The sequence below is a fragment of the Sitophilus oryzae genome, unplaced genomic scaffold, assembly GCF_002938485.1.
Source record: "Sitophilus oryzae breed Bouriz unplaced genomic scaffold, Soryzae_2.0 scaffold_1576_pilon_pilon, whole genome shotgun sequence".
NCBI classification, from domain to species: Eukaryota; Metazoa; Arthropoda; class Insecta; order Coleoptera; family Curculionidae; genus Sitophilus; species Sitophilus oryzae.
The window spans coordinates 1,640,143-2,677,396 of record NW_022146254.1 but is presented as its reverse complement, the minus strand read 5'-3'; the positions used below and the strand labels follow the sequence as shown (position 1 = coordinate 2,677,396).

General features: G+C 32.6%; 32 protein-coding genes, 1 long non-coding RNA gene and 1 other non-coding gene across 107 annotated transcripts; 16 read left to right on the top strand and 18 right to left on the bottom strand.

Annotated features, from left to right (window-relative positions):
- Positions 1-17,840: 17,840 nt before the first annotated feature.
- LOC115879133 (protein yellow-like) lies at positions 17,841-47,590 on the bottom strand. Its single transcript, XM_030895796.1, has 8 exons — positions 47,255-47,590; positions 46,861-47,064; positions 45,250-45,443; positions 36,581-36,676; positions 36,290-36,524; positions 29,736-29,893; positions 26,117-26,302; positions 17,841-18,023 (listed from the first exon to the last, which is right to left on the bottom strand). The coding sequence occupies exons 2-8, from the start codon at positions 47,057-47,059 to the stop codon at positions 17,901-17,903; spliced, it is 1,191 nt and encodes a 396-aa protein (XP_030751656.1). The 5' UTR covers positions 47,060-47,064; positions 47,255-47,590; the 3' UTR covers positions 17,841-17,900.
- Positions 47,591-58,445: 10,855 nt separating this feature from the next.
- Positions 58,446-117,450, bottom strand: LOC115879129 (major royal jelly protein 3-like). 2 transcript variants are annotated; one of them, XM_030895793.1, is made up of 8 exons: positions 117,192-117,450; positions 85,060-85,272; positions 82,891-83,084; positions 81,725-81,820; positions 67,646-67,883; positions 65,754-65,938; positions 64,800-64,985; positions 58,446-58,912 (listed from the first exon to the last, which is right to left on the bottom strand). In XM_030895793.1, the coding sequence occupies exons 1-8, from the start codon at positions 117,205-117,207 to the stop codon at positions 58,691-58,693; spliced, it is 1,350 nt and encodes a 449-aa protein (XP_030751653.1). In that variant the 5' UTR covers positions 117,208-117,450; the 3' UTR covers positions 58,446-58,690. The 2 variants fall into 2 exon arrangements, with proteins under 2 accessions (XP_030751653.1, XP_030751652.1); XM_030895792.1 differs by lacking the exon at positions 117,192-117,450 and adding an exon at positions 96,611-96,964.
- Positions 117,451-123,652: 6,202 nt separating this feature from the next.
- On the bottom strand, positions 123,653-190,614 carry LOC115879132 (protein yellow). The gene is made up of 7 exons (XM_030895795.1): positions 190,372-190,614; positions 141,697-141,839; positions 133,779-134,034; positions 132,057-132,279; positions 129,085-129,271; positions 126,443-126,637; positions 123,653-124,206 (listed from the first exon to the last, which is right to left on the bottom strand). Exons 2-7 carry the CDS (start codon positions 141,831-141,833, stop codon positions 123,999-124,001), a joined length of 1,206 nt encoding a protein of 401 aa, XP_030751655.1. The 5' UTR covers positions 141,834-141,839; positions 190,372-190,614; the 3' UTR covers positions 123,653-123,998.
- Positions 144,789-144,860, top strand: Trnag-ucc. The gene has a single exon. It is a non-coding gene; the product is annotated as a tRNA-Gly (tRNA).
- Positions 190,615-214,299: 23,685 nt separating the features above from the next.
- Positions 214,300-216,868, bottom strand: LOC115879380. The gene is made up of 2 exons (XR_004049703.1): positions 216,272-216,868; positions 214,300-214,658 (listed from the first exon to the last, which is right to left on the bottom strand). It is a non-coding gene; the product is annotated as an uncharacterized LOC115879380 (long non-coding RNA).
- A 9,528-nt stretch (positions 216,869-226,396) lies between these two features.
- Positions 226,397-227,637, bottom strand: LOC115879475 (major royal jelly protein 1-like). Its single transcript, XM_030896370.1, has 2 exons — positions 227,597-227,637; positions 226,397-227,537 (listed from the first exon to the last, which is right to left on the bottom strand). Exon 2 carries the CDS (start codon positions 227,519-227,521, stop codon positions 226,397-226,399), a length of 1,125 nt encoding a protein of 374 aa, XP_030752230.1. The 5' UTR covers positions 227,522-227,537; positions 227,597-227,637.
- An 8,619-nt stretch (positions 227,638-236,256) lies between these two features.
- Positions 236,257-237,689, top strand: LOC115879408 (protein yellow-like). The gene is made up of 2 exons (XM_030896232.1): positions 236,257-236,393; positions 236,531-237,689. The coding sequence occupies exon 2, from the start codon at positions 236,536-236,538 to the stop codon at positions 237,625-237,627; it is 1,092 nt and encodes a 363-aa protein (XP_030752092.1). The 5' UTR covers positions 236,257-236,393; positions 236,531-236,535; the 3' UTR covers positions 237,628-237,689.
- Positions 237,690-252,960: 15,271 nt separating this feature from the next.
- Positions 252,961-257,295, bottom strand: LOC115879459. The gene is made up of 5 exons (XM_030896347.1): positions 256,970-257,295; positions 256,659-256,913; positions 256,371-256,587; positions 255,054-255,184; positions 252,961-253,203 (listed from the first exon to the last, which is right to left on the bottom strand). The coding sequence occupies exons 1-5, from the start codon at positions 257,293-257,295 to the stop codon at positions 252,987-252,989; spliced, it is 1,146 nt and encodes a 381-aa protein (XP_030752207.1). The 3' UTR covers positions 252,961-252,986.
- Positions 257,296-257,314: 19 nt separating this feature from the next.
- Positions 257,315-264,497, bottom strand: LOC115879458 (myb-like protein X). Its single transcript, XM_030896346.1, has 4 exons — positions 264,482-264,497; positions 257,980-259,574; positions 257,668-257,914; positions 257,315-257,605 (listed from the first exon to the last, which is right to left on the bottom strand). Exons 2-4 carry the CDS (start codon positions 259,468-259,470, stop codon positions 257,409-257,411), a joined length of 1,935 nt encoding a protein of 644 aa, XP_030752206.1. The 5' UTR covers positions 259,471-259,574; positions 264,482-264,497; the 3' UTR covers positions 257,315-257,408.
- Positions 259,555-263,879, top strand: LOC115879474. The gene is made up of 6 exons (XM_030896369.1): positions 259,555-260,384; positions 260,708-260,962; positions 261,473-262,109; positions 262,215-262,287; positions 262,469-263,102; positions 263,665-263,879. Exons 1-6 carry the CDS (start codon positions 259,991-259,993, stop codon positions 263,877-263,879), a joined length of 2,208 nt encoding a protein of 735 aa, XP_030752229.1. The 5' UTR covers positions 259,555-259,990.
- A 264-nt stretch (positions 264,498-264,761) lies between the features above and the next one.
- LOC115879457 (NADH-quinone oxidoreductase subunit B 2-like) lies at positions 264,762-265,959 on the top strand. Its single transcript, XM_030896345.1, has 4 exons — positions 264,762-264,888; positions 264,980-265,317; positions 265,393-265,581; positions 265,688-265,959. Exons 2-4 carry the CDS (start codon positions 264,980-264,982, stop codon positions 265,824-265,826), a joined length of 666 nt encoding a protein of 221 aa, XP_030752205.1. The 5' UTR covers positions 264,762-264,888; the 3' UTR covers positions 265,827-265,959.
- A 9,374-nt stretch (positions 265,960-275,333) lies between these two features.
- Positions 275,334-742,321, bottom strand: LOC115879399 (autism susceptibility gene 2 protein-like). Of its 4 annotated transcripts, none has more exons than XM_030896221.1 (20): positions 741,813-742,321; positions 680,565-680,681; positions 633,752-633,886; positions 628,317-628,352; positions 602,803-602,829; positions 315,963-316,305; positions 288,870-289,135; positions 286,677-286,969; positions 284,748-284,942; positions 284,428-284,612; positions 284,113-284,324; positions 283,925-283,969; positions 283,625-283,792; positions 283,167-283,205; positions 281,789-282,083; positions 281,424-281,645; positions 281,143-281,303; positions 279,889-280,157; positions 277,980-278,237; positions 275,334-276,395 (listed from the first exon to the last, which is right to left on the bottom strand). In XM_030896221.1, exons 1-20 carry the CDS (start codon positions 742,062-742,064, stop codon positions 276,281-276,283), a joined length of 3,633 nt encoding a protein of 1,210 aa, XP_030752081.1. In that variant the 5' UTR covers positions 742,065-742,321; the 3' UTR covers positions 275,334-276,280. The 4 variants fall into 4 exon arrangements, with proteins under 4 accessions (XP_030752081.1, XP_030752082.1, XP_030752083.1 ...); XM_030896222.1 differs by having other exon boundaries at positions 276,265-276,395; positions 284,113-284,306; XM_030896223.1 differs by lacking the exon at positions 283,167-283,205 and having other exon boundaries at positions 276,265-276,395.
- LOC115879400 lies at positions 558,555-559,663 on the top strand. Its single transcript, XM_030896225.1, has 3 exons — positions 558,555-558,627; positions 558,708-558,900; positions 559,354-559,663. Exons 1-3 carry the CDS (start codon positions 558,568-558,570, stop codon positions 559,629-559,631), a joined length of 531 nt encoding a protein of 176 aa, XP_030752085.1. The 5' UTR covers positions 558,555-558,567; the 3' UTR covers positions 559,632-559,663.
- An 833-nt stretch (positions 742,322-743,154) lies between the features above and the next one.
- Positions 743,155-744,006, top strand: LOC115879210 (vitamin K epoxide reductase complex subunit 1-like protein 1). Its single transcript, XM_030895904.1, has 3 exons — positions 743,155-743,475; positions 743,534-743,631; positions 743,686-744,006. The coding sequence occupies exons 1-3, from the start codon at positions 743,276-743,278 to the stop codon at positions 743,919-743,921; spliced, it is 534 nt and encodes a 177-aa protein (XP_030751764.1). The 5' UTR covers positions 743,155-743,275; the 3' UTR covers positions 743,922-744,006.
- A 15-nt stretch (positions 744,007-744,021) lies between these two features.
- LOC115879209 (phosphatidylinositol-glycan biosynthesis class X protein-like) lies at positions 744,022-745,328 on the bottom strand. The gene is made up of 5 exons (XM_030895903.1): positions 745,057-745,328; positions 744,796-744,940; positions 744,587-744,744; positions 744,381-744,528; positions 744,022-744,323 (listed from the first exon to the last, which is right to left on the bottom strand). Exons 1-5 carry the CDS (start codon positions 745,173-745,175, stop codon positions 744,141-744,143), a joined length of 753 nt encoding a protein of 250 aa, XP_030751763.1. The 5' UTR covers positions 745,176-745,328; the 3' UTR covers positions 744,022-744,140.
- Positions 745,329-745,417: 89 nt separating this feature from the next.
- LOC115879208 (cytochrome b5-related protein-like) lies at positions 745,418-755,848 on the top strand. Of its 2 annotated transcripts, XM_030895901.1 has the most exons (5): positions 745,418-745,882; positions 751,390-751,781; positions 753,737-753,925; positions 754,056-754,277; positions 755,480-755,848. In XM_030895901.1, the coding sequence occupies exons 1-5, from the start codon at positions 745,670-745,672 to the stop codon at positions 755,787-755,789; spliced, it is 1,326 nt and encodes a 441-aa protein (XP_030751761.1). In that variant the 5' UTR covers positions 745,418-745,669; the 3' UTR covers positions 755,790-755,848. The 2 variants fall into 2 exon arrangements, with proteins under 2 accessions (XP_030751761.1, XP_030751762.1); XM_030895902.1 differs by lacking the exon at positions 754,056-754,277 and having other exon boundaries at positions 745,488-745,882.
- A 3,110-nt stretch (positions 755,849-758,958) lies between these two features.
- On the top strand, positions 758,959-774,327 carry LOC115879427 (acid-sensing ion channel 4-A). Of its 2 annotated transcripts, XM_030896256.1 has the most exons (8): positions 758,959-759,195; positions 763,671-763,802; positions 764,051-764,213; positions 766,314-766,517; positions 767,191-767,342; positions 767,396-767,544; positions 772,767-772,993; positions 773,661-774,327. In XM_030896256.1, the coding sequence occupies exons 1-8, from the start codon at positions 759,100-759,102 to the stop codon at positions 773,936-773,938; spliced, it is 1,401 nt and encodes a 466-aa protein (XP_030752116.1). In that variant the 5' UTR covers positions 758,959-759,099; the 3' UTR covers positions 773,939-774,327. The 2 variants fall into 2 exon arrangements, with proteins under 2 accessions (XP_030752116.1, XP_030752117.1); XM_030896257.1 differs by lacking the exon at positions 772,767-772,993 and having other exon boundaries at positions 773,661-773,870.
- A 43,798-nt stretch (positions 774,328-818,125) lies between these two features.
- On the top strand, positions 818,126-862,541 carry LOC115879450 (myosin heavy chain, muscle). Of its 47 annotated transcripts, XM_030896334.1 has the most exons (25): positions 818,126-818,403; positions 821,868-822,011; positions 823,783-823,939; positions 824,007-824,034; positions 826,139-826,337; positions 826,412-826,475; positions 827,621-827,719; positions 829,502-829,605; positions 835,980-836,117; positions 836,191-836,460; positions 838,140-838,310; positions 840,731-840,910; positions 840,972-841,125; positions 842,878-842,930; positions 843,814-844,019; positions 847,451-847,568; positions 850,059-850,322; positions 853,190-853,399; positions 854,230-854,818; positions 854,879-855,176; positions 856,655-856,733; positions 857,000-858,175; positions 858,234-859,139; positions 860,285-860,350; positions 862,008-862,145. In XM_030896334.1, the coding sequence occupies exons 1-24, from the start codon at positions 818,203-818,205 to the stop codon at positions 860,330-860,332; spliced, it is 5,856 nt and encodes a 1,951-aa protein (XP_030752194.1). In that variant the 5' UTR covers positions 818,126-818,202; the 3' UTR covers positions 860,333-860,350; positions 862,008-862,145. The 47 variants fall into 47 exon arrangements, with proteins under 47 accessions (XP_030752194.1, XP_030752151.1, XP_030752163.1 ...); XM_030896291.1 differs by lacking the exons at positions 829,502-829,605; positions 860,285-860,350 and adding an exon at positions 835,519-835,622 and having other exon boundaries at positions 862,008-862,541; XM_030896303.1 differs by lacking the exons at positions 829,502-829,605; positions 838,140-838,310; positions 860,285-860,350 and adding exons at positions 835,519-835,622; positions 836,809-836,979 and having other exon boundaries at positions 862,008-862,541.
- On the bottom strand, positions 862,230-870,140 carry LOC115879454 (cytochrome b5-related protein-like). Of its 3 annotated transcripts, none has more exons than XM_030896338.1 (7): positions 870,082-870,140; positions 869,376-869,468; positions 866,008-866,141; positions 865,501-865,892; positions 865,255-865,443; positions 864,990-865,199; positions 862,230-864,055 (listed from the first exon to the last, which is right to left on the bottom strand). In XM_030896338.1, exons 2-7 carry the CDS (start codon positions 869,449-869,451, stop codon positions 863,752-863,754), a joined length of 1,305 nt encoding a protein of 434 aa, XP_030752198.1. In that variant the 5' UTR covers positions 869,452-869,468; positions 870,082-870,140; the 3' UTR covers positions 862,230-863,751. The 3 variants fall into 3 exon arrangements, with proteins under 3 accessions (XP_030752198.1, XP_030752196.1, XP_030752197.1); XM_030896336.1 differs by lacking the exon at positions 870,082-870,140 and adding an exon at positions 869,804-869,937; XM_030896337.1 differs by lacking the exon at positions 870,082-870,140 and adding an exon at positions 869,646-869,745.
- Positions 870,141-876,980: 6,840 nt separating this feature from the next.
- Positions 876,981-915,576, bottom strand: LOC115879159 (protein yellow). The gene is made up of 6 exons (XM_030895844.1): positions 915,340-915,576; positions 895,234-895,502; positions 887,758-887,900; positions 883,105-883,278; positions 881,547-881,801; positions 876,981-878,347 (listed from the first exon to the last, which is right to left on the bottom strand). Exons 2-6 carry the CDS (start codon positions 895,499-895,501, stop codon positions 877,805-877,807), a joined length of 1,383 nt encoding a protein of 460 aa, XP_030751704.1. The 5' UTR covers position 895,502; positions 915,340-915,576; the 3' UTR covers positions 876,981-877,804.
- Positions 915,524-945,309, top strand: LOC115879161 (ATP-sensitive inward rectifier potassium channel 1-like). Of its 3 annotated transcripts, none has more exons than XM_030895846.1 (6): positions 915,524-915,878; positions 931,674-931,943; positions 932,005-932,161; positions 934,822-935,177; positions 939,099-939,340; positions 944,913-945,309. In XM_030895846.1, exons 1-6 carry the CDS (start codon positions 915,811-915,813, stop codon positions 945,023-945,025), a joined length of 1,206 nt encoding a protein of 401 aa, XP_030751706.1. In that variant the 5' UTR covers positions 915,524-915,810; the 3' UTR covers positions 945,026-945,309. The 3 variants fall into 3 exon arrangements, with proteins under 3 accessions (XP_030751706.1, XP_030751707.1, XP_030751705.1); XM_030895847.1 differs by lacking the exon at positions 915,524-915,878 and adding an exon at positions 918,764-918,915; XM_030895845.1 differs by lacking the exon at positions 915,524-915,878 and adding an exon at positions 925,828-926,317.
- A 2,755-nt stretch (positions 945,310-948,064) lies between these two features.
- Positions 948,065-956,703, top strand: LOC115879074 (hepatocyte growth factor-regulated tyrosine kinase substrate). 3 transcript variants are annotated; one of them, XM_030895719.1, is made up of 15 exons: positions 948,065-948,315; positions 948,400-948,484; positions 948,557-948,660; positions 948,719-948,879; positions 949,175-949,335; positions 949,409-949,484; positions 949,554-949,676; positions 949,739-949,880; positions 949,948-950,065; positions 953,884-954,010; positions 954,097-954,279; positions 954,334-954,546; positions 954,854-955,043; positions 955,102-955,290; positions 956,408-956,703. In XM_030895719.1, the coding sequence occupies exons 1-15, from the start codon at positions 948,282-948,284 to the stop codon at positions 956,530-956,532; spliced, it is 2,031 nt and encodes a 676-aa protein (XP_030751579.1). In that variant the 5' UTR covers positions 948,065-948,281; the 3' UTR covers positions 956,533-956,703. The 3 variants fall into 3 exon arrangements, with proteins under 3 accessions (XP_030751579.1, XP_030751578.1, XP_030751580.1); XM_030895718.1 differs by having other exon boundaries at positions 955,102-955,308; XM_030895720.1 differs by lacking the exons at positions 948,065-948,315; positions 948,400-948,484; positions 948,557-948,660; positions 948,719-948,879 and adding an exon at positions 948,951-949,097 and having other exon boundaries at positions 955,102-955,308; positions 956,408-956,573.
- LOC115879075 lies at positions 956,572-959,057 on the bottom strand. Its single transcript, XM_030895721.1, has 3 exons — positions 958,869-959,057; positions 958,611-958,816; positions 956,572-956,861 (listed from the first exon to the last, which is right to left on the bottom strand). The coding sequence occupies exons 1-3, from the start codon at positions 958,948-958,950 to the stop codon at positions 956,715-956,717; spliced, it is 435 nt and encodes a 144-aa protein (XP_030751581.1). The 5' UTR covers positions 958,951-959,057; the 3' UTR covers positions 956,572-956,714.
- Positions 959,058-959,609: 552 nt separating this feature from the next.
- Positions 959,610-963,095, top strand: LOC115879072 (serine/arginine-rich splicing factor 2). 4 transcript variants are annotated; one of them, XR_004049660.1, is made up of 5 exons: positions 959,610-960,025; positions 960,110-960,250; positions 960,302-960,475; positions 960,553-960,614; positions 962,285-963,095. XR_004049660.1 is itself a non-coding variant. In XM_030895717.1 (4 exons), coding segments are annotated over exons 1-4 (492 nt in total). In that variant the 5' UTR covers positions 959,610-959,843; the 3' UTR covers positions 960,554-961,212. The 4 variants fall into 4 exon arrangements, 2 of the variants coding, with proteins under 2 accessions (XP_030751577.1, XP_030751576.1); XR_004049659.1 differs by having other exon boundaries at positions 962,282-963,095; XM_030895717.1 differs by lacking the exon at positions 962,285-963,095 and having other exon boundaries at positions 960,308-960,475; positions 960,553-961,212.
- Positions 963,096-967,961: 4,866 nt separating this feature from the next.
- LOC115879281 (ras-related protein Rab-40B) lies at positions 967,962-969,976 on the bottom strand. 7 transcript variants are annotated; one of them, XM_030896021.1, is made up of 6 exons: positions 969,841-969,976; positions 969,348-969,792; positions 969,136-969,283; positions 968,820-969,077; positions 968,570-968,764; positions 967,962-968,508 (listed from the first exon to the last, which is right to left on the bottom strand). In XM_030896021.1, the coding sequence occupies exons 2-6, from the start codon at positions 969,517-969,519 to the stop codon at positions 968,427-968,429; spliced, it is 855 nt and encodes a 284-aa protein (XP_030751881.1). In that variant the 5' UTR covers positions 969,520-969,792; positions 969,841-969,976; the 3' UTR covers positions 967,962-968,426. The 7 variants fall into 7 exon arrangements, with proteins under 7 accessions (XP_030751881.1, XP_030751882.1, XP_030751883.1 ...); XM_030896022.1 differs by having other exon boundaries at positions 969,851-969,958; XM_030896023.1 differs by having other exon boundaries at positions 969,348-969,795; positions 969,841-969,940.
- A 179-nt stretch (positions 969,977-970,155) lies between these two features.
- Positions 970,156-970,747, top strand: LOC115879304 (U6 snRNA-associated Sm-like protein LSm7). The gene is made up of 2 exons (XM_030896053.1): positions 970,156-970,314; positions 970,363-970,747. The coding sequence occupies exons 1-2, from the start codon at positions 970,288-970,290 to the stop codon at positions 970,681-970,683; spliced, it is 348 nt and encodes a 115-aa protein (XP_030751913.1). The 5' UTR covers positions 970,156-970,287; the 3' UTR covers positions 970,684-970,747.
- A 65-nt stretch (positions 970,748-970,812) lies between these two features.
- LOC115879303 (serine-threonine kinase receptor-associated protein) lies at positions 970,813-972,746 on the bottom strand. The gene is made up of 6 exons (XM_030896052.1): positions 972,521-972,746; positions 972,008-972,142; positions 971,794-971,949; positions 971,612-971,736; positions 971,303-971,552; positions 970,813-971,245 (listed from the first exon to the last, which is right to left on the bottom strand). The coding sequence occupies exons 1-6, from the start codon at positions 972,633-972,635 to the stop codon at positions 971,049-971,051; spliced, it is 978 nt and encodes a 325-aa protein (XP_030751912.1). The 5' UTR covers positions 972,636-972,746; the 3' UTR covers positions 970,813-971,048.
- A 336-nt stretch (positions 972,747-973,082) lies between these two features.
- LOC115879251 (lysosomal-associated transmembrane protein 4B) lies at positions 973,083-979,604 on the top strand. The gene is made up of 9 exons (XM_030895960.1): positions 973,083-973,207; positions 973,702-973,817; positions 975,621-975,798; positions 975,856-975,994; positions 976,048-976,207; positions 976,259-976,453; positions 976,519-976,673; positions 978,816-978,988; positions 979,045-979,604. The coding sequence occupies exons 2-9, from the start codon at positions 973,710-973,712 to the stop codon at positions 979,065-979,067; spliced, it is 1,131 nt and encodes a 376-aa protein (XP_030751820.1). The 5' UTR covers positions 973,083-973,207; positions 973,702-973,709; the 3' UTR covers positions 979,068-979,604.
- Positions 979,605-981,956: 2,352 nt separating this feature from the next.
- Positions 981,957-983,588, bottom strand: LOC115879377 (developmentally-regulated GTP-binding protein 2). The gene is made up of 6 exons (XM_030896166.1): positions 983,469-983,588; positions 983,257-983,414; positions 982,923-983,085; positions 982,454-982,871; positions 982,233-982,397; positions 981,957-982,177 (listed from the first exon to the last, which is right to left on the bottom strand). The coding sequence occupies exons 1-6, from the start codon at positions 983,530-983,532 to the stop codon at positions 982,054-982,056; spliced, it is 1,092 nt and encodes a 363-aa protein (XP_030752026.1). The 5' UTR covers positions 983,533-983,588; the 3' UTR covers positions 981,957-982,053.
- A 615-nt stretch (positions 983,589-984,203) lies between these two features.
- Positions 984,204-990,926, bottom strand: LOC115879119 (eukaryotic peptide chain release factor GTP-binding subunit ERF3A). Of its 3 annotated transcripts, none has more exons than XM_030895774.1 (9): positions 990,574-990,926; positions 989,960-990,100; positions 989,670-989,816; positions 989,468-989,608; positions 989,245-989,409; positions 988,732-989,189; positions 988,407-988,670; positions 988,185-988,353; positions 984,204-985,559 (listed from the first exon to the last, which is right to left on the bottom strand). In XM_030895774.1, the coding sequence occupies exons 1-9, from the start codon at positions 990,806-990,808 to the stop codon at positions 985,516-985,518; spliced, it is 1,764 nt and encodes a 587-aa protein (XP_030751634.1). In that variant the 5' UTR covers positions 990,809-990,926; the 3' UTR covers positions 984,204-985,515. The 3 variants fall into 3 exon arrangements, with proteins under 3 accessions (XP_030751634.1, XP_030751635.1, XP_030751636.1); XM_030895775.1 differs by having other exon boundaries at positions 989,670-989,810; XM_030895776.1 differs by lacking the exon at positions 989,960-990,100 and having other exon boundaries at positions 990,574-990,925.
- A 662-nt stretch (positions 990,927-991,588) lies between these two features.
- LOC115879118 (ribonuclease Z, mitochondrial) lies at positions 991,589-1,005,572 on the bottom strand. Of its 3 annotated transcripts, XM_030895773.1 has the most exons (16): positions 1,005,492-1,005,568; positions 1,005,198-1,005,431; positions 1,004,926-1,005,112; positions 1,004,704-1,004,877; positions 1,004,479-1,004,650; positions 1,004,136-1,004,402; positions 1,003,831-1,003,975; positions 1,003,578-1,003,746; positions 1,003,352-1,003,521; positions 1,003,145-1,003,293; positions 1,000,899-1,000,959; positions 1,000,169-1,000,331; positions 999,639-999,788; positions 995,061-995,250; positions 993,949-994,172; positions 991,589-991,803 (listed from the first exon to the last, which is right to left on the bottom strand). In XM_030895773.1, exons 2-16 carry the CDS (start codon positions 1,005,356-1,005,358, stop codon positions 991,645-991,647), a joined length of 2,541 nt encoding a protein of 846 aa, XP_030751633.1. In that variant the 5' UTR covers positions 1,005,359-1,005,431; positions 1,005,492-1,005,568; the 3' UTR covers positions 991,589-991,644. The 3 variants fall into 3 exon arrangements, with proteins under 3 accessions (XP_030751633.1, XP_030751631.1, XP_030751632.1); XM_030895771.1 differs by having other exon boundaries at positions 1,005,198-1,005,572; XM_030895772.1 differs by having other exon boundaries at positions 1,004,539-1,004,650; positions 1,005,198-1,005,571.
- A 275-nt stretch (positions 1,005,573-1,005,847) lies between these two features.
- Positions 1,005,848-1,021,589, top strand: LOC115879117 (mediator of RNA polymerase II transcription subunit 1). 3 transcript variants are annotated; one of them, XM_030895770.1, is made up of 14 exons: positions 1,005,848-1,005,990; positions 1,006,120-1,006,265; positions 1,006,320-1,006,453; positions 1,006,516-1,007,091; positions 1,007,145-1,007,382; positions 1,007,442-1,007,622; positions 1,007,720-1,007,949; positions 1,010,354-1,010,593; positions 1,012,900-1,013,005; positions 1,013,092-1,013,278; positions 1,014,832-1,015,025; positions 1,015,082-1,016,980; positions 1,017,225-1,017,282; positions 1,020,433-1,021,589. In XM_030895770.1, exons 1-13 carry the CDS (start codon positions 1,005,960-1,005,962, stop codon positions 1,017,236-1,017,238), a joined length of 4,176 nt encoding a protein of 1,391 aa, XP_030751630.1. In that variant the 5' UTR covers positions 1,005,848-1,005,959; the 3' UTR covers positions 1,017,239-1,017,282; positions 1,020,433-1,021,589. The 3 variants fall into 3 exon arrangements, with proteins under 3 accessions (XP_030751630.1, XP_030751628.1, XP_030751629.1); XM_030895768.1 differs by lacking the exon at positions 1,017,225-1,017,282; XM_030895769.1 differs by lacking the exons at positions 1,017,225-1,017,282; positions 1,020,433-1,021,589 and adding an exon at positions 1,017,080-1,017,210.
- An 817-nt stretch (positions 1,021,590-1,022,406) lies between these two features.
- LOC115879116 (ADP-ribose pyrophosphatase, mitochondrial) lies at positions 1,022,407-1,026,140 on the bottom strand. Its single transcript, XM_030895767.1, has 4 exons — positions 1,025,788-1,026,140; positions 1,025,511-1,025,736; positions 1,025,308-1,025,456; positions 1,022,407-1,025,227 (listed from the first exon to the last, which is right to left on the bottom strand). Exons 1-4 carry the CDS (start codon positions 1,025,948-1,025,950, stop codon positions 1,024,941-1,024,943), a joined length of 825 nt encoding a protein of 274 aa, XP_030751627.1. The 5' UTR covers positions 1,025,951-1,026,140; the 3' UTR covers positions 1,022,407-1,024,940.
- A 345-nt stretch (positions 1,026,141-1,026,485) lies between these two features.
- Positions 1,026,486-1,029,635, top strand: LOC115879115 (ankyrin repeat domain-containing protein 27-like). Its single transcript, XM_030895766.1, has one exon. It carries the CDS (start codon positions 1,026,575-1,026,577, stop codon positions 1,029,257-1,029,259), a length of 2,685 nt encoding a protein of 894 aa, XP_030751626.1. The 5' UTR covers positions 1,026,486-1,026,574; the 3' UTR covers positions 1,029,260-1,029,635.
- Positions 1,029,636-1,037,254: the final 7,619 nt, after the last annotated feature.

Sequence of the window (1,037,254 nt, the reverse complement as noted above, 5' to 3'; positions counted from 1 at the left end):
TAAAATATCGATAAATATATTTCGACAGTTTCAGAAATATTAATAAATAAATAAAAAATATATATTTTTCAGCCTTTTTAATAATATTATTAAAATACAAGAACTGTCCTGAAATCAAAACCATATTAGGTATTTACTTTAGATGGTCTTTACTTTGCTATAAATATGGTAATCGTAAATCATACAGGATGTTCAAAATTCTAAGCCAAACTTTCGAAAATATAAAATAGTTTTTCTTCGTATTTTTAAATGGAATAAAACCTTGTATATTTTTTCAATAAATGGAGGATTAAAAAATGAACAGTTTTTGTATTTAGAGTATTTCAAAATTTTTAACGGTTTTGCAGATATTCGCGGTTTTATATTTCATATGTCATTTTCCATAGTAAATTTTTATCAAAGCCAATCAATGATTTTTCTCTCGTATTTTACCGTTGAAAGAGCCATATGAAATAATACTGCGTGTAAAACCATTCAAAATTTTGAAATACTTTAAATACAAAAAATGTTCATTTTTTAACTCTCCATCTCATAAAAAATAATTCCATTAAAAAAAAAAAGAAAAATTATTTTATATTTTAGAAAGTTTGGCGTAGAATTTTGAACACCTTGTAAGATTTAAAATTACAATATTTATATATAGATATAAGTATAGACCATCTAAAGTAAATACCTAATACAGTGTTGATTTCATAGGATATATCATTTTATCTTAGGATTATGTAAAGCGATTTGAAAAGAAGCCAAAAATGCAATAATATACAGGGTGTTCCATTTAAAAAAACCATCCCGATCGACTCACTTTTTTGACCCACCCTATAGAGGTTAAAATATTTTCTTGATGTACAGAGTCCATTTGCGCTACACCGCTCGGGTCGGTCTCAGGGGTCGGGTAGAGCGGGTGTGCTGTGGAAGGCGGTCCGTTCACGATCCCCCACCGCCTGATTTTTGGTCGGACGCATTCAGTGTAAATCACATCTGAATATTTCCCATATTTATTTCAGTGGAGTAAAACGATATCAAAATGTGTCAAAAATTTTTTTTTTTGGAGGTATAACTACATGATATCTATACAGGATTATCAGTTAGGCCTTTGTGCATGTGAAATAACTAATTACGACCTTTTGGGGGTGTCAGAAATTTTTTAAGTAGCAAAATGTCAAAAATGTATAACCATGTTTTTTATCTTTCCTACGCGATAACTCCTAAACTAATCAACTTATTCACAAACTCTTTTTTTTAATCGATTGAGAACACATAGGCGGTGATAGCTGAGGTAATTAAAATTCCATAGTGAGTATTTTTTTTGGAAAATGGATTAAACTTCAAACATTAACTTTATTGTATCATGATTTTCGGTAAGCGAGAAACTTTTTTATTTGAAGGAATTTTACATAGTATCTGCGTATGAAATAAAGTAAAAATATTGAAAAAGTTTTTGAAACTTGGTACAATTTTCTAATGCTAATACTTTTCTTGTTATCCTAAATTAAGTTTACGAATAGGCCGCGCGCGAGACCACTCGGGCTTCGCCGCCCGAGACTTTGATTTTATATGGCGACACGGCGGACGCGATGTTCCATAGGCCTATTTCTGATTATTTGTATTGTACCTGCAGTTTGAAATTTAGTTAATTCAGTACGTTATAAATTATTTAGTTATCGACTCTTTAATTTGCAGAAAAACTATAAAGAAAAATGATAGGTTTTTTTAAATCCTATTATAACGAAACCTAAAAACTATCATAATCATAAATGCTGCGGAAAAAGGCAAAATGATGTATGCTTAATATATTAATTAATAATTGTATATATATTATATTAACAATTATTAATATATTATATTAACAAAAAGAAAACTAGTTAAATAGAACGGTTTTGATATTATAATATTTTTGATATGTGATAAAATAGGAAAAAAGGGCAAACATCACAAATTAACATCTAGACAAACAGGTATCTTATGTTGTAAATTCATTGATAATAAAATTGATATGATCGCTAAAATTCCATAGTCAGTATTTTTTTTGCCAATAGAGCTGAATAATTTATCAGAAAAAAAAAAAAAAAAAAAAAAAAATTCCATTACATAAATAATTCTATATAATTCTACAGAATGTCCCCGGATTTGTGGAAAAACAAGTGGAAAAACTTTTTTATTATTGACATTTTGAGAAAAATGTATTCTTCATAAAAAATTTTGCTTGTTCTAAAATGGTTAATCCCGTTTATACTTTTCCAAATTTCCATACCGTTTGTATATTGTTGAATTTTTTCAGTCTTAAAAATCAAGGGGCGTTTCTATGGTAATATAATTTCGATTATATTCTTTGATAGACGGTTATTATTAATTATTGTTTTATTATATGTAAATTTATATATGCATGGGAAATATTGTTGATCGTCATTTCCCAGTCAACTGGACGCCGTTTTTTTTTCGATCATACGGTATATTATGTATTTCAATAAAAGCGACAATACTTAGGCAACAATGTTTTCGATCTAGCGTGGTTTAATGACAAAAGGGGCTCCCTGTAATCCTTTTACCTGTTCAAATTAATTGATTAGTATAATGAGACAAGTCGCTGATTCCTACTATTTAGTGGTTTTCATATTTTATTGCAATGAAAATCGCAGTTTTACGTACACAAAACGCAGATTTAATTTAATTTTTTTTTAAAAACTCAGAGCAAAATTTAAAATGTCATATGTCAAATAGAAAAAAAATATTACAGTCGAAAGTGATAAAATATCCGATTTTTAAAGAAAAATCTCAATGCAATCGGTAATATTTGCCATGACTACCAACATAAAGCTTTTTTAATCTGCCAATTCGTTTATTTAATCAGGAAAGTGTGCTCAAAGGTTTCAAAAAAAAGAATTTTTATTCATTTCCGATAAAGACAATTAAAATAAAAATTCTCCAGCTTTGGCAACATTTGACTTTCAAAGAAATTTTTGTCTATTTTAATTTCTACACCGGGTGCGTCTCAAAAGTGGCTCACCCCTATAACTTTCTTATTTTTTCAGATAAAAAAACGAGATTTGGTATGTTAGTATATGACATAAATTAGGATTGATTGACGTATTCAATTGTTTTTGGTCACTTCTTGTTTCACCGGAAATGACTACAACTTTTGATTCTTAAATGGCACCCCCGGTATTTGTTTACTTTATTCGATAGAAAATGACATTCTGAATATAATGACATATCATATATCATATGTCAACTTTTGAAATTTTCGCTTAAAACGAAATTGAATTTTAAATTTCAATCAAGTAGCCTTGGAAAAATAGATTTGATCGTCTAATGTTTTTAGTGCCTTGTCCTGGCCAGTTAGAAAATGCTCAAATCGTATTTTTAATCATATCTCAATTTTTTCAAATAGAACGAGGGTGGCTAATTAGCATATTTGGGAAAAGCATTTTTTTACGAATAATTTGATACCTCACACTTGGTATTTCGAGTCAAATTATCATTATGAACCGCATGTTATAATTTCCTTTATAATTTCAAATAAACCATATGCGAAAATGTCAAAAGTTGACATATGATATGTCATTCTATTCAGAGTGTCATTTTCTATCGAATAAAGTAAAAAATACCGAAAAACTAAATATGCCATCAGTTTGCTTAAATAGAACAAGTAACATATAATTTACGCGAAACTGACGATATGACCACAGACAACAAATTGCAGAGCTTCACAATTCAGCATAAAAAATATTTATTAAAAAAATAAATTAAATATAACTGTAATCAGAAAACCTTAATTTATGTCTGTATTGTAACGGAATTTTAACTTATAATACTCTTTCCAATATAGACATGTCTTATAAACCTTATATTTTTAAATGACGTGTTGAACGATGTGGGGTACCGATTAATTTTGAACAAAAAATATTAAACCCTGAACTTAAATTAAAATTTATTTTTAAATTATAAGAAAGTATCGCTTATAATTAAATTAACTATTAAATTTATTTCAATCAATATTTTTTAAGTATAATAAATACAACTTTGTTTGACCATCAAAATCTCAAAAATGGTAGATAACAACCTATTCTCAGACCTATTGAATAGACATATAAAATTTAATCAAAATCGGTCAAGCCGTTACGGAGAAGTATGGTAACAAAAATATTAAAAACAACCCCTATTTGAAAGTGAAAATTTAGTGTCGTATGTATTTTTAATGCCACATCGTAAAAAAACAAAATTAAAAATTTTGTCCAAAAAATTAAAAAATTGGGGTGGGCCCCCCTTGTCACTTAAGGGTATAAAAAATAGATAACAGCCTATTCTCAGACCCACTGAATATACATATAAAATTTCATCAAAATCGGTCAAGCCGTTACGGTGAAGTCGGGAGAAGTATGGTAACAAAAAACAACCCCTATTTGAAAGTGAAAATTTAGTGTTGTATGTATTTTTTATTGCCACATCGTAAAAAACAAAAATTAAAATTTTTGTCCAAAAAAATAAAAAAAATTGGGGTGGGCCCCCTTGTCACTTAAGGGTATAAAAAATAGATAACAACCAATTCTCAGACCTACTGCATATACATATTAAATTTCATCAAAATCGGTCAAGCCGTTACGGAGAAGTCGGGAGAAGTATGGTAACAAAAAATTAAAAAAAAACAACCCCTATTTGAACGTGAAAATTTAGTGTTGTATGTATTTTTTAATGCCACATCGTAAAAAAAAACAAAAATTAAATATTTTATCCAAAAAATAAAAAAAATTGGGGTGGGCCCCCCCTTGTTACTTAAGGGTATAAAAAAATAGATAACAAATAATTTCAGACCTACTGAATATACATATATAATTTCATCAAAATCGGTCAAGCCGTTACGGAGTAGTACGTAACAAAAAAATTAAAAAAAAACTATTTGAAAGTGAAAATTTAGTGATAAATGTATTTTTTAATGCCACATCGTAAAAAACTAAAATTAAATATTTTGTCCAAAAATAAAAAATTGGGGTGGGCCCCTTGCCCATAAGGGTATAAAAAATAGATAACAACCTATTTTCAGACCTACTGAATATACATTTTAAATTTCATCAAAATCGGTCAAGCTGTTCCGGATATTCAGGAGAAGAATGGTAACAAAAATTAAAAAAAAAAACAACCCCTATTTGAATGTGAAAATTTAGTGTTAAATGTATTTTTTAATGCCACATCGTAAAAAAACTAAAATTAAATATTTTGTCCAAAAAATAAAAAAAATTGGGGTGGGCCCCCCCTTGTCACTTAAGGGTATAAAAAATAGATAACAAATAATTTCAGACCTACTGAATATACATATAAAATTTCATCAAAATCGGTTAAGCCGTTACGGAGAAGTACGTAACAAAAAATTAAAAAAAAAACCTATTTGAAAGTGAAAATTTAGTGTTAAATGTATTTTTAATGCCACATCGTAAAAAACAAAAATTAAATATTTTATCAAAAAATAAAAAAATTGGGGTGGGCCCCCCCTTGTCACTTAAGGGTATAAAAAAATAGATAACAAATAATTTCAGACCTACTGAATATACATATAAAATTTCATCAAAATCGGTCAAGCCGTTACGGAGTAGTACGTAACAAAAAAATTAAAAAAAAACCTATTTGAAAGTGAAAATTTAGTGTTAAATGTATTTTTTAATGCCACATCGTAAAAAACTAAAATTAAATATTTTGTCCAAAAAATAAAAAAAATTGGGGTGGGCCCCCCCCTTGCCCTTAAGGGTATAAAAAAATAGATAACAACCTATTTTCAGACCTACTGAATATACATATAAAATTTCATCAAAATCGGTCAAGCCGTTACGGAGTAGTACGTAACAAAAAAATTAAAAAAAAAACTATTTGAAAGTGAAAATTTAGTGTTAAATGTATTTTTTAATGCCACATCGTAAAAAACTAAAATTAAATATTTTGTCCAAAAAATAAAAAAAATTGGGGTGGGCCCCCCCTTGCCACTTAAAGGGTATAAAAAATAGATAACAACCTATTTTCAGACCTACTGAATATACATATAAAATTTCATCAAAATCGGTCAAGCCGTTACGGAGTAGTACGTAACAAAAAAATTAAAAAAAACCTATTTGAAAGTGAAAATTTAGTGTTGTATGTATTTTTTAATGCCACATCGTAAAAAAAACAAAAATTAAAAATTTTGTCCAAAAAAATTTAAAAAAATGGGGTGGGCCCCCCTTGTCATTTAGGGTATAAAAAATAGATAACAACCTATTCTCAGACCTACTGAATATACATATAAAATTTCATCAAAATCGGTTAAGCCGTTATGGAGGAGTACGGTATCTAAAACTGTGACAAGACAATTTTTTATATGTATTAGATTTCAGAAATCTGCCTAAACCTTAGCCCGATCCTGTCGTGTTAAGCCACACCCATAATTCCAAACGCACGTGCTTTCAGCGAAAAAAATAATTTTTAAATTCCTTAGATTAGGGCTTGCAGAGCTTCAGCATTTGCCATAAAATAGCGAGCAATTTGTTACAAAACCATATAAATTATATATCACTGTAATCACAAAACTTCAATCTATATCCCTCCTGTAACAGAATTTTAAACTATATTTTTATTTTCGAGAAAATTTAGTCCAAACATAAGGTTTATTTTGTTGATGTTTGACCATCAAAATCTTAAAAATGAACAAGTTATCTGAAAATGTGCCACACGACGGATTTAGTATAATCCTTTATCTTTAATTTTCTTCTTCGTTTGTGTAAAAATACCTAGCCAGTTTGACATAAAACGTTAAATGCCGAACGCTTATTTTGCTACTTTTTCGGACTAGTGAAATGGACTCTTAAACAACATTTTCTTCTAGGAGCTGCATATGTCTGACGCACTTTTGCCGGACCCTGTATTACATACATAAATATTAATAAACTACAAAACTGAGACTCCAAAATGCTGTTACGTCAGCCGCATCGGCTGCCGACCGGGTCCCAATAAACTATCTTTCTCGCGCTTATAGATACTCATAAGACTTTCTTATCGCGCTCATTTAAAATCTTTATTCGCGTCTGGCAAGTATTAAATCCCATTGAATTCGTCTGGCAATTAACACATATTTTTTAATATCATCTAGGAAATACGCTGTAAATGCCTAAAATATGTTTTCCAGGTATAATAATTAAACATATTTGGAATGGTCTGGTTACACTTTAAACCCGAAAAAAAGTCTGGCACACTTATTTCTAGGTTAAATAGATGCTAAAATTTAAGAATAAACAAATTTCAAGTTGCCTAAAAAATGTTTTTTGGATTTATTTTTTTGCAAATGTTATGGGTTGCGCAGTAGCGAAATACCCCCAACCCCCCAGCCTGACTTAGGATTCTGGGTTCACCAGTTAATAAACTATACATTTTTAGTTATTCTAGCTTACCTAAAATATGTATAAATATTATTTTTAAGACTTTGTCTAATTTTTTTCTAAAAGAACTTCTTAAAATATTAATCTATTTAACAACTGCTTCCCTATTTACTCTCATATCAATCGCCTTTAGTTTTTCTACTGTATGAAGTGTTTCCGTAAACATGTCATGATTCTATACAGGGCGAGTCTTAAATAAGTGTAAATATTTTTAGGAGTGATATATAGACCCCGGAGCAACGATTATGAGATTTTTCCATGAAAAAAAAGTTATGGAAATTCAGGTACATATTTTCAATTTTTTTAATTTTTTTTTAGATAAAAAACATAATTTTTTTGATAATATCGCAACATAGGTAGTAGATTAAATTTACAAAAAAGAAAATCCAGAAAAGGTCCAATGGTTCTCAAAATTTTAGCATTTTTTTTAATTTCAAAGTAAAATAATTCGGTTATTTTGGACTTATTTGTAAAACGGTAACGAGAAGATTTGTTTCTTTTATCGAGATCTACCAATCCTGAAAATATTTACATTTATTTAAAACTCACCCTGTATAGCTCAATTAGCTCAAATATATTGGCATAGCAACTAATAATCGATTAAAATATCTAATCTACAGACTGAAAATATAAACGAACTGAAAAAAGTTTGATAAAATTAAGGAGCTACATGCTCAGGCTTTGAAGTTTATGCGAGCAGATTTCACAGCTTGCATAGTCGGCCGGAACTACCTACATACTTTCCGATATACCTGCACAAACCAATACACCTACACAGGCGGCCTGAGCGATTCAACTGAGCGTCTGTGGAAACCTTTATGGAATTAAAAAAAACATATAATATATGCCCATGAAGTTTAGCTAAATTATAATTAAAACATTTGTTAAGTAAACGAAAATTGAAAATGAAATCAAAGTTTTTAATTTATGTGTGTTATGTCAATGACCTACATATGTCAAGTTATGACCTGAACTTAAATTTTTAATACATTTATGTTAATTACACTTTTATCTCTGCTTTCAATTTGACTTCAGGGTGTATTTATTATTACTGTTGTATTAACAAAAGGCAAGGCTTGCATAATACTCATAAGGAAATTCGATCATGTGTGATTAAAAAATGTACCCGATAGTGCTATTTTAACTAAGTGATAAAATGTGTATTGGAATTCCAAATATAATAGATTGGTTTTTAAAAGAGGTTAATTGACATACACTATTGTAGGTACTTTCAAATACTAACAAGACACGATGGTCGTTTATGGTCATGCTGAGAAAAAATTCGCTCTTATTTATGTTAATCTTATTTGGAGTATTGACTTGTTCAATTAAAAAAATAGAAAAATGTGATGGGGGTATTTGTATGTTAATTGAATAACTTATAGATATACTTTTTGTTACAGATTAACTTATTTCAACTTTCTATTCTTCATACATGGTTATTAATGTAGCCACTTTTTGTAAGTAGACTATACAACTGGAATTGAATACACCCTTAAGACTATACGTAGAAAAAATATTTTACTATAAACTATAACGGTATCGGATACTTAGTGGAAATAATATATTGTCTGATTTCTTAGACCTATGTCTAATTTCTTGGTTCAAACTATTTCATAGAGACTACAAAGTTAATTTTTTGGCTACACTACTGAGTAGCTAATGACTACAAGCACATCTTTTTAGATGATCTTGCTTTAAATGAAGTATTGACTAAATGCAGTGCCTATGTGTATATTTAGAATTGGCTGCACAACAAATGGTGTCAAATTGGCTTTGGAATGACGATCCTTGGCATTCACTAGATATACCCCGCTGGCAAGCGAACCTTTAGGTCGGCGTTTACATGTATAGGAGTGAATCGTTATGGAAATCTAGTAAGTCGGAGTGAGCAAAAATACGAAGTATTTATTACATAACTACTTAATCTGACGCCAGATTCCATGCGCTAGGTAAAATACTCACCTTCTGTCTTTATTCAGTACATCTTATTTTACTAAACGTGTTGACCGTACTTCTCGTACACATGATAACCGGCACCCAAGACCAGAAATGCCGACCCTTAATATAAATTTATACTTAAAGTTACAGCAGTCTTTACTTCCGCTATCTGTGACGATATTTTGTTTTCACATATGGTATGTCAATTTACTTACTAACGCCTAACCATGTCTTCAAAAGAAAATATACAATTATTATTGTACCGATTTTTGGTATAAAAAATTCATAATAAAATACATTTTGATTTCCCTCAGTATTTATATACAGAGTGTTCCATTTGAACGAGCTATAAATAATAGCATATTTAGTTTGACACACCTTGTATATATTAAACAGTTGAGTCTATTTTAGTTTAATTATACTGATTACACTAATAATTCGATTAATAGAAAAGTTTATCCATATTTTCTATTAACTAAATTACTAGCTAAATTATACAGATTGAGTCTTAAATAATTGTAAATATTTTTAGGGGCAGTATATTTCGATCCCAGACACACGATTATAAGTTTTTTTTGGGCGAATTTTTTTTGGAAAATTTTGGAAATTTTTGAAAAATTTTTTGGAAATTTGTTTTTAGTTAAAAAATATAATTTGTTGGTAATATGACAACATAGGTAGTAGATTAAATTTACAAGAAAGAAAATCCAGAAAAGATCCAGTGGAGGATGGAGTTTTTTTGGAAAATTTCAAAGTAAAATATGTCGGTTATTTTAGATTTATTTGAAAAACGGTAAAGAGAAAATATGTTTCTTTTATCAAGATCTACGAGCCCTGAAAATATTTGCACTTATTTAAGACACACCCTGTATAGATTACTAGCTGATCCGGCAAACATTGTTTTACCATATCAATATTTTTTATTGGACAACAGTAATTTTTATTCACGGGGTTGAAAATTATTTAATTACTAATATCGCTATTAAAAAAATAAGGGTTGATGGTGGAAGGGTAAAGATTTAGGGTTGTATATATTTTTAAATGCCATCATAAAAAAATAAACATAAAATTTTTAGTCCAAAAAAATAAAATAAATTGGGGTGGACCACCCTTATCACTTAAGGGTATAAAAAACAGATAACGACCTACTCTCAGACCTACTAAATACACATATCAAATTTCATCAAAATCGGTAAAGCCGTTTCGGAGGAGTAAGGTAACCTCGATGGTAACAAAAATATAAAAAACAACCTCTATTAAAAAGTAGGGGTTGATGGTGGAAGGGTGAAAATTTAGGGTTGTATGTATTTTTTAATGCTAAATCATAAAAAAATAAAAATAAATTTTTAAAATCGGCCAAGCCGTTTCAACAAGATTGATATTTCTTATTTTTTTACATATGAAATGATAGCGATCTTCATTTCCAAGCCAACGGTAACGCCGTTTCTTTTCGATTTTATGGTAACCTATGTAACGTATAATCATCCTTATACTATGATATAATCGCAAAAAACCCGGCTTTCAGTTAGCTGCGAAATGACGATCAATAATTACATTTCCCATATAAATTGACATATAAAATGTAAAATGACAGCGATCTTCATTCCATAGCCATCACTTACACCGTTTTTTTCGATCATACGGTTCTTATTGTAGTTGTGTCAATTTTGTATATGATTAATTTTGTTTATGAAATATTGTAAACTAGATTGCATTTTTTTTTATAAAAATGATTAGGTAAAGTTTATTTTTAAAGAATTTTTAAGGTTAATCGGGAACCGTGAAAACAGACATTGTCTGTTTACAAAATTAGCGTCTATTTCTCGTACAAATTAGGAAATGATGATTACGTTTAGGACGGATATCCTCGTAAATTTAGGCTTTTTACAAAAAAAAATGGCGTAAAATCCAATAAATCAACTAATCTGAACCATATCCTTTCTAGTCGAATTGCAAGTTCTTTACGTTCTGTGTCTATTTTACGATAAATCCTATAGCAAATAGCAATAATGTACTTTAATCTAAAATAGTATTTTTGATATAATCTGTAAACTTAGAAGTTACTTAGTAGAGCAACCACTTCAGATCTGATGAAGAAACATGAATCGAGACATATTTATTTTAGGAAAACAACAACTTGCACTCGAGAAACCAAAAGAAAAATAATGTCTAACTTTTATTAGCGAAGTGAAAGAAAATTTGTTCTTTGCGTTCCACATTCCGCAGACAGGACATAAATACTTATATTCGTTAATTTTATTTTCATTTATTATCTATTACTATTAATTTATATATTTTTTTATGGTTCTCTATGATCATAATTATTCTAAATATTTTATTAGTTTAAAAAACCGTCTTGTCCTTTTGATGAGTTTTTTACAGATTCTTATTCAAATTATATAATATAAAATTTTATATACAGGGCGAGTCATAAATAAGTGCAAATATTTTAGTGTTTTATTTTTATATGTGGATCTCAGGAACACGTCTATGATTTTTTTTGTATTTTTGGAAAAAAATTGTTTTAAAGTTAAAATATCTTTATAATAATAGGAGAAAGAGTAATAAAAACACTAGAAAAATCCATTGGTTGTTCAAAATTAAAGGAAAAATGTATATTTCTTATTTTTTTCTTTTTCTAAGTAATATAAGTAGATTTTTGAAAAACGGCAAAGAGAAAATATATAGTATGTATTTCTTTAATCGAGATATATATGTCACCCGCATAAATATTTTTGCATTTATTTAAAACTCACTGTATAGTTCGTTATAATTAATATTCAGTCACAAATTACCTATAACAGATGCGAAAGAAAGCGACTGCATCGGAAACCGCTCGGCAAACCCCACACGCCTATTGAGTGGTGTAAATACACCAGTCGTTTAGTCCGGAAACCTATGCTGTGTCGTATTCGCTTGCTGGAATGACATAGTGCGTGGTTATATGTTTCTTTTTAAAAAACGGGTGTAGGATTTTTGTTGAACTTTTGAACTGTTATTTCTAAGTTTTGGTAATTTGTATATCTTATTTAAAATGGGATACAAATGTGTTTATTTATAAGGAAAAAAAAAGATATTTATAGTATAAAAAATTAATTTATTTAACAAAATTTAATTAAAAATGTGACAAAATAGTACCTTTCTATTGGTTCTATCGGACTTTTTTCGACTATATAAATCTTTATTTGTAAACTTTAATACATCAAATATTTTCAATCTAATAAATCATTTAATGATGTAAATAAGAGGAAATTTCTCACATAGGTGGTCAAATTCTATAGTTTTCATTATATCAAACAGCCTCTGAGAAATGTTTTCAACTCAAAATGCCTTTAATTATGTTTGACTACATCAATTAAAAGGGTCTTTAAATACATCAATGTGATATTTGTCTAAAATTTGCAAAAGAATCCGAATCTCTGGATAACTCGAAATTATTTACCCATTTAAAAGCCTTTGATCATGAAAGTGGAAAAATTTGTTCATTTTATTTACTGGAAATGGAAAAATTATTTATATTAAATTTTGATGAGTTTTGCACTGAAGAAAACATTCAGAGGCTGTTTGATATAATAAAAACTATAGAATTTGACCACCCATGTGAAAAATTTCCTCTTATTTACATCATTAAATTATTTATTAGATTGAAAATATTTTATGCATTAAAGTTTACAAAAAATAAAGATTTATATAGTCGAAAAAAGTCCGATAGAACCAATAGAAAAGTAACTATTTTGTCACATCTTTAATTAAATTTTGTTAAATAAATTAATTTTTTATACTATAAATATCTTTTTTTTCCTAATCTCTTACGAACTGATATAATATGACGAGCAATCTATTAAATTACTGTGAGATTATATGCCTCGATAACATATTGGTGCAGATTATTTTCATCCAAACAAATAATAGCCCAAACTATAAATTGATGCGGATTGTCTATGAACTCTTTCTGAAGGTCACAGAAACCTGAACGCGTAATTCGGTGTTCTTTCGCATCTGTTATAGGTAATTTGTGACACAGTGTGAAAAAGCTTTTTCAAAAAGCAGGTTTCCTATTTAAAATTTTCACTCCAATTTTTTTACAAAATATATAAACAACAGCGCTAATTTCTACAATATTTTCATTGATATACAAGGTGACTAAAATACATTTGTACACGACAGGTGTAATTTTTCGAATGGAATGTTTCCAATTCACCATTTACCACTTTCTGCATTTTTAAAGTTATAGCAAATTCTTTAGTTCATTAATTGGAAACATTTTTTACTATAGTAGTTTTTAAAATTAAAAAACTAGAAAATGTGTCAAAGTTGCGCTTTCAGTCAAATTTCATTGTCGCGCGTCCTTGGAAACATAGGAAGTCCCATGCAAATTTTGAAGTGTCGAAATATTGGCTCCCCTATTAATTTTAGAGCTAACTTGGAAGTAGGTATTAAGAAAGTCTGCCTGAGTACAAATGCCAAATTTGAACAATTTTGAACAAGTCGATATTAAGTAATTTAAAAACTGCATCTATTTTTAAATTAAATTAATTTTGTCAATCTCACACTTTTTTTGAGACACGGGGACTTTTGTTTGAACTCTCCACTAACTGAACCAGAACCATTCTTTTTCCCAAGTGGAAACCATTAAAGATGGGGGATTTGATCGGGGGACCTCTACTCCAAATGAGATCGGACCAAATGACCCCTCTTTATCACTACCACAAACCATTCGAGGTGAACAGAATGGAATGTGGACAGATATAACATTCCTTCAGGACGGATTAACCTGATATACAGACGGGACAAAGACCGCTGAAGGAACAGGAGCTGGAGTATTTGAGGAAAGACCAAAAGTAAGTTTATCATTTTCCTTGGGTAAATACTCAACCGTATTCCAGTCAGAAATATTCGCCATTCTACAATGAGCAAGACAAAACAACAGAAGAGCTTATTCAGGTAGAATGTAGAATGTTTAGGAGGGGAGTTAATCACCGCGACCTTATAGATCTATTGTGTGTTTCCCTTTCTTGAGTTATAACGAGTTATAACTCATCATACAGTCTCAGGGCTTTAACAAAAGCCAGTATCTGAGACGGCTCCACAGAGGCCAGCTCTCCATCCTCGACATCAGACGTACCAAGGTTCATGGCACGAATGGTCGTCGTCTCGGCGCACTCAGTGATAAGGTGTTCTGGTGTTTCCCCATTTCCCCACAAAATCTGCATTCGCCGTTGTTTCTCAGTTTCAGCCTACTGAGGTGTTCGTTGAGGAGACAGTGTCCTGTTAGAAACCCCGTGACAATCCGAAGATTGTTTTTACTTAAATCAAGGAAAACCTTTGATTTTTCTCGGTCATAAGTTCTGAGGAACTTTTTCGAGTGTCTTAGACCGTTGGAGGACATCCATTCCAAGTTACGGATGGAGTCTTCCAGATTCTTCAGTTCCGCTTTCAGTTGGTTCCCGTTTGGAAAATAAAACGGTTCTGGTCCAGTTAGTGGAGTGTTCGTTCTTTTTCTAGCTAGATCATTTGCTTTTTCATTGCTTTCTATCCCTTGGTGAGCAGGCACCCAGAGTAGGAGGACTTTATTTTCTTTGCCTAATTTGTTGAGCTTCTCTATGCATTCTTTGACCAACTTCGAATTGATGGTTACTGAGTTAATCGCGTTAAGTGCTGCTTGACTATCGGATAGGATGGCAATTTCCTGTTTTCGATAGTTCCTATTTAAGATAAATTGTACGCATCTTTCGACAGCGCAAATTTCTGCCTGAAGGATACTGGGGTAGGTGCCCATTGGTTCGGAGTATTTAGTTTTCGGCCCAAATACTCTTATCCCTGTCCCTGCTTTGGTTTTGGAAGCATCAGTATACCACGTGATGGTATGGTCTTTTATATGCTGAATAAGCCTTTCTTTCTTACAATCCTTTTTATTACTCAATACTACAGTGAGGTGTTTCTCAAAGTTGTAAATTCTTGGTAAGTCATCCACTGGGAGTTGGAGAAGTGGAATTTTCTTTTTGAGGGTGTTCCAATTCCCTGACCTGAAAATTCTCCCAGTACTGTTTCCGTCAATGACCATTCTAATCATTGTCGCATTGGCATAACTACCGACGACAATGTGCAGTGGTGTTAGGTCTAAAATGACCTCCATTGCTGCTGTTGGACATGTTCTCATGGCACCTGTGATGCAGATACATGCCAGTCTCTGTACTTTGCACAGGTTTTGCCTTGCTGTACGTTGCTCTAGTTTTGTATACCAAGCAACTGCTCCATAAGTAATCATGGGTCTTACTATCATGGTGTGAATGGCACTACTGCGGTTTTATCTGAGTTAATACTCAGCCCGACAGTCCTGCACCATCTCTCAGCGATGCGGAGTCCTCTTTGGATAATATCACACAGGGTGCCTTCATGTTTCCCCCGTACAATGATGACTATGTCATCTGCATACCCTGTGCAGTGTATTCCCGCTAGAGTTAATTCTTCCAGTAGTTCATCCATTACCAAGATCCACAGTAAGGGGGAGGTGCGTTGTTTTAACAACTACAGTTTTGGTACCTATCTCAGCCTCTGCTGTTCGTGTTGAGAGCTGTTCCCCAAACCAGCGAATTATCGTACTGTTCACCCCTCTTGTTTCAAGAGATCGCTTAACCACCTTGTGAGATATATTGTCAAACGCCCCTGCAATGTCCAAGAAGGCACAAAGTGCTGTTTCTTTGCTATCCAGGCTTGCCTGTATTAGCTCAGTTAACTGGTACAGGGCAGTTTCTGTGGATCTGCCCGCTCTATATGCACGCTGACTATCGTGCAGTAGTTTAACTTGTAGATGATTTACTCTAATATGGTTGTCCACTACTTTCTCCATCGTTTTTAATATGAACGATGAGAGACTAATAGGCCTAAATGATTTGGGGATAGCCCAGTCAGTTTTGCCTGTTTTGGGTATGAAGATGACTTTCGCTCTTCTCCAGATGGTTGGTATATCGCTAAGCTGCTCCTTGTAATGTTTAATAGATGGAGTGGAGCTATTTCCTGACCCTTCTTTATTCAGGTAAGCTTATTAATATATGCTCAGACAGTCAGGCGGCAATTGGGTCGCTTATGAGCCCCAAGGTATCGCCGAGACTCGTCTGGGAATGCCTAGGTGAACAGAATTAAATTATTCTGGGTGCCGGGCCACAGCGGCACCCAAGGCAACGAAAAAGCTGATGAGCTAGCTAGGCAAGGATCATCGGCATTCTATTTTGGTCCAGAGCATGAACTGGGAATACCCAAATATATGGCCCGTAGTACACTAAAACTCTGGATCAGGGAAAAGCAGAATGTCCACTGGAGAAACAGACAGTGGCACAGGGACAGCAAGGCTTTTATCCAAGTACCTAGAACCGCAAAAGAACCGCTTAGCAGGAATAAAGTGCGGATTATAACAGGCCTCTTGACAGGACACATGGCTGCCAAGTGTTATCTGAACAAACTTAATCTGTAACAAGGAAGTCTTTGCTGCAGACTCTGCAATAAAGATCCTGAAACAGCAGAGCACATAATATATCACTGCGAGGCTCTGGATCGCAAGCGACACTTTTTATTTGGGAAAGCTAGGCTAGAACCGGAGGAACTATGCTCCACTCCAAGAAAAGGGGACACACATAGATCTGTAAGGCCGCGGTGATTAATCTCCCCCCTAAACATTCTACAACCTACCTACAACCTATAATATACTATGAAGATATGTTTAAATGTGCTCTGCTACTGAAATCTCAATATAGAAATCAATATGACTCAAATCGAAATCTGATCAGCTTTATCAGATCAATCTGTCACTCTGTATACGAGATAATTGTTATTAATTATATTATAAAGTGAAAATTAAAAAAAATGGGTTTATACCAGTATATAATACTGTTCTTAGACACTGCAGTTTTCTTACCACTATGTAATTGATCTAATTGTAGGTGGTAAAATTGTACGTAGGCATTGCTTATGTAATAATTGATTTTAAACATATCGATTTTGTTATAACTCGATTATGTATTTGGGTTTACATAATTACATATTGTGTTAATTGCTAATACAAATAGTGTTAGATAGGTTAGTTTTTCGTTTAATTTTCTATAGTTTAAAACTGGATATGAGGTAGTTACTTATGCATTATCAACAGTGAAAAAAAAACAGAAGAACGTGACTTAAACAGGCCGCAAATTGTGTTTAAAATTCTTTTAACTTTTACTTCTTTTCATTGATTTGGTTTGTTAATGAATGACCTTCCTGTTACATTAGAAATATATATTTTTATTTTCCTCTCACATAGTTGTATAAACCCTTTCCTTCTAGATTTTTATGACATAAGTCAGTATCTGCCTAGTCACTCATAATTATCAGTAAAAAAAAATAATTACGTAGTTATTTTATGTCATTTTATTAACCACTTTTATAAATTTAAATGTTAGAAATGCGAATTAAATTAAATATTTTATAAATATGCGTATAGGAATATATAACATTAATAATATAATATAATTATAATTAATAATATAATAACGTAATATATAACATTATAATGACACATTTCAATTATAGCAACTATAAATTTGCATATAACAGTCTAAAATTCGTTACATTAGGATTAAGATTGTCTGATGCCCATCTCTGGAGAGCAGTCGCAAACACCCAGAGTTGTTCTTGGTTATTTTTGCCTCGGGATACCTGTAATACAAAGAAAACGATATTTTTTTTCCAATTGACGAATGTTTAATAAAAAAAAATATTTAGCCCCAAGAAACAAGCACATCTCGTATAATACTTGAATAACTATAACGGGTGCGTCTCAAAAGTGGCTCACCCCTATAATGTTTTTATTTTTTCAGATAAAAAAAACGAGATTTGGTATGTTAATATATGACATAAATTAGGATTAATTGACGTATTCAATTGTTTTCTGTCACTTCCTGTTTTACCGGAAATGACTAAAACTTTTGATTTTTAAATGACACTTTTGGTATTTTTTTACTTTATTCGATAAAAAAATAACACTCTGAATATAATGACATATCATGTGTCAACATTTGACATTTTCGCATATGGTTTATTTGAAATTATAACTTGCGGTTCGTAACGAAAAACTCGAAATACCAAGTGTGTGGTATTAAATTATTCGTAAAAAAATGCTCTCCAAATATGCTAATGAGTCACCCTCGTTCCATTTGAAAAAATTGAGATATGATTTAAAATACGATTGGAACATTTTCTAACTGGCCAGGACAAGACACTAAAAACATTAGACGATTAAATCTATTTTTCCAAGGCTCCTTGATTAAGAATTAGTGTTTTTAACATAGCCACGGCACTCTAGATTGAAATTTAAAATACGATTGTTAATTAAGCAAAAATGTCAAAAGTTGACATATGATATCATTCATTTCAGTCATTCTATTCAGACTGTCATTTTCTATCGAATAAAGTAAATGAATACCGAGAGTGTCATTTAAAAATCAAAAGTTGTAGTAATTTCCGGTGAAACAGGAAGTGACCAAAAACAATTGAATACCGTCACTCAATCCTAATTTATATCATATAGATACTAACATACGAAATCTCGTTTTTTATCTGAAAAAATAAAAAAGTTATAGGGGGTGAGCCACTTTTGAGACGCACCCGGTATATCTTATTTTAATTTACAATAAACATATTTTCTTAAATTAATAAACAATACACGTATTCTTAAATTAGCAAACAATTGTCGTTAAAGATATTTCACAAAATTAAATGAGTCTATTTTTTTTTGAAATTTGGAAAGGTATTTTGTGTAGACATTCCAATAATAGTACAGACCCAAATACAAGGACTTGTCCATTCTAGTGAACATGGCAAAATAGCATTATTATTATGAACGCTATGTTTATAGTTTCATTAACAGCACTGCATAAGTTGGTAGATTTAGTAATAATTTACAAAGTCATCATTTTTAAAATGTTATATTAATATTAATATGTACTACATAATTTGAATGTCAAAAATATTGCTTCTGGTCAAATATTTAATAAATAGAATAATCATTATCAAAATACACTAAACAGCATAAAAATGGAAAGTTTTTATGTATTTTAAAGTTAAATATATTTCGTTTTAGTAGCCCGATTTTGATGACTTTTTTGAACTAATTTGTACCTAAATTATTCGACTTTATAACCTCTGTTTAAATCAAAAATTAAAGTTTAACTCTATTGTAAAGGTTGTTATTTTGGGTGAACTTTTGAAACACCATGTGAAATGGTTTACAAATAAGGAATATTAAAAGGTAAGACAAATAAGGAATAAATATTTAATACAATGACAATAGGAATATAAAAATTGTATCCTCAAGGAGCATCTTTTCTCGATAGTTCGTTTTTTGATTCATCTCAATAGTTTTTTTTTTCTGTAGAGATATTCGCTTATGAAGAAGACAATAAGGATTAAAAACAATTTTCGCATTAAAATTAAAAGCGTGCCTTTTTTTTATTCTAATAAATAGTAATAGCAGTATACCTCTAAAATAGTATTCTCATTGTTTTTGGAATGTCACTGTTATTGAAAAATTACATTATTATTGCTTTTTGGCAAATACTCTAGTAGCAAGTCCAGAAGTTTTATAGACTATTGTTGCTTTAATTGAACATAGTATCACAGATTATATGTATACTATATGTATACAGATAAAAATTTTATCCCTAATTCGTGGTACGAAAATTCTTTTTTATGACGATGTGCAAACGAGTAAAATTTCCTGTGCGCAAAAATAAACTCGCGTAAAATAACAATAAACAGCGCAATAGAGAGATATCGCTAAACCAAATAGCATGGACGTTAATAAGGCCAGGTGTTATTTCCGTTACGTGAGGTGGTATTAACTCTCTTCATTTATAGTTATCGGATCGAAAAGAATTCTGTTCGCGTCGCTTCCGCTATTTAAACTTAACCTAACTTTGAAATTGTTTTGTTTACTAGGTATTTTAAAACTAAAGGGCTAAAGTGCTTATTTCCAGTGCTTTATTGTTCAACGTCTGCCAGTGGGTTTAGGGCAACAAGCAACAAATTCTCTTAGAAGGGCTATCGTCATCTGCTGTAAACCTAAGCCTCTTTATAGGTTCTTTAATATTGGAAGAGGTGGAATCCATATTTTGGGCCATATTTATTTAATTAAAACTAATCCCAGCTAAATATCAAATTACATAATAAAACTAAACTAATAATTCAAAACAATTCAAACATAACCTAAAATAAAAGATCTCGCCGCGCCGGCCTTCCTCGGTTGTCGAATACCCGCACATGCCCATTTAAGCAATTTTTAAACGTTATTTAGAAATAGCGCTTGGTGTAAAAATTGACTCGCGCATATTGTAACCATGATAAGGTACGCGTAAATACTGCATGACGCTATTCGGTTTTCCAATATCTCTCTAATAACTGTACTGGTCAGGCGCTGTGCACAATTTTAGAGGCCATAAGTGGGCGTGCTATGTGCGCAAACTAGTAACCTAACTAGTGCCCGATTCCGAAAATTGGAACCACGAAAAACAATAAAGAAAAAACAAAGTCTATAATCTATATAAACTGTGATAGTATCTAGAGATCAACTTCTGGACTTAAAACCATCTCTATTAGAGTAACTTCTAACCAACACTATGTTTTCAAATACAGTGACATTACAAAAACAATTAACACTATTTCATTGATATGGTGATCTGGGCAGAAATATCTGGTTTGGTCAAAATCGAATATCTCCAACCCAAAAAAAAATTATTGAAAAGAATAAAAAACTATCGACAAAAGATGCACCTTGAGGATAAAGTGTTTTTTAAATTCCTGACTTTGGTAAACCATTCCACAGAGTATTTTAAACTATTATTAAAATACTAACATTTTGTTTTCCCTCTTATAATAAAGGGATAGAAACTTTAGAACTTGGAATTTAGTTCGAAATAAACTAAAACAAAATATGTATAAATTAGGGTTGCCAACTGTCCTCTATTCCAGAGGACAGTCCTTTTTTTGATCGTACTGTCCTCTTTTAAGGCGTTTTTCGTGTCGCGTCGGTGACTGTATATTTTGAGTATTTTTCTTTACATACTAATTATATTAGGGTTATTACCAGGTTATTAATTTATCTTTTACGGGTAATATTGGCGTCAAAGTATATAAATATGACGTAGATATTGTTAAAGCAATTAATATTAATCTATTTTGTAGTGTCGTTAATAAACAAATAATTATTGTTTCTGAAAATTATTTTTTTAATTATATTATATGAAACATTTGCCCAAACACAGAAATTATTATTATGTGACTTTTTTAATATATTCTAATATTCATAAAGAGATAAGCTTCATTCAGAACCTCGTAATTAGTGAAATAAATTATTGGTTTCAATTACACTTTATACTTTTTAGTTTACGATCATTCACAATGTCTAAAAAACAATTAAAATTAATAGAATATCCTAGCAACAGCTTCCAGTAGTCATTTGTATCCATAGAAAAAGCCTAATATTTAGCTTATAACACAATAAACTTTTGATGTCTAATCAAATTTTACCTTGAACGATAATAATAAAAGTCTAAAATGACATTCGTAGCAAATTTTGAAGTATAATTAGTGGAAAAGTTAAAAGTTTGTTAACTTTTATCATTAAATAAAAATTCCTACCACTAATTTTAACGCTCTGAATGCTTACATTCAAATTACAGGAACAAACCCCTACGCTAATTGAAACCACTAATTTATTCCACTAATTGCGAGGTTCTGAATGAAGTTATAGTTTAATTATAAATATTAGTTTTAGTAAAAAAAAATCCAATATTTTTTATACAGGGTTGTTCACCACATACGACGCGGAGTATTGTAGCTAAACTATTTAATTTTTGCAAATTGTAAGTTTTGGGTTCGTTGAAGGATTATTAGAGCTACAATTTAAAAATATTTTTACAAGATACAGAGTGTCCCAAATAAATAAAAATATCAAAGTTGTATTTTTTTTAAATGGAACACCCTGTATATTATTACATTTTTAGTTTCTACGATTAAAATAAAGGTAAATTTGATTAAGGTTTACCGCATTTTAATGTTACCGTTTTTGAAATATTTAGGTTTTGTCAAAATACAGTAATAATTATAATGCTTTATTTCTCTGGTCGTATTTAAGTTTTTAAAACCAAATATTGTACTGAAGTATTTCTATTCACAAAATTTTGTGTTGCAATAATAAAAATTATACTATCTTATACAGAGTGTCTAAAAATTTATTTTAAATAATAACTAGTTTTAAACGGCAATAACTTCTTTAATTTAAATAGAACACCCTGTATATTTTATGAGAATCAGATGCACAATTTAATTGTCTATCAAATTATATTATATGATTTTTTACCTATGTCTTCAGGTTTTCGTAGAAAATGCATTTTCTTATAATTTAGACCTCAATTATCAATATACCCATGGAATATTGACATTTTAGATTATTTTTAAAGATGTATCAAATTTCTAAAGGATACAGATACCAATATTGTCAATATAGTTCGTTTATGTCATTAAAAAATAAAAAAAAATGTTTAAATATTTGTAGAAAGGACCAATGAATATGATTCCAGTATTCAAACTACATTAATGGACTGCTTGCATTGATTAATAATAATTGTTCCAAATACTAAAAACTGTATTTTGTATGTATATTAGACAGTGTGGTAAAAAATAACACCTTAAAAATTTTATTTCATTTTTTGACGAATGCTTATTTATAACAACAGAGATGTTCATTTTCATAACTTATTATTATATTGATTTCTGATTCCAAATCCCCATTTATTTAGAATAATTTATTAACTAACATAATTAAATATGTAATTAATTAATATTTGGGCGGAAATACTGGTGGTATATTTAATTAATGGTATAGTCTTTTATGAAGATTTAAATAGTTTTATTTTTGTATACAAATAGGCTGGTAATATTATAATTTTTAGCACCTGTACATTTTGTACATTTGTTGTTTTAAAAACAATCTAAAATGTCAATATTCCATGGGTATATTGATAAATGAGGTCTAAATTATTAGAAAACGCATTTTCTACGAAAACTTGAAGAGATAGGTAAAAAATTGTATAATACAATTTGATGGACAATAAAATTGTGCATCTGATTCTCCTAAAATATATAGGGTGTTTTATTTAAATTAAACAAGTTATTGCCGTTTAAAGCTAGAAATTATTTAAAATAAATTTTTAGACACTCTGTATGAAGTAGTATTATTTTTATTATTGCAACACAATAACTAATCAATAATTAAACTTCAGTAAATATTTAGCATTAAAAACTTTGATACCCTTAGAGTAGTGATGGGTTGTTATTTAACTATCTGTTATTTTATAACAATTATTTATAAATAACATAACGCAACCGTTACTACTTTTAAAAAATAACAGATATAAAATAACGACACGTAGAGATCGGCCGCTCCTGAAAGGAAAAACGAAGTCGGCGCTCTGCATCACCACGAAATTCTATGCTGCTCGAAGCAATTCCAAAAAACAACTAATATGGATGGAAAACATATTATTTCGTCAACCATCGATACAGGCGGCGAGACAACGGTGGGGAAGCGCTACGGCGAACGTAGCTGCTTCGGTCGATACCGTCAATGGTCGTATTTACAACAGCTTAAAAATAATAGGATATAAAAAGAAGCAGGTTTTTGAAACAGTTGCGGGCATAACGCCTGGCGGTGGAGATAACAGGAGTGGGAAAGGAACGCTGCTGCATCGGTCGATTGTCGATGGAGGCTCGCAACGGGTTGGAGAAGCAGTCATTTTAGATATGTTGTTTTTCAACCTGTTACAAGCATAACAGGGCGGCGGACGAGATAATAGGTGTAGGAAAGGAACGCTGCTGCATCGGTCGATTGTCGATGGAGGTTCGAAACAGGTTGGGGAATAACGCATCAGTTGTTTTAGATACATCCTGTTTCAACCTGTTACGAGCATAACGGACGGAGGTCGAGATATTATGGCGCTCTATGTTTCAGTACTTACTTATTAAGTTTCAATATTTAGGTATATATTTATTCTGAAAAAATTTTCAGAATAATATTTTAAGATTTTTAAAAATGTATACAGGGTGTTTTGAAAATCTGGTCATTGATTAATCACGATTCTGCTTAAAGCCCTTGATGTAAAAAGCTGATTTTTGGAAAACGGATTGACTTTAGTGTGTAGAGGTTCGATAAGAAGGGATTTTCGAAACTCGAATTCTAAGGGGGTGAAACTACTCTGAAATATTAGAATATTTTTTATTTAAAAACCGGTGAGTTTTTCGGAAAACTCTTAAAACACGTATATTTTAATATGTTGTTTAACATATTTTAAGATTTTTAAAAATATATACAGGGTGTTTCATAAAATATGACCATTGAGTAATCACTATTCTGCTTAAACTGCTGGACGTTTAAAGCTGATTTTTGCAAACGGATTGACTGTGGGGTTGAGGTTCGATAAGGAGGGTTTCTCGAATCTCAAATTCCAACAGGGTGAAAACGCCCTCAAATATTACAATATTTGTTATTTAAAAACGAAAACGCCTGGACACGCATAATTTATTTTGTTTTTTTACATATTTGAAATTTTTAAAAAATCATACAGGGTGTTCCAAAAAGTTGAGTAATTGATTAACCACGATTCTGCTTAAACTGCTCGACGTTAGAAAGCTTATTTTTTGGCAAATGTGAGAAAATTTTATCCAGTTTGTATGTTAATGGAAATTTTGTTTTGCTTTTATCATCACCATTAGAAATTATTAATTGACGCGAACGAAGTCGCGGGTACACGCTAGTTTAAGTGTAAAATTAATTGAACTCTAGTGTGTAGTTGGTTTACTTATGAAGAATATACTACACATTTTTCTTATATTGCTATTTTTGACCGCAAATGGTAAAATCATAACTAAGAGCTTCTCGCCCGTCGAGTGAGATGCACCCTGTACACTACTGCTACGCAATTCAGATCTACGCGGATCGAGGGGCAGGGCGTAGGTATATACTATAGACGAGTGGCCGAATTTTGGCTTTTTTATATCGTAATTTGTAAACAGCGCTTATTTGTAAATAACCACCGTTTTTAGAGAGGTATTTTAGATAACAATCGATATTTAGAAATGTTTTGACACCCTGGAAATACTACCACCGAGCACGTCATTGTTGCAACTTGCAACTGCGTTAATACGCCTGGCGATGACCGTCTCATACTCTTTCAGATATTTAGTAGTAAAATAAAGAAACCTGTTATTTTTAAGCTGTTATTTTAAGCTGTTTTTTATAAATAACTATAACAGTTTCAACTGTTATCTAAAAATAACAGTTTTGCCCATCACTACCTTAGAGAAATGAAGCTCTGAAATTATTACTGCAATTTCAAAAAATTGACAATATTTCAAAAACGGCAAAGTTTAAGGGTGATAAGCCTTTATCAAATTTACTTTTATTTTAATCGTAGAAACTAAAAATGTAATAATATACAGGGTGTTCCATTTAAGAAAATACAACTTTGATATTTTTTATTGATTTGAGACACTCTGTATGTTGTAAAAATATTTTTAAATTGTAGCTCTAATAGTCCTTCAACCAACCCAAAACTTACAATTTGTAAAAATCTAATCGTTTAGTTACAATACTCCGTGTCGTATGTGGTGAACAACCCTGTATAAAAAAATGTTATGAATTCTCTAGGATCATTTCTGTTACCAAAAATAGCTACCCTCATAAATATTTACCATACCTTTAAACCACTAGGAAATTGCATAGTGATTTTATCATTTCCGACAACTTTCCAATATTTTTTCTCATAAGGATTCTTGAAATTCCACGATACAATTTCTATGGAACTCAATAAGGAAAAATACAAGTTTCCTTTACTATCAAACGCTTGGGCCGCCGATTGTTCATCTCTTGTTGTTGGAAAAGTCTGAAATATACAAAAAAACAATATCATAAACGCAAGCAAGCATAACACTGTTTAACTGTTTCTTGGTGCTTTCAGATCTTATTATTCTTGAAAACTGAAGAAACTGAAAAGGTAGGTACTTTATTCAAAATATGTACCGGGTTTCCCACTAAGAGTAGCTCTCGGCTGTATCTCGGAAAGTATTAGCCGTAGGGCCTACGGAAAAAAATATTTATAACTAAAGAGGCTATGGGAAATTGCTGGAAGTTTGTAAAACGGTCGCTAGGGAGCGCAACTGCTATGGAAAATAAGAAAATAGAATTTTTACAGAATTTTGCCTAGATAATGGATACTATAAATAATAGCTTCATAATCTTCAGTAAATTTTGGATTTTTTTTGTTAGGACCATTTTCCCCTGTCTGCTAAAATAAAGTGGTGGGGGAAGGTTAGATCTATCTTTATTTAAATGTTAATAACTACGGACTCTGGATGATCAGAATGCAACAAACGAGGGCTCGTTTAAAACAGCGTTTCTTACTCTATATTATACCATAAAAATAATAATAATAAGGTTTTGAACGTAGACACTAGGGGGCGCTTTCTTACAATTTAAAAAACAAAGCGCGTTTTCTCAAAAAAATTAAATACGATAGTATATGTAATTTTAGCTGATAGTAAAGAGTAGTAAAAGCTTAAAAAGTCAACGATAACTGCATCTTGATATCTTCTTTCAAACCGAAATTTTAGCAAAATTATAATAAATACTAAAGAAATAAGCCCTTAATTACATTATTTTTACAACACGGTATCAGTAGCTCTCTTGATTATGCCCATTCGAACAAATAATAAGATAGAAACAGTTAGTTTATTTTAAAATCGACGATATACCAGGATACCATAATACCAGATGCATTGATATCTATATAATAATAAGAGTGAACAAGAAACGATGCCTCAGTGAAGTCATGGTAGGCTTTGGAAAAGAGTTGCTTTTGACATAATAGTATAAACGTCAAATTGTTATTAGATCAACATTTTGATAGTCTTAGCAGCGTTTGTTATTTTTTAATTGTTTTTTTCAAAATGCCTTTATTATTTGAAGTCAGGTCCGTTCTTGGGGTATCTGGCGCCTACGTGCAGCATTCTTTGGTGGGCCCTTTTTATATTTAAATCAATTATATATTTTAATCTTAATCTCAAAAATTTAAAGAATTTATATTCTGCGACAAACGAGCAATATGTAATTGGAAATGTAAAAAAAAACTATTCTAATTAAAGTATAAAAACATTTATTAAATAAAGAAAACAAACAAAACCACAAAAATATTTAGTAACAAAAATAGTACCCTAAAGAAAAAAACTGACCCATTTTATATGAAATACATAAAAACAATAAACTAAAAATCGGAAATAATATACATGTACTGATTTCTTTCGAAAATCGACAACTATGAAACTATGATCCCTTCCCCGACACAAACGGTATATTGTGAGACAGGAAACTGTAGAGAGAAACAAGCCCTATAACATAGGATACAACACTTTAATGAACAGTGCTTTCCATAAAATGAATAAAATGAAAAATAAATAGATGAGATCAATGTGTTGCCGGCAGATTGCCCTAGACTTGTTTATTCGGTGCGGCCAACGCAAAAAAGACGCTAAGCAAACTTTATCCTATGATGTATGTTTAAGTATTTGTTTATTAACAAGAAAGCCTATCGGATTTTTGTTACAAAGTACTGATTGACACTTCGATTTTGCGCCCCCAAAATGTTGCGCCTATGTGCGTGCACGCACTGCACGTTCGCCAGGCACGGCCCTGTTTGAAGTCGTTTGAATTTGTTGGCATTTTGAAAAAACAATCAGAAGATAAAAAAAAACGCTGCTGAGACTAACAAAATGTTGATCTAATAACAATTTGACGTTTATACTATTACGTCAAAAGCAACTTTTTTCCAAAGCCTACCATGACTTCACTGAATCATCGTTTCTTCTTCACTGTTATTAATATCTTAATTATTAGATATTAATACATCTGGTATTATGGTATTCCGGTATATCGTCGATATTAAAATACCGAAAAAAAGATTGACATAAGAAATTTGGAAATATTTGGAAATTACTTTGAATAATTCAAATTGAACATTTAGGAATATACAATCTCTGTCATCTAAATCGTCAATGTTCAGAAAAATAAACTAATACTATTTTTCACTACTGCACAAATCTTTAGTTGTATGTGATTATAGTTAATTTTCATTTAGCTTCGCTTAAAGATAAAATTTATTACTATATCCCACTACTACAATCTAACAAAGATAAAAATAATTTTGAACCAGTATATTGCAGCAAACTTAATAGGTATAATTTTCTTACACCTTACAACTATTTAATTGACTTCAGATTTATTGATTTTCATAAAGTGAATATATTTGACGTTAAATAATTACTTATTCATATATTACGTTAATTGATAATTATAGAGCTGTATGAAAGGGTCTAATATGATTGGGATTTTATTGTTTTACATAAATCTTTACATATTATCAATATCGTGAAGAGGAAAGATATAGGATGTGTTTTTCAAAAGTGTTTTCAGATAAAAAATGACATTTGGTATGTTAGTATTTATAGGGATTGATTGACGTATTCATTTAGTTTTCGTCACTTTCTGATCCGTCAGAAATGACTACAACTTTTTATTTTTAAATAGCATCCTCGGTTTTTTTTACTTTATTTGATAAAAAATGGCATTCTGTAATGGCCATGTTAAAACCACTAATTTTTAACCAAGGAGTCTTTGAAGAATATATTTGTTTATCATCTAATGTTTATCGTGTTTTTTCCTGACCGTTTGTGATGCCGAAATCGTATTTTTAATTATAACTCAATTTTTTCAAATGGAACGAGGGTGGTTTAGGAAGAAGATTTTTCTTACAAATAAATTGGCACTACACACTCGGTATTTCGAGTTCGATTAATTGTTATTGTTATTTTTGTCATGGTACTCTGTGAAGACTGAAATTTAAAATACTAATTAAAAATGTCAAATCTCGTTTTTTATCTGAGAAAATAAAAAAGTTATACCTAGAGGTGAGCCAGTTTTGAAAAACATGCGGTATACGTTTAGATGAAATTCAGATATCAAGTAATTCATTTGAGTGTTAAACGTTTTTATTTTATTTAACTTTCAATGTTCGTAAGTTGCTCGTTAAAAAATTCGTTTTTATTTTTGTTTCTTTTATAATAATTCACGGCAAACATATGCGTGTTATGAAGAATCGTACTAATGAAGTTCCCAATTAGTAATTTTAGTAATTGTTTTGCAAGAACTACTGCAATACCCGGAATGTGTATTTGTGAGGATTCAGTTTTTCGGAAGCAACAGTAAAAATTATCAGTTCTTAGTGCTTAGTAAATATAAAAAAGAAAATAAAATAAAATAGTTACATGATATATATCTGATCGGTTCACAGGGACTTTGAGATCTCTTGTGTGCACCCAACTTTCTGATACTCCTGCTAATGCGTGGAAAAACAACTTTTTATGTGCCGGATATGGAGTCAAAGCCAGGGCAAATATTCCATCGGCAAATTCAAATGAATCTCCTGAAATATTAGAAAAATGCGGTTAAAAAAGCAGAAATGATATAGGCCTTATTTTTATATTCTACATAGTAAAACAACTGATTTACTTCGCTCTAGTAATCCTTAAGAGACGCTGTAAGTGAAATGCATTGGTTGACACTAATTCAAAATTATTCCTAGATTTTTTGGATATTCCTGTTCATTCCACTTTTTCTACTCTTTGAAACTATAACCATATATTATTAATGTTATAATGTTTTGCTTTTTATTTTATTTGATGTTTTTAACCCTGTTAAGGAATATACCCTGAGAGTTTTTGTTGTTTAAAGAAATTTGTGTCCGAGTAAAGTGTAAAGTTCTTAATGGTATAGTAAAGAGTAAAGTAAACAACAATTGAGAAACTTTGATTTGAAACCCAAAACAAATAAAATATTTTGCAATGCATTTTTGTCTAAGCTATACCGTGCTGGCAACTGTTACTTTTGGGTCAGTATTTACATGTGTGGAAGTAAATCGCATAGGGATCTTATTAAATTGGAGTGAGAGAAATGCGACGGTGTGCTGTTGCGGCATTGCCGGTACGCCTTTCCCTATCAAGTGAAGTAAAATCACGATCGCAAACCGCTTATTTTTAAAAGACATTTTTTTTTCAAAAAGATAACTAGATAAAATCATTAGATACGTTTTTGAGCATCTGAAATGGAATTACAAGGATATACTGTTTGACCAGCGGATCAGTATTTGACTACGGAAGGAATGCGAGAAAAAAATCGATATTGCCACGTTTATCTATAAAATTGCAAAATTGCCAGACATGAACTATAAATTTAATATATTTTTATTATATATAATGTGTTTAGCATATATTCTGACGTATATTACTAAGGAATTTTAACGTAGTTCATATTGTTTGATATGTTTTATTTAATAACTTATTTCTTTCATTCTGTATAATCTGCTTATTATGAAAGTTGAAGATTTTTCAATGATATCATTGGTAAACCGGCATCGCCGCGCATGGCCGCATATTCATCGAACATGATTGGCGAGAGTACGTCACAGGATTTGTTACCACGCGGTTGCCATGGCTTTTACGCCTTTCCTATTTGCTTGCTTTATCCCCAACTTCACGATCTCTTCTGAAAAGAGTTGGAATATTGAATACTATTGAAATATCCAGTGGCGGTGTCATTTTTTTGATCATTATTACTTTATTTCATTATTTTATACCGGTTATCCTAAACTTTATTCCTATATATTTTTCGTATATTTGATAGTTAAGTTGTGTTTTATTGTTTTGTTATCTTGTTATAATGTTTTTCGTTCGTAGTTTTTAATTATTAATATCAAGTTTGATCGTATATTTGTGTTTTAAAATGAATAAATTTGTTAAGGGTAAGACACTACATAGTCAGACAAGAGAAATAATAGCTAATTTATATAGGTAAGTTAATAATAACGTGGATGAAATCTCATTTGGTTTATTTCCTTGTGTTCATTATAGGGTTTGCGATGAAGACGCTACAGAGAGTTCGCTTAAGTTGCCGCTTAAACGTAAACTTGAGCGGATATTTCTTTATACCGGAGTTAGCGTATCGGCTATAAAAAAAATTCACACAGAATATAAAAAAAGGCTGAAAACTAACCCCGATAAAATGATATCCAGCTTTGGAAAGAAACGACCACGTGAGACTGCTGTCGAAAAGCTCGACGACTTTTTCGAAGTTGTCAGGAATTTGATAAATAGATTTTATCTCGAATTCAAACTCGTCCCCACAATTAGAAAGCTTTTGCAAAAATTGCAGGAAGAATCGAATTTTTCTTTTGCAGGGAAACGCTTAGGGGGTTATTAAAATCAAATTATTTTTTTTGGCGTAAATGTCAAAATAACAGATAAATATTAATGGAGCGGCCCATTATATTGCAGGGAGAGATATAAATATATAAGTAAGCGAAATTCGAGAATATAGCCAAGTATTATCTATTTGGATGAAACATATGGGTAGACAATGACCTAACCTTTAAAAACTGCTGGCGGAGCGATACCATATCTGGTGTAATAGGCAATATTGGATCTACTGGTGAGTAAAATTATGTTTTGTTTGCGCTTCCAAAGTTAACTATTTTCAAGATTTTTTTTGCTGGAAATAGTTATATCTAAAATTATGTATTATAGAAAAAAATATAGTTAGTACAGATATATAAATAAATATACCTCAAGACTCAGCCTTGATCATCTGCTGACGGCAGACATGGTTAGCGAAACGTGGGTCCAGTGTAAAATTAAAAGTGTTTTGGTGTATTGTACTGATTTAGTGTTTTATTTTGCTGTGTAACACCAAAGGTTCCAACCCCCAGCTGTAATTATTTCTTCTATTATATTAACAACACAATAAAAAAATGATTCAAAATATTTAAGGGAGCTTTAATAAAAGCTTTTAGTGTTTATCTGCTAACTCAACAGTAACGATTCAAACAGCATAAAGTTTTTTGAAAAAACTATTAATCTGAGTATTATATTTATGATACACATTATTTTCATATAACACCGTACGCCCATGCCTATTTTATGAATGAAATTGGGCGTGTTTTGTTTACAACTGCGTCCCCCTGCCGATACCCCGTAGCTACAGATCCGTTGGTCACACTAGTTGGGTTGTTCATTTTTTTATAACGAGAAAACGTCAGTAATCGCAATAATTTAAAAACTTTTTAACACGTAACACGCGATAACTTAAGAACCACTTTAGATATTGAAACTTTTTTTTATTTTGAAGATCGGACTTTTAACAATATGTTTAAATAAGAAAAATTCGATAAGGTTCTTTTTTTCCATTCAAAAATTTTACACAACCCATCCATTTACTTTTAGTGCATATCAATTTTTTAGCAATCGTGTAACTTTTTTATTTATAAAGATTTTCACATACTGCCTGCGAAGAAAATATAGCAGAAATATTGAGAAAGTTTTTGAAAAAAACTACAATCAATTATTTCTAATAGATATCGAGATATCGATTTGTGCGTAGTTTCTCGGTTTCATGCGTTTGGCAACGTGTTTACTGTTCTGTCTTTGTTCAGTACATTATAAACGCATTGTACTCTTCTTACATACGTAAATCTCGACCCCAGACTAACCTTCGCCAGCTCTTAGTATACCTTTGATTGTACTTATACCACATATACTATGTTACATATTTTATACAGGGTGGCGCATCTCATTCGCTTTGGTTGATTATACGAAAACGGGAAGATGTAGAAACAAAATATTTTATGGGTGTATGTGGGAGGTATTATGGGTGCAATGTGCACAACTTAAAATTATTTTGAAATGTACAGGGTATGTCAGAACTAAGATCCACACCAAAGATAATTTTTTTCTTAGGGAACACCCGGTATTTGATTTCATATTTGTATCCTTGAACACAAAATAAGGCATTTATTATAAGGTTTAAATATGTTTACAAGTTTGGTTTTTGAGATGTTTAAAGATATTTAAATATGCACGCTATAATTAAAAAATTGTCAACACCCTGTACATTTCTTTCGTACATTAATTCTTGTGCTGACTTTTAAGCCAGAGTAATAAACTTTACTGAAAAATTTGATTGCTTCGTTTAATGTATACAGGGGTATCAAAAATTGCTAACCTATTTTAAATATTTATTTTACATAAAAACTTCGTTGTTTAAAATACCTAACCTAACACCTTGTATTTTTTAAAACAAATCGAAGCAGATTCAAATGCTCTTTCAAACTATATTAAGGTTTCCTATACCCATCAAGCTGAGATTTTGAATAAAGAGCATTTTTTCAATAAAAAAAGCAACCAAGAAGGCAGGTGTCGTCATGGCAAGTTTCTAGTGACAGTTAATAGCTCTTTTCAAAATCGAAATTATTTTTCGATCAAAAACCGCTGTTTGTTCAAAATCTGAGCTAGATAAGTATAGGAAACCCTAATATAATATGAAATGGAATTTAAATCTGCTTCGGTTTATTTAAAAAAAATACAGGGTGTTGCATTTAAAATAATGAAGTTTTTATGCAAAATAAATATTTAAAATAGATCAGCAATATTTGGTATCCCTGTATAAATTTAAGGAAACAATAACATTTCTCAGTAAGGTTTCAAAGAAAGGTGTTAATTTTATTGTATGCAGCCTATCGCTTTAATTATTGTTTTTTGTTTATAAGTACTTAATTTTATGGTTTTACCTGAAATATTAATTTATGAATTTCCTAGGAAACGATAATATTTTATTTGCGGGTATATGCATTAATATTTATAAACAAATTGTTTTCCAATTTTCTTTGTCTATATTTGTACAGGATGTTCAAATTTAATTAATTTATTATTTATATTTTTTTTCAATAAGATAAATGTTTGACATTATCCTAAAAGGACTGTAGTATAGACAATAAAGTCACTGAGTTTATTTTAGAATCCTAATTTTATGGTTATCCTTTAATGCAGCGTTTCTTAACCGTTTTCAATTCGCGGACCGCTAAAAAATCAAGCACAATTTCAAGGACACCCCTAATTTAAAAAAACACAGGAATTTTAAGACAAATTATTTTACTGCAGAAAAATTACATTTCTATAAAAATTAAAAATACTGTATTAATGTGAAGGTTAGTGCTGCTTTCTTGCAACTAAATTAGTAATATTCGGATTGATGTTTTTAGTTGTAATCCCAAATCGGAATTCAATTATTGTAATCTGTTTCTGTATTTGTTTTTTATATACAGGGTGGTCCGAAATGTATTCTGGAAACTTGGCAGCATATTCTGCAGATAAAAATAAGTAAAAATGTTCGTATAAATGTATGTCCTAAAATGCTTAATTTCGGAGATACAGGGTGTAGAAATTTCATTTTTTTCCAAATATTTTATGAAGTAACGTAAATATTTAGATGAAAATTGGTGTCTGGGGTTTTTTGACGTGATAAATTTGATTTTGATGTCAGTATGACTCCTACATGTAGAGGGAGCCACCATACATATTTTTTAACTGGTTTAAAAAGTAATAACTTTTCGTCCGTACCTGTATAAAGCTACGGAGTAAAAAATATACATTTACGACATTTTTGACGTAAAAAAGGTCTCTTCGGAAAAATCGCTACGAGTAATGGTTCTCAAGATATTTGGAATCGAAATTATCAATACCTGTCATCATTGACATAAATTAAACATGTTGACTAAATAGTTATCAGACTAAAATCATAAATTTGAAATGTTTTTGTGTCAAAAGTTCGACAGAAACTGTTTTATCGTCATTTCTTCGCAGAAAAAATTATGTTTAATTTAAAAAAATAAAAATTTCCCGAATTTATTATTTCAGTCAAATCTCCCCAACGTGTTTATTTTTTTGTCAATAATTACATGTATTGACTATTTCCGTTCTAAATATCTTGAGAACGGTTACTCGTAGCTATTTTTATCAAGAGACAATTTTTACGTAAAAAGTCACGAAAATGAATATTTTTTCACTCAGTACATTTATACAGGTACGGACGAAAAGTTATTACTCTTAAAACAGTTAAAACACATGTAGGTGGCGCCCCCTACAAACAGGAGTCATATTGACATCAAAATCAAATTTCTCGTGTCAAAAAACTCCCAGATACCAATTTTTATCCAAATTTTGACGTTACTTCAGAAATTATTTGGAAAAAATCTGAAGCTTCTACACTCTGTATCTCCGAAACTAACCATTTTAGAACATACATTTATGCAAACTTTTTTACTTATTTTTATCTGCAGAATATGCTGCCGAAGTTTCCGGAATACAGTTCGGACCACCCTGTATACAAGAGTAGAGAATGTCTTTTCACAGAGGTATGTGGATGAGAAAACAAGTAAACGTTTCAGTGCTTCCTCTGATATTTCTTCATAAACTTTTTTTAAATTCAACCAAATATTTGATAAAAAAGTTTCTTTACAATTATGGACCATTGTCAAACCGTTGATATCAACATCTGCGTTGAAAGGGTCTGCTTTCCAGTTTTTATTTCCGTCGGGTTCTCAAAAATATTCCAGAAAAGATAACCTCAAACCGCGAAAATTGTTGATCATTTCGAATGTTCAATTTCAATGTTCATAAATAAGACGGCGGATCCCCATACACATACTCACGGACCCCCAGGGGTCCGTGTAAGCAGGTTAAGAACGTAACAGGTTAAGAAACGCTGCTTTAATGGATACCATCGCAAATATCCATAAAATAATATCTGACTTCAATGGTTCTACTACTATAATTGCAATTCAGAGTATGTAAATCTGGAAATTAATCCAAAAGGCAAGTTGAATTATTCTAAAACAATTGACTAATAGTTTTTGTCATTAAGGGCAATAATTAAAAACATGTTTACAATATGTTTATACTAAACACAAATTATTATAACAAAACTGTTTTACCTGAAACGTTATAGACTGCGTAAGCTGGGTTAGCGTCAAAACTTTTATCTCTGAAACTCCAAGATTTATTCTGCCTCAAACTATAAACCAACAAACTTCCTGAAACATCAGCGGCATAAACCCAACTATCCTGGCAAAATTTGCGATTATGATGTCGCTCCACTTCTACGATTGGAGTTACATATGTCGGTTGTACCGATCCAAGTGGTATTTCGTACTTTATAATCAATTTGTCCTAAAATTTAACTATCTAGCACATTTTAGGATTACTCTTTCCTTTTGTGTTGTTACCGTGCTTAGGTCGAAAGCTAGAATTTGAGGGGGACATACTTGACTATCACCTACAACACCGGTGTCTAAGACCCATAATCTTTTACATTCGTCAATCTAAAATTTAACGTTTATTATTTAACACTACATTTTATAATAACTCGATATATTATGTCTCAGGGAAATGCCAACCATTACCTACTGGATCAGTGAATGTCGTATTTTAAATAAATTTGTCGACTTTTACTAGTAATTGGAGTCGCTAGTGAAACTAACATTTACTAAAATTTGTCAGTAAAAATCAATCTATTTTACAGTAAAGATCGCTGCCATTTTATATGCAAAACTAGCGTGTACCAGCGACTTCGTTCGCGTCGAATTAATCATTTGTAATGGTGATGATAAAGCAAAGCAAGAATTTCCATTAACATACAGTAACGTTTTTAGTTCGTTACATGTCTTTTTTATATATAATATATGATGTCTGGGCCTATCATCACTGGATTCCCTCTCGTTCAGGCCGGATAGTTTATTTGACGCGTAATTTTTACGTTCCCTAGTCGCCAACCCTGTTATCGTTCGACACAACCCTGTTAATAGTTCTGTGGAGGCGCGCGCTGTCAACATCGCTTCTGTCAACTCTCTGTGATTTAACGGCACCTTTAACGGCACTTTTAGTTTGACCGTTTGGCCTGTCAGACGCCATTAGTCCCAGTTTTTTAGAAATGGTGATTATTTAAATCTTGCTGTATAATTTGAATCAGCTGCTATTTCGAGGCTACAGGTAAAGATGAGTTATTACCTTTTATAGATTCGATATTATTATTGAATATTTTTAGGGTAGAGTTACGGATGTCCCAACTTGTATTTGTGTTTTGCTGGCACGTAGGTTTAAATTACCTGTTTGCTGGCACGTTGGCGTCCCTTTTTCCTTTGTCCTCCAGAATGTCACATGGAAGAAAGGACATGTTGTTTATTATTTATTGAGCCCTCAGGAAGTATTTCGAGGTAGGTTTTGCTGCTTTTATTAGACCTTGTTTGGTTTTAAACAAAGAGTTTCATATTTTAGGGTCCAGGTACGGACTGTGTCCAGGTACGGACTGTGTCGCCGTACAATAGTGTCTTAAGTAAGCGTAGATTTAGTATCTTATTTAACGGATTTCCTGTGGACATTGTCAGTCTTAAACGATTTTTCTTACATATAAGTGCCACAACGTGGTTGTAAAGAGTCCCATGCTGCTTCGATTTCCCAGCTATAAGCTACAGTTTAAATTTATGGCTAGATATAAATTCATTGATTGTCCTCATTCTGGTCGGCCTTTGAGATATTGTATCGCATTTGGATGGCTGAGTACATAGATGCGACTGGTTCAACATTTCGATTTAATCATATGGAATATATCGTTATAATTGCGTTTAAGTTATAGTTTACATTTAACATTTTCAACATTTACAGTCTTAAACAATTGTCGTACATCTTAAATAATATTAGTACATAACTATGTTTAGTGGTTGGTTGTTAATTTATTCATTTCGATTTATTATTTAATTAAAGTTTCTTTAGAAATACCTAATCCACGATCTTAGGTTTCGATGAAAAAGCCGCCGTTTGCAGTGGTAGTACTTTAAAGAAAACGCTATCACATAATTTAACAGCCCAATGGGGCGCTAACAATAATAACTCGAAATTATAAATATTGGGCCCCAGGCATGTACAGAGAAAGAAATACAGTTGTAAATTACTTAAACTAATGACTATATTTATTCATGATGTTCTTAGATGGTACATGACATTGTAGAGTTCTAATAAATATATAGTGGTTATATGTCAAAGAAAGTGGTAGTACGAGTCGTATCTAAATATCAATGACAAACAACTACGATATACAAGACATGTAAAGTTTAAGAGAACCTTCTCTGTACATGCCTGGCGCCCAATATTTATAATTTCGAGTTATTATTGTTAATTAGTTTCTTTAGAAATACCTTATCCACGACTGCTCTCCGATGAAAAGCCGCCGTTCGCAGTGGTAGTTCTAAAAAAATCTATGTTTGGTTTTGGCTCTGTTAACGTGGGGCGATAATAATATCTCGAAATTATAACCATTACAAGATGTAATGCAATGAAACCTAAGATCTAAATTATATTTAATATTAATTTTTATATTAAATATTAAATCGACATGAATGTTCTTAACAACTAACCACTAAACATAGTCTGTACGATATTATTTAAGATCAACGTTATTGTTTAAGACATGTAAATGTTTTAAGATGTTAAATGTAAAACTATAACTTAAATTTACACTTAGCTGTTCTTTATGCAATCCTGCTTTAAACAGTAACAGCGTGAGGTGGTCTCGCATCTCTGTACTCAGCCATCCAACACAACCAAAGGGGCCAGAATGCGGGCACCATGAATTGGTACAGCCGTAACTAACTAGCTTACAGCTGGAAACGAAGCAGCATGGGACTCAAGCCACATCCACGCTGTGGCACTTATATGTAAGAAAAAATCGTTCTTACTGGGGACACTCGTCCACAGGACATCCGTACATAAGATAATGTCCGTACATAAGACACTACACGTACCTTGGACACAGTCCGTACCTTGGACACAGTCCGTACCTTGGACCCTAAAAATATGAAACTCTTGTTTAAAACCAAACAAGGTCTAATAAACAAAATAAACCTACCTCAAAATACTTCCGAGGGCTCAATAAATAATAAACAACCTGTCCTTTCTTCCATGTGACATTCTGGAGGACAAAAGAAAAGGGACGCCAACGTGCCAGCAAAATACAAATACAAGTTGGGACATCCGTAACTCGACCCTAAAAATATTCAATAATAATATCGAATCTATAAAAGGTAATAACTCATCTTTACCTGTAACCTCGAAATAGCAGCTGATTCAAATTATACAGCAAGATTTAAATAATCAACATTTCTAAATAACTAGGACTAATGGCGTCTGACAGGCCAAACGGTCATACCAAAAGTGCCGTTAAATCACAGAGAGTTGACAGAAGCGATGTTGACAGCGCGCGCCTCCGCAGAATATTAACAGGGTTGTGTCGAACGATAACAGGGTTGGCGACTAGGGAACGTAAAAATTACGCGTCAAATAAACTATCCGGCCTGAACGAGAGGGAATCCGGTGATGATAGGCCAGACATCATATATTATATATAAAAAAGACATGTAACGAACTAAAAACGTTACACTAAAAACGTTACAAACTGGATAAAATTTTCTCACATTTATGTATGTCAGCATGAGAAAAAACAATATGACGATATTATTATATAACTTGGTAATATTTGAGGGGTAGTTTCATCTCGTTGGAATTTGACTTTCGAAAAATTCCTTTGCCAAAACTAAGCTTTACGTATATCTTTACACCTATACCATATATTTTGAGAAGGCTTTTGACTCAATATATCTTAAGGCAATAATAGAAGCCCTAGCGAAACAAGGTACCGACAGGCCTTATATAGAAACTCTCGTCAATATATACAAAGAAGCCGAAGCAAGAGTAATGATATATAAAGCAACTGCAGAGTTCCCAACCGGCAAAGGAGTGCGACAGGGAGACGCGCTATCCCCAAAGCTGTTTACAGCAACACCAGAAGAAATCTTCTGTCAACTGGACTAGACCAACTAAGGATTAAAATAGATGGAGAATATCTTAACCATCTGAAATTCGCTTATGCCATAGTCATAATTGCCAATTATAAGGAAACTGCAAGTCGCACAACGCTCAATGGAATGAAATATCCTGGGAATAGCCAAGAAAGACCGTAAAAGAATAGAGTGGATACGACAAAAGAATCAGGTAATAGATGTCATCCACAGAATCAAATCCCTCAAATGGCAATGGGCAGGACACTTGGCAGCAAGGATGGACAACAGATGGAAAACCACAAAAATTACAGCATGGTACCCACGAGGAATTAAGAGATCTAGAGGGAGACCAAACCTGAGATGGAACTATGATATTAGGAAATTAGCAGGAATAACTTGGGCCCGCATGTAGCCAACAATAGACAACAATAGGCCCGGCTACAAAGACAGTATCTAAATATGTAAGAGAGGCTACACCATCTTTGGAAATGGTTGAATAAGCTGAAAATGATGATGATGATACCTTTACCTATAAATTAGTAGAATTAACTAGAATCTATAAGATGTATTTTTGGAGAAGAGCTGGTGACATATCAAGACTCAAACGAATACTAAATGAACGAATAAGGGAGATTATGAAAGACATTATTAATAGTGGACGAGATAAAGAATAGACAACTCATATGGTAAGGACATGTTCAAAGAATGGCAGCAATAGGAATCAAAACTATTCATCAACTGAAAACCTCATAAAAATGGATAGACTGAGAAGTTGGCAGGAGGGAATTAACAAGTTATATTTAAATATTTGTTTGTATTGCCTTTGTGCGTGGTATCATACATGCACATTAACCCGGCCTATGGGAAACCAGACACCCCTTCTCTGAATCCACATAGGTAATTCTCAGCAGGCGCGTCCACGTCGCGGGGGTGGGCCCGGCTCTTCGGAGTCGGTGGCTAAGTTCTGCTGGGGACCTAGTATTGCGGGGTATAACGCAATCCCCTTGCCCAGGGGTACGGGTGAAGACCACACCGGCAGGGAAGGCGGAGAGGAAGAACTTCGGTACGGCGGACCTGGCGTAAGTGGCAACCCATGCTTTTAGGGCTAACTCAAAAGCACCTGGTGTTGTGCAGCAGCAGCATCAGTATCAGGCTAAGGCTAAAGATAAAGGATATCGGCAAGGCTTAAAGCTGAATACTTGTGAGCGGAGTTGAAGCAACGGAACGGTCACAACACTGCGGTGCGGAAAGCAACGGAAAACTACCGCACTATTATTTCCCAGGACATTACTATGGAGAGAAACCAAAGCAACACGGCCCCTAGTCCCGGGCAGCCCTTAAGTGGGCAGGGGGTGCGAAGAATCTCCCGGCTCAACATAGTAAAGTCAGAACTCCGTATTGCCACATGGAATGTGAGGAGCCTCTACGTTGCTGGACGGTTTGACAATGTCATTAAGGAGGCTCAGAGATTACGAATTGACATACTTGGAGTTAGTGAGGTACGCTGGCCAAACTCAGGAAAATGCCAGAACGAACATGGCACCCTCTACTACTCTGGAAGTGACCCACAGGACCGCTATCACCGAAATGGGGTGGGCATATTTGTTTCGAAGGCCTACGATAGCTGTGTTATAAGTTATACACCAATCTCTGACAGAATGATGCTGCTTCAGCTGTGCGGTCAACCGTTTAAACTGAATGTGATACAGATATATGCACCGACAGCAGATAGACGATACGATGATGACGTCGAACAACTATACGACATGCTCGAGAAAACCCTTGGAGGGCTTGGTGGTGATGATATTAATCTGATAATCGGTGATTTTAATGCTAAAATTGGTCAGGGGCACCGACTGGATCTAGTGGGGAGATTTGGACTGGGAGAAGGTAACTACAGGGGAGATAGACTGTTTGAGTTTTGTCAAGAGAAAGACATGGTCATTACGAACACTTGGTTTAAACTTCCTAAAAGGCGTCTTTACACATGGATATCACCCGCTGAAAGTGACACTCAAGAACCTGTAAGAAACCAAATCGATTATATTCTCATCAATAAACGCTTTAGAAACTGTATAAAAAGTGTCACAACCTACCCAGGATCTGACGCGGAATCCGATCATGTCCCGTTGGTGGCGAACCTCAAGTTAAAGTTAAAGGTTACTAAAAGTAATCCAAAAGACAACCTGTTAGATATGTCAAAATTAGAGGATCCACGAGTAAGAGAGCACTTGCGACAAGAACTCAACAGCGAATTGGCCAAAGTGGCACACAAAAATTGCCCACAAGTGCAACCCCTTTGGGAGGAGCTAAAGTGTATTCTTACCGGGGTATGTTCCAAAAACTTACAACCAGCCAAAAGACTCAAGAAGAGCAGGTGGATGACTGATGACATATTGAACCTGATGGAGAGACGAAGATTGGTTAAGAATAACAAGGAGGAATATAACCAAATGAACAGGACCATAAAAGCAGAAATTAAGAAGGCAAAAGAACGCTGGATGAGGGATAAATGCAGAGAAATGGAAGATCTTGAAAGCAGACACAACACCCACCAAATGCACAAAAAAATTAAAGAGATAGCTGGAATCAACAGGAAACAACATTCCTTGTCACTTTTTGATGGATTAGATCAGCCTATCATTAAGGAAGATGAAGTAAAAGCCACCTGGGAGCAATATATAGATGATCTTTTCAGGGACGAGAGACCACCCCTGCCCGACGCCCAGGATATTGTTGACGGACCAGAAATACTCCAGGCGGAGGTGATCCATGCTATTTCAACGGCGCAGACCAGAAGGGCTCCTGGTCCCGACGGGATTCCAATAGAGGTCTTAAAGCTTATTGAGGGGAACAACATAGGACTAATCACAAACTTATTTAACACAATATATAACACCGGAGTGATACCAAAAGACTGGCTAAACTCAACATTTGTGACAATCCCTAAAAAAACTCGTCCTAAAAAATGCGGCGACTATCGACTAATTAGCCTCATGAGCCACCTACTGAAGACCTTTCTACGTATTATTCATGCCAGGATACGACGGAAGTGCGAATTCGATATGGACGACGCCCAGATGGGATTCAGAAATGCGTTTGGAACACGAGAGGCCCTTTTTGGAGCCAATGTCCTACTTCAAAAATGTCGCGACCAACGGAAAGATGTCTTCGCATGCTTTATTGATTATGAAAAAGCCTTCGACAGGGTGCGCCACTCAAAGCTAATGGAAATACTGCGACAAATCCAACTAGACAGCAAAGATATCAGATTGATTGAAAACCTCTATTGGGGTCAAACAGCTGAGGTTCGTACTGGATCAATAAAAACTTCTAGCTTAGAAATCCAGAGAGGAGTTCGCCAGGGTTGTGTCCTCTCGCCCCTCTTATTCAACCTATATTCGGATAAAATATTTAAAGAGGCCTTGGAGGGCACCGAACATGGAATAAAAGTTAACGGTGTTCTCTTGAATACAATTAGATATGCAGATGACACTCTGATTATCTGCGATAGTATGGAGGGGCTCCAACATCTGATTGATAAAATAAGCTCAACTGGAGTAGATCTGGGACTAAACATAAACACCAGCAAGACGAAATTTATGGTGTTCAGCAGAGAACGACATGTAAATGCACAACTCAGCCTCAACGGTTCCGCGATTGAACGAGTAAATCAGTTTAAGTATCTGGGCAGCATAATCACGGAGAGCCTGGAACCCGACATTGAAATCAAATCCCGTATTGAAATAGCAAGAACAACGTTTAAAAGGATGAGATCCCTATTCTGCAACAAAGACCTAAATCTCAAACTGCGACAACGTATGGTCAGGTGTTACGTTTGGTCCGTCCTTCTCTATGGAGTTGAGAGCTGGACTTTGAAAGCTGTCATGCTTAATAGACTGGAGGCATTGGAGATGTGGATTCATCGAAGAATGCTGCGAGTCTCCTGGACCGATATGCTGACCAACGAAGAAGTCCTTCGGCGAGCAAGAACAGAACGACAGCTGCTAACAACGATAAAATGTCGCAGATTTCCTACCTAGGACATGTGTTGCGGGGAGAAAAGTATCATCTCTTACAACTTATTCTAAAAGGAAAAATAGAGGGCAAACGAGGAGTCGGCAGAAGGCAGATGTCATGGCTGAGGAATATCAGACAGTGGACGGGAGTGTCTGGGGCTGGTGAGCTTTTCAGACTGGCAGAAGATAGAGTTGCGCTCTCTGCAGTGATCGTCAACGTTCGGAGAACCGGGCAGGGCACATAAAGAAGATTTAAATATTTAAGAAAAATGGAGATGTATTAATGAATCCATAAGAAAGCAATAGAGAAAGAGGGATATATCCTCTATTATAGATTCGAGACAACACCGGTATCAGGTCTAAAGAGAGACCAAGTTAAAGAGGTGGAGAAAATGGAGACAGATCCTCCAGCCTCCACCTCACGGTTATTACCTAGCCGGAGACAAGCTCCTCGACTGTGAGGAGCACGGAGGGCCAAACCCCAACCGTGGAAGGGTGTATATCCTCGGAGGAAGAACATCTGTTAGCAGAGAATGATGGGAAATACACTGTCCCCCCTACAACAGAAAATTTTTCACGCGTGATGAGTTATAGACTGTATGATGAGTTATAACTCAAGGAAGGGGAACACAATAGATCTCTCTTTAAGGTCGCAGTCATTAACCCTCTCCCCCCTCCCACTCATTCTACATTTTACATTCTACATTCTTTATAAATCCATGTGAATTTTTTTTGACGTATTTTTTTAATACATCTATATTTATAAGTAACAAAAATTAACGATAAAGGGAGTTTTGCTGTCTGGTGTAAGGAACAAATTCCGTAGATGCTAATTTTTCAGAAGGTAGATAGTCTAATATTTAACTAAAATTTGAAAAAAAATGTAGCAAATTTAGCTTTTACTTATATCAAGTAAAGTACGTCTACTGGATCTGTGTCTATGAAAGGAATGAAACTATTATGATATTCAAGATAACACAGACTGAAAAAAATACTTGATTTATGTGTGCGTCAGTATAATAAATTCTAATTTTTTTTTCTTACCCAAACTCTAAATACAGACACTATTCTCTCATAATTACATTTTTCTGGACTGATCTGCCAGGACCAAGATGGATACGGTCGCAAAACTGGATTACCATTTATAGTTTTCTTTGTCACAGTATTTAGGGTTGATGCTACGCCTTGCGTAGGAAATCTGGGAATTGTTATAAAAACACGCTCTTTCTGTTTAATTCCTAAAATAAAATTACTTGTTATCAAATTAAGTATAATATAAACAAATAAAGTAATATTTAAATTCCACTACTCGGAAACCGCAATTTATTTTAGTAAATATTTTAGAGAGCTAATAAGATAGTCTGATTAAGTTTAGAAATAATAACAGCTTCGTTCCAACGCAGAAATTTGAACAGTTCTAGAACGGTTATTGGTATCGTTTGAATCGAATTTGTGTGCATGTATCGACTTTGACAGTTCTGTTACGCTACCAAAATTAAATGCGGTTGGAACGGTTTCTGAACCGATTTTAGCTGTGGCCTTACACTTGAATCCAATTCACAACCTTATTTTTTTGTTATTATTATTATTTAGATAGATTTTTATACGATTCATATTATTTAAGGGACTCAAAATGAGTAATATATTAGAAGTAAGTACAATACGATCGAAAAAAAGAAGCAGAAGCAGCGATCGCTGTCATTTTATATGTACAATTATATGGGGCATGTCATCGATCGTCATTACCAAGCCAACTGGACGCCGATTTTTTTTTCGATCGTATTGAATTTATGTTCTTGAACGTAATATATAACGTATATAGATAGAACGTTGTATATAACTACACGAAAATTAATAAAATGGGAGGGACATTTATTTATATTTGTAGGTTTTAATCTTTCGTTCAAGTCATTTTCCCTGGTATTCAACACAGACTCGATATCACTGTCCCCTTCGTCACTCGTCATAGTTCAAAAATCGAGAAATATTTAAAGTAAACACACGATAAACAGCAAATAATACTTGAGGCTCAAAATGTCTTCAAATCCACAGATAAATTAACTGTCAAAATTAAAAGAGAAATGGCCAATGTCTTTAAATATCAATCGGTTCTCAGTTGCGTTGGAACGAAGTTAACGATTTCATAAAAAAAAATAAACAAATATTACCCTTTCCCCCCATTTTATTATTTATTTACTTATTTTCACTAAACAATTTGAAGTATAATATTGACACAGTTTATTAAAATACATACTTATTGTGTCATTAAATCTATAGGGAAAATTGAAAACAAAATAGTGCAATAAAAATATTTCGGTAATATAACATTTAGCTACTCGTTTAGCTATGTATGTGCAGATCTTATAAATATGCATGATTATGATTTTTTTGATCATATATTTTTTTATATCATATAGTATAATATTGCAAAAGATAAGTTGCAAGTGAAAAATATTCATTTAATGTGTAAAAGTCTGTTCAGTGAGAGAAAAAGCATTTTCGACAGACTAAACCTAATTTTTGACAGAAAAATATATTTACTGTCAAATTAAAATAGAAGGTAACAACTGGTATTGTCAAATATTTTACTGGTTTGTAACGTACGGTTGTTAAAAATAAAATTTTGACGTGAAATTATTATAAATTAAAACTTACTGTCGTAATAATATTCAGCGTCTATGGGTTGTATATTCCCTATATCAAAAGTACCATTACTTATTGCTTCACTTCTTTCTTCTTCACTATTGAACTCGTACTCTATCTGAGACCATTCAAACTTAATTTTAAAAGGCAACACTTGATCACTCACGGTATTGCTGACAAACAGAGCAATTATTAAACCAATTGGATTCATTACAACTGAAAACATTGAAGACCGAATAATTCTAGATGTATATTAATAACCCAATGCTATAAGTGTATATTTTTCATTCAATTCTGAAACGCGTTTTATAAAATGATAGTATAGTAAGTAGAGAAGACATTAAAAACTCGTTTTAATTTAAATATTTATAGATGGTAAAAAGAAAGACTAAAATAACGGACTTACCTGTTAGTATCAAGATATTTTGTATTATTTTCACTCACATTAATTAGTACTAGAGTCTTTTAAGTAGTTTAGTTGCGATAATACTATAAGCTTTAAATAGAAAACAATGTATTTCGATTAAAACCAACAAGCATATTTACAGGGCGAACAAAATACTATGATATTTATTTTAGTGTATAACGGAAAAAACATTTATCTTTTTCTTGTAACCACTAATTGTTTACTTTATGATAATATCAATTAATTGATTAAAAATCCCGTGAATCAAAAACTGGTATTGTCTATTAGGAAGACACAGATACATATATAACTTGAAGTAACAATATGGGTATTAAGAATGAGTCAAAACACATTATTTTTTTTAATTTTATAGCACTTTACTATACAAATATAATAAAATTTGTAAATATTACTAGGGAATTTGGTATTGTTTCATAGAAGAAAAAAAACACGGTTATTTGAAAAAAGTGAACGTCGCAAAATATTCAAGATCAGCTTATAAAAGCTAATTAGTATAGACAAAGTGTAATATTTTATGATAAACTGTTTTCTAGAGAAAAAAATCACGTATGGCACTGAAATACACTTATCGCGTAAAATCACTGACATAATATGTTAAAAATAGGGGAAAGTCCAAATACGTGCTATATTGTTTTTTTTTAGTATTTTCCGTTTTCCGCTATTATGCCTTATATCATTCGTATAAAAAAAAACTGTGAAGTTGTTTAAAATAGTTTTCTTAGTACTCTTATAGCAAGGACGACCCAAATCTGAGTCTGCGAAACCAAAAATATTCATTTAAGCAAATTTGAGTTACAAAGCTTCTGAAAAAGACTTTTTTTTTTAAACAGAATATCTAACATTCTATTTAAAATTTCTTAATTTTTTTACATTAACAAAAACTACAAAGAGTCTATTCTAGAAGTAACTGAACTAAGTATACCTTGCTGGCAAGCGAACCTTTAGGTTGTGCTTTGGGTCAGTGTTTACATGTTTACATAGTATGAATAAAAATACGATTTGAGCATCTTTTAACCGGCCAGGACAAGACACTAAATACATTAGACGATCAATTCTATTAAATTAGTGTTTTTAACACAGCCATGGCACTCTAGATTGAAATTTAAAATACAATTTGTTTTTGAGCGAATATGTCAAAAGTTGACAAATGATATGTCATTCGATTCAGAGTGAAATTTTCTATCGAATAAGTGCTATTATGAAATAAAGAAGAGTACGGGCCAAGTAAATGACGACTAGGGCTTAACCTATAGCCAAAATTATAATCGATGGTCCTTCCTTGCCGTCTTTGACGTTTTTTTCGATCTTAATTTACTTTACTTACTTTATTACCATGAGTTTGAGTTAAATTGTATTTGCATAATTTATGATTTACTAGAATAAAGATAAATAAAGAATAATAAGGTAGACTATAATATTGAAAATACAATATAACATTATTTGATGAAAAGAAAAAAATAAACGTGTAATTTTCTGCTTTTAATAATAGTTCTTGTGTATAAATTACATGAATAATTAGAAATTAACGATCTGTGTGAGCGTAAACAAATATTATTCACACTAAGCATATATAAATAACCCAGATATGTTTATTGTTTTACGGAATATAATATACCTAGTTGTAAAAACAATGGTTGGAAAACTGAGAGTTGAGAGTGCCATTATTTTATATTATACCATTTCTAATTTCTAATTTTTAAAAATGGCATATACGCAAGTTCACGATATACAGGGTGTCCCAGAAATAAGTGCAAGTATTTAAAGGGGTGGTAGATCTCGATAAAAAAAAACATATTTTCTCTTTATCGTTTTTCAAATAAATCCAAAATAACTACTAGAGTTATTTTACTTTGAAATTCTCCAAAAAAAATAAATTATTTTTTGTTTAAATTTTGAGAATCACTGGATCTTTTCTGGATTTTCTTTCTGGTAAATTTAATCTACTACCTATGTTGCCATATTATCAAGACAATATGTTTTTTAACTAAAAAAAATCCGAATTTTCATTTTTTTTGCGAAAAAAAAATATGCGTATTTCTGGGGTTGAACTATACTACTACCTATTTATTTTACAAAGCTAAGATTTGTCAGCATTCATGGGACACAGGACACAGAATAAATTTTAATAACGCCAAAATTATAATGAAAGAAGCGATAGCCTATAAAAGAAAAATAAAAGAGGCTTTTTTAATTCAATCTAATAAAAATAAATGTATTGCTCATGCATTTGTAGATGTTAGTAATGTATGGCAATCGCTTCTTTGATTTTAAAGAACATAACATAAATAAACATAACATACGTAAAATTTAAAAATAATCATACAGAAAGTTTGGGGCTTTTTGGTTTTACCTTATTAAGTAATTGTTATCAGGTAGTAATTGTTAATTTTGAAGTTTAACTTGATAAAATGTCATTTTAACAGAACGTCAACGGTTTCTTGTAGACGTATCTGTTTTAAAAATGTGAAGTGTTCTCGAATAGTTGAATTTAAATATTTTAAATAGTTTTTTTTTCTTTATTCGTTGTATTTTTTTTTGCTTCCGACGACAAAAAGAGATAAACTTTCCGAAACGTTAAGCATTTTTTTCTTTGTTAGGCAAATATGTATAACTGTAAACATAACTTCTGACAAGCAGTGTCCGTTAAACGCCAGAAGTGTTTACAAAAAATAACTATTTTATTTTGTAGATTTTCTTGCAGTGCAGTGGCGAAATACCCATAAAGGATTTTTTGGACAGTTAAAATACTTGCACTTATTTCTGGGACACCTTGTATATTTTTAATGAAATCAAAATAAATTATTTTTTCATAAATTGAATATATTTCATACTTAGAATTCGCCATAATCGAATAATTATATAGGAAATATTACAGAATAAGAAATACAAAGTTTGAGAAATATAAAAAAAATTGGTATGGCTAAAATTTATGCATTTATTGGTGCGTGGAAAATATGCGACGTATTTGAATGAAATCACGAGTTAATAATTACATTTTTTAGAAAATCAATTTGTTAATGCTAATTATACTATTGGAGAGTGTGATAATTAGATTTCTTAGATAGTTTACAATTAAAATATATGAAAAATAAAAATTTATAGCTATAGATCATGCAACAGTAACAGCATTATGAGGTTTACTGGTTTCATATTTGTACCAAAAATATTTATATTTTCCATTTTCTCTCAAAACGTACATTCTACAATAGCGTGATAGTCATTTTCTTTTGAAATGATTTTATTCGATTTTAGACAGGCTATTTATATAGAATTTTTTCAAGCTTTTACAATTTAATTTGACATTTATTTAAAATTAGTTTTAATTATTATCTTAATTTCTATAGTCTTTATCGTAAGCGTAAACACTTTCTTTCTATTTCACTTTCTTTCATATATTGCTTAATTAACATACAAAATGTAATGGAACTTCAAAAGTAAATACCTTAACATAAACATGTTTATATTTCATGTTTTAACATTTTTGACCTCACACCTCACGAATTCTATATCCGAGTCGCTGGGGGTAGTCCCTCCTGTACTCTATACCCTCCCTATATCTACTCCATTGTTGTCTTTACATGTAACTTCTGTCATTATGGCGACTCGTCAAACATGCTCGCCAAAGCCATCAAAATTGGAATTTTTAAACAAAAATTAGTTGCCAAGTTAAAAAATATGTTTTTTAATATTAATACCAATATGGATCATAATATGGAATTCATAATTCCCCCTAAACACCCTTTGCTTTGCTAATGTTATGCCAATGTTATAGCCTCGTTTACAATAGGTTTATACCGGGTGTGTCTCAGAAGTGGCTCACCCCTATAACTTTTTTTTCGTCACTTCTTGTTTCGCCGCAAAAGTTACAACTTTTGATTTTTAAATGGCACCCTCGATATTTCTTTACTTGATACAAATTTCAGAAAAACAGATTTCTTTACACACATTTGATAGAAAATGACATTCTGAACAGAATGACTGATTGTCGTTTAAAAAAAATCGTATTTTAAATTTCAATCTAGAGTGCCATTAAAGGCTGTATTAGAAACTGTATTAGAGGCTGTATTAAAAGCATTAATTTTTCATCAAGGAACGTTGGAAAAATAGATTTGATCATATCTCATGTTTTTCGTGTCTTGTCCTGGCCGGTTAAAAGATGCTCAAATCGTATTTTTAACCATATCTCAATTTTTTTCAAATGAAACGAGGGTGGCTCATTAGCATATTTGAAAAAAGCATTTTTTACGAATAATTTGGTACCACACACTTTGATATTTCGAATCAAACTGTCATTATGAACCGTATGTTACAATTTCAAATAAAGCATATGCGAAAATGTCAAAATTTAACATCTGATATGTCATTCTATTCAGAGTGTTATTTTCTATTGAATAAAGTAAAAAAATACCGAGGGTGCTATTTAAAAATCAAAAGTTCTAGTAATTTCCAGTGAAACAGGAAGTGACCAAAAACAATTGAATAATTCAATCAATCCTAATTTATGTCATTTTCGTACATACCAAATCTAATTTTTTTTCGGAAAAAATAAAGAAGTTATAGGGGTGAGCCACTTTGAGACGCATCCGGTGTACAAAGCTTAGTTATAATACAAGTTGGCGGAAGAAAGTGACAGGAAAAAAGTAAAAAATGTCAAAATTAGAAATATTTTTGATTTTTACATTTTTCACACATAATTCAAAGTTACAAGTTCGATATTTTGTGATTTTGAAATTATACAATTCACTGTTTACTTGACAAAATGGCGAAGGTGCAAAAATTTTATTTATTGAAAGTTTGAAGAAAATTAATAAAGGGGATTTTTGCCAAAAAAATTAAGCAGATAAATTTACGTTCGTAAAAAACTTAGTTTGGTAAAAGCTATAAAAACTGTACTAACAATATGTTTATAATTAATTTTAAATTCTTTATTGTAGTATAACAATCAACTGTATAATAAACAATTTAAATAAAATAATGAGACCTACGTTGTGTTAAAAATATTTTTTTATTGTGATTACCACGGATGCGCTCGACAGAAGCAATATTAGGGAAATTTGAGGAGAATAGGTGACATAAATGAAGTGTTAAATTTGTAAATAGCCCTACTTATTTTATTAAATATGAAATGAAAGGAGTGCCGTACTCTGCCTGGAATTCACAAGTAAAAGAGCACGGCACAGAAAACCCGGATCACTATTATTCCAGAGAAATTCCTTTGCTGCTCTGAATTCTGAACTTTAATTAAAGATAAATAATAATAATACAAATACTGTCTTCATACCAAGGTTTGAGGTTTAATATATTCATAACTACATCTCACCATAATTTATATTTTGGAACAAAATTTATTAAATTGCACTAAAATAGATATTTAGATTCACAGTAAGCACATTGATAATCAATAATGCTTGAATGCTACTGGCTACTGGACACTTGGATTAAAATTAAAATATAAAAGACTAAAGAAGTAAAATACTAAAAACTTGTAGCACAATAATTTAAATAATATATATTACGCTCAATTGTTTGCTTCCAGTTGCTGATATGAAATAATAGTCATTTTGTAATATTTTCAAATAATTTGCACTCAATGTAGACAATGAGGAGAAAATTAAATATGTTTTGGCCGTTTCTATTTTCCCATTTCTACTTGGTTCATATTGAGCTGCAAAGCCAAAACCAGGGGTGAATGGGCCATATGGGAAAACGGGAAAATTCCCGGTGGGCCGGTGGGAAGATGGGCTGGTAGGCCGGTCCCGATCAGATCGCAAAGATTTTTAATTTCTTTTTACATTGGCTTAGCAAAAATTAAATGGTTACTCTTCTAACTAAAGTTACGTTAGATTCTTAGTGACTGCCTAACTAACTAATCGTTTTGCATCAATATAATGGTCAGTTGCTTTTAAACATAAACACCAATTTGTAAAATAACTATTGTTAGAAGTCTTTGAGACACTTATAATTTTAATAAACATCTGTTGTTTGTTGTTCCGTTTGAAATGTTTTATTATACAAGATGAGTCTATAAGTACACCTTAATTGTGCTGCTTTGTGAAAATATTTCCAGGGCTGGTATTCTCTTTACCGTGGGTAATATATTCTCTTTACCGTGTTTCAAATAAATCCAAAATAAAACAAAGTTTGAAATTTTTTTAAAAAATTGATTTATTTTTTAAAAAATTTGAAAGCTCCCGAAATTTTTCTGTATTTGCATCTCTTTTAGTCTCCTAATATCAAAGATTAAGACCGAAGATTAAGAAACTATACCGTGAAAAAATTGCGATGATCAGGAACTTCTAAAAAGTTTTCTAAAATATACCGGAAAATTTAAAAGAAAATGCACGATTTTCAACATTCTTTTTTGCCAAAAAACATCATAAACGTAAAATTATCAATAATAAACGTATTCCTGGGGTCGAAATATAAGACTGCTGAAAATATTTGCACTTTTTTAAGACTCACCCTGTATAGTTTTACTTTACCACTATTCTTTTATTAATAACTAATAAAGACTCCGGCGGGCGTACAACAGAAAAAAGAATGAATATCATTAGGTAAACCTAAATAATCTCGATGTAAGTGTATACCAAAAATCCAGAATACGGTAGCGTAACAACTGGGGGCCTCGGTGCAATACTTTTCGAGTTCATCTGAGTAAAAAGGTAGGTAAATTTCTCTGCGATTGACAGAGAAAACATCAAGATATCTCTATGCTTGCTTAGAATTGGGGACGGACTTAAAGCCAAGTCAGAAATAAAAGTCAAGTCTAAATTGGTGTTTTACATGTCGCTAAAATAAATTTACTAAAAATTAAAAAAACCGACATCTATGAAAATATGAACCCTTCCTGGACACAAACGGTACATTGTGAGACAGGAAATTGTAGAGAGAAACAAGCTCTATAACATAGGATACAACATTTTAATGAACAGTGCTTTCCATAAAATCAATAAAATGAAAAATATACGAAATAAAATAAATGTACCGATTTCTTTCGAAAATCGACATCTATGTAAATATGAACCCTTCCTGGACACAAACGCTACATTGTGAGACAGGAAGTTGTAGAGAAGAAACTATAAACATAGGATACAACATTTTAATGAACAGTGCTTTCCATAAAATCAATAAAATGAAAAATATACGAAATAATATACATATTCTGATTTCTTTCGAAAATCGACATCTATGAAACTATGAACCCTTCCTGGACACAAACGGTACATTGTGAGAGAGGAAATTGTAGAGAGAAACAAGCCCTATAACATAGGATACAATATTTTAATGAACAGTGCTTTCCATAAAATCAATAAAATGAAAAATATACGAAATAAAATAAATGTACCGATTTCTTCAATAAGTATTAATATGTCTCGAAAATACAAATATTCTTATTACAGACCGTACATAGCAACTATCTCAGAACACATTATTTTTTATATCCACTGCCTCGGTATTGCCTAGGTTTTCTTAGTTTGAGTCATGGTATTATCATACAAGATACCAAATGTAGAAACGATAAATATTGATCTTTATAAAATTTTGATGAAGACAGTTTCAATTTAAAAAAAAACAGAGGCAAAAGTTTTTTTCACCCAAGCAAAAATCACCCCTTACTTATATATTAATAAATAAAATATGTTTCTTCGCTATGGTCATTTTGTTTTAGTGGATTTGGGCCGGTTGACTGTTATTCCCGGGCCGGTTTCCACTTCCCCATCCACCCCTAGCCAAAACCATATAAATATACAAAAATAACCGCAGCACATACTTGATGGGGACATCAGAAAATTATAATAAGGAAAATGAAGGATAATTAGGATCATATGTTATGAACTGATACACAACTGTGATTCACTAAAAGATGAACAGGAGAATAAAATTGTCAAGGAAAGCATTTGGGCGGACTATGTGTGCTTTCAAAAACTGTCTGCTTTCAGTTTATCAGAACCTTTTGTCATGACAAAAGATTCTGGACCATTAAATCAGAGAATTCATATTAGAAGAAAGAGTTCATATTAGAAAAACATAGAAAGAATTCATATTAAATTTCCAGGTAGCACAAATAACTGTACCTACATATATGTTTCGAATAATAAAGAGGAATTCACAACACAACTTAAAAAGAGTGGATCAGACAGAAGACTGAGGTAAAAATGTGATGTACAGGATTAAACCTCTCAAATGGAAATGGTCAGATCACCTAGTAAAAGCCCCATACTCACACTTCGCTCCTTCCTCGCCTTACTTCCTCGCGTTACTTCTTCGCGTTCCTTCGTCCCTTCGCTTCCTTTCTTCGTCTATTCGATGCTTGGAAATTAGTCAGTTATGCAACAACACACCACAAAATATTTTTAATATAGCAGCTACATGTTTAATACGAAATATCTAGTAACCTGTAAAATTTTTAAAAAATCGGAAAGGCGCATAATTTTTATTTTATAAAACTGCAATTCTTTATCGTGTCAAAAATAAAAATTGAATTTTAATAATATATTTTTTTTAATAAATCCGAATATTTCAGTATCATGTACAAGGTATATCAGTATGAATGTACAAGGCGAGTCAACAATAGAGTAAAGTTTATTATGTAATTTATATCGAAACCATGAAATATGACATACTAATTAAACGTTAATGATGTCAATCCCCCTTTCTTCAGATATTTTTGTGAAGGCATCATGCACATGCATGATGCCTTCACAAAAATGCATTTTTTCACAAATTCACAAAAGACATGCATTTTTTCACAAATATGAAGACAACATTGTTTTTTTCTTCCATTTTTTAGACTATTGTGTGTGAATTATTTTTATATCGACTGGCGATTGCTAGATGTACAGGATGTCTCATTTGTGTGTGTTTTATGGGGTTTCTGGTTTATGAGTAGAGATATAAAGATGCTGTTTTCACATCATCGTTCTACTTATTATGAAACTAAATATGCTGTATATATATACATAAGAAATAAGAAATAACTTTGAACTAAGAAGGCTAGGATAAATATGTATTTATCCTAGCCTTCTTAGTTCAAAGTTATTTCTTATTTCTTTCTTTTACTTTTTATTTTTTAATTAGTAGAAATTTTTGCATTTTTCGATAACCTTTGTATCTCGATTATCTTATAACTTATCGAAAAGGTGAAAAGGGTCAGTGATGGGCGGTGGGTAAGTACCCAATTTGTAGATAAATAAAATCTGGGTATATATGTATATACCTGTAGATTTAGATGAACATCCTAATTTTAATAAAAGGAGTTTCCGACGACGGCATAGTAATTACTCTGTATAATGCCGGGAATAGAAATATATCAATATATAATATCAACAATATATATAAGAAATATTGTAGATATACTCGTATTCCTGTCATTACTGGTATTATATCGGGTATTTACTATGCGGTCGTTGGAAATACCTTTTATAAAATTAGACTGTTCATCTAAATGTACAGGTATATACCGGATACCCTGATTTTTTGTTTTGTTCTACCTATTGAGTACTTACCCACCACCCGTGTCTCGTTTTTCAGGTAGAATGGCAGTGACGAAGTGGTTCTTCGTTGGGAGCTGTCTATTTCGAAAAATGACTCAAACTTATGTTTTTTTTTAAACAGGACACTCTATATATTATTTTTTATTTTATTTGCCTTGTTAATCTTTGATTAACGAGAGCTTTCGAAAATTATAATATACTCTATATTTATTTATTTAGGTACTGCTAAACTGCTAAACGGCTCTTATTTTATTTAACTTAATTTTACCAGATAATCTTGCTTTGCATCGTGATATTTTGATAAACTACACGGAAACTTGTGCTGCTTTTAAATACTTCTGCTGCTTATAAATAACATGCCAATAACCAACATTTTACGTCGAATAAATTAGTTGATTATTTTGATTACCTAATTTAAACCGGCCGACTATGTACAGTACATCTGTCCGTTCTGTAGCTACGGGGTATCCGGGAGAGGGAAAACGATATTCTCGATGTTTTTCGTAGAAAAATAGACGACGCGTCTCATCAATAAAAATTCGACAAATTTGCAAGTAGCCAATAAAATAAGTGGGCGGAGCGATTTGCGGTGACGCACTCGTCAAATCGACGAATAAAATATATTGCTGTTTATTTAAATATTTTTTGTCCGCATTCCTTTCATAGACATATATAGTAGCCATAATATACAAAATATCCAGCAGACGTACTGTAATAAAGTTAAATAATGCATTTTTACCCCGTTTATGAAAATAAGTATTTTAGAAAGCTCGTAACAAGGAAAATAAAATAATATACAAAATATCGTATTTAAAAAAACATATAAGTTTTAGTCAATTTAAAAAAAGACGTCAGAGTTATGTCACTGTATTCTACGTGAAAAACTGTACGGGAGACCGTTTTCACCTTTTCGATAAGTTATAATACAAAGGGGATCGAAAAATGCAATAATTTCAGATTCGCCCTGTATTTTAGGAAGTAAGAGAGCTAGGACATATCTGTATGTAGCATCTTTAGTTTCATAAAAAAGTAACAGCGTAATGTGAAAACCGTATCTTTGTATTTCGACTCATAAACGAGAAACCCTGCAAAACACACGAAAATGGGACACCCTGTACAGACGTACTGCCAAATCAAGAAATCAACTACGAATGAAATCCAAGATCGATTTAAATATTTTATATATTTTAATATTTTTTTGTGTTCGTGATAATTCCTTTACTACTTCCTCCAAAAACCGACAGTACGTGGAAGGACCGTTTCGAGGAAGTAAACGGACGAAGTAGCGTTTTGACGAAGGAGGAAGGAACACACAGTCGCATAAAATCTACATTTTCCCATAGTAAATATATGATTTTTGAACGAAGGGACGCGAGGAAGGAGCGAAGTGTGAGTATGGGGCTTAAATAAGAAGGAGAGTTAAAAGACAGACAGCCAAATTTACACAGAGGCGTAAACAAATTAAGGAGACGTTTTAATCAAAATGAGGCTACGTCATCAGCCAAGAAGCTGGAACAAAGTGGCATTAAATACCACAAAGATACACATGGGCACAAATTAAATAATAATTATTGCAAGAGAGGCAGAAAATGGCGATAGAAGAAAATTGTATATCATGATTATTGCTATGATTCTATAAACTTGTCAACTTGTCCTTCTTACAACAGATGTAAAAATAAAACTCTACACTGATTTATTCTACATCGTCAGGTATCAAAATTGGACCTAAATATTTATTTACAAAACATTATATAATACTGTATTTTTCTACAAACATGTTCTTTACAAAATACTTTAAATAATAGCTATTTTTCACCAAATTCTTCACATTTTTACAAAATCCTTTTTTTTTGTGGTCCTTTACAACAATTTTGGATGTTCCAACCAAATATTCTCTTCCTTCTTCAAATATTCTCTTTCTTTATCCTCTCTTGCCGGATAGTCCATAACCGCTACTTGCTCCAGCGATTTGATTCTGAGAGTAATGCTTGCCTTGGCATGAGCTGCCTCGTACCAATTCATCGATCATAACTGCCTGTATCCTGAAATTCGGCTCATTCGTATTCAAGGACCCGTTAGCTATTTTCTGGAATCTGGACGTGAGTATCCAGAGTTCTTCTTCGCCTCTACTATTTCTAATTACCTGAAAAATGGAAAATTGTACTTCAATTTGATTTAATATATTTTCCATTACATATTTTATATAAAGTTTATTCTTGCAAAAATATTATTGAATTAGTTTTCTTTTCGGTAATCATTTACATAAAAAGAAATATATGCTAGGTTAGAAGCCAGAAGTGAAATATTACAGAGCGAATCCTTTATTTGGAACTTTTATTAGGATTGAAGTAGATTTTTTAAAATATTTATTTTATACCCAGTGAGCATTTTATTCTTTAGGTGACGTCGTTGTTATGTTACCAGGCCCATCTTTTGCCTAATACGAAGCAATAAAACGCAGATACATAACTGTTGTCCCTAAATGTGACAAAACTTTGCTCACTGGGTAATTACATTAAAATAATAATAATAATAAACATAATAATGCTAATATTTCGGTTCCTTTAACATTGCCGGAAATTCTGTTGTTGATTAAGGAAAATGTGTTTTTTAATAAAAAAAAAAAACAAAGCCAACCAAGTTTAATCATTACAGTTGGAGGTTGGAACCTTTGGTGTTACACAGCAAAATAAATCACTAAATCACCACAATACACCAAAACACTTTTACTTTTACACTGGACATGGACGGGCGTTTCGCTAATCATGTTAGCACAATGTTAGTATCGTCAGCAGATGATTAAGACTAATCTAAAAAGTACGATTTGAGCGTTTATATACTCGCTCAGTGGGTACCGAGTGGGCGTGGCCAGATCTAGCAAACTGAGTCAGCGTCCACCGAGCACAGTTAGATTTCCGCCACTAGAGTAGTGGGAACAAAGAACTTGAAGGAATTGGACCGTTGTCTCTGTTCATACTATCTTTACATTTATTAATTCTGATGCTTTCATATGCATCTAATTGCCTGTAATTTGAGACTTGTTTAATTAATTTTAAATGATTAAGATCTATACAATGTTCAGCAACGCAAGATTTATTCGGCCTACCGTATTTTATCTGAGCTAAATGTTCTTTAAATCTAGTTAATATTGATCTTCCTAGTTTGCTATTTTTTGATTACAATCTTTACAAAGGGAATTTCGCAAATACCCGTCCTTTCCAGGGGAGGTGTTTTATCCTTTGGATTACCTAATAATTGTTGTAATTTATTATTAGCACTCTACACAAGTTTCTAATTGACATTCATAAAAAAATTTTTTAGACCACGGGATAACTCTCTATCAAACGGTATTGAAAAATATTTTAACGTATATCTTTCTCCACTTGAAAAGTCGAATTTTCAGAAATCATTAACATATACGTACGTTTTCTAATTATTTTATCAATTAGTGCAGGAGAGAATACCCATTACACTCAGCTATATACATTCCTAATGTAGTCTCTTTCTATTTCATATCTTTCGTTGGTAAGTGGAAAACTAAATAATCTATCAACTAAGAAATTTAAACTAGCCATTTCATGTTCAACACTATGATATGTTAGTATTTTAATAAAACACGCTTTTATATGTATCAAAAAACTTTTAATAAGAGTAACTTTATCTCTACATATATGTTTCGGCTTGTTAGGCCGTTTTCAAGAGTTTGTTAAGAACTAATCGTCTAACTACACTGTAACTATATATATATATTTGCTATGGGGGTGGGTTCAGAGAGTTTACAATAGGGGTAATAAAAAATGACTCTCTGAACCCACCCCCATAAGCAAATAACTATATATATATATATATATATATATATATATATATATATATATATATATATATATATATATATATATATATATATATATATATATATATATATATATATATATATATATATATATATATATATATATATATATATATATATATATATATATATATATATATATATAGTTATTTGAAAAAATGACTCTCTGAACCCACCCCTCATAACAAACAATATATATATATATATATATATATATATATATATATATATATATATATATATATATATATATATATATATATATATATATATATATATATATATACCAACCGAACCAAACCGAATCATTTTTTATTACCCCTATTGTAAACTCTCTGAACCCACCCCCATAGCAAATATATATATATAGTTACAGTGTAGTTAGACGATTAGTTCTTAACAAACTCTTGAAAACGGCCTAACAAGCCGAAACATATATGTAGAGTTAAAGTTACTCTTATTAAAAGTTTTTTGATACATATAAAAGCGTGTTTTATTAAAATACTAACATATCATAGTGTTGAACATGAAATGGCTAGTTTAAATTTCTTAGTTGATAGATTATTTAGTTTTCCACTTACCAACGAAAGATATGAAATAGAAAGAGACTACATTAGGAATGTATATAGCTGAGTGTAATGGGTATTCTCTCCTGCACTAATTGATAAAATAATTAGAAAACGTACGTATATGTTAATGATTTCTGAAAATTCGACTTTTCAAGTGGAGAAAGATATACGTTAAAATATTTTTCAATACCGTTTGATAGAGAGTTATCCCGTGGTCTAAAAAATTTTTTTATGAATGTCAATTAGAAACTTGTGTAGAGTGCTAATAATAAATTACAACAATTATTAGGTAATCCAAAGGATAAAACACCTCCCCTGGAAAGGACGGGTATTTATGAAATTTCTTGTAAAGATTGTAATCAAAAATATGTTGGGCAAACTAGAAGATCAATATTAACTAGATTTAAAGAACATTTAGCTCAGATAAAATACGGTAGGCCGAATAAATCTTGCGTTGCTGAACATATTGTTGATAAAGAACATTGTATATGATCTTAATCATTTAAAATTAATTAAACAAGTCTCAAATTACAGGCAATTAGATGCATATGAAAGCATCAGAATTAATAAATGTAAAGATAGTATGAACAGAGACAACGGTCCAATTCCTTCAAGTTCTTTGTTCCCACTACTCTAGTGGCGGAAATCTAACTGTGCTCGGTGGACGCTGACTCAGTTTGCTAGATCTCGGCCACGCCCACTGTGGCAATCCACTGAGCGAGTATATAAACGCTCAAATCGTACTCTTTAGATTAGTCTTAATCATCTGCTGACGATACTAACATTGTGCTAACATGATTAGCGAAACGCCCGTCCATGTCCAGTGTAAAAGTAAAAGTGTTTTGGTGTATTGTGGTGATTTAGTGATTTATTTTGCTGTGTAACACCAAAGGTTCCAACCTCCAACTGTAATGATTAAACTTGGTTGGCTTTGTTTTTTTTTCTTATTAAAAAACACAATTTATTTTTTATTTTATTTTTAGATTCTGCGTAAAATTCCATTACTTTTTTATATATAATGTTATATACCTAAAATTAATAGTTTTTGTTATATTTAAATTTGTTTAAACAAATGTTAGATTGCAGTGGGTTAAAAAATTGTCAATGATGGCATTGATTCTGAAGTTGGACAACTAAAATTTGGTAGGAGAATTTTATAGAGATATAGAAAAGACCTATGTAAAGATATTTTAGTTAGATGTTACAGGGTGTTCAAAATATATTTAGAATTTCAACTAATTAAAATTAAGGAATTTCAATTTTTTAAATGGCACAACTATATATATTATCATTTTTTCTGATAGATTTTACCAAACTCTTCAACTTTTGTTAAAAATGTCATATACCTATTTTTATTAGTTTGCGATTAATTCCTATTTTTTCTATTTTTACCCATATTTTTAATACAATTGCGCTATAACATCATAGTTGCCATGACAAAAAGTAATAATTATGACAATTTCATGTCTGTTAAGCAAGTTAAGAACAAAATTTGAATTTTAGTTTAATTTGTTGTAATAAGTATAAATTGTAGAGATAACAGATTTTCTTGAAATGAATTAGTCATTGTGAATGATATACATGGACAAGCTTAGAAAACCACATTTTTTTGGTTCAGTACTATTTATTATATAGTACTTTGCTAACTACTATAAGGATAGATGTATATTATCTAGAAAACATCTTCAGTGTGTAATGGGACGGTTTCGTGGCAGTAGTAATATTGGCTTTACCAAATGAATTATAAATCAGAATTACTACGAGAAAAAAACTATACTGTATGTCGAAGAAAATTCATATATCAGTAGTCTTTAGCAATTAGGAAATCTAATATTACCCTAATCTCTGGCTATTCGCCCCGACAAAAAATCCCAAGTGTCATCTTTCATAAAATAGAAATACACCAAGAAATTCACTACTGCGATTTAGTTTATTTGAGTAAAGTTAATTAATTTTAACTAATACCAGCAATTGTAACTAATTATGAAGCTACTTGTTAAAGGTAAGTAATAAATAGTTTTGTTTTGTCATGGCAACTATGATTTTATAGGGTAATTGTATTAAAAATATGGGTAAAAATAGAAAAAATGGGAATAAATTGCAAACTATTAAAAATAGGGATATGACATACTTAATAAAAGTTGAAGAGTTTTGTTAAATCTATCAGAAAAAATGATAATATATAGGCTGTCTCATTTAAAAAATTTGAGATTTTTTAATTTTAAGTAGTTGAAATTCATAAATATATTTTGAACACCCTGTATTATTTAACTAAAATATCTTTACATATATCTTTTTTTTCATCTCTATAAAACTCTCCTATCAAATTTTGGTACTCCAACTTCAGAAACAATGGAACCACTGACAATTTTATATAGTTACAGTGTAGTTAGACGATTAGTTCTTAAAAAAACTCTTGAAAAAGGCCTAACAAGCCGAAACATATATGTAGAGTTAAAGTTACTCTTATTAAAAGTTTTTTGATACATCTAAAAGCGTGTTTTATTAAAATACTAATATTTCAACGATGTTTCACAAGGAACCAACCACAGCTTCAGTACAATTTATTAACTATGATATGATTCATTAGGAATATATCTGCATGTAGTGGTATTTTTCCTATAGATATCAAATTCCAAGCAATTATTAGTATTTCTAATAACTAATACATCTAGAAATGGTAATCTGTCGTTGTTCTCAATTTCATGTGTAAATTTAATGGAAGGAAAACGATTATTTAACTTAGAAATAAAATTATCTATGGTGTCTGAATGTAGATGATGATGTGTAGATGATTTGTCAAAAACAGTAAAAATATCATCTACATACCTAAACCATACCTACTCTTGGAAAATACTCAAACTGATTCTTAGCCTCCACTTCAAGCCTGCTCATGAATAAATTAGCCAAAAATGGAGACAATGGATTACCCATTGCTGTACCTTCCCGCTGCGCTGTTCAAAAAAGTTGTTAATAAATTGAAAACAATTTTGTTTCATACATAACGATGTAAGCTCAATATATTCAACCACAGTTTTGTTGTCGAGACCATTTGCGTTCAGTAATTCTTTCAAGTAGCCTAAAGTATGTGGAATTGAAACACTTGGGAACAACGAAGACACATCAAAGGAGACCAAAATTTCTTTTTGGATTAGTCTTAATAATCTGCTGATGATGCTAACATGGTTAGAGGAACGCACGTCCACTGTAAAAGTGTTTTGGTGTATTGTGATGATTTAGTGTTTTATTTTGCAAGTTTAATCATCTATAAAATTATATAACGTCTATGGTTATTTTATAAACCTTGAAAGCAGAAATTCAATATTTTCAGCAAGAAGGAAAAAGGAAATATTTGACAAAGCTGCTTTAATTGCATAAATGTTGCTTTTATATTTTAACTTTTTTTGCTATATAGTTCTGATAAGCAGAAACAAACGGTAAATACCGGTTAACCGGTAATTCCATGTTATAAATTCCCGATTAACGTTAAATTGAAAAGTCGGTAAATTTGCAATCCCTAGTTTAAATTCTGCTTGTTTCTAACAAACCTATTTAAACTTAATTATAAAATAATTTTTTATGTCAATAATTATGATTTATTTTATTACCTTTATTCCACTAGGAAACTGCATTGTTACTGGATTGTTGGCGACAATGTCAAACTGTTTTGTGCCATAATCCGTACCCGTGCTCCAACAAGCAATTGTAACATCACCAAGTAGTCCGAAGAACATTATACCGTCTTTGTTAATATCTTCAGCAGCGCTTTGTGTGGTTCTACCGTTATTGTATGTCTACAAATATAAGATATTAATAAATTATGTCTGTACCTTTATGGAGGAATTTTGAAAAAAACTTTGTGTTTATCGCTACTAGAAGAAATAGAGAAACACCAGAACATTTCATCACTGAGTGCGCCGAGACGACAACCATTCGTGTCATAAAGTATAATGTACGACTGACATCGGAGATTATGCTCTGTAGAACCGTCTCAGATACTGGCTTTTGTCTAAGCCCTGAGCCTGTATGATCAGTTATAACTCGTTATAACTCAAGAAAGAGGGATGCAATAGATCTGGAAGGACCCCCTCCCATACATTCTATATTCTATTGGAAAAAATTATACACTGCGTTGAATCCAAACTGAAACCAGCTTGTCAGTGCCTTTTTGCTAGTAACACAAATTTGCGTAACCGCCAAAAAATGCTTAACGCTTCAGAAGATATATCTCGTCGTATGGTCAACAAATGTCATTGGTTTATAATAGACGAATCTGCTAAAAACTAGAGTATTCTTGAATAGTTAAGCTTTTTTGTCGGTTAGGGAAGTTCGTTTTACTATCTTCCCTAATAAATTCCCTATAAAACCCTCTGACAAGCTGGATTCCATTTGAATTCAACACAGTAGTGTATACAAAAAATAACTTGTTTATTTCGTAGGCTCCCTTGCAATAGCGAAAAACCCAGAATTCTTTCTGAAGACATAAGACAGTGATATTAAAAAATCATTATCATTTTAAAAAGCTTAAAAGAAATAACTGATAATATTCTCATTGTGCTTACATGGAATATCTCTGGATATGATGCTGGATTATCTTGAAATCTCGTGTAATTTCTTATGTCGGATGTGTATACCCAGTTTTCAGTTGGACTAGACATAGCGTGGAAAAAGAGAACTCGGTCTTCTCCTTGTCGATTTGGAGATAGAGACAACCCTAAGATTCCGTCCATCAATTCGAAGCTGTCACCTGAAAACAAAATCTGACACGTTTTTTTCGATCTTACCACTAGTTAACTATAATGAATAATATGACTAAAAAAGTAGATGACAAGAATTTAGCCTATTTTAGTATGATTACTTTTGAAAAGCGCCATTATTCCTTCAGATGTACAGGGTTCTACAAATTCGAGGTACGAGCATTGGTATCTCGGTAACCGTAATAGATACGAAGATAGTTAAATTGGGGCAAAGCTGCGCCTTGGGACGTTCGCCAAGATGCCATCAAAAAAGTTTTACAAATTTCAAGGATTGCTGAGTTTTTTGGGAAAAACGATTCTTTTGAAAATCGATTTTATCTTTTCCTGTCGTTACTTTTTAGATAATCAAAAAACTAATTACACATTCTGATAGCCACTTTATTACGGCTATGTAATGTTTTTTTTTTAGATTTTTAAATTAGCTGATTATTTTTGAGATACAGAGGCCAACTTAATTTTTTTAAATACGGACCTGCATGTTTTATTTCAGCTTTTGAAAGAATTTGACCTCCTGAGTACAATAATATGCCACACTATATATATTTTTTTTGTTCTGGGTACCTTAACAACGACAAAACTATTCAGTTATTATTTAAAAAAATGTCAAGTCCGACTCCGATTTTTAAATTATTTAATCTGATTATATTCATCGCAACAATATTGATCAGCACTAATTAACACTGAATAAGGAAAATCGAGATTGATAGATTCAAATAAATAATACCAGGTCAGTAATAATAAATATTACAAATAATAAATAAAAATATTACTTTTATTTTTTTTTGTTGTGAATTTGTAAATCTCAGTGTACGATCTAACAATATGCATCGTTCTTAATCGTAGTTATAAACAAATTTAAATATTTTTCTTCGTAAAATAAAGAATACTTACTTATTAAAACATTGTGGGTAAATTTTAGAAAACTGTTTAAATAATAATGTCCATACACTAATGTCAATTTTGAAAATAGTTACTAACTGTCACTAGAAAATTGCCATGGCGATACCAGCCGTCTTGATTGTCATTTTATTTAAAAATTGGTTTTTATTCAACATCTGAGATAGATAGGTATAGGAAACCTAATATAGTTTGAAAGAGCATTTGAATCGGCTTCGATTTATTTAAAAAAATACAGGGTGTTGCATTTGAAATAACAAAGTTTTTATGTAAAATAAATCCTTAAAATAGATCACTAATTTTTGGTACCCCTGTATAAATTTAAGGAAATAATAACATTTTCCAGTAAAGTTTATTTCTTTACCTTTAAACTCAGCACAAGAATTAATTCTGAAAAGTAATGTACAGGGTGTTGATAATCAATTCTCTTGTAGCATGCATATCTAAATATTTTTAAATATCTCAAAAACTAATGGTTTTAAACATATTCAACCCTTATAATAAATGCCTTTTTTTGGGCCCGAGAATCCAAAAATGAAATAAAATACCGGGTGTTCCATAAGATAAAACCATAAGAAAAATATAACTTTGGTATGGATCTTAGTTCTGAGACACCCTGTATATTTCAAAATAATTTTAAATTGTGCACATTGCCTCCCCACATACACCCATAAAATATTTTGTTTCTACATCTTTCCGTTTTCGTATAATCAACCGAGGCGAATGAGGTGCGCCACCATGTATATGATGATATATTTACTTTTTACTTGATGAGACGTATTGTATGATGCTCATCTTACCAGCAATATTGTACGTTCCAAAATTGGGATAAGGGTACATGCTCTTATCCTGTATTCTCCATGATCTGTCCCGAAAAACGTCATATACTATAAGGGAATATCCCAGAACATCGGCTACGTAGACGAAAGTATCCTGGCATCCTGAATTCGGATCTCGTACGTCAACTGCCGGTGTTACAAGGAGGTACTGAGCACCTACGACTTCGGTACCGAGTTCGTGGCGATGAATAACTTGATTCTAAAAAATAGAACTATTTTTAGTGATTTTTAGATAGATAAAGACGGTCCTACACGATGCTTCCCAAGCAGCATTTGGACGTCGGGACAACGTTGTGTCACGTGACCAAACGCCGGGGCGCAACGTCGGCACAACCTCGTGCCAACCCTAGTCTGCACTAGTTTGGAGAATAATTTTTGGGTCGAAACGACGTTGGATACCGACGTTGGCTAGAAGCCTATTTTAGTAAAAAATAGAATTATTTTTAGTGATTTTTAGATAGATAAAGACGGTCCTACACGATGCTTCTCAAGCAGCATTTGGACGTCGGGACAACGTTGTGTCACGTGACCAAACGCCGGGGCGCAACGTCGGCACAACCTCGTGCCAACCCTAGTCTGCACTAGTTTGGAGAATAATTTTTGGGTCGAAACGACGTTGGATACCGACGTTGGCTAGAAGCCTATTTTAGTACAAACTGCAACGTTGTTTAAAATCCTAATTTACAGAAATACAAAACGTAATATGGCGTCTAAGTCGCGTTTTATCCTAAATTGGGATAATTATAGTAAAAATATTATTTTTATGATTTAGTTAGAGACATATGTCAGATTATTAAAATAAATTTACGTTTTTTTTAATAATCATTACAGATGGCAGTGAAGGAAAACAAAACAAAAGTATTTAAGTGTGGAGGATGTTTGAAGATCATAATTATTGAAACACTTTAACCGACTCTGTAACTCGTTACCCAAGGCAAAAAAGTTAAACGCAAACAAGTTTATTGATAAATGTATTGTTTCTACTTTGAAAAATGACAATGGGCCTTAAAATTAAAGAAGTTTTAAAAATTTTCTTGATTTTTTTTTAGTAAAATGAGAATAATCTATTCGCAATCGAAAAAATTGTTTCCGCGTGTTTTTTAGGGTCAAATATTTCAAGTTAATGTATTCAAAAAGCAGGAATTGCTATTTTAGGAACGAAACATTTTCTTATTTAACAACATGGCAGCTTTCATTTTGTTGTTTTGGAGATTAAGATGGAGTAGTTCGAGTAGTCGCATACTGGACTAATAAAGTCGCAGTTCGGCCGTAACAGGTAGTATACTAGTCGCAAGATTGCCTAATTTAGTCATCCTAGAGTCTAGCTTGTGCCGCTCTCTAAAATCTAAATAAACGAGGGAGTGGATAAACTATCGGTAATATATGTCGATGTATTTTTAAATTTAGTTTTATATGTACCTTTCTTATGTCCCATTTTAATTAAGTTTTTTTTATAAAAACAAAAACAGCACTGAACTGTCTGACTGAACGGAACAATGAAGTGAAAATTTAAGATTTAAGGTTATGGTTCAATACACTTGCAAAAAGGTAGTGACTCGACGTCCTGCCAACGTAAGAATAAGGAAATCTAAACAACGTTGGAAGTAGTAAAACAGACGACGTTTGCATAACGTTGGAATAGGTCCTGAAACTGACGTCGGAAAACTCTATATTGTCCAACGTTGTAACTACGTTGTCCAAATCACCTAAAGATCACTTAAGCAAAAAAGGTTACAAGACAATGTTTATTCGACGTCGCAGAAGCTTCTACTTTGCTGTAGTACTAGTCCAACGTCGGCACAACGTTATAAAAACGTTTAAATTTATTTTAATACCCAAGGTAGGGAGCTAACTATTTTTTGTAACTAATCCAACGTTGTGTCTAGTAAACATATGGTCGCAAGTCGTGAAAATGCTACTTGGGTTCCTACATTGGACGCATCATTTGGCTCAGGTTTCGATAATATTGCAATTCACAAGTGTGTCTCCTACACGATGTAGCAAATGTTCATGTGTCCAACGTTCGAAGGTGTTTGGTACATCGTGTGGGACCGGCTTAACTATAATTTCATTGAAGTTGTCGTATTTTTTTGTAAAGATACCCAAGTTCACGCTACCAAAACTGGAAAGGAAGACACTTGTACTTGCTAAGGAGACAAAATATTTAGGAATCATTCTGGACTTGAAGCTTTCCTGGAAAAAGAACACGGAGGAAAGGATGATAAAGGGAATAAATGCATTCTATGCATTTAAAAAACTATTTGGGAAGAGATGGGGTCTGCAACCGTACATTATACACTGGATGTGCAATACTATAGATAGACCAATCATCTAACCTAACCTAACCAATCATCACTTATGGACCACTAGTATGGTGGGAGCGGTACTTAAAGTGACTAATAGAAAAAGCCTCACAAAAGTACAGCGATTAGCAGCTCTAGGTACAACTGGAGCAAGGAACAACACAGCGCACGCTACGCTAGAAGCAATTCTGGACTTGCAATCAATCGACTGGCTCGTGAAGGATCTGGCCGCTAAAGATGCCCTAAGATTAAGGGAATCCAATCTGTGGAACCAGACCAACTACGGTCACTCGAGGATATTGCCAGAGATAGGGAAAATCATGGTGAACACGAGTCCACATCTGCTAGACCAGAAAACCTGATAGACCACCAAACATGATTTTGGAGAAAAGATAAGGATTCGCATCCTGACAAGAGAAGAATGGGAAAGCAACCGAGTAATGAACACTCAAGAGATAGCTGTCTACCCAGATGTTTCCGCAACTTCAGGAGGCACAGGTATAGGCATTTTCTCAGAGAAACTAGACATCCGACGATCTTAAGCCATTACTCGCTCACTTTCATGAACTTTTCTGTAACTGAAAAGCCCTATACGTGATGTTATCTCACTTCTGCACTCCGGATATTCAAAAATCTCATTATAGACCGAGAGCTGGCTACATTAAAAACCTTATCATCGTTACATGGCTAATTTTTTGTGTGAAGTATCCTTTTGTGTAGCCATTGTGAAATAGTCATGTCTGCCAGCGCGATCCCGGGGCTTAAAGCGGGGGCGGCCAATCGAAAGGGTGAAATTTTGACACTAAAAGGTGTACTATTATAAGGTACACGAGTTATAATTGCCAAATAGCTTTTATTTATTATTAGGAAACGTGTAAAATTGTTGACAGACATTTTTCTCGTGGCTGAAATGCCGGCAGACAACGCGAAAGAGGCATAGAATTTTGACAAAAGAAAATCATCGCATACATGCATGTCGGTTGGTGGAATGTCATGTTTATTGTTAATTAATTTAAAAAGCCGTATGTGCAAAAGGGCAGACAAAAAAATCGTTATTGAAATAATAAAAAAATATATTTATAATGTAATCGTATATTATATGATTTATGAATAAAGCGCTAGAGTAATATCGCGCTTTTGATAACTGTCTGCAGCTGATTGAGCCACGATCTTTTTGTCTGCCCTTTTGCATACGGCTTTTAAAATAAATAAATATGACATTTCACCAATCGGCATGCAAATATGCCATAATTTTTTTCATTCTTCAAATTTCAATTTTTAAAATTTCATGCCTCTTTCGTCAGCATTTTAGCGACTAGCGTCTGTCAGCATTTTAGCGACTAGAAAAATATCTGCCAACAATTTTCTACCTTTCTTAATAATAAATAAAAGCTATTTTCGCAATTATAACTCATGTATCCTATAATATTTTTAGTATCAAAATTTCACCCTTTCGACTGGCCGCCTCCGCTTTTAGCCCCGGGATCGCGCTGGCAGACATGACTATTTCATAATGGCTACACAAAAGGATACTTCACACAAAAAATTAGCCATGTAACGATGATAAGGTTTTTTATGTAGCCAGCTCCCCTAGACTATTACTTTGTTGCCTCTACTTTTTAGTTGTCTTTGTTAACCGAGTTTACAATTCTTCTCTATTGCGTTCTATTGTGCGCTCCTTCCTCCCATTGATTCTGCATTCCCCTTTAAGTTTTTATGGAAAGTATCCTTGTACCTTTATAGCTCTTCGGATTGTCACAGGGTTTTTAACAGAACACTATCTCCTTAGTGAAAAACACTTCAGTAGATTGAAGCTAAGCAACAATGGCGAATGCAGATTCTGTGGGGAAACGGCAGAACACACATCACTGACTGCGCTGAGACGACAAGCTATGAACTTTGGTACAGCTGATAACGTAGATGGAGGACTAAGATCTGTAAAACCGTCTCAAATACCGACTTTTATCGAAGCTGTCTGTATGATGGGTTATACCTCAAGAAAGGGGGCACAATAGATAAATAAGGTCACGGTGATTAAATTCCCCCTCGCATACAATCTACATCTACAACTTCCTGATTCATTTAAGTCAGTTTTCCTTATTAATGTTTAGAATGTTATAAAGAGAGGACTTAACAAAACCCTGTTTTTTTTTATCGTTTTATGTTTTTTACGACTTTCCCGAACAATACACGATTGTGAAAGAAAATAAAAAATTGTGGTATATAATTTATTTTATTAAAAATCATGAATTATTAAAATAGTTAAAAACTGTATTGTCACTCAGTTTTTAATTTTATTGCGTAGTGCTCTTATTAAGCACGTAAGTGTATCAAAAAAATCCTAATTATGGAAATTTTCACAAAAATGTATGTTATATCCAAAAACGTAAATTATTTTATAGGAAAAACCCAGTGAACCGCAAATTAAAAACAACGACAGATAGCCGAAAATTCACTTGTCATTATGTCCTTCATTAACAAAAAACATCTAGAACAATGACATTAGATTCAATGCCGCCCCCTATGAAATGTAATTGATGCGGATGATCGAGTTATTTGACTGGTTATTTCATTGCGAAAATGACCATCAACTATCCTTCCGATGGGCAAGTCTGCATAGTAAAATGTTATGCAAGAAATAGTAGCGCGATGAATCAAAGGTCATTATCAAGGTTTTCCTAGTTGGAAAATGTGTACGGAATTGCGTGATTAAGAAAACCAAGAATGTTTATGTTATATGATAATAATATAGTCTTCGGAATATTAAATTATTATTATTTAACTAGACAGGATACCTGTATCTGTTTTTTTTCACAATCCGTATCACTTTCTTATTTTTTTATAAATAAAAAACGAGATTTAGTGTGTACAGGGTGGGTCAAATTCGACGCTTTTAAGTGGAAACACCCTTTTCTATAGGAGATAGACGATAACTTATATCGGTGTCTGGAGCTCAATTTTCATCAAAAACATGATGGTGAAAACCGCACATCAATATCTGTTACCGTTTCGGAGTTACGGGGAGTTTTTCAAAAATATGTATTTTTAACAAATCGCTGTAACTTTTTTGCTATGGAAAATTTTGTATTTTTATGAAAACATTTCCACAGCACCTTTTCACGTAGAATTTAATGGTTTAAGTATAATATTTTTAAAATTAATAATTTAAGAATTATCAACAGAAAAATTGATTTTTTATATGGGACACCCTGTATATTTTTAATTTATTGAAAAGAATTTAAAATTACCTTTCCAAAAATATAACACACTTGATATTTTGCTCGGTTCCTCGTCGACATATAAGGCTGATTCATGGTACACCGTGACGGGCCGGGGCCGTGCGACGGTGAAGGCACGGCCAAACATTGTCAAATGGTATTTCTACCTATGCATTCATGCTAAGCCGAGCACGGGCCGAGCTTCTACTACCGTGTCTACTTTACGGAACGTGCCCGGCTCGGGTACGGCCCGGTGTACCATGAATCAGCCTATAGAGTATATAAAAATTCGCCGGCTTTAAATAAGTTGGCTTTGAACGTCACCGGCTGTAATGCAAAAAAAATCCAGCTGTGAGCATCAATTAAAACGAAAATAATATTTTCTATGAGAGATGCAGAATTTTATAACAATTTAAAATATATTTAACCAACATCAACACATTTAAACTATATCTAATAACAATAAAAATAAATAGCATACCAAGACATGAGATTTTGCCACATACAGATGTTCGACATATCGACCGTCTTCTGTTATGGACAGACGGGGCACTTTTTGAACATTTCTCGCGGAATTCATCTCAGTGGGGGTGAAAGATACCTTCTCATAACTGCTAAGTATTTCTAATTCTTGTCTAGATTATACGGAAGAATAAGGAACCTTTATTCTTCCGCAAATATATCCATAGAATTAGATCCATGGGCACTAAGTCAGGCGGCCTCGACGGCCAACGGCTGGGATCTTGGTTAGCTATTCAATTATTCTTGAAATTGGCTGCAAAAATTTGCTGATAACTTCAGCATTCAGAGGCGGTGCGTCGTTTTGCTGGAAAAATATGTTTTCGAGTTCCATTAAAGGCATATCATCAGTAAGGGGTCCAAAGCCTACTAGTTAAAAGTAGCGAACTTTTGAAAATTCTGTATTTCGAAGGGGATTATAACAAAATATCAAGTGTGCTATATTTTTGGAAAGGTAATTTTAAATTCTTTTGAGTTAATTAAAAATATAAAGGGTGTCCCAAATAAAAAATCAATTTTTTTGTTGATAACTCTTAAATAATTAATTTAAAAAAATATATACTTAAGCCATTAAATTCTAGGTAAAAAGGTGCTTTGAAAATGTTTTCAAAGAAATACAAAATTTTCCATAGCAAAAAAGTTACAGCTATTTTTTAAAAATGCAGATTTTTGAAAAACACCCCGTAACTCCGAAACGGTAGCAGATATTGATGTGCGGTTTTCACCATCATGTTTTTGATGAAAATTGAGCTCCAGACACCGATACTAGTTTTCGTCTATCTCCTATAGAAAAGGGTGTTTCCATTTAAAAGCGTCGAATTTGACCCACCCTGTACATATGTATATTTGTATATGACATAAATCAGGATTGATGTACATATTGAGTTAGTCTAGGTACTTACCAGTGGCGGATACAGGGGGAGGGCCCATGGGGCTCGGGCCCCCCCTGAAGTCTGTGAATTGTGTAAAGTATTAGGCTTTTGGGTTAAAAATGGCGCCCTAAAAAGCATATTCTACATTGCTTTTCATTTTGGGCCCCCTCTAAAATAAATTCCTGTATCCGCCCCTGGTACTTACTGTTTCACCGGAAATGTCTACAACTTTTAATTTTTAATTGGACACTCGATTTTTCTTTTTTTGATGGAAAATGACAATGAGACTAGAATCATATATCAACTTTTTACATCTTCTTTTTTTTTACTTTGTTTTTTCAGACAAAAAACGAGAGATTTGGTATGTTAGTATATGACATAAATTAGGTTTGATTGACGTATTCAATTGTTTTCGGTCACTGCCTGTTTCACCAGAAATGACTACAACTTTTGATTTTTAAATGACACCCTCGGTATTTTTTTTACTCGATTTGATATAAAATGGCGTTCTGAATAGAATGATATATCATATGTCAACTTTAGACATTTTCAATTAAAAAAATAACATTTTAAATGACCATAAATGTAACGAAAATTTGACACGAAATACTAAGTATATTGAACCAAATTATTCGTAAAAAAAATCTTTTTCCAAATATGCTAGTAAGCCACCCTTGTTCCATATGAAAAAAATTAAGATATGATAAAAATACACTGATAAAACAGATAGACTTGAACTAAAGTCGTCATCGTTCTTGAAAAAAAAAATTAGTGGCAAGAGAATTTATTTTAGCGTAAAAGAAAATATTTTGCCTGAAGAAAAACTGGTTCTCTTGAAAAATTCAAACTCAAGAAAACTGGTTCTCTTGAAAAATTAAAAAAATTTCATTCAACCAAGTGCAAGTTACTTTGTTTTAAGATAATAAGAAAAATACGCTAGGAAGTACTTCATTCAAGAAACATGGCCATTTTTCCAATAGCTAAATACTCTTTTGATGAAAAATAATAACGACACGCAAAGACGATGACGAAGGACGGTATATACAATCAGTCGGCAGTCCGATCAGTCGAACGTCCACAGATCACCGTACGTCGCATTTCGTAGGTCGCACATCATAGTACGTACGGGTTTTGTTGCTTGGCATTTTCCACTTTTGAATTCGAATTTTGCATAATTTCGTATAACAAATTAGTGATCGTTATTCACATGCATTTGTCATTTTTTATGGACAAATTTTAGGATATATCGACGGTTGAAAGGAGAAACTGCTAATACGCCACTTTCGTAACTTTATAGAAGACCTTTGTCTGTTTTATTTTGAAACTCTGTCGCTTAAGACATTATGTTTCTCGTAATTTATTCAAAATTTAAAATGTTTAATGCGCCAAACCATAGGATTATTAGGATGAAACCTAAGTAGATCGACGCAGAAAAATTCGAAGGTATAAATAACTCAATTTCCACAAAAGCCATTTCTCCTTTCCATTAGCCATTTCTCCTTTCAACCGTCGATATGGATTCTTTAAAAGAGTTTCTGAAAAAATGGAAATTAGAGCATTTATTTGCTATATTTGAAGGTAAGAGACATTTACCTAATGTACCTGTTTAGATAATGCATTCGTGACTATAGGTAGAATAATAATTTTAGAATTTCAAGTCGTCGCGTCGTATTAAAAAATTCAAAATGTGACCAAAGCTTATAATTTTAATAATTTATTCGCTTTAGTTTGATTAATCGTGATGTAACATTTTTTTGTAATTTGTAGAATGATGAACCACCCCAAAAAATACAAAGGAGTGAAGAAGCAGAAATAATAGTATCGAGGAAAATAATATTACTTTACTTACTACAGACCAGGAAAACCTAAATTTATCGGAAAATAATATACCTCTTAATATGCCTGTATATGATGTAGAGACTTCTCTTAGATCAAAATAAATTTTAGTTGAGTCAATAGTATTCGCTATTGGTTTAAGAAAAGTGTCTCTTTAATCAAGAAATGTCCCATTTCAATCAAGTATTTTTGCATGAATCAAAGAGACTATTCTAAATCTTGTATTAAGAACTTCTTTGCATATTTATTTTGGGTCAAGAGTGAAATACTTTGGACAGATAGATTCTTCTATTCTCTAAAGTAATTTTTTAAAACTTATGAAAAGATAGTTAATGCTTTGGCCAAAGAAACGTCGTTCTTGGCCCTATTGAAAAGCGCCAATCTTTTGGGTCAAAGTCATATTCATTTCGACTGAGAGATCCTTTTCTTCAGTGTACGATTTGAGCATCTTTTAACCGGCCAGGAAAAAACAGTAAAAACATTAGACGATCAAATCTATTTTTCCAAGGCTCTTTGATTAAAAATTAATGGTTTTAACTAAAAAATTTAAATTAGGATTTTTTAAAGCGAGAATGACAAAAATTGACATATGATATATTTCTTCTTTTTACAGCTGTGGCTTTTTCATTATACTTAATTTTGGCCTTGTTCGAGTATATTTTATATTTTTGTTTCGTATGGCCAAACCTCGGGCCAAACTATACACAAATCAGGAATCGTTTCCTGATTTTTAAAATAGTAATAAAATTTCACATTTAAAAAGCTTAGAATTTTATCAGTCTATAAAACCACCCATTTTGTACAATTTTTCAGTACAGCAAAATATATGAATTTTGATATTTTTTTTATTTCTATATCAAAAACCCCTAAATGCATGATTTCATTGACACTATAAACAACATATTGCTTTGGTTTGTGATGAACGATTAAAGCCGAGACCCCATTAGGCCACACGCCAACCCACGCCACGCCTCGCCATGCCACCTCACATCATAAAGATCTGTGCGTATGTTTTCCATTTAATTACATGTATTGCGTACACACTAGGCATCACGCCACCACACGTCACGGCATCCCACGCTACCACAAGTGTAATGACCACACAGATCTCATGTGTACACTCTTTCCCACGACCAAAACGTGGGCTCACGTGGGATAGCGAGGCGTCGCGTGGCGTGTGGCCCAATGGGGTTCCGGCATTAATTGAAGAATTAAATTGTATGAATTTTTTTGCTCTACTGAAAGCTTTTAAAAAATAATTACGCCTTAACGTTTCGATATGGATGGATTGTTATTCTACTGACAATTGGAGCTTGTTGCTTTATATTTGTTTGTGTGTTTTTAGTATGATGTAGATCTAAGTATATTTGTTTCCATAAGAATACTAATTTTAATTATTTTACCGGGTCGTGTATCATGATTTTAGAGAAATTTGCATGTAAAAAACATGTGAAGAGAAAACCATTTGTAACCATATATCTATACATATTATAGATAGAAAATCTATTGATCGTAAAATTTCATACCTATATTATGATTAACTAAAATATTAAAAATAGAGAAAATTTCAGATCATAATTCATATTTCGTAGTTGCTAGCGTTCTTTGTATTATACATGGTATAATTTACGAATTGTTAATTATTGCAGAGTAATTAGTTACGGTCTAATGTAAAATGTAAACTATGCTATAATTTATATATAAATCAGATTAAAAATTGTCACCTATCAATTTGCATTTTCTCTAAGTTTTCCAGTAACGTATTGGTCTAATAATTATTATTTACATAATTAACATTCACAAGGATCTCGTTCTATGTTACTGTAATTGTGAAATATTGTTAAAGGAGGGAAAATAAAAATAAAATAACTCGTCTGGGAATATAGCCACTAAAATAAACGGATATTTGTCAATAATAATTGTAATCCATTAACAGTTGCATAATTAGTAAACAAAAATGGTTTTGTATTATATGTATAGAGTAAATGCTTTTATATTGCGTGTTTAACTTTGATTAGTACATAATATTGTATCAATATGCTTTATATAAATTTTAAAGATCAAATCATGTTATCGTGTTAACTATTAACTCATTGTCATTTAATGTGTTAATTATAACTATAAAAAAATTTTCCAGAGTATTTATCACTGTTATATATATATATATATATATATATATATATATATATATATATATATATATATATATATATATATATATATATATATTATATATATATATATAACTATATACTATATATATATTATATATAATTAATATATCTATTTATATCATATTGAGCCTAATTATTGCAAAGTAATAAATATTTCGACAGGTTAGATCAAAGACATTATAAAGATAGACCGAACATCTCATTCATAAATACTCGTTGGTAGTGTATCAAACATTCCAATGTGTCAAACAAAGATCAAAGACATTATAAAGATAGACCGAACATCTCATTCATAAATACTCGTTGGTAGTGTATCAAACATTCCAATGTGTCAAAGACAGAAGAGACAGAGAAGTCTAAAATTTCCGACCCCGGCAACTAGGTGCATTTGGATTGTTCTAATGGCCAGTGGCGTATCGTTTTTGGAACGAATTTAATTAGTAAAGTAAAAGTAAAGTAATTAGTAAAATTTTTACTCCATATTAATATACTACATTAACACTTTTTCGTTAGATAAGTTTTGTTATAAGGTCTAATATAATAATATAATTAAGATCCCACATATACTTATGTTGAAATGTTAGTAGGTAGTTTTCGAAAATCGCTCCAACGTCGATGTTCAATTTAAACTTTCAGTTACTTCTATATAAACTTTCACTTACTTTTGAATATTTACAGGGTGACTCGGGCATCCGAAACAGTTCTATATTAGGTTTGTGGTTGGTGACTTTTCTTTCAATTTTTTTTTTAGAATATTGAGGCAATGGTAAAGCACATTTTAGACATTCTTGTAATCATAGGTGGCCAGAACATATTTTCAAACTAAAGTTGTAGATTTGCCATTAAATTTCCATTCCAGAAATACCTATGGTTGCCACCTGTCCTTTTTTGAAAAGGACAGTACTTTTTTGGAATAACTTGTCCTTTTGACTTTTTTTGATTTAAAAAGTCATTTTTATATACGTATTTTCCCTGGGAGAAGAAGAGAACTTAGAACTTCCCGTTGAATCTCTGAGAAAATTACCTACAGCAAACAGAAATATTCTTTTCGTCCAAATTTAATTAGAGGTGTTATAAAACTTATAAATAAATTTTTCTTGTTTAGAATAGGCAACATTATTTAGAACTTCCCGTTTAATCTCAAATGATAGTTTAGGTTTAGTTTTACTTTTTGATCTTAAAAGAACTTTTCAAAATTAGTAATTAGTAACGATATAGTTAGTTCGCAATCGATAGCTTCCTGTGAAGTACTGTGTAATAGTTGTTTAATCTTGTATTATTAATAACTTCCTATACCTGAAATCAATATTTATTTTAATGAGAAATTGTGTTTTTTTTTGAAAATATAAGACAAGATTTGACTTCCGGTCTTCTTCTCGTATTATGATGGCTCTGATACGAGGCAATTACCTTTTAGTCTCTCAATAGAGGGCATTTATCATTAAAAGTATCAAATCTGTGTGCTACAGTATGGGATTTCTGTCGCATAATAATGAATATTACGTTTATTTATAAATCTATTACTTAGGTAGCTTAATCAGACAATCAAATTTTAGTTAAACGTCCCAATCTTCATGAACTGTATTAAGCATATGTATTGCGGATTGAATCACCCTGTATGTTGACAAAAATATTTTGAAAATGTGCGTTACAATGGCCCCGATCTTATGTAAAGATTGAAATAAAAATCACAAATGTAATCGGGAGATTAATATATTTAACAGAAATTGATATTTAAAATATAATTCTAACTATTTTGACCAACAATCTCTTCTCTGGGCCGAAATCAACAACCTCTGACATTCGACTGTTTCCAAAGCCTACTACTCCGCTACTCGCAAACATCAGCGGTCACGGGGTGCAGGCACGGCGTGAAAATGACTGCCTATCATAAGGATCATAGGCGTCGATAACACAAACCAAAAACGTAATACGTAAAAAGCTTTTTTGGAGGCATGGGTCACTCTGTATATAGGTATGTATAAAACTAGTAGCCTAAGAATTATTTACTGTTCGTCCCATTCTAAAAAAAGGTAAACACACCGTGCAAATAACTCTAGGAAGAGGTATTTGTATTGTACGTTGGTAAAAACTTGTCCAAACGAGACCGAAGGGGCAGATATAAGATATAATAAAGCAATAAAATGTAAAAAAGGACGGGTAAACACCTTTGTTTATTTGTTGAGCAAAATTCCTTTAGAATATCGTATATAATTACCAAAATATGACGCAATTTAAAAAAAATGTCACTTTCTGGCATACAATAAAGTTTCAAATGCAACGTTTATATTCAAATTTGTTATGATCTACAACAGTTAGGTAGTAATTGAGACGAATTATAATTCAATTACCGGCTACTACGTTCTTGTTTTAATAGATCAAAATTCAACAAATATAATTAGAAATTATTTTAATTGTGAGAGGTTCCCTTGTGGGACGCCTATGTACGATTCGGCGGAAACAATACCTACCTGTGAAAAGACAAATTCGGGTAATTTGAGCTTATTTTTCCACACATTTGACACTGTCCTACCATATTGAAAATTCGCAGATTCAAAAGTATGTTATACAAAATCAAAAACTACTGAAAACCACTGAAAAGTTCACTCCGGACTTGATTCCGACTTCAAACACACCGTAAGCTAAACGTAGTACGCTATAACGGACCAAGGGCCGTCGCGAGGGGTGGTGGGACGGACGGCTCATTTCATTCTGGAAGACTAGCAGCGACGTTGCCAATAGTTCTAGACGTTTCAGCACATTAAACAGTAAACACGTCCTTTAATAGTAACGCATATATCCTCTGGTTAATAACATATTATTACGCATGCTTCTTTAAAAATAAACTATTAATTTAATTAAGAAATTGAGATTTATTGATATCCGGTGAAGGTTTTAAAGTCACCTTTTCTGCAAATCAAACTAAGTAGATAAGCGCAAATTTGAGACGTGGCAATGTCGCCTTCTCTATCTCAGTTAGTTTTTACAGTACGTAGTCAACCTCCGATTGTTTGATCGGGTTAAAATGCACAATGTTATATCTGTTCTTACTAAATCTATGGGTTAGATACATTTATCTGATATCTCTATATTAAATATCTATAAAAAGATAACTTACGGTTTCTACATCAAACGCCAATATTTGTGGTCGACATATAATATTGCTTCCAATTTTTCCAGTATCTAATACCCACAGACGTCCACATTCATCAATCTGAAAAAAATATTATACAAAGTCTTGGATTACTTAAATGAAAACTATTTTTTTAAAATATTCTATTAAATTCAAGAGTAATATAATCTGGAATAGTATTTTGGTCAAATCCAAAATAAGTATTAAAAAAATAAAAAAATATGAATCTGTTCCAACTATATTCTTTTACAAATTAAACACAATTCAAGGGGTGGCTACAATAACCAGGCAGCTCCACTTTTTTTTCAAAAATGAGATTTTTAATAAATCACCCTTTAAAAAAGTTGACCGATCGTTTCCTGCAACAACCAGTTCTATCAATATAACAGTACATAAATGGCGCCGTTAGTTGGAGCTGCCTTTATCCGAGTTTGCAGCAAGAACCGAGCAGCTCTTTTTCGATTTCCCACAAATTTATTAAAATGGAGCTGCATGGTTATTGCAGCGCGCCACCCGTTCAATTATTATAAGGACGGAGCACATAATATCGAAGAATCTCAATTATATTCAAATCTTGAATGCCACTTAATCTAAAGAAGAAAACATTTGATCAATGTGTAATACTAATAATAATAATAAAATTGCAGATTGCAGGTCATACAACGCTCGATGGAACGAAACATGCCGGGAATAACAAAGAGAGACCGTAAAAATAGAGTGGATATGACAAAAGACCTGGGTAATAGATGACATCAACAGAATCAAATCTACAAGGCAATGGGCAGGACACCTGGCAAGAAGGACGGACAATGGACCACAAAAATTACGGCATGAAACCATAAGGAATTAAGATACCTACAAGAAGACGAAACACCAAACCTAGGATGGGAGGAAATTAGCAGGCAGAACTTGGATCCGCATAGCCAACAATAGACAATAATGGGCTCAATTACGGAGAGATTATATAATTAAATATGTAAAGGAGGTTATATACCTTAATTGGAAATTGGAAATGGTTGAATAAGCTGGAGATGATGTTTAGAGCAGTATCTAAAGATATTTTAGCAATGTCAACAGTCGACAGTACTAATATCAGTAATATCTATATTATTCAAATAAAAAAAATAAAAAAATATTTTTAAAATACTCACCCTAACTCTGAAAACTGATACGATTCTGTTTCTTTTACATTGTTCCGGGTTCTTGTGCCAGGACCAATCTGGATACGGCCGAATAAGCGGGTTTCCAGAATAATTCCTGTTGGTCACAATACCGAAAGTGGCCGGGATACCGGCGACGAATCTAGGAATCGAAATGAAGACGTGGTTCAAGTTTGGAGCTCTACCTAAATAGAAATCTTTAGTTTTATAACTGAAATATAATTAACTTTCAGAAAACTAGTTACTATTTGAATATTGTGTAAACTCAGTATTAGTAGTAGCAAGTAGTAGTTCCTTTGCCCTTTTTGAGTCGCATCTTCGTTATGCCCTTCCATTCTGGGGTACTGTTGCGCGTCAAAATTTGATCGTATTTTCAAACTTCAAAAGAGACCAGTTCGATATTTATTGGGACTGAACAGTAGAACTCACTGCCAGAATTTATTTAAAAAATTCAAAATACTGACTCTTCCTTCTTTATTCATATTTGAATCCGTTTGTTTAATCCGCAAGCACATATCTGCTATTCCGAAAGGCCACCTCACAACTATCCACTTTGGATATCAAGTCGCTTTCATTCTTTCCCGCATTTCGCAAAGCTCTGAAATCATACTTACTGGAGAGAGCCCTATATGCGGTAAACGACATTTTTGTTGATATTTATTCTTAAACAATTTTGAGTTCTAAAATTTTGATCATCTCACACACTGATTAAAAGTCTGGTATTTAATGATAACTCTTAATTGATTATAACCATTTACAATTTTCCAATTGTAAAATTTTTATTGACGTTTTTTTGTGTTCTGCAATGTCCATGTACCTATGTTCTATTTGTAATTTTAATGACGTAATTTTTTTTCTGAATTGTATGAATCTTGGTTAGAACTCTTATTATTTGTATATTTTTTGTGCTTTTATTATTTGTATATTTTTGTGCCTTTGTTTTTTAAACGCTTTGTCGATGAAGCTATTTTGTCTTTTTCTATTAGTGATTGACTAAATGTGGCCTTTATATAAAGAGTTATTTATTTATTTATAAACTCAAATTTTATTCTTTCTGACAATTATACAGATATGTTATTTGGGAAGTACCTCTCATATCAATTTGAATGCGTGTTTGACGTCAATTAAATACTGTATAAATTATCATTATAATTCTCTTGAAAAATATAATAAACAATTTAATGTAGATTAATTCATGTTAAAATGTATTCTTTTAAAGATTTATAATTAAGTGTACCTATAATTTTTTTTATCCATGTACATTAAATTATTAATCTATATTATTAAGTCGTTTTATGTAATTATGAAATAATAATACTTTATATTATGTTGCATTATTTATGTACAGTGTGTCCAACTTGTATCTAGAGTTTGTATTGGTAACAAATTCTATCCAATAAGAAAGATAGAAGAACATCATCGATCATCATTTCCAAGCCAATTTAACGTCTTTTTTATCGATCATACGGTACGTTAATTCTAGGGCATTCTTACTTTAATCAGTTTTACATGTGAGTAATTATAAGTAAGAAACTCCAGTTAAAATCCCCACTTTGAGATAATAAACAGCCACACAGCAGTAGCCAGTATTTTTGAATGTCATGAAACTTTCGAAATGATGTTCAACAATGATTAATTTTATTTACATAATATTCATTATCTTCCTGTCTCGTGAATATTTAAGTATTTTCCATTCTAAAACAACCACTTATCTCTCAGAAGATATGTTGAATACAATGATTCAAAAGTCTCAAGAACTAACACGGTTGAAGTTGAAATTTACATTTAAAGTAGCAATACAAATAAAAGAGGCAGCAGTTAAGGTACTTCACAAACTAAGAGTCTTTCTGTCATTACTCTAAAAATAATAATACTATAATATCGAGGAAGAGTCATAAAGGCGGATTTTATTATAGTACAAAAATATAGTTAAAATAATAAGAGATGATTGTTTACTGAAAAATAATAAGCTGAATGAAAGACTGAAAAAAAATAATAAGGCTGAAAATCCTGCTGAAAATACATAGAGATTTTTTTTGATACTGAGATTGGTTGTCAACTATATTCAGATTGTTCTAGGTGTTAATAAACTAGTAGTTAATAAAAAAATAATAAACTAGTAATTAATTAATAAAATGTTAATAAACTAATAGAACATACGTGAATAGTAAACATCTACATCGATAGGTCCAATGGTTGCTGGTGTGAACAAACCAGCAGCTATGTCAGCGCTTCTTTCAGCTTCAGATGCATAATCGAATTCCAGCTGGTTCCACTGGAACACTATTCTCGGATTTTTCTGCGATTGTGCTACCGTAGATGGAGGTAGCGCACTGGAACATACGCCAAGAACCATACACATATATTGGGTACCTGAAAAAAAGGAAGGAGGAGTTATTAGGACATTGCATTTAAAATTTAATTTAAACTCAATAAGAAATTAATAATAAAACTTTGGTTGGTTATGTTTATATAACAAATATCAGATTTTTTAGAAACCGGTATTTTAATATTAATTATTATATTTCTGCAAAAATTTTCTAAATATTATGCTTGACTTAATTTTGTTAATTTATCCAGGTCAATTTTAAATGATTATTTGGTGGATGAAGTCAATCTGGGAATATTTTTATATTATAATGATTATCGTTTTGTTAAATTTTGAACCAATTAACTTATGCATTTATAAATTTACTGAAATAATCTGGTTGGTATTTATATAAACTACTGTTAACAAAAAGAAAGAAAGTTTTCCTACTCTGTGTGCCAGCCTACAAAGGGACAGAGGCAAAAAAAAGTAAACGATCTAGCTAGGAAAGGAACGAACACTCTACTAACTGGACGAGAAAAAGAACCTGGAAGACCATCCGTAAACTGGAATAGGAATCCTCTAACGGTCTAAGACACTCGGAGGAATTTCTCAGAACTTACGACCGAGAAAAATCAAAAATTTCCCTGGATTTAATTAAGAACAATCTTAGGATTGTTACGGGGTTTTTAACAAAACACTGTCTCTTCAACGAATACCCCAATAGATTGAAGCTAAGAAACAACGGCGAATGCAGATTCTGTGGGGAAAATGGGGAAACAGCTCATCACTTAGCGTAAATATAAAATATATTCCATCATAAACCAAATCATAATCACTAACCATGAATAAAAGACAGTATCTACCAAAAGAATCATCATTTAAAAAAATAAAGTGCAGGACAACATGATCTTTAACGATAAAAATATAATTTAGATACAAAACCATTTATTTAAACATAGAAATAAAACTCCTTGTGTCTTATGAGGCGCCTCGTATATTCTATGAGGCGTTTCTGATATTGAAAATGAATTGATATAATTAAAATATCTTTAACCCATTCTTTATTGTTTAGAACTAGTTACTAATAGTAAGGAAGTCCAAGTGGAATTTTGGAATTTACTCACAGGCCGCAGAACAACATAAGGGGAGGAACCTCGCATACTGTTAACTACCCCCACAATACATGAACCTTTTATACAGGGTAGTGCGTGTAGAGCAACCAGTCAGAGTAGTAATCGTTCGAAAAAAATCGGGAATATCAGATTAAGGCCAAAGTGAGCTAACTACACGCATAAAAGTGTGCATATAAATAATATGACGATTTAAGCGTGACATGAAATTGGAAGCAGCTACAAAGTTGCAAAAAAACGTCTCATGCGCATCGTTTTATTTTGAAGTAAATAATTCAAGAATAATACGGCAATAACATAATCTGCTAATTTCCGCAAATCAATCAAGTAGCTGAAATCATCAATAAAGTTGGTGCTCAGAACTATATATTTCTAAAAAATCTGCCATGAGTTTTGGTTGCGTCTAAATCGTCAGTCTTTTAAATAAGAGCTTCTCTCGGTAGATTAATATACCTCCATTATCAGAAACACGTAGGCGTATGCACTATTAATATCTGAAAACGCCTAAGTATTCCTTTGTGACATTTTACGTTTTTGAAAACCTGTACACGCTCCCCCACCAGTAAAAGAGCATACATCATATACAGGACAGTTAAGTAGTTCATTTAATTTCGATACAACATCAGAAATTTTAATTATTTAACAAAAATCAGTCTAACAATTCAATTCCAAAATGGGTATGCAAGGCGAACAATACAGGCTATATCAGCTTCAAACTCCTGCAGGGACTTAATGGACTTACCACCGCAGGCGCCGTACCTCATTTCTAAATGTCGTACAAGTTCCTCATGCTCATAGTCTTCCCGTTCCAATGATTACAGTGTCTGCAGTATGTCAGTAGCGTCTTTCGCAGTGCAATTGTCAAACCGCTAGCTTTTTCAGCGGATGACCAGCCGTTCGCTTTCGGAGCGGCTTCAAACTGGCAAAGATAGTTGGCCCAAACAGTTTTTCCATCAAACTGTGGAGGCTTCATCGCTATTTTTGAGGTAGATTATTTTGAACTGGTTTCGGATCCTCAGATGTTTTAGATTATTGACATTTTGTTTCGCGTTTTACTTTTTTATTATTTAACGAATCTATCGTCTTGATAATTGGTATTGATATATTTTTGGTTATTTTTTCAACAAAATAATTTTTATACATAGATGTGAAGAGCATAGAAGACATCAGTTTCTTCATTTAATGTTCGAATAACAGACGAATAGGTATCGCTGATTTTCTGATTTTTTTTCTTGAATATTGCATTGACAGCTAATGACCAAGAGAAGGTAATAAAAAATCCAACGATCTAGCTAGGAAAGGAGCGACCACTCCACTAAATGGACCAGAACCGTTCCGCTTTCGAAATTAGCCACCAACTAAATTACCACCATTACCACCAACTAAATTACCACCAACTAAATTAAAGGCTGCTTATATACGGTTGAAGAATTTTTCGTCTCTTAAGAAATATATACCATCAAAGACTAAGTATCAATTATGTGACACACTTATTTTATCTTTATTTGATTATGGCGATGTTGTTTATGGTACATCCATAAACGCTAGATTCTCTAGAAAAATCCAAATACTTCAAAATTCGTGTCTACGGTTTTCTTTTAACATTCCTTTTAGAGATCATATAACCCACATCTTAAAAATTTATCTATTTTATCCATGACTAACAGACGACAATTTCATTTAATGACATTCATTTATCGAATTTTAACTACAGAGCAGCCTCCCTATTTGTTCTCATTGTTTCACTACATTGACCATGATCATTCGACTAGACAAGTGCATTATTTTAAAATTCCTCAACACCGAACAGCTAACTTCCAAAAATCTTTCAGTTTCATAGCGCCACATTTGTGGAATAATATTTCTAATAACTTTAAATTTCAATCCTTCACAGATTATAAAAAACAAATTAAAAATCATTTACTAAATTCGTAAATATTATAATTTCTTCGACTGATTTGTGAGATCTTGTTCTTCTGATATGCCCGTCATTGGTTGCTGTTCCGGTTTTTACACTGTTTCATTATGCCTCTCTGCTTATCTCCGCTCATCCCTGATAAAATTATATTTTCACTTTTTTATATAATTTTAATTTTTTAATTCTGTTTATTTTTGTAATTTAATTTATTTCTATTTTGTATTTGGGGTCGCACCACTCTGGCACTTTGTGCCATTGTATCGGTTTTTTAATCGCGGTGCGATCCCTTTAGACACACATTTATTAATACTAATATTATTCTGTAAAACTTAATGGGGTCTAATAAAGAAATTTGAATTTGAATTGAATTTGAATTTGAACTTAAAACAGAACTCAAGAACCTGGAAGATTCCATTCATAACCTGGAATGGGAATCTTCCAACGCTCTAAGACACTTGAAGAAATTTCTCCGGACTTACGGCCGAGAAAAATTTAAAATTTTCCTTGATTTAAGTAAGAACAACTTTGATGGTCACGGGGTTTTTAATGCCATAAACTTTGTGTTTGTAACTCCATAAAACCGTCTCAGATATTGGCTTTTGCCAAAGCCACGAAACTGTATGATGACTTATAATTCATTAAAGGGGGACACAATAGACCTATACGATCGCAGTGATTAACTTGCCACCATCCCATACAATCTGCAATCTATCTACAATTGGCAGCTACTTTTTTTATCTGTTTATATGTCCAAGTTCGTAAATCTGTCCCTTTTTGCTCATATCTCTGGAATTTCAGTAGAAGTGGAACAAATTTTGATTTTTTTTATGATATGGCGAATTCTGTATGTGTCCATGTGCTACCTCTATAACCAATCATTTGTAGAACTGTTATTTTGTGCAATTTTATAAAATGAACTACTTTTGTGATATACGGTTAGCAAGATTCATGCGTTACAACAGCATTTTTCTTTTTAGTATCTAATTTTGACTATACAATAGGCCCCCACAAGTCCCACAATCTCATTTAATATCTTGGACTCCCGTACTATAATAAACTAGCTACTATTTTATCAATTATTGTTTGTTAGAAAACAATTAATGATATATAAAAAATGTCATACATGCAAATATATGATAATCGGTTTTTCAGATTACTTCAAGGCCATGCGCAATGCCGTTCGTGCATTTAAAACCAGTTTTTCTTATATAATAATATCAGTTAAAACTGGAAAATTAAGCAAAAAGAAGGTAATTGTTAATGAATTTTCGATTTTTCTTTGATTAAATACTTTCCCCTGTCGCGTTTATAAAATATTAAATTTATATGCATATTTTGTGTTTTACCGTTTATACAACACCAGTAAACTTTTCCGGTTCATAACATGAATGATAATTAATAGTTCAATATAAATGTACAGTATGTATAGCACTTGTTAATACCAATAATTAGCCATGTAAAATTATAGAAACTATTTTACATTCTATATCTGTTTTTAAATATCTAGACAATTTTCTAAATAGCTAAAATTCCAGTTACAAGCAAAATTGACCATTAACGTCTTTCGATTTAGAAAGTCCTGGCGATTTTCAATTTTAAAAATGTTTAAAGAATGCCATGAAAAATATTTAGGCTTTATTTCAAGTTGTACACCAACATTAAGTTTATATTATCAAACATTCAGAGATTATCATCATCATCATCATTTTCAGCTTATTCAACCATTTCCATTTATGGTGTAGCTCCCCCCCGATCTCAAGTTCGGTCTTCCTCTAGGACTCTTAATTCCTCGTGGGTACCATGCTATAATTCTTGTGGTCCATCTACTGTCCGTTCTTCTTGCCAGGTGTTCTGCCCATTGCAATTTGAGGAATTTGACTCTGTGGATGACGTCATATTCACTTTATTCATTTACGGTCTGTCTTTGTTATTATTTTATTTGTTATTTCGTCCCATTGAGCGTTATGTGACCTGCAGTTTCCTTATGATGTCCGTTTTAAGTGTCCAGGTTTTGCATGAATAGGTGGACTGCATGAATAGGTTTGCATGAATAGGTGAACTGGTAGTACACATTGGTCGAATGTTTTCTTCTTTAGATAGAGTTGTATTCTAAATTTGAATATGATTGAGTTTCTTCCCTAAGTACTCTATGCTAACTTAATTCTTTTGTTGATTTCTGGTAGTAGAGATCCCGAGCTGTGTATTAGTTGTCCCAAATATATATATATATATATATATATATATATATACTATATATATATATATATATATATATATATATATATATATATATATATATATATATATATATATATATATATATATATATATATATATATATATATATATTCTGTCTACTATTTCCAGTGTTATGTTATTTATTAGAATGTCTTATGTCTTTTTTTTTCACTAGTACATTATCCATTACTTTAGTTTTTGCTAAATTCATTTTAAGACGCACTTTATTGCTGGCTGTATTATTAGTTCATTAATTTGTGCTTGTTCCTCAGGACCATTGATGCGATATCAGAGATATGAGATACAAAAATATATATTCTCATTTTATACTTAAAATACTTTTTAATTTCATCTTGTGTCTTGTGTTTAGATACTTTTTGTTAGTATCTTATTATTTTATAAATACTTATAATACTTAGTGCTAAAGGCATGGCGGAAAGACCAGCACTGCTAATGTAAGGAAAAATACAAAAAAATTGCAGGAATGGAATGATAGTCCTAGCATGGAAGACAACCAGAAACAGTCTGATCAGGACTATACAAACTCGGAATAAATGGGCGTGTGCTGACACACTGCACATTTCTGTGTCTTTTAAACATCCACTACAAAGTTGAGATCCTACAATGTAGTGAATAAGACTGGTAGAAGATGTCAAGTAACAATTATATTCTGTTTTTTTTCAGGTAAGTCGACAGACGATGACCCAAAAAAGTAGATGATGTCAGAGAGTTGTATTAGCCACAAATAATTAAAGTTTGTATACCATCTCTTATACCTATGGTACCAAAACTGGAGTATCTGTAAATAATATCACACAATAGGTAATATCATAAATTTTAGTATTGCAGAGACTGTTTTAAGGCTCATTTCTTGAAGTAATCATATTTTGAAGTAATCACTTGTCACCAAATTGAAGTTTATTACTGATCAGTTATTGTGTTGCAATAATAAAAATAATACTACCTTATACAGAGTGTCTAAAATTTATTTTAAATAATGATTAGCTTCAAACGGCAATAACTTGTTTAATTTAAATGGAACACCCTGCAAATTTAAAATATATTAATTTTCTGCTATGCGTTCCAATTATTGTACCGACTTATAGTACGAGATCTAGCAACGTCGGAAAAACAAGTATTTTTAAGATGTTCATTATTTGATACATCTTTAATTATGTTTTAGAATAGATATGGCCCGTCTGGCTGTTGAATGTTGTAGCCTCTACTGCGCATTGAAGAAGATCCCATATTTTTATTAGTCGTTTAAATATATTATTGATTATTTTTACCATTCATTTTTAAGTTTCCGTAGAAAATGCAGATTCTTGTAAACTGGTCATTTATCATAGACCCTTTTATTTATTTTATTTTAGATTATTTTCTGATAGTAGTAAAGTATTAAATATTTTCCTTTTAATTACCAATAATTATTTAATATTTACTATCAGAATATAAACGAAAATAAAATAAATATCTTTGACCCGAACCGGATTTGAACTGAATCTTCGGGTCGTGGTCAGAAACTTTACGCACTGCATTAATGGAGACTTGTTTGCGATTTGATTAATAATAGAATTCCAAATACTAAAAAATAAAAAAATATAGTATCTTCATTCCGATGCAGTGTGAAAAAAGTAACACCTTAAAAATGATATTTCATTTTTTAGTAAATGCTTATTATATAACAACAGAGACTTTAATTTGATAACTTATTATTATATTGATTTCTGACTCAAGTCCACATTTATTTATAATAATTTATTAAACAAACGGGTATCGGCAGCCAGACGAGCCGCATGCTGTTCCAGAGAGTATAGTAAAGATATATCAAAGAGCCAGACGTCTTAAAATACTTCTCTCGAAAACGTTGCTAGCTCTTAGACTATTATTTCTTTGTAAAATAAAATAAACTACTTTGAAATTAAAATGACAGATCCATTTATTAAAAGAATATACCTAGCTAAAGATTTAAATAGAATGGACTCTGCCATACTGAAAAATGGTCCTACAGAAGTGGCGCCATCTATTGAGTAGGGCTTGTCTTAAATGGATCAAGCGCGGGCTTTTTAAATGAGCGTTTTTGTTGAATTTTACTCTAAAATAATTAAATTTGATTATTAAATCTTATTTGCGTTCCATAAATTCAACAATACTAATAACAAGATATTGTTGTGATGTGTAAAAAATAAGATTTAACAGTATATTTTATACAATTATTAAATAAAATTAAAGCCAAACATTTGAAATATTATTTATTATTTAAAGTACTCTTATTTATAAGATCCATATTTTAAGCATCGTTTATTAATAAAATTGAATACCAACGTAATACGTCTCCAAAGAGGTACTTCTAAATGATGGCAAATATAAAAGACTTACATTATATTTTTAGGGCCACAAACAAAAGGAATTGTCTAATTAAAACATATATAACAAATTATAGTTTGAAAACGATTTGAACTCTGAATCTTCGTGTCGTGGTCGGAAACTTTACGCACTGCGCTATGGAGACATGTTCGATTTATATTCAATACTAGAATTTATAGGACTAAATTAATAAAAAATATAGGATCTTCTTCCGATGCGCAGTAGTAAACGCAACGGGTATCGGCAGCCAGACGAGCCGCATGCTGTTCCAGAGAGTATAGTAAAAGATATATCAAAGAGCCAGACGTCTTAAAATACTTTCTCGAAAACGTTGCTAGCTCTTAGACTATTTCTTTGTAAAATAAAATAAACTACTTTGAAATTAAAATGACAGACCCATCTATCACTGTCAAGGATTTAGTCGTTGGACAGACTTTAGACAGTGGAGCATTCTGGTGCACGTCATATTTATGTGATTGCTTAGATGGGAACGTTATTAATATACAATATCAAAAACTCCCATAACACTATAATCGAACCATATTCAATCTATTATACAGGGTGGGTCTTAAATAAGTGCAAATATTTACAGAGCTGGTAGATCTCGATAAAAGAAACATATTTACTATTTACCGTTTTTCAAATAAGTCCGAAATAACCGAGTTAATTTACTTTGAAAATTTCCAAAAAACATAATTGTTGCTTAAATTTTGAGAACTCCTTGATCTTTACTGGGTTTTTTTTCTTGTTAGTTTACTCTATGTTGCCATATTATCAAGAAATTATGTTTTTAACTAAAAACTAAAAACAAATTCAGAATATTCCATTTTTTTTTCGCGAAAAAAAATCATAATAATTGTGTTTGAGTTGAAATATACTACCCCTAAAATTATATGCATTTATTTAAGACTCACCATAAATAGAATAACATCAAACACCTATACATTTTGAAAGCAAAGCATAGTAATGGTATAGAAATATACTTCTTAGAAAATTAATAGTTTTAGTTTTCATATAGAAATGTCTATTTAATCGATAAATAATTATATCATATCAATACTATTCAAAATAGTTCTTAATGAATTTGACAATTTCCAATAACAACTATTTATGTATTGTTTACGTTATATACCGATAAATTATAAATGCATAAATGTAAATTAATCCGCTACTACTAAAATCATCAGTTAATTCAACAATATATTGACTGATGTAATTTTGTGGTGTATTGACCTGCATAATACTTGTAAGTAAATTAACATTGAACTTGACTCAATACCCATGATGGTTACAAGGTTAAGGTAAAGAACTTCAATGTATAATTATTTTGTATTTTTGATTTGATATATGTTCTTTATAAATTTATTCATTTAAAATTTTATTCTTTCTAAATTTGTTCAGAGAATTAATATTCATAATTGTGTAGATTCGTAAAATGTTTCGTGTTAAAAAATGGTTCTTCTGAATGACTAAAACTATTTTGTTAATGAAATATAATTTACCTATTTTAAAAATCAGTTTTTAAACCTACCTTACTGGTCTGCTGACTATTAATTAATTTAACTACTAACACTAAAAAAATTGGATACCGAAAACCTAAAATTTTAATCTTCTGATAAATATGGTAATATGGCTGTGGAATCGTGAGTAAATGTATATATTTTAAGATGTTTACAATACATTTTCTATACGGAGTTCCCCAGTATTCTTTCGTTAGGATGTGCGAGACTTTGTCGTTGGTGGGAAAGCTCCTGGTCAGATGCTAGGGAGAATCCCCTCTGGTACTTTAGCTGGGCCTAAGGAGCATTTCATTGTCTTGTCCCTGGCGGTAGTGTCGTGGCCAGGGAATTGCACCAAAACGTACAACGATGTCGATCCAAGGAAGCAATAGAGAAAGAGAGATAGATATATCATCTATTTTAGATGGATATCGAGTTTAAGGAGAGACCAAGTTAAGTTCCGCAGACAAGTTCCCCGACTGTGAAGGGCACGGAGGGTTCAACCCCAAAAGTGGAAGGGTGTATATCCTCGTAGGGTCCAGTCCTCGGTGAATGAATAGTTGTGGTCAGAAGAGGATGGGGAATCCATCTACAAAAGGAAGATCCTTATGTATGATGAGTTATAGAGTGTATGATGAGTTATAACTCAAGAAAGGAGACACAATAGATCTTTAAGGTTGAGGTGATTAACCCCTCTTCTACTCATTCTACATTCTAGCCAGTATTCCGGAAAAAGTATAATATCAGATATTTTGTTTAAAATGTTCTCTCCATACTTATTCGACAAAATATGCTGGCAAAATTATAAAATCGCAATTTTTCCTATTTTTTTTAAATTTGAAATATTTTATAATATGGCAGTGATAACCTTTTCAAAAATAACTTACTTTCAAAAATATATTTTAAGGTATATACCAGGTGTATAAAAAGGAAACTGCAGGTCGTACAATGCTCAATGGAACGAAATATATAATTACCAAAAGATCCACGAGGAATTAAGAGACCTAGAAGAAGACCAAACCCCAGTATGTGAGGAAGGCTACAACATAATTGGAAATGGTTGAATAAGATGAAAATGATAATGATGAAGATACGAGGTGAGTTAAATCAAAACTGGGTTTTGATATTTTCTCCAGAAAATCGTTGTTTATTCACTTGAATCAACGTCCATGATGGCTACTGCTGATAGTTAATTATCTGTTTTATAATGATTAGCTGCATCAGCACAGTAAATTGTTTTTTTTATTCGTCAAATGTAAAATTCATTATGAAACTAATTAGATCACCTCAAATAATTCTCAGTTTATTTCACCCAGATAGAAACAAAACCTGCTAACAGATCGTAAGGCAAACCATATTTTATTTTCAAAAAATCTAGAACTACTCGATAATATCTACTATTTACTGGTACCAAAGACACTAAATATTATAAAAAATAAATTAAATATAAAATTAATAAACTATTATATATTTGCCAAAGGCGTGTCTACAGCGGCTAACCCCTATAGCTTTTTTATTTTTCCAGATGAAAAAACGAGATTTAGGATTGATTGACGTATTCAATTCTTTTCGCCCACTTCTTGTTTCGCCGGAAATGACTACAACTTTTGACTTTTAAATGGCACCCTCGGTATCTTTTTACTTTATTCGATAGAAAATGACACTCTGAATAAAATGACATATCAAATGTCAACTTTTAACATATTCAATTATAAAAAACAGTATTTTATATTTCATTTTAGAGTGCCATGGTCATAAATGTAACAATTTGATTCGCAAAATATCAAATGTGCGGTACCAAATTATTTGTAAAAAAATGCTTTTTCCAAATATGCTAATGAGCCACCCTCGTTCCATTTGATAAAATTGAGTTATGATTAAAAACATTAGACGATCAAATACTAACATACCAAATCTCGTTTTTTATCTGAAAAAATAAAAAAGTTATAGGGGTGAGCTACTTTCGAGACACACCCGGTATATCTAGTTTTTACTAGCCGTTACACCAAGCATATTTTAATATATTAGTTTTTAAGAAAATACATATCATAATCATAAAAAATATTAAAAAATTACTAATAATTTTAATAATTTAATTGATAATACTGCATATTTTAAAAACCACTCCATTTTATGTTATGTTGTGGCATTTTTAAAATGGGAATAGTATAGTAAATCAATTGATGAGAAAATACGAAGCATTTAATTTTGGTAAACCCCAAAATAAAAGTTTATTCTAACAACTTACGTGTCATTCTAGAAGATCCACGAGACTGTGTTCCACGAGGGCCAGCATAAGTAGTTTCCCTTCTATAGAATTGGTATGCAGTGTTCGTCGCACTCTCGCACAAGCAAGCACATACCGAACACAATAAGAGCAAACGAACAAATAAAGTCATTTTAAAATTTCCTTAAATAATTTTATCAAATTTTTGATAGGTCAAAATTTAAATATCGAATGTTGATCTCAACCAATAGAATTCAAGTCTTTTGCGTGGTGGTCATCGGAGAGTCTCACGATCGACTGAACAGCGGACTCTCATATGTAGCATTTGATTGACACCGGTAAACAAACAGTGACAAGTTTTATTTACTCAATTAAAATATGAATTATTTATATTATTGGGTCTGAAAGGAGAGGTTACAGAGCCTTACCCTTTCTTGCCTATACAGGGTGAACCAGTGATTAAAAAGACTACTAAAATGCTTCATATCAGAATTCTTTGCTCAAAATCAAATATACCGACAATTACATAGTAGGTAGTCATATAAATAATATTTTCTCTCATATATACCGGGTGCGTCTCAGAAGTAGCTCATCCCTATAACTTTTTAATTTTTTCTGTTAAAAAAACGAGATTTGGTATGTTAGTATATGACATAAATTAGGATTGATTGACGTATTCAATAATGGTTTGGGTCACTTCCTGTTTCACCGGAAATGATGACAACTTTTGATTTTTAAATGGCACTCTCGGATTTTTTTTACTTTATTCGAGAGAATAAAGTTTTTTTTTTCGCATATGGTTTATTTGAAATTATAACTTGCGGTGCGTAACGAAAATTTACCAAGTGTGTGTTATCAAATTATTCGTAAAAATGTTTTTTTTCCAAATATGCTAATGAGCCACACAAGTTCCATTTCAAAAAATTGAGATATAATTAAAAATACAATTTGAGCATTTTCTAACTGGCCAGGATAAGATACTAAAAACATTCGACGATCAAATCTAATTTTTTAAGGCTCCTTGATTAAGAATTTGTGTTTTTAACATAGCCTTAGATTACTAACTATAGATTGAATTTTAAAATACGATTTTTTATTAAGCGAGAATGTCAAAAGTTGACATATGATATATGTCATTGTCTATTCAGAATGTCATTTTCTATCGAATAAAGTAAAAAAAATACCGAGGGTGCCATTTAAAAATCAAAAGTTGTAGTAATTTCCGGTGAAACAGGAAGTGACCAAAAATAATTGAATACGTGAATCAATCCTAATTTATGCCATATACTAACATACCAAATCTCGTTTTCTTTTATCTGAAAAAAATAAAAAAGTTATAGTTATAGCCACTTTTGAGACGCACCCGGTATATGCTAGTAGCGCACATTTTAATATTTTAAAAATATTTTCATACATACAGTAGTTGTTTTAACAAGAGGAAAAACTTTTGTATTATTAACATTTTAAGAAAAATGCATTCTTCAAAAAAACTTTTGCTTGTTTTAAAATGATTAATCCCGTTTAATCTTGATTTTCATGCCACCGTTGTCCGACGATACGTTGATACGATATTAATTTTATTGGTAGAATTTAAAGACTTTGATTGGTTAGAAAATAACGCAGTTTTTAAATTTATTGCATTTTCATGCCTCCGTTTATCGGATATACGTAGGTGTTATTTTATATTTTCGTTTCCATAACGATTTTGCTTTTTTACTTATATTTTTATTAAGGTTAGATTAAATTTGTCAAAAAAGTGTCAAAACGTCCGTTATCGTATGAACGGGTCCGTTGACGGGCTCAAGTAAAATATTTACGAATGAAAAGTGGCGCAAAAACGCTATGACCAATCAGAGCACCGTCGGACCATCGTATCAACGTGTAACGGATGCATGAAAATCAAGCTTTATTATACTTTTTTCAGAATTATATACTGTTTTAAAGAAAATAAAAAAAATGACAATCAAAAGGCGTTTCTATAGTAATATTTATAATCTATCAAAGAATGAAAACGAAATTATATTACCATAGAAACGCGTTTTGATTTTTAGGACTTATTTTCAACCATATTTTCATGTTTTTTTACAATTTTCTTTAAAATGCTATGGAAATTTGGAAAAGAATAAAAGGGATTAATCATTTTAGAACAAGCAATTTTTTTACGAAGATTAAGAATGCGTTTTTCTCAAAATGTCAATAATAAAAAAGTGTTTCCTCTCGTAAAGACAATGCGGGGATACTGTATACAGAGTGAATAAAATAAAATTTTATTCTGAAATAGTAGTTTTTTAAAGGAATGATGTATTATTCATTCATCGAGTGTAATTTTTAATAATACTTTTAATTCAAAAATACAGTAATGTCAAAATCTTAAACAAATATTTTTGAGGAATAGGACAATTTTTAGATTATATTTTATATACATACATATACATAGAAAGCATTTTCCTAATTAAAAAATTGCTTTTTCATATCTAAAATATGCTAATTGGTTTATTATACACAAAGTGAGTTTAAACATGGTGTTTTTCTTCGTCATTTAAAATAAAATACCCTATATTTTATATTATAAATCGACATAACTTTTATTCACTTTCTATTTTGTTTAGCACTTTCTATGCCCAGAATCGATATTTCTGTAATAATTTTTTTTATGATTAGGTGGTAGTTATGAAAGGTGACCCTATCTTCAACAATAATTCTGAATTAGTTAATTGTATATACAGGGTGAGTCTTAAATGAGTGTGAATATTTTTAGGAGTGGTATATTTCCACTCCAGAAACACGTGAATGAGTTTCTTTTGGGATTTTTTTTTAAATTTGGAACATTTCTAGAATTTTTTTTTATTGACAATATTGACATTTTTGACAATGAACAATGTTATATAATAATATGGCAACATGTTTATTAAATTTACGATAAAGAAAACCCAGAAAAAATCCATCGGTTCTAAAAATTTAAGCAAAAAATATATTTTTTTAATTTTTCAATTAAAATACCTAGGTTATTTTGGAAAATATGTTTCTTTTATAGAGATTTACACACACAGGTCTGTGTGAAAATATTTGAATTTATTTGAGATATAATATATATATATAAGATAATAATATATTTTTTTTCTTGGCAAATTAAGAAATATTACTTATTTTGTTCATGGCTGTTGAAAATACACATTATAAAATATAAAAATACATAGTGTATAAATATCGATATTGGATTATGCCAATTGTTTAAAAAAAGTTGGATAAAAATTACGATTATTTTTATCTTAAAAAACAGTCGTGGTTTTCGGTAGATATAGTGAAAATATAACATCTATTTGATTTAGCCTATATAACTTGCAATATAGAAAATTTTAGTGAACTTATTGAAATTTGTAAAGGAGTTGCTTGTTCTAATGTTTAAACGGTTTTGTAAAAAAGATGTAGATAAATAGTTTTATGAAAATGGCCATAGCGCAATGTTTTATGAAAATGGCCATTACGCAATTATAGTATTTTTCGGAGTAGAACTTTTATGACAAATCCACTGAGCTACCATTGCCATAAATAAGTTAAAAGATTTGTTAGTAAATCACTTGGTCACCCTGTATCCTCACTTATAAAATTTTGTTTAATGAAATTATATAAGTTTAATTATATCTTACGTATAAACTCAAGGCAATTTTTCAATAAAACTTTAGTTGGTACAAAATTAATTGCACATTTTTTTCTAAATGCTTGAAGGACGTACATATATGAGAAATAGTAAAACAGATATGTAATCAAATAATAGCCTTATTGTACATACCGAAATAGTAGGTAAATATATTTAAAAAAGTGAAAGAAGTATGACAATTTAGGATTAGGTATTTTTGGTTTTTATCAATGAACCGTTATAGAATGTATAATGTAAGAAACTGTTAAATAAAAAAAAGTTTCCATTTCATTTCGATAATGTACGTGATAAAATTTAGCTATTTTATTTATGGACAGGGTCTAAATGGTAGATACACTTTTTTCTACAACGTTATTAGATTATACCTACAGAATGTACCAAAATAATGATATTATCGACTTGAAGTGATTATCGACTTGAATCATGAAGTGAGTAACAAATTACACAAAAAAGTACAAAGTTGTTAAGAGTTTGGATTTACGATAAGGAATTCCTGTATTTTTTATAAATTTCAGAAATGTTAGATATTTCTTTAAATATATAGATGTACAAACGTCCGTCATATATCATGCCATATTCATGTGCCATATTATTCTTTTTTCTTAAAATTTACAGTATGTCTCTCAATCCTCTTTAGAAAGGGAACATCGAGGGGTAAACCGCAGAGGAATTATGGTGTACACTATGAAGGAATTCTACAGGAATTCCAAGGAATTCCAAGGAATTCCATAGGAATTACTAGGAATTCCAATTATTTCCGTAAGAATTCCAATGAATTCCAAGGAATTCCTTAGAAATTTAGAGGAATTCCACAGGAATTAAGAGGAATTACAAGCAACTTTATAAAAAATTAACGAACATTAGTAAACCATGAATACTATAATAGGTAGTACCAAATTTAAAGAAAAACGTTTTGCAGGCGATTTTTTACTATCCGTTTTTCGTTTTCGCTTCCAAAATTTCTCAATATCAAATATCTACAGGTTAGATATTCTTTTAATTTAATATTGTACCCTCGATTATATATCTAAAATATTTTCCAATAGTACGGCCGAACCACCCCCGAGAGATCTACTTATAACGTTCCCTGATTTCGCCATTTTAAAGAAACCCTCATAAGATTTTTTTATTCAGTACTCCAGAAAGTGTAAAGTTGATTTTTTCATTTCCTCGGAATAATACCTAGGTATATACTATAGGGAAATTAATACAACTTTAAGTGCACTTCATCAATGATACCATGCGTAATCTTATGGAATTTACTGGTGATCGTATTATGACGTGCAACTGAAGTTTTATTAATTTCCTTTCCTATAGATACGAGTATAACTAGGTACCTATAATTTTCAAAAAATCCCGAGAAAAATTAATTTTAATAAGTAAGTGCCGACATATTTCCAGTATTTTTACCTCATGATCCCCTATTAGTCTTAAAATTTAACTAAAAAAACGTAAATCTTGTAATAGTACTTTTTATTGTTAGATCTAGTACTTATAGAGACATTAGACATTTATAAAAATCACCAGAAAATTCATAGCGGAACTGCGAAACCGAGGTGGCAACGCTGGTTCAGGCTGAAAGAGTTACCGAGTTCGTACCAAGGAATTCCAAGGAAGACCTTGAATGATTGACCTTGACCTTGAAGACCAGGAATCCCAAGGAATTCCGAAGGAATTACGAGGAATTCTGAGGAATTATTTGAGTAAAAGGAATTACGGTGTACACTTTTCCCTCTGCGGTTTACCCCTCGGGGAACATCTTTTTATTAACATTTTGAGAAAAATGCACTCTTCATAAAAGATGTTTGCTTGTTTTAAAATGGTCAAATTTACCTATCATTATCTACATTATTACTACATTTACTACCCGCCATTGTCTAAATTTCCATTACAATTTTAGTGAAAAATAAAAACGGAATACATACAGTTGAAAGTTCTAATAATCAAAAGCATAAAGGTAAATGATATTTACCGTAGTAATGTTTTCCTTCTTTGAGGAAAAATTATTAATTTTGATATATATTTTTGTTATTTTTAAATACTAGTTATCTATTATGTCGGGTATATAGGGTTGTTGAATAATTTGACAGAAAAAATAATAACGTTCCAGTATTAACATTCGGTAAAAAATTATTATAAGATTTTTTAGAGACTAATAAAGTTAGGAGAATGCAAAATAAAAACACTAAATCACCACAATACACCAAAACACTTTTACTTTTACACTGGACGCACGTTTCGCTAACCATGTTAGCATCATCCGCAGATGATTATAAACTAAATAACAGTTTATAATATTGTGCTGATTTAGTGTTTTTATTTTGCTGTGTAACACCAAAGGTTCCAACCCTCAACTGTAGTTTTAGGAGAATGGTTAAATTAAGCTTTTCTTGTTTTTGTTTATAATTAACTAAAACTTAAAAAATTAAATTATTATCTGTGTTTGATTGATTGATTATACTCATAATCACTCTGTTTTACTAATGGAGTTACAATAAACACCGTACCAATAATAATACTTAGTACGAGGGTTGTCTTTTATATTTTGCATATACAGGGTGTACCAGAAATAAGTGCAAGTATTTTAAGGGGTGGTAGATCTGATCAAAAGAAACATTTTTTCTTTTTACCATTTTTCAGATATTTCCAAAATAACCGAGTTATTTTACTTTGAAAATTTAAAAAAAAAATAAATTCCAAATTTTCAAAAAAAAATTTCGCAAGAAAAACCTCATAGGCGTGTTTCTGAGGCCGAAATATACTACCACTTAAAATACTGGAACTTATTTCAGGGACACCCTTAAAAAAACTTAAATTAACTGTTATCTTTAGTTAGCTTAACGGGAAAATTTTAGACTGCTTCGTTTAAAGCTGTACCTAAACTAAATTTTTGAAATTGAGAAAAATGAAATTAAGCCGAGAAAATTTTTGCACAATAATTTGTTACAATTTTGCAAGACAGTTGTCTCAACAAGAATGCCTTGCCGAGTTGGTTTCTGTTTTCAGCAATGAAGCACCACATCAGTCCACAATTTCTCGTTGGTATAGGGAATTTGAACGCAAACGGTTTAATCCTAGCGATGATTCAAGAACAGGTCCACCAACAATGGCAGTCGCCCAGATTGACATGTTAGCCAAGAAGATCGACATGTTAAATTGAAGCATTATTGGGCCTTTGGAAGACCTCAATTGAAAAAAAAATTACAGGAAGAATTATCTGTAAAAAAGTTAGCTTCTTGTTGGATACCACATTTGTTGACGGAAAAACAGAAAATAATGGTGTCAAAAAATTCTGCACCGGTTTAACGCACTAAAAAACTCGAAATATATATACAGTATTGTCAGTGGTGTTGAATGTTGGATAGTTATCCGTTATTGAAGTGTTTTCAAAAAGATGTGGTGACATTTGTCTCAAACGTAACAACAATTCCTCTGCAAGATCAAAAAATTGTTACTGCTGATTGATACATATCCATTTGTATGCCGGAATAAATTGCTGAGTTTTTCGAAAAACCAACCCTCCACGACGAATGATCTTCCACCAAGACAATGCAAGTTTCCACACACCTCGAAAAACAATTGAGTTTTCAAAGCAAGAAATCATCGAATTGTTGGACCATCCTCCATAGAGTCCCGATCTAAGTCCTAACAACTCTTTTATTTTTCCAAAAATTAAAAATGAACTGCATACTCAAAGCTTCCAGACACAAGAAGACGCAGTCATCGCCTTCAAAAACACAATTTTGAAAATACCAACAAGCGCGTGGAATAACTGCTTTCAGAATTGGTTCCAACAGATTGAAAAACAATAGTGTTTAAAAGTTATCTCCTGTTTTTTTTTCCACTTCTACATGCAAAATTTAAAATATAACCCTGTTAATAATGGAAACGAGTTAATTTTACCATAGAGACATATGTTTTGATTTTTTGCCCATATAAATTGGAATTAGTATCCTAAAAAAGTTAATAATCAAAAAGATTTTCGTCTTATAAAGACGACACATTTTATAATTAAATAAATATAAATAAATAAACAAGTAATGAATAAATAATTAACTGATAAAAAGGTAGATATAAATATTTAATAAATCTAAATAAATATACCTAGAGATAACAAGATAAAAGCCAATTTTCAACAATCATTACAGTTGAGGGTTGGAACCTTTGGTGTTACACAGCAAAATAAAATCACCACAATACACCAAAACACTTTACTTTTACACTGGACGCGCGATTCGCTAACCATGTTAGCATCATCAGCAGATTATTATAAACATGGTTTAAAAAAAAAAGTTTATAATCATCTGCTGATGATGCTAACATGGTTAGCGAAACGCGCGTCCAGTGTAAAAGTAAAAGTGTTTTGGTGTATTGTGGTGATTTAGTGTAATTTTATTTTGCTTTCAACAATCAATTAAAACGCTAAAATCTTTAAATGTTAATTGATGACAAAATAATTGTTTTGATTATTTAAAATTTTCACGCTTCCAATTACATTTAATTTGCCTGAAATATACTGAGTATCTGTTGACTTAACATTTGTTTTATTTTACTGTATACATATAATGTATAACACATTAAAGTATTGTAATATCATATCTAAAGAATTATAATTATGCTAATTAAATTTTCTGGTAACGGGGTAATATTGTAAAAGTTAATATGTTATATGTTATATAAACGTTAAAATAACTGAAAACACGTGCCAAATGCTGAAATGAACAGAAAAAATTCATAGAGAGAAAATACAAGTCATTCACGTAATTATCAACTAATAATTTGCATATTAATATCCCAATTAAAAATAGCCCATCAACAGTATCAAATTGATTCTTTCAGGATTCCTCTTATTTTTTTATTGGATAGCAATGAATTGCCAAATTATTCACAAGTCGTTAAAATATCTAAATGGTTTTTATAACAATTGTAAAAAATATCATTGTTTCTCATGTTAGATGAGTAAAAATCGTTATAGACAGAACTAGAAATAATACTAGATTAGTTATTAACTCTTCATGGTTTAAACTGGTTTTTTCCAATTGGTTGTTTATTGTTATAATTTCTTTATATATTTATAAATCTCTGTAAGTACCATGTTAGTTTAAAACTTCAAACGTAGGTATAAGATTGAACATCAAAAAATTTTGATTATTTTTGTATCTTGAATTTTGAATATGTATTGTGATTAAAGATTTGTACATTTATATTTCTTTAAAAGTTACAAATTACAAGTACTTACTAAACCAATGGCTTTGTAGCAATTTGCTTCTGCTTGACAGAATCTGCACATTACTTCATCTGTTAATCTACTCAGTAGTTTTAAAAATGCTCATTAAACTCCTTTAGTGGAACCACCACATTTTTGACAGTATTCCTATTTTTTCTTTTGAGTATGATATGTACTATCTATATTTATAGAATTACTATGATCAATACAGTTGGAGTTGGAACACATTGGTATATGTTATGTTGCTGTTTTTAATATAAACTGTTTTCAATTTCCCTATCCTGACGAATATATAATTTCACCATTCTAGAGACTTGTTGGCTACTAACTCATTTGTGTCCATTTTAGTTATTACTTTTGTAATACCGCAGAAGTATTTTAGACTGACGAATACATGTAAAAACATTTGCCTCGAAGTCTCATTAAAAACTGCATTTTACAACAGCATAACGAAATTAAACACTAATTCACCACAATGCACCAAAACCCTTTAGTTTTAACACTGGACACACGTTTCGCTAACTATGTTAGCATCATCAGCATTTGGTTAAAAACAGAGCTTTTTAATCATCTGCTGATAATGCTAACATGGTTAGCGAAAGACGGGTTCAGTGTTTTGGTATATTGTGGGGCATTATAGTTTTAATTTTGATATATTTACCTATTTATTTGAGACTAACATTGCTGAAGGATGAAAAGAGCTTTAAATCGAAACTAGAAAAACATATACAAAAATAAATAAAATATAGAGAAGACGCAACGGATAACCTGAAAGATATAGTAGGTACATAGAAACAAAACTCAAGTAGAGATGATGTGTATATAGACCGAATGACCGATAACCACTGGAACAAGAGACTGATAATGTGGATATCTAGTTCTCTAGATCTTCTGAGCCACAGAGCAGAGAGATCTCAAAATAAATGGAGTGACGGTATAAAAAGGATTGAAGATAACTCGTTAAATATCGCTCAATATAGGAAAATTTGGAAAAATGGATGAGATTGATATTCTCTGGTATACACAACATGACACATAATGATAATATTGCTGCAAAGCACCATAAAAAAATAAGAACATTTTGGTGATGGTGAGTCTGTAGTCTAGAAGAAGAGAGATAATCCAGAAGTATATAATCTTAGATTGAGGTAACTTTTTAACAACTCAGTAAAGAACGACATAATCTCTTACATGGCATGGAAATAATGAAGCGATAATAATATTGAAGTACTGTAAGTACTCTAAAGCTGTAGTTGTCTTAGTTTAAAAATGAATAATATACTCTATCCTGATAGTTCAACATTATGAGTGTTTTCTGGTAAAACAGTAAGTGGGCTTCTTAAATCTCCATGAAGAGCCGTGGCTAAAGAAATTCGAAAAGCCATTTTTATTAATAATTAGCTATTTTCTTCATCGAGTAGCACCTCTATAAAGGACTGAGATGTTTTTTATTGTTACATTTAAATTCTGATATCATCAAATTGCCATACCATTATTCTAATTATCGTGGGAATTTGTACACGTTGTTTTTGTTTTGTTTAAAACTCTAGGAAATATACTATAACAATTGAAATTAATTACGGTTTGTCAAATAAATTTATACCATGAGAAATTGAGATATTAGATGATTTAACTAATTTAACACATTGATATATGGCAGAAAGTAGAACTGGCCTTCGGGTATTTGTATTTTATATACATTAATTATCTCCATCAGATATCAGAGGAAAGAGAAGACATTTCTCAAAACACATTTGTTATTAAATAAATTTTATGATACAATAATGAGAATGTCTATACCTATATGGCGGATTCGTCTTTCTCACTTGTACTGAAAGAAAATCTACAAAATAAAACAGTTATTTTTTAACACTGTTGAGTTAATCCAACGGAGCCCAATTTGTCAGCAGTGATTTACTAATAAACAAATTTGCCTAAAGAACAAAAAATACTTAACGTTTCGGGAAGTTAATCTCTTCCCATCGTCGTAAGCAAAAAACACAAATATCAAAGAAAAAACTATTTAAATATCTAAATATAACTATTCAAGAACACTGTTGTGGTCCTGTTCAGTAGGGCCAACTTGTTGAGGGTCTTTTCGGGTGTGGAATTAATGTACACTGTTGTTTTTTAATATAACTTAACTTTAATTATGATGGACTAATTACAATAGTTACCCTGAGGGAAACTGTGAAAAGTAATAACGTGTTGAAGAGTAAAAAGAGAGTTGAAGAGCAAAAGCAAAAGAGTTGTGACTGAAACAGCAAAAGAGTGTGAGGGCCTGTCTTGCAGTTCTTTAAATAGTATTTAAGCTACAAAAGGTTTTTATTAGAGATGGGACATTCCTAAACTAATATTACAAATTTAATTAAAATGAGGACGCGATTATAACAACACTTTAGTTTTTTTTAACAAATACGTCTATAAAAACCGTTGAGTTCTGTTAAAATGATATTAAGTATATCAAGTTAAACTTCAAAATTGTTAAGTTTCTTTTTTTTCGATATAAAATTGTTTTCTTCTAGTTTAAAGTAAAAAATAAAAACATTTTAATTTTGAAATAAATTCCATTTCAAAATGCTAATTTATACTTGAAATATTCCATTACAGTTTTATATTTTCTTAATTGAATTAAAATGTTTATTCCGGCTCTGATGCTACATTTATAACAATTTATGGCAAAAATAATTTAAATTCTAATTCTAATTTGTTTAAACGTAGTTCCAAAAACAAGTTATATATCTCAAATCATGAATAAACATTATATACCACATGAATGGTTTGTTGCGGTTGAACGAATCTGCCTAAATCGGTAAATATAAACATTTTGCATGGTTAATATATTTTTTAATACAAATTAGCCTTTGACAGAAAAATCGGTAAATATAAAAAAAGTCTAAGGCCTTCTAATTGTTCAATTAGAATATCTTTTTAACTACATAGTTTTTTTTCGATATACAAGGTGTCCCAGAAATAAGTGCAAGTATTTTAACTGGTAGTATAGTTCAACCCCAGAAACACGCCTATGAGGTTTTTTCGCGAATTTTTTTTTTTTTTGAAAATTTGAAATTTTTTGAATTTTTTTTTAGTTTATAATTAAAAAACATAATTTGGCTTGATAATTCTGCAACACTTGATAATGTGGCAACATAGGTATTAGATTAAATTTACAAGAAAGAAAATCCAGAAAAGATCCAGTGGTTCCCAAAATTTTAGCAAAAATCATTTTTTTTTGAAAATTTTCAAAGTAAAATAACTCCGTTATTTTGGACTTACGTGAAAAACGATAGAGAGAAAATATGTTTCTATTATTTTGATCTACCACCCCTTAAAATATTTGCACTTATTTATGGGACACCCTGTATAGTAGTGTATTAGTATGATGTAGTAACTCCGGTGTTGAAGTATGATATAATAATATTATCCTCAACTGACAAATACTGAACCCCGCATTTATTTCTTGAAAAAATACCTAGGATTATTTCAAGAAATGAACCCACCATAAAGGTTTAGACTATATAAAAATATTGTCAAAAGAAGTGAAACTTCGTTACGCGCGATGGGGGTAAAAATTCAAGGCCGTGACACATGAGCTAGCGTCACAAAAAGTGGTAATGATCGAAAAAGTGGTAAGCCAATGAGGAAGCTGAGATGGGTCTTTGGACTCTCGTAGCTTGGGCCCGAGGGGTGTCTCACTCGGGTAAAAAATGTACACGTACTGCCAAAATATCCTTCCACTGCCAAGTGACTGCAAATGACTACGAAGAAGACTGCCTATGACTGCCATGTAATTATTATAGGCGACTGCCATAAGACTGCCGATGACTGCCAGCGACTGCCAAGAAAATGTACATGTAATTCCAATAGTGAGACACCCCTCGCTTGGGCCCTATGGGAGCTTTGAGGGACTGAAACTCGGAATGTAGATGAGGATCGAAGAGACGTTTCGTGCACTATAAAACAACATCATCAATGGCGAAAAAATAGTCCGATTTAAATGAAATTGTCGATAGATTGGACCAAGGCTAACTTGGCCATATACGACACGTGTCACTGTGACTGTTACTTTTGACGTAAGAAACGTCAAAAGTTGATGTCGTCCGATTGCGATCAAATTTGGTGGGTAAGGTATGTGAGCGAGGCAGGCTATCTCACCCTGCAATGTTAGGTATGACGTTTCGTTTACATCTTCATCAGTGTGGGACTAAAGATTTGATATTGAAGAAAAATGTGGGTCGATTTCGTTATAATTGTTTCAAACCGATGCCTCTAAATGAACAATCACCCTTGGGGTGCACGAATATCTCCATTTCACGAATAGTTTCTGAAATGACTTTGCTTTTTAATTTGCAACGTTACTTGTTTACAACATTTTTTCGTGTTTATTTGTTCGACATTATCTATTGATTTCTAATGAATCAGTACTCAGGAAACTGATGATCAGTCAGACGTATACATTGAATATCAGAACTGATTTATACATTCAAGTCCCAACGTGGTTGCCCAAGGAGATAAAAATGCTAAGATCAAACCACGGAGACATTGCATACTACGTAATTGATAAGTCTTCGAAGAGGTAACGTTCCGGTTATAACATAGCAATTGGGATGTTCCGATTACTGGATGTTACCATTAACGTGTGTTCCTATTAAAAAGGTTGCGCTGTACTTGAAAAGTAGAGCTCATCAGTCTAGTCACAGGGGTGTCTCGCTGTTGTAATTATATGTACATTTCACCATCACGGTCTTTCTGCCGAGGAGCAAGGGGAAAGACACCATCTACCTGCTGAGCCTTATCCAGGGTCAGAACTTCAATGTAAGGATATCGAGTTGGCGAGTCATCAACTCAAGGGAGGAGGGTCATAGTCAGGTCCTCACAGTAGGAATTGACCTCAAATCAAAAGAGGCAATAGAGAAAGAGGGACATATCCTCTATTATAGATACGGGACGACACCGGTATCAGGCCTAAGGAGAGACCAAGTTAAAGAAGTGGAGAAAATGGAGACAGATCCTCCACCCTCCACCTCACGGGTTCTTCAGCCGGAGGCAAGCTCCTCGACTGTGAAGGGCGGCACGGAGGGCCAAACTCCAACAGTGGAAGGGTGTGTAGCCTCGGAGGAAGAACTGTTATCAGAGGGGGATGGGAAATACCCTGTCCCCTCTAAAACAGGGGTATGATGGGTTATAGACTGTGTGATGAATCAAGGAAGGGGGCACACAATAGATCTTTAAGGTCGCAGTGATTAACCCTCCCTCTTCCTCATTCTACATTCTACATATGTACATTTTCTAGGCAGTCACTGGTAGTCCTTGTCCAATGTTAAGGCTAGTTTCATCAGTCTTAAGGCAGTCGACTATAATCGCCGATTGAAGAGATAAGTTTTCAATCAACGCTATAATTATATGGCAGACATAGGCAGTCTTCTGCGCAGTCATTGACCGTCGCTTGGCAGTAAAATTGTATTTTGGCAGTACATGTACATTTTTTACCCAAGTGAGCCACCCGTCTGTCGGTCTAGTCCATGTCTAGTCATATAAAAAGTATGATCAAACTAACAACACTTTAAACTGAGGAATGATATTAATCGAATGATATTAAAAATAGGAGATATCCAAACTGAAGTTCTTGATTCATACATATACACTCACCCGGCACGAAAAACTGGCACCTTAAAATTTTCATATATTTTAAAGTTTCATATAATGTGTTCTAGTGGACTGATTTTGATGAATTTTTAAGAAATTTGTAGCTAAATTATTTGACTTTTTAATACCTTTTTTCTAAATTAAAAATGAAAGTTGTCATCTGTCAATTATACCAGGAAAAACAAAACGTTGATATTTTGGTGAAAGTTTGAAACACGAGGTTTAAAAATAAGTTTGTTTGCTAGGTGTATCTTTTCTCGATAGTTTGTTTTTTGATTCATCTTAATAGCTTTATTTTTTTTTGGAGATATTCGTGTTTGAAGAAGACTAACATTTTTTCGAATTTCGTACATTAAAGCCATGCCTTTGTTTTTGGTCCTGGTCAACAAACCTATATAATAATATAGTTTTCATGATTTATGTAATGTCACTGTCTCTGAAAAATCATATTATTATTTCTGTTGGGCAGTTATTCTAGAAAATATAATATGGTTTTAAATTCTAAAGTTGATATGTACCATGATCAGTTAAAGCAGCAATAGCCGATACTTCAGAACTTAAAACCATCTCTACTAGAGTGAAGTTTCAATAAGAAACAATAATAATATGAGTGTTCAATGACAGTGACATTACAAAAACAATAAACACTATTTTATAAGTGTGGTGATGACGACCCAAAATCAATGACCTAACCTAACCTAACTAAAATTGCTGTAAATCGTTACTATCTTATTCAAAAGCAAATATCTTCAATAAAAATTATATAAAAAATACTATTGAGATGAATCAAAAAACAAACAATCGGGAAAAGATGTACTTAGGTGATAAAATGATTCCTTGCTTTGTTAACATATTCCAAAGGGTGTTTCAAACTTTCACCAAAATATCAACATTTTGTTTTCCTCCGTATAATTTACAGATGGAAACTTTCGTTTTTAATTTAGAAAGAGATACTAAACAGTCAAATAATTTAGCTGTAAATTGTTAAAAAAATCATCAAAATCGGCCTACTAAATCAGAATATATTAAACTTTAAAATATATCAATCTTTTAATGTGCCCATTTTTCATGCCGGTGAGTGCGTCTAAAAAAACAATTTTATCATAATTTTGTAACTACATACTGTAACTTCTTACACAGTAACGTGTTCAATAAGCCTAATAAATTAAGTATTAAAAAAAAACAGTTACTAATCGCCAAGTTCAAAATATATACACATATACACAATAAATCAATGAACCACAAAACAATATCACGGTCGTCAATTTCACAATGATGCACCGCCACTACTACCGCGTACCTACCAAACTTTTAATGACAAAAAACAAGTTGTTTTTCATTATATATGTGCCAGTTAATCGAATTTTAACGGAACAAGTTTTTTGAAATAAAAGCCGCCCAGATACATTCTTTAACAAATATATGTTCTGTGGGGTCACCCGGTGCGTTCATACGATTGTATGTCGCGCGAATTTTATACTGGTACTTTTCATCTGGTATTGTACCGTGTTATGCGATAGGTAGGATATGATGTCGTTTCACGGTAAGGTAGCAGAAGCCGTGTCCAATTGCAGAAAGGTCTTGTATACCTTAAATTGTGTTGGTGTCTGGTCTGTTTTTTTTTTCATAAAGTCAAAGTATATTAACCGTAAAATTTATTTTGTTGTGATTTATTTTTCTCTGACATTTAAATATAGCAGTCATAGGTACATCATAAATTACACATATTCCATTTTGTTTAATCACCGTAATAATATTTATTTTATTAACTTCATCACCATCATCATCAATATCATCATCATCATCCAGTCTCACGGCACTGTAGGGCATAGGCCTCCTTCTTTACAAATTAAAGATTCGACTGATTAGCATTTACTAATTCATTATTTATACTAATCAAGTACTTTCATTATGCAATATACAGGGTGTTTCAAAACAAATGCGAAAAACTTCAGGGGGTGATTCCTTGTTCAAAATAAAGGGTAGTTTGCTTTATAAACGTTGGGTCAAAAGTCAACCATTAGGGAGATATCGGGGTACAAAGATGGCGGAAAAATAATGTTTTTATTTTTTATCTTGAAAACGAAAAGAGATAGACTAATGAAATTTTACGGAAGCATTACTGTTATGAAAACACACTTTCAGGTAATTTTTTTACTTTTTTAAAATGAGTGGAAGGGGTTGAAATAAACTACCCCTATCATTTTGTTAACGAAATTTAAAGAAAAATCTTATCAAACACATGCAAATGCTTTAATTTGGATAGTTTAGTTTGTTTAGAAACTTTTTTATCTCTTGTGTTTTTTTGATAAAACTCACCGATTTGAAATTAAACAATAAAATGTAAAGCATTACATGTCAGGACAAAAAACATTTTTAGATTAAAAATCTAGTGATAATAACGATAATAATAATCATCTAGATAATAACGTATTGCAGTAGAGTAATGTCAAATAAAATAATATTAGGAACATCCTAAAAAGTAACAGCGGCCGACTAGATTTTTCCTAAAAAATTACAGCAGCCCACTAGATTCTTTATCAGAAAATGTTTTTGTCCTGACATGTAATGCTTTACATTTTATTTTTAATTTCAAATCGGTTAGTTTTATCAAAAAATACAAGAGATAAAAAGTTTCTAAACAAACTAAACTATCCAAATTAATTTTTGCATGTGTTTGATAAGATTTTTCTTTAAATTTCGTTAACAAGAATGATAGGGGTAGTTTATTTCAACCCCTTCAACTCATTTTAAAAAAGTGAAAAAATTACCAGAAAGTGTGTTTTCATAACAGTAATGCTTCCATAAAATTTCATTAGTCTATCTCTTTTCGTTTTCAAGATAAAAAATAAGAACATTATTTTTCCGCCATCTTTGTACCGCGATATCTCCCTAATGGTTGACTTTTGAACCAACGTTTATGAAGCAAACTACCCTTTATTTTGAACAAGAAATCACCCTCTGAAGTTTTTCGCATTTGTTTTGAAACACCCTGTATATGTCTACAAAAAATCTAATTAATTACTGGGTAAATTTTAATATTATTATTTTACATTTTGTTGTGCTTTTCGAATACTATGTTATCGTTACGGTGCATTCGAGTTATCGTCTGGTGCATAATATTATCGTTTAAAACCTACTAAGATATTGCTGTCGTCTTAGGTTATTACCATTTGTAATTTTTGTGATATGCCGAAAAATTAGGTATACATAACTGTACTTTTAACTAAATTTCACAATGAATACTGCTTTTTACACTGAATTTTTCATTATTAAAACTTTTTTTAATAAAACTGGTTATGAGAAATTTTCTAAATTATTTGGCATCTTAAAAAGAAATCGATTTTTTTAATATACAGTATTTCTGTTACATATACATTGACTTTATATTTTGTGATATTTAGTTACCAGTACCTAATGATTTTTTTTTTAAATAGATGCATGTAAATGAACATCACACTCTCCTCAATGCCATAAAAGTTAAAAATACCAATATCAAAAGTACCTTAATAATATTAAGAATTCTACATTTTACATCAATTTGTACATAGGCAGTTTGAAATAATAATTTAAAAATTAGGTAATAATTAATTAATGCATAATAATTGGTTTTCAATTTTAACATCACTAGTTATTAAATTTACACTGCCTGGGCTCATAAATTCTCTAAAGACTTTAAAACATTATGTGTTGCATTCACACAAGTGCCTTAGTATATTTCTGTTTAGATTAAGGAGTTTCTTTTTCTGTTTTTATTGTAGTATGTCAACATTTCAATTTAAGAAAAATGATTATGTATAAATTATATTATTGGCTTATTGTAATCTTGGATATTCCGGTAGTATTCTATTTTATTTATTAAATGGGATTTTTCCCTGGTTTATATTTTTCTGATGCTAATCGTACAAGATATTTTGTACTTCTTTTCTAAAGAAGAAAAGATTCGACCAATGTGTACTACCAGTCATGACCTTTGCATGCGAAACCTGGACACTTAAAACGGACATCATAAGGAAACTGCAGGTCGCACAACGTTCAATGGAGCGAAATATGATGGGAATAACTAAGAGAGACCGTAAAATAATAGAGTGGATACGACAAAAGACCCAGGTAATAGATGTCATCCACAGAGTCATATCCCTCAAATGGCAATGAGCAAGAAGGACAAACAATAAATGGACCACAAAAATTACAGTATGGTACCCACGAAGAATTAAGAGACTTAAAAGAAGACCAAACCTAAGATGGGATCATGATATGAAATTATCAGGGATAACTTGGGCCCGCATAGCCAACAAGATATAAAATATGAATTTTACTTTAATTTGTCAGTAATTATATTGATATCAATGCAATAATAGTAATTTTTATTTAAAATTAATTTAACGTTAATTAGTGGTAAATACAAGAAACTACACGTAACAGTTTTTTTATAAATTATTGTTACATATTTTATATTGTCCGGTCGGCAACTAATATTGTACTCCTTTAAAAAAGTATAATACATAAACCAGTAATTAATCGGAAAATGTTATTAGACAAATAGATAAGAAAATGCTAATATGTACTTAGAGTAATTATTTGAAAATTAGTTATAACATATCCAGTAGCGGCGGTTCTAAGGGGTACAGAGCTAGGGGTGTCTGGCTGCTTTTGAATAAAAACTGTACATGAACTGCCAAAATATCATTTTACTGCCAAGCGACTGCCAATAATTGCGAAGAAAACTACTTGTGACTGCCATGTAATTATTATAGGCGACTGCCGTACGACTGCCAATGACTGCCAGCAACTGCCAAGAAAATGTACATGTAATTAGTGATCGAATTCCAGTAGCCGACACCCGTCGGTACAGAGGCACCGAACCGTTAAGATAAAAGGGAAGAAATGAGTATATATGTAATTTTTTACGTTACACTTTATAATATGTCAAATTAGCACTTAGTAACACATAGGTACCCCAAATTTCATTCAAATCGGAATATCGGTTCTTAAAATATCCTAAAACTTGTCTTTATTTTTTTAAAGTTTGATGCCCTCTAACGGACCAACGAAGCATTTTTGTATAGAAGTAAATTGTGTCCACTGAACATATTTTGATTCCAAAAATACGTAATTCGCGGAATATTGGGATACCCTGTATATTTAATAGAATTCCGTGAAACCCTGATAATAATAAAAACCATTTTATATAATAAAAAAACAAATAATATTTGCTGCCAATAATACATAAATAAGTGTTATTTCTCTCTCATTTTGTGTTCAAACAAAACATTGCTGTAGATGTAATTATGTTGTTTTATATATTGTTACAACCATAAATGGTTTACTATAGCAGGATAGCGATTATGTTAATTTTATAGATTTTTAGCACGAGCAAGAGTCCAAAAGTAGTAATTGTCATTAGCGTAGCAAGCAATTCATCCTGGGGGGGCCTAGCTAGTGTTGAATCCAGGGGGGCCAAGGGATTTTTTTTTTAAATGAACAATAATATCATTAAAAATAAATATATTTTTTGAATTAAACGTTTATATGAATTTCTCTATAAACACGCATTTTTGAACACAGAAAAATAATATTAACTAAATAAAAATGGAAAGAATAATTTTTACTACATCACAAGCAAATAAAAATTTATATTTAGCCAAGAGCCATCGTTCAGTCAAAATTCAAGATTCCTCTGGGGAGTGCACAGCAGTACCTGGGGGGCCTGGCACCCCCGGGCGCCCCTGCAATTACGCCAATGGTAATTGTATAATATAGCATGATGAAATTAAACCAAAGCTTATTTTGGGTTGATATAATTGATAAAATAAGTTTTATATCTTAATTTTTCGGCAACAATTAAATTTTTAAACAAAGAAAAATATTTAAATTAAAAAATATTGCGGTAAAACAGCTAGATATTTTGCCACTCGAACAGTAAACTAAACAAAATATTACTTGTTCTTAAATATTTAATTTTAACGTTTTGTTTTATAACCAATAGGAATTTTTAATTTTTGGTTTTCCGTTAAGTAGAAATTTACTCAGCTGTTCTAACAATGAAAAAAAACAATGGTTGCACTTACCCCGAATAGATTTCATTCTTATCCAATCCACAGGTTTCTTAGTAATTTAAAAAGATCCGCCAAAAATAAATTATAGTAAAGACAACGCTCCAAACGATCAAGCCGACTTCCCGTCTAAATATAAACAATTTTATTGTCTGTTGTTATTAATTATTTATAAGCAACGACCAATAAACACTTGGATGCGCGCTTTACGATAATTCACATACACGCACAACCATATTCACACACGATTAAGGAATTAAATGTATCGGTTAAAGAATCGGCCGCATCTGCCGAGATCTTTCGTACAGGATTGTATCAGGAAAATTGTTAAGTGACAGGTTATTTTTTTCAAAAAATCATTCAGTACGTTTCTGTTTTTATAGTGGATAGAAGGTGTAGCAATAGCTGAAGGCTTAGCTATATTGGAGGTAGTAAAAAAATAAATACAGGAGTTGTATGGGTTTGCCTGAACCGCCAGAAAATAAAATAAAAATAAATTAAAGACGATCAGAAAGTTAAAGAAACACCTGAAATGTCTTTATACTGTAAAAAATATCTAGAATGTTAAAGGCTTAAAATAAACAGGGTGTTTTATTAAAAAATGGTAGATATAAATTTCTTTTAACTTACTGATGCAGATCGCATAACGCTCAATGGAAGGAAATCTGCTGAGAATAACGGAAAAAGACCGTAAAAGAATAGAGTGGATACGACAAAAGACCCAGGTAATAAATGTCAGCCACATCCACACAATCAAACCTCTCAAGTAGCAATGGGCAGAACACCTGGCTAGAAGGACGGACAACAGATGTACCACAAAAATTACAGCATGATACTCACGATCTCCAAAGGTCCAAAACACGAAGTCCAAACCTGGGATGGGACCATGATATTAAGAAAGTAGTATGGATAACTTCAGCCCGCATAGCCAGCTACAAAGAGAGTTTCTAAATAGGTTGAGAGAGGCTACACCATAATTGGAAATTGTTGAATAAGCTGAAAATGAGGATGATTTGCAAGAATCCGTAATATACTATACAGGGTTGTTCACCACATACGCGGAGTATTGTAGCTAAACTCTTAGATTTTTGCAAATTGTAAGTTTTGGATTCGTTGAAGGACTATTAGAGCTACAATTTACAAATATTTTTACAAGATACCGAATGGCCCAAATAAATAAAAAATATCAAAGTTGTATTTTTTTAAATAGAACACCCTGTATATTATTACATTTTTAGTTTCTAAGATTAAAATAAAGATAAATTTGATTAAGGTTTGCCGCATTTTAATCTTACCGTTTTTGAAATATTTAGGTTTTTGTCAAAATACAGTAATAATTTTAATGCTTTATTTCTCCAGGCGTATTTAAGTTTTTAAAACCAAATATTGTACTGAAGTATTTCTATTTACTAAATTTTGTGTTGCAATAATAAAAATTATACTACCTTATACAGAGTGTCTAAAAATTTATTTTAAATAATAGCTAGCTATAAACGGCAATAACTTCTGTAATTTAAATGGAACACCCTGTATATTTTATGATAATCAGATGCACAATTTAATTGTCTATCAAATTGTATTATATCATTTTTTACATATGTCTTCAGGTTTTCGTAGTAAATGCATTTTCTTATAATTTAGACCTCAATTATCAATATACCCATGGAATATTGAAATTTTTGATTATTTTTAAAGAAGTAACAAATTTTTAAAGGGTACAGATACTAATATTGTCGATATAGTTCATTTGTGTCATTAAAAAATAAAAAAAAATATTTAAATATTTGTAAAAAAGGATCAATTAATATGATTCCAGTATTCAAACTACATTAATTGACTGTTTGCGTTGATTAATAATAATTGCTCCAAATACTAAAAAACTTAATTTTGTATGTGTATTAGATAGTGTGGTAAAAAGTAACACCTTAAAAATTTTATTTTATTTTTTGCCGGATGCTTATTTATAGCAACAGAGACGTTCATTTTCATAACTTATTATTATATTGATTTCAGATTCCAAATCCACATTTAGGTAAAGTTTTCAATTTATGAAACTAACTAATGTAATTAATTAATATTTGGGCGGAAATAATGGAGGTATATTTAATTAATGGTATACTCTTTTATAAAGATTTAAATAGTTTTATTTGTGTATACAAATATGCTGATAATATTATCGTTTTTAGCACCTGTATATTTGTTGCTTTAAAAACAATCTAAAATGTCAATATTCCATGGGTATATTGATAAATGAGGTGTAAATCATAAGAAAATGCATTTTCTACGAAAACTTGAAGGTATAAGTAAAAGTGGTATAATACAATTTGATGGACAACTAAATTGTGCATCTGATTCTTCTAAAATATACAGGGTGTTCAATTTAAATTAAACAAGTTATTGCCGTTTAAAGCTAGAAATTATTTAAAATAAATTTTTAAACACTCTGTATGAGGTAGTATTATTTTTATTATTGCAACACAATAACTGATCAATAATTAAACTTCAGTAAATATTTAGTATTAAAAACTATGATACCCTTGGAGAAATGAAGCCTTAAATTTTTTACTGCAGTTTCACAAAATTGAAAATATTTCAAAAACGGTAAGGTTTAAGGGTGATAAACCTTAATCAAATTTACCTTTATTTTAATCACAGAAACTAAAAATGTAATAATATACAGGGTGTTCCATTTAAAAAAATACAACTTTGATATTTTTTATTTACTTGGGATACTCTGTATCTTGTAAAAATATTTTCAAATTGTAGCTCTAATAGTCCTTCAACTTACAATTTGTAAAAATCTAATCGTTTAGCTACAATACTCCGTGTCGTATGTGGTGAACAACCCTGTATATACCATTAGATTTTATAGACCATTTTTACTGGAACTTTATTTGTTTTCTCAGGTATGTATATTACACCTTGTCAGAAGCGTGCCGTGGGTAAAAGGGCGGGGTGGGCGCAGGGTACATGTAGAGTAATTCAAATTGCCGAATTCAAGGTGTTCTCATTATGGTTCATTTTACACAATTGGGGCGCTTGGATTATAGGATTATACAGGGACGGTAGCGCTTTTCGACTGGACAAAGCAACGTTGCCATCCGCTCTTACAAGAAGTACTGTTTGGTCAAGAAAATGTCGAAAATGCAAACAAATAAAAAGACTAGACCATAACGTGATCGTAGAATGAGAATAATTAGATTGTACGGTCAATTTTGCGATTTCACTAGGGTGCGTCACTCAGTCAGAGCTAAGGGCGGAGGGGGCAATCGCCTCCCCGTGCCCCCTATACGGCACGCCACTGCACGTTGTATATTAGTCCCAGTTACTCGGTACATTAACCACATAATATGAAATCTTCATTTTTAAATAACAGACTTGTCAGTTAACAAAGTTCTTGGAAAGCATATTTTCTAAATGTCTAATGTATTGATTACCATTTCTATCTACATTATTCAACTTCTTTTTTTTTATATTGTCCTGAATATCACATACCCTCCCTTCAAAAGACACTAGAAAGTAAAAGGTACTTTATACACCTTGTCACATTAAAAAGGTTATATTTAATTTTGTTATCAAATGTTCTTAGAATATATAGATTATTAATTTGTTTAAAAAAGTAGTGAATTAAATATCTGTTACATAATTAAATAAATGTAATATACAACATATATTTGGTTGAAGAAATGAGAAATTATTCATAAATATTAAACAGTAAATATTGATCATGCATTAAAATATTTGTTAACAAAACCATCTCTGTGTTCTAAAGTGATTAAATAATGTAAGGAAAAACCATGTTATTTTGCAGAATTTCTAATGACCTAGTGTCTTCATTTTATCTTTTAACGGTTATTGATGTATATTGCGTTATGTGTTCAATGTTATTGTTTTATTTATAGACGTAAATATAACATTACGATGTCGTTATACTTTCATGGAAAAGTGAGTTATGAACGTGCGTAAAATTTGTACAGTAAATTTGGCAGGTTTTTCTGCCATACTAATATTTCTTATGACGTTATATGTATTATTATACCTTTAAAGTAGGTACACAGGATTTCCGTTCTTCAAAGAAAACTGTATTGCAAAATAAAAGAAATACTATACCTAAAAATATAATTTTACTTTGTAAAAAACAGCCTAACCCCAAAAAGCTTATTTTTAGAAAACCCGAGTGACAATAACAATATCTTGATATTTTGCTTCAAATATTTGTCTAAAGACCTAATGAACTAAAATTTAGTCATAAGTAATGTTTATTACTAAAAAAATGTGATGCCGTTTTTCTTTATGAATTTATTTGCAAAGTTAATATGCCAATATTAATAATTGCATGAAAACTATTATTGAAGCAAATTTTGTAGCTTAAAACTTTTATTTTTATTTAGATACAAAATGAATTTAATAAAATAAATATCATACAGCTCAAATTTGCGAGTTTGTGGATTAAGCCGTTTTTGCGATGGTAGCCTTATTTATACAGGGCGGTCCGAACTATATTCCGAAAACTTCGGCAGTATATTCTGCAGATAAAAATAAGGAAAAATGTTCGTATAGTTCCAACCAAACCAAAAATGCCTAGTTTCGGAGATACAGGGTGTAGAATTTTTATTTTTATTTCGATTTTTTCCAAATAATTTCTGCAGTAACCTCTATATTTGGATTAAAATTAGTGTCTGGGAGTTTTTTGACATGAGAAATTTGATTTTGATGTCAATATGACTCCTACTAGTAGAGGGCGCCACCTACATATTTTTTAACTGGTTTGAAGAGTAATAACTTTTCGTCCGTACCTGTATAAAACTACTGAGTAAAAAAATATACATTTACGATATTTTTTACGTAAAAAAGGTCTCTTGGTAAAAATCGCTACGACTATTGGTTTTCGAGATATTTGGAATCGAAATTATCAATACCTGTCATCACTTACATAAATTAAAAATGTTTACATATAGTTATTAGACTGAGATCATAAATTTGAAATGTTTTTGTACCAAAAGTTAAACAAAAACTGTTTATCATCATTTTTTTTGCAGAAAAAATATGATTAATCAAAAAAAATTAACATTTCCCAAATTTATTTATTTCAGTGAAATAACTATCCACTCAACGTATTTATTTTTTGTCAATAATGGCATGTATTGACTATTTCCATTCTAAATATCTTGAAAACGGTTGTTCGTAGCGATTTTTACAAAGAGATAATTTTTACGTAAAAAATCGCAGAGATGTATATTTTTTCCCTCGGTAGTTTTATACAGGTACGGACAAAAATTTATTACGCTTCAAAACAGTTAAAACACATGTAGGTGGCGCCCTCTAACAGTAGGAGTCATATTGACATCAAAATCAAATTTCTCATGTCAAAAAATTTCCAGACACCAATTTTCATCTAAATATTGACGTTACTTCAGAAATTATTTGAAAAAAATCGAAATAAAAATGAAATTTCTACACCCTGTATCTCCGAAACTAAGCATTTTAGGACATACATTTATACGAAGTTTTTTACCTATTTTTATCTGCAGAATATGCTGCCGAAGTTTCCGGAATACAATTCGGACCACCTTGTATATGAGTCTAAATCTTGAGCTAATATCAACACGTGCCGTATGATCGAAAAAAAAAAACGGCGTCAGCAATGGCTATGAAATGAAGATCGCTGTAATTTTATATGTAAAATTTTATGGGGAATGTCAAGGATAAAAATAATATTAACATACATGCTCTGACAAGAGACATGCTCTGGCAAAGATTTAATCACTTTAGCTACTATATCACTCAATTTTGCATATTAACACTTAATTTTCATATTATCAATTTTTCTAGAAAGAAACATACAATGCTGTTAGCTTGTTAAGTGTGATCAACCTTAATTTCTCTTTTTAAACTAATATTCCAAATCGGAAAATTAATTTAGTACCTAAATACAGAATGACGCCGCGTTCAGGAAAAGCCCTATATCAGGTTTAAGATTTTCAGTTTATTGTTCCTTACTCAAGCTCCTATACAGGATACAGGATGTCAAAAAAATAGTGTGTCTAACTTCGGTGGGTGATTATACAGATAAAAACAAAGCAAAAAGTTCCTGTAAACATATCGCTTCCCCAAGAAGTCACTGTCCTTGAAAGTCCTATAAGGATAAAAGAAGTACCACCAGTAGTACTAGGTACCCTAATGGAAAGTACCCTTTCAGGACTGTTACGGAATTTTACACGATCGCCATTCGCTTTGGCATTAAAATGTGTGTAAGAGTACCAAATTTGAGAAAAAACCGGTTCAGCAATGTTCTTAAAAATAAAAAAAATATATTATTATTACAGTAACTTTTTCGAGAGGCACTTTAGGGGATATATCCATAGGAACTATTTGTTTTATTTTTATCTGCAGAATCACCCACCAAAGTTAGACACCCTGTATATTGGAATGCAAATTTTTTTCTATACAATAAATTTTATTGAATAAAACCCAAATTTTCTTTTCGCAGAAATTTATTTCTAATATTTACAAAAGTATAAAAATAAATAAAGGGTACATACAACAGGAAATATCGAAGAATATTAATTAATAAACTTATTTGTGTCAAGTCGTATTTGCCCACACATTAAACATCAATTTACACTACTATGTTAAATTTTGTTGACAAAATAATGGCAAAATAATAAAAACTACTTGATTGGCAACTCGATTTACAGGTGTTTGGTGATTAAGGTTGATTGTTTTAAGTCTTCTTTGTAATTATATACAATATGTTTTACCAAACGCGTTAAATAAATACTTTTTTCGCTTGAATAATGATTTAGTTAGATTTTACTGACTTTATTTTTTGTAATATAAATTGTTATTGATACTATTATAGACAGGGGTGTTGTCAAAGCGTATCCTAATTATTCTGAGGTTCACTTCATTGGGTGATACGGTTCTCTTGAAGAACTTCTGGAATCTAGTTGTTAGCAACCATAATTCGTTGTCAATCCATCTCAGTTCGGAAGCAAACTGGAACAGGTCTGGGTTGAAAGCCAGCAATCTGTAATTAAAAAATATATTTAAGTATTGATATAAAACCAAATGCATTGGTATTAAAATCCAAATTTTACATGGAAAAACAACAATAAGAAATAAAATTTGTGCATAACCGGTTTGTACAAACACAGTTTATGATATTATGACAATATAAATTAAAAGTCATTTGTGACATGCGATCTATTATTGAAAATAAAGAACTTTGAAGTGATTAAAAAGTCAGTCTATTATAATATTGTTTTCAAATGCGCTATCTATAAATGTTTGATGTATGTTTGTTGTAATGAATGTACTGTAATATATTATTATTCATACTCATACAGTGTATCAAAACAACTTTGTATTTACATTACTGGGCTAATTTGTAAACAGAGCTGCGATGATCTAGAAGCAAAATAATATGTATTGTAAGATAGTACTTTGGGTGACGAGTATCTGACACGCATCAGAAGATGATTACGCAAGGCGTTTCCTTTTATGAGCTTGTCTGTGCCTGAAAAGCCCGCTACGTGATGGATTCAAAAATCTGATTACTTTGTTGTCTCTTTACTTTTTGGTTGTCGTTGATAACTGAGTTTACAATTCTTCTCCATTGCGTTCTATTATGTGCTGCTTCCTCTCATTGATTCTGCATGCTTATCGTATATAGTAATCATGACTTTAACGCACTCACCGCTATCTTTTTCGAGAACCGATACGTTTGTGTCATGGTGGAACGATTTGATTCTTAAGAGTTGTCTAAGGTATCTCTGTTGCAACTTGTTTAATGCGTTCATGTGCCCAGGTTTCGCTTCGATATCGTGTCGATATTGGCTTTTTCCGAAATCAAACTGGCGAGATTCCGCTACATATTCCAATAGTTCTTCTTGGATTTTTATTTTTAGCATTGTTATGATTTTCCGGGGGAGTGCACATGCTTTTAGTTTTTTCGATGTTCAGCTTAAGGTCCAAAGCTTCGTATGCCCAGGTATATGTGTTCAGCATTTCTATAATTGATGAAACATTTTTGTGACTACAGCGCAGCGTAGTCATCAGCGAATTGAAGTTCTGTGATGAATTTTGTAAGTGTTTTTGCCCTGAGTCTTTTTATGTTGAACAGACTGCTATCGTATCTGTATCATTTTGCTCATTCCTCTTTCCTGCAGTTTGCTGTCCACTATAATGGAGGGCGCTACCGTGAATATGTTGAATAGGACTATAATAAGGCTAATACACATCCCTGCCGAACTCCTGTATTTGTTAGGATACATTGTGAGGCACCTCTCCGCTTTCCCATATGACATTGAACAGAGCCTTAAGGTGACTAATAAATTATTTACTTGCACACTTATAGATTTCCGCCGGGATGGCGTCACAGCCAGCTGATTTGTTGTTTTTAAGCCAAGTACATAGTCAAAAGAGTTGCTATAAGTCTCCCATAGCAGTGGAATTGGTACTCATTATTCCTAAAATCTAAGTAAGTTGTGATGTAAAAAAATGTGTTTTAAAGCATGTTACAAGAATTCTGATATATGATATATGAGGCAATATATTATACGAGTACGCCGCCTTTGATGCTGATGCGGCTTGAAAGCTAAAAAATCTTCATTATAAGAGTGAGTCCTTCTTAGATTTGGAAAAGGCATTTGGCACTGAGAACACACTGAGAATACCTCAGAGCAGTGATCGAAGCCCTTGCTTACAAAGTATCAAAACAGTATATTACAAACTCTGGGAAACCTATATAGAGAAATTACAGCAATAACTGGCTGATGATATTGTCTTAATTGCGAACAGCCGTGAAGAGGTACAATGATCAATAAAGAAGTATAATGCAATGAAGTGGGGCCTAACAATGTACCTACATACCGTTGTATCATGTACAAATATATGTACAATATACATGGACCATTGCAAACTGAATTTACTTATGTACAAAATGTTGTATGGGGCAGCCTCAGAGACAGATCCGATTTAAGTACGGGACAAAGCTTCCATAGAGTATAATATTATTTGGTAATACTAAAATAACAATACAGTATTGCATGTCTTGAAATGAAACAAAAATATGACATGAAACTTGATTTAAAGATCGAATTGTATTGCTTTACTAGTTAGATAAGATGCTTTCCATTAATGAGATAACATAACGATTAGGTACTAGAAGACTTAAATAACTTAAGGTATGTATTAAAATTAAAGTATAATATCAAAAGAGTAGAAAATAGTATTGAAAATATTAATATAATAAAGTCTCTTACTCTTGACGGTTGGTAATAGGATTCCAAGACGCCACTGAAGTTTCAGTCAGAGGGCTGAAGTATAAAGTATTATCATTGGGATTCAAAGCCAATCCTAATCCTTGTGATGATTTCCTTCCAGCCAAGGTTACAGGAATTTCTTCGAATTCAGCTGGTGGTCCCTTTGTTAATGTAGCAGTAGGTATACTGAAGATTCTGTAACAATAAATTAAATAAAGATTCAATTGTATTAATAACTTTTATTAGAGGTGTCCTTCAAAGCTCTGTGGGATCAACAGGAATATCTGATAGTTGAGAATGTTTGTTAAAATACAGTGAATTTAAATGAAATTAGTTGTTTGAAGTTAATTTTTTCTGGAATTATTGCGAATTAATGAAATTATAAATATCGGAAATACATATTTAAAGAAATTACAGATTTTAGGTGTGATTGTTTAAGTAACGATATACTCCAAAAAGGGTAACTATATATTAATCTCAACGATTTCCTTGTAGTTGATATCTAAATGATTTATAGTTAGTGCACATAGTAAAGTACAAGTGTCATTGTACTATTATTATATAAAGCTATGGTTAACCGCTAATTGTTAGGCATTTCGTAGTACTCAATTAATCATCTTGAAGATGATATTAATAAAACAGGTGCCGTAACTTATTAATAGTACTGGTACCGCAAAAACAGATAGGTATATTAGATTACAATAGGAAATACAATTCTGGGAATAAATTGAACGGATTTATGATTACTTGTATGACCTTTTTATGGTTACATGTCACTGATATTACGAGTGATTAGTTGAAAAGTACTGTAATTCTATCATTATGTAGTAAAATTGGAAATGATCGATTTACATAGTATTGTGAAGTTGCAATTACCCTAATGAACAATGCAGATTCTATTTTTAGTCCCTTATTATTTTTGCAGAGTTAATTATTAAATTATAGTTACGTACAGATATAAATAGTACTTAGTATGGATAAAATAGAAAAATTTGTTAGATTCAACTAACCGTAAAATGAGGACACTTTGAAAGAGAGTAAAATTTGATAATGATGGTTGATATTTTATAGTATTAATTTATATTTTAAAGCTTTTTATTAAACTATTAACAATAAATAATATTAAAACATTTAGAGAAGTCAGTAGAGAGGTTAGTAGTTTATTAACTACGGACTTAAAACCCCCCCAAGATTTTAAAAACTTAATCTATACTAATATATAAAATCCTTAAGTGACTGACTCAGTGATTAATCGCGATCCTGCTCAAACCACTCAACGTAAGAAGCTCAATTTTGGAATACAGGTTGACTCTAGGGTGTAGGGATTCGATAAGAAAGGATTTTTTGAAACTCCAGTTCCAAGGGGGTGAAACCACCCCTCAAATAATACAATATTTTTTATTTAAAAAACGGTCAAGTTTCCGAAAAAACACTTAAACACGTATATTTTATGCTTGCTTCATCCACGTTACCGTAGATGGAGCTAAGAAGGCTTAGGTAGGGTATATATAATAAATGAACAAAAATACGAGTAGCGGAAAAAGGGGCCAAAAACGTATATTTTATTTTGTTTTTTACATATTTTAAGATTTTTTAAAAATGTATACAGGGTGTTTCGGAAAATTTGGTCATTGATTAATCACGATTATTACTGCTTAATCACGGTTATTACTGCTTAAAGCGCTTGACGTAAAAAGCTGATTTTTGGAAAACGGATTGACTTTAGGGTATAGAGGTTCGATGTTTTATTTAAAAACCGGAGAGTTTTTCGGAAAAACTCTTAAACACGTATATTTTATTTTGTTGTTTTACATATTTTAAGATTTTTTAAAAATTTATACAAGGTGTTTCATAAAATATGACCATTGAGTAATCACGATTCTGCTTAAACTGCTTGACGTTTAAAGCTGATTTTTGGCAAACAGATTGACTGTGGGGTGTAGAGGTTCGATAAGGAGGGGTTTCTAGAATCTCAAATTCCAAGAGGGTGAAAACGCCCCTCAAATATTACAAAATTTGTTATTTAAAAAACGGATAGTCTTTCGGGAAAACGCTGGGACACGCATAATATAATTTATTTTGTTTTTTACATATTTTGAAATTTTTTAAAAAATCATACAGCATACAGGGTATACAAATGATTAATCCGACGCGAACGAAGTCGCGGGTACACGCTAGTATATAATAAAAAACTCAAAGAAAATTGAAAAAGAAAAAAATCTTATGTATAGTATGTCCAACGAGAAAATACATCATAATGACAGTGGTCTGTTATTTTAATTCACAAGTAAATTGTATTATCAGTTACATTTTGGATGTTTCTCGTATATCAGAGCCTTTTTAATAAAATGAAATACGTTCACATTATTTTGGTACAATGTAACTTGTTTCAAGTGACTAATTTTAATAAAAAGATCATATCGAGGTTCTTCCCCTAAAATTTTTTAAAAACACATAAGAAAAGTGGTTACATAGCTCTCTTAGAAACTGCTTATTTTTTCGATTTTTATAAAGCAGAGACAAACACTTGATGAAAAATTAAGTGTTTTTATTGTGTAAATAAATTTAAACCCAGGGATTTTGACTTACTTGATATACGATAAATAAGTTTAATTAATTGTTTAATAGATTGGAAATATTACCTATCAGTAGCTAATGGCTGGTAGAACACTGTTGCCAATTTAGGCGAATGAGCTAATCCTACTATGCCATCGGGAAGAGTAAACGATTCCTGCGTAATAGTATAGGTAGCAAAGTTAGGATCAGGAAACATGCTGGGATGAGTAACTCTCCACATAGTGCCTCTAAGACCGTCAAACACCAAGAGACCTGAAAAAACAGTTATTTTATTTGTAGGTACCTACCTATATGTTTTTATTGGATGACATTATTTAATAAACATTATTCAGGATTATATTATGATACTTGAGTACAAATGAGATAAACAAAGTTATAATAAACAACAACATTTATTTTTGCGAAAATTCCAACATTCTTCTAAAATCGGCATAGTTAATAATGTTAGATTAACGTTTTACAACAAATATTTATAATAGTGGAACTAGCTAAAATTAATCCATAGAACTACTATATACCGGGTGCGTCTCAAAAGAGGCTCACCCCTATAACTTTTTTTATTTTTTCAGTTCAGTCAAAAGAACTAGATTTGGTATGTTATTATATGACATAAATTGGGATTGATTGACGTATTCAATTCTTTTCTGTCACTTCCTGTTTCACCGGAAATTACTACAACTTTTGATTTTTAAATGGCACCCTCGATTTTTTTTGCTTTATTCGAAAGAAAATAACACTCTGATGACATATCATATGTCAACTTTTGACATTTTTGCATATGGTGTATTTGAAATTATAACTTGCGGTTCGTAACGAAAATTTGACTCGAAATACCAAGTGTGTGATATCAAATTATTCGTAAAAAAATGCTTTTTCCAAATATGCTAATGAGCCACCCTCGTTCCATTGGAATGAGATATAATTAAAAATACGATTTGAGCATTTTCTAACTGGCCAGGACAAGACACCAAAAACATTAGACGATCAAATCTATTTTTCCAAAGCTCCTTGATTAAGAATTAATGTTTTTAACATAGCCATGGCACTCTAGATTGAATTTGAAAATACTATTTTTTATTAAGCGAGAATGTCAAAAGTTGACTATGATATGTCATTCTATTCAGAATGTCATTTTCTATCGAATAAAGTATAAAAATAGCGAAGCCATTTAAAAATCAAAAGTTGAAGTCATTTCCGATGAAACAGGAAATGACCAAAAACAATTGAATACGTCAATACTAATTTGTCATATACTAATATACCAAATCTCGTTTTTTTATCTGAAGAAATAAAAAAGTTATAGGGGTGAGCCACTTTCGAGACGCACCCGGTATTTTTAGAATCAAAACAAGTTGTTTGAGCACAATTTCAATCTATACAAAAGTGCTTCGTTTGACCGTTAGAGGATATCAAACTTGAAAAAAATAACACATTTTTTAAGATATTTTAAAAACCGTCCGTCGCGTCGTTCCGATTTGAATGAGATTTTGAGTGTCTATATTTTGCTAAGTGCTTTAAAATTTGACTTATACAAAAATCAAGAAAAAGTACGGGAACCTTCGTACTTCTTCATTTTTGTGAAAGTCAAACGTTGTTTCGGAACACCCAAAATCTCATTCAAATTGGAATAACGGTTCTTAAAATACCTTAAAAAATGTGTTTATTATTTTCAAGTTTGATGTTTTCTAACGGACAAACGAAGTACTTTTGTATAGAGATAAATTGTGCCCAATGAACTTATTTTGATTCCAAAAATACATAGTAGTTCTGTATATTATTTTTATTTTATCAAGAGAGAGAGAGAGAACTTTGTTTTGTAATAAAAAATACATGTAATAACCAAAATCTGACTCAATGATACTACAGAGATAAGGATAGTTCGATTCCTATCTTCCTGCACTTCAGTTTTTTTACGTCATCTACTGACCGAGTTGAAGTTGGCGCTAAAGATTTTAGACAGTGACAGTTATTTTTGCATTTGACGGACGAGCGCACAGTGCGTTGGAAGATAAATTTAGCGGGACAAAAGCGTTTGGTTAGAAATAAGCCAAAAAATGTGTACTGATAAGAATAAATAGTAGACATTCCAATTGATACAAAAATGCATGAATATTCTTTGTATTTCGATACATTTTTATCAACCAAATTTGGTCGTTTTCTGCTCAGCAAGGCAGAGATCATACAAAAACAAAATATTTACAAGTGCTTATACATTTTATTAGAAAGCCAAATTATGTTGAAGATTGCCAAAGGTATGTACTTTTCTACTATACATATGTTATTTGTTAAAATCCTTCGTGCCTTTGTTCTACAGATATCAAACTTTCACTTTTTTTTTCAAATATCGATATATTGAATGATGTAGATCTTTTGAGTTACCAATAGGTACCAACACAGGTAGTCACAGTCACAGGGAGTTCAAGCTTAACAGGTGAATGCCCAAAAAGATTCATTTCAATCGGACAGTATAAAAACAAAACAACTCCATCAAAAGGCACTGAGTTTAAAAAATTGTCTTAGATACTTACTATATATGAATTTAGAATTACCGAGTGTTAAAATTAAAATTAAAATATCTATCTTATTTTCAAAATAAAATATATTTTTTAAAATAAATTTTAGAGGGTGTCACAAGATTACAAATTAATTAAAAAAAACTGCTAAAGAGTTTTTTGATATCATAATTTTATGTATTTGGCAATAGTTTACAATACGATTTTTGTGTGTCATGTACGAATAATATCATAGTTTTATTATCTTGTATTTATTTATTAATAAATTAAGTTGTTAATAAATAAATAAATTTAACCATATAGTTGCTATATATTAGACCATTTGCTACGTTCTTAGATTTTAAGTCCCAAACATTGCTCTGAGATTGTCTGCATTGAGATTTTGTCCCGCTAGAATAACCATCCGCCGCACTGTGGAGCGCTGGTCAGCGCGTGACGTAGCATTCCACGGCGACTACGACAGCGGCGATTTGACACGATCGAACAGTCCTTTAGAATATATACAGTCCTTGAATCTGACTTACCTGCTGCTACAGTATCAGCGACATAAACAAAAGCCGCATCACAAGTTCCTTGTACAGTCTCATCCACGATCAAATTAGCTAATAAGGAAGAGGGTCTAAGTACTCGTCTAGGAAAGTCAATCCTTCTAACTACTTGGTCGGTTTTCAAGTCGAACACCATTATTTTGGGATTACATATTCTTTGGAAGTCGTCTATTGACGTTATTACACCAGCATCTAATACCTACATTCCGTTACAACAAAATTAATACGGTTTGAATCAAAATGTCGACTAAAATAATTTATGAGATGTTTAAGTTTGAAAAGTCTTGGACTACTGGTAATAACTCAAATTTATTTTAAAATATTGTTGTTATTATTAAAAGTTAAACATTTTATACTTTAAATTAATATATGTAACAGAAAACAGTTATCAAGTTATGTACAACTGTATGACTGATAATATCTAAGAATAGAAATGTTTGATATACAACACCATTTTTATACAGGGTGGTCCGAATTGTATTCCGAAAACTTCGGCAGCACATCCTACAGATAAAAATAAGTATAAAAGTTTGTATAAATGTATGTCCTAAAATGCTTAGTTTCGGAGATACAGGGTGTAGAAGTTTCATTTATTATTTCGATTTTTTCCAAATAATTTATGAAGTAACGTCAATATTTGGATGAAAATTGGTCTCTGGGAGTTTTTTGACATGAGAAATTTGATTTTGATGTCAATATGACTCCTACTTATAGAGGACGCCACTTACATGTGTTTTAACTGTTTTGAAGAGTAATAACTTTTCATCCGTACCTGTATAAAACTATGGAGTAAAAAATATACATTTCCATGAGTTTTTACGTAAAAAATGTCTCTTGGTGAAAATCGCTATGAGCAACCGTTCTCAAAATATTTAGAATCAAATTAGTCAATACATGTCATTATTGACAAAAAATAAACACGTTGAGTAGATAGTTACTTGACTGAAATAATAAATTTGGAAAATTTTCATTTTTTTAAATTAATCATAAACGTTTTGCGTAAAAATGATGATAAAACAGTTTCTGTTGAACTTTTGGCACAAAAACATTTCAAATTTATGATTTCAGTCTAATAGCTATTTAGTCAACATGTTTAATTTATGTCAATGATCATAGGTATTGATAATTTCGATTCCAAATATCTCGAGAACCATTACTCGTAGCGATTTTTAGCAAGAGACATTTTTTACGTAAAAAACTTCGTAAATGTATATTTTTTTTTACTCAGTAGTTTTATACAGGTACGGACTAAAAGGTATTACTCTTAAAACCAAAATATGTAGGTGGCGCCCTCTACAAGTAGGACTTATATTGACAAATAAAATTTCTCATATCAAAAAACTCCCACGCACCAATTTTCGTCCAAATATTGACGTTACTTCGTAAATTATTTGGAAGAAATCTCGAAATAAAAATGAAACTTCTACCCCTGTATTTCCGAAACTAAGCATTTTAGGACATACATTTATACGAACTTTTTTACTTATTTTTAACTGCAAAATATGCTGCCGAAGTTTCCGGAATGCAGTTTGGACCTCACCCTCTATAACACAAAAACTAAATGGTATATTCCATATTTGGTTACTTTTCTCTATTAGAAATTTAATGGTAAATAAAAATAATTGGCCATAATAAAATCAAATAAATAAACAAATTCATGATTAATATTTTCCCATAAATAAAAATGTTTGTTCTTACCCAGAGTCTGTTACAAGAATCCACCCTCATCCTGTATACAGAAACTAATCCAGCGCACGTAGTATCATTTTCTAATCCTAATCCAGCACCATGGTAAGACCAGTCGGGGTAGGGTTGGGGTTCAGGACTGGAACCAGGAGGAGTATTTCTAGGGATAGTAGCTAATGTTGCTGGAATTCCTGTCCTTAGTCTAGGTTGAGCGATAAAAATACGATCGGGGGTAACTTCTAAACCAGTGAAAAGTGTATTTTCTGGCCTAAAATAAAGAAAATATGTTAGAAACATTAGTTATTGGCATTTAAATCGATATACCATAATTTTGAAAGATTTACGGTTATATACGCTCTCTAATGGATAGTGTATAATCGTTGAAACAGGAAATCATGCATGCAAATTTTGAACTGTCCATATACTGCTTCCCCTGTTACTTTTACAGCGAAGTTGTAAATATGTTTTAGAAGGTCTGCGTATGCTGAATGCAAATGGCAAATTTGAACTAAGAAGCTTTTAGAATAAGCCGATTTTAAGTAATTAAAAAAAATGAATCTATTTTTAATATAAAACTGCTTCCCCTAGGAGATGCAAGACCTTGTCGATGGTGGGGAAGCTCCTGGTCAGATGCTGGGGGGAATCCCCCCTAGCACTTGGCTTGGCCTAAGAAGCATCTCACTCATCGTCTTGTCCCTGACTGTAGTGTCGTGGCCAGGGAATTGCACCAAGACATATTACGATACCGGGCGGGGCTACGGACAGCCTCAACCTTGGGGCATCGGGGGGCACCCCATTGTATTTGACCCCTTACTTCTACATGCGGGGCTCTGTAGAAGTGGACTGACTGTCCCTAGCGACTCATGGGAACCCTATGAGATCTGGTAATAATAGTAATAAAAACATCACCGGTGAAGCTGTGGGGAAACCCCCTAGCGACACTGGGAACAGTAACAATGAAAGTTCCGAGGGGCCAAACCCAAAGAGAACTACTATCCTCCGCAAGTGGCATACAAGCTACCACCTCCCCCAAGGGTCGGTAGCCTACCTCCTACCTCTAAACCCAACAGGCGACACAAGCTACCGTTTCGTGTACCCGGCCTGGGTCGTAGCTCCTCGACTGTGAAGGACACGGGTCTCCGTAGGAAGTCCTGGGACTGTATGATGAGTTATAACTCAAGAAAGGGGGACACAATAGATCTCTAAGGTCGCAGAGATTAATCCCCCTCACACTTATTCTAAATTCTAAAGCTGATGGGATTGACAGACGAAGCTATGTGTAGGTTCTGCCAATCTGAAGAAGAAACGTCAGAACACATTTTATGTCGGTGTGACAGCCTGGCAAATGTGCGGTTCCCGGTAATAGGCAATGATAGACCATTGCCAAGGAGCTACATGGAGGGTTCAGTCTCCAAGTTGCTAAACTTTGTAAAAAGGATAAGACTGGAGAATGTAATCTAAGGATCAGAAGAGGACCACAATAGATCTGAGAAGGTCGCAGTGGATCAGGCCGAAAACCACCTCTAAGAATCTAATCTAATCTAATCTATTCTAAATTCTAATATAAAACTGAACAGGTAACAATGTAAAACCACAAAAATGCCAACGTTAAATTGTCATCCTATAATTTTGACAATGTCAAATTGTATTTTCTAAACGTTATTCTTTTGCCTCAGTGATTAGGTGTTCCGGTGTTTCTCCATCTTCCCCACAGAATGTGCATTCTCCGTTTCTTCTTAGTTTCAGTCTACTGAGGTGTTCATTGAGGAGAAAGTGCCCTGTTAAAAACCCAGTGACAATCCGAAGATTGTTATTACTTAAATCCAGGAAGATCTTTGGGCTTACGACCAAGAAAAATCAAGTGACAATCCGAAGATTGTTATTACTTAAATCCAGGAAGATCTTTGGGCTTACGACCAAGAGAAATCAAAGATCATCCTGGATTTAAGTAAGAACAAACTTCGGATTGTCACGGTGTTTTTAACAGGACACTGTCTCCTCAATGAACACCTCAGTAGACTGAAACTAAGAAGAAACGGCGAATGCAGATTCTGTGGGAAAGATGGGGAAACACCGGAACACCTCTTCACTGAGTGCGCCGAGACGATAACCATTCGTGCCATGAACTTCGGTACGACTGATATTGGAGATAGACAACTACCCTCTGTAAAACCGTCCCAGATACTGGCTGTTGTCAAAGCCTTGGGACTGTATGATGAGTTATAACTCAAGAAAGGGGGACACAATAGCTCTGTAAGGTCGCAGTGATTAACCGCCCCCCACTCATTCTAAATTCTAAAAATCCTCATTTCAACTAGTTTTAAATTACAAAAATACATTTCGGGGACACTAAGCATAGGTACTATAACGTAGTAGCATAGATACCACAAGTTACATCAACGATAAAGATATAGGTTGACAACGTAAGGTATGTTGACATTGGACTGGTTTTGCTGATGTTACCTGTTCAGTTTTAATCATGTTTGAATTTAAAAATAGATGCAGTTTTTCTTAAATTGCTTAAAATAGACTTGTCCAAAAGTGTTCAAATTTGGCACGTGTATCCAGCATAAGTAGTCCTTTAAAAACCCTATTAACGACTCGGCTGTAAAATTACTAGGGAAGCCAATATTTGGACAGTATAAAATTTGCATGGGATTTCCTATGTTTCCAACGACGATGCACCACCCGGTATACCTACATGCCTAGTAAGGCTGAATATTTTAAATATGAATACAATCGAATATAATAAAAAGAAGTCCATAAAAATAATAAATAGATTATTTTGAGGTAATCGGTTACAGCAAAAATATTCTGTGAAATAGGTAGCTGTAAACAGGTAAATATAATTCAATAATTGTGATAAACTATAGAAGAGTTTAAGAATTTGCAAAATATTGAAGCCATATATTGAAAACATTCAATATCGGAAGCGACAACTTTAGCAATTTGGATAGTAAAAAGAACATCGCTCTGGTATGTTTAGATAATAATTTGTTGACAAATTAGTATAAATTTAATCAATTTTCGGTACCACGGATTCCACTACCAATAAAACAACTCTTAAGAATCCGGTGGCTCCATCATGTCTCAAACGTATCAGTCCTGGAAAAAGCTAACTGTGAGAATATTGAAGTCATGGTTACAAAATCCCGCTTAAGATGGGCTGGTCACGTATGCAGAATGCAAGAAAACCGCATACCAAAATCTCTGCTTTACGGTGAGCTTGTCGACGGTAAGAGGAGGCCGGGTGGACAACTCAAAAGGTACAAGGACATTTTCCACGAAAACTTAAAGGGGATGCAGAAATGAGTGGGAAGAAACAGTTTACTATAGAACCCAATGGAGAAGAATTGTAAACTCAGTTAACAGCGACAACCAAAAAGTAAAGAGGGAACAAAGCAATGAGATTTTTGAATGTCCGGAGTGCGGTAGGCAAATAACATCACGTATCGGGCTTTTCAGTCACAGGAAAGCATGAGCTTTCCTGTTTCATGAGAAAGAAAACGCCTTGCGTGACCATCTTTTGATGCGTGTCGAATACTCGTCAGCGAGTAATAGCAGTATGTATGTATGTATTGTGTATTTTCTCTGTAAATTTGTTTTTTTTTACCTAAAAATACCTTTATTTCGCGATTTTAATTAAACGTTCAGAAAACACCAGATAATATTATCAGAAGCTCTCAATCTATATCATGCATCTGATTTATAGGCACTTATTATTTATAGGCACTTATTCTTATTTGCAATCAATTATATTATATACTTAGTTAATGTATTCAATTAAAGTAGTAAATGCACATAAAAGCAAACATAAAATGCACATATATATCATTGAAAATTACCACCGCACATTTGTTTTTGTATTAATCGAAGAGTGAATTATTTGTTTAGTAAAAGTAGGTATATACACACATTGATACATTGTTTAACCTTTTATTTGATATGAACTGCCAGTCAAAAAAACTTTACATTTTCAACCTTTTTGCTTCTTTTAAGTTTTCGCATTTCACCTACTACGCCTTTTTTAGTCAAGGTTTTAATGGAGCTTACAACCCGATCTGTTACATAACATGATTGAATAATAAATAAACATTATCGATAGGTCGACAGGCTGGTTATGAATAGACTGTGGTATTATTAAAGTGAGAAAATAGTCTATTTTAAAATTACAAATTTTATCCAAAAATACAAATTTTATGAAAATCAGCTAATAATAAAAGACTAAATATCGCAGAAAATATAGTCAAAATTATTTGAAAAAAAATACAATAAAAGATAAATCAGAAACTAGTTTATAGATTCTCAAGAATTGTAATATTAACGGTTAAAATTTATTAAAAAATGATTAAATCTATTCTAATCTGTCCAATTTTTTTTTCTAAATGTTCTAGAACGATTTTCTGATTCGCTAAATCCTTGACTATTAATTGGATGTCTCTAACACTTCAGTATTATTCAACTGATTTTCCAGTAGCTTTTTCTTTATCTTTATTGATTGTAAATTGGTATCTCTCTCTACCAATCTACCTAGTGTAAAAGAAATGAAGGGGGTCATGACTGTATAGATTGTTGTTCTAATACTTAAAAATCTCTATCTTCATATTGTCACCCAAAATATGAGTGTAATGAATATTTTTTGATTGCTCATTTACTATGTTTCATACTATATGTTGTCACACTTAATTATTATTAGAATATTTTGTTCAAAGATTATTATTTCCCAGATAACTGCAAAACTATACGAGGAATCTAATTATGATTACCGTTTAATATAAATAAATATGATATAGGTTTGGACTGGACCAACAAAGGATTAAAAATAGATGGAGAATATCTTAACCACCTGAGATTACCTGATGACATAATCCTAAACTGTCAATAGAAGATATCAAAATAGTATCAAATGGGTCACCGCTTATCCTGGTGCCGACATCGGCTCTGACCATAACCCCCTAATCGCAGACTTTCAATTTAGACTCAAACTAATATCGGAGAAAAGAGCAACAACACAGAGACATTATAACATTGATAGACTGAGGGAACCAGCTGTTGCAGACAGAATGGAAGTCGAATTAACAGAACTATGGGCAAGTAATAACAACAATCCCGGACTTAACGATAGTCCAGATGACATATGGAACAACATAAAACAAAACATTCTGACTGTTTCCAACGCTTTTGTGACACCAACAACAACAAAGAAAAACAAACCATCGATGACCGATGAGATACTCTCCCTCATGGAGGACAGAAGAATTGCAAAAGTCGAACAACAACAACAAAGATACACCGAAATAAATAAAACTATTAAACAACAATGCCAACAAGCTAAAGAGAACTGGGTAACTGCAGAATGCCAAGAGGCGGAACGCATGCATGCTCTGCACGACTCTGTAAATTTTCATAGAAAACTCAAACAAATTACTGGAATCACAAAAAAAGCACCAATACCTGCCCTAAAACACATGGGAAATTGATTTTAGACCCGGTAGATCTATGCAGCACATGGAAAAGCTATGCACAGTTATTATTTGAAGACCAAAGAGAAGACAGACAACCTCTCAATTGTGAAGACTGGTCGGGCCCGGAAATTCTTGAATCTGAAGTTCAGCATGCTATGAAAGCTATGAAAAATCGAACAGGCCCCGGTCATGACAACGTGCATGCAGAAGTTCTTAAAATATTTGACTCAAAGCATCTCACATATCTATTCAATCGAATATATGATACGGGTAAAATTCCAAACGACTGGCTAAAATCAACTTTTATAACAATTCCCAAAAAGGCATCTCCAAAAGACTGTAGTGACTACAGACTTATAAGTCTAATGAGTCATGCTCTGAAACTTTTTCTTCGAGTCATGCATGCTCGTATGTACTCGAAATGTGAAAAAAAAGCGGAGATACACAGTTCGGCTTCATTAAGGGGCTGGGTACCAGAGAGGCTTTGTTTTCAATCAAGCTACTAATACAGAAATGTTATGATCAACGCCAAGATGTTTTTGTGTGCTTCATAGATTATCAGAAGGCTTTCGACAACGTTAAACACGATATTCTCCTAAACAGACTGCTCGAGATAGGAATAGACGCCAAAGACATTAGAATCATACAGGAACTATATTGGAACCAAACCGCAGAGATAAGAGTTAACAAAAATTTATCCACAGACACCTTCAATGTGTGTCAAGGAGTCCGCCAGGGCTGTATACTGTCACCAATACTTTAATATATACGTCGAAAAAATATCTCAAATGGCCCTGGAAGGAGAAAGTGGAGGAATTAAGATTAACGGAGTTCCAATTAACAATATTATATTGTATATGCAGATGATACGGCAATACTAGCACGAACTTTAGAGGATCTCCAGCAAATAATACATAAGATAGGGGACATGGGAAATCGTTTCGGTCTTAAAATCAACGCTGCCAAGACCAAACTTATGATAATAGGACGCCAGCCTACAATCAACACCGCATTGACCGTGGATGGAAATATTATAGAGCGAGTTCCACGATTTAAATATCTGGGTGCCATGATCAATAGATCGTTAGGTGCGTAGAGAAGGTTTTCGAATGTTCTCGTATGTACTCGTCCATTCCAGTGGGACTCGATTCTTCTCGAACGAATGAATCATTGCGGTGTCTATGCGATGTTAAGGTCATCCGAGGGCGGGCCATATTGTGAGGTTAGGTCGAGTCCACACCGGCCCGCAACATTACTATACGGCGCAGAAACCTGGTCACTCAAGGCTAGAACCCTGAACCGCATCGAGGCTTTCGAAATGTGGACTCTCCGGAGACTCTTACGTGTGCCATGGACCGCACATGCAACTAAGGAAGAAGTTTTAGGAACTGCAGGCTATGAACGAGAAATGCTTAATATAGTTAAAGAAAGGAAAGTCTCATACCTCGGCCATATCGTTAGAGGAGACAAATATTACATCCTTAAGCTAATTCTACAAGGAAAAATAGAGGGACGGCGAGGCCCAGGAAGAAAACAACATTCCTGGCTAAGAAACACACGGGATTGGAGTAACATCAGCGACGCAGCCACCATATTTCGAAGAGCCGAAAAGGGCACTCTACACATTGTATGAAGAGTACAGACAATCGCCAACGTGCGGCTAAGCACAAGGCACAGGAAGAAGAAGAAGAATAAAGTAGGTCTCAAAATGAATTTAGCAAAAAATAAAGTAATGTACAACTAACTAGTATAGACAAAAAAGGCATTCTAATAAATAACACAGCACTAGAAATAGTAAAAGAATATACAATATATTTGGACAACACTAAAACACAGCTCGGGATCTCTACTACCAGAAATCAACAGAAGAATTAAGTTAGCGTGGAGTACTTATGGAAGAAACTCAATCATATTCAAATCAAGAATACTATTTTATCTAAAGAAGAAAACATTCGACCAATGTGTACTACCAGTCATGACCTATGCATGCGAAACTTAGACACTTAAAACGGACATTATAAGGAAACCTTCTGGTCGCACAGTGCCCATTGCAACGAAATATGATGGGAATAATCAAGAGAGACCGTAAAAGAATAGAGTGGATAAGACAAACGACCAGGTAATAGATGTCATCCACAGAATCAAATCCCTCAAGTGGCAATGGACAGGACAGCTGGCCAAGAAAGACAGACAACAGATATGGACCACAAAAATTACAGCATGGTACCCACGAGGAATTAAGAGACCTAGAAGAAGACCGAACCTGAGATGGGACCATGATATTAGGAAATTAGATGGGATAACTTGGGCCCGCATAGCCAACAATAGACAACAAGGAACCAAAGTACAAAGAGAGTATCTAAACATGTGAGGGAGGCTACACCATAATTGGAAATGGTTGAATAAGCTGAAAATGACAATGAAGACCGATATATTTTTTATTATACCATAACATTTATACTTACTTAAAATTGCTGGCACTGAATCCATAGGGTGGAGTAAATTGCAGAAAGTTCCACTGATTAATTACTTCTAATTGTAATCCGGATATACTCCATATACAAAATGTAAAGAGTAAAAGTGGCAGAAACCAGCTCCTCATCGTAACCTGAAACAAAAAAACTACTTTAAGTAAAACATAGATAAATGCATAGGTAGCGTAAATAGGTTGTAAGTTGATTTAATTATATCATGACCTTTTAGGCTGATATTGTATTAAAGCTTTAATTGAATAAAATCGTGATTTCAGAATGATACTCTACTGATATTTCAACTTGGTACTTTTTTAAGATGGCTGATTCATATTATTATTATTACAGAGGTATTTAGAAAACTATTTTTATTAATTAAATAGCTATTAAATTCCAAGAAATGGAAAAAAATATACGCAGAAAATCAACTTTCCAAAAAATATAAATGTATATAAATGAGTATGTTGACGTATTCGATTATTTTTGGTCACTTCCTGTTTCACCGGAAATGACAAATTTTGATTTTTAAATAGACTTAAATATTTATTCGATAGAAAATGACACTCTGAATAGAATGGCATATCACATGTCAACTTTTGACATTTTTGTTTAAAAAAATCGTATTTTAAATTTTAATGTAGAGTGCCATGGTTTTGTTCAAAATATTAATTTTTAATCAAGGAGCCCTGGAAAAATAGATTTGATCGTCTAATGTCTTTCGTGTCTTGTCCTGGCCAGTTCAAAGATGCCCAACTCGAATTTTTAATCATATCTTAATTGTTTTAAATGAAACGAGGGTGGCTCATTAGCATGTGTAGAAAAAGTATTTTTTTACGAATAATTTGGTACCATACACTTGGAATTTCGAAAATTTCGTCAAAATGTCGTTACATTTACGGCCATGGTACTCGAAATTGAAATTTGAAATGCTTTTTTTTAATTGAAAATGTGAAAAGCTGACATCTGACATGTGATATGCCATTCTATTCAGACTGTCGATGACTATTCAGACTGGATGATGAAAAACAAAAGGAGCAAACTTGAGCTCCCGTTTGCTCCTTTTGTTTTTCATCATCATTCATGATTTATTTAAAATATCATCATGGGCGCCGGAAGAATGAAATTTAGGGGGGGGGCAAGGTAAAAATGAATAAAAAATTGACATTTTTGGTAATTATTGGGAAAACTGGAAATCGTCCGATTTTCACCAAAATTAGTATACACCCTATTTTGAAGTCGTAGATTACGAATCTGAACTTTTTTCAGAAAAACGGAAAATAATTTCAATATCGAATTTTTCTTAATTTCTCATATTTTTAAGGTTTTCTAGCACATATTTTGTTAGGTATTCAATAATCAATAATGTTTTTGCTATTTTCTGTTACTTTTTTAACCAATTCTATGCATAATAGAGGAAAATTTGCTAAAATAAATTTTGAACAATCTGAAAATGTTAGGTTATAGCTTTGTTCGGGTTCTTGTTATTACCGATTCTGAACCGTCCAAGAACTCTGCAGCGCATGCGCAAATGAAATAATGTCTTCATATTTACTTCTGCGCATACGCATCACAGTTCTAGGACGGTTCAGAAACTCGGCAATAAGCGAAGCAGAAACTGTGTTTCTGCCATTTAAAGCAACGCTGCCAATGCTAAACCTAAATTTAGCGTGTTTTTTCGCTCATTCTGGAATTACGAAAGGCGGTCGCCAGAAGAACGGCTCCTTCCCATAACTGATATTTTACCAACGAGATCTGATTATTTATACCCACGAAGTTGCACAGAAAAGAGTTTTGATTGCATTGGTTACAACTTCCATGCAGAGGGTGTTAATCTTTTTGTTGTTATATTATATCCAAAAGTTTAACCCCCTCCGCAAAGTTAAAAGCAATGCAATCAAAGCTACTCCGCGCTAATTTTGTGGATATAGGTGTATATTTAATTATTGTCGATCTCATAATAGGTAATTTATTTAAAATCCTAATCACCCGAAAAAATAGAAGATATGGCAACGTTGGCAAATTTTCAAATTTCTAGATTAGGTCTAGAATATATTTGTCTCTCTTATTACATAGGAGAGAGAAGAAGGATATATCAAATGTCAAACTTCCATATGGTCTCAATTTTTCTTTGCTATTTTGTTAAGAAAAGTGTTTTTCAGTAAAATGTTGGACATTTTCTATCCCCAATCAAGTGTGGCTTTTAGATAAACTTTTTAGATAATATAATGAAAACATAGTGAAATTATTACTTTATAGGGCCGAAATAAAGAAAAATTCAATGTTGAAATAATTTTCCGTTTTTCTGAAAAACGGTAAGAGACCACCCAGAAAGAAAAAAGTAGATTCGTAATCTACGACCTCAAAATAGATGTGTATACCAATTTTGTGAAAATCGGACGATTTCCAGTTTTCCCAATAATTACCACATTTTTTATTATTTTACAGGTAACACCTGAAAATTTCATAATAATGATTATTTTTTTACAGATGGATGTAAGAAGATAGCTTTTATCTTTATTGTTTCAGTGATCCAGGGGGTGGCAAATGCCCCCTCTTGCCCCCCCTATCCGGCGCCCATGAATATCATTATCTTTCTTGACTCCGTAATATTTATATTTTAATAATGCAACTTTAGCATTAACACACCTATAGCATTTAACATATTATTGCATTTTTGGGGACACTCGTAAAGATCAAAATAGGTTTAAAATGTGGTAAAAATAATCCTACTATTGCGTTCCAAAAATGTTATTCCAATTATATCATGTGATTATTCTTCGGGAGTCCATTTCGTATCTAAAAGCGCCACCCTGTATATTTGATAATAATAAATGTATAAAATTTGCAATAATTATTATAATAGGTACCTAGCATAATATTATATTACTTTTTTTAAATCATTAAATTTAAAATTGTCGGTAATATATTGTATTTTTCTTATTTTTCAATATTTCCCAGATATTTCCTTTATCTATGATATTTCCAACTAGAATACAGTGGTTAGGCAACTCAATAAATACACATTTTCCTATAGAAAGTAAACTGTCTGTACAAAATCTACACCATATTAAATCGTTCTTACATGTGCGATGGTGGTGTAATGGTCAGCATAGTTGCCTTCCAAGCAGTTGATCCGGGTTCGATTCCCGGCCATCGCATCAACTTTTTTATTTTTTTTTATGATTTGCATGCATAAAAATAATAAGGATATATTATATTATGCTTATTATTAGCTTCATAATATGGAACATAGGTAGTAGATTAAATTTACAAGAAAGAAAACCAAATTTAAGCAAAAAATATTTTTTTTAATTTGCAAAGTAAAATATCTCAGTTATTCTGGACTTATTTGAAAAACGGTAAAGAGAAAATATTTTTCTTTTATCGAGATCTACCAGCCCTGAAAATATTTGCACTTATTTAAGACTCACACTGTATAATAAATTTGAAACTCGGTATGTGTTGTTCTTCACAGAGTAATTGATATGACATCCATTTTTTATTAAAAATAATTTGAATCTTATCCATTTTGATATTATCCCTTATATCACTTATATCCATTATCCGCTTATCCATTATAATACTTATACCTATTAATGACTTGCAAAACAAGTCATTTAAAATTGAAGACCTTAGAGAATTGATGGCAGTTTCGTCTTAATACAATTCAAGTAGAACGTCCGATATTTTTGGTGAACACACAATGTTACTTGATACGGTTTGAGTAAACAGGTAAAACTTTTGTCTAGTGATTAATATAATTTAATTCTATTGGCTGAAATTTTTGACAGATGAATTTGACAGATAAAATTTCTGACAGATGAATGTTTCAGCCAATAGAATTGCTGGAAATCTATTCAAGGTCATTACGCCGTTACGCCGATACGCCGTTTTTAGGATAGTGTGGCTGCACCCTTAGAGAATTGATGGCAGTTTCGTCTTAATACAATTCAAGTAGAACGTCCGATATTTTTGGTGAACACACAATGTTACTTGATACGGTTTGAGTAAACAGGTAAAACTTTTTGTCTAGTGATTACTATAATTTAATTTTATCAGATTAAACAAGGTGTTTAATTCGACTGAAAATAGCAAAGCGGATCTACATAATATATGTATATACATTCGGGTTTTATTTTTTAACTCTATGATTTGGTCTAACAGCCACCGGTAAACCAGACACGCTTGCGGAAAAATCAGATAAGAGATCTTTAACACGTACGAGATCATTAAACATTATTTTTGATCTATTTCACGTTTCACTTTTTCTTTTGAAGGTCGGTTTCGGGCTCAAAATTCGTTAATCTATTTATCTAAGAAAAAATACTCGCATTTTACGTTTTCCTAGACCCGACAACGTATGATCTGACGTGGCCTTACAATGACAACCACGCCCGCTTTTCTTGTATTATTAGAGTAAATATCAAGTAGAATTTGATACAGAACAAAAGCATTATTTGCAATTTTTTACATTTATTGCACACCCACTGATAAGAAACAATGCACATTTTTGACATTTATTGTCGTGGTTTGTAGCACACAAATCTTTCTCTGTTAAATGGTATCTGTTAACTGCTTTTTTATAGTCGTAGAATATTTGAACCATGGTTCTTGGTAGCCTGGAGGTAATCGGTGCTTACGACACACAGAGGTTACAGATTTAATTCCTTAGTTTATCCTCTAGGGACATAATATCGTATGATCAAAAAAAAAAAACGGCGTCAAAGAAGGCTGGGGAATAGCAATCGATGATAATTTTGGCGCGGTCAATCTCTAGACGTCATTTTCTAAAAATTTACATAAAACTTGTCAAAAATTAACGTTAATTTTAGAAAAAATTCAAAAAGGACTATTTCCAAAAAATTATTTTTTTGTGTATTTTAAAATACATAATTTAAAAATCATTTTTATTCAATATAAAAATAAATTACAACCTTCTCAAGGCCAACTGACAGTAAGCGTCATGAAAATTTGAACGAAGAGTACGGGCCAAGTAATGACGACTAGGGCTTGACCTCGCCAAAATTATCATCGATTTTCATTCACCAGCCGTCTTTGACAGCGTTTTTTCGATCGTAGTGGGTGGCTCATTAACATATTTGGAAAAAGCATTTTTTACGAATAATGTGGTACAGCACACTTGGTATTTCGAGTCAAATTGTCGTTATAAACCGCATGTTACAATGTATAATAAACCATATGCGAAAATGTCAAAAATTGAAATATTAATATTATATGTCATTCTATTCAAAATGTAATTTTCTATCGAATAAAGTAAAAAAATACCGGGGATGTCATTTAAAAATCAAAAGTTGTAGTCATAAAGTAACAAATCTCGTTTTTTTAACTGAAAAAATAAAAAAGTTATAGAGATAAGCTACTTTTGAGAAACACTCAGTATCCATGTTTTCCAACTAAATCGTCATAAAATCACAATATGCTACATATATTAAACTACTAGCAAATAACCAAAAGATAATTACAATCCAAAATATTTAAGAAAAATCAGAACGAATATTTTAAATCAAAAGTTAATGTTTAGTTGGATCTTTTCAACTTTAAGTAATAATAATATAATATAGATACTCTTGTTATTATTTTTTCCGCTAAGCAACAGTTTAATTTATTTATTTCTGAATAAAAAATTGTTTTCCTATCAGATTAATAATAATTTATTTCAACATAATAGAAACAAAATAAAAGATTTTTGACGGTCTAGACCAGTAGAAACTGAAGGTTAAGCACAAAGAGAAATAGTAACATTGACAATGAAATATTTAGTGCTTTCTAATTTAATGCATCTGTATAACCAACGCTACCAAAAATTTTAAATTAGTCATATTTACATTACCCCTACGCCCTACACAATACAAAGAATACCCCGATTGTCTCTTAATGTTATAACTTTTATATTTTTCGAAAAAGTTAATAATAATTATTAGTACTTTACAAAAGCGTTCTTGAAAATTATATACATGTAAAAAGCTTATTAGTTTTATACACAAACATTTATATTGTACCTGTTATATCTAACATGTATATTTTAGCGAATTATTTAAATGATGGTGATTTAAATATATGTATCTTTATATGTATATCCATTACTGGTAAATTGTTCGATTTTACGGCTATTAAGTAACTAAATGCTGGCAATATTTTACCAACAAATAAGTTTCCTGAACTGCGTTTATATTTCTTTAATATAATGATAATTAATTTGAAGATATTAATATAATTGATTTGAAGATATTTATCCATTCATAATTTCACTCTCTTTAAGCAGTGGTGGATCTAGGGTAAAATACGTCGTGGGTAAAGACAAAATTTGGCGCCCCCACAATTCAAAAAATATGTAGACCCCCCCCCCAAAAAAAAAATATGAAAAAATATTTCGCACGCTCTAGGTAGCGTCTTCTGTCTAAATTTTACTATTTTATTGTATGATGTTTGCATGGTGATTAGAGTTTTTACTACTAGTTTCGGACATACTTTTATTTTGCCGCCCCTGTGCCGAAATTTTACTTGTAGGTATGATGTTTGCAGAAACTACTAACATACCTTATGTGTGTGCACGCGGTGCGTGATTAGAGTTTTTACCTATTGATTTCGGACACATTTTAGAGCGTCTGCGGCGCCCTTGGCGCCAGACGTCGTGGGCAGGTGCCCACCTTGCCCACGCCTAGATCCGCCACTGCTTTAAGGAAACTCGGTAAAACACTGAAGATATATTTTAGAGATTTCCACTTTTTACGATTTCCACGTTATACAGGGTGGTCCGAACTGTATTCCGGAAACTTTGGCAGCATATTTTGCAGATAAAAATAAGAAAAAAAGTTCGTATAAATGTATGTCCTTAAATGCTTAGTTTCGGAGATACAGGGTGTAGAAGTTTCATTTTTATTTCGATTTTTTCCAAATAATTTTTGAAGTAACATCAATATTTGGATGAAAATTGGTATCTGGGAGTTTTTTGACATGAGAAATTTGATTTTGATGTCATTATGACTCCTACTACATATTTTTTAACCACCTACATATTTTTTTAACTTCTTTGAAGAGTAATAACTTTTCGTCCGTACCTGTAAAAAACTACTAAGTAAAAAAATATATATTTACGTTTTTACGTAAAAAAGGTATATTGGTAAAAATAGCTACGAGCAACCGTTATCAAAATATTTAAAATAAAAATAGTCAATACATGTATTGACAAAAAATAAACATATGTTGAGTAGATAGTTATTTGACTGAAATTATAAATTTGGGAACTTTTACTTTTTTAAATTAATCATAAATTTTTCTTCGAAAAAAGATGGTAAAACAATTTCTGTTGTACTTTTGGCACAAAAACATTTAAAATTTATGATTTCACCCAACTAACATTTTTTGTTTTATAATGGTAATGGTTACGTTTCGATAACCTACTTAATAAAACCTAAAAGCCTATCAATTGTTCGCGAAACGTTTTCGTTACCCTTATGACACCCCTATGGCACTTATATGGAGAATCTTATAAAGGTAACGGTGACCAAATTTTAGTATCTTTTAAAACCTTTAACGTGACCTTTACTCTCCATTTATTGGTAACTAAGAGGTTGTCGTTACCTTTATAAACCATAAATAAGTTTTATAGCGGCAAGGAATACATTTTCGTTACCGCTTTAAAACCTTTAATATTCCTTATAATAGCCATTATAAAACGCCCCTTTTAAGTTCATCTCTTTCTACAACGTTTGTTTGCAATATATTCTATTTCAGGTCCTTGTCATTATTATTCGGCTTGTACTTTAAAGTTGACAGCAATGAATTTTCACTTTGATGAAAATGGCGTGTTATAATAATTATTATAACAACTTAAACACTCTGTAAGAATTCCATGAGGACTAAATTTTATTGGCACGGAAAATTTATCGAGTAATATTAACATTTTACCCTTTTTAAAACAAAGCGCCCCCGTTTAGAACTCACATATAATTTATTTTGTAAAAACCAAAAAATTAAAATTACCTCTCATGGTTTGTTTTTTTACAAAAATACTGCGCAACATTTCTTAACCCCAAGCTTTTGAAAAAATACGTCTTAAAGCTTCGGTAATATTGCTTAAAATGTAATATTCTTCTTTTTTATGTAAGTACAACAACACAAACATAAAATGGCCGCCTTATAAAAGGACGTCATGTTCGCCCATTTCGCCTTTTAAAAAGCTCTAGTTTTATACGGATCTTTAAGTAATCATCAACACCTTAAAAACTCTTATAACACTTTCCTAGGTGTCTTATGGGAATTTTGCGCTTGCAATAAAACTTTAGGTCCTTTTATGATACTTAATGGTTTTATAAGTTACAAAAAAGGTATTTATAGAAACTAGACCATTGACCATAACCCCACTTTTTGTTTCGGGCGTTTTGGCTTTTGTAAAACATTTTTTTTCAATGCACTTCAAAATTGTCCAAAACACAGAAGATGGAAAATCAACGCCGTCTTTGGCCAATTTTTCCTGATATCTATACATTCTTCCAAAGGTCATTTGCCCCTTCATTCATCGGTGGCAGTCGATTAGTCGAAGTATTTGGCAATATATCTTCTTGAGAAACGTCTAAGTTTTGGTAATTTTTAGTAGTTGTGGGTGATGTGCTTCCCAAAATATTTTCACGGGTTTTAACGCACTTTCTATAAAAACTGCTACTGTATTTAATTCTTCTTCCATCTTTGATTTACAAAAGCAAAACAGGAACATAAAACATAACCTAACCTTAAAAATATAGCGCCCCCTATTCTACACATGAAAGGAGTTGCTACTGGGCCTATAAGTTTTATAAAATTCTTTAGGTTTTGTAGTAGCTGTAGAATATTTATTAGGTGCCTTAGATTTATAAGGGTTTTACAAAGTAAGCTATAAAACCCCAAAAGTAAAAGTTTTAAAATAAGGTTTTTAAGAATGCTATAAAACCCTTTTAAAAAAACCCGAAGTAACCAACACCAAAGGTTTTATAAATAAGGTAACGAAAACATTTTGGATGCAATATTAAAAAACTTCAAGTATTTTGGTATTTTTTCGAGGTGTTACAAAACTTTTAACACCAATAGTGTTCTTATAAGACTTTAAATACTCTTATAAATGTAAAGGTTCCTTATAAACCTCTTATAAATACCCGTTACCTTTTAATAAAACTTTAGGCTCCGAAAAATGTTACTTGGGCAGTCTAAAAACTATTTATCTAACATGTTTAATTATGTCAATGATGGCAGGTATTGATTATTTAAATTCAAAATATCTCGAGAATCATTAGCCGTAGCGATTTTTACCAAGAGACCTTTTTTAAATAAAAGTAAAATTTTAGGACTTTTGTTGAAAAAAAATTAATTTTCTTTTCATGGTTAGAAAAACATGCATCCAAGAGTATAAATAAGTATTTAGGTATATCTTGTTTGATATGTATAATTTTCTAAACACACATCGTGGCTATTATATGCTATCAAACACGACTCAAATATTTAGCTACCTGTCAATTAGAAACGTGTTTACTATTTTAAGTTCATTAACGAATTACGAAATCAAATAGATCGTATATATTATCTACATCCACCTATAGACAGCTATATAACTTCAAAATCGAATCAGTTTAAATACATGCAATTTTACAACGTTGCGAAATGTTATAAGAACAACGCCTTCCGTTCGGCCGACCATACCGTAGAAGGAACAATGATAAAAATGATTTTATACTATACGTCGATCTATGTTTCGTATCTTGGTGTTACATTTCACGTGCAGATCGCAAAAACGATAAACCGAAAACACGACAAATTAATTCGCCTGGTGAGTTACTGGAGCAATTTTTAAAAACACGCCTTGCGAAATCGAAGTTAATTGAATTAAAAATTACCGAGGTACCTAATGTTAATAGTTTTGTTTTGCAATGATATTAGAGGGACACTTTCTTGTGCCATGATATTTATTACTGTTTACATTTACTTCCAGCAATAAAGTGGGTCTCAAAATGAACATAAAACCTGCAAAAACTGAAATAATATACAACGAACTAGTGGACAGACAAGACATTCTAATAAATAACACAACACTCGAAATAGTAGAAGAATACATATATTTAGGACAACTAATAGAGGAAGTGAAGGTATTTTGGAATAGTAGTTACAAAGAAAATTGCAAAATATTTAAATGTTGATTATTTTGAATAAAATAAATAGCGTACCTTAGATCTACATATCTAGTATGCCATACGAAAGTTTCAATGTATTTAAATTAATTTAAATAAAATTTTTCACTCACGAAAAAAATCTCTGTGGACGTAACATGCAGGTAATTCGGAATACCACCAAAATAGCAGCAGATATGTTGTTTATATTAAAAAGGTAAATAAAACATTGTTAAAAAAGTATCCAGATATTAAATGAGAAAATTAGGTACAATATTTACAGTAGTCGCAGACATACGTTCCGGCGTCATTTCCGACACACAGTGCATTCATGATTTGCATGTGAGGCACTGATCCCACTATTCTTCCCTTGTACCTGTCCTTCGCTGGTTTTTCTTATTACCGATTCTGAACCGTCCTATAACTGTGATACGCAAGCGCAGAATGAAATATGAAAAAAATATTTCATATGCCCATGCGCTGCAAAGTTCTAGGACGGTTCAGAATCGGAAATAACAAGAACTTGAAAAGCTACTGTTTGACCAGCGGATCTGAAGCTACGGAAGGAATGCGAGAAAAAAAATCGATATTGCCACGTTTATCTATAAAATTACAAAATTGCCAGACATTAACTATAAATTTAATATATTTTTATTATATATAATGTGTTTAGCATATATTCTGACATATATTACTAAGGAATTTTAACGTAGTTCATATTGTTTAGCACCACATTTTACCTAAATATTTTAGCTAAACTAAAATAAATGTAAATAAACGTGGATGAAAACTCATTTGGTTTATTTCGTTATGTTCATAATAGGGTTTGCGACGAAGAAGCTACAGAGACTTCGCTTAAGTTGCCGCTTAAACGTAAACTTAAGCGGATATCTCTTTATACCGGAGTCAGCGTATCGGTTATAAAAAAATTCACACAGAAGATAAAAAAAGACTGGAAACTAACCCCGATAAAATGATATCCAGCCCTGGAAAGAAACGGCCACGTGAGACTGCTGTTGAAAAGCTCGACTTTGATTTCCAAGTGGTCAGGAATTTGATAAATAGATTTTATCTCGAATTCAAAGTCGTCTCCACAATTAGAAAGCTTTTGCAAAAATTTCAGGAAGAATTGAATTTTCCATTGGCAGGGAAACGCTTAGGGGGGTTATTAAAATCAAATGGATTTTTTGGCGTAAATGTCAAAATAACAGATGAATATTAATGGAGCGGCCCATTATATTGCAGAGAGAGATATAAATATATACGCAAAATTCGAATATATCGCCAAGTATTATCTATTTGGATGAAACATGGGTAGACAATAACCTAACCTTTAAAAAGTGCTGGCGGGGCGATACCCATATCTGGTGTAATAGGCAATATTGGATTTACTGGTGTGTAAAATTATGTTTTGTTTGCGCTTCCAAAGTTAACTATTTTCAAGATTTTTTTTTTGCTGGAAATAGTTATATCTAAAATAATGTATTATAGAAAAAAATATAGTTAGTACAGATATATAAATAAATATACCTCAAGACTCAGTCTTGATCATCTGCTGATGATGTTAACATGGTTAGCGAAACGTGCGTCCAGTGTAAAAGTAAAAGTGTTTTGGTGTATTGTGCTGATTTAGTGTTTTATTTTGATGTGTAACACCAAAGGTTCCATCTCCCAGCTGTAATTATTTCTTCAATTATATTATCAACAACACATAATAATAAAATTATTCAAAATATTTAAGGGAGCTTTAATAAAAGCTTTTAGTGTTTATCTGCTAACTCAACAGTAACGATTCAAACAGGATAAAGTTTTTTGAAAAAAATTATTAATCTATATTTATGATACACATTATTTTCATAAAACACCGTACGCCCATGCCTATTTTATGAATGAAATTGGGCGTGTTTTATTTACAACTGCGTTCCCCTGCCGATACCCCGTAGCTACAGATCCGTTGGTCACACTCTTAGATTAACAATAAAAAGTCACACTATACAGTCTCTTCTCGCTCTCTATTTAAATCAAATTCTGGAGCGAGTCCTGAGGAGGTCGAAATAATTCAGCTTGCAATGTATTATTTGTTCTTCTGATTTTTGCTCTTTCTGTTTCTTCTGATTTCTGATTTTTGTCTGATTATTCTTTTTTTCTTGTTCTGTTTCTTCTGATTGTCTCTTCTGATTTTTGCTCTTGTTACCTATATATCTTCTATACAATTAACAGCAGATTAAGACAAATCTATCGACACCGGACACTTTATATGCTAAAATCTATCAAGCAAGTTGAGCTACAGCGCGGGCCAAAGAAATTTACATACATTAAGAATCGAAAAGCAGCAAGATGAACATAATTTGGTAACAAGATGATCACTATTCCAAATTTGCATCAGTCATAGTATTCCAAATTAGCAACATGACGACCTGCTCCATAATCCGTAAAAAAATGCATGTACTAACATATCGAAAAAATACATTTAACAAACTAAAATATAAACCAATACTTACGTAAATACCCAATCAAAATTAATTTAAATAAAAAATCAGGGCAATGATTGCCGATTTAGTTTCCAATAAAAAAGTTTTTGTCGGGTCACAATTATTTGTTCACATATTTTTGCTTTGTACTATAAATTTAAATAACTACAAAATCTGTTCTCCACTAAATACAAGCCGAACTATTAGTTTATACCATATTTAAACAGATAGCGCCAAGCATAACTTCAATAAGTGAGTATTTGAAATTACCAACAGTATTCCAAATTACTTTCTTTTCCTCCGCTCGGGATCTCTACTACCAGAAATCTTAACAGAAGAATTAAGTTAGAATGGAGTACTTATGGAAAAACTCAATCATATTCATATATAGAATGCCACTTTTTCTAAAGAGGAAGACATTCGACCAAAGACCTACCAGTGATGACCTATGCATGCGAAACCTGGACACTTAAAATGGACATCATAAGAAAACTACAGGTCGTACAACGCTCAATGGAACCAAATATGCTGGGAATAACCAAGAGAGATCGTAAAAATATAGAGTGGTTACGACAAAAGGTCCAGGTAACAGATGTCATTCACAGTGTCAAATCCCTCAAATGGCAATAAGCATGACACCTGGCAAGAAGGACGGACAACAGATGGACCACAAAAATTGCAGCATGGTACCCACGAGGAATTAAGAGTCCTAGAAGAAGACCGACCAAGATGGGACCATGATATTAGGAAATTAGCAGGGATAACTTGGGCCCGCATAGCAAACAACAGATAACATTGTGCCCAGCTACAAAGAGAGTATGTGAGGGAGGCTGTTGAATAAGCAGAAAATGATGATGATGATGATAATGTTATTAATATATTTTCTTAATTAAGACATTTAATATAACATACACATCAACACAGTCCAAAAAAAAAATTATTCCCTAGATTAATTTAATGAAATTTAAAATGCAAAATTTTACAAGCGATGATATATTAAAATTTTAACTAATATTGTATCTGATTAAGATCGCGATAGCCTAAAGCCAACTAGGGATTTTATACTTGAGATAAATCATTTTACTTACTCCTAGCAATTTCATTATAATTGCATATGCAAACATAACAAATTATGAGCTTTTTGCTTCTGCTTGTACGTATCTGTTAATAGCAACGAACACCTGCTTATTACCAATATGCAGAGATATAAGATTTAAATATAGAACATTTTTTATTGTTCAAATCTCCATATATTTTGGCTTTAGTTAGGCAATTGCATTCAAAAAATAGCTACAAGCATATGTTTGATTTCATTGATAAATAACACCTGGTTTATTATTTATACACAGAAAAATATTATCTGAGACAAAGAATATTTTATGTTAAGGATTATAAGCTACTGTAATGCTATAGAAATATTAATATCATTCAAATTTTAAATAAACGTAACCAAAGATTTTAGTTGTTATTCTGTTTTAAAAGACTAACTTTTTCTAATTATTTCATTCATAGATATTTTAAAGCGAATAAACTATATATTTGATAGTAATTAAACTTTTAGTTACGTAATCGAGGGCGTGATTTTTAAATTCATTGTTGCCAAACATGAATAGATTCGGCACCGGGCTGACTAACTGGAATTTAAATTTCCCGCTAGGGATTCAGGTGGTACCTCTGCTGTAAAAAATGTCAAGTTGCCACATTTATTTATTTATTTCCTGACATTGTCATTCGTTTTGACACTTTAGTTTCGTGTTACGAGTTTTTGGTTTAAATAAATAGTGTTGTGACACTTGAAAATGTTTACTAGCAGACCTTGCAGTCGAACATTGTTCTTTTTAGATAGCTGTAAAAAACTCATCGTAACTTTATTAGAATATTTTGAACGGGAAACGGTAGTAATGGCCCTTTATATCCCTTAAGTGCTGTTAAGAAGGTGAGTTTTGTTGACGTAAATAATAACTGTTTATATATTTATAGGTATAACTGTTTATATAATTATTAATAGGTATAACTGTTTATATAATTTATTTTTGTTTCCTAAACTATTTTGATCAAAAGAAAATAGGTAAAAGTGGGCAACGCTGTGCCGGTCAAGCTTAATTACGTGACTAAGATTTTATTTTATATGAACTATATGTTTGTTTTAATTATACTGTTAAGAATATTTTACTTCATTATTTCTCTCAGTGTCTATTAGGTACTACTTTCTTAAATGCATTATAACATATAGACCAATTTCTTCACCACAACAAGTATAATTTACGCGATAGTTTTGACTTGATTAGTACTATAAACAAACCGAGTGACAAGCAACAAGCCGATTATAATAAATAAAAATTGCTGCATATTTGAAAGTCGTGTGTTGTTGCAATTAAAGAAAATTATATGCACCGGTTGCACAAAAGTAAACTGGCTCGCGGGGAACTTGTTTTCAACTTGTATTCGTCACTTGACATGTCAAACTGCTTTTTATAATATATACGTAACAAATTGTATTGAATGTATTGAAATGACATAAAAATATAATAACATTGGATGCCCTTGAAAAAAAATATGTGCAATCATTCTGATACAAGTAAACCGATTAAGGTTATTTATTCATTACATAATAAAAAAATATGAATGTGGAGAAAGCAACCGGTTTTATTGCTTTGCGTAAAGGAACAATTCAGTCATAAATCCGTGTTATTTTTCAACTCTTCCACCTGTAAAAATACGAAGAAAGTTGTAAAACGACCTATATTTCTTAAGTCCATGTCAGGGATATCAACAATCTCAGAATATTCATTTCACACATTCAGAATATTTCGTATATTTTTAGAATTCATGTAAACATAATCTAGCATTAATCCGCAAACCTTAGTAACGTTAAATATTGAATGCATTTATATCATCTGCATCTCATCAATGTTTTCAGTTAGTCGTAATCGTCTTACAGTTCTGATAGCAGATAGTGCTGAGGGATTGCAGAAATTAATAGACCAAGTAGTAGAGGCATGTGGGATATGTATGGTATGAGGCTTTACTGCAAGAAGACCAAAATTCTAATAGTTAGTAAAATGATGAGGCGCAGTACCAGATAACGAAACCCTGGATACAACAGATACAATCACGTATTTGGGCTGCAGCCTGAACACGGAATGGGATCACTCACGAGAGATCAGATGCCGCATAGAAAAAGCCAGAACCGTTTTTAACCGTCTTAGAAAGATCCTATGCAATATTGCTGTAAGAACACAGGTCCTAAGATGCTACGTATTCTCCACACTTCTATATGGATATGGAGTGGAAGCTTGGACCTTGACAAATGCTACGCTTGGGAGCCTTTGAAATGTGGTGCTGTCGCCGCATGCTCAAGTTTTCATACACTTACCATGTCACAAACAGCACCGTGATCAACCATGAAAAATATTACATACCTTGGGCATGCGATGCGTAGTGATAAATACCAACTTATCCAACTAATATTGCAGGGCAAAATAGATAGTAGAAGAGGTCAGGGACGCTGACGAACATCATGACTGAAAAATATTAGACAGGGCGGCTGTTAGTAGGATTATATGGTTGTGAGAAGAAGAAGATAATCGTCTCCAGGTCGCCGGTTCGGCGGTAGTTAAATCAGTGACAGGTTGAATATTTTCTCAATATTGCTTTATAGTATTAGTACTATTACTAGAATATGCTAGTCCAAGGAAAACTAGTAAGGCAATTTTAACATAAAAAAAATAGTAAAAAATAGTTTATATTTGATATTTTTAGAGATAAATTCCATGTTTCCAGTCCACAGTCCTACATGTCCACGGTATCGTGTAGGACTATGTGTTGTAGGACTAATAATATCACAGAATCTATACTGAAGTGACGTCTTTGTTTGCGGTAGCTCCTAGTCAGGTGCTAGGGAGAATGCTTCTGGCTCTTTGGCTGGGTCGAAAAAGCATCTCAGTGTCGTATTTCTGGCTGTAGTGTCGTAGCCAGATTCACTGTCGGGCCAAGAGGAGACAACCTCACAAGAACCCTAAATCCTACGATGGCGGAACCAGATTCAAATGATGCGTGACTAGATACTATGACTAGCCTCTAGCAATATCAACCTTGGAGCACCAGAGGCAACCACTGTATTCTTGTCTTCCTTAGAAGTGGACCGACTAACCCTTACGGTGTGTCACCAGCATTGCCAGAACTCCAATGTAAGGACATCGAGTTGACGAGTCAACAACTTAAGGGGGGAGGGCCATAGTCAGGTCCTCACAATAGGAATTGACCTCAAATTTAAGGAGGCAAGAGAGAAAGAGAGATATATATCTATTATAGATCCGGGACAACACCGGTATCAGGTCTAAAGAGAGATCAAGTAAAGAAGTGGAGAAAATTGAGAAAGATGCCCTAGCCTCCACTTCAAAGAAACCTCAACTGAAGACTGAAGCCAAGCTCCTCGATTGTGAAGGGCACGGCGCCGGCGGGCTAAACCCCAACCGTGGATGGGTGTATATACATACATTATATACCCTCGTAGGAGGTAGATGTCCACTCCTCGGGGCATGAGCATCTGTTGTTAGAGGAGGATGAGAAATACCCTGTCCCCCCTGCAACGGGAAGATCCCCAGGTATGATGAGTTATAGACTATATGATGAGTTATAACTCAAGAAAGGAGGACACAATAAATCTTTAAAGTCGCGGTGATTAACCTCCCTTCCACTCATTCTACAATCTACATTCTACGTCTTCTTTTGTATATCATCCGCAAAATCTATCTTAGTCCTTTCATGTCGAGATATATGTGTAAAGCTTTCTGAAAACACCCCTCATGCTTTCTTGAGTTATTTCTGTACGGCACAAGTACGTAAGGGAAATATATTTTTCTCAAGGTTCCGTTATTATTTGAATAATATACTAATATCAAAAAACATTATATGTAATTTATCAGGACGGATATAAAGACATTCTATATTGTGGGTTTGATAGTGGTACCAAAAGTAAGCGAGAAACGCTTTGTCATGGGCTGCTCTGGAAGGCTGTTAAATGTAACGCGGCCTTGAATGTTCTTGCGGATATAATACGCATAATGGTTGACGATCAGTCTCACACATGAGATAATAAGGAGGTTATAATTACATTGCATTATTTATTATGTCTCTATGACAAAGTATATTATGTATAATTGATAATTGGAATTTAAAATTCTTGGAGTATATTAGTTAAGAGTCTTGGAGTTTTTAGTATACATTTAGTATAAGCGAAATATTATTAGCATAGTCAACACAGAAATAAGGAATTTGGGAGTAAAGCCTGTCTAACGAGAGGATCCATGACAGTGACAGTTGTGTCTGTCAATACGCCAGATCATTTTATACCATACACACTACACATTTATAATACACTACAGAGATTTCGTAATTCGTAAACCAGAAGGGAAACAAAGATCATAAAATTTAAAAAAAATGTACCTCGCCGTAACTCACAACGTTGTGGTTCGAAATCTATCTAAAAAATCACTTTGTATCAATTTTCTCGAATTCTTTTTTTAATTTATTTGAAAAGATGTGATAATACCAATTTCGCATTCTTATTTTCTTATTGCTACTTTTCCTGCTCTACAAGTTGATGTTATTAAATTTTCAATCTGACGTTTTGTTTCCGAGATATCATCATCAACTTTATTTTTTAAATACGTAGGTACCTACCTGGATTTCGTATCTCATTTTTAAATGCTTATGCCCTCCCAAATAGTCACACTTGTTCAAAAAATATATAATAAACAATATTCCTAACAATAAGAGATAATGCTGAAGACAATGGCACTTTGTTTATGTAGGTGTAAAACACGAGCAACATTTTTTGGTTAAGATGATACACCATTGCATTTGGGAGGTCCATAAGCTTAAAGTCGATTTAAAAAGTACTATACGATTGTGATTAAAAATTTCTGCAATGTAATAAAAAATAAGAGTTTAATAACTATGAATATAGTCTGCGACCTATTCTAATTTCATTAAGAGCTGTTTTAGTTTTAAACAATATATCCATTTTACAAAGAAAATTGATTACAAAAGAAAACCGATTTGTGAAATAGTGTATTTTGCTTGCATAAAAAAATAAAGATATATTATATTTCCTCTTTGTCTTGATTTCAATCTGCATTTATTAGTACATAATGTTTGTAAATTGATACCTATAAAATATTAATTGTTATTATATATACCTGAAACAATAGTAACAATAACAAGCGTTTTAAACGCATAAATACCTTTGTTTATTCTCAGAATTAAATAACAGTAAAACACTTCTACACTGCAACTATGTAATTATAAAGTATTGTGTTATAAACTGCCCAGGTTCTGCTATGAATAATATGGGAAACAATATCTTCAGGACAATGTCAGAGAATTTTGGACAGTACTGTTATAGATAGAAAACATTAAGGTTAAGTATTAAAGTAATTTTACAATAATTGTAGTATTTCCAGTTATCCTAAAGAATAGATACCAAATTGTTAACAGCAGTATACCGCAGCATCCCTCACATACTATAAAAAAAACGGCGGAGTTGACTTGGAAATGAAAATTGATCTTATTTTACGTGTAAAATTATATGGACAATGGCATCGATCGTCATTTCCAAGCCAATTTGACGCCGTTTTTCAATTTTTATCCCTCAAGAAATGACTCGTTCGTACCAGAAAGAATATCCTAGTTGTATTTTCTGCCTTATTAATAAAAGATATACCCAAAGACAAAAACAACCTGTATACCTTTTAGAAATAGTCCAACATTTAATCGTAATGTTCGCATTAATTATTTTAACGACTCACTTTTATCGCACAATTTCTAAAATTTAAATAAATACCTTACATCATCGCTTTCCTTTTTGTTTATTAACGCATGTACGAACATAGAAATTGAAAATATATGTAATTACTCTGTGTCAATGTTAAAGACCTTAAAGCAAGTTCAGCCAAAAGGAAAAGTAAATAGCTGCAATTCGCAATTTTTTGTGCACGATCGAAATATATTTGCATGTGTAATTCTGCTTTTACTAGCCTATATGAATTTAACAAAAACTAAAGTAATATATAACGAACTAGTGGAAAGAAAATACATTCTAATATAATAACACAACACTGGAAATAGAAGAAGAAATATATATTTGGGACAACTAATACACAGGTCGGTATTACCAGAAATCAACAGAAGAATGCATGGAATAGAAGAATGCCACTCTATCTAAAGAAGAAAAGATTCAACCAGTACGGGTAGTGTACTACCAGTCATGACCTATGCATGCGAAACCTAGATACTTAAAACGGACATCATAAGGAAACTGCAGGTCGCACAACATTCAATGGAACAAAATATGCTAGGAATAGCCAAGAAAACCCGTAAAAGAATAGAGTGGATACGATAAAAGACCCTGGTAATAGATGTCAACCACAGAGTCAAATCCCTCAAATCGGAATGGGTAGAGCACCTGGCACGAAGAACGGACCACAAAAATTGCAGCATGATATCCACGAGGAATTGAGAGACCTAGAAGAAGACAAAACTTGAGATGGGACCATGATATGACGAAATTAGTAGGGATAACTATAGGTAGCATAGCCAACAATAGACCCACTACAAGGAAATTATCTAAATATGTGAAGGAGGCTAAACCATAATTGGAAATAGTTGAATAAGCTGAAAATCATGATGATGATGATGATAAGTAGTATTAACATGAGACAACCGAACCTGAGATGGGACCATGATATTAGGAATTTAGCAGGGATAACTTGGACCCGCATAGCCAACAATATACATCAATGGGCCCAACTACAAAGTGAGTGTGTGATCCATCACATACTTCCTTTGTAGCCTCCAGGCTACACCATAATTGGAAATGGTTGTTTATAACATGTAGCTGTGGTAATATCTCTCCTTGACAGAAGTATAACACAATGTCAGCCTAATTTGTTTACGCCTAAAAAGCCACTAATAAGTTAATTTCTTTTGTTTAGCTTCTAACGCCAATGGCAGTTAAAATCTCAGTCTATACATTACGACATAATATTTGATATTATGTGCTGTGAATGACTCATTTAAGTCATTTAGGAGCCACATTGTCAGCTTCATTAGATTAACTGGTGACATAGATGATGTGCTTAAGGTTTGCCTGTGTAAAGTGCAGACACTGGCATGCATCTGCATCACAGGAACTATGAGAACAGGCCCAACAGCAGCAATTGAGGTCACTCTAGACCAAACAGCACTGCACTTGTCGTCGGTAGATATGCCAGTGCGATAATCATTTGAATGGTAATTGACGGAAACAGTACTGGAAGAATGGTCAGCTCACGAGCTTGGGACACCCTCAAAAGAAAAAATCAAAAAGGTACAACTTAATACCTCACTGTAGTATCGAACAATAAAGAGAGAAACGTGTGCTCAGCAGGTAAATGACCATACTATATCGTGGTATACTGATGCTTCCAAAACCAAAGCAAGAACAGGGGGAGTATTTGGGCCAAAAACTATATATTTTGTATCAATAGGCACCTACCCCAGCATTCTTCAGGCAGAAATGATGCTATCAAAAAATGCGTACAACTTATCTTAGACAGGAACTATTGGAAACAAGAAATAGCCATCTTATTCTATAGTCAAGCAGCATTAAAAGCAATCAACTCAATAACCCACAAATTCGAAGTTGGTCAAGGAATGTCTAGAGAAGCTGAACAAATTAGGCACAGATAATAAAGTCCTTCTACTCTGGATGCCAGCCCACCAAGGGATCGAAGACAATGACAAAGCAAACGAACTGCCTAGAAAAGGAACGAACATTTCCCTAACTGGACCAGAACCGTTCTGCTTCCTAAGTGGAAACCTACTTCAAGCGGAGCTCAGGAACCTGGCTCAAGATCCTGACTCCATCTGTAACCTGGAATGAATCTCTAACAGTCTAAGACACTCGAAGAAATTTCTCAGAACTTACGACCGAGAAAGATTAAATATTTTCTTTGATTTAAGTAAGAACATTGAAGCTAAGAAACAAAGGCGGATGCAGATTCTGTGGGGAAAATTGGGAAACATCAGAACGCCTTATCACTGAGTGCACCTAGATGACAATTATTCGTGCCATGAGAATACGACTGATATCGGAGATGGAGAACTAACCTCTTCAAAACCGTCTCAGATACTGGCTTTTATTAAAGCCCTGAGACTGTATAATGAATTATAACTCGTTATAATTCAAGAAAGGGGAACATAATAGATCTGTAAGGTCGTGGTGATTAACCCCCCCCCCTCATACATTCACATTCTACATTCTAGACGATCTGCTTCATTTTCTTTTAACACTGAATCTTACAAAAATGTATCTATGCACTGGGAGCTGGGAGAAGTAATTCTGTGATGCACAAATATGCTATGCAACCCCTTCTTAGTATTGTATATTCTTACTAACAATAAAAACCGTACAAAGTTATATTTATTGTTAACAATCAAAATGACAAAAAATACCGAACATTGAATTATACTAACTATAGGTAACTACTAATTACTGAAGCAAAAAAGTAAACCCATTATAATTACTGTTTGTAGATAAATACCTGTAGATAGTGTTAGCTACACTACAGTGCAGTATTTTTACTGTTCTCTAACAATATAGATAATACCGTATAATAACTATGGGCGTAATATGTTATAGATTGATCGGCATGTAGTTTGTTTGATTCCACAGCCACCAGAGTGAGACGGCCATGTGTAGACCGACGTTACATAAATTTTATTAGATGGAGGTATTTATGTAGGTACGTTACTGGTAAATTACAAACTAGATCAAACAAGAATTGCCATGGTTCAATTACTATTTGAACCCAAATAATACGGATTAGTAATACGGATTGTAGGCGATAGATAATCGATTAAGAAACAACAAAAATGCGTTGTTTAACTTTAGACATTGGGCGTTTTAAACAAAGTCCAGGTTAAATATAGATTATGAAATTCATATTCGCCTTATACAAAATGTCAGCATATTTTATAGTATAATGTGCAAATTAAATTCCATATTTTAAAAATTTGTTTCGATTTCAATGGCGTTTGTTGTAATTAGTTCACGATCTCTGTTAGTCAATTCCGACATATCAAAGTTTTTCTGAATATGTACAGGCGTGGACATGTTAAAAATATCGGGTGCGTCTCAAAAGTGCTCACCCCTATAATTTTTTTTTATTTTTTCATATAACAAAAACTAGATTTGGTATGGTTAGTATATGACATAAATTGGGATTGATTGACATATTCAATAATTGTTTTTGAGTACATCCCCTTTCACCGGAAATGACTACAACTTTTGATTTTTAAATGACTCCCTCGGTATATTTCTACTTTATTCGATAGAAAATGACACTCTGAATAGAAAAAATATCATACGTTAATACGTCATACTGTTTTCGCTTAAAAACTAATCGTCTTTTAAATTTCAATCTAGAGTGCTATGGCTGTGTTAGAGACACTAATTTTTAATCAAGGAGCCTTGGAAAAATAGATTTGATTGTTTAATGTTTTTCGTGTCTTGTCCTGGCCGGTTAAAAGATGCCCAAATCGTATTTTTATCTCGATTTTTTCAAACGGAACAAGGGTGTCTAATTAGCATATTTGGAAAGGGCATTTTTTACGAATAATTTGGTACCACACATTTGGTATTTCGAGTCAAATTGTCGTTATGAACCGCATATTACAATTGCAAATAAACCATATGCGAGAATGTCAAAAGTTGACATGATATGTCATTCTATTCAGAGTGTCATTTTCTATCAAATGAACTAGAAATATACTGAGGCTGTCATTTAAAAATCAAAAGTTATAGTAATTTCCGGTGAAACAGGAAGTGCCCAAAAACAATTGAATACGTCAGTGAATCCTTATTTATGTCATATACAAACATACAAAATCTCGTTTTTTTATCTGAAAAAATAAAAAAAGTTATAGGGGTGAGCCCCTTTTGAGACGCACCCTGTACGTTTTACCGTATACTTTATACACCCTTTAGAAAATAACAGCTTTCATTAAAATGATTAATGAACTATATTTACCTACTTATTTGTTTAACCAGTTTGAATTGTAGCTAATAAATTTATTAAGTAATAATATTAACAAATAGAATTTTTGTTATGAAGTTCATTTAATTGTTTATCGGCCTTGGTGTGATTGATAATGGAATAAAAATTTCATTGTCAAGTTGAAGCTCACTCATCCGTAGACAATATAACCATTAAGGGTCCTTCGTAGTAAAATAGTGTTACAATATTTATTATAAACCTCATTATTAGCTTTAGATTTTTAGCTGATTTTTGATAAGCTAAATATGACAAAAAATATCAGGATACAAGTGGAAGATCAAAAAGTAATATAGAAAGAGTAAGAAAGAAAAAAATATAGAAAGGGTAAGAAGATTTAAGTACTTGGGTTGCTGGCTGAATGATAAATGAGATCCTGATGAAGAAATCAAATATAGAATTGAAATAGCCAGAAACACTTTTTTCAAAATGAAAACTCTACTCTGCAACCGAGACCTGAATCTGACTACTCGATGGCGAGCTACCAAATGCTATGTACTCTCTACATTGTTATACGGAGTCGAGGGATGGACGTTGAAGGCACGGACCATGTCACGCTTGGATTCATTTGAGATGTGGTTATACCGACAAATGTTGAAAATATCCTGGACCGAACGAATAACAAATTTCGAAGTATTGGAAAGAATATGTAAGGACCAAGAACTATTGACTACAATAAAACGACGGAAAGCAGCATATTTTGGTCATATTTTTCGAAATAACAAATATAGTTTCCTACAGCTGATCGTTGAGGGAAAGATTGAAGGACGACGAGGCATCGGGCGTAAACGGTTTTCCTGGTTGCGGAATTTGCGCCAGTGGTTTAATATAGGAGAGGCCAGTGCAATTATCCGTTTGGCTCAAGACAGGGAGGAATTCCAATTGATGGTCGCCAACCTCCGATGAGGGGAAGGCACATGAAGAAGAAGAAATATGGAATCTTCTGTTCGTACTAAACAACTACTGTAATCGCAAAACAATTTCCAATGCACGTCATCAACTTTGAGTGACAAGCAATGGCGACAGCGCCGCCAGATTGTGATGGATTTTTGAGATGAATCTTAATTTAAAATTGTCAAACAATATATCATTTTTTAAAGATTTTTATTTTTACGTTTTATTTTTAAGTTAATAACTAATATTTTAGTAATTAATTGATTTATTTGTTTTAAAGCTTATTTTACTTATTACATATTGGCAAAAACTAGTCCATTATGAAGATTATTCTAACCGTTATTATGGATTATTTATTTATTTATTGATGTACATCTTACAACGCCTTAAGTGGTAATGCAAGGTGGTAATGCAATGCACTGGGTGCAAGTAATAACAAGTAAGAGGGGTACAAGTAAGAATACACAAACTAATAATCGCAGAATTTACTAAAAACTAACGTAGACATAACTTTGAAAGTGGTATAATGTGTGTATCAATCAAACTTACTTCTCTGACTGCAGTCAAGGGTAATAAAGCACTTTTATGGTCACGTTCTCGTTCAAAATAGTTTATCAGGCAAGCTACGAGCTCCTTTTTTCGACTGTTTAAATGCTGGGGCATATTTTCAACACACAATTTCAAAAAAAAAATGCAATACAAAAACTGGAAAATTTAGTTCATAAAAAACAGTTTTTTTTAAAGACTATAAATTAGAATAATTGTCAAATAATAAACGACATCGTTGCTGAACACGGCGCAATGTGACCAATATAGCGATAATAAAATTCGGTTTAAACCAATTTTTGCAGCTTTAATCTAAATAAAATATCTGTTACTATCATTTGCTCTATAAAGTAAAATGAAGAGCTGCTCGCATCGGTATCTTAAATTATACAACATATTTAAACATTTTTGCCAAATTTTCATTTAGTCAGGTATATAGACTTTAGTGTCAATGTTGATATGATTGATGATGTGCATCGGAAAATGTTTTGCTATTACCGTAGGTGCATATTGTATTTCAGGTAAAACTAGACCTAGACATACTTGTAAAATTAGACCACTTCCACTTAATTCTGTTACTAAACTTAAACAATTTCCCATATGTGTTCAAATTAATTGTCTCAAATATATGTTGTTTGTTGACTGTCAAATAGTTTGTCTTAAATTTTCGTAGATTGTTGGTATCGGACTCTTAAGATTCATTTGGTCTCGGTTGGTCACGGTAACATAGTTCATTAGTCAGCGACTATTCGAAATTGGCCTACTATTGCCTAATGACTTGTTAAATAAACTACCTACTACTGGTCCTAGACATACATACACTCGTTTGTTGCCTTAATTTTGGTCTCAAAATTATTACCATATAGGTTTTAATTGCCTATACAAGGTAAAAATTTTAAAAATCTTTATATAACGTAACCTTGATTTAGTATTCTATTTTTTGTATATCAATATAGTGTATTAAAACAAACGAAGAAATTTTTGGGAAATTACTTAAGGTACCTAATGCATGGTAATGTGTTGCGAACATAATTGTTAAATTCGGACAAGGCTAGTGTTATTTACATTCTTTCCTATCTTATGCCTGGTCCAGATGACCAAGGCGACAAAAATAAACACAATTTTGAGACAAAAACAAGACAAACTTGCGACAGAAAATGGGGATTTCTGCCAAGACAAACTTGAGACAAAGTGTCCACACCGCAAGGACAAAAGTACAACACAGTCAAAAGTTTAGTTGTTGCGAATGAGTTCTATTAACCATGTGTGATTTCACTGGTCTCCTACTGTTGGCAGCACACGCTATCCACACTGCGCCGACGTCGTAAAATATACGAACAAAACATAGACACTTTGATCTTTACCGACTCGAGACGTGACATTGAAAAGTCTCCGAATTTTGAAACAAAAGAAAAATGAGACAAAATATCGCAGAAATGTATTGGATTTGTCGCAATTTTATCGTAAAGCATGACTGTGTCTTGTTGTTATTTTGTCTGCTTGGTCTGGACCCGGCATCACGTTAGAAGTTGGTCAAAGAATGCCTAGAAACAAATTAGGTGAAGAAAATAAAGTCCTCCTACTCTGTATGCCCGCGCTCACCAAGGTATAGAAGGCAATGAAAAAGCAAACGATCTAACTAGAAAAGGAGCGAACACTCCACTAACTGGACCAGAACTGTTCTGCTTTCCAAGTGGAAACCAACTTGAATTGTATTCAAGAACATGGAAGACTCCGTCCATAGAATTGGAATCTTCCAACGGTCTAAGACACTCGCAAAAATGTTTCTCAGAACATATAATCGAGAAAAATCAAAGATTTTGCTTGATAACGCCTCTCCTAAGCATTCTATATTCTAAATCTTACGTCAAAAGTACCAAATTAAAAATGATTGCAAATCATTTACTAAAAACTGTTCTGTTATAAATATCATAATGTGTAAATTAATATGATAAGCTTAAGCTACTAAGTATTCTAAAATTTAAATTATGGTTTTGCAAAAAAAATTAATTCAATTGGCGTTTTAATTATTTCCGGTTGTAGTTAACATTTATTGAAAATATAAGTTAATTACTAATTATAGAAGTTTGTTCACTGATTCAGTTGAACAAATATATGAGAATATGAGCACTTAATTAAAATATTTTAATTGCAATGGTTTTTTATTACCTAAACATTAAATAAATGGTCATTAATTAAACGGCCATGTTTCAGCGCTCTTTTCCATATAATTCAGTACATATATTCAACACTTTAGATATTTACATAAATTGTAAAATGTCACTGTCAATGATACTGTTTAAAAGACTCACTCAAAGAACATCTTCTATCTCATTAGATATTTTTCGTCATACTATATTGTTATATTATTATAACATAAGCAAAATCAGAATGGAAAAGATGCATATAACGTCCGCCGGACGTTATCATAACGGCCGGCGGCCGTTAAGTTTCTAAGGTAATCGTAACGTCTGTCACCTGCAACAATGACTATTTATTGTCAGTTGGACTTTTCAAAAATTGGGAAAATAGACCATAGCGAGATGTCGCGAGAAATTCCGTTGGAAATACAGGAGGAAGCGGCTGCGGCTACTCAAAATTTACTTCCGACTATAACCAGAGAGAGATATCAGCAGGAATATGACAATTTTTTGAAGTGGCGGCAGGATAGAAGTATAAACAGCGTAAATGAAGCGGTATTGCTGGCTTATGCTAAAAGAATGTCTGAAATGTATTCTCCTACATCACTGTGGACAAAGATATCCATGCTGAAGCTTGCGTTGAGAGTATATGAAAACATCGACATATCAAGGTAAAAAGCCATTATATTCTTTCGATATTTAATCATACTCATCTAAATTATATTTGTTCATAGATTTGGTAAACTGTTCATGTTTCTGAGGCGCAAAAACGAAGGTTATTCACCAAAAAGCCAAAGTTCTGTCGGAGAATGACATAAATAATTTTCTACTGATGCCGATGATTACACCTGGTTACTCGAAAAAAATTGTATTGGTGCTTGGTATTCTTGGAGCTTGTAGGCGCAGCGAGCTTTGGTCACTCACAGTTGATGATTTCGAAGATTCGGAGAAAAATATTCTTGTCTCATTAAGAAATACTAAAAATAAGAAAGATAGGAAATTTCTTATTCCAAAACGGGCCTTCCGTTTGATGCCTATGGTTTATACAAAAAATACATCAACCTGCGTCCTCGTAACTTTGACAATCCAAAATTTTTCATTGGTTACAAGAAAGGCAAGTGTGTTAAGCAAATCGTCGGTATACATACCATCGGGAGCGTACCGCAGAAAATTGCAAAATTTTTGAACTTGGAGAATCCAGAACGTTATACAGGGCATTCATTTCGTAGATCATCAGCAACCATGCTCGCCGAAAATGGTGGTGATTTACTATCGCTAAAGGAGCTAGGAGGATGGGAGTCTTCAACAGTGGCAGAAACTTACATAGAAAATCAGTTTCCAAAAGAATGAAAATAACAAATCAACTTTTTTCATGATAGCTCCAAAAATAATGTGTCTTTAGTGGATACAAATATTTGCCATTCTTCAGTAGCATCATCTTCTATAAAATCTGTAAATCCCTGGGAAGGATTACAGATTTCTAAGAACAACAAGTGCACTTTTAATTTCCATGTTCATTATCATGAAAAATGAATTTTAGTATAAGACATTATGTATTTTTTATCCTTACTTGTGTTATTGTTCAATAAAATTTGTTATTAAATAGTAGTGTTTATTGCTCTAAAAAATCTGCAGTATGACGAAAAATCTAGAACGCAACACGGCCGATAACAAATAACGGCCTTGGCTGCTTATGATCCTCGGCTATCGCCTCGGCTACAAACTTCAGCCCGGCCGTTATTTGTTGTTTATCGGCCTTATTACGTTAATAACTATAAAATAATATGTTTCCTCTATTTTTAATTTACTTTTGATGGATGTTTTGCTTTGGACTCTCCACTTAGGTTGTATAAATATGAAATAAAATTTTTGCAAATAGGGTAAAGTATATAGAGGGTGCTACGAATTCGGGGTACAAGCATTGGAATCTTGGTAACCGTAAAAAAAATCACACAAATTCACAATAAAAAAAGTTAAAAATGATATATTTAAATTACTGACCTGTATATTATTAATTTTCCAATTGGCTCGATTTTTCTGATTCAATGTTAATTAGCGCTGAACAACATTGTTGCGATGAATATAATCAGGTTAAATCATTTAAAAAACCAGGGTCGGACTTGAAATTATTTTAAATAATAATTAAATAGTTTTGTTGTTGTTAAGGTACCCAAAACAAAAAAAGTATAAAGTGTGGCATATTATTGTACTCAGGAGACCGAGTTCTTTCAAAAACTGAAATAAAAAATTCAGATCCCTATTTAAAAAAATTAAGTTGGCCTCTCTGTATCTCACAAATTATCACCTAATTTGAAAATCTAAAAATACTATCAGATAGCCTTAATAAAGTAGCTATGAAAATGTGCAATTAGTTTTTTGATTTTCTAAAAAATAACGGCAGGAAAATATAAAAATGATTTTTATAAAAATCTATTTTTCCTAAAAACTCATCACTCCTTGAAATGTTTCAAACTTTTTTGATGGCATCTTGGTGAACATCCCAAAGCGGGCAACTTTGCCGATGCTCGTACCTCAAATTTGTAGCACCCTGTATAAAGTAAGTACTACTTGGAAAGTAATATACAGAGTGGCGTACTTCATTCGCCTAGGTTTATTATACAAAAACAGGGAGAAAATAATTATTATACAAAAATATGTGCGAAAGCAATCTGCATAATTTAAAATTATTTGAAATAAACAGGGTGTTTTAGTACTAAAATATTTACAAAAGTTATATTTTTTCTTATAGGACGGACATTTTTTATCAGGTGTAAATATGTTTAAAAGCTTAGTTTTTTGAGATATTAAAATATGCATACTATAATAAAAAAAGATTGTGTGATTGACACACTGTACACTACTTTTCAGAATAAATTCTTGCGCTGAGTTTTAAGCCAGAGCCAGAGATATAAACTTTACTGAAAAATGTGATTGCTTCCGTAAATTTATACGGGGGTATCAAAAATTGCTTGTCTATTTTAAATATTATTTGTTTTATCTAAAAACGTTGTTATTTCAAATACAACACTCTCTATTTTTTAAAATATATCGCCATACTTTTGTGGCTCAGATTTTGAATAAAACACGATTTTTGGCTGGTGTCAAAGGCAATTTTCAAGTGACATTAACTATTTTCAAAATCGACATTAGTTTATGGACTTTATTTAAATTTATAGCAGTTTATTTTATTTAATTTGCCTACAAAATAGTTTAATAAGTATTTTATATTTTCTCTGTAGATTCTAAATCGAGATACATTTTGTGTTACATTATGTATCATTAACAGCAAGTAATAAAACTTAAAAAACGCGTATTAAATAATTTAGATAATAGTATATAATAGTATGGCAAAATACCATATGTTCGAAAAAAATGACGTCCAGTTGGCTTGCAAATGAACATCGATGACATTCCCCGAAAATAGTTTTACATAAAAAATAACAGCGATCTTCATTTCATAGCCATCGCTGACGTTGGTTTTTTTTATCATATTGTACTTATTTAATTTGTAGTTTTTAACATTAGAAAAATTGCTAAATGCCTTTTGACCTAGAACTTTCTTAAATGGATGAGATGAGGTAATAAATTTTACACTTCAGTTTGTGACCTTTAAGCCACAGATCAATGTTATTTATTACAGTTTACTTAATACAATCAATACCTAAGATGTATTCAACGATATTCCAACATTTAAAGGTAATAGGTGTAGATGTACCTCTCTGCAAACTAATATTTGCCATCTCTAAAAAAAAAATTTTTCAATTGGCTCTTAAAATAAAAATGATAATAGTTGAATTTATAAATACAAAATACAAAATCTGTGAAAGATCTATCTATAACATAGGCAAATCTGTATCATTAAAAATTCAAAAGAAACTCATGTGATATTGTGATACATCATATTACAACATGGCCACACTTGATCGTTATATGAAAGATCATAAACATTATTTATCAAAACTTTCAATCTACATTTCTGGACCATTTTTCCTCTCCACGCCTTTTATGATAATTTTAATTCTTATTACACAAGGGAGAACACATGTGGTTTATAAAATAACTTATTTACATTGTCAGATATTGATAGTATGGCACAGTTTTACGTAATAAACGAACTTTCCTTATTTTCACTTTGGCCTTATTTACGAAATTTTAATTACTTAAGTGAAGTATTATGTAGGAAAAACATACAGATTACAATATGTTTTTTAAAAATGTAACACCAGGGTCATTAATACACCTACTTAAATTTAATCTTCTGGTTCTTGTTATAGATTAGAAACGTGTTGCTTTTAATTATACAATTTCTATACAGGGTGGTCCGGACTGTATTCCGGAAACTTCGACAGCATATTTTCCAGATAAAAAGTCAAAAAATTCGTATAACGCCGGCTCCACACATTGGCGCCAATGTTGGGGCCAATAACGTTCGTCTAATGTGTGGATGTACGAATTGGAGTTGGCGCCAACATTGGAAGACGTTGGCGCTCGTGTTGGGAGTAACCCGTCGCATGTCGGTATTTTTGAAAAAGATCAAAGAAATTCGCATCGTCGCTCGTGTTGCTGACCACACATTGGTTGGATATTCAGTCTTAATTTGGAAGTTAAAGCGTAAACATGTCAATCGAGCTGTCACAAAAATAGTTTCGTGTTGGACAAATGAATTAATTTTAAAATTTATTCCCCGGAATTTCCAACACAAAAATCGGAATGCGGTGATAGATACATGGCATCGTATACAGGTTGCCATGGACTGTCAATTTGCAATTGCCGAACTAAAAAAAAGAGAGTCATTGATGTCTACTTATAGACTACACAGTAGAAAAATAAATGAATCTAATCGTTCCGGTGTATCGACGGATATGCTGTACACAACTAATTGGTTTGCATATACTCTGATGGACAGTATTGTACAACAAAGATGAATTTTTTGCAGAATTAAATTTAAAATATAGTTGTTAACAGTCATCACTGCAAATGCACACAACACACAACGCAATTTCTGTTTTACGCCCAGACATATTGAAGTTGAAGTTGGTTCGGTGTACAAAGGAATGAGCTTGGTGCCAATGTGTAGGCACTATATTAAAATGCACCACGAACGCAGTCAAGTTGAGGCAAACGTTGGTCCCAACATTGGCGCCAATGTGTGGAGCCGGCGTAAATGTATATCCTAAAATGCTTAGTTTCGGAGGTACAGGGTGTAGAAGTTTAATTTTTATTTCGATTTTTTCCAAATAATTTCGAAAGTAACATCAATATTTGGATGAAAATTGGTGTCTGGGAGTTTTTTGGCATGAGAAATTTGATTTTGATGTCAATGTGACTCCTATTTCCAGGGGGCGCCACCTACATAATTTTTAACTGGTTTGAAGAGTAATAACTTATAGTATTATAACTTAACAGAATATGCTGCCGAAGTTTCCGGAATACAGTTCGGACCACCCTGTATGAGATTAAAGAGATAAATAAAAGAAATGCTATTTTATAATAGTGTGTGTATAGTGTGTTTAAGATAAAGATTGCTATTTTATAATAGCAATCTTTATCTTAAGCACACTTGTAGTAATCAGATAATTTAAAATTCATAAACTTCTCAAGTCATTGCTATTTGTAAATCTTTTATAAATCAGTGAGAAATATGTTTCTCACCCGATACTATATGTATAGATAGTACAAAGATGGGGGATTAATTATTCGTCATTATTATTGGTTAATTAACAAATAGTTAATATAATTTTTTTGGCTATATTTTTATCAATTAACTTTCAGAAATATATCTTGATATACATTAATTTAGGTTTCGCATGCGAAACGTGAACACTTAAAACAGGCGTCATAAGGAAATTGTAGCTCGTACAATGCTCAATGGAACGAAATATGCTGGGAATAACCAAAAGAGACCGTAAAAGAATAGAGTGGATACGACAAAAGACCCAGGTAATAGATGTCATCCACAGAGTCAAATCCCTGAAATGGCAATGGGCATGACACCTGGCAAGAAGGACGCCAACAGATAGACTACAAAAATTACAGTGCCCACGAGAAATTAAGAGACCTAGAAGAAGACCAAACTTGAGATGGGACCATGATATTACGAAATTAGTAGAGATAACTATAGGTAGCATAGCCAACAATAGACAACAATGGGCCCGCTACAAAGAAATTATCTAAATATGTCAGAGAGGCTAAACCATAATTGGAAATGGTTGAATAAGCTGAAAATCATGATGATGATGACGATAGGTATTAACATGGTGAAAAGCTTTTCTTAAAAACATTTCTCTTGAATAGTCTATAAAGACGTTGCTTTAAAAAATAATAAACTAATAAAGACTTCTAAGTCGAATTTTGGTTGATCATGAGCTCGCTACAGCAACAAGAGTCTCAGTAAACTCTCTCCTGCATTATGAAAAAGCCGTATACCCTCCCACAGGTGTACATGGATCTAGTTGGATCCATATCCAACCAACTTTGGAGAAACTCCATCCATATATGACCTCCGTATGTCATATATGGATGGTGTTTCACCAAAGTTTGTTTTACCAACCCTACGAGACTCGCACCAATACAATGGAGATGAGTCTGTAAATGATATTTAATGTTTTAATCCATATCTTTACAGGTGGGTGTGAACTTAAAGAAGTAACAGGTTATAGAAGATATTAACAAAGCTTGCAAATTCAATATAGCCCTACCTTACCAATATCTGCAGATGCCTGAGCAAAACATGATTGGATTAGAAAGCCCTTTTTTGAGATCAGGGAAGTTAGCAACTCAAACAGGAAATATAAAATACGATCCTGCTTGGGCCGCTACAATCTTGCTTTATCCTGCTTCAAATCCCAACACAGCCACACCTACCAATTTGGAGCTATAGTTACCTTTCTTTTGGTTGCTAACTTCCCAGTTGGCAACACATGACAAGCAGGATCGCCAAAACTGGTCCCTGCTTGCGCTGCTATACCCCTGTTGCATCTTGCTCTAAATTTCATCCCAGAACATTTGCTGTTTTTAAGATACAGCAAGTTTAAGTCTGATTGGTGACGTCACACATAGCAACACAATAAAAGCAGGATGGTTGAAAAAAGTTTCTGCTTTGGCTGCTATAATCCTGCCCCATCCTGCTTCAAACCCTATACCAGCCACTTTTGCCGGTTTTGAAATACAGCAAATTTCGTTTTGATTACTGGAAATCGGGAATTGGGGAATTGTGGAGTTTTCCAATCATGTAACATGTAAAAGATCAAATATTATAAAATGCTGCTAATGATTTCTTTCACAACGAGACTGCCAGTAAATTACGTAAGAATACCCATGGGTTCATTGGGGATGTGAACTGGAAAAAAACATTAAACAAATACCTGTGTGACGTAACCAATCAGCCTAAAATTTGCTGTATCTTAAAAACAGCAAATGTTGCTGGGATGAAATTTAGAGCAGGATGCAACAGGGGTATAGCAGCGCAAGCAGTAACCAGTTTTGGCGATCCTGCTTCTCATGTGTTGCCAACTGGGAAGTTAGCAACCAAAATAAAAGTAACCATAGCTCAAAATTGGTAGGTGTGGCTGGATTGGGATTTGAAGCAGGATAAAGCAGGATTGTAGCTGCCCAAGCAGGATCGTATTTAATAATTCGTGCTTTCGATGAGTTGCTAACTTCCCCGATCTTTTTTATTGTTTAATATTCACTTCCACTCTTTTATCATCAATCTCCCGATAACTTAGCTATAAAGGCAAAATATAACTAACGAGAATTACCATAAGATGGGAGAAAATTCTACACATTAGTCATAAAGCCCCATGGGGTATTTACATAAACTAATTTTCTCTTAACGTTAACTTGATTTGTAATGTAGGAAGCTCATGTGCTAAAAATTCCTGGTAGCAATATCAATTGCCATTCCCAGGATGTCAATAAATTTATTTTAAAATAGAATTTTCCGACATCTTGGTATGTTTACTCTCTAAACTACTTCTTTTTTATTAACACCGTATATGGAATTTTTATTACTCGTTACAAGAATCTAAGTCGCGTTACTCGTGTCTGATTTTATAAATTAAGATTAATTCAGTTTGATAACTTGACACGACAGTGGAAATTTATGAAATACTTTCATCAACATTTCCCTCTATATATATAGAATATATAAATTTTTACGATTCTAAAAAAACTTAATGTGTGATAACTACCTTGTAATTCAATAATTGAAATGCGAAAAAGTTCAACAAAATGCCAAACCTTCTTTAGAGGCAAGATACACGCCTTTGACAGGTATGTATGTTGGTGCTACAACAAATTTTATTTTGTAGGTAGGTACTTCTTATGTGCAATGGATCTTGAATTAACCTACGCCAACACTACTGACATAATAGGGATTTTGTTATTATATTTCGTATCCTCGTCCAAATAGATATACACCCGTAGTATCATTATCATACTTTATCGAGCACATTTTATTCCCAATTACGTAAAGAATGCATTTTTTGTTAGCCATAGGCCTTAGTCATCCGTACCCGACCGTCAGCCTACTCATAACATTATTGTGCTTTGTCGAGTAAACAGTATAGTTAGAAGTGAAAATAAAAATGCCGAAATATAGTAAAAGGAAACGTACCTTAAGTGCTAGTGGTGATGAAAGTGAAAGGCTGGAAAGGGAAAGAAGACATCTCTTGAAAAAATTGGATTTTTTGGATCGAAAACGGCGTATAAGAGTGTAAAGTAGTACTAGTGATGAGAACGAAAGTGAGTTCTAAATACTTTCGTAGTTACTGGCTATAAATTTTAAAGCCAAATATAAAAGAGACATAACTGTTACGTCTCAAATTGCAGGTAATAGCTATAACTGTTAAAGCTATTTTTTGCCAACAGGTGGCGTAATAAGTAAGTAATTATATATTTTTAGAGAGAAGAGTAGAAGTAGATTTACTTTAGTCAATTTACTAGCTTGGGTTAATCCACCCTGTGGATATAATTATATACACGTGGGTCACATTAACATGATCTGTATTTTCCGGCTGGAATTGGATCGTCCTCGAAATCAAATCTAGAAAAAATCAATTAATTCAAATTCGAGAGAGAGAAAGATCTGTGTAGGAGTAGGACCTAAAATACGTGACACACTTGAAATTAGGTGGATGCTTATCTTTATTATAATTAGTAACAGAAACGAAAGACAGTCTAAAATATATTTTTCCCATCCCAAGCAATTGCAGTATATTTTAAGAACCAAAGTTAAATCCGGAGGTCCAAATCATGTTTTCTTCAACAGAAAGTAAGAAATATATTTTTTGATAAACCTAAAACACGTTTTTAAGAAAAACAATGTCACCACTAGACCAAACAATTACAAGGTTAGTGGAACTTTCCAAAGAAAATAACCAAGGTTGCAGTTGCCCTTAAAATCTGATAGATTTAGAGAAATCGTTATGTTAAAAGCATCCTACAGACGAACCATTGTAAGGTTTCCTTTTTTATTAAATTCACACTTGAATAGCAAAATTAAAAGCGTGGCGATTGGCCAAATAAGCGATGATATGCTTTTTAGTAAAGTTTTAGTGAAAAATGCAAAGAAGCCAAGAATCTTGAAAATACTAGCAGGCTCATCTCAGAAATCAAAACACTTAAAAATGAGTGCTTTGAGATCCAGGTGAAGGTCCACAGACAGAATAATGAGAAGATAAGAAGTGGAAAATTCTTAGAAGAGTAATTTTTAAAAGAACGAGGGGAAACAAGAATTCAAAGAAGGCAGAATATATTGGGAGACAATAATTCAGGTTAGAACTCAAAACAAATATGCTGGTATAATTGACTATTTACAGCCAATGGTTGAAAATAACACATAACAAACTTGTTTTAAGTTATTTAAAAGGTTATAATAAATATGGTTCCGATTACGATATCTTTTAGGTCCTAAACTAGTAGACCTAAACCTAAAATTTTAGACTAACCTAAACAATATAGTAGTTATCCAGAAACTCTCATTGCAGAAAACTGGAATTTAAATTATACTTTTTTAAAATATAAATAATAATAATAATAATAGTAATAAAAAAAAAATTAAGCTCTTTTTCTGGAATTTGCACTATGCATATGTTTTTCAACACCCTGAACACCGGTAATTAAAAACTGTTATCTTGACGATGTTCTTTTATTATATAAATTAAATAAAAAAAAGAATAATAAATAAATAAAAAAAGTATCTTCACGTCTACTCAAGAAATTTCATACTTAGATTTTATCTTAAATACAAAATTAATGGAAATGTATCCTACAGACCCAAAGAAATGTAAGATTAAAAAGTTAGTGCTGAAATTTTCCAGAAAAATATAGATGGTATGTATCCATACTAACTATAAGATGGTTTGTTCGCAACTTACAAGCACTTTAATTTCTTTTTGTCTCGCAGATAAATACAGCTGGTTTTATAGATACTAAGAGATTTGAATGAGCTAAATACCCTTGAGGAAAATAATGAAAATTATAACGCGTTCTTTGTGCCAACAAGTTTTTTTTCTGAAGTTTACGGCTGGTGGCTCAGAAACACAGAATGTGAGGTCAAAAGGTCATGCCTCCTAAATATACTCTTACTTACTAGGTTATTGATGCATCAAAATCGGGTTAGGGTACCTATTGTAATTATTTAAAGGCTAGAGGTTTTTGAGACCAAGAATATCATGTACTAATAAAATGGGAGGTGTAAAATATTTGCACCTTAATTTTATCACTACTAAAATCTGGAAATGGTCGATTGTCCTTGACTTGTCCTTGAATTTATAAAAAAATGGTGTCCACTCGAAAATTTTTCATTAGAATTGCTCACAAAAAAGCTTGCTACTCTCCTAATTCTTGCAACTGGACAGAGAGTTCAGACACTAAAAAATATAGCTGAAGTATACGACTCTTCTATTAAGATTTATGTTTGCCAGCACTTTAGAAGCTTACCTAGAAAGAACTGAATCATTAAGAGGAGAAGAGAATTTTCTTTTTTACGTTATTTCCACGTGGCTGTGTTTTTTAGCGGAAGCTCTTATTTGAAATCGGTGTGTTTTTTTGTACGGAGTATATTTATTAAACTCGTTACCTAGCTCTATTGGTAAAAACTTACTAAATTGAGATCATCCATCTTGACGTGATGTTCTTTTTTAAAAAAATATTTTTATTTGTCTATTTATTTTAATAAAAAACGTTTATGTTCAAAAGTTAAAATTTTTAGATTATTTTGCCTCGGATTGTGCTTTTTTAGGTCATTAAGTTTGTTATTATTTTAGTTTTTGTTCTGTGTAAATAAATATACACAATTAATATATTTATGTAACATAATATGTTTGTTTATTATACGTTATCCTATTTCAAATACATACCGACCAGACTTTATACTATTTACATTTAATTCCATCCGCCGCGCCGCATTTATTTGTGAAGAAACCCCGTATTCGAACGCTCGACCCAGCGGCTGCATACGACCATAAAAAATTTTGCTACCGCCGCGGCTCGTCTTTGTAAACGCCACATGAAAGCTAGAACGCCGGCTGACCCTTCTTGTTATATTATTATTCGGTGTATGTAGGTACAAACACGACAATTTAAGTAAGTTTGTCTGCCATATACCATAAATGCATTAGCCCTTTGTAAATCTCAAACAGGCTAATAATTTTTACAACTTAGGGTCTTAATTAATGTTTTTATACTATAAATATCTTTTTTTTTCCTAATTTCCTTCCACGAATTGATATATGACGAGCAATCTATTAAATTACTGTGAGATTATATGCCTCGATCACATATTGGTGCAGATTATTTTAACCCAAACAAATAATAACGCAAACTATACATTGATGCGGATTGTCTATGAACTCTTTCTGAAGGTCACAGAAACCGAAACGCGGAATTCGGTGTACTTTCGCATCTGTTATAGTCACAGGTTATAGTTAATTTGTGCCATTGCGATCAGGGGGGTGACAGTGAAATAGGAAAATTGGAAACAGTCATTAGTGTCATTCTTGTCATTCTCCTCACGACAAGTATGGCCGCCTAGACAAGGACAGCATTGTTTTTGTCTAACTATTGTCTAACTTCACAGTTTAGAATTGACAGATTTCAGTTTCAGAGACAACTTCAGATTTGTTCTAGAACAAATTCGAAAATATTCGACGCCATTTTAATTCATTCCGTTTAGTTTTGTTTTGGAAGTTCAATTTAATATTTCGGCTGAAATTTATAAATATAAAGGTAATAAAGTATATAAAATATATATTACATGAAGAATCCTGGAGAAAATGACGTTTCTGCAGTAGTAGGTATGTCCCATGTATATGAAAAATAGGTAGTAACTAAACACTGTTTTTACATTTTTTAGATGCAAGAAAATGGTGTTATAATCTCTTTGATCGGCGATTTTTTTGTAAATGGAAACAATTTGCAGCAAGGTAAGATCATTTTTAACTATTGCCAACATTAGTTATCTCCAGTATGTGCGATTTATTGTCAATAATGCAATAAATCGGACTGATAATCTGATTATATTATCCGACTAAAAGTCTCTTTTTGCTTCTTTTTGATTCATAAGCCAGGTCTCTTTGGGAATAATGGACGCTTTTTTATACAGTATATTTATATTTTATACCTATTGATATTTTTACATTGTTAATTTTAGTATAAAAAAAATTGTTTTTCTGTGTTTTCAGGTTTTGTATAAGGCTCCCCTGTTTTCATGTTCCTGTGTCCGTTTTCTGTTCTTGAAGTCTGCGAATACGTGTGTTTATTTACAAATTACTGTAAGTCATGCTTATACCTTAACTAATTTACGTTAAAAGTACATATAATTAACTAATTGGTATTGAAACAATACAATCCTCTATATTTTTATATTTATTTAGTCACGTTATACCATATTTCAAATAAATATATGAATAAATTATTTTTTGGTTTTATTTATGAAAAGAAAAAATACAAAATACATTTGAACTGAAAGAGGGCCCGCCATTGAATAACCGGAAACGGAAATGAAAATTAAGCCATCATGTCCTTATCATGTCAACCGGTCAATTGGAAAATTAGTTCTCCAGACGACAACGAAGGCTTTCGGTGGCGTATCGTGTTTCCACGATTTAACACAGAGTTGACACTTCTTTCTAGTTAATTATTTTATGATTGCGATACCCCTGTATTGTTTTACCAAACCTTCCTCTCATTCTTTCTTTGCGTTAAAACACTCGTGCTCTTCCCGATGTCGCCGATGTTGACTTCTGCTGCTTCCTCTAGTCCCTCCAAAAAACCTAAATTTTTAAAGCGTCATATTTTAACTGTAGATTAGTCTTAAGTTTTACCGGAAGGTATAAAACTAAGCCTAATTACCTACGAATCCTATGATTGTACGCAAAAAATGTCTATGTTACCCTTAATAGGATTGCCAACCCTTCTCTATTTCAGAGTACGGTCCTCTTTTCTCCCGCTTTCTCTTTTCGTCGGTATTCCAGTGCCGGACAGTGGCACAGCAGGTGCTCTATGGTTTCTTCTTCCTCTCCGCATTCTCTGCAGTAGTCGTCTTGTTGCTTGGCCTTAATGGTAGTTCCCATAGCTTCCTTCAGTGTGTTGATCGTTACAAGTGGTGGGTTATCTGCCACGGCCTCTCCCCTGGCCCTCTCTTTGGCGAGTCTGTCTGCTTCTTGATTGTTAACATAAGTTAACATTGCTGTGGCCTGGCACCCAGCACAGAGCAACCCCGCCTTGAGGCCGCCAGGACAGTGCTTCTCGGTAGTCCATCACAGTTTTCGATCTCACTGATTGCATGGTGATGCTTCTTAAAGTGCGCAAGCTCTCAGAGTTTACGATATTTCCTATTGGTTTCAATCAGCAATGTTGTAAACCTCTGCTTGTAGAACATTACAGCCATCCGATAGCCTTAAAGATCGTCGGATGTCTAGTTCCTCTTGAGTGTTCATTACTCGGTTGCTTTCACATTCTTCTCTTGTTGGGATGCGAATCATTATCTTTTCTCCAAAATCATGTTTGGTGAGCATATAATCCGTTTTCTGGTCTAGCAGATGTGGACTCGTGTTCGCCATGATTTTACCTATCACTGGCAATATCCCCGAATGACCGTAGTTGGTCTTGTTCCAGAGATCGGATTCCCCCGGGATCGGATACCCTTAGCGGGCAGATCTTTCACGAGCCAGTCCAGAATTACTTCTTACTTAACACGGCATTTGACGATGTTGACGAGCTCTAAGGTTGTTTTTATTCGTCTCGGGACCTTGATGTTTGTGATCTTGTCTCAGTATTCTCCTGTACAGCCACAGTTCAAAGACTTGGGGTTTAGATATGGTATCCTCGTTTATGGTCCAAGTCTCGACGCCATACAAAAGAACCGAGTAGACATAACATTTTAGGAGCCTTTTCTTTAGTTCTAGAGTTATTAGTAAGTTAGTGGCCTTCAAAGGTGCGCTTATGGTTAAGAATGCGCTTTTCGTTTTTCTCATTCGGCACTTGATTTCTTGCAAGTTGTTTTAACACTAGAGGGGAAAGTTTCGCAAACCATGTTAGTTAAACCATCATCAGGAGATGAATGAAACCGAATGAAATGAATGTGTGTTTTGTGACCCAGGCAAATTTGTACTACACGCAGTAATTTTTTCTAGCCAAAAATAATTATTATATTTTTAAAAAATAAGCATTATAAATAGATCTTCCATTATACTTATTAATATTTTACTATTAAGTGTATTTCTTTTTCTTTCATACAGTATCTATTTAATTTATTACATATGCTGATTCCACGTTACACACCTTAAATTTTTCATTTTTTAATTGATAACCGCACTCAGTACATACGAAGGAATGTATCCAAGGTTACTCTTTTAAAGCGGCAATAACAATATTGAGACAAAAAGTTAAGAAATGTTTTCTATCGCCCTCAAGTGATTTAAATGGAAGTCACCACGCCTTGAAACGAACTTACCAACCAGAACGGTACAAAACGTAACACCCAGTATAGAACTAGTGAAAATTCAACGGAAAATCAATACAAACGTAGTCGCTTAACATATGATTGTTTAGTACTCCTGCTGGTAGCCGAGCAGAACAAGTTCGTTCCGCGTAATAAAATTTAATCAAAAGTGCATGGTATTTTTCCGACATATAAGCTGAGATATTTAAAACACGATATGTATATTTCATTTCTCTACTCAGTACTTCTTAGATTAAATATAATACATGCTTATTTTAATAAATTTCATAGAAAAGGCACAACATACTTGTTTTAAAGCTGCTTTTTAAGACTTTTTTTATAGATTGGATTAAAATGTTTCGAGGTAACTTCGGCCTGTTCTATTGCGACCTTTTCAGATCTTTTGTGGTCCTCGTCTGATCTTTTTGCGCTTGCGTGTGTCGCTTGCGATCCAGAGCCTCGCAGTGACATATTATGTGCTCCGCTTTTTCAGGATCTTTATCGCAGAGTTTGCAGCAAAGACTTCCTTGATACAGGTTGAGCTTGTTCAGGTAACACTTGACAGCCATATGTTTTACCAAACCTTCCTCTTATTCATTCTTTGCATTAAGGACTCGTGCTCTTTGCAAAGTTCCCGATGTCGCTGATGTTGGGTTCTGCTGATTCTTCTAGTCCCTCCAAAAAACCGAAAGTTTTAAAGCGTCGGTATTCCAGTGCCGGACCCGTGGCACAGCAGGTGCTCTATGGTTTCTTCTTCCTCTCCGCATTACCTGCAGTAGTGGTCGTTGGAAATCTTCCATCTCACGAGATTTACCCCCGTGGGATAGTTTTCAGTGATGACACGTACAATTATGCGTACTAGGTTCTTTTTGTGTTCTAGTAGTTGTTTTGTCTCTTTGCTATCTGCCACTGGCCACAGTCTTCGAGCTGTAGCGCAGCCCCCACGGTGTTACCACGTCTCTTGCTGCTTGGCCTTGATGGTAGCTCCTATAGCTTCCCAAAATAATTTAATTCTGTTCCTTCGTGCCAGAGCTCCCAGTTCACCTAGGCATTCCCAGAGGAATCTCATTATATTCTCCACTCCTCTCCCATTCAAAAAGTGTAGCAACTTGGAGATTGGACCCTCCATAATAGCTCTTTCTCAATGACCTATCATTGCTTAGTATAAAGAACTGCACATTTGTGTACATTACACTATTAAAACTGCACAGTAGAACTGCACATTAAAAAGTGTTCTGGATGACACTAGATGGTCAAAAAATAGTTGTCTAAGAGCAAAAGAGCGAACAAACACAGTAAGAGCGAGAAATTTTTTGGGAACGGTACTATTCTCTAGAAAATGGATGTTAATTATTGACCTACCAACAGCACTGTTTTTTTTCTAGATATATTTTTTTACTATTTTTTTAAATTACCTTGTTTAATTTATATCAGACTTTCATACAAAATTATTCAAATAATATTTAATAACCATACATAACAAGCAAATTATAAATCAATACAGTTGTTACTAAGTACACAATAAATATTATATAACAACATCATATAGTAAACTAATATTTAATTTATTCATTCATAAACTCGGACAGGTCTGGTTTAAAGTGCAGTGAAAGCCATTTCTTGCGCGAATTTAAATTGATAAATAACAGGCTATTATATCCAATTTACATGTCAAAGTAATGTCGTCGTTTATTTTAAACCGGTCACTATTTTTAGTATTTAAAAAACTATATCGTGAATAAAATTTGAAGACATTAATTAAATAACGCGGTAAGTGCCAAAAAATCGGTTTGTCATGTTTTATTTGTAAAATGTCCTCTAAGTTCCATAACCAACAACATATTTAGAGCAGTGTAAATATTTTTAGAGCTAGTATATTTCGACCCCAGAAACACGCCTATGAGGTTTTTTTCTCAAAAAATATTTTTGATTTTTTTTAAATTTTAAATTAAACATAATATCTTGATGATATGGCACATATAAGCGTCACCAATTAAACTTTTAGTTACATAATCGAGGGTGCGAATTTTAAATTCATTGTTGCCAATCATGGACATATTCAGAGCCGGACTGATTAACTGAAATTTAAATTACCCGCTCGGGATTCAGGTGGTAGCTCTGCTGTAAAAAATGTCAAGTTGCCACATTTATTTATTTCCTGACATTGTCATTCGTTTTGACACTTTAAGTTTATATTCCGAGTTTTTGGTTTAAAAGAATTGTGTTGTAATAATTTAAGCTTAAAAACTTTTACTAGCAACCCTTGTAGTCAAACATTGTCCTTTTTAGGACCTCTTTTAGTGCGAAATGTACAAGATACCTTGATAGCCGTTGCAAAAAAACTCATAGCAACCTTATTAGAATATTTTGAACAGTTAATCCATTAATCTATTTTTGTTTCCTAAAATATTTTGATTAAAAGAAAATAGTAAAAGTGGGCAACGCTGTGCCGGCCAAGCTTAATCACGTAACTAAAAGTTTATTTGGTATGAACTATAGGTATTAGATTAAATTTACGAAAAAGAAAACCCAAAAAAGATCCAGTGGTTCAATTAATTTAACAAAAAAATCATTTTCAAACTAAAATAACTCGGTCATTTTGGATTTAATTGAAAAACGGTAAAGTGAAGATATGTTTCTTTTATCGAGATCTTTTACAGACCCTGAAAAAATATTTAAAATCCTTAAGTGACTGACTCACTGATTAATCACGATCCTGCTCAAACCACTCACCGTAAGAAGCTCAATTTTGGCTTACAGGTTGATTCTAGAGTGTAGAGGTTCGATAAGAAGGTATTTTTTGAAATACCAGTTCCAAGGGGGCAAAACCACCCCTCAAATATTACAATATTATTTATTTAAAAAACGGTCAAATTTCCGAAAAAAACGCTTAAACACGTATATATTATTTTGTTTTTTACATATTTTAAGATTTTAAGATTTTATTTTAAGATTGTTTCGAAAAATCTGGCCATTGATTAATCACGATCCTGCTTAAAGCGCTTGACGTAAAAAGCTGATTTTTGGAAAACGGATTGACTTTAGAGTGTAGAGGTTCGATAAGAAGGGATTTTTTACAACTCGAATTCTAAGGGGGTGAAACCACCCCTCAAATATTAGAATATTTTTATTTAAAAACCGGTGAGTTTTTCGGAAAACTCTTAAACACGTATATTTTATTTTGTTGTTTTACATATTTTAAGATTTTTTAAAAATTTATACAGGGTATTTCATAAAATATGACCATAGCAGTGATTACTTGCTTAAACTGCTTGACGTTTAAAGCTGATATTTGGCAAACAGATTGGCTGGGGGTGTAGAGGTTCGATAAGGAAGGGTTTCTCGAATCTCAAATTCCAAGAGGGTGAAAACGGCCCTCAAATATTACAATATATATTATTTAAAAAACGCTTAGTCTTTCGGGAAAACGCTTGGACGCGCATATTTTATTTTGTTTTTTACATATTTTGATTTTTTTTTAAATCATACAGGGTTTTCCAAAAAGTTGGGTAATTGATTAACCACGATTCTGCTTAAACTGCTTGACGTAAAAAGCTTATTTTTGGCAAACGGATTTTTCGAAAGTCAAATTCCAACGAGATGAAACTACCCCTCAAATATTACCAAGTTATATAATAATATCGCCATATTATTTTTTTCTGATGCTGATATAAATGTGAAAAAATTTTATGCAGTTTGTATGTTAATGGAAATTCTTGCTTTGCTTTATCATCACCATTACAAATGATTAATTCGACGCGAACGAAGTCGCGGGTACACGCTAGTCTTGTATAAAGCGCTAGTCTATTTAATTTTGGCACTTAGCACATTATTTACTTCTAGTCTTCATCTGTATTTTTATTACCGAAATCAGAAATTGAAAATTTTACGCTTATTCACGATTGCTAAGAATCAAAATGTATTTCTTTCGCACGTAACTTATTTCGCATCATTTAAAATCTTGTTAGAACGTTTAAGAAACAATGGGCGTTTATTTCAATTTTGCAATTCGAAAAATTACATACGTATGTTAAGAAATTCGGCTGTTTTAATTAGTAAATATGTGTTACTATTGGTCATTCAAGCAAAATGCAAACATCCATCAATTAACCCACAATAAAAGGTAGTAAAATCGTTTAAAAAATATAATATACATTCTATAAGTAATAAATGAGAAACTGATTTCAGTTAAAAAAAATTACTCAGAATTGATTTATGTTATGCATACAGATTCAGATAGAACATTTAAGTAAGACAAAGCAAGATTCCATGATTTATCGTTATTTCACTCTATACCGGGTGTTTCTCAAAAGTGGCTCACCCCTATAAGTTTTTTACAGATAACAAAACGAAATGTGATTTAAGTATGCAATTACTTGAGTGCCGTGGCTATGTCATAGTATTAATTTTTAATCAAGGAGCTTTGGAAAGATAGATTTGATCGTCTAATTTTTTTCGTGCCTTTTCCTGAGCGGTTAAAAGATGCCCAAATCGTATTTTTAATCATAACTCAATTTTTCCAAATGAAACGAGGGTGGCTCGTTAGCATATTTGGAAAAAGCATTTTTTACGAATAATTTGACACCACACACTTGGTATTTAGAGTCAAATTGTCGTTATAAACCGCATGTTACAATTTCAAATAAACCATATGCGAAAATGTCAAAAGTTGACGTTTTCGCATATTGACATCACAAAATTGACATATGACGTATATTTATATTGACGTACAAAGTTGACATATATGTCATTCTATTCACATTTTCTGTCAAATAAAGTAAAAAACACCAAGGATACCATTTAAAAATCAAAAGTTGTATTTCCGGTGAAACAGAAACTGAATGAATCTAATTGAATAAGTCAAAAAGTTGTGTCAGTCATTTTGATTCACACGCAAATTGTATTTTTTGTCAATTTTTTTATGTCGTCTGTCAAAATCTTCCCTAATTTGTTGAATATCCTTGACAATTACCAACCGTTTATTCAGAAAACTAAAGGTGATCGTCACATATTCTATAAAATGTTGAATTGTTAAAAAATTATTTTAAGTATTACAATAATTATTTTCACAGGGACATTCCTATAAGTTTTTTTTCACAAAAAGCAAATTGGAAATTTTGTATTTTTCAAAAAAAATTATATTTTTAGTTAAAAAAACATAATATCCTGATAATATGGCATCATAGTTATTATATTATTATATCCCTCGGATCATCATCCCAATATTGAATCCTCGAGGATCAATACTCAAGGATTGAAACCATACGATTATTCCCAACGCCAATATATTTTATAAATTTATATTTTTTTTTGTAAGCACATTGTATAATATTCAATCAATTACTATCACAATTTAAGCAGAGAAAACCTTTTCTAAATAGTGATAACATATATACGTATAAACAAATTGATCAACACGGAAAAATATATAAAACATAAAACAGTTTATGCATACAAAATCTGTTTAGAGTAAGAAAATATATATAGAAGGTTCTATTTAAAATAAGCAAATGTTTCCATACATCCGGATTTACCCGGACATGTCCGGATTTTTAAAATGTCCGGGACAGTCCGAGCCGGATTTGGAAAAGCATCCGGAAAACCTGACCGCAAAAACAATTTAATTTAGTAAAATATTTTACCAGTTACAGTTGAATTAATTTCTCAGTTACTTTGTTGAATATTTTAGTCTCTGCGATACTACAGCTCTACTTAACTGACACATGTTCTAAATTATCCATTTCTATACTTTAGCGCTCAAATTTTTCGCCTTTGGTGCACTTCTGGAAAGTGAATGTTTTTTTGGTTTATGTTTTGTTGATTCCGGGGCTATGATTTGCGTCCTATAAAAGTTCATAAATAAATTTATAGTTTCTTTTTTGCGATGTCCGGGTTTTGTCCGGATTTGTAAGTTCACTTGTTCGGAATTTCCAAAAGTCTTTATGGAAACCCTATATTTCCGGTTAAACCAGAATTGGAAATTTTAATCGGCAAATATGTTAAAACCAAAGGCGCGAGGCGCCTCGAAATATCCGCAATCTGAAAAATTCTCATTTGAGACTAAATTTCATCCTTAATAATTCTAACAAACGCGTTGTGTAAATAACCCTATTTTTGTCTACTTTAAGTGATTCCCAAAGTGCTCCACGGCATGATGCAAATTTCCATTATTAGAACTTATCTTCACATTTTTTTCCGATTTTTGGAAACATGATAGAAATGAAACAGCAGGTGGGACACCAAAACCATTAAAATTTTGAAAGTGGTTTACGAGACAAAATGTTTGGGAACCTCTGAATTAAATCATTCAACCATCGTTTTTTTTTAAGGTTTTCATATTTAAATATATTTTTTTTTATATTGAATTTCCATATCGTAGATTGGTGAGGATTTAAAAGACATAGAAATATCGCTTACCTAAGACTTCGTCCTCCAAAATCAAGAAAACTGGACCTAACAACCACCCTAGTACCTAACAGAGTAGCGTACCCAAAAACCGCGAGAAAAACAATATAGTCCACCACTTGATCAACGAAGGATCGCGACCGTTCGCTTCGCACCCCAAAACAACACTTATCACTTCTTCGGACCCGAAGTATAACCGTCCCGACGGCCGAACACTTTCGCCGCAAGACGTCGTCGACGCGGCGGCTGTTGTGGCCCTTCCACGACCTCGACGAGCCCCCGTGGGTACCGCGGGGGGAACCACGCCCGTGGTACGACCCGCCGATCGCGAAAAAAGCCGGCCGAAGACGGAAAAAGAGTTATATTACGATATGTGCCGGTGGTCACGACAAAACGTATAGATATGTGAATTGACAGAATCCTTTCGTCGGCCTTTTCGAAAATAATGGGATTTATGTGCAATGATCCCCATGCAATAAGAAAATAAAAGTTCTTTATCTAATTTTTTTTTTCTTTTAAAAAAATTACGGAGGTTATGAAACTTAATAAACCCAAAACCAAAGTAATGCAGGTAGTAAAAGAAACAAAGAAAATACATATATAGACACTAGTTGATGATACAGAGTTAGTATATGTGGAGACATATCAATATATCAACCATGTGAAAAAAATAACAGATTACAAAAAGCTAATAATGTATCATCATTATCATCATTTACACCATAATTGGAAATGGTTGAATAAGCTTATTCAACCATTTCCAATTATGGTGTAGCCTCCCCCACATATTTAGATACTCTCTTTTGGCCTATTGGGTAATTATCTCGGTAATTATTGTCTATTGTTGGCTATACGGGCCCAAGTAATCCCTGCTAATTTCCTAATATCAAGGTCCCATCTCAGGTTTGGTCTTCTTCTAGGTCTCGTAATTCCTCATGGGAATATCTGAAGTCAGTTGAAATAGATTGGGACTCTTAATTTCAGCACTGTCTTAGGGTAAGGTATTAAGAATCTCACTAATTCCAGTTGACTTCGGAAATACTATACCATGCTGTAATTTGGTTGTGGTCCATCTGTCCTTCTTGCCAGGTGTCTTGTCCATTGCCACTTGAGGAATTTTATTTCGTTGATGACATCTATTACCTGGGTCTTTTGTCGTATCCACTCTATTCCTTTATGGTCTTTCTTGGATATTCCGAGCACATTCTGTTCCATTGAGCATAGCATTGTTCTGCGACCTGTAGTTTCCTTAAAATGTCCGTTTTAAGTGTCCAAGTTAAGTTTTTTTGTTAAAAATCGTAGTATTGTCATAACTGACTAAAATTTTAATCAATTTTAAACAATGACCTTAATTTCGTAATCTTAACTTGCCTTAATCGATGAACCGCCTATTTAAAAATAAACATTTTTCTTTAAATTCAAAAGATTCATTTTTAAGACACTCTCTTCACAAACTAGTGAGAGGGAAATCTGACGACGAATAGAGATGATAATGACAGGTGTTAAAATTATTGTTAAACGCCAACATTTTTTTAAGTTCATAGCCAGCTATGATTTCCATTTAAAAAAATTAAATTTTTTATTATTTCTGACAAAAAGAAGAATTATAGAAAAAAACTGAATACGCCACTGAATTGTGCTTAATAGAACGTTTTTACAGAATTTTATTATTCCGCGAAATACAAAAGTTATGGGCAATTTTCCAAATGGTAAAAAATTCAAAAAGACCCCGTATCTCAGTTGGCAGTGAAAATATCTACAGGCGATTTACGCCATTGAAAGTGTCTCAGAAATCGTGTCCATGACATCGATGTCGGTTTTACTCTATCTAGTCAGGAAATAGGTTTACCTGTTAAAACAGACCAATTTCGTCCCGATGTTTTTGGTTCAGTATGACTTTTTGAGACACAACTTATAACAACAGTGCAATATTTTTGGCATTATTTCTGACAACATTTTTGACATTATTGGCAACGTTTATGACAGTAGTTTGTACAACACTTTTTGACAGTATAATGTGACAATAAGGGCCTTGTTGCGTGTACTTATAATTTCCAACCGTGCCTGGGCGAATATCTTAACACCCAAATGAGCAGTCAAAACAAATAAATGGTATAGTATAACTCATAGTCTAAAGATATTGGCACCAACCATATCAACTCTAGTTGAGTAGCCTCCCGCATCCCAGGGACCTCAGTACCTGCAGGTGGGGACCTGTTAACTAACAAAACCTCTTCAGTTATGAATATATTAAACGTTAAACCTTGAATTGACCGTTAAACCTTGAATTGAAACTTGTATTATTATTATTTCTCTTTAATTAAAATTCAGAACAGCATAGTTGGATTCTCTGGAATAGTGATCAGGATTTTCTCTGCCTTGCTCTTTTACTTGTGAATTCCAGGCACTCCTTTTATTTCATTTAATAAAATAAGAGGGGCTATTTACAAATTTAGCATTTGATTTACATAACCTATCCTCCACAAATTTCCCAAAATATTACCTCTTCAACTTTGTTGAAAGAATATGGGTTGTTATACTACCGGGTAGTAACGCAACAACCTCTACTAGGGCTTCTTCTTCAGGTGCCTTTTCTCAACAAAGATTAGCGATAACCACAGCAAATTCTTCTCGTCTTTCTGCTGTTCTGACGAGTGTTTGAACATCTATTCCTGTCCAATCCCTTATGTTTCTCATTCAAGACATCTGTCTTCTGCCTGCACCTGGTAACCTTCGATTTTAACCTTTGATGATAAGGTAGCAAGGCCAAATTATGCAGATTTCTTTCCTTTATAATACTTAGAAGCTCACTTTCTTGCTTCATGCAATTAATACAGCGTCATTTGACATGTGCTCCGCCCAAGATATCAGCAGCATCGAACAAAATAACCACATTTCGTCATTGTAGTCCAGGGACCATTCCATTTAAGACCACAAAATAAATGTAGCACTTGACCATAGCTAGATTTATAAAATATGTTTGCACTTTAATATGTAATTCTGCTATTTGCAATAAAATTTGTCGTCAGGTGAAGAAAACAGTTCAAATTTATATATTCATACATGTTTACTGTTATCACTGTATATCTAACTGGTCTTTTAAATTTTGCTTTACATTTCCGTTGCCGTTTTGAATAAATTAAATTTAATTTACTAACTGCAGTACCAGTTTTAACTAGATCCAGTAATTAATTCTCTTTAAACTATCAAGTATCGCACTTTTGTGTCTAGATATCTCTATAAATATGGTAACATATTCGTATAATTGGCTACGATTCCGGAATAATTTAAATTTGGCATTAAAACGAATTATATTTTCATCAAAACTAACTAAACTTTAATTAATACCAGCTTTAATTTCTTATTAAAAAAATATACATTTATTATAGAATTATGATTAGGTAATACTGAGTATGAAATTTAATAATTCATTCAAATTTATTCGTAATGATATTGATATAAGAAGCAAAATACAAGATCCTGGCAAGTGACAAATTGACTTGTATCAGACCAACTTATTGCAATTAGGACCAACCCGAAATTTTCTTTTATTGCGAATATCTTAAAAAAACTAAATGCAAACTAATTTAAGGAATGTGAGCTATGATGATTTAGTAAATAAATATTTTTTTTTCTAGGAAAACTTGAAAAAAAAAACGAAATGCCACAGCGATCATTACAGTGAAGCGACGGCGACGTTAAATGACGTGAGTATATGGACGGGTCAAATCCGAACACTCTAGTAAAAGTCTGTAAAATCTAGATGCTCTGCTTATCATCAGCATTATCATCATCATAATCATTTTCAGCTTATCCAACCATTTCCAGTTATGGTGTAGCCTCCCTCACATATTTAGATACTCTCTTTGTAGTTACGCTCATTGTTGTCTTTTGTTGGCTATGCGGGCACAAGTTATCCCTGCTAATTTCCTAATATAATGGTCCCATCTCAGGTTCGATCTTCTTCTAGGTCTTTTAATTCCTCATGGGTACCATGCTGTAATTTTTGTAGTCTATCTGTTGTCCGTTCTTCTTGCATGTTGGATTGGGTTAGGTTAGATTAGTATCCTGCCCATTGCCATTTGAGGGATTTGAATCTGTGAATGACATTTATTACTTGGGTCTTTTGTCGTATCTACTCTATTCCCCTTTTACGGTCTCTCTTGATTATTCCCAGTATATTTCGTGCCATTGAGCGCTGTGCGACCTGCAGTTTCGTTATGACGTCCGTTTTAAGTGTCCAGGTTTGGCATGCATAGGCCATGGCTTGTTGTACACATTGGTCGAATGTTTTCTTCTTTAGATAGAGTGGCATTCTAGATTTGAATATGATTGAGTTCCTTCCATAAGTTCCATTCTAACTAAATTATTCTGTCCCAAATATATATATTCTACTATTTCCAGTGTTTCTAGTGTATTTATTAGAATGTCTTTTCTTCCACTAGTTTGTTGTACATTACTTTAGTTTTTGCTAAATTCATTCTGAGACCCTCCCTATTGCTGGGTTTCCTCCCTTAGTTCATTAATTTATGCTTGTAATTGTTCAGCACTATTGGCAATTGGGACTATGTCATCAGCGAATCTTATATATTTTATTTATTCTTCATCTATTTTTAATCCTTTGTTGGCCCAGTCCAGTTAATGGAAGATTTCTTCTAATGTTGCTGTAAACAGCTTTGGGGATATCGCGACTCCCTGTCGTACTCCATGGCCAGTTAGGAACTTTGGGGTTGTTATTATCATTACAAGCTCTGTTATATTCGACGTATTCGCTTATTAGAAGCCGGATGAGATCGAATATATCGTGAGTAAGAGTTTATTTAAGTCGATAGACCATTATAATAACAATCTTTATTGACTACTTTTTGTAAATATTACAAAATTGTAAAATGTATAAATACGCATATGTAAATACCTCAAAAATAAACAATAACAAGTCATCCCAATAACCTACACCTATGACACGGGAGTTCATTTTTAATGATATTAAAATATAAGGCAAATTAATTAAATTGCGTTTGTCTCATCAAGGATACCGAAATCGACAAAATATCAAGAGACAACTTTTAATCAGCATTTTTAAAAAAACTTGGAAGAAAAGTATACTCGCAATAAACTGAAAAGATGACGACTTGACCCCCTGTAGCTACGAAGCAAAGCTGAATCAGACCTATGTTAAAATGACAAATAAATATCTAATTTTTACGAGAGGAATTTCTCCGCGAGTGATGGCACATATTTTTTGAAACACCCTGTATAAATTATATTATACTTTATATTTAACTACTGGAAACTGCAGGTCGCACAATGCTCAATGGAACAAAATATGCTGGGAATAACCAAGAAAGACCGTAAAGGAATAGAGTGGATACGACAAAACCCCAGGTAATAAAACACATCCACAGAATCAAATCCCATAAGTGGCAATGGGCAGGACATCTGAAAAGAAGGACAGACAACAGATGGACCACAAAAACAGAATAGTACACTCGAGGAATTAAGAGACCTAGAGAAAGACCAAAGCTGAGATGGGACTATGGTTAGGACAAATACGTTTAAAATTCCTGTCCCGATATTGAAGGATGGCTATAGAATTTCAATGCATTTCCTACATAAGTCTATCCTTGGTTTGTAGGAGGTTTGACTAAACAAGGATGAACCTATGTCTTGAAACCATTCGACTCGATTTTCTGTCCTCCTTCAATACTGGGACGTAAATACTCTCATTGCTCTTATGGGGAGGCCGTTGTATATTTTATTTAAACGTATTTGGGTTAGGACTATGCTTGGGCCAGCGTAGCCAACAATAGACAGCCAATGTGCCCAGCTACAAAGAGATTATGTAAATATGTGAGAAAGGGCTACACCATAATTGGAAATGGTTGAATAAGCTGAGAATGATGATGATGATTTAACTACCAAGCTGTGCATACAAGTATTGTGAATGTCTCTTTATTTTTGAAATATTTCCTTCCATAGGAATAGTTCTCTGGGGTTTTAGTCACAACTCTGTATATATCTGTCCGTTAACATTTTTAAAAGACAAAAATATACAAAAATTAAATTACACCATCACAATTTTCGATAGTTGTATGCGCACGTTGTCTCATATATCTTATTACGCCACCAATAATTTAACCTGATTTAACAAAAGATAATGTTTATGTTAATTTCTAGAAATTTTCTTTACGTAGTAGTCAAATAAATAAATCAATCGATCGATTTTAAAAAGTGAAATTGCCAATTTATAATTTTAATGGTCGAAAAAATCGAACTTGCAATCCTACATACATTTTTAATCAGTTTAACCTTATATAATGAAAGTGTAAATATGAATGTATCAGGATATATATTAATTAATTCATCCACTCCTTTTTTTGAGATCACACGAGATACGTCAAGCAAAATTTTTTCGGCATACCTCTTGACTCTAGTCAACAACAAAATTCGATTGTATAACAAGAAAGCGTTTTTATTTTTTATAATGACCATGTGCGGTGTGTTTTCACTGTCAAGTTCTTACAAAACAGCCTTAAATTCTTATCCTTTGCTATGTATAATATCCCAAATTGCATGTCATTACCATACATCAATATATTATGTTAAATTGCTAAATATAAAAAATACACACGGATTTTCCTAAAATGTAATTAGTAAGTATGTGTGATATATCGGATAAGTCATGAAAAATCTTCTGGTACTTTTCGCAGTAAGGCTTTATGGGGACAAGTGCCATAAAAAATAGAGTATATTTATATTGGTTTTATTATGGGTTATATTTGTATAGTTTATAGTACTATAATCTTCGATATGTGCAATGAACCAACTAGAAAACTCCAGATGGTTGACCACCAGAGTTTTTTTATCTCTATAAAACCCTCCTACAAAATTTGAGTATTCTAACTTCAAAAAGAATAGCGCTACTAACAACTTTTTGCCATACTGAAATCTAATATTTTTTTTTAATAAATTGAAATATTACAAAAACTACTAATTTTAGATACAGGGTGTACCAGGCTGAGCGTGCATTAGAAGTTTCTAGAGAACTACAATATCAAGATCGGATCTCAACATTGTTTCACAATGAGATCTATCAATTAAAAATATTTCCAATATGGTGGCATTTCCGGAAACACCGGAAGTGGGCAGCAACTTTCTTATTTTAAATGGGTGACCCCATTTTTTATTACATACTTAAATTCTCTGTAAAATTCTGTGCATATTGATATTAAACACTCTATACCTAATATTAACCGTTTTTGAGAAAAATAATATTTAAAATTTTTGGACGAAAAAAACTACCTTTCAAAAAAATTTGTATAGTCTAAAAGTTAAATTTAGTGATTACCACAGCCACTGTGACATAAAGAGAAGACATGTGGCTATCTATTCCAAAAATTAAATTGCCATATAATAATGGCGATAGCTGTCATGGAATTGAGCGATTCAACTTACATTTTTTGTTTCACTAGAGAAAAGGATTTCCAATTCGGTACTTTTTGAATATACATGTTCCTATACCTAAAATAAATTGTTTTTAAGTTATTTAAGATTTAATTTGAAAACGTATATTTTTCTTGATTTTATCTAGCTTCCTTTGACATTAAGTGTCAAACAGTCAGACAATGTTTTTCCATCTGTCAGAAAACAAGTTATTTCAATTTCCTATATTATTATTGCCTGCCCCCCTCCCCCCCCGTTAAAACTTTAAAAAGTGTATTTATAAAAATATATCTCGTATTTTCGCTCTTTAGTGATATCTAATAGTTGATATTATTAATAATGTACCGTATGATCGAAAAAAAAACAGCGCCAAAGTTGGCTTAGAAATGATGATCCAGAACATACTGCTTTTCGAACAAAGTGTCACAATATGACATGGCCACATTTATTGTTTTACATCACTTGACGTTTAAAGCCATAGGCTACTGGTTTAAATCAAGAAAAATATACGCTTTAAAACTAAATCTTAAATAACTTAAAAACAATTTATTTTAGCCTTTTCACTAGTGAAATAAAAAAAGTGGGTTTCCATTTGAAAAAATTGATTTATGATAATTTTTTAATCACTCAATTCTATGACTGCGGTCATTATTTTATGACATTCAAACAATTTAATTTTTGAAATAAATAACCACATGTCTTCTCTTTATAACACATGGCTGTGGTAATCACTAAATTTGATGTTTAAGCTATAAATATATTTTTGACAGGCTTTTCGTCCAAAAATTTTTTATATTTTTTCTCAAAAACGGTTAATATTAGATATAGAGTGTTCAATATCTAAATTCATAAAATTTTACAGAAAATTTAAGTATGTCATAAAAAAAGGGCACTCATTTAAAATAAGATAGTTGCTGTCAACTTCCGGTATTTACGGAAGTGCCGCCATATTGAAAATATTTTTAATCAATAGATCTCGTTGTGTAACAATGATGTACAAAAAATCTTCGATCTAGATATTGTAGTTCTCTAGAAACTTCTAATGCACGCTCAGCCTGGGACACCCTGTATATCACAGAAATTTAAAAAGTTATATATATATATATATATATATATATATATATATATATATATATATATATATATATATATATATATATATATATATATATATATATATATATATATATTATTATTATTATTATTATATATATTATTATATGTATTATATATATATATATATATATATATATATATATATATATATATATATATATATATATATATATTTATTATAAAATTTTATGCAGAATCTAAATGTAAAATAAAAAATAGGGTTTTGCATTTAAAAAAAGTATATATTATACCCGCCACACTTCCTTGAAGCACCCAGCAAACTAATTTTGAACATGTAATGTATTTTAACGTTCCCCATAACAATTCTATTTTAACATTTTTTCGTAATTCTCAACAACAAACGAAATAATGAACATTACTAGTCTTTTACTAACCCCGTTTTTCCTGTTTTATAGTTAATTGTTAACCGCCCCAAACCAACTAGAATGTAGAATGAGTAAGAGGGGGGTTAACCACAGCGAATTTAAAGATCTAAGTATTGTGTCCCCCTTTCTTGAGTTATAGCTTATCATACAGTCTATAACTCATCATACATGGTGATCTTCCTGTTGTAGGGGGGCAGGGTATTCCCATCCTCCTCTGACAACAGATGTTCATCCTGACCAACTAAGACGAAGCTTACCTATTGTCTTGAAAAAAATTAGATTACTGATTTGTTTTTATTATGTACTATACCAATAATACTCGTATACTACATACCCGGTGCAAGTCATAAGATATCAATTTATAACTATAGGCATTAAATAATAAAATAACCATGAAAAATAGTAATCTATCATTCTAAATAATTTGTCTGAGTTTCACGTTAACTATTTTTGTGGCGATTAAATCTGTAACAAAATCATTAATTAAATCAATGACAAACCAACTTGTCAAGATATAATCAATCAAAACTTGCTAAGAGGCTTAGTATAATATCATTTAAATAATAATACTAACTTGTTAAAAATTCTGGGCTGTGGTCTATTTGTTTGTATCATTATTTGTATACTGTTTATTATACATGGTTGTTCACCACATACGACACGGAGTATTGTAACTAAACGACTAGATTTTTACAAATTATAAGTTTTGGGTTCGTTGAAGGACTATTAGAGCTACAATTTAAAAATATTTTTACAAGATACAGAGTGTCCCAAATAAATAAAAAATATCAAAGTTGTATTTTTTTAAATGGAACACCCTATATATTATTACATTTTTAGTTTCTACGATTAAAATAAAGGTAAATTGGATTAAGGTTTATTACACTTAAACCTTACCGTTTTTGAAATATTTTCAATTTTGTGAAATTGCAGTATAAATTTTAAGGCTTAATTTCTCCGAGGGTATCAAAGTTTTTAATACTGAATATTTACTGAAGTTTATTTATTGATCACTTATTGTGTTGCAATAATAAAAACTTTACTACCTTATACAGAGTGTCTAAAAATTTATTTAAAATAATTACTAGCTATAAACGGCAAAAACTTGTTTAATTTAAATGGAACACCCTGTATATTTTATGAGAATCAGATGCACAATTTAATTATCTATGAAATTGTATTATACCATTTTTTACCTATCTCTTCAAGTTTCCGTAGCAAATGCATTTCCTTATAATTTAGAACTCATTTATCAATATACCCATGGAATACTACATTTTAGATTATATTTAAAGATGTACCAAATTTTTAAAGAGTACAGATACTAATATTCTCGATATAGTTTGTTTATTTCATTAAAAAATAAAAAAAACTGTTTAAATATTTGTTAAAGAGGACCAGTTAATATGATTCCAGTATTCAAACTACATTAAATGACTGCGTTGATTAATAATAATTGCTTCAAATACTAAAAAACTGAATTTTTTATGTGTATTAGACAGTGTGGTAAAAAGTAACACCTTAAAAATAATGATATTTAATTTTTTGACAATTTTTATAACAGAGACGTTCATTTTCATAACTTATTATTATATTGATTTCTGATTCAAATCCACATTTATTTAGAATAATTTATTAACGAACACAATTAAGTATTTACTTAATTAATATTTGGGCGGAAATACTGGTGGTATATTTAATTAATCGTATACTCTTTTATAAAGATTTAAATAGTTTTCTTTTTGCATACAAATGGGCTAGTAATATTATCGTTTTACTAAAAACGATAGTATTACTAGTCTGTACATTTTGTACATTTGTTGTTTTAAAAAACAATCTAAAATGTCAATATTCCATGGGTATATTGATAAATGAGATCTAAATTATAAGAAAATGCAATTTCTACGAAAACTTGAAGGAATAGGTAAGGAGTGGTATAATACAATTTGATAGACAATTAAATTGTGCATCTGATTCTCATAAAATATACAGGGCGTTCTATTTAAATTAAATAAGTTAATGCCGTTTAAAGCTAGTAATTATTTAAAATAAATTTTTAGACACTCTGTATAAGGTAGTATAATTTTTATTATTGCGACACAATAACTGACCAATAAATAAACTTCAGTGAATATTTAGTATTAAAAACTTTGATATCCTCGGAGAAAAGAAGCCTTAAAATTTATACTGCAATTTCGAATTTTGAAAATATTTCAAAAACAGTAAGGTTTAAGTGTAATAAACCTTAATGAAATTTACCTTTATTTTAATCGTAGAAACTAAAAATGCAATAATATATAGGGCGTTCCATTTAAAAAAATACAACTTTGATATTTTTATTTATTTGGGACACTCTGTACCTTGTAAAAATATTTTTAAATTGTAGCTCTAATAGTCCTTCAACGAACCCAAAACTTACAATTTGTAAAAATCTAGTCGTTTAGTTACAATACTCCGTGTCGTATGTGGTGAACAACCCTGTATAGAGTGCTTAAATTCAGAAAAAAATAAGATCATTAACAAGGCTCAACTGTTGTCTGAAATATTATTAATTATACATTCTTATGATTTTCTATTATTTCTTTCAGTATATGTTTAATTGGTTCAATTAGTATTTTTATAAACATTCTATTGTTTAATATACAGAGCCCGGCAACAGTGCGTCGGGCATTGTCCCTATAATAAAAAATTTAATAATTTTGTCCTAAAGTATGTATTAGAATGTATTTCAGGAAAATATTTCAACTTCTACAGGGTGGCTCAAAAAAGTGTGCGACGATTTTCTTTAAATGAAACACCCTGTATATTATTTAATTTTTGGCTTCCTTTCTGATCATCCCTTTATATAATCCCGAGTATAATCCATTCTACGAAAGAAAAATCAGTGGTCGGTGTCGTAAAGTTTTTAATTTACAAAAAAGAACGTAATAACTAATATAGTTATTACGTTCAAAGAATTGGTAATGACAAAGTAAAATGTAAAATAAAAAAAAGCCTATTTTAGATTTTTTAATTTTCAAATTCTGAAGCTGTAAATATTAAATAAAGATTGATACATATTTTTAACTAGAATTTGTTTTCTTATTTTGGCCTACTTACAAACTATTATTTAACTGGTATAATTTTTCTGCCATATAATTATCTCTTGGGATAACGAAAAGACCATTTTAATATTAGACTCTGTCAAATATTTTTTTCAGATATTATTTACTGATCGGTAGTAAGCGACGTTCAGGTTTAGCAAACCGTACTGCTTGAGTGATTAATCAAGATATTTGGTAAGAATAAATGAAATATTGTTACAAATTATTGATTTGTTTATGCTAGTAAATCAAAAAAATACTTTAAATTATAGACCTTAGTACTTTGCATAAAGTTTACATGACAATAGGTACACAAACAGTTCTCACAAAAAGTTGTTAATTTCGAATAAATACTGTGTTTGAATTAAATATAGTTAAACATTTTAAATACAAAAGATATTCTAAGTAAAATGATAACGATACACAATATGTACAACTTACAATTCCATACATACGAGGCGTTTCGGAAAAAATAAGGACAGGAAAACAATATAACATACGATCTTTCAAAACAAAAAATACACTTAGATCCGTTTTATCACACACTCAACCAATGAATACTGAACAACAAACAAAAAATGTAATATACAAAATACCATGTGAATGCGATAAATTTTATATTGGTGAAACATCTAGACCCTTAAATGTCCGAATTAAAGAACATAAAGATTATTTTCGGTCCTTGAAAAAGCTAACTGCGGAATATTGAAGTCATGGTTACAAAATTCCGCTTAAGATGGGCTGGTCACGTATGCAGAATGCAAGAAAACCGCATACCAAAATCTCTGCTTTACGGTGAGCTTGTAGACGGTAAGAGGAGGCCGGGTGGACAACTGAAAAGGTACAAGGACATTTTTCACGAAAACTTAAAGGGGATTAACATGCAGAATCATTAGGAAGAAGCAGTTCACAGTAGAACTCAATGGAGAAGAACTGTAAACTCAGTTAACAGCGACAACCAAAAAGTAAAGAGGCAACAAAGCAATGAGATTTTTGAATGTCCGGAGTGCGGTAGGCAAATAACATCACGTATCGGGCTTTTCAGTCACAGAAAAGCTCATGAAAGAAAACGCCTAGTGTGACCATCTTTTGATGCGTTTCAAATACTCGTCAGCGAGTAATGGCAGTATGTATACCTATGTATGTGTGTATGTAAAGATTATTTAAGAAAGGGCGACTTTCACAAATCCACTGGTGGGCCACTTTTGAGACGCACCCGGTATAAAATATACAAAAATATACTTAATATCCGTCAAAATAACATATGGCATAAGTAAATAAATCGGTTCTGGTGCAGACTTTTCAATTGAAAACCTGATTATATGCCATTTATTTATAGAGTAAATTGCTCCAAATGAATACGATAAACTACATAATTTAATATACACATTACTTTAAATATTTTGTATTTTACTTGAGTGTGTCACTAAAATATTCTACAATCTTGTAAGAAATTACGAAAACTTCAATTAAAATACTATTAAGCATATTGCATGAAACGTAATAATATTTGAAAAGAGAGAGATTATTTATAGATTTTCATTAAATAATATAATTGTGCAATTTTTGAACTAATTTTTGCTTCTGAATATCAAAGGCGCTGAAAATTTAAATTATTTCAACTGTCTAAAAAAACTTTCATTAATTAAGAACTAGCCAAATCTAAAACTGCCTTACAACCTCATTATACGACTCTCCTAATATAAATGTAATAAAAATAAAGTACTAGCTTATGTACAAAAAACAACAATTTTTATTGGAATGTCCTCAATAAAACAATGAAGTTAATGCTCTGGTTTCAGTAAAAGTCCACTTTTACCTACTATCCGGTTGTGACAACCCAACCCGTTGCTATGTTTATTGACATTTAATACTAACTGTCACAATTGTATGTACCAGTTATAAAAAGAAACAATAATTAGACGCATTAAATCAAGCTGAGATACAGTGTGTTTACATAATATTTACTGAATTTCTTTGATTAATGCAGTTTCATAAAGTTATTACAATTTATTCAAAACGGTTTATTTATTTCTAATTAAAATCACATTTACTATCCAATAGTGATTTTTTGTGTAAATAATTTATTTTTTATAAATTTATGAATAATTTTAATGACTTATTATTACTAGGGGATATAAAAATATGGGTATTTTCATAATTATCTACATATTATGCTTATTTCATTTACCAATAACATGTTATATTGATTACTGAAATATTATTATTAATTAATTACATATTACATTTTAATTTATTAGATACTAATTGACCTGACAGACATTGTCCTACCCTGAGATCCTGCCAATTCAATTCATTTAAGTTGCTAACTAAAAAACGGAAATACTTATATAACTACTAGCAGACCGGGCCATTCTGTGGCTAAGGTCAGTAATGGGCAAGTACCCAGTATATTGAAATTTGGGTAAATACCCAAGTTTTTCCATCCGGTATATACCCACAGGGTTGATAAAAGGTATATTATACCCACTATATATCCAATCATACTCACGTTTTTAATTTTAGGTATTCTAACAATTTTTTGTCAAATTAAAATTATTGAATTACTAATATCGCTATTAAAAAATAGGGGTTGATGGTAGAAGAGTAAAAATTTAGGGTTGTATGTATTTTCTAATGCCACATCATACAAGAATAAAAATAAAAAATTTTGTCCAAAAAGTAAAATTTGGGGTGTACCACCCTTATCACTTAGGGCTATAAAATATATAACAACCTATTCTCAGACTTACTGAGATATAAAAACTTACTTACTGATACTTAAAAAATTTCATTAAAATCGATCAAGCCGTTTCGGAGGAGTATGGTACCAAAAAATAAAAACAAACTATTAAAAAATAGGGGTTGATGGTAAAAGGGTGAAAATTAACGGGGGTATGTATTTTTTAATACCACATCATATAAAAATGATAAAATTTCCCCAAAAAGTAAAAAAGAATTGAGTTGGACCCCCTTATGACTTAAGGCAAAGAATATTATAGTTCTTAGGGGTACCTATATAAAATAGATAACAACCTATTTTCAGACCTACTGAATATACATATAAAATTTCATTACGCCGGCGCCGTTTCTACCGCTATTAAAAAATAAGGGTTGATGGTAGAAGGGTGAGTATTTAGAGTGGTATATATTTTTTAATGTCACATCATAAAAAATAAAAATAAAAAATGTTGTCCAAAAAGTAAAAAAAATGGAGTGGACCACCCTTATCAATTAGGGGTATAAAAAATAGATTTTTGACAACCTATTTTCAGACCTACTGAATATACATATAAAATTTCTCTGTCTGTTTTTGTTGGTTTTCTGTAAACATCTAAAATTATTTTGAAACTTTGACACAAAAATATTAAGAAATGGCGACAACGATTGAGCTCTCTTTCTACTGCTAAAATAAATTTTATGGTTGCTTCGCCAGAATTTATATCATGCAAAAAACTGTCTATTTCAGAAACGTTATGTTGCCATATTGCAAAAAATATCATCAACATAACGCAGTCATATTACAGGCTTGTTTGTAAAACTAATTATAGTTAGGCAGATTTGTTTATTACCTAGTAAATCACAGCTGACAAGCTGGTCTCCGTTGGATTAAAGCTTGATTCTCATGCATCCGTTGTCCGACAATACGATGATACGATATTAATTTTATTGGTTGAATTTAAAGACTTCAATAGGTTAACCGTTTCTAACCAATCGAAGACTTTAAATTCAACCAATAAAATTAATATCGTATCATCGTATCGTCGGACAACGGATGCATGAAAATCAAGCTTAACGCGGCAGTGTTTACGAAAAACTAACTATTTTATTTTGTAGATTTTTTTACAGTGGCGAAATACCCAAAGGACTTTTTGAGAATGTTCAAATGATTTTCGTTTAACCAACAAGATGCAATGAGAAAATCATAATATATCGCGAATGAATGAGCAAAGAATACAGGATGGTGCTTATAATAGATACAGGAGATGGCAGGATGACGGCGCAGATAAGTGTGAGTATTTTAAAGAAGAAAACTATGCAAACACATTCCCTATGCTAGTGTGACAGAATAAGACTATGGTTTTTTACGGTAAGTTAGGTATTTTTCAGAGTACCATGATATGTTAATAATTTGATATATTTGATTTGTTATATATTTATTTAATCTGATTATAATTCTACTTTTCTAATTTCCAAAATGTATTTATCTGTTAAACTTCACTGAATGGCTTCTATAGTATTAGTTTGTCCAACGAGGGGTTTCTAACAGTGGCAGTTGTGTCTGTCATTTTAATTCACAGGAAAATTATACTTTCTGTCATTTTTGGATGCCGCCTATCGAAATCATTCCTGGCTCGTTGGACATAATTCAGTAAGCTTTCAGTTTTGTCAGACTCTGATGGTATTTTCTACAATCATGACTTGAGCATAAAAAGGAAACTTGCAGTGTACCAAGCAATAATAATCCCACCATGTTATATGGAAGCGAAACCTGGGTGCCGTACCGCCGACACATGAACGAACTAAACAAGTTGCAACAGAGACATCTTAGACAACTCTTAAGAATCAAATGGTCCCATCATGTCTCAAACGTATCAGTCCTTGAAAAAGCAAGCTGCGAGAGCGCTGAAGTCATGATTACTAAATCTCGCTTAAGATGGACTGCAGATGGAATGCAAGAAAACCGCATACCAAAATCTCTGCTTTACGGTGAGCTTATAGATGGTAAGAAGAGGCCGGATGGAAAACTCAAAAGTTACAAGGATATTTTCCACGAAAACTTAAAGGAGATTAACAAGCAGAATGAGCGCGAAGAAGCAGTTCACAATAGAACGGAATGGAGAAGAATTATAAACTCAGTTAACAGCGACAACCAAAAAGAGGCAACAAAGCAATGAGATTTTTGAATGTCCGGAGTGCGGTAGACAGATAACATCACGTATTGGGCTTTTCAGTCACAGAAAAGCTCATGAAAGAAAACGCTTTGCGTAACCATCTTCTGATGCGTGTCAAATATTCTTCAGCGAGTAATGGCAGTATGTATGTATGTGTACAATAAAAGTAATTTTCTACTTTTTTGAATAGGTTGGGTTGGTAACCGTGTTTGTATTACAGTATTTTTGGAAAGAAACATTTCAGATGAAATTAAAACTTTACAATTGCTAGGAAAACGAATTATAAGACGGATTAAAATCAGAAGCAGTGTAGTCACAGAAATGACAAATATATTCGAGAATACACAAAGTGTAGTATAATTTAACATGCTAATACGATTAAATGCATACACACTTTGTCTTTTATTGCCATAAATATGTAGGTATGGTAATTTCCGACAAGCGATGTAAATAAACATGTGAGTGCATAAAGAGCTTACGTTATGTAATACTATATAAACAAATATTACTCTTGTAATATAATATTATTGTGTTAAATCCGCTATAATATTGCATTAAATTTAAAAGATACTTTTGATTTGTGTCGTTTTTTTCCTTGAAATTGATCTGTTCTGATGTTCTCTATTACATTCACAAATCCTATTATTTCATAAGGTGTAATTTTAGCTCCATTCCAGTGATATACTAATAAATACATAATAACTAATTATTTTTAACGAAATTTAAAACTAAGCAACTAAATTTGATCTTAAAACCTACTTATATGATTATTTTGAAACATTCATTTTATATATAAGGCATAAGGACACATTTTACAAATTGTACTTAATACTTGAAAATAATTGAAATGTTACGTTAATTCAATGTCAGTTTTCTGAATATTTACATTTAAATTATAATTTTTATTGTTTATGTATATCATGTTCTTCTTAGATACTTACTTTATCTTACTATACTCTAGATATATTGTATACTATAATCTACATGTATGTATATCTAACTTTCTTAACAATAAATATTAAAATTAATTTTTTACATTAAAACATGCAAAAAAAGAAATGAAATGCATTAAATCCAAAGACATTATAAAGATAGACCGAACATCTCATTCATAAATACTCGTTGGTAGTGTATCAAACATTCCAATGTGTCAAACAAGAACAGAAGAGACAGAGAAGTCTAATTCCGACCCCGGCAACTAGGAGCAGTTCGATTGTTCTAATGGCCAGTGGCGTATCGTTTTTTGGAAAGCATTTAATTTGTAAAGTAAAAGTAAATTAATTAGTAAAATTTATACTCCATATTAATATACTACATTAACACTTTTTCGTTAGATGTGTTTTGTTATAAGGTCTAATATAATAATATAATTAATATCCCACATATACCTATGTTGAAACGTTAGTATGTGGTTTTCGAAAATCGCTCCAACGTCGATTTTCAATTTAAACTTTCAGTTACTTCTATATAAACTTTCAGTTACTTTTGAATATTCACAGGGTGACTCAGGCTTCCGAAACAGTTCTATATTAGGTTTGTGGTTGGTGACATTTCTTTCAATTTTTTTTCAGAATATGGAGGCAATGGTAAAGCAAATTTTAGACATTTTTGTAAACATAGGTGGCCGGAACATATTTTCAAACTAAAGTTGTAGATTTGCCATTAAATTTCCATTCCAGAAATACCTAGGGTTGCCACCTGTCCTTTTTTGAAAAGGACAGTCCTTTTTTGGAATAATTTGTCCTTTTGACTTTTTTTTACTTAAAAAGTCATTTTTATTTTCGTATTTTCCCTGAGAAAATTACCTACAGCAAACAGAAATATTCTTTTCGTCCAAATTTAATTAGAGATGCTATAAAACTTATAAATAAATTTTTCTTGTTTAGAATAGGCAACATTATTTAGAACTTCCCGTTTAATCTGAAATGATAGTTTAGGTTTTAGTTTTACCATTTTTGATCTTAAAAAGAACTTCAAAATTAGTAATTAGTAACGATTTAGTTAGTTCGCAATCGATAGCTTCCTGTGAAGTACTGTGTAATAGTTGCTTAATCTTGTATTATTAATAACTTCCTATACCTAAAATCAATATTTAATGAGAAAATTGAAAATTGATTCATTAAAAGTATCAAACCTGTGTGCTACAGTATGGGATTTCTGTCGCATAATGAATTACGTTTGCTTCATCTACGTTACCGTAGATGGAGCTCAATGCTTGGTAGGGTATGTATAAATAAACAAAATACAAGAAGCAAAAAATTATTAAGGCCTAACCCCTACATATATGCTTATTCTCTGCATTAAGTTCATCAGACTGAAGGGAACAGCCACTGGATGACCGGTTTCGGAGATTTATCTCCATCGTCAGGCCGACTTTGCTGTAACCCTCAATTCGACAAACGAAAAGCATAAAAGCAGAAAATAGCATTTGAGTACAAAACGTACTACTATGGCGAGAGCAGCTGGTAGTAATAGGTAAAAAGCTTTTTTGGAGACCTGGGTCATTCTGTATATAGGTATGTATAAAACTAGTAGCCTAAGAATTATTTACAGTTCGTCCAATTCTAAAAAAAGGTAAACACACCGTACAAATAACTCTAGGAAGAGGTATTTGTACAGTGGTAAAAAATTGTCTAAATAAGGCCGAAGTGGCAGATATAATAAAGCAATAAAATGTAAAAAAGGTCGGGTAACACCTTTGTTTATTTGTTGAGCAAAATTCCTTCAGAATATCGTATATAATGACCAGAAATGACGCAACTTTAAGAAAAAAATGTCACTTTCTGGCTTATAATAAAATTTCAAATGCAACGTTTATATTCAAATTTGTTATGATCTACAACAGTTAGGTAGTCATTGAGACGAATTATAATTCAATTACTGGCTACTACGTTCTTGTTTTAATAGATTAATTACAAATATAATTAGAAATTATTTTGATTGTGAGAGGCTCCCTTGTGGGACGCCTATGTACAATGACGAAAACAATACCCACCTGTGAAAAGACAAATTCGGGTAATTTGAGCTTATTTTTCCACACACTTGACACTGTCGTACCATACTGAATTCGCAGATTCAAAAGTACGTTAAACAAAAACCACCGAAAAACGCTGAAAGTTCACTTTCGTCTTGATTCCGACTTCAAACACACCGCAAGCTAAACGTAGTACGCTATAACGGACCATGGGCCGTCGCGAGGGGTGGTGGGACGGACGGCCCATTTCATTCTGAAAGACTAGCAGCGACGTTGCCAATAGTTCTAGACGTTTCAGCACATTTAACAGTAAACATGTCCTTTAATAGTAACGCATATATCCTCTGGTTAATAACCATATTATTACGCATGCTTCTTTAAAAATAAACTATTAATTTAATTAAGAAATTGAGATTTATTGATATTCGGTAAAGGTTTTAAAGTCACCTTTTTCTGCAAATCAAACTGAGTAGATAGGCGCAAATTTGAGATGCGGCAATGTCGCCTTCTCTATCTCAGTTGGTTTTTACAGTACGTAGTCAACCTCCGATTGTTTGATCGGGTTAAAATGTCTAATGTGATATCTGTTCTTACTAAATCTATGATTAAATCAATTAGGCTTAGTTGCACCAATTGGTAGTTAAAATATAAATAAATAATTATCAAATTTAAATATATTTACTAGGTACCATTTTTAAATCGGTAATTATAGAAATTATAGAAAGTAGGTACCTACTAAACCCATGCATATCAAAATAGATTGAATTGTGGTTTATAACAAAAAGTATCTTCTATTTAATACAATAAAGTGATGGACGTCAAACATTTCTCGGATGATTAAATTTGAAATTAAGGCACTTAAGAGTAATTAATAAACTATAGTTTATTTTTGAATACCATCTCTTAAGTTCTCAATTTCTAATAGAGATATTCCTACAAATTTGATATTATTAATCCTTAGTTTTTTTGATATTCATTGTTTGATTGTTGTCGTAAAAAAATGTCGAAAATTAATACTCAATTTTAAAAAAAGTTATAATTTTATATAAAAAAGTATGTATATAAGTTATAATTTTTAGTAAAAGATATATATGAGTGTGACAGTGAAATTATCATCGATCACTCATTTCCAACTCGTTTCAAAGACCATTTTGTCGATCGACGCCCTGTTTTCTCGATCATATGGTATTTTAAGAAATACTTTTTAAGTCAGTTGATATTTGTTTTCAAAAGTTATTATTGTAAAGACAAAATACTTTAAAAAATGTTTATTAAACATTTCGAAATTTTTTTAAATTAAACATTTTAAATTTTGGAATAAAAAATATGCAAATAAAGAAGTAAGAAAGTAGCTACTAAGGTGCACTGTGTATCTATAATATTAAACAGAATATTTTCGTCGTTCTAGAACTTGTATATGTATCAGTTAGTGTTGCGTAAAAAACGATTTTCTTTCGACCACTTTCCTTCCGCATTTTATAATTTACATATCCCTCATCGCGACATACAAGTTTTTTAGCATTAAGATATTTCGTTTTTTCACGACTGTTGCAATTATACAGGGTTGTTCACGCTATTCGACACGGAGTATTCTAGCCAAATGATTAGATTTTTATAATAAATTGTGTGTAACATAATTCTAAATTGTGAAACTACAATTTAGAATTATTTTCAAAACGCACAGTGTCTCAAATAAATAAAAAATATCAAAGTTATATTTTTTTAAATGGAACACCCTGTATATCATTACTTTTTTTGTTTCTACGATTGAAAATGCAGTAACAATTTTAATGCTTTATTTCAGTATGTGAAATAATGTATGTGTTTAATGCTTTGTTTAAGTATATTTAAGTTTTTAAAACCAAATAGTATACTGAAGTGCTTCTATTTAATAAATATTGTGTTGTAATACTGCTACCTTATTCAGAGTGTCTAAAAAATATTCTAAATAATTTAATTGGAACATCCAGTAGGTATCCAATTTTATGACTCCATTTTTAGCTATCTCTACGGGTTTTCGTACAAAATGCATATCATTATAATTCAATATATCCAAAGAATTGACATAGAATCTTGACATTTTAGATTAATTTTAAATATTAACGTATAGTCAAAGTAACACATAGTCAAATAGCACAGATACTAATATTGTCGATATAGTTCGCTATTTCTTTATAAAATAAAAAAAATAACTATCTATTTGAAAAGAGATCCACTTAATGTGATTCCAGTATTTGAACTACAGTAATTGACAATTTGCGTTGATTACTAATTACTCCAAATACTAAAAAAAATTAACACATTTTAAATTTAGTTCGTTTTTTAACGAATGCTTATCTATAACAACACGTTCACATTCATAACTTATTAATATATTTATTTCTTATTCAAATTCACATTTATTTAGAATAATTTATTAACACAATTAAGTATGTAAATAATTAATATTTGGGCGGAAATAATGGTGGTATGTTTAATTGATATACTCCTTTACAAAGATTTAAATAGTTTTCTTTTTGTAAAGAAATGGGCTAGCAATATTATTATTTTTAGCGTCTGTACATTTTGTAAATTTGTTATCAGCAAAATAAAAACACTAAATCACCAAAATACACCAAAACACTTTTACTTTTACACTGGACGCGCGTTTCGCTAACCATGTTAGCATCATCAGCAGATGATTATAAACTTTAATTAAGAGATGTGAATTAATTAAGAGATTATAAACTTAAATAACTTAAGTTTATAATCATCTGCTGATGATGCTAACATGGTTAGCGAAACGCGCGTCCAGTGTAAAAGTAAAAGTGTTTTGGTGTATTGTGGTGATTTAGTGTTTTTATTTTGCTGTGTAACACCAAAGGTTCCAACCCTCAACTGTAATAATAAATTTGTAATTTAAAAAAAATCTAAAATATCATTATTCCATGGGTATATTGATAAATGAAGTCTAAATTCTAAGAAAATGCACTTTTTATGAAAACTTGAAGAGGTAAGTAAAAAATGGTTTTGATAGAAAAAAAATTTGATAGAAATTACATTGTTCATCTGATTCACATAAAATAATGGGGTGTTTACCATTTAAGTTAAACGAGTTATTGCCCTTTAAAGCTGGCAATTATTTGAAATTATTTTTAGACGCTCTGTATAAGGGAGTATTATTTTTATTATTGCAACACAAAATTTAATATATGTATAACTATAATTTAATAATAACAGAAAAACTTAAGTACAATATTTGGTTTTAAAAACTTAAATACGCCTAGATAAATGAAGCTTTAAAATAATTATTGCAACTGCATTTTCACAAAATCGAAAATATTTAAAAAAACGGTAAGGTTGAAGTGCGGTAAACCCATAGACTTAGAATAAAATATAGACTGAGCATCTCATTCATAAATAGCTGGAAGATGCGGACAGACAACGTCTTGTTATTGTTGTGTTATTGTTTTTGGCTCTAACGAGTGCGACACGAGCGATAGATAGGCTGTCTCCGTCGTAACGGTCGTTTCCTGACGGCTCTGCCGCCCAACGCAACACTGTCTTTTGTTTCTTCAGTGCACCTGCACTCTCCGTATCATAGGCGGGTATTTTTTTAATTTTAATGAAGCTATAATTCAATTAAAATATATCGTATTTAAACTTTTTTATATTATTAAGATTTAGGATAAAGAAAATAGTTTAATATAAAGCAAAGTTTAGGACTTAGAAAAAAAAATACGTCTAGAGTCTAAAAACGATAAAAATAATAAAGTACGTGTTATAGAAGAAATTTTAATAATCGAAATTATTTAATTTTTGAAATTGATGATAAATTATTAATTTAATAAAATATTAATTTTAGTCAAACATTTACAACTCTAATATTAATCAAAACAGGATCTATTCTATAGATATAATAGAACAGAAAGAGAAAAAACTTTATAATTGTTTAATTTTTTTTTCCGGTAAAAGTGATGTCTTATTATGTAAATTAGAAAAAACAGGAATCTGTTCCATTAAAGCAAGCTTTTAGGAAGTGAATAAAATGAAAACTACATTTATTTAACTCGTTACTGTCTTTATTATAGAGTAAGTATAATAATGGTAATGGTGACTATACTTTATTCAATGGAAATATGCACCAAATTCAAACAAATATAAAAGGCATGAGTATAAACAGTATTACTACAGTAATATTGAACATTGGTTCAAAAATATTACATTAATATAATACAATATTACTGTAGGTATTACTGTCAACGTGCAAGCTTGTTTGAAGCTTGATGTATTTGTATGCGCTTGGTACATCTTGGCGTTGGAAAATGTATAGAAAATTATTAAGAAAAACTAGTACGTAATGGGGGATATCTTGATATACAGAGTGGTCGGAATTGTATTCAGGAAACTTTGGCAGCATAATCTGCAAATAAAATCAGTAAAAAAAATAGTATAAATTTATGTCCTAAAATGCTTCGTTTCAGAGATACAGAGTGTAGAAATTTCATTTTTATTTCGCTTTTTTCCAAATAATTTATGAAGAATGTATTGATTAATTCGTTTCCAAATATCTTGAGAACTATACTTGTGGCGAGTGTCAACAAGAGACCTTATTAAGTAAAAAACGTTGGAAATGTAAATTTTTCTCAGTAGTTTTATATAGATACAGACAAAAAGTATTACTCTTCAAATAACTTAAAAAATATGTAGGTGGCGCCCCCTATTAGTAAAAGTCAAATTGACATCTAAATCTAATTTTTCATGTCAAAAAACTCCCAAACGCCAATTTTCGTCCAAATATTGACGTCACTTCAGAAATTATTTGGAAAAAAATCGAAATAAAAATGAAACTTCTACACCCTGTATCTCCGAAACGAAGCATTTTAAAAACTTACAAGTTCATTTTTTTAGAAAGCCAATGCAACATTTCTGAGTTTCAAATAAAGATAAAAAACAGTAAAACATATAATAATAATATGTAAATTATTTTCTTGGATACATACATATATGGCAAATAATAACAGATTGTTTTATTAAAGATTTACGTTTTGGTTAATTCTAAAACTATCTTCAGATTATATGTGATATTACTTAAGTGATATTACATTATAAAAGAAAAAATGAAAATTATACCTTATAATCGAAAAAAAACGGCGTCAGCGATGGCTATGAAATGAAGATCGCTGTCATTTTATATGTAAAATTATATGGAGTATGTATCGATGGTTTTTTCCAAGCCAACTGGACGCCGTTTTTTTCGATCATACGGTATTACAAATTAATAATAGATTAACAGTCGAGAAAAAAAAAGAAAAAACTCTAGGTAAGTACTGGATAAATTTTAAAATGGCATATTTATTTTATCTTTGTTTAATATAAAAAAAACGAAATATCTACCTGGTTTACATAACCCTGTATAATTTGTGAAATAATAATGGACAAAAATGCAAGCGGTAAGAAAAATATTTACAAAAAATATGTACTTGTTTACATTTCTGGACCATTGTTCGTCATTTTTGTTATCATAATGGTGACCCTATCATAAAAACGTAGTTATTTCTATACCTGATGTGAAACTATAGGGAAAAAGTAATGTTTGTAAAATATTTTAGTCTTGAAAAAAAATAAGGAATGTTTGGTATTTTAAAATGTTTGGTAGCTTGTAATTTTTTCGACTTTCTCGATTGTTTATAGTTTATAATAAGCCTTAAAAATTGTTGTTTCATAATGGAATATCATTCTGGAATTCCTGTATGTTATTTTAGATTCTAAGGATGGTTTTAGAATAAAAAGAAACACATTTTTCATAAAAAAAAGCATTAAATTAACCAATGCCCAAGAAAATAATGTGTCTACTTCTTATGTACTTAATAATGTATCTACTCGTTATATTAATAACGAGGTTAGTAAGAACCTTTACGTAAATGATAAATATAAAAAATACAGATTTTCCAGGGTTTATAATTTACTAAATTATTATCTAAATAAGCGCCTTTCTACAACGCCACTGACGCCAAAATAGTAAATTTGACTTACCTGTGGAATGTTGTTCCAGGACTTAAATAGTCCAATTTCTTACAAATTTGGCACTGACGAACCATGTTTTATAGTTTTTAAATAAAAAGTAATCAAAATAAACACTAAACCGACACTACACACTAAGAAAATCGAATCCAAAAAAATACAAAATCAAAACATCCAATAAAAACAATAAAATAGCCATGGAGAAACTGTGACAACAAGGTTTTACGACACGTGCTTTACTCTACTATGGCTCTACTACGAGAGAATAAAGAATGAACAGGCGACTTGGCGATTGATGGGTGTTGCCAAATTGTAAAGAATTTGTCATTTTTAAATAGTCTCCGACTTATAATTTAGTAGTATAGGGACTATTTAATACATCTTTCTACTATTAAACACTACTTTATTAAAATACAGTTTTAATATCTCAATATATGTGTATAACAACAAAAAAAATATTAATAATATTTTAGACGTGACAACATAGGCTGGAGGCGAAAGACTCAGACGGCCGAGGTCAGCTGCACCCAGGAGTAAACATGTTTACAAAAATTAATATTGGACCGCGCTTAAATGTAAATAGTGTAGTCTATATTTTATTCTAAGTCTATGGGTAAACCTTAATCAAATTTATCTTTATTTTAATCGTAAAAACTAAAAAAGTAATAATATACAGGGTATTCCATTTAATAAAATCCAACTTTGATATTTTTTATTTATTTGGGACCCTCTGTACGTTTTGCAAATAATTTTAAATTGTAACTCTCTTTAGTAGATTTCTAACGATCCCGTCACTTACAATTTCATGACTGTACAAAATCAACAGTGGCGTAACTATCGATGTGCCGTGTGTGCGAAGCACAGGGGCCCGGGCCCTCGGGGGGCACGGGCCGCATTTCCATATCTATCACATGGTATCTTGAATCAAGCAGAATCCTTCTGTTTCTGATGATGATATATATGAAATGGGTCAGGTTCTATACCTTAAATACCCCGATAATATTGCCTATACGATTTCTTCTCAATTACTCTCCTTCAGGCAATGTTTTCGAAATAATTTATATGAAATCAATTGCATTTTTGAACTCACTGAATTTATTTTAATTAAAAACCTTTCATCGTCTTCTAGTGTCAGCGAGATTTTAACAGCGTGTCATATTTTTCTCACCATACCTGTTTCTGTGGCCTCGGCTGAAAGATCTTTTTCCAAATTAAAGCTTGTCAAAAATTATTTAAGAAATACTATGGACGAAAAACGGTTATCAACTTTGGCAATTATTTCAATAGAAAATGAAGTTGCCCGTACAATAGACATTGGTAATATTGTGTCAACATTCGCGCATGTAAGCAAGGAAAAAAGAATTTTAACATGTTCATGTTCCTATTTACATTGTTTATTTTAATTTAGTTAGTTTTGTTGTTGTTTTTTTTTGTTTTTATTTATTTGATATTTTATATGTTTTGGGTTACATATTCTGTGTTGCAGTAATAAGTAATACTATATAAAAATTAATTTGATCATGTTGTTTCTAACCTAAAATATGAGTGCATATTACTCAGATTAGTATATGTATAAGTAATGAAATATGTAGGTCTAATAGGGGGCCCGATAAAATTTTTGCACACAGGCCCGTGAGTCTGTTGTTACGCCACTGAAAATCAAAGACATGTAGGGCTCAGAATTTTTCTCAGTTTGACTGTCTTTATAACTTTATTCCTACTACTTTCAGTAATATCAGTAATATTGTATGCCGAGTACGTACTCTGCATACGCATTAGGAATTCATCGCATCATACGCATTCGGTACAAATTCTTTAGGAACCTGATATAACACAGTCATTTTTAATATTATTAACAAAACAATATCAATATTTTAATATCCTGTTATCTACTTTACCGTCTAGTTAAAATATTTAGCAATGATTTTTATTTTTTTATTTCGGGAGACTATAATGCAATTTTATCGTCGTGTATAAAACAATATTTTTTTCCATAGCGAGTTACGTTTTAAAAATTATTCAAAAATTATTATTTCAATGAATTTATTACGAGTAGAAAAAATATTGTGCTGGGTTGGCGTTGGTTTCTATGTAATTTGACAAATAAATAAAGCTGTCTCTTTAGTTGTCAGTTTTGAGTCAATATTTTTTAATTCTCTTTCGTGGCGATTGCTGATTGAATTGGAAACAGAAATGGCTCAAAACGAAATAAGTAAATTACCAACAGATATTCAGGCTGAGGCGACAAACGCCATATCCAAACTACTTCCATTTAAATCCCGAATAACTTATGAAAAGGAATACAAAAATTTTCAAAAATAGAAGCAATTAAAAAACGTGCGAGAGGAAATAAAGTTTTTAACCTATCCTCGCTGTTAAAGTATTATTTAATCTACCCTTGCGGTTAAAGTACTATTTTATCTACTATTTTTGATAGATATAAGGTGATATAAAGCAATTTTAAAAGTTGCTATGGAAAATATATATTGATATATAATTTTATTAATAATTACTTTATAATTATATTGTATAACTTTGGTGATAAATTACAAGTGAAACGTATACTTACAGCTAAACAAATCCAAATTTAAAACAGAACCAAATTCACTGCTAAAAGAATTCATATATATTAAATCTGTTTTTGAATTTTTTATTTTTATTTATATAACTTTTTGGTTTATGGTCGCAAAGTATCAAGTTTTCTCGATAGGTTGGGCCTTCTTTACTACTCTTACTACTTCTTTACTTAAAACTATCGAATTCCATCGATACCGGAAATTGCCCAATATCCCTCGAATGGGTGAACAGAAACGTGTATTTAACGGAAATAAATCTATTCGATTTCATACCTATAAGTATTTAAAAAATAAACGATTGAAGGTGAACTTGTTATGTATTAACCTACTTCATATGCTATAACTTACCTCTTTGTTTCATTTTTTTTGTAACAGACGTAACAATAGATTGTTTTGTTCCATTCAGAAGCTTATACTACAGTAACAATTAAGATTTACTATTTATTTCATGCCATATTATACGAGCCCTAACAACTATATGTTGGGATAAGGTAATATTTTGGAATTATTGCCCTGGTTTTTCAAAATGACTGAAAAATATATGTTTAATTTTTTAAATATAAACATAGCCATATATCCTAAACAACTTGACAATATTTTTATGAATTTGTAAATCAATTCATATTTACAGTAGGGGATTTTGTTCATAAAAGGACAAATTTGCTGACAACTAAATGTTGGGACAAGTATTTTTAAATAATTAATATCATCATAGGCGGCTTTGCTATAAACCTCACAAATGTCGCAAACTGTTTACTTCAGCATTGACAGCTTGTAAGTGACTCGATACTTTGAGTAGTGAGATTTACTGTAAGTAATTTTAATTTTTTTAATTTTCAATTTTGTTAATTATTTAATTCAAAGTTATGGTCCGTGGAAAAGCTACAAATCAAAAACTACGCAAAATTATCATTCGTCAATACAGTACGGGAAAAACAATTCGAAAAATTTCTGATGATTTAAGTATTCCAAAAACCACGGTCTTTAATATAATAAAAAAATACGGCGAATCTGCCAATGTAGACGTTAGAGGTAAAAGTTCGGGAAGGCCAAAAGTTGTATCTCAAGGAGATTTACGAAATTTAGTAAAAATTTGCAAGTCTGCGAGAAGAAGTACTCTTCGCGAAGTAACAGTTAAATGTAATACTGTAACTGGTTTAAATATATCAAGAGAATGTTGCCGAAAATATATCCACAAATGCGGTCTGGGGTTTTACAAGGTAAACTTTATTTTGTGTGGATAATCAATTACCTGAGGATTATTGATACAAATTCTTATTTAGGCCAAAGAAAAATCGCTACCGACAGAAATTCAAAAGAAAAACCGCTACAATTGGGCAAAATCTAAATTATCGTGGACACAAAATGATTGGAATAAGGTCATATTTAGCGATAAGTCTAAATTTTATGTTTGCGTTGGAGATCATCGAAAACGAATAATACGAAATAAAGCAGTAGCCTTTCATAAAGATTGCTTAAAGAGGGTTGTTAAATTTCCTAAGGGGATAATGGTTTGGGGTTGCATGTCAGCAAGAAGTTTGGGCAAACTAAATTTTATAGATGGCACTGTTAACGCCCAAAGATATCAACATATACTTGAGACCTCACTTTTGCCTAGTGCTCAAGAATTGTTTCCAAACGAAGACTATATTTTCCAGCAAGATGGAGAATCGTGCCATTCAGCAAAATCAACTAAAAATTGGTTCGGTAATAATAATATAAAAGTTCTATCCCATCCTGCAAGTAGTCCGGACCTCAATGTGATAGAAACTGTGTGGCATAAAATGAAGCAATATTTGAAACCACCCTCAACGAACAATTTTTGATTTGCGAGCAAAACTGCAGGAAATTTGGGATAATTTCTCCTCAAATGTGCCAATCTTTGGTAAATACAATGTTCAGGCAGTTGTTAAGGCGAAAGGTGATGTAACTCCGTATTAAACAAATTTCTTGTTGTGCTGTCCCAATATATAGTTGTCAGCAAATTTGTCTTGATTTTGGAAAATAAGCTATTATCAAAAATGATTTGTTTGCAAAGTTATAAAAATATAGTAAAATTGTCTAGATCATATTGTAATGTTTGAATTTAGAACAACAAACAAAATAAATTGAGCCGTTTTAACAAATTACTATTTTTTATTGCAAACAAGACCTTGTCCCAACAATTGTATAGAATTGTATTGGTATAGTTGTTAGGGCTCGTATAAATCTACAAAGTAAATAGGGTGTCTAGTACTTACTACATTATGAACACACAATACCCCACATATTAATAAACTTGAAAATTAAAGCATTTCTGACGCTTAAATGAGCAGAATGTATGTGCTCTAAAACCGTTTACAAGCTCACCGTCAAGAAGAGATTTCGGTAGGCGGTTTTTTTTGCATCTTGCATACGTGACCAGCCCATCTTACGTGGGATTTAGTAATCATGACTTCAGCGCTTTCGCAGTTAGCTTCTTTTGATGATGTTCTACCATTGGTACCATTTGATTCTTAACAGTTTTCTGAGGTAATATAACATGATGCGGATTATTATTGCTCGGTACACTGTAAGTTTCGTTTTTGTACTCAAGTCATGATTGTAGAAAACTCTGTCTTTTAATTTCAAGAATGCTCTTGAGATGCTGCTAATTCTGTGCCGAATTTGAGTCGATATTGGCCTTTCCCGAAATCAAACTGAATTATAATTGAATTCCGCATATTCCAATAGTTCTCCGATTTTTATAGCATTGTTACGATTTTCCGGGGGAGTGCACATTATTTTAGTTTTATCGATGTTCAGCTTAAGGCCAAAAGCCTCGTACCTCGTATGCCAAGATTTATGTGTTCAGCATTTCTTGTAATTGCTGTAACGTTTTTGCAACTATAGCGCAGTCATCAGCGTATTGAAGTTCTCTGACGAATTTTAAACATGTTTTGCGGTGAGTTTTTTTATGTTGAACAGACTGCCGTCGTATCTATATCTAATGCCCGTTCCTTATTCCTGCAGTTTGCTGTCCACTATAAAGGCACGTGCAGGCGTCGAGCGTCGCGTCGCGTTTGCGTCACGTCAAGTCGTTCAGGCTGGAAGCGTCTAGTGAGACTGTTTTTTTACATTTCTAGCTTGTAAAATGGCTTTAAAGAGAGCGGTTTATTTAATTTTACTATTAGAAACGTCATATTCTGCATTTAAATAATATACAAAAAAGTCGGTAAACCTACCTAAAAAAATAAAGAGACAATTAAATAAAGATATTAGAAAAATTTTAAAAATTTAGAATAGAGATAGATATAATTTCTTTAAATAACCGATTACGCACGTTTATATCTCTACTAGCTGAACCCTGGCGCATCCGCAACCACATCAGAAAAAAAACTTTTTTTTTTAATTAAATGAAAAACAAAAAATCTGGCGAGACAGTTTTTAGAAGAGCCAATTAGCTATCTTTTAGTAAAAAAAAACAACTTTCTAGAGCAAGTCGTTACTTCAGTAGAGACGACACAGATAAACATTAGCATTTTATATACTATCGAAAACGTTCCGCAAGGCATAACAGCCAGAGTAATTTTTTTTTCAGAAATTCAAAAACACGTCGATTTTGTTTGCGAGGGGGACAACTTTTGTCCCAAAAATGATTGCAAAATCTTCAACCCTGTAAGCGGGGGTGTCATCCCCCAGTTTTTTTCAAATGGGAAGGGGGGTCAAGTGGTACCGCAATGAAAAGGGCTTTCTATTATCTATACTTTCCCGCTTCGTTTTTGAAAATTGGTCGAGTCATTGAGAAAATATGAAGGATTGAAATTTGAAAAGCTTATTTAAACATTTATCAGAGTAAATGATAAGGATAAATTCCTTCGGCCAATTTTCTGTTTTTTCTTATTATTTCTAGATGTTTATACGCATTTTTTCACTTGCCACAAGGTTGGACGATCAGGTGCGGTAGTTGCTAGATAGCTGTTCTGTGACTTGTGCGTTGAAGTTCTTCTCAATATTGTTAAACTTTTTAACAATTATGATGTACTCACATGCAGAAAAAGTGGAGAAATAAGTTCCACCCGTACAAAATTCAGTTGGTACAAGAACTCAACGAAGACGATTTTGACCGTCGCTTGCAATTTTGCTAAACTATGAGTGAACGAGTGGCGAATGATAATAATTTCCTATTTAATGTGTGTGTTTTCGAATGAGTATACTTTCTTTTTGAACGGTGTAGTTAATCAGCACAACTGTCGGTACTGGGCTGAGGACAACCCCAGGGTTTTTCACGAGGTGCACACACAAAACCCTCAGAAATTGAACGTGTGGGATGGTATTTTTGGAAATTCTATTGTGGGTCCTTTTTTTTCTTCCTAGAAATCTAACAGGTGATATGTACTTGGATTTACTGGAAAATACCATCGACCCAGCCCTAACTGACATCATAGAGAACAAACCTGGATACGTTGAAGCCGAACTAATATTTCAACAAGACGGTGCACCTCCACATCATTCTCAAAATGTGCGTAATTATTTAAATAATAACTTTCCTGGTCGGTGGATAGGACGAAGGGGTGCAATTGAGTGGCCTCCCCGGTCACCCGACTTGACTCCTTTAGACTTTTTCTATGGGGACACAAAAAAAGTAAAGTGTATAACACTAGTAACCTAACCCGCCTCATTAGAAGACCTGCGAAGACGAATTATTGATGTTGGTCGCGAAGTGACCCCGCAAGTTCTTCAGAATGTTCGAGAACGGTTTGAAAATAATTTGTATTACTGTATGGAGGTTGACTCCCCTTCCCATTTGAAAAAAGTTGGGGGATGACACCCCCGCTTAGAGGGTTAAAGATTTTGCAATCATTTTTGCGTCAAAAGTTGTTTCCCCCTCACAAACAAAATTGACGTGTTCTTGGATTTTTTGAAAAAAAAATATACCCTGGCCGTTATGCCTTGCGGAACGTTTTCGATGGGCCACCCTGTATATGTAGATATTTTAACAATTTTGCGTCCCAAAGTGCTTGTCTTGCCTGGACTTCGATGATCTCGAGCCATCTAACGCTACAAATTTCGCCGAAAAACAATTCAGATTGAACTTGACGCTCGACGCTCAACGGACGCTAGCGCAACGCCAAACTCGGCGCTTTCAGCCTGAACGGCCTGATTTAAGTTAAGCGAATTGATTCCATTTCGACGCTACGCGGACGCGACGCTCTCAGCCTGAATGTACCTTAGAGAGCGCTATCATGAATATGTTGAATAGTAGGGGCGCTAAGACGCATCCCTGCCTAACTCCTGTATTTGTTACCCCTCTATAGGGACATAAAAAAGTCATGTTAAAAAAACATTTTAATAATATTGTTTACATTCTTCCGTAAGGAAAAAATGTCGTATTTCTTGTCGTCGCTCCAAGGCTAGGCCGCCACATCATCCCACTTGCAATTTAAATTCACTTTCGATAAAGACATCCGATACACTTTACGGTAAACGCCTTAAGATTTCCATTTGACATAATTCTGTACTTCGTCTTGTTGCTTATTTTATCAACACAATATCAGATTTTATGTAACAAGAGACTTACAACACCTTATATTATCTCATATTTCGTTGCCTTTATTGATTTATCTCACGGTTAGCAATATTTAATTAGATATTATGTTTGGGAGTTAATAAGTAAAAACTTTATCTAGAGTTATTTATTATTAATAGAAAACTTACAGTTTTGAAAACCCGGTCATAATAAGAAATTATGATTAAGGAAATTATTTTTGTCTAGGAAGTCTTTATTACGTAGATTTAATAAGAGTAAATCACTGATAATTAACAGCTGGGTAGTATGGATTAAATGAAAAAATTCACTAGATTTGTGAGGCCCCTATAAGAAAGATACTTTTTAATTATTGTTACACTTAATATCGTACACTGTTTCGTAAGCTTTTAATAAATACCCTTAATTAGTACATAAATTAATACGAGAAATGTAGACAACATAATAGTATTATCGAAATAACAATGGGCGTCAAGATACCTTAGAGATCATTGATGATATTCGCCATGTAATTTGACATACCGAGTGTTTTTCAAATCGGCTCACCCCTATAACTTTTTTAATTTTTCACGAGATTTTTCAGATAAAAAAAGAGATTTGGTATTTTAGTATATGACATAAATGGGGATTGATTGACGGATTCAATTAGTTTCAGTCACTTCCTGTTTTACCGTAAATAACTAACAATTTTTTATTTTTAAATGGTACCCTAGATACTTCTTACTTTATTTGATAGAAAATGACATTCTGAATAGAATGACATAACATATGTATGTCAACTTTTGACATTTTCAATTAAAAAGAAATATTATTTCAAATTTCAATCTGGAGTGCCATGGCTGTGTTAAAATCACTAATTTTTGATCAAATAGCCTTGGAAACATAAATTTGATACTCTAATGTCATTTTCTTTTCTGGACGGATTAAAAGATGCCCAAGTCGTATTTTTAATCATATATCAATTTTCTCAAATGGAACGAGGATGACTCATTAGCATATTTGGAAAAATATTTTTTTTACGAATAATTTGGTACAACATACTTAATACCGTATGGACAAAAAAAACGGCGTCCAGTTAGTTGGGAAATTACAAAACAAACCAAACCAATTCAATGTCATTTCTTATATAAATTTACAGCGATCTTCATTTCATAGCCATCGCTGACGCCGTTTTTTTTTTTCGAGGATACGGTATTTCGAGTCAAATTCTTATTACATTTATTGCCTTTTTTGCACTCTAGATTGAAATTTAAAATACTATTTTTTTAACCAAAAATGTCCAAAAGGTGACATAATATATCATTCTATTTAGAAGCTAATTTTCTACCAAATAAATTAAAAAAAATACCGAGGTACCATTTAAAAATCGAAAGTTGTGTAGCCGAAACTAATTTAATACGTCAATCAATCCTGATTGGTGTCATATATACTAACATACCAAATCTCGTTTTTTTATCTGAAAAAAAATAAAAATGTTATAGGGGTGAGCGGCTTTTGAAAAACACCCGGTATAGAATGTCATTAATCGTAATTTCTAAGGTAACTTTACGGCGTTTTATTGACCATATGGTATTTTTATATTTACAAGCTTGTTAAAGTTGTATTTTAAGATTAATATTTGATCATTGTTGATGATTGATTATACAGGGTGTCCCAAAAAACATCTGCTATCTCTCCTGGTAAAAATAAGATCTATTTTTCATTATCAACATATGTCCGATTTTGCTTCGTTTCGTAGCTACGCATTTATAGAAACTTTTACTCTCAAAATTTCATCCGAATCGCTAAAAATTATAATAAATCGAAAAAATATTAAGACTTTAACACCCTGTAGCTACGAAATAAAGCCGAATCCGACCTACATATGTTTATATGAAAAATAAATCTTATTTTTACGTGAGGAATCTCCCCACGAGAAAAGGCACATGTTTATTGAAACACCCTGTATAAAATTGCAATTGAAACTAAACTATAACACCAGTCCAGTTATAGTAAATAAAATCTAGATGTGATACTTTAATAAAATACATTTATTTTTAACTATATTACAAAATATTATTCTGTGTTAATTAAGGGATATACAACCACATTTGCTCCAAGACAACCTGTAGTAGAAGTAATATAATCGTGGAAATTACTTTCGATGACCCACATCAGTTTCTTCCATCCAGGTACCACTTGTGTTGCCATTCTGCAGTACCCTCCACGTTGCGCCAAAATGAAATTGTCCGGTATAAAAGGCTTGTTCGAGTTCCAAATGTAAATATCGGAATCTCCTTTGTATCTGAAAAGTAGACCAGATCCATTATCTGTTCCCAAAAATACTATTTGTGTACCAGGAGGCTTGGTACCGGCATGTACTATAGCACCATCTGCTTGACCGGTTTGTAGTGAACTTGCTTTGATAGAGAACAAAGCCGGAGAAGATAAATAACTGAAGTATAGAACATTTCCAGATGTTGTTCTTGCTAGTTGAAGGTATAAAATATCTTTAATTTGGGCACTATCTTTTATAGGACTAGGCAAGATAACTCTGAACCCTGTACCAGATTGGACGTTGATAACTATTATGGCAGAGGATCCAGCATCAGATACATAAGCAAACGGTACTCCTTCTGGTGAGAAGTCTACTACCAAATACTGAATACGACTCTCTGCAGTAACAAAAGGTTCTAAATTGATACTTTTCACCACTTCACCTGTTTCTGCGTTGATACCCCATACTTTAGGAGAACATCTCTTGATTGGTTGCTCTAGTGTATTACAAATGCCTAAATCCAAAACCCACAAATTATCCAACGGATCCAGAACCATATCGATAGCATTTTGAATGGCATTACAGTTGCCTTCCTCTTGGATACTCCAGCAAGGGAAAGGTTCTAATGCAACTCGTCCTGGTTTAGCAGTCAAAGGAAAACTACCAACGGTGAAGGGGACTCCAGGACGATATCTAGGTAGAGCCACGATAGCTTGATCTTTGTATATTTGAATTCTAGTGGGTATAACGTTTTTTGGAACCCATCTTCCGGTGTTGGCGTATATGTTTTTGGTGCTTGTGCAAGGAAAGGCTAAATCGTTTCCGGATAACTTAAAAGTCAGGTCTAAAACTTGATTTTCTGTTAAACATTCTGTGAATGTGGCTAACAAAATGCTGATGACTACTAACAGTTTCAACATCATTGACAGCGTGTACAATCTAAAAAAATAATAATGATAGTTTTAGAAGAAAGAAAGTAAAAATAAATCAAATCTTACCTATATTTTGAGACAAATAGTATAATCGTTTCTAGAGTATGTCGTATATATTCTATAGAATGTTTATGATATTGAAAAGAATCAATTCGAAAATATTTTTGTTCCGCTAACCTTGAAAAAAATTATTTTATTATTTTAATTTAACCGTTCTATCATCAGGTGAATGAACATTGCTAAATAGCTTTCCATTAATTATTAATAACATCTCTTTCCTGGTATTTCTACATGACGTCCATTCACCCATAACAAACAAAGACACAAAATAATTATAACTTATATTGTATTATGCGCCATTTTAATCAAAACAATCTAAAACACTTTTTTGCAATTGATAGGAAACAATAATTATTTTTCTCAAAAATTCGAAGTAATAGCAGGTTTATTGTTCAGCTGGGCCGTATAAAGAAAAGTTCAAATAAAATCATGATATTCCACACCCAGCGAAACAATACCGGCTGTTCGAAATAATTGTTTAAAATAATTACGTGTCTATGTTTATAGAGTCATTCGACCGGTAAAAGAAAGAAATTGAAAAGAATTTAATCAGGCTATTTTGTTTTAGAAAGAAAAAAATGAATGAATTTAAATACCAAGTAGATATATCGTGAAATCCTGGTATAAAAAGTGCAATGCTGGCATTTTAATTTGTTCGACTTTTAAGAGGTTTTAACGGTTTTATTTTTGAGCTAAAACACTTATTAGAATATAACGATTATACGGGGTCCGGCAAAAGTGCGACGGACATCTGTAGCTCCTAGAATAAAAAACTTGGGAATTTTGTGCAAACCTAAAGTATTTACTAGGATGTATTTCAGGAAAATATTTTAACTTCTATAGGGTGGCCCAAAAAAGCGAGAGTGGATAGGGATGAAATTTTTTAATGGAACACCCTGTATATTATTACAATTTTGGCTTCCTTTCAGATCACTTTACATAGTCCTAAGATATGAGTAAATATATTTTGATAGTTTCAGGTATACACTCACCGGCAAAGAAAACCGACCACTAAAAACTTGTCCCAACTTCAAAGTTGGATTTCTCGCGAACCACTCATTAGATTTTGATGATTTTTTTTTGAATTGTAAATTAATTCCTTCTTAACGGATGCTACGTCAGAAATTATTATTACGAATTAATTTTGAGCATATACAGGGCACAACAATAAAACGATATTTTTTGCCTGAACTTTGTAACACCCTGTAGGGTGCAGTAGCTGTAGTAGCTATTGCTAAATCAAATCACATTGTAGGTCCATCTTTTGTGAGCATTTTGCTTTTTTAATCACGACATTATCTCTGTTTGTACTGAAGATACACTGCTTTAAACGAAAGTCTCGGAAAAATGCTTCGCAAGCAAAACTGCGATTCATCCGTGAAAAGGACTTTAGTCCATTGCTCAATATCCCAATTCACATGTAAACGTGCAAACTGAAGACGTTCTCGACGATATCTTGGAAGTAGCTGTGGCAGACCTCCTTGCAGACAAGCTGTTTTCTTTTAGTCTTCGTCTTATTGTTCTCTCACTGACTTGAGTTCTACGCACGGCTTGTAGCAGATGTTGGTTCTGAAACGCTGTAATTCTACGATTTCGTAAAGTATTCAGGACAATAAAGCGGTCGTCAATTGCATTTGTCTTCCGTTTTCTTCTGGATCCCACTCGACTGGTGAAATTTCCAGTTTCTATAGACCGATTCCAGTCATCCTGGACTGTTGTTCGAGATATACCCATGGTTCGGACACATAACGTTGACTTCGGCCATCCTCAATTAAAGCCACAATACGAGCAACATCCGTCACAGATAATGACAGTTTTTAATTTGACAAACGTTGTCTTGATTATTTACACATAAAACTTTCTGCCTGCGAAGCATTTTTCCAAGACGTTCGTTTTAAAGCAGCGTATCTTCAATACAAACAAAGATAATGTCGTGATTAAAAAAACAAAATGCTCACAAAAGATGAGGCTACAATGTAATATTTAGCAATAGCTACTACAGTTGTTGCACTCTACAGCGTGTTATTGTTGTGCCCTGTATATGCTCAAAATAAGTTCGGAATAAAAATTTCTGACGTAGCATCCGTAAAGAAAGAATTAATTCACAATTTAAAAAAAAAAATCATCAAAATCTAATGAGTGGTTCGCGAGAAATCCAACTTTGAAATTTGGACTAGTTTTAGTGGCCGTTTTTTTTTTGCCGGTGAGTTTATTAATAAATAAATCAAAAATATATACAGAGATAGTCTTAAATAAGTGCAAATATTTTAGGGGTGGTATATTTTGACCCCAGAAACACGTTTAAGAGGTTTTTTCCGCAATTTTTTTTTAGGAAGTTTGGATTTTTTTTAAATGTTTAGTTAAGAAACATAATATTTTCATAAAATGGCAACAAAGGTAGTAGATTAGATTTACAAGAAAGAAAACTCAGAAAAGATCCAGCGATTCTCAAAATGTAAGCGAAAAATATTTTTTTGGAATTTTTAAAGTAAGATATCTCGGTTATTTTGGACTTATTTGAAAAACGGCATAGAGAAAATATTATTTTTTATGAAGATCTTCCAGCCCTAAACATATTTGCACTTATTTAAGTTTCTGTTTTTTAGCCTTTCTAAAAAAATATTAAAAATACAACAACTATCCTGAAATCAAAACTATATTAGGTATTTACTTGAGATGGTCTGTACATAATTTGCTATAAATATGGTAATCGTAAATCATACAGGATGTTCAAAATTCTAAGTCAAACTTTCTAAGATATAAAATAATAATTCGTCGTTTTTTTTTAAATGAAAGACCATATATATTATTTTTTCAATAGACTGAAAATTAAAAAATGATTTTTTTTGTATTTAGAGTATTTCAAATTTTTAATGGTTTCGCAGATACACGCACTATACTAATTATAAAGTCCTTAAGTGACTGACTCACTGATTAATCACGATCCTGCTCAAACCACTCAACGTAAGAAGCTCAATTTTGGCATGCAGGTTGATTCTAGGGTGTAGAGGTTCGATAAGAAGGGATTTTTTGAAATTCCAGTTCCAAGGGGGTGAAACCATCCCTCAAATATTACAATATTTTTTATTTAAAAAACGGCCAAGTTTCCGAAAAAAAACGCTTAAACACGTATATTTTATTTTGTTTTTTTACATATTTTAAGATATTTTAAAAATGTATACAGGGTGTTTGGAAAAAGCTGGTCATTGATTAATCACGATCCTGTTTAAAGTGCTTGACGTAAAAAGCTAATTTTTGGAAAACGGATTGACTTTAGGGTGTAGAGGTTCGATAAGAAGGGATTTTTCGAAACTCGCATTCTAAGGGGGTGAAACCACCCCTCAAATATTAGAATATTTTTTTTATTTAATAACCGGTGAGTTTTTCGGAAAAACTCTTAAACACGTATATTTTATTTTGTTGTTTTACATATTTTAAGATTTTTTAAAAATTTATACAGGGTGTTTCATAAAATATGACCATTGAGTAATCACAATTCTGCTTAAACTGCTTGACGTTTAAAGCTGATTTTTGGCAAACGGATTGACTGTGGGGTGTAGAGGTTTGATAAGGAGGGGTTTCTCGAACCCCAAATTCCAAGAGGATTTGAATATGATGAGGATTACAAATGATTAATTCGACGCGAACGAAGTCGCGGGTACACGCTAGTTATTTCATATGGCTTTTCAACGGGAAAATACGACAGAAAAATCATTGGGTGGCTTTGATATAAATTTACTGTGGAAAATGCCATATGAAATATAAAACCGCGAATATCTGTGAAACCATTAAAAATTTTGAAATACTTTAAATGCAAAAATTTTTAATGTGTTCCTTTTAAAAAACAAAGAAAGTTTAGCATAGAATTTTGGACATCCTGTATGATTTAAGATTTAGATTTTTATAGCAAAGTAGTAAGAAAAAAGTATTTAGTTTAAAGTAAATACCTAAAGTAAATACAGTTTTGATTTCAGGATAGGTTCTTGTATTTGTAATAATTTCTTTAAGAAATACTGAAAAATATATTTTTTTCTGAAACTATCGAAATATATTTACTCATGTCTTAGGATTATGTAAAGTGATCTGAAAGGAAGTCAAAAAATGCTTTAAAATACAGGATGTTTCATTTTGAAAAATATTCCCGATCCACTCACACTTTTTTAAGCCACCCTATAGAAGTTAAAATATTTTCCTGAAATACATCCTGGTACATACTTTAGGTGTGCACTTAGGAGCTACAGATGTCCGACGCACTATTGCCGGACCCTGTATAGTGTCACAAAGAAGGTCTTCTCATCAGAAGGATTTTTTTTATTAATTGACTAGCTGACCCGGCTAAACTTAAAATAATTACTAAAATAATTATATATTATTAACTTAATTTATAGTATATTGTTTCCATTAGCTGCGTTTTATTATAGTACGTGTGACAAACATAATATAGAAAAATTATGAAATGAGAAAAAAATTATCTACGCATTCTTGCATCAAAAGCAGTTTTATTTAATAACAATTAGCTGTGAATAATTTTTACAAAAAAAACATTTTTAAATGCAAGCGCAGCAGTAATAAACAATTATTTTCCGTGGAAATAGACCTTGTAAGATCTCGGTTCGAAAGGGATTGTGTTTTTCTTTGTATTGTTGATTCATTTTCATAATAGGTTCCATCTTTCAAAACAAAACTGAATATATGTATGTTCATATGTTCATATTTACATATGAACATAATTTATCCGCATCATTATGTTAATAGAAACATCAGTATATTAATAGAGTATTCTTGATTGTGTTTTTTTTTCTCGTTTATGTATTGCTAGGTGTTTTTTCAATAATAAAGCGCCGTCTTGTGCCGCAAAACACCGCCATCTGCAGAAATTTTCGAGCGAATTTCTTCAACGGAGCCTTAAAAAATCTTCATATTCCTTCAACTTCTCAAAATTCCAGATCTTATGAACCGAGAACCGGAAAACTTATTAAAACTGGGATGCCGTAATCCCGGGATCCCGGTATATGGTTAATACCGATATTAAATCCTGAAAATCTCAAAATATTTAAATGCCTAATCTAAAATGGTTCGACTTTATACACTGTAATCTTTCAAAAATCATATTTTATTTATACTAAACAGAAAAAAATAACGCTTTATTGTGCAAAAAGCCAAAATAGCTTCATCGGCAAAGCACTTACAAAACAAACAAAAGCACAAAAAATATACAATACAAATCAAACAATTCAAAAAAAATTAAGTCATTAAAGTTACAAATAGAATATAATAATATATCAATAAAATTTTACAATAGGAAAATTGTAAATGGATATAATTTTAAGAGTTATAATAGTATATTATTCAACGGAGCATATAATGGTGGCTGTTATTCACGCGGATGAAGTTCCAAGTGAATAACAGCCGTTATGTGCGAGTAGAATACTATACTTTATCCAGGACTATCAAAAAAATTTAGATAATATTAATATAAGTTTTTATTTTTAATGTAAAAATTGAACGAGTATAACGAGTAAGTAACATGGAAACAAAACATTGAAATTTTCTTTAACTAGGTAGCTAACTAATTTAGCTTTAACTAATTAAATAATAAAATAAATTAAATCGAGATAAAAAAAATGTATCGAGAATTAAAATTAAATTGGATCGAGATATCCTTGGAAGCGGTGAATAATGAAACCATTATTCACTAGTGAATAATGAATATTATTATTATTTCATAAACTCATGTATAATAATCAAATTAAAGACGAGTCTGAATAAAATATTAAATATTCGACTTATGACCAGTGTGTGAGATGATCAAAATTTTAAAATTCAAAATTGTTCATGATTAAACATCAACAAAAAAGTCGTTTACCGCATATACGGCTCTCTCCAGTAAGTATGATTTTAGAGCTTTGCGAAATGCCGGAAAGAATGAAAGCGACTTGATAATCAAAGGCAGATGATTATACATTTTTTGGCATTGTACAGTATTGAGCCTTTAACTAGTTCTGAGCTCGGGGTTGGCAGATAAAGATCGTGCTCCGCATTTCTAAGTGGATAGTTGTGAGATGGCCTTTCGGGAATAGCAGATATGTGCTTACGGATTAAGCAAACGGATTCAAAAATGAATAAAGAAGGAAGAATCAGTATTTTGAAATTTTTAAAGAAATTCTGGCAGTGAGTTCAACTGTTCAGTCCCATTAAATATCGAACTGCTCTCTTTTGAAGTTTGAAAATACGATCAAATTTTGTTGCGCAGCAATATCTTCAAAGTTATATTTCTTTGTTTGCTATGTTTTATTTTTTTCAACAAGAATTGATTTTTTTATCACTAAAAATGAATGTTACTTTGTGTATTTTAATAAAGCTCTTTTCTTATTTTCTTTTTGATATATGTAGCTGTATTTTAAGTTTTTCTTTAGATTAAGCCCGTGGTTACATCAGGGGCGCATATACGGGAGGGGTAATGGGGGTAATTACCCCTCTCAGAAAGAAATTAATTAATAAGATAAAATTTGGTATAAAATAAAATTGTTACAAAAAAGTTAATAATACAAATTAAAACAGAATATCCAAACCAATCCAAGGAGATTTTTTTCCACAGTTAACAATACCTTCCAGCAAAAATTTAATTCAAATTTAGTACTTTTTTTAATATTCACACTACCCCTCCCAGACTCAATCTCTAGATGCGCCACTGGGTTACATTGGATGCTTGTCCGTGCGTTATTTTGGTCGTACGTGCACGGACGTGCACGCAGCAAAAAACAAACAAATGCTATCTACGCAGGCGGTTACATATGGTTACATTGCATTGGAGTTTGCGCACACGTGTACGTACGACAATTTCCGTTGGTCGGATGAAAACAAACTGGTTTGTTTTTTAATACGTGCACGTCCGGGCGTTCAAATTTTTCTTCTCTGATCTCAACACATTCCCGAAAAATTTGAATATTTTTGAATACCTACTAGGTTTAATTTCATTTGGGATATATTAATGTTGATGGAGACATCCTAAAATATTAAAAAAATTTGACCGGTTGTTGTTTTAATCCACGCAATGTTTTACATATTCATTTTCTTCTCCTCTTCTTGCCTATATGTAAATCATTTACCCAACATTTTCTTCTTTTCATGAGTAGTTATTTTAATTATATCCTCACACAGGCACAGCATCAAAGTAGTAAACTCGACACATAGGACACCATAAACGCGCCATAAACGTAATGTAACCACTAAAATAAAATAGTCGTGCGAGTAAATTCCGTCAGAGCTCGCACGTTTAAAAAAACTTCTTAAAAAAAGGCTTAATTTCTCATTCTGATAGTCAATCTCGGAATCCCGGGGTCCCGGGATTACAGGTTCCAATCTCGGGATTTCAAAATAGGATCCCGAAAATTGGAAACCTTAGTCACCACATTTCGTGTATTTTACCTATTTTATAATTAGGTAAAAACTTTTAAAAACTTATTTCTGTTAATTTTTGGACACCGATATACAGGGTCCGGCAATAGTGCGTTGGGCATCTGTAGCTCCTAGAATAAAAAACTTGAGAAGTTTGTTTAATAAAGTATGTACGAGGATGTATTTCAGGAAAATATTTCAACTTCTATAGGGTGGCTCAAAATAGTGTGGGTGGATCTGGATGATATTTTTAAATGGAACGCCCTGTATATTATTGCATTTTTGGTTTCCTTTCAGATCACTTTACATAATCCTAAGATATAAGTAAATATATTTCGATAGTATCAGAGATATTAAAAAATAAACCAAAAATCTACATTTTTCAGGCCTTCTTAAATAAATATTAAAAATACAAGAACTGTTCTGAAATCAAAACTATATTAGGTATTTACTTTAAATGGTCTGTTCTTACTTTGCTATAAATATGGTAATCGTAAATCATACAGGATGTTCAATATTCTACGCCAAACTTTCTAAAATATAAGATATTTTTTCTTTGTTTTTTTTTAAATGGAACACCCTGTATATTATTTTTTATTAGATGGAGAGTTAAAGAATGAATATTTTTTGCATTTTAAGTATTTCAAAATTTTTAATAGTTTTGCAGATACACGCAGTATTATTTCATATGGCTCTTTCAATAGTAAAATACGATTGAAAAATCATTGGGTGGCATTGATAAAATTTATTGTGGAAAAATTACTGCGTTAGTATCCAAACGGGAATCAGCTTGTTAGTGCCATTTACTTGTAAAGAAATATGCCTAAATAATTTTTATTCGGGGGCTATAGTATATCTCCCCCTATCAAAAAAAAACAAAATAAAATATATAAGAACTATTTCAAATATCCAAATTTAACTCTTTATTGAACAACTTTAATTATTTAGCATAAATGCGTCTTTTTAAACCATTGACGTTGTGATAGCCTATTGTTTGCATAAAAGAAACGTAGTATATAATATTATATATATGTATAGAGTGTATATGTATGTATAATATGTCTTATGTATAGAAGTAAATTGTGTTTAATTATCTTATTTTGATTCGTAAAATACTTAGTAATTCTATCTCCACGGAATATTGGGACATTCTGTATATATATTTTTGTAAAAACAATTTCGAAGGTGTGACAATTTTGAAAACATGACACTAGTTCCTTAATTAGTTATTTTTCTGAGAACTTATTCAATCTGTCTTTAACAGTCCTACGAATATCAAATATAGTTTAAAACAAAGGAAGTCACTGACATCGGACAGCGTTGATATTATCAAAACAACAAAACGTTATTTATATAGCTCAAAATAAAGTTTATACTTTGCCATTTTTGTACATATTTCACCCAGGTAAGTTGCAATTTTTTTTCAAAATTTTGTTGTATACTAAACATTTGTTAACTTTTTTAATGGTTTAAAAAAAGAATCTTTATAACTCTGTTATTGTTTTGATCAATTAATAATAACATTCCTTTTTTTATTTTTAGGAAACATGATATTAAGAGTATTATTCATTTCTTTAACGCTACTGGCATGCGTACTATGTTCCTGCGATATCCTAGAATGGACTGGGGGAAGTTACGAATTTCCAAATGAAGACGCCGAATTCATGGCCATTCAAAACGGAAGCTACATCCCTCAAAATGTGATCGCCACAAGAGGCCAAATCTACAAAGACGACATCTACGTAGCTTTGCCGAGGTTCAAGCCTGGAAATCCAGCCACTTTAGCTAAAGTTGCCGTTAAATCCATATGCAGTGATGCCGTGCTCACACCCTTTCCCAATTGGGAAGCACAAAACCAAAACGACACCGATGGTCTACATTCCATAGTGGATATATTCGTAGATATCCATGGGGTTTTGTGGGCGCTGAATTCCGGAATAGTTAATGTTTTAACCGAACCCATTAGGAAGTGTCATCCTAAAGTTGTTGCTTATAATTTACTTACCGGAAGTAAAATAAAAACTGTGGACTTATCTGGATTAGTGGTGCAAGGTTCCAGATTGCAGTATCTCGCTGTTGACTATGGAACTGATGGAAAACCTTTTGTTTATATCACTGATGCCGCAACAAGATCGATCATTGTTTTCAATGTCATAGAAAACAAAGCCTATCGCATAGTGGTACCTAAATCTGCTCTAGGACCAAGACGTGACGTTTTATACGCTGCTTTAGTTCAAAAAGGTTGTGGAAATAACATTTTAGTGTTCACCTACCTGTCAGGAAGTAGAATATTCTCCATCAAAACCGAGTATCTCAGATCTGGATCTGCATCAGGAAAAATAGAAGATTTAGGTGCAAAAGACGGAAGAATAATACTGTTAGGTACAGACGGAGGTACAGCTATTTTCTACAGGTACGAAGGGAAACCTGAAATTTACAGATGGGATGCAAATCAAGGAAGTTTTCTTGGTGGTGAGTTAGTGTACAGTTCTCCCAGTTGTTACCTATCTACTCAAGTATTGCCAGATGCCAGACGTTTAAGAATGAGAGTGTTGGAAAGTAATTTTCCCGATTATTTGGCTGGAACAGTTGGATGTGGTGCTGCTCAAAGAGTCGCATTGATGATTGGTAGTACATAAAAATTGTAATATTATTTATTGATTAAATAAAGATTTTAGCCTCCATATGTTTGATTTTTTTAGTGTTTTTTCTAAAGATAACCAAGTAATGAAGAATACGAGTTATAGTGTAATCTTTTATTATTTATATTAACATTACTAAGTGAATGTTTTAACCGAATCCATTATGATATGTCACTCTAAATTTGTAGTCTATAGTTTGATTACCGGAAGTAAAATAAAATTGTGGACTTATCTGGATTAGTGGTGCAAGGTTCCAGGTTGCAGTATATCGCAGTTGATTATAGAACTGATGGAAAACCATTTATTTATATCACTGATGCCGCAACAAGATCGATTATTGTCTTCAAAGTGATAGAAAACAAAGCTTACCGCATTGTTGTTCCTAAATCTGCCCTAGGACCCAGACGTGACGTTTTATACGCTGCTTTAGTTCAAAAAGGTTGTGGAAATAACATTTTAGTGTTCACCTAACAACAAAAACGAGACCTGGGATAGGAAATGCAAAGAAGTTGACTGCTATATAGGTGGAACGAGGTCGTGTGAAGCCTGGAATCTGATCCGAACGTTAAGAAAAGAAACATCTCACAATACATTTGATACCTATAGAACAATGGAAAGAACACTACGCAAAAGAACTAAAAGAAGACAGAGAAAAATACATTTTATACTCCCCTAAACATTGCACTATACAAAAAAATACATAACCATCGATGAGGATAACATACAAAAAGCACTAAAATCCATGCAAAATAAAAAAGCGTCAGGACCAGAAGGATTACCAGCAGAATTATTAAAAAACGGATCATATAAATTAATACTGCACCTGAAAGAACTAATGACAAGATATATAAACGGTGAGCCAATACCACTAACTTGGAAAGAAGTGTGGATAACACCAATCCACAAAAAGGGAAAAAGAGATGAATGCTCCAATTATACTATGAGTAGAGTATATGGAAAGATACTGCGAAATATAATTGAAATAATTGAAAGGGAGTATGCACCGTATGAGGTAGAAGAACAGGCCGTACGGGACGATCGTGTATGGACCATATATTCACTCTGGTCTCTCGTCCATATAAATGAAAAAAAAGTGGCAACCAATAGAGATGTACATCTGCTCTTTGTTGACCTCACAAAAGCGTATGACATCGTTCCGATCTGAAATTTACAGATGGGATGGAAATCAAGGAAGTTTTCTTGGTGGTGAGTTAGTGTACAGTTCTCCCAGTTGTTACCTATCTACTCAAGTATTGCCAGATGCCAGACGTTTAAGAATGAGAGTGTTGGAAAGTAATTTTCCCGATTATTTGGCTGGAACAGTAGGATGTGGTGCTGCTCAAAGAGTCGCATTAATGATTGGTTGTACATAAGCATAATTGTAATATTATTTATTGAGTCAATAAAGATTTTAGCCTTTATATTTTTGATTTTTTTAGTATTTTTTCTAAACATAACCAGGTAAAAAATAATACCAGCAATGTTGTAATCTTTTATTATTTAGATTTAACATCACTAATTGAAAGTTTTAACCAAACCAATTAAGAAGTGTCAACCTAAAGTTGTAGCCTACAATTTACGAATTGACTTACCGGAAGTAAAATAAAAACTGTGGATTTATCTGGATTAGTGGTGCAAGGTTCCAGGTTGCAATATCTCGCAGTAGACTATGGAACTGATGGAAAACCTTCTGTTTATATCACTGATGCCGCAGCAAGATCGATTATTGTCTTCAACGTCAGAGAAAACAAAGCTTATGGCCTTGTGGTTCCTAAATCTGCTCTAGGACCCAGACGTCATGTTTTATATGCTGTTATTTCGTTTTCATTATATATTTAGTCTTTTTAGAAAATCTTTATAATTCTTATAATAATTTGTAGTAAATAAGCTATGTTGTACCAAAATGTTTTCCTATTCTTTATTATCGATTAATAGTGAGATAACTTGAATTATTACTTAAATAATAACACAGTATAAGTAAGATGACTATACTAAGGATAGTCTTCTTTATCTTAGTAAATGTCGAAACAAAAAGTATTTTTACCGAGTACAACTTTTTCAGTTTTCTACTATATAAATTCCAATTATTCTGGGTACCCATATCAAAATATAAATTCATGCCATTTAATAAAGCTCGTTGTGAAAAAGAATAAACCAAGGTGTGTTACTATTATAATAAACCAAAATAATAGTTAAAATAAAATAAGCAGTTCCAATTTTGAGCGGAAATTTACTCAAATATATATTTAGAGATTGTTTACGAAATTTAACGTATTCTGAATTTGAATTTTTATTCGATACATTTCAAAATGTATGTAGATTTATCAGGTTCATGATATTTTAATGGTACTTGTTAGATTAAATAGGTTTCAATTTCGGTTTCAATCAAAGATAATTTGTTTGGATATTGAATAAAATATTACTGACAGATTCTGGTTTTATTAAATATATATTTAAAATCGCATAATTATTGTATTCTTATAATGCAAGATTCTTCCTTCATGTATCTTTTATTAATTTTTAGTGTTTAATAAGTCAATGTTATTCTATAATAACATTCTATTTACTACCTCTGTTTACTACACATATCAATATCTATAAAATCCTATTTTGAAATTTGTCAGTAATGACATTTTCAAAAATTACAATATTCAGGATATTGTAAGAGTTCCTTTTTCATATTCAATTCATCCCCAATTATGTACAAATACTTGTAGAAAAATTGTCTGTAATTATCTAAACAATTTATAATAACACTATCATTACTCATTTAAATTTTGCAATCGAACAAAATTATCATCCATTGTTACAAAATGTTCTATTTTTTAATAATACCCCTCTTAGTAGATTGGAAATCTACTTCTGTTGTCTCACAAAAAACTAGTGTGTGTAATGTGGAAATGTGGAAACCATCTGTTCCCTTATATTTATAAGTATTTAATTTTCCCTAGTCAATTTTATAAATGATTTAATAAAATTATAAACATAATGTGATCACTGCTTCCTGTAGAATATAAATTTTAGAACTATAAAGAAAATATTATATCATGTATTATATTTTTATAAATATCTTTCCCTGAAATTATTGGGCGGATCCTAGGAATTAAATGTTATCTTTAATAAATTATATAAAAGCTTAAGAAATAAATAAATAGTAAATGCCATAACTGTAAAATAGCATTCATAAAAAAATTACCAAAGATTCAGGATGTACGGGGTGTCCCATTCTCAAGTATTTTACAGGGTTTCTTGTTTATGGGTAGAGGTACAAAGATGCGGTTTTCACTGCTACTTTTTTATGAGACTAAAGATGTTACACATTGTAGCCCTCTGAGTTCCTAATTACAAAGCGAATTTCAAATTGTTTCATTTTCCGACACCCCTCGTAATCCCGATTATCTTATAATTTAACGAAATGGTGAAACTGAGTCCCACAGACTTAAGTGGACTTCTGAACTAGGCTTAATTGTGACTATAAGTTATCTGCAAACAGAAGAAGTTAAGAGGAATTATAATTTAGCTCAATCATATCCCCAAAGCTCTGATCCAAAATTATCCCATAAATGTATTGACTATACCCAAAACCAAAATTAGATTTCCAATGTCCAATTAAAATATACACGTGGCAGTCTACCGGATCCTACAGGGTGAGTCTTAAATAGGTGCAAATATTTTCAGGGCTGGTAGATTTCAATAAATGAAACATATATTTTCTCTTTAAAGTTTTTCAAATAATTCTAAAATATCCGAGTTATTTTACTTTGAAAATTAAAAAAAATGTTCCTTAAATTTTGAGAACCGCTGGATCTTTTCGGGATTTCTTGTAATTTTAATTTACTACCTATGTTGACATAATATAATCAAGGAATTATGTTTTTTAACTAAAAAAAAATTCCAAATCTTCATTTTTTCAAAGAAACGTCACAGACTTGTCTCTGGGGTCGAAATATACTATGTACCTCTAAAAATATTTGCACTTATTTAAGACTCACTCGGTATAACTTTGGGAATAGTCGTGTTTTACAGGCCCCCCCAGAATTAGATCAATAATCTGTTGAACTTCTTTAGTCAATATTATCCGTCTATTCTGTAAAAATAGTAACATAATTTTTTTAGTCACAAATATAAATATCTAAAAAAAGTAGCATTGTTTTTTTTTCGGTTTGCATTATAAAATTTCGTCATAATATATTGGGCTCACTCTGTAGGAACTGTATAGTTGTTAATAGTCATTGAACCATAAAAGCAAGTATTTTTTATTTTATTCCGAACAAAATCAAAAATCAAGTTCAACATAGCACAAATTTGTCACGTCATGTTATTATGACAAAGGATATTTATATTTAAATCCGTTCGTAATAATTGAACTATGGCATGGCATGGCCAATTTTCAATTTTGGAAGAGACTATACTGACTCCGTTTATGATGAATAAAGAACAAGAGAAGGAGTGATGTACCTGTCTTATGTCATTCTTTGAATTATATTTTTTAAACTATTAAGAGCCCATTTCACTATTCCGAAAAAGTAACAAAATAAGCGTTCGGCATTTAACGTTTTATTTAAAACTGGCTAGCTATTTTTACACAAATGAAGAAGGAAATTAAAGATAAAGGGTTATACTATATCCGTATTGTAGCACATTTTTAGACAACTGCTTTATTTTTAAGATTTTGATGGTCAAACATCAACAAAATATTCCTTATGTTTGGACTAAATTTTCTCGAAAATAAAGACATAATTTAAAATTCCGTTACAATACGGAAATAGAGCAAAGTTTTGTGATTACAGTGATATAAGTATAATTTATATGGTTTTGTAACAAATTACTCGCTATTTTATGGCAAATGCTGATCATGAAGCGCTGCAAACCATAATTATTGAGCCTTAATCCAAGCACATGTGTTTGGAATTTTGGGTGTGGCTTAACACGACAAAATCGGGCTAAGCAGATTTCTGAAATACAGGGTGTCCCAGAAATAAGTGCAAATATTTTAACTGGTAGTATAGTTCAACCCCAGAAACACGATTATGAGGTTTTTTTCGCAAAATGGAATTTTTTTTTAGTTTTTAGTTAAAAAACATAATTTCTTGATAATATGGCAACATAGGTATTAGATTAATTTTACAAGAAAGAAAATCCAGAAAAGATCCAGTGGTCCTCAAAATTTTAGCAAAAATCATTTTTTTTGGAAATTTTCAAAGTAAAATAACTCCGTAATTTTGGACTTATTTGAAAAACGATAAAGAGAAAATATGTTTCTTTTATGGAGATCTATCTCCTCTTAAAATATTTGCACTTATTTCTGGGACACCCTGTATAATATGTATACAGGGTGGTCCAAACTGTATTCCGGAAACTTCGACAGCATATTCTGCAGATAAAAATAAGTCAAAATGTTCGTATAGATGTATGTCCAAAAATCGGAGATACAGGGTGTAGAAGTTTCATTTTTATTTCGATTTTTTCCAAATAATTTCTGCAGTAACGTTAATATTTGGATTAAAATTGGTGTCTGGGAGTTTTTTGACATGAGAAATTTGATTTTGATGTCAATATGACTCCTACTAGTAGAGGGCGCCACCTACATATCTTTTAACTGTTTTGAAGAGCAATAACTTTTTGTCCGTACCTGTATAAAACTACTGAGTAAAAAAATATACATTTACGATGCTTTTTTCGTAAAAAAGGTCTCTTGGTAAAAATCGCTACGAGTAATGGTTTTCGAGATATTTGGAATCGAAATTATCAATACCTGTCATCACTGACATAAATTAAACATGTTGACTAAATAGTTATTAGACTGAGATCACAAATTTGAAATGTTTTTGTACCAAAAGTTTAACAGAAACTGTTTTATCATCATTTTTTTGCAGAAAAAATATGATTAATTTAAAAAAATAAAAATTTCCCAAATTTATTATTTCAGTGAAATAACTATCTACTCAACGTGTTTAATTTTCGTCAATAATGGCAAATGTATTGGCTATTTCCATTCTAAAAATCTTGAGAACAGTTGCTCGTAGCGATTTTTACAAAGAGATATTTTTTACGTAAAAAATCACAGAGATGTAATTTTTTTTCCCTCGGTAGTTTTATACAGGTACGGACAAAAAAGTTATTACGCTTCAAAACAATTAAAACACATGTAGGTGGCGCCCTCTACCAGTAGGAGTCATATTGACATCAAAATCAAATTTCTCATGTCAAAAAACTCCCAGACACCAATTTTCATTCTCATCAAATATTGACGTTACTTCAGAAATTATTTGGAAAAAATCGAAATAATAAATGAAATTTCTACACCCTGTATCTCCGAAACTAAGCATTTTAGGACATACATTTATACCAACTTTTTTACCTATTTTTATCTGCAGAATATGCTGCCGAAGTTTCCGGAATAAAATTCGGACCACCCTGTATATTTCCTTCGGCCACACACCCGCTTTACCCGACCCCTGAGAGCAACCCGAACAGTAAAGCGTTCTTCTTAATATTTTTTTATTAAAATGATGAATTAATACAAACGTAAAAAATCATTATTTACTAAGCTTACAACAAAAAGTGTATTAAAGTGGGCTAAATATACAGGGTGAGTCTTAAATAAGTGCAAATATTTTCAGGGCTGGTAGATCTAATTATAAAAGAAACATATATTTTCTATTTTCCGTTTTTCAAATACATGCAGAACAACCAATTTATTTTACTTTGAAAATTCCAAAAAAAAAAATTTCCGTCAATTTTGAGAGCCACTGGAACCTTTGGGATTTTTTTTACTGGAACACTGTTGCCATATTATCAAGAAATTATGTTTTCTAACAAAAAATATATTTTCAGAAAATTCCCAGTTTTCACAAAAAAATTAATAGCGTTTTATCGTTAAAAATCATTATCGTTAAAACTAAAAAAACTCATAATCGTGTTTCTGGGTTCGAAATATACTACCCCTAAAAATATTTGCACTTTACTCACCTTGTATATATATATATATATATATATATATATATATATATATATATATATATATATATATATATATATATATATATATATATATGTATATATATATATAATTTTATTTACATATCATTTTTCACTTTTTTATTATTGACATTTTGAGAAAAATGCGAGGAAAAATACATTCTGCATAAAAATTTTTGCTGGTTCTAAAATGGTTCTTTTTTATTAGATGACTGTGTTTAGTTAATTAGAATCATTAACCAGATCTAGAGTATTTCAGTTATTGGAAAAACTATCAAATTACTTAATTTGATTTTAATAACAATGTTGTTTTTTATGAACTAATTGCTTAACCGCGTACCAATTTGTGGTGATTGGCACTGACGGAAAATCGTGGAAAGTATATTGTACCATTTTCAATTTACCTTGGAAGGTCAGCAACAATATTGAACACCAGAAATATATCCAGTAGAAACCATATAATATTATGAGAGTTTTTTTATTTCAGCGTTTCATGCCTTATTGTGTAGTAATTGCTGTAGAACTGGGTTAGATATACCCTTTTACATTAACAGATCATTTATTTCAGTTTTTACCTATAGTTTTTACTAGTAGTGGGAACTATCGAATGAATACTATCGAAACATTCGATAGTTGCAATTCATTCGAATAATTCGATAGCTGGTAAGAAAACATTCGTTGAAAACTATTCGAATAAGAATTATCGAATAGATGCGTCATCTGCCTTGAAATATTGTATTCTAGTAATTCGGCAGCAAGAACCATTCATTTATAAAATTCATTCATTTATTAAATTCATTTATTCGTCAGGATCGATTATGATAAAATATTAACTGGATTTTAGTTGTCGCCCGGCGACGTAGGTTTCTTTCCGAGAAACCCGACAGCGGTCGGTGGCAATGCTATGAAAGAAGCCGGCATCTTTGATTTTTTGCGGAGTCATATAAAGATAAGGACACATTATTTTTTTTTATTGAGGTGCTAGAGTATTTACACAAAAATACATTATGAAGGGCGCTGTTGCCATATATTGGTATTAGTTGATATTAGCAAAGAATATTATTGTTTGGCTTTAGTTAGTTAGGGATAGTATGTCTATATATTTTGCATTTTTTTATTAATATTCTGTTGTTACACTGCAATAATACTTGTTATTTTGGATGTGGGAAAATTATTTTTAATGTTTTTAAGCAAAGACTAGTTTAATAAATAATAATAACAGTAAAAATTTGTTATACCTATTAACAACAAAATTTAAAATCATTTAATATGATTTTTTTTACGTAGTAGCAAAATATTAACAACAAATTAGATGTCAAAATTAGATCCTATTTAAAAATAATATAGTCTTTAAATTTTTTGGCAACGTTGGTTTATTAAATAACAATAATTACAGAACTAATTTGTTATATTAACAACAAACTTTAACATCATGAAATATAAACATTTATTAATTTTCTAAGCATGCAGTGTAATGGAAGGAAAATATAAATAAAAAATTAGAAATCAAAATTATATATATTAGGTACTTTATATTACTACTTAAAAATAATATTTACTGTTACTGGCATTTACTTTAAAAAATAAATGAAATATTTTTTCGCAAAAAACTACATGTAAGAGAATTAGCATAAACAAAATACAAACATCGTTAACTTTTTTTTTAAATTGGCACGTGTAAAACTTTCAATTTAATTTTCTCACCCCATAGTTTGAGTTAGATAACCATTTACTTAACCACATTACTTAAATATGATTATTAAGTTCCAACTAATTCATATTATTAAAACATCTAAAATACAAATATGTAATTTTAAAATTAATTCTAAGTTCATCTCATCTCTCTTAAAAATTGCTACTTCTCAAAATTTCCCATTAAAAAATACCATATAAAATAAAATAATTGAAAGATCGGGCAACGGAAAATCACACAAATTTTCGGAAACATTTTGACACCTGAAGGGAGGAGTTATAATTGTATAATTAACACACCCTGTAGAAATCTTATACTTTATATTCATCAGCACTTATGTTCATATTTAAGCCGCTGCACGACGCAGGCACAGGGTTCCTTCAGAATCCATCAACGCGTATTGTACTCCCGCTTGTTTAATAAATGTTTTTAAAAACATCTCCACAAAAACCTCAAAATTAACTCGAATACTAAATTTCATTTATCAAAAGCATTCAATAGGCGTGGCTCAACGATAACCATTTAGTCGCACGGCGAGGTTGTCACATATGCTTTAGTATACAAATGAATGAATGATTTTATTCGAATAAAACCATTCGATAGTTGAAATCATTCATTCAGTAACTATTCGATAGTCTAATTCATTCGATAGTTCCCATCGCTAGTTTTTACTATTCGATTGAACCTTTAATAATAGATATAGGGTGTCCGCGCAAATAGTGTGTATAAAACTTATTTTGCCACATCATGTACCTGCAATCATACAGTCCATAAAAAATTATTCTAAAAAAGAACCTTTAATTTAAAATTTATACATATTTATAAGCACATTATAAAGATATAACCCTAATCAAGGATATAACTAACGGTACTACAATATAAATTCCATAACTTAAATTTTTTAAAATTTGGAGAAAATTTCTCTCTACTATCTAGATTCTAGACAATATAAGCTCTATTATACAGGGTGTTTTAAAAAACATGTCAAACAAATTCACCTCAAATATCCATTTATAGTTGGTCATTGGCAAGCACTCTCTCATTGTACATGAAAATAACAAAACAAACATTTACTGATCTGGATAAAATTGATAGTTAAATAGTAGGACTCACCCGGGGGTACTCCGCCCCCTAGCCACTGATATATTCTATTCAATATATCCCATTCCATATTTTCCATCTAATTCAAATATCATTCGGTTATATATTGGTTAATCATCTTCAACAACTAGCTAGTGTCACCTGAAATAGTATAGGGGCTTTCCCAGGACGCAAATCTGCCGCTAAACAGATTCGCATCCCAATAGAATAGGCTAGGGGTACCTCACTACCCCAACGCCGCATCGTGTCAATCGAGAAAACAAGGGAGACCTCAAACTCTCAAGGCCAACCTCGAAGACAAGACGTCACAAGAGGTTTTCTTCTGGTCAAACGACCCGTTGCCTTACAGTACTTGCAACGTTTATAATCAAAAGACTTTCAACCCCCAAATATCAGCTCTATGACAAAACACAACACAACAGCCGGCCGGCCTATCAACTACTGATTCGCCTCCGGCAAGCTAAGCCTCCTCTTACATCACAATTTTACCGGATCGTAAATATTTACATTACTTGCCAATGAATCTTACTATTTTCTCTAATCGACTTTCAAATAGAGTGTTTTAGCATTACTAGATAAATAAATAGAGAGTTTCCGAATTATAAAACCATTATTATAACCAACTTATTTTCCAAGTTTTACAAACATGTGCCAACCCTCGTGGGCAGATTCCTCACGTAAAAATAAGATCTATTTTTCATATCAACATAGGTCCGATTCTGCTTTGTTTCGTAGCTATACAGGGTGTTAAAGTCTTAATAATCTTTTGATTTATTATAATTTTCTTCCAAGTACTTTTAGTAATTTGGATGGAATTTTGAGGGTTAAAGTTACTATAGGTGCTACATATTTTAATGCTAAAAAGTGTGGATAAATTCATCAGGGACATTCATATGGGTTATCACTGGAATATTATTCTAAAAAAATCTGGGCGCCACCTACTTTTTTCTTTTGATATCAAAATTGTGTAGGCCGATTAATACCAATTAAAAGTTATTTCTTGATATTTTGTCGAATTCGGCCTCCTTGATGAGATAAACGCAATTTAATTAATCATAATTAATAAAATTAAAATAAAAATAAAATTAATAAATTTTATATTTTACCTAATTTATTATTAAATATTATTATTATTAGTTATTATTACTATTAGTCTACAGCAATTTCAAATAAAAAAATAATGGTATTTAAGATAAAAACAAAAAACCCATCGTGTTAAAATGTCACTGTACGAATATTAAGCTTGTTTTAAATTCAGTATGCCAATTAAATAAATATATTGGCTCAAGTTTCGTTTAGCCGAAATCAGTTACATAGAACATCGGTTTATAGGATGATTCTATACAAGAAAACTAGCACTACATAGTTTGATTTTTGCCGCGGAAATTCTTTGTTTTTGAGAAAACTCGAATTTTTAATTTTTCTTTTATTATCTAAACTTTAAAACTTTACGGTGTTTTTAATAGTTTTTTCATTATAGAATGACGTAAAAACATTTAATATAACGATGTGAACTAATTTTTATTCGAAAATATATTTTTGTCACAATAATTTTCATTGATTTTTCCGGGTTTAGAAGTGCCGAAATGTGATAGGAAGATAAAAACTACATATTTTCGTTTGATTAATAATTTTCTATAAATTTTCTATATAACCTTTTCCGCGGAAATTCATCATAAGGGCGGTGTAATGGAAAATCTTCAATATTTCGAAGTTTTCCATAGTATTCTCAACTTTTTTACATACTTTCGGTTTGGTTTGGTCAAGCTGTAGTTGGTTTGGTTGTAATGGGTTTAGTTGGTTTCGTTTGGTTTAGTTGTTTTTTTAAGGTTTGGTTTGGTTTAGTTGTCGTTTTTATGCTTTATTGACATTTTTTTAAATTTTCGCATTTATTGACCATATCCATATTAAGTTGATAAGAATAGATATTATTCGTTGATCTATGTCAAAGGTCGGGAAGCAGATCACTGCATAGTGGTGAAATAACGCATTTCCGCGGATTTTCGTTTTTGATTTTCGTTTTTTCGTGGTCAAAAATAAGTCTGTAATATAAAATAATATTATATTTTTATATATCTCATTTCGTTACTTCTAAACCGTATTCAAAAAACAGCGCATTTCCGCGGAATTTAATTTTTGTATTAGTAGTTACAAAGGCGTCTAAAATATGAAATAACATTAATTTTTCATGTACGTCATTTCGTTACTTTTAAACCGCATTCAAAAAATGGTGGCGCATTTCCGCGGCAAAATTTTTTCAGTAATATACTCCCTGAGGTACCTAAATGACAGAAAAAAATTTGATTCTTTTTTAACAGATTTCGGCTAAACGAAACTTGACCCAATATATTCATTAAATCATTGCGCATAATTACATATTTTTATGGCCTGTCTAATAAATGTTAAGAAATACCAAAATAAAAGAGAAAATCTGATAAATGATAAGTATTTGCCAAAATCTACAAATATAATTAGTACTAAAATTATTCTTCATATTCCATATAGAGATTATATATTTTTATTATTGAAAATAGTACATTCCACCTTATCAATAAGATCTAACAATTATAACGAACAAAAATGTTGCTAACGAATACGTAACTTATTAAATAGCGTGGATTATATGTATTTATATCTACATTTCTATATTTTTTTGGTTCTGCTAATCGCCTCTCTCTTATACAGTAACAAGTAACGTAATATAGTTCTAAAGAATTTTACATAAAAAATATTATTTTTGAAAATTAAATCGTTTATTAGATACAATTAGATACATTAAGTTCATACTACATTAAAAATGGTGTCTACAACACTGTATAATATATATACAGGTTGTCCCAGACACATTTTTGAAATCAAATAAGTTCATTGTTATATATAAAAGTGCTTCGTTTGTCCGCTAGAGGGCATCAAACTTCTCATAAACAAATTTCTTCAGATATTTTAAGAACCGTTATTCCGATCTCAATGAGATTTTGGGTGTCTATGCTATGGCAAGTGCTTTAAGATTATTTGACTTTAACAAAAATCAAGAAAAAGTGGAAGGGTGAAAACTACCCCCACCCCTACATAAATTTTTGTATAAATATTTTATAATTTTACTAACGACAGATTTTCTTTTCGTAAAATGGTCTCCCTAGTATTTACATTTTTTGTCTATTGTAAAAAACGCTACATCGATCGCATAGTTTTTGTGTAATTTTTTTTTGGATAATTTATTTTTCCAAAGCACACCTTCAAAATATACAGGAAATTCCAATATTCCGTGGACATAGAAGAACTATTTTACGTATTTTTTTGATCAAAATAAGTGAATTGCTCATAATTTACCTTTATACAAAAGTACTTCGTTTGTCCGTTAGAGGGCATCAATCAAAAATAAACCCGAAAGTTAATTAATTTAAAAATTATTTTTTTAAGCTTTTTATGAAGTTTATTGTCAAATATAATTTGTGAAACCAACATAAATTGCTAATAACTAGCATGATTGCCTCCATAGCTTGATGTGACAAAAAACATTTTTTGGTAGTCAGCTTTAGAAAAATAGTTTTTTTCGTAAAAAGATTTTTCGAAATTCCAGTTCCAAGGGGGTGAAACCACCCCTCAAATATTACAATATTTTTTATTTAAAAAACGGTCAAGTTTCCGAAAAAACGCTTAAACTCGTATATTTTATTTTGTTTTTTTACATATTTTAAGATTTTTTTAAAAAATGTATACAGGGTGTTTCGAAAAATCTGGTCATTGATTAATCACGATCCTGCTTAAAACGCTTGACGAAAAAAGCTGATTTTTGGAAAACGGATTGACTTTAGGGTGTAGAGGTTCGATAAGAAGGGATTTTTCGAAACTCGAATTCTAAGGGGGTGAAAGCACCCATCAAATATTAGAATGTTTTTTATTTAAAAACCGGTCAGTTTTTCGGAAAAACTCTTAAACACGTATATTTTATTTTGTTGTTTTACATATTTTAAGATTTTTTAAAAATTTATACAGGGTGTTTCATAAAATATGACCATTGAGTAATCACGATTCTACTTAAACTGCTTGACGTTTAAAGCTGATTTTTGGCAAACGGATTGACTGTGGGGTGATAAGGAGGGGTTTCTCGAATCTCAAATTCCAAGAGGGTGAAAACGCCCCTCAAATATTTCAATATTTGTTATTTAAAAAACGGTTAGTCTTTCGGGAAAACGCTTGGACACAATTTATTTGGTTTTTTTACATATTTTGAAATTTTTTAAAAAATCATACAGGGTGTTCCAAAAAGTTGGGTGATTGATTAACTACGATTCTGCTTAAACTTCTGCTTGACGTAAAAAGCTTATTTTTGGCAAACGGATTTTTCGAAAGTCAAATTCCAACGAGATGAAACTACCCCTCAAAGATTATCAAGTTATAATACTACCAAAAATTGAAATAGTGAGGGGAACATATGAAAACCGAAGAAAAAAATTAGCCGGCAAGCCCTCAACAAACTCGTAACCGTATACACCAGTGTAAATTACTGTAGACATTCACAGTCACACACAACAACCACACCTACATCAGTGTACACTAGTGGAACTACACAGTCACACACAACAACCACATTCACAGTCACACACAACAACCACACCTACACCAGTGTACACTAGTGAATCAGCAAGCGATGACAACGATCCCAAAAAATATTTTTTGAGATGTGACGGAATCAGCAAGCGATGGCAACAATCCCAAAAAATATTTTTTGTCGTTGTCATTGTTTGCTGATTCCTTACCGTACTGATGATGCTGGAAGGCGGTTATACTAGTGTACACTGATGTAGGTGTGGTTGTTGTGTGTGAGTGTGAATGTCTACAGTAATGTACACTGGTGTATACGGTTACGAGTTTGTTGAGGGCTTGCCGGCTAATTTTTTCCTTCTGTTATAATAATATCGCCATATTATTTATATAGGTTTTTTATTATGCCATATATTTTATATATATTTTTTATCCAGTTTGTATGTTAATGGAAATTCTTGCTTTGCTTTATCATCACCATTACAAATGATTAATTCGACGCGAACGAAGTCGCGGGTACACGCTAGTACTAAAATATATGTAGTGATGGGGGTAGTTTTCAGCTTTATTCCCATACTTTTTCCTGATTTTTTTCTGAAAGTTAAATGTTAGAGCACTTAGCAAAACATAGACACCCAAAATCTCATTCAAATCGGATTAGTGGTTCTTAAAATATCTGAAAAAATGTTTTACTTTTTTAAAGCTTAATTCTTTCTAGCTGACTAACGAAGCACTTTTGTATAGAGGTAAATTGTGTCCGATGAACTTATTTTTATTCCAAAAATACGTAGTAGTTCTATGTCCAAGAAATATTGGGACACCCTGTATATTAATTATTATTATTCAACGAATATAATCTACCTTATCTATAAGATCTAATCATTATAATTTTCATATTGAAAACGGAAATATTACTAATGAACACATAATTTGCATAGAAACAACTAGTGTATATGGGTCAAAAAAAATTCAAAAATTACAAAAGTATTAATTTTTTATTTAAATCGTTTAATAGATAAAATTTATTATTTCTACATTACAAGAATGTATCTAAAAGCCGATTATATCGCATGATTTTTGCCACTCTATCCAGTTTCTTCAAATCAGTTAAATCGGTGTTACAATTTTCCGGACTGAAAGGATTTACTAACGCCCATATGCCGTTCTGGGGATCGGTAAATATACGGGAAACATACGGCATCCTTTTGTATGATTGGGCTAATACGTTGTGATTTTCGGCAGCCATTGGTGTCCTACAGATATTTTATAATAATAAGTTTTTATAATAATAGCTCCCGTATATAGCGTTTAACGCCTTGGGAGTAGCAAGGTACAGCTCGCCATACTAGAGCCGTTCGGTATACAAGGAAGGTAATGTGGCTAGCACTACGCTTCAACCGCCTCTATTATTACCTCAGGATTGTGAATCCCAAGTACTCATTTAAGGCTGAGTCGACCTAGGTACCCAAACTATTTTTATTTTGATAAAAATAGTCGGCTGATGATATGCCGGGTGTGGGATTCGAACCCACTACCTTGAGATTGGTAGACGAGAGCCTGTACCTCTACGCCACCGGATACCTATATAATAAGTTTTTAAAGGTCTTAAATAGGTGGAAATATTTCGGGGCTAATAGATTTCGATAAAAGAAACATATATTCGAAAATAACATTTTCGCGAAAAAATCCCGTAAACGTGTTTCAGAGGTCGAAATATACCACCTCTAAAATTATTTGCACTTATTCAAGACTCACCCTGTATATTTATGTTATATATTTCCCTTACGGATTTACATTTCTTTTATTTTTATTATTTTTTATTATCTAGTTAATCTGTGAAAACCGTCGAGATTTATAGGCTTGGTGCATTCTCCGCCGGTGCTGCCACCATCGGAGAATATCGTAAACAATCGGTATATACAAATACACGGGTTTAAATAGCGAGTATACGAAGAAAAGTTTATATAATTATTCTAAAAGTGTTAGGAAGTATAAATTCTAAAAAAATAAAAAATAAATATTTGGATATCTTCAGAAGGGACTAACTTGTATTATAATTTATTATTGGACCTAACAAAACTTTTTAGATGAGTTCAACTACGGTAGCGACCATAGTTTTACTCACCGGTTTTGCTAGTGGGGACATAACTTGGGGGAAAGTTTAGTTATTTGAATGTTATTGTACCCAACAACCACGTAATTACGCCCTCCTTTACGTGTTAATATTTTTTCGGCAATTTTATTAAATTTGAAATTGTCAAAACAGTCAAAACACAACGCGACGCCCAATTCAAGTTCTTTTTCACTTAATTTTTACTACCCGAAACAGCGTTACATCACACAAACCTCGTACCTGAGTGATTTGTAGTTAGTTTCAATAACTGCACTACCAAAAAACTAAAATTCTTAAATATTATGACAAAGCCACAATTTCAATATTATTTTAATGCCATCAACATGAACTGTAACCGGGACGGCGTAAAATACATAGCGAAAAAATGCACAAACCTATAGAAATTACTACGATTTACTCTGCTTATCTTTATTAATTGCTACTATTAACAAACATATTAAAAAATAGATTAACTTGAAAATGTAAAAAATAGTCTGATATTCCATATGATCTAAATAAATGAGAAAACTGGACTGTAGACGGCCGATGTTTTTTCATCATCAACATTAAGGTGCGTCCAGACTTGTGACCAAACCCGTAACGTAACGGCGTCAGCTACATTTAGGCGTATTATACCGTATGATCGAAAAAAACGGCGTCCAGTTGGCTTGGAAATGAACATCTATGACATTACCCATATAAAATGACAGCGATCTTCAGTTCATAGCCATCGCTGACGCCGTTTTTTTTTTCGATCATATTGTACTTCAATGCGTGCCATCCTAGTGTTTAAGGAGAATATATTATAAACAAAGAGTTTATAAGATAATAGTAAACTACGGCGCTGTCACGCCGTGCGATAACAGGGACATTCCAGACTACACGCGAAGAGGTCCGCGTGTTCGCGACGTTTGACACAATACGCGTTCTTGTCACAAGAATGGGCGCACCTTTATAAGCATCTTTATACGTCTATGTAAATTTAATTACCCAATTATCCATCTGACAACCGCATAATCTCTTGTTAAATAATATATTAATCCATTTTTCAAATCTGTCTCTAATCCAGATGACTGACCCATTAATTGTCCCAAAAAGGTAGTATTAATTGATGTTTTATCCTACAAAATTAAGTGTATTTTGTATTGAGTCTTGAATATAGTTCAATAAATATAAAAAAAAATCTGCACAGAAAGCTGTAGAGAACCCTGTTATATGAGGGGTTCAGAAATGAACTGAATCAAGTCTAAAAGGTATATAATTATGGAGAAAATAAGATTTAAAGTTTTTTAATGTTACAGGGTGGCTGATTAAAATAAAACAAGCTGGATAAACAGACTATATATAGCTAGAAAATTGGACTTGATCCATTTTAATTCTGACCACTCCATATATTTATACTCAAATTTTAGAAATAGATTTCCTATAATTTATGGAATAAAAGTGTATTAAAAACAGTTGAAATATACAAATTTAAATAAATGAAGGGTACAGGGGAAAAACGGGCTAAGTCAATTTTTAGCGAAATTGAGATATTGATGTCATCTGATTGAAAATATGTTAAATTTTGTTCTAAAAATAGCTTCCATGGCAAGAACGCGATAAGTCAGAAGACAGTATTAAACAAGAAAAATATCCCGTACAGGGGAATAACGTGACAAATCCGTGCGGTACCGAGCAAAAACGGGCTAAGTCGTGTTTTTACGCGCCTATTCGATAGCGTTCTGGTCGCCATTTTAATCGTTTTGCCAATTTGCAGAGTTTGAAAAAGTTTTGTGGAAAGGAAGCTCAGGAGTATTTTACCTCACTGGTGCATAATTAATTGAGAAAATTGGTGACTCTCCTATGAAACAAATTTCAAGGTAATTTTTTTTTACTTTTTTACACAAATCAAAACATTAATTTTCCATTTTAGATGATCTGATCAATATCAGAATAACGAAGATTATTTTCTAGTTTTTGTTCTGTTTCTATATATTATTTATGTAGGCATAAATCTGGTTATTGAGTGAAATAAAATACTTCAAAATACAAAAGTGTTATAAATTCAGGGAAAAAACGGGCTAAGTCATGACCATTTACCAATAAATGTTTGATTTTTCTATCAATTTTTTTTTCTAAAAGCGAAAACTTTATGACTCAAAGATCCGAGATAGTTAGGGAACATATCGATAAAAGAAGAATTTTTTAAATTGAAATATTGTATTTTTTGCAGCGTTTTGAACCTTAAAATTGCTTTATCTCAAAATCATAAAATTTGACCTTGTTTACCGTTTTTCCCCTGTACCCTTCAAATGTATAATTTACCTTCCAATTAATAAAATTGTTTAAATCTGCAGAGTAAACTTGTGTGGTGTACTTATCAACAAAATAAAAGTCACTTGAAGTTTTTGAGAACGCCATGGAGTATATCATTAATGATTTTGGATGATTTGATGCTGTAACCATTTTGATTTTTTTACATTGTAATTTTTCTAAATCACATACCAAAATAGCACTAAATCCGGGACTTGATATAAAAGCTCTAAAAATACAAATAATCAAGATGTGATATTTTTAAGACATTAATTTATTTTATCTGTTTTGGGATATTACCTGTGATTTCCAGGAATTGTGCTGTTTTCAATTATTATGGTATTCAAGCCTTTTCTAGGTATATTTCTCAAATCAATTACTTCATCCAGAAACATATTATGAAATACATTATAAACCATAATTTTAGGCGTACAGTATTCATTTCCTGCATCCAGTATCCACAACTTTGATTTAAAACTTTCTTTTGCTAAAGAAACAGAGTTTTGAAGTTCATCACATTTAGCCCATAGCTGCTGTTCAATTGGTTTGTTGTATCTAAATATATAAGTATTATTTAAATAAAAAAACCTTAATTATAAATTATTACTTACTTAACTTTTAAGATAGTATTAAATTCTTTCCATGGCACCTCCACCAAAGTTGGATTTGTGATATTATTTTGACAAGTTGATCTAGGGACAGTTAGAAAAGCTCTATTAAAATACACTGCAATATCACTGATAAACACATCACTGTTTAAACCAGCATTTTCCAGTTTTGTTAAATCAAACAAAACTATATTTTTTATATTACAAATTATAAAAATGTATGAAATTAATAAAAACTTCATGATTTTAAGTACTAAGTTAAAGTACCTACTCAAAAGTAATCTAAAAACGCTTTTGTAGCATTTTTTGTAAATTAATTGTGTCAGCATGAAATAAAATACCTTTCCATCAAGCCTTAAAATACTTAATGCTATATTTTTTAACAGTCTATTACGTATAAAATATATTTACAATTATAACAACTTAAAATAACTTTATTATATTAAAACTTTATAACTTTATTAGGTTTTCTTTGAGTTGTTGGTACATTTCCATTATTATTTGTATTGTCCAAAGCGTCAGGATTACTACTATTCATAGATTCAATATTAAAACTTTTTCTTAATTGAGCTTGTTGTTGTTGATATCTTGGACAATCCTTTTTCAAATGCGTTACATCTCCACAAACATTACATGAGCCTAAAAAGTTCAAAAAGATAAATAAGTATTTTCTTAACAGTATAGCCATTTCAAATTCTTACCTCCTTTTGGATACAGCCCTCTTTGATTATCAGGACACTGTCTAGCAATATGCCCTTGTTCGTTGCAAATGAAACATTGAGCAAATTTATAATCCATTCCTCTGACAACTTTGCACTCGAAATGTGTATGTTCTGTAGACCCACATTTGAAGCATATTCCAGTTCCTGCTGTTTGTGTTACTTCACCTTTGCCTAATTCGGGACATTCTGACAGTACATGTCCAGATTTTCTACAGTTGAAGCAAACCTAATAAACAAAAAAAAAACTTCAGTATTTATAATTTAGTAGCAATAATTAAGTTGATTACTTACATTCTTTTTCTCTCTTGCAAGTGCCTTTTCAGCTCTTCTTCTTTCTAATTTCAAAGCAGCATTAATTTCACTCCTTGGCAATCCTTTAGTGATCATCTCCCTACGTAAATTTTTTAGCCTGTCTGCATCCTCCTTCTTTACTGGAAAGCCATCAACATAATCTATATCAACTGACTTACCATTAATGAACTGAGTTTCAGGCAATGGTTTCTTTCTTTTGTGTTCATTAGAATCTCTATTTCTGAATGTGTTAGTCATAAGATGTTTATTTGGAAATGGTTTGGTAGAGGGGACACTTTCTGAACTACCAGTTTTTTTGTCAAAATGGTTTAAATTATTATTGTTTATACTAATATTACCATTCACATTACTTTTATTATTATCATTAACTTCATGCTCTTTAGTTTTCTTGAATTTTTTCCTTTTTTCAACTTGTTTAGCTTTCTTTTCCTTCTTTTTAGCAAGTTTTTTCAAATCTTCTTCATTTAATTCCCTGTTATCAGATTTTTTCGATTCATTTTTTATTGGACTCACATTTCGATTCACTTTATTCTTATTATCATTATTTACTTCATGTTCTTTACTTTTACTGAATAGTTTTCTCTTTTCAGCTTGTCTAGCTCTTCTCTCTTTCTTTTTAATAAGTTTTTCCAAATTCACCTCAGCTTTATTGTGATCAGAATGTTTCGATTTATTAACTGTTAAATTATTATGTTCGTTACTATTCTTAACGTTATGTTTAGTTTCTAACTTTTCTGTTTTCCGCTTAAGTTTCTTTTTTTCTAGTTGTTTCTTATACCTCTCTTGCTTTTTAGCAATTTTTCTTTTTTCTGTTTCACTTAAATTTTCTGTAATGTTCTCTATTGCCGTATTCTGAATATTATTTAAATTTGTATTTAAACTACTTTCAGGCTCCTCTGGTTGAATGATAATTTGGAGTTTCTGTTTCTTCCTTTTAGCTTTCTTTATAACAATTTCTTTTGGCTTTTTTGTAATAACTATTTCTTCAGGAGCAGCATCACTGTCACTTTCGTCAATTACTGTCTGTTGTTTATTTTGATTATTTAAAACAACCTCTATTTTACTTTTTAAAGCATTGAGTTCTGCATCAGAATCTTCTGATAACAAATCATGCTTATTTACTTCTAGTTTATTAACGTTCTTAACATTATTTAAATGTTTTTTCGTGTTCTTTTGCAATATCAATTTATTTTGGCCATTATGTAGTTTTCGTTTCTTAATATTAGTTTCTAACTGTCCATTATCAAAATCAGCCCACTTAGTTTCTTTATCCTCCTCGTTCTCTTTTTCTTGTAAAAAAGCTTGGTAATTTGCATTTCTTCGTTGTAAGGCCTCTTCTCGCTGTTGTTTCTCTTTTATTTCTGTATTTCTCTTTAAAAGGTCTTGTTTCATTTCCAGCCAAGATGTTGCAGATTCAGGAAGCTTCTCATTTGACGCCTTGGATCCTTTAGCTCGTGCAAATCGTGTCATTATTACAGTTTTAACACAATGTATTTACCCACGCAAGTTTTTAGTCAAATATATTAAATAATTTATCACTTTCTAAACTATCAAAAGCTCAAAAAATGTGCAAAATACTAAGGTTAGAATAGCCACAGAAAAGCTAAATAAAATTCTGACAGTAACACCATAGATATTATGACATATGACGGGTATATAGAGTTGCCTATATCACAAAATTCTACTAACGTCTAGCCGGGCGGAGAACTTGGCTCCCGAAGCAAACCCGAAGTAAAAACATCTGCAATAATCACGGACATCCGTCTTTTCATTTCGGCAAACATTTCGGCAGTGCGTTTTGCAGTGTTTAGTCGGTATGTCGGGACTTGGTTATTATCATTTATAACCGATAACCGGCCTATTCAAAGTAACCGGCATAACCGGCGATATCCCTAACCCCATTATTTACTTATTTGTTGTTTTGTGTTTAGTTTTTTACTACCAATTATAATATAATTGGCAGTAAACCATATTGTGGTTTAAAATAAAAATGAAGCACCAATGTGCCGAGTGTCTGGGCTTTTTTTCTAAAATCTCTAATTTAAGAAGACATGCAAAAAAGTTTCACCCGAAAGATGTTACAAGATTGGTGCCTTTACAATATAGAAAATGTGCCCCCAACTCGGATATCCAGTGTCGCATTTGTGATAAAACTTTTATTCACAAAAATAGTTTAAATAGGCACCTTAGGAAAGTACATGACCTCAATCCAAGTCTTGAAACTGAAAAAGCTCGTGAAAAAGTAAATAAAAAATGTGCTTTATGCGAACATAAAGATTTTAATAAAAAAAATCTAATGAAACATTATGAAAGTGTGCATGATGTACCTATGAAATGGCAACAGTTGGAGTTTTCTACAATGGATGAGTTTAATCAATGGAAATGTAAGAATTATTTAATGGCCATATTATAATAAACTTAATGTTACATTAACAGTGTGCTTTACCATAATTATGTCATTGCAAATTTAATGCAAGTTAAACATAAAAAAGTTCTGTTTGTTTATTGCTGATAGGACATTCAATATATTATTATTATATTATAGTATAGTCTGACGAGTTGCAGGAGAGTAGTCTGGCTTGGGGTTGTCTACTTTTTTTCTGCACACACAGCCAATGGTAATGCCAAACATCAAGTTTATGAATGAGCATTAAAGACTTTAATAAAATAGTCATAATTTTAAATAAGTGAGCAATTCTGTTTCCAGTGGATATGGAAAACAAAACCTTTTCAAAATTTGTTAAAAAAGGCACATCATCTAAAAAGCAGACATTTAAACAGTACATATGTCATCGTACAGGGACATATATTCCAGAAGGTAAAGGATTACGTCACCTAAAGACCCAAGGCTCGAACAAAATAAATGCTTATTGCCCAGCTAATATCCAAGTGTTTGAAAAAAATGATAACAAGTTAAGAATCAAATATCTTGAAACACATGTTGGCCATAAGCTTGATATTGGTAAGTACCTAAAGTAACAAAAAGTCACTTCAGTTAATTAAGAGATAAAGGACCACACTTTAAATAGGTATTACTATTACTAAGTGTTTATTTTGGTAAATTTTACTTTTTTTATACACTGAGGGTTTTTGAATTGAGGGATTATTGTAATTTGGCATTTTCTTACCTCTTTGAGGGTGCTGTAGTTCGTTTACGAACCACTTTAAATCACATCATAATGGTGACACCAACAAATCTCATAAGATGATGCTTGATGTCATTGATAACGTGACTTTAAGTGGTTTGTAAATGAACTAAACTACACTTGGTTTAATTTATCATAACATACATGTATGTACAATAGATTTTGAAGTTGAAAATGTCTGCATAAATTTACCTAAAATAACTGTGGTCATAAACAATTTCTCTAAAACTAGGAATTGACATATATTTTTCCATGATTCTTTTTTTCAAATTATTCAAAAGTGTAGGCGTTCAGTTAGGAATCATATGAGTTTTTTTTTGTTTTAGGTCACGTAAATCTTACGGAAATGGAAAGAAAAAATATAGCCTCTAAGATCGCACTCAAAATTCCATTCAGTGCAATATTAGATGAAATCCGAGATTCAATTACTAATGATACTCTTAGAAGACTACACCTTACAACAAGAAAAGATCTTTTCAATATAGAGGCGAGTTTTAATTTGTGTTCGTCTTCAGTTCGTCACTCCAATGATGCAATCAGCGTTGAATCTTGGGTGATCGAAATGCAGCGTATTGGAAAGCATATTTTATTTTATAAACCACAAGGAGTTGCTCTAGAAGACCATCCACAATTAAGAATGGAGGACTTTGTACTCATTATTATGACACCTGCACAGCTTGAAATGTTAAAAAAATATGGTTCGGACTGTATATGCTTAGATGGGACTCACGGGCTAAATTCCTATAACTTTGAGCTGCATACACTACTGGTAATAGATGACATAAGAGAGGGCTTTCCATGTGCCTTCCTATTCTCAAATCGGGCCGATACAAATATTATTACATTATTTTTGAAAGAAATAAAAAAGGAAGTAGGACTAATAACACCAAAATCTTTTATGTCTGACCTTTCCGAAGTATATTTTAATGCCTGGCTTGAAGTAATGGGGATACCAGAAAACAGGTAAAATATTTCTAACAAATTTTAAGACAATTTAATTGTATAATTAACTTTATTTTTCCCAGTTTAAGTAGCATTACACTTTAAATAATTAAAAATTACTTTTAGATTTTTCTGCACATGGCATCTTGACAAGGCATGGCGAAAAAATTTATCAAAAATCAAGAGCCAAGAAGACAGAGTAAGTAAAAATAGTAAAAATAGACTTAAGTATTTAAACCAAATTAAAATAAAAGTACCAATTTCTGTCTTTGCAATTAAATTATTTTAATCAAATGTGCATGCATAATTTTACTGACTTTTTATGAAAATTGTTTGTAAAATCAGCATATCACTAAATAATTAAATGCATTTTTTTGCAGATTGTTATATACAAACAGTTGAGGACTTTATTACAAGAAAGGGACCCTGTTGCCTTTGAAAGAATGCTAAATCAATTTTGCACTACCACTGATGATGAAGTTCTGGATTTTAAAAAATACTTTAAAGACAACTATCAAAATAATTCAAAATACTGGGCGTATTGTTATAGGCTGCACTCAGGGATAAATACTAATATGCACCTTGAAAGAATGCATAAAACCATCAAATATTATTATTTAGCTGGAAAGAAAGTTAAAAGATTAGATAAAGGTGTTACAGCCCTAATGAGATTTGTCAGGGATAAACTTATTGATAGATTAATTACCCTTAACAAAGGGAAGATATCCAGTAAATTAAAACTTATTCGTAATCGTCATAAAAATCAACAACTAGACCCATCTTTAGTTGTCCGTACCGAGCATGGATGGGAAATTCCCTCAGCTACAACAAATGAAATTTATTTAATTCAAGAGGGTAATAGTTCCTGTAACTGTCAGCTCAGATGCACTGCATGCAATATCTGTCTTCATACCTACTATTGTACTTGTCAGGATTCATCAATACAATTTAATATTTGTAAGCATATACACCTGCTTGCTCAATATAGGAAGATCAATGAAACTACTCCTAGTGGTAGGTATTCATTTATATTATATTCTTTTTCTATTTAAAACGGCCGAGAATAATAATTTTAGTATTTTTTTCGTTTTGAACGAGCTGAAAATTGTCACTTAAACTGATTTATTCCCTGTAAAGGGAATAAATCAGTTTAAGTGAAAATTTTCAGTTCGTTCAGAACGAAAGAATACTACTAATTTGTATAAGTATTTTTTGCAGTATGAACAATTATCTTTATCTTATTACTACATGCATATATTATAGGTATCAACTCCCAAAAAAAAATTGTAAGTGCAATTTATTTAGGTTTGGTATTTATTGTGGTTTATATGGTGGAGGCTTAAGGGGAAGAATGCCTAGGTAGCATTTTGTTGTTTTTTAAACACATGTTTTTAAACTAGTCCTTGTGTAGAAAAGTTTTTAATTCTAGTCCTTTTTGTTAATCTAGGAACAAATTTTTATACAAATTAATATTTGGGGTAATGGTGCAATTAATATTTTTATAATTTTGGGCACATGGGAAACCTGATTTTAAAAATATTTTTTTTGACAATAATTTTTTGTTGTTTATTTGCAGATGTTTTAAATGAAGTTCCTTCTGAAGTTGAAGAATTATGTATTGATTCGGGTGAAGGTGAAAATGATTCCTCTGTAATTATTAAACAACTTTCTAAAAAACAAAAAGCAACAATATCAGTTCAAGATAGGCAGAAGAACCTACTACAACAATATCATGACATAATAAATAGCTGGATTCACATGAAAAGTTGGACGCACTACAAAAAAATGTAAATTCTTTAACCGCTGTATTGGCCGCGATAGATCATAATAATGAAAGCAGCCAACGTTTCCAGCCCTCTGATAAGATCATTATGGCTAACGAAAATATCATACCTCAAAGGAAATTTTGGCCCACAAAAAAGAAATCAAAGAAATCCAATTCTGTCATCAAAAAACCCACTTCAGACGAATCAAACATCATAGCAATTCAGATTTTGTCAAATAATATATAAATTAATATATATTTTTTTATTAATAAGATGTAATGTTTTTTAAATAGTTTGTTTCAGCGGCTTTGTGAATGTGATACGTCATTGATTTTGGAAGAATAAAAATTGCATCTTTTGTCATCTTTTGTTTCATTAAAAAGTAACAAACTATTGCAAAAATCACAATTTTATTTTATCTTTACTAATAAAACATAAATGTAAATATTCTAAAAATATTTCGAAGTTAGTGGAACCTCCGCTTAGGTATACCAGAAGTTACCTAAAACTTGCTAATTTTAAATGGGATACCATTTAATAATTTTTAAAACAAAAATTTTATACTATTTATATAGAATTGACTAAAAAACTAAACAAAAATTAGAATATCATAACAAACGATGAGGTACATAAAATAATAAATGAGGCTCTAAAATTCATTAAACTTTATTATTATAAAGTTCAATAACGATTTCTATCTTCAATAAACGATAATAGATAAACAATGGATGAACATTATATTCGAATTTAGCGCCATATTAGGTGGATGACGAAAACGCCGTTCGGTAAAATTCGGGAGCCAAGTTTCCCGCCCGGCTAGACGTTAGTCAAAATTCTGTTCTCAATTTTTATTTTGGATCTCAACCACAGATCTCAACCTTATTGACATGTTGTATCTGTTGTTTACTGTGGTTGTATATTATATTATTCTGTGGTCTTCTAGTTCCGCCATCTTGATATTGTTTTGTTTATTACGTAAATTTATAAAACTATATAAAAATACACTAAGTAGTAATTAATTAGGTTTATTCAAGGTATGCCTATGAAAACGGGTTAATAAATCTTATTTGAATGAACAAGGTATTTATTTAAGTTTGAGATGAGTGCTAACCTCAAAATTTTTAGATGTTGCGGAGCGCCCTTGTACCAACTAAAGAAGCTAGTGCTTCAAGTGTTTTGCGAGCATTAACTGGCAGCTATGGAAATGTTCAAATACACAAAAGAGAACAGTCCACTACTCAAGTAAAAAAACAGTCTTCACAACCAGCTACACAGCCTTCTCAAGAAGTGAAACCATATTCCCCCTTTCAAAATACTAAAAATTTAGCAGAATTTGCCTTTGCTAGGCTCGATGATCTACTTAATTGGGGAAGAAAGGGTTCTATTTGGCCCCTTACTTTTGGTTTAGCATGTTGTGCTGTGGAAATGATGCATATTGCTGCTCCTAGATATGATATGGATAGGTAAGGCATTTCAGTCTTTATATGTTCTTCAGTCAGATTTTTGTAAAGGTGTTAAGTTTTAATTTTTTATTTAAGGTATGGTGTTGTATTTCGAGCATCACCACGTCAAGCAGATGTAATTATAGTAGCAGGTACTCTAACTAATAAGATGGCACCAGCTTTAAGAAAAGTTTATGATCAAATGCCTGAGCCACGATGGGTTATTTCTATGGGTAGCTGCGCAAATGGTGGTGGATATTACCACTACTCATACTCAGTTGTAAGGTAGTTATTGCTGAAAAGAAATAAGATTCATTTAACACTAAGTTGATGTTGAGAATTTTGGTTTTGTTTTTGGTAGCTGTAATTAATTCATACATATTTATTATAGAGGCTGTGATCGGATTGTCCCAGTAGATATTTATGTACCTGGATGTCCACCAACTGCTGAGGCTTTGATGTATGGAGTTTTACAACTGCAGAAAAAAGTAAAAAGATATAACACACTTCAAATGTGGTATCGTAAATAAGTATTAAGTATAAAAAATAGCAAAATACGCTCCACCTTGTAAATATATTTTAATTTCAATAACACAGGATATTTGAAGTTTACCACATTATTTAAAAAAGTGTCTGTGTAAATAAAAAAAATGTTGTTAATTATAAAGATTTTCTATCACCTAAATGAAAGTTTTCCCTAATTAATCATGAGTATCGTTTAAAAAAAACCTTATTCATCTGATTTAGGTGATTTAATATGCAAATCTCTCCTTTATGTTGGCCTACCAAATCTATATACCTATCACCCCCTATCAAAAGTAAAGACTAAAAAATAGAAATGTTGAGAATATCACATTGAGAATTAAATTATTAATTAATATTAACGTAATTAAAAATATTAACGCCACTCTGGCCATTATGAGAGACAAATACTTGAATTAGGAAATGTGTTATCTTTGAAGATGCGTGTCATCAAAAATGAGCTTGCGTGTCAGCACTTACACGCGTATCATAGGTTCGCCATCACTGCCCTATATTGAGAAAAATATTTTTAAAATGTACTCAACAGTTTTTACCGTACAGAGTTCTACAGGGTGTCCCCAAAAAAAGTTATGCATCAAAGTTGTAATTTTTTTTGTAATAGAACCCCCTATATATTAATTGATTTTCGGATTCTCGTAAAAAATAAATTTGTGTTTCAATATGGAAGCATATTATGCCTAAATTATAAGAATTATGACCTAATTCGCATTTTGTGAAAGTTAAGAATACATTTTAAATTTCAATAATACCTATCTAAATTGTAATTTACTTTTTATATCCTGATATTATATTAAAATAACTATTGTATATTGTATGTCAAACGAAATTTTGACTCGAAAAGTTATATAGCGTCACTTTTAAAAGCAAGTTACTCCTTTATTTTAAATGGAATACCCATATATTATTTCGATATTCAATTGAGAATTCTCTTTATTAAGGTTGTCTACACCTTAGACAAAACTTCTCCTAGATATTTTAATTATTATTTCCCGTCAGTAGATCTTTATTTACATAAAATCTAGGTGGATGGGATGGATATACGCTACAAAAGCCAAATCAATAAGACTAAGTCTCAGTCTCAACATTATTATGTGGGATATACCTTTTGTTAATTTAAATTAAAGGATGTAGAATCAAATGATCAGAATGCTTTTCCTATTCTGCATAAAATGCTTCTTTTCAAAAGATATTTTCATCTTAAAAGGCATATGTGGAGTTCTCTTTGAAAAGCAGCCACAATCATTTTTATCATGTTGTCGAAAATAGTTGGTCGAGTTTTGTTAACACTGTATCCCTATAAAAAAAAGTCCAGACTAGCTGAATCAAATGAGTCTTAGACTTCTAAGAATTAGAAAAAAAGCATCATTAATTAATTTGAAATTTAACTATAAAAATAAAAATAAAATTGAAAACACATCAGTTTTTTTAAAAAATCTCGAAAACCGCCTGAATTAAGAGCTAAAAATTTAGGTGAATTATTTTGATTCGACACCAAATCGATCCCCTGAGTGTAAGTCATCGCGGGGGTAGATTTTCTATATTAATCCGGCTATACTCTTTCTAAGAATTTTTTCTGTTTTAATTGACACAAATTGATTTATAACTAGTTGAAATTGAACTAATTTGACAGCTGGTGTTGGAGTAACATCAGACATAGCCACCTAGATTTTATCAAAAAATAATAAAGATATACTGACCCTAAATTATAAAAATTTAAATATCTAAGAAAATTGTTGTGTAAGTGGTAGACAATAACCTTAATAGTATTTTGAAGAGACATGAATTCCCCATTAAATATCGGAATAATATACCCAGTATATATTATTCCCCATTTAAAATACTAGAGTAACTTGCTTTTAAAAGTGACCAATTGTTCAATATTATTTTTATCTCACCCTGTATAACTTTTTGGGTCAAATTTTAATTTGATTATGTACGATCCTTTCATTGAAATTTAAAAATTGTTCATAATGCTTAGAAAATGTTAATTAAATATATCAAAAATCTTACATTTTAGTCATAATATACTTTTTTAATGAAACTCACTTTTATTTTTGATCTAAAATTCGAAAATGAAATAATATATAGGACGTTCTATTACAAAAATCAACTGTGATGTGTAACTTTTTTTGGTGACATTCTTTAGAACTCTATATTTTCAAAAAAAAATAACCTCACCAAATTTTCTCCAAAAATATGCTGACATTTTTGACAGATGAATTTGACAGATAAAATTTCTGACAGATGAATGTTTCAGCCAATAGAATTACTGGAAATCTATTCAAGGTCATTACGCCGTTACGCCGATACGCCGTTTTTAGGATAGTGTGGCTGCACCCTTAGAGCCTCCGCGGCGTATGAGAGGCGCTACCCTGTATAGATTATTTTTATTTATCTCTACCGAATACGTCTCAAAAGCAGGGTTGGAAAAAATCATGATTTTTTAAAAAAAATCAAAAAAATCAGATTTTTTTTATTTAAATCAGTTTTTTTTTATTTAAATCGGATTTTTTTGATTTTAATTCAAAACTATATTTAAATCGGATTTCCAAATGACTAGGACTTATTTCCAAATAAAGTCCTATCTTGAATGGCTAAATCTATACCCCGATACCGATAACATTAACAATTCTACGGGGCGTTGTGATTTTTCCACGCCGCGTCGGTCACCAATATGTATATTCCGCAAAAAAAAGTGGTTCGCTTTAGATGAAAAGGATTTTTTTTTCAAACGTCTCAAAAGTATTAATTTTTGTCATTTTAACGCCTAGGCATAAAGCACTGTTCCGCCTAAGCACAAAAGTACAAAAATATATTATTAAACTGATATAAGTGTCATATCCAACGAGTGTACAAATTATTGCTCGATTACTGTTTATATTATTTGCAATGTTTGAAATTAATTAAAAAATTATTTGTAATGTTTGAAAAAAATAGTATGTTCTATTTGGAGTAAAAATTTACTTTTTGTGCCTCCCTGTAACGTCGGATGGTAGCTTTACGATGGTCCTTCAAAGGTGCATCGTCAAAAACGTATAATTTTTACTTCTAATAAAACAATACACTATTGTTCGGAAAAAGTCAAGAATGAAATTAGTACTTATGTATTATCTAATGTCAAAGTGTAAAGTACTTACTGCAGGTCAAAATGTCGGTAGGAATTTGGAAACATACAACCGTTTCAAAAAAATATAAAACAACATAATATATTCTGACAACGATTATAGATTCTCGGGAATGAAGATATAGTCTCTATATGTATTAGAAGAACATAGTTTAATGGATTCACACGAAATTAGTTCAAAAATCGGTCCAACAATTAAATTGATGAATAGATATTTTTATATAGTTTTATAACATTTAAAATTTTTGTCGATTTATTATCTGTTATATCTGTTATAGAAATATTTTTTATAGTTTTCTAGGACACATTTTTATAATTTTTACAGTTATTTTTTGATTTATAATAAATTTTCAATAAAATTATTTTTTTTTATTTAAATCACATGATTAAAATTAAAAAAATCACTTGAACAACCCTGCTCAAAAGTGGCTCACCCCTATAACTTTTGTTATGTTTTTAGAGAAAACAACGAGATTTGGTATGTGTATATCAAGGGTGTATATGAAATAAATTAGGATTGATTGACGTTTTCAATAGATTTTGGTCACTTCCTGTTTCACCGGAAATGACAACCACTTTTGATTTTTAAATAACACCCTCGGTATTTTTTTACATTATTCGACAGAAAATGACACCCTGAATAGAATGACAAAATAATTGATATCATTTGTCAACTTTTGACATTTTCGCATATGGTTTATTTGAAATTGTAACATGCGGTTCATAACGACAATGTTACTCGAAATACCAAGTGTATCGTACCAAATTATTCGTAAAAAAATATTTTTCCAAATATCCTAATGAGTTACCCTAGTTCCATTTGAAAATCTATTTTTCCAAGGCTCCTTGATTAAAAATTAGTGTTTCTAACGCAGTCATAGCACTCTAGATTGAAATTTAAAATACGATTTGTTTGTGCTTTTATTTTAACTGTGAACATACAGAAAGTACAGCATACAACATAGTATAAAAAAATTTCTTTTAAAACAAGTAATGGAGTATTGTTGGTTTCATAATATTCATTCCGTGCATCCTGTGCACTCACTCTTCTACTTTAAAAACAAACATAGCAGAATAGCATGGCGCTATAAGTCCTATGTTCAGAGTTAAATTAAAAATACTGTATGTCATTCTATTCAGTCATTTTTTTTCAAATAAAGTAAAATATACTGAGGGTGCCATTTAAAAATGAAAAGTTGTAGTCATTTCCGGTGAAACAGGAAGTGACCAAAAACAATTGAATACGTCAACAACCAAATCAATCCTAATTTATGTAATATACTAACATACCAAATCTCGTTTTGTTATGTGAAAAAATAAAAAAGTTATAGGGGTGGGCTACTTTTCGAGACGAACCCGGTATTAACCAAATCGGTTTTAAGTCTCATTAAAGGGATAGGATAAATAAAAAGTACAACTATGACTAACTGTTTCTACTATTATAGAAACAATATTTATTTATATATTACATCACTTCGACTCATATAAGAATCGTACACATAAAAAATTGTATTTTTCTAACAAACATTCAGGGAGCACAGTATAATTTTTTATCTACATAATTTTTAAAAAGGCGGGAGTATTTACACGCGTTTTACTTTTAAATGATCTTTTTTCGTATGTATAGGTCATCAAGTTACCATACTCCAAAATACCCTCTATACTAGAAAATGTCAAAAATTAGGTTGCAGTATTTCGACTTGGTGACTTGGAGGCCTATATTTCACTTTTTCTAATAAATACAGCGTTAAAGACCAAGGCCTAAGGTCACCAGTTGGTCAATAAGGAATTTCTAAACGAACTGCTATTGAATTTACATCACTTTGGCGGAATTGAACTAAACGTGTATATAATTGTCAATTGTCTAAATGGCACCATTTTTAATTAACAATTACGAAACAATTATTCTAGAATTATAACTAAAAATATTCATTACATAATGCTAAAACGTACTAATATTGCGATAACAAACAAACAAACAAAAAAGAAAGAAATGTCTGAATATAAAGGCCTTGGATTATATTTGAACGAAAAAGCTCAGACACAAACTACTTAGTACATTTGTTTTTGAGTATTAAAAATTTTAAATCACTGTATATATTAAGCGTCCGTGCCACTTATAAAAATGCTTTACTAAATCAAAGTTGGTCCACAAAATTGATAAAACAATACAGGGCGTGTAATCAATACACAATTTGCGTAGAGAAAAATGTTCACTCATTTAATACCCTGACGTCCCAAAAGACATTTAAAAATATGTTTAAATTTGGATAACTGCTGCTCTTTTAGATTTATAGTACAAATCAAAAAAATTGGCAATATACTTTTCAATAATTTTATTGAACTCCCATTTGGTCTAAAATTACTCTATATTTTGGTCCATTCTAAAAAACTACAACTAAAACTTTCGTTTTAATAGTGGCACAGAGCATATCAAGCAACATCAAAGAAAGTCGAGAATGTAACAAATAAATAGGTTATTTTTAGATTTACGAGAATACACAATAACTTTACAAGATACAAGTAAAAAAAGATACCTAATAAAGGATGATAGATCATCAGTCTTAATAAATAAATTACCTATTTAAAAGAATATTTACAAATAAATAAAAGTTCGTATTGATGTGTATATTACATTGTTTTACTCTTTTTTTCACAAAAGCAAGTTTGCTTGAAAATACAATATTTACAGTTTATCGAAAAATGCTTAGGCAGTTTTACAACTATATGAACAAGGATAAACGAACTGAGAGATATTCTCGTCCATATTATTTTTTTCACAAATACTCGTCCATTTCTTATTAAAATAGTTAAAATATAATAACATATAAATTGAACACTGACGAGAATACTAAACAATGTATTTTTTTATATAAGTGTATTGAACAAATATTACCCTCGTTTCCAATTCTACATACATATTTCTATTTCATCCTGTTCAAAGCAATGACTGTGTTGCGTGATGAACCGTTTAACATAAAATATCTATTACTTACAACAAGAACTGTACTCTAAATACGAAGCTCGTAGGGGGAAAACATTCTATTGAATTTATTATGTAGCTTGCGACATAATTTAATGAAATAAATACACGCACAGTTTAAATAAAGTTAAACAGTGTATACATGCAGTTCTAAGATTATTATCTTTCGTCATTATTAATTGAATCTTTTCTAATAGTGTTTTGCACATTTTCAGTCAGTGGTATTCATACTATTTGGTGAAATTTATTATATTAATGTTGTTAGACTTATGTTCAGTACCTGAGGGGGCGCAGGGGATTAACCCTCAACCTCGAATTATTGCGACATTCAAATTGATATAGAAAAAATCTATTTGAATTTCTTTATAAGAGACCTCTTCAAAAAGAAAAAAAAGTTTTTTAACACTGTTTTCTGTTCATATAAAAATAGTGTCTAATATTAAGTGTAGATTTACATGCATCCGTAATGCGTCTTTCCAGACAATACATGGCGGAAGCATCAAAACCCACACTTAGTTTTTAAGTAAAAAAATGTGTGTTTTGATATTAAAAAATAACACCGATATATTATATTACCCAAGGGAGTTAAGTTTCCCAAATGTCATTGAACAGATATGAACTGTAGATCACATATTTCGTGGATGTCCCTACACCATATGTCCAACTCACTAACACTTATGAGACTCACGCCCAGTAAGTTCAGCACGGGAAGTTAGATGTAGGGATGACTGATATTGATAAAAATTATCTAAATGATATAAAGTTTGACTTGTGAGCTTGACGTGACACAACTGTCTATCTATTGCATGAGTTTAAGCCTAGATCATTATAAGCCTAGTTCATACACTTGCGAATTGCGATTTACGAATTGCGAAATGCGTTCTATTTTCGTTCTGATTGGCCCCATTCAAGGAAGACCTTGAAAGCGACCAATTACAAGGCAAAAAGAACGCATTTCGCAAGTGTATGTATGTGTATATTAGGTGAATAGGGTTTCCAAACCGGGATCCCGAAATCCCAGTTTGGAAAACTGCCGGCTGTGGGATTCGAACCCACAACCTATAGATTGGTAGACGAGAACTGTACCTCTACGCCACCACGCATATGTTTTCTATATTATTATTATTATTATTATGGATATACTCTTTTATATTAGCTTTATATTTATTAATTAAAAATACCGTATGATGAAAAAAAAAACGGCGTCCAGTTGCCTGGGAAATAACGATCGATGACATTTTCCATATAAAATGAAAGCGATTTTCATTTCGTAGCCATCGCTGACGCCGTTTTTTTTTCAACCAGACGGTACAATACAAATATTGGAAAAATAGACCAATATCACTGGTTTTCCGACTTAGTTGAATTGATAATTTTACTGATATCTGAGCAACTTTTTGATTTGTATTGATCAATTACATCAATATCAGCTAGTCAATCACAGTAAAGAATCTGTTAAATGACACTTAGAAAATTTAATTTGACCTAGGTAATAAATATACCACTGTGATGAAAATTTTTAGATTTAATTATTCAGAATTTGAAAACCACCAACAAAATTGATATAATAACGTGTACAATAATTAATTTAATTTAATTTTAATTTTTGATCTTTAAAAACAGTCGTGTGAGATTTAAATTCAAATTTAATGACTTTTGTATTCTATATGCCAGCTAACACGGTCCAGACCATTTTGCTAGAAAAGCGACAGTTTGCATAAAAAAGTGCGCAGGTTAAAATAAGGGACGTGACGAAAACACCTAAACACAGAACCCGTTTGAATATTGCTGTGGATAGACCGCCGCACATTTTGAACATCCAGTGGCTCCCTTACTTCTAATTTACTTAAAGCTTTTGTAATCTAGAATTTGTACTTTTCTTCGAAAATTTAAATTTCCCTTATTTCAACCCACAGCTGCGTATAATCAATTTATTCTACCGTTACAAAACATTACTGTAAAAATATTTTGAGGAACTAGCTATCCGCGTTCCTTTTGATTACGTTTACTTTATTTGAGATCATCAAAAGAAAGATACAAATTGCGAATATAAACATGTCGTTCCCTTCAATGTCGCTTGAAAGACAAATCGCTGGGTTTTCCGCTGGTTTATCAACTTTACAAACGTCGAAAAAAATGAAAACTAAAAAGGACAGTCAAAGAGAAGGACATACTCAATTCGCGTACAACACACTTGAGAACACTGATTTACGCTGAAAATACAAAGATGTGTCGAATATTTCAGCGTAGGTACAGAGCGACTTATTAGTATTTTCTTTGCTATTATTAATCACTCGCTCGCTCTAAAGACACCTTTAATAAATCACAATGAAAGAATTTTTTGAAATGCGTTTCAATCAAAACAATCGATTTCAAGACCTACTGAAAGAAACAACTTTTTAAATACAGGGTGTTTCAAAAAATATGTGCCATCTCTCGTGGGGAGATTAATCACGTAAAAATAAGATTTATTTTTCATATCACAATAGGTCCAATTCTGCTTGCACTAACAGGGTGTTAAAGTCTTAATATTTTTTCGATTTATTATAATTTTCTTCCAAGTACCTTTAGCGCCTCAAATGAAATTTTGATGGTAAAAGTTACTGTAAATGCGACATATTTTAAAGCAAAAAAAGTGTCGACATATTCACCAGGGACGTGCATATGGGTTATCACTGGAATACTTTTCCAAAAAAAGTATGTACGCCACTGACTTTTATTTCTCTTGTTATCGAAATAGTGTAAGCAGTTTAATGCCGATAAAAGTTGTCTCTTGAAATTTTGACGATTTCGACCTCCTAGATGAGATAAATTCAATTTTATTAATTATTTGCCTTGATCCAAGTCTAATAGCAACCTTTAAAAAAATTTAATATTATTGGCTTGCGAAAGTTTTAAATAAGTAGTCACTGATTCCTCATCAAAAAATATAAAAAAAAGTTCCTATAAACAAATATGTGTATGGAAATGCATAGTTTTTGAGTTACAGGATGTTAACATTTTTTAAAATTTGTTTTTTTGTGATTATCTTAAATACCATTATTTTTTTATTCGAAACTGCTGTAGTTTGAACTAATAGTAATAATGTTTAATAATAAATTAAGTAAAATATATAATTTATTAATTTTATTTTAATTTTATTAATTGTGATTAATAAAATTGCGTTTATCTCACCAAGGAGGGCGAATTCGACGAAATATAAGGAGATAACTTTTAATTGGCATTAAGCGGCCTACACAATTTTTATATCAAAAGAAAAAGGTCAGTGGCGCACATGATTTTTTTTGAAAAATATTCCAGTGATAACCTATACGCACGTCCCTGATGAATTTCTCGGCACTTGTTTAGCATTAAAATATGTAGCACTTATAGTAACTTTTACCCTCAAAATTTCATTCGAATCACTAAAAGTACTTGGAAGAAAATTATAATAAATCGAAAGATTATTAAGACTTTCACACCCTGTAGCTACAAAACAAAGCAGAATAGGGCCTACATATATTGATATGAGAAATAAATTTTATTTTTACATGAGGAATCTCCCCACGAGAGATGGCACATGTTTTTTAAAACACCCTCTATAAGATGATATACAAATTCTTAGATGCGCAATAGGGAATCAAATCGGAATTCTACGCATGTCAACTTGGGATAGTCCTGTTACTATACTACAAGTAAATGTGGGTCGAAACGGTTTTTGAACTGATTTTAGAATTAAATTCAAAACCCAATTTTAATTGTTAGTGTGGGTTATATTATATGTTTTCGATATAAATCTCGAATTTTGTATTTTATTGGATTTATTTACAGAATATTGAATTTATTTATTTTTAATTAATACAGAATCACCTTTGCTTTATGTAACAAAAGTTTCAAATTATCTTCTTGGTATCCACATACTCAATATCACTGCCCTCTTTGTCACTCCATCATATTTAGTTCAAAATATAAAAATACTTATTTATAGATGTATAAAAAGGATAAATACCAAATAAAACTTGACGAATAAGCAAATTAAAAACAGACAATTTATAAAGAAATAAAAGAAAAGAACAATTACAATTCCGGTGGGAACGTAAGGCTAAACGATTCTCTCGTTGACGGGCATTTTCTCTATTGCGCATAAGCGTAACAGTACCAAGCTCTGCTATGCTGGAACAAATCTAATTTATGTCCTCTTAATACAGTATACAGTGTTGATTGTTTTGATCGAGCAGCATCGAAAAACAAAATAAAAAAGGAAAGAAAATCTAACGCTAGTAGTAATAGTAACAACCTTATCACGGTAACACTCCCGTATTGTTCTGGGAAGTGTTCACCCCACTGTTCAGTCGCTATCGGGGCTCCTCCTTTTTATGAAGATCTGTGGGTGGGGTGGCGCTCATTTTATGAACAGAAGGTGGTGGGCCAGGGCCACCTCTCAAGTGCAGTAACGATGGGTCTTTTGGCCTAAAAATAAAAATTAAGATAAATAATTTTATATATATAAATTCATGTTATTACATGTTTTGGAATAATGCGTATACAGGGTGTTTTTCAAAAGTAGCTCACCACTATAACGTTTTTATTTTTTTCCAAAAACGAAATTTGGTATATATATGACATAAGTTGGGATTGATTCAATTAGTTTTGGTCACTTCCTATTTCACCGGAAATGGCTACAACTTTTGATTCATAAATGGTAGGTACCTTCGGTATTTTTTATTTTATTTGATAGAGAACGACATTCTGAATAGAATGACATATGTCAACTTTAGACATTTAAAAAATAACAATTATTTAAATTTCAATCTAGAGTGTCATGGCTGTGTTAAAACCCCTAATTTTTAATCAAAGAGCCTTTAAAAAATATATTTGATGGTTTAATGATTTTTGCGTCTTTTCCTGGTGGCTTAAAAGATATCGAAATTATATTTTTAATCTTAACTCATTTTTTTCAAATTGAACGATTCTGAGCTGAGCTGAGTAGCATATTGGGAAAAAGATTTTTTTACAAATAATTTGGTAACACATACTTGGTGTTTCGAATCAAATTGACGTTATATTTGTTGTCCTGGCACTCCGGACTGAAATTTAAGATACCTCTACTATTATTTTTAAGAGAAAATATCAAATGTTCATTTTCTCTTAAAAATGAATGACATATGATGTCACATTATATTCACAATGTCACTTTCTATGAAATAAAGAAAAAAAATATCCAGGCCAAGAAATAATCGTTACAGAAATTATAACATGATGAGTGTTAAATAAGTGCAAATATTTTCTCAGCTGGTAGATCTCTATAAAAGATACATATTTTCTCTTTATCGTTTTTCAAATAAATCCAAAATAACCGAATTATTTTACTTTGAAAATTTCGAAAAAAAAAATTTTTTTTGGTAACAAGTTTGTTGTTGAGAAAAAAAAAATTTTCTCAACAACCACTGGATCTGTGCTGAATTTTCTTTCTTGTAAATTTGATCTACTATCTGTGTTGCCATATTATTAAGAAATTATGTTTTCTGACTAAAAACTAAAAACATTTACAAACATTTTTTCAAAAAATTTCACGAAAGAAACCTCATAATCATGTTTCTGGGATCGAAATATACTACCCCTAAAAATATTTGCATATATTTAAGACTCTCCCTGTATAAATAAGAGACAATAGACAGCATATATTTTCAAAAGAGAAAAGCGGCAAATGATGGAAAATGTGTAAATAACTTAGACAATAGGCAGCATATAATTTCAAAAGAGAAAAGCGGCAAATGGTGGAAAATGTCTTTTATCTATTAGAACTTAAAGGTAAATTAGAAACAATTATTAATCACATTTTTTCTTTCAACTGTTGAGGGGAATAGAAATGTGTACTATACAAGTAAATTAAAGGTTATTTAATTTGAATTTTTTTTATAATTTTAGATTTTTTTTTGAATGTCTTTAAAACAGTTAAGAAGGAAAATAAAAATAAAATCTAAAAGAAAGGAAAAACAAATAGGTAAGAGGAACCAAAAATGTTTTCGTCAGTTACATTAATTCTAGCTTTACCTCAACTGTGACGGGTGATGAGCTGGGGGACCATATGCAGCTCCATAAAACGCAGCTCTCTCGTCCAACGGTCTCATTGTTTCCATCAGGGGATTGTACCCGTAGCGGTAATAGGGATCCGACGCGATGGTGGTAGGAGGCCAATGGGTGGCCGGAGGTGGATAGTGAGGAGGCAACGCGTGCGCCAACATTCGAGACCGATCCAGGGCCGAAGGAGGACCCTGCAGTGTACCGGGATGGCGTAAGTATGGATGGTACCTGTAATAAATCAGTTTAATGATTAGATTAATACTATTCGGAATAAACAGCTAATAAGAAATATTTTTATTTCAATAAGATAAGATATTCTCTACTCTAAAATATATTTTAGAGTATTCAATGTCGTCAATACTCATTCTCTTTAATAAAATTTTAAACAGTCTTTACACTATGCGGAAAAGTCTTCGAAACAGGTCAAGGTCGCGTTTCATAGCTCAACTTTGTCGCATTTCGGTTTATTTCCAGTTGTCTTGGCCCATTTCGGTTTGCCTCGACCTACTTTCGATTATTAAAAGCGCCTAAAAACTACTCGTGAGGAGGGCGTGGGGGGATTTTCTTTGGCGTTTCTTGTTGCCTCGTTCAACTTTGTTTCGTTTTGAGGTATTTCCAAAACGTGTCGGTATCTGTACCCAAGGCAAAGGACTTTTTTTCACTCAATCTCAGTGAAATAAGTAAACCTAGACGTTTCTAAAACAGCTGTTGTTACGATGATATTTCGTTAATTACATCTCGCTGTATGTTGATACATATTCCACAAAATTAATATTTGAACACGCGTTTATAATAATATGTATAGTAGATATTTAAGAACTAAACTTTTCACTTAAACTGCAGGAATATAATTACAATATTTTTATGATTTAATTTTATTATAATGAATTAGTATATAAAATTGGATATGATATGTTTGTTTACAGTTAATTGGTTAATATAAGAGTTAAGAGTAATATTGCTTGATGTGTAATACAGGCAACATTATCAATATATCGAGCTGATTGGGAAAATTAGTGATTGACCCGATGTCAACAAAAGTATGGTCCACGGACATTTTTTAAAGGCAATGTTCCTTTATTGTTCTTAAGGGAAATCTGTAAACGATACTTTTATTAGCACCCAGCAGGATTTGATATAAATCCATTGAACTAGTATTTATTATGCAAGGGTTTAGACAATTAAAACTAGGAAAACAAAACCAAATTCGTAAACTTTGCTACAGACTACAGTATAAATGTTACTTTACCATAACCAAAAATAATAAATAGTTTTTTAAATTTCTATGTATATTTTGTTCATGAGGCGCAATACCGTGGATTCTAAGCCGATAAATGCTAAACCGCTAGTTCACTGCTAGTCACTGATTTAATTTTTTTGACTATACATATTGTAATTAATAATATTAGACAATGATTAACACTAAATATTCTTGTGTAACCTTCGAGGAATAGCCAATTTAATCTACCACCGGTAACTGTTTTCATATAAGTTTTTCCATGTTTCTTTATTTTTCTGAAGCCACCACAACGTTTGACCTTGATTGCTTCGTGCTATTTCACAAAATAGTACGATAAATATAATCGAGACGCGCCGTGATTGGTTGTTTGTTTTTTATTGTTAATCTGGGTTAACAATAAAAATCAAACCACCAATTACGGCGGGTCTCGATCTATTTCAGGAAACGTGGGAACTAATTTTTATAACACGGGCTTATATTTATCGTACTATTTTCAGAAATGTTTTGCGAAATGTTTTACGAAATATTTCCAAAAATATTTAGTAAAACATTTCGGGAATAGTGTAGAGGCTGTTTTAAACCAGAATTAACTTCATTCAGACAGATTATGTCAATACCTACTAAGAACAACAAAATTACCTTGGATCTGCTCTGACCATTAGGTCTTCTTCTTTCACTCTCGGCTCTTCCTTAACCCTTATATCGCTGACTTCAGGCTGTCCGTTTCTTAAGGGCGATCTGTCCCTGATAACGGGCGGGGGTAACGCTTGTTTGGCCGCAGATTCGGCAGCTGCCAGTCGCTGCTGGTGTAACATCATCTCTCTTTCTCTCTCCCTTCTTTCGTTCTCGCGCCTCTCCATTTCGCGTCGTTCTTTCTCTCTACGTTCGCGTTCTCTTTCTTGCTGTTGCTAAAACACAATAATATACAATAAATAAAGGACGAAGATTAAATTTAAGTAACTTATTACACATACAAGCAATACAGGACAGGTTGAGATTTAACGCATGTTATTTTACAACTGTTATTTATTAAGTAACAGTTTGCAACAGTTGTTTCTTTGTAAAAATATCAGTTCGCTGACAGCAATGGTCAACCAGATTCTCAACAGTTGTTCTATACACATACATATACAACCAATATAGAGACATGTTCTGATTTCATGATCTGTTATTTTACAACTGTTATTTGTGACATAAAACAGTTTATAACAGTTGTTGCTTTATAAAAATAACAGTTACAAAAATAACAGTTACAAAAATACCAGTTCGCTGACAGCGATGGTTCATAATGTAAAGTCGGTATCGCCATGCCTCGAAATTCTACAACGTACAGTTCCAAAAAAAACAGGTATAGAAATAACGGTCCACAGACAGCAATCACTGCGATGCGATGAGATGTCAAGATAGTCGCGTCATAAGTTTTACCAGATTCGGAACAGTTGTTTTTAACAAAAAATATCAGATATGAAATAATAAGTACGCTGATATAGATGGTTTGCGATGTGAAATACGGATTCCCACGCCACGAAATTTTAACAGGGTTTTGAGTAAGCAAGTCACTATTATTTTTAATTTCGACAGCATAAAGATCATTCAGCAGTTTTTCTGTAGATTTGTAACAGTGCAGTGATCTGCACTGTTAAGTAAGTAAATAGAAAACTACTGATAGTGAGGGTATCTGTACTGCTATATCAAAAATGCTTAATGAAGTAGCTATCTACTTCTTTTCTTTTTCTTTTTGAAAAACTTTGTAATTTTGTCAAAAGTTTCAAGTTTTGAGTCAAAGTTTGTAATTAAGAATTATATAATCAATTGATTAAAATTAATTGTTTTTTGTCTTTTTATCTAATGGTTATAAATTGTTAGAATGGTTATAACCACAAATAAACTCACCTGTTGTTCAAGACGTCTCTGTTTCTCTTCTCTTTCTCGCCTTTCCCGTTCTTCTCTTTCTCTCCGTTGTCTCTCGCGTTCCCGCTCTTCTCTTGCTTCACGCTCTCTTTGTTCCAGTACTGGATCTGGTTTTATCGTCCATGGAGCTGGTGGTGGTAACCCTAATAGAAATACAAATTATGTATAAAAAAATCAGATATTGGAATGTAATTTGTATTAATCTGATTTATCTTACTAAATATCAAATAAATAAATAAAAAATGAAGAGTAGGTTTACTTACCAGGTAGGGTTGGTGGAAGAGCGTTCACCGCGGAAGGAAATCCCGCTATCGTCCTTTGCATCCGCCATGGATCGTGATGTAGAGGCCCCAGACCAAGGTGCGCTGCATCTCTTGATGTCGCGAATGGTGACACTCCAAAGGGTGATGCAGCAGACGCTCCTAGCGGCCCCGTTGCGTACCTAGTGAACGGTGACATCGAGGAACCAGCAAATGGAGATTTACCTGTTCAGAATTCATAATTAAAAAGCTATAGTAATAATGAATTAAATAATAAAATGGTTGAAGAAAAAAATACAGTTTTCACTTGTACGTGATTAACCTTAATGCCATATAGGATTTTAGAAATAAGTATTAACATAGCTTACCTAAATGACCAGGAGGTGGTCCGAACAATGCTCCCGCATGATGGGGTGGCTGATCGAAACCCACGGGTCTGTGCCCGCTTAAGGCTGATGGTGGGTAAGGTGCCAGCTCCGGAGGTCTCGCGTGAATTCCTGGAGAGAATAGGTGCGACGGGGCCCTTAGCAAGTCCGATGCAGGGTGCACTCCCGGTTTGGAGGCCACAGCTGTCAGTGCTCCCTTTGCGTCGCCGCTCTTCTGCTGGTGGTGGTAGATCTCCCATGCGACACGAACGTGCATAGCATTCCATTTGCCAGTTTTCTAGAAGGATTAAGAATTAGGATGACAGCCATAATAATCTAATCCTCAAACTACTAAAGTTGTTTGCTAATTCTTTTAGAGATAAATTCTTAATCCCATTTGTTAGAATTTCAATAATTTTACAAATTTTAAAGCTATGTTTACTGTGACTTTCTTTTGGGGAAAAATATAAGAAATCAAAACTTTAATATTTTGTATACAGGGTGGTCCGAACTGTATTTCGGAAACTTCGGCAGCATATTCTGCATATAAAAATAAGTAAAATAGTTCGTATAAACGTATGTCCTAAAATGCTTCCTTTTTGAGATACAGGGTGTAGAAATTCATTTTCATTACGATTTTTTACAAATAATTTCTGAAGTATAGTCGATATTTGGACTATTTTTTTGGAGACATTTTTTAGGTAGAAAATGACGAAAATGTATATTTTTTCACTCAGTAGTTTTATACAGGTACGGATGAAAAGCGATTGCTCTTCAAAACAGTTAAAACATATGTAGGTGTCGCACCCTACAAATGGGAGTAATATTGACATTGAAATGAAATTTCTCATGTTAAAGAACACCCAAACACCAATTTTTATCCAAATATCGACTATAGTTCAGAAATTATTTTAAAAAAAATCGAAATAAAAATTAAACTTCTACACCCTGTATCTAAGAAACGAAGCATTTTAGAACATACGAACATTTTTACTTATTTTTATGTGCAGAATATGCTGCCGAAGTTTCTGGAATACAGTTTGGACCACCCTGTATATAGGATCTAATCCTCGAACTTTTTCAAAGTATATTTAATGTCTAATTAAGAAATTTCTTAATCAAGAGAACTTTCAGTATGACAGTAAAGAAAATTATATTCTAAAATTCCATAAGAACTATTTCTCTGTCATTATGCAAAGCATACTTGATCATAAAAGCTTTTGATCACTTATATATTTCAAGGTATATTATTACTATCTTATGTGTTTCATTCCCAATTTTTCAAGCATTATCTTATATTTAACGAATTATATTATTTCTAACAGATGAACTAAAAACGTATGTTAATGTAATGATGTTAATGAAGGAAAATGTTACATACCATCACTTTGGGCTTCGTGGGATCATGGGGTGTCAGCGACTGTGAAAACAAAACAAAGAAAAGCGTTAGGGACTGCAAGCATTCAAGTCGAAGCATAATACGATTAAGATAAATTACATGCTGTTTCCAAGCAGTCTTAGGCAGCCCTGTTATTGAAACAGCATTAAAGTTTAAAAAAATTAGTCAAAACATATGATGGGTGTGTTCATGAATGATGAATTGAGCAAATGAAACGATGTTGATATAATTAAAAATTAGAATCGTTAGGAAGTACAGTGCGTCCAGTGATTGAATGATAGAATATATTCAGTTTAGTTTTTTCATTTTTTGAATATCATCATCCCTTAGAATCATTTCTGAAAGATTATGATATCCAAAAAATAACCGAAAAACTGAGAAGTGTGACTATGTATTATTTTGTTGATCAGAGTATATATTAATAAGAAAATTGTTTTTACCTTTGGTTGGAACGTGGGTAGATGATTTGGAGGAACAAATGGAGTAGGTCCAGTCGTCAAACCTGGATGACCCATTAACCCCGGATTGTACCCTGGATAACCTGGAACTCCCAACCCTTGTCTATAGAATGGAGATTCGACACCGCCAAGCTTGGAAATGTCCTTAAACTGAAATATACACAAAAAACGAATAAAATTAATTTTCATACAAAATATTCTCTTTATTAGATAAAGACCCTACACTTGCAAAATTGCTGGTAACAATACAACAAGTTTTAGGTACACATCTGTCATACTCACACTGCTCTGAGCTCCTCTAGCCAGCCGGTCCATTGGCGATAATGGCTGAATTTAAAAGAAAAATATATTAGCTTAATATTATTTTGTAATCGCTAGCAGTTTCACAAAACTCGAAATGTATTATTAACTCTCTTTGTATAATGTTTACATGCAAAATTTACAAAAAAAAAGGCTTGAATAGCACATACCAACTGCGAAGAAAATAACGCAGAAGCCGACGGTGGTGGCAGTAATGACGTTGTATGCTGATGCACATGGGTATGGTGATGTTGATGTTGGTGCATTTCTGTTCGTAGGTATGGTGAAGGAGGAACTCCTAGAGCTCGATCTTGAGAGGCCAAAAACCGATTGTCCAATTCTCTGCGTAACATATCCGTTTGGTCTGGAAATGGATGTTTCTCTTCAGAAACAAAGGTAAGGATCGCGTTAGTTTGAAAATATTTAGTGAAATTAGCAGTAAAATGATCTTTTTTTTTAATTTTACATTGAAAATTAATACTTACTCGTTTGAAAAAGACTTTCCGCTGAAAATGGGTTGGGATTCGTCGTGGTTGTGGCAGAAGATGTCAACGGGCTGGCCGTCGAAACTCTTGGCGGAGCCAATGACGGTGGTGCAAACAATGGCGGCGCTCCTGATGAAGGATAGGTGTTTGTATGCATCGGAGGCGCTGGTCTTGGAGGTGCCGGGCTATAACAAAGATAACCGTATTTTTCTACAATTAAATTCATCGGGTTTCTTAGCCAATAGAATTTCTTCTGATTTCATTGTGAATCTACTTCTAGCTTAATCAGTATTATTTGGTTAATCGGTATCATTAATTACCTGAGCCTCGTTGTTAACGGGGCAGTGGTTGGTGCCACCGTTGCTGGTGCAGCCCATGGTTTAGCCAAAGACAACGGAGCAGCTACCGATGGAGCTGTTAGACTAGAAGATACCGTCGTAGGCGGTTGGGGTAGTGTTGGATGACTCTGAACTGACGTGGAGGTTGGTACGCTACTTCGGCTTAAAGATGTAACGCTGTTGAAAAAATTGCGTCAATGATTAGTCAAATAAATTGTGACGTAAAAAAATCTAAAACTAATTCAAAATTGTTAAGGATCATAATACATTTAATGACTAAATCTAAATTGTTAAAGATCATATTAAACATTCTTTGTTGGTCTGGCAAATTTGTTTACAAGTAAAAAGCCACTGAATAACTTGCTCCGCTATGAATCTAATGCAGTGGCGTTTTACAAAAAAATTATCACAGCATTTGTCGGATTTTTTTAAAATCATGTTTGGGTAATTTAGTATAGCAATCTAGCAAAAATTACACTAATAAGCTATTTGTTTTTGACTTAATTTGCGACGGTAAAATACAAAACACTAATTCGATGATAGTAATTTTGCTTGTGTCGGTTCTGTTTAGCACTATTTTAGAACGCACTAGGCTGTAGTAACACTTTTAACTACACTAGTTCGAATGGTTTTACTTTTCAGTCTTCTAACTAAGTCATCGCTATCTAAGAGCTGATGGGCCTCGATATTGATGTGCTGATGCAGCCTCAGTTCGTGTCTTAAAGCATATTTTTTGATGACGTTGTCGACATCATCCACTTCCAAGTCATTATCTAGATTGCGTGCGTCAACAATAACTCGTAGTACTTTATTTCGGTTGTTTTGGTTTGGTTTGGACAGAGTTGAATACTATAAGTCCATATTGGCTTCAGGACTTGTTGTTGATAAAGCAAAAGTTTATTGTATGCCGGCCTAGTAACCAGTACATTTTCGTGTACTTGAGATCTTCATTTTTTTTTCACATGCTATTTCCACCTGAGTTTAGCATCAAGTGTCATGCCAGGATGTTTAGTTGCATTTTCGTAAGGAACTACTTGCTAATTTATATACAAATTTAGTCATCGCAGAACCGTGGTCTGGATTTTAACGTGTAAGACAGTGATGGAGGCAGCTTAATGAATCATCAAATGTATTAAAAAGGGAAAACATTTGGGTTGATACATTTCTTTTATGCGGTATTGCCGGATTTCGCGCTAAAATTTCAAACCGCCCAACAAACAGCTGTAATAGACTCTTATTAAGTCTCGGTCTTAGATCTACGTTATGTCGTTGGCGAAACTACCAAAATCGAAAATACCAACTATCATAATATATGTTAGTTTAGTACCGTAGTTTAGTAACTAAAGTCAAAATTGACAGCTGTTTGAATATAGTCCATTATTGGTTCTATGGCATGTAACCCGTGACACTGCATAGTTTTAGAACGAAGCTTTACAACTTAAAATACGATTACTAGCACTATTTCTGAACAAACCAATGAATGTTTATTTCTAAGGTTGTTTGTGAAGAGTGACTGCAGATATTTTATACCAAGCAGCAGATATGTTATCAAGCAACAGAAATGAGCATTATTAAGCTTAGATATATTATCTTCGTTTATTATGTTATTTCACGCACGGACCGGCAATACTGTATGCCGCTTTTTATTTTCCCTCTTTGTCTGTCAATCGGTCGTATATATTTATCTTTGTCGTATGCATTAAAATACACACCACGGAAATAAAACGACCAGAACTAGTATATTGGCTTGTACTAGATTCGTTTATTAGTGAAGTCGATATGCACTGATTTTTATTCATTCAATTTAACGCTCCATTTAGTTGTCTAGAGCTGTATTTCGGCAACAACAATTTGTGACTTTTGGGTTGCCGTGAACCCTATAGGATAATTAATATAATAATTATAACCCACCTGTAGCTTTCTCTTTCTCTAACCGCGTCGCCTCGAGGGCTCATCGACACCTTCGGCGGACTGAGCGCCCTTTTGGGCGGTTCCGGATGGTGAACCGGTGCGGGCGCGACGGAAGTCGGCGGCGCGGCATTGTGGGCGACGTTGTGCGGCTGGGCGGCCGGTTGCGGCTGGGCGATTACGGGAGGCGGCGGCTGTTGCGGCAACGTTGTCGGTGTCGTCGTCGTCGTCGTCAGATAGGGGACGGAACTGGGGTAAGAGGGTGTCGTCGTATGGGCGTAGGGCGCATACAGCGGCTGAAATGAAAAAAATGGTTTACATTTTATTGTACCTTTATGCATTCGTTGATATGGTACAAGAGTACTTGGATCAACAAGCAATCTTATCAGCTGATTTAAAATCGGAGAATACGTTCTAAGCAGCATCCAAGTGTGGAGCTCCAACCAAGTGTACCTGATTCACGGTTCCACACGGTAGTTCTGTACTCACAGAGGAGTGTTAAAGAAGGCGGAATTTAAAATGTATTATACTATATTATGTTTAAAGTGGTTTTTTCTAATAAACATTTAATTTCAATCTCACCTTGGAGATTCTAGTTAAAGGAGTTCTACTATAATAATAATAAAAAATGTTCGATATATTATTTTGGAATAATTAAATTAATATTTTCTTACTAACTGTTTTGACGAGACAGGAACCATCGGAAACAAGAAATAGCCATCTTATCCGATAGTCAAGAGCTTTAAGAGCGATATCAATTCAGTAACCATCAATTTAAAGTTGGTCAAAGACTGCCTAGAGAACTAAACAAATTAATCAACGAAAATAAAGGCCTTCTACTCTGGATGCCAGCCCACCAAGGGATAGAAGGCAATGAAAAAGCAAACGATCGAGCTGGAAAAGGAGCGAACAAACGGCTAACTGGGCGAGAACCGTTCTGCTTTCCAAATGGAAACCAATAACTTAAAGCAGAACCCCAGAACCTGGAAGACTCATCTCATCACGAACACCTCATCACTGAATGCGCCGAGACGACAACCATTCGTGACATAAACTATGGTACGACTAAAAAAGGATCTGGCGATGGCGCAGGAATTTACGGCAGCAGTCTAAAGACTGAGATTCACCACAGTCTTCGAAAACACACTACAATTTTCCAAGCTGAGCTGTATGCTATTGAACCCTGTGTGCAATTGCTGGTAGCAATACACCGGGAAAACAATAAACATATTTTCGGATAATCAAGCCGCGTGGAAAGCACTTGAGGCAACGAGAAGCACGTCTATAACGATTTTTCATTGTAAGAAACTACTCAATACATTAGGAGATAGGAACAAAGTGTCGTTAATATGGATACGGCGCGGCGATATGGATAGAGAGATATCGGCCTACAGGGAAAGGAACGTACTGATTCCCTTGCCAAAACTGGTGCAGGTTCGCCATTCGTGGGCCCAGAACCGACACTTAGTGTTCCAAAAAATCTCGCAAGAGGTAAGCTCTGTGAATGGGTTAGGGTGCAACGTTTCGGGACTGGAATGACCTAACCTAACCTAACATGCCAAAAAAATCCTAGCAAGGTCATCCAAACGTAGAACAGGAGAACACTTAAAAACTGGTAGGAATGGAGCGCGTACGCTCACTGCAGTATACACAGGCCACTGCCGGCTGAGATTACACCTACAGAGGATTGGTGGAAGACGCCAAATGCTGACTCTGTATGGAAGATGATGAAACAATGAAGTGCGTTATGTGTTCCAGCCCCGCTGGAGGCATGACCAGGTTTGAGGTGTTTGGCAAAACCATGCTAGACCTATCAGACCTAGGAGACATACCACCCTCGGATATAACAGCCTATGTCAGAAGGCTGGGTCTTGAGGGTGAACTTTACTGCTCTTTTTCCATTAAAAAGCTTGTAAAAACTGAGCCACAATAGGTCCTCGCCGCCGCAGGTTCTCATGGGACACACTCTTAGTGAGTACGAATACGAATGGTATACCATTCGTATTCGTATTCACTAAGACGAATGATATAGGAAATGGAGAACTAACCTCTGTAAAACCGTTTCAGATACTGGTTTTTGTCAAAGCCTTGAGACTGAATGATGAGTTGTAACTCAAGAAATATACAATAGATCTATAAGCTCGCAGTGATTAACTTTCCCTTCTACAAATCAACAACTGTTTTGATATATCCTACCTGGAATGAATGATGATACTGTCCGGGACTGGGAGCCACGGCCGCGTTGGCAGATGTGGCCACGGCCGGACTGTCCGTCCTGCCCACCGCGTGTCCCGCGGGGTCCAAGGAGGCGGCCGGGTGGAGAGCGGAAGGGGCGGCAGCCGGTGGAGCGATGGGGGCGGCTGCCGGCGGCATGGAAGAGAGCGGTGGAGGAGGTGGTTGAGGAGCGACGGCGGCGGCAGCGGGCGCGATCGAGGCGGTGAGAGTTGTCGGTGGACCAGGATCTGCAAATAAAAAGTTTAATATTAATTCGGTATTCAATGCAATAATAGTATAATAAACCAACTAATCTCAGCGGAAATGCTTAGGCAATATGATCTCTTCTCATTAACTTCTCAAAAGTATCATTCGATGCCAGTGGAGAAAGTTTTTTTTAAACATTTCGCTGAGACTAGTTCGTTGCTAATTAACAACGGACTAGTAGAAAAACATTTCCAGCTTGATCTCCAGACTAACTGGGCTATAACGAGATAATTCAAAATTTAATATACACAGCAGTGCACGACCACATGTGGTCGGTCTAAGAAGACATGCCAAAGATATGTTAGGATGAAGACTGGAGCCTCTACGCAATGAAGAGATTACCTTATCTAATCGATTCCGTGACTCCTTTACGAGTGTGTAGTAGTGATGGGCATTACGATTCTTTTTAGTGAATCGTATCACACGATTCAATTTCTCATATTGAATCGACTCCTACGATTCGTTCGTTTGAACGAATCATCACATGCGCAATTTACTTCTTAATACCAATTTTAGAGTCGATTTTAATTCCGATTTAATAATCATATAATAAATAGTACATAATACCGTATGCTAGAAAAAAAATGGCGTTCAGTTTACTTGGAAATGAACATCGATCACATTCCCCAAGTAATTTTACATATAAAATAACAGCGATTTTCATTTCATAACTATCGCCGACGTCGTTTTTCTATCATATTAAGCAGAGGCCATAGTTATTTGAAGTTGCATAAAAACACGATTTCGTTTTTTAGTCCATCATTTAATGATTCGGTAAATATTATTTTAACAAAAATATTAACGTTAAAATTGAATACATTATACAGGTACTCCAGTACTAGGCACAGTATAAATAAGTTTTTTTTCTTGTAAATAGCTTTCTTATCGTTTGCATTTTATGCCCATGATTTTTGTTTAGGGCTTTCGTTCAAGTCTAAATATTGGTGCCCGACTTTCTCTATGCTTATATCACCGCCGTAGAAACGAACTAGTCGCATTGTGATCCGATTTAATTCTTACGACTGTTTTTTATATACGGCTCATCGTTCAGATTTTATGGATCCGTGCTGGCCACGATTCAATTGAACGAGCCGTATTGTAAACAATGAATCAATTCTCACGACTCTTCGAATGAACGAGCCGTAGAAACGAACAATCGCATTGTGATCCGATTCAATTCTCACGAATTTTTACGGCTCATCGTTCATATTTTATGGATTCGGGCTGGCCACGATTCAATTAAACGAACCGTATTCTAAGCAGTGAATCGAATCTCACGATTCATTTTTAATACTCGTGATAGGAACGACTCATTCAATTTTTGCTCACAAACAATATAATAGTCTAAATTAAAGCACCCTCCATAGGTATTGCATTTTTTTGACACAGTATATTTAATAGCAAAACTAATAAAAGAATAGAGAATGTGACTAAATAAAAACAACAATTGAATTAATTAATAAATAATTATATACATGTATGCATAATACTGTATAATTTATTACGATATAAATTTATATTTTATCTTAATCAACGCTTCAACCTAACCAACTCTAACCTTTTACAATAAAAAACTCATATTTTATATTGTAGTATTATTAATACATTATAATTACATTCCCCACGTGTATAATTAAATAGTAATTTAAATGTAAACGAACTAGTTCAACGTCTAATTTGTCTAATTATATACCAGCTAATAAAATAGTAATATATCCCTCTCCTAATATCCAAAATCGATTCGAAATTAATTGTAATCATCCGCTATTAGCCGCAGAACAATAAATTATCAATCCGGATCGATCGAAAGTCAATTTACTGCCTACTAAACGACCATAAATAATACCGAACAATACAAATACTTAATAACTTTTTATTAAGTCGGTAAATCAATGTAAGCGGGCGACCAACACCCATACCGAGAAGGAAAAAATCGACTTATTTCCATTCGAGTGGGCCGCAGCCTTGCAATGGGATTGAGCGCGTATTGTAATTACGTTGTAAAACACTGATGGATGATAATGGTCGCTTTAATATATTTATATCCCGACCATTAAGCCTGTAGTAGGCAAATGTGTGAAAATGTTTTTCTTTTTAGCATACTATTAACATGTAGTTATTAATATAAAAAAAGAACTTTATGGTTAAGTGTACCTACTTTATAATATTAGCCAAGAAAGAAAACATCTTTTTTTGAGTGACGTTTCAAAGGTGTACGAAATTACAATCCAGTCAGTGAATGATGATAAATAATCTTAATAAAAAACAGTTCTCCGCCAGAGCTGCAACAAGTCAGTTTTAAAAAGACTTTAAAATAACTCTGAAGTCATTTCTAAAATCAAAATAAGTCTGAAGTCAATTTCAATATAAAGTTCAAATGACTTAAGTTTTATGTCTTTGACTTAAGTCATTTTCTTCCAAGTCAAGTCATTTTTGTAAAGACTTAAATCAATATAACGTTATTTAAGTCTTTTTTTTGACTTACCTAAGTCTTTTTTTTAAATAGAACTACAATATACAATAATAATATACCTATATTACTATAATAAACAAATAAAAAATTAACGCATCAAGAACATAAAACACATACACTGTTTTTTTTCTCAGGTAAGATTTCGACAGACGATGATAGAAGAAAGCAGATGACTTCCATACCCATCCATTTATTTCACTAAAAAAAGTTTCTAATATTTTTTAAGTTAACTATGGATGGGTTTATAAATAAATACGTCATGCGTCGTCTCTTGTTGTTTTTAACCAGTTTTATTGGTTTATTTCAAAAATGACAGATCATATTCCCATATTATTGGTTTCACGCAACGATGAACGACAAACGGACGCCTATGCGTATGAACTCGACTTAAGATTTTTGAGAATTGTCAAACTCTTAGCCAAGTTATTGGTTACAATTTTGTGTCAAATTATGTCAAATAGAAATGATAAATGTTTTGCATTTTGCATTTAGGACTGCGTTGTTACTTGTGTTTCGTGTTTTGTAAAATTAATTGGAGGAAAACTCGAGGGAAAATTAAGTGCTGACCCAGACCATAGTTTACAGTTAATATTCGGTGCACAGAGACCGCCAGAGACACAGTTTGCCAGAGACTATGGCCAGAGAGTTGTATTAGCCACAAATAAAGTTGTATACCATCTCGTATATGGTACCAAAAACTGGAGTACCTGTAAAATAACATCACATGATAGGTAAATAATACATTTTAGTACTGCAGAAAAAAAAAAGATTAAAGTTAATTAACCAAGATTAGATTTTTTCAGTTTTATGCAGTTTTTGTTCACAATATTTTGAAATAATCACTTGTCACTCAAAATTTAAATATATTAATTATGCGTTCCAATTGTACTAACTTATTTCTTTGTAAAATAAAATAAACTACTTTGAAATTTAAATGACAGACACATCTATCACTGTCAAGGATTTTGTCGTTAGACAGACTATATATAAAAACATCAATAACTTAAATAAAATTAAATTTCGTGGTACTTTGTACAGGTTGTCCCATTTTTGTGTGTTTTTCAGTGTTTCTCGTTTATGAGCAGCGGTATAGGCATACTAAGGTTTCACAGTTGCTACTTTTTTATGAAACTAAAGATGGTAAACACATATTTAATGCCGCTGTTAAAAACTTATGAAAAAAAGACTTTAATCTTTTCTAAAATGACTTAGAGTCTATTACGCTGTACTTTTGGGGTCGCTCTCGTGGGTCGGGTAAAGCGGGTGTATGGCCGAAGGAAATATATATAATATTTCAAAAATCTGCCCTTAGCCCGATCCTGTCGTGTTAAGCCATATCCAAAATTCCAAACACACGTGCTTTAATTAAGGCTTGATTAAGGTTTGCAGAGCTTCAGCATTTGTCATAAAATATCGAGCAATTTGTTACAAAACCATATAAATTATATATCACTGTAATCACAAAACTTCAATCTATTTCCGTATTGTAACAGAATTTTAAATTATGTTTTTATTTTAGAGAAAATTTAGTCCAAACATAAGTAATATTTTGTTGATGATTGACCAGCAAAATCTTAAAAATAAAGAAGTTGTCTAAAAATGTGCTACAAGGCGGATATAGTATAGTCCTTTATCTTTAATTTCCTTCTTCATTTGAGTAAAAATACCTAGCCAGTTTTACATAAAACGTTAAATGCCGAACGCTTATTTTGCTACTTTTCCGGACTCTTGTCTATATGTCTAAAACTAACTTTATAATAGTTTTTCTTCAATTTGAACCTCCTTTTTTGCTTATTAGAATTAACTTCCTTATAATTTTAAAGCCTGTAAATTATATTGTCAAGGCGTATCAACTTGATTGTTTAGAACCATATTAAAGACTAAATGGACTCTTTAAGTCATTAAAAAAAGGTTTAAATCTTTTTTTAATAACTTAAATCTTTTATAAAAAGACTTAAATCTTTTAAAAGACTTTTAAAAATTTTTTTAATGACTTAATTTTTTTTCTAATTCGGAATAAAGACTTAAATCACAAGTCATTTTAAAAATGACTTAAATTTTAAGTCAGCTTTCGAAATATGACTTAAAATCAAATAATTTAAGTCATTAAAATGATTTAAGTCAAAAAAAGACTTAAATTTTCTGTGAGGTTGCAGCTGTCTCCGCTGGAGAAAATATAATCTTCGTCATTTTGCTTTGGGATATTATGCCTCCATGTAGGTAAGCCTGTTCTCAAAACCGGCACATCGCGTTAAAACCGGTGTTGGGCTGACCCCGGTGGCCAAATATGGGCTATTCAATGTACCGGTATCAACACTGGCACCGGTGTTCATCTTCACACCGGTTTTTACTACGATACCAGTTTTGATCTCGACACCGGTGTTTTGTTAAACTGGTTAAAAAAGAAATAATCTTAATTAATAAATTCATATTAAATCTGATCGGTGTCGAAATGAACACCGGTGTCAATATGAACACCGGTTTCAGGTATTGATGACAATAGGTTTTTCAGTAGGTGTACTGGTGTCAACATCGCTACCGGTGTATTGCGTAGAACGGTGTCACTACAAGTTTAAAACCGGTATCATGTAATTAACAGAATATAATTTGACATTTGCGTTAAAAGATATTGTGAAATCTAAACTTAACCGCTAATTCTTTCTCTCTCAATTAACCTGAAGCTTTCGAATTTTTCATAACTTTTGAATTATTATTATTACATACATTTAATGTTAACTGTAAATACAATTTCCAATTGTCTTCTATGCTTCTAAACAATCAAGTTAATACGCTTTGACAAGATAATTTACAGTCTTTAAAATAATTATAAAGAAGTGAATTCTAATAAGCAAAAAAGGAGGTTCAAATTGAAGAAAGGCTATTGCAAGTTTACGATGCTGTTAATGGTAAATGCTATAAAGCTAATAGTCATTCCGCAATGTGTAAATTAGTAGAAATAATATTGATTATTATTAGACAATTCTGCAATAGTTTAGCTGTAAATAGAGAAAGCTTAATGCCGTATTATTAATATTTTGGTTGAAGGTAATGACCTAGGTGAACATAGCTGAGTTAACAACGCCATAGTTAGTTACCATCGATATTTTAAGCAGGGTTGGAAAAAATGTTGATTTTTTAAAAAAAATCAAAAAAATCCGATTTTTTTGATTTTAATCAGATTTTTTTGATTTAAATCAGATTTTTTTTATTTTAATTCAAAACAATATTTAAATCGGATTTTCAAATGACTAGGACTTATTTCCAATTAAAGTCCTATCCTAAATGGCTAAATATATACCCCGATACCGATAACATTAACAATTCTACGGGGTGTGTGATTTTTCCACATCGGTCACCACTATATTCCGCAAAAAAAGTCGTTCGCTTCGGATCAAAAGGATTTTTTTAAACGTCTCAAAAGTATTAATTTTTGTCATTTAGCCTAGGCATAAAAGTAAAGCACTGTTACGCCTAAGCAAAAAAGTACAAAAATATTATATTATTAAACTGATATTAAGTGTCAAATTCAACGAGTGTACAAATTGTTGCTCGATAACTGTTTATATTATTTGCAATGTATGAAATTGATTAAAAAATTATTTGTAATGTTTAAAAAAAATGGTATGTTCTATTCGGAGTAAAAATGTACTTTTATGCCTCATTGTAACGTCGGAATAGCTTTACAATGGTCCTTCAAAGGTACAGCATCGTCAAAAAAAGTATAATTTTTACTCCTAATAAAACAATACACTATTCTTCGGAAATAGTCTTAGTCGAGAATGAAATTAGTATGTATTATCTAATGTCAAAGTGTAAAGTATTTACTGCAGATCAAAATGTCGGTAGGAATTTGGAAACATACAACCGTTTCAAAAAAAAAATATAAAACAACATATTTTCTGACAACGATTATAGATTCTCGGGAATGAAGATATAGCCTCTATATTAGAAGAACCCAGTTCTGCACTAGACTTTGCAAATGCTATGTATTCGGACAGCAAATATTTGTTATTTATACATAAATTTTAAAATAAATCCTTACGTTTAGCGGTCTAATGGATTCACACGAAATTAGTTCAAAAATCGGTCTAACAATTAAATGGATGAATAGATATTTTTATATAGTTTTATAACGTTTACAATTATTTTTGGATTTATTTTCTGTTATATCTGTTATAGAAATATTTTTTAGAGTTTTCTAGGACACATTTTTATAACTATTACAGTTATTTTTTGATTTATTATAAAGTTTCACGTGATTAAAATTAAAAAAATCACTTGATTTAAATCACGATTTAAATCATGATTTAAATCATTTGATTTAAATCATGCCAACCCTGATTTTAAGTATTAAAAGCATTTAATATTTAAAACTCTCACGTTCAATGTAAGCGTCGATAATAAATCTATCTTGGGAATTCCCTAATAATCATTTTCAAAGACATGCACCTTAAATAAAGAAAAAATAAAATTTTATTGGTGTAATTATATTTAGTTAACAGTGGGCAAATACTTTAATCCTACTTAAGGATAGCTGTTATCGTATAAATTTAGTATCTTTTAAATAGTTAAGTTTCCTGTAAAAAATACAAATAAATGTAATATGGAAAATTAAATTTTGTATACTTACATATAAAATATTTAAGAATACATTGTTGTTAAATTTGAAATTACAAAAATTTACATAATTTACATTAAATTTACAGTACGTAACATAGAGAATATTGAAACATTAAAACAAAAATAGTATTGCACATAACAAATTTTCATTTCAGTTGAATATCAGTCATGAATATAATAGTTCAAGTTCATACTATGAAAAGTCAAATTAAAAATTCACACATAGAATCCAGTTACATTGGTAAGAGAAAATTATTCAGACATGCAATCTACAATATGTCGTACGTAATATATTTGCATTTAAAGCAAACAAAAAATATTAGTTTAGTAGTAATGCTAAATTACTATTTAAAATACCCGTGCCTGTTTAAGTTAAATTAAGCATGAATAATTTCCGTGCATGGTTAATGTATTCAAATTTTTAAATTTACTTGCACTCTGTGATTGGTCCACATCTAAGTATTGATTATTTTAAAACTAAAATATGATTATACTTCTATTCAAGTTCAAGTTGAAGAAGTGTTCTGACAGCTGGTATTGATTACCGGTGTTGTCAAATTTACGTTTAAAGATCAAAATTTTAATATTTTATTAAAAAGATCATTAAACTGACAAAGAAATAGTTACAGATTCATTTCAAGTATATATTTATTTATATAACTACATTGTCAGACATTTATTTTATATTTATTTTATGTTATAAAGCACTGCACTATAATCGACAACAATGTACAAACTTTTACGTTATTCATCATCTTTTGCAGTTTATTCAGCCATTTCTCTTTGTGATCCATTGATGTTTTGACTCCATTGTTGTCAATTGATAGTTGGACCCATGTTGATTGATGGCTATGCGGGCCCAGTTATCCCTGCTAATTTCCTAATATCATAGTCCCATCTCAGGCTAGGTCTTCTTCTAGGTGTCTTAATTCCTCGTGGGTACCATGCTGTAATTTTTGTGGTTCATCCGTGTTGTCCGTCCTTCTTGCCAGGTGTCCTGCCCATTGCCCTTTCAGAGATTTTACTCTGTGGATGACATCTATTACTTGGGTCTTTTGTCGTATCCACTTTATTCTTTTACGGTCTCTCTTGGTTCTTCCCAGTATAATTACTTCGATCCATTGAGTGTTGTGCGACTTGCAGTTTCCTTATGATGTCCGTTTGTGATAAGTGTCCAGATTTAGGTCATCACTGGTAGTACACATTGGTCGAATGTTTTCTTCTTTTGATAAAGTGGCATTCTAAATTTGAATATGATGGAGTTTCTTCCATGCTAACTTAATTCTTCTGTTGGTTTATGGGAGTAGAGATCCAGGGCTGTGTATTAGTTGTCCCAAATATTTATGTATTCTTCTACTGTTTCCAGTGTTGTGTTATTTATTAGTGTCTTTTCTGTCCACTAGTTCGTTGTACAATACTTTAGTTTTTGTTAAGTTCAATTTGAGATCCACTTTATTGCTATCTGTATTTAGTTCATTACTTTGGGATTGTAGTTATTCAAGCCCATATAACACAACAGAATCCTATAGATATCTTGAGGATATCCACCAAGGATATAGTAAATATCTTAGGGATATCCAAAAACCAGAGGAGGATATTTATGGGATATCCAAGTGGGACAAAAAAAGTCATCTTCAAGACATCCCTAGGCAAGCCTTTTACGATTATTTGGGATATTTCTAGGATAATACAAGGATGATGTTGGGAGCATTATAGAATATTTTTAGGACATTATATGAGGACTGTTATTTGACAATACTTACTTCATCCTTAGTTTATAGTAAAAAACGTTCGCGATTTAGTTTTATTTAGCCAGATTTTGACGTTATTCATTGGATATTTTTATTAACAGCTCTAAAATATACCTACATATTATGTCAATGAATTTTGCGTCAAAATTTAGAAGTTTATTTGTATGAGTTAAGAGCTTTCAATTTATACTGTACCATCGAAAAAAAACGGCGTTCAATTGGCTTGAAAATTACGATCGACGACATTCCCCATATAATTTTACGTACAAAATAACAGCAATCTTCATTTCCAAGCCACCTCTGACGCCGTTTATTTCGATCGTATGGTATTATACCAGATTATACTACCCTTTATGGAGTCTAGCAGTTTATGTCTAGCAGCAACAGTTTACATCAAAGTTAGCACACAGGATACAGGTATAATTTCTAACACCACACATTCCAGAAATTCACAATTTAAACCCAAAAATCTACCTATATTTTTGTCATCACCTATAATTTTGTCACAAATTCTTCATTGTGAGAGCCTGAGTTGTTCGTCGTTTTCGACATTAGTTGAGGTTAGGATAGAATTTCTGCTAGAACAAGGCTAGAACTATGAGTATAAGAAAAAACTAAGTCAAACTCAACCAGTTTTGTTAGATTCAGACATTTTTAAGCCCATCCAATATCGACAAACGACCGAATTCACCTCGAATTTCACTAACTCCAGAACTGAATAATACAGGATGCAAAAACCATCAAAAATAAACAACTGTCGAGATGGATTGTGGGAAATTTTTTGCGCGGGCGTTTTAAATTCTCTGTATTACTGGGAGTGGCCAAGCTCATAAATATCCAGATTATCCATAAGATACCAACAGGATATTTTGTTGCCTTGACGTAATATATATCTATCTGTATGGTCTATTGCATTTTATGTAATATAAAAAGTAGTACATTATTTATTTTTCCTAAATATCTAGACGATATTGTTAGGATATTTTATTATCATGAGCATGTTTGAATATCTTAGCTGGATGTACATTAGATATACGACAGAGAGAGAGAGAGAGAGATATCCATAGGATATTCTATTCTGAGACATCTACAGGATTTCAGGATGTCTGGAGGATATCCTATAGATGTCTTTATAAGATGATCTTATAATGGGACATTCCGACATTCTATGAATATCCTGCGGATATTGTGTGTTATATGGAAGGCTATTGGCATTAGGACTATGCCATCAACAAATCTTAGTTGGCTGAAATATTCTCCATCTATTTTTAATCCTTTGTTAGTCCAGTCCAGTTGACGGAAGATTTCTCCTACTACATTACCACGTTATTATCGTTACCGATATTTCTCTATTAGCGTAATACGGTATCGCTTATTAATGTATTCGGTTATTTAAGTAACAATGCTCTGTTACATCTGGAATGAAAAGTAATTTTCTGACATGCACTATACAATAATAATGTTGCACGTTTATATTTGCATTTAAAATATGTAGTAAGTATTAATGCGGTAAATTATATTCAAATTAAAAAATTCATATACTGTGAAATTTGCAATTAAGACAATTAAGTTAATAATAAATTTAAAATTATTTTAAATACGACACGGATTTAATTTCAATTTCAAATAAGAATATTGACGTCCTCTATAATATTAAAATACTAATGCCTAAAATTAAAATACATTTTAAATTAAACAAAAATGACACGCTTTAAAATATCATAACCTTTCAATTTAATGACCAAACAAAGTAATAAAATCTTACACAAAAACATCATCAGCGACTTTAACAGCCTTTCCAATAATAATTACCATTAGGTGAAATTTTACGACCCAAGTAAAATGGCTTATTACTGGCAGAAGTTGTAAAACCCACGCGTTAGAATTTCTCGTAGTTATTGGTAGTTCGAACTCGGGGTTAAAAACTGTCGTTACACAATTTATGGCGAATAAATTTACCATTATTACTTCTTTCGCAATTAGATTTAAAACTTGTATATTATATTCAACAACTTATTGAGCAAATTATTTATTTATGTACATAACTAAAACTACAAGCACAAATAAAATCAAATACCAGAAGAAATAAAACTGTTAATAATTCGCCACTTCTGGTAAATATAGTTAAAATTTTAATATACCGGGTGCGTCTGAAGTGGTTCACTCCTATAACTTTTTTATTTTTTCAAAATAACAAAATTTGGTATGTTAGTACACATAGTATATCACATATTATCTTTTAACATTCTCGCTTAAAAAATGTATTTTAAATTTTAATCGAGAGTGCTATGGCTGTGTTAAAAACACTAATTTTTAATCAAGGAGTCTTGGAAAAATAGACTTGATCGCCGAACGTTTTTAGTGTTTTGTCCTGGCAGGTTAAAAGATATATTTTTAATCATATCTCAATTTTGTCAAATGGGACGAAAGTGGCTCATTAGCAAATTTGAAAAGAGAATTTTTTACGAATAATTTGGTACCACACACTTGGCATTTCGAGTCAAATTGCCGTTTTGGACCGCATGTTACAATTTCAAATAAACCACACGTGAAAATGTCAAAAGTTGACATATGATATGTCATTCTATTCAGAGTGTCATTTTCTATCGAATAAAGTAAAAAAAAAATACTGATGGTGCAATTAAAAAAAAAACAAAAGAAAAACCAAATAAAAAATAATTTTTTTCGAAAAACTCAGCAATTCTTGAAATTTTAGAAACTTTTTTTGATAGCATGTTGTCGAACATCCCAAGGCACAATTTTCTCCCAATTTAACCATGTTCGTATCTATTACGGTTTCCGAGATACCAACGCTCGTACCCCGAATTTGTAGTTAATACATTTTTATTACTTGTATCAAATCGCTTCCCCTTCTAAAAATTTCACCGCACGCCACTTATTTTTGAATTGTTATTTATGCATTTTCACGATAGCTACTTGGCCATACGCACTAAATATCTACAGGGAAATCAACAAAACCTGGTGTACACGCCATCAAAATGATTGAATTGAAGAGACATTAATAATAAAAGTCTAGATATATCTCGTATAATTAGACTGTTTCTTATAGAGGCAATATTATTTCCCAAAGAATCAATTAATAAATTTTATATTTTCTACTGCTATAAAATTCATCAAACAACATTTCGTTACCACAATTAATTTTATATTAATTATCTCCAAGAAATACTGTAAACAATCCTAACGTAAAAAACTAAATTATATTTGTGGAAACCTACAGAGATCAATAGATAGATAAATACTTGTTCTTATTTACATGTTGTAAAAACCAACATAGTTTATTTCTGTAATTAATACGTTAATCACTGGCAATTAAAATATGATTAGCAATCTCGTTTTCATTGCAAACATATTTATTAGTTTTCTTAATCAAACACCATATAGGGGTAGGGCAGCAAGTAATAATTTTGTTGAGTTTATTTTAGACTAATTAGTTTCAGTAAAATTCAGAATTGTAAGGATTTTTTCGGAGAATTAACTGTTCTACATAAACAAAAATGATCACATCCTAAATCATTCATTCATTTTGTCCTTTACTCCTACGTGGAGCATAGGGCTTCAATAAACGCTCTCCAGCGGGTTCGGTTTTTGGCAAGTGATTTGACATCTCGCCATTTTCGGTTTACTGCTTCGATTTCCTTTTTAATTGTCCTTTGCCATGTATGTCTTGGACGACCAGTTCTTCTACTGCCTTGTGGATTCCACTCAATAGCTCTGCTAGTAATATTGGTGTCACTTCGCCTTAAAGTGTGACCAATCCACCTTCATTTCCTAAGTTTGATCTCGTTATACACCTGCCTCTGGTTGGTGAAGCTCCATAAATCCTCATTTCTGATAGTATTTGGCCAGAATATTCCTACGATTTTACGCAGACAGCGGTTTTTAAAAACTTGGAGTTTGTTAATTAATGGCGATGTAATTTTCCAGGTCTCTGCACTATACAGCAATACTGATTTGACATTCGAATTGAAAATTTTAAGTTTAGTAAGTTGTACTACTGTAGATCTCCAAATATAGTTGAGCAATCCAAATGTAAGTAAAAAAAGTAAACATCTTAAGTAAAACTGGAATATAACCCTAAGAATCTGCTGGTTTTAGAAAGAAGTTACCAGAAATATCTTCTGAGATATAGTTCTAGAGCGACCAATCCAGGAAATTCAGTTGTGATTTTTTTGAGTTAGGGGTTGTCAAGTCGAATCTCACGTGAGGGAAGAGGGGGTTTTGGCAAATAATACGTAATTTTTTTCGGTCAAAAAATAGTGTAAAATGTGAGAAAATCATACTAAAGAAACACATGTTTCTAGACTAAAATATGTCGAAATCTGAAATAATTCTTCTGTATATTAAAAGATGTACAGTTATTCAGTATTGATACATGGAAAATGTGGTCCCCGATTCCTTATTGGTTGAAAAATTATGGTGCAAAGTTTAAATTTCACCAGACGAGCTACTGAACTTCTATGCGTAAGCAAGAACGGTTAGGCTTCCAAAACCAATGCGGGAACAGGGATCGGAGTATTTGGACCGAGAACTAAATACTTCGAACCAATGGGCACCTACCCTAGCATCCTACAGGCAGAAATCTACGCTATCGAAAGATGCGTAGATTTATGTAACTTATCTTAGATAGGAACTATTGGAAATAAGAAGTAGCAATCTTATCTGATAGTCAAGCAGCGTTAAAAGCGATCAACTCAGTATCAATCAATTCGAAATTGGTCAAAGAATGCCTAGAGAAGTTGAATAAATTAGACAAAGAAAACAAAATCCTCCTACTCTGGGTGCCTGCTCCCTAAGGGATAGAAGGAAATGAAAAAGCAAATGATCTAGCTAGAAAAGGAGCGAACACTCCATTAACTGGACCAGAACCGTTCTGCTTCCCAAGTGGTAACCAACTAAAGGCGGAACTCAAGAACTTGGAAGACTCCATCCGCAACCTGGAATGGGAATCTTGCAACGGTCTAAGACACTCGAAGAAGTTTCTGAGGGCTTACGACCAAGAAAAATCAAAGATCTTCCTGTAGTTAAGTAAGAACAATCTTCGGATTGCCACGGGGTTTTTAACAGGACACTGTCTCCTCAATTAACACCTCAGTAGATTGAAACTAAGAAGAAACGGCGAATGCAGATTCTGTGGGGAAAATGGGGAAACACCAGAACACCTCATCACTGAGTGCGCCGAGACGACAACCATTCGTACCATGAACTTTGATACGACTGATATTGGAGATGGAGAACTACCCTCTGTAAAACTGTCCTAGATATTGGCTTTTGTCAAAGCCCTGGGACTGTATGATGAGTTATAACTCAAGAAAGGGGGACACAGTAGATCTGTAATGTCGCAGTGATTAACCCCCCTCCTACTCATTATAAATTCTAATTCTAAAAGAACGGTTATAAAAAAACAGTGTGTGCACTATGTGCGCATATTTGAAGTGAGACTTCTTACTAACAGCTTTTAAATTGAAGGATTTAAAAGACATGTTTGAAAAAGTGACTAAATAATGCCTTTTTAATATAACTATTATTTTCAATTTATTTCTGTAATTTGTACATTTTCTGTTTCCTCAATAGTCTGCAAATTTTGTGGAATACCATCCAAATACACACTTTTATGCAAATACCTAATAATGTTAACGCTTAAATTTCTTTAAGAAGAGAAATTTTTTTTGAACCTAACCAACAATTCGTATTTATAGAGGTTTACAGTAATTTTGTTAAATTATACGAATATTCTTGTTGATTATTGAATTGAAATAAATATGACAGTGTCCTCCAATGAAAATGCGAGTTACTAACACTAATAATTCTAATTCTAAGCTGACAACTGAGCTAGATGCTTTATCTAGACCATTATTCAAACCTATCGATAAAAATATGCAAGAAAATTGACTTCCTAGCACACAACTAGAGGATATTGGTACACAGGTACAGTTTCAAGTTTATTATAGTGATTTTCGTAGCCGCGTATGGCACAGATAGTTACTCAGAGCGAGTTAAATTGTTTTACAAAGGGGTAGATCTATCCCGTGATAGAAAGAAGCCAAGGTATGATCGATAGCGGCTCCAATTTCGTTTCGTTTGCGCATATCACCTGTGACATCACTACACCATACAAAAAGATCCATATTGTTCAATTGCCACTAATAAAAGAAAACACAAAAAAAAGGGAAGAATTAGGAAATAACCTCAAAAGTTATGTCAAATCATTGAGCTTGACATTTGAAAAGTAATTTTTACAATATGTGTCATCAGTCTGACGATTTGAAATTGGCGTGCGGAGCGTGCCAGTGTGACCTGTGACGTAGTAATCAACCTGCGCAATATCATACCTTGTTTTCTTTGTATCATGGATCTACCCCGAATGGGAAACACTAAAAATTATGTTAACATTTACCAGATTTGATGTAACGTTATGCAAATAAAAAACAAGGCTCTCAGGTTAATGCAATTTACTTTTTCACTCGACCGCCTGCAAGAAAAATTAAAACCTATAATTACGAGAAGTAGAAAATAAATTGCGTGTATGTGCGGATACAGGCAGAAAGTATAAAAACTTGTCTCTATTTATGCGTTGCAAAAACCTATTCAGGTTTATTTATGTAATTAAAACGCCGGAGACCGGTAATTACGCTGTTGAAAGTAATTCCGTAATGATAACTAATTTATTCGCACGTATGTTATTTGTTTTGTTTTATTTTCGTATTTAGCATCTTGCGCAACGGCGATATTATATACGTTTCCCGTGGACTGGTCACTTAAGAACACTTAATTTAGCAATTTTACACTAATGTAATTTAATGAGCGGAATCGTATAACAACGTTATCGTTGAAAGTAATCACTTAAATCCATTAGTCTCCCATCAATTCTTATAATAATATCTCAGTGACTGTTATGGTCTTTACTATTGTCTTACATGATTTTGTGTTATTTAGAAAAATACACACATGGTCAAAATTATTGCATATAACGATATTTTTATTTTATTTTGAACCTAATATGATTCTTTTTATATTTTTGGACTTATTGGCTTACACGACTAACTAATATAAAATTAAAAATCTAAGTGCAACTAGGCTGTTGGTTAGGTTAGGTGCCATCAAGAATAACAAGAGGAGTTCGAGCTCCGTGCATTATACCTGTCCATACTATAATGCTTCCCCCTTGAAATGGGACACGGGGTTGAGCTGCTCGTCTTCCAGATGCTTATTCAAGCGTGCTCGTCTTTCAGATGCTCTCCAGACCAAAGTTCGTCGCGATTCTGACACTAGGCCTAGTCTTATTTCATCACTAAACATGACGAAATTCCAATTAGGTTACTCATCTCCTCGGTCCATTGTAGTCGCGTAATTTTGTGCTGTAAATTAAGCTTCGGAACACGTAGAGGTCTCCTTAAACATAATCCTCTGTCATGGAGTCTTCTTGCTATGGTCTTTCTTGAAACATTTACTCCTTCAAGGCGAACTAAATCATTTTTAATAGCAGTACTAGAAAGCAGGGGATTGCGTCGTGCAATTAGGGATATTTGACGGTCATGCACAGCAGTAGTAACTCTCTTTCTACTTCTTCCAGGCCGGTCTCTAACCTCGTTTGTATCCCTGATTTTTTTTAATATTCGCAAAATATCGCTTTGGTATATCACTCCTACAATTTCAGCTATTGCAACTTTTCCTGTTGAGACAGTGTTACTATTCTGACTCTATTAAACTGTAAAATAATGTTTCTAGGCATTTTAAGGCCAAAATAATGGTCAAATTTCTTCTGAAACCCAAGAGACCACAAATCGAAATGTGCAGGAATTTGTAATAATATTGGGTCTGAACGATAAACATTGTTTACTATATCCATTTTAACAAAAAAATGTTTATTACAGATTATCAAAGCTATGTATAAAAAAAATTCTTTAAATTTCTTTCCGTATATTTTTAAACGATATATGCAATAATTTTGGCCATGTAGTGTATATAACTACCTGTTGAAAATAATTCTGTAATAACTAATTTATTTACATCTCATAGTATTATGTTCATAGTATTGTTTCGTTACACTAAGAGGGATCGCACATTGAAACAAGAGGCAAGAAGCAATGCGCAACCAGCAAAATGGGATATTAACGCCTATTGACAACATATTAAAGATCAAATGTGGTCTCGCACACTGAAGCAACGCGATATCGCCTGTCCAAAGACAATATTGCGTTGCTTGATTGTACGAGACAATATTTGATCTTCAGAATTATGTCTCATTACATATATGTATGTATTAAGATACTTATGTATTTATACAGGGTGGGCCACTGAAAACTTACTTCTTAAACCAAAAAAGATATCAAAAAAATAAAAAATACCGTTTCTATAATATCGAGGGGGAATACATATGACGTATTTTTTGAACCACCCCGACCTACCCCTTAGGCGGCATCCCTACTCACTTGAAAATCTTAAATGGCAACACCCCACTTGTGGCGCCTTTTTGGAAAGCCCATGAAAAATGCTAAACGATGATCATAAAGTTTTTGGGTGAAATTGAAAAACTACCCCTTACACGAAAAATTAGGTGGACATTAATGAAAAGAGTGATTTTTTCAGCAGATTTCAGTTACAAATTGGGACCCAGCTTAATGAGGCAAATGAGGTATTTTTCAAACCACCCCGACCCACCCCTAGGTGCCACCCACTCACTTCTAATCTCAAGATAGCGATACCCCACTTGTGACACTTCCTTGGAAAGCTAATTGAAATTGCTAAACGATGGTTATACAGATTTCAACTTCTCTCTTCTTTCAACAATTACTGGTAAGTAGTGATAAGAAATGTAGGTGTAACAATTTGAAAGAAATTTAAAATGATAATTTATTTTAACAATTGCTCAAAATGACAGACGATTTTCAAATTCTTCTCTCACTTTTTGGAAAGCCTCTTTCGGAATATTTCGACATGCTTCAGTTATCCTCTGCCGCAATTCTTGCAACAAATCTGGTTTTGTCTTGTAGACTATGGATTTAGTGTAACCCCACAAGAAAAAGTATAAAGGAGTGAGATCAGGTGACCTTGGCGGCCACTCGATTGGACCCCTTCTGCCAATCCATTGCCTTGGATAATATCTATCCAACCACCGCCTTGTGACAATAGAATAATGCGGAGGGGCTCCATCTTGCTGAAAGTGTATGAGGTCTTCATTAAGAGTTAAATTTCCTTCCAAATTTCTTTGATTTTCAACCTCATTTACAATTGCTGGCTCTATCAAATTGTTCACCATTTCCACATAAGCATCACCAGTCAAATTTCCGTCGATGAAAAATGGACCTATAATTTTATCGCCTAGTATTCCGCACCAAACATTGAGCTTTTGCGGATTCTCATCGCTCCAGTATCTGCAGTTCTGCTTATTCACAATTCTGTTTAAAAAAAATGAGCACTCATCACTAAAACAAATATTTTTAGTAAGTGAAGGTTCCCTTCGAATTTCCTCCTTCATTAGTTCACAGAACTGAATCCTTCTATCTGGATCGTCGTCGCCAAGTTCCTGCAGAATCGTCATTTTGTAGGGATCGAATTTGTGCATTTTCAATACTCTCCTGACAGATGTTCGATGTATACCTGATGTGATTGATGCCAACTGGCGTGTTGATGCTTCTGGATTGACCGATACCTGACCAATAACTTCCATTTGCATTTCTTCATTCAGTACCCTGGGCCCTGTCCTTGTTTTATTTTTGACCGACCCAGTTTCTTGAAACTTTAAAATCAAATCTCTAACATAAACGTGACTTAAATAAACGTGACTCAAATAACACATACCTTCAGCACCATAAAGAAAAACTATTTGAATTCTTTGTTCCACAGTATAAACTATTTTTGTTTCAAATAAGCTAATCAAATAAACGTTTAAAATACCACCAAATTTGTAAACGATTGAAAATCGATAGAGGAAAAACGCAAAGGTATGCCGTTTTAAGATTCCTGTTTGTTGAAAGTAAAAAAAATAGATAAGGAAGAATTTGCGTTATCGCAAAATTAAGCTGTAAAAATATCTTTGTGTTGCCTTTTTTATTTTTGCGTTCGCCGGCATTGACTTTAAATGTTTAGAAAAGAAACTTGAGTGATCCTTGGCTAGGGGTTTTCCTTGTCTTACACATAACTTTAGTTCCGACCGTATGTCGGATAACTAAGACAAACGTTCAGTGTTTCTTCGAATTGTCTTGCTTAAGTTAGAAAGAGAGCGTATAAAAGGGAATTGATTTGATGTTAATCATAGTTTTGTGACGTGCACGCAAAGATCCATTGTACCAATTGTACCAAGAACTGTATAAGATATACATGCAATACATAGCACATTTTATAAATCCTATAATGTCTATATCGAGTTGTTTTTGAAATACTTATGGCCCTTTTTAGACTAAATTTTCTGCACATTGAAAGCTCTTAGGCCAGTCAAGTAAGTTTTATTTAAATAGGATTTACTTGGAAAAAAATGTTGGAAAGCTAAATTGGAAATCAAGCTTTGAAATATACTAAATTTCTAGCTAAAAACCCACTGAATTACACGTAAACAACTTTGTTGTTTACGTTTATTTCAGTGTAAAAACCTCTTCCAATAATGGAAATAAATATAAACTTAATAAATGTGATATAAAAATATTTTTTGTGAAAGCGTTTCCAAATGACATTTTTTGATTTTTATTTGAGATTCGAAATGACATTCTTTTAGGCACTAGTATCTAGAAGTGACACTGGTTTAGACATTAGTGCTTAAAAGTAAAAAATGAAACGTTAGAAATAATGAAAATATTTATCTATACTAATATATAAAATCCTTAAGTGATTGACATACTGATTAATCACGATCCTGCTCAAACCACTCAACGTAAGAAGCTCAATTTTGGCATACAGGTTGATTCTAGGGTGTAGAAGTTCGATAAGAAGAGATTTTTCGAAATTCCAGTTCCAAGAGGGTGAAACCACCCCTCAAATATTACAATATTTTTTATTTAAAAAACGGTAAAGTTTCCGAAAAAACGCTTAAACACGTATATTTTTATATCTACATTTAAAAATGGCAGTGATGAGATTAGAAGTGAGTGGATGGCACCTAGTGGTGGGTCGGGGTGGTTTAAAAAATGCCACATTTGCCTCATTTAGCTGGGTCCCAAATTGTAATTTATGCTGAAAAAATTACTTTTTTCATTAATGTCCACCTAATTTTTCGTGTAAGGGGTAGTTTTTCAATTTCACCCTAAAAACGTTATGATCGTCGTTTAGCATTTTTCATGGGCTTTCCAAAAAGGCGCCACAAGTGGGGTATTGCCATTTAAGATTTTCAAGTGAGTAGGGGTGCCGCCTAAGGGGTAGGTCGGGGTGGTTCAAAAAATACCTCATATGTATTCCGCTTCGATATCATAGAAACGGTATTTTTTATATTTTGATATCTTTTTTGGTTTAAAAATTATAGCCATTGTAATTTTTCAGTGGCCCACCCTGTATATAATAACGCATGCTGCTGGTTCATTTTCATTTTGCCTTTTACTCCTACTTGGAACATACATATATAGATCTTCAATAAATGCTTTCCAGCGGTTTCCGTTCTTTAAAATTGGTTTGGTTTACTTTATGTTTTAATCTCCTTTTTAGTTGTTCTTTGTCTTTAATTTTTCATTTAAAGGAAATAGCTTTTTATGTAGTTTTAGTAAAGGCGGATATTTTGATTATTACAACTTTAATTTTAAATCGAACGACTGATTTATAATATTTCCCTTGTATGGAGCCCTGTTCCTTGCATTTGGAAGAGTTTAATAAAAGTTAAGTTTAATAAATACTGATTACATCTAGAATAAATAAAGTAATGTATGTTTACACAATAAAACAAAATGTTAATTAATAATTTGTTTCTTCCATTTATAAACTAATATAAACTGCTTATTCGTTACAGTGGCCTTCCATGGTCCACCCACCTTATAACGGATTATAAATCATCATACAGTCTCTCTAGATTTTTTAACTATACACATTCTTAAAAATATGTCATGAAATTTTTGTAATTAAAAACAAACAGTAAAAATATGATTAAAAAGGATATAATTCAAAAAACACAAAAATGTAATTTTTATTTCTATGTATAAATAATAAATAGGTTTAGATTTTTAAGCAGTATAATCCTGTGGATAATCCATTTGATTATCCAATTAATATCAATAAAACAATATTCCATAAATCGTTCAAAAAGTATAGATATCTCAGAATTATTTATTAGCATCTGATTAAATCATGAAGTAATATCTTTAAGGGGACTTTTTGTATTTATATAATTATAATTGGCAAACAATATAATTTATTACAGGCCTATTAAAACAAAGTTTACTAATAAACAAAACAAGTTTACTAAATATAAAAAGTACATAATTTTTTTGCGAATTTTGCATAATGGTTTGGTTTAAACGTAATTATAATAATAAAAATAATCCTTTAATGACTAGTAATTTATTAACACATTATTAATTTTCTTATGCACATAAACCTTGATCGATAAATATATACCTATAAAAAATGAAAAAAATATGCGTCTGAATGATCGTAATCCAAGTCACTGCTTATTTATTTTTAAAGGAATAATATCGTTGGTATTCTCTGTCAGGCTATGTTAATTTCTTTAGATAACAGATTTTCATTATTCATTAGTTTCAAAGTTAATCCCATTTTATGATATAGTTGAGTATGGTCGAGGAATGTAATTTGCTATCTTTGACCAAATACTTCACATGATTAACAACTTTATTTATAAATTTTATAATCTAGTGTCTTTCAATAATATAATATTCATATGGAAAATAGAACAACGATATATTACTATACTAGTTAGTAGAAATAATAATTGCTTGGATGTTGACACATACAGAGTGTCACAGTATTCCCTGGATTGGAACTACTAGGTACGTATTTTTGGAATCACAGTTAATTGGACATAATTTATCTCTCGTTAGAGGGCAATATTCAAAAATAAACTCAAACGTTAATTAATTTTAACCAAACTTATGAAGCTTTTTGCAAAAAAATGACTTGACAATGACATATTCCATGTGTAAAAAATGTAGTAAATACTATAGTCTAAGAGAAACAAAACAACGTTTTCGAAAAAGTATTTTAAGACGTCTGGCTCTTTGATATATCTTTTATTGTGCTCTCTGGAAGAGCATGCGGCCCGTCTGGCTGCCGATACCCGTCGCGTTCACTACTGCGCATCGGAAGAAGATCCTATATTTTTTTATTAATTTAGTCCTATAAATTCTAGTATTGAATATAAATCGAACATGTCTCCATAGCGCAGCGCGTAGATTTTCCGACCACGAACCGATGATTCAGAGTTCGAATCCCGGTCAGGGCAAAGAGCTTTTTTATTTTATTTTCGTTTATATTCTGTCTGAGTAAAGTATTAAATAATTCTGGTGATTCAAAAAAAACAAATATTTAATACTTTACTATCAGAATATAAAATAAAATAAAATAAAAAAGTCTTTGCCCTGACCCGGATTCGAACTCTGAATCATCGGTTCGTGGTCGGAAACTCTACGCACTGCGCTATGGAGACATGTTCGGTTTATATTCAATACTAGAATTTAAAGGACTAAATAAAAATATAGGATCTTCTTTCAATGCGCAGTAGGGAACGCAACATTTACCGGCAGCCAGACGCGCCGCATGCTGTTCTAGAGAGCATAGTAAAAGATATATCAAAGAGCCAGACGTCTTAAAATACTTTTTTTTGAAAAAACTACAATCAATTATTTTGAATAGATTTCGAGATAATCGATTTTTGAATTCAGAGTTCTAATAACGCGACCACTGTCGAACACCAACTCAATTCCACTTATTTTTACCAAAAATGCAAGTTTTTCTAATTTGAACTTAAACGTTTTCAAGCTATAGGGAAAATTACGACTCGTTAGAAATAAACAAAGTATAGCGAGACGTAATTAAATCGTGAAGCTGAACGCATGAGGTACACATTTCCCTAGAACTTTAAGTACTGACAGAGGTAACCATTAACAAACAGTAACCATTGGGTCGTCCGATCGACTGCGACAAAATCTGTTATATCCTATCCTACGTCTCTTCGCAACGTGCACAGTTTCTCGGTTTATTTCATTCGTTTGGCAACGTGTTTACTGTGCTCTCTTTATCTAGTACATTATAAACGCCATTGTACTCTTCTTACATATGGAAATCTCGACCCAAGACAAACCTTTGCCAGCCCCTAGTAGAAAATATTACTATACTTAAATTTCTAATGACATCTACATATATCTATTGGGAATATAATCTTAAATTTCTTAGTAATAAAAATATATTCCCCATACAATATATCTAATTTGTTTTAACTTAATCAAGATTTTGAAAAAATATTTCGGGTTTATTAAAACGTTTAATAATGGTGCTATTAATCGATGGATCCCTCTCTATACCGGGTGTTTCTCAAGAGTGGCTAACCCCTATAATTTTTTATTTTTTTTAGAGAAAACACGAAATTTGGTATATTAGTATATATGACATAAATCGGAATTGATTGACGTATTCCATTTTTTGAGGTTTTCAAGTTTCAGTCATTTTTCGGTTTAAAATGTAAAAAGTTGACATATATCATTCTATTCAGAATGTGATTTTAAAATAAAAAAGTTATAGGTGACTTTTGAAAAACACCCGGCATTACCAAAGAAAATAAGAAGAATCCTTCCTTATTTATAATGCACAGACACATTGTCGTTTGTTTAGATGTTAATTTCGATGCTCTAGTTGTTTAATGACTATAATAATAATATATTCATACACATTACTTTCTTATGCACATAAAATCTTGATCGATAAATATGCGGCTATATAGTAAAAACTATTTGCAGAAAAAATGCATCAGAATGTTCTTACTCCAAGCCACTACTGCATATCTATTTTTAAACGGATAATGTCGTTTATCAATTTTTTTCCTCCTCTGCAGTAGCGACAGCTCATTTACTTCGGCCGTTGCAAATAGAAATTTACTACTTTAAGCCATCGTTTGCAACTCACGCCATTTATCATCACATCAAGCTAATTTTTTTTTCGCCCCGGTGTAAAGTAAAAGTGTTGTAGCAAACCAGTTAAACAGAAAAAGTCTGAGTGTGATTTTAGATTTAATAACGAACATTTAGTATATTAATAGTTATTTTTTATAATAGACGATAAAATGGTATTTTATCGTCGACCGAAAAGATTAATTAATTAATTTCGGAAGACGATAATGCAATTTTATCGTCGTGTATAAAACAATATTTTTTTCCATAGCGAGTTACGTTTTAAAAAATATTCAGAAATTATTATTTCAAGGAATTTATTACGAGTAGAAAAAATATTGTGCTGGGTTGGCGTTGGTTTCTATGTAATTTGACAAATAAATAAAACTGTCTCTTTAGTTGTTAGTTTTGAGTCAATATTTTTTAATTCTCTTTCGTGTCGATTGCTGATTGAACTGGAGCCAGAAATGGCTCAAAACGAAATAAGTAAATTACGAACAGATATTCAGGCTGATGCGACAAACGCCATATCCAAACTACTTCCATTTAAATCCCGAATAACATATGAAAAGGAATACAAAAATTTTGAAAAATGGAAGCAATTAAAAAACGTGCGAGAAGAAATAAAGTTTTTAACCTATCCTCGCTGTTAAAGTATCATTTAATCTACCCTTGCGGTTAAAATACTATTTTATCTACTATTTTTGATAGATATAAGGCAATTTTAACAGTTGCTATGGAAAAAAGGAATTAATTGACCCCTTCAAAATACAAAATTTATAACGAAAATTGTAAATAAGTCGGGCATATATTACAAATTATGCCATTAAATAAGAACTATGTAAATAACAGTCAATTAATGTGTTACACATAGAGCTTAATGATCGGTTATTATTTCAATATATGAATATTTAATTATAACTTCATATTTTATTACAATCAGTAACTAGAGCAATTTTTTATGTCGTATATACAACGTTACATTTTAAATCCAAATACAGACCTCTTGCAGAATCCAAAGGTTCAAAGAATTATTTTATTCAACGTTGATTATAGCAGATTGAGAATAGAAGAATAGAAGATTGGTAGAATATGAGGAAAAAATTGATGTCATGGCTCCCAATCAAGTATTATTAAATGGTGATCTATTGCAGTAGTAATATACTTCTGACGAGTTTTCATTTTTTAAGAAGTTACGAATGGTATAAACAAAATAATTAAAAATAATTTGAGCATAGTGTAATTCTCAAGAGAACTTTTTACAGTTTTTTACAACTGTCATATACCGGGTGCATTTCAAAAGTGGCTCACCCCTATAACTTTTTTATTTTCTCAGATAAAAAAACAAGATTTGGTATGTTAGTTTATGACTAAAATTAGGATTGATTGACGTATTCAATTTTTTTTCGTCACCTCCTGTTTCACCGCAAATGGATAATTTTTGATTTTTAAATGGCACCCTGGGTATATTTTTACTTTATTCCATAGAAAATATATCGTACCTATATATTTTCGTATATATCATGTCAACTTTTGACATTTTCGCTTAAAAATAATCTTATTTTAAATCTCAATCTAGAGTGCCATGGCTGTGTTAAAATCATTAATTTTTAGCCAAGGCGCCATGGAAAAATAAATTTGGTCATCTAATGTTTTTCGTGTCTTGTCCTGGCCACAATATATAAATTATATCTCATTTTTTTTCAAATAGAACACGGGTGGCCCATTACCAGATTCAGAAAAAGCATTTTTTACGAATAATTTGGTACTACACACTTGGTATTTCGAGTTAAATTGTCGTTATGAACTGCATGCTGCAATTTCAAAAAAAAACATATGAAAAAATGTCAAAAGTTGACATATGATATGTTCTATTCAGAGTGTCATTTTCTAACAAATAAAGTAAAAAAATACCGAGGGTGTCATTAGTTGTAGTTATTTCCTGTGAAACAGGAAGTGACCGAAAACAAATGAATACGTCAATCAATCCATGTCAATTTATGTCATATACCAACATACCATAAAAAGTTATAGAGTGAGCCACTTTTGAGATGCACCTGATATGTGTTCTACCAGATTTACAGTGAAATTAGTTTTTTAAGTTGAAGAGTAGATTAATACAAATACCAATAACCCGTCTGCAATGCTTCTAAAGCCATTACAAAAATGACCACAAAACATTGGACGGTCAAAAGATTTCCAGAACGGTGGAAAGCCCCACCACTCAGAGACTGGCTAAACATTTCATAGTACAACATTTCCCAACATTTGTGGGAGAGCCTATAACTAAAGACAGAAAATCAGTCAAAAGCAATGGATCTACTAACAGGGCATTGCTAGCTCAATAGGCATTTAAAGCTGATGGGATTAACAGGGAAGGCCTGTCAATCCAATGAGGAAACGACAAAGCAAAACGACAAAAAATTATTTTTTATCAGTACGACCGCCTTGGCAATGTGCGATTGACAAAGAGCTATATAAAGGCTTCTTTATAGTTCCCAAATTATTAGATTTTGTAAACAGGACTGAAAACGACTGAAGCATGTGGTCTAGAGATCAGACAACCATAACATATTTGAAAAGGTCGTAATGAATTAGACCCATAGGCTCATATTATCATAGAATCTCATAACTAGTTTAACTAAGTGTATAGAATGGGTAATACAAATCAGATATGAAAAAACCATGAGCGTCATCACCTATAGGCATGATCATGATTGACCTAAAAGAGAAGATTATTGGTGGCATGACGCTCGTGGCTTTTTCTTTATGGTGACTGATTCGTTATTGTTTTTCATCCTATTTTGCATTTTCTTGAATATGGCTGAGATTAGATTATCGCAAAACTCTAGTATAGTTGGTTCTCGTGATGCTTGTAATAATATAAATAACTGTGTTAACCTACCTTGTCCACCACCAGAAGGCGGTACTTTGGCGCCCAGTTCCGGCTTGCCAGCCGCCCCGACAGCCACCGCCGCCCCCGTGGGTCCCGACTGGACGGCAGTAGCGTCGCCCAAGGCGGGTGCCACAGCCGCCGACTGTATAGCTTGCGGCGGATGATGAGGCGGCTGTTGGGCGGGCGCGGGCGAAGGTGCTGGCAGGTTGGGCGGCGTGGGTGCCGGTACCGGACTGCCGCCCTGTGCATGTGGCAGCCCTTGGTGGGGCAGGCCGGGGGGCAGCGCCCCAGGGAATTCGTGCTTGCGCGCCGACGGCGCCGAGGGGAAGATCACGGAGCTGGCGTCGGAGCACTGAAAAAAAATTATAAAGTTATTAATATCTTTATTTATTAATGAACTAATATAATCTTACTTATATCGTTTTGGTTACGATAACCATAAATAAATTCATAACTCCCATAGAATATTATTAACGGGAATTAAAATGTCATAATTCCCCCCCTCTACCTTTTATATTATGTAACAACCACAGAAAACAATAGAGATTTTGGGTAATAATATAAAATAAAAATGGACACTAATCTAACTATACTCTAATGCCGGGTCCAGACCAAGCAGAAAAAACAACGACAGGACAGAAACGTTCATGTTTTACCACAAAATTGCGACAAATCCAATACATTTCTGCGATAGTTTTGTCTCATTTTTGTTTTGTTTCAAAATTCGGAGACTTTTCAAAGTCCTGTCTCGAGTCGGTAAAGATCAAAGTATCTATGTTTTGTTCGTATATTTTACGACAACTTGTCAGCGCAGTGTGGATGGCGTGTGCTGCCAACAGTAGGAGACCAGTCAAATCACACATGGTTAATAAACCTCATTCACAACAACTAAACTTTTGACTTTGCTGAACTTTTGTCTTTGCGGTGTGAACAATTTGTCTCAAGTTTGTCTTAGTTGTAGAAGTACTTAAGGCTTGTCGTGGTTCTTCAGATTTTTTTAATATTTCGTCCAATTTAATGGAAACGTGTTCAAGTACGTTTGAACGTAGTGTGCCGAATTCGTGCGAAAGGGTTTTTTTGATAAAAAAAAACTGAATTTTAAACAGGTCATTTAATACAATAGTAATCTGGCAACAAAGTTCTTACCAGCAGCGTTAATATAAATATAACGGAAGATTAATAAATGCAACATTTGTGTCTTTTAAAAATGGGACAAAATATACTAAATTCGGTAAGAAATAAAATTACCGCAGCCGCCATGTACCACGGGAATTATAAAGTATTAATAACTTCGGGCAATTATTGTCTCTCGGGCCATAGGCCCTCGGGATAAAAACTTTGCCCTCGGCCCTCGGTAATAACATCCTATAATTCCCGTGATACATAAACAACTATAAGAAATCCGTGAGAATTGGTATGTAATTTTCAATTGAATATGTTAAAAGGCTATTAATTCCTAGTGACTCATTATAAAGGACATATGGGACATTTATGTCATTTATGGTACAATGTAGCTCAAAAACATAAAAAAATACAGCCTAATAAATGTGCAAAATAAAATGATAACTAACAGACACATCATTAATTATCATTGAGTTACTAATGCAAAACTCATGTTTAAAGCATAGTGCAGGCATGTGATTCAAAAAATTCCAAAGGATCTTCATGCATAACAAATTATAGGAGTTATAATATACAATCGAAAAAAAAATGGCATCAAAGACGACTGGGGAATGACAAACGATAATAATTTTAGCGATGTCAAGCCCTAGACGTCATACTTGGTCAGACTTTTCTTTATTTTTTAATGGCGCATACACTGCCAGTTGGCCTGAAGAAGGTTGTAATTTATTTTTATATTGATTAAAAATTATTTATAAATGGTGTAGTAATCATCATCATCATCATTTAGCTTATACCGTTCACTGCAGAACAAAAACCTCCCTTAACTCTAGTCATTTCCTTCTATTTTGTGCCACTTGAATCCAGTTTCCAGCCACCCTCTTAATGTCATCTGTCCATCGACTAGGAGGTCGTCCTCTGCTTCTATAGGCCTCGTGTCTCGGTCTCCATTCCACAAGTCTCTTTGTCCACCGTCCATCTGTCATCCTAGCCACATGTCCTGCCCAATTCCATTTAAGATATCACCGCATCTCTTACTCCTGTCCGATTTCGTATTGTATGATTAGGTATTTTATCTCTGAGTGTAACTCCCAACATGGACCTTTCCATTTTCCGTTGCATGACCTGTATTCTATGTATGTTCTTTTTTGTCAAAGTAAGCGTTTCAGCTCCATACGTGAGGACAGGCAAGACACACTGGTTAAAGATCTTTCTTCTTAAACATATGGGAATATCAGATCTCAGTATATGCCTTAGTTTGCCAAATGCCGCCCACGACAAACCTATTCTTCGTAGAGTTTCGTGGGTCTGATTATCCCTTCTAATACCGATCTCATGCCCTAAGTATTTATATATCTGCACTTGTTCCAAAGGTATGTTATTAATGTTTAAATTTCCACTTAGTACTAGGTTTGTCATGTATTGTGTCTTTGACAAGTTAATTTTCAAACCGACTCTTTTCGAAGCATCATTCAGCATATCCAGTAATTAAGGTTGTTAAGGTGTAGTAATAATTCGAGGAAAAAGATTTTTATAGAAATGGATTTGTGTATCTGAAAACATTCTATCCTTTTTTAGTACTTCTATAATTAGTGATAATTATGAAAAGTTTTAGTAAATGACGTCTAGAGATTGACCTCGCCAAAATTATCATGGATTGTGATTCTCCAGCCATCTTTGACATCGTTCCATCATACGGAATTTATCTAAAAAAATAATCTGATCTATGATAATTTTTCTTAATATTTTTTTACCACACAATTTCTGTCATTCATTTACTTTTATATTATTTTAATTTAAATATTATGTCATTTTCTTGTCTTAAAATTGTGAATAAAACATGACCTATATACACTGTCTGAAATTAACCGTAATATTAAAATAACAACCTTAATTACCCCTAATCAAACTCGCTAGAATTATTTCAAAAGTAATCATTAAAGTGCTAATTTTGTCCTATAAAAGTAATCAAATTACTGTGTAATTTAGCGACTCGAAAAATAAGATTGCGTCGTGTTTTTCCTTGTTATTTTTAATTAAAAATGAAATTAAGACCTTAATCTTAAGCACTATAAAAGTATGCAGTGTACGGGAAAATTTAAATTAAGCTCATTAAAAATTAAAAACATAATTTAACGTAAAATTAAAAAATATTTCAGCAGCAGTTTTAGTGAGAGTGCTTTATTTTAGTTAATAGAGTACAGAATTTTGTAATTTAAATATTAGTTGAAGATTTTTAATATCATAAATAATTTATAGCATATTGCACACCGAGGTGTTTCATTACAGTCGAGAGATTGATATTGTTAATCCAGACGCGGTAGCGTCGAGATTAAATCGCGAGGCAATAATGAAAACTTCCCTCCTAAGTTTGTATACTATTTTTTTTACAACCACATCATTAATTAAAAAATAGAGACAGTATTTTATTTTGAAAAAAAATAAAAATGCGAAGATTTGTCGTTCTCTGTTTTGGCATTTCCATATCTATTACCAATGGTTGTTATGGCGCAAACCTTCAACAGCAAAGCAAACGACTAAATGACAGTTCTGAATGTCTCGTTCGCTTTGTCGCGCTATTGTCGGAAAGTTCTGATAATGAATACTACTTTAATATTGGTACTCCACCAGAACTTACAGAAGCTGCAAAAAGAGCAAAAGCCAGTTTACTTCCAGAGAAAAGTAGGGGGCGATATGAAATAGCATTGAGAGTATATTAAAAATGGTGTGCTGAAAGAAATGCTAAGGATATTGCTTCAGAGACAGTCTTGATGGCATATTTTAGCGACATGGCAAGGCAGAAAAAGCCATCTACTCTTTAGGCTACGTACAGCATGATACGGACAATGCAGGGAAAAGACTGACATGTCAAAATATCACAAACTCGTCGCTCTTTTAAAATGCCAGAATGTAGGTTTAAGTCAAAGAAGTCTAGCATTTTTACCAGGCAAAACTTTTCAACAAATAATTGTATTAAAATCTTCAATTGTTATTTTTAATCTTCTTATTTAATTTTGTTGAAGTTAGATAAGTATTTAATAAGGATATTACAAGAATAGTTTGCTTAATTAAATGAGGCGAGAAATAAGAAAAACCGAGTGAGGGAAATAGGTGAGGGAAATGGAAGGGGGAAGAAATGTAGATTATTTGACACTTTCAATTTTTTTAAAAAGCAAGTAATGTCAGTATTACATATATGTAGTTAATAAATATATATATAATATATATATATATATATATATATATATATATATATATATATATATATATATATATATATATATATATATATATATATATATATAAATAAACTATATTTATATATTATTTCATATACCGACTGGAATGTGTATTAGCAGTCATGACCTATGCATGCGAAACTTGGACACTTAAAAGGGACATTATAAGGAAACTATAGGTTGCACAATGCTCAATGGAACGAACTATGCTGGGAATAACCAAGAAAGGCCGTAAAAAAATAGAGAGGATACGACAAAAGGCCCAGGTAATAGATGTCATCAACAGAATCAAATCGTTCAAGTGGCAATGGGTAGGACACCTGGCAAGAAGGACGGACAACAGATGGACCACCAAAATTACAGCATGGTACCCACGAGGAACTAAGAGACCTCCTAAAGGAAGACCAAACCTGAGATGGGACCATGATATTAGTAAATTAGTAGAGATAACTTTGGGCCCGTATAGTCAACAACATACAACAAAGGGCCCAATTACAAAAAGAATATCTAAATATGTGAGGGATAATCGGAAATAGTTGAATAAGCTGAAAATGATGATGATGGTAATGATACCGACTGAATCAATATCTGTTTTATAAAAAACAATTTGAGGGTTGATTTTCATTGCGTATTAAAAAACATCTCTCTAAAACGACTCTCCAAAATGTCTGGTTTAATTATCTCGGAGACAAAACTTTTCACACGTACAGTGCCGCTCTTCACCGACACTTCACGGCATCTCGAATTGAATTATAACGCTCTCTTCGCAGTTTAATTAGCAGCAGTAGCTCGCTGACCCTCTTCATCGTCGCCTAGCCCGGCCCCTCTTCAGTCGGAGCCTCTAAAACTCCCCCCGAGTCTAATTATGAGACCTAGTTAAAACAAAGCGGACGACTAGGGGCAATTAGCCACCGTCCGCACCTTAACGACCCGTTATGGCGCAATTGACTTGCGCCGATCGCTTTCAAGTCCCTTTTTTGTCGGCGATCTGCCATCTGACCGACCGACAGATAAATTAACCCAGTCGGAATAAACAAAAGGACCGTTAATACCCTTGTATTAGCGATGAGAAGCTGTGTGCACTAGCAGTTTAATTGATCGATTGTGGCTAATTAATACGGATGTATAACAATCTATACACAGTAGCGGCTCTTCAATAGTGCGCGTAGTTAAGTCTAATTAATTCTAATTAATTACTTAGACAAAAACTAAATTAAACAAGTTGATGTTGAATCTATAAATTATGCAACAACGTACGTGCGGGCTGGTCGAATTGTATTTAATACATATTGAAAGATGTGAAGAAATTGGTGTAAAAAAGATTATATTCGACAAATAGAAGTTTAATTTTCTAGAAAAAAGTCTTTAAACCATTAAAAATTGAATGAAAATAAACCAAATTTAAATGCAGTATTTATTTTCTCCCTTTTAATATTTCAATATTGAGATATAGATCTCCAATAAACTAGGGCAGTGGTTATAACATTTGCATATATTAAAATACTAGTACTAGTAGTAGTATTATCGAAAAAAAAACGGCGTCAGCGATGGCTATGAAATGAAGATCGCTGTCATTTTATATGTAAAATTATATGGGAAATGTCATCAATCGTCATTTCATAGCCATCGCTGACGCCGTTTTTATTCGATCATACGGTATAAACATAAAGTAGAACGCAGTATTATACACTCAGATGCAAAAAAAACGCAACGGAGAAATTTTTGGTCAAATTGAAAGTGTTATATTTTTGTTATTTTTAGCCCTATTTTCATGATGTTTTTAGCAACCTGTATATAATTATATCAACTTTAATTTGTAAACTCAGTTTCTTTTATAAACTTTAGTATTTGGCATATTATACAGGGTTAATCGGGTAGTTGTTCTTTTGCCTCAATTTTAAAACACCCTGTGCAATAATTTCGTGTGTAAATTTTCTTAAAATATAATTTTACGGTCAGAACCATGTCTCCTGAGCATTTTGTTTTTTGGATCATGTCAATATATGCCTTGGTTAATTTTTAAGAGCGAAATGAACTTGACACCAACAATTTGCAATTTTTTCAATTATCACTTCTTTTTGAAGTTATTTTTCAATATGCGTTTGGTGATTATTGTGAACTATATACTACTATAAACTGCTCATCAGTTCGACGTTTGGGACATGCTTGGCAGGATGGTTAGAGGTCGCAAAGCGGTACCAGCTTCATTAAATAAATTTCGGTTGGTTCTTAAAGAAGAATGGGAAAGCATAACATAATATGATAATATATGCAGCCTCAATGACAGTATGAACGGACGTATACAGGCATTATGTCAGCCAAGGCAAGCAATGGAGAGTATTAGGTTATTTTTTACAATTTTTTTTTCTGTTTGTATATTTAAGTATTGCTTTCTTTAATATCGTTAGTTCTGTTATCGTTATTAATGTTTATTAAAATCAAGACTGTACAGGGTGGCGCCTCTCATACGCCGCGGAAGCTCCAAGGAGAACGGTAGTTTATATCGAAATTAAATTTTGTCAGCATATGTAGGTTAACTGAAAGCATTTTATAAAAATATATAGAATTATACAGGGTGTCCCCAAAAAAAGTTACACATCAAACTTGTGTTTTTTCTAATGGAACACCCTATATATTAATTGATTTTCGGATTCTATGAAAAAAAGAAAGGTGAGTTTTATTAAAGAAGCATATACCTAAAATCTAAGAATTTTGACATATTTCACATTTTGTGAAAATGAAGAGTAAATTTTAAATTTCGATAACAGCTACCTAAATTTTAGTTGACCTTGTATGGCCTGATATTTAACTACAGTAACCATTGTATGTTAAACCAAATTGAAATTTGATCCGAAAAGTTATACAGGGTGAGACAAAATTTATATGGAACATTAGTCACTTCTAAGAGCAAGTTACTCCTTTATTTTAAATGGAACACCCAGTATATTTTTCCGGTGTTTAATGGGGAATTTATGCATCTTTAAAATATTATTAAGGTTGCCTACCCCACAGACAAAGATTTTCACAGATATTTTAAGTTTTATGATTTTGCGTCAGTGAAAAAATCTAGGTTGCTGTGTGATATACCTTTTGTTAATTTAACAAAAATTAAAGATTGTAGAGTAAAATACTCAAGGGTAATAAAAAATACACGTTTATAACATATTTTAATTATTACAGAAATAAAACTAGATATAAACCTAGATTATGCGACAAAAATTAGCTAGATGAAATTAAATGCTCAAAATGCTTAATTTCCTGTAACTGCATAAAATGATTGCCTTTTCAAAAGAATCTTTTCATTTTAAAAGGCATATGTGGAGTTCTATTTTGAAATGCAGCTACAATAATTTCTCTCATGTTATCGACACTAGTTGGCCGAGTTTTGTAAACACTGTCTATAACATATCCCCATAAAAAAAAACAGACTATTATAGATAAAACCAGGAGCATTTAAGTATTCTATTAATTGGTGAATGCACACTGCATTCAACAACTAATAGAATCATGTCAATTCTCTCTGATGTAGGATAAGGTTGCATTTTCGGCAAATTTCTGAGAAATGTTTTTGTGTTTGGATTATCACAAAATGATAACTAATTGTTAAAGTTGGAGTAATTAGGCAGCTATGTTGAAGTAACGTCAAACATATCACATCCATCTAGATTTTATCAAATAATAAAGATCTACTCAGATCAAATCATGTAAATGAAAATAACTAGGAAAATCTTTGTTTGAGAGGTAGGCAACCTTAATAGTATTTTAAAGAGACATCAATTCTATTGAATATCGGAATAATATACTGGGTGTTCCATTTAAAATAAGAGAGTAACATGCTTTTAAAGGTGACCAATGTTCAATATTAATTTTATCTCACCCTGTATAACTTTTGGGATCGATTTTTAATTTGATTTAAAGCACAATAGTTAATTTAACTACATATTAGGCTATACCGGGTAAATTCCAATTTAGGTAGCTTTTATTGTAATTTAAAAATTGTTCTTTATTTCGAGAAAATGTTAAATATGTTAAAAACTTTACATTTTAGTCATATACTTCTCTTATAAAACTCACCTTTATTTTTCTCCAGGAATTCGAAAATCAATTAATATATAGGGTGTTCGATTACAAAAAACACAACTTTGATATGTAACTTTTTTTGGGGACACCCTGTAGAACTCTTTATATTTTTAAAAAGTGCTCTGAATTAACCTACATATGCTCACAAAATTTTATTTCAATACAAACTGTCGCTCTCCTTGGAGCCTCCGCGGCGTATGAGAGGCGCCACCCTGTATTGTTAGTCTTAGACGTTTTTTTTTAATTTAGTATAAAGTATCCAATGCAGCAATATGACATTACGACAATAGTCACCAAAACCATCTCGTCATATTAAAAAATAAAACATCAAAAGATATTGATGATTGAAAAAATTGCAAATTGTTGGTGTCAAGTTCATTTCGCTCTTAAAAATTAACCAAGGCATATATTAACATGATCCAAAAAACAAAATGCTCAGGAGACATGGTTCTGACCGTAAAATTACATTTTACGAAAATTTACACACGAAATTATTGCACAGGGTGTTTTAAAGTTAAGGTAAAAAAACAACCCCTCGATTAACCCTGTATAATATGCCAAATACTAAAGTTTATAAAAAAACTTAGTTTACGAATTATAGTTGATGATATAATTATACAAAATTTGCTAAAAAATTCATGAAAATAGGGCTAAAAGTAACAAAAATACACTTTAAATTTGACCAAAAATTTCTCCGTTGCGTTTTTTTTGCATCTGAGTGTATTAATATCCATTAAACTTTTAATGGTAATATAAAATGTCTATGGATAATTAAAGACGGTGACAAAAAATGATCTCTCTACTACATTCCTGATCATTCATTCATTTTGTCCTTTACTCCTATGTGGAGAAAAGGGCTACAATAAACTCTCTCCAGCGGGTTTGGTTGTTGGCAATTGACTTGACATCTCGCCATGATCGGTTTACTGTTTCGATCTCCTTTTTAATTTTCCTTTGTCATGAATGTCTTGGACGACCAGTTCTACTGTCTTGTGAGTTCCACTTAATATCTGCCAGCGATGCTGTTGCCGCTTCGCCTTAAAGTGTGGCCAATCCACCTCCATTTCTTAAGTTTGATCTCGTTATACAGCTGCCTTTGGTTGGTCAAGCTTCATAAATCCTCATTTCCGATAGTATTTGGCCAGAATATTCCTATAATTTTTCGCAGAGAGCGGTTTATGAAAACTTGGAGTTCATTAATTAATGGCGATGTAATTTTCCAGGTCTCTGCACCATACAGCAATGATCTAGGATCGCTTAATTAATTATAAATTATGATTATTGTTTGTTCCCAGTAATTAGCATGTAGAAAAAAATCGTTGGTACTTGTGAAGGCTTAAAGGAAACAATTGATTTTTGCGACGTTTCGCTACTTCATAGTCGCCCTTCTTCAGGCACGAAAACATTTAGTACTACAAATGCCTACAAAGTGATTCATGGCGACTCCCAACCACTCCCAATATAAGAAACACGCACGATACGAACAGAAAAACTTGGGGTATTTTTTACACGATGCAAACCGTTGTCAGTTTGAGGTGGAACTCTCAAGTACTGTGATGTAGTACGAAATGGTAGACTAACGAGTTTAGGGCTGAACGTTTTAGAATGGATGAAACAACGCGCGACGTGGCATAAAATTGTCTTATTACTAGTAGAATTAATGCTGAACTCTTGCCCAATTCCTTACGAAGAAAAATCGTGCCCATATCAACCATACATTGAAAAATTGTCATCATTTAGGTACTTAATTTGGTTATTGTACAGCTATGTTAAACGATTCGTTTAGACAAGATTGTTTTCTCACAACAACTTCCGCCATAGCATACAAGAAATCAAATAAAATCCATTAAACAAACACGGTACACATTAAGTATTGAACAGAAGGAGAGATGTTTTTATGGTCTATTGTTCGTTTAAACATCGACCATAACACTCCGTTTCCAGTAAGGCGCATAACTCTCGGAAAAGCGGCTATCGCTAATCGAGAGAAAAGAGAGTCCATAGGTGGGCCCCATTAGAGAGCCGTTTTTGCGGCTCGAACAATTAACAATTAGCCATAAGCGGCGGCGTTCCAGCAAAGGAATCCCGCAATCGCGGGCCCCATACTGGTCCGTTTATTATGTAATTATCGACGGGCCGGGAAAAAAGGCGACCGATGCCGATGGTGCAGCGTAAGAAAATAATCGCTCCGCTTTAACTTTTAACGACATCGCCTTGAACTATTCGTTCTTTATTAGAGAACGGTCGATTAAATACGCGCACTAAAGTCGAATATTTATCGCGAAAAAAAAAGCGGTTTATTCAAAAGGCCCCCCGCGTGGAAACTGATAGACATGCATCACAGGCATGTCGATCAGTTTCCAATCGATATTTTATTTAATATTTAAGCGTTTAATGTCTTTATTGACACTAAATATCTTTATTGACACTCTTTCTATAGCTATATTATTTTCATGCACTTCCCATTTCAATTTGAGATTAATTCAGTGAAATTAAATTAAATATTTTAAATGAACATAAAACATCTACAAAAATAAATGAGATGATCGTCCTCTACAGCAGCGTTTCTTAACCTTTTTCAGTTCGCGGACCCTTAAAAATCAAACACAATTTCAAGGACCCCCATAATAAAAAAAATACAGAAATCTTAGTACAAAAAAAATACATTTTTATAAAAATTAAAAATACAATATTAATCTGAAGGTTGGTGCTGCTTTCTTGCAACTAAATTAGTAATATACGGATTGATGTTTTTACTTAGTTGTAATCTCAAATCGGATTCCAACTGTTATCTCTTTCTGTATTTGTTTTTGATGTAAACAAGAGTAGAGAATGCCTTTTCACAGAGGTATGTAGATGAGAACAGCGGTAAATGGTTCAGTGCTTCTTCTGATATTTCAGAAGTTTCTTTGAAATTATGTTTTAAAGCTGAATCGCATGATATTTCTATTAAATGATTTTGCTGTACCGTTGTCAAACCATTGATATCTGAAAGATCTGCGTTGAAAGTGTCAGCTATCCAGTTTTTATTTCTGTCGGGTACTGAAAAATATTCCCGAAAAGATGACCTCAAACCGATGACCCTTAGGAGACTTGCTGACATTTAGTTATTAATTCAAATGTTTATAGATAAGACGGCGGACCACAGGTTAAGAAACGCTGCTCTACAGCACGAAATACATCCTTCAGATCCATACTATAACTTTCATTAAATATTCATTTTACTGATAATTCTTGAAAATCTCGAATATCTTAATATCAAATTTCACTTTCTAATAATTCTATCCATAACTAAGATCAGAAACATCAAAAATAAGATAAGATCAGGAAAGATAAGGTGACAATAATAAATACTTTTCTACCCTCAATCTCCCATCATCTGATGATTCCTAATGAAAATAAAGGTAATGAAAATTATTAAGAGGGTGGTATTACTTTACTTAAACATTAAATTTCATTTTGTTGATATTGAAAAATTATTGGACCATGGCTTTTATATAATGAAGTGTACATAAGACATTTAAGCAAATAAAGGATTTTTTAAGAAATTATTGTTATATTTTTTAATTCACTTCAGTCCATCTTTACTCAGAAGAAAAAAAATCGAGTGCTACTTAAGATTAAATATAGAGAAAATTCTCAAAATCAATTTTTCTTACGATTATTATTTGTATTTCGTACAAAATTTCATGTTTTACCAAAAAACACTTGATGAAGTTTACGAAAAATAGGATATTTTGTTTTTGAGCCATTTTCGTGATAAAATACAAAAACTTGTGGAAGTTATCATATATGATTTAAAGTTGAACTTTAACCTTCAGTAACTTTCAAACGAGTCGATTAAATGAAGAATCACCTTTTTTAAAGACCGTTCAATTTTCTACAAGAATATGTATAGATTTTTACAATACGCTGATTCGTTAGAACGCAATAAAATTCAAAAAACAAATTGTTTCCCCGTGTTATTTAAATGGGAAATAGAAAAGTAAAATATTCATAGAATTTTAGAGATAATTTAATTATTAACAACCAAACCATTAAGCCTGAATTTCAAATAATTTTATCATTCGCTGAATTGTAGTCAATATATTAATAACTGACGATAATATATTGATAATAAAATAAGTTGCGTATATATATAAAATGATATTGAGTAATTATTAAAATTCAATTAAAATTAAATTCTAGATAAAATTAAAAATTATATATTATCAACTTACATAATTAAAAAAATGGATCCTTTGGCGCAACAGAAAATTACACAATACATATACATACATACATACTGCCATTACTCGCTGACGAGTATTTGACACGCATCAGAAGATGGTCACGCAAGGCGTGTTCTTTCATGATCTTTTCTATGACTGAAAAGCCTGATACGTGATGTTACTTTTCTTTCGTACTCCGGATATTCAAAAATCGTATTGCTTTGTTGCCTCCTTACTTTTTGGTTGTCGCTGTTAACTGAGTTTACAAAGAGAGAAAAGTTTTTTTCTTCTCCATTGCGTTCTATTGTGCGCTGCTTTCTCCCATTAATTCTGCATGCTTATCCCCATTTTTTTATGGAAAATATTCTTAAACCTTTTGAAAAATAACAGTGTCTATAAATATTCATATTACTGATAATTCTTAGAAATCTCGAATATCGTAATATCAAATTTCACCTCCTAATAATAAATTCTATCTATAACTAAGATTCGATCAGGAAAGGTAACGTGACAATAATAAATAATTTTCTGCCCTAAACTGACGATAATATATTGATTATAAATTACAGAATAAAAATTACACAATAATTCTACAACAACACATCCAACAACTTTATATTTTAAACTGCATTATAAATGACACAGTAAAATTAAACCTCTTCTCGTGGATCCCTAAGTATTTTTTCCAATTTCGAAGCTTACCAATTTTCAGCCATCATAAACCATTTCAGCGTTTACAATTTTTTTTCGCGTATAAATATAAAATAAATTTATAATCAACTAATAGTTTTAAAAAAAGAATTAAATTTATTTGTAAAAAATGACTGAATTAATGCAAAATATTAATACTTTCTCCATTTATCCAAGTGACACTATTAGTAATTTTGTTTTATTGGTAATATTCAGTTTTATTTTACTTATAATGTAAAGCATCACTATAACGAAACATAACCACTGTAAATTATATACCATTAACACAATCAGGATCAGATAAAAATTAAATGACTTGTTTAGAAAATCGCAAGCATCTATCTTGTCTTAAACATTAACACAACCCCATCAAACTCGTAACTGATTTGACAGGTTGCTGTCGAGTTCGAGCCTCCAGCTGAAGTTATCTAGCTAAATACGGCGGTGGTTTTCAGTCGTGCCAGATGATGGGTTAATAGTGCCATTTCAAAGTTAAAGAGAGTAATAACACGGTAGTTAAGTCGGACGAAGGCACGGCAACTGTAAATATTTTATGACGCACCGTAAACTTTTTACTCTCGCCGATACGTCGGTAAAATGTTTACCTTAGAAGCGTAAAAAGTTGCATCTAATTGGGCTAGAATGTGTTAGAAGTTTATTACTTCAGGACTTGTACGTTAATAATGTTGCATAGTTAGGATATAGATAATAGGATCATCTTCATCATTATTCTCAGCTTATTCAAATATTTCCAATTATGGTGTAGCCTTTCTTACAGATTTAGATACTCTCTTGGTAGTTGGGTCCATTGTTTTCTATTGTTGGCTATGCGGGCCGCTAATTTCCTAATATCATGGTCCCATTTAACGTTTGGTCTTCTTCTAGGTCTCTTAATTTCTCGTGGGTGCCATACTGTAATTTTTGTGGACCATCTGTCTTGAAGGATTTGATTCTGTGGTTGATATCTATTACTTAGGTCTTTTGTCGTATTCTTTTACGGTCTTTCTTGGTTATTCCCAACATATTTCGTTCCATTGAGCGTTGTGCGACCTGCAGTTTCCTTTTCCGTTTTAAGTGTCTAGGTTTCGCATGCATAGGTCAACATTGATAGTATACATTGGTCGAATGTCTAGTTTAGTCTAGTGTCTAGAAAGTTCTAGATTTGAATATAATTGAGTTTCTTTCATAAGTACTCCATGCTAACTTAATTCTTCGGTTGATTTCTGGTAGTAGTAGAGAGTTATGAGAGCTGTGTATTAGTTGTTCCAAATATATGTATTCTTCTACTATTTCCAGTTTTGTGTTATTTATTAGTATGTCTTTTCTGTCTACTAGTACGTTGTACATTACTTTATTTTTTGCTAAATTCATTTTGAGGTCTACTTTAATGTTGGCTCTAGTTACGCTCGCTTGTGTTTGAAGTTCTTCAGGACTATTGGCTATTAGGACTATGTCCATCACCGAATCTCAGATATTCTCCATCTATTTTCAATCCTTTGTTGGTCCAGTCTAGTTGCCGGAAAATTTCTTCTAGTGTTGCTGTAAACAGCTTTGAAGATATCGCGTCTCCGTGTCGTACTTCTTTGCCAGTTGGGAACTCTGGGGTTGTTTTATATTACTCTTGCTTTGGCTTCTTTGTATATATCGGTGAGAGTTTCGATGGCCTGCCAATAGCTTGATTCGCTAAGGCTATTATTGCCTTCGGATGTATCGAGTTGAAAGCTTTCTCAAAGTCGATGCTACAGATAGTGGAAGTTCGTATTCTTTTGTTCGACTGATAATTTTTCTTAGTGTATGTATGTGATCAATCATGCTGAAGCCGGTTCTAAAGCCTGCTCGTTATCGTGGTTGTGCAGCGTCTGGCGTGTAGTCTAAGATCGCTATAGATTTGGTCTTAAGATCTGAACTGTGCGATTTGGTATGCAGATCAAATTGTTGCGTGTAGGGCCTCTTTTAGTCTCTATTAATTTTTCAATAGATCCCCACCCCCCCAAAATTAAGTATCGATAATTAAGAGTTCATTTTAGCTAGTGATATACCTTGAAATCACTTGACTTCCGAAGAGGACCTATATTGATAATCTGCACTTATCCTTCAGTTTGAAGTGCATTTGAAAAAGTACTTGTAGACTTTTTAATAACCCACAAGAACTGCTTTAAGTTTATCTAAATTAATTTACTTCATGTTCATAAATCATGTTCATCACGCTCATAAAGTATGTTTTATAATATTTTCTTTAAAAGAAAAGGCGTATCTATAATGTTTATTAGCAATTATTGAAATATAGATATGTTATTTGTTTATTTAGTATAATGTTCTTCAATGTATTAGTTATATTTTGTGTTAACGTTTTTATAGGTATTTACAATTTTATTTAAAATATAGACTTCTTTTTGAATTTATCTAAGCCAGTTGATTGTTGTTTGATGTGAATTTTAAGTTACGTGTTTAAGTTTTTTCTGGCTTGTGTTCAGTTGTCTTCATCTTGCTGTTCATGTTTTTTCAATGTGCTCATGATTGATTACTTAATAATTTGATACTATTTTCATTAAACAAATCAATTTTTATCGATTTTACTTTCGAAAACCATCTCTTGCTTGCTGATTGACAAACTATACCATCATTGAACAAAAATCAGCTAGCACCAAAAGACCAAAAGAAAACCGGGAAACCCTGGTTCAGCAAATCCTAATATATACCACCAAGAAATTAAATAGTATTATTAACGTCATTTTATAACAATTTAAACCCCTAAAATCACGGATATAAGTCAAGATTATTATGCAAATTTATATATATATATATCCAAGACATTATCTAAAATTTCGCCTCATTCTTCGAAGATAAAGGAAAGAACTAAAAGTCCGTAACAGTGTTAATAGGAAGTGATTAAGAATTCCATTGCATAAATTGTATGTAAAAGTATTTACTTATTAAACAGAGCATATTTCAACAGTCCCCTTTCAAACGCAAACAAACCTATATCGTTCTAAGTCACTCAAAGTAATAAGCAAATAATCTGAACTAATATTTGATGTTACAAACTGCTGAGATATAAAACCGTGATCACTTGTAAATAAACGATAACGTCGAACAATGACGGTGATGTTTGTATTTTTATCGAGATGCTTTATTTTCAAATAAGTTGTAACATTACGGATGTAAGGCGTTTATGACACACAAGTTATTCCGCGTATAAACAGGGTTTAATAAATAAAGAGCTTTATTTAGAAAACTTTAACCTCTTTATTGGGAAACCAGGAATAAATATTTTTTAAAGAATTGCATATGGTAAAAATCTCAAAAATTTCATCATACACGCTTCTAAGAATTGTTTATCATGTAGAGATAAATTCCTTGAAATGTTTGAAGTGAAACTAGTTTATGCGCGCTGGGTGTAAAAATTCAAGGCCGCGACACACTAACTAACGTCACGCCACGACACAACACGCGTCACAAGAGCTAGTGGTAACGATCGAAAAAGTGGTAGGCCAATGAGGAAGTTGAGATGGGTCTTTGGAGCGTCGTAACTCGGGCCCTATATCAGCCAGGAGGCTGCAACTCGTAATGTAAATGGGGTTTGAAGAGCCCCATCTCAATAGCAAAAAAAAATTCCATGGTCAATAGCAAAAAAAAGTTGTCCGATTTAAGTGATATTTGTATGTCGATAGACTGGATCAAGACCAACTTGACCGTATACGACATGTGTCACTATGAGAGTTAGTTTTGACGTAAGAAACATCAAAAGTCGATGTCGTCCGATCGCGACCAAATTTAGTGGGTTAGGTTACCACACTGCAAAGTTGGATACGACGTTTCGTTTACATCTTCATCAAGGTGGGACTACGGACTTGATATCGAAGAAAAATGTGGGTCGATTTCGGCACATTTGGGTTACATGATGACGCCCTCGACGTTTCGAACCGATGCCTCTAAATGGACGAAATACTGGCACATAGATAGAGGTACCAATGAGTGCTTTACAACCAATCAGCGAATCCATACTGGCTAATATTCAGCCTACAGTAGCCGATAATGCTACTTTTTTATATTTTTAATAGCTCTATCTATATTGTATTATTCCATAGTCTTTTACTGAACATATTTAATGTTACTTTTAACATAACTTTCTTCGACATATAACCACTATAATTGCCAGAATTCTACAATGTCATTTACTATCAACAGAGTCCATCATAAATAAATATAGTCATTAATTTTAAGTAATATAAAACTGTGTATTCTTTCTCTGTTCGTGCCTGGTGCCCAACATCTATAGACTTGATTTATTATTGTTAATTACGGTATCCACGACTGCTCTACCGATGAAAAACTTCCGTTCGCAGTGGTAGTGGTTTAAAAAACGAGAGTACGCTAATTTTGCCAACCAGGCACCTTCTCTACAAAATTAGGTTTGCTGGTGACATAAGACAATGTGTGACTTATGGGAGACAATCCACAAAAGTTTACAATGTTAGTACGACTTAGACACAACTTAGAACAGGAAAACATAGATTGCGAACAACAAAACTATTCCTCATTAGTCGCAACGAAACGAATCAGGCGAAAAGACGGAACTTTCTCGTGCGAAATATTCCCCCGTCATCTAATTTTGTCGAGGAGGCATGTTTATTATGTCGGATGATGCTAAACGGACTCGGTAAACTCGTTCTCCCGTTCTCCGCACGCCCCAAATACGAATTTAGTCCGCGTCGTTGACAAATTACTCCCGGATTTCGCCGTCGGAGTTATAAATACCGACGCCACCCCCCAGATGAAATATGTACGAACGTGTCACGATAGCGTCCGCACCAACATCGTTTGTTAATTTCGCTTGTTTAGCCAGTGGTCACTTATTACCTATTACCCGATTTTGATTTGTTTTTATTTGAATTGTTAAATGTAAGAAAATAATCTAGACTCTACTATTCTTCTCTAAACCAACTTACAGCCACTGGATGAACAATATGATATAACTTAATACAGAGATAGAGAAATGTCAACCGTGACTGTCTTACATAAAAAAAAAGATATTTGGTAATGTTAGTATATCGCGTAAATTAGGATTGATTGACGTATTCAATTCTTCTCGGCCAATACCTGTTTCACCGAAAATGACTACAACTTTTGATTTTTAAATGGCACCCTCGGTATTTTTTTACTTTATTCGATAGAAAATAACATTCTGTAATAGAATGACATATAATATGTCAACTTTTGACATTTTCGCTTAAAACAAAATTGTATTTTAAATTTCAATCTAGAGTGCCATGGCCGTGTTAGAAACACTAATTTTTAAGCAAGGAGCCTTGGAAAAACAGATTTGACCTTCTAATGTTTTTAGTGTCTTCTCTTGGCCGGTTAAAAGATGCCCAAATCGTATTTTTAAAACCAAACCAAACCAAATCAAATCTCAATTTTTTCAAATGGAACGAGGGTGGCTCGTTACCATATTTGGAAAAAATATTTTTTACGAATAATTTGTTGGTATTAATTATTAGTATTAACACTTGTGGTTATTTTCTATTGAATAAAAAATACCGAGGGTGCCATTTAAAAATCAAAAGTTGTAATCATATCGGGTGAAAGCGGAAGTAACCGAAAACAATTGAATGTGTCAATCAATCCTAATTTATGTCATATACTAAAATACCAAATCTCGATTTTTGATCTGAAAAAAATAAAAAAGTTATAGGAGTGAGCCACTTTTAAGACGCACCCGGTATATGATATAGCAAAAAGTCTTAAAAATTGCAAGATCTCGATGCTGTTACGTCTATAAACGCCTCAGTCTCTATTATTAAGGTGCGTTCATACCGGCTGCACCGCTCCGCGCCGCGCAAATCATTTTTTTAACATATACTTTTGTGCGCGCTAAAAAAATACACTTCAAAAGTACATATTAAAAAAATATTTTGCGATGCGCGGCGCGGCGCGGCGCGGAGCTGCGCAGTCTCACGCACCTTTAATTTTTCAAAAAATTCCAAAATTAAGTATAAGAGTTCATTATAGGCAGTGATAAGACCTTGAAATCACTTGACTTCCGAAGAGGACGTATATTGATAATATGCACTTATCGTCCAGTTTGAAGCGCATTCTAAAAAGTACTTGTAGACTTTTTTAATAACCCACAAAAGTGTTTTTAATTTATCAAAATGAATTTACTTCATGTTTATAAATCATGTTCGTCACGCTCATAAGGTATGTTTTATAACCTCTTTATAAGTGTGTTTTGTGACAAGTTTTGTTGGCACTGTAAATTGTATAGTTGAGCTAGTTTGATAGAAATAATTCTAGTAATATTCTGCTGATGTTCAGATGAATTATGAATTACTTCGGTGAGAAGATGTTCCTGATAACATGAGCTACCACAGCTACCAGCGTATGATCGAAAAAAAAACGGCATCAAAGTCAGATGGGGAATGACAATCGATGACAATTTTGGCGAGGCCAATCTTTAGACGTCATTTACTAAAAATTGACATAAAACTAATCAAAAATTAACACTAATTATAGAGACATTAAAAAAGGATAGAAAGTACAAATCAATTTCCAAAAAAAAATTTTTCTCGAATTTTAAACCACACTGTTTAAAAATCATTTTTACTGAATATATAAATAAATTGCGATCTTCTTACAAAGTATTTCTTAAGAATAGAAGCATGTACTTATTTGAAAACATGTGAAACGAATTTTATTTACCTAATTAAAATTTCAAGATTCACATTAACCTAAAATGCGAATTCCAATTACATTTATTATAACTATACATATGAAAAGATTATCTTTATCAAAAATAAATATACACAAACAATGTCATGAATTAATTACCAATCATTAATTACCAATTAACAAAAATCAAACTCTAAAAAATATCATAATTTCAATTATACCATACTGGTCATCATTAAAGCGTGGTGTGGAATTTAACGTGTATGACAGTGATATAAACAGCATAATGGAAAATAAAATGTATTAAAAATAGATAAAAGTTGGGTTGGTACATTTCTTCTACGCGGTAGTGCCGGATTTTGCATCAAAATTTCAAACCGCACAAGTAGTTGTTTATGAAAAATTCTATATAATTCTATTCAATTCTATTCATCTTGGACTGGAACTTTATTTTTCACAATTAGTTACTCATTTTACTACAGCTATAATAGATTATATTTAGCTTAGATATTATCTTCATTTCTATAGTATACATGAAGTTTTTAAAATAATTTATTTTTTTTCTACACACATTTTCCTACACAGTTAAAAACCGACAACACTGTATGTCGCTTTTTATTTTGTCTCTCTGTCGGTCAACCGGTCATTTATATTTGTTGTTGTTGTATGTGTTAAAATACAGACCACGCAGATAAAGTGTCCAGGATGGTATAACTGACTTGATATTGTTAAAAATATAATTTCTTATGTTTTATTTAATTTTAAATTTAAATAAACTGAATATTTGTAATTTATTGCAAAAGACTATGTTTTTCATAAATCTGATAAATACAAAAATATTACAATTCTGCGTACTGATGCAGAAACACATAAATAATACAAAGAGAAAACCAGTACTATCTTGATACATAATTCCCGTAATAGATAAAGTATACAACAATTAAAAATAAACAAACGTATAATTAAACGATTACACGAATACAAGTAGAATGCGGAAAGATAATGAATAACAATTTCGCCGGTAACACAAACCAAGTATGAGAATATAGCGACCAGAAACCGTCCATTATATTTTACTGTAACGTATTACTACACTACCGTCGCGCGTCGTAACGAAAAGTAATAACGCTAATACGAAACTTGCCAACGTTAACGATTCATTTTCCCTGCCATTACACCAGTGACGGGTCGTGCATCGATAATGTTAATCAGGCTGGTGAAGTACGTAGTAAAATTTCAATTATCCTACGTAATTTAGACGTGATTATGTCGAGGTGTACCAAAACATGTATTTGGACATCTCATGTGTTTGATTACATATGGACTTATGGATATCTCGGAAACTAGGAACTTGGAGATAGAGAGTAGGGTTAAATGGGGAAAGAATTGCAGTTCTAGGGTGTCATAAATATGCGCCTTTCAGATTAGCCATGAACTTTTTTAAAAATCTTCATAGAGAACATCGTTGAAACACCCCTTCCCGAAGATCACCGATGTTAAACGACGTTACACCATACAAGTGGATGGATGAGTAACCGATTGGAAACTATGTCCATGGCAAGACTGTAAAATATTTAATGAAACACACTGCTCATTCACGCCAGTTCGAGGTCCGATAAGATCGGATATCTCGTGAGTAAGAGTCAATTTAGAAACTTTTCAAGTCAGTAAGCCATTGACAATGATATGGCCTGCGGTTTGGATTCCACGTAAACAAAATACGCCCCTTCCAGATTAGCCTTAGCAGCAAAAAGGAGACATGTTGGTAAGGGGGTATGGGAGGGGGTTAAAAATTTAAAAAAATCGTAACTCCAAAATTACAGTAGCTAGCGAAACGCGGTTTTCAATTTAAGATTAGGAATAATATTTGCAACAAAATTTGTAATAACATCAAAATCAGTCAAAGTCGCAGTTTTTGAGATAAAAAAAATTGAAAAAAATCCTTTACTTTGAGACTAAAAGAACTGCCTACAAACTTTTTATTAATATATTTTAGTATGGGCGGCTATACGTGCCTCCCGGCGCCAATTTTTGTTTTGAAAGTTGGCAACCCTACATTAACTTAATATAATATAATTTAATTTGTTGTAGAGACCCACAGTCTAATCTTTAATTTTTGAAATAAAACTTTCTGATTCTCTAGACGAGCCGCTACTGGATTACACGGCCCGCATTGTAAAGTTATCACGTATCCATTAGCCAGAATGGTCGGTTCGAATGCTATTCCTCCTCTTTGCGGTTCGGTTTGTTTACTAAGCTCCATAAATAATTAACAACAAATCGATATAACGACATAATTAGTTTTCGAATGGAACAACCAGCTAGCTCGGCATGGTGCGGCGATCGGAAAATCCAATACGAATGGCTTTTTAACTATGTTTAAATTGGTTGTTAACAAATTGTCCGAGTTTTTTTCCCTATCGCTGAAACAAATCTTTCGATAGGAACTCGTCAAGGTTAAGGTTTTATTATAATGTCGCACTAAAAAGTGTCGCGCTACGTTTAACTACCGTAATTATAGTCGTTTTCATTGTATAATGCGCGCGTAATGGAATTTTAATTTGTGGTTTCGTTGTGCTGTTATGGTTATGTTTTTAAACATTTTATTGTAGTTGGGTATCATATAATAATTAAATTAAATTTCAAAAAGTGCTATTATGTTTCTATTTTTTAATCTTTTTTTAATAGAAATACAGAGTGACCCAGTGTATCGAAAGAAGTAGTATAGTGGGAGTGACCCAGTGTATGAAGATTGCTGTCTTTTCAGATGAGAAATTATATTAATGTCATCGATCGTAATTTTCAAGACGACTTGATTTTTTTTATTAATTCACAATATCCAGTGTGATTCAAATGGTGTTGGATATAATCATTACAAAACGGATATTAAATATCATAAGTAGAATGTATGGGAGGGGGGAAGTTGATATTGTGTTCCCTTTCTTGAGTTTGTAACTCATTATACAATATCAGGTTTTCGCAAAAGCCATACGGTTTTACAGAGGTTTTTCTCCATCCCCGATATCATTCATGCTAAAGTTTATGGCACGAATGGTGGTCGTCTAGGGGCATTCAGTGATGAGGTGTTCTAGTGTTTCCCCATTTTCCTCATAAGACATTCGTCGTTGTTTCTTAGCTTCAATCTACTGAGGTATTCATTGAAGAGAGAGTGTCTTGTTAAAAAGCCCATGACAATCCGAAGATTGTTCTTACTTAAATCAAGGAAAATCTTTGATTTTTCTCGGTCGTCAGTGTCGAAAACACGATAGATTGTCATGAGTGTTTCGAAAAAGTTGTTAGACGAAATTTAGGTTTAATTGTTGATTTTGGGACTTCCACAGAGATTAACCGGTAATGGTACAGCACAATTTATAACCATACAATCCAAAACACAGCGTGACTGTTGGCTTGAAAATTGAAGATCGTTGTCACTTCATATGAAGAATTATATTAACGATCATTTTCGATCATACGGTTTCAATTTCGCAAAAAAATGTTTTTTCCAAAAGTGCTAATGAGTCACCCTCGTTCCATTTAAAAAAAACTGAGATATGATTAAAAATACGATTTGGGCAACTTTTAACCGACCGGGAAAAGACACGAAAAATATAATCAAATTTATCTTTCCAAGGTTCTTTGATTAAAAATTAGTGGTTTTAACACAGCCATAGCAATCTACAGTATGTCCCTAGATTGTATTTACAGAAGGAAAAACTTTTATATTAACATTTTGAGAAAAATGCATTTTGCATAAAAAAAATTTTGCTAGGTCTAAAATAGTTAATCCCAAAAAATGTCTATATCTATGTGGCGGATTCATCTCTCCAAAAAAATCCTTTATGGGTATTTCGCCACTGCACTGCAAGAAAAATCTACAAAATAAAATAGTTATATTTTGTAAACACTTCTGCGTTAAACCTAAACGGACGCTGCTTGTCAGAAGTTATGTTTACAGTTATAAAAATTTGCCTAACAAACAAAGAAATGCTTAACGTTTCGGAAAGTTTTCTCTTTCCGTCGTCGGAAGCAAAAATATAAAGAATAAAGAAAAAAAACTATTTAAAATATTTAAATTGAACTATTCGAGAACACTTTTTAAAACAGATACGTCTACAAGAAACCGTTGATGTTCTGTTAAAAAATGATTTGTTATATTTTTTTGCTTCCGACGACGGAAAGAGAAAACTTTCCGAAACGCTAAGGTTTTTTTTCTTTGTTAGGCAAATTTTTATAACTGTAAACATAACTTCTGACAAGCAGCGCCCGTTTAGGTTTAACGCAGACGTGTTTACAAAAAATAACTATTTTATTTTGTAGATTTTTCTTGCAGTACAGTGGCGAAATACGCATAAAGGATTTTTTTGAATAGTTAATCCCATTTATACTTTTCCAAATTTCCATACCGTTTTAGAGAAAATTAAAAAACATAAAAATATAGTTGAATTTTTTCCTAAAGTCCTAAAAATTAAAAAAGCGTTTCTATGGTAATATAATTTTCGATTTCATTCTCTGATAGATGGTTATTATTAATTTTAATTAACGTCATAATTTTTGCTGTTGTTAAAGTATCACATTTTCCGATAACTATTAACATCCTTTTAGTAGCACTGAACTAAATAAATTTTGTGCTTCTTTAAGATTTTAAATCAGCCAAAAATATGACGTTAATTAAAATTCTATCTATAACAACCTATGAAAGAATGAAAACAAAATTATATTACCATGGAAACGCGTTTTGATTTTTAGGTTTTTTGATTTTTTTAATTTTCTCTAAAACGGTACTGAAATTTGGGAAAGAATAAATGGAATTAACCATTTTAAATAAGCAAAAATTTTTATGAAGAATGTTGTTTTCTCAGATTGTTAATATTAAAAAGTTTTTCCTCTTGTAAAGATAATCCGGAAACTGTGTGTAGATTGAAATTTAAAATAATATTGCGAAAATGTCAATAGTTGACATATTATGATACCTATGTCATTCCATTCAGAGTGTCATTTTCTATCGAAGAGAGTAAAAAATAATAGAGAAAAAATACCCTGGGTACAACTTAAAAATCAAACGTAGTAATTTCCTTTGAAGTGAACGAACCTAATTGAATACGTCAATCAATCCTGATTTATATCATATACTAACATACCAAATCTGTTTATTTTATCTGAGAAAATAAAAAATATATAGGGTATAGGGGTAAACCACTTTATTCCTTTTATTTATTGCTATGCGCAAAAAGAAAATTAAGAAGATTTCAAACACCAAAAAAAAAAACAGTTAATGTGATTGGGTCTGTGTGTTTTTCTCCATTCCGCTCGTGAACAACCCGGCATTCGGAAATAAAAGCTCGCCCGTAGCAGCGGCACTAAAAAATCCGCTGCTAATCCCATTAAACATTTAAAAACGCGAATTAAACTCGCGGAATTCAATTAAATTCGCTTGCGCCTAGCAAGTCGTCCCTCGCAAATTGACTTTCGCAGAGTTTCGGATGGAACGGAAGAAAGACCTCGCCGAGTCGATTATCTAATTACTTGATTAAAAACTTTTCGGCCGTAATTATATTCAAACTTGGCAATTTTATTTTGCCGCCCGCTTTTTCTGCGAGACGTTACTTAAAAAAGATTGATTTATGTGCTTTACTTTTCGAGTTGCACAACTTCCCCCGAGCAGAAACGTATTTCAAATCTTTTTATTTAAGTTGGTGAAAGAAATGAAATAAAAATGCGGCATAAGTTTTCATAATGCATCAAAACACCTTTTCATTTTGAACGAAAGGCCTTAGGTCTCTTCGTCTGTTTAGGTAAATCAACATTATTCGAGGTTCTTGAATAAATTTTGATTGTAAAATATGCAATTTTATTATATCGTTTAAGGGTAGGGTTGCCAACTTTCCAAATAAAAAATAGAGCATGCGAGTGTAAAAAAAGACGGGACACACGAAACAATTTTTAAACCTCGCTCAAATGTCAAAAATTTACCCAAAAGTTATGTAAACGTTTCATTTTAGCGCAAGCTGCGAAATAATAATCCTAGACTTGCAATCAATCGACTGGCTCGTTAAGGATCTGGCCGCTTGGCAAATGCAAGACCAAGACGAAGGCTACCTTAGTCATCGTCTTGGTGTTACAGTCTAATAATTGACTGTAAGTCTAATGATTACGACTATCATATCGGAGATAGACAACAGCAGAGATGGAAAAAGTGCGCAACAAGAGGCACGCCACAAGGAGGGGTATTATCACCTCTGATGTGGCTGATTGTAATGAACCCGATCTTGACCTCTCTGACAATGAAGGGAATATGCAGACGACGTGGTAATACTGATCGTTGGCAAAGTCTTGCAGACGATCAGTGACATCATGGAATCTGCTCTGAAGAAGCTAACGGAATGGGCAAAAAGGAATGGTTTGGGCATCAACCCCGACAAAACCGAAATCATTCTGTTTACAAGAATATACAAGATACCCAAGTTCACGCTACCAAAGCTGGAAAAGAAGACACTTGTACTTGCTAAGGACATAAAATATTTAGGAATCATTCTGGACTCGAAGCTTTCCTGGAAAAGGAACACGGAGGAAAGGATAATAAAGAGAATAAATGCATTCTATGCATGTAAAAAACTATTTGGAAAGAGATGGGTTCTGCAACCGTACATTATACACTGGATGTACACTGCTATAGTTAGACCAATCATCACTTATGGAGCACTAGTATGGTGGGAAGCGGTACTTAAAGAGACTACTAGAAAAAGCCTCACAAAAGTACAGCGATTAGCAGCTCTAGGTACAACTGGAGCAAGGAACAAGGAACAACACAGCGCAAGTTGCGCTAGAAGCAATTCTGGACTTGCAATCAATCGACTGGCTCGTGAAGGATCTGGCCGCTAAGGGAGCCCTAAGGTTAAGGGAATCGAATCTGTGAAACCAGACCAACTACGGTCACTCGAGGACATTGCCAATGATAGAGAAAATCATGGCGACCACGAGTCCACATCCGCTAGACCAGAAAACGGACTATATATGCTCACCAAACATGATTTTGGAGAAAAGATAAGATTCGCATCCCGTCAAAAGGAAAGCAATAGAGTAATGAACACTCAAGAGATAGCAGTCTACATAGATGTTTCCGTAACTTCAGTAGGCATCTTCTCAGAGGAACTAGACATCCGACAATCTGTAAGTCTGTCGTATGGCTGTAATGTTCTACAAGGAAAGGTTAATGCTGTAAAGGAAGCGGCCAGTTGTATACGAAGGAATATCGCTGATAGAGCAACAGGAGATATCGTGATCTACTGTGACAGCTTGGGCGCTTTAAGAAGCATCACCATGCAATCAGTGAGATGCAAACACTGTGATGGACTACCGAGAACAACTGTCAGCGCCAAGGCGGGGCTACTCTGTGCTGATGGGTGAAGCAGAAGAAGCAGACAGACTCGCCAAAGAGGGGGCTAGAGGCCGTGGCAGATGACCCACCACTTGTGACGGCCAACACACTGAAGGAAGCTATAAGAATTACCATCAAGGCCAAGCAGCAAGAGAGGTGGCAATACCATAGGGACTGCGCTACAGCTCGAACGCTGTGGCCAGTGGTAGATAGCAAAAAGACAAAACAACTACTAGAGCACAAAAAGAACTTAGTACGCATAATTATAGGTGTCGTCACTGGAAAACACCCCAGGAGGTAAACCTCGTGTGATAAAAAAATTCCAACGACGACTACTGTAGAGAATGCGGATAGGAACAAGAAACCACAGAGCACCTGCTGTGCCACTGTCCTGCACTGGAATACCGACGAAAAGAGAAAGCGGGAGAAAAGAGGACTATTCTCTGAAATAGAGAAGGGTTGGCAATACTATTAAGAGTAGCATAGACACTTTTGCGCACAATCATAGGATTCATAGGTAATTAGGCTCAGTTTTATACCTTTCAGTAAAATTTAAGATTAATCTAAAGTTAAAACTTTAGTTTAAACTGGATATTTTTTTTCGTTTATTTTAATTTTCTACATGCCAGTTAAATAATGGAAGCTAACATATGAGAAAATTTTTCAGGACTTACGACCGAGAAAAAACCCAAAGATTTTTCTACACTGGTTTGTTTCCCTATAAAGCAATACATTACTTTTCATTAATATACAGGTTTAGCCACGTACGTTCAAAAAACGAACCAGTGTGCGGCGAGACGTGGACGCCAAACGTCGCGTCGCTAGGAAACTGCACCTTAAGGTCGAATCATTTGGTTTGTTTTCTTAATCAACTCAATTCATTAAATAACTCATCAAGTGTCATCAAAAAAACTCACCAAATTACTCATCAACGATTTATAAAGAAACAAAAATGCAGTTTCCACATGACTGCTACTATTTTATGAAATTAAAGATAGTACACACATATATTTGTCCTAGCCCTCTTTCCTGAAATACAGGGCGAATTTTAAAATTTTGCATTTTTCGACCCTCTTCGTGTCTGGGATATCTTATAACTTATCGAAAAGGTGAAAACTGAGTACCATAGAGCCTTTCACGATTACAGTTGCAACCAGATTTTCGTTGGGTGCTCTCATTTTTTAAATCTAACCCAAATTTATGTTTTTTTAACGGAATACCCTTTTAAACGTTTTTTTTTACCTTGTTTATGAAAATAAGTCTAGCTTATATTATATTTTTAGAAAACTTGTAAAAAGGCAAATAAATAAACATAATTTACAGGCTATCTCGTATAAAAACATAAGTTTAGGTCATATTTCAAGAATGACAGCTCTCAGGGAAAATCAAGTTACGCCACTGAATTCTACGCCGAAAGCTATATAGGACTCTTTTCATTTCGGTAAGTTATAATATATAACCGAGATACGAAGAGGGTCGAAAAATGCAACATGTTCAATTTTACCCTGTATTTCAAGAACTAAGAGGGCTAGAACTAGAACATCTGTGTATAGTATCTTTAGTTTCAAAAAAAAGTAGAACAGCGATGTGAAAACTGTATCTTTGTATATCAACTCACAAACGAGAAACCCTGTAAAACACACGAAAATGGGACAGCCGGTACATCACTTCCGTGCACAATCACAAACAGAACATTTGTGCAAAATCCAATAAAAAGAGAATTAAATTTTTATTATTTCTTACGTCATAGCATCGTACTCGACGAAATAATATTCCTCTGGTAATATCTCTTCCAAAGAATTTTGTTCCAACTTTTGACAGTTCTCATAAATTCACTATTGAAACTATCTAACTTCGAGATACTTTATTATCGAGAAAAAGATGCTCTTTTCGTTTTTCTTTTTTACTTCGTTCATTAAAAAGGAGATTTATCCGGAAAAGTAGAGAACATAAATCAATCTTTTTACGTAATGTCTCGGAAAAAGAACCAAGATAGAAATAAAATCGCGAACTTTTACAATTGCGTTCGGAAACTTTTTAATCGAGTAATTATAAAATCGACTACCCTTTTTATTCTCTCAGAAACAGAGATTTGCTGGCTGAATTCTATTCTGCATTTAGTTACGAAGCCAGGTCTCATTAGATGTCTGATAGGATATGTTTTTAATGACCTTAATGATAAAGAAATTAATTTTTATAATTTTTAGTGTTTTTACTTTTATTAAAATGTATTTTGCTGGTTCCAATTGTATTCGGGAACGTCGGCAGCATATTCTGCAGATAAAAATAACTAAAAAAGTTGGTATAAATCTATGTACTAAAATGTTATAGTTTCGGAGATAGAGGGTGTAGGAAGTTTCATTTTTATTTCAATTTTTTCCAAAAAAAATTTGAGTTAAAGCCTATATTTGGATGAAAATTGGTGTTTTTTGACGAGAAATTCGATTTTGATGTCAGTATGACACCTATCTTGTAGGGGGCGCCACCTACATATTCTTTATCTATATCAGTGATTCCCAAAGTGGTCCAGGTGGACCCCCAGGGGTCCACGGGAGACTTGCTGGGGGTCTACGTAGGCGTGAACAAAAAATGGGGGTCCATAAGATGTTAATGGGGGTCCACGAAAATTTATCTGCTTTTGATAGTAAAGAGCAAAAATGTAAGCATAGTTTTTATAAGGGCCTACCTACATTGTTTTAAGTACCTATCTAAGCAGATAATATTTTAATAAGGCAAGCGACTGTTACTTGTCCAAACTTGCGTATTCGATATTACGTACAATTTCGTGTACAGACTTGCAAAGCGCTATCCGCCCGACAATGCTTAATGCTTGTTCAGACATGAACTTGATCACCACTATAAATACTTGATGCCAAAGGCAAACGCATTCATTTGTTTCCGGAATTTCGAAAAAAAGGCGGAATTTGGAAAAAAAGTTGTGAGAAAATTTATATCTGTGTTTGCTAGTGCCGGAGAAAAAGTAAGTAACCTACCTTTTTTTGTTATAGTACTTAAGTATTTTGTTTACGTGTACTAGTCGGTTGATCACAACGGCCTGTATAGATAGGTAACTTAGTAACTTACAGATATTTTAATTGTCCTCTTTCGATTTGAAGACAAACACAGCACGTTTTATTCAATTGTTTTTCACGATAGAAACACTGCCTCTCTAAAAAGGCCGAATAAGCAATATTGCAGAGCAATTAATTTTGTAATTTTTCTTGCAAATAACTACTAATTTTATAAAACAGTAATTTCATAATCATTTTAAATTGGTTTTGAAGTAACTATTTTATCAAAACTATTCCTTTTCGGAAAGAGCGAGCGGTGCGCGGGCGACGGGAAAAGGGCGGGGTTGGACTTCGATGCCAGTTTGTCACGTTTTAACAATGAAGCCGCAGACAAAAAATACGCAAATACACGGAGCGCGTGAACTCATTGATTTAATAAAATGTTAGTTATCGTTTTTATGGACAATTTTGGGATTTCGACTTTTATTTTTTCCTACACAAATATGATCAGTATTCGATACTGAGTACACCAATTTTTATTTATACTATTAAAAATTAGTGGTAAATTATGTACTTTAAAATTGATACCGTTTTGTGAAAACGTCTGTATTTGTCTCAGCGGTTTATTAGTTGGTCCCTTTACAAGCCGTAATTCTATTTCCGCGTGCTGACAAAGGCTGCGGTGTGATACCTATATTCAGAAAAAACTTGGTTACTAAAACATTTTTTTTACAGGTAAGGTAACTGACACGAAACATGGCTACAGCAAAGAAAAAATGTCGACAATATAGTATCGATTATTTGAAATATGGTTTTGTTCCATCAGAGGCAGACAAACAATTGCCCATGTGCCTATTATGCAACAAAGTTTTGAGCAATGACTCTATGAAACCATCAAAGCTCGAAGATCATCTAAAAAGGTGTCATACTGATAAAATAGGTAAAGATTTAAAATATTTTCAAACATTGAAAGAAAAATATGGAAAGAGACCCACCATGCACAGTATGTTCGCTTCAACATCTCAAAGTAACGATGATGGCTTGCGGGCATCTTACAATATCTCATTACTTATAGCAAAATCTGGAAAACCGCACACTATCGGAGAACAATTAATTTTACCCGCTGTTGAAGAGGTTTTAAAAACTGTTTTGCACAAATCTCCATTTGACGTACTAAAAAGAATTCCATTAAGTAACAATACTGTACAAAGACGCATTGATGAAATGAGCTCTGATATCGAAAGCTTTTTGTGCAATCATCTGCAAAAAACTCATTTTTCTATACAACTGGACGAGTCAACGTTACCCAGTAATGAAGCATTACTATTGGCATATGTCCGATTTATTGTTGAGGAAGAAATTCACGAAGAATTGCTATTTGCCAGAACTTTGGAGACTGACACTAAAGGCGAATCAATATTTAATGTCCTGAGTAATTTTTTTACGGAAAAATCGATCCCATTTACAAACATTATTTCAGTGGCAACAGACGGAGCTCCTGCAATGGTCGGGCGATATCGTGGGTTTATAAGTCATCTCAAAAGAATTATACCAGGACTTACAGCTATTCATTGCGTAATCCACCGACAACATCTTGTGGCAAAACATTTAAGTGACAGGTTGAACCAATCTCTTCATTTTGTAATAAAAGCTGTCAACAAAATCAGAAGCAATGCATTGAATACGCGTTTATTTGCTCAATTGTGCGACGAAAATGATGAAGACTTCCAACGACTGCTCTTACATACTGAAGTACGCTGGTTGTCGAAAGGTGCATGCTTAACGAGATTTTACTCTGTTTTCGATTCCATATTAGAGTTCTTAGAAAGTAGAGATCCAGATTTAAAAGAAAACTTGATCAAATTCAAAGCAGACATTGCGTATTTGACAGATTTGTTTAAAAAATTTAATGATATTAACTTGCAGTTACAAGGGGACAGCCTGAATTTAATAAAAACAAAGGGGATAATTTCGGCTTTTCTTGGGAAATTGAAATTTATGAAGCAAAACATTAGTCGGCGCGAATTCTCTCAATTTCCAAACTTGTCGCAGGTAGAATGTATTGATGAGGATATCCATACCTACAGTCAACATTTAAGTGCTCTGCATGATGACTTCAAAACCAGGTTTGAAGATATACTGACGATGGATATACCACCATGGATCATAAATCCATTTGATGAAACGGAAGTGGCCAATGTTGTATTACAAGAGGAGCTGCTCGAGCTAAGCACTAATGAGGAGCTGAAGGTGAAATTTAGAAAAGGCTACCCAACATTTTGGCTGCAAGCAGAAATACCCGAAAAATATCCTGGACTGTGGGAAATCGCAAGGAAATTTTTAATAGCTTTTCCCTCGTCATACCTTGTCGAAAGGAGTTTTAGTGCCGTTACAAACCTCTTAACAAAAAAAGGGAGCAAATTAAACATCACAGAGCGGGGGGGATTTGCGGTTATTGCTCACAAAAAATAAAGCCAAACATTGATCGTTTGCTGACACTCCATCAGATACATCCTTCCCATTAATTAAAATTATGACCTGAACCTATATTACCTTAATATTTTTTCTTGTAATTCTATTCTTTTAATAAATAAAGTGATATAAAATGTACCATTTTTCGTTTTTATTTTACATATCGGAATATAGGGACAGAACTCAGAAGTGACACAATTTTTATTTTTTGGCGACTTTAAGAATGAGGTAGAAATGTAGCAGCAGGGGGTCCACCGAAACCAGTAAAATTTTGAAAGTGGTCCACGAGAAAAATAAGTTTGGGAACTACTGATCTATATCATCTGTTTTGAAGAGTAATAATTTTTCGTTCGTCACTCATCATACAGTCTCAAGGCTTTGATAAAAGCTAGTATTACAGAGGTTAGTTCCCCATCTCCGATATCAGTCGTACCAAAGTTTATGGTTGTCGTCTCGGCGCACTCAGTGATAAGGTGTTCTGGGCGTTTCCCCATTTTCCTCACAGAATCTGCATTTGCCGTAGTTTCTTAGCTTCACTACTGAGGTATTCATTGAGGAGGCAGTGTCCTGTTAAAAAAAAACCGTGACTGTCCAAAGATTGTTCTTATATTTAAATATGTGAACGTCAGACGTCGTTAGGAAATCAAACCTTTAACTGTATTCCTCAAAATAATGCTGGTTTTGGCATCTTTAATTATTTTAATTATTATATTTTCCGTGTATACAAACATTTATTTCTGCATTTCCCATATCTCCCTTATGCGCCCCGCAGTTTTCCTAATAACGATTCACTTATTCATTTCGCTACTGTTTCAGGCAATTCTGGAGAAAAACAGCGCCAAAGCCAGATTAAAGCGATCCCGCTTTGCAGGAACTAAATTATTCACGTCTATATTTGAGCAAGGGAGAACTTGCCCTGCCCCGCAACCCCAATCGGCATCAATCGAATTAAAGAAGAGGGATAGAAGATGAAGAGTACTTTCAAATAAACCTTTTAATGGCGAGTTTTATGAAGTGTAGGTTCAGGGTTTACTTTATATATTTACGGAAGATATATTCTTTTTATGAAAGTAAAAAGGAAGGATCTTTTTGGATATGATATTGGAAGAAGAGCAAATTTTTATTAAAATTAATTAAATTAATTTTTAATCATTGTAGACTACTATCAAGTATACTGCAACGTCTACTAAACTCAAATAATGAAACTGAAAAAATAGTGAACAATTATAGCAGTTTTTTCTGCTATGTTACGAAATATTTTCAATCGTTTCCCTCAACAGTTATAACGTATAAATATTTAGATAGTGCATAGATACTCTTAAGAGTCCATTTCACTAGTCCGGAAAAGTAGCAAAATAAGCGTTCGGCATTTAACGTTTTATGTAAAACTGGCTAGGTATTTTTACCACAAATAATGAAGGAAATTAAAGATAAAGGATAATACTATATCAGTATTGTAGCACATTTTTAGACAACTTCTTTATTTTTAAGATTTTGATGGTCAAACACCAACAAAATATTCCTTGTTTAGACTAAATTTTCTCGAAAATAAAGACATAATTTAAAATTTCCTTACAATACGGGAATAGATTGAAGTTTTGCGATTACAGTGATATATAATTTATATGGTTTTGTAACAAACTGCTCGCTATTTTATGGCAAATGCTGAAGCTCTGCAAACCTTAATCAAGCCTTGATCAAAGCACGTGTGTTTGGAATTTTGGATGTGGTTCAACTCGACAGGATCGGGCTAAGCCCTTAGGTAGATTTCTGAAATATAATATATATTTCCTTCGGCCACACACCCGCTTTACCTGACCCCCGAGAGCGACCCGTACAGTTCAGCGTAATAGACTCTTTAACAGTATTTTATCCAGCATAGCCTTACGCAAACACGTACACACCCACATATCTATTAAACTGAACATCACATATAATGAAGAATATTACATATTATTATTTTATTATTTTTATTTTTATTATTATTTTCGCAGAATATTACTTTAATTTTTTACACATCAAACAATATTCTACATACTTAAATACATTAAAAACATTCTTTAAACAACTTTGAACCAGCGACGTATTAACTCATGACATAAATATTGCGAGGTCGATATTCCACCAAGAAGAGTCCGATGACACTGAATAAATCAAATATTTTTTCAACTTCATTTCGATTTTTTTTTGCTAAATACACGTGGGTATTTAAGTGTAGTGCTGTCAAATGTCGCAGTGAAATGAGGTGTGAAGTGTAGTGTTGCAGTTTTAGGTAAAGTGATAAAACGACCCTCTAACCTAATTACATTGATCTGCTATTTATCGGAGTCCCGTTTTCTAATGTTAAGTAAGTTTTTTACTTTTAATCTAAATGTTTTAAGTCATTTTTAATTCTTTATAGTCGATTTGTCAACACTGGGCGCTAAACAAACTGGGATCCGGGTAATTGCTTGGTATCTGCGACTGAATTATCGATTGCTACCGGCACACAGTGGTTTCGGCAATGAAAAAAAAACAAAAAAGGGGGTGTTAAATCGGGTTTAAATTATCTTATCTTACATCGAGTTAGTTCAAAGACAATATAATAATATTACTTTTTTAATTTAATTACTAGTTTTGAATTTACAACACCTCCTTTTTGACAATTTTCTTAATATACGAAACGCGCAAAAATAAAGCGAAAACAAGTAATATTTTACAGCCCTTCTTTTAATTCCTAAAAATCGGTTTTACCCAGGAACTGGTTCGTTTATCCATGGGTATTAAAAGTAAAAATCATTTTGCCAAAATATACCGTGCCTTTGATGCAGTTTAGTTTGAATCTATTTCTAATCAAATTACTTTACTTCTTACTTTAATCCGACTAGAACAAAAAAGCTTTATCGAGCTTTGGTCTCGGATTAATTTGACTAAAAAAAGCAACTGTTAAAGTAGTCATTCTATAAATTTTATCGCCACATTCGGCCACGTTTGTTAAAAATTTAAAATAAAAGATAAATAGTGTGGAAAAAAATGACAACTACATTCTTCATTTTTGCGGATGACGATGAATTCATTTAATATAATTTACTTTTTTTGCCACTTAAAATTATATAAATATCATTATATTGTATAAGATTTAAATGTTATAAATTATAATAATTTGAACCACAGTGTAACTAAACTGAGCATCAATTGAAGCGTAAAGTACAAATTTTAGCATTAAGTTTAACTTCTTGTATTTTTTCAACTTTTGAAGGAATTTTGAATTTGCCAGCCAGATTCTAAAACATTGTTTTATCGACTATCGAACTTTTATCGATATTTGCAGTTTTTTTCAATTATTGGTCAGGATGTCATAAGAAAAAAAAATAATAAAAAAAAAGAAAATAAGATAATACGAATAGAAAGAAAGAGGTAGAGAAAGGTAACTTAAAATATTATAAATGTTTACTGATATAAAAAAAGCTCTATAAAAGGGGGTGTCAAAATATCAAAACCTTTTTTCTCTTATGACAACAGAAAAACTATAATTTATATTATAGCTGTGTTAAATTAAATAAAACTATGTTACGGTGAGATAAATCAAAAGATAAAGAAAAGAGACAGCGACAAACTAATAGTTATTATTTAATTATTTAACTCTTACTCCTCAAACAGGTCAATGCCCAAATCGGTAGCTTCTACGGAGAGTAGGGGGGGTTATAACTAAATGTGTCTAAATTAAATATAAATAAGCGCCACCCACTTTCTGGACCCTAAGAGTAAAAGTGATGTTTCTGAAAGAAAGTGGGAAACAAAATACTAAATAAAACAATAGGAATCACTTAACTCATTTAATAAAGAAGGTTCAGCAGCAATCACGATAAAAAGGTAAAACTTTAAATATTGTATGTATGGCTTAAGACGAGAAAATCAGTTGTCAATATATCAAACTAAATTATAGAAATATACCAATATATCAGATAAAACTATTTAAATCTTATACTGAAATAAACTTAATAACTCAGTACATTTATATACTAAGGCAAATAATGAAAAGTAATTAACTACAAAACAGTACAGCTCAAAAAGTATCGGCAGTACACAAGTGGTAACTTGAACGATAGTGTCTAAACTTAAAACGGTTAAATCGATATCATAAATCTCAAAATGGATATATAACAAACGCTATAAATTACTAAAACGGAAATACGTACTCGCGATACTTACTAGTAAGTTCACAGATCGAGCCGCAAGTAAAAAGTCTAAAGAAGTTAACTATAACTATCTCAAATACGCAAATTAAATAGTTAAACTCAATAAACAGTAAAATGAAATGAAATGGGTACTTATCAGGACATTCCAGAATCTCGGTGGTCGGTGACTCAGATGGTTGCTGACTTTTGACTGCTTATGGAGACGGCGGACGGCGGACGGTGAGCTGGCTTCAATATCCCATAGTGGTCGGTCTCAGAAGGTCTTCTGGATCAAATGAGCTAGGTGATGAGGTGATGGTTAGCTCAGAACCACATGGTGAACACGGACGGGTGACCTCTTATTCAAAGGGTGACGTAGGGACCTCATGGCAAGAAGAAACGGCAGCAACGGCAACGAATAATAGATCCAGCAGTACAAAAAGGTAAAATGGAGATCAAATCCAAAATTACATGGAGATAAAAACGAAGTTAAACTAAATTAAATCCAAATTAAATTAAATTAAATTAAATTAAATGGCCTGAAAAAGAAGTTCAAAATTACCTTCAAGAAAAACTACAAAATGGCGTAAAACATACCTGAGATGTCATGTGGCCATTCATCAACTCTTCTCTCAAATTCGTGCGGTTAAAATAATTAGAAAATCGGAAAACTCCACTTGAATAGTGCAAACGGCAAACTATTCACTAAATAATTATTTAACAGAACTTGCAAGAACTTATATCAGCACAAGGCTTGATCCAAAAGCGTGTCTGCACACAAAGACGGATCGTTCTAGAAGAAAGAAATCATGGATGAAATTCACTGGGACAAAAGGGCAGTAAAAAAAACAGCAAATCAATGTTGCCAATAAACCAAATAACATACTCCCTAAGAGCAAAACATAAAATACGTAAAATATAAAAAATCAATAAATCGAAAGTATTGAAAGTAAAGGAAAATCGAAGAATGAAATCGAAAGTACTAAGCTAGAAAATATTACGCAAACAATATACAATGTAAACAATCAAAAGTCACCATCATATATAAATGTCATATATAACTGTCAATCAAACCCTATAATTCGGTAACTAATGCTAATATGCTCGATATTTACGTTGCCGCAGAATAAGAAATTACAAAATAACTCAAATATTATTCCGCTGAAACACATCGCTGTCAAAACATTACTCAAGCTAATTTTAATTAAATTACGATTTTGCAAGCCTTTAAGAGACTAAATATCAGCCACACATCGTAAGTAATCTATTTAAAAGTATCTATTAATAATTACTAAACGTTTTATTTACTTTTAGTTTATGATATTCAACAATTGAATGTGCTACAATGATATCAACACTTGTTCGATTCAAAATCCATACTATAATCATGGAAAAAGCTATAGCATTTTTATAATAATGGTACATTACAAGGAATTTGTGTAAAATATGATAATATAAACCAAATTTAACTTGTTAAAATAGAAGGCATCGTATTTAGCTTCGAAGAACTATAAAGCAGTAGGAGACAGAGAAATTTACAGTGAAATTAGATCCTTTTTTATGTTGTTAAAAGAAAAAGTGTAATGCAACAGTAAATAAACATATTTTAGCCTAGAAATTATATTATTTACCAAATTGTTTTTAGATTTTAAAGAAATGGCGAATGTTCCAGGTTTGATAAAACAATAAACTAAATTCAAGAAATGTCTCTAAAATTACAGTATTGAGCCCAAAATAAATAAAATTAGAAAAGGAATCTATGAGAATATAAATCCCGTAACAAGGACCCAGTGACAGAGTAAAACAAAAATGCGCGCATTTTTAACAAAATTTTAAGTGAGCCTCATTTTGTGGAGGGATGGAGGAGATCCATTTTTTTGGATAGTTTGAAGGAGGTGTTTTACACTTCGGGACGTTTATGAGTTTTTTTGGCTATCGCTCTCCATTGCGATGTTTTCGATATTCTTGTGATTGTCGGTAGAGTTTTAATACTAATAATTTTATCTCATTGTGAAATGAAGATATCGTATTTTTAAGCATTATGCATTTTAATGTATAATTAAATAAAGCAAACAAATAATTTTATAAAACTAAAAAGTGTTACAGTTATACAGGGCGTTAAAAATTTATCTAGCTGGTATATTTAAATTATATGAACAGGTTTTATTATATATCTTGTCATAATAAAAGAAGCATTTAACACTTTTTCATTAACGATACAGTATAATCACTTAGTATAATCATTAGTTTAATATACGCATAATACTCAAAAATACAATATATTAATTTCATAATGAGATAAATTTATTAGAATTAAAACCTTACCGAAAATCATAAAAAAAGGAAAACATCGCAATGGACAGCGATACCCCAAAAAAACTCAAAAACGTCTCGAGGTATAAAACAGCTCTTTTAAAATACCCACAAATAATGGAAATCCTCCATCCCCCCTCACAAAATGGAGGTCACTTAAAATTTTGTAAAAAATGCACGCATTTTTGTTATACCCTGTATTATGGGTATTGGCCAATAATTCGATAAAAAAGCGTTTCAGAATCTGGCTAGCAATTCAAAACGCCTTCAATAGTTGAGAGAAAGAAAATACAAGAAGTTCAACTTGATGCAAAAATTTTCACGTTACGTTTCAATTGGTGCTCAGTTCACTTTTAAATAAATTTATTAAACCATGTTATTTGATGTATTTTATTAAACTGAATCGAATAAAAACCGTCCCCATACGATTGGATTAACGGTTTAGGAAATATAGAGTTTTTTCGTTATATTATCTATAGGTTACTAGCGTGTACCCGCGACTTCGTTCGCGTCGAATTAATAATTTGTAATGGTTAGGTTAGGTTAGGTTGTGACATACAAACTGGATAAAATTTTCTCACATTTATGTCAGCATGAGAAAAAACAATATGGCGATATTATTATATAACTTGGTAATATTTGAGGGGTAGTTTCATCTCGTTTCAACCAGATTTACCACTTGCACTTATTTCTGGGACACCCCGAATACATTTTATGGAAGTGCAAACCACTTTGAAACGAGTACGCGGCGTATTATTAATCCAAATCGTGTACGTCGACATCTTTTTCTCGAAATGAATGCAACGGTAATACGTGTATAAATACACGCACACACTGGCACGTTCAAAGCGGCGGCATTCGAAAGGGCGCGACGCTGTCGCCATCTAAACGACGCGAGCATAATAAATTTTAATGAGGCGGTAACGTGTATGAATAATCGTAGTTCGCGCCGGAGATGGGTTATTTTCAGCATACAAACGCTAAGCTTTTAGCGCTCCTCGCTTTTTTGCATATTTCAGAAACAAGAAGCGACTAGTCGTCGGTGCAAATTAAATAAACTTGTAATTATATGGCGTGTAAATAGTCCGTTCTAGTTCAGTAGGGTTCTCTATTGATAATGTAATATTCTTTCACTTTTATTGCATTTTTCAAATATACTTACATTTCGTAAAAAAATAGTAAATGTATACATGTTTTTTAATGCTCTCGCATCTTCTTTAGGCTGACGCACCAATGAGTTTGGCTTGAAGTTAATTAAATAAATTGGTCGAGGGACTTCTCAGAGTGCAAATATTTTCAGGGCTGGTAGATCCCGATAAAAGAAACATCTTTACAGTTTGAAAATGTATTTTATACGCTTACATTTTGAGAACCGTTGCATCTTTTCTGGGTTTTCTTTCTTGTAAATTTATTCTATTACCTATGTTGCCATATTATAAAGATATTTTTTTAACTAAAAATTAAATAATTCTGGGGTTGAAATTCAACCCCTAACAATATTTGCACTTATTTAAGACTCACCCTGTATATAAGAAGAAATTGGAAAAGATTAAGCGAATAGTTAAACAACGAATCAAAGAGTTTGGAACTACCCTGGAAATTTTATGAAGAGCTTATCTAGTTTAAGGCGATTTGCAAAATGCCTAGTCAGAATTAGGCGTAATAAACAACGACATCTGCTGTATATATCTGCAAAAAAACTACTTGTGTTCAGACATTCTTCAAAATGACTAGTCAATAAAGGCTAGTCAGACAGCACAAAATATTTTACGCAAGATTGGTATCTAACCCAAATTTCCTCAATGAAAATTTCTTGAATTTCAAAATTAGAAAAAAATGGCATAAAAGAGAGATCATTCAATTCATGAGATGGTGATCAGAGAAGCTGCAGCAATAGAATCCAAATTTTGCGAACAAGGGCTCCATAAATGCTGTAAGTCTGCGAGAAATACAATACAAATAGGTGCTGTTGCAAGAAAAATGGAATGATGTGCTACTGAAGATGTCAAGGCAGTAACATTTGTGTTAATAAGTAGTTTATTAAGTATTTAATATATATTTTGTATTTACTTGTAATTACAATTTATCAAAAATGGTTCAATTTGTTTTCGTTCAAATAAAATTAAATTTTCTGACATAAAATATTGTTTTTCTATAATAATGTGGAATTTTTATTAAACGCAAATTATTAAATATGCTTTACGCAGAGCTGCCTAAAATGTGATCATTTTTTAATCTACCTGGCCTTGAATGCCATTTTACAAAATGCAAATCGATTTGGCATTTTGTAAAGTGACTGAAAACAGGCAGTCATTTTGCAGAAATGTACAGAACATGCAGCAAATTGAATATATCTAATTCTGATTAGGCACTTTGCAAAGCGACAGAAAATAAATAGGCTCTTTATATATCCTAGCCTTTTTGTGAGGACAGGAGGATAAATAACCTGAGATACGCGGATGATACCGTGATTAAAGACGCCAGCACAGAAGACTTTCAGGAAGTGATAGCTGCACTTAGTATACACATATTAGTGAAGAACGTGACTTGGAACTAAACAAACAAGAAACCAAGACAATGATTGTGGACCGCCTCCGCAACAACCACCCTGATGTCTAAACCGTGGCTGAACACGACATTGTTAGCTAGTTCAATTACTTAGGTTCCATGATAGCAAACTCTGAAGGATGCGAGACTGAAATCAGGCGCAGAGTGGCAATGGGCGAGGAATGCAATAACAAAGTTGACTAATATATGGAAGGCTACAGCAATCATACGAAACACCAAAATGTGCATTGCCAACTTCCTTATTTTCCCCATAATTATGTATAACTCTGAAATCTGGATACTAAAAGAAAGCGACGGCTTCTTCGGAATACCATGAATGGCTCATCCAATATCCATTTCCATTATTGAAGAACTAAAAATTGGGAAAAAATCACTAAATTAAATCAGCGATACTTTGGCCATATTGCTAGGAGTGGCACCTCAATGGAGAGACTGATGGTGGAGGGAAAAATAGAGGGAAGGCGATCAGAGGTGAGGTTACCTAAGAGATGGGTAGACCAAGTAAATATCCCAGTGGGCCACAACCTGCCCGAAGCCCGAAGCCCGAAGGAAGTAAGGGGAATCAGCACAAGATATCACCATACCCTCACACAGGGTGAAGGACTGAAGATACAGAGAGTCATTTTGCAAAAATACGGATTATTTGATACGCCTGCAACATATCAATTACGAGTTTTATCCGAACAATCCGAAATAAAACATTTTAATGCGATAGGATCTCGAAATACGACCGATTTCGTACCCTTCAGCGGTAGAGTCGTCTTAATCCTTTATTCTCGCTGTAAACGAGCCCCGGTCCCCAACCGACAAGCCGTAAACGTCGGTATAATTAGGCGAATGCCGTGTTGACAAGCGACCAGGGCGACCGAAATAGCAGTATGTCACACCGACGGACGGGTTCCTTCTCGGTCGGGCTCACCCGCAACTCGGCTTAGATGGGTGCGCCGGTTTGCCCGCACCAATCTAATTGATGGATTACATTGGTTGTTTATATAACAGTTCTATTCGTTCCATACATGCTATAGGGTGTCCCAAGTAGCACGAAAATAAAGAAAACGAAAAGACAAATGAAATTAAGCTGGATCCAGATCAAGGGGACAAGAAGGAACCATAATTTAGAATATGTGGCGGAATTCAATTCCTTCGGCAGTTTGATTTTGGAAAAGGCCAATATAGACTCTGAAATTCAGCACAGAATTACCAGCGCCTCAAGAGCATTCTGGAAATTAAAAGATAGGGTTTTCTACAATCATGACTTGAGCACAGAAACGAAACTTGCAGTGTACCGAGACAATAATGATTCCCACCATGTTATATGGAAGCAAAACCTGGCTGCCGTACCGAGAGATCTTAGACAACTGTTAAGAATCAAATGGTACCACCATGTCTCAAACGTATCGGTCCTTGAAAAAGCTAGCTGCCAAAGCGTTGAAGTCATGATTACTAAATCCTGCTGAAGATAGGCTAGTAGATATGAGGGATGTAAGAAAACCTTCTACCGAAATCTCTTCTTTACGGTGAGCTTGTAGACAGTAAGAGGAAACCGGGTAGATAACTCAAGAGAGACAAGGATATTTTCCATGAAAACTTAGAAGGAATGAGCATACAAAAGCAGTGAGAGGAAGCAGCACACAATAGACCTCACGGAGAAGAACTGTAAACTCAGTTAACATCAAACGACATCCAAAAAGTAAAAAGGCAACAAAGTATTGCGATTTTTGAATGTCCGGAGTGCGGAAGAGAGGTAACATCACGTATCGGGTTTTTCAATCGCAGAAAAGCTCATGAAAGAAAATGCCTTGCGTAACCATCTTCTGATGCGTGTCAAATACTCGTCAGCGAGTAATGGCAGTAGTAATAGTAATACATTATTATTATTATGGTATATAATATATTATTATTATTATACTTAAATTTACTAGCTAATAGGAATTTAAAAATCCATTACAACAGTATCACAGTTTCGGCAGAATGACATCATCGAAATTAATTAAATCGAATTATTTAAGTGATATTTTCAAAAGTCAATAACTCGGAAACGGTTGGTTTGAGGTACATTGTGTGTATTTAGATTTTTGCTTAGAATTCAAGGAAGAATTGAAATATGTTATAATATACAGGGGGTTAGGTTTTAAAAAAATAAAACTTTGATGTTCCACGACTTTATGAACGACCCTGTATACTTAAATTTATTACTCGCTAATAGATATTTAAAAATTCTATAACTTTTGTATGGTACACTTTTGTAAATCATACATGGTATGTGTGATTTAAACATTGATTGTTTTCATTGTTTCACCCTTTTGAGTAATTTTTTGAGAATCTTTTGTCTCTCAAATATACGATTCACCGAAATGATACGGGGTAGGTGCACTCTTCCTCTTGTTTTTATGTATCCTTGCCTTATTTAAGTTAAGACTTTTAGTACCTAGAGTAGTTCCAGACTTAATAACAGTTTTCATATTATACTGTTTGGCTATTCGCCTGATCGTTTCTGATATTCCTTTTATCTTATATGAAATAATCAAAAGAGAAAATAACGAATTCAGCTTTTTTGTAATTATTTTTTTGTGATTACAATGTAGAAAATTAAAAATGTATCAAACAAAAGGAGAAATTTCAACTGAATAAATCAAACGTAAATTTCTTTGAATATACCAGCAAAAATATTATTCCCTTTGATTTTTATTCCTTTGTGAGGTAATCCGAGAGCTAAATGAAATCGAGAAAAAAGGACAAGCGAATTGAATTTAAAAGAAGCCTTTCCAAAGTCCCATTAAAAAATATTCTAATCGATAATGACCGAAAAAAGGGGGAAACTAAAGAGATAGGGGATGGGGCGGTTTTGGTGGGGTTCGGCCGCCCCAAAAGTTATTTAACTTTGGCTGGAAGGTGGGGCGCGAAGACCGTAATGGCTTTTTTATTAAATCTGGGAAAAAAAGCGGCCGTGCCGCGCTTTAAAAATTGCTTTCTTATCAAATTGCGCCTAATTGTTTTAAAAATATATAAAGGGTCGTCCCCGCTTATTTATTGAACCGTGAAGCTTTTTATTTTGGGTGAATGAACGAAGAACGAAGTCTAAAAATGAAATTTGTTTTCAAGTTAGCTCATAATTTTCTTCTGTTTTAGTTACTTTTTAAATTATGAGTTAATAAGAAGTATTTTTGACATATTTCAATATCTTCCTAGATTTTAATATGCTATTTTCACATTCTTTTCGGTTCAATTTCTATTCTATAGTGTCTATTAGATTCTTCAAGGTGACTATCGGTCTGATCCACTGCGATATTTACAGATCTATTGTAATCCTCTTCTGATCCTTAGGTTACATTCTTCAGTCGTATCCTTTTCATAAAGTCTAGCAACTTGGAGACTGAAACCTCCATGTAGCTCTCTGGCAATGGCCTATCATTGCCTATTACCGAGAATGGCACATTTACCAGGTTGCCGCACCGACATAAAATGTATTCGGTCGATTCCTCTTCAAATCGACAGAACGTACACATGGCTTCGTCCGGCAACCCCATTAACATTAGCTGCCTATATTCAACTTAGGGTGGCTGCAACGACGCGACCCGCGACGTCCCGTAATCCTGCACTGAAAAAAAGGATCTCTCAGTCGAAATGAATATGACTTTGACCCAACGTTTCTTTACCCAAAGCATTAGCTCTCTTTTCTTAAGCTTTAAAAAATTACTTTAGAGAATAGAAGAATCTATCTGTCCAAAGTATTTCACTCTTGACCCAAAATTATTATGCAAAGAAGTTCTTGCTCCAAGAACAATAGTCTCTTTGATTCATGCAAAAATTCTTGATTGAAAAGGGACATTTCTTGATTAAAGAGACACTTTTCTTAAACCAATAGCGAATACCATTGACTCAACTAAAATTTATTTTGATCTAAGAGAAGTCTATACATCATATACAGGCATACAGGCATATTACGAGGTATATTATTTTCTGATAAATTTAGGTTTTCCTAGTCTGTAGTAAGTAAAGTGATATTATTTTCCTCGATAGTAGGTAGTTATTTCTGCTTCTTCACTCCTTGGTTTTTTTGGGGTGGTTCATCACTCTACAAATTACAAAAAAAATGTTACATCACGATTAATCAAAGTAAAGTAAACAAATTATTAAAATTATAAGCTTTGGTCACATTTTGAATTTTTTAATACGACGACTTGAAATTTCTAAAATTTTTGTAATTGTTTGCATAAAAAATCGATACCTATATTCTTATTCTATCTATAGTCAAGCATGCATTATCTAAACAGGTGTATTAGGTAAATGTCTCTTATCTTCAAATAAAGCAAATAAATGCTCTAATTTCCATTTTTTCAGAAACTCCTTTAAAAAATCCGTATATCCTAAAATTTGTCCATAAAAAATGACAAGTACATGTTAATAACGATCACTAATTTGTTATATGATATGCGTTTAAAAAGCAAATTATGCAAAATTCCAAGTGGAAAATTCCAAGCAACAAAACCCGTGCGTAATATGATGTGCGATCTATCAAATACGACGTGAGGCTGATCGGACTGCCGACTAATTGTATATACCATCCTTCGTCATCGTCTTTGGCGTGTCGTTATTATTTTTCATCAAAAGAGTATTTAAGTAGGTATTGGAAAAATGGCTATGTTTCTTGAATGAAGTACTTCCTAGCGTATTTTTGTTATTATCTTAAAACAAAGTAACTTGCACTTGGTTGAATGAAAATAGATCCAAGAGAAATGTTCGAATTTTTCAAGAGAACCAGTTTTCTTGAGTTAAGAGAGTTTTTCTTCAGGCAAAATATTTTCTTTTACGCTAAAATAAATTCTCTTGCCACTAAATTTTTTTTTCAAGACCGATGACGACTTTAGTTCAAGTCTTTATCTTTTTTATCAGTGTACTGTTAAAACATAACAATTACTTTTTATATATAAAAACCAGCTGTTATGTCTTAACAGCAGGATTACGGGACGTCGTTGCATAAAACACTAAATCACCACAATACACCAAAATACTTTTTTACTTTTAAATGGACGCGTGTTTCGCTAACCATGTTAGCATCATCAGCAGATGATTAAAACTAAACTAATATCTACAATTTTAGCGTTTATATACTCGCTCAGTGGGAACCGTGGGTGTGGCAAGCCAACCAAGTCAGAGCCAACCGAGAGTAACAATTAATTTCCGCACCTAGAGCAGTAGGAATAGAGAACTGGAAAGAACTGGATGAGTTCCTGGATGAGAACCTAACCGTCTCTGTTCATACTATCATTACATTTATTAATTCGGATGCTCTCATTTGCATCTAATATAAATTATTAGTTTAGTTCGAATCATCTGCTGATGATGTTAACATGGTTAGTGAAACGCGCGTCCAGTGTAAGGGTACGAACATAGTGGAGGCAGGTTTCTGCTTTCCGGCAACCAGCGCCGTCTCTGGGGACCTATTCTTGACCACATATCGCTCACATCTCGCATCTCCGAAAAAGCCATATAACAATACACGTGATGCGTAACTTTGCGTATATGCATCACGTGTATTGTATATGGCTATTTCGGAGATGCGAGAAGGATTCGGAAGTAGATAATTAAGAGGAAATTTACCTGATTAACTAAGCTAACATAACCAAACCATATCCAAACGCCGCGCCCGCCTCTCCGGACCGCACTTAGGTGTATTTGGTTTATAAACCTGGCCAAAAGTGAAATATTTTTATTTTCATTTTTTATCTTAACTGAATACAAATCTATAAATACTAAATGTAAGCGCGTTTATTAGCTTTTTTTAAGTCGTAAGTTGACTATCAAATAAATAATATATTTCAATTATAAGTATGAATTATCTTGAGTGTATTCTGAAAATTTCTAAGATTATAAAATAGTGGAATTGTTTGTAGTGCTTTTTTGCAAATTGTTTATAATAACTGTCATGATGGATACAGAGCCAGCTGGCAAGTCCTGTTTTATGCCATATTTTTATTTTGAAACGTTTCCTTCTATTCTATTTCTTTATAATGTTTTATATTTTAAAAATCAGAGGCATTTTTATAAGGTGTAAGACTATTCGGCAATATTCCGCATGGAAATTAGTATCTGTTCAATTCTTAAAGTCTCCAGCTTTGGAATATGTACAAAAATATTTGCCACTGCCAAAAAAACATTGATTTAAATAGATTCTTAAACGAAATAGTCTTTACCCTATAACACCCATCCTCGCTCAAATATCGTCTATAATATACAAATTACTTTCTTGTTCTAGCATCCTCATCCAATTGCTTGGTTTTGCACAGAATGGCTCTATTTGATCGGTGGAAAGGGTTTCAGAGTAGAGGAAAAAATATTGTGTAGGAAAAACAAAATGGGGTTCCATATTAGCACCCTCTCCTCTAATAATTAATATTGCTAGCAAAAAAGCAAAAAAATCATAAAACATAATTTTGGCCAACTTTTAGTTCTTAATACCCTCTGTGCGCTGTCGGCGCCTGCAAAAGCAGAAATAAATAAATTTTCGTTCCGGTAAAAGCGAGAACGCCGATGAACGCTGGTTGACGGCTCCTACCTGCTTTCACTGTGAACTAGCCGATTTGATAACACGCTTTAATTTTTCAAGGTTATAAGCGCGAGGCGGCGCACGGTGGAAAGACACAATATAAAATGTTGGACATTAACTTAAAAATAAAATTTTAAATTAAATAATTTTGGTAGAAGATTTTAATTACTTAAAGTCCAGACCGTTACATTTTATCCAACTCAAAAAAATATTTTTAATTATATGTCAGTTTGAAAAGTTTCAAATGAAGATATTACACTGACTTAATTATGGTATTCATTTCTTGTGAAACAACCAAGTTTTATAAAAAGTGGCAAAGACATTAATAATTTTTTTTAACTATACATATTAGTGCAAACGATTGTTTTCACTTTAAAATAAAAGATATATATAGTCACAAAAGTTTGGGAGAACAATTGTATATAAGAGACACATAAACATTTTTTTGCTGCTAAATACTATATTTAGTAGCAAAAAAATGTGTATGTAGAAAAATAAAAAAATGGCCAAAGTTGGCCAAGACTTTATATATATCACAAGGTAGATTAAGCCTTTCTAATAACGAAACTAATTTAACATCTTGCCCCAGCTTGCCCCCCTCTAAAAATTTCCATTTAATATATTACTAATACATGCTATACTAAAATCAAAAACCTTTTCAATTCCAATAAATTAATTTAAAATTTTTAGAGTCAAATTATCTTTATTTTTTTATAAATTTATTAATATTTAATTATTAATTGGATAAATACAAAATGACGCTTAAATCAAAAACAGATACAGGGTGCTAAAAATATATGGAAAACTTATATTTGGATAAACTATTGGAAAAAAAAGGGTTAAAGTGCAGCGTTGAGCTTTTTTGTTTGTGTTAAAAATATTCTAGTGCGTAGATTTACTGTTATATTCTTTGCTTATAATAAAGTTAGTGTACAGGGTGTCCCGCTAAGAATAGCTCTCGGCTATATCTCGGAAAGTTATAGCCGTGAGGTCTGCGGAAAAAATATTCATAACTAAAGAGGCTATGAGAAATTGCTGGAAATTATTTTCAAGTTTGTAGAATGGCCGCTAGAGGGCGCAACTGCTATAAAAAAATAAGAAAATTGATTTTTTACACAATTTTGCCTAGATAAGTGGTACTATAAATAATAGCTTCATAATCTTCAGTAAATTCTGAATATTTTTTGTTAGAACCATTTTCCCCTACCTGCCAAAATAAAGTGGTGGGAGAAGGTTAGATCTGTTTTTATTTAAATATTAATAACTCCGGACTGAATGGACAGAATCCAACTAATGGGGGCTCGTTTAAAAGAGCGTTTCTTACTCTATATTATACCATATAAACAAATAGTAAGCTTTTGAACGTAGACGCTAGGGGGCGCTATCTTACAATTTAACAAACATTGCGCGTTTTTTCAAAAAAATTAAATGCGATGGTATATGTAATTTTAGCTGACAGTAAAGAGTAATGAAAGCTTAAAAAGTCAGTGAAAACCGCATCTTGATATCTTTCAAACCGAAGATATTAGCAAAATTATATTAAATAGGAAAATATAAGCAGTGTACCATATACACATAAATATATGCGTCATATTTTTATAATACGGTATCAGTAATCCTAGATTTCAGTGGTAAAATCTAAAGATATTTCTTTTTAAAAGAATCCAAACTAAAACATTTCACGACAGTTTGGCAAAGTTTATTAGCATTTAAAAATTCTAAGATTTTTCCAAAACATACTGTATTTTTAGGTCACCCTGTAGATGGTTTGTAATGAGTCAACCACTTTCTTTCATTAAAATTTAAAATTGTTCTGTTTATACATTATTACGGTATATAAAAATAATTTTTTCGTCCTTTGGATTAAAAGTGTTGAGAAGATAACCTCATGTCCAACCGCTCCCATAAGCTCGTTCCACTGTGCGGCGCTACTATGTAACCATATACAGGGTGTCCCAGAAATACGTGCAAGTATTTTAACTTAACTGGTAGTATAGTTCAACCCCAGAAACACGCCTATGAGGTTTTTTTCTAAATATTTTTTTTTTGAAAATTCGGAATTTTTTGAAAATATTTTTGGAATTTTTTTGCAATTTTTTTTAGTTTTTATTTAAAAAAATAATTTCTTGATAATATGGCAACGTAGGTAGTAGATTAAATTTATAAGAAAGAAAATCCAGAAAAGATCCAGTGGTTCTCAAACAAATCTCGAAGTATTGGAAAGAATATGTAAGGACCAAGAACTATTGACTACAATAAAACGACGGAAAGCAGCATATTTTGGTCATATTTTTCGAAATAACAAATATAGTTTCCTACAGCTGATCGTTGAGGGAAAGATTGAAGGACGACGAGGCATCGGCCGTAAACGGTTTTCCTGCATGCGGAATTTGCGCCAGTGCCATGGTTTAATATAGGAGAGGCAAGTGCATTTATCCGTTTGGCTCAAGACAGGGAGGAATTCCAATTGATGGTCGCCAACCTCCGATGAGGAGAAGGCACATGAAGAAGGTTCTCAAAATTTGAGCAAAAAATCATTTTTTTTGGAAATTTTCAAAGTAAAATAATACCCTCCGTTATTTTGGACTTATTTGAAAAACGATAAAGAGAAAATGTGTTTCTTTTATCAAGATCTACCACCCTTTAAAATACTTGCACTTATTTCTGGGATACCCTGTTTATAACAATACACGTGATGCGTATACGCAAAGTTGCGAACGATGTCAAGAATAGGTACCCAGATTGGCGCTGGCTACCAGTAAGCGGCAAACCTGCTTGCACTGTGTTCGCACACTAAAATGTAAAGGTGCGTATTCATTATCCGCACGAACGAACGAACGAATGTGCGCTAGTGGTATGGACGGGGACCGCACGAGAAGACCGGAGGCATTTGTTGGCGAACGCCTTTGATGTACCGACTCGAAACGGATGGTCGAACGAACGAACGAACGAACGGCCGCATGCGTTCGGTCCCCGTCCAAATACACCGCACTTTCATTCGTTCGTTCGTTCGGATAATGAATACGCACCTTTAAAGGGGTTTTGGTGTATTATGGTGATTTTGTTATGTAACACCAAAGTATCCAACCCTCAACTGTAATATTAACTATCTAGTCAACATGTTTAATTTTTGTCATTGATGACGTGTATTGACTGTCAAATATCTGGAGAAAAATTACTGCTGGCCCCGATTTTTAACAAGAGACCTTTTTACGTAAAACACAGCGGAAATGTATATTTTTTCACTTAGTTGTATAAAGGTGTACGCGCACTGAATCGGTACCAGTCCGGTGAGAAATGGCGAAGGCGGTGACTCGACTGTCGTAGATAGGTAGAGGTAGGAATCTGGCCTCTACAGGCCGAAATGTTTTAGTGGACGCCGGCGCCGTCTATATGTACGATGGTCGCAGTCGCTTTTGCTGGTCGGTCCGATCCGATGCAGTGCGCGCGGAGCCTAATACAGACACGGACGAAAAGTTATTACTCTTCAAAACAGTGAAAATATATGTAGGTGGCAGTCCGTAGGTGTAGGAATCAAACCGATATGGTAATCGAATTTCTCATGTCAAAAAACACCCAGACGCCAATTTTTTATCAGTTCAGAAATTACTTGGAAAAAAACTTCAACACTCTGTATTTCCAAAACGAAGCATTTTAAGACATTTCCATTTTAAATATCCTTAAGTTGCTGTAATGTATTTCAGATAACTTAAACCATTAACCTAAACTAAATATAACAACAATAAGGTGTTGTAAAATTCCGAAAATAATTAGGAAAAAATGTTGTGTGTACTAATTGTAAGTTGTATATTAAAAATATAAACCTTATAATATTTTTACATGATATTATGAATTGAGTAAAGCCGCAAAAAAATATGTTAAGGAATTACGAAAAAGAATAAAACTAATTAGCTCTCCTATACTCCTAAAACCACTTTCTAAATAGTCTAAAATATATGAGTAAATAGATAATTATGGTAGGTTTTTAAGTAGTATTAAACTTAATTATTCTATTTACTTACTGAATCAAAACAATTCACATCGTATTGTGGCCACTTGATAAGTTAAGATAGAGTTAATATTAGTTTACTAAGTAAAAAATATTTAATTTTGTTATCTTGATACAACGGTGAAGTAGCTCAACGCACATCGTATGATGAATTTCCACTTGAAATGTCACTAATATTCTTTAGATTAGATTTTGTTAAATATATTACATAATATCGTTTCTTTTATTTGTATTTTTCGTTTCTTTCGTTATTATTTTATTAATTTTATTTTTGTTTTTTAGTTTTTTAGTCCATCAAGGGATAAAAGGTAATGAAAAAGCAAACGATTTAGCTAGAAAAGGAACGCTCCTGTAGGCCGTTTAATGCTAATTAAAAGTTATCTCCGGATATTTTGTCGAATTCAGCCTCCTTGATGAGACAAACACAATTTTATGAATCACAATTAATAAAATTAATAAATTACATATTTTACCTAATTTATTATTAAATATTATTACTACTAGTTATTATTACTATTAGTCCAACCATCAGCAATTTCAAATAAAAAAATAATGGTATTTAAGATAATTGCAAAAAACCTAATTTGAAAAATTTTAACATCCTGTAACTCTAGAACTCTTTTTTATATTTTTTGATGAGGAATCAACGAGTACTTATTTAAAACTTTTGCAAGCTAATTATACTAAAATTTTTTAAAGGTTGCTATTAGACTTGGATCAAGGCAAATTAATAAAATTGCATTTATCTCATCAAGGAGGCCGAAATCGACAAAATTGCAAGAGACAACTTTTAATCGGCATTAAACTGCTTACACTATTTCGGTAACAAGAGCAAAAAGTCAGTGACGCACATGCTTTTTTTAGAAAAATATTCCAGTGATAACCCTTGGCTTAATATGCACGTCCTTGGTGGACATGTCGACACTTTTTTAGTTTGAATATAGTTCGCATTTATAGTAACTTTTACCATCAAAATTTCATTCGAATCACTAAAAGTACTTGGAAGAAAATTATAATAAATCGAAAAATTATTAAGACTTTAACACCCTGTAGCTAAGAAACAAAGCAGAATCGGACCAATGTTAATATGAAAAATAAATCTTTTTTTATCTACCCACGAGACATGGTATTGAAACAAAATATATTAGGTTATTGATTATTTGTTATGATAAAGGGGATATACACCCTGTAGATTTTTTAAATCAAATAGAAGCCATGTATAAGTCACAAAATGTTTCTGTAGATCAGTTTTTAGTTGATAGTAGAACTAATTTATTCTTCAGAGGAAATGCAAAAATATGGATGAACGCTTTCTTATCAACTTTCACTAATTTTCAAGATTTTAAAAATCAATTCTTAGCTCAATATTGGAGTCAATCTCAGCAACTTACGACTAGACTGAAATTAGATTCAGATATTTACCCTATAAATGACAGCGCTACATTTACAGAATATTTTAATTCCTATGTAGTTTTGGCTAAACATTTAGAACCTGCCTACCCGCCCCCGCAATTAATTCAAATTATTGCGCGACATTTTCCACCAAGTATTTCATGTACTTTAATAGGCGCAGTTACATTTCAAGATGCCCTTCAGCGTCTTAGACAGGCCGAATATTATTTTAGTGCTAGTACGACGGATTCTTTTTCACATTCAACAAGACTGGGAAAAAATTATTTTTATAAACAAAATAATTCTAGACATGGATCACAATCACAACAGATGTCGGGACAAAATCAGACAAAAAACTTATCTAGTATGCAAACTCTGGATAATGTTGAATGTGAGGAAAATTCGGAAAACTAGATTGCTTTCCACAGACGAGCCCGGCTGTGGAAAACGTTTTAAAAGGGGCTTTTAGTTTTAATAATAACGTTAGAGATGAATTACTTAAAGATGAGTGTAGCTTTAAGCACGAAATTGTTAATTATAGATCGCCGATTATCAATACGCAATTGTATTGTTATTTTTTTCCCGCTTTAATTGACACTGGAAGTGAAATCTCCGCAGTCTCTGAAGACGTTTGGAACTCATTGTGACATTCCATCTTTTCCGTGTTCTGGCATAAGAGTTATAGGGGCGTTTAAATCAAAACAAAGTATATATATACCATTAGCTTTATAATTATTACCATATATTAATTATATATTAATTATAATTATTACCATATATTATACCAAAAAAAATATATACCATTAGAAACTTTAATTTGTTTTTCGTGTGAAAATAATATTTTTTACCAGGAATTTTTTGTCATACCTGATCTTGTTTATTCAATTATTTTAGGAATTGATTTTTTACGAAAATACAAAGTACGTATTGATTTAAATATAAATAAAATATTTTGTTCGGTAGGCGATGAAGAAATTGCTTTATCAGAAAAAAATTATTCTCACGAATATGATGGTAGAGAATCGTTAAATTTGCGCAGTTTATCAAAATACGAGAGTTTTGTTACAGCAAATGCAGTTGTGCAGTCAACTGATATACAGAGTATCACAAAAAATACAAATTTAAGTTTTAATGAGAAACATATGTTTAAAGAATTGATTAGCGAATATGAATCGATTTTTTCAAATATACCGGGTCGTGTAAAAAATTATAATCATCAAATTAAACTTCATAATACCGATCCATTTTTTATTAAGTCATATCCGATAAGTCATATCCATATTAAGCTTATCGAGAAGCCGTCAATAAAACTGACACGTAAATGGAAAATCTGGGTATAATTGAACGTGCTGCAACTCCATACATATCACCCGCTATAAATTGTGTGAGCTATATAGTTATAGCACATATATTGATACTATTTATTAAATTTATAAATTATGTGAACCTCGTGTGTTCTTCGATCTCTCAGTTCACAGGGAGGCAGATGAAACAAAATATATTAGGTTATTGATTATTTGTTGTTAAATTGCTGAACTACATGGAAATATTTTAGTGTAAATGTAGTAAACCTTATTAACATTCAATGCGTTCAAACATCCGTCTTGTAGATGTCGCCGCTTATACCCATTTTATTAAATAAATCTGGTATGCGGATAAAAAATATCTTCGATTTAAGTAAATTTATTTCTACATTTATTCTTAACTTTTGCAAATAACGGCGGCAGCCTGTGGTTTAAAATTTCACCATACATCTTATTACTTATTATATTTTGTATGAATTAACTTGGTGCTAGGTAAGATTTATCCATAATATTTAAGATCAGCAAATCATTTATATAATTTTCTAGCCATTATAGCAAAGAGTTACAAAAGAGAGAGAGAAATACACGAGGAACTTAAACTATCGCCTTTTACTTCATCAAACCGACCCTCAAAATTTCCCCTGTTACAGTATATATTTTTTGAAACACCTTGTATATGTATTTATATTTTTTTGACATTATTTAAGTGTCTTTTAAATCCTACCGTGGAAAATTTGTGTAAAGAACATTGACTGGATTTTTAGTGAAATGGCTCTAGACCACCTGTTTATAAATGGCTCTAGACCACCTGTTTATAAATGTAAGGGTCGGTTTCATTTTAACATAATTTGTATTTATTTTCCTTTAACTAAACGTACAAGTACCTTGTAAGAAACCAATTAAATTTGGTCGCGTTTTAAAAAAAATCGACGCAATATTTTTAGATATTGATCTCCCTAAAATAATAACCACGAGCCGCCACTGGTAATTAATAAATAAAACTAATTCTCTCAAAAATTTTCAAAAAATACAAATACTACTGATATAAGAATAAATAATAATTCCAGACAAAGAGAATTTCAATTCTTCGTAGAAAATTACGGATACAATTATTGTTTGTTATCATATTATTTGTGTTATATTGCTAGAAACTAAAAAAAGTAAGACATTTTTATAAAACTTCAGCCATTCACTATCAAGATAAAATAATGCCAGACAAAAAAAACTACTCACGACATCTTCAGGTCCGACAACCTTCCTTCTATAAATTTCTTTCTTCATCGACACGCAAATCACATCCAATCGGACACTTCAGAACAATACTGTCATCCACGAAAGTCGAGCGCGTACTGAAGAATTTCTCAAAAGGGAAAAAAGAAAACGTGTCCCAACGTTTGTTGTTGTTTCTGTTTAATTATCGCATTAAATATTAATTAGGGCTCATTCGAGGCTCATTAAAAAATAATCGTTTAACGAAGAGAATACCGATGTTGACTGGTCGGAGAGTTGTGACGTATGTGAAGTAAAAGAATTCGGTAGTTTGATTGATGTAGTTAATAAAGTTGTTAAGAAATTCCGATAAGATTTCTCTGATAAAAATTTATAAGAGCTAGCAGATAATGTGTATAATTAATTTATTTAGCTCTGGAATAAAATCAATAAATTATTATATATAATAAAATCAATATATTATATCTATTTAATAAAAAAAAACAGAAAGTAAAGTAAAAAGAACCATCAAAAAAAGAGAGAATACAAAAATCAATAAAATATAAATAAAGTTTATAACTACGATTTAAAATGTATCTTGAAGTAGGTTTTACTTTGGCATTTAAGAAATCAATCTATGTTTTTTTTAATTACAAGAAATGTACAGGGTCCGTCAAAAGTGCGTCGGGCATCTGTAGAATGTAGAATGTTTAGGAGGGGAGTTAATCACCGCGACCTTATAGATCTATTGTGTGTTCCCCTTTCTTGAGTTATAACGAGTTATAACTCATCATACAGTCTCAGGGCTTTAAGAAAAGCCAGTATCTGAGACGGCTCCACAAAGGCCAGCTCTCCATCCTCGACATCAGACGTACCAAGGTTCATGGCACGAATGGTCGTCGTCTCGGCGCACTCAGTGATAAGGTGTTATGGTGTTTCCCCATCTTCCCCACAAAATCTGCATTCGCCGTTGTTTCTCAGTTTCAGCCTACTGAGGTGTTCGTTGAGGAGACAGTGTCCTGTTAGAAACCCCGTGACAATCCGAAGATTGTTTTTACTTAAATCAAGGAAAACCTTTGATTTTTCTCGGTCGTTCTAAGGAACATCGTCGGGCATCTGTAGCTCCTAGAATAAAAAACTTGGGAGTTTTGTGTTAGTGCAAACCTAAAGTATGTACTAGGATGTATTTCAGGAAAATATTTTAACTTCTACTTCTCAAAAAGCGTGAGTGGATCGGGATGTTTTTTTTTAATGGAAAGACACTTATATTATTGCATTATTGGCTTCCTTTCAGATCATTTTACAATGGTAAAATACGAGAGAAAAACCACTGGGTGGCTTTGATAAAAATTTACTGTGGAAAATGCTATATGAAATATAAAACCGCGAATATCTGCGAAACCGTTAAAAATTTTGAAACACTCTAAATACAAAAAAAGTTCATTTTTTAATTCTCCGTCTAACAAAAAAAAATACAGTGTATTCTATTGAAAAAAACCGAAGGGAAAACATTTTATATTTTATAAAGTTTGGCGTAGAATTTTGAACATCTTGTATGATTGATGATTATGATATTTATAGCAAAGTAAGTACCGTTCCACCAGGAACGGAAGAACTATATAGAAACCATACCAGGAAGGGAAGACTGGAGTAAAGGTGTACCCATTCAAGCTGAGGCAACCTGGTATACAGACGGCTCAAAAACGCCAGAAGGCGCAGGAGCTGGGATAGTAGAGCCGAAACAAGGGAGATCCTTCCACGTAAGCCTATCCAAGGATGTCACAATTTTCCAGGCAGAAATAACGTCAATCCACTATTGTGTAGAAGAAATAATAAGGCAACAAAGAACAAATCGTTCTGTGGCCATCTTCACAGACAGCCAAGCGGCGCTAAAGGCACTCAGCTCCGCGGAGGTCAATTCTAGACTAGTGTGGGACTGTGTGCGTGCTCTGAATACTTTGGGCGAACGTAGCACTGTTACGTTGGCCTGGGTGCCAGGGCACAGAGGGTCAAGGGTAACGAAAAGGCAGATGAAAGGGTCAAGCAAGGCTCATCAATGCCATTCATAGGCCCAGAACCCTTCTGCGGCGTTGCAAAGGCGGTCACGAGAATGGCCACGGAACGATGGGTGGCCAACAAATCTCTAGAATGGTGGAGAAACTCACCAGGGCCGAGACAGGCGAAAAGGTTCATTGTAGAACACTCGCCAAAATTCACGGTAGACTTGATAAGCAAGGACAGAAAGACAGTCAAAGCTGTAGTAGGTCTACTAACAGGGCATTGTAAGCTAATAGTCATCTAAAGCTGATGGGATTGACAGACGAAGCTATGTGTAGGTTCTGCCAATCTGAAGAAGAAACGTCAGAACACATTTTATGTCGGTGTGACAGACTGGCAAATGTGCGGTTCCCGGTAATAGGCAATGATAGGCCATTGCCAAGGAGCTACATGGAGGGTTCAGTCTCCAAGTTGCTAAACTTTGTGAAAAGGATAGGACTGGAGAATGTAATCTGAGGATCAGAAGAGGACCACAATAGATCTGAGAAGGTCGCAGTGGATCAGGCCGAAAGCCACCTCTAAGAATCTAATCTAAGTACCGTTCCATCTAAAGTAAATGCCTAATATAGTTTAGATTTCAGGATAATTCTTGTATTTTTAATATTTTTTTTAAAGAAAGGTTGAAGAAAATATATTTTTTATTTATTTATTAATATCTCTGAAACCATCGAAATATACTTAACCATATCTTAGGATTATTTAAAGTGATCTGAAAGGAAGATGGCAAAAAAATGGATCTGAAAGGATGATCTGAAATGAAATCATCCTGATCCACTCACACTTTTTTGAGCCACCCTGTAAAAGTTAGAATAATTTCCTGAAATACACCCTAGTACATACTTAAGGCCAGTATTACACTAACTCTATTAAAATATTTCATAAAATCAAACATATTACACTGTCAAATTCTACGATAAAATAAAATCTTTGACAAAGAAACTTCATAGTGTTAATACTGGCCTTGGGTTGCAAAATCCCAAGTTTTTTTTTATTCTAGGAGCTACAGATGCCCGACGTACTATTGCCGGACCCTGTATAACTATCTAGAGTAAAAATGACTTAAAGAGTGAGAAAGGCACTATAGTCTGGAGAAGGATGGAAGTAACAATTATAGAGTTTTGAAACTTCAAACATTAATTTCAATTGACTCGAATTCAAGTAGTAAAGATAGAATTATTAGTACCAAATAGGCCAAATAGCACTTTTTACATACAATATTTGTAGAGATTAATAGCGTAAACTAAATAAATACATTAAAATATTTACCAAGTAATTCAATTGTCTGAATTTAATGAAACAAAAATAAACTTCAGACTAAATATTTATATATTCTATGTTACTTTACTGATAGATTAGTATAGCTACATAATTATGTCATTAAAAATAATTAATTTGTATTTATTATTTGTTATAACATCTAATTATCATCCTATTAATACTTTTAAATAAAGCATTAAGGAGCTTATTAAAAGAATATAATCTGTGTTTTTACGCAATTTGTTTAAAAAAACAATCCCCCTTTATAGCAATTAAATTAACAGAAAAGTAATACATTTTTAAATGTCGTAAGTTAATAAAATTAAAGAGCACCGACATAATCAATAGCAATCTAATAATAACTCCCGACAACTATTTAAAATAATAACCCATGATTGATGGCTGTTTACAATTTTTTTATCGTCGATTTTATTCGTTAATTACTAATTACACAAGGAAAAAAACTATACTAACGACTCATGTAATGTGTAAGTATTAACCTCCTGTTAAGTCGGTACAACTTAATAATATATAAACGATAATTAACCTTAAAGGTAATTTATATCAATTTATTTTTATATGAGAAACTTGTTGGTAGTTCATTAATAACTATGAGAATAAGAAATCGTAACTTTAATAGTTTTAGTAGTAACGGTAAAGTAAGTTGTTACGCCCACTGCATCAATAGAGGCGCTTCTAGACCTTCCGCCTTTTCACATAGTGATACAGGAGGAGGCAAGAAGGGTACTCTATGGACTAGAAAGTGTGTTGTCTCTGTGTAATAAGGCAGAAACAGGACACTTAAAGATGGGGGACTCTATCGGGGGACCTCTACTCCAAATGAGATCGGACCAAATGACCCCTCTTTGTCACTACCACAAACCATTCAAGGTGAATAAAATGGATCGAGGAATGAGGACAGATACAAGATTTTGCATTCCTTCAGAACGAACTAACCTGGTATACAGACGGGTCAAAGACCGCTGACGGAAAAGAAGCTGGAGTATTTAGGGAAATGCCAAGGGCAAGCTTATACTTTTCCATGAGTAAATACTCAACAGTATTCCAGATAGAAATCTCCTCATTCTACAACGTGTGAAAGAAAGCAACAGAAGAGCTTACTCAGGTAAGCTGATCAATATTGCTCAGACAGCCATGCGCCACTTAAAGCGCTTATGAGCCAAATGTATCGTCGAGACTCGTCTGGGAATGTCTGGGTGAACTGAGAGCTCAGGCAAGAAGGAACAGAATTAAATTATTCTGGGTTCCGAGCCACAGCGGCATTCAAGGTAATGATGAACTAGCTAGACAAGGATCATCGGTATCTTATCTTGGTCCAGAGTCAGTACTGGGAATACCCAAATGTATGACCCTTTTTTTAGTCTTTACTTTTGTGATGTGTGACACGCGACGAAAATTATGTTTCGATTTTTCAAAACTTTGACACACGGTATCGGCATCACTGGTATAGAAGCTGATATTTTTTTTAGTGTTCTAAACTTATCTAATCAATGTTGCAGTTCTTGGCTACTATTGTTTGATAATAACTAACTATACAGGGCTTCCCCCTATATCCCAGCACTAAAAGCGATCAACTCAGTAAGTTAGAGAATGCTTAAAGAAGCTGAAAAAATTAGACAAAGAAAATAAAGTCCTACTCTGGGTACTCGCTCACTAAGAGACAGAAGGCAATGAAAAACAAACGATCTAGCTAGAAAAGGAGCGAACACTCCACTCTCTGAAGTAGAACCGTTCTGCTTTTCAAGCGGAAACAAACTTAAAGCGGAACTCAAGAACCTGGAAGTCTCCATTCGTAACCTGGAATGGGAGTACTCTAAAGGTCTGAGACACTCGAAAAAGTTATCAGAACTTACGACCGAAAAAAATAAATTTCCTTGGTTTAAGTAAGAACAACCTCGGTTTAAGTAAGAACAACCTCATCGGATTGTCACGGGGCTTCTAACAGGACACTGTCTCCTCAACGAACACCTCAGTAGATTGAAGCTGAGAAACAACGGCGAATGCAGATTCTGTGGGGAAGCACCAGAACACCTTATCACTGAGTGCGCCGAGACGACAACCGTTCAAGCCATAAACTTTGGTACGGCTCATGTCGCAATGGAGACCTGGCCTCTGTGGAGCTGTCTCAGATGGCTCTTGATAAAGTCCTGAGACTGTGTGATCAGTTATAACTGGTTATAACTCAAGAAAGGTGAACGCACTATAAATCTCTAAGGTCACGGTGATCAACCCCCCTCCTAATCATTCTACATTCTACATACAGGGTGTCCCAATATTTTTTGGACATAACAACTTTTGGAGTGAAAATAAATTCATTGGACACAATTTATCTATATATAAAAGTCCTTCGTTTGTCCGTTAAAGGCCATCAAAATTTAAAAAATATGCACGTTTTTTAAGATATTTCAAGAATCGATCATTCCTATTTGAATGAGATTTATGGTGTCAAAAAACGAAAGTATACGAAAAGTACGAGAAGAGTGAAAACTATCCCCACGATCGCACTGTGATCCGATTCAATCCTCACGACTCTTTTTTACGGCTCATCGTTCAAATGTTAGAATTCGTGTTGGCTACGATTCAATTGAACAAACCGTATTCTAAGCAGTGAATCAAATCCCACGATTCGTTTTTAATACTCGTTCAAATGAACGACTCCTTTAATCTTTGCCCACCTCTACAAAATAATAAAGGTAAGAAGCTACTCAAGTACAATAAACCTTAAGATTATAAAACTGTGAGAAAATATTAGTAATACAGGTTTTAGCAAAAAATAGACGTGTTAATTACACAAAAACCAGTAAAATACACTTAGCGGCGAATTTATCGCAGCAAGGAAAAAAGTTAAGAACGGCCGGCTCACTTTTAAAAGCGGCTTTAAACATTTTCGACCGGTTGAATTTAAATAACCCGCGGTTAATTGAGAGAGAATTACGGCCGGGGCGCATGTTTATTACCGACATTATCTGACGCGTGCACGTCCCGCCGATCCGCTATCGACGTTAATTTGTAACTTTTGAAGGTGATTTAATATAAGGATATTCTCTCGAACCATTACCCGTAATGGCGCTGTTGGCCTTTCTTTTATCGATGTAACCTCAATACGCCGCGCGTTTAAGAGCGATTTTTCCTCGTTTTTTTCCCGCTTAATCTTTTCAGATATTAAGGTGAAATCGGCGCGGGATAAAAGGCGTCCGTTAAAAGTCGTAAGAGCGGGTTAGTTTTTACTTGACGTGCGTTTAACGCGCCCATAAAAATAAATTAGTTTTAATTATATCGCGTTACAGAGAACAAAAACAGACGTTAAAAGCATTTGTTACGTTACCATGTTTTTAGGTAAACATAAACTCGTCCATAAATTTTACTAAGTGATATTGGTACGTATTTTGGCCACTGTCATGATCAAGGTGTACGCCTACATCCATGAATAAAGCAGTCCTTTCGTTTTTCCATCTTGGCAGCAGAATAATGTATGCTCGGCATCATCGATTTCGTCGCAGTAGATGCAGTTGTCATTTGGTCTTTTCTCTATTGTGTGCAAAAAGTGCATGAAGGCTCCATGACCGGAAAAAATGGTGTAACGTAATAGTCCACGTTCTTTTTATGCTCTAGTAGTTGTTACGTTTTTTTGCTATCTACCACTGGCCACAGCCTTCGAGCTGTAGCGCAGTCCTTATGGTGTTACTACGTCTTTTGCTGCTTGGCTTTGATGGTAGTTCTTTCAGTATGTTAATCGTTAGTGGTGTAATAAGTAGTGGGTCATCTCCTCTGGACCCGCCTTGATGCAGCCAGGACAGTGCATCTCGGCAGTCCATCACAGTAATCTATCTCATTGATCGCATGGTAATGCGTCTCAAAGCGCCCAAGGTGTCAGAGTATATCACGATATTTCCTACTGGTCTCATCAGCGATTTTCCCAGGTCGCTTCACTTACTGGCCTTACTAAAGCCTTCTTTACTGGCCGCTTCCTTTAAAGGAGATGCCTATCTAAGGAGATGCCTATACCTGTGCCTTCTGAAGTCACGGAAGCATCTGTGTAGACTGTTATCTATTGAGTGTTCATCACTAGGTTGCTTTCCCATTCTTCTCTTGTCGGGATACGAATCCTTAGAACTCTACTTAAGATTTTTGAAACTTGTCATCAAAAACTTGTCAAATAAAAAGTTTGGGCAAGCTATAACAGACTCTTTAAGTCATTTAGTGTTTTCAGTGCTAGAGAGATTTCTGAAATTCTCTATGTCAACTCCCCAAGAGAAAACCGAAACCGACGAAGCGACTGAAAACATTTTCGGTACAAAATGTCCCAAGTCTCCTCGTAACGAAGGTCCAGACTGGCTTAACTCGATTAGCAGCGCCCTCTCCGTTTCCACAGTCGCGTCGTTCCGGCCGCGCCAACTTCATTGTTTAATGTGATTTAATGAACCGAATTAGTGCAACTGTCGCCAGTTAATTAATACGTCCCTATAGGCAGAAACAAGAACTGCGATTTTCTCCCGAGTTGTAGTCCCCGTTTTTTATCAGTGCCGTTCTAATTTTACTCAAAACGTGTAAAAGTATAATATAGGGTAAACCCAACAGTACAATATGGTAAACTTAAATTATTGTAAAAATCGAGGTGCAAAAAAAATGATTTAATCTGTTTAAAGTAAGTATAAAAAGAGATTTATTACTATAACGATACCGGGCTGAGCCGTAAGTCACTTTTATTGTTTAATACATCCTAATGAACTGAGTTAGTGCTTACTGCCACTGGTTAATTAACACAGCTAGAATGAGAATAAAGAAACCAACAAACGATCATTTCTTATTATGATTACAGTCCCTTAGGCTACGACAGAGAGAAAAGCCCCCTCTTTTTAGACGCTTGCTAGATGAAGTCCTTTTTATTTTATATGGGGGAGCGATATTTATGATGCTGATATTATGTCTGTATTCATTTCTATACGAAGAGTAATATATTTTAGATAGTACATTACTCCACTGGAAATAAATATAACAACATTAATTTAATATAGTTAACAAGTACAAATTACTTATTACTAAAAGTTTATTTATAGGCATAGTTCACATTTTAAACTACCAATATTGTTTTCTAATTAATTGTAAAATTGGTTTTTCATAAAAGTAAGAAAGGTTAGGTGAAATTTCTAATTGTTTTCGTCAAATCCACAAATATTTATCAATTTTGTTATTTCTTGGCAAAAAATGGTAAAAATTTGAAATAATTTAAAAAAATTCGCAGTAGTTCGTTTCTCAAATGTTAAAACTTCCTCTTCTTTAAAGTTTCTCTCTTTCTCTTCCTCAAAAGTTTCCTCCATAGCATTTAAAACAGATAAATAATAGGTACGTTACTTACAATCAGTTAAGAAAATTCTTATCCAAAGTATGAATACGTTGATGTAGCTTACCTGAAAAAGAAAAATAAATTATTAGATTACTACATCTCTTGAATAATCTATACTAATATATAAAATCCATAAGTGACTGACATACTGGTTAATCACGATCCTGCTCAAACCACTCAACGTAAGAAGCTCAATTTTGGCATACAGGTTGATTCTAGGGTGTAGAGGTTCGATAAGAAGGGATTTTTCGAAATTCCAGTTCCAAGAGGGTGAAACCACCTCTCAAATATTACAATATTTTTTATTTAAAAAACGGTCAAGTTTCCGAAAAAAACGCTTATATTTTATTTTGTTTTTTTACATATTTTAAGATTTTTTAAAAACGTATACAGGGTGTTTCGAAAAACCTGGTCATTGATTAATCCCGATCCTGCTTAAAACGCTTGACGTAAAAAGCTGATTTTTGGAAATATATATAAGAAGGGATTTTTCGAAACTCGAATTCTAAGGGGGTGAAACTATCCCTGAAATATTAAAATATTTCTTTTTAAAAACCGTTGAGTTTTTCGAAAAAACTCTTAAACACGTATATTTTATTTTGTTGTTTTACATATTTTAAGATTTTTTATAAATTTATACAAGGTGTTTCATAAAATATGACCATTGAGTAATCACGATTCTGCTTAAACTGTTTGACGTTTAAAGCTGATTTTTGGCAAACGGATTGACTGTGGGGTGTAGAGGTTTGATAAGGAGGGGTTTCTCGAATCTCAAATTCCAAGAGGGTGAAAACGCCCTTCAAATATTACAATATTTGCTATTTAAAAACGGTTATTTAAAAAACGGATGTGCCCGGTGGCGTAGAGGTACAGGCTCTCGTCTACCAATCTCAAGGTAGTGAGTTCGAATCCCACACCCGGCATTTCATCAGCAGACTATTTTTATTAAAATAAAAATAGTTTGGGCACATAGGTCGAGTCAGCCTTAAATGGGTACTTGAGATTCACAATCCTGAGGTAATAATAGGCGGTTGAAGCGTAGTGCTAGCCCACATTACCTTCCTTGTATACCGAACGGCTCTAGTATGGCAAGCTGTACCTTGCTACTCCCAAGGCGTCAAACGCTATATACGGGAGCTATTATTATTATTATTAAAAAACGGTTAGTCTTTCGGGAAAACGCTTGGACAAGCATAATTTATTTGGTTTTTTTACATATTATGAAATTTTTTAAAAACTCATACAGAGTGTTCCAAAAAGTTGGGTTATTTCTTAACCACGATTCTGCTTAAACTGCTTGACGTAAAAAGCTTATTTTTGGCAAACAGGTTTTTCGAAAGTCAAATTCCAACGAGATGAAACTACCCCTCAAATATTACCAAGTTATATAACAATATCGCCATATTGTTTTTCTCAATGTGAGAAAATTTTATCCAGTTTGTATGTTAATGGAAATTCTTGCTTTCAACACCGTTACAAATGATTAATTCGACGCGAACGAAGTCGCTGTTACACGCTAGTATTCTAAATATAAAAATAAAAATTTCGAAAAACTTAAGTCATTCAACCTACAAACAATTCCACTCAATTAGGTATTAAAACATATTCGAAATATTTAAATTGCGTAATATAGGTAATAAGTTAGAATGATGGTAAAATTTCGACTTTTCGAGTTGTAATACCCTTTTAACGACTTAATCTTTTAAGGTGTCTGAGTAGTAAGTAATAAGTATTTATGTAGACAATTGCTAATTGACTTTAAATAAGTGTTATTGAATTCCTTACTTAAAAACTAATACACATTTATATTTTTTTGATATTCGATATATATCGTCTTTGTCGGTTAACAGTCACTATAGCGTTTAGAGGTTTTTACGGTTAGATTATCCATCATGATGCAATTGCATCTGTTTTGGTTTGGGGCTTCTTGGATACCACTTTTACTTTAGTAAGTTAGAGGCATATTTCCATTGCCAGCTAGATCGTCGGATTATAAATATTAGAATAAGAATATAGGTATCGATTTTTTTATGCAAATAATTACAAAAAATTTAGAATTTAAAGTCGTCGTATTAAAAAATTCAAAATGTGACCAAACTTTATAATTTTAATAATTTATTTGCTTTACTTTGATTAATCGTGATGTAGGTAACATTTTTTTTGTAATTTGTAGAGTGATGAACCACCCCAAAAAATACCAAGGAGTGAAGAAGCAGAAATAACTACTATCGAGGAAAATAATACCACCTTTACTTACTACAGACCAGGAAAACCTAAATTTATCAGAAAATAATATACCTCGTAATATGCCTGTATATAATGTATAGACTTCTCTTAGATCAAAATAAATTTTAGTTGGGTTAATAGTATTCGCTGTTGGTTTAAGAAAAGTGTCTCTTCAATCAAGAAATGTCCCTTTTCAATCAAGAATTTTTGCATGAATCAAAGAAACTATTGTTCTTGTAGCAAGAACTTCTTTGCATATTAATTTTGGGTCAAGAGTGAAATACTTTGGACAGATAGATTCTTCTATTCTCTAAAGTAATTTTTAAAGCTTATGAAAAGATAGTTAATGCAATAGGTAAAGAAACGTCGTTCTTGGCCCTATTGAAAAGCAATCTTTTGGGTCAAAGTCATATTCATTTCGACTGAGAGATCCTTTTTTTCAGTGTATAAAACCCATGCCTGGGTTTTTATTTATAGGGCCGAATCAAGAGCTGGTATGCCTAACTTGTATAAATAACAATGGTGGTATTAAAATGAAACTAAAATATATACGTTTCGATATTTTGACGTAGAATGTAGTATGTTTAGGAATGGGGTTAATCACTGCGACCTTACAGATCTATTGTGTCTTCCCCTTTCTTAAGTTATAACTAACGAGATATAACTCATCATACAGTCTCAAGGCTTTAACAAACCACTGATGTAACCAATTTAGAGACCTGTGCAAAGACCTGGAAAATTACATCGCTATTTATTAACAAACTCAAAGTTTTCATAAACCGCTCTCTGCGAAAAATTGTAGGAATATTCTGGCTCAATACTATCAGAAATGAAGATTTATGAAGCTTGACCAACCAGAGACAGGCGTATAACGAGATCAAACTTAGGAAATGGAGGGTCAGTGGATTGGTCACACTTTTAAGGGGAGTGGATTGGTCACACTTTTAATCGAAGCGGCAACAACATCGCTGGCAGAGCTATTGAGTGGAATCTGCAAGGCAGTAGAACTGGTCGCCCAAGACATACATGGCAAAGGACAATTAAAAATCGAAGCAGTAAACCGGTCATGGCGAGATGTCAAATCAATTGTCAACAACCGAACCCGCTGAGAGCGTTTATTGAAGCCCTATGCTCCACGTAGGAGTAAAGGACAAAATGAATGAATGAAGTTAGTGAGATACAGCCGGCGCCGGCGTCTATTCTTAATTGGCTACCCGGTACAATAGAATAACTTAGTAAATGCTACTCTCACTGTTAGCAGTCGCTATAAGCTTTACTAGATTCACTGGTCTAATTCGTAATTTCATTTCCTAGCGATTATTAACATTTACTGGATCTTCGTCTTTCACTGTAAAATTGATATAATGCCATTTTAACAGAACGTCAACGGTTTTTGTAGATCTGTTTTAAAAAACTAAAGTGTTTTCGAATAGTTGAATTTAAATATTTTGTAGCATTTTTTATTTCCTTTAATAAAATTGAATTTAAAAATCTATTTTTATTTAAATTTCTTAGTATTGGTGCCATCTATTTGCTAGATGCCAAAGATATCAAACTTCATTTCTTACAGTTTACTTGTCTTGTTTATTAGCGCCATCTATTCGCTATATGCCAAACTTCCTTAATTGCATTTCCCTTGTCCCGATATTTAATTTTTATTAGCGCATCTATTCGCTAGATGTCAAACTTTATTTATGACAGTTGGGTTTTCGCTTCTGAAACTGAGAAGAAGGTCTTTTTTCTGGGAATTTGGATCTGAGGAAGACGCGTGTTTTGGCGTCCGACAAATTTTCCAGTGAAAAGCACTGAATCCACTTTTCGATTGCATGGGTATCCGATTTGGAGATTTGAAAACCTTGTAAAGTATGCAATCCAGAGTATAGATCGTATTTGTTTGGTTTCTTCTTGGAATGACCACCTTATTTCCGTTTGTTATTTCGTTTATTTGAGTATTTAATTACTGGTTTGGATCGGCATATGGTTTGAATATATTTATGTAAAGCTGATTTTCAGACCAGTAAAACTACCACATGATATTAAGTAACTATCACCTGGTATTCAGTAACTACCACATGGTACTCAGTAACTACCACCTGGTACTCAGTAATTACCACATGACCTTAAGACAGTGTTCCTGACATTACAATCGTTTCTTTTGGCTGATATCGAAGACTTCTCCTGCCATAGTCATCTGCATCCACTTCTGTTAGTCTGGAGAATACCTAACTACCTGTTTATATCATAAGAATTTTTGAGACAACAGATTTAATAACCTGGTAAATTATCACTATTTATCCCACATATTGTAGTCAAAATTATTTTTATTTAACGTTATGAGTTATAATTTGATTCGTACAGTACACTCTTGCTTAGCTATGATATTTTATATGAAAATTATTAACACGTATTCATTTTAAAGGTTTTTGTACACGACATGTTTCGAAACATCATCGTATTGAGACATACATAAATTTCACCTGTTTTTATCAAGTAGCTTACTTAGTTCAAAGAATACAGTTACTAAATTCGAATCTATTTAAAATAACTTGCGGTTTTATTGGGATCACTATTACTAATTGATGATACCTGTGTTTTTTCAACATAAATGTTTAATGTAGGAGAAGTTATTTCTGAACCCAGCTTTCCTCTAAAACTGATAATAGATTCTTAATGCTGTTGATTACAGAAAAGTTTAGCTATGTTGTGATATCATATTTTTCTTTGGTTTTTTACTTTACGACGACATAAACAAAGTAAGTGGCGCCCTTTTTCACTGTCTTTGACCATACCTATTTGAATTCTTAACATCAATATTAAAATCTCTGCAGCCTACATATTATCATTTTTTTTTATTTTTTAACAACATTAGAAAGTCACTGTGAGTCAGAAGCCTTACCTACGAACCCAGCTTTCCTCTAACCCTGAGCAACGGATTCTTTTTTCATTCTATTTGGGAAACGACAGAAAAGTCGTCACAATTTTAAATAGTTTTTTTTCTTTTTTCTTTGTATTTTTTTGCTTCCGACGACGGAAAGAGATAAACTTTCCGAAACGTTAAGCATTTTTTTGTTCGTTAGGCAAATTTGTATATCTGTAAACCTAACTTCTGACAAGTAGTTTCCGTCTGGGTTAACGCAGAAAGTGTTTACAAAAAATAATTTTTTTTTGTAGATTTTTATTCTGTTATCTTGCAGTGGCGAAATACCCATATATAAGATTTTTTGGAGACTGTAAAATTACATTTAATTCTAAAATACTATTAATAAAAAGTTATGGTAAAAATCAAAAAAAGTCACCGCATTCATATCTTCGTCAGACAACGACAAATCACGTCTAACCACTATCAATTCTACAGGATCGGAACTGTCATACGAACCATCTCCCCGGATTTCTTCCCCAAACTATCTTTCCCGCGTGTTTTTGCCGAATCAGCGAGTCTCCATCATCTTTTCGGGTCATAAATTTAATCGAGAATCGAACAATAATCAATTTATTGGCCGGAGACCCTCCCCGGAGAGAGAAAACAACGACGAAGTTTTTTCTCCCCATATTAAGAAGTTTCGAAAGTTTTTGTTCAGTCGGGAGCGTTAACTTTATATCTTTTTTCTTTTCTCTTTGTAAGAGAAATTGATTAGTTGATGTAGTTTTTAGTTTTATATTGGGGGACTCTTTGACATTTGCTGATAAATATCCGTAGCAGATTTTTAAGCTTCATTCAGAACCCCGAAATTATTGGAATATATTAGTAGTTTCAATTGGCGTTGAAGTTTGCTCCTCTAATATCTATGTAAGCATTGATAGAACGTCAAAATTAGAGGTAGTAATTTTCAATTAGAAAAATTTAGTAACTTTTTCCACTAATTATATACTTCAAAATTTGTAGTAAATTTCAATTAGCAATTAGTAATGTTAGTATATTAATTAAACGCTATAAGATATTGAAATGTGATAAAACAATAATTAATATTTAGAAATATTTCCCAAATTATCACGTTGGTAACTACACAATTTCCACTGTAGCTGCAATAATAATCGTGCGGGATCGTTTTTCTGCAAGTCCTTGGTGTTACAAGAGAATTGCCAAAAAAGATCAGCTGTTTTTGAACTGCGCATATCTTCGATCAAGAAAGTTTCGAATTGCAGAATCTCTTGCCGATTGTAAAACGGTCTTTAGATGCTTTAAAAAGAAATAGCTTATTCGCAAAAAAATGGGCCTATATATTACCTAAATTGAAAGCCATGTAATGGTCCAGTAGTCATACAAATAAGTTCAGATAAGCTTACTACAGAAGCTGATGCTCGGCTCTGTATAACTGTTGATGTTTCCGTTTATTAAAGACTACAAACCGCAATAGGAAATTGTGCCTCTCCTGTTGATTCCTTCTCCTCTCTAACAAAACAACTCAACTCCGTTGGTATGACGTTAATAAAGGCGAAACGTCAGCCTTAATCGCGAATTAATGCAACGGCAGCGCTGTCGACACCAAAATGGCCGTGGTCGTCCCCACCCAGTGGCGTGCAATGCAAATCTAAGCGGGGTAGACAAAAATTGGCAAAATCGAACAAAGTAGGAACATCATTAATATAATTATGTTTTATTGTAAATTGGAGGAAAATGTTCAGATATGGCAACGATGCACAAGACGAGCGATGCCAATGGAATCAAATCACGCGTTAAGTCCTTATTCTATCTTTTTCTTACACATTACCCTTCCAGTCACTGTGAGCTGCAGAGCACGTAGAAAATTCGCAAAGGCGCAACCTTTACTAGCCTATTAGAGGCAATATAAAGTAAAGATGAAATCGCCTTCGCGAAAATCATATGTAAAAAAATAGTTTGTGCACTATGTGCGCAGATTTGAAGGACATCTTTGAAACACTTACATACAGGGTGTCCCAGAAATAAATGCTAATATTTTAAGGGGTGGTAGATCTCGATAAAAGAAACATATTTTCTCTTTATCGTTTTTCAAATAAGTCCAAAATAACGGAGTTATTTTACTTTGAAAATTTCCCAAAAAATTATTTTTTGCTAATTTTGAGAACCACTGAATCTTTTCTGGATTTTCTTTCTTGTAAATTTAATGTACTACCTATGTTGCCATATTATCAAGAAATTATGTTTTTTAACTAAAAACTAAAAAAAAATCAAATTTTTTTTTTGAAAATTTCGTAAAAAAACCTCATAGACGTGTTTCTGAGGTTGAAATATACTACCAGTTAAAATATTTGCACTTATTTCCGGGACACCCTGTATAATGCTGTTTTAATATAAATATTATTTTCAATTTATTTCTGTACATTTTCTGTTTCCTCAATAGCCTGCATATTTTGTGGAATACCACCCAAAATACACACTTTTAAGCAAATGTCTAATAATGTTAATGCTTAAATTTATTTAAGAAGAGAAAATTTTTTGAACCTAACCAACAATTCGTATTTATAGTGATTTACAGTAATTTTGTTAAATTATACGAATATTCTCGTTGATTATTGGTTTGAAATAAATATGACAATGTTCTCCAATGAAAATGCGAGTTGCTTAACTCTAATAATTCTAATTCTGAGCTAGGAAATGAGCTAGATGCTTTACCTAGACCGTTATTCAGAAGCGACAAACCTATCGATGAAAATATGCATGAAAATTTACTTCCTAGCAAGCACACAGCCAGAGGATATTGGTACAGCATCAGGTACAATATGAAGTTTATTATAAAGTTTTTCTTAGTTTTAAATTAATGTCTTTTAGTTTTTGCGCGATCGTGCGACCCTTCCAACTTTTTTTCTCGTTAGCTCGTCTGTCAAGGCCGTGAAGTGTAAAAGCCGACGTGTCATGGCCTTGAATTTTGACTACCTTCGCGAAAGAAGTTTCATTTCAAAAAATCATAAAAGCCGATAATACCGTATGATCGAAAAAAACGGCGTCCAGTTGGCTTGGAAATGACGATCGATGACATTTCCCATATAATTTTACATATAAAATGACAGCCATCTTCATTTCATAGCCATCGTTGACGCCGTTTTTATTCGATCATACGGATATGAGAATTGCGCGATAACGCCAGTAGTCGAAAATAATTTAAATATATCTTAGTTACCCTCTAGAATAAAAATAAGATATAAAATGCTTATTGGTGCTAATATTTGTTGGATTAGTAATGAGTTATAATAATGTAATGACATGAAAAATCAATTATTTTATTGTTTTGTCTGGGGTAGGCAACGCCTTTTTGCCTACATAATATGCACGCCACTGCCCTTTTCTCCCTTTGAAATTATTAATGCCTTTCGAGCGTGTCGCTCGCCTCAGCTCTCGAATCCGAGATGTTTCCTTAATTCCGACGACTTCGAAGGACGAAGTGCCAGGAATAATTGAGCCAGTCTGGAATGGCGCGGCGCGGCGGGAGCTCCGTGTAATTTGGGTCCAGCGGCTGCAGTCGTGATTCATATTTATAAATTTGTAATTAAACAATAAAAAGGATTGGAAAATTACACAAACAATACAATAAAAAGGATTGGAAGAGAGAAACGTTTGCTCAACAGGTAAAAGACTATACCATAACGTGGTATACTGATGCTTCCAAAATTAAAGCAGGATCAGGGATAGGAGTATTTAGGCCGAAAACTACTCCGAACCAAGTGGCACCCTACCCCAGCATCCTTCAGGCAGAAATCTACACGATCAAAAGATGCGTACAACTTATCTTATAAGATAGGAACTATCGGAAACAAGAAATAGTCATTTTATCCGATAGTCAGACAGCATTAAAAGCGATCAACTCAGTAACCAAAAATTCGAAGTTGGTCAAAGAATGTCTATAGAGAAGCTGAAGAAATTAAGCAAAGAAAATAAAGTCCTCCTACTCTACACTTCACTGACTGGACCAGAACCGTTCTGCTTCCCAAGTTAAAACCAACTTATAGCGGAACTCGATAACCTGAAAGACTCTCCTCCAACGATTTAAGAAACTCGAAGAAGTTTCTCAGAACTTATGATCGAGAGAAATCAAAGATTTTCATTGATTAAAGTAAAAAAAATCTGCCTACTGTCACGGGATTTTTAACAGGACACATCTCCTCAATGGACACTTCAGTAGACTGAAGCTGAGAAACAACGGCGAATGCAGATTCTGTGGGGAGGATGAAGAAACACCAGAACACCTCATCACTGAGTGCACCGAGACAACCATTCATGCTATAACTTTGGTACGACTGATATCGGAGATGGAGAACTAACCTCTATAAAACCGTCCCAGATACTGGCTCAAATCTTATGGTTTGCCCAAAATCGTTCAAATTTGGCAATTGTTTTCAGCCATATCCAGACCTTCAAAAAAACTATTTACGACTTCGCTGTAAAATCATAAGGAGAGCTATTATTTGGACAGTTCAAAATTTGCTTGGAATTTTGGAATTTCCTATGATTCCAAAGCCTACACCATCCGGTATAGATTTTGACATTAGGGTATTTTTGGTAATAACATTAATTATAGAAAATCCACATAAAGAACACATACAGAATGATATTTAAAAAAAATGCAACTTTATTGCAAACTTTATTGGAATCACTTTATATTTATAAAAAAATCCTTTATTTGCTAAAATAAAGCGTCTAAACTTTTAGTTACGTCAATAAGTTGTTCTGTTAGGGTACAATTAAACACTAATTTTTCCCCATCCGGTCTATTCAAACCACGTTCGTATTTCACTCGAGATTTTCCAGAAAGCATTCTAACCAGCCAACAACTTCTAACGTAATTCTACCTCGAAACATTAAATTAATTAAAAAGTCTGCGCGTAAACTCGATTTTAAGCGGGATTAAAACTATTTGCGTTAAGCCTTACTCGTTCCCTCGTTTTCCCCACTATATACACGTGTATAATTAATTTCGGGCCTATATGAATAGGGAAACCTAGAAAACGATTCGCCGACCAAATTCCGGAATAAAACAGGGCTGTACTACTATTCATTTATAATTTTTTAAAATAAAAATTGTGATGGAAACCCAAAGGGTACTAGGAAACTATTACATACTCAAGAAAGGGAGATTTCACAAATCTACGATTTGTCAGCATTCATGGGACACAGGGCACAGAATAAATTTTAATAACGCCAAAATTATAATGAAAGAAGCGATAGCCTGTAAAAGAAAAATAAAAGAGGCTTTTTTAATTCAATCTAATAAAAATAAATGTATTACTCATGCATCTGTAGATGTTAGTAATGTATGGCAATCGCTTCTTTGATTTTAAAGAACATTACATAAATAAACATATCATACGTAAAATTTAAAAATAATCATGCAGAAAGTTTGGGCTTTTTGGTTTTACCTTATTAAGTAATTATCAGGTAGTAATTGTTAATTTTGAAGTTTAACTTAATATAATGTCATTTTAACAGAACGTCAACGATTTCTTGTAGACGTATCTGTTTTAAAAAGTAAAGTGTTCTCGAATAGTTCAATTTAAATATTTTAAATAGTTTTTTTTCTTGATTATATTTTTTTTGCTTCCGACGACGGAAAGGGAAAACTTTCCGAAACGTTAAGCATTTTTTTCTCTTTGTTAGGCAAATTTTTATTACTGTAAACACAACTTCTGACAAGCAACGTCCGTTTAGGTTGAACGCCAGAAGTGTTTCCAAAAAATAACTATTTTATTTTGTAGATTTTTCTTGCAGTGCAGTGGCGAAAAACCCATAAGGATATTTTTGGATAGTAATTATATTGTGTTGTTATTAAATGATACTGCTAGAAATTATATTGTGGAGATAAAAAATAGAGATGTAGAATATAGAATGAGTGGGGGGAGGGAGGGTGTTAATAACCGCGACCTTAAGAGTCTATTACGCTATACTTTTGGGTTGCTCTCAGGGGTCGGGTAAAGCGGGTGTGTGGCCGAAGAAAATATATATTATATTTCAGAAATCTGCTTAGCCCGATCCTGTCGTGTTAAGCCACACCCAAAATTCCAAACACACGTGCTGGGATTAAGGCTTGATTAAGTTCTGTAGAGCTTCAGCATTTGCCATAAAATAGCGAGCAATTTGTTACAAAACCATATAAATTATATATCACTGTAATCACAAAACTTCAATCTATTTCCGTATTGTAATGGAATTTTAAATTATGTCTTTATTTTCGAGAAAATTTACTCCAAACATAAGAAATATTTTGTTGATGTTTGGCCATCAAAATCTTAAAAATAAAGAAGTTGTCTAAAATTGTGCGACAATACGGATATAGTTTAATCCTTTATCTTTAATTTCCTTCTTCATTTGTGCAAAAATAACTAGCCAGTTTTACGTAAAACGTTAAATGCCGAACGCTTTATTTTGCTACTTTTTCGAACTAGTAAAATAGACTCTTAAAGATCTATGGTGTCACCCCTTCTTGAGTTATAACTCATCATACATGATGGGTTACGTTTCGAGGTTTAAACTTTTTTAGTTTCTTTAAGATTATTATTTTTTAATAAATAACATTATTTATTAATACACGAATAGTCCAACCCTGGAATAAACTAATTCACATAACGTATGTACGGGTCGTGTTTATATTAACGTATCTAATACCCGGTCTTCCGGAAAATTAGTTTGAGAATGCCGAAATGATTAGGCGGAACGTGGAAAGGGGGTCTGGAAAGGTGTGTTGAGGGCGGTTTGGTTTAAATGGTGGCATAAAGGGGAGTTAAACGCTAGAAGGGAGCGGCAAAACATGATGCTAAGGGGTGGTAATTTGCAAGTTCGAAAGCCGAGACCATTCGCAATAGTTTAGTTTAATTTCGGGTAATAAGAAGATAAGGGAAAAAGGGTTAGGGATATTGTATAGATATTTTGAGTTAATATTATGTTAAGTAACAAACTAATTGTATAAAGGAATACACCTAATAATATAATAAAATAATATACTTTAATTGTTTGTCTGACATTTTTGTTTAAAAATAATTTGTTTCACTGTAATTTTTAAATGAGTCCTACCATATCGTCGCCTTCAATACAAAGTGTCGATACTAACATTTTGAAAATTTAAAGTAAACAGTAGGGGCAAAAAAACCTTTTAGTGTCGTAATTGTGACAGCAAATGCTCTTATTTTGTAGGATTATAGCAAATAAACATTTCGTCACGTGATTAAGCTTGACCGGCTCAACGTTGCCTACTTTTACATATTTTCTTTTAATCAAAATATTTTAAGAAACAAAAATAAATTAATTATAAATATATAATAACTGTTTATAAACAGTTATTATTTACATCAACAAAACACACTTACTTAACAGCACTTAAGGGACATAAAGGGCCATTGCTACCGCTTTCCGGTTCAAAATATTCTAATAAGGTTGCGATTGGTTTTTTGCAACGGCTATTAAGCTAACTTGTATACTTCGCACTAAAATATGTTCTAAAAAGAACAACATTCGACTACAATATCTGCTAGTAAAAATGTTTAAGCTTAAAGTACCACAACACAATTCATTTAAACCAAAAACTCCTAATACAAAACTAAAGTGTCAAAACGAATGACAATATCAGGAAATAAATAATAAATAAATGTGGCAACTTGAGATTTTTTACAGCAGAGCTACAATCTGCATACCCAGCGGGAAATTTAATTTCCAGTTCGGCACCGAATATGTCCATGGTTGGCAACAATGAATTTAAAAATCGCACCCTCGATTATGTAACTAAAAGTTTAAAAGTATCGTTTATAAACGGCATATCTAACAAAAGTTAATGTTAAGACGGTAACTAAACACGTTTTTTTCGCTTTACTGTAACATTTTCAAAATGTTAGTTACGAGTTACGAGCCTGTGTGTAACTAAAATTTCAAAATCACATAAAAAAGGCCAATATTATCTGTATAATTATTCGGGGTTGAACATTCGAAATTGAGGAACTAAATATTAATATTAAAAAAAAATAAAAATTAATAAATAAAAAAAAATAAAATAAATAAATAAATAATAATAAAAAAATAATAAAAAAATAAATAAAAAAATAATAAAAAAATAAATAAAAGTTTTAAATATACTAAGTCTGTTGAAATCTCATATTTCTCAAAATACCGATCCAGTACGTTTAAAGAAATATAACTGGAAATGTCTGAATGAAAATAACATGACCGTTGTTACAAAACCTCTCCAGAAAACCATCTAAATTCCCCACTGAGCGAACCGGAAACGCGTCCGGGACTTGTCTATCGATTCTCCCGTCCCGACGGTATTTCCCCGCCTGGTTCGACATTTCCTTTTTCGGCCGTTTTCAGCTTTTCCTCCATTTTCCACCGCTTTTCGTGTGTATACGTGTCCGCCCCGAAGACCCCATATCCCCCTTTCCAAAAAACTTTTTTCATAAAGCCAATCGGTTTTGGTATAGGCACACATAGGTGCAATGTTTGTGCTGTGTGCCTTTTTTACATAGCGAACCGGTTTTTTTTGTCAAAGACTATTTAGGCTTTCAAAGGTATACTTACCGAAATGGAAGTTGAAAAGTATTTTGTGGCTATTTTTAATTACTGGCTGAGTAACCTGAGTGAATAAGTGATGTTGATTGGATACTTCTAGTATTCATGGTTACCATGACTAAAATTGTACATGTTAAATATGTCTAAAAATTAATAATAACGTGTTTCATGGGCGGAATTCATGTATTTTTTATTACTTACTTATTTTTATTTTTAAAAAATACAGCATGAATATGTGAATTTGATCAAAATTGAAGTCGTCATAATTATTTCCCGATTGACATTTAATGCAATGTTGACAGAGTGTGTTGAAATCCCAAACTAAGGCTATTATATACAAAAGCGGATAATACGCAATCAAACCACGCGTCATTATAGCGTGATTTGATTGCATTGATTTCATTCTTTTTGGTTGGTTTGGTTTTTATTAATTTATTTTGATTTGTTTTGATTTTCTTTATTTGTTTGTGAGAATACCGAGTTTTTTTAAATACAGAGTGAGTCTAAATCAGTGCAAAAATCTTCAGGGCTGATAGATATCGATAAAAGAAACATACCTATATTTTCTTATTGAGTTTAAATATCTTTGGAAAATTTCCAAAAAATGATTTTTTGCTTAAATTTTGAGAACCACTGGATTTTTTCTGGGATTTCTTTCTTGTAAATTTAATATACTACATATGTTGCCATATTATCAAGAAATTATGTTTTTTCATTAAAAACTAAGGTGCTCCCTCGTCTACCAATCTCAAGGTTCTGGGTTCGAATCCTACACCCGGGATTTCGTCAGCCGACTATTGTTATTAAAATAAAAATAGTTTGGGTACTTAGGTCGATTCAGCCTTAAATGAGTACTTGGGATTCACAATCCTGAGGTAGTAATAGGCGGTTGAAGCGTAGTGCAAGCCACATTACCTTCCTTGTACACCGAACGGCTCTAGCATGGCAAGCTGTACCTTGCTACTCCCAAGGCGTTAAACGCTATATACGGGAGCTATTATTATTATTATAATTAAAAACTTAAAAAAGATCAATTTTTTTTCAAAAAATTCCAAATTTTCATAGTTTTTTTTCACGAAAAAAAACTTATTCGAAATATACTACCGGGTCGAAATATACTACCTCTAAAAATATTTGCACTTATTTAAGACTCACCCTGCATATAGTAAATGTAGAGTTTTGGTTAGGGAAATGTAACTACATAACTACAGCAAACCAAGCAAATACTACAAATACTACTGAAATTGCGCGTTATATAGCGGCAACACTGCCTAACCTTGACATAATTGGGCTGTGCCACCTGTCAAAATAAGTACGTTTTGTGGTAAAAATTCATCCGCAACGTCAAATAGTAGGTACCAAAATCTTAATTTCATATTTTAGAAAAATATACGTGATATTATCCAGGTAGGAGGACGTTATTTTTTATTTGTCTAATTTGTTTAACTTCTCTAGGTATTCTTTGAGCAACTTGAATTGAATTAAGAATTAAGTCTTAAATCTGTTGTATTTTAATGATTTCTTTATGCTTTATTGATTCCTTAGCCTCCCCTTGTGCATTTCGCTTCATGATATTTTTTAAAATTTATTAATAAAAAATAATTATTAATTTCCTTAAATATCTACCACCAGAACATAATGCTAATACTGCAAAATACCTAATCTCATTTATTAAAATTTTATATCCGAAACTTCTTCAACACAAATCCCCATCTCCACTTTAACGAATCTTTCTCAACGAACTTATCTCCAACCAGACGGAGAAATTTCCTCATTTCCTATTAATAATTTCCACCGTTATCTCCTCTCACTTCCCCCTTTTCCGAAAATTTCCGCAAACTAAATTTAATCGAATAACGTCGTCTGTACTCAGACTGAAATTAATTAATATGCCGCGGCAGCCATTGATAGGGAAATGGAAGGGGGCAGTCGCCATGACGTTAGCGGTGCAGAAAAGGAGAAGTTGATAATTTTAATTATTATCTGAGGTTATGATGAACTGATGAACTATAATTGCACTAGACCTATTTGGATTCTGATATAATTCTTATATAAAAAATAAGATTTGTATAACTATCACTGCTCATACGTAGAATGTAGAATGATTAGGAGAGTGTTAATCACCGCACCGCGACCATGCAGATCGTGTTCCCCCTTTGTGAGTTATAACGAGTTATAACTCATCATACAGTCTCAGGGCTGCAACAAAAGCCAATATCTGAGACGGCTCTATAGAGGCCAGCTCTCCATCCTCGACATCAGCACCAAAGTTCATGGCACGAACGGTCGTCGGCGTCGCGTCGTCTCGGCGCACTCAGTGATAAGATAATTAAAATTAAGGTGTTCTGGGGTTTTCCCAATTTCCCCACAGAATCTGCATTCGCCGTTGATTCTCAGTTTCAATCTACTGAGGTGTTCGTTGAGACAAGTGTCCTGTTAGAAACCCACCTATCCCTGTCCCTGTTTCAATTTTGGAAGCATCAGTATATCAGGAAGCATCACGTTATGGTATGGTCTTTTACATGCTGAGCAAACGTTTCTCCCTTCAAATCTTTTTTATTTATTTACTCAATACTACAGTGATGTGTTTCTAAAAGTTTTAAATTCTTGGTTAGGTTGGGAGTTGAAAAAGTTGAATTTTCATTTTAAGGGTGTTCCAAGCACCTGACCTAAAAATTCCCCCAGTACTGTTGCCGTTAATTGACCATTCTAATCATTGTCATAACTACCGACGATAATGTGCAGTGGTGTTAGGTCTAGGATGATCTCCCTTGCTGCTGTTGGGCATGTTCTCATGGCACCTGTGATGCAGATGCATACCACTCTCTGTACTTTGCACAGGTTTTGCCTTGCTGTACGTTGCTCTAGTTTTGTGTACCAAGCAACTGCTCCATAGGTAATCATGGGTCTTCCTATCATAGTATCACTTCTCATATCCTTCTTCATCGTAATAATTATACAGACTATCAGAAGTGAAATGAAAATATAGAAGAGATGATTCAGATGATGATTTGGTTTCTCTCTCTGTATAACTAACATATACAGCAAAATACCCGAAATACCTTTTAAATGCACAGAACAACTATACTTATTTTAGAGGCAGATAAAATTACACTCCTACAATATATTGAAACATAATGTATGTATACTGGATCTGTGTCCAAAAGTATGCAGACACTATATTGGAGTATGATCAATTTACTACAAAACATATTTAAATAAACAGCAATATATATTATAGATCGCTACCTACGCAGAAAGTCCAAGAACTTGACGAGTATGTCACCGACAACACACTCCGCCCACCATTTACAATGGCCACTTGCAAATTTGTCAAATTTTTATTGGCGGGATGCATTGCCTACTTTTTTTACGAAAACGGTAGTAGACCGACCTTGGATAACAGCGAAGTCGTCATCGGTAAAATGATGAGCGTGAAAAAAAAGCGTGGTTTTATAAATTTTGATTGTTTTTCTTCTTATTTTTTTAATTACACTCATTTAAATTGTGGACATACATTTCGTTAACCATGATACTTCAATTACACTAGCTTATCTCATTCTGGTATTAAGTTTTACCAATCATGATAGCATCAGCAGCAGATGATAAACAATTGACCATTTTTGAAATTATACATTTTAAGTATAATCATCTTATCGTAATCTGGAAGTAAGTATTTGGCTGCCATGTTAGCATCATCGACAAATGAAAATAAAAATCAAAGTTTATTTATTGTCGTTAAATTGTATAATTTTCAATTTTAAAACCAAAAGTTTTAATATGAGATGTGTGTAGAAAAATGAGATGGATTTTATGTGAGAACTAATAATTTTTGATAGTAAACAACCTCGAAAGACATATATTATCCCACAAACATTATTCTGCTCATAAACGTCTTAGACCTGCGTTTTGATGTTATAGGCGGCATTTCTCCAGAAGGAAGGTAAATGCACATCAATCGATCGATTCCTCTCGGGATCAGAGACCGTATAAACTGGAGTAAAAATAAGAGGATTTACGACACACGTTCGGAATAAGCAAACAACGTTTGGCAAGACCATCGAATAAATCGAACGCCATTATTTCGAGTAGAGCTAAAGAATGGTGGAAAGAGCAGGAAACGAAAAGAACGGTTTTTTACTTCCTTGGAATGGAAAAAAAAGAAAAAAGGGACCAAGCTCTTTGTGCTTTGAAAAATAACATTTCCTTAGTTAATTCGGTAGTTTATTTCCAAATGGAGACGATTTAGGTTCGGTACGGTACGGTGTTCTCAAGTTGAGTGGATTTAGACGAATTTTTATTAGTTTTCAGTTTACGATGTGGAATTATAGAAGAAGCAATAAAAGAGAAACTTGGTACAAATACTATTCTTAAGGAAGTTAAAAAAATAAAATTTTATTTAGAATTTGAATACTTCAATCCCATTCAACTTTGATTAAAATGTAACATTTCCTATTATAACACAAAGTTTTAACCTGATGTAGAATGTAAAGTTTTTGTGATCATTTACAAGAATAAAAAAGATATCTCTCAATTGTTTTATATCAGAAAACATATAATTTGTAATTGTAAACTAACCGAAGAGATATAAATTGTCTTACGAACGTTATTTCGCCAGAGAAGTATAAATGATCTTACTAACATTATTTGGCTCGTAAATGTCTTAGAGCTCACATTGCATTTCAAATTAAAAATTATGTTCCAATATATTTCTCAAGAAGGAAGTTAAATGCACACCAGTCAATCGATTCCTCTCAGGATCAAAGTCCGTATAAACTAGAGTAAAAATAAGAAGATTTACGACACACGTTCCGAATAAGCAAACAACGTTGAACGACAACTCCAACAAGACCGTGGAACAAATCGCACGCCATTATTTCGAGTAGAGCTAAAGAATGGTGGAAAGAGCAGGAAACGGAAAAAACGGTTTTTTACTTTCTCTGAATGGAATAAAAAGAGAAAAAGGGACCAAGCTCTTTGTGCTTTGAAAAATAACATTTCCTTAGTTAATTCGGTAGTTTATTTCCAAATGGAGACGATTTAGGGTCGGTACTTCTTAAGTCGAGTGGATTTGGAAGAATTTTTATTATTATTTTATCTTATTAGTTTTCAGTTTACGATGTGAAATTATAGAAGAAGCGATAAAAGAGAAACTTGGTATAAATACAATTCTTAAGGAAGTTAAAAAATAAAGTTTTATTTGGAATTTGGATACTTCAATCCCATCCAACTATGATTAAAATGTAACATTTTCTATTGTAACACAAAGTTTTAACCTGAAGTGTGTAGAATGTAAAAAGGTTTTTGATCATTTACAAGAATAAAAAAATTGATCTCTCGCTTGTTTTATATCAGAACGCATATAATTTGCAATTGTAAACTAACCGAAGAGATATAAATTTTCTTACGAACGTTATTCCGACAGATAAGTAAACGATCTCACTAACATTAGTTATAGCTCATAAATGTTTTAGAGCTCACATTGCGTCTCAAATTAAAAATTATGTTCCAATATATTTCTCAAGAAGCAAGTTAAATACACATCATTCGATCGATTCCTCTCGGGATCAAAGTCCATTTAAACTGGAGTAAAAATAAGAGGATTTACGACATACGTTTGGAATAAGAAAACAACGTTGAACGACAACTTCGGCAAGACCGTCGAACAAATGGCACGCCATTATTTCGAGTAGAGCTAAAGAATGGTGGAAAGAGCAGGAAACGGAAAGAACGGTTTTTACTTCCTCGGAATGGAAAAAAAGAGAAAAAGGGACCAAGCCTTTTGTGCTTTGAAAAATAACATTTCCTTAGTTAATTCGGCAGTTTAATTCCAAATGGAGACGATTTAGGGTCGGTACGGTGTTCTCAAGTCGAGTGGATTTAGACGATTTTTTATTAGTTTTCAGTTCACGATGTGGAATTATAGAAGAAGCGATAAAAGACAAACTTGGTACAAATACTATTCTTAAGGAAGTTAAAAAATCAAATTTTATTTGGAATTTGAATACTTCAATCCCATTCAACTATGATTAAAATGTAACATTTCCTAGTGTAACACAAAGTTTTAACCTAAAGTGTGTAGAATGTAAGGGTTTTTTGATCATTTACAAGCATAAAAAACATATCTCTCGATTGTTTTATATAATTTGTAATTGTAAACTAACTGAAGAGATATAAATTTTCTTACGAACGTTATTCCGCCAGAGAAGTATAAATGATCTCACTAACATTATTTTGCCCATAAATGTCTTAGAGCTCACATTGCATTTCAAATTAAAAATGATGTTCCAATATATTTCTCAAGTAGGAAGTTAAATGCAAACCAGTCAATCGATTCCTCTCGGGATCAAAGTCCGTATAAACTGGAGTAAAAATAAGAAGATTAATGACACACGTTCGGAATAAGCAAACAACGTTGAACGACAACTCCGGCAAGACCGTCGAACAAATCGCACGCCATTATTTCGAGTAGAGCTAAAGAATGGTGGAAAGAGCAGGAAACGGAAAGAACGGTTTTTTACTTCCTTGGAATGGAAAAAAAGAGAAAAAGGGACCAAGCCCTTTGTGCTTTGAAAAATAACATTTCCTTAGTTAAGTCGGCAGTTTATTTCCAAATGGAGACGATTTAGGGTCGGTACGATGTTCTCAAGTCGAGTGGATTTGGACGAATTTTTATTAGTTTTCAGTTTACGATGTGAATTTATAGATGAAGCGGTAACAAAGAAACGCAGTATAAATACTGCTCTTTTAGAAAGCTAAAGGTAAAGCTTTTATTTTGGAATTATGTTATCATGAAATCTACGTTTTTAAAATATTCTTCGAGTTGTTCATCAATAATTTAATTCGTATTTTTACTGTTATTATCTAATGCATAATGGCTACGAATATTCGAATTATAATAGTATATTATTAAGAACAGTATATTGAAATAAGACTTTGCTATTTTTGCCTGAACAATCTGATTTTGATAATAAAAATCAATTATGATATCAAGAATATTATTATGAATTGAGGTAAAGCGAGTAATTGCAAATTTCGAATAAAAAACATTTTAAGAAAACGCCTTCAAATATCCCAATCCAATAAATTCTATAACAGTACACAGACCAGAAAGATATAAATGCTACTCACGAGCATGTATATGCTTATAAATGTCCTAGAAATCACGACGTACCGTAAATCAAAACCACATACGGCTACATGTTCTTGAGGGACGTAAATGCGCATCGGTCCATCAATCGGATCTCGGCATCAAAATCCGCATAGATTCGAGAAAAAAATAAGAGAATTTACGAGACACGTTCGGAATAAGTAAGCAGACATCGAACGAGACCTCCCGAGAAGACCGTTGAACAAATCTCCGACATTATTTCGTAAGAATAGCAAAGAAAGTAGGAAATGGAAATAGCAGTTCTCTGAAAGGAAGATTTTTGTGTTAAATTTATTTTTCTTGGTTATACTTGTGGACGTTCATATCATGATTATTGTTCATCGGGGTTCGTATTCTACAAAACTACATATCAGCAATATTATTATTAAGAGCTGTGATATTAGTTGACTCAATATTTCTATATTTAGTCTATAGAGGGAATTTGATTGGCAGTAAACAAAACAATCATAAATAGAAAACGATCATCGAAATTATCAAACGATCATCATTTTTCCATAGGGTTTTCAATTTTATGATGCTCAGGTATACGTAGATCTTAAAGATTTTATTTTTTTATTTTTTGTGGAATAAGATTCAGTTCAAATAAAGTAACAATGTTCTATTAGAAGATATATTAAAAGCGAATTTTATAAAAAAAAATAACAATGGAAATATAAAAAAATAAAATTTGAACTTTTGAGTACTTACATTCACTTGCATTCATTAGGAGGATTCTCAAATTATTCTGTTCTTGTTCTGTCTAGAGCTCTAGTATTTCATACAACCTTTTAAGAACAGACTTCAGAAGGGTCCTGCATACAAGCTGGAATTTACTTTGATTCATTAACAGTATGTCTATGTAGATTATTATGTATGTATTAGTGGTATTAGTAGTATGTCTATGTATTCCTAAAACATTCTTTTCAAGATTGTTATTTCAGAATTTTTTCTACATGTAGAAATTCTTAGAAATGTTCAATCTCTTTTTGCTTCATCATCGTAATCTTTAGTAATACTAATCCAAATTGCTTGGTGTAATGTTTATCCTAAAATTTAACATTTCCACCTACCGAACAAGAACCGTCTTCCATACCGTTAATTCCATAACCGAATTTGCTTTATGCTAACCGGATTCGTCGAGACTTCGAGTTAATTCTACCTTACATTACTCGCTCGCTCAATCAATTTTCGTGCTAAAAACGTTCCGGAATAATTAGCGACGTCGATGCCGAGCAACTGGCTTGCAAACCGCATTATGAAATTTCGTCGGAAGCGACACCTCGCGGGTGTTTTCAGATGCACTGAAAATTTGGTTTGATGGACGGTGATGAGATAAGATATGCCATATATCGTGTATGTTCTATCATAAGATATATTAAAAATGGCTTTAAATTTTATTATTTTCATATATTTTATTAAAGTAATAATATTGCTTTAATATAAAAAATAAAATTTGAAAGTGGCATTCATTACACCTTCACGCATTCAATTCATGACACTTTCACCTCCATATTTCGGATAAGTCAAATAAAGAGAATGTCCAACTGAAATAATAGAAATAATTTGATGTTCCTTCAAATGATTTGTTACGTTATTTTAATTGGTTTAGGACCTTCTTCTATTTATGATTGTTTTATTTCCTCAAACTATCGGGAACAAGAAATAGCCATTTTATCCGATAGTCAAGCAGCTTTAAATGCGATGAACTATCAATTCGAAGTTGGTCAAAGAATGCCTAAAAAGCTAAACAAATTAGGCAAAGATAAAGTCCTCCTACTCTGGGTGCCTGCTCACCAAGGGATAGAAGGCAATGAAAAAGCAAACGATCTAGCTAGAGAAGGACCGAACACTCCACTAACTGGACCAGAACCGTTCTGCTTCCCAAGTGATAATCAACTTGAAGCGGAACTCAATAACCTGGAAGACTCCATCCGTAACCTGGAATGGGAATCCTCCAACATCGCGTTCAAAACAAACATGTGAAGACAAGTACGTGTGAACATAGTAAAGCGATTCGGGCAGTTAGATCGATCAAATAATTTTGTTTTCGTCGCTCTGTCGCGCTGTAGAAAATGATGGATTCCCAAAAATTAATACATTTAGTATTTGTAAGAGAGATTTTATGGGGATCAGAAAGATAGCAATCACCATCTTCCTTCCTGTGCCTTGTGCTTAGCCGCACGTTGGCGATTGTCTGTACTCTTCTGTCTGCTTCCCAAGTGACAATCAACTTGAAGCGGAACTCAATAACCTGGAAGACTCCATCCGTAACCTGGAATGGGAATCCTCCAACATCGCGTCCAAAACAAACATGTGAAGACAAGTACGTGTGAACATAGTAAAGCGATTCGGGCAGTTAGATCGATCAAATAATTTTGTTTTCGTCGCTCTGTCGCGCTGTAGAAAATGATGGATTCCCAAAAAATTAATACATTTAGTATTTGCAAAGAGAGATTTTATGGGATCAGAAAGATAGCAATCACCATCTTCCTTCCTGTGCCTTGTGCTTAGCCGCACGTTGGCGATTGTCTGTACTCTTCTGTCTGCTTCCCAAGTGACAATCAACTTGAAGCGGAACTCAATAACCTGGAAGACTCCATCCGTAACCTGGAATGGGAATCCTCCAACATCGCGTCCAAAACAAACATGTGAAGACAAGTACGTGTGAACATAGTAAAGCGATTCGGGCAGTTAGATCGATCAAATAATTTTGTTTTCGTCGCTCTGTCGCGCTGTAGAAAATGATGGATTCCCAAAAATTAATACATTTAGTATTTGCAAGAGAGATTTTATGGGATCAGAAAGATAGCAATCACCATCTTCCTTCCTGTGCCTTGTGCTTAGCCGCACGTTGGCGATTGTCTGTACTCTTCTGTCTGCTTCCCAAGTGACAATCAACTTGAAGCGGAACTCAATAACCTGGAAGACTCCATCCGTAACCTGGAATGGGAATCCTCCAACATCGCGTCCAAACAAACATGTGAAGACAAGTACGTGTGAACATAGTAAAGCGATTCGGGCAGTTAGATCGATCAAATAATTTTGTTTTCGTCGCTCTGTCGCGCTGTAGAAAATGATGGATTCCCAAAAATTAATACATTTAGTATTTGCAAGAGAGATTTTATGGGATCAGAAAGATAGCAATCACCATCTTCCTTCCTGTGCCTTGTGCTTAGCCGCACGTTGGCGATTGTCTGTACTCTTCTGTCTGCTTCCCAAGTGACAATCAACTTGAAGCGGAACTCAATAACCTGGAAGACTCCATCCGTAACCTGGAATGGGAATCCTCCAACATCGCGTCCAAAACAAACATGTGAGACAAGTACGTGTGAACATAGTAAAGCGATTCGGGCAGTTAGATCGATCAAATAATTTTGTTTCGTCGCTCTGTCGCGCTGTAGAAAAATGATGGATTCCCAAAAATTAATACATTTAGTATTTGCAAGAGATTTTATGGGATCAGAAAGATAGCAATCACCATCTTCCTTCCTGTGCCTTGTGCTTAGCCGCACGTTGGCGATTGTCTGTACTCTTCTGTCTGCTTCCCAAGTGACAATCAACTTGAAGCGGAACTCAATAACCTGGAAGACTCCATCCGTAACCTGGAATGGGAATCCTCCAACATCGCGTCAAAACAAACATGTGAAGACAAGTACGTGTGAACATAGTAAAGCGATTCGGGCAGTTAGATCGATCAAATAATTTTGTTTTCGTCGCTCTGTCGCGCTGTAGAAAATGATGGATTCCCAAAAATTAATACATTTAGTATTTGCAAGAGAGATTTTATGGGATCAGAAAGATAGCAATCACCATCTTCCTTCCTGTGCCTTGTGCTTAGCCGCACGTTGGCGATTGTCTGTACTCTTCTGTCTGCTTCCCAAGTGACAATCAACTTGAAGCGGAACTCAATAACCTGGAAGACTCCATCCGTAACCTGGAATGGGAATCCTCCAACATCGCGTCCAAAACAAACATGTGAAGACAAGTACGTGTGAACATAGTAAAGCGATTCGGGCAGTTAGATCGATCAAATAATTTTGTTTTCGTCGCTCTGTCGCGCTGTAGAAAATGATGGATTCCCAAAAATTAATACATTTAGTATTTGTAAGAGAGATTTTATGGGGATCAGAAAGATAGCAATCACCATCTTCCTTCCTGTGCCTTGTGCTTAGCCGCACGTTGGCGATTGTCTGTACTCTTCTGTCTGCTTCCCAAGTGACAATCAACTTGAAGCGGAACTCAATAACCTGGAAGACTCCATCCGTAACCTGGAATGGGAATCCTCCAACATCGCGTCCAAAACAAACATGTGAAGACAAGTACGTGTGAACATAGTAAAGCGATTCGGGCAGTTAGATCGATCAAATAATTTTGTTTTCGTCGCTCTGTCGCGCTGTAGAAAATGATGGATTCCCAAAAATTAATACATTTAGTATTTGTAAGAGAGATTTTATGGGGATCAGAAAGATAGCAATCACCATCTTCCTTCCTGTGCCTTGTGCTTAGCCGCACGTTGGCGATTGTCTGTACTCTTCTGTCTGCTTCCCAAGTGACAATCAACTTGAAGCGGAACTCAATAACCTGGAAGACTCCATCCGTAACCTGGAATGGGAATCCTCCAACATCGCGTCCAAAACAAACATGTGAGACAAGTACGTGTGAACATAGTAAAGCGATTCGGGCAGTTAGATCGATCAAATAATTTTGTTTTCGTCGCTCTGTCGCGCTGTAGAAAATGATGGATTCCCAAAAATTAATACATTTAGTATTTGTAAGAGAGATTTTATGGGGATCAGAAAGATAGCAATCACCATCTTCCTTCCTGTGCCTTGTGCTTAGCCGCACGTTGGCGATTGTCTGTACTCTTCTGTCTGCTTCCCAAGTGACAATCAACTTGAAGCGGAACTCAATAACCTGGAAGACTCCATCCGTAACCTGGAATGGGAATCCTCCAACATCGCGTCAAAACAAACATGTGAAGACAAGTACGTGTGAACATAGTAAAGCGATTCGGGCAGTTAGATCGATCAAATAATTTTGTTTTCGTCGCTCTGTCGCGCTGTAGAAAATGATGGATTCCCAAAAATTAATACATTTAGTATTTGCAAGAGAGATTTTATGGGATCAGAAAGATAGCAATCACCATCTTCCTTCCTGTGCCTTGTGCTTAGCCGCACGTTGGCGATTGTCTGTACTCTTCTGTCTGCTTCCCAAGTGACAATCAACTTGAAGCGGAACTCAATAACCTGGAAGACTCCATCCGTAACCTGGAATGGGAATCCTCCAACATCGCGTCCAAAACAAACATGTGAAGACAAGTACGTGTGAACATAGTAAAGCGATTCGGGCAGTTAGATCGATCAAATAATTTTGTTTTCGTCGCTCTGTCGCGCTGTAGAAAATGATGGATTCCCAAAAATTAATACATTTAGTATTTGCAAGAGATTTTATGGGATCAGAAAGATAGCAATCACCATCTTCCTTCCTGTGCCTTGTGCTTAGCCGCACGTTGGCGATTGTCTGTACTCTTCTGTCTGCTTCCCAAGTGACAATCAACTTGAAGCGGAACTCAATAACCTGGAAGACTCCATCCGTAACCTGGAATGGGAATCCTCCAACATCGCGTCCAAAACAAACATGTGAAGACAAGTACGTGTGAACATAGTAAAGCGATTCGGGCAGTTAGATCGATCAAATAATTTTGTTTTCGTCGCTCTGTCGCGCTGTAGAAAATGATGGATTCCCAAAATTAATACATTTAGTATTTGTAAGAGAGATTTTATGGGGATCAGAAAGATAGCAATCACCATCTTCCTTCCTGTGCCTTGTGCTTAGCCGCACGTTGGCGATTGTCTGTACTCTTCTGTCTGCTTCCCAAGTGACAATCAACTTGAAGCGGAACTCAATAACCTGGAAGACTCCATCCGTAACCTGGAATGGGAATCCTCCAACATCGCGTCCAAAACAAACATGTGAAGACAAGTACGTGTGAACATAGTAAAAGCGATTCGGGCAGTTAGATCGATCAAATAATTTTGTTTTCGTCGCTCTGTCGCGCTGTAGAAAATGATGGATTCCCAAAAATTAATACATTTAGTATTTGTAAGAGAGATTTTATGGGGATCAGAAAGATAGCAATCACCATCTTCCTTCCTGTGCCTTGTGCTTAGCCGCACGTTGGCGATTGTCTGTACTCTTCTGTCTGCTTCCCAAGTGACAATCAACTTGAAGCGGAACTCAATAACCTGGAAGACTCCATCCGTAATCTGGAATGGGAATCCTCCAACATCGCGTCCAAAACAAACATGTGAAGACAAGTACGTGTGAACATAGTAAAGCGATTCGGGCAGTTAGATCGATCAAATAATTTTGTTTTCGTCGCTCCGTCGCGCTGTAGAAAATGATGGATTCCCAAAAATTAATACATTTAGTATTTGTAAGAGAGATTTTATGGGGATCAGAAAGATAGCAATCACCATCTTCCTTCCTGTGCCTTGTGCTTAGCCGCACGTTGGCGATTGTCTGTACTCTTCATACAATGTGTATAGTGCCGTTTTCGGCTCTTCGAAATATGGTGGCTGGTGGCAATCACCATAACCGGTACATTTTAGAGAAGTTATGAGATGAAGTGGCAACAAATTTTCGTAAAGGTTATAAAACTTGCCACACTCTCTTCGGTTTTTAAAAATTTAATGTACACTACATCTTCTGGTTTGTTGGTTGCGAATCAACCAAATGTTTGCGACACTACTGCCCAGAATTTTAGCCACAGTTAATATTTTAAATTATATAAGCAAGTACCTCGCTATTCCTCGCCGCTCTACTTCTTACTTCTACTTCTACTACTCTACTTCCTCGCCGTTTCGGCACCTCGAGGCTTGCTCGCCACTATCCTCGTCGCTTCACTATGCTCTTACCTAATACACTCGAAGAAATTTCACACTCGAGGAAAATCACGAGGTTTTTAACAGAACGAACCTCTCCTCAGGGAATACCTCAGTAAATTGAAGCTAAGAAACAACAGCGAATGCAGATTTTGTTGGGAAAATGGAGAAACATCAGAACGCCTTAACATTGAGTGCGCCGAGACGACAACCATTCGTGCCATGAAGCTTGGTACGACTGATATCGGAGATGGAGAACTAATCTCTGTAAAAGCGTCTCAGATACTTGCTTTTGTCAAAGACGTGAGACTATATAACTCAAGAAAGAAGAAAAACTCATAACAGGTCCGTAAGGTCGCGGTGATTACATACATTCTACATTCCTCAAACTTTCAATCATATTGTATATCATAATAATATGATATAATGTATCTGTCTTTAATAATAAACTAGCATTACCTATTTTCAGCAAAATAAAGAAGCATTTCTTTATTTACACGCCGAATGCAAGAGCTATATAAACATTGGGAGAAACAATATTAAGACATAGTAAGATACCATCGACTTAATATCCAATAAAGCTAAATGAATAATCAACTGAATCAAATTTAGTTATTTGTACTCGAACTCCTTCCCTATAAGGCTAATTCGACCAATTTAGCCGAAGGATGTAACATCGAATAAACGACGTTTTCACTTGCCTCATCAGTAGTAGTAGTCCATCTTCGTCGCTAATGATCGAAATTGCGAATAAAGCTCCGTTGCCCGTCGTCGTCGCAAATTCGGCTTGAAAACGCGCATTATTCACGAAGCCGCCGCTCCGTAATAGACCGTTTCGATGTAAAATTGTTTATTATGGAATTACGATGCTCGTAAATGGACGGATAATGGTAGACCGTGACAGTCGGTTCGAATTGTGGAGTTTTAGCCGTTAGAGGCAGCGGCCGCCGATCCTTAATCGGATTAGCGTTGTTTCGAGCGCTAATCGGCCTTTGAGCGGACCGAAGGTACAATGGAAATCGTACAAGAGGTAATGTGTAATTAGTTTGCTGGGCAGTAATCGGCGACTTGTATGTTTTCAGAACGAGGGGCTAATCAATTGTAATACTGCATGGAATTTTAAAAGTATAGGATGTAACGTTTTTAAAATCCATTATTTATTTTTCAATATGATCTAAGAAAAAATTATATGAGTGCAAGCGTTCTCTACATGATCCAACCCTGGTCTGGCATCGTCATGTTGTTTCAATTTATAGTATACGACGCTGGCGGCGTATCATATCGCCATATTTTCCGGTAACCTCATTTTATTTGTCAACAATGACACCCACACAAGTTCTGGGTTATAATTTGGAACTGTTGTATTCTTCCTGCGAAAATCTGTTCCATCCGTAGAAATTTAAACGGAAAGGGTAAAATTTTGATATTGTAGATTCAGTATTTTCTCTGTATATTTTTAGGATAGAGTTTTGCAAAGTTCAAATTAATCTGAGTTATACACATTTGGCACTTTGCACAGTCCAACATTGTTGAAAGAGGAAGGGCCGGATTTGCTAACCATGGAAACCCTCGAAATATTTCGAGGTGAGTTTATAGAAATTTTTCAAATAAAGATCTTATCAATAAAGGTTTTTAATCATCTGTTGATGATACTAACATTGTTAGCGAAACGCGCGTCCAGTTGAAAAGTAAAAATGTTTTGGTGTATTGTGATGATTTAGTGTTTAATTATATTTTTTATTTTTTTTTACTGTTACAATTTGTCTAGCATAAGCAGATCTCCTTGATAAAAAAAACAACCAAAAATATTTTACGAACAACGCAAATTACCAAATATAAAACAAGACAATTTAGAGAGAATGATAAAATTACAAAAAATAATTAATTAAAAATTTAAAAAATAGGAACATAAATAAATGCATTTACTCAATTAAACAAATTATTCAATAAAAATAAGCCCATAAATAGATCGATATTAAAAATTGACACTGATTTGACTAAATTGTTGAAATGTTAAGCACAGTAAATAATTTGCCTGAGGGGAATACAAATTAATTCATAACAATTTAACTATAATTAATTCGTTCCAATACCACAATTAATTAATAAAATAGACTGAGCTAAATTATACTAAACATAATTACGTTAATACTCCAGGCAAATTTTATACAGTGCCAGTCTGATTAATACCATTTGATAACCCAACTAGATATATATTTGGTTATAACAATTTACTTTAATAGTTATGATATAATCATAACTATTAAATTTAATAGATTAATATATTCACTTAAATTGAGGTTTACAAAAAGACCAAAACGCCAATGAAGCTAATTCTATTCTATTATTCTTTCTTTGTTTTTATTTTTCGTTCTACACATGTAGAAAAATGTAATATGCATAGAAGGGGAAAAACTGCGACCTTACAGATCTATTGTCACCCTTTCTTGAGTTATAACTCATCATAGAGTCTCGGAGCTTTGACAAAAGCCAGTATCTGAGATTGTTTTACTGATATGGGATTAGTTCTATATTCTACATATCCCGATATCAGTCATGCCAATGTTTATGGCACGAATGGTTGTCGTCTCGGCGCGCTCAGTGATGAGGTGATCTGGTGTTTCCCCATTTTCCCTCCCCATAGAATCTGCATTCGCCGTTGTTTCTTAGCTTCAATTTACTGAGGTGTTCATTGAGGAGATAGTGTCCTGTTAAAAAACCCCGTGACAATTCGAAGATTGTTTTTACTTAAATCTTCAAAAATCTTTTCAAGTTTCAAGGACGAGACAAGATAATTGCTATCATTTTTCTACGTTTTATTGCCGTTCAGAGTCGTTTTATAATATCTCTAATATAGAGTATATCACTATAAATTATTATACCAGAAATTAACATATTTTAATATAATAATAAAAAAGGATGACTAATTACAAACATCAAGGTTTGCTAAAGCAATGTGGGTATAAATTACATTAATGTAGCGAATAAACAAGTGTGTTGTTGAACAAAATAATTATCGCCGTTTTGGAAAATTATCGAGTTTACTTTGATTTTCACATCACTATTTTACAATGTTTGACAATAAAGAATTGCGTTGTTTGTAAACCTATGTTAAATGATTTATTTACATTGAACAGCCGGTAAATTTCCTGATCTTATAATCGAACGTGTAAATCTCGGCATTTTTTTAATGAATATGAAAACATGTAGAACCTAATTTTATACGTCGTATAAATTCTAAAAATAAACACTGGTTCATTAACTAATATTAGCATACAACTTGTAGATCATTTGAAGTGTTAAAGAATTCCATTAACTGGGTGTTCAAGCTGTAGTTTACGTCTTTGTCCTAGCCTCTAGCAACATCTATTCTAAGTACTTTACATGGAGGAATAAGAGAGGGGAAGAGCAAAGCAAAAAATAGACCAGTAAGCCATTTTAATGGTAGTTTTGTCATCTGTGCAGTTTCCGAAAAAAAAAATATTTTTCATCAATAAACTGAGTGTTTTCTATTAAAATACTATTAAAAAACCATGGCGTCGTCTTCTATATACGCATTTGTTGTAACCGGAAAGATATGGACTCGAAGACACTCACTGGAATACCATTTCACAGGTAGCATAAAATATGTATAGGCCCGTAATGAGATACTACAAAATTATCGATAAAAAAAATTAGTTTACGAAATTAGGAGGCATAAGTTTACTACACCATACATTTGATGGATAAACGTTACATTAGCTTAAGGCAAAGTATAATCATTATGTTTGTTTTTGTTATTTGAAGTTTATACTTAACCCGATCCTGATATATTGATTGAATTTTCCCAGCCCCAGGTCCCATTTTTTTATTTTACAGAAATACGTATTGTCGTCTTATTCGTCCATGTTTTTTTCCACCAAACCAAACCAAACACTTCGCATTTCATGAAAAAATGCTACCAACTTCAATTTTTTTAACGCAGTCTTTAACCATTTACTTTGTCTAATTTACTAAGGGGACTGCAACTATGTCCCGTAATCCTGATGTTAAAACATAACAATTGGTTTTTATATATAATAACCAGCTGTTATGTTTTCACAGCAGGATTACGGGACGTCGTTGCAGCCACCCTATAAGCATACTAAAATGTACAGATACAATATTTTCAAAATATTGGCAATTACCACAAAGAAGCTTTCAAAATCCTACTAATTTAAAACATAAGTATGACTTCCATTTATTTGTGTTCTTATAATATTTTTTCTGACGTTTTAAAATAATAAATAATTTACTTACAAACCGTTCTAGTCTAGATAATGTTTTGAAATAGATGATTGACTTGAAGACCAGATAACGTACCTGAAAAAGAAAAAAAATTGGAATTAGAAATGCTTTGTTAGAATAATCAATATATTAATAAATTATATTATTTTTAAAAAGTGACCATCAAAAAGTCTCCTGTACAAGAATATGTCAAATGTCTACTAAATTGCTCATAAAATAATAATAATGCTCAAGATAGCTTTCACAAGCAATTCACATAAAAATGTATAGATATTTTTGAAAGGACAATGCTTATATTATTAATATTTCAGATTAGTATAACTATTTAAAGGGTGATTAAACAAGAACACTGCTTAGAAACCGACAAAACCGTTATGTTTTTTTATTGCTCTAATACTTTCCCTGTCAGAACTTTTTCCCTTCTCAGAAGTTATAGGATCGAGAAATATATATATTTATATATATATATATAAATATATATATATATATATATATATATATATATATATATATATATATATATATATAGTTATCGTGGAAACTATAGTCATGTTTTTAGTCATATCATGACTAATCTTTCTGTGGACTTGCCCAATATATATATATATATATATATATATATATATATATATATATATATATATATATATATATATATATATATATATATATATATATATATATCAATATTTTCGTTGAAACATCGGATTGTTTTGGTGCTTTTAACAGGGCACTGTCTCTTCAATGAACACCTCATCAGATTGAACCTAAGAAATAACAGATTCTGTGAGGAAAGTGGGGAAACATCAGAACATCTCATAACTGAGTCCGCCGAAACGACAATCTTAATCCAAACTAACCTGTAAAACCCTCTGCCAGATACTGGCTTTTGTCAAAGCCCTGAGACTGTATGATGAGTTAAAACACAAGAAAGGTGGGTACAACAGATCTGTAAAGTCGCCGTGATTAACCCCCCTACTACATTCTAGTGATATGTCGGTATTTGAGTAACGCGATTTTGGAGCGGTATTTGTACTCCACAACTAATCAGGAACCTGTTATTGAAGCACGACGATCATAATGACGACAAAATTATACATTATTTATAATTTGCAAATAAATTATTAATAATCGCTCTTGAAGTTAACTCGAACCGCATAGCGACGTGTTTAGCTCCAGAGCCGTCGCGATTTCGTCGGTCGCCAACAGTAGTGTCTGGAACTGGTATGTCCGTAGCGCCGCGCGATCTCGATCGGGACGTGTTCGCTCCAGCCGTCGCGCTCCTAGAGTTGTAGTTCCCTGTCGCGCACAGAAGTAACTGCTGTAACTGGATATCGACGTTCGACCACGGCGGCGACCTACTCCGCTCCAGCCGTCGCGCTCCTAGAGTTTTAGTTCCCTGTCGCGAACAGAAGTAACTGGTGTAACTGAATTATCGACGCTCGACCTCGGCGGCGCGGCGGCGGCGACGTTCCAACAGTCGCTGGAGCGTTTCTAGAGTTTCGTTTTCGCCTGTCGCGATTTGGTCGGTTACTACTGGCGTTGGTGATCCCGTCGCTACGTTACTTTCGAAATTGCGATTGCTGGTATGTACTAGGCATGGTAATAGCGTTGTTAGAGAAAGATGAAACGTAAAAGCAAATAAAATAAAAATGTTATTTGCTTTTATACATTTATATAAGTTTTATTGTTTATATCTATTTTTAAGGTCTAATGATGGCTGGAATTGCCGAAACCGGTCACCAATAAAGAATTTTTTTGACAGTGGTTTGGACTTTGTTCTTGATTAAATATATTATGTTGCAATACACAAAAATATGAGCCGTTAAAGACAATACGTCATTCCTTGATATTTTTTTTAAAATTAACACATAATGCTACTTCCCGCAATATAATGAACAAAAGCATTATAACGACAGGTAATCAATTTCGCAAGCAACTAACTATAGTTTAACTAACTTATTTTATTTTTATATTTCTCAGCATCGAAAATTTTAAAAATATAGGGCCATTTTCTATAAAGTAAACACCGCTCTCAATAGGCGTTCTATTAAGTTCATTATCCAAGTTCATGGCACGAATGGTTGTAACAGCTGGTACAATTGTAAGAACAATGCCAGAAATACTGCATAAGAGAGGACCGCGACACTGTGGAAGTGGGAACCTCGATTACAAAATAGCGGTATTTTGTCGCGGTATTTTTCTGGAACGGTCGTTACTGTAACGCGACTCATGTGGAACCGGTATTCCCATCACTACTACATCCTACGTCCTTAAAGCTTGATTATTCCAATACAATCGTATAGAAACCGACATGCCATATTTCTTATTGCTCTGAACCGTCCGCTGTTTTATTCATGAGGATTTATCTATCGACGAAATAGATAGTGCCGTATATTGGACGGGAACACGAGCGTAAAGCACTAAATAAACCGATCCCATTGTCCCGACGAAATATGGTCACGTTTCGGGTGTTTTGCCAAGAAAAGAGAACCTGTTTATATTCGGATGACGAGGATCGCCCGCACCAACGAACCGATAGACGGGAGAGAATGAGGAAACTCCCAGGATTTTATGCGCCCGACATACGTGCCAATCGCTTTGGTGAACGGAGAAGAAATTTATTCGAGTGAGTGTCTCGGTGTGTAAATTTGTCAATTCACGTATATCATGTCGGGTGCAGGTTAGATATACGAACGGCATGAATATACACGGGCATTACGGTATAGCGTCATAAATGTCGGCTGTCCTTACTGCAGCATGTTTACAAAATGTCTGGGCTCGCATTTTGGAACTTTGGCACAAAAACGGTACGCTTTCAAAGCGGTAAGCGAAAGTATTCGATTAGCGGAAAGCCAAGCAATACATTTTGGTATTCTCGTGCGAATCGTTTTCTGGAAATATGTGCTTTTCTGGAATTATGTGCTTCTGCCAATATGTAGTGATGTAAAAATTCTAAGTAATCGTTACAAAGTAACAGTTACTTTACGAGGACTCGAAGTAACGCTTACTATTTGAATTTAGGACTCGTTACTCGTTACTAAGCTAATTCGTTACGTTTGCGCCGGCAGTAATCGTAATCCCTGGAAATGCACGAACCGAGGACTCGAAACTCGATACTGAAATATTCCTTACTTCGACGTAGGTCTAGTTGTTATCAATATGTTTATGTTTAAAGTGTTGACTTGACGCCGGCCGGTGTTTTGGATGGCAAATGTGTGATATTTTTATTACAATTATTATGATTGGCTCATGCCGATCCGGAAGCTGGAATTGTTTATTTAAATTAACATGTCTTAGATATTAATTAAAAATGGATTCACGTTAGTCACAAAAAATTTAACATCTGAAAAAGCAGAGCAAATATTTTTCTTCTTAAAAAGAGAATATATATTTCGCCAGTAAGAAAATCTACAAAATAAAAATAGTAATTTTTAGTAAACACTGCTGCGTTAATCCAAAGGACTTTTTTGAAGAGATGAATCCGCCACAGAGGAATATACATTTTTTAAATATTTTTACATTTTAACAAGAATATATACATTTTTTTTAATTTTTACTCTTTAATGTTTGCCTATTTATTAATGTAATACAAAGAGAGAGAGAGAAAGAAAATATAAAAAAATACTTTATATTTATTATACACATATTTTCTTTGTTTGATTTGTTTTCTTTTATTTTTAATTTTATTAATAGTACATAGTTTTATTTAACATATGATTATAAAAATATTATACGTATTATTAAAAACATATTATTCAGTACTTGAATACCGAGTATTGAAATTATCCTATTAAAGCCCTTGTTTTCACTTGAAGAAAGTAGAAACCCCTTATAGGTTAAACCGAGCATGCAACGAAGATCGCCGCGCACAATAAGTAACGAAGTTCCAAGTCAAGCCCAAGTCTTCCAACCTGTACACAAAACAACGATTATAAAGTAACGATAGTACCAAAGTAACGAGTAACTAAAGTAACTAAAGTAACTAAAGTAACGAGTCCAAAGTAACGAGTCCTATTACTAAAAGTAACTAGTAGTTACGAGTCCATAAAAGTAACTAAAGTTTACATCACTACCAATATGTGCTCAAGGCGTACCTTGAGCACATATTGGCAGCATCGCAATTTCACAGGTATCTAATAGTTTACAAATATTCAAATGTGGATAAAACGATGAAAGATGTTAATGTTACGTGAATTTCATAACCTATTGTTGAGTTATGTGAACCTATTTTTCTATAGATATGTCATTATTCTAATTATAAGAGGGAAATGTAAAAGCCCCTTCACAGCATTTCCGATGTTTAGAGCAATATTTATAGCTGCCAAGTCGTAAATTATTAATTACCTTGCTGAGGAATTTATAGAAGAAGAAATAGTTTTCACTAGAGAGCAAGAGAACGCACAAAATTACAATTTTTTTTTAGTTTTACTGACAGTTCGACAAGAAAAACGATCCTTTAAGGTAGCCGTTTTCAAATAGCTTAGCGCAATGGATAAAGACGCTAAGCGCGTCAAATGACAATACCCAAATCGGTAGTAAAGTGCGCGCTAAGCGAAAATTAACGTCATATACGCTGAGCCTCTAAAAGCGCTTAGGTTAGGTTAGGGTTAGGTATAAAGTATATTAACGTTTTCTAAGCGGTTTCTAAGTTACAGAATTCGGGCCCTGGACTCAACTTCGTAACACCAGCGATTCTAAATATGGTTCAACCATTTTTAATTAAATCCTTTAACACAAGACGTAAATAAATGTTAAAAGTTTTATTAATTAAGTACAGGGTGTCCCATTTTCGTGTGTTTTATGTCGGGACAATGGGATCGGTTTATAGTAGTACAAGATGCGGTTTTTACATCACTGTGCTACTTTTTATGAAACTAAGATGCTACACACAGATTCATATAAATATAAAGCCAGCTCTCCTAGAAAACAGAATCTCTATTTTTTTTATTATAATTATTTACAATTCAATTTTAACGATTTTTTTAAGTTAACATAATAATTGTTCAATGATCTCTCTATATCAACATAACTCTTAAGTATTATTATTTCAGACTGTTTTGGAGGACAAATGTAATAAAGATCCGAAGTAGAGGACTCTATACATCCATAGTCTTTAAGCTGGTAAGTTGACTGTTTTGATTAGATACCTTTATCTTGCATGTTTTTTATATTGCATCTAATGGCAATTTTGTTCCTATTTAGGTTAGGCGCAGAATTCCAGTAAAGTTCTTCTAGACAAGAAGAGATGGCAATGAGTGTCTTACATACATAAGTTCTGTTTTGTGACTTTTTTATTAACCTACAAAATATTATAATAATTATAAACATTGCGTTTTATTAATATTTACTAACGCTTTGTGAATTTACAAAAGAAATTGTAAATTCACTATAGCAAAATGTTTAAATTTGTTGTTTTCTGTACTCTATAGTAATATTACAAGATGTTGGCGATTTTAATAGATAAATATACAATGAATAAGTAAATTTACTATGAGATACACATTTTTTAGATAAATTCACAAAGAATATTGGTGAATATGAAGAAATATTATAACATATTTACATACACGCCACAAAGATGAGGTTTTTACACTGTGCTACTTTTTTATGAAACTAAAGATGCTACACACACAAATTCGTCCTAGCCCTCTTAGTTCCTGAAATACAGGACAAAATTGAAAATGTTGCATTTTCAAACCCCCTCATATCTCGCTTATCTCATAACTTATCGAAAAGATGAACGTAGTGTGAGTCCCGTAGAGTATTTTACGTAGAAACCAGTGACGTAACTAGTTTTTGGCTGGGAGCTGTCATTTCCGAAATACGGCTCAAACTTATATTTTTTTAAATGTTATATCCTGTACATTATTTCTTTATTTTATTTGCCTTGTTATGAGCTTTCTATAAATAAAATAATGCGGGGGTTACTTTCCACTATAGAATTATATTATATTCTATAGAGGACAGTATCAAATATGGAATAGTATCCCAGTAATATAAAATACCACCATTTCTCGGAAGAGGAACTTATAATCAAATTGCACTAGCTAAAGAAGATTCTTGAAAATGATGATCAATTGGAAGTTGTTCAATTGGAAGGTGTATCATTTTTTTAAGATTGGCAAAATAAATATTTTTTGATAAATTTGTTGGATAAATATTTCGCATTGCCTCTGCATAAAAAGACACTAACAGGTATATGTATTCTTCATTACAGTTATTTGTACATTTTTAGATAAACGCACAAATATCATAAACATTGAATATAATCCAAACAGGTATCAAATTAAACAAACTGAAAATAAATAAAATATGAGTTTAACGTCAATATCACGAAAACTATAATTAAGCATAAAAATATAGTTTATAACTCTTAAAATTAAACAATAAAAATACGTACTATAAATATAATAATCGACTTTTTTAGTAACCATAAAGTCTATGAACTATTGCTGTTATTTATATTAATATTTAATTATAGGTAATATACGAGTAAATACCGATAACAAATGATTTAGTAATCTAGTACTATAATTTGCAGCGACGATAAACGGCTGTCAATAATGCAATGAATTATTTACTGCAATTTACAATAAATGTGTTAATGTATGTCAATAAATAATAAGTCAGTAGCCATTAAGTGCATTAATTGGGTCCCTCTACGCAGTTAAAACAATTGTCTCCTACTATTTATCTTTTAATAATGATATACATACTTTTTAAATTTTTTTAGTACAAAACGGTTTTTTGTTTGTATTTTAAGGAACATATCGAATTTTCAGTTTGTTTGCTACCAAAAAATGTTTTTCTAACTTTTCTTGCATTGGGGATAACAATGCCTTAAGAGTCTATTATACGCTGTACTGTTCGGGTCGCTGTCAGGAGTCGGTTAAAACGGGTGGCTTTAAAAAAATAAAACACTTAGTCCGATCCGAAGGTTTGCAAAGCTTCAGCATTTGCTATAAAATAGCGAGGAATTTGTTACAAAACTATACCGGGTGCGTCTCAAAAGTGGCTCACCCCTATAACTTTTTTATTTTTTCAGATAAAACAACGAGATTTGGTATGTTAGTATATGACATAAATTGGGATTGATTGACGTAATCAATTGTTTTCGTTCACTTCCGGTTTCACCGGAAATGACTACAACTTGATTTCTAAATGGCACCTTCGGTATTTTTGTACTTTATTCGATACAAAATGACACTCTGAATCGAATGACATATCATATGTCAACTTTTGACATTTTGCCATATGGTTTATTTGAAATTGTAACATGCGATTCATAACGACAATTTAACTTAAAATATCAAGTGTGTGGTATCAAATTATTCGTAAAAAAAATGCTTTTTCAAAATATGCTAATGAGCCACCTTCGTTCCATTTGAAAAAAAAATGAGATATGCATGACAAAAAATACGATTTGGGCATCTTTTAACCTGCCAGGACAAGACACTAAAAACATTAGACGATCAAATCTATTTTTCCAAAGCTCCTTGATTAAAAATTAGTGTTTTTAACACAGCCATGGCACTCTAGATTGAAATTTAAAATAGAATTTGTTTTTGAGTGTCAAAAATTGACATATGATATGTCATTCGATTCAGAGTATCATTTTGTATCGAATAAAGTAAAAAAATATCGAGGGTGCCATTTAAAAATCAAAAGTTATAGTCATTTCCGGTGAAACCGGAAGTGACCGAATACAATTGATGACGTCAATCAATCCCAATTTGTGTCATATACTAACATACCAAATATCGTTGTTTTATCTGAAAAAATAAAAAAGTTATAGGGGTGAGCCACTTTTGAGACGCACCCGGTATAAATTATATATAACTGTAATTACAAAACTTCAATCTATTTCCGTATTGTAAGGGAATTTTAAATTGTGTCTTTCTTTTCGAGAAAATTTAGTCCAAACATAAGGAATATTTTGTTGATGTTTGACAATCAAAATCTTAAAAATAAAAAAGTTGTCTAAAAATGTGCTACAATACGGATATAGTATAATCTTTTATCTTTAATTTCCTTCTTCATTTGTGTAAAAATACCTAGCCAGTTTTACATAAAACGTTAAATGCCGAATGCTTATTTTGCTACTTTTTCGGACTACTGAAATGGACTCTTAATAACAATGCCTTATAAAGTAAAACACGAATATTAGTTTTACGTTAAAAAACATCAAACCCACAGAAATCTAGTTTTGCTGAGAAAACAAAAATATAGTATAGTTCATATCCCCTATTTAAGAGTATTCATTTCCTTTCCCGTCCGCAAAAAAGATCTTAATAAAGCTACAAATACACCCTCCGGCTTCTCTGGCGTATTTCGCATTCTACGGTTCGATGCGGTCCGAAAATTCTGTCGCGGAAAATTAAATTATACACTTCGTAACTCGTTTCGTGATAATGCGCTGCGGCCTGACAAAAAAACAGTGTCGGAGGGACACAGTTGGGATGGGTTTCACCCTTAGAGAAATAACTAAACCAAGAGGGGTCAAAACAAAAGTATCGAATATAAAATCCTTATCATAGGGAATTTTTATTTATTTTAAGGCAACCATACCAATAGGTATGGTAGGCTATTAAGATCGGAAAAAAAAAGTTTTTTTAATTTCACTCAAAATGAGTTATTTGGGTTAATAAATGACCTAAATACAAAATATTTTCATGGTGTCTGTCTGTCTGTCTGTCCGTCTGTAACACGATAACTCAATAACCGCTAAACCGATTTTAACAAAATTGGCACAAAAATGCTGTGGTACCCGAGAATCTGTCCATTAGATTTTGATGGCGGTGGGGGGTTGGTAAGGGGGTATTTATGGAAAGGGGTTAAAAATTTTAAAAAATTGTAACTCCAAAATTACAGTAGCTAGCGAAACGCGGTTTTCAATTTAAGATTAGGAATAATATTTGCAACAAAAGGCTAGGGCTAAAAACAACAAAAATATAACACTTTAAAATTAACCAAAAATGTCTCCGTTGCGTTTTTTTTGCATCTTAGTGTATTAATAGTGAACCGTAAAGAATGTCTTTTAAGAACCCCTCTAGGTTTACTTATTTCTCTGGAGTTTCATCCCTTAATCCCGACGTTCGTTCGACCGCAAAAAGCCACTGCGAAGGGCGGCCGCCGGCGGAGATTTTTTGTCGACTAAACAAAAGGACACATGAATATCGGATGAACGGGAAATCTAATTTCGGTAACGTGACGTTTGGGTCAGTAGGGAGGAAATCGATCCCCAAATAAATATGTATTTTGTAAAAAGGCTATTTTGGAATTCTTTATACATCAGAACTGCAATTTAACCAGTGTAACATTTTTTAATTATTCATGAGAATGAGGAACATCTAAAATTTGCAATTCAAATTTACATAAAAAAAAGTATTTAAAGGAATAAAAGTCCCAAAGAAAATGTAAATTTATCCCTGTTTTCGTACAATCAAGGCTTTTAAATTCCTAATTATTTAATTTGGAATAAATGTTTATGGACTATTTCTGAGACAAAGAAAAAATAAGTTCAATACGATCAAGAAAAATATACGCTTCAAAACTAAATCTTAAATAACTTAAAAATTATTTATTTTAGGTATAGGAACATTGGCCATTATTCTATGACATTCGAACAATTTAATTTTTGAAATAGATAGTCACATGTCTTCTCTTTATGGCACAGTGATTGTGGCAATCACTAAATTTGACGTTTAGACTATACACATATTTTTGACAGTTTTTTTCGTCCAAAAATTTTAAATATTTTTTTTCTCAAAAACGGTTAAAGTTTTGATGAAAAATAATAACGAGACGCAAAGACGATGACGAAGGACGGTATATACAATCAGTCGGCAGTTCGATCAGTCGTACGTCGCATTTCATAGGTCGCACATCATAGTACGCACGGGTTCTGTTGCTTGGAATTTTCCACTTGGAATTTTGCACAATTTTTTTTAAACGCATATCGTATAACAAATTAGTGATCATTATTAACATGCATTTGTCATTTTTTATGGACAAATTTTAGGATATATGGATTCTTAAAAGGAATTTCTGAAAAAATGGAAATTAGAGCATTTATTTGCTATATTTGAAGGTAAGAGACATTTACCTATGCACCTGTTTAGATAATGCATGCATGACTATTGATAGAATAAGAATATAGGTATCGATTTTTTTATGCAAATAATTACAAAAATTTTAGAATTTCAAGTCGTCGTATTAAAAAATTCAAAATGTGACCAAAGCTTATAATTTTAATAATTTATTTGCTTTACCTTGATTAATCGTGATGTAACATTTTTTTGTAAATTGTAGAGTGATGAACCACCCCAAAAAATACCAAGGAGTGAAGAAGCAGAAATAATATATATCGAGGAAAATAATATCACTTTATTTACTACAGACCAGGAAAACCGAAATTTATCAGAAAATAATATACCTCGTATGCCTGTATATGATATTGAGTCAATAGTATTCGCTATTGGTTTAAGAAAAGTGTCTCTTTAATCAAGAAATGTCCCTTTTCAATCAAGAATTTTTGCATGAATCAAAGAGACTATTGTTCTTGTAGCAAGAATTTCTTTGCATATTCATTTTGGGTCAAGAGTGAAATACTTTGGACAGATAGATTATTCTATTCTCTAAAGTAATTTTTTAAAGCTTATGAAAAGATAGTTAATGCTTTGGGCAAAGAAACGTCGTTCTTGGCCCTATTGAAAAGCGCCAATCTTTTGGGTCAAAATCATATTTATTTCGACTGAGAGACCCTTTTTTTCAGTGCAGCTCTTTTCTCCAGAAACTAGAACCATTGTTTATTCATTATTTTTTTAACAATTTACCATTTTTTGAATAAAGGATTTCAAATTTTGCATTAATAAATCAATATATTAAGTATGCTGATATTGAAATACAGTCATAGAAAATTTAATATTAGAAAATATAAATTTACTTTACGAAGCGAAACGATAACCAACGTCTCTCCCCAAAACACTAAAAGAATAACAGCTCTATACACTCCAAAATCTACCATAAACCAAAACGATTGCCACCGAAATAAGATGATGAAGTTCAAAATGCCATCCCCGTTTTACAGCTGTCGTTCGCCTTGGCCCATGAGAGAGCCGGCATAAAGCAATGAAATCGGCCGGAAAAATCGTAAAAACCCGAATGGATCGTAAACCGAATTCCTCTAAACCAATAACACTCGAATAAGCATTTCCGCGAGGAAATGTCGCCGAAAAGTCCCTTAAAACGTACTCTATTCCCAGCCATAACCATCAAACCCGCCTCTCGGAAACTTTGCCTTTTTATCGGTTTTGTAACGGCGGGCGCACCCAGAAAACTCCTTTCGGTCTGAACGGCATTTTCCGACAGATTAGAGACGGAAACTGTCGAAATATTGGTCGGACCAGCAAAAGGAAACATGAAAAGGAGGAATTTCGACCTTGGATGGAGGACAGATTGATCCATACCTCTTTCCTCTATCGGTTACAGACAATTTATAACGAGATGAGAAATGGCCAAACACAACAATGAGTACCTTATAGTTGAGGGTTGGAACCTTTGGTGTTACACAGCAAAATAAAATTACACTAAATCACCACAATACACCAAAACAGTTTTACTTTAACACTGGACGCGCGTTTCGCTAACCATGTTAGCATCATCAGCAGATGATTATAAACTAAATTACAATCTACAAGTTGAGCGTTTATATACTCGCCCAGTAGGTACCGAGTGGGCGTGGCAAAATCTAGCCAACCGAGTCAGAGCCTACTGAGCGTAACAGTTAATTTCCGCCACTACAGTAGTAGGAACAAAGAACTTGAAGGAATTGGACCGTTGACTCTGTTCATACTATCTTTACATTTATTAATTCTGATGCTTTCATATGCATCTAATTACCTACTTTATCAATAATAAAAAAAAACTTTTATTCAACTAACACGCTACTGAAACATTTAAGTCAAATTGGCATATCTTTATTATTTTTGATAAGTAGTAAAGAAAGGCACTAATGCAAGAATAAAAACAATTAGTTTAGAAGCATATTTCTAAGATGTAATAATAATCTCACTGCATAAGGTCCTGGCAAAATGTCTTGCAAAATTTGTACACTTTGCTTATGCATTATTACAAAATTTACAATTTGTATTATTAAAAATCACAAAATATACAAGACATGACATAAAATAAACTCAGAAAAGCACAACAAATCCGCAAATTCACAAAACTTTCAAATGTGTCATGTCAACATCGTAACATTGACACATGGAATGTTATGATGTTGACTCCGTCTGTAATGACAAAAATTGTATTAGATTCCTTTTTTAAGTCACTTTATACAAAGGTTTCAACATAATTTATAAACAAAAGCATAAATTATAAACAAAAAAAAATAAATTTTAATAATTTCAATATAATAACTGTAACAGTAGGGTTTAAACAAAATATACCAAGATGATGAACTCAAGGTCTGCTCGAGTTAGAAACACGTTATAAAAGACTTCGACAGTCACCTGTCAAATAAAATGACAGATACCTGTCACTGCCATGAATCATCTCGTTAGACAAATTTTATTTTATTTACTTGTTTTGAATATTTCAATAGCTAAGATTTTTTTATTACTTTACTTTCGTAAATATTACAAATTCCTGTGTGCATTTGACATTTAATAAATAAAAATTTACAATATTGTACCTCTTAACAGATCTCACAAGGGATTCTTTATACATTACCCTAAATTTCTAGTTTACTTTATACATTATTATGCCATATAATCGAAATAATACGTGGTCAAAGACGACTGAGGAACGACAATCGATGATAATTTTGGCCAGGTCAATCTCAAAACGTCATTTACTAAAAATTGACCTAAAACTTCCAAAATAAACAGTAATTAATTATATAGAAATATTAAAAAAGATAGAACATTCCAGACACGAATCTATTTCCTAAAAATATTTTTTCTCGAATTTTAACTACATAGTCTATGGCTTTTGACCTAAAACTTCCAAAATAAACACTAATTAAGAATATAGAAATATTAAAAGATAGAACATTCCAGACACGAATCTATTTCCTAAAAATAATTTTTCTCGAATTTTAACTACACAGTCTATGGCTTGAAGTCGCCAAAATTATGACTGATTGTCATTCCCCAGTCGTCTTTGACGCCGTTTTTTTTCGATTGTATAGTATTATACATTACTTATATATTTACTTATATAGATCAGGAACAAAACAAAAAAAAACGTATTTATCTAAGACTACTAAGAAAAAAAAAACACTCATGAATACCTAATGAGAAAGATCGTAGAAAATCTCGATAAAATGACAAAAATAAAAGATATAAATGAAGAAACAAAAGCTGACCTAAAATTTGCTCTTAACTGTACACGAGATAATACAATTTCAACTTGAGCTCTGATTCTTTATGTTCGGTTGGTTCTGGATTGAAGCCTCTTATAAGTTTCAAACTATCATTATTCTTGTGCTAATAAAAGGATTTTGGACCAGTTAAGTAAGCATTAAGTTAAGCAAAAAATTTACTGCAGTAAAAGTCAAATAATTCTTAAGAGCTTCTAAGAAATTTGAATCTTTATGTTTAAAAACTTCTTTTATTATTAAAATCCATACTGTCGTATTTTAAACTTTTATTTTAATGAAATAATATGATAAGATTGGAACTATTTTCTCTCGATGTTTCTCCATTATCCTTTCAGATTTTTATTTATTCTCTACTAAAGAACATAATCTATATAAATTATCTTGTTGACAGTGTCACTTTGTCCCATAATCGCTCTTTAAAAAAAGAAGCGACTGTCATTTTGCAATATTTTTAAAGCCTCAATAAAAGAAAACATGATTTATAAAGAAATTAATCTACCCAAAACCAGTTAGTTTGAAAGGGGAGTTAATTCCAATCGTAAATTTCACATTTAACCTATGAAGAAACCAGTTATTTTTATACCTCCATAATATATTTCAGCGTGTCAAATTAAATGAAAAACTGTAATCGGATTTAATAAATATATAAGAAGATTTATTAAGACTGCTGTGAGAACTATTTATTAAATAAAACTTGAAAATATAGTGACCTAGTAATCTTGTAAGCAAATTTAATAGCAATATAAAACACTAATTCACCACAATACACCAAAACACTTTACTTTTGCACTTTTGGAGGCGCGTTTCACTAACTGTTAGCATCATCAGCAGATGATTATAACTGAGACGAGTTTCAATTCTTAAATAATTATTAATTTTTAAAAAATTATACTTAAACCATTAAATTCTACGTAAAAAGGTGCCCTAGAGATGTTTTCATAAAAATACAAAATATTCCGTTTCAAAAAAGTTCCAGCAATTTGTTAAAAATGCACATTTTTGAAAAACACCCCGAAACGGTAACAAATATCGATGTGCGGTTTTCACCATAATGTTTTTGATGAAAATTGAGCTCCAGACACCGATATTAGTGTTCGTCGATCTCCTATAGAAAAGGATGTTTCCCTTTAAAAGCGTCCAATTTGGCACACCCTGTACATTTAAATACTTGAGCGTCACTTTTACGACAAATGGAAGAAGCATATAAGACATTACAAATAAAGTTGGTCAATGAAAAAGAGTTATCAATCAACTTAACTCTTTATTGTGGAATGACAAAATTTCCAAAAAAATCCAAATAAAACCATTGCAGAGAGCATTACATTTTATGGCGTTTTCCGATCGGTGGTTGTCGAAATAACTGCGATTTTTCAGACTAGTTATTTTTTGGAATTGCTTCGAGCCGCATAAAATTTCGTGGCGATGCTGAGTATCACGAGCGATCGATCTTTATGTGTCGTTATTTTATATCTGTTATTTTTTAGAAGTAGCAACGGTTGCGTTATGTTATTTCTAAATAACTGTTATAAAATAACAGAACTATGAATTCAAGGGGCCTTCAGGAAGAAGACTGGACAGACAGAAAGTTGTGGAAGTCGGGAATATCTTATCAGTTATAACATTTTTAACTATAAGTCATTGATATATCATGTTTTAAGACATTAAACATCGATAACTTTTTATCCATCACTATAAATGAAAATAAAGAATAAATTTAATTGCCCAAGCTAATGAACCGGGCATTTTTAGAGAAATGTAGTAATTAGAAAAATTATATTTTCGTCAGTTTGAAATGGCAAATTTTTTTATATCTCACATTAACCTTTTTACGGTTCAAACTAGTGATGTAAAAATTCTAAGTAATCGTTACAAAGTAACAGTTACTTGACGAGAACTCGAAGTAACGCTTACTATTTGAATTTAGGACTCGTTACTAAGCTAATTCGTTACTTTTGCGCGGAAATGCACGAACCGAGGACTCCGTTGAGGAAAGTGTTTTTTGTATATTTTTATTACAATTATTATGATTGGCTTATGCCGACCCGGAGGCGGTCTGTCCCTTTGCCGTTTGTTGTCGCTTTTTATTTATAGAATAGAATTGTTTATTTAGATTAACATGTCTTAGGACCGTTTGACACGGGACTTAAATTTAAGAACTGAAAAGTAGTTTGGGGTATATTTTATAAAATATTGTATGCAAGAAATATGTATGTATGCCACAATACATGATTGCAGGTAGTAAATTTTGTACAAGTGCATGCGCAGAAAAGAGCGGGATTTATTGACGTTATTATTAATTTCTTGCTGTTGATTGTTGAATACAAAATAAAAATAAACTACACTAAATATAACTATGGAAAAAGAAAAATTGATATTAATAGCCGGTGCAGTTGGTGTAATTTCGTTAATATTAATACTAAAAAAAGGAAGGCTGAATCGTGAAAATATATGTAGAAAGAAAAACTGGCAGAGGAAATGGATTGGCAGAAGAGCGGAAGGAAAAGCCATTTTGACAATGTTAAATGAAGAGTTGCTTCATGAAGATCCTTTATCATACAAAAACTTTCTAAGAATGAATAAAAAATAATTTGAAAAACAATTAATTTAACAAACAAATATAACGTAAACATAACCTTACAAAATCAGAGAAATGAAATTATGTATTGCGCATGTTCAGGTAATTGCATGCAAGAATTTAGAACATGTTCTATTTTATTGCATGCAATTTGACTAAAAATGCGCGCGCAACAAATTGCATACAATTTAGGCTGGAATATTGTCCCGTGTCAAACGGTCCTTAGATATTAATTAAAAATGGATTCACGTTAGTTACAAAAAATGTTAACATCTGAAAAAGCAGAGCAAATATTTTTCTTCTTCAAAAGAGAATAGATATTTCGCCACTTACATTGTAAGAAAATCTACAAAATAAAAATAGTCATTTTTAGTAAACACTGCTGCGTTAATCCAAATGACTTTTTTGAAGAGATGAATCCGCCACAGAAGAATATACATTTTTTTAATATTTTTACATTTTAACAAAAATATATACATTTTTTTATTTTTACTCTTTAATGTTTGTCTATTTATTAATGTAATACAAAGAGAGAGAGAGAGCGAGAGAGAGAGCGAGAGAGAGAGAGAAATATATATAAAAAAAACTTAACTAACTTTATATTAACTAACTAATACTTTATATTTATTATACACATATTTTCTTTGTTTGATTTGTTTTCTTTTATTTTTAATTTTATTAATAGTACATAGTTTGATTTAACATATCAATATATAAATATTATACATATTATTAAAAACATATTATTCAGTACTTGAATACCGAGTATTGAAATTATCCTATTAAACCCTTACACTAGAAGAAAGTAGAAACCCCTTATAGGTTAAACCGAGCATGCAACGAAGATCGCCGGGCACAATAAGTAACGAAGTTCCACGTCAAGCCCAAGTCTTCCAACCTGTACACAAAACAACGATTATAAAGTAACGATACTAAATACCAAAGTAACGAGTAACTAAAGTAACGAGTCCTATTACCATAAGTCACTAGTAGTTACAAGTCCATAAAAGTAACTAAAGTTTACATCACTAGTTCAAACGGCATTCTTTTTTCACCACCATTTTCAGCAATTCGGACGGCAAACCTCGATTTACCGCCTCAAAACAGTAAAATTAATTGACGCAATGACGCTGGGTTTATGAACCTCTAAACCGCCGTTAGATGGCTTGCCTAAATGTCTCATTATATCCCATAATGTCCCTGGGCCTGTATAGCTCCTAAAAGGGAGGCATTATCATTTACATCTGTGATGTAATAACTTTCAATACGTTAATTATTAAGCATTGCTTTATCGTTTTTGGTATATAGTTTATGATTTAGTTAATGAGGAATAAAAGCTCTCATGAATATCTAATTTCGTAAAGATCACAAAAAATATAAATAAAGATCATAAAACTCCCCTTTAAATCTAGCAATTTCCACAAAAAGTTTTAAAACTTTGTAATAAAAAAATAAGATAAATCGGATATAATAGCTTTTCAACAGCTTGTAAATTAAATATAATTTGTTTTAAAACCATTACATTGTTTATTTATATAAAATATTGTTATGCCTCCATATTAGCTTGAACCAATAAGTTATAAATTAATAATATTTATACCAATGTCAATATATCTCGTGTTTTATTTGTTATCGATTATAATATCTGAAATGTTTATTATTAAAACTTATTATCTAGACTATATTGGTTGTTTTTATGTATTTATACCGGGTGATTCTCAAAAGTGGCTCACCCCTACAACTTTTTTAATTTCTCAAATAAAAATATGACATTTGGTATATTAGTATATGACATAAATTAGGATTGATTAACGTATTCAATTATTTTCGGTCACTTCCTGGTTCACCGGAAATGATTACAACCTTTGATAACCACCCTCGGTATTTTTTAATTCATTTGATAGAAAATTACATTCTGAATAGAATTTTGATATTTTCAATTTAAAAAAATAGCATTTTAAATTTGAATTTAGACTTCCAAAATTAATTCTAAATTGATACAAACTTCTCAGTGGCTACTTAACAAACTAAAAAAATTCTTTAATGTTCCAGAATATGTTTCTACGCCGCCTTGATATTCTACGAAAAAGCCTTTTTAGTTCTCGTTTTCAGTAGCAAACAAAACACGTTACTATTTTCATTCTATGAATCCTCAAGAAACATATAGTCGAAAAACTCTTTATTTTCATTCAAATTATTCAAAATCGCTATGCTTTTAAAAATTAAACTATAATTTTTGAGATAATTAAAAATTCAAATATTAAATAAAAACAATCAAATATTAAAAATTCGAAAAAGAAATGTCAAAGAAGTATCTAAGAATCTCGGTTGAAGATATGCCAAAAATAAGTCTTCATACACACAATACTGTTAACAGAATAAAGTAACAGAATAATCTTATTTCCTATATAGATACAAAAAATGCAAAGTATACTCTTATGTTAAAAGGTCAATACGGCGAGGTATCCTGTCGAATTAATATTTTTCTTTAACAGCACCGATGGCTTGCTTGTTCACGAGACCCTGTTGAATTATTAAACACATTTCATCACTACCGGTATCATTATACATATACGTGTAACAAAACAAACAAGTATTGAATAGAAACCGTTTTCCTTAAGCTTTTGTTAGTCTTCTCTAAATAGTTTTCAATATATCCGTGTGAAGTATTACTATTTTAAACCATTTCCACAGACATTTTATTTAATATATAATAAAATATTTTGGGTGGCAGAATAAATTTGATATACCTAGGGCTTAAAATATTTTCTTTTACGCTAAAATAAATTCTCTTGCCACTAATTTTTTTTTCAAGAACGATGACGACTTTAGTTCAAGTCTATCTTTTTTATCAGTGAATAAACCCCAGAAAAAATAATATTGAACCAATACAATGCAGTAACTGCTCATCAAGGAAGTTAGTAGTTTTTATTTATTTTGTGTCTGTTTAAAACAGTGTATTCCTCCAGTTATATAAAAAAAGTATCCTCTATATTTGCTATTCAGACGATTCGTTCAATCAATAAGCAAAAAAATATAATCCGCTTTGGCGATTTCGCAAAATAAGCCTGAACAAATTCAATACACGCAAAGGACGTGAAAAAAGGGCAGAGAAAAAAAATCTCCCCCGACCGTATAACCATATTTTAGGGAGTCTTCTCTTTTTTATGAGACGAATGTACGTTCCATCTCTCCTCCCCCTATTTGTATGAAAATGGAATCTCTTTTTCCGGGGCCCCGGAGATATTTTCCGAGAGATTAGGACTACGGCGCCTAAAAAATTCCGCTCGACGGGATTTTTAGGCGCTCCGCTTCGAATATCTTTTGAATAAACCAGAAAGAATTCGGGATTTCGTCAAGAAAATATGTTTCGTCCAAAGCGGGATGTAAGTTTATCTTTTCATGTGCATGTGTGTACGAAAACTTGAAGCATTATACGAGCATTTACAGGAAAATAGGCTTTTTAATAGAAATATCTTCAGCGCACACGACTTGTAGTTTTATCTTTTCATGCGTACGATGACTTATAGTACCTATATCATCAGTGAAACGTGATAACCTGCTAACTCCATTTTTGATTTTTAAGTAAATAATACATTTAGTACTTAGTACATCATTTTTACGTAAAATTTTTAGCTGTGTTAATGTCGAATTTGATTATTCCTCAACGTTAACCAGTTGTAACGCATGAATATACTTCCTACATGTGTACATATTTTTTTGTACCCTTTCTTTTCTCTCCTCTAAAATTAGGAATAATGGAGTTAGCAGTTTATCACATTCACCGACGATATGTAAGAAATTTAAAAATAAAATATTCTTAAATCTGGGTTACGGTAGTGCCCTGGCCAAGTCGAGCCCAGCCGTACCATCCTTTCTCAAGATATTAGCGGCACTTTTGACCACCCTGTAACTTCGAATAAAAAAAATATAAAAAAATAACTAAGAATGTAACAACAATAATTCAAGGATTATGAATTAGTGTTATCACCGTTATCAAAATTCTAAGATACTTCTAGAATTGTTGCCGGATCATTTGAAAAAGTGGTAGCATCTTTAGCAATATTAATCATCTTTATTTCTGTAATAATTATAATGACTTGGCAATTGCACGATATGATATTCTCTGCTAATTAAACAACTTTATTCTTAAGGGCACTGTTTAGATTTACTTAGTAAACGGAATGGTAGCTTATTCTTTTTAGGGTTCCGTACCCAAAGGGTAAAAACGGGAACCCTAATACTAAGACTTCACTGTCTGTCCGTCCGTCTATCACAAAGGTCTATCTTATGAACCGTTATAGCTAGACAGTTGACATTTTTACAGATAATGTATCTATGTTGCCGCTATAAGAACAAATACTAAAAACAGAATTAAATAAATGTTTATAAATTAAAAAGTACTTTCACTAAACATTATCTTTTAAGTCAGAATTTTACATAGAATCTTTCAAGTCCTCGGTGGCCGCGTGGTTAAAGCGTAAGGACTTTACGCTGGTATGACGTTGGAGCTGTAGTAAGGCAGGTTCGAATCCTAGTCAAGGCGACTTTTTTTAATAGTTTTTTTTTAATTTATACATATTTTTACATATTTATTTTTACTTTTTACATATTTATTATTGATTAATTTTTAGTAATGTTTCATCATTTTTTTTCATTATACGCGCATTCAAAATTTCAGCTAAATCGGAAAAAAAGTTTATACTAATATAGTGTCTAATGTTGTATAGATAATGAATGGTACGGAACCCTTCGTGCGCGAGTCCGACTCGCACGTGACCAGTTTTTATTTTTTAATTATGGTGCCATGGCAATTGTCAAGTTATTATAATTATTACAGTAATAAAATAAACTGACTTGGTTTTACATGAGATCTCACAACTTTTTATAGTGGAAAAATTGTATTGCGAGACTTGGCATTTTTTAAAATCTAAGTTTTTTAAGGGATACTTTACAAAATCTTTACAAAGAAAATGTTTTTTTTTTATATAAATTAATATTGTAAGAATGTGATATATTGTGGTGTACTGTTAAGTTAGTAATTCCAACAGTACAAGTATTCCCTGTTCGCCCAGTTCTATAAGTAGTAACTCCAATTAAAAATACTTTTTTCCATAGCAACTGTTAAAATTGCCTTATATCTATCAAAAATAGTAGATAAAATAATTTTTTAGATAAAATACTTTAACCGCAAGGGTGGATTAAATGATACTTTAACAGCGAGGATATTCCTTTTCATTAGTTATTCGAGATTTAAATGGAAGTAGTTTGGATATGGCGTTAGTCGCCTCAGCCTGAATATCTGTTGGTAATTTACTTTTTTCGTTTTAAGCCATTTCTGGTTGCAATTCAATCAGCAACCGACACGAAAGAAAATTAAAAAATATTGACTCAAAATTGACAACTAAAGAGACAGCTTTATTTATTTGTCAAATTACATAGAAACCAACGAACGCCAACCCAGCACAATATTTTTTCTACTCGTAATAAATTCCTTGAAATAATAATTTCTGAATAATTTTTAAAACGTAACTCGCTATGGAAAAAATATTGTTTTATACACGACGATAAAATTGCTTTATCGTCTCCCGAAATTACTCACGATTTCATCGCTCATGAATTAATCTTTTCGGTCGACGATAAAATACCATTTTATCGTCTTGTATAAAAAATAACTATTAATATCCAGTTTTTAGGTTTTATCAAGTTCAAAACCATATCACATCGAAGCAATACGAAATTGAAAATCCAACTCCAAACCCCAATCTCGACTTTTTCCTTTATAGTGGCACAATCCAAAATCACTGAACGTTTTACAAGATAAAACTTCCCGGAACGGCCGACGCGCGACGCTTCCCTTATCCGGATTCCCCCGAGTGGTCCTGAAGAATAGCTTCCGGAAAACTGCACCGTTTCCTTATACATTTTCCACCACCCCTGCTACGTACCCCTGCTTGACGTCCTTTCAATATTTACGTTGCCCCGGCTTCTTATCGCCCGATCCCGTCTCCGGGGACGGCCATTCAGGACGGGGCTTTTCTGTAACGAGAATGGCCCCATTAGCCGGCATAGATGTCGCTGACGAAGCTGGAACGTGGCAAGGGGAAATATGTCGGCGAGCGGTGGGATATGTCGCCGTCGGAGAATTCGGAAGAAGTTACCAATTGAGAAAATTCTATCGTAAAATATTGGGGATTTACGTGAGCGAATATCAACTTTAGGTTTCTGTTTACTACATCTATATGGTTGTTTTTATACCGGGTGCGTCTCAAAAGCGGCTCAACCCTATAACTGCTGTATTTTTACAGATAAAACACGAGATTCGGTATGTTGGTGTATGACTTAAATTAGGATTGGTTGACGGTATTCAATTGGTTTTGGTCACTTCCTGTGTCACCGGAAATGACTACAACTTTTGATTTTTTAATGTAATCTTCTCGATAATTTTTTACTTTATTCGATAGAAAATGACACTCTGAATGGAGTGACATCATATGTCAATTTTTGACATTTTCTCATATGGATTATTTGAAATTGTAACATACGGTTCAAAAAGTGTGTGGTTCCAAATGAGTCGTAAAAATGATTTTTACAAATATGCTACGAGCCACCCCCGTTCCATTTGAAAAAATTGAGATATGATTAAAAATACGATTTGGGCATCTTTTAACCGGCCAGGACACAACATGAAAAACGTTAGATGATCAAACCTATTTTTCCAAGGCTCCTTTATTAAAAATTAGTGTTTTTAACACAGCCATGGCACTTTAGATTAAAATTTAAAATACGACTTTTTTTAAAGGAAAAATGTTAAAAGTTGACATATGATACATCATTCTATTCAGAGTGTCATTTTAGTGCCATTTAAAAATCAAAAGTTGTAGTAATTTCCGGTGGAACAGAAAGTGGTCAAAAACAAATGAATACTTCAATTAAACCTAATTTATGTCACTTACTATTATGTCACTTATACCAAACCTGGTTTTTTAATCTGAAAAAATAAAAAAGTTCTAGGGGTAACTTTTCACAGCATATTTTGTTTGAAGTGAAAATAAGTTGGTAAAAATTAATCAGACCAAGAACATAATTGAAATGAATTAAAATGATATACTTTTCTATAATTTTAAATTGGAAATATCCTTGTCCAATCCCATATTACATGCATAGATTTCATAAAACAGATAAATAAAGATGATTAAATTAGTAAATTAGATAAATGCCTAGCTGAATACTACAACGTCATATTTCTACATCTAAAAAATCCGATTCCTTGCGAAAATATTTAGATTTTTTTCTCCAATTTTATTTTAACTTTTTATTTTTTTGTGGCTCTATGTATACATATTTAAAAAAAAAATTATTGCTACTGACTTACAAGTTGATGGTATTAAATTTTATGTTTTAAAACTTACGATCTCCTAAATACAATGATGTATCACCACTTGCCTACAAATGTATATTAAAGAATATTCCCATAAGAGGCATTGTGTTGAAATTGTGTACATTTTTATATGGAACACCCTGTATAAATTGATTTTTTATGTAGGTACTGTACAGGTATAGTTCATATTAAATAAACTATCAGTCACGTGATTAAGTTTGACCGGCACAGCGTTGCCAACTTTTACATATTTTCTTTTCATCAAAATATTTTATATTTTAAACAAAAATAATTATAAATATATAAACAGTTATTATTAAGTAAACGTTCAGCGACCCAGAGTGTGTATATAATAATTAGTTAAACTCCTGTACTGTACTGTGTATTGTGTATATCATCCTTGTACTAAAATCCTCTACTGAGAGAAAGGACACTCAAAGTCACAGTCATGTGTAAAAAAATATTTTAATTTTTTTTGCTATTTAAGTAGGGGGGAGTAATATATTTCGGGAATCAAATCCCATTCTCAGGCCCAAAAGCTAAAAATATTATAAAAAACAATCAAAGTAGGTCAAACATATTTGTCAAACGAACAAAGTCAAGTAACAAAACAATAAAATACAGATACAAAATTGCGCCCTTGATTACGTAACTAAAAGTTTAGTTGGTATCGAATATATATTAGGTTTAAATCTGTTCAAATTTAATAATTTAATCCTAGAAATGCAATTTTAAATGCCAACATCATCAAACACGTCACATTTTCGAAAACCTTTAAACTTGTCAATGGAAATGTCAAGATTTGAATAAAATGTAAATGCCATTGAAACTAATCCTACTTACAAATTCTATTGTTTATTAGCTGTTTTTATTTGAAACAATGATACATAATGTTTTCATGAAAAGTTTTGCAATATTTTGTTGTTTACCCAGACTTCGAATTACTAATTATTTTTATATTTTGGAATTACCAAATGATTTTATTTGAATGAAGTTATATTATTACTTGTGAGTTGAGTGTTGCAACTACCAAATAAATCATAAAAGCAGTTATTGCAGTGCTCAAAGTAGTTATTTTTAGAAATTCTAGATATTTATTCCTTACTCTCTTCGTTTTTTGCTGGGGGGAGATATACCCTCTAAAACGATAATTATATTTTAGATGGCTATGCAAATTTGTTTACGAAAAAAAAACTGACAAGCTGGTTCCCGCTTGGTAATGGCATTTTACAAAAAATAGCTTTTTACTTTTTTAAATTTCAGAAATAAGCCAGTATAGTATAGATATAGCCATAATAGTATAGATAAATATAATTTATACAACTTTTAAAATTAATTTAATTATTACGCCATTAAGATTAAAATGTATTATTTTTCGAATTAAACAAAGCACCGACATCGTACACGCCCATAAAAGCAGAATTTTCCAAGCAAACAATTTTAAGTTTCAACAAATATTTACCTGGACATCGCCGGTGGTCAAGTCATCGGTGGGTGACGTCAGAGGCGTGTTTACCGTTTCCTGGTGACCCTCTTTTTCCTTGTTTTCCTTTTCCGGGCCGACCTTATCGCCCCGCCCGCCATTTTCTTGCACTCTCAGTATGATCGCTATAGTGACGGTTTGAAACGACTATTCCAAATGACGGATCACTATCACTATCGAACCGATACGCACCACTTCTTATTTGCCACTGAACGAATGCAGTTTGACATGTAGCAAAACAATACAATGATCCAATACACGAATTTTTCACTTTAGTATTATGAACGCTTATTCATCAAAAAAGTCACATGAATAATGTTAGTTTAGTCTTGTATACACTCAATATTTCTTTTATTACTAAATTCCGTGTGTTAATAATAATTAAAAAACCAGTTACGTCCAGTATTGATATTTCTGGATATGCAGCAAGGTTTGCCTGCAAAAAACAACGAAATGTACCTTCTCATTAACATTAAAAACTTGTTTTAAGGGTTCAATAAAATAAATATCTGATTTTTGGCTCTAATTCTATAGAAATGGAAATATATTATTCATAATCCGTCAACAAAAAAATTAAACTAACCGCATATGTTTCATAAACTGACATTTTTAATTCAGGTATAGACTAATTTGCTCGAACGATAAAAATCTTCAGCATGCTGGTTTTATTTACACAATATTTTACTTATGCTATAATAACTGGACGTGTCCTATGTATTTTATCGTGTGATCTAGAAAGGGTTTCAAAAATAATAATATGGTTATGATTTATGATCCTTAAAACAAGTTTTTTTCTCTCTTTATTTTTTGACAGTGTGGTTAGTGTCATTACTCACTCTTGTTTGTTAAATTTCCAAAACGTACTGTCATTAATGTGATGTCTTTATTAAGATATTTTTTTTTTATAAAAAAAAATAAGATATTACTTTATATCACTCACTCGAATTAAGGTTGAAAGATGCTATTTATAGAATAATACAAATCAAGCGGGGCGATCATACATGCATAAGAATATCCTTCATCACTGTATGATTATGAATTAGTAATATTCATAATAAGTACAGTATACTCAAGTACAGTCAATTTCAATCAAGGTCAATAATATTAATAAGAGTTAATATTTCAGCCGAATCTAAACGTACATCTTGGATTATATCAGTTGTACTAGAGGTGGGAATTCTAGTTCCTTGGTTCTAGTTCCTCCAGAGGAATGGTTTCTTGAACTAGGTCTTTAGTTCACATTAGTTCCCGACTAACATTGACATCCCCGTGCTCATGGGTTTCGTTACAAGTCATAACTATTCATGTATAATTTTTATAATGTACGAAATATTACGAGACGTATAATTGCGATATTAAAAACATATAGGTAAGTTTTATTGCAGATAAAAAGAAAATAGAAATTCAAATCAGAGTTAATAAACTATATCACAAATCTATATCTGAGCTATAAACAATAAAGTTCAATGCAACCACAACACATGTGCAAGTATTTGATCGCAATATTTAAAAATCCGTTTGATCTAATTTGATTTTTATCTATATTAAAAAAACATCTCAAATGTTTATAGTCGATAGCGTTATCTACTTGACTTGTTCAAGTTCATTTAATTTTAATAATTCAAAGTGTCATAACTTGAAAACAAGAGTTCAGTATAGATAGAATAATTAAATTATTTTTAAATGTAGACATAGTAAAGTGTTGTAATATCGCTATCTAAATTGTTGGCTCGATAATATTTGGATTTATTACAGTGGTTAATTATTTCGAATGACTTAGATTCTTAAGAATATAATAAACAACATTTATTTAATTTATGGTTAATGACGATAATATTGATTATATTTATTTTGACAAATTGAATTGCTCAATTTAAAAACTTAATTATCTTTTTTTATATACTAATAAATATTAATTTTAATTACATAGAGCTTTGATATTGTGTAATTAAAAATCGGTATATCATAAATCATAGATATTTTATTTTCTGCTTGATTTCACAGTATAAGCTTCATCCGAAATTAGAATAAATTACTGGTTTCAATTATACTTTATACTTTTCTGTTTACGATCACGGTTCAATTCGGTTAAGCTTCATTCAGAACATAGCAATTAGTGGAATAAATTAGTGGTTTCAATTAGCGTAGAGGTTTGTTCCTCTAATTTCAATATAAGCATTCAGAACGCCAAAATTAGTGGCAGCCATTTTCAATTAGTAGAAAAAGTTAATAAACTTTTAAGTTTTCCACTAATACTTCAAAATTTGTGAGGAATGTCAGTTTGGCATTTGATTATCATCCGTCAAAAGAAATTGTGGTTAGAAATCAAAAGTTTATTGTTTTATAAGCTAAATATTAAGCTTTCTCTATGTACACAACTGACTACCGCAAGCTGTTGCCAGGATATTCTATTAATTTTGATTGTGTTTTTTAGACATTGCGAATGATCGTAAACTGAAGCTTCATTCGGAACCTCGCCAATTAGTGGAATAAATTAGTGGTTTCAATTAGCGTAGAAGTTTGTTCCTCTAATTTGAATGTAAGCATTTGAACGTCAAAATTAGTGGTGGAAATTTTCAATTAGTGAAAAAAGTTAATAAACTTTCAACTTTTCCACTAATTATATTTCAAAATTTGCGAGGAATGTCATTTTGGCCTTTGATTATCATCTATCAAAAGAAAATTGTGGTTAGCAATCAAAAGTTTATTGTTTTATAAGCTAAATATTAGACTTTCTCTACGGATACAACTGCTTACCGCAAGCTGTTGCAAGGATATTCTATTAATTTTGATTGTGTTTTTTAGAGATTGCGAATGATCGTAAACTGAAGCTTCATACGGAACCTCGCCAATTAGTGGAATAAATTAGTGGTTTCAATTAGCGTAGAAGTTTGTTCCTCTAATTTGAATGTAAGCATTTGAACGTCAAAATTAGTGGTGGAAATTTTTAATTAGTGAAAAAAGTTAATAAACTTTCAACTTTTCCACTAATTATATTTCAAAATTTGCGAGGAATGTCATTTTGACCTTTGATTATCATCTATCAAAAGAAAATTGTGGTTAGCAATCAAAAGTTTATTGTTTTATAAGCTAAATATTAGACTTTCTCTACGGATACAACTGCTTACCGCAAGCTGTTGCAAGGATATTCTATTAATTTTGATTGTGTTTTTTAGAGATTGCGAATGATTGTAAACTGAAGCTTCATACGAAACCTCGCCAATTAGTGGAATAAATTAGTGGTTTCAATTAACGTAGAAGTTTGTTCCTCTAATTTGAATGTAAGCATTTGAACGTCAAAATTAGTGGTGGAAATTTTTAATTAGTGAAAAAAGTTAATAAACTTTCAACTTTTCCACTAATTATATTTCAAAATTTGCGAGGAATGTCATTTTGGCCTTTGATTATCATCTGTCAAAAGAAAATTGTGGTTAGCAATCAAAAGTTTATTGTTTTATAAGCTCAATATTAGACTTTCTCTACGGATACAACTGCTTACCGCAAGCTGTTGCAAGGATATTCTATTAATTTCGATTGTGTTTTTTAGACATTGCGAATGATCGTAAACTGAAGCTTCATACGGAACCTCGCCAATTAGTGGAATAAATTAGTGGTTTCAATTAGCGTAGAAGTTTGTTCCTCTAATTTGAATGTAAGCATTTGAACGTCAAAATTAGCGGTGGAAATTTTCAATTAGTGAAAAAAGTTAATAAAATTTCAACTTTTCCACTAATTATATTTCAAAATTTGCGAGGAATGTCATTTTGGCCTTTGATTATCATCTGTCAAAAGAAAATTGTGGTTAGCAATCAAAAGTTTATTGTTTTATAAGCTAAATATTAGACTTTCTCTACGGATACAACTGCTTACTGCAAACTGTTGCTAGGATATTCTATTAATTTTGATTGTGTTTTTTAGAGATTGCGAATGATCGTAAACTGAAGCTTCATTCGGAACCTCGCCAATTAGTGGAATAAATTAGTGGTTTCAATTAGCGTAGAAGTTTGTTCCTCTAATTTGAATGTAAGCATTTGAACGTCAAAATTAGTGGAGGAAATTTTCAATTAGTGAAAAAAGTTAATAAACTTTCAACTTTTCCACTAATTATATTTCAAAATTTGCGAGGAATGTCATTTTGGCCTTTGATTATCATCCGTCAAAAGAAAATTGTGGTTAGCAATCAAAAGTTTATTGTTTTATAAGCTAAATATTAGACTTTCTCTACGGATAAAACTGCTTACCGCAAGCTGTTGCTAGGATATTCTATTAATTTTGATTGTGTTTTTTAGAGATTGCGAATAATCGTAAACTGAAGCTTCATTCGGAACCTCGCCAATTAGTGGAATAAATTAGTGGTTTCAATTAGCGTAGAAGTTTGTTCCTCTAATTTGAATCTAAGCATTTGAACGTCAAAATTAGTGGTGGAAATTTTCAATTAATGAAAAAAGTTAATAAACTTTCAACTTTTCCACTAATTATATTTCAAAATTTGCGAGGAATGTCATTTTGGCCTTTGATTATCATCTGTCAAAAGAAAATTGTGGTTAGCAATCAAAAGTTTATTGTTTTATAAGCTAAATATTAGACTTTCTCTACGGATACAACTGCTTATCGCAAGCTGTTGCTAGGATATTCTATTAATTTTGATTGTGTTTTTTAGAGATTGCGAATGATCGTAAACTGAAGCTTCATTCGGAACCTCGCCAATTAGTGGAATAAATTAGTGGTTTGAATTAGCGTAGAAGTTTGTTCCTCTAATTTGAATCTAAGCATTTGAACGTCAAAATTAGTGGTGGAAATTTTCAATTAGTGAAAAAAGTTAATAAACTTTCAACTTTTCCACTAATTATATTTCAAAATTTGCAAGGAATGTCATTTTGGCCTTTGATTATCAACTGTCAAAAGAAAATTGTGGTTAGCAATCAAAACTTTATTGTTTTATAAGCTAAATATTAGACTTTCTCTACGGATACAACTGCTTACCGCAAGCTGTTGCTAGGATATTCTATTAATTTTGATTGTGTATTTTAGTGATTGCGAATGATCGTAAACTGAAGCTTCATTCGGAACCTCGCCAATTAGTGGAATAAATTAGTGGTTTCAATTAGCGTAGAAGTTTGTCCCTCTAATTTGAATCTAAGCATTTGAACGTCAAAATTAGTGGTGGAAATTATCAATTAGTGAAAAAAGTTAATAAACTTTCAACTTTTCCACTAATTATATTTCAAAATTTGCGAGGAATGTCATTTTGGCCTTTGATTATCATCTGTCAAAAGAAAATTGTGGTTAGCAATCAAAAGTTTATTGTTTTATAAGCTAAATATTAGACTTTCTCTACGGATACAACTGCTTACCGCAAGCTGTTGCTAGGATATTCTATTAATTTTAATTTGCTTAATTCTTTTAATTGTTTTTTAGACATTGTGAATGATCGTAAACTAAAACGTATAAAGTGTAATTGAAACCACTAATTGCGAGGTTCAAGCAGCTTAAAAAGTATAAACTGTAAATGAAACCACAAATTTGTTCCACTAATTGTGAGGTTCTGATAAAAGTATAACAGCTTACGATCACAATTCAACTTTTCGGTATTTTTTCAAGGAGGGCGGTTTAAATTTTGAAAGATTTTATAATTTTTGAAGATTATGACTTTGACAAGAGAAAATTATTATTGTTTGCGGTTGTTGTTAGCAATTGCTATAGCAGCGCCAGATCGCGTACAACGGTCGCGCCCCAATACAATTATATATTTTGACAGGCTTTCCAATCAAAATTTATTTCTTATAAAAAATTATGGATACTTAATATTCGCGTAAGTTTTTTTACAAAAATACCAATAAAAGTACCTAAAGCTAAAGATTCCATAAATAGCCATGAGTATTACAAAAATGCAGCTATATCGCTCTGATGGCGTGAATAGACTCTTAAGCCTGGCAGACAGGTGCGCTCGAACCAGCCACGGACCAGCGTAAACCGGACCTAATCGTCAGATCTGCGTATTAAGTAGCGTTTTTTAGCTGCTGCGATCTACTATTAGCATCGCATGCGTAATGCTAACGTGTAATTTTACATTTCCATGGGCAGCCGGGCAGAAACAGACACGTCGGAAAAATTGCGACCGGTTTTACGTGTCTGTTATACATGCTGTCCGCTCGTTTATTTTCTTTTCGTCTACCTATACCCACCATATACAGAGTGTACAAAAAATGGGAAAATGAGATTATTGCAAATCTAAAACAGACTCTACACTATCCCCAAAATGTTTTACGAAATATTTCTTCATCTCTTTCATAAAATAAGTAAACATGGAATATGAATAAATATCATTAATTTGTAATGGAGTGTAATGTAATACCACTATGTTAAACTGATATGAAAAATCCAAAATAGTGCATTTAGAAAAAAGTTACCGATGGTAGATTAAATTGGCTTTTCCTCTAAGGTTACACCAGAATATTTAGTTTTAATCATTGTCTAACATTATTAATTACAATATAGTAAGAAAATATATTTCCAAAAATTAAAATCGTAAAACTGCATTGCAATACGCAGTGTCTAACTGTTCTGGCGGTCCGTCTTTTATAGGTTGTAATCCACGGTGTTAAACTATTTAAAAAATTGTTTAATTATTTCTTATTTTTGAATGGATTTATATCAAACAATGTTATTATTATACAGATTGTTAACTGAACAGTTACTTATAGGGGAACAGAATGGCAACACTCCCTATTGAGAACGCATGCACTTATAGGGTTTTCTGCCGACTCGTCCCGTCGCGTCGTCTATCGACGAGCGGGCCGAGGTTGCCATATTTCAACCATAAAGTTCTTGCCGCGAGTAATAAACAAATTAACAACCTGTATATAAAAGTATTTTTTATTGACATTGGGCCAATCAATACAGTATTACTCATCAAGCGATACTACTGTTTTATTAATCAATTAAAGCCGCGTAAACAAACATAACGTGTATACAAATCATTATAATAAAACTAAATAATAAATATATTGTAATAATATTCCTGCAGATTGGGTGAAAAGTTTTGTTCTTAAATATCTACGCGTGTTCAAATATTAATCTTGTGGAATATATATCAACATAAAACGAGATGTAATTAACGAAGTATCATCGTAACAACGGATATTTTAGAAACGTCTAGGTTTACATATTTCACTGAGATTCGTGAAAAAAAGTCCTTTGCCTCGAATAAAAATACCGCCACGTTTTGGAAATAGCTCAAGACGAAACAAAATCGAACGAGGCAACAAAAAACGCAAAAAAAATCTACCACGCCCTCCTCACGAGTAGTTTTCGGCGCTTTTAAGAATCGAAAGTAGGTCGAGGCAAACCGAAGTGGATCAAGACAACTGGAAATAAACCAAAATCCTTGACCTTGACCTGTCTCAAGAGTCCTCCGCATAGTGCAGCGGCTGTTTAAGATTTGTTAATATCATGAGATTAGACCTCCGGACCTAAATAATTTTCTTATTATTGACATTTTAAGAATATTCATAAAAAATTGCTTGTTCTATAATGGTTAATTCCGTTTATACCTTTCCAAATTTCTATACCGCTTTAGAGCAAATTAAAAAAAACATGAAAATATAATATAATTTTTTCCTAAGTCCTAAAAATCAAAACGCGTTTCTTGTGCCATCCTGTATAGCTTAATACAGAAAGATACGGCTGGTTGAAAAGAAAGTTTCTTTTACGTCAGGCAATAATCCTGGTAATCCTGTAATCTTCTTAAGCTTTTCATGGCTTCGGTCCACTGAACATACGTCTTGTTTTGTAATCTGGTTAATCGTCGGTTATTTGCGGAATTGCGATCATTATGGCTAACATGAAACAGTTTTGCTTTTGTTGAAATGCACACAAAGAAACTTGAAAGCATCGGAATGCTTAGTGTTTTTAATAACTTGATTTGAAGCAAACCATTCCTTTAAGTAGTTTAATTGAAGAAAATAATAATTATAGTATTTAGGTAAATACGAACAGTATTAACAAGTGGTATTTTATTAATAATCTATAAAAGACGTTAAAGTCAAAAGTAAGGTCAAAACACCAGACTGTTATGTAAAATATTTGTGCTGAAATATTTTTTCAAAACAATTTTTTTAATTGTCTAGACGTCTATTTATTATTTAGCAACGAACGCTAAATTAATTAGAACATAATTACTTGACTTGGTGTAGAGCTGATGATTAGCTCATTTATACAGGGTGAGTCTTAAATAAGTGTAAATATTTTCAGGGCTGGTAGATCTCGATAAAAGAAACATATTTTCTCTTTACGTTTTTCAAATAAATTCATTCAATTCAATCATTTTCAGTCCAAAATAACCGAGTTATTTTACTTTGAAAATTTTCGAAAAAAAATTTTTGCTTAAATTTTGAAAACCACTGGATCTTTTCTGAGTTTTTCTTTCTTGTAAATTTAATCTACTACGTATATTGTCATAATTATCAAGAAACTATGTTGTTTAACTAAAAACTAATAAAATTCTATTTTTTTTCAAAAATTCCGAACTTCCAAAATTTATTTTTCGCGAAAAGAACCTCATCATCGTGTTTCTGGGGTCGAAATATACTATCCCTCAAAATATTTGCACTTATTTAAGACTCGCCCTCTATAATCTGCTAATAATAATATATTCAATTGACACAATTGTAACCTAAAATAAAATAAAAATATTCTATGAAAAGATTTAAAAAACAAAAAAATGGACTCTTTTTAATTTTAGTAATTGATGAATCTGCGATAGAGTCTGTCCAATTAGTGATGGAAGATTTCGACAGAGGGCATCGAACAAATGACAAAAAATACCATTTATGTGTCAATAAAAGGTCATACTATCACTGTCACGGATTCTATGGTTGGATTTGACATTTTCACTTTTTCCTCTACAAAACAGCAAGATTCTTCTCTAAAAAATAATATATAGGTAAAAGAATGAAGAATACAGTATTCATATTTTTAATATATTTTCAATCATAAAAATGTAAATGAAAATTTAACTATTGTACACGATTTCGAATTTGAATACAATTTACCGTGATTCCTCGAGTTACAGTTGACCACCCGCTATTATTAGACCCCCCGTATATTGGAACAGCGATAATGAAACACTTGGTATAGGAATTTTTACGTATTGAAAAGCAATTAAAAATCTGTGTTTACTGGACAATCCAGTAGCTTACAAATAACCACAGCTGAACAACAAAAAATTAATAGACAGAAGTCCCCAGATTGTATTTACTAGAGGAAAAACTTTTTTATTATTGACATTTTGAGAAAAATGCATTCTTCATAAGATTTTTGCTTGCTAAAATGATTAATCCCGTTTATACTTTTCCAAATGTTCATAAAGTTTTAGAGAAAATTAAAAAGAAAAACATGAAAATATGGTTGAATTTTTACTAAGTCCTAAAAATCAAAAGGCGTTTCTATGGTAATATAATTTCGAAATCATTGTTTGATAGATGGTTTTTATTAATTTTGATTAACGTCATATTTTTGCTGTTATTAAAGTATCATATTTTCTGATAACTATTATCACCCCTAGTTTGTAGCATTGAACTAAATAAAATTTGTGCTTCTTTAACATTTTAAAAAAGAAACAAATATGACGTTAATTAAAATTTTATCAATAACAACCTATCAAAGAATGAAAATGAAATGATATTACAACAGAAACGCGTTTTGATTTTTAGAACTTCAACTATAAAAAAGTTCTATTTTAATTTTCAATAAAACGGTATGGAAATTTGGAAAATTATAAACGGGATTATCCATTTTAGAACAAGCAAGCATATTTACGAATAATACATTTTTCTCAAAATGTCAATAATAAAAAAGTTTTCCCTCTCGTAACCACAATCCGGGGACATACTGTAAATAGAATTTTCATAAATTATCCGAATGCAATACTATAATCCGAATTACAATAAAATTTCATTGAATAGAAAAAAAACTTCATACGAAAAACTAACGGCATATAATTAAAAAACACACTCCCCTTTGAACTTTGCATAAAAAAGTACTCGAAACATCGTGCGCTTCGGCGTACTCTACTCTTTTTTATTGTGCCGGCGCATCGGAAATTTCTGCAAGAGCGCTTTCGAATAAATTTTCGCATTAAAACAGTTTGTTTGGAAAAGCACGTGAAAAATTCATCGGATAAAATAGCGGGCTCTTGTCGACATCGTCGAAAACATCGCGCGTCCGCCGTTTTTCCACTCTTTCCATCATTAACGTAACAAGCGCAAGGGCAAAAAGGCGTTCGCTTACATTTCCGCCACTAATTTTTTAAAGGACTTCTACGACTTTTGAAAGTCAATTATAATGAAATTCTGCCTGTTAGACAAAATTATGGTTATACTAGCTGACAATCAAATGAAGTGTTTCTCTTGTCAATCTTGTGATACGTATGATCTGGAATGATTTAGACCAATCAATTGTTCTCTATATCTCGTGTATGTGTCATAGATTCAATATAGTCACAGTTTTGCAATAATCAACTATTGGTATCGATAGGAAGCATTCGCCTTAGACCACAGGCCTACCGCCGGTTTTCAAATATACATACTAAGGACTGGCAAAGGTTAGTCTTGGGTCGATATTTCCGTATGTAAGAAGAGTACAATGCGTTTATAATGTACTGAACAAAGAGAGAACAGTAAAAACGTTGCCAAACGTATAAAACCGAGAAACTGTGCACATTGCCAAGAGACGTGGAAGAGGATATAGCAGATTCGACCGGTCGACCCCAACAACTTAAAATTCTAGGAAAGGGTGTACATCATGCGTTCAGCTTCACGATTTAATTACTCTTGAGATACTTTATTTGTTTATTTATTAACTAGTCGCAATTTTTCCTATATCTTGTACATTTTTAAGTGCAAGTTTTAAACACTTGCACTTTTGGTAAAAATAAGTGGAATTGAGTTGGTGTTCGACAGCGGTTACGCTATTAGAACTCCGAATTCAAAAATGGTAGTTTTTCGAAAACTTTATTAAAATTTCTGCTGTATTTTGTTCGCAGACAGTATGTGAAAATCTTTATAAATAAAAAAGTTACATGATTGCTGAAAATTGCTATGCACTAAAAGTAAATGGATGTTTTTTTTTTAATTAATGAAAAAAAACAAGCTTATCGAATTTTTCTTATTTAAATGTCTTGTAAAAGATCCGAACTTAATTAAAGAATAAAAAATCTTTCAATATATAAAGTAGTTCTGGAGTTATCGCGTGTTGTGTTAATGTTTCCTCGTTTAAAAAAATGGACACCCGATATCCTTATAATTCCATTTCAGATGCTCAGAAACATATCTAATGATTTTATCTAGTTATCTTTTCGGAAAACTACATGGCAACGCCAGAACAGCACACCAACGCGCCCCACGTTGGGCGCCAAGGTTTTAAGACATCTATAAATAAAGAGTTTTTCGAAACTGTTGATCAAAACTTGAACGTTGTGTTATGTATGTGTATTGTGACAAAACTATTAAAAATGTTTACTGATTAAAGACTAGAATTATTGGAAAATTCAACAATTCATAATTAGATTGATTATTAGGTCAGATTAATTGGCATTAGAGAATTAAGACGGGCTATATAGAACAGAGAGTCCCCGGCGTACAAAGTCTGTTACCAAGCTCTTGCCAAAGAGTTTTCTAACAATTCTCAAAAAGCACGAGTTTCAATTTGACCGCAATCTAAAGCACGATTTTCGAATTGTTCATTCAGACCGATTAGGCGAGTTCAGACTTGAACCAAGTTCAAAATTTTAATAGGTTGTTCAATGACTTATTATCGTTGAAATTAGATCAAAAATTAGGTATTTATCGATTGAAATTGAGCCATCCATTTCCATAATCTTATACTACAAGAAAAATATACCAATAAAATTTCCGAGTTCGTCGTTGATTCGAACTCGAGTTTAAGCTATGTTTGTACAACCGGGCCTAACTCTCTTCTCGACCATTATATGGCTGAAGATGGCGGTTTAACATTCGAGTAAACAAAACAGGCCCTGTTCAGAGTAACCCCGACAGCAAAAAAGAAACGTTAACTTAAAATACTACTTTAAACATTAAACTATGTAACATAACTTTTCCAGCATTATACTGTCGCCTACGCCACTGCTCTCACTCTATTTTCCGCCTCCACGCCCCGTTTCCACCCCATAAAAGCGTAAATATTAATAACATTAAAACGAGTGCATTCGTTATTTATATCGTGTCTCCCTCTCCGCGAACGAACATCCGGCTTTTTGCAAACATTAAAAAGCCCTCTGAAAATTTATTTATTTTTCGGCGAGCGCCAGCCAGCACAGCACAGCGCCAATTTATTTTAATGTATGGCATAAATACGAGTCGACTTTTTTGTCGGTTTGTCGTTTAAAGTGTTGAAAATATTCGGAAGCGACGCGAGAGAGGGATAAAATACGCTTTATTATGTAATTGTTATCGAAAAACGAATAATTCATGAAATGTGGATGGAAAGGGACGTGTTTTAACTATAAACAATACCCGATTTTTCGACATTTATGTAGTGACGTACATATTTATTTGCTAGAGAATATTAACCACATAGTATTAACATCTACAGATTAACTACTATGGTAAATTTAACTATCATGATGAAACATCATCCATCAAACCCATGAAAACTAGTAATTTTCTTTTAAGAGTCCATTTCATTAGTCCGAAAAAAAGGCAAAATAAGCGTTCGAATACATTTCATTGGCAACCTCTATTGCAGAATAAGGTTCTTCTGATGTTAGACTGTATCTTCAAATCGTCAGAAAATATGCTGTTTTATATCTTTTTTGAAACAGCTGTATGTTGATCAAGATAACTTATGCCGTCACCAGTTTATCTTCTAGTTCTTTCCAAATTTCTACTAATATAATCTGCAGTAAGTACTTTACATTTTGACAATAGATAATACTAATTTCATTCCCGACCTAAGACTATTTCCGAACAATAGTGTATTGTGTAAGGAGTAAAACTTATACTTTTTTTGACGAAGTTGTACATTTGACAGACTAGTTGTTAGGTAAAGCTAGCCGACGTTACAGGGAGGCACAAAAAGTATATTTTTACTCCAAGTAGAACATACTATATTTTTTCAAACATTACAAATAACTTTTTAATCAATTTCAAACGTTGCAAATAATGTAAAAAGTGATATATTGAAAGTAATCGAACAACAATTTGTACACTCATTGAATTTACTTCTATTTTTTCTATATTGTTTCTGGCATTGAATGATCGATTGAAATAGCTAATCATTTTTATTCTTATGATTCATATTAATATTTATTCCTATGAGGATTCTTCTTCCAGTCTTCATATATCAATTCAGTTTGAATCGACATAACACCTAAATCTCGCAATTGTCAAATATTGCAAAATTAGTTACAGGAGGTGTATCATACTACGACAAATTATGATTCGCCAAATAACAGTGAATTTAAAAACCATTTAATTTTTAACCAAACAGATGTGCTATGCAAATAATGCAAAAACCCTTGTAATAAAATACCAATAACTAATAAAAAATAACAATAAATATACAACCAAAATATTTCAACAGATAAAAAATAAAGTAGAAAAAAATAATGTTAAAAACACCTTCTCTTCATATTAGATCTATGTGACCAAAAGAATAAACATTTATTTAGATTATCCTTTGTTTTATACATAAAGTAACCGATAAAATATAATTAAACTGAAAATCGAATTGCAAGTATGCACAGATAAAACAAAACATAATAATTAAATAAATACCTACAAATATCCAGTACAAAATTAATTATAAATATACATATTTCTTTATAATTAAATAGCGTAGTATATATTTTATCAAATTTAATATGCAGTCCTTTTTCATTAACAATTCAAACAACGAAAAGAAAATCAAATATTTTAATTTTAACTTCGACGAATGAATATTTGCTTAATGTAAATATTATCCAATCATTTAATCAATAGGCATTACGAATATAGCACTCAAAACAGAATCGTGAATAAACCAATATTTATTTTAAATTATTTAGGTACCTGATAATTTTTACGGAAAAATGAAACAGTTTTAATTTAATTGAGCACCTGAAAAAATATCAATTTAAATATGGGATTGACTACGCAAATTACTGATTGTTTTAATTACTTTGGAAATTTGGCTTTTGGGCTTCTAGACTAGTATAGTTTATTTGAAGTTAGTTGAAACAGTCTTTGTCAGTGCCTTTGTCGGCATCGTCGAGACTAAGGAATTAAGAGTCCCACTACTTCCAATTGACTTCGGAAATACTATACATATTTATTTATTTTTTTAATTACTGCTGAAATTGCCGGTATTTGAAGACAATTTACCGTGTGAGAATATAAACACATGGTCAAAATTATTGCATATAACGATATTTTCATTTTTATTTTGGACATATTGGCTTACTACACGACTAATATAAAATTAAAAATCTAAGTGCAACTAGGCTGTTACTATAATTTTATTTCATAATGAGTGACAATCAACAAAAACAAATTTCATTTTAAACAGAAAATAGTGAAAACAATTTTAATTATTTCTCACAACTAATAGTCTGTATTGCCTCCTCGAGCCTCAATGCAAGCTGTGAGACGACGTGGCATGCTCTCAATTAAGTTGTCCAGAAGATGTTAAGGAATAGCTTCCCATGTTTCGCGCGCAGCAATTTTCAATTCATTTAAGGTACGGGGGGAATCATTCCTTTTGGCAATATGGCATTTTAGCATGTCCCAAGCATGCTCCATCACATTCATATCTGGAGACATCGGTGGCCACCAGTTTTCTTATTCCCTTGCTTTCTAGTAATGAATTAGTCCGCCTTGAAGGAGTAAATGTTTCAAGAAAGACCATAGCAAGAGGACTCCATGACAGGATTACATTTAAGGAGGCCTCTACGTGTTCCGAAGCTTAATTTACAGCACAAAATTACGCAACTACACTGGGCTGAGGAGATGAGAGCAAATGGACCTAATTGGAATTTCGTCATGTTTAGTGATGAAACAAGAATAGGCCTAGTGTTACACTCGCGATGAACTTTGGTCTGGAGAGAGCATCTGGAAGACGAGCACGCTTGAATGCAGCTCAACCCCGTGTCCAGTTTCAAGGGAGAAGCATGGTATGGACAGGTATAATGCACGGAGCTCGAACTCCTCTTGTTTTCATCGATGGCACAATGGCAGGTGCCTCATATCTTAGAGACATTTTAGAGCCTATTGTGCGTCCATTTCGAGGGGCAGTGGGGGATGAATTTGTTTACATGGACGATAATGCTCCTCCCCATCGCACTTTAGCGGTTCGCGAATTTTGTGAGGAAGAATTGCATCGTGCAATTAGGTATATTTGACGGTCTTGTACAGCAGTAGTAACTCTCTTTCTACCTCTTCCAGGCCGGTCTGTAACCTCGTTTGTCTCCCTGAATTTTTTTAATATTCGCGAAACATTGCTTTGGTTAACTCCTACAATTTCAGCTATTGCAACTTGCCGGTAGCCCTGTTGAGACAGTGTTACTATTCTGTGCGACTACTCTATTAAACTGTGAAATAATGTTTCTAGGCATTTTAAGGCCAAAACAATGGTCAAATTGCTTCTGAAACCCAAGAGACCACAAATCGAAATGTGCAAGAATTTGTAATAATATTGGGTCTGAACGATAAACATTGTTTACCGTATCCATTTTAACAAAAAAAATGTTTATTACAGTTTATCAAAGCTATGTATAAAAAAAGATTATTTAAATTCTTTTCCGTATATTTTTAAACGATATATGCAATAATTTTTGCCATGTGTATATTACCGTGTTTTAGGACATTTAACCGGTAATGCAATCCCTACTTAAAAGTAACTTTTCCTAGCCCAAAATAAAATTAATCTCACGAACGTCAATTAAACGATAGATAATAACCCTATTACCATAATTTCTGGAAATGAGTTATTCGACTTTAGACAAACTCAACATATTTATTCCGTTACCGTTTGAATTAATAAAGGTACTCGTTCTAATGTCCGACACTCACGCGATGGCTTCCACGCCAGCGCTAGATTTATTATTATTCAGAGGGCGCTGCCGGCGATATTGTTAACGATAATTTGACATACGATATATAATCCGATTTTGTTCCTTTATTTAGTTAATTATTGTTTACTTTAGACCTTAGACCTGTTATTTCTCTGCAAGAGAATACAAGGTGTGTAACGGTATTTGGTAAGCAATGTTTAATTGGAATAGAAAAACTCAATATACGTGTTCAAAATTTACCGTATGATCGAAAAATAATCACATCAAGTTGACTCTTAAATGACCATTGATGACATTCAAAAAATTAGATTTAATGTTAGTTTTTCGCCATTGTATTGTGCGTTTCAATTAGTGTAATTATATCAAATTGTAGTATTCTATTTTTAAGGGTTAAATAAAATCGGAGTGTTAAAAAATCGTGATGATAACTAACTGGAAACTTGTGTAAATAGGCCAGTCAATCTGGAGGTTGAGGTGGAAAAAATTAGTAACCAACCGGTCTCAACGGGAATGTGTAGATAATGATCTCCTATTTAATCCCTCAAAAATCCCATTCGATCCCAGTGGGGGAAGTTTGAAAAAAACCGCCGCCATCTTGGATTTTTTCGTTTTTTTCAAATATCTCCGTTTGCATAACTTTTTTCGAAAAAACTAAAGATATGTTTTTTGTAGAGAATTAAATTTCGAATATTTTACCTTCAATCATTTTTTTTCTAAAGTATTCACTTTAGAAATTGCTTTATCTCTATTACTATTCTAAAATTGCTTTATCTCTATTACTATTCAGTAATAGAGATAAAGCAATTTTTTACTACATATACGTTTTATAAATTTTCCAGTGTTTTTAAACCAATCAGCTTTAATTTTTGCGTTAACAGTATAGTGTTAATATAGATAACCAAGTATAAATTTAAGCATTAAAACAATTAAAAATAACGTTTAAATATTATTTATTAAATAAAATTATTGTTAAAAAAATTATTATTAAATTAAAGTTATTAAATGAAATTTGCTATGGCCGTCATCTTGAGCGTCATTTTCGTCCTCAACTAAAATAGAAAAGTTTGTGCAACTGATTCCGTAGCACTAACCACACCGTTGAAGACCATTTAAGACCCAGTTTTCTACAAGAGCAATTATTATTGAACCACTGACTCTCTTTGCAATTGTAAAAAAAATTCGTAGGTAAGGAGGAGCCACATCTTCTGTTGATTGAATAGGTGTCAGATTGCCTTTTCGATCTTTCTTCCATCCATATTGTAAAGAATATAACTTGTTCCCAATCCATTCTTGAATCTAAAAAATACAACGTATAACATTTCCTATAATAGATATATCTTTACTGTTACCTGAAAGTATGTCCTGAGTAAATGGAGTTTTCAAAGTTCTCAGTTGGAGGCAAGTTAGCTAAATTAAAGGTAGTCTTAAGGGCTTGTCTTGATGTAATACTATTGTATAGATAGAGTGTATCTCAGATGGTTAATATGTTTTATAGCTTGGGCAGTGATATAGCATTAAAAGAATTTAATCTTGACTGAAACAAGTCAAAAATGAAAAATGATGACGATCTTTGTCAATACCTCAACGTATTTTTAGAAAAAAATGCTAACAAAGATGACTTGTTTCAGTCAGGATAAATTATCTTTTAAAGTTAATCACTGCCCAAGCTATATTAAACATATTAACCATCTGAAATACACTCTATACAATAGGATTACATCAAGACAAACCCTTAACTGAGAATTCTGCAAAACTCCATCTACTCAGGACATACTTTCAGGTAACTGTAAAGATATTTATATCTATTATAGGAAATGTTATGTCGTATTTTTTAGATTTAAGAATGGATTAGTAGCAAGATACTTTACAATATGGATGTAAGAAGGATCAAAAGGCAATCTGACACCTATTCAATCAACAGAAGATGTGGCGCCTCCTGACCTACTCAAATTATTTTTTTTTGCAATTGCAAAGACAGTGCTCTAAAAATTGCTCTTGTAGAAAACTGGGTCTTAAATGTTTTTCAAAGTGTGGTTAGTGCTACGGAATCAGTTGCACAAACTTTTGTATTTTAGTTGAGAACGAAAATGACGTTCTGGATGACGTCATAACAGATTTCATTTAATAACTTTAATTTAATAATAATTTTTTTAACAATAATTTTATTTAATAAATAATATTTAAACGTTATTTTTGTTTTAATGCTTAAATTTATACTTTGTTTATCTATATTAACACTATACTGTTAACGCAAAAATTATAGATGATTGGTTTAAAAAATTTATATAACGTATAGTAAAAAATTGTTCTATCTTTATTACTATTTATTTTAGAGAAAAAATCATTAAAGGTAAAATATTCTAAATTTAATTCTTTATAAAAAACGTACCTTTAGTTTTTTCGAAAAAAGTTAAGCAAACGGAGATATTTGAAAAAAACGAAAAAATCCACGATGGCGGCGGTTTTTTTTTCAAACTTCCCCCACTGGGACCGAATGGGACTTTTGAGGGGTTAAAATAGGAGATCATTATCTACACATTCCCGTTGAGATTGGTTGGTTACTAATTTTTTCCACCTTTACATATAATACTCGGCTACGTTTACCGGCCTAAAATGCAATATACGTATTTTAAATACATTCTCGTTTGCTGTAATAGCTGCTATTAGTACAGCTATTATTAGATTTAATGCTATATTCTCGCTATTGTATTGTTTATTTCCAGTTACAGTAATTACTCACTTTTAACAATGTTCTACGCCAAATAATTAGGGTAACATTAGTATTATTGTTGTTTGGAATAATAAATATACACTTAAAATAAATAATGTAATAATAGCAAGCTAAAATAGCATGCTAAAAATAAATAAATATTTCACAATTACTTCATATAAAGGATTGAAAGCTGTCATATTAGACTTCTTAAAGTACAAAAAAATTATACAAAATTATACTCATATCATACCTATATAATAAAAAAGAAATAAAAAAGTGACTGTGGTAATCACGAAATTTGACGTTTAGGTTACACAATTTTTTTTGACAGACAGTTTATTTTAAAAACGGTTAATGTTAGACATAGTGTGTTTAATATCAAAGTTCATAAAATTTTACAGAGAATTTAAATCTATACTAATATACAGGGCGTTTCAAAACAAATGCGAAAAACTTCAGGGGGTGATTCCTTGTTCAAAATAAAGGGTAGTTTGCTTCATAAACGTTAGGTCAAAAGTCAACCATTAGGGAGATATCGCGGTACAAAGATGGCGGAAAAATAATGTTTTTATTTTTTATCTTGAAAACGGAAAGAGATAAACTAATGAAATTTTATGGAAGCATTACTGTTAAGAAAACACACTTTCTGGTAATTTTTTCATTTTTTTAAAATGAGTGGAAGGGGTTGAAATAAACTACCCCTATCATTCTTGTTAACAAAATTTAAAGAAAAATCTTATCAAACACATGCAAAAAAATTAATTTGGATAGTTTAGTTTGTTTAGAAACTTTTTTATCTCTTGTATTTTTTTGATAAAACTCACCGATTTGAAATTAAAAAATAAAATGTAAAGCATTACATGTCAGGACAAAAAACATTTTCTGATAAAGAATCTATATATATAACCCAAGCGATATACATATCGATTTGTTTGTCGAAAGTAATTGATAAATTTCGAAAAACCAACCCTCAATGACGAATGATAGATACTTTACCAAGACAATGCAAGTTCCTACACAGCTCGAAAAACAACTGAGTTTTTAAAACAAGAAAACATTGAATTGTTGGACTATCCTCCATACAGTCCCAACCTAAGTTCTAACGTCTTTTAGTTTTCCAAAAATTAAGAATAAACTGCAGGGTCAAAGGTTCCAGAACCCAGAAGATGCATCCAGAATTGGTTCTAAAGAATGCAAAAATGCATTTCTCTTTGTGGAGAATAGTTCGAAAAACAATAGTGTTTATTTCTACCTCTATATGCAAAATATAAAAGACAAACTACCTAAATAATAATTTATCTGCCATCGATGAGAGTCTGCTTTATCAGAAAACCTTTTAACCACACTGTTGTTATATTTAATGATCAATGCAGAAAACACCTTCTACGTTACATAGACGACGCAATAAATATACTTTATAAGTAAATTTCAACAGTATATTGAACGGTTTCATTAGCAATTACTCTAGGGCCGTAAAAAATGTTAACGAGCTCTCGCAAAGGCAAATTTATTAATGCGATTACCTGCCCGGTCTAATCGAATACGGCGGGGCAGGCCGACTTTTACGATCATCGCTAACCTGTAAAAGAAAGTTGTAAAAATAAAGAGCGGGCCAATAATGGGGCTCGCGTGACGGACACTCTTTTCCCCACAATCCCGGTCCGAGTTTTTCCCTTTTATTTTCTACTAATGCCCCGTTTTAGAACGTCGTAATCGCGAATTGATGTTGTGGAACCGTAATATACCGAGCTACTATAAGTTTTTAGAAAAGGGGACGGGGTTTAATGTCACGACCGGGATTGGTTGACGAGTTGTAATTTCGTTATAAAATACACGATAAACGGAGAGTTATAGTTTTTTCCTTTATATTTAACAATATATTTAGCTACAAAGTTTCTAAAAATATGTTTAGTACCGTTGTGAGTTTGAAAATGTTTCTTAAGAGTATTTTACGCTGTACTGTTCGGCTCGCTCTCAGGGGTGAGATAAAGCGAGTGCACTGATAAAAAAGATAGACTTGAACTAAAGTCGTCATCGTTCTTGAAAAAAAAATTTAGTGGCAAGAGAATTTATTTTAGAGTAAAAAAATATTTTGCCTGAAGAAAAACTCTCTTAACTCAAGAAAACTGGTTCTCTTGAAAAATTCGAAAATTTCTCTTGAATCTATTTTCATTCAACCAAGTGCAAGTTACTTTGCTTTAAGATAATAAGAAAAATACGCTAGGAAGTACTTCATTCAAGAAGCATGGCCATTTTTCCAATAGCTAAATACTCTTTTGATGAAAAATAATAACGACATGCAAAGACGATGACGAAGGACGGTACATATATACAATCAGTCAGCATGGCATGGCAGTCCGATCAGTCGTACGTTGCATTTCATAGTACGCACGGGTTTTGTTACTTGGAATTTTGCATAATTTGCTTTTTAAACGCATATCGCATAACAAACTAGTGATCGTTATTAACATGCATTTGTCATTTTTTATGGACAAATTTTAGGATATATGGATTGTTTAAAGGAGTTTCTGAAAAATGGAAATTAGAGCATTTATTTGCTATATTTGAAGGTAAGAGACATTTACCTAAAGCACCTGTTTAGATAATGCATGCGTGACTATAGATAGAATAAGAATATAGGTATCGATTTTTTTATGCAAATAATTACAAAAATTTTAGAATTTCAAGTCGTCGTATTAAAAAATTCCAAATGTGACCAAAGTTTATAATTTTATTAATTTATTTGCTTTACTTTGATTAATCGTGAGGTAACATTTTTTTGTAATTTGTAAAGTGGTGAACCACACCAAAAAATACCAAGGAGTAAAGAAGCAGAAATAACTACTATCGAGGAAAATAATATCACTTTACTTACTACAGACCAGGGAAACCTAAATTTATCAGAAAATAATATATCTCGTAATATGCCTGTATATGATGCATAGACTTCTCTTAGATCAAAATAAATTTTAGTTGGGTCAATAGTATTCGCTATTGGTTTAAGAAAGTGTCTCTTTAATCAAGAAATGTCCCTTTTCAATCAAGAATTGTTGCATGAATCAAAGAAACTATTGTTCTTGTAGCAAGAACTTCTTTGCATATTCATTTTGTGTCAAGAGTGAAATACTTTGGACAGATAGATTCTTCTATTCTCTAAAGTAATTTTTTAAAGCTTATAAAAAGATAGTTAATGCTTTGGGCAAAGAAACGTCGTTCTTGGCCCTATTGAAAAGCGCCAATCTTTTGGGTCAAAGTCATATTCATTTCGACTGAGAGATCCGTTTTTTCAGTGTGTGTGGCCGAAGGAAATATAAATTATATTTCAGAAATCTGACTAAGGCTTAGCCCGATCCTGTTGTTGTTAAGCCACATCCAAAATTCCAAACACGCGTGCTTTAGTTAAGACCTGATTAAGATTTGCAGAGCTTCAGCATTTGCCATAAAATAACGAGCAATTTGTTACGAAACCATATAAATTATATATCACTGTAATCACAAAACTTCAATCTATTTCTGTATTGTAACGGAATTTTAAATTATGTCTTTATTTTTGAGAAAATTTTGTCCAAACATAGGGAATATTTTGTTGATGTTTGACCATCAAAATCTTAAAAATAAAGAAGTTGTCTAAAAATATGCTACAATATGGATATCGTATAATCCTTTCTCTTTAATTTCTTTCTACATTTGTGTAAAATTACCTAGCCAGTTTTACATAAAACGTTAAATACCGAAAGCTTCTTTTTCTACTTTTTCGGACTAGTGAAATGAACACTTAACTGTCAAAATTAATATTCAATAATAATTTATAAGAATCTTCAAAACCTTTTAATTTAATTGAAAATGAACAACATAGAAAATAATAATTATTATATTTTAATTATAATTAGAGATCTTGTCTCCCAAACAATACCATTACAGTGTATCAATTACCTATTCTGTAAAAAAACTAATTCCAATTATAATAATACAATCGTCGAGAAATTACAAAATCCGGAACAAAACGAAAATTAACCGGTAGCAAACAACGGAACAACGGCCAGCAAGTAATTTAATTAGTTATTCGGCATTAATTAACGCTTAATCATGGTAATTAATCGGTTTAATTACTACCATGCTTTGTCGTTACGCCTCCTCGGTGTGACACAAAAACGAGTGAATTATTTAAAAAAAGCACACAATGGATGATATAAAACCGAAACCTTATTTTAATTAATTTTTAGTAACTATATAGTTAAAAATATTTATTAGATTAATAAATTTTTTTCTTCTAGTTGACTGATTTTGATGATTTTCTAAGTAATTTATAGCTAAATTATTTGACTTTTTAGCATCTCTATCTAAATTAAAAATGAAAGTTTCCGTCTGTCAATTATAGGAGGGAAAACAAAATGTTGATATTTTGGTAAAAGTTCGAAACACCCTAACATTTTTTTGTATTTTTTACATTAAAACCATGCCTTTCCTTTTGGTCCTATAGTCAACAGACCTGGTAAGTTGTGTTCCCGAAGTAGGCCTTCTTGACATAAGATATGCTTATTTTAAGGTTTGTTCCAACCAGCATTTCGGGATCGTTTCGAAATCGTACTCGAATCGGTTTTCTTGCACTTTGTTAGCATGCGCGGACTTGGAATAGTTTCGTGACGGTGCAAAAAGTATCAACGTTGGAACGCTTTGTGGATTGTTTTCGGGACTGTCAAAAGTGTCAAGCGTGCGTGTATCGATCGGTTCTTTGTTTTTGTTTAGAATTTCATAACATAACCCTATTATTTTTGTTTGCAATTTGCAATAATAATAAGTATTATTATTCTTAAAATGGAGAATCAGAATCCAATAATTGTTGGTAAGTGTTGTTTCAACTGTATACTCACTAACTCACTTACCTATCCTCTCTTTTATGATCCTGTTATGCGTAGTTTCCTGTTATTTCATTTGCAGTGGTAGAATCTTTGAACATTATTTTATAAATACAAAATTAATTAAAATTTCCGAACGATTTACTACACACAAACTCACAAGCAAAAATATAACGCACACGTATTCGAATTCGTAAAAAATAACCAAGACAGAAGCATCAGCTGGACGCCGGACCAGAATCAGCTGTAAAAAATCGATAATCCCTGTCAATATGCAATAATGCGCCATTAACCCAAACAGTTCTTAATTTGGACCATGTACCGAAATTACCGTTCTGAAATCATAACTAAACGATCCCAAGGTAGGTTGGTACGCAAATAGGATCGTCCGATAACCGTCAATCTCGGTTGGAACACATCTGAATTACTGCGCACGAGCGTGATCGTTCGGTAACGGTTCTGCGGCGGGTTGGAACAAACCTTTAATATTTTTACAGTCCGTTCACTTATATGTATGTTCCTTGGGGGCAATTAATTCATTATAATTTTGAAAAGCTGGCAAACGGCGGTTTCTTAACGATAAACTTAATAAGTCGATTGTCTCGATTCCAAATTCTCATACGAAGGTACTTGGACACATATGAATTTGTCTCGAGGAAGCAATATGCTTTACACTGTACTTCGTGCACACCTAAATATGTTAGCGACATAATTTTTATCCCTATCATCTTCAATTTAAAGCAACTATAGCGGATACAACTTCCGGATTTTTTTAACTATACCCTTATACCATCTATTCGGTTTGGTTTGGTTTGGTTTGGATTACTTCAGCACCTTCATTGTCCATTTACCCTTTCAGTTACAGAATAACCCTTCTCTCTCTTGATTGTTGCAGATATTTTCTCTGCTCTTCTTTGGCCCTTAAAATTCTCGCAGCCGTGTCACATACGGCACTCCGCCTACAGACCACTTCACATTCAAGCATACTTTTGGAATACTTATCACAACTTCTGGAATTAAAACCATCTCTTTCTAACTAACTGCCCAACAGCCATCAGACAATAATAATATGATTTTTTAATAATAGTGACACATAAATATAATAGTGTCACATAAATCATAAAAATTATTTCATAGGTTTGTTGATTGGGACCCAAAGCAAAGGAATGATTTTAATGTATAAATTACGAAAAAAAATTAGTGTCTTCTTCAAAAGCAAATAACTCCAACAAAAATAAAGCTATTAAGCTGAACCAAAAAATTAACTATCGAGAATGGATGTGCCTAGATGATAAAGTTATTTTTAAATTCCTTGCTGTCTTAATATATTCCACAGGGTGTTTCAAACTTTCACGAAAATATAAACATTTTGTTTTCCCTCGTGTAATTGATAAACAGAAACTTTCATTTTTAATTTAGAACGAGACGCTAAAAAGTCAAATAACTTAGCTACTATTAAATTCATCAAAATCGGTCAACTAGAACAAAATATATTTAACATTAAAATACATTAAAATTTTAAGGTGTCCGTTAGTATAGTCGAGAGGTATAAACGAGGGGTGTCTCACTCGGGTAAAAAATGTACACGTACTGCCAAAATATCCTTCCACTGCTAAGCGACTGCCAACGTCTATGAAGAAGACTGCCTATGACTGCCATGTAATTATTATAGGTGACTGCCATAAGACTGCCAAAAGACTGCCAATGACTGCCAGCGACTGCCAAGAAAATGTACATGTAATTCCAATAGTGAGACACCCCTCGGGTATAAAGTATCCAATTTGGCCCACCCTGTACATGTAATTCCAACAGTGAGACACCCCCCGGTCTTTTATATAGAATAACCTCGGAGGAAAAGCACCTTTACTTAAACACAGACTTTTTCATCATTAATCATTATTTAATCTCGATCACTCGAAACGACATTTTTGTTGAACCGGACCCTTTCAATTCGATTAGATCGAACAAATTAAGATAAAAATACGACAACGCCGCACGCGCTCCAACCCTAGCGGCGCGCGTAGTAAACGTGTGACAGGTGCGTTACAGTTTACAGTCGGCTATTAATTTGCCGGCAAGGGGTGAAGTGTGCCATGACACAATGGACAGCCGACTGAGATTAATGGTGCATGAGGATTGGCTCGCCGGAAGACAGTCGTCTGGTAACTAAAATCAGGTTCTCATTGCGGTTACGCCTGAATGTAGAGGGTTTTGTTGTAAAAAGTTTAATGGTACGAGAGTTTGTGGCGTTCAGATTTACATTTTTTTTTCTTTAGAGTACCTCCGGTAGATTCTATTTCACGGAAGGTTTTAGTTTTTAATAATCACATTTCAGTGGCTATAACACATACTATGCAGTATCAGTCATACTCAAATCTAGAATGCCCACTTAAGAAGAAAACATGTATAGCACCAGTCATGACCTATGCATGCAAAATCTGGACATTTAAAACAGATATTATAAGGAAACTGCAGGTCGCACAACGCTCAATGGAACTAAATATGCTAGGAATAACCAAGAAAAACTGTAAAAGAATAGAGTGCGACAAAAGATCCAGGTAGTAGATGTCATCTACAGAATCCAATCCCTCAAGTGGCAATGAGTAGGACAGTTGGGCAAGAAGAACGGACAACAGATGGACCACAAAAATTACAGCATGGTACCCTCGAGGAATTAAAAGACCTACAAGAAGGCCAAACCTCAGAGAGGGCCATATTAGGAAATTAGCAAGTATAACTTGGGCCCACGTAGCCAACAACAGACAACAATGGGCTACAAAGAGAGTCTAAATATGTGGGGGAGGCTACTCCAGAATTAGAAATGGTTGAATAAGCTGACAATGATGATGATGATGCAGTAGTCAATACACTGCAAGTGTATATGTTACGGTTAAAGTCCGATGTCCGGTTAATGTCGACATTAACAGGTTAATGTTTGGGTTAGATTATGTTTTTGGTTATTTTGTTGAGTGTTATTCTCCAGATTAACCGGGTAATGTCGACATTCACCGAGCATCGGACCTTAACCGTAACATGTACATAGCTACATGGAAGAATTTAGATTTGCTTTCATGCAAATTCGTGTGGATTTACAAAAAAAAAACATCAGTCAACTACAACATTAGTAATTCATCAATTGGGCATATTCGATAAAAAAAATAACACATGTGACCATTTGAAAGACTTTTTGGAACACCTAAAAATAAAATGATCTGAAATGACTGAGACCAATCGATTTAGCAGTTGTTGGTATTTGTTCGGCATATTTTTGCTTACATTGCGATCCAAGTATTTTCTAGATATTTCAATATCTTTCTAAATTTGAGCATGCTATTATCCCAGTAGTTTCCGCTGATTCTATGAAATATGTCAGTGATTTGCAGTGGACATCAATTACTACAAATAAACAATAGGTGAGCGTGCAGGACGTAAGCTGTCAGTTGCGAAAGATGACTAGTTCAAAACTTAATTCACTTAAAAATTAATTTAAGTAGTGTAGAATTTTTTCTGTTAGTTTTTCCGATATTTTAATAGTTATTCTGCTATTCGGAGCGGAGAGGAATCCAATAAATGAGAAATCAATAAAATTGGTCCAACGTTGTTGATTTATAAATGGTGTAACTAACCCGACTAGGTTGTATTTACATCTTAAATTAATTAACTAAATAAATTACACCACAAAGGTAAAGTTTCAAAGCATGGATATTATACTTTGCGCTTTAGACTGTGGTTTTAGTGTAAGCAATTTGCATTTAGTCTTAAAGTTGTCCGTACATAAGCCACATTAGCAGTGGAGTCCACCACAATTTTGTCTTGTGAAAATTAATGCATACTGTTAACAAACAAAGAAGGATACATGACCCGTATACTTTATGTATATTAGTTCTTTAGACAAACAGCAGTTTGCGAATAAGCGGCCACAATTCTGTGGTAAACTGCAAAATAAGGCTCTAATATTAGTCGAAAAATTAAGTCTCAAGCTTTGATTAAATATACTAATAAATACAGTACGCTACCACGAAAAATATTTTCTTACGAGTGATGCATTATCAAAGCATTTGAGTGTTGTCGGTAAATGATTGGAGGAGCAACCATCGTTCCCATAGAGCAAGTGTTATAACCAATATTCTGACAAACAATAAGTTCTCGCTACATTCCTGACATAAAAAATATGACATTTTGTACACGACTAATTGTAGCAAAAAAAATCGGATTAGAGTTTGGCGACTCACTACTATCCATTAGGTATCTTTGTATACATCTGCTTGCAGCACCAGCATTACTACACGAAGTCAACTATAAAAAACAAACAAAAAATATTTCATAAAGTCTTCTATAAATTATTCATTCCTTAAACTGTTACCTTCATCTTATGAGTAAAATTGGAAATAAAAAAAAATCAATTGGATGCTGAAGTATGCAATGTGCTTCAAGTTGCAGCGAAAAAAAATAATGATACGTATCTACCTCTTTTACGACAGTTTTATATGTATTTACAAGCTGTAATTATATTTAATGGTAATCGAAATCCATTTTTCTTTCACTTAATACGAGATTAAGCTTAAAAAATAACAGCCGTCATTTCCTGAAATGAACGGATATTTTGAGATTATAATAATTAAGATAATATTGAGTTGTTATCAATTGACACCGTACGGCTTATCCTGTCTACTTCTGGTAAAATATTATTAATTTTCCCGCAAAAAGACCTTCGCTAATTAACAAGAGACGACCGGTCTCACAAAAACCCGTAGATTTAAAATTATCATTAATCAACATAACTTAATAATTATCTATAATTGGATATTTTACATAATCTTATCCCACCAACAGCGATTAAATTTACATACAGGGTTGTTCGATTATAATCAATTTTATGGTACAGATAGTAGATCAATCTTAAAAGGTAGTTAAATATACATAAAAATCTGAATACCTAATGTGTAAAATATAATTGATTTGAAGTTACAGGTTAAGGTTTGAAGCATGTTTTAGTTCCACTCATTTTTCAAAATATTAAATAACCAATACAGTGTTTAAATTGGTAATAATATGTGTCGCTCAACATTAATTTAATCTATAGAAGTACACAGGTCCTTCCTTTTTTAGACACTGGCCTAAAGGAAAGCCCACACGTATCTTCACCATAATTCCAACCATACGATATTATGCTAAAATACAAGGGGTATCCGGACAGAGGACGATATGCAGAGACAGCTTCATAAATTCTATAAGTAAGTCCAGAATTAAATATGATTATTTCTACAGAAAAAACGAAATGCTTAACTTTCTCTAAAGAGCCGGTAAGATGCAAACTGGTAGTAGAAAACAAAATTACTGAGCAAGTATCATAGTTTAGATATCTAAGAATAGATATGTGGTACTACCATGAAAGATCTGAGAAGCCAGATAAACAGAGCAACGGCCATGTCAGGATGTCTGAGGCAAATAGTGTGAACAAACCCCTTCCCCATGCGAACAGGCAGTAAAATTAAAATTCGAAGAAATCCGAGAAGAAACAAACAAGACCAAATGCCTGTTAAGAGTCGCTGAAATGAAGAACCTAAGAACCATAATGGGGAAGACTAGAAGAGACACCATTAGAAACACAAATATCAGACAACAATGTGGAATACAGGACGTAGTGGGATGGGGTAGGCAAAGAAAAAACAATGGTTCGCACACGTAAAACGCGTGGAAGAAAACAGGCTACTACGCATAGCTCTTGAAAGAAAACCCCAGGATAAGAAACAGCCGGGAAGACCTCCAAAAAAATGGAAAGGCAGTCTATATCCCAAGAACTCCTACAACCTTAAAACTAACAGATCGACTAGATCTCAAATAAGTAAAAGAAGAAAGTTTAAAATCTACCAACCCTGTAGAAAAGCATCCAAGTAAAGAAATAAATAAATTATTAAATATCCTATTAACTACGTCGCTTCTTTATTCGGAAAATCAAATTGCCCAGTGATTAATCTCGTTTGAAAATCCTCCAAGCCGGTCTAACGCAATTAAAGCGGCGGAGAGCGTCTGCGAAAACAAATAAGTACGAACCGAAAAAAAAACGTAATTCTACTAGATTAGATGGAGAGAGAAAAGGAGAAAAAAAACGCCTCGGAATTTCGAGAGAGTCGATTAATAATCTGCCAGTTTTTTAATGTTGTTATTACGCTAATCTGCAGATTTAAATCTTAGATTAGACGAGGTTCGTTAATTAACAGACTTAATATATTTAATCCTTTTAATTAAAAACAGACAAATTGAATGCTTCTGTTAAGTGAAAATAATCTACGAGCAAAGTTCTTAGGTTAGGTTAGGTCGTTCTTAGATCCAATAAATTTTGTTTTTTTTTTTGTTTGCTACTTCTCATGATTTATGAGTAGATTTACGGCCAAGTATTAATAGTGAACGAACTAAACTAACGAACAGAAGCAATAAAGTGGGTCTCAAAATGAATTTAGCAAAAATTAAAGTAATGTTCAACGAACTATAGTGGAAAGAAACGGCATTCTAATAAATAACACAACACTGGAAATAACAGAAGAATATATTTTTAGGACAACTAATACACATCTCAGGATCTCTACTATCAGAAATCAACCAAAGTTTAAGTTAGCATGGACTACTTATGGAAAAAACTCAATCATATTCAAATCTAAATGCCACTTTACCTAAAGAACATTCGGCCAATGTTTACTACTAGTCATTTCCTATGAATGCGAAACCTGGACACTTAAAATGGACATTATAAGGAAACTGCAGATCGCACAACGCTCAATGGAATGAAATATACTGGAGATAACCAAGAATGACCGTAAAAGAATAGAGTGTATACGAAAAAAGACGCAAATAATAGATATGTCATTCACAGAATCAAATCCCTCAAATGGCAATTGGCAGGACACCTGGCAAGAAGGACGAACGACAGATGGACCACTAAAATTAAAACATATCCACGAGGAATTAAGAGACCGAGAAGAAGATCAAACGTGAGATGGGACCATGATAGTAGAAAATTAGCAGGGATAACTTGGACCCGCATAGCCAACAACAGGCAACAATGGGCCCAACTACAGAGTATCTAAATATGTGAGGGAGGCTATACCATAATTGGAAATGGTTGAATAAGCTGAGAATGATAATGATGACATGACATAAATATTGAAACCAAATTTGATATATCAACCCTTACATACACATACACATACTGCCAATTACTCGCTGAAGAGTATTTGACACGCATCAGAAGATGGTCACCCAAGGCGTTTTCTTTCATGAGCCTTTCTATGACTGAAAAGCCCGATACGTGATGTTATCTGTCTACCGCACTCCGGACATTCAGAAAGCAATGAGATGCTTTGTTGCCTCTTCACTTTTTGGTTGTCGCTGTTAACAGAGTTTACAATTCTTCTAAATTCCGTTCTATCGTGAGCTGTTTCTTCCCACTCATTCTGCTTATCAATCCCCTTTAAGTTTTCGTGGAAAATATCCTTGTACCTTTTGAGTTGTCCACCCGGCCTCCTCTTACCGTTACAAGCTCACCATAAAGCAGAGATTTTGGTATGCGGTTTTCTTGCATTCTGCATACGTGACCAGCCCATCTTAAGCGGGACTTTGTAATCATGCATGACTTCAATACTCTCGCAGTTAGCTTTTTCAAGGACCGATACGTTTGAGACCGATACATGATAGAGCCATTTGATTCCTAAGAGTTGTCTAAGATGCCTCTGTTGCAACTTGTTTAATGCGTTCATGTGTCGGCGGTACGGCACCCATCAACCCTTAACATATTCATAAACATAACTAATATATATATTAGTGAGTAAATTGATTTATTTTTAAATAGAAAACAGATTAAAACTAAAAAAATTGATTTTTTGCACCCTGACAGAAAATATATATTTAAAATTAATTAGAACGCAAACAGCCTAGTTGTTTTTATTCCAAATATTTACCGAAATAAATCTGAAAATCGTGAAATATCGTTATTTCCAGCTGCGCACCGCGATCATAAATCTTTCGAAACGTTTTGGCCAAAACAGTTCTCACTTAATTTATTAACATTGGCATATTTAAATTGGCCCGATGAATATTTCCATTCGGAAAGGCTGCAGGGAATGCCGCTGCAACAAAAATAGCGGGACCGTAATTTTTATGCGTCGCAGGTAATAAAAATTATTGTGTTTACGATGGAAATGCTTTAACACGTTGTAAACATTTTATGTTGGCATATAACGTTTTAAAATATATATGTTTAATGGTCTTTTTTAATTCATTTGCATAAATGCGTTGAGTAAGTCTCTTAAAAAACAGCAAAGAAAAATAAATGGCACGGATATTAAATTTATGACAAGAAACAAAATATTTGTTTCTTTGCAGTTTAATTTAACAGCAGACTTAAGATAATCCTTTTTTGTCAATATTTGGTGTCATTGGCGTAGTTTCGAAACCTTTAGAATTTTTAGAATTTAGAATGAGTGGGAGGGGGTTTAATCACTGCGACCTTACAGATCCATTGTGTCCCCCTTTCTTGAGTCATAACTCATCATACAGTCCCAGGGCTTTGACAAAAGCCAGTATCTGGGACGGTTTTATAGAGGGTAGTTCTCCATCTCTCAGGTTGTCGTCTAGGCGCACTCAGTGATGAGGTGTACTGGTGTTTCCCCATCTTCCCCACAGAATCTGCATTCGCCGTTTCTTCTTAGTTTCAATCTACTGAGGTGTTCATTGAGGAGACAGTGTCCTGTTAAAAACCCCGTGGCAATCCGAAAATTGTTCTTACTTAAACCCAGGAAGATCTGTGATTTTTCTTGATCATAAGCCCTCAGAAACTTCTTCGAGTGTCTTAGACCGTTGCAAGATTTCCATTCCAGGTTGCGGATGGAATCTTCCAAGTTCTTGAGTTCCGCCTTGAGTTGGTTACCACTTGGAAAGCAGAACGGTTCTGGTCCAGTTAGTGGAGTGTTCGCTCCTTTCCTAGCTAGATTATTTGCTTTTCATTGCCTTCTATCCCTTGGTGAGCAGGCACCCAGAGTAGGAGGACTTTGTTTTCTTTGCCTAATTTATTCAGCTTCTCTATGCATTTTTGACCAATTTCGAATTGATTGATACTGAGTTGATCGCTTTTAACGCTACTTGACTATCAGACAAGATGGCTATTTCTTGTTTCTGATAGTTCCTATCTAAGATAAGCTGTACGCATCTTTCGATAGCGTAGATTTCTGCCTGTAGGATACTAGGGTAAGTGCCCATTGGTTAGGAGTATTTAGCTCTCGGCCCAAACACTCCGATCCCTGTTCCCGTATTGGTTTTGGAAGCATCAGTATACCAAGTTATGGTATGGTCTTTTAACTGCTGGGCAAGCGTTTCGCTCTTCCAATCCTTTTTATTGCTCAATACTAGAACTTCGAAACCTTCATAAAAATAGAAAAATATAATCGATACCAAATGAACATTTAGTTACTTCGAGGGCGCTATTATTAAATTCATTGTTGCCAACCATGAATATCTTCGGCGCCGGGCTAACTAACTGGAATTTAAATTTCCCGCTGGCGATTCAGGTGGTAGATCTGCTGTAAAAAATATCAAGTGGCCACATTTATTTATTCATTTCCTGACACTTTTATTCGTTTTCACACTTTAGTTTTGCATTACGAGGTTGTGATTTAAGTGATTTGTGTTCTGATACTTGAAGCTTAAATTTTTTACTAGCAGACCTTGCAGTTGAAAATTTCGCAGTTTATTTTTGAACAGCTTGTAGTGCGAAGTGTACAAGATGCCGAAGCAGCTTAACAACCACTGCAAAAAACTCGTCGCAACCTTATTAGAATATTTTGAACGGGATAGCGGTAATAATGGAATGAAAATTTAAAACAAAAATTGATTTATTTTTTAAAAAAATTGAGAGCCACCGGATTTTTTCTGTAATTGCATCTCCCTTTTAGTGTCGTAACCATAAATTATATCAAAGATTAAGAAATTACACCGTGGGAAAACAGGTGAACAGGCAATTCTAAAAAGTTCTCTAAAATATTTATTTTTGGACAGCTTGTAGTGCGAAGTGTACAAGATGCCGAAGCAGCTTAACAACCATTGCAAAAAACTCGTCGCAACCTTATTAGAATATTTTGAACGGGATAGCGGTAATAATGGAATGAAAATTTAAAACAAAAATTGGTTTATTTTTTAAAAAAATTGAGAGCCACCCATAGACTTAAAATAAAATATAGACTGAGCATCTCATTCATAAATAGCTGGAACATGCGGTCAGACAACGTCTTGTTATTGTTGTGTTATTGTTTTAGGTTATAACGAGTGCGACACGAGCGATAGATAGGTTGTCTCTGTCATAACGGTCGTTTCCTGACGACTCTGCCGAGAAACACAACACTGTCTTTCGTTTCTCAAGTACACCTGAACTCTCCGTATCATAGCCGGGTAACTTTTTGATTTTAATGAAGCTATAATTAAATTAAAAATATATCGTATTTAAATATTTTATTAAGATTTAGGACAGGTTTTTTGAATAAAAGTTTAGAAAAAAAATGTCTTAGAGTCCAAAAAGGATAAAAATAATAAAATACACGTTATAGAAGAAATTTTATAATCGAAATTACGTAATTTTTGAAATTAATAATAAATTATTAATTTTAGTCAAACATTTACAACCCCAATATTAATCAAAACAGGATCTATTTCACAGATATAATAGAATCGGCGACAGGGAGAGAAAAAAAAATATGATTTTTGTAATTTTTTTTCTGGTTAAGTGACGTATTATTATGTAAATTAGAGAAAACATAAATCTGTTCCATTAAAGCAAGGAAGGTGATAGGAAGTGGATAATATGAAAACTACATTTATTTAACTCGGTACTGTCTTTATTATACCGGGTGCGTTCCAAAAGTGGCTCATCCTCATAATTTTTTTATATTTTCAAATAAAAAATTACATAAATTAGGATTGATTGACGCATTCAATTGTTTTTGGTCAATTCCTGTTTCACCGGAAATGAATATAACTTTTAATTTTTAAATGGCACCCTCGGTATATTTCTACTTTATTCGATAGAAAATGATAACAATTTAATTTTTAATAATAATATTGATTTCTGAATAGAATGACATAGCATAATATGTCAACTTTTGACATTTTCGCATATGGTTTAATTGTAATTGTAACACGCGGTTCATAACGACAATTTGACTCGAAATACCAAGTGTGTGGATCAATATATTCATAAAAAAATGCTTTTTCCAAATATGCTAATGAGTCACCCTTGTTCCATTTGAAAAAATTGACATATGTATGATTAAAAATACGATTTGTACATCTTTTAACCGGCCTACACAAGACACGAAACCCATTAGACGATCAAAACTATTTTTCCAAGGTTCCTTGATTAAAACTTAGTGTTTTTAACAACACCATGACACCCTGGATTGAAATTTAAAATACGATTTGTTTTTAAGCGACAATGTCAAAAGTTGACATATGATATGTCATCCTATTCAGAGTGTCATTTTTTATCGAATAAAGTAGCAATATACCGAGGGTGCCTTTAAAAATCAAAAGATGTAATCATTTCGGTGAAACAGGAAGAGACCAAAAACAATTAAATATGTCAATAAATCCTAATTTATGTCATATACCTACTAACATACAAATCTTTTTTTTTATCTGAAAAAATAAAAAAGTTATTAGGGGTGAGCCACTTTTGAGACGATCCGGTATATTAAGAAATATTGTTTCATAATGTAATATCATTTTAAAATTCTTGTATGTTATTTTAGATTCTGAAGATAATTTTAGAATAAACCGGAATATATTTTTAAAAAAAACATTATTAATTATTAACAGGGTTATAATTATGATTTTGTTACAATGTAAGTAAGTCAATATTGTAATGTAAGAGAAAAAATTCAGATTTTACATTTTACTAAAATATTATCTAAATAAGCGCCTTTCTACAACAACGCCACTGACTCCTAATGGGTAAATTAAGAGTTGCCTAAAGGTCGAAAGTCGTTTCAAGACTTAATTGGATTATTTAAGTCAAATTTCTTGCAAATTAGGCACTGGCGAACCACATTTTATAGTTCTTGAACAGAAAAAGTCAATAAAATAAACACTTAAGGACTACAAGCTAAGAAAATGCGTTAATACAACCGGGGAGATAGCGGCAACAAAGCTTTACCGCACACGTGCAACACGTACTACAAGGTAATAAATGAATGAATAGGCTCCCTCGCCTCTAATCGGTGTTGTCATATTGTAAAGAACTTAGCCTTTTTAAACAGTATCCGACTTATAATTTAGTAGTATAAGGACTATTTAATACATCTCTGGAATATTAAAACCTACTTTATTAAACTGTAGTATTAATATCTCAATATATGTGTATAACAAGAAAAAAAATATTGATAATATTAAAGACGTGACAACATAGGCTGGATGAGGAAGGCTCGGTCGACTGTACCCAGAAGTAAACATGTGTACAAAAAAGGTTGTTTGTCCGCGTTGAGATGTAAATAGTGTAGTCTATATTTTATTTTAAGTTAAGTTTCTGTAATTGCATCTCCCTTTTAGTGTCGTAACCATAAATTATATCAAAGATTAAGAAATTACACCGTGGGAAAACAGGTGAACAGGCAATTCTAAAAAGTTCTCTAAAATTACAAATACAGGAAAATTTAAAAGAAAATGCACGATTTTCAACATCTTTTTTTCTTATAAAAGAAACCTCTTTGACGTGTTTTGGGGTCGAATTATACTATAAGTCCTAAAAATAGTGACATTTATTTAAGACCCTGTATATCAATGTAGATAAAAAAAATAAATATTTAAATAAAAAAACAGCGTGTGCACTATGTGCGCATATTTGAAGTAAAACTTCTTACTAACAGCTATTAAAATGAAGGATTTGAAGGATATATATTTTTTTATAAATGCTCTTTATAAACTTCAAAAAAATTAGAGTGTATATAAAACCGTATACAATTCTAGCTTTATAATTTTATAATGTTTTTTAATTCTTATTAAAAAATGATAATTCTATCACCAGCCGGATAATCCTGGCAGCTGTAGCCATTAAACCAAAATATTACTATATCTATATCTCTGACTACTACTAGCCAACAATTTGTTTGATGTCTGTGGTTTGTTTTTGTTTAAGTGTTTTGTTTATTATTCATTATTTATAGTGATTTACAGTAATTTTATTAAATAAACAAATATTCAAAAAAAGCGATCAGTAACACTGATTCAGTGTTACCGGAAGATAGAAAACGGTACTTGTGTTTACACCACTCATTTTGCTAGCTGAATAAATTCGGTTGACATAGACATCTTTCGTTGATCTCGTGAACATAAAAAATGTCTTAAAAATTACACCCAGTTGCTTGAGAAGTATAATATTTTAAATTAATTAAATAGTGCCTCAGGCAATTGATATTGCTTAGAAATAAATGGAGTGCAAGTGAAACTATACTGAAAGAATGAGTTTTCGAAACCAATTCTTCCAATATTTCTTCAAGACTTAGAAAATTGAATGAAAAAAATACTATCGTTGGATATGCAAAACCAAGAAGAAAACAGACTATTAAACCAAAATACTACTATTTTTCTGACTACTAACTGCCACTAACCAACAATTTGTTTTGTATTGTCTCTGGTCTGTTTTTGTTTATACGTTTTGTTCATTATTCATGTTGGGGATTTATTTTTAAATTAATGTTAATCGTTAAGCAATCTTAAAATGAAAATAACAAATACTCGGCACTCCTCGTGTTGTATTTTTAGTCTGCCACGACCGACCCGTCCAAGCACAACTGCAACTGCGTACTGCCTGACCAGCCGACTAGCCGGCAGTGAATCTCGAGTACGAACGCAAATCGGGTAAACGTAAATTCGTCCGGCAACTTGCTATGTTACTAGTAGCCTGGTCTTCTCTGTATATGGCAGCCTAGCATTTTTCTCTTTATATTTTGTTTGTATATCTTATTTTTTATTTTTTTTCGTTTTATAGGCAAGGCAAAATTTGTCTATTTATACTATTTGCCTGAGTCGACTATTAATTTTACAACATACTATAAACCTAACTATGACGGAATAACAACCAAACAATAAAACGCGACATATTAAAATTTTATGTTTCGCGCGCACATTAAAAAAATAAGGTCGCAAACGAAACGCGGCCATTTCATACTCCAACCGTTTATTAAGCCAAAATTATCCATTATTTATGACAAAGATATTATTTAGCGATACGAGCTCCCAAGGCTATTATTTCAATTTTTTTATAGTCGGTAATGAATCGTCTATAACAGTAATTTGCCGGGCGCTTTTGTTGATTTCGAGCGGTTTTTTTTCCACGTTCGCATCGCCGATGTATGTTTCATTCTGTCCGGTCAAAACGCATGCATTATTCATGGGTAATGGGGCCTGTGTGTCGGCATAATGATTTCGATCGCCTTCACTGCCGGCTTTCTCGACTTCGTAAAATACCGATTGGATAATACGAGGAGGTGTGTAACCAGAGCTGATGGTTTATAGATAAGGAATTCTTAAAAAACGCCTAAGGGTGTTCTTACGAGGGTAGAATGAGAAGTATAATGATATGATATTAACAGATAACATATTGACCAACCAGTGTAATAAAAGATCTGAAGGCCTGTTAGTAAACAGTTTATTAATATTAAATGATCATTACTAAACGATATTATTTTCACAATGAGTTATGTGAATTTAAAAATTAAATTTAAATCAGAAATACAATCTTGTAGTAAAATTGCATGCCTCTAGACATATTGACAAAACTTGTGTGAATGTGAATATACCATAATATATTTAGTAAAAAATGACGTCACGTGACTTCTTGTGAAGCTGATGCGTATTAAGAAATCGACGTAGTTAGAGGAAACAACGAAAGACGAAGAACATTTTAATCTAAGCAGTTTCTTGAACAAGTGAGAGTCTCAGTGCGAGGGTGATTAGTGTTTTTAGAATTTAAGGATAAGTATATTATACAAATTATGTTTATATGTAGTTTCGGTAAATATAAAGCCAGCTCTCTTAGAAAACACAATCGCCATTTATTATAATTATTTGCATTTCAATAAATGGAACAAATGAACTAAATGCGATTTTTTTATGAAAACATAATTGTTCCATATCTCTATATATCGACATATCTCTAAGTATTATTTATTTTTTCATATATACATATATACATACATATACCGCCATTACTCGCTTATTTTTTCAGTCTGTGTACCGGAGGACAAAAATTTAATAGAGGACCGGAGTAGCTAGTTTGGTTAGGCTCAGAATTCCAGTAAGGTTCTTCTAGACAAGAAGAGATGGCAACAGGGGCGGATACAGAAACTTATTTTAGGGGGGGGGGGCTAAATAAAAAAGTAATGTAGTGCTAATGCTTATTAGTGCGCCACTTTTAACCCAATTTATAGATCATAGGGGGGGCCCGGGCCCAATGCCCACCCCTCTCTATCCGCCACTGGATGGCAATGCATACATACATACATACATACATATACTGCCATTACTCGCTGACGAGTATTCGACACGCATCAAAAGATGGTCACGCAAGGCGTTTTCTTTCATGAGCTTTTCTGTGACTGAAAAGCCCGATACGTGATGTTATTTGCCTACAGCACTCCGGACATTCAAAAATCTCATTGCTTTGTTGCCTCTTTAGTTTTTGGTGTCGCTGTTAACCGAGTTTACAATTCTTCTCCATTGAGTTCTATTGTGAACTGCTTCTTCCCAATGATTCTGCATATTAATCCCCTTTAAGTTTTCGTGGAAAATGTCCTTGTACCTTTTGAGTTGTCCACCCGGCCTCCTCTTACCGTCTACAAGCTCAACGTAAAGCAAAGATTTTGGTATGCGGTTTTCTTGCATTCTGAATACGTGACCAGTCCATCTTAAGCGGGATTTTGTAACCATGACTTCAATACTCTCGCAGTTAGCTTTTTCAAGGACCGATACGTTTGAGACGTGATGGAACCACCGGATTCTGAAGAGTTGTCTAAGGTGTCACTGTTGCAACTTGTTTAATGCCTTCATGTGTCGTCGGTATGGCACCCAGGTTTCGCTCACATATAACATGATGGGGATTATAATTGCTCGTTACACTGCAAGTTTCGTTTTTGTACTCAAGTCATGATTGTAGAAAACCATGTCTTTTAATTTCCAGAATGCTGTTGAGGCGCTTCTAATCCTGTGCTGAATTTCAGAGTCGATATTGGCCTTTTCCGAAATCAAACTGCCGTGGTAATTAAATTCCGCTACATATTCCAATAGTTCTCCGATTTTTATAGCATTGTTATGATCTTCTGGGGGAGTGCACATGATTTTGGTTTTGTCGATGTTTAGGTTAAGGCCCAAAGCCTCGTAAGCCCAGGTATATTGGTATATGTGTTCAACATTTCTTGTAATAATTACAAGAAATGTTACAACAAATATTGTTGTAACGTGTTTGCAATTAAAGCGCAGTCATCAGCGTATTGAAGTTCTGTGATGAATTTTGTACGTGTTTTTGCCCTGAGTCTTTTTATGTTGAGTTTGCTGTCCACTACAATGGAGAGCGCTGCCATGAATATGTTAAATAAGAGAGGCGCTAAGACTAACCTAACCTGCCTAACTTCTGTATTTGTCAGGAAGAGATCGCTCAGTGATCCATGATGTGACACTCTTGACTGGTTGTTGTTATGGAGGCTTTTACACACTGTAAGAAATTTGTTGGGTACACCGAACTTTTTCATAATTGCCCAAAGTGCATTTCTGTTCACAGAGTCGAAGGCTTTTGTTAGATCTATGAATGCAACATAAAGTTTAGACTGCTGCTCTTTTACTTTTTCTTGTAGTTGGCGGATGGAAAATATGGAATCGACGGTGCCACGCTTGGTGCGAAAACCCGTTTGCGATTCTGGAAGGTTTTTTTTTCTATATGTGGGTGCAGGCGATTTGACATACTTTTTGCAAGAATTTTTCCTCCGATAGCCAATAGATTCCCATTCACAAATTCCCCGATAATTTCCGCAGTCTGATGCACTTCCTTTGTTCTTAAATATATTCACTATACTCGCGTTGCAAAAGTCCTGAGGTACCTCTCCGCTTTCCCATATGACATCGAAGAGAGCCTTAAGATGACCAATAAGTTCTTTACTTGCTCACTTAATTATTAGATGGCAATGAGTATCTTGTATACATAAGTTCGGTTTTCTAACTTTTTATTAACTTTTATAATAAATATTATAATTATTAACACGTGTTTTATTGAATTTATTAATATTTACTAACGCTTTGTGAATTTACAAAAGTAAATGGAAATTCACTATAATAAAATATTTTAATTTGTTGTTACTCTATAGTAGAATTACCAGAAGTTTTAAAAGTGATTTTAAAAGATAAATTTACAATGAATAAGTAAATTTACTATGAGATACACACATTTTTTAAATAAATTCACTAAGAATAATAGTAAATATAAAGACATATTATAACATATTTCCATACATGGCACAAATTAGTCATATAGCGTTGTTTTAACAAGTTGTAAAACTAAAGAACGGATGGTAAATTTACTACAATAATCTGTGGCAAGAAATAACCCTCAATATTGTTATTAAATTCACAAATTAATTTTTTCAGTGTATCTATTTCTCTCATTAATAGTATTAATAAAAGCTGTTAAAACTAAATGGAGTATTTTATTTAAATTTCAATAAAACTCAAATTTATTTAATAATGAAAAACCCTAAATCCTAAAAATACCAATACACAATTAATCTCGTTTTTGTTGATTGTTTTCGCTGATATTTGCCAAAGTTTATCATGTGAACTAATAAATTATCCCTGTCCGTAAAATACCGCTTGTTATTCGAAGTGCTTGTTAATATTTCACAACAAAAACGAAAATAAACCGACGCCTGACGTAAGTAAGGTGTAATTCGAAAGCCATAAAGTTGTCAGCTCTAGGAAATGAAATATTGAATCATTCGGGGCATTCATCAGGGTTGTTGCCGCCAAGTTATCGATAATATTAGGTATTAAGTAATGAAAAATTACGTTTAACGCTTATAGTATATGCCAATAAGCTGATAGGACTAGCCATTTGGAACCAAACTCGGCACGTGGGTACCTCTTGAATGGAGTCTTCAGACGGACAGACGGTCATTTTAGTACAAATATTGTGAAAGTGAATCAAATTTTTTATTAATTTTTAATTTATTACTTTTTCAAACATGTCCCTTAAATCATTTAATTTTTTCCATAGCAACTGTTAAAATTGCCTTATATCTATCAAAAATAGTAGATAAAATAGTACCTTAACCACAAGGGTAGATTAAATGATACTTTAACAGCGAGGATAGGTTAAAAACTTTATTTCCTCTCGCACAATTTTTGTATTCCTTTTTATAAGATATTCGGGATTTAAATGGAAGTAGTTTGGATATGGCGTTTGTCGCCTCAGCCTGAATATCTGTTGGTAATTTACTTATTTCGTTTTGAGCCATTTCTGGCTCCAATTCAATTAGCAATCGACATGAAAGAGAATTAAAAAATACTGACTCAAAACTGACTTTATTTATGTGTCAAATTACATAGACACCAACGCCAGCCCAGCACAATATATTTTCTACTCGTAATAAATTCCTTGAAATAATAATTTCTGAAAATTTTTTAAAACGTAACTCGCTATGGAAAAAAATATTGTTATATACACGACGATAAAATTGCATTATCGTCTCCCGAAATTAATTCATTAATCTTTTCGGTCGACGATAAAATACCATTTTATCGTCTTGTATAAAAAATAACTATTTTTTTTAAATAACTACCGAGACTTTGAGTCTTTTTTCTACTTTTTTAATTTAAAAATAACTATGTTCGTATAAAAGTAACTATGTTCGTAAGAAGTTTTACTTCAGATATGCGGACGTAGTGCACACACAATTTTTTTTTAATTTTCATCTAGAAATCGGGAAATTGGTATACATATCGTTGCTTTTGGAACGAAGAAGTCTAACTAGCATTTTCTATTCAAATGTTGCTAGCAAGCTAAAAATCGAAAAAGGATTCGGTTTAAAGCAGTGTAGATGGCTTAGTTTGAAACCTAACCATTTCCAAAGTTTATCAATGCAGATATGCCATTTCGTGAAACTAAAGAATTACATGAGGACATATCTCAATTTTTAAAATTTTGTTAGGTCTTTCAAAAGGCGACTATGTAAAATTAAAAAAGAAACGCATTATTCAAATAAAGTATTGTTACGGATTCCGTGGGTCCACCAATTTAAACTCACGATAAAATACTTAACGAATTTGTTTGTCTCACTCTGTACATACAACTTATACTATTTACAACACAATTTATGCAACTACTATTACTCTAACAGTACTGGCACCTTCGCCAATTAATTTACAATTTAAAGCGCCGGATTATCAAACTTCAAAACTGTCAACTGCCAAAGCGCGGGCCTTTATATACCCCCTGGCGAGTGTTTCTGGAACGTTCTAAAGAATTCTGTAATTTTCTTTTACTTTCTGGCGAATTCGCCAGGTTCCTCAATGCACGTTGCGGATATGTAGCAGTAATGCAGTTATGCAACCAGTAATACAGTTTAGCGCTACATATACCTTGACAGTATGTCTAAAATCTCTAAATAAATCTATTCTTTATCCATTTAATTCTTTAAGTGCCAAATTTATCTGGTACCTGATAAATTTGGTTACATTTTACTACCATTTTTAATTCATTTGAAACCATAAACAAACGACATATGAAGTCTAATTAATAAAAAATCCCTAATTTCTTGTGGAATCTGAAATAAGTTTCTGAATAAAACGAGAAAAATATTTCACTGTATAGTTAAACATATCTGGTATTAAAAATAAATCCCAAACTCTAAAAGCTTAACAACCCTGACCGCTGACAATACAAAGCGAGCCGAAAAAGTGCGGTAGCTATTTCAAAAATGTCAAATAACTGGTCAGTCACTTGACGCGTTCAAGTTGTTCCATTTTCTGGATAGCGGCCAAGATTCCGTATCGAAATACTTTTAGCGACTGTCGGTCCAACAACTTAAGTAACGATTATGTCGATATAACTGGAAATGTTTTCATTGTTTTTATATACGAATATACATATTCCAATTGAAATAATATTTATATAATAATAATTTATACATATTTTTATGATAAAATTTAGGCTTCAGTTAACTAAGCGTACAAAGTGTATTGAACAAATAGATCAAATGCCATTAGGAGGCAATATATAGAATTGTTTTTAAAATATAGGTAATCATCGTCATCATTATCATTTTCAGTTTATTCAACTTTTTCCAATTTTGGTGTAGCGTCCCTTACATATTTAGATACTATCTTTGTAGTTGTCTATTGTTGACTATGCGGGCCCAAGTTATCCCTGATAATTTCCTAATATCACGGTCCTGCCTCAGGTTTGGTCTTCTAGGTCTCTTAATCGTGGGTACCATGATTTTTTTTGTGGTCCATCAGTTGTCCGTCCTTCTTGCCAGGTGCCCTGTCCATTGCCACTTGAGGGATTTGATTATGTGGATGATATCCATTACCTGGGTCTTTGGTCGTGTCCACTCTATTCTCACTCACTTTTGTTTCGTTGAGCGTTGTGCGACCTGCAGTTTCCTTATAATATCCGTTTTAAGTGTCCAGGTTTTGCATGCATAGGTGACTGGTAGTACACATTGGTCGAATGTTTTCTTCTTTAGATAAAGTGGCATTCTATATTTGAATATGATTGAGTTTCTTCCATAAGTACTCCATGCTAACTTAATTCTTCGGTTGATTGCTCGTAGTAGAGATCCCGAGCTGTGTATTTATTGTCCCAAATATACTCTTCCAGTGTTGTGTTATTTATTAAAATGTCTTTTCTGTCTATTAGTTCGTGGTACTTTACTTTAGTTTTTTCTACATTCATTTTGAGACCTACTATACAGGGTGCTACAAATTCGAGGTACGAGCATTGGTATCTCATCTCGGTAACCGTAATAGATACGAACATGGTTAAATTGGGTCAAAGTTGCGTATTGGGATGTTCACCAAGATGCTATCAAAAAAGTTTTAAAAATTTCAAGGATTCCTGAGTTTTCTGGAAAAAACTGATTTTTTTGAAAATCAATTTTATTTTTTCCTGTCGTTGCTTTTTAGAAAATCAAAAAACTAATTGCACAATCTCATAGCCACTTTATTAGGGCTATCTGATAGTACTTTTAGTTATTTTCAAGTTAGCTGATAATTTGTGAGATACAGACGCCAACTTATTTTTTTAAATACGGACCTGCATTTTTTATTTCATATTTTGAAAGAACTCGGTCTGCTGAATACAACTATATGCCACACTTAGACTTTTTGTTGTTTTGGATACCTTAACAGCACCAAACCAATTTAATTATTATTTAAAATAATTTCAAGTCCGACTCTGGTTTCTTAAATTATTTAATCTGATTATATTCATCGCAACAATATTGATCAGCGCTAATTAACATTGAAGAAGGAAAATCGAGCCAATTGGAAGATTCAAATAATCAATATCCAGGTCAGAAATTTAAAGATATTATTTTTAAGTTTTTTTATTGAGAATTTGAAATCTTAGTGTGCGATCTAATAATATGCATAATATTAATCGTAGTTATTATAAATAAATCAACTTCTACAAACTAATTTCTAAGGTTCTGCATGTTCGAAAGGGTTACCACCGTCCCTATTGCACAATTTTCCACCCCCCTATTGCACCACCGTCCCTATTGCACAATTGCAATTTTTGGTTAGCTGGATGGTTCTGATATCGATTTTGAAGTACCCTTTTTTTATCGGTATGTTGATGACTGTCTAACAGCTATACCAAAAGAAAAAATTAGGTATATAGAAGAAAAATTTAATGCCTATAATAAACATATTCAATTTACGTCAGAAATAGAGAACGATAAAAAAATTAACTTCTTAGATATTACTTTACATCATACCAATCAAACCATAAAAACCGAATGGTATACAAAGAAAACTTGGTCCTCAAGATATCTCAGTTTTTTATCTAACCATCCAGCTAACCTAAAGATCGGTGATAATTGGCTTGGCGGACAGATCAATTCGTCTATCCGACCCAGAATATAGAGATGCTGCAATAAAAAAAGCAAAAAATGCATTAAAAGAAAATAACCATCCACAAAAACTAATAAACAAAATATTCAAAGATAGACTCCAAAAATTCTTAAACACAAAAAACAATCAAAATCAAATAGAAAATAAAAAGATTAAAAAAGATATACGATATATTGCGCTCCCCTTCGTAAATGGGTTGTCTCAACAATTACAAGGGTTACATAAAAAGTATAATATAACGATTTGTTATAAAGCACATAACTTGTTAGCTAATAATTTCTCTAAACTAAAATCTGTAACACCGTTAAACAAACGAAGCAATGTTATATATGAAATTCCATGTTCGAACTGCGCCCAAGTTTACATAGGACAAACTTCTCAATGGTTAGAAAATAGACTGAAAGGGCACAAGTATTATAAAAAAATGTAACCGCCCTCACAAATCATGTGTCAACAGAAAATCATACATTCGATTTTAATAAAACTAAAATTTTAAAAACAGAAAATCACCAAAAAAAGAGAGAATTTTATGAAATGGTGGAGATACAAAAAAACAAAAACGCGGTAAATGATAAAAAAGACCTAAAAAACTAAGCAAAATATATCTGTCGATCCTCTACGCACTAAAAACAGTAGACATCGGGTTTTGAAATGATAAATGTGTTTTATACAGAGCGATCTGCTAGGAAATACGTACGTGCTCTATAGTAAAGTGTGATGTCCAAAAACAATTAAAACAATAGTTAATATGTGTTATTGTGTTGTCCAGTTTTAACAAATTTTAACTCTGTAAGAATCTACGTTCAAGGTAAGACCTTTTAGTTTGACATTTTATCTTATTGATTTTAACTGACTGTTTTTATGTACTTAAAGAGGCTTGAAAAAGACATATACTGTCGAAACGTCGTCATAAAATAAAAAAATAATGAACAAAATCTAGAAACATCTTTGCAACCCCAACGACCTAAAGCCAAGAGTAAAAACAAAAAATATTATATTATATTTATATTAATTATTTTATTGCATTTGATTTTCCGTATTCAATGTTTTACCCCACGTCATTTTTAAGTTTGAAAGCTTATCAATATTGTAACGATGAATAGATTAAATACTTTAAAAAAACAGAGCCGGACTTGAAATTAGTTTAAATAAATTGTGTTCAAATGTCAAAACAAAAAAAATATTAAGTGTGGCATATCATTGTACTCACGAGACCGAGTTCTTTCAAAATCTGAAATAAAAAATGCAGGTACGTATTTAAAAAAATTAAGTTCGCCTCTGTATCTCAAAAATTATGAGCTAATTTGAAAATCTAAAAATACTATCAGATAGCCCTAATAAAGTGGCTATGAGAATGTGCAAATAGTTTTTTAATTTTCTAAAGAGTAACGACAGGAAAAAATAAAATTGATTTTCAAAAAAATCAGTTCTTTCCAAAAAACTCAGCAATCCTTGAAATTTTTAAAACTTTTTTGATGACATCTTGGTGAACATCCCAAAGCGCAACTTTGCCCCAATTTAACCATGTTCGTATCTATTACGGTTACCGAGATACCAATGTTCGTACCTCGAATTTGTAGCACCCTGTATTGTTGGCTGTATTTAGTTGGTTAATTTGTGTTTGTAGTTCTTCAGGACTCTTGGCAATTAGGACTATGCCATTAGCAAATCTAAGATATTCTTCATCTATTTTTAAACTTTTGTTGCTTCAGTCCAGCTGACGGGAGATTTCTTCTAGTGTTGCTATAAACAGATTTGGGGATATCGCGTCTCCCTGTCGTACTCCTTTGCCAGTTTGGAATATAGGTAATATATAAATATTTATGCAATATTTAAATTTCTATGCTAATTGTCAATTCATGATCGAAAAATTAGACTGTGAAAAACCAAACCAAACGCTACCAAAGCTAACAATGTAGGTATGTAGTCACAATTTTAATGTGTTATATAAGGAAAATTTTATTTAATATTTTAATTTAAACTGTAAACATTATTTACTCAGTTAAAATTGTGACAGTTTTTCTGTCAGAGATAAGGATTGATTTTATTAGAGCTAATCGTTATTTCAACATTTCAAACTTTTTAATTACAATTTATATGAAATGTACTAAATTCTAAAACAATATTTGTTTTCCCTTTTCGATAAATACACTATATATCATCTTCTTTATACTCTCTATCGTTTGATCGGGGTTTTATCTCACTTAATACACGCCCAAATCGTTTCCTAGGCGGCACTTTTATTTATACGATACCACAACGGATCGTCTATAAAACGAATTTAATCCGAAAGCCACACGACGATTTGCTTTTATTTGGCGGCGGATTATTTTTATGGCCCACATAAATATTCCCCCTGTGCGCGTCGTCCCCGCGGGTGATCCATCTGTCAAACGGAGTCGGAACCGCAAAACGAATTGCCATCCAATATCCGCAGAGTCACAAAAAGATAAGGCCTAATAAATGCTATCTTATATTAGGGTGGGTCAAAAAAATCGACTATCTTTTTCGCTTTAAATTCATTTTGAAAAAAAGTTGGTAGACACTTCGAAAAATAATTTGCCCGGAATTCAATTACTGTGAATGTATTAACGTGAAACCTTCTGTATTGTGTTTTATAGATAAAATACTAAAATGTTTACCCATTTTTTTCCGTTGCTTTTAATTTTCTATTTTAGTAATTTTAGTAAATTCTTATTTATTTCCTTCTTAATTTTTGAATTTTTTTAATTTGTTTTCTAAGTAAATTTATTGAAATAAATGAATCTAATGCATAAGCTATACCTATTCTGCTTATATTCTAATCATTGAAATTTTGATTGAAATCGAATTATACAGGGTGGCGCGGCATACACGACGCGGTTTTTGCAAGAAGAACAAAAGTTTATATTGAAGTAAAATTTTGTGAGCTTATGTAAGTCAATTTAAGGCATTTTCTAAAATTATATAAAGTGTTCTACAGGGTGTCCCAAAAAAAATTACACATGAAAGTTGTGATTTTTGTAATGGAACCCTGTATATTAATTGATTTTCGGATTATTGTAAAAAAATAAAGGCGAGTTTCATTAGAAAAGTATATGACTTCGGCAGGAAAAATGGACACCTTAAAACTTTGATGTATTTTAGTTTAATATATTTTTTGTAGTGGGCCGATTTTGATGATTTTTTAAGCAGTATGTAGCTAAATTATTTGACTTTTTATTATCTCTTTCTAAATTAAACATGATACTCCCCATCTGTTAATTATACGAGGGAAACCAAAATGTTGATATTTCTGTGAAAGATATAACACCCTGTGGAATATGTTAAAACAGCAAGAAATTTAAAAATCATTTTGTCATTTAAATACATCCTTTCTCGATAGTTTGTTTTTTGGTTGATCTCATTAGCTTTATTTTTATTGGAGATATTCGCTTTTGAAGAAGATACTAACATTTTTTCGTAATTTTTACATTAAGACCATGCCTTTGCTTTTGTTCCTAATCAATAAATCTAGTAAGTTCTGGTCCCGAAGCAGGCCTTCTTGAGATAAGATTTGCTTCATTTAGTCTTCTTCTTGAATAGTCAAGGCCAGAAATGCAATAAAATGTCAGGATTTATGATGCAATAATCAAGAGCAGAAAACTCAGGATTTATGATGCAATAATCAAGAGCAATCTGTTATTTGGGGCGGAAAGATGGAGGTTAATGGAGAATAAGAAAAGACAATTACTGGCGGTATAAATGGACTCAATCAGGAGATCAGCACGAACATCAAGGATGGATAGAGTACGAAACTAGACAATCAGGAACAAAATGGGTAGACAGAAAACTATAGTAGAGGAAATAGAGATTGCCCAACTGAAGTGGTATGGACATGTGAGAAGGATAGACAACACGCAAAAGGTACTAAACTGGCTTCCACAAAAGAGAAGGAAACGGGGAAGACCAAGGAAAAACTGGATGGAGGGTGTCAAGAAGGCGATGAACTCAAGGGATCTGCGTGACGGAGACTGGGATGAACGAAACCAATGGCGACTAGGTATCGCACAACGCCGAAGGAAGGACGTTTTAAAAGCGATTCTTATATTATATAGTCTTCTTCTTATAGTCCGTTAGTTAATATGCACATTCCCTAGTAATTCATTATAAATTTAAAAAGCTGGGGCAAACGGCGATTTCTTAGCGATAAACTTACAATAAGTCGATCGTCTCGATTAGAAGTTCTCATACGAAAGTTCCTAGACGTCTAGATTGACGTCCCCATGGACGTGGTTATATTTAAAAAGCCACTCAGTATACTCTATGGTATTAAGGTATTTTTGAAACCGGAATTTTATAGCAAATTCACTGAACTAAACAAATATAAAACATTTCATTTGAAAAACTAAAACTTGAGAGTTGAGAATAAAAATATATTTGACTCATCCTGTATATCTATAAAAATATTTTTAAAATGTGAGCTACCATTAAACAGATATTTTGTAAAAGGTTTGGAGTGAAAATCTCAAATAGAAATCCTGATACAGAGCTTTTTCGGAACACGGAGCCATATTGTATGTATGCATTTGTATATGTGTGTTTATTTAATTACTAAAGTGAAAGCAACGAATTTAAATGGGTAAACTTTGTAATATATATTATTAACAATACAATGCAAAAAGTTTTATAAAAATTCGTTCACAGTAAATGAATTCCGAGGTTTGTATCCCATAAGGGCTTAAAGCACTGCACTAATGTGTAAGGAGTTATAAAATTACTCGTTAACAAAAAATCATTATGATACGCACAACTTACGGTTTTGTAGTAACAACTCTAATCCAATTATTTCACAGTTAATAATTAAATAAAAAAAAACTTTTTGATAAAAAACTGAGTTTTTTCTTCTAGAACAATACTTTTTATATTAAATTTGTCACAAAAATGTTATTACTATATTGGATCTGTACCAGTAATTACCACTTAAGAATTTAAATGGCAGTGAAAATAAAACAAATTTAATTAGTGTGATAAAATTATTTTCACATTTGGATATATAAAATCACCTGACGCATTTAAGAACTCCTGGAAAAAAATTGAGTTATTACAATTCCCCAATATTGTGCTTTTATATTATTTATTAACATTTTCTTATTATTATTTACCGGTATTGACTAGCGAATGCTCGTGTTACAAAGTGTTAAACTACAACGCTCATCTCAAGCCAATCTCTGCCTTAAGGAGAAAACAACGAGCTTTCAACGATGAGTCACCAAAGATAGGTTAGTTTTAAAAAATTGGCATAGCTAGCGTTTCTTTAAGAGGAATCAAAAAGGCCTTCATCTCCAATCTTCCGATCTAGTATTTTCTATCTAAGAGATATTCCAGATTGCCACTTTACAAAGTGTCATCCAGTAGATGTCTACAATAAATGAATTAAGTTTTAATTTATGCATATAAAAAATAACCACACCAGTGATAACATACACACTATTTTCATTATGGTATAAAAATTAAAGAATTTTCTTCTTTTTTTTTTTGAATTTTCGGAGAATTTTGTTAACTGCGAAGAAACTAAATTTTTATTTAATTCACTGAACAAAAGTAGGTATTTAACTTCCGGTAAACATGCCGGATAATAAACCGGATATTCTTAGTAATATCTTATTTTGTTTACACCCGAGAGAGCACATGTGAGTAGTGACACTACCACCGAGGTCGGAACTGACCTACATAATTTAACAAAACTTACTAAGGATGCGTCAATAAATCCACCTTTCTAACTTCCATAAAGTTGAAAGATATCACTAATAATCCGTTTAGTGTGACGATACTAAAATTGAGCACTAGCAGTTAGTAAACAACAACGAGCTGCAAACGTAAAACTCCGCGAAAGACTCCTCTGATCGATCCGCACTCGTCGTCGTTCACCTTATTTGCAATTCCGCAGCTTAACCAAACACACTGCTCCAATCACTATTGTAATCCGGCAACAGGGCCGCGCACCGCCCCCACTGCACAAAATCGATGAAAAATTATCCCCCTCCTGTGACCTCTCCGCGTTCTTCTTTCTTTTTTCCCTCTATTATTTTCGGAATTCTCTTGGCGGCGGCCAGCAGAAAAAAATCATCAAACCGAATACTGTAGCCTCTACGCGAAATATTGACAGTCTTCTTGTTGCATTCCTTTGTTGGAAAAGGGGCATCAACAACCCTGGATGCGAATCGGCGACGCGGGGCCGTAAGAAATGCAGCAGTAGCGGCTGGGGAAAACGCGGGGATCGCGATCGCGAGATCGTGGGGATTCGGGCGAATTCGGGAGCGACGCGACGTTAACGGCGGATCGGTCTGATGCCGACTGACGGCGAACGAGCGCGAGATCTGGGCCGACGGTCGCGGCGTCGCCGACGTCGGTCGGACGTCGGAGCGGGGATTTAGACGAGCGGCTCGCGAATCCGCGGATGCAGAACCAGACACTGCAACCTGAAAGCGCATATTCGCCAAAAGGAACCGCAAACTAAACGAGAACTGTAGCAATTCTTCTTTAAAAATGCGACTCTGGCTAGGAATGGTAAGGTACAATGGTATTAGAATTTTTGGTGCAAACTAAAAACCAATTAACAGTCACAACACCCTGTCCAAAAATTGACCTTTTTTAAAGCATACATCTTGACTAAGTTTGGTTTCACCGATCACCGACAAAGTATACACTTTGGAAGTACCAACAATCATTGTCTTCCAAAGTTTATTTCCCCAAAATGGACCTCCTTCATCATGGCTTGTCTTACCCAAAACTATATTAGTCGCATGTACTTCTCAGCATTGTCTATCCATAACATATCTCTCAACATCCAATAATGTAACACAAAATAAAGTCCTACTCTTAGTGCCAGCTCACCAAAAGATAGAACGCAATGAAAAGGCAAACGATCTTGCTAGACTAACTGACCCAGAACCGTTCTGCTTGCCAAGTGGAAACCAACTTAAAGTGGAACTCAAGAACCTGGAAGATTCCATCCGTAACCTAGAATGGGAATCCAACTGTCTAAGACACTCGAAGAAATTTCTCAGAAATTACGACCGAGAAAAACCAAAGACTTTCCGTGATTTAAGTAAGAACAATCTTCGAATTGTTACAGGGTTTTTAACAGGATACTGTCTCCTCAACAAACACCTCGGTAGATTGAAGGTAAGAAATAAAGGCGAATGTCAAATGATTCTGTGGGGAAAATGGGGAAACACCAGAACACCTAATCAGTGAGTGCGCCGAGACAACTATTTGCACGACTGATATTGGAGATGGAGAACTAACCTCTGTAAAGCCGTCTCAGATGCTGGGTTTTGTCAAAGCCCTGAGACTGTATGATGAGTTATAACTCGTTGTAACTCAAGAAAGGGGGACACACGGTAGATCTGTAGTTCGCGGTGATTAACTCCCCTCCCACACATTCTACATTCTACAGCCTTATCTGTCAGTTTTGTGTTATCATTAAATAGCATTAGTCCTCTAAATAATTTAACATCATTTGTAGAAACGACTTCGATTAGATTTATCTTCCGAGAAACAGTCATCATTTTTAACTACAAGTCAACTTCTACTCAAAACATACAGATAATTTTTTAATTTTTCATCCTGGTCCAAAATAGAATTTTGGCTATTGTTTCTACAGCTTTAGATCTGCTAGTTTCCTATTTTTACCAGTCAATAATTAAACTATATGTAGATTAAGTCAATAATTAAACTATATGTAGAAGCGGAGGTGTGAGAACGGACAACGAAGGCAACCAGAATAGCAGGATGCCTGAATGATACAATACGGCGAAATAAAAACATTGAGGTGAAGACTAAAGCGAGAATTTACAAGGCAACGGTACGACCAATAATGACATACACTGCAGAAACCCGACCTGATACAGCGAAAACTAAACAACTACTAGAAATAACCGAAATGAGAGTACTACGCAGAATAGCTGGAAACAGGGAGAGAAATGAAAGCATAAGAAGAGCGTGCAAGGTGGAAAATATAAATGAGTGGGTACTCAGCAGAAAGGAAGAATGGAAAGAGCATATCAGCAGAATGGACAACAGAAGGATAGTGAGAGTTGCACGCGACAAATCACCGCTAGGTCGCAGAAGCTTAGGACGTCCACGAAAACGATGGAGCGACAACTTGTCAGTCTAACCGGTAGAGACGACGAAACCAAACAGGCGCTTCGCCTAGTATGAAGAAGGAAGAAGAAGAAGAAGAATAATTAAACACCAAATGTTCAAATAGACGAATAGAAATGATGAGGTCTTGATTGTACCATTGGTATATTTTTAATTCTCACATAATATCTCAGTTTAAAAATGTTTCTTTTAAATCTTTAATCATCTGCTCATATCCCCATTATCATATGACTGATATATTGTTTGTGAAGAATGATTAAACAATGTTATGCTAAGATTTTTTTAATTTAACTATTTAAAGGTGTGTTCATGGACAAAATGAAAGTGAATTTTTAACAACGTAAATTTCTAAATAACTATCTAGAAAGAATTGATAAATATACCATTATACCAAATTAAAAAAAACTATTAAAGACCTTCACAAAAATATAAAGAAGTTCAATAAAAAATGTTTTACTTCAAGCTGTAGAAAAACACACGTTTTCAATAGTTGCGGAACAAAGACAATATTTGATCTCCGGTATTTTATAAATAGGAACATTATAAATATATTGTAACTAAAAGCATAATGCATTAGAGTGTTTTTCATTAACTATCCAAATAATTAATTTTTTCCAACTCCTGACATTAATTATTCCTCCACAATATACAAACATAAAATTCCTACACTAATATGGCACAATACAAGAAAACGAAAGTTGGCGCAATACCGTACTTCTCCTTTCCTAAAGGAAAAATCGCAAAAAGAAAACCTCCGGCCGCTCGTCTACAGACGCGGAAAATAATCGCCAGTGCAGAAAACAAGCGGGAAAAAGAGATGCAAAGATTCCCCAACGGGAGCATAGATGGCGCGATAGGACACGTTTTTCATCCGCTCGGAAAACTCCACCTTTTTAAAAAAAACCGCTCAAAGAACAAACTTAAATCTCCGCTACGAAACGTGTCTTTGGCCTTGTGTGAAAATGAGCCATTTCCAACGGTTGGTTAAGAACACCGTAAACGTTATGAGGAGGAAAAATGACCGGTCGGTTTTCAATTTTAACGATACATCGTTAAAACGCCGTAGCGTCATTTACGCCTTTACGTGTCATTCGGTAATTCGATACAACGGCGACTCGTTTGGAATTTATTCATATTGCCAAGGAAAAGAAAAAAATAAAACATTAATAAATGGATATGGATAATGTTTTATATTTGTATTTATAGCATCACAAATGAGATTTTCTTGTAATTGGTTTTTCTCGTTTTTTTAACTTCTTTGACAATATTAAGTTCAAATTAAATATCTACAAGATTGCAATTCTCTTATAATACTTTATTATTTTCATGTAATATAGTTGGATCTAGGGTTTCTAAACCGGGATCCCGAGATCCCAAAATCCCGGGTTCCCGGTGTATGTTTATCACCGAAATACCTATATTAAATTCTGGGATCCCGAAAATCTCGAAAATTTTCAATACCCAATCTAAAATGACTCAACTTTATACACTTTAGTCTTTCAAAGATCATATTTTATCTTTACTTAGCAGAACGTCAATATTTAAAAATTATATTTCCGTGGTGGCTATATTTTTTATGCAACAAGTGTATTTTTTTTCCTTACTAAATACGAATGTTACTTACTGTTTTGTCTATTTTAATAAAGTTCTTTTCAGAAAAAGTTTTCTTTTCATTTTCTTTTTGATATAGGTAGTCTAAAGTCTTAAGTATTTCTTTAGATTAAATTTGTCATCATAATAGTCAATCCCGGGATCCCTGGATTATTAGTTCTAAACCCGGGATTTCAAACGCGATCCCGATCCCGAAAATTGGACACCCTACTTGGGTCTAAAGCAGAACTATATTACTCTAAAATAGTAGCTGGTTGTCTATACCCTGACTTAATAAGAATTCTTCAAATCAATTTTCAATAATTTCTAATAATAAATTCTCATTAAGTCAGTTATAACAGTACGCCTATAAAAAGGCCGTAAGGATGTAATAGCTATTATCCTAGAATGTTGTGAAAGGACAATTTACTTCTAAAAATCCAAAACTCCACTATGTAATAAGCCACTTAAACAAGAAATATTATTTAATTCTCACATTTTGTTGACATTTTTGGCCTCTCCTCATGTGGATCAAAATTATGTAAACAGTACAACCCAAAAAATATAATAAAACAAAATATTAAGATAGAAAAAACTTGCAAATTATTTTTTTATGAATTTAAAAGAATTTGTGTATCATACACTCATAAATTATGCACAAAACTTACAAAATATAATAACTTAATACTTTTTTTTAAGTTATATTCATTTAAATATACCCTGAAATTGTTCATTTAACAACAAATTAAACAATAATTTAGATAGAATAATTGAAGAAATATCTAGACAGACAATTCTAATTAAAAAATATATATATAACTATTATACTAAGGTTCCTCCATTGTGCAGTGAATCTCGTAAAATAATTATTAAAATATAAATAAGTTATAGGGTCTGTTCATTTTCACAAAGTAGTGGCACATTATCAACCTAAATATGATTTATAAAAACAATATAATGGGATAGAAAAAAATTGCAAACACACTCATACATTATGCACAGAACTTAATAAAATTAAAAATAACAAATTAATATTTAGTCAAACGAATAGCGGTTTTTGACAAAGGTCTGATGATGGCGAAATAGTTGAAACCGGACTAAAATAAAAAAACATTTAATAATGGTTTCATATTGATTTTGTAAATCATATTGAAGTTTAAATACTATAATATAAATGACTCAAAATATTTGGTATCCTAATATGGGAGCGTTTCTCATTTATTTCAAGAGTATTTTTTTAATAAAACACTAAAAAATATAGTAGATAAAAAAGATGACATGTGTGAAAATAATTCAATAACATAAAAATTAAATAAATGATAATCATAGCCACCTGAATTGTGAATTGCAGATTCAGAAAATAATATATGTAGAACAATTAAATAATGTAATGGTTTAAATCAATTATATTTTACAAGTTTAAAATCATTATATTCCGTAATTTCTGCTTCCTCATAATACAGAGAAAATTAGTTAAAACGTGAATAATATTGAACGCCAATATTAAAGGAGATATATGATATAAAAGGTAAAATTAAAAAATCATCATTTAATACTTAATTAACATTAATATTCTTAGTGATATAAATAATATTTTTAAACAAAAAATAATATATTTATGCTATAATTTGAGATAGAACAAAAAGTGTCAACTCGAACAAGCTTGACAACAAACGGACTCCTTAGTTTAACAACAAAAAATTTAAAAAAAAAGAAAAATAGTTTATACTACTTAACCGCCGCTACTGAAGTGCTTATTTCATTATAGAGCAGTTAAGAGCGGAATACGAGGGCAATTCGCCACGTAATAAAGCGACTGAAAAGCGCGCAAAAATATCGTTTTCCGATATCGAACTGGCACGTTCGCGTCTCGTTTCAGATTTGCAGGCTTCGAATTACCGGGTCGTTAATAATAAATCTTTATTATCGAATGCGCGGCTATATTGCCGCGCGTAAAAACGCCCTTTATTGCTTTAATAGCGTTGTCGTATACATTTTTACGAACACGGACGCGGTTTAACGGCTGCCAGATAATAAATTTTTGGATAATAAAAAAATACAGTTTGTAAATCGAATAATGGCGTATTACAAGCGGTTTTGTGGCGAAAGTTATTTGATCACTTTGCACATAAAACTGTGACATTTTACGTTTAAATGCCGGTTTAATTATTCAATTATGTTATGTTTTATGACCACCCTCACTCTCTAGGCAATATTCCGCTCTCGACCAAAATTTATACACATCATTTTTATATTATTTTTTTATCTTCTATAAAAATATTTTTTATGCTGATAATTTAGATTTGAAAGTTGGAGCCCTGTTAGTCTAACAGCAGACAGCAGACTATTGTTTGAGATTTAAGAGTACCCTAAAATCCTAAGTATACCTAAAACACCTCAGCCCTAATGAATACTTAGAGTTTAGGCTAGTATCATACCAGAGAGTTAAATAAAAAATTATGGATTATTTTGATAGTAGGTACAGGGTGGGTCAAATTCGACGCTTTTAAATGGAAACACCCTTTTCTATAGCAGATAGACGAAAACTAATATCGGTGTCTGGAGCTCAATTTTCATCAGAAACATGATGGTGAAAACCGCACATCAATATCTGTTACCGTTTAGGAGTTACAGGGTGTTTTTAAAAGATGTGCATTTTTAATAAATCGGTGTAACTTTTTTGCTATGGAAAATTTTGTATTTCTATGAAAACATTTCCAAAGCACCTTTTTACGTTGAATTTAATGGTATAAGTATAATTTTTTTAAAATTAATAATTTAAGAGTTATCAACAGAAAAATTGATTTTTTATTTGGGACACCCTTTATATTTTTAATTAACCGAAAAGAATTTAAAATTACCTTTCCAAAAATATAGCACACTTGATATTTTGTTATAATATTCCCCTTCGAAATACAGAATTTTTAAAAGTTCGCCACTTTTAACTAGTAGGCTTTGGACCCCTTATTGATGATATGCCCTTAATGGAACTTGAAAACATATTTTTCCAGCAAGAAGAGTCACCGCCTCAGAACGCTGAAGTTATCAGCAAATTTTTGCAGCCAATTTCAAGAATAATTGAATAGCTAACCAAGATCCCAGCCGTTGGCCGTCGAGGCCACCTGACTTAGTGCCCATGGATCTAATCCTATGGATATATTTGAGGAAGAATAAAGGTTCCTTATTCTTCAGTATAATCTAGACAAGAATTAGAAATACTTAGCAGTTATGAGAGGGTATTTTTCACCCCCACTGAGTTAATGAATTCCGCGAGAAATGTTCAGAAACGGCCCCGTCTGTCCATAACAGAAGATGGTCGATATAACAGAAGACGGTCGAACGCCTGCAGCAAAATCTCATGTCTTGGTTTGCTATTTATTTTTATTGTTATGAGATATAGTTTAAATGTGTTGTGATGTTGGTTGAATATATTTTAAATTGTTATAAAATTCTGCATCTCTCATAGCAAATATTATTTTCGTTTTAATTGATGCTCACATCTAGAATTTTTTTGCATTACAGCCGGTGCCATCTCTCGAAGAGGAATCGAGGAAAATATCAAGTGTGTTATATTTTTGGAAAGGTAATTTTAAATTCTTTTCAATAAATTAAAGATATACAGGGTGTCTGATATAAAAAATCAAATTTTCTGTTGATAATTATTAATTTTAAAAAAATTATACTTAAACCATTAAATTCTACGTAAAAAGGTGCTTTGGAAATGTTTTCATAAAAATGCAAAATTTTCCATAGCAAAAAAGTTACAGCGATTTGTTAAAAATGCATATTTTTGAAAAACACCCCGTAACTCCGAAACGGTAACATATATCGATATGCGGTTTTCACCATCATGTTTTTGACAAAAATTGAGCTCCAGACACCGATATTAGTTTTTGTCTATCTCCTATAGAAAAGGGTGTTTCCATTTAAAAACGTCGAATTTGACCCACCCTGATGACCCAATAAATAGAAAAATATATGTATACACTCAGATGCAAAAAATCGCAACAGAAAAATTTTTGGTCAAGTTTAAAATGTTATTTTTTTTATTTTTAGCCCTATTTCCTGGATTTGTTAGCAGACTGCATACAAATGTAGCTTTAATTGATAAAGTCTAAAGTTATTATAAACTTTAGTATTTGACTTACTTTAGTAGATTACTTACTACGTAGTAGTACAGGGATAATCGAAGAGTTGTTTTTACACTATCTTTAAAACACCCTGTGCAATAATTTCGTGAGCAAATTTTCCTAAAACATTATTTTTCTTTCAGATCCATGTTTCCTGAATATCCTGTTTTTTGACTCTTGTCAACACATGCCTTATTTTCTTCTTAATTTTTAAGACCAGAATGAACTAGCCACAAACATTTTGCAATTTTTTCAATTATCGTTACTTTTTGATGTTAATATTCTTCATAATGACGAGGTGGCTTTGGTGACTGTTGTGTACGATTCAATTGTGCAACTCACAATAGAACGCAATGGTGAAGAATTGTAAACTCAGTCAACAGCGACAACCAAAAAGTAAAGAGGCAACAAAGCAATGAGATTTTTGAATGTCCGGAGTGCGGTAGACAGATAACATCACGTATCGGGCTTTTCAGTTACAGAAAAGATCATGAAAGAAAACGCCTTGCGTGACCATCTTCTGATGAGTGTCAAATACTCGTCAGCGAGTAATGGCAGTATGTATGTATGTGTACGATGGAATATGATTCTTAATGTCGAAAATTGTACAAAAGTCATTGACCTTGTTGAAGATGGCCGAAATTATGAATATTCGCTTGGTCCTTGATGAAGAATGGGAAAACATAAGATAAAATATTTGCAGCCTTATTTACACTACGAACCAACGTCTACAGACAGTTATAGCAGTCGGGGGCATAGCAACAATACAAAGTAAAAAACGCACGATAACACAATGAAATAAAATTTTATTTTAAGTCTATGCGTGTGACAAATATCCTTCGCGTCAAAGACCTTTGTTATATTTGGTGTTGTTCTTATAGTATTACTTTCTAATAAAACCCTTAGTGCATAAATAACTAGTATTAACATTAAATTAACAAAAATTAAGCTATTCTGTAATGTAAAATTTTAGTAATAACTATTTTTTATACTTTAAAAAGACAATTTTCTTATATAAACTTCGTAATGATAAATTAATTTAATCGAATTATACCGTGCGATTGAAAAATCAATATGGAAAATTGTCAACAACTTCTTACTCAATTCCATACCCATGTACTTTCATTATTTTCACATCAAACTTTTATTTCGCCTTTAATAATATCGCATGTCGCATCTTCCTTTTCCCATATTCCAATTTTCTTATTTTATTACTACTTTACATCACTCCTTCCCCTTTCTCACTCAATAATCCACCTCACGCTTCAATATCTCGCGTCACTGTAAAATCCGTCGCTATTTGCCTCAATTTTTCGATGCAATCTCGCAAGACATGATAGGCGTCGTCGGCACCTTAGACCATATTAAATAGACACGCTCTTGAAAAGCGAGCTTGTAAGCAACATAAATTATGGTTTGGCTTCTGGCCAAGGCAGATGCGTTATTACGTTATAGCCGAGTAAACCAAAGTGGTAATGTTGTACACAATGTGTCCAAGATATTTAAACAATTACTCGTACTGATTTAGTATAATATGTCTAATTTCTTTGGAAGCACTGTATAAAAGCAGAATCTTGATAAAAATCCAAGTGAGAGTTTTTTGTCAATATTGGTGATACGGATGACATCTTTGGGAATGACCGAGACCAATCACTTCGAAAGTTTTATTTGTTTTATATATTTTTATTTACATTTCGATTCAAGTGTTTTATACCGGGTGCGTCTCAAAAGTGGCTCATCCCTATAACTTTTTTGTTTGTTCAAATAAAAAAACGAGATTTTGTATATTAGTATGTGACATAAATTAGGATTGAGTGCCGTATTCAATTGTTTTTATCACTTCCTGTTTCACCGGAAATGACTACAATTTTTGATTTTTAAATGACACCTTCAGTATATTTCTACTTAATTCGATAGAAAATAACACTCTGAACAGAATGACGTATCATATATCAACTTTTGACGTTTTCGCATATGGTTTATTTGAAATTGTAACATGCGCTTCATAACGACAATTTCACTCGAAATATCAAGTGTGTGATATCAAATTATTCGTAAAAAAATGCTTTTTCCAAATATGCTAATGAGCCACCCTTGTTCTGTTTGAAAAAATTGAGATATGATTTGGGCATCTTTTAACCGGCCAGGACTAACCACGAAAAACATTAAACGATTAAATCTGTTTTTCCAAAGTTCCTTGATTAAAATTAGTATTTTTAACACAGCCATGGCACTCTAGATTGAAATTTAAAATAAGATTGTTTTCAAAAGTTAAATTCTTTCTTCAAATTATCGTTATGAACCGCATGTTATAATTTCAAATGAACCATATGCGAAAACGTCAAAATCTGACATATGTATGCCATTCTATTCAGAGTGTCATTTTCTAATGTGTCATTTAAAAATCAAAAGTTAATAGTAAAAGTGTTTTGGTGTATTGCGGTGATTTAGCGTTTTATTCTGCTGTTGTAAAACCAAAGGTTCCAACCACCAACTGTAATCACAAGATTTTATCTGTATTTGCATTCCTTTTGATGCCGTAACCGTAGTATAATATCAGATATTAAGAAATTAAAAATTTGCGGTGAACAAGTAGTTCTAAAAAACTTTCAAAACTTTTTTACGAAAAAAACTTCACGTGTTGAAAAATTGAAAACGTATTTGTAATTGAGGAAATAATTTTATCATTTTCATTTCCAAACCCTTTAAAAAATACAAATACCTACACTCAGATGCAAAAAAAAAACGCAACGGAGAAAATTTTGGTCAAAATTAAACTGTTTGGCATATATTATACAGAGTTAATCGAAGGGTTGTTTTTTTACCTTAACTTTGACACACCCTGTGCAATAATTTCGTGTGTAAATTTTCCTGAAATATAATTCTAGGGTCAGAACCATGTCTCCTGAGCATTTTGTTTTTTGAATCATGTGAATACATGCCTTGGTTAATTCTTAAGTGCGAAATGAACTTGCCACCAACAATTTGCAATTTCTTCAATTATAATTTATTTTTTAAGTTTTTTTCGAGGGTTAAATCGCGACCCAAAATTGTGTACACTACATTGGATATTGGCTCTTAATTGGCACATTGGTCTTTCAGAATTTTTCCCATTTCCCCATTGCGCATTTTCCTCCTCCGCTCATATCTACGGACAATTCGTGCAGTCTAGCTCATCCTTTCCCCATCTCGTATCTCTGGGTAAATGTCAACGAATTGTCAAAAAAGATTGGTTCAAAAATAATTTCATATAGAATATTATTATTATTACTATTAGGTATTATAGATAAATACGAGAGTCCTGATATTTTCATTTCTGTCCTGCATCTTCTAACATATGCACTACAAGTTAAATTTTGAACACTTATTGGCAAACCCTTTGCATAAGCTTGGGCATAAGTCACCTATTATTTTATACCGTAGGTATCGATATTAAATTTTGAACTTAATAATATGTACAAGAGTTCTTACCGTATTACTATGTAGCTTAATAATGTCTAAATCACGTCTTACACATCGTAACATACTATTTTGTAGCGAGAGAACAGCAAAACCAAAACAAAACGGATAGAAGAAAACAGTGAAAATACGTGCTGCGTCGTACGAATTATATTCGTTTATAATAATATTATTATACATAGCCAGATTTTATCCAACCTTTGACACCAAGACCAAAATCCTCTCTCTCGAAGTGAATTGCCAAATCGTCAAATTCTTTTTAAGCTTACAGCTATTTTGCAGGAGCGAAAATTATGGAAAAAATAATAACAAAGAGTATTCCAAAATTAATTTGAATATTTTGTTAATAAAATATATTTATTTTGAGGTTTTTGAGGCAGGTCCCTTTGCTGCGCTTTCAAAATATTCTCCAGGATTTTTGTAATTAAAATATAAAACGCAACTAAGACTCAGTAAAACAGCCTCAAAACATTTTATTGACCAGATTTTTGAAATAATTACCTAATGAGTTTCGCCCTAATTTTTGCTCGTGTTAACCGGACCTTACGAGTTTAAGGTATTTAACGGAAACCATTATTTGATATTCACGCCACTGTAAATAACTTCAATAAATGATTATTTCTCTTGTGCTAACGTGAACTAATCATTAAAAATATCCTAAATAGCGTTTAAAGGTTCAGTTTGGCAACCCTGTCGTCGACTCGGCTAGATTTGCGGACTCGATAGCGCGTAGTTTTTACTAACATAATTTTACATTAGCCTTTAATTGGTTCATAATTGGTCCCTAATTTCTCCTTAATTGGCTTCATTGGCTTTGCAAAATTTGTCAATTTCCCCTTAATTGCTTCCATTGGCTGTGCAAAATTGGTCAATTTCACCCATTTGTTAGCATTGTCACTTAATCGGCACCATTAGTCCACACAATTGGTCCGCATTGGTTTGGGGTTGTACACCACATTGGTATCGCGGTTTACCCCTCGGTTTTTTTCAATATGACAAGGCAGATTTGGTGATTATTGTGAACTATATACTACTATGAACTACCCATCATGTTCGACGTTTGGGAAATGGTTGGCAGGAGGGTTAGAGGTCGCGAAGTGATACCGGCTTCATAAAATGAACTTCGCTTGGTCCATAAAGAAGAATGAGAAAACATAACGCAATATGATATATGTATGCAGCCTCAACATGAACAAATAATGTATATAGGCAATTATAGAAGCCAGGGGAGGCAATACAAAGTATTAGGGTATTTTTTACAATTTTTTTTGTTTGTATACTTCAGTATTACAGATGTTTTCCTTAATATCGTTAGTTCTGTTATCGTCATTAATGTTTATTAAAACCAGGACTGTATCGTTAGTTTTTAACGTTTTTTTTAATTTCGTATAGAGTATCCGATACAGCGTAATATGACGTTACGACAATAGTCACCAAAACCACCTCGTCAGCCTCGTCTTTTTAAAAAATTACATCAAAAGTAATGATAACTGAAAAAAAATATGCAAATTGATCGTGATCAGTTCATTTCGCTCTTAAAAATTAACCAAAGCATGCACTGAGGTAATCGAAAAAACAAAATGCTCATGGGACAAGGTTCTTACCGTAAAATTATATTTTAGCAAAATTTACACACGAAATTATTGCACAAAGTGTTTTAAAGTTAGGATAAAAACAACCCCTCGATTAACTCTGTATAATTACTAAAGTTTACAAAAAAACTGAGTTGTCGAATTAAAGTTGATATAATTATATACAGTTTGTTAAAAAATTCATGCAAATACGGCAAAAAATAACAAAAATAAAATACTTTAAATCTGAGCAAAAATTTCTCTGTTGCGTTTTTTTGCATCTGAGTGTAGAATATAAATTATTCACACAAATTAGAAAATCCAAATAAATCCGCGTAAACAACCAAATGGTTGCTTAGCAACCGTGATTCATTTAAAAATATTCATAGAGGGTCATAGGTTCATCACTAAGAATGGTATTATTGACGTCTTTTATATTGGATTCAGGTAGCTTCAAAGTATTGTTCGCAAAAAGCTTATCTAGTTGGATCGCGTATGATCCACGGTCCCTACACTGCAATCGAATTTCGTCGCGTCGCACAGTTTCCATCTTTTGGCGGAAGATAACGTTGAAACGCTGAACGTTGAACCGTGATCACGGTTTTATAAATAACGTTTCACTTTGGCGGCGTACGACGACGCTCCAGCCGGTCCTTTGATGTGAAAATGGGAAATTCGCGCGTTATTACGACGCGTGTTTACGACAATAAGTCGCTTCGAAGGAATAAAGAAAAGCGGCGATATTTATTTTTAAGTATGCAGACGTCTATCATGCGCTTTTTGGATTTTCTTATATTATTCGAAAAGCAATTTTATTCTATTTCCTTTGTCGGATATAATACACTCTTCTTATAAATATATGCGTTTTCGTTTGTTATTCTGTTTTTATTTATACAAGTATTAAAATGCTTTAGTTGTATTATTTTCAAACCAAAAATGCGTGAGAAGATATTAGTTACTTGTAGAAAATAGAAATTTGTAAATATTAATAATAAATGCACACTTCGATTACAAAGAATTATTGATTTTTTGTCGCAAGACATACAAGGTGTTTCGAAAACATGTGCCATCTCTCGTGGAGAGATTACTCACGTGAAAATGATATTTATTTTTCATATCAACATAGGTCCGATTCTGCTTGGAAACTTGTTTCATAGCTACAGAGGGTTAAAGCCTTCATTTTTTTTTATTTATTACAATTTTCTTCCAAATGCTTTTAGTACCTAATTCGAATAAAATTTTGAGGGTAAAAGTTACTATGGTGCTTCCAGGGACGTGCATATATATGTTAGAGACAGATGCCGAATTTCGGCCATTGTCCAAAATAATTAGACATATGGCGATTTGTCCATACTAATCTTTTTTTGCTATAATATAACAACAAAAGATTAACACCCTTGGCATAGAAGTTGAAACCAATGCAATCAAAACTCTTCCGCGTAACTTTGTGGATATAGGTAGGTATATTTAATTATAATCGCCATATGTCTAATTTTCGGCATCTGCCTCCAACATATACAGGGTCCGGCAATAGTGCGTCGGGCATCTGTAGCTCCTAGAATAAAAAACTTGAGAATTTTGTTTAAGTGCAAACCTAAAGTATGTACCAGGATGTATTTCAGAAAAATATTTTAACTTCTATAGGGTGGCTCAAAAAAGTGTGAGTGGACCTAGATGATTTTTTTTAAATGGAACACCCTGTATATTTTTGCATTTTTGGCTTTCTTTTCGATCACTTTACATAACCCTAAGATATGAATAAATACATTTCGATTAGTTTCAGAGATATTAAAAAATAAATCAAAAATATATATTTTTCAGCCCTTCTTAAAAAAATTATTAAAAATACAAGAACTGTTCTGAAATGAAAACTATATTAGGTATTTGCTTTAGATAGTCTGTACTTACTTTACTATAAATATGAATATCGTAAATTATACAGGATGTTCAAAATTCTACGCCAAACTTTCTAAAATATAAAATATTTTTTCTTCGTTTTTTTAAATCGAACACCCTGTATATTATTTTTTCAATAGACGGAGAATTAAAAAATGAACATTTTTTGTGTGTATTTCAAAATTTTTAACGGTTTCGCATATATTTGCGGTTTTATATTTCATATGGCATTTTCCACAGTAAATTTTTATCAAAGCCACCCAATGATTTTTCTCTCGTATTTTACCATTGAAAGCGCCATATGAAATAATACTGCGTGTATCTGCGAAACCGTTAAGAATTTTGAAATACTCTAAATACAAAAAATGTTCATTTTTCAACTCTCCATCTAATAAAAAAATAATATACAGGGTGTTCTGTTTAAAAAAACGAAGAAAAATTATTTTATATTTTAGAAAGTTTGGCGTAGAATTTTGAACATCCTGTATAATTTACGATATTCATATTTATAGCAAAGTAAGTACAGACTATCTAAAGTAAATACCTAATATAGTTTTGATTTCAGAACAGTTCTTGTATTTTTAATAATTTTTTTAAGAAGGGCTGAAAAATATATACATATTTTTGATTTATTTTTTAATATCTCTGAAACTATCGAAATATATTTATTTATATCTTAGGTGTATATAAAGTGATCTGAAAGGAATCCAAAAATGCAATAATATACAGGGTGTTCCATTTAAAAAAAATCATCCACGTCCACCCACACTTTTTTGAGCCACCCTATAGAAGTTAAAATTTTTTCCTGAAATACATCCTGGTACATACTTTAGGTTTGCACTAAAACAAAATTCTCAAGTATTTTATTCCATGAGTTACAGATGCCCGACGCACTATTGCCGGACCCTGTATAATAAAGCATATAAAACATAAAAAATAAGCATATATACAGGGTGTCCCAGAAATAAGTGCAAATATTTTAAGGGGTGGTAGATCTCGACAAAAGAAACATTTTTTCTCTTTGTCGTTTTTCAAATAAGTCCAAAATAACGGAGTTATTGTACTTTGAAAATTTCCAAAAAAATTTATTTTTTGTTGAAATTTTGAGAACCACTGGATCTTTTCTGGATTTTCTTTCTTGTAAATTTAATATAATACCTATGTTGCCGCCTTTTAACTAAAAACTAAATAAAATTTCAAAATTTTTTTCAAAAAAATTCGAATTTTCAAATTTTTTTTGCTCGAAAAAAACCTAATAGGCGTGTTTCTGGGGTTGAACTATATTACTAGTTAAAATATTTGCACTTATTTCTGGGACACCCTGTATAAAATGTGCGCCACTGACATTTTCTATCTTGTTGCAGTTGTTTAATACAGTTGTATAGACTGTTTAATGCCGATACTCTCTTGATATTTTCGATGATATTTTGTAGATTTCGGCCGCTTTGATGAGATAAACACAATTTTATTAATTGGCCTTAATCCAAGTCTAATAACACTACCTAAGTACTTTTTGATTCCTCAACAAAAATATGTAAAAAATGAGCTCTATTAAATGAATTTATCTTTAGACTAAATAATTCATTTAAAATTTGCGTGTTAGAAATACTGTTTTCCAAGATATTTAAATAAACACACTACATCTATATTGATTCTGACACTAAGACAATACCACAATTAAAGTCAATACAATAAAATTAGTTATATATTCTCTGAAATAATAAAATTATAAAACTATATTGCTCATAAAATCGAAAAAGGTTTGTACAAAAATCTGAAATTTATCAAAACATTTACTAGACAACTGAAGTTTTAGTTGTAGAGCTTGAGGCAAAAATGATACTCAAATCAGGAGAATTATTGAAATCAATAATTAGAAATGCTAAAAAATAATTATCTACTTACAAATTCATCCCGACTTCTTACAATAATAGGTGCTGAAATGTTGAACTTACCTGAAAAAAAAAATATAAAAAATTAAAATACTGTATTACGATTATTATTTAGGGAAAAATAAATTGAATTTATTTCCTTCAGAACATAAACATATCACGCATAATTTGTCAACAAATAATATCACGCATAATTTGTCAACAAATAATCTATAATCAGGTTTCACTAGAGGTGGGCAAAGATTAAACGACTCGTTCATTTGAACGAGTATTAAAAATGAATCAGATGGATTCGATTCACCGCTTAGAACACGGTTCGTTCGACTGAATCGTGGCCAGCGCAAATCTATAAAATTTGAAGGAACGAGTCGTAAAAAAGGATCGTAAGAAATTGAATCGGATCACAATGCGACTCATTCATTTCCACGGTTCGTTCGTTCAAATAATCTTGAAAATTGATTCATTACTTACAATACGGTTCGTTTAAAAAATGAATATTAGGCTTATATATTGTGAGCTGGAGTACCCAAACTTGTGTAATATAGGTAATAGCAATGATATAAATATTGATCAGTAATAATTATTTAATAAAATGGTTATGAACTATTAACCATTTTTATATATTAATAATAAAATAAACTATAATTTAACGTCGTCTTCATGATTATGAATAATGAATTTATGTAGAGGGCATCGATAGACCCGAACAAAAGCTGTAACAAACATCATGGATATAAAATGCAAGCGATGTGGAAGTTATGTACAAAAATATCTATAGACTGTGATAAGTAAAATGTGTTTGTAGTTTGTTCAAATGAATGAATCGTAAGAGTCGATTCATTATGAGAAATTGAATCGTGAATGTGATTCTATTTACTAAAAATAATCGTAATGCCCATCGCTAGGCCTTGCCTTACTATAAAATAAAGTACCCTAAATAACTGGAAATAAAATAGATCAAAATATGATTTATGTAATGTAAATGTAATCGTAATAAACGTGTCATAATTATGTCAAATATTACACTCGTGTGATACTGGACGCAAAATACCTGTGAATCAGATGTAGAAACAATGTTTTTTCTCTATAATTTCAAATGGAAAACCCTGTAGATATTTTATATAATAAATGAACACAACATTTATCCAATTTTATGTTTAATATTGAGTACCTACATAATATTTAGTTAAGTATATTTATTGTAATTGTGTACTTTTCAGATTTTTAAACTAAAACAAATTATTTGTCTTTCGCTGTATTTACTACTAACATACTAATGTACAGGGTGTAGAAGTTTCATTTTTATTTCGATTTTTCCAAATAATTTATGAAGTAACGTCAATGTTTGGATGAAAATTGCTCTCCGGGAGTTTTTTGACATGAAAAATTTGATTTTGATGTGAATATGGCTCCTACTTGTAGAGGGCGCCACCTACATATTGTGAACAACTGGTTTGAAGGGTAATAACTTTTCGTCCGTACCTGTATAAAACTACTGAGTAAAAAAATATACATTTACAACGTCATTAGTTTTATACAGGTACGGACGAAAAGTTATTACTCTTCAAATCAGTTAAAACACATAAAAGTCAAAACACACAAATTATTTGAAAAAAATCGAGATAAAAATGAAACTTCTATACCCTGAATCTCTGAAATTAAGCATTTTAGAACATACATTTATACGAACTTTTTTACTTATTTTTATCTGCAGAATACGTTGCCGAAGTTTCCAGAATACAGTTCGGACCACCCTGTATAGTTTAATCTCTACAGTTATATATTAGTGGCAATATTTCCATAACATTACAAGAACTAATCCACCAGAAAGGTAATAAACATTACTCACAGGTATTATGAATCATTAAGAACCTCTACGTTTAGTTATTGTTCAAGTTCCCACAAGAGCCCCCTCATGCGCGTACCTCCTGTTTGTTTACCTTTAAATTATTAAGCAACACTTTCCATTTCTCCCCGACTTAACGATAAATCAAAGCAAATATTTACCGGTCTATTGTCGAAAAGCCGCTAACAAGCGCTCGACTATTTACACCAAAAGGCCCGAGTGTTAACCGAAGAAAATTTCCACATGACGCACGCACACATATCCGTATGTGCGTGTTTGCCCGACCTATTACGAGGCATGGAAAAGCTTATGTATTTGTCGGTATATACGGCCAAACGAGTTTTTATTACGACTTGGGGAGTATTGGCTGAGAAAATAATCGCCAGTAGATAATAACATGTATTGACGCTTGACATATAAAGTAATGAGAGATACTGCATATATTATGTATCCTGTCAAAAACATAAGATGTAAAAATGGCGCAATATAACAACGCAGTTCTTTTACTACAAAAAGTTTTGAGATATAATGTAAAACCAAGTACCGGGTGGCCAACTAAGAATGGACGCCGGCTGTATCTCAAAAACCACTTATCGTATAACTTTGAGAAAAAAATTCTAATAAGTAAATCAACCAAGGGAAATCGCTGGAAATTATTGCCAAGTTCGAAAAATGTCCGCTAGGGGGCGTTTCTCTGAGAGCCAATCAGAAAACAGAGATTTTCTCAAAAATATGCAGGTGAACAGGTATTTTAAATATTACTATTATAATCGTCGAGAAATTTGTATTTTTTTGATATAGAGTATTTTGCTCTATCTCATAAAATAAAGTGGTGGGGAAGGTTAAACTTGATTTTATTAAAATAAGGATAATTCTGGTTTAGGTTAGCCGATTTAAACAAACTAGGGCTCGTTTAAAAGAGCTTTCCTTTCTTAATCATCTCCAGTATAAATTTGTTTCCATAAATTCTTTCGTGGTAGCTAGAGGGCGCTGTTTGACACCATAACAGATATTGCGCTTTTGTAGAAAAATTTTAAATAGGGGGCTATATTTCTCTTTACACAGTTAAATAGAGCACAACATTTCCAAAAAATCAGCGCAAACCGCAACTTTCTATCAGTTTCCTCAGTTTCAGTAATTTATATTAGAAAAATTAGTTTCTCCTTGGATACCGCATCTGTTGACGGAAAAGCAATTAGAGCCAATTAGTTTCCATATTAAGTAATAAATTCCACCTGTCACAAGCCAATAATGAGCTCTTATTTACTTGACGTTATCGATAAAGACCCACAGCCTTTATACCCGTGACATCTTTACGATCTTATTACCAGGAGATATGCTCTCGAAAAATATTACCCGCACTTTTATCTCCTTCGGATTTACGCAACCAGTGGCCGGCGCTCGGCCCTCCTCTTTAAGAGTCCATTCAGCCGTCAAACGGTCAAACCGAGCGGGGATTATTTGCGACCGGTGTCTTGTCGGTCTTGTCCCGCTCCTCGCTCGCTCTCGCTTTTCTGCCTCTGCGTGTACGTGTGTATTTAACGACGGCAGAGCTGTAAAATATGTTCTCGTTTAGCAGCGCTGCGTGTCGTGTCCCTTTTTGCCGCTCCTCCTTAGAGTAGTAAGAAAGAAGAACGTAGAATTACTATTTTTGCTTCCGAAAGAAAAATCGACTTAGATTAGGTTAGGTTGCGTGGGTTTCTCGGAGGCCTTGGTCCCATTGCAATACCCCTATATTATTGTATGTCAAGCCTTCCTCTCATTATTTCTTTGTGTTAAAGCACTTCCAGCTCTTTGCAAAATCACTGGTGTTAGCTTCTGCTGCTTCCCCTAGTTCCTCCAAAAAACCGTGCCCTAAACTTTTAAAGCGTCGGTTTTCCAGTGCCAGACAGTGGCACAGCAAGTACTCTATAGTTTTTTCTTCCTCTCCGCATTCCCTGCAGTAGTCGTCGTCGGAAATCTTTCATCTCACAAGGTTTACCCCCGTGGGACAGTCTCCAGCTTTACAATTATGCGCACTAGGTTCTTTTTGTGCTCTAGTAGTTGTTTTGTCTTTTTGCTATCTACCACTGGCCACAGTCTTAGAGCTGTAACGCAGTCCTCATGATGGAGGACATCTCATGATGGAGACGTCTCTTGCTGCTTGGCCTTGATGATAGTTTCCATCACAGTTTTTTATTTCACTGATTGCATAGTGATGCTTCTTAAAGCACCCAAGCCGTTAGAATATATCACGATATATCTCCTATTGGCTATCAGCGATTTTCCCCCGTATGCAACTGATCGCTTCCTTTATAGCGTAAACCTCTGCTTGTAGAACATTACAGCCATTCGAGAGGCTTAAAGATCGTCGGATATCTAGCTCCTCTGAGAAGATTGTGTGCCTCCTGAAGCCTCCTGAAGTCACGGAAGCGTCTGTATAGACTGATATATCTTGAGTATTCATTACTAAGTTGTTTTCCCATTCTTCTCTTGTTGGGATGCAAAAATTATCTTTTCTCCAAAATCGTGTTTGGTGAGCATATAGTCCGTTTTCTGGTCTAGCAGATGTGGAATCTTGATCCCCGTCACTATCATTCATCAAACCAAACCAAACCGTAGTTGATCTGGTTGTACAGATTGGATTCCGTTAATCTTAGGGCACCATTAGCAGCCAGAAGCTTCACGAACCAGTCGATTGGCCGCAAGTCCAGAATTGCTTCTAGCGCAGCTTGCGCTGTGTTGTTCTTTGCTCCAGTTGTACCTAGAGCTACTAACCGCTGTACTTTTGTGAGGCGCTTTTTCTATTAGTCTCTTTAAGTACAGCTTCCCACCATATTAATGATCCATAGGTGATAATTGGTCTAACTTCAGCAGTGTACATCCAGTGTAAAAATCAACTTATCCCTATTTCCTAATACTCCAACTCCATAGGTCATCACGCAAACAACCATCCATTTCGATGATCGCACCTCATGTCCTCTCGGTTAGTCATCTTCAGCCAAATTCGTTTTCCTTAATATACGAAAGAATCCGTAGCTTTTTCATATTCATACTGGAAATGGAAGATAAAATTTTCTAAAAATTCTAAAAAATTAGGCCCATACCAGAACTGCGAACTAGATAACTGAAACCGTTCAAATATATACACAACAAACTTGTAAATGATTTATAGTCAGATGAACATTTTAGATACGAGCTCATATTTCATAATATCGATTCGAAACTTTCAGTTCTTCTACAGTACAGTAGTGGTGTGTAGTTCGTGAACGAGCTAGTCCCAATAAACTATTCCGACCACGGAACGAAAGGAACTAGTTCCCGGTTTCTTAAAAGACTAGTTCCTCAGAGCCTAGCGTGATAGCAGCTGATGCTAGACGGGAGTGGGGAGTGCCAGCCATGTTATCAGTCCCGGACCGAAAGAACCTAAAGGAACTAGATAAAAGACTAGTTCACGGACGCGGACGGTTGGTTTGGTTAGGTTAATTTTTAGTTTGTTCTTTGAATATTTTATGGAAATGTTTCACGTTAGGCCCCTCAAATGAAATATCTTATAAAACGAAGTAGATATTCTGCAGTTTTAATTAACTTTACCTTCTATTTATTATTTAGCTTTACCTACATGTATCAGTATTAAGTATTTTATTATTTGCTCCAACTGGTTTGCGATATAATTTTTTAAACTCTGATTTGAGTTTCTTTTTAATTTTTTGTTCTTATCTGCAATAAAATTTACCTATATATTTTTAATATAACCAATTCACACGTCTCGTAATATTTCGTACATTATAAAAATTATACGGATACGAAGAGTTCTGACTTATAACGGAACCCATGAGCAAGCAACGGGGATGTTAATGTTACCCGGGAACTAATGTGAACTAAAGATCTAGTTCGAGGAACTATTCCTCTGGAGGAACTAGAACTAAGGAACTAGTTCCTCACAAAGAACTAGAATTCCCACCTCTACAGTACAGAATCGGTCTTGTTTTAACTGATCCGGATTAGTGAGTCCCCACAGTATATTCTAGTGTTTAAGATATCGACATCTCTTTTACCGCTCTGGCGATCGGACTGACCATAAAGGCGGAGTTCGACGGTTCGTCGGAACCGCTTGTTAACACGAGAGTTATTTAATTTCGAGCTGTATTTTATTGGACGGGAAAATTGCGCGTTCGAACCGAATGGAAATAAGACGTGGATAGAGAGAAAGAATGACGAGGAAGGAAAAAACGACGACGTAAATGGAAATTTTTGTGTTGGTTTAATGCGCGAGATGTTGACCGGCGAGAGGAAAAAACGCTTGTTAATGTTGTGTTGTAAATGTTGTCGATCGGCATGTAAAACATTCAGTTTCTCGGAAAAAAATATAAAATACATCGGCCAGTCTGATTTTATCGTGGAACGACTAACAGTTAACACAGAGTTAAATATAAGGTTTAATTTATGGTACTTGTCTTTATTAATTTACATCATTATTTACGCACAATTTTAAAAAATCGAGTTGTTTCTCGTATACGTTTCCTTATTGTTTCTAAATAAGCCACATTTACAAAATATCTATTAATTTTTTTTAATATTTTAACAGAACGTCAACGGTTTTTGTAGACGTAGGTATCTGTTTAAAAAAACTAAAGTGTTCTGGAATAGTTGCATTTAGATATTTTAAATAGTTTTTTTTCTTTGTTCTTTATATTTTTTTTGGCTTCCGACAACGAAAAGAGATAAACTTTCCGAAACGTTAAGCATTTTTTTGTCCGTTAGGCAAATTTGTTTATTAATAAGCTATTGCTTACAAAAAATAACTGTTTTATTTTGTAGATTTTCTTACAGTGGCGAAATACCCATAGAAATTTTTTTGGGGATATCTAATAATCTGAGGTAGATTGTATGATTATTGGTGGTTTGATATATTGGTGGTAGATTGTATGATTATTGGTGGTTTCTCACAATGAAGACACCCAAAGCTAACCCAAGGGCTATTGGGATTAAGATTCACGTAAAGATTCAAAAAATGTGAAGTTGTTACATTTATTTATTTATTTGCTGACATTTTGATTCGTTATGACACTTTTTGACACGAGTTTTTGGTTTAAGTGAATTGTGTTGTGATACTTTAAGCTCAATTTTTTTTACTAGCAGACCTTGCTTGTAGTGCGAAGTGTACAAGAGGCCGAAGCAGCTTAACAGTCGTTGCAAAAAACTCATCGCAACTTTATTAGAATATTTTGAACGGGAAAGCGGTAATAATGACCCTTTATGTCCCTTAAGAGCTGTTAAGGAGGTAGAGTTTTGTTGATGTAAATAATAATTATTTATGTATTTATAATATATTCATTTTTGTTTCATAAAATATTTTGTTATTAAAAGAAAATATTGTAGGGTTTTTATCAGTTGTCTAGGGGTATTGTTTAAAAAAAAGAAGAAACACAGGTTCGTTATATAGATTTAGCAAGCGAAGTTTATTCTTAGGCACACTTAGATGAGATACAACGGCACTTATATTGTTGTTACTAGGTCTACTATCGTTAGTTACACAGTTTGGCATGTACGTCTTTACGTCTTTACTTCTTAAAATGATAAACACGTCTTACTACGTCTTAATTTCACAAATACGTCTTTTTGGCGCCTAAACCTTAAAAGCCGGCTGCCCGTCTTCTTTTAATTATTATGCCAACTGTCCCGTAACGGTATCGGATCAGTATCTTATATCGCCGCCGCGTCAATCCCCTCCTAAGACATTCGACCGGACATCTCAAGTACGTTGCGCTCTGCCCGCGAAGATTGAAATTAAAATGCAATAGTATTAGAATTAAGAAATTAAGATAGTCTGTTATTAGAAAAATTAGGAAATAAGGTTGATGAAAAATTAAACCCACACTCGGCCATACTGACTAGGAATCCGACTCGGATTCGCTACCAGTTTCTACCCAAGGTTTCATGTACTCAGCACAAGTCGTGGTGAGACTTGGTCCTTCTGAATGTCCAACTTTTACAACTTCATATCTTTCATTTAGATTACACTTTGACACCTCGTATGGACCCAAATATTGACGATGAAATTTCAATCCTGGCCCAAACTGCGTCCTTTTAATAGCCACCATATCTCCAACATGATATTTTTTTGGCTGTCTTCTTCTTAAATTGTAATGCTTTTTATTTTCTTCCTGAACTTTTAGAATTTGTTTCTTACCCTCTTCTCTTATTTCTTGCCTTTTCTCTTGAAAAATGTCTACTGCTTCCTTTTCTAACATTTCTCTTATTAAAACATCTTCCTTGCATTTCATCTTAACTCCCATCATAACTTCGAAAGGTGACGCATCAATACTTCTCTGAATAGTAGAATTAAGCGCTCTTTGCACTTGATCTACGTGTTTGTACCATTTACTGGGGTCGTCTAGACTCAATTTTGTAAATACTGGGATAATGGTACGGTTGATTCGTTCGATTTGACCATTTCCTCTGGGTACTCCGGTGGTAATCGTCACATGCTGTATGTTTTCTTCATCACAATACTCCCTGAATTCATTACTAGTAAAGGCAGTGCCTCGATCACTAATTATTCTGAAAGGATTGCCGAAAGTTTTCTGTTGTATCTTTAACTTATCAATGGTCTCACGAGACGTAGTTGACTTAACTGGATATAACCAGACAAATTTTGTGAAATCATCTATTACTGCGAAAATATGTCTGTATTGTTTATTCGTCGAAGGTAAAGGTCCTAAATGATCAACATGGTACGTCATTAGTGGTTCGTCAGGCTTCGCAATTGAATGTAATAGTCCCTCTTTCTTTCCTTCCTTCTTATTTCCCAAGATGCATTTTATGCAATTCCTTATGCAATTCTGAACTTTGTCTTTCAGCTTGTTGATAAAAATTCTCTCTTTACTAATCTTCTGTTTTTACTGCTCCGAAATGTCCAACTTCATGCGCTCTTCTTATTATTTCATATTGCATTCGTTTCGGTACCACTATTAAATCTAATCCACTATCATATTTGTATAATATGTTATTTTTAACGACAAAATCTTGGTAGTCTTCCTTTTGGCAAATTTTCCTAATCGCTTGTATATAATCGTCTTCTTTCTGCGCTAATTTCAATCTTTGTAAAAGTCCATCTTCTTGCTTACTTATCTGATATACCCGAACTTCTGGACACCTGCTTAAAGCATCGACATGGGCCATACGGCTGCCACTTCTATGTTCAATTTTATATTCATATTCCTCGAGTAGTAACGCCCATCGAGCTACTCGAGTAGTCAGGTCTCTCTTACTCATTGTCTTTTCAAATGCTGCGCAATCGGTAATGATTTTGAAGGGTATTCCTAAAAGATAAATTCTGAACTTTTTTACCGCTTGGATTATGGCTAGAACTTCTAACTCATAGCTGTGGTAGTGTTCTTCAGCTGGCGTAGTTTTCCGACTCATGAAATACACGGGGTGAAACTTGTCATCTTCAGGAAATTTCTGCATTAAACATGCGCCGTAACCATGCTTACTTGCATCCGTGTGTAACTGTGTTTCACAGTCTTGCCTGTATAAGTATAGTACTGGCTTACTAGATAATAGGGTTTTTAATTTCTCAAACGCTGCCTTCTGAATATCTCCAAATGTAAATACTTGATCTTTCTTTAACAAATCGCTTAACGGCTTTGCAATCGATGCATAAGAAGCAATGAATTTTCGGAAATATCCCGTCAATCCTAAGAATGACTGAAGCTGCTTAAATGTTCTGGGCTCTGGAAATCTTTTGATCGCTAAACTTTTTTCATCTGATGGTTGTACATGTCCGTCCTCTATTATGTAACCAAGAAAAATTACCTTCTCTCTTAAAAATTGACATTTATTTTTCTTGATTTGTAATCCATAGCTACTAGCTAAATCCAAAACTAACTTTAGTCTCTCTAATCCTTCCTCGACAGTTGAACTCATAATGATAATGTCGTCCATGTAGTACACAGCTATATTTTTTACCGTTAATGGTAAAAATATATGACTTACGTATCTTTGGAATACTGCCGGACTATTGCAGAGACCAAATGGACACTTTAAAAATTCATATTGACCGTTAGGTGTCACAAACGACGTATACTTTGTACTCTCTTCTTCAACGGACACATGAAAGAACCCATTTCTTAGGTCAATAGTGCTATAATATTTGGCATTTTGAAGTGTATCCAGTACATCCTCTATAAGGGGCAAAGGAAATCTATCCCTTATTATTTTCTTGTTTATTTTCCTATAGTCGCAACAAATTCTGGTGGCACCGCATTTTTTCTTCACCAAAACTATCGGACTTGCAAATTCCGAACAACTTGGTTTAATGATTCCCTCTTCCAACCAAGCCTTTATCTGCTCTTCTACTATAGTTTTTTCCTCAACAGCTAATCTTCTTGGACGTTCATAAACTGGTTCTTCATCTTTTAATATAATCTTCATTTTTATGTCTACTTCTTTCGTTTTCGCAGGCTTGTAATTATTTACTATTTCTCGTAATTCATTTCGATATCTATCTTCACTTATGTGTTCTAGGTCTAAGTTGTTGGCATCTGTCTCTTTATCCATTCGTATTTCCATTAAAAAGTTAGTCTGCTCTTTTTTGTATATTTCTACTACATTATTTCTGATACTGATATCTACAATACTCAAACATTCGTTTCCTACTATAGCTGCAAAACTGGAAGTTTCTCTAGGAATAATATGAAATGTTAACTCCATTTCCTCTTCATTTATTGCAACCCTTTTCTTGAATAATCCCAACGTTTTTATTTTATTACATCCTATTCCTGTCACAACAATATTGTCTTTAATTAGTGGAATATGTCTTAAGTGCTTTTCGTAAATATCATCTCTTATTGCACAAATGTCGCTTCCGGTATCTAATAATGCAATCAGTTGTATATCATCTATAGTTATTTTCACTGAATGTTTTGGAACAGCTTGTATAGTGTGTACTGAGGTACTTGTCTGACCTGAAGAACTTTGGTTTGTGGAACCATTTTTCGTACACTTAGTTGAGATATGCCCATAGGTGTTACACTTAAAGCACTTTACACCCTTATCCTTATTAGGGCATTCTTGAGATTTATGTCCTCGCTCTCCACAGTTAAAACAATTCTTTGGTTTTGTTCCGTCATTTTCTTTTTTCACTTCTTTACCAAATTCTTTCTTTACTTCGTTCTTTCCAAGTCCTGATTTCATACTTGAGTATTGTGTAAAATTTGGTTTTCCTGTATGGGAACTGAAACTATTTGGGTTTTTCTTCGTTTTTATTTGTTCATAAAGTTTAACTTTTTCCTTTAATTCCGAAAAATTCTTAGCTCCATAAAGGACAATTTTGCTGGATGAATCGTCGTTAATTCCATCTATTATGTACTGTATGATGACTTCTGGTTCTATCAGAGCTCTACTTCCTATCTCCCTCATTACTAGAACATATTCCTGAACCGTTTCTTTGTGTTCCTTCTTCCTCGCCATTAATAACTTGTGCACTTGCGCACTGCTTACTTTTACTTCAAATTCTTCTAACAATTTTCTCTTCAGTACCTTCCACGATTTAATTCCTTTTTCTGATTGAACAAATAATTTTGCTAATCCTCTCAAAGACTTTTTTGCAAATATCAATTTTTGTAGTTCGTTCCAGCCGGTTATGTCTGCAATCTCTTCAAAATCCAAAATCCATTTGTTTATTGGATAACTATCCTTTCCATCAAACGGTCGGATGCTATCTTCGACATCTCTAAAAGTAAGAGCAAACGCTTCGTTTCTTATTGCTTTTGCTTGGCTACGAATATTTCTTCCAGCTTGATTATTTACTTCTTCTTCGACTTCCTCCTCTGTTTCGTCTTCATCTTCTTCCTCTTCCTCTATTTCACTTTCACTCTCATCATCTTTCACATTTACTGTTAAATCATTCAAAAATAAACAAACGCGATCTAAAATTTGATCAATACTCCGTCATAGTCCAAATTTAAAATATGACATACTGCCGTTAAATCATTTAAAGGAACTTGTTTCTTAATATCGTCTATCTTTCGCGCATACTCGTCCGAATCTACATCTAATCGAAAACCGTTAAATTTTCGCAAATTTTTTCTAATGAGCCGCGGCTGACCCTCATTACCATATGCGATAAAATGTAAGGCTTTGACAGCTTTTAGTTTACTATTGGTGATATTATGCTCGATTCTTTCTAAATCCCCTAATGTCGCCATTTTGTTTTACTTGATCAACCAAAATTTAAAGAATAGGAGCCAACAGCCATAAGACGTATGTCATCCTCACAGACTCTACTCTTAAATACTTTTAAAGAGGTACATACTAAAGTGCGAAAAAAAACTTATGAATACCTACTTTACATTTACCTAAAAATAATAATAATACCTAAATAAACTCAATACCTAAAAATACTCTGCTTATTATCTACATAATATATGAGAGAACAAAAAAAATATATTTTAAAACAACAAAAAAATTAGGTAGGTTGTACCCATATATATTATACCATATAGACTGTATATTGGAGCATTTGGTTCAAAACTCTAAAATTAAAATGAACAAATTAGATAAAATGTGCACCTCACATAACTTATCTAAACATCTTACAGATTAATGTTTACACGCTAAAAATATTACATATTTTAATTTATGGCTTAGAAAAAAAGAAAATAACATTGAGAAAACCATTCTATAGGTTTAGAAATTAAATAAACACAATTTTGATTAGCAATGTAGCAATCAAATTTCTAAAATTTTAGCAGTCAGTAGATACTAAATTTTAAAATAACTTATACTAAAACATAAAATAACTAAATGAAAATCAAACATTACGGATCTGTCACTATATCACAACAAAATATAAACAGCAAAGAAAACAACCTGTCTGTTATCGTTTTTCAATATTTCACTACTTAAAATGAGTATTTAAACTTTGTAGAAAATGTCAATTGAGAATAATAACAAAACAACCTGTCTATTATCGTTTTTCAATATTTCACTGCTTAAAATGAGTATTTATACTTTGTAGAAAATGTCAATTGAGAATAATAACAAATATGCATCATACCTGTCCATCAGTCTTTAACTTCAACTTTTTAAATTACTGCGTTATCGTGTTACCACTGGAAATATCCTCATCCAACATAAACCATTATTTTACCTACCGCCCTGGTAAAAGCTGGTATTTCCACTTCAGTTCTTGCGCCGTTAATTTTACACCAATTTTCTTCTCTACTTGCACTATAACACTTCAGCTTGCTGCACTATCTCGGTTGAGGCCCCAAAAATGTAGGGTTTTTATCAGTTGTCTAGGGGTATTGTTTAAAAAAAAGAAGAAACACAGGTTCGTTATATAGATTTAGCAAGCGAAGTTTATTCTTAGGCACACTTAGATGAGATACAACGGCACTTATATTGTTGTTACTAGGTCTACTATCGTTAGTTACACAGTTTGGCATGTACGTCTTTACGTCTTTACTTCTTAAAATGATAAAACACGTCTTACTACGTCTTAATTTCACAAATACGTCTTTTTGGCGCCTAAACCTTAAAAGCCGGCCGCCCGTCCTCTTTTAATTATTATGCCAACTGTCCCGTAACGGTATCGGATCAGTATCTTATATCGCCGCCGCGTCAATCCCCTCCTAAGACATTCGACCGGACATCTCAAGTACGTTGCGCTCTGCCCGCGAAGATTGAAATTAAAATGCAATAGTATTAGAATTAAGAAATTAAGATAGTCTGTTATTAAAAAAAATTAGGAAATAAGGTTGATGAAAAATTAAACCCACAATATGTAAAAGCAGGCAACGCTGTGCCGACCAAACTTAATCACGTGATTAAAGTAGTAGTAGTATATAGTAAACTTTTTCTTCAATAAAGACGATTATTTTTTTTTTCACTGCTCAGAATAGGTTTAAAGCTGCCTTATCGGTCCATGGGGACAAGATAAGGTGCTATTGTTAATCACCTAGAAAGGAACGAACAATGTTAGCAGCATCAAGCAGCACAGATTTCTGCATTAGGCGGTAAGTATTTTCAGGTATTCCTATTACTTTTAATTGTTCTTTCAGGTTGACCGGGATAATTCCAATGGCTGAGACAATCAAGGGGACTACCTGGACCGATTCCATTTGCCATATATTTTTTATTTCTATTCTCAAATCTTCATACTTTATTATTTTTTCTGTAAACTTGCTTTGTATATTGTTGTTGTTAGGAATAGAAATATCAATTAGTAAAACTGTTTTTTTTAAATTTTATTTATAAGCGTGATGTCCGGTCTGTTACTTCTAACGGTTTTATTTGTTAAGATTGTTTTATCCCAGTATATTTTGAAACTATTATTTTCGACTACGGGTGGTGGATGATATTTGTAGTAGGGCTCTTGGATTTCTCGGTCAATGTTGAATTGTTTGAGGATCTCCAAGTAGATGATTGATGCGACTCTGTTGTGTCTTTCCAGATACTTTGTACTCGCAAGATTACTGCACCCTGATAAAATGTGTTCTATGTTTTCACTTCCAGAATCACATCTAGGGCACTTGTCTGATATATTCTCCTTTAGGATGAGTTTCCGGTAGTTGCGTGTTGGAATAACTTGGTCTTGCATAGCCACTATGAATCCCTCGGTTTCTGAGTAGAGATAACCCGATGTTAACCAGTGCAATGATTCCACCTTTTCAATGTGATGTTGATCTAGCTCATTTAGGTACCGTCCGTGTAACTCCTTGGCTCCCCAAGTAGCTATTTTATTAGTGATTGATGTAGGAGTTGGAAAAGCACCATATTGTTTCTACTGAGGTTCAAGGGGGTGTATTTGACATCAGCTGAAGACACCGTGACGTAAAGGTTGCTGTTCTTGGTATAAAAGATTCTCTGAGGCTCTTTATTTGCTCCCGACAGACATTAACAACATCCAGTAAACCTCTACCTCCAAGATTTCGAGGGAGGGTCACCCGTTCCGTAGCGCTTCTTGGGTGGTGATTTCTAAATTTGGTTAAGGTTGTTCGTACCAGGCGATTTAGGGATTCCAAGTCTATATGGGTCCATTTGACTATTACAAAAGAATATGTAAGAATCGGTAGGGCATAAGTATTTATTGCTTTAAAGAGGTTCTTAGAATTCAAACCTGTCTTTAGAAGGGAGGTAAGTCGCAGTCGGAAGGCGGTCGATAGGCGGTTTTTAATAATTCCATGTTCTATTTTGTGTGTTTGTAGCATTCCAAGATATTTATACGGCTCAGTCGACATTGAGGAGATAATTGTTTTCTCATCTAGATTCAATTCTGGTGTTTCGCATAGTTTTCCTCTTATAATTGAAACAGTCTGACATTTGCTCGTACCAAAGGTCATTCCAATATCTGCGCTGATTTTATGAACGGTACGCAAAAGATTTTCAAGTCGGTTTTTTGTTGCAGTATATATCTTCAAGTCATCCATTTATAGTAGGTGTGTAATGAGATGACGTCTGTTTCTCGTTCGTAGTGAGAATCCATAACCTGTTTCATTGATTATCCGCGATAGTGGATTTAAGGCTAGACAAAACCAAAGGGCGCTAAAAGAATCCCCTTGGAATATCCCTCTACGAATTGGAATTTTTGGCAATTATTATTATTATTATTAAAGTTTATTTGGTATATTCAATTTTTGGTAGCCGTAATGCAGTCATACAAGTTCCATTTCATTTATATACAGTATGTCCCCGTATCGTCGTTACAAAAGGAAAAACTTTTTTATTATTGTCATTTTGAGAGAAATGCATTCTTCATAAATATTTTTGCTTCCTCTCGGAGCACAAAATTTATTTCGTTCAGTACTACGGATAGGGTGATAATAGTTATCCGAAAATGTGATTTTTTAAGAACAGCAAAAATATGACGTTATTCAAAATCGTATAACCATAGAAACGCATTTTCATTTTTAGGACTTCAGGAAAAAATTCAACCATATTTTCATGTTTTTTTATTTTCTCTAAAACGGTATGGAAATTTGCAAAAGTATAAACGGAATTAACCATTTCAGAACAAGCAACATTTTTTTATTAAAAATGCATTTTTCTCAAAATATCAATACATAGGTACTTGGTCAGTTACACAAAGCTAAACTAGGGAACCTGTAGTACAGCAGAACATAACATTTTTGAAAAAATACAATAAAATGTAAAAAAAAATAAGGACCAGTTTGATTGAGTCCAGTTATGGACGGATTTCCACAAAGCATCTGCTGAATCAATTAAATACCCTGGTATAATGTTTACTACATAGCATAATGATAAAATTCAATTTACCAAATTAAAAGCATAAACGCATCATCGAATTTAAAGATAAAAGCTTACAAATTTATATTACCATTTCCATAAAACCTTCGCACAATATCCCTCTAAAACTCCCCCTCCCCTTGTTCGCGTAATTCCATCGTAAAATCCATACCCCCACCCCTCGCCGAAACTATCTAATCCAAACACGAACCTAACAGCCAATCATTTAACTGCAAACCCGCTCCCAATAAAGCTACATATGTATCGAAAACGGCGCCGTATCACGGCGTATTTAACTAATAACTTGTTACGTGCAGCACAAAAACATAACATTAAACATTTAATTACCCCCGGCTTTGTACCGTGTACATTACGGATGCGAGAGGCGGGCAATTTCCACGATACCCGTGCACCGATCCTCCATTAAATACTAAACACATCAAAGGGAGGCGCCACGCAAAGGGTCGCCCTTTACGTTATTCAATCGGAAATAAATCGACGCTTAAATGTCTATCTTGTCGATTAAAATATGGTGGCTCGTTCAATAAGTGAGCACACGTGTCCATCAACCCTTACAATTAAAACTTATATACTAATATAGATAAAGTACGTCTACTGGATCTGTGTCTATGAAAGGAATGGGGACAAAAAGCATTTAAATCATCTAATTCTTCTTTACGTGCCGTCTCTTTCGAGGAGGTTCGCGATCACATTAGCAAAATCTTTCCGATTATCGGCTTTCCTTATGAGTTCTTCAAAAGTTTGGTGAGTGCAATTTCTGATGTTTCTCAACCAATAGAGTTTCTTCCTTCAATTTTACCCTTAACTATTAATTGTAAAAGACGTGGTATTTTTCATTTCTCAATATATGCCCTAAATATGATGTTTTCCTTATTTTTATTATATTGAACAATTCTCTTTCTCTGCCTGGTCTGTTGTAGACTTCAGTATATGTGATATGAGCTGTCCATGGAATTTTAAGCATTCTTCGATATATCCATGTTTCGAACGATTCGAGGCGATTCATCTCTTGAACTTTCAATGTCCATGTTTCTGTTCCGTATAATAGGATTGACCAAACATAACACCTAACGAGCCTAGTTCTCAACTCAAGGTCCAATCTGGGGTTCTGGAAAACGTTCCTCATTTTTAAAAATGCATTTCTGGCTTGTTCTATTCTGGTTTTTATTTCCACGTCGTTGTTCAAGGTGCTAACTATCCAGGACCCCAAATATTTAAACTTGTAGACCTGTTCTAAAGTATTGCCTTCTATTTTAATAAACAGCAAAATTAAAATAAACAGCAATATATTTTATAAATCGCTACCTAAATAGAAGCGGTATAGAGAGTCCACGTGGACGAGCTGGTTTGGTTTGGTTTGGTTAGGTCACCGCAAAATACTCCGCCCACTCATTTTATTGGCTACTTGAAAATTTGTCGAATTTTTATTGATGGGACGCGTCGTCTAATTTTTTACGAGAAACATCGAGAGAATATCGTTTCCCCCCTAACGAATGCCCCGTAGCTACAGAACGGATAGACGTACTGAACTAATAAGTATGGTAAAAAAGATACTATTGCTAGCCTATGTGTATACAAAAAGAAAACTATTTAAATCTTCATAAAATGTATCCCATTAATTAAATATACCACCATTATTTCCGCCCAAGTATTAATTAATTACCTACTTAATTGTATCTAAATAAATTTGGTCCTCTTCCTCTTTAACAAATATTTAAACAGTTTTTTTATTTCTTAATGAAATAAACGAACTATATCGACAATATTAGTATTTGTACTCTTTAAAAGTTTGTTACATCTGTACAAATAATCTAAAATGTCAATATTCCATGGGCATATTGATAAATGAGGTCTAAATTATACAAAAATGCATTTTCTACGAAAACTTGGGGGGATAGGTAAAAAATGGTATAATACAATTTGATAGACAATTAAATTGTGCATCTGATTCTCCTAAAATATACAGGGTGTTCCATTTAAATTAAACAAGTTATTGCCGTTTAAAGCTAGAAATTATGACACTCTGTATCAGGTAGTATTATTTTTATTATTGCAACACAATAACTGATTAATAATTAAACTTCAGTAAATACTTTAATACCCTTGGAGAAATGAAGCCTTAAAATTTTTACTGCAATTTCACAAAATTGAAAATATGTCAAAACGGTAAGATTTAAGTGTGATAAACCTTAATCAAATTTACCTTTATTTTAATCGTAGAAACTAAAAATGTAATAATATATAGGGTGTTCCGTTTAAAAAAATACAACTTTGATGTTTTTTATTTATTTGGGACACTATGTATCTTGTAAAAATCTAATCGTTTAGCTACAATACTCCTTGTCGTATGTGGTGAACAACCCTGTATATCTAATTGTAAATCATCCTCAGAGTCGTCAGAATTTCCATTATAAAAAAATATAGACACAGAAATAAACCCTAAAGTAAATTACAAAACCCTTATGTTGCACCACCCTTGTATTCGTATAACGTGTATATTCCTACTTGAATAATTTAGTTTTATTTGTTTTGTGCTTTTGTTTATGCCCGGTTCCATAATATATTGTGTTTCAACTGTTTTCGCCTGTTTGTACTGTTATTTTCCAGTTAATTCGCGTTTATTAATGTTGAATTTGTCGGAGGCAAATTTTGCTTCACTTAATCCCGCTGCATTTTGCCGTCCCGTCCATTAAATATGCACAGGTCTGGCGAATTTTCGAAATATTATGGTAAATACAGATATAAACTTGAGTTAGATATGGAGAAGTATTTTCGAGGCTACGGGTAAAACCGTCAACAGAATGCATATAAAGTATGATTTAAAATTCAACGAACCTAGATTTGGATAATATAAAGATAAATTTACTATACACTAGGAATTGCTAACAATTTACTTAGGGTAGCATAATAAAAGAAAAATCTTAAATATATCAAGACAATTTGGAGTTAACAATAGAAGAGATTAAGCATAGTAAAATGACTTTAGCTATGCTGCTGTATGATACGATGTATTGTGTAAATATCTAGTAATTCAGTTTTAAAGAGATGCATTTATATACTCAAAACAATGGGAGATTTTTTAAAGTGTATGTAGTGATATTATTTATTTTTAGTCTTAGTTTGTGTAATGTAAATTGCAGTGGCGTGCAGTACCATTTACAGTAGGGTAGGCAACAGAATCAAACTAAAAAAACGTATGTATATTACATAATATATATGTACAATGTACGTATATAAAATTTATTGTCTAACGAATTTTAACTTTAAACTCAAACAAAAAAAAATCAAATAACAGCAAATAAATGTAATTATTTATAGATGCAAAACGAATAATCTGTCTATCATTCAATCATTATTTCTTTCCGATAGGCGACTCAACTGGCGAATAGCTAAAACAATAACCGTACATAATATCGCCAGATTGCCAATTACCACTGCTTAATAGATTTTATGTGCCAAAATGATTTTACAGTCAAATAAAATAATAAATGAAATCATTTGGAAACAAATACAGATGACAGTCAAGCAAATTTCTAATTTGCTGCATAATACAAATCTTTCTAAAACACAGTTATTTAAAATTGATCGTATAAAATAACATGGACTGTTTCTTACATAGTTCTGTAATAACATCGGAACTGGCAATACCGCATCGGCGGCATCCAGACATCGGGTGCATCCGTGCTGCGGTAACGCACTGCTTTTGCTTGTCCATATCCATGTAATGTTAAGTTGCGGCCGTGCGTTCGATTTCGAATGATGGGATGCGTTTTTTTTGGTAATAATAAATAATAACAAGACGTTGAACAGATGGCGTTTGTTTTGTATGATGTTTCCAGCTTTGCAACCGTAATAAACACAATACTCACTAACTATTTAGAATAATAAAACAATGTAGGTCGCATTGTAGGATTTGTAGGTAGATATATAATGAAAATTGATCACATAAATATATTTTTATTTTGCGTCTGTCTTGAATAAATGGAAGGGTAGGCAATGATATTTTGCCTATATGTAATGCACGCCACTGGTAAATTGTAAAGAACCGTTTAATAACACATTCCGTCTTTTTATAAGTTATAAATCGTAACAGAATAAGAAGAGCATGCCAACTAAGTGAAATTAGTCAAAAAAGATAAGAATAGCTTATATCGCCGGAAAGCTTAAAAAATGGCGCTTTTTATGACGTCATGGCTAACTATGGTTTCCATTTAAAAAAATATATGTTTGTGTCATATGTCAAAAATGACAGGCTTTAGAAAAAATCGGAAAACACAAACTCATTAAAAAACTGGTTATCTACAACTTTTATCTGAAAACTTTTTGTCTAAAATAAATTATAATGGCATTAGGGCCAATTTTTAAAACAGCCAAAATTTGCTTTTTTCGAAATATCTAGTAAACCATGAACTTTTTCAAAAATCTGAAAGGCGCATATTTATGACCCTACAAAACTGCAATTCTTTCCCAATTTAACCAACTCTCTATATCCAGTAGTTTCCGAGATACCCATAGAGAACATCGTAGGAAACTCGCCCTGTATTTACACACAATCCCACACCCACCCTCTAGAATTATTGACCTCCGTCGAACCAATGCTTTTAGCGTTGCTTGGCTGTCTGTGAAGATGGCCACCGAACGATGTGTTAATCTTAAAGCGTCGTTCACAACTACCACACAAAAATTTAGTTTAAATAAGATTAAATTTACCAAAATTCATCGTTCTATTAAAAATCCTGTATTTTCTCTAGTAATTCAATATCAAATAGAATAAAAAAAATGTTAGGAAAATTGTAGTAAAGCTCAATTTGATATCACAGAATGTTTTCAACTGTCAGTTGCTGATTCCACAGATTATCTAAAAATAGTAAAAATATCCCTGTATATCATTAAAGAACGAATTGTTTAGAAACAAAATAAACCAGATATATTCGTAAAAAATCAAGCAACAAAAAATATCAAAATCGAGAAGAGAGTTTAAATGAAATTGTGTTTGTAAACATTTTAACTAACCTCTGTTAGATTTCATCCCTTTCCACTGTAGACGACATCTTCGTTCACCTCAATCTCGCCTTCCGATCTCTCTACCAGACCCGACCTTTTGTACCACCTCATACGTCCCCATTAAATATAGATACACTTTCACAAAGAGCAATTAACCTTCCTGCGTCGGCTGCGTCAAGGACGACAGGCCGAGACCCGATCATTGGAGATTAAGAAGGGATCCAGCAACGAGCCGCAGCTTAAGGATTTCGGGATAAGATTTAATTTAGTCATGGATGAAGGTAGATTTGTTATCGATAGGAACGGTATATCGAGAGATTAGTTGTTTTGAATGTGTTTATGTGTAATTCATTCAAGTATTTGCATTATGCAGGTAACAGTTATTAAATAGTAAATTACGTCACTAAAAGAATCCTGGTCAAAAAAATTGTTAAACAAGTCGCTGTATATTATAAAATTGCACCTTCTTAAAAGAAATATTCAGTTTTTTTCAACAGTGTTTTTTTAGTATACAAGAAGTTTCTAATAAACAGTGTCTCTTCTTAAGTCAGACTCAGACGGCTCGTGTACTTTTTTGTAAATGTAAACATTTGTTATTCAGATCGTCCGCCCACCTCATCTGAGGTCCCTCGACTTGGTATTGTAACCAGCAAACTTCCATTTCAATTTTGCTACTTCTAACATATCTTACTTTTGTTATAGCTCTGATCCTTTAATATATTCTGACAGCTTAGGCGTTTTAAGAAACATCACCATGCAATCAGTGAGATCGAAAACTGTGATGGACTGCCGAGAAGCACTGTCCTGGCTGCGTCAAGGTGAGGCTACTCTGTAATGGGTGCCAGGCCACAGCAATGTGGTGGGCATGCAACCAAGAAGTAGACACGCGAAAAAGGGGGCCTGGGGAGAAGCCGTGTTGACCCACCATTTGTGACGATCAACACAATGAAGGAAGCTATACAAACTACCATCAAGCCCAAGTAGCAAGAGACGTGCCAAAACCGTGAAGACTGCGTTACAGCTCGCAGACTGTGACCAGTGGTAGATAGCAAAAAGACAAAACAACTACTAGAGCACAAAAAGAACCTAGTACGCATAATTGTAGTTATCATCACTGGAAACTGACCCAGGGGGGTGAACCTCGTGAGATGGAAGATTTCCAACGACGACTACTGCAGAGAATACAAAGAGGAAGAAGAAACCATAGAGCACTTGCTGTGCCATTGTCCGGCACTGGAATACCGACGCTTTAAAACTTTAGGGCAAAGTTTTTTGGATGGACTAGAGGAAGCAGCAGAATCCAACATCAGCGACATCGGGAACTTTGCAAAGAGTGCTTTAACGCAAAGAAAGAATGTCAGAAAGGTTTGGTACACTAATACAGGGGTATCGCAATGGACCCAAGGAGGATGGAGAGCTGGCCTCTGCAGCCTAAGATCCATGGAAAGACAAATGGTACATGTAAAGCTGGCATATAGAAAAAGGAATGGATCAGAGGTATAGGTGAGGTTGCTAGTGTTTGGGATCATGTTTGATCCCTCACTCGGAGGCGTCGGCCCATGTAAAATGTAGAATGTTTAGGAGTGAGGTTAATCACTGCATGTTCTATCCATGTTTGATTTTGTTAGTTTCCAGGTCTGGGATCTGTAAGTGAGTAGAGCGATCAAAAATTGATTATGTGGTTTTGAGGTATTATGGATATCTTTTGTTTTTTAATATGTAGCTTAATTTTCCGAATACTACCCAGACCAGTCTTACCCGTCTCTTTATTCCAGCTGTTTGTTTTTTTCATCTGTGTTTGTTATAATTTTAATTTTAGTGTAGTTCATATTCAGGCCTATTCTTCTAGATGCTGTATCCAGTTCTTCCAGCATTTCTACCAGTTCTTATTTTTTATTTGCTATAAAGGCGATATGGTGCGCATATCTTAGCTGGTGCAAGAGTTGACAACATATTTGATACCTTTTTTGCCTGGGATGAAAAAGGGAAGATCAAGCCTTTAGAGCAAAGTAATTACAATTTTGACCTTTACGTCCTTGTATAAAATCACGACCATCGTGATCGACTTGGCAGCTTCCCATTCTCTAAAACCAAATAATCGCTAGCCTAGCCCTACTTAAACACTCTAACAACCCCTTTGAACCACCGCCTAAAACATCATTAATATCACGTCAGCCCTCACTCCGGGCCCATTTATTAATACGTTCCTCCGCCACGATAAATACATAATACATTAATTACCGCCGGCGCAGCCCGGATTCTCGCCACATAGTAGGTCCGTCGGCAGACCGCTCCCGGGCCAAAGAGAACAGCGGATAATTCATCAATCTGCTTAAACAAACGGACCAATCATCGCGGATACCACTAACGGGAGGTATTACGGATTTATGTGTAAACAATATCGATAGAATTAGCACGAGTGCGTCGAAATCGTTTTCGTTAATGGCGTTTTTTTAATTGGAGAAATGTACGAGGGACTCTTGCAAAATATTAGAGCTATCTATGATTAATTTTTAAGTCTGTAGTATGCATGTCGATTAAAATAAAACAAAGTTAACATTTTCAACTTTGATTCATTTTTTGTCCTCGGGCAAAGTATACTTGGTTTGGTTGCCTCACCCTTAGAACTTTTTTATTTTTTCAGATAAAAAACGAGATTTGGTATGTTAGTTGATGATATAATTAGGAAAAATAGCGTTTTAAATTTCAATTTATAGTGCCATGGTCATAAATATAACGACAATTTGACTCGAAATATCAAGTGTGTGGTATCAAATTATTCGTAAAATATGCTCTTTCCAAATATGTTAAAGAGCCACCCTCCTTCCATTTGAAAAAATTGAGATATCATTAAAAATACGATTTGGGCATCTTTTAACCAGCCACACTGAAAAAAGGACTTCTCAGTCGAAATGAATATAACTTTGATCCAAAAGATTGGCGCTTTTCAATAGGGCCAAGAACGACGTTTCTTTGCCCAAAGCATTAACTATCTTTTCATAAGCTTTAAAAAATTACTTTAGAGAATAGAAGAGTCTATCTGTCCAAAGTATTTCACTCTTGACGCAAAATGAATATGCAAAGAAGTTCTTGCTACAAGAACAATAGTCTTTGATTCATGCAAAAATTCTTGATTGAAAAGGGACCATTTCTTGATTAAAGAGACACTTTTCTTAAACCAATAGCGAATATTATTGACTCAACTAAAATTTATTTTGATCTAAGAGAAGTCTATACATCATATACAGGCATATTAGGAGGTATATTATTTTCTGATAATTTAGGTTTTTCTGGTCTGTAGTAAATAAAATGATATTATTTTCCTCGATAGTAGTTATTTCTGCTTCTTTACTCCTTGGTATTTTTTGGGGTGGTTCATCACTCTACAAATTACAAAAAAATGTAGATCACGATTAATCAAAGTAAAGCAAATAAATTATTAAAGTTATAAGCTTTGATCACATTTTGAATTTTTTAATACGACGACTTGAAATTCTAAAATTGTTGTAATTATTTGCATAAAAAAATCGATACCTATATTCTTATTCTATCTATAGTCACGCATGCATTATCTAAACAGGTGCATTAGGCAAATGTCTCTTACCTTCAAATATAGTAAATAAATGCTCTAATTTCCATTTTTTCAGAAACTCCTTTAAAGAATCCATATATCCTAAAATTTGTCCATAAAAAATGACAAATGCATGTTGATAACGATCACCAATTTGTTATACGATAAGCGTTTAAAAAGCAAATTATGCAAAATTCCAAGTGGAAAATTCCAAGCAACAAAACCCGTGCGTACTATGATGTGCGACCTATGAAATGCGGCTGATCGGACTGCCGACTGATTGTATATACCGTCCTTCGTCATCGTCTTTGCGTGTCGTTATTATTTTTCATCAAAAGAGTATTTAGCTATTGGAAAAATGGCCATGTTTCTTGAATGAAGTACTTCCTAGCATATTTTTCTTATTATCTTAAAACAAAGTAAGTTGCACTTGGTTGAATGAAAATAGATTCAAGAAAAATTTTCGAATTTTTCAAGAGAACCAGTTTTCTTGAGTTAAGAGAGTTTTTCTTCAGGCAAAATATTTTCTTTTACGCTAAAATAAATTCTCTTGTCACTAAATTTTTTTTTTCAAGAGCGATGACGACTTTAGTTCAAGTCTATCTTTTTTATCAGTGTTCCAACTCAACTTGGATAAAACAGTTACGATAGAAGCAGTGTACAAGTGAGACGCGCACAGCATCCATGCTACAAGTAGACTTGGACCGTGTTAACCGGGCTTAAAACTGTCTCTATCTAAATGAGATTCAAAACTTCAACACTTTAGTCGTTTGTAGCACATAACAGTAATACATACCCTGACGAGATCAGAAAGACAGACACGCCTAGAAGTGAATCGTTATGGCGACCTTGTCGGAAAGAGAAAAAAATTCGTAAAAGTGTTTTTTTTTTCAGATAAAAGAGATTTTGTATCTGACTATATGAAATAAAAGTTGGGATTGATTAACGTATTTAATTTTTTTCCGGATTTAACCGAAAATTACTGCAACTTTTGATTTTTAAATGGCACCCTCAGTATTTTTTTACTTTACTCGATAGAAAATGACACTCTGAATAGAATGACATATCATATGTCAACTTTTGATAAATTCAATAATTAGAAAAAATAGCGTTTTAAATTTCAATTTATAGTGCCATCGTCATAAATATAACGACAATTTGACTCGAAATATCAAGTGTGTGGTACCAAATTATTCGTAAAAAATGCTTTTTCCAAATATGACAATGAGTCATCCTCGTTCCATTTGAAAAAAATTGAGATATCATTAAAAATACGATATGGGCACCTTTTAACCGGCCAGTACAAGACACAAGGTTCCTTGATTAAAATCTAGTGATTTTAACACAGCCATGACACTCTAGATTGAAATTTAAAATACGATTTTCTTAAGAGACAATGTCAAAAGTTGACATATGATATGTCATTCTAATCAAAGTGTCATTTTCTATCGAATAAAGTAAAAAAAAATACCGAGGGTGCAATTTCTAAATCAAAAGTTGTAGTAATTTCGGGTAAAACAGGAAGTCACCGAAGAGAATTAAATATGTCAATCAATCCTAATTTATGTCATATACTAACATACCAAATCCAGTTTTTTTTATCAGAAAAATTAAAAAAGTTGTAGGGGGTGAGCCACTTTAAGTCGCACCTGGTATATAAATAGAAATGGATATTTCGGACAAACATATATCTGAGAAATCTCTTTTAGCACTCTTTCTGTCTGATGCCCATTTCTATATTGATGCCCATGTTCCAATTTCAGTATTCCACAGCAGTGGCGGCTGGTGATTTCTGAAGGAAAGGAGGCACTTTCTTTCTGGTGGAGATTACAAGAAATACCGAATGGAACACATTGAACAGTGCCTGTCAACAACAAATATGTTTTTTCCTCAAATCTCAGGTTATATCATTAACCAATTAATTGTATGATTAATCCAATTTGTATCATTATTTATTGCACTGGCAGCTGATTTTTTTCACGTCCAAGCTGGCAGAACTGCTAAAAATATAGGTTAATAAACTTTGAAAATTGTTTATGATATAGACGACCAAATTCCATGTGTGTCCATATTAGTAGTGGGAACTATCGAATGAATACTATCGAAGCATTCGATAGTTGCAATTCATTCGAATAATTCGATAGCTAGTAAGAAAACATTCGTCGAAAACTATTCGAATAAAAATTATCGGATAGATGCGTCATCTGCCTTGAAATATTGTATTGTAGTAATTCGACAGCAAAAACCATTCATTTATAAAATTCATTCATTTATCAAATTCATTCATTTATCAAATTCATTTATTCGTCAGGATCGATTTTAATAAAATATAAACTGGATTTTAGTTGTCGTCCGGCGACGTAGGTTTCTTTCCTAGAAACCCGACAGCGGTCGGTGGCAAGGCTATGAAAGAAGCCGGCATCTTTGATTTAATAAAGATAAGGGCACATTGTTTTTTTTATTGAGGTGCTAGTATTTACACAGAAAATACATTATGAAGGGCGCTGTTGCCATATATTCGTATTAGTTGGTATTAGCAAAGAATATTATTCTTTAGCATTTGTTAGTTAGGGATAGTATGTCTATATGTTTTGCATTTTTTTATTAATATTTTGTTGTAACACTGCAATAATACTTTTTATTTTGGATGTAGAAAAATGGTGTTTAATGTTTTTAAGCAAAGACTGGTTTAATAAATAATAATAACAGTAATAATTTGTTATACCTATTAACAACAAAATTTAAAATCATTTAATAATATAAACATTTTTTTTAAGTAGTAGCAAAATATAAACAACAAATAGAAGTCAAAAGTATTTATATTAGATCCTATTTAAAAATAATATAATCTCTAAATGTGTGGCAGCTTTGGTTTATTAAATAATAATAATTACAGAACTAATTTGTTATATTAACAACAAATTTTAAAATCATGAAATATAAACATTTATTAATATTCTAAGCATGCAGTGTAATTAGAAAAATTAGAAATCAAAATTATTTATATACTTTTTATTACTTTATATTACTATTTAAAAATAATATTTACTTTTACTGGCATTTACTTATTATTAAAAAATAAATGAAATATTTCTTCGCAAAAAATTACATGTAAGAGAATTAGCATAAACAAAATACAAACATTGTTAACTTTTTTTTTAAATTGGCACGTGTAAAACTTTCAATTTAATTTTCTCACCCCAAAATTTGAGTTCGATAACCATTTACTTAACCACATTACTTAAATATGATTATTAAGTTCAACTAATTCATATTATTAAAACATCTAAAATACATATGGATATGTATTTTTAAAATTAATTGTAAGTTCATCTCATCTCTCTTAAAAATTGCTACTTCTCAAAATTTCCCATAAAAAAATGCAATCTAACCTAACCATAATATACCATATAAAATTAAATAATTGAAAGATCGGGCTACGGAAAATCACACAAATTTTCGAAAAATTCTGACCACTTCGCACACAATCGTCAATTAAAAAAAACTACTATTTTAGTATTTTAAATATTTTAATAAACGCAAAAATAGCATAGTATTTACAAGGTGAAGTTATAAAAATTTAGAAGAACTAATAATGCAATGACGCACACAAAAATCAAACGAATACTAAATTTCATTTATCAACAGCATTCGATAGTCGTGGCTCCTAGCGCAACGATAACCATTTAGTCGCAAGGCGAGGTTGTCACATATGCTTTAGTATACAAATGAATGAATTATTTTATTCCAATAATTCGATAGTTGAAATCATTCATTCAGTAACCATTCGATAGTCAAATTCATTCGATAGTTCCCATCGCTAGTCCATATGTTATCTCTGTAACGAATAATCTGTAGAATAGTTATTTTGAACATTTCTGTAGTAGGAAACAACTACTATAAAACTGCCAACCGCTGTTCTCTGATGAGACAACAATTTGACCCTAAACTTGAAATTTCTTAAACAGTTGAAGATATAAACTTATTTCCGAAAGAATTTTTAACTATGATGAATTAAAATTCATAATAATAATAACTCCCTTATATAGCGTTTAACGCTTGGTTTAACGCCTTGGGAGTAGCAAGGTACAGCTTGCCATGCTAGAGCCGTTCGGTATATAAGACAGCTAATGTGGCTAGCACTACGCTTCAACCGCCCATTATTACTTCAGGAATGTGAATCCCAAGTACTCATTTAATGCTGAGTCGACCTACTTACCCAAACTATTTTTATTTTATTATAAATAGTCGGCTGATAAACTGCCGGCTGTAGAATTCGAACCCACAACCTTTAGATTGGTAGACGAGAGCTGTACCCCTACGCCACCGGGCACCTTAAGAATTAAAATTCCAAAATTTAAATAGGTCATTAAATTTTTCGATAAAAAAAGAACAAACCAACAAAAATGTCCCTACCTACAATAAAAGACTACGCTTTAAATAGGATACAAAAACCAAACGAGGAAAGCGCGAAAAAAAGGACAGAATCGGTGACGACCAACTAAATTTTCCGATAATCAACTCTATCGATGCAAAACGTTTTCACGGTTTTACCGTTCCGTCGCAATCGACAAAAAGAGAGAAAAAAACACGGAACGTAAAAAACAATCGAGCGAAAAAAACAACAAAAAAATCCTACACACACAAACGTACAACAGACGAACGCGTCACAGGGAAAATTCGAGCGCTCAATTCGCCGGAAAATGTGCGTCGAGCTCATTCCCTCGTTATTTTTTTTTCCAGCTGTAACAAAAAAAATAACCGGGTGGAGAACGTTTGAATGAACGCTTTTCGATTGTTTGACAACCGGACAGGGTTCGATAATGTCGTGTAAATAGACTCTTTGTCGGTTGTTGATTATTCTGATAAAAATCAATGACAGTAGTTAAATACATACATAGTTTAATCGATTAATTGGTTTATTCACAATGTTGAAAATATTGTATAGAATTTCACACTATCCATAGAATAAATACTATTACACTAAGAAATAGGTACTTCTGATTTAGTTTTTTGACTGAGTTTCAACCTATGCATGCGAAACCTGGAGATTTAAAACGGACATTATAAGGAAACTACAATACTACTCAATGGAGGGAACTATGCTGGGAATAACAAAAAAATACCGTAAAAAATAGAGTGGATACGACAAAAGACCTAGGCAATAGATGTCATCAACATAATAGTCAAGTGGCAAGGAGCAGTTCTTTCAACCCAAACCAAACACCTGGCAAGAAGGACAGACTACAGATGAACCACAAAAATTACAGCATAGAGAGACCTAGGAGAAGACCAAACTTGAGATGGGACCATGATGTTAGGAAATTAGCACGGATAACTTGGGCCCGCATAGCCAACAATAGACAACAATGAACCCAATTTCAAAGAGAGTAAATGGGTGAATAGTGAATAATCTGAGAATGATGATGATGGTGATAGCTATTTCTAATGACTTTAATTAGTGCATTGAATATAAGATAGTTTCTTTTTAAAGGCTAATTTAAATTTCTTATACCTACTAGACTACTTAGTGTTTTCAGTTACCAACAAAAGATGTAGATGAGTGTTATGGTTATATTTCTTCATTAGTTGATATAATAATTAGAAAACGTAAGTACAAGTTTACGATTTTTGAAAATGTCGACTTTTATAACAAAAATATTCCTGAATAATTATTTCCATTATCTTAATATTATATACCAATATTTTTTGTACAAAATGAATATATTCCTTCAATAGTCTATACAACGAGTCAGGAAAGACATCGACAGACGATATGTAAAAAATGACAAAAAAAAAACAAAAAAAATACATTACATCTAATAACAGACTATATGTAATAGATGTTCTTAATAGTTTTTCTTTAGCCAAAACACTATTCAGTTATACATTTTAAATCAAATACATATTGGACGATAAAAATGTATGTTTAATAAAATATATATTATGTAAAAGCAATATTTAATATAAAATTTATTATTGAATTTCCCTTTCCAAAAAAAAATCTTGATCCCGTATTCGGAACGAGTTTTTAGAAACACGTCTGCCGTTCCATGAAATTTATTGGAATTACGTGAACATGGGGTCGATACAGCCGTCTCTTCTCAATTTTTCCCCTTGGATTTATTTCAACGGCAATTTTAGATTTGTTTTAAAATCTCTTTTTATTCTCTATCTGTAGTAAAGTAATATATTTCTCGCTACAAAAATACACGAGAAAATTATTTCAATTTTATCTGATATATCATAACTTCAATTTACACCAACCAATAATTATTATCGAATTAAGAATATTTAAGGTAAATATTCGAGAAATCAAAATTCATTAATTGAATTATCTTAATTTAATAAATAAACAATATTTAGATACTATATACAGTGGTAGTATAAAATTAAATTTTATTTCTAATCAGTGCTTTGAAGAGTGACGTTCCTATAGACAAAGGTTACAGAATACCCCAGTTAAGGCCGATGCTGCACGGGCAAAACACAGGTATTTTACAGCTAGGAACCACATCAAATTTCTTCCGGAAGAACAGAAAGCGTTAAAATTGGATGCGAGATCATAAATATACGCAGGTATCCGCAGACGACACCGTCATTGTCGCAGAAAGCGACAGAAGAAATAAACGAAATGGGCGTTTGCGGGTAAAGTACAAATTAATCCAATCCCGATAAAAATCAGCGGACACAATATTAAACAATTACCACATTTTAGATATTTAGGGGGCTGGCTAAATAGTGAAAATACATGTAACGAAGAGGTAAAGGCAAGAATTGAAATGGCACTAATAGAAATCTGTCACTGTAAGCCCGATTACGAACACTGTGTTGTTACATATGGTCCACGCTTCTTTACGGATGCGAGACATGAACGCTAAAAGTCGAACATATAAATAAAACAGAAGCTTTTGAAATGTGGTGCTACCGGAGAATCCTTAAGATTACTTGGACCGAACATACAAGCAACGAAGAAGTTCTTGGACAGCTCAATAAAGATCGGAAACTCTTAACCAACAGTCAAGGCCAGAAAGGTTAGCTACTTCGGACACAATGCGAAACACCAAAACAAAATCGAAGGTAGAAGATTGATAGGTCGAAAGAAACTGTCATGACTGATAAACATACAGAACTGGGCCGGTTTGGGTGTGAGCGACAGGCTGTTGTTGGCAGTTTCATGCAGCAAAAGATAGAGACCTATTCAACGAAATAGTCATATGGAAATCGCCAACGCCTGAAGACAGGCAAGGCACCTCAAGAAGAAGTGTAAAAACGCTTCATTCATTCTACACGGACCATTGACACGCGTCTGTACACTGATAAAAAAGATAGACTTGAAGTAAAGTCGTCATCGTTCTTGAAAAAAAAAATATTTAGTGGCAAGAGAATTTATTTTAGCGTAAAAAAAAATATTTTGCCTGAAGAAAATCTCTCTTAAGTCAAAAAACTGGTTCTTTTGAAAATTTTTTAAATTTCTCTTGAATCTTTTCCATTCAACCAAGTGCAAGTTACTTTGTTTTAAGATAATAAGAAAAATACGCGAGGAAGTACTTCATTCAAGAAACACGGTCATTTTTCCAATAGCTAAATACTCTTTTGATGAAAAATAATAACGAGACGCAAAGACGATGACGAAGGACGGTATATACAATCAGTCGGCAGTTCGATCAGTCGTACGTATCGCTATATTTCATAGGTTGCACATCATAGTACGCATGGGTTTTGTTGCTTGGAATTTTCCACTTGGAATTTTGCACAATTTGCGTTTTAAATGGATATCGTATAACAAATTAGTGATCGTTATTAACATGCATTTGTCATTTTTTATGGACAAATTTTAAGATATATGGATTCTGTAAAGGAGTTTTTGAAAAAATGGAAATTAGAGCATTTATTTGCTATATTTGATGGTAAGAGACATTTACCTATGTACCTGTTTAGATAATGCATGCATCACTATAGATAGAATAAGGATATAGGTATCGATTTTTTTATGCAAATAATTACAAAAATTTTAGAATTTCAAGTCGTTGTATTAAAAAATTCAAAATGTGACCAAAGCTTATAATTTTAATAATTTATTTGCTTTACTTTGATTAATCGTGATGTAACATTTTTTTGTAATTTTTAGAGTGATGAACCACCCCAAAAAATACCAAGGAGTGAAGAAGCAGAAATAATATATATCGAGGAAAATAATATCACTTTACTTACTACAGACCAGGAAAACCTAAATTTATCAGAAAATAATATACCTCGTAATATGCCTGTATAGACTTCTCTTAGATCAAAATAAATTTTAGTTGAGTCAATAGTATTCGCTATTGGTTTAAGAAAAGTGTCTCTTTAATCAAGAAATGTCCCTTTTCAATCAAGCTTTTTTTGCAAGAATTAAAGAGACTATTGTTCTTGTAGCAAGAACTTCTTTGCATATTCATTTTGGGTCAAGAGTGAAATACTTTGGACTGATAGCTTCTTCTATTCTCTAAAGTAATTTTTTAAAGCTTATGAAAAGATAGTTAATGCTTTGGGCAAAGAAACGTCGTTCTTGGCCCTATTGAAAAGCGCCAATCTTTTGGGTCAAAGTCATATTCATTTCGACTGAGAGATCCTTTTTTTCAGTGTAGAATCAGCTTTACAGAATACATTCAAACAAAGAAAAATCACTGATATAGACAGACACCAAAAGGGATGTCTCCACATTAATCTTACACGTTAAAATACAGTATGACAGTCAGGTCTGGATATTTTTCACATATTATATATTGAATTACAACATAAAAATATAAATACTGTAGACCGGTTTCACCAAATACAGCACAAATGAAGATTTGTTTGAGGTAGAATAAAAAACGTTCGGCTAGGTCAACCCTACTCGACAATAGATTCTCGTAACCGCCATTTTCCAGACCCGATTTCCACGTAATTCCAATAAATTTCGTCGAGTCGGAGACGTGCGACCGAAAATTCGTCGTGTTACGCGACCGAAATACCGGATCCCGGGATGTACACACACACACAAGCATACATACGACGGCCGCAAATTCCCGGTTAAAGAGCAGACAACGGGAACGGACGGGAGACGTCGGGAGCAGACCACCCGTCCCCCTAATGTGATTCAGGTTTTCTGTTTAAAGTCGAATAAGGTGAAGATATACTGAATTTCTAATAGAGAAGCTGTTACATTTGAGAAAAATTATTAATACCGCTGTTAGAAAAAATTTTTAAAATAAACTTGAATGGTTTTCCGGCCTAAAATGTATTCATACGAATTCGTAAGACGTCGGCAATGTTCTAGAAAAAAAGTTTCCTACATTTTTTATTTAGAGGCTATCGGTTTTCATTATGATTTTTACATTGTTAAAATCTACTCTGTCCTCTATGTGTCCTACCTATCGGTTCATAAATGCTGAAAAATCTTAGGTTTATAAAAATCGCCCTTTTTAAATAATCTAATAGGTCAATAATCTTTAACTCGAACATTTAACGGTCTAGATAGATGTTTTACTCATATAAAATTTACCACATTCACATGGTATTTTGTATACCCATATCATTTTTATTTGTTGTTGAATGTTCATTCAATTAGTGTGGCTCTAAACATATTGCTATTGCTTAAACTCCATTTGGATCCATTTGTTAGTTTTACTGACATGTATTCTGAAATATTAATATGATTAATTAGTGAAATGAGACCTCTGTGAGCTCAGAAACCGAAACAGTATCATAACAGACAGTGAAATAAAAGAACATTAATAGAAGTTACAATTGCACAGAAACTCGTAAGTTGATATTTCCACTTATTTATCAGTGAATTTATTCAGAAAAAATGTTCATGTTTAAAACAAAATTATAGGATATTTATATTAAAAGCTGCCAAAAGTCACTAACTTACTTTTTATTACTTCCGAGAAAAATGCGTCTAAAGATGAATTGCATTGCATAAAGATGTTATAGTTAGTAACTATTCAGTATTAAAATAAAACATAAATAGCCAGAAATCGTAGTTAATGACTTTTGTATCGATTCTCCACTATAAAACATAGTTAGTGATTGAATTTGGTTGTTCGGAAAAATGTTAGTTAGTGACTTTTGGCGAATAGGACGACATATAACATTTATATAAATTTCACAAACTAAATACTTCAACTACTAAATACGTAACTGAAATACTTATAAAAATATATATTCCGATTATAACTACCCTGCACTAGGTTGCAGTAGTAGTTAATTTTTTTTTTATATTATTTGGTTTAGAAATTTTCATGTGTGCTTTAAAAAAAATCTTAATAAAACTATAATGTTCTTTATATCCATAAAGAACATTATAAGATACACATTATAAGATACATATCCATGTATCACAACAAAAGGGAAGTCACTAAGTCCTTTAATTTATACGCCAATGACTTTATAAAAAAGCAAATTATCCAAATAAGTAAATCTATTTAATTAACTGTAAAGAAGTTTAAAAAATTATTCCAAATTAACTTCTAAATTACCTACTTCATCTTACCTTCTTCAAACAATACAAAAATAAACTTAACAAACTTAAAAAAACAAGACAATTCTTCGAAAACAATTGCTCCATTCCCACCATATTCTACTAAACCAGTCATTCGCGTAAGAATTTGTAAAAACAAAATGCGAGAAACCTTCGGAGAATCCAATTCATTTAACAGATTGCCGAGTAAGGGGAGACGAATTCCTTTTACCATATTGTTTAGCTTCCCCTGCCTTTTCCATCTAAATCACCACTCTTACTTTCCGCATATTGTTTGTGCCGCCACAATCAAAATAAATTTGTTCTTTATTATTTGCATTTCATGTATAACTTGTCAATTTTAAAACAATCTGTGAAATTTATAAATGATCTTTAAAATTCAACCATTTAAGATCATTTATCATTTTTTTGAAACGCTTTTAATATTATATATTTTTATTAAGTTCATCTTACTGGAATAATCTCTTTTAATTATTTCATTTTCGTTTTATTACTTGATGATCAAATTAGCCATATTTTTTACTTTAGTCGATAGAAAATGACACTCTGAATAGAATGAAATATCATATGCCAACGTTTGACATTTTCGCTTAAAACATCGTATCTTAAATTTCAATCTAGAATGTCATGACTGTCTTAAAAACACCAATTTTAATCAAGTAGCCTTGGAAAAATAGATTTGATCGTCTAATGTTTTTAGTGTCTTGTCCTGGCCGGTTAAAAGATGCCCAAATCGATAATATGTTCAATCATATCTTACATATTCTTATACAGAATTGAACGGTCTACAAAAAAGGTCTCTTACAAATGCTTTTCGATAAACCTACTCATTGAAAAGTTCACGGTTAAAGTTAACCACTTGGTAAATTCCTAAATTTTTCAACTTTTTTGACAAAATTATGATTATTTTTGACAAATTTAATCTATTATTTGAAAAAAAGCAATTTTCATGATATCATGATAAACAATTTTGAATCATGAAAAACAATTGAATGTATGACAGGTAGTTAATTCTAATACTTATTATAATATCAGACAGAAAATGGTTGAAGCTTTAAAAGTGAATAATGATGAAGGAGTTCGACATTTCTAAATGCTTCTAGTGATGGGTTGTTATTTAACTATCTGTTATTTTATAACAATTATCTAGAAATTATAACAATTATTTAGAAATTTAGCAACCGTTACTACTTCTAAAAAATAACGACACGTAGAGATCGGCCGCTCGTGAAACGAAAAACGAAGTCGGCGCTCTGCACCGCCACGAAATTCTATGCTGCTCGAAGCAATTCCAAAAAACAACTAGTATGGATGGAAAATTTGTTATTTCGTCAACCATCGATACAGGCGGCGAGACAACGGAGTGGGGAATGCTCTACGGCGAACGTAGCTGCTTCGGTCGATGCCGTCGACGGTCGTATGGGGCTTACAACAGCTTAAAAATAATAGGATATAAAAGAAGCAGGTTTTTTGAAACAGTTGCGGGCATAACGCCTGGCGGTCGAGATAACAGGAGTGGGAAAGGAACGCTGCTGCATCGCTCGATTGTCGATGGAGGCTCGCAACGGGTTGAAGAAGCAGTCATTTTAGATACGTTGTTTTTCAACCTGTTACAAGCATAACAGGGCGGCGGTCGAGATAATCGGAGTGGGAAAGGAACGCTGCTGCATCGGTCGATTGTCGATGGAGGTTCGAAACAGGTTGGAGAATAACGCATCAGTTGTTTTAAATATATTGTTTTTCAACATGTTACGAGCATAACGGGAGGAGGTCGAGATATTATGGCGCTGCATGTTTCAGTACGTTATTAAGTTTCAATATTTAGGTATTTATTTATTCTGAAAAATTTTCAGAATAATATTTTAACATTTTTTAAAAATGTATACGGGGTGTTTTGAAAAATCTGGTCATTGATTAATCACGATCCTGCTTAAAGCCCTTGACGTAAAAAGCTGATTTTTTGAAAACGGATTGACTTTAATGTGTAGAGGTTCGATAAGAAGGGATTTTTCGAAACTCGAATTCTAAGGTGGTGAAACCACCCTCAAATATTAGAATATTTTTTATTTAAAAACCGGTGAGTTTTTCGGAAAAACTCTTAAACACGTATATTTTATTTCGTTGTTTTACATATTTTAAGATTTTTTAAAAATATATACAGGGTGTTTCATAAAATATGACCATTGAGTAATCACGATTCTGCTTAAACTGCTTGACGTTTAAAGCTGATTTTTGGCAAACGGATTGACTGGGGTTGAGGTTCGATAAGGAGGGGTTTCTCGAATCTCAAAATCCAAGAGGGTGAAAACGCCCCTCAAATATTACAATATTTGTTATTTAAAAAACGGTTAGTCTTTCGGGAAAACGCTTGGACACGCATAATTTATTTTGTTTTTTTACATACTTTGAAATTTTTTAAAAAATCATACAGAGTGTTCCAAAAGGTTGAGTAATTGATTAACCACGATTCTGTTTAAACTGCTCGGCGTTTAAAGCTTATTTTTGGCAAATGTGAGAAAATTTTATCCAGTTTGTATGCTAATAGAAATTCTTGCTTTGCTTTATCATCACCATTACAAATTATTAATTCGACGCGAACGAAGTCGCGGGTACACGGTAGTTTGTGGTTGGTTTACTTATGAAGAATATACTACACATTTTCTTATATTGCTTTTTTTTTGACCGCAAATGGTAAAATTATAACTAAGAGCTTCTCGCCCGTCGAGTGATATGCACCCTGTACACTGCTACGCAATTCAGGATCTACGCGGATCGAGGGGCAAGGCGTAGGTAGATCGGAATGTATACGTATAGACGAGTGGCGGAATTTTGGCTTTTTTATATCGCAATTTGTGAACAGCGCTTATTTGTAAACAACCACCGTTTTTAGAGAGGTATTTTAGATAACAATCGATATTTAGAAATGTTTTGACACCCTGGAAGTACTACCACCGAGCATGTCATTGTTGCAACTTGCAACTGCGTTAATACGCCTGGCGGTGACCGCCTCATACTCTTTCAGATATTTAGCAATAAAATAAACAAACCTGTTATTTTTAAGCTGTTATTTTAAGCTGTTTTTTATAAATAACTATAACAGTTTCAACTGTTATCTAAAAACAACAGTTTTGCCCATCACTAAATGCTTCTTTTAATGAGGATGATTTTAAACGGTTTCTAAACAAAAACAGTGATTATTTCATAAATTCAAATTGGTTACAATTTTTAAACGGTTTAATATTGATACAAGTTTTCTGCAGTTATACAGTACGAAATGGTTAGGGATCATGGATATATACGACGCTTAGAAATTGTGAAAAATTTGAGAGTAGTTAATGATACTGCAGAAAGAGCTGTTAAATTGTCAGAAGAATACATTAATATTTTATCTAGAAGTGAAGATGAAAAAATCCTGTGATTCAGATTGTAAGCGAGTATAAGAAGAAATATCAAAATCCAACTAAAAATGTTTAAACTTTATTAGACTTGAAGATTTCTTGGAATCTTAACACCATCAGAATTGTATATTTTTACAGTAATAAATCAAATTTTTCAAAAATAATCATAATTTTGTCAAATAAGTTGAAAAATTTAGGAATTTACCGAGTGGTTAACTTTAACCGTGAATAACTTTTGAAGGAGCCGGTTTATAAAAAATTGTAAGAGACCTTTTTTGTAGAGCGTTCAATTCTGTATAAGAACGTGTGATTGTCATGGCTGCGAGATAACAAGATCGAGAGAAAAAAAAATAATTTGCAAAAAGTGGCAATTCCCATGTAATTTAAATGGGAAATGAATCGTCTTTGGGGCAAGGTTTATTGTTATTATTAAGGGTTTACAATGGTCTGTTATTTTTTTTAGACAATAAACAAAAAATTTAGGGGACGTAAATAACGGACACCCTAATAATCATAACCGAGATGAATTTCGATGAAAGTGGGAAAATATTCTGTGGAATAATGGAAACCAGAAGATTTCATGAATATAAACAATAAATTAAACCAATTAAAGTAAAGCTCTTTAGATAACGCCACTCTCACTAAAGTCAGCGAAACTTCTTGCAAAATAAAAACATAAACTGTTGCCAATTTAGCGGCTCGTTCGCCTCGCGCCGAGCGAAATAAAGCCGTAAACCGCTTCGCAAATAATAAGTTAGCGTCCGGGTCGCGCTAATAAACTTGCCCTATCTATGAGCAATATCTTGCCGCTAAAAAGTCCATTTTAAAGTCTTGTGTATTTCGCCACGGTGCGGCGCAAGCGAACGCCGATAAATAAGCGCAGATAGGCGACGTTAGTAATGGCGGTCGCGCACACCACAGTTAAGCCCCATTCGCATAGGCGAAGGGTTCACTAAACTGTTTATTTACGATGAAATCCTCCAACACTTGTTTTTAGGGTTCCTTACCCAAAGGGTAAAAACGAGAACCCTATTACTAAGACTTCGCTGTCCGTCCGTCTGTCCGTCCTTCTGTCACAAAGGTCTATCTTATGAACCGTTATAGCTAGACAGTTGAAATTTTTACAGATAATGTATCTATGTTGCCGCTATAAGAACAAATACTAAAAACAGAATTAAATAAATGTTTATAAATAAAAAAGTACTTTCACTAAACATTATCTTTTAAGTAAGAATTTTACATAGAATCTTTCAAGTCCTCGGAGGCCGCGTGGTTAAAGCCTTAGGACTTTACGCTGCTATGACGTTGGAGCCGTAGTAAGGCAGGTTCGAATCCTAGTCAAGGCGACTTTTTTTAATCGTTTTTTTTTATTTTTACTTTTTACATATTTATTATTGATTAATACAATTTTTAATATGTGTTTCTTCATTTTTTTTTAAATTACTTATACGCGCATTCAAAATTTCAGCTAAATCGGAAAAACAGTTTATAATAATATAGTGTCTAATGTTGTATAGATAATGAATGGTACGGAAACCTTCGTGTGCGAGTCCGACTCGCACTTGACCATTTCTTTTTCTTTTTCTAACGGAGCCTATACATTGCCAAATTACAAATTACTCTACAAAACGATGCGCAACGGTAGATTCTGTTACATTCTACGTAATTTTTTTTCAATAATGTAATTCATTATTATTAGCATGTACCAAAGGAGATCTTCATGGATTACAATTATTACAAAACAAGGATACAGGATCGGCACGGTCTGGTTTCAGGTGACAGATTCTCGTGTGTACAAGAGTACAGTCAAAACGTTCAGTACAAGATGTAGCGAACAAAGAAAGAACCACATAAAAAATACATTAAGAATCCATTTCACTAGTCCGAAAAAATAGCAAAATAAGCAGTCGGCATTTAATGTTTTATATAAAACGACTTTACTATATCCGTATTGATTGAAGCACATTTTTAGACAACTTTTTAAGGTTTTGATGTTCAAACATCAACAAAATATTCCTTATGTTTGGGCTAAATTTTCTCGGAAATAAAGACATAATTTAAAATTCCGTTACAATATCGAAATAGATTGAAGTTTTGTGATTACAGTGATATATAATTTATATGGTTTTATAACAAATTGCTCGCTATTTTACGGCAAATGCTGAAGCTCTGTAAACCTTAATCAAGCCTTAAGTAAAGCACGTGTGTTTGGAATTTTTGGTGTGGCTTAACAGGACAGGATTGGGCTAACCCGACCCCTGAGAGCGACCCGGAAGTACAGCGTAATAGACTCTTAATAAAAAATGACTATCCTTTTATTGACAAAACATTAAACGAAATACAAACCTCAAATTATAGACAGAATACACACAATGATAACAATATACAATATGTACAACTTAATTCCATACATACGAGGCGTTTCGGAAAAAATAAGAAGGGTAGGAAAACAATATAACATATGAACAAACATCCTTCAAAACACAAAATAAACTTAGATCAATTTTAACACACACTAAATTAATGAACACTGGACAACAAACAAAAAATGTAATATACAAAATATCATGTGAATGTGATAAATTTGATATTGGTGAAACATCTCGACACTTAAATGTTCGAATTAAAGAACATAAAGATTATTATTTAAGAAAGGACGATTTTCACAAATCTAAGATTGTAGCATTTTTTATTTCCTTTAATAAAATTGAATTTAAAAATCTATTTTTATTTAAATTTCTTAGTATTGGCGCCATCTATTTGCTAGATGCCAAAGATATCAAACTTCATTTATAACAGTTCACTTGTCTTGTTTATTAGCGCCATCTATTCGCTATATGCCAAACTTCCTTAATTGCATTTCCCTTGTCCCGATATTTAATTTTTATTAGCGCATCTATTCGCTAGATGTCAAACTTCATTTATGACAGTTGGGTTTTTCGTTTCTGAAACTGAGAAGAAGGTCTTTTTTTCTGGGAATTTGGATCTGAAGAAGACGCGTTTCGGCGTCCGACAAATTTTCCAGTGAAAAGCACTCTGAATCCACTTTTCGATTTCGATTTTCGATTTGGAGATTTGAAAACCTTGTAAAGTATGCAATTCAGAGTATAGATCGTATTTGTTTGGTTTCTTCTTGGAATGATCACCTTATTTCCGTTTGTTATTTCGTTTACTTGAGTATTTAATTACTGGTTTGGATCGGCATATGGTTTGAATATATTTATGTAAAGCTGATTTTCAGACCGGTAACTACCACATGGTACTTAGTAACTACCACATGATATTAAGTAACTACCACATGGTACTCAGTAACCACCACATGATATTAAGTAACTACCACATGGTACTCAGTAACTACCACATGGTACTCAGTAACTACCACCTGGTACTCAGTAACTACCACATGGTACTCAGTAATTACCACATGGTATGCAGTGATAATGCAGTAATTATTGTATGTTTCACCCACTTTCATTTTGTGTGGACCTATGCAGACCTTAAGACAGTGTTCCTGACATTACAATCGTTCTCCTGGCTGATATCGAAGACTTCTCCTGCCATAGTCATCTGCATCCACTTCTGTTAGTCTGGAGAATACCTAACTACCTGTTTACATCATAAGAAACTATATACAGATAAGTCTCTTAAGTTTGATACACAAGGTACGCGTTTTATTTTATAATTTTTGAGACAACAGATTTAATAACCTGGTAAATTATCACTATTTATCCCACATATTGTAGTCAAAATTATTTTTTATTTAACATTATAAGTTATAATTTGATTCGTACAGTACACTCTTACTTAGCTATGATATTTTATATGAAAATTATCAACACGTATTCATTTTAAAGGTTTTTGTACACGACATGTTTCGAAACATCATCGTATTGAGACATACATAAATTTCACCTGTTTTTATTAAGTAGCTTACTTAGTTCAAAGAATACAGTTACTTACTAAATTCAAATCTATTTAAAATAACTTGTGGTTTTATTGGGATCACTGTGACTAATTCATGATACTTGTGTTTGTTTTCAATAAATGTTTAATGTAGGATAGTTATTTCTGACTTTTATTCCTGATAAACATAATAGACCCTTAATGCTGTTGATTACTTTATTTTAGCTATGTTGTGATATCGTATTTTTCTTTTTGGTTTCTTACTTTACCACTCTCATAAACAAAGTAAGTGGCGCCCTTTTCACTGTCTTTGACCATACCTATTTGAATTCTTAACATCAATATTAAAATCTCTGGAGCCTACATATTATCATTTTTTTTTATTTTTTAACAACATTAGAAAGTCACTGTGAGTCAGAAGCCTTACCTACGAACCCAGCTTTCCTCTAACCCTGAGCAACGGGTTCTTTTTTCATTCTATTTGGGTAACGACAGAAAAGTCGTCACAAGATTTGTCAGAATTTATGGGACACAGGACACAGTGTCGATTTAACAATGAAAGAAGCGATAGCCTCTAAAAGAAAAATAAACGAGGCTGTTTAATATAATCTAATAAAAATAAATGTATTTGTCATGCATCTATAGAGGAAGAGATATACTTCCCGAAACGTTAAGCATTTTTTGTCCGTTACAAATTTATTTATTAGTATATAATAAAATTATATAAGGATTCTTGCCACTTAACTGCTGATATAGAAATATTTAATTCTACGCTGTGTTTGTCATAATGTGGATCAACTTGCTCTCACTACCGGTTTCGAAGCCCTACTCCATCATCAGGTAAGCTTGGGCAGATCCACAAAATGACAACCACAGCGCAGAGATAGTTAATTCCGACTTGTCGGAAAGTGTCGGTTAGATATTAAGTCCCGAACGGGAGATAGCGGCATGCGTGCAATGGTAGTACTTTCGTACCACCGAGGCTTAACTATCGATAGTAAAAGGATGGATTTTTTTCAGGCAAGCCAAATTATAAAATAGAAAACAAATTTCTTGCAGTATAGGTTACCTATCTACCTATCCGACACTCTCCGACAAGTCGGAATTAACTATCTCTGCGCTGTGGTTGTCATTTTGTGGATCTGCCCAAGCTCACCTGATGATGGAAAACAAATTTCTTGCAGTATAGGTTACCTATCTACCTATCCGACACTCTCCGACAAGTCGGAATTAACTATCTCTGCGCTGTGGTGGTCATTTTGTGGATTTGCCCAAGCTCACCTGATGATGGAGTAGGGCTCCGAAATCGGTAGTGAGAGCAGGTTGATCCACATTATGACAAACACAGCGTAGAATTAAATTTCTATATCAGCAGTTAAGTGGCAAGAATCCTTATATAATTTTATTATACAGGGTGCTACAAATTCGAGGTACGAGCATTGGTATCTCGGAAACCGTAAGAGATACGAAGATGGTTAAATTGGGGCAAAGCTGCGCCTTGAGATGTTCACCAAGATGCCATCAAAAAAGTTTTAAAAATTTCAAGGATTGCTGAGTTTTTTCGAAAAAACGGATTTTTTTGAAAATCAATTTTATTTTTTTCTGTCGTTGCTTGTTAGAAAATCAAAAAACTAATTCCACATTTTCATAGCCACTTTATTAGGGCTACCTGATAGTATTTTTAGATTTTCAAATTCGCTGATAATTTGTGAGATACAGAGGCCAACTTATATTTTTTAAATACGGACCCGCATTTTTTATATCAAGCTTTGAAAGAACTCGGTCTCCTGAGTACAATGATATGTCACACTTATAGTTTGTTTTTAGTTTGGGCACCTTAACAACAACAAAACTATTTAATTATTATTTAAAATAATTTCAAGTCCAACTCTGGTGTTTTTTAAATTATTTAATCTGCTTATATTATATTCATCGCAACAATATTGATCAGCGCTAATTAACAATTCAATAATTAATTAACAAATTCAAATAGATAATATCCAGGTCAGCAAATTAAAGATATTATTTTTAACTTATTTTACTGTGAATTTGAAATCTCCGTGTACGATCTAATAATTTGCATAATATTATAATCGTCGTTATTATACATTAATTATCTTCTACTAACTAGTTTCTAGTGCTCTACATGTTCGAAAGAGTTATAACCTTCCCTATTGCATAAATTTATTTTTCGTTCAATTTTATTTATAGATCTTGGAACGGATCTTCTTCTTATACTTCCGAATGCATTTTGTACGCTTTATTGTAAATGCTGAGATGTATTGATTTCACACACACATATTATTTATTTTATATTATTTTTTATTATTTTATTGCATTTGATTTTCTGTATTCAATGTTTTCCCCACGTCATTGTTAAGTTTGAAGGCTTATCAATATTGGAACGATGAATAGATTAAATATTTAAAAAAAAAACAGAGCCGGACTTGAAATTTGTTTAAATAAGTTGTGCTCAAATGTCCAAAACAAAAAAGAAGTATTAAGTGTGGCATATCATTGTACTCAGGAGACCGAGTTCTTTCATAACCTGAAATAAAACATTCAGGTCCGTATTTAAAAAAATTAAGTTGGCCTCTGTATCTCACAAATTATCAGCTAATTTGAAAATATAAAAATACTATCAGATAGCTCTAATAAAGTGGCAATGAGAATGTGTAATTAGTTTTTTGATTTTCTAAAAAGCAACGACAGAAAAAAATAAAATTGATTTTTAAAAAATCCGTTTTTTGAACCAAAAAACTCAGCAATCCTTGAAATTTTTAAGACTTTTTTGATGGCATCTTGGTGGACATCCCAAAGCGCAACTTTGCCCCAATTTAACCATCTTCGTATCTATTACGGTTACCGAGATACCAATGCTCGTACCTCGAATTTGTAGCACCCTGTATACCTACCTATACTGCAAGAAATTTGTTTTCTATTTTATTTATTAGTAAACCACTGCTGACAATTAGTCTCTGTTGGATTAACGCAGCATACTCGAATGTTTACAAAAAATAACGCTTATTTCGAAGATTTTCTTACAGTGGCGAAATACCCATAGAACTTTTTTGAAAAGATGAATCCGCCACAGAGATATAGACATTTTAACACAAAATAACACAAAGTAATACATTAGAACTGTTATTATACCACTAGTTAGAATAAATTTGAGTATTCATAAACGTCACGTCGCGTCGTCTTTATGAACCAAAACTGAAAACTGATTATGCAATTTCAATGAATATACATTAAGTTTAAAATAAATTTCCTTCTCATAATCTATTCGAAATTCATTAAAGAAATGTTACGTATGAAGCGGACTTTACTACAACATTTTAGTGCTTTTGCGAAAGAGTTAGTTGCTGGCAGACGACAAATTCTTGCAGTAACTGAGCGCTGAGCGATAATTACAAGCTAGAAACAGCAGCGGCAGCGGTGGCATTAAAATAAGTTACGGACCGAGCGGCACGGAGAATTAAATTGTCGCTTTTTACGGGCAGAGGGCGCGCTTTTCGTCGCAAATTGAAAATTGCCGAGCGAAGAAAGCCTTTTAAGGTAACTACTGGTCGCCACTCGGCATTGTGTTGTGTCATGTGTGTAAAATACTTGAAAATAAACACCGAAGGAGTCATAAAATACCGGTAGGAAACCTTACGTATCAGAAGTTCGCGTGGGAATAATTTGAAAATGGAAGATTTAAAGTCTAAACTTAATAGTATTGCTTTATATCGTCGGTGAAATGTGATAAACTGCTAACTCCATTATTCGTAATATTATAGGAGAGCAAAAAAACGGTACAAAAAAATATGTAGACATGTAGGAAGTATTTCCATGCGTTAATATGATAACGAGATAAGAATTTTATTTGCTGAAAAATATAACTCAATATTTCGTGTCACATCATTTTTTTCAGACACAATAGGGAGATAGCAGATATTCGTCGTGAATATTACCCAAACAGATTTAAAAATAATCAATTAAATTTAAAAAATATATGATATTCATAACCATATATTTATAATATCGTCGGTCTAGAAGCAAAACATACAAGTCCAAAAACGAATAAATTTTTAATGCATTTTTAAAGATCTGAAGTAGCAGCATTTTGGACTTAATGAATATGAAAATAATTTAAAAATTAAACTTATAATTCTTAGAAGATATAGTAGAATACTTCCATGCTTATCCTAATTTTTATACAACGGTAGTATAGACCGAGCTTGGAAAACCAGTGCGTGATTTTATTAAATTTTTATTTCTTTTCTCCTTATTTTTTTTAATTTTTATAAAAATTATGTATCATTTACGTGGAAAAACGTGGAAAAAATAAAATTGATTAGGTATTATGGAAATTCTTGTACAAGTAAGTAATGTTATTTAAACTATTTATAGCACGCCGTTACTGTCGTTACTTTTTAGAAAATCAAAAAAACGAATTGAACATTCTCGTAGCCACTTTATTAGGGTTATCTGATAGTATTTTTATTTTATATTTGAAATGTTTTTGTGCCAAAAATTCAACAAACTGTTTTATCGTCATTTTTTCGCAGAAAAGTTTATGATTAATTTAAAAAAAATAAAAATTTCCCAAATTTATTATTTCAGTCAAGTAATTATCTACTCAAAACGTGTTTATTTTTTGTCAGTAATGACATGACAACGGTTGCTCGTAGCGATTTTTATCCAGAAACATTTTTTACGTAAAAAATCACGGAAATGTATATTTTTTCACTCTATAGTTTTATACAGGAACGGACGAAAAGTTATTACTCTTCAAAACAGTTAAAACACATGTAGGTGGCGCCCTCTACAAGTAGGAGTCATATTGACATCAAAATCAAATTTCTCATGTCAAAAAAACTTCCAGACACCAATTTTCATCCAAATATTGACGTAACTTCAGAAATTATTTGGAAAAAATCAAAATAGAAATGAAACTTCTATACACCATATATCTACGAAACTAAGCATTTTAGGATATACGTTTATACTAACTTTTTTACTTATTTTTATCTGCAGAATGTGCTGCTGAAGTTTCCGGAATATAGTTCGGACCACCCTGTATATTTAAGTTCTTTTTTAAGTTTATTAATAATTATAGTAATTTAAAATGTTCTAGTATGAACATTTCAAATTACAAAAGCATCTTCGCAATTACGATTGTGGAAAATATATTTAAAGTCACATAATAAACAAGTTTTTATCATGAATGGCAACTGTATGGGTTTATTTTGCTAAGCCTCTGTTGTATTTTTAAGCATTTCCCTCGAGGCAAGCCTCGGTTATATCGTCGCAGTGAGGGTGAGAATTGTTGTGGGAGCATAAATAAGTGCGCGTAATTAGTCGTTTTTATATTGTTGACTGGTTATTTATTTAAAAAAGGGGAGATAAAAATGTATAATCTCGGTGATGTTCACTGGGGGATCGATACAAAAACTCTGAAAAAGGAATAACTACCAACAAATAAGGCCATTCTTTCTGTAGAGTGCGCTTTTTATAATATTTCTTCTACACTACAATTCTCTTACCTTCACTATTTAATGAATTACACAACAACTATACCAGGTGTTTTTCAAAAGTGGTTTACTCCTATAACTTTTTTTCACATAAAAAAGAGATCTTGCATGTTAGTATAGGATATAAATCAGGATTGATTGACGTTCTCGACCCCTTCCTGTTTCACAGGAAATGACTTGAAATTGATTTTGAAATGGTATCCTGGGTATTTTTTTTACTTTATTTTATAGCAAATGATGAGAATGACATATTCAACTTTTTACATTTTCTCTTTAAAAAATTGTATTTTAAACTTAAATCTAGAGTGTTACGACCGAGGGGTAAACCACTAGTGGAAATCATTGTACATTTTCCTGGGAATAACATGGCAATCAACTGGGAATACATGGAAATCCCTGAGAATCACCTGGGAATACCTGGGAATCACATGGTAATACCTGGGAATCACATGGGAATCCCTGGGAATCACCTAGGAATCAACTGGCAATCGCTAGGAATATGTGGTAATCGTTGGGAATCACCTCATCCTAACCTAGAAATCGCATGTCATTATACAAAAGTTTTTCACTATGCGGCGTCCCCGTTCGCATGTGTACCTATTTATTGTGATAAGAAAGTGTTCAGGCCCGTAAAACTTTTGCTAAAGCAATAAGGTAAGTACTCTACTCTGTACTTTATTAATATTATTTAATAAACTTCGTTGCTTTTGAGGTTTCTAGCGAGATGGTAACAAGCTCAGTAATAAGGTTAAATTTTATTTGTCAATTTGTCAATTTTGATTTTTGGGTGCGTTCAGATTAAACAAAAATGTATTTTCAAAAGCAGCTAATTGATAAAAAATATGTAATTAAATTAGAATGGCTGTATTATTATCATAAAATCCAAAATTCTTCCCGTGGACCGATTTTAATGAAATTTGGTACAGTAATGTGAGTCCGATGAAAATACATTATTATGAAAAAAAATTGTGGATAGGGGTGGTTAAGGGGTATATAGGGGGTAAATTCATAACTTTGGAACCAAAACAGATACAAACATGCGGTTTTCAAATTTATGATTTTATCGAGGATTTTATGTTTTATGAACTCAATTTTATGAAAAAAAATTAGAAATACAGGGGCGGGTGATGGGTGTAAAGGGGGCAAATTTAGAATTTTGTAATGAAAACGGATACAAATATGCGGTGTTCAGATTTATGTTTTGATTTGATAACAAGAAATTTTTATAAATAAAAAAACGTAGTAGGGTGTAGGTAAAGGGGGAAAAAACCTCATAACTTTGGAATAAAAAATTCTTGAAAAAATGGTACGACCTTGCGGTTTCAGATTCATGATTTTATGTGGTAAAGGTACAATTTAATGAAAAAAAAAGAGGTGTGAGTGAGGTGTGTGAAGGGGGAAATTCACAATTTTGGTACTAAACCAAATATGAATAGGCGGTATTCAGATTGATGATTTGATCTGGCGAAAATACAATTTAACTAGCAATTTAATCAACGAAAACGGGTGTAGTTGGGTGAGGGGTGTAAAGGGGGTAAGTTCATAATTTTCTTATCAAAACAGATACAAACATGCAGTTTTAAGAAGTAAGGGGTGGAGCTCGTCGTGGAGAGGGTGACTTTGATTAAGACTAAAAAGTAAAAAATAAAATAAATAAAAAAACAAGTTAAACGATTTTATTAAAAATTGCTCTCATAAAGCAAAAAATAATTTGGCACATTTCTGTTTATTACAGTCTAGATTTAACGCACGATTTAACGTTAATGGCACATTAGGTATATATTTTTAAGTTCTATATAAAATCGTGGGGCGTATACATCTCCATTTGATGGGTATCTTTAATAATCGCGCCATGATGTTATATGGAACTTAAAAATATATATGTACCTAATGTGCCAATAACGTTAAATATAGACCGTAATAAACAGAAATGTGCCAAATTATTTTTTACTTTTTAGAGCGATTTTTAATAAAATCGTTTAACTTAAAAAAAATTATTTATTTTTAATTTTTAGAATGGATTATATCAATACACTACTAAAGGGCTTGGAATATGAAATACCACAATATCTGACAACTCTACTTTTACATAATGGATTTGATAACATATATTCCCTTTCCCAACTGAATATTGAAGAAGATGTTGAAAAAATTGAAATCTATGCAAGAGATGTATTGTCCAAAGTATTGAAAGGAGAAGAAAAAAAAGCAATGTTTGGGATATTTTACGAAGAATGTTCACTTTTTAAAATACCCGAAGGTCATAAGAAACTCATTAAATTTATTAAGGAAGAATCCGAGAAAAAAATTACAAATTTTAAACGACCAAACTTAGATGAGCAGCATTCAGAACGCACAGCCCCAAAAAGGAATAGAACAAGTACTAGCAGAAGTAGTTTGTCGCCATCTGAAACTGATACAGAAAGTGATACAACTAACTGTGCTTTAATGAATAATCGGGTGAATAATAATAATTCACTTCATAATTCGGCACTGCAGCATGTTATAAATATTAGTAAGAATTATATCGAAAAATTTTCGAAGGAAGAGTTTAACAATGGCAGAATTGATCAAGAGAAACTAACCGATTTATTAGATAGATCCAAAAACATAAAAGTTGAGATGGATGGCATTTTAAATGCAAAAATATCATGTCCATTATGTACCTTTATCTCGTCCGCATACTCAGTAAAAAACTCAAAAACTGGCCGAAAATGGGTCGTTTCAAACTTTTTAAGACATTATCGAACACACTTTAAATGCAGTGAAAGCAAATCACTTGCCTCCAGAAAATCTCAGAAGGAGAAGGTGCCCTATAGTATAGTAAAATTCCTGAAAAAAAATACTGCTGATGAAACTGGGAGCTCAAATACTCCACCGAATTTTTATACAATTAATGCCAATTCTGTAGCTTCTACATCATGTGCTACATCATCAGCTATTCAGTATGAAAGACAATTCAATAATCATTGTGAGCTCCAACAATATATACCCTATGAAGCGGAAACATCCTATCACCATCCAACAAAGATTAATATAATATCCCACGTCATTAAACCTGCAAACAGCGATCAGCCAAGAATCATAAATCAGTCATTTGAATCCGATATGTTAAATACTAAACAAATTCAAGATGAACCTGAGCTCGAACCTGAACCATTATTAGACGAGTTCACAAATTCAAAGTCAACTCTGCTACAAATTGATGAGGTAGCCGAGGAGGTAACTGATAATTACCAAAATAGCAGTCGAGGTAGCAGTCCAATCGCAAAATGAAATGGAAGTTTTGACGCAATTAACGATTTAACCTCGGATTTAACAAACGATTCATCACAACCTGACGATTTTTTCTGCCATGGCAGTGTTGCCAGTAAGGATGTTTCAGAGAAAGTAAAGCCTCCCAACGAGCCTCCCAAAAATAAATTACGATTGTTTAGTGGTAGCAATTCCAGACGCGAAAGGTCTTTACGAAACTTAAATGAGCTTCCTTACAATCAAATACAAATAACAAACTTTATGACTGTTTTAGAAGAAGTAATAGATAAAAATCCTGAAGTTACAAATACCCTAAAAATTATCACAGAAAATAAAAGCTTAAATAAATTCAACTACGATACAAAGGGACTGTTAAAATATCTCTTGGAATCAGCAATTGAAAATTCAAAAAAGCAAATCAAAGAATGCAAATAAATTTGACGAAGCAATTAAACGTTTCTGGCTTTACATTTTTATTACCGCCGGTAGGATGACCTACGAAATCTTGTACTCAAATTTAAAAACATATTACCATCTATTACTACCATTCACCGACAACTGGAAGAAATTGACAATATTTTTAGAGGGTGTTGTAAGAATCGAAGATCTTAAATTATATTTGGTGAAGCAGAAAATACCCCCCTGTGATTTTTATTTCTGAAGACCAAACAGCACTTATTAAAAAAGTACAATATGATTCTTCAATAAACGAAATGATTGGTTTCGTAGCACCATTAAACAAAAAATACGGGATTTCCTTGCCTTATAAAATTTCCAGTGGACTCGATTTGCGACATTGAAGAAGCTTTTTAAAAATGAAAGTTTGGCCATAAACGCGTACATTTTTATGGCTCAGCCATTAGTAGATGGATCCCCTGCTTTCTGTATATCTGTCTTTGGCAGTGATAATCGATTCACATATGAAAATGTTTCTAAACGTTGGCAATATCTTGTAAAGAGGCAGAAAAACATGACATAACAATTTTGGGTTTTCAGTGATGGCGATACACGATGTTTAAAGAGTATGAAAATTTTATCAAAATTACCACTAATCTCAGATAATCCATACTCACCATATTATCAGGTAAGTCAAATAAAACTCGAATAAAATTCTCGGTTCAATAGCCAAATGAAATCTATTAATTCAATCACAAATAATTTTAGGCAGAATTTAATTTAGAAAATCCCACTGTATTTCAAGATACTATACACATATCAACTAAGCTGAAAACTCGACTACTAAACCAAAATATTTGTATGAACATGGGAGGAAAGCAGGTATCTGTAGAAAGTATTCGAAAAGTAATTGAAAACTACTCAAGGGATAAACATTTACTCTGTAAGAGCTTTCTCGATTGTAAGTATGATGATTTTCAACATTTGGACAAAATATAATTTTTGTTAAGACACGTAATTAACTATGTAATTAAACGTAATTAAATTTATTATACGACGCGACGTTCCGTCTCGGATCCGTTATGATCAACTTTGTTTTTTTTTTAAATATGGAGGGATTTTAAAAGTTCCTGATGTCCTAAAATCCATGAAGTATCGCACTTATTCAAAAAAAATATATTAAAGACACTTATGAAAGGTCAATGGGTTAGAGAGAGAGAGACAGAAAACAGATTTATTGTGGAAATTTTGTTCGAATATAGGTGCGATATCGAGTGCGATACGTTATGGGTTTTGAGACATCAGGAGCTCTTAAAATCAAATGTAATAAGTCCAAGTCCGACCTTGTATCTCTTATCTCTAATAGTGAGCCTCGAATTTGTATCACCTTGTACAAAATATATGTATTTTTTAGCTTCCGATAAAATGAATTTTAATGCAATCGACAAAATAAGTTCTGAACGAGTTACAAATCTACTCGTGGAAATTCCTGACGCTGAAGCTACTAGGCAATATTTAATTTTAACACGGTATATCTTGGATGCATTTTTGTTAAAAGATATCAGTATAGAACGGAGGATATATCTCATTTGGTATGCTACTTTTTTTATGCGCATTTGGAGATCCTGGCTCAAAAGAATAACCAAAGTATTCAGAAGAAATTTATTACTTCAAATACATACACATGCATAGAGCTAAATGCTCATGAAATTATCCTTGCCATTGAGCAACTTCTGTCAAAAACAAATTCCAGAAGCTTTTCTTCCATGGTTGTTTAGCAGTCAGTCATGCGAAAAAATATTTAGAGAAACACGATCTATGAGCAGTACCTTCTCCACCGTAATAAATTATACACTACTTGAACTATTAAGACGCTTAAAACGCATACAAGCTATGCATGAAATCAGCACTGATTTAGGTGAGTAAAATGGCCTGAGATCTATTTGCGTTACATTATCGGTTACATTCTAAATTAGTTTTTTATATCTTTAGGTGCCGAGTTTATATTTCCCCGACAAGAAAACAATAGTGGGCGATGATTCCCCTTCTTATCAAATTAATCATCTTCCATCAGTGGAACTTATTAAGCATACAATCGAAAAGCCAAAGAAGATGCAATATCAAGTGCTAGACAGTTTGGTATGGAAATGAATACGGAATGTTGGTTAAATGTTGACTTACTAACTGAACAAATTCCATGTAGTACAGAACTTGAAGAGGAAGAAGAATTAGATGACAGTGTTATAGATCATAAGAATCGAAAGATCGAGGAAAGATCACTCTCGAAACCCCACTCGAGTCCGGCTTGCCTAAAGAAGACTCAGATTTTCTTCAGTACACATCAAAGTTTGACAATTACGATTCGCTACAATTAAAGGTTTTTCAGGGCAAAAAAAAATACACAAGTCATGTCTAGCGGTGACGCTTAATGATGGAAAAACCAGAATACTAAAAAAATCAACTTTAATTTGGTTCTTCTCCGAGAAGCAGGGGCGTTTATCGACTGATCGATTATTAAGAGTTAAGGGGATGTCCCTTAAAAACATTCAAAAGAAAAAAGTCGGGAATCCAGCTTAATAAGACCTTAAAAAATAAATCTAAACGAAGTGGAAGAAATAGTAAGCTAAGCGAGAAGCAGAGGCGAAAGGAAGAAGATAGCACGTCTGAATCAGAATCAGACATTAGTTTGGCTAGTGAGATCCTAAGCGAAGATTTCTCTGATTTAGAAGAACGTTCTGGTAAAACCATGTCCAATATCGAGTCCATTAGCTTAGATTCATATTATGCTGTGTACTATGACATACAATGGTATCTAGGGCTAGTAATTAACTGTAAATCAGAAAAGTTTAAAATGAAGTTTTTACAACAGGACAAGGATATTTTTAAATAGCCCAAAAAGACGATATACAAGAAGTTCATCGACGTTTCATTTTTCATGGACCTATCACATTATGTGGCTGTGATCCGTTTACTATAAAGAGAAACGATTTGGTTGTCATTAACAAAAAATACAAAGATTTAAATGTTAATAAATTATCTATTTAGATATTATTTATCAGCATCTTTTTTTTAATAGGTAATGATGTTTTAGTTTTTTTTAGCCAATGTATTTATTTTTGCCATGTTCCTATTGCAGTACCTGACTCAATATTTTTAGTACAATGTTCTTTTTCATTCTGTTTAACTTACGAGCCAAATGTACCTACATATATTATGTATGTTTTAGTTTTACTAAGTTAGTGTATCTTGCATGTTATTCATAATGATTTTCTTAGTTTCAGTTCATTATATTTTGTTTAATTTTTTAGCATTAAATGTAGGTATGTATATTTTAATTATTATAACTTGAAATATCACAATAAAACGAAAATAAACACTTAAACATTGTTTTCGTAATTAAATTGACTGGTAATCAGGTGATTGCTTAGGAAATCAGGGAGGAAATCAGGTAATCAATCGGGAATCACATGGGAATCGTTAACAAAACTGGGAATAACTTGGGAATCATATAAAAATACTTGGCAATTAGTGGAAATCAGTGGCAATACTTGGGAATACATGGGAATAACTGATGAGTGATTGCCAAATATGGAAATCATTGTACATTTTTTAACATGGTGGTTGACCCCTCGGTTACGACAATTAATTTTTTGACTCGAAATACCAAGTATGAGGTACCAAATTATTCGTAAAAAAATGCTTTTTCCAAATATGCTAATGTAGCACCACCACTCCATTTAAAAAAAATCGAGTTATGATTAAAAATACGATTTGGTCGTCTTTTAAACGGCCAGGACAAAAATATTGACGAACAAAACTCTGTTTACAAAGCTCCTTGATTAAAAATTAGTAGTGTTAACATAGGCATGGCACTCTTTAACTGAAAATGCAGCAAATGTTATTGACATATGACATGTCAGCCAATCAATCCCGATTTATGTCATATACTGACACACCAAATCTCATTTTTTATCTAAAAAAATAAAAGTTATAGGGGTGAGTCACTATTGAAAAACACCCTGTATTACGTAACTTCCTATAAGAATTATTTAACAGCCATCGTCCAAAATCTGCGCGATCATACAACTTTTTAAAGACACTATTTTCCGTATTGTATAATTCTTCACAAATGAATAATGAATAATCATTTTCATATCAAGCTGTCTTTTTATATAATCTAACATTTTCCTATATTTCATTTGAAATTTTTAGAAATAAGTGTACAGAAGACTGTTCATAGCCAATAATTATTATAAAAGCACATTCCTATTCGTGTGAGCGTGTCACTCGTGCAACTACCGTACCCGCCAGACATGTGTATTTTAAGAGTCGATCACGTGAACGACAAAAACACTCATTGTATGCTAATGGGACCATTTAGCCTGTCACATTTAGTTTACATACAAATTGTATTGTAATGTTTCGAAGCCCACGCGGCCTTTCAGACTCTCTTTCTTTTGAACGGTTTAAGTTTTTTTCTTCGGATGTTTGTTTTTTCTTTCACCGCGTCTCGCCGGTCGGATTGTGAGGCGTGGCACCTCAGAGTAACAAAAAAAACCCATCTTATTCAAATAATAATAAATCTTCGGTAATAGAGATTGCAAATATACCGACTTTTCAATTTACCGGTAGTCGCTAATTTATATCATGGAATTACCGGTATTTACCTCTTTTTTCTTATTAGAACTAGTGATGGGATAACTAGAGCGAAAATTCGCTCGAATACTCGATTATTGAAATAACCGACATCGCTCGATTATAAACGAGCGTTTAATGTGACATACTCGAAAAAAAAGCCGAGCGAATTTTCTACATACATTGCAGGTAGCAAATTTATACGACGCCGAATATATATATTTATCCGTTCCGTATCTGAGGGACAAAAGTTTACGACTTACATCGACAATGCTTTGAAATAAACTAAATCAAGCGATCAAGCGAATCGCTCGTCGCTTGCTACTTGCCATTCAGCACCGAAAAAATATGTGCCCTGCGCACGCAACTTACTGCTTGGCGCTTGGCGTTAACCTGTACTTATAACAAAGGACGGGCGAAAACCCGTCTTTTTAAATATGAGTGATATTTCGTTCGAGCGTTCACTCGGTTATTGCAATCGCTTGAAACTCGAGTACTCGATTATTGAAATTAATCGGTTTTTCCCATCACTAATCAGAACTAGCGGAAAATTTAAAAATATAAAAACAGCCTTTATGAGATCAAAACAGCATTTTCAAATATCTCCTCTAATTCTTTCTTACTGAAAATATAGCGAAAAATAAGAACCAATCTCAAACGACTATAAATTTAGTGGTTTGACATTGGTTTTTAGGGTTCCGTACCCAAAGGGTAAAAACGAGAACCCTATTAACTTCGCTGTCCGTCCGTCCGTCCGTCTGTCACAAAGGTATATCTTATAAACCGTTATAGCTAGACAGTTAAATTTTTTACAGATAATATAGTGTATAATATAAAATAATGTATCTATGTCGTAATAAAATAATGTATCTATGTTGCCGCTATAAGAACAAATACTAAAAACAGAATTAAATAAATGTTTATAAATAAAAAAGTACTTTCACTAAACATCTTTTAAGTAAGAATTTTACATAGAATCTTTCAAGTCCTCGGTGGCCGCGTGGTTAAAGCGTGAGGACTTTACGCTGCTATGACGTTGGAGCCGTAGTAAGGCAGGTTCGAATAATAGTCAAGACGACTTTTTTTAATAGTTTTTTTTAATTTTTACATATTTATGTTTACTTTTTACATATTTATTATTGATTAATACAATTTTTAGTAATGTGTTTCTTCATTTTTTTTAAGTTACTTAGACGCGCATTCAAAATTTCATCTAAATAGGAAAAAAGTTTATAATAATATAGTGTCTAATGTTGTATAGATACTGAATGGTACGGAACCCTTCGTGCGCGAGTCCGACTCGCACTTGACTAATTTTTTATTAATCGCACTTTAGTTTGACCATTATTTTTCAAATGTAAAGGTGCGTATTCACTTGCAACAAAACACTCCGAACAAACCAAACGCGCCGCGCACTCCAAACAATCTGCAACAAAACTTTTTCCGGAAGCGCTCTGAACGACCTGCAACAAAACATTTTGTGCGGAGCGTTCCGCCTGTTTGCGGTGTTCGCTGCGTTCCCACCAGTAATCAGTGTGTGAATCAGTGTTAGTGTGTTTGTCGATAAGGATGCATCTGATATTACCATAGCCGCTGGTGCTTTTTTAATTATGGAGGCATTAGCCGGTAACAAAAAAGAGAAAAAAAGGAAAGGACGAAAAATGTAGGCAAGACGCCTCTTTTAGCGCCGTCATTGGCCGTACTTAGTGACCTAGATTATATTATGCATAAGAAGAATTTAATTAATTTAATAATTAATTATTAATTTAATAAAATAGGCAGCCTTTCAAACTCATCAATTAACTCTAAACACTTTTCTCTGTTCCACTCCATAGCTAGGTACAGTTTAAAAACACCATAAACACTTTTGTTCGGGTTCGGTTCGGCGCAACGCACTGACTACACAAACTTGTTACAGCGCGCGCGGCGCGTTTGGCTCGTTCGGAGTGTTTTGTTGCAAGTGAATACCCACCTTAATAGATACATACTTCATTTAGACACACAAAAAACTAAATAAAATTTAATCAAAATTTATTGCAACCAAATAACTACTATTTAATACTAAGAAATGAAATGCAAAGAAACCTAATTTCGGTTCTTTATTTTTTCAGTGAACCTATTAAATATAAAATCAAAAAGGGATGAACAAATCAATATAGTTTCCATGTTCCTATTTATCGTGAAACGCTCTATAGAAATTTTAATCGCGATATGTAAAGCAGGCCCACGGTTCACCAGGTCCCCTCGCATCCAGCGCCCCCCATGAATAATTCAGCGCCATTCAAGGCAATAGAACGATTATTACTATTGCGACGACGACTCCGACGGGCCTTTGCGTTTTTTAAAATGTAAAAGACCCGCCGAACGACGTCGTCCTCGACGCGATAGACTGCGCATCGACATGCAAATCTTTCGCGTCGTTTGCATTAATGGGCCGTCGAATTATGCGCCTATTTAAATATTTTTCGGTACGCTGGCTGGCTGCCTGCCTAACGTCGAACACGCGCTAATCCATGTTTGGGCAGCTTTAGAAAAAAATGTCATGTAAAAATTACATAATATTTTCTCCCCTCGCTTTTTTATCTCGCGAAGTTATATGACTTTCAAGTTTTATATGTACTAGGTGATCTGGTTAAATTCCTACCGCCACAAGTAAAGTGAGATATTTTATATCAGTCTTGTGCTATAAACCAATATTATTGGTTTACAGATGACTGAGCGAATTACCTATCTGAAACGAATGAGAACGATAGAATTAACAGTCATTTGTTCTTTGTATTATTGCTTCTTTTTTTTAATTCAATTGTTTGCTACACAGGATCAATCTTAAATAAACGCAGATATTTTTAGGGGTAGTATATTTCGACCCCAGAACCACGATTATGAGGTTTTTTTCGCGAAAAAAGTTTCAAATTTGGAACTTTTTGAAAAAATTTCAAATTTCAATTTTTCAATTCACATTTTTTTGAACATTTTTAGAGTTAGAAACTATAATTTCATGATAATATGGCAACATAAGTAATAAATTAAATTTACAAGAAAGAAAACACAGAAGAGTTCCAGTGGTTCTCAAAATTTAAGCAAAAAATACTTTTTTTTTGGAAATTTGCCAAATAAAATAACTGGGTTATTTTGGACATATTTAAAAAACGGTAAAGAGAAAATATGTTTCTTTTATCGAGATCTACCAGCCCTGAAAATATTTGCACTTATTTAAGACTCACCCTGTATATTTCAGTATCTTCCTAGATTTTAGTTTATTTCCCGCTATTTTCCGTTAAGTTTTCCCTTTTGGAAACTCCAGTTGCTGTTTTGTTAAAAGATTTTGTATTGTGTTTCCATACTGTATACAAATACATACCTACAAAATAGCAGAACACTCACTACATAAACTAAAAAAAAATTTTTTTCGCTTAACATTTCGTTTCGTAACCGTTCCGCAAAAACAATCTCGTAATCCCCCGGAATTAATTAAAAGGAGGAAAAAGTTTTGAAAAGGGTTTCCTTGTAATTTATTAACCCTTCAAGAACCCTTTCTGTTAAGCGGGAACAAAAACAAATGTATTAGCACCAAGTTTTCAAGATAAAAAGGGGTATTATTTGTATCGCCTGAATATTTGATTATAGAATATAAAAAAATTATACTATCTATTATTTCTAGTTTAAATAGTAGTTACATCAAACTAAGACAGGAATTTCAAAAAAGTATTAATCTATTACAAGAAAGTATTTGACTATCAGTGACTTTGCGCGTTCCAAAAAAAAACACTACAAACTAAAACCATTCATATTGGTTAGTATTCACACGTCGGTTATTGGGTTGAGTCCAATTAATTCAAGATTATGCTATCTTAGAAAAAACTGAATTTGAAAAAAACGAGTGCAAGCAAAATAATATTAAAAGAGATATAAAATGGGTGGAGCTTTTTCAGTATTTTTCCTTGAAAAAGATTTCCTGCTTGAAAAATTATGGTTTTTTTTATGTCTTCCGGAGACCAATACCTAGACAGAAAGGGTATTTACAGTGGTAAATAAATTATTGTAGACAGGTACAGAAAAGACACGATTATGTCTACCTTCTTTAAAAGGTATGATAATTACAAAATGCCATTACCAAGTACCATTATAGTACCATATTTTATTAACAAATTAAGAGATAATAATATATTCTTAAAATATTCATTCCTCAGAGAAATATAGGAGTATTCCGGCAAAATTAATATTTTATACTTTGAATTATATATTTTTAAGTTTTTAGTTTAGTTTATATTTTATAGCTTAGCCCACCTAAATGTTGTCCGAAGCTCGTTTAGACATCTTAATGTAAAAATTACATACCGCAGTACTATTATTGAAAAATGTGCCTGTTGCTATTTTTTGCTGCCCCATCTGTGTTCGTCATTGGTTGGCTCAAACTCTGGTTACTTTAACAATGGTTAGGTAAATTTGTTACAGGTTTATCTATATATATAAATCTCTAGTCCTGACTGATCACTGACTCATCAACGCCCAGACCAAACCCTTGACCCTAGAAAGCTGAAATTTTGCACAGAGGTTCTTTTTATGATGTTTACGTGAGATAAGAAAGGATTTTTTAAAATTCATCCCCTAAGGGGGTAAAAAGGGGGGTGGAATATTACAATATTTTTTATTTAAAAAACGGTCGAAATTTTTTATTTAAAAAAAAGTTTTCGAAAAAACGCTTAAACACGTATATTTTATTTTCTTTTTTTAAATATTATGAGATCTTTTAAAAATGTATACAGGGTGTCTCGAAAAATCTGATCATTGATTAACCACGATCCTGCTTAAAGCGCTTGACGTAAAAAGTTGATTTTTGGAAAACGGATTTACCTTAGGGTGTAGAGAAACTCGAATTCTAAGGGGGTGAAACCACCCCTCAAATAGAATATTTTTTATTTAAAAACCGGTGAGTTTTTTGGAAAAACTCTTAAACACGTATATTTTATTTTGTTGTTTTACATATTTTAAGATTTTTATAAAATTTATACAGGGTGTTTCATAAAATATGCCCATTGAGTAATCACGATTCTGCTTAAACTGCTTGACGTTTAAAGCTGATTTTTGGCAAGTGGATTGACTGTGGGGTGTAGAGGTTCGATAAGGAGGGGTTTCTCGAACCTCAAATTCCAAGAGGGTGAAAACGTCCCTCAAATAATCTATACTAATATATAACATTCTTAAATGACTCACTGATTAATCACAGTCCTGCTCAAACCACTCAACGTAAGAAGCTCAATTTTGGCATACAGTTTGATTCTAGGGTGTAGTGGTTCAATAAAAGGGATTTTTCGAAATCCCAGTTCCAAGGGGGTGAAACCACCCCTCAAGTATTACCATATTTTTTATTTAAAAAACGATCAAGTTTCCGAAAAAACGCTCGTACACGTATATTTTATTTTGTTTTTTACATATTTTAAGATTTTTTAAAAATGTATACAGGGTGTTTCGAAAAATCTGGTCATTGATTAATCAAGATCCTGCTTAAAGCGCTTGACGTAAAAAGCTGATTTTTGGAAAACAGATTGACTTTAGGGTTTAGAGGTTCGATAAGAAGGGATTTTTCGAAACTCAAATATTAGAATATTTTTTATTTAAAAACCGGTGAGTTTTTCGGAAAAACTCTTAAACACGTATATTTTATTTTGTTGTTTTACATATTTTAAGGTTTTTTATAAATTTATACAGGGTGTTTCATAAAATATGACCATTGAGTAATCACGATTGTGCTTAAACTGCTTGACGTTTAAAGCTGATTTTGGCAAACGGATTGACTGTGAGGTGTAGAGGTTCGATGAGGAGGGGTTTCTATAATCTCAAATTCCAAGAAGGAAACGCCCCTCAAATATTACAATATTTGTTATTTAAAAAACGGTTAGTCTTTCAGGAAAACGCTTGGATACTTATAATTTATTTTGTTTTTTACATATTTTTAAATTTTTTAAAAAATCATACAGGGTGTTCCAAAAAGTTGGGTAATTGATTAACTACGATTCTGCTCCAGTTTGTATGTTAATGGAAATTCTTGCTTTGCTTTATCATATCACCATTACAAATGATTAATTCGACGCGAACGAAGTCGCGGGTACATGCTAGTAGTTAATAAATGTGTGACAAACACACAAAAATAAAAAAACACATAATAAAAACATTAAATCTGTGAACATTTATGTTCCCATCTTGGCAATGCTGCTTTTGCCACACAATATTCTGGTAGATATAGCATAGAAAGATTCTTGTCATCACCATCAAACAGTACTGTCATCTACTCTTCGATATACAGGGTGTTTTCAAAAACATGTGCCATCTCGCGTGGGGATGTTATGTAAAAATAAGATTTGTTTTTTATGTCAATATATGTCCAATTCTGCTTTGTTTCGTAGCTACAGGGGGTTAAAATTATCATTTTTTTTCAATTTATTATAATTTTCTTCTTAATGCTTTTAGCGATTCGAATGAACTTTTGAGGGTAAAAGATTCTATAAGTAATTTTTAGTACATAATATTTAGTATGTACCGAAAAAAGTATCAAGAGACAACTTTTAATCGGCATTAAACGGGCTGTACAACTGTGCTAACGAGGGGAAAAAAATCATTTTTTTTTAGAAAAATATTCTAATGGTACCCTGGTGAATCTGTGGACGCTTTTTTAGCATTAATACTAATATATGTCGCACTTATTATAGTAATTTTTACCCTCAAAGTTTCATTCGAATTGCTAAAATAACTGGGAAGAAAATTATAATTTATCGAAAAAAAATGAAGAATCTAACCCCCAATAGCTACGAAACAAAACAGAATCGGACCTATGTTGACATAAAAAGTGAATCTTATTTTTATGTGAGGATTCTCCACACGAGAGATGGCACATGTTTTTCGAAACACCCTGTATGTGTTAAAAATTGTTAATTTTTAATAACCTGAGGATAATTCTTTTTTCTACATTAATGATAACTAAATTACAAAATTAGGCGGCAAAATAACACCTCAAAAATTATAAACTTTTATAAAATATTATTCTTTACGCCTAAAACACACTCTAAACAGATCCTTTCTACAGTTAATTAATTAGGAGAAAGAAAAAAGGTCTGGGCATCGAGTTTTTTTCGTAATTTGTAACCCGTCCAAGTGGCCTTTCTGTTCTCGATTAAATTGCCCGATAAAACAAGGAGAGGGTGTGACCGCAATAAAGAAGAGGCCGCTATGAAAAAGACCGAGATTTTTGCTTCCTCAGCCGTTCTTTTTTCCTCCTTTTTTTGTTCCGATAGTTTCATGGTATTCCTTTTGCGGATCGTGTTTTTTTCTGTTCTCCGCGCGCGTTAAATTAATGTTCTTTTTGTTGGATAAAATTTCTGGTTCGTAAGAAAAAGTTTTATCGAATAACAATTATTTAACTAGTTTTTCTTCTATAGAATGTCATTCATGAAGAAGAATTAGCAAATCTCTTAGAAAAAGTTACATATATTTTAAGTTAAAGTAATAAAATAAATACAGTTTATAATAATACAGAGAGGTACGAATTGGATTCGGGAAACATCAGCAGCATATTCTGTAGATAAAAAATAAGTAAAAAAGTTCGTATAAATTTATGTTCTAAAATGCTTCGTTTTGGAGAAACAGGATGTAGAAGTTTCATTTCTGTTTCAGTTTTTTTTTAAATAATTTCTAAAATAACGCCGATATTTAGATGAAAAATGGAGTATTTGTGTTTTTTGACATAAGAAATTTGAAATCGATGTCAATATGACTATTACTTGTAAGGGGCGCTACCTACAGGTTTTTGAACTGTTTTGAAGGGTAATAAGTTTTCTTCCCTAATAATAAACTCTAGGTGATAGAGGAATGAAAATTAAAATAGATTCCCTCAAAAAAGAATGAAGAAACATTATATTATATTATATTTCAAAAACACTAGTACTTACATGGCATCTCCTTAATATTGATGCAGTAGAAATAACTTATACGTCAAGTAATGAACTTACCTGAAAACAAAAAGAAATAATTTAGATGGAATTAAAAAAAAATTAAAATAAATAAAAATAACAAAAACTGTCTTTCCTCTAACAACTCTTGGAGTAAAAATAATTGTTGCTATAATTGTATTTTATTTGTTGATCTTAAACAAGATATCTCAAAAACAACAAAGAGAAACTGACGAATACCTACAGTATGTCACCGAATTTTCTTTACAAGAGGAAACACTTTTTTATTTGAGAAAAATGCATTCTTCATAAACATTTTTGCTTGTTATAAAATGTCTAATCTCGTTTATACTTTTGCAAATTTCCATACCGTTTTAGAGAAAATTAAAAAAAGCCATGAAAATATAGTTGAATTTTAATCCAAAAATAAATTAAGAGGGATTTCTATGGTAATATCCACCGTACATAATAACCTCAGTAATATTTACGGTGGTAATATCATTCCGATTTTATTCTTTTATAAATTGTTATTGATAGAATTTTAATTAACGTCATATTTTTTGCTGTTTAAAAATGTTAAAGAAGCACAAAATTTATTTAGTTCAATGCTATTTTGTTCAATATTAGCAAAAATATGTTACCATAATCAAAATTAATAAGGACCATAGGTATATCAACACTGATAAAAAAACTTACTTAAAGTCGTCATCGTTCTTGAAAAAAAATTACTGGCAAGAGAATTTATTTTAGCGTAAAAGAAAATATTTTGCCTGAAGAAAAACTCTCTTAACTCAAGAAAACTGGTTCTCTTGAAAAATTCGAAAATTTCTCTTGAATCTATCTTCATTCAACCAAGTGCAAGTTACTTTGTTTTAAGATAATAAGAAAAATACGCTAGGAAGTACTTCATTCAAGAAACATGGCCATTTTTCCAATAGCTAAATACTCTTTTGTTGAAAAATAATAACGACACGCAAAGACGATGACGAAGGACGGTACAGGTCGCACATCATAGTACGCGCGGGTTTTGTTGCTTGGAATTTTGCATAATTTGCTTTTTAAACGCATATCGTATAACAAATTAGTGATCGTTATTAACATGCATTTGTCATTTTTATGGACACATTTACACAGGATATATGGATTCTTTAAAGGAGTTTCTGAAAAAATGGAAATTAGAGCGTTTATTTGCTCTATTTGAAGGTAAGAGACATTTACCTAATGCACCTGTTTAGATAATGCATGTCTGACTATAGATAGAATAAGAATATAGGTATCGATTTTTTTATGCAAATAATTACAAAAATTTTAGAATTTCAAGTCGTCGTATTAAAAAATTCAAAATGTGACCAAAGCTTATAATTTATTTGCTTTACTTTGATTAATCGTGATGTGACATTTTTTTGTAATTTGTAGAGTGATGAACCACCCCAAAAAATACCAAGGAGTGAAGAAGCAGAAATAACTACTATCGAAGAAAATAATATCACTTTACCAGGAAAACCTAAATTTATCAGAAAATAATATACCTCGTAATATGCCTGTATATGATGTATAGACTTCTCTTAGATCAAAATAAATTTTAGTTGAGTCAATAGTATTCGCTATTGGTTTAAGAAAAGTGTCTCTTTAATCAAGAAATGTTCCTTTTCAGTCAAGAATTTTTGCATGAATCAAAGAGACTATTGTTCTTGTAGCAAGAACTTCTTTGCATATTCATTTTAGGTCAAGAGTGAAATACTTTGGACAGATAGATTCTTCTATTCTCTCAAGTAATTTTTTAAAGCTTATGAAAAGATAGTTAATGCTTTGGGCAAAGAAACCTCTTTTTGGTCCTATTGAAAAGCGCCAATCTTTTGGATCAAAGTCATATTCATTTCGACTGAGAGATCCTTTTTTTCAGTGAAAGAATAAAATCGAAATGATATTACAATAAAAACGCCTTTTGATTTTTATAGGACCTAGACTAAAATTCAACTATGTACATTTTCATGTTTTTTTTTAATTTTCTCTAAAACGGTATTGACATTTATAAAAGTATAAACCGGATTAACCATTTTAGTATAAGGATTTTTTTATGAAGAATGCATTTTCCTCTAAATGTCAATAATAAAAATCTTTTTCCTCTTGTAAAGACAATCCGGGGACATATCCTGTTATATCTATTAAGTAATCCTCACCACTTATACCAGACTTGAATAATGTACACGCGCTAGCATAGACATAATACATATCCTTAACCTAACGGGTGTGTTACAACAAGCGTGTAAACCAAGAGCGTGGTAACATAACAAACTCATTTGTTCGCCGGGTTTCGAGTGTCCCTGGCCGTGTAGTACCGTCTCCGGTACTTTCGATAACAGCCTACTCGCGTTACATCCATTTAACAAATCGCGACACACACAACACACACATTACATTTGCTTTGACACCGGAGAAGAACACGTGGTGAGTATGCATTTTTCGAAATACTCGAATGGTGGTTTGGATTCCTCGTAATTGAAAGTTAGGAGTAATGAACACAAAAGATAACTGTTGTGGTTCGGTGTTTATGAAAGAAGATGGTCAATTAATTTGTATAATAAGAGATATTATGCCTCTTGCAAGAAATAAACATGTGTCGATAGATTAATTTAGTAGTATATTAGGTACTTAAGAAGGAAGTGTTCCATTACTATCGAGAAATTGACAAAAATATCAAAACTGTAATGAAAAACTTATTTTCCCAGAGATTGTAGATTGGAATCATCGCGACCTTATAAATCTATTGTCGCCCATTATTGAGTTATAAGTCATCATACAGTCTCAGGGCTTTGAAAAGCCAATATCTGAGACGGTTTTATAGAGGTTAGTTCTCCATCTCCAATATCAGTCGTACCAAAGTTTATGGCACGAATGGTTGTCGTCTCGGCGCACTCAGTGATGAGGTGTTCTGGTGTTTCCCCATTTTCGCCGTTGTTTCTCAGCTTCAATCTAATGAAGTGTTCGTTGAGGAGACAGGGCCTGTTAACAGCCCCATGATAATCCGAAGAGTATTCCTACTTAAATCTAGGAAAATCTTGGATTTTTCTCGGTCGTTTTAAGAAATTTCTTCGAGTGTCTTAGACCGTTGGAGGATTCCCATTCCAGGTTACGGATGGAGTCTTCCAGGTTCTTGAGTTCCGCTTTAAGTTGGTTTCAACTTGGGAAGCAGAACGGTTCTGGTTCAGTGCTTGCTCCTTTTCTAGCTAGATCTTTTAGTTTTTCATTACATTCTATTCCTTGGTGGGATGGCACCCAGAGTAGCAGGATTTTATTTTCTTAGAAAGAGCAAAAAGTAGAAGAAGGAGCAAAAGAAATAGAAGAGAACGATGAGTAGGGTTGCCAGACGTCCGGCTAAAGCCGGACATGTCCTCGTTTTTTGGCAATTTGTTCGGCCGGCTTTTCTTTATGTCCGGCTTTTTTTAATTTACGAAAAATTGTTAATTAATTTAGATATTTATAATACTAAAAAGTGCAAAGTGCAACCGGCAACCGATCAACCATAAAAATCAAACCAATACCACGCCAAAACGCCTGGTATACCACGCCAGACGCCTTATTCGTGGTATTTGGTGGTATTACATTGGAATTAGTTTGGCATTAGTGACATTATTTGAGAAATTTTGGTATTTAATTTGTATTTTTGGCATTACTTTGGTATTAGTGTACAGAAGTTTGTCAGCGGTTTACCCCTCGTAATAATCCCTTTTTATTTGGTATAGTGACTGGGATGATCATCTTTGTATAAGATAAAAAAGGGAATAAGTTTATTGAAATTTTAAGTAATATAAATAAAGTATTTTTTATGAAAAATCAAGCTTTTTTGTACAATTGTCTTACTTTTATACATTGTCCATCTGGCAACCCTAACGATGAGTGACGCAAACGAGTGAAGGAAATGGGTTAGTAAAGGTAGATAATATGACACTCAAAGTTTTAAGTCATTAATGTCCATATCATATATAGAGTGTTTCAAAAAATATGTGCCAATTCTCGTGGGGAGATTCCTCAGATAAAAATAAGATTAATTTCTTATATCAACATAGGTCCGATTCTGCTTTTGTTTCGTAGCTACAGGGGGCTAAAGTATTAATTTTTAAACTCCTTTTAGCGATTCGAATGAAATTTTGAGAAAATGAGAGTCTGTGAATTTTGTATTTGTTAGTTATTCTATTACAGTACATATCTTATAAAAATCCCATCAGTTCTTAAAAAGAAGCGTTAAATAGATATTTTTCTGATGTTATTTATTTTTTGCCTAAACAATTATAATGTAAATATATTACTAGTTTTAAACTATTTTTTATAATACATACTGGGTATTATAATAAGACCTCAACAATAGTATACATAATTGGATTTATAAAACCTTATTTAATTTTATTAGAAAAAACATTTCCGCCAATTATTAGCAGTGGGACAAAAAAGCCATTTTATTTTTTAAAATTACTATGCGATGATTGGTTTGTTTGTGGTTAATTATAGCTTCTCAAAAAAGCAACGGTTGGTCAAGGTTAATAACGAATATAAATAAGTTGTCTAGTTTCAATGTCACGCTAAATTACATACAGACTTTTTTCCCAGTCGATAGAAGATAGAAACCATCCAAGCAAATGCATTTTTATGTTATGTTATTATATATTTGTTTTTAAAATTTTAATTTGGGAAAATTGAATAAGCCATAAAATTCTTCCTCAAATTTTTTTTAACCTTTTTTTCAATTTTGGTTTAATTTTTATAGTATTTTATAGTAAAGAATGTTATCTATATTAAACTAGCTCAATATTGTTATTTACTGGTGATTAATAACAGCCTAAATAGGAAGAAGCACATGTCTAAATAATGTTGCTTCATAATATTGCAGAGAGAGCATAAGAGAACAGTAATATAGCAGAAGAAACTTTAAATTCAAAAAAATTAAATATTTTGGATGGTCAATTTAAAAAAGTATCCAAACACAGGCTTAAGAAATCAACAAATTTCAAAGATAAACTATAAGCTACTGACAGCTTGCTCAAATTGCTGGTGGAACTGTATTTCACCAGGTATGCAATAAATATATTTTCAGATCAGTCAATCAAGAACTTGACTTTAGCCCAGATTCTTATTCCAAAATATCCAAATTTGAATTTCAACTACTACTGGAGTTCCCAAACCTATTCCAAAATCCTTAGAGTTTGTAAAATTAGTAACCTGGAACGTTTCAAGCAAAATGATAGCTATGAGTTTATCAGAAAACTTCCATCAGACTCTAATTTTCCTACTACTGATACTGATCTGTAAAAGACATGCATTTGCGAGAAGCCAGTAGATCCAGAAAAAGACTAGTAAACTACTAATTTGACTAGTAGATTGTCTTGGAGAGGGAAAGTTATTCACCGCGACCTTACAGATCTATTGTGTACCCCTTACTTGAGTTATAACTCATCATACAGTTTCGGGGTTTTGACAAAAGCCAGTCTCTGAGATGGCTTTACAGAGGTTAGTTCTCCAGATATCAGTCATATCTAAGTTTATGATACGAATGGTTGTCGTCTCAGCGCACTCAGTGATGTGGTGTTCTAGTGTTTCTCCATAGAATCTGCATTCGCCGTTGTTTCTTAGCTTCAATCTACTGAGGTGTTCATTGAGGAGACAGTCTCCTGTTAAAAACCCCGTGAAATCCGAAGATTGTTCTAACTTAAATCAAGGAAAACCTTCAGAAATTTCTTGGACGTAACTAGAAAAATAACTTCAATATATAGAAAAATACCTATAACATATTACCGAATTAAGTTTATTATTTTATAAACACATTGTATATGAGAAATCTGGCCTTACGCGCACTAGCGGGCCACCATTAGGGCACTTGAGTGGTTCGCATTTACGCCGGACCACTCGTTAAAAGTCGAGTGTCATCGGAAGGCGGTCGATCCCACTCGAAACCACGAGACAAATCTACTTATCACCGTTAGAGAGCGCCACTTTCCACTTCTTTGTTCGACGTCGTGGCTGGAGGGCGCCGAAAGGAAAGAGAGAGGGTAAGAGGAGAAAGTGCAAAGAGAAATGTCAATTCCACCACAGCTGTTTTTCTAGATTACGAAGTGAATTAAAAAAAAATAAAAACATCCTAACAAAAACATCTATTTTAAGTCCTAATTTTTAATTATTCTGAATTAGAGAATGGCTTCAAGTTCATAGAATATTTCTGTGATAATAATTTCTCCCTACCTATTATCAATTGACAATAATTTTTCATTATTATAGTTCTCTTGATCAATACTGTTTTCAGTTGAACATAACCTCACCTTTCCTTAGTTAAGCGCATATACGTATAAATAAAAATATTCAGACTAATTTGTAAAAAGGCAATGCTTTTTATATCTACAATTTGTCCAAAATTATTTAATAATTTGCTTCAATACATGTGCAAACAGATAGAATGGAACGAATTGTGCATAAATATAAATGGCGAAAACTTGAACCACCTGCGATTTGCTGATGACATTGCCTTGATATCCCATTGCGTAAATAAAGTCCAAGAAATGCTGGTTCTAAATGGAACTAAAAATCAACATCACAAACACCCAAGTGATGACAAACCTAGTAATTGGCGGTGGAATATATATTAACCAATATCAAATAGAAGAAACAACTGCTTACAAGTACTTGGGACACGAAATACGTATAAGTCGCGATAACTAGGTGGCGGAGACCCTAACATTAACCAAGAAAACATTAAGCAAAATCAGAACAACGCCAAGAGCAACGGAAAGATCAATGTTGGGGCTATCTCTGAGAAGTACAAAGTACCGAATATCAAAGTACGAGATCAAAAATGCATGGATGCCACAGAAAATAACTACTTTGAAATGGAATTGGGCAGGGCACATTATTGCAAGGCTAAACGATGACAAAGAAAACAATAGAATGAAGACCAAGACATGATGCATTTAGGAGCAGAGGCCATCCTCCAACCAGATGGCATAACGACTTAAGGATAACCAGTAAACTGGATGCAAATAGGATAACCACAGTAACTGGATGAAAATCTCAGGCTTTTCTAATATATATATAAGGAGTTATGGAAGCAAACGAGAGAGGCCAGCAGTGGACTTTAGTGGCTGGTTGATGACGATGATGAAAAAAGTGATGTCTAAACGGTGAAAGTTTGTATTGGTCGGCGTTTTTAAAGGGAAGTGGATGACTGACATTTCACCTAACCTTCAATTTTATTTATTTTTTTATTATTTATAACACTTTATCATGGAGTTGGAAAAATATTGAAAAAATAGTTGGAAGCAATAAATTGAACTAAAACAACAATCAATGGAAGTTTGGCGCAATCCTAGTTTATCGATATCCGGGATGCAGCATTAATATGGAGCTTGATTATGTTGTCTTTCTCTTACAGCACGGTAACATCACACGGGGTTCAATAGGGAACACTGAGTATATTTTATTTATACGTATGGTAATCATCGTCTACATTATCTTAACCTCAGTGAATATTTGCCTTTATTCTTTTAAAACCACCATGCTACGACGCTCCGGACGTTATAATCAAAAATAAATCGCCACGATGTGCTCGGGCGCGACTCGGCGCCCCTTGTCAACAGATATCGAGGCCGGGGGACGCTCCAGGGGGGCCCGGAACCGCAGGGGGCGGCTGCAGTCTTCAATTGGCGACCGGGTGAGTGAGCGAGCGGCCCCGCCCGCCATAACGCCGAGCTTTAATGGAATATTTTATGACCGAGAAAAAGTCGTTAGTTCCTGCGTAATGTTCCAAGGCTTATACGACGCTGTACGTTAAATATGAAATAGGTTCTCTTCTATTTTGAAAATAGAGAGAAGCTTGTCGTGGACAATTTTAGATAAACGTAAGTGCTGTCTGTAAAGTCCTGTGGACGGTTCATAGCAAAGTTTTCATTTTTAAGATAAAATGTTATATTCGTATTTTTAAATAACGCGTTATAGGATAGTTATTATACCGTGTTGTGCATCGGATCACGGAACAGGAAATCCCATGTAAATTTTGAAAAGGTCAAATATTACTTCCCCAATGATTTTATGCAAAAATTGTATTAGACTGTTTTGAAGAGGCGTTAAAGTTGTACTTTTGTCTAAAATCTCGTATTATTTGGAATAGGCATCTAAAAGATAGAGCATCTAAAATAAAAAACATCTAAAAAATATTACAAAATCTACCTTCAAATTACTAAAAATTTATAATACGGTCCAGAGAAGATGTCACATTTTTTTTTGTTTAGAAGAATTTATATGGTTTGGAAAGGGTGGTTAATTTTTTTCTGAATTGGAATGATCATCTACAAAAGAATTAGTTGAATCCGTTTCTCTCCATGCACCGTCTTCCAGAGATCTTTCCGCCACAAACGTGTCAATCCCTTCCCGCCAACTTCTTCTCGGTCTACCCGGTTTTCTTCTTCCTGCAGGTTTCCAGTTTATTATTTGCTTTGGGATTCTTATTTCTGCCATTCTTTGGACATGCCCGTACCATATGAGTTGACTGTTCTTTATCTCGTCCACTATTGTATGTTTAACTTCCATAATATCTCTTATGTGTTCATTAGTTCGAGTCGTGATTTGCTTGCTGATTTTCTCCAAAAATCCATCTCTGTAGCTTCCAGCATTCGTTTTGTTGTTTCCTTAATTGGCCACACTTCACAGCTGTACGTGTTTATACTCTTGATGATGGCATTATATATTAGTGGTTTGTTCTTGTTGTTTATACATCTGTCCTACAGTATCCCATTTAGTACCGTGATATGCATTCTTTCCAAGTTGGTTTCGTTCTTTTATTGCTGTATCCAACAGTCCATCATTTGTGATTTGCATCTTCTAGTATTAGATCTTGTTGTTCTCCTCCGACACACATGTATTCTGTTTTGTTAGTATTGATCTAAAATGATTTTAAATTGTGTTTAAAATTCAAGAAAATAATATTCTTTTGAGATTGTCTGGAAATGTTCTATACTTTTTTAATCTTTCAATAATTAGTGCTAATTTTTGAAAAGTTGCTGATCGCTGTCATTTTATATGGGAAATGTCATTGATGGTCATTTTCAGGCCAACTAAACGCCGTTAAAATTAACTGTTTCGTTTAAAAGTATGTAAAAAGTATTAATTCAATGCATTTGAAAATACGACCACTAGAAAATAATCTTGAAAGTCTAGTTTTACTTTAATGCTCTCAAATAAGAAAGTATGCGTCATATAAAAATGTCACCATTATCTAAAACCTCGACAGTATTTTTATCAGAAACATTTTCCGTCCGTATCAAAAGAAGAGAAAAAGACTAAAAGCAGTTTAATACATTTCTCTCAAATCTTCTCCAACATAAACCCGGAAATATAAAAAGTCAGTAACATAAAAAGGTCTTGAAAATCACCGTCGACACAAAGTATCTTACGAGATAATATTTTTCCGGGGAAGAGATAAGTCAGAGCTTAGTGGTTCGAACATACAGGGTGGTTCATCGTCGCATCGTATTACCGGTTTTTCTACGTTTGTAGGAAAATGTGTAGAAAAATATAAGCTATTTTAAAAACTTGCATGTATACTACTGAAATGATGATAATATATCTAAACTAAATATAATCTATTACAGCTGTAGTAAAATGAGTAACTAACAGTGAAAAATTAAGTTCAAACCCTAGATCCAAGATTTTTCGTACACGCCTACTTGTGCGATTTGAAATTTTGATGAAAAATCCGGCAAACTTCTATATTATGACTTGAACCAAACCAAACCAAACAAAAAAAGCTAAAGAAAGATATGCTGTATGAATGCAATTTAAATAGTAACGCTAAATTAGTATGTTCGCGAGACGTAACATAATGCTAGTAATAACATAATGTGTAGGACGTACTATGAAAATTATTTCGTTCTGCAACCTACACTGTTATACAGGGTCGCTGAAATGTATGGGAACGGTCGATTATTTATTAGCTAAAATATACAATGTACCGCAAAGAGTTAAATAAGTTATAGCGTTTTTTATGTATTACCCAGTAGTAAATTTAAGTATACAGAGTCAGTCATAAAGTTGTGGCACATCAAAATTATTTTTTTTTAAATGCAGCCCCTGTATATTGTGGCATACTTCAATTATTCCTTTAATTTTAAGCAATAATCGTAATACACATAATGTACCTAAATTCAACCATTTCCGAATTATGAAGTTTTGATTTTGAAATGTTGAACGAAAATTTTGTAATTCCTAGACTTGATATAATCTCATTTTATACATCTATAAACCTGAGAACTAATGTCAAATATCATTAAATGAAACTGAACAGATCGAAAAAAATTAAATCGAATTGTTTAAATGGTATTTTCAAAAGTTAATAACTCGCAAACGGTTGGTTTGAGGTATATTGTGTGTATCTCAATTTTTGGTTAGAATTGAAGAAAGAATTGAATTATGCAAATTTTTTTATGCAACAGGGGGTTTCATTTTTTTAAATACACAGAAGAATTGAAATATGCAATATTTTTTTGTAACAGGGGGTTTCGTTTAAAAATGAAACTTTGACTGCCACGACTTTATGACCGACCCTGTATACTTATATTTATTACTCGCCATTAGACATCTAAAGATCCTATAATTTTTAAATTCATTTTTGCGGGACCTGGAATATTTTACCTAATAATAATCGACCGTTCCCATGCATATCAGCGACTCTCTATTTCAATACGCTCATTTAAAAGTATCCAAAGTATTGTTAAATTAACTAACCTAAATTAAATAATTGTTAAATTAAAATAACCTAACCTAACAAAAATAACAAGTAGACATAAAAAACGACAAATTTACAAGACACTTCTTATACCACCGACATATACACACGCCACTCAGCATAATATTATATAAAACAGATCGTTCTGATTGGTTGGCAGCCTTCAGGTACAATATCGTCCTCTTCGCTGTCAGATTACGTTTGCCGACGGATGTTGGATTTTTCCGATTTTTCCTTTTTCCGGGAAATCCGAACGGCCGAGATTCGCGATACGTCGACGACTATGTTGGGAAAATTGTGGCTCTGAGAGAACGTACAATCGACTGGAGAATACGCAATATCTTTATTTGTTCGGTACAAATAGAACTACAAAGTAAAGCTGAAATGCAGACAGAAAATGCAATCTAAAGAAAATAGTTATTTTTCGCAATATTTGATACGGGGGTAGGTCAAATGATATATTAATAGATTCCGCAGATTCTTAATATCTTGAGGATCCTACTGTTCTAACTGTTACTTATTTATCCATTTTTTAAATTTTCAAACCAAACTTCTGTAATTTTTCCTACAAAATATTTTTATATTTTATAGTATACGAAAAAAAATAAAGATTATATTTTGAGTATACGAAAAAATTATTATATAATTATTCTAAAAGTGTTAGGAAGTATAATTTGTAAAAATTCTAAAAATAAAAATAAAAAAGTAAATATTTTGATATCTTCAGAGGGTCTAACTTGTATTATAATTTATTATTCCAGCTAAAAAACTTCACAGTTACGGCAACGAGCATAATTTTAATCACCAGTTTTGCTAGTGGGGTCATAATTGGAGCTATTTCGGTATTTAATCACTAGTCGATTAAAAAACTATACCATTAATATTGCAAATTATATTTTATCTTCTCATAGTATACAGGGTGTCCCAGGCTGAGCGTGCATTAGAAGTTTCTAGAGAACCACAATATCTAAATCGGAGATTTTTTGCACATCATTGTTTTACAACGAGATCTATCGATTAAAAATATTTTCAATATGGCGGCACTTCCGGAAATACCGGAAGTTGACAGCAACTTTCTTATTTTTAATACGTGCCCCCATTTTTTATTACATACTTAAATTCCCTGTAAACTTCTATGAATATTGATGTTAAACACTCTATATATAACATTAACCGTTTTTGAGAAAAAAAAAAAAATTAAAATTTTTGGACGAAAAAAACTACCTGTCAAAAAAATTTGTATAGCCTAAAAGTAAAATTTAATGATTACCATAGCCACTGTGACATAAAGAGAAGACATGTGGCTATCTATTTCAAAAATTAAATTGTTCAAATGTCATATAATAATGGCGGTAGCTGTCAAGGAAATGAGCGATTAAAAAATTATCATAAATCATTTATTTCAAATGGAAATCCACTTTTTTATTTCAGTAATGAAACGGTTTTTCAATTCGTTACTTTTTAACTATACAAGCCCTACCAACTATATGTTGGGATAAGGTCTTTTTTTGCAATAAAAATAGTAATTTGTTAAAACGACTCAATTTATTTTGTTTATTATTCTAAATTCAAACATTACAATATGATCTAGACAATTTTACTATATTTTTATAACTTTGCAAACAAATCACTTTTGATAATAGCTTATTTTGACAAAATCAAGCCAAATTTGCTGACAACTATATACTGGGACAGCACAACAAGAAATTTGTTTAATACGGAGTTACATCACCTTTCGCCTTAACAACTGCCGCAACTCTTAATGGCATTGTATTTACCAAAGATTGGCACATTTGAGGAGAAAAATTATCCCAAATTTGCTGCAGTTTTGTCCGCAAATCAAAAATTGTTCGTTGAGGGTGGTTTCTTAAATATTGCTTCATTTTATGCCACACAGTTTTTATAACATTGAGGTCCGGACTACTTGGATGGGATAGAACTTTTATATTATTATTACCGAACCAATTTTTAATTGATCTTGCTGAACGGCACGATGCTCCATCTTGTTGGAAAATATAGTCTTCGTTTGGAAACAATTCTTGAGGACTAGGCAAAAGTGAGGTCTCAAGAATATGTTGATATTTTTGGGCGTTAACAGTGCCATCTATAAAATTTTATTTACCCAAACCTCTTGCTGACATGCAACCCCAAACGATAATCTCCTTAGGAAATTTAACAACCCTCTTTAAGCAATCTTTATGAAAGTCTTCTGCTTTATTTCGTATTATTCGTTTTCGATGATCTCCAACGCAAACATCAAATTTAGACTCATCGCTAAATATGACCTTATTCCAATCATTTTGTGTCCACGATAATTTAGATTTTGCTCAAGTGTGGCGATTTTTCTTTTGAATTTCTGTCAGTAGCGGTTTTTCTTTGGCCTAAATATGAATATGTATCAATAATCTTCAGATAATTGATTATCCACACAAAATAAAGTTTACCTTGTAAAACCCCAGACCGCATTTGTGGATATATTTTCGGCAACATTCTCTTGATATATTTAAACCAGTTACAGTATTCCATTTAACTGTTACTTCACAAAGAGTACTTCTTCTCGCAGACTTGCAAATTTTTACTACATTTCGTAAATCTCTCTGAGATACAACTTTTGGTCTTCCCGAACTTTTACCTCTAACGTCTACGTTGGCAGATTTTTCCCGTACTGTATTGACAAATGATAATTTCGCGTAGTTTTTGATTTGTAGCTTTTCCACGGACCTTTAGATTAATTTTTTATTTGGATTACTTTAGATTAAATTAACAAAATTGAAAATTAAAAAAATTAAAATTTCTTACAGTAAATCTCACTACTCAAAGTATCGAGTCACTTACAAGCTTTCAATGCTGAAGTAAACCGTTTGCGACATTTGTGACGTTTATAGCAAAGCTGCCTATGATGATATTAATTATTTAAAAATACTTGTCCCAACATTTAGTTGTCAGCAAATTTGTCCTTTTATGAACAAAATCCGCTACTGTAAATATGGATTGATTTACAAATTCATAAAAATATTGTCAAAAGGTTTTTCTGATGTCTTGGCGGATGCGCCAGGCTTCAACTAGTTATATATATTCCGTATGATCGAAAAAAAACAGCGCAAAGTTGGCCCGAAAATGATTCTGCTTTTTGAAGAAAGCGTCACATTATGACATGGCCAGATCTATTATTTTATATCACTTGACATTTTAAGTCATAGGCTATTGGTTAAAATCAAGAAAAATATGCGCTTTAAAACTAAATCTTAAATATCTTAAAAACGATTTATTTTAGGTATAGGAACATGTATAGTCAAAAAGTAATGAATTGAAAAGCCTGTTCACTAGTGAAATAAAAAAAGTGGGTTTTCATTTGAAAAGAATTATTTATGATCATTTTTTAATCGCTCAATTCTATTACAGCTGCGGCCATTATTATATGACATTCGAACAATTTAATTTTTGAAATAGATAGCCACATGTCTTCTCTTTATGGCACAGTGGCTGTGGTAATCACTAAATTTGACGTTTAGGCTATACACATATTTTTGACAGGCAGTTTTTTTCTCAAAAACGGTCAATGTTAGATATAGAGTGTTTAATATCAAGATTCATAAAATTTTACAGAGAATTTAAGTACACAATAAAAAAGGGAGACACCCATTTAAAATAAGAAAGTGGTTATTTGCGGAAGTGCCGCCATATTGAAAATATTTTAATCTATAGATCTCGTTGTGAAACTATGATGTGCAAAAAATCTCCGAGCTAGCTGTTGTAGTTCTCTAGAAACTTCTAATGCACGCTCAGCCTGGGACACCCTGTATATGTCTATTTAATTTTTTGATTATGTAACGAGCACTTTGTTTACTCACTTGTGTCGTCGAACTGCTTGAATCCATTTTTGCTTTTGATCAAATCGGTGTGAGATGTGAGAAAGCTATAAAATGGTGTTTCGGGAGAGTTGAATATCCGGAAAAGTTGAGTTATTGAATGTTATTGCCGATTACGCTCTCCTTTACGCGTTAACATTTTTGTTCCAGAGAGAGTGTCCCCCTCTTTTGAGTTATAACTCATAATAAAATTTCAAGGCTTTGACAAGAGCCAATATCTGAAACGGTTTCATAGAGGTTACTTCTCCATCTCCTATATTAGTCGTACCGAAGTTTGTGACAGGAATGGCTCTCGTCTCGGCACACCCTGTAATGAGAAGTTCTGGTGTTTCCCCATAGAATCTGCATTCGCCGTTGTTTTTTAGCTTTAATCTACTGAGGTGTTCATTGACGAGACAGTGTCCTGTTAAAACCCCGTGACAATCCGAAGATTGTTCTTAATTAAATCTAGGAAAATCTTGTGATTTTTTCGGTTGTCTTGAGAATTTTTTTCGAGTGCCTTCGACCGTTAGAGGATTCAAATTCCAAGTTACGGATGAAGTCTTCCAGGTCCTTCAGTTCCGTTTTAAGTTGGTGGTAAATGAAGTAGTTGTATCAAAGAACAACAAGCTCAAAAATAGGTCGGTGTTATCCCTGAGGATCACTCAACGTTTCGGCACGTTGTTTCGTCCGGGGAGCCTTTACAGAAAATCCGAACGCGTCCTCAAATTTTATTAAAAGCCGCGCGAGCCTTTTGGTCGGGGCGGCAGTTACCGATGGCCGATCTCCGTTCTCCCCGGGGGAGCTAGCCGTATTAATGAGTGTTTGGGGAGCGATGCCGTAATGCGGAGCTTTTTAGTGGTATTTTAATTGGGCGGGTGAGGCAGCGAACGAACCGGGAATTTAATTAATATCGCAGCTGGTTTACTAGATATATCACTCGAAACGAAAAGTAAATTGTTTTAAAAGGTAGATTACCTCCGCGTAATGAAACCTGGAGGAAAGCACTTTATAAAATAGTTTCATAGTCGTATACGTATAGTTTAAAATGGTAAACTATAATAAAATTTTATGCTTTTTATAGTAAATACTCTTTTGAAAATTATAGTATATATTCGACTTTCATTAAATATTTTCTTAGCAATACACTTTAAATTAATTATATTATAATTATTATAACGATCTAACAAACTTTATTGTTGCAATTCAGTAAATGATACCAAATTCTGATATACAGAGGGGTCCGAACTGTATTCCAGAAACTTTGGCAGCATATTCTGTTAATAAAAATAAGTAAAAAAGTTCATATAAATGTACCTATGTCCTAAAATGCTTAGTTTCGGAGATACTGTAGAAATTTCATTTTAATTTCGATTATTTCCAAATAATTTCTAAAGTAACGTCAATATTTGGATGAAAATTGGTGTCTGGAAGTTTTTCTGGAAATTTGATTTCGATGTCAATATGACTTCTATTTGTAAAGGGCGCCACCTACATGTGTTTTAACTGTTTTGAAGAGTAATAACTTTTCGTCCGTACCTGTATAAAACTACTAAGTGAAAAAATATACACTTCCATGATTTTGTACGTAAGAAATGTCTCTTGATTAAAAATCGCTACGAGCAACCGTTCTCAAGATATTTAACCTAACCTTTTTTTTTTGTTGTTAGAGAAGAATATTAACCTAACCTAACTTAACTTAACTGACCACCCTGTATAATTAAAGGCGTATACATTACCAAAGTTATTTTAATTTCCCTATAAATAGACTTCTGTGCCAAACCTGCAATACTTACTTAAGCTTTCTTTGGTGGTGTAACATCAATAATAATGTGGGGAATCTTATTTGGTTGTAGCTCTGTCTGGAGGGTCAGTTTTTTACTTAAATCTCGCATTTTCGAATTCGATTCTCATTTACTTTCGCTACTGTAGGCTGGAGACGACTATTCTTATTACATTTTTTATTATCCTGTAGCCACAGAAACTGAATGAACTGTACTTTTAAAAGTTAGTAGAAAGGCTTGATAGGTATCATTGTACCATATACCAAGTGCGTCTCAAAAGTCATCCCCACAACTTTTTTATTTTTTGAAAAAAAAAACGAGATTTGGTATGTTAGTATATGACATAAATTAGGATTGATTGACGTATTCAATTGTTTTTGGTCATTTCCTGTTTCACCGGAAATGGCTACAACTTTTGATTTTTCAATGGCATCTTCCGTATTTTTTTACTTAATTCGATAGAAAATGACACTCTGAATACTTTTATACTTAGGCGTAAAAGTGCCTTACTTTTATGCCTAGGCATTAAAATGACTTTTTTATATTGTCAATCACGTCGCAAAAATTAATACCTTTGTGACGTTTGAAAAAAAAAAAATATTATTCCCTTGTTTAATTTTCTGACAAAATACCGCTTTAAAGTTATAAATCGCTTTTAAAACATAAACGAAGAGACAACTAAACTTCAACTAAAAAGTTCAAAAATAAATAAAATTTGACAATAAAGAAGATAAAAAGGATGTAAGGAAAATGAAAAACAAGCGAAAATTTCCGTTTAAAAATGATCAGAAACCGGAAAAACAAGAGACGGTTTCTCATCGGGAGAAGACGACGTCGACATAAAGAATATGTCGCATTATTCAGTAAATTTCTCGCCTCTCGCTCCTAAATTTCTCTTCGCGTTCTATCACTGTATCTTGTTTCCGAGCTGACGCGCCCTCGAGTTGTTCGGTTTTTCCCGGACTTGGACGTCACGAGTTTTCAGACACTTTTTCCCGTCAAGATTTTTCACTTTCCTTGTGGTTTTAAACGGGAAAAAAAAAGAAATATTTATGCTGCAAGCAATATAAAGAGTTGGGAACTTTTTACCATCTAATTTAATTAAAACAAAGTGGCTGAAAGACAAAGTTTGAACAGATAATAATTTATCGGAACATATTTCAACCTTTATCTGACAAGGTTTCGATCTGATTTAAATGAAAAAAATTTGTATTAGATTTTACAATATTATATCGTCTACTCTAATGATATAAATACTAAGTAGGCATTGCTGGCTTTGGGTGCGGATTTTCGAGTATAGTTCATATCAAATAAATTTTTATTCGCGTGAATAAACGTTGTCCACTTTTATATATTTTCTTTTAATCAAAATATTTTAGGAAACAAAAATAAATTATAAATAGAGGGTGAATTTTCTACAATGTTCTCTATGGGTAACTCGAAAACTACTGGAGATAGAGAGTCGGTTAAGTGGGGAAAGAATTGCAGTTTTGTGGGTTCATAAATATGCGCCTTTTAGATTTTTAAAAAAGTTCATGGCTTACTAGATATTTCGAAAAAAACAAATTTTGCTTATTTTAAAAACTGTCCCTAATTCCATTACAATCTATTTTAGACAAAAACATTGGCGTAAATACAGAGGTGCCCGGTGGTGCCGGGCCCCCCAGGTACTGCTGGGCACCCCCCAGAGAAACCCTGCATAATGACACTCGGCTACGTATTAAGTTTTATTTGCTTCTGATGCAGTAAAAATGACGTTTTCTAGTTTTGTTTAGTTAATATTATTTTGTTGTGTTCAAAAAATGAGTTGTAGTAATGTACGGGAACAGGCCCCCTTCAGGCCCACCCCAGGCTAAATTGCTAGTTACGCTAATGGACATAAAGTTTTCAGATAAAAGTTGTAGATAATCACATTCTTAATGAGTAGTGGCGGATACAGAGGGGGGCCCCCCCTAAAATCTATAAATTGCGTTAAATATTAGGCTTTTGGGTTAAAAATGGCGCCCTAAATAGCATATTCTTCATTACTTTTTATCTGGGCCCCCCCTAAAATAAATTTCTGTATCCGCCCCTGACTAATGAGTGTGTGTTCTCCGATTTTTTTCGAAAGTCTGTCATTTTTGACATATGATACAAACATATGATTTTTTAAATGGAAACTATAGTTGGCCATAACTTCATAAAAAGCGTCAGTAAAAATTACTGAGTTATGGCCAATTCTTATCATTTTTAAACAATTTCACTCAGTTAGCGATGGAAACAATTTCAATGGCCATTGCTCTCAGAAATGTGAAACTGTCACATCCAAACTTTGTAAATTGAACAAAAAAAAATGTAAATATGAATTTTTCAAATGCAGAAACCCGTGTAGCATTATCGGTTCAACTTTTCTTGGCCATACATCCCCCCCCCCCTTATTTATGTCATAATTATGAAAACTTAGGGTTAGGGATAGGAAGAGGTGGACTAATTGTATGGGCCATCTCGATCACCTGACTATCCATTTTAGATTTTTTTTATGCGGTAGATATGGTTAACGAGAAAATTTACAAAAGAACTTATGAATTAACAGAGGCACTCGAAGAGGCAGTACGGGAGAAGTTTAATAAAGTTGACCGGCCGTTATGTGAAAATAGTTAGTAATTCAGTTTTAAAAAGATGCATTTATATGGACTCAAAACAATGGCAGATTTTTTGAACATTTTCGAAAATAATTTAAAGTGTATGTAGTGATATTAGTTTTTTAAGGTTTAGTTTGTGTAATGTAAATTGTAAAGAACCGTTTAATAATATATTATGTCTTTTTATAAGTTATAAATCATAACAGAATAAGAATATCATGGCAACTAAGTGAAATTAGTCAAGAAAGATAAGAATTGGCTATAACTTTTGGAAAAAAAAATTATAGCTTATATCGGTGAAAAGCTTAAAAAATGGCGCTTTTTATGAAGTCATGGACAACTACGGTTTCCATTTAAAAAAAACATATTATGTTTGTGTCATATGTCAAAAATGACAGGCTTTGGAAAAAATCGAAGAACACAAACTCGTTAGGGATGTGATTATCTACAACTTTTATCTGAAAACTTTTTGTCTAAAATAGATTGTAATGGAATTAGAGACGATTTTTAAAATAGCCAAAATTTGTTTTCCAAATATGCTAATGAACCAATCAATCTCCTCCCTTATGAAAAAATTGAGATATGATTAAAAATACGATTTGGGCATCTTTTAACCGGCTAGTACAAGACACGAAAAACATTAGACGATTAAATCTATTTTTCCAAGGCTTCATGATTAAAAATTGTTGTTTTAACACATCAATGACATTCTAAATTGAAATTTAAAATACGATTTTTTAAGCGAAAATGTCAATAGAATGACATATAATATGTCATTCTATTCAGAGTGTCCTTTTCTATCGAATGAAGTAAAAAAAATACTAAGGGCGCTATTTAAAATTCAAAAGTTGTAGTCATTTCCGGTTTAACAGGAAGTGATCGAAAACAATTGAATACGTCAATCAATCCTAATTTATGTCAAAAAATTATTTTAATTTGTAGATTTTCTTCTAGTGGTGAAAACTCCAGAAATCTTTTTAAGAAACATATTACATCTAATATAACGCTAAATCATATTAAATAATGTTCGTTTTAATGACTTTAGTAACTTAGACAATTTTAGTCCCATTGTGGCACAAACACCGGTATATATTAAATCCTTACAATGTACGGATACAATTTGCTAACTTATTAGCAATACCACTCTAAAACACCCCGGACTCGGCATAATCAAATAATAACTACTGCAGACGCTGGTGCGAGTTCAAGCAGACCTGGATGCAAATGCGCCATCAGCAGCAGAATATCAAATCCCACAACTAATTCAAAAGGCCCCCGAGCGCCACCCGTGACTTTTGCGCCCTTTGTCCGAAAGGGCTAATAGTCCGGGGTTCAATGTTCACCGCATTATGATGCATAGCATGACGCAGGAATCAAGATCGACCAAAAAATATTTCTGTTAATTTTCCTTTGCTTTTCTTCCTCAATAATTACACAACGTAGTATCGCTGATCGTTCCTGCCGACCGCGACGGTACGTTTCTTCAAAGTAAACAAAATTTATCCTCTTGCCGCTTAGTTCCCGCTGCGCTGCCTGGATATAGATATAGACCCGCCGTTAATTATCGGTTTAGTGACAGCAGTGAAAATGCCAAAAAGGAAACTTTCGACACCCTTGAAGGGAAGAATATCGCAAAGAAAAAGAAATATGCGAAATGGAAGAAAAGGATATAAGTTTAAGGCAGAATTATATCCTTCTAGCTCAAGTGATTTTCTAATTGTTTGATACATCATTTTTGGTCAAAACTGATTTTGCGAAATATTGATGTCGTAATACATCATTTAATTGAATATTAAGCAAAACCTGTCGGAGTCGTTATACTCTGACAATATTCCTTTCATTCAGTCGATCAATTTATTAATTTTAAATAGTGATGAGTAAATGCAAGACCAAGACCAAAATTCCCATAGTCTTGGTTTTGCGGCCTAATAAGTCCAGTCTTGGAATTGCTGCAAGTTTTGCACTTTTTTAATAGAATTTTAATAGAGACACTTTTTGTGACAGTTAGATAATTAGATTTTAAAGTAACTGTCACAGTTACTTTAAAATAATAGTAAATCATATATTTTTTTTTTAATTTAAAACAGCTAACAAGGGTTTAAATGCCACTTCTAATTTTAAAATTATTTTATGGATATGGATAGAAACGTTAGAGAGGAATAACTAATATGCGATAAAATATTTATTGATATTATAGTGCTTTGAAAATAGTACTATTTCATAATATATCAGTATATGAAACACAGTTTCTAATTTGAGATTTTCTTCTGATAAAAAATATGTTACTGAACTGAATATTTCTGTACACCTAACACATTAAATAAATAGTATTTTAGGTAATGTAATGCAAATCAAACTAAAAAGAAAAAAATATTTGTCTGTAAATAAAAATTTCGTTATTTTTTTTACTTATTAGATAGCGATAAAAAAATGCAACTGCATGCTAGTATTTTTTCATTCAATTTTCCAAGTCTTCAGGAAATATTGGAAGAATTGGCTTCGAAAACCAATTCTTTCAGTATAGTTTCACTTGCACTCCATTTATTTCTAAGCAATATCAATTGCCTGAGCCACTATTTAATTAATTTAAAATATTATACTTCTCAAGCAACTGGATGTAATTTTGAAGACATTTTTTATGTTCACGAGATCAACGAAAGATGTCGAGGTCAACCGAATTTATTCAGCTAGCAAAATGAGTAGTGTAAAAACAAGCACCGTTTTCTATCTTCCGGTAACATTGGATCACTGTTACTGATCCAGATGGGAGTAAAAATTCAAGGCCGTCACACACCACGGCCTTGACACGACATGACCTTTACCAGGCTTTGACACACGAGCTAGAGACAAAAAAAGTGGTAAGGATCGCACAAACACCAAAAAGCATTTGACAGAGAGCTAAGAAAAGCATTATAATAAACTTGATACTGTACCTGTGTACCAATATCCTCTGGTTGTGTGCTAGGAAGTAAATTTTCATGCATATTTTTATCGATAGGTTTGTAGCTTCTGAATAACAGCCTAGGTAAAGCATTGAGCTCATTTGCTAGCTTATAATTAGAATTATTAGTGGTTTATTAGAGGTAAGCAACTAGCATTTTTATTGGAGGACATCGTCATATTTATTTCAAACCAACAATCAACAAGAATACTCCTATAATTTAACACAATTACTGTAAACCACTATAAATACGACTTGTTGGTTAGGTTCAAAATTTTTCCTCTTAAATAAATTTAAGCGTTAAGATTATTAGGCATTTGGGTAAAAAGGTGTATTTTGGGTGGTATATTCCACAAAATCTGCGGGCTATGGAAACAGAAAATGTACAGATTACAGAAATAAATTGAAAATAACTTTTATATTGTAACGTTTTTAGTTCGTTACATGTCTTTTTTATATATGATGTCTGGCGTATCGTCACCCGATTCCGTATCGTTCAGGCCTGATAATCTATTTGAAACGCTTGGCGTAATTTTTACGTTCTCTATTCAACAACCCTGTTATCGTTTCACTGCTTCTGTGGAGGGCTGTCAAGATCGTTTCAAGGCGCCTCTCTGCGCTTTAACCTCACTTTTGGTCTGGCCTCTGGCCGGACGGTCACCGTCAGAGCCCTGGTTAAAGAAATTACAATTATTTAAATCTTGCTATATACTTTGAATCGACTGCTATTTCGAAGCTACAGGTAAAGATGAGAAATTATCTTTTTTAGATTCGATATTATTATTGAGTATTTTTAGGGTAGAGTTTTGGATTGGCCCACCTTAACTCGTATTTGTATTTTGCAGGCACGTTGGTGATCTTTTGCTTTTGTCCTCCAGAATGTTAAATGGAAGAAAGGACAATTGCCTTTGTTTATTATAGAGCCTTCGGAAGTATTTCGAGGTATGTTTATTGTGTTTATTACACTGGTAGGTTCTAAACGATAGTTTCGTATTTTCAGTATCCAAGGTACGGGCATTATCCAAGGTCCTAGTAGTGTTCCAAGGTACGGGTAGTGTCCCCATGTACAGATTTCCTATGGACAGGTGTCCTGTGTATGGATAGTTTATCCTATCTTTAGATTGCCACAATATGGATGTAGCGTAAGCCCCATGCTGCTTCGTTCCTATATTTCTAAGCCTAGTCAGTAGTTACAGCTGTATTGATTCATGGTGTCCTCATCCTGGCCCCTTTTGTTGTATTGGGCAACAGGATAGCCGAGAGACAGTACAGAGATGGCGAGCCCACCTTACGCTGTTACTGTTTGAAGCAAGATTACATAAAGAACAGCTAAGTGTAGATTTAAGTTCTAGCTTTACATTTTACATTTAAAACATTTTCAGTCATAACAATAAGCACTTGACCAATTTTTATATCAAACAACAATACTGATATAGCAAATTGCAATATCAGTTAAGGATTAAAATTTCAATTGAAAGACCATATTAATAAACGTGAAGTTACAGTCATTTCTATAACCCAGACTATCCATTAACTTAACTGGACAGCACAACTCTAAAACACGCCGAGGACTTGGAAAATTCGCTCAGAATAATCGAATAACAACTATTTGCAAATTTGGAACGAGCTTCCGACGCAAAAGCTTCATCGGCCGAATATCAAATCCCCCTTCAAACTAACTAATTCAAAGAGCTGGAGCGAGAGCCTCGTTGGCGACGGTTATGCTCTTTATTCGAAAAAGCGACATCGATAAAACGGGCGGGTTTATGCTCCTCACGCGACACGGCGAAACACAAATTATTTCAACCAGGTTCTCCTGCATTTTAATTCGGTGACAATTTAGTCCGAGTGCCCGCGGAGCATTTCGAATTTAATGTAACGTCGTTAACCAAATATAAGATAAAAACCTATTATAAACTAAAATTTTGAATAAATAATGTCCAAACAAATTTAAAAGATTTATATGATAGAATGAGCGGAGAGATACAGTTTGGATTTATTAAGAAAATAGGACTTAAAGAGGCCTTGTTCTCGCTAAAGCTTTTGGTGCAGAAATTGGTTATTTTATTGATTACCGAAGAGCATTCGATAATGTCAAGCATGATTTAGTTCTGGGACGACTACGGGAAATCGGGGTAGATGAGAAGGACATCCAAATCATAAAACAACTATATTGGAACCAGACAGCTGAAGTGAAGATAAATGACACAATCTCGACCGAAGCCTTTGAAGTAACCAAAGGAGTATGACAAGGATTCATTCTGTTACGGATGCCTTTTAACATCTACATATGTCGAAAAAATATTTCAGCTTGCTCTCGATAATGAGTCCAGGGGTATTAAGGTCAATGGAAAGCCCATTAATAATATCAGATATGCGGACGATACTGTTTTATTGGCTTCCACTATGGAAGATATTCAAGAACTGCTAAATAAGATAAATAGTGTGGGACAACAGTACGGGCTACATATTAATACCTTAAAAACAAAGACCATGGCGATTCGTAGATAAATCCAAAATGTTAACCTCACTCTAGGCGGTGAGATCATTGATCAGGTGGATAGGTTTAAGTATCTCGGCTCTGTTGTCATTAACAAATGGGACCGCGACGAGGAAATTAAAGTTCTAATCGGCATGGCCAAAACAACGTTTCGAAAGCTTCAGAATATCCTCCTACAACAATGCTTACAATCAAAGTGAAGTCCCTAAATCGCATCGAAGCGTTTGAGATGTCGACTCTCCGCAGACAATTTAAGATCTCTTATGTCGATCACATTTCAAAACGAAGAAGTCCTGAGGAAAGCTGGTGCCGAAAGACTACTGCTTAATAGAGTAAAGACCCGGAAAATGTCATATTTGGGGCACATTTTGGGGTATTGGGAACAATAGAGGAACAAGCTACGCCACACGGTGGGGTATTAGCACGAAAAAGGTGATAGAAATTCGAAAAAGCAAATGTGTTTAAGATTTCCCAAAAAAAGATAAATGATAAGTTAAATCATGTCTGCCATGAATGGCGTTGTTATGGGTGTGTTTAGTTGCATTCATTTGTTTCAACGAAACGTCAAAGTTGTTACTTCTCACAGATAAGAGCTAAATGGCTAAATTTTATGTTTAAAATTATAAATTGTTGTTGTTCTTGTGCTCTTTTTTTATATTATTGTTTTCATTGAAAATGACTCAGCAAACTGCAGGTATGTATTCTACAAAAACGTATTATTTATTTTGATATTCTCTATACTAACGATTTTTTTTGCAACTAAAAGTTAGGCGTTCAGAAAATTTGATTAAATTTGTGACATTTTTATTATACTTAGAAATTTAGTTGCGCATTTCGAAGAATTGAGCATATTGTCTAAATACGTTTTACTTAGTAAACATTGGGCTTTCATACAGTAAAATAAAAAACTGCGACTTTTTGCGACTTTGCTGATAAAATGAGAAAAACATTCTTGGTTTCCCCTAATTTGCCAATCAGTGATATACTAACGCGAGGCATTGTTGTGTACAAAGCGATCGCATTAGTGCCATTAGCAGTATAGCACAATTTGGCATTAGTAGCGACTTTAGTGGTATGGGCATTGCTCGCGGATCATTCGTAGCATCAGTAGTATTAGTTGCGATATTACTACTGGCATTAGTGGCATTGACCGTGAAAATCCTCGAAAAGTGATTTTTGTTTCTTTTTTTTAGAATCGACGAATTATCCTTTATTTTGTTCATATTATTTCCTCTTTAATTGAAAATAGCAATAATTTATATAAGGTCTACATAAAAAAAATTCGATCAACTATCTGTGTCAAATACCCCACTGTGCGCCATTCCGAAACTAGTCCTGCAGGGCAAAATCGAGGGGCGAAGAGGGCCAGGAAGAAAACAACAATCATGGCTCCGGAACGTCAAGGATTGGAGCAGGATACCGGACGCGATAACCATATTCCGCCGGGCAGAAAACAATACCCTTAGAATCAATTAAAGAGAGTGTACAAATGATCCCCAACGTGCAAGATTGCATATTGGACCGGAAGAAGATATGATAGAATCTTTAACAAAATTCATAATGAAAAAGAACTATAAATCAATATTTTAGGATATATTTTTCGGATAAATTAAAAAACATCTAAATATCTAAATCACAAACGGATATCTTTGAAATAAAACATTGTCTGCAAAAGTAACATTGAATTTTTTGGTTAAAAAATTTGTATAAATAACAATAATTCCTATTCTTAACCATTTTTCCTATTTATATTTTAATAGTATAGACATTAGGGTGGGTCAAAAAATCGACAATTTTTTTTCACTTTATATTCTGAAAAAAGGTTAGAAAATACCTAAAAAAAATCACTCAATTTGTAAGCTCACTAAGTGAAGCTTACAAAAAATTGTAAGATACCTTTTTTGTAGAGAATTCAATTTCCTACAAATATATTATAAGAGAGACATTCCTACAAATATATTATGATTTTTGCAAAATAGTAGATACCGAGATATGAATTTTTATTTCTTAATAATAAAGGAAAAAAGAGAAAACTGAACGGCGGAGGATCATCCCAGGGTCGGACTGGAACAGAGGGGCCTGGGTGGAAATTTTTTGTGCATTTCCTCGCCTTACGTTTTGGTCAATTTTTCCCTATATTAATTTGTTGTTAATGTTCCCTCATGAAATCGGGGAAGTACCCGTAATACAATGCAAATATAAATATAGTTAATCCAAAAAATTGGAGACAACCTCAGAATATTACCGTCACTTTTTTCTGTTTCATTTCTACAGGGAAAATTTTCATTCATTTCTACAGGGAAACATTTAGAAAGAAAAAAACTAGAACAATGCACTACAGATTGTCCTTAAATTTTTCTAAACATATGATTTTCGTATAAAATCTCCAGCATATTTAACTATTTTAAAGATCTTGTAATAGAAATAAAAGCTACAACGTGATGCCTAGTACCATTTTAGTCGCAAAATGCAGCGATGTTTTTTATAATTGTGGGGTTTATTAAAATTAATTTTTTCCGTGTATTTAAGAATAAATAATGAACTATTTTACATGTAAGTTCTAAGACAGAAGGGGCCCGCGAAAGGTGGGGCCCGGGTAGCAATCGCCAATCGCCACCCTGACTATACGGCCAGTCCGACCCTCGACCTTCCTATTAAAATTACGAGCTCATACTTGGAGAGAATTTTTGAGGTGTCTACCAACCTTTTATCAAAATATAAAGTACAAAAAAAAGACGATTTTTTTGGCCCACCCTAATTGACATAATATCATTAACTATTTTAACTATAAAGTAAAAAATGTCAAATAATATATTTCTACTCACTATTAAATGTTATTATTATACGTGATATACAGGGTGGGCCACTGAAAACTTACAATGGCTATAATTTTTAAACCAAAAAAGATATCAAAAAAATGTCATATGATGTATTTTTTGAACCACCCCAACCTACCCCTTAGGAAGCACCCCTACTCACTTGAAAATCTTAAATGGCAACACCCCACTTGTGGCGTCTTTTTGGAAAGCTCATGAAAAATGCTAAATGATGATCATAAAGTTTTTAGGGTGAAATTAAAAAACTACCCTTACACGAACAATTAGGTGGACATTAATGAAAAAGGTGATTTTTTCAGCATAAGTTACAAATTGGGACCCAGCTAAATGAAGTATTTTTCAAACCACCCCAACCCACCCCTAGGAGGCACCCCCTCACTTCTAATTTATTATCTATATATAGCTAATATCGGATTATTAGCACCCCGTCACTTCTAATCTCAAGATAGCGATACCCCACTTGTGACACTTCTTCTAAAAGATGGTCATACAGACTTCAACTTAATTACTGGTTAGTGACAAGAAATGTAGGTGTGACAATTTGAAAAAAAATTAAAATGATAATTTATTATAATAATTGCTCAAAATGACAGCCGTTTTGTTCCATACAAAAATACAAACGATTTTCAAATTCTTCTCTCACTTTTTGGAAAGTTTCTCTCGGAATATTTCGACATACTTCAGTTCTCCTCTGCCGCAATTCTTGCAACGAACCTGGTTTTGTCTTGTAGAGTATGGATTTAGTGTAAACCCACAAGGAAAAGTCTAAAAGAGTGAGATCAGGTGACCTTGGCGGCCACTCGATTAGACCCCTTCTGCCAATCCATTGCCTTGGATAATATTTATCCAACCACCGCCTTGTGACAATAGAATAATGCGAAGGGGCACCATCTTGCTGAAAGTGTTTGAGGTCTTCATTAAGAGTTATAATAAATTTCTTTGTACCAGCTTTTTTTTCTCGCAATGGTTCATGGATACAAAAATAATTCATTCTATTGATTTTGACACGTTTTGACATTTTTGTTTTATTTTTAGACTATGTTTTTTTTTCGTTCTTTTTTATGACAGTCGTTCAGCATTTTTTATACGCTTTCCAAAGAGGTGTCACAAGTGGGGTATCGCTATCTTGAGGTTACAAGTGAGGGGGTGGCACCTAGAGGTAGGTCGGAATAGTTTGAAAAAAAATTATTTAGCTGGGTCCCAATTTGTAACTTATGCTGAAAAAATCACTTTTCTCATTAATGTCCACCTAATTTTTCGTGTAAAGGGTAGTTTTTCAATTTCACCCTAAAAACTTTATGATCATCTTTTAGCATTTTTCATGGGTTTTCCAAAAAGGCGCCACAAGTGGAGTGTTGCCATTTAAGATTTTCAAGTGAGTAGTAGTGCCGCCTTAGGGGTAGGTCGGGGTGGTTCAGAAAATACGTCATATGTATTCCCCCTCGATATTATAGAAACGGTATTTTTTATTTTTTTTGATTTGGTTTGGTTTGGTTTGGTATCTATTTTGGTTTAAAAATTATAGCCATTGTAAGTTTTCAGTGGCCCACCCTGTATACATTTTACATTATCTACAAATCGCATATAATATATACCTATACGGCAAACATCTCTACAGTAATATTTAAACCTTACCATACCTATTACGGTAATTGCATTGTTCTCCGTATAATTTAATACAAATTATTGTAATTATCAGCACGCAACGTATAATACGCTTTCTGGTCGATATAACAATTAAGAAAGGTAATAATTTCGTAGCACAAACTCGCCAGTAGTAAATATTAGACTAAAATAAATAATGTATTAGGAGTAAATTTGTGTATTTAATAGGGAAAAGGAACGACTTCGTGATAACATTATTATTCCGGTTTATTATAGTCCGGCTGTTATTACGAAAGCGGACGGAATAAGTAATCGGCTTTGTTTTCCCCGTTTCTTCTACTTTAGTTGTTAGGGGAGCTATTAATTTTAAATGTATTTTTATCGTTTAATATTATTATGCTCTATAAAAACTTCAGATCGTTTTAGTTTATTTCCGTGATAGAATAATTCTTTCCTTTAATAAGTTTTCACTTTAAGTGCTTGTTAAATTAATTAACGATGGTTAACATTATACATTGAGATGCAACAAAAACGCAGCGGAGAATTTTTTCGCCAAGTTTAAAATGGTATATTTCTTTTTTTACTTTTTCCCCCATTTTCATCAATTTTTTTGCAAACTGTATATAAATCTATCAACTTTAATTCATAACCTCAGTTTTTTATAATCTTTAGTTTATGGCTTATTATAGAGGGTTAATTGAAGGGTTGTTTTTTTACCCTAACTTTAAAACACCATGTGCAATAATTTCGAGAGTAACTTTTCCTAAACATTATTTTTTGATCAGAGCCATGCCTGCTGAACATTTTCTTTTTTAATTCATGTTAATACATCCTTGGTTAATTTTTAAGAGCGAAATGAACTTGCCACCAACAATTTGCAATTTTTTCAACTATCATTACTTTATGATGTTATTTTTTAATATCACGGGGTGGCTTTCGTGACTATGGTCGTAATGTCATATCGATGTTACAGTGAAAGTCGAAAATTCAGTGATTGTTAACATTCACTAGGAAATGCTAGCAATTACGCATTGGACCAGTAAATGTGGTATTTTAAAAAGATTTGTCGACTTTTCCTAGTAATTTCAAACATGCACTAGTAAAACTAACATTTACTAAAGGTTGCCAGTAAAAGTAATTCTATTGTACAGGGCAAGTGTGGTGAGGAAGAACGTTGGTGGAAGTTAGAACAAATAAAACTTTTAAGAATATTGGATCACTTTAATATTCAACCTAATCCACATATCTTAAAATTACAATTTACTTCATTAGTATTTTGATTAAAAATTTTAGAAAATAACGCCATAACCTTCTAAATATTAAAAAGGAAAACATAGTAAACATTTTAAAGCATACAAAACAATTAAAAAAAAATCATAAACATAATATTACTTATTGGTACAAGTTTTTTTTTAATAAAGTTCTTCATCGTTGACAAGAGTTATTCGTTCTCTCAAACTCGCTATTTCAAGTAGGTATATCAAAACGTTTAATAAGTTCATAGTCACTAGGCTCCTTAATGTCTTTTTCTCTTGCACGCTTAATTTTTGCTATGACTTCGTTATATGACAAAAATTAAAAACAAGCACTATTACATTCTTGCGAGTGCCTAATTTACCTTAATTTTTTCCACACAAAATTTCTTCCATAAGGAAAATACCGCCGAGCACTTTTTACAACGATAACAAAACAATTATACCATAATTTACACATAGCCACAAAAAAAAACGAATTTACGGCAATTTAGGCCAGACGTCTGTCAACGTTTCCAAAGTTTAGCCTAATTTGCTGTTATCCTTATATTGCCAATTATTCAACTTATCCTTATTTATCCTTATATTTTATAACATGAGGCAACCGCGCTAACTGAATCTTTCAAACTCACTGCTATTGTCCAGGGAATGCTAGCATTCACTAGTAAAAGTTGGATTCAAAAATATTGTTGAACTTTTACTGGCGTAGTCTTCGCAAATCAGTGAATGTTAGCTTTTACTAGTAATTGTTAACAATCACTGATTTCCAACTTTTACTGTAACATCGACACTGAGTAGAACTCTAAAAGAACTATTAAAAAGGTTAAAAAGTAACGTCACAGGCTTGGTTTTAATAAATATTAGTAACACTAACAGAACTAAGAATATTAAAAAAATAACTGTAATAACTACCGGTACAAACAAACAAAAAACTTACTAAAAATACTATAATCTCTAATAATTGTCTCCCCTGGCCACTCAACTGTCTGTAGACGTCGGTTCATACTGTTAATGAAAATGTTAGTTAGTTAATAATAAAGATCAACGACTTTTTTGCACAATATTCGACACTAAGAACCATATTCAATCGTATACAACAATAATCATCAAAGCCCCCTCGTCATTATGAAAAATAACATCAAAAAGTAACGATAATTGAAAAAATTGCAAAATGTTTGTGGCAAGTTCATTTTGCTCTTAAAAATTAACCAAGGCATGTGTTGACAGGAGTCAAAAAACAAAATATTCAGGAGACATGCTTCTGACCAAAAAATAATGTTTTAGAAAAATTTCCTCACGAAATTATTGCACAGGGTGTTTTAAAGAAAATAACATCTTTATGGTATATGTTTTCTCTAATAAAACTGACTGATGTAACCTATATTATGTATATTCTCAATATTAATCGAAAATTTTTAACCATTTATCAAAATTATTCCATTATTCCATTCAATATTAATTTGTTTTATTTATTTGCAGTCAAAATGTAGATAATACATGTTAATTCTAAAACAGTTTTCAAAAACAGAACTTGTCGATAAATCATATCCCAGAATTAATTCAATGAAGTTATCTCTTTCATAATTAATAAACGAAATTTTATAATATATTCTACTTTTATACATTTACGAATTTGCCTAATTTTCAAAACGAGCTTCCCGAATTTCCCGATAATTAATAAATGAAATTCAATCTTGTTTCTATAAATATTTCAAATGAAAATACGACATAAAATATTGACGACGCCAATCCAATTACTATTTATTTACCTTTTAAATTTTGATCAATTTGTCGAGAATGTCGGCGAAATATTCCGATTGTGACGGAGATTTGAGCGCGGATTGCGAACATAAATTTATGGAATAACGAAAAACGATTTTATATATTTTTATTTCGTTCAAAACATAATAGGCCAACGTTATTTATGGAGAATGCGGCGGAACGTGTACATCTGTTTTTGGTTTTATTAAAACGAAATAAAATATTTTAACTCTGTTTTGGGCCGATGTCGATAATTGAATTCACCGTTAAAAATATGGTGATTTATTTATAAGCTTTATAATAAAAAAGAAATTTAGAATTGAATTAAATAAAAATTGCATGTCTTTAAATATAAACTAAAATATTTGCTTACCTTATCATCTTCGCCCTCACTATCACACTGAAAAAGAAAAAAGAAAATTAATATATTACTAACTAATGAATAAAAAAAATTGATCAGTGCTACCTACATAAATTGATCAGTACTACCGCACTACTAAGCTTTATTAGTCTAAATACTATTGACTTTTGCTGCCTAATGCATCAGGTAAATGGACTGTGATTATTTCCTAAACCTTTTGATTCATACTTGTAAGTAGTATAGATAGCGGGATACTAACGCCAATTTTTGCTCGATGGCATGTTTTCCATCAGCATCGACCGGTGAGCCGAAGAAGTATATAGACCTTGATTAATTTGAAGATTATTTATAATGAAATAATTCTTGTGTCGGTAGTTCTTGTAAAGTTACCAGAGGCTGTTGAAAAGGGCCTTAATGTCACCCCGAACAATGGTTTGGGGTGATGTAGGTTTTTTAGATAGTTTTTAAGGGTACTAAAAATGGAGGGTAAAATACTCCAAATGTGGCGTTGTCAAATCTATAAAAATCAGCAGATTTAAGGAATTTTTATATATCGCAAAGGAGATGTTATAAGATTTACAGAGGCTGGGGTGCTATAGGCGAGAAATTTCCCTAAAATTAATTAAAATACAATGACTTATCTTTGTGTTTGTATGTGATGACGATTAAAAGGTTAAAGGTTATCAATAAGAATATTGCAGGTGACGATGCAAACGATTCAGCCACAACTAACTATAAAAATCAAATTTACATTTATACGGAGTGCGTCTCAAAAGTGAGTCACCCCTATAACTTTTTTATTTTATCAGATAAAAAAAAACTAGATTTAGTATGTTAGTATATGACATATATTAGGACTGATTGACGTATTCAATTGTTTAGAGTCACAAACTAGATTTAGAGTCAAAACTAGATTTGGTAGATTTTGTATGCGAAAATGTCAAAAGTTGATTTATATGTCATTCTATTCCGAGTGTCGAATAAAGTAAAAATATACCAAAGGTGGCATTTAAAATCAAAAGTTGTCATCATTTCCGGTGAAACAGGAAGTGACCACAAACAATTGAATACGTCAGTCAATCCTAATTTATATCATATACTAACATACCAAATCTTGTTTTTTTATCTGAGTTATAGGCACTTTTGAGACGCCACTTTATATTATTATTAAAAAATAGATTAAAATAATATAAACAAGATAAAATTAGTATTATTACTGGAAATAAACATGTTTATGTATTCTTTTTCTATGTTGAACACTACAATAATTGTATTGGTAAAAGTAAAAGAGTAAGTAGAAAAATAGTAATTTTTTTCACAAATGACATATTCAACACTTGCAAATATTCTGAGATACATTGCAAAAATACTGAAAAGCAAAAAAAGGACCACAATAAATTGATATAATTTGCTAAAATTTTCTAAACGATACCTTTTTTAGCATCAATACCAATCACTACTAATTAATACTAATACTAAAATCCTCCAACACAGTATTGCCAACTATTTCAATCATTCTTGATCGCTCCATACAAACTGGTAAAAAAATCATAAAAATCGGAAAAATAAGAAAGTTATATGACATAAATTTGACAAAAACATTAGGGTGGCGAAATTTTTTGCCTAAGAATGTTGTTATAAAATTCCTGAAAAAAATATGAAAAAAAGTAACAGAACAAAATCAATCTCCAAAACATTTTATAAGCAAAAAAGAAGGCTTCTAATTTCAACAACCTATTAATAATAATTATAACGACGACCCGACGGCGACGGTAAAAACACTCTCAATTAAATTATACTCGAGCATAATTAACATCGGCCCCAGCGAGAACCATTTAGGAATTCGTTAGAAATCGCCGTTTAATACTTTCGAAATTAAAATTGCAGACTGTATGGCGGGAGCTCGTTAAAAATTCATATATTTCTTTTGCGGGTCGCTTTCCGGCGCTGGCTGTCGGATTAGTGGGGATTCGTTTTATCTCGGTGGAAAAAAACAGAAACGAGGGTAAAAGAAGGGTGGTTATTCGGAAAATCTTACTTTTAATGCTACGTAAGCAGAAAGAATATAATTTGTAATTTCTAGTCTGAAAACAAAACTAAACCCCGCAATTCTGTTAATGAATTACTGGTTGCATAGATTTGTAGATTGTTGCAACTGTTTAATTAAAAAAAACACAAAAGGCATATATGATGTTCATAGTAGAATCATAGTATAAGGAAAGCAGTAGTTTTACTCCTTGTCAAATCCTTTGTTCTTTTTCTGCCACTTTATATGACCTTGTTCTCGCCTCCGTAGCCGACGACGTAGCTGTATAGTCGTGGTCTATTAACTAGGCAAGGTATAGACGTGGCACTCGCCATACTTTCACAGATATGTATTTAGGAAAATATGAGTTCACAATAAAATAAAATAAAAAAATGATCATCGAGTAAAAACTTGCTTGAAAACAGAATATTTTCACATTTCGTGTAGGTAACAATTCTTCTGTATCTGAAAATCTTCTGATGGAAAGAAATGCGGAAAAAATATATAATGACATATTTTTATATTATCTATTTCAGAGATTTTCTACGACTTTTTTTTTATTTAAAGCAAGTTTAATTTTCTGTAGATAACTGGATTCATAAAATTATGCTATAGTACACTGTCTTTATTTAAAGCACACTGCGGTGTTGCCAATCTATTTCTTATTTACTAAAACTTTGGTTAAAAACATTATATACGAAAAGTGGTAAAAAACTAGAGTGAATATAACTTTATTAATACTTTGCTATGTTTTCTTAAACATGAAGGATATCGGAATAAATTCGTGTAGAAAAATTTCTTTATCGTATACAGGATATTTTTTATGGCGTCACCAAAATCGTAATATTTAAAAAATGTTGTATCTCATTTTTTTTAAATGCAACACCTTGTATATTATTCTTCTTTCAGATGTAGAATTAAAAGGTGAACATTTTTTGACAAGACAAGATAGACAAAGATCATATTAGGTGGCTTTGAAAAAAATTTACTGTTGAAAGAGCCATATGTAATATAATACTGCGAATCTCTGCGACAGCGGTAAAAATTTAGAAACACTTTAAATCAATAAAAAAATGTTCACTTTTTAATTCTGCATCTGACAGAAAAATAATATACAGAATGTCGCATTTAAAAAAGTTGAGATATACCATTTTAAATATTGCGATTTTGGTGACGCCATAAAAAAATACCCAATATAGAATAATGTATATGGAATGATGTAAAATAATAAAAAAAATCAAACTAACTTTACCATAACTTTTTTTGTGACACCCTGTATATAACAAAATATTTTAGGATACACCTCTTTATAAACCTTGAAACATATGAATAAAACTTTTTTCACATCTTCGACAACGACGACAATATTGGACTTCCTCGCACTAATGGGCCACCCTGTATATTTACGGTGGTTTAAAGCTAGGTGTGGCACTTTTCTTCCCTCAAATATAAACTCAATATTTTGTCTATAATATTTTGAAAATATTGTTATATATTATGACCACTTATAATAAAAAATAAATAAAAAAAACATAAAAAATACAGTCCACTAAATTTATAAGAGATTATGCTATTATAAAATTCTTTCAATTAAAAAATATGAATAATTTGCGGAGACTTTAGATGTACAAAATATTTACTCTAAAATTGTTTCAAAAACCAATTTATATAAATTATCTCGTAAATTATTATTGGAATGAAAATTTTATGGAAAATCCCCTGACCAAAAAATATTTTCATGCGCATATTTGAGACAACCTGTATATCTAAAAAACTATTTTTAAAATCTGCACACATGCTAAAAAAATAATAACATTTAATTAATTACATAATATCTCAGCTTCTAAAATAAACAAATATAATTAAATGTTAATTGATAATTACTATGAGCTTGCCAATTTACATCCGATGGAAATCTAAAAAGATTCAAAGAACAATTTTTTGAATTATTTCCACAATTAATAGCAGCGCACAGTAAGGCTCTCATTTTTAAATCCGTCCCTGTGCTCGGACGCAACGCTCGAACCTCACAGCTCGACGAACCGAATTCAACTGAAACGCTTTGCAACCTGCCAACTTGCAAAAACTGGCAGAAAATATTTGCGAGAGTGCAACTACTATTTTCCTTAAACTATGGTAGAATGAATATTCACCAAAAATTTACTGCAGACCTGATAGGCTAAGACAAAAAGACAATCAAAGCTATAGTGGGTCTACCAACAGGGCATTGTGAGATGAATACACATAGAAAGTCGATGAGATTGGCAGACAAAGCCATAAGCAGGTTCTGTCAGTCTAAATAAGAAACGACAGAACATATTTTATGTCGGTGAGACAGCCTAGCAAATGTGCGGTCCTTTGTACTGAACAATGGTAGGCTATTGACAAAGACCAATATGGTAAACCCTCCATATTGGAAAAAAACGGATTTTTTTGAAAATCAATTTTATTTTTTCCTGTCGTTACTTTTTAGAAAATCAAAAAACTAATTACACATTCTCAGCCACTTTATTAGGGCTATCTGATAGTATTTTTAGATTTTAAAATTAGGTGATATGTGTGATGTGAGTTTTTGAGATACGGAGGCCAACTTATTTTTTTTAAATACGGACCTGCATTTTTTTCAGGTTTTGAAAGAACTTGGTCTCCTGAGTACAATGATAAGCCACACTTGATACTTTTTGTTTGGGTACCTTAACAATAACAAAACTAAGTATTTAATGACTATGGTTTTTTAAATTATTTAGTCTGATTATATTCATCGCAACAATATTGATCAGCGCTAATTAACACTGAATAAGAAAATTCGAGCCATTTGAAAGATTCAAATAAATAATGTCCAGGTCAGTAATTTAAGATATTCTTTTTAACTCTTTTTATCGTAAATTTGAAATCTCAATGTCTAATCTAATCTAATAATCTGCATAATATTAATCGTAGTAATTATAACACAGCTTTAGCCCAATTTAACCATCTTCGTATCTATTACGGTTTCCGAGATACCAATGCTCGTACTTCGAATTTGTAGCACCCTGTAGAGCGTAGGTAACCTCCCGCAATTACATATAATACTGCTAAGTACGTGTCACTGGCAGACGAAGTCATATGCAGATTTTGTAAATCAAAAGAAGAAGTGGCAGAACGCATTCTGTCAGTACGATAGCTTGGGTTCTTTGTACTAAGCTATAACAAGCCATTGACAAAAAGCTACATCAAAAGTTCTGTTTCTAAGTTATTAAACCTTATGAAAAAGTTACGAAGAACGTGAAGAATGTAACCTAGAGATCAGAAAAGAACCACAATAGATCTGTAAAGATCACAGTTAATTAAGCCAATATAGTGACATCAAAACTGTCAAAACCTTATGAAAAAGTTACGAAGAACGTGAAGAATGTAACCTAGAGATCAGAAAAGAACCACAATAGATCTGTAAAGATCACAGTTAATTAAGCCAATATAGTGACATCAAAACAAATCTATCTCTAATCCAAATAGCATTTCTTTGCGTTGGAATGTTAAATTACAAGAAGGTGTATAAAATTAGCATGGTGAGCACTCGAGCAGAATGCATAAAATGCAACTCTATCTATCTAGATAAAAGAGTTTTCGATCAGATGGTAGTCGCTAATGACACTGGAACATGAAAATGAAAATTGATATGAAAAAATCCAGATGCAGAAAAGTATGTTTGAAATAACAATGGTAGGCCACGGAATAGAGTAAATTAAAGAGAAGACCCAGATAACAGACGTCATTAGAATCGGAATTAAATAATCAAATATCAATGGGCAGATTCCAACCAGTGAGTAGGACTGAAGAAAAATTAAAACGGTATCTGAGAAAAAAAAGAGGCGTTGTAATTTAAGATAAGACTATAAAAATAGAGAACAAACAAAAATAAAATTGAACAAGGTTCAAACAGCACAATAAAACACAAGGGTGTCAATAACAGGAAAAAATGCAAGGGGGAAGGCATCGCCGTAGTTAGAGATAGAATAAAACTGAATATAATAATGGTGATTACATTCTTAGATTCCTAGATATTTTCTCGTTTTTTTTTCTAAGTCCATAAGATCTAAATATATTTAGCTTCATCTTTAGCGAATATCTTTAAAAAAAAAACAAGTAACAATTATATCTTTCTTGAACTCTGAATCTAAGCTTTCCCATCCAAGTTTTTGGGCCCTTTATAATATTTACCCCTTATATTTATGATCTCATTAAAGCCTCCCAAAGAAAAGAAAAATTAATAGTCGAGATAGATATTCGATATGAGGTGCAGGAAAAAGGAAAAGCCAGGTCAAAATCGTGAAAGGGGGCTTTTTGCAAAAGGAGGGCGCCTCTTGAATTACGGTTAATACGGTTTAATGTATAAAGTCGAAAATTAAATTCGGGAAAAAAGAACCTGTTTTCGTTAAATCAACGCTATAAATTTCATTTATCTCGTTTTTTCATTCACTCTCCCTCTTTGTAACGAAGTTTTTTCTCCCAGCTTTTCATTTGGGTACGTCAGGCGAGGAAAATTATTTAAAACTTTTTTTCGGCGGTGAACAATAAGCCGCTTTTTTTGGCAGGATAAGCGGGATGAAATTTACGCTTATAACATCATTATCTTACCACTTCAAAAAATATTCATTTGGTCTCGGATAATATTAAATTATAATATAACAAGGATATTGTTTAAATAAAAAAATATGGCTAAAATTTGCAGAGATATCAGAAGATATCCGTAAAAGAGGAAGTACAATTAAGTCAATTAAGTACTGTATAGGATGAATTTTAAATAAGAACTAATATTTTTAGGTGTTATATTCCCCACCCCCATGAACACGTTTCTGACTTATTATTTTACTTTTTTTTGAGAAGTTTTTTAGATTAAATTTGAAACCTTCGGAGAAATGGCTTTTCAAATTTAAGCTAAAAATATCGTTTTAAATCTTCTCAGTAAAATAACTGGGCTATTAAACTTATTTGAAAAACGGTAAAGAGAAAATATTATATTTCTTTTATCGAGATCTATCAGCTCTGAAAATATTTGTACATAGTCAACGCTAACCCGCTCACCCTATATAACGAATGCATAAAAATAAAGGGAATGAAGAAATGCATATTATGTCCTTACTTTGAATGTAATTTGAGGATATGCCCAATATTCACAAAGGCCAATATTCAACCACGAGATTTACGTTAACGTTACAATTAAATAACATCAAGTTATAGATGTAGTAGACACAAACAACATTTAGTGAGAATTGCTCTGAATGTGTGTTCAGTATCTTTAAAAAATAATCATCCTCTGTTAAAGATTAAGAAATGCAAACTAGAATATTTAAGATATAATGAAGGACAAAACGAGAAATATTGTAGGCAAAAAACCTAAAAGGTGCAAAATCCCCTGACTAAAAACCTTGGAACTAGGATTTCCATAGTAAAATATAAAATTAAAAATTATAATGTGGATTTAATAAAAATTTACTGCTGAAAGAGTCACATGATACTTCGAATATGTGCAAAACGTTGAGAATTTGAGAACGTTGAAATACAAACAAAAAAAACTGGCGCCGGGAGACACGTATAGCCGCCCCTACTAAAATGTTATTAAAAAGTTGGTAGAGGTAGTTCTTTGAGTTTCAATTATTTCAAAAACTGCGACTTTGACTGATTTTGATGTTATTACAAATTTTGTTGCAAATATTATTCCTAATCTTAAATTGAAAACCGCGTTTCACTAGCTACTGTAATTTTGGAGTTACGATTTTTTTAAATTTTTAACCCCCTCCCATACCCCCTTACCAACCACCCACCCCACCAAAAACTAATGGCCAGATTCTCGGGTATTTTTGTACCAAATTTGGTTAAAATCGGTTTAGCGGTTTTTGAGTTATCGTGTTACAGACAGACGGTCAGACAGACAGACACCATGAAAATATTTTGTATTTAGGTCATTTATGTCCCAAATAACTCATTTTGAGTGAAATTAAAAAACATCTTTTTTTTGCCGATCTTAATAGCCTACCATACCTGTTGGTATGGTCGGCTAAAAATGTCTATTTTTTAATTTTACATCTAAAAAAAGAGTAATATACAAGGTGTTCCATTTAATAAAACCAAGAATTATTATAATTTTCAACAATTTTTACATTACATTTTCTCCACCTTGTATAATTAAAGGTTACGATATTTCTAATAAACTAAGTCCAGACTAAATATAGTAAACGCCGAAATCGTAATTTTGATATCAAAACGCATTTTTTGTATTTTTTAATACCAATCTACCTAATATTTTTAAAAATGCTCCTAAATACATATTTTTTATTTATTTCTAGAACTATCAAACAAAATTTAATAAGATCCTAGAATTATGTAGTGATCAGGAATTATGTAGTGTTGCCAAATCTGCCTAATCTACTGGGTTATTTTAATCAACTGCTCCCACTCACACTTTTTTGAGACATCCTCTACAATTGAACATAATATTTCCCTGAAGTACTTCCTAGCAACCAGTTAGGTCTGCAATTAAACGAAATCCTATTCAGTTAATTTCGGTTGTTCTAGTTTCACCGGAAATGAAATGAAACTTTAACGATACACTCGGTATTTTTTTACTTGTTATTTGATTTTCTGAATAGAATGATATATCACATGTCAAATGAGGATGGCTCATTAGCATATTTGGAAACAGTATTTTTTAACGAATAATTTGGAACTACATACTTGGTACTTCGAGTCAAATTGTCGATACATTTATTGTCGTAACACACATATGATATGTCATTCTATTCAGAATGCTATTTTCCATCAAATAATTCTTCTCCAATAATCTAACCTCTTCTTTATTAAGTAAAGAAATACCAAGGGCGCCATTTAAAAAACAAAAGTTGTAGTAATTACACTTCACAGTTTTGTCCTCGTATTACATAATTTCTTACACATAGAGTAGAGTATTAGTCTCGTGTAGCGAGATCCGTACGACAAGTTTAAATATTAGAAAAAAAAAACGCACATCCCTACTCTACTGCCCATCCCTAGTCTCCTGTCATCGTAGCGTCATTCTTAGTTTTGTCGTTGCGAAATACGTACGATCGGGAGACGCAGTGATAAATTATTAGCAGCTTACAATGCCTTAAAATCTTTTACAAAACACCAAGTGAACATTAGCATTCTATTCAGAATTGATAACGTTACAGCCATATCTTTTATTAACAAAATGGGGGGAGTTAAATACAAAAAATTGCACAAAGTAACTAAAGACATTTGGCAATTTTGCGAAAAGAAACGGTTTTCGTTGTTTGCATCGTATATCAACACCAAAGATAATATAGAGGCAGATTTAGAATCACGATGCAAAAAAGATTGATACTGAATATGAATTGAGTAATATCGCTTTTCAAAAATTTGTAATAAATTTGGCTATCCTGAAATTGACTTATTTGCCACTGAGCTAAATAAAAAATGCAAAAGATATATCTCTTGGAAGCCAGACCCAGGGTCGGTGGATGTAGACAGTTTTACAATAAGCTGGACAAATTATTTTTTTTTCTATGCGTTTCCACCTTTTCGATGATCTTAAAAATGCTAAATAAAATTGTAACAGATTGCGCAACGGGAATTGTGGTAGTACCCTTGTGGCCCGCACAACCCTGGTTCCCGTTGTTTCGAAATCTTATGATAGCAAAACCGATTTATTTTAAACCACGAAGGAACCTTATTTTATCTCCTTTCAGAAAACCACATCCATTATGGAGAGACACTACCCTGGTAGCAGCTCATCTATCAGGGTTGCGTTTTCGAAAAGGTCTTTCCCTGAAGAAGCCATTCAAGAAATAGTCTCCTCGGTATCAGAGTCGACTATGAAGCATTATGATGGTTGGTTCAAAAGATGGTGGGTTTTTTGCATAGAGGCACACCATGACCCGTGGGTTTACTCCTTAAGCCACTTCATAAATTTTTTAAATAAACAAGCGCAAAGTGAGAAATCTTTCTCGGCCGTAAACAGCTGCAAAGCAGCTTTGTCTTTCATACTTCCTATTTCTAGCACTGATGAACCCCTCATAAAAAGATACCTGAAAGGAATATATAATCAAAACCCACCAAAACCAAAGTATGATACGACATGGGATCCGTATCCTGTTTTATCATTCTTGGAAAAATTAGTTCCTTTAGACCGTTTAACTTTAGAGCAATTGTCTTATAAATTAGTAACCCTACTAGCACTCATCTCAGCGCACAGGGTTCAAACTCTATCAAAATAAAAATTCACAACATCATTAGATTTGAGGATAGGCTGGAGATTCTCATTCCAGATAGAATAAAATCCAGTGGTAAGAATCGACAACAACCTGTTCTCAAAATTCCGTTCTTCTTGGACAAGCCAGAATTGTGTTTGGCAACTTGCATACTCTTTTACATCGAAAAACAAAAATCATTTCGGGAAGAAGGGTATGATACACTTATTTTAACACACAAAAGGCCTTTTCATGCAGCAAGTAGCCAGACCATAAGCAGGTGGATAAAACACACCTTAAAAATGAGTGGAATAAGCACAGAGCAATATTCAGGACACAGTGTCAGACATGCTGCTACGTCAGCTGCTAACAGAGGGGGTGTGAGTGTAGAGGAAATTCGGAAGAGAGCTGGATGGACAGAAAAATCAGCAACATTTAACAGGTTTTATAACCGACCTCTAGCTGTCCCTCCAGACCTTTTGCTAGAGGATTATTGAAAGGGTCTAACGTAAATTCTTGAATGAACTCTTTTTTCAGTATTTCTGAATATTCATTCATATGTTAGGATATATTAATATATATCCTTTATTACTTTTATTTTATTTGGTTGCCATTATTATGTTATTACAATACAAAATGTTATTATATTCATAAGTTTACCACTTGAATTTAATATTATAGGTTTTAATGTTTTTTTTTAATTCGAAGAGTTTTTTCGATTTAAAATGGTTTTTTTCTCTATGTAATTTGATATATAAAAATAAATTTGTTCTGCATTACTCTTGATAGCCTTATTTAAGTCTTTAAACAGCTACTCTATGTGTAAGAAATTATGTAATACGAGGACAAAACTGTGAAGTGTAATTAATAGATCAAATGACTTACCTTAAGGAAATTTGATCCTAATTACACGAACAGTTTTGTCCGAAGTATTACATAATTTCTTACACATAGAGTAGAGTATTAGTCTCGTGTAGCGAGATCCGTACGACAAGTTTAAATATTAGAAAAAAAAAACGCACATCCCTACTCTACTGCCCATCCCTAGTCTCCTGTCATCGTAGCGTCATTCAGTTTAAAGACCTCTGATAGCCTTTGGGTGGGAATTGTACTTATAAATTTGGGGATTGGGTTATGTAATACTTCGGACAAAACTGTTCGTGTAATTAGGATCAAATTTCCTTAAGGTAAGTCATTTGATCTATTAATTTCCGGTGAAACAGGAAGCAACCGAAACAAATTGAGCACATCAATCAATTCCGATTTGTCATACATATACAATATGATCAATAAAAAGTCAGCGATGGCTATGAAACGAAGATCGCTGTCATTTTATCAGTAACATTATATGGGTAATGTCACTGTTGTTCATTTCCAAGCCAACTGGACGCCGCCGGTTTTATTCAATCCTACGTTTCTAACATTTACATACCAAATCTAGCTTTTTTAACTGAGAAAATAAAAAAGTTATAGGGGTAAGTCACTTTTAAAAAACACTCAGTATTGATGCCCACTTATCGACTATACACACTATCTACTGATGACTTTAACTTGGGTAGCCAAAGTGTGACTGTGTATATGTGTATATTATTCATTGCTGTCTATTAGGAATAATTTCAATAATTCTGTACAATAAAAAACGTAATTTGTTAAAAAATAATTCCTTTGAAGAAACTTCTTGATCTTTTTCAATTATACACATTTCAAAATTAACAGTAATTATAAACTCGATAAATAAAACATTAATAACGCAACCAACCGCTTCCGAACGAGGAATCCTTTTCGGAAAATTAGTCTCTTGATACTTTAACTGAAACAACAACGTTAATTTTGAACGTTTATAGGTTGATTAATTTCCTAATCCAACTTGTTCTCTTTCCTCTCCGAATAATTGCCTTCTAAATCTTCTCCATTAACAATTAGACAAGACGCCTCGCAAACAAGATAATTTATTTCTCTGCTCTCTAACTCTACCCGTCTCGCTCTTTAGCCATCTTCTTTATTTGTCTTCCCTTTTGAGGCTGTCCGCAAGCTCCTTTTTGCTGCATGGCAAAAATGAACATTTCCCCCGTTTTCCCTTGATTATTTTCCGTTTTTTTATCGACGCGCTCGAGAAAAAAAGACGTATATAGCCGAGGAACGGTTAGAAAGAATGTAAGAAGAACCGAACAAAAAATGAGAAATATAGCCTTAATGTTGCCCGAATATATTCTTTATTTTCGTATTCGTTGGATGGGATTTTTTTGTTAGCGTTTTCTACTCAATTGCCAATATTTCTTTATTTGTAGAAAAAAAGAATGAAAATATCTTTCTTAATTTTTTGTGATAATAAATCATCAAAATTATATTATATTTACGGGCTGGTTTTCAATAGAGACTCACCCCTATAACTTTTTAATTTTTTCAGATAAAAAATTACAATTGGTATTTTAGTATATGACATAAATTGGAATTGATGTATTCAATTATTTTTTCTTGTTTCACCGGTAATTAGGGTTGCCAACCGTCCTCTATTCCAGAGGACAGTCCTCTTTTTGATCTCACTGTCCTCTTTTCTCTCGCGTATTGAAAAAGTCCTCTTTTTTAGATACCAAACTCAAAATCTAAAAAATATTCGTCTATCGCCATAATGCTTTAAAAATTGTTAATCTGTGTCTTTTGCTTCTCCCACTCGTTTGTACAGAAAAGAAAACGAAAAAAATATTTATATACAAGAAAGAAAAAAATTTTATAACGTATGGTCCTAAAGTTTTGGGAAAATTTTCATCTGGTTTGGTTCAGTAATAAAATGCATTTAATGAAGAAGTCATGGTAATGAAATGTTATCAGTCATATCACTTCAATAAACAAAGCAAAAGATTTTGGGATCTGCTTCTTAAAATGTCTTATAAAATTGATCTTCGTCGAGGAGTTTATAATCTTGTTGGGCGAATAGCGAAACGAGATATTGTCGTCATTTATCGGGATCAAAACATTAGCAAATCAATTTATCGCACAATCAAAGAATGTGAAGAAGGGAGACCATGTGTAAATTTGCCTAAATCCGGTCGGCCGCGGGTTTTGAACCAAATAAGAGAAGGAAGACTAATTGAAGCAGCAAAACACAAAATTGGGATCTCACAGCGAAAACTGGCCAGGAGATTTAATATTGAAAATACTACGGTGTTTAGAACCCTATCAAGACCTAACAATAGATATTGTCTTCCGAGGAAAGCTCCAAAATATGTAGATGCCCAGCTAGAGAGAATTTCGAGATGTTGCCACGCGCTGAGGAGAGTGCATTTCGTCAACAAGTTGATCGTGATGGACGATGAGAAATATTTCACATTGTCCAACTCTGAGATGAAGGGCAATGATGGGTTCTACACAGACAATTATTATGAGAATGTCCCTGATGATGTGAGATTAAAAAGTATATGAAAAAGTTTGAGGACAAAATTTTGGTATGGTGTACCATTTCTGTATATTCAGAAAAAATTGAGAAATCGACGCCGAAGTTGTCCAAAGGATGATGCAACGCGTCAGGGGAATTCTTAGGCAAATCGAAAATAACGGTCCCTTGTCCACTGTTTGAATTTTATTTTATAATTAGGATAGTAAACATAGGTTGTTTAAAAATATGATAAAAATATAAAACTATTTTTATAAGAGTTGTCCGTTTCTGATTTTTTTCCCAAAACTCTAGGACCATACGTTATTTATCTAGCTTATGTTTTGAAAAAAAAGTTTTATCGAAATTGGCTTCTTTTATTTTAACAAGTTTTGAGTATAATTTTTTTTTGAGAAAGTAGGAAACACCGTCAATCGCATACCGATTACATAACTTTTTGGTAAATTTTAAACATTTGAGCGAGGTTTCAAAAAATGTTTCGCCTATGCCTTAATGTTTACCCTCTCGTCCTATTTTTTATTTTGAAAGTTGGCAACTCTACCGGTAATAACTACAACTTTTGATTTTTAAATGGTATCTTCGGTATTTTTAGCCGACCATACCAATGGTAAGGTATGGTAGACTATTATTAAGGTCGGCAAAAAAAAAGTTTTATTAATTTCACTCAAAATGAGTTATTTGGGTCATAAATGACCTAAATACAAAATATTTTCATGGTGTCTGTCTGTCCGTCTGTCTATAACACGATAACTCAAAAACCGCTAAACGGATTTTAAAAAATCGTAACTCCAAAATTACAGTAGCTAGCGAAACGCGGTTTTCAATTTAAGATTAGGAATAATATTTGCAACAAAATTTGTAATATCAAAATCAGTCAAATTCGCAGTTTTTGAGATACAAAAAATTGGAAAAATTGCCTACCAACTTTTTATTAACATATTTTAGTATGGGCGGTTAGATTATTTGGAAAAAAACATTTTTTAAGAGTCTATTACGCTGTACTATTCGGGTTACTCTCAGGGGTCGCGTAAAGCGGTTCAGATCGATTCAGACATTCTTTTTATGGCCCCAATAGACATAGTAATTGAAGACAGAATGGAAATGCAAAAACATTCAGGAAGAACAGCGGAAAAAAATACTGTGGCGTTTAATACTGTGGAGTTTTGGAAATATGGTATAAAATATGGAGTAAAAACGGAAATGGGAAAGGAAAATGGACTAGAACATTTATAAAAGACCTAGAGTGTTGGATAAATAGAGAATATGGAGAACTGAGCTATACCACAAGTCATTTCTTCATTTCTTTCTGGCCACGGTTGTTTCAGGTATTCCCTACATAAAATAAAGTAAGCTGATAGCCCGAGATGTCTCTATGGCGACTCCGATGCTGATACGGTGGAGCATACCCTTTTGGAATGTAACCGATGGACAGCTGAACGAAGAGTTCTATACAAAAAAGTAAGAGTCAATAAAATTAAGATTTCCGATCTAGTTCCAGAGATGATTCGATCCCCAGAAAATTGGAATAGTGTTCACACTTTTATGGAGACACCAATAGATATAAAAGGGAAAGAAGCTAGACGAAGTAACTAAAACATCGCAGTAAAACCGTCTCCTCGAGAAGTAATGCCGAAAGGTAGTTCCTCGGGGAGATATTCAAAGGGGCTTGTGGAGGTTTTTTTAGTCGGTAAGGTACCTCAACCAGCCCGACAACACCGCATACGGTCTCTGGTTTGCAGATTTCTGCCCCACAAAAAAAAACAACAAAAAAAAATTTGAACAACACATTTACATTTATAATTTTCCGACCCCATGAAAGAATACTTTACACATTATATTCAAATTAAATGACTACTAAAATAAATGTGTAACTAAATCGATAATTAAATCTAATTTTCCAAAAAATACAGAAGTTTATTTCTTATGCATATTAAAATTAATCATTAAAGATCATAATTTAAAGTATGTGAAATATACAATAAACCATCCTTAAGAAGTATCTAATATGTTCTCGATGCTTTCAACAAATATCAAACATATAAAAGTGTTGATTTTTCATGTCTATAAAGTAATCTTAAAATCGCATTGTCCCTTCTCTCGCATTACAGAATAACTTCTAAATCCCATCAGCTAACAATTAGACCGGGCGCGTCACAAACAAGATAATTTATCTCTCCCGTTTACCGTTTTCTCCTCATTCTCCGGTTGTCCGCAGCCTTTTTCGCAAAAAGAACCTCTTTCTTGATTGTTTCCAGTCCTTTTTTTGTTTTGTGTCGAGACACCCGAGGAAAACTATATATTCAACGGATAGACGCAGCAATGCCGGGAAAAACTTAAAAGTTAAAAAGGAAAAAAACACGGCTTTCACGCTGCCTGAATATATTCTTCCTCTTTCCCTTTTCAGTTTACATTCTATGGCTTGATTTACTGATCTCTATTTATAGGAAGCTTTTTTATTGATATAAAATGGAAGACGCTTTGCATATAACTGTACATGCAGTGGCGTGCATTACATATAGGCAAAAAAAGCATTGCCTACCCTTCCATTTATTCAAGACAGACGCAAAATAAAAATATATCTGATCAATTTTCATTGTATATCTACCTACAAATCCTACAATGCGACCTACATTGCTTTATTTTTCTAAATACCGTATGATCGAAAAAAAACGGCGTCCAGTTGGCTTGGAAATGACGATCGATGACATTTCCCATATAATTTTACATATAAAATGACAGCGATCTTCATTTCATAGCCATCGTTGACGCCGTTTTTATTCGATCATACGGTAGTAAGTTAGTATTGTGTTTATTACGGTTCCAAAGCCGGAAACATCATACAAAACAAACGCCACCTGTTCAACGTCTTACCCCAAGTAGCATTTGGACGTTATCTAACGTCGGGTATACGTCGCGTTCAATAAACCGGACGTCGGGTACCAACGTCGGTTCGACCGCCTGACGACCCTTATTTGCACCTAAATGGGGAATACAGATTCGGGTCGCCTCGACGTCAGTATCTGACCTAATACGGAATGTAATTCTACCAATTACCAACGTCATATTACGTTGGATTTTAGTCACTTAAAATTCGTTGCTAAGCACTTACGTTACGTTTGGTTTCATATTCGCTACCAAGAATACATAAAAACCTAACCAAACTACCTAATTACAAATGGATTCATAATCACTCCTCGAATAGAACTATAAGTGCCTATCTAATTTCATATTATAATAATTCTGAATCATTAATCCAGATATCAGTTTTGTCAACGAAAGTCACTTTTTTTATATATCTGATTAAAATACTCCGGAAAACAACGAGCGCTTTCAAAAGTAGGTAGATTTATGAAATAAAAATATCTATAAAAAAGTAACTCGCAAAATATTTTTTTTTATTTTCTAGCTGGTTTAATCATAAAACTGTACTGTGGTTCCCCCCAAACTCAACCTTATCAATATTATTCTACTAGAAATCGAAATGTGAATATAAATTTTAAAAACAAAAAACGATTTTAAAATGGCTGACAATCGGATAATGTTAAGAATGGCGGATTTCTGTGTCCGATTTAATATGAACTACCAATATACCAATTCCGACCGGGTCTCCAACATTAGTCGTCTCACACGACCGAAGTCATCAAACGGGACGACCGGCAAGCGTATTATGACGTATATAATTCCAACGTACGCCACGTAACCTCACTTTGCGTATCAGTGATTTGTGAATTTGTGCAACTATATTTAAGTTTTTGTTTTCTCTTTAAAACAATGGGCAGCCACTTTTTTAAGATAGTATATACAAAATTTAAAAGAATTGGAACCAGTACCTCACATGTGGGAGGAGGATGGGGTCTGCTGGTTTCCTAAGCTAAAAAATAAAATTAAGATGTACCAATGTAATGCAGCATCTCTTCCGGATAAAAAGCATTCGTGGGCGGAGGGAAGACATCACTACTACTATTATTATTTTGCAAAAGCCTCGACCTCTTTCTGTAAAATGTAGATGAATGTCTAAATGCCTTTTTAGTGTTTTTTTAGGCATAATAAAAAAAATTAAGTTTGTTTACAAAAACTTTTTATTAGGTTATGTTCATGATGTTTATTAGGCCGCAAATGCTACTTAATGGGTTGTATTTACGGACGTAAATAGAGATACGTAAATTAGGTTAAAAATATGAACATACTATACAACAAAATATAATTGGACGTTACTTTAGGGATTATCAGTGAGACGTATCCTATTCGGACAATGGGTAGACGTCGGGCTAGTCAAGTATAGGTACGTCGTGCAAGCCAACGTTGGAACGACGTTGGGAAATTAATAAAAATGGTACGTTGTTATTTTGTACGTCGACAGATCGTTGGATTTACCGACTCGGATCCAACGACGTCACTTTTAATAGGAAAGCGACGTCACCAGTCGTATCACCAGCACCCGACCTAAATTTGCACAAAGTCTGACGTCGCTTCAGGTCAGATTTAGTTCGAAGTCAGATAGATGCTACTTGGGATTATTACCTAAAAAATCCCATTATTCGAAATCGAACGCACGGCCGCAACTTAACATTACATGGGTATGGACAAGCAAAAGCAGTGCGTTACCGCAGCACGGATGCACCCGATGTCTCGATGTCGCCGATACGGTATTGCCAGTTCCGATATTATTACAGAATTATGTAAGAAACAGTCCATGTTATTTTATACGATCAATTTTAAATAACTGTGTTTTAGAAAGATTTGTATTACGCAGCAAATTAGAAATTTGCTTGACTGTCATCTGTATTGGTTTCCAAATGATTTCATTTATTATTTTATTTGACTGTAAAATCATTTTGCCACATAAAATCTATTAGGCAGTGGCAATTGGTAATCTGGCAATATTGTGTACGGTTATTGTTTTAGATAATTCGCCAGTCGTTGAGTCCTATCGGGAAGAAATAATGATTGAATGATAGACAGATTATTCGTTTTGCAGGTTTTTTTAACGTGTCTAATGATAACTAATCATGTCGTCAGATTGTGAGTGTAGTGCAGATATTAATTGCCGTTTCGAATTAATCTATAAATAATTAAATTTATTTGCTGTTATTCGATTTTTTTTTGTTTGAGTTTAAAGTTAAAATGCGTTAGACAGTAAATTTTCAGTAATGTGTTTTTTCATTGATGATTTCGAAAAGTTCACGTTCTTCTAGACACGAAAGTAGACATAAAAAAAACAAACCCTCGATGACGAATGATCCTCAACCAAAACAATGCAAGTTCCCACAAAGCTCTAAAAACAGTTGAGTTTTTAAAGCAAGAAAACATCGAATTGTTGTACCGTCCTCCATACAGTCCTAAGTCCTAACGATTCCTTTACTTTTCCAAAAATTCAGAATAAACTGCGTAGTAAAAGGCTCCAATCCCCAGAGCATGCAAAATGTTAATGTTTTGGCATGCGCCATAAAAACGCAATTTTGAAAGTACCAACATGTGAGTGGAGTAAATGATTTCAACGGATGCAAAATTGCATTTCTCTTCATGGATAATACTCCAAAAACAGGAGTGTTTAAAACTTATCTACTGTTTTTTAGGTCTATGCAAAATATAAAAGATAACTCTCGTAAATTGTTATTCAAAAGATCAAGCTAATGATTTTACACAATAAGGAATAACTGTTAGATTAATAAAGACTGATATAATTATTGAATTTCCAAAATGAACTATAGATAAAAACGTGATAATACCTACATATTTAAGCATAGATATCAATATTTCTTTTTACATGATGGTATAAAACAATTATATTATTGAAACCAAACAAAAATCATCCAATTTTTTAAAAAAATCGATGATAAAAAAGAACCATTTTTATTCTTTTTAATGGATATTCGTTTGCTTTTCCACTAAACTAAAAAACCTGCTGAAATTCAGTTCGGCAGCGTATCTGCATTACTTTTTCCGCATTTTCTCCATTCCAGAGCAACGAGAAATCCCTTGTAAATAAAGATACATCGTCAATTTAGCAAAGCGATATGGGCAAAAATGAAAAAGGACCATCGAAATGCAAAATCAAAACACAGTATAAAAGAATATTCAGGCGATGTTGGAGCTATATAGATTTTTTATTTGGATTTTAGGGTTTCCTGGATATTTTTTCGTAGTTCCTCGAATATTGCGAAGAAATTATCAAAAAATAGGAAACTCTGGCTCATTTGTGGAAATTAATATAAAAAACGGTAACAGTGCGTTTGTCATCAAAAAAGTGCTGAAAATGAAGTGTCTCTACTGAAAGAAGTCTATTTTTTGAAAAGTTGGGGTTAACGTAATTCAGCAACAGATTAAACCCGTATTTTATATGAATACTAGCGTGTACCCGCGACTTCGTTCGCGCCGAATTAATCATTTGTAATGGTGATGATAAAGCAAAGCAAGAATTTCCATTAACATACGTCAGCATGAGAAAAAACAATATGGCGATATTATTATATAACTTGGTAATATTTGAGGGGTAGTTTCATCTCGTTGGAATTTGACTTTCAAAAAATCCGTTTGCCAAAAATAAGCTTTTTACGTCAAGCAGTTTAAGCAGAATCGTGGTTAAGAAATTACCCAACTTGTTGGAACACCCTGTATGATTTTTTAAAAGATTTCAAAATATGTAAAAAAACAAATAAATTATGGTTGTCCAAGCGTTTTCCCGAAAGACTAACCGTTTTTTAAATAACAAATATTGTAATATTTGAGGGGCGTTTTCACCCTCTTGGAATTTGAGATTCGAGAAACCCCTCTTTATCGAACCTCTACAACCCAAAGTCAATCCGTCTGCCAAAAATCGCCTTTAAACGTCAAGCAGTTTAAGCAGAATCGTGATTACTCAATGGTCATATTTTACGAAACACCCTGTATAAATTTTTAAAAAATCTTAAAATATGTAAAACAACAAAATAAAATACACGTGTTTAAGAGTTTTTCCGAAAAACTTACCGGTTTTTAAATAAAAAATATTTTAATATTTGAGCTGTGGTTTCACCCCCTTAGAATTTGAGTTTCGAAAAATCCCTTCTTATCGAACCTCTACACCCTAAAGTCAATCCGTTTTCCAAAAATCAGCTTTTTATGTCAAGCGCTTTAAGCAGGACCGTGATTAATCAATGACTAGATTTTTCGAAACACCCTGTATAAATTTTAAAAAATCTTGAAATATGTAAAAAAACAAAATAAAAAAATACGTGTTTAAGCGTTTTTTCGGAAACTTGACAGTTTTTTAAATAAAAAATATTGTAATATTTGAGGGGCGGTTTCGCCCCCTGGGAACTGGAATTTCGAAGAATCCCTTCTTATCGCACTTCACCTCTACACCCTAGAATCAACCTGTATGCCAAAATTGAGCTTCTTACGTTGAGTGGTTTGAGCAGGATCGTGATTCACAGTTAGCCTGGGCCAAGATGTCAAGAAAAAAATATATAAACTTTGAGTACTTTATTTTTTAAATGCCGATACCACTGGCTTCAAAAAAATATAAAAATTAAAATCGCCGACGTACAAATTGGGGTCTCTACACAAATTTAAAAAAAAAATCAACCAAAGTAAAAAGCGCGCAAAAAGTTTTGTTAATAATAAATAACGACCATCATCACCAAAAGGTATGCTTAATGTTGCCCCCCTCCTTGTTTCTAAATCCAGGAGGTTGGGTCTCTGAACAAATTTAAATAAAAATAGAGTTTAATATAATGGAAAAAGCAAAAAAATATTTTTTTTCTAATATTTTAGCGATAAAATTTTGATCATAAATATTATTAAACAAGTAAAACTACAAACTAACAATTAAGGAAGTACAATTAATAACTTTAACACACTTAGCTATAAGTAAATAAATAAATTTTAAACATGGTTACTGTTGTAGGAAGCAACACTCCTAAGGAGATTTTTTTGACCAATTTGCCTGCCTGGCCAGGTGGAAATACCATTTGTATAAAAAACATGAACTTACTGATGATTTCCATTTAAAACTGGGCATAGATAGTGGAGGTGGATCTTTAAAAATTTGTCTGTCTTTATGTTGTTACGAAAAACCCGAAATAAAACAAGAAACACATAAAAGTACCAAAATAATAGAAACCTACAAAAATATCAGAGCAATATTTGAGATGCAACTCAATACTATTTGTGGAGTCAGTTCTTACACATTTGCCGCAGATCTAAAGTTGATAATGATTATATTGGGCCTTCAATCTTCATCATCATGCCATCCATGTGCCTGGTGTGATGTTAACTCAAAAAATTTACAGTCAAGGGGAGAACTAAGATCCATAAAAGATATTTCCAAATGGAGTACATTATGGAACGAGGAGACAGGTGGAAATTTAAAAGAAACAAAAAAGTACAGTAAGTGTACTGCTATGCTTACCTTATTGACTTTTTTAATAGTTATTTTTTGCAAATTTTAATTAAAATTTTTAGAGAATTGTGTCAACATTCCTTTAATAACTGGTGATGACGATCTTCCAATTATCAACTATATATTTATTTAGATGGGAGTTGTACAGAAAATATACGATTCTCTAAAAAAGGACTTTCCGGAAATTGCTGAAACCTGGCTAAGAATTTCTGGGCTACAATTAGACCATTACAGCAGATTTAATGGAAATAATGCCAGAAACTTGCTTAAAAAAGTTGACGTCCTTAAAGCACAAATCCTGGTACTTACTTTGTAACAAAACTTTATTTTATTATTGTTATTTGGACACTAAGCCCTTTGCTTATTTTTTTGAGACAACAAATACATAGAGGTATTTTGTGCCTTCAATGATGTGGTAGCCAGCTGTTTTGGAAAATATATTGATACCAATTACGAAGCCTATATACTGAAATTTTCCGACAAAATAAGAGATACGAAAATCAGTTTTACTCCAAAAATTCAAGCTGTTGTTCACCATATAGTGTATTTTGTTAGTATTTCACAGAAAGCATTGGGCTTTTACTCTGAGCAAGCCTCAGAGCAGGTGCATTATTCCTTTAAGTTGTTCTCAAAAAACTTTAATTCAAATCCGGCATTAAAAAACTATCAAAAAAATTTCCTTAGGAGTGTTGCTTCCTACAACAGTAACCATGTTTAAAATTTATTTATTTACTTATAGCTAGTACCTAATTGGTTTCTTCATTTTTAGTCTAAATTCAGTGTGTGTTAAAGTTATTAATTGTACTTCCTTAATTATTAGTTTTTATTTTTTCTTGTTTACTAATACTTATGATCATAAAGTAAAATTTTATTGCTAAAATATTAGAAAAAATGCAGGATCGTGATTAATCAATGACCAGATTTTTCGAAACACCCTGTATAAATTTTTGCTTTTTTGAATTATATTAAAAGTCTATTTTTATTTAAATTGTTCAGAGTTTTTTCGAAACTTGACAGTTTTTAAAAACAGGGAGGGGTTATTATTTGAGGGTTATTTACGTTATTGGGAACTGGATTTCGAAGATTCCCTTCTTATCCACTGGTACCTCTACACCCTAGAATCAACCTGTATGCCAAAATAGATTTTTTTACGTTGACATGTTTGAGCAGGATCTGTGATTAATCAGTATGTCAGTCACTTAAGGATTTTATATATTAGTATAGATTATTAAAATTTCACAGATCATTTAAAATTTTACTTTGAATTGGTCAATAAATGACAATTTAATAATGTTGAAACGATTGAGATAATACTATTTTCTCAAAATTGTATTATCTAGAATGACATTCGATGTTGTAAATATCAAAAATACATAAGTAAACATTTGAAAAGTCAAGGTTTCTTTTTTGTGGGTTCGGAAAGGAATCGTACAAACTAAAACAACCTTTTGGAGATCCTTTTTTATGGGAAAGATCGCCGCAGATAGTCGATTTCTCAACAATTTACGACAACAAAAAACCTTTTTCGTACCCCTAACAAATATTCATTCGTTTTTTCTGCCACAATCGAAACAACTTGGGAAATTCAGTCTGGGAAAGAGCCTATTTTCATTACTTTTTTCCCATTCTCTTCATTTCGCAACAATAAGAAAACTTTTATAAAGGTAAAATGTGAATTTAGCTAAACGAGATAGTATCGGAATAAAGAACACCAAACGCAAAACCCTATTTTATATCATTCTTTATTGAAGGCTTGATGGTTTACGCGTGACATCAATATACAGTTCCTATCAAATAAACTTGTAGTCACGTGATTAAGCTTGACCGGCACAGCGTTGCCCACTTTTACATATTTTCTTTTAATCAAAATATTTTAGGAAACAAAAATCAATGAATTATAAATATACAGGGTGTCCCAGAAATAAGTGCAAATATTTTAACTGGTAGTATAGTTCAACCCCAGACACACGCCTATGAGGTTTTTCTCGCGAAAAAAAATTGAAAATTCGAAATCTTTTGAAAAATTTTTGGAATTTCTTTTAGTTTTTATTTACAAAACATAATTTCTTGATCATATGGCAACATTGGTAGTAGATTAAATTTACCAGAAAGAAAATCCAGAAAAGATCCAGTCAACTCAAAATTTTAGCAAAAAATATTTTTTTTTGGAAATTTTCACTTATAATATCACAAGAGCTTAAATTATTTTCGGAAATTTTTTTGAGGGCACGAATATTTTGAAAATTATCCCGAGTCGAAGACGAGGGATAATTTTCCTAAAATATTCGTGCCCGAAAGAAAATTTCCAGGAACCCTTATAAGCTTGGGTGGTATTCGGTAAGAAAATTTCACACCTAAATTTGAAAAAAAATATTAATCCAACATGACATTTTAAAAATAATTTCAAATTTGTTAATAATATTAACAAATATTATTATATTTTTAATTAGTTACATCAAATGCTAAAACTCAAATGGGTAATATTTCAATATATAGACATTGTAGTTCATTCACATTATGATTGTAGATCTTATGTTTACCTTTTCAACTGTCAAAAAATTTCCACTAAAGTTTCGTGGCGCCTCGAAAAAATTTCCGGAAATTTTTTCAGTTGCCATGGTAACTAGTCAACATTAAAGCATGTTATTGGTTGAAAAGTAGAGGTGTGAAATTTTCAAAGTAAAATAACTCCGTTATTTTGGACTTAAATACTGGATTTAAAAAACGATAAAGATAAAATATGTTTCTTTTATCGAGATCTACCACCCCTTAAAATATTTGCACTTATTTCTGGGACACCCTGTATAAACAGTTATTATTTACATCAACAAAACACACCTTCTAAAGAGCACTTAAGGGACATAAAGGGCCATTACTACCGCTTTCCCGTTCAAAATATTCTAATAAGGCATGCCAAGCAACTAGATTTTTTTACAGCAGAGCTACTACCTGAATCCCCAGTGGGAAATTTAAACTCCAGTTAGTCAGCCCGGCGCCGAATATGTCCATGATTGGGAACAATAAAATTAAAAATTGCTTCTTCCATTACGTAACTAAAAGTTTAATTGGTATCGAACATACATAATCATAAAATATACGAAATATTAGCAAATTATATTGTACTAAGTTGTGCAGTAAAAGTAAGTTACTAGTTTTTCCAAGTAGGTAATTTTATTGCTGTAACAGAATTCATGCTAACTTTGACAACAGTAGTTATCAATGTTACATTGCAAGAAAACACAATAATGCGATATTGTTTTTAATCTAATCAGTTAGTTACTATTCAATGGCTACCACTTATTGCACTTCGAAGAATATTTTCCCATTTATAGCCAAGATACGGTTTAATATGAATTTCAAAATAATAAATATTAAATCTGGCAACTGGTTATATTAAACATTATAGAAAACTAAAACTCATAATAAAGTTACCTAAAACCATTCAGATCTTTCATAAATTCATATTTACTTATAAAAGAAATAAAGTTCTAGAATACTTACGATATATCCTTTGCCTGAGCTGCATCTACTGCTCGCCTGTAAAATAAAAGAAAAAATATAAAAATCAACATCACTTAAACTTTCAAGTTATTTACTTAGTTCTTAAAACGAAATGTTTGTTAAAAATGTAGCTCCGTTCTCTTTCGACATGAAAAACTTTGGAAGTTTTTCTTCCGAAACTTTCGTGTGCTGTAATGCAGAAAAATGAATACGCTCTGAACGCTGTTCATTTTGGATTCTATGGTATAAAAAAATTGTGTGTGCGCATATTTGAAGAGAAACTTCTTATAACAGCTATTAAATGAAGTATTTGAAGGACACGTTTGAAAAAGTATAGTTTGAGATTTTCTTTCACAAAATTTGTATTAAAATGGCCGTCTGTCCGTCTGAGGACTCCATTCAAGTACGTCTATCAACGTGCCGAGTTTGGTTCCAATCGACCCATAATTAAGAAAAATCCTGATGATTTCGTCCATTTAGAGGCATCAGTTCGAAACGTCGAGGGCGTCATCCTGTAGCCCGTCCCCAATTATGCCGAAATCGACCCACATTTTGCTTCAATATCAAATCCTTTGTCCCACGAAAGTCAGTTAGTTTAGTAAACGAAACGTCGCGTCGTATCCAACATTGCAGGGTGGGACCGTGTGCACCGTCGCTCACATAGCCTACCCACAAAATTTGGTCGCGATCGGAAAACATTAACTTTTGACGTTTCTTACGTTAAAACTAACTGTCACAGTGTCGTACATGGTTAAGTTGGCTTTGGTCCAATCTATCGACATACCAAATTTCATTTAAAAAGGGCGATATTTTCGCCATTGATGATGGTGTTTCTTGGAATAAAAAATGAAGCTTAGGTAATTACCTATAAAGGCGGGCGGCCACTGCGAGCTATACGAAACTAAGCCAAGCGAAGATAAGATTCGTAAAAATCAGCTCCCATACTTTTAAATGCAACAGCGGCCACTTGAGCGAAACTAAACGAAAATATATGAACGAAGATTTAAATCGTAGTTTAGTTTCGCTCGTTTTAGTTCGTGAGAGGTTCTAGCGAATTTTTCGCAGCGATAATTCTCTGATAGCAGAGACACAATACGAAAACGTAGCTGCAGCGAAAAATTCGCTGGAACCTGTCACGAACTAAAACGAGCGAAACTAAACTACGATTCGAATCTCCGTTCATATATTTTCGTTTAGTTTCGCTCAAGTGGCCGCTGATGCATTTAAAAATATGGGAGCTGATTTTTACAAATCTTATCTTCGCTTGGCTTAGTTTAGTTTCGCTTTTGTCCCGAACTAAAACGAGCGAAACTAAACTACGATTCGAATCTTCGTTCGTATATTTTCATTTAGTCTCGCTCGCAGTGGCCGCCTGCCTTAACGCTCCGAAGATGGATTTCGTAAGCGTATTTTTTTGAAGATTCAAAGTTCGTTTAAAAGGTAGAATCGCCAGCTATCATATTTTGGTATTTTTTTGAATTTTGCCATATTTTATGATAATAAAAAAGCCAAGCAAACATTCCTTGGCCCACAAATTTTCAGATTTTTACTAATATTTTCACTAATAATAGCTTATTTATCAAGATTTTTTTAACAGTTGTTCTTAGAGTCTCTTTAAGCAACTCAGAAAGTTTGAAGTACTTGTTTAATCACATTTTAATAAAAAACAACTATTCGTGAGTTGCCTTTTCACTTTTTTTGAAATTTCCGGAAAGTATCGTAAACAAAAGAAAATTGCATAATAACTTTATAAGTAACAAACATCAATGAGGAGTTGGAAATCAATGATAAAAGTTCAAAATTAACTGCAATATCTTGCAACTCTTTCAGAGTATATTATTCGTGTCCATTTTCCCGAAGATAATGGACTACCTTCACCATTTGGTCTAAAATATCAGCATCCAAGAAATGTCCTACGCCCCTTGATGATCTATAGGGGCTGTGGAACATGACTTACAAAATTGTGTATGACAATGTTTATGATATATGGCACCCGCACAAAAAAAAATCTTAACAAATAAGCTATTATAATCAATATCAAACCTATGATACGCTTATATAGCCTAATCTAAACTAACACAAGCTTCATTTTTTACTTTAAGAAAATTTTTGCAAATTGCATATTTTAGCAGATATTTACAAAAAACTGATTTTTCGGCCATTTGGGCCATTCGGCCACAACCTAACTTAACCTAACTCCCCAAAAGGTACACAATCCGCCTGAAAAGTCCCGGTCGACGAATTAAGCCGTGGTTTCAACCTTCATTTACTGGACTAATAATCAGAAATTAATATTTGCTCTCTAATTATTTGTTGTAATTCTTGACGGATCAAAAATTACTAAATATTCTGATAAAATACCATTTCGAACTAAACGAAGAGCACCTTTTTTACATAAAAAAAAGTCCTGATTAACTCTCATTTGTTGAAATTACTGTATATCTACTCTAATCGAAAGTGCCCTTTCAGGGCTGTTATGGAATTTTACACTATCGCCATTCGCTTTGGTATTAAAATGTGCGTAAGAGTACCAAATTTCAAGAAAAACAGTTTACCAATGTTCTTAAAAATAAACAAAATATACTACTTTTATTTACCCTTTCGGGGACTGTAACTTCTTCAGGAAGTATTTGGGGCATATGTTCATAGGAACTCTTTGATTTATTTTTATTTGTAGAATCACCCACCGAAGTTCGATACACTATTTATTTAACACCCTGTATATGAACCAACGACAAAATCCATAATTTAAAAATATACAAGTTGCAAAGTCCTAACTTCCATCCCTTTCCCTTCGCCGATGTAATATTAATCCGAAAAATTGAACTTCAAACAATGAACGTTATCTCCCTGGACGTGCTCCGGGACGAGGGAGAGGAAGAAATCTAATAAAAAGTTGGAACGGCGGGCAACAAAATCGTGAAAAGTTTTCCGGCCGGAGCCAGTATCAATATTTTAAAAGTTCGGAAGAAGCGCCGCCGAGTTCGGCACGAAAACTAAATTTAAGACTGGCTTTAATGGCAATTTTAATTTGAGTTGGAGAGTAGCCGGCAGTCGGGAGCCTTGCCGAGTTAATAAATCATCGAAACCGAGTTCGAACTGTCTTTTAGTCGATTTAAAAGTACGAGATTTTTAAGATTACTTTGCAGAAACATTTTACTTATTCCGGTCTCGAGATACTGGTACTAATTTACAACGTAAGCTTTATTTTCCGGTATTTTATCAGAATATTTAGTTTGATTTATTTTAAAAAACGGTGAACGGTTTTCAAGATATTTGCGTTTGAAGGTTTCGATGCATCGATTTTAGTAGAAGCGAAATCAGGAGATTAATTTATTTAAAACTTCTTTACACTTTATGCTTTCACTAACACTAAAATCGATCATCGTAACCTTTAAACGCAAATATCTTAAAAACCGTTCACCGTTTTTAGTTGTCATTGGGGATTTTTGCTTGGAAAAAAGTCCCGAAGTTTTGAAACTTTACAGGTTTATAGGTTTTGGGTCCCTAACTAAAATCCATAAAATGCACATTTCCAGACTTGCCGCCGGCGCCAAATTGGTATTTTGTAAATATCTCGGAAACTAGGCGTTTTTCGCAAAAAATTAAGGAGAGCAAAATTGAAGAGAATAAAATTTCCTATAAAAAAGGTTCTATGAAAATTTTTGCTAAAGTCAACCGTTTGCGCACAAAATCCCCGGAAATTTAACAATTTTGCGTAAAATATGATATACCTATATGTACAGTCGATTTTCCGAAATCAAATGTCGATTAGGGTTCACTAAAACTTGTTTTAGTTTAGTTTCTTGAATTTTGTCATGAAACAGTGGCGCATCATTAATTCGCTCATTAATTTATGAATAATTAATTTTAATTATTGAAAATGTGTACTTGTTTTCACACCACCCAAGAGGTAAAGTACATGGCGCGTTTATTTTAACGTGGTCTCCCCAGAGGCCTACTCCACCAGATAAATTAAAAACTTTAACTTATCTGCACAAGCCCGACGGACCTGGCTCATTGATGTCAAAGTCGATCGTGTCTGCTGTGCTGAGCTCATCAGGGTGGTCCCTCAATTCGTCCAACTCTTCATCTTCAGCCGCCAGAGGGATATCTACAGGCAAATCCAACTCCTCTTCATCGGATTCATCGAGTGACACTTCAGTGACGTCACAGGATTTCCCATTGTCTTTTCCCATACACAAATCATTGAACATTTTAGTCCTGCTTTTCTGCATCCGCAGGCTTTACCACAGTTGTTGGTTTTGCATTTACAGGATAAAAATGCCAATAAGGATTTTGGAGCTGGATCTGTCAACTTTGTGACTGGAAAATGCCTGTTTTTGTTTTCTTCCAACCCCATTCTTCGGCATCTCTGGTATAACGAGACCAATGCTGAACCTGGTGGTAAGTTCGCAATGAATGCTGTCCAGCACGACAATTAATTATTCATACATTAATGGGCGAATTAATGATACGCCACTGTTTCATGACAAAATTGAAGAAACTAAACTAAAACTAGTTTTAGTCAACCCTAATCGACATTTGATTTCGGAAAATCGACTATACATAATATATCATACTTTACGCAAAATTGTAAAATTTCCAGGGATTTTGTGCGTAAACGGCTGGCTTTAGCGAAAATTTTCATAGAACCTTTTTTATAGTAAATTCTATTCTCTTTAATTTTGCTCTCTTCGAATTTTTGCGAAAAACGCATAGTTTTCGAGATATTTACAAAATACCCATTTTGGGCGCCATCTTGGCAAGATGGAATGCCGTTACTAACTATAATCATGAAATTTAAATACAGATGATGATAAGATAAATGCATCTTCAGATTGTCAAAACGCTCTAAAAAATTTGATTCAAAATTGATAATTCAAAGTTGTAAGAAAATTCCAATTTATTTGGAGATAGAAACAAGATATCGTTGATATAAATACCAGGGCATGATGGTCTATAGAAAAATAAACGCGCCAAATCGCTCGCTAAATACATACGTCATTCGTGAAACCAGCAAAACCGCCGGTAAGAGTTTTTAAAAACATAAAGCTAGCTCTGTAATTAGATAATAAAAACGCTCAAAAACTAGAATAACCGCCGAATGGACACACACAAATCAACATTCTAACAGAATTTTTCAAATTAAAAAGCAGTTAACTTTTTAAGAGTCTGTCGATATCGAATGTAAATTTTTAATTTTGATTATCTCTCATTAGACTTCTTCAAAAGGACAATATTGTAGAATGCCATCTAGAGATAAGAAGACGACCACAATAAACCTATAAATATCGCACCATCATGGATTCTAATCTAACTATATCGGTTCTTGCGGTAGCAGTAAAGAGTCTCCATAGTGGAACACACTCAATTAATTTATCAAATTATCCTCAGATTGTTTAGGTGCATGTAGAATATAAAAAGGTACTTACGTCACTTAACCGATCCCGGGAGCTGTCCGCATCCCTTTCGCGAGGTGCTATCGACACCACCGACGACCCGGTAAGTCTTTCGGACGCGCGACCGCTGTCATCACTGGTTGCCGGATCCTGAGTCAATGTCAACCCCTGAAAACAAAGAAAAAATTAATAAAAAAATATCGAGACATATAGCAAACAATAAAATATATAACACAATAAGAATGTATAGTGTCCCATAGGGATATGGCCCGCAATTTAGCGAAGAGATTATTTAGATGACACTTGAATATTTAACACAATAGTATATTGTCATTGGTAGCAAATAATCATAGACAACTTAAAGCAAAGTTACGGTTTTATTTCAGGATTATTTACTTAATAGTTTTAAGAATCCAATTGTTATCTTTTATAAGCACCTGGTACATTTATACAAGTTCAAATAAAATAACATTCTTCAAAAAAAAGCAAAAACAACTTCATTAAAATATGTATCTATACTAAACTTGGCCAAAAATAAATTGGCCATATAATTTTTCTGTTTTTTTTTTCTTCTGAAAATATTAAAAATCAGTCCCAATCCTAGAACGCAATGAGTTCGAAAGCAAGTTGGTGTTTTAAGTTGATTCTCACTATACCTTCCATATCAGCTCTCTTCCGTTTACATAAAATATTATATCATGTAAATGAATAGAACAATGTACAGGGTGAGTCAACGATAGAGTAAAGTCCATTATCTCATTTGTTTCGAGTTTTACAAAAAAAAATTAAATATAAAAGTTGTAGGGAAGGTTAAGATACACATTTTAAAATTATTATAGAGTATACAAGGTGCTTCAAAAAAGTGTGGCGGATATAACATATGTTTTTTTAAATGCAACACCCTATTTTTTATTTTATTTTTAGATTCTGCGTAAAATTCCATAACTTTTTTATATATAATGTTATATGCGTAAAATTAATAGTTTTTGTAATATTTCAATTTGTTTAAACAAATGTTAAATTGCAGTGTGGTAAAAAATTGTCAGTGGTGCCATTGTTTCTGAAGTTGGAGTACCAAAATTTGGTATGAGAGTTCTATAGAGATTAAAAAGAACATATATGTTAATATATTTTAGTTAAATGCTACAGGGTGTTCAAAATATATTTATGAATTTCAACTACTTAAAATTAAAAAATCTCAAATTTTTCAAATGGGACACCCTATATATTATTATTTTTTCTGATAGATTTTACAAAACCCTTCAACTTTTATTAAGTATGTCATATACCTATTTTTAATAATTTACGATTTATTCCAATTTTTTCTGTTTTTATCCATATTTTTAATACAATTGCCCAATAAAATTACCCAACACCCCCCATGGCAACTATGATGTTATAGCGTAGGTAATTGTATTAAAAATATGAGTAAAAATAGAAAAAAATTGGAATAAATCACAAACTATTAAAAATAGGTATATGACATACTTAATAAAAGTTGAAGAGTTTTGTAAAATCTATCAGAAAAAGTGATAATATATAAGGTGTACCATTTAAAAAATGCGAAATTTCTTAATTTTAAGTAGTTGAAATTCATAAATATATTTTGAACACCCTGTAGCATCTAATTAAAATATCTTTACATAGGTCTTTTTCTATATCTCTATAAAATTTTCCTACCAAATTTTAGTTCTCCAACTTCACAAACAATGTCATTACTGACAATTTTTTATCACATTGCAATCTAACATTTGTTTAAACAAATTTAAATATTACAAAAATTATTAATTTTAGGTATATAACATTATATATAAAAAAGTTATGGAATTCTACGCCGAATCTAAAAATAAAATAAAAAATAGGGTGTTCCATTTAAAAAAAATATATGTTATATTCGCCACACTTTTTTGAAGCACCCTGTATACTCTATAATAATTTTAAAATGTGTATCTTAACCGTCTCTACAACTTTTATATTTAATATTTTTTTGTAAACCTCGAAACAAATGAGATAATGGACTTTACTCTATCGTTGACTCACCCTGTACACTATCCGTTCCGTTTCCCTTCCGTTCCATAAACTTTCCTTCCATACATTTTTCTGGCGGACGGACTACAGAGTATCGGAAGCGTTGTCAAGTTCTAACATTTGTACCTGTTAGAATTTTACTGATATTTATTTATTCTTTCACATCTTAATTAAATCTATTACCTTTTTCAAAAGATACAAATTTTTAAAATAAAACTTTCGTAATGATATAAATTGTACAATAAAAAGTATGGAACTGATACAGAACGGAAGCTTACGTATAGCGTCAATACCAATGACTAAAGAATCCAAGGACAAATAACACGCGAGAGCAAATTGTGACGCTGTCACCAAACAGTGCCGTGGCACATATTTTTCTTTACCTAGCTGTTTGAAGCAATATTTATATTTTTTGATAATTGTTTTGACTACGCCTATGGTGTATCATCCTAATTAATTACGAAAAAAATGTATTAAAATGTTAACAAAAGGTACAAAACTAGTATCGACGTATAGCACATATCAAGTACATATAGATGTTAATTGAAATTGAAGAATAATTATCGAATTCAATAAGAAAACGCTAAAAAGTTGGACTGTTTATTTACCTATGAAACGTAACTCCTGACTCTTTCTTATCGCTGCTGCTTTTACACTTGAAAGCTGAACAACTAATCACCATTGTAATAAAGTTTATACAAATTTTACTACATACAAACTATTAAAAATCGCTAAAATTGTCGCTGGTGACCAAATGATGACTCATTGTTTGCCACCAAAACAAAAGAAAAAGGTCACAAATTCTGCTGCAGCCCGTATAGGGGCGTTACATGTCCTTATATTCTTTAGTCATTGGTCAATACAATTAAAATACGGAATGGATATGGAATGGAAACGAAAGGTATAGTGAGAATCAACCTTAAATCTTAAACCCCCACACTGAAAGTGTATGTAACGGTCTATCATAACCCGACGCATTATGAACAAAACTAAATATCGTTACTACAGATCATAACCTAAAGGACTATAGACGCCTATACATTATCTATGTGAAAGGAATAACTCTAGACTTCTTCTTCAAATCAGTTAACTGCAAAACTAAGTTATTTCTGTAACAGAGTAAGAATAATTTATTACCAAATCATTAAGTAGATACCAGAGGCAAAACTTAGCCACAGAATCATTTATTACTGCAAAACCTTCTGGCACAAGTCTACACTTCTTGGATACGAAAATTATTTATATGCTAGATACAAGAGAATAAAACACTAATAATATACACTAGTGCAGAAAGTTGTAGAGATATAGTTAAAATATAAACAGGGTATTTTGTAGTACCCCCTTTGTACGTCGAATTTCTCTGAACCTAGATCTTGAGATATTCTTAAAGTCGCACATTTTTTAGTTGTCTATTTTCGAAAGAAATCAGTACATGTATATTATTTCGTATATTTTTCATTTTATTGATTGTCTGGAAAGCACTGTTCATTAAAATGTTGTATCCTATGTAATAGGGCCTTGTTTTTCTCTACAATTTCCTGTCTCACAATGTACCGTTTGTGTCGGGGAAGGGATCATAGTTTCATAGTTGTCGATTTTCGAAAAAAATCAGTACATGTATATTATTTGGTATATTTTTCATTTTATTGATTTTATGAAAAGCACTGTTCATTAAAATGTTGTATCCTATGTTATAGGGCTTGTTTCTCTCTACAATTTCCTGTCCCACAATATACCGTTTGTGTCCGGGAAGGGTTCATAGTTTCATAGTCGATTTTCGAAAGAAATCAGTACATGTATATTATTTCGCATATTTTTCATTTTATTGATTTTCTGGAAAGCACTGTTCATTAAAATGTTGTATCCTATGTTATAGGGCCTTGTTTTTCTCTACAATTTCCTGTCCCACAATGTACCGTTTGTGTCCGGGAAGAGTTCATAGTTTCATAGTTATCGATTTTCGAAAGAAATCAGTACATGTATATTATTTCGTACATTTTTCATTTTATTGATTTTATGGAAAGCACTGTTCATTAAAATGTTGGATCCTATGTTATAGGGCTTGTTTCTCTCTACAATTTCCTGTCCCACAATGTACCGTTTGTGTCCGGGAAGGGTTCATAGTTTCATAGTTGTCGATTTTCGAAAGAAATCAATACATGTATATTATTTCGTATATTTTTCATTTTATTGATTTTATGGAAAACACTGTTCATTAAAATGTTGTATCCTATGTTATAGGGATGGTTTCTCTCTACAATTTCCTGTCCCACAATGTACCGTTTGTGTCCGGGAAGGGTTCATAGTTTCATAGTTGTCGATTTTCGAAAGAAATCAATACATGTACATATATTATTTCGTATATTTTTCATTTTATTCATTTTATGGAAATCACAGTTCATTAAAATGTTGTATCCTATGATATAGGGCTTGTTGCTCAACTTATATGGCAAAAAATAGGCAGTCGAGTACTTTTTTATAAAAATAAAAACATTTGAGGAAAGTGAAGGTTCCCTGCGACCCTCATTTCCATCAAAATCATCGGGTTTTCCTAAACCTCCTTAAAGAGTATCCAAAAGTATTTAAAACAGTTGTAGATTGTATTGTAGAATGTTTAGGAGGGGGGTTATCACCGCGACCTTACAGATCTATTGCTTGTTCCCATTTCCTAAGTTATAACGAGATGCTCATCATACAGTCTCAGGGCTTTAACAAAAGCCAGTATCTGAGACGGTTCTACAGAGGCCAGCTCTCCATCTTCGACATCAGCCGTACCAAAATTTATGGCACGAACGGTTGTCGTCTCGGCGCACTCAGTAATAGTGTTTTGGTGTTTCCCCACTTTCCCCACAGAATCTACATTCGCCGTTGTTTCTCAGCTTCAATCTACTAAGGTGTTCACATTGAAGAGACAGTGTCCTGTTAAAAATGTCACTTAAATCAACGAAAATCTTTGATTTTTCTCGGTCGTAAGTTCTCAGAAACTTTTTCGAATGTCTTAGACCGTTGGAAGATTTCCATTCATTTAGAACAGTTCTGTTATTCTCGTTATAATGTTGTACAAGTAAAAACAGATAATAACGATAATTAAAAAAATTGCAGATAATTTAGCACACTTAATATCACTTGTATTCCATTAAAAAAATCTCTAGTCAGTGCAAATAGACAATCTTAATTAATTTTTTTTTCTATAAGTACCGCATAATTAACTATTATTAAAGCGAAATGGATTCTAGAGAAAAATGAAGAGGAAAAAATAGGAACGATTCGAGCACTGTCTTAACGTTAATTAGGAACTAGAATTGAGTCGGCAAGGGTCTCCAGATGAAAAAGAACGGGAAAAAAATGTGAAGTGGCAGCGAGGCAGGCAAGCGGTAGCGGCGACGGCCTGTAGCAGGCGGCAATTTGCGATAATTACGTCACAGTTCGTTCCGGTTGCCGTTACTCAATTGCAGTCGGCGCTTTTCGAGAGATCTCGACACGATTTCGGCGCACTTTCCAACGAGATCTTTTAATAATAGGTGTTAGAGCGAGTAATGGCGCTATACGTTTCGTTTTTGTTTTCATTTATATCAGCACGTCTTTTTGCTGCCAAAGCCGCGAAGCCATGTCGTAAGTACTGCTAACGTTTGATCTAGATTCATTAACTTAAAAAAAATCCGACCGTTAACATTTAAAACCTACTAAATCAATATTCATTTAATTTGTGAGTTTATTTTATAAAACGCTTCAAAAAAGAACATAATATAAACAAATAATTTAAACTTCACATCAAAATATTAATTAGTAATATAACATATTGTTCCTCAGAACTTACGACCGAGAAAAAACAAAGATTTTCTTTGATTTAAGTAAAAACAATCTTCAGATTATCACGTTGTTTCTAACAGTACACTGTCTCGTCAATGAACAACTCAGTAGATTGAAACTAAGAAGAAACGGCGAATGCAGATTCTGTGGGGAAAATGGGGAAACACCAGAACACCTCATCACTGAGTGCGCCGAGACGACAACCATTCGTGCCACGATCTTTGGTACGACTGATATTGGAGACCCTCTGTAAAACCGTCCCAGATACTGGCTTTTGTCAAAGCCCTAGGACTGTATGTTGAGTTATAACTCAAGAAAGGGGGACACAATAGATCTGTAAGGTCGTAATGATTAACCCCCTCCCAATCATTCTAAATTCTAAAAATTCTAGGCCGTTGGAGGATTCCCATTCCAGGTTACGGAAGGTTAACTCTAGATAATGATAGAGAAACTAACGGACTTCCTCTTAAAATATTTCGTCCCAAAAAATATTGGATAAAATCGATTATCGATTTCGATTTCTCAACATGAGCATAAACATATAATTGCCTCCAGCAATAATAAAAGAAGCTAAAAAATCAATAATAATTCAGAAATGTTGGTCTCAAAGGTTGGATTCTTCAATTACTAGAAAAATGTAAAGTAATAATGATTTTAAACGCTTGCACAAAACTTTCTAATCAAACGACCAATACACTACTCGCGAAAGAAGTCGAAGTAGGTCACAGTCAAATGGTGGATAGTATTTCATGTTTCCTCACCTAGTGAAAATAAGTCGAGACGAGGCAAAGTTAGGCGATGAAATAAAAAATATCCCTTTTCACTATTCAACCTTGGCCTACTTCGGGTTATTTAGCGAATAGTGTAGAGACGTTGGATTTTAGAACAACAGTATATCTATAAAAAATGTATAATAGAGAACAAGTTTTAAATATTACCATATTTAACAAGTACCGGGTGTCCCACTAAGAATAGCTCTCGGTTGTATCTCGGAAAGTATTAGCCGTAGGGCTTACGGAAAAAAATATTTATAACTAAAGGGGCTATGAGAAATTGCTGAAAATTATTTTCAAGTTTGTAAAACGGCCGCTAGGTGGCGCAACTGCTATGGAAAATAAGAAAATAGATTTTTTACAGAATTTTGCCTAGATAAGGTGTACTATAAGTAATACCTTCATAAAATCTTCTTCAGTAAATTTTGGATTTTTTTGTTAGAACCATTTTCCCCTATCTGTTAAAATAAAGTGGTGGGGGAAGGTTAGATCTATCTTTATTTAAATGTTAATAACTCCGAACTGGATGATTAGAATCTAACAAACGAGGGCTCGTTTAAAAAAGCGTTTCTTACTCTACATTACACCATAATAATAATAATAATAGGGTTTTGAACGTAGACGCTAGGGGGCGCTTTCTTACAATTTAACAAACATAGCGCGTTTTTTCAAAAAAATTAAATACGATAGTATGTGCTATTTTAGCTGGTAGTAAAGAGTAGTAAAAGCTTAAAAAGTCAGCGAAAACCGCATCTTGATATCTTCTTTCAAACCGAAGATATATTAGCAAAGTTATAATAAATACCAAAAAATAAGCCCTTAATTACCTTACTTTTACAATACAGTATCAGTAGCCCTCTTGATTAGGCCGATTCTAACAAAAAAAATAAGATAGAAACAGTTAGTTTATTTTAAAATCGACGAAATACCAGAATAACATAATACCAGATGTATTAATATCTAATAATTAAGATATTAATAATAGTGGACAAGAAATGATGATTCAGTGAAGTCATGGTAGGCTTTGGAAAAAAGTTGCTGTTCGCGTAATAGTATAAACGTCAAATTGTTATTGGATCAACATTTTGATAGTTTTAGCAGCGTTTTTTTATCTTTTAAATGCCTTTTCAAAATGCCTTTATTATTTGAAGTAGTTGAAGTTGTTGGTATTTTGAAAAAGCAATCAAAAAATAAAAAACGCTGCTAAGACTATGAAAATGTTGATCTAATAACAATTTGATGTTTATACTATTACGTCAAAAGCAACTTTTTTCCTAAGCCTACCATGACTTCACTGAATCATCGTTTCTTGTTCACTATTATTAATATCATAATGATTAGATATTAATACATCTGATATTATGATATTCTGGTATATCCTCGATTTTAAAATAAACTAACTGTTTCTATCTTATGTTTAAGTTAGAATGGGCATAATCAAAAGGGCTACTGTTACCGTGTTGTAAAAGTAAGATAATTAAGGGCTATTTATTATAATTTTGCTAATATCTTCGGTTTGAAAGAAGATATCAAGATGCGGTTTTCGCTCACTTTTTAAGTTTTTACTACTCTTTACTATCAGCTAAAATTACATGTACTATTGCATTTAATTTTTTTGAAAAAACGCGCAATGTTTTTTAAATTGTAAGACAACGCCCCCTAGCGTCTACGTTCAAAAGCTTATTATTATTGTTTGTATGGTACAATATAAAGTAAGAAACGCCCTTTTAAACGAGCCCTCGCTTGTTGGATTCCGGTCATCCAGTCCAGAGTTATTAATATTCAAATAAAAACAGATGTAACCTTCCCCCACTACTTTATTTTGATAGATAGGGGAAAATGGCTCTAACAAAAAATATTCAAAATTTACTGAAGATTATAAAGCTGTTACTTATAGTACACCTTATCTAGGCAAAATTGTGTAAAAACTCCATTTTCTTATTTTTTGTTGCAGTTGCGTCCCCTAGCGGTCGTTCTACAAACTTGAAAATAATTTCCAGCAATTTCCCATAGCCTCTTTAGTTATAAATATTTTTTTCCGCAGCCGCTACGGCTAATACTTTCCGAGATACAGCCGAGAGCTATTCTTAGTGGGACACCCTGTACAACATACTATTATAGTATAAAAAGAAAAGAATATGGTACAATTTAATGCGTTTGGTTTGGATTGGATTATTAGCATTCCACGAGGGATGTCTCACTATTGGAATTACATGTACATTTTCCTGACAGTCGCTGGTAGTCATTGGCAGTTTTACGGCAGTCGCCTATAATAAGTACATAGCAGTCACAGGCAGTCTTCTTCGCTGTCATTGGCAATCAATTGAGAGTAAAATGATATTTTGGCAGTGCATGTACATTTTTTACCAAAGTGATACAAGCCCTCGGCATTCAATTAGCACCTACTTATAATATTGCTGCGAGTTTATTCTGTCAAATTCAAAGAAGTGTCATAAAACATAAACGTAAACAACTGATTTTTAGATATAATATTCCATTTCTTCGTTACAGTAGCGACTGCGACTGTATAAAGGCCATATTCTAAAAATATAAACTATGTGGGAGGTAAACAAACTGTTTATTTTCATCTTGATATACATATTTTAAAAATACGCTCTCTTGGAATATCAGGTGGGATTTGAATGACCTTATAAATGCACTCTTTTATATGAAATCATTTTGGTTTGGTTTAAAAGAGCATCTTAGAGATCATTTTCTACATACAATTGAAAATGTAATGCAGTAAGAATGTAGTATTGTATATATTTTAAATGTTATGGCACCGAATATTAATTAAAGTGCGGTTAAGGCTACTAATTATTCTTAAAAATGATAATGCAGTTCTTTTCTAATGCTATTTTGCAACCAGCAAAACATGTGCTGTCCTGCTGGTTGCAAAATAGCACATAAAGAGAACTTGACTTATTAATACAAAAATACAAACATTTTTTTTAGAAATTGTTAAAATTTTTCAATGTAATCCAGATATGTCAGGTTTTTATTAATAACTTAACTTCTTTTTATTATTAATTAAAGCCATATTTATTTTCGATTTTTTGTACACTTTCAAACTAAAATGAATAAACAATTTCGCACTTTATTCGACATAAAAAATATCCCTTGAACATCGAGTATTTGCCAATTAATCTACTACTAATTTTTCAATGGTCTAGAATTGAAAATAAATTGAAAGCTTTTAATTTGAAATTCAACCGTTTCAATTTTTGTTTTGATAATATTTTTATATGCATTTGTACAGAAATCAGAAACAAATTGAAAATTCATATAAATGAAATAGAGAAGACGGTAAGCAAAATAATATAATTTTTATAAATAAAAAACAATTAACAATTAATAAATAAAATTACTATTTTCTACTGACGATTCTTTAGACCATGACAATTTGAAGTTCTAAACGGGAATATATTTAAAAAAATAATTATCAGAAAAATGTCATGTGTAGAAACATATATCAAATGTTATAAAATTAAATACCTTTAAATATTTTCAGGTGATATTAAACTGGCTTATATTTTCAGAATTTTCAAGGATTGCACCATAAAACATACCCAAAATATTATAAAGCAAATCCATATTGACGACACGACGGAACTCAAAAATGATATTCCAGAGAGGCGAGATGAAAAAGTAATAGTCGCCTATTGTCGAGCGATAACTGGTGGGACAGCATATAAATCGAAAATTTTACGGTTAATTTTGTGAATTCCCGACGTGTGTCGCTGACATTTCAATATCGTCCTCGTCTAACCAACCGACATCCATAAAAAGACCAAATTTAAATAAAAATTCATTTAATATTTAAATTTTTCCGATTTCAATAACTGATTAGTGGTAACACTTTTACCTATGAATAATACGTTATTTAATTTTCTTACCGACTTTGTACTATACATTTAAAGTTCAGTCGCGCCTTAAATATACAGAGTGAGCTATTTTTTGTGTGTATTGCAGAAACTCATTTATTTAAATTCTAAACCATAAATCAGACCGAAGATGAAGGAGCAGATAATATTACTGAAAATTAGTGATGGGATAACTCGAGCGAAAATTCGCTCGAGTACTCGATTATTGAAATAACCGACATCGCTCGATTATGAACGAGCGATGCAAGTGATGAGTTACAAGCGACGAACGCAAGCGATCCTAGAATGAAATAGATTGAAGTCCGATTTTAATGTGACATACTCGATAAAAAGCCGAGCGAATTTTCTACATACATTGCAGGTAGTAAATCTATACGACGACGCGCGCCATATAGGTATATGTTACGGCTAAAGTGGATACTTGGCTAGTTTTCAAACTAGCCAAATTACAAGTACACTGAAAAAAAGCATCTCTCAGTCGAAATGAATATGACTTTGACCCAAAAGATTGGCGCTTTTCAATAGGGCCAAGAACGACTTTTCTTTGCCCAAAGCATTAACTATCTTTTCATAAGCTTTAAAAAATTACTTTAGAGAATAGAAGAATCTATCTGTCCAAAGTATTTCACTCTTGACCCAAAATTAATATGCAAAGAAGTTCTTGCTACAAGAACAATAGTCTCTTTAATTCATGCAAAAATTCTTGATTGAAAAGGGACATTTCTTGATTAAAGAGACACTTTTCTTAAACCAATAGCGAATACCATTGACTCAACTAAAATTTATTTTGATTTAAGAGAAGTCTATACATCATATACAAGCCTATACAGGCATATTACGAGGTATATTATTTTCTGATAAATTTAGGTTTTCCTAGTCTGTAAGTAAGTAAAGTGATTTAGTCTGTAAGTAAGTTAAAGTGTTTATTTTCCTCGATAGTAGGTAGTTATTTCTGCTTCTTCACTCCTTGGTATTTTTGGGGTGGTTCATCACTCTACAAATTACAAAAATGTTACATCACGATTAATCAAAGTAAAGCAAACAAATTATTAAAATTATAAGCTTTGGTCACATTTTGATTTTTTTAATACGACAACTTGAAATTCTAAAATTTTTGTAATTATTTGCATAAAAAAATCCATACCTATATTCTTATTCTATATATAGCCATGCATGCATTATCTATACAGGCGCATTAGGTAAATGTCTCTTACCTTCAAATATAGCAAATAAATGCTCTAATTTCCATTTTTTCAGAAACTCCTTTAAAGAATCCATATATCCTCAAATTTGTCCATAAAAAATGACAAATGCATGTTAATAACGATCACTAATTTGTTATACGATATGCGTTTAAAAAGCAAATTATGCAAAATTCCAAGCGACAAAACCCGTGTGTACTATGATGTGCGACCTATGAAATGCGACGTGAGACTGATCGGACTGCCGACTGATTGTATATACCGTCCTTCGTCATCGTCTTTGCGTGTCGTTATTATTTTTCATCAAAAGAGTATTTAGCTATTGGAAAAATGGCCATGTTTCTTGAACGAAGTACTTCCTAGCGTATTTTTGTTATTATCTTAAAACAAAGTAATTTGCACTTGGTTGAATGAAAATAGATTCAAGAGAAATTTTCGAATTTTTCAAGAGAACAAGTTTTCTTGAGTTAAGAGAGTTTTTCTTCAGGCAAAATATTTTCTTTTACGCTAAAATAAATTCTCTTGCCACGAATTTTTTTTTTTCAAGAACGATGACGACTTTAGTTCTATCTTTTTTATCAGTATATCCATTTTAGCCGTAACATATATATTTATCTGTTGCGTATCAGATGGACAATGCTTTGAAATAAACTAAATCATGCGATCAAGCGAATCGCTCGTCGCTTGCTACTAGCCATTCATCACCGAAAGAATATGTGCCCTGCGCACGCAAGTTACTGCTTGGCGTTAACGAGTACTTACAACAAGCGATGGACGAAAAACCGTATTTTTAAATACGAGCGATCACTCGGTTATTGCAATCGCTCGAAACTCGAGTACTCAATTATTGATATTAATCGGTTTTTCCCATCACTACTGAAAATCACATTCATGTATTGCTTAGTACCAACAGTCACACTTGAGACCGTGCACCAGTCTCCATGGACAAAATTAAAATGAACTTTCACTATTCATTATTTTAGTAGTTCCTATTTAAGTATTATTTACTTAATGTTATCACTATGATTTAAGACTTTTAGTTTTTTCTTTATTCGTTTGTTATTTTTTTCTTTCTGATAACGGGATAGTCAAACCCCCCCAAATGTTAAGTGTTTTGTTGCTTAGACAAATGTAAAATACCACAGAGAAGCTGATTCCCTTTTAGATTATAAGTGTCATTTTGCAATAAAGTCACATTTTGTTAACTGATGAAATACTCCAATGTTGAAGCTGTAGAAAAGATGTTGACATTAAAAACTGTCTGGTGTAGTCATCCGCGAAAGTATACATGACAGATTTTAACATTACTGAACTATTAATCACAAAATCCTAACAGATACTGACAGGTAATTTGCTTAATCATAAGATATTAACGTTAAGATATTTACCAATGTCTAATAATGCATAAGTCTTTAAAGCATAAGTCCTTAAAATGCGTACTATGAAAATTCTTGATCTCTCCAAACAAATTACGGCCAGCTGTCATTGTAACGCAGGATGTCGTAAATTATCATCAATTAGCATAAAGTTAATTTTAAATAAAAACGCTATGCCAAGACAATTCGAGGAGAATTCTCAACTCACTTCAAGAAACATTCCATTTCAACTTAAGTATTCAGCGTTAAATAAAGTATATTTAGCAATTGTGCGATGTATATCAGTATCACTTGTTAATTTTTTTATATCATGTATTGGGTTACCTCGAAACACAGTTTCCTAATAGTTTATCGAAGTTAATTTTGGGACATTTTTCCGAATATTTTCAAAAAATCACATTCCGATAATCTGAAAAATAATACCTAGTACATATTATTACTCTAGTATCCCGTAAATAACCGTAAAAAAATTAAAAATGTCAAACTAAGATAGTAGGAAAGAAAAACTTCAACCGAAAGCATGGTTTTTGTTTCTCTCTACACTATGTCATTTATTTTTTTCCTTCATTTATTACAGGATTCTTGGGACACAATGTGTAACATAAAATATGAATTGTAAAGATTATACTCGTAAATAACATGCCTTTTCTTCATTCTCAACAAAACATGAGCATATTGGTGAAAACTGAATAAACAAGACCTCGTTAACTCTCTTAAACTGTCAGTAGGTATAAATATTCATCATAATAAATATACAATATTATAATCAACCTTATTACCTTCATGTCAAACATTGTAGCTCATCCAATATTAATTAAATTGATGCGTTTGGTTAAAGGTCAGAAAAGCTAAAAATACTAACGGAATATCTTGCAAATAAAATACAAGTTATACCTTTATTAACCCCACACAAATAGTATTTAAACACGAAGAAGAATAACATTACATTGTGTATCAGTAATTTTATTAATTAATTATTTAAACATAGTTATTACGAGCAATAAACATGTCTACTTAAAAATTAATCAGCAATCGACTAGTGTAATTTTAAAATAAATTAAAGTAATTAGCTAAACAAAATTATACTGGTAATTCAAATACAGATTATTTTTACTCGTATTTTAATGTCAATATCCCGTATTAATAAATATATATTAAAGACCATTGATCATATTTAATATTGCAGTATTAATTATAAAATATGTAAATTTCTGTTTATTTATTCATTTTGAAATAATACCGAAAAAAATATATAAACATAAATATGAATTTATTCATTACTAAAACAATACTGGTTGAAATAAACATTTAAATACACCAAACAAATGCATATTTAAATTACAAATTAGCTATTAATTTCAAAGCAGAATTATCAAATTTCCAGTTAAATAAAAAAATATGAATGAAAGAATATCTAATCTTATTCTTTAATACACAAATCTCAAGTCGAATATAGCATACTATTAATACACTGCGTTAGTTGTGCTGCTTAACCCACACATGATTTGTTATATCTGTTCATTGTTTCACCCCTAGGTGTATGTTTTTTATGTTTGTGAAGTCGTACTTAAGTGGGACTTTCTTGAAAAGGCGTTAAATGTATACTGTCGTCTAGAATTTCGTTTTATTTGGAATAAGCATCTAAAAGATATTTGCAAAAATCTACCTTCAAATTACTAAAAATTTATAATACGGCCCAGAGAAAGCTACAGTTAAAATACCAGCAAAAATATGATTTTGTCATTGTCAAATTCGATGTCACTTTTTTTTTGTTTACAAGAATTTCTGTGGTTTGAAAAAGGTGTTTTTTTTTCTGAATTGGAATGATCATCTACAAAAGAATTAGTTCAGAAGAATTAAAAAAAAATCTTGTCTTGACCATTTCCTGACAGTTGATTTCTTGTCTTGATTCAAGAAATCTTGAAATTTCTTGATATCTTGACTTGTGGGGAACCCACGTTTAAAATTCGTTTATTACAGGGGAACCTCCTGTTTAAAAGTTGCGGTGAGATTGGTTAATGTGATGTTTATGCTTTATGCGTAAAATCGAGGGTCAGTCATCTAATTACCAAAAAATTCAAAAAACTTGGGCTCATTATACTACAGTAGCCAAAATCATCAGATTTACAAAATTTTGTAAATTATTATTATTATTATCTAACATTAAAATGAGTGATTGTGATGGTTCGTTGAGCAGCAAATCTGAGCCATTCGTAATTGAATCTGGTTCAGAATACTTCAGACACCTGGACGTAGAAGTTTAATTAGTGACTTTGACAGTAGTGATGGTGATAATACTACTACGGATCGGTGATAATACTCTCTCTCTACTACGGTGATAATACTACTACAGTCAAACCAACAATGATAAAAGCTACTCTACTTCAGTGGCGTACATTAAAATGTATTATTTTTTTATTTTAAAAGTTTTACGTTAATTCAATAAGTCTGTATGCCACTGAAGTAGACCCGTCTTGCAAAGTTTTTTTTATTCTAATATAAACATATATTATAACCATATCCAAAAAATTATAAAAAAAACATTTAAAAATTAAAAAATTATTAGGTATAGTCTGTGAAACGAATAACTTTGAATTTGACAGTTCCCGCGGGCTTTTCTAGTGTAAATTTTATTAGGTTAGCAACTTGCGGCCATGCTGATGCAATGCCGTCTCTAATAGAACAGCCTCTGAGCGAGATGTATCACGTCACCCTAGTTAGATACTACGGATTAATTATGTTGTAGAATACATGGAAAACATAATTATTATTCCTCGTATATGTAATTTTTTGGATTATATTCGACACTATTTTTTTCATATGACACAACACTGATGAAGGCTATAAACGTTTATTTTTTTTATTTATTTTATATATTTTAGGCTATAACGTTTTTTTTAAACCAAAAAAAATAATGAAAAGCCAAATGAAAATTTAATCAGTGTTTTTCCCGAACCTAAAACCCAAGAAAATCAAAAATTTTAGAATAATTTTACATATAAAATGACAGCGATCTTTATTTCATAGCCATCGCTGACGCCTTTTTTTCTATGATATTGTATTATTTGCAAATATAATTTTTCGAACATTAATGCTTGCAAAATATACATATAGATTTTGTGAATGCAAATAATAATACATCACAATTAGTAGATATTGAATGTTTTTTATTAAATTAGATCGATTTTCAAACCCCAAAATCTAAAATATATTTTACATTTTACCCATTATCTTATCTACCTATTCATTATTTGTAGCTATATTGTAAAATATTTGCTGCATTTGTATGGTTCATAGTTTATTTGCCAAAGTATTTATTACTATAAATAGGTATATATATATATTGTATTTATTAACTGTATATTATGTATATTTCATGTAAACTATATCAGTTTTAAAGTACAAACCAAAAATACGAGGAATAATTATGTTTTCCATGTATTCTACAACATATTTATTAATCCGTTGTATCTAACCAGCGTGACGTCATAAATCTCGCTCCGAGGCTGTTCTATTAGAGCCGGCATTGGTCTGATATTTAGAAATGTGAAAGGGCTGATGACATTTTACTTTTGTCAATTATGACATTTCGCATAAGTTTCGCATTAACTGTAACTTGTTTTGTTATTTTCCTTTTCTATTTCACGAAAGTAAAAAGAGTTACCTATCTGATTCGCTCCGGCACTCATTTTAAAGAATATCAGTAACTTTTTGGATAGAGGGATTTTATATTTGCCATGTTGGTAAAAAATAACGGTCAAAATTCAAAGTTATTCATTTTATAGACTATATTAAAAAGATTCCAATTTAATTTGGCCCACAATATGTCAACTTTGGACATCCGACTTTGAACGTACCTACTTATGTCAACTTTGGACACTGGACATCCGACAAAGTGCCGCTTCGTACAAATATTTTTTGTTTAATATTTTTTTTATATCAATTAATGGATATTCATATAATATACAAATACCTAAGTAAATGAGTATTTCTTTTTTATTTTATATTTTCAAGAAATTTCAAGATTTTCTTGATTTCTTGTCAAGAAATCTTGATCTTGAGAAGTAATTTCTTTTCTTGTCTTGTAAATCAAAAATCATTTCTTGTCTTGAGCTTGTCTTGAAATCAAGACAAGATCAAGAAGTTGTCAAGAAAATGACGACCCCTAATCACTCGCAGGCCTCGCTCATCAAACCACACACATCCACAATAATTCAAAAGTTATTGTTATTTTCTTCTTGTTCAATTATTTAATTATCTTCACACTTCCATGTGCTTAATAAGCTTGTGCTAACCTAATAGTGCTAACCTTAAACTAATGTGCTAACCTTAGTGCCTTTAGTTTGAAACCTCCGGTTTACTCTTTAAACTGTTGACTTATTCGGTATAGGCTTTCCGGAGATTGAGCGGTACATTTAGATATTTAACATAACGGGAATACTATTTCCAGCAAAATGCCGTTTAACCATCGTAGCTTTTTCAGATGTTGCAAAATTCATAATTATTTTATACAAAATTACTCTGTTTGGTACCTTCAAATTTTTGTAAACAAAATGTGACATCGAATTTGACAATGACACAATCACATTTTTGCTGGTATTTTAATTGTAGCTTTCTCTGGAATACGGTCCAGAATATAAATTTCACTAATTTGAAGGTAGAATTTTGCAAATAACTTTTAAATTACTATTCCAAATGAAACGAAATTCTACACAAAAAAATTGGCGCCGGGAGGCACGTATATAGTCACCCATTCTAAAATATGTTAAAGTAACAAATTAGTAAAGTAAAGGAATTTTTATAATGTTTTTTTTTATATCAAAAACTGCGACTTTGACTGATTTTGATGTTACTACAAATTTTGTTGCAAATATTATTCCTAATCTTAAATTGAAAACCGCGATTCGCTAGCTACTGTAATTTTGGAGTTACGATTTTTTAAAAATTTTAACCCCCTCCCATACCCCTTTACCAACCCCCCACCCCCACCAAAAACTAATGGCCAAATTCTCGGGTGCCACAGTATTTTTGTGCCAAATTTGGTTAAAATCGGTTTAGCGGTTTTTGAGTTATCGTGTTACAGACGGACAGACAGACAGGCAGACACCATGAAAATATTTTGTATTTATGCAGGTCATTTATGACCCAAATAACTCATTTTGAGTGAAATTAAAAAAAACTTTTTTGCCGATCTTAATAGCCTACCATACCTGTCGGTATGGTCGGCTAAAAAGATAATATTTAACCTTTTCAAAAATAACATGGAATTTCCTATGTCCCCCATTCCGATGCATCACACGGTATATTGGACTTTGAAGTACATGAGAAAATGTTCGAGATGCTTGTTTTTCGTGTTTCTGCATCTAGAATGGATAATATTGACACTCAGTAAACTGACGGGCTCTCAAAATATCACAAGGAGTTTTAAAAACTTAGTCACTGGGCTATTTATAGATCAGAGCACAAACTCAGAGACTTAGACAAAAAATCTTAACCTGTCCACATAAACTATAAAGTATTTTTGAGTCGCATCTTAGTCATGCCCTTCCATTCTGGGGTACTTGCTGCGCGACAAAATTTGATGGTATTTTTAATTAATTTGGAATGCGGAGCATGATCTTTATCTGCCAACCCCGAGCTCAGAACTAGTTAAAGGCTCAATACTGTACAATGCCAAAAAATGTACAATCATCTGCCTTTGGATATCAAGTCGCTTTCATTCTTTCTCGCATTTCGCAAAGCTCTGAAATCATACTTAGTGGATATACATATATGCGGTAACCGATTTTTTTGTTGATGTTTAATCTTGAACAATTTTGAATTTTAAAATTTTGATCATCTCACACATTGGTTAAAAGTCTAGTATTTAAAATTCTCTTAACTCTTAAATGATTATGTCTATTTACAATTTTCCTATTGTAAAATTTTATTGATATGTCTTTTTTGTGTTCTGCAATGTACATGTATGTTCTATTTGTAATTTTAATGACGTAAATTTTTTGGAATTGTATGATATTTTTTATTATTTGTATATTTTTTGGGCTTTTGTTTGTTTTTTAAATGCTTTGTCGAAGAAGCTATTTTGGCTTTTTGTACAATAAAACGTTATTTATTTATTCAACATTTTAAACAAAATAAAAAATTATAATTAATGCAAAATATTAATGTCAAATTTATGCGAAAAAATGCTGTTTAGTAATCGACTAATCTGGCAATCAAGATCTTTCTTCGCGAAATAAATTTGCATTAATGGGCATTGTCTGGAAATTGTTCGCTCGTATTTCAAAAGCCCCCCTCTGCCCTCTCGCTCGTTGTGTTCTCTGTTTCGCTTTTGGCCGGTTCGATTGTGTGTGTTGTTGGTTGCTTGCTCTCTCCCCGACACGTGAAAACAAGCCGCGCCGTTCTATAATTAATTATTAATTTGAATTTCAAATGGCTAATAGTTTCACTCTATTTATTAAAACGTTCGTTTAATTTAATCAGTTCTGTATGCATAATGGGTTTAGCCTACGGAATGATTTATCGTTTTTCTCCGTAATTTCGCCCGTGTATGCAGATTTACATTCATAATGTACTATGTATGTATATAGTTAAATAGTTTTGCCAAGATTACACACGTAATTTAGTGGTAATACATACATTGAATAATATACAGTAGTTAAAACATTTACTTTGTTTAAATCGTAGAGGCGATTGCGCAGTTAACTCTTGACGAAACTTAGATTCGTCAATTTACTCTCTTGTGTCATTCTTCTTGAGGTGCCTCTTCTCAGCGATGATTGGTGATAACCACAGCGAATGCTTCTCGTCGTTCTGCTGTTCTGACGAGTGTTTGGACATTCATTCCTATCCAATCCCTTATGTTTCTTATCCACGATGTCTTCTGCCTGAACCTAGCTTCCCTTTAATTTTTCCTTTGATGATGAGGTGTAAGGTATGTGATTTTATTTATCATTCCTCAGAATATGACCACAGTATGCTAATTTTCTTTTCTTTATTATGTTTAGAAGCTCTCTCTCTCTTGACATGTGCTCCGTCCAAGATATCTTCAGCATCCGACGAAATAACCACATTTCAAAGGCTCCGATCTTCCTCACTGTAGTCACTTTCAGGGTTCAGGATTCCATTCCGAATAAGAACACACCATAAATGTAGCACTTGACCGTACGATATCGGGTGTTCAATGTTAGGTCTTTGTTACAAAAGAATGACATAATTATGAAGAATGTGCTACGAGTCCGCTCTATACTGGCTTTAACCTCTACATCCCGATCCAAATCCTTAGTACCAACTAAGTACAACATCCAAGATACCTGAATCTGACTACCTGTTCTATGTACTTCTGGTGCCGTCCGAATATAGTAGCGTGTTGACATTCATATGCTCACTAGGCGCGATATAAAGTGTACCTTCGTCAGATCTTCTGAATATCGTTGCAACATCTGTGATTCTACACCATTCACCTCGCCATTCACGAATATTGCGAATCCATGAATGTTGTTTTCGGCTTAATCCAGTACAAGTTCAAATAAACCTCAATAAAATAGCATGCAAATCTCCATACAAAAATACAGTAATAAAAGAAAATGGTGAAAATAATCACTATGACAGAGACAGGCGAAATAGTTCATAGCGAGACCAACTATTAAATCTATAGTAGGTTTACTAACAGGACACTGCAATCTCGAGTGCAATCTCAATAGGCACTTAATTTGAAGCTGATTCTGTAATTGCATTGTAGTTCGTAAAAGCTCCGTTGAAAATAAGCTCACAAATCATTATACTTTGGGGTCTACTATTTTTCTTTAATTGTAAAACAACCACCGGAAAGGTAAAAAACAACCTCAAAATTCATCAAAGGCATTGAAACTCCTACCAGAGGAGCAGAATTTCTGCAATGGAAAATCGCTTTTAGACGCTGCAAAATATAGGAACTTACTACTACCATCCAACCCAACCCAACCCTAAAAGAAGATCAAACCTGAGATGAGACCACGATATTAGGAAATTAGCAGGGATAACTTAGGCACGCATATCCAACAATAGACAACAATGAGCCAAACTACAAAGAGATTATCTAAATATGTGAGGAAGGATACACCATAAATAGAAATAGTTGATTAAGCTGAAAATGATGATGATGATGGTATTATTATTGTTATGATGGTATATTATTATTCATATAAATTTGCATTTGCAAATGTTTAAAAATCGATATTCGTTACATCACCAGTTTCAACACGATCCACTATGGTTTCTAGAAGCTAATTTTTTGGCCAAAATACATATTTTAGACCCACTGTATATGGGCTTTTTTGTAAGTGGAATGCAAGCAGATATACAAATGAAGAAGACCACATGCATATATTTTTGTTTAGTTTTCATTTTTATTCCTTAGCAGCATTTATATTTAGACGTTCTAGTGAAGTACTTGTGCCTATTCAGTTGTCCTGTGTTATTTTCGGAAGAGTTTTGGTGAATATTAAGTGATATATTTCAGTGGGATATAAAAAAGGATTACTGTTATTTTTACACTTTATGGTATGTATTTTTAAGAAACCACTAAAAATTGCACATAAGAATCAGCGTCCATTGCTTTTTAATTAATTAAAAATAATCAGTTTAAGACAGAACATAAATAAAAAGTTAAAAGTTTAGTTTGACTTATAAAAAATTCTCCATGTTTCTCCATGCTAGATGTTATTGTAAAATTTGAAACAATCCTTTGTGAACATATCAAAGAAAAAATTGGCTGTTACTAGCTGCAACTTTTTTTTTAAAAGATTTTTTTTTCTCCTATGTATCGATTGAAAAAAATAGATATTTTAGAAAAATGGCTACAAGGGGCCGATAAAGTTGAGAAAAACGGGTATGTTTCAAATTTTGTAAGACAGAAATTTCAGAATAATGAACAACAACTATCAGGCACAATGGAAAAAAGATAAATTGCCTTTGTATAAATTCTGAAAGAAGATGGCAGGCAGCTTCGCGGCTTAAAGATTTATTTTTAAAACAAAATGAAGACTGGTTAAAGGAGGATTTTATCCTTGAGTTAAATGAACCCCTTCCATCCACATCATCTACCGGCCGCCCACGATTACCTTTTTCGGAGCAATCTTCCAGAACCCAGAGAAGAATGGCCTAAACAGTTTCCGAGGAACATAGGCAGGATTGCGCTTTACTTGTGCAGGCTGCAAAATACTTTACTTGTGCAGGCTGCTTTGTAAATTTAGTTATCATGCCGATGTACTTAACCTACTTCGTGTACCTGACTTTATCGAAAAGAAGTTTAATGAAGAACAATTTGAAGAGAAGCATGGAAAAGAAGAGGAATACGAAGAGGAAGAGCAAGAAGAAGAAATGCAAAAAGAAGAAGAGCAAGAAGATATTTCTAAAGAAGATTGTTTTTGAACAGCAGTAATTCGATGATTGATCAACTTTCTTTTTTGGAACTAGATACAGAAGATGCTTCATAGGAAAAAGTTAATCACACGTTGAATGAGAAGATTAAAAATAACTTCATGTTATTAGTATTTTATTAAAAATACAAATTTATAGTCAATATTTTCCATTAAATGTAAGTTGTTTAATTTTGGCCAAAAAAGTAGCTTCTAGAAACGATAGTGCGATCGGGCGAAAAAAGCAGATGCAAAAATGAAAAAATAAGGTAGAAAAAATCCCGGTAGACAATCACAGTCCGTATCAACCTAGAAAATACCAAAGTAAACACCAATGCGGAACGGACCCCTTATCGCACCTATCGTTCCTGCCACGTTATCCAAACCAAACCCGTCATTTCGCGACCGACGGACGATAAGGTTTTGTTTGACGAACATGTGCCTTCGTTTCGGCACGATGATGGCGACCTGCAATTTTCCAATCGTATTTACCGACATGCGGTCGACAGGTGTTCCCTGGCTGACGGTAGCGCTAATTGAACGACAGGCGCTTCGCTGTCAACCGAAATCAAGTTGAGAGCCGATTTAAGTTCCGTTTAGGAGCGTGAATAGTATTTGTTTTGGAATCAATCCCGGCCAAGATAACAGTGTTGACGTAATGTCACCGCTTGACAAATTAACAAACAGATTTTTCTAATAATCAGTACCTTTTTGTAGTTTATAATAATTATTATAACTATGACTTTTAATACTTAGTAGCGTGAAGTGCAAACATAAGTAATCAATTAAGTAATCAATATAATTATTTTTTACTCTAAAATGGAGAATATATTTTTTAGATTTGGCATCACTGCGTAGGACAGAGCGTTACCTTCTTATTATATCTCTTTCTTGCACATTGATCTTCCAGTCATTGCGTGCGGTCCGCAAAGTATGTGCAGGAAGATTCGTAAAGGCGCAACCTTAACCATCCTATTAGAGACAATATAAAGTAAATCAGGCCGGCTTCGCGTAAATTATATTGTAGCGCTAGAAAAAAATAAAAAATTGTGTGCGCGCTATGTGCGCATGTTTGTTTTTGTTAGTAAACTTTTTACTAACAGCTATTAAATTGAAGGATTTGAAGGATAGGATATTTTTTTATGAATGCTGTTTATGAACTTCAAAAAACTTGAGTTAATATAAAATCGTACTATTATACTATTCTAGCTTTATAATTTTATGTTTTCTTTTTTAATTTTTATTAAAAAATGATAATTCTATTACCCGACTGGATACTGGATAGATGTGACCATTAAACCAAAATACTACATCTATATCTCGGACTACTACTAACCAACAATTTGTATTTCTTTTGCATAATCAAAATTGTCACTCTAAATCGCTGCCTTTTTTAGACAGATGTCACTTGTCTTGTCATTATTCAATTGATTACTCGAATTATCAGAATGTTATTAACAAATGTTTCATCTTAAAATAAAAGTTTAATCAATCACAGTTGTTTATCTCCATCATTTACCGGATTAATAATACAGAAATTACAGCTCAATTACAAACAATTCATTATTTATAGTGATTTACAGTAATTTTATTAAATTATACGAATATTCTCGTTGATTATTGGTTTGAAATAAATCTGACAGTGTCCTCCAATGAAAATGCGAGTTACTGACTCTAAATCCCAATTCTGAGGTGGCAAATGAACTAGATGCTTTACCTAGACCGTTATTCAAAAACTACAAACCTATAGATAAAAATATGTATGAAAATTTATTACACATCAAGGTTAGCACAGTATCAAGTTTATTATAGTGATTTTCTTCGCCGCGTATGGCACAGATCGTTCCCCATTGTTGCCACAAGCTTATTTATCATCGGGGTAGATTATCACGAGATAGCGGGGTTAAATTGTTTTACAAAGGGGTAGATCTATCCCGAATCATTCGGGAGTTTCCAGTGTTGACGCCGCTATCACTTTTCCTCTCGCCAGCTCGAGCGTCACGGGCGTCTCGTGGCTGTCATTCAAGGCTGTGCGTCACGGCCTTAAATGTTTACCCCCAACGCGCGTAACGAAGTTTCACTTCAAAAATGGCAAAATAAAATAGTTACGCGTTAATCCAACGGAGACCAATTTATCAGCATATATTTATTTATCTCTGTGCCCTGTGTCCCATGAATGCTGACAAATGTTAGATTTGTGAATATCGTCCTTTTTTATATAATATTGATGTTCTTTAATTCGAAAAGTAACTATTCTATTTTGTAGATTTTCGTCTAGTGGCCGAATACCCAGAAGTGTTCTTTGAAGAATCATTGTAATTCTCATCTTTTAATTCAAGGCAAACGTTTATAACAGTTATTATATTTCATTAGCAGAAACAAGCTTCAGTAGAATTGAAGTTTCTGAATTTACTCGTATAAATAAACTAATAAAATAATTAAAAAGGGTGCCTACCCGTCCAGTCATACACATTCCTAGAATTGTATCTTTCGAAAAATTTTATTTAGTCTTTCGAAAACTCTAATAAACCGCCAGACTGAGTTGAGTAGTTGGGATTAATAATGGCAGGTAATAAAACGTTGAGAGATATCTGTTACGAGCAGGTATCAGATTGCCTGACATCTGGTAGCTTGTTTTACCGCAATAATCGAGCTTATATATTGTCTGTTCTGGTATTTATCGATCAGCTTTTATTTGTTTTTTCTTCTTTTCTTTTTTTTATTATGGAAGCGCTTATATTAATAAGCGCATTTATTATAACCAGGTTTACATCACAATATATTTCACTCTATTCATTTAACTGTTTTATACTTGGCAATATTGTAATTGCATCAAAATTCATAGAAATTGTCCCTTTAAAGTGCGACCCGCTCTGTCTTTTTCTAAAATCGTTTCTCTCTCCCACTGTCTCGTCTTTGTAGTCTTTGGTGTAGTTATATTTAATATACAGGGTGGTCCGAATTCTATTCGGAAATCTCCAGATAAAAATAAGTAAAAAAGCTGCTATAAATGTATGTCCTAAAATGCTTCGTTTCGAAGATACAGGGTGTAAAAGTTTCATTTTATTTCGATTTTTTTCTATACCTAATAATTTCTGAACTAATGTCATTGTTTGGATGAAAATTAGCGTCTGAGTGATTTCTGACATGAGAAATTTGATTTCGATGTCAATATGACACAAAATTTATTTAGTTCAATGCTACGTAAACTACTTCAACAACAGTTAAAGTTTTTTGAATTTGTTTTGAAACATGCATGATTTACTTAGGATGCAGGTTGTAAAATATACAGAGTGGCCTATTAGTGCGGGGAAGTCCAATATCGTTATTGTTGCTGAAAATATGAAAAAATGTTTCATACAGCTGTTTAAAAAGGTATATATCATAAAAATATTTTATTGTATATAGAGTGTCTCAAAAAAAGTTATGATAAAGCTTTTGCACCGCATATTTTTCTGTACAGATCTGGATTCTGGATATAGCACACTATTTTTATTTAAAGCACTGTGTGGTGTTGTCATTCTATTTCGTATTTATTGACACATTTTTGGTATTTAAAATTGTAAATAATTTCAGATTACATTTCTTTTGTGATTTTACGATAAATCTAATGGTCACACTAAAAGCAGTGGATTTCTTGTAAATTCACTACCTAAATGCTTATTTGAGTGTGTGGTAGTTCCTGAAGAGACACCCTGTAGATATATTCCAAACATAAACCTCATCTAAATCCCGTTTTACATTTTCCCACCGTAAAAATTAACCGCGCCACGTCATTCCCATGGATATTAAATTTAACGAATAATTTTTACTACTACTGGCCACATAAAGCCTCCAGTTTACGGACACGCCCCGTCGTTTATTACCGCTTAATATCTAGCCCGTTTCCCTATATGTCGTTCGCCGTTTTTTTCTCCTTCGTTTTTATTTAATTCAATTAACATAAAAGCGTTGTTAAAATAATCGTCGAGACGTAAAGATAGCGATCTAAACGGCGTGCCAAATGGCACAAACACGAACGAAATTGAGACCCATTCGGCCATCTTGAGCGCGCGAATAAAACGGGAGAGTTAACGCGCGAGAGACGACGATATTATTTTTTCAGTTCCAGAAGACAGGTGTTTTGGAAAAAATCAGCAGTTATGGGTCATAATTATTAATCATTTCGACAGTCGAAATAAAAGGCTGTTTCAATATGCCGACATAGAACAACTACGTATTTTTACAGAACAGAGATGTAGGTACTTTGGGCAATTATGAAAAAGTTCGGAGTACTCAACAAATTTCTTACAGTGTGTAAAAGCCCCCATAACAACAACCAGTCAAGAGTGTCACCATCATGGATCACTGAGCGATCCCTTCCTAACAAATACAGGAGTTAGGCAGGGATGTGTCTTAGCGCATCTCCTATTCAACATATTCATGGCAGCGCTCTCCATTATAGTGGACAGCAAACTGCCGAAGAGAGGATTGGGCATTAGATACAGATTCGATGGCGGTCTGTTCAACATAAAACGACTCAGGGCAAAAACACGTACAAAATTCATCACAGAACTTCAATAAGCTGATGCCTGCGCTCTAGTTGCAAACACGTTAGAACAATTACAAGAAATGTTGAACACATATACCTGGGCATACGAGGCTTTGGGCCTTAAGCTAAACATCGACAAAACCAAAATCATGTGCACTCCCCCGGAAGATCATAACAATGCTATAAAAATCGGAGAAGAACTATTGGAATATGTAGCGGAATTCAATTACCTCGGCAGTTTGATTTCGGAAAAGGCCAATATCGACTCTGAAATTCAACACAGGATTAGCAGCGCCTCAAGGGCATTCTGGAAATTAAAAGGCAGGGTTTTCTACATTTACGACTTGAGTACAACTAAACTTGCAGTGTACAGAGTAAATATAATCCCCACCATGTTATATGGGAGCGAAACTTGGGTGCCGTATCGTCGACACATGAACGCGTTAAACAAGTTGCAGCAGAGACACGTTAGACAACTCTTAAGAATCCGGCGGTTCCATCATGTCTCAAACGTATCAGTCCTTGAAAAAGCTAACTGTAGACGGTAAGAGGAAGCCGGGTGGACAACTGAAAAGGTACAAGGACATTTGCCACGAAAACTTAAAGCATTATTAACATGCAGAATGAGTGGGAAGAAGCAGCTCACAATAGAACTCAATGGAGAAGAACTGTAAACTCAGTTAACAGCGACAACCAAAAAGTAAAGAGGCACAAAGCAATGAGATTTTTGAATGTCCGGAGTGCGGTAGGTAGATAACATCACGTATCGGGCTTTTCAGTCACAGAAAAGCTCATGAAAGAAAATGCCTTGCGTGACCATCTACTGATGCGTGTCGAATACTCGTCAGCGAGTAATGGCAGTATATGTATGTAGATATTTTTGGAAACAAAATACGTAAGTTCATTAGACACAATTTACCTCTACTCGTATACCAAATTGCTTTCTTTGTATGTTCAAGGCATCAAACTTTTAAAATATAATATAGTCCAAGAAAATAAGCCTTCAAATACAAAGTTTTTTTTTGAGTTCATTTAATTTCAATGTCGCTGTTTGAAACATTCACTAAGGCAATTGATGGACGAACTTTAATTTCAATAGTCAGTAATAAATTAAAAAATATTTTGATTTGTACTCGTGGAAGTCTGGGTTTTTTGTTCTTCGCTTAAAACTCTTTTCCGGAATGTTGCTGCGAAGTGTCCAGTACTGGTACTTGGTTTATCTTCCAGAATTTGACAAATTTTTACAATTTTTTTCTCTTTAGTTAAAATCGTCATTAATAATGTCACAGTGTTTTTTGCACTAGTGCAAAAAATAAGTTACTTTTTACACTAGTGTAAAAAATTTAATTTTTAATACAGTAGATAGATAGAAACTACTAATGAATGAAGCTTAAAGCTTCATTCAGAACCTCGAAATTAGTGGTTTCAATTAGCGTAGAAGTTTGTTTCTTTAATTTGAATGTAAGCATCAGAACGTCAAAATTAGTAATTGGAATTTTCAATTAGTGAAAAAAGTTAACAAACTTTTAACTTTTCCATTAATTATACTTAAAAAATTTGCGACGAATGTCATTTTGGCCTTTAATTATCATCCGTCAAGAGAAAAAGTGATTAGAAATCAAAAGTTTATTGTTTTATAACGTAAATATTACGCTTTCCCTATGGATGCAACTGACTACCGCGACCATAAGCTGTTGCTAGGATATTCTATTAATTTTAATTGTGTTTTTTAGACATTGGGAATGATCGTAAACGAACAAGTATAAAGTGTAATTGAAACCACTAATTTATTCCACTAACTGCGAAGTTCTGAATGAAACTTTAGTCTATATAATTACTAACTGAAATTATCTGTTAAACCTACATACGCCATACAACAAAAATAAGCCGTATTTGGAAAACAACTTAAAAAGAGCTAATAATTCATTTTGCGGTTGATATATGCTAGTTAGAGAAACGTGAGATATACATCTGAACAAACCGACATATTTTAAATTTAAACGGACAGGTGTTCAGCTTATAATGGCACTATTTTGCAAAAATTGCCGGTCCGGTCCTGATTAAAATTCATGAGGTTTCGGGCGGAAGCGCTACCGCTTTTACACCGGATTGAATTTTTCAACCAACAAATATTATCCTTTGTTGGGTTTTCCTTCATTGTTGGCATGCTAGACTTATTCAGTTGGTAGTTTGTCGAGAGTTTTCTTGTTCCTGTTTTTAGCAAATGGAATTCGACTCTATTTTGTCAAAGAGAGTTAGTTTTAACGAAAAAAGTTCTTTGCTAAATTTGGCTCTATTGTTCTCAAATCAGATTTTTTATTTTAATTGTTAAAATTTTTAATGGTAATTGTGTAATTTGTAATCGCATAAGTGCGACAGATCATTGATTTTGAGAATTTTTAAGCGCTTTTAACTCTTAAAAACCGGTAGTAGAAGAATCAGGGCTGTATTTGAAAAAACAAAATAAAGATAATGATGGCGGCCAAAAACAAAACGTCAGTTTTAGAATCTGATAACATCAAAGGTAGAACAAAAAAAGTAGCAATGAGAATGTATTTTTTTATTATACAGGGTGTTTCAAAAAACATGTACCGTCTCGGGGGGAGATTCCTCACGTAAAAATAACATTTATTTTTGATATTAATACTATGTTAATAACATAGGTCCGATTCTACCTTGTTTCGTAGCTATAGGCTATAGGTTCTATTTAAAAAAACATAAGTATAGTTAATATTTCAAAAAAATATTTTTTTCGAAAAAAGTCTGACTACGTCACTGCATTCTACACAGAAAAGTGCCTTTAGAATGTATAACTAATTTTTCCGTGGTTGCTGAAATAAACAAACCATCGAACATCTTCAAAAAGTACAAAATTTGAGAATCCCCCTGTAGCTTCGAAACCGATCAAGATAGCCACGATCCGTTTGCGCCATTGTAATTTTTTCAAAAAAAGAACCCGAGACTGCAGTATCAAAATTTGAATATTTCTCACGGTTTCCTAGATACCCTATAGAAACAACGAAAATGGTCCACCCTGTACAAGACATATTTGTAGAAGCGTGCTTGTTTAGATTTTTATGAGCGCTTAGTGTTAACTAGTGTTTTGAAATAAAAAAGTTTTATAGAAATTTTTTTTATAGAAAATAATTTATTTTATTTTAGCAGATTTTGAGTATAAATATTTTTAAGAAATTAAGAAAGAGGATCAACCGCAAAACGTTTACATAACTTTCGGGTAAATCTTGACATCATTTGAGCGAGGTTTCAAAAAGTGTTTAGCCTGTTGAACTTTTTTACCCCCTCGTCCTCTATTTTATATTTTGAAAGTTGACAACCCTAGTTAAAAGTTGTCTTATATTTTGTCGATTTCTATCTTTTTTGATGAGATAAACGTATTAAAAAATTAAAATAAATAAAAATAAAAATAATAAATGATTTATTCAATCTAATTTATTATTAAATTTTATTAAAATTTATACTACTGATGTTCAATGCTACCTACAGCAAATTAAAAAAAATAATGGTATTTAAAATAATTACAAATGGCCTTTTTTTAAAAGTTTTAACATTCTGTAACTTTAAAACTATGCATTTCTACATCCTTATTTATAGGAACTTTTTTTTCGTATTTTTTGAATATGAATCAATGAGTACTTATTTAATACTTTGACCAGTTAATGACATTAAAATGTTTTAAAGGTTTGATAACATTCACATTTTTGCAAAAATCTTCAGAAGTATTCTGAATTTTTAATCTTTTAAGTGGCATTTTGATCAGCATCCAATTATGCAAGTTTGCCTCCATTTTACGTCGTTTCCTTTCTGGTTTCCGCGATTTAATGACAAGCGACACTGGTCTTGGTTTTAGTCTTGCAGCAAGACCAAGATAAAGACTATATCCTGCAAGAGCCAGGTCCAGTCTGTAGGTATATTTGCTTTATATTTCTTTTTGCAGATCTTTTAACTCATGTTTAACATTAATGACAAACATTATTTCTACAAATCGATAGTTGCATGATAAGAAACGATAATCATCTATGATCTGTAAATTAAGCAGATAAACAAACCATTTAACATAAATTATTTGTTTCAAATGAAATAATCGTGTTCCCATTCAATTGGAAAATTATTTTCAACTGCTACCGTCGATTATATTATACAAGCCCTATATTTATTTAAATTTTGGTAGAAAATTCCAAATCGAACAGATAATTAGGAGCCAACCAAAATAAATTAGTTATAATACATTTATACAAATTGAAGCGCTAATAGTCTAAATATTTTACCCAGAATTATTTTTAGTGGCAACTGAATTTATTATTACATCTGGGAGTTTAGTTTCTCTAAACTTGTAACCTATTTTTTGTAAACTAATCAGTTGGAGTTTTTGCTTCAATGATATAAAAGTTTTCTAAAAGATCCAGTTTTACTAATAAAAATATAACAACATACCGAATTAAATTTAACCTTGCAATCGTTACCATTTTTTAACTTGTATCTACATTTGCAACAAAGTAGTACAATAATAAATTATAAACTAATTACTGTGTTTAGTGTAAACAACAACCTTGTTGATTATAAATAATTAATAATGCTTATGTTTTTAGTCGATTTTTTGCTGTCGCAGATTTTTTTCGTTCGATCAGTTATTGATAAATTGGTCAGCTAAGTGGGTCGGAATAATTATTAACAATAATTAAGAAAATTGAAAAAATACACGTGGTTGGATTTTACGTTTAATGGCTTAATTAAAGAATTAAACTTATGAATATCCTGAACTCGTCATTAATCGGTTAATTAGAAAAAAAGCATCGTTTTTTGTAATAACTAATATTAAAATTTTTAATTGGTTATAAAAAAACTAAAAACCGGTTTTATACTAGTTTTATACTGGTTTTTGCTGATATAAATTACATTATTGTAGTTATGCTAACTCAAAACATATATTTTTTAATCAATTTTAGTTACCTGCATAAATTACAATTTGGTAATTAGCCATTTCGCTGGACAGGGTGTTCCACATTCGAGCCTTATCACAGGGATCTCTGTAGTGATGAGCAAAGGCAAGACCAATATCTTTTTGTCTTGGTCTTGCAGAGTCCAGCTTTGATTTTGATCTTGCTGCAGCTTGCATCAAGACTTTAGTGCGAATTTAATATTAATAACTTAACCGAGGGGTAAACCGCTGACGAATTTCTGTACCGGGTGTCCCACTAACAATAGCTCTCGGCTGTATCTCGGTATTAAAGCCGTAGGAGCTGCGGAAAAAAAAATATAGTTAAAGAGGCTATGAGAAATTGCTGGAAATTATTTTGAAGTTTGTAGAACGACCGCTAGGCAGCGCAACTGCAACAAAAAATAAGAAAATGGAGTTTTAACACAATTTTGCTTAGATAAGGTGTACTATAAGTAACAACTTCAAAATCTTCAGTAAATTTTGAATATTTTTTGTTAGAATCATTGTCCTCTATCTACCAAAATTTTTCCTATTATATTATAAACCATTTTTCCTATCTACCAAAATAAAGTGGTGGGGGAAGGTTAGATCTGTTTTTATTTAAATATTAATAACTCTGGACTGGATGATCGGAATCTAACAAACTCGGGGGGTTCGTTTAAAAGAGCGTTTCTTGTTCTATATTATACCATAAAAATAATAATAATAAGGTTTTGAACGTAGACGCTAGGGGGCGCTTTTTATAATTTAACAAACATAGCGCATTTTTTCAAAAATTAAATACGATAGTATGTGTTATTTTAGCTGATAGTAAAGAGTAGTAAAAGCTTAAAAAGTCAGCGAAAGCCGCATCTTGATATCTTCTTTCAAACCGAAGATATTAGCAAAATTATAATAAATACCAAAAAATAAGCCCTTAATTACCATATTTTTACAATACAGTATCAATAGCCCTCTTGATTAGGCCCATTCTAACAAAAAAACAAGATAGAAACAGTTAGTTTATTTTAAAATCGACGAAATACTAGAATACTGTAATACCAGATGTATTAATATCTAATAATTAAGATATTAATAATAAAGAAGAAACGATGATTCACTGAAGTCATGGTAGGCTTTGGAAAAATGTTGCTTTTCGCGTAATAGTATAAACGTCAAATTGTTATTAGATCAGCATTTTGATAGTCTTAGGAGCGTTTTTTATCTTTTAAATGCTTTTTCAAAATGCCTTTATTATTTGATGTAGTTGAAGTTGTTGGGGCATTTTGAAAAAGCAATCAAAAGATAAAAAACGCTGCTAAGACTATCAAAATGTTGATCTAATAACAATTTGACGTTTATACTATTACATCAAAAGCAACTTTTTTCCAAAGCCTACCATGACTTCACTGAATCATCGTTTCTTGTTCACTATTATTAATATCTTAATTATTAGATATTAATACATCTGGTATTATGATATTCTGGTATATCGTCGATTTTAAAATAAACTAACTGTTTCTATCTCATTTTAGGTTAGAATAGGCATAATCAAGAGGGCTACTGATACCGTGTTGTAAAAATAAGGTAATTAAGGGCTTTTTTGGTATTTATTATAATTTTGCTAATATCTTCGGTTTGAAGGAAGATATCAAGATGCGGTTTTCGCTGACTTTTTAAGCTTTTACGACTCTTTACTATCAGCTAAAATTACATATACTATTGCATTTAATTTTTTTGAAAAAACGTGCAATGTTTGTTAAATTATAACACAACGCCCCCTAGTATCTACGTTCAAAAGCTTATTAATATTGTTTATATGGTACAATATAGAGTAAGAAACGCTCTTTTAAACGAGCCCTCGATGGTTGGATTCCGATCATCCACCCCAGTCCAGAGTTATTAATATTCAAATAAAAACAGATCTAACCTTCCCCCACCACTTTATTTTGGTAGATAGGAAAAATGGTTTTAACCAAAAATATTCAAAATTTACTGAAGATTTTGAAGCTGTTACTTATAGTACACCTTATATAGGCAAAATTATGTAAAAACTCCATTTTCTTATTTTTTGTTGCAGTTGCGCCCCCTAGCGGTCGTTTTACAAACTTGAAAATAATTTCAAGCAATTTCTCATAGCCTCTTTAGTTATAAATATTTTTTTCCGCAGCCCCTACGGCTAATACATTCCGAGATACAGCCGAGAGCTATTCTTAGTGGGACACCCTGTACACTAATGCTAAAGTAATGCCAAATAATTTCGTACTAATACCAATAATACCACAAATAATGCCAAAAATGCCAACATCATGTACACCAAAATACATCAGCAGCGGTTTACTCCTCGAACTTAACTGAGAATATTTTATTAATATAAACAGAAATATTTTAATTATTGAAACAATAACCGTCAATGAATTAGTTTGCATTAAGAGCATTACAGATAAACTAAACTCTTGGATACAATAATAAATTCAATTGCCACTAAAAATGTTTTAGGTAAAATATTTACACGATTAGCGCCCCAATTTATATAAATTTATTATAATCAATTTATTTTGGTAGGACGGTAATTATTTCTTCGATTCGAACTTTCGACGTTAAGTTTAAATAAATATACCGTCTGTATTATAATCTTTGGTAGTACTTGAAAAATATTTCGCAATGAAATGAAACGATTGTTTAATTCTAACCAAATAAATTACGCTAAATGGTTTATTTATTATTAGTGTAATTTGTGGATTAGAGATGATTATTGTTTTTATGTAATGCCAATATCGATTTCTAAAAATAGCAATACGTGAACGTGCAATTACATGTGTTAGAAGTTCTGAAATTGAAGAAACAAATCAAAGATTACTGAAAAAGCTGTGTATTTTGCCTCTAAAATTTAAAATTATAATTTTTTGGTTGAAGTGAAACATCTTTTCGCGCGCTGGGAGTGAAAATTCAAGGCCGTGACACACGAGCTAGCAACATGAAACAGTAAAGGTGCGTATCGACTGCCCGCGGCAAACCCTCAAACATTGGCTCGCGCGGCAGCCGCGCTCATTGGATACCGTGTTGCCGCGCGAGGCAGTTTGAACTGATGTTCGCTCGAATCTGCCGCGGTGCGAACTAATCTTTGTCGGTTTTTGAGCCAGCGGCAAAGGAGGGTCAGTGAGTGCTTTCAGTGCAGTTGGGACGGTTCGCAGCGATTAATTTGGCTCGCGCTGCAGAACAAAACAAAATTTGTATATTCCACAAGAGACAGTGGCGCGTGCGGTGTTTTCGCAGTTTTAACCATGGAGAATAAAAAGTGCCGACTTCTAATTCAATTATATGGTGCTAGAGAATTACTCTGGAACAGCAAATATCCACACTACCATAACAAGTCGCTGAAGCAAGATGCATGGAACGATAAAATCCTTCAGAGCTTCGCATAATGCGTCGCAAACTTCTGGAATGATTCTTGAAATTGATTGTTTTGACACTCGAAAAAGGTATTGCAAGCTAGTATATGAGTCTCATGTGGCTAGAAACCTCAAAGTTATAGCTAATCTTTCACTAACTGGAATCGCATCTCGGAAGTTAGTGTCCATTTTCTTCACGTATGGCTCAATTAATATTTTTAACTGCGCAAAATCTCTGGTGACATCCTTGTGAAATTTTTTATTATGTCATCAATGGCTTCATATCGCTTCATATCGTCATCAATGGACGATCATATCGTCCATAAGTCTACTAATACCATACTGCATCCTATTACTCTACATTTTCTTCATCCATCAACGCACTTTTCGTTTCGGTTTTTTATGATGTGATGAATTACAATGAAAGCAGCTGCTGCTCTTGCACGGACGTCCATGGTGGCAGTTTGAGAACAACTGCGCAAAAGGCTGGATCGGTTGCCTTGCGAGGCCGCCGCGCACTACAAAATAAATGCCAAAAGTTTGGCTCGCGAGGCAGATAATTGGTTAGCCGCGGGCGAATATGGCTCGCGAGGCAGCCGCGGGCAGTCGATACGCACGTCAAGATCGCACGATCGCGCAAACACCAAAAAACATTTGATTTGAAGCTAAGAAAATCATTATAATAAACTTGATATTGTAACTGTGTACAAATATCCTCTGGTTGTATGCTAGGAAGTAAATTTCCACGCATATTTTCATCGATAGGGTTGTAGCTTCTAAATAACAGTCGAGGTACACCATCTAGGTTAGGTTACGTTGCTGGGGTTTGGGATCTTGTTTGATCCCTCACTCGGAGGCCTTAGGCCCATTGCGATACCCCTGTATTGTTGTAAATCATCTAGCTCAGAATTAAAATTATTAGAATTAAGCAACTCATTCCATTTTCATTGGAGAAGATATATTTAGTCATATTTATTTCAAACCAATATGATTATTGGTTTCGTTCGTTGATACGAGAATACTCGTCTAATTAAAAAAAATACTGTAAATCGTTACAAATAATGAACAAAACATGTAAACAAAAACAGACCACACGAATTGTTGATTATGTTCGAAATTTCTTATCTTCTTAAATAAATTTTAAAAAGTGTGTATTTTGGGTGGTATTCCACAACTGAACATAATATTTATATTCAAACGGCATTATATGTCACTTTTTCAAACATATCCTTCAAGTTCTTCAATTTAATAGCTGTTAGTAAGAAGTTTCACTGCAAATATGCGCACATAGTGCACATGTACAGTGTGCACACTGTTTTTTTTAAATTGTACTAGATTTATGATCTACGGACACACACCTTGACGCTCTATCAATAAATAAATTTGCCAGCAATCAATAAAAAAATAATTTTTGTAGTAATATATAAATTAACTTTTTTCCGTTAATGTTTTTGATAGTTATTGTGGATATTTTTGTTATTGTTGAGGTTATTTTGCTATTCGGGGAGAACACAAATCCAACAAATCAGAGATTATTAAAATAGGTGCAGCGCAGTGTTGCCAACTTTCTGAAATAGTTTTTCCCACGAAGACGGTCAAAAATTCCAGTTTTTGTTTCTAAAAATTTCCACGAATTCTCAAATTCAGGATACTGACGTCACCATAATACAGATACTTACTAAGTTTTTTAATTGAAAAATTTCCAAACAAATTTTGAAATATACTTTTCAATTTTTTTCGCGTAAAAAACTCATAGGCGTGTTCTGGGATCCAAATATACTATCCCTATAAATACGGTAGATTGAAAAAAACGGCGTCCAGTTGGCATTGAAATGACAATCGTTGACCATTCCTCATCTAATTTTCCATATAAAATACCTTTGTGAAGCCGGCTGGTTTTTGTCAAAGCCCTGAGACTGTATGATAAGTTATAACTCGTTATAACTCAAGAATGTGGGACACACAATAGAACTGTAAGATCGCGGTGATGACAGCGTAAATGACAGCGATCTTAATTTCCAAGGCATCGCTGACGCCGTTTCTTTTTCGATCAATTCGCACCATGTATTTGAGGGGAGGGGGTACAAGAATAATATCTGATGCCAACCGATTTTTTTTTTATTTAGTTGCGGTAAACCTAGTTTGAATTTACTCACTTTGCTGAGAATACCATAACTATTTTTTACGAATGACATGAATTTAGAATTTCCCACGAATATGGTGTTTTGGGTTAAAATTTCCCTTTTCCCTTTGGAAATTTCCCACGAGTTGGCATCACTGGTCCAGCCCTTCTTGAGTTACAAATGGTGTAACTAACCCGACTTTGTTTAATTTATTCAGATTTCACAATTCAAAAAAAATCGTGATACAACTCACATACTTAATTCAATTATTTTTTTTTCAAAATTAAAAATTTAACTTTTGATTAAGAAATAACAAAATAACTGTAATGTACTAAATGTACTAATGAAGGGTAATACCTATCTTTCCATTATTTTATGCCGTAAAATAATAAACATTTAATATTCAAGCATACATATAAAAACAACGTAAACACAACGAAGTTTCCTCAAAACAAAACCCCTACTTAGGAAATAAATTAACTTAAAGCGACTCGTGTTGTGTGTGTAACTCTGTATTAGTTGGCGAGGATTATCGTTCTCGAACACTTGACAGCTGACAACCTGGAGAAAATATCGCTCTTTAGTCTGTAAATTAAAGTTTTATCTGATTTGTCGCTGCATGGCTTGTAGACGTTTCTCTTTTATGCTTCTTGATCTGCTTTATATTTATAATCTTAATTTAGTAGCTAACATGCGGATAATAGGCTACAAATTGAACACATGTAGTTTTTTTCCTCTTTACTTCAAATACTTTTACCACTTTACTTATTTCATATACATACGTAGCTCGCGTTTGATTCATAAATTTAATTATACTAGCGTCGAAATAAACCGAAAATAAATAATATGATTAATTTTTGAAGATATTTAAATTCGTTTTCCATAATAATGTCAGACTAATCAAAAGGAGATGAGAAATAAACGGGATTTAGTCTGAAGGCTTTCTAACTTAACTTAATAATAGTTATTTTTTATACAAGACGATAAAATGGTATTTTATCGTCGTATTATAAAGATTATTGATTTAATTTCTGGAGAAAATAGCGCCATTTTATCGTCGTGTATAAAACAATATTTTTTTCCATAGCGAGTTACGTTTTAAAAAAAATATTCAGTAATTATTATTTCAAGGAATTTATTACGAGTAGAAAAAATATTGTGCTGGGATGGCGTTGCGTTAGTTTCTATGTAATTTGACAAATAAATAAAGCTGTCTCTCCAGTTGTCAGTTTTGAGTCAATATTTTTTAATTCTCTTTCGTGTCCATTGCTGATTGAATTGGAGCCAGAAATGGCTCAAAACGAAATAAGTAAATTACCGACAGATATTCAGGCTGAGGCGACAAACGCCATATCCAAACTACTTCCATTTAAATCCCGAATAACTTATGGAAAGGAATACGAAAATTTTCAAAAATGGAAGCAATTAAAAAACGTGCGAAAAGAAATAAAGTTTTTAACCTATCCTCGCTGTTAAAGTATCATTTAATCTACCGTTGCGGTTAAAGTACTATTTTACCTACTATTTTTGATAGATATAAGGCATTTTAACAGTTGCTATATGGAAAAAAAATATAGGTTAGGATACGTAATCGTAATAAATATTGATAATAAAACGGACATCTTAAGGTACCATAATCCGTTTTATCCCCAAAAAGGTTTATTAGAGGGTATGCAATATAAAATAAAATACATTTGAAATTAGTAGGCAAAATGGTTCATCTTCGTTTGTTAGTTCCAGGTTAACAGTACTTATTTGGAAAATTTTCAACTATACGGTTCTGATGGCACCCTTTTATTTAATAAATAATTAAACGGTGCTCAAAATTGCGATTCTGGACGTAATTAGAAATTGAACGTAATGGGAGAAATAACTTTAAGTCATATTTCTCCCATTACGTTCAATTTCTAATCTTCTTTTAAACGCCGAAATAAAAACAAGCCGTGGTTATGAATATTTATTATTTTACATGTTGCACATTATATTATAGTTATATTGACAAATATTAAATAGTAATTATTAACATTAAAAAATATGTTGATTTCACAAATAATAACAAAGTCAAAACTTAAAAATAAATGAAAAGTTAAGTAAATTTTCAAGAAGATAAAGAAAAGTAAAAAAATGACGTCAATGTTGGCATTGTTTTAGCATCTGCACCAATAACTAATCCTCTAATATTTGTTGAACCCTCTGTATATTTATACTGTAAGTACCTATAGGTACTACTTATTTTTGATTAATACAAAAAATAAAGAATATAAAAAATAGTTATTGGTATGAAGATCGCTGTCATTTTATATGTAACATTACATGGGGAATGTCATCGATCGTCATTTGCAAGTCAAATGGACGCCGTTTCTTTTTATTATACGGTATTATATGTAGTTGTATAATGTTATTACAGTACAGTATATACAGGGTGTTTTTCAAAAGAGGCTCACCTCTATAACTTTTTTATTTTTTCAGATAAAAACACTATACTTGGTATGTTAGTAATATGGCTTAAATCAGGATTGATTGACGTATTCAGTTAGTTTCGATCATTTCCTGTTCCACCGGAAATGACTACAACTTTTCATTTTTATATGGTACCCTCCATATTTTTTTGCTTAATTTGATGGAAAATACATTCTGAATAGTGTGGTATATCATCTGTCAACTTCTGACATTTTTTGCTTAAGAAATACAATATAAATTTGAATCTAGAGTGCCATGGCTGGGTTAAAACCACTAATTTTTAATCAAGGAGTTTGAAAAAATGCATTTGATAGTCTAATGTTTTTCGTAACGTTCATGGCTAGTTAAAAGACGCCCCAATCGTATTTTTAATGATAATTCAATTTTTTCAAATGGAATGAGGGTGGATCGTTAGAATATTTTAAAAAAGCATTTTTTAACGAATAATTTGGTACAACATACTTGGTATTTGGAGTCAAAAGTCAAATTGTCGTTATGAACACAGCAATAGCCCTCTACATTGAAATTTAAAATTCTATTTTTTTAAGAGAAAATCTCAAAACAAAAAAAAGTTGTAATCATTTCCTGTGAAACGGGAAATGACCGAAAATAATTACATAAGTCAATCTATCCTGATTTGTCATATAACATATCAAATCTCGTGTTTTGTCTGAAAAAATAAAAAAAGTTATAGGGATATACAAACTACTTTCGAAAAACACCTGGTATAGTATAGTGTATTACATTTAGATTATAATTATTTCAAATAAGTACCTAGTACCTATTAGAAAATACTTGAATACTGAATATACTTGATATACAGGATGATTTTTAACCTATACGCATAAAGTTGGGAAATTATTGCCGATGACAAATAATGACTAATAATCAAAAAATAATTTTATTTACGGAGATAAATTATCTACATCTACATATATAAAATGCTAATGTTTATCTATGTCGTCTCTACTGAAGTAACGACTTGCTCTAGAAAGTTGCTTTTTTACTAAAAGATAGATTTGCTCTTCTAAAAACTATCGTTGCCGGATTTTTTGTTTTTCATTTAAATAAAAAGTATTTTTTTTTCTGATGTCGTGGCGGATGCGCCAGGCTTCAACTATTATGTATATAAAATGCTAATGTTTATCTGTGTCGTCTCTACTGAAGTAACGACTTGCTCTAGAAAGTTGCTTTTTTACTAAAAGATACCTAATTGGCTCTTCTAAAAACTGTCGTCGCCGGATTTTTTGTTTTTCATTTAAAAAAAATAAAAAGTATTTTCTTTCCTGATGTCGTGGCGGATGCGCCAAGGTTTCAACTAGTTTGAAATAAAAACAAAAAACGTAAATTCCATTAAATTGAATGTGCATTCACTGATAAAGTTGATAATGTTTTGTGAAAAAAAACTCAAATTACTTCAGGATCTAAAAATATTTTACTAACATTTTTTTTCATTATTAGTCATTATTTGTCATCAGAAATAATTTCCTAAGTTTATGCGTATAAGTTAAAAATCACCCTGTATATACTAAAATTCCATTTGTAATATCGAACCTATATATAGCAACGCATATCTAGAAACATAAAAAAATCTATTGTAATTGTCGCTGCTTACTCGCAATGACATATCAGGTTCGCATTTAAATTTCAAATCAGCGTAAATTATTTTTCTGCTTGTAGACTGGCTCGTAAACCCGTTTCGTATACGAACACATCTGTACGTTTACGATAGCGTTTTTAATGACGGCGTTTAATAATTATCCGTTGGTGCTAAGTGCCACTTAACATAATTAATGATTATACGATTTATATAATTGTAGAGAAAAAGATACACAATGACAAGTGATAAATACTCTGTGGATGTCGAACAAAATTCCTGCGAGCTATTATTTGACAAGGGCAACGCATTCGAAAAAGTTACGATAACATTATGAGTATGCTTATACAAGATATTTCAATATAAATGCCCAACACTTTAAGGGGTTTGCCGATTCTGCGTAAAATTAGCTATCGGTAAGTATATTTTAGTTGCAATTTATTATTATCCCATAAAAAATGATTCGTTTTAGTTCGATTTTGCTTGTTTTACATTGTGTTGTAGACCTAAAGGCGTACTTTACAAAAACGTTTTCCTCAATAACAATAAACGGTAGTTTAAATTTAAATGTGGTAGGCAATGATTCAGTATTACTAAAACTAAAAGAATTTCGGACTTCAGTGTAAACTCTTGATAACGGCCATAAATACTTTTGACCGAAACGTTGTGTCAATAAAATAAAAAAAGACAATGGAAGTCCGAAATTCTTTTAGTTTCAACGGATAATTTGTTACACAGGGTGAGTCCTAGAATGAGTTGTAGAATGTATGGGAGGAGGAAAGTTAATCACTCATTAATGATTGGAAGAGACAAACGATTTCTCAGCACGTGATACCATACCATAACGTGGTATACTGATGCTTCCAAAACCAAAGCAGGGACAGGGATAGGAGTATTTGGGCCGAAAACTAAATACTCTGAACCAATGGTCACCTACCCCAACATCATTCGAGCAGAAATCTACGCCACCGAAAGATGCGTACAATTTATCCTAGATAGGAACTATCGAAAACAGGAAACAATAACAACAACAAACAACGCTTTATTGTACAAAAAGCCAAAGCGGCTTCATCGACAAAGCACTCACAAAACAAAAAAAGCACAAAAAAAATACAAACAACAAAAAATACACAATACAAATAATACAATTCAAAAAAAAAATAGCCATCTTATCCGACAGTCAAGCAGCACTAAGAGCTATCAACTCAATAATCATAATTCGAAGTTGGCCAAAGAATGCCTAGAGAAGCTGAACAAATTAGGCAAAGAAAACAAAGTTCTCCTACTCTGGGTGCCCGCTCACCAAGGGATAGAATGCAATGAAAAAACAAACGATCAAGCTAGAAATGATGCGAATACTCCACTAACTGGACCAGAACTGTTTTGCTTTCCAAGCGGAAACCAGCTTAAAGCGGAACTGAAGAACCTGGAGGACTCCATCCGTAATCTGGAATGGGAATCCCCCAACAGTCTAAGACATTCGAAAAAGTTTCTCAGAACTTACGACCTAGAAAAATCAAAGAGTTTCCTTTATGACACTGTCTCCTCAACGAACACCTCAGTAGATTGAAGCTGAGAAAGAACGGCGAATGCAGATTCTGTGGGGAAAATGGGGAAACACCAGAACACCTTATCACTGAGTGCGCGGAGTTCAAGGGGAAATATAACACTTTCCTGCTGAGCCTTATCCAGGCTCAGAACCCCACTGTAAAAACAGCGAGTCAACAACTCGAGAGAGGGGTGTTATGGTTAGGTCCTCACAATAGAAATTGACCTCAAATCCAAAGAGGCAATAGAGGAAGAGGAATATATCTTATTATAGATTCGAGACAACACCTGTATCAGGTCTAAGGAGAGACCAAGTTAAAGAGGTGGAGAAAATGGAGACAGATCCTCGAATGTGAAGTAACCCTAACCACGGAAAGGTGTATACCCTCGGAGGAAAAACATCTGTTGTCAGAGAAGGATGGAAAATATCTTATCCCCCCTACAACAACACAATCGTCATGTATGATGGGTTATAGACCGTATGATGAGTTATAACTCAAGGAAGGGGGTCACAATAGATCTTTAAGGTCGCAGTGATTGTCGCACCCTCCCACTCATTCTACTTTCTACATTGTGGTGGTGTGCTGTATCTTTTCTTCTTCTTCTAGTGCAGATCCATTAATGGATGTTTGCGATAACATTTTCCATTACTTGTCTGTTCCGGGCGGTGTGTATTAGCGACTGAACATCGAGTAGCCCTGTCCACTGTCTAATATTCCTCAGCCAAGACATTTTCTTCCTTCCGGTACCCCTCCGGCCTTCGATCTTGGCTTCTATCAACAAATGCAAGAATTGATATTTGGGTTTCGCATTATGTGCCCCAGGTATGCGGTCTTTTTCTTTTTAATCAATTCAAATAATTCACGCTCTTTGTCAACGCGTCTGAGAACTTCCTCATTTGTCAATATAGCCGTCCAAGGTATCTTCAGGATTCTGCGATATAGCCACATCTCAAAAGCCTCCAATTTGTTGATGGTAGCTGCTTTCAATGTCCAACCTTCCATACCATAAAGGAGCACCGACCACACATAACACTTTACGAATCTTAATCTAAGGCTAATGTCAAAATCAGAACAGACTTTTCGAAACCTCAAGAATGCCTGCCGAGCTTGTTCGATGCGACATTTAATTTCCTTGTCTGATGTCCAATCTTCGGAGAGCCAGATGCCCAAGTACTTAAATTTATCTACTCTTTCTATGGGTCTTGAGTTAAATGTTAGGATGGACTTTATAAACACATCTGGGTTTCTGGATATAATCATAAATTTGGTTTTCTTGATGTTGATGTTTAAACCCCTTGCTTTGCTCTGTTCTCCTACCTTGTTGACCAGTTGTTGTAGGTCAAGTATATTGTTTGCAATTAAGACCGTATCGTCGGCATAGCGGATATCATTAATCCACACTCCATTAACTTTGACCCCCATTTCCACGTCCTCCAGAGCCTCTTGGAAAATAGCTTCTGAGTATAAATTAAATAGGAGTGGAGATAGCATGCAACCCTGTCGCACCCCCTTCTAACTTGTATGGGATTGGACATGGTATTGGACAATTTTATTTGTGCTATTTGCTTCCAGTATAACTTCTCAATGCATTGGATGTCTTTATGATCTATATCAAGTCTTTTCAGGAGCTGGATAGTATCTGTACTGTATCTTTTAGTATATTTAATTTAAAATTCACATCCAACTCCAATATATAACAAAAACACATAATCTATTCTTCATATTATATTCTAAGTTCAAATTATACTCGTCAAAATAATATATCTACCTGACTTCCTCGTACACCACTTGCCGTGTAAATCCATAAATAATTCAGAATAATACCGTGTTGACATATTTCGCGGTTTAGAACTGACAGGAAATAAAACTAAACTCGAGGGTTTATATGCACAAGTTTGTTTTTAAGCGTAATAAAGTGATTATTAAGGAATATTTACTCGTGTGTAGGTAGGCACTAACTTTATACCGGTAAGTAATGATTTCTGGCCGTATTCCAAAACCGTTACCACTAGCGAAACGGCATCTAAAATTGCTTCCTAAAACACGGAATGTGGGACACATTCTGTGTCTTTTATGTATATTCCAAAGATAACGTCAACATGCATGTTTTACAAACTATATAATGCCGTTTTATACAGTGTGTATTAGAGGTGGGCAAAGATTAAAAGAGTATTAAAAATAAATCGTGAGATTCGATTCACCGCGTAGTAGTGATGGGCATTACGATTCTTTTTAGTGAATCGAATCGCACGATTCAATTTCTCATAATGAATCGACTCCTACGATTCGTTCATCTGAAGGAACCACATGCACAATTTCGTTTCATAAAAACAAGAATCGTAACTGGCACTACCGGCGATAATTTGGTCGAACAATTACTTAAGGGGCCAGAAAAAGAAATATACAGTTCTTTCATTTGTTTTTCAACACTTTATGACACTGGCGTAATTGGATTAATTATTTTACCAATTATATTAAATTATCAGTCCAATTCTTATATACTGTTTATTAAAGACTTCTTAATACCAATTTAATATTTTTAGAGCCATATTTTAATTCCGATTTAATAATCATAATAAATAGTACATAATACCGCATGATCGAAAAAAATGGCGTCCAGTTGACTTGGAAATGAACATCGATGACATTCACCATATAATTTTACATATAAATTGAAAGATATCTTCATTTTATAACATCGCTGACGCCGTTATTTTATAGTTTGCATTTTATCCCCATGATGCATCTTTAGGGCTTTTGTTCAAGTCTAAATATTGGTGCCTGACTCTATGCCTATATTACCGCCGCGCCGTAGAAACGAACGATCACATTGTGATCCGATTCAATTCTCACGACTCGTTTTTACAGCTCATATAGATCCGTGCTGGCCACGATTCAATTGAACGAACCGTATTGTAAGCAATGAATCAATTCTCACGACTCTTTGAACGAAGTATCGCATTGTGATCCGATTCAATTCTCACGACTCTTTTATATGGCTCATCGGTCAAATCTTATGGATCCGTGCTGACCACGATTCAATTGAACGAACCGTATTCTAAGATTAATTCTCACGATTCATTTTTAATGCTCGTTCGGATGAACGACTCATTCAATCTTTGTCCACTTCTACCGCGTAGAATACGGATATACTATTGAATCGTGGCCAGCACAGATCCATAAGATTTGAACGATGAGCCGTAAAAAAGAGTCGTGAGAATTGAATCGGATCACAATGCGATAGTTCGTTCAAAGAGAATTCGTTCCAACCTCTACCGCGTAGAATACGGTTCGTTCGAGTAAATCATGGCCAGCACGGATCCATAAAATTTGAACGAACGAGTCATAAGAATTGAATCGGATCACAGCGACTCGTTCGTTCAAAAAGCCGTGAGAATTGATTAACTGCTTACAATACGGTTCATTTAAAAAATAATTATACAGAGTGTCGCAATATTCTGTAAGCATAGAACTACTACGTATTTTTGGCAACAAAATATGTTCATCGGGCACAATTTAACTCTATCCAAAAGTGCTTCGTTTGTCCGTTAGAGGGCATCAAACTTGAAAAAATAAACATATTTTTTCAGATATTTTAAGAACCGTTATTTCAATTTGAATGAGATTTGGGGTTATACATGGTGAAGTGAATTCCATCGTGCCTAGTATTGTAAGAAAAACAGAATTCATGGCATAGTTGCATAAAATTTATAAAATATAAAAGTCTAAATCTAAATAAAACAGTAAGGAATTAAGATTAGGTAAAATTTGGCATGCGTGACTTACATTGTGATTGTTGTGAACCAAAATATGGTTGGTAATGTGTGCTTTTGGTTCGAGTTTAGGCCTCTCAACATCCGTCAGGCGTTTAATGCCGTCCTTGGCAGAAATTTTTATCACCAACTGCAAAAGAAAAAATACAACATTAAAATAACAAAGGAAAATTAAATCTAATTTAATAAAGCTGGCCAAAGTTAAAACTTCCATCGAATTTCGGCTCTAACAGAACCCTCCCCAATTATGCGAATATAATGCCCTAGGGATTCTAAAACCCAGTTCAACATATGATAGGTATTATTTTGGCAGAAGGGCCGTTTTTAATGGTTCTCATAATTCTTTAATACAGAGAAAAAGTAATGGCTTATCTGCACCAACAATATTCTATTCTAAATTATTTTTTTTGCACTATCATTACTACAGTCTGTCCAACGAGAGAATACGTGACATTGACAGCTGTGTCATTTTAATTCACAGGTTGGTAATTCATACAATTGAATTTTTCTGTCATTTTTTGTAGAACTTTTCCCTGACTCGTAGTGCCATAATTGTGGAATTTTTTGGATGGACAGATTGATTCTACTTGGATAGACTTTACGGAGCACCTAGTACACAGTTTGGAAATAGCTGATATAGGAATAGGGTATTATACAGGGCGAGTCTTAATTAAGAGCAAATATTTTTAGGGGTGGTATATTTCGACCCTAGTCGAAAATCGTGCATTTTCTTTTAAATTTTCCTGTATATTTTAGAAAACTTTTTAGGACTGCCTATGTTCACCGCAAATTTTCCTACGGTTTACTTTTTAATCTCTGATTTACCATGGTTAGCTTTACTCCGTGGTTACGGCACAAAGGATGCAAATACAGAAAAAATCCGGTGGCTCCCAAACTTTTTTAAAAATATAGTATAATGTTTTATTAGGAGCAAAAATTACACTTTTTGTGGGAAGGCTGTACGTTTGACACAGCCGAAGCACAAAAAGTAATTTTTACTCCGATTAGAACATGCTATTTTTTTTCAAACGCCACAAATAAGTTTTAAACAATTTCAAACGTTCCAAACGCTTGACACTTTATGTCAGTTTAATAATATATTTTCGTACTTTTATGCTTAGGCGTAAAAGTGCTTTACTTTTATGCCTAGGCGTCAAAATGACTTTTTTTATATTGTCAATCACATCGCAAAAATTAATACTTTTGTGAAGCTTAAAACAAAAAATTTTGTTTGAAATTTTCAAACTTGAATAACTCGGTTTTTTAGGACCTATCTGAAAAACGGTAAAGAGAAAATATGTTTCTTTTATCGAGATCTACCAGCCCTGAAAATATCTGCACTTATCTAAGACTCACCCTGTATATTCTAATAAAAAAGTGATAGTTGCTACGAGTAGATCTGGCAATAGAGCAATAGAACGCAATAGAGAAGAATCGTAAACTCAGTTAACAACGACAACCAAAAAATGTAAAGAAGCAACAAAGTAATGAGATTTTTAAATGTGCGGAAGAGAGATAACATTACCTACCGGGCTTTTCAGTCACGGAAAAACTCATGAAAGAAAACGCCTTACGTAACCATCTTCTGATGAGTGTCAAATACTCGTCAACGAGTAATGGCAGTAGTAGTAATAAAAAACGTTTAAATATACCATTACATAGATACAAATATCTATACAAATATACACACAGGTAACGCTAATAAAAGTGTGTTAATACTAGACAAAATTATATTTTCCTGTAATGATAAAGAAAACATTGGAGCAGACGGTCAATTCTCGCTCGGAATCCGGCTCTATAACCTTGAGTCTATCTGCTATCAGCAGAAACGAGGAGCACTGACCCTTAGGCTCTCAGCTGATGGTCTTACGGTGACCACCGTGAAACACGGGCGAGGGATACGAAAGAGAAAGACAAAATAATGCCCTCAAAGAAGTACGACGACGGGGACGGTGCGTGCGAAAGGACAAAAGAGCCGCTGATACAAAAGAGACCCGTCAGATGTACTTTAGATCGGCTTTCCTAGATTTTTTTTTAGTTTTTTTTACAACAAGGGAAAAACTAACAAACAAGAGTAACTCAGGTAATAGTTGAAAGTTCGCTACAGTTGTCACTCTCATTATATGCTTACATTTAGTGATGGGAAAACCGATTAATTTCAATAATCGAGTACTCGAGTTTCAAGCGATTTCAATAATTGAGCGATCGCTCGAGCGAAATATCGCTCGTCTTTAAAAATACGGGTTTTCGCCCGTCGCTTGTTGTACTCGTATAACTCGTAACGCCAAGCAGTAAGTTGCGTGCGCAGAGCAGACATTATTTCGGTGATGAATGACAAGTAGCAAGCGACGAGCGACGAGTAATTCGCTTGATTTAGTTTATTTCAAAGCATTGTCGATATAGGTCTTAAAATTTTATCACTCAGATACGCAATGGATAACGTCGCGGTCGTATAAATTTCCTACCTGCATTGTAAGTAGAAAATTCGCTCGGCTTTTTATCGAGTATGTCACATTAAAATCAGTTTTCAATTTATTTCATTGTAGGATCGCTTGCGTTCGTCGCTCGTAACTCGTCACTTGCATCGCTCGTTCATAATCGAGCGATGTCGGTTATTGCAATAATAAAGTACTCGAGCAAATTTTCGCTCGAGTTATCCCATAAATATAGTTCATTTTATTTAATTATTATTATTTGTAATAAGTAAATCTTAAATGTATAATGGTAAGTTTTTATATCAGCTCACCCCTTTTTTATTTTTTCGGATAAAAAACGAGATTTGGTATGTTAGTATCTGACATAAATTGGGATTGATTGGCATATTCAATTCTTTTCGGCCACTTCCTGTTTCACCGGAAATGACTCCACCTTTTGATTTTTAAATGACACATGACACCCTCGGTATTTTTTTACTTTATTCGATAAAAAATTACTCTCTGAATTAAATGACATATCATATGTCAACTTTTAACATTTTCGCTGAAAATAAAATTGTATTTTAAGTTTCAATCTATGAGTGCCATGGCTGTGTTAAAAACACTAATTTTTAATCAAGAAGCCTTGGAAAAATTGATTTGATCGTCTAATGTTTTTACTGTCTTTTCCTGTCCAAAAGATGCCCAAATCGAATTTTTAGTCATATCTCAATTTTTTCAAATGGAACGAGGGTGGCTCATTAGCATATTTGGAAAAAGATTTTTTTTACGAATTATTATTATTTGGTACCACACATTTGGTATTTCGAGTCAAATTGTCGTTATGAATCGCATGTTGCAATTTCAAATAAACCATATTCGAAAATGTCAAAAGCTGACATATAATATGTCATTCTATTCAGAGTGTCATTTTCTATATATAGAATAAAGTAACAACAAAAAGTGCTATTTAAAAATCAAAAGTTGTAGTCATTTCCGGTGAAACAGGAAGTAGCCGAAAACAATTGAATACCGTAAATGAATCCTAATTTATGTCATATACTAACATACCAAATCTGGTTTTTTTCATCTGAAAAAATTAAGTTATAGGGGTGAGCCCCTTTTGAGACGCACCCGGTATAATTCACACGTAATCACACATAATTCATCGGCACATCTCTCTGAAAACCTTTTCCATCTATATTTATTACCCATCGACAAAATGAGTGGATTAAACTAAAAGTGACGAGTTAAATGTTTTGTTTGGCTCAAACAGCGCCTACAATCTCTATTTGAGCCAGGATATTTTACCAACTGTCAAACTTTTACGCCTCTAATTTCGAAATGTTTACGCTTGGGGCATATTTTCGCTGAGGGTTCGTTCGGATTCGTCGGAGGGGTTGTTAAGTGACACGAAACGCGTTTACGTGACATTATCTGGTTTATGGCTTCTTACGGCCCTCGATTTTCACCAGCCCTAATAAAAAATCATGGCCCAAAGTTCAAGTCAATATTTTAACGGATATATAAGGAAGGTAATGGAACATAAAAAGACGTAACTGGTGGTAACAAAAATACACTTTATTTATTTTTTGAAGATTTATGTGAATCGTGTATTAAGGTGGAGTATGACATTAAGTTAAGTCAATTTTTGAAAGTATGTGATGTGATAAGAGATTTAAAAATAAATTATGTTTTATTTCCTTATACCTAATAAATCTTCTAAAAAAGTGTAAAGTAATTAGACGTCGCTATTTATTACTTCTTTCTTAGATTAGATTTTAAAGTGGCTATTAGCACAGAATATTAACTAAATTTTCCTATTACATCCTCCAGTCCTATAGTAACATTTTCGCAAAGTTTAGTAACTTGGAGACTGAAAGTTCAGTCTAGCTTTTTGACAATAGCTTATCATCGCCTAGTACAAGAAGCCGAAAGTTTGCTAGACAGTCGAACTGAGATGTAATGTGTTCTGCCAATTTTTCTTCTTTGGCAGACATTAATAGAATCTGCACGATTTCGTCTGTTAAGCTTCATTCAGAACCTCTCAATTAGTGGAATAAATTAGTGGTTTCAATTACACTTCATACGTTTTAGTTTACGATCATTCACAATGTCTAAAAAACACAATTAAAATTAATAGAATCTCCTAGCAACAGCTTGCGGTAGTATCAATAGAGAAACCCAAATATTTAGCTTATAAATCAAAGAAAACATTAAACTTTTGATTTCTAACCACAATTTCTCTTGACGGATGATAATCAAAGGCCAAAATTTGTATATGGCCAAAATGGCATTCCCCGCATATTTTAATTTAAAGTATAATTAATGGAAAAGTCAAAAGTTTGTTAACTTCTACTAATTGAAAATGACTACCACTAATTTAGACGTTCTGAATGAAGCTTAACTCTTCAGTTTTAAATGTCATATGAGCTTAGTAGTAATTGTCAATTGTCAGTAATGTCATATGAGCTTAGTAGTAACTGAGCTTAGTAACTATATTTGTGATAGTTTTTCCTATCTATGCTTATTATACAGGGTGGCGCACCTCATTCGCCTCGGTTGATTATGCGGAAACGGAAAGATGTAGAAACAAAATATTTTATGGGTATATGTGGGGAGACAATGTGGCACAATTTAAAATTATTTTGAAATATACAGGGTGTTTCAGAACTAAGATCCATACCAAAGTTATATTTTTTCTTATGGAACACCCGGTATTTTATTTCATTTTTGGATTCTTGGGCCCAAAAAAAGGCATTTATTATAAGGGTTAAATGTGTTTAAAATCTTTAGTTTTTGAGATATTCTTAAGCGTTTCTTTGAAAAACTTGTCCTATTTCGCAGAGTTTCGCTAGTAGTGTGGTTTATAAAAAAACCGAGGGGTGTCTCACTGTTGGAATTACCTGTACATTTTCTTGGCAGTCGCTGGCAGTCATTGGCAGTCTTATGGCAGTTGCCTATAATAATTACATGGCAGTCATAGGCAGTCGTCTTCATAGTCATTGGCAGTCGCTTAGCAGTGGAAGGATATTTTGGCAGTACGTGTACATTTTTTACCCGAGTGAGACACCCCTCGAAAAAAACTATTAGGCAGAAACCTGTCGTTGGAAGTGAATAAAACGAATTTGCCGTAATTGGCTATTTTATAGAAAATCCACATATCTACAAGTCATCGTAAAATAATTCAAAGAACTACTTCTTCGTTTTCCTTGATTGAATAATATACACACATTTAATAAATATTATTTATTAAACTATTGTAGGTAAATTAAATAAAAGTAAACTGGTATAAATTTAAATAAGTCCATAAACTAATTTCGATTTTGAAAATAGCTACTAACTGTCACTAGAAACTTGCCATGACAAAACTAAACTTTAAAAAAATACATAGTGTTGCATTTGAAATAACGAAGTTTTTATGTAAAATAAATATTTAAAATAGACCAGCAATTTTTGATACCCCTGTAACATTTAAGGATGGAATAACATTTTTCTGTAAAGTTTATTTCTCTACCTTTAAACTCAGCACAAGAACTAATTCTGCAAAGTAATGTACAGGGTGTTAATAATCTATTCTATTGTAGCATGCAAATTTAAATATCATTAAATATCTCAAAAACCAAAAATTTTAAACATATTTAACCCTTATAATAAATACCATTTTTGGGCCCAAGAATCCAAAAATGCCGGGTGTTCCATAAGAAAAAATATAACTTTGGTATGGATCTCACTTCTGAAATACCCTGTACATTTCAAAATAATTTTAAATTGTGCACATTACCTCCTCACATATACCCATAAAATATTTTGTTTCTACATCTTTCTGTTTTCGTATAATCAACCGAGGCGAATGAGGTGCGCCACCCTGTATATCTACCATAAATTTTGGGGAGTGTTATGTGAACTGTTTCGCCTGCCTCTGTCCTGGTGAATTTTTCTACTTTTCACATATTTGTTCGCCACCTAGTAGCTGGCGGACAAGATATACCGGGTGCGTCTCAAAAGTGGCTCACCCCCTATAACTTTTTTATTCTTTCAGATAAAAAAACGAGATTTGGTATGTTAGTATATGACGTAAATTAGGATTGATTGACGTATTCAATTGATTTTGGTCACTTCCTGTTTCACCGGAAATTACTACAACTTGATTTTTAAATGGCACCCTCGGAATTTTTTTACTTTAATGACATTCTGAATAGAATGACATATCATATGTCAACTTTTGACATTCTCGCTTAGTAAAAAATCGTATTTTAAAATTCAATTTAGAGTGCCATGGCTATGTTAAAAACACTAATTCTTAATCAAGGAGCCTTGGGAAAATAGATTTGATCGTGTTATGTTTTTATTGTCTTGTCCTGGCCAGTTAGAAAATGATCAAATCGTATTTTTAATCATATCTCAACTTTTTAAAATAGGTACCCATACACCAGCGTTCTTTCCTGCAGGAATGTCTAATCCCGCTGGAAAGAACGCCAGTTAGTGGGTATATGCACGACACATGCACCTTCCGTCTTTCTTGTCAGGATCTACTGGCGTTCCAGCCCGACAAGATAAAATGTGTAAAAAATTTGTATTAGTGGTTTGGGGTCATTTCATTTGAGAGATGATATCCGTGTGTTCTCTCCTGTTAGGAAAGTCTGTTGTTAAAACGCCAGGTAGTTTTTTTAAGTCTTAAATATTTATTACCTAGTTAGTGTTTTACGAATTAATTACGATGAATTTTTGTATGTATGGACTAACTAATTTTAACAGTTCATCAAATGTTATTAGAATCCATTCTTAAATAATTTTGGAAATCGGTAGGCTCACTTGTCCGTAATTCTCGTAACAGATACATATTGCTGTACATTTTCCGTTTCTGAAGCCACTTCTTTGATCACATGCGGCGTTTCTGCTTTTCTTAAACAAAACTTCAATTGCAATATTAAATACAGCAATTGCAATTATTCTTTAGGTTTCATCTTAATATTAATAGTTTAATAATAATAAAAATAAATATTAATATTATCATTCAAAGCACACCACTTTTTTACATGTATTTCACAACATAAATTTTAAAAAAGTCAAATCTCACGATCCTTAGTAAAATGATCGTCTAGCGGGAAAATTTTAATAATCGTGTCACATTTACAATACAACAAACTAAATCCTTTAAAAACTGCAACGAAAGGTATTTTGTGTTAGTGGGCTTTGCAAGGAATATAACTCCTTCAAAAAAGAACAGGCCAGTCTTACAGTAAAAACTGACAGGAAATTCAACAAGATTGCGTTTGTGTTAGTGGGATTGGACCTTCGTTCTTTCCTTTAATTTTTTGACAAGAAAGAACGCATAAGGAAAGAATTACAGGAAAGAACGCTGGTGTATGAGTACCTAATGGAACGAGGGTGGCTCATTAGCATATTTGGAAAAAGCATTTTTTACGAATAATTTGATACCACACACTTGGTATTTCGAGTCAAATTTTCGTTACGAACCGCAAGTTATAATTTCAAATAAACCATATACGAAAATGTCAAAAGTTGACATATGATATGTCATTCTATTCAGAGTGTTATTTTCTATCGAATAAACTAAAAAAATACCGAGGGTGCCATTTAAAAATCAGAAGTTGTAGTCATTTCCGGTGAAACCGGAAGTGACCAAAAACAATTGAATACGTCAATCAATCCTAATTTATGGCATATATACTAACATACTGTCAAGAAAAATGGCGTATCCGCCAGAAATTAAAAATGTATTACTGGTTGCCTGCACAACCGCAACGTATCCGCCAGAAATTAAAAGACTTTTTCAGGCGCCATCTTTTAGTCAAGTCGAGAAGTAAGGGAATCAGACAATGGAATTGTCTGGTATGAAGAAGTACGCTTTCCGAGAATTGGGGAAATTTCGAGAAGCAGTCAATAGAGTATATAAGCCGGAGCCATCGACAACTGAGAAAGTTTTTGAAATTTGAATATACCGCGTGGAAATTGAAAATCGGACAATTTGGTGAAGGAATCTTATAAATAGTTAGTTTGTTGTGTGTTATAAGTTAGTAATTGTGTATAAAGTGAGAAAAATAAATTCGTTAAGTATTTTATTGTGAGTTTAAATTAGTGGACCCACGGAATCCGTAACAATTGGTGTCGGAAGTGCGATTCAAGAGGATTTTAAGAAGAAATTAAGTGGATTGGAAGATTTTTAGACCCAATTAGAGTATTTTTATGGTTGGTACAAGAGAACAAGCGAAGAAAATGGAAGAAGTAAGCAAATTATTGGGCGATTTTATGGAGAATATGAGAAGAGAGAGCAGAAGAACAAGAGAAGCTGCGAAAGAGAAAGCAGAAGAACAAGACCGCCTTCTGAAAATTCTGGAAAAATCGAAGACAAAATTTTCGAAGATTTGAAAATTCAACGACAACAAGACAAAGAAGAAGAACAGGACCGGCTTGAGAAAATTTTAGAAGATATGAAAATTCAACGACAACAAGACAAAAGAAGAAGAACAGGACCGGCTTGAGAAAATTTTTTAGGCAATTTAGAAAGTCGTCAGAAGAATGAATGGAGGGAAATTTTAGAAGATATAGAACGCGCCGCCAAAAAAGAAAGACAAGAAGATCAAGGACCGTCTTAAGAAAACTTTTAGAAAATCAGAGAATTTTTCGACTACAGAAGAATTTTGAAGACCTGGAGAAAATGACAGGAGAACCATTTCCAAAGAAGTCGTAGAAGATCTGGAGGAACGCCTTCAGCAGAAAATGTGGAAAATTAGAGATGGACCTACAGAAGACCAAGGCACAAGTAAGAACACCTGGCGTTCAAGGAACAGCGAACCTTAAGGCCCCGATCTATGATGGACAAACTACTTGGACAATGTACCACCGCCAGTTTGAAGCAGCCGCTGCTGCCAACGGATGGACTGACCAGGAGAAAGCAGCGGCACTCGTCATCGCGCTGCGTGGCCCCTGCCCTGGAATTGCTACAAACTCATTCCCTGCAGCCCAACAGCAGGAATACGAAACATTAGTTGCTGCAGTGATTAGAAGATATGGCGACCAACATCGACGCCAACTTTACCAGGCCCAGATCAAGACACGCCTGCAGAGGTCCAGAGAGAGTCTGCAGGAATTTGAAGCAGACTTACGTCGGCTGGTACACCTAGCGTATCCTGAAGCACCGGAAGGATTTAGGGAGGAACTCGCTGCTCAGTGCTTTATCAGGCGCAGAGGGCGCTGCAAATATCCTGATTTTCTACCAGCAGCGAAGCACTGGTCAGGGCGCTGGAAATCGAAGCTGCTTTTAGCGCCATCCCTAGACCGAAGATAAGATCGGTAACGGTAGAGGAACAGCCCGAGAGTACCCACAGAAGTTTGGAGGAGATGTGTAGAAAATTCGACAAACTATGTGAGCTACTAATAAACAAGTAAGTCAACAACACCCAGACAGAGAACCAAAGAAGATTCCAGGACATGAGGTGCTATGGATGCGGCAGGAATGGCCACATCAAACGGTATTGTCGCATCCAAATGCGATTCCATTCACCATCCAGAGAACATCGGCACATCGGAAGATCCCAGGACATAAGTTGCTATAGATGTGGCAGGAATGGCCACATCAAACGGGATTGCCGCGTCCAAATGCGATTCCGTTTACCATCGAGAGAACATAGGCACCCGGAAATCAACACTAATGAGCGAGTATTGGCTGAAGAAAACAGAGCCCCTAGGATGTTTTCCGTTAGGAGTCTAGGAAAAACCGCTGACAGTTTGGTGATCAACGGGAAGGTCAATGGTAGAAGAAATCGAATGACTGTGGACACAGGCGCTATGGTATCGTTGGTGCAGACTAACTCAGTGCGAGGATTGAAGATGATGCCTCTTAGAAGAAGAGTGTATTTACGTACAGTTACGGGGGAAATGGCCGTTGTACGGGGAGAGGCTTTCATGGAATTGGAGTTAGGGAATTTGAAGTTTCGGCATAGCGTTTTAGTGGCGGACATTGAAGATGATTTTATCATGGGTATGGATGTGATCAGTCAACATGGTTTTTCGTTTGATCACCATAGAAACATCCTGAAAATCGGAAATGAGGAATTTTCTGTATCTAAAGAGAAGAGACCAGGAAATATGGAAGAAATATTATCGAAAATTGTGATGATACCTGGTGATACCAAGAAGACTGTGTTCGGGAAACTAGAGAAAACCGTTGGGTGCCGTGTAGGACGGGTACAAATTATCGACAACGAGCCAGATCGACGACGAGCTACTTTGGGCAAGAAAATGAAACATCGCGAAAGCACTATCAGAGTAAGGAATTTTAAACTGAGAACTGACGAACAATGGACGACGATACAGTTGAGGAAAGATCAAATGGAAGATCCAGACATCGGAGCAATACTACGGCTCAAGGAAGGTAACGGCGAGAGACCACCGTGGCAGGATATTGCGGACAGAGGGCTCGTTTTCAAAGCTCTCTGGGCTCAGTGGAATTCACTGGTGATTGAGAATGGATTGATAAAGCGCACGTGGGAAAGTGCGGATGGCAGGACAGTAACAACTCAGTTACTGGTACCAAGGAAGAAAGTCACCCAGGTATTGGAAGAAATTCACGGTGGTAAAACTGGAGCCCATCTTGGAGTAAACAAGACCTTGAGTAAGCTGAGAGACCGTTTTTACTGGGTGGATTATTGCGAAGATGTTAAGAAATGGTGTCAACGTTGTAAGATTTGCGCAGCTAGACAAAGACCAAGTACTCGATCTGGGGAAGAAATGGAACAGGATAGCGTTGGACTGTCGTTCGAAAGAATCGCTAGGAAGGAAAGATTATTGGACATTCATAAGGCCGTTAGAAGTAAGATTGCGCTAGCCAGTGACCGGATGAAAGCTCATTACGACCTCAGAGCTAATTCTACGGGATTTCAACAGGACGATAGGGTATGGTTGTATAACCCACAGCGCAAGAAAGGAAGGTCCCCAAAGTTAACTCCAGCATGGGAAGGTCCTTATACAGTCATCAAGAGGATAAATGATGTTGTGTACCGGATTCATCGCAGCCCTAGAAGTAAGATGAAAGTAGTTCATCTGGATCGATTGAAGAGATACCAGACAGGAAACCTTGATCGGGATGAGACGATCAAATTTGAGAAAGGGGCAATGTCCAGAGAAAAAATGCGCGTATCCGCCAGAAATTAAAAATGTATTACTGGTTGCCTGCACAACCGCAACGTATCCGGCCAGAAATTAAAAGACTTTTTCAGGCGCCATCTTTTTAGTCAAGTCGAGAAGTAAAGGGAATCAGACAATGGAATTGTCTGGTATGAAGAAGTACGCTTTCCGAGAATTGGGGAAATTTCGAGAAGCAGTCAATAGAGTATATAAGCGGAGCCATCGACAACTGAGGGAGTTTTGAAATTTGAATATACCGCGTGGAAATTGAAAATCGGACAATTTGGTGAAGGAATCTTATAAATAGTTAGTTTGTTGTGTGTTATAAGTTAGTAATTGTGTATAAAGTGAGAAAATAAATTCGTTAAGTATTTTATCGTGAGTTTAAATTAGTGGACCCACGGAATCCGTAACAATACCAAATCTCGTTTTTTTAACTAAAAAAAAAATAAAAAAGTTATAGGGGTGAGCCACTTTTGAGACGCACCCGGTATAGCCCAAAAAATAGAGGGACAACTTACAACTTGAGATTGCATCAGAGGCATAAAATATAAAAAAAAAATACATATCTCCCAATACATGTTCTTCCGTTTTGAAAAGTTGTGATCTAATACAGAAGTCAGTTACTTAAGTTAGTATCTATGAAAGTATATATTCAATAATTTTGTTATACATTATCTAATCAAGAACCTATGAACATTTATAGTGTGGCCCTGCCATTAGGTATCTTTATTTCTATATTTATAATGACTTGGAGCTCGAACGACACTAATGTCTAATATAAAATACGACCACTAAAAATTTAAAAAAGATGTCTAAGATAAGATGTCTGATATTGATACGACCACTATAAATTTTGATAAGTAATTAATTAGATAAACAATTTAGAACAATGTTGTTGAATCGGTGCTTTCATAGATTGCATAGACACTAACTAGAATAACTGACTAGGTTTTAGACGAGATCTCACAACTTTTTTTAGTCGAAAAACAACGTTGTAGATTGAATGGAAGGGGGAACCACCGCGACCTTATAGATCTACTGTGTCCCTCTAAATCATCATACAGTCCCAGGGCTTTGATCAAACTCAGTATCAGACTATTTTACAGAGGTTAGTTCTCCATCTCCGATATCAGTCGGGTTAATATTCCGTGGTCGTAGGTGTTCTGGTGTTTCCCCATTCTTCTCACAAAACCTGCATTAGCTGCTGTTTCTTAGCTTCTACTGAGGTGTTCATTGAGTAGACAGTGTCCAGTCAAAAACCCAATGACAATCCGAAGATTGTTCTTACTTAGATCAATAAAAATCTTTGAATTTTCTCATTCGTACGTTCTGAGAAATTTCTTCGAGTGTCTTAGACCGTTGGATGATTCCCAATCCAGGATGGAGTCTTCCAGGTTCTTAAGTTCTGCTTTAAGTTGATTTCCACTTGGGAAGCAGAACAGTTCTGAGCCAGTTAGTAAAGTATTTGCGCCTTTTGAAGCTAGATCGTTTGCTTTTTCATTACCTTGGTGGGCTGGCATCCATAGTAGGAGGACTTCTTTGCCTAATTTATTCAGCTTCTCTATGCATTCTATGACTAACTTGCTTGACTATCGGAAAAGATAGCTATTCCCTGTTTCCGACTTCGACCTTTCGATCAAAGTCGCGAGTCTTGCGCATGTTTTTTACATTTTTTATTTTTGATGGGATGCATATTATTACAGATTACTTCTGGTTATTTTCTACAATCGCATTATTAAGACTAAATTAGCATTTATTAAATCAATCTCGACTCCCTGCCTTTTTCTTCCCCTCTTTTTTCCTTTGTGCCGTCTCCTTCGTCACGTAATCTTATTAATAACGATAACATATTCACCGGTCCGGCGTAAAACGTTTATTACGAAGACACAACAACCGGTTATTAATTCTATTCGGGCCGCGATGTGTGCGCGCCCCGGCAAATTTAACATCTAGTAATTTAATCTAGATAACGATCGCAATTTGGATTTTACGGTAATTTACGGTCGACTTTTACTCTTGTTCGGCGCACAATGCGAAAGGGGCGGGGTCGCGGAAGCGAACAGTGCGTGATATTAATACGTCGAGGCGGGTACGTGATCGGCAAACAAATTCCTAGCTTAAGAATAAGGATAATAAGAAAACTAAATGAAAATAAATCGGAAAAAAATACACAGAAATATGTGTTTCGCGATCAAGATAAAATGACTTTAGAATCGTCTTTAAAAGTTGACGAAAACGATTGCTTCATATTGAATATTCCGATAAATTTGTAGATTGTATGGGAAAGAGAAGATAATCAAGGAAAATCTTTGATTTTTCTCGGTTGTAAGTCCTGAGAAATTTCTTCGACTGTCTTAGACCGTTGGAGAATTACCATTCTAGGTTAGGGATGGAGTTTTCCAGGTTCTCGAGCTCTGCTTCAAGTTGGTTTCCAGTTAGTGAAGTATTCACTCCTTCTCTAGCAAGATTGTTTGCTTTTTCGTTGCCTTTCATCTATTGGTGTAGAGTAGGAGATTTTTATTTTCTTGGGCTAATTTGATTATCTTTTGAAGTCTACCAGCTATTGAAACGTTATAATTATAATTATTAATATTGATTCAAGAAAGCTGACGATTGCTTCGTACTGAATATTTCGCTGATAGATAAATAATAATTTAATAATGAAATTATTTATTTAATCATTGTCGAAAATGCAATAGCTCTAAGGTATGGAACATTATTAGATTATATCAAAGAAAAATAAACAGGGCAGATATTCTAGCTAACTGAAAACAGATTAAAGATATTGGATCAACTTTCAACTGATGTACCTGGGTAACTCCCATATAAGACCTCAGTACCTGAGGGTGATGGCCTGCCAACTAAAAGAAACCTCTTCGCTTTAGCAGGAATGTGTACTGCAAATCTTAGTGTGAGAACAGTATTTAAATTTTATAGTTTAAGCGACTGTGTTCCATCTGTGGTAAAAGACCACTAACCAACACAATGAATCACATATGAAGCAGCAAAAAGTATTGCCCATCGCGAGAATTCGTCTTCAAAGAATTACTGCTACATGTGCCGGATATATTCTTTGTTTGGATGATGATAATATGATTGGATGAAAAAGATGTTGACACAACTAATGTTCCGGACATTAACATTCCAAACGAGAACGAAGTGGCTGCTACGCCAGATGAAAGGATGGTCACGCGGGTTTTAACAAAACACTGTCTCCTCAATGAACACCTCGGTAGCTAAGAAACAACGACGAATGCAGATTCTGTGAGGAAAATGGGAAAACACCAGAACACCTTATCACGGGATGTGCCGAGACGACAACCATTCGTGCTATAAAATTTGGTACAACTGATATCGGAGATGGAAACTAGCCTCTGTAAAGCGGACTCAGATACTGGCTTTTGCCAATGCACTGAGACTGTATGATGAGTTATAACTCGTTATAATTCAAGAAAGAGGAACACACAATAGATCTGAAATGTCGCGATGATTAACTTCCCCCCTCCCATACAATCAACGTCTACATCCTTGTGGTGAAAGTTATGTGTATCCTTTGTTCTTTACTTCTATTAAAATGGACTTTTGTGAGGAGAAATAACTCAAGAAAAGAGAAATATTGTCCTCCTTTGTTGAGTTATAACTCATCACACATCTTTGACAAAAACCAGTATCTGAGACGGTTTTACAGAGGTTAGTTCTCCATCTCCGACATCAATCGTACCAAAGTATATGGCACGAATGGTTGTCGTCTCGGCGTACTCAGTAATGAGGTGTTCTGGTGTTTTCCCATTTTCCCCATAGTGCCTGTGCTACGATGGGTATATTGGGAAAATGTGGCTTTTGATGATGAAAGCAACACACTTTGCACAGTTGTTCTTTTGACAAAAATGTTCGATTTAACCCGCAGCTCCTTCGTTCAAAGCGTCGCCAGCGGGGTGGGGGGAGGGGTAAAAAAAAGGGGGGGTGTATATTAACCAAAAAAAAAAAAATATTTTACATTATCGATGTTGGTAGATATCGATTTACAAGTTTTTGAGGATGAAAATACGGAAAATGGCCACCTTATTTCATTTTAAGGTGCCGTTTCAGCGTTAAAGGCGATATAACCTATTTTAGATGGGTAGAAACGTAAATCGGTGCCAAGTGTAAATAGTAATTACATTTATTATAATAACATAGTACAGTATGATCGAGAAAAAACGGCGTCAGCGATGGCTATGAAATGAAGATCGCTGTAAATTTATATGGGAAATGTCATCGATCGTCATTTCCCAGCCTACTGGACGCCGTTTTTTTTTCGATCATACGGTACTTTGGCTTTATTAATTACTTACACAAAAACTTTAACTCAAATTGGATACATCATATCCAAAAAATTATACTTTTACGTTATTTATTACCAAATTTTGAATGTATAAATAAGGCTTGGATAAATTTAGACACCCCGCGACGACATGCAAACTGTTTTTACTTACTGTTGATTTCAAAAGAAATACACAAATCACAAAGTTGTGACGGTATTGTTTTTGACGGTGCTTTTCTAGTGCACGCATTAAAGCCAGTATCAAATTTAAAAAAATTCGGAGACTATTTTAATAGTCAAATAAAGGCCTTCTGTCCTAAACCTTAGTTCCAGCCTAAAAGTTAAAAGAGTCGATTTTGCTTGGGATCTTTACGACCCCAATAGCTTAAAGCAGCCAACAAGAAACAGCAGGGGGTCCGGAATTCAACGTCAGAATTTGCCAACAAAAGGTATTTAATATATATTTTTCCATAATTTCTATTCTGAGTATTTCTATATTTTGCTTACAGATATGCTGCCAAGCGATTGGGCAGACTATCTTCGCAACGCAGAAAACAAAACAGAGTTATTTCATTATTTGGCAACATGTGTTCTCAGTGAAATAACAGAATTACAAGTGATAACCAACATCGGAAACATCATAACATCTAATGATAAAGATTTAAAAGGCCCAAATCAAGTGGACTGCACCCACCAAGAAGATGCTGATGGCCGTATTATTTGGCATATGAGAGACGTGGCAAATTATGGTGATAAATCAGTTCTAATCCGATGCTCTGACGCAGACGTTTTAGTTTTGGCAGTGTCATTCTACCATCAATTAAATGAAATTGGCCTTGAAGAGTTGTGGATATTGTATGGAACTGGAAAATCTTGGCGTTATATTCCAGCACATTTAATTGTTCTTGCCCTACAAAAAGAAAAATCAGAGGCTCTAAGAGGATTTCATGTCTTCACTGGCCACATTTTTTTATACGACCTCATTCTTTATGGGGAAGGGCAAACGAACGTGTTGGAAGGTCTGGGCCGAGGAATTCAATGAAGCTTTTGCTGCAGTTTCCGAGCCTTCGAAAAATATCGACAATAGTCTGGAAAAGTTTGTTGTCAAGCTATATGGGATTCAGGAAGTAGACAATGTGAATCAGGCTAGAAAATTTTTATTTATGTCCCAAAGTAAGCCATTGAATTTACTGCCTCCAACTGCAGCTGTTATATACCAACACGCAATGAGGGCAGCATATCAGGCAGGGCAGATTTGGGGTAGATCGGCCCATATACCGCAAACTGAGACCTTGACCTTACCTTTTTCTTGGGGGTGGTTTAAAGAAGGAACAAAGTGGAACCCTTTGTGGTCTGCGCAATCAAATATATGGCAAGCTTGTCATGCATTGGATAGATGTGGATGCACGACCGGATAGGTGTGGACACAATGCGACACTTTAAGGTGTCTCTGCAAGAGAAGTAACCTACCTTGTACACCTGCATGCAAGAAATGTAGAGGGAATTGCAGTAACGTAGGGTAAGTGAACTATCGGCTCTTAATTTGCAACCAAACTACCAAAAGACGTAAAAATACTTGTAACTTATTGCTTATACTTTTTTTAGGCAGTATTATAAAGGATCCGATTTGCAGAAGCAGTGATAGCGAGAACGACGACGATTTGGAGTTGTAAACAATAAATAAAATGAGTTAGTACTTAAATTAAAAAGATATTTTTAAAATTTAATATACTTATTTTATTGCTTTTTTAAATTAAATTGACCCGAAAAATGCGTTTATTAAACTCTTTACGGGGAAGAGGGTTGGTTAAACCCCCTAACCCCCCCTTGTTCACGACCCTGCAAAATAAGAGTGTTCGGTAAAATTGCATTTAATCTGGTTTAAAACAATAAAATAATAGCACATTAAAGTTTTACTTTCATGTTCAATAATTTTTGTAGGTTTTACCCCCACCTAATGCCTAAATCACACCATAAAATAATTGGGAGAGGTTATATTCGGTTTCGTTATCCTAAAAAACCTGCAAATCGATACCAATATCAATAATATCCGACATTTTTTAATATACACCCCCAATTTTAACCCCTCCCCCACTCCACTCCGCCAGCAAGGGTTTGAACGTGGGAGCTGCGGGTCAAATCGAGTGTTTTCGTCTAAAGAACATCTGTGCAAAGTGTGTTGCTTTCATCATTAATAGCCACATTTTTCCACGTAGCCCATAGACTACCACAGAATCTGCTTTCGTCGTTTTTTAACTTAATTCTACTGAGGTGTTCATTGAAGAGACAGTGTCCTGTTAAAAATCCCCAAGGAAAATCTTTGATTTTTCTTCACAAGGATACTTGTTAATTAAAAACAGGAATAAATAAATTCACTGATTTTATAAACAACCTAGTAATTAATGAATAAGAATAGCTAAACCTAATCGATGTAATGAAGTTATTCAAGTGAATGGTAAAATTTTCTACCTTTCCATATACATAATGTATTACATTTAATTAAAAAATCAATTAATCATTAACGATCTTCAAATCACGAGTTTTGCAACCCATCCGAATTCATAAAGTTATTAGATCAAAAAGGAAAGTATGTCTTACGTAACACAACTGTTACTTTTACTTGACGGTTAATATTCTTCAGATCGATCGATATGAATTAATAATCGACATATTCCAGTAATTAATGTTCTATATACTATTATTATTAACAGCATATCAAAAATGAAATGTCCAAGGAATTTCAAATCTTTTTCCTAGTTTAAGAACTGTAATTCTCACAGACGATGGATAAAAGATAGACTAACCATATAGGTACATTGATTTTGATCCATTTATGTTTTATTAACAAAATAAATAATGATATTAATATGTAAAGTATATAAATAAGTATACCAACTACTCCAACAACAAGACAACGCTAATATGTGAAATTAATTTATTCTTATGCAATAAATTATTCCCAGTTATAAGTTATTAATAAAACAGAACAGATCGATAATGCAAAATTAATAATATCTGCGTTTTTTCTATGTAAATGTCACGGAAAAGTTAAGTAAAAAACAACGTTATTAATAATTGACCAGTCTGGGAAAAAAACGACATAAGAAACTTAAAATAAATGACACAGATAAGAAGTACATTAGTATACAAGATATCTCGCATTTTACAAGTCTCGATGATGTAAGTTTTATTCAAATCGCAAACAAATTAGCATTTAGAGACAATTAAGTTTATGACAATTTAATACGGCAACTGTAAATGATACCAATTCAGGTTTAATCAATACAGTTCAACAGATATACGTGTGGAGATAATTTTATTGCATTTTTATTTAATTAAAGTTAATGGTAATTCTAAAGATATATTTTTTTGTAATTTTGCTTCTGGCTACCGAGCAAATATACCTCATGAATTGTTAAGCAATTTTTGTCAAGTTTAGAGATAAGAAGTTATAATGACGATCGCTATCATATTATACAGGGTGGGCCACTGAAAACTTACAATGGCTATAATTTTTAAACCAAAAAAGATATCAAAAAAATAAAAAATACCGTTTCTATAATATCGAGGGGGAATACATATGACGTATTTTTTGAACCACCCCGACCTACCCCTAAGGCGGCACCACTACTCACTTAAAAATCTTAAATGACAACACCCCACTTGTGGCGCCTTTGTGGAAAGCCCATGAAAAATGCTAAACGATAATCATAAAGTTTTTAGGGTGAAATTGAAAAACTACCCCATATACGAAAAATTAGGTGGACATTAATGAGAAAAGTGATTTTTTCAGCATAAGTTACAAATTGGGACCCAGCTAAATGAGTTTTTTTTTTCAAACTACCCCGACCCACCCCTAGGTGCCACCCCCTCACTTTTAACCTCAAGATAGCGATACCCCACTTGAGACACCTCTTTGGAAAGCGTATAAAAAATGCTGAACGACTGTCATAAAAAAGAACGAAAAAAAATTAGAGCCTAAAATTAAAACAAAAATGTCAAAATCAATAGAATGAATTATTTTTGTATCCATGAACCATTGCGAGAAAAAAAGCTGGTACAAAGAAATTTATTATAACTCTTAATGAAGACCTCATACACTTTCAGCAAGATGGAGCCCCTTCGCGTTATTCTATTGTCACAAGGCGGTGGTTGGATAAATATTATCCAAGGCAGTGGATTGGCAGAAGGTGTCTAATCGAGTGGCCGCCAAGATCACCTGATCTCACTCCTTTAGACTTTTCCTTGTGGGGTTACACTAAATCCATAGTCTACAAGACAAAACCAGGTTCGTTGCAAGAATTGCGGCAGAGGAGAACTCAAGCATGTCGAAATATTCCGAAAGAAACTTTCCAAAAAGTGAAAGAAGAATTTGAAAATCGTTTGTATTTTTGTATGGAACAAAACGGCTGTCATTTTGAGCAATTATTAAAATAAATTATCATTTTAAATTTCTTTCAAATTGTCACACCTACATTTCTTGTCACTAACCAGTAATTAAGTTGAAGTCTGTATGACCATCTTTTAGCAATTTCAATTAGCTTTCTAAAGAAGTGTCACAAGTGGAAAGTAGGGTATCGCTATCTTGAGGTTAGAAGTGAGGGAGTGCCACCTAGGGGTGGGTTGGAGTGGTTTGAAAAATACTTCGTTTAGCTGGATCCCAATTTGTAACTTATGCTGAAAAAATCACCTTTTTCATTAATGTCCACCTAATTGTTCGTGTAAGGGTAGTTTTTCAATTTCACCCTAAAAACTTTATGATCATCATTTAGCATTTTTCATGAGCTTTCCAAAAAGACGCCACAAGTGGGGCGTTGCCATTTAAGATTTTCAAGTGAGTAGAGGTGCCTCCTAAGGGGTAGGTCGGGGTGGTTCAAAAAATACGTCATATGTATTCCCCCTCGATATTATAGAAACGGTAATTTTTAGTTTTTTGATATCTTTCTTGGTTTAAAAATTATAGCCATTGTAAGTTTTGAGTGGCCCACCCTGTATATAAAATTATATGGAGAATGTCATCGATCGTCATTTCCAAGCCAACTGGCCGCCGTTTTTTTTTTCACCATACTGTATAATGCGGTGTAATGCTAACTAACAAATCACGAATCAATATTATTTGACATCAAAGCATATCAACAGATTACTGATGAACAAATGCAAACATACTATTTCTTGAATAAAAAATCAATAAGTTATAAATGAGCGGTCAATTTACGAGTATAGTAATCGTCTTCGAGGATGAAATGAATGTCCAGCTGACAGTAATTGCTACATAGATTATAATAACTGTCAACCATGATCGAACGAATAGCGGGGCTTATCTTTATTCGTTTATTATTTGATTTATAGGCCACTTGTAAAATAATGAGAAGAAGAATAGCAATAGGCGGTTTACAGAGAAACGATAAATTACTATAGGTATTTAATGATATAAACATTATAGATACATATGTATGGAGGTACATTGATGGCGGTAATTTATAAGACCGTATTATATGAAATAATGATGTTCCAATGACGAAAAGTCTCTATGTCACGTATAATTTACGAATAAGGTTGATAAGAATTGATTTTATCCGTCTTGTGATCAAATTGGTCTATAGACTAGGTAATTTTTATATTAAGAGTTGTTTCTTTCCGTCTTTATTTCTATTAATGTGATAAAGAATTTGATTGTTATAGAGAGACTGAATAAAAATAGTATATCAACAAACTTGTCAAAAACGCGAAGAGGTTTCCAAATGGCTGACTTGACTTCCGGTTAAACAATGGTGTTCGATTATCATTTTTCATAAGTTTATATGTTAAGCTCTCTATTAAGCTCACAATGCTCTAATAGTAGACTCTCTACAGCTTTGAGAGTCTTTTTCTCTTTGCTCATCAAGTCTGCAGTAAATTTTGGCGAGTGTACTACAATGAACTTTTTCGCCTGTGTCTTCACTGGTGAATTTCTCCATCATTTTAGAGAATTTTTGGCCGCCTATTTTGTAGCCATTCTTCTGACATTTTCAGTGTGGACGTGTTCTGGACGTATGAATGGCATTATGAGCTTTGTTTCCGTGTCTATGTTCCTGAAATTTTTATTATTAAGGAACACGGTTCCTGTAAAAATTCGTCATTATTGTCATAGAATGAACGAGCGCAAAAAAGCTGATTTTCAATCTCCTTTTTATTGCAAAAAAACTTGGAAATGTCTGACGAGTTTAACAGCTTATTTACAACCAATTTTTCGACATTAAACTCCACTGAAGAGATGAACCAAGCATGAAATAAGTTTTATAATAAAAATATTGAAATTTAAAAATCTTCAATATTTGACATTTATTTTATTTTATCAAATTGTTCGCTATAATAGGTATATCCATTTATTAAAAACATATAATATTATGGATATTATTAAAGCAACAACCCTTGCAAAAAAAGAACAACGAAACAAAAGCAATAAATATAAACCTTTTTTGATGGCACTTTATAAATATAAAGTCAGCGCCACACGCTCCGTTTATCCGTTAATTTATCATAAAGGACCGGCAATCAATCCCCTAATGGAGGCTACTTTATCTGCCCACTTAATCGCGTCAAAACAAATGATAATCGTTCTCGTTCCGCTCTCTTTTTTACTCGTTTCCATCTTCGATTATCGTTTCGCAGTGTACATACACACTAGTGATGGGCATTACGATTTGTTTTAGTGAATCGAATCACACGATTAAATTTCTCATAATGGATCGATTCGTTTATTTCAACAAACTACAAACCCATTACATTGTGCACAAACGGTACATTGTGAGACAGGAAATTGTAGAGAGAAACAAGCCCTATAACATAGGATACAACACTTTAATGAACAGTGCTTTCCATAAAATCAATAAAATGGAAAATATACGAAATAAAATACGATTAGTTACGATTCTTGTTTTTATGAAACGTAAATTGTGCATGTAGTTCGTTCAAATGAACGAATCATAGGAGTCGATTCAATATGAGAAATTGAATCGTGTGATTCGATTCACTAAAAATAATCTTAATGCCCATCACTATTACAAACGTTTGGGTAACCAAACACAGTAAATAATTCTAATATTTATTTTTTAAGCTATTTATTTTTTTAATATTTATTATTGTAAGCAATGAGTCAATTCTCACGGTTCATTGAATGAACTAGCCGTAGAAACGAACGAGTAGCATTGTGATCGGATTCAATTCTTTTTTCACAACTCGTTCATTCAAATTCTCACGACTCTTTGAACGAACGATCGCAATGTGATCCCATTCAATTCTCACGACTCTTTTTTACGGCTCATCATTCAAATCTTATGGATCCGTGCTGGCCACGAATCGGATTGCAAGCAATGAATCGAATCTCGCGATTCATTTTTAATACTCGTTCAATCCTTGCCCGTCTCTAATACACACACGCACGTCGTCAGTCCGTCGTCGTCAATAATCCGAACGAGCAAGCAGCCATGGCTGCTGCGGATAATCATTAATTCCGATTGACAATGCAAACAGAAGGCTTTTTAACGTGTGGTGAAGGGGAAGAAGAGGGGGGCTAAGGGCGTCCGCTTATTTGTCCGCGCGTATTAAAAAGAGGGCGTTGGCGATCGTAAATCATCCGGGGCGCTCGTGCTGGCCGCGCTCGCTGTGCCAGCGCAGCTTTTATTTCGCCTTTTGCGGCTTTATGGACCCGGGCTGTTTATGTTAATGTCCATGATTTAAAAGTGGAGAGCGTTAATTGATTCGGCGAAGGAATTAACAGGGCCGAGGATAAACGTTTGTTTCAAATATAATTTACGAGTACCATACACGGTGTTCCATACAAGAATGATACAAAGATGATTAAAGTAGAGAAAAGTTGCGCCAACGTCGTATTTAGAAATCTAAAGAATCTGATTTCTTCCTTAAGATATTTGGAGAAACACAAATTTTCCGATTCTTTTGCCGGCTCTATTTGAAAAGATATGAAAATATAAATTTCCCACCTCCTTTGTTACTTTTTCTACGCTACTAAGTGGACGTTATTAGATTTTCAATCTGACGTTTCGTTTCCAAATATAAGGAAAAAGGAATTGTTGAGAGTGACCCCAAAACATGACAACCTTGGATAAAACGAACCGTCAGCCTCAATTGCCAAAACTGCTGCAAACATGGCATTCGTTGAATCAGGACCAGTACTCTATAGCCTGCAGAGAAGCCAAGCGCATCAAAATAAAGCTTATCCAACCTCAGAACCGGGGGAGTCTTAAGGTGAGTTTTTATGCATCCGTAATGCACCTGGACTCCGCGTCAACCGCCAAACGACTCGTTCGACCTACTATTATTTACGTAGGTGAAGGGAGATTCGCTCCAAGTTCGAGAGCATGTTCTTACAGTCGTAGATTTCCAATCTTAGAAAAAATGGCATGTGTGGAAATATAGGCGGTTACGACAGAACGAGACAGCTTTGATAACTAATAACAGTAAAGTTGATTAAAAATAATATTGATCGGAGGTTTAATAGTTTGTAATAGAGATGAGGAAAACTGCGATTCTCCAATTGCAATTGAAATTGCGATTTTAATATGACGGAAAAAAATGCTTTTTCTAAATATACCAATGAACCATCCTCGTTTCATTTGGAAAAACGGAGATATTTTAACTGGTCAGGACAAGACGCGAAAGACAATAGACGATCAAATATATTTTTCCTTCGCAGGCATCTTGATTAAAATTAGTGTTTTTAACACACCCATGACATTCTAGATTGAAATTTAAAATACGATTTTTTTAACGAAAATGTCAAAAGTCGCCATATGATATACCATTCCATTCAGAGTGGTTTAATTCAGTTCAAAAAGTTATAGAGGTGAACCACTCTTGAGAAATACCTGATATATTATTGATCGTGGCCCTAGAAAATAATACCTTCTCTATAAATAAATAATATCAGAGAAAAAATTCAATCGCAGTTTACTATAAAATGCTTCAATAGACCACAAAATTACATTCGCGCATTTTGTGATTTCTTGCTCATCTCTAGTTTGTAATCTAGGTTTCATAGTAAGTCGCTGTTATGGATATTTTGTGTATCGTTAAGACTAAAATTATAATACAAACTAAACTAAATTTGACCAAAATGCTTGTCCAAATAGACCAGTCAGTATAATTTTCTATTCTTTAACAAACTTCGACAAAAACAGAACCAGTAGTAATTGAACTTTAATCGAAGACTTATTAGCCGACTTAGTTAATTGTGCTGGTAAACGAGGTGTTCGACTGACCGACAGACTACTAAACCCCGATAAATCTAGATAAAGGCCAATGGGCTCCCCCCCAAATCCGCCTCCCGACTCCCCTTAACACATCTATCGATCTCCACGAAGCCGACAAACCGATTCGGCTCGTCTTAACGATGGCCAATTCGGCCGGATTAGCCTTTTATTAGCTCGTAAACAGTCTGGCCTTATTAAGCGGGGGATGGCGCGGTCTATTTTCGCAGGAACGATGCCACGTCTTGCGACACCATCGCCGCGCCGCCAACGAATGGACAGCTGTCGGTAAGACGAATGGAATGTTTCGAGAAGAATTTGAAGAAATGCAATAACTATAAATGAAATTGAGAATGCAAAATTTTATTCATCATCATATTCAGTCTTATTAAGGAGATAACTTGCGAAGATGTTCTCTTGTGTATTCTTCTTTCATTTACGTCCATGTGTTTTATTGTTGTGCCGTTTGATGGCGTGTAGTTCCTGCTTGTTTTCTAATCGCATAGTCCCATTTTAGATTAGGGTGTTTCCTTTGTCTTGTTAATGCCTCTGTCTCGTAATCGTGGTGAGCTCTTCCCGTAAGATGATCTATCCATTGCCATTTAGGGGTTTAGTTCTGTAGATAATGTCTATTAGCTGGGAGCTCAGTCGCATCCACTTAAAATTCTTGTCAACCCTCTTTCTTATCCCAAGCATACGTCGCTCTATACACTTTGGTGCTACCTGGAGTTTTCTTGTAAATCACAGTAGTATGCCATGGATTATAGTATTAATAGATCGGAAGATATTTTCTTTAGGCAGAGTTTTTTATACTTAAATATGATGGAACTCGGCCGATGGGCCCGAGGTTCGAACCCCACCAATATAGAATCTTGTTTATTTTTCTACAACTGTTTTAATTTTTTAACTTTTTTATTTTTTTGCAGCTGTCGGTAATAGCAATCAAAATATGCCGTAGGGTTGCAAAATACTTCATAAAGTACCCCAAATTGCAATAAATCGCCCAATTTGCCCACACTGTGCAGAACTGCGGGTTGTAAAGTTGCACGGACCGACTAGACGCAAGTCTAAATGTTCGTAACCTATCTCTAGAAATTATAGCTTTTAATTGCAATGTAGCACTTATATACTGTGGAGATCCAAAAACTAATATTAAAAATAAAAACTGACATCATACCACCCCGTTTATTAAATCAAACGTCCCATATCATCGTTCTTCCCCTATACACTTCTTTCCCGTTACCCGTCACTCCATCATCCACTAATCCGTCTCTAGAGTGACATTCGTGCGGAATATCGATCGCATAATAAAATAGCGATTCAATTAGCAGTAATACGTGGCGGAACAATCGGACAGATCGTTTATCGATACCAAGCCGCTAGGTGGAGCAGGTGTTACGAATATACTCCGCCTTCTGTTTGCACAGTACGAACGGGGAAATACCCTCGGCGCCCTCTTAACCCCAAACTGACGCTTAATCTCGATGTAAGAGGAACATCAAGATGGCATTATCTTAAAACTGTTTGTCTTTTAAGTTCAGAACATTGTCGAGCACTATACGAATCAATATCTTGGAAATTTATGGACGGGAATTTTTTTACCTCATTATCCTTTTTTAACAAAAATTTTTGGGGGAATGATGGGAAGAAAAACAATGGGATTGGCCGGGACTGGTTACAGTGAAGGGAGAAAACATCCTTAAAGAGACGACGATCACGGTTTTTCTGCCGAGGACCTACAACTACTACCCAATACTACTATCAACGCGAGGGAGGAGGGCCAATGTCAGGTCTTCACAATAAGAATTGACAATTGACAAATCCAAGGAGGCAATAAAGAAAAAGAGATATATCCTCCGTTATAGATTCGGGACAACATCGGTATCAGGTCCAAGGAGAAACCAAGTTAAAGATGTGGAGAAAATGGAGACAGATCCTCCAGGCTCCACCTCACGGGTACTTCAACCAGTGACAAGCTCTTCGACTGAGAGCTAAACCCCATCCGTGGAAGAGTGTATGTGTATACAATCGTGGGAGGTAGATGTCCACTCCTCGGAGGGAAAACATCTGTTGAAGAGAAGGATGGGTAATACCCTGTCCCCCATACAACAGGAACATCCTCAAGTATGATGAGTTGTAGACTGTATGATGAATTATAACACAACCCCTCTCAGTCATTCTACATTTTAACCTTTTTAATAAGCTTCAATAATAGAAATAATCATGTGAACCCAATTTTGCATTACAAAATTCATTAAGATTTTACACCCGATATAAATTATTAGGGCTATATCCTACCGAAACATTCCGGTTTTCACCCTTACTATTCCAACGGCACCGCAGCTTCCGAGGCAGCATCCCTCAAATAATTGTCAGTCGCGTGCGTTTAACCGAAGGGGCCATCAAATACTTATCTTATTTTGGCATATGTCCATCTGTTATTGCATTCCAACGTCAAATTCTATACATGTCCAATTTTTATTTTACCTACTAACCTGTTTACTTTTTTGTGTTTATATAGCCGATCCCACGCGATGTGGCAAATTCCTATTCGTGTTTGCAACGTTGGAGACACGAATATTTGCCACAGCGTGTGGTTATGCGCAGAGATGAAAAATTCATATGTCCAACGTTGGACGTATACCAAGTAATCAGATTGGGCCTCTTGGCGGTAAATTTTACCCGCGTCAAAGGAGCTTCCAACGTTGGAAGCATCATTCGGGTGGACGCGCCTACACACGTGTGATCATTTGACTTCGATTTGACTATTTTAGGAGGTATCAGTAACGCCCTTGCGTTTAATACCATACGGTCGAATAAAAACGGCGTCAGCGATGGCTATGAAATCGACGATAACATTTCCCATATAAATTTAGCCATCGCTGTCGCCGTTTTTATTCGATCATACGGTATTATCGAGGGGTAAACACCTGACCAAAATGTGTACACCAGAAATCCACTTTTGATAAATAAAGCCACAGAAATCCAACGAAATCTAAAGAAATCCACAGAAATCCAAGGAAATCCACAGGAATACACAGAAATCCAAAGAAATCTAAAGAGAGCCACAGAAATCCAAGGAAATCCACAGAAATACACAGAAATCCAAAGAAATCTAAAGAAATCCACAGAAATCCAAGGAAATCCAAAAAATATTAGATCGCATTTTAAATAGTATATACAGGGTGTTTAAACTTTATTATAATAAGAACTTACTATATAACAAATTCTGTCAAACTGCAGCCCTTAAATGGTCCTAAATCTATTACTTTTTATTTCATTTTGATGTTTAAACTAATACTAATCACCGCATAATATTAATAGTAAGTGAAATAGACGTTTATTCACATATAAAACTCACTCTCAATTTTTTTTATTACTTTGGTCATATGTCATATAGAAATCTCCTGAAATATACTATATCGACTTTATATTATTATATTACTATTTAAAATGCAATCTAATATTTTTTGGATTTCGGTGGATTTCTTTGGATTTCTTTAGATTTCTTTGGATTTCTCTGTATTTCTGTGGATTTCCTTGGATTTCTGTGGATTTCTTTAGATTTCTTTAGATTTCTTTGGATTTCTTTGGATTTCTCTGTATTTCTGTGGATTTCTGTAGATTTCTTTAAATTTCTTTGGATTTCTGTGGATTTCCTTGGATTTATTTATCAAAAGTGGATTTCTGATGTACACATTTTGGTCAGGAAATCTACTAACATCTAGTGAAATCCACAGATATCTAATAGACATCCACAGAAAACCACGGAAATCCATTGAAAACCACAGAAATCTACGGAAATCCACAAGACATCCATGGAAATCCACAGACATCCACAGACATCCATGGAAATCCACGGAAATCCATGTAGGTGTACACCAGAAATCCACAGGTGTTTACCCCTCAGGTATTATACTGCAAACTAGAGATGAGCAAAACTGTGATTCTCCAATCGCATGCAATCACCCCTCTACTGCAAACACACTACAAACATTTTCAAATTTACCAGATGGACTATTTTCCTTTAATAACTAATGCAAGAAGGAAAAGCTGCAGGCAATACAACAAATTTAAAGTTTTGACAATTATGAAAAAGATCTGATGTTAGACGATGACCCTTTTTTTTTACTGTATGTGAAATTGAGCCTATAAAATTTGATCCCTTTTTATCAACATATGCTGTGGTATTTTCATTTTTTTTATTAAAAATTATCACACAAGGGGGACCTGGGTCTCTCACTGACTTCGCCCGTTAACGTTCCGGCAAATTAGTCGTCGCCTCATCGCCATGTTGGAAAGCCCGTTAAGGTTTAATCTACGCGCTAAGTCCCCGGGGCTTCGGTACATCGGTCCGATGTTATCGTTACCCCGTGTCGACTACCGGAGCGGAGGGTCGAGGGTGTGGGCCCTTTGTGGCGTAATTAATAATGATTGTTGCTTAGTTCGGACGGGAAAGGCCGGGGGGTGTAATTTGCCTCCGGTTAAATTTTGATTTCGTCCTCCGCACTGTCAACAGCTTTGTTTGTTCCAGCCCGGAACATTAACCTTTAGAATGTCAGTGAGAGGTGGATGGTGTAAATGTTACTGTTTGAACATGTGTTTCTATTTCAAACTTAGTGTTAGAATTCAGTAAGGCTCAGTTATACACAGATATGGGTTAATCCTATTGTTCCATCTTCGTTTATTACTTTCTGGTTAACAGTACCACAGTACATTTAATATAATTGAAGGGTTGAGAATTCAAACTCGTCTTATCCAGTTTTGGCAATCTTGAGTAAAAATATTTATACTCTATATTGGGCCGCCCCGCACAATATTCTGTATAATTTGTGTGGCATATCTCATTCTATACTGTATAATATACCCTGCTAGCAAGCAAAACCGTGGGTAGGCGTTTACATGTATAGGAGTGAATCTCTATGGCAATCTAGTAAGTCGGAGAGAGCAAGAATACGAAGTATTTATTACATAACCACTTAATCTGACGCTAGATTCCATCGCTTGGGAAAATACTTGCCTTCTGTCTTTATTCAGTACATCTTATTTTGCTAAGCGTGTTGACTAGGGTGGCCTTTTTTGAAAGGAGCAGTCCTTTTTTGGAACAAATTGTCCTTTTCACTTTTTTTGACCTAAAAAGTCCTTTTTATTTACGTATTTTCCCTGAGAAAATTATCTACAGCAACCAGCAATATTCTTTTCATCCAAATTTAATTAAACATGTTATAAAACTTATAAATAAATGCTTTTTTTTCAAACGTCACAAAAATATTAATTTTTGCGACGTGATTTGCAATATAAAAAAATAATTTTAACGCCTAAGCACAAAAGTACGAAAATATATTATAAAATTGACATAAAGTGTACCATAACGGATCGTACCATAACGGAGTAAAAATTACTTTTTGTGCTTCGCCTGTAATGTCAAACGTACAGCCTCGCCGTCATTTTTAATCCTAATAAAACACTATTGTTTAGAATCGGCAACATTATTTAGAACTCGCCGTTTAATCTGTGAATGATATTTTAAACACCAAATATATTAACAGGATATTAGACTTTATTTGTAACCATTTTGATCTTAAAAAGAGCTTTTCAAAATTTTAAAGTAGTTTTTGAATTTTTATAATCAGCGGTTCGCAATCAACAGGTTACCCCCCCCGGTCCTTTTTCATTGTCCTTTTTTTACTTTGCAAAAAGGTGGCAATCCTAGTGTTGACCGTACTCTTCGTACACACCAAACATTGGCACCGAAGACCAGAAACTTTTTGTAAAATTTTGCCTATTTGACAATAAACATATTACTTTAAATCCAAAACATTAATTTGTAAGACACTCTGTATACATAAATAAAACTATTCGCAAACTAGGGAGAGGGAAATCAGACGACAAATAGAGCGAAAAGAATATATGTAATAGTTTCCATTTGTGCCAATGTTTTTGGTTCAGTATGACTTGTGTGACACAATACGGGCCTTGTTGAGTATACTAATATTTTCCAACCGTGCCTGGGCGAATATCTCAACACACAAATGAGCAGTCAAAACCAAAGAATGATTTAACTCATAGTCTAAAGACATTGGCAATTGGCACCAACCATATCAACTCTAGCTGAGTAGCCTCCCGAATCCAGGGACTTCAGTACCTGTAGGTGAGGACCTGCTAACTAACAAAACCTCTTCACGTTTGTGTGTAAAATCTGAAACCTTGGTAAGAAGACAGTATTATTTAGTTTATTATTATTACTCTTTTCTTAAAGTTCAGAACATAGTTGAATTCTTTGGAATAGTGATCATGGTTTTCTCTGTGCTCTTTTACTTGTTTGTTCACTTGTTTCCCGTGCTCTTTTACTTGTGAATTCCAGGCAGAGTACGGCACTCCTTTCATTTCATTTAATAAAATAAGTAGGGCTATTTACAAATTTAGCCTTTGATTCACATAACCTATCCTCCTCAAATATCCCAAAATATTCCTTCTGTCGAGCGCATCCGAGGTAATCACAATAAAAACTATTTTTAACACGACGTGGGTTCCTTTAAATCATTTAAATAGTTTGTTATACAGATGGCCAAAATATATACCTCTTCAACTTTGTTGAACGAATTTGGATTGTTATTTTTTTTCCATAACAAGGGGCCGTCCTCTGTCGGAAACATTGCGACCTGTGAGGCCTATTGTGTTTGTCCCCTTTGTATATCTGCACCCATTCTCCTATCCCTGTGCCCTGCACTAGCTTATGCAGGTCCTTGATAGGATGGGAGTATAGTTCCTCCGGTTCTAGCCTAGCTTTCCCAAATAAAAAGTGTCGCTTGCGTTCCGGAGCCAATATATATAACGCAATGACATATTTTGTGCTCCTCTGTTTCAGGATTTTTGCAGAGTCTGCAGCAAACGCTTCCTTGATACAGGTTGAGCTTGTTCAGGTAACACTTGACAGCCATGTGTCCTGTCAAGAGGTCTGTTGTAATCCGCACTTTATTCCTGCTAAGCATTAGAAGTTCTTTTGCGGTTTTAAAGCTAGGTCCTTGGATAAAAGCCTTGCTGTGCCTGTGCCCCTGTCTGTTTCTCCAATGGATTTGGGTTGTTATACTACAATGGGAACTTTTTGAAAAACGGGAAGTTTTAATCGTGTTCGTGTGAAATTCTATTTCGGAAAGTTGGCAACACTGTTCTCAACCCCTCAATAACGTTGGTCAAAATTGCGATTCTGTATTGATTAAAAGTTATTTCGCCGATTACGTTCAATTTCTAACCTATATAGATTTGACCACCCGAATGGAAAAAAGCCGTGAATTAGGTAAGTATTCCTTTTCTATGTTGAACATTACAGTAGTATTGAGCAACAGCAAATGATTAACATCGAAAAATATGCCGATTTTACAAATAAACATCAAAATCAACGAAATCAAAACTTGTAAGTTTCCAAGAAGATAAAGAGAAACCAAAATAAATGGATGGACATAATTTGTTAAAATTTTTCAATCGACAACGAAACAAACCAATAACTAGTCCTAAAATTCTCTATATAGTACAGTCACTATTTCAATCATTGTTGATTGCTCCTTATTTGAGTAATTTGCCTAGTCCCAAATCCACAATATAAAAATTCGTCATTTCTGCGAAACCGTCCCGCAGGCAGGTGCCATTTTTAATTACGAACGCCACCAGGTAAATTAAAGCCTCTTAATACCATCTCTGCCGGTTAATTTTATTCCTACCGACAAGGTCTATGCCAAATTAGAGGGGAGAGAAAAAAAGTTTAATTTTCCCTCCTCGGGCGATGCAGAAAGAGGGATTTCGGCCGACCGAGAGGACTTCTCTATGCAAATTGGCCTCGATCAATATTCATTCGGCATCAATAAGCAAAGAGTATTGAAAAAAGTAGAAACGGAAAACCGAAGCATATATTCATTTTAGCAAGAGTTTAAATCTTCGCTGAACGGAAATCCTTAATTCTTTATTACAACAATCAATTTGAATGTGTTTATGTAGTTTATGATTATTTGATGATTTTTAAGCACTTTGTAGCTAAATTATTCAAATGTTTAGCCTCTTTTTAAATTAAAAAATGTCCCCGTCTGTAACTAGGGTTTCCAAACCGGGATTCCGGTGAATAATATCCCAGAAATCTTGAAATTCAAAAAAAATCGAAAAAGTTAAATGCCTAATATAAAATGATTCAACTTTATACACTTTAGTCTTTCAAAGATCATATTTTATTCATAGTAAGCAGAACGTCAATATCTAAAACCTAGCGAAATCGCATCATTAACATTATAAACGTCATATTATGAAAAGCCTGTAGAAAATATTTCGAAAATGCATCGAAAAAGGTGGTCAATATAGATTATGAAAATGAATAACCTATAACTGTTTCTAATTCTATAGCTAGTTATTGTTCGTTAATGTGTTGTGCTACATTGATAAGGCAAACTAACAAACATAATTTGGAAACAAAACCATTTATAACTATCTTGATTCTTTTAATTACCTAATTGTTTTACATGCTTTTGTCACTCTTGAATGAAATTAAGAAGAAGAATGCAGATGTGTGATACATTTTTGAATTCGGAGAAAAGGCGACTATCTAATGCGCTACTAATATACAGGGTGTCCCATTTAAAAAGTTTTTTTTTAGTTTCAAAAATCTGACATGTGACACCTACTGTCATTTTTGACAACACTCGCAAAAACTTGGCTGAAACTGCTACAACATGCTTTTTGAACGAATGCTTTAACCCAACAAACAAAAAAGTTATAAGCTTTTGAAAGTGGGTCAAACTAAAATGATAACCCGGTACAACAACAAAATAAAATATACGTGTTTAAGAGTTTTTCCGAAAAACTCACCGGTTTTTAAATAAAAAATATTCTCATACTTGAGGGGGGTTTCGCCCCCTTAGAATTCGAGTTTCGAAAAATCCCGTCTTATTGAACCTCTACACCCTAAAGTCAATGCGTTTTCCAAAAATCAGCTTTTTACGTCAAGCCCTTTAAGCAGGATCCCTGTATACATTTTTAAAAAATCTTAAAATATGTAAAAAACAAAATAAAATATACTTGTTTAGGCGTTTTTTTCGGAAACTTGACCGTTTTTTAAATAAAAAAATTGTAATATATGAGGGGTATTATATGAAACTAGCATATAAAAATAAATAATGTATTAGTTAAATAAGCAATTAAATTTTAAGATTAATTTTTGCAAAAAATGCCATATTAACAGCTACATAATCGCACATAAACCTTATTTTATAAGCTGTATCTCTGATTGGCCCGAGTTTAATTTGATTTTTATGAGCAACAGAACATAAAGGACGGAAACTTTTTAAACATACCGTAAAAAGAAATAACGACCAATATAATGCAGTTCATAAAAAGCAAAAAATAACCGTAATTAAAGATTTTTACTACGCGAACCAGATTTTCCATTAATTAAGCTCCCAATAAATTAAATAAATCAGTTATTTTAATGTTTAAACAATTACAATCATTAAACAATAAATAGTGGGTATATAGTTTTATAGACAGTATCTCATAATTCGCATGAAAAAAGATAAAATTCTTAAAACATTTAAAGCGTATTTGCACAAGCCTATTTGCTAATTCCCAATATTTACTTTACGCGTTATCACAAAAGTGTATCTGTTATAATGAGAAAAGTAAATTAGTACCATCATAATATGTGTAGTGCTTGACAATATAAACATTCGCACTTTAAGCCTCAGAATCCTCTTACGAGTTTGCAATAATTGTTAATAAAAATTAGCAATCTTATTTCATTCTTACGAGATAACATATTATGCAAACAGAAAAAAGTCAAATACAAATTATTTCATTATTGTCGTAAACTCACGTATAAAAAATAAACGAGTAATTTAAAGATTATCATCGTAAGTTAATAAAACACTCTTTATACAAGATGAGTCTTAAATAGTGCAAATATTTTTAGAGGCGGTATACATTTCGACGTTATTTTGCGATTTTTTTTTTGAAAATTTGGAATTTTTCGGAAAAAAAAGTGTCTTCTTCTTTACGTGGAAGTTGGCGATGACATTGGCCAAATCTTCACGATTCTCGGCTTTCCATGTGAGTTCTTCAAAAGTTAGGTGAATCCAATTTCTGATGTTTCTCAACCAAGATAGTTTCTTCCTGCCGAGACCTTTTTTCCTTCAATTTTACCCTTAACTATTAATTGTAAGACGTATTTTTGATTTCTCAATATATGCCCCAAGTATGATGTTTTTCTTATTTTTATTATATTGAGCAATTCTCTTTCTCTGCCTATTCTGTTGTAAACTTCCGTATTTGTTATGTGGACTGTCCATGAATTTTAAGCATCCTTCGATCGATATCCATGTTTCGAACGATTCGAGGCGATTCATCTCTTGAACTTTCAGTGTCCATGTTTCTGCTCCGTATAATAGGATTGGCCAAACATAACACCTGACGAGCCTAGTGCTCAACTCAAGGTCCAATCTGGGGTTGTGGAAAACGTTCTGCATTTTTAAAAATGCATTTCTCGTTTGTTCTATTCTGGTTTTTATTTCCACGTCGTTGTTCAAGGAGTTAACTATCCAGGACCCCAAATATTTGAACTTCTAGACCTGTTCTAAGGTATTGCCCTCTATTTTAATAGGAATTGATACATTTTGATTATTTCTAAATACCATGACTTTGGTTTTAGAGGAAATAATCTTCATTCCGTATTTCTTACAGGAGCCTTCAAGTCGTTTCACTAAACTCTGGAGTCCAGTATCAGAGTCAGCAATAAGAACTATGTCATCGGCAAATCTAATGTTGTTAATGACTTATTCGCCGAAAAAAATAACTCTTTTTAATTTTTATTAGTTAAAAAAACATAATATCTTGATAATATAGAAACATAGGTAGTTTATTAAATTTATAAGAAAGAAAATCCAGAAAAGATCCAGGGGTTCTCTAAAATCTAAGCAATTTTTTTTATTTTTAACTCTTAAAAAATGGTAAAAATAAAATCGAGAATAAAATATGTTTCTTCTATCGAAACTCACCCTGTATAATAAATTGTGGAGGAATAGTAGGAGGAATAGGCATTTTATTCAATCTCACTTTTTTTATGTTTGTTCCAACCGGACGAGAGAACCGTCCTAGAACGGTCATTTCCTATCAGTCAATTCATTTATTAATCTTGACAAACGATCAAACTTTTCAAACAATAAGTGGGCGACTAGAAATTACCGTCCCAGGATTGGTTCTCGGTCCGGTTGAAACGAACCTCTATTAACACTTTCATTTATTCTTTCTGTATTTACTGAAATGATAACCAAAAAATATCTATAACAACTTATTTTCCAAATTTTCTTTTACCCTAGGTAGCTAGTTCTTTTTATATATAGTACCAAACAATGGAAAAAAAACGGCGTCAAAGACGGCTGAGGAATGGCAATCGATGATATTTTTGGCCAGGTCAAGGCTTAGACGTCATTACTTGGCACGTACTCTCTTTATTTTTTAATGGCGCTTACTGCCAGACCAGCTGACCTTATGAATGCTGTGATTTATTGTTATATTGAGTAAAAATGATTTTTAAATGGTGTTGAGAATGGTGTTTAAAACTCGAAAAAAAATTATGGAAATAGATTTGTATCAGGAAACGTTGTGTTCTTTTTTAATTTTTCTATAATTAGTGTTAATTTTTGACAAGTTTTATGTCAATTTTTAAAAAATGACGTCTAGAAAAGAATGACCTCACCAAAATTATTATCGATTCCCCATCCGTCTTTGATACCGTTTTATTGTACGTAATACAATGTACGTAATGTCAATAAAAGATCCTTACCTTAATATTGATAAAGATAAGAAATAGAAAACGTTACACAATGCACACCTTAATATAGGTCGAAGATAGCGCTCTGTGGTATATTGACAGTATTACAGACGTCTTCTGGGAATAACCGTATAAATATGATATTACTGATTAATGTTGACAGCCATTATATGAATCAATATATCCATGTTAATTTATAATGATCTAGGTTTATAACGAGGCTTATAATCTTAATAATTAGTGTCGTAATATGCCCGAAAATCTATTTTTGGAGAAAATTTCCCGAGAAATGCTTAAGGTTTACAGGTGGTTAGAGGAAGGTAGGTGTGTAATCTCCCCCCGTCACTACAGACAAAAAATGAAGAAAAACATTAAAAGTTCTAAATGTAACTAAGTCCAGAACACTTTAACACAGACACGTTTATTAAAAATATTGATTATGATAAATTGACGTAATAGAAGAAACAGAACAGAAGAATTACACACATTACCTACACAACTGAAGAATTACACATTACATCCGACAGCGAGACGCAATATCCCCAAAGCTCTTTAGAGCAACACAAGAAAAAATCTTCCGTCAACTAGAACGGATCAACAGAGGATTAAAAATACATACATACATGATGACATAGTCTCCTAATTGCCAATAGTCCTGAAGAACTACAAAAACAAATTAACGAACTAAATACATCCAGCAATAAAGTAGGTCCCAAAATAAATTTAGCAAAAACTGAATTAGTAGACAGAAACGACATTCGAATAACAAAAAAAAATAGAAATAGTAGAAAAATACATACATGTGGGACAAGTAATACACAGCTCGAGGTCTCTACTACCAGAAACAGAAGAATTAAGTTAGCGTGGAGTGTGGCGTACTTAAGGAAGAAACTCAAATCATGTTCAAATCTAGAATGCCGCTTTATCAAAAGAAGAAAACATTCGATCAATGTGTACTACCAGTCATGACCTATGCAGCGAAACCTGGACACTTAAATATAAGTGTCCAAATGTGTTTTCGCATTAGACAAAATTGATCTTCGACAATAAACACACGGTGTAGTTTTCTCTAAATGTACTATTAGTATTATATCAAATAAACATGATCCATACCTATATGCATATCATTGATATATATCATGTCAACCCTGGAACGAAATATGCTCGAAATAAGCAAGAAAACTGTAAAAGAATAGAGTGGATACAACAAAAGACCCAGGTAATAAATGAACCACAGAATAAAATCCCTTAAGTGGCAATGGGCAGGCCAGCCTGGTACAGCATGGTACCCACGAGAAATTAAGAGACGTAGAGGAAGATCAAACCTGTGATGGGACCATATTAGGAAATTAGCAGAGCCAACTTGTGCCCGCATAGCCAAAATTAGACAACAATGGGCCCAAATACAATGAGGGTATCTAAATATGTGAGGAAGGCTACACCATAATGGGCTCTTTCATAAAAAATAAAATACCCAATTCAAGGACAAAATCTGAAATAGAAGACTATTTTCAGTATATTTATCCATTTACATTTATCCCAAAAAAATAGTTCCACGACATTGAATAATTTTTTATAGGCCCTCACAATTGCTTTAATTTGAAATAATTTTAAAGCGCCAATTGATGACGATGAAAAATACACCCAATCACATTGAAGAACCGTACTCGTGCAGTAGCCAACAACTGGCAACATTGCGATTTAATTTGACCAGCACCACCTCAACTCAAGGCCAATCAACATGATATGGGCAAGGCAAATATGGCGGCGAAGGCAGCGCATTATTAAATTGTTTACCTTTAACCTGAAAAGCCGGTAGTGGTTTCTCGTTCCGATTACATACCAGAAATAATTAATTATCTCTAGTTTGTTGTGCTTCTGCAACACGTTTGTTTAGTTCTTAGTGTTCAGTGCATGGTGTGATCAGAAAATTGTGATAAAATAACACACAGTGTAATAAAAATCCAAATAGATATTCCACAAAGAGAACTTCAAACTTTTGTGCTTGTCGTACTCCTCTATTATATATTATTTTAAGGTAAGAACTAGAAGTATTTATCAAGATATTATACCTAAATGAGTAAAAAGCCTTCGCCGCCACCCTGCATAGTACTTTATAATGGTTACTTACAATAAGCAAAAGATAGGTATTAAGGGGTTACATTTTATTGTAGCATGCCTTTTACATGCTCTGTTCCAAATTGTCACGGGAATTATAGAGGGGGTCTCAAGGTTTCTGCTTTTATATTCCCCAAAAATGACGATTAAAAGAGATAATTTCAGACCTACTAGTAGTTCTCGAGTAAGAAGTGCATTAAATATGCCTCAAAAAGGCCAAAGGCCAAAACCTCTGTTACCCTAGTGAGGGTTATGGCTACTGCTTACACTTACCTCACTATAAGTAAAATATTGGAAGAAGAATCAAGCTTTTTACATTAAAAATATCACAGAAAGATATTGACAACATTAACATCTGAAAATATAAATGGCCTAGATGTAAGTCTTTTTTTAGGTCACAATTGTCCCTCACATACGTCAGAATTTATTATTAAATCCATCTTGTTCAGAATATCCAATATTTTATTGAAGAACTATGCAAAAAAAGGAATGACGTCTTTACCACAAAGACAATGCCCTATGTAAAGAGAAAGAGTAAAGAAAACTAAGCTAAGCGTAAGTTTTACTTACGAACCCCCAAAAAGGTATTTACTTTTTTTTCTATATAAAATCTTGAAACACATATTATATTTTTTATTTATCCTCACCTATTATAGTTTAAATTTATTCTCATTTGTGTAATGCTGCAAAAGATAGAAAAATATTCCATATTTTTTGACCCAAGCCGGTGTAGTTTATAATTCGAAGAGCATTAACCAAGGCTTTTACTAAGACAAGTAACTTCCTATACTGTCCATAATAGTATATATTTATCAAACGTTCAGTAAATTCTAAAGGTAAGTGTTTGCAATTGAATATTTAGTTTATATTGCTTTTTCTGTCATATATTTCTGGTTATTTCTTTTTCCGATGATTTTGAACACCCTATATATGCTACTTCAAGTTTGAATATTTTAATACTACCTATTTTCTGAGAAAGCAGACCTTCTTATAAAAAGTAACTAACTGATGTTTCCATAAAAGTAATAATACAAAAAATGCCATACTTATGTGGAGAACTTTAGACTCAAACTTAACAATGGCGTGTGGTAAAACATTGAAGACGGAAAATCAAATGCAATAAAAAATAATATAAAATAAAATAATATAATTAATCATATTATTTCCCCGGAACATGGATTGGAAATGCAGAGCAGTATAATGGTTCCTGAACCTGGCGCCAAAAGGGCGGAGGAGTGTTCGATTACTTAATCATTATTTTTCAACATTTACAATAAAGAGTACAAAATGCATTTGGAAGTATAAGAAGAAGATATGATCAAAGAGCTATAAATAAAATTGAACGAATAATAAATTTGTACAATAGGCAGGGTAATAACCCTTTCGAACATGTAGAGCATTAGAAACTAGTTTGTAGAAGTTGATTTATTTATAATAAGGACGATTAATATTGCATATTATTAGATCGCATACTGAGATTTCAAATTCATAATAAAAAAAGTTGAAAATTTTTTAAATTGCTTTACCTGGATATTATTTATTTAAATCTTTCAATTTGCTCGATTTTTCTTTTTCAATGTTAATTAGCGCTGATATTAAAAAATTAGTAAAATATTACGTTAACCATCCATAATCTAACCCGACATTTGTGTGAAAAATGTCTATTTGGAAATAAAACAGGTTTTAAAATACGCGCCAAATAAAGCACTTCTATCTCCCCCATATTGGAAAAGGTTGAATGGCTTTGTGTGGAGGTGGTGGTGGGTCAGCATGGTGCCGCGGCCGTGTTGCCGCTTTTCAACATGCCAGGTGTGACGTATTAAAAATAAAGTGCGGATTTTTATTCTGGGCTTTTTTGTTTTTATTTATTTTCTTAAGAACGACTTCAAATTTTTCGAAAGTGAGATAGCAGAAAATTCTAGAATTTGGTTCTATTCAATTATGCTAACTCCAAAATATAGTGAAAGATATGTATATAACTAGTTATGGACAAAAAAAACTCGTAATAAGTAATAAAAAGTGTATATATCATTTAAAATACTAAATAAATAACTATTACCATTAAATACCTTTACTAACCGAATAACAAAAGTACCCACTTTGTTTCTGTTGTTAATACTCATTAAATGTCATTAAAACCATTTTGCAATATCGATCTACAACAGTAAAACAATTGCCAATAAATCATTTGTAGGTGAATCGGGCGGTATAAGAATTATTTATAAAATTACACGTCCGAAAACATTTTAATTATTCAAAATGTGCCTGGCAATAGGAATAATTTATTTTTGGTTTATCACATAATAAATTTATTTCGTTCATTTGGTAGATCGAGTGGGGCATTTATAAATCAAATGTTATTGTGGTCGATATAAAAAATATGATTTTTAATATTTAATAATGATGTATACTTCCCAAAAGGTTAAGCATTTTTGTCCGTTAGGCAAATTTGTTTATTAGTATTAAACCTCTGCTGACAAATTAGTCTCCATTGGATTAACGCAACAGGGTTTACAAAAAATAATTATTTTAATTTGTAGATTTTCTTACAGTGGCGAAATACCCATAGGACTTTTTTGATGTGTAAGAATCAATTGAAATAGATTGGGACTCTTAATATTGGCACTGTCTTTGTCAGCATTATTGGACAAATTAATTTTTGAGTTATATGAATTATTGTGTTGTGATACCTTAAGCTTAACAATTTTTACTAGCAAACCTTCCAGTCTCCTGAACCTCTTTTAGTGCGAAGTGTATAAGATAAAGAGAACTTAATAGCCGTAAAAAACTCATCGCAACTTTATTAGAATATTTTCAACGGGAAAGCGGTAATAATGGTCCTTTATGTCCCTAAGTTCTGTTAAGAATGTGAATTTTGTTGATGTAAATAATAACTGTTTATATATTTATAATTAATTTATTTTGGTTTCCTAAAATAGTTTGATTAAAAGAAAATATTTAAAAGTAGGCAACGCTGTGCCGGCCAAGCTTAATCACGTGACTAAAAATTTATTTGATATGAACTATAGGTTTTTACACAGTTTTTAAAGCGTTTTTGCACCATCAACATTTTTTTTCAGTTCTTTAGATTGTTTTCAACTGCTATTAGAGAAAACAATTTCGTAAATTTTAAATTCGTAAATTCGACCTTCCAGTCTCCTGAATCTCTTTTAGTGCGAAGTGTATAAGATAAAGAGAACTTAATAGCCGTAAAAAACTCATCGCAACTTTATTAGAATATTTTCAACAGGAAAGCGGTAATAATGGTCCTTTATGTCCTTTAAGTGCTGTTAAGAAGGTGAATTTTGTTGATGTAAAAATGTATGTCTTAAAATACTTAGTTTCGGAGATACAGGGTGTAGAATTTTCAATTTTATTTTGATTTTTTTCAAATAATTTCTGAAGTAACGTCAATATTTGGATAAAAATTGCTGTCTGGGAGTTTTTTCACATGAAAAATTTGATTTTGATGTCAATATGACTCCTAATTGTAGAGGACGCCAAATACATATTTTTAACTGGTTTGACCTGTACAACCTGGTTTTTATCTGGTTTGACCTTGACCGTACCTGTACAAAACTACTGAGTAAAAAAACATACATTTACGACGTTTTTAGGTAAAAAATGTCTCTTGGTAAAAAGCAGTACTCACTATATTTAGAATCGAAATAGTCAATACCTGTCATCATTGACATAAATTAAACATGTTGACTAAATAGTTATTAGAGTGAAATGATAAAATAAACAGAAACTGCTTTATCACTACTTCTTCGAAGAAAAATTAATTATTAATAATTTAAAAAAATAAAAAGTTCCCAAATTTATGATTTCGTTCAAATAACTATCTACTCAACATGTTTATTTTTTGTCAAAATAATAACATGTATTGACTATTTCCACTCTAAATAAAAATATCTTGAGAACGGTTGCTCGTAGCGATTTTTACCAAGAGATATTTTTTACGTAAAAAATCACGGGAATATAATTTTTTTCACCCGGTAGTTTTATACATACGGTACGGACGAAAAGTTATTACATTTGAAAACAGTTAAAACACATGTAGATGGCGCCCCCTACGAGTAGGAGTAATATTGATATATCAAAATCAAATTTCTCATCTCAAAAAACTCCCATACACCAATTTTCATCCAAATATTGACGTTACGGAAATTATTTGAAAAAAATCGAAATACAAATGAAACTTCTACACCCTGTATCTCCGAAACTAAGCATTTTAGGACATACATTTATACGAACTTTTTTACTTATTTTTTTATCTGTATACAGGGTGGTCCGAACTGTATTCCGGAAACTTTAGCAGCATATTCTGCAGATAAAAATAAGTAAAAAAGTTCGTATAAATGTAAGTCCTAAAATGCTTAGTTTCGGAGATACAGGGTGTAGAAGTTTCATTTTTATTTCGATTTTTTCCAAATAATTTCCGAAATAACGTCAATATTTGAATGAAAATTGGTGTCTGGGAGTTTTTTGACATGAGAAATTTGATTTCGATGTCAATATAGCTCCTATTTGTAGACGGCGCCACCTATGAATTTTTTAACTGGTATGAAGAGTAATAACTTTTCGTCCGTACCTGTATAAAATTACTGAGTAAAAAATATACATTTACGATGTTTTTTACGTAAAAAAGGTCTCTTGGTAAAATTCGCTACGAGTAATAGTTCTCCAGATGTTTGGAGTCGAAATTACCAATACCTGTCAGCATTAACATAAAATTAAACATGTTGACTAATTAGTTAGGTATTAGACTAAAATCATAAATTTGCAATGTTTTTGTGCCAAAAGTTCAACAGAAACTGTTTTATCATCATTTTTTCGAAGAAAAATTTATGATTAGTTTAAAAAAATAAAAAGTTCCTAAATTTCTCATTTCAGTGAAATAACTATCTACTCAACATGTTTATTTTTAGTCAATAATGACATGTATTGACTATTTCCATTGTAAATATCTTGAGAGCGGTTGCTCGTAGCGATTTTTACCAAGAGACATTTTTAAGTAGAAAATCACGAAAATGTATATTTTTTCACTCAGTAGTTTTATACAGGTACGGACAAAAGGTTATTACTCTTCAAAACAGTTAAAACACATGTAGGTGGCGCCTCCTACAAATAGGAGTCGTTTTGACATTAAAATCAAATTTCTCGTGTCACAAAACTCCCAGACACAAATTTTCATCCAAATATTGACGATACTTCAGAAATTATTTGAAAAAAATCGAAATACAAATGAAACTTCTACACCCTGTATCTCCGAAACAAAGCATTTTAGGACATACATTTATACGAACTTTTTTACTGATTTTTATCTGCAGAATATGCTGCTGAAGTTTCCGGAATACAGTTCGGACCACCTTGTATACAGGGTGTTTCAAAACAAATGCGAAAAACTTCAGGGGGTGATTCCTTGTTCAAAATAAAGGGTAGTTTGCTTTATAAATGTTGGGTCAAAAGTCAACCATTAGGGAGATATCGCGGTACAAAGATGGAGGAAAAATAATGTTTTTATTTTTTATCTTGTAAACGAAAAGAGATAGACTAATGAAATTTTACGGAAGCATTACTGTTATGAAAACACACTTTCTGGTAATTTTTTCACTTTTTTAAAATGAGTGGAAGGGGTTGAAATAAACTACCCCTATCATTCTTGTTAATGAAATTTAAAGAAAAATCTTATCAAACACATGCAAAAAAAATTAATTGTGATAGTTTAGTTTATTTAGAAACTTTTTTATCTCTTGTGTTTTTTGATAAAACTCACCGATTTGAAATTAAAAATAAAATGTAAAGCATTACATGTCAGGACAAAAAAGCATTTTTAGATAAAAATCTAGTGGGCAGCTGTAATTTTTAGGGGAAAAAGTCTAGTCGGCCGCTGTCACTCTTTAGGATGTTTCTAATATTGTTTTATTTGACATTACCCTACTGCAATACGTTATTATCTAGATTATTATTATTATCATTATTATCACTAGATTCTTAATCTAAAATATTTTTAGTCCTGACATGTAATGCTTTACATTTTATTTTTTAATTTCAAATCGGTGAGTTTTATAAAAAAAATACAAGAGATAAAAAAGTTTCTAAACAAACTAAACTATCCAAATTAATTTTTTGCATGTTTTTGATAAGATTTTTCTTTAAATTTCGTTATCAAGAATGATAGGGGTAGTTTATTTCAACCCCTTCCACTCATTTTAAAAAAGTGAAAAAATTACCAGAAAGTGTGTTTTCATAACAGTAATGCTTCCATAAAATTTCATTAGTCTATCTCTTTTCGTTTTCAAGATAAAAAATAAGAACATTATTTTTCCGCCATATTTGTACCGCGATATCTCCCTAATGGTTGACTTTTGACCCAACGTTTATGAAGCAAACTACCCTTAATTTTGAACAAGGAATCACCCCCTGAAGTTTTTCGCATTTGTTTTGAAACACCCTGTATATTTGGATTCATGAATGGCACCAGGGCTTGAGAATAAGCAATTTTTTGCTGACCAATGTATTTACTCTGGTCAAAACAGTAGGTCACCCTGTATACCAAACAAATTAATGAGATAAACTGAATTAAATACCATACTAATACATTCTAACAATAATTTATCATATTTTATTACGATTTTATTAAGTAAAATTCTAAAACATTTTAGTACAAAAATTCAAGTAAGTAAAAGGGCAATTTTACCATATTTCAAAAATCAATTTAAAAAACATAGTTTCTGGTTGAAAACGAACTAAAAAGGATAATTAGAAAAACAACTCGGACAGTATTTCAAATTTACGCGGTAGTTTTAGTGAGTAAAATAAAAATATTGGACAGGTGAGGCGGCAGCGCATATGCATTTACATATACGGACACGTACACGCAACGGATCAAATGGCCATTTAAATTTTTAATTCAACGCTTAGACGCTTATTTACACCCGTATGATTTTTCACAGATGTAATTTCAGCATACTTATGCAAATTGGACAGGCCCCGACGGATTCTTATGGGATCAGGCCGAACGCTTGCGAAATACCTGGATTTTGTATTTTCACGAACGTCAGAACATCAATCAACGTATGCAAATATTATGTTGAATCAAGTAAAGCAGCAGTATAGATATTATGCTTTTAATCCAATCTAATATAAATAAATGTATTGCTCAGGCATCTGTAGAGGTTAGTAATGTATGGCTATAGCTTCTTTGATTTTAATAAACATCGCATAAGTAAAAATTAAAAATATACTAAAAATAATGGCATATACCGAAACTTTGAGGCTTTGTGGTTTTACCTCATTAAGTAACAATTATTGTTTATCCTGTAAAATTGTATCGCCGTATAGAGAGTGAAGAAAAAAATTACGGGCAAGCTGATTTTTTCAGAGTTTGTCAGCGACTGTCTTCTGAGTGTAAAATAAACAAAATCGGAAATTTTCCTCTTGCGGTTTTTGAGCAATAGGGGTGTTTTTTTTTTTAAACTGTACTACAACAAAATAAATAGACGCAAATTGTACATAAGAACATTCTCTAAAGTTCGCCTAATGATTTTTTTTATAAGTTTATTATTTCCGGACTTAGCGACCGTTTCATGAGCCCTTTGGGGTGGTTTTCAAAAAGTTTGTTTTACAGCAAATTGACCCGTATGAAAGTTGTTAATAATAAATGGACAAGCAACTTTTTCTCATGAATTTTTTTTGTAGCTTGATTATTTTTGGAGATAGCGTCCAAAAAACAGTTAAAACCCTAGATCATATATACTTACGTGGATAAGTAAATCACTATGGAAACTGTCCCAAACATATCAACGGCTTCCATTTATCTTCTTTTTTTGTTGCACACGCGGTGCTTCTACTCTATCTATCCTTGTCGAGGACCTATCGTCCACGCGTCAAATTTGAACATTAATTTTAAAAATTTAATTTGTAAAATGCATATATTTGAACAATAATTGAATGTTACTGTCACAAAAATTAAATTAAATAAAAAATAAATTAGCCACTCCGTACGAATATCAATACTCTTAGGAAATCTAACCAGAAAGTATGCATGTGGTTTAATCATAGATTTAGTAAGAACAGATATCACATTGTGCATTTTAACCCGATCAAACAATCGGAGGTTGACTACGTATTGTAAAAACCAACTGAGATAGAGAAGGCGACATTGCCACATCTCAAATTTGCGCCTATCTACTTAGTTTGATTTGCAGAAAAGGTGACTTTAAAACCTTAACTGGATATCAATAAATCTCAATTTCTTAATTAAATTAATAGTTTATTTTTAAAGAAGCATGCGTAATAATATGTTATTAACCAGAGGATATATGCGTTACTATTAAAGGACATGTTTACTGTTTAATGGGCTGAAACGTCTAGAACTATTGGCAACATCGCTGCTAGTCTTCCAGAATGAAAATGAGCCGTCCGTCCCACCACCCCTCGCGACGGCCCTTGGTCCGTTATAGCGTACTACGTTTAGCTTACGGTGTGTTTGAAGTCGGAATCAAGTCCGAAGTGAACTTTTCAGTGTTTTCAGTAGTTTTTGCTTTTGTTTAACGTACTTTTGAATCTGCGAATTTTCAATATGGTAGGACAGTGTCAAATGTGTGGAAAAATAAGCTCAAATTACCCCAATTTGTCTTTTTCACAGGTAGGTATTGTTTCCGCCGTATCGTACATAGGCGTCCCACAAGGGAGCCTCTCACAATTAAAATAATTTCTAATTATATTTGTTGAATTTTGATCTATTAAAACAAGAACGTAGTAGCCGGTAATTGAATTATAATTCGTCTCAATTACTACCTAACTGTTGTAGATCATAACAAATTTGAATATAAACGTTGCATATATTTGAAACTTTATTATATGCCAGAAAGTGACATTTTTTTTAAATTGCGTCATATTTTGGTCATTATATACGATATTTTAAAGGATTTTGCTCAACAAATAAACAAAGGTGTTTACCCGTCCTTTTTTACATTTTATTGCTTTATTATATCTTATATCTGCCCCTTCGGTCTTGTTTAGACAAGTTTTTACCACCGTACAATACAAATACCTCTTCCTAGAGTTATTTTTACGGTGTGTTTACCTTTTTTTAGAATGGGACGAACTGTAAATAATTCTTAGGCTACTAGTTTTGTACATAGCTATATATAGAGTGACCCAGGCCTCCAAAAAAGCTTTTTACCTATTACGTTTTTGGTTTGTGATTTTTATTTCAATCTTTACAGAAGATCGGGGCCATTGTAACGCACATTTTCAAAATATTTTTGTCAACATACAGGGTGATTCAAACCGCAATACATATGCTTAATACAGTTCATGAAGATTGGGACGTTTAACTAAAATTTGATTGTCTGATTAAGCTACCTAAGTAATGGATTTGTAAACGTAATATTCATTATTATGCGACAGAAATCCCATACTGTAGCACACAGATTTGATACTTTTAATGATAAATGCCCTCTATTGAGAGACTAAAAGTAATTGCCTCGTATCAGAGTCATCATAATACGAGAAGAAGACCGAAAGTCAAATCTTGTCTTATATTTTCAAAAAACACAATTTTCTCATTAAAATAAATATTGATTTTAGGTATAGGAAGTTATTAATAATACAAGATTAAACAACTATTACACAGTACTTCACAGGAAGCTATCGATTGCGAACTAACTAAATCGTTACTAATTACTAATTTTGAAAAGTTCTTTTTAAGATAAAAAAGGTAAAACTAAAACCTAAACTATCATTTGAGATTAAAAGGGAAGTTCTAAATAATGTTGCCTATTCTAAACAAGAAAAAATTTATTTATAAGTTTTATAACACCTCTAATTAAATTTGGACGAAAAGAATATTTCTGTTTGCTGTAGGTAATTTTCTCAGAGATTAAACAGGAAGTTCTAAGTTCTCTTCTTCTCTCCCAGGAAAAATACGTAAATAAAATGACTTTTTAAGTCAAAAAAGTCAAAAGGACAAGTTATTCCAAAAAAAGGACTAAAAAAAGGACAGGTGGCAACCCTAGGTATTTCTGGAATGGAAATTTAATGGCAAATCTGCAACTTTAGTTTGAAAATATGTTCCGGCCACCTATGATTACAAAAATGTCTAAAATGTGCTTTACTATTGCCTCCATATTCTAAAAAACAAATTGAAAGAAAAGTCACCAACCACAAACCTAATATAGAACTGTTTCGAAGCCTGAGTCACCCTGTAAATATTCAAAAGTAACTGAAAGTTTATATAGAAGTAACTGAAAGTTTAAATTGAATATCGACGTTGGAGCGATTTTCGAAAACTACCTACTAACGTTTCAACATAAGTATATGTGGGATATTAATTCTATTATTATATTAGACCTTATAACAAAACCCATCTAACGAAAAAGTGTTAATGTAGTATATTAATATGGAGTAAAAATTTTACTAATTACTTTACTTTTTACTTTACTAATTAAATTCGTTCCAAAAAACGATACGCCACTGGCCATTAGAACAATCCAAATGCGCCTAGTTGCCGGCTCGGTTGCCGGGGTCGGAAATTTTAGACTTCTCTGTCTCTTCTGTCTTTGTTTGACACATTGGAATGTTTGATACACTACCAACGAGTATTTATGAATGAGATGTTCGGTCTATCTTTATAATGTCTTTGGGTTTAATATACATAAAAGAACAACTGAATACTTTACTTGCCTGTGAAAAGATAATTCGGGGACATTTATATTATAATTTCAACACACCAAACACTTTTTTGTCATTTTTACGAGTATTTACCCAAAAATTAAAACCCAACGAGTAAAAAATAGAAATATAATTGCACAAACTTAAAATTAACTTCTCACTGAACACACTTGCATCCTTGGCAATATAAAAGCGGTCGATAAAAGAGTATTAATACAATGTTTAAAATAAAAAACACAAAAAACAAGCATCGTTACACAATGGAAATAACATTATGACATATGATTATTACAAGATTATGACAATACGATGACAATTGGTTTCCATAACAATGTATAATTTGTACTTTCTAAAGCCGGAGTCTCATGCATCCGAAATCCGATGACACGACGATACGACGGTGCTCCTATTGGTCGAAATATTTTGACACCAGTTTTTATCCGATATTTTTAACTAGTCGTCCGACGTCGTATAAAGTTAAATTTTGTTTAACTTTTGTACGATATCGTGTGTTTTTTAACCTCACTTTTTTTGAAAACATTGGTTTTTAAAATCAAGTTTTTTTCTCCAATAATACATGGAATAATACATAATAATAATACATAGGAATGACAGGTCTAAATGTCAAAACTATCAAATTTCGGAACAAACTTTCGGATATATGTGACAGGCTTTTTTTATTTCACACGATAACTTCAAATTTCGGATGTCGTACCATCGTATTTCGGATGCATGAGACTCCGGCTTAAACCGGATAAAATTGTAATTATTTTGGAAATACGTGCCACTTTTAATGCGCATGAGTAAAAGTCAGGTCCTCGAGAAAGACAAACCTATTGAACGTTCATAAAGTGCAATAAAGAAGGATTGAAAATGGCATGTCGTGATGTTGGGGATATATATTTTAAAGCTAAACTTATGGCGTTGATTTATCCACGTAAGTATATATGATCTAGGGTTAAAACACATGTAGGTGGCGCCCCCTACAAATAGGAGTCATATCGACATCAAAATCAATCAATTACTTATTTAAAAAAAAACTCCCAGACACTAATTTTCATCCAAATGTTGCCGTTACTTCAGAAATGATTTGGAAAAAATCGAAATAGAAATTAAACTTCTACACCCTGTATCTCCGAAACTAAGCAATTTAAGACATACATCTATACGAACTTTTTTATTTATTATTATCTGCATAACATTCTGTCGAATTTTCCGGAATACAGTTCGGACCACCCTGTAATTATCTAGGTTACTCGTAGACTAAAAAGAGTCTCATATTTGCCAAAACCATGAACTTCAGATGATAAGTGTATCTAAAACGACAAGATTATTTCCTTTTTCTCTACTAATAATTCGAAAAATACACATCGACTGAAAACGTCCGAGAACGAAGAACAAAAAAAGGGACTGGAAAATTCGGTAAATGGTCAGTCTGGCATAAGAGGAAAAAAGAAAGATAGAGAGAATTTCGGTAAATAGTCGGACATAAAGCAGGAGAGGAAATTTATTACAGAAAATTCGGAAACGTTGCGCTCACGCCTGACGGATCATAAATATTTTCCTTTTTCCGACTCGGTTTCCGCTTGTTTTCTTTCCAGTTTTTCCGAATAGAGGCACAAAAAGACGGGTGGTCTTCGGACATGTCGCTTTTAGATCATGGCATGATAATTTAATACGTCCGAATAACAAACAAATGTATCTACTATGTATGGTGTGTACCGGGTGATAACAAAACAATTGTACAGACCGCAAATCTCATTTAATTTTATCGCATAAATTTGAAACTTGCCACAAATCTGAGTACTTGGGCCCAATCTAGTACAACTTAAGATTAATCTAAAGTTTAAACCGAGGTTGAAACTAAACTAAAGAAACGATTTCGTTTAATATAGTTTTATACTTTTCAATAAACTAACGATAGAATACGTCAGATTCAACGTCAGAACGATCGTTACGTCATGAAAGACTGATCAATGAATATTTTCTTCTGGGACTTACATACTTCATTTAAATCCTTTGTACAAGAACAGAGTAAATTTCGATTTTTAATCTGTAATATTTTTCTTTTTTCTATAAAGAATAAAATTACCAAATGACAAAACAATAATGTTCAGGATACTATAATTTGGGTAGTAGCATGTAGAATGAATGGGCGGGGCATTAATAACCGCGATCTTACTGATCTATTGTGTCCCCCTTTCTTGAATCATAACTCATCATAGAGTCCCAGGGCTTTGACAAAAGCCAGTGACCAGTTTGACTCAACCGGATTTACAGAGGGTAGTTGTCCAGCTCCGATATTTTAGTACCAAATTATGTAGTTAGTTATGTAGTACCAAAGTTTATGACACGAATGATTGTCGCCTGGGAGCACTCAGTGATGAGGTGTTCTGATGTTTCCCCATTTTCCCCACAGAATCTGCATTCGCCGTTGTTTCTCAACTTACATCAATCTACTGAGGTGGACGTTGAGGAGACATTGAGTGTCCTGTGAGGAAACCCCGTAACAATCCGGAGATTGTTCTTACTTAAATCATGAAAAATCTTCGATTTTTCTCGGTCGTAAGTTCTGAGAAACATTTTCCAGTGTCTTAGACCGTTCCAGGTTACAGATGGAGTCTTCCAAGTTCTTGAGTTCTGTTTTGAGTTTGTTTCCCCTTCGGAAGCAGAACGGTTCTGGTCCAGTTAGTGGAGTGTTCGCTCCTTTTCTAGCTAGATCTAATTTCACTGGTAAAAAAGATACCAGAATTTTCCAAAACAAAAAAAATAGTCCAACGATTACCTGACGAATGAATGAATGACTATGAACGTCTTACCTGACAGATAAAACGTTATGTCTAGACTAGGCTAAAACGGAAGACCCTCTTGAAAACAGTCATCCGTTTTCTAGAGATCAGTCTTCCGTTTTACCTGACAAGTAAAAAAATATGTGTAGACGGCGCTTAAGATATTAAGCCATCAGGGGTATGGCTAGAAAGGAATACTAAAAGAAAAACAAACAAAATCCTTTGATAATCTAAACATTTAAAGAAACTGTCAATAAATCAAAATTACTTAAATAAATGCGATAAACAAAGAACAAACAGAATAACATGAATAACCATTAATATCATCATCATCATTTTTAGCTTATTCAACCATTTTCAATTATGGTGTAGCCTCCCTCACATTTTTAGATACTCTCTTTGTAGTTGGGCCCATTGTTGTCTATTGTTGGCTAAGCGGGCCAAGTTATTCCTGCTCATTTCCTAATATCACGGTCCCATTTTAGGTTTTATTCTCTTCTAGGCCTCTTAATTCCTCGTGGGTACTGTAATCAGTTGTCCGTTCTTCTTTAGTTTTCTTATGATGTCCGTTTTAAGTGTCCAGGTTTCGCATGCATAGGTCATGACTGGTAGTACACATTGGTCGAATGTTTTGTTCTTTAGATAGAGTGGCATTCTAGATTTAAATATGATTGAGTTTCTTCCGTAAATACTCCATGCTAAGTTAATTTTTCTGTTGATTTATGGTAGTAGAGATCCAGATCCAGAGCTGTGTATTAATTATCCCAAATATATACAGAGGGCTACAAATTCGAGATACGAGCATTGGTAACTCGGTAACCGAAATAGATACGAATATGGTTAAATTGGGGCAAAGTTGCGCTTTGGGATGTTCACCAACATGCCATCAAAAAAGTTTTAAAAATTTCAAGGATTGCTGAGTTTTTTGGAAAAAACGGATATTTTTCAAAATCAATTTTATTTTTTCCTGTCGATACTTTTTAGAAAATCAAAAAACTAATTGCACATTTTCATAGCCACTTTATTAGGGCTATCTCATAGTATTTTTAGATTTTCAAATCAGCTGATACATTGTGAGATACAGAGGCCAACTTAATTTTTTTTAAATACAGACCTGCATCTTTTATTTCAGATTTTGAAAGAACGCGCTCTCCTGAGTACAATGATATGCCACACTTAATATTTTTTTTTGTTTTGGAAATTTGTACACAATTTATTTAAACTAATTTCAAGTCCGGCTCTGTTTTTTTTAATATTTAATATATTCATCGTTACAATATTGATAAGCTTTCAAACTTAACAGTGACGTGGGTTGAATACGGAAAATCAAATGCAATAAAATAATAAAAAATAATATAAATAAAATGTAATATAAACAATCAAATCATTTCCCCGGAATGAGATGGATTGGAAATGGTAGAGCAGTATAATGGCCAGCGAGGTACCTGGACCGTCTGATGACGTCATGTAATTCGGTAGGTCCAAATTTTACAAAAAAGTGAAATCAACACATCTCGGCAGTTACAATAAAGAGTACAAAATGCATTCGAAAGTATAAGAAGATCTATTCAAAAGCTATAAATAAAATTGAACGAAAAATAAATTTGTGCAATAGGGAGGGTGGTAACCCTTTCGAACATGTAGACTATGTAAAGCATTAGAAACTAGTTTATAGAAGTTAATTTATTCATAACTACGATTAATATTATGCAAATTATTAGATCGTACACTGAGAATTTCAAATTCACAATAAAAAAAGTTAAAAATAATATCTTTAAATTGTTGATCTGGATATTATTTATTTGAATCTTTCAATTGGCTCAATTTTCCTTATTCAAAGTTAATTAGCACTAATCAATATTGTTGCGATGAATATAATCAAATTAAATAATTTAAAAAACAGAGTCGGACTTGAAATTTTTTTAAATAATAATTAAATAGTTTTGTTGCTGTTAAGATACCCAAAACAAAAAAAAAAGTATAAAGTGTGGCATATCATTGTACTCAGAAGACTGAGTTCTTTCAAAATATGAAATAAAAAATGCAGGTCCGCATTTAAAAAAATTAAGTTGGCCTCTGTATCTCACAAATTATCAGCTAATTTAAAAATCTAAAAATACTATCAGATAACCCTAATAAAGTGGCTATGAGGATGTGCAATTAGTTTTTTGATTTTCTAAAAAGTAACGACAGGAAAAAATAAAATTAGTTTTCCAAAAAATCCGTTTTTTCCAAAAAACTGAGCAATCCTTGAAATTTTTAAAACTTTTTGATGGCATCTTGGTGAACAGCCCAAGGCGCAACTTTGCCCCAATTTAACCATCTTCGTATCTATTACGGTTTCCGAGATACCAATGCTCGTACCTCGAATTTGTAGCACCCTGTATATTCTTCTTCTATTTCCAGTGTTGTGTTAATTATTAGAATATCTTTCCACTACTTCGTTGTACCTACATTACTTTAGTTTTTGCTAAATTCATTTTGAAACCCAACCATTCATATGTAGATAAAAAATATCATTGTTATAATAAACACACAAAAGAAAGCTCAAATTTTCAGTTTCTTGATTAACTTAATAATATCTAACCGAACCTATAAAACTGGTCATTAGCACATAAAATGCACTTATTCATTGTAGGTCAGTCTGTATTATAATGAATATAATAAAGTATAAACTCTTGACGCAAAACTTAAAGAACCGCTGTTAAACGAGCGAAATGTAACAAAACCGAATTCCTGGGGTTTTCTCCGACCAACTTTAAAGCTTTTAGACTATTCTTTTTCGAGTTAACTTAATTCGGCCCGAATGTAATATTGTTTGTGTTTAATTCTCTCTCCCTTTCCGTTCCTCGTACGAGGCACGTCGAGCCAACGAACGAGATAGCAATAGAGAGAACACTCTACGTAATTGTTCGGGTTTTGCGAAAAAGAAAAGCTTTTTGTCTTGGCCGTTAACGAGCGAGTCGCGTTTTCGCGAAAAAGTGCAAACCTTTTTTCACGTCGGAGTGTTTTAACGGTTTTAGCGGTTTATTCGAGCGTCTAATCGGGGAAGTGTTTGATAAAACTTCACAAATACGTCGATTTAAAGCATTCCACCGTAGATTTTCCATTTTACAACTTAAAACTACTAAATAAATACGTATTATGAAAATTAAACTGTATCTTGTAGTTTTTAACCAGTTTTATTGGTTTATTTCAAAAACGACAGATCATGTTTCAATATTATTGGTTTGACGCAACGATAACGACAAACGGACTCTTATGAACCCGAGGACATGCGTATGAACCCGACTTAAGATTTTTGAGAGTTGCCAAATTATAGGTTATAATTTTGTGTCAAATTAGGTCAAATGGAAATGATAAATATTTTGCATTTTGGACTGTGTTGTTACTTGTGTTTCGTGTTTTTTTTTTAAACTAAGTGGAGGAAAACGCGAGGGAAAATTAAGTGTTGACCCAGACTATAGTTTAGAGTTATTATTCGGTGCCCAGAGACCGCCAGAAAAACACAGTTGGCCAGACACTATGGCCAGAGAGTTGTATTAGCCACAAATAAAGTTGTATACCATCTCGTATATGGTACCAAAAATTGGAGTATCTGTAAAATAACATCAAACGATAGGTAAATAAAACATTTTAATAGTAGCAGAAAATATTAATGCTTGCTTCATCCACATTACCGTAGATGGAGCTAAGAAGGCTTAGGTAGGGTATATATAAATAAACAAAATACGAGTAGCGAAAAAAGAGGCCAAAAATGAACGAAATGATGAACTTAATGCCGAGAATAAGCATATATGTAGGGTTTTTTGGCCCCTTTTTCCGCTACTCGTATTTTGTTTAGAAAATATTAAGATTAAAGTTAATTAACCAAGATTAGATTTTTCCAGTTTTATACAGTTTTTTTTCACAATATTTTGAAGTAATCACTTGTCACTCAAAATTTAAATATATTAATTATGCGTTGTATGCGTGACAATTGATAGTTAAGGGTAAGATTGAAGGAAAGAGAGGTCTCGGCAGGAAGAAACTATCTTGGTTGAGAAACATCAGAAACTGGACTCACCTAACTTTTGAAGAACTTATAAGGAAAGCCGAGAATCGTGAAGATTTTGCCAATGTGATCGCCAACCTCCACGAAAGAGACGGCACGTAAAGAAAAAGAATTATGCGTTCCAATAGTACCAACTTATTTCTTTGTAAAATAAAATAAACTATGTACTTTGAAATTAAAATGACAGACACATCTATCACTGTCAAGGATTTTGTTGTTGGACAGCCTTTTTATACCTAGTACAATATTTAAATATTAAAATCGCAATCGCAAGTTAAAGTCGCAGCGATTTAAAAATTGCAATCGCAATTTCAATTACGATTGGAGAATCGCAGTTTTTGCTCATCTCTATTCCAGACACCCACATCCCTATTTTCAAATAAATATTTTTCTCGAATTTTAATCAACAATAATTAAAGATCAATTTTTTACTTAATATAAAAATAAATTAGAACCTCGATTACAACCTTCTGGCCAACTGGCAGTAAGCGTCATTAAAGAATAAAGAAAAGTACAGGCAGAAAAGTAATGACATCTAGGACTTGACCTAGTATCGACTGTCATTCCCCAGCCGTTTTTTTTTCGAGCATATCGAAATGTATATTAAAATGGTTCGTAGTTTGAGGGATTATCTTCCCTCTGTTGTTAGAAATAACAATAACAAACAACCAAAAAGTGACGACATAAAGTATAGCAATAAACTGGGAGGCAATTAGGTGCTTATGGCAGCAGTTTGTAACCAGCGTAAACAAGTTTGTTCCGTCTAGACTAGCCTTGGAAGCAACACAGAGACGTTAAATTAAAGGAAAATAGCAACAAAGTTCCAATAGTTGCCTTATAAGAGTTTTTAATCAACTTTTTATAGACCACAACGTTTAGCCATTCACTATTCGCAGACATTATATAAACTAGGTCAAGTTAAGTCAAAAGTAAATATCCTAGTTAATATTACCGATCAGCGTACACCATAAATAGGTAAATAGAAGTATATGTATGTGTAGTTTACTATTAAAAAATATTGTTTATAATTAGACAATCATATTATGTAATAAGCCTTTCATGGTTTGGTTTGGTTGGGCCTTTCAATCGCTGCGACTGTAAGTATTAGGGTGTCCGTTATTTACCAAGCTGATCATTTCTCTCACGACGCCCTCTAAATTTTCAGTTTATTGTCTAAAAAACAATAACAGACCATTGTAAACCCTTAACATTCACAATAAACCTTGCCCCAAAGACGATTCATTTCCCATTTAAAGTAGGTACAGGGTGGGTCAAATTCGACGCTTTTAAATGGAAACACCCTTTTCTATAGGAGATAGACGAACACTAATAGCGGTGTTTGGAGCTCAATTTTTATCAAAAACATGATCGTGAAAACCGCACATCAATATCTGTTACCGTTTCGGAGTTATTTTTCGGAGGATTTGTTAAAAATGCACATTTTTCAAAAATGTGCATTTTTAACAAATCGCTGTGTTTTTTGCTATGGAAAATTTTGTATTTCTATGAAAACATTTCCAAAACACCTTATTACGTAGAATTTAATGGTTTAAGTATAATTTTTTTAAAACTAATAATTTAAGAGTTATCAACATAAAAATTGATTTTTTATTTGGGACAACCCCTATGTTTTTAATTAACGGAAAAGGATTTAAAATTTCCTTTCCAAAAATATAGCACACTTGATATTTTGTTACAATCCCCTTCAAAATACAGAATTTTTAAAAGTTCGCCACTTTTAACTAGTAGGCTTTGGACCCCTTATTGATGATATGCCCTTAATGGAACTCGAAAACATATTTTTCCAGCAAGACGACGCACCGCTTCTGAAAGCTGAAGTTATCAGCAAATTTTTGCAGCCAATTTCAAGAATAATTGAATAACTAAGCAAGATCCCAGCCGTTGGCCGTCGAGGCCGCCTTATTTAGTGCCCATGGATCTAATCCTATGGATATATTTGCGGAAGAATAAAGGTTCCTTATTCTTCCCTATAATCTAGACAAGAATTAGAAATACTTAGCAGTTATAAGAGGGTAGCTTTCACCCCCACTGAGTTAATGAATTCCGCGAGAAATGTTCAAAAACTGCCCCGTCTGTCCATAACAGAAGGCGGTCGATATGGTGAACACCTGTAGCAAAATCTCATGTTTTGGTTTGCTATTTATTTTTATTGTTATTAGATATAGTTTAAATGTGTTGATGTTGGTTAAATATATTTTAAATTGTTATAAAATTCTGCATTTCTCATAGCAAACACTATTTTTGTTTTAATTGATGGTCACAGCTAGATTTTTTTTTGCATTACAGTCGGTGCCGTTCAAAGCCTACTTATTTAAAGGGGCGAATTTTTATATACTCTATATCTCGAAGAGGAATCGAGCAAAATATCAAGTGTGTTATATTTTTAGAAAGGTAATTTTAAATTCTTTTCAATAAATTAAAAATATACAGGGTGTCCCATATAAAAAATCAAATTTTCTGTTGATAATTCTTAAATTATTAGCTTTAAAAAATTATACTTAAACCATTAAATTCTACGTAAAAAGGTGCATTGTTTTCATAAAAATACAAAATTTTCCATAGCAAAAAAGTTACATGGATTTGTTAAAAATGCATATTTTTGGAAAACACCCCGTAAAACCGAAACGGTAACAGATATCGATATGCGGTTTTCACCATCATGTTTTTGACAAAAATTGAGCTCCAGACACCGATATCGAATTCGTATCGTCGAATTTGCCACTTTTTGCAAATAATTTTTTTTCTCTCGATTTTGTTCTCTTACAGCCATGATAATTACATATTCTTATACAGAATTGCACGCTCTACAAAAAAGGTCTCTCACAATTTTTCGATGAACCTACTCCTTCAAAAATTATTTACGGTTAAAGTTAACCACTCGGTAAATTCCTAAATTCTTCAACTTTTTTGACAAAATTATGATTATGTTTAAAAAATTTAATCTATTACTATAAAAATATACAATTGTGATGATTTTAAGGTTGGGAATTAAGAAATCTTCAAGTCTAATGAAGTTTAAACCATTTATATATAAACTGATTTAAGTATAACTGATTTATTTTAATAAACATTGCTTATTAAAATAAATCAGCTATACTTAAATGGTAGGAATAACTTTTGAAGCAGTAGGTTTATCGAAAAATTGTAAGAGACCTTTTTTGTAGAGCGTTCAATTCTGTACAAGAATATATGATTGTCATGGCTGCGAGAGACCAAGATGGAGAGAAAAAAAATATTTGCAAAAAGTGGCAAATTCCCATGTAATTTAAATGAGAAATGAATCGTCTTTGAGGCAAGGTTTGTTGTGAATATTAAGGGTTTACAATGGTCTATTATTTTTTAGAAAATAAACTAAAAATTTAGAGGGCGTCATGAGAGACATGATCAAGTTGGTAAATAACGGACACTCTAGTAGGTATAGGTGATTAAACTAGAGCCAGTCAACATCTTGGTTACTCTCAAATTGAGCTGGCGATTGCCTTGTAGCAGAGCCATCATAAAACAAGAAGAAGAACAATTAACAATTATACATCCCTACGTAAACAAAGATAAATAATGAAGAGCTTCCCTTCTGCCTAAAAATTTTAGTGATTTTTTATTCCTGTGCATCTTCAGAAATTATTTTTATTACTATATTATAACAACCTATAATTGAACCACCTTAAAGTAACATGCATACTTAACAAAGTTATTATGAAATGCCTCGTGAAATGCTAATAGAGTTTACGATAATTATATACATAAAGCCTAATACAATTACCCATATTCTATAGCATAAAAAGCAATTTGTTTTCAATTTTTACACTGTCAGCTGTTGGCTCCCAACATGGACCATCTGCTTGCAATCCAAACCAAGTAGGTACGAATTAAGCAAGTTTTTTTTACTTTACTGATCACTAAATGTATCAACAATGGATTCCTCCATTTTGAAGTAAACTGGCATTTAATCAAAACCATCAAAGTTAACCAATATTTGTGTTTTACTAGTTCGAATTGGATAAAATAAAAGTTAATATTGGTTGTATATTGTATAATACGATATGTAATCAACTCAAGCTATTAATTATTTAATAAATAAAAATTGGACATCAAAAATCAATGAGTTTTAAGTTTAAAATTAATTTGTTACTAGATGTATTTAGTGCCAGCATAAAATATAAAAACCAGAGATTCTAAAGTTTAAAAGCTGACAATAACCACCTGCCGTGTAAATAGTAATAAACCTATTATTTTTCATTAGAATCATTATACATTGAAAATGTGAAGTTTAGAGGTAGTTGAAAAATGTATTTGCTTAATGTCAAAGATAAAAACATTGATCAGCTGATTAACGACATATAAATTAAATATTGTACTGATATCAAAAGGTTCAAACAATAGTTTTTATTAAAATATTTCGTTTTTTAAAAGATATATAACAGAAAAAGTTAATATAACCGACTTAAATCGAAAACATTACCTGACGTGCAGGCGGTCATGCAAAACAAAGGATTTCTGACAGAAACATGTATTTTTTCGCAAAAAAATCGTGAAATGCATTTTACGGAGTACCGCAAATTACATAATGCCGACGGTATTATTGTATACCATACATTTTTTAACCATTTGCCGTCGGAAGTATGGTTTGTGTCATTATTATGCAAATTTGGCCAGTAACCTCTGTAAAACTTACCTCCAGGTCTTCGTAGGAACGAAACTGCAATATGGAAAATCCGTCGACAATATCCTCTTCGCAGAGTGGTTCCTTGAGGAGATCTTTTTGCTTTTTTCTGCGATTAGGGGGTCGTGGAGGTTTTTTGGGGATGACATCTTCCGTCTCGCTTTCGTCGGGATTTGCCTTATTAGCATTTGTTTCTTTTAATTCTTGCTGCATACGCCGAGCGCGTTTTCGCCTTCTATTCCTTTGTTTTACCTCTATTTCCATGGCTTATTCGATAAAGGCACTCGCTCTGCGGCGAACCATCCTTGCCATGTCAAGAGGAGGCTTTCGTTTTGCTATGGCGGAATTTTAACCGGGATTACAGCTGTCTCCATTAGCCCTTTGGCACTCTGAACATTGCACCGAGTTTTTCACACCCTCCGAAACACCCAACATACACTAAAAGTTACGAAAAAAACGCGGAAAACCCGAAAATAAACAATATTTACAACAACGGCACCAACACAGTCAATACTGTAAAATGTCGCGTTACCGACGCGCCGCCTTGCGGGAGAAATGTTAGTTCGACGCTGTTGCCGGTGTTGCCACATGCTATATAGAAGCGGAAGGACAATTTTACCCTCTAAACGTATGGCGGTCTGCTAAAGGGAACAATAGACTAAAAATAGGGGATCGTGATTGAATATAACTACTCCCGACCCCCTGTCGAGGTAGAGATTTTATTGTAGGTAGAAATGAATGCACTATATAGTTTGTCCGTTAATCTATCCTGATTTAATAAAACGGTTTTCTTATGTAATAATTCTTGAAAAGTTAAAAAAAAGTTTTTCCTTAAAAAACTTTTTATTAAAATTATTTTGATTCAGTTAATACGTTTGCTGATACCCTACTTTAAATAATTAACAAACATTATCAACAATTAGCACTACATTTCATTTAGCTACCTACTTCTAGTTTGTAGAATCAAACTTTAGAATCTGATTTCAAATATTTAAAAAAAAATCTGAGAATCCCAGTAAAAGTATAGCACTATGGCAATCTTTCGGTAAATTACCAAACTCCATACAACAGAGAGATATAAAAGAAATCTTTAGTTTTCATTTTTAGTGCTATAGTCAAGAGATAGATGACACTAGCACAAAAATTAAATTTAATTTATGAATATTGTTATTTATATAAAAATAAATATATTCTAGGATCAAATATGGTATAAAATCATGCAATATTCTAAAAACTAATTAAATATTAGAAACATTTACCATTTGATTCTTCTATATAAATGGCAAGCGGGTTAGGCAACCCATTAAACCAGAGAACCTGTCAAACTGCATTTCCTTTATTTACTCTTTGGTTTGTCCTTTTAAAAATATTTGTATTTGTAAACAATTTATTTTGAAACTGCACATCATATTTTTATTAATTTTAATTACTACGAAAATTAGTTTTGGTTGGTTTGGATTCAAACTTATTAAATAATGTCTGAAAAAGCTAGTGGCCAAACAAATGGATTATCTTTATACGCGTATAATAAACTGCTTATATTTATGTGTTTATTAGGTTTGGGGCTATCCTTGTATGCTTACACAGTTGAACTGAGATTGGAACAAAATAAAAATTACAAGCCATTGTGCGATATTGCAGAACACATGAGTTGTACAAAAGCTTTTGATTCAGAGTAAGTTTTTTTAGATTAATATTAATGTACCCGTTCATTTAATTACATTGTTTTACAGGTATGGCAAAGGATTTGGGTTCTTTGGAAAAAAGTCCTTATTTTACAAACCAAACAGTTTTTTTGGCATAGTTTTTTATAGTATGGTTGCAACTTTGAGTAAGTAAAGAAACACATTTATATGATCCAAGTTTGGAATATTTTCTTATATAGGTCTTTCCAATTCTCCAGTAGCAGTAAATGGTTCTCTTTTACTCATCATTTTATCTAACTTTGCATCATTATATTTTGCTTATATATTGTACTTTATATTGGCTGATTTGTGTGTGGTCTGCATAGGAACTTATATTGTTAATGTAGTTAATTTAATTCTTATTACAAAGAAGCACAAGAAAGTTAGGTTGCTAGAAAACCAAAAACTATCTGCTAGTCAGAAAAAATCAGAATAAAAGTATATTTAATTGATTCCTCACTTGTATATAAAAATGTGAAAACTGTTATATGAATATATTATGCTATTGTTAAATAAAATTCTTTTTATAGATATTTGTACTTGTATCAGTCAAAAGCAATCCAGTCAAAATTCATGATTTTAAAGTTGTAAGTAACTAGAAATTTAGGCAGTAAGTAAATGTATATTTAAACTTACTAATGGAAGTTTCTTCTGATTATATAAATATCAGTTTTAAAGAGAAATAAATACTAAAATTATAAATTTTATTCTTTGTATTTGTTAATATCGATAAAATATAAATACAGCCTGCACATCCTACTAAATATGTAATAATTACAACAAATGGATAATGTTCTAAATTTCCTATAGGAACAGATAACTCCAGTACATCAAAATGCTAAAAAAATCATATGTAACATTAGTTAATATATAAATAATTGAAAAAAGTACTTACTCCTTTATATGTGATATTTTGCCAAGGTATCACGGAATCAACATCTTGTCTTTTCTTTGGCGCTCTTATCTCTTGATAATTTCCACATACCTTATGTTCCACGCAATTTACCAAGAAATTTACTTTACTTAGTGGTACTTTTCCATATCTGTTTGGAAGTATTTTAATCGTAGAAATTCAAAATAAAGTTAGTTATTTATTCTTACCCTCCTAAATGACTTTTCTGATACCTTAAATGAATGGGTAGAGTTTCTATATGTTTGCTATTAAGAATAAACTTATTTAAATATATGAACACTCTGTGTGTAGTGGACTGATGAGCAACAGTTTCAATGTTTACTTTTCCATCAATAAACACTTCCAACTAGAAAAGTATGATATAAATAAAAAGTTTAAAGTATTGTTAAAAGTGTACCTTTCCAATCCTATGGAAATCATTCATTTGATCTGGATCTACATACATCTCTACCGGAATATCCAACATTAAAGCTACTTTGCAAGATGCTTCTGTCCATAGTTTTTCATCAGGGATATGCGAGTCAATCAGCCAAACCATGTTCCTAAATCATTTAAATATAAGAAATTGTAGATATAAAGTATAATTTCCCTATCTAATTAGTAATTTAATATTCCCGTCTTGTTTAATCAACATGATTTTAAATAACTTGCAATTTACCTATGAAATCCTTGCTTTTCAATATTTTGGATTATGTTTATATCCAAATTAATACACTTCTCTCCTAATATGAATGAAAAATTGATTAATAACAAAAGGAACTTAAAAATGTCCAACATTATCTATCATTTTCATTTACTCTATCAAATAAAACCGTGCATATTTAAATAATTATTAAATTTTGTAAATAATTTTATTGCATTTAACTTAACCTAATATTTTGTATTTTGACAAAAGTTTGATTACAAACGATGTATAGGCAACTTAAAATACACATTTAGGAGAAATTGCTGTAATAATCCGGGTATTTTCCTTCCAATCTAGAATAATTGAGTAATTAGTTAATTGAATCGTTTTAAGACGTCCAGTAACTTATTTTCATATCAAAAATAAACATATTATTGTTTATCAATCATAAATGGATAAATTATATTTTGAAAGGATGCCTATAAAAGGCACAGCTCGTATTGAAGCCAATTTAAGTATAATAGTGGCTTTTGTAAAAGCTTTGCTGTTAAATTGTTAATAATTATTAGATAGTAATTAAATTTTACGTTTTTTTTTGGTTAATCTTGTGTATTCCGGGAATTATAAACTATATAAGTACGTGAAAATGCCGCCAAATTCCGAAACAATACCTCCGTCAAGTTTGGGGATGAAACCTCCACCACGGCGGCAGAAACTCCAAACTGTTGATATGTGGCTGGAAGATAAAAGAGAAACAGACGGGGCAGAAGGTCTATGGAGGGTAGGAGATAGTCTTTATGACTTAAATGAGTTTATTCGAAAACACCCGGGAGGACCAGAATGGCTAGAATTAAGCAAGGTAGAAAAACGCAATATTTAATTTTATTTTTTGAAAAGTTTTAGTACATTATTTGGAGATGAAATCTCCCTTATACTACCGAGGTTTAATTTGTATAGCTGAATGCCAAAAATATACTATACGATAAAAAAAACGCGTCAGGGTTGGCTTGGAAATGACGATCGCGCCGGTCGCTGTCATTTTTTACATAGAATTTATATAGGGAAGGGAATGTCATCATTAATTATTAATTTTATGTTGTTAAATGCCTAAAAAATAAACATCTACCGAATGATAATTTTTACAATTGTCAAAAGTGCTAAAATGTGATAAAGAAAGCAAAATTCTATTATTTTTTTATTGATTTCCTACTTGCGAAGGTATATAAATATACAGGATGACGCACCTCATTCGCCTCGGTTAATTATACGAAAACGGAAAGATGTAGAAATAAAATATTTCATGGGTATATGTGGGGAGGTAATGTGCACAATTTAAAATTATTTTGAAATGTACAGGGTGTTTCAGGACTAAGATCCATACCAAAGTTATATTTTTTCTTATGGAACACCCTGTATTTTATTTCATTTTTGGATTCTTGGGCCTAAAAAAAGGTATTTATTATAAGGGTTAAATATGTTGAAAATCTTTGGTTTTTGAGATATTTAAAGATATTTAAATTTGCATCCTACAATAGAATAGATTATTAACACCCTGTACATTACTTTTCAGAATTAATTCTTGTGCTGAGTTTAAAGGTAGAGAAATAAACTTTACACAAAAATGTTATTTCTTCCTTAAATATATACAGGGGTATCAAAAATTGCTGGTCTATTTTAAATATTTATTTTACATAAAAACTTCGTTATTTCCAATACAACACTATGTATTTTTTTAAATAAGTCGAAACAGATTTAAATGCTCTTTCAAACTATATTACGGTTTCCTATACCTATCTGGCTCAGATTTTGAATAAAAAGCAATTTTTCAATAAAACTGTAATCAAGACGGCTAGTGTTGTCATGGCAAGTTTTTAGTGACAGTTAGTAGCTATTTTCAAAATCGAAATTAGTTTATGAACTTATTTAAATTTATAGCAGTTTACTTTTATTTAATTTACCTACAATAGTTTAATAAATAATATTTATTAAATATGTGTTTATTATTCTATCTAGAAAAACGAAGTAGTTCTTTGAATTATTTTACGATGACTTATAGATATATGGATTTTCTATAAAAGAGCCAATTACGGCAAATTCATTTTCTTCACTTCCAACGACAGGTTTCTGCCTAATAGGTTTTTTATAAACCACACTACCAGCTCTGCGAAATAGGACACGAAGTTTTTCAAAGAAACATAGCTTATCAGGAAGATTCCTATTTGGATATTTTTGAGCATAAGCTCTTGAGGCCAAGAAACAATTTTCCTCACAAAATAATATCACTAGTAACATATCTATTCGTTCCGCCAGCAGATACTGCTTTATTTTTCTTGATAAAGTAATGAATACTTACTTATTAAACTCTTATAGGTAAATTTAAGTAAACTATTATGAATATATCTTTGAGCATAAATCCTTCAGGCCAACAAGCAATTGTCCTCACAAAATAAAATCACTAGTAACATATGTATTCCTTCCGCCAGCAGATACTGCTTCATTTTTCTTGATAAAATAATAAATACTTACTTATTAATACTATTGTAGGTAAATTAAATAAAAATAACCTGTTATAAATTTAAATAATGTCCATAAACTAATGTCGACTTTAAAAATAGTTACTAACTGTCACTAGAAAATTGTCATGGCGACACCAGCCATCTTGATTACAATTTTATTTAAAAATCGTTTGTCATTCAAAATCTGAGCTAGATAGGAAACCCTAATATAGTTTGAAAGAGCATTTGAATCTGTCCAGTTGGCTTGGAAACGAACATCGATGACATTCCCCATATAATTTTACATATGTAAAATGACCTATCTTCATTTCATAGTCATCGCTGACCTAGCCGTTTCTTTTTTAGATTATATTGTAGAAAATTGTTTGATTGCCTCTAAATCTATTTATAGGACATAGTATACTCGTTTTAACACATATAGTTATAAACATACTGTTGAGATAACCTTTGCAAATATAAATAATACAAATACGTTTATGTTAACTGGGATACATTGATATGAATATATTGTATGTAAATATTGCGTATGAAAATATTTACTTTTACATTTTGCTAAAAAAAGTCTAGATTTTCTAGATTTTTTTGTGATGCTTTTTCTTTCCTATTTTAACTTCGTGTTTATCGATTGATTTTAACTATGGAGGTCTTTAAGTCCTCATCCGTAATTTTAATTTTATGGTCATTTTATTTATGATACGATGACAGATAAAGCAGTCAAAGACAGGTATAGGTATCTATCTAATTTACCACATTAAATAACACATAAAATGCTACAAGCCACAATAACTATTAACTCTCAAGTATGATATTAAACCAAAGGTCTTGCACCCTGTAGGTAAATAAAGGGTATATTTAATTTGGGTAAATACAAATGAAGGATCAGGGGAAAAAGCAGGTAAGTCTTCAGGTCTAATTTCTCTCCAAACCGTGAAAAACACGATTTAATGTTCAAAACGTTACAAAAATAGAGTACAGATAACTTGGTAATATATTTAATTGGTATACCCTTAAACATTTTTTAAAGGGATTTCTTTTTGTAAACAAATATGCTAGTAATATTACCGTTTTTAGCACCTGAAGATTTTGTACATTTTTTGCTTTAAAAAAATCTAAAATGTCAATATTCCACGGGTATATTGATAAAGGAGGTCTAAATTATAAGAACATGTATTTTCTAGGTAAAAAATGGTATAATACAATTTGATAGACAATTAAATTCTGCATCTGATTCTCGAGAGTACATGTCCCATTTAAATTAAACAAGCTATTGCCGTTTCAAACTAGTAATTATCTAAAATACATTTTTAGACACTCTTTGTAAAGGTGCGTTCACACCGGCTGCGCCGCACAGTACATTTTTTTAACATGTACTTTTGAAGTGTATTTTTTTAGCGTCACAAAAGTATATGTTAAAAAAATGATTTGCGCAGAGCGGCGCAGCCGGTGTAAACGCACCTTAAGGTAGTATTATTTTTATTATAGCAACACAAAATTTAGTAAATAAAAAAACTTCAGTACAATATTTAATTTTAAAAACTTAAATACGACTAGAGAAATGAAGTATTAAAACTGTTACTGTATTTTCACAAAAAAAATAATTTTTGTCATACGCTCCCAAAAACAGCTATTTTACGGACTCATTTCAGTCCGTAAAATGTTTCTTTTTCGGCCTAGGCCGTAAAGGTCGTCATGGCAACCTTTATGGACTAAAATGTCTAAATTCGTTATTTGGTTGTTTTATTTTGTCATTCGAAATTTGTCACAAAATCACATAAAATTATACATATATTTATAATTAAATTATTAAATACTAACAATATCAAAAGCTAAGTTATTTGTTTAAAGTGGCAATACCTAGGTACCTATTTAAAAGAGGCTTTTAAATTAAAATATTCTTAAATTACAGTCACAAACAAGACATAATCATGTGGTACATTTTTTGGCCTAAGACAAGCATATTTTCTATACAACTCAACTGGATTGACAACGTTCCTTCGTTCACCACCGGAAACACTCTTTTGATATTAGTTTTTGTATCCGCAAGGGTAACTAAAGGCAGCTGTTGTCTTTTTCTCTATGATGTCTTGCACTCGTAGAGAGTACAATTCTTCTCTTCTACATGCTCCACAAAGGCCAATGACAAGAGCTACCTAAAAATCAAATACAATGGAATAAGAAACCATCTATATATTTTAAAAATCATTATCGCAAACTTACCTTAGTAAGTAAATAAGTTTCATCACTAGCCGTGGCCAAAAAATCACCGATCTCTTTTTATGGACAAAACCTTAGACTTTTAGGCTCGTAACCAACCGAATTCCTCTTCAAAAAGCAATAAGTTTTGGAAATTTGTCAATATAAATATCTTCTTTAACACTTAACACTGCTCTCAGCATGGAATATTTCGACCAAATTGACGATGGTTTGAATGTTTGTGACTGTAATTTAAGAATATTTTGAATTTAAAAGCCTCTTTTTAAATAGGTACCTAGGTACTTACTTTTTCGTGGAAATAATTTAGCAATACATCTTCATTTACAAATGAATACGCCATTTTTGTCTTTCCATTCATTAAAAACATCATATTCTTTCTGGTAAATGGCACGAGACTTCACAGGAAGTAAAATCCAACACGATTTCTTTGGCCTTATTAGCAATATGTTCGGGATTTTGGAACATTTTAAAATTGTTGATGAATTTGTGTGATTTTGTGACAAATTTCGAATGACATGTCAAAATGCGATGAAATAAACAAACTCGTTACTAAGATATGAATTTATAAGCCAACTTTTTCAAACATTATAATTTCAAATATGGAAAATTTGCAAATATGCGTTCTAAAAAACTGTAAAAAGCGTATGACAAAAAATAGTGTATGTAACACGTACCTAAATTATGTTTTTTAGGACTCATCTACTATTTCGGACTCGGCTAACGCCTCGTCCGCAAACAGTAATGATTCGTCCTAAAAAACATCATTTTAGGTACTAGTTACATAAATAGCTATTAGACTACTCTGAGATCGTAACAGAATTTATTGAAACATTTTATTCAAATATTGTATTCAGAAGAGAAGTAATAAGTCTAAAACACTGTCCTGCGGCACTAAATATACAAACAAGGATGATGAACTTTCTAGTAGTAGGTAATTCATATTTTTGTTATTTTTAAATTTTTAATTTATTGTTAAAATGGCAGTAAAAACGGATAACCGTTGTTCAAAATGACAATATTTTTGTTTTATTTTATTCTTTTTTTCCATAGCAACTGTTAAAATTAAAAGACCTTATATCTATCAAAAATAGTAGATAAAATAGTACTGTAACCGCAAGGGTAGATTAAATGATACTTTAACACCGAGGATAGGTTAAAAACTTTATTTCTTCTCGCACGTTTTTTAATTGCTTCCATTTTTGAAAATTTTTGTATTCCTTTTCATAAGTTTGTGTTTTTTCTTCTTTCGTAAGTAGTTTGGATATGGCGTTTGTCGCCTCAGCCTGAATATCTGTTGTTACTTATTTCATTTTGAGCCATTTCTGGCTCCAATTCAATCAGCAATCGACACGAAAGAGAATTAAAAAATATTGACTCAAAACTGACAACTAAAGAGACAGCTTTATTTGTTTGTCAAGTTACATAGAAACCAACGCCAACCCAGCACAATATTTTTTCTACTCGTAATAAATTCCTTGAAATAATAATTTCTGAATTTTTTTGAAAACGTAACTCGCTATGGAAATAGATATTGTTTTTTACGCGACGATAAAATTGCATTATCGTCTCCCGAAATTAATTAAATACCATTTTATCGTCTTGTATAAAAAATAACTATGAAAACATTTTGTTTCAGGGGCTGGACATTACAGAAGCCTTTGAAGTCCATCATATCTCAAAGGATCCGAGAGATATACTAGAAAAATACTTCGTTCGAAAAGCAAAAGTTAAGCGGAATGCCCCGTTTACATTCAAAGATGACGGATTCTACAGGACTCTAAAAAAAGAAATAGCAAAAGTGCTGCCAACTTTACCCAAACAATCGGCAAGGACGTCCAACTTCCTAATCGACTCATTTTTGGTAGCCCTGTTTTTTCTTTCAATTTTCGCCGTCAAATACTGGAACTTCCTGTTTGCGGTTCTGGCAGGAAACTTTCTGGCATTTCTAACCATAGCCGCCCATAACTATTTCCATAGGAAGGACAATTTTAGGATGTACTATTTTAACTTTTCGCTAATGCAAGTTAGGTAATTATGATTTATGATTTAAGTTTATTCAAAAAAAGAGATAATTTATTAGAACAGCTATCCAAAACCATCAAAACTTCAACAACCCATCAAAATCAAAATTAGGCCAATTAAAATAATAGAATGAAATAGTTATTTGTGTAACTAGTGCAAAAATAAGCATATATTATGACAATTTTGCTTAAAAAAATTGTATTTTAAAAACAATCTAGAGTGTCAGGACTGTGTTAAAAACATTAATTTTTAATCAAGGAGCCTTGGAAAAATAGTTTTTTTTAAATTTTTTTCAATGTTTTTTGTGTCCGTTGTCCGTTATAAGATCCTTAAATCGTAATTTTAATAATTTCTTAGTTTTTTCAAATGGTTTCAAAAGCATTTTTTGACGAATGATTTAGTACCCCACACACTTGGTATTATCACCCAAATTGTCGTTATGAAACCAGATGTTACAATTTCAAATAAACCATATTCCAAAAAGTCAAAAGTAGACATATGATATGCCATTCTCTTCCGAGTGCCATTTTCTGTCGAATAAGGTAAAAAAATACGGAAGGTGTCATTTAAAAATCAAAAGTTGTAGTAATTTCCGGTGAAAGAGGAAGTGACCGAAAACAATCGAATACATCAATCATTCCTGATTTATGTCTAACGTACCAAATCTCGTTTTTTATCAACAAATTAAAAAAGTTATGGGGTTGAGCCACTTTTAAGAAATACCCGGTATACACATAATTTGAAAAAAACGTTTATTATAAAAAAGAAATCAATTAAAATATATAAATAAAGAATCAATTATTATTATCTTATAATTATATTATATTTGATATATTGCATTTGTATTTTTTATATAAAAAAAATCTGAAACAACAAAATTAATACATGGTATAATTAATATCAATTAAACTTTCATTCCTATAACAGCTAAGAAATAAAACAGATAATAATTTTTTTTTAAACCTCCAGATTTCTTCAAGGAAAAAATATAATTCAATATTAAGAATATTATATGATAATCTCATTAAAACTGTACAGGGTGTCACTTTAGAGGGATACAAAGATACGGTTTTCACATCACTGTGTAAAGATGCTACATACAGATTTGTCCTAACCCCACTGATTTCTGAAATACAGAGCGAATTTTTTAACGAAAATATTATCAATTCCTGTTTTTATCGTACTTATCTATTCACACCCTGTACGTTCTTAGTTCTTGTTTTTTTATACTTGTTTGTTTACACCCTGTAGTCTAATGGTTCGTAGTCTAAAATTTATCCAACGAACCAGGTAAAATTTCGACAGACGAGAAATGAAATGACATAAAATACAATTTGCCTGTGTATTTAATTGACAGACACTTGATCACAGATGTCACTGTCAGAGATCTTCCCATTGGACAGACTATGGGAAATTAAAACAACTTTCGTTGTACGTCATCAATGACACCATGCGTCGCCGTCGTCTTATGGAGTTTGCTGGTGGTCGTATTATGATGTGCAACTAAAGTTATTTTAATTTCCCCATACCTATTTTTCAATTAAAACTTTATTAAATTAAATTAAAGGAAGGTGCCCGGTGGCGTAGAGGTACAGGCTCTCGTCTACCAATCTCAAGGTAGTGGGTTCGAATCCCACACCCGGCATTTCATCAGCCGACTATTTTTATTAAAATAAAAATAGTTCGGGTACCTAGGTCGACTCAGCCTTAAATGAGTACTTGGGATTCACAATCCTGAGGTAATAATAGGCGGTTGAAGCGTAGTGCTAGCCACATTACCTTCCTTGTATACCGAAAGGCTCTAATATGGCAAGCTGTACTTTGCTACTCCCAAGGCGTCAAACGGTATATACGGGAGCTATTATTATTATAAATTAAATTAAATTTTAGACATTGTTTATTTTGATATCATAGTTTTGCGTTAGATTATAACTAATAACAATAATTTCTGCGTTTTTAAGGGAATGGAGAATCAGTCACGTTTTAAGTCATCATCTCCACACCAATACCATAGACGATTATGAAATATCTTCCTGGCAACCCCTTTTGCAGTATCTACCCGTAGAAAATAAACCATTATATGGATATGGACAATGGTTAATAGCACCATTAATATGGATATCTGGTTTTCATAGAGCTCTCCTTACAAGGTAAAATATTACTCGGTATCTAATGAAATTTAATTTTTTTCTTGAGGAGTAGATAAAAAATACAGTCAAAGTTTACAATTACCTAGTTATTATAAAATTAATCTTCTTAAGAGAATTGATTTTTTTCTAGGTTATTAGAGTATATTCATGGAAGAAAAGGCATCATGAACTCCAAAGATTTGATTCCATTTATTTTACCGTTGGCAATGTATGCTTTTGGGGGCCAATCGTTGTTTTGGACTTTTGTCATGTGGAACATAATCATTTTTGCTGGAAGTACGCATTTCTTTTTTGTTGGACTTCACGCCGCACATCACCATCCTGAAATTTTCCATGATGGAGACCAACCAAGGTTAGTATGGATATTTAAAAATAGTACAAAGAAAAAATATTTTTTTATCTCTTCATATTTTTATACATAGAACAATTAAGAACTACTACACACCACATACGACACAGAGTATTGTAGCTAAACGATTAAATTTTTACAAATTGTAAGTTTTGGGTTCGTTGAAGGACTATTAGAGCTACAATTTAAAAATAATCTTTCAAGATACAATGAGTATCCCAAATAAACAACAAAAGAGTGTCCCAAATAAATAAAAAATATTAGAGTTGTATTTTTTTAAATGGAAACACACTGTATATTGTTCTATTTTTAGATTCTACGATTGAAATAAAGGTAAATTTGATTAAGATTTATCACACTTAAACCTTAGCGTTTTTGAAATATTTTCAATTTTGTGAAATTGCAGTAAAAAATTTAAGGGTTCATTTCTCCAAGGGTATCAAAGTTTTCAATATTAAATATTTATTGAAAATTATTTATTGATCAGATATTGTGTTGCAATAATAAAAATTATACTACCTTATACAGAGTGTCCAAAAATGTATATTAAATAATTACTAGCTTTAAACGGCAATAACTTGTTTAAATTAAATGGAACACCCTGTATATGTTACGTGAATCAGATGCACAATTTAATTATATATCAGATTGTATTATACCATTTTTACCCATCTCTACAAGTTTTCGTTGAAAATGCATTTTCTTATAATTTAGACTTTATTTACCACTATGTCCATGGAATATTTAGCTACAATACTCAATACTCCGTGTCGTATGTGGTGAACACACAACCCTGTATATATCTATAACCCAGATAGAACAGTTAAGAATTATTGAAATGAATTATCATTAGTAATCCGATTAGAGCTGTACGTACAATATATTCATAACAATCGTTCATCAGTGTTCATCATCCAGGCGTTTATCATCATTTTTCCCAAATACAATTGATCTAGTAATATGATATATGTAATATGACATTACTGACTTTGTATCGTCGCTGATGAACAAATTTGTATAAAATGAGATTGACATATATATTGTAGCGATAAACTAGCCCTCTATAAATAAAGAACGTTTAAATGAAAATAAAAAAAAACACCTACTATTCACATCATACCTTCTAATTTTTTTTCTCATTTATTCATTTACACCTAGTATGAATGTAATAGAAACTCAGATAATAATGTGATTAATTATTTCAGATCTGCAGAAGACTATGACTGGGGATTCAGTCAACTGGACGCTATAATGGACAGAAAAGAAATTACTGGCTCTCATTTCCTGGTTCTTACCAACTTCGGTGATCACGCCTTACACCATATGTTCCCTACATTGGACCACGGCACCTTAGAATTGCTTTACCCAGTTTTCCACAGAGTGATGAAAGAATTCGACACAAATTTGAGGATGGTATCCCAATTGGATACTATATACGGAGGTTTCCAACAATTAGTAAAAGTAAAACCCAGCGACAGTGTACCGGATTTGAAAAAATATCCTTTTAAATTTTAAGAGAAATAAGACTGTTAGGTTATACATGTATAGAAATAAAAAGTATACATTCCTAGGTGTTTCTATTTATTCTTCAAACCTACCAAATTTTCAGGAAAACATTAACATAATGTCCAAAGAAATATTTACCTTCAAAACGATAATTTTAAATCAAATTTTAATGTCTCAGTTAAAAGGTGACACAGTACTACAGCACTGTCAAGCATGGGGTGGTCATGATGTCGATTCGATCTCTCATGCATGAATACATCGTATATGTACAAATTAATTAGTAAGTCAAAAAATATTATAGCCAAGATTACATGACAATAAAGATAAATATTTAAATGTATAACTACAAAACTTTATCTCAAAGTACTTCTGTTTATATTTAGAAAAGAAGATGTACTCAAAGCTGTATTGATATCAATTTATTAGAAACAAACAATTCTTGGGATAATGTATGGATTTCAGAAACAAGCAAATAACTTTGTTTATGTATTATGAAATATGACTGCAATAATTGTTCTCATAATAATAATTTCAATTTCAAATTCATATTATCGTTGATAATTTTAAAACTAAATAATAAATATTAATATAGGAAAATAACGAAAATAAATAATTATTTTTTTATATAACTTAAAATATTCCAACAATAAATTATTAATAATACAATGATTAAACATATAACGGGTGCATTCCAAAAGTGGCTCACTTCTATAACTTTTTTTATTTTTTCAGATAAAAAAAAGAGATTTGGTATTTAGTATATGACCGGGTTGATAGGGTTGACTATATGACTGATGGCTATAGGATTGATTGACGTATTCAATTGTTTGTGGTCAATTCCTGTCGTTTCACCGGAAATGACTACAACTTATGATTTTTAAATGGCACCATCAGTATTTTTTTACTTTATTCGATAGAAAATAACACTCTGAATAGAATGACATAGCAATATGTGAACTTTTGACATTTTCGCTTTAAAAAAAATCGTATTTTAAATTTCAATCTAGAGTGCCATGGCATTTTTTTGTGTTTTGTCCTGACCAGTTAAAAGATGCCCAAATCGTGTTTTTAATCTTATCTCAATTTTGTCAAATGGAACTAGGGTGGCCCATTAGCATATTTGGCAAAAAGCATTTTTTTACGAATAATTCGGTTCAGTTTGTATTTCCAGTCAAATTGTCGTTATGAACCGCATGTTACAATTTTAAATTAACCATATTAGAAAATGTCAAAAGTATGACATATAATATATCATTTTATTCAGAGTGTCGATTTCTATCGAATAAAGGAAAAAAACCGAGGGTGCCATTTAAGAATCAAAAGTTGTAGTCATTTACGGTGAAAGAGGAAGTGATCAAAAACAATTGAATACGTCAATCAATCCTAATTTATGTTATACAATACCTACTAATATACCAAATCTCGTTTTTTTATCTGACAAAAAAAAAGTTATAGGGGTGAGCCACTTTTGAGACGCACTCGATATATATGAGAACGGAACTACAGGTTGTGTTAGGCTTCATGAAGATACTATCAACTTCCACATAGAGAAATATGTTCGCCAAGGCGACACTTTCTCTCCAAAATTATTCAATAATTTGCTCCAACACATGTGCAAACAGATAGAATAAAATAAATTAGGTATAAATATAAATGGCGAAAACTTGAACTACCTGCGATTTGGTGATGACATTGTCCTAATATCCGAATGCGTAAATGTTAAAAAAATTGAATGCAACCTCTGAACAAATGGAGCTAAATATCAACACCTAAAAAACCCAAGTGATGACAAATCTAGCAATTGGCGGTGAAATATATATAAACCAATACATATCATATCGTAAGAAGAAACAACTGCTTACAAGTACTTGGGACATGAAATTCGTATAAGCCGCGATAACCAAACTTGTGAACTCAACAGACGAATAGGACTGACTTGCGTCCCCTATGAACGATTGAAATACATTTTCAAAGGGACACTTCCAATATATTTGAAGAGAAAGGTATTCAAGTTGGGGTTATCTCTGAGAGACAAAGTACTGAATATCGAAGTATGGGGGAGACAGAACAAAAGTCATGGATGCCATTGAGAAAATCACTACTTTGAAATGGAATTGGGCAGGGCACATTGCAAGGCTAAACGTTGAGCAATGGACGAAGAAAATAATAGAATGGAGACCAAGACACGATGCATTCAAGAGCAAAGGCAGTCCTCCAACCAGATGGCATGACGACTTAAGGCATATTCACAGTAACTGGATGCAAAGAGCTCAAGATAGGAAGTTATGGAAGCAAACGAGGGAAGCCTACGTCCAGCAGTGGGATTTAGTGGCTGGTTGATGAAAATGATGATGATTGATCTTAGCTTCAATCTACTGAGGTGTTATTTAATTAATAACTTAATGAGGAGATGATCTCCTCAATGAAGAATTCGTGTCATAATCTTTGGTACAACTGATATTGGATACTGGAGTTAGGAAACTAACCTCTGTAAAACTGTCTCAGAACCTAGCTTTAGTGAAAGCCGGCTCAGCTTTAGCTGAGACTGTATGATAAGTTATAACTCAATAAAGGGGAACACAATAGTGATACACGCGGTGACTAATCCCCTTTCATTCATTTCTACATTCTACATGCACAGACATATTTCCTTCTACGCATACGTATTACAGTTCTAGGACAGTTTAGAATTGGTAATAAGAAAATATTACATTTGGGGGGTTGGAACCTTTGGTGTTACAGCAGAATAATACACAGATGATTAAAACAGCAGATGATTAAAACTGTCAGTCTTAATTACACCCTAACATGCTAACATGGTTAGCGAAATAAAGTGTTTTGGTGTATTGTGGTGAATTAGTGTTTTATTTTGCAAAAGGAAAAGCTCGAAGTGGCTTAAGACTATTGAAAGCCGTCTATCAAAATAGTGCCTTTCTCGAAATTCCTACTGGAAAGACTATATTTTCTATTCTGTAACTTTCCTTAAAAAAGTAATCAACAGTGTAACTTTAAGAAGATAAAAAAGCTTGATTAATCAAATTTGCAAATAAAACTTTTTTGAGTTAAATACTACTCTAAAATACGAAAACTTAATATTTTTCTAGACAGATTTGAGGCTATATTGTCACTATCTGAACATTTGTAATAACAATAAAAGATTAATATAACCGAACAATAATTCTGAAGCTTAAATAAAGATAAAGTCATCGCTGGTAATTATTAGTTTGTGAATTTATGACACGGTTATTAGAAAAAGCAATAAGCGACGGCGGAGACAGGAACTTAGCTAGTGCAATGGTTTTCTATTATATGATACGCAATGGCTTTTATAAAGTGGAGAAAGTGCTTTTCCAGCCCGAATCAATTTTTAAAGTTGATCATTGTCATCGGCTGTATTTGCTTCTCTGTATACCAGGTAAGAATAATAATCAGTAGGTAGTAAGAATAATTTTAATAACTTAGGTCTACCTAATTATACATATTCACAGGGTTTCTATACGTCCGGATTTACCCGGATATGTCCGGATTTTTAAAATGTCCGAGGCGAAAATTATTTTCTCAGTTTCTTTTTTTTAAATTAATTATTTTTTTAATTAATTTCTCAGTTATTTTGTTGAATATTTTAGTCTCTACGATACTAGAGCTCTACTTAACAGACGCATGTTCGAAAGTACCAATTTCTATACTTTGACCATAGTAGAAATGCTTTGACGCTCAAATGTTTAGCTTTTGGTGCACTCTGAAAAGTGAATGTTTTTTTTTTGGTTTTTGTTTTGTTTAAATCGGGGCTATTTATAATTCCTTTTTTGCGACGGAACTCCGGATTTTGTCCGGAGTTCAGAGTTCATTTGTGCGGATTTCTAAGTTCACTTGTCCGGAATTTTCAAAAGCCCTTATGGAAACCCTACATATTCATGGTCAAATAATCTTCCAGAATAATACATATTTTAACCACATCACTGATGTGGTTAAAATCAAAACCAAACTTATTTCCGACTTTAGACTAATTAACAACATTGTAGAATGTTTAGAAGTGGGATTAATCCTCGCGACCCTATAGATGTATTGTGTGTTCTCCTTTCTTGAGTTATAACGAGTTACAACTCATCATACAGTTTCAGGGCTTTGGCAAAAGCCAGTATCTGAGATGGTTCCACAGAGGCCAGCTCTCCATCTCCGACATCAGACGTACCAAAATCTATGGTACGAACGGTTATAGTCTCGGCACACTCAGTGATGAGGTGTTTCCCCATTTTTCCCACAGAATCTGCATTCACCGTTGTTTATCAGCTTCAATCCACTGAGGTGTTCGTTGAGGAGACAGTGTCCTATTAGAAATCCCGTGACAATATCTTTTCTGGATTTTCAAGCTAATCTTTTCCAAAAATTCATCTCCGTGGCTTTTTAAGAAATGTACACAGCTGTAAGCAGTTCTTTTTTATGTTTTCTATCGTTATATTCTTATCCCATAATATTCAATATAGCATTGAAACTGCTTTTAGGCCTTGCATGTTTCTTTCCAGTATTGCCTCATCTAGTGTTCTGTCTTTGGATATTTTCATTTCGAGATATTTATAGTTTTTTTTATGATCGTTGGTGAGTGAAAAAATCTTGTTGTTGGGTAATGCCAGATTCCTACTGGCTAAAAAACCTTCCTCCAACTACCACTTTATACACTGGAATCCGCTCTCGCATTGCTTCAGTGCAAAGGATGCCTAGATTTACCTTATCATGCTCTTTGCCTCTCTTCTCTCTTTCTTTACAGTTTATGATACTTCGGATTATCCGATATATTAGCGTCCATTGTTCTTCCTCTTCAGCTAAGTATATCATAATTGTGGGTAAGTCGAAGTGGTTGCCGGCTTCCATAAGGAATTGTTCCTTAAAGTCATGCCATCGTTCGCACGCAAACAGTGTATGCTGAACATCATCAACCTAACCGCAGTAGGTGCATGATACACTATCAACCCTACAACGATCATACAAAACTTTCCTAAAACACCCCCAAGTAGCATTTTCACGACTTGCGACCACATGTTTACTACACACAACGTTGGATTAGTTACAAAAAATAGTTAGCTCCGTACCTTGGGTATTAAAATAAATGTAAACGTTGTTGTAACGTTGTGCCGACGTTGAACTAGTACTACAACAAAGTAAAAGCTTCTGCGACGTCGAATAAACGTTGTCTTGTAACCTTTTTTGCTTAAGTGATCTTTAGGTAATTCGGACAACGTAGTTACAATGTTGAGCAATAAAGAGTTTTCCGACGTCACTTTCAGGACCTATTCCAACGTTGTACAAACGTCGTCTGTTTTACCAATTCCAACGTTGTTTAGATTTCCTTATTCTTACGTTGGTAGGACCTTGGTAGGACGTCGAGCCACTACCTTTTTGCAACTGTATTGAACCATAACCAGAGCCATAACCTTAAATCTTAAATTGTCACTTCATTGTTCTGTTCAGTCAGACAATTCAGTGCTGTTTTTGTTTTTATAAAAAAAAACTTAATTAAAATGGGACGTAAGAAAGGCACATATAAAACTAAATTTAAACTTTCGACTAAATTTAAATATACATCGACATATTACCGATACTTTATCCACTCCCTCGTTTATTTAGAATATAGAGGGCGGCACAAGCTAGACTCTAGGATGACTAAATTAGGCAATCTTGCGACTAGTATACTACCTGTTAAGGCTGAACTGCGACTTTATTAGTCCAGGGTATGCGACTACTCGAACTACTCCATCTTATTCTCCAAAACAACAAAGTGAAAGCCGCCATGTTGTTGAATAAGAAAATGTTTCGTTCTAAAATAGCAATTCCTGCTTTTGAATACATTAACTTGAAATATTTGACCCTAAACAACACGGAAACTATTTTTTCGAGAATAGAATAAATTATTCTCATTTTCACTAAAAAAATTCAAGAAATTTTTAAAACTTCTTTAATTTTAAGGCCCATTAGTATTTTTCAAAGCAGAAACAATACATTTATCAATAAAGTTGTTTGCGTTTAAATTTTTTGCCTTGGGTAACGAGTTACAGAGTTGGTTAAAGTGTTTCAATAACTATGATCTTCAAACATCCACCACACTTAAATACTTTTGTTTTGTTTTCCTTTACTGCCATCTGGCATATGTCTCTAACTAAATAATAAAAATAATATTTACTATCATTATCCCAATTTAGGATAAAACGCGACTTAGACGCCATATTATTATAGTTTTGTATTTCTGGAAATTAGGATTTTAAACAACGTTGCAGTTTGTACTAAATTAGGCTGCTAGCCAACGTAGGTATCCAACGTCGCGCGCGCGTTTCGACCCAAAAATTATTCTCCAAACTAGAACAGACTAGGGTTGGCACGAGGATGTGCCGACGTTGCGCCCCGACGTTTGGTCGCGTGACACGACGTTGTCCCGACGTCCAAATGCTGCTTGGGCCATGGCCAGACAATGCTTGACTCATGAAGTAATCCACTTCTCCGTATGATCTGTAGTCCGTATGACCAATTGAATGTCGGGTATTAACTTGTATGTCCATTGTCCATCTGCCATATAATCTAGTATTCCATTTGTCTTGCCACTGTTGGAGAAGTTTGGTCCTCGCTAAATCCTTATCCATCCCATGGTATCTATCATATCGTTCCTGTATGAGCCGAGCGGTTCAATAAGTGCTATTTCTGATATAACCCCTATAGCCATGATACTAGCTCCTCCCACGTTTGGCATGAATGAGACTAACGTTGTAACGTTGATCAGTTTTCGGGTCATGTATTCCAAGTCGTTTTATTATTATTCCATGTATTCTAAATCACCTGCAAACGACAATGTGTACACTGTAGTATCAGTTCATCAGAAAATAAAGATACAGGTATTATTCTCGGACAAAACTCTATTGCATTAGTCAGTTGGAAGATAGAAACAAGATGTCGTTAATCGTTATATGGATACCAGGACATTTCAGCCTAGAGTCAACTTTATCTAAGACTCTAGACTCAACTGGAACTGACGTGGATCCTCTCGTTATGCTGACAGCAGATGGTGCAATACAAATATTTGCTTAATAAAAATTGCTTAAGGTTGATTCTCACTATACCTTCCGTTTCCATTCCATATCCGTTCCGTATTTTTTATTGTATTGACGCTATACGTAAGCTTCCGTTCTGTATCAGTTCCATACTTTTTATTGTACAATTTATATCATTACGAAAGTTTTATTTTAAAAATTTGTATCTTTTGAAAAAGGTAATAAATTTAATTAAGAGGTGAAAGAATGAATAAATATCAGCAAAATTTTAACAGAGCTAGCACAAATGTAAGAACTTGACAACGCTGTTTCCGATACGCTTCAGTCCGTCCGCCAAAATAATGTATGGAAGGAAAGGATATGAACGGAAGGGAAACGGAACGTATAGTGTGCATTGTCCTATTTATTTACATGATATAATATTTTATGTAAACAGAAGGGAAACTGAAGGGAGCTGATATGGAAGGTATAGTGAGAATCAACCTTTATACTGCTAATTTATAGTACTAATCAGTATTTGCCTGATATAATTCTCTATAGGTTCAGCAGACAGTATTGTTGCAAAAACAGTCTATTAACTAAAAAATTAACCAACTTTTGAATCGGATTCCTGTAATTTCGAATATTATTTCTTGACAAATAAACCTTCTATAATATACACCGGACCAATAAATTCATTCTATTACAGTTTGGTTCCCATAATTTGGACACTATATTTTTATTACTTGTAATAACGTCTTTTATATAATCGTCTAAATTTATGTTGCCAAGTTGTTGAAATTTGCCTACCGTGACAAATAATGAATTACACAAAACACTAGCCAACCCATTTTTATTTTATTTTTAACATTTTCAGGTGGTAAAATGCGTGGAAAAACTTATACAACCACCTATCTCCACGTACTACGGATTCCATTTGAACGATACCATAAGATATCCATCAGTGACAATTTGTCGAAGCCCATCATTTAATACAGCTTTGTTTCCGGTAACTATATTCTTCAGAATCAGTTATTTGTTGAAAAATAGTTTATAACAAAACTGAAAGCCGTTGGCAATAAAATACTTTAAAATGTCAATATAATTTATTAACTATTTGCTAAAACGGTATATGATCAAATGATAATGACGTTAGTGTGAGTTAATTATTATTAATGAATGTGAAGAAATATAAAATACTCATTGTCAGAACTGGTCACGATTTGATTTGTTATTAACAATATTTTTAATTTTTAGAAATTTGGATTACGAAGAATTAACGATTTAATGACCTACAATGCGTTTCGTCATTTTAATTTTGTTAACTACACTATCAAGGATTTCTTGGAAGAAACAACTTGGTCCTTCGATGAACTTATTAGTAGTTTTGCATATAATGGGTTAGGAAATCCATATAAAAGTAAGGAGAAAATAATGGTTAGCCAAAAATTAAATAGTAATTATTTTATAATTAATTCATAAATATTAAATGACTGAAACTTAAGTACAGTAATATGCAATCAAAAAAGTAAAATCTCAGTAAAAAACCAAATATGGAAAATATAAATATTGGAAATGTGTGCACATAGAGTTTTGGCTCAAAATATCTAGAAAATGTCGAAGATCTGCATAAGAAATACAAGTGTATTATGTTAATAATTGATTCTCAAAAGTTCTTCAACCAAATCTTAGTTCTTCAGGACTAATCAAAGTTCTTTAACCAAATAATTTAGAAAATGGTAAGGTATATCCGTTATGGTATGGGTATATATCAGTTATTCAGCTATGAGAGTACCGACACTCATAGCTGGCAACGGATAGACCTCACCAGTGGCGGATACAGAGGGGGGGCCCATGGGGCTCGGGCCCCCCTTAAAATCTGTAAGTTTGGTTAAATATTAGCCTTTTGGGTTAAAAATGACGCCCTTAAAGGCATATATTACATTATTTTTGATTTGGGCCCCCCTAAAATAAATTCCTGTATCCGCCCCTGGACCTCACCATTTTTTAAATTATTTCTATGATTGATTCTGATTATTGGATTTTGATATATTTATACCAGTGGCGGATACAGAGGGACCAACATACAGACCGCATAGGTCTCATGCCCATCCCCCCTAAAATCTATAAATGGGGTTAAATATTAGGCTTTTGGGTTAGGCGCCCTAAAAAGCATATTCTACATTACTTTTTATTTGGTCCCCCTCCCGCTAAAATAAATTTCTTTATCCGCCAATGATTTATACACAACATATTAATATAGAGGATGGTCTGAACTGTATTTCGGAAACATCGGCAGCATATTCTCCACATAAAAATAAGTAAAAAGTTCGTATAAATGTATTTCCTCAAATGCTTAGTTTCGGAGATACACGGTGTAGAATTTAATTTTTATTTCGATTTTTTCCAAATAATTTATGAAGTAACGTCAATATTTGGGTAAAAATTGGTGTTTGGGAGTTTTTTAACATGAGAAATTTGATTTTGATGTCAATATGACTCCTACTTGTAGAGGGCGCCACTTACATATTTTTTAACTGGTTTGAAGAGTCGTCCGTACTTTTCGTCCGTACCTGTATAAACCTACTGAGTAAAAAAATATACATTTCGGTCATTTTTTGCGTAAAAAATGTTTCTTGGTAAAAATCGCTACGAGCAACCGTTTTCAAAATATTTGAAATGGAAATAGTTAATACATGTCATTATTGACAAAAAAATACATGTTGACTAGATTAGTTATTTGATTGAAATCATAAATTTGAAATGTGTTTGTGCCAAAAGTTTAACAGAAACTGTTTTATCGTCATTTTTCGCAGAAAAATTTGTGATTAACTTAAAAAAATTAAAATTTCCCAAATTCATTATTTCAGTCAAATAACTATCTACTCAACGTGATTATTTTTTGTCAATAATGACATGTACTGACTATTTCCATTCTAAATATCTTGAGAACGGTTGCTCGTAGCGATTTTTTACGATAAAAAATCACGAAAATGTATATTTTTTTTCACTCAGTAGTTTTATACAGGTACAAGCGAAAATATATTACTCTTAAAAACAGTTAAAATACATGTAGGTGGCGCCCCGCCTACAAATAGGAGTCATTTAACATCAAAATCAAAGTTCTTATATCAAAAAACTCTCAGATACCAATTTCCATCCAAATATTGACATTACTTCAGAAATTATTTAAAAAAACTCAAAATAAAATGAAACTCGTACACTCTGTATCTCCCAAACTAAGCACTTTAGGACATACATTATACCCTTGTATATATATTTTTAAAGTAGATCAACCTAAGACGTTTATGGACTAAGGCTACTAGATGGCAGGACCGGTTTCCCTACAGAAATATTTTTTTTGTTACTCTGAATTTTGAAGCTACCAATAAAAACAGAGAAAATAAAAATCGATAATTTTCGGACTGTGCCAATTGGTTACTAATCGACCAGATACTTTTTGTCTATTAGATATGCTATAAAAGCTGGCAATTATACAATTTACATTGTTTAATTACAGATACTAGCGTTGTGGAATTTTATTCGATTACTAGGGGCCGTTGTTTTACGTTAACACCAAGGAGTACATCGGAAAGGTTCAGTATATCTGGTGGCTGGTGGTTCTATTTGAAACACAATTTTACCATTCGATCCCTAGACGGATATGGCATGTCCACAGCTGGGTTTCATATCCACCTACATGATGATAACGAAATTATGACTTGTAAGATTTGAATCCATGAGTAAATCAGTTTTTAAGAACATTGTACAATGACCGGAGGCATTTGTTGGCGAACGCCTTTGATGTACCGACTCGAAACGGATGGTCGAGCGAACGAACGAACGAACGGCCGCATGCGTTCGGTCCCCGTCTAAATATACCGCACTTTCATTCGTTCGTTCGTTCGTTCGTTCGGATAATGAATACGCACCTTAAGGCTTGGTTAAGGTTTGCAGAGCTTCAGCATTTGCCATAAAATGGCGAGCAATTTGTTACAAAACTATATAAATTATATATCACTGTAATCACAAAACTTCAATCTACTTCCGTATTGTAACGGAATTTTAAATTATTTTCGAGAAAATTTAGTCCATACGTAGAGAATATTTTGTTGATGTTTGACCATCAAAATCTTAAAGATAAAGAAGTTGTCTAAAATTGTGCTTCAATACAGATATAGTATAATCCTTTATCTTTAATTTCCTTCTTCATTTGTGCAAAAATACCTAGCCAGTTTTACATAAAACGTTAAATGCCGAACGCTTATTTTGCTACTTTTTCGGATTAGCGAAATGGACTCTTAAGTGCAATATGTATTATTAATATAATACAATGATATTATATTAATAATACCTTTGTAATAATGATGTCTAGACAAAGCACTTCTTATTTTTAGCAGAGACAGATCAAGAAAACAATTTCTTAGAGTATATTTACCTGGAAGCTGCCGAAGACATGAGATTAACTTTAAAAATACAAGAATTTAAAAAAGTCAGCACCACAGACTTACCTTGCATTGACAATGATTCGCGCTACAGTAAATCTCGAGTAAGACGACTTAATTTGTAGGTAATTGAATGTAAAATTCATTTAATTTTTAGTGTCAAGAGTTATGCGTTCATAGGCAAATAGCACAAAGTTTGAATTGTACTTTGCCTTGGTTGTGGATGATTCGAGAAAATCGAACAAGGTTTGAACAATGCTCGAATTCATCATCTGTTCATGCTTTACTAGCCAGCTTCGGAGAAAAGTAAGATATTTTTTATTGAATAATGAATATTAATTTTTTCTTTACAATAACAGAAGTATAAACTCTCACAAGGTTAATTTTGATATTTTTTATATTTTAAGTAAAACTAAAACCCTCTATACATCAAGTAGAGAATGTAGAATGAGTGAGAGGGGTTTAATCACTGCGACCTTAAAGATGTATTGTGCCCCCTTCCTTGAGTCATTACACACACAGTCTATAACCCATCATACCTCTGTTGTAGAGGGGACTCCTAGGGGGGTCTTTCCCATCCTCCTCTGACAACAGATGTTCTTCCTCCGAGGGTACACACCCTTCTACGGGTAGAGTTTGGGCCCTCCGTGCCCTTCAGAGTCGAGGAGCTTGCCTCCGGCTGAGGTACCCGTGAGGTGGAGGCTGGAGGATCTGTCTCCATTTTCTCCACCTCTTTAACTTGGTCTCTCCTTAGACCTGATACAGGTGTTGTCCCGTATCGATAATAGAGGATATGCCCCTCTTTCTCTATTGCCTCCTTGGATTTGAGGTCAATTCCTGTTGTGAGGACCTGACCATGACCTATCGAGTTGATGACTCGCCAACTCGATGTCCTTACATTGAAGTTTTGACCCTGGATAAGGCTCAGCAGGTAGATGGTGTCTTTCCCCTTGCTCCTCGGCGAAAAGAGCGTGATAGTCGCCCCTTTAAGGATGTTTTCTCCCTTCACTGCAACCAGTTCTGGCCCCATTTTTAAGCTTACGTGCGATTTCCACCAACCAATTCGCCGATTCTTGAGATACACAATCTATGAGGATCATGCCGAAGTCAGGCTGAGGATCATGCCATCTATGAAATCTATACATTCGAAGAAGTTTCTGAGGGCTTATGATCAAGAAAAATCATAGATCTTCCTGGGTCTGAGTAAGAACAATCTTCGGATTGTCACGGGGTTTTTAACAGGACACTGTCTCCTCAATGAACACCTCAGTAGATTGAAACTAAGAAGAAACGGCGAATGCAGATTCTGTGGGGAAGATGGGGAAACACCAGTACACCTTATCACTGAGTGCGCCGAGACGACAACCATTCGTGCCATGATTTTTGGTACAACTGATATTGGAGATGGAGAACTACCCTCTATAAAACCGTCCCAGATACTGGCTTTTGTCAAAGCCCTGGGACAGTATGATGAGTTATGATTCAAGAAAGGGGGACACAATGGATCTGTAAGGTCGAAGTGATTAACCCCCCTCCCACTCATTCTAAATTCTAAAAATTCTAAATTCTAAGTCTATACATCATTAACCCAACTCTTCAAGTTATATCTGAGGACATTGCAGTTTGTTACTTCTTCTTTTTTATAATAGATACATTTATCATTCCATACTAATAGGCCACTTGCCGTTCATTGCCAACATGTCTTCTTCGGAAGACCGGATAATAAAGTCCAAAAGTTTACATTGCCTACTCTTGCTTATTGGATTTTTAACTCTTTAAACCTGTTTGTTGTCTTCGACTCTTTTTATGTTTTCTCTCCAAAATGTTGGCCTCCGTAGTACTTACCTACTTATATCCGTTCACCGTTCTCATAATTTTTAGGGAACTATTTGTATATCTGTTTTTTTTTTGTTTAGTGCCCTTCTTCGTTCGACAGTTTTTTATGATTATTTATTTCTACGTCCAGTTTTGGACTCCAATTTTTATTGGTTTCCAATTTACAACTTATCGGTTCTTCGGTGTTGATGTGCATACATAGTTTTTTTTGCCGGTGTATTAAACGGATGAAATACGGCTTAAATGTTACCTTCAAAATCTGCTATGAGGAGTGCATTTTCAGAATTACAAACAGTATGAAATTATTCCACACAAAAGTCTACTCCAGAATTCCTTGACTATTAAAGTGGAGTCTGCACTTGCCTTGTCTATATTCAGTCACAATATGTATAATGTCAACTTTCAACTTGCAGTGGCTGTTATATATTGCAACGGGTTATATAGTCAAATATTGCAACCAATACGTGATATTATTTTTTTGCCACTGTTTAAAAGTTTTTTGATTCTAATACGATGCTTATTGCATGCTTTATTCAAGAACTATCTATCCATTCTTTAAACATAATTACTCTTAAAAACTACTTTATCGTGAAAAAGCATCTTTACTCAATAGTTTTTTTCTGAAGAAGGTAGTAGGCAATGATCGAGGTTAGGGTTAATAACAATCTTAGCATTAAAAGCACGCAACACACCATGAAATTGTTTTTGTAATGTATCTGTTATTGAAAACTCTTATTATTGTTTGTTGGCAGTTTCTACAGTAGATATGGTTTTAAGGCCAGAAGTTGTATTGAGCATTGTTGCTTTAATTATGGTAGGTGTCAACTTCTGTACTTAAAACCATCTCTGCTATAGTAATTGCCAACAAACAATAATAATAAGATTTTTCAATGATGTGACATAACAAAAACACTACTTTCCTAGGTGTATTGATGAGGACGAAAAACCAAGGCATGCTTTTAATGCTAAAATTGCTGTAAATCTGCACTGGCTTCTTCAAAAGCGAATATCTTCAATAAAAATAAAATTATAGAGATGAATCAAAAAACAAACTGTCGAAAAAAGATGCAACTTGATGATAAAGTAGTTTTTAAACTCTTTACTTTCAGTCAAACCACAGGAACTTTCGCACTTTCGACGAATTAACATTTTTTTAAAGTCAAATGGTTTAGCTACGTATTGCATTTAAAAATTCATCAAAATTGGCACACTACAACAAAATGTATGGAAAGTTTTAAGGTGTCCGTGCTTCGTGCCGGTTAGTACAGAGTAGACACAAAAATTAAATGTTAAAGAATTTTCTTATTTGGTAATTATTCCTAGCAAAATAAAAACACTAAATCACCACAATACACCAAAACATTTTTTCTTTTACACTGGACGCGCGTTTCGCTAACCATCTTAGCATCATCAGTAGATGATTATAAACTAAAGTACAATCTACAAGTTGAGCGTTAATATACTCGCTCAGTGGGCACCGAGTGGGCGTGGCAAAATCTAGCCAACCGAGTCAGAGCCCACTGAGCGTAACAGTTAGATTTCTGCCACTAGAGTTGGACCGTTGTCTCTGTTCATACTATCTTTACATTTATTAATTCTGATGCTTTCATATGCATCTAATTGCCTGTAATTTGAGACTTGTTTAATTAATTTTAAATTATTAAGATCTATACAATGTTCTTTATCAACAATATGTTCGGCAACGCAAGATTTATCCGGTCTACCATATCTTATCTGAGCTAAATGTTCTTTAAATCTAGTTAATATTGATCTTCTGGTTTGCCCAACATATTTCTGATTACAATCTTTACAAGAAACTTCATAAATACCCGACCTTTCCATTGGAGGTGTTTTATCCTTTGGATTACCTAATAATTGTTATAATTTATTATTAGCACTATACACAAGTTTATATTTGACATTCTTAAAAATTCCTTTTAGACCACGGGATAACTCTCTATCAAACGGCATCGAAAAATATTTAGACGTATCTTTCTCCACTTGAAAAGTCGAATTTTCAGAAATCATTAACCTATACCTACGTTTTCTAATTAATTTATCAACTAGTGAAGGAGAATATCCATTACACTCAGCTACATTCCTAATGTAATCTCTTTCTATTTCATATCTTTCGTTGGAAAGTGGGAAACTAAGTAATCTATGAACTAAGAAATTTAAACTAGGCATTTTATGTTCAACACTATGATGTGATTCATAAGGAATATATCTACGTGTGGTCGTATTTTTCCTATAGATATCAAATTCCAGGCAATTATTAGTATTTCTAATAACTAATACATCTAGAAATGGTAATCTGTCGTTCTCAATTTCATGCGTAAATTTAATGGAATGAAAACGATTATTTAACTTAGAAATAAAATTATCTATGGTGTCTGAATGTGTGTCAAAAACATCAAAAATATCATCCACATACCTAAACCATACTCTTGGAAAATACTCAAACTGATTTTTAGCCTCCACTTCAAACCTGCTCATGAATAAATTAGCCAAAAATGGAGAAATGGGAAAAATTTATTTAAGCATAATATTTATTTTATTTTACCTAACCAATTCAAAGTTTTAATGCCCTGATATTGTTCTTCTGCTCGGAATGCCGGGAAACTATATAATATCGTATAATATAATTAAAACTCCTGCGTAATTTTAATGTAAAATAAACAAGGACTGGTATGTTGTTATTATACAGTTAAAATATTATTTTTGGAGCTTATTTTAGATGGACAGAAAACAAAAATTTTTGCTTTATGCGATAGAAAATGACACTCTGAATAGAATGATATATCATATGTCAACTTTTGACATTCTCGCATATTTATGGTTTATTTGAAATTGTAACGACGCACAATTTGTAACAATTTGACTAGAAATACCAATTCCAAGTGTGTGGTATCAAATTATTCGTAAAAAAATGCTTTTTCCAAATATACTAATGGGCCATCCTTGTTCCAGTTGAAAAAATTGAGACAAGACACGAAAAATATTAGACGATCTAATCTAGTTTCCATGGCTCCTTGTTTAAATTAGTGTTTTTAACAAAGCCACTCTAGATTGAAATTTAAAATACGATTTTTTTAAGCGAAAATGTCAAAAGTTGACATATGATATGCCATTTTACTCAGAATGTCATTTTCTATCGAATAAAGTAGAAATATACCGATGGTGAAATTTAAAAAAACAAATGTTTTAGGGGGGCGCCAGATAGGGTACTCGCCCGGTCTCAATATTTCCCTTCCGCCGGCCCTGGACAAAGCTCACCCACAATCATCACCCATCAATTTCATCACCCAGAATGTGAAGTGGAAACTAAATAAACTTAACATTTTCGATTTAGTATCTATTTTTTATCAACTAATGATGCTAATGATCATCGAATCATAGATACATCCCGAGTGACAAACAACTTCCTATTTTAGCACCATAAATGTTACCACCAATCATTCATTTTGTCCTTTACTCCTACGTGGAGCATAGGGCTTCAATAAACGCTCTTCAGCAGGTTTGGTTGTTGGCAATTGATTTTCTTACCATCAATAGTAAATATATATTTTACCAAAAAACTTTAACTATGTAACTTCAAATATTGTAATATTATTTGTGAAAATAATTTTGAGATTATCATTCTAAACTATTTATGGATTGGAATTGTATATTAATGTAATATATGATTTCAGTAATAGAAAAAATCTTGTGAAAAATTGTAACTGTCCAATGACATGCCACGTTAATATCTACACACCAAGTATTATCAGCCGAAAGGAGGTAGAAGAAAGATTGTATCCTTACAGCTTCATAGCAATATATTACACGACAAATTTGGTTACCTACATGCACGAAACAATTGGATACAGCTTTAATGCTTTCATAGCAGACATAGGAGGGTCTCTAGGATTTCTGTTAGGTAAACCTAATTTACTAACGAATTCACTCTTCTTGTATGAAGCGATACTACATTTTAATATGTTATTGATTATTTTTCATATGAACATAGATCCTATTCTGCTTTGTTTCGTAGTTACACGGTGTCAAAGTCTTAATATTTTTTGATTTATTATAATTTTCTTTCAAGTACTTTTAGCATTTCGAATTAACTTTTGAGGGTAAAAGTTACTATAAATGTTTGTTTTTGAAAAATATTCCAGTGGTAACCCATATGCACTTCCCTGATCAGAAGAATAACACAGTTTCAATAAAACATCCAGAATTTTGCCTGTAATCAGAATCCAAATATTTTGAAATATTTAGTAATCTGACTTGATTTAACTATATTTGTTTATTATATACCGTATGATTCAAAAAATATCTGCGTTCTGTTGGCTTGGAAATGACAATTGATGATATTTCTCATATACTTTACATATAAAATGACGGCGATTTTCATTTCCAATCCTTCCCTGACGCCATTTAAAAAAATGTTTAGTATAGAGACCAAATATCTTTGATAGAGACTTAGTTTGTCATTTTTAATTTTACACTTACAAATTTTGCAACTTTATTCAATGATGAACAAAATTCTAATTTTCTTAGTTTCCTTCATATCTTTTCATTACATATTTTTTAATTTTTAGGGCTGTCAGTTATTGGTTTCATAGCAGTTTTAGAGAAAACTTTACGTTCCTTAATAAAAACATATTTTAACAATAAACAGAAACTGGCAGAAGAGGAACAGAGTCAGGTGGAAAATGGCATAAATAATCAAAAGATTCCGAACAGAAATAATAAATCGCAAACCAACAACACACACTCTAGGAGAAATAATATTGACCTGTATGACAATTTACGCGATTTCGATAGTGATGATTTCAAATATTATCAAAAAACATTAATTGTGGATGGTCGGTACTGAATAATATCGTATCGTATCGCTTTGTATAATGAGAGAAAAAATAAACTAATAAAAATTTGCAACTGTCAAATTCAAAACACATTTGATCAAACAACTTTTTAATGATACTGTATTCTCGCTTGTAATAGAGCAGCCCCTAAGTTGTAATATTTATAAATATAAATATAACATTGTAACCTTTGTCCACAAAAAAGGGAAATAGTAAATAAGTAAGTCAGTTTTGCTATGTAATATTTACGTATACGCCAAGGGCATTAGTAAGACGATAATGCTCGAAGAGTGACACGATGGGCATTATCGTATATTAACTAGAGATGGGCGGTTATTGGTAAAAAACCGGTTATAGGTTAACCGGAATTATCTTTAAAAAATAATAACTTGACAAAATTAACCGACACAAATTAACCGGTTATTCAAATAACCTAACCTAGCAAAACTAAACATTTAGTAGTAGACATGGATATGATATTAAAACTAGTAATTACTTAACGTTCAAATAAACCACACAACGCACAAGTTCTACAATCTACAACCAAGTTATTTTAATCAAATACGGAGAAAAATAGACCACAAGAAAAATAGACCAAAAGAAAAATAAGGAGACTGAATAAATAAATAATGAAAGATTATGTTCATTCATTACTTGAACTTCTATGTTGAACTTTTTTTGTATTCTTAATCTAAGCTTCAAGAGAGACTTCAAACTAATAGAGCTAATAAACCTGATATGATGAAACAAAATATAACAAATAAAAGTAAAATCGATGCACAAGAAACGTCTTAAATAAGTGCAAATATTTTTACGGGAAATTTTTTTTTTCGCGAAAATTGAAATTGAAAATTTGGAATTTTTTGAAAGAATTTTTGAATTTTTTTTAGATTTTATTTAAAAAAACAAAATTTCTTGATAATATGACAACAGGTAGTAGATAGACAATGACAATAGGTAGTAGATTAAATTTAAAAAAAGAAAACCCAGAAAAGATCCAGTGGTTCTCAAAATTTAAGCAAAAATAACTTTTTTTGTAAACTTTCAAAGTAAAATAACTCGGTAATTTTGGACTTATTTGAAAAACGGTAAAGAGAAGATATGTTTCTTTTATCGAGATCTACCAGCCCTGAAAATATTTGCACTTATTTAAGACTCACCCTGTATATTGTATCTTTGTCACAATCCACAACACAAAATGAACGTATTTATACACTCTATAGCTCTAAAAACTTTAAATACACCTTTTTCACATTTAAAATTGACAAAATAATTAACTCAAAATTTCTCAGCTGTTATTTTTATAAGTTTACCATAGGCAACTAATAATACACACTATCATGACAAGGCCACGAAGGCTTTGACAAGGGCTACAATGAATTCACAACTGTCAGCTGAAGCGAGGGAAGAGGCGAACGTACGTCTTATGAGGATGAGCAATCCTATTAGTTTACCGTTTTTGGGTTTAATATGTTTAGATGCTTTGGTTTTTGAGATATTTAAAGACATTTAAATATGCATGGTCTAATAAAAAAGTTTGTCAACACTCTGTACATTACTTTTCAGAGTTTATTCTTGTGGTGACTTTGAAGCCAGAGAAATTAACTTTACTAAAACAATGTATTGCTTTCTTATACATTTAATTTACAGATGTATCAAAAATTACTGGTCTATTTTAAATATTTATTTTACATAAAAACTTCGTTGTTTCTATGTATGACGCAATTTTTGATACCCCTGTAAACATTTAAGGAAGCAATCAAATTGTTTAGTAAGGTTTATTTCTCTGGCTTGAAAGTCAGCACAAGAATTAATTCTGAAAAGTAATGTACGAGGTGTTGACAAATTTTTTTATCATAGCATGCATATTTAAATAACTTTTAATATCTCAAAAACCAAAGCATTTAAGCATATTAATCCTTATAATAAATGCCTTATTTTATGTTCAAAAATCCAAAAATGAAATAAAATACCTGGTGTTCCATAAGAAAAAAAGTATATCTTTGGTATGGATCTTAGTTCTGACACATCTTGTACCTTTCTAAATAATTTTAAATTATGTACATTCCCTTCCCACATATACCTGTCTTTGTTACAGAGACGCCAAGACACACGGAAATCAAACAAACAATTTTTCAGAAATGTCAGACTAATATTTTTATAAAATAGGCGTTTTCTTAACATTTCACGCTGGTTCTAAAAAGACGATCAAATATTAAATAGGATAATTCTGTGGTCATTTCTAAAAATCAAAGATTTTAATAATGGAGTTTATAACATGTTAGTGTAATCTGCATGCTGGAAAGAATATGGCAGAACGTACCACGTTTTAGACACGGTTGGAAAAACGCACCAGCGTTTAGTCTCAACCAATGAGAGCAGGAAAAATCACATTATGGACTATATAATGGTACATTTTGCTTAAACGCGGCCCGTATAGCCAACAATAGACAACAATGGGCCCAACTACAAAGAGTGTATCTAAATATGTGAGAGAAGCTACACCATAATTGGAAATTGTTGAATAAGCTGAAAATTATGATGATGATGATGAATATACTAAATAAGATATTTTTTCTAAGTAGTTACTTAAAAAAATGTATTGTTTATTTTTTAATTCCATTTTCATTTCTTTTCCTAATACTTTTTAATAATCCCTTGAATATATTTAATATAAATTGGATGAATTTAAAATTATTATTAATCTAAAACTAGTTCTCCATTGCTCTTTAATTTCAATCTGCATTATACAATGGAAATGAAAATTTTTATTGCTCAACTAGCTTTGTGGGAATTTTCTTAACCCAGAAAAATAGTCTTTTCTATGGCTAAACCTGTGTGAGTCAGTTTTGTAGTCGACTGTCGGTTACACCAGATAATAATATGCAACTTGGCAAGGAACTTGTGTTCTAATAACACGAAAGTTATGTAGATTGTACAGGACTGGACTTCAGGTTATCTTAAAATGCCAATTGTCTTCCTCATTGACAGGAACATTGCTAATAAATATGAAAATAAACAAAACCATGATTATGTAATCTTATATGTCTAAATAAAAAAAATATAAAAAAAAATTATACTTTATGTCTATTTGATATCAATTAAACTTTTAGCTACGTAATCGAGGGCGCGATTTTTAAATTCATTGTTGCCAACGATGGACATATTCGGCGCCGCCGCCTGGAACTGGAATTTAAATTTCCCGCTGGTCATTCAGGTGGTAGCTCTGCTGTAAAAAAGTGCCACATTTATTTATTTATTTCCTGACATTATCATTCGTTTTGACATGTTAGTTTTGTATTACGAGTTTTTGGTTTAAATGAATTATGTTGTGATACATTAAGCTTAAATTTTTTTACTAGCACACCTTGCAGTCGAACATTGTTCTTTTTAGAACCTCTTTTAGTGCGAAGTGTACAAGATAGCTTAATAGCCGTAAAAAACTAATTGCAACTTTATTAGAATATTTTGAACGGGAAAGCGTAGTAATGGCCCTTTATGTCCCTAAGTGCTGTGTACTGTGTGAATTTTGTTGATGTAAATAATAACTGTTTATATATTTATAATTAATTTATTTTTGTTTAAAAGGAAATATTTAAAAGTGGGCAACGCTGTGCCGGCCAAGCTTAATCACGTGACTAAAAATTTATTTGATATGAACTATATCGATACACAGTTTTTAAAGCGTTTTTATGAACTATTTATATGTACACAATTTTTGTTACATTGTTGCTCCTCTATCTACTTCTAAATGCACCATCAACATTTTTTTTAATCTTGATATACAGAAGTCTTTTTGTTACACCAATTCAAAAGTGTCCACATTTATACATGGTTTTAGAAATAAGTTTTTCTGACCCAATATAGTTACAGAATTTTTACCCAATTACATGTTGTATTGGTTGATCTACATTTAATATTCACTTAGGAGATTTTTTCAAATTTTCTATAACGCATGCTAGAAGTACTGCATACACCATATACCGGCTTCTCCAACAATGTATCGGCATGTATAGGTTCTATACTATAAAGAACACTAAACCAAATATTTTAAAAAACATAATATGATACAAGTTTCTAAAGTTAAACCATTGTTTTATTTACTTTTCCTGTAATATGTCCGTATCTGTATACAGACCGGACCACCATAGTAGTAACATAGGCAGAACCGGACGAATTAGCGTATACCCGTCCGCCGGATAAAAAGCAGGCAAAAAAATGCGATAAAATAAAAATAGGTCGATATGTGATAAGAATGTTTCAAAATTTGTATTTATTCGTGTTTTAATAGCCAAAACGAAAACGTAGATTCTCGCGACAGTTCTCGTGTAAAATTTATTTTTTAAGTAAAATAATGGATGTTTATGAAGTTCGTGAGAAAATTTAAATTGTAAAATGGTATTTCCAAAATAGATCTTATCGGGATATACAAACAATTTTTCCACAAACTTATGTAAACAGGCCAATTCCATCTTTATCTATATCATATCAAGAGTTATTAATAATCTTGAAACCAAAATTCCATCTTTATCTTTATCATATCAAGAGTTATTAATAATTTTGAAACACATGGGTGCGTGTCCCCACAAAAACACAAAAAGCCTGATGTGTTGATTAATGAAGAACAGGAGTTAAAGTAAGTGTTCGTTTGTGCTACCGCGGATCAAAATCCCACGTTTTCAAATAATCAAATTGCTGAGGTGGTTGCCCCGCCCACAATGCCCGTATTGTTCAAGAATATTTGAACAATACTTTTCCCAACCGTTTAATTAGTGGATATGGAACTATTTTGTGGCCCGCTAGATCACCAGATCTTTCTCCCAATGATTTCTTTTTGTGGGGTTATGTAAAATCCAAAGTGTATGGCCATAATAGGGCTAATAATCTGGATGAGCTTCAAGTAAAAATACGAGAAGCTTTCCAAACTATTAGCCCTAATATGTTAGCCAATATCAGACGGGGATTTTACGACCGCCTAGGCTTCTGTCTAGCACAAGAAGGTGGTCTTTTTGAACACTTGTTATAACTTTTTTTTATTTAGAGTAATATTATAGTTTTTTTTGGGTTTAGAGAATTTATTTATTTTTAGTTTTGGCTTGTAAACACACTGAAATAATAAATATTTAAGTATTTTTATTTTAAATGTTACCTTAAGTGAAGGTAAACACTTAAAATAAAAATAATAAATACTCGGCACTCGCGTCATATTCTTAGTCTGTCACGACCGACCCGTCCAAGCACAACTGCAACTCCGTACTGCCTGACCAGCCGACTAGCGGGCAGTGACTCTCGAGTACGAACGCAAAACGGGTAAACGTAAATTCGTCCGGCAACTTGCTATGTTACTAGTAGCCTGATCTTCTAGTATATCTACTTGGGAATCAGAACAGTTGTTTTGGTCCAGCTAGAAAAAGAACGAACACTACACTAACTGGACCAGCACTGTCCTGCTCCCTAAGTGGAAACCAACTTAAAGCAGAACTGATGAACCTGGAAGACTCCATCCGTAACCGGGAATAGGAATCCACCAAGGGTCTAGACAGACCAAGAAATATCAAAGATTTTTGTTGATTTAATTAAGAACAATATACGGATTCTCACAGGGTTTCAACAGGAACCTGTCTTCTTAAAGAACACCTCAACAGATTAAAGTTTAGTAACAACGGCGAATGCAGATTCTGTGGGGAAAATGGGGAAACACCTCATCATTGAGTGCAGCGAGACGACAACCATTCGTGCCATAAATTTTAGTACGACTTATCAGAGATGGAGAACTAACCTTTTAAAATTCGTCTCAGATACTAGTTTTTTAACAAAACCTTGAGACTCTATGAGAAACTGTATGTACTCGATGAAAGGGAACACAATAGATCTAGGTGATTAACTTCCCCCCTCTTATACAAACTGCAATCTAATCAATCGTGAAATCTTGATCAGCATAAGATATTTTTTCCACTTAAATATATACTAAGTTCGGTCCATAAAATATACTCCGACTGTCGATTATTTTTATCTGGCTGTACAAAAACTGAATAACTCCATCCAAAAATAAACCTATCGTCTCGTAACAGCCTATTTTAATTATCTTTTTGCTTTGACATTCTTTATTAACTCGAAATAATCGACTAAAATCTTAATTAGCTTGGCATTTCCGTCAGTGGTAATACGTTATAATATAATGTAACAAAATTCGGAATACTTTATTATAATATGTAATTCTAATTAGATCTTGAATGGCATAGTTCGTAATGGGAAAATGTTTCTTTACTGGAGTCTTTGAAATATAAAAAAATATTTCTATAAAAATAATACTACCTATATTAAACGTAAGTTAATGAAACACAAAAAATGTTACGAGATGAACAACTAATCTACACACAATTCATCCTAAAGGTATTTTGTTGATTTTAGCCGATGCCCCGTAAGTTTGGACCAGATATTTTTAGCTTTCGAGCAAAATAGATTTTATATTTTTTCAGTTTCTGACAAACAACCGTACAGAAAGGAGATTGTATTAAGAGAAGTTAATATTCTAATGTTAAAATTAAAATATTATTTCGAGTATATATGTGTAATCGGGAGATTAATATATTTAACAGAAATTGATATTTAAAATATAATTCTAACTAGCTTGACAAACAATGTCTTCCCTCCGCCGAAAATCAACAACCTCTCTCATTCAACTGTTTCCAAAGCCTACTACTCCGCTACTCGCAAACATCAGCGGTCACGGGGTGCAGGCACGGCGTGAAAACGACTGCCTATCATAAGGATCATAGGCGTCGATAACATATGCTATTTTTATTATTGTTTTTGTTATTTGGCAAGCTGGAAAATTGATCATTTTGTTCTTAATAATTTCTTAATAAATATATGAATTTACAGATGAACGTTTAAAATTAGACAGACGTGCAAAATACATATAAAAATTTATTTCTAGAACATTTAAAATTCAATTTGGACTTTAGTTCACTGTAGAATAGTTTTTAAAAGAATAAACTGCAATAACTTCAACAATATCTTTGATTATATAGCTATACTACAACCCAATGCCATATTAAGGGTATTTACAGTATATGTATACAGGGTGTCCCAGAAATAAGTGCAAATAATTTAACTGGTAGTATAGTTCAACCCCAGAAACCCGCCTATGAGGTTTTTTTCGTGAAAAAAAAATTTTGAAAATTCGAAATTTTTTGAAAAAAATTTTTGAAATTTTTTTAGTTTTTAGTTAAAAAACACAATTTCTTGATAATATGGCAACATAAGTATTAGATTAAATTTACAAGAAAGAAAATCCAAAAAATATCCAGTGGTTCTCAAAATTTTTCCAAAAAAACATTTTTTTTGGAAATTTTCTTTAGTAAAAAGAAAGTAAAATAACTGGTTATTGTCTATTCAGCCTTCTCCGGTTCATCGTTGGACATAGACCTCCTCCAATCTCCAATCTCTTCCCCTCTTCTCTCTCTGTCGCCGTGCTCATTCATCTTGTTCCTGCATGTTTTCTCAGATCGTCCGCCCATCTCATCTGAGGTCTTCCTCTACTTCTTCTATTCTCCCAAGGCTTCCAGTTTACGATGCATTTGTTACATCGATCATCCTTCTGTCTGACATTGTGACCGACAAACTTCCATATTAATTTTGCCTCTTCACTTCTAACATCCCTTACTTTTGTTTTACCTCTGATCCACTCATTCCTTTTTCTATCTGCCAGCCTTACATGTAGCATTTGTCTTTCCATAGAGCTTTTGTTACCTTATCCATATTTGATTTTGTTAGTGTTCAGGTCTGGGATCAGTAAGTAAGTACAGGGAGTACACATTAATTATATACTTTGGTTTTGAGGTATTGTGGATATCTTTTATTTTTTAATATGTGACTTAATTTTCCGAATGCTACCCAGGCCACTTCTCTTTATTTCAGCTGTATGGTTTTCTTTTTTCAAAAAAAATCATTTTTTTTGGAAATTTTCAAAGTAAAATTTTTTTCTCCGTTATTTTGGACTTATTTATAAAACGATAAAGAGAAAATATGTGTCTTTTATCGAGATCTACCACCCCTTAAAATATTTGCACTTATTTCTGGGACACCCTGTATCCCCTAATTTGGTAATATTTCTATTAATGTTCTTAATAAGTTATTATTAGTCAATAATAAATTGTTAGTGTCTCTAGCATATCATCAAAGTCATACAGGATGGGTCTTAAATAAGTGCACATATTTTCGGGTCTGATAGATCTCGATAAAAGAAAAATGGCTGAGTTATTTTCCTTTGAAAATAAAAAAAAATGAGTTTTTGCTTGAATAGGTATTCAGAACTATTGAAATTGCCATATTATCAAGATATTATATTTTCAATTAAAAATTTAAAAAACATCAAGAAATTTACAAAATGATACAAAAAAATATAATGTGCGCCACTGATTTTTTTTTCTTATTTGCAAAAATATGTAGACTGTGATATATTATCGATTTCGATCTCCTTGATGAGTTAAAAGCAATTTTATTAATCACAAATCACAATTAACAAAATTAAAATAAAAATATATTTATAATTTATTTAGTTAATCTAATTTATTATTATATTTTATTAAAAATTATAACACTGGTCTTTAATGCTGCATACAGCGAATTCGAAAAACAATATAATGTTTATGTTTAAGATAATTACAAAAGACCTATTTTTCTATTACAAAAGACCTAATTTTTTGTAAGTTTTAACATCCTGAACTTTAAAACTATGCATTTCCGCACCCGTGATTATACGAACTTTTTTTTATATTTTTTGATGAGAAATCAGTCAAATTTAACACTTTGACCAGTTAATGACAATAAAAAATGTAAAGATTTCTATTTAGACTTGGATTAAGGCAAATTAATAAAATGCTTTTGTCTCATCAAGGAGATCGAAATCGACAAAATATCAAGATACAACTTTTAATCGGTATTAAACGGCATTATAACAATTTTGATAATAAGAGAAAACAAGTCAGTGGTGCACATGTTTTTTTAGAAACTTATTCCAATGATAACCAATATGCACTGGTGAATATGTAGACACTTTTTTAGCATTAAAATATGTCGCACTTATCTATCTATCTGTCTATCTATTCAGCCTTCTTCGGTCCATCGTTGGACATATATAGACCTCTCCCAATCTCTTCCACTCTTCTCTCTCTGTCGCCCTGCTCATCCATCTCGTTCCTGCATGTTTCTTCAGATGGTCCGCCCATCTCATCTGAGGTCTTTCTCTACTTTCCGGCAAACTTCCATATCAAATTTGCTACTTCACTTCTAACATCCCTTACTTTTGTTTTACCTCTGATCCACACATTCCCTTTTCTATCTGCCAGCCTTACATGTAGCATTTGTCTTTCCATAGATCTTTGAGCTTTTGTTATCTTATCCATATTTGATTTTGTTAGTGTTTAGGTCTGGGATCCGTAAGTAAGTACAGGGAGTACACATTGATTATATGCTTTGGTTTTGAGGTACTGTGGATATCTTTTGTTTTTTAATATGCAACTTAATTTTCCGAATGCTGCCCAGGCCAGTCTTACTCGTCTCTTTATTTCAGCCGTTTGGTTTTCTTTTTTCAGTTTAATCATTTGTCCCAGATATATATACTCTTCAACTTGTTCTATTTTTTCTTGGTTTATTCTGATTGTTATGTTTTCATCTGTGTTTGTTATGATTTTAGTTTTAGTGTAGTTCATATTTAGGCCTATTCTTCTAGCTGCTGTATCAAGTTCTTCCATGATTTCTACCAGTTCTTCTTTCTTCTCTGTTATTAAGGCGATATCATTTGCATGTCTTAGATGATTCAAGTATTGTCCACATATTTTGATACCGCATTATATTCGCACTTTATCGCACTTTTATTCGCACTTATAGTATCTGTTAGTCTCAAAATTTCATTCAAATTGCTAAAAGCACTTGGAAGAAAATAATAATTTATCGAAAAAAAATCAACACTCCTGTGCCTACGAAAGAAAGTAGAATGTTATTTTTTAACGTGACTACGTAGAAAATTTAACGTTATTTTAACGTGAGGAATTTCCTCACGAAGGAGGGCACACATTTTCTGAAACACCCTCTATAAACAAGGATAATAACCAGGATAGCAAATATTTCACATCATCTAATCTAAACTAAGCAACAGCAAAAATACATTAAGTTTTTAAACGAGTTATCAGTTTTTTAAAGTTTTCATTAGAGTGTTGATGTACTTAATGAAGGTTTCCAATCATCAATTTTATTTGCATAGCAAAATGTACTGTTTATATACTTCGCTTCAAAGCTTAGTTCTTATTGTTTCGCTATAGGTATAAATGTATTTGAAAATTCATAACTTTTTGTATAAACTGATGAATGAGACACGGCTTATCGAATTGTTTATAGAATTACTTTATATTTTTTTTATAAATCACTAGTATTTTTAAATCCTTCATTACTATCTTCTCATTAAAAATAACAAAACAGTACAACACAATAAATATTTAAACAGCTGATTTTGAGTAGGAATAAGAAAAAATAATACTAAAAATATAAGCGTTTTAAAATTGAATAAGAATATAATAATAATATAAGAATATAATAATAATAATAAATAAGAACATCATAATTTAGTTTCAAAAGAAGAATTTAACCACAGGAGAATAGGCATTGAATTATTCTATACACAGCTTTTAGAGACATTGATATATTATGTATGTAAACCAGCAAACGGCCGGCTCCCAGTCAAAAATTCCATATTTTGGAGCTAGTCCACTGGACATAATAATTTGGCGATGAAAATACATTTTTATTGCCAGTACCGGTTGTGTAATGTTTGACGTAAAAGTTTATGCTGTGAATGAAATATACAAATCCATTTAACAGTGTTTTAATAAACCAGCACTACTTTTTCTCTGTAAAAATAGAGTGCTTTCTAAAATTGAATTCAAATAAGTTTTTAAAAATATGTTAGGAATATACAGGGTTGTTCACCACATACGACACGGAGTATTGTAGCTAAACGATTAGATTTTTACAAATTGTAATTTTTGGGTTCGATGAAGGACTATTAGAGGTACAATTTAAAAATAATTTTACAAGATACAGAGTGTCCCAAATAAGTAAAAAATATCAAAGTTGTATTTTTTTAAATAAAACACCCTGTATATTATTACATGTTTAGTTTCTACGATTAAAATAAAGGTAAATTTGATTAAGGTTTATTATACTTAAACCTTACCGTTTTTGAAATATTTTCAATTTTGTGAAATTGCAGTAAAATTTTTAAGGCTTCATTTCTCCAAGGGTATCAAAGTTTTTAATACTGAGGTATTTCTGAAGTTTATTTATTGATCAGTTATTCTGTTACAATAATAAAAATAATACTACCTTATACAGAGTGTCTAAAAATTTATTTTAAATAATGTCTAGCTTTAAACGCCAATAACTTCTTTAATTTAAATGGAACGCCCTATATATTTTAGGAGAATCAGATGCACAGTTTAATCATCTATCAAATTGTATTGTACCATTTTTTACCTATCCCTTCAGGTTTTCGAAGAAAATGCATTTTCTTATAATTTAGACCTCATTTATCAATATACCCATGGAATATTGACATTTTAGATTGTTTTTAAAGCAACAAATGTACAAAATGTATAGGCTAGTAATATTATCGTTTTGCTAAAAACTACTAGCCCATTTGTATGCAAAAAGAAAACTATTTAAATCTTTACAAAAGTGTATACCATTAATTAAATATAACACTATTATTTCCACCCATATACTAATTAATTACATACTTAATTGTGTTCGTTAATAAATTATTCTGAATAAATGTGGATTTGAGTCAGAAAAATCAATATAATAATAAGTTATCAAAATGAACGTCTCTGTTGTTATAAATAAGCATTTATTAAAAAATGAAATATCATTTTTAAGGTGTTACTTTTTACCACACTGTCTAATACACATACAAAACTCAGTTTTTTAGTATTTGGGGCAATTATTATTAATCAACGCAAACAGTCAGTTAATGTAGTTTGAATACTGGAATCATATTAATTGGTCCTCTTTAACAAATATTTAAACAGTTTTTTTTATTTTTTTAATGAAATAAACGAATTATATCGACAATATTAGTATCTGTACTCTTTAAAAATTTGGTACATCTTTAAAAACAATCTAAAATGTCAATATTCCATGGGTATATTGATAAATAAGTTCTAAATTACAAGAAAATGCATTTTCTACGAAAACTTGAAGGGATAGGGAAAAATGGTATTATACAATTTGATAGACAATTAAATTGTGCCTTTGATTGTCATAAAATATACAGGGTGTTCCATTTAAATTAAACAAGTTATTGCCGTTTAAATCTAATAATTATATAAAATACATTTTTAGACTCTCTGTATAAGGTAGTATTATTTTTATTATTGCAACGTAATAACTGATCAATAAATAAACTTCAGTATATATTTAGTATTAAAAACTTTGATACCCTTGGAGAAATGAAGCCTTAAAATTTTTGCTGCAATTTCACAAAATTGAAAATATTTCAAAAACGGTAAGGTTTAACTGTAATAAACCTTAATCAAATTGACCTTTATTTTAATCGTAGAAACTAAAAATGTAATAATATACAGAGTGTTTCATTTAAAAAAATACAACTTTGATATTTTTTACTTATTTTGGACACTCTGTATCTTGTAAAATTATTTTTAAATTATACCTCTAATAGTCCTTCATCGAACCCAAAACTTACAATTTGTAAAAATCTCATCGTTTAGCTACAATACTCCGTGTCGTATGTGGTGAACAACCCTGTAGAATATAGAAATATAGATAATTGCAGTAGTGTAATACTATATCATACAATAATAATTGGTCGATACAATAATTACCTGCTAATAATATTGTGCCTGTAATGTCAAATTGATGGTAGAAATTGACTCTTGAAGATTTTAATTGAACTCTAATCTCAAGATGGTCCCAAGTCTACAAGTCTCTATAATTAATGACAAACCTCATCTGTTATACAGGGTGTTTCAAAAAACATGTGCCATCTCCCGTTGGAAGATTTCTCACGTAAAAATATGATTTATTTTTCATATCGACAAAGGTCCGATTCTGCTTTGTTTCGTAGCTACAGGGTGTTAAAGTCTTAATATTTTTTCGATTTATTATAATTTTCTTCCAAGCACTTCTAGCGTTTTGAATGAAATTTTGAGGGTAAAAAAGGGTATAAATGCGACATATTTTAAAGTTAAAAAAGTGTCGACATATTCACCAGTGACGTGCATATGGGGTATCACTGGAATATTTTCTAATAAAAGCATGTATGCCACTGACTTTTTTTTCTCATGTTAGCGAAATAGTTTAAGTAGTTTAATGCCCATTAAAAGGTGTTTCTTGATATTTTGTCGATTTCGGCCTCCATGATGAGATAAACGCAATTTTATTAATTTGCCTTCATCCGAGTCTATTAGCAATAAAAACATTAAAATCATTTACTCACGAAAGTTTTAAATAAGTACTCATTGATTCCTCATCAGAAAATATGAGAAAAGTTCCTACAAACATGGATATGGAAATGCATAGTTTCAGAGTTACAGGATGTTAAAACTTTTTAAAATTAGTTTTTTTGTAATTATCTTAAATACCATTATTTTTTTATTTGAAATTGCTCTAGGCAAAGGCTGGACTAATAGTAATAATAACTAATATTAATAATATTTTGTTTATCTCATCAAGGTTGCCGAATTCGACAAAATATCAAGAGATAACTTTTAATTGGCATAAACGGCCTACCCAATTATGATACCAAAAGAAAAAATGTCAATGGCGCACATGTTTATTTTTGAAAAATATTCCAGTGATAACCCATATGCACGTCCCTGGTGAATATGTTGACACTTTTTTATATGTCGCATTTATAATAACTTTTACCTTCAAAATTTCATAGTTCGTTTCAACAAATCGTAGTAATTCTGATTTTGACAATATTTTAAAAGAATCCAAAGAAATAATAATTGCTTCTCTAAAATGATTATTTCAGTAAAGTTCTGACATGTGTTTTCGTTATGCTACATTTTTCTTAAAAAGTTCTTGGCAGAAAGTTATTTTACTTAAAAAAAGACGCACTAAAATATATTGTCTACGTAAATTTAGATACAATAAATTACTGAGTTTTTCGATAATTTTTTAAATGTTTGTGAATTTCTTTCAACTGCATATATTTATAGCGCCTTTTAATCTCTCTTTTGTATTTTTACATTTAAGATGAAGAATCTTTTTTAAACACCTATTTTTCAACACTTATTTTATTTATACATACTAAATTTTTACATATTTTTTAAGATTTTATCCCATTTATTGGATAATCCATTTATTCAATTTAAAGATATTTTGATTTTGGTTAAATAAGTTGTATATGTAAGAGTGTGTATAATATAAGGGTTGCAGATAATAGTTAAGAATAAAATATTATCATTCACCCTTATATTATACATTCTAAATTAACTAATTATAATTAATTTATTATAAAAGAAATAGGTTTTCTAGTTTTTTTTAAATATTTCTATTTATAAAAAAGTTTTTTTTGTTTATAAAAATTATTATTTTATTTGTTTTGTTATTATTATTTTTTTATATATTACATATATGATTTTGTTTATTTTTTTTTTGTATTATAATTATTTATCGGGAGACTACGACACGTATAACAATTAATATTGATTATTTTGAAACAGATTTACTGTGTGAAATTTGGCATTTGATAAGTCTCATAAATTCGGAATGTTTAGGAATGGCGAAACCTAATAATTGTATTTTTCTAACGGAGCCAACCATATTTTTAGATTTTGAAAGTAAAATTAGATGAAAACGTTAGCAAGTCGAAGATATTTTTCTAATTTTTACAGATAATAAAATACCAAAACAAAAGTAAAACGCAGAAGTAGATATAAATTTATTTCTGAGACTCATCATAAAAAAAGACTCACAAAATTGATACACTCTCAGTAACTGCAATGTGATATCTAAAATCTAAAATCCCTAAAGTTGAATATTTTAATAATCGCATTAACGTTTTCTATTTTTAATATAAAGAAATATTAAAAATAAAATTAGTATAATGTTTATAACTATATTTTGTTAATAAGATACAAATAGTTTTAATTCACCTACTACAAATGTTCAAATTTTATGTTATTATTTTATACCTAAATAAATACAAATAAGTAATGTTAATAATAAATATAATTTGTATCTCAAAACCATTTAAGCATCGAAAATATAAAGTAGCGACATAATTAAGAGAGAGAAAACAAAAATCTGGATCGAGCATTCCAAAAAGAAAGGTTATTTTGGAGTTTAAACTAGGTTACACCTCACAGATGTTAAATTTAGATAGGATTTCTTTTTGAATTCTCTCAGGTTTATTTCATGGCAAAACGACAAAGCAATATTTTCAATTTCAAAAATAATTTGTAATTTTTTTGAACTTAGTTAAGAAAAATCGTTTTCACTATTAATAATTTCGAAAATATTTATAATACATAAAATCATTAATATACAGTACGTCTGCTGGATCTGTGTCTATGAAAGGAATGCGGACAAAAAACATTTAAATAAACAGCAATATATTTTAGACGTTGATTTGACGAGTACGTCACCGCAATCGCTCCGCCCACTCATTTTATTGGCTATTTGCAAATTTGTCAAATTTTTATTGATGGGACGCGTCGTCTCATTTTTTACGAAAAACATCGAGAGAATATCGTTTCCCCTCTCACGGATACCCAGTAGCTACAGAACGAACAGACGTACTGTACAGTACATCTGCTGGATCTGTGTCTATGAAAGGAATGCGGACAAAAAACATTTAAATAAACAGCAATATATTTTATACGTCGATTTGACGAGTGCGTCACCGCAAATCGCTCCGCCCACTCATTTTATTGGCTACTTGAAAATTTGTTGAATTTTTATTGATGGGACGTGTCGTTTATTTTTTTAAGAAAAACGTTTCGTTTCCCCTCTCACGGATACCCCGTAGCTACATAAAATATAATATGTTTTAAAATAAATTAGTAAGAACGACTGGCTAATCAAAGGAAGATAAAAGTATTTTTTTAATTAACTCTAATCTCTAATATACATTAATAATAGATGTAACTGAAAAATCGGTAATAAATATCAAGAATATTTCATGGACAAACTTTAAAGGATTTTTAATAGCTATTAGGAGGTCTCTGTAATTCATATTTTATTGTCAATAGTCTGAGTACTCTATATTTAAGTTTATTTTGACACTAAATATATTTAAAAAGCCGAGAAATACCTATATACCCTGATAAAAAGTTTTGTGCTTTCTTGTTGGTTAACAAATTTTTGTACAGTGAAAGAAAAAAATTGATTGAAGTTAACATTTCTGATAATAAGTACGAAGAAGGAGAAGAATTTCAGGTTGAAGCCGCATCAGCATCAATGGTTATTTAGCAGCGTATATATTCTAACAGCGACATTGTTCATCTTGTCGGGCCTATTTTTCATCTTGTCGGGCCCTAAGTCCCAAGCAAAAATTCGGGCCCTCTTATCCAATAAAATTCAAAAATTCTCTTGTTAGTTTGGGTAAAAAAAAATAAAACAATAAAAAAATAAAAATAAAAATAATTGTTTTAATAAAAAATAAAAAATTTTAATAAAAAAAAATTAATTTTAAAAAATACATTAATTATATCAATCTAAAGCTTATTTTATTTAATTCTATTTCCCTTATCAGAGGTAACTGTTTTTTCTCTCTGCTATGTAAATTTACATTTGAAATTATGAATATTTTACAACCTTTAACTGGAGAGTCCGACATCTCTCACATAATGGACGAGGAAAGGCTCGTAATAATTATTCATATGAAATATTACAGTGACCAATCATAAGCCTATTTAAAATGGTTTATTTTGATCTGTCTAGATTTGCAATAGTGTAACCTTCAAAAAAATAATTTTGATGTTCCAAAGCTTATTAGGGGAATCCAAAAGGTCCGAACAATAAGTCCGAGTAAATAATTTTAACTCACTCGTAGACTAACAAATAAATATTTGGAGAACAAATGTTCATTTTCCAATCCTCCAATATCTATTAAAGACTTTCCATGATTGTATTTTTACCAAAGAAATACTTCCAATTCATACTTCCAATTCATATTATTATTACATTATTAAGTTTTTCTTAAGGTAACTGCAATATTTTCTATAAACCAGATGCATATTAAAACGCTAAGTCAAAAACTAATTTATTTGATAAAAATTACACTTTAAGAACCATAACCAGCCGTTATGGATGTGCAAAGGTACCATACTCTTCTTTATTTTTCAATGACGCTTACTGCCAATTGGCCTTAAGAATACTGTAATTATTTTTATATTGAGTAAAAGTTATTTTTAAATGGTGTTTAAAATACGAGAAAAAATATTTTTTTGGAAATATATTAGAGTGTCTGGAAACCTTCTATACTTTTTTAATCTTTCTATAATTTGTGTTAATTTTTGACAAGTTTTATGTCAATTTTTAATAAATGATGTCTAGAGATTGACATCACCAAAATTATCATCGATTGTCATTCTCCGATCATACGGTATTAGAATATCTGCTGTGTACGAATAAATTAAGTGACCCTTCATTTAAGAACGGAAATAGGTACACATTGTATTTTAAACGTAGTTTCAGTTCAATCGCAAAAGTTTATTTTTTCATGACGGAAAAAACACCTACAAAGTTAACACCCAAAAATTTTATGATCTGAAAACTGTGGAGTTAACCACAACATAAAGTTTTAAATACGAATTTATGTTTATTTACCCGATGATTGCATAGAATGTGTATATAATAATGTTCAATATTATATCTATTAAAGCAGTGATGGTTACCTGTGCCCAGAGCTGCAAGCTCACAGAAAACTTAAGTAATTTTAATGACTTCAGTCATTTCATTTTGATTGATTTTAAGTCATTTTCCGAAAGCTGACTTAAGACTTATTCCCATTTGCACCATTTGTATAAACTTTGTTTAAAGGCTAAACAGTGATTAACTATATATTATTTTATTATAGTTAATCACTGTTTAGCCTTTAAAACAAAGTTTATATAAACGGTGTCTATTTACCGTTTTTGACTCGACCAATAGACGGTCCTTGATTCATGATCCAGTTCATACTCTGACATTTTACTGAACACCTGAACACTGATGACGGAAAACATCGGAAAATGATATTTGTCGGTTCAAAATTTAAAGTTTACTTGCGGCCTCTTTTAATGTAACTTAGATAACTTAAAAGCAAAAAAAAAACAGCTTTTGTCAGCTGATTTACTGTTTAGGTATTATTTTTATAAGAAATATGTAAATTCTCAAAATGTGTAGCACAGGCGATTGTGGTGTAGCTGTGCAATCATGGTAGCAAATGTGTAGCAAAATACACAATTGTGTAGCTTGTGACAACCCTGATAATAAAAGAAAACAATCCACAATACCACTAGGAAATCAAATGTTTTGAGAGAACCGGTTTTGATTATAATTATTTGTCGTGTTTCCCGTGCGTAATGAGTCTGTTTTAATATATGGAAGAGTATCTTAAAATCCTCCAACCCTTAGCTTATGCCATCGATATATTATACATAGTGATCAAAACACATCACCCCATCTGTAATGGTAATTATAAAAAAAAACATATTTTTGTGTTTGACCACAATATTAGACCCTCGATTATACCGTATGATCGAAAAAAAAACGGCGTCCAGTTGACTGAGAAATGACAATCGATGACATTTAAAATTATTTTTTTTATTTACATATAAAAAAACAGCGCTCTTCATTTCATGGCCATCGCTGACGCCGTTTTTTTTTGATCAACCGGTATATATAAAAATAATATTTTGTGTCAGTCATTAAAAAGATTTAAATATCTTTTTATAAAAATAATGTTGTTGTTCTTAAAATTAACCGTTTTATTTATGTTATTTTAGTCTCATTTGTATCTCCAATAAATTAATAATAATATATGATACTTAGTAAGAAAATCGCTAATTGGCAATACAAGAAAATTAATATTAACATTTAAAAAAGGCACTTAAATTGAATTCTGGTGAAATTACCCTCAAGTCAAGGGTAATTATATTGATTTAAGTCATTTTACTGACTTAACTTACAGATCATCATGATTTAAGTCAAAAATATAGATTTAAGTCACAAAAACGACTTAAATAACGTTATGTTGATTTAAGTCTTTACAAAAATGACTTGACATGAAATAAAATGACTTAAATCAAAGACTTAAGACTAAATTATTTGCACTTTATGTTGAATTTGACTTCCGGCTTAAATAATTTTGATTTTAGAAATGACTTTGAGACTTAAGAAGACAAATTATTTATTATTGAATTTAAACTATCAAATGAATGTTTTAATACACAGGGTTTAAATACAAAAAATAATAATAATAAAGCTCTCTTTTCTCTTAAAAAAGAAAAGATCCCAGTAGTATTTATAGTATATTTTCTCTAATCTATAGCTTACTTAGTGACTTTATAGAGCAGCATAAACGTCTGAAATAGCTAGCAATTAGATTGAACTCTGGATAATCAACCGATCGCCGGCTAATTTTAGACTTCAGCCGTAAAATATTACTGTACAAGTAATGCAGCAAGTCGAACATGGCTACTTAAACTCTCCAAGCAATATTTCAGAATAAAATATTTGAATTTTTATACTAGATCGAAGAAAGTTTTATTAAATATTTATGTAAAAAGTGCTTTGAAATATTTCAGCTCTTAATCATAATTCATAATACTAATGTTAGTTTCATCGCTATAAGATACTATTTTTTCACTCCCGCAAAAAAGTATCCCCCCTCCTGTTCACTCAGTCAATTAATGACTGCCAAGCTCATTTTTCTTAAACAGGCAAGTGAGCTCAAAATCCTAACAATAATTACAGTGGTCTACATAAAAAAATTCTGGAGCCCTGTCACCGTTTCTGTAAATATATAATTTCCTAAATCCAAATATAACTCTTATTTTCTTCTTCCACTCATTTTCACTACTACCATTTTTATCACTTTTCGATAATAATAATTTTATACCCTGAGGTATAACTCCCTCATCTCAAATACCAGCAGTACTCTGCTAATATGCTTGCATTCCACTTCCTTTAAAAGTTTTTCAAGCTTAGCGCTTTTTTTATGGAACCGTTCCTCGTGTTCATCCCAGACTGCTCCCAAATTTTCAGGAAAGAAGTCCAATTTCTAATGAAGAAAATACGCTTTAAGAGACAATGTTTACCCATGATCTTGTACGCTAAGCAATTACTCGGCATGAGCGACATATTCATTACTTTTGTTGTTTTACCCAGAAAGTTGTTACACATGTTACGGAATGGAAACGAAGCTAGTTTTAGGTAGTAGTTTTATTTTCGATTCAGGTATTTAATAAAGGTCGAATCTTAGAAAAGTTGCCTAATATTTTTCCTTGATTTTACCTTCACAAAGGCGAGGCAATTTAGTAGTCAAAAATTGAAATGCTTCATCTGCCTTATCGGCTGCTTTCACAAACTTGTTGATCAATCCGAGTTTGATGAAAAGACAGACTTGAAATAGAAAAGACAACTATGGTAGGTATTTTTCTGAGTGGGAGTAAAACTTACTCGCAAAATTTATTATAGTTGCTTTATATGTTGCTATACACTTATAACCTTTTTACCTACTAAGAAAAAAATCGATAAAAATTAGAACAATGCAGCAGCAATATTATTCTTTTTGCAATATTGTGATTGCATATCTTGCCTAGCCGTACCTACCTAGCACCAAGAGTACTTTTAACAATGCTTTGAATTCGGTAGACAATGATTCAGTATTGAAACTAAAAAAAATTCGGTCTTCCAATGTCTTTATCTATCTCTTTTTGATTTCGACACAACGTTTCGGTCAGAAGAATCACTGACCGAAACGTTGTGTTAATCAAAAATAAATAAAGACAATATAAGTCCGAAATTTTTTACTTTTAATACTTTTAAACGATCTAGCTAGTGTTGTATAAGTATAACAACCCAAGTTCGATCAACAAAGTTGAAGAGGTAATATTTTGGCCATCTGTATAACAAACTATTTAAATGAAATATAGGAGCCTACGTTGTGTTAAAAATATTTTTTATTGTGATTACCTCGGATGGAAATAAAATGAAAGGAGTGCATTGGTGTTCACAAGTAAAAGAGCACGGCAGAGAAAACTCTGATCACTATTCCAGAGAATCCAACTATGGTGTTCTGAACTTTAATTAAAGAGAAATAATAATAATACAAAATACTGTCTTCACACCAAGGTTTGAGGTTTAATACATTAATAATTGAAGAGGTTTAGTCAGCAGGTCCCCATCTGCAGATACTGAGAACCCTGGATTCGGGAGGCTACTCAGCAAGAGTTGATATGGTTGGTGCCAATATCTTTAGACTATGAGTTATACTATACCATTTATTGGTTTTGACTGCTCATTTGTGTGCTAAGATATTCACCCAGGCACGGTTGGAAATTATTAGTACACGCAACAAGGCCCTTATTGTCACACTATTATACTGTTAAAAAGTCATACTGTTGTCATACGATGTGTCTCAAAAAGTCATACTGAACCAAAAACATCGACATGAGTTAATTTTATTAGTAAACGATTGCATTTAGATTTAATATTAAACTAGAAATTATTCAGAGCATAAATGGAATCTATTAAATACATACAGATGCCATACAATACCTTTGTCATATCAAATAAATAAGGAAAAACTTTAGAACAGAATATTTTAACAAGAAAATAAAATATATGCTTTAGTTAACACTAGTTAAATAATGAGGAAACATTTACTTCACTTTTAATAACATTCTTTGTTCTTACAAACCAAAAAACGTCAATGCGTCTCGAACGGTAGTCTAAAAGCTCTTAAACACCTATCATCTCTATTCGTTGTCTGATTTCCCTGTCCCTAGTTTACGAATAATATTTTAAAAGTCAATAATTTTATATATGTATACAGAGTGTCTTAAAAATGATTGTTTGAATTTAAAAAAATATGTTTATTTTTAAATAGGCGGTTCATCTAACTAGAAAAGGAGCAAACACTCCACTAATTGGATCAGAACCGTTCTGCTTTCGAAGCGGAAACCAGCTTAAATGAGAATCCTCCAATGGCCTAAGACAATCGAAAAAGTTCCTCAGAACTTACGACCGAGAAAAATCAAAGATTTTCCTTGATATAAGCGGGGTTTCTAACAGGACACTGTCTCCTCAACGAACACCTCAGTAGATTGAAGCTGAGAAACAACGGCGAATGCAGATTTTATGGGGAAAATGGTGAAACACCAGATCACCTTATCACTGAGTGCGCCGAGACGACAACCGTTCATGCCATAAACTTTGGTCGGCTGATGAAGATGGAGAGCTGACGTCTGTAGAGCCGTCTCAGATACTAGCTTTTGTCAAAACCCTGAGACTTTATGATGAGTTATAACCCGATATAGCTCAAGAAAGGGGAACACACAATAAATCTATAAGGTCGCAGTGATTAACCACTCTCCTAAGCATTCTACATTCTACAATACTTTTAACACTTGTGTCTTGATGCAGATATTAAGTCCCGGACGGGAGATAGCGGCCTGCGTGCAATGGTAGTACTTTCGTACCACCAGGGCGCAACTATCGATAGTAAAAGGATGGTAAAAGGCTTTTTTTCAGGCAAGCCAAATTATAAAATAGAAAACAAATTTCTTGCAGTATAGGTATATAATAAAATTTTATAAGGATTCTTGCCACTTAACTGCTTATATAGAAATTTAATTCTACGCTGTGTTTGTCATAATGTGGATCAACCTGCTCTCACTACCGGTTTCGGAGCCCTACTCCATCATCACGTGAGCTTGGGTAGATCCACAAAATGACAACCACAGCGCAGAGATAGTTAATTCCGACTTGTCGGAAAGTGTCGGTTAGATATTAAGTCCCGAACGGAAGATAGCGGCCTGCGTGCAATGGTAGTACTTTCGTACCACCGGGGCGCAACTATCGATAGTAAAATGATGGTAAAAGGCTTTTTTTCAGGCAAGCCAAATTATAAAATAGAAAACAAATTTCTTGCAGTATAGGTATATAATAAAATTATATAAGGATTCTTGCCACTTAATTTCTTATATAGAAATTTAATTCTACGCTGTATTTGTCATAATGTGAATCAACCTGCTCTCACTACCGGTTTCGGAGCCCTACTCCATTATCAGGTGAGCTTGGGTAGATCCACAAAATGACAACCACAGCGCAGAGATAGTTAATTCCGACTTGTCGGAAAGTGTCGGTTAGATATTAAGTCCCGAACGGGAAATAGCGGCCTGCGTGCAATGGTAGTACTTTCGTACCACCGGGGCGCAACTATCGATAGTAAAAGGATGGTAAAAGGCTTTTTTTCAGGCAAGCCAAATTATAAAATAGAAAACAAATTTCTTGCAGTATAGATATATAATAAAATTATATAAGGATTCTTGCCACTTAATTTCTTATATAGAAATTTAATTCTACGCTGTGTTTGTCATAATGTGGATCAACCTGCTCTCACTATCGGTTTCGGAGCCCTACTCCATCATCAGGTGAGCTTGGGTAGATCCACAAAATGACAACCACAGCGCAGAGATAGTTAATTCCGACTTGTCGGAAAGTGTCGGTTAGATATTAAGTCCCGAACGGGAGATAGCGGCCTGCGTGCAATGGTAGTACTTTCGTACCACCGGGGCGCAACTATCGATAGTAAAAGGATGGTAAAAGGCTTTTTTCAGGCAAGCCAAATTATAAAATAGAAAACAAATTTCTTGCAGTATAGATATAAAATAAAATTATTTAAGGATTCTTGCCACTTAACTGCTTATATAGAAATTTAATTCTACGCTGTGTTTGTCATAATGTGGATCAACCTGCTCTCACTACCGGTTTCGGAGCCCTACTCCATCATCACGTGAGCTTGGGTAGATCCACAAAATGACAACCACAGCGCAGAGATAGTTAATTCCGACTTGTCGGAAAGTGTCGGTTAGATATTACTATATTAGTCGGTACTATATAAGCAGTTAAGTGGCAAGAATCCTTATATAATTTTATTATATACCTATACTGCAAGAAATTTGTTTTCTATTTAATATATAGGTACCCACACTATTTCAAACTTCTATTTTCTTTTTAAAACAATTTAACGTAATCAGGAAATGAGGAAGTTTGAAAGTTGCAACTAAAATGTTTATACAAATTCAACATTATCCAGAACTGAAAACGTGTAAATAACCCATTATTTTCTGACGTGCGATACTTTCTTTGAGTAAAGAGCTTTACCTAGCTTTAAATAAAGTTTATTCGCCGAATCCTGAAAATAAACTTAACTTTATGAGGTAAGCACATTTGTGAAAACAACGCAGTTAAGCGACATATTCAATTTATGAATGAAAAAGTCAAATGGAAAAAAATACAACATGATCAAAAAAGTTTTATGATCATGCAAGTTTTGTACGATGAAACATAACCATTTATGAGAAATTATAACATCGGCAGTAAATACTGGGGTGTCAATAGGCCTCAGAATTTCATATTATTGTTAAGTTCCAGAATTCCCGGAAACTACCAAATAAGTTAATAAGCAGTGAAAATGTCCATAACATATTCTAAGTGGTGATGTTTATATCGTAATAATACCTAAAATAAATAAAACTAGTATTAAAAACTATTGGGGGTAACAACACTAATGGTAAAATGAACATCACACTTGACACAAATCTTAACTATGAAAAGATAAATAAAGCATCACCCATTAAGCCTAAAAATATGAATCAGACATTTGTTCAAAGAAAAGGGAAAAAAAGCATATTATATACCTACAGTTAAATTGAAACATTGAAAAAGAACTTTTTCATAATTATTTATTATATGAAATAAACAAAGTATTTTTTGATAACTGTGAAAGCAGAATTGAAGAGAATGTAGTGGAATGTAACCTTAAAAGGTTTTTTCCAATTTTTAATGCTATAAATTAAATGTTAACATAATTAATACCTTTTCAGATGTATTATGTTCAAACAAAAATACTTTTAGCTGTGATATAAAAATACATATTTATTTTTAATCTGTTATTTTAGAATTCAAAAGAAAGTGCCAAAATAACACGCCGTTTTCTGAAATCCATCAAGCTTTTTATTATTTATTTGTTCTTTTACACATGATATTATTTTAATAATACCTACGCAGAGTTAGAAGGGTTTAGTATTTGAGGTAATATGGTTTATTTAATATTACATCTTGAACTGTAACGCTTTTAAGATTTACAGATAAAAGAGTGGTAACAAATTGCAATTTTGTCTTTAAACAACAGCATAAAAATGAGGCTCAATGTTCCTATTATTTGGTATCCTTCATAAGTATGCATGCTTCCTCGAATTCATTCTACAGTTCTTCTGAAGTGGCATTTCCCATTAGGTCGGAAAATGTTTCAATGCAATCAAAACATAAACACGTTTAAATATTTATGACGTCATTTTTTTAAGAAATCATCTGAAATTCGGATGCATAAAAACTAAACTTAAACGCTTTGATATTTTGACGTAACTAATTTACCTCTTTTTGTTTCCTAGCCTACTACTATAATTTTTAGATCATATAATCTTAAGCGGCAGCCTAACACGGTTTGTTCTCTTAATATCTCCGGTTAGAGAGAAGATAGAAAGTTGCGGTTTGCGCTGAAATTTTGTGCTCTATTTAACTGTGCAAAGAGAAATATAGCTTTCTATTTAATTTTTTTTATGCAAAAGCGTAATATCTGTTATGATGTCAAACAGTGCCCTCTAGCTACCACGGAGAAAATTATGGGAACAAAATTTATACTGGAGATCATTAAAGAAGAAAAGCTCTTTTAAACGTGCCCTAGTTTGCTTAAATCGGGTAACCCAAACCACAGTTATCCTTATTTTAATGAAGGCAAGTTTAACCTTCCCCCACCACTTTATTATATGAGATAAAGCAAAATACTATTTATCAAAAAAATTACAAATTTCTCGATGATTACAATAGTAATATTTAAAATACCTGTTCACCTGCATATTTTTGAGAAAAACCCTGTTTTCTGATTGGCTATTAGAGAAATGCCCCCTAGCGGACATTTTTCGAACTTATTTTCAGCAAGAATAATTTCCAGCAATAGCTTACTTGGTCGATTTACTTATTAGATTTTTTTCCGCAAAGATATACGATAAGTAGTTTCTGAGATACAGCCCATTCTTAGTTGGCCACCCGGTACATGTAGCTAAAAAAATATTTCCTAAACTACTACTACTTACCTATTAGACAAAATTACTTGAGGCAACGAAAAAAACAACAAACTAGAGGGGGTCATCGGAATCCTATGTTGTTCCAGACCAGTACTGGGAATATTCAAATGTATATAATAATATTGCAGTAAAACTTTGGATCAATGAGAAACATTGGAGGAACAGATAAAGGAATAGGCATAGCAAGTACCTTATTCTAAAACCACGAAGAAACTGCTAATGCTTTGCAGAATTAAAGTACTTATTGCAACAGGGCTCTGGATAGGACATATGGCTGTCAAATGCCACCTGAACAAACTCAACCTGTATCAAGGATATCTTTAGTGCAGATTATGTGGTAAAGATTCTGAAACAGCTGAGGAGCTGAGCACATATATTGCGAGGCTCTGTGTTGCACTTTTTATTTGGAAAAGCAAGACTAGAAGACTAGAACCGGCACTAGAAGGCACAAATTGGGTGACTGGGTGCTGTGGTGACTGGGTGGGGACAAACACAATAGGCCAAACAAAAATTGCTGCTGAGTGACGTTAGATGATCAATAAAAATGATCAAGTGAAAAAAATGTATTTTAAATACAGACCGTAAATGCGGTGTAAGTATAAAACATTTTTGTATATTTCTAGAATTTAGGTTAAAACTATGTCAAATATTGAAATAAAATATTTTTAGAAGAAAAACTCAGAAGTTTAAAAAAAGCAACGAAAAAGAACGATTGAAATGCAGCCACCAAGATGGAGAAAAATTTACTATAAGTAAAGACAAAAAGATCGTCTCAGTTCTCTCTGCAGTCCTTTAGATCATCAAAACTTCTCATAAAATATAAACTGGAGATGAATACAGTCAATCACTCAAAATTTGCATGCATTTACTTTCAACTGGTGGTTATTTTTAATGTCATGTAGTTACAGGTGTAATAAATGATGAGACATATTTTTCGTAGTAAGATGCAAATCTTAGATATGTAATAAGGATATCAGACAACATATCTAATATAAATCACTATAAAGATCTTGCAAGGCAATTACTTTCAAATTAATAATAACGATAATTTTGCCAAAACCATCGTTTTGCCAACTAAATTCTATTTAATATTAGCAAATTAAAAGCTACTGAAAGTTTCATTAAATAATTAAAATGATTTTTAAATATTATTTTCTTTTGAACAAAATAAATGGTATAGATATACTTTGTTTGAATAGATTTATTGGCTTTCATTTTAGAAAAATAAACCGCGAACAATGAATATGAGGCAATTTGGTAACCGATATTTAATGCTATTGATGCATTATTTTTATTGTTTGTCAGATTTTCTGGATATAAAATGTTAAAATTATTTATAGTTTTAGTTAAGTTAGCAGTATATTAATAGTTACAAAATAATAAAAAAGGTGTTTTTAACGTTAAAAAGCAATATTTATATAACTGTTTAAGATGTTTTTTTTAATTAATAATGTAAGTCAAAATGAACAAAACCAAACAAAATACTTTACTATCACTTCTAATTTTTGGGAAAATGGGACTAATGGAAAATGGGACTGATTTGGGAAATGGTGACATAATAAAATAAACAAATTAAAATTTAAATAAGTTGTAAACTTTTTTCATAAATTGACCGTGTTCAAAAAACTGACTGTACAATAACACTTACACAGGGTGACAATTTGAAAACGAACAGTATTTAATATTACCTCTACCGATGATAGTGTCACACCCCATTTTGTGGGTTATGACTAGGGGCATAGCAAATAATAAATACTTCAATTTAACTTAATAATCAATTTAATTAATCTACGAATAATAAAATAATTATAAAACTAAATGTGTACTTACATATTATATTTATGGACGAACATCATCACTGGCTCGGGGGTAGTGTCAGGGTAGTGTAACGCCAATGCCGGAATCTCGACCGCGACCTTATCGAACTTACTATCGACTATCGACTATCCCCCCAACAGGTGACATTTTTGTATTTATTGGTTCGTTACGTCGAATCATCGAATCAGCATTATTGGTCTATCGGTGCGATGATCGCGTTAGTGCTGATTTGATGATTTTATAAATTCGTAGTATTGAAAGGAAATATTTTCGCAATTGCCAATTATGCTTATAACTTTGATTTTAAAACTTTACTTTTGTTGCGTAAATGCCAATGAACTTTAATTATTTTATACTTCCTTTCAATCGAATTATTAATTTACGAAATATATTAATATTAAATATGTTATTTTATATATCGAATAATTCCATCCTTGACACTTCCCCCGCACCTCTAAAGCTGGACCCCAGCGATAATTCAAGATTTATGAAATTATACTTTTTAACAATAATTATTATACATTGCAATAAATTGTGCTTAACGTTTCATAATAAAAAAATGTTTTAAGTATACAATATTAAAAAAAAATTAAAAAAAATGTTTTTAAAGAAATTACTAACTAAAAAAAAATATAAAAAAAAGCTTCTCTATAAGTTTAAGGATGGCGATTAGCCGTTTACATATAGACAAAAAAAAATGTCTTTTAATACTGGCACTAACGTGAACTGCACAATACCTATATAGTTTTTAAGTTTCAATACTTTGCACTGACTTCGTTCATAAAACACCCACCCACAAATCTCGTCGGCTGCTCACGGAGGCTGAAAACTGAAGTTTTGATTGTAGTATCCACCTTCACATCATAAACCTAACGAATGCACACATGCCTCCCGTTCCCTGCACTTTGAAAAGCTCTTTGTTTTGGTAAGCTGTTTCTCAATACTTGCGTCCTTAGGGAGTTGTTTCTTGATATCGGTGTAGGCTGACAATGGAAACAAAATTCCAGTATGATTTTGTTTGTCATCTGGATTGGCGTCGAATTCATCTTTCGAAGAAGAGACCAGTTTTTAGACAAGACAATAACTCTTCCTGTAGCTGCTTATATCGCCAAACCAAATTTGACAGCACGTTCTGAACCCATTTTTGAATTGGACTACTTGCTTCGGACTGCATTACCATAGTGTACTGTTCACAAAGCTTCATAAACAAGGGTAGGCAGTTTGCATCGTATAGGCATGATGGTGTGGTACTACATTCTTCTTTCTCCTTCGGGGTTGAGTCCATACGTCGATTCTTCTCAGTGGTGTTCCTTGACTTGTTGCTTGGTATTGGCAGTTTTGACCAGTAATTACATGAAAAAAGAGAACAAAGAGTAAATATGTGCTCTTACTTACAGCTTATTGTATTAAATTATTATGTCTTATAAACTAGTTCTTAAAGTATATCAAACTTAATCCTATTTTAAGTTTGTTTGTTTAATTTCATTTTTCAACTTAGTTCAGAATATCATTTTTTTTTGTTCTTGACGGCAAGGGAGAATATAAAAATTTTATATGATTGGGCGTAAAACAAACAATAAACTTATATTTTCGTTGCAAATTTGTAGGATTTATGAACACTCCTACCTAATTTGTATGCCCTCTATCTCCTACCTACATTTGGGTTTATAATAATTTACTTTATTTCTTTTATTTTTTATATTAAGCGCTAAATAATTAACTCTAGTGGTTCAATACTTTTCGTTTCAAATTGATATTTGTCCTAGAGTTTGCGCGCAGTTAGGGTTAAATATCAATTTAAAACCTACACACTAGGGGAGCTCCAATAATACATGTCATTAATAAAGACATCATTAATATTTTATGTTAAGAAAAACATATCTTTTTTCCAATTATTTCAATATTCCATCTTGATTTTATTTTGAAGAAGACTAACTTGGGCATACAGAGTTGCCTTTCCAATACACGTATACACAATACTTATTCTATTTGTATGCATTCAATAGTTGCATTTATTTTATCCCCAGGAGATAGAGATAGGAGGTTCTGATTATCATTTGGCTCTAAATTATAATGAAATGTTCGATTTTCGCTAGATACGCAAGAGAGTTTAATATTTTTATTTTCATTGTTAAAATTACATCTATTTAAATTTTTTAAACGCCTATTATTTTGCCTTTTTAACTTTATAAAGTAATGCCAAATACAGTAAATAACTAAACATAAAAAGAAAACAATGAAAAAAGTGCAAACTAGCCCAAAAAGTATGTCATGAGACGTGTCGTGATCAAGTTTCGCACCTTGACCGTGAACCATTTGAATTAATGACGTTGCAACTGCTAGTCTATTACGATTACATAAGAGATATATTACTAAGACAGATAATACGATATTCCATATCATGAATAAAGTATCACTGTGAGCGCCATAGGTATCACTATAAGAATCAAATATTGGAAACGAATTTTTAATTGAATCTATGACTGTATCGATATTAGTTTTAGTTGAGGTTAAGTTGAGATGCGGCACCTGAAGGGTCCAGTTTGAATTTAAACATTCAGATAAATTTTTGAAAGTTGGAGAGACGTGTAACATCTTTGGTTTAAGAATAAAAGATTTTAGATTTGACCAAACTGCAGGTATAATATGAACTACGTTTGTATTGAATGGAGTTAGATATTCTACGCACGGAAATTTCTTTGGTATAATAATTTCGTTAGTGGAATGTAAATGACAATTGCAAGGTAGATGAATTTTTATAGCGCCTTGACCTGCAAAGTTTGATGATATTTTGTATTGGCTGATGCCTGTCTGTATGTCACATGATATCTCTAAATCGTTTTTGATGTGTGTTAGTACATATATTTCCTCGTCTATTTCGGATATGATCATCGCTGTTGCGGAGTGGCAATTCATTGGGCAGTACTGGCTTATTTCTTGTACTGTTGCTCCTGTATATAACTTTTTCGCGCATTGTGGCCCTTGTAGACTATCTGCAGAGAATCTAGGAATGTAGCACAATTTGTCGTGATAGGGTTTACACTGGTGTAGACCTGTTCCCGATATCTGTCTCATGCTACCATGCTACCCGGCGCCTCCACCACATATGTCACACCCCATTTTGTGGGTTATGACTAGGGGCATAGCAAATAATAAATACTTCAATTTAACTTAATAATCAATTTAATTAATCTACGAATAATAAAATAATTATAAAACTAAATGTGTACTTACATATTATATTTATGGACGAACATCATCACTGGCTCGGGGGTAGTGTCAGGGTAGTGTAACGCCAATGCCGGAATCTCGACCGCGACCTTATCGAACTTACTATCGACTATCGACTATCCCCCCAACAGGTGACATTTTTGTATTTATTGGTTCGTTACGTCGAATCATCGAATCAGCATTATTGGTCTATCGGTGCGATGATCGCGTTAGTGCTGATTTGATGATTTTATAAATTCGTAGTATTGAAAGGAAATATTTTCGCAATTGCCAATTATGCTTATAACTTTGATTTTAAAACTTTACTTTTGTTGCGTAAATGCCAATGAACTTTAATTATTTTATACTTCCTTTCAATCGAATTATTAATTTACGAAATATATTAATATTAAATATGTTATTTTATATATCGAATAATTCCATCCTTGACAATAGTATGAAAATTTGTCGAAATACGTCAATTTATATATCAAGGGGGGATAGTTTTTGAGACATTTGTTGTCGTGTTACTTTCAACCCTTTGACCCCCAGGGCACCTACCCCTAAAATTTTAAATGGCAACCCCTATTTCTTTTACCATTTTTGTGTTCCTTATAAAATTGTCAAAAAAATCATGCAGTTTATGTAGAATTCTATAATACTGTTCGTTTTCAAATTGTCACCATGTAGATCATTTTTTACAAAGAGATCTATTAAATATCTATTCATTTTTACACTTATGAGATTCATTTTTACAAAAATTATATTATTTTTCTGATAATCCACTTCGATTATTTTATTATATCTAATTTAGTTAAAAAAATAGCTTCTACTTTTCACATTTCTATTTGAGTTTTTGTCTCAACAGCCAAAATAGTATTGAAAAAATATGCATACATTTATAGTTCCTATTCCATGTAACTGTATAGTATGTCCCGATTTCATCATCATCATCATCATCATTTTCAGCTTATTCAACCATTTTCAATTATAGAGTAGCCTCCCTCACATACTTAGAAAATCTCTTATTAGCCAGGCCCAAGTTATCTCTGCTAATTTTCTAATATCATGGTCCCATCTCATATTTGATCTTCTTCTAGGTGTCTTAATTCCTCGTAAGTCCCATGATGTAATTTTTGTGGTCCATCTGTTGTCCATCCTTCTTGCCAGGTGTACTGCTCATTGCCACATGAGGGACTTGATTCTGTGGATAAAATCTATTACGTTGGTCTTTTGTCGTATCCACTCTACTCTTTTTACGGTCTTTCTTGATAATTCCCAGCATAATTTTGTTCCATCGAGCGTTGTGTAACATGTATATATTTATTTATAGTACTGTAATTCTTTCTAAATTAACTGATTATGGTTTAATATATTTTATTGTATTCAAAAACGTCTCATACTGTTGAAAGAATTTGCAGGTCCAACAAAATTAAATATAATATTCTATATTAGATGCATGTGCTTTTTAGTCAAATTTAACTTCTGAATAGGAGAAGTAAGAGTAATATGTCTTTATTAAGAACGTATATACTAATAAAATATATACTACTATCCTTGTATATGAATTTTTAAAGTAGCTCAACCTAAGACGTTTATGGATGTAAAGCACCAGATGGCGGGGCGTATTTCACAGTATTTTACTACAGAAAAATATTTTTTTTTACTCTTAATTTTGAAGCGACCAATAAAAACAGAGAAAATAAAAATCGATAATTTTCGGACTGTGCCAAATGGTTACTAATCGACCAGATAATTTTTGTCTATTAAATATGCTATAAAAGCTGGTAATTATATAAATTCCGCAAGGCCGACGAGGCCGATGCTTTTCACTGATAAGAAAAAAAATGTTTGTTTAGGTAATTTTCGAGATATTTTTCTTTCTGAACGCACATTTTTAAAGTATTTTCTATTCTTTGTCCGCTTGATCTATTATACTGGTCGCACGTATCGAAGTTCTGTTTCTTCTAGTTTTAAAAAATGTTCTTATTTCTTTGTAGTTGTAGTGGTTGTAGTGTAAAATTAGATTAATTTTATTAAGTTCAATTATAATGTTTAGTGTAGAATACCAGAAATAGTTTAGTAGTGCTTTTATAGTTTATTATTTTGTAGTTAAGTAGTAGGTGAAGGGATAATTTGGTTATTTTTTCTTTTTGTTTGATTAATTAGTAAGTTTGATAATTTTTTCAGGGTAGAATACAAGAAGTAGTTGTGTAGTGTTTTTATAAGATATTATATTAGTTTATTTTGTAGATGAGGTATTTGGGTATTTTTTCTTTTTGTTTTTCTTCTAATTGTAATAATTCTATTAAGTTTCTTTCTATTCTCTTTCTTATTGTGATAGATACACTATATCTTCCTTCAACTTCGTTGAAAAGTGCGTTATCATAATATAATTTTGGTTTTTTGGTAGTAGAATATACGAAAAAAAAATCTGATCAAATTTATTTTAAATTAAATTAATCGAGTCTTATTAATCAAATTAATCTAGTCAAATAATAATAACGGTTAGTTTCTATTAGTTTCTAAATACTATACAGCGTGAGTTTCCTACGATCGATGTTCTCTATGGGTATCTCGGAAACTACTGGAGTACTGGAGATAGAGAGTCGGTTAAATGGGGAAAGAATAATTGCAGTTTTGTGGGATCATAAATATGCGCCTTTCGGATTTTTCGGAGAAGTTCAAGGCTTACTAGATATTTCGAGAAAAACAAATTTAGGCTATTTTAAAACTTGTCTCTAATTCCATTATAATCTACCGTATGATCGAATAAAAATGGCGTCAACGATGGCTATGAAATGAAGATCGCTGTCATTTTATATGTAAAATTATATGAGAAATATCATCGATTGTCATTTCATAACCATCGCTGACGCCATTTTTATTCGATCATACGGTATTTTAGACAAAAAGTTTCAGATAAAAGTTGTAGTTAATCACATACCTAATGAGTTTGTGTTTTCTGTTTTTTTTTCCTTAAGCCTGTCATTTTTGATTTGACGCTTTTTATGAAGTCATGGCCAACTATGGTTTCCATTTAAAAAAAACATAATGTTTGTGTCATAAACATTATGTTTTTTTTAAATGGAAACCATAGTTGGCCATGACTTCATAAAAAGCGCCATTTTTTAAGCTTTTCAGCGATATAGGTATAATATGTTTTTTTCGAAAAATTACAAGTTATAGCCAATTCTTTTCTTTCTTGGCTAATTTCCATACCAATAATACCATGCCAGTTAGTTGGCACCAAAAATGTAAAAAGTTTTATGTTTTAAAAAAAATGAAATGATTCTTTTATAAACCTGCATTAAATCAAATTAAAATAGGTATGTAACTTTTTTTTAAATATTAATGAACAGCCAATTAGCATTATCATAAATTATAAATAATGTACCAACATATCAAAATAATAATTTCTTTGTTAATATGGTTTAGAAATCTTAAAATAACAGGCAAAAATAATCCACAATTTACAATAAAATAAAAGTTTCGTTTAAATTTCTTAATCAACTGATCACTATTAAAGTTCGCAGAAACCCGGGCTATTTTAATACATTACTCTGAGGAAAATAACGAAAATAATCGATATTTTTGACTACGCCCCGAAAGGTTCACGATTTGTCGTCCAGTTGGCAGCACATTTTGTCTAGTCGGTTGATCAACTTTAAGAATATATAAACAAGGCTACTATATAAGAAACACACTATCATAGTAACGCCAATCAACACAATATACCAATATACTATTAAACATGGAAAGAATTTATAGGTATTCCCTAAATTTTAATCCCAAAGACGTAATAAAAAATATTTTAGATTTTATTCGCTTTATCCCCTATCTCCCCTACTTCTTACATACTTTATTATTGTAAAATCTTTACCAATGACTGTACATATACTGAATCATTTACTTGGCTTTGGTACTTAGTTGAGTACGTCTTAATGGTATTTCTTCTATTTAAAATCATCGTTCCCGTCTAGTTACAAACTAAAATTACACACATATTAATTAAATATGTTCTGTCAAGTATTACTAACGTTAATATCAAACATTTGTAATGTATTAGTATGATATTTTAAAAATGTTTTAGACATTATCATTTGACTTAAAAATTAGACATTATCAGAAAATTATATAAGATTAAATTAAAAATTAATTAATTAAAGACATTATCAAAAAAGTTGGAATTATATTTTTCATATTCTATTTTAAACATCGCAATATGTACTTTTTTAGCATGTATATGTTTTTAAACAGACTACACAGGGTGAGTCTTAATTAAGTGCAAATATTTTCAGGGGTAGCATATTATTCGACCTCAGAAAAATCTATTTTTTTAGAGGTTCCTTTAATTTTTAGTTAAAAAACATAAAATCTTGATGATATGGCAACATTAGTTAGTAGATTAAATTAACAACAAAGAAAAATCAGAAAAGATTCAGTGGTTCTCAAAACTTAAGCAAAAAATCATTTTTTTAAATTTTTTAAGTAAAATAGCTCGATTATTTTGGACTTGTTCGAAAAATGCTAAAGATAAAATATGTTTCTTTTATCGAGATCTACCAGCCCTGCAAATATTCGCCCTTATTTAAAACTCACCCTGTATATTACCAAAGATAATTACTATAATATTCTTTGATATTACCCATGTTTATACCTATACAAGGATATTACAAAGTAAAAAAAATGTTATAAGCTTTCTTGTAGTCATTAATTAGTATTAAAAAAAGTATAATAACTACCCACTTGTTCAAAACTGTATCAAATTCAAAGGGTAATAAAATAAAAAAATATATTTTAAGACAATAAAATAGTGTCTAAATTAAAGGCTTATATAAATCAATCTGTATTTATTTTATAGCTGTAAAATTTTCCAAATGACTCTACATTTTCTGAATCATTGTTGTGGCTATTTTAGTATCTTATTTTAATTCGTTTTTTTTCTATTTACAATCTTAATTTAAAAAAATATATAAAATTAAAAATGTATCTACAAAATTCAAAAGAAATTCACAAAATATTTTTTTAATATCTAATATTTGTTGTAGTATATTATTCTCAATAAGAATAATATCAGTAAAGATCGTATTGATAACATACAGACTTTGACACATATGTCAAAAATGGTAATAAATTAGAAATTTACCCTAACCAATAATTAAATAATTTTGTAATTGTCACTAATTAATTAATTTTGATAATACACCAAATTATTTTTAAATTTAACATTGAATGAGATTTTGTTGTTACTGTTGTTACTAGTACGCAGAACATAAAAAATGCACTCTACGAGGGGGCTTCAAATTTTTCTGACAAATTTTCATTTCTCGCATAAGAGCATGTAACTTTGTATTTAGGCTTATCTTTTAATTCCAAACAACTTTTTTCAATGCCATTTTTCAAAATTCTCTCAAATATTAGTACTTTACTCTTGATTTATGATTTTCTAATGTTTGGTCTACCCTGTAGGTTTTTTTACTTCTAGTTACTCTAAGTATCGTTGATATGGTCATCGGACATTTATACATTTTACAGTATTAACATTTGGATAGTTCTTTTAAAAAAAATTCTCATAATGTTGCATACTTAGTGGACCACACTGTATAAATAAGTACCTAGCACACAAAAACTCTTAAGTTCCTAACTTACGTTAATAGATCAAATTCTATTACGGTAAGTGAAATTTTCAGTAAATAAGGTTAAGGTAAATAAGGTTAAGTGAAAAAGTGTTTGACCCATATTTAACAGAAAATGATTTGGCTTTAGAACTTTTGCTGTTCTTGACACATAATAAAGATTTCAGTTAAGTGCAGAATTCATTAGGTCAAAATTCGAAAAATATAAAGAAATCTGATTTTGGTAGGGTTTGGTTTTCGAATTTTCGATGAAAATTTAACTATCAGAGTTATCAAGACATACAATTATAATAATAATTAATAATATACAGGGTGAGTCTTAAATAAGTACAAATATTTTCAGGGCTGGTAGATTTCGATAAAAGAAACATATTTTCTCTTTACCATTTTTCAAATAAATCCAAAATAACCGAGTTATTTTACTCTAAAAATTTCTGAAAAAAAATGAATTTTTGCTTAAATTTTGAGAACTATAGATCTTTCCTGGGATTCCTTTCTTGTAAATTTAATCAACTACATAAAAAAATATATTTTTTTTCAAAAAGTTCCATATTTTCAAATTTTTTTTTCACAAAAAAACCCTTACAGAAAATATAAAAATATACTATCGAAATATACTACCTCTAAAAATATTTGCATTTTTTAAAGACTCACCTTGTACATTCTGTTCACTGTTTATTGAAAGAAAACATGACAATGGAAGTTGTTGCCTGTCATTTTAATTTAACAGTAGATTGTTTTTACTAGATTTTTTTGATATAGCACGTCAAAACTAGGGATGGCAAAAAGGCTAAATATATCGATATATTCTATCATAAGATCGAAATCATATATCGATATATTCGATATATCGAATGGAAAATATCGATATATTTTGTATATCGATATAAATTATACAAATCTTTTATTTCGACTGGAAACATAAAATGATGTATGATCGTATGATCGAAAAAAATCCTTTCAGTCTTAAATAAGTGCAAATATTTTTAGGGATAGTATATTTCGAAATAACTCGGTTATTTTGGACTTGTTTGAAAAACGGTAAAGAGAAAATATGCGTTTTTTTATTGAGATCTACCAGCTTTTCTGGGGTCGAAATATACTATCCCTAAAATATTTGCACTTATTTAAGACTTACCCTGTATAGGGTTAAAATTAAAAAAATCTAGACTCAATCAATCAATCAATCTTGCTTTGGATAATTTAGTAAAATGTAGCCAAATGTTGCTCTTCGGAAGTGCCATTTTTTTAATTGTAGCAGATTGTTGACAACCATAGACAACTGTTTCCGGGAACCTGCTGGAATCTGACTGAAATGATCACAACCACATCACAATCACACCATAGATAACAAACATACTGCAGATGGCGCTTTGGTATATTACTGTCAATTACTGTTTTAAAAATAATGATGGTTTCAATATATCGATATACTCGATATATCGAAAGTAAAACATCGATGCAAATATATCGACATATTTCCATTAATATATCGATATATCGTTGTCATCCCTAGTTTAAAGCAGATATCGATTTCTCGCTATCCCGGATCCTGCCTATATTTCTTTCTATTATTTTAAATTGCTATTAAAAATATTGTTCTCTTAATGTAAATTTTAAATTAATTATTTTAAGAAGTATTATCTATGTTTGAAATAATATTCTCAAATAACTTAATCAGGTTGAACAAGAAAATAATACATATTTTAGCCAATAGTGGCCATTTCAGGGTTCTTCCTCATTTTCATCAATGAAATTCAGGCACACCGTCATTACACTCAACGATTATCAGTAAATTTTCCTTCGTAAACCTTGACGACTAGTTCCGATCCATCCGATTTCGAAAATGTGAACCACTGGGTTAACAAACTCGAAAAATGCCCCTACCCACCGTCCGTCGACCATGTAAAGCCTCTGCTCCTCACCTCCCGTGTCCAAGCTCGAAACCGAACGGGAGGTATTTCGGTCTAGCTAGCCGGATCCTTGCGCCTAAAAAGGGAGACCGGCCGCTCTGTAACGCCATTGGCGATTGGCCGACGCGCCTAGCCAATCCCGCGCCTCGGTACATTTTAGGATACTGTATCAGACATTTATATTTCTTGTCAGGCATCCGATCCCGTCCAGACTGCCTTTCCGAACGTAAGTGTTGAGTGTGTCCGCTCCGTGTGTCTTATCTATCTCTTTCTAACACACATACAAATATCTCACCACCATCAAATATCTAGATCTGTACGCCTGTAACAATACGCGATTTTTGTTGGACTGTGATTGTGAATTAGTATTACCCGACCGAAGTGCGAATAATTCGAAAATACAGTGATCAAAGGAAGTGTCATACTAGCGCGGCGAGATTCTCCTGTGAGCTAAACGGGACGAGTTGTTGGATTGTACAGTGGAACAAACACCTTAGTTAACATCGTAACCCTTATATGTTCATCTTCTACTCCATTACTATCAATATACAGCTTGACTAACCAAAATGTTATTTCTATACAGCTAGTATGACACTTTGAAGTAATACAGTGTCATTTTTCAGCCTCCTAACTGACGTAATATCTCAATTTCTTAATCAAACTATTCTCTAATTCGAAAAAAACAACAAACAATATCATTTTTCGCTTTTTTTCAATTAACCACGCGCCGTTGGCGTACGTAGCGCGATGTGGAGCCTGGGTGTTGCGTAATTGATTCCGAAAATAGTTTCCAGACATCCGAATCAGGTCTGCCGTGAATAACCGGGCAAGAAACAAACGAACGCCTTTTTCATACACGTCAATTTGCGACGTAGGTTCTAAGAACCTGTACTACATTCCGTTAGTGAGGTGAAGAAGTGTACAAAACTCAACAAGGACAAGGTTGGAATTGTTTATCATAATTTCTTGGGCAATATGAAAACTGAAATTAACTGATTAATGATTAGACATAACTATTTTATTTACAATACTTAGCATGCACTTTCCATTATCAAAAATGATTTTTTGAATTGCTCAATTTATTAGGAAGATGAATTACAACCTTTTCTTTATTACAGAATATTACAGTATTGTACACTTTTTCTATAAAATTTTGATGTGATTAGACATAACCCAAACTCTCTTCTTCTGTTTTACTTATGTGTTGTCAAGATCACAGAACTTCAACAATAAGAAGAAAACCTATTGTATTTTCCTGATGGTACCAATGTATTTATAATTATTGAGATTTGAGGTGTTAAGGCGTTGTTTTTAATTTATATGAAAATTTATCCCATTTATACTTCTGTCTTGTAGAATATAGAATGTTTAGGAGGGGAGTTAATCAACGCAACCTTACAGATCTATTGTGTATTCCCCTTTTTTGAGTTATAACGATTTATAGCTTTAACAAAAGCCAGTATCTGAGACGGCTCAACAGAGACCAGCTCTTCATCCTCGACATCAGCCGTATCCGAGTTCATGGCACGAATAGTCGTCGTCTCGGGGCACTCACTGATAAGGTGTTCTGGTGTTTCACCATTTTCCCCACAGAATCTGCATTCGCCGTTGTTTCTCAGTTTCAGCCTGCTGATGTGTTCATTGAGGAGGCAGTGTCCTGTTAGAAACCCCGTGACAATCCGAAGATTGTTTTTACTTAACTCAAGGAAAACCTTTGATTTCTCTCGGTCGTAAGCTCTGAGGAACTTTTCTTGGATGTCTTAGACCGTTGGAGGACACCCATTCCAAGTTACTTCTTTCTTACTATTATTGTTAACTTTTAGTCACTCTAGACCAAATTTATTCAACATTTTTGTTACTGCATTCTTGAACTTCTTTAGTGAAGGTTTCCACGTTTATATACTTTTACCATATCTCCATCTTCTTAGACCATCTTCACTTTACTTAACAATGTCTTTGAAAAGATTGGCCATTTAAACGGTATTGCAAACCTTACATACCGCTGCTCTATATACCAACCAATATGCATTTGCATTTTCCAACACCATCTTATTACTTTTTTCATCTATAAGATCACATTTTCCAATAGATTACTTACATTTTGTTTATCTTTCTATAATTAGTCTGAACAGTTCATCATTACATATCTATGAGACAACTTTTGTCTATTGCTTTATGCATGCGCTTTAGAAGCTGTGGCTATGTAGCCTTTTGTAGAATATGGCATTCAACAACGTAAGAGTCATCAGCTTCTTCCATTCAAAAGAATCCATTATGTTCCTGAATTCTTATGTAACAATGCATTAAAGATTATCAATATCGTTATCATCTTCAGCATTTATTAGTTTTCTTGCTAAATCCACTATCGGATACAGGTCTTTGTATGATTTTGATCGATCTTGCGCATGCAATAATGCAAAAATCATTCTTTTATACCTCTAAAGTTCATTTATTTTGAGCAATAATGTCAACAATCAAAATCTAAGTAATCTATGATTTTTTATACGTCAAAAGAGTCGTTATGGAGGCAAGATCCGTTATGCCTCAACGCCATTTTGGATTTTTGAGATGACGGGCGCGCCTTACATGGATGACGATTGTGCGTGGATTCTATTTCGGTGTTCGGCCAGTGGCGCTATTTCGAATTTTATTTTCGAATCGGCTCGAAGCGGCGATTGTCTAATTTTAGGGTGGGAATTGAGTAACCTACGGTGACCGCGAAGATATTTGGCAAATGACGCGTTCGACGAATATTTCGATTGACGGAATTCGGGTGGGTGGATTGATTTCCAAATAGAAATTGAATCCTTGATCATTTTTTAAGTCAATAACTTGATTGAAGTTTTTCGCTGAAGTTATCTGAATGATTCTATTATACTTAATAATTACAACTGTAATGGATATTTAAACCAATAGTTAATTTTGAAATAAAAACAATAATTTCTCAATTATCCTTTTAGAATTTTAATGAGATAATTTGTTTTAGTAAATATACTGCAATGTACAAAATTATTTTAATTTTATTAGAGCTTCGATAAAACAATTCGGTCTTTGAAAAATATTGACGTGAAAATTATACTAAATTATAATTCAATTAATAATTATTAAACTAATTCTACTTCACTAAATAACCGATTGTGTTGGATACTTTAATTAAATATTAAATTATTACACATAAACTTATAGCTAATATTTTTTAAATCAATTGTCTTGATCATTGAAATATATCAATGTATTTTGAATACATTAAGTAATTCTCTTGACCTCAACTATTAAAAGAACTTCTTATAAAGTACATATCTCTGCTGAATTCTTAAATCAAATTGTGAATTTTAATATCAAATTCATATCACTAGTTACTATTCCTAATCAATAATTGCATTTAAATTTTAGTTTACTTCATTTTCTCTATTTCTATTAGGTTTAATAATACTTTAAAACTCAAATCTTTAACATTCTTTGTAAACTTTTATTTTTATATTATCATCAAATATTTTGAAATATCTCTTCTATTGCATTATTTCACCCCAATCTACTACAATCTATTACAGATTTCGTCTTTTTATCTAGAATAATTCAACTTCTTATACTTTGGTTTCTTATTTTAATGGTAACAATTGTAAAAAACAAAACCAGTTGATATATTATATTTAATTATTATTGAAAAAAGTTATGCATACATTCAAGTTATATTATAAAAAATGTAGTTCCAATTGAAAAATAGTTCTAAATATAGTATCTAATTGCAATATATTATACAGTATGATCGAAAAAAAAAACGGCGTCAGCGATTGCTATGAAATAATGATCGCTGTTATTTTATATGTAAAATTATATGGAAATGTCATCGATCATCAGTTCCAATCCAACTGGACGCCTTTTTTCGATTATAACGTATTTATATTGATATCAATGAATGAATGTATCTTCAACATTTGAAATTCTTTTTACATTTTCTTGTCTAATTTTAATTTCAAGTTGTTTAATTTATTTATTTATTATTAAATTTCCCCTAGGTAACTAGATACATATGTATGAACATTCAATCAATCCTTAACAACATTAAATTTAATAGTACACTATTGGGTGATATAAACCCACTTAATAATCGTATCACAACCTATTCGTACCTGGCCTACGTCGACTCACGATCGTTTGCAGAAAAATATGTATATCTACCTATACAACATATTCGCTCGTTTTTATTATGTAAACAAGTCGTGTTCTGTGAAGTTCATTAAAGCTTCATTAGAAAAAGCCATCGAGGCTAGTGCTTTGACAGCAGTTACTGTTACGCGGATGCTCAAAAACAAGCTGGTTAAGCTTGGACAAAATTAGATATGCTAAATAATAGGTTGTGTTACAGTTATACAGAGTGTCCCAGAAATAAGTGCAGGTATTTTAACTGGTAGTATAGTTCAACCCCAGAAACACGCCTATGAGGGTTTTTTCGCGAAAAAAAAATTTTGAAAATTCGAAATTTTTTGGAATTTTTTTTAGTTTTTAGTTAAAAAACATAATTTCTTGATAATATGGCAACATAGGAATTAGATTAAATTTACAAGAAAGAAAATCTAGAAAAGATCCAGTGGTCCACAAAATTTTAGCAAAAAATCATTTTTTTGGAAATTTTCAAAGTAAAATAACTCCGTTATTTTGGACTTATTTGAAAAACGATAAAGAGAAAATCTGTTTCTTTTATCGAGATCTACTACCTCTTAAAATACTTGCACTTATTTCTGGGACACCCTGTATAAGGCGAATATTTTATTCCTGCAATTTTCAGGGCATACCCTGTAATGAGATTTGATGCGCTTTCTACATAACAATTTATCAGTATGTTGCGGCTTCAGTTACAAATGACCCGCGTGATTGATACAGGCGATAGAATAAACAATTCTTTTAAGTTAAACAAAATCCCACTCCATCATTCTAAATTGTAGTATTTGTCACATAAAGATATCTGTCAGATTGGACTTAGGGTGGCTGCAACGACCTCCCGTAATCCTACTGTTAAAACAAAACAATTGGTTTTTATATATAAAAACCAGCTGTCATGTTTAACCAGCGGGATTACGGGAGGTCGTTGCAGCCACCCTTAAAGGTGGCTAGATCCAGAAATATCTAGACCGCTGTGTGATTTTCTTTATTTGACAAGCACTATGCAATGCATCTTACACCGTTACAAGTGAACGGCTGAAAATTCTATTAGTCTTTAAATGTATTACAACTGTTCATTATCTATTGCAGGAAGGCTCTAGGGCTGTTTATACGTGTCTCGATAGCCCCTTCGTAACCGTCCGTCAAGATGCCTAAACCACCAGCGGCCCAGGAGGATGAGGATCCCACCCCATACCTCTTCGTTTCTTTGGAACAGAAACGTATAGACCAGACCAAGCCCTACGATGCCAAAAAATCATGCTGGGTACCGGACGACAAGGAGGGTTTCGTACTTGGTGAAATCAGGGGCACCAAGGGTGACCTCGTTACCGTTTTCGCCGGTGGAGAGGTACGTTTAGTATACCGATAGCTGCCATTGCAATTTACTATTCAAACATCTATCTACACAATACATGTGTTTACTATCATTAAATCCAAAGATACGGCATTATTCAGTGTTGAACATAAAAAGCAAATCTTATATTAGTTCCTATGTGATACCTTAAGTAACTATAAGTAAAGTGTTGGCATTGTATTTTGGTATATTTGACAGATTTGCACCTTTTGTATTTTGAACTAGTAGAACCAGGGCCGGCGGAAGGGAAATATTGAGACCGGGCGAATACCCTACCTGCCCCCCAAAAGTTAACATGTTAACATAACAACTAAGTGTATTTATGCTACTTTAACAATAAAATTTCACTTAAAGGTACTTCAAAATTCTTCTCTTCGTTCAATCTTAGTCCGCGGTTATTGTTTTTTCTATACCGGGTGCATCTTGAAAGTGACTCACCCCTATAACTCTTTTAATTTTTTCGATAAAATAGTATATGACATAAATTAGGATTGATTGACGTATTCAATTGTTTTTGATCACTTTCTGTTTCAACGAAAAACTATTGATTTTTAAATGGCACCGACGGAAGGTATATTTCTGGTTTATTCGATAGAAAATGACACTCTGAGTAGAATGACATATCATATGTCAACTTTTGACATTTTTGCTCAAAAAAATCGTATTTTAAATTTCAGTCTAGAGTGCCATGGCTGTGTTAAAAACACTAATTTTTAAACAAGGAGCTTTGGTAAAATAGATTTGATCGTCTAATGTTTCTCGTGTCTTGTCCTGGTGGGTTAAAAAATGCCCAAATCGTATTTTTAATCATATACCAACTTTTTCAAATGGAACAAGTGGCTCATTTGCATATTTGGAAAAAGAATTTTTTACGAATAATTTTGTACCAAACACTTGATATTTCGAGTCAAATTGTCATTATGAACCGTATGTTACAATTTCAAATAAACCATATTATGCGAAAATGTCAAAAGTTGACATATGATATGTCATTCTATTCAGATTGTCATTTTCTATCGCATAAAGTAGAAATATACCGAGGTTCACATTTAAAAATTAAAAATTTTACTAATTTCCGGTGAAAGAAGAAGTGATCAAAAACAATTGAATATACGTCAATTAATCTTAATTTATGTCGTATACTAACATACCAAATCTCGTTTTTTCATCTGAAAAAATAAACAAGTTATAAGAGTGAGCCAGTTTTGAGACGCACCCGGTATATAAATGATAAGTATAAGTGATCTTTGAAAACATTACTATTTAGTTGCAACCAATTGCATTATTTTTCTATAAGAATTTAAAAAAAAAGCTTCTTTCCTTTTTCACAATCAATTATTTCGTGCAGAATCAGTATAGGTATGATCAGATACAATTTTGTCGTCTTCAAAATGAGGATCAGCCAGTGTTTGAGATTTGAGATGCATTTATTTGTCTTGCTTTAATGAGAAATTTCTACGATTCTGTTACCATTTACCATGTAAAACTACATATTCTATCCAGGACAATCAAAATCACCAAAAGATTGATATTTTTCCCACTACTGTTAATAAATTAATGAGGCAAACTTACAAGCTTTTTTTTATAATGATGTCGGGATCCTATTTAGCTTCTTGCGAATTGAATATTTGTTTCATATAATTTTAGGGCAGATCAGCCATTAACAAATAAAGGGTGTGGGTAGTAGACAAAGTGCAATTTTGAGCGGTCAATCTAAAACTGTCAATTTTGCTGGCTCTTGACCCAAAACAGTTTATTGTTTGGAGAACATTTATAAAAACAAGAATTATAGAAAGGAAGGGTTATTTACACAAAGTTGATAGTTTTTCAGTTAGAAGTAAAATACCACAAACAATTTTTTTTTAAATATTTTAGTTGCTGGCGTGGCGCCCCTCACATTCGGCGCCCCGGGCAGTCGCCCGGGTCGCCCGGCCCTTCCGCCGGCCCTGAGTAGAACATTCATGAGAAAACAAATTATAGAGTTTTTAGTCAAGTTTTAGTACGTATTCAGTATGTGTTTTTTTAAACGAAATACCCTATACATTAGATGCGTGTTAGGTAGCACATTTTTTTCACACATGTATTTTTTAATGGCTTATGATATCTAATTAACAGTTATAACTGATAATCAGATATCAGTGATAACTTAAATATGCCAATATGCGTAAATCATCCCGTTGAAAAAAAGAAGCTCACGTCAATAAATATGTCATTTGAAAGTGTAAATAGTTTTGGCAATACAAAATTTAACTAAAACCCCTATAATTTGTTTTTTTAATAAATTTTCTAGTTCAAAAAATAAAAAAGTTATAGCCTATTAAAAGTATGACAAAAAAAAATTAATTATAATTAAATTATATTTATAATAATATTATATTATAAAAAATTATATTTAAAATTGTGGGTATTCGTCCGTATAAACCCAGAGAAAAATAAACAATTTACAATAATAAGCAACTATCTATATATAAGTTACAATTACAGAAAAAAAAATCATAATAATCATAAAGTTATTTTGTTATTAAACAATTCCCTTTTATTAAAAATCTGGTACTTACTGGTAGTACTAGCATATAATGTATTATTTATAATTTCTATGACTACTACTACTATTTCAAAAAATATTTACTTTTACTATAATATAAAATATAAATGTGTTATAGTATATCTATTTAATAAAAAAATAAAATAATGTATTTTAATAATACTAATAACTGCAACTAATATTTTTAGAATTTATGAAATTAGATACTACATCTATAGAACTAAAACAGCGAAATTTATAAAAATATGGATATATAAATTTAATGGCTAAATGAATCAAAATAGAATCTAAAAATGAATTTTAACAAATCACATATAAGTTTTCCTAAAACTTTAAAGAATATGTATGATATAGTTATTATTTTATTTCTCTCAGTAAATATTGGGTGTTTCGTTTTTGCGATTAGTTGACTCTTAGCATTTGCATTTTTAAAAAATATAAATGAAAAAATATATTAGGTTTTTGATAAAAATTATTAAAATTTATTACCCAACTCTGAAACAATTTGAACTTTTTTTTCTAAAATACAAAAACTACTTCAGTAAGAAGAAAATTTATTAAACATTATTATGGTTCTTATTAAATTTTTATTTTGTTTTCATCTAAATTAATTTATAAAAATACATAGTCAAAGTAAGTAATAAGAACTATAGTTTATATTTGAAGATATATTATTTTCATCACTGTCACATTAAATGTTTTAATGTTTTTGAGTATAGGAAAAACCCTTTAAGAAAGAATTAGTATACCAAGTGAACCCTCCCAAATACGAAAAAGTCGAAGACATGGCCGACTTGACCTATCTAAACGACGCCGCAGTATTACACAATTTGAAACAGCGTTACTACGCCAAACTCATCTACGTAAGTACCATTACCGCCTTACTAATATTTCCTTTTTATTCGAAAAATAGGAAAAGAACTTCAAGAAAGAACAGGTGACTCAAGTCAACCCTCCAAAGTACGAAAAAGCCGAAGATATGTCCAACTTGACATATCTTAATGATGCTTCCGTATTGCACAACTTGAAACAACGTTATTATGCCAAGCTTATCTATGTAAGTTCGAAGTGGGCCAGTATGTGCCACGATCCTGTGCAACGTCATCTTGGTAACAACGGCATTACACCGACCAATGACAGAGCATTGAACTTGTTTGGGATTCTGCGGTTTACGTACAGAATTGCTCATGTATCCATCATTATCTAGGCAAATACCTTTTAAAAACAAAATATGGTAATGGTAGCTTCAGATTTTTTTTGCAAGAAGTGCAAGAATCACATTTACAATTTCCAAACACTTTTTGGTATTACTAAAAAAACTTATCACCAAAAAACAAAATCAATAGTACATAAATTCCAAAATTTGCCAAGCCTAAGATTTGTTTGTCATTCAAGATTGTCCGTCCAAATACTTGTCGGTGAACTTAATCAATTCAAAATTATCTTACCTTAAAAAAATTAACGAGTGGAAACAAACCCCACGTTGGGCGCCAAAATTTTTAACGTGATTTTTTTGCAACCGGATATTTTTATGAATAGTAGGCTGTCGTTATAAATATTGGCACTCAGTGAGGTTTATATTTTATTATATAAAAATTAAATTAAAAATATATAACCTGTATCTATATATTTTCTTAGACAATAAAACAATCTAAGTGCAAGGACCACATAGCTTTACAATCTCCAAAACCTTTTTGGTATTACTAAAAAAGCTTATCACCAAAAAACAAAATTAATAATATATAAATTCATTTAAAAAAGAAGAATGATTAGTACAATACTAATGTTGATACATATCTGAGATCCTTTTCATTCAAATATTATTATAAATACCCTCTACCATGGATAATAATCCAATATTTTCGGTATTCATTGTTAGCAATTTTATTCTAGGTATAACATAATGATTTATATATTGAGCAATTCTGTATATCCTCTTGTATACTAACAAATATTCGTTTTCCAATACTTCAAAATGGAATACCATAGTCAAATGGCCCTATTATTTGTCTATTCCTGTAATTAATCCTGGATATTTAAAGCCTTCAAATCAGTTTTAAACTGGCTTAGGCATTTATACTATTTAATGTCGTTTTTTATATTTTATATGTATTTACCAATTATTTAAATAACATACACAAAATACGAATTAGAATGACAACCTTCATCAATTTTCAGTGCAAAAACTAATATTGTGTATGATTATTTAAATATATATGTAAATATTTTTTTTTGTACAAGTACCACCAGCTACACCCATGGTACTTGTTTTTTATGTGTTTTTTTTTGTTGCACCCATATTATTAATGGGTATTGCAACAGTACTACCTGAGAACTTGTATTTTATGTTAAACCATCTACTTTTTATTTACGAATTATTAAAATAAAATATACAAAACAAAGGCAGTACAGCAAATTTTTATATAATTTTTATGTCCTGCAATTCGTACTGTATAGTTTATTTAAATAATTATAAATAATAAACAAGTTCCACTATATAACTTGACATTTTTGGAACTTGTTTTTATTTGATTTTTTTCATGTTACACCCATACTATTAACGTACAGGGTACACAAAGATATTTTTTGCTATCTAGAACCATTTAAAGTTAGCAAAAAGTATCTTAAAATTTAATATTTGCATTGAATAGCAAGACTAAGAAAGGTTCATATAAAGCACGAGCTTTCAAAATATTTTCAATGGCGTCGCTTCTGTCTTGACTCCTTTCTTAATTATTTTATTCAATGGATATTGGAGAGATAATGTTCTCTGGATTATTCTGTCTTGATTTGATATACTAACAGACAAATAACCATGATATTTTCAGACTTATTCCGGTCTTTTCTGCGTTGCCATCAATCCCTACAAACGTTTCCCCGTATACACAAACCGTTGTGCCAAATTGTACCGTGGTAAGAGGCGTAATGAAGTACCACCCCACATTTTCGCCATTTCTGACGGTGCCTACGTAAACATGTTGACCAGTAAGTACTTTAAAGCGAAAATTTAATTTTTTTTTGAAAATTAATCCTTTTATTTTTATCTTTACAGACCATGAAAATCAATCTATGTTGATCACGTAAGTATCTAAAAACAATTATTAAATTAAAATGAATGTCTGCTGCAATCAATATCATTAAAACTAATTATTTTTTCAATATTGGATTCGTTGACTAAATTCAATATTTTCCAAATTTTTGTCTACGCATTTTAAAAAGATGTACGGACAACGGGCACCTTGAAATTTTGATGTATTTTAAAGTTTTATATGTTGTGTTTTAGTGGACCGATTTTTATGACTTTTTAAGAAATTTGTAGCTAAATTATTTGATTTTTTAGTATCTTTTTCTAAATTAAAAATGAAAGTTCCCAACTGTCAATCGGTGGCGGATACAGAGGGGGGTCCATGGGGCTAAATCCCCCCTTAGAATCTCAAGCTTTTGGGTTAAAAATGGCGCCCTAAAAAACATATTCAAAATTACTTTTTATTTGGGACCCCTCTAAAATGAATTCCTGTATCCGCCTCTGCTGTCAATTATAGGAGGGAATTTTTTTTCAAATCTCAATACATACAAAATGTTAATATTTTTGTGAAAATTTGCAACACCCTGTGGAGTACGTAAACAAAGCAAAAAATGTAACAATTATTTTATCGTCTAGGTGTATATTTTATCGATAGTTTGTTTTTTGATTCATCTCAATAACTGTATTTCTTTTGAAGATATTCGCTTTTGAAGACAAAACTAACATTTTTTCATATTTTTTATATTAAACCCATGCCTTTGCGTTTGGTGCTAGTCAGCAGACCTACGAAATAGTGTTTATGATTTATGCAATGTCACTGTCTTTGAAAAATCATATTATTATTGTCTGTTGGGCAGTTACTCTAGCAGATATGGTTTTAAGTCCAAAAGTTGATCTTTACCATGATCAATTAAAGCAGCAATAGCCGATACTTTAGAACTTAGAACCATCTCTACTAGAAGTACGAGAGCTAGCAACGTCGGAAAAACAAGTATTTTAAGACGTCTGAGTCTTTGATACATCTTTTACTATGCTCTCTAGAACAGCATACGGCCCGTCTGGTTGCCGGTAAACGTTGCGTTCCCTACTGCGCATTGAAAGAAGATCCTATCTATCATATATATTTTTATTAGTCCTTTAAATTCTAGAATTGAATATAAATCGAACATGTCTCCATAGCGCAGTGCGTAGAGTTTCCGACCACGAACCGAAGATTCAGAATTCAAATCCGGGTCAGGTCAAAGACTTTTTTATTTTTATTTTCGTTTATATTCTGATAGTAAAGTATTAAATATTTCTTTTTTTTTTAATTACCAGAATTATTTAATACTTTACTATCAGAATATAAACGAAAATAAAATAAAAAAAGACATGTTTGATTTATATCCAATACTAGAATTTATAGGACTGAATTAATAAAAAATATAGGATCTTCTTCCGATGCGCAGTAGTAAACGCAACGGGTACCGGCAGCCAGACGGGCCGCATGCTGTTCCAGAGAGCATAGTAAAAGATATATCAAAGAGCCAGACGTCTTAAAATACTTTCTCGAAAACGTTGCTAGCTCTTAGACTATAGAGTATACGTCAATAAACAATAATAATATGACTTTTCAATGATAGTGACATTACAAAAACAATATACACTATAAGTATGTTGTTGAGGACCCAAAATCAATGCTAAAATTGCTGTAAATCGTTACTGTCTTATTCAAAAGCGAATACCGCCAATAAAAATAAAGCTATTGAGATGAATAACAAAAAAAAACGGAAAAAGACGTACCTAGATGACAAAACGATTTTTAAATTCCTTACATTCCACAGGCTGTTTGAAACTTTCACCAAAATATCAACATTTTGTTTTCCCTCGTATAATTGACAGATAGAAAGTTTCATTTTTAATTTAGAAGGAGATACTAAAAAGTCAAACTATTTAGCAACAAATTTCCTAAAAAATCATCAAAATCGGCTCACTAGAACAAAATATATTAAACTTTAAAATGCATCAATATTTAAAGTGCCCCGTTTTTCGTGCCGCTGAATCTAGAATGTGATCAGAAAGATTTACTGGTGAACTGGTCAGCAAATCTGATGACAATAAAATTAACTCTAAGCATTTTTCTTAAAACTGATATGCTAACAAACGTATTTGGTACTTAGTGGTGAATCTGGTGCCGGAAAAACTGAAAACACGAAAAAGGTAATTGCGTACTTCGCCACCGTCGGTGCTTCCACCAAGAAACCAACTGAAGAACAACAGAAGAAAGGTACCCTGGAAGATCAGGTCGTACAAACTAACCCTGTACTTGAAGCCTTCGGTAACGCCAAGACTGTGCGTAACGACAACTCTTCCCGTTTCGTAAGTATATGTCCACCTTTAGGAAATTCTAAGAAGTATATTATGGAAATATAACAATATTTGTCCTTGTCTAGGGTAAATTCATCCGTATTCACTTCGGTCCCACTGGTAAATTGGCTGGTGCTGATATCGAAACTTGTAAGTATTAATCTTAGATTAAATATAGAAAAGATACAGCATACCTAAAGTCATTATGACAGAGAGTACGTTATTCAGACTGTCTACCCAAGATTTCTCCGTCATTCAACATTGTCCGTCCAAATATTGGTCGGTTGAATTTAATCAATTCAAATGTATGAGTGGAAGCAAACCCCACGTTGGGCGCCAAAATTTAAACCGCAATTTTTTTGTAACGGTACACTTTTGTGAATAGTTAGCTATCGTTATAAATATTGGCATCCCGTTATAAATTTTAGGTGATTCTTGTTTTATGATACAAAATTAGATATAAAATGGGTGGAGGTGTTAGCATTTTTCTTTATTTGTCTTCGGGGACTAATGCTTATACAGAAAGGACATCATTTCATTGATTAATAAATTTTAGACAGGTTCAGTAAAGACACAATTGGAGTTGAGAAGTCAATCAGTGTAAGTTAATCACCAATTTTATTGAGATCAGATTTAAAACAGGGTTTAAAAAAATAAAAGTCAATTTGTATGACTTTTTCTCGTCAGCATCTTCCCTAAGATTAAAGGAAGAACGACATTTTTTTTTAATTCTGTTTTTTAAACCTCATTATTTCAATGCAATTTGTGATTGACTTTCACTGATTGACTTCTGAACCCTCCAATTATCTCTACTAAAAATGTTTGACAAACGTATTATTTGTTAAAAAATTGTTGGCGAATATTTTGTTAAAACAGTAAGAGATAATATATTCTTAAATTTGTTTTAATTAAAAAAATTGCCATATTTTTTTAAGTTTAGCCCAAATAAATGTCTGCTGAAGGTCATTCAAAATTCAAACTTTTTATAGAAAAATTACATAATGCTGATGATAATTCTTGAAAAATGTTGTTCTTCCTTCTTGAAAAATGTTCATTAGCTAATTTAAAATCTGATCACTTTAAACATACCTGGTTTAAAATGCCCGAAAATTAAACATAAGAAATGTTTCTTTATGGCTAGACTATTGTATTGGTAGACGTGTTTTCATAAACAAAAGCACACAAAATTTTGAATGCTATTGCGATAGCGTGCTGTATCTTTTAGTATATTTAATCTGAGGTTTTAAACATCTCAAAACCTGTCCTTTGTTTCTAAAATATTCTTTTTCTAACAGATCTGCTGGAGAAGGCCCGTGTCATCTCCCAACAATCTCTTGAAAGATCCTACCACATTTTCTACCAGATCATGTCTGGTGCCGTTAAAGGAATTAAGGGTAAGTAACTCATTTTATTCCAAACCCCCACAAATATTCGAAGAAAAAATACAGTTTTACACATAAAATAAATTACGCAAATTTACTTTAGACCTGTGTTGTTTATCAAACGACATCAAGGACTACTATTATGTGGCCCAAGGAAAACTCACAATCCCCAACGTCGATGATGCGGAGGAGCTCACTCTTACAGATGTAAGGGGACAAGGATTGTCCCGTTCTATTTACATTTTTGATTTTTTCTGATCCCCCACAATCTGATAGAATTCAGAATTTAAAACAATAGATGCTTTCGACTTGAATAATGGTTTGGAGCTTATTCCATTTTTTCCAAACTGGACCGATTTTGATGATTTTTAGGCAATTTGTAGCTCAATTATTTGAGTTTTTAGGCAAACAATCTTTCTTCCTAAATTAAAAATGAAAGTTTCCATTTGTCAATTATACGAAAACAAAATGTGTTAATATTTTGGTGAAAGCTTTAAACGCCCTGTGGAATATATTAACAAACCATTGAATTTAAAAAGTGTTTTATCATCTAGGTACATTTCTTTCCGATAGTTTATTTTTTTATTGGAGATATTCGCTTTTGAATAAGACAGTAACAATTTACAGCAATATTTGCAGTTAAAGCATGTCTTTCCTTTTGAGTCCTCGTGAACACACTTATAAAATAGTGTTTATTGTTTTTGTAATACTACTGTCATTGAAAAGTTAAATTATTATTGTTTATTGGCGTTTGCTCCAGTAGAGATGATTTTAAGTTCTATTGCTGCGTTAATTGATCATGATAGAGATCAAGTTTTTGACTTAAAACCATCTCTGCTAGAGTAATTGCCCAACAGACAATAAAACTATGAGTTTTCAAAGACAGGCATTACATAAATCATGCACACTATTTTATAATTCTAGTTGTTGACTAGAAGCAAAGGCAAAGATATGGTTTTAATGTAAAAATAAGAGAGAAAGACGATGAGAACTGTCTTCAAAAGTGATTTTTTTTTCAAAAAAATGAAGCTATTGAGATGAACCAAAGATACATCTAGATGATAATATTATTTTTAAATTTCTTCTTTCTTTTTTTTTCCTCGTATAATTGAAGGATGGCAACATTCATTTTTAATCTAGAAAGAGATATTAAAAAGTCAAATAATTTAGCTACAAATTGCTTAAAAAATCATCAAAATTGGTCCACTAGAACACACTATATAAAACAAAAATATTAAAGGCAATTGTCAAGTCGAAAGCAGCTAAATATATTATGACCCACCATATACAAGTGACGTTGATGCACATACATGCGATTTTTTGTCTGTCCATTGTTATTCTTTCTTATATATAGTTCAGCACAGAATCAACTGAATATACACTGCAACCAGAGACCCCAGTCCACGTTTTAACGTTGTCCTTTGTCTATTTGTTTTTATAGATATGTGTTTGTTGTCGAACGATATCATGGAATACAACTATGTGTCTCAGGGCAAAACCACCATTCCCAATGTGGACGATGGTGAAGAATGTAGATTGACAGATGTAAGCGGCCGAAAGATCAAGCTCGCCCATTTTTTATTTATTTAATGTGATTTTGACCCCTTTCCCCTACAAGCCTGCGATTGAGTCTTATCTGTGATTCCCCCGAATTCATAAATCTCTAAGAGCTGGAGATACTGAATGAATATGTATTGAATAACGGTGTGACCCCCTTTTGTAGTGATATAGTTTTAAGCCCACGGGAAATTCGTTCTATACAAACGAATCCTGTACGTGTTCCTTTTTTTCTAGATCTTTGTCTGTTGTCTAATAACATCTCAGAGTACAACTTTGTGGCTCAAGGAAAAACCACAATTCCAAATGTCGATGACGGCGAAGAGTTGAGATTGACTGATGTAAGCGAATCGGCTGATCGGTCATCGCGCATCAGTTTTTGATTGTATATGTGTTTGTTTTGATCCCATTCTATCAGCCGGACTGAGTTTACACGTCAATACTTCAGTGTACTACTTAGTAATCATTGTTTAGCTGACAAAAAGTAGATTTTATCCAAACTAATTAATAGTTATTTAATAAATTTCTTTTTTAGTACAGTTTTTAGTACTTAACTTCCGTCCCCGAAAATGTGTGCACGAAATGTTTTTTTTTATTGTTTAAGATGGATTAAATTAAGGTAATGCTTTTAGTTTTTGCTTGTATAAAAGCGAAAAATTAATTTGTGTCACTGGGTGTACTTGTCATATTTTAAATTTCTTATTAAAAGTGTCAAAAATTGACCTTTGTAATTAATATGTTGACCAATGTTTTTTGAAAAAGCTGTTTAGATTCACATTTTTTTTCTGTCTTTAACATTTTGTAACTGAACTATATTTCTTATATTTTGTCTATTTCTTGAATATTTTAGTACTACTACTTAATATATTATTCACTTTTACTTAATAATTACTTGTTTGTCCCAAGTACGTACTTTTTTATGTAAAAGTTTTTTATTTATAATAGTTTGTACAAAAAACAGTAGATTTATTAAATTTCGATGATATACAGGGTGGTCCAAACCGTATTCCGGAAACTTCGGCAGCATATTCTGCAGATAAAAATAAGTAAAAAAGTTCTTATAAATGTATGTCCTAAAATGATTAGGTTCGGAGATACAGGGTGTAGAAGTTTCATTTTTATTTCGATTTTCTCCAAATAATTTCTGAAGTAACGTCAATATTTGGATGAAAATTGGTGTCTGGGAGTTTTTTGACATGAGAAATTTGATTTTGATGTCAATATAACTCCTACTTGTAGAGGGCGCCACCTACATATTTTTTAACTGGTTTGAAAAGTAATAACTTTCAAACCAAACCAAACCAAACCGTACCTGTATAAAACTACTTAGTAAAAAAATATACATTCACAACTTTTTTTACATAAAAAAGGTCTCTTGGTAAAAATCGCTATGAGTAATGGTTCTCGAGATATTTGGAATCGAAATTATCATGTTGACTCTGTTGACTACGTTAACATGCTGACTAAATAGTTATTAGACTGAAATCATAAATTTCAAATCTTTATGTGCCAAAAGTTCAAGAGAAACTGTTTAATCATCATTTTTTCGCAAAAAAAATTATGATTAATTTAAAAAACATAAAAATGTATTATTTCAGTCAAATAACTCGTGGGCGTACAGCGAAAATCCACTAAGTCACATTTTTGGTTGAATTGGATTAAACACACGACTTTAATACTCAGCGTGTGCTTATTTTTTTGTCAATAATGACATGTATTGACTATTTCCATTCTAAATATCTTGAGAACGGTTGTTCATAGCGATTTTTACCAAGAGACATTTTTTACGTAAAAAGTCGTGGAAATGTATATTTTTTTAGTTAGTAGTTTTATACAGGTACAGACGAAAAGTTATTACTTTTCAAAACAGTCAAAACGCATGTAGGTGGCGCCCCCTACAAATAAGAGTCATTTTGACATCAAAATCAAATTTATCGTGTCACAAAACTTCTAGGCACCAATTTTCATCCAAATATTGACGTTGCTTCAGAAATTATTTAGAAAAAAATCGAAATAAAAATGAAAATTCTACACCCTGTATCTCCGAAACTAAACATTTCAGGACATACATTTTATACGAACTTTTTTACTTATTTTTATCTGCAGAATGTGCTGCCGAAGTTTCCGGAATACAGTTCGGACCACCCTGTATAATGAATTGATATACCGGGTACGTTTCAAATGTGGGTCACCCCTATAACTTTTTTATTTTTTCAGATAAAAAACGAGATTTGATACATACCTCATCAACTAACATTATAAATTAGGATTGATTGACGTTCATTTCTTTTCGGCCAGTTCCTGTTTCACCGGAAATGACTACAACTTTTGATTTTTAAATGATATCCTAGGTATTTGTTTACTTTATTCTAGAAAAATGATGACTCTGAATAGAATGGCATGTCATATGTCAACTTTTGACATATTCAATTAAAAAAATAGTATTTTAAATTTCAATTTAGAGTGCCAGGGTCATAAATGTAACGACAATTTGACTCGAAATATCAAATGTGTGGTACCAATTTTCCCAAATATTCTCGTCACCCCAAGTCACCCTCGATTCATTGAAAAAATTGAGATATGATTAAAAATACTATTTGGGCAACTTTTAACGGGCCAGGATAAGACACAAAAAACATTAGACGATCAAATCTATTTTTCCAAGGCTCCTTGATTAAAAATTAGAAATGTTAACACAGCCATTGTACTCTAGATTGAAATTTAGAATACGATTTCGTATTAAGCGACATATAATATGTCATTCTTTTTAAAGTGTCATTTTCTATCAAATGAAGTAAAAAAATATCGAGAGCGCCGTTTAAAAATCAAAATTTGTAGTCATTTCCGGTGAGACAGGAAGTGGCCAAAAACAACTAAATACGTCAAAAAACCTTAATTTATGTCCTATACTAACATTCCAAATCTCGTTTTTTTATCTGAGAAAATAAAAAAGTTATGGGGGTGGTATAAAAACTCAAATATAAATAATAATAACATTTGCATAACATAAAGCAGACTCTTGGGTTTTCAAGTACAAAATCAAAATATTTGTGAAGATAGTCCAAAAAATATGTCAGATTATTAAATATTTTTCCATCGATATATAGAAATTAATATACAAGTATTGATCAAAATATTTGAAAAATTGTTAAATGATAGGAATTATTGTAAAGTGACAAAATAAGGAAGGTTGATAACAAATGTGAAAGTGAAAATTGTTTCAAATACAATTTGTCAAGTTTAAAAAAGGACTTTTCGATATGTCATATTATAAAAAAATGTAAAACAAGTAGTGCAACTATGCCGTTATAATTGTTTTAAATTTTCGTTTCTAGAAAAGCAAAAACTAGAGTTACCCAATCTCATCTGTCATTAATATTAAAAAAGGCCATTAATGCAGACGTTTTTTGTTTGGTTACTTATCAATCTATTCCAATTAAAATAACCAATTTTATTGGAATTACTTGGACTAATATTTAAACCAAAAATAAAAAAAAACCAAATTAATAAAATATCTTTTGTCAAATTTTGATAAAATCTTTGTTTTTGTCAGCTTTAACGTATCCCATAAGTTTTATTTATGTTTGGGCAAGTCGAAATATGACATTCGATTCCCATACAAATGTTTCATAATTTTCCTCTTCAATTTGCAAACTTTAATTTACACCGTTTGTTTAAATACCTATGATTGTTTTGTATGTTTTGTATGTAAATTAAGGTTTGTAAAACAGTATTTTTCATCAAAAAAAGTTCCAAAAACGAACTATTGATGTTTAAGAAATGACATCAAAATATGTATCTAACTATATACAAGTATCCAATACTTCAATACTTGTTACTGCCTCTTTTAAAACAAAACCTTTCCCGTAGACATATGTTTGCTATCTAACGACATTATGGATTATCATTTCGTGTCGCAAGGAAAAACTAAAATTCCGTCTGTTGACGATGGAGAAGAGATGACTATAACAGACGTAAGTCTATCTCAATTAATCCTGCACGAATCTCACTGATAATAACACTACACTCGCTTTATTTTAGGTATATTCATTTCAGCCGCTATATTATTTACTTGCATTTTCCTAGTTATTTTTATTTATTGTTTGCAGCTTCTCGTGGTGACAAGAATGCCTAGATGTATACAGCACTATTCTAACATAAGTTTTCCAGAAACTTTTTGCTAATTAATATACATACTTTATTTTATCTATTACTTAATCTAAAATAAAGTAACATCTTTTATATGCTCACCGGCACGAAAAACGGGATAAAATATTGATGTATTTTAAAGTTTAATATATCTTTTCTTTTTTTAAAAAAACAGGCGGTGTAAAAGTTTAAGGCTCTTGCTCTGATGAAGTTAATTATTTTGACACACATAACTTCCTTCAGAAATGTAGGTAAAGTCCGTGAAGTCAAGGCTTATCGATGTAAGATACAATGAGTTATTATGACATGAGGGATCCCTTTCTTGACCAAAGGCGCGAAACCAGACGTATTACCAAGCATTGCGGGAGCTCCATCGGTGCAGATACTACCAAGTTTAGTCTTCCAGTCTATATTTTGTTCGGTGAAAAACCTTTTTGTCATTTCAAAAACATCTGAACATAACCTATTATTTTTTTTTAAAACTATTTAGCATTTCATTAAAAAATACACAATTTTTGTTTGAAACTATGTTTGAATCGGGATGTGGTATGGGCTTTACTGGCTTTACTTTATAAAAAAAATCGGACTGAAGATCTCAAACCAAAATCCTGACAGAGTTTTTTCAGAACGCTCTCACTGGGTTACCTTTTGTGGTGTATGTAGCTTTTATTTTAGATTTACAAAAAAACTGAGTGGTACAAGGTACAATTTGTATTGTTATGTAAGTTATTGTACAAATGGTAAAATATTTAGTGTCTATGAATTTTTATCATGATAACAGCCTCAAAACGGCCCACACATTATACGATTTATCGTACTGCAGATTGTACAACACAAATTTGATTCGACCGTTTGAACGACATATCGGACGCGCTGTTGTCCACAAACTTAAACTACAACGGGCCACACATTAATACGATTCGTCGTACTACATGTCGTACGACAAGCTGATACAACCGCTGGAACGACAGATCGGATCCGCGTTTATTCACTAACTAAAACTATCATTTGATGGTAATCACCAACAAGTAGTAGTTTTATTTTCCATTCATTTTGAATTCTATTGTAGCATCTGCTTTTATTTCTTTTAATTTTTCCAGTAGGATATCATAACTGGTATTTCTTTTTTGTTTATTTAGGTATTCCTTATACTTTTCACATCCCATAAACAAGGTTGATTATGATAAATTTCTATAAATTCCGCCCAAAACTTCTCGTTAGTATCCATTTTTAAGAGATTGTTTAACCATGTGCAATGAAAACACATAGGGTTTGCACACAAACCATCAAATCTATCGTATATACTACTGCGTTGTACTACAGATTTTCTGCATGCCATACTTCCGTACGATACGACTTTGTCGTACTACAAGTAGTACTACAAAGCCACTAACTATCCAACCATTGATCCAACGGTCGAAACGATTTGATGTTGTACAACTTGTAGTACGATAAATCGTATAATCTGTGGCCCGTTTTTTTTAGGCGCATCGCTTAGTGCTAAGTGATTAAATACCTAGTGAATTCGCCGCCCTACACTATTTCTTTTCTTAATAAATATGTTTACAGTTAAATGGCGTAATGCGGACCGCGGACCCCTGATACATATGCTATGGACCCCTAAGGGGTCCGTGGACCACACTTTAAGAAACCCTGACTTAGATGATAAGATGATTTTTAAATTCCATGCTTTGTTAACGTACTCCACAGGGTGTTTCAAACAGTCACCAAAATATCAACATTTTGTTTTTCCTCGTGTAATTGACAGATGGTAACTTTCATTTTTAATTTAGAAAGATATACTAAAAAGTTAAATGATATAGCTACAAATTGCTTAAAAAATCATCAAAATCGGTCCACTAGAACACAATATATAAAACTTTAAAATACATGAAAATTTTAAGTTTTTCGTGCCGGTGAGTGTGTAAGATAAATAATTTCTTACAATCTATAATCTACACTGTTTTTATCTATTTTTTTTATACTGCTCTAGGCATTTTTGGCTCTGAAATATTTGCCATGGTTCTGAACGGGTTCAGGATATGATATTTTTTCTCTTAGATATGCGTGTACCATATCTATACTACACATTTTTTTTTTGACAGGCATGTGCCTCTTGGTTGACGATATTTATGAGTATAACTACGTGTCTCAGGGTAAAATTACAATTCCTAACGTAAATGACGATGAAGAATTGTTGGCAACGGACGTAAGTCATGTTAATGTCTATGTAACAGTCTCTTATTGTGATGTATCGTTTTATCACTTTCTCTCGTAAAAAACGTTTAAAAAAACTTCCTTTCAAAATAGTGTATTTGTCAACCAAAAATGTGTATTGCATAGACCAAGTATCGTGTCTTAAAAAAATATTTTTAGTATCCGAACCCCATTAAGTAACTGTTTAACGCTTAATTTTCTGTAGCTTGTTGTCATGAATAACTCACTTGGTTAGTGATGTGAATACGTGTTTAAATTTCTAAAAAAGCACTCTTAAAATCAGGTATATTTGAAGGTGCTTTTTATTTCGTGTGTGCCACAAACTAATGATTTTCTTAAAAAACGGTAGGAAGCCTTCGACATCCTTGGTTTCACTCAAGAAGAAAAGGATAACATCTACAAGATTACCGCCGCTGTCATGCACATGGGTACCCTAAAATTCAAACAAAGAGGTCGCGAAGAACAGGCTGAAAGTGATGGTACTGCTGTGAGTATATTAAAAAAAACGAAAAATCGAACTAAAAAGTTTTATCATAACTATAACAATTTTTGTGCCATAGGAAGGTGAAAAAGTAGCCAAACTGTTGGGAATTGACGCCCAGGGTTTGTACACCGCATTCGTCAAGCCCAGGATTAAGGTCGGTAACGAATTCGTCACCCAAGGTCGTAACGTCAACCAGGTCAATTACTCCGTTGGTGCCATGTCAAAGGCCATGTTTGACAGACTTTTCAAGTTCCTCGTCAAAAAATGTAACGAAACTTTGGACACCCAACAGAAGAGACAACACTTCATTGGTGTACTGGATATTGCTGGTTTCGAAATCTTCGACGTAAGTTTGAAAACCTCTTTCAAAAACTTTCACATACATTATACAAACATTTATTACTTAATCCTGTACATGGTGGAAACATTTATATATTTTATTTACAATTCTCTTTCAGCTATAAAACTTACAGCTTTAAAATTATATGTTTCTATCAATTTAAATTTAAATAAATTATTAAAGAGTATAAGTATAAACTTAAAGCTATAAGTAAAATAATTATACTTTGTACTTGAATGGCGAATAGTATGAATGATGAATAGATAAAACTGAAGGTGGTTGGTATAGCTATAGCTTGTTGCTTTATATTTTATTATTTTTTATTAATAGATTTTTTTTATTTGCAAAAAACAGTATAATGGCTTTGAGCAGCTTTGCATTAACTTTACTAATGAAAAGCTTCAACAATTCTTCAACCATCACATGTTCGTCCTCGAGCAAGAAGAATACGCTAGAGAGGGTATAGTTTGGCAATTTATTGATTTTGGTATGGACTTGGCCGCTTGTATTGAACTAATCGAAAAGGTTAGATATGCTTAATAACAATTGCACTCTATTACACGCTTAAAACGTAAGAAAATAGGTAAGCTTTTTTGCATGCTATCCTCTTTCCACTTAACATCCAATCTTATTCTGATAGTACAAAAACCGCTTAGCATTAATGATGCAAACAAAAAGAGGCAGCAAATGTCAACTACCACACGACATGAACTGAGTGTTTGTTTACTTTGGCATAGGCTTTGCTATCGAGATACTAGGATTACTCCTCGAGGAAACAGTTGTTCCATACATCCATGTTCGTGTGTATGTGTCTGTATGTATGCAATCTCCTTACAGGGCTCTGTAAAAGGGCTTCAATTAGATATGTATGTTAAATATGTTTTGTGTATAGTTCAACGGTTTTGAGCAACTGTGTATCAACTTCACCAACGAAAAACTTCAACAATTTTTCAACCATCACATGTTCGTATTAGAACAAGAAGAATACAAAACTGAGGGTATCGATTGGGTCTTTATCGATTTTGGTATGGATTTAGCTGCCTGTATTGAATTGATTGAAAAGGTAAAAGTATCCCGCGGTTAGATTCCCACGTTTGGTGTCTGTATTTGAGTAGGAAGTGATGATGGGACTAAGCTTCACTGTATATAGTTTATATTATATTGGTCTTGCAGAGTACCTCGATCAAAATTTTAAACCATGAGTTTAAAAAGTTATTAGTGTTTTAAGATTCCACCCATGTAACAGGGAAGTGAATCAGATTGTGTTTGTGTTCACGTAGTTTTTACTCCCAGTTCAACAGCTTTGAACAGCTATGTATCAACTTCACCAACGAAAAACTGCAACAGTTCTTCAACCATCACATGTTCGTACTCGAACAGGAAGAATACAAAACTGAGGGTATTGAGTGGACCTTTATCGATTTCGGTATGGATTTGGCCGCCTGTATTGAGTTGATTGAAAAGGTAATTGAGACAGCCTTTTATTGGGGACCTGCAGCAACTCAATGTCATAAGTGGCTAATCCAGTGTAACCGATTCAGCGTTATTTTCAGTATATAACGACGCCTATTTTTGTGTTTAGATTGTTTATGTCAAGTGTTTCTAGCGCATTCCACCGTATGTACAGGTCGTTGAATAGCTGGAAGCACATGTAGTTATTTGTTTGTTTGTCTGTTTATGTGTAGTTCAACAGCTTTGAACAGCTCTGTATCAACTTCACCAATGAAAAACTGCAACAGTTCTTTAACCACCACATGTTCGTACTTGAACAAGAAGAATACCAACGCGAAGGTATCGAATGGGCCTTTATCGATTTCGGTATGGACTTAGCTGCCTGTATCGAACTTATCGAAAAGGTAGATTGCACTCAAAAAATAATAACAGCGAGTGCTTCTTCGACTATCGATAATTTATCAACTTACAACCTTTCATAATAATACAATAAACAACAGTTAACGATTTTAAACCATAAATCGAAATTATAATTAACTTTAATCCATTAAAATTAATTTTCTTTTCATAAAATTAACAATTTAACATTTTTGAAATATTTTTTTAGAAACGTTTCATTTTACGTTCTTTAACGAGTGATTAAATATTTAGATTTTCATTTTAATTAGATTAAAATTTAATATTTTAACTGCTATAAAAAATAAAGAGGTGCCATAATAATACACTCTGACTAGAATAACTTATAGGCAAATCTACTACAAAATAAAATCAGTCATTAACCAAATCGAATAATGGCAATGATATTTATTTATAAAGGAAATAAATATTAACAATGTAACTTTTAAAACTTTAACAATTTTTAACTGACATAATTTTCTATACTATGAGACTCCTTTACTCCCAAGAACTGATTATGCTTTTTGTTTTGTAACTAACGTTTAACCAAGTGGATTTAACCCATCCCTACCAGTGTTAGGGTTGAAATATTGGTGTTTCATTCTAACTGATAACTAACTTTTAACTTTTACAGTACAACGGCTTTAATCAACTGTGCATAAACTATTCGAACGAAAAACTCCAACAATATTACAATCACTACACGTTCATTTTGGAACAAGAACAATACAAAATCGAAGGTGTTCCTTGGAATTTTATTGATTTTGGTTTGGACTTACAACCTTGTATCGATTTGATCGAAAAGGTAGTTTCAAGTCGAGTTTCCGTAGTATTCTTTTTATATTTTAATGCACGAATCTCCCCTTTGTAGATTACACTACATATATACAGGGTGAATAGTGTCTAGTAAAATATCTTAAGTTTTTAACGGTTTGTTAGTTTGTTACAGACCTTAATATTTATGTTCTTATCATTGTCCGAAAATTAATATTTCAAATGTGCCTGGTACAACTAAACATATTTCATCCAATAAATAAGTAAAACACAATATTCCATACCTTATACGTAAGTAAGATAGATTATACTATATATATATCAGATGAAAAAAAACGTAAAGGAATTTTTTTTGTCAAGTTTAAAGTTTTATATTTTTTTACTCTTTGCCCTATTTTGAATATTTGAAATTTTTAAAAAATTGTATATAAATCTATCGACTTTAATTCGATATAAGATAATTGAAGGGTTGTTTTTCCTCTAACTTTTAAACACCCTGTGCAATAATTTCGTGAGTAACTTAACAAAATATTATTTTTTCAGAATATATAGAATATAGAATTTTTCAGAACCATGTCTCCTGAGCATTTTGTTTTTTGACTCATATCAACACATGCCATGGTTAATTTTTAAGAGCGAAATGAACTTGCCACCACCAATTTGCAATTTTTTCAAGTCTCATTTAAACTTTATGATGTTACTTTTTAATATCACGTGAGGTGGCTTTCGTAGCTATTGTCATAATCGTATCGACACTTAATTGTTATATCATATATTAAAATTTTAAAAAACGTTAAAAGCTAACGATACAGACTTGGTTTTAATAAATATTAGTAACACTAACAGAACTAAGGATATTAAAAAAAATAACTGTAACAATTAAGTGTACAAACAAACAAAAAAATTGTAAAAAATACTCTGAATGAGGCTGCTAATATATTGTGTTATATTTTCCCATATTTTTTCAAGGACCAAGCAAATATTGGCCAATTGTACACAACAATAATCACCAAAACCACCTCGTTATTATGAAAAATAACATCAAAAAATTGCAAAATGTTTGTGGCAAGTTCATTTTGCTCTTAAAAATTAATCAAGGCTTATGTTGACATGAGTCAAAAAACAAAATATTCAGGAGACATGGTTCTTACTGAAAAATAATGTTTTAGGAAAATTTGCTCATAAAATTATTGCACATGGTGTTTTAAAGATAGATTAAAACACAACTCTTCGATTAACCCTGTATAATACGTCAAATAATAAAGTTTATAATAAAACCAGTTTACGAATTAAAATTGATATATTTCTATACAATTTGCTAACAAAATCAAGGACTAAAAAATTTAAAAAAATATAAAATTTTAAACTTAACCAAAAATGTTTCCGTTGCGTTTTTTTGCATCTGAGTGTGGAAGACCAAAGTACTAATGAACCATAATTAAAAAATCTTAAATTAAAGTTATGGCATTTTATGCAAGCACCTAGTCGCCCTGTATATATAATACTAGGTCATATAGAATATGCACAGTTAACTGTTAAAATAAATCTTAATTTTTCTTCGCACGAGGCACTATGAAGGTAGAGTAAAAATGAAATATAACTAATGGCATTAGCGTTGTATTATATACTAACTGAATATTATTCCTAACTATAGCCTATGGGTATCTTGTCCATCCTTGAAGAAGAATCTATGTTCCCCAAGGCTACCGACCAAACCTTCGTTGAAAAATTGAACACCAACCACTTGGGTAAATCACCCAACTTCCAAAAGCCCAAACCACCAAAACCAGGCCAGCAAGCCGCTCACTTCACATTGGGTCACTACGCCGGTAATGTAAGTAGCTTAAAGCCAAACTTTTTAGTAAACTGATAATTTATAAGCACATTTAAATTAGGTACCATACAACATCACTGGTTGGTTAGAAAAGAACAAGGACCCCCTGAACGACACTGTTGTCGATCTCTTCAAGAAGGGTACCAACAAATTGTTGTGCGAAATCTTCGCTGACCATCCCGGTCAATCTGGTGGTCAAGATGCTGGTGGCAAAGGTAAAAAGATATATCCTTGCATTTCATTTCCCCATCAAGTCCTATTTTATATTTTTAAAACTTATACAGTGTGGCGCCCGTCATACGACGCGGAGGCTCCAAGGAAAACGACAGTCTCTATTGAAATGAGATTTTGTGAGCTTAGGTAGGCTAATTTAGAGCATCTCTTAAAAATATAGAGATGATTTTTTTTGTATTGAAACACTCTTTATATTATCTGATTTTCGGATTCTAGAAGAATAATAAAGGTGTGTTCATTAAACATTTATATGAGTAGAATGCAAGATTTTTTAAATTTCAATAAAACTACCTAAACTGGAATCTTTTATTAGTTAAAATAACTATTGTACTCTAAATCAAATTAAAACTTGGTCTAAAGAGTCATACAGGGTAAGAAAAAATTAATATTGAACATTGCAACTTTAAAAGCAAGCTACTCTTTTATTTTAAATAGACCCAGTATATTATTGCGATATTCAATCGGGAATTTATTCTTCAAAATACTTATTGGTTGTATCCAAGAAAAAAATTTCCAGATATTTCCATTTTTATGATTTAGTGTGATCTTTATTATTTGATAAAATCTAGATAGTTGTGATATGTATAACGTTACTTCAACATAGCTGCCACATTAGTTCAATTTTAACAACTAGTTTTTATTTTGTATCAGTTAAAACAAAAAAAAATCTCAGATATTTGTCAAAAATGGAAACTTTCAACATCCTACATCAGAGAGAATTGATATGATTCTAATAGTTGGTGACTGTAGTGTGCATTCACCAACTAATAGAATATTCAAATGCTCCAGATTTATCTAGTCTCGATTTTTTATCATGGAGGTCTATTTGACAGTGTTTTCAAAACTCGACCAACTATTGTCGACAACATGAGAGAAATTATTGTGGCTGCTTTTCGAAATAGAACTCCACATATGCCTTCTTACACGAAACGATCTTTGAAAAAGAATCATTTTATGCAGTGAAGAGAAAAAGAAGCATTTTGAAGCTTTGATTTCATCTAGCTAATTTTTGGAAATAAGAAAAGGTTTATCAGAGCCACCTAGATTGTGTAAAATAATAAAAATCATAAAAATGAAAATATCTAGAAAAATCTTTATCTAAGGGGTAGATAACCATAATAGTATTTTGAAGATATATGAATTCTCTATTGAATATCGGAATAACATACTGGGTGTTTAAAATAAAGGAGTAACTTGCTTTTAAAAGTGCCCAATATTCAATATTAATTTTGTCTCACCCTCTATAGCTTACCGGATCAAATTTTAATTTGATTTAACATACAACGATTATTTTAATGCTAAATAAAGTAAGATATTAAAAAAGATTATTAAAAAACTAAATATCAGACTATACAGTGTAAATTACTGTTATTGAAATTTAAAATTTATTCCTCATTTTCACAAAATGTGAAATATGTCAAAATCCTTACATTTTAGGCATATGTTTCTTTAATGAAACTCACCTTTATTTTTTTTCTAGAATCCAAAAATGAATTAATATATAGGGTATTCCATTACAAAAAAAAACAACTTTCACATATAACTTTTTTGGAGACATCCTGCTCTTTATTTTTCAAAAAATGCTCCGAAATAACCTACATATGCTACCAAATTTTCATTTCGATATAAACCGTTCCCCTTGAAGCCAATGCGTTGTTTGAGATGCGCCACCCTGTATAACTGTATCTTCAACGTCTTCATTTTTTACATTATAATAATTCTATTTAATTTAGGGGCGAAGAGAACCAAGGGTTCCGCCTTCCAGACTGTATCAGCTATGTACAGGGTAAATACTCTGAATAATCTCACGTGACGCTGAGCTCAGAGCTATTACCTTTCTTAACTTATAATACCATTCAACTTTGCCTCAACCCCCGCTCAAATTCCTTCCCCGTTAGTAGAAAATAAGCTACTTACTCATTAATAAATTTGAAGCTTTATATATACGCATGTTTTATAGGTGGTCGTGGTAAGAAGGGTGGTGGCTTTGCTACCGTGTCTTCTGCCTACAAGGTACGTTTAAAAGAAATTTAATTGGCCTGAAATTGTTCTGTTTTGATCATCCACTGACGTTTCAAATACTGTTACCTTACAGAACGTTGTCATTTGTTAAAAGTGTTTTTATAGGTTGTCTTCCCTCTTGAAACAACAAAGGAGCACCTCTAAATTCAATTTTATATGTCGTTTTTAACTCTTTTGTGTATGGCATCCGGACCAGACGTAAGAAATACTTTTGTCGCTGGTTTCAATTACACGATAAAAAAAATCTTTAAATCATCAACTAACTTTAAATATTTTGCCCAAAACACCTCAGGGTTGAAATATTTCATTACTTTAAATTCGCTGGCAAAAAAACACCAAAGACCAGTATTGGAATTAAAAAAAATGTAATTAACTCATATAAACAGGTTTGACTTAAACCTGTGTAACCATTGTAATACTGAAAATGGCCACACATGATATTATACTCACGTTTGTTTAAAACACTAATCATTCTGAAATACTAGAGCTGTATCCTCGCAGCTAGGCTGTTTTTGATACTAACCAATATTAATACATTAAAACTTATGTTAACGTTTTCATTTACTGAAGTCCTTAAGAGCAATACTTCAGTAAAGTTTAATGCATTATAATATCCTTTTCGTTTAAACATTTTTATGGGTATATAGGAACAATTGAACAACTTGATGTCCACCTTGAGAGCTACTCAACCTCACTTCGTCCGTTGTATCATCCCCAACGAATTGAAACAACCTGGTGTCATTGACTCCCACTTGGTAATGCACCAGCTGACATGTAACGGTGTACTTGAAGGTATCCGTATCTGTCGTAAAGGTTTCCCCAACAGGATGGTCTACCCTGACTTCAAACTCCGGTAAGTTTTGATCAAAAAATTTAAATTACATTTAAAGAAACTACACTCATTGGAACATTTTTTCATCAACATAAATATAATGTTATATATTTTTTACTTTTAGCCTTATTTTCATCATTTTTTTTAGCAAACTGTATATAAATATATCAACTTCAATTCATAAACTCAGTTTTTTTATAAACTTTAGTATTTGGCTTATTATACAGAGTTAATTGAAGGGTTGTTTTTTACCCTAACTTTAAAACACCCTGTTCAATAATTTCGTGAGTGACTTTTCCGAAAACATTGTTTGTCTGTCAGAACCATGTCTCCTGAGCTTTTTGTTTTTTGGCTCATGTCAACACATCCCTTGATTAATTTTTAAGAGCGAAATAAACTTGCCACCAACCATGCAATTTTTTCAATCATTACTTTATGATGTTGTTTTTTGATATCACGAGGTGGCTTTGGTGGCTATTGTCCTAATGTCATGTCGACACAGATTAGAACTCTATATTAAAATTAAAAAAAAAACGTTAAAATGTAACGATACAGACTTGGTTTTAATAAATATTCGTAACACCCCATAATCAAGGGTAACACTAAAAGAACTAAGGATTTAAAAAAAATAACTGTAGTAACTAAGTGTATAAACAAACAAAAAACTTAAAAATACTCTAATACTTTGTATTGCCTCCCCCGGCTGTTCATAATGTTAATGAAGCTGCAAGTAGATTATGTTATGTTTTCCCATTCTTCTTTAAGGACCAAGTGAATATCGTACACAACAATAATCATATATTATATCACGAGACCTATAAATTTAATCGATTAAACTCTTCAAATATATTTTGCGCGTGATTTTGCTTGGAAAATTGTTGAATGCACAATAATTTAATAAAAACCAGAAGCGGGCGAGGGTTTTTATTCTAAAATTATTGTGCATGATACTATTTTCTAAAAAGCAAAATCATGCAAAAAATTATTTGGATAGTTTAATCAGTTAAATTTATAGGTTGAGTGATATACGGCTAGATTATTTCCTGAATGACTTAGAATGAAGCGAATGGCTTAGGATGAATTAAATAATTATAAGAATTTTATTATCTATAAAATTTAATATTTTCGGACAACATTTTCAAAATGACGTCTCGTAAGTCATGTTTGTGCTTCTGCTACCTTGGTTACGCATCCCAACAATGCATCGAGGACCGTTTCGCATGTCAACATATCAAATTCTGACCTATTTTTCTCCACTTATTTGTTAAAAATAATATCGAAAAGGGGGTTTTCACCGATTAAAATCGTTATTAGGTCATACATATGAGTTGTAAATCAATGTTTTTAAATGAACTGTTGCCAAAACCTCTCAGAATTAGTGATAAACGACAAGAAGAAAACCCAAAAGGAAGCCGGAAAAATAATCGCGGTTAAACTAGTCTTGGGATTTAATCCCTTATCTAAACAAAATTTATTCGAAAAATTAAATTAGGTGATTGGTCCCTTTCACGATGAGGGAAATAATCACAAAATCCACCTCGTCATTATGAGAATAACATCGAAAAGTACAATAATTGAGAAAATTGCAAAATGTTTGTGGCAAATTCATTTAGCCATGGTTCTGACCGAAAAATACTGTTTTAGGAAAATGTGCTCACGAAATTATTGCACAGGATTTTCAAAATAGAGTAAAAAACAACTCTTTGATTAACCCAAGTCAAATACTAAACACAAGTCAAATGCCCACAGTCTACCCACAAGTCAAATACTAAATAAAGTTTATAATAAACTGAGTTTACAAATTAAAGTTGATATATTTATATAGAGTTTGCTAAATAAATCAAGAAAACAGGGCTAAAAATAAAAAAATATAACTTTTAAAAACTTGACCAAAAATGTTCACGTTGCGTTTTTTTTGCATCTGAGTGTAATGTCAACAAGTAATGGACATAGATTCAAATATTTTACAAGAGATAATAAAATATTTATAAAAAATATCGCTACCTTTGCAACTGAAACAGAAAATTAAAAAATAGTAAAGCCTCAGAACCTCGAAATTATTGGAACAAATTAGTGGTTTGCATTAGCGTAGAAGTTTGTTCCTCTAATTTCAATGTAAGCATTCAAACCGTCAAAATTAGTGGTAGTAATTTTCAATTAGTAGAAAAATCTAACCAACTTTTAATTTTTGTCTAACTAATTAAGCTTGATTTTGATGCATCCGTTATCCGACGATACGTTGATACGATATTAATTTTATTGGTAAAATTTGAAGACTTTGATTGGTTAGAAAATAACGCAGTTTTTAAGTTTATTACATTTTCATGCCTCCGTTTGTCGGATATATACGTTGGTGTCATTTTATATTTTCGTTTCCATAACTATTTTGCTATTTTACTTATATTTTTATTAAGGTTAGATTAAATTTGTCAAAAAAGTGTCAAAACGTCCGTTATCGTATGAACGGGTCCATTGACGGGCTAAAGTAAAATATTTGCGAATGAAAAGTGGCGCGAAAACCCTATGACCAATCAAAGCACCGTCGGACCATCGTATCAACGTATAACGGATGTATCAAGCTTAAAGCAAATCAAGCTTAAAGGTGAGTTTATATGGATCCGTAATTAGTCGTCCGTTGTTTCGTCACTCCAATCATATTTAAGTATGATCTGTCATTTTTCAAATAAACCAATAAAATTGCATCAAATCAACGACGGATGACGCATTACGGATGCATATAAACCCAGGCTAATACTTCAAAATTTACACGTAATATCATTTTTGCCTTTGATCATCCGTCAAGATCAATTCTCTACAGATACAGCTACAACTGACTACAATAAGGATATTTTATTAATTTTAATTGTATTTTTCACATTGTTAATGATCCTACATTTTTAAGTATAAAGTATAATTGAAACCACTAATTTACTCTACTAACTCCGAAGTTCTGAATAAGGCTTAATACATCTATGCTCTATTCTGATTCAAACTTGTAAAAATAGAACTCAAAAAATTATCTAAATAGAACAGGAAAAAAAAGACAAAAATATCAAAATAAAATAATTAAGTGATACAGGAAACTTAAACATTTGTTTAATAGTGTTTCATTTACATCTTTTATGCCATCTAGTTACATGATCTTAGCTCCGGCTACTATGGCAAAAGAAAAAGATCCCAAAGAAGCTGCTAGAAAGTGTTTAGAAGAAATCGCTTTAGATCCCGACAGCTACAGGGTTGGGCATACTAAGGCAAGGCGGTCTTAACCTTGTTCTGTCCTTCTTTGTCAGTCTGCTCCTTGTACATATCTCGTTTTTTGAATGTTGAAAAATGTAATGTTTCGTTTAATTGTCGAGGACCCTGAAAATTGCGTTTGTTTTATGACCTAAATTATTACGTTCGTACTGTATATTTATTGTAAATTAATTTACCGTACCTGTGTGTTTGTCTAGTTATAAAATCTTGAATCCTTCTGGAGCGTCCAAAGAATCCGACCCTAAAAAGTGTGCCGACGTCATCTTGTCATCCACCAGTCTTGATCCTGAATTGTACCGTCTTGGTCACACTAAGGCATGTTCCGGGATTTATTTTTTTGTTTGTTTGATGTTTTATTTATTGTTTTTGTACCTAAAATACTGTGATTGAAGCCACAGTAGATGAATGAGTTGATATTTTTATTATGTTTTGTGTTTGTGTAGAACAGCTACTAGGACAAGTTGTTCTTCATTACTATCTCCTGAAAAAAATAAGCTTACGTTATCAATGTATTTTACCAATAAATTTAAAATAATAAGAACAATTGATGACGTAAGTGTGAATATAAACAATACAAACAAGGTTTACCTTTTCCAATAAATACTATGACTATATTGGAATATTGTAAACCGTGCTTTCACCATCCCATTCCAATGTTTTTCCTATGTACAAATGTAAATAACACTTTGACTTCTTGCGTAAATCAGATACAAAATTCTGGCCGCAAGTTTGATCAAGGACAGCATGACCCCTGAAAAAGCTGCAGAAGTGATTTTGGACAGTATCGCTCTTGAAAAAGAACAATACAGATTGGGAAAAACCAAGGTAGAACCTAAACACATACTTCAAAGGTTTTACTTGCTTTGTTTGTTTTTGTTGCTTGGATTTTTGTTTAGTACTGATGCCTGTTTTTTGTTTAAGCGTTGTATAATGATTTGTAATAGTTTTAAGAGCATATTTATGTTTCTTTTAAGTAAATTTACTTTTATACAATCTTGTTAAAAAGCAGTTAATTACATGTGCTTATTATTATTATGCTTTTAAAAATTAAAATTTAAATACAGAAGTAACAAAAAATATAATTATTTTTGAAGTTTAAACCTTTTTTTATATTTTTTACTATTACACCATTTTTGTTTCTCATTGAATTTTTCATATAGTTAAGCTGCAGCATCAGTTAATATTGCTATTAGTGAATTATTTAGAAAATGTGTACTGCACGTAAAAGATTAATTAAAACATATTAGTTATTGCAAACGTCAATTTAGTATTTTTCTATTTATACATACCGAATGTTTTTCAAAAGTGAAAGTTCACTCTTAAAATTTTTTTATTTTTTTCAAATCAAAAATCGAAATTTGGTATGTTAGTATGTGACATTAATCGGGAATGATTGACGTATTAAGTTAGTTTAGGTTTCTTCCTGTTTCACCGAAAATAACTACAACTTTTAATTTTTAAATGGTACTCAATATTTTTTATTTTATAAAATAGAAAATAGCATTTTGAATAAAAATGACCTATCATATGTGAACTTTTGACATTTTCAATTAAAAAAATAGCATTTTAAATTTCAATCTAGAGTGTTATGACTTTGTTAAAACCATTAATTTTTAATCAAGAAGCTTTGGAAAAATAGATTTGATCGTCTAATGCTTTTCGTGTATTTTCCGGGTCGGTTAGATGTCCAAATCGTATTATTAATCACAACTAGGTAATTTTTTTTTTCAAATGGACGACGGGGGCTCATTAGCACAATTGCAAAAAGCATTTTTAAGATTAATTTGGTACAATATACTTGACATTTCGAGTCAAATTATATTATCGTTATGAACAGTATGAACACAGCTATTGAAATTCATAAGACAATTTTTTCTTAAGCGAAAATGTCAAAAGTTGACATATGATATGTCATTCTATTCAGAGTGTAATTTTCTATGGAATAAAATAAAAAAAATTCGAGGGTGTCAATTAAAAATCAAAATTTGTCATTTTGAAAAAGCATTTTTTACGAATATTTTGGTACCACATACTCACATACTTGGTATTTCTAGTCAAATTGTCGTTAGATTTATGGCTGGGCACTCTAGATTGAAATTTAAAATGTTATTTTTTAACTAAAAATGTAAAAATTGACATATAATGTGTCATTCTATTCGGAATGCCATTTTCTATCAAATAAAGTAAACAAATACCGAGGGTGCCATTTAAAAATCAAAAGTTGTAGTGTTCTGGTGAAACAGGAAGTGAACAACACAAATTGAATATGTCGATCAATCATTTAGATATGTCATTTGCTAACATACCAAATCTCGTTTATTTATCTGAAAAACTAAAAAAGTTAAGCCACATTTGAAAAACACTTGGTATATATTTGTGTCACTGTTTTGGTTAGGATTTATTTGGGTATATTTAATAAAACTTACTTTATAAAATATATATCAAATACCAATGTCATAACTACCAATTTATCTTAAAATTTAATTGGCGTAAAAATTATTTTGATTTAAATTTGAAAGTATTCAGACTGAGACAGATATTTTTAGTAAAAAGTCATGCGTCAATGAATATACCTACTTAAATTTCTGGATCCAGAAACTTAATTTTGGATAATCTTGATTACGTTTTAACTGTATATTTTAAATTAAAATCCGATAAAATGTAAAACATATTTTCTGGACGAATTTAGAATCTTCAAACTTCTCTAGCACAATGCTTAAGATACTTATTGCTTTGAAAGACTAACTTTGATGCTCCAGTCCACGTAGTGCTACGTCTAACAAACAAACTTTTCCAAAAATGTAGGTATTCTTCCGTGCCGGAGTCTTGGGTCAGATGGAGGAACTTCGTGACGAACGTCTCAGCAAGATCGTCACCTGGATGCAATCCTGGATCAGAGGTTACCTCTCCAGAAAGGAGTTCAAGAGGCTGCAGGAACAACGTTTGGCCCTCCAAGTGTGCCAGAGGAACTTGAGGAAGTACCTCAAGCTCAGGACCTGGCCCTGGTACAAACTGTGGCAGAAGGTCAGACCACTCCTCAACGTCACCCGTATCGAGGATGAGATCGCCGTAAGTACTCAATTCAATTTTTTGTTATCAATTTTACAGTTATTTCGATTTAATATTGCTCTAGATTAATGTCTGGTGACTTCTTTTATCGCCTTTTATCTTGAAATATTGCGTTAAGACTAAGACTAATTTTTTACTATCGAATATAAGTTTTATTTATATTTTTATTTAGTTTTTTCAAAATAAACTTTTGAATTTTAAGGCTAATAAAAACACTTTAATTCAACATCAAATATGAATACTTGAAGTAAAAAAGTTCCGTTCATAATAATTACCTTTCTCGCAATAATTTCTCCTCTATACTGGGTGTGTCATAAATAAGTACAAATATTTTTAGGGTTAGTTTATTTCGACCCCAGAAACACGATTATGATTTTTTTGCGAAAAAAAATTAAAAATTTGGAATTTGTGGAAAAAAAATCAATTATTATTTAATTAATTATTTTTGATAATATGGCAACATAGCTAGTAGATTAAATTTACAAAAAAGAAAACCCATAAAAAATCCAGTGGTTCTCAAAATTTAAGCAAAAAATCATTTTTTTGAAACTTTGAAAAAACGGTAAAAAGAAGATATGTTTCTTTTATTGAGATACTACTACCAGCACTGAAAATATTTGGATCTATATAAGACTCACCCTGTATATACAGCCGTGTTGAATAAAAAAAACTTCAATATCGCAAGGCAATAATTGATTGACTTAACCTGAACTTCTATACTGCGTGAGTCTTAAATAAGTGCAAATATTTTTGGGTGTAGTATATTTTGACCCCAGAAACACGACTGAGTTTTTTGCGAAATTTTTTTTTTTGAAAATTTGGAATTTTCTGAAATATTTTTGGTAATTTTGTTAATTTTAGTAAAAAAACATATTTTCATGATTATATGGCAGCATAGGTAATAGCTTAAATTTTCAAATAAGAAACCCCAGAAAAGATCCAGTATTTCTCGAAATTTAACCAAAAAAAACATTTTTTTTTAATTTTCAAAGTAAAATAACTCGGTTATTTTGGACTTTGAAAAACGACAAAAAGAAAATATGTTTCTTTTATCGAGATCTACTAGCCCTGAAAATATTTGAACTTATTTAAGGCTCACCCTGTATATAGGGATATAGGAAGTAAGAAAGATAATTATTATGAACGGCACTTTTTTACTTCAAGTATTTGTTGTTTTTTGATACCTCCAAATATGCTAAAATCAAAATTTAAAATTACGACATTATTCCATAAAGTTGAATTAAATATAATATGTTCCTGAATTCTTCACGATTTTGAGTCAGTTCTTATTTTAGTAGTCTTATCATCAATCTTCAAATCATCACATCTTCAAATTATCTACTTTTACTTTTTGATCTCAGATGAACCAAAAACCAAACCGTTAATATTTTAAGAAATCTGTTTTTTCCTTCAGTTCTTGCTGTAATACCTAAAATTTAATATTATAAATGTGAACTTACTTAATGTTCTCAAAACATTTAAAATAATCTATTTTTTACCACTCAAAAAAATGGTGTTTTAATTAATTTTAAAGCAAATTTTAATTAAATTAAAGTAAAATTTATTTTATGTTTTTTTAAAAATCTCTATCTTTAGTCGATATTTATAGGATATAGATATTTCTTCTTGTTTAGTATGGATTAAAGAACTAAGAGTATTTTCGTACAAACTGAGTACATCATGGACGTTTCTTACGAAAATCTAGAAGCAACTAAATCGAAATTGTTAGTACTAATTTGAAATGATTTTTATAGCAGGTCTGTTTGGTTTCTATCTAAATACCAGTAAATAGAAACTAATGCTATTTTTCTAGCAATATTTTCTGTATCTGGATTAAATACATTATCCTAAATTAGGAGACGGCAATTTATGACGGTGTTTTTTTTTCTCGGTTTCTGCGTAAGATTCTTAGTCACGCCTGAATAATATCTTTTTTTTAAATCAAAGAAACTTTATCCGAAAATATCCGAGGCTATTTTACGACGAATTTTTGTAAACAAACTTAAGCCCGAGCCGCCTGTTATTGAATTTATTTTTCGCGTTTTTCCTAACCGCGTCTGATTGTTATCCATCAGTAATACGGTTATGGGTTCTTTTATCGATGTTTAAAATCGAATTACATTTTTCGAGCGGCGGCGCTGACGGACGGGATGCTTTCCTAATTTTAGAAAATTTTTGAAAAACCGAAGAATTTTCGCGTGCATTACACACGTTTTCCTAAAATAAATCCCGTACACCGACTGTTGATCAAAAATGTTCCGAAGATTAATAGCGCACCACTTCGGTTGTAAATAGCCTGACCTGTATTGGAAGCCGCCTGTTTACGCGATGGAAGCGTCTTTTTTACGGTAACAAATTAAATCACCTGTCCTGTATTAGATTTTGCTAAATATAAAATTGATAGCCCCCCTTCCATCTATTTCTGTCAACTATGTCGGTCATATCGCATATTTCCATGATCTTTCATATTTCTCCCACGCCACTGGTGTCGCCCCCCCTAACACGACTGCGGACTTAGTTCAGTTCACAGGAACGAGGCGAACGGTGCTCATTCACATTTTTTTCTTGCCTTCGTGCATCCGATCCTCATTTTCGACACACATTACCTCTCTTACGATATGGCATCCGTGGCTACAAACGAGAAGGGCCTGCAAGAGTCCCAAGAAACGCAACCCGTTGACGAACAGAAACCGAAAAAGTCAAAAAAACCTAAGGAATCTGCCGAAATTAAAGAACGCAAACAATCCGAACCCGAATTAACCGACGAACCTGCCAAAGAACCCAAACAGACCCGCCGTTCGCCCGAAATTAATCCCCAAATGGTTGCTTTGGAACGAGAGTACTTACAAAAAGAATCCGAATTACAGAAACTGGAAGAGAAGGCTGCCAAAGCTCAGGAGGCATTCGAACGTGAAGAGAAAGCCAAGAAGGAGTTGGAAGTCTTGTACGCCAAACTGTTGGCCGAAAAGACCGAGCTGTTGTCCACCCTTGAGGGAGAGAAAGGATCCCTTTCCGAAACTCAGGAGCGTGCCAACAAACTCCAAGCCCAGAAGAACGACCTCGAATCTCAATTACAGGTATGTACTTTTTAGGCAAATTTTAAGTATCCGAGTAGAAAAAAACCGTAATTTTAATTTAGACGTATTTTCCAAAATGTTTGAACAGTTGCGTCTGGAGTGCCGTTGTATATTTTCTCACTCCGCATAAAAATCCATGACGTAAACATTAACTGTTTTCTTTTAAATACATTTCGCTATTAATACTTTCAATATTTTCGAAGAGCCTCCTTAAACGAAGCACGTCCTTCGATAATATCTTTCGTTAGTTAAATTTTGTTTGAACGTTGTTAATTTTTAATAATTTTTGGCTCGCGTTCAAAGATGATTAGAAATCGTTAAAAAATACCTGTAACATTTTATTGGCCGGGATCCAATAAAAGTGCATTTAATTAAAAGACATATATTCCTTCAACATCAGATTAGGTTGTTTCGAAAATATTCGATAAACTAAAAATATGGGTCGAGTCAAATTTAAGTGAGGATGCAGTCAATAATCACTACGTAGGACAATAAAACTTCTTTTTCAATTTGTCAAGCTTTCGAGAATTTTATTCTCATCATCAGGCCAGTTTGAATGATTTAATGAACAAAACAACATCCTCTGCACAATAAGGCCTTAAATACTAACATTATAGGACATTGGATTCACAAGGAAATTTTCTTTGTAAAATATTAAAATACATACACATCTATCGACGTTCTCGAAAGCTGGACAAAATGAAAAAGTAGTTTTATTAGCATACGTGGTGATTATTGACTGCATCCTCACTTAAATTTTAAGTTTTTTCTTAACTTAGCCAGTCACGACTAAACCTGCTGTTTATTAATATATACGTGTAATTTTTTAGGAAACCCAAGACCGTTTAGGACAAGAGGAAGACTCCCGCAACCAACTTTTGCAACAAAAGAAGAAACTCGAACAGGAAATCTCCGGTTACAAGAAGGACATCGAAGACTTGGAACTTAACCTCCAAAAATCCGAACAGGACAAGGCCACCAAGGACCACCAAATCAGAAACTTGAACGACGAAATCGCCCACCAAGACGAACTCATCAACAAACTCAACAAAGAGAAGAAACTGACTGGTGAGAACAGCCAGAAGATCGGTGAAGAACTCCAGGCTGCCGAAGACAAGGTCAACCACTTGAACAAGGTCAAAGCCAAATTGGAACAGACCTTGGACGAGCTCGAAGACTCTCTCGAACGCGAGAAGAAACTTCGTGGTGATGTTGAGAAGTCGAAGAGGAAGGTCGAGGGTGACTTGAAACTCACCCAGGAAGCTGTCGCCGACTTGGAACGCAACAAGAAGGAACTCGAACAGACCATTCAACGCAAGGACAAGGAAATCTCATCTCTCACCGCTAAACTCGAAGACGAACAATCCGTTGTTGGAAAGACCCAGAAACAAATCAAGGAACTCCAGGCCCGCATTGAAGGTACTGCTCTCTGATCAACATTTACCCCAGTTATAACTCAAAATCGTTTTTAATTTGCAGAACTCGAAGAAGAAGTCGAAGCCGAACGCCAAGCCCGTGCCAAGGCCGAGAAACAACGTGCCGACCTTGCTCGCGAATTGGAAGAATTGGGCGAACGTCTGGAAGAAGCTGGTGGTGCCACTTCTGCCCAGATCGAGCTCAACAAGAAGAGAGAAGCCGAACTTGCCAAACTCCGCCGCGACTTGGAAGAAGCCAACATCCAACACGAAGGCACCCTCGCTAACCTCCGCAAGAAGCACAACGATGCCGTTTCTGAAATGGGCGAACAAATCGACCAACTCAACAAACTTAAGGCTAAGTGAGTATTATTAGTATATGAATATTTCTATAATACAAATATAAGAAAACAGTTCCTTTTTTTAGTATTAATAGATAATTTTAAGAAGTAGAATTTTTTCAAAAGTAGAATACTTTCATTAAATCTAAGAATATTAGTTACTTTATCAAAAATAGAGAAAACAGAGTAACGGTCATATTTTGTAAGTAAACAAAATACAATTCTTATTGCCAAAAAAATATAGCAAACACGGAATTATACACTTTTAAATATTGACGTTCTGCTTAGTATAAATAAAATATGATTTTTGAAAGACTAAAGTGTATAAAGTCGAATCATTTTAGATCGAAATTTTTCAAGATTTTCAGGATTTACGTGATAAAAATACACCTGAATTCCGGGATTTTGGGATCCCGGTTTGGAAAGCCTACTTATAATTCATGTGCTGAATCAAATCTATTTGAATATGCAATGCTAGTCATTGATGACTATTTAAAATATGATATGGCTGCACGACACAATCAGCCATTTTAAAATAGTATTTACGTATAAGAAAAAAAAAATCACTGGGAATTAAATCAGCATTTTTGCTTCTATTCATTATTCTATATCTGAGTGAGTAGTGGCGTTCAACTATTTCATAATTAGATAATTCAATGAAAATAAGCAATATTTCTTTACTTCAAAAATTAATATAAGAAGCAAGCATTCGTATAATATAAGTAGCGTAATTCGTAGCATGGTAATCCGTTTAGATTTAAAATGAAGAGAAAATTATCTCATAATAAACACATCTTATTATAATAAACAATATCCTTTAAATAGAAAGAAAATATTTTTAAAACTTCTAACCGGTAATCTGTTAGCATTATCTCCTAATCTAATCATTCTGTGGATATTTATCTTGTTCTTTATTGACAGCGTTTAATTCTTTTTCTAAATGCTAACTTATTGGATAGCCAATCGTTATTTTTAAACCACAACTTACAGCAACTAAATATTTATACCATTTTTAAATTAGGAAAATTTGGACAAATGAATAATTTTTATACCTAACCACAATAATTTTTACACCTAAACTTGAAACACTTAATCTATTAAGTCATAAATTTAAACATCATATAATAAAAAAAATGTAAGTGTACAATTGTTAGCTAGGTATTTTGTAAACATGTTATAATGTTTTCAATATTTCATTTGAAAAAAATGATTTAGCGTCCTTTCATATGTATAGTAGATTCTAAAGTACTAAAATAAATATGATAAATCTAGGGCTGAAAGAGACCGCGCCAGTATTTACCAAGAACTCCAGCAAACTCGCGGTGCAGTCGACCAAGTCGGACGGGAGAAGGTACTTAGAAACCTTGCACGTCCCGGTCTAGTTCTGTATCTGTTATTTTTACCCGCACCTACTGTACATACGTTTAGTTTTCCTCCAATGTACCCCTTGTGTTTAGATAGTTGTTAAATGTAGTGTTCTCTCTCTCTTATCCATTTAGGGCTGAGAAAGAAAAGGCTCAATACTTCGGCGAACTTAACGATCTCCGTGCCTCCGTCGACCACTTGGCCAACGAAAAGGTATTGAAGGGACAGCCGCTTAACTCAGCCGTCTAATCATGTTTTTAGGTGTCTTCGCGATGCATAACATCAAGAGATTACGCTCAACAGGCTTTATTCGTCTGGATTTTTCCACTCGAACACTACCATTTTGTTAACTTAATTCTCTTTGCCAGCTAATACTTTCTCATAACTTATTGGTAAAATGCTCCAAAACGCTTGATGTTTAATTTTTGTGTATTTCTATTTGTAAATAAGGAAATATACTATAATATATTATTTTTTAGGCTGCCATTGAAAAGGTCTCCAAACAATTACAACAGAACCTCAACGACGTTCAAGGCAAACTCGACGAAACCAACCGCACCCTCAACGACTTTGATGCCGCTAAGAAGAAGCTCTCCATCGAGAACTCTGACCTCCTCAGACAACTCGAAGAAGCCGAATCCCAGGTGTCTCAACTCAGCAAGATTAAGGTATCTCTCACCACCCAATTGGAAGACACCAAGAGGTTAGCTGACGAAGAAAGCCGCGAACGCGCTACTCTTTTGGGCAAGTTCCGCAACTTGGAACACGACTTGGACAACATCCGTGAACAAGTCGAAGAAGAAGCCGAAGCTAAAGCTGACATCCAACGTCAACTTAGCAAAGCCAACGCCGAATCCCAATTATGGCGCCAGAAATATGAATCTGAAGGTGTCGCCCGCTCCGAAGAACTTGAAGAGGCCAAGAGGAAACTTCAAGCCCGTCTTGCTGAAGCCGAAGAAACCATCGAATCTCTTAACCAGAAGGTCGTTGCTCTCGAAAAGACCAAGCAACGTCTTGCCACCGAAGTCGAAGATTTGCAATTGGAAGTCGACCGTGCCAACGCTATCGCCAACGCCGCCGAAAAGAAACAAAAGGCCTTCGACAAGATCATTGGAGAATGGAAACTCAAGGTTGACGACCTTGCTGCTGAACTTGATGCCAGCCAGAAGGAATGCCGCAACTACTCCACCGAATTGTTCAGACTTAAAGGAGCTTACGAAGAAGGCCAGGAACAACTCGAAGCCGTACGTCGTGAAAACAAGAACCTTGCCGATGAAGTTAAGGACTTGCTCGACCAAATTGGTGAAGGTGGCCGTAACATTCACGAAATCGAAAAGGCCAGGAAGCGTTTGGAAGCCGAAAAGGACGAGCTCCAAGCCGCCCTTGAGGAAGCTGAAGCCGCTCTTGAACAAGAAGAAAACAAAGTTCTCCGCAGTCAATTGGAATTGTCCCAGGTCCGTCAAGAAATCGACAGACGCATCCAAGAGAAAGAAGAAGAATTCGAAAACACCCGCAAGAACCACCAACGTGCCCTCGATTCCATGCAAGCCTCCCTTGAAGCTGAAGCTAAAGGTAAGGCTGAGGCTCTTCGCATGAAGAAGAAGTTGGAAGCTGACATCAATGAGTTGGAAATCGCTTTGGACCACGCCAACAAGGTAAAAAATATTACTCTTGATATTTTTGAAATGATTCAAAAATATTTATTAATTCTAGGCTAATGCTGAGGCCCAGAAGACCATCAAACGTTACCAACAACAACTCAAGGACACCCAACAAGCTTTGGAAGAGGAACAACGCGCCCGCGATGAAGCCCGCGAACAGTTGGGTATTTCTGAACGTCGTGCCAACGCCCTCCAGAACGAATTGGAAGAATCCCGCACTCTCTTGGAACAGGCCGACCGTGCTCGTCGCCAAGCCGAACAAGAATTGGGAGATGCCCACGAACAACTCAACGACCTCGCCGCCCAGAACGCTTCATTGTCTGGTGCCAAGAGGAAATTGGAAACCGAACTCCAGACCTTGCATTCCGACCTCGACGAACTCCTCAACGAGGCTAAGAATTCCGAAGAAAAGGCCAAGAAGGCCATGGTTGACGCCGCTCGTCTCGCCGACGAATTGCGCGCCGAACAAGACCACGCCCAGACCCAAGAGAAACTGCGCAAGGCTCTTGAAACCCAAATCAAGGACCTCCAAGTTCGTCTCGACGAAGCCGAGGCTAACGCCCTTAAAGGAGGCAAGAAGGCCATCGCCAAGCTTGAACAGCGCGTCAGGGAATTGGAGAACGAATTGGACGGTGAACAGAGGAGGCACGCCGATGCCCAAAAGAACCTCAGGAAGTCCGAGCGTCGCATCAAGGAGCTCAGCTTCCAGGCCGAAGAAGACCGCAAGAACCACGAACGTATGCAAGACCTCGTCGACAAACTCCAACAGAAAATCAAGACGTACAAGAGGCAGATCGAAGAAGCCGAAGAAATTGCGGCCCTTAACTTGGCCAAATTCCGTAAAGCACAACAAGAATTGGAAGAAGCAGAAGAACGTGCCGACCTCGCCGAACAGGCTATTGCCAAATTCCGCGCGAAGGGACGTGCCGGATCCAGCGCCAGAGGACAAAGCCCAGCAGTAAGTACTACTCACATTTTTAATACTTTTTATTGAAATAGCCAAATAATATAGAAGCTGCGACCTTACAGATCTATTGTCTGTCCACATTTCTTGAGTTATAACGAGTTATAACTCATCATACAGCCTCAGGGCTTTGACAAAAGTCAGTATCTGAGACGGCTTCAAAGAGGCAGTTCTCCATCTCCGATATCAGTTGTACCAAAATTTATGGCACGAATGGTTGTCGTCGGCGCACTCAGTGAGGAAGGTGTTGTGGTGTTTCCCTATTTCCCCACAAAATCTGCATTCGCCATTGTTTTTTAGCTTTAATCTACTGAGGTGTTTGTTGAGGAGACAGCGTCCTGTTAAAAACCCTCTGACAATCCGAAGATTGTTCTTACTTAAATCAATTATTTATCTTTGAATTCTCTCATTCGTACGTCCATTACGTCTCATTCGAAATTTCTTAGAGTGCCTTAGGTCGTTGGATGAACGAATTGTCTTACCATTCCAGGTTACGGATGTAGTCTTCCAGATTCTTGAGTTCCGCTTTAAGTTGCTTTCCACTTGGAAAACAGAACGGCTCTGGTCCAGTTAGTGGAGTGTTTGCTCCTTTTCTAGCTAGATAGTTTGCTTTTTCTCATTGCCCTCTGTCCATTGGTGAGCTGGCACCCAGAGTAGAAGGACTTTATTTTTTACCCAATTTGTTCAGCTCCACTAGACATTCTTTGACCAACTTCGAATTGATGGTTACTGAGTTGACAGCTTTTAGAGCTGCTTGACTATCGGATAAGATGGCTATTTCTTGTTTCCGATAGTTCCTATCTAAGATAAATTTTACGCATCTTTCGAGAGCGTTACAAAAAAATATGTTTTCCTTCAACCCCTTGGTCATGTCCAACAAATTATTTTTTCTAAAAACTTCAACTTTTGACTACTCATTATGCAATTATATTTTAAATAGTAGTTTTTACGTATCACATTTTTATACAAATGATATTGTGGCTTCTATATTATTTTTTCTATAATATATCCACCAACCACTATTACCGCATTACCAAAAAGTCTTTGACTACATTACAATCTCAACAATTTCTCAAAACAAGCAAAACACTTAAAGAGAAACACACATACGTATTAAAATAAAACTTTTCTGATTAAAGCCTCAAGCGAACAAACCAAATCGCTTACCAGCAATCGCTATGGAGTAACCATTCTTCTAGCAGCTTGTAAGTCAGATTTCGTGTAAATGTTTTTTCCTAGTTAGATTCATCGTTTTGTCCTTATACTGTCCCACCATCTTAATATCTGTATTAGAAAAAAACTACTTTGTATTTATGACAAAAATGTAGAGCAGTTCCATTATAAGTAATGTCCAGTTCTGATTTTTAATTTTCAAACTATTTTTATTAGTTGAATTCGTTTTTAATTGTTTTTTAGAAATATAGACTTTTGTATAGAGATTAGTAATGAAACCATAATTAAAGAATTAAAGCAATTTCAAAACACTAATTAAATTTTACATTAAATCAAAGAGTTATAACAGAATTGAATTTGGATCAAAATTCAAAAAAGAAACTTCATATTAGTTTTTTTTTGTTTTTGATTTTGACTTATTTATAGTTTTTATTAAATATGTGGACAATGATAGGGCACTTTTAAAAAATATTTTTATCAAACTGCAATGCGATAAACATCCACCTGATAATGATTTTTTACGTTACTAATAAAAAATATACCAGATGTTTCTCAAGAGTGATTCACTTTTATAACTTTTTTTATTTTTTCTGATAAAAAAACTGATTTAATATACATTGTAGTATATGACATGAATTAGGATTTATTAACGGGTATTCAATTGTTTTCGGTCACTTCCTGTTTCACAGGAAATGACTACAACTTTTGATTTTAAATTACACCCTCGGTATTTTTTTATTTTATTCGACAGAACTTGTATGTTGAATTTCAATCTAGATTGTAATAATAGCTATGTTCATAACGATAGTTTGACTCGAAATACCAAGTATTTTGTACCAAATTATTGATATGATTAAAAATACGATTTGGGCATCTTTTAACCCTCCAGGACAAGGCACGAAAAATATTAAACAAGCAAAATAATTTTTCCAAGGCACCTTGACTAATAGTTAGTGTTTTAACACAGCGAAAATGTCCAAAGTTAACATATGATATGTCATTCTATTCAGAGTGTCATTTTATATCGAATAATGTAAAAAAATACTGAGGATGTCATCTGAAAATCAAAAGTTGCAGTCATTTCCGGTGAAACAGGAAATGACCGAAAAGAATTGAATACGTCAATCAATCTTATAATTTATGTCATATACTAACATACCAAATATCGTTTTTTATCTGAAAAATTAAAAAAGTTATAGGGGGTGAGCAACTTTTGAGTTGCACCCGGTATATTATAATTAGTTTTGAAGGGGTCAAAAACCATAATGAGAATTTGTTGTCTTATAATTTTAGGTGACTGTACAAAAAATATTGCCTAATGATCATAATTTAAAAACCACTTATAATATACCTATACTTGTAATATATGATATGGTAGTCTTTTCAGAATGAGAATATTATCTTGTCAAATTGACTAATAAGCAAAAAATGTATAGCGTTTCGATTAAAAAAATAACTTTAGTATGAAAATATGTTTAAATCGTCCTGTATATTAAGAAAAATATTTTATAAATATGCGTTACTATTGTCCTTATATTTTTTTGTGTAGTCAATATCTAAAAAAAAAACTGGTATAGAGCCTTTTCATTATAATTGTGCTAGGTATATCACGGAAAATGTTTTGAAATTGATATTTGTTATTTTGTATCTACAAAATGGTTATTTAATTCTTTCTTTCTCTTTCTCTAGCCAAGACAGCGTCCTCAATTGGGTGAAGGTGGTCTTTTCCCTCCAAGGTTCGACCTCGCCCCCGAAAACGATTTTTAAGTCGCGCTGTGTTTAGTTTAGATCAAAGAAAAATTTGAACTGAAATCGCGGGCCCACCACCGTTCGAAACCCGCGAGTGTAATTTAATAATTTCTAATTAATTATTACCTACATTTATTTTTTATTTCTTTACTTTCGTTCTTATTTTTTTTTCTTTCGTTCATTATACTTTTTTTTCGACTAGAAGTATGACTCCGTTGTTTCATTTTGAACAAGAAAGCCATTAGAAGCGTTAAAAGAAAATATTTATAATTGATACAGGAAAAACGGAGAGAGAAGGTTCAGAAAGAGACACGTATTTACCATCACAAACAGCCTTTGTTCTCCGCATTTCTTTGTATTTTTACACATTAAATCCAACGGTGTATTTTGTAAAAAGTCCAGGTATATTTAACTATTATTGTATGTGTGAATATGTTGTATGATATAAGGCACAAATAAACAAGTTATATCGTTCTTTTATTCAGTGTTTTTATTTTTAGTTAATCTCTTACTTATAAGTCCTATAATATCACTTTATATTTTTATCCTATATATTAGCGAAAGCTATAAACTCCAAACATTTGTTTTATATTCAGGTAATTAATAATCTGACTTGTTTACAAATCAGAAGATACTCAGTATTATTTGTAATGAACTATTAAATGTATTTCTACTGTTGATATTATAATGGAATTAATTTAAATTCAAAAACTTGTTACTTTAATATCATATCAGCACTTGCAAGCAGCTGCTTAGAATGTAGAATGAGTGAGAGGGGTAGTTACTGCGACCTTAAAGATCTATTGTGCCCCCCTTACTTGAGTCATCACACAGTCTATAACCTATCATACCTCTGTTGTAGAGGGGACAGGGTATTTCCCATCCCCCTCTGACAACAGATGTTCTTCCTCCGAGGGTACACACCCTTCCACGGTTGGAGTTCGGAGCCCTTCACAGTCGAGGAGATTGCCTCCGACTGAGGTACCCATGAGGTGTAGGCTGGAGGATCTGTCTCCATTTTCTCAACCTCTTTAACTTGGTCTTTCCTTAGACCTGATACCCGTGCTGTCCCTTATCTATAATAGACGTCCCTCTTTCTCTATTGCCTCCTTGGATTTGAGGTCAATTCCTATTGTGAGGACCTGACCATAACCCTCCTCCCTCGAGTTGATGACTCGCCAACTCGATGTCCTTACATTGAAGTTCTGACCCTGGATAAGGCTCAGCAGGTAGGTGGTGTCTTTCTCCTTGCTCCTCGGCAAAAAGACTGTGATTGCAGCTGCTTAAGACTGACAATATACTAGATTAGAGTCAGTAGTTTAGTTGAAATATTCCTACATTAGTAGTACATAATTCTCTTAGGAATATAACAGGTAAAGTATCAGAATATTGATAGATAATAGACTGGTCACTTTCAACTTTCAACTCTACCAAAATTAAAAAGTTAAACTCACGGAGTTTTAACTTTGTCATAAAAAATCGAATTTTGCATAAGTATTGGTTAATCTATCAAGATTTAAAACACGCTGGATCACCCAACTTATTAATCACATTATATGGAACTATAAAGACTTAAGAAGATAGATTATAAAAATCAATATTGCCACTCTATAAAACTATATAACAAATAATCACAAATACAAAATTATTAAATAGTCACCAAAAACCATAATTACATTGTTCACTAGCCAGTTTTTATCAATTTCTTTGGAGGCGTTTGATTAGGGACAATTTTAGCCAATTGCCTGTATTGTCCTTTAATCAAATCCAACTGGCTCTGCAATCTCCATTCTACGCCAAATTCCTTGCAGGTTTTCAGAAAAACTGGATAAAGATAGGTTAAAATTCCGTGGTCCAGCGTCGGAAACAGGTGATGTAATGCATGATCACCAAAGTTTGTCAAAACTAGAAAATGAGATCCAGTTATGTCTTTCCGGTCCATCACGGCGTCCAGTTGAAAAACACCCCAGTCAAGTTCCGTCTTTGGCCTAAAAATCAATAATATTTACTTTTAATTTATAACAGTCCATAAAGTGTCAAAAAAGATAAATAGATAAATTCAATGCTATTTTAAAAGCACTAAAGAAAATTACACAGGTCAATCACAACACACCAAAACATATTTTTCTCAAAATTCTATGCATGATTTTATCAAAACTGAATTTAAACCATCTTCTGACGATGGTAACATGGTCTACAAAACATGTATTCAAAAATATAAAAAATATGTACGGTTTTAAAATTGATATATAAAATTTTCTGTTAGAACTTTTTGAATTGTTCCAAACAATTTTTTTGCTGACAAGAATATCCAAATCGGCTATAAGGAACTAGCTATAACAAACTAAATTTAAGAAGTAGTAAGATAAAATAGAGCTGTAAATGGGCGTTGAACAACAATTGAAATACAAAAAAAAGTCTTTGAACAACAATTGGAATACTAACTGGATGTTTCCAGTGCAATGGACACCTAAAACAAAACAAAGCTAAGTGACACACCACGTTGCAGGAGATGTAAATACGTAAACTAAAGGGCCAAAGAAACAATAGTTTGCCCTACTACTGTAGCCAATTTATGAGAAAATTGTACAATTCAAAATAAACAATTTGAAGGTGCATTTTTCTTGTGGGAAGATGCACAAGAGGTCCAAGTAACATAAATAAGTTTCTCATGAAAAATTGCAACCTAATGTTATGCAAAAAGCCTACCGCGGTCATTATAAGACTATTCGGAGAGTGATTTCTAAACAATAACATAATTGTACGAACATTGAAAAACACAGTTATTCGTGAACAATTACTTAAAGAAATGCACAACAAACTTTCTTAAGAAGCAATATTATACGGTAGAAAAAAACATGGATTGGTTTACTGCAATATATTTATATTTTAAGACCGACATCTACTTTAATATTTACATACCGTGCAGTATCTCCATCATGGAATATATCTGGATGATGATGTGCTGCATTTAGTCCTATAATTGCGAAATGTAAGCTACCAATAGTAATAATCCACAAAAAAAAGAATGCGCAGATTTCTAGTGGCTGATTAGTGATGACCCACGAAAGAATTAATGGTAAAAATGGCAGAAGAAAGGTCCAATTGACTTTGCTTCTTAAAGACGCCGCTCTGCAAATAATTAATAAATCAGATAAAGTAGAGCAGCAACGTATTATATACTTGCGTTTTTATGTATGATGTTACAAATAATACAGCATAAATAAATACTCCATATATCCAAGACCCATATCTTACTATAAAATTCTTCTTTCCTGGTAAATATTGAAAAAATGGCTCTACAGATGATATTTCTAGATCATAAACTGTATTAGTATACATATGGTGGCTCAGCACATGACTTATTCTCCATTCACTAAAAGAATACTTGGATAGATAAAAAAGATAAATCAAAATAACTTTAGTGACTAACCTGCAACTCATCATTGAGAAATTAAAATAAAACCTTCTAAAACTATTTCTCTGATGAAAGTAATTATGGGCAGCTCCAGTCAAGAAACCCAAACTCAGTCCAGATAGTATTCCGAGGATAACACTTTTGTAATATACAGCTAATAGGAAAAATGATAAATAAGAAACTAATAGAGAATCTATCAGAATCTTTGTCCTGGTTATGGCACTTTTGGGAACTGTCTCTAATTCTTGATAAATATTCCTTTTTAGTGTTCTATAGAAACCATTTTCCTTAAATGTAAATGGATAGTTTCTTGGAGTAGACGATTCTTTTACAAAATATTTTGGAAGCAAATTTTCAGCCTTAGGTGACAGATGATGTGATTCAAAAGCTTCAGTTATATCAGTACCCTAAAAATAAACGATAAAAGTACATTTACCAAATATTTGGATTTGTATTGCATCGTAATATAAGTGGTCTCTAAAAAATTGTTGATTTTGTAATGTTTTATTATTTAAGCCTTACCTTAGTTAATTCTATCCATTCTGACCCTCCGGGGTGAAGATTTACAAATTTTCTTAAATCGTATAATTTATCATGAATTCTCCATAGATTTTCAGCTTTGTCGTCTGTATTTTTTCCTTCCAACCATTTTAGGCCTAAAATATAAATATACAGAGTGAGTCTTAAATAAGTGCAAATATTTTAGGGGTAGTATATTTGGACCCTAGAAACACAATTTTCACAAATTTTTTTCACGAAAAAAAAGGTTGAAAATTTGGAATTTTTTGCAAAATTTTTTAGATTTTATTTTAGTTTTTGATTGAAAAACATAATTTCTTGATAATATGGCAACATAGGTAGTAGATTAACTTTACAAGAAAGAAAACTCAGAAAAGCTCCAGGGGTTCTCAAAATTTAATCAAAAAATTATAGTGCGCGTTCAGGAAACACAGCCGTTGACTGACCGCTAAGAATTTTGCTCAGCGGCTGACCGTTTTTGTGTGTAAAAATAGACCGTTATACACAGTAAAACACAGTAGGTTTGGAGCAATTGTATTATACTTAATAAAAACGAAAATCTACAATAATAATTATTAGTTATTTCTAGGTATATGTAAGTCAAATAGCGCAACTTCGTGTAAAGAGTATCGTCTTATTAGTCTAATGAGCCACTTCCTTAAGCTCTTTCTCCGGATGCTGCATACAAGACTCTACAAAAAATGTGAGGAAGTAAGTTGAGATAGTCAATTTGGATTTAAGAACGGCTTTGGTATTAGAGAAGCCATATTCAGTCTTCAAACATTAGTGCAGAATTGTCAAGATCAGAGAAAAGATGTCTTCGTGTGCTTTATAGAAATGAAAAGGCGTTCAATAATGTTAAACATAACCTCCTTATATCATACTTCAGAGACTTGGGACTTGATGGAAAAAATATAAGGCTGATCAGTAATTTGTATTGGAACCAATAAGCTGAAATTCGTATACATAACGTTGGAGTAACAGAAGATTTTAAAATAAAAAAGGGTAAAAGGCATTCTGTCTCCAATGTTGTTTAACTTGTATGAGGAAAGAGCATTCACTGAGTCAATCTCCGACAGTTCCATTGGCTTGAATATTAACAATTAATAATATCCGATATGCGGATGACACAGTGATATTAGCAGACAATGCGAATGATCTCCAAATCCTTCTAAATAAGGTTAACAATGAAAGCCAAAGACTGGATTTAAACATTAATACTAGAAAAACTAAATTTATGGCTGTCAGCAGAAACAACATTCCGAACACCAAAATTTACTTAAATGGAGAGGTCATCAAGCAGGTTAGACAATTTAAATATTTGGGATGCATTGTTAACTAAACGTACATTGGATCCAGATCAGGAAATCAAATGCAGGATCGAGCAAGCAAGAATAACTTTTTCTAAAACTTCGAAGGTTTCTTACAGATAGAAACTTGAACTTCGGCCTGAGATACAGAATGGTGAAGTGCTATGTCAGGTCCGTTTTGTTATATGGTGTGGAAGCATGGACACTGAAGGTAGCAACAATAAACAAAATTGAAGCCTTCGAAATGTGGACCCTACGACGAATGCTAAAAGTGTCCTGGGTCGACCGTGTGAGGAATGAAGACATTCTCAGAAGAGCTGGTCTAGAAAAACGTGAACTCTTCGAAATCATCAAGAAGAGGAAACTTAACTTCCAAGCACTCCAAGTCGCTGCAATAAATCGAACCATCTGATGAGGAAGAAAAAGATGAACGCCTAGGCAGGAATCTGCACGGCACCTTAAAAAGGAGAATTTCTAGGTATGCTAAGATCGATTATATTGTCAGCGGTTTGTAATAGACCTAATAATAAATAATACATAATTTAACATATAAAAACTACTATTGATAATTAGTCCGTGCCGGGCCACAGCGGCATCCAAGGCAACGAAAAAGCCGATGAGCTAGCTAGGCAAGGATCATAAGCATCTTATCTTGGTCCAGAGCCAGTACTGGGAATACCCAAATGTATGGCCCGTAGTGCACTAAAACTCTGGATCAGGGAAAAGCAGAATGTCCACTGGAGAAACAGACAGGGGCACAGGCACAGCAAGGCTTTTATCCAAGGACCTAGCTCTAAAACCGCAAAAGAACTGCTAATGCTTAGCAGGAATAAATTGCGGATTACAACAGGCCTCTTGACAGGACATATGGCTGTCAAGTATTACCTGAACAAGATCAACCTGTATCAAGGAAGTCTTTGCTGCAGACTCTGCGACAAAGATCCTGAAACAGCGGAACACATAATATGTCACTGCGAGGCTCTGGATCGCAAGCGACACTTTTTATTTGGGAAAGCAAGGCTAGAACCGGAGGAACTAAGCTCCCATCCTATCAAGGACCTGCATAAGTTAGTGCAGGGCACAGGGATAGGAGAATGGGTGCAGATATAGAAAGGGAACAAACACAATAGGCCTCACAGGTCGCAGTGTTTCCGGCAGAGGACGGCCCCTTTGGGAAAAAAGTGCTTGACGTAAAAAGCTGATTTTTCGAAAACGGATAGACTTTAGGGTGTAGAGGTTCGATAAGAAGGGATTTTTCGAAACTCAAATTCTAAGGGGGTGAAACCACCCCTCAAATATTAGAATATTTTTTATTTAAAAACCGGTGAGTTTTTCGGAAAAACTCTTAAACACGTATATTTTATTTTGTTGTTTTACATATTTTAAGATTTTTATAAACATTATATAGGGTTACAGTTGAGGGTTGGAACCTTTGGTGTTAAACAGCAAAATAAAAACACTAAATCACCACAATACACCAAAACACTTTTACTTTTACACTGGACGCGCGTTTCGCTAACCATGTTAGCATCATCAGCAGATGATTATAAACTCAAAAACCAGTTTATAATCATCTGCTGATGATGCTAACATGGTTAGCGAAACGCGCGTCCAGTGTAAAAGTAAAAGTGTTTTGGTGTATTGTGGTGATTTAGTGTTTTTATTTTGCTGATTTTTATTATATAGGGTGTTTCATAAAATATGACCATTGCGTAATCACGATTCTGCTTAAACTGCTTGACGTTTAAAGCTGATTTTTGGCAAACGGATTGACTGTGGGGTGTAGAGGTTCGATAAGGAGGGGTTTCTCGATTGTTTTTTCTCATGCTGACATAAATGTGAGAAAGTGTCATGCAGTTTGTATGAGTCTACACTTTTACAGACCACTTTGAAATTCTTGACCACAGGAAATTCTTGATTTGCTTTATCATCACCATTACAAATGGTTAATTCGACGCGAACGAAGTCGCGGTTACACGCTAGTAAGTAATATAAAATGACGATAATATATTCAGATAAATTAAGTTCTTTCTAATGTAAGGAAAAAATCATAGTACTTACCTGAATGTAAAGGATCGTCCCTTAAAGATGGATATTTGAAACCGAGACTGGATTTAACGACATTACTCATATCCATATTTCCAAATTACTGAACTAAGGGAAATGACGATAGAATTACTAAATTAATAAATATTCATTGTGTAAATTAATTCGCTAATAACTTAAAAAATGTATTCTTTTCATGTAATCATTTTTCATATTTTTTTTAAATTACCACGAGACACTTTTCTCATATTCATAATTTCAATAATTGTTATAAACAGTACTAACCTATAAAAATAACGAACAACAAAACAACTATTTTAAGTGCCCCTGAATTATTGATAAATATTATCTCTCTTATATGTGTTACTGAACAGTATTTTCATTTAATGATTATGTTTTTGAATTGACGTTACTGGCTATTTATAAAATAATAAATTACTTACTGTTCTACTCTTTAATATTATTTATTAATAAAACACTATATTAGAAACACTACATTCTGGTGAGACCAAATGACAAATAATAATTTTCCGTAAACAATTGTTCGACAAAACCGCATATGATGCAAAACAATATGATACAATTAATTTACATTCATGTACTTAATATTCAACCTTTGGTACTATTATACCTGTAAAACAAACGCGTATTTACAGAAATTTGTATATGTATAATTTACGGTAAATTTATATGGTATTTAGATAATAAATATAACAATTACCTGGTAGTTGCATAGTATTAATTGGGGGTATTATTTTATGATTTAATTAGTTTAAAATTGATCTAATATACGTTAATTTATTGATAAATTCTAATCTAGTATGAATGATCGTTTTGGATGATTACTCCAAAATTTAATAAACATGTAAATACGTATATTTTTATTGTATATATAACCAGCCGAATTAGGAATATAGAATATACAGGGTGAGTCTTAAATAAGTGCAAATATTTTTAGGGGTGGTATATTTTGACTCCAGAAACACGATTATAAAGTTTTTTCCCGAAAAAAAATTGAAAATTTAAATTTTTTTTTAAAAAAATATTTGGAAAAATCTTTAGTTTTTACTTAAAAAACACAATTTGTTGATAATATGGTAACATAGGTAGTAGATTAAATTTACAATAAAGAAAATCCAGAAAAGATCCACTGGTTCTCAAAATTTTAGCAAAAATTCACCTTTTTTGGTTTGGTTTGGTTTGGTAAATTTTCAAAGTAAAATAACTCGGTTATTTTGGATTTATTTGAAGAACGGTAAAGAGAAAATATGTTTCTTTAATCGATGAATATATATTTATTTTTATTTTTTATTTTTATTTCTTTAATCTCTGAAAATATTTGCACTTATATAAGACTCACCCTGTTTACTGGATTGAAGGGAATTATTCTTCTATTTCGTTATTTAAATAATAGAATATAAACAACTAGCGTGTACCAGCGACTTTGTTCGCGTCGAGTTAATCATTTGTAATGGTGATGATAAAGCAAAGCAAGAATTTCCATTAACATACAAACTGGATAAAATTTTCTCACATTTATGTCAGCATGAGAAAAAACAATATGGCGATATTATTATATAACTTGGTAATATTTGAGGGGTAGTTTCATCTCGTTGAAATTTGACTTTCGAAAAATCCGTTTGCCAAAAATAAGCTTTTTACGTCAAGCAGTTTAAGCAGAATCGTGGTTAAGAAATTACCCAACTTTTTGGAACACCCTGTATGATTTTTTAAAAAAATTCAAAATATGTAAAAAACCCAAATAAATTATGCTGGTCCAAGCGTTTTGCCGAAAGACTAACTGTTTTTTAAATAACAAATATTGTAATATTTGAGAGGCGTTTTCACCCTCTTGGAATTTGACATTCGAGAAACCCCTCCTTATCGAACCTCTACACCCCACAGTCAATCCCTTTGCCAAAAATCAGCTTTAAACGTCAAGCAGTTTAAGCAGAATCGTGATTATTCAATGGTCATATTTTATGAAAGACCCTGTATAAATTTATAAAAAATCTTAAAATATGTAAAACAACAAAATAAAATATACGTGTTTCAGAGTTTTTCCGAAAAACTCACCGGTTTTTAAATAAAAAATATTTTAATATTTGAGGGATAGTTTCACCCCCTTAGAATTCGAGTTTCGAAAAATCCCTTCTTATCGAACTTCTACACCCTAAAGTCAATCTGTTTTCTAAAAATCTGCTTTTTACGTCAAGCGCTTTAAGCAGGATCGTGATTAATCAATGACCAGATTCGAAACACTCTGTATACATTTTTAAAAAATCTTAAAATATGTAAAAAAGCAAAATAAAATATACGTATTTAAGCGTTTTTTCGGAAACTTGACCGCTTTTTAAATAAAAAATATTGTAATATTTGAGAGATGGTTTCACCCTCTTGGAACTGGAATTTCGAAAAATCCCTTCTTATCGAACCTCTACACCCTAGAATCAACCTGTATGCCAAAATTGAGCTTCTTACGTTGAGTGGTTTGAGCAGGATCGTGATTAATCAGTATGTCAGTCACTTAAGGATTTTATATATATAGGTATGTTGATAAAATATACCTATTCGGGTAGTAATATTTCATCATAAATCATAAACAAGTGCAAATATTTTTAAGGCTGTTAGACCTCGATAAAAGAAACATATTTTCTCTTTCCCATTTTTCAGATAAGTCCAAAATAGCAGTTCTTTTACTTTGAAAATAAAAAAAAATGAATATTTGCATATTTTGAGATCGAACAATTGGATTTATTCTGGGTTTTCTTCTTTGTAAATTTAATCTATTACCCAATGATGCCAACTCGTGAGAAATTTCCCGATTGGTGGGAAATTTCGATCCGAAAGGAAAAGGGAAATTTTAACCTATAAAACACCATAAAAAATAGTTATCGTATACGAATTTCTCAGTTAAGTGAGTAAATTCGAACTATAGCATTACCGCAACCAGAGGTGCAAACTCACAGAAAAACTTAAGTCTTTTTTTGACTTAAATCATTTTAATGACTTAAGTCACTTGATTTTAAGTCATTTTTCGAAAGCTAGCTTAAGGGTTTCGAAAAAAACGATTTAAATTTTTATTCCGAAATAGAACAAGATTTAAGTCTTTTTAGAAACGAGTTGAGTCAATAAAAAGATTTAAGTCTTTGTATAAAAGACTTAATTAAGTCAGATTTTTATATATTTTAATGATACATTTTTAACAGCAGCATTTCTTTTTAAACTGTTAGGCGGCAGCCAGGCAGTAGATAAAAAGCAATAGTCAATACAATAAGGAAATTTAGTCTACTTTTATTTTGTGTAGAGGTATTATTTCTGAATAAGCAAAAAAACCGCAAAAAGCGGAATTTTTTACGTTTTTTGCATTTTTTTCAATGTTCCGTCAGGAAATTTTATTAGCAAACGATAGATCCGGAGTCAGCACCCCAAAAACATACAGAACAAAATAAATCAGAACTACTCCAAAACTTTCTCCAAAAAAAACAATTTGACCAATCTATTAAAACGTTGGGGGAATGGACGGTGTATGCCATTCCATTTTAGCCATTTACAGTTTATTTTTAAATTGTTAACTAAATTATTACTTTAATCTCACTGTGAGAAGGGACTGATATAGAAGCAAAGAAAATCTGGAACGTATTGCAGAAATAACATAAATGAGAAATAATAAAAAAATACCTATATATTGATAAAATAAAATTAATCTAGTTCTAGAAACATTATTACGTTATTTTTTCTATAATTAGGAACACGGATCAAAAATAACAACTCATTTTTATTTCATGAGAAAAAAAAATGTCAACAAGATATTATAAATAAATTCCAAAAAGACAAGGTCGGAAACAAGGTGCCCTTTCACTGATTTTCCAAGGCTGTTTAGTATGCAATTTGAAATCGAGATCGCTTATAAATAAAATATAGTTGTAGTTCCATTTTTATCATTCCTTACCTATAAATTGAAAGGATGAATCGAGACAAACCTATTGTAAATATAAAATTTATTTCTAAATACTAAAATATTTACATTTTTAACTTACAAACTACCTTATTAAGTACTTAGGTCTATTCATGTACGGAACAAAAATACAGGGTTGTTCACCACATACGACACGGAGTATTGTAGCTAAACGATCAGATTTTTACAAATTATAAGTTTTGGGTTTTTGAAATATTTTCAATTTTGTGAAATTGCAGTAAAAAATTTAAGGCCTCATTTCCCCAAGGGTATTAAAAGTTTTAATACTAAATATTTACTGAAGATTATTTATTGATCAGATATTATATTGCCATAATAAAAATTACACAACCTTATACAGAGTGTTCAAAAAATTATATTAAATAATTACTAGCTTTAAACGGCAATAACTTGTTTAATTTAAATGGGACACCCTATATATTTTACTTGAATCAGATGCACAATTTAATTGTCTATTAAATTGTTTTATACCATTCTTTGCCTATTTCTTCAAGTTTTCGTAGAAAATGCATTTTATATTATTTAGACATCATTTATCACTATACCCATGGAATATTGACATTTTAGATTTTTTTACACAGCAACATGTGTACAAAATATACAGGTGGTAAAAATAATAATATTGTAAGCCCATTTGTTTACAAAAAGAAAACTATTTAAGTCTTTGTAAAAGAGTATACCAATTATTACTAATTATTAATATACTCCGCCTATTATTTCCGCCTAACAATTAGTTAATTACATACTTAATTGTTTTAATTAATAAATTATTCTAAATAAATGTGGATTTGACTCAGAAATCAATACAATAATAAGTTATATAAATGAACATCTCTGTTGTTATAAATAAGCATTCGTCAAAAAATGAAATATATTTATAAGGTGGTACATTTTACCACACTGTCTCATACACATACAAAATTCAGGTTTTTAGTATTTGGAAAAATTATTGTTAATCAACGTAAACAGTGAATTAATGTAGTTTAAATACTAGGATCATATTAATTGGTGCTATTTAACAAATATTTAAACAAAGTTTCTTATTTTTTAATGAAATAAGCAAATTATATCGACCATATTAGTATCTCTTTGTACTTAGTACTCTTTGAAAATTTGTTACATTTTTAAAATAATCTAAAATGTCAATATTCCATGGGTATAGTGATAAATGAGGTCTAAATTATAAGAAAATGCTACTTCTACAAAAACTTGAAGAGATAGGTAAAAATGGTATAATACAATTGGATAGACAATTAAATTGTGCATCTGATTCTCGTAAAATATACAGGGTGTTCCATTTAAATTAAACAAGTTATTGGCGTTTAAAGCTAGTAATTATTTAATAAAAATTTTTAGACACCCTGTATAAGGTAGTATTTCGTTTATTATTGCAACACAATATCTGATCAATAAATAAACTTCAGTAATTATTTAGTATTAAAAACTTAGATACCCTTGGAGAAATGAAGCCTTAAAATGTTTACTGCAATTTCATAAAATTGAAAATATTTCAAAAACGGTAAGGTTTGAGTGTAATAAACCTTAATCAAATTTACCTTTATTTTAATCGTAGAATCTAAAAATATAATAATATACAGGGTGTTCCATTTAAAAAAATACAACTATAATAGTTTTAACTTATTTGGGACACTCTGTATCTTGTAAAAATATTTTTAGATTGTAGCTCTAATAGTCCTTCAACGAACCCAAACCTTACAATTTGTAAAAATCTAATCGTTTAGCTACAATACTCCGTGTCGAATATGGTGAACAACCCTCTATATTAGATATTACTATTTACATTTTACATCAACACAGATTTACAAATAACAATATAAAATTTATTAAACGTAATACGGCACTAGAATGCATTTATTACTTATTAAAATAATAAGTACAGATAAATTTCGCATAAACGCAAACCTTTAATAAGAAATATCGAAAAAATCGTTTGATACGAAAATATCGTAAACCCTGTCCTATTAACGTGACTGTGCTACTCAGTAATATCAAAAATAAATAATAAATAGGTCAACATAATCTGTAAAGTTATCGCATTTATAAGTTAATATTTTTAATATCTAAGGTTATTGCAATAATGAACAAATTAAACAAAATCGGGAAAAAAACAATTCGTTTAATATTGTAGTGAATATTTTTCCATCGGAATATCGGACTTAAGCTTGATTTTCATGAATCCGTTGTCCGACGATACGATGATACGATATTAATTTTATTGGTTGAATTTAAAGGCTTCGATTGGTTAACCGTTTCTAACCAATCGAAATCTAAACAAATAACAAATAAAATAAAATTAATATCGTATCAACGTCTCGTCGGATTACCGATGCATGAAAATCAAGCTTTACTCTGCGAAAAGAATATGACGGCACAAAATTCCTACGCACTTTTTAAAATCAATGATAATATTATTTTTCACAAAGAAACGTCCGAAATTCAGGTGTTCCAACAGTAAATTGTATGTTCTGTCATTTTTTGGATGTCGTTTGTCGAAATCTTGGACAGACCCCCGACACCTTGGACAGACATTACGAACAAATCAATCATAATTATAAAGAAAAAAATTAAAATCTCTTGCATTTTATAAAATATATATACAGGGTGTCCCAGCCTGAGCGTGCATTAGAAGTTTCTAGAGAACTACAATACCTAGATCGGAGAGATTTTTTGCACATCATTGTTTTACAACGAGATCTATCGATTAAAAATATTTTCAATATGGCGGCACTTCCGGAATTACCGGATGTCGACTGCAACTTTCTTATTTTAAATGGGAGCCCCCATTTTTTATTACATACTTAAATTCTCTGTAAATTTTTATGAATTTTGATATTAAACACTCTATACCTAACATTAACCGTTTTTGAGAAAAAAAATATTTAAAATTTTTGAACGAAAAAAACTGCCTGTCAAAAATATGTGTATAGTCTAAACGTCAAATTTAGTGATTACCATAGCCACTGTGCTATATAGAGGAAACAGCCACATGTCTATTTAAAAAATTAAATTGTTCGAATGTCATATAATAATGGCCGCAGCTGTCATGGAATTTGAAAAAAATTATTTATGATAATTTTTTAATCGCTCAATTCCATGACAGCTACCGCCATTATTATATGACATTTGAACAATTTAATTTTTCAAATAGATAGGTACATGTCTTCTCTTTATGTCACAGTAGCTGTGGTAATCACTAAATTTGATTTTTGCGCTATACAATGTTTTTTGACAGGTAATTTTATTCGTCCAAAAATTTTATTTTTTTTTTTCTCAAAAACGGTTAATGTTAGGTATAGAGTGTTAACATCAATATCCATAGAATTTTACAGAGAATTTAAGTATGTAATAAAAAATGGGGGCATCTATTTATAATAAGAAAATTGCTGTCAACTTTCGGTATTTCTGGAAATGCCGCCATTTTGAAAATACTTTTAATCGATAGATCTCGTTGTGAAACGATGATGTGCAAAAAATCTCCGATCTAGATATTTTGGTTCTCTAGAAACTTCTAATGGACGCTCAGCCTGGGACACCCTGTATATCTAATACCGTATGATCGAGAAAAAACGGCGTCAGCGATGGCTATGGAATGAAGATCGCTGTCATTTTAAATGTAAATTTATATGGGAAATGTCATTGATGTTCATTTCCCAGCCAACTGGACGCCGTTTTTTTTCGATCATACGGTATAATTCTATCATATACCATCCAGGACACTTGCGTGGTCTGTATTTTAACGCATGCGGCAGAGAGATAAATGACCGGTTGACAGACAGAGAGACAAAAGATGAAAAACGGCACACAATGTTGTCGGTTTTTACCTGGGTAAGAAAATGTGTGTAGAAAAAATAAACTATTTTAAAAAGTTCCATGAATACTAAATATAATATTTTGCTGTGTAAAACGAGTAACTAATTGTGACAAATATATTTTCAATCCTAGATGCAACATTTTTCATAAACGCCTACTTGTGCGGTTTAAGATTTTGATGCAGAAATGAAAATCCGGCAATACCGAATAGAAGAAATGTGTCAACCTAACTTTTATCTCTTTTTAATACATTTATTTGATTGTCATCACTGTCATACATGTTAAACTCAGGACCACGCTTTCAAGATGACCAAAATGGTATAGTCTGTTCAGTGAGAGGATAAATCACAGAGACAGTTCTGTCAGCCATTTTAATTCAATGGTAAATTATATGTTTTGATGTCGTCTGTCAAAATTCCTGATTCGTTGGAGAGACACATTATTTCAGTATCCATTTTTTTTAAATTAACTTAATAAGCAACGAACCTTTTTTATTTATGTTTTTGTCAATAAATAATTTAAGATTTAAATTCGTCTAATGGAATTGTAAAACAAAAGGCCGAGTATAGTATATCACGTAACGTCACAATGAAGATTATAACAGCTTTGACTCCTTCACAGTCATTTTATTAAACTACCTGGTTAACGATAATATTAACCCTGCTGTTAATACAATCACATTAAAGGTGAATGCACTTGCAGATCCGGAAGTTCTGGATTTGATTTTATCTCCTCCTCCTAACTTATTGGTAATTTTATTCATTATTTCTGGATCAGGACTAAACTTGGCAGCACATGCAGTACCTTTAATGGCATCGGGTACTTTAGCTGTCATTATTCTGAAGTTGTAATCATTCTTGTCCAGAGCACTGTACATAAATATAGGCAAACGATCAGACAGTACCCACAGATTTCCTTCATTATCGACTTTTACGTCGTTAGGGAAGATCATGGTTTCGTTGTCCATATAAATTCTTCCTTGGGATTCCATGGTGTACTTGGGGTTTGTAGTACGCCAGCAAGCAACAGCGTTAAGGTTGACCAGAGCGTAAAACAGTACCCCTGTTTTCTTGTCTACAAATGCTGCGCCACTTTGACTTTTGGGACCTCGACTGCCTAGGTGTTTAAACTCGTAGTACTTGCTGGAATTGGTGGCTAAAGATTCGTCTCGCAGTACCTGAAATGTGATTGAAAAGAACGAATTAGCTAGCAAAATGTATATGCTTATCATCTTGATTTTCTTAAAAAAATCAGATGGCATTTATATCACAATTTATAGCTATGAAGAAAGAGCATTGAATATTTATATAAAATGTTCATCTCCCATTTCAATTAATCCTAAAATTTTAAGAAACGCCAAAAAACTTTTTTTTTCAGTTTTTCGATTTTCTTATAGCGCCATATTTTATTTTCTTTTATTTTTTTGGGATAGCTTAACTAACGTCAGAAAAAAATAAAATTGAAATCTTCAATTTTCGGTTTTCTCGAATAACTCTGGAACTACAATGTATCTTAACGGACTATTGTTAGTATACAGTGTGGTCAATGTAAAAATAAGTAAAAAAGTTGTATAAATGTATGTCCTGAAATGGGCTTAGTTTTGGAGATACTGGGTATAGAAGTTTCATTTTTATTTCGATTTTTTCCAAATAATTTCTGAAGTAAGGTCAATATTTGGATGAAAATTGTTTTTTGGGAGTTTTTTAACATGAGAAATTTGATTTTGATGTCAATATGACTTCTAGTTATAGAGGACGCCACGTACATATGTTTTAACTAGTCTGAAGGCCAATAACTTTTCGTCCGTACCTGTATAAAACTACTAAATAAAAATATATATATTTACGACGTTTTTTATGCAAAAAAGGTCTCTTGCTAAAAATCGCTTCGAGTAATGGTTATCGAGATATTTGGAATAATCTAATTTCACTATCAATACCTGTCATGATTGACATAAATTAAACATGTTCACTAAATAGCTACTAGACTGAGATCATAAATATGAAATGTTTTTGTGCCAAAAGTTCAAAGGAAAATGTTTCATCTTCATTTTTCGAAGAAATATTTATGGTTAATTTAAAAAAATAAATCTACTCAATATGTTTATTTTTTGTCAATAATGACTTGTATTGACTATTTTTATTCTAAATATCTTGAGAACGATTGCACGTAGCGATTTTTACCGAGAGATCTTTTTTTACGTAAGAAACGTCGAAAATGTATAATATGTATATTTCTTTACTCGGTAGTTTTTAGTAGTGGGAACTATCGAATGAATACTATCGAAACATTCGATAGTTGCAATTCATTCGAATAATTCGATAGTTAGTAAGAAAACATTCGTTGAAAACTATTCGAATAAAAATTATCGAATAGATCCGTCATCTGCCTTGAAATATTGTATTCTAGTAATTCGTCAGCAAAAACCATTCATTTATAAAATTCATTCATTTATGAAATTCATTTATTCGTCAGGATCGATTATAATAAAATATTAACTGAATTTTAGTTGTCGCCCGGCGACGTAGGTTTCTTTCCGAGAAACCCGACAGCGGTCGGTGGCAATGCTATGAAAGAAGCCGGCATCTTTGATTTTTTGCGGAGTCAGATATAGATTATTTTTTTTATTGAGGTGCTAGTATTTACACAGAAAATACATTATGAAGGGCGCTGTTGCCATATTGTGGTATTAGTTGATATTAGCAAAGAATATTATTGTTTGGCTTTAGAAGGGCTTTAGTTAGTTAGGGATAGTATGTCTATATATTCTGCATTTTTTTTATTAATATTCTGTTGTTACACTGCAATAATACTTGTTATTTTGGATGTAAGAAAATGATTTTTAATGTTTTTAAGCAAAGACTGGTTTAATAAATAATAATAACAGTAATAATTTGTTATACCTATTAACAACAAAATTTAAAATGATTTAATATAAATATTTTTTTAAGTAGTAGCAAAATATAAACAACAAATTAGATGTCAAAATTATTTATATTAGATCCTATTTAAAAATAATATAGTCTCTAAATTTTTGGCAACGTTGGTTTATTAAATAATAATAATTACAGAACTAATTTGTTATATTAACAACAAATTTTAAAATCATGAAATATAAACAATTATTAATTTTCTAAGCATGCAGTGTAATGGAACGAAAATATAAATAAAAAATTAGAAATCAAAATTATTTATATTAGGTGCTTTATATTACTATTTAAAAATTATATTTACTTTTACTGGCATTTACTTTAAAAAATAAATGAAACATTTCTTCGCAAAAAACTACATGTAAGAGAATTAGCATAAACAAAATACAAACATCGTTAACTTTTTTTTTAAACTGGCACGTGTAAAACTTTCATTTTGATTTTCTCACCCCATAGTTTGAGTTCGATAACCCCCCATTTACTTAACCACATTACTTAAATATGATTATTAAGTTCCAACTAATTCATATTATTAAAACATCTAAAATGCAAATATGTATTTTTAAAATTAATTGTAAGTTCATCTCATCTCTCTTAAAAATTGCTACTTCTCAAAATTTCCCAAAAAATAGACCATATACCATATAAAATTAAATAATTGAAAGATCGGACTACGGAAAACCACACAAATTTTCGGAAAAAATTTGACCACCTGCACATGCACACAATCGTCAATAAATAAAATTAAAAAATAACTACTATTTTAGTATTTTAACTATTTTAATAAATGCAAAAATAGCACAGTATTTATACGGCGAAGTTATAAAAATTTGGAAGAACTAATAATGCACTGACGCATACAAAAATCAAACGAATACTAAATTTCATTTATCAAAAGCATTCGATAGTCGTGGCGCAACGATAACCATTCTGTCGCACGGCGAGGTTGTCACATATGCTTTAGTATACAAATGAATGAATGATTTTATTCGAATAAAACCATTCGATAGTTGAAATCATTCATTCATTAACCATTCGATAGTCTAATTCATTCGATAGTTCCCATCGCTAGTAGTTTTATACAGGTACGGACGAAAAGTTATTAGTATTCAAACTAGTTAAAAAATATGTAGGTGGCGCTCTCTACAAGTAGAAGTCATATTGACATCAAAATCAAATTTTATCAAAAAGTCCCAGATACCAATTTTCATCCAAACATTGACGTTACTTCAGAAATTATTTGGAGAAAATTGAAATAAAAATAAAACTTCTACACCCTGTATCTCCGAAACTAAGCATTTTAGGACCGACGTTTCCGGAATAAAGTTCGGACCACCCCGTACATACTCGACGTGCTGTGATGATAATATGTGATGGTTGGTTGATTCTTATTTTTTTAATATCTTTAATGTTTTTACTTGATACATAATATCATATCCTACTTACTCGAGTACTAACTGAGAACTCATCAAACCCAGTCATGGGATGGAAAAAGAGAGTGCTATAACCATCTTTTTCGGGCCTTAAAGCTAATCCAAAAACTCCGTCAGTCCATTGGAACGGGATACCAGCAACGTTCATGTCACCAGCCAATGGGTTGATGTGGAAAAAGTTGTGAGTTACTTTCCAACTCTTGTTGTTTTTCCAGGAATACACTACTAATCCGGGACCACCTAAATCGGCTAAGTAGGCATAAGAATTCTAAAAATAATCATAAAAATATGTTATTTTAATATTTGAAAGACTCCATTATTATAATAAAGAACAAATTATAATAAGAACTAGTATGAAAACATAACAACTTAAAAGAACAACAAAGAATTGTTCAAGAAGAATAAATACTATACTATCTATAATCTACAAAAATTAAAAAGCAATTTTTAAGGCATATAGTGGTTCCTATTATCTAATATATTTTTTATAGCATTTAGTATAGACATATTAAACTTCTTCTGTGAGACGAACATAACCACGAATCAACTTTTAAAATTTCATCAAATTTAAAACTTCAAATTCAAAAATATTCCAAGTTAGTTAATATCAAACTCTTCATACTTAGGTTATAACATATTTCTACTACGTTTGGCCCCTTTTTGTAGATTTTTTTTTTGCTAGTTGCCAAACAGAACAGTCTTTCCAGAATATCCTTTTTGGCAATTTGATGTAACTAAAACTCATTCTGTTAATCAAGTGAAAGTCACATCAAAAGACTATAAAGAACATTTGTGTGAATAAAATGTACACCAATACAAAATGTTCTGCAATAAGAAACAAATCTAAAATCCAACCAAACTCTAATATGTAAATTAATTCTACATGAATTGTCATTATTCATTATAATCCTTGCCGAGTTTTCCTTGCCCGGAAAATAAAATAAAAACTCGGCCATAAAACTCGGCAAGGAAAATCAAACAACCGAAATTTCTAGAAGGATCAAACTCGGATGGGCAGCTTTTGGTAAACTTAACTTTATATTCAAAAGCAAAATCCCAAATAGTCTAAAAAGAGACGTTTACAACAAATGCGTCTTGCCTGTCATGACCTATGGTTTGGAGACTATGACGATGACGGCACGAAGTGTGAACAGGTTGCGAGTGAGCCAAAGAGCTATGGAAAGTGCCATGATGGGTATCAGTCTTCGCGACCACATTAGAAATGAAGACATTCGCCGACAGACGAGGATAACGGACATTGTAGAGAGGATAGCTAACTCTAAATGGTCTTGGGCAGGACACTTGGCCAGACAGTCCGAGGAAAGATGGGCAAAAAGACTTCTTTGCTGGAGGCCACGCTTAGCAAAACGCCTAGTCGGCCGACCTCCTAAAAGATGGACTGATGATATCCAAACCGTAGCCGGTAAGAACTGGATGTGGAGAGCACCACTGCAGCATTCTGCAGTGGACGAGTAATGGCTGAGAGGAAGAAGAAGAATTATAATCCTAAAAGCAATCTTACTTAGAATGACCTATCACTGACCAAAATTTAATTATAGCTAGATACTCACATGACAATCTTCATCCTCTACTGCAATATTAGCGAAGAAGGAATCTTCTGTTTTCTGTTCCGCAGGAATTTCGTATGTTCTTAAAAGAGCATCATTGGTCAGATCATAAACTAATAAACTTGTGTTCTTGAACCATTTTTCGTCGCCAACTTTCTCTTCCGTTTCTAGGAGTCCCTAAAATATGTTTAAAAGTCTATTGTTCAGATGTGATTCAGACATTGCATACAAAATACACTCACCGGCACGAAAAACGGACACCTTAAAATTTTCATGTATTTTAAAGTTGTATATGTTGTGTTCTAGTGGACTAATTTTCATGGTTTTTTAAGGTTTGGATAGCTAAATTATTTCACTTATTAGCATATCTTTCTAAATTAAAAATGAAAGTTGCTATCTGTCAATTATACGAGCGAAAACAAAATGTTGATATTTTGGTGAAAGTTTGAAACACCCTGTGGAGTACGTTAACGAAGCAAGCAATTTAAAAATAATTTTATCATTTAGATGTATTTTTTCTCGATAGTTTATTTTTTAATTCATCTCAATACGTTTAATTTTTTTGGAGATATACGTTTTTGAAGTATTTGACAACATTTTTTCGTATCTATTATTTTCATTAACAGCATACATTTGCTTTCGTCCTAGCCAACAGACCTACAAAACATATACATATTTATGGTTTATGTAATACCACTTTGAAGAATCATATTATTATTGTGTGTTGGCCAGTTACTCTAGCAGATATAGTTTTAAGTCCAAAAGTTGATCTCTACCATGATCAATTAAAGCAGCAACAGCCGATATATCAGAACTTAAAACCATCTCTACTAGAGTAAACGTCAATAAACAATAATAATATGCCTTTTCAATAACAGTTACATTACAAAAACAATGAACATTATTTTATAAGTGTGTTGATGAAGACTTGTTGATGACACCTTACTGTCTTATTCAAAAGCGAATATCTCCACAAAATAAAGCTATTGAGATGAATAAAAAAACATACTATATAGAAAAGACGTGTCTAGATGACAAAATTGTTTTTAAAATCCTTGCTTTGTAAACATATTCCATAGGGTGTTTCAAACTTTCCCCAAAATATCAACATTTTGTTTTCCCTCGTATAATTTACAGATGGAAACTTTCATTTTTAATTTAGAGAGAGATACTAAAAGTCAAATATTTTAACTACAAATTGCTTAAAAATCATCAAAATCGGCCTACTAGAACAAAATATATTAAACTTTAAAATACATCTAAATTTTAAGGTGTCCGTTTTTCGTCCCTTCATTCATTAGGCAAAAGCTAACGTTGAAACGTATATTAATGAATAATAATAATTTAATTTAACAGTAAACAAAGTAAGTTTGAATGCATTGTATGTTTTCTTGTCCAATTCATTATGTAACTTGTTAAAAATTAAAAACATAATAAAAAATTCTGACCTTGAACATCATATCAAAAAAATATAGTGAAAATGGCTTTGCACACAGTCTTTTAACAATCTAATTCTATCATAATAATTTTCCATAAAAACTAGTTTATCTGTCATCGTCCAAAGACTTTTTCAACATAAAAAATGTTTTGGAAATATCAGATCCGACATTACTACATACTAGAAAACCGCAGAAGTACTTGAAAAATTGCCAACCTTGATCATTTCTAATAAACAATTGTAATTGTTATGCCTCATGAAAACCAATAACGAATATCATAAATAACAAAATAAATAACTAGTATTCGAAAGAAATTATAAAGGTAAAAAAATAAAAATCAGTATTTATTATCAACATAAAATATTTAATAATTGCTATAAACATACAGTGTGTCAATTTTAAAACTTCCCACCCTTAATATCTTTCTTGCAGTTAAAAGTATGAAAAATTGGAAAGACACATCAATTTTATTTGTAAGGGGGACACTTTAAATTAATATTGTTAGCCTTTTTCTTTTAACCTCCTAGGAAGGGGAGATGTCACCCTTACAATCTTAAATGGGAATGGGGGTCAAGTGGCACATCGTCTTAAAGGGCGTTTATTTATCTTTTCAGTGGTATCCTAATTTGTTGCTTTTTGTCGAGTGGTTTCCGAATAATCACGTTTCAAAGTTCCAGAAACAATTAAACATGCCTGCATTGAGATTGTGGTTTTCAGTCTAGTGTTTACACAAAAATGATTGCAATGGATCTCCTTATAGTACAAAAGATTAGAAGATCACATTACATCACTTACACCCTATCTTATAAGTTGTTTAGAATGTTGTCCATTTTCCTGTTAACAATAATAAAGTGTGTTTTCAAACTCCTCCCTAACATTTCGGAAAACTTCACCGGGAATTGACCGGCATTCTGCGGTAATTCGCCTTTTAAGATCATCAATATCAGTAGGTTGTGTTCTATAAACAATGGATTTAAGATGTCCCAAAGAAAGAAATCTAAGGGTGTTAAATCCGGTGATCTTGGAAGCCATTCAATTGGTCCCCTTCTGCCAATCCATGTACCCGGAAATCTCTCGTTTAACCACTGTCGGATCGGAAGAAAGTAATAAGGTGGAGCCACCGTCCTGCTGGAATGTTAACAAATCCTCCTGTATAACTGATTAGAGGTTGCCACTCATTCGAATTTAAGAAAATAAACGTTAATGTTTTTGATGTTTTCTGTTTGTTAGTATTTCGACCCCCCTAAAAAACTATAATTGCTACGCCCATGTTTCCACCTAATCTTCTAATTATTTGTACTACAAGGAGATCCATTGCAATATTTTTTTATAAACACTAGCCTGAAAACTATAATTTCAATGCAGGCATGTTTAATTGTTTCTGCAAGTTTCAAACGCGATTATTCGGAAACCTCTGGACAAAAAGCAACAAAGTAGGATACCACTGAAAAGAGAATTAAACGTCCTTTAAAACGATGTGCCACTTGACCCCCATTCCCATTTAAAATTGTAAGGGTAACATCTACCCCTCCTGAAGGGTTAAAAGGAAAAGGCTAAAAATATTAATTCAAAGTGTCTTTCCGATTTTTCATATTTTTAACTGCAAGAAAGTTATTAAGGGTGGGAAGTTTTAAAATTGACACACTGTATAAATTGAATGAAATAACTAATAATTAATATCTTATAACAACTCAATAAAAAATAAATTAACTGACTAAAACATGATTATAATTAATACACTTCTTGTGTATATTCTTGTAATCATTAGAAATGTGGAATTGAATAATTTTGAAATAAAAGAACATAAGTAGCAATCTGGAGATTAAGGATCAGTTGCAAATGAACCAGATTTAATAATTTGTTGATGGTATACTACTCAAAGATATTTAAACTCGGTTAGGTTAGGTTGAGTTTAAATATCTTTGTATACTACTACATATAACGGTTCGCCAAACGCGCGTTTCTTCATCAAAATAAAATAATGTTTTGATGTGTTGTGGACAACTAGTGTGCTATTTTGCTGTTGTACGCCAAATATTCCAACTTACACTGTATTATTATTTTTATGCAGATAGAATTTTGATATTTTAATAATTCAACCTATTTACAGTGAAAAGTGGCGCTATATTTAGTACAGAACAGAAAAGTATACGAAAAAAGAGATAAAAAATCGTTTTAACAAAATATAATTTCTTTTGACCAAAGATGGATTGCAGAAAAATGGTATAAACAATTAGTTGCAGCTGCGAGCTTCGATCAATCATGAAACAGCAACAGTCTGCTCTAGTCATTTCTAGTGAGCATAGACTTAAAAAAATGTAACAGCGTGTTCCATTTAATTTTTGGAGATTTTTGATCCTTATAATAATATTTTTTTAAGACCATGAGCAATTACCAACAAAGTTGTGGCAGGTCATAAAAAATTAACACAACTAAAAGAAATAATAAAGAAAAAAAATTTCCTAAAACATAGATGGTTTTGAAAAACCTTAATATTTTGTGTACACTTTTGATGAAACAGTAATAAATAATTATTTGTCTTTATAATAAAATGTTTTATTTTGTCTCCATGGGAAAAACTGTAAACATTTAAACACATTGATAAACTTATAACCCAACTAATAACAAACTTGTATAGTTCTTGGTTCATTATTACCCCATTTAAAAAATATTTTTACATTTACCCCAAAATAGGACAATATTTGATTTTCCTATGGGGTAAATGTATTGTATTGTATTGTATCGAATTGACTAAGAGTGGGTCCCATGGGACCCTCCATTGCGGCCGCGAGGGCCTATTGTGGCTCACTTTCTACAAGCTCTTTAATATACAAAGAGCGTTAAAGTTCACCCTCAAGACCCAGCCTTTTAACATAGGCCGTTATGTCCGAGGGTGATATGTCTCCTAGGTCTGATAGGTCTAGCATGGGTTTGCCAAACATCTCAAACCTGGTCCTGCCCCCAGCGGAGTAAATGTAAACAAGTTTTTTTTGGAATCTGTTGGAAATTTCTCAACCATCAAAGTACCTATTAAGTAAAGAGAAGAATTTTGAGTGCAAACGTCAAAGTTTCAAAGCTATACTTTGTTAAAATTATTTTTGTTAAAATCGTTTACCATTTTTCCAACTAACCCTAGTTACATTGCAAGATGCAATAAAAAAACTGTATTAACAAATATTTTTGAGTTCTCTCTCTATGTAATTCAGTGAGTGCTTACCTCTATACCAGTATCCAGAACCCATAATCTACCGCACTGATCTGCTCTGATTCTAAAGGGAGATATTATTTCCGGTACACCACCATAAAGGGCGTGGGCAGTCCAGTTAGGATAGGGTTTCAGCTTAGGTGAATCCTTGGGTGCTATAAAAAAACAAATCAAACATATTATATATGTTAATCAAAATATTGTAGGTCTCTGTAAATTTTAGTTATACAGTGTGTCAATTTTAAAACTTCCCACCCTTAATATCTTTCTTGCAGTTGTTGTAAATATAAAAAAATTGGAAAGACACCTCAATTTTACTTGTTAAGGGGACGTTTTAAATGAATATTTTTAGCCTTTTTCTTTTAACCCCCTAGGAAGGGGTTTCATCTTTCTTAAAATCACCTTTACAATCTTAAATGGGAATGGGGGTCAAGTGGCACATAGTTTTAAAGGGCGTTTAATTCTCTTTTCAGTGGTATCCTACTTTATTGCTTTTTATCGAGAGGTTTCCGAATAATCGCGTTTCAAAGTTGCAGAAACAATTAAACGTGCCTGCATTGAGATTTTGGTTTTCAGGTTAGTGTTTACACAAAAGTTATTGCAATGGATCTCCTGTAGTACAAATGATTAGAAGATTAGGTTCAAACATCTCCCAAACATTTCGGAAAACTTCACCGGGAATTGACTGGCATTCTGCTGTAATTTAAGATCATCAATGTCAGTAGATTGTGTTTTATAAACAATGGATTTAAGATGTCCCCCCACAAATACAAAAGTCTAAGTGATCTCGAAAGCCATTCAATTGGTCTCCTTCTGCCAATCCATGTACCCGGAAATCTCTTGTTTAACCACTGTCGGACCGCAAAAAAATAATGAGCTATAGCACCGTCCTGCTGGAATGTTAACAAATCCTCCTGTGAAACTGATTAGAGGTTGCCACTCATTCGAATTTGAGAAAGGAAACGTTAATGTTTATGATGTTTTCTGTTTATTAATATTTCGAATTTCGACCCCCTAGAAAAATGTAATGGCTACGTCCTTGTTATCACCTAATCTTCTAGTCATTTGTACTACAAGAACATCTACTGCAATAATTTTTATGTAAACACACTAGCCTGAAACCCAAAATCTCAATGCAGGCATGTTTAATTGTTTCTGCAACTTTGAAACGCGATTATTCGGAAATATCTGGACAAAAAGCAACAAAGTAGGATACCACTGAAAAGAGAATTAAATACCCTTTAAAACGATGTGCCACTTGACCCCCATTCCTATTTAAGATTGCAAGGGTGACATCTACCTTTCCTAAGGGGTTGAAAGAAAAAAGCCAAAAATATTATTTTAAAGTGTCCCCCTTACTAATAAAATTGACGTGTTTTTCCGATTTTTCATATTTTTAACTGCTGCAAGAAAGATATTAAGGGTGGGAAGTTTTAAAATTAACACACTGTATAATAATAGCTCCCGTATATAGCGTTTAACGCCTAGGGTAGCAAGGTATAGCTTGCCAGGCTAGAGCCGTTTGGTATACAAGGAAGGCAATGTGGCTAGCACTACGCTTCAACCGCCTATTATTACCTCAGGATTGTGAATCCCAAGTACTCCCATTTAAGGGTGAGTCGACCTACGTACTCGAACTATTTTTATTTTAATAAAAATAGTCGGCTGATGAAATGCCGGCTGTAGGATCCGAACCCATAACCTAGAGATTGGTAGACGTGAGCTGTACCTCTACGCCACCGGGCACCTGTAAATTTACTTACAATGTAAATTTTACTTATACTAGTAACAAAGCTGACAGCTAATTTAGTATGTTGTTAATTATTGAATGATGGCTTCAAGAATATTTTGGATTTATGTTCCTTTTCTTCTAAAACATGCCGAAAATGAATAGTAAATACTACTAATTTTCTTTTGAAGTTCAAGAACATTTTTTTCATCGAAATCATTTTGGAACAGAAAAAAGTTTAAATATATTAGACTCTCTTCTGGAAAACGTATCAAGACATTTTATTACCTAAAATATATTGTAAAGAAAACTAGAAAATCACAATACGATCAATGTTCAAATTATATTTAATTAAATTAACAGAGTACACAGAACCTACATCCTAATGTCACTATTTGAGAGGCTGTACCAAAGTTTAAGGTATTTTTTGTATACTTTGGCTGCACAAAGCAAACAGCTTTAGATGTGCTAGAGCAAAAATATGCATTTATAAGAGATGAAGAGATGATAATAGACACCGTCATGATATAATTCATTGAGAATCGAGTTTAATCCGGTCAGAAATTGAGAAATTTATTGACACTCCTACATACAATAAAAAAGGACATGAAGAAACGCAACGTAAGAAGTTTTCTTACTGGCCTTGTACCAATAAACACTCTGTGTTACATACTTCTATTTGATTAAGACCTAAGAAGTTTTTTAAATCTCCTTCAAAAAAATAATTAATAGATTTAATCTTACAAAATACTTGATTAATATAATAAATTAACTAATCATTATAAAAAAATTATTAGGTGTTGATTTACATCATTACTCTATTTCTTTGTTTTACTCTAATTTGTACTCTAAAGTAGGTACAACCCAGTTTTGACTTTTTTGCTTGGAATGCGATTGTACGCACAAAATAAAGAAAATTTTAATGTTTTGTTTCCATGTTACTTACTCGTTATACTCGTTCAATATTTTTTTGACATTAAAAATAAAAACTTATATTAATATTTTTACAGTTGGGGGTTGGAACCTTTGGTGTTACACAGCAAAAAAAACACTAAATCACCACAATACACCAAAACACTTTTACTTTTACACTGGACGCGCGTTTCGCTAACCATGTTAGCATCATCAGCAGATGATTAAGACTGATTAATATTATCTAAATGTTTTTGATAGTCCTGGATATAGTATTCTACTCCCATCAGCTCTCTAGGCTATATTGCGTTTTAAGAAAAAAATGATCTTGGATAAACCACAGGCGTTATGTGTAGACAGAGCTTAATAACTTACGGAACGCTGGGCAACCCTGTATATGTCTGAAACAAATACCGTGTGAGTAGTTAGATCCGGCCTTCACAGTTATGAAAATATTCTCTTAATTAAAAAAGCAAAGTCAAACTAGATATTACTCGAAAGACAAGAAGAAAAATATAGCGGAATGCGACGTATCTCGACAGCGAAATGTTCATATGCTTAATTAACGACAACAACGCATAATAAACCAGAAGCTGGCGTAAAGTTAATCACATACGTATCTCGGAACTGTGTTAAGGCCACATCCCTGGGCGAAGTTTGAAAAGAAGTGATTTTACTGTAACACTTGTTGAATTTTCCCATAATTTAGCAACAATTATTTAGTACTATAACAAATAACAAAATATTATATTAAAATGCATATTGTTTATTAGTGGTTTTGTAACTAACCAGCTAAAACAATTTAATTATGATATTTATCAGAATTAATTGCAATTTCATTAATATATGTATATTATAATAAATTAATAAATAATTAATAAGTTACTTATTTCAATTCGCAGCTTAGTCGTTATATTATATGATTTGAAATGGAAATAAATATTGAAAAAAATCACGATGAAATATTGTATTCATTTGTAATTAGAACCAATGAGCACCTACCCCAGCATCCTTCTATCGATAGCAGAAAACTACTCTATCGAAAGATGCGTACAACTTTTCTTAGATAGGAACTATCAGAAACAGGAAATAGCCATTCGATAGTCAAGCAGCACTAAAAGCGATCAACTCAATAACCATCAGTTCGAAGTTGGTCAAATAATGCCTAGAGGGGCTGAACAAATTAGCCAAAGACAATAAAGTCCTCCTACTCTGGGTTCAATCTCACAGAAGAATAGAAGGCAATGAAAAAGCAAAAGATCTAGCTAGAAAAGGAGCGAACATTGCACTAACTGGACCAGAACCATTATGCTTCCCTAGCGGAAACCAGCTTAAAACTCAAGAACCTGGAAGACTCGATCCATAACCTGGAATGGAAATCCTCCAACGCAACGGTCTAAGACACTGGAATAGATTTCTCAGAAGTTACGACCGAGAAAAATTAGAGATTTTCCTTGATTTAAATAGAACAATTTTGGGATTTTCACGGGGTTTTTAACAGGAAGCTGTCTCCTCAACAAACACCACAAAAAGACTAAAATCTTTTAAATCTAAAATCTCTTTTCTTTCATATTTTTTCACTGTCATTAAACACCTTACATTACTTACCCTATAATCTAAGACGTATATCCGCCGTTGATTAAAGGATAAAAGAAGATGCGCAATCTTATGCCTTTTTGTGCCACAAATGCCACAAATAATATAATAAAAATTTTGTTTTTTATATTTTATTAACTATCTGTTATAAGCCTTATATAAGTTTACATACAGAATAAAATATCACACGATACCTCAAAACTAAAGGAAACCAGTGTTAGATTAAATACAAATTGATTAAATTTGCTTGCGTCATTTTTTTAAAAATAGGAAAAGTAGTTATCCCATGCATAATATAACCCAATACACACAACTATGTTATTATCGACGTTAAGTATAAATTTTATTTATCTTTTGTTGTTTCACACAACACTTTCGATTAATAAAATAGCATTTTTAATGTACTATTTGTAAATCGTTTATACAAATTAATTAATAATTATAATGGTTTTTATTCAATAATAATTTATTATATTATTATAAACTGTAAACTTGCATGTATGCATTAATCTTCATAGTATTTGTTATCTCTACCCACAGAAATAAAAATAAACTAGTAAATATTCAGATTATTGCGATGATATAAATTGCACTAAAAGTAGATAGTAGATGAATATGTTGGAGGCAGATGCCGAATTTTATTGGCCTATGTCCGAAATAATTAGACATATGGCGATTTGTCCATACTAAACTTGCCAGATGCGTGCAACTTCGTGGTTATTAATAGTCTTTATATAACTTCTTTACGGAAGGGGTTAATCTTTTTTTGGTATAATATAACAACAAAAGATTAACACCCTCCGCATAGAAGTTGAAAACAATGCAATCAAAACTCTTCCGCGTAACTTTGTGGATATAGGTAGGTATATTTAATTATAATCGCCATATATGTCTAATTATTTCGGACATAGGCCTAATTCGGCATCTGCTTCCAACAAATGGATGCAAATATGGTCACTATTTTAATAAATTAAAATAAAACTAAGGTGCCCGGTGGCGTAGAGGTACAGGCTCTCGTCTACCAATCTCAAGGTGTGGGTTCGAATCCCACACCCGGCATTTCATCAGCCGACTATTTTTATTAAAATAAAAATAGTTTCGGTACCTAGGTCGACTCAGCCTTAAATGAGTACTTGGGATTCACAGGTAATAATATAGGCGGTTGAAGCGTAGTGCTAGCCACATTACCTTTCTTGTATATCGAACGGCTCTAGCATGGCAAGCTGTACCTTGCTCCTCCCAAGGCATCAAACGCTATATACGGGAGCTATTATTATTATAAGATAAAACTAAACTTGGGATTTAAAGCATTCAGCCAGAATTCTATCACACCATCTAAAGGAACAAGTTTCGATCCGTTAATACAAGCACTTATAACATACAGCTATAAAACTATTTAAACTATTACCCCTACTGATTATTAAAACAAGAATTAATATGAAAACACCAGATAAGAGGTACCACATGAAGACAAGGTGGATTAATCTAAAGATCTAGGCAACACATGTAATGTTCATAATTACATATCTCAAATGGCAATAGGCAGGTCACATATTGAGATGAACTGGCCAAGGATTGGGCACCAAAGTTATGGTATCCACCACAGTGGTATCCGAAAGATGTAAAAATACCAAGGAGGCGCCATAATAAAAGATGGAACTAGAACAGGATCAAAGTAGCATCAAATAGCTTAATAACGAAGTACCTAATTGGCTGCAAATAAAGTAAGAATATGCAAGGTAGGAATCACTGAAGACTAAAGATTAGATTAGATTCTTCGAGGTGGCTTTCGGCCTGTTCCATTGCGACCTTTAGACATATATTGTCCTCTTCTCTGATCCTTAGGTTACATTCTCCAGTCCTATCCATTTGAAAAAGTCTAGTAACTTGGAGATGGACCATTCCATAAAGCTCTTTATCAATGGCCTATCATTGCCTATTACAGATGGGCAATGATAGGATAATCTCACATTTGCCAGGCTGCATCATCATCATTTTCAGCTTATTCAACCATTTCCAATTATGGTGTAGCGTTCCTCACATAATCTCTTTGTAGTTGAGCCCATTGCTGCTAATTTCCTAATATAATGGTCCCATCTCAGGTTCGGTTGTCTTTTTCTAGGTCTCTTAATTTCTCGTGGGTATCATGCTGCAATTTTTGTGATCCATCTGTTGTCCGTCCTTCTTGTCAGGAGTCCTGCCCATTACCATTTGGGGGATTTGACTCTGTGGATGACATCTATTACCTTGATCTTTTGTCGTATCCACTCTATTCTTTTACGGTCTCTCTTGGTTATTCCCAGCACATTTCGTTCCATTGAATATTGTGCGACCTGCAGTTTCTCCTTATGATGACTGTTTTAAGTATCCAGGTTTCGCATGCATAGGTCATGACTGGTAGTACACATTGGTCGAATGTTCATTCTAGGAATGTTCTTCTTTAGATAGAGTGGCATTGTAGATTTGAATATGATTGAGTTTCTTCCATAAGTAATCCATGCTAACTTAATTCTTCTGTTGATTTCTTGTAGTAGAGATCCTGAGCTGTGTATCCAAATATATGTATTCTTTATTAGAATGTCTTAAAGCCTGCCATAAAATGTGTTCTTTCTTCTTCAGATTAATAAAACTTGCACTTCGCCGGTCAATCCCATCAGCTTTATAAGTCTATTCAGCTATTAGTAAACCCACCACAGCTTTGACTGTCTTTCCGTCTTTTGCGTAGCAGGTCTGCTGTAAATTTTGGCGAATGATCTACAATGAACTTTTTTGCCTGTCTCTGCCCTAGTGAATTTCTCCACCATTCTAAAGATTTGTTGGTCACCTACTGTTTCAACACAACATGATATTTAAGCAGATCGTGACAAATTTATAAAAAAAGAACAATGCCTCCGATACCATCTACCCAGGGAGAGTCTTAAAAGTCTTCAACCTGTTGAAGATAAAGAAGAGGACGCAACGAACAACTGCCACAAAGATAAAGCCTACTAAATAGTATTGGTGAATTGTATAATGTTTTTTTACCAATTGTATATACTTTAGTTAATACTGTTGTGGCCATTCTCATGACTACTTTTGCAGGCTTCACTGTAACTATCGGTAGAATAAAATTAAATATGGAATTCTGGAATAATGGTGTTAAGCTCTAGCAGCAATGCATGTCAAGCATTACTTAAAACCTAAATTACAAATAATAATATAGGTAGCCATAAACAAAATTTATAAAATCACTTCATAACTTTAAAAAATACCTTCGTTCATATCAATGTAAGCCAGAGAAGCAGCGGTTCCATATTTCCATCTAGGCAAAGTTACAAATAATCTCTTTCCATAAACCTCCAAACCTAGCGGAAGATGATTGTCTTGAATGAATTTTTTCGACGAAATGGCAGCTAATTTGGACTCGTAGGATGGGAATTCGAACTCCACGGTCTTCCATTGATAAGCTACGTTCAGTTTATTTCCAAAAACATCTGACGTTGAAAGGGCCAAAAGAAGAAGGACTGTTGAGACCAACATCCTGCAATTTAAAATATTAGTATTATTTACGGTCATTGCATATAATTTTATAAAGATGTAATGCATCAATTCTAAATTAGTAATTTTAAATAATTGTAATAGTCAATTTAATTTATTTAGATTATGCACCTTAACCTTGAACCCTGTTAAGTGCCTCCACCATACATGAACCATTACATATTATTTATACAGAGTCGTATGCGTAGGGAGCTGTACAGAGTAGTAAAAAAATGATAGAAATGCATAGCTAGGCATAGAAGTGCATCTAGATAATCTGACGATTTTAGCGTGTGACATAATGAAATGAGAGATTCACAAAGTTCGCTAAAAAACGTCACTTGGACATTCTCGAGCGTGGTTATTTTTTTTTAAATCATTCAAGAACCACGGGAATAACATAATCTGCTCATTTTCACCAGCTGAAGTAGCTAAAATTATCAATAAGTGGGGTGCTGAGAACTACATATTTCTAAAAAATCTGCAATGAGTTTTGGCAGCGTCCGAATGGTCAGTATTTTGAATAGGAGCTTCTTTATAGGGTTCATTTAACATCCATTTGAATATTCTTTTTATTTTTTTTTTCTTTTCTCATTTTCTACTCCTTCGTATGGCCATCCCCACCATACAAATAGGCAGATTATTATCCCGCCATTATCAGAAACACGTAGTGCGCATTCACTATTAATATCTGAAACGCTCACGTATTTCTTTGCGACTTTTTATTACATTTTTAAAAATCTTACACGCTCCTCCATTATACGGGGCGTATCAGAAAAGTTTCACCCCCTATAACTTTCTTATTTTCAGATAAATAAACGATGTTTGCTACGTTAGTATATAAAACACTAATTTTTAATCAAGGAGCCTTGAAAAAATAGATTTAATCGTCTAATGTTTTTCGTGTCTGGTTTTGGCCAGTTAAAAGATACCCAAATAGTATTTTTAATCATAACTCACTTTTTTCTAATTGAACGAGGGTGGCTCATTAACATATTTAGAAAAATCGGGTATTTCGAATCAAACTGACACCCTAAATTTAAATTTAAATTGGATTTTTTTTAATTAAAAAAGTTGACATATGATATGTCATTTTATTCAGAATGGAGTTCACATTTCCAAATGGAGTAAAGAAATACCGAGATTGTCATTTAAAAATCAAAAGTTACATACACTTACGAAACTAGAAGAAAATCAGACATCAAAACAGCTAAGAGGACTCAAAAAAAGCTGTCACAGAAACTAACAACAGAAAGTACCACAAAATATAATATTTTTTCCAAAAGAAATAACCCAATTGAAAAAAAAATAAAAATATGATAATATTTAAGAAGATCATATAAACATAGACGACATCAACGAATTTATAAAAAAAAACAATTAACAATGCCTTCGATACCATCTAACCAGGGAGAGTCATAAAAGGACTAAGAATTAAAACTAAAGTAACCAACAACTGCCACGAAGATAAAGTGTACTAAATAGAATTATTAAATTGTGTAATAGTTTTACACAGTTGTATATCCTCTTGTTAAAAAATAGTTATTATTAGATAATCCAAAAATATTAATCAATGCAGCAGGTAAAACCAGAAATGCAGGAAACCAAAGAACCATACACATCATAAAAAGTTACAGAAATTATACTTATTGAAACCCTGAGCTTGGACATAAAATAAGGCATTTATAGCATCTCATTAGCTTTCTGCAAATTGTTTTGTTAGTGTCTTTGATATTCATTCTTGTTTACTATTTTGCAAATTACTGAAACATATTTACATATTGTGTGTTTTGCATTCAATAGGCGGTTTATTGTCGTTTGAAGAAATTTCCATTCAACGTGGTTTGTTTGAAGGCGTTGTGGAAAATATGCGGTCTGACCAACTTCTCAAGGTCTTCAGATTACTGAAATACGAGCCAACGGTATTTCTATCTTATTTCCATTTAACATTCTTAAGGAAAACGAAAGTATTATACAGACAAATTGATGAATAACATGTTTTAATTTTTTAGTTTTTTTTTATTTAAATGCATATTAGATCTGTAGATACTTAAAACATTTATATCAAACTAGTTGAAGCCTGGCGCATCTGCCACGACTGTTTATATTTTTTTAATTAAATGAAAAACAAAAAATCCGGCGACGACAGTTTTTAGAAGAGCCAATTAGCTATATTTTAGTAGAAAAAGCAACTTTCTAGAGCAAGTCGATACTTCAGTAGAGACGACACAGATAAACATTAGCATTTTATATATTATGTAGATTGTGTCATCGCCGATCATTACACCTGTTAAGTCGATGACACACCATAAAACATCGTCTATCATAATGTTACCATTCGATCGCATTTAGAAGAAAATCTTTCTCAGGACATGCATTCACAGCGACTGGAGGGCACGACGAATGAGTTCAGCGAATCTTCTGTAGTTCAAAGAATTTTTTTTTTGAAATTGATTGAAAACTTTGCAATGTAAACGTATTAGAAACATACAGGTGGAAAACAAGTGGAAAATGTTCGAACGGTGGAAATGTTAGCGAAAGAAAATGATTCTTTCAAGTATGTTACGCTACTTGATGCGAATGGTAATATTTTTCAGGTAAATCCTCGGTTATACAGGGCGGCGCGCCTCGGTCGCCTCGGTTAATTATACAAAAACGGAAAGGTGAATAATTCAAAATTATTTTCAAATGTACAGGGTGTGTCAGAACTAAGATCCATATCAAAGTTATATTTTTTCTTATGGAACACACACCCGGTATATAATTTCATTTTTGGATACTTGGACATAAAATAAGGCATTTATTATAAGGATTTAATATGTTTAAAAGCTTTTTTGGAAAAACATCCAGTACTTTTTCACCCGCCTGTGGATCTATACAGGGTGCGTCTCAAAAGTAGCTCACACCTATAACTTTTTTTTAGATAGAAAACGAGATTTGGTATGCTAGTATATGACACAAATTAGAATTAATCGACGTATTCAGTTCTTTTCGGTCCCTTCCTATTTCACCGGAAATGACTACAACTTTTGATTTTTAAATAGCATCCTCGGTATTTTTTTTTACTTTATTCGATAGAAAATGACACTATGAATCAAATGACATATCATATGTCAACTTTTTACATTTTCGCTTAAGAAAATAGTATTTTAAATTTCAATCTAGAGTGCCATGGCTGTTGTAAAAATACTAATTTTTAATCAAGGGGCCAAATTATTCGTAAAAAATGCAATTTGGGCATCTTTTAACCGGCCAGGACAAGACACTAAAAACATTAGACAATCAAATATTTGGAAAAATAATGTAATTTTCTATCGAATAACGTAAAAAAATACCAAGGATGCTATTTAAAAATCAAAAGTTGCCAAATAAAAACATTAGACGATGAAATCTTTGGAAAAATAGATTTGATCGTCTAATGTTTTTAGTGCCTTGTCCTAGCCGGTTAAATGATGCCCAAATCACATTTTTTAAGAATAATTTGGTACCACACACTTGGCATTTCGAGTCAAATTGTCGTAATGAACCGTATGTTACCATTTCAAATAAGCCATATGCGAAAATGTCAAAAATTGACATATGATATGACATTCTATACAGAGTGTCATTTTCTATCGACTAAAGTAAAAAATACCAGAGTGTCATTTAAAACTCAAAAGTTGTAGTCATTTCCGGTGAAACAGAAAGTGACAGAAAACAATTGAATACGTCAATTAATCCTAATTTATGGCATATACTAACATACCAAATCTCGTTTTTATCTTAAGAAATAAAAAATTTGAAGGGGTGAGCGACTTTTGAGATGCACCCGGTATTTTGTCGAATAATTAAATATGGAGAACTAGTATCAGCTTTTGATACCTGTATAGCTTGGGCATCGAAGAATATGATTCCAAAGCATCATATTGTACTAAAAGATAATTACAAAAAACATAACCAGCAGAGAATTAATTATTAGGTTTTTTAAATGTTCCTTAACAAAAGAACAGTCCAAAATCAATGCAGGATAGGTGGTTATGATGGCATTGGTCAAATGACTGGTGTAGATAATAAAATATCTCCGAAACTAAAGTTTCAAAAAAAGTCATACTATACTACAAATTCATTTACTCAGTAGTAGTTATTAAAAACATTTTTGGTAAACTCTGTCCGAAATAGTTTCTGAAAAAAAATATTTTTTTTAAAAGGTCCGATTAAATTTATATCTCCGAAACTAAAGTTTCAAAAAAAGTCATACTATACTACAAATTCATTTACCCAGTAGTAGTTATAATTTTTTTTTACTCGCCAAATAGAAAATACCTAGGCAGATAGCAAAATATAAATGTTTTGTTATCATTTTGCTATTTGCCGCGGCACTTAGCTAATGCCTAGGCAAATGACCATTTTCCTAAAATTGCTATATGCCTACGTCATATTATGCATATAACTTAAATCATTGTCTACTTAGTTCTCATCATAATAATCAATCATTTCAGCTCATTCAGCAGCTTATTCAACCATTTTCAATTATGGTGTAGCCTCCCTCACATATTTAGATACTCTCTTTGTAGTTGGGCCCATTGTTGTCTAGTGTTGGCTATGCGGGCACAAGTTACCCCTATTAATTTCCTAATATTTCGGTCCCATCGAAGGTTTGGTCTTCTTCTAGTGGGTATCATGCTGTAATTTTTGTGGTCCATCTGTTGTTCATCCTTCTTGCCAGGTGTCCTGCCCATTGCCAGCCACTTGAGAGATTTGATTCTGTGGATTGCATCTATACTATTACCTGGATCTTTTGTCGTATCCACTCTACTCTTTTACGGTCTTTCTTGATTATTCCCAGCATATTTCGTTCACTTGAGCGTTGTGCGACTTGCAGTTTCCTTATAATGTCCGTTTTAAGTGTCCAGGTTTCGCATACATAGGTCATGACTAGTAGTACACATTGAACGTCGAACGTTTTGTTCTTTAGATCAAGTGGCATTGTAGATCCTAGATCTTATCACAATCAAGATTCAATCACTTCATCAAGATTCTTTATCGAACGATTCAGTCTTGACTGGCCAACTTGTCGTGTCGTGTATAATAACCTTGATCTGAATTTGTTTACTAAGATTTATCTAAATTATAAATAAATTTTTAATACATTGTCTGTTTAATTTTAAAAACATACCTAATATAACGTATTTTATCAGACACAACAACTTCAAAATAAAGTATAGCAATTTGTTCTCTATAAACCAAATAATAGTCTTTAAATACAAGACTGAATTTAATTTTATTTGGTTAATAAATTGGCGAAATTCTGCTCTGCGAGTTCTATGACCCGTGACGACTATCTAACGGCTTAACTGGAAGATAAAATGTGACTGACTGTTTATACAGACGTAACTTAAAAATAAATATGAACGTGATTTCGGTACTAACTAAACAAGCTCTAAAAGGCCTAACGGTAACAGGGTTACGTAATGGGTTTGCAGTCATATTTAGCGGCTATTACTGAAAAACAAAAGATTTTCAGAATAATTCATATACAGAATGTAAATGAATGCGAAGAAATATCAGAAGATAATTGTTTTTTACAAGTTTCATTTAACTTGCAATGTTGGTGTAGGTTTGTATATGTTATATTAGTCAACTATTCTCAACTACATCAACTAAACCAATCAAACATTGAGTTCTCATCACAATCATCATCATTTTCAGCTTAGTCAGCCATTTCCAATTATGATGTAGCATCCCTCAAATATTTAGATACTATCTTTGTAGTTGTTATCTATTGTTGACTATGCGGGCCCAAGTTATCCCTGCTAATTTCCTAATATCATAGTCCCATCTGAAGTTTGGTCTTCTTCTAGGTCTTTTAATTCCTCGTAGTGTAATTTTTGTGGTCCATCTCTTGTCCGTCCTTCTTGCCAGGTGTCCTGCTCATTGCCACTTGAGGGATTTGATTCTGTGGATTACATATTTTATCTGGGTCTTTTGTCGTATTCACTCTATTTTTTACGGTCTTTCTTGGTTATTCCCAGCATATTTCGTTGCATTGAGCGTTGTGCCAATTGCAGTTTCTTTACAATGTTCGTTTTAAGTATCCAGGTTTCGCATGCATTAGGTCATGACTGATTGGTCGAATGTTTTCTTTTTTAGGGTTCCGTACCCAAAGGGTAAAAACGGGAACCCTATTACTAACACTTCGCTGTCCGTCCGTCCGTCCGTCTGTCAAAAAGGTCTATCTTATGAACCGTTATAGCTAGACAGTTGAAATCTTTACAGATAATGTATCTATGTTGACGGTATAAGAACAAAATACTAAAAACATAATTAAATAAATGTTTATAAATAAAAAAGTACTTTCGCTAAACATTATCTTTTAAGTAAGAATTTTACATAGAATCTTTCAAGTCCTCGGTGGCTGCGGGGTTAAAGTGTTAAGCCCCGTTCTCAGAACGTCGTGTCGCGGGCGACACAGTTTGACATTTCAAACAACCAATGGGAGCTGTAGCAAGGCAAGTTCGAATCCTAGTCAAGGCGACTTTTTTTAATCGTTTTTTTTTTAATTTTTACATATTTTAACATATTTATTTTTACTTTTTACATATTTATTATTGATTAATACAATGTTTAGTAATGTGTTTCTTCATTTTTTTTTAATTACTTATACGCGCATTCAAAATTTCAGCTAAATCGGAAAAAAAGTTTATAATAATATAGGGTCTAATGTTGGTTGTATAGATAATGAATGGTACGGAACCCTTCGTGCGCGAGTCCGACTCGCACTTGACTAATTTTTTAGATAAAATGGCATTCTAGATCCTAGATCTCAGATTCTAGATTCTAGATCCTAGACCTCATCACAATAAGCAACATTGTATCATTTTAAAAATTCACAATAACTTTTCTGCAGTAAGATTGATTTTTAATTTTAAAAATTTTCAGGAAAGATGATATTTCCCTGTATATTTTTGAAAATTATATTGGTAATAGTCAATACAAGACATAAACGAAGAATTGTTTTTTACATTATTCGATATTTTGTCATCTAACCCTTACATTGAAAAGTAAAAAGTAAAGGTAATTTCATTAAACATATAGGTAAATATGTTTAATGAAATGAAAGTGACAACAGTAAGTTATCACATTATGTCAAAATCCATATCCATACATATATAAAAGCTCAAAGAGATTTGTTATGAAGTATTTTTATATCGTTTAATCGATATTTCTTTATGTAAAACGAATAAATATTAAAACATACCTGAAAAACACCTACACACAATACCTGCAGAAATAAATTATTTGTCATTGTCAGTGGTGTGTCAGTTAGACTATATATCAAGTTTTTAGATATTTTAGGGGTCAATTCATACCGCCGTGCTAATACATAAATATTAGCACAAAGGTTTGTTTAAATGACATTAGTGAAAATATTTGCACTTATTCAAGACTCGCCCTGTATAATACCCGGAAAATCGACAATTGCTAACTTTTATATGAAATACAAGTAGGTAGCTCTGAAACTCTTAAAAATATAGTAATAGTGCATTTGTAAGGCTCACTAGCTCTATCTATAAAGAGTTAAACAACCATTTAAATCAATGCATAAACAATTCGAAGTGTAGGCAACGCGAGTTATTATTTATATGCTAAATTGTTTCTGAATAATAGTTTTTTTTCAATAAAGTCAATAATAAAAAAAATTCTTGCGGACTTTTTAGCACACACAATGATGCCATACGAAAAAAAATGTCGAAAGAATAGACTCAAAAACATTATATGGTGAATATCAACAATCGTCGTTTTCACGCAAACTTGGAACCAATATTTTCGATCGTACGGTATCATAATGAATTACTTCTATTACTTATCTGGTTAGGTGGACTTTATCATTTCCTCTATCCTTGACTGCAATTTCTTTTAACTTTTATATTACACACCAATTAACACTTTTATCGATAATTGTAAGGAAACCATTAAGGAAACCGGAAGAGATTGGTTAAACGACGCACATGCAAGTTATAAGATGATCAACATATCGATAGAATACAAATATACAGAGGAGAAGATAAAGAAGAAATGGATCCAGTTCGGAATTTTTTTTCCAAAATTCATATTAATATTATTATATTATATTAAAATAAATTTCGAAATTAAAGTAGAATATGAATATTATTAATATGAAGAGCATGAATTTAGAGATTATAATAAAATAATCACAACACTCACAAAAAGTCTCACAAAGTCTAAAATGCCAACTCCGGCGTCAAAACAAAATCCTTCGCTTGGCTGATAGATACCAGCGGGAAAACTTCAAGCAGGTAATGCGTCGCATTCCTTCAAAATTTTGTAATTCGTTTTTATTTAAAAAAGTCACTAAGATCTGCTATAATAAATTAAAATTCTCAGTTTATTCAAATAATTAAATTTAATTTCAATTATTCAATGAGTGTATTGGTCGAGCTTTATAGATACCGCTAAGACCTACCCCGCTAAAGGCTAAAAATCAAAATATCTCGACAGCTCGATGTGATGCAACTATCCTCATTGCATATGGAACGCCGCCGAACGCTATCTATTAAGGTGCGTATTCACTTGCAACAAAACACTCCGAACAAACCAAAAGCGCCGCGCACTCCGAACAATCTGCAACAAAACATTTTCCGGGAGCACTCTGAACGACCTGCAACAAAACATTTTGCGCGGAGCGTTCCGCTTGTTTGCGGTGTTCGCTGCGTTCCCACCAGTAATCAGTATGTGAATCAGTGTTAGTTAGTTATTCTGTTGTGTTAGTGCGTTTGTCGATAAGGATGCATCTGATATTACCATAGCCGCTGGTGCTTTTTTAATTATAGAGGCATTAGCGGGTAACAAAAAAGAGAAAAAAAGGAAAGGACGAAAAATGTGGGACAGACGCCTCTTTTTGCGCCGTCGGTATAATATGGCCTTACTTAGTGACCTAGATTATATGCATAAGAAGAATTTAATTAATTTAATAATTAGTTATTAATTTAATAAAATAGGCCGCCTTTCAAACTCATCAATTTACTCTAAACACTTTTCTCTGTTCCACTCCATAGCTAGGTACAGTTTAAAAACACTCCAAACACAACGAACGTTCAAAACTGCCGTATCCACTGAACACCGGCCAACGAACAAATTCTTTTGAGCAAATCCCGTTTACCGACAAGCTTCGGAAAATGTTTGGCGCATTCGATTCAGTTCGGCGCAACGTACTGACTACACAAACTTGTTACAGCGCGCGCGGCGCGTTTGGTTCGTTCGGAGTGTTTTGTTGCAAGTGAATAGACCTAGAATCCCACCTTTAGATACTATCATTCCTAACACACAGCGTAAAGCTTCAAGCGGCAAACAAAAAGTCATAACAAGTCTCCAAGTAGATCATGTATCTATTGAATGCTAGGACAATGCTAGGACTAACAAGAATAGAGACCACAGAAGAATAGAATGGATAAAATGGGATACATCTCTCAAATAATAACAGAGAAGCCACCCAGTGACTGATGAAAGATGGACCACCAAAACTAATGTGTATTATCCAAGAGCAAAAATACCTCGAAAAATACCTAGTCTACGATGGGAGTCCGACATTAGAGGGAGTTCCGAAAACAAGCAGGAATAGAATGGTATCAAACAGCAGAACAAAATATAAGGGGAACTCAAAAACCTGGAAGACTCCATCCGTAACATGGAATCCTCCAACGGTCTATGACTCGAAGAAATTTCTCAACGACCGAGAAAAATCAAAGATCTTTCTTCTTAGGTAAGAATAAGTAACAACAATTTTCGGATTGTCGCAGGGTTTTTGACAGGACACTGTCTTTTAAATGAACACCTCAGTAGATTGAAGCTAACGATCAACGACGAATACAGATTCTGCGTAAATGGGAAAAACAGGGAAACATCAGAATATCTCATCACTGAGTGCACCGAGACGACAACCATTCGTGCCATAAACTTTGGTAAGACTGATATCCGAGATGGAGAACTTACTTCTATAAAACCGTCTCAGATACTGGCTTTTATCAAAGAGCCGAGACTGTATGATAAGTTATACCTCAAGAAAGAGCGACACAAGAGATCTATAAGGTCGCTAACTTCCCCCCTCTCAACAAGGCACAACACACTTTGCAATTAACCATAGAATATAGATGATCATAATGATGTAACATACTCGAAAACAGAGTAGTTGATCCACCTCTAATTTGACTGGAAATTTACTTATTTTTCTATCTTTTCAAATATATTAAACGCATATTTTGACTTAAGACAATTACAAATAATATGTTTTTTTTTCAAGATTAAATATATTACAACTTAAATAAACATATAATAGTAGACATTAACAATCCTACGTATTAAATGACTTCGAGACACGTGCACTGATAAATATATGTTAAAATAAAAATAACTTAAAAAGTATTTAAGTAATTAAACTAGTATGCATTGTAATTCATCAGTACGTAGACCTTATAGGTACGTAGACCCAGTAGTTTACCTACGTAGTATAATAATACTTTAATTTAAATATGATTCACGGTTGTTTTTTTTTCTATATACGCTTTAGTAAATACATTCTAGCAACACTTGGAACACCCTCAAAAAGAAAATTCCACCCCTGCAACTGGTGGATGACATATCAATAATGTACAACTTTGAGAAACACTTCAATGTAGTATTGATCAATAAAAAGAATAGGAAGAAAGAAACGTTTGCTCAGCAGTTAAAAGGCCATACCATAACGTGATATACTGATGCTTCCAAAACCAAAACAGGAAAAGGGAGACCAAAAATTAAATACTCCGAACCAATGGGCATCTACTCCAGCATCCTACAAATTACAGGCAGAAGTCTACGCTATCGAAAGATGCGTACAACTATCTTAGATAGAAACTATCGAAAAAAAGAAATATCCATCTTATTTAATAGTCAAGCAGCGTTAAAAGCGATCAACTCAGTATCAATCAATTCGAAGTTGGTCAAAGAATAAAGAATGCCTAAAGAAACTAACAAAATAGGCAAAGAAAATAAAAAACTCCGGCTCTGGGTGCCAGCCCACCAAAGGATAGAAGGTAATAAGAAAGCAATCGATCTGGCTAGACAAGGAGCAACACTCCACTAACTGGACCAGAACAGTTATGTTTCCCAAGTGGAAACCAACTCAAAGCGGAACTCAAGAACTCCATCTGTAACCTGGAATGGGAATCCTGTAGCGCTTTAAGTCACTCGAAGAAGTTTCTCAGGACTTACGACTCAGATACTCACTTTTGTCAAAGCCCTAGGACTCTATGATAAGTTATAACTCAAGAGGGGGACACAATAGTTTTAACTTCTCCCCCTCCCATAAAATCTACATCTACATCTAGCAAGATACACAGAACAATTTAACTATATTGTAAAAAAAAATAAAAACATATTTTCTCTTTAATTAATAAATTAACCAAGAAATAAATTAAAAGATTAACCAAAAATCAAAAAGAAGTAAAAAGACTCAAAGTTATAAACCAGATCTCTTTGGGAATAATGAACGCCTTTTTTTAAATTTCTACTTCTAGTCTAGAATGACATTTTCATTATTGTCTTCCCCCTTCAAGCTAATTTGAACTAAGTTTTCTCTGTTTTGACGGATCGTGTGCTGCCATACTGAAAAAAGTTATTCCTGTATTTACTCAATAACAAAAAATAAACCAATACCAATAGTGAATAACAAAAACACTGTATAAACTCGCCACAATGAACTACTTAAAGAACAAACTGAATTCCAATATTGCCTTATTGCAAAACATGTTCGTTTAGCATTTCTATTAAGTCGCCATTACGCGTCTATTACAAATAAGTATTACTTAAGAATTTTAGGTGTGTTCTAATAAGGCATTTTCGATTTTTTACACACGAGATTTTGCTTAAGAGAAATTATGCATTGTACTATCAATAGATTTTTTTTTAATTTCATCATAGCATCAGTCAATTATTCTAGATTATTTATTCATATAGGCATAGAACTTAGAATACTTAAATTGTTCTTTGTTGTAAATGTGATCTTTCATTATTATAATAACTACAGGACACTAAATCCACTGAGTAAATGACTGACAGACTGACATATCTAGAGCAGCGACTCCCAAAGTGATCCAGGACCCGCAGTTGTTATGCCGGGTCCAGACCAAGGCAACAAAAAGTAAACACGATTTCAGAGAGACAAAATTTTTGAGACAAAATCAAGACAAACTTGGGACAAAAAATAGGGAATTCTGACAAGACAAACTTGAGACATATTGTCCACACCGCATGGACAAAAGTACAACAAAGTCAAAAGTTTAGTTGTTGCGAATGAGTTTTTTGGTTTTATTAACAATGTGTGATTTCAATGGTCTTCTACTGTTGGCAGCACACGCCATCCACACTGCGCCGACAACTTATCGTAAAATATACGAACAAAACATAGACACTTTGATCTTTACCGACTCGAGCCGGGACATTGAAAACTCTCCGAATTTTGAAACAAAACAAAAATGGGACAAAAATGTCGCAGAAATGCGTCGCAATCTTGTCGTAAAACATGAATGTTTCTGTTTTGTCGTTGTTTTGTCTGCTTGGTCTGGACCCCCGGCATTAGATATAATCTTTACATTTTTTGACGAGTTTTGGGAATATATTAGAAATATAGGTACAGGTGCTCTAAAATTTTGAAAGTGGTCTACGAAAAAAAGATGTTCTGAAACCTATTATAGTCCTAGAGCTGGGAGTAAAATGAACTACCTGATAAGTTACCAAAGGTTTGATACTGGAATTGCAACAGCTTAGCATTAACTAGTATAAAACCGCTCCTCTGCTCGCAAAATTTAAAAAAAAATTGATATTACCTCATTAGTACCAAAAAGTTGTGTTAAAAAAATTTAAAACTCTAATAGAACGCCAGGCATAAAGGTCTACCTCGGCATATACACTCGGAGAACGATTTTTTTATCACATCAAGCTATTGATTAATATTATAATCTAGTTGGCGAAAATATAGAATTTGATGACAATAAGCTTAATAAAAAACTTAAAAAAAATAATAATTTTAATAATTAACGTTAGGGTTTATTTTTGATGAATGCTCTCTAACGAACAAACGAAGCACTTTTGTATAAAGAAAAATTATGTGAAATTAACTTATTATTACTATTATAATTATGTGAAATTAACTTATAATTAACTTATTTTGATTTGAAAAATACTTAGTTGCCTTATGTCCACAGAATATGGGAACTCACTGCATATTTTGTAGCTCTGCTTTGGAAAAATAAATTCTTCAAAAACTTTTTTCCCGAAAATTATGTGATGTGGCGGTTTTTTACAAGAGACGAAAAATGTAGTAAATACTATACCGGGTGCATCTCAAAAATGGCTCAACCTTATAACTTTTTTATTTTTTCAGTTAAAAAAAACGAGATTTGGTATGTTACTATATGACATGAATTAGTATTGATTGACGTATTCAATAATTGTTTTCTGTCACTTCCTGTTTCACCGGAAATGGCTAAAAGTTTTGATTTTTAAATGGCACCTTCGGTATTTTTTTACTTTATTCGATCAAAAATAACACTCTGAATATAATGACATATCATATATCAACTTTGACATTTTCGCATATGGTTTATTTGAAATTATAACTTGCGGTTCGTAACGAACATTTGACTCGAAAAACCAAGTGTGTGGTATCAAATTATTCGTAAAAAAATCCTTTTTCCAAATACACTGATGAACCACACTTGTTCCATTTTAAATAATTGAGATATGATTAAAAATACGATTGGAACATTTTCTAACTGGCCAGAACAAGACAATAAAAAACATTAGACAATCCAATCTATTTGTCCAAGGCTCCTTGATTAAGAACTAGTGTCTTTAACATAGCCATGGCACTCTAGATTGAAATTTAAAATATAATTTTTTATTAAGCGAAAATGTCAAAAGTGGACATATGATATGTCATTCTATTGAGAATGTCATTTTCTATCTAATAAAGTAAAAAAATACCGAGGGTGCCATTTAAAAATCAAAAATTGTAGTCATTTCCGGTGAAACAGGAAGTAACCAAAAACAATTGAATATGTCACTCAATCCTAATTTATGTCATATACTAACATACCAAATCTCGTTTTTTTATCTGAAAAAATAAAAAAGTTATAGGGGTGAGCCACTTTTGAGACGCACCCGGTAGAGGAACCATTTTACAAAAAGAAAGTCTCTCGTCGGTAGAGTTGGAAAATATTTATACTAAAATTTATGTAGGGGTGAGGATACTTTTCACCCTGATTTTTGTAAATGTCAAATGTTAAAGCACTTAGCAAAACATAGACACCCGAAATCTCATTCAAATCGGAATAACGGTTCTTAAAATATCTGAAAAAATGTGTTTATCTTTTTAAAGTTTGATGCCCCCTAGAGGACAATCGAAGCATTTTTTTAGGTAAAGTTTGTCCAATGAACTTATTTTCATTCCAAAAATACGTAGTAGTTCTATGTACTACTGTCTGTATCTCTCTTATTCTTCAATGAACCTCGAGTTAGCTGTCATCATTAGCTGTCTAAATGGTATAAGATCACATTAACGAAAATATCTCTAATTTAATATAAGTTTAAACTAAGGGTTAAACATTATATTGATGTTAAGATTTACTGGGAAGATACAGAATTAGACCCTAAGAAAATTTCGTTCCTGAAACGGATTTCATATTACTTGTGGTTTCCTAGATGCGAACATGGATATTGAAATTGTCACCACCCTGTATATTATATATTAATATAGTAGATTTCCCAAAGCCTCGTCCCCCAAACGTATGTCTTTTCCCTTCAAATATTTTTATAGATGGAGTAGACGACTTTCAACTACTTGACGGTCGAGATTAAGGTCGACCTTGCTCCTATTAGCCAATTTAAGGCGAACGAATACAATTTTATCTTTCGTTCCACGCAAATGCAATATTGCTATATCTCACCAAAAATATTAGCAATTTTCCGTATGTAGGTAACGCTAATTATAATCGTGGTCAATTGAAGTTGTGGTCAATTGTCATATTATCCACTATTAGAGGGCGGGTGTTCTTATATCCGACCTGCTTATAATATTTTTGGGATGATTTGTTATCTTTCTCATTTCACTAGTCATTTAATTTTACTACTTGCAAAAATGTGCCGTATATTCACAATGAAAATGCCCAGCGCATTTTCTCAATAGCAACAAGTACCATCTACACTTGGTTTCTCTTTTCACATCAGAGGTAAATTTGTAATAATTGTAAATAAGTTATTGCTGTATAAAATAAAATTGTTATATTGGATAATTAGTTAGTTAATAATACTATCAAAATAGAAATTCCAGACCAATAAAAGTTTTTTTTCGGGGTCACAATACAATTCACAGATTCACAGAGCAAATTCACGTTACTGGTACATTTCGAGAGTACTTTATTTAAACACTGTCACTACTCCTCCAAGACTGAATCTCTAGATGTGCCACTGTTTCACATGCTACCCAAAAGGATAGATTTCAGTTAAAAAGGCTGCAAAGTGCATTATGTTATTTCTGTTTAAATTATTAAGAAACCTCAGAGCATTTTTGGGCATTGGTTATAAATTTTTTGGCATGTATTTGTTTTTTTCCAGCAGGACTTCATCTCATCTTTTTCCCAATTATAGATTTCTTCCTTTAAGTCGTTTTTAAAAACCGTGCAAGAAGATAGTAAAAAAATATTAACTGCAGATTTGCTGGTATCATCCTAACATCTACAACATTCGAGGAATTGTAAACTATACCATTAACTACAGTATCAAAAAAAAGTAAAATTAAAAGTGAATTGCCCAACAACCACGACAATGATAAATACTAATGAAATGACAAATATTGATATAAATGACTGTATCCTGGAGAAGGTTATAATACTTGGAACAAATTCTTCACCTCAACTAATAAAATCAGACAACTAAAATTACCAGGAAAATTGATAAAATACAAAAAAAAGAAAGAAAAAAACAAATAACAAAAATTCTTCAATACCTAAGAATAAATGCGTTCCTCCAGTTATGAGATACACATCTGGAGATAAACCAGTGAAACCTGAACGCTGACTAAAAGTAGTCTAGATAAAATTGTTAAATCAGAAAGATCTATGGAGAAAGAAATCTTGGGAATGAGACTGGTCTACGAGGAAACGAACATATAGGTCAGTCAGAATTATAACAAAAGTACCATCCATACACCAGGGAATACGTTGCAAAAAAAAACACACGGAAAAAAATTATGGGTATATAATTTTCAAGAGATATGACAGCTAAATGACGACAAACAGTGAACACAAAGAAAACGAGCGACAATTAGAAGAAGTCTATGTCGAAAATTTAATAATAAGTGGCCAAGGAAGAAAGTAGATAGAAAAATACTTCCGCTGTTCTTTCCCGTATTAACCTACATATTTTTCATCTGAAACAGTTATCTGTTTTATTATATTTATACTATATGCAACCTTTTCAAATTCGCCCTGTATTTCAGAAACCAAGAGGGCAAGAACGAGGGTATTGCATCTTTAATAAAAAAGCAGTACGGTGATGGGACACCCTGTACATACAGTTCCATTGTAAACATGCATTTTTAAAAACTACGAAAATATTACGGTTTTACCGCATTTCGAGTTGATTAGCGTGGCTATTTGGAGGGTGTTAATTCATTAGTAAATCCTAGGTTTAGCGCGCTTATCCTAGGTTTTACCGCGCTTATCCTAGGTTTTACCGCATTTCGGACATTTATAGTAATATATAGAGAAATTAGATACATATTAGAGAAATACAAATGATTAATTTCATCACAATAATGATAATATTTAATCTAAATTTAATTTAAGAATTAACAGATATTTAAATATATGGGAATTTAATTAATTTTTAAATAGTCAATTATCCTTTACGACGTAATCATATTTGTACTACGTATAAGCATTCCCATTTTAGGAAATGACTATGAAACCTATTGGTTTTTCCTAAAACGCAAGATTAGTGACTTGCTTATTTTAATATAGCGAGAAGAATAGTAATATAGCTAGTCACGTTAGAAGAAAAATAAATATATTAAGAAAAAATATAATATATCTAAAATATCAAAAAAGAAGGAAAAATAATCGGCGTAACCCTCAACAAACTCGTTACCATAGTGTAAACTGCTACATTAGTGCAACTGCCTTCCAGCATCATCAGTACAGTAAGGAATCACTAATCAGCAAACGATGAAGTAGATCCCAAGAGACAGAAACCAGGAAGCATTGAATGAAACCTTGGAGACTATACGAACTAATATGAACCTTGGAGATGGAGAAAAAATGAAAATGAAAGGAGCAAACGGAAGCCTAAAGCTCCAATTTGCAGCCTAGAACCAGATTCGCCCAATATTGTGGGTTTCGTCCAGAACACCGGCCGAGGTAGGCAATAGCAACTAGCAACCCACTGCAATACCCTTAGCCGAGGAACGATATAAAATAAAAGTTAAAATAATGAGAGGAAATATTCAAAAAATATGGCCTTTGAAAGAGAAAGCCAAATGAAAGAACACTAAAAGCCACGGAGATAAAATATTTGGAAAAGAGAGGCCTGGAAAGTCCAGGAAAGAGAAAATACCAAATAAATTCATTAGACGCCAAATGGAAATAAAACGCGACATCCTAGTCATAACCTCAATTAATACCAACAATTAATATAGTATGTACAAAGAATGGAAGAACATCGAATCACAAAGAAGGGTAGAAGCAAAATAGAAAACCACGGAAGAGTTGGTGGCATTGACAAAAAAGTTTTGTACAGAGGTCTGATGGAAGTGGATGGATGGGGAAATATAGAGAGATGAAAATTAGGAATCGGGAAGATTAAAAACGTTGTAACCGGATTATGTATACCGGATGCGTCTCAAAAGTTTTGGTATGTTAGTATACGACATAAATTAGAATTGATTCAACTGTTTTCGATCACTTCCGGTTTCACCGGAAATGACTACAACTTTTAATTTTTAAATCGCACCTTTGGTATTTTTTTACTTTATTCAATAGAAAATGACACTCCGAATAGAATGAAAAAAATAAAAAAGTTATAGGGGTGAGCCACTTTCGAGACGGACCCGGTATACATCAAATATTATCAACTATTATAACAGGGTTTCTCTAAGTGTGATTCATTAAAAACAAGATAGAAGTTTATAGCTGAATGCTGAATAGCTATCAATTTTCTTGAGGTAGAAATTGAAAGAATATACCAGCTACATGAGGTAAAGCAAATCTTGTTTAGACCCAATATGAAAATTCGTCTGAGAGTAAATTTTAAATTTCCATATTTGTTTATGATTAAAAATCAAAAAACAGAGAATATCTAGCTACGCATAGCGTAGCTTGATATTCTGTGCTTTTAGGTTCTAATATTCCATTGCATATGATATAAGTAAATTAAGATCCTTTATACGAAATAAGTGGTATTCCTACCAAAATATTACATTCCATGTTCTATTAAGATATGTTTAATACCAATATTACTCCTTGATACACAGCACAGTAAACCGAATTTAAAAGTTACCCTAATGAAAGTAAAATAGTTATAAACATTATTGCTCTCTTAAGTGTCGCGGTACCATTACTGTGTACCACTTTAATCATACTTTATCTTATTTATTTTTTCAGCTAAAGCATTGATTAAGAAACTAAATACTGAGTTAAAAAATTACACATTAGCAAAAATTGCATGCGCTGTGAAATGTTACTGTAACTGATATAAACAATATTTTTTTTTGAAATGGAATGCCTAATACATTATAAGTATATTATATATTTTTATAGATATTTAATACATATTATTGTCTCAGTTCATTCGAGGTTTTAAGTTAGACATGCTTTTTTTTGAAGATATACTTAATTAGCTGTTATTTTTACATACTATTTTTTAGTCGATAATTGTGACATTTAACAGAGTACAGGTATGGGATTTCTGGTACCTAATACTTAAATTAAACCCTATTTTTTTTTTAATAAATGTTCTAGCTCGAAACTTTAAAGCTTGTTAACTGTGGGACAAAATAAAATGCTAAAATACTGTACAGGGTGGCTCGAATTCGACGCTCATCATTGGGATTTCGGAAACCGTAAGAGATACAGGATCGGTTAAATAGAGGCAAAGTTGCGCAATTTGATGCTCAATAAAATGGCGTATTGCATTTTTATTTTTTATTTTTTTTTTGCATAAAATATTCTGGTGATGGAATTTTCTGTACGAAACGTCGGCAAATATCAAAGTGACAATATATATAGTGTTTTAAGAGTGATGAAAGGATTTAATTAAATTGAAAAAAAATCAGGTCCGTATTTAAAAAAATTAAGTTGATGATGGTCGCCAGAAGCTGAAACGTCAGAGTCAATATTTAATCACACATACTTATAGAGCAGAAAAAGTGGCCAAGAAAATGTGTTTTTCATTTGAAGTTATCTTAACAAATCAAGCCAGGAAACAATAGAAAACGAAATTGAAAATTCCGTTTTTTTTTCGAATATATTCCGAATTTTTAAAAATGCAATGCGGCATTTTATTAAGCATCAAATTGCACAACTTTGCCTCCATTTAACCGATCCTGTATCTCTTACTGTTTCCGAAATCCCATTGATGAGCGTCGAATTCGAGCCACCCTGTACACCTTAAAAAGAAAAATAATTTTTCCATAATTAATTCAAAATTATTCACTTGCTTCTGCCAGAAATATATTAAAAAAGCTAACATAATAAACTTGTTAATAAAAAATAACGGGTACTAATAGAACGCATCCGGCATACCATACTAACCTTTACGATAGTGCTATCACCAAAATACACAAAGAAACCACTCAAGTCAAGGTACCAATTCGTTTTCGGTAAAAAAAGGGTTAATCGCCGAAAAACGTCCAATTTTCCAGTGGGAGCTTTTTGATTTTTGCGCGCCCGGCACAGATTAACGATCACGAATAAACAACACGAACAAGAAAACAACGCAGTAGACGGCGGTACGGCGGTACGACCGTGTCTGGACTGACCTTACCGCCAAAGGATCTTTCTCGGCCCGCATTGGTCGGCCCCAGTGAAAGTGAACTATCTGGTGTCGAAGTGGACACACACGATACGTTTTGCCGGATGATTGAATCAATAGTGAGTTGTTAAGCCTGCTGCTAGGAACCAGGACACATTACAACATTTATAAGATATTAACATCTTCTATTCGTGGACCTGCAGAGTAGAGGCATACGACAGCGTTCCTCTTGTGAAACTTTGGGAAGCTATATGGAAAAACCCAATATAAACGTGGAGCTAATAAAAGCGGTAAATTTAAGCAAAAAGTTATATACAGGGTGAGTTTCCTACGATGTTCTCTATGGGTATCTCGGAAACTACTGGAGATAGAGAGTCGGTTAAATGGGGAAAGAATTGCAGTTTTGTGGGGTCATAAATATTCGCCTTTCAGATTTTTGAAAAACTTCATGGCTTACTAGATATTTCGAAAAAAACAAATTTCGGCTATTTTAAAAATTGTCTCTAATTCCATTATAAGCTATTTTAGACAAAAAGTTTTCAGATAAAAGTTGTAGATAATCACATCCTTAATGAGACCGTGTCATCCGTTTTTTTTCTAAAGCCTGTCATTTTTGATATATGACACAAACATATATTTTTTTAAATGGAAACCATAGTTGGCCATGACTTCATAAAAAGCGCCATTTTTAAGCTTTTCACCGATAAAAACTATAATATGTTTTCTTCGAAAAATTACGAGTTATAGCCAATTCTTATCATTTTTAAAAATTTTACTTAGTTAGCCATGGAAACAAGTTTAATCGTCTTTGCTCTCATAAATGTGAAGCTGTCACATCCAATCTTTGTAAATTAAAATAAACAAAAATTGTAAATATGAATTTTTCAAATGAAGAAAAGCGTGTAGGATTATTGGTTCAACCTTTCTTGGCCATACATTTTCGAGGATACGTTGACCGGTGAATGTTACGTTTTATAGAGAACGGCTTTCAAGACATGTTAGAAAAGTTAAATTTAGTTATAGCCAATTCTTATCTTTCTTGACTAATTTCACTTAGATTGCATGGTATTCTTATTCTGTTATGATTTATAACCTATAAAAAGTCAGAATATATTACTAAACGGTTCTTTACAATTTACATTATACAAACTAAAACTTAAAAAAATAATATCACTACATACACTTTAGGTTATTTTAGAAAATGTTCAAAAAATCCGCCATTGTTATGAGTTTCATCTTTTTAAAACTGAATTACTACTTATTCTTATAGAAGGACCGATCGACTTAATTAAACTTTTCTCGTACCGCCACTTCAAGTACCTCTCTTAATTCATAAGTTCTTTTGTAAACCCTTATTGTTAACTATACCACATAAAAAATTCTACAATGGATAGGTTAGATGATCGAGGAGGCCCATGCAATTAGTCCACCTCTTCCTATCCCTACGTTTGTATAATTATGATATAAATAATTTTTAAAATTTCTTTTATTATGAAGGGTGGGGAGTGGTGTGTCATACTGAAAGTCATGTTGGAACCTCTCTATTGATGCGAGAGTATCTACATGCTTTTCTTCATTTGAAAAATTCATATTTCCAATTTAAAACGTTAAACACGATTTAATGGAACAGTAATTAAAGAACGAAACCAACTTGGAAGGAATGCTATCACGGTATTAAATGGGATACTGTGGGACAGAAGCATAAACAACAGGAATAAAACATTAATATACAGGGTGGTGACAATTTCGATGCTCAATATTGGCATCTCAGAAACTACGACAGATACGAGGTCGGTTAAATGGGACAAAATTGCGTAATTAGACACAACCCCGGTATCTTGATTAGTTTCGGATTTATGTCAAAAAAATTAAAATAATACGTTTATTTTAAACGACAAAATCTTCAAAACTGTTGTATCTATTGCAACGTAAGTTGGTAGTTTTATATTTTTAACCTCGGTTTGGTTCGGTTCGTATAAATCGATATAAAGATTTTTGGAGAAGAGCAGCAGGCAAATCAAGACTGGAACGAATATCTAATGAACGCATAAGAGAGATTAGGGAAGATACAATAGTGGGCAAGATAAACAAAAGACAACTCATACGGTACGGGCATGTCCAAAGAATGTCAGAAATAAGAATCCCAAAGCAAATCATAAACTTGAAACCTGCAAGAAGAAGGAAACCAGGTAGACCGAGAAGAATTTGGCAGGAAGGGATTGATACTTTTATGGAGGAAGGAGTTCTCGGAGACGGTGCATGGAGAGACAGACAAGCATGGAGAGATGGCATCAGAAGACGTAGAATGTTTTAAACCGATTAAATAAGTGATAAGATATTGAATCTGGACTATAGTATAACGTCGATAAACTTACAATAAGTCGATCATCTCGAATCAAGTTGTCATACGAAGGTTCCTGAACGTCTAGCATATAAACTAGCCTCGACGAAGCGGCCACACTGTATTTAGTGCACACCTAAATCTGTTAGCGACATAATTTGATCTTTTATCAATTCAATAGTGATATTATCAATAACAGTGATATTACATAAATCATAAACACCATTTCATAAGTCTTTTGACTGGAACAAAAGCAAAGGCATGGTTTTAAAAATTGTGAAAAAAATGTTAGTGTCTTTTTCAAAAGCCAATAAAAATAAAGCTATTGAGATGAACCGAAAAACAAACTAGCGAGAAAAGATGCACCTAGATGATAAAATGATTTTCAAATTCCTTGCTTTTTTAAGATATTCCACAGGGTGTTCCAGACTTTCACCAAAATAACAACATTTTGTGTTTCCTCGTATAATTGACAGATGGGAACTTTAATTTTTAATTTCGAAAGAGACACTAAAAAGTAAAATAATTTATGTACAAATTGCATAAAAGATCAGAAAAATCAGTCCACTAGAACACAACATAATATAAAGGTGCCCGTTTTTGTTACCGGTGAGTGTAGATTCAATTATAGCATATATTACTAATTAAAGGAATCATTACGAATACATAAAAATATTTTTATAATAAAAATACTAATCCAATATTTGTTAACTGCTGATACGTTCAATTAAGTTTCGCAACTTTGAAAATATTAAAAAAATCAGTTCATTCTCTCGTGATATCCATTAATATCATGTGACAAATTTAAATATAAGCAGGCGAAAAGTTCTAAATTAATTTCATGTCGTAGGTAATTATTGAACTATAAACATACAGAATTGTTTCATATGACATTAACGTTTCCTTCTTATAATTACTAATTTTTATTTCGTCTCAAGTTCAGGAAATTTATGGCAAATAAGAAATTCTGGAAAGGAAACATCTTAGATTGTATCAAAAAATACGATCAAGAAAGGTAAGACTTAAAATTAATTTAAATACTCTTATCTAAATAATTTTAGTAGACTTAACTTCTGCTAGATAAAAATTATAAATAAACAAATAGATATTTTAAAATTATCGCATGGAATTAATGACTATTAAGAAATACACTATTTATTTTTAAATTTAAATTTATATAGAGGAATTTAAATGATTTGATAATAATTTAGTGAAACAGTTAGTTACATCAAAATAATTTGTTTTTATTTTTGGATCAGATTTATTGATGCAAAGTTACATTGTCTTTTGTCTTTTGAATTAGAAACAATTTACTTATAAAAAAAATATGAAATTTATATGTGAATTACACTTCGATATAAAAAAATAGAATAGAATTATTACATTTACTTTATTGGCGAAATTGGAAAAATTCAGAGTAACAAACTGAAAATTAAATGTCATTCTTCTAAAATAAGCTGAAAATTAAATGTATAGTAGAAAATTAAACAAAAAATTAAAAAATATATAGATTTAAAAACATATGCTAATAATATACTATAGTCACAAAACAACAAAACCCATAATGATTTGAAAAGTACATACATACATACATAAACGGGATTTGGTTTAAGTATTTAATACTCATTTCCAACTACAGCCTATTGCTGCCTTTCCGTTACACTACGCCACACATCTCGATTTAGAGCGTCATCAGCTTCTAGGTTACGAGCTTCCATTGCTTCCGTAACCGTTCCGTTCCAGGATTTTCTAGGTCTACCTCTCTTTCTTCTGCCCTGGGGAGCCCATTGAAAAACTCTTTTTGAACACCTATTCTCCGGCATACGCAGAACATGTCAAAACCATTTTAAGCTGGATTTTTCGATTCGATCTAGTACTGTTTCCTCCGATGCATTCATGATACGCCTGACCTCGATGTTTGTCTTTTTTTCCATCCTAGATATACCTGCACTTCTTCTAAGGTAGTCCATTTCAACAACTTGAATTTTGCGCTTCGCGTCTGCGCTCAGAGACCATAGCTCTGAACCATAGCAAAGAACTGACTCCACCAATGTTCTTCCAAGTCATTTTTTAGTTGTTGCAGACAAGTTTCGGTCCCACCAGAGGCTATTAAGACATCCAATAACTTGTTTGCTCTTCTGAATTCGGGTTTGTATTTCTTCTTTGCCCAAACCCCCGTTGTTGATAGTAGCACCCAGATATTTAAATTTGTCTACTTGTTGAATCTGGACGTTATCATTAATAAAGAATTCAAAACAAGCGTTGGAATTGACAGCTAAGTATTCCGTCTTCTTTAGGCTAACCTGAAGTCCCCATTTGTTGTATTCTTGATAAAGCCTCTTAGCACAGCTCTTAGTCATGAACTCTAGATCGTATGAGTCATGCGCAATCACGACCTGATCGTCTGCAAAGCTCAGGGTAAATAGTGTGTTGTCCTCAATGGGTATTCCCATACCTTGATATTTCGTCTTCCATTCCCTAAGGGCTACTTCGTAAGCGTTGAAGATCAGAGGAGATAAGCTGGCATCCTTGTCGCAACCCTTTTGTGGTGTTAATTGGATTAAATAGCCTGTGTCCCATCTTAACGTACGATTCGTTTTCTTTATATAGCTCTTTTATTATCTTAAGCAAGGGTCTATCTACTTCTAAGATATTCAAGACTTCCCATATCTTGCTGCGGGGAATAGAGTCGTACGCTTTCTCCAAATCCATAAACGTTAGATGGACTTCTTGATCTACTGCTATCTTTTTTTCCATTTTTGACTTTTCATTTGAAAAGTCAATAAACTAAAAGACTAAAGAAGAAAAATACAGGAATTAACAATAGATATATACTTTTGGTATTATTGGTATATTAACAAATGAACCTAAATACATTAAAAAACGTTGTATCACTCTGAACATATCATGACATGACATAACCTGACGATGCTAAAATATCTAGAAGTACACTATACTAAACAAAAATATTTTTAAAAAAATCAACTCTAATGCCGATCAACTCTAATGTCGGGTTCAGACCAAGCAGACAAAACAACGACAAGACAGAAACAATTACATTTTACGAATAAAATTGCGAAAATCCTTTTTTTTTCTGTGAGATTTTTGTCTCATTTTTGTTTTGTTTCAAAATTCGGAGAGTTTTCAATGTCCCGTCTCGAGTCGGTAAAGATCAAAGTGTCCATGTTTTGTTCGTATATTTTACGAAAAGCTGACGGCGCAGTGTGGATGGCGTGTGCTGCCAACAGTAGACCTGTAAAATCACACATGGTTAATAAAACTCATTCGCAACAATTAAATTTTTGACAAGAGAAAGAGTGCATCTACCAGGTACCTTGTGAATGCTGTGAGGCGTATATTGGAGAGATTAAACGCTCTCTAAATATACGAACTGAGCGAACAAAAAGGTGAAACATGAAGTCAGGTATTATTGACCATGTTTGGCCAAAACAGCACTATATAAATGTTCGGAAACTCGGGTTGTCCACAGGGAGCCTCATTGGAAAAAGAGTAAATTTAAAGAAGCCGTTTTTATAGCAAGCAAATTAGCAATCCTAGTGAACGACCCCGCTTGTTATAGAGGCCTAAGCAATAACAGTTCGGTCAGAAGACTTATTGACAGTGACAGGGACAGTATTGGTGACAAAATCTCGGAAGACCAAAGCGGATTCACACCGGGGAAATCTTGCACAGATAACCTTTCTGTCCTGCAGCAGGTGATGGAAAAAAAGATAGCAGTAGATCAAGAAGTCCATCTAGCGTTTATTGATTTGAAGAAAGCGTACGACTCTATTCCCCGCAGCAAGATATGGGAAGTCTTGAATATCTTAGAAGTAGATAGACCCTAGCCTAAGATAATAAAAGAGCTATATAAAGAAAATGAATCGTACGTTAAGATAGGACACATGCTATCTAATCCAATTAACACCACAAAAGGGTTGCGACAAGGACGCAGCCTATCTCCTCTGATCTTCAACGCTTATGTCGAAGTAGCCTTTAGAGAGTGGAAGACGAAATGTCAAGGTATGGAAATACCCACTGAGGACAACACACTATTTACCCTGAGCTTTGCAGATGATCAGGTCGTGATTGCGTAGGACTCATACGATCTAGAGTTCATGACTAAGAGGCTTTATCAAGAATACAACAAATGGGGACTTCAGGTTTGTCTAAAGAAGAAGGAATACCTAGCTGTCAATTCCAACGCTTGTTTTGAAGTCTTCATTAATGATAACGTCCAGATTCAACACGTAGACAAATTTAAATACCTGGGTGCTACTATCAACAACGAGGGTTGGGGCAAAGAAGAAATACAAACCCGAATTCAGAAGAGCAAACAAGTTATTGGATGTCTTAATAGCCTCTGGTGGGACCGAAACTTGTCTGCAACAACTAAAAAGAGACTTGGAAGAACATTGGTAGATACAGTTCTTTGCTATGGTTAAGAGCTATGGACTCTGAGTGCAGACGCGAAGCGCAAAATCAAAGTTTTTGAAATGGACTACCTTAGAAGAAGTGCAGGTATATCTAGGATGGAAAAAAGACAAACATCGAGGTTAGGCGTATCATGAATGCATCGGAGGAAACAGTACTAGATCGAATCGAAAAATCCAGCTTAAAATGGTTTGGACATGTTCTGCGTATACCGGAGAACAGATGACCAAAAAAAGTTTTTCAGTGGGCTCCCCAGGGCAGAAGAAAGAGAGGTAGACCTAGAAAATCCTGGAACGGAACGGCTACGGAAGCAATGGAAGCTCGTAACCTAGAAGCTGATGACGCTCTAAATCGAGATGTGTGGCGTAGGGGCAGCAATAGGCTGTAGTTAGTTGGAAATGAGTATTAAATACTTAAACCAAATCCCGTTTATATATACCGGGTATTGCATCGTCAGACGGGACATAGGAAATCCCATGTAAATTTTAATGGGATCAATTATTGGCTTCTCTAATTATTTTAGAGAATAATTCTATTTAGGTTTATTGAAGAGTACTAAAACCTACATTCAAAAGAATAACTTTAGATATTTTTGATTAGCTCGTTAACGAATTATCGCCGATTTCTTTTTAAATATTTCTCCTTTCTTATGGCCCTGTATTTACTTATGAGCACCAGTCAAGGTAAAAGATAACTGTCAAATGAAGTTGTCGTTTTATAAATACAAATTAATATGAATTAAAGTAAAATAAAGTAATCAATTACAAGGTTAATTATAGTATTATTACAATATTCAATAACTTATTAATTTAGGTACTATTAAATTGTTAGAACTTTAAGATTTAAGAAGATGTTCAAATATTCCTCCATCGACTGCTAGACAATAACCCAGGCGATCATAAAATTCTCTTCTTACATTCGCTAGTTGGTAAACTGAAATTCTATTGCATTCGGCAGAAATAGCATTTTTTAACTCGTCTTTTTATCCTTGTATATCCTGTTTTTTAAATGGCCCCAGAGAAAGAAATCATTTGGCGAAATATCAGGAGACCTTGCTGGCCAATTTACTGTATGATTTAGGCCAATAACGTTTCCGTTAAAACTATTGTCTAAATATTCCCGAACAGCCAGGGTACTATGTGCCGGGCAGCCATCCATTTGGTACCAAACTTCCTGATTTTCCCTAGCGGTATCATGTAAAGCAGGTAAAATATGATTTTCGAGTAGTTCCAAATAATATGCTGCATTTAAATTTGCGTAAGAAATAATGACCCGATAATATTGTGTCCGAATATCCTTGCCCAAACATTTACTTTCTGTGGATATTGCGTCCTTGTTTCGACAAACCTGTGTTGGTTTTCTTTGTTCCAATATCGATAATTTTCAACAATGGGTTAAGGTAAACGTGCATTCGTCAGTGAAACATATGTTTTTTAAAAATTCCCTATCCGCGTTTGCTCTTTCCATCATATCAAAACAAAACGCCTGCCGCCGTATTTCGTCCCCATCTCGTAGCTCTTGGTGCTTTTCATATTTGAAGGAATAGTATTTATGTCGTTTCAAAATTCGAAACGCTATAGTGTGCTATTCCTATTTCATCTTCAAGTTTCCTTGTGCTGATCTTTCCATCGTTCTCTTCCACGCACAATAAAACTTCCAAGTCGGTATCATTTCTTGCATCTTCTCTTTGTTCCTGCCTCGCTTCACATCTACAGTTAGTTATTAGGGTACCTTTGGTTTTAAATCTCTGGATATTCTTTGCGATTGTAGATTTTCGAGGTATCGGTCTATTCGGATACAGAGCAGCAAACATGTCCGACACCTTTTGATAACTATTTTCTTGATAATACCATTAATCATCAATACTTTTTCTTCGCTAGTCTAATTCATGTCTAATATTTTCGATGTAGGTATGAGTTTTTAATAATAATAATAATAAAGTACTAAATAGATCTTTGAATAAGAAGACTAAGTAAGGAGCATAATGCTATCCATGTATTCATGCATGGTGGGCGGAAAAAGCGCCATAAAAGCACTCTAGGGTGGGGATCCTTGACAGTTCTGTTTGACGATTCATTTGACACACTTGAATTTGATTTGAAATTTTGTGGATTTGTCAGTCTTTACGGAGCTTATTTTATTTTATTTATTATTTATTCTAATACTGATAGTTGTATAAAGGTAGTAAATCTAGATGGAAATTGTGGCAGAACTTAAATTAACAGTAACACTATCGCGATTTTCGAAAAGACTCTAAAATAGTTGGTTGTGTAGCGTGCGGTAGATCTCAGGAAAAATTGAGTGAAATAATGGAACAACTTTTCGCTAGTAAGTGACTATATAATATACATACGTGTAGTAAACCGATCATTTATGAAATTCACTTAAATTAACTAAATTATAGATTTTTCTTCCATTTTAGCTTTTATTTATTACTTGTCAAAGATTAGATGTCAAAGAATTTAGATACGTTAATTTGACTTACCTGCTTCAGTAGCGTATCGGATGTTTGTGGTAATAAATACTTATTATAACTTTATAATAATAATTTTAAATACGTAGAATTATATATTTTTATAACAATTTTAATAACTACCAACATTTATTCACAACGTAAAATAAAACAACAAATTATTGAGTCTACGGTCGGCGATATTTGAGGCCCATCGCGGTGTACCTAAGATTTTTGATATGCTCCTTCCTTAGTCTTCTTATTCAAAGAAATAGATAAATTTCTGAAATAACAACTTCATTTGACAGTTATCTTTTACCTTGACTGGTGCTCATAAGTAAATACAGGGCCATAAGAAAGGAGAAATATTTAGAAAAATGAAATCGGCAATAACTCGTAAACGGGCTAATCAAAAATATCTAAAGTTATTCTTTTGAATGTGGGTTTTAGTGCTCTTCAATAAACCTAGATAGAATTATTCTCTAAAATAATTAGGGAAGCCAATAATTGACCCCATTAAAATTTACATGGGATTTCCTATGTCCCGCTCGACGATGCAACACCCGGTATATAGCAATCCTAGTACCGAACCAGACCCAGTTGAATTTGTTTAACTGTCTCGGGTTCTCCAGATATACAATCCAATTTCTTTGTTCAACTGTCTCACATTTTCCATCATTTTGTTCGAACATTTCTCTTAGTAAGTATATCAAATTTTTCGTGTTTTGACTGAGCTTCTGTAACTAACTAACTGTAATTAAGTAAATAACTGAACTAACTGTAATTAAGTAGATTATACTAGAATAAATAAGTTTTCTGATTGTTTTTTTAATGATCTTACTATTAATTTACCCATATAATACCTCAAATCAGTTTGGCCTACTACAAACTAGACTGACTTAGGCTAAACTAGTTTTTTTCAAATTCGCGTAGGATGAACAGGTTTATCCTAAAACAAACTAGTTTTGCCTGAATTCGTGTTTACTCTATAACATATATAAATGTGTGATTTAGGAATAATCTGCTATAGTTTATAACAAACTTCTCTTTCATTTCTTAATATTTTATTTTTGATAACAACTTTATACCTTATCTAAGCTAGTTAAAAATAACACAGTAGATATTTTAAACTTTAGCATTTTTATATTATGAAAAAATGTTTCTGGGGATACAAAATTAATCTTTTTTATATATACACACAAATAATTCCACTCTATACAGATTTTTACGATAGCCTGGAACACAATATCACCATCTATTTAACTAACTGTAATTTAAACAATATAAGGACAACATGAATAAATGTATGCATGTATACATAATTCGTACATATATGATAACATAATCTGAACCTAAGATTTACAACGCAATTATTTTTTCAAAATGTTAAACTTACTTAAAGTACATTAAATTTTAAATATTACGAAATGGAACAAAGTAACGATAACTTCATGAAAATAGGATACAAAATTGATATTTCTGAGAAATTCAAAAATAGTGATTGGTACTATCCGGCTTTAAATTTTGTAAGGTAAGAGATAGTTTTAATTAAATTGTTACGGTTTAATTATCATAAGTTAAAATCGATAAAATTGATAATATGGAAAGAAGAATGTACAGAAAATTAAAAGAGCGTGAAGAGCTGGCTTAAGTATTGGACTTGTGCAAATCATTTTATTTTATTGTAAAAAATGACGCATCCCAAGTAATTTTTAAATTAAATGAAGATAGATTTTTTTTAGATTTCTTGGCTTTCTTATGCCTCTTGGATACTGTTTTATAATTTTAGCCATCCATCTTTTATCGGTACTTATAGCTAGATAGCCTGCTCATTACCATTTAAAGTATTTAATTAAATCCACATCAGTTACATAGATCTTCTCTTTTATCCATTCATATCCTCTTTGATATTCCAAGCATGTATCAGTCCGTAGATCTTTGTGATATCTTAGATTATATTAGATTTTTGAAGTAACTATTGGGCCTGTTTCACTGCAAACCAAATCTCTAGTTACATTCTCCAGTGCTATCCTTTTGAAAAATTCTAATAACTTAGAGACTGAACCCTCCATATAGCTCTATGTCAATGGTTTATGATTGCATAATACAAAGAATCGCACATTTACCAGGCTGTTGCACTGACAAAGTTTGTTCTGTCGTATCTTCTTCAGATTGACAAAATCTGCACATGGTCATCAGTTAATCTCATTATCTCTATCATTATCTCTAGATGCGTATTAAGCTTACAATGCCTTGTTAGTAGAGTCGTAGTTCAGCTTTTAGAGTCTTTCTGTCATTGCTTGTAATATCTGCCGTAAATTCTGGTTAATATTCTATGGATTTTTTCGTCTGTCTCTGCCCTGGTGAATTTTACCACCATTATAGTTATACTTTTGGGTTGTGTAGTACCTTCATGAACCCTATGGATGATCGTTTGAAAAGATGTAAATTTTTATATCGCAGGTTCTCATTGCTGAATTCTTGAGTTATTTTTTTTTATTTTCAATAACAATGGACCATTCTCTGTCGGGAACACTGTGACGCCTATTATGTTTGCACCCATTCTCCTATCCCTATACCCTACACCAACTTATGCAGATTCTTGATAGGATGGGAGCATAGTTTCTCCGGTTCTAGCCTAGCTTTTCTAAATAAAAAGTGTCGCTTGCGGTCCAGAGTCTCGCAGTATATTCTGTGTTCCGCTGTTTCAGAATTTTTATCCCAGAGTCTACATCAAAGACTTCTTTGATACAGGTTGAGCTTATTCAGGTAACACTTGATAGTCATGTGTCCTGTCAAGAAACCTGTAATCCGCACTTTATTCTTGCTAAGCATTAGCCGTTACTTTGTGGTTTTAGAGCTAGACCCTTGGATAAAGGTCTTGCTATGCCTGTACCCCTGTCTGTTTCTCCAGTGGACATTCTTCTTTTCCCTGATCCAGAATTTAGTGCACTAGAGGCCATACATTTGGGTATTCTCAGTAAAGACATACAAGCAGTTTATGCTGAACATCACCAACTTGACCACAGTAGATGCATGATGCACTATCAACCTACGACGCGACAATCATACAAAAATTTTCTAAAACACCCATGGCCAGACAATGCGTGACTCCTGAAGTAATAATACACTTCTCTGTATTGTCTTTGTAACCATAGTTGTGTAGGGTATTAACCTGTATGACCATCTGCCATATATTTCTGTATTTCATTTTTCTTGCCACTGTTGGAGAAGTCTTGTCCTTGCTAGATTCATAACCATCCCATTGTATCTATCATATCTTTCCTGTATGACCTGTTCAATAGGAGCTATTTCAGCTATAACTCCTTTAACCCCTCCAGATACAGTTTTGTAGATAGGTGTTCGTCAGCACTGAAAGCTAATTTTTATCTGTTGTTTTACATGTCCAAACTCACAAAATTGTTTTCTTATTTTACTATATATATTTACCTGGTATATACGTAACAAATTTGGAAATATTTTATGATATAGACGAGTAACTTTCAGTGGGATCCATATGTGTTATCGTTATAAGCAATAGTCTGCAGAATTGTTATTTTATGCATTTCTATTAAAGTAACCATTTAACTGATATACAAATAACGAAATTCTTACTAGCAACTACTGTCTTGCAATGAGCTACAACAATTTTCTAGATCCGCTTAATATCTATAGCCTAGCATCCTACAGGCACAACTCTAGATAAGAACTATCGGAAACAAGAAATAGCCATCTTATCGGATTGAAATTAGGCAAAGTAGACAAAGCCCTTCTACTCTGGATGCCAGCCCAACAAGGAATAGAAGGTAATAAGAAAGCAAATAATCTAGCTAAAAAAGGAGCGAATACTCCACTAACTGGACCAGAATCGTTCTGCTTCCCAAATGGAAACCAACTAAAAGCGGAACTCAAGAACTTGGAAGACGAAAGCAAAAAAAAGCAACCCTATGGATAATCGTTTGAAAAGATTTTGTACATTTGTATATTACAGGTTCTCATTGCTGAGTGTTATTGTTTTTTTTTTCAATAACAAGGGACCAACCTCTGCCGGAATCACTGCGAACTGTGAGGCCTATTGTGTTTGCATCCATTATTACTATTGAGTTGCACCCATTCTCCATTCCTGTAGTCTGCACCAACTTATGCAGATTCTTGATAGGATGGGAGCATAGTTTATCCGGTTCTAGCTTAGCTTTCCCAAATAAAGTGTCGCTTGCGGTCCAGAGCCTCGCAGTGATACTTATGTGTTCCGCTGTTTCAGAATCTTTATCCCAGAGTCTGCATCAAAGACTTCTTTGATACAGGTTGAGCTTATTACTTGACAGCCATGTGCCCTGTCAAGAGACCTATAATCCGCACTTTATTCCTGCTAAGCATTAGCTGTTTCTTTGTGGTTTTAGAGCTAGACCCTTGGATAAAGGTCTTGCTATGCCTGTGCCCCTGTCTGTTTCTCCAGTGGACATTCTGCATTTCTCTGATCCAGAGTTTAGTGCAATACAGGCCATACATTTGGGTATTCCTAGTACTGGCTCTGGACCAAAGTAGTATGCCGATGATCCATGCTTAGCTAGTTCATCGGCTTTTTGTTGCCTTGGATGCCGCTGTGGCCCTACATCCAGAATAATTTAATTAGGTATGTTCCTTCGTGCCAGAGCTCCCTGTTCAACCAGACATTCCCAGATGAGTCTCGACAATATCCCATAAGTGCCGCAAGTACCGCCTGACTGAGCATATATTGATGGTCTTACCTGAATAAGCTCTTCTGTTGTTTTCTCTCGCACATTGTACAATGGCGAAGATTTCTGTCTGGATTACGGTTGAGTATTTACACAAGGAAAAAGATAAGCTTGCCTTGAGTTATTGTTAGGCAGCTAATGTAGATAACATCGTTCATATTATATTTTCGAATATTTTAGCATTTCTACAACACCCTCATTTCCTACTGCGTTAACAGTTTTTAGATATTTATAAGCGGTATCTTTACATCTTCCAACTTTTGAAACATGTTCTTATTGAAGTATAAGATGTTCTTCCTTCAATGTTTGAGCGGTTTATATAGCTGACTATCTAATTTGGTTACCATGCATAGTATTTCTTATCTATGTGTTATTCTACTTTAACTATTCTCCAATATTTTTTTTGTATATCTTGTACAGGGTGTCCTATTTTGGTTGAAATCATACGGTATCTCCGTTAGTAGTAAAGATACGAGGATGCGGTTTGCACAAACCTCTGCCACTTTTTTGTCAAACGGAGGATGCTGTCAACAAAATTTTCATAGCCCTCTTCGTTTCTGAGCTACAGAGTCTTGTCGAAAATTTTGCAATTTGGGACAGGCCCCGTATCTCCGTTATTATGGATGATATCAAGAAGGTGAAAACTGATTCTTGTAGAACTTTTTACGTAGAATACAGCGGCGTAGTCTATTTTTCTACGAAAAAAAATATTTTTGAAAATATGAACTAAACTTATGTTTTTTCAAATAGAACACCCTGTATGTTTATAAATCATATGATCCGCCTTACTATGAGCTTCTCAAAAATATATATCACTCTATACTTATTTTCACTATTTACGGCAATATTTAAAATATATCATTTTTTTATTAGTAGGCCGTGATAAATAACAAAAAATCAAAATGGTATTTACTAAATTAGTCATACACTTATTAAAATTTTGTTTGGAATTGATATATTTTACTTTTGAACTGTTACCACTCAATCTCTAAGTATATTTTTCTTTTTTTTTAACGGAATTCATTATAACGGGATGAGTTTGCAAATATATAGAAGCTTGCATTATTAAAGAATTTTTTAGGTGTTCGACATTCTGTTAGTTGCCAGGATATATTTCATATTTGAAAAATTCCCAAAATCAGAAATCGAGAAAGGACAAATCCAGGACTCAGGGAGGCCATCATATGGGTCTATTGGTTCCAATTATTCATTGATTTGAGAAATAATAATTTAACAAAATTCTAATATTTTCGTTGTAAGTTAGATTGTGAGTGGGAGTTCCATCTTGCTGAAAGTATATTTCACGTAAATTAGCTAAAGGAATATTTAAAAGTTCCGATACGATAGCTTCCAAGATTTACAAACAGTAGTAGAGAGTTAAGTTTCCCTAATATATAAAGAATGTATTAGTGGCTGTCAAAATAAAACAAGAGACAGATAGCAATATACTTTTAATAATTCTTTAGTTTCTTTTATTATCAATCATGGCCTACTAATAAATATGATCTTTTAATATATTTTTTTAAATATTGCAGTAAATATTGAAAATAAATATAGAGTGATATATATTTTTGAGAAGCTTATGACAAGCCAGATCATATAATTTATAAATATACAGTGTGTTCCAATTCATATCTTTAAAAATATTCTTTTCGTAGAATAACAGACTACGCCACTGTATTCTACGTAAAAAGTTCTACAATAAACAGTTTTTACCTTCTCTATACCTTTAACAATAACAGAGATACAGGGGGCGTCCCAAATTGCCAAATTTTCAAAAAGACCCTGTAGCTCAGAAACGAAGAGGGCTATGAAAATGTTGTTTACGGCATCTTTTGTTTGAGAAAAAGTGGCCCAGGTTTGTGCAAACCGCACCCTTCTATCTTCACGAATAACAGAGATACCGTATGATTTCAACCAAAATGGGACACGTTTCTTGTTCTCCAATGACCGTTTCAACTAGTCTTAAAATTCGGTATAAATGAAGGCAAATACTCAAGTTTTCTCAGAGACCATTAATGGTCATTCAAATAATAACCATATCGTACAGCGAGTCTTATATCCATATTTTTAAAATCATTATTTCTCGTATTATGATTATATTTCTAATATTCACATTAAAGTTCTTCAGTTAAAGCTATATTTTTCCAGAGATCAAGATGACCCAGATGACCACGAACGAATAATCCACAAGAATGGCCTGTGTAACGTGTCTCAGCATACTCCCCGCTCCCAGAAAATTTTCATCTTCCGCTACTCCAAGTTAGTGGACTCCTCATGGCTCTTCACGCTCTCTGTCTTCCTAGCCGTCTTGTTTGCCAGCTGGTTCACCTTCGCCTTGCTCTATTTCGTCATCTGTTACACCCACGGCGACCTGGAACCCGATCACCTACCCGAGAACCAGGAGGCGAACGGCTACAAGTAAGGTTATCTTTAGCGAACACATTTAACCCCATATTCAAGTTTTCTAAAATGGTTCCAGACCGTGCATCTACGACATCAGGGGATTTTCTTCTTGCTTCTTGTTCAGTATGGAGGCGCAACACACTCTGGGTTACGGTATTAAAGCTCCCACGGATGCTTGCGCCGAAGCTATTTTTGTTAATTCCATCCATTGTATTATTGGATTTGTAATGCAGGTATTGTAAGAATGATATAAAGAATTATAAATAAAAAGTATATTCTTGTAGCATTCACAGAATTCAAATACAAATAGTTTCGAAGAATATTATTCTTTCTTCATCTTACTTATTAAAATAGAGACGATTAATTTTCGAATGACTAGGCCAGTATACAGTGTGTATCAGCCAAATTGAATAAATTCAGACTGTTAATACAGAGTGTGTCACATAAAAGTGAAAAATATCAACTTATTTCAAATACACCAACACCCGTTATATGTTTACATTTTTGGATTCTTTAGAAAATTCTAGACATATTTCATTACATCATTACAATGTTCTTACTTCTCTTCAACTTTGTTTCGGAAACATTAAGTGGCTATAGCGAATTGGTGTCTCAATGCAGGAAAATAGTTGCCAGTGTCACAATCATTTGAATGTCGTTTACTGGATACCAGAAAAATGCTTCATTTAACAAAAATGCAAGAAATCAATATACAGATGATTGATGGTTGGGGAACATAACAGCAAAATTTCATAAAAAAACAAATTTTAAGTATTTTTTTTTTAGTTGTCGTGAATTTCTTTCAGAAAAACAAACACTTTTTTATTATACCACAATCAGTAACACTAGCTTTATTTTTTAATAGTTTTCCATGATCTCCTTAGCACATTGAAGACTTTCCAGTCATATCCAATCATATCCAATGTCTATCAAGGAACAGTGACAAGCTTGTCAACTAGAAGTGTTAGTTTTTCTGAAGACCCCAATATAATACAACCTAATTGTCGAATTATTTCCTTAACAAATGGCAAGGAGGGAAAGATCTTCCATAAGACCTTCATTTTACTACAGTTGCGTAGAGCCGGATTCTTACCGGCTAAAAATAATCTTCTCCACTGCCATTTTACACTGGAATTCGCTCTCGCATTGCTTCAATGCAAAGGGTATCTAGATTTACTTCGTAATGCTTATTATCTCTCTTCCCTTTCTTTACAGCTTATCACACTTAAGACTACCCGATATATCGGCTTTCCTTGTTCTTCCCCTTCAACTAAGTATCAAAGTAAGTATGTATGTACGAGAGAGAATATTATAAATGACCGGTTGACAGACAGAGAGCCAAATCAAAAGCAGCATACAGTGTTGCCGGTTTTTACGTTTAGAGGAAAATTTGTGTAGAAAAAAAATAAACTATTTTAAAAACTTTCATGAAGAAACTGAAAAATGAATTTTTTTTTTACTGAAATGAAGATAATATATCTAAGCTAAATATAATCTATTACATCTGTAGTAAAATGAGTAACTAATTGTAAAAAATATGGTTCCAACCCTAGATGCAAAATTTTCCATAAACTCCTTGTGCGGTTTGAACTTTTGATGCAAATTCCGGCAATACAGCAGAGAAGAAATGTATTAACCCCACATTGTATCTCTTTTTAATACATTTGATTTCCCATTAAGCTGCCTACATCACTGTCTTACACGTTAAACCCCAGACAACACTTCTAAAATGACCAAATCGGTATATATTTACCTGGTATATACGTGACAAATTTTGAAATATCTTATGATATAGACGAGCAACTTTCAGTTGAATCCATAAATATGTGTTATTGTGATAAGCAATATTCTGCAGAATTGTTATTTTATGCATCTTTGTTAAAGTACCCATTTATCTGATATACATACAAATAACGAAATTCGTACTATTAACTACTGTCTTATAATGAGCTACAACAATTTCCTAGATCCGCTTAACATCTATAGCCTAGCATCCTACAGGCAGAAATCTAGATAAGAACTATCGGAAACAAGAAATAGCCATCTTATCTGATTGAAATTAGGCAAAGTAGACAAAGCTCTCCTACTCTGGGTGCTAGCCCACGAAGGAATAGAAGGTAATAAGAAAGCAAATGATCTAGCTAGAAAAGGAGCGAATACTCATCCCACTAACTGGATCAGAACCGTTCTGCTTCCCAAATGGAAACCAACTGAAAGCGGAACTTAAGAACTTGGAAGACTCCATCCGTAACCTGGAATGGAAATCCTACAACGGTGTAAGATACTCGAAGAAGCTTCTGAGGACTTACGACCAAGAAAAATCAGAGATTTTCCTTGATTTAAGTAAAGAACAATCTTAAGATTATCACGAGATTTTTAACAGGACACTGTCTCCTCAATGAACACCTCCGTAGATTGAAGCTAAGAAATAACAGCGAATGCAGATTCTGTGGGGAAAAGGTGGAAACACCAAAACACCTCAACACTGAGTGCGCCGAGACAACCATTTGTGCCATAAACTTTGGTACGACTGATGTTGGAGATAACTACCCTCTATAAAACCGTCCCAGATACTGGCTTTTGTCAAAGCCCTGAGACTGTATGATGAGTTATAACTCAACAAAGGGGGACACACAATAGATCTGTAGGTCACGTTGATTAACCCCCTTCCCACTCATTCTACATTCTACATCCGCTTAATATTTCCGAAATATTTCAATATAGATATGAAAGATTCTATTGAAAATATGTCTAGAATTTTCTGATTTATCCAAAAATGAATGTACAGTGGTCCAACAATCATTTATTTATTATAAAATACTACCCAACTTATTCTACTTGGTTGATAAACACTATATATAAGTCCTGATGATTTTAATCCAACGTGTTTTAGGGGTTTATGGCAGCCGTTATTTTCTCAAAAATGACCAAGCCCAGACTAAGATCACAAACGATACTATTCTCCAAGAACGCGGTTATCTGTCCGAAGGACGGTAAACTGTGCTTTGCGTTCAGGTTAGGGGATATACGGACACGGTACATCATAGCTGCTCAAGTACGAGCTTTTATGGTGAAGACGAAGAGGACGGAGGAAGACGAGAAACTTCTCCACGCCCAGATGGAGATGAAGATGCAGACAGATGGCTGTGCGGATAGCGTCTTCTTCAACTGGCCCATCGTGATGTATCACGTTATAGATGAGAACTCCCCACTATATTTCATATCACCTAGCGATTTGTGCCATCAAAGGTATATTATTCTATTTTCTGCTTATACAGGGTCCGGCAATAGTGCGTCGGGCATCTGTAGCTCCTAGAATAAAAAACTTAAGGAGTTTGTTAAGTACAAATCTAAAGTATGTTCTAGGATGTATTCCAGGAAAATATTTTTTCGTCATACTATATTGTTATATTATTATAACATAAGCAAAATCAGAATGGAAAAGATGCATATAACGTCCGCCGGACGTTATCATAACGGCCGGCGGCCGTTAAGTTTCTAAGGTAATCGTAACGTCTGTCACCTGCAACAATGACTATTTATTGTCAGTTGGACTTTTCAAAAATTGGGAAAATAGACCATAGCGAGATGTCGCGAGAAATTCCGTTGGAAATACAGGAGGAAGCGGCTGCGGCTACTCAAAATTTACTTCCGACTATAACCAGAGAGAGATATCAGCAGGAATATGACAATTTTTGAAGTGGCGGCAGGATAGAAGTATAAACAGCGTAAATGAAGCGGTATTGCTGGCTTATGCTAAAAGAATGTCTGAAATGTATTCTCCTACATCACTGTGGACAAAGATATCCATGCTGAAGCTTGCGTTGAGAGTATATATGAAAACATCGACATATCAAGGTAAAAAGCCATTATATTCTTCGATATTTAATCATACTCATCTAAATTATATTTGTTCATAGATTTGGTAAACTGTTCATGTTTCTGAGGCGCAAAAACGAAGGTTATTCACCAAAAAAGCCAAAGTTCTGTCGGAGAATGACATAAATAATTTTCTACTGGATGCCGATGATTACACCTGGTTACTCGAAAAAATTGTATTGGTGCTTGGTATTCTTGGAGCTTGTAGGCGCAGCGAGCTTTGGTCACTCACAGTTGATGATTTCGAAGATTCGGAGAAAATATTCTTGTCTCATTAAGAAATACTAAAAATAAGAAAGATAGGAAATTTCTTATTCCAAAACGGGCCTTCCGTTTGATGCCTATGGTTTATACAAAAAATACATCAACCTGCGTCCTCGTAACTTTGACAATCCAAAAATTTTCATTGGTTACAAGAAAGGCAAGTGTGTTAAGCAAATCGTCGGTATACATACCATCGGGAGCGTACCGCAGAAAATTGCAAAATTTTTGAACTTGGAGAATCCAGAACGTTATACAGGGCATTCATTTCGTAGATCATCAGCAACCATGCTCGCCGAAAATAGTGGTGATTTACTATCGCTAAAGGAGCTAGGAGGATGGGAGTCTTCAACAGTGGCAGAAACTTACATAGAAAAATCAGTTTCCAAAAAAAGAATGAAAATAACAAATCAACTTTTTCATGATAGCTCCAAAAATAATGTGTCTTTAGTGGATACAAATATTTGCCATTCTTCAGTAGCATCATCTTCTTCTATAAAATCTGTAAATCCCTGGGAAGGATTACAGATTTCTAAGAACAACAAGTGCACTTTTAATTTCCATGTTCATTATCATGAAAATGAATTTTAGTATAAGACATTATGTATTTTTTATCCTTACTTGTGTTATTGTTCAATAAAATTTGTTATTAAATAGTAGTGTTTATTGCTCTAAAAAATCTGCAGTATGACGAAAAATCTAGAACGCAACACGGCCGATAACAAATAACGGCCTTGGCTGCTTATGATCCTCGGCTATCGCCTCGGATCACAAACTTCAGCCCGGCCGTTATTTGTTGTTTATCGGCCTTATTACGTTAATAACTATAACTTCTGTAGGGTGACTCAAAAAGTGTGAGTGGATCGGGATGATTTTTTTTTAAATCGAACACCCTGTATATTATTGCATTTTTGGGTTCCTTTCAGATCACTTTACATAATCCTAAGACATGAGTAAATATATTTCGATAATTTCAGAGATATTAATATAATATTCTACGCCAAACTTTCTAAAATATAAAATAATTTTTCTTCGTTTTTTTAAATGGAACACCCTGTATATTATTTTTTCAATAGACGGAGAATTAAAAAATGAACATTTTTTGTATTTAGAGTATTTAAAATTTTTTAACGGTTTAGTAGATATTCCCGGTTTTGTATTTCATATGGCATTTTCCACAGTAAATTTTCATCAAAGCCACCCAGTGATTTTTCTCTCGTATTTTACCATTGAAAGCGCCATATGAAATAATACTGCGTGTATCCGGAAAACTATTAAAAATTTTGAAATACTTTAAATACAAAAAATTTTAATTTTTTAGTTCTCCATCTAATAAAAAAATAATATACAGGGTGTTAGGTTAGGTTATATTTTGGAAAGTTTGGCGTAAAATATTGAACATCCTGTATGATTTACGATTACCATATTTACAGCAAAGTAAGAACAGACCATCTAAAGTAAATATCTAATATAGTTTTGATTTCAGAACAGTTCTTGTATTTTTAATATTTTTTATAAGAAGGGTTGAAAAATACCGGGTGCGTCTCAGAAGTGGCTCACCCCTATAACTTTTTTAATTTTTCAGATAAAAAAATGAGATTTGGTATGTAGTATATCCAAATATGACATAAATTAGGATTGATTGACGTATTCAATTGTTTTTAGTCACTTTCTGTTTCACCGGAAATGACTACAACTTTTGATTTTTAAATGGCACCCTCGGTATTTTTTTACTTTATTCGATAGAAAATGACATTCTGAATAGACTGACATATCATATGTTAAGTTTTGACATTCTCGCTAAATAAAAAATTGTATTCTAAAATTCAATCTAGAGTGCCATGGCTATGTTAAAAACACTAATTCTTAATCAAGGAGCATTGGAAAAATAGATTTGATCGTCTAATGTTTTTAGTGTCTGTCCTGGCTAGTTAGAAAATGCTCAAATCGTATTTTCAATCATATCTCAATTTTTCCAAATGGAAGGAGGGTGTGGCTCATTAGCATATTTGGAATAAGCATTTTTTACGAATAATTTGATACCACACACTTATATTGGTATTTCGAGTCAAATTTTCGTTACAAACCGCAAGGTATAATTTCAAATAAACCATCTGCAAAAATGTCAAAATTGACATATGATATGTAACTCTGTTCAGAGTGTTATTTTCTATCGAATAAAGTAAAAGAAAATACCGAGGGTGCCATTTAAAAATCAAAAGTTATAGTAATTTCCGGTGAAACAGGAAGTGACTAAAAACAAGTGAAAACGTCATTCAATCCTAATTTATGTCATATACTAACATACCAAATGTCGTTTTTTCAACTGAAAAAAAATGCCGCTAAATGGCCCAGCAGCTGATGCGGATTATATCAAATCCTTCCTTTTTTAACTGAAAAAATTAAAAAAAAATAGGGGTGAGCCACTTTTGAGACGCACCCGGTATATATTTTTTATTTTTTCATATCTCTGAAACTATCAAAATATATTTACTCATATCTTAGGATTATGTAAAGTGATCTGAAAGGAAGCCAAAATGCGATAATATACAGGGTGTTCCATTTAAAAAAATCATCCAGATCCACTCACACTTTTTTCAGCCAACCTATAGAAGTTAAAATATTTTCCGGAAATACATCCTGGTACATACAATTTTTTTATTCTAGGAGCTACAGATGACCGACGCACTATTGCCGGACCCTCTATATAGATATTTTGTTAACAAACAATAATTAAATACTAGAATGGAAAATCCACTAACACAAATAAAATATATAACATCCCATATTTAAAATACTACATGTTTAGTATAAAAATGCATTTAGATCATCCTGCACACTTGCGCTACCTACTCTAGTTAGCATATTTTGAAGAGATTGGAGTAAAAATCTCAAATAGAACCCTGACATAAAGTTGTACGAAACACCGAGTCACCCACTATACCGAATACCTGTGACGGATATCTATATGTGTGACGGATGTCTAGAATAGTACTTTGAGAGGTCTGAATTCTATTTTTTCCTTTATAGGTTCGAAATTATGGTAATAATAGAAGGCGTTGATGAGAACACGGGTCAAGTAGCTCAAGCTAAAAGCAGTTATGTTCCCAAAGAAATACTCTGGGGAAGTAGATTCGTTTCCCTATTAAAATACGACGAACTTCGTGAGGAATACGAAGTGGATTTTTCCAAATTTGACAGCTTAGTACCCATAAGTACCCCACTCTGTTCGGCCGCATATACCGATGATTATATCGAAATGCAAAAGTCCAGTAAGTATTTGTTGGGTGTTAAAGATATAAAAGACAATTTATTATGAACTTTATTGATTTGATTATGATAGATATAAGTACGAGAGTATTAGTCTGAGATGTTTCCGACCTCACCATTATAATCATGTCTGTATGAGGCCATGAGGCGTCGACCTGAGTATAAGATTTTAATTTCAACTCGATACCTCTGCGTTTCCGAGATACAGGGTCTTAACAGACAGACGGACGGAAAAACAACAGAGTGGTCCTATACAGTAGCGTGTCGTGCATAAAAGCGCGGAGGGGGCGAAGACCTTAAGGGGCGCAATGATCAATAAAGGATCAAATAAATTACAAACTTTTTTTTAAATAATAGGACTACATGAAAACTTTTGTTTTTTTTTTCAAATTATAAATTTGTATATTAAAAAAGTTAGTATACAAAACGGTTATTTCAAAGATGCAAGCGTCTTGTTTCAACCGACTTAAAAGAATCAATCATTTCGTCTATATTTAGATCCTGAGCTGTGTCTGCTTCAATACTGAGAAGTGATAAATAATTGGTTCTATCTTGTGTGCTGGTGCACCTCTAGTAATTATTAATTCTTCCTAATCTACTGAAAGATCATTCTGCATCGGCACTGTTGGTAGGTATAGTGTAAAAAATCCTCAGTAATGCCCATAAAGATGGATATGAAGACTCTAGGTCATTGGAAATTAAAAATGATAAATATTTGTCAGGTGCAAGTTTGTTGTCATCAGCATTAATTTCTTCTAATAAACTGCAAAAAGGTTTAACATCCGCTTGGTACAATATCTGTGTTTCCATAAGACATTTTAAATTGTCATCATTGACGTCCATATCCAATAAACAATAATTAATGTTTTGGCAAATATTAAGGAAGTCTTCAAACCGATTCTCTAGAGTACCAGTTAAAATGTCTAAAGTACCATAAAACACTGATATCTTGAAATTATCTTCAGAATTTTGATGTAGGTAATCATTCTGGATTTCATCATGAATTTTTTTTATTCTTCTTTGTCTTTTTATGGAAAATGATGTTGACGTATTGCATTTATTTGCCAAAATAGTAGCCTGTTTTTTAAAATTTTCAAAATATTTTTCACTTTCTAATGATTTCAGATCTTTAGTTACCGCAGTAATCATATGAGCAGCTGTACATAAGTTGATATTAACTTTTTGCAAGTGATTGGACAATATATTAATTTTATTCATCACTTCATTATAATCGATTGTATTTCGGTCGGTGATTCCCCGAATTTATTTCCATCGCGACTGATTTCGTCTTCTTCTTTGACGGCGCCGGCGCAACATTATGTCAAAGTTATGTCTAGCCGTGGTCTAGCCATTGTATTTTTATTTATCGACAATAGTCTAGCGGTGCGTAGTTTCAAACCCATATGAAAACTTTCGTACGTGTACGCCTATTTCATTTGAGATTTAAATTATTAAATATAAGTAAACATTAAAAAACAAATTTAAATGTGAGAAATATATACGTCATTTTTTTATCTTGAAGAGCTAAGGACACGGTAGGGCACCCTTTGTTTTTGTGTTAAATTTAGTTTTTCTGTTTTTTTTTCAAAGGGCACCAGAGGCGCTAAGCGCATAGGGGCGGAGGGGGCGTTTGCCCCCCCTGGCCCCCTATACGACACGCCTCTGGTCCTATACAAGACAACAAAGGGTTCGGTTTTATTTCTTTTGAGATACGGAACCCTAAAAACTCTAGTTAAAAATGATCGAATTATAAAGTCAGCGGACTAATGCTTTTTCTCTCTAAGCGAAAATACGTGCAAATATTTTTAGGGATTGTATCGGGAAAAGATCCACCGGTCCTCATAATTTTAGTAAAAAATTGGCGCCGAGAGGCACGTATAGCCGCCCATACTAAAATATGTTAATAAAAAGTTGGTAGGCAGATCTTTTAGTTTCAAAGTTTAGTTTGTTGCAAATATTATTCCTAATCTTAAATTGAAAACCGCGTTTCGCTAGCTACTGTAATTTTGGAGTTACGGTTTTTTAAAATGTTTAACCCCCTCCCATACCCCCTTACCAACCCCCACCCCCACCAAAAACTAATGGCCAGATTCTCGGGTGCCACAGTATTTTTGTGCCAAATTTGGTTAAAATCGGTTTAGCGGTTTTTGAGTTATCGTCTTACAGACGGACAGAGGGACAGACAGACAGACGGACAGACACCATGAAAATATTTTGTATTTAGGAATTTAGGTCATTTATGACCCAAATAACTCATTTTGAGTGAAATTAAAAAAACTTCTTTTTTGCTGATCTTAATACCCTACCATACCTATTATTGGTATGGTCGGCTAAAAATATGTTTTTTGCAAATTTTCAAAGTAAAATAACTCGGTTATTTTGGATTTATTTTAAAAAAGTAAATCCTGTAAAGAGAAAATATGTTTCTTTTCTCGACATCTACCACCCCTGAAAATATTTACACTTATTAAGACTCACCCTGTATATAAAAACTACTATAAAACGTTGAATTTTGTCCCAACGAGAATATGCAGGGTGTCCCAATATTCCGTGGACCGTGGACATAATATGTAGAAATACATATATGTAGAATATACAAAAATACGTAGTAGTTATATGATAACTACTACGTATTTTTGTGTCACAAAATATAGTGACACTATATAACATGAAATTCCATATTTACGCTAACTAAATTATTAGAGCATAATAGATTTTATGCGCTTCCATACCTTGATGTGACAAAAAACGTTTTTTGGAAGTCAGTTTATGGAAAAAAAATTTCTTGAAAAAGTATGCGCCGTGGCGTTTTTTTACGAAAGAAAAAAATGTAGTTAATACTAGAAGGACCATTTTAAGGAAAAAAAATCGGTTGTAGGTTGAGTTGGAAAATATTTATACTAAAATTTATGTAGGGGTGGGGGTAGTTTTCACCAGGGTTGGAAAAAATCATGATTTTTTTAAAAAAAATAAAAAAATCAGATTTTTTTTTATTTAAATCGGATTTTTCTGTTTTAAATGAGATTTTTTTGATTTTAATTCAAAACAAGATTTAAATCGGATTTCCAAATGACTAGGACTTATTTCCATTTAAAGTCCTATCCTAAATGGCTAAATCTTTATAACTCTGAGCTATACCGATAACATTAACAATACTACGGCGCGTGTCATTTTCCCAAATCGGTCACCAATATATTCCGCAAAAAAAGTCGCTTCCTTCAGATCAAAAGGATTTTTTTTCAAACGTCTCAAAAGTATTAATTTTTGTCATTTTAACGGCTAGGCATAAAAGTAAAGCACTGTTACGCCTAAGCACAAAAGTGCAAAAATATATATTATTAAACTAATATTAGGTGTCAAATTCAACGAGTGTACAAATTGTTTCTCGATTACTGTTTGTATTAGTTGCAATGTTTGAAATTGATTAAAAAATTATTTGTAATGTTTTAAAAAAATGGTGTTTTATTCGAAGCAAAAATGTACTTTTTGTGCCTCCTTGTAACGTCGGAATAGCTTTACGATGGTCCTCAAAATTTACAGCATCGTCAAAAAAAGTATAATTTCTACTCTTAATAAAACAATACACTATTGTTCGGAAATAGTCTTAAGTCGAGAATGAAATTAGTATTGTTTGTCTATGAATTAGTATTATCTGTCAAAGTGTAAAGTACTTACTGCAAATCAAAATGTCGGTAAGAATTTGGAAACATACCGACGTTTCAAAAAAAAAATAAAAGTCTCTATATCAGAAGAACCTAGTTCTGCACCAGTCTGCGAATGATATGTATTTGAACAGCGAATTTTTGTCACTTATAATAGGTACATAAATTTTAAAATAAATCCCTGCGTTTAGCGATCTTATGGATTCACACGAAATTACTTCAAAAATCGGTTCAACATTTAAATTGATGACTAGGTATTTTTATACAGTTTTATAAAATTTAAAATTATTTTTCGATTTATTATCTGTTATATCTGTTATCGAAATATTTTTTTATAGTTTTCTAAGACAGATTTTGATAACTTTTACAGTTATTTTTTGATTTATATCACAGATTTATATTATAAAGTTTCAATAAAATTTATTTTTTGATTTAAATCACATGATTAAAATTTAAAAAATCACTTGATTTAAATCACGATTTAAATCATGATTTAAATCATTTGATTTAAATCATGCCAACCCTGGTTTTCACCCTTCCCGTACTTTTTCTTGATTTTTGAGAAAATCAAATGTTAAAACACTTAGCAAAACATAGACACCCAAAATTTCATTCAAAGTGGAATAACGGTTCTTAAAATATCTGAAAAAATGTGTTTATTTTTTAAAATTTGAAGAAGCTAGCCGACAAACGAAGGCACTTTTGTATAGAGGTAAATTGTGACCAATGAAACTTATTTTGATTCCAAAAATACGTAGTAATTCTATGTTCACGGAATATTGGGACACCCTGTATAATTGGGCAAAGGTCTAATCGGCAGGCCGCAGACCAAAATATGAGAGTTTTGGTACGTGACACTATATCCGCAGACCAAATCCGCACAGCAAATCCGCAGGCCAAATTGTCTGGTATATGGGGGCTTTTAGATACTGGTGATATTTTTAATCAATAGCGGATACAGAGGGGGGCATGGGGTCCGGGCCCCCCCTGAAACCTGTAAATTGTGTTAAATATTAGGCTTTTGGGTAAAAAACGGCGCCCTAAAAAGCATATTCTACATTACTTTTTATTTTATTTTGGGTCCCCCCTAAAATAAATTCCTGTATCCGCTCCTGTTTTTAATATAAGCAATTCGGAAGACTTCGTATAGATTAAGTTTTAAATAAATGAAATGTAAAGGTGCGTATTCACTTGCAACAAAACACTCCGAACAAACCAAACGCGCCGCGCACTCCAAACAATCTGCAACAAAAGGGAGCGCTCTGAACGACCTGCAACAAAACATTTTGCGCGGAGCGTTCCGCCTGTTTGCGGTGTTCGCTGCGTTCCCACCAGTAATCAGTGTGTGAATCAGTGTTGGTGTGTTTGTCGATAAGGATGCATCTGATATTAGATATTACCATAGCCGCTGGTGCTTTTTTAATTATAGAGGCATTAGCGGATAACAAAAACGAGTAAAAAAGGAAAGGACGAAAAATGTGGGCAAGACGCCTCTTTTTGCGCTGTCAATATAATATGGCCTTACTTAGTGACCTAGATTATATGCATAAGAAGAATTTAATTAATTTAGTAATTAATTATTAATTTAATAAAATAGGCCGGCCTTTCAAACTCGTCAATTAACTCTAAACACTTTTCTCTGTTCCACTCCATAGCTAGGTACAGTTTAAAAACACCCCAAACACAACGAACGTTCAAAACTGCCGTAGTTACTGAACACCGGTCAACGAACAAATTCTTTTGAGCAAATCCCGTTTACCAACAAGCTTCGGAAAATGTTTGGCGCGTTCGATTCGGTTCGGCGCAACGTACTGACTACACAAACTTGTTACAGCGCGCGCGGCGCGTTTGTTTCGTTCGGAGTGTTTTGTTGCAAGTGAATACCCACCTTAATGATTCACGTTTTTTGTAGAAGTTTCATCACATCTAAGGCTGGACTTTACACCTCGACAAAGCATAGGAGAAATTCCCTCCAATATTATTTCTAAATTCCAAACTAACATAAGTATAGAGAATGATACTTAAGTTGGATACATGGTTGGATGATTGGATCCTTTTGGATATCTTTGCCGTATGACCTTACTGGCACTTTTGAGTTTTTATTCTACATTACCTGAAGCCTGAAGTAACTCTTTAATATTATATTAATCGTAACAAACCAACGGATATTAACGCAACTTTTAAACTGTTTTAATATTATCCTTGTATATAAACAAGGATATTATACAACCATATTTTAGAAGATCACCCCCATTCTATTTGATGGAAGATAAAAAAATGTGTGTAAGGTCAAATAAAAAGTAAACAAGCCATTATTTGCTTTTATTTATATCCCAAAAAGTAATTTGAAAATTATATGGTATGTATCTATATTTTGTTGTCTCATATAAAAACCTTTTATCTATTAAGGTTGCTTAAGCTTCTTCTTTTTTATTATATAATAATTATAAATATAAAACTATTTATTTCATGACAGAAATAACGAAATGGAAAGAAGATCAATACCATTCTTGTTTTTTAGCGTGTATCGTGTTTTTTAGGTACCCTCTGTGGGTACCCTAGATTAGCCCCATATTGGCCCTAGATAAAGAAATAAAATCATGAACCGAAATGCGGTAACGTTAAAGATATAGAGGTAGTTATATCTCTGGGTGATATAGAACATCATACAACATGCGGTGAATCCCCAAAAAAATGCCGCATCTTTTCTTCTTATTCAGAGATATGGCTACTTGTCATTATAGCATTCAGCCAGACTAAGATCAACCAAATCTCATAAACCGTTAAAATGTCAGAAATATGATTAGAATCAAGGATGGATAATTTTTATTTACTTATTTAACCGATTTAATGTACAATTGCACATAAAAATATATAAGCTTATAAAAAGACAAATAAAATTATATTTCGTTAACTTTCCAACCTACTTTTTTATTTTAATTTAAATTTTTGTCTCTCCATAAAATAAATAAATACAGGGGTATACCAATACAGGTTTAACTCTATGAACACAGGTATTAAAAGATGACCAAAAAGTTTTGACCGCGCTTTTTTATCTTTCAACCGTCATTAACAGATATGTACTATTTGAATTTCGGTAAAGGTGTGGATCCGGTGGCTGACCTTGAAGCCCATATTTGCTGCAGTTGATCATCGATACTACGCAAGCGCACATCGTCGATGTTGCCAAATTGAAGTTTATTTTCCAAATACTTTTAAATAAATACTATTATTTTAAACGTATTTGTTATTTTCGAATTATTTTTAGTTAAAAACAAATGTTTTAATAATACAAAATCTATAATTAATTTTATAATTTCAGATTTATCTTGATATCAAAAATTAAGGTAAGAAGGACAATGAAGATTGTGAAATGAAAGTATGAATATATAAAATTGTAATAATAATAACATTTATTTATATATTATATTTACATTAGAATTAAAAACTATCATTTACGGATTTTTTCTTAATGGTTTTAAATTTATTAGAATTATTTTATTTCTTTCAAGTTATTTAATTTCTAGTTATTTACAGGCAACAATAGTTTTGATTATATGTATTGATGTATTGAAGTACTACCATGACGAGTCATAGAACAATACACGTCAATGGGAGATAGAGGTAACATTTTACTTATAATGTTACTAATATAATATACTTTGATTATAATGTTTGTATCATAATTTCTTAAAAATATCAAGTTAGTGGATTACTAGCAATTTTAGACATATATTTTATCGAAGAGTGTGGTGATAAGAGTAAAATGAGCTTTATGTTTTATCTTTTTCTCTTTAGAAGGGAGATGGTTTGTGTCGTAAAATACATTACAGTATTTAATATCGTGTACTTTGATATTATTTTCTTAATTTACTGTAATTTCTTGTTTCCTATAATGCCGAATCTTGACAATATGGTGAAGGTTGAGTTTTGATCTTATTAGTTTTATACCTGTGTTTATACAAAACCAAATTAAGACTTAGTTAGTTTGTGATTTATATTTTTTAGATCTAGATCTAGATCTTTCTTATAATATTTGTTATGTCTTAATCTTAATACTATATTAAGCTTTGTCTGGAAAATAAATGTTAAAATATCTTAATTTTGCATATCCTATCCATCCACATCCTTCCATTAGGAAAAATATGGTTTATAAATCATATATGCTAAGAAAATCGCATAAATTAGGTGTAAGAATAGAGAAATCTTAAGGTAGCAGAAAAATTAACTCATGTTAATGTTGCTGAAGCTGATTCTACAATTTTAATTACGGAGGCTAAAAGGCCTTTTAAGGTCTCCGTAGTTTTGATGGAATGTTAAAAAAAAACTATTATGAACATGACATGGAGCTACAGCATTTAAAAATAAAAAAAAAGAAAAAACTTGGACACGTCCCTTTTAATTTCCCGAATTTTTAATAAAGCCCTTTTTAAACGTAGCACAATAATCTAGAGCAATTAGATTAATTATAGGAATCTAGAGTTTTATTTCTATTTAATTTTATTGACTATGAAAATACATAATAAGCGTTCACGTGTTGTGCGAAATATTAAAATAATAATATAAATAATATACCGCGTACTATGATTGAAAAAAATAGCGTCAGCGATGACTATGTAATGAAGATCGCTGTCATTTTATATGGGAAATGTCCTCAATCGTCATTTCTCAGCCAACTTAACACCGTTTTTTCGATTATACGGTATATATTGACAAAAAAACACTGAAAAGCACATATTTGTTTTCTACTGAAAATAATTCCAAAATAACTTGCAATCTGGCAACATCGAAGATATGCGCACGCGTAGTGTCTGTGACTATATGCAGCAAAGACTCGTTTCAAGGTCAGCCACCGGATCCACACCATTACCTGAATTTCACATAAAAAACGAATAAATCAAATAAAAAAAAGTGTTGTAAAAATAAACTTTTCCCTGCCCATCCCTGGAGTATTTATTTACGTAGGTCACGCCCGACACGTCTGAGCAGTCTGGAGTTATGGTCTGGAGTTCCTGCCTGATTACAAACAGAAAAATGAAAAGAAGAGAATATGACATTTATCATCACAATTTATCAATTTATTGCAATTTATCATCTACTGTTGTCAAAATCATCTGATTGTAAATCTCAATAATTTTCACAATTTTCATCACTCCAGATCACTCAGAAAACCTGTGCAGAAAACGTTTATACTTTGGTTTGTCCGCTTTTCATATTTTCATGTCCCTTAAGTCTTTTGTTTTTAATACAATTAGTTTACGGTTTTAATTACAGAACAAAAATGTTTCGCACAGCAGGATTTGAAAAACTTTTGGGTAAGATCGTAATATCAATCATCTTGAAAACGCCTCTTTTATGGATGTCTTTTGTATTTTTGCAATTTATAACGTTTATTGTAGATAAAGCAACGAGTCATTTGTTAATGGAGCCTGACTGGCCTACAATAATTCAAATTTGTGATCTTATTCGACAGAATGATGTGCAGTGAGTAAATGATAAATATATGTTTATTTCAATTTTTGTTTAATATGGCCTAATGGTTATATGCTATTTTAGGCCCAAAAACGCATTAAATTCTATTAAGAAGAAACTTTGTGCAACCAATCCGCATTCAACTTTCTATGCCTTGTTAGTACTAGAAAGTATTGTCAAAAATTGTGGTAAGATAGTGCAAAGTATAGATTTGTAGTTTTAAATGTAATATTAAATTTATATTAGGAACAATTGTACACGAAGAGCTTACTTCAAAAGCATATTGTGAATTTCTCCATGAATTAGTCAAAACCACCACTCACGATAATGTTCGTCAAAAGTTATTGGAACTTATTCAGGTTTGGAGCTTTGCATTTAGGAAGAATCCAAAGCATGGAAATTTAAAGGTATTTATTTTAAAATTATGATAAACATTGTTATTGATAAAGAGATTGGTAGACTTTTCTTATCAGTTAGAATGAGTCAACAATTACATGACCTTTTTATACTCATTTACTGATCAAGTAATTTTTATATAGAATCTTAGTACCTTCAAAGAATATTGTAATTAAAATATTTTTTGGTACCTTATGCCAATATGAATATGTTTCCTGATTATACAACAGTAAGTAACCCCAATTGACTGCTAAATTTTTAAGTCATATCTAAGATTTAACGTTAAATATAGTGCTTTTATTTTAGGATTTGATGAACTTGATGAAAGCAGAAGGTTATAAATTTCCAGTTTTGCGTGAATCTGATGCTATGTTTGCTGCAGATACAGCCCCAGAGTGGGCAGATGGGGATGTATGCCATCGCTGTCGTGTTCAGTTCAGTATGATTCAAAGAAAACATCATTGCAGGTATAACTATATTAATAAAAATATTACATTCAAATGTCTATTCTGAAAAATGCATACTTATTCTTGATATTAGGGCATGTGGACAAGTTTTTTGTGCTTCTTGTACTTCTAAGACAACAACTTTACCAAAGTATGGTATTGAGAAAGAGGTATTTATTATAATATATATTTATACATAAAACTAATCTAATTTTTATTTTTTTTTCTTTGAACTTTAGGTTAGGGTATGTGATACCTGTTTTGATACAGCTAATAAGCCATCGACAGGAGCAAAAACGCCAAAAACAGAAACAGAGTTGCCTGCAGAATACCTTAAAAGTTCTTTAGCTCAACAAAGTCAGGTGCTATAAAGATATAAATGCAATATTAATTTAAATAATCCATCCCATAATATATTTAATAGGAACCACCAAGAAAAAGTGAGGATGAGCTTAGAGAAGAAGAAGAACTTCAATTGGCTCTGGCATTAAGCCAGTCAGAGGCTGAAGCCAAGGAAAAAGAAAAATTGAGAGCTACTAATGCTTTGCTTAATCCCACAAAAAAATGTAAGAAAAGTTCTTATTCCAAAAAGAAATTTAATTAAAAATATAAATTTTAAATGTATTCTTACAGCTGAGCCTGTAGTAAACCGTAGTCCATCTCCACAAGAGGAAACTACTAATCCAGAACTAGATCGTTATCTGAATCGTTCTTATTGGGAATCAGTACAATCTCAAGATACAACAGAAAGGTAAGTCTATATTAAATGTATAAACTTATTATAAGGGTATAATATAGTCTATATTAATAAACATATAATAGTTTATATTTATAATAAACATTATATTATACAGGGTGTCGAATTTTTTCTGTATACAGAATGAGTCAAAAATAGATATAATTTTTTTGTCTGTTATTACAAATGGAACACCTTATATATCATCACGCTTTATGATTTGTTGAGTAATCTGTGTATTTAAAATGGATATTTGTTTAATTTTTTTTGATAAAATAAAATTGATTTGTTGAATCAAAATAAAAATGAAACTTCAACACCCTCTATCTCCGAAACTAAGCATTTTCGGGTATACATTTATACAAACTTTTTTACTTATTTTTATCTGCAGAATATGCTGGCGTAGTGATGGGCAAAACTATTATTTTTAGATAACAGTTGAAACTGTTATAGTTATTTATAAAAAACAGCTTAAAATAACAGCTTAAAAATAACAGGTTTCTTTATTTTATTGCTAAATATATGAAAGAGTATGAGGTGGTCACCGCCAGGCGTATTAACGCAGTTGCAAGTTGCAACAATGACATGCTCGGTGGTAGTATTTCCAGGGTGTCAAAACATTTCTAAATATCGATTGTTATCTAAAATACCTCTCTAAAAACGGTCGTTGTTTACAAATAAGCGCTGTTTACAAATTGCGATATAAAAAAGCCAAAATTCCGCCACTCGTCTATACGTATACATTCCGATCTACCTACGCCTTGCCCCTCGATCGGCGTAGATCCTGAATTGCGTAGCAGTGTACAGGGTGCATCTCACTCGACGGGTGAGAAGCTCTTAGTTATAATTTTACCATTTGCGGTTAAAAAACAGCAATATAAGAAAATGTGTAGTATATTCTTCAAAAGTAAACCAACTGCACACTAGAGTTCGAATTAATTTTACACTTAAACTAGCGTATACCCGCGACTCCGTTCGCGTCGAATTAATAATTTGTAATGGTGATGATAAAGCAAAGTAAGAATTTATATTAACATACAAACTGGATAAAATTTTCTCACATTTGCCAAAAATAAGCTTTAAACGTCGAGCAGTTTAAGCAGAATCGTGGTTAATCAATTACTCAACTTTTTGGAACACCCTGTATTATTTTTTAAACAATTTCAAAATATGTAAAAAAACAAAATAAATTATGCGTGTCCAAGCGTTTTCCCGAAAGACTAACCGTTTTTTAAATAACAAATATTATAATATTTGAGGGGCGTTTTCACCCTCTTGGAATTTAAGATTCGAGAAACCCCTCCTTATCGAACCTCAACCCCACAGTCAATCCGTTTGCCAAAAATCAGCTTTAAACGTCAAGCAGTTTAAGCAGAATCGTGATTACTCAATGGTCACATTTTATGAAACACCCTGTATATATTTTTAAAAAATCTTAAAATATGTAAAACAACGAAATAAAATATACGTGTTTAAGAGTTTTTCCGAAAAACTCACCGGTTTTTAAATAAAAAATATTCTAATATCTGAGGGTGGTTTCACCCCCTTAGAATTCGAGTTTCGAAAAATCCCTTCTTATCGAACCTCTACACCCTGAAGTCAATCCGTTTTCCAAAAATCAGCTTTTTACGTCAAGGGCTTTAAGCAGGATCGTGATTAATCAATGACCAGATTTTTCAAAACACCCTGTATACATTTTTAAAAAATCTTAAAATATTATTCTGAAAATTTTTCAGAATAAATAAATACCTAAATATTGAAACTTAATAACGTACTGAAACATACAGCGTCATAATATCTCGACCTCCGCCGGTTATGCTCGTAACAGGTTGAAAATCAATGTATCTAAAACAACTGATGCGTTATTCTCCAACCTGTTTCGAACTTCCATCGACAATCGACCGATGCAGCAGCCTTTCTTTCCCACTCCTGTTATCTCGACCGCCAGGCGTTATGCCCGCAACTGTTTCAAAAAACCTGCTTCTTTTAAGTAGGATATATAAACTCACAGTTGGATTTGGCTTTGGCTTTGGCGCCGCCGCCCAATTCTAAAACTGTATATTACCATAAGAGCATTTATAAACACGGTTGGCTTTGGCGCCCGGTTGCCGTCGGACTTGAATTATGTTTAACTTTTTACCGTTCGAGGCGGTTCGCGGTCCGTAGCACCACGTAGCAAATGACGTTACAGCCAATAGAATAGTAAAGAGCGATCACGTGATGCTTTGTTTACATCTAGTTTTGAAGTATGGGAATTCCAAATTTATGGTCACTCCCAATAACCCTAATAGGGTAATTTCATCAAGACCATTACTTTCCAAATCCATAATTAAAAATCTCGAACAAAAAACCAAAACTTTAAACACTTTCGTCTCTAAAAACGCACTATAGACTCTGCTACTCTCAAGTAAAAAGTAAACAAAAATGTAAGGTTAGATCTGCCCAAAACGGCCAAAGCCAACTGTTAACCGTCGAGTTTATAAATGCGATTTTGCGGCGCTACGAACGGTCGACGGCAAATCCAAAGCCAACGCCAAATCCAAAGCCAACTGTAGATTTTTTTTTTTTTTTTTTTGGTGAGGGGGTGGTTGAAAAATCTTTTATAGACGAATAGTGATCATTTCCATGACCATCTCGAGAGAGATGGTCATAGAAATAACCCCTAGACAGTGTGGGACTCGTGTTGATACCCACTAAAAAAAGTCCACCTCCGAGGAATCAGCCGCCGAAGAATGGTCAGCTATTATTCCTGCTAGTATGTGGGGAAGAAAAAGGGGGGGTGGGGTAATGGGAGGACTATATTATGAGAAGGGGCCAACTGTAGAGTTTATAAATCGACCTTTATATCCTATTATTTTTAAGCTGTTGTAAGCCCAATACGACCGTTGACGGGATCGACCGAAGCAGCTACGTTCGCCCTAGCGCATTCCCCACTCCGTTGTCCGTTGTCTCGCCGCATGTATCGATGGTTGACGAAATAACATGTTTTCCATCCATACTAGTTGTTTTTTGGAATTGCTTCGAGCAGCATAGAATTTCGGGGCGGTGCAGAGCGCCGACTTCGTTTTTCGTTTCACGAGCGGCCGATCTCTACGTGTCGTTATTTTATATCTGTTATTTTTTAGAAGTAGTAACGGTTGCGTTATGTTATTTCTAAATAATTGTTATAAAATAACAGATAGTTAAATAACAACCCATCACTATGCTGGCGAAGTTTCCGGAATACAGTTCGGACCACCCTGTATATTTGAAACTGTTCAATCTTGTTTTGGTCCAAGCTTAAAATATCATGCTTAATAGTGGTTTTAATGCCCAAATCGTATTTTTAATCATATCTAGACGTAGTTTTTAATAAATACACTATTATGAAATATTTACAATTAAAAAATATAAATTAATTGGTTTATAATACAGGATGCTTTAAAATGTCGACAAACTGAACCTGTATTATAAAAATATATTTGAAACACTTTGTATCGTCCTAGTTGCGCGACCTTGTTTACCTGTTTCTATTAAAAAAAATCAAAAAGTGCTGTTATGTAAAATTTTAAATAGTTATTTGGGGACAAAGTTTCTTAGTTTCTAATTTTTTATCTACCAGCTAAACTAAGTCACACAACTTTGATAGTATACTTAATTTCTAGTTTTCAGACAAGCAAAAACTCCACTACCTAATTTTACCTGTCTTTTTTGACAATAAATTCGTCTCATTTGAAGCAGGCACTGTATGTGAAAATATTTTATAAAACATACACTATCATTATCCCCATATTTTCTAACCAAGATTGGTTCACCCTGTATCAATTTGTAACGGTTTATTTTTCCATTTACAGACCTACTAGCCCTTCAGCTCCATCCCCCGCCTCATCAATTTTAAGTAACGAACCCAAATTTAGAATAAAGGAAAATGGTGTAACTGATGGTGATCTAGAAGAATTTGTCAAGACTCTTAAAAGCCAGGTAATTATATCTTTTGTAAAATACAAAAAAATTATAGGTATAGACATTTTTGACAAAAAAAATTAACTGCAATTCTAATTTTTCAGGTTGAAATATTTATTAATAGGATGAAGAGTAATTCTAGCAGAGGCAGATCAATTGCTAATGATACAAGCGTTCAAACGTTGTTTATGAACACTACTAATTTACATTCAAGATTGCTGAAGTATATTCAAGAACATGATGACAGGAGGTTGTATTACGAAAGGTTACAAGATAAGCTAACCCAGGTAAGAATTTATGACACAATAACAGGAAATATATTTTAACATTACTGTTATAAGGTTAAAGATGCAAGAGCTGCCCTTGATGCTTTACGCGAAGAACACAGAGATAGACTGCGCAGAGAGGCAGAGGAAGCAGAGAGACAAAGACAACTGCAGATGGCTCATAAGCTTGAAATAATGAGGAAGAAGAAGCAGGAATATTTGCAATATCAAAGACAGCTGGCGTTGCAAAGGATTCAGGAACAGGAACGTGAGATGCAAATGAGACAGGTAAGTTTATGTATTATATTATAAAAGATATTTTGTGAGCATATTTATATATTGATTGGTGATGTTCATGAGTTTTTTCTAAATATTTTGAGGGTTTTATTAAGATCATCTTTATAAATACTCAGAGCATATAGTATATTCAGACAGATGTTCACAAAAAAAACAGACAACATATCATATAGTATAAAACATCTGACATATCATATAGTCAGCCTAGCCGAAGAATATACAATTAAATCGATCAGGGACATATTTTTTTGTAAAATTTTTATACTTTTGAATGTAAATGAATAAAGATTATTATCAGGAACAACAGAAGCAGCAGTATTTAATGGGTCCTCAACAATTTGCTGGTTTTATTGGTTCGCCAGTGCATAACCAACAATTTCAACAGCCAAATAATCCACCTGTAGGGAATTACTATGGTCAGTATGGACAGATGTTACCCCAAGCTCCAAATTCTGCACCTCCCGGAATTCCATCAACTCTACAAGGAGGTAAAAAAGTCCTATTAGTTATTTTTTGGCAATTTTTTTGAATTACATGCTAATCAAGGATCTGGCGGACCTCCTCAAACACCTCAAATTGGGCCTCCACAACAATTCATACCACAGATGCCCAATATGCCACCCAATAATTCTGCACCATCAGGAGGAGCATTTAGTCCACCATCTGGAATGATAAGAGGACCCATGGTACCTGGACCAAATCATGGCATTCCACAAAGTGCGCCACCGTCTTCAGGTATACCTCAACAACAAGGTAAATTGGGAACAAAGTAACTTATACCGGGTGCGTCTCAAAAGTGTCGCACCCCCTATAACTTTTTTATTTTTTCGGATTAAAAAAACGAGATTTGGTATGTTAGTATGTGACATAAATTAGGATTGATTGACGTATTCAATTGTTTCTGGTCACTTCCTGTTTCACTGGAAATGAGTACAACTTTTGATTTTTAAATAGCATCCTCGGTATTTGTTTACTATATTCAATCGAAAATGACACTCTGAATAGAATGACATATTATTTTTCGGATTAAAAAAACGAGATTTGGTATGTTAGTATGTGACATAAATTAGGATTGATTGACATATTCGATTGTTTCTGGTCACTTCCTGTTTCACTGGAAATGAGTACAACTTTTGATTTTTAAATAGCATCCTCGGTATTTGTTTACTATATTCAATCGAAAATGACACTCTGAATAGAATGACATATTATTTGACATTTGTACATATCATTTGAGATATCATTTGACATTTTCACTTAAAAAGTCATATTTAAATATCAATCTAGAGTACTATGACTGTGTTAAAAACATTAATTTTTAATCAAGGAGCCTTGGAAAAATAGATTTGAGCGTCTAATATTTTTCGTGTCTTGTCCTGGCTGGTTACAAGATGCCCAAATCGTATTTTTAATCATATCTAATTTTTTTCAAATGGAACAAGACTTGCTCATTAGCATATTTCGAAAAGGCATTTTTTTACGAATAATTTGGTACCACACACTTGGAATTTCCAGTTAAATTGTCGTTATGAACCTCATGTTACAATTTCAAATAAACCATATGCGAAAACTATCAAAAGTTGACATATGATATGTCATTCTATTCAGAGTGTGAATAAAGTAAAAAAATACCGAGGGTGCTATTTGAAAATCAAAAGTCATTTAGTAGTCATTGGTGAAACAGGAAGTGACCAAAAACAATTGAATACGTCAATCAGTCCTAATTTATGTTACATACTAACGTACCAAAACTTGTTTTATCTGAAAAAATAATAAAGTTATAGGGGTAAACCACTTTTGAGACGCACCCGGTATTTTTAAAAAATACAGTGTTTTTTTATTCTCATCGTAGGTCTTCAGCAAGTACCATTTCCAAATCACAATGTCCCTCAAGGACAAAACAATCCACCGCCTCCGCTTCAGGGTCAACAGAGTGTGGAGCAAACTCAAACTGCTGAGCTTATCAGTTTCGATTAAACACTTGTAATAATAATTTTATTAAAGAAACTATAAAACTATATAGATAGAATTTAATGTTTATGTTCGTTATTATAAATTAGCAAGTATATTTTCTATTGTACTCATACTTATATATTTAAGAAATACTTATATCCTGCATATAAATAAAAAAAATCTGTATTAGAATAAGACATTTGCGTTTAGAATTCCAAACCATCGGGACTGACAGCCATGTAACATAACACTCCACCACCGGGAATTTGTCTTGCCGAGACGTAGGCTCTTCCATCAGGGGACTTGTGATGTAATACGGGATTTATTGGACCCATTTTAGGAAGAAAGGGTATCTTGAAAAAATATGATTTTGTTAATTGACAATTTTTTTTAGTGGATAAATTATAATCAGATTAGAATACAGATTTATACATGGTGTCCCAGGCTGAGCGTGCATTAGAAGTTTCTAGGGAACTACAACATCTAGCTGGGAGATTTTTTGCACATAATAGTTTCACAACGAGATCTATCGATTAAAAATATTTTCAATATGGCGGAAATACCGGAAGTTGACAGCAACTTTCTTATTTTAAATGAGTGCCCCCATTTTTTATTAAATACTTAAATTCTCTGTAAAATTTTATGATTTTTTATATTAAAGACTCTATATCTAACATTGACTATTTTTGGGAAAAAATATTTAAAATTTTTGAACGAAAAAAACTGCCTGTCAAAAATATGTGTATACCCTAAACGTCAAATTGAGTGATTACCACAGCCACTGTGCCATAAAGAGAAAACATGCATAAATCATTTTTTTTTTCAAATGGAAACCCACTTTTTTTATTCCACTAGTGAAGTTCAAGTAAATGTCAAGTGATGTAAAACAATAGATTTGGCCATGTCATATTGTGACGCTTTGTTTAAAAAGCAGCATCATTTCCGAGCCAAATTTGCGCTGTTTTTTTTTCAATCATTAAATAATGTTGAATATTATTAATATAATCCTTGTTATATTATCAACTTTAGATATCACTTAAGTGCGAAAATACGAGATTTATTTTTATAAATACACTTTTTAAACTCTTACAGGCAGTATTTATACTATAGGAAATTCAAATAATTCGTTTTCTGACAGATGGAAATAAATTGTCTGACCGTTTGACACTTAATGTCAAAGGAATCTAGATAAAATCAAGAAAAATATGTTTTCAAATTGAATATAACTTAAAAACGATTTATTTTATGTATAGGAACAAGTATAGTTAAAAAGTAACGAGTTGAAAAACATTTTCATTAGTGAAATAAAAAAGTGGGTTCCCATTTGAAAAAAATGAATTATGGTAATTTTTTAATCGCTCAATTCCATGACAGCTACCGCCATTATAAAAATAGATAGCCACATGTCTTCTCTTCATATCACAGTGGCTGTTGTGGTGGCTGTGGTAATCACTAAATTTTACTTTTAGGCTATACACATTTTTTTGACAGGTAGTTCTTTTCGTCCAAAGATGTTATTTTTTTTTCTCAAAAATGGTTAATGTTAGGTATAGAGTGTTTAACATCAATATTCGTAGAATTTTACAGATTAGAAAGTTGCTGCAACTTCCTGTATTTCCGGAAGTGCCGCCATATTGAAAATATTTTTAATCGATATATGTATCTCTTTGTGAAAATGATGTGCAAAAAATCTCCGATCTAGATATTGTGGTTCTCTAGATTCTTCTACTATTGTACTTCTAATGCACGCTCAGCCTGGGACACCCTGTATATCCCTGTAGTTTTACTAGAGATTCTTAAACTTAGACTTTTTGTGCTAAGAACACGGAGAATTAAGAAAAATGGGGTTGAAGTTAACTATAGTTGTTATTTAATAATGTACTGTGTAAAACCACGTAAAACGCTATACTCACTACTCGCTGATGAGGTTCGTCGATGCTATTCGTTAGTTTGTTTGGAAATTCGTCCATTGTGTTCATGATAATTCTTTTGATGGTTCACCCAAAAACCGATATTCCGCCGAATCACCGCGCATTGACGAACTGCATCACACGAATAGTGAGTATGGGGCTTAAGTTAAACAAATTATCTTATATTTTTACCTCTCTACTCATGATATTCCCTATAGTCTCAGCTAAAGGCGGTAGCAATTTATCAGAGGGTGGATGTTCAAACGGCCCGTGTAAGCACTGATTTCGAACTTGGATTCTGAGGAATTGTGCGTAATCGTTTTTTATTTTACAAGATTCTAGATTATCATCAGAAAGAGATGATAGTTTTCTAGTCCATTCGGAACAGCGTACTCTATCTAAATATATAAAAACTAAATAAACATTGTTATAAATATACGAGAAAGGTACCAAATGGGCTATGCAGTCTAGGAATGTATTGCGAGATATCCTGAAGAGCCTGTCTGAATTCTTCTGCATCTTTTGAACCCATTTCAATATGAATTAAGGCTATTTACAAAAAAAAAATACTTTTAATTTAGAGGAAAAAATGAAAATGATTTGTCAAAGTCTTTCGTACCAGCCAGGTATAGATTAATACCTCGGATACTCACAGTAAATGAATAATATTTTTATTAACTTTGTATATTAGTGAAATGAAATGGGATTGTTGAATTTTAATTGTATCTGAATGGTACCATCACCTACCATGTAATAACATAACTGCTATTATTAAAGTACCTATTTTTAATTAATGCTCATTAATAAACCCGTAAAAAGATTTGTTGCAAGATATAAGGTCATTTTATTCTTGCTCGGTGTATAAAACATAATATAAAATCTTTGTATAAAACAGTAAATTATGTTAATAATATATTCTAAAACGCATTTTTTACACTATTCTAAATAGTGTAAAAAATTTAGATGAAAATATAAAAAAATTATAAAGAAAATTTAATAACATATTTAATACTTACTTATATTGTGCATAAAATTGACACAATTATATTCTTAACAAATTTTCTATAACCTTTTCTATTAATCATTTATTTTATTTAAATTTACCGCGCTTGTAAATGTTAATTATTTAAACGTTTCTACTCCTGAATTGTTATAGGGTATTTTGTTTAAAAACGAGTTTTCAGTTGATTTAGTTTTCAAACGTTGGCCATCCTGATTTGTACTTAAATAAATGACAGTTCCTTTGACAGTTCTCTTTCGAAGCAAGCGACGCGACGCCATCGTTGAAGAGCATTTTTTAACGACTTGAAATTGTGTCTGTGTGCTAATTGTGTATTATAATTTGAATTATTATTGTATTTATAGTCTTATCTGTTTTGTTGAAAGAAGTTTTCATAGTGTACACAAAGCGTTTAGTTTTTCAAGATGAGTTACGGTAGGCCTCCGCCCCGTATTGACGGCATGGTGTCTCTCAAAGTTGATAATTTAACTTATCGCACCACTCCCGATGATTTAAGGAGGGTTTTCGAACGATGTGGAGAAGTAGGAGATATTTATATTCCTAGGGATCGATTTACAAGGGAAAGCCGTGGATTTGCTTTTGTTAGGTAACTATATGGAATGAGTTCATTAACCCATATGCTTTGTCATCTGCCTCCCATTCCGGTGTATATCTCATCATTTTTTTGCAGATTTTTCGACAAGAGAGATGCCGAGGATGCGTTGGAAGCTATGGATGGTCGCATGTTAGATGGAAGGGAGTTGAGAGTTCAGATGGCAAGATACGGTAGACCTACTTCACCACATAGACGGTACAGGGGAGGTAGAAGACGGTAAGTTTGGTGTTATAGTAATTCCAAAACATTAGCAAATAACACATAAAGTTCTAGATCTCGTGGTCGCCGAGGAAGTCGTTCAAGGTCAAGGGGAAGAAGATCTGCCAGTAGAAGCCGTTCCCGTTCAGGAAGCAAAAGTTCAAGGGGAGGTTCTCGTTCTCCATCTCGCGATAATGCTCGATCAAGATCAAGAAGCAAATCCAGATCTAGATCTAGAAGCTAGTAAGTTTATTTACTATTAAACACTTATAATTTTCCCTGAGTGAATTTAGATTAAATACTATTTTTTTCTATTTCAGAACTGTGCAGAGTGGAAGGTGCACTGGAGTAGAGTAATGCTGTAGGCACCTGCTCTGAAAAGGTACTTTAGTTAACAATACTTTTTCCATCAATTGAAACTAAAGTCATTTCTCAAATTTGTAAACTTTTCATTGTGTTTTTTAATTGATTTGCTACATATTTAATTTGATCAATAATTTGGTTGAGATATGTATTCTATGTAATGAAGTCAGTTTTAATATAAGATTTTTAAGTGGTATTACAAATAACAATTGTAATAATGTGTACCTATTTTTCTAGAACTACGTATCTTATATTAAAATATTCTATGACTATTCTAATTATTCTTTGTATTAAAATATTATAAACTGACAATTACTGCTACCTTTGTGTCAAGTAATAGGCTTAGCTTTAGTTTTTCTGTATTTTTCTCAATTGTTTTGATTTATAAAGGTAGAATGCTACTTTCAATTGTAATTTAAAATTCTTTTACATAATTGTTTAATATTTTATGTAGAAGTGGAGTATGATCCATTTTTGTCCTGAAATATATCTTACAATAAGGGGATATTTGAGTTTGTGATTTAGAATTTTCAATCCAAGCAGATGTTCTTAATTATTTAGTAGTATAAATTTAATATTTCAATTACGTATCTATAAAACATCTGCTGGCTAATATATGGGATTGTTTTATTAAGTTCACATAGCTATAACATGTCTTAACAATTAAAAGATGTCGGATTTCACAAACATGATTTTAATAAGCATAAAATTATATAACTTAATTTGGTAAAGATTAAGATATTAGATTATTATATATGTAGCTTTATTTAGAATCTTACAATTAGTGGTTTCAATTAGCATAGAAGTTGTTCCTTTAATTTCAATGTAAGCATTCAGAACGTTAAAATTAGTGGTAGTCATTTTGACAAACCAAACCAAACTTAGAAGAACATCAAATTTTAATATATATTTTCACCATTTGTTATATTGAAATCTTAGTTGTGAAATCTGAAAAAAGTCTGTTTGTTTGGTGAATATCCTTTCAATATTTTTGAGTTGGCAGAATTTATAAGCTTGTCAAAAGAAATCCTCATTAGTGCCACATTGATTGTATTGGAAAATTACTCAAATCTATCACGAGATACTTAATTTTATCAGCCCATGATTGTAACTTTTATGATTAAAATTATAGTAATCGACTGCTGAGAGTTCTAACATATTTAGCGGAATGTGCTTCCATAGTTTAAACTAAATCATTTTGGTGTATTGTGGTAGATTTGAGTAATTATCTGTTGTATCATCAATAATTCAAATATTTGTATTGATTTATTATGGCCCCTGAAGAGTATGTACTTTCCTAGCAGTTTAGTTTAACAGTCAAGTGAGATGTCTGTCCAGAAACTAGTCAAACTTTCCTGACTTCTGCATAGTTCTATTCAACTTAAGTCTTTGGCCAAAAATAAATAGGAATATCTTCAAACTTAAAATTTGTAATGAGCAGAAGAACATGATTGATATTCGGCCACAGATGAACTGTTTTATCCTACAGTTTTTCTTATAGTAACTAACTGCTAGGAAGTTACGTGTGTCTGTGTGAACCATCAGTTTTATTAAATTTATATCAACACTTAAGATTCATCAAACAGACAGACTTTGACATATTTGATCCATAAATTAAACCGAATATCTTAATACTTAGTTAAGAGAAGTTAAAATTACGAAACTAACATGTTTTCTATGTGGTAGCAGGCGCAGCGTGCGGGGGGTGGCAGTGTGTTGGCGGTGATTGCGGATATGGTGGCGTTATGAGAGAGGAGAGAGAGCGGAGAGCTGTTGTGTACCTGAGCCAGTTGCGCGTCTATTGGCTGTATTGACGGCGTGCTGTAGCGGCCCAGCTAATCGATGATCGCGCTGATCCGGATGTGCTGCGGCGTGCCGTACTATGTAGCTGCTCTCCATCTCAAGCCGGACCTTATCGAAACCGCGCACGTTAGCTTGGTTGGCACTATTGGGGCGAATCTTAAACAAAACCGCAATGGTTGCGTTAGCTTTTTACTAGTACAGATAATGGGTAATTGTATGTATAACTAGACTAAAAAACGTCTATACCTATGTGGGGGATTAATACTTTTATAACAACTGTTTCAAAAAAAAATATTTTTTTCTTAATTATATCGAAAATGTTGGAAATGCCGAAAAAAAAATCTGTGAAAGTTTAAGCTCTTTAATATTAATATTAAGAGGAAATTTTCATTTGATTAACATGAGGATTTTTTCCCGACTTTATAATTTTTTAACTCTTGAACGAGTTTTCTGATTAGTTTGGACGAAACATACATATTCTTGTAGAGAATTGAAAGCGCTACAAAAAGGGTCTCTTACAATTTTTTGATACATTTATTGGTTTCAAAGTTATTTAAAGTTAATGATAAATTTTAATATTTTCCATGACACAACTATTAAAGCTGCATTCAGAACCTCGCAATTAGTGGAATAAATTAATGGTTTCAATTACACTTTATACTTTTTAGTTTATGTTCAATCACAATGTCTAAAAAACAATTAAAATTAATAAAATATGGCAACAGCTTGCGGTAATCATATGCTTGTATCCATAGAGAAAGATATTTAGCTTATAAAATAATAAACTTTTGATTTCTAATGACATATTCTCTTAACGGATGATAATCAAAGGCCAGAATGACATTCCTCGCAAATTTTGAAGTATAATTAGTGGAAAAGTTAAAAGTTTGTCAGATTTTTCCATTAATTGAAAATTCCTACCACTAATTTTAACGTTCTGAATGCTTACATTCAAATTAAAGGAACAAACAACTACGCTAATTGAAACCACTAATTTTTTCCACTTACTGCGAGGTTCTGAATGAAGCTTAACTTTATGAGAAAATTTTCATCATTGTAAGCCTTTTCATAAGTTATCTCTATAAAAGTTTTTCATATTTTGTACATGTCGTAAGTTATTTGCATTAAAACTGATTTTTTTAAATAATTACTCGTAATTTTGTTTATAATGAATTACAGATTTTTAACGTGATAACTTACGACCTTTACAAAATATCAAAAACTTTTATAGAGAATGAACGAATGAACAGCTCTGCAAAAAATGTTCTCTGAAATTTTCCCATAAAGTGGATAGTTATGTAAAAAAATTGAAAAAAATGTTAAAATTTATCATCAATCCAAATTTAACCATGAAATAACTTTGGAACCAACAAATATATCAAAAAAATTTAGGAGACCTTTTTTGTAGAGCGTCCAATTCTCTACATGAATATTAATATATTTTGACCCAACTAGTCCGAAAAATCGTTCTCAAGAGTTAAAAAAATTCCTATGGTAATCAAATGGAAATCTCCGATGGCATCTTTAATATTAAGAGCTCAAATTTTCACAGTATTTTTTTGACATTTTCAACAACTTTTTCGATAAAATTTTAAAAATTATTCGATTTTTTCGAACTAGTCTTATATGCACAATGGATTGAGCGAGTGGCAGTGGTGGTCATAAGAGAGAAGTGGGCTGTTGTATTTCTCTCTCTTCTACGCGGTATTGCCGTTTTTTCTATTAAAATATTTAATATCAGTCAAGATTTACTGAAAAAAACGACATTAAAAATATAAGTAGGTTTATACACGTTTATAGTTTATTATTTCAAATAAAGGCTTTTTAACTTGTTTGGTGGCTTAAGTAATAAAGTTTAGGTCTATTTTGTATATAGGAATCTAAAGTAACTACAATAGAAAAAAACATTCCAAATAATGCGTGGCTTATTCAGTTATTTTACAGTAATTTTAGTTTTGAATATTTTACAAGTTCTGGATAACTTTAAAAGAGAATTAATTTATTGTACTTCTAACCCTTTCCATTTCTAATAAATAAAATGTTTCCCTGAGATCGCCACTTCTTTTTTTGCACAGTAAAATTGAACATAAAACTGATTACAAATTATAAAATCTATAAACTGATATATTTTTTAGTTTATTTCAAATTCTATTTATTTTTTATTCAATAAGCTGTCAAATTTCCCTCGAGTGCCAAACAAGTCCGTCATAATACAGAATAGATATCGATCGCGAACACGCCACAAGAGAAAAGAGGTAAACATTATTTATTTTCTTTAACAATTAACACCATCAGGTAGGTATGATACCCTTATAGTTGAATATTGACATTGAGATTTTTCGTTAGCTATTTTGATAATGAGAAAAAAATCATTCTCATAATCGAATAGTTTTGACGACTCTCATATTTTGTCTCTTAGATTAATTATTTTCAGGTCTTAAATCATCTTTGATTTGGAAAATTGTTTTCAATTGGGGATTAATAAATATTTTAAATATAGCACGTTTTGTTTTCTTTTACCTGTCTTATTTTACTCTAAAAAACCTAGTGGGTTAAACAAAAATAGTGTCCGGGGTGTAGAAACCCATTTAAAAAATATTTATCTTAAGCTACATTGTTTGAAATAATGAAATTGTACCATATGGTACCATATAATAAAATTTGATATACTATATTTGTCCAACGAGTTAGGGAAGATTTTGACAGACGACATGCAAAAAATGCAATTTGCCAGTGAATTAAAGCGACAGACACAACTGTCATTGCCAGGGATGTACTCGTTGGATTGGCTTATATTAAGTAAATATTAGTCCATAAGAAAATAGGCCTTCAAATACAAAGTTTTCCTAAAAACTTGAATTTTTGATGAGTTACTCTGAAAGATTTTTTTTTAATTCACCCCCGAGAAGGGCTGAAATAAATAAATAAAATTATTTTATCGAAATTTCGGAGAAACGGTAAGAACTATAAAAAAAGTTCAAATTAAAGTTGGGGAGCGTCAAATTTTACATAGAAATGATCTCTATACTTTTTTTGCTCAGATCAAAATTAACGAGATAGGGTGGCTAGCTAGAAGCTAGGAGATGACAGTAGAAAATAAATAAAGTTATAACTTGCTGAAAAATTCATATATTTAACATTTTTATTCAATTTGCTTGGAAAATTATAAATTTCAATTAAGATTTTTTTTTTAATTCAAGTGTTTTTTTTTCTGAGAAACGGTTAGGACTTTGAAAAAAACGTTTCAATATAAAAGCTGTCCCCTAGCTTCTAGTCACCCTATCGGTTAATTCTGATTTGAGCAAAAAAGTATAGAGACTACAACTTTTTCTAGTCCGTACTGTTTCTCCGGAATTTTGAAAAAATAACTATTTATTTGTTTCACCCCTTCTCGAGGGTGAATTTAAAAAAATCTTTCACATAATTTGTTTTTAAATCTTTCAAAGTATATCAAAAATTCAAGTTTTTACCAAAACTTCGTATTTGAATGCCTATTTTTAGCCGACCATACCCACAGGTATGGTAGGCTATTAAGATTGGCAAAAAAGTTTTTTTAATTTCACTCAAAATGAGTTACATGGATCATAAATGACCTAAATACAAAGTATTTTCATGGTGCCTGTCTGTCCGTCCGTGTGTAAAGGCATGTACTGACTAGAGCACGCTCACCCGCATGAGCCGCTCGCGTGTGTGAGCGTGCTCGTTGTAGCGAGTGAAATTTGTGTTTGAACGACGGCTCATGGCTCAGGAAGGCGAGCCGATTTTGTTTTCAATCGATGTTGAGAACTTGTAGGCATGGCATCGCCACAAAACGTGTACCCTCGCAGCTGGTTTCATATTAATTCAGGCCTTAACAAAAACAAAAGTTAAAAAGACGAAGAGAAATAAGCGGTGGTGGATTAGAGCGAGATATCGAAATCGGGACCAAAGTAACAGGAATTTAATGGCAGACCTAATTTTCGAAGGTGACGAAGCACCATTTAAGAATTTCACGAGAATGAGTAAAAAAGATTTTAAACTGCTTTTTTCACTAGTAGAACCCAAAATAAGAAAACAGGACACTTTCCGTCTGATCATGTCCACACTTGAGCGCCGTCGTGGGCCTACTGAGCACGCTCGCCTTTGAGCATTGCCAAAAAACCGACAAGTGGGGGCTCGCGTAGAGCAAGCTCAGATGAGCCAAGCGAGCATCCGAGCGCGCTCAGCTCAGACGTACACATATGAGCCGCTCGCGAGTGTGAGCGGCTCATGCGAGTGAGCGTGCTCTAGTCAGTACATGCCTTAACACGATAACTCAAAAACCGCTAAACCGATTTTTACCAAATTTGGTACAAAAATACTGTGGCACCCGAGAATCTGGCCTTTAGTTTTTGGTGGGGGTGGGCGTTGGTAAGGGGGTGTGGGAGGGGGTTAAAAATTTTAAAAAATCGTAACTCCAAAATTACAGTAGCTAGCGAAACGCGGTTTTCAATTTAAGATTAGGAATAATATTTGCAACAAAATTTGTAATAACATCAAAATCAGTCAAAGTCGCAGTTTTTGAGATATTCCGTGTTTCCGTAGTCCGTTTTTGAGAAAATCCGTGTGGAGAACTCCAAACTCCCATCGGACGCGACCCCAGGTGGCGGATAAGGGAAATAACCGCGGACAAAAATTGGAAAATTTACTTTGAAACTAAAAGAACTGCCTACCAACTTTTTATTAACATATTTTAGAATGGGCGTAATATGTACCTCCCGGCGCCAATTTTTTAGACTATATATGGTCAAAATCAGCGGCAAAGCTTCCATTGATGCATCTTAGTTCTTTCTTTAAATTGGTTTGAATATTTTTTTAAGCTGTTTATTTTTCGGATACTTTAGTAACTTCAAAAGTAAAGAATTAAAGAAAAAAAAACTTTATTGTCTTGGTAAAATATTAATTGCAGGTTACTTATTACATCCCCTTGTATTGACTCCACGCTACGCCGCTGGTCAAAATTGATACTAAACAAATACTAAAATATTTTTTTATAAAGGCTTTATTATTTATTAGATGGTTAACTATGCAGTATATTAAATACATTTAAAATAAAATGTATTGGCATAATACAAGTGGTAATAAAAATAATTAAAATAATACCTTACAGTTTTTCAACTGACAAAGGGACATGCATACAACAGTACAATCATAACTAAACAAAACAAAATTTCATTATGTACATAGTATTGCTCGAAGAAAATTATATACATTAAAACTAAATAACATGGTCAATTTTTTCAAGAAAGAAAAAGTTCAGGCTATGTACAGGCTGCAGTTAGTAAACAAAATCTTATATGAGAGTAAATATTAAATCCATTACTTTAATATTGGTTTAATAAAATTAGAGGGCATGTATACAGGATATGTATAGTCTATTCAGTGAGAGAAAATATGATTCCGACAGACATCAAAAAACTATGTAGAAAAAATGTTTAAATATACTTTTGCGTTAAAAAACTATCGTTAAATGTTCTTTCGCCAAACAGACTATAGTTAACAATACTAGTGCAAAGATATTAAGGTTAATACTATAAAAAATATGTTTCAACAAAAATACTTTTAATAAATTATGTTATATGTTTAAGTCCCTATTACCAAACTTGTATAAAGAAGTGATAAAAATATTAGACTGTATTGTAAGTAAAATCATCAATAAAATCACATTCGCGATTTAACATTAAAAACCTGATAAGAAATGGACGGTCTCATAACTGCCATTCAGTGAAAAGTATAATTTTTATTGATATTTTTAAGGGAAGAAATGCTACAATATATAACATTTTTCCTTATTTTTAATAAATGTATTATCTACTTGTAGAAAAAAATATATATATTTCAAATTAAAGTTAAAAAATCTTCAAAGAATAATTTAGAGATTACACACTATCAAACACTATTAATTAAAGGAAATTTCTGGTATGATGACAACTAGAGAAATATAAATAAACGTGAAAATGAGAACCAGACTGACTGTTATGTAAAATCTTTGGATTTCTTCAGTAGTAGGTCAAGATATTGTACATGAGTTTCTGGGTACACAACTTGTTCTACTATCCATGCCAGCTGGAGTAGTGGGAATACTTGTAAACCTAATAAAATCATACATTAAACTTATATTTTCAAAGAAATATAACTTTTTTGAAAAAATACCTAAATTTTCTGCCACCGCTGCCTTTTTTGTGGGATTGTGTATATTTCAACTGAGTATTTGTTGATGTGAGAGCATATGATTTAAGATGGGACTTTACACATGTTGGCAATGGTAGTTGTTCTATACTGTAAACTGTTGTACGAGCTACAATGGCCCTACAGCACAATTCTTGTAAACTTAAGACTTTGTTAGATCTACAAACAGAAACTATAGAAAAAAAGAACAGTAATATAATACAAAACAATTTACCTCCAGAGTCTCTCCATTCCATTTCGTTGTAGTGCCATTCTTGATAGTTCACAAAAACTCTCATGAATATTGAAATTACATAATGGTGAGACTTCAAAAAATGCCATACTGTGCTTATTTGCATAGATCTGAGCATCTCTTTGTCCCACCTTTCTTTTAAAAGCTAAATGAAGTCGGTTTCCTACCAATACCTTAGGAACTCCTGGTGCATGGCTATCTACTTCTTTTAACCACCGGTCTAAACCATCAAATGACCATCTTAAAATAAAAACAAATTAAATATGAGTCTAGATCTGTACAATATCACTTTATTTACCTATTTGTTATATCATATACTAATAAGACCCCTTGTGCCCCTCTGGAATAAGATCTTATAATTGTACAAAATCTTCCTTGTCCAGATGTATCCCATAGTTGAAGTTTCACTCTTTTGCCATCCAAAAGTATAGTTGTAGTTTTATAAGCTATAATAAATAAAAATACAAAGATTATGGCGTTTACAAGTCAATTACAATATTCAATACGTACACTTACCGCTCCCACTACAGAAGGGGCTCTCCAATGCTCCATCATCTAAATCAGAGAGGATTTCTTGCTTGCCTACATCGCTATCCCCAACTAGTAGGAATTTTAATAGATAGTCGTACTGTTTCTCTTGGGGTTTATTAAGTTCCACAGCCATACCATTTGAGGTAACCATAGTAAATTATGAAAGTACTTTTGTTACTACCAACTACATTTTTTCTTGAGCCTGTTCAACACTTTAACCATGCCTTAATCCATTTTATGTATATTTTCACAGGATGATTAAATTTTTGAATGTTTTATAACGTTGTATACAAAAATAACAAATCTTCTGTCACATCAACCGTTTATTTTTATTTTGCAAGGTCGTTTCTTGCGAAAATAAACAGATGTTATTTTCATACCTTTCCCAGTGATAAATTATTTGTCCAACATAAAACTACAAAGGCTACTATTAAAACTAAGTATATTCTGTAGAGAAATCAAAGGTAAACACCAATATTAACCCTTTTATGAATAATAATTTCCCAATGAAAATGGAGACTGAATTTTCTACTTATCCTGTCACTGTCACTTTTGTTTTCAATAAAGTTTTCAATTTTCACAGGGATTTACAGTAATGCCAATGTTCTTTCAAAACAAAATATCTACTACTAGGAATGCTTATCCTCAAGATATATCGATAGTAATTATCATTTATATATGAACCGAACACCATAAAATTGGCTAGCTGCCAGTCCACTCCACGTCTGTAGGTCATATCCAAAAAAAAACATTCTCGAAAAAAATCGATGTTTGATACGCATTCCTATAGTAGTTCTACAGTCAATAGACAAGTCTATAGTAGTTCAAAATACTTGAAGGGCGGCATTTATTTAATATTTTAAGGTTACGTTTATAAATAAGCAATTTTCGGCAAATTTTAAATATAAAAGAATTTATAATGTCTTCAATAGACGAAAAGAAAAAGGTAAATCTCATATAAAGTAAAATCCCTTTACACATTTTTTCATTTTAGGGAAGTAATCCTATGCAAGATCAAAAAGAGAAGAAACGCAAAGAATCGATCTTGGATTTATCCAAATATTTAGAAAAAACAATAAGAGTAAAGTTTGCAGGTGGCAGAGAAGCAAGCGGAATTTTAAAAGGCTATGACCCCTTAATAAACCTCGTATTAGATAATACCTTAGAGTATCTTAGGGATCCCGATGACCCATATAAACTTACAGAAGATACCAGAGAATTAGGACTTGTGGTGTGCAGAGGTACCAGCGTAGTACTCATTTGTCCAATGGATGGAATGGAATCCATTCCAAATCCGTTTATTACACAAGATTAATTTAATAGCTTTGATTTATACTAAGGGTAATTTTATGTTTTCTATAATAAATAAGTGATTTATATTAAGCCTTTTTTTTTAAATTTATTTTAAAGTTTTAAAGGGGTATTAAATGAAATCTACATTATAACAAAATATTTATTTAAATCACAGTATCTGAAGTTTTCAAGTCTATTATTCATTATATCATGAAAACACTACTTAAATTTTCAGATTTTGGAACTAATAAGAACCCCCCATGTTCTGTTAAACTGATACTGACTTTCAGAGATGAATTTGCAATATGCAAAGAATAGACCTAAATAATACAATATTAAAAGGACGTAGGAATTAACAGAACGTATTGTAATTTTAAATTTATTATTTTAATTTGCTTGAACTTCTTTTGGTGTGGACATATCATTAATTGTAGCACCTTCAACACATTTCCAAAGACCATACGTTTTTCCCACTGTTGTTTGCCATAATCGTAATGTACCATCTTCTGAGCCTGAAGCATAGAGTTCACCATCTGGAGAGAATTTAATACAGTGTACTGGTCCAAAATGTCCTTTGAATGATTCTAAAAAATAGTAAATACCTTTTGATTTACAAAACGGATTTTTTTTAAATGACTTACCAATCTCATTGCCACTTTGATAATCATATTTATATACTTTTAAATCATCACCCGCAGCAACAAAAATGCTTTTGTCAGGATGTAAAGATGCTGAATTTACTGGTGAAGGGATAGTGTATTCTCTTATCTTGTTCAAATTCTCTGCATCAAAAAATGTAACTTTATTTGAATACGCTACAGTTAATACAGTGCCATCTTTTGAAACTTCTAAGCTATTTGGATTATGTGGAAAAGAGAGTTTTTGAACTTCCTAAAAATCAATAATAAAATAAGTAAGTAATATTAAAAAAATTAATGTCTTTTTTATACCTGTTGGGTAGATCTATCCCAAACTCTTAAAGTCTTATCATCTGCACACGATATTAAGTGGGTATCATTTCGAAAAAATTGAACATGACGGATACTTGCAGTGTGACCAGAAAATACATCTGGAGCTATATAGAAATTATATTAGATTAAACTTGAAATTATTTCAAAATTTGAAGACCTACTTGCTTCTGGTTTATTAAGATCGAAAATTCTGATCAGTTTTTCATTGCTTCCTGTTACTAGAAGGGCCGAATCTCTTGAAAAGTCTACACTTTTTACAATATGATTGTGTTGAAAAGAGTGAAGTTCTTCCCCTGATATAGCATCCCAAACCTTTCCTAAAATAAAATTATTATTAAGGGAGTCATAAGGGCTATATGGAAAACAAGTTTTTACCAGTAAAATCTGCAGCACCACTAGCTGCTTTGGTGGCTTCAGCATTTAAAGCCACACCCCAAACAGCCCCTTTATGTCCTTCAAAAGTTCCAATCCAATCTCCTGTATCGCCTTGCCTAAGCATTGGTTTTCCATCTTGAATACAAATATTGATCAGTATATTAGTACTCATATGTAGGTTGTTTTAAAACAGAAGAGATATACAACATAATATTTATATTGTTTGTTATAATCTCAGTAAATCTTGATATATAAGATTCAATTAAAAGGCAAATTCCGTCGATAAGATAACGATCCATAAATATAAAGTGTTCAAAATTGTAAACAGGAAGAAAGAATTTTAATTCAGGACTCAATTTTTAAGACTGAAAAGGAATATTTAAACTTGAAGGTGAACTTCTCTATAGGGTTTTATATTGTTTTGTGTGTTCAAGTAATGAGGCCAAGGTATAAACATGTCTTGTAGAAGGTTGAAGGAGTGTATGTGGCGGATTTCTTAAATTGAAAACTTACCTTTGCAGGCTGAAATTAGAAAGTAGCTGCTTTCCGTAATATCAGAAAAATCCAGATGAACTACTGGTCGAGTATGTCCGCTACATGTTAACGGTGTTTGCCTTAAATTTGCCATTCTGTTCTTACTCAAATAAGTTAGTCCGTTTAACTAAATTTACCAATACTACACCACACACAGGAGATCGAATTAAACTGTTAAACTGACTTTTTGTCATTTGTCATGTGTTGTCTTATGGTTGTCTTCTAAAATGCCTTAAATGACAGTGACAAATGACAGTGACAAGTAAATAAATATATCTATCAATTATATATGACATCAATAAACAACATATGCGTTTAATATATGATATGAATTTTAGATAGATTATTTTCCTTATTTAAAATTCAATTTGTTTGTATTTGTAAGTTAATGAACAGGAGGAGATTTAAAATACGTGAATCATCTAAATTAAAACTATATTAAAAGTAGATAACCGACTCAAAAAAAATAAAGAATTTTTTTTGGTCCTATAATTTAAATAGGTTGGTATGACTTGATTATGATCCAAAATGTCTAATTTTTAATGTTGGTACTTTAGTTAAATGATTAAATGACGTTTTAAGGAAAAAGAAAAAATTGGTTGATAAAAGCTGATAAAAGTTCAATAAAGATTTTTTTTATCAAAAATAGTGAGGATAGTGCATAAGGTATTCATTTTTATGATATATACATTTTTGCCTTAAAAATTAGAATACTCTGAAAATTATAGTGCCCTTTAAACGACCAAATCTTAGAAGTTTCCTGAAATATGTTAATAAAATTATAGAATTATTTTGTATGTTTAAATTTGCCTAATAAACAACGTATCTGTTATCTGTTCTTGGTCAGTTTTGGTATTATTTTGTTCACATTTTTATTGTTATGTATTTGTAAATAATTATCTAAAATACTCTAATTTTTATTTTATATAGGTACAGTAAAAATTGCATTTGTTCAATGAAGAGTGTAAATATTTGTATATTAATTTCCTTTTGTTCTCTCTCACATTCAAATGTTCATTTTATATTTATATATATATTTTACAATTGCTTCTACAATGTAGTTATAAATTTGCTTTTCAAACATAATTTAGATGTTAATGTTCCTTAATAATGATGTTAAGTAGTTATGAGTGTTAAACTTTTTGATGTATACTTTTTAGATTTTAAAATGTTCAGTATGCGCCTAAAGATAGGTTCAATACGAAACAATGAATGGAGGAGCTGCTTTTGTTTACATGTACGAACAGCCACTATAGCTTTTGGGGTATGGCATTTGGTAAGTAGTTCCATTTTTTGTTTTTTTAGATATTTATCTTTTAATATTGAGTAGTTTTCTTAGTTTATTATACAGGGTGTAAATGAATAAGTGCAAAACAAATAGGTTTTTTTGCAAATTAAATATTCTCTTCTAATAAGATTATTAATTTCGATTTTATGTTTTTCCTTGCTTAAGTCTTAACCTACATTGCTTACATTAATTTACATAGAGCCCTTCTACGAACAAAAAAGTTTCTAAATCTACCTTTACACAATTTTTTTTTATTCTAGAAAAAATGAATTTGTAGAAAAAGGTTGTAAAAAACACAATTGCAAGTTGAAGGCCTGAAAACCTGTATCATCCCTAATAAGAGTTCTGTATGAAACCTAAATATTAGACACACCAAATATCATTTTTCTAGTAGGCCTACTATACTGATTTTTTTGCATTTATTATACCGTATGACGGGAAAAAACTCCAGTTGGCTTAGAAATGACAATCGATGATATTCCTTATATAATTTTACATACAATGACAGCGATTTTCATTTCTTAGAGATCGCTGACGCCGTTTTTTTTTTCGATCATATTGTATTTGTAAACACCACAACCTGTTCAAAACTGAGCCTGTCGATTTACTCATTTGCATGGAAATCAACGTACCGTCGTGGATGGTGAATACCCTTATGGTTGGTTTATAATATGCATTTATATTGCCAACCCAACCTGCACTTAAGGTGAATTTATATGTATCCGTCATGCGTCGTCCGTTATAGTTTTTTTTGCAATCCTATTGGTTTCATTTAAAAATGACAGATCATATTTCACTGTGATTGGAGAAACGGAGATTCTTATACTTAAGGTGGGTTTATATGTATCGGCCGTGCGTCGTTCCGTCACAACAGCCGTATTGAGGTCTTAAGGTAGTTCCTCACGAGCGCGGAAAAGCGAAATTTTGCCTAAATTTCTTACGCGTCAGTTTGTTCCATACTGATAACTGTGAATATTCGCTTTCTATGATTTTGCGGCATCGCAAATAAGTTAAAATATTTTGAATTCTTTGGCGATTTTTTTTGCGGGAACAGGATAGGAAATACGCGTTAAAAAGAGAAATCGAATTGAGCGGGAATTATAGTTTTTTTGAATTGAGTAGTATACATTCTAAGGTAAATAATATGCTTTGTAGGATCGTTTAAACGCATTTCAGTTATGAAATTATAGAAGCGGAGGCGAGAGCGCGAACGAATGCCTTGCGCGTACGCTCAGCTCGTGCGTGCTGAAGTCTAAACGCACCTTTAGAATACACCCAGGTTGTTCTATATTTTTAGAAAGCTTATAGAAAGACACCATTGGCCAGTATATAAAAATGGTAATATTAAGAAAAAATATAACTACGCCACTGGATTCCATGTGAAAAGTCCTATATAAGAATCCGTTTATTCTCCTATCTCAGTTTTCCGATAACTTGCCTTCTTGATAAGTTGTTAGACAACTGAGATTACGAGGGGGGGTCTGAAATTGCAACATTTTTAAGAAAAAATCCATTTATCTTGGAAATTAAGAAGGCTATGATATTTCTCTTTGTAGAATCTTTAGTTCCACAAAAATATAGGAGAAAATAGCTAAGGTTTACGGAAACCGTTAGGTTTTATCTTTACAAATAAGCGAAATGACACTATTGATACGCGGATATTCAAAAACAAGCAAAGATGGCCAGCTGGTACTGAATAGGCTGTATCCTCCTGTTGTTTACATCCTGTATAAACTTGTAGATAATATCCTGTTAAACCTAAATTTAATAATGAAATAATCTTTTCTACAGGTTTTACATATACTAGCTTTGGCAGTTTTGGCTTTGGTCATGAGAAACCATAGTTATTTTATTCAAAAACAAGTTCATTTTGAAGAAAATGATTTTTTGCCTACTCCCTTAAGTAAGGTTAAAGATGACGATCCTTATTTTCTACCAACAACCCAGGATGGCAGACCTATTTTACCTTGTAAGTAATTTATTTGTTTTACCAGAACTATCTAAAAATATATTTTTCCATACATAGCTGATGTTGACATGGGAGCCATTTTAACAATTTGTACCTTGTCTATCACTCTTCTTATGGTATATGGAGCTATCAAAGGAAAACCCAAGCAAGTTTTACCATTTTTCTTCCTCCAATTGTTTGATTTTGCAATTACAACGTTAGTGTTTTAGCTAAGCATTCGTTTTCTTTTTCTAGTAAATATTATTTTAGATTAACAGCAACTGGATACTTTTGTTATCTGCGTTCGGTTCATCGCTTGGTAGCTGAAACCTGGCATAATTTACCGTTTCGTCAGGAGCTCCTTTCCCTTAGTCCACAAACATTGTCGTTATTAGTGTTGGTAACATTTTTGGTAGCTATGGTGTGGAAAGTAAGGTAGTAAAAAATTGGTTTAAACTTTTTTATAATAATACATTTTTAGGCTTATTGGATAGGTGTAGTCTGGCGTTGTTATAAATACCTCGCCTTAAAGCAGCAAGCTACCCATAATACAATTCATTACATTTTGCCTACTGTAGATTCTGACCGTAACGATCCTGATTTTAGCTCTCTGTTTCGCGATAGTGACACAGCATTTTTTGGTCCTTTAAAACAGACACCACCACCATCTTATCAGGTAACAATTTCAGCTTTTCTTATTCAATTTTATTATATTCAACGATTTAAACTTAAATAATGTAGGATGTAATGGATGAGCAACCACCGCCATATCCTGCAAGCACTACTACTACTACCATAGTTCAAGAGGTACCAGCACAACGCTTTTTGTTTACTTACACTCCTGAAAATGGCCAACATGACGAAACTGCAGTTTCGACAGAATCAGCTACACCGCGGTGAGCATAGAACAGTATATTATACAGTGGTTTTACTTTATTTGGTCCCACTTTTAAATGACTATATTTTTTTTGTTTTTGGAGATAAAACCATTATTAAAAAATTAAATTGTTAATCTTGAAAATCATTACCTAATAAAGTATCTGTTCTCACGTGTCTCCCCTGTTCGGGTTGTTCACTCACGTACAGCATGTTAATATATTCTATCGCGCTTACCACATCTTATTTTCACTATTCGGGCTGCATTTACGGATATTTTAAGATACTGTTAAGTCAATTCCTTTGTAGTGTTTTGTTATATATACTTTATTTCACTCTATTTTTCTATTTAATTCCTACTTACAATTAATTTTTTATTGATGAATCTGATTTAACAGTTTCATTTTGTTCTATAAATCTCACATTGTAATTTAGTCTTCAGTTTTTTTTATTTTAGTACCTAAAGTTGGATTTAAAAACTCTATTTTGTTTTTTGTTGTATTTTCAATATCCATAATTAAGTTACACACAGTGGCGCATATATGGGAGGGGTAATGGGGGTAATTACCGCTCTCAGGAAGAAATTTATGAATAAGAGAAAATGTGTTATAAAATAAAATTGTCTCAAAAGAAGTTAATAATACCAGTCAAAATAGAGAATCCAAACCAATCAAAGTATATTTTTTTCCACAGTCACAATACCTTTCAGGGAAAATATAATCTAAATTTAGTACGTTATTTAAATATTGTCCTACCCTTCCCAGACTCAATCTCTAGATGCGCCACTGGTTACACACTACCTACCACAGTTAAAAGCGGGAAAAACAATAAAATGAAAGCACTGTGCATACACTATTTTATAACTTTCTGTAAAATATATTTTATACAGCAGTGACCCAATGTTCTGAGAATGCCCCATATTTATTTTTATTTAAAATGTTTGCTCCATTTTTTCATATGAAATAAGAGAAAATGGGGGCAATGATAGCATCACAAACTTATGAGTATTGTTATATACAGGTTCGCTTTTATGTATGGAAACGGTCAATTATTAGGTAAAATATAGGTGGTACCGCAAAAAGCTAAATATAAAAGTTATAGGGTTTATAAATATCTATTAGTGGGTAATAAATTTAAGTATACACGGTCGGTCATAAAGTCGTGGCACATCAAAGTTTCATTTTTTTAAATGGAACCCCCTGTATATTATTGCATATTTCGTTTTTTCCTTCATTCCAAAAAAAAATTGAGATACACACAATGTACCTCAAACCAACCGTTTCCGATTTATTGACTTTTGAAAATATCACTTAAACAATTCTATTTTAATTAATTTTGATGTGTTCAGTTTCATTTAATGATGCCATTCTGCGGAAACTGTGATACTTAATAATATTTGACATTAGTTCTCAAGTTAGCATTTATAGATGTATAAAATCAGAATATAGCAAGTCTGGAAATTACAAAATTTTCGTTTAACATCTCAATTCTTCAATTTATGTACATTGTATATTACGATTATTGTTTAAAATTGAAGACTTGAAATATGTAATAATATACAGGGGGTTTCATTAAAAAAAAAGTTTGATGTGACACAACTTTATGACCGACCCTGTATACTTAAATTTATTAGTGGTTAATAGGAATTTAAAAACCCATTACAACAGTATCACAGTTTCGGCAGAATGGCATGAATAAATAAAACCAAACACATCGAAATGAATTAAATTAAATTGTTTAAGTGATATTTTCAAAAGTCAATAACTCGGAAACGGTTGCTTTGAGGTAAATTGTGTGTATTTCGATTTTTGCTTAGAATTGAAGGAAGAATTGAAATATGTAATAATATACAGGAAGTTCGATTTAAAAAAAATGAAACTTTGATGTGCCACGACTTTATGAACGACTCTGTATACTTAAATGTATTACTCGCTGATAGATATTTAAAAATCCCATAACTTTTGTATTTGACTTTTTGCGGTACCTCCTATATTTTACTCTGTAAAAATATATTTGAACCGCCCTGTATATCTATGAAAATATTCTATAATGAGCGTTACTATTGTCTTGCTAGAAAACTTGATTTTGAGCTATTTCAGAACACTGGCTTCACCCAGTATTTAGAGTTTTCTGATGTTTGTGATAAATAAAATTTCTCTTAGCTCTGAAATAATTTTGGAAAATAACGAAGAAGTTCCTATTGCTTCTACTTCGTCTACTGACATTACATCCATAAAGGAACAGGATAAATTTGCCAAAATTGATAACACTACTAACACCATTGTCGAAGTTGCTCAGGAACTTAAGAATGGTGAGCCTTTAGCTCAAACATCGGGTGAGAATCTTACAGTTAAATAAACTACTTGTTTGAATAAAATATTTTACTTGTAGTTCTTAGATCTGAGTTTTCTTAAAGGGTAGCAATGCGAACAGAAGTAACTTCTTTATGTAGTACAAAATTGTCCATTCCAGTTATGTAAAACATATATGCAAAATCCAGTATTTGGCATATCCATATTTTCTATGTAAGAATTGGGATCTAAGTCACATCTTTTGAATGCTGTGAAAAGAAAATGGAGAGTTATTTATCAATAAATTGTAAAATTGTTTATCAATTAATTTGCCTGTAGTTTGAAATGAAAAAAAGATAAGACTGAGTGAAGAAAAATAAAGAATTAAGAGTGATACACATTTAAATAATATAAAAGCTCTGTCTATATATGTTTATGTATATATTTTTTCAATTGCATTATTTGTGATGAAGTTATTTCTACTGGCCTATAATAATTTCTCTTTCCTATACTATTTTCTTTTTAAATATGGATTTATTAAATTGTGACAGTTTTTGTGGCTCTTCTTTATTAAAATGTTACAATTTAAAAGGTTTGTGGTATATTAGTAATACAGTGGAAGCTAAGCGAACTTAAAAATAATTAAAGATATAACGGATCTATTTCAATTGAAGGGTCCAGGAAAAAACATGATAACGCCAATTTACTAATTCTACAGGAGAGCACTGGATGGCTGGTGGTTATCAGGTTCCTTCCCTGTATGTATATTTTTGCTAGGCATATATCAAAGGATTTAACAACTTATTGCCCTGCAGAGTTTATACATTTTTGTAGAGATCAGTTAGACCTACTATAATTTTGTAAAACCGTAAAATTAAGAAATACGCGCTTATCATGTTTTCCCCTGGACCCTTCAATTAGTACTTTATTTTTTTAACTAGTCTAGACATTTTTATGGTTTTTACTTCTTTAAGAGAGATAGTTGATTTTCATAAAGAGCTATAACAAACATTTTTGTACAGGGGAAGTAAGGATTAACATTTTTCTATAGAGGGTGTCCCAGAAATAAGTGCAATTATTTTAAGGGGTGGTAGATCTCGATAAAAGAAACATATTTTCTCTTTATCGTTTTTCAAATAAGTCCATAACGGAGTTATTTTACTTTGAAAATTTCCCGAAAAAAAAAATGTTTGCTAAAATTTTGAGAACCACTGGATTTTTTCTGGATTTTCTTTCTTGTAAATTTAATCTAATATCTATGTTGCCATATTATCAAGAAATTATGTCTTTAAACTAAACACTAAAAAAGTTTCAAAAAAAATCAAAAAGTTTCGAATTTTCAAAATTTTTTTTTCGCCAAAAAACCTCATAGGCGTGTTTCTGGGGTTAAACTATACTACCAGTTAAAATACTTGCACTTGTTTTTGGGACACCCTGTATATTAAAATCTAAAATTATGAAATTATTTATGAAGCTCATATATACCGGGTGTGTCTCAAATATGGCTCACCCCTATAACTTTTTTATTTTTTCAGATAAAAAAACGAGATTTGGTATGTTAGTATATGACATAAATTAGGAATGATTGGTGTATTCAGTTGGTTTTGGTCACTTCCTGTTTCACCGGAAATGACTACAACTTTTGATTTTTAAATGGCACCCTCGGTATTTTTTTACTTTATTCCATAGAAAATGACATTCTGAATAGAATGACATATCATATGTCAACTTTTGACATTCTCGCTTAATAAAAAATTGTATTTTAAAATTCAATCTAGAGCGCCATGTCTATGTTAAAAACACAAATTCTTCATCAAGGAGCCTTGGAACAATAGATTTGATGGTCTAATGTTTTTAGTGTCTTGTCCTGGCCAGTTCGAAAATGCTCAAATCGTATATTTAATCAAATCTCAATTTTTTCAAATGGAACGAGGGTGGCTCATTAGAATATTTGGAAAAAGCATTTTTTTACGAATAATTTGATACCACACACTTGGTATTTCAAGTCAAATTTTCGTTACGAACCGCAAGTTATAATTTCAACTAAACCATATGCGAAAATGTCAAAAGTTGACATATGATGTCATTCTATTCAGAGTGACATTTTCGAATATAGTAAAAAAATCCTGGGGGTGCCATTTAAAAATCAAAAGTTGTAGTCATTTCCGGTGAAACAGGAAGTGACCGAAAACAATTGAATACGTCAATCAATCCTAATTTATGTCATATACTGACATACCAAATCTCGATTTTTTAACTAAAAAAAAAATAAAAAAAGTTATAGGGGTGAGCCACTTTTCAGACGCACCCGGTATAGTGTCACTTTTTAAATTTGACACTATCTATTTGTTCACTATCTAAATTTGAAAGCATTTCAGAAAAGCCATGCATCTTTTCAAAAAAATCATTATGAGTTAGTTCTGGGATGTTTTAACAAATAAGGAAGATGTTCGCTTAACGAGGTTGTCCTAAGGATATCTTTCAATGTATTCTATTTATATAGTAAATGTCCTAATTACATATACCTAATATCAGTCTTTAACAAGTTTTAGCCCTGTCAGTATCTCTAGATGTGTACGTAGAGATAGTAGTATAACATAATATATAGTAACAATAAATGTTAATTTCTGTTGAATATATCACAATATGGATGTAGCTTGCCATTGATATTTCCAGTAGGTATTATGGCTAGAGCACTTTTCTAATAAAGTTGTTTGGAAAGATCAATAAATAATTTTTTATTACTCCCACATTTCCTAATATTAAATGGATTTTATCTATGACACAATCGGGGTTGGGTAACGACGTGTAGAAAATTAATTTTCTACGTGTATGTAGAAAGTAACTGAATATTTGCACCATTGTAGTCAATAACTCCAGGAATGCAAGTGAAGGTTGTAAACTCATAAGATGCAGCTTCACTTTCAGTTTTTGTTAGAGTTGATAAAAGTGTAGACTAAAAAAATTCAGTTTAACTGACATATTGCCTAACAAAAAAATAAAACTAATACAGAATGGTCAGATCATTTTATAATAAAGCTGTTAAATAATAGAAACCTGTAAATAATTTTATTATATGTATAAAAAGACAAATATAAAAAAATAACTTTTATTTTTTAACAACTTGGATAACATCTTCATCTGCCATTACATGTGAAACTCCTACTCTCTGTGGAGAATACTTAGTACTAGTACCCCATACTAGAGCATATTTAAACTGAGCAGCCAGAGTCCTAGAAAAATACAGTTATAACAATGTGTGGGATTTATAATTATTATGGAAGGTACCTGTGTATTGCATGACAAACATGTTCAACTGTGACACCTTTTCTTAAAATCAAACCATCCGAAAAATCTGGTGGTTGGCCTGGTTTTTTTGTATACACACGTATAAGACTTAAATACTCCCACAGTACTTGTAAAAGGTAATCTAGATTTAACTTCATGTTACAACTGTAAGAAAAACGATCATCTTATATGAAAATACTACTGATTATAACATATATTACCTTACAACTACACTATTTGGTTGTCTTGCAATTCGATCTACCTCCTCAATAGAAATTTGATCTATCTTATTATATACATATAAACAGGGTAAGTAAACCCTGTTAGCACAAATTACGTCAATCAATTCATCTGCTGTACAATCTTCTCTAAATAAAACCTCAGCATTAAAGATTTTATATTCGTGCAAAATTAATTGCACTAATTTTTCATCAATTTTGGTTAATGGACAAGTAGAATTGAAGGACAGTCCACCACCTTTTTTCACCTTGAAATAAATATTGGGTTTTTGCTTATTTAACCTAATACCGACACTTTCTAATTCTTTTTCTAATAAGTCTCTGTGAACATCTTTTTTCGTGGCATCCAGCATCATTAAAACTAAGTCAGCAGTTCGAGCTACAGCTATAACTTGTCTTCCTGAAATATATCTAATAAATATTTATTTTTGAAATTTTTGCCATCATTTACCTCGTCCTTTTCCTTGAGCTGCACCTTCAATAATACCTGGTAGATCAAGTAACTGAATATTTGCACCATTGTAGTCAATAACTCCAGGAATGCAAGTTAAGGTTGTAAACTCATAAGATGCAGCTTCACTTTCAGTTTTTGTTAGAGTTGATAAAAGTGTAGACTAAAAAAAAACAGTTTAACTGACATATTGCCTACTAACACCAAATGTATGTTAATATACAGCCTAAGCTTTTAAATACCCCATGAGAAAAGATTGAATAAAGAGATTAATGTTGGAAAAACTCAAAATGTTTACTTGTAACGAGTAACAGTGTTTTAAATATTCACTAACCTTTCCTACAGAAGGAAATCCTATAAGAGCCACTCTTGCGTCTCCACTTTTCAACACATCAAAACCCTCTCCCTTTTCAGATTTTTTTGATGGTTCTAAAAGCTGAGATCTATATTTTGCAAGTTTTGCTTTTAATAGACCCAAATGATACTCAGTTGCTGAAAATAGATACGTAATTAGAACAGCCAATAAGCAAGAAATTGTATGAATACCTTTATTTTTTTGTGTTCTTGAAATTTCCTTTTCAATTTCCGATATTTTTTCTAAAATACCCATTTTTATTAAATAAAAGCCGCCGGAAGAGTTGCACACCACCACACTTCATCAAAGAAAATAAATGTCATTTTTATTTTGACAGTAAATGCCAAAATCACGGGACAATCGAACTACTCTATGTAGTGATGTGGTTAGTACGTTCGATATCGATAGATCATAAATTATAAAAATTTTAAAAGGGTAATGTATCTATTCTCTGGCTATTTCCCACGTATTTCCTCATTGTTTAAGCCAAACGTGAGATTAAAGATACTATAACAGTACTAACTATAATTTGAAAAACATTAATATGCTGATTTTCAACTTATTTTTCGAATTACATTGGTAAAACAAACAATAATCTATACAATTTAAATTTTATTGATATATAAAATTGATAGCAACATTATCTGTTGATTACTTAATAAATGTATAATTATAAAAGACTAAAAAACAAACTTAAATTAACAGAAGGTTTTGCAAATATTATTACAACATAAGCTATATCTTAAGTTTTCGCCACTTCCGTAACGAAATATAAATTCTCTTTTATTTACACTTTTACCATCTTGTCAAAAAGCTACGTTTCAAATATTTAATCATAAAATCGGCTGTAGAACTGTATCAGAAAGGCATTATTAAAAGTCGTAAGGGCTGGCCTTTGAAAATTATTTCTAGGATCTATTGGATAATGCGTTTCAAAACGAGAAAGAGTTATCACAACGATTCGATTCTATAAAGCGGTATTCACATGATTGTAACTTTGGTTAAAATATTAATTTTAAACTGGAATAATGGTCACGGACAAGTTATTTAGTTAACTTTTGAATATGAAATAAAGACTAGCCCTCAAATAAAGAGATTGAAGGTATTTTTATATATTTATAAAAATTGAAATACTAGCACCGCTATATTTGTTGCAATTCCATGAAGTGGTATTTGGTTTTTGGAATATTTGATATAATAGATGTCCCGAGTCCCTCAAAGCTCTTTACAGAATTATATAATTCCTGGGCTCAAATAAAAATAATTTGGCGCATCTTACATTGCTTTAAAGTTCTCAGGGAGCAGTCAAAATAAGCTAAGTTGAGTAAATTTAATCTAATTTAAGGCTAGGAATATATGGGACATTCTATACAGATACTTTCAGGGATCAATAATTTATAAATTAATTTTAAAACGAAACAACGCCAAAAGCAAGACTAAGAGGAAAAATAACAATAAAATACCTTCTTCTCTTATGTCTTGTTTATAAGAAGCACCCGTTTGAAATACAAACCAAAAAACTTCAGTTAACCATCTTTAATTATAACCGTTGATGTGTTGACACCACACAATATTAAAAGGAACTAAAACCTAAACCCATTTTTCGAATATAAATAAGAAATAAACTTTGTGCAAATCCCGACAGGGACACTTCTTCAAAGATAATAAACAAGTATCTTTCTAAGTTTCAGTTCTGTTTATACAATTAACAAATACCGTAATTTTAATGCGAAATATCAATTTACAAGTTATCACAAAAAATGGAATACATTTAGCGATTTTAGTACAAAACTATCTTTGCTATAACTTGTAGTTATTTGATACGAAATACTAAAGGAAATATTTACAAACAGAAAGATGTAAAGTATAAAAATATGCCGACATCAACCCATCTTCCATAGTATCCTACTAGCCAAATTTTATTAAATTCTCGAAAAATATATATATTCCTTAATTCATTTTTAATTTATTTTCCATCTGAGTATTATAAACTATACGAAATTAGTTTTAATATAAAATAAAGTTATTTTTTATAAAATTTGGCCGATATGAAAGCAAACTTTCCCCAATGCATTATCCACACGGTCAATAACAACCATTCGCGCTTCCCTATATACACATCTTTTTTAAAACAATGAACATTGTGTGGTGCAGATTTCCTGGGACTTCTGTCGTATTTCGTCGATTTTTTTCGGGTAAAATATCAATTCATTAACTGCCTAAGTCACTATAAACTTTTTATTCCACCAGTTTTAGGACCTTGCCAATCGCAATTGTTTTATCTGAAAATAAGATTAAATAATTTTAATGAACGTACACAGGGTGGTCCGAACTGTATTACGGAAACTTCAGCAGCATATTCTGCAGATAAAAATAAGTAAAAAAGTTCTTATAAATGTATGTCCTAAAATGCTTAGTTTTGGAGATACAGGGTGTAGAAGTTTCATTTTTATTTCGATTTTTTCCAAATAATTTCTGAAATAACATTTCTGATGTCAATATGGCTCCTACTTGTAGAGGGCGCCACCTACATATTTTTAACTGGTTTGAAGAGTAATAACTTTTCGTCCGTACCTGTATAAAATTACTAAGTAAAAAAATATACATTTACGACGTTTTTAACGTAAAAAAGATCTCTTAATAAAAATCGCTACGAGTAATAGTTTTTGAGATATTTGAAATCGAAATTATCAATACCTGTCATCATTGACATATATTAAACATGTTGACTAAATAGTTAATAGACGGAAATCATAAATATGAAATGTTTTTGTGCCAAATCATCACCAATCATCATTTTTTCGAAGAAAATTTTATGATTAATTTAAAAAAATGAAAATTTTCCAAATTTATCTTTTTAGTCCAATAACTATCTACTCAACATGTTTATTTTTTGTCAATAATGACATGTATTGACTATTCCCATTCTAAATATTTCGGGAAGGGTTGCTCGTAATGATTTTTACCAAGATACATTTTTTACGTAAAAAATACGAAAATGTATATTTTTTTACTTAGCAGTTCTATACAGGTACGAACAAAAAGTTGTTACTCTTCAAAACAGTTAAAACACATGTAGGTGGCGCCCTCTACAAATAAGCGTCATAATGACATCAAAATCAAATTTCTCATGTCAAAAAACTTAAATCAGAAGAGTTAAAATGAATGTTTGAGAAATTTTAAAGTTTTATTTAATACCGTTGCAACAGACGTGAAATTTGCGATTTCATAAAAAATAAAATATCTTGGTAAGTTTTACAAATTGTGCTTGAATTTGAACAAAACTATGCAAAATTGATTTGATTTGAATTAATTTATGACAGGGCGTTTAGGATAAATCTAAAAGAAATCTTTTTAAGGCCATAATTAATATTATTCGAGAAAAAAATATATTTTACCTGAGGAGAATCTGAAACAAAACCTGAATAAAAAAAATCTCATATGTTGCATACTAAAATGACAACACTGTATAAATAAATATCAGTTCATTATTAATTTATTTAAATGTATTCATGATCACCTAATTGCTCACCAAAAAAACTAATTTTAGTTATTAATGTAATCCTGTGAAATGTGATATTCACATAGCCTGGTCGCTATATTAAAAAAATAATACATGTGATTTGCGCCAGATTACTGGTTAAGTTTCCTATTAAATGAGTATAGCAAATTAGAGTGGCTCAGTTAGATTAGATATTTTAATATATAATATAGAAAAACGTTGAGATATAACTGGTTCCTATTTCAGATCTTAATCCTAACATTAATATTGGTCCCAATATTATGTATATGAATAAATTGACGCTAACGAATGTGAAGGTTCATCGTTTCATGGCCGTTTAACGCATTCATATTTTTTTTTTAAATTTCTTTTGCCTTTTAGAGAAAAAAATCGCCACCAAAAGTAAAGTTTTATTCTATTTACTTTTATAGTAAAGGATTATATATTAGAAAGAATGAAATGTAGACCAAATATTGTTTAATCAAAATTTAAAGAGATTGTGCTTTAAGTAAATTGTAATGCCATTGGCATGTCATACTACTTTTGGTAGGCGATGTTAATATTATACAGTATGTCCCTAGTTTGAAAGGAAAAACTTTTATTATTGATATTTTGAGCAAAATACATTCTTCATAAAATTTTTTTGTTTGTTCTAAAGGCGCGTTCACACCGGCAGCGCTGCTCCGCGCCGCGCAAATCATTTTTTTAACATATACTATTGTGTGCGTTAAAAAAATACACTTCAAAAGTACATGTTAAAAAAATGTCTTGCGCGGAGCGGCGCAGCCAGTGTGAACCCACCATGAAATGGTTAATCCCGTTTATACTTTTCCAAATTTCCATACTGTTTGAAAAAAAAAACATGAAACTACAGTTGAATTTTTTCAAAGTTCTAAAAATCAAAACGCATTTTTATGGTAATATAATTTCGTTTTCATTCTATGATAAATTTTAATGATAGAATTTTAATAAACTCATATTTTTTGCTGTTTTAAAAGGTTAAAGAAGCACAAAACTTATTTAGTTCAATGCTGCGGAAATGGTGATAAAAATTATAGGAAAATGTGACACTTTAGCAGCAAAAAATATAACATTAATCAAAATTAATAATAACCATCTATAAAAGAATGAAATCGATTTTTTGATTTTTAGGAAAAATTCAGCGATATTTTCATGTTTTTTTTTTAATTTTCTCTAAAACTGTATGGAAATTGGAAAAGTATAAACGGGATTAACGATTTTAGAACAAAAAAATTTTTTATGGAGAATGTATTTTTATCAAAATGTTAAAAAAAAAAAATTTCCCCCTTGTAAAGACAATCCAGGACATACCATAGCATAAAAATGCTTGAAACATGAACCAGCCATTACTTCAAAAAATTGTAATTTAATACAAAATACTTACTTTCATCTCTTAATGTAAATCTGCCCATCTGAGGAAACAGTTTAAAAGGCTCCAGACAGATAACACCTGCACACTCTATTCGCATAATTGCTACTTGATCTTGTTTCACAAACCTTGGTCTAGTCTTAGATTTCTCTCCGGTTTTCTTGTCGATTAGACAAATTAAAGCCTAGAAATAATTAAATGTCAGCTATATTAGTAGACCTATATAGATTTTCTTACTTTGACAGTAATTTCTTCAGCCGCACAATGGATGTGCATGACGGCACTGTAGCCCGCACATATAATAGATTTGTGTTCCATAATAACAAGTTGAGCATCAAATATCCGACAAGTGTGTACAGGGTTTACAGCATCACAAAGTACAAAACCAGGGCTTACATCCTCTTCCTCTACACCTTTTACTTTAATTTTTACATTTTCTCCGGGAATTACTCTAGATACTTCATCGTCATCGGATAATAATTGGTCTACTACTACTGGAGTCTTAAAATAACACAAAAATTTTATAAAAACATCGTTCATACAAAGAGCTATAAGTACTTACTCTATTTGGCATTATTACTAAATTTTGCCCTTTGCGACATTCCCCAGATTCAACTTTGCCCATCACAACAGTGCCCATATCTTTATATTTATCAACAATGGGCATCATGAATGGACCATCAGCTTTTCTGTTTAATGCAGGCAAATTATCGATAAAAGGTATGAATGCCTGGCCATCGTACCAGGAACATAAAGATTTATCTACTGGGTCTTTTAAATTGTGGCCCATTTGACCAGAACATGGCAGAAAAAATAAGTCCTTGTTTAATATGAATCCCAGTTTTTTAAGGTAAGGTAAAATCTTGTCTTTACATTCGTTGTATCTAGCCTCGTCCCAATTTACAGTAGGGTCATCCATTTTGTTTACTAAGACAACTAAGTATCTGACACCGGCAGTCTTGGCCAACATTGCATGCTCCCTTGTTTGCCCACCTCTATCAAAACCGGTTTCAAATTCACCTAAAATAAATAAATACATAAGAAAAACTATGACGAATTTAATGTTAAAAATTACCTTTTCTAGCTGAAATTACAAGCACAGCTAGGTCAGCTTGGGCAGCTCCTCCTATCATGTTAGGCACAAAACTTTTGTGGCCTGGAGCATCAAGTATTGTAAAATGTTTTTTGTCAGTTTCAAAAAATGCTCTACCTACTTCAACTGTTTTGCCCTTGTCCCTTTCTAGAGATAAAATAAAAATAATCACCAAATATTAATCTAAATAAAACATTTAACAAACCTTCTTGATTTGTATCTAAAGCCCAGCTAAGATACCAACTTTCTCTACTTTTTTCACGAGCCTCTCTTTCATATTTTTCTAGAGTTCTTTTATCAACCATTCCAGTCAGGGCCATAATTTGCCCACCGATTGTACTTTTTCCTAAATTTTTGTTAAAAATCAGTAAGCTATACCATAGTTAAAATCTATTTTAGTAAATTACCTGCATCTACATGTCCAATAAATACAACGTTAACATGTTCTTTTTTATCTTCTACTTCTTCTTTCTTAAGAGGCTTTTTCTTTAATAATTTAGGTGCTTCTTCACTAGACGGTTCATCATCTTCCGGTGTAATAGCTTGGGCTACACCTTAAAATATTTAATAATGTACTTTTTACAGAAATATAAGATTTTCCTAACATTATTGTTACATTTTTTTTAATTCGCAAAAATATTTATAACAATTGAATTCTACCACAAGCAATAAAAACACTTATTATCTCAAAATATACCAGATGCTGTGCTATCGTCATCAGCAACATCTTCCCAAGTATCGCCCATTGCTGTAGGACTACTAGAACCTTCACCTACTGTTGCAGGTGGAACAGGAGGAGGCTCTTCAACTTCAGGGGGTTCTGAAGCAGGTTCAGTCCCTTCAAGACAAATTACCAATGAATAAAGAATGCATAAATAACAAATCCATTGAAAAAACACTACATGATTATAAGGTAAATGCCACAAAAAAAGGTTAACAGGTTAGGTTCAACATAAACCAGTAGAAACTAGTAAGAGGAAGTAACGGTATTATCTGTTTTCAATAAAATTAAAAATTCTTCAAGAATTTGAAATGGAACTTTATAACTTAAAATAAGCAACAGATATATAGTTTTACATTACCTATAATTATCTAGCAATATGGAATACTTTAGTGAAAAACAGATTGCACGTTTACGGGATAAAAACTTTTATGATTCAAATTTATGACGAAAGATCGGTATGTTACGCAATTACAATTTTTAAAACCACTATACGAGCCTAAAATATCTTTTTTAATATTTGAAAAATAATAATTGAGGGCATATAACCTAACATTCATGTTGGAAGAAACTGTTAGAATTTTACATACCATTTACGACAGGCTGCTGCTGAGGGGAATCTTCCTTGCTTTGGACGTCTTTAGGACTAGGAGGTTCGTCGGAAACGTTTTGAGTTGCAAAACTAAACGAAGGCACAAATTCAACTGCGTTAACGTTCAACGTGGAGAACTTCGCTGTCACATCTGTACTATGACTAGGACTGGTATTTGTTGAATTACTATCGGCTTGAGATTCCCAGCTATCCGGTGCGGTGTTATTTGACATTTTTATTGCGCTTTAAATCTTTTTTTGTCGAGTGCTTAACAAAAAATGCGAAATAACACGAAAAAAGTTTCTTCGCGTACCCCTTCTGTCACTCACCGGAACACAATGGCGGAAATGTCAAATTTTAGTTGTTTTGAAAGGAGAAGGGGAAAAGTAGCGCTGTTGCCACATTTCAATTTAGTCATAGGACGACTTAACATTGTTGTCACGTTTAAATTTAATCATAGGTTTCCATATTTTTTCCAACATATAAAATTTAATATCCCAGTTCAATTTTATATAATGATCAAAAAGTAATAAAGAATTATCAGTATGGGGCCTTAGTCAAAATTTGGAAATAATGGGTTAAAATATATTTTGTACTGCAAACATTTTGTATAACAGTTCAAAATTTTATGAAAATAAATACAAAATTTGCTCCTTCTGCAATTTTACCTGATTTCACACACAGAAAGAGGAAAAGCTAGAGCTAGTCTTTCCCAAATAAAACACAAGTTGCTTAAAAAGTATTTACATATTTTTATTACTTTTTAAATATACCAGGCACAATAACATATATTGAAACCTTATTTTAAGAGATATATATTCATTACATAATTTGTGAAACATTATACACATTCCTAATTCAGGAAAACTGTATATTTCCTTAATAATTAAATTGACAACATAGAATTAATAGGACGACCAAAATTAAAATTTTCCGTCATCACCTTTAAAATTTTCCATTATTTCATAGATATGTTGGTATTAAAAACAATAAATTTTAAAATAAACACGTACTGTAACAAGATATTTTATTATTTATTACAAAATTAACTATAACAAATGTTTAAATATTAGCTCATATTAACATCGTTAGAAATCAGAGCGCTTAACTTTTCTGATTTTAATTGTCTCTTAATAGCCTTGTGTTCCATCTCCTCATAATGTTCTGCAAACATTATTCTCAATGCTGGATACAATAAAGGTAGCAGCGGTAACTCGTCAACTTTTATCTAAAATGTATATAAAAATCTATCAAAATTCAATTTTTATGATGTTAGTTATCGCAAAAATTCTTTTTTAATACACTCACCGGCAAAAAAAAACGGCCACTAAAAACTAGTCCCAATTTCAAAGTTGGGTTTCTCGCGAACCACTTATTAGATTTTGATGATTTTTTTTTAAATTGTAAATTAATTCCTTCTTAACGGATGCTACGTCACCAATTTTTATTTCAAACAATAAGACGAAGTTTTTTGCCCAAACTTTGTAACACCCTGTAGGGTGCAGCAGCTGTAGTAGCTATTGCTAAATCAAATCACATTGTAGCCTCATCTTTTGTGAGCATTTTGTTTTTTTAATCCCGACGTTATCTCTTTTTGTATTGGAGATCCGCTGCTTTAAAACAAACGTAGACGTAGACGTAAACTAACTAAAACAAGAAAATTAAAAAAGGTAAAGAAATTTTAAGGGACTAATATCTAGTGTCCACACGCCTGGTGAAATTTCCCGATTCCATATACCGATTCCAGGCATCCTGGACTGTTGTTCGAAATATACCCATGGTATTGGAGACATAACGTTGACTTCGGCCATCCCCAATTAAAGCCACAATACGAGCAACATCCGTTACAGATAATGGCATTTTTTAATTTGACAACCGTTTTTCTCATATTGCAAATACTCATAAATCCGTTTTCGCCTATGCCGCCTTGATTATTTACACATAAAACTTTCTGCCTTTTCCGAGATGAATTCTGAATTTTTCCGAGACGTTCGTTTTGAAACAGCATATCTCCAATACGAAAAGAGATAATGTGGTGATTAAAAAAACAAAATGGTCACAAAAGTTGAGGCTACATTGTGATTTAATTTAGCAATAGCTACTACCGCAGCTGCACCCTACAGGTTGTTACAAAAAATCCAACTTTGAAATTGGGTCTAGTTTTTAGTGGCCGGTTTTTTTGCCGGTGAGTTTAGAAAATCATTCTTGTAATACTGTTTTATATTGCACTATTTTCAATATTTTTTTGTGTCTGTTTCCTTATTATTAAAAAATACAAATTTTAAATTGTATTATAAGAAGACAGAAGCTCAAACTGACGCATTTTGCGCCAAAGTACACACTATATGCAAAATTAAATTCAAAATAGATACAAAAAAAGTCCTATATGAGTATTTCGCCGCTATAAGAAAATATACAAAATAAAAATAGTTATTTTTTGTAAACACTGCTGCGTTAATTCAATGGAGATTAATTTGTCAGGAATGGTTTACTCATAAACAAATTTTACGAAAACGAACAAAGAAAATGAATATGAAAAAGATGAAACGGCATGAACAAGGAAAAAGATTGTTTTTGTTGCTTCTGACGATGGGAAAAGCATTTTTTTCCGTTAGGAAAATTTGTTTATTAGTAAACCACTAACCACTGCTGACAAATTAGTCTTCGTTGGATTAACGCAGCAGTGTTTACAAAAAATAATTATTTTACTTTGTAGATTTTCTTGCAGTGGCGAAATAACCCATAGGATTTTTTTGAAGAGATGAATCCGCCAAAGAGGTATAGAAATTTTTTATAAATAGATAATTTACTTATCAATATGTAAGTGATTAACATTCTTCCCTACCAAAGGGGTCACTTTTTATTATACTATTCTTACAGACAGGGAATATTTGCATACTAGTATAGTATTTACAATAATATACTAATTAAAGTAGGGTCCTAAATGGTTTTTATTTAGAATTCTACTATAACCGCACCTTTATTGTTTCTTTGAATACATTTTCTTAAATATTCGAGAATTAAAAACCTCCAATAAAATTGCAGATTATTTAGTGCCAAACTATTATAGTGTTACTTATTAAAATTTACTAGAACCTCCAGAAATAAAACTTTATTGATGCTATCGAGGTACTAGTTACTAAATTACAATAAAATTTGAATACTCCCAGGTAGGTATATAAAGTATAATAGAAATATATAAATGCATACCTGCTAAATTTCTAAATAATTACTTTATTAAATTTTCTATTAATTTTAAATATTTTGAAAAGAAAAATGCATTTTCTTTATAAAAGAATAACTTTGGACTTCCCTTTGGACTACTAATATAATAAAATAATCATATTAAACAAAATTTTAATTTTTAACTCACCAACATATTGTCAAAAGCTATACCAACGTTTTCTGAGAAATTCTCATTAAACCTGGGCAATTTAGCATATCTTTGACTAAAATGCGTTAATATGGTATATTTGGCTTCCATAAGTTTGCCGACTTCTATAGCTTGAGACGTTGTTGAATGCGTTTTAACCACAGCCTCATTGGCTAAATCATCCTCCATAGTTGCCTCGTGGATAAGAACATCGGAAAACATTCCTGTATTTAAATAAATAATAGTTTAGAAAACTAAAAAACACTCAGAAAAATAAAGCAAGTCTACAGTAGTAGTTCATACCATCCTTTAAAAAGCGAAACGGCGTATCGGCGTATCGACCTTGTATCGATTTCCAGTAATTCTATTGGTTGATACTTTTCGAAAATTCATCTGTCAAAAATTTCCGCCAATAAAGTTGCTGGAATTCGATATAAGGTAGTTACGCCGATACGCCGGCGCCGTTCCGCTTTTTCTAGGATGGTGTGGACGCACCAGAGGAACGATTTTGACATGCTATATTTAAAAATTGACAGAAAATACAATTTACTCTTATTGTTATTACTATTTATTACTCTTAATTGACATGACAGACAGTAACTGTCACTGTCGTGGATTCTCTTGTTCCACCATAGATAAAGGAAATAAATTTAGACTGGAATGCTCAGCCTCAAGTGTGACCTGTGAACTGCAAAAACCATCCTGGTATAACGTCAGTTTTCAATGTTCCATTGGTGGGTATTTCATACATGTCCTTATATGAAATAAAACTTCTTATATGCAACACACTGTATTTTATTTATAAAATTAAAAAAAATAATAATAAATTTGAATAAGTAATATTTGGCGACATAATTCCGGAAAAAGCCGAACCGCTCCGAAATTATCAAAAAAAAAATTAAAATTGAAATTATCGACCGTTGTAAGAATAGCGCCAAATAGTATTTACATTGTCCTTAAAGGTACTTTCCAATCTAAACTTGTTTCATTTTATCTATGCGTTGAACAATCGATAATGATAGTCAAAAACAGCGAATGGAAATTTAAAAAAACTAATAGGAGTTCTTCACTGAAAGAGACAAAGTCTCTAAAAAAAAACCTAGAAAATCTACCTAGTTTTATTAATTCGTCAGTCGGCATCGTATCTCCCGAATAAGTTATTTTATAACCATTTTTGTGTACTACAGCCACTCCAAAAGCATTGGGACAATGTTTTACAATGCAAGTATTAATATTTTGTAGTTGCAATCTCTCCAAAAGTTCGATTTTGTCGTTAGTAGGGTATAATTCTTGGTTTAGTATCTGAAAGACAAATGTTATTAATATATTATACTGTAGGATGAGTTCCAATAGAAATATAGAATGAGTGAGAGGGGGCTTAATCACTGCGACCTTAAAGATCTATTGTGCCCCCCTTTCTTGAGTTATCACACAGTCTATAACCCATCATACCTCTGTTGTAGAGGGGACAGAGTATTTCCCATCCTCCTCTGACAACAGATGTTCTTCCTCCGAGGGTACATACCCTCCCACGGTTTGAGTTTGGCCCTCCGTGCCCTTCACAGTCGACAAGCTTGCCTCCGGCTGAGGTACCTGTGAGGTGTAGGCTGGAGGATCTGTCTCCATTTTCTCCACCTCTTTAACTTGGTCTCTCCTTAGACCTGATACCGGTGTTGTCCCGTATCTATAAAAGAAGATATGTCCCTCTTTCTCTATTGCCTCATTAGATTTAAGGTCAATTCCTATTGTGAGAACCTGACCATGACCCTCCTCTCTCAAGTTGATGACTCGCCAACTCGATGTCCTTACATTGAAGTTCTGACCCTGGATAAGGCTCAGCAGGTAGGTGTAGGTGGTGTCTTTCCCCATGCTCCTCGACAAAAAGACCGTGATGGCTGCCCCTTTAGGGATGTTTTCTCTCTTCACTGCAACCAGTTCGGGCCCTTGCCAATTTTTAAGCCTAGGTGTGCGATTTTCACCAACCAATTCGCCGATTCTTGACACACACAATCTGTGAGGATCATACCCACCCGAAAGTGTATCCCCGCAAAACGCAGCTGATCCACATTTTGTTGATCGTTGATTTGCGATCCGATCGCCACTACTTCGTCCAGCATATCCTCTTCTAGAGACATTTGCTGGTCGGTGGTCAGAGCAACTTCTGGGAAATCCTTTGACAGCACCGCCATATTCACTTGTCCAGCATTAGCGGCAAACCTGGTGACACGTCTCTGCTTGCTTCCCGGTGTTGGACGGCTTTCTGTCCTGACTTTTCTCTCTCTGCCGGAGAAGAGGTGAGAGGTTCTCGCTCCCTCTCTTGCCCTTTGATGGAGTTGAGTCAGGTTGTTTCTTGGTTTCTTTACTCTCCCCTCTGAAGCAAGTCCTTCGTGGAGCAGTCGGAGGTATCTCCGTGCTTCTACTCCGCTAAGACCTACTCTCAGAGGATCGTCTAGCCCGCCTGATTGACGCAGGCCGGGTAGACGAAACGGTAGCTCGTGTCGCTTATTGGGTCTAGTGGTAGGCTCCCAATCCTTGCTGGAGAAGGTGGTAGCTTGTGTGCCATTTGTGAGACAACAAGACGAGATCCACTAAGCACTCACAACAACAGACAGAGAGATATTATGGAGAGTTCAGTCTCCAAGTTGCTACACTTTTTGAAAAGGATAGGACTGGAGAATGTAACTTAAGGATCAGAAGAGCGTCTAATCTAATCCAAGCTTAGTTCTGTTTGGTTGTCAAACTTTTCCAAAATAACGCTTATATTATTTGACAAATATTTCATAAAGATATGTACTATCATGGTGTTAGGTTGTAACCAAATTCGCTAAATGTTCTATAATTAAAATATTTAATGGAAAGAGGAACATGATTACCATATTATTATTATTTTCATATTATTTATATTTCCTAACAAAATTCTCTTCTTTAAGACCTTTAAGTCTAAACACAACGTTTCAGCTTACGTTTTGCCTGTCAGTTAAAAGGGCAGGAAAAAAGCCTATTCCTAAAAAATTAAATTCTTGAAAATTTGGACTTGGTCACTTTCCCTTGTAATTTACACACAACTATGCAACTAGCAATACAACTACTATTAACTTAAGTTTCTAGCACCTTCGCCAAATAGTTCATAATTCGCTATTACGGAGCATAATCCAAAAACTGACTGTCGAGCGCGGAATGCGCCTTAAATACTGTAGCGGTTGCTTCTAGAACTTTCGGAAATTATCTGTAGCATTCTTCTTTTTTCCAGTAAATTCTTTTTAGAACATCGATATTTTCCACGTAAGTCTTAGTGCACGGCCACACAGAAACCGTTTTTTGCGTTTTTAGCGTGAAGCGTCTTTTGCGTCTAAAACAAAATAACAGAATTATATAGGAGTGGTCCCACCGAAAGCGTCTAGCGCTCGGCGTGTCTCGCAAAAAACGCAAATGAAAACAAATCAGTTTGTTTTCTGTAGCGTCTTTAGAATTTTCTATGAGACCCCGTCATAGGCAAACGTAATATTTAATAATACAATAAAAATAAATTAAATACTAATACCATTTTGTTCATTTTAGGATATTATCTAAAAATATTTTTATAGAGAACATCTACTGTTTAGGAAGATTCTATTAAATTCAAAAATTTCAAGGAAATGTTTGATATTTTCTTACGCGTAAAAAATAGTTTTTTATTCGTAAAAAGTGTTTTTTCCCTGCGCAAAAAAGTTTTTTTTTTAACAGAAACAAATAGTTTTTGACGCGTAAAAAATAGTTTTTTACGTGTAACAAATAGTTTTTTTACACGTAAATTTTTTTTTCTGTAAAAAAGTTTTTTGACCAGAAACAATAAGTTTTTGACGCGTAAATAAATAGTTTTTTACGTTTAACAAATAGATTTTTACACGTAACAAATAGTTTTATACGCCTAAAAAATAGTTTTTTACATATAACAGTTTTATTCGCGTAAAATAATAAAAATAGTATTTTTTACGTGTAACAAATGGTTTTTTACACGTAATGATTTGATTCACTTTTACAAAATTTGTATTAAAATATCAATATTTTTGATAAACACGAGGACTGCGCACAAATACACGTCGCGTCACTACGTATTTCTAAGCCGTTAACACGTTTCGTTACAACTAGCTCGTGTGTCAGGGCCGTCTCAATAGCTCGTATGTCACGGCCTTGAATCTTTACTCCCAGCGCGCGTAAAGAAGTTTCACTCCAAAAAGTTTCATAAATCATGTCCTAAAATTGCGTTAGCAACTAGTAATATATATTTACTATTCTATTATATAATTATAATTCTTTATTATCTTATATTATAATTATAACAAGTAACCACAACACTACAACATAAAAAAACTATACACATATAAACTAAAATTGGTAAAATAAATGGCAAATACTATTTATTATTTTTACACACACCACTGGCACTAGCAGTAGATTGTGTTTGTCGCCGAATATATGCCCCGGCCCGTCCACAATTCAATCCCTGCATCTTTTATCTTCGTCTCTTCAACGCTAACCGCGCCGATCTCGCCTATCTCTTTCTCACAGGATTGATTGTTGAACGGGCCGGGAATCCACGAGCTTGCGACGTTACTTATTTGACATCTTCATAGAAACTGCAGGCCTGCCGCGTCTTTTGCGTGTTTTTAATGGACACAAATCGAAAAAAAAACGCTTAAAACGGTAAAATCGCAAAAAGCGCTTGAGACGCAAAAAACGCAAAACGCTAAAAACGCTTTCTGTGTGGCCGTGGGTTTAGAGATGGCCCGCTACTCAATTTGCCAGGATTCTTGACAATGTTAACAGGCATAGTGGTTTTATGCTCTGCCGAAAGATGTCGCCACACACCTTGACAATATATTTTTTATATATCTAACGCATATATATATTAACTAAAGAATATCGACTCCAAACTGCATTCTGTGAAGCCAAGCCGGTGAAATGGGTATATAAATCTTCTGAAGGAATTTGCATAAGTCGCTCAGTTAGCTGTGCTCAAGCGTAGTGCGCAAGCCTGGATTTTGAATTATCGATCGGATCACCAGACCAATAAGAGACTAGACGCTGGCACCAGCTGTTCAGTCGTACGGCTCCGTCCAACTTCGTACAGCTTTCGTTTGCGTTCCCGTTCCACAACTGGCTAATCCTGAGTAAGGGCTAATCGATATTCGGAATTTTGGAGTTGCGCTGTTGCGCCAGTATCTGCATAACAGACGAATTATATGCATGTCTAACGTTGATGGCTATTTTACAGAGGGATACAGAGACCTATGTTCAGTTGTTTTAAAGTTTTGTCTTAGGGAGAACGTTGTTTCTGCTATCCTGTAGACTATCCTATACAATTTTCTGTGGGAGAATGTACAGGGGCACTCTAACAACCGAAAACATTCTTCAAGCACCGTTAAGGATAAAAAATAATAAACTAATAATTTTGATTGCAATCATTAAAGATTCCAGTGTTTCAGCCAAAGTCTTCTTATCGACCATCTGTTACAAGAAATTCAATGGAGTCTAAATACTGTAGTCTTTTTGGATTGCTCCCCTCCAGAAATCAGATCATATTACATTATTTTTCACTATCTTACAATTGACATTAAAATGTATTTCCTGATCTAATCTTTCGGAGACATAACAAGGCCACATGTTAATATAAAAAATGCATAATAATAACTAAAAAAAAATAAACTTACTAGATCTCCATTGGGTACTAGTATAAATTCCTCCCCTATACTTTCGAAGCATCTGTCATAAAAGTTCAGCCAGGCCAAAATTTGTTTTGGCGCAAATAAATATACAGGGTCTTTGACCATATTTAATTTGTTCAGTGCTCTTCTTCGTCCCTGTAAATAAAATTATAGCTTTCAGTAGTACTATAGAATCGAAAAAAGACGTCATGGTAGCTTTTTCATATAATAACCGACTATAATTTCTGTCGGACAGACCCCTAAAAAAGCCTGGAAAATCGATATTTAACTGAAAAAAAAAGAAAAGAAAAAAAGCTGATTTACATACACACAAATTTATTCAGTAAAAACAGTTTTTTTTAAATATATTTTTCTTCAAAGCAACTTACTAATGTCAATTTTTAATAACTAACTAACCCGTATACGTAGGGTTAGCCCGGAGGAAATTAACATCGATTGCTATTTTAAAGACCACTGTGACGCCGTTTTTTTATCATAGATTTAATCAAAAAGTGAACATATTTATTTGATAATACCTGTAATAATCCTATAAGTCCTATATGATGATCGGCATGTAAATGAGAAATGTAAATTGCTTTTATATTTGATAAAACTGTTTCGCTATCATTTGGACCATAAAATCTCAGTATTTGACCATAAGTGCCTTCACCACAATCCAAAACTACATTACAGCCTTCACTAAGGTAATTAAAGAAAATAATTACCATTCAAATATACAGGGTGGCATTTGTAATACCCCAAGAGGAACAATTATTGGTATCATAATGATTTTTAGCAGCATATGTAGGTTTATTTGGATAAATTTAAAAATTATTTTGAACTACAGGGCTTATAACTAAACAGGCTTGTATACCAAGTTGTATCTTTTTATCATGGGACAACCTATACATAATAGTTTTCGGATTCTAGGAAAAAAATGTAAATGGTCAGACTTCCAAAAAAATAAAATTGATCATGGGTCAGTTTAATAGAAAACTTAGTAAAGTTGGCGTTCTTATTTTAAGTGGGACACCCCGTACATAATTGGAATGTAGAATATGGAATTCTTGATCAGAATTACTTAAATTGATCAAATATATATTTGTCTTGACCGAATTGATCTCGACCGTTGTTTTATATAAACAGACATTTAAAAAAATCATTCTGATACATATAGTTGGTCTCGTTGGTCTCCCCGTAGAATCATATAGGAGACACTATCCATTATAATTTTTAATTCAAAATATATTCTGAAATATAACATACCTTGTATGTAATAGGATTCCGCTGGTATTTCTTGTTTTATTAGGTATACAAGACCCTGTACCTAAAATATTTTTCTTATCAACAAATAGTAAATCTATGTATAAGTCAAGATATAATAAATGTTTCATATTAAACTAAAACTATCCCTATAACAGGTGATCAACATCTTGATATTAAATTTTATTAAGAATAAATTAAAAAAATATAGTTATAGATATAGTTCTTCTCGCGCTTCTTTACTTCTTTCGCATTTAGCACGGTATATGGTTTGGTTTGGTTTAGCATGGTATCTTTATGGTTTAGTAAAGATACTGCCTTATAGTCCGCATTAAGAATATTTTGAGTTTAATGCATATTAATATTTCCTATTTAAATCTATTATAGACCTAGGAGTCTAGAGACTGAAATCTACCAGTCTTGGAAATAGGGCTGCCACTTTTTTGCAAAGTAAAAAAACGACATTGGACTATAAAGCTATACGCACACTGGTGCGATCACGGCCGCGATCACGATCTCCATGCGGCCGCGGTCAAAAGTTGCTGAAGAATACATATGAGCCGTTTCACATTGGCGCGATCGAGTTTTGGAGACGAAGCGGCCTAGCGGCGTTCTATTCTGCGGTGGCGATCAGATTCAACTTGTCGAGTTTGATCGCGTGATGGCGACCCAACTGATAGGAATTTTCCGTTATTTTGTGTGTTTTTTCTTGTTGCAATTTAGAAATGGAGTTAACAGAGCAGCTAATTAAGGCTGTAAAAATACACAAAATTCTATATGATTTATCCGATCGTCCGATCCAAGTTACAAAAATAATAGAATTAAAAATTGGATTGGATAGTACATATGTATACATTTTTATTGTTTAAGTTTAAATATTGTAGATAAATATTTAAGAATGTTTTTTTTTGGTATACATAATTCACATTTTTAATTTGAACCTATGTAAACCTACAGGACGGTGGACTACATATAGGTACGGCGGTGAACGTGAACGCGTTGGTGTGTGCTAGAATGATCGCTCATGTTATCGCTGCTCTGATCGTGATCGTGATCGCGGCCGTGATCGCACCAGTGTGCGTGTAGCTTAAAAAAGGACCGGAGGGGAGGGGGGCGGCGGTAAGCGGCTGTTAATTGTCAACCGCCGATTATAAATTGCTATTTTAAAATTGTGAAAAGCTCAAGATCAAAATGGTTAAAAATATATCCTAAACTATTATTTGAGATTCGGGGTTTGAGACGGGCGGTTCTAAATAATCTCGATTCTAAACAATAGTACCGTATGATCAAAAAATAAAACGGCGTCAGCAATGGCTATGAAATGAAGATTGCTGTCATTTTATATGTAAAATTATATGGAGAATGTCATCGATGTTCATTTTCAAGCCAACTGGACACCGATTTCTTTTTCGTATCGAGAAATTATGGTTACACTCATTGAATTTGACAGTTTATGTCAGTTTCATAATATATTTTCGTACTTTTGTTTAGGCGTAAAAGTGCTTTACTTTTATGCCTAGGCGTTAAAATGACTTGTTATCTTGCAATCACGTCGCAAAAATTAATACTTTTTTGACGTTTAAAAAAACATTTATTTATAAGTTTTATAATAAGTCTAATTAAATTTGGGCGAAAGGAATATTGCTTTTTGCTGTAGATAATTTCTCAGGGAAAATAGGTATGTAAATAAAAAGGACTTTTTAGGTCTAAAAAAGTAAAAAGGACAATTTGTTCCAAAAAAGGTCTGTCTTTTTCAAAAAAGGACAGGCGGCAACCCTACTTGGAAAACACACCACAATTTTTCAAGCCGAGTTATATGCTATTGAAACCTGTGTGCATCTGCTGGTAGAACAGTAATACACCGGGAAAACAATAAACATATTTTCGGATGGTCAAACTTCAGGCAACAAAAGCACGTCTATGACGATTCTTCATTGTAGAGATCTACTCAATTTATTAGGAGATAGGAACAAAGTGTCGCTAATATGGATATCGGGACATGTTGGCCTAGAGGGAAACGAACGTGCTGACTCCCTCCCCAAAACAAGTGCAGGTTCGCCCTTCGTGGGTCCAGAACCGACATTTAGCGTTTCAAAAGAATCTCGCAAGAGACAGGCTCTGTGAATGGGGTAGGGGTACTTCGTCGAGACTGGAATGAAATATGCCAAGAAAATTCTAGCAGAAACTCAACCCATACAAACGCAGAACAGGAGAAGAACTAAATTTGCTTAAATAACCACAATATTTACCTAAAAATAATACTTTAGGATAACCCTTGATAGTTAAGCTTCTTGCGGCGTCAGTAAGTTTTTGCTTTAATTCATTATGAACAACCACAAATTCTTCTGTCATTGTTTCTCTGACATACTCTTCTGGATCTAATTTTATTTCAGAAGTACTAAAAACAGAGAACTAAGTGATATTCCCTTTTTTAATCGATTGGTATGTGTTATTACTCTTCAGGGCCTTTTTTAGGCCTTAAGTGAAAACTGTATAAAGCGCCAAATTTTCTAATGGAATGTCTACTGCTATTGTTATCAACCATATTATCATTAGAAACCCTGTTTATATTGTCTTCATTAACTGAATCACATTTCAGTTTTTTATTTGAAATATGTTGTAAATTCTTAAACAAATTAAGTTAATTCTTGGAATTACTTGTACAGACCTATATTAAAATACCTCAATATGGGAAGACTCATGGTTATTCAGCAAAGGAAAAAAATTGGGTGAAAGTAAATTTAACTTATGTTGAATTCTATGCACCGCTATGCTACCCATGCATGTATTATCTTCATTAATAAAAATATGATGAGTACTAGGGATAAAATCTTCGATCCACTTTTGATACCTAAAAATGTTATTCTCAAACTAAATAATTCACAGTTGAAAGCTATTTCATAAATATGAATTCATAGGTGCATATAATACTTACTGAGGTAGTCTTGTTACTTCACTTGGTGTAAAATGTACTACTAAACATGCTACATCTGTGTCCTTTTCTGCAAATTTCTGATGTTTTCTAATTTCTGTATTGGTTATTAAACATTCTAAATACTTTTCAGATGGACAGTCGACAACTAAAAAGAATTTTACATAATTTTTTTTTGTTTGTTCTTCACAAGCGTAGCAAAGGCGAAAATTTCAACATTCATTACAGCTATTTACTCAGCTAGGTGCTAATTTTAGATAGTAGGGTAATTAATTATGAAATGTTATTTTTAATATGAGTAAAATTACCTAAAAATACAGGACCAGGATCATCAGGGTGACAAACGTCACTTGATTTCACTGTATCACCATTTTCCAAAGTAACATCTTCCCTATTCTTTAATCTGCCCAATAACGGTCCCGGTGGTACACCTTTCAAAACGCACTTTTCTAGATTCAAACTCCCTGGTCTTGGTTGCAAACAACATATATAACATACAGAGGTCTTATTATCTGTAACTTCTTTCAGAGTATTTTTATCAAACTGCACACTATTATTAGCTGATGTACCAGAACCTGTAACAATACAAATAGTGTTCAAGTATTTAAAATAAATTATAAAAAACTGGGAAATTAAAGGATGGAAGTGTACCAGGTGGTTGGGATAAGGATCGAGATCTTTTCCTACTTCTACTTCTTTTAGATTTCTTACGTTCATGAGCAAAGTAATCTGTGTTATCTTCAAATACTTCATTGTTGCTTATAGCAGATAATGATCTTTTTCTAGATTTTCTTTCATTTCTTGTGGATGTTGCAGCTTCTGCCTAAATTAAGAATTACATTAATAAAATTTGATGTAACTTTCGGCTTAACTAACCTGATCTACAGTTGCTTGAATATCTTTATCATTATCAGTTTCATTTATTGATAAGCTAACATATTTCACTTTCATTACATTATCTTCAAAAAAAGGATCTTTAGAGCAGTCTGCAATTTTAATTTTTAAATTTTTTAATACAACGAATCTTTGAGCAGCCAAGAATATTTCATTCTAAAAATTAATAATTAAAATCAATCTTGTGTCTTAAAATAAACGCACTAATCCTGGAGGTCCATGTAATGTAATTTGAGGAACTCCAACATCTTGTATTGTTAGTGCTGTTCCTGGCAGTCCTCCGATATTTTTCCACACAGTTTGAGTTACAAATATTTGTTCTAATTTGCATAATTTCATTTTATGTTCATGGGCAAGTCTTTGAGTGCCTTCTCCACAATTAAATAAATAGCTAAATAGATACATAAGATTTATTATTACATACCTAATGGTTAAGTAATTAAATTAATTAAAAATAAGTTACATAGTTGACATACCGACTCTGATCTGAAAATAAATATACTGCACCAGGTGCCCCTTTTGCACCAGTTCCTAATATTTGAAGGTGCACTTTTCCCGGAACATATTTTGAGCTTTTCTGTTTAATTTTTATTCTCTGTTTTTGTGCAGCGATAACGTGCCTTGGTTCTTTCGGCATTGTTTTTAAAACGTTCAAAAGGTTAGAACTTGATTTATTTTTTGAATAAAATCTTACACATGTCACAACAAATCTAAAATGTGTCCACTGAGGGTAAAAATACATTAGGATGTAAACAAAATGGTTTATATACTTATGGTCAAAATGATAATGAAAAATGAAAAATTACACCTATAAATGAATTTTAAAAATGACTTCCAAATTTTTTAAAACTAAAACAATGACAGCTTTGGCCTTGAGAACAGCTGACTCTAATTTTAATAGATATGCAACCACAAATCTCTGTAAATGAAGGTTAAACTTCTATATCTCTGGTTTGAAACCCGATCATATCCCGATTAAGTTGCAATATGAAGGATAAATCCCTATTCTGTGGGGGTAGCCATAGAATACCTTTCCATAAAGCACAGAGTATTATTACTCTTTGGTAAATTGTGGCTGTCAAATACACTGACCTTGAAAATGTCAATATTGTCAGTTTATCATTTTTGCACCTCCTTTTCGTTTGGGACTGTAAAGTTTGATAAAAGTGTTTTAGTTTATAATTTTTGTTATAACTAAGATAAAATGAAGCTTTTAGATATTTGATGACAAGTATATAATGCTAGAGAAAATGAATAAGTTACAATATAGTAAGTATTTCTTGTATTCTTTCGAATATTTCATTTCACGACTCTTGACATTTAATGAATCCATTTCATTAAAAAGAAAGTTTTTAATGTGATTACACATTTACTAACTTATATTTACCAACAAAATAGGTGTAACGACAATGCCAGTCTCCGGCTCGGGTAAAGATAAAGCCAAAGACTGGCAATTAGAAATTTTAATGGAGAAGTTGAGATCTAAAGCTAGTCAATTTAAATCATTGCCAGAAATTTCTAAAAATGTTAGAATGACACTACTGGTAAGTCTGTAAAATGCTAGATAATTAAATATTATTTACAAATTGTCTTTGTAGGAAAAAAGATATGCTTTAGATAGTGTTGAAAAAACTCAGCATCAAAAATGCTTGGATACTTTACAACATGTCATTAAAGTTACAGGATTGCAAAGTATGATAGAAAGACTGGAGAGTCTTACACGGCAATTGGGGTATTGTACAAGACAAATTAAAAAACTATATTGATATTTTTATGTTAAACATATTATTTTAGGTTACGTTTTGTTGTTGAATCTTCTGGTGTATTTATATTCTCAGACATGTTCTATTTGGAAATTATTCTAGACCCCACAGGCACGGTTAAAGATGTAAAAATCCATCATGAAGGAAAAGTAGAGCAACAAAGCTGTTTAGAATTAGTTAACTGCCTTTCTAGAGGAGATTTTACTGATTTTACAACACAACTTGAAGGATTTGTATCAATATATCAATTAAATGCTGAGAAAAAAGTGAAATGTAAAGCCTTTACTGCCTTAGAATCTTTAGAAGCCGATTTAAGTACTTTAGCTCAGTTGCATACTTTTATGAAGGATCCTTTTAATTTGTTACATAAATCTCCCGTTGGTATACTAGAAAAAAGAAGGGGTGGTCATCCCATGAAGCTCACATATTTTGTATCACCTTATGATTTACTTAATATAGAAAAGAGTGAACTGGATGCAATTAGTATAGACAGTATCATCAGTAAGAATTTGGGATATAGTGTGACTGTATGTATGGAAGGTTCTACAGCACATAAGTTACCGACAACTACCCTAATTACAGTTAATAGAAGTTTAAATGGGAAAAGGTACCTAAATTCAAATTACATTACAATCATATCATTATAATATGTATTTTTAGTACTCCGACTTATACACCACTTACCAGTCAGAACTGTTCAACAGTACCAGCTTGTTTTACATTAAAACTTAATAAACCAATGCCATTATGTGTTTCTTTACTCAGAAAAATTCACCAAATCCAACAGATACCAGATATTGATAATATAAGTAATACACCTAAACCCCTGCTGAATCTTATTGTGAATCATTCAAGTGATGGAAAGATGAGCTCTAATAATAACAAAGGACTGTTTGTTGTAATTATAATTATAGCTGTTTGTTGTTTATTTAAATAATTACTGTTTTATAATTTTAGACATTGCCTGATCAGACTCACTGTTATTGTATGACAGAAAATAAAAATATGAATGGTATTTTTGTCTCCAACATTCTATTTACACATCCTGCTCAAGTGGCAAGTATCTTAACAGTATTAAGGGAACAAGCTTTATTTAACACTGTTATTGGCAGTTGTGTAAGGCCTAATAGTCGTCAAAGTAAGTATAAATAATAACTAAATTGTATTATAATATAAAATAAGTTTTATATTTACACCAGACATTGAGTAAATATTTTTTTTTCTGAAATAAATAGGTTTTGACAATATGACAATGTTTGAAGTTAGTGCATTGTCCTCAACCCAAATATCCATATCTTTGGAACATCCGCTAGAGGAGTTCATGGCCACTGCAGATATAGATTTATCAGATGTTTCCAACTTGGTTTGCAGAATTCAAAATCCAGGCACACCACCCCCAACGAATGCCCCAGATATTGTGTCCGAGCTGGCGACTAAAGTACTAAATAAAAGTTTTTCCATACCTGTAAGTATCTTTTTTATATATAGTTCTGGTTAAATATTTCTACTTGTTTCTACCTATGTTATCTAAATTATCACCATTTTAAATTTCTAATTTATTCCACAAATAAAAGTTACTAATCTAAGAAGTTCTAAGCTCATTTATATATACAGGATGGTCCGAACTGTATTCCGGAAACTTCGGCAGCATATTCTGCAGATAAAAATAAGTAAAAAAGTTCTTATAAATGTATGTCCTAAAATGCTTAGTTTTGGAGATACAGGGTGTAGAACTTTCATTTTTATTTCGATTTTTTCCAAATAATTTCGGAAGTAGCGTCAATATTTGGATAAAAGTTGGTGTCTGGGAGTTTTTTGATATGAAACATTTGATTTTAATAATAATAATAATAATAGTAATATATACTTTATTTCAGAGTATGTTTCAAATATACAAATATAATATAAATGAACACAAAATGAAATGACGTCAAATACAACAATGTAACCCTATATTATAATAATCACTTAATGAATATGGTTCTAAGCTAATTAACAATTTTCTAACTTTTTTCTTAAATACTCTGTTGATTTGAATGCATTTAATTTCCCTCGGTAATTTGTTAAAACATTTTAAGCACATGTAATATGCACCTTTTTCTGTTAGTGTAAGTCTGTGGACTGGAAAATCAAAATTGAGTGTCCTTGTATTATAGTTATGATTCTGTGAATGTTTTTTAAAAATTGACTTATTGTTAAATAAAAAAAGGATGCACTCGTATATGTACAGACCATACACTGTTAATAGACTATTAATTTTAAACACATTCCTACAAGAATCTTTAGAAGCCATGTTATAAATTAACCTTATTACTCTCTTTTGACAAATAAAGATTTTTTCTAAATTTTCAGTAACAGAACACCCACCCCAGAAAATAATTCCATATCTAATTACAGATTCAAAATTCGCAAAATATATTATCTTTAATGTATTTCTGTTCATGTACTGACTTATGACTCTAATCGCATAGGCAATTTTGTTCAATTTCAATGATAACTTGTTAATATGGTCAGTCCAATCCAAGAACTCGTCAATACAAATTCCTAAGAACTCCGTATTTGTTGCAATTGAAAGATCCAGTTTATCTAGATTTATATTAGTGACTTTTTCTGCTCTATTCTGTTTTGTACTAAAAACTGCTACATTGGTTTTTTCTTAGTTTAATAAAAGTTTATTTCCCAAAAACCATTTATTTGCTGCCTCAAACATTTTTATACCCTTACTCAAAATATCTGTATTGTCTTCCCCTCATATCAGCATGTTAGTGTCATCTGCATAATTTATAATACTTCTGTCTACATTAGGCAGAATGTTACTTAGATCATTGATATATACAATAAAAAGAAAAGGCCCGACTATACTACCTTGAGGAACACCCAAGTTATTTTCCAAAATACTAGACTTAGCAGAATTGATTCCTTTTTGGATTATTACTCTTTGCCTGCGATTACTAAGGTACGACTTAAATAGTTGTAGAGGGCACCACCTACATATTTTTTAACTGGTTTGAAGAGTAATAACTTTTCGCCCGTACCTGTATAAAACTACTGAGTAGAAAAATATACATTTACGACGTTTTTTACGTAAAAAAGGTCTCTTGGTAAAAATCGTTACGTGTAATGGTTCCCGAAATATTAGGAATGGAAATTATCCATACTGGTCATAAATTAAACATAATAATAATATGTTCACTAAATAGTTATTAGACTGCAATCATAAATTTGAAATTATTTAGGGTCAAAAGTTCAACAGAAACTGACCAGTTGAACAGAAAAAGTTATGATTAATTTAAAAAAGTAAAAAGTGGCCAAATTTATAATTTCAGTCAAATAACTATCTACTCAACATATTTATTTTTTGCCAATAATGACATATAATGACTACTTACATTCCAAATATCTTGAAAACGGTTACTTGTAGCACTTTTTACCAAGAGACATTTTTTAATAGTAGTTTTATACAGGTACGAACGAAAAGTTATCACTCTTCAAACCAATTAAAATACATGTAGGTGGCGCCCCCTACAAATAGGAGTCATATTGACATAAAAATCAAATTTATCATGTCAAAATACTCCCAGATACTCATTTTCATCCAAATGTTGACGTTACTTCAAAAATTATTTGGAAAAAATCGAAATAAAAATGAAACTTCTACACCCTGTATCTCCAAAACTAAGCATTTTAGGACATACATTTATAAGAACTTTTTTACTTATTTTTATCTGCAGAATATGTTGCCGAAGTTTCCGGAATACAGTTCGGACCACCCTGTATTTTTACGTTTTCTATGGAATCGTTCAATTAAATTTTATAGTTTTTTACAAATATTATTTTATTTTTCTTTTTTTTTCTATTTTAATTTCAAGGTAACTCTACGAGCGGTCATCAAAATGTGGGAGAAACAGGCCACAAGGCGCAACCTGTACTCTGGACAGGAAAATTTTAGTTTGCCCCTCGGTTCCGTCGATCCCGGTGGTCACAAGGGCCCCGGCTCCGGGACAGGCAGCGGCCTGTCGGAATACGGGGGGCTGCAAGATAAAATCAAACAAGAACCAGGCAGTCTACAGGGGCAAGGGCAAACAGGCCATCAAGGTGCTATGTTACAGGTAAGGGCTTTGAATTAATCCTAGTGTTGTAGAATCTTCAGAGAAAATCCATTTATTTCATCAATAGTTAATTTACCGTGTTACCTGTTTATTTTCAACCTTATAATGATGTGTCTTTGCTTAGTTCATAGTGGAGAGCAAACTGTTATTTCTAAATACCTAATGTTGTAACAGAGAGAATGTTCCCTTCGTGACGAGGTAATGTTCTCAAAGATTCGCGAAGAGTTTAGGATCATTGTGCAAAAACGGTGATTCGGGATCCCGGGTGTGACTTCACTAATTGCTAGGGCGTCCAGTTTTTTTTAATAAAAAAAACTTCAGTAATCGCGGTAATTTAAAAATTTTACTTAACACATTACACGCGATAACTCGAGAACCAATAGATTGTGTAACTGATAATATAATAGAGAGGTATTTAGAGTGAAACTGATATTAAATAAGACTGTTGATTGAAAGAATTGGGAAGATACGCATCCGAATGGGCGAATTTGTGACAAGGCTGATTTGATTTCCCCTTACGTCTCAAGTGCTGTACGGCGGAGGCACCAATCCTTGTGCGGTCAACGCATAAAACACTTATCTTCTCTAATTCGCCCGGCGAAGGAATACCGACTGAAGACGGGATGGAAGGATCTGCAAGCGATAGTGTTGCCATATTAAAATGTGTAATATCTGTAATAATGAAAAATCCGCGTTTATGTTTTGAAAATGTATTCGTGTTAAATACCGGGACTTGAAATAAAAATTCCCGGTTCTTTCAAAATTCGGGGAATTTTTTTTGCTGATTAAAAAAGTATTTTTTGTTACATGCGAAAGTTCATTGATACTTTCTAGGGGCCGAAATCAAACTCTTCTAAATAAATAGTGTTGCTCAATTTATTAGTTATATTTTATGTTGTTTTTATAAGAATTTACATTTTTTTTGACTGATTATTTAATAATTATTTTCATTAAAAAACACATACTTCCATCGATTTTATTTTTGAAAACCATCCTTTGCTTGCTGATTGACGAAATGTGCCATCATGGAACAAAAAATTAGCCAGTACCGAGAGTACCAAAAAAAAACGGGAATTCCCGGTTCCTTAGAGGCGTGGTACCGACATTCCCGGTTCCGACAAATGGCTCCGGTTCCGGAAACCCTAGTTTTAAACATAGAATAAACAATAAAAATAAAAATTATTTTATATGAACTGAATATGTTGTATGATCGAAAATAGTCGTTTGGTTGGCTTGGAAACGACGATTATTGACAATTACCATAATATTTTACATATGAAATAACAGCGATCTTCATTTCCAAACCAACTGTGACGCCGATTTTGTTTAATCGTATAATATTATATTAAATTGTTTAATGATAGAAAATACGTATTATTAACGTACTGTACCCAAAATCCGTAAATCTACGGATTAATCAGTAGTTCTGGCAACACTGTCTCCGACAACCACTTATTCTGTCGACTGAAAGCAGAACTACGGTACAGTATTCTTTATTCGCTGTATTGTCGCGATTATCAGCGCGCAGCTGCGCAGAGCTAAACTAAAGGATGCTTCACGCTATACCGTAACGAGTCCGAGCCGTGCGTTGGTGAAGACACGGCCAAACATTGTCAAGTGTTCTTTACACATATACATTCATGCCAGGCCGAGCACTATCCGAGCTTCGCCGGAACTCGTCCGTGCCCCGTCCCAGAAATGCCGGCGTACATTTTTTTCTCGGATCCGCTCCGTTCCCGCCACGTTGCGGAAAGCTTGAATGTACTTTTCCTGGTGCTCCGACTGCAATCTGCAGTCGTGATATAAACAAAGTACATTTTTTATCATGCCTGTAGTAAGTATTAGTGAATCTTTAGCAGTATTTGACGACAGGGTGTGCGTAAAACTGGACAATGAAAGGATGTAATGAACAAGATAGATCCTTCATCTTTTTCTTTGAGCAGGTGTTTTTCTTTATTTATCAACTGCAATTGGTATCAATTCCAACTGCGAGAACTTTGGCATTGTTCGTATTAAATCTTCGTGTGTCTATGGGGCTGTGTTTTCTAATATACTCGGAACTAATACAAACCCCGTTATCAACTCGGTGTTGCATATACAGAAGGATCGGACGTGGCTCGGTGTCTACATCACGGAACGTGCCCGGCTCGGGCACGGTCCGGTGTACTGTGAATCATCCCTAAATCTCGGAAAGGCTGACGGTAACGCCAGCTACATCTCGGACAGGTTTTGTGCCACTAAATCGTTTCATAAGGTTGCGCATCTTCTTATTTCTTCAATCAACGATAAAATCTTTTGTCTCCTAGGATCCACAAGGCATGTCCTACGAATCTATGATGGCGTCGAATTTTCAAAACTTCCCACCTTCCGATGGGGTGCTGACTAATATTGAACTGACTAGTATTTTGTCAGGTAAGATTATTTGTAATTTTCAGAACAAATGTGATTAAACTTTTGACGGTCACTGTAAGACACTTAAATAACTAAATAATTTTCAGGAGGTTCAGATAAGCAAACAGCAAATAAGCGGCAGAAGCGCAAAGCCACAGACGATCTATGGAGAAGTGGCAAACGGAAGGTGGGAATAAGCGACGATTCGGAACTGATTGAAACGTCAAGTTGCGATTCTACGTCGAGAAGCACCCCCATATCGCAGGAAACGGAAATTCCTACACCAAATTCTGGGTGAATTATTTTTTATTAAATATAAAGAGTTATAATCCGCGTTGGCAAGTCTTGTTCTTGGGTCGGTATTTACATGCGTGGAAGCGAATCGCTATTGGATCTGATTACGTCGGAGGGAGAAAAAGGCGACGATGTGCTGTTGCGGCGTTGCCACATTTATCGGAGATACAGGTGCGCCTTTCCTTGTCTAGTGGGGTAAAATCACGTCAATTTTTTTCGGAAGTATAACTAGATAAAGTCAGTAGATATGTTTCTGGGCATCTGAAATCGAGTTCTAAGAATATTGTTAGGGTAATTTGAAAACTCTACTTTTTAACACATAACACGCGATAACTACTCAAGAACCACTTTAAATATTGAAACTTTCTTTTTCCGTTTCGAAGTTCGGATGCCCGCCAAGATGTTTATATGAGAAAAAATTGATAGGCTTGCGTTTTTTTCTAGTCGAAAAGTTAAAAAACACGTTTATCAACTTTTAGTGCATTACAATTTTCAGCAATGGCGTAACTTTTTTGTTTGTAAAGATTTTCACATACTGTCTGCCAAGAAAATATAGCACAAACATTAAGAAAGTTTTTTTAAAGAAAACAATCAGTTATTTCTAAGGGATTTCGGGATATCGATTTTTTAGTTCTAATATCGCGACCACTGTCGAGCACCAACTCATTTCCACCTATTTTTACCAAAAGCGGTAAACTTCTAAACATTTTAGGGTCGTTGTTTTATTTCTGACTTGCATTTAAAAATTCACAACCTATAAGGAAAATTACACGATTCGTTAAATAAACAAATAAAATATAATGAGACGTAATTAAATCCTGAAAACCTAACCTAACCTAACCAACTACAACCTTCCCTAGAATTTTAAGTACTGGATTTCAATTTTATGATTTTATGCGGCGCGACCCTGTTGACCGCCATGAAGCTACCATATCCCCTTCCAAGTCTCTTAGCAATGTGCAGGGTTTCTCGGTTTATTTTATACGTTTGGCAAAGTTTTCACTCTTCTCTCTTTGTTCAGTACATTATAAATGCATTGTCCTCTTCTTACATACGGAAATCGGGAACCTAAATCGAGCGTTGCCAATAGGGTATTTTAAGTTTACATGTTATGGTTATGTTATAATTTTCGTTAAAATTAATATGTAAAATTATACCTACCATTAAATTTTAAATTATTAGTTAAATTGGTGTTTAAGGCGAAATTAACGTTAACTATTTTTAATTATTTTTTATTTCTTTTCATTGAATATCTATTTAATTCTAATATATTACAATGTGGCCAAAAAGTTAGCAGTCAGTTAAGTTTTTTTAGTCCCTGAATTTTATGAAACTTGGTGCATTTCTCTTTGAATTTTTCGATGTTTTGCTATCATGACAGTCTTCCCATGACCATAATGTGTCAAAACTAAATTTTTTTCAATTGTTGCGGAATTTATGGTACGCCTGTATAACGCTGCAAGTATAACAACATATTAATGATACACATGACTTGTATACACATGTTTTTGTGGCCACAATATATCTGTAATTTTTGTTTTAAACTTCTATAGATCTCACTCTGATTTGGAATTATCAAATATTGACTCATCAGAATTCTTGGGTAGTCTGGATAAAACTTCCGGAGAGCCTGAAACAGTTGACATGAATGAGATTCTTTCGAGCGCACCACTTAAAAAAAATGTACACGAGCCGTCGCCCAGCAGTACTTCCAGTGTTGTATCCGATATTAGCGAGAAAAGCATAGGTAAGTTAAATAGTATATTAAAGGAACATGTAAAGATTGTAAGTTATTGATTTCAGTGCCTCCAAATGTAAGTATTACGCCGATTACTTCATCTACCTCGCCGGTATTCACAGGAAGTAACACAGAAAAAAGACCCGGCATTGAGATAATACCAATATCTCAAGCTGTAACATCACTTATTTCGAGTTCCATCACGATAACTCCCATAACGACCACGACGAAAATAAGTGACGACAAAAGAGAAAAGAAGAGCAGCAGAAGTAGCAGGGAAGAAAAGGAAAAAAGAAGAAAAAGGAAAAGGGACGAAAGTCCTATGGGACCGCCAGATAAAGTACCACCTAAACAAGATCCTTTAAACAAACCGGTGTCCGTCAGCATAAAACCAGCCGAAAGTCCTCCTCTATCTAGTTCGACACCCACATCGCCAAACATGCTACGAAAATTTAGTCCTTCGCCAACCTCTAGCCGTCCTCTGTCTTTGTCAGGGAAACTGAGTCCAAATCTGATGAAACCGAACAAGTCCAGTTCTCATCATAGTCCCAGCCCTAAAAATTCGCCAGCTCACGTTTCCTCAAGTCCCAAACATAGTTTAGCTAGTATATCCAGCCCAAAGCATCACGGAACCAGCCCTTCAGCCGGTGGAAGCGGCAAACCCAGCATGTCGACGTTAAAAAGCGCGGCAAATTCAAATTCGCCTTCTAGTAAAGGTTCGAGCGAGAAAAGCAAGAACAAAGATAGTTCAAGGGACAAAGACAAGAGCAGGGGCTTATTTAATGTTAGTGGTTCGAAAAGCAAATCGTCTTCGTTAAAAGTCAAACCCCTGGACTTAAATATCTGTAACGAAGCTGTTACATCAGATGGCCTTCCTTCTCCAAGTGCCGATTCTAAGTCCAGTCAAAATTTGTTAAGAAATAGGAAAGGTTCTTTGTCCGCCATAGTAGATAAACTAAATATAAAAGTCAATGCGCAACACAGTGATATTCCTACGGATTTAAGTTCAAAGCCTAGTAGTAAAGTGCCAAATAAAGACGGTAAGAGTAGTGGAAAAGTGACGGGCGATACAAAAAATTCGGAATATATGGTTAAAACTAGTTCGGACGGGATGAAGTTAACCATTAATAAACCTAGAACTAAAGAGAACAAGTCCAGTTCATCTAGTGGTCTGTCTTCGAGTAGTAGTAGTTTAAGTGGCAGCGGTGGTTTAGTTAAAAGTACCGTCAGTACTAGCAGCGGTTCTCCTAAAATCCATACCGGCCTGAAACCAGGTGTTAATAGCGGTCCAGCTTCGAAAAAACCTCAACAAGTACAAAAAAGTAGCAGTTCGTCGAGTATACCTAACAGCAATACAACAGCATACGCATCTAGTGGCAACTTAAAAACTTCAAGTAGTTCAAATAAACCTTCGAGTAGTAACAGTAGTTCAAAAATAGCAAGCGTAGCGGGATTACAAAAGACGATATCCAAACCAACTACATCTCCAAAATTCGGATCTACCGTAGCAGATTTAAATAGAAGTAAAGACCGATTAAAACAAAACAAAAGTTCCTCAGAGAAATCGATATTTTCCTCGTTAAAAGAGCGCGGAAAATCGAGCCCCACACAAAACGATTTAGATAGTATTTATAAATTACCGCCTAAAATGATGGATCCTTACACATCTTCTCTTATGATGGAAGGTATGATGAAAACCTTAGATACGAATTTCCAAATACCTAAATTATCAGCCCGGACATCGGAAGAGAAGAAAAAGAACGAATTGAATAACATGAACCGGAGTACCGTTGATACGAAGCTCTTTGATATGGTGAAGAATGAAATTAAATATCCGATAGCTATACCTCCGATGAATTCTTTAGATCAGAAAATTAGGAATAACATGTCGAGCGTTCTTGTCGGAGGGTCCAAAGGTGAAGATTCCGACGATAAGAAAAAGGACATCACACAAAATATCTCTGGTAAGTTTTTATTTCTAAATTCATTGTGCATTTAAGTGTACGTTTGGCATCATATATTTTAACTATGTGCACTCACAATCATCTTGTTTTCCCACCTAGTTACTGGCCTAAATAATTTGCTTAATTCCATTTCCAAGTTGATATTTGTACATTCGTATACAATGCCTATGTAAGAGAAGTAAGACTCGCTTTTATTTTTAGTTTTAAATTTTTTATTTTTAGTTTTTAATCTTATTTTTTCCAGGGGCCTCAAATTGAAAACTATTGTTGCCAAAATGTGAATTTTTGTATGGTATAAAAGCGTAAGTATGATTGTGTATATTCTTTTTAACTAACACAAAGGGTTGGGCTAACATACGCATTGTATACTCTTGATTTTTTTAGTGTTGTAGTTAATAAAGTTTTAACAGCGCCATAGCGATAGCTATTCTATACAAGGTCGTTTAGGTGCGTGTCGTATATAGTTCATATTAAATAAATTTTTAGTCGCGTGATTAAGCTTGGCGGTACGTTGCGCACTTTTACTTATTTTCTTTTAATCAAAATATTTTTAGAAACAAAAATAAATTAATTATAAATATATACCGTGCTGGCAACTGTCACTTTTGGGTCGGTACTGACATGTGTGGAAGTAAATCGCATAGGGATCTTATTAAGTCGGAGTGAGAGAAATGCGACGGTGTGCTGTTGCGGCGTTGCCGGTACGCCTTTCCCTATCAGGTAGAGTAAAATCACATCTCAAACCGCTATTTTTAAATGACTTTTTTTTGAAAAGATAACCAGATAAAATCATTAGGTATGTTTCTGAACATCTGAAATGGAATTATAAGGATATCGTTGAGGTTTTTATTTTTTTATAACGATAAAACGTCAGTTGATGCAGTTGAAGCGATAATTTAAAAACTCAACTTTTTAACACATAACACACCATAACTTAAGAACCACTTTAGATATTGAAACTTTTTTTTATTTTGAAGATCAGATCTTTTACAATATATTTAAATAAGAAAAATTCGATAAGGTCTATTCAAAAATTTTAAACAACCCATCCATTTACTTTTAGTGCATAGCAATTTTCAGCAATCGTGTAACTTTTTTATTTATACAGAATTTCACATACTGTCTGCGAAGAAAATATAGCAGGAATGTTAAGAAATTTTTGAAAAAATTACAATCAATTATTTTTAATAGATTTTGAGATATCGATTCATTTCGAATTCAGAGTTCTAATAGCGCGACCACTGTCGAACACCAACTCAGTTCCACTTATTTTTACCAAAACTGCAAATATTTCTAACTTGCACATAGAAATTTTCAAGCTATAGGAAAAATTACAAGGACTCGTTAATAAATAAACAAATAAACTATCGCGAAACGTAATTAAATCGTGAAGCTGAACGCATGATGTACACCTTTTCCTAGAACTTTAAGTACTGACAGAGGTACTGATTGGGTCGACCGGTGGACTGCGACAAATCTGCTATATCCCCTTCCACGTCTCGTAGCAATGTGCGCAATTTCTCGGTTTATTTCGTACGTTTAGCAAAGTATTTAGTGTTCTCTCTTTGTTCAGTACATTATAAACGCATTGTACTCTTCTTACATACGGAAATCTCGACCCAAGACTAACCTTTGCCAGCCCTTAGTAAACAGTTATTATTTACATCAACAAAACTCACTTCCTTAACACACTTAAGGAACATAAAGGGCCATTACTACCGTTTTCCTGTTCAAAATATTCTAATAAGGTTGCCATGAGTTTTTTGCAGCGCCTGTTAAGCTATCTGGTACACTTCACACTAAAAGAGGTTCAAAAAGAACAATGTTCGACTGCAAGGTCTGCTAATAAAATTTTTTAAGCTTAAAGTATTACAAATCACAACACAATTCATTTAAATCAAAAACTCGTAATACAAAACTAAAGTGTCAAAACGAACGACAATGTCAGGAAAGAAATAAATAAATGTGGCAACTTGACATTTTTTACAGCTACCTGAGCTACCACTGAATCTCCAGCGGGAAATTTAAATTTCAGTTAGTCAGCCCGGCGCCGAATATGGCCATGGTTGGCAACAATGAATTTGAAAATCGCGGCCTCGATTACGTAACTAGAAGTTTAATTGGTATCGCTTATACTTTGGCAAATACATTTAATAAAATTAGTATAGTATTGAGATATGGATCAAAGTATCATATAGATAGATATAGGTATGATTCCCTTTTTAAAGCATGCTTTCAAGTAGCATTACTTTGTTGAATGGAGTTGCATTTGTTATTATTGAATGAATAATGGAGCATTTTAATTCTAGGATATCTTAGATGAGTTGAAAAGATAACTTAGATTTTGGGAATAACTACTACTAGTAGTTATGAAATAACTAATTTATTATTTCTTTCATTCATTGCTATAAAATTTCCAAAAACGTGATAAATGAATCACTTAAAAAGTCCTCGAGGTCCTGTGGTTATATACAATAAAAGGTTTATATTGTTTACAAATAATAACATGAAATATATAGAACAAAACTTTTATTACTGCTTACGATCTTATCGTCAAACTTAAACGATAAGATGCAGCATTGTTTTGCATGTCCAATTATAAATGTGTACTATGAAAACTGATTTTGATTCTCTCTATTTTTTGTTTAGTAAAATAGTCCCATACTACTACAATATAGCTTTGAGAACTTGTAAAATGCTATTTTTTAATATGTATACAGGGTGTCTCAGTAAAAAAACATCGATCAATATTTAAAAAATGAAAATATGAACGAAAAACTAAACAACTGGATTTTACCTAAAATTTTCTATAAACAGTTGTTTTACCTTTTTGGAAAAAAAGTAAAAAGGCTACGATAATTTTGTAGCAACTGAGATACGAGGATGTCAGAAATTATATTTTCGAAATCACCATGTATCATGAAAACTAACGAGGCTATGACAGTTTGGTTTGCAACGCCTAAAAAGCTATATTTAGAAAGATAATATGAGAGATAAGAGATAGATAACTTAAGATTTTATGAAACTAAAGATGCTACACAGAGATTTGTCTTAGACTTTTTAGTTCTTGAAATACAGGGCGAATACAGGGGAATTTTAAGCATTTTTCAACCCCCTTCGTATCTTTGTTATCTTACAACTTATCGAAAATGTGAAGACTGAGTTCCGTATAGTTTTTACGTAGAATTCAGTGGCGTAACTAGTTTTCCGCTGCGAAAAACATTTTAATACTAAACTAAAAAGTCTAGGACAAATCTCTGCGTATCATCTTTAGTTGCATAAAGAAGTAGCACAGTGATGTGAAAGCCGCATCTTTGTATCTCTACTCATATACGAGAAACGTCATAAAACACACAAAAATAGGATACCCTGTACTTTACAGTATTACTGACCCACCTTGTACCATATTCGTATTCTGTAAGATAAAATTATTTAAGTAGCCCCGTTTTCAGGTACCGAAGACTTGTTTCGCACCACGGATCCGCTCAATCCGTACCCGTCCGCTAGCGAAGCCCTACACAGCCTGACTTTGGCTTCGAAATACGCCCCAACCACCACCATCGATACGGAGGCTTTGGACTTCAGCAAAGCACCGGCGTTTCCCCATTCGCCCTCCGTCAGCGTGCACATTGTGAACTCTAGAGCTTCGAGCCGAAGCTCCAGCTGTCTGGGCGACGATGACCTGATGGACGAGGGCATGGTCACACTTGGGAAATGAATGACGCGCGGGAAAACGGTATGGTTGAGAGTGTTCAGGAATGTAAATACTAGTCTCGAGTATTAAAACTACCCTCGCTTCCAGTCACAACTAGGGATGGGCGATAATGGATTTTATCTATCGATAAGTATTGCAACTCACCTGTCGATATATTCTAGTTATTGATATGTCGATAAGTATCGGTATATCGATAACTATCGAGAGGTACTTATCGATCTATCGATAGTTATCGGTATATCGATAACTACCCAACAAGCATAATTTATTGCTGGAACATTGCCAAAACTTCGCAAAGCAAGGTGTAACATTGCTTTTTTCATTGTAGGGAGGTTTATGCAAGGTGGCAGGGTAGCTTAATATCTTCCGCCAAATTAAATTGCAGTGCAAGGTTGAAAAACACAATATTATTGAAACGTTGCTAATGTGACGTTCAGGAAAGTACTAATTTGAGATGTATTAGTAATATTGTTAATTTACGTCAATACAATATTGGTAAAATTATATTGTACCTATGTTTCAAAACTTATTATCCATTAAACTTTCTATTTTGTTATAACTTATTAACTGACTTATTGCTAAAATAATATAGAAAAAATAGATAATGTTTGCAATAAAAAACCATTTCATTAGCAACATTAGCAATTTTATGCAATTTTATGTTAACAATAATACATCAGTAATAGGTTATAATCAACAGAAACATTAATGGGTATTAATTGTAGACTTTCAAATAGGTATAATATACCTACTTTACTAATACTGTATTGACGAAAAACATAAACAATATTGATAAAAATATGCATATCTCTATATCCATTGACTTAGAAAAATTAAAAATGCTCGGTAAATATATCCCTACCAAGAAAGTCGAATTTGTCAAACAAATTGAAACTCGTATCCTGGTTTTATCCATGTTTTATCTACTTCAATTTTTAGTTGGCTAAAAGCGAACCTAAAACATAAAATTTAACTTAAAAACAAACTAAACAAAATTTGTCATACTTATTCACGGCTACAAACATTATTAAAACACACATAATAATAAAATTATACTTACATTTACATTCATTAAAATCTCATTCGAAAAGCATAAAACGTGATACCAAAAGCGTAAAAAAACAAGTGCGTTAACCTAACCTAACTTATACGTATGATCGAAAAAAAAAGCGTCAGCGATGGCTATGAAAAGAAAATCGCTGTCATTTTATATGTAAAATTATATGGAGAATGTCATCGATACTCATTTCCAAGCTAACTAGACGCCGTTTTACTCGATCTTATGGTATATTTGTTATATTATTAATTATTATTAACTTCGCGGATCTTTCATTTGAATCTTTGTTGCAATGTTGCAGAAAAAACGTTTTAATCACCATTCAAAAACAATGTTCCTGTAGCAAGGTTTCATCAATCACGACACAACTTTTAGAAATCAACATTACAAAGCAAACTGTTTGGGAATTGACTGTAATGTTGCAAATGTAATGTGAGGTTTTTTGCTTGGGGTACCTCTCGATACCTCTCTACCTATTGTTATTCTATATATCGAGAACTATCGTAGTTATCGATATATCGGGAAAAAATCCCATCCCTAGTCACAACAGGGATTGAACTCAATTTTCAAAAGGAACCACCACATCAAAATCTACTACTGTTTGAAACTGTAACCGTTTTTTCTGTTCTTTTTTCACTTATATTTTGTTGCTTCTTTTAACGTATAAATGTTACAGTTTTATTGTAATTCTAAAGGCATGTTCACACCAAAGAAACATTGGCAAAAACTATTTTTACACGTAAAAACATTCTTTTAATTTTTCAACATTTCAAACTACACTTTTTCAAACATCCTATATTTCTTTTTCAAAACGTCCTTCAAATTTCAACTTCTTCAGTTTAATAGTTGTTAGTAAGAAGTTTCACATAGTAATGTTTTTAACCGTTCATAAATTTACGGGTTTTATATCTGTCAGAGAAAAATAAATAGTCGAAATATTTTATTTGGAATACCCTGTAGCATCTAACTCAAATATCACATGCATGGTAGTGCTGGGGTAGTTTTGATATGAGAGAAACATGTAATGTTTTTTGTTGGAGGAATTTTCTTTTTCTGGAAGATTTTATGCTTTATATATAATATGTTAAAAATAATATAAAGGGTACCTGAAAAATCTTCTCTTCAGAACTGATTCAAATTATGAAGTGGTATGTGTAAGACTAATATCGAATTTTGTCGTCTATTAAATGTCGAAAAAAAGCAGGAAATACAAACTTTTTTTGTGCCAATTAGTAACTTTCTACATTCACGTATTTGAATCAATAATTTGATATCATTATACATATTTATACCATTTTGATAGATGTATATTCTGTCCAACAAGGCTGGGATGATTTGGACCGATGACATCCAAAAAAGGATAGAAAAACTATTTACTTGTGAATTGTAATGACAGATACAACTGTCACTGTCATGCATCCTCTCGTTGGGCAGACTATAACTTTTTAATTTGTTATGTGTATATAATTCTGTACTCTAGAATCAAACCATATTAAGTCCAAAATTGGCGTATTTGAGTCACACCAAAAAATGTTGGTATAATTTAGTAACTAACTTTAAACTGTTTTATTTTTCATTTAAGTTCAAAATAAGTTAGTCATAAGCGGCGGCTACACGACAGCGACTTGCCTGCTCGGTATACAACAACTATAAGTAACACTGAGTTCTGCAAACTAGAAGAAACACTGTGCGGTGTCCACACGATGCAAGTAAGAGCGTACATTCATCATTATTTCTATTCTGAATTTGTGGTTCCGTTCGTGGAAATGTCAAGTGACGAATTATTGTTTTTTATTGCTTATTGTTAAAGAAAAAACAGAAAAATAAACGGTATAGATCGAAGTGGAGTAAAAATTGACTTAAATAGAAAACCATTTTCTCTCATTTTTTCTGTTTCTATCGGAATAATCTTTCAATTTTATCTAGCTATAGACATGGCAACGATCAATATATTTCAATAAAACTCGTCATAAACTCCTTATTGGAATAAGTACGAATATCAGACAAGAGTTGATAACTAATAACACAAAACCCACAAAAGTCACAAAACTGTACCTTGAACTCGCTGATACCGTCTACACGTATGAAATCACCGCACAAACTGGTTTGCGCAAACTAAAATCTTTAGCAGCGCGACGTTTACGCAGGCCGCGCTTGTTGGTTTGTGCGTGCTACCGTTTTACCGTCTACACACAGCGAGTTCCCGATACAAACAGATTTGCGCAGGTAAGCTCGTGGTAAAGCTTGTACGTGTAGCCGGCCCTATATACCAAATATTAGAATCATAGGCTTAAAAATAACCGAGTAATTACGAAATAACTTCAAAAAAAGCTTTAAATTCGTTTTTCTCAAAATTGTGTTTTGTGATTTAACATAGTATGCTTCTGAGGTATAGATTTTTTAGATGTTATTAAAAAATATGTTTGTTAATATCTAGCTCAAGACGCGTTGCTTTATTATTTTACATTTTTCCCATTAAAATATACTTCAGTTTGAGAATATATTTTTTGTTTCAATACTACACTATCCAAAAATAGTTTAACTAACCAAACTATGATTTTCTATTGAGCTAACAAAAAGACTGCACAAACATTAGTAATCATAAAAAAAAACTTTAACATATTAGTACATATTGCCCTCTCTAAATTTTAAATATTTCCCAGTTGTCAATAAATTAACTCTTCATGAAGACCTTTCAGACATCCTGTATATTTATTTATTAAATACTGCCATCTTGTTTTAATTATATATCAGAAAATAGGAATTGCATTTTTACATTTGTCATGTATAGTTTCTTGCCAAATGGTATTATAATGAAATTCTTTTTAATTTAACAAATTCCAACAATAACCCCTAGATAATTTTGAAGATTGTAAATTAAATCTTAATGTACAGCTATTAGGTTAATTGTATAAAGATATTTATAAACAAAAACTATTTATTAAATAATTAATAAATGGAATATAGATAATGAAAATTCTCTAGTTGTTAGGAAATTATTTATATATATGATTTTTGTTGTGCATATCATAGTACAAAGGAAAACAGTTAATGGCAATAATATTAGATTAACGTGATTTTCTAATATTATTCCATAAAATTTAAGTTTTTACATGGTTATTGTAAATAAGTCAATAAAATTATGATTTAGAAAAATATAAATGTTTTTAATAATTTTAGTCTTAATTCTACCAGTTAGCTCCTAATTTTACTGTTACAATTTTTATGAAATCCAAATGGCAAGCATATAAATTTAAATCTCCACTAATGTCCATCCATCTCACATTTGCAGCATCATCACCAGCTTTTAAAGGAAACTTTCCTACTAGAGAAGAATTTTCATCATGAAAATTTACTGCTACTGTTTCAATCCAGGCGTTATCAGTATTTCGGGGATCATCTACATATCCTTTGTATATTTCAGTTCCTTTGGAAAAGAAGGCCTTTAGCATTTCTTCGTTTTGTTTTTTTTCTTCTGAAATATGTAGAAACAAAAAGTTAATTATATATTTTAGATAAAATATCTTTTTGTTTTAACAAAGTATGTATACTCACCTTCAGAACATTCCAAACTATTTAATGCTTCCTCCATGAATTCCCGCTTTAGTGTCTGACTTATATTTTCACCTGGATCAACCATACCACCTGGAATAGCCCATTGTCCACAATCTTTCCGTTGTATGGCACAAAATTGCAAAATAGGTCTAAAATTTGTTAACAGAAATACATTTTTTACATATAGCTATTAGCTTTTTAACTTGTTAGTTGAACTTAAAACTTGTTTATTGCCATCCATTTTCCATCTGGTAACGATGGGATCGGCAGCATGATTTGGACCCCATCTACCGAGGACTCCTCGACCTCTTAATCCTGTACGTCCTTTTGGATTTAACGGCCTACCATCTTTTATTTCATAATTACCCATGTGACTTTTCCGATTTATATTATTGTCTAATTCGTTCCATTTTGGATTAAAACTGGGTCCTTTAACATAGTCAATTATTAAGGAAAGTATTAAAATAGATGTTACTATACCTATTGGAGGGTCCGCCCACGCTTTATTAGTTAAGGATTTCGAATCATAATCTAAGGGCTTATAATCTGCAAAGTTAACAAACCAAGGTACTAAATTATCTGGGAAAATAAGCCTTTTAATTTCACTGAAAGGATAAGTAGCGGCTCTACATTTACAGTGCATGATGGCTAAATTTATACAAATACCAGATGAATATTAAGTAAAAAAGAACGTACTATAAATATTAAGGTGATTTATGTGCTAAAGTATGTTAAATCACAGTGTTAAATGTGTAATTAATCTAAACTGTTAATAAAATAGTTCTAATAAACAATTTTAATTAATAAAATATATTTGGTTACGTTCCATCCGCTTCTTCTTAATTTATTACGTTGGCAACTGGCACTGACAAGATGATATTACACAGCCTGATCAGCTGCCAAAACGTACCCTGAATAGAGTACAAAAAAATGTTTTGCGTGGTTTCTGGTTTGTTACAATTTCTTTTATAGGTTTATAATTTATAGCTTTGTACTCCAAATTTACTTTATTGCATTTATTATAAAACTAACGGCTATTTCTGTTTATTTCTAAATCCAATTGTTCGATGCTAAAATTGTGGAAAAATCCAACCCTGGGAATCTAGAAATGAAGAAAAAAAAGGAAGAAGCTATATTAACATTTGACTTTGACACTAATGGCATTTGACCATTTTAGTTCTTATGTACTATTATGTTTTAAAAGGAAAGTAATTAATTTTATTTAAAATATTATTGCATATTATATCTTGATTATGATTTAATAGTAATGTGGTCACAATATGACGAAGATCTATCCAAAAATGTATTTTTCAAATCTATTAAAGAATACAACAGCGATATTTTATCGAAAGCAGCAACAGAAAAATGGATAATTTGTGTACCAAGAACTGGGAGCCAAAGAAATAAAAACATTTCCATTACTACAATTTTGGATCATGTTCTAGTGCCCCATAGTGCTGATACTTTTTCTACATTAAGTAAAAAAAACATTCATTTGAAAGATCAACATTTAAAATATGATAATATTTTTAATGTCGATGTTGAAGTACTCTTTGAAGAGACCCATTATGTAGGTGGAGAAAATAAATATACAGTTTGGTGTATCGAAAAACCTTTATTTTTGTCGCAGAACTTTTCTGAGTGTTCAAATAACCAAGTTTCTTTGCTAACACTACAAGATTGTGTGGATTTTTTGTTTAATGAAACTGCTGAGTGCCAGATACTAGAATCAATACAAAATCTTTGTACAACCTTTTGGAAAAATGAGGAAAAAACATTTGCATTGGACATCTTGCAAAGTCAAATTGATTTAATAGGCAACTTATTCTCTCAGTGTCTACAAGTTTGTTTCAAAAGTGATGGTTTACGTGAAAAGTGTAACAGTGACGAATTATTTCTAGAAAATTTAAAACTGGCCGTACAAACATGTATGCAATATTGTCTTGGTCAAAAACTAATGTACGGTATTAATAGTTTACATCATTTCACGGATAGTGAACTAAATAAGATTATAAGGAACTCTTTAAATGTTTCTTTATCGGACTTAAATATTCCTTGTACACTTGAGAATGAGATTATAAGTGCTAAATATGAATTATCTAGGATTAATAATGTTTTTACATGTTTAGATAAAGTAAATTGCTTAGCAAGAGCTTTCAATGTTTTTAATAGAAGTAAAAATTTACAAAAACTGGATATGTGTTTAACATCAGATGATTTTTTACAAATATTTGTATATTTAATCTTACAGTGTAATATTCCAAACTGGATAGCAAATTTATCTTACATAAAATATTTTAACTTTACCAATTTTGGCAACACCGATCAAAATTGTTTTTTGAAGGCAAATCTTGAAGGTTCTATAGAATTTATAAAGAGCAGTGCATTTTTAGAGAATAAAATATCTTGTATGGATAAATATACAAATGAAGACAATAAATCAGATCAACATAGTAATACTATTTTCTACTATTTATATAATAAATTAAAAAAGGCGAAATCCAATGAGGATTTATGTAATTTTCTTAGAATTATATTTAATAAGTATTTGCCTGAAACTGATTTATGCCACCCTTTATGTTCTTGTAAAAAATGTGAGCAAATTTTAATGGGTGGATATAATCAAAAAATAAAAGATGTGGTTAATGAACACAATCAGAACTTTTTGATATTTAGTTGTATTGGAAATAATATTGAGTTGATTGAATTATTGCTTTCTTTAGAATTTAATATTAACTTTAAGGACTATTGTGGAAAGACAGCTTTACATTATGCTGCTCAGTTAGGATTTCAAGACGTTCTTATGCTTTTGATTAACTTTGGTGCTGATGTCAATATTGCTGATAATGACAAAAATACACCACTCCATTTAGCCAGTGATAGAGGACATGAAAATTGTGTTAATGCTTTAATTTATTCTTCAAATCTCGTAGAATTAAATTTGCAAAATTTTTCTGGAGATACTCCATTATTTTTAGCTGCCAAATGGGGTTATATTAACATTGTTAAAGTTTTACTTGAAGGTGGAGCTTCCGTATGCATTAAAAACAATCGTAAAATGTCAGTGTTACAGGTGGCTCCAAATTATTATATTACTGAGCTAATAAAATGGTATGGTGTAGTTAAAAGTAATAAAGTAATAAAGGAAGTTGAATGTCTTAGTAATACTTCAAATCATAGTATATCAAATATATCAGAAGACATAGCTTTTCGAAATTTGAAGGAAAGGGGTATATTTCATGGCATTAAACCAAAAAATGACACAGAATTAAAGTCCATTAATGTGCTATTAAAATCTATTGAAAATAATGATTTTCCTTTAGCTTGTTATTATTTGGGATACACCAATATTTTGGATTTAAAAAAAATTAATTTGGACACAAAGTGCCATCCTTTATGTAATTGTAAGGCATGTTCTGCTGTTGATGAACTTGATGTTTTAGATGAGAAACATTACAAAAAGAAAGTCAGATTTAAAATTAACATAAATACTGTTAATAAGGATGGATTCAGTGCGTTACATATTGCAGCAAAATTTGGGAGAATAGAAATATTAAGAATATTGTTAGATAGTGGTGCATCGACCAATCTTTGTACTTATGAAACTTATTATACTCCTTTACATTTAGCATGTATGTTTGAACGAGTTCCAGCAGTCAAGGAATTGTTAAAATGCGGCGATTGTAACATAGACGCGCAAGATTATAAAGGCAACACTCCACTCTATTATGGCTCAATAAAAAATAATAATTTAAAGCTTGTTGAGATTTTGATACACAATGGAGCGGATTCTCAGAAAACTAATGATTCTGGAAAGTCGATTTTGCTACAGTGTGAAGAAAAAAATTATTTTAGAATTTGCAGTATCCTAAAAGAAAATGCTGTCAGTAAAAGTAAAACTTCAAACACCAATGAAAGTGATGATTTTATAAAAAATAAATCATTGCTGTAATTTTTTGGAACTGTTGGCAAATTTTTCTTAAAATTGAAATGAAATATATTTTTCTAAAACATCTAGTGTAAGAAATATAGCGTTTTAAAAATAAGTCTTAAAATTTGCAGGGTCCAATTCTTGCTGATCATAATATTTCAAGAATTATGGGAATTACTGTTTTATTTCTAGTCTATAAATATCTACATAATTCTTTAACCGCATTATTATAATATCATTAGACATATAGCTTTAATCAGTATACATACTTAAGTTACATGACTGTTTACTACATAGGCTTCAATAATTAATCAGATATTCTATTTGTTATATTTTATATTTTTTTATTTTACGTTTTATGCTAACGTGAGTTACCTACTTAATATTTTTTTTCTGATTACAATCTGTTATTTAGTTTTAGGAATTTAAATAAATAGATGGTATACTACTATTTTTTTATTTTTATTTAAAATTTGTTCTGCCCCCAAAAACAAATATCTATGTATACCGGGTGCGCCGCAAAAGTGGCTCACCCCCTATACTTTTTTATTTTTTCAGATAAAACAACGAGATTTGGTATGTTAGTATATGATATAAATTAGGATTGATTGACATGTTCAGTTGTTTTCGGTCACTTCCGGTTTTACTGGCACACCTGGTATTTTTTTACTTTATTTGATAGAAAATGACACTCTGAATAGAATGACATATCATATGTCAACTGCTGACATTTTCGCATATGGTTTATTTGAAATTATTGTAACATACATAACGACAATTTGACACCAAATACTAAGCGTGTGGAAAAAAATTATTCGTATCTTTTTCAAAGATACTAAAGAGCCACCCTCGTTCCATTTAAAAAGAAAGTGAGATATGATTAAAAATACGATTTGGGCATCTTTTAACCGGCTAGGATTTTAGCTAAGGGTATTTCTTTTTAAAATATTTTTTTTAAAAAGTTTCTGAAATATTTTTTAAGTGTTTGAAAAATTATATTTTGCTGTGCAGTATACAGGTATATAAGCCTTTTAAAATATTGGCCTCTTGTTTTTAAAGCTACTAGCAACTGCTAAATTTCTTGAAATCCTTGCGAAAATAGTACCAATGTTCTATAACTTGCGGATGCCATATCGTAATTTCTATTATTTCTTAATAAACATCATACATATCTCGTGTTTCTTCATTTGTTGAACATATTGTTGACTGTTATTGTTTACTTCATATGCGCTTGTCAAACTTCTAATTACGCAACTTTCGTCCTATTTAACCGAATTCGTATCTCTCGTAGTTTCTGAGATACCAATGTTGAGCATCGAAATTGTCACCACCCTGTATACTTGGTCATTATCTATCTATTGCAATCGTAAAAATGTAGATTTACAGCAAAATAACGAAGATACAGATTAAAATAAAAAACCCAGTATCTTAAATGTGATTGGTATAACAAAGCAACTTTTACTCTTAATTTCTCACAAAAACTTTTTTAGCATATACTGTGTTTTTCCTTGGGACATCTGAAATTTTAAAGCAGCAAAAATTAACCAAGGCATTTGTTGACATGACAAAAAAAATGCTCAAAAGACATGGTTCCGACAGAAAAATAATGTTTTTGGATAATTGGAGTGAAAATCTCTTACCCAAAATTTGATATAGTGCCTTTTTGGAGCATTGGGGGGTATGATAGTCCCTTGGATTAAAATTGGCTTAGACTTATTATTAAAACAAATATGAGTTATTTATTATTCTTAAATTGCTTTTTATATTGCAATGGATAGACGCAGGCGTCGTTTCCATAGCGACGGCGTCTTTATTCCGACGCGACGGTTCACTTCTATCTTTTGTAAAATAATCTCAGTTGGCGCGGAATTTCCACAGGAAACGTACGTTCGACAGAAACGCTATCTCAGTGCGATGTTACGTATAAATTAATAATAAAATCAAGTTGCCGTTTGTTAACACTATTAAATTTTTGTTTGTTCTTATTATTTTTAAAACAATTTTCGAGCCCATTCTTGTTAATGAGTTGTTCTTACGTATTTTTTTTTATTATATACTATATTCCAAGTACCTAATAAACAAATGAAATACGGACAAGAACATTTCGTCATATGTTAAATAGTTTGAAGTGACATTAAAAAAACTTAATACAAATCATATTTGTGTTACTATAACTTTGAGTACCTGCTACGAATAAGAAGTTTGGTAAAATAGGTAAGTTTTGTTAATCAAATTTTTTGTGACTTAAACATAGTTTATAACTAGGACCTAGGTTAAATTATTTGCTAAAAAATCGTCTTAAATTAGACATTGTCTGAAAATAATCATAGGAGGATCGTATCTAATTGCCAAGGCAAATTTCAAACATATTTTTTCTCGTAATATATTGATGTATGATACTCCATTTCTTAAATAATTTTTTGTTTTTGCAAATGATCAAAAATTACCATTTTTTGATACCTTTCCGAGATATGTTTGAGAATAAAAGCAGTAAAATCTATAAAATAAATGTACTGGGTGTTATATTAATAGCTAGAAAACTACATATAGAACAAAATATATAATACAAATTACTAGTGTTTTACTCGTTTTAACAATTAACATGTGTATGGTAACATTTTGGTTCAAAACACAAAAAAATTGTAAAGAAAGTTTGTTTTCTTAATAAGAGAAAAAACAAATTATACAGGTAATGCTAATATAAAAAAAAATTGGCGCCGGGAGGCACGTATAGCCGCCCATACTAAAATATGTTAATAAAAAGTTGGTAGGCAGTTCTTTTAGTTTCAAAGTAAAGGAATTTTTTCAATTTTTTTATCTCAAAAACTGCGACTTTTTTAACCCCCTCCCATACCCCCTTACCAACCGCCCACCCCCACCAAAAACTAATGGCCAGATTCTCGGGTGCCACAGTATTTTTGTGCCAAATTTGGTTAAAATCGGTTTAGCGGTTTTTGGTTTATCGTGTTACAGACGGACAGACGGACAAACGGACAGACGGACAGACGGACAGACGGACAGACGGACAGACGGACAGACGGACAGACGGACAGACGGACAGACGGACAGACGGACAGACGGACAGACGGACAGACGGACAGACGGACAGACGGACAGACGGACAGACGGACAGACGGACAGACGGACAGACGGACAGACGGACAGACGGACAGACGGACAGACGGACAGACGGACAGACGGACAGACGGACAGACGGACAGACGGACAGACGGACAGACGGACAGACGGACAGACGGACAGACGGACAGACGGACAGACGGACAGACGGACAGACGGACAGACGGACAGACGGACAGACGGACAGACGGACAGACGGACAGACGGACAGACGGACAGACGGACAGACGGACAGACGGACAGACTGACAGACGGACAGACGGACAGACACCATGAAAATATTTTGTATCTAGGTCATTTATAGACCCAAATAACTCATTTTGAGTGAAATTAAAAAAACTTTTTTTTTGCCGATCTTAATAGCCTACCATACCTATTGGTATGGTCGGCTAATAATATTAAATCTAGTTTTAAATTACCCTGTATAACTTAATTTAGTAGGATGGTATTGAAGAATATACTTACAGTAACATAATATACAGTACTATAATAGTACACAACATAATACCGTATGATTGAAAAAAAAATGGGCCGTCCAGTTTACTTGGAAATGAACATCGATAACATTCCTCATATAATTGTACTAACACGGATCTTCTGGAACTATGCCAACTTATAGATATTTAGTTTTAATAAACGGTTCATCGTATATTAATATATTATGATAAAGTAGTTCCCTGTATCATCGTCATCATCATTTTTAGCTTGTGCAACCACTTTCAATTATGGTGTAGCCTATCTCACATATTTAAATACTCTCTTTGTAGTTGGGTCCATTGTTGTCTACTGTTGATTATGGGGGCTCATGTTATCGCTGCTAATAACGAGAGTTAACGTTCTTATATTTATAATTTTAGGACATTTCTTGCATTTTTAATGACTTTTTTAAAAAAGTGAAAAAATTATATATTTTTATTTATTCACTAAAATCTCTTAAACTATCAAAACATGTATAATAATATTTTAGTATTATGTAAAGTAAACACAATGGAAGCTAAAAATGCAATAATATACAGGGTAACTTATTTAAAAAAATAATCGTGATCCATTCACACTTTTTTGAGCCATCTCTGTAGAAGTTAAAATATTTTCCTGAAATACATCCTAATACATTTAATTCTGAACTTAAACACTATTCCTAAGTTTTTATATAGAAGCTACACATGCCCGACGCATTATTGCCGGGTCCTGTATAAAACTAAATTACTTTGACAAGAACTCCATAAAATGTGAGGACGGAAAAGCTAATTCCAGATAACGCCGTAAAGTAACCGACGCACAAAGCTCGCTCAAAGCCTGCGGCAATGTCTAATAACACTTATCCCGCACCCATCGACAGCGGTACCGTAAAAGCTCCCCTTCCGGCTAATTTAATAAGCTCCAGTTCCATCCCTCGACCATCCTACCCAGTCACCTTTTCCCCATATAGCCCATATCTCCGGCCGTCCTTAAATTTCGAAAAGATCTTTCGATCTGCCAAACAAAATAAAAAGATAAAGAAACGCGATCCTCTGCGGCATATGACGACGGGTCTCGAGGGACTTTCGGGATGGGAATCTTTAAAAGGCCGACGTAAGGAACGGGAGGAGGTAGAGGAGGCGAAGGAGGAGGAAGGGAAAGAAGATGGAAAAAAGGTCTTGTGTCGATTTGCTCGAGATTGGGAATTACCGTCGGCGTGTCTACAATCGTGCCCGGTTTATGTTTCCGACAATAAGCGCAGCGTCTTGTCGATTTTTATCGAGGCGGAGAGTGCCTCGAATTTCGCACCGAAGTAAATTTTTTGCCTCCTCAGGGATTTCTTGGAGGTCAACCCTTTTCGTGTAAAATTCTTCTTACTTTTGATGCAGGCTCTTCTTTAAGGCACCAGACAGAGATGTCGCATTATATTATTTTATCATATATCATATTTTGGTCATCTGCTGGTGATACTAACACGGTCGCAAAACGCGTGTCCACTGTTCAAAGTAAAATGTTAAGTATATTGTGGTGAATCAGTGTTCCATTTTGCTTTGTAAAGTCAAAGGCTTCAATCACAACTGTAATCGCGTGTACTTCAATGATGTAGAGATGACATTCTTTATTGTTTTTATGTTTTTGCTTCTTAAGATGGAGAGGGAGATATATTTTTTGAAATATTAGGAAGTTTTTGTTGGTTATAAAAACTTGGTTATAAAAAAAGTTACTGACAACCTATTTACAAGAAATAACTTGTTTATTTTTTTAAATTTTTGTTTAGTAGAGAAATACCCGGAATTTTTTAAGAAATAAACGCGGCTCAAACGTATTGTAGCATTGCGCATTAATTATAAAATTTATTACAAAACTAATTAAAAAATTACCCTGCAAAGAATATTTTCTATATATAAAACTAAATTACTTTTACAAGAAGTCCATAAAATGCGAGGACGGAAAAGCCAATTTCAGATAACGCCGTAAAGTAACCGACGCACAAAGCTCGCTCACAGCCTGCGGCAATGTCTAATAACACTTATCCCCCACCCATCGACAGCAGTACCGTAAAAAGCTCCCTTTCCGGTTAATTTAATATGCTCCACTTCCATCCTTCGACCATCCTACCCAGTCACCTTTTCCCCATATAGCCCATATCTTCGGCCGTCCTTAAATTTCGAAAAGATCTTTCGATCTGCCAAACAAAATAAAAAGATAAAGAAACGCGATCCTCTGCGGCATATGACGACGGGTCCCGAGGGACTTTCGGGATGGGAATCTTTTAAAGGCCGACGTAAGGAACGGGAGGAGGTAGAGGAGGCGAAGGAGGAGGGTGAGAAAGAAGATGAGAAAAAAGGTCTTATGTCGATTTGCTCCAGATCGGGAATTACCGTCGGCGTGTCTACAATCGTGCTCGGTTTATGTTTGCGACAATAAGCGCGGCGTCTTGTCGATTTTTATCGATGCGGACAGTGCATCGAATTTCGCACCGAAGTCATTTTTTTGCTTCGTCAGGGGTTTTTTGGAGGTCAACCCTTTTCGTGTAAAATTTCGCTTACCTTCTATGCAGGGTTTTCCTTAAAGCACCCGACAGAGATGTCGCATTATCCTATTTTATTATACAGGGTGGTCCGAACTGTATTCCGGAAACTACAGCAGCATATTCTGCAGATAAAAATAAGTAAAATAGTTCTTATAAATGTATGTCCTAAAATGCTTAGTTTCGGAGATACAGGGTGTAGAAGTTTCGTTTTTATTTCGATTTTTTCCAAATAATTTCTGAAGTAACAACAATATTTCGATGAAATTTGGTATCTGGAAGATTTTTGATGTGCGAAATTCGATTTTGATGTCAATATGGCTCCTAGTTGTAGAGGGCGTCACCTACATATTTTTAACTGGTTTGAAGAGTAATAACTTTTCGTCCGTACCTGTATAAAACTACTATGTAAAAAAATATACATTTACAACGTTTTTAACGTAAAAAAGATCTCTTAATAAAAATCGCTACGAGTAATAGTTCTCGAGATATTTGAAATCGAAATTATCAATACCTGTCATCATTGACATAAATTAAACATGTTGACTAAATAGTTAATAGACGGAAATCATAAATTTGAAATGTTTTTGCGCCAAATCATCACCAATCATCATTTTTTTGAAGAAAATTTTATGATTAAGTTAAAAAAATAAAAATTTTCCAAATTTATCTTTTTAGTCCAATAACTATGTACTCAACATATTTATTTTTTGTCAATAATGACATGTATTGACTATTCCCATTCTAAATATCTCGAGAAGGGTTGCTCGTAACGATTTTCACCAAGAGACATTATTTATGTAAAAAAATACGAAAATGTATATTTTTTCACTCAGCAGTTCTATACAGGTACGGACACAAAGTTATTACTCTTCAAAGCGGTTAAAACACATGTAGGTGGCGACCCCTACAAATAGGAGTCATAGTGACATCAAAATCAAATTTCTCATATCAAAAAACTATCAGACACAAATTTTCTTTCAAATATTGACGTTACTTCAGAAATTATTTGGAAAAAATCGAAATAAAAATGAAACTTCTACACCCTGTATCCCCGAAACTAAGCATTTTAGGACCTACATTTATAAAAAGTTTTTTACTTCTTTTAATCTGCAGAATATGCTCCCGAAGTTTCCGGAATGCAGTTCGGACCACCCTGTATATCATATTTTGATCATCTGCTGATGATACTAACACAGTTAGCAAAACACGTGTCCACTGTTCAAAGTAAAATGTTTCAGTATATTGTGGTGAACCAGCGTTCCCTTTTGCTTTGTAAAGTAAAATGTTTCAATCTCAACTATAATTGCCTGTACTTCAATGATGTAGAGATGACATTCTTTATTGTTTTTGTGTTATTGCTTCTTAAGATGGAGGGAGATATACCTTCTGAAATATTAGGAATTTTTTGTTGATTAGGTAAATTTGTTTTGCGAGTAAAAAACTACTGACACCTGACAACCTATTTACAAGAAGTAACTTGTTAATTTTTTAAAATACTTGTTTAGTGGCAAAATACCCGGATTTTTTAAGAAATAAACGCGGCACAAACGTATTGTAGCGTTGCGCATTATTTATGAAATTTATTACAAAACCAGTTTAAAAAAAATATTTTCACAAGAACTCCATAAAATGCGAGGACGGAAAAGCCAATTCCAGATAACGCCGTAAAGTAACAGACGCACAAAGCTCGCTCAAAGCCTGCGGCAATGCCTAATAACACTTATCCCGCATCGATCGACAGCGGTACCGTAAAAGGCTCCCTTCCAGCTAATTTAATAAGCTCCAGTTCCATCCTTCGACCATCCTACCCAGTCACCTTTTCCCCATATCTCCGGCCGTCCTTAAATTTCGAAAGGATCTTTCGATCTGCCAAACAAAATAAAAAG

What these genes read in the sequence shown, in the direction of transcription:
- LOC115879133 (XM_030895796.1), bottom strand. Translation starts at nt 47,059, where the DNA reads ATGAATCCAATTGGTTTAATAATTGCTCTGTTTGTCAGCAATACCGTG. An exon ending in CGCTGAATATTATTACGACA is followed by an intron (nt 45,444 to 46,860) that starts GTAAGTTTTAAT and finishes ATTTTATTTTAG; the next exon opens with GAATTAAACAGAAAGAGCGT. An exon ending in ACCGATCAGATATATATCAT is followed by an intron (nt 26,303 to 29,735) that starts GTAACTATTTTA and finishes TGTATATTTCAG; the next exon opens with ACTTTTCCAACAACAAGAGA.
- LOC115879129 (XM_030895792.1), bottom strand. Translation starts at nt 96,761, where the DNA reads ATGACTTTATTTGTTCGTTTGCTCTTATTGTGTTCGGTATGTGCTTGC. An exon ending in TGGATCTTCTAGAATGACAC is followed by an intron (nt 85,273 to 96,610) that starts GTAAGTTGTTAG and finishes CCTTTTTTTCAG; the next exon opens with GTACCCAATATATGTGTATG. An exon ending in AGTTTCCTAGTGGAATAAAG is followed by an intron (nt 58,913 to 64,799) that starts GTAATAAAATAA and finishes TCCATTTTTCAG; the next exon opens with GTAATTAGAAATAGTAGAGG.
- LOC115879132 (XM_030895795.1), bottom strand. Translation starts at nt 141,833, where the DNA reads ATGAGGAGCTGGTTTCTGCCACTTTTACTCTTTACATTTTGTATATGG. An exon ending in CAGCCATTAGCTACTGATAG is followed by an intron (nt 126,638 to 129,084) that starts GTAATATTTCCA and finishes TTATTGTTACAG; the next exon opens with AATCTTCAGTATACCTACTG. An exon ending in CCTATTACCAACCGTCAAGA is followed by an intron (nt 124,207 to 126,442) that starts GTAAGAGACTTT and finishes TTTTAATTACAG; the next exon opens with ATTGCTGGCTTTCAACCCAG.
- LOC115879475 (XM_030896370.1), bottom strand. Translation starts at nt 227,521, where the DNA reads ATGATGTTGAAACTGTTAGTAGTCATCAGCATTTTGTTAGCCACATTC.
- LOC115879408 (XM_030896232.1), top strand. Translation starts at nt 236,536, where the DNA reads ATGATATTAAGAGTATTATTCATTTCTTTAACGCTACTGGCATGCGTA.
- LOC115879459 (XM_030896347.1), bottom strand. Translation starts at nt 257,295, where the DNA reads ATGCTGACACAATTAATTTACAAAAAATGCTACAAAAGCGTTTTTAGA. An exon ending in AATACTATCTTAAAAGTTAA is followed by an intron (nt 256,914 to 256,969) that starts GTAAGTAATAAT and finishes TTATATATTTAG; the next exon opens with ATACAACAAACCAATTGAAC. An exon ending in ACAATTTTATTAATTGGAAG is followed by an intron (nt 255,185 to 256,370) that starts GTAAATTATACA and finishes TTAATTTTGTAG; the next exon opens with GATAAAACATCAATTAATAC.
- LOC115879458 (XM_030896346.1), bottom strand. Translation starts at nt 259,470, where the DNA reads ATGACACGATTTGCACGAGCTAAAGGATCCAAGGCGTCAAATGAGAAG. An exon ending in TTGCAAGAGAGAAAAAGAAT is followed by an intron (nt 257,915 to 257,979) that starts GTAAGTAATCAA and finishes TTTGTTTATTAG; the next exon opens with GTTTGCTTCAACTGTAGAAA. An exon ending in AGGGCTGTATCCAAAAGGAG is followed by an intron (nt 257,606 to 257,667) that starts GTAAGAATTTGA and finishes TGAACTTTTTAG; the next exon opens with GCTCATGTAATGTTTGTGGA.
- LOC115879474 (XM_030896369.1), top strand. Translation starts at nt 259,991, where the DNA reads ATGAAGCACCAATGTGCCGAGTGTCTGGGCTTTTTTTCTAAAATCTCT. An exon ending in ATGGGGATACCAGAAAACAG is followed by an intron (nt 262,110 to 262,214) that starts GTAAAATATTTC and finishes AATTACTTTTAG; the next exon opens with ATTTTTCTGCACATGGCATC. An exon ending in TCAAGAGCCAAGAAGACAGA is followed by an intron (nt 262,288 to 262,468) that starts GTAAGTAAAAAT and finishes ATTTTTTTGCAG; the next exon opens with ATTGTTATATACAAACAGTT.
- LOC115879457 (XM_030896345.1), top strand. Translation starts at nt 264,980, where the DNA reads ATGTTGCGGAGCGCCCTTGTACCAACTAAAGAAGCTAGTGCTTCAAGT. An exon ending in CCTAGATATGATATGGATAG is followed by an intron (nt 265,318 to 265,392) that starts GTAAGGCATTTC and finishes TTTTTATTTAAG; the next exon opens with GTATGGTGTTGTATTTCGAG. An exon ending in TACTCATACTCAGTTGTAAG is followed by an intron (nt 265,582 to 265,687) that starts GTAGTTATTGCT and finishes TATTTATTATAG; the next exon opens with AGGCTGTGATCGGATTGTCC.
- LOC115879400 (XM_030896225.1), top strand. Translation starts at nt 558,568, where the DNA reads ATGAAAATTTTATCAAAATTACCACTAATCTCAGATAATCCATACTCA. An exon ending in CATACTCACCATATTATCAG is followed by an intron (nt 558,628 to 558,707) that starts GTAAGTCAAATA and finishes AAATAATTTTAG; the next exon opens with GCAGAATTTAATTTAGAAAA. An exon ending in CTGTAAGAGCTTTCTCGATT is followed by an intron (nt 558,901 to 559,353) that starts GTAAGTATGATG and finishes TGTATTTTTTAG; the next exon opens with CTTCCGATAAAATGAATTTT.
- LOC115879399 (XM_030896221.1), bottom strand. Translation starts at nt 742,064, where the DNA reads ATGGAAATAGAGGTAAAACAAAGGAATAGAAGGCGAAAACGCGCTCGG. An exon ending in GTTCCTACGAAGACCTGGAG is followed by an intron (nt 680,682 to 741,812) that starts GTAAGTTTTACA and finishes TTTCTTTTGCAG; the next exon opens with TTGGTGATAAAAATTTCTGC. An exon ending in GCCTTCTGGTGGTGGACAAG is followed by an intron (nt 289,136 to 315,962) that starts GTAGGTTAACAC and finishes TTTTATTTGCAG; the next exon opens with ATCCTGGTCCACCGACAACT.
- LOC115879210 (XM_030895904.1), top strand. Translation starts at nt 743,276, where the DNA reads ATGTCTGAAAAAGCTAGTGGCCAAACAAATGGATTATCTTTATACGCG. An exon ending in ACAAAAGCTTTTGATTCAGA is followed by an intron (nt 743,476 to 743,533) that starts GTAAGTTTTTTT and finishes ATTGTTTTACAG; the next exon opens with GTATGGCAAAGGATTTGGGT. An exon ending in TAGTATGGTTGCAACTTTGA is followed by an intron (nt 743,632 to 743,685) that starts GTAAGTAAAGAA and finishes TTTCTTATATAG; the next exon opens with GTCTTTCCAATTCTCCAGTA.
- LOC115879209 (XM_030895903.1), bottom strand. Translation starts at nt 745,175, where the DNA reads ATGTTGGACATTTTTAAGTTCCTTTTGTTATTAATCAATTTTTCATTC. An exon ending in CAGAAAAGTCATTTAGGAGG is followed by an intron (nt 744,529 to 744,586) that starts GTAAGAATAAAT and finishes ACTTCCAAACAG; the next exon opens with ATATGGAAAAGTACCACTAA. An exon ending in AAAATATCACATATAAAGGA is followed by an intron (nt 744,324 to 744,380) that starts GTAAGTACTTTT and finishes TGATTTTTTTAG; the next exon opens with CATTTTGATGTACTGGAGTT.
- LOC115879208 (XM_030895901.1), top strand. Translation starts at nt 745,670, where the DNA reads ATGCCGCCAAATTCCGAAACAATACCTCCGTCAAGTTTGGGGATGAAA. An exon ending in CATAGAGCTCTCCTTACAAG is followed by an intron (nt 753,926 to 754,055) that starts GTAAAATATTAC and finishes ATTTTTTTCTAG; the next exon opens with GTTATTAGAGTATATTCATG. An exon ending in CATGATGGAGACCAACCAAG is followed by an intron (nt 754,278 to 755,479) that starts GTTAGTATGGAT and finishes TAATTATTTCAG; the next exon opens with ATCTGCAGAAGACTATGACT.
- LOC115879427 (XM_030896256.1), top strand. Translation starts at nt 759,100, where the DNA reads ATGGCTTTTATAAAGTGGAGAAAGTGCTTTTCCAGCCCGAATCAATTT. An exon ending in TTAATACAGCTTTGTTTCCG is followed by an intron (nt 763,803 to 764,050) that starts GTAACTATATTC and finishes TTTAATTTTTAG; the next exon opens with AAATTTGGATTACGAAGAAT. An exon ending in CGCGCTACAGTAAATCTCGA is followed by an intron (nt 767,343 to 767,395) that starts GTAAGACGACTT and finishes TTTAATTTTTAG; the next exon opens with TGTCAAGAGTTATGCGTTCA.
- LOC115879450 (XM_030896291.1), top strand. Translation starts at nt 818,203, where the DNA reads ATGCCTAAACCACCAGCGGCCCAGGAGGATGAGGATCCCACCCCATAC. An exon ending in CTGTATCAGCTATGTACAGG is followed by an intron (nt 842,931 to 843,813) that starts GTAAATACTCTG and finishes ATGGGTATATAG; the next exon opens with GAACAATTGAACAACTTGAT. An exon ending in TACCCTGACTTCAAACTCCG is followed by an intron (nt 844,020 to 847,450) that starts GTAAGTTTTGAT and finishes GTGTTTGTCTAG; the next exon opens with TTATAAAATCTTGAATCCTT.
- LOC115879454 (XM_030896338.1), bottom strand. Translation starts at nt 869,451, where the DNA reads ATGGATATGAGTAATGTCGTTAAATCCAGTCTCGGTTTCAAATATCCA. An exon ending in AATGGATAGAATTAACTAAG is followed by an intron (nt 865,893 to 866,007) that starts GTAAGGCTTAAA and finishes GTTTATTTTTAG; the next exon opens with GGTACTGATATAACTGAAGC. An exon ending in CATGATGGAGATACTGCACG is followed by an intron (nt 864,056 to 864,989) that starts GTATGTAAATAT and finishes ATTGATTTTTAG; the next exon opens with GCCAAAGACGGAACTTGACT.
- LOC115879159 (XM_030895844.1), bottom strand. Translation starts at nt 895,501, where the DNA reads ATGTTGGTCTCAACAGTCCTTCTTCTTTTGGCCCTTTCAACGTCAGAT. An exon ending in TTACATTGATATGAACGAAG is followed by an intron (nt 887,901 to 895,233) that starts GTATTTTTTAAA and finishes GTTTTTTTATAG; the next exon opens with CACCCAAGGATTCACCTAAG. An exon ending in AGTTCTCAGTTAGTACTCGA is followed by an intron (nt 878,348 to 881,546) that starts GTAAGTAGGATA and finishes ATCACATTTCAG; the next exon opens with GTACTGCGAGACGAATCTTT.
- LOC115879161 (XM_030895845.1), top strand. Translation starts at nt 926,214, where the DNA reads ATGGAACAAAGTAACGATAACTTCATGAAAATAGGATACAAAATTGAT. An exon ending in CCGGCTTTAAATTTTGTAAG is followed by an intron (nt 926,318 to 931,673) that starts GTAAGAGATAGT and finishes ATATTTTTCCAG; the next exon opens with AGATCAAGATGACCCAGATG. An exon ending in CAGGAGGCGAACGGCTACAA is followed by an intron (nt 931,944 to 932,004) that starts GTAAGGTTATCT and finishes AAATGGTTCCAG; the next exon opens with ACCGTGCATCTACGACATCA.
- LOC115879074 (XM_030895718.1), top strand. Translation starts at nt 948,282, where the DNA reads ATGTTTCGCACAGCAGGATTTGAAAAACTTTTGG. An exon ending in TCTCAAGATACAACAGAAAG is followed by an intron (nt 950,066 to 953,883) that starts GTAAGTCTATAT and finishes TTCCATTTACAG; the next exon opens with ACCTACTAGCCCTTCAGCTC. An exon ending in AGGTATACCTCAACAACAAG is followed by an intron (nt 955,309 to 956,407) that starts GTAAATTGGGAA and finishes TTCTCATCGTAG; the next exon opens with GTCTTCAGCAAGTACCATTT.
- LOC115879075 (XM_030895721.1), bottom strand. Translation starts at nt 958,950, where the DNA reads ATGGGTTCAAAAGATGCAGAAGAATTCAGACAGGCTCTTCAGGATATC. An exon ending in TAGACTGCATAGCCCATTTG is followed by an intron (nt 958,817 to 958,868) that starts GTACCTTTCTCG and finishes TTATATATTTAG; the next exon opens with ATAGAGTACGCTGTTCCGAA. An exon ending in GGAATATCATGAGTAGAGAG is followed by an intron (nt 956,862 to 958,610) that starts GTAAAAATATAA and finishes TATTTTTTCAAG; the next exon opens with ATACCCTTTCTTCCTAAAAT.
- LOC115879072 (XM_030895716.1), top strand. Translation starts at nt 959,844, where the DNA reads ATGAGTTACGGTAGGCCTCCGCCCCGTATTGACGGCATGGTGTCTCTC. An exon ending in CGTGGATTTGCTTTTGTTAG is followed by an intron (nt 960,026 to 960,109) that starts GTAACTATATGG and finishes ATTTTTTTGCAG; the next exon opens with ATTTTTCGACAAGAGAGATG. An exon ending in TACAGGGGAGGTAGAAGACG is followed by an intron (nt 960,251 to 960,301) that starts GTAAGTTTGGTG and finishes TAACACATAAAG; the next exon opens with TTCTAGATCTCGTGGTCGCC.
- LOC115879281 (XM_030896021.1), bottom strand. Translation starts at nt 969,519, where the DNA reads ATGGTTACCTCAAATGGTATGGCTGTGGAACTTAATAAACCCCAAGAG. An exon ending in GTATATGATATAACAAATAG is followed by an intron (nt 969,078 to 969,135) that starts GTAAATAAAGTG and finishes TTTTATTTTAAG; the next exon opens with ATGGTCATTTGATGGTTTAG. An exon ending in AGCGGTGGCAGAAAATTTAG is followed by an intron (nt 968,509 to 968,569) that starts GTATTTTTTCAA and finishes TGATTTTATTAG; the next exon opens with GTTTACAAGTATTCCCACTA.
- LOC115879304 (XM_030896053.1), top strand. Translation starts at nt 970,288, where the DNA reads ATGTCTTCAATAGACGAAAAGAAAAAG. An exon ending in CAATAGACGAAAAGAAAAAG is followed by an intron (nt 970,315 to 970,362) that starts GTAAATCTCATA and finishes TTTTCATTTTAG; the next exon opens with GGAAGTAATCCTATGCAAGA.
- LOC115879303 (XM_030896052.1), bottom strand. Translation starts at nt 972,635, where the DNA reads ATGGCAAATTTAAGGCAAACACCGTTAACATGTAGCGGACATACTCGA. An exon ending in TCTAATTTCAGCCTGCAAAG is followed by an intron (nt 972,143 to 972,520) that starts GTAAGTTTTCAA and finishes TTTGTATTCAAG; the next exon opens with ATGGAAAACCAATGCTTAGG. An exon ending in TGGTGCTGCAGATTTTACTG is followed by an intron (nt 971,950 to 972,007) that starts GTAAAAACTTGT and finishes ATTTTATTTTAG; the next exon opens with GAAAGGTTTGGGATGCTATA.
- LOC115879251 (XM_030895960.1), top strand. Translation starts at nt 973,710, where the DNA reads ATGTTCAGTATGCGCCTAAAGATAGGTTCAATACGAAACAATGAATGG. An exon ending in CTTTTGGGGTATGGCATTTG is followed by an intron (nt 973,818 to 975,620) that starts GTAAGTAGTTCC and finishes TCTTTTCTACAG; the next exon opens with GTTTTACATATACTAGCTTT. An exon ending in CACCACCACCATCTTATCAG is followed by an intron (nt 976,454 to 976,518) that starts GTAACAATTTCA and finishes TAAATAATGTAG; the next exon opens with GATGTAATGGATGAGCAACC.
- LOC115879377 (XM_030896166.1), bottom strand. Translation starts at nt 983,532, where the DNA reads ATGGGTATTTTAGAAAAAATATCGGAAATTGAAAAGGAAATTTCAAGA. An exon ending in AGCTCAAGGAAAAGGACGAG is followed by an intron (nt 982,872 to 982,922) that starts GTAAATGATGGC and finishes GATATATTTCAG; the next exon opens with GAAGACAAGTTATAGCTGTA. An exon ending in CCAAATAGTGTAGTTGTAAG is followed by an intron (nt 982,398 to 982,453) that starts GTAATATATGTT and finishes TTTTTCTTACAG; the next exon opens with TTGTAACATGAAGTTAAATC.
- LOC115879119 (XM_030895774.1), bottom strand. Translation starts at nt 990,808, where the DNA reads ATGTCAAATAACACCGCACCGGATAGCTGGGAATCTCAAGCCGATAGT. An exon ending in TGTAATTTCAGCTAGAAAAG is followed by an intron (nt 989,190 to 989,244) that starts GTAATTTTTAAC and finishes TATTTATTTTAG; the next exon opens with GTGAATTTGAAACCGGTTTT. An exon ending in CTGAAGAAATTACTGTCAAA is followed by an intron (nt 988,354 to 988,406) that starts GTAAGAAAATCT and finishes AATTATTTCTAG; the next exon opens with GCTTTAATTTGTCTAATCGA.
- LOC115879118 (XM_030895771.1), bottom strand. Translation starts at nt 1,005,463, where the DNA reads ATGTATTTTTACCCTCAGTGGACACATTTTAGATTTGTTGTGACATGT. An exon ending in TTCAAGCAACTGTAGATCAG is followed by an intron (nt 1,004,651 to 1,004,703) that starts GTTAGTTAAGCC and finishes TTCTTAATTTAG; the next exon opens with GCAGAAGCTGCAACATCCAC. An exon ending in ATCCTTATCCCAACCACCTG is followed by an intron (nt 1,004,403 to 1,004,478) that starts GTACACTTCCAT and finishes GTATTGTTACAG; the next exon opens with GTTCTGGTACATCAGCTAAT.
- LOC115879117 (XM_030895768.1), top strand. Translation starts at nt 1,005,960, where the DNA reads ATGCTAGAGAAAATGAATAAGTTACAATATA. An exon ending in AATGAATAAGTTACAATATA is followed by an intron (nt 1,005,991 to 1,006,119) that starts GTAAGTATTTCT and finishes CCAACAAAATAG; the next exon opens with GTGTAACGACAATGCCAGTC. An exon ending in TATTAGCGAGAAAAGCATAG is followed by an intron (nt 1,015,026 to 1,015,081) that starts GTAAGTTAAATA and finishes TATTGATTTCAG; the next exon opens with TGCCTCCAAATGTAAGTATT.
- LOC115879116 (XM_030895767.1), bottom strand. Translation starts at nt 1,025,950, where the DNA reads ATGCACTGTAAATGTAGAGCCGCTACTTATCCTTTCAGTGAAATTAAA. An exon ending in GTGGGCGGACCCTCCAATAG is followed by an intron (nt 1,025,737 to 1,025,787) that starts GTATAGTAACAT and finishes ACTATGTTAAAG; the next exon opens with GACCCAGTTTTAATCCAAAA. An exon ending in GTTTTAAGTTCAACTAACAA is followed by an intron (nt 1,025,457 to 1,025,510) that starts GTTAAAAAGCTA and finishes AACAAATTTTAG; the next exon opens with ACCTATTTTGCAATTTTGTG.
- LOC115879115 (XM_030895766.1), top strand. Translation starts at nt 1,026,575, where the DNA reads ATGTGGTCACAATATGACGAAGATCTATCCAAAAATGTATTTTTCAAA.